At 42.9% G+C, this 1128456-nt stretch overlaps 9 protein-coding genes across 21 annotated transcripts; 4 read left to right on the forward strand and 5 right to left on the reverse strand.

Annotated features, from left to right (window-relative positions):
* Positions 1–6640: 6640 nt before the first annotated feature.
* Positions 6641–55294, forward strand: VPS26C (VPS26 endosomal protein sorting factor C). Of its 6 annotated transcripts, none has more exons than XM_054973258.1 (9): positions 6676–6771; positions 9514–9822; positions 10342–10485; positions 16309–16458; positions 18092–18172; positions 32000–32074; positions 45651–45801; positions 53832–53984; positions 55077–55294. In XM_054973258.1, exons 3-9 carry the CDS (start codon positions 10411–10413, stop codon positions 55157–55159), a joined length of 768 nt encoding a protein of 255 aa, XP_054829233.1. In that variant the 5' UTR covers positions 6676–6771; positions 9514–9822; positions 10342–10410; the 3' UTR covers positions 55160–55294. The 6 variants fall into 6 exon arrangements, with proteins under 6 accessions (XP_054829232.1, XP_054829235.1, XP_054829236.1 ...); XM_054973259.1 differs by having other exon boundaries at positions 6694–6771; positions 9585–9822; XM_054973257.1 differs by lacking the exon at positions 9514–9822 and having other exon boundaries at positions 6641–6771.
* Positions 55295–80556: 25262 nt separating this feature from the next.
* On the reverse strand, positions 80557–290436 carry TTC3 (tetratricopeptide repeat domain 3). Its single transcript, XM_054973156.1, has 46 exons — positions 290345–290436; positions 288731–288819; positions 287327–287372; positions 286586–286721; positions 283348–283435; positions 276301–276354; positions 275102–275225; positions 273108–273193; positions 271119–271213; positions 270309–270371; positions 262112–262166; positions 259574–259736; positions 259430–259478; positions 256335–256440; positions 238638–238689; positions 236825–236882; positions 235505–235580; positions 234622–234759; positions 231845–231925; positions 229606–229718; positions 226662–226788; positions 222802–222921; positions 222539–222640; positions 203731–203823; positions 203308–203369; positions 202113–202249; positions 201709–202026; positions 200767–201036; positions 190079–190125; positions 189053–189106; positions 168173–168249; positions 164880–165032; positions 162203–163094; positions 130231–130296; positions 123515–123664; positions 122235–122374; positions 119573–119641; positions 114666–114762; positions 104324–104424; positions 102406–102493; positions 100652–100756; positions 88395–88831; positions 87208–87313; positions 84641–84874; positions 83469–83555; positions 80557–82182 (listed from the first exon to the last, which is right to left on the reverse strand). The coding sequence occupies exons 2-46, from the start codon at positions 288806–288808 to the stop codon at positions 82075–82077; spliced, it is 5901 nt and encodes a 1966-aa protein (XP_054829131.1). The 5' UTR covers positions 288809–288819; positions 290345–290436; the 3' UTR covers positions 80557–82074.
* A 39-nt stretch (positions 290437–290475) lies between these two features.
* On the forward strand, positions 290476–297832 carry PIGP (phosphatidylinositol glycan anchor biosynthesis class P). 5 transcript variants are annotated; one of them, XM_054973159.1, is made up of 5 exons: positions 290476–290608; positions 292008–292108; positions 294114–294186; positions 294848–294966; positions 296442–297832. In XM_054973159.1, exons 2-5 carry the CDS (start codon positions 292027–292029, stop codon positions 296570–296572), a joined length of 405 nt encoding a protein of 134 aa, XP_054829134.1. In that variant the 5' UTR covers positions 290476–290608; positions 292008–292026; the 3' UTR covers positions 296573–297832. The 5 variants fall into 5 exon arrangements, with proteins under 5 accessions (XP_054829134.1, XP_054829132.1, XP_054829135.1 ...); XM_054973157.1 differs by lacking the exon at positions 290476–290608 and adding an exon at positions 290617–290949; XM_054973160.1 differs by lacking the exon at positions 290476–290608 and adding an exon at positions 290617–290897.
* A 2692-nt stretch (positions 297833–300524) lies between these two features.
* On the forward strand, positions 300525–631880 carry HLCS (holocarboxylase synthetase). Its single transcript, XM_054973805.1, has 11 exons — positions 300525–300830; positions 302940–303092; positions 304353–304515; positions 306126–307084; positions 312786–312968; positions 410736–411007; positions 600756–600823; positions 601898–602058; positions 626677–626791; positions 628953–629166; positions 630003–631880. The coding sequence occupies exons 1-11, from the start codon at positions 300573–300575 to the stop codon at positions 630172–630174; spliced, it is 2718 nt and encodes a 905-aa protein (XP_054829780.1). The 5' UTR covers positions 300525–300572; the 3' UTR covers positions 630175–631880.
* Positions 631881–644045: 12165 nt separating this feature from the next.
* Positions 644046–715750, reverse strand: SIM2 (SIM bHLH transcription factor 2). The gene is made up of 11 exons (XM_054973072.1): positions 715576–715750; positions 695414–695496; positions 691681–691770; positions 685096–685204; positions 676559–676644; positions 672058–672257; positions 661410–661516; positions 658061–658208; positions 653248–653416; positions 651101–651509; positions 644046–649508 (listed from the first exon to the last, which is right to left on the reverse strand). The coding sequence occupies exons 1-11, from the start codon at positions 715748–715750 to the stop codon at positions 648784–648786; spliced, it is 2301 nt and encodes a 766-aa protein (XP_054829047.1). The 3' UTR covers positions 644046–648783.
* A 163412-nt stretch (positions 715751–879162) lies between these two features.
* On the forward strand, positions 879163–879870 carry CLDN14 (claudin 14). The gene has a single exon (XM_054974752.1). It carries the CDS (start codon positions 879163–879165, stop codon positions 879868–879870), a length of 708 nt encoding a protein of 235 aa, XP_054830727.1.
* Positions 879871–915847: 35977 nt separating this feature from the next.
* On the reverse strand, positions 915848–935131 carry CHAF1B (chromatin assembly factor 1 subunit B). Of its 2 annotated transcripts, none has more exons than XM_054973852.1 (14): positions 935057–935131; positions 933899–934025; positions 933296–933428; positions 932774–932888; positions 929434–929537; positions 928542–928638; positions 928116–928200; positions 924102–924195; positions 922596–922665; positions 922416–922507; positions 921407–921563; positions 920132–920551; positions 919552–919640; positions 915848–918090 (listed from the first exon to the last, which is right to left on the reverse strand). In XM_054973852.1, the coding sequence occupies exons 2-14, from the start codon at positions 934022–934024 to the stop codon at positions 917987–917989; spliced, it is 1686 nt and encodes a 561-aa protein (XP_054829827.1). In that variant the 5' UTR covers position 934025; positions 935057–935131; the 3' UTR covers positions 915848–917986. The 2 variants fall into 2 exon arrangements, with proteins under 2 accessions (XP_054829827.1, XP_054829828.1); XM_054973853.1 differs by lacking the exon at positions 935057–935131 and adding an exon at positions 934954–935034.
* Positions 935132–937119: 1988 nt separating this feature from the next.
* On the reverse strand, positions 937120–982277 carry MORC3 (MORC family CW-type zinc finger 3). Its single transcript, XM_054974982.1, has 17 exons — positions 982223–982277; positions 976991–977063; positions 975992–976124; positions 975384–975598; positions 974234–974381; positions 963887–964037; positions 960828–960959; positions 959591–959710; positions 959301–959398; positions 957583–957684; positions 957368–957490; positions 957195–957263; positions 945630–945672; positions 944122–944294; positions 943106–943952; positions 940135–940286; positions 937120–938219 (listed from the first exon to the last, which is right to left on the reverse strand). Exons 1-17 carry the CDS (start codon positions 982262–982264, stop codon positions 938066–938068), a joined length of 2775 nt encoding a protein of 924 aa, XP_054830957.1. The 5' UTR covers positions 982265–982277; the 3' UTR covers positions 937120–938065.
* Positions 982278–997098: 14821 nt separating this feature from the next.
* On the reverse strand, positions 997099–1097234 carry DOP1B (DOP1 leucine zipper like protein B). Of its 3 annotated transcripts, XM_054974603.1 has the most exons (39): positions 1097163–1097234; positions 1096869–1096982; positions 1096534–1096623; positions 1093747–1093917; positions 1082882–1083063; positions 1082581–1082751; positions 1079668–1079857; positions 1078262–1078360; positions 1076359–1076482; positions 1072344–1072453; positions 1071124–1071238; positions 1065198–1065318; positions 1063766–1063885; positions 1061310–1061415; positions 1060877–1061068; positions 1052098–1052770; positions 1051331–1051602; positions 1050638–1050790; positions 1049022–1049122; positions 1048375–1048565; positions 1045543–1047169; positions 1044711–1044822; positions 1044007–1044192; positions 1040950–1041075; positions 1039602–1039736; positions 1036603–1036658; positions 1036269–1036373; positions 1036120–1036186; positions 1034797–1034941; positions 1029514–1029596; positions 1028798–1028907; positions 1027129–1027275; positions 1024406–1024467; positions 1023412–1023540; positions 1021769–1021905; positions 1021224–1021279; positions 1011421–1011579; positions 1001521–1001650; positions 997099–1000508 (listed from the first exon to the last, which is right to left on the reverse strand). In XM_054974603.1, the coding sequence occupies exons 4-39, from the start codon at positions 1093882–1093884 to the stop codon at positions 1000245–1000247; spliced, it is 6894 nt and encodes a 2297-aa protein (XP_054830578.1). In that variant the 5' UTR covers positions 1093885–1093917; positions 1096534–1096623; positions 1096869–1096982; positions 1097163–1097234; the 3' UTR covers positions 997099–1000244. The 3 variants fall into 3 exon arrangements, with proteins under 3 accessions (XP_054830578.1, XP_054830577.1, XP_054830579.1); XM_054974602.1 differs by having other exon boundaries at positions 1096534–1096982; XM_054974604.1 differs by lacking the exons at positions 1082581–1082751; positions 1082882–1083063; positions 1093747–1093917; ... (1 more) ...; positions 1096869–1096982; positions 1097163–1097234 and adding an exon at positions 1081562–1081592.
* Positions 1097235–1128456: the final 31222 nt, after the last annotated feature.

A 1128456-nucleotide genomic window follows, 5' to 3' on the forward strand; every position in this document is an offset into this window, starting at 1 on the left:
GTAATGTAAAGTATGTGACTGACTAGTTATTTAAAGTTCTGTCTTCTGATTGGCTGTTTATAGAGAGAGAAGCAAAGGCATCCATGTCTTTTTTAGCTTTCTTGGTGATAGACAAAAATAGAACTAGACAAGTTAACCCACTCAAATAACTTTCCAGCTCAATTTATTACTTAAATATGTCAGGTAACGTATTAGAAAAAATATCTCACTAATACTTGAAGATTTTAATGAGTAGGTAGGTACCCATGTTGGTTCACAGAATTTTTTTAAAAAAAATGTAATACCTTTTCAATTAGGATTGACTAAAATATCACAAAATAGCATGAAAGCTTTTGATTTCTGGAGCATTCTTTTTTTTTAAGAGAAGAATTTTTCTTTATTTAAGCTTTATTTACATTATCCTGCAAAGGAACTTGAATGGGAGTTGTTAGACATCCAGGACTTAGCTCTCCTCCCATGTGTGTGTGTGAGGTACACCCCCATTTTCACAACCTTCCTCCTGTGCACTCTTGCTCTGCCACCGTGTATACTCTCCTGCCTCACACTCTAAGACTCCATGGCAGAGCCTCCAGCCACTTCTCTACTTACCTGGGTTCATGAGCACTTATTTCACTGATTAGAGAAAAGACATTAGTTACGTTTTTGACTGAATGGAAACCGTTTATAGACTTTTAACATGAAATAGGTAATAATGACTTGATGACCTCTGGATTTATGTATTAAGAATCATGAACAATAGAAAAAAGAGAGCTCTTACGTTTAACAGAGTAAGTGAGACTTTGAAAATGATGTATATTTGTTGCGGAGAAAATCAGAACTCAATTTGTAGTTTAGTTTTAGGGTTTTTTCTTGTTTGTTATTCTGTTTCTGTGTATTGTTAGTGTGTGTGTGGGGGGGGGTTGCCTACAATGGAGGAATGGAGGATAAAAGTTTTGGAGTTTGCATCAGTGGCAAAACTTACTTCACTGAGCACTCTTGCTGGAGGTTATGTAGGATGGAGGTGGAATGATTTGTCACCAAGAAGGGGCTCAGTTTCCATGGAGGCACAAGCGGATTGGTCGCCATGGTAGTTAGCATCCTATGCTCCACAGGGCCACTTGAGTGGGGCCGAGAGTGGGAAGGGAGACAGATTTTCCCTTACAATGTATGCATATGGGTTATGCTACCTTTTTTGAGGCGCAACTTTCCACTGTTGCTGGGTGTGTTCCCATGCCTGAAACAGCTTAGGGAGTGGACTACCTCGTACCTTGGCCCCCCAGCCTGCCAACGGAAGGAGTTATGCCCCAGTTCCACCCATGCTCAGCCACTGTGGCCAAACACCAGCAGGGGCACTGGGTGGAGTGGTGCCAGGATGCTGCACTGTAACAGGAGGGGGTTACAATGGTGTAAGTGCAAGATACACCATTGTACCTCCTAGTCAGCTTCCTGAGTACTTTCACTACCATCCCCTCAAGATTGTGCTCTATCTGATTCTAACCTATATTTCACTATCAGGGCAATCCCAAGAACATTTTCCTGGGAGTAAGCCCCATTGAATAGATCTGAGTAGATTCTGAATATACACGCTCAGGATTGCTCTCCAAATTATCTCAGCTCCATGCTACTGGCTCAAGGTACAGAGAGGTATAGGGTTATCCGAAACCACATTTTAACAGTGCTATCCTAAACAGTGTATTGTCAAAGGCTTTCACGGCCGGAGAACGATGGTTGTTGTGGGTTTTCCGGGCTGTATCGCCGTGGTCTTGGCACTGTAGTTCCTGACGTTTCGCCAGCAGCTGTGGCTGGCATCTTCAGAGGTGTAGCACCAAAAGACAGAGATCTCTCAGTGTCACAGTGTGGAAAAGATGTGGGTCATTTGTATCTACTCAGGAGGGGTGGGGTTGAGCTGAGTCATCCTGTGAGAGTTTCCCAGGGTGTGGAATGCTAATGGCGGGAGGCTTCACTGTATCCTGAGGAGGTTCTTTTGCATATGGATTGGTACTTGATGTGCTAATCTTCTCTGCAGGGCTATTGTCGGGGATAGAATGTTTTGTTAGCCTGGTGTTTTTCAGAACTGGAAACCATGCTCTGTTCATTCTTAAGGTTTCTTCTTTCCTGTTGAAGTTTTGCTTATGCTTGTGAATTTCAATGGCTTCCCTGTGCAGTCTGACAAAGTAGTTGGAAGTGTTGTCCAGTATTTTGGTGTCCTGGAATAAGATACTGTGCCCTGTTTGCGTTAGGCTATGTTCAGCCACTGCTGATTTTTCAGGTTGTCCAAGTCTGCAGTGTCTTTCATGTTCTTTTATTCTTGTCTGGATGCTACGCTTTGTGGTCCCGATGTAAACTTATCCACAGCTGCAGGGTATACGTTATACTCCTGCAGAGGTGAGGGGGTCTCTACTGTCTTTTGCTGATCGTAGCATCTGTTGTATTTTTCGGGTGGGTCTGAATACTGCTTGAAGGTTATGCTTTTTCATAAGCTTTCCCATCTGATCAGTAATTCCTTTGATATATGGCAAAAGCACTTTTCCTGTAGGAGACTGTTTTTCCTTGGTTGTTTGATTCATCCTGGGCTTGATTGCTCTTCGGATTTCATTTCTGGAGTAGCCATTTGCCTGAAGTGCGTGGTTTAGATGGTTAATTTCCTCATTGAGAAAGTGCGGCTCACATATCCGTCTTGCACGATCCACTAATGTTTTCATTATGCCTCTTTTCTGTCGGGGGTGGTGATTGGAGTTTTTGTGTAAGTACCGATCAGTGTGAGTTGGTTTCCTGTAGACCTTGTGACCTAACTGAAAGTTTGCTTTGCGGATGACCAAGGTATCCAGGAATGGGAGTTTTCCGTCGATTTCTTTCTCCATTGTGAATTGTATGTTCAGGTGGATGTTGTTGAGATGATTCAAAAACCCCATCAATTCTTCCTCCCCATGGCTCCAAATGATAAATGTATCATCCACAAACCGGAACCATACACTAGGTTTGTGGGGCGCTCATTCTAAAGCTGTTTTTTCAAAATGTTCCATGTAGAAGTTTGCTATAACTGGGCTGAGTGGGCTCCCCATGGCCACCCCATCCATCTGTTCATAGAATTCGTTGTCCCATTGGAAGCAACTGGTTGTCAGACAATGGTGGAATAAGGCTGTTACATCCTCTGGGAAAATCTGATTAATAAGTGCAATAGTGTCTTTTACTGGAACCTTGGTAAACAGGGATACAACATCAAAACTGACAAGTATGTCTTGTGGATTGAGTTTCAGAGAACTGATTTTGTTGATGAAATCTGCTGAATCTTTGATGTAAGACGACGTTTTCCCGATGTGGTTCTGCAGGAGATCTGCCAGATGTCTAGCTAATTCATATGTCGGTGAACCAATGGCACTCACAATGGGTCGGAGTGGGACTGAATCCTTATGTATTTTGGGGTACTGGCGAAACGTCAGGAACTACACCAGCTGCTGGCGAAACGTCAGGAACTACAATGCCAAGACCACGGCAATACAGCCCGGAAAACCCACAACAACCATTATCCTAAATAGTGTTACACCCTTTTAAGTCCATTGACTTCAATTGACTTAGAACGGTGCAACACTGTCTAGGATTGCATTGTAAAGCAAGATGAGGTTTAATTAATTTAACTGCAGAGAAAATGGCCTCAATGGATCAAATTCAGAAATGCTTTCAGCAAATGGTTGATAACATGGAAGAGTTGAGGAAGGATCTGGGAGGGGCGGGGATGGAAATTTTTGAAAAAATGAACCAAAAGATTGTTAAACTAAGAGATCAGATGACAGAGCAAGTTCAAAAATTGGAAAATTCCACGAAGAAAGCTTCTGCAGAAAAAAACCAAATTAATGAAAACGTTGAGGTCCTAGAGAATAAAATGGACACTCATGACATACACATGGAAAGACATTTGGATAATCTAGCTTTCTTAGAAATTAGAGAAAAAGAATTTTGCTTGGGGTTGCAAGCTGTTCCAGAGGAGGGTGGTGAGACCATCAGCAACAAGATGGTTACAGCTTTGGCTAACCTTTTAGACTGCGACAGGAAAAGATGCAATCAGAAATTGATAAAGTATACATAAGTAATACGAGTTTTGCCAGAGTAAGAACTGTCCCAAGAAATATATTGGTTTATTTTGTAAGAAGACAGGTGAAGAAGTGGGTTTTGCAACAGCATTATAATACAAAATTAAAAATTGGGAATACAGAAATAATTGTCCTGAAAGAAATCGCTATTAGAATCCTTCGTAAGAGAAAGGAATATATTTTTCTGTTTGAAAAACTAAGACAGAAAAAGATTGCATTATGATGGAAGACTCTGGAATGTGTAGTTTTTACATTTAAAAAACAAAGATTTAGACTGAACTCAGTCCATAAAGGCAGAGATTTTCTAGAAAGATATAGAGATCTGGATGAGATGCCAGTGGACAGCTCAAGAGATTTGTCAACAGAACAACAACAGAATTGGGGCAAAGAGGTGGCTGAATTGGAAGATACTAGCATCATTTTTTTCCATCTTTTAATTTTTATTACTTTGTCAAATATGAATTGTATGTTATTTCAAATTATATTAAGACATGGAATGAAGTTGAAAGAGATTTGGTAAAATGGGACAAAATTCAATTATTGCTTTTGGGAAGAACAGCTACAATTTAAATGAATGTTTTACCTAGAATGCTATTTTTATTCCAGGCAATTCAGGTTTTGAAAACTGAGATACCATTTAAATAATGGGAGAAAGATATACCTACATTTATATGACAAGGGGGAAAAAACCAAGGGTTAAATTTAGGGATTTGCAGGACATAAGGGAAAGAGAATTGGGTTAACCAGATTTGAGATTATATTTTGCTGTGAATTGTTTGGCTTGGATAAAGGAATGGAACAGAAGATTACTGGATCCATAAGAACATGATTTAAAATTTGGATGGCATGGGTATCGGTGGCATGATAAAGCTACGGCTAATGCAGACTTTAATAACATTATGTTAGGCATGCTGTTCTGAGAATATGGAACAAATGTAAATTTAGGATTTGCCTCAAAATACCCCTGTAGCTGTCGTTGCAAGAAGCCCATTTTAGACGGGAAATGGTGAGTCCATCTACATCGTTACCCTGCCGAGGCATGTTGGAATTTCTACAAGGTAAAGTTAAAATTAAATGAAGAGAAGATTTTAGTAACAGCAGGAAATATTTGTCAATGATTTTCCTATATGCAAATTCTGGAAAGGATTAAACTAGATAAAAGTGATGATGACTTTGAGCAATCTAAGACTGAATTTGAAACAGCTCTTTGTACAAATGATGGACACATTATTTCTAAAAAGTATAAATTCCTGTTGAAGTTTGAGACAGAAGAGCAAGTGAGAGAATGTATGATTAAATGGGCAAACAAATGGATATGATATATTAATGGAACAATGGGGAAATATGTGGTTAAAAAGGTTGAAATTTACATTGGGCTCAAGTCTGAAGGAGAATTTTTATAAGATGATGTATCGTTGGTATCTGACTCCTGAGAAACTGGCCAGAATATGTAAGGGTTCATCAAATGTATGCTGAAAATGTTCTCAACATGAAAGGTCATTTTATCATATGTGGTGGACATGTAAGAAAGCAAAAACTTTTCGGTCACAGATACAATTATTAATTCATGAGATTTTAAAGATTAAAATATAATTGTAACCAGAATCCTTCTGGTTTCAATTGTATTTGGATCTTTATGTATTTGAGACTGGGTCTTTCCCTAGTCTCTCAACTATAATAGCTATTTCCCCAGTCTCTCAACTATAATAGCTATAGCATCATTAATTGCAAGTATACAAAGCATCTTTAAGTAAAAACTGTAAAGGCTCACTGAGAATATTCTGGGTTTTCAAGATTATAACTAATGTCACTGAATAACATCATTCAGGTGTGTCTTGATTTCTTTACAAGTTATTGGTTGAGGGAATAACTGCTTCACATTTTTTTAGAAAAGTACCTACCAACCTCCATTGATCATGATACTTACGTTAGGGAATAAAGACTGCATACAAGTTGCCAGTTCTAAGTTCACCTGTAGTTTCTATCAGATAACTTTACCTATCTGGAGTTAAACGGCGACAGCTATCCAAGATCAGATGTTCCTGTAAATATAGGGTAACTTCTTCCCCTATTTACATGCTAAAAGTCACCCTAGACGTTTGCTAGGTACCTCATTGGTACAATCGGGGCATTAAGACCTAACTTTTCCTATTTTGCAATGCTACTACTAAAAACACAATGTTTCGAACGTCGTTTTAACGGCATATACATTGTACGTATTATAACATTTCAAATCCCCCTCCGACTGTTCGCAGGGAGCTGTCGCAGGGAGCTGTCGTTCCGCTTGGAGGTAGCGATTCCCAATTCCATTTTTCCTGCGGTTTGTTTTCCTGCACAATTATGAAACTTGCTTCGAAGAGTTCATGGCTTCGCCCGTCGCTTTACTGCCAGCGGCGCCCCCAAAAGAAGTCAGAGAAGTTAAGGGCGGAGTATTAAACTTATCGCTGGAGCCTTAACGTAGAATGTTACTGACCCGGATGCTACCCTTGCCGCACACTTCCTGGGGAGGGGAGGAGCTAAGAAAGGGGAAATGAGGGCTGGACTTCCCTTCGTTCTTTCCTGGCCGGAAAGAACTTGGGAGGAGTCACGTGGAGAAGATGGTCACGCCGCTGCCAGGGCACGTGACACGCGCAGGAGAGGGGTCGGCATGGCTACTACGCTGGATGTCAAAATTAAGCGGGCTAACAAGGTGTATCACTGCGGGGTGAGCCGATGTGGTCGGAGGACATGGCGGTGTGACAGGAGGGGGGCGCAAGGCGGGATGCGAGCGACTGAATGCATGCACGGGGGAGAGGAAGCTGGCACGCCTGTGAATGCTTACTGGAGAGCAAGTCCCCCTGAACTCAGCGCGGCTGGTTTCGGGGCGAGGGCGAGGCTTCGGCTAGTGCCGCAGGGCTCGCGTTTGGAGCTGAAGCTGCTTAGTTCTATGCAGTGCTCGACTTTCCTCGGTGGAACTTGCTGCTAAACTTGCGTGCGTAGGGTTGCGGTCTTGTTACGCATGGCAGTGAATACCCTGGTTTTCACAAACAGAAGTTGAGTTAAGCCCCTTTCCTACCCTTATCATTTCAGACTGTGTGGAGGATGATATGCGCTTCCCTGGGGGAAGAAGTCCATAGAAACTTAGTATGTCAGTGTGCAAGGCCCCTTCTTCACATCTAGTTTTTGAAGGTGGGGTGGGGGTGGTGAAGTAGCGTTTCTTTATATCCCCGTCAACACCTGCATCGTGATATCCAGGCACATTATTTTACCTTATTAGTTACCGTTTGTGATGACTAGCATTGAGGCTGTTATATCCTGTTGTGGGTCACAGGGAAGGGTGCAATAAGCAAAGGGTAACTCTCTTCCAAAGTTGTGGGAAGTTGGCATTATACTGTACATATGAGTGGTAGAGGGATAGTGCTTGAATTAACACAGAAATGTGTGTAGAAATCCAAGGAGAAATTAGAACTTTTCACTTTTTCTGTCGGCTGTTTCTGGTCTCCACTGTATGCCAGTCAGCCTTAACTTGGGGAAAGGTATTTGGTTGAAAAGAGCCATTCAGTAGGCAGTCCTTGCAGTGCAGTTTCATATCTTTTAAAATGTAATCAGAACAAGATTTGGTTGTCTAGCGTTGTGTTTCCTCCAGATGCCACACATGGAGAGGTTCCATTTAGCTGTCTTGGCTGAGGGTACTGGTAGCTCTATCATGTATTAATTAAAAAAAAAAACATCTCTGGCAAGCAGAGAAAAAGGAGACCTTCATAGGTCTCATTGGGTTGTCATATGTGGCTGACAGGCTGTGTTTGGCTTGGTGTACTGCAAACTGGGCAAACTTGATACTCCCTGTAGGTGCATCCCTCTTGTTTTGAGAGACCTGTTGTGGGATTCTGGATCTCTGATTCTCTCCATTGAGCTTTTAACAGCTTCTCGTTCTTCAAAGTTAGCAGAGAGATAAAGAACATAATTCATGCCTTCAGTGGCACAGCCTTGTCTAATACACACCTATTGTGGAGTTTGTGCTTGGGCCTTTTTCTCCCTTCCAGATTTGCAGTCCAATCTGAGCTCATGCTATGCAGGCTAAGCATACACATTACATAGGAAGTGTATGATTTAATCTCCTGAAACTTTTTTTTTTTAAAGCATGCCAGTGAGGGGCATGAACTGGATTAGAATTGCTGCTTTAGGGGAGGGTTGTTTCACCTTTCTCCTCTACTGTGTTTTTGCAATGAAGATTGGGGAGGGAAAACCCAGCTGCTATTTTCTGTGGTGGGGAAAAGGAGAGAGAAGTGTTGGGACAGCTTCTGTTCAGAAGCAGTATGGTAATATTAACTATGGATGTGCAATAAGAGATTGCCAGCTTGATGAAATGCCTGATATTTCTAGTATCCGACTAGAAATATCCAATAAATCAAAAGACACTCCTGATAGTTCCTGATTCCAGTATATCACTCCCAGTAGATACCAAAATTGTATCCTTTTTGTTTCCCTGTTGGAAATTTTACTCCCAATAAATATAGGAAATATCCAGAATTAGGTTAGGAGGAATTTCAAAAATTTTGAGACGGGCATCTTTAGCACTGTAACTCAATTTTGGGAGTATTAATATTTTTGCAGTAATAATTTAAATAGAAATTTTTCCTGACATGACTTTCAGATTTAATGAAAACAATCATGCCTTTCTTGAATTTATGATATGAAATTAAAATTAATAGTTTTTGATGTGCATGCCTCTCATCCAGCACCTTTGCACACATCCAATTCAGCAGCCCCTTCAGGTTTTTCAAAATATTAAAAAGGAAATAAAACCACAGATTTCTTGTGTAGCTGATTACTTGGTTCTCATTACTCACACGTAATGAGACCATATTCTGGTGGGGGAGAGCAAGTATTAGCAACACCGTTTTAGAGTTACTTTTAGATTAATACTCTGGATACAGGGCATCAAAAAAACCTTTGTGGTTTATCCACTCATGAAAGCGCATATAGAAATAAATAGTATTTAATGTGCCACTAGACTTCAGGTTTATTACGTACCATTGTCAAAATGAAATATATATAATTACAGGAGATCCCTTGGTATAGTAAAGTTTTGAGTCCAGTAACATCTTAAAAGACCAAGATTTTTCAGGGTATAAGAAGGTATCTGATCTGAAAATGGGAGCTTGACTCTTGAAAGCTTATACCCTGAAAACTCTTGTCAGTCTTTAAGATGCTATTGGACTTGAACCTTCATCATATACTGCAGACCAACACAGCTACCCACCTGAAAATTACAAATAAATCTTTTTACAATTTGTGATGCTTCTCCATCAAAATTCCAGTCTGCCCATCTACTGTCTTGCTAGCTGCCACAGGCAGCTGTCCTTGGGCATCAGACCAGCAGGGAAGGGGTTTGCACCACCTTGTTCCTTCTCTCCTGGGAGGGACAGCACACTCCAGCTGCATCTTCCTTTGCCTTCCTCCTCAGCCATCATAAGAACCTGCGTTTAAAGGATCCTGTTTCCCATCTCTCTGTGTTTCCTCCCAAACGCAACCCAGCCTCCCTGCAAGGCCTCTCAACCTACCTGATGGCAGGGCTGGGTAGACTCTCCAGACTCCTGGCCCTTCATACTCCATCTCAGCTCAGGGAGTGGAGTTTGCTCTGCCCTCTGTCAGGCTCACCCCTGCTGCACCTGGAGCCTCTCTGGTGACCCCATTGGCAGCCTGGTATCTGCACTTGTCCATCTGGGCTTCTGAAGGCCTCCAGTCAGACTGGCTGCATTGCTGGAGGAAGAAGGTAAGTAGCTGTACAGCTGGGGATTTTGCCCAGGACTTGGTGTGGCAGCCACCACTCCAGTGAAGAAGGCAGCCTGGGGCTTTGTGGAGTTGCCTGTAGCTGAAGTGCTAATGGAGGAGGTGGCAGAGACTGGGGTGTGTGTGCAGAAAAGAGGATGGTGTCACGAAACATAATTATAAAACAAAATATTGATAATACATGGGCTTTCTTTTCATAGGAAGTTAATTGCTACAACACACATCAATGCTAGCAATATTTCATTTATAGTATCTTTCATCTTGGAGAATCCCAGGGCATGTTACAAAATAATATACAGGAAGAACTTTAAAGTAGAGGTGCATTTTCTAATGGATATGTTAGTCCTTTGGCAATGTAAGCAGTGGTATGTAATAGTTGAAAGAATGCCAGACAATAATGGTTTGGGGTAATAGTAACAGTCTTTGGATGCCAGTGAAATCTAAATGACAAAATGATTCCTTTTTCTTACCTTTTTTCGCTCCCCTCATAACCTCCCTTCAGGAAATTCTCAGTGGAGTGGTGGTCATAACAAGTAAAGATTCAGTCCAGCACCAGGGAATTTCTTTAACGATGGAAGGATCTGTAAACCTGCAACTTAGTGCCAAAAGTGTTGGTGTGTTCGAAGCCTTCTACAATTCCGTTAAGGTAAAATTACTGAAGAAAATATTGGTTATAGTTGTCACAATGGGCAGGGGCCCTCCATTGGTACATATGCCAGGACACTCCCTACTTCTTTGTCCTTCCCCTTTCCCACTGGGTAGGTCAAGACCAACTACCACCCAAGTGGATCCACCCTTCTCCCATTCACTAGTGGTTTTGGGATGCTGGTGGGCTCTGTGTGCGCGAGAGGAGTGTGGATGTTTTAGCTCCCATTCCCCTTTTCTCCTGCTTGCTCTCCAACCCAGCTTAGCCAGGGGGTTGTGGCATATATGTAGACAAAATGTCTAAATTGACAAGAAAGGCTCTTTGAACAGTCTGAGTTTTTTATTCACAAAAACACTGCTTTACTGTCTAGAGCACACATGTGTAGGAAAAGGTTTATCACAGTACTAAGGGCTATTGTCAAACTACGAAAGAAAACAACACTTGGCTCTAGTCTAAGTTTTAGAGACACAAATGTTACCCTGTCATCTCCTTCTTTGGATGGAGATAAGCCCACTGGTACTTATGGAATAGAGACAGATGCCCCTGTATTTCTTCTGTTGTTCCTGGTCTGGCTTGAGCAACTGTGACAGGATGCCCAGATCTTTTAACTCTTCCTGCCCAGGTGTGCGGGTTTCCCTTCACCTAATCCTGAGTTTGGGAAACAAAGCCTCTCCTGGGTCACTCAGCACTCTTCCCCAATCAACTTGAAGCGCAAGTCTTCCTACTTTATTGCCCCAGTCCAAATAGCTATCCATCTTGCCCCTTCCTGGCAATTGAGCAAATGGGTATCTCCTTGCAGAAAATGCATCTCTGCTTAGCTGGCAATTAAAGCAGTTTATTGCTCTCTTCTCTGGGAAAGAGTGTTTTTTGCTTGAGATTTGCATGTAATTCAGGGCATCTTACACTTCCATGTCAAACAACAGTAAGCTTTCATTAACCTATTTATATGAAGATCTAAAATATCAGAAAAGAATGTAAAGATCCTTTTGATTTGGTGTTGGTGGATGTAATGTTGAACCATGTAGGTTCAGAGATGTAAAGACCTAGGGGAAAATGGGGAAAAAATGGGGCATTTTTTCTGAGGACTTTTAAAAATTATCCTGACAGAAAAAAATGGGAAATTTGGGGGGGTCACTGAAAAAAACCAACACCTACGAAATATTTTCATTAGTTAAGGAATGTTTTTCACACTCAAAATGTATAGCATGAAAAAGTCTGAGACCTTTTTTCATGTTTCCCAAAGGAAAATGGGGAAATTTCAGGAATGCTAAAGAAACTCCTATGATTCCCCCAACCAACCCTGTCTTTCCGATTGAATGATAAGAAATCTGCATGAATGTTTCTGTCTAAATAATACATTTTAATTTGCTTATTATATTTTTTTCTACCTTCAACTTGTATTTTTTTCTGCTCTGATGGCAAAAATTAAGATTTATGTATTTATGTAATTTATAGTCTGCCTTTCTCACTGAGATTCAAGGCAGATTACATAGTGTGAGATTAGTACAATCAGTACCAAGGACATTTCCTTACAGTGTCAAGGATATTTCCATAAACAATGCCATAGGGTCAATAGATACAAGTTTACAAATACATAGCATTAGGAAGGATCCAATACAGAGTTGAAGAAATGCTGAAATAACATAATCAATTCTAGGATTGGAATTAGACAATACGAAGCACAGGTAGTATAGGAGTACATATTTAAAGGAACAGATAATATGTAAAGCAACATAGTGGTGAAGTATATGCTATGGTAGCATCAGTGCAGCAGTTTGCAACTGATTCTCAAGTGTTATACTTTTGATTTATCTTATAGAGAAGGAAGAAATCTGTGCTTCTAAACTCCATAAATAATAGATATACCAAGTAGTACAATTTTATAGGCAAACTGAGTTATAAATGAAGTACTGTAGATAGATAAAGATGAGAAATAAAATATATGAATAAACAATGTAAATTTGGATAGGAGCTCAGATTAACAGAGGTTATAGAACTATTGTTTAAGTCTCAAATTTTTCAGAATAGTCTATAGAAACATATATTTAATTTGACTAATTTAGTATAGTTAGCATAATTTGTTGTATATAGTATATTATTGCTAGTATTAAAATGTACAGATTATAATATGTTTTATACAATTAGAAGAAAAGGTAAGAAAAGTACAACAGCAAATATTTTAAATATTTTATTTAAAAGTGAGGTATTTTCTGTATCCCTCTATTGTTTAGAAAATAAAAAAGGAAAACATCAATGCTTCTAAATTCCATAAATAATAGGTACTGTTTTATAGGCAAACTGAATTATAAATGAAGTATTTTATGTTGCTAAAATGTCCATTTGCTCTCCCCTGCTCCAAAATTCCATAAATTTTGCATCTCTGCTAGGTTGTATCCTACAGTCTGTGGATATAAGGATCACAGATCTTTCCTGTGTTGCGCTCTCCCCAGCACTTCCTGAGAAAATTTAAAAGCCACACAGCCATTGTCCTCCAGTCAACGGAGCTATGCTGACAAAACAGAAAGAAAGATCAACTTTATTAATTTCCCCTTTTATATTGCGGCCTCTGAACTGCCATGGTAGTTTTCACAGGATTATTGTTTTAATCACCCTAAACAGTTTGTTGTGATCTGTAAACTGGGGCACTTGACTAACTCCAGATCATTAATGAACAAGTTGAAAAGCACTGGTCCCAGTATATATCCTTAAGGGACCCTGCTGTTTGCATCCCTCCAAGGCTTTTATTCTGGGGAAAGAGGTGGAGGAACATTCACCCGGAGCAACTCCCAGGAAGAGATGGTGCACCTCTCAATATATGCAGATGCGTGCAGCGCATGTGTGCTCCCAATACAGCACGATGGCGTCACTTCTGGGAAGTGATGTCATCACACAGGTGCTCTGGGAGCGCTCCTGTGCTCCATGTGGGAGGGGGTCCAATTCGGCCCGGAACAGGCCGCTCCACTGCGGGGGAACACTCCCCCGCACTGCAGTGGCTGAATCTGGGCCATTATGGGCCAAAATTGGGCCAAAGCGGGCCCGAAATGGCCCGAATCAGCCTAGAACAGGCTGTTGCCACACGGGGGAGCACTCCCTCAGAGGGCAGCAGCCCAAACCTGGCAATTTAGGTCCCGGGCAGGGGTCCCTCCCGGCACTGGCCCAATCCTGGCCATTTCGGTCCCAATCCTGGAACAGGCCACTGCCAGGCAAGGGAACCCTCCCCTGCCCAGCATCTAAATGGGCCCAAAATGGCCCAAACGACCAAGGTTGGGGCCAAACAGTATGGATTGGGCCACTGCTGGGCCTCAATGGGCCCAAAATGGCACTGAAATGGTCCAGATCGGGGCCGAAACAGCCTGGATTGGGGCACTGCTAGGTGGGGGAACCCTTGCTGGCCCGGCACCGGCTCAATCCTGGCCATTTCAGCCCCAATCCTGGCCATTTTGGGCTCTAAATGGGCCCAAAGTGGCAGAAATGGCCCAGATACAAGCTTTTTTGGCCCCAATCTGGGCCATTTCGGACCTATTTAGGGCCCACAACAGCCCGGATTGGGGCTGAAACGGCCAGGATCGGCCTGGTGCCGGGTGGGGGAGTCTGGGCACAAAATGGCCAAGATAGGCCATTTGTAAAATACCCACATGACACCAGTCACGTGGGTATTTTAAAGAGCTGCCGGAACATCGTTCCGGAATGTTCTGGCTCAAAAAATGCCCTGTATCCCTACATTACCAGTACTGACCAAATGGTCAGTTCCTACTCTCTGCTGCCTGTTTTTAAGGCAATTTTCTAATCCATTAGAGAACTTGGTGTAGTGGTTAAGACCGCGGGACTCTAATCTGGAGAGCTGGGTTTGATTTCCCACTCCTCCACTTGTAGCCAGCCGGGTGACCTTGGGCTAGCCCCAGTTCTCTGGAGCTCTCTCAGCTCCACCCACCTCACAGGGTGTTTGTTGTGGGGATAATAATGGCATACTTTGTAAACTGCTCTGAGTGGGCATTAAGTTGTCCTGAAGGGCGGTATATAAATCAAATGTTGTTATTATTATTATTATTATTGTCCAGTTACCTGTGACTGTGAAGTTTCTTAGGGGTCTTCGGTGACAGACTTTGTCAAAAGCCTTTTGGAAATCAAAATAAACAATGTCGGCTGGCTCATTCCTGTCACATCTTTATTGACGCTTAAAAGGTTAGTGAGACAAGATTTACTTTTGCAGAAGCCATGTTGTTGTTTTTAGCAGGGCTTGCCTTTCTATATTCTTGACAATTTTATCTTTAATAGTACTTTCCATCAATTTACGCATAACATGTTATGCTAATGAGCCTGTCAATTCCTGGATCTCCCCCCAAATCCATTTTTTAAAAATGGGTGTTACATTGGCCTCTCTTCAGCTCTCTAATACAGAGGCTGATGTTAGGGACATGTTGCCTTTCTTAGAAGATTAGCAGTTTCACATTTGAGCGCTTAAAGAACTCAATGAATACCATCTGGCCCAGGTGATTTTTAAGTTTGCAATTTGTCTATACATTTTAGAACTTCCTTAGTTGCCACCACTATTTGCCCTAGCTCCTGTCCTTCCCTCTTGAAAACATCCATTCAGGAACAGGTATCTGCCTTATATCTTCAGTACTGAAGACAGATGAGAAGAATTTATTTAGCATCTCAGCAATCACCATATCTTCCTTTAGTACTTCCTTAATTCCATTGTCATCTAGTGGTCCAACCTCTTCCCTAACCAGTTTCCTGCTCCTGATCTTTATAAAGAATTCTTATTCTTGAATAGTCATGTGAGGCACTTAACTTTTCAAAAGGAAGAATTTTCAAATAGTTGAACAGCAAAACTGAAATGGAGAAAAAATAGGAATATTGTCGCTAATGTGTATATCTGCAGTGTGTATCCTGTGCTGTTCCAAGCTTTTTGAGTTTGTAGGCACATTTTGTTCACCCAGGCCTTTTATATTATTACTACTTTTTTCTGAGTGTTACAGCAGGTTGTTTACTGTTCTAATACTGTTAGCCACCTCATGAGTAATTGTATCTCTCTTCTCCATATGAATGAACCAAAGAAATATGAATTCAAGCTTCATATTAAACATTTATATATAACTGTATCGCTGCCCTATTTTATTATATTAGCTGTATACAATTCTACGAGCTACATGGAATTGCTATTTTGCTTTTTCCATGGAAATCACCAAACTCAAACATTCATCAGCAGAAACTCAAAGAAACATAGTTGTCCCATTCTCCAGACAAAGAGTAACAATATTCCCATTTTCCCCACATTGTTCATATCATCATAATTTACATTTATTTAATCTTCTCCATATTCAAAGATTTGATATTTCCTATTTTACCAAATTGTGGTTAGGGATGCACTCTTTGACTATAGAGCTGTTGAGACTGAGTTGGATCACCAACACTGGTACTGTGAAGAAAGTGTGAAGGTCAGTAACTCCAAAAGCCCTACCGTGGTGGGTGATGGGCACTTCTGCAGCCCCAGACAAAACTTTGGTGATGGTCTCAAGTCAAAAAACAAATGTATTATTAAATATTAAATGTTTAATATTGCTTAATTTCTATTTTTTTAAAAAAGAATAAATAGTTCTTTTAGGTAATATAGTTGGTAAATGATTAACATTTGGCTTTTACTCCTGCATTCTTGACATGCAAAATAAAACAATTTCCTTAGTTCAATAAATGAGATCACTGCTGTATTCATGAGACACATGCATTTTCAGAATTTCTTGGAAAAGTTGTTGCCTGTATTTGAAATGTGTTAAAAGTATCTTGGAGTTAACCTGAATCTCCATGTTTCATTTTTCGCAGCCTATCCAGCTTATTAACAGTACTGTGGAAATGGTAAAACCTGGAAAGCTGCCTAGTGGTAAAACAGAAATTCCTTTTGAGTTCCCTCTGCAGGTAAAGGGAAACAAAGTTCTCTATGAAACTTACCATGGAGTTTTTGTAAATATCCAGGTAAGTGGAGCTTTCTGTTTAGCAAACCAGCACTGTTTGAAAGGAATGTGTGCAGAAATTCCTTTCAGTATCAATATAGGCTTAAACTATCACAAGTGGACTAGAAAAGAATATTGTAACTTTATCTTTCCTAGTAGTTCTTCATTCTGCTTCTTTTCTAATAACTGCCACCAATAGAGTCAGCACAGGAAAGGAGAATTCCTGGTACAATATGAAGGTTTTTGTGAATGAATATATTGTGTTTCTGTATGTACATTTATCCAGGGTTTTTTTGCTACTTTGAGTGCCATTGAAATAACATATGATGAGCATCTGCCCTGTATTTCCAAACTCTCATCCCTTTGCCAACTGTTTTATTTAATGAGGTAGTTCTTACCTAGATTTTGTTCAGGCTTCCTTCCAAATAAAACATCTGCTGTGTGAACAACAACATGACAAAACACAGTGCCAACTCATAAGTAACCTCCTATAAACTTAACTTCTAATTGAGATGATTTGATGCTTGCTGATGATAAATCCATTCTTGTTGTCCCCAAGCATATGGAAGTAACAGCTATTGGAGTCACTGGAAAATTTTCAAAAGACTTTAAATGGACCTGAGACTTCATTGCAATAGTGTACCAGGTCTCTTCCACTCTCCTTTTATGTCAGGATTTTAAACACATTTTGTCACAGTATACATTATAAAATTAAAGTGCCATCAGTTTACATAGATTTAATAACATTATAAGCAAGAAAGACACTTTGATAGTTATTAAAATGGATATTAGTTTGGGGGCAACAAATTTGGGGCTCAAATTTGTAGCCCATTTAGGACATATTTCCCTTTGAGAGAGATAAATCCAATAAATTACAAAGCTCCAATCCATCTAAAAGTTCAACACTTACAAGTCCCATTAAATTTAATGGGACATGAAGTGATTGAACAGTAACTGGATTGGTCCCATTGTATTTAATCCTTTTTCATACCCATTTCATTAAAGAAGGAAATAAAGGATTTTTAATGTTAATAATTAAATGCACTTTACAGAAACTTTATTCATATCCTTTCTCTTTAAATGCAATCATTTTAAATATTTGATCTTGGGTCTCATTGTGTTATTTTAGGTTTTTTCTTTGTTTCAAGTTGCAGCTGACTTAAGGCATACTCATAGGATGTGTCATTGCCTGCCTTGGCATAGCAACCATAGACTTCCCTCATGGTTTCCCATCCAAGTAATAACTAGGACCAGCTTCACATAGTTTCCAAGATCTAGCAAGTTACGGCTGTCTAGGTCAGGGCTTTTTCAGATTAGAGAGTATCAGTGTTGTTCTCCACAAAATTCTCCCATTGAGATTAATAAAGAGGTAACAGGTTTTGATTAATTCAAAGAGAGCAGGTATTGACTCTCCTGATTAAGGCATGATTGTGCAGCAGACTTGAATAATTAATAGTTTGTGGGTAGGGATGTAATGATGACCTGAAATAAATGAAAGCTTGTTTTTTTAGCAAGTGTGGATTTTAATTGATAGTTGATCCATTGTTTTACATAAACCATGTCTTCAAAGCAAGAACCAAGTTTCTCTGCTGTTCAATCAGTGTTCAGTTTTTCACATTTCATGATGCAAACGTTAACTTTTTTCATTTGCCCAGTATACTCTTCGGTGTGATATGCGGCGCTCTCTTCTGGCAAAGGACTTGACAAAGACCTGTGAATTTATTGTCCATTCCCCAGTAAGTTGGCTTCTAGAGGTTTTGACAGTAGCTATATGTACCTTCATATATATTTAGTAGCAGATGGGCTTCTTGTACTGTGTTTCACTCAAGTAACACCCAGGAGAAACTCTTTATGTGGTTGTCTAATAAAGCTAATCTGTTTTTTTATTTCACTTTTACTGCATGTACTGGCTCACTCTGTAAGGTTAGTCAAGAAAGCCTTTTTGCAGGAATAATTTTGAAGAACTGATTGGTGGGAATCCACATGAGGGCTTCCTCAGCAGCTGTCCCTTCCCTTTGGAACTTGTATGGATTTTATTATTGTATGCCATTTTGAGTATTTATTTTTAAATAGAAAGGTCAGATACAAATATTCTAATTTTAAAAAAAAAAATCCTGAAGGCTGTCTATCTAATGTAGTAATTGGGACAATTTACCTACCTGTTTTTGTGCAAAAGGTCTAAAACTACGGAGTGTGGTGGTTTTATTTTTTCTGAAATAATACACTATAGTGACTCATTCAAACTCTTGTCATTGGAAGCTGAAGGTCTGCCATGAAATTTGCAAAGGTGTGTACTGTTGAATTTAGCAGTGAAGTACCAATTTTAGAAAGCAACGAGGATGTATATAAGACAGACATGACAATCCTACTATATAAAAGGCTAAGCATATTCAAGACAACTCACTTCCTTCCCTGGGGTGCCTCCAGAGGGCTCTGTTATGGATGGAAGCCCAGATGAGGCAGCCAGACCTCCAGAGAGCATGCCACGGCAGGAAGCCCAGACCGAAATCAGATTGCGGATCATAATAATAATAACAACAACAACATTTGATTTATATACCACCCTTCAGGACAACTTAATGCCCACTCAGAGCAGTTTACAAAGTATGCTATTATTATCCCCATAACAATAATCATCCTGTGAGGTGGGTGAAGCTGAGAGAGCTCCAAAGAGCTCTAACTGACTCAAGGTCACCCAGCTGGATTCAAGTGGAGGAGTGGGAATCAAACCCGATTCTCCAGATAAGAGTCCCACACTCTTAACCACTACACCAAACTGGCTCTCAATGCTTGCCCCTGTCTTCACACAGCTGGGATCAGGAGCAGAGCAGGTGGCAATACCCACCCTCTGCCTTGACCCAGCTGGGATCAGGAGCGAAGCAGGTGGCAATGCTTGCCCCGTTTCACTGTGCCAGGATTAGTCACGGAGCAAGAGGAAATGCCCGCCCCCCCTTCAAGCAGCTGGCAATGCCTACCTCCCTTCACCTGGCCGGGATCAAGAGTGGAGCATGAGGCAATAAGCATCCCTCTAAACCCGGCCTGGATCAGGCATAGAGCAGGAGATAATGCCCACCCCCAACTTCACCCAGCAGGGGTCCGGAGTGGAGCAGGTGGCAGTGCCTGCCCCCCACCTTCACCCAGATGGTATCAGGAGCAGAGCAGGGGGCATTGCCCGCCTGCCTCTTACCCAGATGGGATCAGGAGTGGAGCAGGTGGCAATGCCCATCCCCTGCCTTCACCCAGCTGTGCCAAAAAGGAACTGTTTCTTCTTTATGTGAACCATTGTTTACTTAGTTACTCATAAGTGTATGTTTATATTTTATGTATTGATAGTAAGGGTTTTGTATAATGCATAGATATTTATTATATGTATTGGTAATTTATATAACACATTTGCAGGGCTGCGCTTTAAGAAAAAAGAAAAGGTAAAAGAAAAAAATATTTATTAATACAATTTATACAAGTTGTGTTTTTCCTCCAGTGTGGAGGGGGTCTTTCTGTGATAGTACTCGGATCAGGAGTAGAGCAGGTGGCAATGCCTGCCCACTGCCTTCATCCAGCTGGCATCAGGCACAGAGCAGGTGGCAATGCCCGCCCACCCTTTATCCAGCTGGGATCAGGTGCAGAGCAGGGGCAATATCCGCCCTCTGCCATCACACAGCTGGGATCAGGAGCGTAGCAGGTGGAAATGCCCATCCCCTCTTCACCCAGTGTCAATCCTTGGCAGGTAGAATCCCCAAGTTCTCCACAGCAAACATGCAGGTGTATTGGTTGAAGTAACTTTATTAGAGATCCAGCAAGTTCAAGGTGCTCAGACAAGTGCATTGACTTGCGGTTAGCTGGGGTTTTCAGAAATGGCATTGCTGTGCCCTCATATTCATGGGCTATCATGAAGGGGGAGGCCTCCGTGGAGCTATGCACCAAGTTATTATAACAATATTTTGCAAAAACTAGAAAATCAGCCCAGATGTCCTGCTGGTAATCTATGTAGCATCTTAAGAACTGTTCCGGCACTTGATTAACTCTTTCTGTTTTCCCATCGGTCTCAGGATGATGGGTGGAGCTAATGCCTTGTTCAATCCGTGCTACTTGCATTAGCTCCTGCCCGAAGTTGGCAACGAACTGGACTCCCCTATCGGAGATTACCTTATTCGAAATGAGTGCAGTCTGCCCAAGTGTTGCATGAAGAGGGAGGCTAGTCTCTTTGCAGTTGGGATTTTGGAGCATGGAATGAAATGAGCTTGCTTAGAGAACAAATCAACAATCACTAAAATTACAGTTTTTCTCTTCGAAAGGGGGAAGTCAGTAATAAAGTCCATTCAGATCACCACCCATGGGTGGGAGGGGGTTTCTAAGGGCTGTAGAAGACCAGGCCATTTCCCCCGTCTGCTTTTCCCCATCACACACACTTGGCAAGTTGATACATACTGAGAAATGTCCTTTCTCATGTTTGGCCACCAAAAATGTCTCTGTACCAGATGCAATGTTTTCAAATGCCCAAAGTGGCCAGCCAACTTGAAATCATGACACTGTTTCAACACCTCCCTTCTTAAACTGGCTGGAATATACAACTTACCTAGTCGGTACCAGCCTCCCCCCTCTCCCCTCTGTAGTTCTTCTTTGCGTAGGGCATCTCCCTCTTTCTCTGCTTCTTCTTTGACCCTTTCCTCCCAGTTCGTGGAGGGACTATTTTGCTTTAATTGTTTGGCTTGGCTCTGGGTGGTTACTGCCCCCCCCCCAGTTGAGCTGGCGAAAACATTGTGTCTATCACTTCCTCTCTCTGGCTCTCATGTTGGGGCATGCACGAGAAGGCATCTGCCAGGAAGTTAGATTTGCCAGGGAGGTTCTTTAGTATAAAATTAAACTTTGAGAAGAACTCCGCCCAACGTAGGTGTTTGGCGCCAAGTTTGCGTGGGGTGCACAGTGCCTCTAAATTTTTATGATGAGTCCAGACTTCAAATGGCACTTTAGCCATTTAACTGCTAAAGCTTCTTTATCCCATACTGCCCAATGACGTTCAGCTTCACAATTTTTTTTTGACACACAGGCACAGGGGTGCAATTTCCCATCATCATCTGCTTGCCTCCCCCCATTGCCACATCACTTGCGTCCACCTGCACAATAAATTTCCGGTTCTCATCTGGGTGCCGCAGGACCGGCTTGGAGGTGTATAGGGTTTGTAGATGCTCAAAAGCCTCTTGGGATTCCTTAGTCCAACCTAATTTAGCACTGGGCTTCATCCCTTGAGGCCCCTTCCCTTTGGTTTTTAGCAAGTCAGTTAGTGGTAAAGAGATCTAGGCAAAGTTCTTTATGAACGGTCTGTAGAAGTTAGCAAAGCCCAGGAATGAATGTAACTGCCTTCTGGTTTGGGGGGGGGGGTCCCACCCCACTACCGCTTGTATTTTAGCAGGGTCCATTTTTTAATCCATGTCCCAATATTCTGTACCCCCAAAAGTCCAATTCCTCTTTGTGGAATTCACATTTGGACAGTTTCATCGGCAGGTGGTTGTCCCTCAGGGTTTTTAATACTCGCTGCACTTGTTTCATGTGGGAGTCGTAATCTTGGGAATAAATCAATACATCATCCAGGTAAACAACCACGCCCTCGTACAGGTATTTGTGTAATACCTCATTAATTACATTCATAAAAAACCCCGGTGCTCCTTGGTATGACTTTATATTTGAATTGTCCTGAAGGAGTGTTAAAAATGGTTTTCCATTCATGTCCTTCCCTTATTCTTATGCATCTCTTAAATCCAGTTTAGAGAAGATTTTCCCTTGGGACACCACTTCCAGCAAATCCCGGATCAAGGGGAGGGGGTAAGCATTGGACAAGGAGACAGCATTAAGCCCCCTATAATCAATACACAGTCTCAAACCTGCGTCTTTCTTTTTATGAAACAACACAGGTGTAGCATGAGGGGAACTAGCCGGGCGGATGAATCCTCGTGCCGAATTTTTATCAATGAACGTACGCAATTCCTCTCGTTCCCTTGGGCTCATTGAGTATAGTTTCCCTTTCGGAAGCTTTTGCCCCGGGATCAGTTCTATAGCACAGTTCTATAGCAGTGGCCCTATGGGACAGGGGAGTTCATCAGCTTCCTTCTCATCAAATACTTAGTTCAAGTCCTGGTATTCGGGGAATTTGTTCTATCTCTTCCCAAGTTAACAGGACGCTCTCGGGGAGATGGGGTGCACCTGGGCCCCACTCTGACTTCCAGACATGATCTTGGCTTCCCCACTCCGAAAAAATATAGCACTCCCATTTTCCACTTCACCAATGGGTCATCGTCTCATAACCACCATATCCCCAACACCAAAGGGAACTTGGTGGCATCACTCACGAAAAAGTTCTGGCTTCCCAGTGGTTCCCCATCCCTACCGGGACAAGTTTAGTTTCCACATTAGCCGTGGCCCCTTTCATTCGAGACCCATCCATCTGCTCAAACACAATGGGATGGTCTAATTTACATACGTTCAGCCCCAACCCGGTGATTAGGGCCAGAGCAATCAACTCTCAAGTGCATCCAGAGTCAATTAACTCCCTCACTTGGATGTGGGTCCCCCTCTGGGGGTTAACTAAAGTCACTGGCATGTACAGTAAGGCCCCTTTTTGTCTCACCTCTTGAGGTTCTGGTTCCTTCGTGACCTACTGGTGGGGCCTCCCTACAAAAGGTCGTTGGCGTTTCCTGCTGGTGGAGTGGGAGTCTCCTCCTCCTCTAATGGATCTCCGCTCGACCCCTCTGAACCCTCCACTGCCTGGAGCCCAGTTGCCACTTCACTTCTTTTCTTGGGGGCCTTTTTAGGCTGCTTGCCCGTTGGGGCTGTGGCTTTCTTTGTCACTCGGCTCCTCTCCACAGGTTCTCTTCACCCTTCCAGGCATTTGGCAGCAAAATGCCCCACTCCCCTGCACTGTAAGCATAGGCCCTTCATTCAGATGGCCCGCTTCGAAGGGCTCTCTTTTCCTCCTGCTCCGGAGGGGGGTTTCTTGGTTTTCCCCTGGTGCTGCATTTTCAGTAGCTTTACTACTTGCTCCTGGTTCTCCACCTTGCAGGTGAGCTGGATCCATTCCAGCAAGGTTCTGGGATCATCTTGCACCAAGGCCTTGGCCACTAGATCAGGGTTCAGCCCAACCCAGAAAAATTTGATTCTCTCTGTTCAGTCACGCACTTTTGCTGTGTACTGCCTGAACTCTGCAGCATACTCATGCACAGGTTGAGTTCCCTGGTGCATCCTTTTCAATTTGGTTCTTGCCCGCTCCTCTTTGAGCGGGTCCTCAAATTGAGCCCATAGCGCTCGTATGAATGTATCGAGGTTCCGCAATTCTGGGGCTCGGGCCTCGTATAAGTGAGGTGGCCACCAAGCCACCCAGTCTGGACCCCAGGTGGTTTACTCAACTGTGCTCATTCGGAAAAGTATGACCCCACTCTTGGAAGAACTCCAAACCTTGCACAATGAAGAAACCCAACTCTTCTGGGTTTCCCTCGAACTACGTGTCCAATTTGCGCCATGCCGGCTGTGGTGGCATAGTGGGAGGGACCCCTTGTGGGGCGACTGGCAATCCACGCAGTGGTAGAGCTGGGAGATGGGGCCGCGGCTGTGGTGGCTGTAGGGGCGGCCCGGCTGGCACCCCTCCTAGTGGCTGCGGCGGCTGCAGGGGCAGCCCAAGCAGCACCCCACCTTGTGGCTGCAGGGGTGGCCCAACTAGCACCCCTCCTTGCGGGTGGGGGACCAGGCCCCCATAAGAGGTGGATGGATGGGGTTGAAATCCTCACGGCCCCACTGCCATTCCCCGGGGTGGCGGGGCGACTAGTCCTCCTTGGGTTAGAGGAACAATGGATGATAGTCCTGTTGGCCTCACAGGCCCTCTCCATGGAGGAAGGGGTGGAGGGGACATTGTGGCTTGAGTGATCCCCCCAAGGGATCCCCCTAGTCCATCTCCATTGGGCCTAAAACCAGTGGGCACATCCCCCATTGACAAGCGGTGCATCATTTCTTGTAATCCTCTCGTCGCTTGCTCCATCTCCCTCTTTAGATCACCTGTCTCCCCTCATATGGCCCACAGGTGCTCATAGTTAGTCTCTCGGGCTTCCTTCTCCCCCTCCCCCAGCTCCCCCACCTCCCAACGACCTTCATTCATCATTGGGCTCACCCTCTAATGTCAGTGGTTTCACAAGGTCGAGGGTGGGCTCCTCATCTTTCGTTGCTTCTGATCCGAGGAGCTCTTCGAGTTCAGACATACTGTGGCTGAAAGCCATTCCTCGCCATTGCATCTTCTCCTCTCGGGTCAGTTGGCCTGCCGATCTTTGGGGTGCCCACTCCCATGGAGTGGTTACTAACCAGTTCCAATGAGTGGCCCCCTTCTTAGGGATTGCCCCAAGCTCTCGTCCATCATTGCTCTCCAGGTACTATGAAAGAATTGTAAAAGACAATGTGCAATACTGACACACCCCTGAGGAAGTCCGTGGGGACGAAAATCTGTGTGAGAAAGAGCCAGCCCTGGTTTTGGGCGTCTGGATTCAATCACCATCAATCCACTGGTCCAATCCAATGAAAGAAGAAAGAAAAGTTTATATCTCAAGGCTTTTTGCTGAACAGACTTACCTTGTACCTTGGATATATTTCAAGGCTATTTGCTGAACTGACTTACCTTGTACCTTGGAGTCTTTACCTGTGGAGTTTATTACTCAATATGTATTGACTATGAATTGTTGCATATGAGAAATTGAGCACTTGCCACTTTAAATTGTTCTAGTAAATTCTGGATACGCTGTAGACTTGGTGGGGGTGTTTTCCCTCTCGTTTTTGTGCCATTTAGCTGGGTCTTGCCTTTTGTTACGTATGGGGATCAGGAGTGGAGCATGAGGCAATAAGCATCCCTCTTAACCCGGCCTGGATCAGACGTAGAGCAGGAGATAATACCTGCCCCCAACTTTACCCAACAGGGGTCCGGAGTGGAGCAGGTGGCAATGCCCGCCCCCCCTTCACTCGGCTGGAATCAGGTGTGGCACAGGAGGCAATGCCCATCCCTTCTTCACCCCGCCGGGATCATGCATTGAGCAGGCAGCAATGCCCACCTCCCTTCACTCGACCGAGATCAGGCACAGAGCAGGTGGCAATGCCCGCCCACCTTCACTTGGCTGAGATCAGGTGCAGAGGAGGTGGTCATGCCTGCCCCCCCCTTTCATCCTGCCAAGGTCAGTGATGGAGGGTGAGGGAATGCCCGCCCGTCTACCCTCCCCTTTCTAGAGCCCGTTGCATTTTTTCTCACAATGGGCTTTGTTTCTAGTGGGAAAATAAAGACTAAAGAGAAGCTATGCAGACCATGGATAAGAATTTATTTTTTTGTGAAGCTGTCTGATATTTTTTGAAAAACTCTTTTGGCTTCTGCAAACAATACAACACGGAATTATTCAAAAAGGTTTTTTACTCAGTCAGGAGGGCTATATTGTAGGGAAAGGATCTCAGATGATCCGCTAATGAGTTAGGAACAGGGCTGTGCAAGCCCTGGTCGCTTCGGGTTTCCAGCTTCGGGTTTACCCGAACCAGGAAACAGCTTCGGGTAAAGCTGCTTTGGAGATACAGCTTCGTATAGCTTCGGGTTTGGCTCGGAAAGATTCGGGTGTCAATTTCACTTCCGGCTTTCGGGTTCCGTGGGGGGGCAATTTCTTTCCGAGGCAAACCAAACTTGGTGGAGACCTTCTCCTACCTCTTCTATAACAACCCCCCAAGTTTTGGAAAGTTTGGACTTTGGGGGGCCATGTTATGGCCATCCAAAGACGGTACCCCATCCTCCTCCATTCGCCGTTATACCCTATGGGAAAATAGGCGACATTCCTAGGTTGCTAGGGGTGGCATTTTGCAAGCAAAATGCACCCAACTTTCAGGGGCCCTTCTCCCACCTTTCCTCCCACCCCCCACCAAGTCTCAACCTGCTCCCACTTTGGGGGGCCATTTTATGGCCCCTCAAAGAAGGTACCCCTATTCTCGCCTTCTCCATTATTTCCTATGGGGGAAAAATGAAGAGGCTTGTGTGGCTAGGGGTGGCACTTTGCATGCAAAATGCCCCCAACCCTCAGGGGACCTCCTCCCACCTATCCTCCCACCCCCCACCAAGGCTCAACCTGCTCCCACTTTGGGGGGCCATTTTACGGCCCCTCAAAGAAGGTGCCGCTATCCTTGCCTTCTCCATTATATCCTATGAGGAAAAAATGAAGAGGCTTGTGTGGCTAGGGGTGGCATTTTGCATGCAAAATGCCCCCAACCCTCAGGGGACCTCCTCCCACCTGTCCTCCCACCCCCTACCAAGGCTCAACCTGCTCCCACTTTGGGGGGGGCATTTTATGGCCTCCCAAAGAAGCTGCCCTTAGCCCCCCTCCTTTTCTCCATTAGATCCTATGGTGGGGGAATTGAAGAGGCTTGTGTAGCTAGGGGTGGCATTTTGCATGCAACCCTGAGAGGACCTCCTCCCACCTGTCCTCCCACCCCCCACCAAGGCTCAACCTGCTCCCACTTTGGGAGGGCATTTTATGGCCTCCCAAAGAAGCTGTCCTTAGTCCCCCTCCTTTTCTCCATTAGATCCTATGGTGGGGGAATTGAAGAGGCTTGTCAGGCTAGAGGTGCTATTTTGCATGCAAAATGGCCCCAACCCACAGGGGACCACCTCCTACCTGTCCTCCCACCCCCCACCAAGGCTCAACCTGCTCCCACTTTGGGGGGGCATTTTATGGCCTCCCAAAGAAGCTGCCCTCAGCCCCCCTCCTTTTCTCCATTATATCCTATGGGGGGGAGAAGAGGCTTATCAGGCTAGGGGTGGCATTTTGCATGCAAAATGCCCCCAAGCCCTGAGAGGACCTCCTCCTACCTGTCCTCCCACCCCCCACCAAAGCTCAACCTGCTCTGACTTTGGGGGGCCATTGGGGGGGCTAACCCGAAACCCCCAACAGCCCCAAACAGCCCCAAAGACACCCTCCCCAACATTCCCACACTTTCCCCCTACCCCAAGAGCAGGCTGGCCAGCCATCTCCCATTGTTCCCTATGATGGGAACTTTTAAACTCTCTTTCCCAGGGCAATTATGCACATCCCAGGGGTGCTATAATGGAGGGCACACTCCTGAGTGCAAGCTTGCCCCTGTGAAAGCACACCTGAACCACAGACACCCTCCCCAAGATTCCCCCACCACCTACAGAGAGGGCTGGCCAGCCCGTCCCATTGTTCGGTATGAGGGGAACTAACCTAATACCAAAGAATAAAACCACAAACACACACTGAATAAAGTTTAAAATCTTTATTTTTCAACCTTCAAATACAGAAAAAAGGCACAGTAGTGTGACACAGCACACCATTCCCCCACCCCACCCCACCCCAAGGGAACACAACTCACTACACACCAGAAAATCTGAAAAACACAGTTACATGCAAAAAATCTTTATTTCCTGTTGTGATTCAAGTTACACAGCAAGAACACAACACCAAGGGCATTGCAGCCGCCACCCCCCCCACCCCAAAGGAACACAACTCACTACACACCAGAGAATCTGAAAAACACAATTGCATGCAAAAAATCTTTATTTCCTGTTATTCAAGTTACACAGCAAGAACACAACACCAAGGGCATCGCAGCCGCCCCACGCCACCCCAAAGGAACAGAACTCACTACACACCAGAGAATCTGAAAAACCCAGTTACATGCAAAAAATCTTTATTTCCTGTTGTGATTCAAGTTACACAGCAATAACACAACACCGAGGGCATCGCAGCTGCCCCCCCACCCCAAAGGAACACAACTCACTAAACACTAGGAAACACCCCTTCCCCCCAACCCTTTAAAATCTTAGCTTGGGGCAGACACACAGACACTCACTCACTCACTCACACACACACACACACACACACACACACACACCAGGAAACACTCCTCCTCTCCCCCTAACCCTTTAAAATCTTAGTTTGGGGCAGACACACAGACACTCACACACCCACACCAGGAAACACTCCTCCCCCCCCAACCCCCCACACACACCAAATGTAGAAAAAAAATTAATTTTTTTTTAAAAAATTCACTCCCACCCAGTCAAGCCCCTAATCCTCCCCTCCCCACACCCACCAAGACAATCTCCCCCAAGAAAAATTAAAATACTTTAAACAGGTACAAACCTCCTCCCCCAACCAACAACAGTAAAAATGAATCAAGAAAAATGTCTGAAAAAATGTAGAATTTTTTTTTTTAAAATTCACTCCCACCCAGTCAAGGCCTTAATCCTCCCCTCCTCTCCCCACACCCACCAAGACAACCCCCCTGAGAAAACCCTGTGAGTCATTGACTCGCTCACCACTCCTGCAGTCCAGCGATGCTCAGGCGACAGGCAGGAATTCAACGGGGGAAGTCCTCCACAGCAAGACTGCAGAGACGAGATGCTCGACCAGCCACAGCAGCAGCAGGAGTCTCTCAAGTCTCTCAGTCTAGGAAAGAGCAAAATGGAAACTGGTTATTAAATAAGTATATTAACTCTTTAAAAACTACTTCTAAATTCTAACCCCTCGGTCCCAAAGTGTGGAAGCCAGAGTAAAAAACTAGGCCAAAGCCTTGGCACACACCAGGGAAGCCACCCACTGTAGAAATGAAAGGCAGGCACAGTAAAAAAAACTTTAAACAGAGCAGCAGTGGTCCAGCTTTAAGTTAACCCCCCCACCACCACCACCTAGGCCAAAGCCTTGGCACACACCAGGACTTGGTATGAGTCTGCCCGTGGGAAGCCACTGTTAAATTTGAAAAATAAAAATAAAATGCAAACTTAAATCCTTTCCCAAACCCATTGCCCCCCAACTACCCCCTCCCCCAAAGATAAAAGAATCTTGTGAGTCAGTGGGACTCACTTACCAGTGAGATGCAGGGCCAGTCAGCAACACTCCGCAGCAGGGTCCTCCTCTTCCAATTTCTGTCCAGGCAAGCCGCTCTGTCAATGTCAGGGTAAATTGGAAGATTCCTAAAGGGAAGCCTCCAATTTATAGCCCTGCACTGCAGCATTTTAAAAAAGGCACTCTACTTTCAGAGAATCCCCATTGGCTGGGCTGGAAGGAGAATGCTACTGCAGGATTGGCCGCTCCTAACCCCTCCTCCCCCTTGCACTCATTGCAAAGTCTGCAAACAGTGCAAAGAATCTCTCCAAATGTGCAGGGTTGCACTGGTTGCAGACTTTGCTTGCTGCTTGCATTGGCAATGGAGATCAAGCAGCTAGCAAAAAACCCCGCCACTTTTTCAGGGATGGGAGGGGGAAGGAGGAGGTTAGAGTGAGTCGATGTATTGTCGAAGGCTTTCACGGCCGGAGAACGATGGTTGTTGTGGGTTTTCCGGGCTATATTGCCGTGGTCTTGGCATTGTAGTTCCTGACGTTTCGCCAGCAGCTGTGGCTGGCATCTTCGGAGGTGTAGCACCAAAAGACAGAGATCTCTCAGTGTCACAGTGTGGAAAAGATGTTGGCAGGTCATTTATATCTGCTCAGGAGGGGTGGGGTTGAGCTGAGTCATCCTGTAAGAGTTTCCCAGGGTGTGGAATGCTAATGGCGGGAGGCTTCACTGTATCCTGAGGAGGTTCTTTTGCATATGGATTGGTGCTTGATGTGCTAATCTTCTCTGCAGGGCTATTGTCGGGTATAGAGTGTTTTGTTAGCCTGGTGTTTTTCAGAACTGGAAACCATGCTCTGTTCATTCTTAAGGTTTCTTCTTTCCTGTTGAAGTTTTGCTTATACTTGTGAATTTCAATGGCTTCCCTGTGCAGTCTGACAAAGTAGTTGGAAGTATTGTCTAGTATTTTGGTGTCCTGGAATAAGATACTGTGCCCTGTTTGAGTTAGGCTATGTTCGGCCACTGCTGATTTTTCAGGTTGTCCAAGTCTGCAGTGTCTTTCATGTTCTTTTATTCTTGTCTGGATGCTACGCTTTGTGGTCCCGATGTAAACTTGTCCACAGCTGCAGGGTATACGATATACTCCTGCAGAGGTGAGGGGGTCTCTACTGTCTTTTGCTGATCATAGCATCTGTTGTATTTTTCGGGTGTGTCTGAATACTGCTTGAAGGTTATGCTTTTTCATAAGCTTTCCCATCTGATCAGTAATTCCTTTGATATATGGCAAAAACACTTTTCCTGTAGGAGACTGTTTTTCCTTGATTGTTTGATTCATCCTGGGTTTGACTGCTCTTCGGATTTCATGTCTGGAGTAGCCATTTGCCTGAAGTGCATGGTTTAGATGATTAATTTCCTCATTGAGAAAGTGCGGCTCACATATCCGTCTTGCACGATCCGCTAATGATTTCATTATGCCTCTTTTCTGTCGGGGGTGGTGATTGGAGTTTTTGTGTAAGTACCGATCAGTGTGAGTTGGTTTCCTGTAGACCTTGTGACCTAACTGAAAGTTTGCTTTGCGGATGACCAAGGTATCCAGAAATGGGAGTTTTCCCTCGATTTCTTTCTCCATTGTGAATTGTATGTTCAGGTGGATGTTGTTGAGATGATTCAAAAACCCCATCAGAGTGAGTCACTCACTACTCCTCCCCCTTCCCTCTCCAAAGCCGGAGCTGGAAGCCTTGAATAGGCTTCAAAACGTTGCCTTTTTTTTAAGCAGGGGAAGGTTTTTGCTTGCTGCTGCTGATCTCCATTGCCGGCTGCCGGCAATGGAGATCAGCAGCAGCAAACAAAAAGCTTTCTGTGCTTAAAAAAAAAAAGGGCGCTCGGAGGCCAAGCGACACAAATCGCTTCGGGTTGCTTAGCTTCGGTATTTCTGAAGCGGGGCCATCTTGCTGGCCCCACTTCGGGAAATTCCGAAGCTACACGAAGCGGGTAGCTTCGGGCAACTTTACCCGAAGCGAAACCCGAAGCGACCAGCCCTAGTTAGGAACCATAGGCCTCACCACTGTGTTGTAATGGATTCCTACTAATGCTGTGACTTTGTGAACTTGTATCTATTTACCCTATGACATTGTTTATGGAAATGTTCCTGATATTAACTGTACTAATCTCACACTGTGTAATCCACCTTGAGTCTCAGTGAGAAAGGCGGACTATAAATGACATAAAATATTTGTGAGACTATGTGTGCTAAAACTATGGGAGGAATAACTTCCTATATTAATAACTTCCTATACAGTGTAATCCGTCCTGAGTCTGTTGGTGTGGGGAGGGCGGAATGTAAATTGAAGCAAATAAAATAAAAATAAATTAACTGTCTGCTACAATTATTGTTCATTTTCCATATTTTCCTATCACTGTGAAATGTTGCTACTAAAGACTACCCCCACCCCAAAATCTGATGAAAACGTGGTCAAATATTTGTATGTACAATAATGTGTATGTACTACACACATGGTCAAATAATACTGCCATACTGGTGCCAGTCAGGATAGCTAGCTGTTCTCTGTTATCAGGGTCACCATCTGGCAAGAGCTTTTATGAACTTTAACTCATCCAAGTTCTCACTATAAATGACTTCAAATACATATTTTCTGAAAGGTTCTCAGTTCTATAAATAGAATACTGTTTCTGAATATTATGATCACTCTGTTGCAGCCTCAGAAAGGTAAACCAACTTCAAGCCCAGTGGACTTCACTATTACGCCTGAAACTCTACAGAATGTTAAAGAGGTAAGGCCACTGATAGTTCTCTGTATACTTTACACAACACAACATGATGGGATACATGGTTCCTCTGTTTCACCTTCTGTCTTTTTTCCTGAATTTGATTCCTTCCATTGCAATAGGTAAAGTTATATTAGGCGGGTCCATTTGTTGTGTCTGTGAGCATTATCTTGCTATTACTAAGGGAAACAGCACAATTCTGTAAGTTTTGACATTGCAAAAGGTGAATTTCCTTAGGCGCGCTATTCTGTAATGTCCCACATTACTTCAAATTGTTGTCCTCCTTTCCATTCTCACTGTCCTGAGTTGATTTTCTAACATGGGTGGAGAGGTATCATCAGAGAGAGAGAAGGTAACAGGTATTGTTTGGGAATCTTGCAACCTTTCGTTTGGAAGCATCTTCCACAACTATATCCTTATGTTGTAGGAACTGCATAGAGGAACGTTGTGCCTTTTATTTGTTTCAAGGAACAGCAGCTATTAGACCAATCCCTATCTTAATCTTGGATGCATTTGCACGCTTAGCAACTAGCACAGTTCTCACCCAGGAAAGAAGGAAAAATAGACACAGTTAAGCCTGGAAGGGAAAAGTTAAAAGGTGAATGTGGGAATTCAAGGATTCAGCTTTCTTTGATGTCCAACTTTCACATCCATACATAGTAATAGGGAATACCATATTGGATTATCCTGGTCTTGGTCCCCAGAGAGACATCTTTATCTTTAAGGATCTTTCCAAGATGCCTCATGGCTGCTTTTCCAAGTCTCAATCTTCTTCTGATTTCTTGGTTGCAGTCTCCTTGTTGGTTGATGATTGAACCAAGAGATAAAAATTCTTGAACAATTTCAGTTTCCTCATTGTCAACTTTAAAATTGTGTAATTCCTCAGTAGTCATTACTTTTGTCGTCCTGCTTTGGCTCTTGCTCCTTTAACCTTTATCATTAGTCATTTCAAGTCTTCACTGCTTTCTGCCAGTAACGTGGTGTCATCTGAATATCTCAGATTATTAATGTTCCTTCCACCAATTTTCACTCCACCTTCTTCTAAATCTAATCCAGCTTTCCTTCTATGTTCTGCATAGAGGCTGAACAGGTGGATAGATAATATGCATCGTTGTATTGTCGAAGGCTTTCACGGCCAGAGAACGATGGTTGTTGTGGGTTTTCCGGGCTGTATTGCCTTGGTCTTGGCATTGTAGTTCCTGACGTTTCGCCAGCAGCTGTGGCTGGCATCTTCAGAGGTGTAGCACCAAAAGACAGTGATCTCTGTGTCACAGTGTGGAAAAGATGTTGGCAGGTCGGCTTCCGGTTTGGGATCCATGGAGGTCTAACGCAGCTCTAACTGTGGAGCTGCCGTTTAAGTGGCCGGCGGGGCAAAACAAAGCCCGCGGCCAACAATCAAAGAGGAGCCATTTGCCTGAAGTGCGTGGTTTAGATGATTAATTTCCTCATTGAGAAAGCGCGGCTCACATATCCGTCTTGCACGATCCACTAATGTTTTCATTATGCCTCTTTTCTGTCGGGGGTGGTGATTGGAGTTTTTGGTGCTACACCTCTGAAGATGCCAGCCACAGCTGCTGGCGAAACGTCAGGAACTACAATGCCAAGACCACGGCAATACAGCCCGGAAAACCCCCAACAACCATCGTTCTCCGGCCGTGAAAGCCTTCGACAATACAGTCTCTTTAATGTTAAATTTAAGTGGTTAAAAAAATCAAATGTCAAATATGTCAAATATCTGGGTTCAGTTCTTCAGCATGAATTACAAGGTAAAATACAAAATACTTAAGAAAAGTCATAAATCACTGGATCTGGCCGTTCCAATTACAGCCAGAGATGAGTCTGAACAAGTTTCAAAACAAAAATAGCTGCTGTTTCTACTGATACATGGCCACCTTGGGTGACATTTGTGAGTTGCACATACTAATTCTGCCATTACAATGTGTCAGTCTCATGATATCTATTCCAATTTCATACCCATATTTGATCAAATTTTAAATTGGCTACCTGGACAGTGGGACTGTGATTTAGTAGGTCCAAGTATGGGGCTAATGCATAGTTATCTGGATCTCTAGAAAAACATTCCTTCTGTGAATGCTTCATATATACTGTTCTTGTATTAATGGTGCACCAAGCCCACTGGAAGGCCCTGTAGTTAAAAACAGATTCCACATCGTCAGGAAACAGAGGCTGCAAGGAAAAGAAAAAACTCTTGGCTGCAACATAGAGCTCCTTCACGAGACTTCTTTGCTCCTGGGCCTTTCTTCTCAAGGGCTCAGGAAACAGATTCACTGCCTCTTGCTCCAAATACATAGGACAGGTATAAGTTTCAGGTAGAATATCCAGGTAAGGCTGCCACAGAGACTTCTTGTGGATATATTTTTCCGCTATTAGAAATGTACACAGTGCAGTCAAAGGAGAAATCGGAGGTCTCCATCTAGTAAAAAGGGGAAAGAAAACCTCAAAACCTGAAACATGTTCCCACACACTAAATGCATGGAGTTTTAAAATATGTACAGTACTTCAGCCTCTGCTAACTACCAAAACCTGCTTCCCTGGGGGAAAACTTGCTTGAACTGCCATCCTAAGCAGAGTTACACCCTTCTAAACCCACTGAAGTCAATGGGCTTAGACGGGTGCAACTGCTTAGGAGTGCACTGTCAGTCACTGTTCTCTGAACAAAATGGTAACAGCATACTCCAGAGAAAGTAAATGTGTTTGAAAATCCCATTAGAAGTAAGAGTTTTTGAACACTTAATTCTGCATGTTAAAACTCTATGGGAATTAAGGAATCTAAGCTCTCTCAGAAATTATTCTTCTGCTTCTGTTTTTTATTTATCGTTATTATCATTATTATTTATTAACAAAACTTCTGCCCTCACAGGGCCTCCCGGGCAGCTAACAAATTTAAAACATATAAATTAAAATCTTAAAAGCTATTAAAGCCAACATATAAATGCATAATTAAAACAATTTAAAACCAGAATTAAATAAATACAGAAGATAAAAAGGTTAAAACATGGGAGAGGGAGGAGGGATCAGGGAGGGAATCCCAAGCAAAAAAAAAAACCCTTCTACACCTGCTGTTGGAAGATGGCAACTGAGGGAGACAGGCAGATCTTCCTAGGGAAAAGAGCTCCAGAGTTTTGGGGCACTACAGAGAAGCCCCTTTTCTGGGTTGCCACCTACCTAATCTGAGAAGACAGCAGCACCAGAAGCAGGGGCCTCCGAAGATAACGCAATGGTTGGGTAGGTTCATAAGGGAGTTGGCCGGCCTTCAGATTTGCTGGTCCCAAACTATACAGGGCATTAAATGTCAGCACCAGCATCTTGAATTTCTCCCGGAAACAAATGGGAAGCCAGTGTAGATGAGCCAAGACTGGAGTGATATGTTCCTTGTGACCTATTTCAGTCAACATCCTAGCTATAGTATCCTGCACCAATTGAAGTTTCCAAACACTTTTCAAGGACAGTCCTATGTACTGCAGTAATCTAATCTGTGATATGTACTACAGTGGCTAGATCTTTCCTGCCCAGGAAAGGCTGCAGCTGGTTAAACAGATGAAGTTGGTAAAAGGCACACCTGGACACAGCTGCCACCTGCTTATCCAGCAGTAGGCCTGGGTCCAAGAGCATTCCCAAACTACAGACCTGTTCCTCCAAGGGAAGTGCAACCCCATCCAGAATGGGCGACACTTTAAATCCTGGGTTAGACCTTCTGCTCACTACAGCACTTCCATCTAGTCAGGATTAAGCCTACATTCACTCCAAAACCTCCTCCAAGCACCACTACAGCCTCCCTAGGATCAGCTGGAAGTACAAGATAGAGCTGAGTGTCATCTGCATATTCGTGACAACCCAGCCCAATATATGATTTCACATAGATGTTAAAAAGTATGGGAGATAGGATGGAACCTTGCAGAAGCAGAACAAGGTGCTTGAGCAGCAGACCCCCAGCACCACCTTTTAAAACCTACTTTCTAGCAGGGTTGAAACCACTGCAAAATGGTGTCTCCCAATCCCAGCCCAAAAAGGCAGTCCAGAAGGGTACCATGATCAATGCTACCAAACGCTGCTGAGAGGTCCAGGAGAATCAACAGAGTCACACTCCCTCTGTCCATCCACCAAGGTGACCAAGGCTGTCCCATAACCAAGCCTAAAACCAGACTGGAAAGGATCTAAACAATTTGCCTCATCCAGGACTCTTTGAAGTTGTCCAGCCATCACCCTTTCAATCACTTTGATCAAGAATGGAACATTTGAGACTCACATTTGATCATTATTAGTTACCCTGGGCTCGACTTCCGGTTTGGGATCCATGGAGGTCTAACGCAGCTCTAATCGTGGAGCTGACCGGGCTGCCGTTTAAGCGGCCGGCGGGGCAAAATCAAGCCCGCGGCCAACTGTTCTCAGGCGGGGAACAGGCATAGAACGCTCAAGCACCTCAGGGCGTGTTGATCTCGGGCGAGGGGGGGTCCTACGCAACGGATCCTCTCCCGACCCTTGAGGTCCCACCCTACGACAGGTCGGCTATAATCTCTGCGGCAGTCCTGCTGCCAATGCGGTTGGCATAAGACCTACATGCCCAAGCTTCAACAGGGGAAGGAAGAGTGGATGGGAATCTAATATTGAAACAGCGATTACAACCCAAGGAAAGTGAATGAGAAGGTAAAGATCACTATCTCTTGAAATGGGACAGATTACTTAAAGTAAAGAAGAATTAAAGTAGACTTTTAAACTGCAACAGACCAAGTATAAGGAGGGGAGGACCCGGCAAGAATTATATTAGAAAAAGGACTAAGTTAAACGAAGTTATTAAAGAAATTGGACTATTGTTTTGAATACCTGTGGCTATAAGGAGATATCAGGCTGTGAGAAAGTTTCACCATCGCGAGAGCTGCTGTGGGAAGTCGGGAAACAGGAAGTACGTAACAACAATAGAGTTGCTGGAGAGAGGCGGCCCTTGCCAGAGGGCAGGAAGTAGGGAATCGCCATTTTTGAAAGGGGAAGAGCCGCGGCTTCAGCAAAAGAGGAAGTAAGCCATATTGGATTACAAAAATCATAGAGGAACCATAGAGAAAAGACGCCCGACATTTTGGACTCTTTAAAAGTTTTTTTTGGAAAGACCGGGACATTTAAACTAAAAGGACATTAAATTAAACGCCACGGAGCTAAGGAAGAGAGCGGACTTGTGGGAGCGAGCCAAAGCAAGCCCCACGATGTCGAAAAAAGAGTGGCAATCGGCGATAGAGAATTTGGATAAAAAACTTTTAGAAGTGATTAAAGAGCTTAAGGACATGAAACCGGAGTTGGTGAAGGAGGTTAAAGAGGTTAAAGAGACAGTGAAAAATGAGCTGGCAGAATTGAAGAAAGGTATGGAAACAATGCAAAATGACCTGCAGGGAACACAGCAAAGAGTCAAGGTAGTGGAAAGCGCGGTGGAGAACCTAGCAGAAACGCAATGAACAGAGATGAGGGTGATGAGGGGGAGAATGGCGGTTGCGGAAAGTAAACATATGGAGAAGCAGCTGAGGTTTCGCGGCTTGCCGGAAGTGGAAGGAAAGACAGCTCAAGAACAGATCACTGAGGTGTTAGCTGAATACCTGGGGAAGGAGAAGGAGGAAGTTGTGGCTATCCTAGATGTGGTATATCACATCTATAAATTCAAGTGGTGTAAATTCAAGAATCGCGACCCAGAGGAAACTACCAAGAGATGTGATTGTGCAATTCACGACCAGAAATATAAAAGAGAAGATTGTGACTAAACAGTTTCAAGATCCATTGGAGATTGATGGCAAGACGATTATTATCATGAAGGAATTACCCAGATCGGTGTTGTTAGATCGAAAAAAATATAAAGCTCTAATTCAGATTCTGAAGGACATGAAAATAAGGTACAGATGGGAACTACCAGAAGGAGTGTCCTTTGAATTTGGAGGAGCGAAAAAGCGCATTAGATCTGAATCAGAGATGGAGCAGTTTATAAGGGACAATGAAAAGGACTTACCAGCAACAAGATTATGAATATGGAGTGCAAAGTTTTATCTTGGAATGTAAATGGACTTAATTCACCGAATAAGAGAAAAAGTATTTTCCACTGGCTATTAAAACAAAAATGTGATATTGTATGTTTGCAAGAGACTCATATTAGAAAACAGGATGCAAAGTATCTAAAATTGAATAAATTGGGCAGTGATTTTGTAGCGGCCTCTAATAAGAAAAAAGGGGAGTGGTATTGTATATAAAAGAGGCGCTACAGCCAAAGTTAGTGATGAGAGATGCGGAAGCCAGATTTTTAGCAGTGGAATGTATATGGAATTTAAAGAGAGTATTGGTGATTGGAATCTATGCACCTAACGGAGCAAAAGAAAGCTTCTTTGAGGACTTGAGGAAGCAATTAGATGAACTTTCTTATGACCAGATAATTCTTGCAGGAGACTTCAATGGAGTGACAAACTTGGAACTAGATAAAAAGTCAGCAACTGCACAAAAGAAAAGAGGACTATTACCAAAGACGTTTTTCGTATTGACGCGACAGGAAACTTTAGAAGATGTATGGAGAAGACAAAATCCCAAAGGCAGACAATATACGTTTTTCTCCGCGAGACATTCTACGTTATCAAGAATTGATATGATCTGGGCCTCAAAAGACTTAGCGCTTTGGACTAAGGATGTGGAAATAATGCCTGTGGTAGGCTCAGATCATAATCCAATTATGTGGAAGCTGGGGAAAAGGAGAGGATGGAGAATAAATGAGGATTTGCTGCAAGAGGGAGAAAATATGGAGATGTTGAGAAGAGAAACAAAGTTTTTCATACAATATAACATGAACAGAGAAGTACCAACCAATAAGGTATGGGATACCTACAAGGCAGTAATTAGAGGCATATTAATGGACTTAAATGGAAGAGCCAGGAAAAAGAAAGAGGAGAAGAGACAGGAGATCATGGAGAAAATAAAAGCCAAAGAAATACAGTTAAAGAAAAGACCAGGGAAAAAGAAAATTTACCAGGATATTAAAATTCTTCAGGAACAGTTGACAGCAATGAATAACAAAGAATTGGAATGGAACCTTAAGAGAATGAATCAAAAGGCGTTTGAAGCCGCGAATAAACCTGGGAAATATTTGGCATGGCAATTGAAGAAGAGAAAGGAGAAGAAGATAATAAATAAAATCTGTGAGGACAATAAAGTGTACCTGGAGCAGACAGCTATCAGCAGAGCCTTTTATAAATTTTATGCCAAATTGTATAATAAAAAAGAGGTGAACAAAGACTCAATAGCGACATATTTGGGGAAAATGAAGCTCCCAGTAATTTCGGAAGCTTGGAGAGACAAACTGAATAATGAAGTAACGGAGGAAGAAATAAGAAAGGCAATACAGTCAACAAATTTGGGAAAGGCGCCAGGACCGGATGGACTTACAGCCAAATTTTATAAGGTAATGGCTAATGAACTGGCACCATTCCTAAAAGAAGTGATCAATGGTGTTTTAAAGGATCAGCGGATCCCAGATACTTGGAATGAAGCTAATATATCATTGATTCCCAAAGAAGGGCAAGATTTGACCAATGTGAAAAATTACAGACCTATATCGTTACTTAATAATGATTACAAAATTTTTGCGAAAATACTGGCGGAAAGAGTGAAGGGATGGTTTTCTGAAGTTATTGAGGAGGAGCTGGTTTTTTACCAAACAGACAAATCAAAGACAATTTAAGGACAGTTATAAATGCTATTGAATACTATGACAAACGTTGTGACAAGGAGGTCGGTTTCTTCTTTGTGGATGCTGAAAAAGCGTTTGACAATTTGAACTGGGACTTTATGTTTGCCACCATGGAAAAGCTACAAATGGGAGAAAGATTCATAAGAGCAGTAAAGGAAATTTACAGAGACCAGAGTGCAGCAATTGTGGTGAATGACGAGGTGACCAAGAAATTGACTATAGGTAAAGGAACAAGACAAGGTTGCCCGTTGTCTCCACTGTTGTTTATTTTGGTTTTGGAAATACTGATGATACAGATACGAGAAGACAATGCAATCTGTGGAATAAAAATAAAAGACTTTTCCTATAAGGTCAGAGCATTTGCGGATGATATAATGTTAATTGTAGAGGACCCAATTGAGAACATGCCAAAGGTAATAGAGAAAATTAAGGAATTTGGAGATTTGGCGGGATTTTATGTAAACAAAAAGAAGTCAAAGATATTATGTAAAAATATGACTAAACAAAAACAACAACTATTAATGGAAATAACAGACTGCGAAGTAACAAGTAAGGTGAAATATCTGGGAATTGAACTGACTGCAAATAATATAAATTCATTTAAAAACAACTATGAGAAACTGTGGACTCAGATAGAGCAAGACTTGATTAAATGGAACAGACTGAACTTGTCATGGTTGGGAAGAATTGCAGTAATTAAGATGAATGTGTTGCCAAGAGTGATGTTTCTGTTACAGACAATACCAATTATCCGAGACTCTAAGCAGTTTGAAAAATGGCAGAGGAAAATATCAGATTTTGTTTGGGCAGGCAAAAAGCCTCGAGTGAAAATGAAAGTGTTACAAGATGCAAAAGAAAGAGGCGGAATGCAACTGCCCAACCTAAGACTTTATTATGACGCAATTTGTTTAGTGTGGTTGAAAGATTGGATGATGCTGAAAAACCGGAAATTACTGGCCTTAGAAGGATATAAAAAAATATTCGGATGGCATGCATACTTATGGTATGATAAAGTAAAAGCGGATTCTATGTTCTTACATCATTATATTCGGAGAAGCCTATTCACAATATAGAAGAAGTACAGAAATTACCTACAAGATGGAATCCCCTCATGGGTGGTTCCATATGAAGTAATAGATCCGAGAACTGTCGATAATGAACAACAGTGTTTAACATACAAGGAGATAACCCGAATGGAATTTTCTAAACTTAAAATAAAGACGCAAGATGAGTTATCTCCAAGTTACGATTGGTTTCAGTATAGACAGATCAGAGATCTTTATAACTCGGACTGTGTGAAGGGAGGGATAAGAATGGAGAATTCGGAACTAGAACAGGCACTTCTACAAGAGGACAAAAAGGAAATTTCTAAGGTATATAAAGTGCTGCTGAAATGGTATACTGAAGATGAGACAGTTAAAGTGCAAATGGTGAAGTGGGCTATTAATTTTAACAAAGAAATAACAATGGAGGCGTGGGAATACTTGTGGAAAAATATGCTGAAAATTACGACATGTACCAATATTAAAGAGAATGTCCATAAAATGATTTATCATTGGTACTTGACACCAAAGAAAATTGCGCTAGGGAACTTGAATATGTCTAATAAATGCTGGAAATGCAAGAAACATGAAGGATCTTTGTATCACATGTGGTGGACTTGTGAGGTAGCTAGGAAGTACTGGGGGGAAATAATAAAAGAGATAAGTGAGATTTTACAATTTCAAATAAATAAGAACCCAGAACTCCTGCTGCTGAACTTGGGAATGGAGAGCATTCCAGCACAATATAGGACATTGTTATTCTATATGACAGCAACGGCTAGACTTTTGTATGCGCAAAAATGGAAAGTGCAAGAAGTGCCAACTATTGAGGACTGGATTTACAAATTGCTGTACATGGCGGAAATGGACAAAATGACAAGAAAATTGAGAGACCTTGATCCAGGACAGTTTAACACGGACTGGGAGAAGCTGAAACAATATTTGGTGAAAAAATGGGAGGTGGGAGGAGAACTGTGGCATTGTCGAAGGCTTTCACGGCCGGAGAACGATGGTTGTTGGGGGTTTTCCGGGCTGTCTTGCCGTGGTCTTGGCATTGTAGTTCCTGACGTTTCGCCAGCAGCTGTGGCTGGCATCTTCAGAGGTGTAGCACCAAAAGACAGAGATCTCTCAGTGTCACAGTGTGGAAAAGATGTAAGTCATTTGTATCTACTCAGGAGGGGTGGGGTTGAGCTGAGTCATTCTGTAAGAGTTTCCCAGGGTGTGGAATGCTAATGGCTAATGATTAGCACATCAAGCACCAATCCATATGCAAAAGAACCGCCTCAGGATACAGTGAAGCCTCCCGCCATTAGCATTCCACACCCTGGGAAACTCTTACAGAATGACTCAGCTCAACCCCACCCCTCCTGAGTAGATACAAATGACTTACATCTTTTCCACACTGTGACACTGAGAGATCTCTGTCTTTTGGTGCTACACCTCTGAAGATGCCAGCCACAGCTGCTGGCGAAACGTCAGGAACTACAATGCCAAGACCACGGCAAGACAGCCCGGAAAACCCCCAACAACCATAGAACTGTGGCAGTTTGAAAACTACTGAAATGCAATAAAACAAGAGGGGGGTGACTTTACCTGGGAGTTAAATGAGAATTTCTAGGCAACTATCTTAGTGGATTACTATATTGAGTAGTAATTTCATTTTTGACAGATAATTATATAATGGAGAAAATATATAATCAAAATAGAACAAATATAAGTATATAGAAGTTAAGTTAAATTGATTAACTTATGCTGAAGGTATATGGTGTTTATAGTCATATTAAGAATTTGGGTTAAACTGATCAATTATTATTGATAGATAGCTATATAATGGAGAAATTATATAAATAATATAGAGTATAAGTTAAATGGATACCAGTAAAGATGATATGCCAGAAATGTAATAGTTAGTTGATATAGTGAAGCCTAGAAGAGAGTGGAAGTATATATACAAGGGATAAAATAAGTTAGATATGAGTAGGGGGAAAATGGATAAGGGGTTGGAAAACTGTTGGAAGTCAACAAAAAGGGGGGGAAAGGGAGGGGTTAGAACAAAGATAGGTAAAGGAAATTGATTGTATGAAGTATGAAATATAACTATGTCTAATCCAATAAAAAATTTTCAAAAGAAAGAAAAGATGTTGGCAGGTCATTTGTATCTACTCAGGAGGGGTGGGGTTGAGCTGAGTCATCCTGTAAGAGTTTCCCAGGGTGTGGAATGCTTATGGCGGGAGGCTTCACTGTATCCTGAGGAGGTTCTTTTGCATATGGATTGGTACTTGATGTGCTAATCTTCTCTGCAGGGCTATTGTCGGGGATAGAATGTTTTGTTAGCCTGGAGTTTTTCAGAACTGGAAACCATGCTCTGTTCATTCTTAAGGTTTCTTCTTTCCTGTTGAAGTTTTGCTTATGCTTGTGAATTTCAATGGCTTCCCTGTGCAGTCTGACAAAGTAGTTGGAAGTGTTGTCCAGTATTATTCCAGTGTCCTGGAATAAGATACTGTGCCCTGTTTGAGTTAGGCTATGTTCAGCCACTGCTGGATTCTTTTTCCAGGACACCAAAATACTGGACAACACTTCCAACTACTTTGTCAGACTGGGAAATGCCCCTTAGGTTCTGAGGACTTAACGCCTTGTTCCTGATACTTAGAGTGTACCAATATATCCTTCAGATTTCTGGTACGGCTAAATCCTATCTTAGGAAACTCATTACACCCCGGAAGGTCCCTTACTATATGCCAATATTTCTTAATGATTTTATTAATTTTAGTAGAAAAAGGGGTGTAATCAATGGCCCATTGAATTGTCTTATCAGATTCTATATTCTTAGGTGTTAATAGAGTGTCACGAGGGGTGAGAGTAGCTTGCTTATTTGCTGCTGTTATAATCTGTTGTGGATATCCCCTCACCAAAAAGGACTCACTTAACTCTGTACTCACTCTGATAAAATTTTCCTTGTTGGTGGAATTGTGTTTAATCCTTAAAAATTGGCCTGTGGGGATGTTTCTCCTTAAGGGACTGGGGTGAAAGGAAGAAAAATGTAAAAAGAGCCTCTGTCTGTAGGTTTCTTATAAGGACGTATTCCAGTTTCCCATTGTGTTTATATACAGTAACATCTAAGATATCAATGTGCTCAAAGCTGCCTTCCCACGAAAAGTTAATATTTTCGTCTAAACTGTTTAACCGTTCTACCATACTGTACACATGGTCTGAATTACACACAGTTATGAAAATGTAATCTATGTACCGTTTAAAGGTAATAATTTCTTGATAATAAGGATTCTAATTCATGTTCAATATGTATCTTTGTTCTAGGTGGGACATATACAAATTCGCAATGCTTGGGGCAGCTGAGCATCCCATAGCTACTCCCTTTACTTGGAAATAGAACTGATCATTAAACTTTTAAGTAATTCTTTTCCATAATTATATCCAGCAAATCCAAGAGGAAGGGGGTAGATGGATGTTGAACCGTTCTAGTCTGTAACACCTCTTCAATGACCCTTCTTGTTCCCTCATGTGGGATTGATGTATATAAAGCATTAACATCTAGCGACATTAGGTAGGCAGATTTAGAAACTGTGAGACTCTAAATAACATTTATGAAAGACATGGTGTCCCTAATATAAGATGGGGGCGTTTGCACAAAAGGTTGCAAAAAGCTATCCAGGAAAAGGGCTAAGGGTTCCAAAGTGGAACCCGTTCCAGAAATAATGGGTCTCCGGGGTTGGGGGAGGGGGGAATGCCCTTGTGAATTTTTGGAAGTATGTAAAACACAGGTGTTCTAGGATGGGGATTAATTAAAGCTCCATAAGTTTTTTGATCAATCTCATAATTTGCTATAGCCTTATCTAAGACCACCTTAATTACACCTCTAATATGTTCAGTGGGGTCATGGTCTATTGGTTGGTAATTAGTTAAGACCCCATGTTTTCAGCAACATAGTCTCTAGTATTTAGAATGACAATCCCTTCCCCCTTATCAGCAGGTTTTATTATGATGTTCTTATATGATTGTAATTGTTCTAATGCCCTAAATTCCTTTCTGGATAGATTGTGCCAAGAATTGTCCATCTGATATTCTAAATGTACTAGGTCCTCTATTAGTATTCCATCTACTCCTGGTGCTTTGTTTCTCTCAATTGCCTTGAGCACAGCTTTCATTTCACTTTCTAAGATTTCTGGTTCTTCATCAAAATATTCTTCTGTGAAGGTATCTGTCACGCTTCCGTCTCTTCTGTATAGTTCTTCAGTTTCTTATCTCTCTCTTTCCTTTATTTTGTCCTGGTCAGATACTGTATTTCCATCTAAGCCCCTTGATTTGATGGGTTTAAACTGGAGTAACTCTTCTTAAGATTCCACTGATTATCTGATCTTCCTCTCTAATAGCGTAACAGTTCCATTTTGAGATAAGAAGAATTTTGCATATAGAGGAATTTGGTTGACACATCTAACTGCCAAGATTTATCTGACTGTATTAGTAATGGTGGTTCCCATCTTAGGGAAAATGTTTTGCCCCCTTTGTGTGTTATATAGAATAAAACTTTATGCTTAGTAAGTGTGAGTTTCAGTTGAAACAATTTATTTTTCCAATAGTTGGAAGGTTTTAAGTCACTGGAAATATTGTCTGAAGGGTGATTGAGGATGAAATCCTCATTTTGGAAGTCTCAGAACAAGATCCAGAGTCAGAGTTTAGAAGAAAAAGGGGTGATGCAGATCGAGCTGAACAAGTATTGGTAGAAGGATCTACCTTTTTATTTACTACTGATTTTCAGGATATTTTCAACTCACTTTTTATTTCACTTTGCATTTAGAGGGCATTGCTCCCGAAATTTCTTATCAGAGGCCATCTCAACTCAACAAACTGCATCATAACACAGCCACTCACAGGAGAGTTGGTGGTGGTGAACTCAGAAGCTGCAGTTAAGAGTATTGAACTCCAGTTAGTACGAGTGGAAACCTGTGGTAAGTTTTTAACACGCATTCTTTGTTCCAACACAGGTAGTTCTGCATTTTAAAATCTAGAAACCACTAAAATATTAAGTTAGTAAACTAAACTCATTGGTTGTTGTGGATTTTCCGGGCTGTATAGCCGTGGTCTTGGCATTGTAGTTCCTGACGTTTCACCAGCAGCTGTGGCTGGCATCTTCAGAGGTGTAGCACCAAAAGACAGAGATCTCTCAGTGTCACAGTGTGGAAAAGATGTTGGCAGGTCACCCACTCAGGAGGGGTGGGGTTTTGCTGAGTCATCCTGTAAGAGTTTCCCAGGGTGTGGAATGCCAGTGGAGGGAGGCTTCACTGTATCCTGAGGAGGTTCTTTTGCATATGGATTGGTGCTTGATGTGCTAATCTTCTCTGCAGGGCTATTGTCGGGTATAGAGTGTTTTGTTAGCCTGGTGTTTTTCAGGACTGGAAACCATGCTCTATTCATTCTTAAAGTCTTTTCTTTCCTGTTGAAATTGTGCTTATGCTTATGAATCTCAATGGCTTCCCTGTGCAGTCTGACAAAGTAGTTGGAAGCATTCTCAAGTATTTTAGTGTCCTGGAATAGGATACTGTGTCCTGTTTGAGTTAAGCTATGTTCAGCCACTGCTGATTTTTCAGGATGGCCAAGTCTGCAGTGTCTTCTCCTGTGGTTCGGATTGGGGCAGCCAGGACTAATGGGTAGCTCCTCCTCCGTCTCTATCGCAGGGCCGGACCAAACTTGCGATCCTCGGGGGAGGGGCTCCCAAGACTCCTCAGTTTTTCCGGCCCTGCTCAGCAGAGCGGACGCAATCTAGGAAGCTCTTTGGAGCAGCGATCCTCAAGGATTGCAGGCGCGGACTCGCCGGGTCAAAGGAAGGACGCGTTCCTCCGACCCCCCCCCCCCCCCGTCTTGATTTTGACGAGCGGCAAGGACGCCGCGGAGGTGAGTGCAGGACCGACGATCCTACCTTGCTAGGACCCGGTTTCTGCGATAGAGGCAAGAAGAGAGAGAGAGAAAAAGCGGCGGAGAACGCAACAGCAGCGGAGCTGAAAGGAAGCCGACAGGGCTCCGAAACGTCAGAAGCCTTTAAAAGCGCACCAAAAACAGTAAGTACGCTGGAACCCGCGGAGAGGCCTTAGCGCCCGAGGAAGCGGGGGGGGGGGTGATCCTGTCTGGCTACTCAGGGCATAGTGGACAGGAGAGTCCTTGAGACCCGTGATGGAACGGGGGGAGCAGGAAAGCATTTTTTACCTTTTGCAAACTGCATGTCTCTTGTTAGGCCCGCGGAAGAGCGGGGGTGCAGGGAAGCAGCTTTATGTGGCAAACTGCAAGTTATTTGTTAAGCTAGGATTAGAAGGGAAGGTCTTTCCCAAACCTAGACCCTATGAATTTTTACACATGAAGGACCTCTGTTCGAGGACCGGTGTAGGGGTGAGGGGGCCATTTCTCCCATATGGTAATACTTGCTCACGCTTACTCTCACCTTAGGTGGCAAGTTTTTTGGCGGGAATGACATCACAGGCCTTCAGCTCTGAACAGAACCTCGCTGAACCATATCTGGGTGACATGGATTCCCCTGATCAGGCAAGACATCACTCTAACCAAGGGGAAATCCTGGGGAGTGGTGGGCCTGATCTAGCAGGTCCAGAAGCTAAGGCAAATATCTTGGCTTGGATACAAGCAGAAATAAAGAAAGGCATAAGTAGTGCAGTCAAAGAGCTCAAGGGGCAGCCTGAACCTAAGAAAAATCCTAGTACCTCTAAAGGGAAAAGGCAGGCTGGATCCACTGCCCAGAATAAGCCAAAAAAGAGGAGGCTTAGGGAGTGGGTAGAAGAAGACTCCAGTGTGTCTGAGGAGTCACAACCAGGCTCAGATTATTCCCAACAGTCCTCAGGTAGCGAGGAAGGGGAGTTGTCAGAGGAAGAGGAGGTGGACTCACCTCAAATGCAAACTAGACTTTTTCCGCCTGATATGTATTCCAAGCTACTTGCAAAAGTCCTGAGGACCTTGGAAATATCTCACCCCACGGCAAGCAAAGCGGACGCGGAGCCGGCCTATCCACAAGGTCTGGAGAGGGCCTTGCCCAAAATGAGCCCTAAACACACAGGAGTGCCTCTTCCAGCTGTTTTTCACGACGTTCTGAGAACGGAGTGGGACAACCCGGCAAAGCCCAAACTTTATCAATCAGTCTTTCACAAGTTCTACTCCTTGGGACCAGAGGACACCAAAAAGATCAAGCTTCCAGTGGTAGATGACCCTGTTACTAGCCTGGCCACGACTTCAGTCCTCCCCATGGACGCAGAAGGCATGCCAAAGGATCCATCTGATAAGAAAATTGAGCAAGCCTTACGCAGGAACTTCGAAGCATCGGCTGCATCTCTGAGGTCCTCTTCCACAGCCTCACTGTTCACGAGGGCAGCCTATACGTGGGCTTCAGACCTGGCAGCAGCAGGAAGAGAAGTCCCTAAAGAGATTAAGAATGAGGTAAAAAAGATAGCCTTGGCGGCGGCCTTCACAGCAGATGCCACCCTGGACTCGTTCCAAATGTCTTCGAGGGCCATGGGCTTCAACATGGCGGCACAAAGGAATACCTGGCTACGAAACTGGGACGTAGATCCACAGGCCCGCAGCAAGGTGGCGGCGATTCCATACTCGGGCAACAAGCTTTTCGGAGACACCCTGGATAAATACCTGGTGGAAAACGCCGAAAAGAAGAGAGTGCTACCCTCGAAGAAGAGAGAGTCGAAGTATAGGGGGAGACATTCCTTTCGAGACTTCAAAAGGCCAGCTAGGCAGAGTTTGGATAGACCATTCAAAAACAAATGGCAATCCAAACCTAGATCCGATTACAGGTCCTCCTTCTCCTTCAGGAAGTCCACTTCCCAGAACAAACTGCCAAAGAAAAATAACCAGGCATGACTACTACAGGTATATCGGACAGATCGGAGGGCGCCTGCAACAGTTTGCGCCTCAGTGGGAAAAGACGGTGTCGGACAAATGGGTACTGGAAACAGCATCCAAGGGTTATTCCCTGGAATTCGAAAGGGTTCCAAAGAGGCGCTTTATCCAACTTGCTCAAAACAGGTCACGATTGAAACATCTCCAGATTACAGAGGCGATCAAACACCTATTACAGATCAGGGTAATAGAGCCGGTCCCGAAGCATTCCATCAAGCTTGGGGTATACTCAGTCTTCTTCACCGTACCAAAGAAGAACGGGGATGTAAGGGCTATATTGGAACCTCAAATGGCTGAACATGCACATAAGGTCCAGGAAATTCAAGATGGAAACGATGAAGTCAACCACGGAAGCCATTCAACATGGAGACTTTCTGGTGTCCATAGATCTGTCGGAGGCCTACTTGCACATCCCGATAAGACCGACGCACAGGAAGTACCTTCGTTTTGCCTACAATGGGAAGCATTATCAATACAGAGCTCTCCCCTTCGGTCTGAAATCTTCACCGAGGGTCTTCACCAAAGTCCTGGTGACACTGGTGGCTTTCCTCAGAGTCCAAGGGATAGCGCTGTCGCCCTATCTGGACGATATCCTGATAAAGGCCCCCTCCCTGGAGGAAACACAAAGGGCAGTGTCGCAGACGATAGACTGCCTGGAGGACCATGGCTTTATTGTCAACCGAGAGAAAAGCCTACTGTTGCCAACACGAAGAATTGTTCACTTGGGAGTGATAGTGGACACGGAACTGGACAAGATTTTCGTATCAGAAGAGAGACAACAGAAGATCTTCTCACTGGTACAAGAAATCCAGTCGCGGAAGAAGGTGGAAGTCATGCAACTGGCCAAGCTGCAGGGCATGATGGTTTCATGCCAGGACACGCTTCAGTGGGCCACATTTCACACCAGACCTCTACAAAAGTTCCTCCGGCCTTACCAACGGATCATAACCCACAGATGGCACAAGCTGGTGGAGATCCCCAGGACCTTGTGCGAAGAAATGGATTGGTGGCTGGATATGAACAGATTCTCGGAGGGATCTCCGCTCAGAGAACCGACCAGGATGGGCATGACAACAGATGCCAGTCTGTCGGGTTGGGGAGCCCACACGAAAACCAGGATTGCTCAGGGAGACTGGCTCCCAACAGATCGGAAGGCAAGCATAAACCTGTTAGAACTCAAGGCCATCAGGAACGGGCTCCTGGAGTTCGAAGACGTTCTGTGGGACAAGCACGTTATGGTCCACACCGACAACATGATCACAAAGGCATACATAAACAGGCAGGGAGGCACAAGGTCGGGGCCTCTGAGCGAGGAAGCAAAGGGGATATTCCTCTGGGCGGAAAAGAAGATAAAATCAATAAAGGCAAGCCATATTGTGGGTCAGCAGAACGTTCTAGCGGACTGGCTGAGTCGGAACAAAGTGGATCAAGCGGAATGGTCGCTGAATACTCACACCTTTCAGAAGATATGCATGAGGTTCGGCACTCCAGAGATGGACCTCTTTGCCTCCCTCGAGAACAGGCAAGTACCAAACTTATTTTTGAGGTACAGAGAACTGGAAGCGCTGGGGGTAGACGCATTGTCCCAGCCGTGGCCACGTCGTCTTCTGTATGCATTTCCCCCTACGAAGATTATACACAGAGTGATTCAGAGGGTCATAGACCAGAAGGCAAACGTGATTCTAATTGCGCCGTTCTGGCCAGGGAGGCCTTGGTTTCAGGACCTCAAGAGGCTGTCCTGTGTGGACCCATGGATACTTCCGTGCAGGGAGGATCTACTAACACAGGGGAGAATTCAACACCCGAACCCGAGGTCGCTGAAGTTGACGGTCTGGAGGTTGAACGTGGGCAACTCAGGGATCTAGGTTATCCTGAAGGAGTGATCAAGACGATGCTGGCCTCGCGGAAGGGTTCGACCAACAAGATCTACAATAGAACGTGGAAGCTGTTTGTTCGTTGGTGCGGAGAAAAGGGATGGGATCCCATGACGGCACCGGTGGAAAAGGTGCTCTCCTTTCTCCAAGAGGGTCTGGACAAAAGGCTTAGTACTAGCACCTTGAAAAGACAGGTGGCGGCAATCTCAGCGATCAGAGGGTCTCAGTCGGGAGCATCTCTTGCCTCGCATCCTCACATTAAGAGATTCCTGAGAGGAACTATGCTGTTGAATCCACCGCAAGTCCACCGTTTCCCTACCTGGAACCTGAACCTGGTCTTGAAGGCTCTCACTAGGGAACCCTTTGAACCCTTGGCTACTTGCTCCCTTAAATATCTGACTCTTAAGACGGTTTTCCTAGTGGGTCTGACATCAACTAGGAGGGTTTCAGAGTTAGGGGCACTTTCCATAAATGGGGAGCTGTGCATTTTCCATCAGGACAAAGTGGTTTTAAGGACAGACCCGGTATTTATTCCAAAGGTCAATTCAGCTTTCCATAGAGGGGAGGACATTATTCTACCTTCCTTCTGTGCCAATCCCAAACACGATAAGGAAAAAGAATGGCACAAGCTAGACGTGAGGAGGGCCCAAAGTTTTTATATAGACAGGACCAGACAGTTACGAAAGGTAGAGAGCATGTTCGTGTCCTTCAGGAACAATTCTCTAGGTAAGAAGGTGTCTCCGTCCACCCTAAGTAGGTGGATCAGGGAGTGCATAGTTTTGGCCTACAAAGCTAGGGATAGTTCTCCCCCAGTGGAGATCACGGCTCACTCCCTCCGTGGAGCGGCCACCTCAGCAGCTTATAGAGCCTTCCCTTCTCTGGAAAGGATTTGCAAGGCTGCAACGTGGAAATCAGTCCACACTTTCACTAGGCATTACAGGATAGACCAGCTGGCCTCCTCAGAGGCGGCCTTTGGCAGGAGAGTGCTACAGCACGTCCTGGACAAATAAAATACCCGCCCTAGGGTACACTGCTAGGAGTATATCCCATTAGTCCTGGCTGCCCCAATCCGGACCGCAGGAGAACGGAAGATTTTTATTCACTTACCGTGAATCTTCATTCTCTGTGGTCCAGGATTGGGGCAGCCAGAACCCACCCAACGAAAAATAAGAAAGAGTGGGAAGTACAGAAAGGGAGATGGGATGGAATGGCGGTGTGCTACAGAGCATGAACATTATAAGATTGAGGACAGTTTGTTGAAAGGGTCTGAGTCGTTCAGTTATGTACTAAGTTCTGTGACTGTTGTTATCAGTTATATACTTCGAGACAGGTTCGCAATGGACTACGGTCTTACTGGGGACTACGGAGGGCTTGAAAAGAAACTGAGGCGTCTTGGGAGCCCCTCCCCCGAGGATCGCAAGTTTGGTCCGGCCCTGCGATAGAGACGGAGGAGGAGCTACCCATTAGTCCTGGCTGCCCCAATCCTGGACCACAGAGAATGAAGATTCATGGTAAGTGAATAAAAATCTTCCGTTTCATGTTCTTTTATTCTTGTCTGGATGCTACGCTTTGTGGTCCCAATGTAAACTTGTCCACAGCTGCAGGGTATACGGTATACTCCTGCAGAGGTGGGGGGGTCTCTACTGTCTTTTGCTGAACGTAGCATCTGTTGTATTTTTCTGGTGGGTAATGCTGTTTGTAAGCTATGCGTTTTCATAAGCTTTCCCATCTGATCAGTGATTCCTTTGATATATGGCAAAACCCTTTTCCTGCGGGAGACTGTTTTTCCTTAGTTGTTTGATTTATCCTTGGTTTACTCGCTCTTCTGATTTCATTTCTGGAGGAGTCATTTGCTTGAAGTGCGTGGTTTAGTGCGTGAACCACACTTTCTCAACAAGGAAATTAATCATCTAAACCACGCACTTCAAGCAAATGGCTACTCTAGAAATGAAATCAGAAGAGCAAGTAAACCAAGGATAAATCAAACAACTAAGGAAAAACAGTCTCCCACAGGAAAAGGGTTTTTGCTATATATCAAAGGAATCACTGATCAGATGGGAAAGCTTATGAAAACGCATAGCTTACAAACAGCATTACCCACCAGAAAAATACAACAGATGCTACGTTCAGCAAAAGACAGTAGAGACCCCCTCACTTCTGCAGGAGTATACCGTATACCCTGCAGCTGTGGACAAGTTTACATTGGGACCACAAAGGGTAGCATCCAGACAGGAATAAAAGAACATGAAAGACACTGCAGACTTGGACAACCTGAAAAATCAGCAGTGGCTGAACATAGCTTAACTCAAACAGGACACAGTATCCTATTCCAGGACACTAAAATACTTGAGAACACTTCCAACTACTTTGTCAGACTGCACAGGGAAGCCATTGAGATTCATAAGCATAAGCACAATTTCAACAGGAAAGAAGAGACTTTAAGAATGAATAGAGCATGGTTTCCAGTCCTGAAAAACACCAGGCTAACAAAACACTCTATACCCGACAATAGCCCTGCAGAGAAGATTAGCACATCAAGCACCAATCCATATGCAAAAGAACCTCCTCAGAATACAGTGAAGCCTCCCTCCATTAGCATTCCACACCCTGGGAAACTCTTACAGGATGACTCAGCAAAACCCCACCCCTCCTGAGTAGATATAAATGACCTGCCAACATCTTTTCCACACTGTGACACTGAGAGATCTGTCTTTTGGTGCTACACCTCTGAAGATGCCAGCCACAGCTGCTGGCGAAACGTCAGGAACTACAATGCCAAGACCACAGCTATACAGCCCGGAAAATCCACAGCAACCATCGTTCTCCGGCCGTGAAAGCCTTCGACAATATATTAAACGCATTGGATTTACTTTAAATCACTCCAATGAAATTTTAAGGTTTTGATATATCATTTTATTTGCTGGGAGACCCATGGAAGAGTCCAACTACTTCCTCTGTAGCAGTTAATGTGCTAGATCATAATGCTATTTTAGGTACTGCATGTAGTGTGCTAACATATGCAAACAGTATATAATTCATATGAGTGTTGGCTTGTCATGGTTAGATATAATCTTTGGTAGTACATTTATTACTGAATGGCAGTACCTCTGTGTAGGAACTTTCTAACGTGGAGCACCTCAATTTGGAATGCTATTAATATTGTTAAAATGTCTGTTTTAAATGCTGCTTTTAAAAAGGCTGTGCTGAAGGTTATGCTAGAGATGCCACTGAGATTCAGAATATTCAGATAGCTGATGGAGATGTTTGCAGAAACCTTCCGATTCCAATCTACATGGTGTTCCCACGGCTTTTTACCTGTCCTACACTAGAAACTACAAACTTCAAAGTTGGTAAGGGGATGGCTATTTAGAATTAATCGCATTTTTAATTTTGTAACTTAGTTTCAACTTAATGCCTTATTACCTAATAGACATTCAGATCACTCATGATTAGCAATTTATTAGGGATCAGGAAAGAAAGTAAAGTGACTTGCCACCAGGAGATCTTTTTCTCCAATAAAACTAGCATTTTCTAGCAATAAAACTAGCAATAAAACTAAAAATTTTCTTGTAATTTGCTGCTCTAGTGCCAGTATCTCTGTCCCCCATCAGTTCTAATGCTCTTCTACCAAAGAGCCAAGGTATATCCCAGATGGTATACTTTTGGTGAGTAAAATGGAAGAAAGGGTGTTCTGCAACGACTTCGTTTGATTAGTTCTTGCTGAGCAACCCTAAAGGCAAATACCCAAGGAGAGGAAGAAGTATTTCCTCGGCCCCCTTCAAATTGCCTGAGTCTGAGGAGGTAAGAGGAAGATGACATCACTTGAACTCCAGAAAAAAACCCCGAATTCAGGCTTGCATCCTTGCATGGACTGTGGCTATGACATAAGCTGGAATTTTTCTGATCTAATGTTCAGAGCCCAAGGAATGGGATGGATCTTTGCTTTTGTAGTCAGATGCTAATTGGGTAGCCTCTTTAGAATTCTTTCAAACCGTATTACAGGCCATGAATATTTAGGTTGCAGTGCTTAGTTGATTAATAAATTAGAATGCATTTTTTAAAAAATTTGATGCTCCCATGTGGGCAGGAGATCTAAAGTTGTTCAACATATATTTATAATGCAAATTCTTATAAAAATTGCAAATGGTAAGCTGTGCCTTAGAAAGGGCATTCCCTCATGCCTAAGAGAGAGAATAAAGCCCCTTCTTAGATGACAGTTGTTGAGGCACACAAAACAAGTGTTTTTTTCTTTAGAATCATTTTTTCCTCATGTACATCTAATAATTAATTGTATACATTTTTAGTAGATCATTCAACCACAATTTCTTTTTAATTGGGTGATAGTAAGAATGATCATACTTCTTCTAAGACTGCAGATGTCTGGGTCAGATAATATCTTTCTGTGGTTTGATCTAATTCCATGTTTTTCTCCCCCATTCTAGAATTTGAGGTTAATATTGTTGTCCTCTTGCGTGATGATCACCTAATCACAGAGAATTTTCCATTGAAGCTCTGCAGGATGTGAATATCTTCAACAGTTGTTTTAAGGCTATCAGAGGAGAATCCAGTGAATTGGAATTACGAAATGTGATGGCTTCTTCCTTCTTTTCTTCTAGTTCTATGGCAATAAAACAGTGATAATTTTTGCAGTTCTTATCCACCATTATTTTGCATGGTCAATAACGAATACCAAACAGGTGAAACTTTCCTGTAGTGATATTGGCTAGCAAGTGTTTATCAGATTCTGTGTTGAAGAGATGGCTGTCTTTTGATGAAACTCAAGTATCGCTGCTCAATATCTGCTGTAGCTTTCCTTCTTTTTATGTTTTGTCCATTTGTGTGCTGATTCTAATACTAAGATTCTGTAATAATAGGATGGTTCCTTTTTCGCAAGGAGACACTCAAACCCAAATAATTTCCCATCCATGTCTTCATTTTATTACTATGTCAAAGCCAGCAAATTCTTCCTTTGTCTTACAGGATTCTGCAAGCCCTGTTAAAAACAAGATGTCTTTAATCCAAATAAAATTGGATTGATGGGAATTACACTCAACAAAAGAGTTGGCATATATTAGAAAGCAACTGAACTTTTTGCAAAAAGGAGTGCTGATGGAAATGCCTATTCTCTTTAACTGCCAACCTTTTAAAGAAATTTACTTACAGTAGATATAACTCCATAACTTTGGAAGATACATTAACTATTGCAGTAAGCAACAGATAACTTACATACAGTATTGGAAGGTCAGCTGTGAAGATTAAATATGGTTTGCCTGATACTACACTGCCACCTCCTGATTGCCATAAGAATAAACTCATTTGAGACTAAATAACGTAAGATTAGTGCTTATGAGGAGGGACAACACAGGATACTTAGTACATTGTTACACATCTTGAGCCCTTGGGAAGAGTGAACCTGTAAGTCTAATGAATAAATATTGAATTTATCTTGGCTAGTGGAATTACTGTTGACTAATATATGAGGTTTCCCGAACTGTAAAAACTACTTTTCAGCCAAGCTCAGAGTTTGCAGTTGTGATCTTTAGGAGACATTGGAGAAGAAAAGGAAACACTACTTCTAGTGTTCATAAGTTTCCAAAGTCTGGTTTAGAAGAGGCCAGTAGAATATTAACATCAACATGCATCTGCCCCATTTGCTGTTCACTTGTATATTCTTCCCATGGAAAGAGGAAGTGCACACCTGAAGAATTATACATTAAAAGGGAAACAAAAACTTAAGACATTAAACATTCCAAAGTGGCAGGACATAGTAGCAAGAGTGGCTGTGGTGTTGAGCATGGTTTATGTTTGCTCAGCTGATGACAAATTTAAAATTCTGTACCTGCAAATTATCTCTGATAGTGCAAAAGAGGCTACGATAACTTGGAGTGCATGGTAACTTGAAGGGACTAGCTGGTATAAGGACTTCTTTGCTATAGAAATTCAGGCCTTGATCCACTTGGGCATGATGGTTAGTAACCTTCTGGCATGAAGTAGTAGGTTGGAAGCAAACAGATGAGGAATCTGAGCATATACACTCAGTCATGTTGCATAGGTGTATCTTCAGGACCGTTCTGAAATCCATTTTATTCCGTTGCTTTTTGATGTGGTGGCTTGGTGTAGAACAGAAAGTAGAGAACGCTGAGTCCTGGCTCCTGTGAAAGGCAGGTAATTTTGAACATGCAGATTGGATCAGTATCGTTCAGCTAGGAAGTGCATGTTTTATGGCTCTGAAATCCTTCTGGTGGAGATAATTGCTATTTGAGGAGGAGGAGGCAGGGCATGAAAAGTCCTATGATTAAGTGATTGGGCTGCAAATCAGCACTCTGCTGGTTGAAATTCCACTACTGCCATATGCTGAGTAGGTGGCCTTGAGTAAACCACTCCTCTCAGCCCCAACTGTATTGGGGGAATAATAACACTGACCTTGCTCACCTCTCTATGTGGGGCACTAATCTGTCCAGAAGAGCAGTATATAAGCACAGTTATTATAAACCCTAATTCATTCTTGTGAACAGGAAATTTGAAACATTGCTTGTCTATTCTAAAACAGCATGTTGTCACCTTGCGAAAGCCTTCTGTGTAGATTTGTATAGTGCATCAGTACAATCTCTCCTGAACGTCAGTGTGGCATCTACTACCTTACAGGAGTACCTAGAAAAATTCCAAGATTTGCCACTGTACCTTCAAGTGAAGAGAGGGTGGGAAAGGAACCTTGACTCAGAAAGTTGTCGGAGGGTGGAATTATCCATTGTGGATAATGGATAAAGCAGTGTTGCACCTACCTGTAACTTGTTCATTGAGTGTCTTCTGTGCAGGTACACACTGGGACTGCACAAGTGCAGGCCAGCTTTGGAAAGAGATTCTATAGCGTAAAAATTAGAGAGTACTCTGACAGCAACGCACATGCGAAGTATTTCCTGCCGAGCTGCATTGTAAGTCAGAGTGCCCACCTCCTCCTCTCAGTTTTGAGCTGCCGCAGAACATAAAGAGAACATTCTCACTGTGGAGTAGGAGGAAGGGAATGTGTGCCTGCACAGAAGACACTCGACAAGAAACAGTTACAGGTAGGTGCAACACTCTTTTCGTCGTCATTCTGTGCAGTCCCACACTGAGAGTATGAACAACTACTCACCAATGGAGGTGGGTGTGAGAAGAGTTTAATTGAACAGGGACTGCAACACCATGGTTCCCACAGCTACATTTGATCTGGAGTTGGTGTCTATCGAGTAGAGATGTATGGAAGTATTCCCTGATGACCATGTAGCAGCCTGACAGATGTCCTGGAGTGGAGTCCCTCATACGAAGGCAGCTGACAATGATTAGGCTCTGGTGGAGTGTGCTCTCACAGTCGCTGGACAGGGAACTTTAGCCAAATTGTAACACCACTTGATAGCTGTGACTATCCACCTGGAGAGAGACTGCTTGGACAGCAGGGACAGGCAGAGCAAGGCTTGGCCGTCATCTGGGAGCAGGGGCAAGGGTGAAGGGTGGCAGCTGTAATCCCAGCATGCTGAGCCCAACTCAGGAGGCAGGCTCGTTCCAGAGGGAAAGGCCAACTAGAGGGGGAGGGGCAGACCAGAAAGTCCATGATACAGGGAGCAGCAGGGGAAAGGGAGACAGACACACCAGAGATGGAGGATGATTGGGAAAGGGAAAGGGGGGAGGGAACTGGGAAGGGGATAACAGGGTTTCCTCCCCATGAGGCTGGGGATGAGAGGTTGGTTGGCATTGCTAGAGAGAGAGAGCACGTGCAACCTAGGAGGAGGAGGAAGAGGGTGAAGTAACTCCCTCCCCACCACAACTCTCAGGCTGAGGGAGGAAGCTCAACCCCCCTGAGGTGGAAGGCAGCACGGAGGAATGAAGGAGCAGTGAGGTGGGCGCGGTCGAGCCTGACAGTCACGTTCTGTTGGAGGTGGAATTTGGAAATTACTTTGGGTAGAAATTGAATGCTAGGGTGTAGGATCACCTTTTGTGGGAAGAATTGTAAGAATGGAGGGTCTGCTCTGAGAGCACCCAATTCTTCCACCCTTCTAAAGGAAGTGATGGTTATTAAGAATGCTACCTTCCATGATAATAATGCAATTGAACAGTGTGTCAGACTGTGGCTTGCTAAAAGTTGCAACCCAGACTACCCCTTGCAATGAGACAAAAGTCCATCGATTTCAAAAGGCTTTACTGAAGATAAACAACCATTATAAGTCCACATTCCAAGATACAAGGATCTTGGCTGAGCTTGGAAATTGTTACGAATGACAGGCAAAAGCAGTGGTACAGAATAGCAGTTCCCTGCAGGCCCCATCCTCCCCCTCAGTTCTCAAAACAATCGGCCAGAGGGCGAGAAAGTGAAAGCTTCCCAAGGGTGTCCGAAAAGCAGATATATGTAGACATAACGTTCTTCTCCTCTCAGTAAGCTTCCATCGGAAGGCTTGCCACCTGTAAAGAAAACACTTAATATATACCCAGGATTAAAATGGAGTCTCTTTGGCTTAAACACAGTCAGAACCTGACACAGTGGGCCAACGGTTCAAACGGTGGAAACATTGATTAGGCCAAGACCAATGACAGGTCCCATTGCAGAACAAGAGCAATCCTCAGAAGAAAGGTATTCTTTACTCCTTTTAAGAATTCCCTAAAGGCTGTGTGGAAGAAAACTGTCTTACTGTCTATAGGCTTGTGGAAAGCCAAGATAGCTGCTAGAGGCACCTTAATTGAGGCCGATAGGCCCTGTTGCACTAAGTTTAAGAGGTAATTAAACATCCTTGACAGGGCAAGAGAAGGGAGAAAGGCCCAATTTTGTGGTCCACTTTGTGAATTTGTCCCATTTAAACTTATAAGAAGACCTGGTAGAAGGCTTCCAGGTGTTCAAAAGGATCACTTCTCTGGAGAATGAAGAATGCTGGGGGCCAAGTGCCACGCTGTGAGCTTGAGAGTGGTTACATTGTGGTGAAATAGTTGATCTCTCTGTAAGAGGTCTGGTGCTAGTGGTAAATGTAGGAACCGTCCCCTGGTCATGTCCCCAAAAGTGGGGACCAATCCCATCATGGCCAGAATGGGGCAATAAAGATACACTGTGTCTGACCCTGCACAGAACCCTTGAAATTAAGAGAATTGGGGGGGAAGCATAAGACCCTGGTCCTGCAGGATCTGAAATGCATCTCTCAGGGAGTTTGGATCCCACCCTGCTAAGGAGCAGAATGTCCTGGCCTTTGTGTTGGTGGAGTTTGTGAGGAGGTCCACATCCGGAAATGGGGTGAATGTAATTGTCATTGATAGACCACTCGTGGTGTGGTCGGAATATACAACTGAGGGAATCTGCCCTGGTGTTTGTCATGCCGGCTGTGTGTGTTGCTTGAGGATGGACATGTTTTCTATGGCCCACATCCAGGTTTGTGTTGCTTTGGAGCATAGAGTCAGTGATGCTGTTCCTGCCTGTTTGTCCAGGTAGTGTAATGCCATTGTGTTGTCAGTGTGTACCTGAACCCTTCTGTTGCAATAAAGGCCTGCAAAAGAAGCAAGGAAGTAACAGATCACTCTTTATTCAAGCACATTTATATGTAACACCGTGTCTGAAGGGGACCAGGTGCCCTATGTGAAAAATTCTCCACAATGTGCCCCCAGTCCTAATAAAGAAGCATCAGTGGTAATTGCTTTTGATATCAGTATGCCTCTTATTACAGCTTTAAATGCATCCCATATAATATCTTGGGAAACTCCACAGGTAGAATTTATTATAAAATAGTTTTCAATTTCTTCTGAGATTTCCTTACAAAACTGTTCATCTAGTAGGAGCATTTTATTTAGGGTCCAGTTAGGGTCTTAACCTTCAGCATGTTACCCATTAGTGATATGATAAAATTCGGTTCTCAGTGTCTGCTGTCTGGATTTGGGTTAAAGTTTTTGAAGCTGAGATATAGTCTATCCTTGTATACGTATGATGTGTTGGAATAAGACACTATGGCCTAATTTGAATCGAAAGAGTAGAGTGCTTGGAGAAGGGGCTCGATACATTGTATAGTATCTGTTTATCTGTTTCTGTGGAACTGGCCCCTCCCTGCTGTGAGTGAACATTCCTTCCATGTCAGTTAAGATGTCTGTTGCTGTAACTGCCTCTCTCCTGTGTATAAGCCATGAATATGTTTCTCTCAGTTTGTTGTTTATTTTTCTGTAAATAGTTATTAAATGAAGTTAAACATTATCATCTTAGATTTTACTTCTCACTGGATTCTTCTGTTGACTCTGCTATACGGTGGTATATCCGGCACCTGGTGAGTGAAGGGATATTCATGAGGACTGTCTGGGATATTTAAATATATCTCCCCCTCACATGATGAACCAGTGAAAAATAAGTAAATTCTTTTGATCCAAGGTTTAATATTCGCCAAACATCTAGATCATAATGGTCCAGAATTTTGCTTAAGTTAGATTTTCCTTTTGTTGATTTTTTTGTGTAAACTGTGTTTATGAGATTTATCTAGTTCTGGGTTTATTATGTGGTTTAAATCACAACCTATAAACACCTCACCTGTTTGGAATATAGCCAATTCTGCCAGTGTCATTTATAAAATCTAACTGGGTTGTATTTGGGGCATATAATGATGCTAAAGTCACGGGGGTTCCATCCATTTCACCCTTAATAAAGAGAAATCTTCCTTTTGCATCACTTTTTGTTTCAAGGCAGATGGCATGTAGCTAAAGGTTTGAATGGTTTGGACATCAATCGGGTCAAAACTAAGGGTAAGGAGCATTGAGGGACAATAGTCCTAACAAGAGGAAATAAATTGTTTAAACCTTTTACAGTGCAATCCTAAGGAGAGTTACTCCAGTCTAAGCCCATTGACTTCAATGAGCTTAGACTGGAGTAACTCTCCTTAGGGTTGCACTGTTAGAAACAACTTAGCCACACAGTGAGAAAAAAAATGTTTTACGGTCTATCTGGGTAAAAGGCAGAAATAGCTGCTAAGTGAACCTTTATTGAGGAATTAGTCAATCCCTTTTGTTTGAGTTCCCAAAGAAAGTCAAGAATTTTAGGCAAGGTGGAAAGGAGGAAAGGAAAGGGTCTGAACCCTTATTGCTATACCAAGCCATGAATTTGTCCCACTTAAACGCATATGACTGGCAGGTGGACAACTGTCTAGCATTTTGTAGCACGTCACTCCTGTGGAAAAGGTGAATCCTGCCGGATTAGCCAGGCCATCAGTCTGAGTTTGTCTATCCCACGTTGGAGAACCCCCCTCCAGGACAGAAGGTCCAGTACCACCAAGAAGCTGTACATTGGAGTCCTTTCAGAAAGGAGCTCTCCTGTCCAAGTAGACACACAAAGTACATTTAACATCAAGTGTGTGTAAAAGTCTATCATTTGAACAAGTAGGGGAAAAATACAGGTAAGAAAATGTCCTGGTTTAAGTGAAAAGCAGAGACGATCTTTGGCAGAAAAGGGAGGCTCAGAGGACAACCTTATTTGCTAACATCTTAATAAAGGAGGGTCATGTCTCAGGGCTTGCAATTCACTCACCCTCCTAGCTGAGGTTATAGCCACCAGAAAGGCCGTTTTGGCTGTACATTTGAGGCTGTAGTCGCAGGAGGGCATGGAACCATGACTGACATGGCCAAAATGGGGCTATCAAGCTGATTGACATCCTGTCCCTCTGGCATTTGCTGATGACCTTGGCTAGAAGTGGAAACGGGAAATGCGTAGAAAAGGCATCCCAACCACCTTAGTTGAAATGCATCCCCAAGAGACTCTTGGCCTAAGCCACCTCTGGAACAAAAATCGTGAGTTTTGTGATTCTCATCCGAGGCGAAGAGATCTACGTCAGGAAAACCCCACCTTGAGAAGACAGGGTTAAGTACATGTCCTGGAGGGACCATTCGTGATTGTCCCCTTGTAGCCTGCTCAGATGGTCTGCTCCTGAGTTCTCTATACCAGGAATATGAACTGCTTGTAGCCATACCAAGTGATTTACTGCCCATGTCCAGATTTTCACTGCCTTGTTGCACAGAGTCACAGACGCCGTGCCCCCGTTTGTTTATATAAAACATCGTAGTAGTATTGTCGGCAAGGATCTGGACAGTCTTGTTCTTTACGGTATCTGAAAAGGAGCTTAATGCATATAACACAGCCCTCAACTCCAGCAAGTTAATACGTTCTCCACTCTCTAAAGTATCCCACGAAGCATGTGCGTAGGAACCCTCACAATGGGCTCCCCAACCTAAAGGAGAGGCATCTGTAGTGACTGACACCTGTGACTGCCTACAGGCAAAGGCAACCCCTCTAAATAGGTTAGAATCCATCAATCACTAGTCTAAAGAGCGAACAACTCTTCTAGGAACATTAAACCTCATACTCAGAATCCCTTTTATGGGGAGAAAACAGAACTAAACCAGAGTTGTAGTGGGTGCATATACAACCTGGCTAGAGGTACTACTGCAGTGGTAGAGGCCATGCATCCCAAAAGAGTTTGCAGGAACCGAGCAGACTAAAAACGACAACTCTTATGTTTTCTAATGAGAGATTTAATCTTTAGGGCTCTTTCTGAAGGTAAAAAGCCCGCATCCCTGACCCCATCCAGAATAGTTCCTATGAATTGGATGGACCCAGAAGGGGTAAGTTTAAACTTCTTCTGGATGACAAACAACCCTAACCGTAGGCAAAGGGACAGAGTAAATAGAAACCTGTCTAGTGACGTCATCTAATGAACACCCGATGATCAACCAATCATCCATATAGGGAAAAATACAGCACCCCATAACTCTCAAATAGGCCACTACAACAGCCATACATTTGGTAAAAACCCTAGGAGCTGTAGCCAATCTGAAGGGTAAAATCCTGTACTGGAAGATACGGGAGTCGTAGGTAAAATGGAGGGACCCTTTTATGCTCAGGAAATATGGAAATATGAAAGTAGGCATCTTTTAAATCTAACACTGTGTACTAAGAATGTAAGGGTAATAGTGTCAAAACTGCTTGTAGAATAACCATTTAAACTTGCATACCCTGATAAACTTATTTAAATTTCAGTCTAGAATAAGTCTAAGACCTCCATCTTCCTTATCCACCATAAATTATTTGGAGTAGAAACCCAACCATGAAGAGTGGTCAGCAACCTCCTCAATTGCTCCTTTATCTAGAAGCGCAGAGAGCTCTGCTAGCACTCCCGGTTGAGATGGTTCACAAATAAACACAGGGAGCTGTGAGTAAGGTAACTGCAAAAAATCAATTTTATAACCAAACTCAACTATATGTTTAACCCAAACATCAGAGGTAATTGAACACCATTCAGCAACATAGGCACTCAGCCTGACTCCAAACAGTGGATCAGGGCCCTGTAATTGTCAAAATTGTTTATGCGCCTGTGGCTGCTCCTTAGAATGTTGCTGGTGCGTGCCTTGCTTGCCCTTCTGATTTGGTCTCCGTCTGGAAAAAGAGGACTTGGGTCTGGTAAGCATACCCTTTGTATGGTTGATAACAATGTTGACGACCCCTCTGGAAAGATCTATACTGGGATCTAGACAGGGCTTGGTGTTGATGCTGTGGAAGGACGCCAGAGGAGCGAGCAGTGAGTCGGTCTTTTCGCTCCTTGGACAGATATTCATCTGTTTTCTCTGAAAATAGTGTGACCTTGAAAAGTAAGATCCTCTATATAAAAATACAAAATAAAAAGTTTTTTTTTAAAAAGTAAGATCCTCCACCTTGTTCCTGGTATCTGCAGGTAACGCCATTGTTTGTAACCATGCATAGTGACGTAGAACCACAGCCAAAAGCAATGATCTAGCAGAGGTATCTGCCATATTTCTGCAGGCATTGATTTGATGCGGGATAAATGAACTTCCTCCTCCTGGATGACACGCAAAAAGATCTTCTGATCCTCTGGCAATTTTGGAATGAAGGTAGCCACCTTACTTCATAACAAAAGTTGATAAGCAGCCATCATCGCCGAATAGTTGGCGATCTTCACCCCGAATACAGCTGAGGTGTAAAATTTGCATCCCATGGCATCTAATCTTCTGCTCTCTTTATCTGAAGGGACCAAAAGTGAGCCTTGCTTAGGTTTAGATTGCATTTCTTCAGTCACCAATGACGATGGAGAAGGATGCGCTGAGAGGAAGGGGCAGAGGTCATCTTTCATCCTATATAGATACTTGACCTTCCTATTCGTCGCTGGAGTGGACGCTGGCTTGAGGTTTAGACCCTTAAGCAACTTCACAACTCCACAAAGCTGTCTATAACAGGAAAGGCAATGGTAGGGGTAGACCCCGAGTAAATATGTTGTAAAATTTTATCTGTGAACTTTGGCTCTCTGGACGTCACGTCAATCTCCAGGGCTTTGGCCATGTGCTGGAGCAGCTCATTATACGCTCCGAAGTCATCTGTAGGGGATGCTTCATCAGCAGGATCAATCTCCCTCTCAGGTGACTCAGATGGTGGCAACACACTGGATCTAAATTGTTCAGCTCTCTTTGCAAGCTCCCCTTCTGAAGGCTGCGGGGTCCGTCTCGAGCCTGCATACGAATAAGCTCACAGAGAGGAGGACCTGGAGTGCCTTCTATAATGGGGCTCAGACAAGTAAGAACCTTCTCTATAGCGACTGGGTGAGAGTGGTTCATCCACCAGTCGTTCATCCCTAGAGAAGCTTATATAAGAGTAGGGGCTTCGTCTGTGTCTGGAATGACCACTATGTTCTCGAGATGACCTTGATGACAAAGAACCACGCGAAGTAAATCTAGGTCTCCCCGATGGAGGGGGGGGGTTCTCGACCAAGATCACATCATCTTGGGTAGCTCTGGAATGAGGAGTACTACAGAGTGATGAACGGTCCCCTGAACCTCTGTTTTTTTCTTAAGGGCCCAGAACCAGACTCTCCAGAACGTTCTGGCAACGGTTCCGGCAGCACACTTTCGAGAATAGCTTTGTCTTTTTTTTGAAGAATGCTTGCACTTCTTTTTCTCCAGGCCAGAAGCTGTCAATCGTAGAACTGATGTCAGATCCGAAGCCTTCAGATCCGAGGAGGGAGTAGAGCCAGTTGGTGCTGAAGATGCCCGCCTCCGAGTATTCTGTGGATCTGGGGACCTCCAAGGAGACTTGGGAACCACTGTCGACATTGAATGTGTTTGACTCTGAGGAGTAGTTGAGGCGGGTCTCGGATCCGTAGGGGTTGGAGTCGGTTCCGAGGAGCTTCGGATCGCAGCGGTAGTTGACTCTGGAGGTGGTCTGGGTTCCGAATGACTCGGTGAAGGGCAGGAACAGGGCGTCTTCGAGCCTGATGATCCCAGACTGACTTGGGCATTTTTGACCCTGATGATCCCGGGCCAGCTTGGGTCGCGGAACTGGATGGGGCAGATGGTTTTGCCACAGCCAGTGGATCTGTAGCTGCCATTGCCCGTTTCCACAGGGATGCTTGCAGGCTGCCCTTCCGTTCTGCCCTGGCCTTTGAAGTGAAGGCTCGGCACTGTTTGCACATCTGTGTGTTGTGGGGCAATACAGACAACTGGAATGGCCATCCAACTTTGTCATTTTCCTATTACAGGACACAACGTTTGAAAAGGGAAGTATCTGATATTGTTAGCTGAGAATGCTGACGGGAAGAAGAGCTGGAAACCTTTACCATCGGCGGCAAAAGAGGAACTGAGGGTATGCTGGGGGCGCTCTGCCTCTTAGGAGCCATTTTTGGTGGGGAAGACGGCTGCGCCTGCGCACTAAGAGGTGAGAGTACCCCCTAGAGTTCTTGAGCTATGGAAATCTCCAAAATCGGCAGGCTTGAGTGTGCACGGTCCCCATGTGGGACTGCACAAGAAGCCTGTCGATGAACTATCAGTCAGAGAGGCCATAAAAACTAACCATTTTTGAATTTGTTTTGCACTTTGGTGCCTGTATGAAAGATTTTATTTAGAGTGATAAATTTCTCTATCCTTTCCAGGGTAAGGATAGCAAGGGCTAGTGATGAGTCTAGGATTACCTTTACAAATATCACCCTCTGTATAGGTTCTAAACTGCATTATAATACTCAACATTTGCTTGATAACAGTTGTTACATCGGACCAAAATTTGCTTATCAAAGGACATGTCCACCAAGAGTGAATAAAGGACCCCACCTCGCCACATCTTTTCCAACATTTGGGCGATATTTTATTGGCATAGTTAAGCTTCTGAGGAGTGATGTACCAACGTGTCATAAGTTTTTGAGATTGCAGCCTTACAGAACCTAAATTAGTTGTAAAGATTGGGGAGTTCCAGATGCTTGACCACTGTGCCTCATAAAATTTAATACCACAGTATGTTTCCCAAGCCGGTTGGAATGAATAGGGCTTGCTTTTTTGGGCTTTCAACATTATTTTGTAAATCTTTGCTAGAAGACCCTTCTTCCACCTCCACCTGATTTCAGTATTTCTTCAAATTCAGTTATCTCACGCTTTAGGGAGCTTTGTATCTCAGGAGCAGCTACTAGGTGTTGAACCAGCAGGTATTGGAGCCAAGAAATCTCAGCTTGCAACCGTGCTTCAATCAGTTGTTTAGATAAGATTAATCAAGCAACACAGATGGCTGAAAGAGCTGCAAGCCTAGCAGTTGAAAATCAATCTGAAATCAGAGTCCTGCAGGGCAAGAATGAGCAGCTTCAGGAAAAAATAATGGATCTTGATAATAAAATAAGAACTAATAATATAAAGATCAGAGGCTTTGATGAGTATGAAGAACATAATGCTGACCTGGGGACATTCATTGCAGACTGGCTAGGGAAAGAATTAAAGCTTGAAGATGGGATCGTCCCTATAATTAACCAAGCATACAGAATTGGCCCATACAATAAGGCAAGAGCAAAGCAGCAACCAAGGGACATAATAATAAAGCTCCCAGATTACAGATCAAAAGAAAAAATCATGAGAGAAGCCAAAGCAAGGGGTCACTTCTTATACCAGAATAAGAAAATATATGTATTTCAAGATCTCTCCAGTGAGACACTAGCGAAAAGACGAGACCTTAAGCCAATCATTAATAAATTAAATGAAGCTGATATAAGATTCCACTGGGTCTCTTCAGCAAGAATCCTGGTGTACTGGCAGGGAAAAACACACCAAGCCCATAATATTGAGACTGGCTGCTTGCTGCTTAAAGATCTACAGCTGGATAGCCAAGGCATCTCTACAAGCAAGCCCAACTCTTACAGTGCAAGATCATCTTTAAACAACTGGAGCAAAACACCAATGAAGAAAGACAACAAAGGATCACACAGAGAATCAACATGAATTTTTCCAGAGGAGGCAAGGAGTGAGAAATAACTGTGTCATCAGTAGACTCCTCCAGCAAAGAAAAAACAAGAAGCTAATACTAGAAAGACCTATAAAGTTTAATATAGTATACAAGTAAATAGCATCGTCTCTACTCACACTGTGAAAAACATAAATCAAAGATAAATTGGGCCGTGGGGGGGAGGATGATTGTGAATTCCAATTAGCTCTCTATTTTGGAACAAACCCCAGATACTGGGCTCTCACTGTTCAAGTTTCAGCCCAGTGCAAGAAGACCATTTAAACAAGTGTTCTATGAAAACTTTATTCTTTCCCATAAGGAAAGAATTCTGGTGGTTTCCTCCTTAGAGGTGCTAAGGGAGGTTTGTGGTTTTGCATTTTACTTGAATCTTTCCTATTTTGTTTCTTGTTACCTGTTACTTGAACCTTTCCCATTTTGTTCCTTGTTTCACTTCTCTTGTTTCAGCCCTTCATACATCTCCTAGTATTATTTCCCAAGCTATAAACCAAAATTATATACAACTGTAAATAGTAAAAAGTTTGATTGGGTTCATCTGGGGGTGACAGTGTTTTTGTTTGGCAAATTTTTATTATAATAAAAAATAAAAAAATTAAAAATATATTAAAAAATAATTTTTTTAAAAAAATTAAAAATTCATTACATTTTTTAATTTAAAACTAATCGAAAAATTTGATAGGAATATATATAGACAAAAAATTATTAATAAATATAATTGAAATTAAACAGAAGCAGACAAAAAGACAAACAGAAACTACCAACAGGAACGTTGGATATAAATTGGGAAAAGTTTAAACATAAGTAAAAGTATTCATAAGTGGTTATACAGATAAACCAATCGAGATTTAACTGGAAAAATCAAGGTGGTGCTTGTAGATTTGTTAGTAATTTACATTTCTTAGAATCATTAACAAATCTTGTTATTTCATAGGAAATGGAGCTTAAAGTACTTTTTTTAAACTGCAGAGGTCTCAATAATGCAATCAAATGTAAAAGAGTTCAGACAATGCTGACAAAACAACGTCCAGATTTCCTATTGCTGCAAGAAACACATCTATCTTCAAAAGTGGAACAGGTATTTAAATCAAATTGGTGGGATCTCCAATATTTGGCACATGGAAACTCAAAATCTAGGGGGGTGGCGGTTCTCATATCAAAGAGGGTTAGATCTGAAAAAAAAGTAGTAGAAAAAGACAAGGATGGCAGATATTTGTTTCTTAAAGGCACCTTTGATTAAAAAAATTAACAATAGCATCAGTTTATGCTCCAAACAACAATCAAAACTTATTTTTAAAGGAAACCCTGACCAAATTAAAAGCTTTCCAAGAAGGAGATATCATTTTGCAGGGGGGGGCCTGAACTTAATAGTTAATCCCAGCTTAGACCATTCTAAACACAAGCAAAAGAAATCCAAATTGAAAGGGACTAATCCTGAAAGGATGGGACAACTTGATAATATTTTAAAACAATTTGACTTAATTGACGTGTGGAGAAATCATCACCCGAAAGAAAAAGACTTCACTTATTTCTCACACAGATTCGAAACTTATACTAGAATTGATTATATATTGACGACACCAACCTTAGTGCAACGAATCCCAAACTCAAAAATTGGTCCAATAATGTGGTCTGATCATGCGTGGATAGAATGCTTGTTAAAATTTTCTGAACAGACGGCCAGGATGCCAAATTGGAGTCTAAATAAATTTCTTTTATACGATTTAACAGCTCAAAAGAGTATATCAAAACTACTTTAAACAAAATTCAAATGGTGAGGTGTCAGATGAAATAGTGTGGGATGCAATGAACAGTAGTTCGGGGCAAATGTATTGCTATTGCCTCAGCCTACAAGAAAAAAAAAGAGAGGTCAAAATTGGAATTGGAAAAAATAGCCCATTTAGAACAAGCACATAAAAAAACTTGCAGTAAGAAAATTTATAAAAAAAACTCTCAATTGAAAGGAAAAAAATTAGAGACACTGGAAACAACAGGCATCCAGAAAAACGTAATTTTCTTAAAACAAAAATTTTGGCAAAGCAATTCCAGAAGCCTGAAAATGCTTTTCTGGAAGGTGGGAAAAAAGGCTACAAAGCTTATTAACAACATACGTGACGAGACTGGGCAACTTTAGGTTGAATCGAAATCCATTATCAAAGTCTTCCACAACTTCTATAAAAAGTTGTATACATCGGATTCTCCAAATTTGAAAACAATTAATGACTACCTAGGAAAGAGAGGGATATACAAAAAAATATCTGAAGAACACAAACAATTAATAGACCAAAAAATTTCGGTCAAGGAAACTCAGGAAATAATTAAAAACCTAAAAAACAATAAATCCCCAGGCAATGATGGGTTTCCTGCTGAATACTATAAAAAATTCTCCTTTCAGTTAGCCCCTTACCTTACTAACATCTGCAACAAAATTCTAGAGCATGGGAAAATGCCACCTTCCTGGATGGAATCAAATGTGGTGATCCTTTTAAAACCAGGCAAAGATGCCACTAACCCCTCTTCATATAGACATCTAACATTGTTAAATCAAGATATGAAAATTTTCACAGCCATTCTAACGACCAGGCTAAACAAAATTATTTCTAAATACATTGATATAGACCAATCGGGATACATTCCAAATAGACAGCTAATGGATAACATAAGGAAGACCCTGAACATTATCAATTTTGGTAAGCAAAATAAACTAAATTCTCTCATACTGGCACTTGATGTGGAAAAAGCCTTTGATCGCATGGAACTCCCCTACCTCAAAGAGCTAATAAGGAATATGAATTTTGGGGATAAATTCATAAGGGCAATTCATACCCTATATGCTAACCCCTCCACCCAAATTAAAATAAACAGACACAAATCAGAGAAAATCGAATTGCTTAGAGGCACTAGGCAGGGGTGTCTGCTGTCCCCACTTCTTTTCGCACTGGCAATTGAACCGCTTGCTAATCACATCAGGCAATCCCCAAATATAAAGGGTCTTACCATCGGCAGCAAAGAATACAAGCTATCTCTGTTTGCAGATGACATGACACTTTATCTATCTGACCCTATATCATCTATCAATGAACTAGAGAAAATCACAAAGGAATTTGCAAACGCCTCAGGCCTTAAAATTAATGTAAATAAAAGTGAAATTTATCCAATATATCTGAAATCTGACCAGATTAATTTTCTTGAAAGTAATTACAATTATAAATGGGTCAAAAAAGTTGGAAATATCTGGGAATCCAAATACCTGTCAAGCTAAATGAATTGCTGGCCATCAATTACTCTGAAATCAATCAATCCATTAGTTCTCTATTAGGGGAATGGGAGAAATCGGGTCTCTCTCTAATTGAAAGGGTAAACCTCATTAAATCTTTTATTTTCCCAAAATTCCTTTTTTTGTTCAGAGCAATCCCTATTACAATTCCTCAGAAAATCTTTGATCAATGGCAATCCAAGATAAGCAAATTCATATGGAATAACAAAAAGACTAGAATACCCATGGAGACACTAAAAAGGCCCACCAGTAGAGGCGGAATAAATCTACCAGATCTTAAAACTTATTACGAAGCCGCCCACCTTAAAAATCTGGTAGTGATAACTAATAATAGTACAAAACCGGACTGGAAGAACATAGAACAAAGCTACTTGCAAGGAAGATTTATAAATGAGTGCATGTGGAATAAGAACACTGAACGCCCATCTAACATAAGAAATAAAAATTTCCTGCTAAGTGATATAAAAATCTGGGATAACCTTAGAAATAAGCTAACACAGGCATGCTCTTTAGTATCACCTTTTGTGGGGCAACACTGGTTCTTACCTGCTCTCAATATTCACTCATACAAATGGTGGAGGCTTAACAACAAATCAAGGATAATAGATATCCTCGACAAAGGAAAGCTCGCAAATAAGGCAAAGTTAGAAAGTAATACATGAACACATGACCCATGGTTCGAATATATACAGGTTAAGCATCTTATTGAATCTCCAAAAATCAAAGAATCACAGGCTAAGCCCTTAACACAGTTTGAAATGATCCTGAAAGAAACTACGGAGAGTCAGAGGGGTATATTATCTAAAATTTACTCAATTCTGTTAGAAAACAAACAGAAGCACAAAATCCTGTCCTATCAAAAAATGTGGTCCAAGGAATGCAAGTTTGATCCTTCAAACAACAGATGGAAAATGATTTGGATATCACACAATTTTCGAACAAATATTGTAAACATAAAAATGCAAACCCTAAAAATGATTTCCCACTGGTATATGACCCCTGTTAAGCTACACCACATTAATCAGTCTCAGCCGGCTAACTGCTGGAAGCAATGTGGAGAGCCCGGCACATACATGCATTGTTGGTGGGGTTGCAAGTTTGTTAGCTCATTTTGGGATAAAATAATTGAAGAACTCAAAAGTTATAACAGGGCATTCGATCCCAAAGACTCCCGAAATAATATTATTAAACTATTGGGAGGACTCAGGGATCCCACCCAATAGCCTAAACCTTATTTATTCACTTTTGGCACTAGCCAAACTATCAATAGCTTCACAATGGAAACAAAAATCTGCCCCTTCAATAGATACTTGGAAATCTAGAATCTGGGATCATTTTATCATGCAGAAGATCACTGAGCAACTGAAACAGAGGGAAAATCCAAATTATAAATCTTACTGTCTAGAACAGTGGCTTCCACTTTTGAAGTATATGACTAAAGAGGAAAAATGGGCAAATAACAAGGTGAAACTAGATCTCTACTTCTCTGTGGCCTATCTATAAATACAGAACAGTCTCTTTTTAAAACTATCAATTTGGTTTATGTGACCTATTTAACCTTCAACATAATGAAGCTCAGCTACCGAACTTAGGAGATGTGAAAACTTTATTCCCCCTTTTGTTTTTGCTATATAGTGGGACCGAGTTACCAGCAACTGTTGGACCGGTACCAGCCGATTGTCAATTGTAGGCTTATGTTTCAATGTTACCTGTGTATTGAAAAAGTTTATGTTTATTGATTGTATGTATGTTATTGTTCTTTATTTCCTGTTTATTATGAAAAAAGTTATAATTAGAATAAAATATAATTTAAAAAAAAAAGGAGAAAAGGACGGTGCTACTGTAGCCCTATTTTTGTCCCAAATCTCTAGTGCCGGAGCTAAAAGTAAGTTGTTTTTAATTGCCTTGGGACTTTCAAGTGCTGAATTCCAAATAGTTTCCTGCATTGTTTTGGGTAGTGCGTAGTGCTGTTCAATAGCTTTCCAGTCGGCCTTAAAGTCAGACTGCAACATAAGGACCAGGTAAGTAAATTGGGTAGCCTCATAATACAATCTAATATCAGGCATTCCTAGCCCACCCTGTTTGGTGTGATCTCTCAGGGTAACAAAACTAATCATAGGCTTTTTCCCTGCCCAAATAAATTTATTCAGCAGTTTCTGCCATCTTTCTAAGGTGTGTGGTTTAATAAAAATGGTTAGTGCTCGAAAATAAAATATCTTTGGGACTATTACAGTTTTTATTAAGTTGATTTTTTCTAGCCAAGTTAGTTGTAGCCTTTTCCAGCTACCTAACGTTCTAGATAAATATAGTGCTCGTTGAAATTCAAATCCCATATTCCATCTAAGTTTAATGGTATTTTTACACCAAGATAAAACCAATTGGATTTAATCCACTTATATTTGTAGTTTGTTTTAATGAACTGGGTAGTGTCTTGCTGTAAATTCATGGGGTATAGTTCAGATTTTAGGTGATTAATGGCCAAACTGGAGACCAATTTAAAGTCTGTTAAGCATTTTTCCACGGCTGGTAATGAGCTACTAGGGTCTGTTAAATACAACACTAGATCGTCTGCAAAGAGGCTAGTCTTATAGGTTTGTTTTCCAATTGTGATTCCTTTTATGTTGGGGTGTAATCTTAATGATGTTGCTAAGGGTTCTATAACTAAGGCAAATAAAATTAGGGAAAGAGGGCAACCTTGTCTTCTACCTCTTCTAATTTGAAATTCTGATGAATAAGTACTATCAGCTCTTACTATGGCTTTAGGAGAGTCATAAAGTGCTCAGATAGCTTGTAAAAAATATCTGCCAAATCCCATGTGCTCAAGTAAGCCTAGTAAAAAAGGCACCTCCACCCTATCGAACGCTTTCTCCACGTCCAACGATAGTAGAAAAGCTGGCAGCTTTTTTAGGGTGGAATGATTAATTAAATCTGTGGTTTTTCTTAGATTGTCAAAGAGGTTTCTCATGGGCATAAAACCGGCCTGATCCAGATGTATATAATTAGTGATAAAGGAGATTAGTCTTTTTGCTAGTATGGAAGTAAAAAAAATTTGGTCCTGGTTTAAAAGGGAAATTGGCCTATATGATTTGGGGTCAGTAGTGTCCTTGCCTTTTTTAGGTATCACTGTAATTTCTGCCTCCTAGGATGGGGGGATCTTGCCTGACTTCAGCACAAAGTTGCAAGTATCTGTCAATGGGGTTAGAATCAGATCTATATATTTTTTGTAGAATTCTGGAGGGTAACCGTCCCTTCCAAGGGCTTTGTTGTTCTTGAGCGATTTAATTGCCAATTTAACTTCTGACTCTGATATTGGTTGTTCCATGATCAATTTGTGTTAATCTGAAATGCTTCTAACTAGGTTTCTATTGGATATATAATCTATTAGCCTAGCTGGCTCTGGCGAGTCTGAGGTATATAAAGTCTGATAGAAATCTGCAAAAATATTTACTATTTCTTCAGATTTTGAATGCATTTGTCCTGTTTTATCTTTGATAGCCTTTATGGCGCATGTCACAGTTTTCTCTTTAACTTTTTTAATAAGGAGTTTAGTGGATTTAGGTGACCTGACCCAATATTTTTGCTTAACATAAAGTAATTTTCTCTGAATCTGAGCAGTTTCTAAACTTTCTAGGGCTTTCCTTTCTAACATTAGCTGTTTATAAATCAGTTTGCTACAAGATTTCTTATGTTCTTGCTCCAAGCTTTTAATTTTGGCAACTATCTCGTTTGTAGTTTTCTCTCTTTGTTTTTTATGATAGGAGGCTGCTGATATAATTTGCCCCCGAAGAACAGCTTTCATAGCGTCCCACACCAGTTCTTGGGAGATACCGCAAGCTGCATTTAATTCAAAATATTGCTTTATATCTGAGGATATATTTGAATAAATTTGTTTGTTGAATAAAAGTGAAGTATTTAATTTCCAGTTTGTTTTCCTTTGCGTTTTACACCCTAAACTGAAAACACATTCTATCCAAGCGTGATCAGATCATAGTTTCTCACCTATAGCGGTCGAACAAACCAGATTACCTAATTTAGGTGTCAAAAAATATAATCTATTCGTGTATATACATTATGAACAGATGAGTAATAAGTATAGTCCGTTGTGCTTGGGTGTTGGATGCGCCAAATGTCTTGTAAGCCTGCTTTATTTATTATACCTGTTAGTTCAGAGATACCCTTCCTCCTAAACTGATGGCAGAGGTGTTTTCAGGTTTTGTCCAAATCATAATTCATAATAAAGTTGGAAGTCCCCAGCAAGAACTATTTCTCCTACTGCAAAAGAGTTTAAAAGTGTTAGGGTGTTGTCTATAAAGTTTAATTGGTCTTGATTTGGTGCATAAATTACAGCCAATGTTAGCAGCATATGATCTAAACTGCCCTTTAGAAATAAAAACCTGCCTTGTGGATCTATTTTTGATTCCTTTAAAGAGAAATTAGTTTATTTTGAAAATAGTATAGCCACTCCTCTGGATTTTGATGACCCAGGGGATTGAAACTGCTGGTTAAACGAGTGGGTCTTAAACACTGGCAGGTTAGAGGTTTTCAGATGTGTTTCTTGAAGAAATAATATCGAAGGTTTCTGTCTTGTAAGTAAGAAGTCTAGTGATAGATCAATATTATTTTGGTTAGGGTCAAAATATAACAAAATTCATTTAGACCGTCCTGATTTTTGCCCCATCATCTTATAGTGCATAGCAAAAAATGTAGCTAAGTCTGCTATCAGATTCTCCTGTGCTTTTGTTAGTCTAAACAAAGAAAACACCACCTGTATGTTCAATAACCAGTTTTGAACTGATTTCATAAATCAAATCCATTAACACAACACATCCCAACCAAGTCAAAACCTCAAATCCCCAGAACAATTTCCCAATTCCTTCCACCCCCTCTCAAATTCCATTTCCTTCCTCTGTTAATTCCCCCCTCCCTTCCCCTTTCTGTCCTTTACAACAACGACGGTTACTAGTTTGAAAATGAAAAAGAAAAAAGAAAAATTAGCAATGGCTGACTGAAATAACATATGCCACCCTGATTTCCACCTTACAACAAGGTGAAAACAAAAGAGCTTTACAGCTCTAAACCAGGAGGCAAAAAAGGAAATTAGGGGGGAGATTTCCTAGAGTCTGACTCCCGGCTTCCACTCCAACCTCTCTGTGATTATAAAGTTGTCTTATAACAAAGGCACCCTGGGTCTGCTGACTGCATGCGATTAATTCTCCTCCATCTCAGTCTTTCTTGGTATCCTGGATTCTTTCTGTAGATCTTTCAAGGGTGGGTTATGCTCAGCATGTTCAAAGTATTTAATAGTGCATACCCGTCTTCCAAATCTTTAGCAACGATCAGATTTCCATCATGAAGCACTGAGAGCTTGGAAGTCGATCCAATCCATCTGTATTTCAAGTTAGCTTTTGCAAGTGCATTGGTAATTGGCTTTAAGTCTCTGCGCATTTTTAATGTTTCTGATGGCAGATCAGGGAACACTTAAATTTCTTTGTTCTTGTAAATAGCCACATCTGTGGGCCTCTCTTAGAATCTTTTCTTTTGATCGTAGGTCTCTAAAGATTACCAAAATATCTCTTGGCAGGCGTGATTTATTTGCTGCCCTAGATCCCAATCTAAAAGCAGCTTCAATGTTGGGAGCAACCCCTTCTTCAAGTTGGAGTACTTCTGCAAGCCAGGACATTATAAAAATAGGAAGCTCTGTATGTTCTTCCTCATTTTCAGGGAGACCCCTCATCTTCAGATTTCTAGCTTTAATTTTGTCTCCAAGTTTATTTTCACTGATAGTGCTTCTTCTATTTGTTGAGTTAAATCAAACTCTCTCTTCATAAGGAGGATCTCTCTCTTCATAAGGAGGATCCTCAATCCTTGCACAAGTCTCATTTGGCAGTGCTGTTGAGCACAGCCAGGAGTAGCAGTGAAGGGAGATCACTGTAGTGAGACTGCAGGCTGCAGGATCAGCTACATGTTTTGCTGAGATTTGATGTTTGGAAAGGCTTAAGAAGCCTCCAACCAGGAACTTGTATTTTTCTCAGGTAGAAGTTCTAGGTAGAGAGCTGTACCAGCCCACAAGAATAACTGGTATCAGGCCATTATCCAATGATCATTGGCTATTTTAAAGTCTAAGGCAGAAGAGGCATTTTGCAATCTATCCCATCAAATTTATGCCCCCCATCAATGGGGGCCAAATGCTGAGCGCCCCTGTTATCCCCCTGGATAGAGTCCACCACCAATGAATTTGCTCTAGGGTGTTGGAACAGAAAAGAGCATCCCGTTTGCTTTACTTCCTATTGAGTTTCTATTCTGCAGACTGATGGTGAAACCAAGGCAGATCCGAGCCAAGGTCCCATTGTGGGTCAGAACTGTGTAGACCCTGCAGATCCTAAACTTGTTAAACACATTAATCATAATATGGATCTCAATAGGGGAATCTTGGAGATCCATGAAGTGTAGTACTGGATTCAACTAACATGACAGATCTGAATAGCAGACTACTGGTAACAGTTAACAGCAATGAATCAGCTCTGATCTGAAGAGCTCACCTTCAGAAACTGTATGTGTTGACATCACAAAATGCCTTGGAAGGTGTTCTTGGGATGTATTTGGCTTCTTTGATAGGTTTGAGGAGTCTTGAGGATGAAATGGCATTGGAGCCAAGGTAGATGTAGACAATTTTGCCAAAGGCTTGAGCCAAGACAATGCTGGAGGAGGATGTTGGACCCTTGTCAGAACAGTAGCTGGAACCAACGTCCCTGGAATCAGTCTCAAAACCATTGGGACCAAAGGTGACTGGGTTCACCTTTCTGGAGTGGGAAGTGCTGATGCACTCGGATGATTTACTAGAGTGGTGCCAGATAGAGCTTTCTCCCATGAAGCTGCCTTTGTGAGCTTCAATCATGCTTCACTTCATCTATAAATTGTGTACACACAGGACACTTGGAGATGTCATGTTCTTTTCCAAGGCAAAGTAGACATTAGCATGATTTTTGTCCTATGGATGTACACTTTTTCAAGAGCATTTTTAAAGGCTATTTGTTCTGTAATGCAAACCTTTTAAGTTTTTCTCAAAATACAAACCAATTTTGACCTCTTTAGGTCTTCATTCACATGAAATGTCTTCAACACAAGGGAACCTTCAGCAGCAAAGGAAGAACTGAGGAAAGGGCACTCTCCCCCCACTCAGGCAAAATGTGAGGAAAGCTGCATGGGGGAGGGGAAAGGAGCACCATCGAGTGTTTTTGAGCTTAAAAAATCTTCTGTGTTAGGCCTGTGCAAGCACAGTACCCATATGGGAATGCACAGGTACTATGATGATGAACTGAGAGCCCTTGATGTCAAGATGGATGACTATTACGTTAAGAAACTTCCCTATGCTGCTGTACTATACAATACTCTGCCAGACCACCCACAAGCAGCTGTGTTCTCTGTTGTGGATATGAAAGCTATTGTGCCGGCAGAGAGATTCAGCCTTTCAGTCTAATCTAGGACAAACAAAGAATTATTTGGGGTGGGGGAGTTATTTCTGATACTGTTTTTTAGGGACACCTACTATTGTAACTATAACAAAGGGTAAAAAGTGGGAGTGCAATGAAAACTAGAACAAAAGAACACTCAATACAGGTTATAAACAACCACTCTATGAAGGAGACTAGGAGATCCCCACAGCCCCCTTGCATTCTTGTTTTTAGCCAGAAATGTGACCTGCATTAAAAGACTTGAGCCTACTTGTGGCGGCTTTATATTCTCTTATTTTTGTAAGCACATCTAACTTGATTTAACAGATTCACAAGCGGAAGAGTATTGGAAGTTGAAAACCTACCATTATCATCAAGTTATTCAAAATTATGAAATGCAAAGCAAGTGCAAAATGTTGTATATCCTTGCTTGGGAAGATTAAGATCTTGTCTATCCTAGTATTTGGTTTCTAAAAGTAGTTAGTAAAGGGCTTACTGAAATAGCTTTACCAATCAGTTAGGGGAAACTGTGACCTGATTACTCATAATATCACAGCCCTTTCCTGGCAGCCCTTTGTGTGTGATGTCAAGAACCTGCTGCTATCTGAGAGGTTGTGGAACCGCCCCCCCCCCTGCTTCTTTGCCAAAGGGGGCTGTTCCAGGAAGCAGATTTATCTGACATGCCTTGTAAATTGTATGATGTGTGTGTGTGGGGGGGGAGGTTGATGTCGACAGATAAATGGGTTCTTCATAGCCACTACTTCAGAAGTAATTCTTCAGATGCTGTCCCATGAGGAAGGGAAGTAAGGAACATTTCCCCGTAGTATGGCCTCTGGTAAAATGAAACAGGGAAAGAAAAAAACTACTGCAGACTAAGTAGGCTGCAAAAACCCAGCTTTCATGCTAGAAGGCAGAAATATTCTGGGAGGTGGAGTTACTCCTTGCTTCCCAGTACCAGAATATTTTGAGCCCTACCTTCTGAAATCTGCCTTCCTTTCCCCAATGTGTTAGAATGCAAAATTGGTTTCTTTGAATTCTCAATATATCTAATTCTCAACAAGATCACATCTTTGGGTACTTAAATCCAGAGACAGAAAACATGACCAGACAGAGTTAAACCCCACTCTCTTCATAGAAGTAGTTCCAGTAGCTTTAAGAACTAAAGCATCTCAGTCGCCATTGCTAGGCAACTGCAACAGTACTGCCAGACTTCAAGTTTTAGTTTCTGTTAGTAAGAAGTAGTGGGGGGCAGGACCCTTTCCAGTGCTGTTTTTGGCCTTTGAGGGGAGGGCTCATCCAACCAGACCTGCAGCAGTTGTTCTAGAAGCTGCTATCCCATGACTGGCATGATTCACCAAGGCCCTGCTACTTATTGCTATTAAACTGCAGCCACTCCACAAAAGCCAGTGTGTTGTGGTGAATACAGTTTCAGATGAGGATCTGGGACACTGAGGTTCAAATTCCTACTATGCTACAAAAAGTCATGGTGAATGTGAGTCAGTTATGCACATTCAGTGTAATATACCTCACAGGAATGTTGTGAGGATAAAAATGGAGGAAAGGGGAATTATGTAAGCTATTTTAGGTTTTTGTTGTGGAGGGAGTATAAATGAGGTAAATAAATGATAAAGTTGAAGACTGGGGGAGCAGATGGGTGGGTAGGAAAAAAATCAATATTTTCTTGTCTGAAGAATCTGCCTCCTAGTGACTAGATGAAATATGGATCATCAAAGAGTGTCAGAATTAGTCCTGTAGGTACTTATTACCATGACGAGTTGAAAAAAATTACCTACACATAAGAAAAAAAGTTTTGACTATAAAACAAAGAGCTAGTGAAAATTGCAGTTAGCATGCATCCATACATCTGGAAACCATTAAATTCCTTTTTTAAAAACTTTGCCAGATAACCATGTTATTGATATTGCTGTTTACTTGTTCACAGAATACAAATTTGACTCAATACATATTAAAATTGTTACCAATTTTTTGTTAATTAATGACAATTTAATATTCTGAATGAAGAGATGATTAAGCAATAAATGTACAATGCTGAAAACAGCTTGTCTGGACATCAGGCTATTAAAGTTTTCCAGTTATTCAGTCAAACTCTTAAATATGTGATGACACAATGGGAAATATTTTTTAAAAAACCAATGTTGCTGCACTGGACAGGGATCTCTACTACAGCTGCTTAACTGTTAGTTTCAGAGACTAACTTTTCTTGACATCCCAAAATAACTTTTATAAGAGCCGCTATTCAGACAAATGAATTTGGCCAGAAGGCCATGTCCCTTGACTGAGTGGAGGGAACAAGGTTGGGACATAGGAGATGCAAACAGGCCTCCCTGGTGTGCAAAGGGAGGGCAAGTTAGGACCCCTGCTCTATCATTTCCCTCCTACATAAGCACTGCACATGTGCTATATATATGCTAAAGCTGGTTAATTTACCAGTTTTCCTAAAGCACAGTCAAGATAAACATTCACATTTTATTAAAAGATATTGTGTTAAAATGAAGGATTGAAGTTGCTTCTGTAACTTTAAAAAAGGTTATGATCTTAATATAAAAGTAACTGCATAATCACTGGAAATAATCAGAGTAGCTAAATTAAAATGTGAGTCCGTTACCAGTCTTTACTGACAGAAACAGAATTATAACCAAACACATTCATTTATTGCTCATGGTTAGGGAGAACACTTACTGGCAATCTCATGTCATGGGCTGGATCCAAAGGTGCCTTTCATTCAGCAAAACTTGTTTTATTTAATAGCAAGAGTGTGCCACAGAAGAGATATATACAAACATGATGATCTCCTTGTGGTAGCGTGAGGATTGCTACAGAACCAACTTATATCACTGGATAAACTCCAGAAGCTTCCACTTGTGGTTCTTTGGATCCAACAACCAGTATGGAGAAAGAGCAATCTTTGAAAACAAGGCACTAGCACTGGAAAAAGAGCATGTGTTTATGAAGGTGCGGGGGGAGCCATCCACCACTCTTGGCAGCTGGGATCTTCACATTTGTTAGCTAAGATCACCAGTCACTCAGAATTAACAAGAACCAGACTACAGATGTACTGAAGTTCCAGACTAATCTGAACACCTGTCCATGATCTTGAATTCGCATCTTACATTACTCATATTCAGAGATGTTTGAAAATAGATCTAGATTAAAAATTTTATTTTTCAAGAGAATGTCTATTAGTTTGAAAGCAGGTAAATTCCCAGTTTTGCTACAGAACAGCTAAGATACATACTGCATAATGTTACTAGTGGCAAGAGAACTATCTACTAATAGGAAATACCTTAAGATGCAGCAGAAAGATACAAAGTGTGAAATATTAATTTGACTAGCATTCAGGAACAATGGCAGAAACTAATATTACATGTTGGTTACTCCATCTAAAATGAAGCACATTGCACATGTCTCGCTAATTTGTATACTGCAATAAAATTTCAAGTAAATCTGTTTCGTCCACGAAGCTCAGGGTAATCTTCAGGTAACAAAACATGACGACGACATGTTGGACATGTACTGTGCTGCTTAATCCATGGACCAATACACTATTTAAAATAAGAAAACAATTCATTAAAAACAGTAAGATCATTTGTGGGACCAGTAATATTTAACTATTTCTTTTAAATGCTTTTTTTCCAAGTTAAAAGCAGTGTTAACACAACTTTACTGAGAGCCTATGTACAGTGCTACTAGCATAGCTCTGATTCTTCACTGTATACAAAAATGCAGTGATATTTTGGACAATTATTAAATCCACAGCAAGCTTAGAATTCATTCTACTATCAATATGAAAAGACTTATTTTGAAAGACTGATTTGATTAGCAGGGCAATCAACTGATTACATTTTTATTGTTTATCATATGATTAAAATGTTAACATTTCCACAACTTGCAACCCCACCCATTAAAATGTTTCCACTAAGGTAAAAGGTTAGATTTTAATGAAAGTTACTAACTAATTAGCAAAACTGCCTATTGGTCTATATGCCAAGTAGCCCTACTAAATAAAATAAAAACCAAAACAATCCTATTTAACAGCTACCTTGTTAAAACAAGATGTATGGTTTGGGTATGGCAGGAAGTCATTCCCCCTCTGCCTTTACCATAAGCTATTTTATAGATATAGGGGCTGGTTGTGAGAATTCATGGCCAATTTGTGTAGTCAGTGCAATGATGTAAGGGCATGTATATATTTGCATGTGAGCAACTTGTCAACTACTATCCCAGTAACACAGCAGTAATTGCTTTGAGTATGGTAGTTTTGAAAAGGACCATTGCAATCCTAGGAATGTGCTGCATACTTGCTGGAGATATGTCTAGGGGGAGGTCAGTTTATGTGTTACTAATGCCAGAGGATGTATGACGGAGGATGATTTGAGTTACGATGACCAGGGCTGATATTGCCACCTTCAATAGTAAATATTTGCAGCTTTATTGCAACTTGCACATTCCAGGTTTGAGCAAGAACAGTGAAAAACAAGTTTCAGAGTAAACCCTGATTTGGGGATCTAAAATTACTAAATTGCTAAGGCAAGTACGATTTCTGTAGTATAATCAACATTTTTTTCCCTTCCAAACTAGCAGTCAATTCACAGAATAAGTATTTTCCCATTGAAATGGTTGTCACAACCATCTATGGAGAAAGATTTATGTTGGCAAATGAATTAACTGGCCAATTATAGATGCAGTCAGTAGTGACATTCCACTGACCACACCAAGTGGAAAGTAGACTAGGAACTATCAGTTATCACCTGGATCACACATTGTCTACAAAGTCACAAGCAACAGAAATGATACAAATTGCCTTTTCTGGACCTACTGTCTCACTTACCAGCTTGTGAAATTTGTGTCCACAATCTAACACACTGGATTCTTCCATGCTAAGTTCCTCATGGCAAATCACACAGGGATCATTATCCTATTAAAAGCAAATGAATGTATATATATTTCACAGTTTGAGTTATTACAATACTATTGCACAGATGAAAAATAAGCTGCAGATGGATCAATTTTTGAGAAGCATCAGTAGCTCAATGTTAAGCACATTTAATTTGCATGCACAAGGGCCCCTGTTCAATCCATGGTATCCTGTTAAAAGGAGGTAGCTGAGGAACAGGCTCAACCTGAGATCGAGGAGAGCTAGAAGTACTGGGCTTAACAGAACAATGGCCTGACTTCGTATAGAGTGCTCAAAGCATACTTTATTTTTGTGCTTCCATAAAATGGTATATGCACTATTCAAATAACATACTCAGGACTGCCATAGAAGAAAGATCTTTTCCAGAATAAACTTGGAACAGACCACAGGCCAGTCACATCAATATCAACAACTTATAAATGGGTGTCACATTATTAAAATCTTGAGTGCTTCTACTTTTGAGAAGCAAGACATTTAGGGTAATGATAATTTCAGAAATAAGAACTCTAGAATATATGAGGAGCAAAAAATGTGCCACCACTCCTCTCCCCCCATGTCCATAATACTACTGTTCAGTAGATTATGAGTTGGATCTGCTGCTCCCTCCCATGCCAGTGCACTCCCGTTGTTAGAAGAGGCAAGAAGGGTGATTTTGCCTCCCTCAGCCTCCTTACTTCTGACTACTGACTTGCATGGCTAATACTGAATGTGGGTTCTACAACTCTGGTAAATAACTTTCCTGAATTGGAAGAGAGTCTGGGGGAGGGGGAGGAAAAGTGGGGAAGATCCACAATTGTCAGTGCCTTCTGCTAATGGATTGCTAAAGGCAGTTCAATATTTACTAAACTTTTAAATTGTGGAAGTTTCACAAAAACCTTATTGGATCTTCCAAAACGGACCACCACCAACATTTTCATTTGGGTGAGGAGAAACAGAAGCAATTTGCCTTGAAAAACATTGTACTAGAGAAATGAGAGAGAGAACACAAATGTGAACCATCCCAAGTATCATCAATGTATTCATGCGCTTAAACTAATAATAAGTAGTTTTCATTGTAGTTAGCTGCACTGACTCAAAATACCTACAGTGGCATCACTAGTGTTCTTCCACTTGGATTTTGCTATTCCTCCATCAGTTTTCCAAGGTAACTGAGTTGATGAAGGTGGAAGTTTTTTTTTCTTGTTTTCATTATCAGGTCTTGAGACAGACGTGCTAGGCATATTCTGTTTCAATATCTTTTTTATTTTTTGAGCCTGATTTCTAGTTTGTCCAGAATTATAAGAGGGTGGTTTCTCACTTTTCCCTAGAGAGGAGTTAATCTAAAGAGAGAGAAAAGAATCACGTTTTCTTAGTTTATCTTTGTTCACTTCAATACTCGGGCCAGCTAACGAAGATAAAAATCAGAATATTTAAAGCACATATCCATTATCAACAGTTAAAATGTAAAAAAGAGAACACAGAAATACAACTAGCAGAAGAGATCCAAAATGAGCAGCATTAAGTTTGATTCATGGTTGTACCTTGAAGATCCAGCTTTTCATATATCAACCTGCACAAAAATTAATATTTGCATCTGAGACCATGTTGAGTATGCCCATTTTTCTAATTTGAGAGACAGGATCTTCTCTGTGGTGGTACTTTACCCACTGAACCCTCTCCCTACCAATATGACTTGCATCTTTTTAATGATGTCTCCAAGCATCAAGTAATGAATTTTTATTTCTTAAGGTTCATAGACAGTTTATATTTATGTATATTACTATACAAACTTTAAGGTTGAGAGTAGGCATACGAATAATTTAAATATATAAATATTCTGGAAATTAGTATTTATGTACTTTCCCTGGAAGAACATTCTAGAACATATGTGGCTGTCTAGTGTTTTCAGAAAATGAGCAGGGCCAGGTGGGACTTTTGCCAAGTAGGGCTTCTGATTGGACAATGGAGATTGGATTAGCTGTGCAGATTTTTTTTTTAAATATCTAACATAGAAAACTACAAAAACTACAAAAATACAAGGAAAAGAAAAAGGGGGAAAAGGGGAGGGGGGCTGGGAAAAAGGGAAGAGCAACATACAAACAATAAACACTACACTACATCTCTTGTATTCCCTTCATGCTGCAATTTTTCTTAAAAGTTAACTTCCTAACATGCAATCAGATTAGTAGATTTTATACAGTACAAGCCATATTCAGGATCAGATCTTCTTCCCCCCCCCCCCTTGCGTCTCGGTCTCAATTCTCTCTGCGCAGCTGGAGCAGCTGTGCCCGCTCTCTCCTCCCCCCCACCTTCCCCTTCAGACTTTGGACGTTCATCTTGATGGAACTCCTGATGATTGAACAAAAAGTTTGTCAGCTGGGCTTCCGATGTAATCTTATAAATTTGATCCTTATAACTAAACAAAACGCCTTCTGGAAACAACCATTTATATTTCACATCACATTTCCTCAAGAAAGCCGCAAGTCCTTTATACTTGAATCTTCTTTTACGAGCCAAAAATGGAACATCCTTCAAAATTTTAACCTTGTTGCCCAAATAATCCAAGTCTACATTGTACGAATTATATAAGATGGTGTCCCGAGTCTTCCTAGATGAAAAGTCAATAATAATCTCGCGAGGCAGCTGCCGCTTCATTACATGGATTAGCTGTGCAGATTCAAAAACACATTGCTTTGGCAGCAGCTGCCACCCCCACAGTGGAATAATTTTCACAGTGAGACTGAAAGAAAGCTGTGTATAGGGATAGTGTATTAAAAAATATACCTGCATAATATTTGAATAAATTGGTATTTAATTCCTGAATAATCTGGATATATTCAGGAATATCCAGGAATTTCTTTTTAAAGATTGTAGCTGTCGGTCCCTCCCCATCACCCCTTTGCAGGTTATCCAGGCAACAGGAGGAGGAGGGAAGGGAGGCTGCATTTCTTTGTGCATTTCTGTGTCAACATTGCTTACATGTCATATGACACTGCCAGGTCTGACTGGTTGCCTTGGAACTACTGGCTTGCCAAATTGTGTGCTGGGATTCTCTGGTTTGATGTTGGTTCTGTTGAGCTTTGCTCTTTTTGCATTGGAAGGCTTTTGGTCAGTGGTTGCTGTTGTGTATTTGGCTAAGGCTTCTTGTGTCATGGAGAAAACCTTGATTTTTCCCCCTCTATAGGAAACAATGGAGAGTGGCTGGGGGCACCTTGTTCAAGGGCCTGTAGAATTGGACCCTTTGGTCCAATATGCTTAAAACTTGGGGGTGGGGGGTCTTTAGAAGACAGGCAGGACTAGGTTTCCTGTTATTATGGTGTAATTTGCTTGAAAAATGCCCTCCAGCCCCCTGGAAAGATTTCTACGTAGAGAATAACAGTGTCAAATATATTTGGAATTTCAAGTAAGACCCAAATATTGGGAATACCAAATATATGTATGGTATTCCAGATATCCAAATCTGAAAAATACCCCTTTTTAGTGCACAACCCTAGTTGTGTGTATGCAAAAAATAATTTTTAACAATATGGTCATTTTAGAAGGCATCCTGTTAAGCAGAGCTTCTGCCTGAAATGTTGAAGAGCTACTATTAGAGCTATGCGTAACCTTACTCCATGAGGTTATTTTCTTAGCTGTTTTGTAACAGAGGGCCAAACATTTCTAGCAGCAATACCTTCTTCTTGTTTGCATGATCCAGAATAAAGTTAAGGAGCTCATCCATGCTTAGTTTGTTTCCATTGTTGACTTTTACTTCTTTTATGAAGGTCTCAAAATCTGAACTGCAAAAGATGGGGAGGGGGGAGAAGGAAAGCTATAAAAGATGGTAATTTAGCACAATGCTACTCCAAAAGAACATTTACAGAGCAAGTCTATGCATATTCACCCAGAAGTAAGCTCAACAGGACTTATTCCCAGTGGCGTAGTGTGTGTGTGGGGGGGAGCAGGCGCATAATTGGGGGGGGGGCACTGCAGGGTGCCATGCCGAGGACAGCGTGGGAGGCCACCCACAGAATTCTGGCTACCTGCTGCACTGATGGGGCAGCCGGTTCACTGGGCACTGAGCTGACCATCCTGCAGCTGAGGAGCACGCTGAGCAGGTGGTGGTGATGTGGGCTGCTTCTGTGAAGGGTTGCCTGATGGAGGTGGGGAGGTGAGCGGCCCAAAACACAGGAGCACTCCTGCATGCTGTGCAATGACGTTCCAGTTGCCCCAGGCACTCCAAGCCCACATTACGCCACTGCTTATTCCTCAAGCTACTTCAGAAGAATGTATGTAAGCATCATGCAATATATAGTCTAAATCTAGGTAAACAGCTCCACATAGCTTTGTTCAATATCAAAGTCTTTAGAACTCAAAACTGAACAAATATCTGAGCTACAGATCACTGGCATACAATGCCTAAAAACTCAACCCTGAATTGAGACTCTGCTTAATTTTTACGAAAGAGGAGAAAAATAACTGGTAAACACTTTCCCTGTAGATGTTACAAGTGTTTGGGGTGGTGTGTGTGTGTGTGTATCGGGGGGGGGGAGTACTACCAGCAAAATTCTGACCTGTGTACTTCAGTAGTATGCATATACTGAGAGCAGGCCCCTGATGAATGAACCACTGTTGTCAAAAGAACTTGATTCAGATAATGATAAAGTGAACCATTTCTGTTTTTCTACAAACTACAGACATCCAGCAGTCCATGGCTTTCACTTTTTTAAATAGGAAAAAAGGGCACAACCAGAAGAAAACATGCAGGGTACTCTACATCTCTTTAATTACCAAGATATTTCTAGATAAACTCTGAGGAATTCATGGACCACAAAATCCAAAACTATGTTATTACCAATATATTCACACAAGGAGAAATACCTTGTATAGTCTGGAAATATAGCCTTAAGTTGGTCAATAATACTTTCACATGGCTGTGGAAGAAATGGCTTGTCTGAAGTTTGGTTATGGTCCAACCTTGCAGTTGCTGCTGGTTCTTCTGCAGTATTGTGCTGTAATTGGATATCCTGGACATGTCTTCTAGTGTTCCTTGGTGACATGGATTGACACACTTTATCAAAATATGGCCTCTCTTTACCTTCACAGAGTGCTTCACCAGAGTCTGCATGTGCATAAGAGGCCACATGATAATTTTTATGAGATGTTTTACTGCCACTAAGCTTGTTAACTGTGGAATGCAGGAAACTGTTATCTTTAATACTTGAAAATGTATCCAGTAAGTTAGATGGTAGGTGAGGAGCTCCAGCTGAATACATGAGAATAGCTGGATCATTAATAGGAGATGTCTTATGAATTGCCTAGAGAAAAAGAATTGCTCAGTCAGTTAAATATTTATCCACATAGCATTTTCAAGCATTGTAATGTGTCTTTTTAAAAAACACTATTTCATACAGAAGTCTTCATGTTAAACTACATGACAAAAACAGAAAAAACAGACAACTTCATCAGCTTTACCTAGCCAGTTATCTGGTAGCTCCTATGCAATACCATAGGCTTGGATCCTATGCAATGCAAGCAGAGCTGTGCTACATAAATAGCAACTTACTCCATACTCACTGCAGTCATTAATATCCCCAAATTATAAATTACCAAGTTAACGGTGTTTGGGGAAGGGCTGCAGGGAGGAAAATCAGTGAAAATGAAAAACTGGACTTAATGGAAGGCCCCCCCCCCCCTCATGATTGTATCTGGACGAGTACAGGACACAGTTAGCCTGTGCTATGACACAGACTACATTGTAGATGCTGTAGCTGTGGCCAGTCATACACATTTCAAACAGTGACCCAGGAAGACTCCCCAAACTTTCCTCCCCAGTACAGATTTCACTGCTGTTTATTAGGCTCTTGGGAATTTGAATAGAAACAATCAAATGCTTGCTCCCAGAATTCCTTGAGAAAGCCGTTTCCTTGTTCTTTTTAAGGCTTTATGTCCTGAAGAAAGTTCTGGATGCCCTGAGGCTCATTTGAGTGAACTGTGAAGAAAATGGTCCCATGGTTTGGAACATATCCTTGTGTTTCCCACCCTCCATGTCTGCCAACTAAAGTTGGCAATTCCTCCTCCGATAACTAAAGTGGAGAAGGATACCATACCCTCATAGTAAGTCCAATGCTTTGTTCTTCATCAGTAGAGGAAAGTATTCTTGTATGGGATACTGAAAAGCTCCATTATCCAAGGTGGATAGAAAGGAGAGGAATTACTGAGGAACTACCTTTTTGAAGGACTCATCCACCAAATACTGCCGCAGCCAAGGCAAACATGCCTATTTTATAGTGTCTCAAAAAGGTAGTGGCTAATGCTCAAGTGGCTGCCCTACAGATTTTTGCAATGGATGCATTAGTGGATAGGGCTGCAGAAGTAGACATGGGCACAAACCAAAAAAATCCTGAACCACCTGATTCGTGGTTCATTGCTATTCCACGAACCAGGAACCACAAACTTCCATGAACCTTTACTAGTTCACGAATCGGTTCATGGTTCATAGTTCGTGGAATTCAAACACCCCGCGCTGGCTTCTGAAGCTGGTGCGGGGAGTTTGAAACTGAGAGCCCCCTTCTCCTGTTGCCCCAAAGCAGCAGGAGAAGTCGGTCAGTTTAAAAACACCCCATGCATGCTTCATCTGGCCGGGTGAAGACGGTGCGGGGTGAATGAAACTGATAGCCCTGTTCTCCTGCCCCCTGAGCGGGAGAAGAATGAGAGCTGTCAGTTTGATAGACCCCACGCCGGGTTCAGACCATGGGCTGAGGGGGGCGCGGGGTCTGTCAAACTGACAGCTCCCATTCTTCTGCCATTCGGGGGACAGGAGAACAGGGCTATCAGCTTCACTCACCCCACGCTGGGTTCAGACGGTGACAGCCCCTGCACAGGCTTCAGGACAACCCCCGCACTGGCTTCAGGAGAACTGAAGCCCCCGCAAACTGACAGCCCCTGCACCAGCTTCAGGAAAAAGGGGTCTGTCAGTTTGACAGACCCTGAGCCAGCTTCAGCGGGGGCTGACAGCTTCACTCACCCCACACGGACTTCAGCCCATGGGCTGAAGCTGGTGCAGGGTCTGTCAAACTGACAGCCCCCGTTCTCCTGCCACCCACGGCAGCTGGAAAGGGGGAGAGATTGAAGGGAACTTTCTTCCCTTCAAACTCACCCCGCTTCCTCCAGCCAGCTGGAAAGGGGGAGAGTTTGAAAGGTGGCAGGAGAACACGGCTGTCAGCTTCACTCCCCACACTGGCTTTCAGCCCATCGTCTGAATCCAGCGCGGGTTGTATGAAACTGACAGCCCCGTTCTCCTGCCGCCCGAGCGGCAGAAGAATGGGGCTGTCAGTTTCACACATGATCAGCAGCGCCAGCCTGTCTGGCTTTACAAACCACTGACGACTCGCACAAACCAAGTCAAAAAAGTCGTGGAGTTCGTGGAAAACTTGGCCCCACGAACCACGTTTTCACAAACCACGAATCAGCCTGGTTCGTGCGGTGTTTTGCTTCGTATTGTGATTCGTGCCTACCTCTATGCATAAGTAGTGGCCACTCTTGTAGGATGGGCAGTTACTCTGGAGGGTGTCAGAATCAACTGTATATCATAAGCTAGGGGGAGACATGCCTAGTTAGGGAAACAAAGATGCCTTCTTTCCCATGTTATTGGGTAAGAAAGAGACTAAGAGAGCATCCAAAGATCCATCTTTAGAATGGTTTTTGGAAGGCTTATTTTTCAAATATATGTTGAGAGCCCTCTGAATGTGTAACTTGCACCAGTCACATTCCTTAAAATGGCTGGGATGATGGCAGAATAAGGGAAGATGGATCTCTATGACTTTCTTCCAGTCCCACTCATAGCCCAAACACTCAGGATATGGAGAAAGGCAGCAGAAGTCATCTTCATTGTGCCCCACAGGCCAAGGAGACCCTGATTCTCTGACCTAGTAACAATGGTGCAACAATCCCCTTGGATTATTCCAGTGACCCCCCACCATTCCCTCTCTATCCTGGCTGGCTTCGTCTCTCTGCATGGAAATTGAAAGGAGAGTGCTAGAGCAATACAGCTACCCAGAAAACATCATCAGAGTGATCCAGGCATCTAGGACACCCTCTACTCACAGGATCTATAAACCTACATGGAAGACCTTTCACAGGTGATGCTTGCAGAAAGAGAACCTATGCTTCTACAACAGGGGTACCAGAGGTCCTTTACTTCCTCCAATATGACTAGAGCATGGCCTCAGAAATACTGGACTAGAAAAATGTTTATTGCATGTGGCCAAAGGCCATCACAAATGAGCAATTAAACCACAAGTAAAACACGAATAAAGAGCAACAAACAACAAAAATATAATACTAAAAACACATAAACATAGCACCTTCATTTTACACAGGTGAAGGAGCCCGATTTTTCTTAGCTGCCTGGGTGAACTGTGCTACTTTATAAGAAATCCAAATAAGAAAGAAGGAAAGTTGATTACAGTACTTCCCAGTACCAGGTGACAGCCCTCTCATGGGTTCTCGGCCACATTACAGCACAATTTCTCTCAAGGCACAGCCACATAAAATGTTTTCTTACAGCAGCAGCAGCGACCTCCACGAGGTGTTGCAAGTCATACATAAACCTCCTTGCAAACCCTTGAGGTAAAGGTAGCATTCCTTGAAGCCAATACTTCAGCCAGGAGGATTTTGGAACTCACTGCCCTTTCAATACTGTGCTCCTCTGAAGAGGACTGAGTAATCTTACACACCTACACCTCATTCATACTAGGTTTCACAGGTATCAAGAGATCCATCTTCCCTCATTCTGCCCTTCTTGAGGAAGAACTTGTTCTTTATCTATTTTGTCTCTTAGGGTGCTGTCCCCATCCTCCCAGAGAATCACTCCAGAAACTAGGCTGACCACCAAGCATCAACTAGGGGTACCTTCAGGGCTTTCACAGTGGCAGAAAGTAGGGTATACACTGTCTTTGCCATGGGGGTTAAGCCTCTCCCTTCACCTGGGTGGCCCACTTATTTCCAAGGACCTTATTGAAGGAGTCTGGGAAGGGCATGATAGCAGGAGCTGAGCCCTTCTGGTAAAAGAACCTAGTATTTCCCACTGCACGTGTCTTGAGGGGCCTCAGGAGCAGCTTGTCCAGCAAATCTTAATTTGGAGGTGACCTTCCCTAAAAGGTGTGGGAAATCCTCCCATTAGAATGGTCATATTGAGACTGGGCCCAATGAGGTTGTTTCTTCTCCTGACCACTCCCTTTCTTCCTCCTCTGAAGCCATGGCAGCAGAAGCAGTGTTGGAGTGCAATGACTCTGAATGGCCAAAAAGGGCTGAGCCTGGGAAGTGAGGGTGGAGAGGAGTACCAGCTTCATAGATCAGAAGAACTGCAGTGGAGGGCTCTGTTGGTGGTTCTGGGATCTGGGGAGTAACACTGAAGCTAAACTATTGGAACATGCTCTACATGTGCCTGCCCTTCAACTGGCCCACTTACTACCTGGGCCTGGCCACCTGGTACATGTTATATTATTCCTTTTTAAGATCTCTGCACTAGGTTATATGCTACTGGATGTTGCCGACTTGATAAAGTGCTGATATTTCCAGTACCAGATATATTTGATTTTGCAAAAGGCCCCACTGAGGAATCTTGTGATGCAACAGGAAAGAAGGGAGAGGAAGTGCACCCCAGTTGGTCCCTGGTACACCAGCCTCTTAAACTTTAAAGGGACATTCTTTTCTAAGGACAGATTTGGCTTCCATATTCAGAAGTCAGATCTACCACCCATTATTTTCAGCATATTCAAGTTCCTTACTGGCCTTTGCAAACTTCACAGAACAATTTTTATGGCCAATAGGAGGCCAGGTCTTCCACTCATAGAAAATAATGGCCGTTTATAGTTTAAAGGGGTGGTACACAGCAGACCAGCTGGAGACTGGGGCATATGCTTTCTCTTCCTCCCTGCTCCTGAAATCTCTGGGAAGAGGTAATTCTAACATCGTTTTAATTTCCTTCATAAATCACATGATTACCATTTCCACTAAATTGAGAGTATTCTTCTGATATTTACTAAAATGGACATTTTTTGAGACACAAATTTCTGGAACAATAACTATACTCCCAATGTTTAATGAAAATTGCAATCATGCCCTTTCAGATACAGAATTAAAACTATGATTTTTGAATCACATACCCTTACTTCGCAGTGGTTGCCACTGCCAGTTTGTTTCCAAGTTCAATTCAAGGTGCTGGTTATCTTCAAAGTCCTTCATAGCCTAGGACTCACACACCTGCAGGACCACCTCTCCCAGTATCAACCTATGCAAAAAACTGCTGCAGCAATCCAATGGTTCTGGTGCATATTCAGTCCTCATCAGGCTGGGTTTTTTTGGCGGGGTGGGTGTGGGTGAGTCTTTTGGTTAATTTACACAATCACATTCTTTGGGTAAACCTAAGTAGACAGAGGCACTTATCTGTTGATGGCCAGCTTTTCTGCTTTAGCTAGTTTACTATAGTAATCGTTCCTCTCCTATCATTATGCTACTAGCAACCAAGCCCATTGTAAAAACAATGGGCTCTAGAAAATTGCCTCTGGAAGGCCAGGCCACCACACTGGGCCTTCCCACCACTGCGCTGGGCCTTCCCAGGCCTTCAGAGGCTGCCACGGTGGTGGGAAGGCAAGCCGTGTTGCCGACAACTTGCTTTTTATCCCCGCGGAGGGGCCAGCGAGTGCGCCTGTGCAGGGATAAAAAGTGAGTCATCACCAACACGCCTTTTATATAGTAGGATAGCTACACAAATTTTAAGCAGTAGGCTTTAAATGTTTCTGTCATAGTATTTTAGCACACTTTAGCCTTCCACTTCATTAAAAATAGTTCATCTCCATAGCCCTCTCCTTAATTTCTTCAAACAAGTTGTTGTATTGTGGCTTAGGGAGTTGCTCTGAGACAAATTCGAAGAGGATACATCAAAAAACATATTTGCCATAGGGGATAAATTAAGTCTCCATGCTCAGAAGCAGTATGTCAAATACTACTCGATGAAGGGCAATGGGATAAGGGTTAATGCTTTCAAGCACGGCTTATATGGCTTACCAAGAAGTATATGAATGGCCCCTTTGGAAAAAAGCATGCTGGACTAAGCCTGGCTTATATGGCTTACCAAAAAGTATATGAATGGCCACTTTAGAAAAAAGCATGCTGGACTAGTCCAATCCATCAGGACTTTTCTTATCAGATAGCAATTTGGCTTTACTTCGCTAAGGTGTTGTGCGGAGTTAAATTCTTTTGGTGGAGAGTTTATTGTCCTCTAAAGCAACTTCACTGATCTTGAATAAAGTTAAAGATGGAGCCTCTGTAGCAAGTGGAATTAATGCCATGTTGATGTCGACTTCTGTGTTTAGCTGAGTTGGCTGGGTCTGACATACATGTCCAAGACTACTGTCATTAATTCCCTGAGATCTGGAATTCTGATGCTCCAGACTATTAGTAATTTCTTCCTGGTTTTTATTGTTGGATTCTTGAAGGCTTATGGATGTTGTGGGGAGATCTGCCTCCATTGATAGAATCTGCACTTCGGTGTTAATTGAAGGAGCTCTTAACAAAGGGTTTTCAATTGGGGCCATCATCATTGTTGTCGGTGAGACACAGTCTGGGCAAGTCTTAGCCTTCTGGTATGATTTCTTTAAGTTTGAAAGCTTTAACCTTAGCAGATCTAGTCTTTCCAATATTGCTGATTGTTCTGTTTCTGGGGGCACTGGAAAGGAGCTAGCTAGATTTTCTTCAATTGAATTTTCCAGATGTTGATTTTTGGTTCCATCTTGTGCCTCCTGGAGGGCTTTATGGATGTCTGCTTTGACTAGGACTCCTTTTTTACAGGTAGTTGTAATGACCCTTGGAAGAGGATCTTCAATTTTTGCTTGAACTTTGGCTGTTAGCAGCTTGGGGAGCAGGGGAGATACTATGGAGTTCTCAAAGACCCTTAATGGGAAAATCCCTCTGGATTTAAGAAACCCCAGCAAGAGACATTTAATCACTATCTTGAAGATTTCGAACTGGGATCACCTGGACCCTCAGTACAAGCTCCAATGTTTAACTCTTCTGTTAATTCCTCAGCTCCAGCTCAAGTGGGATCATTTAACAATGGGTATGTTTTTGTGGACTCAGTAGGGAGATTAGAGACAATTGAGAAAGCAGATTGACAATTAAAGGTAGTACCTCAAAATGTAAAGAGGTCTGAAAAGAAACCACAAGAAGTAACTTTGCCCACTCAGGCACCCTCCTCGGTTAGGATAGCACCCTTACTACGCACAACTTTGGTTAACATTCGAGGGTTGAATAGTAAGGTTAAAAAATTTAGACTCCTTTCTTTATTGAAAAGAAAAAAATCTGATATAGTCTTTGTGCAAGAGACATACTTGAAAGTACTAAAACCTCGCCTCCTTAACTCCCACTCTTACCATATTCAAAGGACAGCCCCTGGCTCTTCAAAGTCAAGGGGAGTGGCTATTTTATTATCAAAGAATATTCCATTTGTTATTAAGGCTGAGGAGGTGGATCATAGGGGGCGTTATTTATTTTTAAAAGGGCATATAAATGACAAAAAATTAACCTTGGCCACAATTTACGTACCTAATTCAGCCCAAGTTGATTTTTTAGAACTTATATTTGAAAAATTGCAAAGCTTTCAAGAGGGGGAATTGATCTTGGGAGGGGATTTCAATTTAGTTCTAGACCCCAAAATGGACACAACCAGCTCTAGAAAGCACAAGGGCTCATTAATCCGAGCTTCAGTTAAATTTAGGAATCTCCTTGAAAAATACCAGCTTTTTGATTCCTGGCGATATTTGTATCCAGGGGCTAAGGAATATTCTTATTATTCAGCCCGTCATGATGTGCATACTCGGACTGATTATCTCTTAGTATCCCAGGGTCTCTTATCAGGTTTGAAATCAGCCAACTTGGGTCCAAAGTTGCTTACAGACCATTCCTGGATTCACTGTTCTATGTATTGGGGGGAAGAAAGCCTCTTGGATAAGTCATGGTCATTTAATACAATGTTTTTGAATAGACAAGATCTTAGGGATCAGATTGACCATGAATTGAAATTTTACTTCGAATCAAATAAGTCTGCAGATATTTCAGATGCTATTTATTGAGATATGATGAAGGCAACTATTCGTGGGAGGCTGATATCAATGGCATCCCACTTAAAAAAACAAAGAACAAAAACTAGAGAACAAATGATTGCTAACATAACTAGGTTAGAACAGGAACACAAACTAAAGGGGGGGGGGACTTATCAAAAATTGCTAGCTGAACGCAGAATTCTTGGTATTTTTGATTCACAATGGGTTCAAAAACAACTCATTTTTACAAAACAGAAATACTGGACCCGCTCTCCAAAGTCATTAAAGCTACTGGCCTGGAGAGCCAAGAAGGAGGCGAAATACCATCATATTCAGGGCTTGTTAGATTCTAAGTAAGTAAAAAAACATTCTTCCAGGGAGATAGTGAATATCTTTGCAGAGTACTACTCAAAATTATACTAATCTTCGAGGCCCAAGGAACAAGAAATTGAGGATTTTTTTCCCTCTAATACTTTCTTCTCCACCTTATCTGACTTGGATAGAAGCCTTATGGATAATCCCATAACCCCACAGAAAATTTTAGATTCTATTAAAACTCTGAAGGTCAATTCAGCCCCTGGGACTGACGGTTTCAGAGCGGAATTTTATAAAGCATTTTCTGCCTGTTTACTAGTCCCTTTAACCAATGCATATAATGATATCCTTCAGAATGGGGATGTTCCTCCCTCATGGAGAACAATGTCTATTGTTCCTATTGCAAAGGAGGGTAAAGATGCCTCAGATCCAGCATCATACCGTCCAATAGCACTGTTAAATACAGATTATAAAATCTTTACCTCTGTACTGGCCAATCGTCTAAAGAAAATTGTCGAGAAGCCAATTAAACCAGATCAAACGGGTTTTATACCTAATAGAAATCTAACAGATAATGTGAGGAGGAGGATGAATATTTTAAATTTTTGTAACACTCAACAGTTAGAGGCAGTTGTACTGAGTCTCGATATGGCCAAAGTCTTTGATTCTATAGAAAAGTCATATTTTCTTTCCCTTTTTCGTCACATGGGTTTTGGCCCAAGGTTTCTCTGTACTCTGCAAGCTCTTTATTCGTCCACTCAAGCCCACGTCAAGGCAAACAATCTGAAATCTGGTTCATTTAATATAAATAGAGGTACCCGACAGGGCTGTCCGTTTCCCCCCCTCCTTTTTGCTCTTGCTGTGGAGCTGTTGGCAGAAGCCCTAAGGCAAAATCCTCTGATCCATAGTATTAAGGTGGGGGATAAAGAACATAAGGTTTCACTTTATGCTGACGATATTTTAATCTTTACCTCTCTACCAGTTGACTCATTAGAATCAATTTTGCAAACCCTGCACTTGTTCAGTTCGATCTCAGGTTTAACAATTAATCAATCAAAATCAGAGTTGTTCCCCATTAATCTAACCCTTAGTTCAGTAGCTAGGTTACAAACACGATTTACATTCAAATGGGTTACTAATAAGATGAAATATCTAGGAGTTTATATCCCCGTACGCTTGAATGATGTTGTTCGGGTAAATTTCGATGAACTTTTTAAATCTGTGCTGATCCTATTTTCTAAATGGAAAAAACAAAGTTACTCATGGTTTGATAGGATCTCATTGGTTAAATCTCTTATTCTCCCTAAGTTTCTGTTTCTGTTCCGATCCCTCCCAGTTAAAATACATCCAAGGAAAATACAGCTTTGGCAAAGGGCTCTCAATGAGTTTATTTGGGCTGGTCGCAAACCAAGAGTTGGGTTCCGGACATTACGTCAGCCCTCAGGTTTAGGTGGTCTGAATGTCCCAGACCTGTCTTTATATCATGCTGCCTCTTCTTTGGCTCCATTGATTCAAGCTTTAAGACTGAACCCAGCAGAAGCCTGGATCTCTGTAGAAAGTTTCTTTTCTTCACCACTTTCCTTACCAGTAACCATCTGGTCCTCAGTGAAAAACAGGCCAGTTATGACTTCTTCCAACTCCCTATTAGATAACATGCTGAAAACCTGGGATAAATATAGGAAAATCTTAGCTCCAGGTTATCTCTCTCCTAACATCTTTCATTAACCAAGAGTGGTTCCCTCCAGGAAAGGATTTAAGTGAGTTTAGGGAATGGAAAAACTCTGGGATATTGTTGATTACTAACTGGATTGAAAACGGGAAAATTCTGGAAAAATCTATAGTAGAAGAAAGGTTCAGAATTGGGATATCTTGGTTTAGATATCTTCAGCTGAAACACCTGTTCCCCAAGCTGATCAGGTCCAAGGATTTGCTTCGGCCCCTAACTCCTTTTGAGGAAGTTATTTCGAATGGGGAAGATGGTAAACAGGGTAGGATTTCAACCCTTTACAAATTATTATTAAGGGTGTTACATAAAGACCCTCTGCCATACCCCAAAAAATGGTCTGATTCTTTAAAACGGGTTATCTCAGAATCTGATTGGAAACATGTATGGAATTCCCCTTCCAACAAATCTAGTTGTTGGAATATTAAACTCCAATTTTACAAGCTACTGTCCAATTGGTATTTAACACCACATAAATTGAATCAGATGAACAGGTTGTTGAGCCCTCTGTGTTGGAGATCTTGCAAGCAGGAAGGCACGACCCTACATATGTGGTGGGAATGCCACTATGTTCAGGAATTTTGGAGAGTGGTTCACAAAGAGATATTTAACATGATGGGTCTTTCATTGCCATACTCCCCAGAATTTCTTCTATTGGATTTTTGGCCCAACTCTGTGTTAGATAGGAATACCAGAACTCTTGTCTCAATATTAGTTGCCTCTGCTCGTCTGGTCATTGCTGGGAATTGGAAATCCCTCAAAGGCCCATTGCTAAAAAAATGGTATCAGAAAATTTGGGAGCAATATCTGATGGGTAGGATTATGCATAATCCGTTTTTTGGGAACTTGCATATGGCAGTCCCTTTATTTGAATACGATGAGATCTGGAAACTACTTTTAGATGTTTTAAATACCAAAGAAGTAATTCCCCCCACGCAACAAAGTTAAAATGTTCATTTATTGTAATTCTTGGGTTTTTAAAAATTTGCCAAGAGTGGTTTTGATAATGTCTTTTATGGCTTAGTTTTAATCCCTTTCTTGTTTGTACAGTATAGTTTTATCATTTCTTGTATTAAATTTGGATAAATATATTTTTAAAAAAATCAGATAGCAATTTGGCTGAAGAGCTAAAGGCAAAGAAATAGGAAGGTGATTCTCCATCAATCAGGCTGTTCAATATAATAGTAGTATCTTCAGGGATTTGCTACTTGGGGTTGCCTCTCACTGTCAGGCTATGGATGACAGCAGACAGATCTCTGGACCACTGCATCAAGGCACAGGTTCTTGGTCAAAATGGCTCTTATTCAGAAATCAGATCCTTTCCATATACAGGTCCATAGGACTACTTAGAAGCAAGGCAGACATCTAAGCAGCATGAGTAGAAGTTGACAGGAATGACATCATGTGAGAGAACCTTCTCTTTTAACATTCTAATTTACTCCTTTCTCCCCCCCCCAACCGTAAACAATACTTTGGTGCTCTCTTGGTGTGAAAACATTTCGCATATTTGTGATATCATGTTGAGTTACTAGGAAGCAAGACACAGCACTGTCTGGGAATGAGTACAAAGTCATAAACACTGGAAGCTGTTACAGTCCGACAGATAAACACCTGTGAAAGCCTGAGAAAAGAATAGTTATGACACTAGCAAAGTGATATTGAGCTATAGCAAGATACACTGTGTTCAGCAGAACAGAATCAAAATTGGCATGGATGGGGTTCAGACATGACACTCACCACAAGAGAAGCACTCCCAGGTAGTCATAGGGAAGTAACAATGTACTTCTCCTGTTACCTTCCATATGGAATACCCTAGTGTGCACATACATTGGAAGTTCACATAAGTGCTTAAACTGCATTTTTAATTTAATATCATAAATATTCATGTTTAAATTTTAATTGCTCCCTATTCAGAAGTGGCAGTTAAAATTAAGTATTCCTTTAGCCTTCAAACCAAAACAACTAATAAAAAAGGATTGCAATTGTTAGATACTTACTGGTGATAGACTGGAAGGAAGCTCAAGTTCTGCAATTTCTACTTTGGAGATACTGTTTAGCAAAACACCATTTTTTACCATACAAATTCTCTCTTCAAACTGACTCTGCAGGAAGGGGAGGGGGAAAGAGAACATATTTTCAATGATGATTGCCTTACAGCCAATTCAGCTCTAAAGGTAATAGCCAAAACTATTGACATTTCAGGTAAATAGCCTCTGTGGAAGTGTGCAAGGTTAATATAAATTTCCAGTAGTTTCTAACAGAAGTACCAGTTTGACTACTGGCATATATATAACTAAAGGATTAGTGCTGCCTGTATTCTTTAAATATTCAAAAGAACACTTGTAAAACACTATGGATATTATATTTAAATTCTAATACCTCTAGTTCTTTAATTTGTTATTGAAAAAGATTTTCCAAACATAAACAGCTCAGGAAATGCACTTCAAGCTGTGAAGACAGCTAGACAAAATATAAACAAAGCACAAAAATACTACTACTGAAAGTTACAATTGTTTCTGCATTATATGACAAGTTTGTAAACATAATACACGGAACAGTAAGGAATGTATGACTAATAGCACAACAATCTGGAATATCTATTGAATCTAGAAGTTCAGTTAGGCTGTGCCTTCTTTCATCTATACAATTTATAAAATTTATTTATTTACTTCATTTATTCTTCTCCTATGAAGTCTGCTTATTTTAAAATATCTTGGGATTTATGCCTCCCATTACTAGGTGTATCTGGAAGATCAGCTTTTCCATAGCTGCTTTCTTAGATTCCAGTTCCCTGCTGATGTTATCACATTCAGTGTCTTGCCAGTTCTATTCTAGCTGCACTTTTAAGTATTACTACTGAGTTTCTTGCACAAAGATACATCACCCTTTGTAAAGATGTGAGAGTGAGTGTCAGCATGGTGGATGGATTGATACTTGTAACTTGGCTTATTCTGAAAATATTTTAATCCACACTGTGAATTCAGTAACACAATGCCACCACGTATGGTATAAAGGTGATAAGAGCATCGCAGCCTCTCCAACAGTGGCTTGTGCTGCCCTGTTTAAGAGCTTCGTTTTTCCTTCTAAAGATACACAAATTAGATAAAATTTCTCATCCATTTTCAAAGCTCCCTTAAAAGTCAGGAAACCTTGGAATTAAAACAAGCAGCTCTAATCCCATTTTGTTATCATCCCCTTTTCTACAATGAAGACCAGTGCAACAGGATCTAGAGGTATCCTGTGGCAATGCTGATCACACAAGGAGACATCTGCAATTTTCATGGATTTTCCACTCAAGCTGTAGCTGGGACAGTTTTATCGGGGTGTGTAGGGGCTGCATAATACAGGAAGGGGAATGAAGAATCTGTTCTGCCACTGAAACTTCACCTATGGTTCTCTGGATTGTAATAGATACAGTTACAGTGTTCCAAGGATCTTTTCAATAATTGTCACTCATATATCCGGGGCAAAAGCGGTTTCAGCATTGCCAACATATGAATGCCTTGGTTTCAACTACACTAGACTATTCACCCCATAGAACAGCAGCAAGCATGCTATCTGCTCAGGGAGTAATTAATAAATTCTGGTACAATGATCACAAAAAGCTTAGTCTTGTGCATTAGCCTATGTCACTAAACGTATGCCACAGAGACAGAGGGTCTAACAATGATATGAGAAGGAAATTCACTTCTATCAAAAAGAGATATCTACAGAATCTGTATGCTATAAATACTGATACAGTAACACATACCTCTGCTTTTCCAATTTCTTCTTTGATATCAGAAATAAAGGACTCCAAAGAATCAACTTGAAACTTCCAATCAGGCAGTGCTAAGCAACTGAAAAAAAATCCACAATTTTAAAAATGTCATACCATTGTAATAACCTAACATGATTTAATAACTTTTTTTTTAAAAAAAATCTGGATTTACAATGTAATTCCAGAAGTGGATTGTTTGTTCAACAAGGTTAAATACGGTACAGTACACAACTTGAGCAGTCAACAGTTTAAAATACATGGATTACTTCTTCATTGAAAAATAGCTTTACATAAGTCAAATAAGCATTGATGGGTCTTTTGCAGAACCTTTCAACCAATAGTTGTATTTATACCCCATCTTTCCTCATGGCTTAAGGCAATTTACAAATTCAAATTTAAAACATACAAAATGTAATAAAATCTTAAACACCACTCCCAAATGCCTACACAGTCTATATACCATTCACTAGGAAATACCTAGCAAGTCCTCCCAAAAATTTCTAAAGATGGCATGGCAATCAACCCCAAAGTTCAGTCTATCCTATATCCAGGACTCTGAACCAAGCCTTGAGATTCTGCCAACAAGCAAACTCTAGAGACTGGTCAGCCAATCAGAGCCCTTGGAGCTCCACTGGATGGGAGGGGCTGAACCATTGCAATTTTAAAAGGGAGATTTGATGTGTTTCCCATCAGATGGGGAACCGCAGCTCTGGATAAGGGATAAACTGAGTTAGATTTCTTTCTATTTATTTATTTATTGGTTTGTATAGAGCTTCTCTTTGGTTAAAAACTCAAACTGTTTCACATCAATCAATTGTATCAGTTAAAATCAACAAAACAATAAAATCCAATAAAATCCAAACAAAACATACAACAGAAAAACACATAAAACCAAAATACATAAAAGCACACTAATCCCAGAATTAGAATATAAAGCAACAGTTTTATATCAGTTTGACCAGTTATTACAGTATCCAGCAAGTCATCTATGCCTCACAATAAAGACATGTTAAGAGCCAAAAGCATGCCAGAACAGTTCTGCCTTACAAGACCTCCAAAATGTTAACAGGTCCTGCTGGGCACAAGTATCACAAATAATATCTTTAAGGAGCAAAAAAAGTACATGCTACCTTCCAGTTATTAAAAGTGTGTGTACCTCTTTTTTATTAATATTGCTGCAGCTAGTGTTTGAACAGGAGGAAAGTTGAGGCCAGAGTGTGGGGGTAATAGGACAGTATTCAGTCCAGAGAGCTCAGCATTCAGTCCTCAGAGTTCTTAACACAGCACATCAGAGCTAAACCCAAATAAAACCAGTGGCAGCCCGAGCTGTGTAGTCACAATATGCCACAAAGGTGGTGACAGCCAGGCACTAATAATCACAATGGTAACTCTCTCTTCTCCTCTGAAACTTTTTCAAAGGGTGAGAAGCTGAGATATAAAATCATGGGATCTAGTAACTGCCAGGAGGGTTACTTTAAGCAGGGGGAAACAACCTGCACAAAACAACCTGAATACCATAGCTGGTACACAGGGACATATGGAAATAGATGGTCCTTTAGATATATGGGTCAATGGTCATGAAGGGCTTTGAAGATCATAAACTGCTTCCTGAAACTGGCTTCAGAAACAGACAGTGTAGCTCTTTTGTAATAATCCCTGATGATAACTGGGCTGCCAAATTTTTAACTACTCGTAGTTTCTGGGTTATCTTCACGGGCAGCCCAGTATGGGTTTCCAAGCACTTATGGGTTTCCAAGCACAAGGTTATGCACAAGTTTATCTAGTTTAGTCATACATATTTAGGCATACATACTTCCAAGCCCAGTATGAGTTTTCAAGCACTTATGGGTTTCCAAGCACAAGGTTATGCACAAGGTTATCTAGTTTAGTCATACATACTTAGGCATACCTATTCATGACCTTCAGGTATTTAAGAGTTGCTTCTGCATGTGCTGCTTTTCCATGTAACTTGCATAATTCAGTTTCCTTCCAGTGTGTAAGAACTGACACCTAAAATCAAATTGACCAAATTTAAATAAAACCAACTGGACAAAAGAACTAATCACTCTTAATTTGGGGATGAAACACTGATTAGTTACACTGGTTAATGTTTCACTGCCTGTGTTATTGCTGTCCCTTCTTGAAAACTGAGTGGATTTCTAACAAGAAAACTCTCCAATGTTTTTTATGTTTTAAGTGTATATTTTATTTCAGTACGATACCCATCTCATCTGGAACACAATGAACACATTTAGAAGATACTGAGGTTTGAACATTAAATATAATTTAAAGGGATAGATACATAATGAATATAATAAAATCCATATTAGTTATGAATCCTGATAAGAGTATGTAATTTATTGCAGCCAGCTGGTAAAACAGGAAGGAAAACAAGCTGGATTTAATGCTCACCTTATAACCTGAAACTGGCTTTCAAGGTGGCTTTCATCAAATACAAAATACAAAGTTATTTTACACCTCAATTTTTAAAATACTGGTTTGGATATGACTTCTTTCTACTAAGTTAGCTTTTTTGCATTTGATGGAAATTTAGAGGAAAGGAATGACTGTATGTAACCTATTAGAACAAAATAAAACCATTTAACAACAGCATACAACCTTCCACAAAGAACATAAACACATGAGGCCAAAGAAAGCAACATCGTGATCCAAAAACTCAAAGATCCTTTTGACCAGTTTCCAGAACTTTTGCTAGAGATCTTTGGCAGAGTTCTTGGAGGTATACATAAGCATAAATGTTATTTAGTAAAAATTAAAGAGATCCACTGGATTAAAAGTGTAGTCTTTTCCACACTGGTCTTTATCATCAGTTCTGGCCTCATACTGCATAGATTTCTCTCCAGAGTTTTGCATGCATGGTCAAAATACCCCAATTCAGTCTCCAAACTGCTTCCCAGACTTTTCTGCATTTTGCAGGGTGAAAGGCTGCATCAACTATAGAGTCGATTGTTCACCATGTTTTGTGTGGTTTTTCTCCTTGCGCACACAGTCTGGTTTTTTTCCAGTGAAGTCAAACCAGTGCAGAATGTTTTCTTCAGTGCGAGGTCCAGCCCTGGCCCTGTCTTTCACCCTCCCTTTTATCCCCCTGCATCTCGATTGGCTGAACAGCAACCAATCCCTTTCTTTTTCTTTTTTAATAACTTTTTATTTTAACTTTAACATTTAACATAGAAAATAATTCCAGCATTTAATGATTAATCTTAATAAATAGAAGAGAATATGAACAAAAGAACAGTAACAATCCTGTGAAGGGGGGGTGTATGCCTTACAAAGATTACTAGACTACAAAGTCTAAGTACTTTTTTGGCAAAGTTGTTTCTGTAGTTGCATATGTAGTCAAAGTATAGGAACCACTTTTCTATGAAGCTTAACTGGAAGGCTGGTGTAATGATTTCAAGTAAATGTGTGCATGTGTCTTTAAATGCTTGGTGAGCTAGGGGAAGCATGGGGGTGAGAGAGAGGGAAGAGTGAGTGATATGATTGGTTGATGACTGAGAGGGTGGGCGGAGTGAATGCAGTTTGAGACCGAGAGTGCAGAGAGAAAAGTTTCAGTCAGAGGAAAGCAGGCTAGCTGTGTGCTGCCTGAGTATACTGAAGTATTTATGACAGAAATATAACCTGCGTGGAACCTGAACTGAGCATGTTTGTGAAAGGACACTCAGTCAGGGAAAGAGAGGCCAGCTGTGTGCTGCCTGAGCAGGTTTAATATTTCTGTGAATGAGAGTCAGAGAAAGAGAGGCTAGCTGTGTGCTGCCTGAGTATATTAGAAGTATTTGTGAGAGAACTATTGAGTTAGAGAAAGAGGCTAACTGTGTGTGAAGCCTTAGAAAAGATCTGTGTGAATGAGTTTATAGGAAGTAACTTTAAGAACAGAGAACTATGTTTATTAAACCGATACACTTCTTGACTAAATAAAAGTTTATTTTTGTTTTGTTATATCCCAGAGTAGCTGTCAATTCTATATCCCATTCCTATCCTCAGGGCCACATAGAACCACGAAGGAGCCTGACGCTTAGGAACGTTACCAAAGGGAAAACTTAAATAAAATATATTGGAATATAATATTCCTGGTGGCAGCAAACTACCCAGAGGGTGTTAAGGGAAAGATTAAAAGAAATATCTACTCAAAGAAAGTAAAGGTCATAACAGCTGGGTTATTGTTTGTTATTAGTTGCTCTGATATTTTGTCCATAGCCATCACGTCCCAAATTTTAGGCATCCACTGTGTGACTGTTGGTATTTTGTTTGATTGCCACATTTGTGCCAACAACAATTTGGCTGCCATCAATAATAGTGCTATCAGCTCTTTTCTGAGACCTGGTAGTGATGACTGATTCCAAACGTTAAGAAGTATTACTTCAGGTTTGTATGGAATAGAGTCACCTACAACAGGATCACCAGCAGTGTAAAAAGGTACCTGTCTGTCCACGTCCTTTCCAGCATCTTACTTGATTTATAATTGTGTAGATTTAATCAGGGCTTTTTTTTGAGGGGGAACGCTCCGGAACACTGTTCTGGAAGCTCTAGAATCTGCCCATGTGATTCCTTCCTCCTTTGGCCCTGCGGGCTCTGCAGAGGACGCTAAGCTGTTTAGAGTTCATTCTGCTTTCTTGAGTGAGTGAGTGAGTGAGTGAGTGAGTGAGTGAGTGAGTGAGTGAGTGAGTGAGTGAGTGAGTGAGTGAGAAAGAGAGACAGTGCGCAAGCAGACGCTGCTCCAGCCTGGCACTGGCTCTGCAGAGGAGGCTTAGCTGCTTTGAGTTCATTCTGCTTTTTTTCCATTCGTGAGTGAGAGAGAGAGAGAGTGCAAGTAGAGTTGCTGGGGCAGGTTCTGCAGAGGGGGCTTAGCTGCTTTGAGTTCTGCTTTTTTCCCATTCCACCATGAGAGAGAGGGGGGGGGCGGCACAGGCTCTGCAGAGGAGGTTTAGCTGCTTTGAGTTCGTTTTGCCTTTTTTTCATTCGTGAGTGAGAGAGTGCAAGCAGAGCTGCTGGGGTCGGCTCTCCAGAGGAGAATTGTTAGAATTCTCCTCTGTTAAGAGTTTAGATTTGTGAGATGGGTTTTGGATTTTTAGAGGCCCCCTCCTTCTTGCATATTTTAAAATATGATTCCAAAGAAATGAAATGTTTGGGAAAGGGAATGGAAGATTTCACTATTTGTAGAGGATATAGAAAAGAAACAAACCCTTTCTCATAATAGTGTAATTTTCTAAGTTTATTAACATTTGTCTCATTGTAATGCATTGTGCTGGGTTCCAGGAAGCTGCGTCACTTCCGGGAAGTGGCGTCACTTCCGGAAGTGATGTCATCACATATTTCTGAGAATGCATGCGTGCTTCACACGTGCACATGTGATAATAGTTCCACCACCTCTTTTCCGAGAAAAAAGCCCTGGATTTAATGTAAGATACACCATTAGGACAGTTTAGATGCCTGCAGCCTAATGTTTAAGGATTTAGAGGAGTATATGCTGGAGGTCCAGATCAACTTCCATTGATTTTGACTTGTTATTTTGCAGTCTTTTTGCCACTTCTTTTGTTGTGTAACCTCTGACCAATGTTCATTGTTTAGTTGTTTATATGCTATTGAAATTAATTTTCTGGGTCTTACTGATTTTTTTTAATAAGATTTCAAAGAGAGTGAGTTCTTTGTCAATTAGTTTTGTTAAACCCAGTTTAGTCACCATGTGATGGATTTGAGGGGATTGTACCCAAGGTATAGTAAAGCCATGTTACTGTTCTATTTGAGCTATTGAGTTAATTTGTCCGTTCTGAATAATATTACAGAGTCTATTTATTCCTTTTTTTCTCCAGGTTTTGTGTACTTCAAGATTCCTTCTTGGCTCGAACCAACGACGGCCTAGAAATATTGTACCTGGGGACGTACCCAAATATTTAGGGTTAATGTTAAAAATTAAATTAATTTTTTCAGCTCCTTCTTTTGATTTATTCCACACTAATTCCTGTAGAATGCTTGGTGCAGTGTAAGATTGTTCTATTTGTAACCAATCTAATGTTGTATTTGGATCTGTATAGGTCAAGGTATTTCTAACCTGAGCTGTTACATAGAATTGATTTAGATGTGGGAGTCCCAGTACACCTAGATTTGTGGGATGTGTCAAAAAAAGTAAACTTGACTCTTGGTTTTTTGTTGAACCAGATGAATTTGATTAATTTTCCTGCCATTGATTGATATCTTTTTGTTGTACTGTTATTGGTAGATTTTGAAATAAAATTGAGGAAAAACTGTGGATTTGATTAGTTCAATTCTTTCTAGCCATGATAAGATTGGTTTTTTTCCCGATCTTGTAGTGTATTATTTACTTTTGTAATAAGGGGTTTATAATTACAATCAAAGAGGTTTTTCAGGTGAATATAAATGTTTATTCCTAAGTGCCTCTATATTTTGGACACCCACTTGTATTGAAATTTTGCAAGTGACCTTTTTGTGTAGCCGTCTTATTGAAGATGGGGGTTTTCTGTGATGATTTTTGCTTAAGATATAATAATTTTTTTTTGTATTTTAGAAAACTCCAACAGTTACAGGTCGGCACAGTCTGGAAAATGGACCTAAATTTGACACGGTCCGGCCCAGTTCGCGGTTTGTGAACACACAGTTTGTGGGACTCACCTTTTTCACAAACTTTGGTCCATTTGGGCTGGTATGTCAGTCCATAGTCCGTGAGTCCAGACATCCTAGCTCCAATCTATCAATTCCCTAGGCAACGGAGGGGATGTCCACAGACCTTAAAAATCTGATAGGCAGCTCTCCAGAGAGCTCCCATTCTGCTCTAAGTGACCAAGGAGGAAGAATTAATTCCCTAGGCAATGGAGGGGTGGATGTTCTGCAGCCATGAGAACACCAATCTTAGCCCTCAAAACCTAGATAGGCAGTTCTGCCTGCCAACCAGAGAGCTCCCATTCTGCTCTATGCAAGCAAGGAGCAAAAATTAATTCCCTAAGCAACAGCTGGGAAGGTGTCTGTATGGTGAATGAGGGGACTCTTCCCCCACCCTTTCTTGTTTGATTTTGCTTCATTGCAACTTTTTACTGCTGCAAGCCAATGCAGCGACTCCTAGTATCTTCTGGAAGTTTCCTGGGGATGGCCAGTTTGGGTGTCTTTAACTCAGACGTTCGAAATGCAATCTTGGCCAAACTTAGAGGGTGGTTAGAGGAGAGCATGCTGAAGCCTTGCTGCGAGTTTTGCATCTCTGAGTGCGAAGGGGTCAGTCCTAGGGTCCCTGGAAGTGACGGACCATGGACCAATGAACCAGTCCGTGAACGGGCTGGTCCGTGAAAAGTTCGTGGTCCATAAAAATCAATAGACCACGAACCAGCGGTTTTCCCAGTCCATGCCCACCACTACCAACAGTTCTAATTGTTTCCTTCCTTTGTTTAATTTTTGTATGTTTTCTTGCCCTCATACTTCATATGCCTTTTCCCCAAGAGTTCTATTTTGCTTTTAATTCCAAGATAATTTTTTGCCTTATCTTTTTTTTTTGCTTGAAGTAAAATGAAAAGCAATTTGCATTTGATTAACACTTTAAAAGCATCCCAAACTTGGTCTTGGTTCACACCACATCCTGAATTTATATCAAAATATTTTTTTATTTCTGTGGAGATTTCTTCACATATATTTTCATTAAGTAAAAACAATTTGTTTAAAGACCAGCTAGGTCCTTTACCATCTGAGATTCTATTTATTATCTGACAGGAAATCCATGAGTGGTCAGATAGGTTCCTGTTGCCTATCCCTGGAGAAGAAATTTGATTTGGTAATGCTTGAGATGCCAGAAGGAAACCGATTCTTGCATAAACATTATGGGCTGAAGAGTAATAAGTATATTCTCTCACTCGATAAAATGATCTCCAAACATCTTCAAAACCATAATCAATCAGTATTTCTTTTAATTTTGAAGGCTCATCTCTCTTACCCTTGATGAGGGCTCTTATGTGAGTTTTGTCTAAATTTAAATAACAAAAACAGGGTTGCACCTACGTATAACTTGTTCATCAAGTGTTGTTCTGTGCAGGCATACATGGGAACTATAAAACCGTTGTTCTGTGCAGACATACATGATCTATAAAACCATTAGTTCAGTTTTTAAAAACTGAACTAATGGTTTTATAGAAATTGGTTTGCCTTAGACATTGATTGTATCAGCCAGGTTGTAGTCAAGCACATCATATACATATATACGGTTGTGTTTGGGGGTATTTAAACAACCTATATGACTGTGTACTCTACCTGTACAATTTCCTAAAAGGATTTGGGATTTAGTCACCTCTTTTGTTTTCAGGCAGATGTCTCAGGTATACTTCCTTGGATGCAGGATGAGCTATGCAACCATGTGCAGTTATGGTGTCAGCATTTTAAAGACTTTATTGGGTTGTAGAGACTAGGAATGTGCGCTTCGGGTTTCCAATTTGGGTAAAATGCCCGAATCGGACCCAATCCGTAAAGATTCGGGATATCAGAATCAGAGCCAGCATGCTGGTGCCAATTCGGAAATCCTGAATCAAAGCTTTCTGAAGCATTCGTAATACTTCGGAAAGCTTCAGGACTGAGTTTAAAGGGCCCTGATGCTGCTTGCAAGCAGTGGCGGGGCCCTTTAAACATCAACCCACCCCCAGCCCGGGCTCCCACCCCAGCCCCAATTACCTTGCAGTCAGCGTCAGCGGTGGCTCTGGCCCTCCCCGCCACCTTGCAGGGCTGCAGAGAAATGGCAGAGGAAGCCCTTCCTGCCCCTCAAATGGCCGCCATGGTGGCCATTTGAGGGGCAGGAAGGGCCGGAGGAGGTGGCTCTGGCCCTCCCCACTGCCCTGCGGGGCCATGGAGCCGCAGCAGAGTCGGAGCCAGCTCGAGGCCATTGCAGCCGACTTTCTGCTGCTGCCGCACCGCTGCTGCCATGGCCTGCCACGGCGGCTGCACAGCAGCAGCCCTCCGCCCAGCTGATCACCCTCCCTGACAACCAGGTAAGGGGGTGGGGGTGGAGGGGTTGCCTGGGGGGTGGGTGGGAGTTGGGGGAGTTGCTTCCTCTCACTTAGGTATGCTCCGAATATTTACGGAGCATACCAAAGCAAGTAAAAATACCATAATGGTATTTCCGAATTTTTTCCCCACTTCGGGTAAGCCCAAAGCGGAAAACCCAAATCTTTTCAGGCTGCACACCCCTAGTGGAGACCTTGCCCAAATTTTGGAAAGACATTATTACCTGGCTTGACTGTATCTACCTAGTCAGATAGTGCTCGAGTTGCCACAATTATTGCCTCAGCACTATGGGTCTGCGTGGTAGGATGCAGACTTGCCAGCTTTAATATGGGGAAAAATTATATGGATTGACTTTGGCCTATGAGTTTTATTCCCTGTGCAGGAAAAAAACCCTAAATTGTTGAGAAACAGCTATTTTAAGACTCCATGCTGTGTTAAAAACTTGACTAAAGATTCAACTACAGAACTAGCAGCCATATCCTTTGAACAGTTTCAGATAGGGCTGATGGTATGCCAGAATCAATTTGCTCTAGACTTTGTCACAGCTACATAAAGGGGGTGGGGGTGGGGTTGTACGTGCTTTGATTGGATCTGAATAAAAATTACACCACATACATCGTTTCCACTACACACTGACAATGGGAAAAAACAAACTTTTGGTCCTGGCCTGCTTTAAGGGTCTTGTTATCTCAGGCGGAGGCTTGTTGATTTTACTTAAGGAATTTTGGTGATGCATCAGTTGTACAATGCTGTGTAGCAAATTACAGAGATGTTTCTAACTGTCTCTGAAGGTTCCACAGGAGCATGATAATAACTTTTATATTTTGTGAGCTTCAATATGCTCAAAGGGGGGTAACTGTTAAGGGATTTTTTAAAGACCTCTCACCTAATGCCCTATGTGTGAGCACAATTGAAGCTGAACATGCACACATGAGACAAATTTGCCTCAGTAATAGATTCTTTCTCCCTAGCTACTGGAATTAAAACTACAGGTCAGCTCAATCTTGCAGTGAGGAGAGAAAGTTCCTTTTAACTATAAACATTTTCTTTTGTTTTCACTTTTCAACTAAGATTTTAACCTTGACTGTGTTATTTCCCAGAAGAATTTCAAACTCCTGACAGAATTATGACTCCAGCATTGAAATGTTTATATTACATTAAGATCTAATTGTCCCGTCAATCAGATCTGTTGGGTGCCATGAATCCTGGGGAATGTATTATTTGTTCTAACCTTTGATCTTTTACTCTGAAAAACAAATAGCCATAAATGAGCCCATTTGTGGAGAGGGCGGGGTATAAATCGAATTAAATAAATAAATAAATAAATAAATAAAATTATTCTTTAAACAATCAGTGTTAAGGGTATTTAAAGCCCTCCAATGCTACTGGTCTTTACATATGTCTCCTAGAAATGGAGAAGTGTGTCTGGCGTTACTACATGTAAGAAATAAACCAATCTTCCCTCTGTATTCATGGTGTTTGGTGTCTTGAAATATGTGTGTTCCGATTGCAGACTCACACAGGCAGCAAGCAAGGAAAAACTCCCAAGTTGTCGGAGCAGGACAAATCACGGTTCCAAGGTTCAGGCACCAATTGGGCAACACTCACAGCTTCAAGTCCAAAGGGGTATTTCAGAAACAAGTACACATGAACAGGCCAAGGTCAGAGACAAGAGAATCAGTTCCAAACACAGCAGCAAGGTCAGTAGTAAGCAGACATGTTGCTTCCACACGGCTGCTTTTAACCCTCACAGTGCTCAGCTGCTTGTGCTATAGCATGCACCTGCTGGCTGTCTCAGTCTGCTCGTGCAAGCACTCATCATCACTAATGATGCTGGGCCGGTGCTGTGCTGCTAGCCTGGCACTGCGCCTTCTGGCTTGGAGGGCTCTCCTAGCCCTCCTCTGACGGCGCTCCCGAGGCTCTGGTGATGAAGGGGGAGAGCTGGCCTGCACCTGGCTTTCTCTTGCCAGCCCAGGGCTGGGAAGCTGAGAGGGAGAGCTGGCTGGTGTCTGGCTCTCTGCTGCTGGCCCAGGGCTGGGAAGCTGAGGAACTGATGTGCTGGGACCTGGCTGTGGATCTATGTCTGAACCTTCAGAGACTGCCTCCTCCTGCAGTGCCTCTGCCACTGGCTGTGGATCTGGGTCAGGTTCGCCAGCTGCCTCTTCCTCAGAAGAGTCCTCTGTGTCTCTCTGCTCTACTGGGCTGGGTTGGTCCATGACAATATGAGTTAGTGGTAGTAAGGGACTTACAAATTAGAAGCAGAGTACTATTACAAAATCTCCTCTAACAGTTACGTTGGGCTGCCTGGTGTGGAGATTGTAATTGGGAGTGTGCTTGTGGCCATGGAAGTCATGATCCATGTGTTTCTGCAGTGGGAGTCATTTTTTTCCTACAACAGAAACTAATGGCGAGGGGCTGGTCAGCCTGCGTGGGGGTTGCTGGGTTTTTTAGGTAGGGGGCTTCATATTGGTTGTTTGGCTGTTTGGTGTGTAGATTGTAAATGGGAGTATGCCTGTGGCCGTGGAAGCCATGATCCACGTGTTTCTGCTGTGGGAATCAGTTTTTTTCTCACAATAGAAACAAATGGGGTGACTAGGAGCACTTTCTTTGGGAGGCCACAAAATGGCCCCCTTGGCGTCCAATCTTCATGAAACTCGGGGGGTCTCTAGAGGACAGTCAGGAGTATGTCCCCTGAAAATTCTATAGATTTTTTTTTTTGCAAAATGCCACCCCCATACCCCTGAATAGTCCCCATAGTTTTCCTCCATAGGGAATAATGGAAAATTGAGGTGGCTGGGGGCAAACAGGCGGGAAGCAGTGATTCTTGCTGATCGTAAGAAATGCTGCTGCCACAGCTCCCGAAGTTTACCAAATAAATTTAGTAAACTTCATTTTGGTATTGCCGAATCACGTCAGCAACAGTGGATTGAGTTTAGTGATGTCAAATTTTACCTAATTGGGTAAAATTCAGTATTTTTTACTGAACCTCAAACCAAATCACACATCCCTATCCAAAAGGAAGCATACAAGAGGAACTTGTCCATTTGCAGTATTCTGAAGCTCACAGCATATTAGTAAATAAAACCTATATATCAAAGCACCACAGGATTTCCCCCCCCCCTTCTGGAATAGAATTATTTTGACTGTCAAGCTTCTAGACAAGTATTACAAAAGACTGTGAAGGTGATTTTGTAACTTTAACAAATAATGGGCAAGAATAGTGAGAAATGAAGATAAAGTCTTACCTCTGCTGCAACAGCCTGCTTAACAAGCTCCAGGTAGTCATTGCGACTTTTTTTTGTAAGCTCCTCCATTTTTACTTTTTCATTTTCAAATTTATTGCTGTGAAGTAAATTCAATAAGTTGTAGTATATGTTTGGAACACAGCTTAGTTCTTCCAAGAAAGCAATATTTCTTTTAATAATACTATTGCATTGGACCAACACAGCTACCTGCAACCTGTTAGGTTTCTATATACTGCCTCATAATACTACTTCACAAACATTTTTTCAGTCTTGTGAGGCAAAGTCAGGAGTATTATCTCTATGGTACAGATGGAGGCTGAAGCTAAGAGAATGGAAGATTTGTATTCACTTACCGTGAAGCTTCCTTTCTCAGTGGTTGAGGACTGGGGCAGTCTGTACTTTGGGGATATAGCTCCTCCTCTCTGAAGGCAGGGTCAGTCAGCTGCTTTCGATCTCAAAAGGGAGGGACTTGTCCCTGGAACTGCCAGTCCGTTCCCAAGCCCTGATTCACCATCATACCAAGAGGGAAAAATAACCCCTCGTTTTTTTTATAAATAGAAAGGTCCCTCCCTTGAATCCAGTGGGAGGAAGACTATCGTCCTAACTCTTCATCCAATCCTAGAAGCCACCTCTGCAGAAACTTGGGTGGGTAGGACTTCCCCACTCCGGGACCACCAAGAAAGGAAACTTCACAGTAAGTGAATACAAATCTTCCATTCTCCGGTGGTCCCAGGAGTGGGGCAGCCCATATTTTGGGGACATACAAGAGCAGTGTGCCGCAGGGTGGGTAGTCTGGCTTCCAGGCCTAGAGGGTATATTGTGGTACCCTCCTGCTGAAGGTTGTCTCTGGGGAGAATAATTTATCTATCCTATATTTCTTGATGAGAGAATATACTGATTTCCATGTGGCCACCTTATCCATCGTTTCTAACAACTAAAGGATTTATAGGCTGCCTATGTGGCCGCTTCCCTCAGTGAGTGCGCCCTGACATCTAGGGGCATCTCCAGACCTCTGGCTTGATATGCTGGAATTATGTACCCTCTGCTTTACCTACTTAGCCAAGAAAAGGACACTCTCTGCCTCAAGGAGGACCTCCTGAAAACACACAACTAGTGCCTCAGACTTGTGAAAACTGTTTAGTCCTGCCCTAGTAGAATCTCACATCTCTACATATATCAAAGTAGTGAGATTCTTTTTTCCTTCCTGTGCTTTGGATCAGGTTAGAACGAGGGAAGTACTACCTCTTTTGTCCTATGAAAATGAGGAGTTCACTTTCGGAAGAAAGTTGGTTCCGTTCATAACTTGCTCTACCATCTTGAAGGAAAGGGCATGGATCTCTATCTACTGCTAGTGCCTGCCATTCTGACACCTGTCTAGCTGATTTTATTCCCATCTGAAAGATGGCTTTAACGTCAATTCCTTTAGGAACATGAGGCCATAGGCTCAAAGCGTCTTTTGGATAATGCTCTAAATACCAGATTAAGATTTCACATGGGAAAAACCGGCGAATCCTTGGAGGATTTGACAATGAGGTCCCTTTTTAGAATTTATTGCCATGAGGGTAATGTATAAGGGACCATCCCTTCCTAGAACCCTTAATTGTCAAGATGTCGCTACCTGTTGTCTAAGGGTGCTGGTGTTAAGACTTATCTTCAACCTTTCTTGAAAGAAGAATAGTAACTCCCTAATTAGCCCCAAAAGGTGCGTGTGTCTATCCATACACTCTTCTGGGAACTTGGCAGGAATTGTTATAGACTATGTGGAACTCTTCCTGGAGGCTAGCATAGTACCAATTATGCCTTCTGCTTAGTCCAACTCTATTAGTTGTTTGTGTTCAACCTCCACATTGTGAGACTTGTCAGAGCTGTCGTGGGTGTGGTATGGAGGGAACAATACTTAGCCCTCCTTCAGTGGAGGAGCCAGGGATCCATGCTTGAAAGGTTGCTATTAGTATCACTTCTGCACTTTACTGTGTGATCTTCTGAACAACTCTGTGCAATAGCTGTACTATGAATGTGTACAGGTTGTGAGAAGGCAGCTTGCCGCTCACAGAGTCTATTCCTATGGTTTGAGGGTTTCTTCTTTTTGTGCCTTGCCGAAAACTGTTGTAGACCAGTTGAGGAACTTCTCTGGATAGCATCCATTCTGTTTGGTCCATCACTTTCTGGCTTAGCTAGTCCACCGGGGAGTTGTCCTGGTCTGCTATGTGTACTTATTTCAGAGATTCAAGGTAATCTTTCATCTGTATAAACATATGGTGACCTGTGGGAAGACTCTGGGGTTCCACCAGATCCCAGCTGATGGCTCTGAGTTCCAAAGAGTTTACACTGTTGATCATTTCTCCTTCAGCCAGATGCTCTATGCCATTCTTCCTTGGGTGTGGGATCCCAATCCACAAAGACCTGTGTCCATGGTCATCATTGTTCTCCGGTTCCTGAGTGGGACTGAATGTTATCTTGTTTGAGAATCTCTGGCAACTCAATTACCTTGGACCTCTTGTGTTCTAACACCTTGTGGTACAGCAACAGGCATCTCTGGAGTGCATAGGTCTGGAACCTTGCCTCCTGGAGGACATCTTGATAGGATACCATCTCCCCAGCCGCTGGAGCATCACTTCTGCCTTCTGTCTCCCTAAGATCTCTGATGTCATTACCGACTCTTTGTTGTCTTTCCTGTGAAAAACACTGTCTTGAGCCATGTCTATCACTACCCCCAGGTGCAATATTTACTGGGTTGGGAGTAAAACTGGTCTTTTCTTCATTGATCATGTAAATAGGGGGCATTTAACTTCTTTTCCTTTAGTGGTGGAAAGTGTCATCCAGTTACAGTTGCCTCTGCAACACTGGTCTTTTTGGGAGATATCCCATCCAATTGCTAACCAAGGCCAACCCTGCTGAGCTACTGAGATCTGATGAGATCTGGCTTGCCTGGACTAACCAGGTCAGGGGCTGTGATAAGGTCAGAATTATCATTATTTGTCCAGAACTGCTGGGTAATTGAGACTGGTTGACCTAAGGTCAGCTACTGAGCTCAAGTAATTATGGGACTTGAACTCGCAGGGTGCTGATTCATGGTCCAGTCACTTAACCACAACACTACAGCAACTCACTTCAGGCATCCTCACCTGACAGATCCAGACCCTGGACCTATTCCCTTACACTAGTCTGTTGCGAGGCCCAGGAGTAGGCCAAGACCTGGGAGTTGGGCAAGTCTAGGCTGCAGGCTTGTACACTCTGACGTCTGGGAGGTGGCTAAGCCTGCCGACATATCATCACCAGACATTTTTCAGGCATTCTTGCCTGACGGGTCCAGGCCCATTTCTCTTTCATTGGCCTGGTGAGAGGCTCAGGAGGGGGCCGGGTCTGGGAGTTTGGAAAGTCTAGGCCGCAGCTTGCGCTCTTTGAGGCCTAGGAGGTGGCTAGGTCTGCCTTGGCTGACATTCTGCCATCCAAGACCTTGGGCCTTTTCTCTTTCACTGGTCTATTGAGAGGACCAGGAGAGGCCCAAGGCCTGTAAGTCTGGCACCACTAGGCTGCAGCTTTGCCTGGGGGGTGGCTGAGGCCAGCCATTACTGACATTCCCACCAACAGAAATTTTCCCACAAAAAAGAGAAAAGGGAAAGTGCACCTCATAATTCCCAACCAAAAGGAAAGAAAAATAAAGGAGGGCTCCCTTTTACTTGGGGCAAGCTGGCTCCAAGACTTTTGCTTATCTTTTCTCCTCCTTTCTTCCTTTCGCAGCCCTGTTCCCTGCCAGGATTGGAGCAGTTCCTTTGCTGCTGCTGGAGTCTGCTCCTTCCAAGCCTGAGGGAGTTCTGGCTTGCTGCTGGAGTCTGCTCCTTCCAAGCCTGAGGGAGTTCTTGATAATATCGGTTTCTATGACAGGCTACTCCAGATTCAAACACTGCACCCTCTGGTCATCCAAAGTGAGGGGTTCCTCCCAGCCTGAGGTAAGGGAACCTTGGTGGAGTTTTGCGGTTGTGGCCGTAGAATCTAGGAGAACTTAGGGACTGTCAGCTCTACTGTTTGCCATCGTGGTTGTGGCTGTGGAACCTAGGAGAACCTAGGGACCTCTGGCTCTAACACTCATCGTTGCTCCGAGCGAAATGGGGTGGGGTAAGGTGGTAGGGCCTTTCTCTTTCCATGCAACCTCTGCACTGCCTGTGGCCACAGTCTCCTTGAGCACTTGGATTACAGATGCACGCCACCACACCTGGAAGTTTCTTCTTCACTAGATTGCTGTACTTTGCAGAGTGCTGTTGAAGATGTCCTGCTTGGATGGCAGGGCCAGAAAGATGGGCGATTCTAGGGACAAGCCCCTCCCCTCCAGGATCAAAAGCAGCTGACCTTGCCTTCAGAGAGGAGGAGCTATATTCCAAAGGTATGGACTGCTCCACTCCTAGGATTACCAGAGAAAGTAATGCTGGCCAGCCTGTACATGCCACTGAGGCAAAGATCAAGGACTTCCTGTTTTCAGCCCACACTCCAAACTCTCTCTCACTTTATAAACCCTAGTATTATACAAAAACATTTTTGCCACGAAGTAGTGATTTATCTTACCTATCAATCAACAAAATTGTTATTGCTCACCTGCCCAACTAAGTATTCCCTTAATATATCGGGTATATATTCCTAATAACTAAAGTGAAACTGCTGCTGTAAAAAGTCAGAAGAGAGAATGAATATATACATCTATCATTAATAAGCTGTTCTTCCATGTTTTGAAGAACTCAAACATGCAAGATTCACTAGTTTATAGGAGGAAAACCCCTTACAAAACATATCAGGGAAAACCAAATATTCAAATCAGACTGTGCTGGATTCTTTTTCCCTTAGAGAAGCAGTAATTTATGAGAGATGTAATGTTCCAAGAATTGAGTCAATTAATAAAGAAAATATATATTTACCTGATCTCAAGGAATTCATCCAAATACAATTTGTACTGCTTCTCTTTCTCATCAATGTTCCTCATGTACCTGTTTTGTTATATGCACAAGTTATAGTAGAAAACTGGTTGATTTAAAAAAATAGATCTATTCAAATATAAAATTAATCAATTATATCAACTATATCTTTCAGCTATCCCAAAAATGTACTTTTTAAATCACCAAGTCATTTGCATCAAAAGATATATCAAACCTTTCTATCCTCCATCTGCTCATAATATTTACACTTGAAAGATTAATGGTGGAATTTACTCTCTGGCCTTAACTCTCCACCCCCATAATCTGCACCTTCAATAGGATTCCTGGTATGATTTCATTTCACATATCTGAAGAAATGAGCTGTGATTCACAAAAGCTCATATTGAAATATGTTGTTTGTCTTTAAGGGCCATTAGATTTTTGTTTTACTTTGCTACAACAGAATAAAACAGCTGCCCCTTCACTATCATGTCGCTGAAGCCAGAATTACATAAAGGTTTTTGTCAGGTCAAGTTAGGACTTTAAAGGTAATCAGGCTAGAAAATGACTAAAAAGCAAACATTTTCAATGTATACCAGTGTTTAAGAGTCCTCCACATGGGTTATCTGCTGCAAGTTCAATTATTTGGGGAAGCAGTTTCTTTTACTGCTTCTCCACAGCATCATAGAGCGTTCATGCACCTCCAAGGCGCTCTCCAGCTCTTCCCCCCGATCTTTCTCAAATCATCTTTGCTCTGAATTTTTGGAAAAGACTGCAGTAAAGCCTGGACAGCTGCAGTGTGGGGAGATAAATTAAGATTTCTGGCCCACATGGCAACCATTTTCCCTGACCCTTTCCCCACATTAGCCACTTCCTCCCCCTACCACTGGCAGAGGGGGCTTTTTGTTTTTTAAAAAAATTAGCAAAAGAATATTATGGTATCAAAATACCAACATACTGTTCAAATGATCAGTGTAACGGATTCTCTGAATCTTCAGCTTTCACTTTAAAAAAAAGTATCTAGCCCCCTGCAGAGATACAAGGGGAAAGGTGTAACTTCACAATGGAAGGAGCTAAACTTACATTTAAAAAATGATATTCAGATGAACTGATACACTTATTGTTACAATGGTATATTGCTATAACAATATTCTTGTGCTGTTTTTTAAAAAATTGCAGAAACTCTGGGGAGGGGAGTGGCCACTTCTAGGGGATCGGGGAAGAGAAATAGTGGGGAAACCTGCCATATGGAGGCCCCACTGCTGCTCTACTTTATCTGCAGCTGCATCAGCAATGGGGAAACCACAAAATCTTGTCTCCATGTGGAAGACACTTAAGACAACAACAATACACAATGAAAGAGTCTAAGCTCTGCAAGTAATGCCACTGATATTAGCCAGATTAATAATTGTCTGATTGAACTTGTGGCTCAAACTGTACTGCTGTCAAGTGCACAGTGAATGCAGACAGGAACAGTCAGAGGAAACGTGAAACAAGCAGATAGACCAGTTGAATAGGCATTCATTGATCAGCCTTCAAAAAAACAAGAAAAGAGGTAAATAAACTGGGAAAAACTATTATGTGCTGTGCTGATCACGTGCTTTTTTTATTGGTTGTTGTGTTGATCACTTGCTTTTTTATTGGTTCTTATTGAATTTATACATTGTAGTTTATATTATGTTATAAACTGCTTTGAACGTTTTAAAAAGCAGTATAAAAATTTAGTAAATAAAATGAATTATGCAGATACAAGCACTTTAACACAACAAGCACATAGTGGCATAAATAAGCCACTACATTATAAGCCTATCATGTAGTGGCTGTGTTAGATCCGAGTCCAGTAGCACCTTAGAGACCAACAAGATTTTCAAAGTAAAAGTTTCTGAGGTCAAGCTCCCTTCTTCAGATATGCTCCCTATGCTGTGCTTTTGTTTACAAGATGAAAACTAAGGGAATTCACTCCCACAAACTTTAGAATGGGTCCTCATGAATATTAAATCAACAGTGGTTAATAATTCCAAGCAAATCCCTATTACTAAAGTGATTCTAGCTATACTGGAGGCAACCTTTCTCTAGATGCAGTCTGTGAAGTTAAAAGGGAGACAGTGCAATCCTAAGCAAAGTTACTCCAGTCTAAGCCTACTGATTTCAATGAGCTTAAACTGGAGTGACTCTGCTTAGGATTGCACTATCAGGCAAGTTTCAGACTGCATATTGTTTCCCAGGTTTTTGTAACAGATCTGGATGGTACTAGAACATTATAAGCCTATCATGCAGTGACTAGAGTGTCAGACTAGAACTTGAGAAACCTGGGTCTGAATCCTGAGTCTCCCATGAAATCTTGCTGGGTGGCCTTGGGCTAGTCACTCTCCCTCAGATTAAACTACCTCACAGGGTTGTTATATGGATAAAACGGAGCGGCAAATGATATTAACTGTTTTGGGTTCCCACTGGGGAGAAAGGTAGAATGTAAATGAAGAGATTTATAATAAATAAATCTAATGATGATGGATGGTCTCCAATTTTGAAGGTGGTAGAATGAAGCTTGAATAGCAATATACATACAAGTTGAAACTTGCAAAAATTCATATACTTAAATACACTCTGTATCCATCCCTCCTCCCTACCTCATGGTAACAAGCTTTTATTTCCAGAACAGACTTACATTTCATTGGTATCTGTTAGCTTTCTTATTTTACTCCTTCCTATTTTTAATCCTTCTTGATTTTCCTTTTTTCCCTGTTGCCATCTTTTTATCATAATTTCTAAATCTGTATGAAACCAATCCAGTTCTTTCTTGGCGAGCTATAGAATAAAAGTGCATACAATAAGTCAAATAAAGAATTTCTCCCTCCTTCAAGTGCTTAAGTTTCAAGTTACAAAAACACTGGGTTTGTTCTAAAGAACTTCTTACACCTTGAACAAGCATTTCTCCTTGTCCAAGGTATATATTTGTCTGTGATTTCTACTAATTGCCTTCTTCACTTACAGCTCACACACTATATCACAAACCACTCAGAAATGCTTTCCATGGAACACTTAGCTTCAGCTGGAGGGGAGGGGGAAGCCTCATTCCATGAACAGAGTTTCACATGTGGGTCAGTGGTTCCAATCCAGCGCCTAAGAATTTGAACATACATTTCTAAATAGGTTTCAAACAGTAATGATTATATCAGGGCTGGTTTTCCTAGAGGAAAAAGATGTTTTAAGTTTAGGCATTGCAGAAGATACTAAAACATTTATGATCTTCAAACACTCAAATGGCCAGAGAGCCTTTTAAGACTTGTTGAATACATTCAGCAGGGATTTGATGTACTTCTTGTAAACCAACAGCACCTCATATGACAGTGTAGTGTGATTTTGAAGCAATGGCATTTCAAATGCAGTTTTTCCTGTATGGCCTAGGAACTTCTGCTAGGAACAAAGCCACACTCCCATTGGACTGTCTGGATAATGACCACTATGGGGACACGAGCTGACTTATTACACTCGAAAACACTTTCATATAACGGGTATGATCCAGTGCTTCTGTAAACAGAGAAAGTTAATGAAGATATTTTTATCAGCTTCCTCTTGTCCCAGCAGCCACCCTGTGTTGCCAAAAAAGTCATTACTAAGCATCAGAGTACCTCAGAGAACAGCAAGCAATGTGGCATTTTGTGGAGACACCCACAAGGACTCAGCAAGAATTGCACCCTCCTTCACAAAAGAATGAAAGAAAAATAAGATTCCTGCAGAGACACCTTTCTTACAGCAGTTCTCCTGCAATGTATAGTGAACTATTCTAGAGACCTTTAATGGTGTCTTTTCTAGGGGTTCGAGGAAGACTGTTGGAAAACAGGACGCTGACAAAAATAGCTTCCATAAACTCTGTTTATAGAAGCAATGGATCCAAATTGGTATCTTTAGGATTAAGTTTTAAGCCTCAATGTTTAAGAACATTACCTTGTTTGTTTCAACACTTGTTTTTAATTCTTTTTCCGAAACACTTATTTCTTCAGAGCTTCGACATTTTAGCTGTTCATATTTCCCATTTGCTTCTTTAAGTTGTTCTTGTAGTACTTGATGCTCTTTCTCCATACGTAACATATCTCCCTGAAAAGCATACATATGGAATTTTAATGGTACCTATTTAAGTTACAAACCTTTATAAAAGAAAAAACCAAGTGATTTAGAGCTCAAGTATAGACCTAGAAATGCTGTTGTCTACACTGTTTTCTTCCCTCAGAATACCTGATATTGTTTAAAATATGCCAAGCAAACATTAAGCTAACAGAAAGACTATAAAACTTTCCTCCGTGTGTATATAACAGCTACTAAAACCAATACAAAAACTGCATGCAACCAAAGATCTCCAAGCTCCAGAAATAGGTGTTCATACTCAGCCAAACTAAAACAAATAACATATTAAGCAAAAACAAAACCCACAAAACATTAATTGTATTTATTTAAAACATTTATATGCCACCTTTCTACCAAATACAGTCCTAAAGACAACAAACATCAAGACATTAAAAACAGCATTAAAATGTGTGTGTGTGTGTTTAACAATACAATAAAGACATACAGACATACAAAACACAACCAGGGAGGAGAGCCAAATGAAACAGAAAACTCTTCACCTGCTGGCGGCAGAGAGACAAATCCCCTTGAGGAGGGAGTTCCAAAGTTTTGACACCACAACCGAGAAGGCCCTTTCTTGGGTTGCCTCCAGTCTAGCCTCAGATGGCAAAGACACCTGAAGCAGAAACTCCAAAGACGACTGGATGGGTAGGCTCATATGGGAGAAGATATTCTTTAAAGTATGCTGGTGTCAAACTGTATAAAGGCTTTTAAAGATCAATACCAGCAGCTTGAACTGGGCTCAGAAGCAAACTGGGAGCAAGTGCAGATGGAACAAGACTGGAGTGATAATGGTCCCTATGATCCACTCCAGTCAACAATCTGACCACAGTATTCTGTACCAACTGTATCTTCTGAACAGTCTTCAAGGGCAGCCCACCACAGAGCACACTAATTTAGATGATGCCAGGGTATGCACCACAGTAGGAAGAACTTTCTCACCCAGGAAAAGCTGGAGCTGGCTCACTAGCCATTGCTGGTGAAAGGCACTCCTGGCTACTGCTGCCACCTATTTATCCAACAAGAGGCCTGGTCCAGCAGCACCCCCAAACTAGAAGCATACTCCTTTGGGGGAGTGCAACCCCATCCAGATCAAGAAATATCCCATTTCTTGGGTCAAATCTCCCTCCACCCCACCCCATAGCACCTCCATTTTGTCAGGATTAAGTTTCAGCTTGTCCTCATCCATCCCAAAAGTGCCTCCAGGCACATGGTTCATGGAGCTGGCTCTCCGGGATCTGCTGGAAGCACAAGATACAGCTGAGTGCCATCTGCATACTGGTGACAATTCAGCACAAATTTCTGGATGACCTCTCCCAGCAGCTTTACACAGATGTTGAAAAGCATGGTTGACAAAACAGAACATTGTGGAACCCCCAAGGGCCAGTGACCAAAGAGTACAGCAGTAGTGCCCAGCATCACATTGTGAAACCTCCCTTTGAGATAGGACTAAAACTACTGCAAAACAGTGCCTCCCAGTCCCAACCCCGAAATCTGGTCCAGAAGGATACCATGTTTGATGGTATCAAAACTGTTGAGAGATCCAGGAAAATTAATAGGATTGTACTCCCCCTGTCCATCTCCTGGTGCACCAGGGTGACCAAAGCTGTTTCAGTCCTTTGACCAAGGCTGAAACCAGACTGATACATATATAAGTGCTATGTGTAGAAGAGGCTCATAGGAATCACTGTAGCAAGCACCATGTGGTGCTGCCTTTGAAAACTGTTAGGATATATCAGTTGATTCAAAATTTGCAAGGGTATCAGCTAGCTGAGACAGCAGGAGCCAATAAAATTAGAGGAGTAGAAGAGTTGAAAAAACTGGGCTGAAGAGTGAGTGCATGATGGTGCAGTAGTTAGCATGCTTGAGTGATTGTCCTAAACTGACAAAAAGTTTGTAGAAACAGAGTAAGTTGATACTGTATGTTCAAGTTGATGACTGATCATTTGTTTTTGTTCCGTAGTTGATATATCCAGCTCTCTTCAAATCACAGAAAGCATTATTAAAAGAGATTCTCATTTTCTTTTCCCTTCATATCTGAACACTTATAAACTTGGGATAATAACAACAGCAACAACAACAACATTCGATTTATATAAGGCCCTTCAGGACAACTTAATGCCCATGCCCACTCAGAGTGGTTTATAAAGTATGTCATCATTATCCCCACAACAAAACACCCTGTGAGGTGGGTGGGGCTGAGAGAGCTCCAGAGAACTGTGACTAGCCCAAGGTCACCCAGCTGGCTTCAGGTGGAGGGGTGGAGAATCAAACCCAGCTCTCCAGATTAGAGTCCCGCGCTCATAACCACTACACCAAACTGGCTCTCTAGATGGTTCTAAGTAAATACATTACTTATTAAACATTGGTTTGGTTTGATGATAACTCTCCATGTGGAGGTCTAGGCCTTTTTGGCAAGCTACTAGTACCTCCAAAAGCCGATATGAGCTATCCTTTGAAAGATGTCTAAACAGGTAGACAACAGTGTGCTGGTCTCAGAGTAGAATATATATCTGCTCATTCTTAAAGAACTATACTGCCCTTTCCTTCAGATACACTGCCGCCTCGAGGGAAGTGAGAGGCAGAGACAGGTCCTTCTTGAGTTTGGCACTTCATGTTTGGAACTCCAGCTACACAGTGCACACCTGGCATCTAATTCACTGAGCTTCATGCACATTTCCAGTTTTCCCAAACATCTGTAAACTACTGATACAAGTATTTATACTGTTTTGATTATTGTTTTACGCCTTATGGGTTTTAGTGCTGTGATTTTCAGGCTGAGGGCTGGATACTGTAGTTTTTAATGCTGTGTTATAAAATCTAATTTATATTTTAATTTAATTTAATTTATTGGATTTATACGCCGCCCTCCCCACATCAGCGGACTCAGGGCGGATAACAACACAATTTAAAACATATTTAACTATCATTAAAATTATAAAAATACTACATCTTATCATTAAAATTACACACACACACACACACACACATAGAGCAAAGAAACAAGGCAGCACATAATTTGATTTGGACATTCCATACAGCAGTTCTTCCCAGAACAAAAATATAAAAAGATGGACAACAACATTGCATGGAAGAGCATATGGTTTAAACCCCCTGCCGGGGTGGGGGGCACCACCTAGCATCAACCATATGCCTGGTGGAACAACTCCATCTTACAGGCCCGGCGAAATGTTAACAAGTTTTGCCAGGCCCTAGTCTCATGAGACAGAGCATTCGACCAGGCTGAGGCCAGGACTGAGAAGGCCCTGGCCCTGGTCGACGCCAGGCGGGCCTCCCTAGGGCCAGGGACCTTTAATAGATGTTTATTACATGAATGAAGGGTCCTCTGGGGCTCATATGGGGAGAGACGATCCCGCAGATACGTTGGTCCCAGTCCGCGTAGGACTTTATAAGTTAGTACCAAAACCTTGAACCTGATTCGGTACTCCACCAGCAACCAATGCAGCTGACGCAATACCGGTGTAATATGCCCCCATACCGGTGCTCCGATGATGACCCACACCGCTGCATTCTGTACCAGTTGTAACCGCTGCATCAGGTTCATGGGAAGCCCAATGTAGAGTGTGCTACAGTAGTCCAGCCTAGAGGTGACCATTGCTTGGACCACTGTAGTCAAGTTGCGGGACGATAGATAGGGAGCAAGTTGCCTGGTTTGTCGAAGATGGTAAAAAAAAAGACCTGGCAACCGCAGTGATCTGATCCTCCATCTTCAGGGAGGGATCAAAAATCATCCCCAGGCTCCTAACTCTCAGGGCCAGTGTAAGCACTGCCCCATCGAGTGCAGGAAGCCGGGGTCCCGAAACCACCCCTCCACGACTCAAGTACATGATCTCCGTCTTCATAGGGTTCAGCTTCAGCCGACTTTGTCTCAACCATCCAGCCAAAGCCTCAAAAGCACGCTCCAGGACACCCAGTGTCGATCCAGGCTGGCTGTCCAACAACAGATAAAGCTGGGTGTCATCCAGATATTGATGACACCCAAACCCGAAACTCCGCATCAGCTGGGTGAGGGGGCGCATGTAGATATTAAATAATAATTGGGAGAGTATCGATCCCTGCGGCACACCACATACTAGTGGCCTACGGGACAATAACCTCTCCCCAAGTGCCACCCTCTGTCCCCGATCATGGAGAAAGGAGATTAGCCACTGCAACGCTGTCCCCTGTATCCCCACATCGGTGAGGCGGTGGGTCAAAAGATCATAATCGACCGTATCGAATGCTGCTGACAGATCCAATAAAATCAGCAGTGCCGATCCGCCCCGATCAAGATGCCTGCGGAGATCGTCTGTGTGGGCGACCAGCAGTGTCTCGACCCCATATCCTGGGCGGAAACCAGACTTGAAGGGATCTAGGGCCGAGGTCTCCTTCAGGAAACTCTGCAGTTGCTTCTCCGCCACCCGCTCGATCACCTTACCCAGAAATGGGAGGTTCGAAACCAGGCAGTAACTGAGCAGATTGGCGGGGTCTAATGATGGTTTCTTCAAAAGAGGCTGTACCACAGCCTCCTTTAGTGCCCTAGGAAAAACTCCAGAGCTTAAGTACAAGTTTACAATTGCCTCCAAGGAATCCCGTAGTACGTCAACACTGGCTTTTACCAGCCATGATGGACACGGGTCCAGGGGGCATGTGGTTGGCCATACCACCTGCAGGATCCTGTCCACCTCTTCCCCGAAAAGGGGGCTGAAATGATCAAATATACACCCCGAAGATGGCCAAGGGGCCTCTAGTTCATGTACTGTATCACTGTGGCCGGTAAATCGCGGCGGCGAGACAAGCTCTTATCAGCAAAAAAGCTTGCAAAAGCCTCACCGCTTATCTCCGAATTTGAATTTTGGTGGTCTCCGCCTAATTGGGAGACCAATGAACGGACCACATTAAACAATTTAGCCAGGCGTGAGCTAGCTGATGCAATGGAAGCCGCATAGTATTCCTTCTTGACAGCTTTCACCGTCATCTCATAGGATCTCATAAACAACCTATAAGATGTTCTTGCTTCCCCCTCACGAGATCGCTGCCACACGCGCTCAAGTCGTCTTAGTTCCCGTTTCTGTCACTGTGGCTCCTCCGTATACCAAGGAGCTCGGCGATTTCGGCAACGAAGAGGATGATGGGGAGCGATTTCGTCGATGGCCTTGGAGAGCCGGACTTGCCAGTCCTCCACTAGCTCATCTAATGAACCACCGTGGAGCATCGTTCCCGCAGGGCATTCTGGAAACCAATTGGATCCATAAGTCTCTGTGGGCGAGCACAAGTTTGCTCACCGCCCTTGCGGGGGTGGGGGGTGACACACCCAGCTGAGCCTCCAGGACCGTGTGGTCTGACCATGGCACTAGCTCTATTCTAACCAGAACCACATCCAATCCCATCCCGAAGATCAAATCTAGCGTGTGGCCCACTTCATGTGTGGGTGCCAATACAAACTGGGAAAGTCCCAGTGTTGCCATGGCTGACACCAGGTCTGCAGCCTGTACAGAGGTGGCATCATTAGCATGGACGTTGAAATCCCCCAGCACTATCAGCCTGGGGTACTCCAAGGCCCACCCCGCAACCACCTCCAACAGACACGGCAGGGTGTCTGCTGGTGTGCTAGGCGGTCAGTATACCAAACAGACAGCCAAACTTTCCTTGACATTCCACACCAGGCCCACACAATCAATGCCAGAGATCTTCAGGATGGGAAGTGGCCTGAAGGAGAATCCCTCCCAGATGAGGATTGCCACCCCTCCCCCCTCCACGCGACTGATGAAGGACCGAGTATCCGGGGGGGGGGGTCAGCTCACCCAGAGCAACTGTTTTGCCTTCCCTCACCCAAGTCTCGGTCACGCATACCAGGTCCATATTCGCTGCTGTGAAAATATCACACAGCGTTCTGTTCTTGTTTAGGGACCTGGCATTGCACAACATCAGTGACAAAGGGGAGTTTTTCCTAGCTCCAACACTGGCGTACCTCAGGATGGGACGTAGGCTAGAAGGACACCGAGCCTTTCCATATCTTCGCGACCTTCTCCCTTTAAACCGAGTCCCACCGCCATACCTCCCTCGTCCCCAGAAGACTGGTATCCCTGGCCCTATCTCAATTGCCCTCCTCATATCCATCATCACATCACAGCGCACAATATCCCGTAGCAGCAGGAAGCAGCACCAGTTCTACTTCAAACAGATTTCTGTGGTTGGCCAAGCAGTCACCACCCAAACTAGTAACATCCAATAAAAAACCAGGGCCCAAATCGATTCCAATATTCCAATTCACTTTAGTATTCCAATTTAAATTCAATTCCTAAAATATTCCACCCCTCATCTACCCAGTTTCAAATTTCAACCTCTGATTCTGGCATTTACTACCTTACTTCACCATTCCAATATTGCTCTTTTATCTTGTGAGTTCTTAAAAATAAGGCTTTATGGTTGTAAGTCACCTCACAAGTACAATTTTATGGTTGTAAGCCACCTCACTAGATAGACGGAAGTTTTGCCACTTCGATGGATCAACTATGAATATCATAATTTCAGCTTACCTGCTGCATTTCATATGGGTGGAAAGGCAAAGTATTAACTCCTGCATCTGTTAGTTCATGATCTACCTAAAATGCAAAGATCCAGATGAAAAAAATATTCAGTGTAAGTTCATTACATTCCTTCACTCCATGGGCAATGCATTCCACAACTGATCTGAACTTTATTACAGAACAGATTCTGAACTATAACAGTGACATGACAAATGCTAGAAAAAAAGAAGGATAAAGAATGGGCTAAATAGGAACTGTGACAGGAAAAACACAGTCAAACCAAGAACAAAAGTTGCATAGTCTCTAAACTCAAATAGCTAAGTACAGATGATAGCAAGACTGTTTTCTTTAACTGCAGGGTTAAAGGTACAGTACAGTTGTTAAAATCAGGCCTCAGTGTGATCCCAGATATCATTTCAATAGAAAAATAAGATGGTAAGGGAAGATACAATGTTGAGGGAGCAATTTTATTTATGACATCCCTTACACAGTCTTGTGGCTTTACAAACATCTTTAAAATTAACATAATCAGGGCTTTCTTGAGGGGGAACACGCTGGAATAGCGTTCCGGCACCTCTGGCAAGCAGCCACATGACTGGTGACTGTGCCCCCAGCATCCAAAGACCCCTCCGCTGCCTCTGGGTGGAACTTCCGCCCTGGGTGTAGCCCGGGCTCAGTCTGGCTACCTTCTGCATGATTGGGGAGAGCGCCAGTGTCTGCCGCAGCTTAGCTGTTTGGCAGGCTCAGGGCAGCAGCAGTGGGGATTCGCCCAGGCCGCCTGCTTCTCCAGCCTCTTCCCTTGCCTTTCCCTTCCTTCCTCTCTCCTTCTCTTTATCTTTTCTTCTCTCCTTGCTTCCTTCTTTTTTCCCTGCCTCCCTCTTTCCATGTCTCCTTCCTTCATTCCTTTCTTTCTTTCTTGCTCCCCCTCCCCCGCTGCTGCCTCTCAGCTGTTTGGCGGGCTCAGCTTTGCAGCCGCTGATGCTGCAGGGCTACTCTGGGAGCCTGCTTCTCCAGCCTCTTCTCTGCCTTTCCCTTCCTTCCGCTCTCCTTCCCTTTATCATTTCTTCTCTCCTTGCTTCCTTTCTTTCCCTGCCTCCCTTTCCATGTCTCCTTCCTTTTTTGTTTGAATTTTCTTTATTTAAACTTTTAACTATACACCATAACATAACAAACAATAAACATAGAGAATAAGAAAAAACACAATTCTTAACATAACAGACTAACAAGACATATATCTATAAGATTAAGAGGAAAAGAAAAAAGAACAAAACCAACCCCCCCTAAATTGCATTACAAGTTGAGTTCCGATTTTCTCCACAACAAGTATATATCATTTCTAGAGTCACAAAACCCCTCTTTTTTCTATTGTTCATGTTTCTTAACCCATAAATCCAGATGTCATCAAATCCTTGTTATGCATTTCATGCAAAAAGTCTATTAATGGTTTCCATTCAGTCAAGAAGTTAACTAATGTCCTTTCTCTAATTAACGCAGTAAGTTTTGCCATTAACGCAAACTCCAAAATTTTGTCAACCATTCCTCCACTGTAGGCAATGTTGTAGTTTTCCACTTTTGTGCATAAAGTACTCTTGCTGCTGTAATAAAGTATAAAAACAGCGTTCTAAAACTTTTTTCCAACTGACTGTCCATTATTCCCAACAGAAAAGTCTCCAGTTTCAGCTGAAGTTTGATCTTCAAAATCTTCTGAATCGATGATTGTATCTGCAACCAAAAACTCTTTGCTCTCTTACATGTCCAACACATATAAAAAATGTCCCTTCTTATTTAGCACATTTCCAACATACATTTGACACCCCCTTATACATTTTAGCCAATTTTTCAGGTGTCATATATTAACGATACATCATTTTGTAAAAATTTTCTTTAATACTCGAGCTTAATGTAAATTTCAGCCCTCTTGTCCGCATATTTCCCCATTGCTCCATTAATATATCGTGTCCACAATTTTTCGCCCATTTAATCATACATTCTTTTACTTGCTCTTCCTCCGTCTCAAACCTCAACAAAAGTTTATACATTTTAGAAATAACATGTTCATCATTTGTACAAAAGGCTATTTCAAATTCAATTTTAGATTTCTCAAAGTCATAATGACTCTTGAATCTCTCCAAAATTTGCATATATGGAAACCACTGACAGGCATGCCCTTCTGCTGCTAAGTCCTCTCTTAATTTAATTTTAACTTGGTCCTGAGAGAATTCCAATAAATCCTGACAAGTTAACCATTAAGGTGGACTAACCATTTCCCTTCTAAAATGAGCTAAATGCAATGACAGCCAGAGCGGTATTTTCGAACAAAAGTTTGTATGTATTCCATACTCTCCGGATTGCATGCCTTACATAATGATTATTAAACTCTGTGTTGGCTTTAACTTTGTCATACCACAGATACCCATGCCACTCAAATTTTAGATCATGCCCTTCCAGGTCCAGCAATCTTCTATTTTTTAACATTATCCATTCCTTCATCCAAACCAAACAGCTGCAAAATACAATCTCAAATCTGGGAGGCCCAAACCACCTCTTTCTCTTGCATCCTGTGGAACCTTAAATTTAACCCTTGGCTTTTTGCCTTGCCATATAAATCTCGATATATCCTTCTGCCATTGCTTAAATGGTGTCTCTGTTGTCAATACAGGAATTGTATGAAATAGGAATAACATTTTAGGTAAGACATTCATTTTAATTGTAACTATTCTTCCCAACAGCGATAATTGAATTTTATCCCACCTTAGCTTGTCCCTTTTAATGTCTTTATAAGTCTTAATATAATTATTTTGGAATAAAACAGGGTTAACATACCTGTAACTTATGTTCATCGAGTTCTTCTGTGCTGACACACATGGGACTGCGCAGGTGCAGGCCAGCCGCCGGAAGATTCTTATTGCTTTTTTCAGCTCCGAAGGGGCCGTTGTGCGTGCACCTCAGCAACCGTTTCCCGCCCAAACGGTCACGTGCCCTAACAGCGACCAACGGCCCCTTCCCTCAGTTCATCCTTGCTGCCGCTATCCCATACACAAATGTAATTCTCCTTTGCAGTAATTTTCTTTTTTTTTTTAGTAATAAGAATTCACAGCGGGGCAGGAGGGAGGGATGTGTGTCAGCACAGAAGAACATAAGTTACAGGTAAGTTAACCCTGTTTTCATCTTCATTCTTCTGTGCCTCCACACATGGGAGGGTACCAAGTTTCACACAATAAGGAAGGTGGGGTGAAATCCAACTCAATTTTATTATGTACCAAAAATATTAGCACAAGATAAATAACTTGTTCAAAAAACATTAAAGTTGTTCAATAAACCATATACGTATATACATATACAGAGTTTCAGTCTTCATCATTGGAGCAAAGCATTCAATGTATTGTTATGAAAACAAGGAGTGGAGGACAGCCTTGGCCACAGCAACATCTTGCTCTGCATTAACATCCATAGCATAATGCCTCACAAACGTGTCAGCAGATGACCACGTAGCTGCTTTGCAGATGTTACCCAGCAGCACACGCCTGATAAGCACTGATGAAGCCGCCTGAGAGTGTGTGGAGTGAGCACTGATCCCCAGTGGACAATCCACCCTGGCCAGAGCATAAGTCTTAGTAATGGCCAACACTATCCATCAGGACACCGCTTGGGACGATGCCTTGTGACCCTTGTCCTTACTTCCAAAGCAGACAAAAAGACGGGGACTGCTACGGAAGCCCTTTGTCCTAAATAAAAGGCTAAGGCCCTCCTCAAATCTAAAGTGTGAAGGGCCTTTTCTCCTTTAGTAGATGCATTCGGAAAGAACACAGGTAACGTGATCTCCTGCGACAGATGGAAGGTGGACACCACCTTGGGTAGAAACTTAAGGCACGGTCGCAGGACCACCCTATTTTTATGGAAAAGAAGAAATAGGGGGTCAGCCCTGAGTGCCGATAACTCGCTAACTCGTCTAGCAGATGTTACAGCCACCAGAAACACTACCTTGTAGGACATTAAGTCCAAAGGGCATGTAGCTAACGGTTCGAAAGGAGGCAGCATCAACCTAGATAGTACTAGGGAGAGAGACCATTGAGGCACTGGTGGTGACACAGGAGGATAGAGATTAAACATCCCCTTTAGAAACTGACGAGATTTATGGTGTGAGAACACCGTACAACCGTCAACCTGATCGTGAAACACGGAAATTGCCGCAAGGTGTATCTTTAGGGAGGTAACCCTAAGCCCTTGGTCTTTCAAATGACATAAGTAGTCAAAAACGGACCCCAAGGGGCTACTAATAGGCACTACATTTCTTGAAGATGCCCAAGCCCGTCTAGTGGAGAGTTTCCTGCATTTAGCAAGACTTTCTCCACTGGCTCAGAATAAGTTACAGGCGGGGTAGAATCCACCAGGCAGACAGGTGCAACTTCTTGGGCTCGTGGTGGAACATGCTCCCGTTCAGCAGGAGATCCCGCCAGGGAGGTAGACTCACATACGTCCAAGTGGACATCTGCAACAGTTTGGGGAACCACACCTGCCTTAGTCAGAAGGGCGCTACCAGAATGCAATCTGTATTGTCGTTCTCTACTTTGCACAACACCCTTGGTATTAGCGGGAATGGTGGAAACATATAGTTCAACTTGTGGGTCCACGTAAATTGGAAGGCATCCCCAATAGAGCGGGGGTCGCTCCCTGACCTTGAGCAAAACATCTGGGCCTTGGCGTATGCTGACGTAGCAAACACATCTATGCTCGGTTGGCCCCACATTTGGAAGATTGGCCCATTAGTTCCCACTCGTGGTCCAACATGTGTACTCTGCTGAGGGCATCTGCCCGAGCATTGTCTGATTCCGCTACATGTATAGCACAAAGCATCACACCATTCTGGATCGCCCATTCCCAAATGAGCGTGGCCTTCCTGCAGAGAATCATAGATGCTGTGCCCCCTTGCTGGTTTAGGTAATACATGGCAGTCATGTTGTCCATCTGCACCAACACCTAACGGTTCTGCAGAAGCGCTGCAAGGGACACAAGTGCAAAACGAATAGCTCTTAGTTCAAGAACGTTAATATGCAGATTGCTTTCCCGTTCTGACCACACATCTTGTACGCACACAGCACCACAATAGGCACCCCATCCCGTCAGGGACACATCAGTGGTCACTGTAACCTCAGGATGCAGACAGCCAAACAGGGTCCCCTTAAACAAGTTGTCAGCTGACAGCCACCAATCAAGGGAGGATAGAACGACCCTAGGTATGGATAACTTGAGAGATGGAGGGTGCTGTATAGCATTGTACCTCGGCACAAACCAATTTTGAAACGGACGCATACGCAGTCTCGCAAAGGGTACTACTGAGGTAGCAGCTGCCATATGACCCAGTAAGCATTGTATCATGCGCACAGATTGGAAACGATTCCTCTTAAACATGGCAACCAATCCCTTTAGAGATGCTGCTTGTTCCTGTGGAAGTAGTGCTTTACCCTCAACTGAGTCCAATACTGCACCAATGTAAGAGACCTTACGGCTGGGTACCAGTTTTGACTTATCCAAATTTACCAGCAGACCCAAACGTTTGCATGTACTCAGTACTAAGTCCACAGCGTGCAAAAGCCCAGCCTCAGAGTCTACCACGATGAGCCAATCATTGAGGTAAGGAAAGATGGTACAGCCTTTCTCTCGAAGGAAAGACACCACCAGAGCCACACACTTGGTAAATACTTGTGGCGACGTGGCTAGGTCGAAGAGGAGCACTCTATAACGGAACACCCTTCGCTTATAAATGAAGCCCAGAAACTTTCTGTGCTCCTCTAGTATTCCAACATGGAAATAGGTGTCCTTCAAGTCAAGGACAGCAAACAGATCCCCTTTCTTTAGCAAGGAAATTACAGCAGACAGTGTGACCATCTTAAACTTTGTCACTTTTAGAAAAGCATTAGACCCCTTAAATCTAGAATGGGACGTAAACCCCCATCCTTTTTGGGGACCAGGAAGAAACGAGAAAAGAAGCCTTTCTCAGACTCCTCATATGCCACCTCCTCCACAGCACCCTTGGCCAAGAGAGATATGATCTCATCCTCTAGCTCAACCATGGTATTCACAGCCCTTGATGGCGAGATACACATAGGCAGTTCAGTGAACTCCAGCCCATATCCTTTGTTTACAATCGTTAAGACCCATGAGTCAGATGTTATTGACTCCCATTCAAATAGGAAAGGCTTCAGCCTGTCCGAGAAAGTCAGGGCTGTGATTGGTTCATTCTGTCAGAATTGCCTCCCTGCTCCTTGCGGATCTTTTTGCTGAGCAGGAGGCTGAGATGGATGGGGCTTGAAAGGCCTACGCCTCTTGGGTTGCTGCGCAGGAGTGTAATGGCGCTGAGAAGCAGGGTATTGCTGGAAGTAAGGACGTTGCTGGTATCTTCCATGGTACTGATACGGGTTGTATCTCGTAGGGTACCATGGCTTAAACGCAGACCTGTCTGCAGAGGTCACTCCCAACGATCAAGCCGTCTGCCTATCGTCCTCCTTCTTTTTCAACGCCGCATCTGTGGAGCTTGAAAACAGTGAACCTCCCTCAAATGGTAGATTCTCGATCTTTGTTTTCACCTTTTGTGGGAGAGCCGTTGACCGGAGCCAAGAGTGCCTTCTCAGGATCACTGCTGCTGACATACCACAGGCAGCAGTATCAGCTGCATGGCTTCCCGTATTCATCTGCTGTTTTGAAAGGTGAATGGCTTCATTCTGCAGCAGGGACACCACTGCCTTATCTGCAGGCAAGTCAGAGACATAAGATGCCAGCTTCTCCCACAGGTACAACTGATAGCCAGCCATGATGGTTTGGTAGTTGGCTATATGGAGGGCCAGTGCCGAGATAGAATATTGGCGCCTGCCCAAGGCATCGATCTTTCTTCCCTCTTTATCTGGCGGGGCGGAAGAAAAGCCAGACCGTCGGTGCTGGATCTCCTCAGCAATCAAGGATGATGGTGGAGGATGTTTGATAAGGGATTGCCACATGCCTTGCTTGATCTTGTACATCTGCTCAATCCGCTTCGATGTAGCTGGCAGATCCGAAGGCACCTTCCACACCTTCTCCACTATCTCCTCCACGCCCTCCAACATAGGGAAACCCACCGTAGCTGGGTTGTCACCGTAGATGCAACACAGAAGCTTGTCCTTCGTCTTAGGCATGGCCGAAGAGATATCAATCTCCAACGCCTTTGCCATACGGGCCATCTGGTCAGCATAGATACGGAGGTCCTCATACGGGGAACTCGTACTCTGGCCCACATTGTCATCTGGAGAAGGTTCCGACAACGACTCAGAGCGATACTCGTAGTCAACATCAGCTTCCTCCTCATCAGAAGCAGGAGCCGACACCTCATCTGCTGGAAACGGTGGAGGTAGCCACTCACGCTGCCTAGATGTTGATGGCCTCGGATCCGAGGAGTCATACCCTGCAGGGGCCCCCTTCCATTGGCAATGGTATGCAGGCAGAATATAGGAGGCCTGCTGGTGTCGTGATGCCAAGGAACGCTTGGAACCGACGCTTTCCACATCGGGGAAAGGGCGTCGACTCCGAATGGAGGAAGTCGGAGACACGGACGAGTGCTCCCTAGGTGTGCGTCAGATCCAACGAGGGGCAGCTGGGCTCAGTTCCGGTGATGGGGAACGATGTTCACTCGAGACCATGACATATGCACCCGGGTCCGGCACCTCCTCCTCCAGAGCAGAATGGTCCGGAGAGTTCAGATGAGGCGAAGGCGTGCGTGGAGATACTAGCACCACCTCATCAGCTGACTTGCGCCGTGGAGACCGAGAGTGCCGATGTTTGGACTTCTTCGGCTTCTTCGGCGGCAGTTCCGAGCTGGCCCTCGGATCCGAAGCCCTCTTGGTGGAAGACTTCTTGCCAGCGGTCTGTGGTCTCGGAACTGCGGTAGACTTCGGATCTGGCGTCGGAGTCGATAGAGTGGTAGGATCCGATCCCGAAGCCGACTTCTTCGGATCAGATTTCGACGATGCCTTCTGTCTGGGCGAGTTCGGAGACATCGCCACCTGTGAACCTGCTTTTGAGACTGCTATACTCGCCGGTCGAGATGTCGACACCGACTTAGCAGAGGCCAAAGAGCCCGCTTGTGAATGCCGTTCGGCCGAGGAGCTAAGGGCAGCCTTTGGGGAGGACAACGGAGTTTTCCCCGCCACCGAAGCGGGTCTGGGAGTCTCCTCTCCATCCAACACTTTCTGCCACAGCGATGCCTTCAAACGCGCAGACCTCTCCTGTCTGGCCTTATGGGTAAACTTCTGGCAGATTTTACACGCTGGGACATTATGACCCTCCCCAAGGCAAAAAAGGCACAGATCATGCCCATCTGTTTGGGCCATCTTCATCTGGCACTGAGCACAGTGCTTGAATAAGGCCTTAGAGGCCATTTAGGGGTTCAGGCAATACGCGTCGTCAAATAACAGTCCAAGTCAATACACACCGAGTCCAAAATCCGTCCAAATCAGTCAGAAGAAGAGTAAGTCAAGTCTGAAATCCAAGTCAATACCGAAATAATCATTCATACACTAATAAGCACGGACATGCGAAGCAGACGTTCCCTTCTAGCGGTGGCAAGAAGAGAACTGAGGGAAGTGGCCGTTGGTCGCTGTTAGGGCACGTGACCGTTTGGGCAGGAAACGGTCGCTGAGGCGCACGCCCAACGGCCCCTTCGGAGCTGAAAAAAGCGATAAGAATCTTCTGGCAGCTGGCCTGCGCCTGCGCAGTCCCATGTGTGGAGGCACAGAAGAACGAAGATGAACATACAGTTCATATTTGACAAAGTAATACCCAAATATTTTACCTTTTTCTCAACTTTAAGCCCTGTTTTGCTCTAAAGTTTCATTTGATCTTGTATTTTCATATTTTTAGTTAAGACTTTGGTTTTCTGCTTATTAACCTTAAAACCAGCCACTACACCGAATTCTTTCAATTTTGTCATTATAGTTTCAATTCCTTTCAAAGGGTCCTCCAAAATCAACACCAAATCATCTGCAAAGGCTCTCACAGTTTGTAGTTCTCCTGTTTCACCTTAACACCTCGAATCCTCTCATCTTGTCTTATGTCCCTATTCAAAACTTCAAGCATAAGTATAAATAACAAAGGTGACAATGGGCACTCTGCGCACTTGCTTCTCCAGCCCCTTCCCTGCCTTTCCCTTCCTTCCTCTCTCCTTCCCTTTCTCTCTTCTTTTCTCCTTGCTTCCTTCTTTCTTTCCCTGCCTCCCTCTTTCTATGTCTCCTTCCTTCATTCCTTTCTTTCTTGCTCTCCCCTCCCCTGCTGCTGCCTCTCAGGTTTTTGGCAGGCTCAGCTCTGCTGCTGCTGCTGCTGCAGGGCTACTCTGCACACCTGCTTCTCCAGCCCCTTCCATGCCTTTCCCTTCCTTCCTCTCTCCTTCCCTTTCTCTATCTTTTCTTTTCTCCTTGCTTCTTTCTTTCCCTGCCTCCCTCTTTCCATGTCTCCTTCCTTCATTCCTTTCTTTATTTCTTGCTCCCCCCATGCCACTTCTCAGCTGTTTGGCAGCTCAGCTCTGCAGCAACTCCTGCTGCAGGACTACTCCGGGCGCCTGCTTCTCCAGCCTCCTCTTCCTTCCTTCCCTGTCTTTTCTTCTCTCCTTGCTTCCTTCTTTCTCTGCCTCCCTCTTTCCAGTTTCTTCTTCCTTTGTTCCTTTCTTTCTCTCTCTTGCTGCCCTGCTGAGCTCCCTCTCAGCTGTTTAGTGAGTTTCATGGTGGGCTGCTCTGTTTCTCTCCCAGGCCAATGGATACCTTATGCAGAAAGGCAGCAGCAGAGCTCTGCAGCTGATACCCCCTCCCCGAAGAAGGGTGCGTTGCTCAATTTTGCACACTGTCGGGTTTTGTTTGCTTGCAGAGATGGGGCAGGAGGGAATTGGAAGCCGAGAAGCGGGTGGGAAACTACCCCACCCACACCCACACTTTTGCAAAGTTGCCTCTGTTTGCATTTGCGGCACCGCAGCAAGCATGGGAAGCCCAGGAAGCCCCCTTGCTTTGCTTCCCAGCAGGGGCAAGGCGCTTTGTTTGCATGGGTTTGAGCAAGTTGCAAAACTTGCACCACCCTGCAAAGAAACAAAGCTCACCTCCATCCCTCTCCTTTGTTAAAATCTACTGGAATGGCTGGTGGTAACTCGTGCCTCGCTTTCCTTTCTTGCCCAGCTGCCTCTTCCTTGGGCTCAAGAGACTGTTTGTTTCACTCTAGTCCTAAATGTTGTTACTATACCTACTTGATTTGCTTACATGTATTGTGAGTTTATTTATTGACTCTGAGACTGGGCAGCCTGTCTGGTTCTGTATTTGAGTATACTGCTTTGCAAAACTAAAATTACTTTATAAATCACAAGGAGCACTTTGCCACTTTACTATCTATGTATTAATTATGATGAGGAGGAAATCGGATTTTTCAGCTGCAGTTTGGCAAGCCCTAAGCAGTGAGTGCTGGGTGTGGGGAGGGGAGGAATTGTATGTATGCAATAGAGGCATGAAATGCATTTCTGTAATGCAAAGAGAAAGGGTGGTGGTGGAAGGAATTTCCTCCCTAGTTATTGTTTGTAATCCTGCAGCATCCTGGGGAGTGAGTGGGGGCCAGAGAAATTTCACTTGCCAGAGATTCCCCACGGGGATTGCTGAAGGGGGGGGGATATGCAGAGAACATTTCCTTCCTGAAACAGAGTCCCTGCTGATGCTTGTGTGTTTGTTTTTCTTGAGTTGTCTTTCTCTATGGGGGAGGGGGAGTTGAGTGATGCATCTTGGACGACAGTCCTGTGAATAAAGCAGTGGAATTCCCTCCCCAACCACACCATGCATTCCTAAATATAGTTGGCTCAAGCTAGGATTGTCAACTCCGACTTGAGAAATTCCTGGAGATTTGGAGGCGATGCCTGGGGAGAGTAGAGTTTGGGGAGGGGAGAACTCAGTGGAATGTAAATTATAGCACTTAGTCACTTTATCAGATTTACTAGACCATAAAGATGACTTCAGAGAGATCAATTTAAGAGCGTGTAATTTTTTCCTCCTGGTTGTAGCTTGACCACTCAGTTTTTTGTTTCCTGTTCTAATTTACCAGGGGAGCCTCTTTTGTGTTCAGAGGAAAAAATGTTGGCAGGCACTGTTTGTCAGGGCATAGCTGTCCCCTTGCCTTTGCGAGTCCCAAAGCAAGAAGCTACCTTCCTCCAGAGTGTCATCCTTCTCATTCCCTCCTTGGATTTTACAAGTTCCTAAAGACTTTTTTGTTCTCCAAGATCATTTAAGGATCCACTGTTGCTTCCCATGAGCATACCTTTTCTGACTTCCTTTCTTCCTTTTTTCATAGTTTACTGTAATTTTTTGTATGTCCTAGGAATGCTAAGGTATTGTTAGATTTTTAAAATCCCCCACTCTGGGCAGGAGCTACATAATGCCTATTTCTTTCCACCATAGCTGCCTGAACTGCCTGATAATCTAAGGGCTCCTGCGATAACATTCCATGCTGTTTGAACTACACAGAGCCATTTTCTTTCCCTGGAGGATGCAATTTGTCTCTCCTCCTTTGGTTTATTTTCATCCCCAAAGCAGGGTTGCCAAATCAAATTTGGGAAATTCCTGTAGATTTGGGGGTGAAGTCTGGGGAAGGCAGGGTTTGGGGAGAGGAGGGGCCTTAGCAGTCCATCAAAGCAGCCATTTTCTCCAGGGGAACTGATCTCCATAACCTAGAGATCAGTTGTAATTTGGGGAGATAAACAGTGTTTCATACCTGTAACTGTTGTTCATCTAGGTCTTCCGTGCAGGCACACATGGGACTGCGCACGCGCAGGCCTGCCGACTTCGGAGATTTTTACAGCTCAGAACCACTAGGGGGCGCTCCCGCCTCCCAGCGCGCATGCGCAGCCGTCTTCCCGCCGAAAACGGCTCCTAAGAGGCGAGGCGCCCCCGACATACCCTCAGTCCTCTTTCGCCGCCGACTGCAAGGTAAGTACCAAGAGAATTAGTGGGGAAGGAGGGAGGGTATGTGTGCCTGCACGGAAGACCTAGATGAACAACAGTTACAGGTATGAAACACTGTTTTTCATCGACGGTCTTCCTGTGCAGTCCCACATGGGAGATTACATAGCTAAATACCTGGGTGGTAGGTAAGAACATCTCATTACAGGAAGATTGATTGTAGGACCGCCGTGCCCACTATCGCTTCCTTCCTGTCCATCACGTCCAGAGAATAGTGTATAATGAATGTGTCCGCAGAAGCCCAGGTCGCTGCTTTACAGATGTCTTGCAAAGGAACTCCTCTCAGGAGCGCTGCAGAAGTTGCCTGCGACCTAGTGGAGTGAGCATGCACCTCTAACGGACAAGGTAGGTTAGCACATTTGTAACTTAACAAAATAGCTTGTACCACCCATCGAGCCAGAGTTTGAGGATTGGCTCTCAACCCCTTCTTTGGGCCCGCAAAGCAAACAAACAGGTGAGAGTCCTTCCTAAAAGGTTTCACCCTATCCATATAAAACAAAAGAGCCCTCCAAACATCTAGTGCATGAAGGGATCTTTCTGCTTCTGAAGAATAATCCTTGAAAAACACAGGTAAAGAAATTTCTTGCGATAAATGAAATTTGGAAACCACCTTAGGTAAAAATTCTACTTTAGTTCTGAGAACCACCTTATCAGGATGGATGTTCAAGTAGGGGGCTTCACAAGACAGAGCCGCCAATTCACCTACCCTCCTGGCAGATGTGACGGCTACTAAGAACGCTACCTTAAATGAAAGAAAATTCAAGGGACAAGTAGCTAAAGGTTCAAACGGTTTGGATATAAGTTTGGTTAACACCAGGGGAAGAGACCATTGGGGCACCATCACCCATATCGGAGGAAACAAATTATTCAGTCCTTTCAAAAACAACTTAGATGTGTAATGGGAAAAAATTGTCTTCCGATCCACCGGGGGGGGGGGAGCGGAAATGGCAGCCAAATAAACCTTTATAGAGGAGTTTGACAATCCCAACTGTTTTAGTCCCCACAAAAACTCCAGAACCTCAGAAAGAGGGGAGGTCAATGGGTCCAATCCTCTAGCCACACACCAATTAGAAAATCTATTCCATTTTAGGGAATACGACTGCCGAGTGGACAAGCGACGTGCATTCTGAAGTACATGCATCACTCCTTCAGAAAGGGGTCGTCCTGTAGAATCAGCCATGCTGTCAGTCTGAGTGTATGTACTCTGTGATGGAACACCCCCCGAAAGGATAGAAGATCTGGATGTACCGGGAACTGGTGCATCTGACTGAAGTCTCAGAAGAGCATGAAACCATGGTTGCCTTGGCCAGTAGGGGGTCATGAGAATGGCAGATGTTTTGTCCATTTGGATCTTGGAGATCACTCTGGCTAACAGGGGGAACGGGGGAAACATGTAATGGAGACGGCCGGACCATGTTAACTGAAACGCGTCCCCAAGTGATTCGAGGCCGACACCTCCTCTGGAGCAGTATCTGGGAATCTTGCGATTTTCCTCTGTAGCGAAAAGATCTAAGTCTGGAATCCCCCATTCTGAAAAGACAGGAGTTAAATACTTGTCGTGAAGCGACCATTCATGCGTATCACCTCCCAGTCTGCTAAGGTGATCGGCAGTTACATTGTCCACACCTGGTATATGGACAGCCACTATCCAAACAACGTGATGAATGGCCCACTCCCAAATCTTCATAGTCTCCTCACATAGGGCTGGAGACATAGTCCCTCCTTGTTTATTTAAATAAAACATTGTGGTAGTGTTGTCTGTAAGGACCTGAACTGTTTTATTCTGTACTAAGTCAGAAAAGGAAATTAAAGCGTAATAAACTGCCCTCAACTCCAAAAGATTAATGTGCTTTGTGCACTCCGATTTGTCCCACAAACCATGAGCATATGAACCCTCACAGTGTGCACCTAGGTTAGATGCATCCGTAGTAACTGAAACATTCGGCTGACTATAACCAAAGCCGACTCCCCCAAATAAATTGGAGTCTAGTAACCACCAGTATAAGGACAGGATAACTCTATGGGGGATACTGAATCTCTTCTTCTGGGAATCCCTGTCAGGGACGAAGACTCTAGAGAACCAAAGTTGTAAGGGTCTCATCCGGAGTCTCGCTAGAGCGACTACAGCAGTAGTGGCAGCCATGTGACCTAAAAGAACCTGGATAAGTTTAGCAGGTTGGAACCTGCACTTCTTAAATCTTTTAATAAGGGCCTTAATCTTGCATGCCCTGTCTGAGGGCAAAAAACCCATATTTTGGGATCCATCAATAGTAGCCCCAATAAACTGAATCACTTTAGATGGGGTAAGTTTAGATTTCTTCTGGTTTATAAATAGCCCCAGTTTTAAACATGTATCCAAGGTCAGAGACACTTGATTGGTAACGTCCTGCTCTGACTGGCCAACGATCAGCCAGTCATTGAGATAAGGAAAAACGCAGCACCCTTGGGTTCTAAGGAAAGCAATAACTACTGCCACACATTTGGTGAATACCCTAGGAGCTGTGGATAAACCAAAGGGAAGCACCCGGTACTGAAATATCCTAGTACCATAGGTAAAACGCAAAAACTTTCTATGCTCAGGAAAAATAGAGACATGAAAATACGCATCCTTAAGATCTAAGAATCCAAACCAGGAATCAAGAAGTAATAAATTCAAAACTGTCTGCAAGGTAGTCATCTTGAACTTTTGAGTTTTTATGAACTTATTCAACCCTCTGAGATCTAAAATGGGATGCAACCCCCCATCCTTCTTGTCTACTACAAAAAGGTTCGAATAGAAGCCCAAGGGGGAATCAGAGGGGGCCACCTCTTCAATAACCCCTTTGGATAAGAGGGCGGACAATTCAGAAACTACCCCAGCTTGGGGTGTCCGAGAGGAAAAAACAGGGAGCCGGAGACCAGGCCATTGAACAAACTCAACTTTATAACCAACTTTAACTTAACTGTAACACCCAAGCATCCGAGGTAATGGCATGCCATTCAGCAAAAAATAGAGACTGCCTGTCCCCAAAATAGGGTGCAGGGCCCTGTAATTGTCAAAACTGTTTTAAAGAATGTCCCGGTTCTTTGGGTTGTTGTTGGATGTTTCCCTGTCTACTCTTGTTGTTCTGCCTTCTCTTGTGGAAGGTAGTTTGTGAGCTTTGGTAACGTCGTTGAGACTGAAACCCATACCCATAATAAGGGTGAAAGCGCTGTTGGCGATTCCTAGCATAAGGCCGGTATTGCGCTCGAGTAGACTGCTGTTGCTGATGCAGGACACCATAAGAACGGGCCGTCAGTCTGTCCTTCCGTTCCTTGGACAAATATTCGTCCGTCCTGTCGGAAAACAAGTTCTGCCCTTCGAAGGGGAGGTCTTCCACTTTGCCTCTGGTGTCTTGAGGTAGAGCAGTAGTTCTCAACCACGCGAATCTACGGAGTACAAGCGCAGATAGAAGAGCTCTGGCAGATGAATCAGCCATATTCCTGCTAACAGTGATTTGGTGGCGCGACAAGCGCACAGCCGCTTCCTGGATAACCCGAAGAAAGATTCTTTGGTCTTCGGGAAGCTGAGGGACAAATGTTGCCACCTTTGTCCACAACAGTAGCTGGTAAGCGGCCATCATCGCCGCATAATTAGCAATTTTTATACTAAACGCAGACGAGGCGTAAGCCTTTCTTGCCAGAGAGTCAATTTTCCTACTATCCTTATCAGCCAGAACCGAAAGGGATCCTTGCTTCGGCTTCGATTGCATATCTTCCGTGACCAAGGAAGAGGGAGGCGGGTGAAGCGACAGGAATGGACACTGGTCATCCTTGACCCTGTACAAGTTTTCAACTTTCTTATTGGTCGCCGGAGTGGAGGCAGGTTTCAAGTTCAATCCTGTCAGAAGCTCCACGAATCCCTCAATCATAGGGAAGGCAATCGTTGGGGTCGAACCTGAGTACATATGCTTCAGGATTTTATCCTTGGACCGCGGTTCCGAGGAAGACACCTCAATTTCCAACGCTTTCTCCATCCTCTGGAGTAGATCATTGTATGCTCGAAAATCCTCTGTCGGGGAAGCCTCCTCCGAAGGGCCAATGACTGTTTCTGGTGAATCCAAAGGAGAACCATAGGATCTCTCAAGAGGAAGATCAAACTCGGTATCCGAACAAACGGGTCCGTCTGGAGCCCCTGGGAGAAAAACCACGCATTGAAGGTGAACGGGACCGTCTCCCGGAACCATGCTCGGAACCATAGGGTCTTTCCTCGTAATAACGGTGTCTGGTAGAATACGGGCTATACCTATCCGATCGGTGCCGTGATTGACCCCTCTCCCGGGAGGAACGCGAGGACCATGAATCACGGGAAGGGGAACGAGGTACACCCGAAGGAGTCAGAGGTTTCTCTATCATAATCACGTCCGATTCACGAGATCTCTCAGATACAGGGGTCGTCTTCTGGGAGATAGCATCTCCCGAGCCTCGATGACACTTAGTAGGTGGTTCCGATTCCAAAGCATCTCACTGAGGAGTAATGACACTCTCGAGCACTTGCGTGTCCGATTTAGAGGACCGGTGCTTCTTCTTCTTCTTTTTCTTCTCCACACCCGATCCCACCGGATCTGAAGATCTCGGTTCCAAGGACCTTTGTGAGGCGCTACGTCGATCAGACTGCGAAGCGTTCCGAGGGGTTCTAGGTTCCGAGCGATGCACGGAAGCTTCCCTCACAGGTCGATCTCCAGACCGCGAGTCCGATGGTTCCAAGGCAGGCCTCGACCTCGAGGTCGGATCCGAAGAGGTTGTAGCGACCGGATCCGAAGAGCTGCGCGCCAACTTGACCGGGGTCAGTGGTCTCGAGTCGGTATGCGCGGGAGAATGGTGGGAGCTAGGCGATTTTTCCGCAGATCTTGAAGTCGGGGTAGTGGACTTCCCAAGCGCGGGGGATTTGCCCAAGGCAGGTGGGTCTGTTACCGCCATCGCGCGTCTCCACAAGTAGGCCTGAAGTCTACCCGACCGTTCCGCCCTTTGGAGTGAAGGTGCGGCAGTACTTACAGGTCTGCGGGTTGTGGGTTTCGCCCAAGCAGTATAGACACTGGGAATGACCGTCCGATTTAGTCATTTTTCTATCACACATTGTGCAACGCTTAAATAAAGCTTTCTCAGACATCCTGGAAAAAACGAATGACGCCAATCCAAGGAGTAGAGCTAGCCAAGAACCTCTCAAGTCGGCGGCAAAAGAGGAACTGAGGGTACGTCGGGGGCGCCCCGCCTCTTAGGAGCCGTTTTCGGCGGGAAGACAGCTGCGCATGCGCGCTGGGAGGCGGGAGTGCCCCCTAGTGGTTCTGAGCTGTAAAAATCTCCGAAGTCGGCAGGCCTGCGCGTGCGCAGTCCCATGTGGGACTGCACAGGAAGACCATCGATGAACTCCAGTTCCCATCTGGAGGTTGGCAAGCCTAGCGAAAGCCACCCAGTGAGTTTAATTACAGAGCACATATTTAAAGACAGACTTTCTTGCTCAAAGTCCCACAAGCTGCCCAGTATGCTATGTTGGATGAACTCATTGCCACTAGATAGCTTAGTATGAAAACAGGCTAATGTCACACCTAGAAGCAGTGGTAAATTAAAAGCAAAATGCCCATTTCTATGCTTGTTGACTCAAACTATTCAGTGGTAATACTTCACAACTAAGTAATGTATGAGATTACATCCTGAGGAAGCAAGCCTTAGCAGCTCTACTCAGAAGTAAGTCCCATTTTATTCAGTGAGGCTTACTACCATGAAAGCATTTTTTGGATTGCAGCCTAAGAGTGCCTCTAAACACTGGCTTATCAAGTGTGCTCAAAGGCCATTAAGAAAGTCACATGTTTAATAATGTTCTCAAAGTATGTAGCACAGCTGAGGTACTGCAGAATACTGCTGCATCCAACCAAATAATATTTTATCTTTGCAATATTTCAGTCTTTTAATGCAAGTTTTTTCTAAAACTAACAAATAGAGGTGGGCACGGACTGGAAAATGGCCACGGACCACTGGTCCATGTGCTTTCATGGACCATGGACTTTTAAACAGACCAGACCAGTTCGCAAACTGGTTTGCGACCCGGGCCCTGCCCCTTTCCACCACCCCGTGCCACCCCCTTCGTACCCAGGCAACCCAAACTTGCACAGGCTCTTTGGCAGCCTCTCCTGCAGCCACCCTCCAAGTTGGTTTACGATTGCATTTCGCACATCTGACTTCCAGGCCTCCAAAGTGGCCACCTCAAGGACACTTCGTGTTGCCAGGGACCCTCCTCCTGTTATGGGGCCTGCCATGGACTGTGTCAGTTTCCTGCATTGTTGTTTTAAGGCTCCACCAAAGACTCTGTTTAAAGGCAGCATTGCCCATGCCTGTAACCTGTTCTCTCTGCTGCAATGGGCTGTGCCATCTATGCCTGTTTCCTGCCTCCTTGGGCACCTGCCTCACCTGGGCCCCAAGCCATGCTGCCATCAGCACAGTGCCAGCAGGAGGGAATCTCCATCAGCCTGGCCAGGCAACCTCTGGTCAGTTCCCGTGGGGAGCCCCTTGCAGGTCGGTCACTGGGTCTGCCCTCACCACTACTAACAAGCCCAAGCCATGCCGAGGAAGAAGCCATGTTCCCAGGCAGAAAGAACCAACATGGACAGTTTACTCTGAGGTTGCCATTTTGTGAACTGTTACGTCTGGGGCAGCCAGCCTCACCCTGCTATGTGTATCTTGGAAGCCACCCCGGAATGGAAGCTACGTGCCGGCTGTCTAGAACACCTAATGGACGCATCTCAATACAACCACCGCATTCCAGAGCTGATGCCATCAAGACAACTCCAGCTTCCTGACAAGATTCAATCAACCCGCCTGGCACTCCCCTCCCCTCCTTTGTCCCCTCATCCCGAGGTGTCACTATCACACAATTAAGACACTAAAGTTGTCCATTAGGGATAGCTGTAGACCCATTAAGCCTTTGTTCCCCTTTTGAGAACTACATGGACGGCACCCGCCTCAGGGTATGTTTTGGGGTATTTAAACAAACTTCCCCTGCCATGAGGTGCGCATGCCATTCCTATCCTGAACCTCAACCATCACTCTGCGTGTCTAGTGCAGGCATTAGATATTGCCACGCTTCGTGGCCACATCTTTATTCCTTGCCGTGACCAGGTGCGTATCGCCAGTTCCATCGATCTCAAGTGGGTTCTCCTGCTAATGCAAATGGCTCTATTTTTCCTACTCTTTATTTACTAGTTCTTGTATGTACCTTGCTTGTGTGTGTTATTGTAGGCATATGCAACACTATTAGTAAAAACACATTTTATCTTTATTAGACTTGCCTCTTTATTGCATGAGTAATCTGGAAGAGGGACTCTGGTATAGCTGGTTAAGATCTGCAATAATTAAAACCAGACTGCAGCTAATTTCCCCATAAAATAACAGTTTTGGTAACACCAGTACAGAGAATAGGAGCCGCAAAAGCCAAATGGCTGGCATTGCCTCGCAGCACCCAAACATAGTAATCAAAACCTGGCATGGACTTTCCAAAGACTTCTATTTTTTAACACCTTTCATTCAACAACAATGTTCAGTAGAATTTCTTTCCCACATGTTTTAACTCAGTAGACCTTATTTTCTCCACAGATTTTCATTTTAGTAGACTTTTTTTCAAAGGTTTTCATGTAACACTCTTCAATTGTTATCACTTTTCCAAAGACTTAGACAAACAAAAACTTCCACTCCCCAATTCTGACTGACCCTTACTAGCCCTTGGTGGAAGGAGGGAGACTTGTGCTCCTCCTGTCCAGGAGAGGCGGCTCACATGAAACCCACCTACCACATGGGGCTGCATCAGCAACGGATGCCCTCCCCGGGGTCAGGGAGAACAATTCCTCATGATGGGGAGGGAATGACTGGATGTACTTGAATGAAAGCCAACTCCACAACAGGAGACCATGTAGTGATTCAAAGGCCCCTTGCTGGAATGGAAGGCACGGGAGGGATGGAAAGGATGCCTTCCATACCTTGGGAGGAGACTTATGCTACCCTATTCAGAGGGAGCCTCTTTGGGCAGTGGCCAACAAATCCCACCACAGTGACGTGGTGTGCCTGCTTGCTTGGGTTAGGGGCAGGGCTCTGACCTACTTGTCACTGGACCTTGGGAATTGAAGATCTCATTTCCCTCCACTCCAAGTTTAGTTATTTGAGGCCCCCCCTCACCATCTTGCGGAGCAGAAGGCTCCACCACAGTGACCCACTTCAAAGGCTTCTTGTGAGGATAAAATGGAGAAAAGCTTTTGTCGCACCACCACAGAGAAATCTCCCACGGATGGTTTCTCCACTGACAGCAAGGAAAAGCTCAGCTGACAAAAGGGGTGTCCAAGTCCCCTCTTGGGGCTGGCGGAAGGAAAGCCCTTCCCAACTTTGGGGAGGGTGACTCTAAGTCACCTTGCAGGGGGGAGCTTCTTTCCCCCCAGGGAACTCAACTTAGAGGAAAGGTGGTCACAACCAAAACACACCGCAGCCACAGGGTAGCCGTCAGAAAAGAGAGGGACTCGCCTCACCATCGCTGGAGTCAAGTACGCACCGCCCTTTCATCTATTTAAAAAACAATAAATAAATGATAAATTACATTTTAAAGGGGCGGTCCCACATTGCAGAGGTGGGTATCAATGGCAGCCGCCACCTCCTTGCAGGGCCCCCCTTTCTTTGGACAGGGTGGGTTGAGTGGGGAGAGGGCGGCCACCACGTTGTAGAACTGGCTGTCGACTGCGGCCATCCCCTCCCTGCAGGGGGCCCCCTACCCTTGGACTGGGTTGGGGTGAATGGAAAGAGGGCGGCCGCCACATTGTAGAAGTGGGTGTCGGCGGCCTCTCCCTCCCTGCGTCTCCCCGCATCTCCAGAACCACTCTGCTGCTGCTCTCAGTCAGAGATGGCCTACCTGTCACAGGCCATCTCCCCTTTCGAGGGGTGCTACCCGCCGACAAATTCCACCTCACCGATGTGGCAACCATGACTTATGCCCTCCCCGATGGTAGGGGACGAAGGGAACGAGTCCCACAGATATGGGGGTTAATATAGGGGACTCGGGGGTCTCAGCAAGGTACTCTCGCACCATCACCTCTGCTGCAGGTGCAACCCTTTTCTTCCTCATGCCGGCAACCTCCCAGTTCAGCACCGAGGACCATTAGTTGGAGTGGTTCCTGTGGGGTGAGCTCTCCTGGCCTGGGGTGCCAGGCTCAACCTCCACCACTGCCTCCTCCTCCTCCTCTGGCTCATCAGTCACCAGCCCCTCTTCCATGCCCTCTTTCCTCCAGCCGTGTCTTTTAGCCTGTAACATGCGGACCTCGTTGCAGAGCTCCTTCTTCCATTGTTTGAACTCACACTGGTGCATGGTGATGGCGTCCTTTACATGTGGATCACACATGCAGGCCATTCTGTACGTCCACTGTTTGCAGAGAGGATGCAAACAGGTGGCCACACCTGCCTGCAACCTCTTCACCAAGTCCCTGACACTTGGAAGAAGGGGTTCCCCTCGCTTCAGTTCTTTGGCCAGTGCCTAGTCCAGCCCACGAATCAGGGGAATGGCTTGCCCCAGGCTGGACTGGTAGGAACAGAGATCGGTGGTGTCCCAAAATGGCTTGAGGACACGGACCATTTGAGAGAGGACTAGCCAATCCACAGACCTGATGCTGAGCACATATCCAGCATGCATGACAGGCATTGAGGACATGATGTCCTCCAACACGTCTTTGCTCCACCAGATACACTATCATCACATAGGTGGAGTTCCAACGGGTGGCCATGTCGTGGAAGAGCTCATGCTCTGGATCTCCCCCCTCCCCCTGCTTCTTCGGCAACTGGCGGACAGACTTAATGCTGCAGGAAAAATGGGTGCAGAGAAGACAAAAGCCATCCAAGAGGTTGCGCATCTTCAACGTTCCCTGGTCCCAGATGGCCTTGACTGTGCTACCCAATCTGAGAGCATCCCCCAAGACCAGGTGTAGCTTATGCGACAGACAAACAATGCACTCCAGGGATGCCTCATTCAGGGCGGCCAGCATGTTTCTACCAGCGTCAATGACATGTAGCCATGGACAGCATCACCCAGGGGCACCCACTCCCTCAGTGAACCCTTCAGCATGGCGGCAATGTTCTTCCCACTCTGATCCACATCCATCCCCCGTGCCTGGGGCAGAACCACTCTGTAGCCCACCGGCAGGGATGGCTCCTCCTCTGAGGGGCCGAATTTGACCATGGTGTTCCGGAGGTCCTCCAGTTGCCACTAGTGGGCAGTGACGGCGAGGTAGCCGTGATGACGGCTATTCCACAGATCCGCTATGAAGTGCACAGTCCACCCTCCTGCTCCGGCCAGCTGGTTCCTGACCATTTCTGCCACGCAGTTATAGATGGCGGGCAAGACTTGCCGGCCAATGGTCCGCTGCGAGGGCATTGAGAATCATGGGGCAAAATGATGAAACATCCGGCGAAAGTCCACACCCTCCAACACAGATAAAGGGAGTCCATCCAGGGCTATCATCTCAGCCAGTACATGAGTTCTCGTCTCCTGAGCCTTCCCCCTGAATCTTTTGCTTGGCAGGGTCGACCTCGAGGGAACAAGTTCCTGAAGGGTAGCCTGCCTAGAAGTTCCACTCCCACCCACAGCACTCTCAGGCATGAGAGTCTTCTTCCTCGGGGTGGACCTCCATTCCACTCATCCTTCTCCCTGCTCAAAAGCCCTCTTGACCCCACCGCTGGATGGTTCTTCTTGAGACAGCAGGCTCGGGTGATGCCTCTGCAGATGCCTGCAGAGGACACTGGACGACAGGTGATTGGGGTCCACGTCCCTATGCACCATGGCATTGCAGACCTGGTAATGCACTGAACAGGGGTCGTTTGGGAGGGTTTGGAAGTGCTGCCAAAGTGTGGGATTGAAACGGCGACTGGGAATCTGTGGCTCAGGAGGAGGACAGAGTGCAGACAGGGGAAGCCACAGGAGGTTGGGATGGGGAGAAGCTGGATGTTTCTGCTGGACACCCCGATACCCCCTGAAATCCCTCCACAAAGAGTGTTAGCAGCTGATCTTCCACCGGCAACGCTAAGAGCTCTCCTGCCTCCTCCTCGATCCCCAAAAGTGCATCTGTAGAACGAGGCACTGCTTTCAAGGTCTCCTTGTCCCTGGTACCACTGGTACTGGGCACCGATGGGCAACCAGGACAACTTTTGCAATTCTTCCCCCCATGACCACTCTTATTCCTCATTCCAACCCTCTTGGTGCTATGAGAAAAGATCTCTACAATCAAGTAAGGATTTTAAACGAAGTACAGAGCCAGCCCCAAAAGCTTGGTGAAGGGTAGGGCAGAGCCCAGTGGCACCCAGCTGGACCCCAGAAGAGAGGGAAGAATGCAACCCAAAAGGCACTCAAGATTTTTCATGCATCTTTTGTATCGATTGGTTCAGTTCTTTATAACCTTCTGTAACTTTCCTCTCCAATCCTTCAATCGTTGCGTCTACTGAGGTTTGCCACTCTTTTATCTAATTTTTTCGTCATACTTGGACTTGGCTTAGAGCCCCCCCCCACAAGTCCGCTCTTTTTTTTAAATCTGTTTTGCTTTTTTATTGTTTCCCCCTTAATATTACTCACTTTGCTGGTCTCGATAAAAGAAAAAAAAATTCAATTTGGATCCAAAATGTCGGGCGCGATTTCTCTATGGTAACTGGAATCGCTTCTTCCCTCAGCTACAATGGCGTATTTCCTGTTCCTTTAGTCCCAATTTCTCGCGATACTTGCTTTGTTTTGCTTCTGGGTCTTCTTTCTTCTCGCTGTTATTCCTGCTTCCCACTTGTTCTTGTCCTCTCTAGGCATGCGTTGTCTTCTCCTCTCCCAGTCTCATCTCCTCTCGCGATGTTTCAACGCTATTTCCCAGCTCCCTCCTCCTCTCTCACGCCGGTTATCTCGCTTCAAACCGCAAGTATGTATAAACAATCCTTTATATCGCTCTTTTTGTCCTTAAAACTTGACAAATTAGGGATTCTTACTCAAATATTGTTCCTTATTGTTTCCTCTATTTAATTAAGTCTTTTTGTTACTTTAATATCTGGTCTTTTTTCCTGCTTTTTCTGTTCAAAAGTCCGATAACAATCTTTACCTTACGCTGCTTACTTGGGTTGTCTGTGCTGTTTCCTCCGTTTCTAGTTGGTCAAATCCGGTACTGAGGCTTGGTTTCTGACGATCTTATGCCAATTCAATGACTCCAGAGGTACTGCGGAGTTAGTAGTTCGCTCTTCTCCGAGGGGACCTCAAGGTGATGGGGAAAATCCTTGATTCAGAACCCCCCCATCACCGAGATCACACACTCACGGGGCCGCATAGCATTCAGGACCCCCTTCACCCTGAAGGGGGGACGGTAGCAGGCATTCAAGCACCTCGCTTCCCAAAAACAGTATCTTGGATAGCCCAGCTCCCTAGGCTACTTCAGATCGCCATTAATCCGAAACCGGATTAATAAAAGAATTGAAAGAGGTAATTAAAACGGAGGTGGCAGAATTGGCTAAGAATATGGAGGGAATTAGAAATGAACTACAAGCATCAAACAACAAGGTGCAAGAAGTGGAACAGAAGACTAATGATTTAGCTACAGATGTGAAGATGAAAAACCAAGTGATGCAGGAGAGAATAGCGGCAATAGAATGTAAGGCAACGGAAAGACAACTAAGATTTAGGAGCGTTCCAGAATCAATGGCGCAAAATGTACAAGACCAAATGACGGATATTTTAGTAGAATTTCTGAATTACTGCAAATTTGGATCTAGTATATAGGGTCAATTCCGCATATGCACAACAAAAGAACCTACCAAGAGACATTATTGTGCAGTTAATAACGAAAAGAATGAGAGAAGAGATTATCCAAAGACATTTTGTGACTCCCCTATTACTGGAGTGAAGTAGGATCAAGATAATGAAAGAGGTACCTAGAAGAATTCTCCAAGAGAGGAAAAAATTGACCCAGAAGTTGAGAAAGACATCAGATACAGATGGGAAATACCAGAAGGGTTGAGCTTCTACTTTAACGGCTTGAGAGTCATAATTAAATCAAGACAGCAAATGGAGAAGTTTCTCTCTGAGAATGCAAATGACTTTTCTAGATCAGTAGGAAAATAGAATGATGGAATACAAATTAATATCATGGAATGTAAATGGACTAAATTCACCACAGAAGAGAAGAACTATTTTTCATTGGCTAAAAAAACAAAATTGCAATATAATCTGTCTACAAGAAACACATATTAAGGATAAAGATGAGAAAGTCTATGACAAGTGTCCAGATAAAGACGTTGGGGGGTTTTTTGCGGATGCAGAGAAAGCCTTTGACAACTTGAATTGGGATTTTATGTTTGGATCGATGGAAAAGATGGATCTAGGTAAAGAATTTATAGAAGCTGTAAAAACAATCTATAAGAACCAAAGAGCAGCAATCTGTGTTAATGATGACCTGACGGAGAAATTTGAAATAAGGAAAGGAACAAGACAAGGTTGTCCACTGTCGCCGCTGTTATTTGTAATGGTCTTAGAAATACTATTGAGGCAGATAAGAGAAGACGAGAATATAAAAGGGATTAAAGGGGTCTTCATACAAGCTAAGAGCATTTGCAGATGATGTGATTTTTATAGTTGAAGACCCAGTACAAATTCTGCCAAGATTGTTAGCAAAGATCAAAGAGTTTGGAGATTTAGTAGGCTTTTATATAAATAAAAAGAAATCGAAAATAATAACAAAAAATATGACGAAGAAGAAGCAACAAGAACTGATGGAAGTAACAGATTGTGAAGTGGTACAAAAAACAAAGTATCTGGGAATAGAGCTGACAGTAAAAAAATATTGATTTGTTTAAAAACAACTATGAAAAGCTCTGGACAAATTGAAAAAGATATGATAAAATGGAACAAATTGAATTTATCATGGTTAGGTCGGATTGCTACAATCAAAATGAATGTGCTGCCTAGAGTTATGTTTTTGATGCAAACGATACCAATTGTTAAGGACAAAAACCAGTTTGAAAAATGGCAGAGGAAAATATCAGAATTTGTGTGGGCAGGAAAGAAACCTAGAGTAAAAATTAAAGTGCTCTGTGACGCAAGAGAATGAGGTGGTATACAATTACTGGATTTTCGACTGTACCATGAAGCAATATGCTTGGTATGGCTAAAAGAATGGGTGTCCTTATCCAATCATAAGTTGTTAAATTTGGAAGGCTATAACAAACTTTTTGGATGGCATGCATACTTATGGTATGATAATTATAAAATGGACACAATGTTCCAGCACCATTACTTGAGAAGAAATTTACTGTCAACTTGGTTAAAATACAAAACATTTATAGAGCAAGAGAAACCAATGTGGATTGTTCCTGCAGAAGTAATTAACCCGAATTTGGAATATAAAGGAGATGAATGGCTTACTTATAAAGAACTATTAAAAACCGAAAACAATGAGTTGAAACTTAAATCAAATGAAGAATTACCATTTAAATACAGTTGGCTGCAATATCGACAAATTAAAGACTTATTTGAAGCAGATCAAAGGAAGGCAGGTTTCAGAAATAAAAACTCAGAATAAGATGAACTTTTATTGGGGGATAATAATAAAATAATTTCTAAAATGTATAAATTATTGTTAAAATGGTATACTGAAGATGAGACGATTAAGGTTCAAATGGTAAAATGGGCAATAAATTGTAATAATGAGATTATGATGGATGCATGGGAACAGTTGTGGAAAAATACTTTAAAAATTTCAACGTGTACCAGTATTAAAGAGAATGGCTATAAAATGATATACAGATGGTATTTAACACCGAAAAAGTTAGCCATTGCTAATAAGCAGCTATCCAACAAGTGTTGGAAATGTAAAGAGCATGAAGGTTCTCTATTTCATATGTGGTGGACTTGTGATAAGGCTAGAGACTTCTGGTCTAAAATACGTACTGAAATGTCTTTAATACTCCAAAATAATGTAGTTAAGAATCCAGAAATGTTATTGTTATCCTTGCATTTAGAAGACATTGATAGAAGGGACAGAGTAATACTGTACTATATGATAACGGCAGCAAGAACTTTGTATGCACAATATTGGAAGAAGAAATACCGAAAACTGAAGAGTGGATACAAAAAGTGTTATATATGGTGGAAATGGACAAATTAACAAGGAAATTGAGAGAGCAAGATCCGAAAGAATTTTTTGAGGACTGGGGGAAATTGAAGAAATACTTAGAAAAAAGATGGGATGTTAAAGGACAATTATGGTTTTTTTAGTGTTATTAAGTAAGATAAGATATAATGTAAATCTTTACCATTAAGTTTAAAATGACAACTAAGAGATAGCATTTGTAACAAGAAACGGGGGGTTGAAGTGCTGTTGGAAGTCAATAGAGGAAAGGGGGAGGGGAGGGGTGGGGAGCATATACTATATATATAGGGGATAATTAGTAAGTAAGATATAATAACAATATGTATGTTATGTTAACCATCCAATAATTTTTTAAAAAAAAAAAACCAAAAGGCACTCAAGAAAGGCTTAGAAAGAACTCAAGCAAAGAGCCTCAAAAGCATACTGCCGGTCATCAGAGAGTGGGTGTTTCATAGAGCCCAATAGCGGTCCACGGGCACGTCAAAAGCTGGGAAGGAAAGCACCCCTAAAAGCACTCTATATGGTGAAGGAAAGGCTTAGGAAGAACTCAAGCAGAGAGCCCCAAAGGAGTACTGCAGGTTGTCAGAGAGTGGGTGTTTCACAGAGCCCAATAGCAGCCCCCCGGCACCTCAAAAGCCAGGAAGGAAAGCACCCCAAAAGGCACTCTCTGTTTAGGGAAAGAAAGGCTTAGAAAGAACTCAAGCAGAGAGCCCCAAAAGTGTGCTGCCGGTCGTCAGAGAGTGGTTGTTTCACAGAGCCCAATAGCAGCCCCCCTTGCATCTCAAAAGCCAGGAAGGAAAGCACCCCGAAAGGCACTCACTGTTTGCAAAAGAAAGGCCTTGAAAGAACTCAAGCAAACAGCGCCAAAAGCTGCCTTACACCCACTGCGGGTCTGCGAGTGAGTGGGGTCAGAGCACAATAGAACCCACCACCAGGAACCAAGAAGTAAGAGTTTGAAAAAACAACCTGAGCCAGAGAACTGAAGGATTTGAAAGGGGAAAGAAATCAGAGCAACTCAATAGCACGGTAAAAGGATTTTAAAAAAGTGCTCTCACCAAGTAAACAAGATGTGAAAGGCACAAAAATTTAAACAGAAATGGAGGAAAGAATAAGCCCTCTTGCAACCAAAACCCCATGCTAAGGCACAAGCTGCTCTCGCAACGTGCAAAGCAAAAGAAAAACTTCTGCAGCAAGCAGTTGCTAACTCGTGCTTCCACCTGCAATGTGAAGCAGTGCTCCGCGCGCTTTCTCTTATATACAGAAATGCTACAGAATAATAGGCGCTCTCTGTTTGGCTGACAGAACTGCCAATCAAGGTTTCCTGGGCTGAGATTGGTGTGTTTCAAACAGGGAAGGTGGCTCCACACCATTGCCTAGGAAATTGATCAAGCGACAACGGTGGGAATCCTGGCATAACAGGCCAACAGACAGAACACCCCAAAGTTCGTTGCTTTCATGAAAAGAACACACGCCCACGGCCCGCGTGTTCACAAATACCGAACAAGGTAAATCCATGGGGAAATTAGGTCCATTATGAGGTCCGTGCCCACCTCTACTAACAAACCCATAGTGTACTGTGATTAGGCATGAAAGACTGCATACACAAGAGTGTGTATTTCTGTTCAAGCTATCCTTAAGACTATAAAATCCATGATGCAATGTGACTGTGTGAAAGCACATGTATGAAAACATCTAGGGCATTTAATTAAGCAGTTGTCAATATATAGTAAAAGAATGACCACTGCAAAAGAAAGGAGCAGAAATTTGAATAGGCTGCTCTATGTTTCAAGAAAATTCACTGAGGGAGAAAAGTAGATTTCAAAACAAAAATCCTCTTTTTGGTAGAGAGCCTAGCATCTGCATCCTGAGGATACTAATGAGAATCTTGACTTTCATTTTCAAAAGCTTAATATTAGTCATATTGGTGGCTGCAATTATGCTCAGTTACTCATGTATAAACCTTGTTTGGTTTCCTTGGTACTTATGGTACATGTAATTTCATAGAGTTTATCCTCCAGAACTGTAATTTCCTCCAAGAGTTCCTCCAGTTAACTCATATGCTTAAATAAACTGTGACTAGATCTTTCATCCACACATTTCTCTAATCATTTTTAAAGTCCCTAATACCCTCTAGCAGTTGCTACTTCATGTGGCAGTGAACTCCACTCTTTAACATCCAGAAGTTAGCCGTGTTAGTCTGTAGTTGAAAAATAGTAGAAAGTGCAGTAGCACTCTTAAGACTAACCAGCTTTATTGAGGCATAAGTTTTTGAGAACCACATGCATAAGTGTGTGTCATCAACATATTGATGGCACCCAATACCAATGCCTCAGACAATCTAATTCAAGTCTTTTAATCAAATGGACTCTGTTTTTGGAAAAGGCATGCTCAAAACTTGCAAGTTGCTGCTCACAAATTAGATTTCTGGCTCACAACACTGCATCGCTTAGAGGGGACATTGCTGCTAGGTAAGGGGCAGGGAGGTGAGCGGGCCCAAAACGCAGTAGGACTCCCGGGGGTGGCTGTGCCCTGCGCAATGACATCACTTCCCGGAAGTGACATCTCTTCCCGGCAGTGGCATCACACATTCCTGGAAGTGGCATCACTTCCCGGAAGTGATGTTGCTTCCTGGAAGTGGTATTGCGCATTCCCAGGAGCACGCATGTGCAGAGCGCGCATGCACAGATGGTAACACTGAGTTCCATCACCTCTTTTCCCAGAAAAAAAGCCCTGAATATATGGTTGTATTAATGAAACTAACTTAATCACAGTGGTATCAATAATTATACCACAGAGAAGAATTACAGTGCCATCTAAGCCGAGTTATACTCATTCATTTCAATGGACTTAGAAGGGTGTAACTGTACTTAAGATGGCACTGCCAGTCTTTAAGCAGCAAACATATGGCCATATTTGCTTATCTATCGAAAGTTACAGGTCCAGATGTATATGAACTTAGAAAGTTGTTTATTTATACAAAACAGAGCTTTCCTGTATATACAATAGAATGCAATTCTATTTTATACTTTAGGGAATAGTTTACGGTTATTGTAGAAGCTATGCAAAACTCTGGTAAATGAGCTGCATTAAATTCTGCAGTAGTAGGAACCCAATATGGTCATGTAAAATGAAATCCAGGTTCATTTTTTCCCTAACAACCTCATCTTAAAACACCATTGAATTCCTCTGAAGGCGGCTGTGAGTCATTTTACCCAGCTTACGATGTTAGGAAAAACCCATGTTCACTCTTACGTCCAAAGATCATACATATTTTACAGTGTAGTAACATCAGCATGAGGTAACACCCAACTCTACCTCTTTTTCTTCCATTAGATCCTAAGGAGACTGTACATTTTTGTTACGCAGTGCACAGAATTAGTGTCACACTGGATGAACACAAATAAACTGAAGCATAACCCACAGAAGACAGAAACATGCCTGACTGAAACAGACAATGGTATGCAACTGATATTCAGTAGTGCTGTACTCATCCCATCCCCAAAAACTCAGGTTTGCAATGTAAGTTTCCCACTGGACCCAGCATTTCTTCTTGATGTCAAACTGGCAGCTGTGGCCAAGAATGTTTACCAGCTGAGGCTGATATAAGAACTGTGACCATTCCTAGAGAAGTCTTCCACAATGGCCCTTGAGTTGGTGACTTCTATAATAGATTAGGGTTACAATCTATATAGAACTGTTTTTGAAAAGTTCTCAAAAGTTTCAACTGATTCAAAAGTGCAGCTGCCTGATTTTTAACACGGGCAAGTTGGTAGAACATTACATCTCTGCAGTTGCATCTTCACTGGCTGGTACTCATGTCCATGCACAATTTAAAGTGCTATTTTGCCTTTTAAAACCCTAAAAGTTTGGAACCAATATACAAGGACCAGCTCCTGGAGAGGCCCTACTTTGGGTTCCTCTTTCCTCAGAAGTTCAGTGGATAAAAACAGGGGATAAGGCTTTTTTGGTAACTCCTCCAAGACTTCAAAATTCTATCCTCATGAGGTTTGCTTGCTTGTTTTTCCATAAAGACTTTTGCTTATGCAGGATTTTGAGTTTGGTTAAGGAGATTCTGGCCCTCTGATTGTTTTGCATATTAGACTTATTAAGAGAGGTTTTCTCTTATCAGCTTTGTTATAGATTTTTTGCTTTAACTGATCTTTTTGTTATGATCTGTAACAAACTTTACTGAGTTTTATTGTAAGCTGCCACAGAGGTCTATGAGACCAAAAGGTGGGCGTATGTATGTTATAATTAAGGAAGTGTTTGTTTTGACACAAGTCACACAGGATGTTAAGACTGGCAGCAGCCTCCAAGTAAGAGTATATCAGGCATAATATCACAGTTTCATCTTTATGTGACAGTGTACATTGGTTTTTCCTTTACGCTACTATATATCCCCTAAAAGACACACATTTAGATCTTGATACAGTATTGTTTGAGAGGTATACTCACTCTGAAATCTGTGTTAGAATAATAAAAATTTAAACATACATTTTCCTATAGAATCACTAAAAGGTACAGGATTATATTTATTGCTTTATCGCATCTTTAGAGATAATAATTGCTTTGGGATGAACATACATAACATGATCTAAACTAGTTAGCAAAGGCAATAGATAACATCAACATTTTTGCCTCCTATCATCAACTAATACTACCCTTAATATAGAGTAAAAAATCAGGACATGGATACTTTACAGAACATTGAAAGGACAGGATAGCCCAGGTCAGTTAAGCTATTATACCCATTAAGATATAACATAGAAATCACTATTGCTAATTCCTGAAGGAATATAGTAAGCATAAAAATATTGCTTCTCTCACCTGAATAGCAATCATCCTAGAACGGGGGTTGTTTCTTATTACAGATTTATTATCAGTTTCCACTTTGGTAACAGAACGACATCCAGCTTCATTACTATGATGCTCAATCTGATCAAGGTTTTGTTCATGAGGTTGATTTTCTGACTTTAATATGCACTCAAGAATCTGGAACTTCTGTACATCACTCGCTGCAAGATTATCAACGCTGTAGTCACCATCTGATATAGCTTCTGGATCAGTATCAAGGTAAGCATCATAACTTGCAAATATATAATTAGACTGATCTGATACATCTGGTGTAAGTGATATCTGAGTAATGACTGGAAAGTCTGAAGGAACTTCATTCAGAAATACTGGATGGATCTCAGATAAAGTTGAAGGCATTGATAATTCTGATGTAGACAGTGATGCTGCTATTGTGTCAGTTGTCTGATTAGAAAAAGAATATGTAGAGACAAAAGGACTAAAAGAGGAATGGCTGGTAGTCATATATTCTAGATTACTGATGGCTACTGAGTCAGTAGTTACTGGCATAAATGGTTTATTAATATGAGAGATAGGCGTAAACTCCTTAGCGGCTGGGTTTAAACGTGGTTTGCTTTGAGAACTCTGTTCTTGACTAGATAAGCAAGTTGAATAATTTTCTCCATTTCTATTTCTTTGTTCAACTCCAGAAGCATCTACATTTTCATTCAGTATAACTGCATGTTTCATTAAACCAATAAGGTCACCCATCATAATAAAACGAAGAGACTGCAGCAGGAAAGATTTCAGACCACCAGCATCTTCCACAATCTTATGGGTGCTTGCAGGAAAGTATTCATATTCTCCAATTAACAGAGGGCTATCAATTTCCATAGGGCCATGTTCTTCCAAGATTTGAAAAAAATAGCTGTGGAAGTAATTAAAATTCTAATTTCAGGGCAAAGTTGTACATTGCACTTGTTCAATTACTTATACAAATATAGCACAGCATAATAAAATAAGGAATTCAAAAGTACTCCAAAAAAAACTTCAGAAGAAAAACATCTAAAGTTTTCAAAAAGGATTAATTACTATGCAAATTTTGTACTAGACATTACAAGCAGCTGCAAATCAGATTCTTATCAAAAATCTTCTAGTGACAAGTTGTTAGCAACATACTTTGTCCTAGCAATACAATATTTAGAATAAACAAATGTTTTTTAAAAATTTCTGCCAACTGGAACAGTTAAGTGTAGTTAGAGCAGGCATTTAAGATTAGGAGTAGAGGTGTGCACAGATCGGGGGGAAAAACATGGGCTGTCGGGCCATGGTCCATCACATTTCATGGACCATGAACTTTTCACGAACCCACCCCGGTTCATGGACCAGTTTGTTGGTCCATGGTCCGTCACTTTGGGAGTCTGTCAGCTGAAGCCAGCCCCGCGGGGGGAGCACTAATTTCCGTGCCTCTTGCAAGCGAGAGCCACAGAAACAGATGCTTTAAACCCCACACCTTGCTTCAGCTAGCAGGCGGGGAAGTCCCTGCGCATCAGCTGGAGCAAGCCAAGGGGTTTTAAATGTTAAAGCGCCCCTTTCCCCATGGCTTGCAAGCCGCGCAGAAAGGGGTGCTTATCAACCCCCCTCAGTCAGCTGGAGCAAGCCAAGGGGATTTAAATATTAAAGCACCTCTTTCCGTGCGGCTTGCAAGCCATGTGGAACGGGGTGCTTTGCAACCCAGTGTGACTTGCTTCAGCTGGCTGGCCAGGGAGGATGCTCCCCTGCCCATCAACTGAAGCCAGCCCTGTGGAGGAGCGCCCATTTCCATGTCACTTGCAAGCGAGGGGCACAAAAATGGGTGCTTTAAACCCCATGCCTTGCTTCAGCAGGCAGGCAGGGAAGTCCCTGCCTGTCAGATGAAGCGAGACCTGTGGGGAGCGCCCATTTCAGTGCAGCTTGCAAGCGAAGGGCATGGAAACGGGGGCTTTAAAGGCACGAACCAATGGACTGACAGACTAGCCCCAAAGTCATCAGGTCTGTGGAAAATATGTGCCCCATGACTCTCTGGTTTGTGAACGGCGAACTGGGTTGGTCTGTGTTAAATTTTGGTCTGTTTTCCAGTCCGTGCCCACCTCTAATTAGGAGTAAAAAACAGCAAGAATTTCAGATGGAAATATACTAACTAAATAAGAACTACAGACACGCATACAAAAGAAAGATTACTCATGGAAGAGAATGTAGGAAATGGAGCTCTATAATATTCCCAAAGGATCTGTGCTCAACAGCTCACTCCCATAACTTTGCCTTATTTATTAAGGTTTCAAAAGTTAAGAATCAATGAAAAGGAACAGTCAATATCCTATTAAAGCAGTCAATACCTTATTAAATTATAGGCATAAAGGAATCAGAGACTAGCATGCATTTGGGACTAGCATGCTACTTTCCTCAAGTTTTATAGCCAGAAGCTATCAAGCTCCCAAGCGGTTTATGAAACACAGCTTGGGGAGCGGGCAGCAAGTGTGGAAAGAGAAATTCACAATAGTTCCAACAGCAACGCAGATGATGCTCATCCATGTCTCTAGCAGAAGCAATTTGAATGAGTTTTGTAAAAAGCATATAGATTTTTCATTCATTAACTCCTCCCTCCATATCTTTCTTTAGTTTAATGCTTTTCTTTAATAAATAAAACCTATTAAAAGGGAAAATGGCAACATACTCATATAAGTTTTCACACGTTGGGTCTGGATAGTTGTCCAACATTCTGTGATAACTGCTACCGGAAGAAACATTAAACAAAGCTTCAAATTCCTCAACTTGATCATAAAGATAATCTGGAATTCTGAAAGGCTCAGATGGATTCATAAAACTTCTGTTAAAACAAGAAATGAGAAAGACAACCTGGTTATAAATGGAGATAGTTCCAGGTGGGTAGCCATGTTAGTCCAGTAGCACCTTAAAGACCAACTAGATTTCTGTAGGTATCTGACAAAGGGAGCGTTGACTTTCAAAAGCTCATACCTTGGAAATCTAGCTGGTTTTTAAGGTGCTACAGAAGCCAAATCTTGCTCTTCTTATAAACAGAAATATTCAGATTAATATTTAATAAAAAACTCAACTCTGATGATTCAATTTGTTTCAGCCACAAGTCGTAACTAACAATAATAATAAAATACATCAGAAAGCCAGTTTGGTATAGTGGTTAAGAATGTGGGACTCTAATCTGGAGAACTGGGTTTGATTCCCTCATTCCACCACTTGAAGCCAGCTGGGTGACCTTGGGTCACTCCAATACAAAGGTAGGGGTAAACATCAAATTCTCTGCAGAACCGGCATTTAACATAGTTGGAAGTAAAAGGGTTCAGAAGGGCCTTCACTCTTGCTACGTGCTCTGCCCTTCCCTCTGCCATACTTGCAGGCAAGTACAAGAACATTCCCTTTACTGAAAGGCTTTGTTCTTGCCAGACAAGAGAGGTTGAGACTCACGGGCACAGGCGGGCCGAAACAGACAGGAACGCTGGCACTCGCACAACCACGTGTAATTCTTAATGTCTGTTTCGGCTCTCTGGAACACGTTTTTCTTATGTCTGTATTATAAACTGGTACAGAATAAGTTTATTATTCCGCTGTTGCGGGGGAATCTGGACCTCTCCAATAAAGCTAAACTGGTGTTTCTTTTATCTTGTAAAGATGCAAAGATCATGTATCAAGTAGCCAGCTTTTGCATGGTAATACTCATGATAAGAAAATCTTATGATATCTAGATGCAAATCCAATTTTAAACTGTTTTTAAACTTTTAATCTAAAATATGTAATGTTTCAAATATGTGTTTATTTTTGTATGTTTGGTCTAAGGACCGTAATAATAATAAACAAACAGATGGGCAAACAGAAAAATAACTGTACTTAATGCAGTTCTGCTTCTGCAAAATCTTGTGCAACATTTAGTGCATTCTTCCCTGCACAGTGCCATATAACATGAGCATAAATGTAGCTTGGGTGATGTTTTGCAGCTACCAAGTCATAATTAACTACCTTCCTAGTATTTTCAAGTAAATATTCTGATCTGTATTAGTCAACATGTTGTCTGTGATCTATTTAATATGAGAATAATAGGTGTAAGGCAGGGTTTTTTATGTGGTGGCACTGCTTTGTGAAGCTACCTCTACCGCTATGAGCCTGGAACCTTCACTGCTCTGTTTTAAACACCAGAGTAGAAATATTTTGTGGGCTTTTAGTGAATAGCTGTCCAGTTACTGAATTACTTTGTTTTTACCAGCTGCTAAATTATGCTATTTATAGTCTGCTATTTTTATTGCTGCTGAACTAAAACTTTTAAAAATAATTATTGCTTTTATTCTTTTACTATTGATAATGCTGCTAGTTTTATTAGCTTTTAATTTACTGTCACCTGCTACTGATTATTTTTATTCTTGTATGCTGCCTCAGGAAACTGAGGCACTGTAAAAATTATTTAAATAAATAAAGATAACTCATTCCATCCATGATCAGGAAAGAAGTGTTTGTTTTGCCTGTACCAAGACAGAACAATGAAACATTTAATATGGGATGTTGCAATAATGCCTTTCTATGATTCCAGCATTTGTTAACTCTTGATTACGAAATTTCTCTCTCTCAAGGGGAAGTTCACAGATACCCAAATAAATAGAGTAATTATATGTAAACAGTAAGTTAGGTGGCATATACCAATCACAAAAGCATTGCAACAGTACATACCTCCTGAAATCACTGCAAATACCAGATCAGCAAGTACAGTTTGTTAACAGTAGGGGAGACAATTTAAAGGGAAAAACTGGGAGATGTGCCTGCTCATACCCTTTGAATTCATAGACTTTGTAAGTGGGGTAATATTTCCACAATGGCCTCCAGCTTTCTCAAATCTATGATTAAGCTTTATTATGATATAGCACCAAACTATTTTGGAACTGAGGAGGAGTGGCACATTATGATGAATAAAGGACAATGGCTTGGAAGCTATGAAACTTGCATGTAAGGATTGCTCATTACACAGTTCTTTCCGACCCTCCCCCTATAAGCCTCCTGAGACCTCCAAAAGACAAAAGCTAGAGGTTTTGGTCCTCTCATGGACAAAAACTCCTGTTACTGGCTGTGGGGGAGATGGGCAAAATCATATACTTCTGGTTTTGTCAGTAGTTCTTCCACTTAGACAATGCAAGAGCAGTGTCATCTTGGTTTCCCCCTCCTCAATGCAATGTCATGGACTTTCTGCTTTGGAAATTTCAGGGATAACTGGAGAAGGTGAGGCAGGAAAGAACCATGTCTGCATTTGTTCTTCCATGGTGTCCTCAGAATCCAAGTCTCAGTCCTTAATTTATTTCGAGTTTCAAATGGAAACTGTAACACAATCCATTTGGAAAGAGCCACAGACTAAAGAGCACTGCATATCACAAAGAGCTGAATATCAGTTTCAGCTCCTAGTACAACTATGCAGATAGTTTGAAGCACCTCTGGAAAAATTCCAGTTCCAGCAAAATCCCGGCTTCTACACAGAACTTTTTTAAAAATGCCAGTATATTAGTTTAGATTCTAAAACTAAGGATTGACTAGTCTTGCATATCTCTGTGTGTTCTCCAAGATAACAGAAATGTAATCATCTTTCTTTAACTTGGCTGATTCTAGCTACAAGGACTGTTACATAGACCCTTAGATAGCAATAAGGCTATTTTTCTTCTTTGTTGTAGCTACCTCTGTTGCATGGCTTTTTGTTCACACAGGTCCCCCGGAACCTAGTATTTACTTTTTAGAGTACACAGGGAGCCATGAGGGAAGGGAAGGCAAGAAAGATCTGCCTCTGCTAGTGCCCTAAGTTTGCATCCTCCTTCACAGTCCTCCAATATACTGGGAAAACATGCAATTGTGACTGTAAGCAATTAAAATATGAAAATATTTTCAAAGCCACTGTTTGATTAACTGCTTAATATTCTGTGAATCTGACTCTGATTGTACAACTATGAGCATGTTAGAACTTACAATGCATTTTCTTCTGAAAATATATTGTCCTCCTCTCGAGTTGCTGCACCAACTCCTCCAGAGAGAACTGAAATACCCTAATCAACATGGAGAAAGAACAAAAATGAAACCACTCACACTGTATGTAATATTTCAAAACTGAGAAGAGACCACCATTAGAGCACAGCACGTAGCATGGACTGTAAAACAAAGCTCTTTTGAAAGAGGATTTCTAAAATTGTGTATTATTCTACCAATATTCATAATAGAACAAAACAGGATGTAGATATAGTAAATAAAATAACCATTTGCCAATAGTGCTTATTTTAATGTTTTGCATGCAATTAAGTGTGTTTTATTTCTGCTAGTTAATGTGGAGTTCTTAATATTTGTTGTTGCGGGTTTAAATGCAGGCCTCTGAAGAAGGGGGGGTTGGGAAGGTGAATGAAGTCTGTTATGATTGGATGGTGGCAGCTGTGCCCTATGGAGCAGAGTGAACTGTAGCTTTTTAGTCAATGTACTGAGAGTAGAGATGGGCATGAACTGAAATATGAACCAAAGTTCTTGCCAAAACAGGCTGGTTCATGGTTTGCTAACCGGCAGTTCATCAGAGCCCATTTCTGACGAACCGCCACAAATTTTAGGCTGGTTCATTTGGTTCATTTTTTGGTTCATCACTGCAGACAGCCTGGCACTAATCAATCATTTTCCTAGGCAACGGGATGGAATTCCTGCAGACCTTCTGCTGACCCGGAAGTAGCCTTTTGGTGGCCTGGAAGTGGCCTTCTGCTGACCTGGAAATGATTATTTGCTGACCTGGATGTGACGTTTTCATGAACCAAACGAATCGGTTCATGAACTGGGGCAGGTTCATGAAAGTTCGTGGTTCGTGAAATGCAACGAACCACAAACCGCACGGTTCATTTTTTCCCCAGTTTGTTTCCTGTTTCTCTGAGAGAAAGTATGTATTCCGGCCAAATCAGGCAAGTGGTGTGGAGCCTGAGCTGTTTCTGTATTACTGAGAGAAAGTGTTTTTTTCTGGTTAAGTCAGGCAATCTGTGTGTAGCCTGAGCTGTCAGTATGTAGTTCAGAGACAGGTTATTCTATCAAGGTCAGTCAAGCTGTGTGAAAAGGCCTGAGTGAATCTATGTTTGTGCGGAAGAGAGGAGTGATTATTCTGTTAGTGAAGATCTCTGTAGAAAATAAGTTTCTGTGACTGGGAGTGTGAATATATAACTATTTTTGAAACTACCAGGCTTAAAAACTATTCTGAAACCAATACGCTTATCAGTACTCTAAAACCATCATGCTTATTTTCTTATAAATAAATTCTGCTTCTGCTTAAGCAAAAAAGAATTCCTTTTTTACCTCACAACCACTCTCATGTGTTGACTGTTCTGTTGTATTACCTTATATAACTAGTTTTCCTGCAATACCAGTTAAACAGAAGAGATCTAAGGTGAAAACCTTTAATGACAGTGAAAACCTCTTGGGAAGCGGCAATACATAGGTCACACAAAGAGGGCAAAATGCCACAGGTGGTGTTAACAGTGGGATTCAAACCCCAAAGGGAATGTTCTCAAGGTATAAGTCTGGGTAAAGTAGCGAACACCTGAAGCTCCATGTGTGCAGAAATATAAGGAATGTTGGTTGTAAGCAGGGCCCTCCTGAGATGAGGTAAGATAACTGTGACAAACAAAACTGGCTCCAGCTCTGCCTCTCTTGAGAAACAGCCAATGAGAGCAGGCAGAATACTGGGCCAATGACAGTTAAGAGTCCTTTGGAGGGAGTTAGAAGAGGAGACGCTTTTGGAACTGCTGAGAGAAGGCAGCAGAGAGGGATAGCTGGCTGTTGACCTGTTCTATTATACTGAAACATTCCCTGTTTAACTTCAGTATATTTATTAGTTTAGAATCTTTCACTCCTGTTCAATCTTGTAAATAAAGTTAATTTTTGTTCTGAGAGCCAGTTTGGTGTAGTGGTTAAGAGCACGGGACTCTAATCGGGAGAGCTGGGTTTGATTCCCCACTCCTCCACTTGAAGCCAGCTGGGTAACCTTGGGCTAATCATAGCTCTCTGGAGCTCTCTCAGCCCCACCCACCTCACAGGGGTGGGGATAATAATAACATACTTTGTAAACTGCTCTCAGTGGGCATTAAGTTGTCCTGAAGGGTGGTATATAAATCAAATATTATTATTTAACCTTGGCTGGCTCGAAGTCATTGACTGACGGAAAATGGCACACAGAGACCTAAGACATTCTGGTCATGACAAATGGGCCAATATAATTAATCTAAACTAGCGACAATGCCCATTCTGTGGAAAAAATACAATAGGATCTACAAAACTGATTCAGCAGGCCCCCTTCCAGCAGCAAGCGGGTACTTCACAGTGGCCTGTAGGCCAGAGTCATCAGCAATGCGCCTGCGCAAAAATAAAAAGTGGGTCATCGTCAATATGGATTGCCTTTTATATAGTAGGAAAGGATGTTGGCAGCATATACAAGGGAAAGTAAACTCTAAGTTCTCTTTCCCCAGTAGCTCTAAGGAGTATCTGAGTGAGGGGAAGTAAATAGAGGGAGCATGCTGCCTGTCTGGTAGAACCTCTGAGAGAGGAGACCTGTGCGTATATGGGTCAGAGCTCTCTGTCTAATAATAGAGGTTAGACAGGTGGCATATGGTGACTGCCTTTTACTGCCTTTACTGCCTGGGCATCTTCCAAACCTGTGAAGGGAGGATTATGGTGGGCGGCAGTGTGGAAAGGTGGTCTGCCATGTCAAAGGTAGAGGCCTATTTTTAGGTCACTGCTGGTGACAGTAATGTAAGGAGGAGCTGAAATAAAGGTCCAAAGGCAAAGGTTTTTAAAAAGAAAATTGTTACAGATGACTTTTCTACCAATATTCAAGAAGGAAGAAAACAGGATGTGAATATAATAAATAAGATAACCATTTAACACATTGCTTATACCTTTGATGATGGACTATTATTTTTGCACATCAAGATTAAAGAGGATGTATATTATGTTTGTTTTTTAACTATTTATAAGAGGCCTTGATTTCTCTGTCTCAAGCAGGAGGGAATACCTTTTCCAAGATGGGGCCTTATTTAACATACATGCAACATTTAAAACAAAATAGTTTTTCTCTAGAAAAACAGTACTGCACTTTAGACATGGGCACAAAATGAAAAAAGCCTGAAACGAAAGTTTCGTGTTTCATTGCAATCCACGAATCGTGAATCACGAAACTTCACAAAATTGACACGTTTGCCAAAATGATTCGTTAGTTCCGTGATCAGTCAGAACCCGGGACATTTCAATGGCTCCCTTCATACACGGAGATGCCAAACTTACAGGGAGACTTCAGCAGGCTCTCCTCCACCCATCCTCCCAGTTTGCAATACGTTGATCAGGAAGGGAAGAGCTGCCAGAGTGCATAACTGAAACGGGGACCAGCTGTGGTTGGGCCAGGAAGACAGAGTGAGGGTTGGGGTGGGGTGAAGGAAAAAAGGCACCCTCACCCAAAGACCTTCCCACAGCAAGGCCAAGAGCTGGAAATAAGAGGCTTATTTAAAGCAGCAGCAGCCAAAAGCACAATCCAAATTCCACACACACTCCCATTCCAATCCCAGAAAAAACGCTGACATAGATCAGAACAGGAGGTCTGTGGTTGGCTGACAGACCTGCCTAGCAGGGTTTGGAGGGGTGAGATTGGTGTGCTCATGGCTACAGAAGGCCCACCTCCTTGGTTGCCTAGGGAATTGATCCCCAGCTCCTGGCTGTATAGGGCAGAATGGAAGCTCTCCAGATGGCTAGGAAAGCTGCCAATCAAGGGCAAGTGGGCTATGATTGGGGTTTCCAATGGCAACAAAAGGTCATGATAACCACAGCCCCACAAAATGCTGTTTCACAACACTCAAAACGGCCCGTTTCGTGATGAAATTTGCTTTGTATTTCGATTTGTGCCCATGTCTACTGCACTTACCTGTAACTGTTGTTCATTGAGGTCTTCTGTGCAGGCACACATGGGACTGCACATGCGCAGCCCTACCTATCAAGAGTTTTAAAGCTAATTTTTACCACAAGAGAGCACCCTCACCTCCCAAAGCTCCTACACAGCTGTTTTCCCGCCGAAACAGCCCCTTAGGGAAGCATGGCACCCTCTGACCCTCAATCCTCTTTCACTGCTGTACTCTCCAGCTAAGTAGAAGAGCCTAAGCAGGGTAGGAGGGAGGGTATGTGTGTCTGCACAGAAGACCTCAATGAACAACAATTACAAGTAAGTGCAACACCATTTTTCATTGTCGGTCTTTCTATGTAGTCCCACATGGGAGTTTTACACGTTATTTACCTGACTGGTGGAGCTTGCGCTTTACAGGAAGAGACTGGAATACAGCTGTGCCCACTGTTGCTTCTTTCCTGCTAAGTATGTCCAGAGCGTAGCGCTTAATGAAGGTGTCAGCAGAGGACCACAGCGCAGCTCTGTTGATGTCTTAGATTGGCACACCTCTCAGCAATGCTGCAGAAGATGCTTGTGACCTTGTAGAGTGTGCATGAACTTCCAAAGGGCAAGATAAGTTTGTATACTGGTAACTTAACTTTACAGCCTGTACCACCCACCTTGCAGTAGTTTGTGCACTTTTTTCCTTTATTAGGTCCTGAGAAGTAGACAAAGAGGTGAGATGAAGGAGTGGAAGGGCTGCTCATTAAATTTGCTGATGATACCAAATTGGGAGGAGTAGCAAACACCCAAGAAGATAGAATTAAAATTCAACAAGACCTGAATACTCTGGAGAAGTGGGCAGCTGTGAATAGGATGCAATTCAACAAAGACAAGTGCACAGAATTACATCTGGGCCACAAGAATGGGAAGCACAAATACTGGATGGGGGATACACTTCTGGACAGTAGTATTTGTGAAAGGGATCTTGGGGTAAGAGTTGACTGTAAACTGAATATGAGCAGTCAGTGTGATGCGGTGGCAAAAAAGGCTAATTCAATCCTGGGTTGTATCAAAGGGTCCATAGAGTCAAAATCGCAGGAGGTCATAGCCCCTCTCTATACTGCCTTGGTCAGGCCACACCTGGAGTATTGTGTGCAGTTCCCGAGGCCTCACTTCAAAAAGGATGTGGACAAAATCGAGAGGGTGCAGAGATTGGAGAAGAGCGCCTTGGGAATGTTTAGTTTGGAGAAGAGGAGGTTGAAGGGGGACATGATTGCTCTCTTTAAATATTTGAAAGGCTCTCATTTGGAGGAGGGCAAGGAGCTGTTCCAGTTGGCAGCAGAGGGTAGGACCTGAAGCAATGGGCTTAAATTACATGCACAAAGGTACCAGCTGGATATTAGGAAAAACTTTTTCACGGTCAGAGTAGTTCAAAAGTGGAATCAGCTGCCTAGGGAGGTGGTGAGCTCCCCTTCACTGGCAGTTTTCATAAAGAGGCTGGATGAATACTTGTTAGAGATGCTTTAGGCTGATCTTGCACTGGGCAGGGGGTTGGACTAGACGGTCTGTATGGCCCCTTCCAACTCTATGATTCTATGAATCCACTCTAAAATGTTTAGTACAGTCTAAACAGAAAAGAATCGCTTGCCTTACATCCAGAGTATGTAACGCTCTTTCTGTGTCTCTTAATTATCCTTGGAAGAAGGTAAGCAACACTATCTCTTGTCATACACGAAATTTTGATGCCACTTTAGGTAGAAAGTCTAATCAAATCAGCAGCAATAGCAATCTTTATTGGCATTACATCCATATTAATAACAAAAATATTCCACGCAATCAAAACTCAGCCTACAAATACACAACTCGCCTCATCGACACAAAATACAAAAATTTAGCTACAGTTTCTATCACCTTTTGGTTCCAAGTAGCCAATAGGAAGATAATTTTATATTGATCAGATATCTCAATTTGCTCTCTCAGCAATGGATCAATAAGTGTGGGGCGCATATCACAACAATAAGTACAATACAGAAAAAAAATCGTGACCTGTTTGCTGTCTTAATCTTTGTATGTCATTAAAGGTATTTGAATTGAAAATTGAATTGAATACAGAAAAACATGTTCCAGGGTTTCTATGTCTCGCTGAGCACAAGTGCATAACACGTTAGCATATGGCATTTTATGAAATCTCCCATAAAGTATTGCAGAAGGTAACACATTAAACCGAGCTGTCATGTATGCACACACCCATGCCATTGATGTATTCACTGTAGAACTGTATTGATCTCATGCCATGAGCATATAGTTGTACTTTATAATGTAGCCACATAGTCATGCCATTCTTGCCTGCCTGAAAATGAAAGTTTTCACAGAACAAGTAACCATCCTGTTATGTATGCTGTAACTGACCTTGCAGCTGGAACTGTTTCTCAGGGGAGAGAGAAAGACTGATTTCTTTGTAATCTTCTGCCGTTTCTATCCAGACTAAGCTATTGAGTTCTCATGCAACTTCTTAGGTCTTCGCGCCTAAATACCAACTGCTCCAAGGGAGGGAGGAATAGTACTCCAAATATTAATAGTGCCTTTGCCTGTATAATCACTCCTGCCAACTTTCCCATCTATGGATGTACCCATGAACTTACTGGATCTCTAAATAAAGACCTTTCAACCAATACACTGGAGTGCTTGCTGTGAGGGGTTTGGGGGTCTACCTACTATGAACTGCCATCCCTAGAGCTAACATCTTGGCAGGAATCTCCTTTTTCCCTTTGCACTCAATATCTCTGGAGTTTGGCTACCTGCACCATGTCGATAGAGTTGGTCCCAAGGACCATGGAGCCAGAGGACCTGTCTACCCATCCACATCCCACACCTAGGGAGTTGGGAGCGATCCCTAGAGGGGGAGTCACCCATCTAACATAGACCTTAACTACTCCTAGACAATGGGCACCCCGTCCATAGGAGGAAAGGGTGAGGCGGAGAGGAGCCCTATTTGGATGCTCCCCCAATGAGACAAGAAATTTAAGCACTTGCTGGAACCTCTGCTGCCCTCGATTCCAGAAGACGACTTGCGAGTAGGACCCATTAATGGATTATCATTCATAACCCCACAGGAACTTTTGGCGGGGTGGCTGGGGAAAAGCAAAAGCCTGGAAGACAACAACCAGGACTGGACCACCTTGCATGGGTTCGAGACGGCTGACCTAACCAAGAGTGGATCAGAACTGTGGTGGGGAAATGAATTTGAACACTCTGTCATTTCCCCACTAAGGAGAGACAGTTACCTGCCCTGGGGACCTGAACCCCCTCCAGAAATACCCTTAATTGGGGGGAAGACCCCAAGATTGGGCGATGAGAACTTGAGGACTGGAGGAGCATTTGCTGAGGGAGCTTGTTTCTCACTCAAGACTCACCAGAACTGGAGGACATGACAGACCTCCGAGTAATGGGAAAAGACCCTTTGGCCAACATCCAAGAACAACTACAGGTGATGATACGATGTTAGCCTTAATGGGTCTCACATGAGGGTGGATAAGGGCTGCGACAGACACACATAGGGGGTTACCCCATGAGGGTGCGGGAGGCCCTCACCAAAGCAACCTCGAAGAGTGGCTGCTTCCTGAAGTGGTGATAGGATTACAAATTGCTTATGGCCCGGCTCCACCCCAGGAGCTATTGAGGCCACGACCATCTCCGTACCCAGTGATGGCTGGAGCTGTACCAGAAGCTACGGTTCTCGTAACCAGCAGGTTGGGAGCAAGGGAAGGGAGGGTAACAACACCTCCTGCAACAGAACAACTTTTACCGACAACCACAGGATCACAAACTAACCCACCCCAGGGGACGGAGATAAATTGGGTCTCAATGGAGGCAGGATTACAACCAAGTCTGCCACACACAGGGGACCCTACTGTACCACCTCCTCATGAAACACTGGGGGCTCAGGCGCTGTACCAGCCACCACCCCCTTTCTGCCACCAACAATCCACTGGCCTAGTAGGGACTGTGTAACAAACCAGCTACCCCCAGGGCTACCAAGGGATCAAGTGCTACAGCCCATCCCTGGGGTCCCAATCCCAAGGCAAGTGACAGCTCCTGGAACCGGGGCTCTTGCAATGGGGCCACCGCAAGGGTGGTGCGACCTAGACGCCAGATTTGATGGAAACCACGAGGACCCGGGGGTTCATTGTACAGGCCATGGAATTTTTTCAGGACTGGGGACACTTGTTCCCAAACGCACATGGCAGGGTGAGCCACTTAGGGTCCTGATTAGGGACCCCTGCAGCTGAATGATACGTAACCCTCTTTGAGATGGGAGCGCCTGAATTACATAGATTAAATGCATTTGTGTATGCCTTGAGAGCCCAATTTGAAGATCCTCTTGATGAGGAGAGGGCCAGGACAAAATTAAAGACAATAAGATAAGGGCAGAGACCCGTCTGTGAATACACAGCCAAGTTCAGGCGACATGCAGCCAAGGTGCGGGACTACCATGAGGGAATTAAAATTGAATTTTTCCATAATGTAAACAGTCCTTGGAACCCCAGGGAAGAGGGCTGATGGGGTCCAGACAACCTGCATTTGGAACAGAGAGAGCTATACGTTGGAAGCAAGGCTTGAACATTCAGTGTGGAGGCACTGGACACTTTGCATCCCAATGCCCAGGGAGACAAGAACCTGCTGGGAGGGGTCAGCCACTGAAGAGACGGGCGGGCCACCCTAAAACCCCAAGCAGGAAAGCGCCGCCAAAATGCGGATGACCCAAAACCAGCTTGGAAGCTACCGAAATGCCTGTGCAAAGGACAGAGGACCAGCTTGAGCAGCCGTTGGGAAACGAGGAAGACCTACCATAAAAAGGTCCCACCAGCAGGTCCCCCAAAGCGTCACCAAGAAAGGTGAGAGAAAAAGGGGCCCTACTGTTTCTACCAGTAACTTTAGTTAACCCTAAAAAAGGGACTCAAGTGTGAGTGCAGGCACTAATCGACTCTGGTTGCACTCAGGACTTAACAGCCCCAGCCCTAGTCACTGGATTGGGGCTCGATGTAATAGAATTAAACCAACCCATTGTATTTGAGCAAATGGATAGATCTAGCATGAAAGATCCCGCTAACTGTCAAATCGAACCAGTCCCAATGAGCATGGGAAATCACTGGGAATCCAGAACTTTTATAGTTAGCACAGTGGTTAACTATCCTCTGGTGTTAGGGAACCGGTGGCTTTGGGACCATAACCCACACATCAAATGGAAGATAGGAGAGCTATATTTTGATGGGGGGGGGTGGAATTGCATAGGACATGCGTGGACCCAAGAATTAGGTCAAAATGCTCCCTCGTCTCTAGAGACTGTGTTGCTAACCAGTGACGAGGTGGACCAAATCCCCCTCAAATACTGAGACTTGAGACAAGTGTTTGATGAAAAGGAAGCTGATGAACTCCACCCCCCCAAAGCTATGGATTGTGCTACTGAATTAATCCTGGGGGGGGGGGAGTTGTCAAAAGGGAAACTGTACTCCATGAGTGCATCGTAAAGAGAGGAACTGTGAGAATTTATTGACAAAAACTTGGCTCACGGATTCATCCGCCCAGCCAGGCCCCCCCATGCCGCACCAGTATTGTTCCACAAGAAAAAGGATGGGGGGCTAAGACTGTGTACTGATTATCATGGAATAAATGCTGTGTCAATGTCTAATGCATACCCCCTCCCCCTTATCCAACTTATTGAGCGTGGTGGTGCAAGGAAAGGTTTTCACCGAACTGGATTTAAAAGACGCTTACTTTTGAGTAAGAATAAGGGAGGGGGACGAATGGAAAACCACATTCAACACCCCGCTGGGGCAATGTGAATATCTCGTCATGCCTTTCGGATTGCACAGGGCTCAGGGTTTTTTTACAAATTTAATTATTGAAGTGCTACATGCGTACCTGTACAAATGTGTGGTTGTTTACCTTGATGATGTTTTGATTTATTCAAATGATTATGAATCACATGTAGAATTATGAATCACATGTAGGTAAGGAAAGTGCTGGCCACACTAAAGGATCGTAAGTTGCCAGTGAAGTTGTCTAAATGTGAATTTCATGAAGAGGAATTGGATTTCTTGAGATACCGGATATCACAGCATGGATTAAAAATGGACCCAGCCAAAATTCAAGCCATGGTGAGGTGGGATGCCCCCAAAACTAGATGACAATTACAATTGTTCCTGGGTTTTGCCAATTTCTATAGACCCTTCATAAAGAACTTTGCTCAAATCTCCCAACCTTTGACTGACTTACTGAAAACAAAAGGGAAAGGATCTCAAGGAATGAAACCCAGTGCTAAATTAAACTGGACTACCGAGTGCCAGGAGGTGTTTAATCATTAGAAAAAACTGTTCATCTCACAGCCAGTGTTACAACACCCAGACGAAAATCGTAAATTTGTGGTACAAGTAGACGCGTCTGATTTTGCAGCCGGGGGGGGGGGGGAGTTTGCTACTGCAAATTGATAAGGAAGGGAGATTGCATCCCTGCGCCTATGTGTCCAAGAAGTTCTCTGAAACTGAACACAATTGGACTGTGTGCGAGAAGGAAGCTTTTGCGGTAAAATTAGCCCTTACAACTTAGTGGCACTGGTTAGAGGGGCCAAAATGCCATTCGAAGTGTGGACTGATCATAAGAACTTAGAAGCCTTGTGTACCCCTCGCAAATTAGGCGCCAAGCAGTTAAGGTGGGCTGAATTCTTTTCCAAATTTAATTTTACACTAAAACACCTCCCTGGCAAATCAAATTTTCTGGCTGATGTGCTTTCGCGCATGCCTCAACATGACAGCCAAAGGGAGGAGGTGATTGATACACTGTTCTCACCGTCCCAGTTGGGAGGGGCAGTAAGTACACCTAGCCAGGCTGCAAAACCACAAAGCAGCCAACAGCCTAATCTCTCAGAGTGGGGGGGGGGGAGTCAATCTGAAACAAGGGGAGGATGGCAACTGGTACCAAGCATATAAATTATACATCCCAGCCAGCCTGAGAGGGGAAGTATTAAAACAATGTCATAATTACAAACTGGCTGGGCATTTTGGATATCTAAAAACTTTGCACTTAGTACAAAGACAATTTTGGTAGCCAACCATGAGAAAAGATTCTCAATATTTATCTTCCTGCCCAGTGTGTATAATGGGAAAATCCAGAAGGGGAAAAACCACTGGACTATTGCAACCACTAGAAACCCCTTCTAGGCCATGGGATGTTATCTCAATGGACTTTATCACTAATCTGCCCTCCCTCCAAGGGATGTACTGTAATCCTAATGGTGGTAGATTTGTTTTTAACAAGCTCATTTTGTTCCATGTGCAGCTATTCCTACAGCGAAGAAGCTGGCCAGCCTTTTCATGCAGCATATGGCATGTCTTCATTCATTTCCAAGTAAGGTAATTTCCAACAGAGGAATACAATTAGTTGCCAACTTCTGGCGGGAGCTTCTCAAAGTAGCAGGGATTGAACAAGGTCTCAGCTCTTCATATCATCCACAGACCGATGGTCAATCAGAGCAAACTATTTTTGAGATGTTATATCAATTATCAACAAGATAATTGGACAGACTTTCTACCTTTCGCAGAATACGCATACAACAACGCTATACACAGTTCCACAGGTGCTTCCCCTTTTAAAATAGCCCAAGGCTATGAAGGAACAGCAATACCTTTTGTTACACCCCTGGCTCTCAACAACCAGGGGACATGGGGGAATGGTGGACTAACTTAACAGACCTATGGAAAATCATACAAGAGACTCTGAACAAAGCCAAAGACGACTATAAAAAGTTTGCTGACAGGAAACGCTCTGAACAATGGAAATTACAACCAGTGAACTTTGTGTATATCTCCACAAAAAATATTAAAGCAGAACAACCTAGTAAAAAGTTTGGATGGAAATTTTTGGGACCATTCCCCATAAAGAAAGTGATAAATGAAGTAACTGTGGAAGTAGAACTTCCAAAGAACTTACAACTTTATCTTGTATTCCACTTCAGCCTACTGAAAAAAGCCCCCCCTTCTGACAAATGGAATCCAGAACGGGGGGGGGGGCTCGTCCAATCTTAGTAGATGGACAAGTACATCATGAAGTGGAAGATATTTTAGATTCTAATATAAAACATAACAACTGTATTACCTTGTGCGCTGGAAATATTTTACTGAATCATATAAGGAATGGGTGGAAAGTTCACAAATGAGAGCCCCAAGACTCCTTGCCAAATTTCATAGACTTTACCCTGACAAACCTATACCCCTGTAAAGAGAGGGTGAGCCCACTTAAGGGGGGCAGTAATGTCATCTGTGCACATACCCCCATGCCACTGATGTATTCACTGTAGAACTGTATTGATCTCTCTCTGTCCTAATGCATTGATCTCATGCCATGAGCATATAGTTGTACTTTATAATGTAGCCACATAGTCATGCCATTCTTGCCTGCGTGAAAATGAAAGTTTTCACAGAACAAGTAACCAGCCTGTTATCTCTGAAAGTATGCCGCACTGACCTTGCAGCTGAAACCATCAATGTAACTGTTTCTCAGGGGAGAGAGAAAGACTTTGATTGCTTTGTAATCTTCTGCCGTTTCTATCCAGACTAAGCTATTGTGTTCTCATTCAACTTCTTAGGTTTTTGCGCCTAAATGCAAACTAAATGCAAATTTCACGCCTAAATGCAAAGGGAGGGGGGAATAATGTGGTTAAGCCACATGAATGACTCCATCAGCATGTGAAAGATGAAGCTATCCTCATTATTCTTAAAATGTAGATGTAACCAAAATTTGATAGTATTAATCCATGCTTTAGTCTCAAGGAGTCTTTGATTGGTTTCAAGGCAGATGGCCGCATAAGACACACACATGGAAAGGTCCAATATTTTCCATAGGAAGTTGGATTGTACTCTTTCTGCTTTCTTGTTGAAATCCATAATCCATATAGGTACACCATAAAACAGTCCTGCACTTATTTTGTGGTTGAATACTCTAATAGCTGCAGGCACAAATTGATTACCCTTGGTGAAAAAGAAGTGAAAGAGCGCAAGTAAGTTGCAGGTCACAGATTTTATCAATTTCCTTCTATGAGGAACCCATCTAACCCTATAATTGAAATGGTTTCCTAAGTAACGAAAACTTTTGACCTGCCCAATGCTACTACCTCTTACATTCCATTTTAAGGATTTCCATATTTTTGCGAAAACCATGATTTTCGATTTCTCAAAATTCAGGGTCAGTTTGTTTATTTTGTAATAATCATGAAAGCATGGTAATAGTCTTTTCAAACCAATTTGCAAGAGAGAAAGTAAAACTGCATCATCTGCGTATAAAAGTAGTGGAACAAGGATTGCCCTAAGTCTGGAACTATGGCCATCTATATCCTTCCAAAAAGGGAGCCAGATCATTTATAGAGAGGTTGAATAATAGGGGGCTAAAATACAGCCTTGTTTCACCTCAACATTTATTGGAATTTTGGGGGTCAGATCTCCTTCACGAGCATCTAACCTAACAAGTGGTGTTTTGATGTAACTTTTTAATAAAAAATAAGAATCTCTTATCTACACCAGCACTTACAAGTGTCTTCCAAGTAATTCTCTTGAAACAGAATCAAAAGCTCCCTTGAGATCTAGAAAGGCCACGAAAAATTTGGAGCCCCTCACTTTCTTATATTTATTCACAAGATGGCTTAGCACTACACAGTGATCTAGAGTAGATTTCCCATGACAGAATCCAACTTGTTGTTCTGGTCCCAAAATTTACCACTCTGGCATCTAAGCACGAAGTTTATTCACTAAGTATCCTGCATAAAGTTTCCCTGCAATAGACGGGAGGCTAATGGGTCTGTAATTATTTGGGACTTGGAAATTCCCTTTTTTGAATATTGGCACCAATATCGCATTCATCCAAGCATCTGGCATTAACCCTGTCTTGTCTCTTTCAGTAAACAAAGGGGCCAAAAAGGGAGCCCTTCACTCTGAGAATGACTTAAACAATTCAGGTGGAATTGTGTCAGGCCCAGGGCCTTTCCCAGGCTTAAGGTGCTCTGTCACAGCTGCTGGAGCCCAGGGTAGCTGTCTGTAGGCTGCCACCACTCTGGTACAGGTTTCCTAAAGAAGGGCCCAGAGCACCCAACTAACACCTTTTGTTGACTCTTTCCCAGTAGGTTTGATTTATTACATGACCAAATGAGGCAGAATAATAAAGAACTTGATTTAAAAGGTTTATTAATAACTGGTTCTTAAACTTGGTATATTAAAGAGAATAGTAAAGGTTGGTGAACAAACAAAACTAAAATACCCTAACGCGTCTAAGTAGACTGCTCTTAACTGTCCCCTGGTGACTGACTTCCAACTGTCTCACCCCTTCTGGATGAGGGAACACTCCATCTACAGCAGCCTCTCCTCAGCTGTGCTCCCTAGAAGTGAACACCCTCCCCCTGTGATGAGGCCTTTTATCTCTTCTCTCAGGCACCATCTCCCTCCTTTCCTATTGGTGCAATTTCCCCCTCAGAATCCCCTCTTACCCAATCACAGGGGCCAAAGGGAACCTGGGAAATGTAGGCCTTGCAGTAACTTTAGTGCAGGCTTCTCCAGAGCCTCTAGGCCTCACTAGGCCCAGGCTCATAACATGCTCAATGCGGGATTCTACCTCCTCAGCCTGTACCGGAGGCCATTCAGGGCAATCAGACATTTTGAGAGGAGCTTCCTCTGATAGGCTAACTCTACTTTTCTAGAAGATTGAGAGGAAGTAATCATGCCACTTATTTGCAGTAATAGGACTATTTAAGACCACCTTCTTATCCAAAGAGCCTGAGACCAAAGCCAAGAATTTCTGTGTATCATTATTTATTGTGGCCTGAAGAAAAAGATCCCAACATTTTTGTGTAAATGCTCTTCGTTTGTTTCTAAGGGTTTGATTTAATTGATACTTCAGCTCAAAATATATTGATTGCGGTCTTGATAAGTTTGATTCTCTATACTGCTTATATATGGCAAGCACCTGAGCTTTCGTTTTTAAGCATTCATTATCAAACCACCCTGGTGTACCTAACTCCTTATGAGCTTGCTGTTGTGCTGATTGCATCCCAAGGGCATACACAAGCTGAATCATGATTCTATCAAATACATAAACTAACTCTGAAGTGTGAGATGACTTCCTTGACAGCGCCATAGATTCTGCTAGAGTATTTGGATTTAAAAAATCTTATAGCCTTGCAAGCCGTTTTACGCAACCAGTGAATTCTAGGAATCCTCTTTTCCTCATTCTCATAATTGGCCCTATCATTGTCCTGACTCCTGGGGGAGAAAAACTGACCAAGAACCAGCATCAGGGCGAAATGATCTGAATGCTCCCTGATTTTAAAAGAACTCACCTGTCTCAGAAGAGACGGGGATGAAAGTCTAATCTAGTTCTCAGCACCACCTTTTCTGGATGAATTTTCAAGAAAGGTGGTTCAACACTCAGGGCTGCCAACTCACTCTCTCTGAAGATGTTATTGCTAACAACAGTGCTATTTTCATTGACAGCAGTCTCAGTTGGCATGTAGTCATTGGCTCAAGAGGTTTGGTCATGAACTTGGCCAGAACCAACTGTAGCAACCACTGTGGCACAACTCTTCTGGAAGGTGGGAACGTGTTGTTTAACCCTTTCAAAAACATTTTGGAAGTATAATGAGAGAATACTGTTCTATTGTTAATTGGTGTATGGAAAGCCAAGATGGCCTCCAAATACACCTTAATGGATGAGTTTGAGAACTCCTGTTTCTTTAGACCTAACAAAAATTCTAAGATTCAATCCAGGGTACAATTAGTTGCATTCACATTCTGTTCCTCTGCCCATGCAGTGAATTTTCCCCATTTTAGTCCATACGACTGCCTCATGGACAGGCATCTGGCATTCAATAAGACATGTGCTACATCCGAGAGTAATGTTGTAGTGGCGTTATCAACCAAGCCATCAGCTGGAGCTTATCCACTTCGTGGTGGAATGTCCCCTGCTAGGACAGAAGGTCTGTCACTTTAGTTAAGTGAATAGTCTTGTTGTTGGCTAATCTCAACAGACTATGGAACCATGGTTGTCTGGACCAGTATGGGGCTATTATTATTTTTGTTCCCTCCGACTGGAGTTTGCTCACTACTCTGGCGAATAATGGGATTGGTGGGAAAGCGTAGTACAGATGTCCCAACCAATGCAGCTGGAAAGCATCTTCCAGTGAGTCTTGAACAAAATAACTTGGCTCTTCTGTTCTCTCTTGCCGCAAATAAATCTATGTCTGGGAACCCCCACTGTTGAAAAACAGGGTCTATATAAATGTCTCGAATGGTCCATTTGTGTGGGTTCACCCCAAGTCTGCTGAGCCTGTCTGTGATAGTATTGTCTTCTCTGGGTATATGCACTGCACTTATGTTTGTGCCCTGGCCTATGGCTCACATCCACAGTGACATAGCTTCCCTGCACAATGCCTTAGAGTTAGTGCCTCCCTGCTTGTTTAGGTAAAACATAGCAGTTGAACCTGAATGTTTCTTTCCTTCGTTACATCTGTGAATGAAACTAAGGCAAAATAAATTGCTCTTAATTCTAGTAAGTTAACGTGTAAACCCCTTTCATTCTGTTTCCATGTTCCATGGGCATACAGCTTCCCACAGTGTGCACCCATCCTCTGTTTGATGCATATGTGGTAAAGGAGATCTCTGATACTGTGTGCCCAAATTACACTTTTAGGAGATGTGCTTCCACGACCCACCATTGAAGGGATTTCACTATTTTCCTAGAGATATTAAATGTCTTCTCCTGTGGATCTGACTCCCCACGGAACAGTGAGATAAACCACATCTGTAGTTCTCTCATCTTCAACCTTGCAAAGGGGACTACTGCAGTGGTAGAGGCCATGAGCCATAATAGTGTTTGAATTCTCTTTGCTGATTGGAACTGGCAACTCTGGAATGATCCTATCAACCCTTTCATCTTTTGTGCCCTCTTCAGGCAGCAATGCTTTATTGATCGAACTATCTAATACAGCACCTATGAACTGAATCTTCTCGGTCGGTTCCAATTTGGACTTTTTCTGGTTTACAAAGAGTCCCAACCGTAAGTAGGTATGCAAGATTATTTCATCTGTTTACGAACCTCCTCCTGTGACTGGCCAGTAATAAGCCAGTTGTCAAGGTACGGATATATACAACAATTCAATGTTCTTAGATAGGCAATAACCACAGCCATGCGGTAAAAAAACATGGTGCTGTGGATAGGCGAAAGGGAAGGATGCTATACTGAAAAACTTCCCCACCATATATGAATCCGAGGAACTTCCTATGTACTGTATGGATAGAGATATGCAAGTAAGTGTCCTTAAGGTCTAATACTGCAAACCAACAATTATTGTCAGCAACGTCAGCACCAAGTGTAGTACTGTCATATGGAATCTGTGAGAAGTAATGAATTTGTTCAGATTTCGTAGATCCAGAATAGATCTCTGTCCCCCATCTTTTTTATTCACTAGGAGAAACCTTTAATAGATCCCTAGCCTTGTCTCCCCTTCAGATAGGGGTTGCACTGCAACCTTTCACCAAAGATTGGTTCTGGACCTTGGACTAGTCAGAACTGCTTGTTGCTTTGGAGCTGCTCTTTAGGGTGATGCGACTGTGACCCCTGCCTTGGCCTGTGGGGTTGCTTTCTCTTTGTAAAGTCATCTTTGGCTGCCTCGGTAGGGCTGGCTTGAAGGATGTGAATGACCCTGGTAAGGCTGAAAGCGGTAAGACTTCCCTCTATACTGAGACTGCCGTTTAAATTGCCGTGCCTGGGTTTGTTGTGTTGGTGGAAGAATGCCATATGATCATGCTGTCTGACGATCTTTTTTTCTTTGGGGATAGGTAATTGTTGGGTCTTCTCCAAAAAGAGTGTCTTCCCTTCGAAGAGAAAATCCTCCACCCTGGCACGTGTCTTGGTCGGCAGAACCGTCACACGTAGCCAGGCATGCCTCCTCAGCACTATGGCTGACATCAAGGATCTCGCATAGGTATCAACAGCATTCCAACCAGTGTTGATTTGGTGTTTCACAAGTCTCATCGTCTCCTCTTGTATGATTCTGACCAGTGATCTCTGGTCTTCTGGCAGTTTGTCATGAAAGGCCTTACTCAAAAGAAAAATTTGGTATGCACCCATCATTCCACTATATTTTGTAATTTTAATATTCAAAGCAGCTGAGAAATAAAATTTTCTCCTTATGGCATCCAACTTCCCCCCCTCTTTATCAGACAGAGTGAAATGTGGTCCTTGCCTTTGACACATCTGTAGTTCCTCAGTAACTAGTGAGAATGGTGGAGAGTGTGATGACAAGTATGTGCATGAGTCATCCTTTGTTTTATATAAGCTTTCAGCTTTCTTGGTGTTAGCAGTAGCCGATGCATGATTTTCAAAGAAGCTACTCATCATCTCCACCACCCCCTCAATGATTGGGAATGCCACATTCGAGGATGACCTGGCATATATGTGTCTGAGAATCTTATCCTTAGGTTTTGGCTCAGCGGAGGAGATATCTATCTCGAAGGATCTTGCCATTCTCAGGAGTCGTTCTGTGTAGGCACAAAAATTGTATGTCGGTGACGTATCTCCTGTCTCCCCCTCCATATTATCCAGTGATGGGTCTGATGGGGTTGCTGGGGCTGGCCCTTGTTAGGTATGGATCTGGTCCAGTATTCGACTCTGAAAATGGAAAGGCCATTCTGGAATTGGAGAAGGAGTGGTGCTTCCTTAATGGTTCTGGTGACAGTTTTCTGGACCATACATCCATATGGTACACCCTTTCCAGTGTCCACTTCCCTGTCAGCATGCCTTGAGTAGCTTATGTAATGAGTACTGGGCTGGAAGATATCTCCTCTGAGGGATCTCACTCTTTTCCTCTGATGAGCACACTGATGGTGTCCTGGAGTGTGCTGATGATATCCTGGAGTATATTGATGAGGTGAGAGGGGGTTCAATCACTAGGACCTCTTGATCGATCCTATCGCTTCCAGATGCTCTAGGAGTTGCCTCTTTTGAAGACAAATGCTTGGTCTTCTTCTTCCTAGGAAACTCTCCTTCAGATGCACCTTCCTTGCTTGACGGCTCCAATGCGTGAGCCTGGGCAGACAGAGCCTTAGTGGAGTCTTTTGACTTTGACCTCCAGATATGAGGTGTTAGATCTGGTCGCATCGGGGACTCGGTTCCAACTGACTTGATCAAGGTCTAGTCAGGTCCAGTAAGCTCGATGTCTCAAGAGACCTCGGTTCTACTTGGCTTGGTCGAGTTCGAGTTGGATCCGGCACACTCGATGCCTCGAGTGAGATGGAGTGGGTACGACTCCAAGGAGTATTTGAACCCAATGAACTGAGGTGTGGAGTAGAGGATGGCTTCAGATCCAAGAGCTCAGCACTGTCAGGCTACGCTGACTTAGTCGCCTTTAGGGACAGTCCTGCTGTGGCTAAGGCTTTCTCCCATAGAGATGCCTTTAAATGGATAGCCCTCTCTGCTCTGGCTTTGGGTGTAAAGCTCTGGCAGTGCTTACATATCAGGGTATTACGCCCCTCTCCTAGGCTGATCAGACACAAGGAATGCCCACCAGTCTTTGTCATTTTGTGTTGCACTTTGTGCAACGTTTGAAAAGGGCTTTTTTGGACATCTTACTTACGTCTACACAAGATTGTGAAGGAAAAAACCAATGGGGCCTTGACCGAAGAGTCTTAGCTATGAACCTCGCTGACTGGTAGCAAAAGAGGAACTGAGGGTCAGAGGGCACCGCACATCCTTAAGGGGCTGTTTCAGTGGGAAAACAGCTGCGCATGCGCTTTGGGGGGCGAGGGTGCCCTCTGGTGGTGAAAATTACCTTTAAAAATCTCCGATCGGGGGGTCTGCGCCATGCACAATCCCATGTAGGACTACAGAGAAAGACTGACAATGGACAGTTGTTTTATTAATATACAATCTAATGCATGCTTATCTTGCTAAAACACAATTATTTATTTACAAGATTTTTATCCTGTCTTTCTGTCCTCACAGGGTCACCAAGACTGCTAAAAAATTTAAAACTTACAGATTAAAATATCACCTTAAAACGATTAAAACCAACACATAAATGCATCATTAAAATGATTTAAAACCAGAATTTAAAATAAATATAAGGATAAAAGAAACAATTAATGCATGTCAGAAATCAATAAGACTCTTAATAATCAAGTAATAGCCCTATAGTATCAAACAGGAATCATTATTAGATTTCTACCACTTTGCTGCCTGAGTATCCTCAATATGCAATCCAGGGTACAAGATACCTGAACACTAGAAAATAACATAAAGAAACAGTTTTTCCCTTCTCCCCCATTAGTATATGGAAGAGTAAGCCCACTAGCCAAGCCCTATTTCCCAAACAGGGAGTCTCACCACACTGTAAAGGAGGGAGACCTACAACATCCCTCCCTCCAGTTCCTTCAGGTGATTAACCCACCACCAACCTCTTTCCTTCTGAGAAGCAACAGCCCAAGCTTTCCCTCAGCAGTAGTGGCCCTCATAATCACACTGCCAACTCCAAGCAGGACACTTGGGCATCATGGCTGTCCTGTTGACTCTTCAAGTACTTTGGCCTCTTTTATTGGGAATGGATCCCAGAGGGTGGCTGCTGGGTTTGTCTCTTGGCAGTGAAAGATAAAAGAAAAAAAAGTCTTGGGACAGTCTCCAGCCCTTTCCCCCCAGTTGCTCACAGGCTGCATAAAAGCCCTAGTAGGATCAGATGGGGCCCGTGGGATGAATGTTTGACACACTTGATTCAGTTGCCAATACCATTCCTCAATTTTCAAAATAACATGAAGACGGACAGGAAAGAAAAAAAACAAGCAAAGATGCTAAAGAAAAGTATATGTGTATGTTAGTATTTTTGCTGTATTATAGTAATGTAGTTTTTCTTTAAAAAATAAGGTCTTTTATACCCTTGATTCCTTTGGCTTCTTTCGGTTTCTGTTTTTTACTTTGATACCATTATTCTGGAATGAAAAAGAAATTAAATGTTTACCTTCAGTCATGATAACTGACAGTTTCCAGGAATAAATGTTAGCATAATGCCCCTTGGTTTCATGTGTACATTATTTGTATTTTTTTCCCATTAAGAGACATACTGAAGATTTGACTTTTCTCCATTTCTGTTCATTATTACCCCAGCAAATGCCAAGAGGCTCCAAACAGTTTCCAAGGAAGTGATGATGTCACAAACCCTATAATTATATGTGGGGAAGAAACATGCAGAGATGGAGATGATAGTTCTATAACTTATTTAAGAAGTGAAATTGTCATTTTGTCTCTTACGTATACTGTGGAAAGTACCCAAAAGGTTTCTGTTACCAAATCCCCTTCTTGAAATTTTGCTAGTTAAAGTGAAAATTGTTATACCAATTTTCTCAATATTGACATTATAATTTCCATGAATACACCTGAACTACTACACTAGGATAGTCACATCACTTCCAGCAGTGCAGCTGTGGTATATAACACCAGTTACATAAAACCATGTTCTGTACATAAAGAAGAAACCCAAGCCTAAAGCTGGCAGAATACCATACACTCCTGGAGGTAAGAGACAAACTGGTACCTGAGAGAAAAAGAGAGGTGTCTCCAGATCAGCTCCCAAGTAAGCTTCTCTTTAAAGAACTTACTTTCATTACCCTATATAATTGAAAGTGACTAACAGGGAACATTCAGAAGTATCACCCAAAAGCAAAACTACCTTTAGAAATAATTTAAGGAGTCAAGGTGATTGACTGTTCTGTTCTAATTAGGTAGAGAAGATAAACTGTCACTCTTCCGCAGACATTATGCAAACAAATTTCAAATGCAAACTTTTCTACAGAGAAATAACTCTACACATACTGTTCAACAGTTCACTTCTTCCAAATCGGTTAGAAAAAGTCTTGAATTAAAAGTTCTAGTTTCAGAAAAATTAATAGAAATAAACCACTTACTGAAGAAGTTTCAGTTTCCTGCTTCTTTAATACAGTAAAAGGATTATCTATTTTAAAAAAAGAAATTTAATTATTTCTAGAGAAAAATAAGACAGATACACATAAATCACTCCAAATCCTATGAACTTGCATTCAACAGAACATTATGACATATTTATTACATATTTATTACATATATTTTATTTATTAAATTTATATTCCGCCCTTCCCGTAAGCAGGCTCAGGGCAGCTCACAGTATCATATAATATAACAATCCATAAAACAATAATAATATAAAATAAAATATAAAAAAATAAACACAATCCACAAGGACCTTCAAGATATGGCTCTCAACCCACTATTTTGGACACAAACTTGTAGTGGGGCAGGTAGGTAGATCTGATTAAGATGGCGGAAGTGGAACAGAACAGGCAAGGGACCAGCAGGATAGTCCACCAGCTCCTCAACCACAATCATAATCATAGGCCTGGTGGAACATCTGTTTTGCAGGCCTGGTGTAACTGTAATAGGTCCCGCAGGGCCAGATCTCAACCGAGAGAGCATTCTACCATGCTGGTGCCAGAGCTAAAAAGGCTCTGGCCCTGGCTGAGGCCAGACAAACATCCTTGGGGCCAGGGAGTCATCAGCTGAGTGTAACACCCTCCAGGGAACATACAGGGAGAGACGGTCCCACAGATATGCAGTTCCTGTCCACAAAGGACTTTAAAGATCAAAACCAGAACCTTAAACCCTGAGTTTACTGCTATAGTGCAGGAAAAGGAGCTGATCAAAACTGCCAAAGTGGGAAGAACAGAGCACTGAAAACATGAGAAAGATGCACATATGCTGGATCTAGGAAAGATTAAACAAATTTGGGTATCCACTGAAGCGTGAAACTTAAACTGAAGACCAAATTCTGCCAAGGTGACACATACAGGCAAATAAGAACACAGAACTGTAATTGTGAAAGTGAAAATAATAAACTATCTTAATACAACGTGGATTAAGACTGAAAACTCTTTTTCAACTAGGACAAAAAAAGGGGGGTTGCCCTGGAAAGAGTCAGTAGCCAACAACAGAGCAGAGAAAAAAACTATTGCAGTCTCAAGAGGGATACCCTAGTTGTCACACATTTTATAAACGCCCAAGGTGTTGGAATTCTGCCACTAGTGGTCTGTACCCCCAACAAGAGAGAGACTCTCTGCAGGATGGGTAGAAATATGTATGAATAAGACAGCCAAGCACAACAACTGTAAAGACTACAATATACAAAATTAGATGTCCTGGACCCAAAATAGGCTTTTCTATCTGTCCTCCTTAATAAGTAAGGAGCACTCAAAAATAACACCCTTTTTCTGTCTCAGGGGAAATACTGAGCTGAATAGTTCAATTAACGGAAGGACAGGTGATCTGCCCTGAGAGGAGTTGGGGAAGACCTTGGGTCTTTTGAGCCCACAAAGCAAAACAGATGTGAATAAGAATTGTAGGAAACCTGTGAGTGGTGGATGATGGCAGCAGACAACTGAATTTTTACTTTCTCTTGTACAATAAATCATCACTGATGATGGTTAAATGAATTTAAAGGATTCAATAGCAAGACTGTTCCTCCCCATAGAACGTGAAGAATTCTGTCTCTGTGTGAAGTCACAGTAGCAGCCACCATTTTTTTTTAAACACTATATCCTAGCATGGACTAGTCCAGTTCCAGATTAAAGGAAGAGATTGGTTGCATACCCCACAGTTATAGGCTGTGAGAGACAGATATCTGAAGGTGTAAACTGAACTCACAAAAGCTCGTATCACATAAATGTTAGTCCTTAGAGAGTCACTGTGTTTTATCTAATTATACAAAGAGCAATCTGCCATTGGACATGTTCAGCGGTCTCAATTGTAACACTTTGGCCAATACCCTTTATGCCACAGGGTGGGATTAAGCATGTGTCGTGCTCTCTTCAAAAGGGATGGTAAAAGGATCATAATGGTCTGTTGATTAGCAGCAGGAGAGTTTTGATTCCCGCATAGGATAACAACTTACAGCATTCATACTCTACAGTCACTGAACTAGAGATGAAGGACTATTTAATCTGCAAACCATCAACAACAAGAATGACCACTGGAATGAAATATAAATTTGCTAAAGGATTGCAATAAGGGCTGGCAACAGCTAATTTAATGAAGTTTTGTTTTCTTGTCCTGGGGCATCCATTCTGAGTATAAGACTTCCTTTAAAAATATGGATATAGAGTTTATCTAACCCCCATCTTTAAGCCCCAATGGAAACTCAAAGTGCCTATAACATTTTATACCTTTCCATTCAATCCACAAAACAACCCTGCAAAGCAAGCTAGGCTGAGGGAATGAGACAGGTCCAAGGTCAGAGGCAAGCCTTTCAAGTACAATGGCATTTGAATCTGAATTTCCCAGATCCTAGCCCAGTGCTCCAATTACAATACAAAACTGGCTCGTTAGAAATAGTGTCATATAGGAATAACCCAAGGCAGGATGAACACAATTGCAATAAGAACTGTCTCCTAGTAGTGGCAACTGTAATGCTGTGCAGTCTGTTTCATGTTTGTCCCAGGATACTAGAATCTGGAGCAGTTCAAGTCAAGGTTTTACCCATGTCTGTATAAACTGGCTGAAGGACTGCTAGGGAAGGCATATGCTAGGCTCTGTGTTCTTTTCTTTGTTTCTGCTGAATAAAGTTACTCTGTGCTGACTAAAAGAGACCCTCTGCATATTCCTAGATGACTGGAGAATCTTACAGAAATGAGACTGAGAACTGTGGGAAGAGGGAGCACCATTTCCTGGTAGGAAAAAGAGAGTATGGACATACATGGAACAATGTATTGTCGAAGGCATGGAACAGACAGGAAAAAAACTGCCTTAAAAAAGTATTGGGCTTAGAGGTGCAGGTTTATCATCTCTGTTAAATAGGAACAGGTGAGGAACCCCAATCATTACATTGATGGTTCCAGGCTGCTATTTCACTGTGTTAGCTCCATTAACCCTTGCCTCCAGGGACATCATCTTGAAACTGAGGTAAGCATGGGAGGAGGAGGGTTTCCTTGAGGCAGGCACAAGTTCAACAGCCTAGAGAAAAAGCCTCTCAGCTTCAGATCCCAGGCCTCTGTTAAGTTACACCTCCAGGTGTCTCCCCTCAGAGCTGACACAGCCAAGAGAGGGAGGGGCCTTTATTCAGGTAGGCATGCAGGAAAAGCCTCTAGGAAATAGTCTTGGAACAGAGGATTCTGCCAAGCTACATTTACAGGCATCTCCCCTCATCACCTAGGGAGCAGGCCTGTTTCCCAGCATTTTGAAGAGGCCTCTCTTGAACAATACTTGCAACGGGAAAGACAAATTTTCTTCTTTAAATATAGTTTTATTCTTCATTAGAATGACTATTGATGGCTTAAAACTTTTAAAAGCAATAATTCTCCTCAGCCTCAAGGATGAGGTGAGGGAAAAACAGAGATCCTCCCTCTGTGGTAGCAAAAAGAGAACTGATGGAATAGTACTGCTCCTCCTGGTCATGTGATGATTTGGGCAGGATAGCACCAAAGAGGAACCTCTAGATAAAAACATCGCCTTCCAGTGCTTTGAGAGGTCTGCTTTATTCTCCTCCCTCCCAAGTTCTGTTTACTCACTGGTTTCTTTTTAAAAATAATAGTTACACTTATCTGTAACTGTTGTTCACTGAGGTCTTCTGCGCAGGCACACGAGACTGAGCATGAACAGGCCTGCTGAATGGTGAGGTTTTACAGCTTTAAAATCTATTAAGGGGAGCCAGTCTCCCTAGAGCACATGCGCGAGTGATTCCTGCCGAAAACGCCCACCTTCTGTGGAGATGGTGCCCCTACCTTCAGTTTCTCCTGAGCTGCCAGCCTCTCCAGAGATAATGAAGAGAACCTAGCAGGGCTGGAGAGAAGGGATGTGTGCCTGCATAGAAGAATTGATGAACAACAGTTGCAGGTAAGTGCAACTCTGTTTTCAGTGTCAGTCTTCTTATCATGGAGGGAAGGTTTTTTTACAGGAATAACGACTGGAGCACCGCTTGGCCCACTGCTGCCTTTCTATTAGCCACGTCCAGTGCATAATGCCTGATAAATGTATCTGGTGATGCCCACATTGCTGCTCTGCAGATGTCCTGAAAAGGAACACCTTTAAGAAGTGCGGCAGATAACGCCTGCGACCTGATAGAATGGGCATGTATTTCTAGAGGACAAGGTAAGTTAGCATTCTTATAACACATTTTGATGGCTTGAATTAGCCATCTTGCAAAAGTCTGTGATGTGACCTTTTTTCCTTTGTTAAGTCCTGCATAACACATGAACTGGTCATCCCTCCAGAATGTAACCATGCAATCTAGATAAAACTAGAATGCCCTACGAACATCTAGGGAGCGTAACTTTCTCTCTGCCTCTGATATCGGTGAAGGGAAAAACACTGGTAGTATTATCTCCTGTGATGTGTAAAATTTAGCAACTACTTGGGGTAGGAACTCCACACTGGGCCTTAACACTACTTTCTCCTTGAGTATCTTCATGAAAGATGTGTTTGCACAAAGAGCCGCTAACTTGCTTACTCTTCTGGCAGAAGTGACTGCCACTAAAAATGTCACTTTCATTGACAGGAACCTCAAACAGTATGTAGCCAAGGGTTCAAAGGGAGGATACATTAATTTAGCAAGGACTAAATGTAGTTACCATTGCGGTACTATTGTAGACACCATAGGAAACATATTTTGTAACCCTTTAAGGAAGAGTTTAGATGTGTAAAGGGAAAATATAGTTGTCAGTCCCTGGCAGGTAGATCCCTTAGTCCCTCTCCAGTGAATACGCATTTGTTCCAATAGAAAAGGCTTTATTCAGGATTTTACAGTTCAGGTCTGCACTCTATCACAGAGCTTGGTAGAAGTGAGGAATCAAACATATTGGTTATGATATACTTGAAAACTCCCGCACTCCAGTAACGGTTAGGTTTTTGGCACGCAATATTACATGGGTTCTGTGAGAACCTCTTATACTTATGAGTAAACAATCAGTACATTCTCAGCATCTGGCAAAGTAGCAAAACAGGCATCTAGACACTCAAGGTCACGTCTAACTAGGAGATGCATACTTTTGGAGAGATAAGGTGAGAGGCCCCGTCTTGGGGCCTGGAGAGCAATAATTATACACTGGAGAGAACATGGTTAATATGGTTAGAGGATAGAATACAACAGGTTAGCATTAAGGCATTATAACTTCAGTTCAGTATACTGCAGCATCAGTGACACCACGACCAAATAAACATGGCATGGCTATACACAGATATGACAATAGTTTTCTTATCTATCGGAGCATGAAAAGACTACAGCTGCCAAATAAACTTTGACAGACCAAGTGGAAAGACCACTTTGTTTCAACTAACAAAAATTCTATTACGTATGCCAGTGGGCATTCGTAGTGGGTCTAGCGCTCTGTTCCTGGCCCAGTCAGTGAACCTTCCCCACTCATAAGAGTAAGATTTTCTGGTGGTAGATTTTCTGGCATTCAGTAGAACTTCAGCTACCCATTCTGTGAGTTTCCCTTCTGTAGAATTAACCAAGCTGTTAGCCTGAGTCTGTTTATGTCATGGTGCTGGACTCCTCTGTAACTGAGGTGGTCTGGGACCGAAGTGTCGAAAGGTATTCTTGGATAGTTGCACCAGTTGATAGAACCACGGCTGACGTGGCCAGAATGGAGTTACTACTATAATGTTGGTCACGTATGTTTGTATTTTACTGACCATCCTCACTATCAGGGGGACTGGGAGGAAAGGTGTAGAAAAGACTCCCTGATCACCTTATTTGGAATGCATCCCCCATGGATGCTAAATTCAGACCTCCTCTGGAACAAAAGGCAGGGGCTGTCCGATTTTCTTTTGTGGCAAAAAGGTCCACTTCTGGAAATCCCCAATGGTGAAAAATTGGCCTTATGTACTGTTTCCTCAGTGACTGTTCATAGTTGGACAAGCCCAACCTACTTAACCTGTCTGCAATGACACTGTTTGCTTCTGGGATATGTATGGCCTGGAGGGTAAGTACCATGCTCGCCAGCCCATTCCCACACATGTATTGTTTCCATACATAGTGTCCTGGATTTTTTACCACCTTATTTGTTTAGGTAGAACATTGCTGTAGAGTTGTTGGTGAGTATTTGAACATTCTTTCCTGTCACAATATCTACAAATGAGGTAAGTGCATAACATATGGCTCTCAACTCAAGGACATCAATATGCAATTTCCTTTCTCCACTCAGCGACAACCTGTGTGCGAGCCCATCTCCACAGTAGGCCCCCCAACCTGGTGTTGATGAGTCTGTTGTGACTGATACGTCAACTCCTGGTGAGCCGAAACTCACACATGTTAGTAGATGGATATCTTGGGTTCACCAGGTAAATGATCTAATTACCACCCTTGGTATAGTAAATTTCTTCTTTTGAGGGTGTATTGTGGGGTGATAGACTTACAGGAATCATAATTGGAATTTCCTCATGTGAAGTCTAGCTAGGGGGACTACAGCCATGGTGGTTGTCATCAAGCCCAAAAGTGTCTGTATGATTATGGCTGATTGGAACCTCTGTTTAGAGAACCATTCGATCATGTATTTTATCTTCCTTACTCTCTCTCCAGGGAGAAAAGCCTTGTTCAGCAACCCATCAAAGATCATGCCTATGAACTATACCCTCCTGGCTGGATTCAGGTTAGATTTCATGAAATTTATTATAACCCCTAAATTTCAGCATGTTTCTACTATGACTCCTATCTGCTGCTATACTCTCTCCCTAGAGTGTGCTAAGACCAGCCAGTCATCTAGGTATGGCTATATAGAGAATCCCTGTACCTTCAATAGGCTACCACTGTGGCTACACATTTTGTGAAGATCCTAGGAGCTGTAGCTAGCCCAAAGGTAAGGACATGGTATTGCTAGATCTTATTATTAAGAGTAAATATCAGGAACTTCCTGGACGAGGAATTAATATAGACATGAAAGTATGTGTCCTTCAGGTCAATGACTGCAAACCAGGAATTAGGTGGAAGCAATTGAAGGACCATGTTAAAGGTGACCATTCTAAACTTATGGACCCCCACTGATTTATTAAGATTTCTCAAGTCTAACATGGGCCTGAGCCCCCCCCCCATCCTTTTTTTGAACCAGAAAGAATGTCGTGGGCTCTGATTCCTCAGAGGATGAAGACCTCATGAGGGATGACGAGGGACAGAGTGTTCCTAGCTCCTCCAGAGTCAGCCATATGGAGGATCAGCAGGGAATAGAACAGCAGGAACCCTTGCCAGAGCAGGCTGAGGCATCCAGGGCAGAATCAGAGACAGAAGCTGTTCCCTTACCTGCACCAGCAGCTGAGACCAGGGCAACATCCCCACCAAGCTCCCCTGAACCTGAAAGGCAGCGTAGGGTTCGGCAGCGTCTTGTTGTTCAGGAAAGGAGACGGAGTACGAGGCTTCAGGCACTCAAACAGCGGCGTAGCGACCTTGAGTCCTAGCAGGATGCAGCACTAACTTGGAGCTGATTGCTCTTAAGCCAGGACACTCTTTCCCTCATTGCAGAAGCACCTGCGCAAAGACCCACCCGGTTCTGCTGCAACCCAGTTCTGCTCTCGCTGCTCTTCTGGCTCTGACCTTTTGGATTTGACTCCCCAGACTACGCTCCCCACTTTTCCCCTGGTCGGCTTAGTTGAACTCTGAAAGTCTGTGAAGCTTGTGTTGGCTTCCCCGCCTGCATTCCAGCAAAAAGAACCTAGAATAAACCTGTTGTACAGCCCCTTTCTGAGGTAGCACTGTTAGCTCCTGAACTAACTCAGGAAATGATGTTTAGGTTAAGTTATTAGCGAGACTCAGAGTCGGTAAACATTCAAATTCAATTTTATAACCAACTTCTACAATACTGAGAACCCATACATCAGAAGTAATCAATTGCCACTCTATTAGAAATGTAGACAGCCTGTCCCCAAATACTATGGGGGGTTCCAGATCTTGTCAGAATTATTTACTGTGTTGAGCCATGTCCTTATTATTTGAGAGATTGTGGCCCTACCTCTGTTTCTGAGATAGCCTCTGCCTTTGATAATTGCCCTGTTGAGTAGGGGTCTGATGGTTTGAATACTGGTAAGGGTGATATTTATAGAAGCGATTCCTGTGCAGTTGTTAGTGTTGTCTTGGAGGTAGGACTCCATAAGACCTTGTGGGTCCGTCTGTCCTTTTTCTTTTGGGACAGGTATTCATCTGTCTTAAGAGAGAAGAGGGTTTGGAGCTCAAAGCGTAGGTCTTCTACTGTGCTGTGTGTTTCCACAGGTAGTGTAGTCGAGTGTAACCATGTGTCTCTTCTGAGTACAATGGCAGAGGCCATGGCCCTAATGAAGGTATCTGCCACATTCCTTCCTGTACTTATTTACTGTTTTGATAATTTTATAGCCTCTTCTTGGATGACCTTGCCAGGGATCTCTGGTCTTCAGGTAGCCTATCATTAAATGCTGCTATTCTGTTCCACAAGAATATTTGTTAGCCCCCCATGATGGCAACATAGTTCATGATTTTCACATTCAGGGCTGCCAAGGTGTAGATCCTCCCTAGTCCATCTAGCTTCTTGCCCTCTTTATCGGTGGGCACCTGCCTGTGCTTGGACTGCATTTCCTCAGTGCCGAGGGACAATAGAGAAGGGTGGCTAAACAGGAGAAGACAAATATCTTCCTTTGTTTTGTATAGCCCTTCAGTGTTCTTTGATGTTGGTGAGAGTGAAGCTGGTTTCTTGCAAAGTGATGTCATCATATCCACAAAACCCTCAATGATAGGGAAGGCAATGTTTATTGGGTTCCTGGAGTATAGATGCTGGAGGATCTTGTCCTTAGGCTTCAGTTCAGTAGCAGAGACATCAATATCCAATGACTTTGCCATTCAGAGCATTTGCCCCAAGTATAAATGAAAATCATCTGTTGGGGAGATTGACCTGTCTACTGTCAGTGCCTCACCTGGCGACGGGTCTGATGGTACACTCAGGCTCCTATCCTCTTGGTAAGGTTCAGGGTCCAACTGTGGTAACTGGAAGGCCATAAAAGATTTGGGCATATAATATGAATTCTTGTGCTTTTTCGGTTGGCTAGCTTCTTCAAAAACAGAGGAAGTTGACTCTGTTCTGTATGGCTCCGCTAGATCAATACTATAAGCAGATGGGTTGTCTTGGTGAAACCAAGGCGAGTATTTATGAGAGCAACAGGTGTGAGAGTTGTCCTGTTCTTGTTCCTAGTTAAATCAGTCAGATGAAGTCCTGGGCAGCTCGCCCTCTTCCTCCGACAAACATCATGATTGTGATCTTAAATGCATGGCTGAAGTCCTCGAGGTTTCAATGATCTGGACCTCTGGAGGTTCTGTTTCAATGTCCAAGGTGCGTTTAGTCTTTTCCATCTTCCTGTGGGCATGTCGCGATTTTGCTTGTGCCTTCTTAAGCAGTTCACTTGACTCCTTTGCCCGTGCTTCTCTCACTGGATGGCTTCAAAGATGGGTCTATTGTAGTAGCCGGCACTGAGTCCTTATTGAGAAGGTCTCTTGACTTTGAGCAAAGGAGGGTTGGTTTTGTTCACACCAGTTTTGACAGACTAGATGAGGGAAGAATAGGGACAGAGTGTCAGTTCCAAGGGCACTCCGAGAAGCTCTACATTTCTGGAGTCAGGTATTGGATCCAAAGAGGCGCGATTGGATCCAAAGGGCTCACTGGCCTCGACATCAAGATTGCCATTGGAGTCAGATGACTATTTCAGCTCCGAGATGGTATAATCGGATCCGAGGGAGCATGCATCCCCGAAGTTGAAAGCTCTGAGGGGATCAGATCTGAGTGTGCAGCCAACTCCAACAAGGCAGAAGATTTTGTCATCTTAGTAGCTAGGCTGTTAGATGCTGAAAGTGCCCACTTCCATAACATGGCTTTTAATCTGGTAGCCCTCTTAGCCTGTGCCTTTGGAGTAAACTTCTGGCTGGAACGTTATGTCCCTCCTTCAGGCAAACAAGGCACATATCATGCCCATCCGTACGGGTCATTTTTGTAGAGCATTTAGTGCATCTCTTAAATAAAGCCTTATCTGCCATTTTGCAGAAAATTGTTGGAATTCTGTCTGTTGAAGAAGAGAAAATTCCAATCTGAAGAAGCTGTGACACATGCTGTATAAAACCACTCTGTCTGGCAGCAAAAGAGGAACTGAGTATAGGGATGCCAACTCTGCAGAGGACGGGCGTTTTTGGTGAGAAACATTTGCGCCCCTTAGTAGATTTTAAAGTTGTAAAACCTTGCTGTTTGGCAGGCCTGTGCATGCACAGTCCCATGTGGGACTGCAGAAGAAGACCGATAACGAACCCACTATTTCAAAACTTTGAAAGCTGTTCTAGTTTGGGAATAGAATTTGTGACTGATATGTAGGGCAGTTACTATCATTGTGGTCAAGCTGAGAACAGAAGAGGAGGATTGTTTCATAATCAATACAAGGGCTTGCCAAAACAGTGTTGTGCAAATTTAGGCTTTACCTCTACCTGGAACTGCACTGTTACTACTTAAGCATTACACATTGAACCCACAGAGAAAAAATTCTCTTTCCACTCACCTTTCTCCACTCCCACAACCATGTATTCATACATAGTAGCTCAGTTTGAAAATGTTAAAACATTTTTTCATAGTATACATACCCATTTTATCAAAGTATTCATCTAAAAATTGATGAAAAGATGGAAAATGCTCTCTATTCTGTTCTAATAGCCATATAAAACAGCGAAGCTCTATGACTGCTGAGTTACAAAAAAAGCTCAAGACTTCATTGTCATCTTGAGGTGAGCAGCTCAGAATACTATCTAGCTTAATGCCGTAAGTCTCATTCCAGAGAGCCACTACAAGGCCGAGGTCAAGCTGCAGAACAGAATGTGCATAACGAGAGAAAAAAACTTCTGAAGCTTCTAAGCCTGCAAAAAAGAGGAAAAAAGTCAATTCATATAAAAAGTAATCTTCAGACCTCAGACTGAACACTACAAGTGTTTACTTGTTTACAGTTCAAACACAGCTTAGATGTATTCTCATTTGCCTCAGTAACTTCTTTTTGCTAACTCTCTAAGAACATGGTGTTGCAGAAAATAATATTCCTGGCAATTTTCAGATTAAATTTGCAGTACCAAAAGAAAACCTTTATTTGATAATTTACTGTCTTCATCCCCGAATTGTGGAATCAGAACAGGACCCAATGTTCTGTATCAGTAAGATAACAGTTGTAAATATTGCCTCTGATACACAGATATGGATACAGGTACATCAGGACTGATGTGGACTTTATACCATTTATGAATTGCAACCCATAAGTGGTATCCAATTACCACTTGAAGATATAGTAAGTTATTGCCTTATTTGCAGGACAATTCTAAACAGTGTTATACCCATCTAAGCCCAACTTTGCTTATTTAAAAGCAAAGATACTTATTACACATGAGAAGAGACTTGAAGTCTGGCAACAGGAGTAATTTGTTTTTTGGAACATTACTTATTGGTACACAGATTAAGGATTAAAAATGAAAATATTTTCTAAGGTTATCAGACCATGTACAATTTAAATTTCTGCTGAGACATGGAAAACATTGCCTCACCATTTCTGTTGAGGCGAGTCATCCAATCACGCAGTTTGGGATCCACTTCTTCAGACTCACTTAAAACATGAATAAAAATTCTTGTCTTCACTCTATTTTTTTTCTGAATTAAGTAGTTTATGAGCTCTTCCATTACTTCACTCGATGAACCACTACTTGTAGAATACATAGCATAGTCCTCTTTGCTAATTGCCCACCATGAAAGCAGTTCATTAAGAAGTTTGGAAATACCATGTACACCTGTTATTATTTTCTCAGTGTTCCGTACAATAAGTTGTAGGACAGTATCACCAAAAATTAAACATTTCTGAACGCTTCCTAAAAAATAAACAGAATAAAATGAACTTCAGCCTCTACAAAAATTAGGATACCAAAGATGACGAAATATAGACTCATGTACATACCTTTATGAGTATCATATTTTGGCACACAGTTTCCTCTTTGATATTCTTCTGCAATGTCTTTTGTGGAATTCAAGGTAGATTCTTTCAGAAATTTTCTTCTTAGCTTTTTTTCATGTTTTAACTTCAAGTTCCTAGAACTTGTACAAACAAACAACAATAAAGTCCCAGAAGTAAAGTTCTATATAAGCTCTTATCATTCAACATCAATGCACAAATACAGTGGTAACGTGAACAGCTTTGGAACAATTCACATCTCATACCAGCTCCCAGATCATCATGTTCTGTTCCTCTAGCAAAGCCATTTGTATAAACCAGAATATCCAAGTAGATAATAATGTACATGCCAATCTCTGATTAATGTTATTATCATCTATGCAACTGAGATGGCCCTTCCATGAATCTCAAAATTGTATAAATCACATGAGGGTTTTATATGAAGATAATGTGAAAGTGCAAGGTCATTGAAATAGTGCTCCATGCAAACCCAGAGGCTCCTGAAGGACAGGGGACCTGCAGGAACAACACTTCCAGCAGCAGCCTGAGAGCAAGCAAGTTGTGCTCTGCAAGCAGAAATCTTTCTCCCTCTGAAAACATTCTACTGGATCCAGACCAAAGTATACCCTACACAAAACAAGGGAAGTATTATTACATCATTCCTGCGAAGTTGTCTTATACTATGTCTGATCTAGTACAGTAGAGTTTCCTCTGATTGAGAATGACTTTCCAGGGTCTCAGGTAGAGGTCTTTCTGATGCCTACTCCCTCAGATTTTCTACTGGAGATGCTGAGGATTGCAAAGCATGTACACTACCAGTAAAACTATAGCACCTTTCTTCACATTTCTGAAAGTGTCATGGAGCATGCAGCCATTCTATACTAGCAAGCATTTAGTCCATTATATTCAAACAGAATTCCATATAACTAAGCAAAGTTGTACTTATATGGTTGTGAGCCCACTGATTTTGCAATTATTTATGACATTCAAAATTTGTTAGCAGTAACTGTATTTACTTCAATTTCTAAGACAAGCTAGACAACAAAAAGATGGGAGGGAGATGGAATGAGAATTATTTTAATTAACCTTTATTTAGGATACACTGAAAATAAATAGACATCTCTAAATAAAAATCTGATTTAAAAATAAGGGACCAGCCCATGGGCTACCATGAACGGTACTTGACATCTAGGTAACTTACCTTGAACATTTCTGTTTAACAATGGGCCGTGGGGTATTCTTGGTTTTTATTTTATGCTCAAACTTGGGAGAGAGAAAAAAAAAGAGTAACAGATTCAAAAATCCATTCTAACAGTATACTGTTGAAATTGTTTTTAAAAAATCTGTTCTGCCACTTTATCAATGCATATCAATATAACATGGGCTTGTTCCAGCAATGCATCAGTGGATGGGCTGGTGAGTAAAGACTTTTAATTGCCCCCGTCTCCTGCAATCTTTTCCAACCCCAGAAAGTCAATTTCTTGGTTTATGGGACCTGTGTAGATAAACAGCCATACAGATCAGGAAGCTGTTATGAGTTTATCTACTGATCCAGGATTATCAGCACTTGGAAAAGCCTAATGACTAATATTTTTAAGGAAGAACTGATAAAAAATATTCTTACCTCACATTTGATAATACCAGATGAATTGAAGAGAACAATTTTTGAAATGAGGCCTCCACAATCTGGAGTGAAACAGACTTGTTGAAGAAAATCCTGGGAACAGGTTAAGAAAAAAAGAGCATATGGTAGGATTTCATTGCAAACTGAGTTGAATGTACACTGCTTGAACGATCAACATTGATAATACACATTTCATCTCCTTTTACAGATCTTTTCACATTGGCTAGAATCAAAGAACAGAAGGCGCTTTCCAAAGGGAAGAAACCCAAATATTCACTCAAGCTGTAGCCCCATCTCACACTATTATAGAGAATCCTCCACTATGCAGAAGTGGGTTTTCAGAGGTTGCTAGGAATGAGATCAGAAAGGTGGGGAAAGCCTCATTCCATGAACAGAGCTTCACTCATGGTACTCTGGATCCAAGTATTTGTGCTTCAATGTCTTAAATAAAGCTTTCACTTATATACAAACCGGAATCCTATACACAGCAGAATCCCTTTATAAATTAAGGGTGCTATTCTTTTACTTTATGTAGAGAGAGTTTTATGTAGAGATGTAATTACTAGACATGGGCATGAATTGAAACATGAATCAAATTTTGTGACGGATCGGGCCCATTCGTGTATTGTGAAAACGTGTTTCGTTGGGCCCATTTTTCACAAAATGCATTACTTTTTGAGCCGATTCATTCGATTCATGAATGCTTTGTTTTGCTAGACAGGCTGGCACCAATCCATTGATTCTATTATCTTTTTTAGACTTTCTCATATTTCTCCGATCCTTCTTCATCTCTTAGTACATTTATAATTCTTTTTTCTGTTTCTTTTCTCAGTTTATTTGCTAGCCATCTCCCTGGCTTATGTGCATTTTCAAAAAAGTTTTGTTTTGCAAACTTAAATTTTTTTTGCTATATCTTCCATCAAGAGATCATTGATTTGATGTTGCAATAATTTTTTCTTGGATTGTAGGATTTCTCTTTAAATCTTCCTCGTTTCTCTTTAGAGTATTTGTCAATTCTTGGTATTTCCGTAGCTTTTCCTTTTTTTGTTGTACAGTGAATTTAATTGCTAGTCCTCTAAAATAGGCCTTACTTGCGTCCCAGACTGTTGAAATCGCAGTTTCTGGCTGCATATTCTCCTTAAAAAATAGTTCCATCTCTTTTTTTGTTTCTTCCACAAACTTCTTATTTTTCAAATACAATGTATTTAATCTCCATCTAGGTTTTCTTGGGAGATCTGCCATTGTCAAGAGTACTGGGTTGTGATCTGCAAAAGTTCTTGGTAGTATCTCTATCTCCCTCACATCTTTCATCAAGCTTGCAGAGATCCAATACATATCATCATCACCATTTTTATTACAGTACTAAGACCAATATACAAAAATTATGTTACTAAACCACTTATCAATAAAAAGAAAAAACATCAGTTTTTTAAAAACTTTTAAAATATATTTCACGCCGTTTAAAAATTAATGTACATAATCTAGCTACTTGCCATGTGATCATGTGGTTTTTATCGCCTAAGAGCCAGCAGAGCTTTGCTTTATTTGTAATTATATGACTGGGAATCCTATCTAATAGTGGGGTAATAATTTTTAAACGAACCTCTCCATAAAAAGGGCAACTGAAGAACATGTGCTCTGCAGACTCTACCTCTCCCAAAGGGCATAGACATAGACTTTCTGCATAAGGGATTTTCTTGTACCTACCCTCAACAACCGCTGATGGAAAAGCAGAACACCTGGCCAAAGAAAATGCCCTTCTGAAGTTATTTACTTCCACAGAGGCCAGATCATAGAATCATAGAGCTGGAAGGGGCCATACAGACCATCTAGTCCAACCCCCTGCCCAGTGCAGGATCAGCCTAAAGCATCTCTGACAAGTATTCATCCAGCCTCTTCTTGAAAACTGCCAGTGAAGGGGAGCTCACCACCTGCCTAGGCAGCTGATTCCACTTTTGAACTACTCTGACCATGAAAAAGTTTTTCCTAATATCCAGCCGGTACCTTTGTGCATGTAGTTTTAGCCCATTGCTTCGGGTCCTACCCTCTGCTGCCAACTGGAACAGCTCTTTGCCCTCCTCCAAATGAGAGCCTTTCAAATATTTAAAGAGAGCAATCATGTCCCCCCTCAACCTCCTCTTCTCCAAACTAAACATTCCCAAGGCCCTCAGCCTTTCCTCGTAGGGCTCAGTCTCCAGACCCCTGATCATTCTTGTTGCTCTCCTCTGCACCCTCTCGATTTTGTCCACATCCTTTTTGAAGTGAGGCCTCGGGAACTGCACACAATACTCCAGGTGTGGCGTGACCAAGGCAGTATAGAGAGGGGCTATGACCTCCTGCGATTTTGACTCTATGGACCCTCTGATACAACCCAGGATTGAATTAGCCTTTTTTGCCACCGCATCACACTGACTGCTCATATTCAGTTTACAGTCCACTCTTACCCCAAGATCCCTTTCACATATACTACTGCCCAGAAGTGTATCCCCCATCCAGTATTTGTGCTTCCCATTTTTGTGGCCCAGATGTAATACTGTGCACCTGTCTTTGTTGCATTGCATCCTATTCACAGCTGCCCACTTCTCCAGAGTATTCAGGTCTTGTTGAATTTTAATTCTATCTTCTTGGGTGTTTGCTACCGCTCCCAATTTGGTATCATCAGCAAATTTAATGAGCAGCCCTTCCACTCCTTCGTCCAGATCACTGATAAAAATATTGAAAAGTACCGGGCCCAAAACCGAGCCCTGCAGCACCCCACTGGACACCTCCCTCCAATCTGATGAAACGCTGTTGACCACCACTCTTTCAGTGCGGTCCTCCAACCAGTTCCCTATCCACCAAACTGGCCTATAGTCTACTCCACAGTCTTCCAGTTTGCCCATCAGAATGTCATGGGGGACCTTATCAAAAGCTTTACTGAAATCCAGATAAATCACTTCAACAGAGTTCCCCCGATCCAGTAAGCTAGTCACTCGATCAAAGAAGGAAACCAGGTTGGTCTGGCAAGATCTGTTAGGAACAAAACCATGCTGACTTCCCCGGATCACTGAGTGGTCCTTCAGATGCTTACAGATTGATCCCTTTAAAATCTTCCCAGCAACAGAAGTCAGACTGACCAGCCTGTAGTTTCCCGGGTCATCCTTCCTCCCTTTCTTAAAGATTGAGATAACATTCGCTCTTCTCCAATCTTGTGGCACATCCCCAGTCCTCCAGGAGGCCTTGAAGATGATGGACAGGGGTTCTGCAAGTTCTCTGGAAAGTTCTTTCAGCACCCCAGGGGATTTGTATTCGGCCAGTGCAGCCAGATGCCTCTCCACTACCTCTCAGTCAATGTCAACTAGCTGCCCAGGTGTCCTGCCACATTTTCTACTATCTCTAGATTTGCCTGAGTTCTTCAGGGAGAAAACAGAGGCAAAAAAGTCATTAAGCCTGTCTGCTTTTTCTCTGTCCTGCATCAGAGTTTCTCCATCTATTCCCAACAGCGGTCCAATTGCCTCTTTTACCTTGCGTTTGCTTCTCACATATCGGTAGAAGTTTTTCTTATTGTAGCGAGCCCTCCTGGCCAGACCCAGCTCGTACTGAGCTTTGGCCCCTCTGATGGCTGATCTGCAGTACCTAGTAACCCTCATATACTCCTCTTTAGAGGTCTGTCCTTCTCTCCATTTCCTGAACATTTCCTTTTTCTCCCTTAGCTTATTCTGGAGCTCTCTGTGCATTCACATCGGTTTCTTGGAGCCCTTACCATGTTTCCGTCTTGCTGGGATAGTGAGGGCTTGAGCTTGCAAAAGCTCGTGTTTGAGAATGGCCCAACCTTCACTCGCTCCTTTCCCTTCCAGCACACTCCCCCATGGAATGACTCTCATCAAGCCTCTGAGTTCATTGAAGCTGGCCCTACGAAAATCTAACTTACGAGTCTGGCTATGAACTTCCTTGGCTCCCCACAGCAACTGGAATTCAAGAAGGACATGGTCACTTCCCCCTAAGGTCCCCACCACCTTCATCTCATCTACCAATTCTTCCCTGTTGGTTAATATCAAGTCTAGTATGGCCGAACCCCTTGTAACTTCCTCCACCTTTTGAAAAAGGAAGTTATCAGCCAGGCAGGTCAGGAAATTGCATGATTCATGAAGCTTTGCTGAGCCTGTCTCCCAGCACACATCGGGGAAGTTGAAGTCACCCATAATTACAAGGTTCTGATGTCTGGATACTCTGCCAATCTGTTCAAAGAGGGCAGCATCCATTTCTTCTCGCTGGTCAGGTGGTCTGTAGCAGACTCTAACAATAATACCCTTTGTCCTTCCTCCCCTTATTTCTACCCATATACTTTCCACCGGGCTGTCCGCCCCATTCTCCATAACTTCTTGACAATCAAGCCCTCTCCTCACATACAACGCCACTCCACCTCCTTTTCTACACTTCCGGTTTTTCTTGAACAACTCATACCCATCCACTAGCACATTCCAGTCATGGGAATCATCCCAACAAGTCTCAGTAATTCCTACTATATCATAGCCCTCTGTTTGCAATAGAAGCTCAAGCTCTTCTTTCTTATTGCCCATACTTTGGGCATTGGTATTTGGACACTTGTAGCCTTGTACCTTTGTTTGACCTTTCCTACACAGGTGGGTCCCCACTGTGTTCACTTCATCATAGAAGTCACCATGTCGATTATCCCCTGCCCCTTGCGGCATCAGTTTAAAGCTCTCCTGATGAAGTTCTCCAGGTTCGTTCCAAACGTTTTCTTCCCTGCCCTTGAGAGGTGAAGCCCATCATGTGCTAGAAGACCTTCTCTAAGAAAACCTATCCCATGGTCCCAGAACCCAAAGCGCTCCTGCCGGCACCACCATCTCAGCCAGCAATTCACCTCAAGTATGGCCCGCTCCCTGCGTGCTCCTCTTCCTGTGACTGGAAGGATAGAAGAGAATACCACCTGAGCCCCCAATGTCTTCAACTGCCTTCCAAGGGCTTCATAATCCTCTTTAATTCTTGCAACAGCATTTGAAGCCGTGTCGTTCGTTCCCACATGAATCAGCACAAACGGGTACTTATCAGCAGGCTTGATGAGTTTTGGCAGCTGGTCAGTAATATCCTGAATTCTGGCTCCCGGCAAGCAAGACATCTCTCGGAATAGGGGATCTGGCCCAGAGACATGGTGTTCCATACCCCTGAGCAAGGAGTCCCCGACGACTACCACCTTCTGTTTTTTTCTGCTTCCATGTGGCCCCATGTCTTCTGCACTCCCTCTTCCAGATCTTTGCGGTTCTCCTTCCACTGTCACCTCTGTCACCATCTCTAGCACTTCAAAGCGATTCTTGAGCTCAAGTGGACCAGAGCACCTTCTTCGTTGACGCCTTCGGGTTTGTACTGTAGATCTGAGAGGAGGCTCAGAAGGGAGATCGACTCTTTCTCCTCCTCCTCGACTTTCCTCTTCTTGGCTGTTTGCAGCCCCCATGCCATTGTCAATAAAATCCTCTCCCTCCTTGATCTCCTGAAGGGTGGTGATCCTCTCCTCCAGGTTCTGAACCTTTTCTTCCAAAACTCTGACCAGCTTACACTTCTGGCAAGTGAACTCTGTCTTCTCTTCTGGGAGGAAAACAAACATGGCACAGTCCATGCAGGTGACTGCAAAGGGGGCTTCATTAGACATGATTGCCTTCCAAATATACCTAGAGTACTAGCAGAACTAGTATACTAGCAGAGTTTCAGGTCCCCCCGGCAGACCCCAGGCCAATGTTGATTGGTGCGTAGTTAGCGTGACTGCACCAGCTTGAGGAGAACCCAGAAAGAGTCCACACCTTGCTTGTCCGGTAAAGATGTATAATACAATTTATTTACAGGTGGATAAAGAGCAATAAATATACAGTTTATAGTCCAGAGAGACAAAGTGCTTCGCCTACAACTGGACTCAAAAGAAGCCAAACCATAATGTACACAGTAGCAATTTATACATATAGACAACCAATCAGATGCATAAGTGAATTTAGCTGAGTCATTCCCTCACGGTCTCCTGACTTAGGAACTTGACCATCTGACTCTCAGTCACCTGATGTGTTTAACTGTCACACAGATCATTTTGATCTAGAGCCTCTGCACACTGGCTTTTGACATTTAGATTACAACAGCCAAGAGCCCCAGGCCAAGAGCCCTTTAGCTCTCGCTCTTCGGCTCGCACCAAAGGCTCGCGCCTCTGGCGAGGAGGAGCCTTTTGTTTCAAAAGGTGCCTTCCTGCCTAGCGCAGCAGGGTCCCAGGAAACTAGGGGGTGGGGCTTGTAACCAAGAGCAACAGCAACCAGCAGCAAACAACAGCAATTCACTCAGCCCCCAACAGCCTCACACAGAACTTAACCAGAACCACTCTCTAGCAAGCTACACAGAACCCACTCACCCTCAGCTTCTCACAAAGTAGCTAGGAAAGGCAAAAGGCAGAAAGACAACAAACCTTTACCTTCTAGCTTCAGCTCTCCACCATGTGCTCTTGCCTCAGCTCAGGTGTTTCTGCCCAAACGTTGGGCAGATACTTGGCTGGCTCAAGAGTACCTTTATCATTTATCAACACCCCCATTTTAGATGTGCTAGAGATGTCAGATTGGTGCTCTATGTCTTCTATTCTTTGTTTAATTAACCCTTTGGCTCATTTAGCCCCCTGAGTTAGGAACACCAGAGGAGAAAAACCTATTTTTGTAATATACCTATAAACCACCTTAAGCCAGCTGGATTTAAATTCATCATGGAGAATCAGGGGGAGCAAACCTTGAGGATAGAAAAAAGCTTTCAGCCACATATGAATGGACTGGATACCCACCCTAGCTTCAAACCTCAGGTTTCCAGACTCCAGCCGAATCCAGGCGTTAGATACACCCTTGGGAACTTGTAGCACAGCTCTCAAAAATTTGGACTGTGCTCTTCCTTGTGGATTGAAACAAGAGGGGGGAGGACCTAAAAATGTTCCATATAGCATCTGTGCTAAAGATTTGGCCTTATACAGCTTTAACGCTGCTGGAACAAAATAGCCGCCCTGGGTACGAAAATTTTTTAATATGGCATTTGCCGATCTTTCCCCTTGTTCAGCGACATATTGGCTGTGCTTAACCCTTGAGCCATTTGCCTGTACAATCATACCCAAGTATTTAAAGCTATCTACTTGTTCAATCTGATGTCCATTGATAGTCCAATGTCTTTGTTTCGATCTACTCCCAAATGCTATGATTTTGGTCTTCTGATAATTGATATCCAGGAGCTCAGTTTCGCAAAACATAGCCAATTTCCCAAGGGCTCTCCTTAAGCCAACTGGGGTTCTGGATAAGAGCACTGCATCATCAGCATACAGTAACACAGGTACGTGCCGGTTTGCGAGTTTAGGGGGGTGAAGATCTGGAGTATTGAGCCAGCTAACCATGTTACTGATGTAGAAACTAAATAAGACTGGGGATAGCAGGCCACCCTGCCTAACACCTCTTAGAGTTCTAATGGGGTCCGTGAGGTGACCAAGTCTACTACATCTAACTCTTAGGAAGGTATGTTTATGCAAGGCCCACAATAAAAACAGAAGTCTTTTGTCTATAATACATATCTATTCTGGACCATGATTCGTGCCTCTGCGAATAAAATGTATAGTTTCTTGTTGTTGGGTTTCTCGTTCTCCAGGCATCAACTAGGCTATATTCTTCTACCATTTGTAGAAATTTTTTTGGCAATTGTATTGTCGGCTCTTTATTTTATTAGATAATTTCTTATCAATTTCCGTGTCAAATACCGCATTATAATCTCCCACCCAACAATATTCCATATATTCATAATTTTGTATTACCTGTTGCATTGTTCTGAAGAAACCTCCTTGAGCATATAGGTTTATCAACAGTGTTTTTTTCTTTCCTTCTTTTTGGATTTCTGTTAACAAAAATCTACCATCCTCTGAGGCATATATTAACTTTGGGTTATATTCTTCTTTAATATATTACAAGACCTCTCTTTTTCTTCTTCCAGTCCGATGCTGCAAAGGTTTTTCCCAGTTTCTTACATTCCAAAAACTTCTGATCATCCTTTCTAATATATGTCTCTTGGAGGCAGATTATATCTACCTTTAATTTTTTAAGTTGTGTAAACGTTCCCTTTCTTTTTTGTGGTGAATTTAAACCATTAATATTAATAGAGAGGATCTTAAATCTGTTTCTTATCCATTTTGCAGATCTAATTTATTACTATTTACTTACTTTTTCTTCTTCTGTCCTTTTGATTTCAGTGGGGGTGGTTTGGCTCCTTCCTCCAATTCAGTTTCTGATTCTCTTGAGCTTTCTTGTAGGTTCTGTTCTTTTCTTACATCCTTTGTTCTTGTTTTTTTCTTCCTTTCTTTTTTGAGGTTATTTCCCTGTTTGTCTAAAACGTCTTCCGCTTTGGGTATAGAATCAATCTTAAATCTCTGACCCTTATATGTGAAGAGCAACCCCTCCGGTATCAGCCATCTATAAGTAATGGAATTGTAATTCAGGAGTGAAGAGAGAAAGAAAAAGTCTCTTCTTTTTTTGTCTCATTCTCCATGGTACCTCTTTAAGTATCTTCATTTCATTCCCTTTTATTTTCAGAGTTTTAGCTCCCATTAGTCTCAAAACTGTATCCCTTACAATTCTTTTTGTAAATCTCACATGTACCTCCCTTGGTAACTTATTTTTCCTTGTTGCAGCTCTCCATTTCCCTTTTCTAATATTGGGGCTATCGCTTCTGACAATAGGACACTCAGACTTTCTCCCTCTTCTTCAGGAATATTTTGGAATTTTAATACTTGAGCAGCCTTATCCATTTCCATTTTAATTATGGCCTCTTCTATGCTTCTCAGTCTATTTTCCATCTCTTCCACTTTTTGGTTTATTGCTCCTGTTTTCCCATCTACTTTAGTAATAGCTTGTGTTAAATTTGTGATTTCTTGTTTATTTTCTGCCAATTGTTTCTGAAAGTCATCCATGTTTCACTTTAAGTCCTTTATATGCTCTGACATTTGTGTTATACTGTTCTGGATCTGTGCTGGGCTTGTGATATACAAGCTCTGTAAGTTTTGTTGGAGATCTTTTATAGCCTCTTATGACAACATTGTTTCTACAGATTTTGGCTGTCCTGGAGAGGGATTTAATTTTGTAGATTTACTCATTCTAGGCGTTGTTATTGTTGGTTTATAATTGAGTTTAAAACTATTTAGTATCGTTTCTATATCACTCTCTATTAATAACTGTTTATAGCTTTAAATTCCACTCCCTAAAGAGCCAAATTGCTCTATACAGGATTTACTCTATATAGTTTAAACCCGCAGCTTACAATCACAAACACAGAAAATACTATTCTAAATTTCTTCCTATTTACCACTATTTATGTCTTAACACCCACTCAATATTTAGATCTTAACACACACTCTTCTGGAGTCAGATTGCCTCAACCCCCCACCTCTTTTGCTTCTGTTTCTTCACAAGGGAAGGGGGCGTCCTGCCCACTCCTTCCTTCTCTACTCCATCTTCACTTAGTCAGTCTTTAAGACAAATTAACTTGCTCTCTTCAAGAGGTGAGGGGGATGTCCAGCCCACACCTCGCCTCTTTAATCCACCTCATCTGCTCTGTCTTAACAAACACTCTTCTTCTGGAGTCATATTGCAACCCCCCTTCTTTCACTTCTGTTTCTTCAAAAGGGAAGGGGGATGTTCAGCCCACTCCGTCCTTCTCTGCTCCTTCTCTGCTCCGTTTGGTGAGTTCTGTCTTCACTTAGTCAGTCTTAAAGGCATACAAACAATTTTCAAGGTAAGAGGTATTTCTTACTTCCCCCTAGCCGGGTCCTTAACTTGCTTCAAGAGGTGAGGGGGACATCCAGCCCACACCTCTTTAATCCACCTAATCTGCTCTGTCTTTTGCCTTCTGTAAATTTTCCCAGCTCCTGTCTCTTCAAAAAGAAAGGGGGGCCGCCTAATCCACTTTCCTCCTTCTCCACACTGCTTAGCGACCTCTGTCTTCACTCAGTCACTCAATAGCAATTTGCTTCCATTTCCATAGCTATATTTCCCAGGTTGATTCCTTTTCCTCCTGCCAGTATTGAGCTATACATACACGCCGTCTCTTCAGGAGGGGGAGGGGAATCCAACCCGCCCGTCTCTCTCCCTACTCCAAACGTTTATTTTTTCTTGTAATGCAGCCCGCTCTTTTCCCGTAGACTTAGTTTATTTCTCACTGTTTCCTTCTAGCTGTTTGTATAGATATCCTTCTTTCTTTCTTTTTTGCTGTTCACCCCTGCCAGCTTTCACAGCTTGCTGCCATAGAAATGGCGCTCACGGCGGTCCGTGCTTCAGGGCTAACTCCTGAGGTCCCAGCTACCAGCCATCGTCCAGAGTGGTTCCTCTGTCTAGACCCTGCTTCAGAGACCCCTTTCCACGAGGTCCCCCTAGAGTTTGAGTATCCCCAAGCCCCCAGGTCACCGGGTTTAGTTCTCCTTCAGGAGCAAAGCTCCATGAAGGCACCAACCTTTGCTGCAATGGAACTGGAAATCATAAACCGATTTCATAACCATTCTCAATAATGTTAAGAACCCAAACATCAGTGGTTAGAATGGACTAGGCTGCATAATGAGCGCCCAATCTTTCCCTGAAGACAGGCTCAGAGTCCCAGCCTAGTCAGAATTGTTTCAGCACATTCCGCTATTGATCTTTGGCAGGTTTGGGCTGAGGGCCTGACCAAGCCCTGTATCCATGCTTTCTATTGGAGGGACCCAAAAAGGACACAAATCATCCTTAGTTTTGTGGCGTGCTTCCACATTCTTAGCCAAAGGCGGATTAGAGGCAGGCTTCTAAATCCCTCAATTACAAGGAAGGTCACATTGGCCACAGATCCTGAGTACAGGTAGCACAGGATCTTGTCCTTAGGTTTAGGGTCCAGAGACGTTATGTCAATCTCCAGTGCCTTGGTCATTCTCTGAAGCAATTCAGTATAGGACCTGAAATCCTCAGTAGGAGAGTTCTCATCGGGGGATGGATCTGAGGGACCTCCTGCCTCATCCCCAGAATGGTCAGGTTCCAGATCCCAAAGCTGATAGGCCATAGCAGACTCCAGAATAGTGGGGTCTCCTCAGTGGCTCATAGAAAGATCCATAGGAGAACATAGACTGCATGAAATGGCTCTCCAATGTATATTTCCGGGTAGAATCTCGAGGAGCGTCCACTCAAATAGTCCCGTTCTGAGCAAGAATGGTGACTTTGACGTCTGCGCGACTTGTGCCTCAGGATCTCCCCTTCCTCCATCGAGGATGTCACAGAGGACAACCTGGACCTCGGCGAGGGGGTTCTAGGAGGCTGCACTACCTCCAGATCCGATGACTGTTGGTTCCATATCCAGTCTACCCTGCTCGACTCTTTGGTAGAGAAGTACTTGGTCTCGGCCTTCTTTCTTGGTGGTTCTAAGGTGGTCAGATCCAATGTCAAGGTCAAGGCTTGGGCCTGCGCCAGAGTGGGCTCTGACTGTTGCTTATGGCTCTGACCTGAGTTTGGATCCAAACAGGTGATGGTTCCAACTGAGGAAGTTGGAGTGGCAGGGTCAGGGTCGAATCTGACCGCAGAGCTTTTGGCTGGGGTGGCTCCTGCAGCTTTAGGCTTCGGGCTTTCCATGGCCATGGCTTTCTTCCAAAGTGCCACTTTTAAATGAGAGGACCTCTCTGCCCTCGCTTTCGGAGTGAAAGCCCAACAGATCTTGCAAGCCTGATCATTGTGCCCCTTGCCCAAACAAAGCAGGCAGAGTGAGTGCCCATTCGTCTTTGCCATCTTATAGTTGCAATTAGAGCAACATTTGAATAAAGCTTTAACAGCTATGTTTTCTAATAACAATTCTATTCCTTTTTCCTAGGTAAAGGCGAAAGAAACACTCAAAAACAGCTCCAGCTATCGAACCTCTCATGGTGACAGCAAAAGAGGAACTGGGGGAGGAGGGTACTGCATCTCCCGAGTAGAGGCTGTTTCAGCAGGAAAACATCTGTGCCTGTGCCCTGGGCGGCATTGAGCGCCCTTTAGTGGTGAAAAATTAGCTACAAACACTCCGGCTGGTAGGCCTGTGCAAGCACAGTCCCATGTGGGAATGCACAGAAGACTGACAAGGAACTAATTGTTTTGCGAAATGGAACAATTTCGTGAAAGCTTGTGGCTCGTGGAATGCGATGAACCACAAAATTCAGGGCTCATTTTTTCCCCATTTTGTGCCCATCTCTAATAATTACTCTTCCTGGGTAGTGCAAAAATGGTGATGGAAAATATAATACTTATTTCAGTTATTCAGTGGATAACTACTGCATTTCTAGACTATTAAATACTTAACAACTTATATTTATTATAATGAAGAATTTCAACTGGTCTTATTTTTGGTAAGAAGTAATTAGATAAAACATATATCTTTAGAAAAAACAATTTAAAAAGCTGACTTCAAGGTAGATGACATTTAATAACCGCAACCTGGATGCTAAAAAAAATGCCAACAGTCACTATAATGAGAATAAATTGAAGAAGGAACCACAAAGGAAATAATCACTTCTCCTATAAGAGAAAATACAATTGTGCTTGGCTCTCTGCTGCATTTTTTGAGTAACAGATACCTGGGAAATTCAGGCACCAAAAATTTCCTTAATTCTGTTGCCAATGTATTAATTTAATTATTGTTTTAGAGGAAGTCAATACAAACTACAGATGCCACTTCTACTCCTAAACTAAAGGATCTAGCCACATATTTTAGTAGCACAGAAAACCATATAGAATGAAACAAGTAAGATAAAACCAGCGTTTCATACCTGTAACTGTTGTTCATCTAGGTCTTCCGTGCAGTAACACATGGGACTGCGCACGCACAGGCCTGCCGACTTCGGAGATTTTTACAGCTCAGAACCACTAGGGGGCGTCCTTGCATCTTACTGCGCATGTGCAGCCGTCTTTCCCGCCGAAAAACGGCTCCTAAGAGGTGGGGCGCCCCCGACGTACCCTCAGATCTTCTTTCGCCGCCGACTGCAAGGTAAATACCAAGAGAATTAGCGGGGAAGGAGGGAGGGTATGTGTTACTGCACGGAAGACCTAGATGAACAACAGTTACAGGTATGAAACACTGTTTTTCATCAGTGGTCTTCCTGTGCAGTCCCACATGGGAGATTCCAGAGCTAAAATACCTGGGTGGTAGGTAGAGATGCATTATGACAGGAAGATGGACTGCAGGACTGCTGTACCCACGATTGTCTCTTTCCTATCTAGGACGTCCAAGGCATAGTGTCTCACAAATGTATCCGCAGATGCCCAAGTTGCAGCTTTGCAGATGTCTTGCAACCGAACACCTCTCAGAAGGGCTGCCGAAGATGCTTGAGACCTAGTAGAGTGAGCATGTACCTCCAAAGGACAAGGTAAGTTAGCACTCTTATAACAAAATAGCCTGTACCACCCAACAGGCCAAAGTCTGAGAATTGGCTCTCAATCCCTTTTTAGGGCCCGCAAAACAAACAAAAAGATGGGAATCTTTCCGGAAGGGTTTCACCCTATCCAAATAAAAAAGGAGAGCCCTACGGACATCTAAAGTATGGAGGGACCTCTCAGCATCAGATGTATAATCCTTAAAGAATACGGGTAAAGAAATTTCCTGCGCTAAATGAAATTTCGATACTACCTTGGGTAAAAACTCTAGTTTCGTTCTTAGGATTACTTTATCCGGATGAATACCCAAATAAGGCGGGTCGCAGGAGAGAGCTGCCAGCTCACCCACCCGTCTGGCAGATGTGACAGCTACAAGAAAAGCCACTTTAAATGAGAGCAGATTTAAAGGGCAAGTAGCCAACGGCTCAAAGGGTCTAGAAAGGAGCTTCGCCAATACCAGAGGCAGGAACCACTGAGGAACTAACACCCGCACAGGGGGGAATTATTAAGCCCCTTCAAAAATAATTTAGACGTATAATGGGAAAAAACAGTCTTCCAATCAACTGGAGGATGAAAGGCCGAGATCGCAGCCATGTAAACTTTAACAGAGGAATTGGATAGGCCAGATTGTTTAAGTCCCCACAAAAAATCCAGGACCTCAGAAAGGGAGGAGGCCAAGGGATTGACCCCCCTACCATCACACCATTCAGTAAATTTGTTCCATTTCAGGGAATAAGACTGTCGAGTGGATAAACGACGGGCATTTTGGAGGACGTGCATCACCCCCTCAGAGAAACCCCCTCCTGAAGAATCAGCCACACCATCAGTCTGAGTGTATGAACTCTATGATGGAACACTCCCCGAAATGACAGCAGGTCCGGCCGATCTGGAAACTGATATATTCGACTGTGCAGTCTCAGCAGGGCATGAAACCACGGTTGCTGTGGCCAATACGGGGCAACCAGTATGGTCGACGCCTTGTCCATCTGAATCTTGGATATCACCCTGGCTAACAGCGGGAACGGGGGAAACATGTAGAACAGGTGACCTGACCAAGTTAACTGAAACGCGTCCCCAAGAGATTCGAGGCCGACGCCTCCCCTGGAACAATATTGGGGAGTCTTGCAGTTCTCCTCCAAGGCGAAAAGATCTAACTCTGGGGTCCCCCATTCTGAAAAGACAGGACGTAAATACTTGTCGTGAAGAGACCACTCATAGGTGTCACCCCCCAACCTGCTAAGGCGATCAGCTGTGACATTGTCTATACCCGGAATATGAACAGCTATTAGCCAGACAGAGCGGTCAATGGCCCACTCCCAAATCTTTATCGCCTCTGCACATAAGGACCAAGACATCGTGCCCCCTTGCTTATTTAAATAAAACATAGTTGTAGTGTTATCCGTAAGGATTTGTACTGTCGTATTGTATATCAGGTCAGAAAACGAAATTAAGGCATAATAAACTGCACGCAATTCCAGAAGGTTAATGTGTTCCTCACACTCCAGCTCATCCCATAAACCATGAGCATACAGACCCTGACAGCGAGCATCGCAACCTAGGGTAGAAGCATCAGTAGTGACTGAAAGGTCTGGTTGTTTATAACCAAACCCTACGCCCCCAAGAAGGTTAGAATCCTGTAACCACCATTCCAGGGATGAGAGACCCCTGCATGGAACACTAAGTCTTTTTCTCTGGGAGTCCTTATCAGGAAAAAAGGTTCTAGAAAACCACATCTGAAGCGGTCTCATCTTCAGTCTCGCTAGCGGTATCACCGCCATAGCGGCAGACATATAGCCCAGGAGAACTTGAATAAGTCTGGCCGGTTGGAACCTACACCTCTTGAACCTTCTGATAAGAGTCCTAATCTTATCAGCCCTGTCCAGGGGTAAAAAGCCTGCATTCTGAGAACCATCAATAATGGCCCCAATGACTTGGATGACCTTAGTCGGGGCAAGTTTTGACTTCTTTTGATTCACAAATAACCCCAATTTTAGGCAGGTAGCGAAAGTGACTGAAATCTGATTGGTAACATCCTCTTCAGAGTGCCCAACAATCAGCCAGTCATCAAGATAGGGAAACACACAGCAGCCCTGAGTTCTAAGGAAGGCAATCACCACCGCCATACACTTAGTGAAAACTCTGGGGGCCGTGGACAAACCAAAGGGAAGGACACGGTACTGGAAAACCCGAGTACCATAAGTAAAACTTCCTATGCTCAGGGAAAATGGAGATGTGGAAGTATGCATCTTTAAGGTCCAAAACCCGAAACCACGAATTAGAGGGTAGCAGGGCCAAAACCATTTGCAGAGTGGTCATTTTGAATTTTCGAACCTTTATACACTTGTTCAATTTTCGGAGATCCAGGATGGGGTGAAGACCCCCATCCTTTTTGTCCACCACAAAAAGGTTCGAGTAAAAACCAAGGGGGGGAGGGGGAGGGGGGGAGGGGGGAGGGGGGAGGGGGAGGGGTAGGGGGAGGGGGAGGGGGAAGGGGAAGGGGAAGGGGAAGAAGAGGAAGAAGAGGAAGAAGAGGAAGAAGAGGAAGAGGAAGAGGAAGAGGAAGAGGAAGAGGAAGAGGAAGAGGAAGAGGAAGAGGAAGAGGAAGAGGAAGAAGAAGAAGAAGAAGAAGAAGAAGAAGAAGAAGAAGGTACTTCTTCAATAGCCCCTTTCAACAATAAAGCTGATAACTCTGAGACCACCCCCGGTTGGGGCGTCTGAGAAGAAAAAACAGGGAGCGAGAGACTAGGCCACTGAACAATCTCAATTTTATAGCCAACATTAACTACTTTCAACACCCAAACATCTGAGGTGATATTACACCATTCAATAAAGAAAAAAGATAGCCTGTCCCCAAAGTAGGGGTCAGGTCCCTGTGATTGTCAGAATTGTTTCTGTGCATGTCCCGAATCTTTGGTTTGATGCTGATTATTGTTTTGCCTGTTCTTAGTGCCCTGCCTCCTCCTCTGAAAGGTAGGTTGTGGGCTCTGGTACTGACGTTGAGGTTGGAACCCGTACCCATAATAAGGGTGGTATCGTTGTTGTCGGTTCCTATTGTAGGGCTTGTATTGAGGGCGACCAGGCTGGTGCTGATGCATCACGCCATAAGATCGAGCCGTCAGTTTGTCCTTACGCTTCTTCGATAGGTATTCATCTGTTCTATCAGAGAACAGGTTCTGTCCTTCGAAGGGGAGATCTTCCACTTTAGCCCGTGTATCCATAGGCAAGGCAGTGGTCCTCAACCAAGCGAACCTTCTCAACACAAGAGCGGATAAGAGTGCCCTGGCGGAGGTGTCAGCCAAATTTCTGCTCACCGTAATCTGGTGTCTAGACAATCGAATGGCCTCTTCTTGTATAACTCGAAGGAAGACCCTCTGGTCCTCCGGCAGGTGAGGCACAAATGTGGCTACCTTCGTCCACAACAGTAGTTGGTAGGCGGCCATCATAGCAGCATAATTGGATATTTTAATGCCAAATGCAGTAGATGTATAGACCTTCCTGGCCAGGGAGTCGATCTTTCTACTGTCTTTATCCAACGGAACCGATAAAGAGCCTTGCTTGGGTTTCGCCTGCACCAGAGAGGACGGAGGTGGATGAAGAGAGAGAAATGGACATTGTTCATCCTTGACTCTGTAAAGATTCTCAATCTTCTTATTAGTCGCAGGGGTCAAAGCAGGTTTTAGGTTCAGACCAGACAAAAGTTCCACAAAGCCTTCGATCATAGGGAAGGCGATTGTCGGAGTCGACCCAGCATACATATGCTTCAGGATCTTGTCCTTCGAACGTGGTTCCGAGGAAGCCACTTCGATTTCAAGGGCTGTAGCCATCCTTTGGAGCAGTTCGTTGTAAGCGCGGAAATCCTCCATCGGGGATGCCTCCTCTGCGGATCCAATCACTCCATCCGGTGACTCCGATGGCGGAGAATCATAAGCTTTGCCATAGGCTAGGTACTCATCATATTCAGTGTCAGAAAAACCTTGGGTTTGTCTGGATCCCCTTATGGAGCCAGCATGCAGGGACGGCGAGCGCGAGCGCCTCTGAATTCCCCGTTCAGAACCATAGGATCCTTCTCTGTAATAGCGATGCCCCGAGTACGGACCGTATCTATCAGAGCGACGAGATCTCGAACGGCCCCTGTCAGTCCGAGAAGAGCGGGAAGACCAGGAATCACAGGAAGGTGAGTGGGGTCTCCCTGATGGAGTTGGAGGTTTCTCGATCATAATCACGTCAGACTCCCGAGATCTCTCAGACGCCGGAGTTCTCGTAGGTGAAGACGCCCGGCTCCACAATGACCTTTAGAAGTAAGATCGGGTTCGGAAGCACCCTGCTGAACTTGTTGGGGGGTGATAACACTCTCTAACACCTGCTTATCCGATTTAGAAGACATATGCTTCCTCTTCTTCTTCTTTTTCTTTTCCAGATTCGCTTCCACCAGGCCCGATGGAGGCTTCGGATCCGAGGGTGTACCCGAAGTATTTGGACGGTCCGATATCGATCCGCTCTGAGAAGTCCTCGGTTCCGATGGAGCTATGGAGCACTCTCTCCTAGTTTGGTCACCCGCCATGGAACCAGCCGGTTCCGACGCAGGCCTCGACTCTGAAATCGGATCCGACGGAAAGGGAGGAGTCGGGATTGCAGCGCTCCGAACCGACCGTGTTGGGCTCGTGGGCCTCGTAATGGTCGATGCAGGAGACCGTTGGGGATATGGCGACTTCTCCGAAGATTTTGAAGTCGGAGTGGTGGATCTTCCCGCCGTGGGGGATTTGCCCTGTACAGGTTGGTCAGTCACCGCCATCGCGCGTCGCCATAAATACGCCTGAAGCCTCCCCGATCTCTCTGCCCTGGCCTTCGGTGTGAAGATGCGGCAGTACTTACAGGCCTGTGGGTTGTGGTTTTCTCCCAAACAGTACAGGCACTCAGAATGACCATCCAATTTGGTCATTTTACGATCACAAGTAGAACATCTTTTAAATAACGCTTTATCCGACATCTTCAGGAACTCGAAGAATTAAACGCTTTCTGAAGAGCAGAGCCAGCAAGAACCTCTCAAGTCAGCGGCAAAAGAGGAACTGAGGGTACGTCGGGGGCGCCCCGCCTCTTAGGAGCCATTTTTCGGCGGGAAAGATGACCGTGCATGCGCAGTAAGAGGCAAGGACTCCCCCTAGTGGTTCTGAGCTGTAAAAATCTCCTAAGTCGACAGGCCTGCATGTGCGCAGTCCCATGTGGGACTGCACAGGAAGACCACTGATGAACATGTATTCAAAGGGATATTGTAAATATCATACAAATAGTGCACTCCTTAGAATAATTCTTGCATTGTTCATCACTCCAGAATTTGATCCTTTGTCCATTCAATTCAGCACCAAGTTGGGCAGCCTCTCACTACAAATGTAGTATTGGAAGTATAATGTTACCTTGTCATTTTTATCATTGAATCTTGTAGCTTTCAGCTTTTTCCAGCAACTTACATGAAACTCCACTATACACTGTTCACAGCAAGTAACACGTATAAACCCCTGAAATGTGAAGAAAACAGAAATGTACAGTTATTTTCATAAAGATCACAGCATAATTTAATAATATTGAAAACATATGGTTTGCACAGAACTCTTAAAAGAAAGTCAAAATAATTTTTTTAAAAATGCTAAAGAGCTATTCAATATGACATCATATTTACCTTGAAATCTGGATCACTAAAATATATTTTGATTTTACGTGTTTGGCACTGTTGATAGCGACAAATTGCATCTGGATTTGGAGGAAATTTGCAATCTTCAATATACTCCTCCAACATAACCTATAAACCAGCAAAATCAGAGATAAATGTTTATAGTTCCTTCACTACTACATCCAGAGTTGGTTTGAAAAAACTAAACGCCTGCTAAAATGATAATTATCAATAAGGTTCCATTTATATTACATTTAAAACATTTCATTAATACATTTATGAATTTACAACTTCAGATGTTACACTGTAAAACTCTGAATATTATCTATTCTATGGACAGCAGAGGATAGATTATTTTCCATTACAAGACAAGCAGATTCCTGCTTTCCACTTATAACACTTCCAGGCAGAAAACAATCAAGCAGGAAAGTGCCATGGGATTCATTATAGCAACACTGGATGAAACTGGGGGGAAGCGGCTGCTGAGCATCTGTTGTAACATGTGAACCAAAAGAAATGGCCTCACATTGAAGTTATCAGATTTCCATGATTTCACTAAATAACCAACATGACCCTAATCAACAAGGGAATCTGTGTACACAAAACAATATTAATGCAGAGGGACAGCTCAGCACTCTGAGTCCCACCCCTCGACAAACGTGTATTCTTCCTTGTGTTTCTGGTCTTATTCATACAAGTGGCCATGCCCACAATTTGGCGTTTTGTACCAAATATAATGAGACTAGCAACAAAGCGCATGTGGGGGGAAAATACAACGGGCTCTAGAAAGGGCAGGACAGGCGGGCCAAGCATTGCCGCTTCCACCATACCCCAATCTGTTCAGGGGGGAGGGCAGGGAGGCAGGCCTAGCACTGCCCCCTCCCCAGAGCCCTGATTTGGGTGGGGGGGAGGGAAGGGTGGCTGTGCCCCTCTAGTACAGCACACTGTGGCCAAGCAGTTATTTTGGAGGGCCAAACAAACAGAGCATAGAGGCCAAAGCATAGAGGCCCTTATGCTGACTTCTGGCACTGCTATTCGGAGAGAGGTCTAAGCTTCTGAACATGGAGGTTCCCTTTATGCACCATGGCAAGTAGCCACTGATGGACCTCTCCTCCATGAACCAGTTCCATCTTATTTAAAGGCATCTTATGCCACTTACTTAATAATTTCATTTATACCCTACATATCTTCCCAAATGGGATGGAAAGTGGCTCCTCTCCTCCGTTTTATCCTCACCAACAACCCTGAAAAGTAGGTTAGGCTGAAAGTGTGTAGGGTTACCAGGGGCAGAGAAGATGGCATGGTATAGCCCATTTAGGAAACTAAACAGTGTCAGCCCCATTGAGAACGTGAATGGGAGACTACTAGCAAAGGCTGGAGTTACCCTGCAGGAGAAAGTAGTGACCAACCACTTCTGCTTTTCAGTTGCCTTAAAAGCCCCTTGCTGGAGTCATCATAAGTCAGTTGCGACTTGACAGCATATATGTATGTACACAGGCTTCCTTATGCATGGCAGTTAAATGGAACCTCCATGTGCAGGGGCAGAATATCTCTGTACACTAGCTGCTGGGAACAAATGATACTGAGAGCATTGCCTTTGTACCTTGCAAACAGGATGCTGGATATGATGGAGCGCTATCCCAATCATTCTTAGCGACTTGTGTCCCAACCCACTTCTCTGCCTGACAAGCAGAGAGCTGACTGCAGTGGAAGCGAAGGGACCCATTTTTCCTTGACTCTGACAGCTGCACTGGCTATGAATGTTTCAGGAAAACTAAGTTCTTTCTCATTGGAAAGTTATCTGTGCCTTTTAGCTTGCTCATGTGGAAAGATATTTTTCCGTTGCCCATTTCTTTTGCTCTCCCTGCCCCTAGCTGCATACGGCTTTGTACTCATGTAAACACAAAAGGTATGTTGTGGGCACATACAGCAACGCTTCTTCCTGCAATTTCTACTTTGAACCTGAAGAAACAAATTACCTACCACCTGAATAACACTTCAGCTGCCTTTGATCAGAATTTATTTCTTTTGGCTTGCAAACAAAATTGTGTATGGTGTGAAGGCTGGGGAAGGGCTGGCACAACCTGCTTTTGCTCCTTTAAATTTGTGCCTTTCAGGGGTAGCAAAGCCTCACCCATACACATGCAGATGGTGTGGGTGCATCTACTTGGTAAACTTCTGTTGCTGCATCATTGCAATGTTGTGGTTAGAGTATTGAACTATAATTCAGAATACTCAGGTTCAAATCCCTGTTCAGCCATGGAAGTTCAACAGGTTACCTTTCATCATCAAAAAAGAATCATCATCAAGTTACCTTGGGCAGCTGTTCTCTCCTAGACTAACTTACTTTACAGGACTATTGCGAAGTGAAGCTGAGAGCTATGTATGACACCTCGAGTTCCTTGTGACAGACTGGAGGAGGAGGGGAGGATAGATCCATGGGGTTCCAAGTCTTTGAAAAAGGACCGATTTTCAGAATTGCTCTGCTTCGGGGGCCCGTTTGCAAAGTAACTTTTTTCCTTCCCAACACAAAATGTAAAAATCTCCTATCAGTTAACATTGAGTGAGTTTATATTTGGAAGGAGGGCAGGCCCTTCCCCCCACCCCTGGCAGAAGGGAAGCGTGCACACCTGTCCTACAGGGTCAGGCCACAACAGACCAGGCTGGACTGCACCACAATGGACTGGGCCATGCCACAATAGGCAGGGCAGCCCTGCGTTGCAGCACGCCACTGGGCCAGGCTGCAATGGGCCATGCCATAACTGGCCAGGCTGCAACAGGCAGGGCAGTTTTGTGTTGCAGCGTGCTGCCAGACCAGACTGGGCTGGGCCGCAACAGCCGCTAGGCCTTTCCAGGCCTTTGGAGGCCCTGAGGAGGTGGTGGGGAGGCAAACCATTTTGCCCCCGCTCACTTCCTATCCCCACGTACTGTGCATGAACGGCATACTGCACGTGCGCGGAGATAAGAAGTGAGTTGTCGGCAACACAGTTTGCCTTTTATATAGTAGGAAGATCTGTGGGTGGTTGAAGGATTCAGTTGTGATTGCTTTGTCCTGGACAGATAATTGCCTTGGGGGAGCTGGACAGGTTTTATTTATTTTATTTTATCGTATTTGTATTCCGCCCTCCCCACAAGCAGGCTCAGGATGGATAACAGCATTAAGAACATTTAAAACATTCCATATAAAACATTTAAAGGCATCATACAAAAATATAAAAAATAGCAGCACTCTTTTTCCTGATGGCGGCAGGAAAAGGTCCTGAGGTTCTATTGGTCAAGAGAACTTCTGGGAAGGCAGTTTTGTTTTATACATCTCTATCCCATCTTTCAATTCAAAAAGTTTAGCCTTCCCTTACATAACCAGATAAGTCAACTAGAAAGAAAGAAAGAAAGAAAGAAAGAAAGAAAGAAAGAAAGAAAGAAAGAAAGAAAGAAAGAAAGAAAGAAAGAAAGAAAGAAAGAAAGAAAGAAAGAAAGAAAGAAAGAAAGAAAGAAAGAAAGAAAGAAAGAAAGAAAGAAAGAAAGAAAGAAAGAAAGAAAGAAATGTAAGCCTCTGAAAAAGAGAAGGCCTTGTGTGCTTGGACAGCCATGGAAGCAACCTATTTGTTCAATGGAAAAAGCACAAACGGTAGACATGACTCCTGCAAACGAAAGAAACTTCTAAAAGTCTTGACTACTGAAAGTGGACAAGAGTCATCAGCTATCTTAAGACACTCTCACTTCAACATATGAAAGTTTCCTAATTTCAAGCTTTCCTAATTTGCTCCTTGATACAATCTACACAAAGAAGTCATACTTCATCTTTCATAGTCAACATATTAAGTGGCTTGTGGTAATTTTGCAGTTTGCAGGGCAGCATTCTTACTTACTTGTAATCTTTCTGCCCTTGTCTCTTCAATAACTTCAGAAGTTGTGGGCCATGTTAATACACCAGGCACAATCTTATAACCAATCATGAACTTTGATTTCATGAACTGGTCTAGAGCTTCTGAAAATCTACATTAAAATAAAAAGATATACATCATATATGATGCTTTCAATTTATTCAAGTGCACTTAATTAAATTTATTTCAATTTTAGAAATCAAAGCAACTGAATGTCATTCCTTCCTCCAAACTGAAATACACTACCAAACTGAAAAATGTATTGTCGAAGGCTTTCACGGCCGGAGAACGATGGTTGTTGGGGGTTTTCCGGGCTGTATTGCCGTGGTCTTGGCATTGTAGTTCCTGACGTTTCGCCAGCAGCTGTGGCTGGCATCTTCAGAGGTGTAGCACCAAAAGACAGAGATCTCTCAGTGTCCCAGTGTGGAAAAGAAGTAGGTCATTTGTATCTACTCAGGAGGGGTGGGGTTGAGCTGAGTCATTCTGTAAGAGTTTCCCAGGGTGTGGAATGCTAATGGCGGGAGGCTTCACTGAATCCTGAGGAGGTTCTTTTGCATATGGATTGGTGCTTGATGTGCTAATCTTCTCTGCAGGGCTATTGTCGGGTGTGGAGTGTTTTGTTGGCCTGGTGTTTTTCAGAACTGGAGCCCATGCTCTGTTCATTCTTAAGGTTTCTTCTTTCCTGTTGAAGTTTTGCTTATGCTTGTGAATTTCAATGGCTTCCCTGTGCAGTCTGACAAAGTAGTTGGAAGTGTTGTCCAGTATTTTGGTGTCCTGGAATAAGATACTGTGCCCTGTTTGAGTTAGGCTATGTTCAGCCACTGCTGATTTTTCAGGCTGTCCAAGTCTGCAGTGTCTTTCATGTTCTTTTATTCTTGTCTGGATGCTACGCTTTGTGGTCCCGATGTAAACTTGTCCACAGCTGCAGGGTATACGGTATACTCCTGCAGAGGTGAGGGGGTCTCTGCTGTCTTTTGCTGATCGTAGCATCTGTTGTATTTTTCGGGTGGGTCTGAATACTGCTTGAAGGTTATGCTTTTCCATAAGCTTTCCCATCTGATCAGTAATTCCTTTGATATATGGCAAAAACACTTTTCCTGTAGGTGACTGTTTTTCCAGTCACCTACAGGAAAAGTGTTTTTGCCATATATCAAAGGAATTACTGATCAGATGGGAAAGCTTATGGAAAAGCATAACCTTCAAGCAGTATTCAGACCCACCCGAAAAATACAACAGATGCTACGATCAGCAAAAGACAGCAGAGACCCCCTCACCTCTGCAGGAGTATACCGTATACCCTGCAGCTGTGGACAAGTTTACATCGGGACCACAAAGCGTAGCATCCAGACAAGAATAAAAGAACATGAAAGACACTGCAGACTTGGACAGCCTGAAAAATCAGCAGTGGCTGAACATAGCCTAACTCAAACAGGGCACAGTATCTTATTCCAGGACACCAAAATACTGGACAACACTTCCAACTACTTTGTCAGACTGCACAGGGAAGCCATTGAAATTCACAAGCATAAGCAAAACTTCAACAGGAAAGAAGAAACCTTAAGAATGAACAGAGCATGGGCTCCAGTTCTGAAAAACACCAGGCCAACAAAACACTCCACACCCGACAATAGCCCTGCAGAGAAGATTAGCACATCAAGCACCAATCCATATGCAAAAGAACCTCCTCAGGATTCAGTGAAGCCTCCCGCCATTAGCATTCCACACCCTGGGAAACTCTTACAGAATGACTCAGCTCAACCCCACCCCTCCTGGGTAGATACAAATGACCTACTTCTTTTCCACACTGGGACACTGAGAGATCTCTGTCTTTTGGTGCTACACCTCTGAAGATGCCAGCCACAGCTGCTGGCGAAACGTCAGGAACTACAATGCCAAGACCACGGCAATACAGCCCGGAAACCCCCCAACAACCAAACTGAAAAATAACTGGTATGTGGAATATTTAGCTCTAGGTAGGTATATAAATCCTTTTAACTGGGGAAAAAGTATCTAGTTAAGGTTCCATCCTTCCTTTCACAACACAGAACCAACCCAATTCAAGCATACTTTCTCCTCTCTTCATACTGTGCTCTCATTAAAGAGAGCCTCCCAGCTGCTTTTAGTAACTTACTCATTCCAGTTCCTATCAAGGCAGTTTGCCCATCCTGCTCCATCATCTTTTACTTTTCCCTAGAGAAAATCGCCAACTCGATACTTCCCCCAAACTGTTTTCACAAGCCATCAAGATAACACAGTTACACTGATATGCTTACGAAAAAAACAGCTACTAACAAAACAAGTGCGAAGCAAAATACAAGACAGTCTATCATACTAAATAATTTGATGGAACAGTAACTGAGGATCACTCCTTGCTGGGATAGCCAAGCAAAACAAAAAGAAGGAGCCGTTCCAGCCCCCTACCGCTTGTATTGGATGCCAGAGTCCCGAGTCTGCTAACACGTATGACTCATGCTGCCTTTTAAAAATGACAACATAAACTGGCCCTAAGCTGTCAGATACAAATGACCTTTCTTCCCCATTCCCCCAAAGGCTATTAACATCTCTCTCATTATGAACATAATATTCATTATATAATCCCAAATTCAGGACAGATAAAGAAGGGAAGATGTCTCAGGCCATGAAGTGCGCTGTGGAGATATTGAGGGACTACTGCAGCTGCTGAACAAACAAATGAGCTTTCTATCCTTTTCTCTAAGAATTCAAACATATGAATCTAAGATTTTGCCCCGCAAAATCTATTCTGACCTTTCCCCCCCATTTGTAACAATTTCTCTCTAGTGATGTTCAAGTAAATATAAAGCAGCAGGAAAGTCTAATATGTACAAAGTAGTTAGAAAAAAATATTTAAAAATTAGCTTGTTCAATAAATATGCTCACTTTTAAAAAGCAAAAAATACATACAATGTACCTGTTCTGTCTCAAATATACTCTTCCGGTTCCATAGTGTGCCAAGCAATTAAACCTTACTTTTTGATACTCTTCAATTATCTTGTTAAAATGGTCTTCAGCTTTTGCTAGTTCCTTCAAAATAAATTAAACAGTTTAAGTCACTCTAAAAAGAAAAACACACAAATCAAACAGTAAGAGTCAAACCATATATAAATATATGAATATACAAAGTTTATGACTGAATTTAAACTGTGGCCAGAATTCAAAAAGATATACGTGAGAACGCTAAAATTTTTTAAATCTTATGGTTTACTGAATTTATTGCCTTTTAGAAATTATCCATTATTTTTGATTATGGATAATTTAATTAGTCTGCCCCAGCGTAACTGAATTTACATGCTTATTATTAACTGATATTTATTTTATGGAATGTTATGCTGAAAGCATAAATGTGTGATTGGGTGTGTCTGGGTGCTGAGACAAGCTACAACAAGCAGATGAGTCTGTTCCATTGTTTGCAGAGAACACAAATTACAAAAGCAGAATATACTATTTCCAGTTTGCAGGCATCAGAAAGGGACATTGTGTGTATCCCAACCTTAGCTCTTCTACAACAATAATGTGGCTATTATTTTGGCAACCTCTGGCCAAGATACTGGAGACACCCCTTGGCCAGGCCCTACCAGGTCTCCAGAATAAGCCAACTGCAACCTTCTTATCAGAGGGAAAGGAGAAATTTTCACAAAGCTGTCCCAATATGAAGGCCATTCTCCCAAGAAAACTGCAGTACTACCCATCTGGATCTGGCTGGTTCCTACCCCATTCTTAGAAAGGAGGACGGTGCAAAGCACATGAGGCCAGCAATACAGAGGAGTATAAAACTGGGAAAGGGGGGAGCGGAATCTCCTTTACCACTTGTCAGGATTCTCCAACTGGAAATGTATCAGTGACATCTAAAGCAAACCTGTGTATGTATGGAAGTGTTTCTGTGTATGAGTGAAATACAATGCAGTGATTCTGAATTTCCTTGGCGTGAGCTCAATAAACATTACTTCGGTATTCAAGAACTTACTGACTGGCTTTCTCTTTTCCCTCTCCCTCACCTATGGAGAAAAGTCCTGCTGGGTCAGAGTGACTTAGGTGGAGGTCTAGTCACCATTTAAGCTAATTTACATTGAGCCTGGGATCTCTGCGCCCTAACACATGTAGAAGTTGTTTTATTCAGGAGCATTTCAAGCATCCTCCCACACATGGTGGTTATACAAAAATAAGAAAAGTAACATAGTAGTTTCTATACATAATTTAAGAACCACTTTAAAATTGCATGAGTGACAGCTCAGGACAGGCCAAATAGCCACATCATACTTGTGAAGTGGAAACTGCTTCAGGAGGCACAACGCTCACCTGTAGGAGTATCACTCAAGCCAATATCATACCACCTGGGTGCACTAACTGCAATCCTAAGCAAGTCTTTTCAGATACGTGCTAAAGTTTACTTTAATGGGGCTTATCTCCAGCAAAACGTTCTTAGTACTGCCCTGGAAGATTTTACAAAAGCTCTAGTCCCAGTGTGCTGGATATAATTTCCTCTCTACCTACCCCATCAGGAGGTCAAGCAGGGGAGCCTGAGAGTTCTCCTAGGTTTGTTGAAAAAACTCCCAAACCAGCACACGCCCCTTTTAATGCATACTCTGGGGCCATGTTCAGAATTAGATGTAAATCACAGAATTTCAACTGTAACTTTAAAATTGTTACTATACAAAAATATGTAGATTAGCCATGATCATTCAGTTGTATTTTTCAAAGTACATTTTAGAATTGAACAGTTGGTCAACCCATGTATCAGCATGTTTAGATCATGAATCAATCACTTGACTGGAATTTCAAGAAACTGCCACTCAATTAATCTCTTCCACCTTCCTCTCTGCCCCGTTATCTTCTTTATGTCCCCTTATGACAGCATGGTATAGTGATAGTTGTGTTGGTCTAGGCTTGGGGAGAACCAGGTTCAGATCTCCATTTACCATACAGCTTACTAAATGACCCTAAGCTAGCCATATGCTCTCTCAGTCTAAATTATTACTGATGGGTGTTGTGAGAATCAACAGAGTGGAGAGCCAGATACACTTCCCTGAACTTCTTGGAATGATGAGGATAAAAAAGTAAGTTCATCCACAGTTAGACGGTAAACTCCCATGGTTTTTATACTCTGTAAAGCACCATGCTATATAAGCACATATAAAAGTTCTGAGTCTTACCGCAGGCTGCCCTGTTCCAAGAAGAGCAGTGGCATATCCATAGATTATCACAACATAGTCAATAATACCAAGATTCAGGCGCTGCAAAAAGTTGAAAGAAGCATGTTAAATGACTGAAGAAAGTGACATAACTATTGGAGCCTACTACAATCTATAGTCCATTTACATTCACAAGATCATAATCAGTTGTAGGTTTAAACAGAATGAAGTTCACTTTACCAAATAAAAACTTATATTCCACAACAAGAAAATATAAGTCAATATGGCTGCAAAAACTGGTAAATTAAATCAAGCAGGACACATGTACTTAATCTGTTAAAAAACTTACTTCTTGAAGTATTCCTATGCAACTTAAGTATACCGAGGACTAGGGTCAGAGTGGAGATTATGGTGCAGCAATACAAAACTGTTCTTTGGATTTCTCAACATTCTGAACTCATGTAGCTATCTCTCCACCATTCTCCTTGCTACCCTATTGATATGTACACAGCCGCATAGTTATAATTATAATAGGCTTTTTGCAGTAGACAGCCATTACTAGCATAGGAAAGTTAGGGGCACGCAGCATATATAATTTGTTCACTGGATCTTCAGTCCACCCCAAACCCAAAACAACAGTAATGAACACCAAGCTAAACAGATATACACTAAACACAAAAGGGTGAATCCCATACACCACACCAAGAAGTGCTTATGTAACAAAACCCACCCATCTTGCTGCAGCTTTTGCACTCTTCAAAGTCCTGCTCCGGGGGGGAGAGGGGATGAGTGGAAATAATTTAAAATCATATGCAAGCAGAAATGCTGCTTCAAAACAGAAGGAGCTTCAGGATCCAGAGTTAATAAAACAGAACTATTAAAAAAATCATTCCAGATCTCATTACATCTTCACAAAAGTTTTATATCAATTCTGGAAAATGTTTTAGTTTTAACAAATCTCACAGTGGACAGGACAGTGGGCAGTTAATAGAAAACTATCATGAATGTATAGTGGGTAAAAATCTAATCATAACCATTCCTATAATTTACGAAGGTATGTAGGGTCCAAGCTGTTCAAGAATCTCTAAGCCAAGTCGCCCACTTAGAACTGGGGCTAGTAGACAACAGAAAGTGGGGTACAAGGAGGAGCACTGTTGTAACGGTCTCCTAGAAATCTGCCTCTTAAAACAGCAGGCTGCTGTGTTTTGTACCAGCTGAAGCATTTCAAGTTGTATCTCTTTATTCTACAAAATAATTCTTACATAATTCTATACTAAGGGTAGTTTTTCTATATAGCATTCTTTATAACAAATGAAAGAAAACAAAATCATTGACCTTCCTGAAATCTCATACCTCAATAGTTAATTTGAAATTTCATACTCCTATAGTTAATTTAAACTTGTCAGCTGATTCATTTTGACAAGTGTACCAATTTAGACATAAAAGTAGTTAACCAAACTTTTCTAAATCATTCTATGAGAAGGAAGATCTGATTTTTCCAAAAGAAGGCCATACTAGGGATGTGCAGCCAAAAAAGGTTTGTTTCCCCCGCTTTGGGTTACCTGAAGCGGGAAAACAATTCAGAATGACCCGAATTCTGAAGCAGTAAGCCACTTTAGGATTCAGGTGTTTAAACCGCTTTAGTATGCTCCGTAATAATTCGGGGGAGCATCCTCCCCCTCCCATCAGGTGAGGAAAGTGGCAGAGTGTTTGAAAACAACACTTTTCTTGCTGTTTGCAAGCCTCCCTCACTCCCAACAGGTGAAGAAAGCGGCAGAGCATCTGAAAGAAACACTTTTCTTGCCACTTGCAAGCCTCCTCCCCCCCCTATCTGGTGAAGAAAGCGGCACAGAGTTTGAAACTTATAGCAACGCTTTTTTTGCTGCAAGCGACGAGAAAAGTGTTGCTTTCAAACTTCCCACCCTGCTGATTTTTTTTCCCCCAATGGGAGAGGAGGGGAAAGCAAGCAACACTTTTCTTGCTGTTTGCAATGCAAACAGCTAGAAAAGTGCTGTGAGTGCGGCGGCTGTCGCTTTGCCCAAAGCCTCCCGAAACAACACGAATTGCTTTGGAAAGCTTTGTTTGAGATTCTCAAATCAGCTCAGCAATGCTAGGGCCAATTTGGGAATCCCAAATCTGGACCGAATCAGAAACCCGAAGAGCACATCCATAGGCCATACATATTTTAGCAGAGCATGTGTGTGTATCTCATTGTTAAGTGTACTTTTACTATAAAGCATTACAGCAGTTTGGAGTCTACGTTAAGAAGACTATCAACATGTTTGAATATAAATATTACAGCCTTTTGCCAGTTTGAGAGAATTGCTGACAGCCATGGTTACAGACTGCCTCTCAGTTTTTTCCTGTTAAGCATATCAAGGTTCTGAAGACTAAATCTTAGTAATAATTTACTCAAGAATAGAGAAATGCTGCTTCCCTAAAGGCCTTCTAGATGGGTCTGAAGACACACTCTTTCTGGCAGGCCACTGAGTTGGATTACTAAGAAATTGTGTGACTGGAAAAGTGGCACTACATAGAAACTGATTTTTGCTGTATTTTATTAATATTTTCATTGCATTTTATTCGTCTATAAACAGCCTCAGGGGCTACTTAGGACTAAAGACTAAACAAACGTGGCACCGAAAGTCAAATAGACTAAACAAAACTGGTACCAAAAACTGTATGCTGTTTCTTTATCTGTTCATGGTTCTTGCCAGTACCGCTGTGAAAGGTTCAAAGATTAGATTTACTAACAAGGTCTAAATGTTCTCAACATAACATGGCGTCCTTCATGTTACCTGAAGCTCTGATGGATTTAGAACATTCAGTAATTGTTCAAAGGATTGTTCAGCATTGTGAAAACGATGATCTATCAAAGCTGTACATCCATCTTTTATATAAGTCTTCAACTTTTCTACTGACAACACTCCAACCACCTGCAAAAATTAACTTGAATTAAGGCATAAATGTTGTTTTACTTGCATTAGAAAACAGTGTTTCCAGGTTTATCTAAATGGAGGCTCTTCATATGAATATTCTGCATTTTTCCTTTGTAAACATTGCCCAAATATGATTATGAAGCAAACATTTAATATCTAGGAATGGTTCTCTCTCCTAGAAAGATGCGAACCATCTACACCAGGGGTCCCCAATGTGGTGCCCATGGTTGCAATTGTACCCACCAACAACTTTCCTTGTGCCCAGCAAGTGTTTTCAGAAAGTGGGTGGGGCCAGGTGGAGCTTTTGCCCAGCAGGGCTTCTGATTAGCCATTGGAGATTTGATTGGCTGTACAGATTTTTAAAAACATTGCTTTGGCAGTAGCAGCTTCAACAGCACAAGGACTTTCACAGTGCAACTGAAGATAAGCTGAGCAGCCATTTTCTGGTTGGCTCTGACTCTTGCAGCAGCCATTTTGTGACAGCCATTTTGTTGCTACTACACACACCACGCTGTGTCAGAATTCCAAATGTGCCTGCATGCTCAAAAAGACTCAGGATCCCTGATCCACACCTTCATATGCACACACATTCCAGCACAATCTATCTCATTTTATCCATTTTTATTCAATCAGCTTCATCCATAAGCTCTCTACAGAACCCCTTCAGTAAATTCTGAAATTTGAACTGCCACATAGTTTGCATTAAACAATAGTAATCATTTTTATTTGCATAATTTGTTACCTGATGCATAGAACTACATGGAGTATCCTTTTTGTCTACACATTTTTGACAATCAACTTTAGAATTCAGGTGGACACTGTAATTTAAAGAAATAATAAAGTAATTCATCCTGTTTAGAGTCTGAATGCATTTAATACACCAAACAACTGGAAATCTCACTGCTAAAATCCATTTTCTAAATCTGACTTTTTACATTATGAGTTTTCCAAGTTCATTTCCACAGTTGCATACAAACCATTAGTCTCTGAGGATTGTGCAAACTAACTTACTCTGCCAGCAAAATCCTTTCTCCTTTTAAAGCACTTGACTTGTTTTAAAGCACTTGATTTATTTAACATCAGCCAGGACATGTAACATTTTTGTACATGTGCTTTGATCACTATAGGAAGCAGACACCCCCAAACTCCTACTCTGGGCGCTGACCACAGCCACCACAGACCCTAGGCAGTAGGAAGGTGCCTGTTCCATTTATTTGTGAGAGTTTTCAGTCTCTAGGTTTGTTCTGAGGTTGCAACTAGTAACTCCAGACACAGGCTAGAATAAATTGTCTTTTAGTTTACTGAATACAGGTTATAAAAAGAGTGCTGCTAAGCATAAAGCACTCTAGTTCAGGCAAGAGACAAGAAAACAAATAACCTTTCTATTGCTAGCTAACAGCTTTAAAGCTTGCTACCTAAGCATCTCTGATGTAGCTTTTTAACTGATAGGTTTGGTGAAGGAGTTCATTCCCAGGCCATGCAAGTCGAGGCGTATTGATAGCAAGAGGCATCTTGCTATCAATCTTTTCTCTCACATGATGGTAAAGGAATAATGTCTTAGAGAAGGAAACAGTGTGTGGCAGGGAGCCATCCTTTCAGGCCTGCTGACGCTATCTGCCAAGAGCCAACCAGGGCTCACTTGCTTAATTGGCATTGTTAGTTGTGTGAAATAGGAGTGAAGATAGGGACAGCGAGAGCCAGCCTCCCAAGGCTGGCTCTCTTGAGAACCGGCAGAAGCATGCAGGTGTTGGAAATTAACAGGCCAGCACATTTTTTCTTAGCGAGGCCAGAGCGAGGCCTGCAACAATTTACAGCCTAAGCCAAAGTTCAGATGCTTTAATTAAGATCTTAAAGGGTTGAATAGGCCTGTTCATTGCAATCACCTATCCCTGAAATGTTTGTGAATCCCCAAAAGCTTGTTTTGCTATGTTAAATATTAGTTGGTACAATAAAAGGCATCAAAGTAAAAGTACAATACATTAAAAAGTTGCAAATCCAATACAGATTCACAAGCAATACTGCACCAACTGCTTTCACTACATAATAGAAAGAGAAAGCTCACCTTGTCTTGTCGGAATCACTCATTCTGCTCTTTTGCTTTCCTGAATTTTCATTAGTTCCTGTCATCAGAAAAACATAATTGTGAACCTGATTATTTTGTTAAAAATGAATAAATAACCAAGCAGCCACATCACTTCTGTATGCAACACAAGCTGAAACAAAAATGTTTTAGATTCTTAACAGATATAAGTACACTTATGAGAAAATAATTAAGAATGCTAAAAAGAAAAATGCAGACACACTCTTAATTCTAAGAAACATACTATATAATTAAGAGAACACTACAATACATGGGATGCCACTTTCACATGATTTGATTCCCCATCATTATTCAGCCCCAATGCATGACTGAAAACAAGCTAAAATCATGGCCAGAGTACAGAAATTGAATTTTTAAGTGTCTCCCTCCCTACCTTAATCTCCAGTCAGCCTATGAATACCTCATTGGATCACATTAAGAGCCAGGCATCAGGACATCTGACAGAAGCTTATTTTATCTATTTGTCTGCTGTTACACTGACCAGCACCTTAAATACTCTAGGAAGCTTTGTATTCATTTGGTATTATGTCCCTCTGGAGTTAGACGACCCTTTAGAAATCTCTAATTCAGGAATTAGTTCCCACATCTCCAGTAGTGACTAGATGTAGATTTTATTGATCTTTACAGATTATTCAGCACATCTGCAACATTGCATCAGATGTTTACCCCAGAATAATCATGGGCCACAAATATAATTCCAAAAATTCTCTCTATCTCATCAAAATGCTTGACAGTATACAATATTTCAAGCCTTAATGGAAACAGTCCTTGTTTAACTGACTTATTAATACATTACTTTAAATAGCTGATGACATGGGGGAGGGAGGGAAATGCAAAACAAACATGTCTGTTTGCTGTAAAATTCCGAAAACTTCTTAGTGAGCAACATCAATGTCCTCCTAAACTACAGATGTATAAACATGTAAGAATGTACTTGCTGATTCAGAACAAATTCTATAAATAACCCTGCATTGTTTCCAAAAATGCCCAGACATCTTTAGGTGAGAGGTTTTATTTCCTGGGCCTCTATAGGTTAGGCCAGGACTTCATACTGAACTGCCATAGGTTGAATACTAATAAAGTTTATTAAATGGTCACACCTTTAAGATACTATCACTAAAACAGAACTCTGCTTTATGCTAATGTTAGAATATTGAAAGCTTCTCCAACAGTCATGCTAGGCAGAACACCAATTACTCAAAGAAAAGCATTTTTCTCTTATCATGTTTGAAAGTGGCATTCAAAAACAAGTGGATCTGGATGATTAGAGTTAATAGTCACTTGGTCTCTCTCCTTCACTTCAGCCTACAGCCATTCTGCAGTTTAGCAGAGGGAGAATGACTGAGCAGGGCCCTTTTTATCAGTCTGCCTGCTCAAACAGCTATCTAGCCTTTGATCAAGAGAGTACTATATAGAAAAGGGAGGGAGGGAGAGCGAGGTCCACTCCAGTGGTCTGCTTTTCCTCAGTTTGTATTTAGCATTTCTTTAATGGTCACCTTAGGATTTTCTTTTGAAAAAGAAATAAGGGATATAAATATAAAATAAATAAAAAGAATCATAAATTGCAACACCAGGGTAAAAGAGAGAGTGAGAAAGAACGCTCCCCTCCCCACCAATATTTGAGTGTACTCCTGACCAGTATTATAATTTTTATAAAAAATAGCACTATACGCCATCATCCTAAAATTTGTTCATTACTCTCAATACTCAAGTATTATGCTTTGGCATGCCCTCAGTATTAGAATACATAACCTTGTTATCTTTATTAACTTACCTGAATCTGGTAAGTCTCTGTGTTCTTTATTTGGTGCATCAACAGCTACCTGCTAACAGATAAAATGTAAATTAGGTGCCAAGACAAAGCATTATTTTTTACCCAGGTTTTTATTTAAGGGGTTAATCCTTTTACAGTTTGCTTCTAGCCCGAGAACTGTTTTATTAGACTTGTTTTAAGCTGCTAAATCATTTATGCTGGTCCTGTGAACCTAGGCAGATTGTGAGAGGGAGGGCAGGGGCAGGAAGGTTACATCAGTGTTTCGCTCTTGTGACCCCTTCTTACACACCCAGGGTAATGCCGATTGACACTGGGGTCTCCAGGCCAGTGTGGCGAGGGATCCTGGAGGTGTTTTGCCATCTTCTCAGCATGGAGCAGGGGTCACTGGGGATGTGGGCAGTTGTGAATTCCCTGCACTGTGCAGGGGGTTGGACAAAATGACCCTGGATGTCCCTTCCAACTCTATGATTCTTATGGTGTTTTTAATGCTGGGTTTTAAAATTTGGAATAATTTTATGCTGTTTTATGTTTTAACATGTATTACTTTGGAGACAGATCAAGATAGCTAGCCGTGTTAGTTTGTCTGTAGCAGTAGAAAAGAGCAAGAGTCCAGTAGCACATATAAGACTAACAGAATTTGTGGTAGGTTATGAGTTTCCATGAGCCACAGCTCACTTCTTCACTGCTCTTTTCTATATGTATTACTTTGTAAATTGCCCCAAGGAAGAATCCCAATTTAAGAGATTAAATTGCAGCTACGGACAAATGGAATTCCATTCCAAGCACTGGGTTGTATCCTACCACTGTGCGCAGTCTATGATAACATCTGTCAGCATCATTCTTCGACCAGTGCAAGAGACTCCTATGCTAGCAGATGAGCCTCTTATGAAAGGATCCGTGAATTGGTTGTGCAGAGTGAGAAGATAAACCCTGCTATAAACATTTAAGCTTGAGAAGCTATTCAGTGATCGAGCATTGTGTGTCATTGTCAGACAGAGCATGAACAATCCAGGACAAAAATAGTAGATTTAATAAAAATATTAATCTATGGAAAACAAAATATAAAATCAGGCATATGAGAAAACAGACTGCTAAATCAGGAAAAGATCAGGACAGGCTCAGGTGAATGCAATATTCGCACACACCACACCAAAGAAAGGAAGGAAGAGATCACTTTATATTGTTGTTTCAGGTACTGGCTCTTGGGGCAGCATTTAACAGGCTTGCGCAGGAGGCGCGAGCCAAACAGTGAGAGCACAAGGGTCCGTGTCCCTTAGCTTGGGGTATACAACTGGGGCACACACATCAACTCATCCAAGTGGAGGACACTAGAAAAGAGGAAGAGTCCCACCATTGACATGCCTGATTATCAGGACCAACAAGCATGAAACATCACCTGTGGTACAATGCTTACATCAGTATACCATGACTGTAGCCCTAGACTGTTGTGTAAGCCATTATAGCCACTAGCACATTGAATATGTAAATATATAGCTTGGGGGGGAGTATTTTTGAGCTTTCCCTAGCCAGTGGATGGTATGGTGGATGTATTATTCCAGTACAATTTACTACCAGGTAGGAGTTGTTAGATATGGTTGTGGGATCTACAGAATGTGGCCAGTTCCAGACAAATTTGCTCGCTGCTTATCTAACCTCTCTAGCATTGTAAAAATCGACAATGCAATGGCCACTACCTCCCCCTACTGCTACGCTAATATTACGCAATACCAGATCTAGAGGGAACAAAACTGCATGCCTTACTGGGATGTTGAAGGAAGAGGAAGCAGATATAGCTTGCATGGTTGAAGGAAAACGGTGTATTGGGTCTGTCCCAACTAACTCCACCTGGCGATGTGATCCTACACCAACTGTGCTGTGGTGGCCAGGAAGAAGGGATTCCTATTTTCCTTCATGAGTCCTTCAACTTTAACAGACTTCCAGCTATAGCTGGCATTGACTGTATGCTCCTTTAATTGGGAACTAGAGATAGATTATTATGCTTCTGATATTCAAACCCCACTAAACACCCTTTCTGAATTGGCAGAGATGATCTCAGATGTGGAACTGGAGACTGATTGTTCTGAGGAAGGCATTTTTTTCTGGGGAAAGAGGTGAAGGAACTCTCAGCTGGGGCAACTCCTGGGAGGAGGTGGTGTACCTCTCAATACAAGCATGATGGGACTGCATGATGACATCACTTCCAGGAAGTGATGTCATCACACAGGTGTGGCTGCCACAGGTAGCCCTCTGGCTACCTATTATTCTTGACTTCAGAAAAGCAAATTAAGGCAGCTGCAAAAAATGCTTTCCACAAACTCATTCCAGCCTGGAAGATAGCCCCCTACCTTGACACAGACAATCTGGCCACCTGGATCCATGCCATGGTAGCATTGAGACTTGACTACTGTAATGCACTGTACATAGGTCTCCCCTCTAAGTTAACCCAGAGATTCCACCTGGTGCAGAACACTGCAGCTTGGCTATTGTAGGGAGGTAGGAGGAACATGAGTATTACTTCCATTCCACAGTCACTCCATTAGCTTCCTATCAGTTACCAAGCCCAATTCAAGGTTCTGGTTACTAACCTACAAAGCTCCTCACAGCCTTGGTTCATCATATCTCTGGGACTGCCTCTTCCTATGTTCCACTGCAGCAGTTTCACTCATCTGAACAGGGCTTTCTGCAGGTGCCACCTTGCACATGGACAAAATCAACAGCTGCCCATACATGGGCATTCTCCCAACTTTATAGAATGGTCTAACTGAGGAGGTTTGGAAAGCTCCCGCTCTCCTGGCCTTCAGCAAACGATCCAAAATTGAATTATTCAAGGCGCCTTTTTACTCCTATAAGAAGGCTATACTGTAAGGAAGTGGTCTCAATAGATCCATTTGTACTCAGATAGGAGGGGTATACTGTAACATTATGGCTTCAAGAGATCCATTAGTAAAGGGATAGGAAACGCATCAGTAAAGGGATAAGGAGGGAGACTTCCGGTTTGGGATCCATGAAGGTCTAACGCAGCTCTAATTGCTGAGCTGTCCGGGCTGCTGTTTTGACAGCCGGCGGGGCAAAAAGAGCCCGCGGCCAACTGTTCTCAGGCGGAGAACAGGCATAGAACGCTCAAGAACCTCAGGGTGCGTTGATCTCAGGCGAGGGGGGATCCTGCGCAACGGACTCTCTCCCGTCCCTTGAGGTCCCACCCGAAGACAGGTCGGCTGAAATCTCTGCGGCAGTCCTGGAGCCAATGCGGTTGGCATAAAGCCTACATGCCCAAGCTTCAACAGGGACAAGAAGAACTGATGGGAATCCAAGATTGAAACAGCGATTACAACCCGCGAAAAGTGCTTGAGAAGGTAAAGATCACTATCTCTTGAAACGGGACAGATTACTTAAAGCAACGAAGCATTAAAGTAGACTTTTAAACTGCAACAGATTGATTACAAGGAGGGGAGGATCCGGCAAGAACTATATTAGAAAAAGGACTAAGTTAAACGGAGCTATTAAAGAAATTGGACTATTGTTTTACATACCTGTGGTTACAAGGAGATATCAGGCTGTGAGAAAGTTTTACCATCGCGAGAACTGCTGTGGGAAGTCGGGAAACAGGAAGTACGTAATAGTGATAGAGTTGCTGGAGAGAAGCGGCCCTTTCTGGACGACAGGAAGAAGGGAATCGCCATTTTTGAAAGGGGAAGAGCTGCGGCTTCAGCGGAAGAGGAAGTAAGCCATATTGGATTACAAAAACCATAGAGGAACCATAGAGAAAAGACGCCCGACATTTTGGACTCTTTAAATGACTTTTTTGGAAAAAGACCGGGACATTTAAATTAAAAGGACACTAAGCCAAGCGCCACGGAGCTAAGGAAGCGAGCGGACTCGTGGGAGCGAGGTAAAGCAAGCCCCACGATGTCGAAAAAAGAGTGGCAAGCGGCAATAAGGCTATGAATATGGAGTGTAAAGTTTTATCTTGGAATGTAAATGGACTTAATTCACCTAATAAGAGAAAAAACTTTTCCCACTGGCTATTAAAACAAAAATGTGATATTGTGTGTTTACAAGAGACCCATATTAGAAAGCAGGATGTAAAATATATTAAATTGAATAAATTGGGTAATGACATCGTAGTGGCCTCAAAAAAGAAAAAAAGGGGAGTGGCATTATATATAAAAGAGGAGCTACAGCCAAAATTAGTGGTGAGAGATGTGGAAGCCAGATTTTTAGCAGTGGAATGTACATGGAATTTAAAGAGAGTCTTGGTGATTGGAATTTATGCACCTAATGGAGCAAAAGAAAGCTTCTTTGAGGATTTGAGGAAGCAATTAGATGAACTTTCTTATGACCAGATAATTCTTGCAGGAGATTTCAATGGAGTTACTAATTTGGAGCAGGACAAGAAATCAGCAACTGTGCAAAAGAAAAGGGGATTACTACCAAAGACTTTTTTTGCATTAATGCAACAGGAAACTTTAGAAGATGTTTGGAGAAGACAGAATCCTAAAAGCAGACAATACATGTTTTTCTTGGCGAGACATTCAACGTTGTCACGAATTGATATGATCTGGGCCTCAAAGGACTTAGTGCTTTGGACTAAGGAGGTGGAAATAATGCCTATGGTAGGCTCAGATCATAATCCAATTATGTGGAAGTTCGGGAAAAGAACTAAAAGGAGAGGATGGAGAATAAATGAGGACTTGTTACAAGAGGGAGAAAACATGGAGACGCTGAGAAGGAAGACTAAATTCTTTTTCTTCATTGCAATTATAAAATTATCTCCATTATACAATTATTGCCAAAAATGAAATTAATTAGTTTCTATCCTTATAGTTAGTTAATTTCTATCATTATAATTCTTATAATAACACCTATAATACTTAATGCTACATATAGTAGTCTAATAAAATAGTTGCTTAGAAATTCTCACTTATCTCTCCGCCCCCCGGTAAAGTCACCTCCCTCTACTTTTATTGTATTTCAGTAATTTTCAAACTGCCACAGTTCTCCTCCCACCTCCCATTTCTTCACTAAATATTGTTTCAGCTTCTCCCAATCCGTGTTAAACTGTCCTGGATCAAGGTCTCTCAGTTTCCTTGTCATTTTGTCCATTTCCGCCATGTACAGCAATTTATAAATCCAGTCCTCAATAGTTGGCACTTCTTGCACTTTCCACTTTTGCGCGTACAAAAGTCTAGCCGCTGCTGTCATGTAAAATAGCAATGTCCTATATTGTGCTGGAATGTCCTCCATTCCCAAGTTCAGTAGCAGGAGTTCTGGGTTCTTATTAATTTGAAATTGTAAAATCTCACTTATTACTCTTATTATTTCCCCTCAGTACTGCCTAGCTACCTCACAAGTCCACCACATATGATACAAAGATCCCTCATGCTTTTTACATTTCTAGCATTTATTAGACGTGTTCAGATTCCCTAGCGCAATTTTCTTTGGTGTCATATACCAACGATAAATCATTTTGTAGACATTCTCTTTGATATTGGTGCATGTCCTGATCTTCAATGTATTTTTCCACAAGTATTCCCACGCCTCCATTGTTATTTCCTTATTAAAGTTTATAGCCCACTTCACCATTTGCACTTTAACCGTTTCATCTTCAGTATACCATTTCGACAGCACTTTATATACCTTAGAGATTTCCTTTTTGTCCTCTTGTAAAAGTGCCTGTTCTAATTCCGAATTCTCCATTCTTATCCCTCCCTTCGCACAGTCCGAATTATAAAGATCTCTGATCTGTCTATACTGAAACCAATCGTAATTTGGAGACAACTCGTCCTGCGTCTTTATTTTGGGTTTAGAAAATTCCATTCGGGTTATCTCCTTGTATGTTAAACACTGTTGTTCATTATCGACAGTTCTCGGATCTATTACTTCATATGGAACCACCCATGAGGGGATTCCATCTTGTAGGTAATTTCTGTACTTCTTCCAAGTTGTGAATAGGCTTCTCCGAATATAATGATGTAAGAACATAGAGTCCGCTTTTACTTTATCATACCATAAGTATGCATGCCATCCGAATATTTTTTTATATCCTTCTAAGGCCAGTAATTTCCGGTTTTTCAGCGTCATCCAATCTTTCAACCACACTAAACAAATTGCGTCATAATAAAGTCTTAGGTTGGGCAATTGCATTCCGCCTCTTTCTTTTGCATCTTGTAACACTTTCATTTTCACTTGAGGCTTTTTGCCTGCCCAAACAAAATCTGATATTTTCCTCTGCCATTTTTCAAACTGCTTAGAGTCTCGGATAATTGGTATTGTCTGTAACAGAAACATCACTCTTGGCAGCACATTCATCTTAATTACTGCAATTCTTCCCAACCATGACAAGTTCAGCCTATTCCATTTAATCAAGTCTTGCTCTATCTGAGTCCACAATTTCTCATAGTTGTTTTTAAATAAATCTATATTCTTTGCAGTCAGTTCAATTCCCAGATATTTCACCTTACTTGTTAGTTCGCAGTCTGTTATTTCCATTAATAGTTGTTGCTTTTGTTTAGTCATATTTTTACATAATATCTTTGACTTCTTTTTGTTTACATAAAATCCTACCAAATCTCCAAATTCCTTAATCTTCTCTATTACTTTTGGCATATTCTCCATTGGATCTTCCACAATTAGCATTATATCGTCCGCAAATGCTCTGACCTTGTAGGAAAAGTCCTTTATTTTTATTCCACGGATTGCATTGTCTTCTCGTATCTGTATCATCAATATTTCCAAAACCAAAATAAACAACAGTGGAGACAACGGGCAACCTTGTCTTGTTCCTTTACCTATAGTCAATTTCTTGGTCACCTCATCATTCACCACAATTGCTGCACTAAATCCTTCAAGAGCAGTTGATGGCAATGAACAATAAGGAATTGGAATGGAATCTTAAGAGAAGGAATCAAAAGTCGTTTGAAGGGGCAAATAACTCTGGGAAATATTTGGCATGGCAATTAAAGAAGAGAAAGGAGAAGCGGACAATAAATAAAATATGTGATAACAATAAAGTTTGCCTGGAACAGACCGCCATTAGCAGAGCCTTCTATAAATTTTATGCAAAGTTATATAATAAAAAAGAAGTGAACAAAGATTCAATAGCGAGTTACTTGGGTAAAATGAAGCTCCCAGCAATTTCGGAAAGATGGAGGAATAAACTGAACAGTGAAGTAACGGAAGAAGAGTTAAGGAATGCAATACAGTCAACAAATTTGGGAAAGGCGCCAGGCCCAGATGGACTTACAGCTAAATTTTACAAGGTAATGGCCAACGAACTGGTGCCATTTTTAAGGGAAGTGATCAACGGAGTATTGAAGGATCAAAGGACTCCAGATACTTGGAGCGAGGCCAACATATCATTGATCCCTAAAGAGGGACAGGACTTGACCAATGTTAAAAATTACAGACCTATTTCGTTATTAAACAATGACTATAAAATTTTTGCGAAGATACTGGCGGAAAGAGTAAAAGGATGGCTGCCCGAAGTTATTGCGGAGGAACAAGCTGGTTTTCTACCAAATAGACAAATTAAAGACAATTTAAGGACAGTGATAAATGCTATTGAATATTATGACAAACGATGTGATAAGGAGGTTGGTTTCTTCTTCGTAGACGCTGAAAAAGCGTTTGACAATTTGAACTGGGACTTTATGTTTGCCACCATGGAACAGCTACAAATGGGGGAAAGATTTATAAGAGCAGTGAAAGAAATTTATAAAGACCAGAGTGCAGCAATTGTGGTGAATGACGAGGTGACTAAGAAATTGAGTATAGGTAAAGGTACAAGACAAGGTTGCCCGTTGTCCCCACTGTTGTTTTTTTTGGTTTTGGAAATATTGATGATACAGATTCGAGAAGATGATGCAATCTGTGGAATAAAAATAAAAGACTTTTCCTATAAGGTCAGAGCATTTGTGGATGATATAATGTTAATTGTAGAGGACCCAATTGAGAACATGCCAAAGGTAATAGAGAAAATTAAGGAATTTGGAGATTTGGCGGGATTTTATGTAAATAAAAAGAAGTCAAAGATGTTATGTAAAAATATGACTAAACAAAAACAACAGCAATTAATGGAAATAATAGACTGTGAAGTAACAAATAAGGTGAAATATCTGGGAATTGAACTGACTGCAAAGAATATAGATCTGTTTAAGAATAACTATGAGAAATTGTGGACACAGATAGAGTAAGACTTGATTAAATGGAATAGATTGAATTTGTCATGGTTGGGAAGAATTGCAGTAGTTAAAATGAATGTGTTGCCGAGAGTGATGTTTCTGTTACAAACAATACCAATTATCCGGGATTCTAAGCAATTTGAAAAATGGCAGAGGAAAATATCGGATTTTGTCTGGGCAGGCAAGAAGCCTCGAGTGAAAATGAAAGTATTGCAGGATTCAAAAGAGAGGGGTGGAATGCAGCTGTCCAATTTAAGACTCTACCATGATGCAATTTGCCTGGTGTGGTTGAAAGATTGGATGACGCTGAAAAACCACAAACTACTGGCCTTGGAAGGATACAAAAAAATATTCGGATGGCACGCATACTTGTGGTATGATAAAGTAAAAGCAGACTCTATGTTTTTGCACCATTACATTCGGAGAAGCCACAATTTGGAAGAAGTACAGAAATTACCTACAGGACGGAATACCTGCCTGGGTGGTCCCATACGAAGTAATAAATCCGAGAACTGTCGATAATGAACAACAATGTTTAACGTATAAGGAGATAACAAGAATAGAATCTTTTAAATTAAGAATTAAAACGCAGGATGAGTTGTCTCCAAGTTATGATTGGTTTCAATATAGACAGATCAGAGATCTTTATAACTCGGACTGCGTGAAGGGAGGGATAAGAATGGAGAATTCGGAATTAGAGGAGGTAATTTTGCGAGAGGATAAAAAGGAAATCTCCAAGACTTATAAAGTGTTGTTAAAATGGCTGAGAGAAGATGAGATAGTTAAAGTTCAAATGGTGAAGTGGGCAATAAATTTTAACAAAGAGATAACAATGCGGGCGTGGGAGTACTTGTGGGAAAATACGATGAAGATCACGACATGCACCAATATTAAGGAAAATGTTTATAAAAGGATTTACCGTTGGTATTTGACACCAAAGAAAATTGCGCTAGGGAATTCTAATATGTCTAATAAATGCTGGAAATGTAAAAAGCATGAAGGATCGTTGTATCACATGTGGTGGACTTGTGAGGTAGCTAGGCAGTACTGGGGGGAAATAACAGAAGCAATAAGCGAGATTTTACAATTTCAAATTAATAAGAACCCAGAACTCCTACTATTGAACTTGGGAATGGAGGATATTCCAGCACAATACAGGACGTTGTTATTTTATATGACAGCAGCGGCTAGACTTTTGTATGCGCAAAAGTGGAAAGTACAAGAAGTGCCAACTATGGAGGACTGGATTTACAAATTGCTGTACATGGCGGAAATGGACAAAATGACAAGGAAACTGAGAGATCTCGATCCAGGACAGTTTAATATGGATTGGGAGAAGCTGAAGCAATATTTGGTGAAAAAATGGGAGGTGGGAGGAGAACTGTGGCAGTTTGAAAATTACTGAAATACAATAAAAGAAGAGAGAAGTGACTTTACCGGGGGGAGGGAAGTTAAAGAAGTTCTAAGCAATTGTTCTATTAGATTATTATATACGGTATTAAACTATAGAGGTGTTATTTTTAAGAATTATAAGGGGATAAGTTAACTAAGTATGTTTCTGGCTGATAACTGTATAATAGGTAAACTATATAATCAAAATAGAATGAATATAAGAAAGGTGGAAGGAAGTAAATAGCAACATATAGAGTACAAGTTAAATTGATTGACTTATATTGAATGTATACAATGTTTATAGAAGTACTTAGAGTTATGCAGAACAGGGGACAAATTGATTGTCCCATATTGATGAGACTAGAATGAGTAAGACAGAGTATAGAGTACAAAAATCAGATAAAATGTTACATTATTAAAGAATATATGTCAGGAATGTAATACTTAGTTTGATAAGTTAAGTGGGAAAGGGAACAGAGATAGCACTGTGTTATAATAGATAAGCTTAGAAGAGAATGAAAGTATATGCTTAATAGAATAAAGTAAGTCTGAAATGAGTAAGGGAAAAAATGGACAAGGGGTTGGAAAACTGTTGGAAGTCAACAAAAGGGGGGGAAAGGGAGGGGGTTAGAACTGGAATATTTAAAGGGAATTGATTGTAATGAGAATTATATTGATTTCTAATCCAATAAAAATTAAAAAAAAAGTAAAGGGATAAGGAGGGATCATACACTTCACTACTATTGCTATAAAAATGATCCTACTTGGTAGTTTCTATGTTGTTTAATAGGTGCGTCACGGAATTGCTTATGCTCTTTTTCAACTTTTCTTCAGCTCTGTCTTGGATTTCTGCTATTTTTTTAAACCTTTGAAAATTTGCCTCTATATGCCCATCGTATGTTTGCAGTACTGACTGTACTGCAGTCACAGTACTGACTGTACTGTACTGTACTGACTCACTGTACTGTACTGACTCACACTGTGTAATCTGCCTTGAGTCTCAGTGAAAATGGCAAACTATAAATGGCTTAAATAAAAAAATTAGTATTTTTATTAAATTTACTATTTTATTTATCTATGGAAAAGAAAACATAAAATCAGGCATATGAGAAAACAGACTGCTAAATCTTTTACAGTTACAAGTACCATGTCACCGACAAGTAGGCCTTGTTATTCTCAGAAGGCAAAACAAACCTCTTCACAGAATACTTGGTTGCTCAGTTCTAAGCACTGCTCTTTAGCAAGGAAAATTAGCACTATTTATTCCTGTGCAAGGCAGATTTCAAAGGAAAATGCTCCTTGTATTGTGTATACCAACTATGTGTCAATTATAACTGACATGGTTTCTGAGCATGTATCAGCATCATTGTTACATTTCAGCTTGGAAAAAGAGCTCAGGAATACCTAATCACAAACAGCACCATAAATGACCAACGAGAACATCTGATGACTGCCAAATTGCAAAGCTGAATGAATGCAAGATCCACAGAACAAATATAAACAAGTACTGTGAGGCAGAACTCCAGCAACTGTCTCATACAGAGTTTCACAACAGCCAAGGTGAAGGACCACCTCCTACTCAGTCCAGTGTCGCAGTAAAGATATTCCTCACGTGCTCTGCTCTCTGTGTCCCTGCCTTCAGAGGAGAGGTGGGTAATTAACCAGAGACATGGCTTTTTCCACCAATGGTACCTTGCCTACAGAATGCATTTCCCTGTTTTTGAGATTGTTTAATGTTAATTCTGGGTTTATAAATTGTTAATTCATTTAACAACTTTTATGCTTTACATAATGTTTTACTTTGTAAGCCAAGTATAATAACAATGAGGGAAAGGGGTCCCCAATACACACTAAACAAAGGAGGAAATTCCTAAGAGACCACTAATACAATAATGAAGATTGTCTCAGTATAAATAAATGCAATTTATAGGTCAAACCAAGTATAGCAATATTTTGGTCATAATATATATAATAATGTAATATCCTTCTACTACAATTGAGCAATGGTTTGTTCATATCACAACCAGAGCCTTTGGAGAAATCGCATTATTAGTCAGTTGTCACAATGTCCCTTTCAGGTAAGTATCCATCATCTGTTGATTTCAATAATTGTCTCTTTGATATGTTTTTCTGTTTTTAGGCAACCAAATTAAAGCAACCGTACTTTATATTGTAATTCACAAAAAGGCTGAGAAATCAATCTCCTGATTTAGCCCGCTGGGTGTAAGACTTCTAAGTCTAAAAATCCATTCAGCTTCCTGTTTCAATACGGTTTTATGATGGGGAAAACCCGTGGAGACAAAAAGGACAGAGAATTTAAAGTCCCGCTCTGAATGTTGAGCCTCATTGAAATGTGCTGCCAGTGGAGCCTCCAAAACTTTATTCTTTATTTTAGAAATATGTTCCTGTATTCAAATTCTTACAGGGTGTTGAGTGCCGCCTACAAAATGTAAGCCCCATTGGCATGTAATAACATACACTACATGTGCAGTGGGGCATGTTGAAAAGTGTTTGGTGAATAAGGGTCTCCCTGTATTGGGATTGATAATGGAATCTACACCCCTTACTAGAGAGCACACATTGCAATGACCACATGCGTGGTGGCCAATTGGACAAATTTTCTTGGTTTTTTGCTGGAAATCTGAATGTATTAGTCTGTCTTTTAAACTGAAAGTACGTCTATATCCCACTGTGGGAGGAGGCTCACATCCAGGGATGCTCTGTATAATGTGCTAATTCTTTTTAATAATTTTCTGCTGACAGGGATGTATAATCTATGGACCACTTAATATTGTATGGATTTTTTCTCTGTCTTTGAGTAAGTAAGGTCTCTCTATGGAAATTATTGGATCTAATTCTGGCCCTATTTATGACCCTGTTTGAATATCCTCTGGCAACATACACTTCCTCCATTCTAGTAGCTTCCCTGACAAAATCTGCATTCCTAGTGGAATTCCGTTTTATTCTGAGAAATTGACTAAAAGGGATATCACAAAAATTATTAAAAAGAATTGGCACATTATACAGAGTGGCTAGTCTTACGGAGAGGCAGCACAGAAATGTTTGCATAAAGTGTAGTTGCTAAGTGATGACAGTTAGAGCAGTCTTGCTAAGCACAAAGGATGCAGAGCAGCAGAAGGAAATCTGAGACTGAAGAGAAGCTCATGGCTCCACTATCAGGAGCAAGAAAAGGCAATCTTTGTTTTAGTGTGGAGTAAGTAGAAAGAGACTAAATCTACTTTCTCTGAAAATCCCTCCCCATTAATCCCACTGCACCTTTCGATTCCGTTTTCAGCAGCCCCTCACTTATTTTTCGTCTCTTGGTTGATTTACCTGGACTAGCCACTTGGGAGGAACATAATTTGAACTAAAATATAAATTTTAATTGAGCACTTGCTTAAAATAATGCAACTGAATACTAAGATTGTGCAAATGTGAATGGCTTTAGTGGATTGCAACAAGTAAATTGCTCTCTCTTGCTATCTGAATAATTCAGTCTCACTGTCCTGATTATCACTGTTTTGTTTCCCATCTTTCTAATTACCACAGTGGCTTCTTCAGTAGAGATAGTTGCATTTAGAAAGTCTATATCACGTTTTAGGTGTGGCACTTGAACGGAATTAAGATATGCTTATACTGAATCTGGGGAGAAGTTAGTTGCTATTTATAAAATACAAGAGAAAGCTGCAAGTGCTTAGAAAATGGGATTTGATACCATTTTAATTTACATATGGTTTCCCCAGATTGAAAAACTCTTCTCTAGCTCTGTTTGTCCATTACAGCTCTGGCCAAAAACCTATCATTTTCTTCCATATTTAAAATAATGTGTGCATGTGTAGATTAAGGTTTTCTATGCTTTGCTACTTCCAAAAGCACCAGTGTCTTCCTGTCAGTGGTAAGATCTTTCTATTTCTTACTGAAATCTGAGTGTTTAAAGTTATGCTGTCAGATTTTCCACTGGCTGCGTTAAATGGGATATTTTAGTCTGTCTCACAATGTAGAAGGCTTTAGTAAGAAACCAGCCCCATGCTGTAGCTTGAAATGTATCCATTCCCAATTACCTAATAATAAAGCGCAACCATTAACATTGTCTGTGAAGTAATATCCAATTTGTTCAGCTATTTTTTTTTAAAGTATAATTCTGGAGATGTATAGTATTATGCCACCACGAACAATTGTAATTAGAAGGTTGGTCAGATAGTAAACAACATATAGCCATGTCACAGTCAGGCCAAGAAAGTGAGAAAATATCTGCTTTAACCATCTCATATCAGTATATCTAATTCTCAACAAGGTCAAATCTGTGAATACTTAAATCCAGAGACTGGAGCCATGAAGAGACAAGATACGTATTTTTATAAATCTAAAGAATGCCCCAGCTTTGTAGAAAAATCTGAAATTTAAACTATATATACACACACAAACACAAATTTGGGGGTTAGGCCCCCCCTTCCCAGTAACAAAAGCAGCACTTTAAGAAACAAATACCCTCAGTGGCTGTTGCTAGGCAGCTACATCAATACTGCTACCTTTCAAGCCTTGGTTTCAGTCAGTAAAAGGCAAGGGGAGGGGAAAGGATCCTTACCAGGGCTATTTCGGCCTTTGAGGGAAGATTCTCTGGGTTCAAGCACATCAGCAACCAGAGATCAGCTTGACACTATGTGAACTGCATGACTCATCCAAGACTGGCTGCTTGCTATACAGCAGCTACCCCACAAAAGCCTGTACTGTAGTAGTTAGGGACCAGGATGTGGGAGACCGAGGTTTGAATCCCCACTCTGCCATGGAAGCTCATAGGGTGACCTTGAGCCACTTACACATTCTTCGCCTACCTTATCTCACAAGGTTTTTGTAAAGATAAAATGTAGAACGAAATATGTTGCTTTGACCAAATAGGTCAAAGTACTGGATTTAGACTGAAGCCCCAATACCCAAATAACACCACAGAAGTAAAATTAATAAAGTTTATTAAGAAGCGGGCAAAAGATTACAAATATAGGAATGTGCAAGACAAGAAAGAAGATAATAAAACTAAATAAAATAAATGTACAGGCTTTGGTCTCCTAATACAGATGTTTCCTTATTATAATAACACTAATTTGTTCATCACTCTGAGTGAGGCACTAATCTGTCTAGAAGAGTGGTATATAAGTGCAGTTATTATTGTTATTGTTATTAGGCTAGAGTCTAAGACACAAGAAGAATGCCGAAGTCCAAAAGCCAGAGACAAGAGACTCAGACTGACATCTAACCTGGTAGTCAAGTCCAGAGTGCAAAATGGTATATAAGCAGTAAAAAACAGCACAGACTAGAATTAAAACCTTTACTTAATGCCTGGCTGCCCACAGCATGGTCTGATCATGCTTGACCAATCAAGGGGTGTTGCTGGAACATGTGACTATGTTCCTCTGCAGCTGGAACGTGTTCACAATTAGAGCAGCTTACCCTCACCCATGGTTCCTTGAACTAATGAGACGGCACTCCTCTCTTGTCTCCGACTTTGAAGCTCTCTGATCCCATGATCTATACCTGTGTGCCCCAGTTCTCTCTCATACCTTATCTCTCTAGGAATTACAAAGTCATAGTAACTGTAATTTTCCAGAGATGGGCACACTGTAACCTAAGAAAAAAGCCTGATGATAAAAAAGCCTGAACCAAAGATTCAAAAAAGCCTGAACCAAAAATTTGAAAAAATCAAACAAAAAAAAAGGACAGGTTTTTTGACAAGCACTGCACAACTTGGCCAGGCTTTTCCCACGAGGCAGCTGCTAGGGGTATGAAAGGAGAAAAAAACTGAAGGGGGGGAGATAAAAGTAAGTTAGCTGGTGGGTGGGAAGGAGAGAAGGAAGCAGGAGGAAGGGAGAAGCTGTAAGGGCTTTCAGCAAAGGGAAAGAACAGTGGAGGAGGGGGAAATGAGATGCCACCTCCAAGTCCTTATAGGTTCTGCTTCTTACTAACTAAATTGGCTGAAGAGAAAACATAATCTGTGTGAGGTTTTTTGAGAGGAACAACAATATGTTAAGCCTCTTGCAAGATAACAGGTATTTCTCCATATATCTACTGTGTCAAGCCTCTCTATGGTTCACAGAAATGCAACTGTGGAGGAGGTTCTCCTTGATTTAGAAACTGAATGATCTACAGGTTTACCACTGCATTTCAGTCATCAGCAAGAATTCTACAAAAAAATTCTATAACTTCAGCCAGGGAGTTAAAATACAAACCATTGATTCTTCCCTTCTTTCTCTTTGGTATCCTGGATAGAATAATAAAATTGCTTGCTCGTTTCCTTTTCCTTGGGAGAATTATTGTGGCAACCTGAGAACTGTGCATACAACAGACTCACATGATCTCTTGCCCAAGACCGCATGTTCTAGTCTACATGTATAAAGGATTCTCTTCGTGTGTGTGTTCTAAAGTGGGGACAGATTTGGGTAACATTACCCCATGTACGTGCTGTGGGTAAATCTCCCTATTCCAAAAAAAGTTGAGGACTGAGGCTTGTAATGTTAGACAGCCCAGCAAAATTTAGGGACTGACTTATTTGGAAATTTTCCCTCAACATGGGGGAAGAGAAGCAAGATGTTCCTCACCTCCTCCTCATAGGAGAACTGGAAGCAAATTCCTCACCAGCAATTTTGCTTAGGTTAAATGGAAGCAAACAGTCAGCTCTAGTTCCCATTCAACCTAGCAACGGGCAGAGGGAGGGCTGCATATTTGCGGCCCCATTTTTCCTATTCTGGGGTACCCCCTCTTGTGTGCTAAAAGAGGAAAGCTAGGTTTTCTGCATACCCTTCTTTTTGTTTGAGGCTGGGACTCTTGTGAGACTCTTTGGGTTCCCTTCATGATCAGCACAGAGGCTAGCCACTTTACTATTAAATAGAATGATTAGGGAGAATCTATATAAGGCAAGATTCTGATCCTTCAAAAATATGTGTAAATGGCTCTAAATGGTGAACAGAATGATTTTTTAAAAAGTAATTGAAAGAAGTTATTAAGAACCACATAAATAATATTTATGTGCACGTGCACACAATTTTAGTGGTGTCACCCAAAAATCTGCAAAAGGCAAGGAAAGACATAATAGGAACAGTAATTGGGACCAGGTAGAGAAAATAGGGTTGGTATGTGGTACATAATGGCACATGGGATATTGTGTTTGGCAGAAATTAAGCAGCCAGCCTTGTTTATCATTAGAGTTCTGACTGATATGTGATATAAGAATGCCAAGAAACCTAAAGATCATTATTAATATGTTCATAGTTCCTTCTGAAGTACTGACACCTTCAACATCATTGAGAAGAAAACCCAGGCTGCAATCAGAAGTCACGCTAAACGCGTGTACAAACCAGTGTGGTATAGTGGTTAGATCGTTGGACAAGAATCAGAGACCCAGATTCAAATGCCCCCTTGTCATGGAAGCTTGCTAGATGACTTTTGGCCAGTCACACACCCTCAGCCTAACCTACCTCACAGAGTTGTTGTGAAGATAAAACAGAGGGGAGGAGAATGATATTAGCCACTTTGGGTCCCAACTGGAAAAAGGCCAGGTATAAATAAAATATATAAAAATAAATGGTTTGACTGAACTCCAATTTAGAGTGCTGGCCGAACACCAGACAATCCACCAACTCTAGTATGCAAGAGGGCCATAAACCCAAATTCTTAACCAGTGTTACAGCCCAGTTTGTGTATCCATCTTTGTAATAACTCTCATTAGCCATTATGTCTAAATGTAGGACTTAACTTTTAATCCCAGATTGCTTGATATCTTTGCCCCCAAGGTACAGAATCACAGCTTCAGGACACCCCAAAACCTTGCTACTTCTGCAGGTTGTTTCTCAGAGGAGTAAGACAAACCAAGATTTCTGAGCACTCTGGTTAGTTTTGATCATTTGCTGCACTAACCAAGGTTAGTTAAGTAAATTAAAGTTTAAACAAATCATGATTAATTGTCATGCCATATGCTGCAGCATCAGGAAGTTAAGGCAACACCAATATGATGGATTACAGAATGAACAGCAGGCACTTAATAGTACTAATAACCACATTCACGTTCAATGACAATTCTGACAATATTATCTTAAGTAATACCACAAACATGCAAATATTTTTTTAAAATACTTACTTTCATATGTTTCTTCTGACTGAGATGGTTGTGATTATCAAACTGCATTATCTTTTCATTACATTTTTTTGATTGTTGGTTACTGACTGAAGCTGATTCTGATGAACTAAGCAAATTTAAATAACAGCATCAGCTAAAATTTTAAACTCAAGCAGAACATACACTGCTAAAACATTAACCAAAATAATTATTGTTGAAGGCAACTGGAAGGATCTGGAACTTCATTCATGTATTTTCTCTTTGCTAATAAAATGAACAACACCCTAGCACAAGATCTAAAGAGACATTTTCAATAACATTTACATTATGGCTAATTTCTATAAACAAATAAATTCTATACAGTATGAAACACTTCCCCGTTCTATGAGAAGACTAAATATTCTTCTTCAAACATGGCAAGAATGCAACAAGAAAGCATCATCTTGTAACCTCTCATTAAGCTAAAATAGTTGAGTCAGATCAAACTAAGAACTCCAGAGAGAGAAGAGGTTTAGTGCTGTGCTGAGATCATGAGCATGAGTAATTCACCACAACATTTTTTGTCTTTGTTATTGCAGCTTATCAGAATAACCACAACCACTTCCCGTCATGTTTTGAGTGACTGTGTTTTAAAGCAGGGCTTCAAATAGTTTGCTGGAGTAAGAATAGCTTCAAAGCAAATAGGCTATGCTTCACTTTTTCTTCTGGTGTTAATTTTTTTATGGTAAAAAATGCTTGCTAACTGTTTACAGGCAGAATACTATAGTTCCATTCTAACTGTGCAGGTCACAAAATACACTGTCAAAGCCATCCTCAAAACTGTTCTCCCCACACCTTGTGAAGGAAGCAAGGAGTAACCCTATGTACCAGCTTTAGAATGCAAGTTCCTTCTCCACAATGGCAGGGTCTTCTGAAGGCAGCAACACAGAATTGTTCCTTGCTTCCTTCCTAAAGAGGGATACAGCTTTGAGGCAGCTTTCAGTGAACTGTTCCCTCTCTGACACCCCAACAGACAAGCTCGAGAAGCCAGAGGCACTACACTCCTTTGCCCAGCATAACAGGCCACTAATAAAATGCTCTCATGCACTATGATACTGGCTTTGCATTAAACCAGGGCTAGATTGTAGGGAATGGAAAGGATTTTCACCTCTGAGTGGAGAAAATACTCACAGAAGCCCCAGCAGGGCAGTAAAGGCTTTCTTACTTTCAATAAAGCAGCACTTCTCTTTCTTCCTACAAAAAAGGATTGTCCCCCAGCCTACGTGCTGCAGCTTTCTAACACAGGAACAGTATGTGGGTATGCATGTGAGAGAAATCTATGATCAGTGGGGTATACAGTGGAGAACTTTTATTTGTTCCCACTCATGGCTCCCTCCCTTTTGCGGGAGAAAGGGTATCTCCCCAAAGAAGTGTACATAGATAGTTGATATCCTCATGAAATTTTATCTACTTAAGATGTTTAGAGCTTGATGAAATTAGAAGTCCAGAATATGACCATATATGTACCTAGCCTTTTTGAAATACTAGTTAGGAAACAAAGGATAACCAAATCTTATTGATTTTCACGGATGGGTTCCGTGAAAAGGTTTGTTGTGGCCAACATGGCATCACTACAAATTCATAATCAAATTGGGTTTTACTGATAACTGAAATCTTATAATCAGTAAGATTTTAAAATCTCATTTTATAATTAACTAAGATACAGTTAGTTTAGGTGGGTAGCTGTATTGGTCTGCAGTAGATCAGCAGGATTTTAGTCCAGTGGCACCTTAGAGACCAAAAAGATGTTCAGAGTGAAAGCTTTTGAGTCCTTGTTCACTTTTGCAAACAGTTAATAGTTCTAGTTATAAATAACTAGAACTCAGGACTCTGCACATTTGAAGCAAAAGAAAAAATGGGTTATGGGTTGCTGTAGCATAGTGGTTAAGTGATCAGGATGCAAATCAGCACTTTGCTGGTTTGAAACTGACTACTGCCATGAGCTCAGCAGGAGGCCTTGGGTAAGCCACTTCTCTCAGCCCCAGCTACATTGAGGGGATAATAACAACACTGTTTGTCACTCTCAGTGGGGCACTAATCAGTCCAGAAGAACAGTACAGAAGCACACTATTATTATTATGACAAATGACTATTTTGAACATAAAAAGCCTCCCCTGCCAAAAGAAACCTCCACCAACACAATGGAGTCACTGGATACAAACCCACTGTCACAAGCACACTTTGAGCTCACTAACAGATACAAAGTGTACATCAATATCCACAAAATCAAAATACTTAACAAAGTCCAAACATGTGCAATTGTATCTGTTCACATTCATTCCTTGTTTGTTATCCTTTCCTTTGCTGCCCACTACTCCGTCTCCACAATAAACTTCAGCCTATATCTCGAGCTCACAATCTATCTTGTAGCTTACACTGTGAAGTAAATGGATGACACTATAGAAACAGCAGGGTACAGCTTAGAAACAATACTATAAGTGCAATCTTAAGCAGAGTTTTACTTGGAATTCCACTGTAGATCATTCAAGTGACAGATGCCCCCTTCTCAATAATACATGATCGGAACAACAGCCATAACATTCAAAAATTGTTCAGCTGAAAAAGAGAGGCCTTAGAAAGAAGGTGGCAGTCACTTTGCTTTTATTTTTACTTGCCTGTGACACAACAAAGGTGATACTGACAGAGCAGTCACTGGTGTTTCTGTCAAAAACTCCATTATACTAAAGGACTCTCTTTTGTTTTAAATATCTTTTCTTCTGTGCAATCTAAGTGTAAAGAGATCTGTTTTTCTGAGGCATGTTTTACATATTGAAAGTCATTTTCTAGATTAATGCTGAACTTCAAGGTTTAGGGAAATTAGACATACTCAGATGCATACTGAAACATTTTAATAGCAAGTGACATTTCTGTACTACAAACACACCCCTAAGTGCTCTAAGCAGCCTAAGCACACCTGAAACATTCTAACTAACAGCAAGAGATATTTCAATACCTCATCCATTTGGCCTGTAATTTAATTGACAGAAAAACTGCACAAGTACAATATTATTTTAATTGGTAGAATATTCAGAGTTTTATTTACTTTGATTTATAAATCAATTTCAATCTAAACTTACTTTTTCTGAAATGTTGTTTTCTTTATTCTGTGTTTATATTGCCTCACACCTGAAAAATTAAAACACAAACCTCAACTCACTAAATAAACATTTTAACACAAAGCACTTTACTGCATAAAAAGGCATTCCAGGAGGAAAGGTTACCTTGGATTTCTTCTGTTTGCTTTTTTAATTTCTCATGTTGCTGAATAAGATCCTTAATTCCTTCAGGACTACTGCTGCACAGTTCTTGACCTTTCTCATTGGCTTCCAGTGCTTTTCTGTGTTCTCCCAAAAGTGAAAGTGCATCACAGAATCGATAGTGTCCCTACAAGTGATGGACCAAATGCCTGTTAACTATTCCAAGCAAGGAAACCTTACTAACATTTCACAATTTTCCGAACAAATTTGTTTCCCCCATGTTATAGTCTGTGTTTTGGAAACTCTTTTATCCAATGATATGAAGAACACTAGGGGTGTGCACTGGGAAAAATTTGGTAAACTCAAAAAAGGAAAATGATGAGTAATACACCGAATGCCAAAGTGGCAAATCACTTCACCTTCGGGTATTTAAATTGCTTTGGTATGCTCCATAAAGATTTGGGGCATACCGAAGTGAGGGGGGGAAGCTGCCAGTCTCCCAGCCCCCCCACCCCCAGCCCCCCCCAATTACTCCTGCCTCCTCTGCACCCCCAATCCACCCCACTTACTTGGCCGTGGAACTAAGAAGACCGCAGCAGCCAGCTGGGCGGCGGGGAACCCCAGAGCCTGCTCCTCTGTAGCCTGCGCCACCTTCTCTACCTTAGCAGCCAGATGGGTGGCGGGAAAGCTTGGAAGTGGCTCCAGCGGGGCCCGCACCGCCGCCACAGCCAGCTGGGCGGCAGGAAAGCCCAGAGCCAGCTCTTCCACAGCCCGTGCCACCTTCTCCGCTGCCACAGTGACCAGCTGGGTGGCGGGAAAGCCTGGAGCCAGTTCCTTGGCAGCCATGATGGCCATTTGAATGGCAGGAAAGGTCTCCTCCGCCACCACGGCAGCCATTTGAGGGGCGGGAAGGACCAGAGCCAGCTCCTCCGTCACTGCAGCAGCCAGCTGGGTGGCAGGGAAGTGCAGAGCCAGCTCCTACAGGCCCACACCGCCTTCTCCGCTGCCTTAACAGTCAGCTGGGCAGCGGGGAAGCGCGGAACCCGCTCCTGAGGGGCCCGCGCCACTCCTCCGCCACCTTAGCAGCCAGCTGAACGGCGGGGAAGTCTGAAGCCGGCTCTTCCGGGGCCTGTGACACCTCCACGGCCACAAAGGCCAGCAGGGTGGTGAGGAAGGCCCAGAGCAGCTGCTTGGCAGGGATCTCGCTGCCAAACAGCTGATCCACAGGTTTATGCCCTTTTCTGCGCTGCTTCCCAGCAGCACGGAAAAGGGGCATTTAAACCCCCGCCGGCAGGATCAGTTGCTTGGCAGGGATCTCCCTGCCAAACAGCTAATCCGTGGGTTTAAATGCCCCTTTCTGTGCTGTGCAAACGGCACGGAAAGGGGCATTTAAAACTCTTGACCTAAAGCTTTCCAAAGCGATATGAAGCTTCGGGAAGCTTTGATTTGGGGCTTCCGAATCACTGCAAATCGGGTCCGATTCAGGTACTTTACCCGAATCCCAAACCCGAATTGCACATCCCTGCATCTAACACATTTGAATCATTGAGGATCTGGGTAAATAGGAATGAAATTTTCAAGGTCCTTATTCATGACTCTTAAAAAAAGTTTAACTAGCTTGTATATTTGTCTTTTCTTTTTAAACTGTGTGTGTATATTACAGATATACATGAATAGAATGCCAGTTAATACACAGCTACTTAAAACAAGTTTCATTTGGTACGCAATGTGAATATACACAAAAAAAACCCCAACCCACAGTAATGAGATCTACAGACCCATATAATAATTATACAGTCACACAAATGTAACAAAATAAGCCAAACACTTTATATATATATATATCCAAGTTCAGGCTGCTGTTCACTATAGAGAATGCACAAACCAAAAGTCCTCCCCTGACACGGTGTAAACCTCCCAAAAGTAACTTTCAAATGTTGTGGAAGGTATTCCTTTCTTATTGTCTGCAGTGGTCTATGACGAAAACGTTCCTGAGACCAATTCCCCACTGGGAGAAACTGCAGCTGAGACGTCCAACCCTCAGGGAAGACCACAGACCACCATGCGCTCAACAGGGCGCAAGCTGAACTCCTGTTTCGTAATCTCTTTTTCAAGAGCGCAGTGCAATTGGTGGTTGTGCAGTTCTGCAAAGTTACATTCACTCCTCCAATTCCTCCAATTGTGAATATAGCATGTATTAATTCAAATTCTAAGTAGTCATAACAGACCATGCTTTAAAGCACAAATATTGAAAACGACTTCTAAAGAAGAGGTCTTCTTTTCCCTTCTTCCACTTTCACATAGAAGAATTTACCCAGTGTGATCACAACTCTGTTAAAGCTTTGATTTGCAAGATTAGCTCAATAATAAAAGTTTACCAGCTTTATGTTTAGAGAACGCTTAATTTTTTTGTGAAATTTACCGTGCAATCCTAAACAAATTTATTGCCTTCTAAGCACACTGACTTCAATAGACTTAGAACAATGCAACTCTGCATAGAACTGCACTGTTTATGTGTTGACGCCACAGCAAAAGTAAATTTACAAGATAAACATAACTAACCTTTGGCCAGCTGGGCTTCAAAATAATGGACCTTTTCCCATCACCCAGAGCTTTTCTAGAAACAGAAACAGTCATCAATGATTTCAAGAAAAGGTTTCATTCCAATCCAAGCAACAGAGCAAATTCTATCATTAAAAGGGGGAGATTTTAATTTACCATGAATTCCCATTCTTGGGAATAAACAAAGGGTTATTTTCACTTAAAGGACAGGGACAATGCCTCCTTTAGATCGAAGGCAAGAGCAACTTCACTGGGGGTGGGGAGGGGAGGAATATCCTTTGCATTCCAGATGAAGCATGGCAGAGCCAAAACCCCACAACACCATTGAAGAGGAAGAGGGAAAGTAACAGTTCAATAACAAGACAACAGAACTTACTCAGGAAAGTCCTCTGTAGGGCATTGCCTATCTCCCCCACATTTCTATGGGTTGGATCATGGCATTCCACTCAGCTAAGTGCAATGTCTCTTCCATGAGAAAAAGGCTATTAGCTAAAGCAGTGGTAGGATCTGTCCTCAGTACAGCTTAAACCAAAATACTGCCAGACTGGGCAAACTGTCCTTTTGTCTACTGTAGAAAACAGTATAATTTTATGGCAAACTTTCCTTCCCCATTTAAGCTGGTACAGGCCAATCTTCAGAGTTGGGATGCAACAAAGCAGTGGCATCCCTCAGAGTGGGCCAGCGCCTCAAAGTGTTAACACTTCTGAAATATTTATCTTCAAAATCCTTCCTCTGAAGACGGTGGTCTTGTAATATTTTTGAATGTGTACTTAGCCACAAAAGCTAAGTACACATTCATAGTGAATAGATTTCTTCCACAAAAGAACAGTCTCACAAAGAAACTGGGATAACCATTCCCACAACGAACTGAGTGAACAATAATGTCGATAATGAACCCTCCTGCGTAATATTTTATTTATTTATTATTTACGTCATTTATAGTCCGCCTTTCTCACTGAGGCTCAAGGCAGATTACACAGTATGAGGTTAATACAATCAGTATCAAGTAAGTACATTTCAATACAATACCATAAGGTAAACATATACAAGTTTAAAGACATAGCATTAGCAAGGATCCAAGACATAGTAGAGATACTGAAGCAAAACAATCAATTCTAGGACTAACATTAGACAGCATGGAGCGATGGTTGTACATAGGAGTACATATTTAAAGCAGCAGATAATATATGAGGCAAAAATAGTGATGAAGTCTATGGTCCCCAACTTGTTAGTGAAGCACCTGAGACCCTATTCCTACAGTCACAAGTCTGTTCTTAGGTCACTGAAACAATGTAACATCCCCTTCTTGCAGAGATGGCTATTTAAAACAAAGCTCATGCAACTTTCTTCATAAGAATGCAAGTGGATTAGGCATAAGATCAGTAGTACCAAACGCTGCATGCTGTAAAAAAAAACCAGCATTTCTTACCTGTAACTTGTTCATTTAGGTCTTCCATGCAGGCACAGATGGGACTGTGCATGCGCAGGCCTGCCAATTCCGGAGATTTTCTAGCTGAAAAACCACCAGGGGGCGCTATCGCCTCCTAGTGCGCCTGCACAGCCGTCCTTCCCGCCTCTTTAAGTAGTTGGAACGCCCCCACACCCTCAGTCCTCTATCGCTGCCATGCCCTCATATTAGATAAGAGCATCAGCAGGGAAGGAGGGACGGTATGTGCGCCTGCACAGAAGACCTAGATGAATTACAGGTAAGAAACACTGTTTTTCATTGTCGGTCTTCCAGTGCAGTCCCACATGGGAGATTAACAAGCTTAATTACCTGGGTGGTGGAAGCAAGATCTTCATAAGAAAAGAGACTGGAGAACTGCTGTGCCCACTGCTGTTTCTCTTCTATCCAAGATGTCCAGGGCATGATGTTTCACAAAGGTGTCAGCAGATGCCCACGTTGCAGCCTTGCAGATGTCCCGGAGCGGTACTCTCTTCAGCAGCACTGGAGATGAAGCTTGTGACCTAGTGGAATGAGCACGAATCTCCAAAGGGGTATATTCGCTGTTTCATAACACAGTAGAATCGCCTGAACAACCCATCTAGATAAAGTTTGGGAACTGGCTTTCCTCCCCTTCTTGGGGCCCGCAAAGCAAACAAAGAGCTGAGAATCTGCCCTGAAGGACTTCGTCCTATACAAATAAAACAGCAATGCTATCCTGACATCTAACATATGTAGGGTCTTCTCAGAGTCTGTTGAACAGCCCTTAAAAAATACAGGTAAAGTGAGTTCCTGAGCTAAGTGAAATTTTGAAACCACCTTGGGCAGGAACCCAAGCCGAGGCCGAAGGACCACTTCATCAGGGTGAATTTTCAAGAAGGGAGGGTCTGCACAAAGAGCAGCTAATTCTCCCACCCTCCAAGCCGATGTAACAGCCACCAAAAGGGTCACCTTCATAGACAGACAGAGTAAGTGACATGTCGTCAAACGTTCAAAAGGTTTGGACATAAATTTGGCCAAAACTAACAGCAGGGACTATTGAGGGACTATGGAGGTAACAGGTGGGGAAAGGTTATTCCAGCCTTTCAAAAACAGTTTCGAGGCTGGGTGAGAAAAAAACGTTTTACCGTCTACATTAGGATGGAAAGCCAAAATAGCGGCCAAGTAAACCTTCACTGAGGAATTAGAAAGCCCCTCGTTTTTAAGATTCAACAAAAATTCTAGAACGTCCAAAAGAGGGCAGCCTACAGGATCTAAACCCTTCTGTAATGCCCAATCTCTAAATCTGTCCCATTTTAAGCTATAAGAGTGACGGGTAGACCGTCTACGAGAATTTTAAAGGACATACACTACTCCTTCTGAAAAGGATCCCTTGGTAGGATCAGCCATGCCGTCAGTCTGAGTGTGTCTATGTTGTGATGATACACTCCATTCCATGATAACAGGTCTGGATTCTGTGGTAAGTGTAGAAACTGAGTTTGTAGGTGCATTAACCCATGGAACCACAGTTGTCTCAGCCAGAAGGGGGCTATGACTATCGCAGACGTCCCTTCCGCCTGAATTTTGCTGACCACACGATTCAGTAACAGAATGGGGGGAGCATGTAATACAGATGAGTCGATCACTGGAACTGAAAGGTGTCTCCAAGCGAGCCTCGGCCAGACCCACCTCGCGAACAGAACTGACTTAACATCTGATTGTCTTCGGAGGCAAAAAGGTCTATCTCTGGACAACCCTACCTTATAAAAATATGGTCTAGATAAGTCTTTTATAGACCACTCGTGAGTCTCTCCCCCCAATCTGCTTAAATGATCCACCAGCGTATTATGTATGCCTGGCAAATAAATGGCCTGTAGCCAAATGGAATAATCCAGAGTCCATAACCATACTGCCATGGCTTCTCTGCATAGCGTCTCTGATGCAGTGCCTCCCTGTTTGTTCAAACAGAACATAGTAGCAATGTTGTCGGTAAGCACCAAGACATTTTTTCCTTTGACGGTATCTGTAAAGGAAGTCAAGGCATATAGAACAGTCCTCAATTCCAAACGGTTGATGTGGTAAGTCTGTTCCACCACTTCCCACAACCCATGGGCTGACAATTCTGCACAATGCGCTCCGCAGCCTAGACTGGAAGCATCAGTTGTTAGGGTTAAGTCTATCACTCTGTGTCCAAAGGGAATGCCAACCAAGAGATTGGCATTCTCCAACCACCAACCCAGGTCCCGAAGGATCTGCCTGGGGATACTAAACTTCTTACTCTGCGTATCCTCTTCCTTACAAAATTTTGAAAGGAACCAAAGTTGGAGGGGGCACATCCTCAACCTAGCCAGTGGCACCACAGCTGTAGTGAAAGCCATATATCCCAAAAGAGTCTGCAAGCTCTTGGCTGATTGGAACCTGCATCGTCTAAAAAGGGTAACTAGGCCCTTCAGTCGTAAGGCCCTATCTCCCAGCAAAAAACCCTATCCAGGGTGCCATCCAGTACCGCCCCAATAAACTGAATCGATTTAGCGGGCGTCAACTTGGATTTGGTCTGGTTCATGAATAAGCCTAATTCCAAACATGTGGAGAGTGTCGGAGATACCGGATCAGCCACATCCTTCTCCGAATGGCCAGTAATAAGCCAATCATCTAAATAAGGGTAAATACAGCAACCTTTGGTTCGTAAGTGAGCAATCACCACAGCTATGCATTTTGTGAATACCCTAGGCGCTGTGGAAAGACCAAAAGGAAGAACTCAATATTGGAAGATGTGGCCGTTAAAGGCAAATCGCAAGAACTTCCTGTGGTCAGGGAAAATAGAAATATGAAAGTAAGCGTCCTTAAGGTCTATAACCACAAACCGTGATTGGGTGGAAATTAAAGTCATCACTGTTTAAAGTGTAGTTATCCTGAATTGTCTGGACACTAAAAACTTAAATTACTCAAGTCCAAAATAGGACATAACCCCCCATCCTTCTTATCCACCACAAAGAGAGTGGAATAGAAATCCCATCTGGACACGGGGTCCTTGATCTCCTCGATAACCCCCTTAGCCAAATGGGCATCCAACTCTGTTTGAATTCCCAAATTAGACACTGAAGCAGAGAAAGAAGGGAGTCTCAACTCAGGTAAAGCGAGAAACTCAATTTTATAACCATAACGTATGATATTTAACATCCAATTATCAGAGGTAGTACTACACCAACTGGTATAAAAAGAACTTAAATGGTCTCCAAATGTCGGGGCCGAACCCTGTAATAGTCAGAACTGTTTCTGCACATGCTGATCTCTAGGGGGCTATGGCGGCTGCTGGCCCTGTTTATTTCTCTGGCCATGTCTCCGTCTGGAGAAAGAAGGCTGTGAACTCTGATAAGGGCGCTGTGTCTGTTGCACATACCCTTGGAAAGGTTGGAATCTGTGGTAAGGTCCTCTAGGGTAAAAACGGAATGGACGTTCAGCAAATTGTTGCTGTTGTTGATGGAAAACTCCATAAGATTTAGCAGTAAGTCAGTCTTTCCTTTTCTGAGACAGACATTCATCCATTTTCTCCAAAAACAAGGTATTTCCTTTGAATGGAAGATCCTCTATCTTATTTCTAGTCTCAGTGGGAAGAGCTGTCACTCGAAGCCAGACATACTGCAGAAGAACCACAGCCAAAAGCAAGCTCCGAGAAGAGGTATTTGCAATGCTGCGGCTAGCATTGATCTGGTGACGCGACAATCTGGTCGCTTCTTCTTGGATAACTTTCAGGAATGCTCTTTGATCCTCCAGAAGCTTGGGAACAAAGGCAGCCACTTTGGACCATAGGAGTTGTTGGTAGCCCACCATCATAGCTGAATAATTGGCTTTTTAAATATTTAATGCTGACGAAGCATAAATTTTTTGCCCTACGGCATCCAGCTTTTTTCCTTCCTTGTCTAAAGGTGTGGCATGAGATCCTTGTCTTGGTCGTGATCGCATCTCCTCTGTCACTAGGGAAGAAGGTGGCAGGTGTAGAGAGAGGTATGAGAGGTGTTCAACTTTGGTCTTGTAGAGACCATACTTCCTATTGGTCGGGGGAGCCGAAGCTGGCTTGAGATTCAGATTGTCCAGAAGCTCAACAAACCCTTCGATAATAGGCAGGGACACATTAGAAGCAGATCCAGCACAAATATGTTTGAGAATTTTGTCTTTCGTCCTCGGTTCCGACGAGGAAACATTGATTTCTAAGGTCTTGGCCATCTGGATCAACAAATCTATATAGGCCCGAAAATATTCAGTTGGGGAAGCATCCTCTGTGGGTCCGATTGCCTCATCCGGAGACGGATCCGAGAGCAGACCAGGACGATGGCTAGAGTAAGGATCACCTCCCAACTCGCTTTCCGATAGTTGATAGGCCATTTGATTGCTGTCAAATGAATGCCTGCTCATTTGTCGGGAAGGAGAGCGACTTCTCCAGAAGACGTCCGTATAAAAAGAACGTCCCACCTCCATATCATATGGAGAATCGCCCCTAAAACGGCAGGTCCGAGTGTATCTTTCTTCTCGGGACCAGTCATAAGGTTCTACTTGTCTCCGGGGAAGTTCACCTTCCTCAATGGATGATCAAGTCATCCAAGATCTAGTGGAGGGAGACCTGGAACCTCTCAGGGTTGGTGGTGCATCCAATACAATCACCTCCTCCCAGATCCAATCACTCGAAGGTCGGGAAGCACTCCGATCCCTCAACTGGTGCTCTCTGTCTTTATTCTTTTTCGGAGGGGGCTCGGATCCGGCATCAGAGTCGACAGGGGTCGGTTCCGAGCAAGATTTAGCTTCCTTTGATTTACGCTTCTTTCTTTTCTCTTTAGATTCGGATCTCAAAGAAGACTTATGCCCCGACTCTCTAGGTAGTTCAGCTGCCTCGGAGAGGTGCTCAACCCGACTCCACGGGGGTGAAGTCATCGCCATTGCGACTGAAGAGGCTCAGTCAACGCCATCGCGACTGAAGAGGCTCTACTTCATGGAGTCTTGGAGCCAGTAGGCATCAGATCTGAAGAAGGGGTTGGGTCCGAAGAGTCTCAGCCTCCAATGGCCCTCAGCTCTGGACCTGGTTCTGACGGGGCCCGTGAGAAGCAGCCGGAGACAATCGAGAACGTGACATCTTAGACCCACAGGGGTTCGGGTCTGGCCGATCAGGCGTGCCAGCCAAAGCAGGCACCTGTGCCGGAGGCTGAGGATCGGTAGTGGCCATAGCCTTCTTCCAGAGCCAGGCATGTAGTCTATCAGCCCTCTCCGCCCTCGCTTTTGGGGTGAACGCACAGCAATTCTTGCACAACTGGGTGTTATGCATTTCTCCCAGACAAAAAAGGCAAGCTGAATGGCCATCCAATCGCGTCATTTTGCCCTGGCAAGAGACGCACTTTTAAAACATGGCTTTCTCTGACATCTCAGGAAACAAAAGGTGAAACGGCAAGGCAAATACTTATCAGGCACTTAGTTAGCAACCTCCTACACCGGCGGCGAAAGAGAAACTGAGGGTGTGGGGGCGCTCCGCCTACTTAAGGAGCCGTCTTTTGGTGGGAACGACAGCTGCGCAGGCGCGCTAGGAGGCGAGAGTGCCCCCCTGGTGGTGTTTTAGCTAGAAAATCTCCAGAATTGGCAGGCCTGCGCGTGCGCAGTTCCATGTGGGACTGCACTGGAAGACCGACAATGAATAACGAATTTTAGCATAAGGGCCCTAGTGTTCATCTCAAAGACCAGTCGGACAAGGTTACTGAAGATAGTCCTTTAAGTATGAGGGGCCAAAGTGTTTTAAAGCTTTAAGAGTCAAAAACAGCACTTTGCATTCTCAGAAACAAAATGGAAAACAGCGCAAATTACCTAATATGATCAACTTAATATTACAGCATTGTATCTCAATAAGAACTCTAAATTACTTATTTTGGATTAACTATAGTTTCCAAACTGTCTTCAAGGCAGCACCACAAAAAATGTGCTACTGTAATGAAGCTGAACGTTACTGAGGCATGTGTGGGTCACACCCACTAATGGGTGCAGCTGGCAAAGAAGCTTCAGTTGATAAAAGCTGTTCTAGATAATTTCCAACTTGTTTGTTCAGAGACAATGTAGGATCCCAGAAATATCCTCAACACACATACCTGATCTTTTTTTTTTTTAAAGGGGTGGGGGAACCTATCCAGAACCACTCACACTCCACATCCTGGATCAGCCTTTGTCTCTACCAAAGCATTTCTAGCTGGTCTGGAAGAAGTTTCAATTTACTAATAGCCAGTCCTTCCCTGAATCCAAGCATCGGTTTAACACCACTACACTTCTAGGTTTTGATGAAGAGAGAGAGCTGTGTCACTGACAAACTGATGGCATATTACTATAAAACTCCAGAGCATTGTTCTGAGCAGCTTCATGTAGATACCATAGAGCACCTGGGACAAGATCAATGCCTGTAACACCCAATAAAATAATAGCCGCATTGCATTGCAAAAAAGTCCTAGGAAGGAACAAACCCAGCAAAGCACAAAACTTCCCAGGCTCCTCACTGCCAGGTGGCCAAGGATACCGTGGCTGACTGTACTGAAAACCAGAAGGACCTGCAGGGATGCATTCCCCCATCAGTAAAATGGTGTACATCTAATAGCATGACCAATGTAATTTTGTGCCATGGCTGAATCTTGATTGAGTGAAAACAATCTGGATACTCAGGAATGCCTTAAGTTGTTTATGCACAACCTTCTCCAAGACATTCCTCAGGTAACTTCAGAACTAAGAATTCCATGAATTCCAAATACTTACTTATACTGTCCAGTTCGGAGAAAACAGAGGGCCCGGTTGCCATAAAGAAGGTGATTTTCAGGCCTTAGAAATTTAAATGGCATTTTATAAAGTTAAAAAAACTACAAAAAAATTACATTTTATCCACATTTTATAATTTGATATATTTACATTTAATAATTAACTGTATAAGTTAATGTTATGTCCTAATTTGTACACCAGACACATTGCTACTGAAATGGTTTCAGCTGAGAAGGAAATCTTTTTTAAAAGTACAGGAAATACAAGCAACGGTAAGAAAAGGAACCCACCCTTCAGTTTTTTACAATGCAGGAGGTTTGGTTATAAATACCATAAATACATTTGCATAGATTTTGCATAGATACAAACCTAGATCTAGGCAACAGACTATGTTGGGTTATGCAAAATTCATAGAATATTTAGACTACTTAATGCAGCTTAAAAATTGTAATGGGAGAACTCTGGTCTAAAGTTTATGGGGCTAGAACTGTACTATTGAAAGATGCTACTACTTAAACAACTGGCAAGCATTACTAGCTAATAGAAAATAAGTAATTTTAGGAGAAGCCAATTCCTATATACTATTCAAAGAACACTGAGATTTCAAATAGGGCATGAAAACCTGCAGCTCCCTAGAACACTGTATATGCTTTACGTAAGAATTGTATTCCTCCTATTCTTTCTAATATTCTCAAAGTCATTTCCCTCAGTAAGCTACTTTCTTTTTTGAATGGGAGAGTTTGAATATTGATCACATTTACATATTAATTTAATATTACATATATATCAATCTGTGGACGTAGCTCTTACCAAAGTTCTATAGCTTTTGTATAGGAGGTGATAGCATTATCAAAATTCTCTTTAGCAAATTCTTCATTTCCTTTCTTTTTCATATCATTACTTTTCTGTAATGAAATATATGACAAAGTAAAATTAACTCCAATTCTTCAGGTTCTTCTGTTACATCCTGCATTTAAAAGACACATGTAATATGAACTAGGAATGTGAGGGCTCAGAAAATTGTTTTAAAATTCATGACAAAATGAGTGCCTCCCTTTTTCCAAGGACTTTTTTCCACGGAAAACTTGGGAAATGTTAGGAAGCACAGAAAAACCGCTGTGAAATATCTTCTCTTACAACGAGTGAAAGGGTTTTAAGACAAGTTTTTTCTCTACTAAAAATATATAGCATGAAAAAGTTTAAAACTTATTGAACTTTTTCCTTTTTCAATGCGTGAAATGAAAGACAAGGTGTAATGATTTCAAATGTGTGTGTGTATCTTTAAATGCTTCCTGTGGTAAACAGGAAGTGTAAGGTTGAAAGAGAGGGATGAGTGAGTGATATGACTGGTTGATGACTGAGCATGGGGGCGGAGTGAATGCAGTTTTCAGTTACTGAGTGGAGAGAAAAGATTCAGTCAGAGCAAGAGAGGTAAGCTGTATGCAGCCTGAGATCTCTGAATTTCTGAGAGAAATATAACCCGTGTGGAAGCCTGAATTGTGTATGTCTGTGAAAGAACATTCAGTCAGGGTAAGAGAGACAAGCTGTGTGCAGCCTGAGTGTGTCTGTGAATTTCTAAAAGAAATATAACCTGTGTGGAAATCTGAACTGTGTGTGTCTGAGAGAAAACCATTCATTCTATTTAAAGCTGGCAAACTGTGTGTGTGCCTGAGAGAAAGTCTTATGTGTATTTGAGTGAGAAATTGATATCTGAAGCAGGCAAACTGTGTGTGCAGACTGAGAGAAGATCTGAGTGACTGTGTCTATGAAAAGAAACTAAGAACAGATAATACTCTTTGAAACCATCAAGCTTAAGAAATAATATGAAACTGATATGCTTCTTGTAAAAATAAAAGTTTATTTTGTTTGGGTTTGTTTATCCCAGAGTATCTGTTATTCCTATATCCCATTCCTATCCTCAGGGCCACATAGTCCCACAAAGGAGCCTGATGCTTGGGCACGTTATTAAAGGGGAAATTTAAGTTATTTTGGAATATAATTCCTGGCGGCGGCAATCTACCCAGAGGGGGCAAGAAGGAAAGAGTTAAAGGCAAAATCTAACTGAGAGAAAGGGGCTCATAACACAAGGTTTTACTCATATTGTGTAGTATGAAAGTGTTTGAGTAAAACAATGTACAGCACTGCATTATAATTACAATGTTTACTGTAGATGTATAAATGTTCAAGAATATTTTTGCTTAAAATGTAATTAATATTGGCAACAGTTAATATACTGTTATGTATTAAATACATTATTGAAGAGTTCAGAGTTTTTAATGTTATATCCAAGATGTCCTACATTATATTCAATGTTATATGCAAATAATCCTACTCATTGTGACTACGACAGGATTTCTGTCCACATAATGCACTCTATTTTGTTTACTATAGAATTTTCCCCTTTCAGGTGGCTAACTTGTGAGAAACGGCAACATTGCGTGCAACAATAATTTGTTTTTTCCTGTGGCTTCCAAATTCCCAGAAATTTTACATATCTAAGACATATGATAAAATAGCACACTTGCAGTCAATCTTTCAGACTTAAACAAAAAGTTTCAATGTTATTAACACACTAGTTCGTATCTAGACTTCTGTACTGCACTAGTTCTAATCAGTTCAACAGAGAAAGCCATGTAAAGGATTCTGTGTGCATTAGGAACAGAATGATGGTAGCAATAGCTCTCTCAAGTGTTTGAAATGCATTAGCTGACAGAGGGGAAAACAGGAAAAGTGACCTTTTACATTGCAACTAGCCTCTAACATGTTTACAAGTTTAAAATAAAAACGTTTTAATCTTGCCTTTATACAACTTTCACAATGATGAGACTCAAATTCTTCTACTAAGTTGTAATCCTCCAGTACAACTTTACTTATATAATGTCTGTCTGCAAAGAGAAACAAGGCAAAATTAAAACAGTATCCCCAAGCCCTCCCTGATTCTCTTGCTGGCACCCAGGCAACTCCTTTACAAAGTGCACATGGCAAGTCATGTAATCTTCATACAGGCCACCTTCATCAAACAGGGAGAATTCTAAGCTACACTTTAAAAGCAGAGTTTTTTAAAAAAATGTTTATAATGTATGTAGGCGGCCCTCAAGGTCAGGTCTTGGGGACAGGTGATTCTATAGGGCTACAAATGAAAAGGCTCAGATACAAGTTCTAATAAATTCCACCCCCTGACAGTAAGAGACACTGAATCAAAGACAAGAAACTTCCTCACTGGTTAACAACCTCTAGCTAGAAGCAAACTGAACAGGGGTCACTGAGCTCATTCACGAATTCAGAACAATGGATCCCCACTCCCACACCAGGGCTGAATAGAGATGTAGGATTCTTATCTCACTACAGGTGCTAATTTCAGGTTGTAATCAAGCTGCATTGTACTTTTGCACCCTGACTCCCTTCTTTACTACACCCCTCCCACCTCCTGAGTGCCATATAAGGGCTCAGGGATCTCCACTCCCACTTGTATCTGATGAAGGGAGCTTTGAGTCTCAAAAGATTATAGACTGAAAATCTTGTTGGCCAATTCCTGCAGGACTTAGGACTCAAATCCTGCACCAATACAGCTACCCACCTGAAACTGCGTTAGCACTGTTCCTTATTGGTACCACAAAGGTAATTAGAGTTTCTTGAACAGAACTACTGATTCCCAGTGATAAATCAATGCACTAGCACTGTAAGGTGAATTGCAATCTAGGTGATTCTAAGGTGAATCTAGGCAGCTCAAAGATGGAGCATCCAAAGCTATTCCCCTCCTCTGAAGAGGAGAGTCCCTTCCCCCCTCCATGAAAATGAAAAGAGATCCATTTTTACATTAGTAAAATTGGCACAAGGAGGACTTAAAAAGGACTTGTGGACACCCTGGAGGATTCTTGCAAATCCCAGTCTGAGAAACACTGAACAACAGGATTGGATCCAGAGATCCATAAGCACATGCAGTACAGATTTTCACCACATTCTCCTCCTGCAAGCCCTGGAAAAATTATTCCTGGGGTTGCAGAAAGTACACAGGCTAAATCACCCCACGGTGATTAAGTGGTTGCAATGTGAATCAGAATTCTGCTGGTTTGACTCCCACTACTGCCATGATTTCAGCAGGTGGTCTTAGGTAAGCCACTCCTCTCAGCCCCATACATAAGCTTTGAGTATGCACTAATCTGTCCAGAAGAGCAGTATATAAGCACACTGTTATTATGTTATCATCTAAGCAGAATAGGGAGGACAAACTTCCAACACTGCCATCTCTACAGCACTAGATATAGAGATATGGTACTAGCTTATAGACCATAGTTACTGGAATTCAGATCGCACAAGCAGCTAGAATTAATACAAATGGTGGAAACCAAACAAGCTACAATCTCTAGCATGAAATGCCAGTTTATGTCAACCAACAATTCATGGTTTATTGAACTATACACACCTAACCGCCCCCCCACCACTATATTTACAGCCTTCAACTGCAAGAAGTAATAAAACAACTTGATCCATCTCCTACTATTTAGATACTAACTTATCACTACAATTTGACTTTTCTTTTAGGCTAAAATGTAGTAATCTTTCTTACTAGTATATAGAATATGAGCCAACTAGGAAAGTGAGACAGTATCAAAACATATGCACGCAAGAAACAAAATGTTACTTAGCTAAAAGTTACATAAGCTATATACAAATCAATTTAAACTGAGAGCAGAACAATAAAACATTATAGCAACTGGGTATAGAATTAATGTTAGAGAGAGACAGAAATAGTAATTTCCCCACAAACTATCAAACATGTCTTATATACTTACATTCAGCAAAAAAGGCTTCTAGAAAAGGCCAATAATAATTTCCAAGTGTTTCTAGTTTCTGTAAAATCCCAACATCATCCGCATATTTCAACCATTCAAAGGCATCAGTAATGTTAAAGAGTCTCTATGAAAGAAGTCAGTATCACTTTAATTATGTGAAAAATCATTATGTATACATATGAAAACAGAGAAATATTGCCTTGCACACCATTTGTAAAGAATGCCAGTACTTGTATGATGCCTGCACTAATGCATATCAAATTAGTACATAGTTCATAATTTTATTCATTCATACAAGGAAACAGGATGCTTGACAGCTAACATTACACTCTCTATGAAAGTAACTAATTAATCATCACTTTCAAGAGATCATACCAAATCACGAGACAAAGAAGTTAAACATTTTGAAACACTACAACAGTAGTCTCTAAAAAAAGTTTATTTGTAGGAATTGGCACCAATAACAAATACAAATATGTTTAATTTCCAATTTTTGATTGCCACTTGAAAGTATTTGTCTTTGCAGCAATTCTTTATATTGATCAATCATGTTTTTCATATGGATATATCATAATTCCTGAATATTTTGGTATAACCACAGTCAACTAATATTTATTTTTTGCAATGAATTTCTCTGCCCTTCAGTGATAACTTTAGAAATGTATTGACTGTAGAAATCAAAATTATGGGATTTTATATAGAATATTCATACTACTACAATTATGAGGAAGTATAAAAACTCTGTATGTGGAAATCTGGTTCTTTTGGTGGTCTTTTATCTAATTTTGTGAAAATAATGACATACATGAGAACATTCTATTTGACAGAACCATTCAACGGCACAGTGTTTCTTGCCTTAACAAGAACATTACGAAATCGCCAAGCTGCTAGACATGCTGGGCATTTAAATCAATTTTGGTTAAAAAATCAGAAAAAGTATTCTAATTATTTAAATGTGTAACGTGCCATCAAGTTGCAGTCATCTTACAGTGACTCCTGAGGGTTTTAAAGGCTAGTAATTAACATAGTTGGTTTGCCATTGTTTGTCTCTGCACAGTGACCATGGACTTCCTTGGCAGTCTTCCATCTAGGTACTAACCACGGCCAACCCTAAGCTTCTGAGATCTGACGAGACTGCGCTAGCTCAGGCCATACAGGTCAGGACAAGTATTTAAACAAAGAGTTGAAAACAAACTTACACTGTCTATTTCATTCCCAATTTTCAGTATGCCTTTGATGAAATGTGGAACATTCTGAGAAAAGAAAAAAGATATAACACGACAGCTTTCCATACTGTAAGCAGAGTCTGCTAAATCGAATTATATAGTTCAGCTTATTGTTTTACACAACAGCCAACTAGTTGCCTTGGAGGGCCAAACGAACAGGCTTTAGAGTCCAAGACCTTCCCCTGAGGACACTGGTATTCCATATACAGGGATGTTCCTTATCCCTGTATGGGATAAGGAGGTTTCCTTTATAGTGCATGGAACAAGCAGCCAGCAGTGTAAAAATATTTCACTTCCAGATACCAGCATGAAATTTTAAAGCATACTTGGCTACCACTTTGGATTTAAAAATCAATCAGAAGACGCTCTCAGAAATGATTAGGTCAGCTGTGATGATGTTATTAAAATGGCTACCACACTACATTCTTTAACTCTATATATCCCATGAACGAATTGATTTTAATGTGCAAGGTCTTGTTTGAATGTTAACTGAATACTCTTTTTAAAAGGTTAATAACAACTATAATGCAAATATAATACTGTTTATTTTATTTGCATGTTAACTAGGGATGTGCGCTTCAGGAGTCAGATTCGGTTTAAACACCCAAATCGGCCCAATTCAGGTAGATTCAGCATTTCTGAATCAGGGGCAGCATGCCGGCCCCAATTTGGAAATACAGAAGCAGAGCAACCCATAGCGATTCAGGTCGCTTCAGGTCAACCAGGAGCACTTTGCTGCCTGTTTGCACTTGCAAACAGCCGGTAAAGTTTTGCAAAAGCTTCCCGCTCTTTCTTAGCAGAGGGGAGGGGGAGAAGGAGTGACTCACTACAACCTCCTCCTTCCCCCTCCCATCTAGTAAAAATTGGCGGGAAGCTTGAAAGCAGCACTTTTCTTGGTTTTTTGCAAACTTGAAAACAGCAAGAAAAGTGCTGCTTGCAAAGATTCCCTCCAATTTCACAGGATGGGAGGGGGGAGGAGGAATGAGTAGTACAAGAGGGAGGAGGGAGGGAGATCAGAGAAGGGAGGGGGAGTTAGGAGTATCCAATCCCACTGCTGCATCCTCCTTCCAGCCAATGGATTCTCTGGAAGGAGATGCAGCAGGGGATGGCTGGGGCATTTGTTTGGGGGGGCGGGGGAGAGCTGGTCTTGTTTTAAAGTTATTGTTGTTGGAGTTTCATTTTCCAGTTGTTAGGGGGAGGCTGCTGTTACAGTTTTAAAGTTATTGTTCTTGGGGTTTCAGCTTCCAGTTGTTGGGGAGGGCTGCTGTTACTATTTGGGGGTTTCATTTTTCCAGTTGTTGGGGGGACTGCTGTTACTGGTTTAAAGTTATTATTCTTGGGGTTTCATTTTCCAGTTGTTGGGGGGGGCTGCTGTTATTGTTTTAGTTATTGTTGTTGGGGTTTCATTTTCCAGTTGTGGGGGGGAGGCGATGTGTGCTACAGAGGTGTAGGTGGGCTAGAGGGGGAGCTGCTTGCTTGGGGGTTCTGGTTTCCTTTGCTGAGTTTCAGTGGGTGGGCCACTGAGAGTTCTCTAATTTCAGTTTAATTTATGTTTTGCTTCTTTGCTCTGTGTGTGTGTGTGTGTGTGTGCATGCATACATGCATGCTAGGGAGGTGTAGGTGGACTAGACAGGAGGCTGCTTGCTTGGGGGTTCAGGTTTCCTTTGCTGAGCTTCAGTGGGTGGGCCTGAGTTCTCTAATTTCAGTTCAATTTGTGTTTTGCTTCTTTGCCACCGGTTTCTGCTGTGTGTGTGCACGCACAGTAGGGAGTTATATGTAGGTTAGAGGGGGGACTGCTTGCTTGGGGGTTCTGGTTTTCTGTTTTCTTCGCCTGATTTGGGGGGCTTTGTTGGCAAGTTTTACAGTTGGTGTTTGGGCTTTGGAGTTGGTGTTTCTTAGAATAGTTGGTATTGGTGTTTTACAGTTATGGTTTGTTGTTCACTGCTGTTGTTGTTTTATTGGTTGGGGTGGTGGGTTATAGTGGTTGTTTAGTAATAGCAGTGTTTGGATAGCATTACTTTGGGTATTCAAGAACTGTTTAGTTTTAAATAGTGTTTTTATAAGGTAGGCTAGTTGTGGACCTTTGTCATTCTTTTGCCCTCTAAAGGAAATTGTTAGGGAACCTAAGGTAGTTTTATCCATTTAATAGGTTTTTGTAGGAAAAGATTTAGTGAGAGTTAAGTAACGGTCTGTTCAAGTTATATTCATATAAAGAGGCTGTCCATTAGTTCTCCATTAACTAGGGTTTCACTGCCCACCTCTGGCACCCTTGGAGCCAGGCCAGGCACTTTTTTTGCAATAGGCTTCCATTTATATCGGGGTTTAGGGCCAGCTTGATTTCTGAAAAGGAATTCAGCTGTGTAGGTTTAGGTTCACAAAAATAAATAGGGCTGTTTAAAAAGATTTCTGACCATCTCCACGAACAGAGCCACACAAACAAACATCTAGAACAGGCAGATAGGTTTTGAAACTTGTCCGGGGTCTGAGGCACAGCCAGGAGGAAGCAATGGGAGGCAGCCGGGAGGCAGCTGTACTGCCGCCCCAGCCGGCATCCAGGGCCAGAACCTGCCTACACCATGGGAAAGGGGCAAAGGTCCAAAGCCTCAGAGGGCTAGAAGGGGCAGGGAGAGGCCAGGTAGTCCCACCCTCCAGGGGGAGGACAGGGGGCTAAGCAGAGCAGAGGGAGAGGGCAAAGGCAGGGGGAATAGGGACCCAGCAGCAGCCCAAACAGAGCCCTTACCAGCCAAGGAGGAGAAGCAGCCACAACAGCTCAGAGCCACGCCCCAACCTACACCTCAGCTAGCAGACAGTAACCTGGCTCAGGAGAGGCCAAGAGCAAAGCCCCTCCAGGTGAAGCTGCTGGAGGCACGCTGCTGGAAAAGCTGGGCAGCCAGCCAAGGGGCCACAACTGGGCCTGCCTTCAGCAACCAGCTCAGCCAGAGAGGCCTGGCAGCCAGCCAATGAGACACGCTGTTGCTGATCTATGCAGCCAAACCAGCTACTCCAGCTGCAACGGCTTGAGGCAGCCCAGAACAATGCTGGGAGGCCAAGGAGGGGTGTGGCCTGGCAGGTGGAGCCTGCAAGGAGGGTGGGGCGGAGATAGAATGCCCTATAAAGGATGGCTCGGAAGAGCGCTGGGGTGGTGGGTTTGAGTAGGAGTAATGGAGCGGAGCAGAGCGAAAGCAAGGAGGAGAGTGGATGGAGAAGGAGATGGCAGAGATCAAAGGGGGTGAATGGTGCAGGTTGAGCAGACCAACGAGTGGATTGAGAGGGAGTCTGGGTGATGTATACTGTCCCTCCTTCCACAGAGCAGGGTCCTGCAGCATCCCTAGCACCCCTATGACGTCAGGAGCAGACCGCCCAGCGCCCCGCCCAGTGGCGGCTGCTGCATGCCCTGACGAGTTGGTAGCCTGTACGGGGAAGTTCGTTCATCCTCAGATACCGGCCGAAGGGGTGTGTCCCAGTGTCGCAGGCCAGGCTGAATACGGACTGTGGCTAGAGGAGCACCTGGACGAGCCCTGCGGGTCCCTCTCACACCCCTTCTGAGCAGGCTTCCCCCGTGGCCACCGCCGGAATGTCCATGGAGATGGAGATGCTCCAGTGGGCCCTCAGCCTCTCTGGGATCGTGAGTTGTGTGAGACAGGATTCGGCGGAAGCAATGGTCAGGGACTAACTTGTGGAGCCCTGCAAGTTGCTGTCCACCGATCCGCTGAGCTACTGGACCAAGAAGGAGGCAGTCTGGCTGGACCTCTCCCTCAAGGCGCAGCGGCTCCTCTCATGCCCTCCGACGAGCGTGGAATGCAAGCGTGTCTTTTCTTATGCGGGCGACATTGTCAGGTCACATCGCATTCACCTTCTCCCATGGACAGTTGAGCAGTTGGTCTTCCTAAAGGTCAACAGGCAGCTCTTTGATTTCTCAGGAGTGGACTTCCAGAGCGAATAAGGTGAGCCCTCCTTGTGGCCTGCATCGTCTCCGAGTCTAGGACCTGGAGAATAGCACTCTTCCCATAATTAAAATTAATTAGAGCACCAGTAAGAAGAGGGTGGAACTCAGTGCAGAAGGGATACACCCTGCAGTTTGGCCAGCCCCCCAACCATACACACACACACACACACACAGAATGCATCAGCACTGGCCCAGTCCCTGTGGGTACAAATTTGTTCTGACAAATGGGAATCGAGGCCCCAGAAATGTTGCCTGCCACTGGAATGGGAAGACAAGGAGAGAGAGGTTAGGTTAGGTAAACTGTAAACTGTAGAAGGACACATGGAAACCCAGAGAAGCAGCCCCAATCTAAGCTATTTACTGTTGTTAAATTTTTTTAAATTGCTGTTGTTAAATGTTGGTTAATTCTCTAAAATGTTCAAATTTGTTGATGTTAAATGTTGACATTGATAACTGCTGTTAAATGTTGTTGAAGGGATGGGGGAGCAGGGAGGAATGGTGTGGGTGGGCGCCAGCTGATGATGAAGGCTGGATCCTAACATTTCCTCATAAGCAGTGTTCAGTCTCAAGCTGGTGTGTGTGTGTGGGGAGGGGGGGATTCTTTGGAACTGTGGTCCGCGAATGCCACTGTGTTGTGCTTGTGGTTTGGTACTGTCTGGTTCGGCTCTGTGGTGTTTCCCCACTGGCTAAACTCAGAGCCAGGCAGCAGAAAATGACAGTGGTTCTGCTGGACTAAGTTGCAAGAGTGTCCCCCAGTTGAATTTGGTTTGGGTGGAATGGATGATGTGATAAAAATCCAAGAAATTCAGTTTTTAAGAATTGTTTGGTGTTTGATTCTCTGGTGTGATGTTATTTTTTTGGTTCAAACTGGGCTGTATGTTGTGATTTTAATGTGCAACTAATGTTGTTATATGCCCTCAGCCCACTTGTGAGGAGGGAGGACAAGGAATCGAAGAAACACATTTTTAAAGAAATTTCTTTGGTTTGTGATTGTCTGGTGTGATGTTACTGGACTATATGTTGTGATTTGATATGTAATGTAATGTGAAGTACTGCTGTAATGTAATGTTACTAATGTTGTTATGTGGTGAGGGGGGGCAGGAAGACCAAGAAATAAATTTTTAAAGCAATTATTTTTGTTGTTTGTGTGATTTTCTGGTATGATGTTGGAGGTTGTTTTAATCTAGGACTGTAAGTTGTGATTTAATAGTGATGATGTGAATTGTGATGTTTAATGCTGTTGAGAAATAAATTTTTTAAAAATTACGTTTGTTGTGTGTGTGTGATTCTGTGGTGCGATGTTGGGGGTTGTTGTAATCTAGGACGTAAATTGTGATTTTACCGTAATGATGTGGATTTTGATGGTTAATGCCGATATTGAGAAATAAAACATTTTAAAATTATTTTTGGTGTGTGATTCTCTTGTGCTGAGATAGGGAAGAATGGAGAGTGCCTGGCCAGCCAGCTCTGGGGGTGACAGGATTTTGGGGTGCATGTCTTAGCTTCTGCCTTGCTTTCCCAGGGATGAGTTTGCATCAGGGGTGTATGCCTGTGCTGTGTGGCACTCACCTTGTGCATAAGTACCCCTGGGAGCAAAGTCTGAAAAGTTCTCATCATAGGGAGGAAAGGAGAGTGGCTGGCCAGCCAGCTCTGGGGGTGATGGAGGATTTTGGGGTATGTGTCTTTGCTTCTGTTGAGCTGTTGGGGGTGGATTGTGAGTGGGATTGTGGCTGCGGCCACTGGCAGCCACAATCCATGTGTTTCTGCTGTGTGGGGGGTTTTCCCCACAGCAGAAATATGGTTTGGGATGGAAACCACCTTTTGGGGGGGGGGTATAAAATGGCCCCCCAAAGAGCAATCTCTCTAAAACTTGGGGGTAGGTGAGAGGTAGGAACAGGTCCCCTGAAAATTGGGTGTGTTTTGCTTGAAAAATGCTATCCTAAGCCACCTAGACAGCCCCCATTTTTCCACATAGGGAATAATTGAAAGTGGAGGAGGATAGGGGGACCTTCTTTGGGAGGCCATAAAATGGCCCCCCCAAAGTGCAATTTCCCTGAAACTTGGAGGTGGGTGGGAGGAGAGGTAGGATCAGGTCCCCTGAAAATTTGATGCATTTTACTTGCAAAATGCCACCCCAAGCCACCAAGAAAGCCTCCTTGTTTTTCTCCATAGAGAATAATGGAGAGTGGAGGATGAGAGTACCTTTTGGGTACTCTCATATTATGCCCCCCCAACCCAATCGTTCTGAAACTTAGGGGGTCATTAGAGGAGAGTTAGGAGAAGGTTCCCACCAAGTTTGGTGTGATTAGGAAAGAAAATCCCCCCCCCCCAGCTCCTGGAAAACTGGGAGCATGTTCCCCATTGAAAATAACAGCTGAATCTTTCTTAATCATTCCCGAAGTGACCCGAATCATGATTTTCGAAGCTGCTTGCTGCTTCAGGAATCGCTTGATTCCGAATCTTTTTTCTGATTTGGGTAAACCGAATTGGGACAACCAAATCACCCTGGCACTGCACACCCCTAATGTTAACAGACTAGGGTTTTTATTTTTGGTTTTTCCTAAGTATGTTACAAAATACAGTAACATGCAAATTAGCACAGTCACTCATGGTTAATGTTTTGCTTTTTCAAAGCAAAAGTGACATCCAACTATGCCCTAAAATTTTACAATGGTACCCAGAAGTGTAATGTTTTTATGCTTGTACCACACTCTATTGCTTGCCATGGCTACTAGCCAGTGGTAGACCTCTCCTCCATAAATCTGTTCATCGCCCTTGTAAAGCCATCTGTTCTCATGGCCATCATTACATCCACCTGCAGAAAATTCCAGTTTAATTACTCATTGAGTAAAGCATTTACTTTTGTCAGCCTGTTTCTCAAAAACTTCATTGGTTGCCCTTAAGTTCTAATATTATGGAAAGAAGTAGAAATCATGTAATGTCAGGAACCACTGTGCCTGACAAGCAAATAAAACTTCAGCACTATATTTCATAGATACTAACAAAAACCCTGACTGTCATCTTTTTAAAAATTTTACAAGTGCTAAAATTTTAGATAAGAAGTAATAACTTACTGCAAATCTTTTTGCCAGATCAGCAACATCTTCTAAAGTTTCCATTTCACTCAGGCTCTCCAAAGTTAGCTCACAGAACTGAACTCCACTAAATGTAAATACATTTTCATTAATTGCTATTCTCTGCTAACATTTACAAAAAAACAAAGCAAGCCAGTGTTTGAAAATATGGTCAAATGGTACATATAATTCCAGTATCCCCCTTGCATGCAAATACTTAAACCCAAACGTTGAAATACTTGGGAACAAAAGATTTCCCAGCAACCTTTGGGAACCTTCTCAAGGGCTGCAGAAAATTCTGAAAAAATACATTGGAGATTTTTTTTAAAGAAAAGCACAAAACCAAAATAGCTTTTACTGCACATGCATTTAGCTCCTCCTCCTCAATCTTGGCTGCCAGAGCATTAGAGATGAGTTGGCCCAGGAAAGAAAGAGGTGGGGTGTGTGTGTGATTCATACAGGAAGCGACAAGGGGGAAAAGGAAAAGACTTAAACAGTCCCTGTCGCTGCCTAGAAAGGCGGCTGGGAGACCTGCCACCGTAGCAGCAGCAAAGCTGCAGTTGCTTGAGGGGCAGGAGGAGAAGCACTACAGCCACCTTGCCATTACCAAGGTCAATCAAGCCATAGCTCACTCACAATAGCCGCTACTTCTCATCAGCCAGCATCTGGATCCTGTGGAACATGGCAGGGGGGCACTAGGAGACCCACTACAGCATCAGCAGAGCTGCACAGTAATAGGGATGGGGGAGACTGGGGCCAGCCAGCCAGGGCCGTGAGGCCAGAAGCCACCACCACCTTGCCCTCACAATTCTCACACAATCAATGTAATCCCTCTCGGGACTGTTGCTGACACACTTAAGTGACAGGGGCAGCTCCACAGCTTCGCAGCAAAAATTTTGAGGGGGGGATATTGGTCTCTGGCAGTAGCAACAGTAATACTGGGGTGGGGGCAGGAACCTGGCTTGTTCCCTGGTACATGCCCCCCACCCCTGAGTCTCACATTGAAGCAATGTGGCTAGCCGCCCTGCTGCTTCACTGGATCACCGAGTCTCCTGTCTGCCCACAGCACTTCAATGTGAGTATTGTAGGTGGCTGCCAATGGTGGGTGGGTCAGAGAGCCCACTCTGGAAATCCCACCCCTGATCACGCCACACCCAGTCTATTAAAACATCAGACTGTGAACCAAAAATACCTAGTTCAGATGTCGTCTTTTGTATCTGCCACCTGGCTTTGGAGCATACCAGAAACAACAGGCATTCTCAGTTCATTTAAATAATATAATCCTCTCTCTCTCTGTTCTTCAAACTGCTTTATATTACTTTAAGCAGAGTATTAAAATATAAAAAGCTAGGCCACATTTAACGGGCTGCGAAAATTAATCATAAGCGCATAAAATTTTGCAACTGAAAGAGTGATATGTCTCCATACAACCTATTTTTTGGAGCAAAGGAAGAATTAAAAGATTTCTAGCTTCAGAAAAATGACTGCATTCAAAAGTCACATGATATAGCATCCACACTACCTATAAGGTACACTACATATCTCCCTTGCATTTAGGTGTGCCAACATAAAGGCACACCTACACAGAAGAATAGTTAAATATGAGCAATAGTCAGAAAGCTAGCCAGATGGAAAAATACCAACAGAGTAGAGCAAACATGCAAATCATGCTATTATAATCATACTTAAATAAATAAGCTTCCTGTCTGGTGACTGAATGCAGTCCAAGGAAAGGTTAAAGAGCTGAAGTCGTTGCACTACAAGTTTATCCCAATGGGAAACATAAGAGTCCTCTCTGATCAAGCCACGTTATCCCTTTTGGATGTCAGAGAGTAAAATTTTGACTTTAAGGGAAAACGCCTCAGCCAAGTACAAGCTTCAAGAGAAGATTGTCCCAATTCGGTTCAGAGAGCCACCCCCACTACACAGTTCAGAATTTCAGGGGTGGAACGCAGGAATTTAAGGAGAATTGACTCAAAAGACTCTCCTATTTTATCAGATACCAGCTCCGTATAAACTTTGTGCAGTCACCTTGGAATTAAAGAGTTTAATGGCAGTTGGAATATATTGAGCCTCAGATGAATAAAAGAAACAACAAATGATGTTTGTTGCTGCTATGGCCAATATTTTAACATGAGAAGCTTGCACTGACCAACTTAATCTCTGGTCAAACCAGACTCCTAAATTTTTAAAATGTGGGACCTCCATGATGTTATTGCCACATGTATTTGAGGTACACAAGATTTTTTTTTTGCCAAAGACAAAGACTTTGGATTTTTGATAGTTAAATACCAGGCTTTCTTCTAGACAGTAAGAGACAAAAGCCTTTACCAAGAAGACAGACCTGCTATTGTTCTTGATAGAACAGCATCATCAGCAAAAATAAAATAGGAACTTTAACATTAGCATCTGTAATTAGTTTCTTAATTTCTCAAATGAAGAGGGGGAAGGCCCCCAATACAGATCTAATTCCCACAGAACATTTTTAAGTCACTATTTCTTGGAGTTGGATATACTAGCAATTGTTTTCACTCAGATAAATGCGACTGAAGTTATGCCACCTGTCTGGAGATGCCTTCATAATACCAGTTTATAAGAAGGGAGACAGAGCAGACCCGTCCAATTATAGGCTAATTAGCCTTTTATCAATGGCAGGGAAGCGCTGTGCCCTGTCTCTCTATTACCAATTTGTGGACTGGCTGGAAACTAATTTTTAAAAATCCTGGGAAGGAAACAGGCTGGTTTCAGGTGAGGGGCTGGTACAGGTGATCACCTCTTGACATTACAGTTCTTAATCAATAGTCAGGGGATTACCACTACTGCCTTCATGGACCTGAAGGTGGCTTTCAATACTGTACCCCATGCTAGATTGTGGCACAAATATAATAAACCTCAGTAGTCAACTTAAACATTACAGTTGGTGCTACAAGAACTTCACTTGCCAACTTAAGATGCTACCTTGTAACCATGACCTGGTTACAAAAATTATTAATGTTCTTATGATTCTTATATACTTGATGTTTTAAAATATAAATAAAAGCAATTCTTCTATGGATTTGATCCGATTTCTTCTGGAGGCTGAACTGTGAGACTTTAAACATGTTTGCATCATAAACTGCTGTTACACAAATCCACTGCAAGTTTCTTTCAGAGCACGCCCCAAAAGTGAGAAATAGATTTTAAACATCTGTGTACACAGTGCAAAGTAGATTAATGAACACAAGAAATACCTGCTTACCTGACATCTCCATTAAATTTCTCATTGTTATGTCTACATTCAAATAAAAATGGCCAAAAGGTGTATATTTTAATCACATCACAGTATCTGTGCAACTCCAACAGCGGTTTATTACACCAAATTGTCCAAATGTCATCTGAAGAAAAAAATAAGGATATGTGTGGATAATGAACCACAACTAAGTTCTTCAATGTCTATATAGCACTGTAACACTTTCAGAATGGTGTAGTAGTTAAACTGTCAGGCTAGGATCTGGGAGACCCATTCAAATCTCCATTCTGCCAAGGAATCTTGCTGGGTGATCTTGGGCCAATCATACACATTCAGCCTAACCAACCTCAGAGGGTTGTTGTGAGGATAAAATGGAAAAGAGTAGAACAATATAAGCTGCTTTGGGTACCCACTAGGGAGAAAGATGAGAGTATAAATGAAGTAAACAAACAAGCTCTCACTGTCAGAGATTTGGAATAAGCAGTTGTAACATCAGCATCCCAAATAAAAGTGCACGGCGCTGACTCTTTGTTTTGGCCTTGTGTGTTAGTCAGTTCCTATGGAGGTTTAGAAAGGACAAAACAACTGCCCACAGAAACTGCGTGGGTCAGATCATTTGCGTAAGTGCTGGGGCACCAACACCAGATCCAATGTTATCCTGTGACTATACAGCAAAGCACAGAATCTGGCTATAAAGAGAACTACAAAGAAAAATTTCATTTTACTAACTTGCATTGTCAGTTTATATACCTGGTTTATATTTCTTCGATGAACCCTTTTCAAATTTCTCACAAGCCTACAAAACAACAGAGATTTATAGTTATCACTGTGAATACAAGAACAAAATTTCAGATCTTCTCATATTTAGTTAACAATGAATAATCTGATCCAATAGCTGATTATGAACACTCTCAGAATATGAGCTTCCTCAAACTATACCAAATATCCAAAGTGGTGTTTTCTCTTTGAAAAAGATCCACCTAGTTTATCACTGCAGGCTGAGAAGATGGCCTGTGCTCCAAAAAGCTGGTTTATCTTAAAATAAAGTTGAAACTTCTGCTTAACAACTGCAAAAGAAGGACTTGCAGTGCAATCCTAAAGACATTTTCTTAGATGTAAGCCCACTGAAGAGACCTAAATAAGATTCTGAATAAACTTGTATAGGATTATTCTGTTTACTAAAGAGCAAAACCAGAAATTCTCACAAAGTAGCAATAAGATGAATAAACTTTATTTGCTATGCTATGGCAGAGAATAGCCTGGAACATTATGTAAAACCAGGGCTTTTTTTCTGGGAAAAGAGGTGGTGGAACTCAGTGGGTTGCCCTTGGAGAAAATGGTCACGTGGCTGGTGGCACTGCGGAGGGCAATTTAAACTCCCCTCTGTCTGAAGATCAGGGGGTGGGGCCACCAGCCATGTGACCATTTTCAAGAGGTTCCAGAACTCCATTCCCCCACGTTCCCCCTGAAAAAAAGCCCTGTGTAAAACACACTTCGAAGTATATAACACCAACTGAACGGAATACAAAGTTGCACTAATTAACAGAACAAACAGGAAAGGAGAGAAGCTGAACTAATCCTAGTAGAGGTCATTATGAAGAACTGTTGTAGCCAAGTATATTTCCAAAAAGAAACCCTTCTGTCAAGGAGACAGTTGAAGTGAAGTGTCATTTTATCATGACAAAACTGAACATAGGTATATCACAGGAAACAGTCTTCTAATACCTACAATGGTAAAATGTTTTTCTGGTTTAAAAATCTCAGGAGATGAGACGCATTTAGGACAGCATTACCAATAGTGCTACAATGTAAACCTCAGCTGTCTGTACAAATAAAAGATATGTACATTACAAATGGGAAATATAAAATTCATAGTTTTAGGTGGGTAGCCGTGTCGGTTTGCAGTAGAACAATAGGATCTGGGTCCAGTGGTACCTGAGAGACCAACAAGATTTTCAGAGTATGAGCTTTCAAGAGTCAGAGCTTCCTTCTCCATATATGAGATCTGAAGAAAGGCACTCCAGCTCTCGAAAGTTCATACCCTGAAAATCTTGTTGGTCAGTAAGGTGCCACTGGACTCAAATCCTCCTATAAAATCGTTAATAAATTTTATCAGGCAGCATGAAAATCAGACTTTATCCTTCAACCACTTACCAATGCACAGCATGGTTTAATGAAAGTGCCATATAACATGATGTTATTAATTTGTGCTTCAAATGTGTAACTCTCCATGCTGCATGATCCTGAAAAGAAAACAGAGAAATAATTGAGGAAAACTGCAACAGTGGAAGCAACCATACCCCAGCCTGTCAAAATGTTTTACATTTTATGTACCTGACATTCATTCTATATACTGTATTTTATTTGTTATTGGAAACATGAATATTTTTCTCTTGGCTGTTTAGATGTACCAGTTGCACTGAGGACCTACTCCCTTTTTTCATTTGAGATCTCTTGGAGCCATTATACCAGGTTAGAAATCAATACTCACATTTAATGATACTGACACATTATAGTGATTGATAGGACTTAGAATTGCTTAAACAATAGATTGGGGTGGAGTTACATATCTCCACTTTTGTAGAATATTGTAAGAACACATTCCAAGAGGGCTGAGGGTTAAGAACTTGAGCTTGTTTAAGCAAACCTTAAAATATAAATGGATAGCAATATCAGTCAAGAGTTCAAATGATCTTATGTTGCTTCTCAATGAACAGTCTAATGAAAAACTGGATATTTTAATACCAAGTGCACTTGATATTGTATTACATTATGCACACAATGTTCATTCCACTAAATAAATATTGTTACATTATTGGACCTGTTCCTCTAGAGATTTAGCCACCATCAAACAATAGCCAAGTCTGTATGGGTCAATTTTGCCAGTTCAGTTCCTATACTCAGTGTTTTTTTCATGACTGTACCAAATTTGCCACCATAAGTAGTCACTCTGGCTACTATGCAGCTTTTCCTCAGCTTTCCTGGGAGTGCTTTGCAGTAGGCTGTTTCCCAGCGCACACTCTTTATTCTGTTTTTGGCCTTCCACCCTCTTCCCCTCTCTCCCACCCCTCTGCCAGCCCACTCCATTGTGATTGGTTACTCTTGTCTAGCCAGACACACTCCCTCTCCTCCTCTCCATTCTCCCCCACACTGCATCTGCTAGATTTTGCCAACCAGTTATTTAAAACAACAGAACCTGGGGGAAAAACAACCAGAATCAAATTTGTATAATTCAGCCAAGGAAAAGGCCAAAAATAAAATTCTCAGTTTGAAACGACACCCACACTCAAAAAACGTTTTAAAAGTAATTTGGGGACGGGCGAGATCTTCATCTGAGAACTCCCAGTGACCTAGATAACAGGACGGAGAGCCAAAAGCCAGTGCGGCCTCCAGAACCGCCAGAAGAGGGGCAAGCAGCCAGCCTCGCCTCCCTCAGTACGTCTCCTCTGACAAAGACGGTAGACTCGATAACTGGAGCAGCAGGAGGAAGGGATGGCCCATGTAAACCTTCTCCTCCTCTGCCCCAGACGCAGAGGAATTATTTCTCAACGTACATTTCAGAGCAAAACGCGTGACTTTCGGCCGACTGAGATGCCAGGTCTAAAGAGGCGCCCCTCTGGGCCTGCTCTCTACCCTCAGAAGCGGCGCCGTAAAAGCTCTTTCGGCTTCGACAGAAAAAAAACCTTTCGCGCACTCTCAGGAAGGAGAGAGGAGGCCTCCAGCCTCGGAGAAAGCAAGGAAAGAGCCTCCCCGCCCTCTTGCTCTCACCAAGTCAGCGGCCGAGTTCCAGCGTCGCTTCTCCACTTCCGCGCCTTCCCTCGGATTCACCACCCAGTCGCTCTTCCCGGGTACCGCGCTTGATCCGCCACGACTGACAATACGGCGTCCGTCCTGCTCTGCCTCCTGATTGGTCACTCTCTGTACTAACGTCACCGCACCCTGAAAAACCGGATGGCGCCTGCCTCCTGTTCGGTTCTTTTCCACCCTCAGCTCAGCCATAGAGACAGAAGAGAGCTAGAGAGGCACATGCAGGTAAAAGTTGGTGGTGGACAATAGCCACGATTCTCTATGGCCTCGGAATGGCGTTGTGTTAGGCCCCAGCGTCTTTGTATCACGTTAAGTCCTGGTAAACGGGTGTCATTTTCGGCCAGAAGTGCCTACGAGGTCTGCAATGGCAGGGTTTATTTTCTGCTAATTCTGTGATTCAAGCACCACCGGTTGAAGAGAGAGAGAACCGAGAGTGGTTTGGCATCTAAGGCACATGCATAGAAGTTACTCTTGTGGGCTGCCGGATTTTTCGAGCAAGTGCCAAAACCCCACGGTAGTTTTCAAGCCATGATGTAGATTGGGAGCAGGCACTCTGGAAAGGGCAGGTACTCTGGAAAGGGCATGGAACACGTATAGATGATCTTGAGAATATCAGCTGTCTGGGGGAGCGTTTTCACAGGGGAAAACGGGAACGCGCTTTAGTCACTTTTTACGTATGTCATGTAAAAAATGTTAATGCGGCGAAGAACCCAGAAATCTTAGGTAGTGTGGAAGTAATCCTAGAGAAAACCTCAAGGGCATGGTGGGTTTGGTCAGGGCTTTCCTATTGGAAGGTAATGTATTAATAATCATTTTAGCAGAAGGGAGAGGGGGGATTGAGGCCACAGAAAACAACTAGAATTGATTACGTTTTTAAAGGCAAAGGATTGATAAAAGATCTTGGGATCATTACCAGCTTTTTAATCCCCTGCTAGTCCATGTAGTGTGACTGTACACATTATAAATGTTTTGGAGTTGCCTTCCTGATGTCTACCATTTTTTTAGAAATAAATAAGGGTCCTTAGACAGTTAAAGACGAACAGTTTTATTCTAACAAACTTTCATAGATTAGAATCCACTTCCTTGGATTGCAGTGTAGTAGGTTCTTATTAAGAAGACCTTCATATTGGAGATACAAAAAAATAAACAGCAGACCAAGGGACTGTGAAATGTAATCATACAAAATTCAGATTTACTCAAGAGAGTACAGAGACTCTGCAATAATAGGCCACTTCCCCAGTTTTGCCAAAGTACGGAAATGGCCTACTACTGCTATTGTGAAGGATCATTCTACTTCCCTGGGTAAATTTGCATTTCATCTAATTAGATCTCACCCAATACTTCCTGCATTTCACAGCTCCTTGACCCTGCTGTTTATTTGTTGTTTTCATACCTCAAATATAAATGTTTGCCTAAGTGAGACCCACTACATTGCATCTGATGCATCTAGTCCACAAAAACTTAATCTGGAATAAAACCTTCAAAGTAGACTCTTGTTTGTTTTTGCTGCTGTAGACTGATGTGGCTGGCCCTCTAAAATATATGCATTTACCATTTGCATTGCAATTTGTGCAGTTAAGATATGCTAATATTCTGTCTGCTTATTTATCTTGTTTTCCCCAAGATAAAAAGACGATACCAGCATGGTTGAAAACTCACCAGCACCATTGCCTGAAAGAGCAATATATGGCTTTGTTCTTTACTTAGGCTCCCAGTTTATCTTTAGTGAGTATATTAATTATTGAATAACCTAGTAAACCCAATATTCCTTCCAGTGTGGTGTCTGTAGTCCATCACAGTTCTTGATAGCTATGCAAGAGGTTTCTCATTAGTACCTGGTGGTTTCACTTCATTATGTGTTCATTCAATATTACACCATCTCCTACCTAGAATGTGGAACTATTTTTAAACTACTGAAAATTTAAACTCAGTATGGTGGTGAAGATCAGAAACAAAAACAAATCTTAAGGATTAAGGCCTATCAAGGTTTCTCAAGTGACTCTAAGAGGGCTACTGTACCTTTAAGCCATAATCCTAAGAATACTTGGAGTAAATTGATTATCTGAGCAGGTCCTCAGCAGGTTCCACTCTGCAAATTAGCAAGAGCAACAATCATGCATGTGCATTCTCTGTTGCAGCCCCTACTGTATAGAATAGCCTGCTACGTGAGGACAGGAAAGCTCCCACTTTCCTGGAATTCCACAAACGATGCAAAACTGAATTATTCAGGAGGGCATTGTTACACAGCTGGTAGGGCTATACTGTAATGGGATGTTTCAGAAAGATGTTTTAAAGAAGGGAAAGTGACTGGAGTATAGTACATACTATCTGTTGCTGTATGTATTAGCTGCTTATGTAATTGCTAGCTTGTTTAACATGTTGTGTTGTTTCAGATTTGTCTCAGGTTTCTGCTTGCTTTCATGTTTCTGCAATCCTAATTCGATTGTATTGCTTATTGGATGTCCCATCCTGTTGACTGTATTGATTATCATTGTGTAAACCACTTTGAGTTTCAGTGAGAAAAGCAGACTGTCAGTAATATAAATAATTAACAATAAAATCCCTGCTCTGCATATGCTGCAGTATGAGGTAATAGAGTACTAAAGTGGTAGAATGGTTTGTACTATTTCACACTGTGGGTGAGGAATATTTTTTTAAAGTTCCCCTACATTAGCGTGCAAAGCCACAAGCCTGATATGCGATTCTACAGATACCACCCTGCAGTTGGGCTAAATCAACAACTGCCTGCGCTCACACTTTCTCTGTGGTAGCCACCACCTTTTAGAATGTCCTGCCTGAGGAGGTCTGGAAAGCTCCCGCTCTTCTGGCTTTTCACAAACTATGTTGGACTGAATTATTCAGGGGGGCTTTCTACTTAGATTATTGAGCTGTGTCATAAATAATAGCTCAGAAAGATACTTTGGTAAGGGACAGGGATGATAGACTAGGCTATTGCATGCTATCAGCTGGTGTGGATATGGACCTACTGGGTAGTTCAAAGTTGCTGAAAATGTCATGTTAATTACTTAATGCTTTAATTCAGAAAGGTTTCATCTATGTGTTCAGCATTCTGCTAGTTTTCAAATTTGCAGCTACCATACCCTTTTGTATCTATTTTCGTTGATGCCCTAATTTTGATCATATTGTATTTTTGCTCTGTGAATGTCCTAGTTACTGATTTTATTGTATTCACTTGCAGTATGTAATCTGCCTTGGATCTCAGGGAGAAAAGGGACTATAAAACAATAACAATAATAATGCAAGGAGTTCTTACTTGCAAGATTCCCTACCTGCAGTCTAAAATAGTACAGCTTACTATACCACTTGTTCTGCATATGTGGACCAAGCCTCAGTAGAACTTGGTTCTAAATAAATGTGCCTGCACTCAGAATGCATGTATTATATATAAGAGTTGTATATGTAAGCTTCCATCTATGGTCATTTTTTAAATGTTTGATTTGTGTATTGTGTGGTGTATTGATTTTGAAAACACTACAGTATTTTAATATTAGAAGGGGAAATATATCCAACATTCACTGGGGTATTGAAGGAGCATATCACAAACAAACCACCATCAACTCAGTAGAGAAGCAAACTTTTTTGAGGGCCTCACTATTGATTCAGTACCAGTCAGGTTAAATGCACGCTTGGCTTCTTGCAAACAAGAATAATAAATACTATGTTATGAAATTATATTCACTATTCTTCTCCTTTGTTTTTTCTTGTGTAGTTCTGTACCTTGTTTGGGCCTACATACCTGAATCCTGGCTATTCTCATTGGGGTTAACGTACTGGCCTCAAAAGTAGGTTGAAACAATTCTCCCAATTATGTTATCATTGTGGAAGATACTTAATTTATGCAAGGAATCTATATGTTGCATTTTTAACATCACCTTACATAAGAGCCTGGTAGATTAAAGGATCTAGTCCTTCATACTGTTTCCAATAAAGGCCAAGCAGATGTCTCCAGAAACCTGAAAACAGACAACAGTCTACCCTGTTGCACTGAGGTTCCATTTTGCTGTTTTGGTTAATAGACCTATTCCTCTACGAATTTGTTTAACCTTTTTAAAGCCATTTAAGCTAGTAGCTGTTGCTACTTCCTGCAAGAATGACTACTGTAAATTAAGCTTTGCATCATTACAATGACAGAAATACTTTTTTTTACCCATTCAAAACCTCACTGCCAATTCATTTCATTGAGGCCCTGGGGTTCAGCATTGCAAGATAAACATCTGTCTGCTAATTCCATACCTTCCATAGCTTTTTCATGATGTTATAAATGTGTCTCCCTTTTATCCTCTTTTATCTGAACTTAAAGAAACTCCTTATAAGAATGGTGCTCCATCTATCTTATCATTTCTATTGTCCTTTTCTGTACCTTGTTACATTTAGTAATTTAAATTGTTTTTACTGGGTGTTTGCATGTGGGTGACACTACTTAAAATTATTATAATTTTGCAGGTTCTGGGCTGTTGCTTTGCCTGTTTACCTTTTAGTTAGTTTGGGGATAGGCTATGTACTTCTCTTTGGAATTAACATGATCAGTACTGCTCCATTGAACTCCACCCACACCATTACAGGTAATCTGATGATATGATGCTTTACTGTTCTTTGGTCTTCCACTATTAAATAAGTACTTGGTTCTGCATTGTAAATGTTTATGGCAGTTTAATTTGACATCAAGAGATCAGCTACACATAAAAGTGTTGATAAAAGGATTCAGTGTCAATTGTCTGGGGTGTGACCATAAGCTGAAATTGCCGTGATTATAAAAGTTACAACCCCTGTTCCAGGTGCTTTGTTTTCAGACCCTCTACTTCCATCATGTTCAAGCCAAACATTTTTAAAAGTGTCATGGGCGTCACTCATTTTTTAAGACTAGGTTAAATTAAGCAATACTCATACTTGTAAAGTTGTAATCATTGACATTTGTAACCAACTACTTGCATGTAACATGTTGCTATGCACACAGATAAGGAAATGTTTTCCACTGTGTTAATTTGAGCATCTGTATCCTACCAATAGACAGTGGTGTATTATCTTTTCTGTTTTGTGCATCTTTCACCTGGGACTGTGCTGCTTGAAATACAGGTATGGGGTAATGGTCAGAGTGTCAGACTAGGATCTGGGAGACCCAGGTTGAAATCTCCAATCTTCCATGCAGATTTGCTGGGTGACTTTGAGCCAGTCACATACTCTCAGCCTAACCTATCTCACAGATTTGCTGAGAAAAATGGAGAAGAGAAGAAAGATGTAAGCTGCTTTGGGTCTCCATTGTACAGAAGGGTAGGGTATAAATGAAGGAAGTGAATAAATGTATGAAAAACAATATTCCTCCTTTCCACAATGGCTTGCATCAAATTATATCAGTTTAAAACAATTTTCTTCAATAAAACTAAAACAATTAAAACTAAAACTTAAATTCATTTAAACTTAAACTGCAGCACCACAAAACCCAAGCCATGTTCCTACCCTGTTCTAACTGGTGGACTTTACAGAGGAGAAGAAATGCTGATATACCTTTTGCAGGGGATTATTCTAAAGAACAGCCATTGTGAGAGTCCTGCTTCCCAATTTTGATAATTTAATCTTCCAACACAAGGATATTTCAGAGCACGGCTAAAAAAGAAAATCTTAAAAGATGTGTAAGTTCATGTGAAGCTGCCTGCCCACTTAAAAGGGGGAAACAAAACCTTTTTTCATGTAGAAAATTAAGTTTATCAAAAAGATGGCAACCATTGGCCTATTATTTAATAACGAGGGAGCATAGGACATTCAATTGTGCAGCCCTCACCTGCATTCATAAGTGATACAACTGCAAAAGGATCATGTTATCTCATTCTTCTGAATGTCTAATTTGGTGCTTGTTCTCTTAACATTTGTATGGCCAAGTTATTTATACGAAAATCAGCACAGTAGTGGTCAAGATATAATTTGGATTGAAGTCTTTTGGAGATTTGGGGAATGTATGCTGGAAACAGCCTATTTACTTAGTTGTAAAATTATTGCCTTAAATAAACCAAAGGGATGACATATGGTTTTGCATTTTCTATAGACCACTATGCAAGAAATCAGAAACAGAAGAAACCACAAGAAGAAGCTATCCCTGCATTAAGAGATGTTTCCATCAGTGAAGTAAACAAAATGTTTTTCCTGACTGGCAGAGCAGTTTGCAGTCAAAACTGATTAAAGGAAATACCTTTTTAAAAATAAATTGATAAGAAAAAATTCTACAATCCTGATTTCAAAGCACTGATGAAGTGCTAAAATGTTTTGCATTAATAAGAGTAAATGGCAAAATGCAAGCTCTGAAATGGCTGCTTTTGGTGCATCTTATCACCCAAACCAGATACTGTTCATTCTTTGTCCATGCTGGTTTCCCACAATTAAATACTTTGATAAGAATGCAGGCAATGCCCCCATCAGAATCTGTGTGTTCTCCTATGCTATATCATGCTACTTCTTGAGCCAGTTTGGTATAGTAGAGTGCGGGACTCTAATCTGAAGAAATGGGTTTGATTCCCCACTCCTCCACTTGAAGCCAGCTGACCTTGGGTCAGTCACAGCTTCTAGGAGCTCTCTCAGCCCCACCCACCTCACAGGATGATTATTGTTGTGGGGATAATAATAGCATACTTTGTAAACCGCTTTGAGTGGGCATTAAGTTGTCCTGAAGGGTGGTATATAAATCAAATGTTATTATATTCTTGGCCCTGCACTTCCATCAGAATGGGGAAAATGGAGCAGTCCTGTGTAATTGTTCTCTCACTTGAAAATAAGGTGATTTTATTAAATTGTTTTTACCTTGTGAACTTCCTTAAGCAGATCTCCAGAAAGCTTGCATAGAAATTTTCTAAATAAGTTCTGTGGAAATTGAACACATGAACCTGCCTTACAGTGTGTCAGACCATCGGTCTCACATGGTTAGTGTTCTCTACTGTGGCTGGCAGCTGCTCTTCAGAGTTTCCAGAGTAGGTCTTTCATATCATCAACTACCTGATCCTTTTAATCCTCCCTGGATGGCCTCACCCAAGGAGTTAACAGGACTTGCGTATCAGGTACTACACTCTGATCCTTGGCCTACCCAGGCTGTTTACTAACATACTATAATGCTCCATGTATGGTTTACCTGTAAACAAGACCTGTTTAGTTTCACTGTTTCAGATATTTATTTCAGTGTTGAATCTAACAGACAAAATTGTCAACTGTACTTGGTGTTAAATTGTTTATTACAGGTTACCTTCATGTCAATGGAAGAATATATTCCACTACATCTGAATTTATATTACATTAATTTTTTCAGAAGTGTCAGTTTGAGTTCATTATTTCATACCTCTCTCATTTTAATAAGATATTATACCGGTAAAACAACACTGCATTTTAATATGCTTGATTTGTTACAAATCTCAAAATACTGGAAAATAAAACCATTTCAAAAATTGTTAAGTATTGTGAGCAAAGGTATTTCAGTATTTTCTTTTTAAATTGAAAGTATATTGCTGAGGAACAAAAGTGGTTCCTAGCTTTTCAGAGTAGATTTGCTTATTTTTTTTGGATGCCATGCAAGAGAACATTTAGAAGAATGCCTTTAGCAGGTCCAGAAAGTAATACAATACCGAAGCTTCTTTGTGGATTCCCCCCCCCCCCATTCTTTAACATAAAATTGTTGAATTAAAATTCATTAATAAGTTCAAGACTAATTATTCCTCAGGTCTGAACAAAGATCTGGAATATCTCATTCACTATAGGCACTAATATTTTGCATGGGGTTTTGCATGATCCTGCACTGGGCAGGGGGTTGGACTAGATGGTCTGTATGGGCCCTTACAACTCTATGATTCTATGTCCTTTTGTTGCTTCCCATCGTTACATCATATCTGGCAGTAGCCTTTATGTTAATGCCACTTTGCCTCTCTAACAACAGTTGAGGGGGACTCTCAGTCTGAGTAAGCTGATTACTGTTGTTTTAGATCAGGCTTACCTGGGCTATCCAGGTTAAAATACATTTTCTTAAGGTACTGCTAGACTTTTGTAGCTACAAACACTACCAATCTGGATCAAAAAGAGTCCAGTAGCACCTTTAAGACTAACCAATTTTATTTTATTGTAGCATAAGCTTTCGAGAATCAAGTTCTCTTCATCAGATGCCTGATCCAAACTGCTCAAATACAGAAGAGGAGGGGAGGGGAAAGAAGGGGACATATATCACAAGAGGACAGGATGCAATTAGTGTGAAGGCAATCAAAACATTCCTTTGCTTGTAAAAGTAAACATCTCCTTTTGGTGTGGAGTCAGTTTGCCGTGTTACTTTGCCGCAGTGAAGGTATCCAATTCCTATGTAGTATAAGCCCTCGATAACCACAGCTCTCCCTGCCAGCTGCATCTGACAAAGAGAACTGTGGTCCCCGAAAGCCCACACGTACTCAGGCTGAGATAATTGACAAACAAAGCCCACACCAGGCGTCTTTGGGCTCCCCCAGACCACGCCTCTGTAAAGGAAATTGTTACCTGTGATAATGTGATAACCATTCATAGTCTCTATTCAGTCCCAGCTTGACAGAGTCAAATTTGCATATGAATTCCAATTCAGCAGCCTCCCGTTGGATTTTGTTTTTGAAGGGTTTCTGTTGAACCACAGCGACTTTTAAGTCTTTGGTGGAATGTCCTGGTAGATTGAAGTGAATTTGTAAGAGTTCTGTTATGTTCCCCCACATTAATTAACATCTATATGAAGCTGATGGAAGAAATCTAGAATTTTAGAGTGAGATATCATCAGTACGCCCTCACCTGGATAGGCCAAGCAAGCAAACAAAATAAAAGTGTAGCAGTACCTTAAGAAAATGTCCTTTAACCTGGATAGTTTATGGAGTATAGAGATCAAGTGTTCTGTAAAAACGTAAGAATTTCCTAGCTGGATTGCTCCAAAAGCCCAATAGTCGAGCATTGTCTCTGACAATAGTTAGCCAGATAACTCTGGAACCTCATAAACAGCATAGATCCAGAGGAGTTAGCCGTGTTAGTCTGTAGTAGCAAAATCAAAAAGAGTCCAGTAGCACCTTTAAGACTAACCAATTTTATTGTAGCATAAGCTTTCAAGAATCACAGTTCGTCTCTTCAGTTTCTGTACTATGCATCTGAAGAGACGAAGAGAACTGTGATTCTCGAAAGCTTATGCTACAATAAAATTGGTTAGTCTTAAAGGTGCTACTGGACTCTTTTTGATTTTCATAAACAGCATTAACCAGCAACAACAGCTACCCATCTTGATCTATATTCCCAGGGTATGAGCTTTCCAGAGTCAGAAACACAACCAGGAACAGGAATCATAAGGAAGCTAGTAAAGTAAAATGTTACTTGTTGAAACTTCCCTCTTTTTAAAGAAAATCCCCTTTCTCAAGATGGTCTTTCTCAGAGGCAGATGAAGGATGGAGAACTTAGTACACAACCTGCAGATAAAACCTATGTTCCTGAAATAAAACAGTTCCGTAGCGCTTCATAAACTAACAGAATTTATGCTAGCATAAACTTTTATGAGGCAACGCTCAATTCTTTAGAGACGTGAAGGGTACATCTATTAGATCGATGCATTTAGATTAACGGGGAGTGGGTCCAAAAAGGAGCCAGTTTAAAACAAGACCCTGTCAAAAAAGTAATCAATTCCCTTGTAGAAAGTGAGGCATTGTAGAATATGGAAGATGTTAGTACCTATAGTGAGATATCCGAAATCCTTGTTAATTCCTCGGAGGGAGTCTTGCACTTATTAATGAATTCTAATACAGGCATCTTGCGATGGATTCTAACTCCTTCACCAGACGGCATGAAGTGTTGATCCATCACGCCAGATGGGCTAACACGGAATTCTCTAAGGGAACCCCCCAAGTGAAATCACGGAATGAAAGTCCATTCATACTTTGTCGGTCTCTAAAGGGCCAGTATCATCCTCTTTCATCGCGACCGTTCCAACTTAGTACAGGGGGAGGGGAAGAGGAAGAGCTGCCGACCAATCAGCCGTGTGGCTACTCCAGCCAATGAACTCCGCATAAGGAGAAGCGGGGCCAGCCAATCAGGAGCCAGCAACGAGGACGCCGCCACCCCCGCTACGGTTCGTCGACCTGCTCTGGTGACGGGATGGGACCGACGTAGCCGTTAGCGCCCCCTTCTTGCTTGCTGGCGTCGTCCACGCGCCATGCTGATCACGCTTTGCTACTTGTACCTTTGGGCACGTTGGGGGACCTATTCGGCGGGCCTGATCCGCCGCACGGTGCGCAGGCTCCACCGAACTCGCTGTTCCTTCACCTTCTCCTGTTCCGGCTCCGGGTGCCCTCGCCAAACACTGCATCAGCCCCACCGCCTTCCTCCCGGCAGGAAGGAGCCTCCCCCGCCTTCCGAGGACAGAATCTGCCTCAGGGCGGGGAATAAGTTTTTCTTCACTGACGAAACCCAGGTCTGATGGGGGGAGCCATGAGATGGGGAGGCAGAGTCTGAGAGAGAAGAGGGGTGGGGGGTCATGCTTTTAGACGAACGTGGTGTGGGAATAGGTTGTCCGGTCCCCGGTGACTGGGAGTCCCTTCGCGAGTTGCACGAGAAGCAGAAATTAGAAGCCCCCCCTCCCCCCGGCCAGGGGAGAGAATTATAGGGGAAGACGCACCTGTTTAATTTTTCTCTTAATAACCAGAGTCACCTGACGTTATGTGTGAGTGACACCCCCTTCCGTGCCCCTAGTTGTGTAGCTAGGTGACGGGGCCGGTCCTGGTTGTGTTTCTGACCGGAACGATCATACTCTAGGAATATAGATCAAGATGGGTAGCCAGGTTAGTCTGTCTGTAGCAGAAGAAAAGAGTCCAGTAGCACCTATAAGACTAACAAAATTTGCGGTAGGGTATGAGATTTCGTGAGTCACAGCTCACTTTTCAGATACAGCTAGACTGTGAGTCCAGCTGTCCTTATATCTTGGAGAATGGAACGATTTCAGATGCCAAATGACAATAGTCTGCTATTCCTATTGTCACTGGCTATTGTCATTTGGCATCTGACATCACTATTCTCCAAGATATAAGGACTCACATTTTAGCTGTATCTGAATATGTGAGCTGTGATTCACGAAAGCTCATACCCTACCACAAATGTTGTTAGTCTTATAGGTACTACTGGACTCTTGCTCTTTTCTCCTGGAAATATAGTTGGTCTTTAAAGTGCTACTTGACCCGAATCACGGTTATTGCTGAAAAGACAGGGCTGACCCAAAGTGGGAGTATCAGGAACTGCGGTTTCGCTATGATATGTCAAGTGACATGTGCAACTTTTCCAGGCGCAAAAGCCTGCTAGGTTAAACAGCAGACTAGAATGTGTGTGAATTTTCACTCTGTTCATTTTCAAAGCTAGTCTGACTGAAGATGCTATGATCATGAGAAGGAAAATAGCTGGTTTAAATCTGACCTCAAGGAAAGAACTCAGTAGGTGACATCAAGCAAATGCTACATTCTTGCACTTTCTGTTCTCTCTCCTCTATGTAGTATAATAATACTGGCTTACCTTATAAGCTTACTGTGAGGAAAGTGTTTTAAACATTTATATTTCCCTTTCTGTCCAAATACGGTCTCCAAGGTGGTGTGTGTACACACACACACACAGTAAAACATAGACATAAGCACATACATAACCAGGAGGAGACCAATAAGTTTACTGGGTATATGGAATATTTAAATACTTGAGGAAGTTATAATATAAATGCTAAGCATTTTTCACTTCATATGCCTATGGAGCAATCCTGAGCAGGTCTACTCCGAAATAAATTCAATTTTATTCAGTGGGGCTTACTTTCAGGAAAAAGTACTTAGGATTGCACTTAGGATTAAAGACAACTTGAGTTGGATGTAGGTGCTTATTAAAATCTTACACTAATTAACCAAAGAATGCTAACATAGTTTAAACTTAAAAGGCTTGATGAAATATATATGGGAATTGCCCATAAGTCCTGCACATATGACACAATTGGTTACACATCAGCTGCATCATTTTCCTGGCATGTCTATTTATCAAGTGCAGTGAGAAGTGCACTTGATAAATATCAAGTGAGAAGCCCTCAGTGGTGTTCTCCACTGTGATGTTAGTCCCCCCAGATTATAAATCTTGTGGATTATCACCATTTATGCTGAGCCCTCCTGTGATGTACAACTCAAGACTTTCTGGTTGCCATAACAGCTTTTCCAGTATACATTAAGTCTAGCTTCAGATAGGTAGCCATGTTGGTCTGCGGTAGATGAACAAGGTTGAAGTCCAGTGACACCTTTAAGACCAACAAAGATTTTCCAGATATTGAGTCTAGCAGGTTATGAACTTGATTTTTTATTTTGTACAGGATGTGTGAGTCTGTGATTGGAGGCACCATTAATGAATACTTTGTAATGGACAAATCAATAGCTACTGAAATATAGCAATATGAAGTTTGTCATCAGGTTTTTTATATATGTTTGTTTGTGTGTGGTAACCAGATCAAACTTCTTGGGATAAAGGGAAAATTAACTTTTCTCAAAATATGTTCAATTTTTTTCAGTCCCTTGATGATTTAAACAAATGGACATTGCTTATTGTATCGCATCCTGTCTATTCTGATGAAATATTTGAATCTGAACGTATAGCATTTCTGACTGAAAGTATTTCCACTCAAGCAGGGAGTTCACAAGCTATAACTTGCTCAACAGAAAAGGTAAGAAAAGGTAAAAGGCACTTTTGCTAAGAATCATATAAAGTGAACTGGATAAACCTGATTTGATAATAGTGGTCAGAGTATTGTACTTTATTTGGGAAGACTGACCCTGCAAGTCAGTCAAATGTACTGGGTTATCCTGAGGCAATAATTTATCAACAAAACCTATCGCACAAGAATGTCTTGCGAATAAAAAGCTCAGGGAACACGTACACTACTCAGTGGTAGTTTCCCTCCCAGGATCTCAGCTGCTGGTGCTAGGAAAGACTTGTTTCTGCCTGAGACTTAGGAAAGCTTCTATTAAATTTAAGCAGATGGTACTGAACTAATGGATCAATGGATTCAATATAAGGTATATCAACCTTTTAGTCTATAGAAAGAAGATGGGATAAAATATAATGTATAATAAAATAATATATTTTTGTTTTAAAATATTGTTTATATTGCATAAAAAGCAAACAAATGGTATAGCCAGATTATCAGTACAGTCTTATGGAGAATTACTTCAGTCTGTGCCCATTGATCTCAGGGGGCGTATGCTGAGGTAACTGTTTAGGATTACGCTGATAAAATATGAAGTGATCAGGTCACTTATAATGACAAACTCAGGAGGAATAATGTGAAAAAACAGCATAACAAGTTCCTGCTTTCTAAGTTCTCCATTGTGTCCTCATTTACTTTTTTTAAGATTAGATGGCATTTATTATTTCATATTTATTTACTTACAAATTTTTTATCCTGCCTTTTGTCCAGACAGAGCCACTAAGGAGACTAACAATTAAAACCAGCTAAAAACTAGCAGTTAAAACACAGGGCAGGAAGGAGAGGTCATGAAGAATGCCAAACAAAAAAAGTCTTCACCCACTGGTAGAAGATAGTGATGGAAGTGAACAGACAAATATCCCAGATTTGTTTCTACATGATATTTCATTGGAAGAAATGGATATACTTTCTGTTCTGTTGTTAGAGGTAGTGACGGAAGAGGACAGACAAATATCCCAGAGGAGGGGTTAGTGTTTCTATATGATACTTCATTGGAAGAACTGGCTATACTTTTTGTTCTGTTGTTACAGGTATTGTTTCTGTATTGAGGTTTGTAGTTCTGAAGGATACAGTTCTATAGCCATTGCAATTGGTAAACTAGAATTGTAATTTTTCAGTATAGGAATGTCAGTTTCATTTTTTGAAAAAGAGTATTTTGATTATGTAGATTTTTTTTGATTAAATCTCATAAACAATGCAGTATATATTTTTCCTCAGCTCGTGAAGTGGTCAGACTATTGTTCACCTTTGGCTTTTAAACCTGGAGAACCTTACGTATTATTTGCTGAAGCCAGTATAGACAACTTCAGTAGTCTTGGGATAGCATTTATGGAAGATAGATTGCAAATGGATAATGGAATGGTGCCTCATAAAATTGTGTGTAAGTATTATTACAAAGAAATTGTACTATTATACACTTCTACTTTGTTACTTATTATTCTTACAAGCTAAGTCATAAACAGCAACCCTCATCTCATGAAAAGAAAACCTAGAAGTTAATTAACATATAACTTAACAACTGCTGCCAAGATTTTCACATACACCTTGTGTCTGTAATGGCACACAAATACTGCAGTTGTAAGCAGAATTACTCCTTTCTAAGACCATTAAAGTCAGTGTAATGATGTAACTTTAATGCAAATGCTTTTCATGGCAAATAGTTTTTGGCAGCATCCTGTGCAAGAAAGCAGACAATGTCTATCTTACTGGACTACCTGTCAATTGCATTTCCGTTATTATAAGTTTATCAAGTTCATGTGTTTGAGAATTTATGATCCCGCCTCAACCCATTTCTTGCTAAAGAGTATATCTTGTCGACTTCCAACCCAACATATTCATGATTAATTATGTTTACTGAAATGGTAATTATTGGTTTCAACGTGAGTTGCTTGCTAGTGGGCAGACTTGGGTTTGAAGCAAGTTTGATGTCCAGAACATTATGAATTAAAACTACTATGGTGTTAGGTAGGGCTGAAACAATCATTTAAACCATAGGTAGCCAGTTGTATATGATTCATGTTACAAGTAATGGGAATTTGCAGCATGGCTAGAAAAGGCTGGAGATCTTGGGTCAGTCTGTGGCATTAATTCAGGCCTCTATTCCATCCTGTCTCTCCAGTGCTGTAGTTATGCCTGCACCCCAAGATAGTGTGAATAATGTTCACTGGAATACTTTAAAGTTGGCTTTATGCATGCATGACTCTGGGACATACTGAAGCCTAGAACTTCAGTGTAGAGATCTTTGTGTGAGGTCTTGTGTGTAATTAAGAACTCAACATGTTGACCTTCAAAAACAAGTGGGGTGTATGTTCACAGTTATATTGCAGGACAAACGAGAAAATATATCTTTGTTGAAATTATGTAATGCTAATGGGGATTGTGTCCATCATCTAATCAGTACAAAATATTTGGTGCAGTTTATGCATATTTTTCAGTCCAGTGTTGAAAACCACACGTGTAGTCCCACTTGCTGAAGTTGTGCTGGATTGGAGCAGTTCCCTCTCTAAAAGTGTAGCTGCTCATTCCTTCTGAAAATCAAACCACTGAACTGTCTTCTGTTGAATTACCAGATCTAAGGCTCCAGAATTAACACACACAAATCTTGACTTTTGAGACTGGTTATGAGCCATTTAATAGGTTTGCACTGTAGTCTTTCACCTAACTGCCAGACATTTTTTTTATTAATAAACATAGCATGTAATTTTTTTAAAGGATTTATTACATAGAATTTAAGACACATGCATTTTATTAGCAAAGTGGCATAACCTCGAAGCTTGCTTTGCCAAAACATTATTATGAAGTAGTAGAGAATTAATGGGTAACTGTATCCCTTCTAGCATTGTAGAAGATGATACTATATTGCACTGGAAAACAACACAGATTTTAATTGCATAATTTTTATGATTGAGGTACTGGTAAGCTGCATATTAAGGGGAGAGTTTAGCATTACTACTTTTGTAAATTTTGTTTAATAACTTTAAAATGTCTTAGCTGTACACCTACAGAAGTCAGAGTTGAAGGAACTGGAACAGCTGGCACCAGATACAGAAAAGGAGGCAAAGGCTAGCAATGTACAACTTGGTATGCCGACACGAAATTCAGCATTTGAGATAGCTAATAACCCAGAAGAGGAAACTATTGCTTTTCCAAGAAGTGGTGATCAAGAAGTTCAGGGAAAGAAATATAAATTGAAGAAAGCCGATGAGCATCATGAACAACTTGACAATCTGTCTGAAAAGGAAATTGGTAGTGGTGAACACCATCATTTGCATCTTTCCAGCTGCTATGAGTGTTTGGGACTTGAGAGTAGCACTATTGAGTCAGTTAAGTTTGCCTCTGCAGAAAACATCCCAGATCTTCCTGATGATTACAGTGGCAATTTTGAAGATGTTGGTTATCTGGCAGGAGATCTGAAAAGAACAAATCTTACAGGGAAACCGCCTAATATCTTAATTTATGTTGGTTCTGATCTTGGCAAAATCAAATTTGAACAAGTAAAATCAATCATCATGGAATGTGTTGATATTAATGCTTATACTGTCTACCAGCTGTTAGAGGAGCAAGTGTTGAGTGTTCCCTGGATTGACAATGCTTTGCTGTTGGTCATTGCTACATCAGAGCCCATTTCAGATACTGTGTCCAAACAATTTCTGGTTTTCATGTCAAAAGGTGGGAAGGTTCTGGGACTTTCAGCCTCTTTCACTTTTGGTGGTATAGAAGTAATGAACAAAGATGAACTGATGGACACAATACAGGCCTTGGTGTTTTCTAAAGCTAAGGACTACAAGATTAAGCTAAATGTTCTAGCTAGTGGAAAAGTTTTCAAGAGGGAAACTGCAGAAGAGGTCACCTCTGTGAAGCCCCTTGGTTACTTGGACAACACAGATAAAGATATGATGGTTGTTCAGCTGCCATACGGAAACCGTGGGGGAGAAGCCATTCTTTGCCAGGTATGGAATACAAAAAATATGTTTGCTTGTTGACTTTCTGGTGTGTTCCTAAAGAACATTGTTTTCACGAAAACCAGGTGTTTGTATAAATTGTTTATATAAACTGAAGTGGTAAAGCTTCAGATGGCAACAAATACTATCTGTGTCTGAAAACAGCTGTAAAATGTCCAGAAAATTTGGAGTCATGGGAAAGATTTCTCTATTTTTCTCTCTGAAGAAGCAGACATTTGGTGAAAATTTAAATACATGAAATACTTAGTTTCCTATAAAACCTAAAATATGTTTACTTATATATTTATTTTATATTTCAGTTTATATACCGCCCATCCTCAGGGCCTCTGAGCGGTGAACAAGTTAAAATTAAAAAATATATATATATAACAACATAAAACATCATTTGTAATTTAGTTACCATATAAAGCTGTACTATTTAGTCATATTTATGGAGTTTTAGTCTATATGCCTGTGTTTTCCATGAGAAAATTTGCAGGTATACTTGAGAAAAAGTACTGCGGCACGGTATGCTGCCATAACACATCATCAGTATATCTAATTCTCAAAGTGGCCCCGTCAACAGATAATTAAATCCAGAGAATGGAACCGTGAAAAGACAAAATATATCTCTCTTCAAATCTGAGAAAAGTCCCAGGTTTGCAGAAAAATCTAAAATCTAAAGGAAACACAAAAACATTGGGAGAGGGGCGCTTTATAAATCAAAATAATAGAAGCAGCATGTGTAACTTTAAGAAATGAATCGTGAGGGTCATGAATCGTGGTCATCAGGGCTTTTTTTCTTGGAAAAGAGGTGGTGGAACTCAGTGGGTTGCCCTCAGAGAAAATGGTCACATGGCTGGTAGCCCCGCCCCCTGATCTCCAGACAGAGGGGAGTTTAGATTGCCCTCCACACCGGGCAATCTAAACTCCCCTCTGTCTGGAGATCAGGGGGCGGGGCCACCAGCCATGTGACTATTTTCAAGAGGTTCTGGAACTCCGTTCCCCGGCATTCCCCCTGAAAGAAAGCCCTGGTGGTCATTGTCAGGGTAACTAGGCTACCATTTCTAGAATTCAAGCCATAGCTTTTGTCAGTAAAAGGCAGGAGGAGGGGGCAGGCCCCTTTCCAGAGCTGTTTTAGCTGTTGAGGGAAGATTCATTGGGGCCAGGCCTAGCAGTAATCACTAGCAGGTCCAGCTGCTGAAAATCCAGGGTGATGTAGTGGTTGGTTTCAGACTGGGATCTGACTCAAGTTTGATTCCCTACTCTGTTGTGAATTGGGTAAGTGTGACACACCCCAGCTTAGCCTTCATGGATATAGTTCCACGGTGTGCAAACTCACAGCACTTTGCTCCTGTACCTGCTGATCACTGGTGGGAGGTGGCAGTGGTGCATGCACTCTCAGTGGGGCATGGCTGTGTCACTTCCAGAAATGACATCATTGCACTCATCATGGGACCAGTACATTTCATGAAGCTGATTTTGGCCCCAAACAGGCTGGTTCTCAAAGAATCAGCCCTATGCAAAGCACAGGAGCTCTCCCATGGTCTGTGCAATGATGTCACTTCTGGAAGTGATGTTGACATGAAGAGGCTTGGGAGTGCACACATGAAGCCAAAGAGCACTGTTAAATATCCCCCCCCTTTCCAGTTGCCATGGAGACCTGGCAACCCTACTCATGGACTTGTGAGGATAAAATGGACGACAAGAGAATGATGTAAGCTACTTTGGGAAGAAAAGTAGGACACAAATGATGTAAATAAATATAGCTGAAGATGGGGGACAGAGATTTGTCGGTAGGTGGGAAGGAGAGAGGGAAGCAGCAAAAGGTGAAGATATGGGGGCTGCCAGGAGGAGGAAAAGAAGAAGAAGTAGGGGAAGGGGGATACAGTGGAAAGTGAGACGCCCCAGGCAATTACTTGCAGGCTCCCCACAACGCAGCAGGGCCTGGCTGGCACTGTGCAAGTATACTCTGTCCACATCACACCAGGGAAAGGCTGCTATGGGGAGGGAAGGAGGGAAAGCACAAGACAGGAGTAGATAAAGATAGATAGGCTGGTGTGTGGGATGGAGAGAAGGAAGTGGGAAAAGGAGAGAGTGTGTGGGGACTTTCAGGCAAGAGAAGGAAGAAATAGGAAGGGGAAAATTAGCTTTCCCTCACAAGTCCTTCTGGATCCCCACTTGTGTATATTAATTTTTGACATCTGAGACGTAAGAAAAATAAAAGTAGAAAGTAGAAAACAAATTCTGTAGCTAAAAAGGGAAGTGTTTTACTTGGACAGAAACATACAGTCACAATAAATAGGGATGCTTCTATATATTAAACTCTTTAACAATAACATTATAGCATACTAATTATTTATAATTAAGCAAAAATATTATGGAAAATGTTGCATACTGTATATAATTACAGTATACATAGAAATTATCATTATTGGAACATATATTGTCTTACATAAATTTTCACACTGTGCTTTTGAGTAAAACCTTGTCTTTCATTCCACTCGTTCTAAAAGAAGGAAAAATCATACCAATTCTTTCACTGATGCCCCCCAATTTCCCAAAATCTTCTATTACAAAAATGGGAAAGGCCCAAAGATGTTTTCATGCTATACATTTTGAATGACTAAAATGCTTTTTACAATAAGGGTTTTCTGTAAAATAAAAAATATCTCTTGGGTGTTTTTTCTCACATTATTCCTTCAAACTTCCTAATTTTTCTATTGAAAAATTGAAAAAAGTCCTTCCCCTCAATGTTTCTCCCCACCCCCAACCCACCCTGACCTTCATATCTCTATGCCTAAAATATTTGGGGTAAAACATTGATTGGGCATTGTTCTTGTCCCTGGTTTGAATCCAAAATGCCACTTGTGTAAACTGTACTTCATACAGTAAGGGATGGTTGATTTCAGTATGGTTCCCTTCCTTGTCCCCTGATCCAGATGGCACACCATTCTGAAGGGCTAGTTTAGGAGTAGCTTTTTGAGGTGTGCAAGGGGCTACAGCTTGTCTCTGAGCTTTTTGTTCCTTTAATCCAGGGTCATGACTAAATTGAATGGAAGCTTACTGTGTTATTGAATGTCTATTGATTCCTCTGTTGTTATAAAGTCCCACATTGCAGTCTTTTCTGTTAAGCTAAAGGGAATTTTACTTAGCCCAAACATTCAGATTAACAGAGTAATCCTAAGGAACTCTGTGATGGAGGCATAACTTCAGCAGTGCTAGTCTGTTCCTTGAGGACTTTCTGGAGGGAGATATGCCAGTGGGTGAATCTGGCAAGCTCTCGAGTCTCCATGGAAACCCTGGCAACATCCACCAATCACACAACAGCTGCCATTGACATCTCCATGAGTGGCAGCTGCAGGTAAAGCCAATCTCCCACCACAAATGCAGCTGCTGCCTCTCAATGCCATTCTCCCTGTCCACAGAATCAGTAGTCAGGGTAGGAAGCCCCTGTGAGTGCAACACCTTGACAGAGGGCTTAAGAGGCCCCATCCCCACCCCAGAGGGAAAACACACCCAAGTGGTGGACAAGGCACCCACCTTGTTGCTGGTGAGGGCCAGAGTGGCAGCAAAAGTGCCACCCACTTGCAAATGCCCCTGCTCTGGTCCAGATGACCCCTTTCCCAGAAAAGTAAAAACAGAAGGGCAAAAGGATCAAAAAGATTCAAGTGCTAGGAGAGGAGGTTCTTAAGAAACATGCCAGCAGGAACTAGACACCACACTGCAACTCTAATGTCACCATTTGCAACACAGAGCCAGACAGAGACTATCATACAGATCAGCATGGCTCAGTGGAAAGGCACTGGTATAGCATGACGGGTTCCTGGTTCAAACTCCACTTGGGAAGAAGAGAGAGGCAGGCTAAAGTCCCAGGTCTGACCTCCTCCTCTCCCCCGCCCCCACGCAGCCAGCAAAAGGGGGAGCAGGATGGTCTAGTCAATATGGTACCCAAGAGATCCAACATTTTGGCTGATGTGTGGCTCAGCAATTCTCGCTGTGCTGCACCAGTGGCAGTAACACCCTAGCATCCCCCCCCCCCAATGTTAACAGTCTGCATAGCTTATCAGTCAGCAGTGCTGTGGGAGAGTGTGGACCCCAAGAGCAGCTGCACACCTTCTTAGACAACTCTCCAGGTTGCAGTCAGCCCCCTGCAGTATGTGTGAGGGAGAAGAAAGGGAATGGGGAGTTCAGTGTGGGATCAGCTTACAAGGTTCTGCTAGACCACTGCTTTGTTGTGGAGCAGGAAAAAAAACAGAGGTTGAGGGACTCCCAGAAAACCCACTGAAACCACCCCAGCATTGCCATCTCTGAGCCAGGGCCCAGTCTCTGGGATGTTTGAAGGAGCAGTCCTACGGGGAAGTGACAAATATGGGGGAGGAGTTGGGACAGGGAGGGATGTGGAGCTAGTGTCATCCACACAAGCAAACATTCAGAGAGAGAGTTGTGGGACAATCCAGTCTATATTAAACTGCAAATCTTGAAAGGGGTCCCAGAACCTAGTTTGTCAACTTGTGGAGGCAGGCTGAGCCATCGCTGCATACTCACTAGTGAGGTTTTCTCCCAGATTGAACTGCTGCTTGAGGAAGTGTGCTCCAGGAGCTAGGCTGGAAACACAGTTTGAGCAGAGTGACAGGGACTACAATGGCCATGCATCCAGGTGTGGTTGGATTACCACCTTCATGAAGGAAAAAAGATACATTTACTGCAGTGCACAGCTTTAGTGTCAGCCAAACCCCAGTCTGCAGTGTTCCAGGAAAAACCTTAGTGAAACCAGAAGCCCCCACCAAGGCAGATGCTGCTGTATCCCAGTGACATGCATCCAGTGTGGGAATGCTCTGTGTGTGGCAGAGATGGATTTGTTCCTGCTACTGCTGCATTGGGATCTGATCCTGCAAGAGAATGAGTCCCATCATTACTTGGCCACCTTATTAAGGGGGCACAGAGGAGCAACTCCCATCCACCTCGGCTCACGGTTATGCCCTGTCCTCTGTCCAAAGAGGGGAGAATCTACTCAAGGGGGCCTGCAAACAGCCCTGTAATGAGCTGCAAGCAACCCCTATCCCCCATCCCATTTAACGTGGCTCTCTTGAGTACACTTCTCTGGGACCATGCCCCATTGTTAGACATGGGTCATGGTTCCTAGAAGACTAGACTCAGACTGTTCTCTCCCTCCCTCCCAACATGCCGCAGGCCTCTGTTATGGAGCCTACCATTGGGAGGGGAATGAGGGAGGCAGATGTGGATGAGAAAGCTGGGATGGGTGGAAGAATCCCCTACTTTTGCTTTCCTGTCAGTATGTCCTTGCCCTTTTGAGCTGAGCTCACTCCCATGCCAGCAAAGAAATTTACATCTGAGGCCTGCTGGCAGCCACCCATAACAGGCAACAGCTCTCTAGCCTAGTGGGGCATCACCAGGGAGCTGCGCTGGCATAATTTAGGCTTGTGCCAATGTAAGTACCAGATATGTTGGCATAAGGGCTAGTAGGCTCCCTGAGCACTTTCAGCTGCTTATAGGATAATTCTTCCAGAGACTTAAAATGTTACTTGTTCTGTTTCCCTCTGCATTAATTTGTGGTTAAAGATCAGTATAAAACAATGAGGATGTAGCAGAACAATTCATTAAGCAGCTGATATATTTATCCTAAATTTCATACAATTAGTTTTAATCAGCTTTGTTAAAACATTTTTCCCCTTCCAAATCTTCACAGGTGCATTTAGAAGTGGATATCAAAAGTTTGTCTAAAAGATCTAAAGATGAATTCAATTTTCTCAAAATGAGTAATGTCACCAGATATGAAGTTCTTACTGAAATACTGAAACTGCTTGGTTTGAGCTGTGAATTAAGTGAGATTCCCTCATTAACTCCTCTTTACCTGCTCTCGTCTGACACGGTAAGCTTCTGTTTAATTTAAAGATAATATTGAGAAATACCATATCATAATAATTACAATTTGCATGACAAGTCCAGCCCCTTTCCCCTCTTTATTCCTGGGGGTCACCAGAACATAGGAGGCAAGGTATGGGTCATCAGTGGGAGGAAAGAATCAATAGAAATCACTTCTCCCTCTTTCAATAACTTTAAGTGCCGCTAAATCTTCAGAAGTATGTGATCAGATACAGGCCATTAAAAATCATACAAAGAGGGGGCAGAGGAAGAAAGTCTCATGAAAAATGCCATGGGCTCAGAGTGGAAACAGAGCAACAAGATACTAAGGGTATAAAAAAGTATAAAAGTACAGGAGAATGAAATCATTTTAACATGGCAGCTAAAACTGTAAAGAAGCACCTATTCCTGATTACCATTCATGTTAGAAGGTGGGGGTACATAAAGCAGGGCCTCTGATTGATAGTTGCCATTATCAGGCAGGCTATAAAGAAGCACGTGGTCATGAAGTCATGAACGCACATGGAGCTGCCTTATATTGAATCAGACATTGGCCATCATGGTCAATATTGTCTACTTAGGCTGGCAGCAGCTCTTCAGGGTCACAGATTGGGGTCTTTCACATCACCTCCTACCTGATCCTTTTAACTGAAGATACCAGGGATTGATCCTGGGACCTCCTGCAAACAAAGAAGATGCTCTGCTACTGAGCCTTGGCCCCTCCCTTTACCAGAGTGTATCCAGAGTATACATACAAACAGTATTTTAGGTATCTGCTCTTACGTCAGTTTTCCAGGGAAAAATAGGCACACTAGCATACTTCCTTGATCCTGGTTGTAGGGTATTTTATCCAATTAACAATCTAGTTCTAAAGGAATTTCAGTCTATGGCAAGGAAGGAGCTTGTAGCATTAGAGGCGAATGCTTAATTTACAGATGATCTTACAGGAAGTCACTGTGTGAAAAGTGCATATGGAAAGATACAGGAAATAACTTGGGCCAGGGGAGAGCTGTGTCAAGTGCAGCGTTGGATTTCTTTTCTCTAATTCCAAATCTGTATTAATTATTAGACTTCAATGAGTTTATAAATTGCTAGCTATTTATTTGCTATATAATTATTTGTTTATAAATGGGTTATCCTCAGAGCTGGCCTAAGAGTTTTTGGAGCCCTAGGCAAATGACTTTGTGGTGCCCTGTGGGGAAAACACTCCATCTCAGGCCATGTTCACTGGGGCCAGGGTTGCAGCTTTCTGCAGAGACCCTGCTACCGATCCTGAACCTGGCAATGGGAGAAGACCTCACCTAGGTGCCTCAGAACTGTGGCTTGCTTTAGTGCCCAATCTCCTGGACCTGGTGGAAACAAAGTGCTTTGGCACAGTTGTGCCCAGAACTGCTGCTTGCACTGCTATGCCGCCTGGACCTGCCTGCAAATGAGTATTGGTGCAGCTGCACCTGGTGCTGTGGCTTGAAATGTCTCTCAGACCTGGGGATGGGAAAGGTCCTGTCTGATGCCCGGGTGTAGTGCCTAACCCTAACCTACCACAGCTGATCCAGTGACAGCGCTAGAGGGCTTGCTTGCTGTCCTTCCAACACAGAGAGATGAGCTCTGGGCAGTTGCCCATGTACACTTAGTGGATGGATGGGCTCTTATTATACTTAGGTATTGAACTTGCTAAAATAGCATGATCCAAAGAACTATGGAACATGCACTGTCCTAAGGGCCTTTGGTCTTTTGTTTCTTGAAGAGCATCCTCCATGCATGTAGAAAGCCAGTTTTGAAACTGAGGGGTGTTTCAAAACGCTTTGTTATGAAAGAATTATTTATTAAAAGAAAAAAGTCACCAGTCTCACTGGTTATGCAAATGTTGGGCCTTTGCCGGAAGTAGGTTTTGGATTCCCCCTTTGTTTTATTCATTTGCCTTATTTATTTGTATATAAGCTAAGTAGAAGATCCAATATTATACACTCCATTTGGTGCTATGAAACAGTGTAACAGTCATCCTCTTGGCATTCCACTCAGCCATTTTGCAACGGTTCAAATTCCATTCTGCTTCCTATGATTTTCAGAGTTCTGCATGTGCAAGGAGTGATGGTCGAATGGCCAAATTCTTTCCAAACCAGATATAGAGGCTGCAGTGCAAGAAAGTATATCTTGGTTAAATTATTATCAGATTAGACATATTTTAGAAACCCTAGGTATAGTGCGAAATTGGGCGATGCCTTTAACTGCTCTAGGAGCACTATTTAAGCAAAGTGAGAGAGGCCATAAAGGTCTCCTTTCTAAGATCTATAAAGCATTATTATCAACATGTAATAAACCTATTACAACAGCTGAAAGAGCTTGGATTGCAGATTGTGAAGGTAGAATTTCCAAAGAGGAGTTTGAAAAAGCATGGAAGGCCCCAAGTTTTAATTCTAAAATGTTAACAGTTCACCTTAACTCATTTAAGATATTACATAGAAGCTATTTAACTCCAATGAGAATTGCTAAATTTAAAAAAAAAATTGAACTTAAAATGTTGGCAAGGCTGTGCACAGACAGGAGACTTTTTACACTGTTTTTGGCTTTGCCCCACCATTAAAAGGTTCTGGAACAAAGTATTATTGCAAATAGAAACAGATTCCAAGAAATCCAGAAAATATTTTTCTAGAAATAGATTTGTTAAAACAAGTAGATAAAAACAAACTGGTTGCAATAACAACTTTGTTAGCAATTGCTAGGATAGAGATTGCCAATAAATGGGGAAATGAGAAACGGCCCTCACTACAAAAATGGTATGATTCCATCTGGAACCATTTTATATTGGGTAAAGTGGATTGTTCTACAGGCATTCAGAATTTGGAAGCTTATCGGAAAATTTTTCAAGCAATATGGTTTCCTATTGTGCAATTTTTACAGGAAAACGAAATTGTTTCTTTTAACATTCATTGTCAAGTATTATTGAATTTCTAGATGTATGGAACTCTTTGGGAATTGTTATATTTTGGGTTTTGTATGGTTATGTTTTAAGTTAATGTTTAAGTTATGTTTAAGCTAATATGTTTAAGTTAATAAATTTATTAACTTATGTTTAAGTTAATAAATTTAATAATACAAAAAATACAAAAAAGAGGAGTGATGGGACGCACAATCAAATTTTGTCTGTTTTTCCCCCAAGTTTTCCCCCTGCAGACATACTGTCACATTTTCTTGAAACTACCGCTGAGTCGCCGCAGATGAGTCCTGTGTGTGTGTGGAATTCTTAGTACCTAATTGCGTCTCCCCCCTTTTCCTTTACCCAAACGCTGATTGGTTGGCCACCTGCTGGTAACCACTTCCATGCTCCTCAGCTCTCTGAACTCCTTTCCCACCATTTTTTAAAAAGTGAAGTAAGAGTCTTAATGCTGCTGCTTCATTTACTCCTTCCCTCCTGGCTATCCACACACTCATTTTTTTAAAGCCAGGGAAGGGACGCAATGCTGCTTTTTCATTCGCACTCCCCCCCCCCCCGGCTATTCACACACTCATTAATTTTTTTTAAAGCCAGAGAAGGGATGCAATGCTGTTGCTTCATTCACTTCCTCCATCCTCAGCTATTCACACACATCTTTATTTATTTTTCCTCTTTACCCTGAAACAAGCCCTAAGTGGCTGAGCATCCATTCCCCTCCCCCCTTTTTAAATTAAGGGAGAGTTGCACTGCTGTGTTTCCTTTAACCACAATGTCCATCCCTTTCCCTGATGGCAATCCACATTCCCCTCTGATCATGTCTTTGGTTCACTTAAAGGAAAAAGGACAAAAAGTGTATGTCCCCCCCCCCCAAAAAAAACTCTGCCACCAATTGCCTCTCCAGAATACCAAATAAATTTGTCAGCATGGGACAGCCCAATCAGCAAATACAGGGAAAGGGAGACCAGGGGGAATGAGCTCCACACATTGCAGTGTTACGACGCGTGTGCAAAACATTTTTTTTTTAAGTGACATCAGTTCCCACAAAAGGCATCTTCAAGCAGACACATCCCACCAAATTGCCTTAAGGTCATGCACTGAAAAATGCCAGGAGCCCAAGCCGATTCAATGCTGATCAGCATGAATATACAGAGACGCTGGCTTAAAGTGTGTTGTGCAGAAGGGGCCTAAGAAGAGTTGCACTTTTCAAAGTTACTTGAAGTCATCAATTTACTGTGGATTATAATCCACATTTATAATAAATTTACTTTGTGAGGATCCGTATACCTCTGGATGGGTGCAATGTTTTAACTTTTTCAGAAATATAGCATTTTCTTTTAATTTTGCTCAGTCTTTGTGAAGCAGAAGATGTATATACACAGAAAGGTTGTCACAGTCAGGGGTGGGGTTCCTGCTTGGGTGCTGAGCTGAGCGGGAGAGAGAGAGAGAGCAAGAGTCCAAAGCACGCTGAGGTCAAGAGCCAGAAAATCAGTCTGTCAGGGGAGCAAGCAGATGAGGGTCAGAAAGCCGAGCCGAGGTTTGAAAGCCGAGTTGTCAGTTCCACACAGAGACAAGCAAGGAGTGGTCAAGGGCAAAGCCGAGGTCAAGAAACAGGAGATCTATCCAAGCGAGGGCAGGTTACAAGGCAGAGGTGAAGCTTCCAGGAGCCAAGCTGCTGGGCACAAGGAGTGGTGAACGACGTTGCTCCCATGCTGGGTTCTGCCCAGTGTTCCCTTTATAAGCTCAGGATGGCATAAGAGGACGAGGGCCAGGTGTTTCTCATTCAGTTGATTGCCCCACCTCGTCTTCGGCGGTCACCTCCGCCTGTCACTGCGCTTGCAGGCGCGCACTCTTTCGCCATTCCCAAACCGCCTCTCTTGCTCGAGCCCTCCGCCTTGTTGCTGGCTCACAAGGCTTGGCTCTCTGAGGCACCAGTTCCTCCTCCTCTCTGCACGACCCTTCCCCTTCGCTATCTTGCACCAAGGTACCGGGTTGCTGGTTGCTGGATGGCTCTTCAGGAACTGCGGGTGGGTCTCCCGCTGGCTCTTCCAGCCCCTCCTCTGAGGAGGAGGAATTGTCAGCAGGTAGAGAGCCCAGCTGTTGTGGGTCTCCAACACCATCCTCCTTCCCAAGACCCCTCCCCTGAGAGCAACCTGGAGGGCCTGGCTTGTCTGGGTATGCCTGATGGAACCACCGGAGGAGACGTGGAGCATAGAGATTTTCTGCTGGTTCCCAGGACCTGTCGTCTGGTCCATATCCCTTACACTCCACCAGATACTGTAGCTGCCCCGGTGCCAACGTGAATCCATGATCTGGTCCACCTCATATTCTTCCTGGCCATCCACCAGTACCGGTAGTGGCAGTGGTACCGGGTCGCGGAGCGGGTTTGGGGGTGCCGTCAGAGTGAGCAGGGATCAGTGGAAGACCTGGTGGATCCAAAGTGTTGGGGGAAACTCAAGGCAGAATGCCACTGGGTTGACCTGCTCCACTATCCGGTAGGGCCCGATGAACTGATGATCCAGTTTTTGAGAAGGACGTTGGGACCGGATAGGCTTGGTGGAGAGCCATACTGTGTTGCCTACTGTGAGGATCTCCCCCTCCTGACGGTGTCAGTCCACGGCGACCTTATAGGCCTGCTTGGCTTGGTCTAGTTGTTCCCGTAGTACTTGGTGCAAGGCTTGAAGTTCTTGCACAAAGGCATTTGCCGCCGGGACCGTAGACTCTGGAGCTGTCTGAGGAAAATACTGGGGGTGGTGTCCATAATTGGCCAGAAAAGGTGTCTGCCGGGTCGAGGAGTAAACGGAGTTATTATACACGAACTCTGCCAAGGGTAGTAGGTTGGCCCAGTTATCCTGTTGGTAGTTGGTGTAACACCGCAGATACTGTTCCAAGGTGGCATTTGTTCGCTCCGTTTGCCCATAGGTCTGTGGGTGGTGCGAGGAGGACAAGTGGATGCGGGTGCCAAGGAGAGCCTGGAGAGCTTGCCAGAAGTGGAAGGTGAACTGTACTCCTCTATCTGAGATTAGGTGCTGAGGAATCCCGTGTAAGTGGAAGACATGGTGCAGGTACAGGCTGTTGGTGGGACAAAGTATGCCATCTTGGTGAAGAGATCCACTATTACAGTGATGCAGGTATGCCCCCACGACAGGGGAAGGTCGGTGATGAAATCTAAGAAAATCGACTCCCATGGTCTTGTTGAAGTTGGCAGGGGTTGCAACAGGCTGGCTGGTTTCCCCGGTACATCTTTGGTGTGGCGGCACAACCCACAGGACTGAACATACCGGGCTACATCACCCTGCACCCAAGGCCTCCAGAATTCTCGAGAGAGGAGGTTTGGGTTTTGTATCACCCAAAGTGCCCTACGGCCAGAGCGTCATGAACCAGTTGCAGCACCATCCGACGCAGGGACCCGGGGGGTACATAGATCTGGTCCTTTTGGGTTAGAAGGTCTTGTTGGAGCTGGTACCCGGGTGGGCCGGGTTGCGCAAGAGCTGGGAGATGAGCCAGGCCCACCTGCTGGGTTTGCTGGATTCGAAGTCTCAGGGAGGCAGGCTCGTCTGTCGCTGCAAAGACCTTGGGTGGAAGAATTGAGGTGACTACGGGGACCTTCTCATCCTGTCAGGCAAACTCTGGTTTCCGGGACAGGGCATCCGCCTGTTTGTTCTGGTCACCAAGAACAAACAGATGGTGAACTGGTCACCAAGAACAAGCAGATGGTGAACTGGAACCGGGCAAAGAACAAGACCCACCGGATCTGGCGTTGGTTCAGGTTCCAAGCGGTGTCCAAGTACCTAGATGTTGATTTTTAGAGACTCTCAATCTTATGCTATACTCTTAATATACTCCAGTTTGTAAATTGTCATTAATATTTTTACATGCCAATAGTTAACAGTATATATTTTGAGATATGCCATGTGTGCAGGATTACTGTGAGCTATGAATGCCAGCATTCTGTTTAATAAACAGAAGTTGGTAAACAAATGTAATTAATTTGTGCCTTTTAAAAGAAGTACTTAAGTTCAACTTTTATTGTGAATTAGCATGCTAACTATTGAGCAGTTTCATTTTTTCTTCCTTATATTCCCTTTGGGGTTTGCTTGATATATTGAGGATCACCGGGGGGTAGAATAGACATGTTCACTGTCCGTCTTCTGTGCAGCCCCACGTGGGAATGCGCCTGCGCAGGCCTGCTGACCAGATTTTTCTTTTCTAGCCAACATCCACTAGGGGGCGCACGTACGCACCAATGCGCATGTGTGGCTTTTCCCGCCCGAGCGACATTGGGCGACGTCGCCCCCTTCCCCTCAGTTTCTTCTTTGCCGCCGACCGGTGAAGATCTAGCTGTCCACTGTGAGAAGAAACGCCATTTTGAGAGAGAGATCGTTCATTCTTTCTGTCAAGTATGTCTGAGAAGTCGCTGTTTAAGCGCTGTTCGACCTGTTCGACGAAAATGACAAGAACGGATGGTCATTCCGTTTGCCTTGAGTGCTTGGGTGAAGGACACATCGTTGAGAGATGTGAGCATTGTCAACGGTTCACGCCTAAGGCCAGGGCTGAGAGGGCGAACAGGTTGAATGCCTTGCTTTGGAGGAGGGCTATGCGGGCGTTGGGAGACCCTGATACCCCTGGGGGGCCACCGCCAGTTAGTGGGACGGCCAAAACCCCTTCGGTGGTCGGACAATCCATTTGTAGCTCCGCTTCCGCCTCTCGCTCCCGCTCGCCAGATCGGATCCGACCAGCCCCGACTCCGACCTCGGATCCGAAGGACGCTTTGGGCTCCGCTTCGGATCGTAAGCATCAGACCCCGAAGTCGGATCCAACTTGGAAGCGGCAACGCCGCTCCAAGTCCCCAACAAGGTCGGAACCGCCCTCCACACCAGCTCTGAAGGTGCAGAGAACTTCATCGGATCCGAACATCCTGGCCAGATCGGCTCCTGAACCGTCAGATCCGATGCCGGCGGAACCAACATCATCGGTTCCGAAGCATACAGAGCCGACTCGCCTCAGCCTTGTTCCGAAGCCTAGTGCCAGGTTGGAACCGAAGGCTTCGGATCCGTTGCCTACTTTGACACCGCCGGATCCGATGGACCGGAGTCGAAGCGCCGATCAGGGCTTAGCCTCCAAGGGCGAGAAGAAGGCCAAAAAGAAGTCGAAGCACAGACAATCGACTTCCGTCCAAACTAATGAGGTGCTCTGGGAGAAGCCCACGACTCCTTCACCGCACCTGTCATCTGCGTCGTACCATTCCTCTGATGGTGACAATGACCTGCCCGACGCTCCACCTCGTGTGGCCCATAAGCGGTCTTCTGGTGACTACGCTGGTAGAGAGGATCTACCTTATCGATCGCCTAGAAGTGGATATGACAGGGAGGGCTCCCTTTATGCGAGGTCTCACGGATCCTATTCTCCACCCTTTGTCAGAGAATATTGGGGTGACACTTGGAGTGAGTTCTCACACTATGGTTCTCCCGGGCATGCTTCACCCTACCGGCAGCCTGAGCCTTACCGAGGTCCAAGCCCTAGCCCTCCGTCTGACCCGTCACCTGATGCCATCATTAATGGGACTGGTCGTATTTCGCCTTCGGAAGATTACCGGCTCTATACTGAGCAGATGATCCGAATGGCCCGTTCTTTGGACATTGAGATTTCGGCTGTAGACCTGAAACCAAAGGATAAGATCCTGTAGTATGTCCAGTCTGGGAATCCTCCAACCATTGCATTCCCGTTTACTGAAGGTTTGGTGGAAATCATTACCGCAATCTGCGACAAACCGGCTTCCATTTACCCAACATCTCGTAAATTAGAAGCTCTGTATAAGACAAGGGATGACGTCTGTACGTATCTCTTTGCACATCCACCGCCTTCTTCCCTCATCACTGAGGAGATGCAGACCCGTCAACACCAGGGGTCCTATGCTGTACCCATCAACAAAGAGAGCAGAAAGCTCGATTCGTTGGGCAAGAAATTATATTCCTCTGCTGCCCTAACACTCAAGATCTCTAACTACTCGGCCATCATGGGTGCCTATCAGATTTTCCTATGGAATCGCATGGCGGTCTTCATGGAAAAGCTTCCAGCAGACCAAATGGTGTTGGCAAAGGTGGTGCTGGATAAGGCCCCTACGACTATCGTGACAACAGATAAATGCTGGCCGCGACACATTTGACACCTCTGCGAGAGCATTGGCATCATCCATTGTGCTCCGCAGACACTCGTGGCTTCGCACAACTGCACTGCCTGTCGAGACACAAAATAAAATGGAAAATCTGCCTTTTGAGGGTCAGTCTCTGTTTTCATCAAAAACGGATGAATACCTGTCGCAGAAACGTAAAGATCGGCTGATAGCCTGTTCCTACGGTATTCTCCCAACCAGGCCATTCACCGAGAATCGATTCCATTATCATTCCTCGCAGGGCTATTGTGGTCGACAGCAGAGATATCAACCGTATCCACGTTATGGGTCCTACAGGCAGTTCCAGCCACCTGCAAGCTCCTTTCAGCGTCGGAGGCCTAGCTACCGACCACGTCGCGATCAACAAGCCCACGATGCCAAAGAGTCAGCAACTCAACCTAAACAGTTCTGACTAGAATTTGAACAATCTGTCGTGTTCGGTAACAGATTGGCTCAGTTTGCCTCAGCATGGGCAGAGATTACCACTGATAGTTGGGTGCTTAAAATTGTTACAGTTGTTTATAAAATTCAGTTTGATGTTTACCCAGTGTTGTCTCTTCCTGACCACTCAGCACAATCCTCTTCTGATAAGTTACAGGCTGAGGTTGTAGCACTGCTGGAGAAGGGAGCCGTACAGGAAGTGCTCCCTCAGGACCCCCTCTTGGGTTTTTACTCTAGGATGTTCCTTGTAGACAAGAAGGATGGAGGTGTACGACCCATTTTAGACCTGAGAGAATTGAATAAATTCGTTCTCGTAAAGCAGTTCAGAATGCTGACCTTGAATACAGTCCTCCAGTTAATGCCTGAAGACATGTAGTTCTCTGTCCTGGATCTCAGGGACGCATACTTCCACAATGCCATCCACCCTAGTTATAGAAAATACCTTAGGTTCCTTTGTAACAGTAAGGCCTACCATTATCAGGTACTCCCTTTTGAGTTGTCAACAGCCCCCCAGGTTTTTTCTAAATGTATGGCTGTTGTAGTGGCATACTTGAGGGAACAAGGTTGCACCATCTATCCCTATCTTGACGATTGGCTTTTGGCAGCACCCTCTGCTGATGCACTCCTGGCCCAAATTAATAAGGTGATGCTTACCTGCTCCCGGTTAGGACTTTTGGTTAACCTCAAAAAATCTAACCTTACCCTGTCCAAGAGAATACTGTTTATCGGTATGAAACTGGATGGCAATGTAAATAAAGGTTTTCTGCCCAGGGAATGTGCACTAAAGATTGGCAAGATGGTGGATCTCTTCGAGATGTAGGTTCCAGTCGGTAACAGCTATCCAGAGAATTCTAGGCCTTATGGCCTCTTCTACGGCAGTTACCCCTATGGCCCGGCTGCACATGCGGCCTCTCCAGCTGTGGTTCCTATCTGTTCATGTTTTTGAACACGAATCCCAGAACAAGCGGTACTCCATCCCTAGAGGGGTTCTCCGTAGCTTACGATGGTGGCTTAATGAGACTAACCTCCTTGGGGGTATTGTGTTTGGGTCCATCCAAACCAAGATCACAATCTTGACTGATGCCTCCGCGATAGGATGGGGAGCCCAGTGTGGAACCCTTAGGGCACATGGGGTTTGGTCAGAGCAGGAAAGGGAAGATCACATTAACCTGCTAGAATTGAGAGCGGTCCGTTATGCCCTTATCGCATTCGCAGACATGCTGCAGCAGAAATCCGTTCAGGTACTCACGGACAATTGCACCACCATGTTCTACCTGAACAAGCAAGGGGGCACTACCTCCAAGGCCCTCTGCGACGAGGCCGTTCGGATTTGGGAATGGGCCATGGACAGAGGCGTGTTCATTCTTGCGGTCCATATTCCTGGCACCACCAATGTCATCGCGGACAAACTGAGTCGTATGAGATCCGACAGCTACGAATGGACCATAGCAGACGGCTGCCTGAACGCCATCTTTTTGGACTGGGGGTTCCCAGACATAGACCTCTTTGCATCGGAGGACAACAAGAAGGCCCCACGATTTTGCTCCAGGGGAGGTCTAGGTCACCACTCCCTCGGGGACGCGTTCCAGATACGCTGGACAGGGCACCTGTTTTATGCCTTCCCTCCGTTCCCGCTGTTGTCTCGAATCATCAGCAAAATTCAGAAGGATGGGCCTCACATGATTCTAGTGACACCCTTTTGGCCCAGACAAGCTTGGTTCCAACATGTCATGCAGCTTTCACAGGGGTCATTTTATCGGTTCCCTCTGAACCCGGACCTTCTGTCCGACAAAGGGGTTTGGTATCACGACCTACCCAAACTGAGCCTCACTGCTTGGCACATTCTGGGTTGGAAGGGATGTCTGACAGAGTAGCTGAGATTTTGCTGAATGCACGTAGGGACACTACTCGCAGATCATACTCTGCTAAATGGAAGCGTTTTGAAGCCTGGGCTAATAACAGAGGGCTGAATGTTTGGGATTGCCATCTGTCATCTGTTTTTGAGTTCTTTCTGTCTCTCAAGGATGGGGGACTCTCTAATTCCTCTATTAAAGTTTATTTGGCGGCTATTTCAGCCTTCCACCCTAAGATAGATGGGAAAACAGTTTTCTCCCACAGTTTGTCGAAGTCTTTTTTAAAAGGGTTGTATAACATGTTTCCACAGGTCAAGGAAATTGTTCCCCAATGGTCACTGCAAGTAGTATTGGCGTGGCTTATGAAATCGCCCTTCGAACCGCTGGCTACTTGTGAATTAAAATGGTTGTTCTGGAAAGTGGTTTTGTTGATCGCCATTACATCTGCCTGCAGAGTTAGCGAGTTGGCGGCCCTAAGGTGGGATCCTCCCTTTTTGAAGGTCCATCAAAATAAAGTAGTTCTGAGACCTGACCTTCGTTTTAGACCCAAAGTCTCCACTCAGTTTTATACCTCACAAGACATTGTCCTGCCTATCTTTTTTCCTGACCCTTCTGATAACTCTGAATTGGCATTACATTCCTTGGATGTGAGAAGGGCTATTTTATTTTGCCTTCAACATACTTCACAGTTTAGATGTGCCAAACAACTGTTTGTGTGTTATTATGGGCCCGGGAAGGGAAAAGCTGCTACAGCTCAATCAGTTTCTCGCTGGGTTACTCAGACTGTTAGGGCTCGCTACTCGCATGCTAAGTTACCTTGCCCTTTGGAAGTAAAAGCTCATTCTACCAGAGCGCAGGCTGCCTCTGCGGCCTTCCTTAGGGGCGTGCCCTTGCAAGACATCTGCAGGGCTGCAACATGGTCATCTTCTGACACGTTTGCTAAGCATTATGCACTAGATGTGTGGGAAAGGAAAGAGGCTGCTGTTGGTCAAGTAGTACTTCAGTCTCTTTTTCAATGAGAACACATGCCCGCCTCCTGGGTAAGTGGCTTGTGAGTCTCCCATGTAGGGCTGCACAGAAGACGGACAGTGAGAACAGAGTTGCGCTTACCGTAACTACTGTTCATTGACGTCTTCTGTGCAGACACACAACTCTCCCTCCTACTCCGCTGTGTTCTTCCAGATAATGTGAAGACATTCGGCGGCAAAGAAGAAATTGAGGGGAAGGGGGTGATGTCGCCCAATGTCGCTCGGGCGGGAAAAACCACGCATGCGCATTGGTGCGTACGTGCACCCCCTAGTGGACGTTGGCTAGAAAAGAAAAATCCGGTCGGCAGGCCTGCGCAGGCGCAGTCCCATGTGTGTCTGCACAGAAGACGTCAATGAACAGTAGTTACGGTAAGCGCAACTCTGTTTTCCTTGGTCTCCCTGACAAATTGCAACCTGCCTGCAAGGGAAACAGACACACATTTGGCAAGGGATCCAGCCCGGTCCACGACCAAGCCCAGTCTGCAACGTTCTGGGAGGGTGTCCATGGTTGGGAGTGGCAGTGGTGGCAGCAACTCCAGTGTCACAGGTGCAGCCCGCAACCAGATGATGCATGACTTTCTGGTGAGGAAGCACTTTGCATCAGGATGTTCTTATCCTGTGAGGGAGAAAGTCAAGGGGCTGAGCACCCTCCATCAACAGGGAGTTACAATCACCCAGTCAGCCCAACCTGTAGCTGCACTTCCTCCTCTGCCAGGAGGGGCCCCAGCTGAGGGAGTCTGAACAGAGCCCCCAAATGGGTAGCTGGCACCCCCTCCCCAGCAAATGGCTGTGTCAAGAGCAATTTTCTGGGCAACTGCCTCTGTGGAAGGGAGGCGCTGTAGCTGCCCCTCACCAGCGAGCTTCACCTGCAGAGGCTGGTGTTCAGGAGGATTCGGGTGAGGGGGACAGCTGGCACCAATCATTGAGCCAGGGTAGCTGTCAGTGCTCCCTCACTCCTTCCCGAGCCGGGATTCTGGTGTCAGATAACCTACAAGGGGACTTGGGTGGTTTTTGTTAGTCAGACATTCTGGACTTTGCTCTTATTCCCTTGAGTGAGTGCAAAGTACTCCCTGTTTTCCACTAAATCCTCCCAGTGCACTCATGGCCCGCCACCATGAGCACCCACTCTCCTCCCTTGCACTCTAAGTCCCTGCGGTAGGAAGCTGCCGGGCAGAGCCTCTGGCTACCTCCCTACTTACCTGGGTTCATGGGTGGCACAGCCAGAGGTTATGTAGGGTGCCTGAGGAGCTGACTGGGTGCATGAAGGGGGCTTGGCCACCATGGAGCGCATGCAGATTGGTCCCCGCAGTAGTTGCCATCGTGTGCTCTGTCAGGCCACATGGACAGGGCTGGGCACTGGGAGGGGGGGGGAATTTTCCTGTTCAGTGGCCACCTATGAGCTATGCCGCCTTTTTCATAGCATAACTTTCTGCTGCTGCAGGGGGCGTTCCTGGTTCTGGGGCAGCTTTGGAAGCCAACTAACTTGCAGCCTGTCCCCTGCTCCTCTCCCTCCAGCGCTGGCGCAGGCTCTAGTGCCACACTTACGCCTCTGTCCAGCCACCAAGCGTAGCCGCTAGCAGTGGCCTGGCAGCAGTAGTGCACCTCGCCTGGCTGCTGTGGAGGGGGTGTTACACCCATGTAAGTGCAGGTTACGACAGCATAAGTCTTAGTCCTCTCCCTGAGTGCTTTCCACCCACTCATGGCTTGGGCTGCCCAACAACTATTACAGTCCTTAAAATTTTTAAAGAGCTAGTTAACATCCTAACAGTAATTTAGATGTGATAGTGGCACCCTAGTCCACTTTGTATTTGGTTTCAGTTTAATAATATTGTGAGGATCCTCCCTCACTGGCGCCCTCTCCTGATGGCCTGCCATCCTACCAGCTCTCCAGGCAGGTATCCTCCAGCCTCAGATGGGCAGGGAAGGGGGTTGCACCACCTTGTTCCTTCTCCTGCCCTGGGAGTAGCAGCACGCTCCAGCTGTCTCTCCCTCCAAAATCCTCCTCGGCCTTCACAGGAACCTGATTTTAAAGGCCTCCCCTGGCCCCACCTCCCTGGCTCTGGCCCCAATCATCACCCCGCTTCCCTGACTGGCCCTGCTCCCAGCCTATCTGATAGGAGGGCTGGGTAGACTCTGTAGTCTCCTGGCCCCACCCACTCCATCCCCACCTAGGGTGTGGCATTTGGTCTGCTCTCTGCCTGGCTCGCCCCTGCTGCTTCTGAACTTTCCCCAGTGGCTCCCTTGGCATCTTGGGGCCTGCGCCTGCCTGACTTGTGCTGATGGCAACCTCCTGTGAGCCTGGATGAAGTGGAGCCATCTGGGCAACTGCAGGAGACAGGTGAGTCTGCTGAGTGGCTGCAGGCTGTTCCCCAGAGTTGTGCCTGGGCATCGGCTGCAACTGGCCTAAGGGTGGGAGAGGCCTGGAGGCCTGTAGGGGCTCCTGCAACTGAGGTACTGCCAGAGGCTGTGCTGCAGGACCTAAAGGGGGTGCCTGCTGCTGCAGGGCTGGTGGTGAGGGTGGACAAAAGGCGGCGTCGCCGGACAAATATAATAACATAACATTTGATTTATATACCATCCTTCAGGACAACTTAATTCCCACTCAGAGCAGTTTACAAAGCCTGTTATCATCCTCATAACAATCATCCTGTGAAGTGGGTGGGGCTGAGGGAGCTCCAAGAAGCTGTGACTTACCTAAGGTCGCCCAGCTGGCTTCAAGAGGAGAAGTGGGGAATCAAACCTAGTTCTCCAGTTTAGAGTCCTGCTTCTTTTAACCACTACACCAAACTCGTTCTCTCTGTAAATCATTGTTGCAGAACTAAACATCTTTTCACTTGAGGAAGGAGGCCATCCTGGCAACGAATGGTACTCCCCCCCCCCAATCATTTCTTGGGGCAGGAAACGGCTTACTTTCCCCATTTCTGATGGAGGGAGTTCCCACCTTTTCCACAATTTTTTTTTCCTGCATCATACAAGTGCTTGGAATTAGAGAGCTTAGAACTGGTAGCATCTCAGAGCTTCTAGGCAGCCTTTCTTCTGTTTCGTTTTTGTGTGTCCGCTAACTCCTTTCTTTGTGTGTAAACCCTTCCTCAGCTCAAGAGGCTGGCATTGGTGAATACTTATAGATTAGATCCATGACAGAGGACATAGAATAAGAAAAGAATATCAAGTTAGGAAAATAGTCTGAAAACCTGTAGAAGACTGAATTACACAGTTCATAAACAAAAATGAACCTTTAAGAAACATAGGATATCAAGGATATCAAGTATATCCTCATTTTTACAAAGAAGGAACCTTCTTGGCAAGTTCACTGCACCATTCTTACTACAGGAGAGGAGAACATTCTGATATTTGGGATTTTACAAAGCCAATAAGAAGAGGTACTATTTGCCAACTAAGCAAAAGGTAGTCAAGTAGGCTACTTGTTATAAGTCTCACTGGCTGAATCCTGCATCACTTGAGGAAATGGAGTTCATGTTATAATATATGAGGTTCAAGTCACTGATAAGTGTCCTTCACTGAAACATTAGTGTCAAAGGCTGCAATGGTGGCTGCACTTCTGATTGAATCCGACACCAGAGTACACATTTCTTGAGTCACCAGCTCAGAAATATCTTGAAGATCTCTTGCCTTTTGACTTCAGGATAGTAAACCACAAATGTAGTGACCAATTTCATCACCAGTTCCATCACATCCCTGATGTGGATGCATGAAGCTCTGCAGAGGCCTGTTCTTTTTGATTTAGAACAGGATGAAGGAAGGCAGAATTCCTGTGACATATGAAACTGCAAGTTAACTTGACAGATAAGGATAAGGGCAGTTTTTAAGATCACTTTATCCTAATGGAAAGCACATAGGCTCTGCTTGATTCCCGTTCCTGACAACCTCCAGGCAGAGGTAACAGACACTAAGAAGGTGACTATCAGGTAACAACTTAAGTGAGGCCTCATGCAAAAGTTCTAACAATGGTTGCATCAAAACGTGTAGCACCACTTGCAACCTTCAGGACGGCAAGTGATGAATGACAAGAGGATGGTTAAGTGAAATCTCAAATTCGGAAAGATTTAACTAGACAAAGAACCCCCATCCTATAAGAGCTAAAACAAAAGCCATTGCTGTTATTCATTTATATGATGTGCGTCTCAGTCTCTGAGCAACTAAGCGAAGTCAGTTTTACTCCAGACTGGGTCTATGTTGACACGTTCAGAAGTATGGAAGCTTGGACATAATTTGACAAAGTTTGAAAATGAAGGCCAAACTGGATTACCAAAAGACATTCAGTCTAAAACCTTATGTAAAATTTTTGCTTAATTTTTAATAACACCCTGTCATGGTTTGCTAATTTTAATAAACTTTTTACACCCTCAGTACTTTTATTAAAACTTGTTCCGTTGGTTTTGGACCTTAAATTGATCTCCTCCTTGTGTGTGTGTATGTGCCATCAAGTCACAATTGACTTATGGTGACCGCAGCAACAAGTTGTCAAGGCATGTGAAAAGTAGAAGTGGTTTGCTTCCTCTTGCATAGCCTTGGTGGTCGCCCATCCAAGTACTGACCCTACTTAGCCTCTGAGATATGATGAGATTGGGCTGTACCATGCTGTTTTCCCTCCTACAGCTCCTCCTTACTTTACCTTAAAATTATACCTCTCTGGTTCTAATAAACACTCCTTGTAGCATTTTAACAGTTTATCTACTAGGTTTTCTGAATTCCAAGCTCTGTGTGAAAGCAGCCCAAGTAAATGTTGCTACAGTCATCATGCTTTCTTCTATAAGGCTATGATTTCAGCATAGGAATAAAACTATTTGTGAAACATTCCTAATTTGTTGAGTATTGGGCTTCTGTGGAAGGAGGCTTTGCATGTTTCCCAAGGGAGAGAAAGCACTATATCCAGAGATACTTCAGTGACTTCCTTCCCAATTTCTGTGCCTGTTCATCTCTGGTTTTGATGTATTTTTTGGATTTTGGAGTAGAAACATGCATTTCTCTCTTCCCCACCAATAGATGGGATCAAGTAGCTTCAACCAGGGCTAGCACTTTTTTTAAAAAATCCATGATCAACTTATTTGAAAAATAAATTGGCCCATTTGTCAGTCAGGAATTGGTTATAGCAGGCAGCTGTATACCCACTCCACCAACCAGTGCATAGTGTGTATGCATTTCCAGGGTTATTGTTGGTTCGCCCCCCACCCCACCCCAATACATGCTGAATGACTGGCTCTCCAGTCCCATCCAGGTTCAGGTAGCAGTGCGGGGTGGGGGGAATAGGGTCCATGCCAGACCTGGTCATCTCTCACACATTCCCAGGAAATCAGCTCATAAATTACAACTAATTCTTGAATACTCCAAGAGAACCAGCTGCAAGAGCGAACAGAAAGTACCTGGAAGGAGAAGAAAGACAAGATTATTTAAAAGACAGTTCTGTGAACCACCAATAACACTGTGTGTCTCCATGTAGGATAGCCTGCTTTGTATTTTATTTTTTTAATTGCCAAAATTCAAGTCTGAAGAAAGAAAGGAAAGCAGTACAGAAAATACTGGAACAAATTGACTACGTGATGGATGGGGAACTAACCTATGATTTTACAGTAAGCTTGCTGCAAGAGCAGGAAGGGTCCTTCTTGTGGTTGGTCAAGTTGACAATATTTAATTAGGATTCAAGAAAGTATTGGTCTTTTTCATTTCTCCAGATTGCTTTGTTAGAAAGTTAAATTGTTTCTCTTCAGTCTCACTTTCTGAATTCTCAGTCTTGTTTTTGAAACTTAAATATCTATTAAGCCCTATCTATTCTTTTAAATGGAAGATTGTCTGTGATTAAATTTGCACGAATGTCTGAATTTAACCAGTTTCAGTGTCAGCTTCTAGTCGTGATTGGAGCCTCTTAAGAGTTTAAATTTTTTAAAAAGCAGTATGATGTTTCTGGAAAATAAACTTCTGGAAGACTCTGGTCATCCTTTATTGACTGATTTATTTAAAGATATAATGTAAACAAAGTACTGTTTGACATTGTGATTGTTTTTTAAAAATTAAAGTCTGATATCTAAATATAGGTTGGGGGGGGAGGTTAACCACAAGATGGCACTTCTGAGCTGCTTTTGAAAAGGTAACTTAACACACATCCTGCCAAAAATAAATGAAGAACTTGATCAGAGTTGATTTTTTTTTTTAGATTTTAAAATCTCAGACAGTTCAAGAAGTTCAGAAGCAAATTGATCTTAAAATTGTCCTATACAAACCATCACACTGTAACCAACAAATTCTTTATCAATCAGGCTGTTTTGAATAAATGTTCTGAATTTGTATATTTGGCAAGTTTTCTGCAGGATGATTTACAGTGTAAAATTTTAAATTTACGTTCTCTTTCATGTATGTTTGTGGATTGTACAAAAGGATTAAGAATGGCAAAAACTAAGGGGAAATAAAGTGACTTTCAAGAGAAATATGTAGGGATAGGGTTGATGGATGTTTTAATCCGTTTTAAAATTCAGAATTCAGTATTGGATGTATATACTAATTTCTTTTTAAATGCTGTATTTAGTGGCCTTTTTGATGGGTTTCATAGTAATTGGTATTACTAATCTCTTAGTAGAATAGGACACAAATGCTGTGTTATCTGTGGCAGCAATAAAGTTTATGAGGACAAAAAGTAAGGGGCCTAGAGTTAATCTATCCCATAGCAGTATTGTCCAGTAGAAATCAGTAAATTCATAATCAAGTGACTTTGGTTTGTGTCAGTGCGATGACTTCCATATTATTTCTAACAAGCATAGACTCAAAAATTCTGTGAGTTATGGGGGAGGAGGTTGTCTTACGTTTTTGTTATACTTATCCATCTGTTTTTTAGCATTTTAACCTCTTGTCTTCTCTTCCACTCTGTAGCTTACTGACTTATATTGTTCATACTCATTTTTTACTCATTTAAACTGTTTTGTAAATTATTTGAAACATGTTAATTGTAGTTGCCAAAAAAGCTCCATCCTTTTTCTGAACACTTGTGTTGCTTTTATTCATATACTTTCTTTGTTTTTGTAAGCTGATGCTACAGTATGTTTTCAGTTTAACATATGATCCTCTCTTACCTTGAATGTTTTATCTATTACTTCCTAGTACCTTATTTTAAGGTGTAGAATACATACTTATGTATTAAGAATTTATACTTATTCTTTCAGTTTATAATGTTTACATCTGTATGCTTTAAAAATGTTTTCTCTTTCTCTGTATGATTTTTCATTCTTCTCTGTTGATTGTTGCCTGTCATACTCTCTTTACCCCCCTTCACTTTTAAATGGATCTCTGGTTCACTATACAACTGTTATTTCTCTTGAAGTCTACTGTCATTGTGGATGGTTATCTGCAGTTTTTTAAAATTTGTGTACTTGTCAAACCAACTGTCAGTATTGTAATCTTTGTCCAAACTTCTGCTATAATTTTAGTTCTGTGCATGACTTCATTTTTCCCATCTGTATTTTCAGTACTTGCCACTTAATTAATCCTTTTTCATTTGTTCAGAAATGCAGACTTGTGTGCTCCTAGTGTGTTAATGTTGTCTATTTCCCCCTTTAAAAAACCCTGCAACTTTTAATGATGGTATTATCAAACAGCGACTTATCTTGCATTCCATTTAGCTTTTTTCTTTTTTGTTGATGTGTAGTGAGATTTACAGTGAAATCCTAAACAGAGCTACTCCAATCTAAGCCCATTGATTTCAGTGGGCTAGACTGGAATAGCTCTGCATAGGATTTCACTGTTAGTGTAACACAAACTCCCCTCCCCTGCTACAAGTGTTCTCTGCACTGTTACTGCTTGTCCTGTGAATTCTGCAACTATGCATGTACAACCAGTGTTTTTTCCCCTAAACAATGAGGTGCTGGTACTCATGATATTCTCTCCTCTCAGCCCAGATCCTTAAATCCAAGAGGTGCCACTACTCCATAAAGAAGTGCCAGTGTAATGAAATGATCTATACATTCCTCATTAAAGCTCTGAACAATCCAGTTCTGGAGAATCATATCTCAAATTATGATTAATCTCAGAAACTTCAAATAAGATCTAAATACAGTGATTTCTCTTTAGAGAACTTGTTTCTTAGTACAATTTATATTGTGTGAGTTCTTGTTTAACCTTTCCCATCAAGACTCACAGTTTAATCTTTATACTTTATTGAAATAAATTCTAATCTTTTTAATTAAGCAAGATACTAAAATATAAAGGCTTATTAAAGTGAAACTAATAATTGATGAACATACGCATGCAATAAAAAGTAAATCTTTCAACATTTCTCAATTAAGCTAGGAATTATTTAAAATCAAATCATTTCAGTCTACTATGAAATGCATTGGATCTTTAAAACAAACACATATCTCTCACCTAAATCTTCTTAATGAGATTTTCTTGGTCAAAATCCTAACTTCTTATCTGGGTAACATCTTTTATTCTAATTGATATATGCTTATCTATAAAGACACCTCTGAGATCTTTTGTGTGTGACAATAGAAAACTATGATTGGTCTTAGATCCAGTTGATTCTTCAGATTTTCAAGTATGTGACATTTTACCAAAGTCAAGTGTGATGTTATGTTACAGGTGCATGATAAACTATAAATTTTTAAAGGTTGTCCCAAAGTAAAGATGAATAGATTATTCATTGTCCGTTTTCTGTGCAGGCACACACAGGGGACTGCACATGCGCAAGCCTGCCGATTGAAAGTTTTTCTTTTTCTTCTTTTTTTAAAATTGATTTCAATAAGAATACATACATATACACATAGACATCACATCAGGGGATATAAAAAACAACCTCATAAGAAATCAAAGACGATAATAACAACAAACTATATATTATATTCGTTTTCCATCTCTACAGTTCTTTCCTCTTTATGTCTTATTTTCCTTATTCAAAACCTAGTTTTCCTGTAAGGCTACCATGCTTGATTCTAGTAAGTATTCTCTCCTATCTTCATATCCTATACTTAATTTCTTATTCCATATTTTGATTTAACCCATCTATAAAAGGGTGTCCATCTTTTCTGCAGATCACCCCTACTTTGTTCTTTTATCAGATCTGTTAAGACATCAATTTCTGCTGTTTCTAAGATTTTTTCTATCACTTCTCCTTTCGATGGTATCTCTAGCTTCTTCCAATACCTCACATATGTTATTCTTGCCGCCTTAATTACATGAAGCATCAAATGCCAGTTTTCCTTCTCTTACCCCCTCCGACACAATATTCAATAAGAACAATTCAGGTTTGAAAGGTATGGTCATTCCTAGTACTTCTTGAAGTAACCCATGTATCATCTTCCAATATTTCGCCGTCTTTTCACATGACCACCACATGTCATAGAACATACCTAACTTATTTTTACATTTCCAACATTTATTGGATGTATCCACATACATTTTAGCCAGTTTCTCCGGTGTCACATACCACCTATAATACATTTTATACAAACTTTCTTTGAATGGAACTGACTTTATTTTAATATTCATCTTCCATATCTGTGACCATTGTTCTAGATCTGTATCATGCCCCAGATTTTGTGCCCACTTTGTCCTGCAGTCTTTTATTACTTCATCTTCCCTTTTCAATTGCATTAGATATAAATAGAATTTCTTAATTATTTTTTCATTTGTCTCCAATAGCAATTTATCAAAGGGGGGCTGTTCCAAACAGAATCCTTGCAGTTTGTCTTTGGCAAATCTGGATTCGATTTGTGCTCTTAGCCACCAGTCCATCTGTATATCCTGTTCTTTTAATTCCTCTATTGTTTAGCTTTCCATCTTTCCCTAGCAGTTGCTCATATCTATATATTTTCTCCCAATTTAGTAAATTTGGGTGGGTAAATGCTTCCACTGGTGTCATCCATTTTGGAATTCTTTTTTAAATCTGCGGTTTTAATTTCTCCCACACTAACATTAAAGACTTTCTTATTGCGTGGTCTTTGAAGTACTTATGTATCTCAGCTTTCTGATACCAGAGGAATGCATGCCACCCCAGTTTAAGATCATACCCTTCTAACTTTAAAAGCCTTATATTCTGAATTAAGATCCATTCTTTAATCCATACCAGTACACAGGCTTTGTAGTATGTTTCCCAGTCTGGCAAGGCACATCTTACTTTCTTTTTTAATTCCTGTAGTGCTTTAAGTCTTATTCTAGGTCTTTTGCCTTGCCATATAAATTTTGAAGTTATTCTATTTAATTCTTGAAAAAAACACTTTTTTCTTTATAATTGGTATGGTCTGGAATAAAAACATGAACCTTGGCAATATATTCATTTTGATTGTGGCTATATGTTCCAAAGTGATATATGCATATCTTTCCACTTATTTAAGTCCTCCACTACTGCTTTAATTAATTTTTGGTCATTGTCCTACCTCAGTGAACTAGCTCTATTGGTTATATAAATTCCTAGGTATTTCACTCTTTTTTCCCATTAGAATCCAGACTTCTCTGTTAATTCTTTAATTTGTGCTTTTATCATATTTTTGGTGATAATCTTTGTTTTTTGCTGATTGACCTTCATTCCTACCATTTCCCCAAATCTTTTTATTTTCGATATCAAACAGTCAATGTGTTCTATTGGTTCTTCCAAAATACATACTTGGTCGTCAGCAAAAGCTTGTAACTTATATTCTTCGCCTTTTATTACTGTTCCTTTTATCTCTTTATCTTTTCTAATTTCATTATTTAGGACTTCCAGAGACAAAATGAATAGGAGTGGCGATAACGGGCATCCTTGCCTCGTTCCTTTTTCCGAGCGAAGTGATCCGGGGCCGGCGCTGAGTGAAGGGGAGGCGGGCGAGGCATCAAAATTTATACTCGCCCGCCGGACCAGAGAGGGCACCGCAGGCCTGCGGTCCGCTGGCCGGCCCCGCCCCCCACTCCGAATCCAGACGCCCATGATTGAGCGCCTGCGATTCAAACTGATTGGTCAAGGGCTGCGTGGAGGATACCGGGATGGCCCTCGACCATGGTGCCCGCCAGCAAGCCTCCCGTGCGGTCCCGTCGGCGGCAAAACTGGCCCCCCCGGTAAGTCGGGAGCCTCGTCTTCTATTTTAATGGATTTTGTCAAGTCTCCATTCAAACTTATTTTCACCCATTGTTCCATATATATTGCTCGAATCATATTTTAAAAAATTTCTCCACAATTCATCTGTTTTATTTATTCTAACATAAATTGCCAGTTAAAGTTGTCAAATGCCTTCTCTGCATCCAGAAATATCAAGGCCGTTTGTTTTTCTGGGTATGCTTCATAATACTCTAAAATATCTATAACCATTCTAACATTGTTCCTCAACTGCCTTTTTGGTAAAAAACCTGTCTGATCTTGATGTATTACCTGGTTCAGTATCCTTATCAGTCTGGATGCTAAAATAATGGCAAATATTTTATAGTCCACATTCAATAGTGAAATAGGTCTAAAATTTTTCACCTCTTTATGGTCTGTATTTTCTTTGTGGATTAAAGATATAATAGCTTCTTTCCAAGTATCTGGAATCTTGGCTTTCTCAACAACCATTTCTAATAGTTGTTTGAAGGGTATTGACAAACATTCTTCAAAGGTTTTATAATATTCGGCGGGGATTCCATCTGGGCCTGGTGTTTCCCCTCTATTTTGATTCATAATTGCCTCTGTTATTTCCCTTATAGTAATTGGCTCATTTAATGTTATCTTCTGTTCTTCTGTTTTACAGTCAAAGTTGATTTCAGATATTGTCTCTGCTTTTCTAAGGACATTTCCACTTTTTGATACAGTTTTTTAGAAAAGTTTTCTATTATCTTTTTTAGACTCATATTTCTCAGATCCTTCTTCATCTCTTAGTACATTTATAATTCTTTTTTCTGTTTCTTTTCTCTGTTTATATGCTAGCCATCTCCCTGGCTTATTTGCATTTTCAAAAAAGTTTTGTTTTGTAAACTTAATTTTTTTTGCTCTATATTCCATCAAGAGATCATTGATTTGGTGTTGCAATACTTTTATTTTCGTTTTCAGTTCTTGGATTGTAGGATTTCTCTTTAAATCTTCCTCGTTTCTCTTTAGAGTATTTGTCAATTCTTGGTATTTCCATAGCTTTTCCTTTTTTTTGTTGCACAGCAAATTTAATTGCTAGTCCTCTAAAATAGGCCTTACTTGTGCTTCAGACTGTTGAAATTGCAGTTTCTGGCTGCATATTCTGCTTAAAAAATAGTTCCATCTCTTTTTTTGTTTCTTCCACAAACTTCTTATTTTTCAAATACAATGTATTTAATCTCCATCTAGGTTTTCTTGGAAGATCTGCCATTGTCAAGAGTATTGGGTTGTGATCTGCAAAAGTTCTCCATAGTATCTCTACCTCCCTCACATCTTTCATCAAGCTTGCAGAGATCCAATACATATCTATTCTTGACTATGATTCGTGCCTCTGCAAATAAAATGTATAGCTTCTTGTTGGGTTTCTTGTTCTCCAGGCATCAACTAGGCTATATTCTACCATTTGTAGAAAAAAAAATTGGCAATTGTATTGTCGGCTTTTTTATTGTTTTTGATAATTTCTTATCAATTTCCCTGTCAAATACCACATTATAATCTCCCATCCAACAATATTCCGTATATTCATAATTTTTTATTATCTGTTGCATTGTTCTGAAGAAACCTTCTTGATGTTCATTAGGAGCATATAGGTTGATCAACAGTATTTTCTTTCCTTCTTTTTGGATTTCTGTTAATAAAAGCCTACCATCCTCTAAGGCATATATTAATTTTGGATTATATTCTTCTTTAATATATGTTACAAGACCTCTCTTTTTCTTCTTCTGGTCCGATGCTGCAAAGGTTTTCCCCAGTTTCTTACATTCTAAAAACTTCGGATCATCCTTCCTAATATGTGTGTCTTGGAGGCAGATTATATCTACCTTTTAATTTTTTAAATTGTGCAAACTTTCCCTTTCTTTTTTGTGGTGAATTTAAACCATTAATATTAATAGAGATGATCTTAATCTGTTTCTTATCCTTTTTGCAGATCTAATTTATTATTATTTACTTATTTTTTCTTCTGCCTTTTTGATTTCAGTGGGGGTGGTTTGGCTCCTTCCGATTCAGTTTCTGATTCTCTTGAGCTTTCTTGTAGGTTCTGTTCTTCTCTTACATCCTTTATGCTTTTTTCCCCTCTGATCGGAAGTTTTTCTAGCTAAGTCCGTAAGGGGGCGCTCACCTTCCTGTGTGCATGAGCGAGACTTCCTGCTGAAACAGAACTGGGAGACGGCGCCCCTGACCCACCAGTTGAGAAGGTTCTGCTTTTTGATCTATTTGTGCAAATTTTGGTGAGATCTTTCTAACTATAATGGTTGATACTGCCTTATTTAAGAATGTGCTACTTGCGTGACTAAAATGACCAAAACTGATGGTCATTCTATTTGCCTGGAGTATCTGGGGGAGGGACACAATGTTCAGGCCTGTGAGCACTGTAAGAGCTTCACCCCCAAGGCCAGGATGGAGAGAGCCCCTAAGAAGAAGAGAAGGGTGGAATCAGATCTCAGAGAATGTCGTGAGACATTGAAGTCAATGGCCTCGGAGTTGAAGAAATTCGGCTCCGGTGGCTTGGATCCAGCAGTTTCTGAACTCCAAAGAGAGTTCAGAACTCTGAACTCCAAAGAGAGTTCAGAACTGAGTGGCTCTGATCTGAAGTGCTTAGATCCGAAGGGATCGGAGGAGAAGGGGATGAGTTGCCCTGCGGAGCCTTTGAAGCCTTTATGCAAGAAAGCAGAATATAAGACTAGGCACATCGAGCCGGCCTCAGACAATAGACCGTGTACTCTGTTCTTACATTCAGCTTCTCCCTCTTACCATTCTTTTGCTGAGGAGGGTGAACTTCAATAGGGCTTTCTCTCGGATGAACCTTGGCAGTCTGAGTCCGACTTTCACCATCGATACTCCCCCAGATCTGAGTGGCCTCGATTGAGACCATCCCACTACCGGCTAGACCTGGAAGAACCCTACTGAGCCCAGTCTATAGCTTCAGGTTTTGAGTCCTTCAAGAACCACAGGGGCTCCAGATCGCTTTACAGAATTCTGGATTCGGCCATGAATTATCACTTATCCAACAGGAGTAGAGAACAGAGCCCCAGCCCTATGTCAGATCCGTCCCCAGATGGACAGTCATCAGTTCTGGCCAGGTATCATCAGTATCATCAGTTCTGGCCAGGTTTCTCCCAATGAGGACTACTGCATGTATACTGAACAACAATGCTCAGAACAGCACGCTTACAGAGGAAGGGCTAGATACTTACTGTATCCTCAGTATAACTACCACTAGCAACACCTCCAGCAGAGACAGTTCCAGAGAAGGCGGTCCAATAACCATGGCAGACAGAGTCAGCAGCCCCCCTCCAATAAGGAGGCTGCGGGACAGATGCAATTCTGACTAGGGCTGGAGCAGCCTGTCATATTGGGACAGATTGGCAAGGTTTTTCTCTGCCTGGGAGAATATAACCTCTGACAGATGAGTGTTACAAATAGTGGTTTGTTTATCAAGTTGAGTTTAAATGTTACCCTACTCAGACCCTCCCTAATGTTGCATTGTGCCCCTCTACACAGGGTTTAGAGGCAGAAATAGGAGAGCTGTTGGCCAAGGGGGTGATACAGCAGGTCCCCCCGGGGGAACCACTTCTAGGCTTTTACTCCAATATGTTTTTAGTTGAGAAGAAAAATGGGGGTATGAGGCCTATTCTAGACCTTAGACAGCTTAATCAACATGTACAACAGAAAAAATTTAGGATGGTGACACTAAATATGGTGATACAGCTACTCCCACAGGATGCCTGGTTTGCTGTCTTATATTTGAAAGATGCCTACTTTCATATTGCAATATACCCTTCACACAGGCTATTCTTATGGTTTATTTGTAATGGCAGGGTGTACCAGTACCAGGTTCTGCCCTTTGGTCTCTTAGCGGCCCATAGAGTATTTACTAAATGCATGGCAGTCATAGTCGCCCATTTTACGAAGCAGGATTGCTTCCAGTATCCTTACCTGGACAACTGGTTGCTTACTGCCTCGTCTGTGGACACTCTGCGAGATTGTTACATTAGTGGTTGATGCCTGCAATAGATTGGGCCTGATCATCAACTTTAAGAAATCTTCCCTAACCCCTTCTAGGAGGATACATTTTATAGGGGCAGTACTCGATGGTACTATGAATAAGGGTTTCCTTCCCTTAGATAGGGCTAAACTGATAGGCTGCTTGGTAAAACGCTTTCAGCGCTGCAGATTTCAGTCCACCTTGGCCATCCAGACTCTGCTGGGTTTGATGGTGGCCACCACCTTTGTCACCTCTTTGACTAGGCTGCGAACGTGGGTGCTCCATTTATGGTTTCTCTACACAATTTTGAGATAAGATCTGAGCAGAAAGTATTTCATCCCTAGGATGGTGATTGGTTCCCTGTCCTGGTTGGTGGACGAGTTGAACTTACTTTGGGTATAGAGTTTGGGCCCCTCCAGATTGATGTTATCTATTTCCACTGATGCCTCCACATCGGGGTGGGGGGCATGCTGTGGGCACTTGAGTTCGCATGGGAGATGGCTGGCTCACGAGGGCCAGTTACATATTAATGTGCTTGAGTTATGTGCCATTCGTTATGCCCTTATAGCATTCTCAGATACTGTTCAAAACGAGAGGGTTCAGGTTCTAACGAACAACTACACAGCAATATTCTACCTGAACAAACAGGGGGCACCACATCCAGGACTTTGTGTGATGAAGCCAGAAGGATATGGGATTGGGCTGTTGCCAGAGGTGTTTCTTTACAAGCCATTCATGTTTCAGGCACAGTGAATGTGAAGGTGGACTTGCTGAGCAGACTGAGGTTGGAGAACCATGAATGGTCCCTGATTGATGTGTATCTAGAGCTGATGTTCGAACAATGGGGCTTTCCAGAGGTGGATCTCTTTGCAAGAGAGGGAAACCAGAAGGTGCTAGACTTTTGTTCCAGGGGGGAACTGGGACACAATTCTCTGGGAGATGCTTTCCAGATAGTATGGAAGGGGTGTCTCTTCTATGTGTTCCCTCCTTTTCCCTTACTTGCTCGAGTTGTAAGCAAGATCCAGATAGACAGACCACATGTTATACTAATAACACCCTTCTGTCCCAGACAACCATGATTTCAGCATGTGTTGCAGCTGTCCGGAGGTTGATGTCATCGGTTTGGGCCACAACCAGATCTTCTCACTCACGGCGAGGTATGGTTTCACGACCTAGCCAGACTTTACTTTAGTGATACTGCTCATACAGCCTATTCGGCTAGAATTAGAATTAAAAGGAAAAAAAAATAATATGTAATCTGTATAGTATTAAAAAGTTAATAAGTTTTTTTCTTAACTGATTGGGAGAGAAACTTGGCTACTGCTAAAGTAGTACTAAAATCCACCCCAGCTAAAAGAAGCCTTAAATTATCCTCTATACTTCCTGGGTCCTGGATAAAGGGCTTGATCCAGCTGTCTCTTGCCACATTTAGAATCTTGCATTCAAATAGACAATGTTGAAGGACCCACCCAGACTGAGGTTGACAGCATGGCTCATAGAGGGACAGGAACTCTTTCTGCTAGGATAGCGGAGGTTGTGCTTAATGCATGGAGACTGAATACTAGGTCTTATGAGTTTAAATGGGGAAGGTTTGTTCAGTGGGTCTCTCTGTGGAATTTAGACCCATTTGACTGTCAGATATCAGACATTCTGGAATTCTTCTTGTCCCTCAAGGATGAGGGCCTTTCCAATTCCTCTGTTAAAGTTTACCTTGCCGCTATCTCGGCTTTTCACCCCAGGGCAGATGGGAGAACCATTTTTTCTCATAGCATGTTGAAGTCTTTCGTCAGGGGTCTTCAGAATTTGTTTCCCCAGTTGAGGAAATAGTGCCTCAATGGTTGCTCCAGTTGGTCCTGTCACAGTTAATGCACCCTCCCTTTGAGCCACTGGCCACCTGTGAGCTTGCTGACCTATCTCAGAAGGTGAGTTTCTAATAGCCATTACTTCCAGCAGGAGAGTGAGCGAGCTTGCTGCCCTTTGCTCTGATTCCCGTTTTTGTAAGATTCATAGTGGTAAGGTCATGTTAAGACCTGACCTTAAGTTTAGACCGAAAGTCTCAGCTCAGTTTCATTTGGCTCAGAATATTGTCTTACCTGTTTTCTTCCCAAACTCAGTTTCTGCGTCTGAGCGTGCATTGCACTCCTTGGATGTAAGGAGGGCTCTCCTCTTTTACTTACATTGTACCGCTGAATTTAGGAAGGACAAACAACTGTTTGTTTGTTATGCTGGCCCTAAGAAGTGACAAAGAGCTGCTGCTCAGTCAGTTTCCTGTTGGGTCACCTCTGCTATTAGGCAGTGTTACAGTTCTGCTAACATACCTTGCCCCCTTGAGGTTCAAGCTCATTCCACAAGAGCACAGGTGTCTTCATTGCGTTTCTGAAGGGCATCCCGCTGACCGACATGCAGCGCTGCCACATTCACCCAGCATGTTCGTGAAGCACTACACCCTGGATGTGATGGAGAGAAAAGAATTGGCTGTGCAGCTGTGCTGTATTCTCTGTTTCAATGAAGATCACTCCCACTTCCAGGTAAGAAGCTTGTGAGTCTCCCATGTGGGACTGCACAGAAGACACACAATGAAAACAGAGTTGCACTTACCATAACTGCTGTTCATTGACGTCTTCTGTGCAGGCACACATACCCTCCCTCCTACCCCACTGTGTTCTTCATCTCTTACCTGTTGGAACTGGCGGCTCAAGACAACTGGAGGGTCAGGGGCACCACCTCCCAGTGCCATTTCAGCAGGAAGTCTTGCTCATGCGTACTGGAAGGCGAGCACCCCCTAGTGGACTTAGCTAGAAAAACTTCCAATTGGCAGGCCTGGGCGTGCGCAGTCCCATGTGTGTGCCAGCACAGAAGACGTCAATAAACAGCAGTTATGGTAAGTGCAACTCTGTTTTAGTGGTCCATTCTAGCAATTAAAGGTTTGTTAATCTAGTGTTGTCCAACTACCTTTAATTCATTTCAAAAGGTACAGCTTACAACCTGCTAACAAATTACATTGAAGTTCACACAAAGTTCATTAGAATACATGTGTATAACTAGAGAATATTGTGATTTCCTGCTACACCGGTACCCTGTACTGGCACATACCTCCTAAAAAAAAATCCCCTCCGAAATTCTGTTTGGGAGATTTACAAATATACCCTACCCCAATAGATTATGTCCTTGTGGAAGGATGCAGCCCGAATCCGTACTTCATGTTTTATTTTATTGTGACTTTTATGTTCGTGTTCAGGACTCCTTGATGAGCCCTCTGCTGATCAATCGTCAGGGTCAATCTGACAGAGGATTAGTTTCTTTCCTACTATCAGATCATTGTCCCCACACTACATATATGGTTGCATTGCATTTCTCAATTGCCATGTGGATTAGGGAGTATACGGTAAATTCTGTCGACTGATTTTTGCCGTTCTTTTGGTTCCTGCCCTGCTAATTGTAAATTGTTTTATTGTTTTATTGCATGCCAATAAAAGGTTGCTGATCTAATTGAAAAAAAAGTCATATGTACATCCCAGTAATGTTCCTTATTTTGGACATTTTTAATTGCAGAATTTTAATTTGCAGAAACCCATCATGGTTTCCTCCAGGAAATAAAAAATTTATTTTCAGTAACTGGAAGATAGCACAAGTGACTAAATTAAGGGATCTTACTGATAGGAGTTATATTTTGGAAAAAGCAGTTTTAAAAGGAAAAGTAGGACCCGAGATCCCCTGGTTTTTATATTTTCAGCTTTGTCACTTATATAGTGCGCCGTTAGTTAAAGAATCTGTGGAAAAACCATTAACTGATTTTGAATTGTTATTGTCCAAGTTGTCCAAAGAACTGCATGAGGATAAAAGTGAAGGCTCCGAATCAGAAGTTTCATAAACTGATTCTGATTAGGGACTGAGGTGCAGAAACTTTTTTTTGAAATAAATATATTTTGTACATAATTAAAATTCTGTGTGTATACTCATAATACATTACTGAATAGTTCAGTGCTTTAATGTTATACAGTTATAAAATTTAACTATATTTCAAAATATACTATTATTATATGCTATTTATTGTGACTGTGTTACCCTTCTTTCTGTCCAAATAATATATTTAGTTATTTACCCAAAAGTTTTTTATTCTGTTTTACTCCTATTTTTTCTACTTTTAAGATAGCAAAAATTAAGAAACATGCGCTAAGGTAGTACAGGGTGCATCAGCTTGCAGTTTTTTCTCAAGTATTGGGTATATTTGTAATTTTGCTTATAGAAAACTGAGACATTTATAACTTATAAATTCTATAAATATGTCAAATATTGCAATTTTATATGCTGAGTAAGTTATACTTAGACAACAGATAAATTAGGTTGTCCTGTCTGTACCCTTACATCTATGTCATTGTTCTATGTGGTGAACCATTGCTAATACTGTGCCCTGATATCATTGTGCAAATGCTCTAACCATCACTTTAGTTTCTCAAGCATCCTGAGAAAACAGCTGGCTTATCTCTTTCCTTTGAAGCTCACAGAAGTGACCTTGCACTGTCTGAAATGTTACAGTTTACTCTTATGCCTTTTGTCCTGTCTAGGCTGATGTATAAACTCTAGAAGAAATTCCCAGACCCTTTCCCACACAAACCTGTGGTCTAAGTGGGAGGGAGAAAATGATTGGTTATTTAGAGCTGTACTTTCTTCAAGTTTCTATTCCTATCAAGGAAGTATGTACTGCCTAGATGCTTTTTGGCCTCTGAGTAATTCTATGGACATATATATGGAAATGATTGGATTTCTGAATAAAACTGTTTAACTAAGAGCTTGGACTTCTTGTTGCAATGGTACAGAGATCCATCTACCATATCCTGTCACCCATAGCCTGACATTTTAATACGAATTTCAGTATTCCTCTGCACCTGCAATCCTTGGAGAATGGCTACCGGCTTTACGTTGTCAGAGCTTGACCTGGGGCCAACAGTGCCAGAGGATCCTATCAATCAACTGGGAACAGGTGAAACTCCAAAAGGGACTTCCAGAGAGCTGGCACCTGTGACCCACTCAACTTTGGACTACCTTCTGGACTATAATATATCTGCAATGAGGGGACTTAGTGCTGCAAGGACCCTCCTGATGAATCCTGTACTGGGAACGATCCCCAAAGCTGGGTCTACCTACTACCACAGGAATCTACCACCCACACACAAGTGGAGCCATTGTAGATCCCTAACTGCAGAGGAGAGTATGCAATGCCGTGGGATGATGTACTTTCGATGCTCTATTGAGATGGAGGGGTATGTTGGTGAGCCGATGGCGAGGGGAGCTGCCGCTGTAAGCGGCCAAGTGAGGTGGGGTCTGAAGCCCCCATAGATAGCTGAAACCAGCAAGTACCGCTTGTTATGAGACATAGTGGAGGATTTATAAATATCGGGGGACCCTGGATTACCCCCTGGCAACACTGTGGAATATCATGGAGTTCATCTTCGTTCTTCTGTGCCTCCACACATGGGACTGCGCAGGCGCAGGCCAGCCGCCGGAGAATTTTCTAGAGCTTCCATGGCTCCGAAGGGGCCGTTTGTCGCGCGCCTCAGCGACCGTTTTCCCGCCCAAACGGTCACGTGATCCTCCAGCGACCAACGGCCCCTTCCCTCAGTTCTCTCTTCTTGCCGCCGCTTGGAGAGAACGTGTGAGCTTCGCTCTGTGCTTGTGCTTCGTGCTTTTCTGACTGATTAATCTTGGCTTTTGGACTTCGGACCTCGACTATTCTATCAGATCTCCCTCTGGACTTTGACGAAACACTCGGTAATTTGACTCGGACTGTTTTTTGACCCTTCTTTCGCGTGCCCCTGAAGATGGCCTCAACGGCTCTCTTCAAGCATTGCCTCCAATGCCACACCAAGATGGCCCAAACCGATGGCCATGAACTGTGCCTGTTTTGTTTGGGGGACACCCATAACGTGTCGGCCTGCAAGATCTGCCAGGGCTTCACCAACAAGGCCCGGCAGGATCGGAGGGCCCGACTGAATTCATCTCTGTGGCAGTCAGTCATGTCCGAGGGGACCCCGTTACCTAAGGCCGGCCCTAGCCCCTCTGCCGAAAGGCGCTCAAGAGCTGGCTCTGTGGCCTCCGCGAGGTCGGGGTCGAAATCGCGTCCCCCGAGTACCTCGGCGTCGAGAGCGGTCTCCCCAGCGCAGGGACCGGTGCGGCCGCCCCATAGCGCATCTTCCACCAGGTCGGATCCGAGACCGACATCGGAACCGAGGATCCTGGTACCGAGTCCTCTGTCGGAACCGACGACCGGGTCGATCCCTGTTAAGTCTAAGAGATCGAAACTGAGGTCCCCTTCGAAGGCGAGGAGCGCGTCGGTTCCGAGGTCTTCTTCGGAACCGGCAAAGAAGAAGAAGACCAAACATCATCGGTCGCCGCATCCCGCTCCCCAGGAGGAGGTCATTGTGCTTCCTCACACGCCTTCCCCTCATCTGGGTTCCCCCGAACCAGAGGAACTCTCCGTGCCGGTGCCGGATCCGATGGCCTTCGAGACGGTGCCCGCAGAGTTCTCGTCAGGGCCGGAGCCGAGCCCGCGCCGTCGGAGCCGACCATCTCCTGCCCTTCGGTCGCCGAGATTGGAACCGAGCCCGTCTCCTCGTCGGGTCCGTCCATCTCCTGCCCGTCCATCTCCACCTGCTGCCGGTCGTGAGCGACGTCGGTCCGGGGACAGTGTCCGGTCTGTCCGGTCCGCTGCGTCCCGACATCATCAAGCCTCCTTCCTTCCCTCGCCATACCATTGCCAGTGGGAAGGGGCACCTGCTGGTTTCTCTGTGTCTGAACCGAGGCCTTCGACGTCGGAACCGAGGCCTTCGACGTCGAAGCAAGCGTGGTTTCCCCCTCCGACCCAGGGTGAGGAATCCCAGCTCGGTTCCGAGGAGGGCGATGTGGAGAGCCTCGGCGACTACCAATCGGAGTCCTGGTCCGAGCCATCGCCGGCTGACGATCTGGTTCCATCTGCGGGCTCCCCATTCGAGGACCTCCGCATCTACTCCGACCAGATGGCAAGGATGGCTCAGGCCCTCGAGATGGACATCTCTTCGGCAGTCCCCCAGACCAAGGACAAGCTCCTCAAGCGGATCTACGGGGATAATCCGGCGTCTATTGGCTTCCCCATGCTCGAGGGTATTGAGGAGATCGTGGAGAAGGTGTGGAAGGTGCCCTGTGACCAGCCTCCAACATCTAAGAGGATTGAGCAGCTTTACAAGATCAAGCAGGGCACCTGGCCGGCATTGGTGAAGCACCCTCCACCTTCCTCCTTGGTCACGGAGGAATTCAACCCCCGACGGTCGGGTCACTCCTCGGTGCCTGCCGATAAAGAGGGCAAGAAGCTGGATGCCATGGGCAGGCGCCAGTACATTGTCGCTTCGCTGGGTCTGAGGATCGCCAATTACCAGACCATCATGGCTGATTACCAGCTCTACCTCTGGGAGAAGTTGGCATCCTACACTCGAGACCTCCCACCTGAGCAGAAGGCTGTCGTCTCCCTGTTGCAGACAGAGGCTGTCCGGCTGTCTAAACAGCAAATGAATGCTGGGAGCCACGCTGCCGACACTGCTGCTCGGGGAATGGCTTCGGCAGTGGTCCTCAGGCGCCACTCCTGGTTGCGGTCTACGGCCCTGTCCCAGGAGGTGCGTTCCAGGGTGGAGAGCATGCCCTTTGAAGGGGACTCGCTGTTCTCCAAATCGACCGACGAGACCCTGAAAAAGAAAAAAGAGGACAGGCAGACGGCGCGGTCCTTGGGGCTGGCTCCTGCGGACAAGCCCTCCTCCAGGCCACGGTACGCTCCCCGGTCCGGCCCTTACCACTACCAGGGCAGATACCAACAGCAGCGGCCGGGCTACCAACAGTATCCTGCCTACCAGCAGCGGCCTTACCCTCCCACACAACAGCAGAGGAGGCGTCGGCCCTTCAAGCCTCGTCCGGCACAGCAACCGGCCCAGCAGAGAGATCAGCAGGGCGCCGGGAGGCAGTACTGACGGGTCACGCCAGCCGTATCCCCGAACCTTTCGGACAAACTGAGTCCACTCCTCTCTGAGTGGGAGTCAATAACATCTGACTCATGGGTCTTAACAATTGTTGAACTGGGATACGGGCTGGAGTTCGTTGAGCTGCCTAGATGCAGTTCACCCCTGACGGCTGTCAATAACACTATGGCCGAGCTGGATGCGGAGATCGTGTCGCTCTTGGCCAAGGGTGCTGTGGAAGAATTGCCCTATGAGGACTCTGTAAAGGGTTTCTTCTCTAGGTTCTTCCTGGTCCCTAAGAAGGATGGGGGCTTACGTCCCATTTTAGATCTGAGGGACCTTAATGCCTTCCTCAAGGTGACCAAATTCAAAATGGTTACGTTGGCGGCTGTGATCGCCTTGCTGAAACAGGGGGATTGGTTTGCAGTTCTTGACTTAAAGGACGCATATTTTCACGTGGGGATACGGGAGGAGCACAGGAAATACCTGAGCTTCGTTTACCAGCAAAGGGTTTTCCGGTATAAGGTGCTCCCCTTTGGCCTGTCCACTGCCCCACGAGTGTTCACGAAATGTGTGGCCCCTGTGGTTTCCTTCCTGCGGGAAGAAGGCTGTACCATCTTTCCGTACCTCGATGACTGGCTCATCGTGGCTGACTCAGAGTCTAGGCTGGTGCAGAACATTGACTTGGTACTTAGCACTTGCCAACGCCTGGGGCTCCTGGTGAACTTTGAGAAATCCAAACTGGTGCCCAACTGCAAAGTGTCCTACATTGGTGCACTTTTAGACTCTGTGGAGGGTAAGGCTCTGCTCCCTTTGGAGAGGGCTCGGTCCCTAAGGAGTCTAGTGTCCATGTTTAAAAGGAACCGATTCCAGTCTGTGCGCACTATCCAGTGCTTACTAGGGCATATGGCAGCGGCCACCTCTGTGGTGCCTTTTGCTAGGCTGCGTATGCGCCCGCTGCAGAACTGGTTTGTGCGGAGGTACGATGCTCTGCTGCACCCTCCGTCCCTCAAATTCTCTGTCCCAAGGGTCATCCTCTCCTCCTTGGACTGGTGGCTGTCTGATGTCAACTTGTTTAGAGGGACCCCCTTTGGGTATCAGCACCATGACGTCACGGTTACCACTGATGCCTCTCTGTTGGGATGGGGGGCTTACTGTGGTGATGTGTCTGTGCAGGATGTCTGGTCTGAGAGGGAAAAGACCCTCCATATCAATGTGCTTGAACTAAGGGCCATTCGTTTCGCACTTGTATCTCTTACAGCACTGCTGAGAAATCATCAGGTGTTGGTGCAGACGGACAACACGACTGCCATGTACTACGTGAATCAGCAGGGGGGCACAGTGTCCATGGCCCTGTGCCGGGAAGCCACGCTCACTTGGCAGTGGGCTATCAGGAACGGTGTGTCGCTCCGTGCTATACACGTGGCTGGGTCAGACAATGCCCGGGCAGATGCCCTCAGCAGGGTCCCTTTGCTGGACCACGAGTGGGAACTGAACGTAGAGTGCATTGGGCCGATCTTTCAGATGTGGGGTCATCCAGTGATAGACGTGTTCGCCACTGCGGCAACCACCAGGGCCCACACGTTCTGTTCCAGGGCAGGGAGCGACCCCCTCTCTATTGGGGATGCCTTCCAGTTTACGTGGACGCAGGGCTTGCACTACATGTTTCCTCCGTTCCCCTTGATCCCCAGGGTCCTGTGCAAGATAGAGGAAGACAGGACGGACTGCATCCTGGTGGCCCCCTTTTGGCCACGTCAGGTTTGGTTCCCAAAGCTCCTACAGATCTCCCAACAGACATATGTGAGTCTGCCCCCTCGGCAAGACCTTCTTCTGAACGGGAGCCTAGTCCACCACGATCCCAGGAAGCTGCACCTGACGGCTTGGCGGATCGTTCCTCCCCTGTAGGATTTACTGACGAGGTACAAAGGGTCCTCCTGAACGCTCGTCGGCCATCCACTAGGCGCGCTTATGCGGCCAAGTGGCGCAGGTTTGACCTTTGGGCACTTGCCAGAGGAGTGGTGCCCGAAAGCAGTCCCTTGGGGGTTGTGTTCGAGTATTTGTGCCACTTGCGTGGCCTAGGCTTGAAGGTTTCCTCCCTCAAGGTCCACCTGGCAGCGATATCAGCTGCTCACACCCGAATTGAGGGTGCTACGGTGTTTTCTCACCCACAATCCCGCCAGTTCCTTAAAGGCATGTATAATCTTTACCCGCCTGTGTCGGCACCAGTGCCTCAGTGGTCGCTGTCCTTGGTACTCTCACGTCTCATGTTGCCTCCATTTGAACCTATGGCTACCTGCCCCTTGGATATGCTATCCTACAAGGTAGCATTCTTGGTGGCCGTGACGTCGGCCAGAAGGGTCAGTGAGCTGTCTGCGCTGCGGTCTGACCCTCCCTTTCTTGTGTTTCATCCCAACAAGGTGGTCCTGCGTCCCTGCCTCGGGTTCCTGCCCAAGGTGGTGTCCGCCTTCCACCTCTCGCAGGATATCTCACTGCCTGCATTCTTTCCTCAACCTTCCTCTAAGGGGGAAAAGGCCCTTCATTCCCTAGACTTGAAGAGGGCCCTAGCCTATTACCTGGATAGGACGAAGGAATTCCGCTCCTGTCCTCACCTGTTTGTATGTTTTGGGGCCAAGGACAAGGGTAACAGGGCTTCCTCACAGACCCTGTCTAGGTGGATTGTGACGGCCATTAGCAAGGCTTATTCCCTGGCAGGGGTGGCTTGCCCGCTTCATGTTAGAGCCCACTCCACGCGGTCCCAAGCATCCTCTTCGGCACTCCTCAGGGGGGTGCCCCTGGTTAACATTTGTAAAGCAGCCACATGGTCCTCTGCAGACACCTTTGTCAGGCATTACGCCGTTGATGTCAATGCGGAGCAGGATGTATCTGTGGCCAGGGCTGTCTTACACTCCCTTTTTTCCTGAGGGGGTTTTGGGATGACTTTCATGGCGTACCTGCTGGGTACCCTTGAGTGAAAGAGTGTATATATGTATATTGGGGTGTATATATGTAAATATTGAGTATTTATGTGTCCTTACACAGTTTTTTACATAGATGTATATATGCATATCTATTTGTTGTTGTTCTTGTTTGTTCAATAAAATTGTGTTGGACTTCACCCCCGCCTTCCTTATTGTGTGAAGCTTGGTACACTCCCATGTGTGGAGGCACAGAAGAACGAAGATGAAAACAGGGTTAACATACCTGTAACTTATGTTCATCGAGTTCTTCTGTGCTGACACACAACCCTCCCTCCTACCCCGCTGTGAACTCCAATGCACGTTAATGTGATGGCTGTAACGGAAATTGGTGTTTTTAAGGTGTTATGGCTGAAGTGTGTTGGTCAAGCGGCGGCAAGGGAGAACTGAGGGAAGGGGCCGTTGGTCGCTGGAGGATCACGTGACCGTTTGGGCGGGAAAACGGTCGCTGAGGCGCGCAACAAACGGCCCCTTCGGAGCCATGGAAGCTCTAGAAAATTCTCCGGCGGCTGGCCTGCGCCTGCGCAGTCCCATGTGTGTCAGCACAGAAGAACTCGATGAACATAAGTTACAGGTATGTTAACCCTGTTTTACAGTTGAGACAGGAACAGATCCTTTGGATCTCTGTGAGTTGGGAGCCACAGCTGGGCCAAACAACCAGGATTGGGGCCAGATGCCACGGCTACCCATGCTGCGGGGTAAAGCAACACAATCATTGTTGTCAGATTTACAAATACAGGGGGACCGTGGATCAACCTATGGTGATGATCACACATTGGTGGATTATACTGTCAAGGAAGAGATGGACTCCATGGAATCATGAGACTTAAAGGCTGTGGCTGGGCCAGAAATCACTATTGGGGGCCAGACGCCACAAACTGCAAGAGATGGGATGCATCCAACTCAGGAGGAGTTAGCCCCACCTTGAAGATACAACAAGAATAAGAATGAAACCTCCTCAAAGAGCAAGGGAACATAAGTTCACCAGAGGCACCTGTGAGGCCCGTGATGAGAGCATGCGAGGAACCAAGAAAACCCCCTATTCTGCCACAATTGGGAAGATCCCCGAAAATAGGACAATGTCCAACAAACTCTATAGGGATGGTGCCGCCAGGAAGAGGAAGAGTGTTTTTAATGACCCCTGCACAGTTTGGATGACCAAGTAGTTCCTCAGTTTCAGGAGTAGCAATAGGAACAGAAGGAAGAAGTATCATCCCGTCTTCTCCCATAATGACTGCACCAAATATACCCTCCCGGGGAGCAGGGATGGATCAGTATGAGGGAGCACAATTATTGACCGTTCCTCCGAGTGTGGGCGGCGCAGGGGCGACAATTGCCACAATGGGGATGAGAATGCCAACGAACTTACAGATTCAAACTCCCTTACCCGAGTTGACAATTCCTACTTTACCACCCCAGAGGGGGGTGGGGGCCCCACGAGGAATCCAGCCATTGAGGATCCCATCTGCTACAGCAAGCACAGAGGCAGGTGTTGCCGCCATAGGGATGCAGGTGCCCCAAACCGGCCAACCACAGGGAACCCCTGTTATTGTCCCAATGGAGGTTGGAGTACAATTGGGCCACCCACAAATAGGGGTTCCCCATTATAGCCCCCTCAGGGAGCCCCAAGGGTTGAAGCACAAGCCTCACACCCACAGTACGGAGGAATACCGCAGGCCACTCCAAGGGGTTATGGAGCAGATGGAACCCATCTAATACCCTTCATAGTGCAGGGACACATTCAACCACCCCCCTTGGGAGCGGCCCCGATCTACCAGCCGGTGGGGGTACCAGGGAGCAGGAGCTCCCACAGTGGGATTACTGCAAGGACGGTTCAAATTGGAAGCCACATTCAATGGGAACCCCAGGAACTTGGGATTTTTTATAGTACAAGCCATGGAGTTTTCCCAAGATTGGGGACATTTGTTTTTCTCAGAACACAGTCGAGTGAACCACTTAGGATCTTGACTGGAAGGGGTGGTGGCCGAATGGTATGTAACTTTGCATGACATGGGAGCACCTGAGCTGTATGACTTAAATGCTCCCCTGAGCTTTGAAGTTCCCCTCACTGTAGGGAGGATGGCTCCATATTTATCCTCCCTGCAGGTGCCCCAACTTCGTAGAGCTTTTTCTTTGGCCAGGTGCAATGCTATGCCTTCGGCTATTCTACATGGCAGATTTAACAGGATAGACTATTCAGCTAGATGCTGTCTATGTGAACAAAAATGTGTTGAGTCAGTTACTCATGTCCTTTTGCACTGTCATTTGTACGCTGGTATATGTCAAACATACTTAAAAGCTGTCTTAACTAGTTTGATGGATTGTTCTGACTCGCTCAAACTCTATAGACTGTTGAATGATTCCCTTCATGATGTAACCGAGAAGGTGGCTGAGTTTCTCCATTCTGCCTTGAAGTTGCGTCAAAGGATATCACGGAGTTAAGCTCTAAATGTATTTTTGTATTTGTAATACAGCAATCTTTTAACTTTGTTCTTTCCTTTTGTAAGTGGATAACTTGAATTGCTGCTATATGCCAATAAAGGCTAACTTGCCTTGAAATGCTTTTGAATATGCATTAAGAGCCCAATTTGAAGACCCACTAGAGGGAGAAAGGGCTCGCACAAAGTTCAGAACCATAAGACAAGGGTCCAGACCCATAAGAGAATATGCTGCCGAATTCAGGCAATTAGCCACCAAATGTCAGGACTATCATGAAGGAGTTAAAATTGAACTTTTTCTAAACAGATTGAATGTCGACCTGCTAGATCGAGCACTAATGCAAGATGACCCACAAACTGTTAGGATGGATCCAATTGGCATGTGAGGTCGAAAATAGAACCCAAGTAGTGAAACTTGTTAGAATGCTGCAACATGCTGGGGCAAGGAGACCAACTACTGCAGACAGGGGCCATACCTCACTAGGTCCAAGAGCCCCTATCCTGGGAGCCAGGTGAGAACTGAGATGGCGACACAGGCAATGTTTAAAATGTGGGGGTACTGGACATTTTGCAGCACAATGCCCTGTAAAACTGGAGCAGGAAGAGAGGCCAAAGCGTACCCAAACCTGCGGCGGCCCTGAAACCCCCTCGTCATAAAGTGCCTCTGAAACTTGGGAAGCCAGAGACCAGTTTAGATGGCGATGAGAGTACCAGAAATACCGAGGAACCCACACAAAAAGAAGCATAAGAGGATTTCACCCAACCATGAGGAAGCAAAACAGACCTGCTGTGAAAAGGTCCCGACAGCAGGTTCCTAAGGAGCACAACCACCAGAGGTGATAGAAAGAGGGGCCATATTATTTATGCCAGTGATGTTACTAAATCCAAAAAAGGGAACTAATGTGCGACTGCAAGCATTAATAGATTCCGGATGTTCACGGGACTTGATATCGCCAGCCTTGGTTAACGGACTGGGATTGGAACTAATAGAATTCAAAGACCCTATAGTATTTGAGCAAATGGACAGGTCTAACATGCATCCGGCACCCTACAAAACTGAACCTACCCCTACGGGCATGGGAGATCACTAGGAGAATCGAACATATATAGTCAGTGATGTGGCTAAATATCCCTTGGTACTGGGAAGCCGCTGGCTATGGGACCATGACCCATACATCAAATGGTCCACTGGGATGGTGGTCTTTAAGGGAGATCATTGTGCAAAACATGCATGGACTAAAGTATGGGGCAGGGAGGCACCCTCCCCATTAGAGACTCTGCTATTGACTGTGGAGGAGGAGGAAGACATTCCCCCTGAATATCAAGATTTAAAACAAGTGTTTGATGAAAAAGAAGCTGATGAGCTTCCCCCTCATAGAGGCACGGACTGTACTACTGAACTCATTCCAGGGGAAAAGTTGCCTAAGGGGAAATTATACTCTATGAGCCCAACCGAAAGAAAGGAACTGAGAAATTTTATTGAAAAAAACTTAGAGCGAGGATTCATCCGTGCTGCCAGTTCCCCCCATGCTGCGCCTGTATTGTTCCGCAAAAAGAAAGATGGGGGGGCTTAGATTGTGTATTGACTGCCGTGGAATAAATGTGGTGTCCATACTAAACGCATACCCCCTCCCCTTAATTAGAGACTTGCTCAGTGTGGTGGCACAAGACAAAATCTTTTCGAAGCTGGACTTAAAAGATGCTTTTTTCCGAGTGGAAATAATGGAAATGGAAATGAATGGAATGGAAATAAATGGAAAACCGCATTCAACACCCCCTTGAGGCAATTCAAGTACCTCATAATGCCTTTTGGCCTACAGGGGGTGCCAGGTGTGTTCATTAATTTAATCAAAGAAGTAATACATGAATACCTGTACAAAGGTGTAGTAGTTTACCTAGATGACGTGTTGATTTATTCTGCTGATAAAGAATCCCATGTGGAGTTGGTCAGAAAGGTGTTGACCGCATTAAAGAAACACAAACTGCCAGTAAAATTGTCTAAATGTGAATTCCATAAAGACAAACTAGATTTTTCGGTGTACCGAGTCTCTCACCAAGGACTGAAAATGAACCCGGCAAAAATCCAAGCTGTGGTGGGGTGGGAGGTCCCCAAAACAAGAAGACAATTGGAGTTGTTTCTAGGGTTCGCTAACTTTTACCGACCCTTCATAAAAAAACTTTGCTCAAATTGTCCTCCCCTTAACGGACTTGTTAAAAATGAAGGGGAAGGGACTGCAAGGGAAAAAGCCCAGTGCCAGGTTGAACTGGACTAGGTAATGCCAGAAGGCTTTTGAAAACCTAAAAAAGCTATTTCTGAACCGGTTCTACAGCACTCTGATGAGAACCAAAAATTTGTGGTCCAAGTTGATGCTAGTGACACCGTCATGGGGTGGGGTGGAGGTGCTCCTACAACTCATTGATGAGGGGGAATTGCACCCCTGTGCATACATTTCTAAAAAATTCTCTGAAACTGAATGCAATTGGAGCGTATGGGGAAAAGAATCTTTTGCAGTGAAATTGGCACTTACCACCTGGCGGCATTGGCTAGAAGGGGCTAAAGTACCATTTGAAGTATGGACGGATCACAAAACCTTAGAGGCACTACGCACCCCCCGTAGAGTGAATGCTAAACAGTTAAGGTGGGCGGAATTCTTCTCCAAATTCAACTTGACGTTGAAGTACCTCTCTGGCCAATCAAATTCCCTAGCATACGCACTTTCGCATATTCCCCAACACAACTGACAGAAGGAGGAAATAATTGATACAGTTTTCTCACTCACTCAATTGGGAGGAGCAGTGACAACACGCAGCCAAGCTGCAAAAACACAAAGCAGCACGAAACCTGATCTCTCAGAATGGGGAAAAAGAATAAAAGCTGAAACTGAAAGGGAGGGGGGAAAGGTGCCCAAAGCCGAATTGAAACAAGAGGGGGATGGCCACTGGTACAGGAGGGGCAAACTCTACATCCCAACCAGTTTAAGAAAAGAAATCTTACAACAATGTCATGATGCAAAATTAGCAGGTCATTTCGGATATTTGAAAACCCTTCATTTCGTGCAAAGACAATTTTGGTGGCCGAATATGAGAAGAGATATCTCTCAATATGCATCTTCCTGTCCAGCGTGTGTCAAAGTTCTTCTCAAAGTTGCTGGAATTGAAGAAGGTCTAAGCTCTACCCATCATCCTCAGACCAATGGACAATCCGAACGCACAAATCAAGTGTTAGAACAATTTTTAAGATGCTACATTAACTACCAACAAGATAATTGGATTGATTTCCTTTATTTTGCAAAATATGCATGTAACAATTTGATCCACAGCTCTACAGGAGTTTCTTCTTTCAAAATAGCCCAAGGGTATGAGGGGAACGCTCTACTTTTTGCTACAACCTCTGATTCCTAAAAACATGGAGATTTGGGAGAGTGGTATACCAACTTAACATATCAATGGGAGGTGATACAAGAAACTTTAAAGAAAGCTAAAGAGGACTATTAAAAATTTGCTGACAGAAAGTCTGAACAATGGCAACTGCAGCCAGGAGACTTTGTGTACATCTCCACTAAAAACATTAAAGGAGAACAGCCCAGTAAAAAACTGTGGTTAAAATACCTAGGACCTTTTCCTGTAAAAAGGGTGATAAATGATGCAAATTTGGAAGTAGAGCTTCCAAAGAACTTAAGACAAATCCACCCGATGTTTCATTTCAGTAATTTGAAAAAAGCTCCCCTACCGGATGAATGGCATCCAGGAAAGGGAACTCCTCGTCCAACACTAGTGGATGGCCAGATCCACTATGAAGTGGAAGAAATTCTGGACTCTAAAATCAAACACAGTAAGCTTTTTTATTTAGTCAGGTGGAAAGACTTTGAGGAATCTTTCAGAGAATGGGTAGAGCAACCTCATGTAAATGCTCCCAGACTAATTTCAAAATTTCACAAGCGTTACGCTGACAAACCTGGCCCTTGAGGAGAAGGGCAATTTTGGGGGAGGCAGAAATGTCATGTCTGTACCCTTACATCCATGTCATTGTTCTATGTGGTGAACCATTGCTAATACTGTGCCCTGATATCATTGTGCAAATGCTCTAACCGTCACTTTCATTTCTCAAGCATCCTGAGAACACAGCTGGCTTATCTCTTTCCTTTGAAGCTCCCAGGAGTTACCTTGCACTATCTGAAATGTTACTGTACTGTTATGCCTTTTGTCCTGTCTAGGCTGATGTATAAACTCTAGAAGAAATTCTCAGACCCTTTCCCGGTCAAACCTGTGGTCTAAGTGAGGGGGGAAATGATTGGGTATTTAGAGCTGTACTTTCTTCAAGTTTCTATTCCTATCAAGGAAGCGTGTACTGCCTAGATGCTTTTTGGCCTCTGAGTAATTCTATGGACATGTATTTGGAAATGATTGGATTTCTGAATAAAACCATTTAACCAAGAGCTTGGATTTCTTGTTGCAATGGTACAGAGACCTGTCTACCGTATCCTGTCACCCATACCTGACATAGGTACTATAAAAATAAGTACTATAAACAGTTAGATAATAAATTCAATTTATTCCAGTTAACATCCCTAGTAATTGTTTATAAAAAGGGAAGAGAAACGCATACTTTTATTCTACAGTGGAATCCTTTTGTATTTATAACTAGGGATGTGCAATTTGGGTTTGGAATTTGGCAAAAATACCGAATTTTACCTGATTTGGTGAAATTCAGTATTATCAAACATATGTATACATTCGGTAATACTGAATTTAAGTTTACCGAATTTATTTGGTAAAATTCAAGAAGTGGGTGCAGTGCCATTCCTTTGCTAAGCAACAGCAAAGAAACTCTATTTCCTGCCTTTTTTAAGCAGATAGGAGGGGGGAGAAGGGTGGGAGAATGAGGCAGAAGCGGGAATGGTAGGGGGAAGGGAGGGGCAGTGTGAGTGGCTAATCCTTGCAGCAGCTCTCCTTCTCTGGCCAATGGGATTCTCAAGAAGGAGAGTGCCTTTTTTGAACTGCTGCAAGGAGTTAGGTTAGGAGGCAGTCAGCCTCCATTTTGCTCAGGCCTGGAGTTAAGAGAAACACTGCCTGGCTTGCTTGCTGCGTTCTGGCAGTTGCTTCTCCCTCTATGGTCTGGGCTGGGACTCTGGCTGGCCTGCTTTAGACTTTTGTGACTGCCTAGATTTTCCTGCTGCCTGGATTTTCCTGTTTCCTGCTGCTGAGATCTGCATTTGGAGTTCTGCATCTGAAGGACTGGTTTGAGAGTCATTAGACACACTGGGGTTTCTCTCTCTCTGGGGGGAGGGGGTTGGCCTGGTGTCTAGGAAGGACTGGGGTTGGGGGGAGGAAAAGTAATTTCTGAATTGAATTTCCCATAGGAAACAATGGCTGAATTTTACCAGATTTGCTCTGTATTACCAAACCAAACTGTTTTCCAGTTCAATATTACCGAACTGAATCAACCCATTTTTCCCCTGTGCACACACATATTTGTAACATATGTCTACATAATTAGCATTAATTCAGGGTTAAAGTACTTAATGTCCTCTTTAAAATTATCACTTCCGTTTTGGTTTCCAGCTCTGGGCTTGGAAATTCTTAGAGATTTGGAGGGTGGAGCCTAGGGAAGGCAGTTTTGGGGCAGGAGAGGGACCTCAGTTGGTTATAATACCATAGAGTCTACCCTTAGTAGCAGTCATTTTCTCCAGTGAAACTGATCTCTGCTGCCTGGAGATCAGGTGAAATTCTGGGAGACCTCCAGCTACCACCTGAAGGCTGGCAACCCTACTTCCATGTGCTGCTTCTACTTTTGCTGCCTATTTTGTATACATTGACATTCTGAGGAACATTCTTGCTTACTATTCACAGTTTTGGGTTGGTCCTAATAAAAGGTTTTAATGAAAGGTCTATTTAACTTTTGAGCTGCTGTAGCACAGTGGTTAAGTGGCTCGACTGCAAATCAGCATTCTACTGGTTCAAATCCCACTACTGCCATGAGCTCAATAGTTGGTCTTGGGTAAGCCACTCCTCTCAGCCAAAGCTCCCCAGCTGTATTGTGGGGATAATAATAACACTAACATGTTCACCACTGTGGATGGGGGACTAATCTGTCTAGAAAAGTAGTATATAAGCGCCGTTGTTGTTGTTATTTAGTATTTTTCTTTGAACTTTTATGGCTACTGACAATTGTTGTCTATTTATATGTTGAATTGCAAGCCCTTAATTCAATTTTGCCCTGTATTATGGACTACAGTATGCAGTACTGTGTTTCTATAAAGCTCTCTGGACTGTAGATTTGTAGGAAAAAGCATTCATGCAACAGTCTTGAAAACATTTTCTTGGAATTATGCTCTCCTGATTTCAGTTTGATGTTGAGGTAAATGTACTTAGGCTTTCAGTTTTTTAAAAAATGTTCCCCTTCCTGTAACACTCATAATACTTGGAATTATTTGAATGTGTTCAGAGTAGAATCTAGAGACTCAAACAACAACTGAGTTCTGGCAACAATATGATTACCTCTTTTCTACTTAATGCCTGAACCATCTGTACTTACAGTAATTAAAGAAAGTGACCTTTTTTTGGATTCAATTTCAACCTTAGAAAATGTCATAGCAAATATCCTTTTGAATCTCAGAGTTATAGGGGATTGGTGTGAAGCAGGTGGGTGGCTTTAAATACGTAGACCACATTTTATAAAGAATCCTCTGGAGAACCTTTTCAGCTTGGCAGTAGTTTACTTAACTATGACATCAGCAGTAAGGATCTGGCAAAAATGAAATATTTCCATACCTGCAAGGATTTAAGATTCTCTGCTCTACTCAGTGTGGCCACTGGTTAATCTGTTTAAGAAACCAAGAAAGAAAGAAAGAAAGAAAGAAAGAAAGAAAGAAAGAAAGAAAGAAAGAAAGAAAGAAAGAAAGAGAAGAGAAAGAAAGAAAGAAAGAAAGAAAGAAAGAAAGAAAGAAAGAAAGAAAGAAAGAAAGAAGGTAGCGTTAACCTGAATTTTCTGGAATTCTGCCACCATGACTTTTCTTAAATATAAGCTGATAGCAAGAGATTTTTTTTCTTATTTACTAAATATGAAATGTTTTGTCTTTTATTTTAGTGAAGAAATCTGATAGCAAGTTCTTATTGAAAAACTATACTTAAATATTGAGTTCTGCCTATCTTAAAAACACTGTTTAAAAGTTCACATCTCTCTCACACTGCCCCTCCCTTCCCCCTACCATTCCCGCTTCTGCCTCATTCTCCCACCCTTCTCCCCCCTCCTATCTGCTTAAAAAAGGCAGGAAATAGAGTTTCTTTGCTGTTGCTTAGCAAAGGAATGGCACTGCACCCACTTCTTGAATTTTACCAAATAAATTCGGTAAACTTAAATTCAGTATTACCGAATGTATACATATGTTTGATAATACTGAATTTCACCAAATCAGGTAAAATTCGGTATTTTTGCCAAATTCCAAACCCAAATTGCACATCCCTAGTTATAAATACAAAAGGATTCCACTGTAGAATAAAAGTATGCGTTTCTCTTCCCTTTTTATGAACAATTACTAGGGATGTTAACTGGAATAAATTGAATTTATTATCTAACTGTTTATAGTACTTATTTTTATAGTACCTATGTCAGGTATGGGTGACAGGATACGGTAGACAGGTCTCTGTACCATTGCAACAAGAAATCCAAGCTCTTGGTTAAATGGTTTTATTCAGAAATCCAATCATTTCCAAATACATGTCCATAGAATTACTCAGAGGCCAAAAAGCATCTAGGCAGTACACGCTTCCTTGATAGGAATAGAAACTTGAAGAAAGTACAGCTCTAAATACCCAATCATTTCCCCCCTCACTTAGACCACAGGTTTGACCGGGAAAGGGTCTGAGAATTTCTTCTAGAGTTTATACATCAGCCTAGACAGGACAAAAGGCATAACAGTACAGTAACATTTCAGATAGTGCAAGGTAACTCCTGGGAGCTTCAAAGGAAAGAGATAAGCCAGCTGTGTTCTCAGGATGCTTGAGAAATGAAAGTGACGGTTAGAGCATTTGCACAATGATATCAGGGCACAGTATTAGCAATGGTTCACCACATAGAACAATGACATGGATGTAAGGGTACAGACATGACATTTCTGCCTCCCCCAAAATTGCCCTTCTCCTCAAGGGCCAGGTTTGTCAGCGTAACGCTTGTGAAATTTTGAAATTAGTCTGGGAGCATTTACATGAGGTTGCTCTACCCATTCTCTGAAAGATTCCTCAAAGTCTTTCCACCTGACTAAATAAAAAAGCTTACTGTGTTTGATTTTAGAGTCCAGAATTTCTTCCACTTCATAGTGGATCTGGCCATCCACTAGTGTTGGACGAGGAGTTCCCTTTCCTGGATGCCATTCATCCGGTAGGGGAGCTTTTTTCAAATTACTGAAATGAAACATCGGGTGGATTTGTCTTAAGTTCTTTGGAAGCTCTACTTCCAAATTTGCATCATTTATCACCCTTTTTACAGGAAAAGGTCCTAGGTATTTTAACCACAGTTTTTTACTGGGCTGTTCTCCTTTAATGTTTTTAGTGGAGATGTACACAAAGTCTCCTGGCTGCAGTTGCCATTGTTCAGACTTTCTGTCAGCAAATTTTTAATAGTCCTCTTTAGCTTTCTTTAAAGTTTCTTGTATCACCTCCCATTGATATGTTAAGTTGGTATACCACTCTCCCAAATCTCCATGTTTTTAGGAATCAGAGGTTGTAGCAAAAAGTAGAGCGTTCCCCTCATACCCTTGGGCTATTTTGAAAGAAGAAACTCCTGTAGAGCTGTGGATCAAATTGTTACATGCATATTTTGCAAAATAAAGGAAATCAATCCAATTATCTTGTTGGTAGTTAATGTAGCATCTTAAAAATTGTTCTAACACTTGATTTGTGCGTTCGGATTGTCCATTGGTCTGAGGATGATGGGTAGAGCTTAGATCTTCTTCAATTCCAGCAACTTTGAGAAGAACTTTGACACACGTTGGACAGGAAGATGCATATTGAGAGATATCTCTTCTCATATTCGGCCACCAAAATTGTCTTTGCACGAAATGAAGGGTTTTCAAATATCCGAAATGACCTGCTAATTTTGCATCATGACATTGTTGTAAGATTTCTTTTCTTAAACTGGTTGGGATGTAGAGTTTGCCCCTCCTGTACCAGTGGCCATCCCCCTCTTGTTTCAATTCGGCTTTGGGCACCTTTCCCCCTTCCCTTTCAGTTTCAGCTTTTATTCTTTTTCCCCATTCTGAGAGATCAGGTTTCGTGCTGCTTTGTGTTTTTGCAGCTTGGCTGCGTGTTGTCACTGCTCCTCCCAATTGAGTGAGTGAGAAAACTGTATCAATTATTTCCTCCTTCTGTCAGTTGTGTTGGGGAATGTGCGAAAGTGTGTATGCGAGCTGGCTGGCCACTCCCCTGCGCACAGGAGTTTGGGCTGCCTCGAAGTTGTGGGAGGAGGCAGCACAGGATGGCCTGCTGCCGATGCCACCAGCTCGTGCATGCCAGTGACCAGTCACGCCTCCCCCATGCACAAAAATACCAGACATTTATATGTCCAATACTTTAACCCCATTTCCCCCGAACAGTATAAGAAAAAAAACCCAGACTGACTGGAGGAAAACTGAACACTTGGCAGCCCTACTCACAGTCTTGGTTTCGTAATGTTAGCTTGTATCTAGTGACATATGAATGGAAGGCATGTAGAGTTTTCCTATGTTCCCTTCACTGTTGCACTTCTGTCTGACCCTTTGAAAGGTTATTCCTAGGGTATTTGGACCTGCACAAAGGAGCAAGTTGGGGGGGAAGAGGGTGAAAACATCATTTACTGTCCTCCATCAATGGAGTTGTGCTGATCTTGGGGAGGAAGATTAATTTCATCCCCTTCCTCCTCTTCATTGCAGCCTCCCTCCCTGCATGCCTTTTCTGCATGCTATAACACCCAGAATGATCTTTCAGGCAGTTGGAAGGCAGTGCAAGAATGAAGGAGAACAAAGGAAAATCAGTGTTTTCGAGATGCTTAATTGCATAGAAGGCATTATAGATAAGTTTAGGAAGTGGAAAGGGACTTGCAAGTGATGTGGTTTTGCACTATATTTTCTAATATGTAATTGTATAGTTCAGAATTAATGTAGGGTCTTTCTAAATGAGTGTATGCAAGTTTCAGTCATCTAAGCAATAATTGTAAATACAAAGAAAGGTTCCTGCACCAATAAATAACATTGGATGCCTTCAAACAGATGCCGAACAGCCATTTTTCTAAGATATGCTAGCTCTGCTTTAAGCAGCGTGTTGGACTAGATGGCATGTAAGGCTCCTTCTGTAATTTTTAAATTGAAAATGTACTGTATTATTTGTCTGGAGTGAAAAACGAACCTATGGAATATTAAAATACTGATACTACCTAGGAAATGTATTCATCTGGTAGTGAAGAATAGTGGCCTGGTTCAGAGTCCTCTCCTATCTCCTTATATTCAGCAGGGAATTGCAATAGCTTCTTTCTTCCCCACACCCAGCTGTATCTTTTGTGCCTTTGAAATCCTCAGAAATGTTTTGTATAGCCATAATATTTTATTAGAGTATACACAGGCACAACTTGACCCAGGATTTCTTTGTGGGGGAGGGGGACTGTTTGCCTGAACAGAGTTCATGTATGTGGCTTACAGATTAGAAACATATATAATAAAATACATATCTTAAAAACCATTAAAACCAAATAAAAATATAATTAAAACAATTTAAACCTAGTTAAAATACACATACAAAACTATAAAATAATTAAAACATAGAGTGGGAAGATGAGAACATTGAGGGAATGCCAGACCAAAAAGGGATTTCTTTACCTGCTGGTGGAAGACTGGAAATAAAGTTTTATTTATCTTTACAGTTCCACAAGACTCTTCTTTTTTGCTTCAACAGTCTAGTACATCTAAACCTGTTGGAATTATACCAGTGACTGTTGTAGGTAGGTAGCCGTGTTAGTCTGCAGTGTCAGTTCCTGGCAGGTAGATCCCTCAGCCCCTTTCCAGTGAACACACATTGGTTCCAGTAGAAAAGCTTTATTCAGGATTTGACGGTTCAGGTCTGCACTCCATCACGGAGCTTGGTAGAAGTGATAAGGCAAGGCAAGCAGTTCTATATTATACTTGATTTTCCCGCGCTCAAATAACTGTTAAGGTTTTGGCACGCAGTATACATGGGTCCTGTGAGAACCCTTTTTAGTTATGGCTAGACATTCAGTATACAATCATACATTCCCAGCATATGGGCGAAGTAGCAAGAGCTGGCATCTGGATGCTCCAAGGTCAGTGCTAGCTTAGAGGAGCATATTTCTGTAAGATAACAAAAGAGGCCCACTCTGGGTCTCAAAAGTGACACTTGCACTGAGAGAACACATCAGGTTAATAATGAGCATTGTGGTTACAACATACAGACAATCATGGCATGACTGAACACAGACATGACATGCAATAGAGCAATAGGATTTGAGCCCAGTGGCACCTTAGAGACCAACAAGATTTTCAGTGTAGGCTTTCAGGACTCAGAGCTCTATTTTTCTGAAGAAGGATTGAAATCCTGCTATACCAGTGACTGTTTCTAGAGACTCAAGGCTGGATGTTTTTGCAATTTTTAATATTTAAAACTGGGGTCCTCAAGAACCTTCAGTCAGCTTTTGAATTCTGACACAGGGTAGTGGGTGGAACCACAAAATGGCTACCTCAAGAGGTGGAGTGAACCACAAAATGTCAGGGAGTGAGTTTATGCATAATTTACAGTAACTCTTCAACATTTCAGGCTGAAGCTCTGCTTAACAATATATCTTTTAAATTGAACATACTGTTTGAAATATTTCCCTGCTTACACACAGCTTAAGGCACACAATAAAGTTTATTGTGCTATGGTGGCAGCTGCTACCAAAGCAATTTTTAAGAAAAATATGCATAGCCTGTCAACTTTCCAATGGTCCGTTGGAAGTCGTGCTGGGCAAAAGCCTCATCTGTCCTCTCCCACTTTCTAAAAACAGAGGGCACCAGGAAAGATAGTAGTGGGTACCCATGGGGGCTATGGTGTTTAAAATAATAGCTGTTCAGCTGCTTTTCTGCTGTTTACCCAGTTCTTGGGGTTTTAACTTTATTACAGTAGTAATAGGTTAAACATTATTTTATGAGGCTTTGTTGCACTGAGTTCTATTCTAGCTTGCTTGTTCTTTGTAGTTGCTAAAGGGTATCTGTGTTAGTCTATTGTGAGCAACATAAAACAGAAATCAAGAGGCACCTTAAACACCTTACATTTATTTCTTTATGAGGCGCCTTATATTTATTTCTGTATGAGCTTTCATGTGTCTCAGTTTATTTCTTCAGATTTTTGTGAACCATCATGTTTCGTTGCTTCACAGCTATAATCGTTGAAAGGTTTTTGCATTAATTATTTGTGAATTCAGAGAAGCCCTATGTACATATTGATGATGATAACAACTACTAATTGGAGGTTTCTTAGAGTTTCAATTACAACTTCTGCTCTGTGAAACAAACAGCCTCTTAAAATTTAAACAGAGAAGCAGACTGCCTCTTCAGCTTTCATGAAAAATTCAAAAAAACCTTTAGATTGTCACCTTTTAAAAGTAATTTTTGTTTTGATTTTTGGGAGAGCATGTACGTTACAACTGGTGTTACTCATACTGCAGTTTAAGAACCTAAAAGTGTTTTCAAATCTGGTCATTCCAGATCTTATCCTACGAGTAAGAAAGAAACTACTTGAAAACTTGTAGGCAATCGCTTGTTTTCTCTCCCTCTCTCTTCACTGATCATCTTCCTAAAAACATTTTGTTTCATAATCTTCAGTACTTCAGTTATGAAACTTCAGGTTATATGAAGCATCTATATAAGTGCTTTAACATGGTTTTGAGATACTTATATTACATTTTATTGTATACATTTATTCCCAAAATTTCTCATTCCTTATTTTAATAGTAGCATTAATAACTAAATATTACAGTATCACTGTCTTACTTTTAAGAAAAGACTAGATACTGTAACGTAGAAAAGACTATATATGTAGCAGTACAACTTGCAATGCAATTCTATGCACAGTTATTCCTGTCCCCATTGACTACTGATTACTGGAGTTAACTCTGCATAGAATTGTACTCTGAATAATATACTAATAACTTGGGTTATTAGAGAAATTCCGTTGTATAAAGATGCTTTAGTACATCTTTATGGCAGTCCTCTGGGATTATTTATTTATACTGCAATAATAATAATACAAAACATTAGTGGCACTGTTGTGTTTTTAATAATGAGAACTGAAATTGAATGAGTAACTTGCTAGTGATCACATAGTTTCTGGATGATTAAGGAGCCTGTAATCTGAAATAAATTTTTGTTTATGCATTTTGGAAAGGACAAGTATGAATCTTTGAAAGCATTCTTTTGTAATTTATCTTAATTGTATATTTTAAAATCCATTTTTGATCTATAACCACATGCACTCTTTAAAAACTATGGAATATGTTGTACATGAAGGATGAATTTTTGCGTCTTTAGGGAGATGCAGTTTGAACTTCTAAGTTGTGGCTCATGTGGAAATTGTAAAAGCTTCTACCTCATCCTTTCCCCATTATTATTGTACTCCACATGCTCTGTATTCCATTCATTGAGATTTGAGTTGGTATATGTTGCAACTAGCCACACTGAAATGATGTCAGTCGAAGACTAATACTGGCTTGTATTACAATAAAATCTATAACCCAAATAAATTCTCTTAGGCCTACTACTTGTAAAGGCTCAGTTGGTACATATATATTTCAAATAAAGGGAGAAGGAGATCAAATCCTTTAATTACTTCCTTGATCAGTTTAACAGCACTTTTTAAGTATGCTTTATAAAATAATTATAATAAAATCCAGTGTAGTGGTTCTTTATTTTGCCTCATGTATGGACAGTAATTCAATAATACGGCAGCAGACTGGATAATATAATCAGGCCTTCCATAGTCAGGACTTTTTATGTACTTGGGGTTTTCCCAGATATACTGAAAAATATGACTGTAACAGAGCAATCCTAAGGAGAGTTACTCCAGTCTAAGCCCATTGAAATCAATGGGCTTAGAGTAACTCTTCTTAGGATTGCACTGTAAATTAACCAAAAGCAAAACAACACACACCCCTAAAAAAACCCCACTGATGGGGACTGGGTATACTGAACAAGACCCAGAATGTTAAAATCTGCTGAGAATTCTTAAACTGAAAGAAAATTGGAGGGGGAAATTAACCTGATGAAGGCATGAGGTTTTCAAAACTGTTTCCCTTCCCATGATACTTTATGGGCTCTCAGCTTGTGCATTGTGATAAACCGCGTTTATTGACCAAGGGTTTTTTGTTTAAACTTTTGATATGTGATGGGTTCAGCATCCTTGTTTCATATTTTTTATAACTCTTCATTTTAAATTCATATAGCAACAACTGCAAGAAAAAAGAAAAATTCAACAGTAATAGGTTAAATATATTAATATGGTCAAGATATGTTCCAGTTGTTGGTCTCTTACACATTAATGCTTTTTAGAGACATTATGCCATATATCATATTCACTCGGAAGTACATAATAAATGCATATCATATAATAATTTTATGGGCATCATCTACTTCATAATGCCTTCCTCTCCACATATTCTAGAAAAGGCAGCTGGATATTTATAATATTAGTAGACACTTCACTCCTAAGCAGAGTTACTCCAGGCTAAGCCTGTTGAAGTCAGTGGACTCAGACTGGAAAAACTCTGCACTTTCTGATAAGTTATTTACTACTTTAAGTTGCAAAGATTGAGGTTCTACACCTTCTCACACCACTGTCGAAAGGAGGCATCTGAGGTTTTTTCGGTATGTGGCAATCAGAAATTTTGCTGCCAGTATCAATATTGAAATCAGTTCCCTTTTTAGGATAAGAGATTTTTTATGTATTAAAGTCTTCCACTAAGACAATTAAAGGCTCATAAGTGATTTTGTATTGTGTGATTAATTCTCCATCTTTCAAGATCTTGTCCCAAAATAAGCTAACTGTGGGACATGACCACCAGCAGTGCAAAAAACTAGCTGGAATTCCACAGTCTTTCCAGTGTTGCTTCACATTTAACGTTCGCCTTTGGCTTTGCTAGTAGTAATCTTCACATGGTAGCTGTTCATATATGTTTCTTCTCAAAATTACAGGCTTGGTGAATGGGGCTCATTAAAGTGTGCTGAAAAAAAGTTGTCACCTAGAGTTTAGGATCTTAAAGAAACCAGCTTCCTCGTTTGTGAAGTTGTTGTTTTAGCATTGAAAAGAAATTAGTAAGGGAATGATGTGAATGAGTGTACAGATGTAGTTTCCAAGTTCACCATAAAAGAGGAAGGGAAAAGAGACAGGAATTGACCAGCATGAGGAAAAGTACAGGACCTCTGTCTAGGCCAGACGAAACGTGGAAATTTTGGTATGTCTGACAATGCATGGTTTTTAATCGAACCACCTCCCCCAATAAAACAAAAAACCATGCAAGTGGAACTCTAAATTGAATTAATACTTGATATGCTACAAAATGTAAATGTAATAATTGGCTGTGGGTTGTCCAAAAGCTTTTATTTTTGTTTGAATCATTTCCTGTTTAGATGAAAGATGTTGGCAGTTCCTTCCAACTTTACATGTTTGTTTGTGTGTGCATGTGTGTGCATATATTATTGGCTTGTTAATTCCTGAACTGATGCATAGCATGATGAGGTGGAATTTGTTTTTAACTGAAAAGAAACATTATATTTAAGTTCATGATATTTTTAATGAGTTCTATTACACATTTTCCCTCTTTTAAGCAAGTGCCCTTTATCTGATACAGTTCAATCCAAATTCAACTGCAGATTTTAAAGGCATAATTCTAGAAAACGTATTGTTATATTGAAGTGCTCAGCAGAGTTTATAAGCAATTATGTCATTAAAATTGTTGCAGGAAAGAGTTCAGTATACATGTGTTTGTCAATGACTGATAGCTTTCTTATTACTGTGAAATGGTATTATATTTTGCTAAAGTAGCTGTGACAAACTTAATCCTATATGGCAGCAAGTCTTTAGTCTCCTTCAGTCTTTGCGACTGAAAGAGACATCACTGGCAGTTTAGATCAAAACATTCTAAGCTTCTAAAACACTTTAAAGGTTTATTTGAAGAATAAAAGAGTATGTGAACTATTTTTTCTTTTGGCTACTTGGTAAAAATTTATTTATAAAAAGTATGTCAAAAGGAAATTAGCAATTGGTTTTGAATCAAAGTACTGTTCATTCAAATACAGATGAATTTATTTAAATAGGCTGTGGCCATTTTTGACATGAATAGTTTTCTTTTTATATATTGGATTGTTTTCTTATCCGTGGATAGTATTAACTTTTTATAATGTATGTTTTCAGCTTAGGATGATGTTTAGCCTTTGACCTAAGCACTTTCTTATAATAAACAGTTTGTTGATGAGAACAGCTGCTAGGAAGATTGTTTCCAGACTCTTCTCACAGAACCAAGTGAGAAAAAGTAAGCTACAGTGCACCTTACGAAGGCCAGGCATTGCAGAATCATCTCTAGTATGATTCATTTATGTTAACATCTGCATGGTGGTGTATGACATATTATGTGAATCAGTATAAAGCAACATAGTTCTGTACTTTCACAAATCAGCTCCTATTAAAAAAAATCTTCATAACTGCAAAGGATCTTTAGCAGAGTGCACTCTGGTGTGTGACTGGAGAAGAGTTGAGGTTTTATTACCTGCCTTAGAGATGTTCCCCAGTATCTGGACTGAGAAGTTTTTTCCTTTGTTCACTGCCATTCCTCATTAATTTTCAACTTGCCAGTTAACTATAGCAGTGTAATATGTGGCAGAGTAAGGCTAAAAGTATATTGACTGTGAAGAGTTTGCTGTACTTGATAAATGATCATATTTTCAACCATGTGAATCTTTGGAAAATAATCTCTTACAGCTACTATATAATTTTGCTCACTTTTAATTTTTTGCATTTTACTTTTTTGGTTCAAAATAAGCTTGCCCATTAACCTTGTTTAACAGCAGACTTTTTGAAGAGATTTATGTTTATGTATGGAATGTATGTGTAGGTTAGCTATTTCCTTAAGAGGAATATACTCTGACTTGCTTCTTCATTTGTATGTGCTATTAATTTTTATTTGTGCGACTTTTAAATGACTGTTGCTTCTTATTGTGTTGGAAATAAGATAAAACAACTGAAGGGCAACTTTGCCTCCTACATGCATAGTTGCAATGTTTTTTCAAACAAAACGTTGGCCAGAAGTGATTCTTGCTTTTATTTTCATCTTTCATATGAGCTCAGCAACCACCTTTTGAGGGTGCTGGGCTCATATCAAGATGTCACTTTTACCTTTGTCAATATAGAACTACCCCCCTATTGTTGGTTGCAAGTATTGCCAATATTATGTCCTGGTACTGCAATCTCGCCCTCCCTTTGACCAGTACCAGACTTGTTCTGCTACAGTTTTAGAAGATAATTTGTTTCTCTTAGATTAGAAGAATAAATGTCAAAGGACATTTAACATTTTCACATTATAAGTCTGAGTGTAGCAAAACAAGCAACGAAAACAGAACTTAGTTTTTTCATGGCATGCAATTCAGATCCAAAATACAGGGGGTTGGGGGGATGTTGTTTTAACTGAAGGCAATATTAATACATTTCTGCCATCTTCTAAGTTTGAAGACACATGATAACTGAACCAAACTTTTTAACATGTGAAAACAAGCTATACAAAGATCAGGTTTGCTGTATGAAGGTGTGGTATCTATAAAATCAAACCATATTAGAAATGAGTTATTCAAACTAGTCCTTTTCTGCCGTTGTATAGAGTTCAGATGGAAATTAGCAAGTTGTAACAAACATAGGGTCTTCCAGAATTTATTTTAAGCTCAATCAGTATGTCTACTGGGTTTTATATCCAATCCAATCCAAAGAGTTTATTGTCTATAGCCATAGGCCATCACAATTTACCGTACATCGACTAATAAACCGTTAAATCCATTATCACAGTTTGTAAAGGTTAATTAAAATTAATTAAAACAGTACTGGGTTTTATAGATGCTTCTTAATGTGCTGAAAACTTAAGGGTGTTGGCTGCTGCATGGATTCCGTAGCTGTGGTGATGATGGACAGTGTCATAAGTTACAGCTGACTTATGATGAGCATGTAGGGTTTTCAAAGAAAGAGATGTTCAGGATGTTGCTTGCCTCTGTATAGTGACCCTGGTCTTCCTTGGTGGTCTTCCATCCAAGTACTAACCAAGGCCAACCCTGCTTAGCTTCTGAAATTTGATGGCTAAGTAGGATAGCCTACTTACAATGAAATCCTAAGCAGAGTTACTCCAGTCTCAGCCAATTTGATTTCAATGGGCTTAGACTAAAGTGCCTCTGCTTAGGATTTCACTGTAAATTTATTAACCCATTCAGTATACTTGCTGCAGCATTGTATTAACTAAAGTGTCTGTTTGAATCCTGGTTTCAAACCCTGCATTAAGAGGGAACCCTAACTAACTTTTATAGTTAATTTCTGTGCTATCATTAACATTTTGCCACGATTAAAATAAGGGCAGTTTCGCTCTGGAAGGTGGAGGAAGTATACAGTACTCTTGCCCCCTTCTGATTGCTTAAATGTGGTTAAGTAATTGGGAGTATTATGTTCATAAAGGGCCTGTGAAAATTAAATGTTGGGTTCTGCACACCTTACTGTTGCCTAGGGGCTTCCTTAAACACAGACCAAAGAATGTGGGTAAATGTGGCGGAGGTATTATAGGATGATATATCCATTCGCGTGACCTAGATGTTTGCACATACCTGCATTTCTCAAACCGGGATCTAGGGACCCCTAGTAATTGTGGGAAATGGATTTAATGAAAGAGACTTTATGTACCTTTATGTGCCTTCTATTACAGTTATGTGCTTTTACTATTCTCAGGAGCTAACGTAGTATTTGTAACACAACTAGCAAGAAAATGAGACTTGAAACAAAAGACCAAAGCAGAATGTATGTTGCACATGTAAATCACTGTGAGAAGTAAGATCAAAATACTGTGAAGCTTACTACCAGGTAGATTGCGCTTAATAAGCACCAGCTTGTTCCTTGACACCTGTTCCTTATTTGATACAGAAACCCTTTTGTGAAACTGCCTATGCAAAATGTTGCAATGAAAGCTAGCTAGATTAGCAAAACCTTTCAAGGCTGACAGAAAACCACAAAGCAGAGAAGGGGTGCTGAATGTAACTTTAAGCACATTCCTAGGGAAGGGAGAGCGCTTCTCTCCCATGGAACACAGAGAAATATTCTCCGCTTGAAGCCCACAAGGTTGCCAGAAGCAACAACGGGGCGCCTTTACTAAATGTTACATAGACCAAAGGAATGGACATGAATGAGAAGCCCATGAAAGAGATGTGTGGGAAAGGAAGAAAGAGATAGAACCAAGGACAGATAAGATAAAGAAATGGCAATTGGTGATGTTGTAACTATGCTGTTGACCTAAGTTGTTTCTTCCAATGAAAATACCCTTAGACACTTGTATCATAAGAGGTGGTCGCTCACTTGAGCCAATGGAGGCCACCGTATTTTCGGAGCCAATGGAATAACAAATATTATAATTAACCAAAAGGTATTAATTGCTTTGTACCGCAATTGTAGCTTTGATGAGCGTTGGGCACAGGGGGGTCCTTTGACTCTTTGTGTAACCATCGTTCCTCCATCGTTTAATAAACGGTTATAGATTGCTTCATCCGCAGGACTCCGCGTCTGTCTCTGATTATGATTGGCTAAAGGGATATTCGGGACACCAGTTGTGTCCAACATAATCTATAAGGGTACTCCAGGGGTTTGCAAGTTACATGTAAGGACAGGGGGATAAAGTACTCTTGTGACATCTGGCTAATGTGAAAATGGGGTCCTCTTTGTTTTGTAGAAATGGGTCAGGGGCAGAAAGGGGATGGACGTGGCTTCCTCCTTTTTTAAAAGGCAAACGCTCATAAAGATGTCACCAACTTCAGTCACCTAGCTTCCAGATCACTTTAGAGCACTAGCTACAAAATATGTTGATTAGTTGCCAGAATCTAAGAGCTCAGCTCTAGAAGCTCTTATTTGATTGAACAGCACACAGGAATTTAGTACTAATAAAATTTTATTCTATTATAAATGTTCAAGTATGAGATAGACATGGGCACGAACTGAAATACAAAGCAAATTTCATCACGAAACAGGCCCTTTCATGTGTTGCAAAACAGCGTTTTGTGGGGCCGCAGTTATCACAAAATTATCATTGGCTAATGGTGTGCGGTGTCCCTCAAGGGGCAATACTCTCCCCCCTGCTATTTAACGTATATATGCGCCCCCTCACCCAGCTGGTACGGAGTTTCGGACTTGGGTGCCATCAATATGCAGATGACACCCAATTGTATCTGATGATGGATGGACGGCCTGGCTCTGCCCCAGATGTCCTGGAACATGCCTTCGGAGCTGTGACTGGATGGTTGAAGCAGAGTCGGCTGAGACTGAATCCCTTGAAGATGGAGGTCCTGCATGTGGGTCTAGGGTCCATGGGTGCGGGACTCTGGCTCCCTGCTCTCGATGGAGCACCACTTATGCCGGTATCGAGAGTGAGGAGCCTGGGGGTGGTCCTGGATGCTTCCTTGTCTATGGAGGCACAAGTCGCAGCGGTTGTTAGATCTTCTTTCTTCTATCTAAGACAGGCTCGACAACTTGTCACCTACCTATCGACCCATGACCTTACGACAGTGATCCAGGCAACAGTCACCTCCAGATTAGACTACTGCAACTCGCTCTATGCAGGGCTTCCCTTGGGCTTGATCCGGAAACTGCAGCTGGTTCAGAATGTAGCTGCACGGGTGGTTGCCAGAGCACCAATCATAAGCAAAAAACAATGGCTACTCCTGTAACAGAACCGTCACAAACCAGAGATAAACTCATGGAAGACAATAAACAACGTTTCTTCACAGTATCAAAATGGTTTCAAAAGTGTTACAAAGTGCAACGTGCTCTATATGTACAAAATATAACTTACATCTATAGACTGTAATAATTCAACATGGCTTGTCACAAACGGGCCAAGACGGGCACAATGAATAGTCCATAAGTCAATTCTTTTAACGATGGTTTCTACTGAAGTGTGCTTTTGAATTTCTTATAAGCGGTAGAAAGCTCCACGCCACGCCCTATCCGGGGCCGGCTCAAACTCACAGATTTCGTCCCTCTGCTTCTTCAGAGGCGTATCTCCCGCTATAACAAAAGTACAAAATTACCAACCACTCTTTAACATGGAAAGCCTAATTACAATCCATATAATTTTCTAAACATACATTTACTCGTACCTTCAATTTGCATCGGCATTCATAATGCTTAGGACCCGAAACTGGCCCGTTTGTGACATGCCATGTTGAATTATTACAGTCTATAGATATAAGTTATATTTTGTACATATAGAGCACGTTGCACTTTGTAACACTTTTGAAACAACCTTGAAACAATTTTGATACTGTAAAGAAATGTTTATTGTCTTCCGTGAGTTTATCTCTGGTTTGTGACAGAGCACCAATCATGGCTCATATAACACCTATCCTCCATCAGCTGCACTGGTTACCGGTTGAGTACGGGTCCAGTTCAAGGTTTTGGTGTTGACCTATAAAGCCCTATGTAGACTGGGCCCAGCATACCTTCAGGACCGCCTCTCCCCATATGTTCCCCGGAGGTCACTTTGATCAGCCACTAAGCACTTGCTGATGGTCCCTGGCCCCAGGGAAGTCTGCCTGGCCTCTACCAGAGCCAGGGTCTTTTCAGTTCTGGCTCCGACCTGGTGGAACTCTCTGTCTGAGGAAACTAGGGCCCAGCAGGATTTGTTATCTTTCTGCCGGGTCTGCAAGACGGAGATGTTCCACCGGCATTTGGTGGGGCTAGGCTGTCCTCTCACCGGCCATACCACTGAAGACCTTCCACCACTGATGCAGTAAAATGCTGTATTTAATATTTTATACCCGCCAATTTTAATTGTTTTGATACAATGTTTTAATGTTTTTATAATGTTTTTACTGTTTGAAACTGTTGTTAAACCGTCCTGAGCCCGTCTGACGGGGAGGGTGGTCTAGAAATGTGATTAAATAAATAAATAAATCATGAAATTCATGATTTTTTGGCCTGTTTCATTAGCTTCATAAACGATTCATAATTGCAGACAGGCTGGCGCTGATCCATTGATTCCCTAGGTAACAAAGGGCCCAGACCTTTTGTTGCCATAGGAAACCCCAATCATAGCCCATTTACCCTTGATTGGCAGCTATCCTAGCCACCTGGAGAGCTTCCATTCTACCCTATACAGCCAGGAGCTGAGGGTCAATCCCCTAGGCAACCAAGGAGGTGCACCTTCAGTAGCCATGGCCACACCAATCTCACCCCTCCAAACCCTGTTAGGCAGGTCTGTCACCCAACCACAGACCTCCTGTCAGCATTTTGCTGGGATTGTAGTGGGACAGTGTGTGGAAGGATTTGGGATTGTGCTTTTGGCTGCTGCTTCTTTAAAGACACTGAAAGAAGCCTTTTATTTTCAGCTCTTGGCCTTGCTCTGGGAAGGTCTTTGAGTGAGGGTGCCTTTTTTCTGCCACTCCACCCCTCACTCTGTGTTCCTGGCCCAGCTCTACCATGGCCAGTCCTTCGTCCTCCTCTGATCTAGCAATTCCCGGTCCCCATTTCAGTCATGCACTCTGGCAGCACTTCCCTTCCCACTCTTCCCGATCAACATATTGCAAACTGGGAGGGTGGGTGGAGCAGAGCCTGCTGTAGTCTCCCTGCGAGTTTGGCAGCTCCGCGTATGAAGGGGGCTGTTGAAATGCCCCAGGTTCTGACGAATCACGAAACTAATGAATTGTTTCAGCAAACGTGTCAGTTTTGTGAAGTTTCGTGATTCGCGATTTGTGGATTGCGATGAAACACAAAACTCTCATTTTGTGCTTTTTCCGTTACATACCCATGTCTAGTATGAGATTCCAGTTCTTTTAAAGCAATGAAGTACCTCCTCACCTAGTATGCAGGAAGTATGAAAATAATAGAAGTTTCAAGGGGCAGTAAAATGCTTGAAGTACATGGTGAAATGTAATTGCTTGCATAGATAGTAGTTTACTCTTTATGGTCTAGTAATAACAAAAATAACTGTGCTTATATACTGCTCTTCTAGAGAGATTAGTGCTTCACTCAGAACAAGTTAGTGTTATTATTATCCCCACAATACAGCTGGGGAGCTGGGACTGAGAAAAATGGCTTACCTGATGCCACCTACTGAGCTCATGGCAGTAGTGAGATTTGCATAGGATTGAATATAATGACTAGCTTATACCAAGTAGAACCTAATAACTTTACTTCTACTAAGTTTGCCTGCAATGGAGGAAGACCATTTTTATAATAGAAGATTTAGTGGAAGTGTCATTGGCTCCAACCCATAGACATATGATTGTCAAAAGCTGGGTTAATTTTGAAGATCAGTGAAATCAAATTAAAAGAACAAAATTAAATATGCTGTTAGGAAAAACTGGTTAGTTGACTGATCAAAGTCTCAACATGCAACTTAACAACTCAACATGCATTGAGCTTGGACCCAGGGCCTGGCAGCAGCCCTGGAACTGGAGGGAGGAGCTGGAGCCCTAGCCCAGCACTCCCAAATATCTGACCAGATAGGGCACTAACAATAATCAATGTGAGCCCTCAGCCGAGGTACCCACTGAGCTTGGCCCCAGGGCCTGGCAACAGCCCTGGAACCAGAGGAAATAGATCCCTATCCCACCACACACACACAAAATTCAAGCTCCAATGCACTCTCCCTGTCTCCCAAAATGCTAGCTGTCTCCCACTCCACTGCCTGCTGAAACTGAAAGCTAGAGCTTGGAGCATGCTTCCTTTTATAACCAGAGGTCCCATAGAGAAAAGCAGTTGGTCTGTGGTTGGCAATCAGAACTGCCTAACAGGGTTTGCGGGGATGAGATTGGAGTTCCCATTGCTACAGAACACCCTCCCTCCCCCCTGGTGTCTGCTCCCATGTAACCAATTGTAACCAATTTGGAGCTCCACACTTGGAAGGAAGAGCTGCCTATCAGGCTAAGTTGGGCTTTGATTGGGGTTTCCAGGGCAAGAGAAGGAGTGCAGACAGAGTTCAGGCAGTCCCTGCCTCCATTGCCAAGGAAATTGATTGAAGGCATCTGACTGGCTTCACGAACAGCGGACGAATGCAACGATCGAGGCTTGTGACAACCACTTGTTCATTTACAATGGCACCTCACAAACAGCTTGTTCGCAAACAACCGATCAGGCTGTTCGTGGGTTTTTTAAGTTCGTATTGCTGTTCGTACCCACCTCTAACTCAGACCACAACATTTTGTTTTAGAGATTCATGACAAAGTGATGGCTCTAGGGCGAGTTTGGAAAGAAAACTAATGTGGATATATTACAGAGGAAAACAGAGTGTACTGGAGTGAAATATTAATATGGTCAAGCAGGCAAGATAATATAAGCATGTAAATAGCACCAAGTTCTAGAATACCCATAGCAAATGCTTCTGTTCTAAATGCCCGCACATTCATGTGTAGTGTGTATTGTCAAAAGAAAGAGTTGGAGATTATAGATAAGGAGCAGCAGGAAAAGCAGAACTTTATATCACCTATCCCAATTTTGAGTAATTAATTAATTTGGGGAAATTCTCAAGTGTCTGGGTAGTGAAAATCCAAGTGGACCTTGGATCTGCACAAACTGGAAGTCTTGGTATTTGATGAGTGCTGTGCTCCAAGCATAGAACCGAGTTCAGGAAAAGCATGTAGAATCTGCCATGCAAGGCAACTCTGAGAACAGCAAGGGAATCAAAGCTCATGGTCTATGGCAGAGTAGAAAGGCAGTAAGAGATAGGTACAAGCACATTATTAATACAACTTCAGGTGTGGAGGATGAGGAATAATAGGCTATAAATAATTTGATTTTCTCAGGCTTGAGAAGAGGAAGGTCTTACAGCAGAGTTCAGCATTCATTTCCCATCTGGTTGGAGATGAGGTGTAGGGATAAGTTAGTCCCAAAATTTAGGAGTAGAACTCATTTTTCAGCTTTCAGGGTTTTGTGTTTTAATGAGCATATTTTCTAATTATTAGTACTGCAAAACCAAATCCTAATCTCTCCAGTTTCTTATAATTAATTTAAGCAATGCCAAAAGTGTTATAGTGTGTGTGTGTGTGTAGTTATAACCCTGGCTGTTGTCACAACAAAAAGTTGACCTCTAACCTTAGCATAACTTCTGCTCAGTTTTTCATATTTACATTACTGCTTTTTTAAAAAATTTATTTATATCAATGTATTTATTTTTTTCCAGAATACCACACACACTGCCAATGTTTTTGTAGCCCCAATGAAAAAGAATTTACTTTGTTTTCCTCCCCACAAGTTACAGAATTTCTAACAAAATTTATGTGGTGAAGGTTTTTTTTTTAATAATAATTTTATTAACAGATAACAAATAAACAATAACCATTACATAAATAACATATTACTCTTTAAACAATACAAAGTTAACATAGTATCTTCTTCATGTATCAGGAGGAATTCTATTACTGTTCACGTTTGAGCTACTATCTTAATATAGAGCGCAGTATCCATTATTTGTTATAGACTGTAAGACTTTCGATGTGGGTTGTAAATTGTTCTTTTCAATATAGTCCAAGAACGGAAGCCATTTTTCGATAAAACTGTTGTTTTCTGTAAATTGCTCTGCATTTTGTAAGTCATTACTTATTTTTTCAAAAATAAAATGATTCCAAACCTTGGCGAACCAAGTCTCAAGAGCTGGTGGTCTTTCTGATTTCCAAACTGTCGCAATGGTGCTTTTGGCTGCTATAAAGAGTGAGGCAATAAGCTCCTTTCTAATTTTAGGAATAAGTATATTCTCCCACAGGTCCAAAAAGATTAGTTTTGGGCCGAAGGAAAGATCATAGTTAGTGATGTCTTTTATTGCTCCCATGACATCCTTCCAAAATAGTCTGATTATTTTACAGTCTCATCAACAGTGAGCAAAGGTTCCCACCTCACCACATTTTTTCCAGCATTTTGGAGATGCTTTGGCCGTAATTAATGATATTTTTTTGGGTGTCAAGTACCACCTATGGATGATTTTGAACGTTTGCAATTTAGTTACAATGACTTTTGATGTAAATATTCCAGTTGACCATATTTTTTCCCAATTATCCTGCGATTGATCGATTTCACACTCTTTGTACCAACTTGTTTGGCATCTTAATTGTTTTTTATTGGATGTGTTCAACAGGATGTTATATATTTTAGCTATCATCCCTTTCTTTTGATGAGTGGGGGAGTTTAGTATTTGTTCAAATTCTGTTAGTGGTTCCTTCATAATTGATTTTAGATTTATCTGGTTTGCCATATGCGAGATCGGTGAATACCTGAACCAATGAATTTTCTGTTTCAGTTTATTTTCCAATTCAGCTTTTCCTAATATACCTGTCCGTGTTGCAATGTCTACTAATATGGTTGTGTTGGTTTGTTTGAATATTGAGTTAAATGTTGGATCATTACCTGGTTCAAACCACTCTTGGTTAAGGAAGGAAGAGAGTCTGGATAGTTTTGGTACAATTTTGCCTTTGACTTGGTCCCATATCTTTAGAATAAAGGATATAAATAAGCTGTTTTTGATGTTCTGTGGTCTGCTACCCTGTTTGTTCCAAATTATATCCTTAAGGGTACTTTGTTTCAGTGGCGGATGTATAATCAAGGCCCAGTCTCGTGAGGATGGGCTCGAATTTAGTTGTAACAGATTCACTAGTCTTGTAGCTGAGTGGTATAGGTAGAGATCTGGATAGTTAAAGCCGCCATTCGCTGTTTTCCTTCTCAAAGTGGTAAATGCAATTCTTGGGTGCTTGTTGTGCCATAAAAAACTATTAACCATAGCTTGCCATTGAATTATCTGAGTCCTATTTATGGTAAGTGGGATTGCCCTAAAGACAAAGAGAATTTTTGGGAGTACAAATGCTTTTATTAAGTGGAATCTGTCATACCAGGTCAGGCTTAATTTGTTCCAATTGATTATCTCTAGTTTAATTTGATTTATAATTTTCTGATGGTTCAGTTTTATAAGATTATTCAAACTAGGGGTGATGTTAATCCCTAAGTATGTTAAGTAGTTTGGGGACCATTGAAAATGGTATAAGTTACTGATTTGATTAACAGTACTACTGTGGAGATTAATTGACTGGAATTGGAATTTTGTTTGATTAACTATTAAGCCCGATAGTGCTCCGAATTCTATAAGTAAAGAAGAAAGATATGTTAGTGAGTTTAATGGTTTAGTCAAATATATCAGCATGTCATCTGCAAAAAGGCTAATTTTGACATTTAAGGAGTCAATGTTTATTCCCTCTATGAGTTCATGTTCCCTAAGTGCAATTGCGAATGGTTCCAGAGCTAATGCAAATAAAAGCGGGGATAGTGGACAGCCTTGTCTAGTGCCTCTCTTTATGTATACGTTTTCTGAGCATATACCATTAATTTTATTTGCTATGGGTTGGTGATAGATCGCTTTGATTGTATTCAAGAATTTTTCTCCAAATTCCATGTGTGTCAGAGTGTCAAGTAAATACGATGTTTCTACCGAATTGAATGCTTTTTCAACATCTAGTGATAAAAGTATGGCTTCTATGTGATTATGGTTACAGTAGTCTATTAAATTTAATGATTTATAGATATTATTGGTAATGTCCCTTTTTGGTATAAATCCTGCTTGGTCAACATGGATGTAATTGGGTATAAACGAATTTAAGCGGTTTACTATGATGGATGCAAAAATTTTATAATCGTGGTTGAGCAAAGAAATAGGTTGGTAGGAGGCTGCTTTTAGAGGGTCCTTACCCTACTTGTGGATCACTATAATGTCCGCTCTCTGCCATGTGGGTGGGGTTTTTCCTTTTTCTAAAACCAGATTACATAGTTCTGTTAAGTGCGTAGCTAGTATGGGTGTGTACTTTTTATAAAATTCTGCGAGATACCCGTCTGGTCCTGTAGCTTTGTTATTCTTAGCTGCTTGTTTTGCTGCAATTGTTTCTTGTATAGTGATAGGCTTTTCTAAAAGTGCTCGATGTTCTTCCTCTAGTTTTTTGAGATTTTTCAATGATTGTAAAAATTGAGATATTTTAGCTCGGTCTGGATTTTTTGATGAATATAGTTTGTTATAAAAATCATGAAAGATTTTAAGAATTGACTCTGCCTTGTACTGTATTTTATTGTTACCGTCTTGCAGGCGATTAACATTATTTTGTAGTCCTTTTTGTTTTATCTTATTTGACAGAATGCATAAGGTTTTGGGTGTGTTTCTGTCTGAGCGTTAGTAGATTCCTATAGATTGCTTGACTTTCTAATGTTTCTAGAATTTTGTGTTGTGCTAGTAAATATATTTTTTATTCCTTGTTTTTTATGTGTGCTCCCTAATAATTTAATAATGCTAATTAAGTCTTGTTTTTGTTTTACTTTCTCTTTGTTAATTTTAGCTGAGAGAGCTATAATATGCCCTCTCGCCACTGCTTTTATCGTGTCCCATAGTATATGTGCTTCTGTTTCTTTTCTTTTTTTAAGAAAATTTTTATTGGATTAGAAATCACTATAATATCCATTACAATCAATTTCCTTTAAATATTCCAATTCTAACCCCCTCCCTTTCCCCCCCTTTTGTTGACTTCCAACAGTTTTCCAACCCGTTATCCATTTTTCCCCCTACTCATTTCAAACTTATTTTATTCTATTAAGCATATACTTTCACTCTCTTCTAAGCTTATCTATTATAACACAGTGCTATCTCTATTCCCTTTCCCACTTAACTTATCAACTAAGTATTACATTCCTGGCATATATTCTTTAATAATAACAATCATTTGTCTAATTTTTATACTCTATATTCTATCTTATTCATTCTAGTCTCGTCAATATGGGACAAACAATTTGTCCCTTATTCTGCATAACTTTAAGTACTTCTATAAACATTGTATACATTCAATATAAGTCAATCAATTTAACTTGTACTCTATACGTTGCTCTTTACTTCCTTCTATCTTATATTCCTTCTGTTTTAGTTATATAATTTCTCCATTATACAATTATCTGCCAGAAATAAAATTAGTTAGTTTCTATCCTTATAATTCTTATAATAACACCTCTATTACTTAATACTATATATAGTAGTCAAATAAAATAGTTGCTTAGAATTTCTCATTTAACTTTCCTCCCCCCGGTAAAGTCACTTCCCTCTTCTTTTATTGTATTTCAGTAATTTTCAAACTGCCACAGTTCTCCTCCCACCTCCCATTTTTTCACCAAATATTGCTTCAACTTTTCCCAATCCATGTTGAACTGTCCTGGATCAAGGTCTCTCAGTTTCCTTGTCATTTTGTCCATTTCCGCCATGTACAGCAATTTGTAAATCCAATCCTCGATAGTTGGCACTTCTTGTACTTTCCACTTTTGCGCATACAAAAGTCTAGCCGCTACTGTCATGTAAAATAACAATGTCCTGTGTTGTGCTGGAATATCCTCCATTCCCAAGTTCAGTAGCAGGAGTTCTGGGTTCTTATTAACTTGAAATTGTAAAATCTCACTTATCACTCTTATTATTTCCCCCCAGTACTGCCTAGCTACCTCACAGGTCCACCACATGTGGTACAAAGATCCTTCATGCTTTTTACATTTCCAGCATTTATTAGACATGTTCAGATTCCCTAGCGCAATTTTCTTTGGTGTCAAATACCAACGATAAATCATTTTGTAAACGTTCTCTTTAATATTAGTACATGTCGTGATCTTCAACGTATTTTTCCACAAGTATTCCCACGCCTCCATTGTTATTTCTTTGTTAAAGTTTATAGCCCACTTCACCATTTGCACTTTAACTGTCTCATCTTCTGTGTACCATTTTAACAACACCTTATAAGTCTTAGAGATTTCCTTTTTATCCTCTTGTAGAATTACCTCCTCTAATTCCGAATTCTCCATTCTTACCCCTCCTTTCGCACAGTCCGAGTTATAAAGGTCTCTAATCTGTCTATATTGAAACCAGTTGTAGCTTGGAGACAACTCATCTTGCGTCTTTATTCTTAGTTTAGAAAATTCTATTCGTGTTATCTCCTTGTACGTTAAGCACTGTTGTTCAATATTGACAGTTCTTGGGTCTATTACTTTGTAAGGAACCACCCAGGAGGGAATTCCTTCCTGTAGGTAATCTCTATACTTCTTCCAAATTGTGAAGAGGCTTCTCCGAATGTAATGGTGTAAAAACATAGAGTCTGCTTTTACTTTGTCATACCACAGATATGCATGCCATCCAAATATTTTTTTATATCCCTCTAAGGCCAGTAATTTGCGGTTTTTCAGTGTCATCCAGTCTTTCAACCACACCAAACAGATTGCATCGTAGTAAAGTCTTAGATTGGGCAGTTGCATTCCCCCTCTCTCTTTTGCGTCCTGTAATACTTTCATTTTCACTCGAGGCTTCTTGCCTGCCCAAACAAAATCCGATATTTTCCTCTGCCATTTTTCAAACTGCTTAGAGTCCCGAATGATTGGTATTGTTTGTAACAAAAACATCACTCTTGGCAACACATTCATCTTAACTACTGCAATTCTTCCCAACCATGACAAATTCAATCTATTCCATTTAATCAAATCTTGCTCTATCTGAGTCCACAGTTTCTCATAATTATTCTTGAATAGATCTATATTCTTTGCAGTCAGTTCAATTCCCAAATATTTCACCTTACTTGTTACTTCACAGTCTGTTATTTCCGTTAGTAACTGTTGTTTTTGTTTGGTCATATTTTTACATAATATCTTTGACTTCTTTTTGTTTACATAGAATCCTGCCAGATCTCCAAATTCCGTAATTTTCTCTATTACCTTTGGCATGTTCTCAATTGGATCTTCCACAATTAACATTATGTCATCCGCAAATGCTCTGACCTTATAGGAAAAGTCTTTTATTTTTATTCCACGGATTGCATTATCTTCTCGAATCTGTATCATCAATATTTCCAAGACCAAAATAAACAACAGTGGAGACAACGGGCAACCTTGTCTTGTACCTTTACCTATAATCAGTTTCTTAGTCACCTCGTCATTCACCACAATTGCTGCACTCTGGTCTCTGTAGATTTCTTTCACTGCTCTTATGAATCTTTCCCCCATTTGTAGCTGTTCCATAGTGGCAAACATAAAATCCCAGTTCAAATTGTCAAATGCTTTTTCAGCGTCCACAAAGAAGAAACCAACCTCCTTGTCGCAACGCTTATCATAGTATTCGATAGCATTTATAACTGTCCTTAAATTGTCTTTGATTTGTCTGTTTGGTAAAAAACCAGCTTGTTCCTCCTCAATAACTTCGGATAACCATCCCTTTACTCTTTCCGCCAATATCTTCGCAAAAATTTTTATAGTCATTATTGAGTAACGAAATAGGTCTATAATTTTTAACATTAGTCAAATCTTGTCCTTCTGTGAGGATCAATGATATGTTAGCTTCACTCCAAGTATCTGGAATCTTTTGATCCCTCAAAACACCATTGATCACTTCTTTTAGGAATGGCACCAGTTCATTGACCATTACCTTTTAAAATTTGGCTGTAAGTCCATCAGGTCCTGGCGCCTTTCCCAAATTTGTTGACTGTATTGCCTTCCTTATCTCTTCCTCCGTTACTTCACTATTCAGTTTATCTCTCCATCCTTCCTAAATTACTGGGAGCTTCATTTTCCCCAAATATGTCGCTATTGAGTCTTTATTCACTTCTTTTTTGTTGTACAGTTTGGCATAAAATTTGTAAAAGGCTCTACTAATAGCCGTCTGTTCCAGATATACTTTATTATCCTCACATATTTTATTTATTGTCTTCTTCTCCTTTCTCTTCTTCAATTGCCACGCCAGATATTTCCCAGGTTTATTTGCACCTTCAAACGACTTTTGGTTCGTTCTCTTAAGATTCCATTCCAGTTCTTTGTTATTCATTGCCATCAACTGCTCTTGAAGGATTTTAATATCCTGGTATATTTTCTTTTTCCCTGGTCTTTTCTTTAATTGTATTTCTTTGGCTTTTATTTTCTCCATAATCTCCTGTCTCTTCTCCTCTCTTTTTTTCCTAGCTCTTCCATTTAAGTCCATTAGTATGCCTCTAATTACTGCCTTATAGGTATCCCATACCTTATTGGTTGGTACTTCTCTATTCATGTTGTGTTGTATGAAGAACTTAGTTTCCCTTCTCAACATCTCCATATTTTCTCCCTCTTGTAACAAGTCCTCATTTATTCTCCATCCCTTCCTTTTAGTTCTTTTTCCAAACTTCCACATAATTGGATTATGATCTGAGCCTACCATGGGCATTATTTCCACATCCTTAGTCCAGAGCGCTAAGTCTTTTGAGGCCCAGATCATATCAATTCGTGATAACGTAGAATGTCTCGCGGAGAAAAACGGATATTGTCTGCCTTTGGAATTCTGTCTTCTCCATACATCTTCCAAAGTTTCCTGTTGCGTTAATGCAAAAAAAGTCTTTGGTAATAATCCTCTTTTCTTTTGTACAGTTGCTGATTTTTTATCCTGTTCCAAATTTGTGACTCCATTGAAGTCTCCTGCAAGAATTATCTGGTCATAGGAAAGTTCATCTAATTGCTTCCTCAAATCCTCAAAGAAGCTTTCTTTTGCTCTGTTAGGTGCATAAATTCCAATCACCAACACTCTCTTTAAATTCCATGTACATTCCACTGCTAGAAATCTGGCTTCCACATCTCTCATCACTAATTTTGGCTGTAGCTCCTCTTTTATATACAATACCACTCCCCTTTTTTTCTTTTTTGAGGCCGCTACAAAGTCATTGCCCAATTTGTTCAATTTAAGATATTTTACATCCTGCTTTCTAATATGAGTCTCTTGTAAACACACAATATCACATTTTTGTTTTAATAGCCAGCGGAAAATACTTTTTCTCTTATTCGGTGAATTAAGTCCATTTACATTCCAAGATAAAACTTTACACTCCATATTCATAACCTTGTTGTTGGTAAGTCCTTTTCATTGTCCCTCAAAAACTTTTCCATTTCTAGTTCAGATCTGATGCGCTTTTTCACTCCTCCAAATTCAAAGGACATTCCTTCCGGTAATTCCCATCTGTACCTTATTTTCATGTCCTTCAGAATCTGGACTAAAGCTTTGTATTTTTTCCGATCTAGCAACACCAATCTGGGTAGCTCCTTCATAATAATAACCGTCTTGCCATCAACCTCCAATGGGTCTTGAAATTGTTTACTCACAATCATTTCTCTTATATTTCTAGTCGTAAATTGCACAATCACGTCTCTTGGTAATTTCCTCTGGGTCGCAAATCTTAAATTTATTCGATACACCACATCTAGGATAGCCACAGTTTCCTCCTCCTCCTTTCCCAGGTATTCAGCTAACACCTCGGTAATCTGTTTTTGGGCCGTCTTTCCTTCTACCTCCGGCAAGCCGCGAAACCTCAGCTGCTTCTCCATATGCTTGCTCTCCACAACTGCCATTCTTCCCCTCATCACCCTCATCTCTATTCGTTGTGTGTCTGCAAGGTTCTCCACCGCATTTTCCACTACATTGACTCTTTGCTGTGTCGCTTGCAGATCATTTTGTATTGTTTCCATTCCCTTCTTCACTTCTGCCAATTCATTCTTTACTGTCTCTTTAACCTCTTTCACCAGCTCAGGTTTCATGTCCTTGAGTTCTTTAATCGCTTCTGAAAGTTTTTTATCCAAGTTCTCTATAGCCGTTTGCCACTCTTTTTTCGACATCGTGGGGCTTGCTTTACCTCGCTCCCACGAGTCCGCTCGCTTACTTAACTCCGTGGCGCTTGGCTTAGTGTCCTTTTAATTTAAATGTCCTGGTCTTTTTGCAAAAAGATCATTTAAAGAGTCCAAAATGTCGGGCGTCTTTTCTCTATGGTTCCTCTATGGTTTTTGTAATCCAATATGGCTTACTTCCTCTTCCGCTGAAGCCGCAGCTCTTCCCCTTTCAAAGATGGCGATTCCCTTCTTCCTGTCATCCGGCAAGGGCCGCTTCTCTCCAGCAACTCTATCACTGTTACGTACTTCCTGTTTCCCGACTTCCCACAGCAGTTCTCGCGATGGTAAAACTTTCTCACAGCCTGATATCTCCTTGTGAGCACAGGTATGTAAAACAATAGTCCAATTTCTTTAATAACTCCGTTTAGCTTAGTCCTTTTTCTAATATTATTCTTGCTGGATCCTCCCCTCCTTATAATCAATCTGTTGCAGTTTAAAAGTCTACTTTAATGCTTCGTTGCTTTAAGTAATCTGTCCCGTTTCAAGAGATAGGGATCTTTACCTTCTCAAGCACTTTTCACGGGTTGTAATTGCTGTTTCAATCTCATATTCCCATCAGCTCTTCTTGCCCCTGTTGAAGCTTGGGCATGTAGGTCTTATGCCAACCGCATTGGCTCCAGGACTGCCGCAGAGATTTTAGCTGACCTGTCTTCGGGTGGGACCTCAAGGGACGGGAGAGAGTCCGTTGCGCAGGACCCCCCCCTCGCCCGAGATCAACGCGCCCTGAGGTACTTAAGCGTTCTATGCCTGTTCTCCGCCTGAGAACAGTTGGCCGCGAGCTTATTTTGCCCCGCCGGCCGTTAAAACGGTAGCCTGGTCAGCTCAGCACTTAGAGCTGCGTTAGACCTGCATGGATCCCAAACCGGAAGCCGTGCTTCTGTTTCTTTTGTGATGTTATCTTTAATAGCTGTTTCAATTATGTGTCCTATTTCTTTTATTGCATACTGGTTATGCAGTAGGGGTTTTGGTAAGCACCATTGTGTGCTGTGCTGTGCCTTTGCCTCTAGATTGATTGTCATGGTGACCCATGAATGGTCTGAGATTAAGTTATTCCGTATTTCTGTATCCTCTATTTTCCCAGTTATGCTGATTGAGCTTAGCAGGTAATCTATTCTTGTGTATGTATCATGTCTTTGAGAGAAATATGTGTAATCCTTTTCTCCTTCATGGTGATGTCTTCAGGTGTCAATGAGATAGAATCTCTGTAATATTGCTGCCAGTTTTGTTTTTTTGTTCTTCTTTGTCATATGTTTTTGTTAAAGTTAGATTTATCCATTTGATAGTGTACTATGTAATTAAGGTCACCTCCAATTATCAGATGTCCTTCCTGAAATGCGGTTAATTTCTGAAGGGACTCCTATAAAATTCAGCTGGTTTCTGTTGGGGGCATATAGGGCGGCTAAGGTAAATATTTGATCTCTTATTTTACCCTTTACAAAGATATACCTACCTTTTTTATCTTTAAGTGTTGAAATGGTAAATCATTTGAAATCAGGACTGCAATGCCCCTAGGTTTAGAGTTTCTAGTTGTGTGGTACTGAGCTTGAATCCACTTGGCCTTTAAGCTATTTATATTGCTGAAACGTAAATGAGTTTCCTGTAAGAAGATTATCTGAGACTTGGTTTTAGCCAAATTTAATAACACCCTTTTTCGTTTTATTGGGTCACCTAGGCCTCTAACATTAAATGTTGTAACTTTGAATTTGGAACCCATTGTCCAGATTTTGGGGCTTATTTATGTACTGGCTTCTTCAAGGTGTCTGTATACTGTCTATTTAGTTTTAATCCGATGGGAAGTACTATTCAGGTTAATCAATAGTAGATCTAACTCCTCTTTTTAAAATTCTTCTTATTATTTTTTATTTTTATTTATTTATTATTTTTATTATTAATATTTATTTTTGTAAATAAATTTTTAATTTTTTAAGAAAAGTTTTTTATATATATTTATTTATTAGTTTTATATATATATATATTCCTTAAATTTATATAGACTTCTGGTATAAGTAGTGACTTACCAGTTAAGTAGCAACGTATCTTTTCTTTACCGTCTTTAATATGAGAAACAAGTGTGCGTACTCTTTTCCTTCTAGAGTAGGCTATAAGATCGCTAAATTCAAGTCTATCAAGTTACTGTATGTTTTAGCTTATGCAGTTCAAATGGAAAAACAATCAATTTCTATGATATAATTATAATTATATTATGGGCAGCGCAATCCTAACTGGGGTGGGGAAAGTGAATAGGAACCGAACTAAGGCTTGTGATGGCGCATCTGGTCCTTACTTCCGTGTAAATGGCCCTCCGCCAGTGCTGGGATGTGGCACTGCCCTGCCGGCGGGCTGGCACCGGCGCAAGCAACAGGCGGCCGGGCGGAGGTGGAGGAGTGGCGTAGAGCCCCGTGCCAGCACAGGGGGGGCGGGAGGAGGGGGGCCAGAGTTAGTCTGCTCCCTAAGCCCCTCCAGAAGCGGGAACGCCCACAGCAGCGCAAAAGAGCTACACCACGGAAGAAGGCGTAGCCCATAGGCTCCCATGGAATGGCGAAAAACCGGCCCCCTCTCGAAGTGCCCAGCCCCTCCCCCATGGCCTGAAGGAGCATAGGATGAGAACTATCCCGGGAACCAATCAGCGTGCGAGCCCAGCGTAGATGAGCCCCCCTCCCTGCACCCAATCACCCGCGACCACGCCCTACAAAACATCCGGCCAGCGCTGCCCAAACCCCTCAGGTAAGTGAGCACATGTCCGGAGGCTCTGTCCGTGTGCTGCATGGCGTGGCCTCTTTGAACACCGAGTGGAAGAGAGGGTATTCACGGTGGCAGGCACGGAATGCACTTTGGGGACTTAAGTGAACAAAGTGGGGGAACTTCCCGTCAAAGGGAAGAAGTGCAAATATCTGACTAACTCCCCTTTTACCCTGGCAGGAAGAACAACTCAACATCTAACTGGATTCATGCAAACTAGTTGCCTCTAACTAAGCACAAACAAATTAACCCTTCCGTGACAGAAGAGAATGACACTTGGTGAACTTACTGCAGCCACTCCTTTTTCCTTGTAGGTATCCTGACTCTGGAGTTTCCGCCTGGTAATGAGTGATGGAGCACTGATAGGTGAGGAGGAGGTGGGGGGGACGGAGGAGCCCATTCTGCTGATTAGTGCTAACTGCCCCTTCACCTGAACCCACCCGCTCACTAGCCGCTTCGGGTGAGGCCCAGCAGGGGTGGGGGGCGATCGTGGCCACCCCTGCCCGCCCCAGAGGCAGTTGCCCAGTAAACTACTTGTGATCAGGTGTTCATAACCACCAGCTCATTCCCTCCCTTAAAGGTAAAGGCTCTCCAAGGCCAAGTGCATCCTCGCCACACGGTCGTGCATCACCTGGTCGCTTCCGCCCTCGACTATGTACACCCTCTCAGATGGCGGAGTGTGGGGCTTGCCTCACCAGTGGAGTGAGGCAAAGCCCACATGTGTCTTTTTCTCCCACAGGCACGTCCAGGGCATGGCTGCTCCCCCACGCCCTGCCCTCCCCAAACATCCGTGATGGGCGGTTGGCTGCAGCCCAGGAAGCAGTATCGCGCCGTGGCCTGCATCTCAGCCCCGCCCCTGGGAGCGGGAAGGAGGGCTGTGTGGAATGCTCTGGCTCCCTTGCTAGCCTAAAAACAAGTCTGCTTTTTCCAATGCAATAAAACAAGTTGAAAAACAACTACCTTCTGTGTCTGCGTGCCTGACTTTGTCCCGAGCCCCTCCCCCAACACCCCCCTCACATATTTCCACCTGCACATCACTACAAATGTATCTGACAGACCCCGTGCTGCCTCCCCGCCCCCTCCCTCCCCTCACTGTAACGTCAGGCAGAGAGTTGGGGCCAGGCATGTGTGTGGGGAGCTACCGAGGGCATTCAATCCCTGGTAGGTTGAGCAGCTGGCATCTGATAAGCCAGGGAGAGGGTTGCCGGGGGGCCGCTGCCAGGGGGCGGGAGATGGCAGGGGAAACAGTCTGCTCACTCAAACCCTAGCCCCATCAGCGAAGAAGCTAGGGCAGCGGCAGACGGATGCCATATCCCGGGCAGGAGGTCCTGCGTGCCCGGGGAGGGTCGCTCCCATTGCAGCCACAGCTGCAGCAACACAGTCCCTTGAGCAGTCACCTCCCAGAGTGGGTCCGCCCCCTCGGGTGCCTGCGTTTGCCCCACTGGTCATTCCAACACCCTCTGCCCCGCGGCGTCCTGCCTTGCATCCAATCCTGCAGGGCAGTTGCCAGGCTCCCGGGCCAACACGGTGTGGTTGTTGGGAGGGGCGGGGTGTGTCTGAAGCTGTGGGTGGCTCCGCCCTGGCCTGGCGCCATCTCCTGCTTTCAGCATCTGGGGCCACTTGCGTTGCCCTGCCAGGGCGTGGGAGCCACTCCTAGGCCGCTGGCCCCACCAATCCTGCAGGGGAGGCCGCAGGCCCTGCCCACAGGGGCAGCGGAGGAGCACGCCAACTGCGCCAAGTGGCCGAAATGCGGGAGTCCGAGGCCCCCCGGCTGGCAACCACCATGCGCCCCGCCCACCTGGGCTATGCAGGCTGGGCGGCCACCCATGACACCGGGAGGCCTCCCCCCACTGGCAAGTTGCGCGAGCACCCCAGAGCAGGGCAGCATGTCAGGCGGGGCAGGTGCGTTAGGGTGGTTTGGGAGACATGCCAGAGTGGCCCCTTGCCAGTCCTTGTGCACCCTCCATATATCCACCCTTCTTGGAAGGGATGTGCTGTCAGCGCGGTGCTGGTCATGTGCTCATGATGCCAGGCCACGGACAGCAGGATATGGCTGGCAGATATCTGGAGTATTGCAGGAGGACACGGGTGCATGGGCAGATGAGCTTTATTCCCAGACCCGCAGCATGCCATAGGCACAGGCCCAAGGGGTTGGCATGTGACAAGGATGCAGCTGAGCAGCACAACATCCTTGGAAGGGACGAGGGCCCAGGGGCCATAAGAAACCAACCACCACGGCCCCCTTCCCTCCAATCCACAGGTCTGAGTTGGGAGGGCTCTGCTGAACCTATCCATGGCCTATGCAGCTGCCAGACAGAAGATAGGGTATTGTTACATTTCAGACCCTCCAAGGTCATGCCGGCAAGCTGCATAGTTTGGTGGGCCACACAGAAACACAATACCCACAGCGTCCCGGCTGCATGGAGGGCGACAGGTGGCGGGAGCAGTGGGCAGCCAGGCTCGGGGCCCAGCTAATTGCCAAGGCAGCCAGGAATGACCTGGCAGGTGAGGATGTGATGACTGCGCGGCCGGTGTACCTGTAGGAGCTCTTCTTGGACCGTGCGGAGGTGGCCCGCCTCATGCGAGCATAGTTAGACGAGGCGCTGTGCAAGATGGAGCATGACCTCCTGGAAGAAGAGGTGGCTGTGGGCCCCACGCGCAGTAATTCAGGGTCCCTCTTCGTAGGACGGGCCACGGCGCCATCCAGGGGGAGCCTCCTCTGCTGTCACGGAGGGCAGGCCATAAGGGCTTGGAGGCGCCCCAGCCGCTCCCGTCAAGGGGCAGGGTGCATGTGCTCGCAGCACCCGTCGGACTGCCACCAACTGGTGTCCTCCCTCCCTCCTCTGCAGGGACCATCAATGACAGGTGGATGGCTATCATGAACCAGGTTCATAGGGCGTTCCTGCAGGCCCGGGTGGCGGCACCATGTAAGTCTTGACAACAGGAGGGGCATGGGTGTATGGGGCGGGGCAGCCTGCGGCCGCAGTGAGAGCTTCAGAGCCCACAGGAGCCCTGACGGTCCCATCCCCCATCTCTTGACCCCACAGTGGCACCTGCCCGGAGACCCTCGCCAGATGAGAAGGAACTTGGGAGGGGCTTCACCTCCTGGTCTCCCCCCCACTACCCGCCGCCCGCTGAAGACGCGGAGGGCAACCCGGTGGAGGGGCCTGGCAAGAAGCGGCCGAAGCTGGAGCCTGTCCCCGCAGACGCCTGGGCAGGCGCCGATATTCCATCCCAGGCGCAGGCATCTGGCACCCCATCTGGGCCCCTGTCCTGTGACTGGGACAACGTGGCGGGTCCACTTGCCTCCTCCTGCCCCGACGCGCCACCTAGCCCTCCTCCTCCCCTGAGCTCAGGGTTTTGGGTTGGCAAGCTGGTCACTGGGCGCCCGATGCGGTCCTTGAATTGATTGGGAATTGATTGGGAATAAAGTCAAGTTCATTAACTGTTCTACCAGTGCAGCCTGTCCATGGTGGCGGTGGCTGCCAGCCGGGGCAGCTTTCCCATGCTCTCTACATGCAGGGGTCGAGGGAGTGGGCACTTGGTGGGGCATCCCAGGACACCATGGGTGTGTGAAGGGTGAGTGTCTGGCAGGCCGAGCCCCCTGAAGGCCAGGCATGGCCCTCACTGCACAGCATGCCTCAGGTGCTCCTTGACCCTGTCTCGCACAGCTTGGTGATGCTCCTGGGGATCATCAGGGGTGTCAGGGGAAAGGCGGCCGGCGGGAGGTAGCCCGGGGTCCTCGCCTGGGCCCTCCGTGGCTGGCAGGGGGAGCTGCTGGCACACAGCGATATTGTGCAGGATGACACAGGCGGCCACGAGATTGGCGACAGTGAACGGCTGCATGGCGAGCCGGCTGCCCGTGTGAGAGAGGCACCTGAAGCACATTTTCAGTTCCCCAAAGAGCACTCGATGACCATCCTAGTGCGCCGGTGGGCCTGGTTTTAGTTGGCTCTGTCGGCGGGCTCATCTGCAGGGTATGGCGTCAGGAGGTAGGGCAGCAATGGATAGCCGCGGTCTCCTGCAAGGGGAGGCAGTGTTAGGGTCTCCCTTCCCATCCCCGACCCGCATGGCTCCCCCTCCATCTCCTGACCTAGGAGCCAGCCTCTCCCCTCAGGCCATGATGACAAGAGTCTGTTCAGGCTGGAGGTAGTGAAGATCTGTGCATCATGGATGCTTCCCGCGAACTTGGCAACAAGGTCTTTGAAGATCCTCTGGTGGTCACAGGCCGCCTGGACGTTGATTCTGTAGGACCGGTGGCGGTTCCTGTAGACCTGTGGCTCCTCTCTGGAAGCGCACATGGCCATATGCGTGCAGTCAACTGCACCAGTCACATTGTGGAAGCCCGCAAAGGTGGGGAAGCCTGCCCGGATGGGTGCCAACTCTGCCTCCAAGGTGGGAAAGAGGATGTGCTCGCGGATCCGACCAACTAGGACGTCCAGGAAGGCATGCAGGCAGCGGCTGGCGGATGACTGGGAGACCTCCAGGGCCTCGGCCATCACTCCCTGGAAGGAGCCGGTCGCCAGGTAGCGGAGGGACAGCAGGACCCTCTGGAGGACAGGGATGCCCCAGGGAGCCGCAGCTTGCCCCTGCAGGGTGGGCGCGAGCTCCTCGCACAGAGCCTGTATGGCGGCCCTGTCAAGGCGAAAGCAGTCCAGGCAAGCCATGTCACCCAGGAGCTGGGATGGCACCCTGCCATGGAACCGGCGGCAGCGTCTGAGCCGGCGCCACCTGAGGGCCGCTCAGGCATGCACGGCCGGCAGGAGGTGGCTGATCCGGATGGCTGGGAGGCGTAGCGTCAGTGACAGGCACCAGGCGGGGATGACCGGGGTCCTGCCTGGAAGGAGCGCAGGTTTAGTTACGGCACCCTAAACTGCCCCCCCAACCTGGAAGCAGCAGGCCTACCAGTCGCAGTGGCCCGTTGCGGGTGGCGATCGGGAGCGGGTCCTCTGCCTGCTGCATGGGCCGCTCCAGCCACCCTTCGCTGTCCCGGACCCCCTGCGTCCTCCTCCATCTTGCCAAGGGAGTGGGTGGGCACATGACTAGGTGGCTGATTCCCACAACTTATCTCGGGGACCGGACACTCCAGTGGGCACTGCCCCCATGCCTGCTAAGAGCACTAGCAGTGGCAGGAGCCAGCGCCAGGCGAACTGGACGGAGGCTGAGAAGGTGTTGCTTTTTGGGCTCGTGGTGGAGAATGCGGAGGTCGTCCTGAGCACGAACAGGGGCGCCTCGTCCCGGTCTCAACGATGGGCATTCTGGCAGATGGCAGCTGACAGGGTCTCAGCCGTGGGCAACATGCCCCGCACCGCTCACTCCACAATGAAGCGCTAGAATGATTCTTTCGGGCCCGCGCACAAACGAGTGTGCCTCCTCATATCTCAGGGGGTCCTTATGAGCGGGCCATCGACGAGGGGCTCCCAGGTACAGAGATGGTCATGCGAGCGATCATCACGGAGGCAGTGGTGGGCGGCCTGGGCATTGAGGTCCTGCCCGGTTAGTATGCGCAGATTCAGGGAGGTGGGGGGAAGGAACACATAGATCATGGCACGTGTGACAGGGCCTCTCTCATGGGTAGGCACAGCCCCTGAGGGTCCGGACCCAAGCAATGCAGAGGCAGAGCCAGCAGGGTCTGTGCCCCTCCTGGCGTAGAGCGGGTCCCAGGATCAGACGGCCCTTCCACCACCGCAGCAAGCCCCTGCTGCCAGCGACGAGGAGCCTCAACTGGGCCCATCGGGGGGCACGGATCTGGAGCACGGTATGTGTCTGTGGCCCTGCTACCGGTGGGGCCAGTGTCCTGCTTTGCCATAGGCCTCGGCCACACATCCAAGGCCCCTCATGGCGCCAGCCAGTCTCGAGACGGGGAGGCTGCTCTTCCCTCCCTGAGCCCTCTTCCCACCCGCATCTCTCTCCAGCAGGGACCATGCACCTGGAGATAGGCGGGGATGTGATCGTCCAGCTGCGTGAGCTGCCACCCTCCAGGAGTACCTCTGCGGCTGGAGTGGCTCTCCTGCAGTTGCTCTACTTCCCTGTGTCGGTGGATGGTGAGGGTGGCCCTGGGACTCCGCTGGTTCAGGACACCTCGTCGACAGAGGCACTCGAGGAGCCATCCCACGCCGCAGCACCCTCCCCTCCAGCCCCCCCGCCCCCAGGTGCAGTGGGCCGTGTGCAGGATGGACCTGGCTCCGCCTCTGAGGGGGAGGGTCCCATGGAGGGGGTCCTTCCGGTCGCTCGGGTTCGCGGTCCCCGCCCTGCCTAGCAACTTCCCCCAACACTGGCCGCAATGTGGGTGGCTATCGGGAGGGGGTGGCTAGAGGTGCACGCCGCATGGGAGGAGGCGAACAACCGCGGCCAGGAGTTCATGGCCATGCTGTTGGCAGTGGGAGAGGGGCTCCGCACTTCTCAGTCCCATGGTGAGGCCGTGCTCGGGCGGCTCGTCACCATCCTCAACCCGCCGGCCCCTCCTGCCCCAGAGGCCCCGCCCGCCCCAGAGGCGCCTCTCCCTCAGGGCCGGTCCCATGCGAGGGGCTGGGCCCGTGGACACCCGAGGGGGTCCGGCCGCCAGGCCCACCAGTGAGCCCTGTTGCCGGGGCCGGGGTGTTCGGCTGGACAGGCAGAGCCGCGTCCCTGGGTGTTATACAGCTGCTGGAGGCAATGGGCCAGGGTCCTGGGGGGACGAGGGCAGCGATGTGGAGCTTGGCCGCATGACCTGGTCGCCGCAGCCGGGACCGGATGGGTGAGAGTGGCAGCTGCTTCTGACCACGCCCTCAAACAGGCGCCAGACTGTGCAGGGGGAAGCGGGGGGGCGAAGCAGCGCCCAGGCCATCGACGGGCCCCTGGCTGCCTGTCCTTCCGAATGGGCTCTTCCCGGCCGTACCTCCCCATGGCCCCTCATCGCCCTACCCCCTCCTACACGCCTCCCCTTCCTCACATCGGCTGGGGGTGGGTGGGATGGTATAATAATAAAGACTGTTTTCTGTGCAACGGGTGTCTGTGGTCTTTGCTTGGGATGGGGGCGGGCCCGCTGTGTCTGCCTGTTGGTGGCAGCCTCGGGCCAACCCTCCCCTTTGGCGCCACTTGGAGGCTGTTCCCTGCTGTCGGGACCGCCTGCTGCCCTGGATTCCTCGTGGCAGGGCACCTGCCCGTCCCATGCCAACATCTCTGGACGCGGCTGCCACGGACTTGACGCTGCATTGGGCAAACCGGGGAGAGGCTCCTCAGACCACGCCCACCCCTCTCCTTCCCAGCTGCGAGCCCCGCCCAACGCATGGGCCAAGGCGGTCTGCCAGCATGGGCGCGGTTTGCCTGTTGCTCTGAGGCCTGGCCGGGATCGCATGCTGCCCATAGGCTCCGCTTTTCCTGGCCCCTCCCCCTGCTGCTTGTTAGGAACAGCACCCTTTGGCTGCGCCTGGCGGCGCCCGTGCATCAGACCCACCCACAACACTTTCTGGTTCTCCCAATTTGCATCTCTGCGCCGCTGCTGCTGCCGCCGCCGCCACACTTTGCTGGCACAGGATCCAGCCCGGCGCCGGCACCGTTCCGCCTGTGCAGCCACGCCGGCGTTGGGGCCGGCTATAGGATTGCTCAGTTATAGTACTTGAAAATCACTCCTGCTAATGAATCACTAGCAATGCTATTATAAACACCACAATGTCCAACGCAGAGTACACTGTATTTTAAACTTTCCTATGTACCTTATAGGATAAGACTATTAAATGTTTTTAACTTACAGTCCAGACAAAACTTTACTATATAAATTCCTCTTATTTCTTACTCCTAACTTAACTTCAATCTCTTTCCCTCCCCTTCTCTATAATCTTAATCTATAATATGATTTTTTTTCTTTGTTTTATATTTTAGATTTTTTTAATTTATTATTATTTTTTCTTTTTGCTAAATCCCAAATATCTCTTTATCCTCCCCCCTCCCCCTCCTACTCTATAGAATCAATAAAATGAATTAGTTAAATAAAAGAAAAAAAGGATTTTTATATATATAAACAAAAATAAAAAGTTCTTTGCACTTTAACAAGTTATGAATTCAAATTAATCAATTAACTTTATAAATAACCTTCTATAATATCAACCACAACTATCCAACTTTAGCTCTCTTAAACCAGTGAGTTATTTTCCACACTGGTTTTGGGTATCAACCTCTCCCCTTCCCCAAATACTTGAGAGCAATTAAACACCGTGAGCCATGTTGAGAGAGCTTCCCTCCCTTTCCCCAAACCTCAGTATTTCTTAAAGTATTTAAATCCACTACAACTTTATATTTCCATGTTTCTCTTATATTTACAGGGCTGAAATAAAAGTCAGTTATCCCTGACAGGAATCTTGCTCCCTTTCTGGGGTGATAAGAGATCTGAAGATTTCCTTTTCTGATTTTGTTTACTCGTCTCCATAGGTGTTTCCACTCCGATTGCCATCATGAGGTCCATTCCTGTGTCCATGTCTGTTGCTGTGTATTTCTTGCCATGATATATAACCATGATGTTGCTTTGGTCTTGCCATTTATATCTAATATTTGCTCTTTGAAGCGCCTCAGATACGGTTTTAAGTTCTTTTCTCTTTAAAAGCACTTCTCTTGGGAGATCAGGAAAGATATATATTGGTTTAACTTCATAAGGGATTGATCCTTTTACCCTTGCCTCTTCCAGTATCCTTTTCCTTGCCCTTTGATCATGGATCTCAATAATTATGTCTCTTGGGCGCTCTATATTTTTATTTTGCTGATAGTGACCAATCCAGTATGCATTTGTAATGTAAGGGGCAACTTCATCATCTAGCTTAAGTTGCTTGGCTAGCCAACATGTAAGAAAGCTTATAAGATCTTTATTATAAGTATGCTTCTCATCTAGCCCCTGTAGCTTAAGTTGATTTTGATTGGCAGTTATTTCCAGCCTCATTAGCCTTTCTTGTTGTTCCTTAATTATTTTTTGTACTTCGGTAACATCTTGCTGAGCTTTCAGGCTCACGTCTAGTGCTTTCTCAGCTTTGTGGTTCACAGTTTGCAAGTCTTGTTTAATTTCTGAGAGCTGGATAGTCAGAGGGTTTATTAAAATAGCCATTTGTTCTACTATATCTTGCTTTAATTTAGCAAGCTGAGGGTCTAAATAATTCTCTGAGTTACCTCTTCCGCGTCGTTGTTTGCAGCGTCAGTCACCATTTTGGATTTCTCCACGTTCCTTTCCCGCCGGGTCTTTTGCAGCCGCAAAAAAAGCCTGTAAGTTCTTAGACGCTTTAGAGTTGTTTTTCTTTTTCTTTGATGCGTTTGTTAGCATCGTTTTACATCAATTTATTTTCTGTTGTAGTGCTTAAAAGTGAGGTCTGGGGTCAGGGCTGGCAGGAGCGCTCTCAACACACGTCCATTCCCTTCAGAAGCGACACCATGCCCCCCTACATTACTGCTTTTAAAAGCTCAATTTAATTGAATATTGGAGACAATTTAGAAAGCAACTCATTAAGAAATGAATTAATCCATCACCAATGAATGGTGTAAATGTTACATAAACTTGCAGTAACAAGAAATTCATGCATATTTAGTTTTACAACAAAACATTCCGATGCAAAATTATACGTTAGCTTTATACTCTTATGGAGAAATGCTGATAAATGCTATAATAAAATCACTGCTGAAAATAGAAGGTGCTACAGTGAAATTTCTAGGTACTACGGTGACCTGGCACCTGGAATTTGTTGAGTCCTTGCGTCGGGCATACCTGTGACATGGGAGAACTTTTGCATTAGGAAAGGAGGGGAAGCCTTCAGGCATGGAGGAAGCATATTAGCAGTGATATGGGTTTTTCTGAAAATTTTCAATAAGAAAGTATGATGCCTTAAAGAATGATCTGATTTAGCTTGTCTATTTTGATTTATGTTTAGTAAACAATGTTTTTAAAGTAGCCAGTGTTAATTTATATCAGTGTATTATTTTGAACTGATACTTGAACAGAATATAGGTAATGAGAAAAGGTGTGCCCTATATGTAATAGTCAAACATATTCAAAGTTTTATGGGGAAAATAATTTTATTGGAATAATACTTGTAAATATTTATAGACATATAGCATGTGCTTCCTTTACATTGTTCAAATTTTAGGGAAAAAAATCAAGGGCACTAAAAGCTGCTGACATGCTAATTTTAGCAAAACTGTACATGTTATACTATAATTGTGTATGTTATACTATAGATGTGATTGTGCACTCATCAATTTCAACAGCATTTAATTCTCCACTGGGGCACCTCAATTTCACTCTCTTGCATTACTTGTTAGTTCTGTATTAGACTGATTACAGTATCCCTTCAATCATATATGAGAAGACATATAAATAAACTTTGGTTAGTTTTGTTTTTGGTTCGACCACAGAGCCAATCAGGTGAATTCTTTTTCTTGATTTTTTAAAAAAATTGGGTTATGTATTTGTTGTTGTATTACTCCCTTGCATGTACAAATCAGTTAAAATGAAAGTATTCTTTCATATAATTCCTAAGATTAATTACGACTTTGAAAATGCAAGGTTTGCCTAATGTTGTACTGGCAGTGGCATAAATCTGTTGTTTCATAAAATTAATAACAAGGAATCTTTAGAGCTAGAATTTCTTCCAGTGAAAAATTAAGCACTGGAAATTTTTCTACCTCATACACCTGCATATTAGAGGTGGTTTTGAATCAGAAAACAGCACTTGATATAAAGACCAATTGTACATGTCAAGGGGATCATGTGAAGAGAAAACTTTATTAAGGCTGATGTAATCGTTTGTTGTTTGCTTTAAAACCTTAAACCTTTGGCTTTGGGCCTTTACTTCAGCTCATCTTTACACTATCTTAAATGTTTACCTCAGGAGGGCCCTTGTCCCAATTAGCACTCCTTATATTTCCACACTCACAGAGCTTCAGGTGTTCTCTACTTTACCCAGACTTATACCTCGAGAACACTTTCTCTTTTTTGATCATGTAACCTATATATTGTGTTGTTCCCAAAATGTTTTCACTGCTTAACTGGTACTACAGGAAGGCTTTGTTATAGATGGTAGTGTGACAGAACATTCAGCATGTGAGTGTGCATGTAAGGAAAATAAGGAATCTACTTTTCTGGAACAAAAGTAGAATTTATTTGTAATGGTTGCCGTTTGATAACCATACTGGTTTCAGAATATTCTTAAGCTTTGCAGTTTCAAATATAATTATCTTAAAAGTATTTTCACAGATTCAGTCACACAGAGCTTGCCTTAGACAGAATTAGGCACTCAGGCTTTCGCGCTAGAAGTGTGAAACAAAAAAAATGCAGATCTGGGTTTTAGCGGTGTGAGGGATCTGAGATCCCTGAAATCCAGGTCCGATTCTCTTACCCAGGTTAGAGAACCCCAGATTTAACAGGCCATTATTTCCTATGGGGTGAAATGTCCAGGGAGCGGGAGGAGGAGCATTTTTAAAGTTAACTTCCCCCAATTTCTAGGGAACCTACTCCTGACTATCCCCTAAAGACCACCCAAATTTCAGGGGTCCATTCTATGGGCTTCTAAACAAGCACCCCCTCCCCCCGTCACTTTCCATTGTTTCCTATGGAAGAAACATTTCCAAGGTTTTTAAATTCCACAGTGAGACTCCTCCTCCCCACCTTTGGGATTAACTCATTCAATATTACTTGTGTGAATCTCAATTCTCTCCCAGTGAGAATCTCTTTTACTGAAATAAGGGGGGGAGTGAGGCTTGCTGAGCTTAGTTTAAAAGTGACCTGCAGCAGTGGCTTAAAGGGGCTCTTTTGAAGCTCAGGTGGGGAGGAACTGGCAGAATGGGATGGGAATCCACTCTGCTTGCTGCCTCCTCCCTCGCTCTGCTCATCTGTAGTGGTGTGAAGCTTGTCTCCAGCTCCATCCAAACCACTGCTTGTCCTCTCGCTGCTACTACCCCTTTCACTCGCTGCTGCAGTTGCCAGTTGCCTGCGATTCCTTGCTGCAACTGGAGACTCCCTGCTCCAGAGTTTGGTCTTCAGATTCAATCCAAGGGTTCAACCTGGGGAACCAGCAAAGCTAGATTATGCCAAATTGGAATAAATCAAGGTTTTTTTCAGGTTCCTGGAGCCAAATTGTACACCCCATTCCACACAGTTTTTCTGATTTAGCCAGAATCCTTTCTCTGAGACACCCAGAGTCTAACTTAACCAGAATCTCCTGGCTGGTTAACTTTCTTTTAGAAAAACACAGGCACAAACTCTCAGGCACCACACAGCTTGTCTGACTCAGCTAGAAAGAACACTTTCAGCACACTGACTAAAAACTCCAGTTCACTCTGCACCCAAGATTCTGCTATCATCCAATCCGGCTATACTCCATTCACTTATCCAGCCCCTCTCCTTCTTTTCTCAGAGGCCTGCATTTAAACTCTCAGCAAAAATTTTATAAATCCCACATTAGCAAGCAGAAATAAAATCCAAATTAAATACATTTCATTACACCTGAGGTCACTGGACTTCCTATGTTAGGGTGAAGCGTACATGATGCATGACTGGATCAACATCTCTCTGAGTTCCGTTAGCTCTCTGAGTTTCATAGCATAGACCTCTCTAGGCATGTCGTTGTGTTTTTGGCTATAATGCAATCAATCTGGGTGTCTCCACTCTTGCCCCAACTTCTGTAATCTTGATTTTTGAGCTGTGAACGGCTGAAACTTTATGTCAGATCTGAGCTGGATAAAGCACCAAGTAGAAGAGTGTAGAAAAAGAGGCTAACAAAATGCAAGTTTAATGGCAATGGCAAGTGTGATATAGGTGCAAACTAGAAAACAAGTATAGGCTTTAAAGGGTACATATATGTTGAACAAGATTTGAAAGCATAGCTGCTTTCTCTCCTTTTTTAACAGTGCTTTCCCTTTCAAAACTGATATGCACTGAAGCCCCACCCACTGGATGATCACATGACCCTCAGACTTTTCCACCCATCCTTTTTTGTTTTTTTAAATTTTGAGGATGCAGCACTGCATGGGTAATGCAGTGCTGCATAGAAAGAATGCAATACCATAAAAAAAACTTTAAAAAAACCTCTATATATGTGCACACACCTCTGATCCTCTCTGACTTCCCTAAAAGACACTAACAACACCTAGGGCTATTAACGGCAGAGAGCAATGCCAAACAGACCGGGGTCCCTGTAATACACTCAATAAATATTAATGTACAGATTTATACATAATTTTATAAGTGATAATAAAGTGCTAGTGTATAACTATCAGTGATTCTATGACAATGAAGGTACAACTGTAGACACCAGCATAAGTCAATAATTTGTGCACCCGCAACTTTAAAGACTTGTTAGTACGTTCTGAATTCCGTGTACCAGCAGTGGAAGACAAGAACCCCATGGGTCATTTTCGTTGCAGCTGATGTAATATCTGTGACCTGTCTACCATGGGCCCTGAATTTAGAATCATCAGTACTGGCCGAGTCATTAAACATAAACACTCCTCTACATGTAGTACCACGGGGGTAGTCTATATCATTGAGTGTAGCTGCTCATTAATTTACATGAGCAGCACACAAAGAGCAGTCAAGGTTTGAATTCAGGAACAAATCTCCAGAATTAAAAACAAAAATATGGAGGCACCAGTTACTCAACATTTTTTGGAGTACCATGGAGATGCCAGACAGTTCCATTTTTCAGTATTACAAGTGGTTAAGACTGACAGGTCCCAGGATTTTCATAGGGAACTTCTTAGGAGAGAAGCTTTTTGGATTTATGAATTAAATTGCATCACACCTCATGGATTGAATCAGCAGATAGACTATATGGTTGTTGTGGGTTTTCCGGGCTGTATTGCCGTGGTCTTGGCATTGTAGTTCCTGACGTTTCTCCAGCAGCTGTGGCTGGCATCTTCAGAGGTGTAGCACCAAAAGACAGAGATCTCTCAGTGTCACATCTGTGACACTGAGAGATCTGTCTTTTGGTGCTACACCTCTGAAGATGTCAGCCACAGCTGCTGGTGAAACGTCAGGAACTACAATGCCAAGACCACGGCAATACAGCCCGGAAAACCCACAACAACCATCGTTCTCCGGCCGTGAAAGCCTCCGACAATACATAGATAGACTATACTTGTTATTTATAGGGGTTGACAGGATCATTCACTGTAGATTAAGTTTGGAGGCATGTACCTTTAAGTGAGTAGATAATAGTCAGGGGCGGTATGCTGATTCCCTTTATGAAGCCAATACAGGGTTAGTCAATCACCAGCTCATTGACTGAGAGGAGGAACTCGGTTGTGAATATAGCTGGATGGATACTTGTGAGTTATGTCTTATTTTCCTATGGGATATTTATTAATGCAATAAGGCTAGTTGTAACTGGGGTGTTATTTATGCCTTAGGAATGACATTATCCCCTGAAAAATTGGTTACGAAACAGGTATATAGCTAGTATCCTGTCGGGACGTATTGGAACGTATTGGATCATCCCCATGGTCCGGAGTGGGACCAATTGGATCACCCCTTCATTTGTGGGTTGAAGTGGAGTAATTAGAGGTGGCCGTTGAAGTGAAACAGAGCGACACATCCTTCTTACGGAAGAGATACAAGTATAGGAAGAACTTTGGATGTGAATAGGATTGTACTATTTAGGAGGAATATTCCCACTATATAACACCACCACTTTGCCCAACAAGAAAAGACACGCAATAACTATGAAAAGCTCTGTACTCAAATTGAAAGAGACATGATAAAATGGAATAAATTAAATTTGTCGTGGTTAGGTCGAATTGCCACAATTAAAATGAATGTACTGCCCAGACTGATGTTTTTAATGCAAACAATTCCAATTGTGAAACATAAGAAACAATTTGAAAAATGGCAGAGGAAGATATCAGAATTTGTCTGGGCAGGAAAGAAACCAAGAGTCAAGATGAAAGTTCTTTGTGACGCTAAGGAAAGAGGAGGAATGCAGTTACCTGATCTAAGACTTTATCATGAAGCGATATGTTTGGTGTGGCTAAAAGAATGGGTGTCTTTGACCAATCATAAGTTATTAACATTGGAAGGACATAATAAACTGTTTGGATGGCACGCATATATGTGGTACGGGAAGCATAATATGGATGCAATGTTTCGGCACCACTACCTGAGAAGAAATCTACTGTCAACCTGGCTCAAGTACAAGGAATTTATAGAGCTAAAAAAACCACTTTGGATTGTTCCAGCTGAAGTAATCAACCTAAATATGGAATATCAAGGAAAGGAATGGCTTACCCTCAAAGAATTAACAGTATTAGAAAATGATGGGTTGAGACTTAAGCGAAATGAGGAGTTGCCATTTAAATATGGTTGGTTACAATATAGACAAATTAAAGATTTATTTGATTTAGAACATAGAAAGAATGGTTTTAGAATTAAAAATTCAGAACTAGAGGAACTATTATTGGGGGATAATAGTAAAGCAATATCTAAAATGTGTAAGTTGTTATTGAAGTGGTTTACAGAAGAGGAAACAGTCAAGGTGCAAATGGTAAAGTGGGCCATAAATTGTAATAAGGAAACAGCGATGGAAGCATGGGAACAACTATGGAAAAATACCTTAAAAATATCAACTTGTACCAGTATTAAAGAGAACGGTTATAAAATGCTGTATAGATGGTACTTAACACCGAAAAAATTAGCTATAGCTAACAGTTATCGAATAAATGTTGGAAATGTAAGGAGCATGAAGGTTCTCTATTTCATATGTGGTGGACTTGCCGAAAGGCTAGAGACTTCTGGTCTAGAATATGTGCTGAGATGTCTTTGCTATTACAATATAATGTTGCTAAAAATCCAGAAATGTTATTACTATCTTTACATTTAGAAGATGTTAATAGAAATTATAAGATATTGTTGTATTATATGATAGTAGCAGCAAGAATTTTATATGCTCAATATTGGAAAAAAGAAGAAGTACCGAATATTGAAGAATGGACAAGGAAGCTGTTGTAAATGGCCAAAATGGACAATTTAACTAGAAATCTGAAAGAGCTAGATCCAGAAATTTTTTTGGAAGACTGAAAGAGGTTTAAGAAATATTTGGAAAAGAAATGCGATGCTAAAGGAAAATTGTGGTCTTTGGAGGGATTTTAAATTTTACTAAGTAAGACTTTAACGAAGGGAATATATATAAGATCTCTACCATGGGTAACATAATATAATTGTATTATAGTGAAATAATAATCTCTATGAATAAACGGGGGGTTCGAGTGTTGTTGGAAGTCCATAGAGAAAAGGGGGAGGGGAGGGGGAGGGGTTATATATTTAGAAAGGTTTAATTTGGATAAGTTGTATGTATTAACCAACTATTTTATATCACCTCATCCAATACATCTATTTAAAGAAAAGACACGCAATAAAAACTCAGCCTTTGTAAGAAAATATTTATTTCTGTATAAGAGTATTTTACAACTTTGTATGTCATATTTATTGGATTATTTATTCTTGTATTTTTTGGAGTATTTATTGCAAGATTGCCAATGTGCTTGAAATTTACCAGTCAAGTGTTGTGTATACATGACAATTTTTCATTATCTTTTTACTGTATTCTTTACCTCCGGCACAAATTGTTATTGACTTATACCGGTGGCTGCTGTTGCACCTTCATTGTCATATTATCACTGACAGTTATGCACTAGCACTTTATTATCACTTATAAAATTATATATAAATCTGTATATTAATATTTATTGAGTGTATTACAGGGACCCTGGTCTGTTTGAAATTGTTCCCTAAAAGACAGGCTGAGCTGTGGGTGATTCTCTTCTATATTTAAAAAAATGAGCATGAGTAACTCTCGATAGAAATAACATAATACCTTTAACAGCCTTTTAAAAAACTTCCTATTTGCAGAGCCTCTGATCCACTTCCCCTCTGTTTTAAAGGCAGCTGATTCTTTTCTATTATGCTAATTGTTTCCAGTGATTGGCCCTTAGCAGTTGTCAACAAATGAAACGAGTAATTGACTGGCTGTTCATTGAAGTCCTGCAGTTGTGCTGCTTCCCCTTCAGACACAAGAAACTGCCCGTACCAATAGCATCCTGCATTTTTTTTTACAGGCTTAAACTAATGCAGATTTTTGTGTGGAAAGAACGGTCTGTGCATGAATAGAAGATGATGTTTTATGAAAACATGCGGGGGGGGGAATTTGGGTGACTGAAATGTGGGAAATCCTTGGTGAAGAAATACTCAGTGGTGAATATGCAAATAGCAGTTGTAGTGGTCTGGCTTTTCAGTTTCTGTTTGTTTTAACTACAAGTATTGTATTCATCATAACTGCTAGAATTAAATATTTCACATGAGGCTAATTGAGTTGCCTGTTTAAATAGTAAAGAGGCTATCACTCACTGAATATAATGACTGTAATCAGTAGTTAAATGTGCAGTGAAACAATAGACCCTTTAAGCAGTGTTTGGACTAGGATCTGGGAGAACCAGGTATGAATCTCCACTCTGCCATGGAAGCTTGCTGGGTGACCTTGGGCCAGTCACACTGTCTTAGCCTAGCCTACCTCACAGGATTATTGTGAGGATAAATTGAATTATGTAAGCCACCTTGGGTCCCCCACTGGAGAGAAGGATGATGTATAAATAAAGTATAATAACAACATTCAATTTATATACTACCCTTTAGGACAACTTAATGCCACACTCAGAGTGGTTAACAAGTCATTGTTATCATTATTCCCACAACAGACACCCTGGGAGGTAGGTGGGGCTGAGAGAGCTGTGACTGACCCAAGGTCAGTCACCCAGCTGGCTTCAAGTGGAGGGGTGGGGAATCAAACCAGTTCTCCAGATTAAAGTCCTGCTGCTCTTAACCACTACGTCAGATTGGCTCTCAGCATTTATGAGAAACTCTCAAATATTTATGAGAAACTCTCTTTTGTTCTGGGTACCCACTAACTAACTTATGTGTTAATTTTAGGGCTGCTTGTATCCAAAGAGAACGTGTTACATTCGTGTGTATCCTTTATTCACCTGCCGTTTGTCTACTTCAGATCCCTCCCACAACAGCTTTTCTCCCCATAGGTCTCTAGTCACATGTTTGCAAGAGTCATGTTATTTGTAACACACATCTTAATGCAGGTTTCAGTTCTCCTTAAAAGGTCTAGATAGATATTGTTATCATTTGCCTTCATTGTGAAACAGTTATAACTGTAGTTCTAACCATTCTTATAAATACTGACAACAGCGGACCTAAAATATATGCATATTTACAAAGTAACACTTGAAGCAGCCCTTTGTATATCAAATTTGTATTAGAAACCATGATGTCTCAAAGTGAGTATCTTAAAGTTAAATTTCTATTATTTGCTTGCTTTAGAGAAAGCAGAGCTATGTGCATATGTGGTGTAATGTAAGATCTTTGATACTTGATTGTATGTTCACTTGCTCTTTGATGAAACAATCACGAGAGAATTTTTACCTTCTCCATTTCATGTGCTAAATGAAGGCGCTTCCATGTGATGGCAGCTGGTATTTACTATATCAGTGAACCTGTTAGTTCTCTAACTTTCCTCTTGCCTTGTTGAATGTCTACTATAGTCCTATGGGGATACGTTTATAAGAAATATTCACACATGAAACCCACAAGCTAAAATAACAACCTGAAATATGTCAAAAATGAATATGGAAATTGAGTCTGTGAAAGAAGTCTAATAAAGCAAAAGCAGTCTTTAAAATTAAAACAGGGGAGCTGTTGTCTCTGAGCATCGCCATTCAGTGCAGTGAACTGAACAAATATCTGTATCTTTGGATAATTAAACATGATCTTAATTTTAACATATTCAGATGTCTACAGATATTTTAGGTTTTTTCACCATATGTGATGCTGGTTCCTGCAATCGTTGCCAGGGACCTCCTTTTCACAATTTTACTATTTATGCAGTATTCCTGATAAGTTTGCAAGGGAATATAAGGTCAGATGTTTTAACATTAGAAGCAACACCTTTCATTTAAGTGGCCAATAGAGGCTATCACAGAACAGTGCACACAGAGAGGTGTCTGTCTGTAGCCTGTAAATAACATTAAGTTCTGAAATCAAAACATTTAGCTGCTTTTCTGAGTTTGGCCTATTTTTGTTCACAGCTTCAAAAACATCACAAATACATTTGTATGCTACATGCCTGCTAAATTTAATTTAATGAGGAAAATATTTGATGGAAGTGAAATCAAAGAAATGTCATACCATAGGAGACTAAAGGACTATCTCCTTTACAAACAATAAGATGGGCATTTTTAAACGTTAAAATAGCAGGAGATAGAACACAGCTATTGGAAAATAGAGAAATACTGGTTGGTGCTGGGTAATTTCTTTCAGGGTCTGAGCTAAGTTCAGTTTTGAATCTGAAAATAAATTTTGTAAAATGCTTGATGCAGTTAGTGAATTGTATCATTCTCTTTATTGTAATAGACATCTGTGTATCTTAAGTCTCATCAACACCACTAAGGGCAGCATATTTAAGTAATGACCCTTATTAATGATAATATATGTAAAATTTGACCACCTGATTGAAAAAAGCTGCTAGTTCATACACTATTACATTCCTTGTGAGGAATGGCCTTTCTCTACAAGCAAAAAATGTATATAGGATTCTAAGCCCAGCCCCAGCCCCACCCCCCTTCAGAGAACAGTTAGCTAAGTATTAAAGATGAACAGCAGAACCCAGAAACTCCAAGGCCAGAAACTTCCCAAGCAAAAGAGATAACAGCAGACTGCAAGAGATAACCACAGGCTATCCCATTCCAGGCAACAAACAGCTTCTAACTTCAGAGTCACACAGAATCAAACAGGCCTTGCAGAGTATGGCAGGAGACATCCTGACAGCTGATTTGAATTTAAGCATGAGCCATCTCCAAAGCAAGATGGAATTGCTATTTATCTAGGTTTCGACCTGTTGTGATGGTAGCTGTAGTGAGGCATTAATATTAGCTGACATGGCAAGACTTCTCAGAAACCCTTTTTGTCATAGATAAAGCAAAGGAGCTTTTACTGTTAGATGTGCAAGTTGTGAAAAAGTATATAGATAGCTAGTGACATGATTCTTGAACTTTCCCATTAGCTTCAAAATCAAATGAGCTGATGTGAATATCTTAGTAAAGTCTCTGGGAAATCAAATGTTCCATCTTAAAAATACATTAGCAGATACAGAAAATATTAGTTTTTAGCATAGCCATCTAATATCTTTTGTATCCAACAGGAAGTCCACCTTTCTTTTTTGGAATGGCTTCGAAGAAATGTGAATGCAGAAGGATTAATTGACTCCAGCAAAGTGTCCCTTAAGGTTGTATCATCTTGCAAAACTGAGTTACAAATAATACCCTCACTTATTCCTGTTGTCACAGAAGTGGAGGCTTTCTCATCTGAACATTTCAGCCTTGAGATTTATAAACAGAATCTACAGACACAGAATCTTGGGAAAGTGGTCCTGTTTACTGAAGTTACATCAACCACAATGAATCTTCTCGATGGGTGAGAAATAATACTGATTATAATTTTTTTTCTTTTCATCAAGTAAAATGTAGAAAATATTTTCTATATATTTCCCCAGTTTTCTAGGTCATTGCAAATAAGTTTACCATACAGGGACAATGTAACATTGATGTTGATTTGTTAAAAGAGGCTGATTGAATCTTCAAACAAGAACTGTCAGATATAAAGTAACCTTTCTAACTACTAAATTGCAATAATAAATGTTATGAGAAAGTACACAAACTATAGTTTCATTGTATTTGAGGAAAATATTCAGGATGTATAGATATTATAGTGGAAGCCTCAACAGTTAAAGAGCATTCCAAACAACTGTGTTGTTTCTCATATGAAATCTTTTTTTAACCCATGCAAGTTAGCATTGATGTTAAAGTGAAAAGACATTCCTTTTTCTCCTCAGGATGCCATTATTATCTTCTTCTGTGATACCTGAATACTGACTCATTTTCTGACTCATAGATCAGAACCTTGATGGTGATGGTACATCATTTTTTTTAATAAAGCTAAAGAATTTGGGCAGATGGAGTGTTTAATCATTTGGTTTAAGCAAGGAGATTTAAATGAAATCTACAATAGAAGACTTAAATATCTTTTTACTGCAGAGAAATTTGGGTATATAAAACCCCACCTTTGTGTAGTCATAAGTGTTAATTTAGCTTTATTTATTAAAGAGATTTATTAGTGTGAATTCACTATTTATTGCAACTTCCCTTGCTGTATTTATTGCAACATGCATAAAGCTTTTCATTCTATAGAGTGCCTTGTATCTTAGAAAACCTGGCAGCTAAGTATTAATAATATTGTTGAACCAAGGTAATTGAAAATATCTTTTAAAACTTTATAAAAACTCTTTGTACTCATTGAGACTTTTCAAGTTGATCTGTGAAAAAATATTATTTACTTATTTGTGTCAGTCTCTGGCCTTCAGTATATGACAAACTCATGGTAGATCTAACATCACATTTCTCATAGCTGAGACAATAGTTGTTGAAACATGATAATGGCTGTGGAACACAATGACGTATTCTTAACGCTAAATGAACATCGGCTTGGAAGTAGTGTGTAAGCTGTTGTGTCTCTCAAAGAAGAACAGAAATATTTATATAATAATTATACCTCTGATCTATCTTGTCTATGATCTAGCTTTTCTGTGTGGAGAGCAGTGGGTGACCAATAAGAACTGATCAGTCCTGCTTTATTCCATCTTTCTTCCTGCCCATTTATTTATTTATACACAATTCCGTTCTTCCCTGTGGGGACCCAAAGCTGTTTCTATTGTTTGGCCTTTCCTGTTTCATCATTACAGCAACAGTCCTGTGAGGTAGGTTAGGCTGAGAGTATGTGACTGGCCCAAGGTCACCCAGCAAGCTTCCATGGCAGAGTAGGGATTTGAACCTGGGATCTCTCAGGTTGTAGTCAGATATTTCACCACTATACCATACTATTCCTCCTTTCTTTCTGCCTCTTTCTTTCTCCCTTACTGTTGAGTCACATCCTCAATGGTGTACTGCTTGCCTAAGCATATGTGCTGACCCTGGGCTGTGTGTAGAACTATTCCTTGTTCCTAATGCCTGTACAGTGGGATTTGTAGGACTGGTTCAAGAAAGGACTGCTCTTGTAATGTGCCATATTGTACAAGAAATAAAGGAATGGCTAGTCCTTGCTTCCTTTTGCTTGTCAATCTTCTTTTGTTTTACCAGCTTCCTGTTATCCATTGAGCTTCAGTGCTTTCACCTCCATGTCCCGACGGGATGGATTTGGCCAGTCCTAAATATATCTACTCAGTAAATCCTTTTTATTCAAGGGGGCTTACTCCTAGGAAAGTGTGCTTGCAGCCTCAGATAGTGTTACCTTCTGTAAGAAAAAACAACCATTTCAGAAATTTATTTATTTATATTATTTATAATATGCCCCTCTCATTGAGGCTCAAGGCAGATTACACTGTGTAAGTCAATATGATGAACAGCTGAGGCATTCAATAAAAAAATGAATAGGATATGAGTTGTTGACATTTGAAAACAAGCATAATTCCAAGTATGGAAATGAAACATTGCTGAAACAAAACATAATTAACTTGACACGAGATATTAAATGATGTGGAAACTACCAAGTAGGAGCATATTTAAATCAAGAGACAGTACCCAGTAGTATTGTCTACATTTTCTTTGTTTGGGCAAGGCTAGATGTGATGGCTGGCACAGGTTTATACCTATGTCTTCTGATGCCATTTTTAATTGATTTGTAGTTTTTTAACATATAGCCGCCAATCCAGAACAGGCGTGGTAAAGCCAGACGAGAGCAGGAAGAAGACAACAATGGCGGGGCTACGTAGACACACCAGCTGGGTCACCATCTTCTTGTGAAAGGAGGCGAGAGCAGGAAGAAGGAGGCTGTGGCACACAACTGCCTGCAGCAGCCACTATGCTGCCTTCTGGGGCATGGGAGTCAGGTGAGCAGCCAGCGGAGGCTGCAGTGGCCAGGCATAAGGCTGAGAGGCAATCCCTCTCCTCCTCCCGACCTGGCATTCCAGGGTGAAAGCACATCTCTGGGAAAGCTGGCTGCATGGCCTACGCACCACTGTCTTCCTCCTTTCACCTGGCTTTGTCATGCCTCCAGATGAGCTGGCCAGCCAGTGAGCCCACAAGCCTAGGGCTGCCTCACTGTGCATCTGTTCTGGATGAGGACTCATGGCTCTGTGTTAAAAAAAAAACCCTACAAATCAATTAAAAATAGCATCAGCAGACACAGGTATAAACCTGATCTGGCCATCATGTCTAGTTTGGCCCTAAATCAGAGCATCTCTGTGAGCCATTTCTTACAGCACAGCCCTGTTACCTGCATAAAAAAGCACTCCTGAATAATTCAGTTTTGCATAGTTTGTGGAAAACCACGAGAGTGGGAGCTTTCCTGACCTCTTCAGGCAGGCCATTCTATAAGATGGGGGCCACCACAGAGAATGTTTGGGAGAGATCTGTCTGTTTTGTGTCTGCGGGCAAGGTGAGTTTAAGTTATGCTAAAGAGTTCTTGGGCAAGAATGGGTGGAGGAGAGAAAGCAGGAAAGGCAGGAAGGAGCTCAGTGGAGAGCAGGTAGGCTGAGAGAGAAGTTTCCAGATTCATGCTTCAAATTTGGCCATACATCACATGGCTCACCTTGAGTAAAGAGGGGATCACCTGGGGGTTGGGAGGATCCTCTGGGCCATCCCTAGTAAAATATAGAACCAAAGTGATGACAGTCAGTTAAGGTCCTTGCCATTCCATCATGCAGGGTCTAAGTTTAAAGTGTGTGTGTTCGTGCACATTAGTTGATGTGCCAGCTGGGTGACCTTGGGTCAGTCACAGCTCTCTGGAGCTCTCTCAGCCCCATCCACCTCACAGGGTGTTTTGTTGTAGGGATAATAATAACATACTTTGTAAACCGCTCTGAGTGGGCATTAAGTTGTTCTGAAGGGCGGTATATAAATCGAATGATGTTGTTGTTGTTCCATTTTCATCATGTTACTTGTCCATGGAATACTGTCTTGTTCCTTGAAGCTTGGGGATAGAAAGAAGTGATCACATGGGAAATGTTTTCCTTTTTCAGGGGCTACCGGTGTCCTTTGAGGAGGTGGCCATTTTCTCTGAGAAGGGTAACATTCTAATTTTTAATTTCAGTCAAGTGCTAAATATATTTTCAGTTACACTTGCAAGCTTTAATTGATCTAAGGGGTCCCCAGCGTAGTGTCCGAGGGCACAGTTGTACCCGCTGACACCTTTTCTGGTGCCTACCAAGTGTTTTTAGAATGTGAGTGGGGCCAAGTGGGGCTTTTAAAAAGCATGGCTTCTGATTGTCCATTAGAGTATTGATTGGCTGTGCAGATTTTTTTAATAACATTGCTTTGCCAGGCACTGCTTCCACAGGACAAGGATCTTCTCTGTGTTACTGAAGTTTAGCTGTAGCAGCCATTTTGTGCCTGGCTCCATCTGCAGCAGCCATTTTATGGCAGCTATATTGTTGCTGTGGCCACCACACTATTGCCAGAATTCCAAATGTTCCCACAGGCTGAAAAAGGTTGGGGACATAAGTTACGTATTTGAAGATTTAAATAATATACTGGTTAAATGGGAAAATCAGTAGCCTTGAGAAAGAAAACACTTGTTTCAATAAAAATTCTATGATTGCAATATGAACAAATGCAGTTTTATCAATTAGAACCTTATAAATTGCCTTGGCTAAATTTATTGCTTTATAAACGTTTACAACCTCTGGTACTTCGCACACTTTTCCTCCTCTCCATTCAGAGGTTTCTCCTTCTCCTTTTTTGTTTAGATTTCATCTGTGCCTGTTTTTTTTTAAAAATATGCCTGTATTGCCTGTATGTCACTATATTACTGTCAGTATAAGCTCAGTGGTGGGAGCCTGAGAGCTACTTTAGGAGTGAGCCCAAGGATATTCCCAATGGGATTTTTGATTATTTTTCTTTGAACCTCAGATTCCCATACCATATCACACACTACTTAAAAGACCTGTTGGTATTCAAAATAGTTTGCTATGCGGTATGAGGAATTAGTATTTGACAAACAGAAGTATATGTTTTCTTGTTGTGCAGATTTAATTGTATGGTTATTTGGATCCTGACCTGTAGCTATAGTATAATAGCCAAAATGAACGCCTCACTGTAGTTCTAAACACGTTTCCTTTAATTTTATTGGAACATAGCCATGCAAATTTAGGGCCTTTGTGTTGCAGAATTTTTTAGAAGAGAGATTTGAAAGCTTTGAGTAAAAGATGGTGTGAATCAATAAATAAAACTTTGGTATTACAGATGGCATTTATATTCAGACACTACTTACTTAAGTTTTATTTAATAGGTTTCTAGATCTTTTCACAAGTTTGAATACCAGACTTTTGCTCCCAATCCCTCATATCTACATATCCCCCCAAAAATTAAGATATAGGAGAAAATGGGCTGGAACTAATTTAATGGCTGAGTGACCTCACAGTAGAGAAACAGCCGTAGTCTAATAGGGGTCTTTGTCTACATTTCTACCCTAGCTGGTAACTTGCCAGTCAAAAGTCAAGCAAGAGAAACAGGTGGGAACTATTAGAGCTGTCATAAAGTTTGAAAAATTGATTCTGGAGTCTAAATGAATAGATTAAACTTGACAGTGTTGTCCTAAAGATTCTAAGAAAAATTCTATAGTTTAATTTGTAGTCCCTTGATTATTCATTAGCTCTCCAGATGGCCTGTATTGATGTATTACATAGTATTATACAAGCAGTATTATTGTTGGCATATATTTGCATGTACAACTAAAAGCAGAGTGTGAATACCTCTATTAGTACCTTTAAATTAAGGGGTATTAGTAAAATTGTAAAATAAAGGTTTGTTCAAATATTAAATTATTTAGAATAATCAGTAATGCTTTATGACTTTACATCAAACATTAAATCCATTGGGGCTATCATTCTGAAATAATTCCTTCAAAATTGTCATTGTCATTGTAGAAACTGAAAGTTAAAATTGTCACATTTTAAAGTGCATCCATCAGACACATTACCAAGTAAGTAGGTCAGGTTAACCCTGTAAACTTGTGTTTAATATTTTTAATGATGTAGCAGAGTAGGAAAACTAAGAATTTGATGAAAATTCATAATCAGTGACTACTCAAGAACTTTATCAAGTGTTGGGATAGATTTATTTAAATCAAGGCAATTAAATTAATGTTTAAATCATGCTTAGTATCAGTAAGAAAAATAACCCATGTCATTGATTTAATATTTCCTCTTTTATAACTTACACATTTCCAGATCAAGTATGCTAGAACAATTAAAACTTACTTAGTTTCAGCTAAATAGAACCATTTTATTACATAGGAACATGTTCCAAAATATTTGTTCATGCAACCTAGGTATTTATTTGCTGTACAGAATTGTGCAAAACATCTAGAAAAATGCTTAGGCTTGTTTAAAAGACTTGTGCTCACCCAGTAGGATTTTTTCCTCTTAAAACAGGTCCATAGAAGCTTTATAGGGAGATACAAGTACACGGAAGAAAGGGCAAAGTCCATAGCATCCCAGACTCTGAGAGGTGAGTGCTGGTGATGTTGTGGTGGGGACCTGGAGATGTCACATTGAATAGCAATATTAATAGTAGCATTTCCACATGCCACTAAGTATTGAACCACATTGTATCTGTGCACATGTTTACAGTCCATGTGGCTTGAAAGAAATGGGCAGTTTACAAGACTAAAAAGTAAAACATAATATGGAGATTAACTGTGAGCTAAATGTAAAGTGTAGCTGAGTTATCTGTGCCAGATTATTGCCTACCGTCTCCAATTTGTATCTCCAGTTAAGCAAGCATAGATCTGTAGAAGAAGCCATTTAATTGTAATATGATATGACATCAGCAATTGGGGAAAGTTATTTGCTTATAATCATACTACAGTTCCATTCTTGATTTAATTAGTGTACCTGTATCCGTCTCTCAAAGGATATTGCAGACTATAAGGCTGGAAGGTAGGGTTCATAACTCTGCTAGAAATGCTGAGGGGTGTGGGAGGTAACCATTAGTCAGGGCTTTAATTTCTAAAATATATGTTTCCTGAACTTCATTTGCCAGCAAACCATTCACTCAAACCTAGAAATTATCCTCAAATATCACGTATAAATAAACGTGTTTGGTTGTTGTGAAGTGAATGAAAAGTCACTCTACACATGGGCAGTTTTAGCTTTCAGAGATGAGATTATACTCAGACATTAAGATTCTCCCAAATACCTTGTTTTTCAGTATTGAGTTATGTGACATTTTCCTGGAGCTCAGTCCTTTTAAATAAATTTCACTTCACTTGACCCCCTACCCCAGGATTTGTCATTTTCCTACCTTCCCTAGTGCACTGGAGATCCAGCTGGAATAATGTTCAGGGATTGAATGCTGTCTTGGATATATAACCCACCTAAGCCTGTGGCCAATAACAGGTGTGGTTACTTGACAGAGACAAGATGGTTTTTCTTTAGAAGGAAAAGAAATTTTTTGAAATGACTCATCATCTTAGAAACAAAAAGCCATTTTTCTAAGAAAAACATACGTTCACAGGTCTTTTGTTATATTGATAAGTGTTAAGGACATAAAAATTGCAGAAGCAGAATGGATAATCCCTGGCAGGTAGGTCGGCAGGAAGAGGCACATCAAAGATACTGGTGGGCAAGGGGAATGGATTAGAGGAGTGTCCAAGATTACTATTAGCATGCCACAGATGGATAATCCATGTCAGGTAGAGTCAGCAGGATACAGCACATCACACTTGCAGGCAGACATGAGAATGCGAATTCTTAGAAACCCACCAGTGGGGTCCTGCAACCCACCAGTAACTTGTGCCCCACCAGTTGAGAACCACTGACACAGAGGAGTCTGTACCAGTGTACCTAAGTGTTATTTTCTTAATGACCTTTCCCCTCCTCCCCAAAATCCAATTTTGTATGATTGCCTTCTAAAATAATTACAAAACATTGGGTATAAGTAATTGAGGAGAGGAAGAGGAGTAACATTATGAAATTTAGCTGTGTTGTTACGTATCTTGCTTATATTTTTTGCTGTAGCTTAAATTTATTATCCTGTATTCTGTTCAAGATGCTTTATGTACTTTCAGATGTCTTTTTTCTCTTTTAAAAAAAGTTCGTTAAAAATTAATTTTTTAGCAATGTAGAAGCTATGATATTTGAACAATTTACAAATGTTTTAGTAAATTTGTCTCAGATTTTATCCTATTTTACAAAATTTTGTTGCATTATGAATTGAAAAAATAATGAAATAGCATTTTTAAAAGTTATATTTTCAGACCTGAAATATAGGTACAGGAGCTTAATTTGTCTTCTAACTTTACAGTTTACTTCTTTTTTACTTTTATACAAAAGCCAACACCATGTGCAGTCTACAGAAGCAGATGATGAGGAATAACTGATGGCCACCTCCTTAGTGTATAAAAAAAATGGTATGATTTCTGAAGTTGCATGTTGATAAGGAAATTTTTAAGTTAGTAGACAAGCTCAGGTTAGTAAGGATCACTGTTACTGGAATGTTAGCATTTTGTATCACATGAGATGATGTCTGTTTTTTGTAGAAACAAGGATAAAGTATTCTTCCAATTTTTTAAAGGCAATTCAATTGGGGAATTTTAATAGAAGCAGCAAAAATGTTTTTACTTCTAAATTCAAGTTATATCTAGTCCCTAAGAATATTGGTTTACAAGGCAATTCTGACATCCCTTCCCTTTGGACAAAAGGGGGAGCAGGAGTATGTTTGCTGAGGTTTGGCAGTCTACCAACACCTGGAAGTCTTTCTCCTACCCCACATCATACTAATTCACCTCGGCAAGGACAACATGGAGAAAGGTTCAGGAAAGTCCATTGTTCTACATGCCCTAGCAGACATAGAGCACTTGAATGCAGTTGTGCTGGGTGTGATGATTGTATGGTCAGATATGCTCCAGAGGAGAATCTGGAAGAGCACAAGGCCATTAGGGCACCCAGAGAAGGTGTGTGCTAAAGTGAATGGTGGAGTCGCAAGTATGGATGGCATGCATATTGAACACTTAGTTCATTATCCGTCGTCTGTGCAGTCCCACATGGGACTGTGCATGTGCAGACCTGCCGATTGGTGAATTTTTTCAAGCTTAATGTCCGCTAGGGCGCATGCCTCTCCAGTGTGCATGTGCTGCTTTTCTCACCAAACACGGCACTGTGAGGCTGCGTCCCCTTACCTTCAGTTCCTTTTTCGCCGCCAACTGGGAAGGTTCAGGTTTGTCCACTCGCAATCTTGGAAGGAAGAAGACAATTAGTAAGCTGCCATTACGGCAGAAAGAGACTTATTCAAACATTGCACAACTTGTGTGACCAAAATGACAAAAACGTATGGGCACTCCGTTTTTCTGAGTGCCTGATGGAAGTGCACAATGTCCAAACATGCAAACATTTCTGGAAGTTCAGTCCCAAGGCAAGAGACGAAAGAGTGACCAGGCTAAAGGCTTTACTATGGGAAAAGGCCATGAAGTCTACCGATACCCCCAAGATGACTTGCCCAACAACTGCGGGAAGCGGTGAGCACTCCAAGATCCAGAGCCCAACCGACTCCGAAGGTGAGATCCCTGGATCGAATTTGATGCCTATCTACCCACTCCATTACATCAGATCCATTAACTTTGGGACCATCTCAGAGTGGGTATCATCAGACACTTGATACCCAGAGTCTAACGGGTCTCCCTCAGATCCAGAAGCAGCACACGAAGTCACCTTCGAGATTGGAACAAACGCCGATTCCACAGACGAAGACCAAGAAGGGGCGTTAGGATATGACTACCACCATAGGTTTGGATTTGAGGAGAGTTGAGAGATCTAGTCCAGAAGAAGACAGATCCAAGGAAGGTGGATCCGACAGGCTTGGATCACGCAAACCTGGCCTCTTCGGAATTTGCAGAACTTCCGTGCAAGAAACCCAAAAAGAAGACCAAACACAGACAACTGCATATGGAAGAGAAGGAGGTGGTGGTGGTTGACAAACCACGAACACCATCACTCCACTCTAGATCCCACTCTTACTACTCCTCGACTGAGGAGGGTGACCTACAGGAGGGCTTCCTGCCAGATTCTCCATGAAGGGGTGAAGAAGACAGACCACATTATTATGATTATCTGTACTGATCCTGGCCACACTAGAATTCATTTAGGTATGGTTTGGACCAAGGAAGACCATGCCGTGCACACTCTGTGACCTCAGATTTGGAGAGTTGAGAACAGACCAGAAGTTTGCATACTCCCTATGAGACCTCTGGACCCACAATGTCTTACCAGCCCTCAGATCCAGTACATGAACGAAGCCCAAGCCCAGTCTCAGAACCATCCCCTGATGAGGCAGTAATGGGAGCTGGAAGGATTTCCCCAAATGGGGATTATTGCTTATACACTGAGCAGATGTTACGTATGGCATGGTCTCTAGAAATAGAGGTTTCAGCCATAGACCCCAAACTGAAGGACAAAATCCTTCAGCATCTTTATTCGGGTAACCCCACGAATATGGCTTTCACAATTATAGAGGGATTTGTTGAGCTAATCAACACTATTTGTGAGAAATCAGCCTCAGCTCACCCCACTTCTAAGAAATTAGAAGGCCTGTATAAAATGAGAGAAAACATCTGTACTTTTCTCTTCAATCATCCACCCCTGTCTTCTTTGGTGACAAAAGAGATGCAGGCACATCAGAGACAAAGTTCCCACACGGCCCCAGCAGACAAAGAGTGCAAAAAGCTGAAATCATTGGGGAGGAAGCTATACTCTTTGGCCACCCTGAATGTCAAAATAGCTAATTACACAGCTATAATGGAGGCCTATCAAGTATTTTTGTGGAACCGTATGGCAACATTCATAAAGAAGCTTCCAGAAGACCAGAAGTTGTTAGCCAAGGTGATTCTTGAAGAGGCCCAAAAGCTGTCTAAAAAGTAAATTAACACAGGGCATACCTTGGCAGTCACATCAGTCAGAGATTTAGCTTCTTCAGTTGTGTTACAAAGACACACATGGCTGCGAACAATAGCACTCCCTATTGAGACCAGAAACAAGATTGAGGACTTGCCCTTTGAAGGCCAAACCTTGTTCTCAACCAAGACTGATGATTACCTCTCACAAAAGAACAAAGATAAGCAAATGGCTCAGTCTTATGACGTACTCCAACCTAAACAACCATCAAACCAGCGATATCAATAACGCTCCCAGCAGCCTTACAGGGACAAGCAGTTCAGACACCAACCATATCCTCAATATGCGTAGTACAGGCAAGCCCAAATTCACCAGGGGCAGTACCAGTGGAGGCGTTCAAACAACTGCCCACGACAGGACCAGCAAAAACCCCTGAGCGAGTGAATTAGCAGCAGTCCGTTCAGATCCCCCTTTCCTGAAAGTTCACCCAGGAAAGATAGTCCTGAGACCTGACCTTAAATTCAGACCCAAGGTAGCAACCTATTTCACTTATCACAGGTCATTATATTACATGTTTTCTTCCCAGTACCTGCTGATAGCTCTGAAAGAGCATTGCACTCTTTGGCGCAGAGCCATATTATTCTACCTTCATCATACTGCTCAGTTTAGGAAGGATAAGCAGTTGTTTGTGTGTTACATTGGTACTAGTAAAGGGAAAAGAGCTACAGCACAGTCAATAGTGAGGTGGGTTACACTGGCCATTAAAACTTGCTACTCGATGGCTAACTTACTTTGTCCGTTAGAAGTCAAAGCACCTTCGACGAGAGAGCAAGCATCTTCGGCTGCTTTCCTGAGGGGAATTCTGTTGCATGACATTTGCAAAGCAGCAACATGGTCTTCATCGGAGACATTTGTGAAGCACTACACTCTGGATATGATGGAGAGGAGAGAAGCAGCGGTGGGACAGGCTGTACTCCATTCACTCTTCCAATGAAGAACACACCAACCACCTAAGTAAGAAGGTTGTGAGTCTCCCATGTGGGGTTGCACAGAAGACAGACAATGAAAACTGAATAGCACTTACCGTAACTGTTGTTCATTGACATCCCACTGTGTTTCTTCCATACTTACCTGGGAGGATTGGCGGCTCAGGAGAAACTGAGGGTGAGGGGGCGCCACCTCCCGGTGCTGTATTTGGCGGGAAAAGCCACACATTCTCACCAGAGAGGCACACACACCCTAGTGGAATTAAACTTGAAAAAATTCACCAATCAGCAGGCCTGCGCATGCACAGTCCCATGTGTGCCTGCACAGAAGACGTCAATGAACAGCAGTTTTGAAAAATGCAGCTCTATTTTTTCAGCATTGCTTCCCACACCTCTACAGGGGTAATAGAATCAATCTTTCAGATGAGGTCTATGACATATTCCTTGGGGATCTGCAGGTGGGCCTTACAGAAATCATAAAAAGCAGGTGGAATGGCAGGGCTGACCAAGCATCAAGCTGTTTCCCACCCACCCCCTTGTGGTGGTAGCAGTGTGGGAAAATGTTGCTGAGTGGTACATGATATAGCTTCAGTGAATATCCCGAGGCATCAGTTTGGAGGATGAAGCCACGATGCCTTCACGGACCTGGAACAGGGCCGTTTTCAGACAGCTTACCTGCCTCCGGAACGTCGCACCATGTTGCGGGGAAAACGTGAAATATCGCGTTTTCTCACGCGAGTTTTGTGCGACGTCGCGTTTTCCCCGCAACATGGTGCGACGTTCCAGAGGCAGGTAAGCCGTCTGGAAACGGCCCAGGACTCCCTTGGGGGTTGCCATTATCCTTGACTCTTAGATCTCGCAGCTAGGGGGATAGGATATTGCAGACCTCCCTTGAGCATTGAAGAAGGCTTGGCAAGGAGGAGCATGAGCTGTACTCACATGACAGCAGAGCGCTGATAAGAACAAGATCCTGGCAAGAGTAAACAGTCCAATCAGAGTGGGTGTGGACCTGGGGCTTGCACCCAAAAAATTTAACTCAATCCAGATCCGGGTATCAGGGATACCATAAAAATTCAGTATCCCTGAAATCCAGATCAGATTCTTTAATCCAGTTTGATACAATCAGAGAATCATGAATGTATCCAACCATTTTTCCCTATAGGGACAGGCTGGGGAACATTTTTCAGGCAATCTCTACCAAATTTGCAGAGAACCTACTCCTTCCTGTCCACTGAAGCCCCTCCCTGCCCCAAGTTTCAGAAACATTGGACTCAGGGGACCAATTCTATGGTCCCCCAAACAAGGTGCCCCCAGCCACTGTCAATTGTTTCCTATAGGGGAAACATTTCTAAGGTGTTCCAGGCAAAGATAAACCTTAAGCAAAGTTAACACCTGGCCAAAAGCCAGTGCCAATTCAAGTCCCACTTCCATTGCAAGCTGAGATAAGATCTTGTGGGGACTCCTCTCAGAGATCCAAGGAGCTTCTCAATCAGAAGGCAGAGTGCTAGTTTACCTTTCACTTTCTTCCTGTCTTTGCTTTCACTTTGTGTTACTTTTCAATATAGAGATGAGTTCAATTCCATGTATACAACCGTGTATCCAAATTCCCCTGTGATGCATGATTTTTTTCTCCTTTCAGAGAGTGCCGCTATATGCTGGGACAGTTCTTTTGTATAAGGGCCAAACTACATGTTATGGCAGTCAACTCATGGCTGACAATGCCATTTTAGAGGAGAATTTAGCCGTTTAAAAATTGCTGTGAGTGCCCACAGTGCAGTGGCACCAGGTGATCTTGTTTCCCTGCCCATGTCTTTTCAAGTACTGAAACTATTATGGGAGACCAAGGGAGATTACAGTGAGAGCTTCAGATGTCATAACCTACATATACTTATGTAATCTGTTACTAGCAGACAGGACTGAGAACCATTTATTAATATTTTTGACACTCTTGGAAGTCTGAGGATGAGATGCTAAAAGATACTAATTTAGACATTTGTTTCTTTACTTAAACCAGCTAAATCTAAATGAACAAAACATGAAACCATTTTGTATTCCTAAGATTAAAAACCTTCTTTAATAACTGAGTGATAATTCAAAATGGTGAAGTGTTAAAACTAGATAAGTAGTTCTCCACTGTGGCAAAAGTGCTGTGTAAAAGTGTAAAGTGCTGAGGTGTTTATTTTACCAGTGGGAATCGTGGTTATTGCAAGCATTCCTGGTTTATATGTAGTATCTGTTATGCCAGATGTGTCACATACAAATTAGGCATGGCTCATAAAAGGTAACAATCCCAGATTTCTCCAAGACATAATAAAGAGTAATTCTGTTTTATCACTCACAATTTCTCTCTGCCTTACTATGATGGGCACGTTGGTAGTTTTGAGTATTGGGCAGAATTTTTACACATGAATAGTTGTGTTTTCATTTAATTATAGAGTAATGAATGTCTTTGGAACCTAGTACAATTATTAGATAAATAAAATCAAGTAATCTGTGTAGGATGATATAGTGTATATATAAATATGGATTTTTTTCTGATGAGTGTACTCATGTAATAAATGCCATGTTAAGGAAAAAACCTTGCTAATACTGAACATTGGAAAATGAAACCTTGTGTACTCTTGGCTGTTAACATCATAGGAGACTAGAAGCTTTAAGAGAAGCGATGTTTTTGTCAAGGAGGAAATTACACTGGATGGATTATAATAAAATAAGCAACCAGACATAAGATAATATTAGAAACTGGCAGAGGAATAATTTTCCAACAACATACATAGTTCATACCAGGGCTTTTTTCTGGGAAAAGAGGTGGTGGAACTCTCTTAAGTGCGCGCTCCCAGAAACGCATGATGATGTCACTTCCCAGAAGTGACATCACTTCCGAAAGTGCTGCCACTTCTGGAAGTGATGCCACTTTCTGGGGATTTTTGCTGATCCCCTTCTAATTCAGCAGGGGGAAAGTAAGGTGTATGTGCAAATAAATAAATGTCCCAGGAACCCCCACTGACCACATGAGCCTGCAATTCACAAAGTCATACCAATCCCAATCTAAGAAGAAGAGGCACAAGAGAGGTCTTGTTCTTTCCTTAAGAACAGGAACTGATGGTAAGTAAATTTTCTCTGAGGGCAGCAAGATAGCATTTATTTTCTTCCAGGATGTAGCACAGTAGGCAGGCATCCCCAAAGATCACAAGTTCTTATTGTAGAACCTTCAGCAGAAACCATCTGCTAAATGCTACATCTGCAGAGGCAAAGCCCTTCTAGCACGTAGGAAACTCATGGGCTAATGCTCGTGTTTGTTACTCTACAAGTCTTGCAAAGGCAAAAGCCACTGCAGAATGCAGCAGGTACAGCCTCCAACTCTGACACTCATCCAGCCAAAGTAAAAATAAGAAGCTTTCCTAATTACATTAAATGACAACTGGGGCGTGGGGGGGCTTATCTCCCTACAGAGTGCCCTCAGAAATGTATTTCTAGGGCCCTCCTGGAAGATGTGGTTGCATTGTACAAATCAACTGACATGTATTTGCAGTCTCCCATTTTCTGAAGACCATGCCATTTAGGGTTGCCAGCCTCCAGGTGGTGGCTGGAGATCTCCCAGAATTACAACTTCTCTCCAGGCCACAGAGATCACTTCCCCTGGAGAAAATGGCTGCTTTGGAGGGTGGACTCTATGGCATTATACCCCAGTGAAGGACCTCCCCTTCCCAAATTTTGCAAGTCCCTCGAGTCCATGGGACATGTTGTCTGGCAGAATTTAATATTTCTTATAAGGATTTTCTCCCCCTCAATCCCCCTTTACCCAAGTCTATCTACCAGGATGCTTAATGAGCCCAGTCCAGGTTAAAAAATGTTAGTACTAGCTGTATGCCTCAGCACAGAAAGCTAAAGCAATGTATTCAGAGTGAGCTTATGCATTCTGATAAAAGGTAGTACCTCCTTGGTGTGTGTTCTTGCAAATGAGATATAAAATAGTTTCATATTTCCCTGGGATATCCATACTGTCTATCAGACTACAATGGACTGGGATCCATTAAATTTTTAAAACTAATCATCTGCTTGGCTATAATATCTTTAGCCTACATGGCAAAGTATTGTCAGGATTCTATCACTCTGTCAACACTGCTAGTTTGAGATGGTTTCAGACATAGCGACTTTCCAGCTGATAACAGTCTAATTCTATGAAATTCAGTTTCTACCTGCCATCTGCCAGCATAGGTTAAATCAGGACTGGTAGCACGTTCATTTCCTAGAAAGGGGGGGGGGTCCTTTAATATGTATACTTCCACATTATCAGCTAAGCAAATAGGTCTTGTATGAAAAGATGTATTTTTTAAATTGCATACATATTCTTGAATTGCTCAGTTCACACTCTTTTTCTCTGCATTGTGCGGGGCCCAAGTGGTGGCTGCTTGCTGCAGCCACCTCCCAATGCTACTGCTGCCTGCACATGTCCTCCTCCTCCAGCTCCCCCTTCCTCCGGGCTGGGGGTGCCTTGGGGAACGCACAGCAGAGAGCAAGAAGTTAAGGAGGGAAGGGTGGATTCACCGCCTGGCTGGATGAATCTTGGTGGTGTTGGAGCTTCTGGCAAGCTGGGGTACGAGGTCTACTTTTTCGTTTTTTTAAACACAAGTCAGATTCACTCAAGAAGCTCAGCTTAGCAGCGCTACTGAAGCTGAACAGGCGCAGTGGGCTGCTTGGGAGGAAGGAATCATGTGGGCGGGGCTAACACCCACGTGATCTTTTTACAGAGGTCCTGGAACGCTGTACCAGAGCGTTCCGGCTCAAAAAAAGCCCTGGTTCATACAGTTAATTTTGCTAACTAATTCTACTGTTGTAAAGCTGGCAGTCTTGTTGAGCTCAAAGGAAAGATACATGTCTATTGTTAACTAACCTTCACAAAACTGAAATTGTACAGAGTTTCAAAGAATATTTAAAATACTGAATTTCCTAGACTATTGTAGGACTTCATTTAGCAAATAGAAAAATGTGATAATTTAATCAAAGTTCCCATTACTTTTCTGAGAGAATCATGTTTCTAACAGGATGGCAGTCCATTTCTTGGCTGTGTCTCAGGAGAGGAGAGCTGGAGCTAGTCCTGTCCTTCACATCCGCATCCGTGTTTATGAGAATAAAATGAAAGAGGAGTATCTTTATGCTACTCTGAGCTTCTGGAAGGAAGGGCAGGATAGTAATGTAATATGTAATTTGTCAACTAGATTCAGATAATTTAAAAGTATTCTTTTGACTATCGGTACAAAGAAAGCCACAATATGGGCACTATGTTTGACTGAGAGATAGCAGCATGAGTAGATGCAATAATTGGGTTATACCTATGCCTGGCCCGTGAGAAAAAGTGGACCGAACGAGCCTAATCATCACTAGCAGCTTGTCAGGATAGAGGGGTAGTAGGAGCATCATTCATACCCCAGAATTATGTACAGTAACCTGTGAAAAAGAAAGAGAAATTAATTTATTATTCACTTTAGTTTCATTTGCCTTTATACACAACACCTGTGAACTGATATTGGCACGGGTCCTCCAGTTTCTGCAGCATGGGTGTCTTCAGCTTGGATACTGGGCAGACAGCTAGCCCTGCTAGACACTCTTTACACATTGGAACGGCTGTGCTAACCAACACATATATTGTGCAGCAGACTACATGGTACTGGTTCATCATACTGTACTCCTACATTACCAACTTGGTGCTGCATGGAGTGATACAACAGTGAATTACTTTGGTTACTGGAGTTCCATTTTTTATCATATAGCTTGTTTGACTGTATCTTGGTGTCATCATTGTATTTATTATATTTATTCAGACCTGTATTTATTGTTATTTATTGCATCTTTATATTTATTGTATAACATAGGAAGTAATTGTCTATTAATGAATGGCATCATGACTGAGATGATTGAATTACGGTCCTTCCCTTAGGAGAATATTTAGGCACCTTTTATTGTGTATGGTTTACTATTAAAAGAGCACTTGAGCACTTTAATATACATGCACATGCTTAGCACTGTATTCTGTATTGCTATATATTACATATGAGAATAGAGTAACTGTTTATATAATTTCATTTCCCCGGTGAGGTGATTCCTCTTGTACAGGTTCTGTCAGTACAAAGGGGCTTGGCAGGTTTTAATGTTCGTCTTGTAAAATTTAAAATATTTTACTGCAGAAACACAACTATATTTAGTGGTTTTGGGAACACTAAACAGCTTTTCAGAGCTGATTCATAGTGTCTGCTCTTATTCTGCACTAGGAATATGAATATGACAGTGGATAATTGCTTTGATATCCCAAACAAATCGTTCATTGTTTCATTCCTCAAATTCTCAGTATCAGTGTGTTATCACTGGTGATGGATTATAGCTGGCGAATCCTGTAGTAAATATGCACTGAAGGAATATTTTTACTGACAACCATCTGTCATCTAATTTCACATAACTGCCTGGCTATTCTACATGCCTCTTTTACATAGGAGTCTACTTTCTGAGCCTGGAGGGAGTCTGCTTTCTGACTATCATCCTCTACACACAGACTTATTTTTTCTCAGAATATTCTCATGTCTGCTTCTCTGTACTGCTGCTTATTCTAGCAAAAATGACTCGGTATGTCTTCATGAATAACATTTCTGAAGCAGGCTTACTAAGGCCAAATTAATTTAATTCTTGCTTCTTTAGAAATCTATTTGAAGGTGCCCTTGGAACCAAATCTTGCTCTTTGATTGCAGACCAACACAGCTACCTATCTGAAACTGGCGAACATCATTTTCCTGAAAATTCTATCCTCTCTGTGACATTAGATGTAGTGTTCCTAACAGTGGAAATTTATTTATTTATAGTCCACTTTTCTCACTGTGACTCAAGGCAGATTAGACAGTGTGAGTCAGTACAGTCAATTTCAAAGACATTTCAATAAACAATAATAGAATATATACATGCAGATTCTCAAGATTTAAAATCAGCATGTGTGTTTACATGTTACTATGTTAAGATCTGAGTTAGCAATCTTGATGTTTGTCTGCTGATTTACTGGCTGACAGTTCAGATATATTTTGAATCACACAGTGCTGTGCTGTTCTACTAGACAAGTTTATCTTTATTGTACTCAAAAAAGCACAAGCTCAAAAGCATAATATAAACCCAGTGGTTCAATACGTGGGGGCAGTACTCTTATGTGAGCTACAAGGCCCTATGGAGCTGCCATTATTATGCTTGCTTTTTGGAAGGTCCTTGTTATTGCATTTCCTACTTATTACTCTGGGCCTGCTGCTCATTGTTCTGGCCTTGATCTTTATGACATCATAAATCTGTGCCCCCTTCCTGTCAGGTGAGCTGCTGTCCTGCTTGTAAATGAATGGATCCCATGCTCAACAGGTCTGAAGTCTGGAAGCACTGAGAATAACTGATCAAAATCAAGACTTGTCATAGTTATGTAGCTCCTAATTCCAACTTTGCTTCTACCCTGCCTAGGGAAGAAAATATTTTTTAAAAAATATGTTCATTTTAAAAGACATCCAGATAAACAGAGCTTCTGCCTGAAATGCTGAAGAGTTACTATTAGAGTTATGTATGACCTCACTCCCTGACATTTAGTACTTAACTCCACTTTCTGTAACAGCCATTTTGTAGTTGTGCCCATCACCCTGTGTCAGAATCCAAAGGTGCCTATGGGCTCAAAAGGGTTCGGGATCCTTTTTTAAATGACATATCTTGATTGTACAGGGTTAAAGGGGTCCAAATTGCAAGTTGTCTGTGCTTGGGGAAAAGGTCACTTCAATAACTTATCTACGGCCCTATGGGATATGTGACTTTATAGGTTACATTGGCCATGTACTGTTACCTGACTCACTGGGGGTATACTTGAGCACATTTTACATGCACGACCAGATTCTAAGGTTATTGGAGATATTTATTAGTCACTGCAGCAAAGTGGCACTATCAGGAAAAAATGTTGGATCAAGCACAGCAAACAATCAAGAGGCCAGTATATTAGAAAATAATAAAACTTAATTATATTCAAATAGGCTCACATTCATTGTAGTAGAAAATAAATAGAAGCCTAAGCTAACGAATATTTTTCCTAAACAACCAACTAGCTTGTCTAGCACAGGATGAATGCAATGCTTATTTGATAAGGCATGTTTGAACCCACCAGCAGGCCTCTCACAGGAGATATCTTCAAAGACATCTTGCCTGTTGCAGAATCATGAGGAGAACACAAAGAGACAGGAAGAAGAGGACTTGGAGGAAATTTCAACTTAGACAATGATAGGCAGTGAGAAGATAACAAACCGATACAACCTGTTTCTAATGCAAAGACAAAATGTACTGTCCCCACCCCCATTGTCAAGGCATGATACCTTGCTTTTACTCCAACACAGGTCAAGAGATCTTTTGACTTTGCTGGAATGGGAGCAAACTTGGTTAATTCCTCAGGTAGCGTTTTGAAATGGCAGGGTATGAAAGACACAGTATTTGAGTTTTAATTTTTGTTGAACATATAAAATTAACAACAGTAAAATGGAAGGACATTGAAACATCTGTGTAAAGCACTGAATTTGAGAAATTGCTGAGCTGACCTCCAGGTAACTAGATGACCTAGAGAGTCACATGACTATTTGAAAAATAAGCAGCAACAAGCAAATTAGTTGATTCCTAGTGGAAACCATCCCAGTTATGCTACATGTTTCCTAACTCCAACCCAAAGTAAAAACCCAACTAAGGTGTTATTAGTAGCATACATTGTCCCAGGGGACATAGGTCAGAAAGTAAGGGTTGGAGCTTTTTTCTCTGATCGGTACTCATAGCTCTGTTATGGCATATTATCTCACCTGCGGGGGGAGCATTCCTTTTAAAATAGACACATGAAAGCAAAGAGTCTCATTGTTTATTTCAAAGTATTACCGCTCTAACCGCTAAACCACAGGGCTGTATTGAAATAGGTCTTCTCTTCCACAGCATCTTTATTACAGCCTAACAGCCCTCAGATTGAAGAGAAATCAGAAGTTTATTTATTCCAGGTGTCACGTGAAAACTGTGTCCCAGCCAGTAATCACCCAATGTTGTCTTTTAAAACATTTTTTAAAACCAATCTAATCAGAATGGAAATGATCAAATATTCATGTGTCACAAAGATACGAGAAACATTTCCATGTGTCGAAGATATCGGAAACAGATAAGTATACATGTCATCATCCCTTGTTCTATCTTAAATCTGAAAGATAAGCTACAGTTTTAAGAATCTCACCAAATTGCTTTCAGAAAGTAGATACTCTCACACAATCCAAGTCAGAAATTAAGAGGTATTTTGGAATTGGCTATCTAATATAGGCTGGCCGTACCAAAATCCTCCTATTTGTCACGTCCATTGACATGCCATGAGTTCTTCTCTGAGCTTAAAAGACATTTCCCATGGAAAAGATGTAACAAACTTTGTACTTGTTTGGACCAAATCGTTGAGCTACTATTCTGGGCATCTATTCAACTATTGAAATTATCTCTTTCAAGGATGTAACAGTGAGAACTTAGCTGAGCAAGTAACTTCTACATGTTTTGCAAATATAAAACTGAAATAAATTTCAGGCATAGTTCTTTGTTTGTTCAATCAATATCTGTAAAACAACCCTTGGAAGAGATACATTCAAAAAGTAAGGGGAAGCAGAGTGCAGAAGCGGAGCTGAAATCTTCATGTATTGTCTGATCCAACAGTTAAGAAGTTCCAAAGCAGTGGAGTGGAAGATCCAGGAGGAAGGACGGAGTCTCTGTTTCAGCAGTGGAGGAGCAACCTTGGGGATCAGATTGAACCTTCCCTCACTAAGCTTTGTCCTGTAGTGGCCGTTGAACAGTCCAGAATGGAAGGAAACCCAATCTGCTCATGCCAAGATGCCATTTTTACTATTGAAACCAAATTCTGTTGGTGGCATTTCTGTCATTTTGCTAAATGTTCAGAATTTTATCTGTGATTGAGGAATTTGAGGATGATCTGTAATCAGAGAAATTCTGGGAACCATGTTCCCATTGGCAGTGTTTGAATTGTTCGAAGAAGGTAATGGAGAAAGAGAGAAAGATGGGAAGGTGGAGTGTTTCCTGAGGTACCGACTTGATTAATGTTAACAAAGGCCATGGGATGGGTGATGGCCCTGACTTCAATTATGATTAAGTTTCTTGAGAAGTCTGCATTGTAATTGGCTGGAATTTTGATGAATCCTCTGGAAGCCAAAGAATAGAGCTGTTGTTAGGTGAGTGTCTGTGCTTCCAGGGGAACCTGGCTACTCCCTGTGAGTCAGTTTTTTTATTGACTGTAGCCAGCTCTTAATTTCTCAGCTGTACTAGAAAACATGAAATCTGTCCTGTAATCTCAGATATCACAAAACCTGAGAAGTCATGTGGTGTGTGTAGGAGTCCAAAACATGTCTTTTTTAATATATATATTTTATTTTCCAAACAATAAAAGGGATACAAAACAAAAAAGGAACAGGAATACAAATTACACTAAAGGAAGATTACGGTATCCATTACAAAGATTGTCTAGAATACAATAACCATATATCATTTAAATATAATGTGCGGGTTTATTACAGCCTTTCTTGGAAACATTTCCTCTCTCTTACTATACCTCGCTATTAAATCAAATATTAAAAATATAATATTGTATTTTTAAATATTTAATAATATTCATTGTTACACTTCTCTTACCTCCAAATGAATTTTATAAGACATATTTAACCATTCTAATACGGTATATTATACTATAATACAACAAATTATGCTAATTATCAGTCTGATTAATTAATTTATTTTTATTTACATCATTTATAGTCTGCCTTTCTCACTGAAACTCAAGGCGGATTACACAGTATGAGGTTAATACAATCAGTATCTAGTACGTTTCAATATAATACCATAAGGTAAACAGATACAAGTTTAAAAGACATAGCGTTAGCAAGGATCCAAGACAGAGTAGAAAAAGTACTGGAACAAAACATAATCAATTCTAGGACTAACATGAGACAACATGGAGCACTTGTTGTATATAGGAGTACATATTTAAAGAAGCAGATAATATATAAGGCAAAAATAGTGATGAAATCTACGATCCCCAACTCGTTAGTGAAGCATCTGGGACCCCATCCTACAATACAGCTCTCCCATTTGAGTAAAAAGCCTTTTTGAATAGATCGGTTTTGCATAGCTTACGGAAAGCCAGGAGAGCGGGGGCCCTTCTGACTATATTTCTATACACTATTTCAGAAAATTGGAAACTTAAAATAAACAACATTTCTATAACCTCTGTTAGTCAAAGCTCATGTCCAAATTTACATTATTAGTTCATATCTATTTATATAATTCATTAATTTTGCCATTGCCACATATTCTATCGTTTTATCTTTCCAGTTTTCTCTAGTTGAACATTTTTCATCTTTCCATTTACTTGCTAATACTACTCTTGCTGCTGTTAACATATACCTAAGCAGTTCATATATTATTCTATCAATACTATCTGACAATATTCCCAACATCTCTGGTTTCATGGCAAAATCTGTTTTTAAGATCCCCTGAATCTCTGCATGTATCTCTTTCCAAATTTTTTTAGTTTTTTTGCATGTCCACCACATGTGGTAAAAAGTGCCTTCTACTTCTTTGCATGTCCAACACATACCTGTATATTTCTTGTCCATTTCTGCAATATCTTTTGGAGTTATATACCGCCAACAGAACATCTTATAGCATTTTCTCTTAATGTTTAATTTGCAGTAAATACCATTCGTCCATAAATCTTCCCACTTTTGGAATGTTATCTCTTCTCCCAATTCTGACTGCATTTAAACATACATATTTTCATTTGTTCTGTTTTTGTGTCATGTTGAATCAGAAGTTTATAAATTTGCCCTAACATATGGTCTTTCCACTGAATGATTATCTTTTCAAAATCCGTTAGATTTCTTAGTTGGCCTTTGTGATCCTTCATAGCTTCCTGTAATCTGGAAATTGCCTGAAGATATACCAGCCATTGTATCTTCTTACCTTCTTCAATAACCGATTGCCATGTTTTTATTTTTTTTGAGAATTTATCGTATCTTTATAAATTATATAATCATTCATTTCCCTCATATATTTATCACAGAAGGCATCTATTGGTGACATCTAAAACATGTCTTCTGACCTAAGACTGCTTTCAGGATAACAACACGCGTGCAAAAGCTACCAAAAGCTACAACACCCAAATTACTCATATAGTTTATTTACTAAGGCCCATGACCCTGTTCTTGAGGCTGCAGTGTAGCACATGAAGAAACTTAAGCAGGAAAACTTGTAGATGAGGTTACTATGAAGCTATAGAACTGCTTGACATAGCATCCAATTCTAACCTGGAGCAAAATGTCAAAGCAATCTGATGAGGGACTCTGCTAATGATCTATTGTTCATGTTCCCTGCTTTTTTCCCCTAGTGGGGTCCCAAAACTCATTCTCCTTGCCTCCATTTTATCCTCATAATCAAAAATGTATAAGGTAGAGAAAGAGTGATTAGTCCAAGCTTATCCAGCAAGCATCCATGGGAGAGTGCGAATTTGAACCTAATTCCCTCAGATCTTAGTCCAACAATTTGACCACTATGCCATGCTTGCTCTCATATTCATCCCTGTGTTTAAAGAACGGAAGAAAGAAGTAATTATCTAGTTATACAAATTCCACTGTCTACTATGAAGGAAACTGGTCTGGACAAATTTATGACATTGTAGATATCCTTTCCGGCAAGTTACGGGAAAGATGGATAATGAGGTGCTAAGTTTTCAAAGCAAATGACATTGGGACAAGCTGAGCAAAGACAAGTCTTAATTGATGAGAATGTTTTCTGAGGGTTCTGATGTTTGCTTTCAGTTTTAACTGTTTGGTCAAGAAAGCCTTATGTTCCTCATTTATATGTTAGTGAATATAGTTTCAAGGTTACAAACTAGGAAAAGGAATCTGGCCTTTGCTTTTGAACATTCTGACATATTCTTCTCTTTTGATAATCTGATAAACATAATACTTGGATAATGAAAAAAAATTTGCTGCAAATAAATGATACATGTTTGTGATGATTTAGTTACATGGTGCACAGAGTATGAATTTAGACCAAACAGGTTTTTATCAAGATGCATATTCTCTCAGAATTCATGCAAATGCAATCAAGCGTTCTAAAACTCAATCATCTCTCATTCAGCTGGTATAATGACAAACTTGAGTGAGTGCCTTAGATGGGTAGTTAAGAGATTTCAACATATGTTTTGTTTCTCTCAAACATTCTGCAATCTCTGGGCAGGCTGCAGTTCTTGTATAGAAGGAGGAAGCACAAAAGGGGGGGAAACTCTGTTACATAATTTCGAACATGTCATAGGTCCATCTGGCCTCTACCAGAGCCAGGGCCTTTTCAGTTCTGGCTCCAACTTGGTGGAACTCTCTGTCTGAGGAGACTAGGATTTGTTATCTTTCTACCAGGCCTGCAAGACAGAGATGTTCTGCCAGGCATTTTGTGGGGGTAGGCTGTCCTCTTGCCAGCCATACCACTGAAGACCATCCACCACCCATGTAGGAGCTCATAAAGTGTGGCACATACTTATATCCGCCATCTGAGAAATTTTATTGCACATTGTTAATGTTTTTAAATGTTTATTTATAATGTTTTTATTGTTCTAAACTGTATGTCATAAATTGTATGTTGTTACACCGCCCTGAGCCCATCCGATGGGGAGGGCGGTCTCGATATGTAATAAATAAATAGTTGTCTGGTTAACTCCTGGCAAACTCAAGAATTAAAAAATTATCCTTGTGTTGAGGAACTAAAGGGCACAAACATGCTGAGATTCATGTTAGAGGCTTCTGCAAAGCAGATATTAAAATAGATGAAATGGATTCTTTATCTAAAAGAATAGAGTTGTAAAGTATTAGCCTATGCTAGACTGAATTTGTTTCATTTTCAAATCTTTTGGCGTAGTGCATATCTAGGGATGCCAGACCCCTGGTGGGGGCGGGGGATCCCCCACCCCCGCTCCCCATACTCCACCCCCACTTACCTGAGCAGTGTGAGGCGCGCACCTTCCTTGCGCGCTCCCCCACGACACGGTTTTGTGTGCCGCAGCCACCGGGATTGGGCCCACTGTGGAACGCGGGAGCGCTCCTGCACTCTGCAGCACTCAAACCAGGCCTGATCCATGGCAAACCAGGCCTGTTTTCAGCAGCTGCAGAGCGCAGGAGTGCTCCTGCGCTCCACAGCACCCCAAAACAGGCCCATTTTGGTGCAGATCGTGCCCGTTTTGAGGCACTGCGGAGTGCAGGAACGCCTCTACACTCCGCAGCACCCAAAATGGGCCCGTTCTGCCAGGGATCAGGCCCATTTTGAGGCGCTGCGGAGCGCAGGAATGCTTGTGCGCTCCGCAGCGCCTCAAAAACAGGCCCGATCCGTAGCAGAATGGCCCATTTCCGGCACTGTGGAGCGCAGGAGTGCTCAGCAGCACCCAAAAATGGGCCTGCCCAGGGGGCGCATGATGATGTCACTCCTGAAGTAATGTCATCGCACCTGTGGGGGGGGGGCGAGCTCCATGTGCGTTCACCCCCTCTCCCCAAAGGTAAGTGTCAGGACCCTGTCCCCCGCCGGGAGGTTGAGGGGGCATGGCAACCCTATGTATAGTGCGTAGTGCATAGTTTTACTATATGGCTCTGAAAGTGGAATCAGAATCTGTATCTATCAGCCCAAGTACTTGTAAGGGTTTCTGATATATGCTGTGTATGTAACCATGATGTCTTTCGATAAATGCTGTTTGGATCAATATAAAACAGGAATCCTTCTACTAGATCGTGCATGCAAGATGTTTTTTTAATTAACCCAGAAATCCTGAATAAATCTTTTCACACTCAGCTATTGTGATATAAATGGTCAACTCCACCAGAAGTGGAACACTTTACAAGCCATCTGGCGAATATGGAGACTGCTGTACACCATTCTACCCAGAGCACTATTCTTTTCCCCCAGGGGAAAGCAAGGGAGCTGGCTGGGAACACATATCAGCTTCAGCCGCGCTTATGGGCGCTCGTATTAGGTTCTTTCCACATTGGCAGATTGTACTCGAAGGAGCTTTCTGTCCTTGCTTGGAATTCTTTATACCACACTAACCTTTCCTGATGGTTGGGTTAGCTATAGAAGGTAGACATTTGAAATTTCTGAGTGTCAAAGTAACTGCCCATAAAAAACTAATCATAATATAGCCCATTTCTTAAAGATTCCTAATACATACCTAGAACTTCAAATGCCAGGTCTTGGTTTAAATCTGTTGTGAAGATATGTCTCACAGCAAAGAAACAAGATGCTGTACTATTCTGAATTTACCAAGTACCTGAATGTGGGAAGGGAAAATTCTTCTTCTTTCTTGGAATGATACACCCAGCGATATTCCAAAGAGCTATTGCTTGATCTGAAGGTCTACTTTACTGCTCTTTCAGCATTATATCACCACTCTGAAGTCCTTTCTTGAACAGCTACTCCTAATCCACTTGCCATGGACAAGTCTGATGAAGAGTGTTTATATGTAATTATTGTATACTCTGTACTAGTAGAAATATCCTGTAACCATCAGTATTGTTCTGCTGTACGGCACACTAATATAAAAGATACCTTCAGAAGCATTCAGAGATGGCCCCCTCTGCAATTAATTTGTGATACCGAGAGTTAGATCTGTTGACAAGATATCTCTTCCACCCCCCAAAAATGCTGAGCAGCCTAAATTCATTCCATTTTGATGCTTGCCAGACATGTATTTCAGGCAATTGCTTACTGATTGCAGGAGAGAGGCAGCTGAGAAAATGGGAAGGACAGCTTTCTGGTCAGTAAGTTTCAAGCAAATATCGCTAAGGAAAAAATAGTTATCATAATCCAGAAAAAAACATCATGGTCAGCAAAACTCACCAAAGCATGGTATGAAAAATTAAAATGAAGGTCTTTGTATTTATTAGTGTTTTAAAAAGTCATTTAAAATGGTTACAGAGTATAGAGGAGGGAACCCTTCTTTTATTAGGGTGAATGAAGTCTCATTTGAATGGTAACAGGCACTGACAATATCAGCAAGGAACTGAATGACTCTGCATTCCCATTTGCAATATGTCTGAGTTCAAGATGATAAATTGTACATCTAACTATTAATCCTTATATGTGGTTGTGCATATGAATCTAATTATACCTGATGAGTACATCTTCATAATGCATCTGAACAAGATATGTTACTATCTAGATGACTAAATTATAGATTGTATTGTCAAAGGCTTTCACGGCCGGAGAACGATGGTTGTTGTGGGTTTTCCGGGCTGTATTGCCATGGTCTTGGCATTGTAGTTCCTGACGTTTCGCCAGCAGCTGTGGCTGGCATCTTCAGAGGTGTAGCACCAAAAGACAGAGATCTCTCAGTGTCACAGTGTGGAAAAGATGTTGGCAGGTCATTTGTATCTACTCAGGAGGGGTGGGGTTGAGCTGAGTCATCCTGTAAGAGTTTCCCAGGGTGTAGAATGCTAATGGCGGGAGACTTCACTGTATCCTGAGGAGGTTCTTTTGCATATGGATTGGTGCTTGATGTGCTAATCTTCTCTGCAGGGCTATTGTCGAGTATAGGGTGTTTTGTTAGCCTGGTGTTTTTCAGAACTGGAAACCATGCTCTGTTCATTCTTAAGGTTTCTTCTTTCCTGTTGAAGTTTTGCTTATGCTTGTGAATTTCAATGGCTTCCCTGTGCAGTCTGACAAAGTAGTTGGAAGTGTTGTCCAGTATTTTAGTGTCCTGGAATAAGATACTGTGCCCTGTTTTGAGTTAGGCTATGTTCAGCCACTGCTGATTTTTCAGGTTGTCCAAGTCTGCAGTGTCTTTCATGTTCATCTACGGTCTTCCTGTGCAGTCCCACATGGGACTGCGCACGCGCAGGCCTGCCGATACCGGAGATTTTAATAGCTAAACACCACCAGGGGGCGCTCCCGCCTCTCAGCGCGCATGCGCGGCCGCTTTCCCGCCGAAACGGACCTTAAGAGGCGGAGCGCCCCTCACATACCCTCAGTTTCTCTTTCGCCGCCGATCGTTGAGGTTTACAGCTTTCTTCGTTCGCGATGTCTGAGAAGGCCTTGTTTAAGCGTTGCGAGACCTGCAATCGTAAGATGACAAGGTCGGATGGCCATTCCATTTGCTTATATTGCCTTGGGGAAACTCACAACACTCAGGCGTGCAAGCGTTGCCGCGCGTTTACCTCAAAGGCCAGGGCGGAACGGACGGATCGTTTGCATGCCTTTCTCTGGCAGCGTGCGATGTCGGTCGAGGACCCTCCACCGAAGCCTTCGTCTGCTCCGTCTGCATCCTCTCGTCCTCCTGTACCTTCGGGTTCCAGGACTCCTCGTTCTCAACCGTCTCCGAGTCGCTCGGAGTCGAGGTCCGAGAGGATCCCTTCGGGTCGGAGTTTGTCGGAACCGACCGCTTCGGTTCCGAGACATCTAGCAAGTCGACCTCCTTCGATCTCGTCGGCTGTCTTGGCTTCACCTGCTCGTGGCGCCCATAGAAGTTCGACTCCGTCGGTTCCGAGGTCGACTCCTCCAACTCAGACCACCTCTACGGTTCCGATGACTTCGGATCCTTCTGTGAGATCGAAGGCCGTTCCTGAAAAGAAAAAGAAGAAGCATAAGCATTCCAGTAAGCATGATAAGGCAGTGTTGGAAGGCTTACTCACCTCTTCCCCGTCGGTTCCGGTCGACTCCGCTCCCGTCCAAGTGGAGCAGCAGGCAGATGCGAGTGATCGTCCGCAGTCCAAGACTCCTCCGGACCGGGTGGCTCAGGAGGACGACGTCATTCTCCTCGAGAAGCCTCTTACCCCTTCCGGTCGGGCCCGATCGGCCTCGTACGAATCGGACTCTATTCAGTCGGCTCGGAGTCGACGGAGTCGGTCTACCCGTCGCTCTAGCTGTCGGACCCCACCACGGTCCTATCGGAGCCGATCCAGGGAGAGTCGACGTCGAGATGATCCTGTCCCTCGTTACTTTAGTAGGGAGAGTTCATACTACTCTGACCGGCATTATAGAGGTGCTTCGTTGTCTCCCTCATTTCGAGTCGGTTCCGATGTTGGCTATGACCCGTCCCGCCCTCCGTCGGATCGGGTCTCTCCACGACCCCGGGCCCGTTACAGTGTTTCTCCTCTGTCGGAGTCACCTGAAAAGGAGATTGGGCCATCTGATGAGGCCTCGCCCACTGATGATTTTCGGGCCTACAACGAGTTGCTCCAAAGAATGGCTAAAGCCTTGGACCTTGAAGTGACTTCCACTGAATCTAAATTTACTGATAAGATATTGCAACATATCTATTCGGGTTCTACTCCCTCGATTGCCTTTCCCCTTATTGAGGGGTTTGCTGATCTATGGAAGAAGCTGCAGTCTCGACCTGCGTCTGCTACCGCCACTAATCGAAAAGTGGAGAGCTTGTACAGGACCAAGGACGATGCTCATCCGTTCCTGGCCGTTCACCCTCCTCCATCCTCACTTGTCACCGAGGAGATGCAAGCTCGGCCTCGCCAGGGCTCGCTATCGGCTCCAACTGACAAGGATAGTAGAAAGATCGATGCCTTGGGTAGGAAGTTGTATACTTCAGCTACGTTTGGCATCAAAGTGGCGAATTATGCCGCAATGATGGCGGCCTATCAACTGTTTTTATGGAAGAAGGTGGCGTCTTTTCTTCCTAAGCTTCCCGAAGATCAGCGCACTCTGCTTCGGGTCATTCAGGAGGAGGCTGTTCGCCTATCCAGACACCAAATTAATGTTGGGAGAAGTATGGCTGACACTGCGTCTAGATCACTTCTCTCCTCGGTGGTACTGCGCAGGTACGCATGGCTTCGCACGACCGCCCTGCCAGTTGAGACAAGGAACAGGGTTGAGGACCTGCCGTTCGAAGGCACCACTCTGTTCTCAGAGAAAACTGACGAGTTCCTCTCTAAGAAGAGGACTGACCGTCTGACAGCCCGCTCGTATGGGGTTCTACACCAGCCGTCGCAGCAGCCTTCTCGCCCATACTATCGCTCCTTCCAGCGTGGCAGACAACACCGCTATCAGCCCTATCAAGGGTATGCTTACCAGCAGCGCAGGAGCTACCAGAGCCCACAATCTGCCTTTCCCAGACGGAGGCAGGGCCAACGTCCCAAGCCTGGTTCCCAACAGCATCAGGCCAAGGACCAGGACCAATTGCATAAGCAATTCTGACAATCACAGGGACCTGACCCCACATTTGGGGACAGGCTTAATGCTTTTTTGGATGCCTGGTGTTCAATTTGTTCTGATGTTTGGGTTTTGTCTATTATCCAGTTTGGTTATAAAGTTGAATTTCTTGGTTTACCTTACCTACGTCTCCCTGTGTTTTCTTCTGACCCCCCTCGTTCAGAGATCCTGGGAGAGCTCTCAGCCCTATTGCAGAAAGGGGCTATAGAGGAGGTTCCGGTTGCTTCAGCTGGTTTGGGATTCTATTCCAACCTGTTTTTAGTGGAGAAGAAGGATGGTGGGCTTCGGCCTATCCTGGATCTTAGGGGTTTGAATAAATTTATACGAGTTCGTAAATTCAAAATGGTTACTTTACAGATGGTTTTGACCTTGTTGCCCCAACAGTCGTGGTTTGCAGTCCTGGATTTGAAGGATGCGTATTTTCATATTTCAATTTTCCCTGAACACAGGAAGTTTTTACGTTTTGTCTATGGGCAACGTGTCTTTCAATACAATGTTTTACCTTTTGGGTTGGCCACTGCACCTAGGGTGTTCACCAAGTGTGTGGCAGTAGTGGTGGCTCATTTACGCCTCCAGGGCTGCCAGATCTTTCCTTATCTGGATGACTGGCTCTTGGTTGGTGATTCTGCTGACTCTGTGTCCAATCAGGTGTATCTCACCTTAAATTTATGTTTACGCCTGGGTCTTTTTGTTAATCAGAAGAAGTCCAAGTTGACCCCGGTGCGCTCCATCCAATTTATTGGAGTGGTTTTGGATGGTGTTCGGGATGCAGGCTTCTTGCCTTCAGAGCGTGCTGCGAAAATTAAGAGGCTTATTTCGACCCTTCAGAGGTGTCGTTTCCAATCTGTTCGCTTTATCCAGACCCTTTTGGGTTGCATGGCTTCTACTACGGCTGTGGTTCCACTGGCCAGGTTATTTATGCGACCCTTCCAATTGTGGTTCAATTCAGTATTCTCACCGGCCCGTGATTCTCAAAATAGGAGACTTTCCGTCCCTAGAGGGGTGCTGTCCTCCCTGGAGTGGTGGCTGGATGATGCTAATTTATTTAAAGGGATGGAGTTTGGTTTTCACCAAACTCATCTGTCAGTTACTTCCGATGCTTCCCTTTTCGGTTGGGGGGCTCACTGTGCTGGCCTTTATGCCCATGGGTTATGGTCTGAATCTGAACGTGAGGAACATATTAATGTTCTTGAGTTACGGGCAATTTTATATGCATTGATCTCCTTTACAGATGTCGTGCGGAACAAGTCCGTTCAGGTCCTGACAGACAACACGACGGCGATGTTTTACATCAACAAGCAAGGTGGCACGGCGTCTGTGGCTCTCTGCACAGAGGCGATGAGACTCTGGAAGTGGGCCATAGATCATGCTGTCTGGCTGCATGCAGTTCACATCCCGGGGGTGCAGAATTCCATGGCGGACCACCTGAGCAGACTCCACAGGGAAAACTACGAGTGGTCCCTCCAGGACGAGTATCTCGCCCCTGTCTTCTCGGAATGGGGGACTCCAGAGTTGGACCTTTTTGCGACTGTGGAAAATCGCAAGGTCCTAGCTTATTGTTCCAGAGGAGGAGTAGGCCCAGAATCAAGTGGGGACGCGTTTCAGTTAAGTTGGTCAGGTCCCCTGTGTTATGCCTTCCCTCCGTTCCCGCTTCTGGCACGGGTCCTCAGCAAGATCCAGAGGGACAGGGCGTCCGTCATCCTGGTGACCCCGTATTGGCCGAGGCAACCCTGGTTTCACTCCCTTCTGAGTCTACAGACTCAATCGATCCGTCTCCCGGTGGTTCCCGATCTCCTGACCTGCGGGGGGGTTCTTCACCACGACATCAGGAGACTCAAACTCACAGCGTGGTTGATCAGGCCGGGGCTGCCTTCTCCGAGGCTGTGACTAATGTTCTCTTAAATGCTAGACGTTTGTCTACCAGGCAGTCTTATGCCCTTAAGTGGGACAAATTTTCTGTGTGGTGTAGTCGCAGGGGTTTGGATCCTTTTGAGTCCACCCTTTCTGAGATTTTGGACTTTTTGTGGGAGGTAAAACAGGAGGGTTTGGCCAACTCCTCAGTCAAGGTTTATCTGGCAGCCATCTCTGCTTTTCACCCTCCAGTGGATAGAAAATCTGTTTTTTCCCACTATTCTGCCAAATTATTTTTGCGGGGATTGAATAATTTGTTTCCCCCTGTGCGGGCTTTGGTCCCTCAGTGGTCGTTGCCCCTGGTTCTGACTCGTTTGATGTCTAAGCCGTTTGAACCCTTGGCTTCCTGTCCACTTCGTTTTTTGTCCATGAAAGTAGCCTTTTTGGTTGTGGCTACTTCAGCCAGGAGGGTTGGGGAGCTAGCAGCGTTATCTTGCGAGCCCCCTTATTTGAAATTTCACCCTGAGAAGGTCGTTCTTCGTACAAAGGTTGAGTTTTTACCTAAAGTAGTATCCCGTTTTCATTTATCTCAGGAATTGGTTCTGCCGGTTTTCTTTCCGACTCCGGCTTCTGAGGCAGAGGCGGCCCTTCATTCTTTGGATGTTCGCAGGGCCATTTTATTTTATTTAGATAGGGTAAAACCGTTTAGGGTTGACTCTAATTTGTTTATTTGTTTTGCTGGACCGAAGAAGGGTAACCGGGCTTCGGCTCAGACTATCTCTAGATGGGTGGTCCAGGCTATACTGACCTGTTATTCTGCTGCTAACTTACCTTGTCCTTTGGAAGTGCATGCCCACTCCACCAGGTCCCAGGCGTCGTCAGCGGCTCTCTTCAGGGGTGTTCCACTCCAGGACATCTGCAGGGCGGCGACGTGGGCCTCGGCGGATACCTTTGTGAAGCATTATGCGCTGGACATCCTAGATAGAAAGGAGACAGCGGTGGGCACAGCAGTTCTGCACTCCATCTTTGAGTGATGCTTTGGCGTCACCTCCACCCAGGTATTTAGCTTTGGAATCTTCCCATGTGGGACTGCACAGGAAGACCGTAGATGAAAAACAGGTTTTACTTACCATAACTGTTGTTCATCTAGGTCTTCCGTGCAGGCACACATGCCCTCCCTCTTGGTACTTACCTTGCAGGGGGCGGCGAAAGAGGAACTGAGGGTATGTGAGGGGCGCTCCGCCTCTTAAGGTCCGTTTCGGCGGGAAAGCGGCCGCGCATGCGCGCTGAGAGGCGGGAGCGCCCCCTGGTGGTGTTTAGCTATTAAAATCTCCGGTATCGGCAGGCCTGCGCATGCGCAGTCCCATGTGTGCCTGCACGGAAGACCTAGATGAACAACAGTTATGGTAAGTAAAACCTGTTTTTCTTTTATTCTTGTCTGGATGCTACGCTTTGTGGTCCCGATGTAAACTTGTCCACAGCTGCAGGGTATACGGTATACTCCTGCAGAGGTGAGGGGGTCTCTACTGTCTTTTGCTGATCGTAGCATCTGTTGTATTTTTCGGGTGGGTCTGAATACTGCTTGAAGGTTATGCTTTTTCATAAGCTTTCCCATCTGATCAGTAATTCCTTTGATATATGGCAAGAAGAGCAAGCAAACCCAGGATGAATCAAACAACCAAGGAAAAACAGTCTCCTACAGGAAAAGTGTTTTTGCCATTTAAAAACAATTTAAAACATTACATCTGTATAAATATTAAAACACCATTTAAATAGTGACATTTTGTATTGTGTGGCAGCAGCATCAGGAAGACTTATAATATTTTGCATGCATACTGTGGTGGACAGTTTTTCACAGGGGGGGTGTTAAATTTCCTTTTTTCCCCCAGGCCAGCGGAGGCCCAACCTTAGCCATGAGCCTGGCGGAACAACTCAGTCTTGCAGGCCCAGCAGAAAGACAATAAATCTCGCCGGGCCCTGGTCTCAGTAGACAGAGCATTCCATTAGGTAGGAGCCAGGACCAAGAAAGCCCTGGATCTTGTCGTGGCCAGGTGGGCCTCCTTGGGACAAGGGATCACTAATAGCTGTTGGAGAGTCCTCCGGGAATATATGGGGAGAGATGGTCCCGCAGATACGCTGGACTAAGCTAAGTGGCTCAGGCAGAGCTGGCAGTGTCAGAGGGCCTGCTTGATTCAGACCTGAACCATGTAATCAATGTCAACCAGTGTAGCCTCCCCAGACTCAAAAAGCCCTCCTCACACTATCCCTCCCCATCAACCCATTCAGTAGAGAACTCGCCAAACAAACCTTTTCAGTATCTATTTAAATTATTTTTAATCTAGAGGCTCATCTAGATGGCTTGAGGTAGGTTGCAACAATCAAAAACAATTAGTAAAACAATTATAAAGTAGGGCCAATGCATAGTGGCCAAAGAAGGAAATAATACTAAAACTAATGACAGGCAAACCCTCCACAACGTTCTTTGTAAGGGGGAGGAGATTTTATAAGTACTCGCAAAGAAAACTCAAAAAAGTGAGTGTAATAATGATCTTTTCCTATGATTCTTCGTACTGTCTATGGTAGTGCTAGGGTCAACAGCTTGGGAAAGTCTTTGAAATGTATGGGTGGTGCCTGGGAAGGGTGGAGTTTGGTTAAGGGAGGGAACTCAGCAGGGACATTCTGCCATAGAATCCACTTTCTAAAGCTGCCATTTCCTACAAGGGAGCTAATTTCTGTACCTTGGAGATCAATTGTAATTCCAAGAGAACTCCAGATCCCAGCTGGAGGTTGGTAAACCTACTTCTTTCTCCCAACTTCGCTGGTGACAGGTCAAGGATAGCATCATCTACTGTGAGGTATGTATTCCCCTTCATTCTCTCAGAACAGATTGGCAGCCATTAACTAGATACTACTTAGACAAACACTGACACAGCATTTATTTTTGACTGTTTAATTATCTGTGACTGTGTCTACATAATCAAATATTATTTCCCCTGCATTTTTCACCTGCCATGTGTTTCGAAGGGTTTTTTAAAGATGGTAATGGTTATTGCAGTCTGACATATTCCCACAGTCACTAAATTTCCAGATTTCATTTTCTGAAAAGTACATCACTATCCATTTTATATTGGGGAATAGAAGGGGCTAGAGACTTACTTTTTAAAAAAAAGAACAGTGGGACTTTAGCGGTCACGGCAATATGTCATTAGATCGCAATAGAGCAATAGTAATTTCTGATTAAAAAGAATCTCCAAACACCTTCTGGTGACACAGCAAGGAAAATAGCAGCCATGACTGCAGGAAAAGCTAGTTGTGCTGTACTGTGCTTAGGAAGCAAGACAGTGAAGTAGCCTGGCGAACAGCCATGAACCAGTCAACAAGCAGTTGAACCAGTTATTGAAAAATCAGCTTCTTGTTCATGACTGGAGAAAAAAACATGACCAAAAGTGGTTGGTATTTGAACATCCCTAGTTGAGAAGTCTGTTTTCTCAGTTTCCCTCCCAGAGTTGGAAAGGCAGCCAATCTTTTTTTCAAAACGTGTGTGTGCATGTAATGTTACTTGGTTGTTTTGGTTTAAAGGCTAAGTAAAGGATTTTATAGGGTATGATGTACACATGGTGTTCCCTTTTGCTTGAAAGTTAGGAATATGGTACTCACTCGGGTTCCAGAGACAAGTGCATTCAAAACAACATCCATTTATTAACAAGAAAGTACAGGTATGAGAACAGCTGGTTTCAGAAATGGGAGCACATGCAGTCTACAGTTCTAACTAACAAAGAACTAATAAGTGGAGAATCCAACCCATGAGACTAAACCAATACTCTCAAATATCAGAGGGGGGGACACACTGTTCCATTGTAATATATACAATAAATACTCTATGTTTATAGGATATCCTTCAGTCTAATGCCTTATCTATCACCCTATGGTGGTTTTGAAGATAAAATGGTGTAATCCCATATGTAATGCACTGAACTCTTAGAGGAAGGGAAGGATACAAAAGTGTAATAAAAGGTATCTCAAATATGTCAACCCTCAGTCTTGGATCGTAAGCCTTGTTTCCACTTGCACAGTGCCCTTTTCCATTGCAAAGGCAGGCCTCTACTGCATGTTCCTTCGGTGTTGCCATTTACACACACTAGCCTCTTCCAATGAGCTGAAAAGCACCTAGTGCCACAGAAGTGTGTTGAACAGTGGACAACTTCTACAATGGACAAAAAGCTGCACAAGTGGAACTAAGTTATGGGATCCAAGTCTATAAAATTAAGATCCTAGCATTTCTTATGACTACACATCTGTCACGTAAATGCTATTAAAGCCATATGTTAGGAATAGTTTAGTTTATTCAAAATTTATGTTTGCCTTTTGCTTGAGACTGGGTGAAGATACATCAGCAGAGTTCTTGATTTGGTTGTTTAAAGCAAAATCAAGCATTAATATATGTAATCAACTTGCCTATAACTTGCCTCACCACTTTTTGCCACATTTTAGTGAACTTAGTGGTGTGCTGTAGGTATGGAGGAAACAGAGGAAGGAAAATAGGTTATTTGGTGAAGCATAGGGCATGTGATCAGTGTTTGTTGTTGTATAAAATCACAATCAACACTGACAACGTTGCTATTAAATACTATTTCCTGTGCTAAAAGAGAGTCCGCATAAGCTGAAAAGAAACCTGCAGCCATAGATTTGCACATAGACCTTAATTGGCCCAATTGACCTTCTATGCTGTATTTACAATTGCCTTCAAATTGTAAGCAGATGTTTGAAAACCTTCATTAATAGGTCCCTAACATCTGTTTCACCCGCAATATTGCCCACCAAAGCAGTTATAATTACAAGGGCACTCCATGCATCTTTTCTTACTGGCCTCAGATATTTGTGTTTTAAACAAGTTTTTAAAGTTGATTTTTATTGGGTTAAAAATATTGCATATAATATCAGTACAGACAGAGCCATAGTGTCATCTCAATTTTACAACTTTTTAATTTAAAGAACTCTAAAAATATGCTGTACTGTACTAATTTTCCCTTTTGGTGAATGATAGAATTAAGCAAGTAAAGTAAATAGAGCTTCATCTGAGAAAATATTTTTCCCAGTGCTGTAGCTATCAGGCATCTAAAAGAAAACACTGCCTTGGTAATGTACTTTATCTGTTATATTTTTTGTTTGTTACTGTGAATCTTCAATCTGAAGTCTTTTAAGAAAACTGTGATTGTCTTAAATGATTGAATAAGAAAGTGATATTTCTTGCCAGAGTTGTTTAGGGTTTTGCCTATAAATCGTATCTTAAACCTTCCTTTTACAAAAAAAAGTTGTGTACATTCAGAGTATGTAAAGTCTGTATAAGATTGTAGAGTGGAATTATGCCCACACTGTCAGTGTGCACCTGCCCTGATCCTAGGTCTACTTCGCATTCTCCTATTGAACATAGTGTTTAAAGGTGCTTCAGAATCCAATTAACTTAAGCAGTGCTAGGGGAAAGGATTTGCACATTGGACTATATGCAGGTAGCTCCTGTTTGAGTAGTATGTTCAACAATGGGGACATGGGGATTGGGGTAGGTGATTCCATTCTCCCACCATGCATAATTTATATACTGTATACATGGTAGAACTATAAATGGCTTAGAATATATCTTGAATTTTTTTTTATAATGGAGAGAGGGTCTTTGCAGCAGTGCGCATGTAGGTCTACAAGGTGGCAATCTTCTCCTAAAATTGTATTGAGGATCTTCATAGATATTTGTAGGCTGTATAGTAAACTAAAGTTTTTTGTAATCTAAAAATACAACAAATATTCTCTGGATCTCTGCTTTGTAGTGCAACTTTTCGCTAAATTTTTGTTTATGGTATTAGCAGGAAGACAGCTTAGTTTAACCAGCATCTGTGACAGACCGTCTAAAGCAAAATATGTAAGAAAGAGATGTTAAAATTTTGACACATCGTTTGAAAAAATTTTCCCCCAATATATATTGTTTGTAGTTCTGTCAGGCCTAACTGCTGCCTAGTTAGTAGGTGTTATGTGAGGTGGCAAAATCTTAGATGAGTTACTAACAGCAGAGCTAAGGTGGCATGAAATGGGGGAACAGGTGAAGAGAGTGATCTTTTGTTGCTCAGGACCTAGAAGCTTATATCGTGCCAGGGTTGGCAATGTGAGTCCTTTATGTATCTATCTGTCATCTTAGACTGGAATTACAAAGCCTGTTCACAGTGTTATCAATTTGCCAGATTAGAACTGTGGTATCAAGGACACATGCCTTCTTTGTGGCAGTCCTTGAATTGTGAATCCTCTTTCCCAAGAGGTGAGGAAAGACACATCAGTTTGCCCTTTTGGAAGGGATGCAAGGTTCTTCTCTTCCACCTGACTTTTGACAAATGAATGCGGGGATCTTTTAATTTTTTCTGATAGTGCTCATTGTTTTAACTCCGTGCTAAAGTTTTAACTCTGTTCTAATTGCTTTTATCAGGTAGAATATGCTGCTTAAACCATTCATAACAATGGAAAAGTAGTTTATATATTTTTAAATGGGTGGACTGAGAGACCAAAATAACCCTCTTCTCTGCCATCCCCCCCGCCAGTGGAGGGAGATCTAGCCAGGCAAGTTGCTCTCAGTACCCAGTTGGTGCTGAGTTTGTTGGCTGGGCTGGCAAGATAGCTGCCACTGCCTAGCATGGGCCTGGCAGCAGCGGTAAAATTTGTCCTGGCCCAGTGCAATTTGGCCAAGTCCATCATGTCTTGCCCAGAGGGGACAGTCATATGTCTTGCCTGGGCCCTGCATGATTTGCATGATTTGAAGAAAGACAGTACAAGACTCCTGAATAGGGTTTTTATATAAAAATCAGTATGGCAACTGAGTTTTTAAATGTTCTTGGGGAGATGGTGCATGACCTTTCTAGGGGCCATTTCAATACGAACCTCTCACATGAAGCTACCAAAGTGCCCACCACACAGAATCACAGAGTTGGAAGGGGCCATACAGACCTTCTAGTCCAACCCCCTGCCCAATGCAGGATGATCCTAAAGCATCCCTGACAAATATTCATCCAGTCTCTTCTTGAAAACTGCCAGTGAAGGGGAGCTCACCACATCCCTAGGCAGCTGATTCCACCTTTGAACTACTCTGACCATGAAAAAGTTTTTCCTAATATCCAGCCGGTACCTTTGTGCATGTAATTTAAGCCTGTTGCTTCGAGTCCTATCCTCTGCTGCCAACTGGAACAGCTCCTTGCCCTCCTCCAAATGACAGCCTTTCAAATATTTAAAGAGAGCAATCATGTCCCCCCTCAATCTCCTCTTCTCCAAACTAAACATTCCCAAGGCCCTCGGCCTTTCCTCGTAGGGCTGTCTCCAGACCCCTGATCATTCTCGTTGCTCTCTTCTGCACCCTCTCAATTTTGTCCACATCCTTTTTGTAGTGAGGCCTCCACAACTGCACACAGTACTTCAGGTGCAGCCTGACCAAGGCAATATAGAGAGGGTCTATGACCTCCTGCAATTTCGATGCAATGGCCCTTTTGATACAACCCAAGACTGAGTTTGCCTTTTTTACTCCCACATCACACTGACTGCTCATATTTATTTTACAGTCCACTCTTACCCCAATATCTCTTTCACACACACTACTACCCAGAAGTGTATCCCCCATCCTGTATTTGTGCTTCACATTTTTGTAGCCCAGATGTAATACTGTGCACTTACCTATGTTGAATTGCATCCTGTTCACAACCGCACACTTCTCCAGAGTATTCAGGTCTTGTTGAATTTTAACTGTATCTTCTTGGGTGTTTGCCACTCCTCCCAATTTGGTAGCATCAGCAAATTTAATGAGTAGCCCATTTACCCCTTCATCCAGATCATTGATAAAAATATTGAAAAGTACCGGGCCCAAAACCGAGCCCTGTGGCACCCCACTGGAACCCTCCCTCCAATCTGATGAAATGCCATTGACCACCACTCTTTGGGTGTGGTACTCTAACCAGTTCCCCATCCACCAAACTGTCCTCTAGTCCAGTCCGCAGTCTTCCAGTTTACCCATTAGAATGTCATTGGGGACAAAAGAAGAGAGAAGTGACTATACCGGGGGGGAGAGTTGAAAAATATCTAAGCAATTATTTTATTTGACTATTAGGGATAGAAACTGATTAATCTCATTGCTGGCAGATAATGGTATAATGGAGAAACTGTATAATCAAAATGAATGAATACAAGAAAGTAGGGGAAAATATATAGTAATATACAGAATATGGGTCAAATTGATTGACTTATGTTTAAAGTATAAAACAAAGAGTAATATATGGAGTATGGGTTAAATTGATTGACCTATATTGAAGGTATGCAATGTTTATAATGTACTTAAAGTTATGTATAATGAGGAATAAATTGTTTGTTCAATATAGAGGAGATCAGAATGAGTAAGATAGAGTACAGGTTACCAAAATGATTATTGAAGAATATATGCCAGAAATGTATTATCTAGTTGTTAAGTTAAATGGAAAGGGAAATGAGACAGCATTGTGATATAATAGGTAAGCTTAGAAGAGAGTGAAAGTATATGTTTAATAGGTAAAATAAGTTTGAAATGAGTAGGGGAAAATAGATAAGGGGTTGGAAAACTGTTGGAAGTCAACAAAAGGGGGGAAGGGAGGGGGTTAGAATTGGAATTTTTTTAAAGGAAATTGATTGTAATGGACATTAAAATATTTCTAATCCAATAAAAAAACTTAAAAAAAAAAAAGAATGTCATTGGGGACCTTATCAAAAGCTTTACCGAAACCCAGGTAAATCCCGTCGACAGAGTTCCCACGATCCAGTAAGCTCATCACTCGATCAAAGAAGGAAACCAGGTTGGTCTGACAAGATCTGTTAGGGACAAAACCATGTTGACTTCCCCGGATCACTAAGTGGTTCTTCAGATGCTTACAGATAGATCCCTTTAAAATCTGCTCTAATATCTTCCCAGCAACAGAAGTCAGACTGACCAGCCTGTAGTTTCCTGGGTCATCCTTCTTCCCTTTCTTAAAGATTGGGATAACATCTGCTCTTCTCCAATCTTGCGGCACATCCCCAGTCCTCCAGGAGGCCTTGAAGATGATGCACAGAGGCTCTGCAAGTTCTCTAGAAAGTTCTTTGAGCACTCTTGAGTGCACACCATCTGGCCCAGGGAATTTGTATTCATGCAGTGCAGCCAGGTGCCTCTCTACAACCTCTCTGACAATGTCAACCAGCCCCCCAGGTATTCTGTCATGTCAACTACCATCTCTAGATGGGCTCAAGTTCTTCAGGAAGAAAACAAAGGCAAAAAAGTCATTAAGCCTGTCTGCTTTTTCTCTGTCCTTCATCAGTTTCTCCTTCCATTCCCAACAGCAGTCTAATTGCCTCTTTTACCTTGTGTTTGCTTCTCATATATCTGTAGAAGTTTTTCTTATTGTAGAGAGCCCCCCTGGCCAGACCCAGCTCATACTGAGCTTTGGCTTCTCTGATGGCTGATCTACAGTACCTAGTAACCCTCATATATTCCTCTTTAGAGATCTGTCCTTCTTTCCATTTCCCGTACATTTCCTTTTTCTCCCTTAGCTTATTCTGGAGCTCTCTGTTCATCCACACTGGTTTCTTGAAGCCCTTACTAGGTTTCTGTCTTGCTGGAATAGTGAGGGCTTGAGCTTGCAAAAACTCATGTTTAATAAGAGCCCACCCTTCACTCGCTCCTTTCCCTTTCAGCACACTCCCCCACAGAATGACTCTCATCAAGCCTCTGAGTTCATTGAGGTCGGCCCTACGAAAATCTAACCTACGAGTCTGGCTATGAACTTCCTTGGCCTCCCACAGCAACTGGAACTTCCCCCTAAGGTAACTTCCCCCTAAGGTCCCCACCACTTTCACCACATCTACCAATTCTTCCCTGTTGGTTAATATTAAGTCTAGTATGGCTGAGCCCCTTGTAGCTTCCTCTACCATTTGAAAAAGGAAGTTATCAACCAGGCAGGTCAGGAAGTTGTGTGAGTCTTGTCGCTTTGCTGAGCTTGTCTCCCAGCACACATTGGGGGAGTTGAAATAACCCATAATTATAAGGTTCTGATGTCTGGATACTCTACCAATCTGTTCAAGGAGGGCAGCATCCATTTCCTCTCCCTGGTCAGTCAGTCTGTAGCAGACTCCAACAACAATACCCTTTCTCCTTCCTCCCTTTATTTCCACCCATATACTTTCCACCGAGCTGTCAACCGCATTCTCCAGTACTTGCTGACAATCAAGCCCTCTCCTCACATACAATGCCACTCCACCTCCTCTTCTACCCTTCCAGTTTTTCTTGAACAACTTGTACCCATCCACAACCACATTCCAGTCATGGGAATCATCCCACCAAGTCTCAGTAATTCCTTCTATATTGTAGCCCTCTGTTTGCAAGAGAAGCTCTAGTTCGTCCTTATTACCCATACTTTGGGCATTGGTATATAAGCACTTGTAGCCTTGTACCTTTGTGTGATCTGTCCTACTCAGGTGGGCCCCCACTGTTATAACTTCTTCATTGAAATTGCCTTGATTGTCCCCTTCCCCTTGCGGCATCAGTTTAAAGCTCTCCTGATGAGGCTTTCCAGGTTCTTTCCAAACATTTTCTTCCCTGACCTTTAAAGGTCATGTGCTAGAAGGCCTTCTCTAAAGAAACTTATCCCGTGATCTCAGAACCTAAAGCGCTCCTGCCGGCACCACCATCTCAGCCAACGATTCACCTTGAGTATGGTCTGCTCACTTTGCATTCCTGTTCCTTTGACAGGAAGGCCCAAAGAGAATACGACCTGTGCCCCCACTGTCTTCAACTGCCTTCCAAGAGCTTCATAGTCCTCTTTAATTCTTGCAATGGTATTCACGGCCGTGCCATTAGTTCCCATGTTAATGAGCACAAACAGGTACTGATCAGTCGGTCTGATCAGTTTCAGCAGTCGGTCTGTAATAACATGAATTCTGGCCCCCAGCAAACAACACATCTCTTGGAGTAGGGGATCTGGCCTGGACACATGACATTCCATACCCCTGAGCAGAGAGTCCCCAATGACCACCACTTTCCGTTTTCTTCCACTTCCATGTGGCCCCATGCCCTCTTCACTCCTTCCTCCAGGTCTTTGTAGTTCTCCTTCCATTCTAATCTCCGTCACCATCTCAAGCACCTCAAAATGGTTCTTGAGCTCCAGTGGACCAGAACATCGCCTTAGTTCACGTCTTCTGGTTTGTACTGCAGAACTGAGAGGAGGCTCAGAAGGGAGATCAACTCTTCCTTCTTCTCTTTGACTTACTTCTTCATGCTTGTGCAGAGCCCCCAGGCTCTTGTCAATAAAATCCTCCCCTTCCTTGATTTCCTGAAGGGTGGTGATCCTCTTCTCCAGGCTTTGAATCTTCTCCAAAAGCCTGACCAGCTTACACTTCTGACAAGTGAAGTCTGTCTTCTCTTCTGGGGGGAGAACAAACATGGCGCACTTCATGCAGGTGACTGGAAAGGGGCCTTCTGTCGACAGCATCGCCTTCCAAGTATATTCCGAGTATATCGCCTTCCAAGTATATTCTAGCTGCAGTTCCCTTTCCTTCTCAGAGCCCAGATGGCTGTGATGTGCCTCTGGTGAGGAGGAGTCTAATTCAATCAAGGCTCACTCAGTAGAGGGTGGGGCCAGCATTTAGCCCCAGGCAAAACAGACACTCTCCAATTAGTAATATTCCCTCTCTGCAATCAGCTCCAACTCAGGCAAAAAAGACAAACAGAAACACTTACTCTAACTGGCTCCACTTTACAGCTGTCATAGGCTCTGATTCCTCTGAGGATGAATACTTCGTGGAGGACGACAGGGGACAGAGTATTCCAAGCTCCTCTGGAGTCAGGCATGTGGAGGATCAGCAGGGAGTGGAGCAGCAGGAACCCTTGCCGGAACAGGCTGAGGAATCCTTGGCAGAATCAGAGACAGAAGCTATTCCCTTACCTGCGCCAGCAGTTGAGACCAGGGCAACGTCTCCACTCAGCTCCCCTGAACCTGACAAGCAGCATAGGGTGTGACAGCGTCTCGTTATACAGGAAAGGAGACGAAGTGTGAGGCTTCAGGCACTGAAACAGCAGTGTAGTGACCTTAAGCGCTAGCAGGATGCAGCACTGCCTTGGAGGTGATTGCTTTTAAGCCAAGACGCCCTTTCCCTCATTGCAGAAGCACCTGTGCAAAGACCTGCCCGGCTCTACTGCGACCCAGCTCTCTGCTCTACCTGTTCTCCTGGCTATGACTCTTGGACTCAGTGTTCTGGACTACACTTTCTTCCTTGTTCCATGGACGGCTTTGGCATACTTCAGACTCTAGTTAGGTTTGTGTCTGTTTCCTGCCTCTACTCAGCACAGAGTGCTTCTGCCTCATAAATCACTGGCAGCTGACTTCCGTCTCTGTTACCATGGAGATAGGAGACACGGCTTCAGCCTTCGCAGGCCTAGCTGCTGATAACCAGCAGTTGCAAGCTCAGGTTTCTGCTCTCGGGTCAGAAAATCAAGCTTTGAGGCAGCAAGTCCAACAATTATAGGATCGGTCGGCAGCGTTCGATACAGTCTATTACGATCTTCTTACTCACCGCCTCGCTGATGTGGGGATACGAGGGACTGCCTTACAGTAGCTTGTCTCTTTTCTCCATAGTCAGGGACAGAGGGTGGCGCTTGGAAAGAAATTGTCATCCCGCCACCCTTTGGTGTGCGGGGTCCCACAGGGAGCAGTACTCTCCCCGTTATTGTTCAACATCTATATGCAACCCCTTGCCCAGTTGGTGTGAAGTTTCAGACTTGGGTGTCATCAATATGCAGATGACACCCAGTTGTATCTGATGATGGATGTCTGGCCCGGCTCAGCCCCAGATGTCCTGGAACATGCTTTTGCAGCCGTGACTGGTTGGTTGAAGCAGAGTCGGCTGAAGACAGAGGTCCTATATTTGAGCCAGGGGGGTTAGGTTCGGGACTCCAGCTCCTGGCCTTCGATGGGGCACTGTTAGTGCCAGTTCTGAGGGTTAAGAGCCTTGGGGTGATCTTGAATGTCTCCCTGAAAATGAAAGCACAGGTTACAGCGGTTGTCCGGTCCTCTTTTTTCCATCTGTGGCAGACCAGGCAACTTGTCCCTTACCTGTCAACCCATGACTTAACTACAGTGATCCAAGCAACAGTCATCTCTAGGCTAGATTCCTGTAACTCACTCTACGCGGGGCTGCCCTTGAGCCTGACCCGGAGATTACAGCTGGTACAAAATGCAGGGACGTGTGTTATTACGAGAGTGCCAAATAAGGCACGTATAACACCGTCTTACGCGAGGTGCATTGGTTGCCAGTGGAGTGCCGGATCAGATTAAAGGTTCTGGTATCGACCTATAAGGCCCTGTGCGGAGTGGGACCAGCGTATCCACGGGACCGTCTCTCCCCATATATTCCCCAGAGGACACTCAGATCAGGGGACAAACAGCTGTTGGTGGTCCCAGGCCCCAAGGAGGCCCGCCTAGCCTCGACTAGAGCCAGGGCCTTTTTGGTTCTGGCTCCCACCTGGTGGAACTCTCTGTCTGCTGAAATAAGAGCCCAGCAGGACCTACTATCTTTTCGCCAGGCCTGCTAGACAGAGTTGTTCTGCCAGGCATATGGCTGAGGCTGGGCTTCTGCCGGCCTGGAAAAAAGGGGTGTATAAATTTTAACCCTCCCTGTGAAGGCTGTCCACCATCCTGTTTTAAATGTGTTGTTTTTAATGAACATGAATTTTTAATTGTATTTTTAATATGTTGTTATCCTCCCTGAGCCCGCTTGCGGGGAGGGCAAAATACAAATTTGAAATAAATAAATAAAAATAAGTGTCTGATGCACTGTCAGCTATGCAACAGCAGCTAGCGGCAATGGGTTCAAGTCCAGTGACCCCTGCCCCACGGAAATGCCCAGTCGTGTTGCCTGACAAGTTTGGGAGGAAAGTAGCCGACTTCCCTCTGTTCCTTGCCCAGTGCAAGCTCTACATGAAAGTGCGTCAGCAAGATTTTCCTGACGACCAAACAAAAGCCTCCTTTATCTTGAGCTTGTTAAAGGACCATGCACACACCCTTGCTGGTTGCCGACTCTCCTGTGCTAAACAACTATGCAGCCTTCCTGACTCAGTTACAGGCTGCTTTCTCTGATCCTCAAAAGCTGCGATGACTGCAGCAAGGAAGAATGTCAGTGGCTGCCTATACTGCAGACTTGAATACTCTAGTTTTGGATTTGGACTGGAATGATGGTGCCTTATGTGACCAATACATGGAAGGCCTATCAGAAGAAGTGCTAGACGAGTTAGCTCTGGTGGAGCGGCCTGCCACCTTGGAGGCCTTGATTACACTCAGCTTGCAAATCAATGGGTGCCTGGAGGAAAGATGCCAAGCTAGAAGCAGTGGCCAGGGTCGGGTGGTTACACGGCTCGCAGTACCCGCAGTGGAGACCGCAACCCCAGTGATCCATCCACCAGAAGACATGGTGAAGCCTATACAACTTGGGGCTGCAAGTCTACGCCTTACTCCAGCGGAGAAAGACCCGAGACGCCGAGCCAACCTGTGCCTCTATTGTGGGGTGCTGGGACAGTTTTTCAGCACCTGTCCTGAAAAGCTGTGGAAACCGGGAAATGCCAACCCCAGGGGCCTTTGGCCCTGGCTACCTGGGGCAAGCAAGAGGGCTCGACGAACCTGGCTGTGGAGGACCCTGGCACATCCTAGTCCTGGTTCAGCTACAAGCACCAGGGGAGCCTTGGATCCTGACCCACAACCTAGTGGATTCTGGAGCCTCCCACTCTTATATGGACCTCACCTTTGCAAACAGCACCATGTGCCACTACAAGACAAAACCACAGCGGTCCAGGTGGAGGCTATTGACAGTCGGCCCTTGCGCTCTGGACCAGTCACAAAGGAGACCCAACCCTTGACTTTATGTGTCCAACAGCATCAGGAGACACTGAGTCTGGACATTGCCCATATGCCTCGGTTCCCGCTGGTACAGGGAATGGACTGGCTGATTTTACACAATCCTCTGATAGACTGGACAGCGCAAGAGCTTGGTTTTCGGGATCTCTGACCCCACCTAGACCACTGCACCCTGTTAAGAGTGACTGAGCCTGCTGAGCCCTGGTCTCTCCCTGCTCTGTACGCAGATTATCAAGACATACTCTTTTTTTAAAAAAAGGATTTTATTGAATGGGTTAACATACAGCACAATACACAATACATACTCATTTACCCTTATTGTTAGAATATATGCCCCCCTCCCTTCCCCCTCCCCCTTTTCCCTTTTTGACTTCCAACAGCACTAAAACCCCTTAATTTCTTATCGTTATCTCTAAGTACTCTGTAGTCCCTATTATCAAAGGAAAAGCCCATGCTCATTCTCATATCTCATATCACTTAGTAACTATCTGAAGTCCACAGTTGTCCTTTCACATCCCATGTATTTTCCACATAGTCCTTAAGTTTCTTACAGTCTGTTAAGAATTCATTTGGATTCTGCTCTCTCAGTTTCCTTGTCGATTTGTCCATTTCCACCATGTACAACAGCTTTTGGATCCATTCCTCAACTTCTGGTATGTCTTCTTGTTTCCAGTATTGTGCATACAAAATTCTTGCTGCAACAGTCATTTAATATAATAGAGTTCTGTCCCTCATGTTAACTTCTTGCATATTCAGTCCTAGCAACAACATTTCCGGGCTTTTCAACAAATTACATTTCATAATTAACAGCATTTCTCCATAAATCGTAGACCAAAACATTTTGGCCTTTTCACATGTCCACCACATATGATAAAAAGAGCCCTCATGTTTTTTACATTTCCAACATTTATTTGACATTTCACTGTTTGCATTTGCTAATTTTTTCGGTGTTAAATACCTTCTATAAATCATCTTATATCCATTCTCTTTCAGATTGTTACATGTGGATGTCTTCAAAGTATTCCTCCATAAAAATTCCCAACTTTCCATTGTAACTTCTTTATTAAAATTTATTGCCCATTTCGCCATCTGAGTTTTAACAGCCTCATCTTGTGTATACCATGTCAGTAAAATTTTATACATTTTAGAAATCATTTTCACATCTTCTAATTCTGTATTTTTTATTCTAAAACCTACATTTCTTTTATCAGTTTCAAATACATCTTTAATTTGCCTATATTGTAACCAACCATATTCAAATGGTAACTCATCTTTACCTTTTATCTTGAGGGTGTCTTTCTCTCCACTCAATAACTCCTTTAAGTTAACCAATCTTCCCCTCTATAATACATATTTGGGTTCACCACTTCCGCCGGCACAATCCACATAGGTTTTTTTTCACCCAAGAACTTCGTATATTTTTGCCAAATCATAAAGATATTCCTTCTCACAAAATGATGCTGAAACATACCGTCCATTTTATATTTCTCATACCATAAATACGCATGCCAACCAAACAAGTTGTTAAACCCTTCCAAAGCTAGCAATTTAAAATTTGATAATTTGACCCATTCTTTCAGCCAGACCAAACAAATTGCTTCATAATACAGTCTCAAATTTGGTAATTGCAAGCCTCCCCTTTCTTTTGCATCACACAGTACCTTCATCTTAATTCTTGGTTTTCTCCCAGCCCAAATAAAATCTGAGATACTTCTTTGACATTTATCAAAATGCTTCATTTCCTTAACAATTGGAATCGTTTGTAACAGAAACATCATTCTCGGTAGTACATTCATTTTAACAACTGAGATACATCCCAACAGTGACAGATTCAGTTTTTTCCATTTCAAGAGGTCTCTCTCTATCTGTGACCACAATTTTTCATAATTGTTTTTAAATAAGTCTATATTCTTAGCTGATACTTCTATCCCCAGGTATTTCGTTTTCTGAACCACTTCACACTTTGAAACATTCATTAATTGTTCTTGTTTCTTTTTTGTCCTATTTTTGCAGAGCAATTTTGACTTTGATCTATTAATAGTGAATCCTGCCAGATCTCGAAACTCTTTAACTTTATCTAACAATATTGGTAATGTCTGGATTGGATCTTCTACTATAAACATTACATCGTCTGCAAATGCTCTGAACTTATAAGAAAACCCTTTGAGTTTTATACCCTTAATATTGTCATCATCTCTTATTTGCCTCAAAAGTATTTCCAACACCATAACAAACAATAGCAGTGAAAGTGGACATCCTTATCTTGTACCTTTTCTTACTCCAATTTTTCTGTCAAGTCACCATTTACCACTAACAACGCATTTTGTTCAAAATATATAGCTGTCACTGCATTAATAAAATCTTGCCCCATATCGATCTTTTCCATTGTCACAAACATAAAGTCCCAATTTAAATTGTCAAAGGCTTTCTCAGCATCAGCAAAAAACAGGCCTACTTCTTTATCTGGATGCTTGTCATAATATTCAATGGCGTCCAACACTACTCTCAGATTGTCCCTAATTTGTCTATTTGGTAAAAATTCGGCCTGCTCCTCCCCCACAAATTCCATTAAATATCTCTTGAGCCTTTCCGCTATAATTCTTGCAAAAATTTTATAGTCATTGTTCAATAAAGATATCGACCTGTAACTTTTAACACTTAATAAATCTTGTGACTCTTTTGGAATCAGTGAAATATTTGCTTCATTCCAAGTCTTCGGGAAATTTTTCCTCTTAATAATTTCATTCATCAACTTTTGTAGAGGCTGCACCAAGTTTTTTTTCATTACTTTATAAAATTTTGCTGAAATTCCATCCAGACCTGGTGCTTTCCCTATTTTAGTTGATTCTATAGCATCTAAAATTTCTCCTTCTGTTACTGGAACATTCAAAGTCTCTCTCATTGTAATTGAAATCTTTGGTAATTTTGCTCTTTCCAAATATGCTTCTATTTTGTCTAAGTCTGTCGTTTTCTTTTGGAATAATTTAGCATAATATTTATAAAAAGCTCTTTTTATCCCTTGATGGTCCATTATTTCTGTTCCTTCTTCTATTATCTTCCCTATAACTCTTTTTCCCCTTTTCTTTTTCAATTGCCAGGCTAAATATTTCCCTAGCTTGTTGGCCCCTTCAAAGGATTTTTGCTGCAGAGATTTTAATTGCCATTCTAACTCTTGGTTTGCAAAAGCTGATTATCAAGACATATTCGAGGAGAGGAGGGCAGATCAACTTCCCCCGCACTGGCCTTTTGACTGTGGAATTGATTTGCAACCAGGCGCATCCCTGCCTGTTGGTTGGTTATACTCGCACTCTGAGCCAGAGCGCCAGGCTCTCCGGGACTTCTGGGACAAAAACCTGCAACACAGGTACATCCGACCTTCTACCTCTCTTATGTCGGCCCCTGTGTTGTTTGTGAAGAAGTGTGGCGAGCTCTGCCTCTGCGTTGATTACTGCGCCCTCAATAAGATTGCCATGAAGAATTGTTACCCTCTGCCATTGATCCTTGAACTGTTGGAGCAAGTGAATGGGGCATGAATAGTCACTAAGTTGGACCTCAGGGGGACGTATAATCTTATCAGGATCCGTGCTGGGGACGAATGGAATTTGGCACTCGCTATGGTCAGTACGAGTACCTGGTCATGCCTTTTGGACTTTGTAATGCCCCAGCCATGTTCCAGAGGTACATCCATGAGGTACTCCATGACCTGATAGACTGCTTCGTGGTGGTTTATTTGGATGACATCTTGATTTACTCCCGCAATCCTGCCCATCATGTGAGCCATCTCCGGACTGTACTATGTATTCGAGAACACTGGCTATATGACAAGCTTTAGAAGTATGCATTCCATCAGACCACCATTGACTTCTTGGGCCACCGCATCTCCCTTCAAGGCATACAGATGGATCCAGCAAAGGTGGCAGCCATCCTGATGTGGCACCCCCCCCACAGAACTGTAAGGATCTGCAATGATTGCTCAGATTCACTAATTATTATCATCATTCGTGGAGAAATACGCGTCCCTGGAGACTCATTTGACCCAGCTGCTAGAACCAAAGGAATCTTTCTGCTGGACAAAGAGGCCCGGGGGGCATTCCAAGCCTTGAAAGAGTGCATGGCCTCTGATCCTGTGTTGTGACACCTTGACCCTTCCTTGCCATTCATCATAGAAACTGATGCCTCCAATTTTGCAATGGGAGCCATTCTATCCCAGCGACGGGAACCGGTGGACCTGTTTCAGCCGTATGCTTTCTATTCCTGCCAGTTTACTCCAGCAGAACGCAACCATACTATTTGAGAGTGGGCGTTACTGGCCACCAAGGTGGCTTTGGGGGTCTGGCGTCACCATCTCAAAGGAGCGTGACACCCCGTCCAGATTTGGACCGATCATTGGAACCTGGAATACCTGCAAATCGCCCGACAATTGAACCAGCGGCAGATCCGATGGTCCCTATTCTTCTCTCAGTTTAACTTCACCATCACCTACATCCCTAATTCCCAGAATCGGAAAGCATATGCTTTGTCTCAAAAACCCGAGCACTACCACGACCAGGCACCCGCGACCCCACCAACCACCATTTTGCCATCAACTGCTTTTGCTGCTGCCACCAATCTCCCCTCCCTTCGAGTCTGCATCCAACAGCAACAACTCCATGATCCCTGTGCCCAGAAACAGGTGCAAGCGGTGCGAGACAAGGAAATCCCTGCTGAGGCGGAGATTATCATACAAGATGGATTGGTACTGCATCAGGGACACCTTTACCTGCCGGTCCATTGCGTAGGGAGGTCTTCCGCCTGTCCCATGATATAGGCTCAGCGGGGCACTTCAGGAGATATAGGACTTTGCACTTTGTCGCATGGGAATTCTGGTGACCCCGAATCCAAGCTGACATGGCCCGTTATGTTGACACCTGTGATGTCTGCCATAGGGCCAAGAACCAGCCTAGCAAGCTAGCCAGCCTGTTTCAGCCCCTGCCCACTCCACCAGGACCCTGGCACAGAATCACCATGGATTTCATTGTTGAGCTGCCTATGTCAGGACCCTATTCCTCCATCTTAGTAGTGGTGGACTCGTTCACAAAGATGGCACACTTCATTCCTTGCTCTGGAATGCCAACTGCCCAGGAGACGGCTCTACTGTACCTGCAACACATTTTCCGACTCCATGGAACATACCACAGATCGCAGAACTCAGTTTACCTCCTGGTTTTGGCAGGCCCTGGTCTCTCTCCTGGAAACCCGACTGCATTTTTCCTCTGCACATCACCCGCAGACCAATGGGCAGACTGAATGCATTAATGCAGTCCTCAATCAGTACCTTCATTGCTACTGTAACCATCAACAAGACAATTTGGCATCATTACTGCTCCTCACGGAGTTTGCATACAACAATGCCATACACTCCTCGATGTGACAGACACCTTTTCAGGCCAACTATGGTTACCATCTGCATCACTTTCCTGAAATCATGCCTCGATCCCCTATTCCTCCTGCAGGCACTCTGACCCAGGAATTGCAGGCTTAATATGCCATGCTGAGAGAAGACCTTGATCAGGCCAAGGCAACCTACAAGGCCAAAGCCGATCGAACACAACAACCAGGGGAGGACATCCATGTCGGAGACCAGGTATGGTTATCCACTCGCCACCTCTGCAGTACCAGGCCCTCATAAACTGGATGCCCAGCACATTGGACCCTTCACTATGATAGACCAGATCAAGCCTGTAACCTTCCGGTTGGATTTGCCTCGGATGCTTCGGATACACCCTGTGTTTCACCTATCCTTGCTCCTACGGGCTCAACCCTCTATGTCCTGCCACGCTGACACCCCCACCCATCTGAGTCAACAACCACGAGGAATATGAGTTTGCCCAGATTCTCGTCTCCCACTGTCGCCGAGGCCAGCTGCAATACTTGATTGAATGGAAGGGGTACAGACCTGAGGACAACTCTTGGGAACCTGCAGACCAGGTCCATGCATCTGTGTTAGTTTGAGCCTTCCACAATGCGTACCCCCGCAAGCCTGCACCAGTGTTTCTGGGGGGGCGCCCTGAGGAGGGGGATAGTGTCATGGGCTCTGATTCCTCTGAGGATGAAGACTTCATGAAGGATGACAAGGGACAGAGTTTTCCAAGATTTGGCATACTTCAGACTCACTCACTTCCATGGAAGGTCAATGCTCACTCATAAAAAGCTATGGAGAATCTTAAAAAGAAATGGGAGTTCCACAACATCTGATTGTTTTGATGCGCAACCTGTACTCTGGACAAGAGGCTACTGTCAGGACAGAATATGGGGAAACTGAATGGTTTCCAATTGGCAAGGGTCTCAGACAAGGACACATATTATCTCCCTATCTGTTCAATCTCTATGCAGAGTATATCATAAGGAAAGCTGGATTAGATCTAGAAGAAGGTGGAGTGAAAATTGGTGGTAGGAACATTAACAATTTGAGATATGCAGATGATACCACATTACTGACAGAAAATAGTGAAGACTTGAAATGACTACTGTTGAAGGTTAAAGGGGAAAGCACCAAAGCAGGATTACAACTGAACATCAAGAAGACAAAAGTAATGACTACCAAGGAACTACACAATTTTAAAGTTGACAATGAGGAAATTTAAGTTGTTCAAGATTTTATTCCTTGGCTCAATCATCAACCAACAGGGAGACTGCAATGAAGAAATCAGAAGAAGATTGAGTCTCGGAAGAGCAACTGTGAGGGAGCTAGATAAGATCCTTAAAGATAAAGATGTCTCTCTGGGAACCAAGATCAAGATAATCCAAACTGTGGTATTCCCCATTGCCATGTATGGATGTGAAAGTTGGACAGTAAAGAAAGCTGACAGGAAAAAAATTGATTCATTTGAAATGTGGTGCTGGAGGAGAGTTTGCACATACCATGGACAGCCAAAAAGAAAAGTGGAAGGCAGCAGGAAAAGAGGAAAACCTAAAATGAGGTGGCTTGACTCAATAAAAGAAGCCACGTCCTCCAGTTTGCAGGATCTGAGCAGGTCTGTTAGAGAGAGAATGTTTTGGAGGTCTTTCTTTCATAGGGTTGCCATAGGTCAGAAACGACTTGACAGCACATAAGACACACACACACCCTAAGGGGGTAAAATGTGTTTTCCTGAAGGGATACAGCTTCCCTGTGTGGCTGGCAGGCTGCTGCTTGCACCCTGGCCCGCTGCCAGCTTGGCCCCTCTTCCCTGATTGGGCCAGCCTTTCAAGGTCATTTGCATATGTGAGCTGATAGAGGTTCACAACATTCCACACTTCATCCCACTCAGAGATAGTTGGAACACAGAGATCATTTGCATATGTGGCCTGATTCGTCCTCACCTCCAACATTCTGAACAGTATGTAGTTGCTATTGGGAGTCATTGAATGTGTCCTGAGGTAAAATGCACCTTCCAGTCTTCCCCAAAAAGTTCACTAGGGTTGCCAACTCGAACAAACAAAAAGCAAAAAATGTTATATACCCGTAAGTATTATAACTGGATTTAAAGTAATTAAACATCGTAGCGAAGCATAGGTATCAAGCTATTCTTTTATATGGCTGTCAGTTGATTAAAAATAGTTAATATCTCCTTTTTAATTAATCAAAGGCCTCAACGAACATAAAATATTCCCTTGGTTCATACCTCCACCAATTAAGTGGTTTAAATAGACCCCCAAAGACTAATCTACTAATAGACTACTTATACAAACAAGGATAGACTGTTCCAGGTATAGGAAGCAATACTGAAGAAGGCGGAAAAGAAAAGGGGAAAGAAAGAAAGGGATCAGGGGAAAGAAAAAAGGGATGATGGCTGTGTATAGCGAAGACAATGAGGTAGAAGGAGGAGAATACTCCACACAAAAAGCTTTAAAATGGGCTTATTTCCCATCCTGAGGGTCAATGTCATTGCTGGGAGAAAGCAGCCGTGACTGACATGGTTTGTACTTCCCAATATTTTCACTGCAGTGTGGAATCTTTACAATAAGGCAGCAGCAAATGCGTCAGAATGGCGCTTATGAATTCTACTACAGAACACTATGATACAGAGGCTTCTAATTTTCTTCTATGTGGAAAAATGCACAAAAATCAATTGTGATTTTTAGCATATTAGTTTATTCAAAGTTTTAGTTTTTATTTATATAAAAGTAATGACTGTTTATTTCAAAACAAATTTGCCTTTAAAAAGAATATTTCTGTATATGTAACATATAAGAATCTTAACAGTGTTTTAAAAAGCCTGACTATGGATTGAATTTCATGGATCCATATTGGGCTATGTAGAAACAGTAGCAGTCATTATAGCTTGGCAAAATGTTCATGATTGCAGATGACTTACAGGTTTGTCTAAAATTATACATCAGTAAGGAAAAACAGTTCCATCAATGTATAAAAATTTCCAGTCATTTCTCTGGTTTTGACCTCTGTTGATCTTTCTACTATTTGGTTACCTTCATATGTTGTCGTTTTGCTGGGAGGGAAGAAAAAAATGTATGCTACATTCCTGGGGAGATGTTAGAAGCTTTGTTAAAAGAATTGTACCCTAACTATCAGGGACTGCTACAAGTCTCTCTTCTATTATAAACATTTAAAAGAAACTTTATTACTCTGCCATGTTAATTCTCACTGGAATAAATTTGTTTTGGAAAATTTTCAGTGCAGGTTCCCGCCCCCCCCCCCCTTGATTATAACTTTGTAAGAATTCAATACAGTATTTAAATAGCATGTAATAAGCTTCTTAATACATGAGTACACTCTGAAAATAATTAATGAAGGTGTAATTTCTGTAGTCCTATCTTTGTTTACAAAAGCTTACATCCGTAGGAGTATGCTGCATGTCAGTTGACCTCTCTTCAGAGTGGCTGACAGTAACTATTCCAATTCTGAGCTAAAAATCTCAAATACTGAAGTCAGAAAGCCCAAGTTATTGAAATAAAACGTAGTAATTGTAAATAACCTTGCAAATGTTTTCTTGCAATTTCCCACCCTGTTTTCTTATTTTTACCAAGCCCATGTGTTGAGAAACTTTATAATGAGACTACCTGGAACAGAAAAAACACCAGAAGATAAGCTATGACAAAACTACTCCAAAAAATGGTTCAAAATACATGACAAAACTTAACCAATAAATGCATACTGTTAGACTATTTGAATCACATCATATGTAATATAAATTCAGGACTAAAGTACCCAGTGGCTGTCCCAGGTACTTCCTAAACAATGGGATCAGCTAATTTGTGGGTGCGCCATTTCCCCCCCACACACTTTTTAAAAACCTCCCCGTACTGATGAGATGACACAGACTTGGCGATTGGTCCAATTGAATTCCCTCTCAGTTTTCTGGCCACAACCAAAACACCCTCCTACCCCTATGGAAGAGTGAAGGGAGGTTAATGAGGATGGATAAGATGGCAATCAATCAGCAGTGGGCAAAATCACCAGGAGACTAAAATGAGCCATAGGCAGAGCCCCTCCCTCTTCTCAGCACTCGATACTTAACAATCTCCTCATCCATCCTCATCAGAGGTTGAACTCCTTAGGCACAAGCACTGTAAAATGCAGTTAACAAAAGGGAGAATAAAGAGGCCAAGACCAAGAAGACAGAGTCTACTACCCCTCCACACAATACATGGAAAGGGAGGCGCCATCTTCAAACACAGGACTAACTTTCAGCCACTTCCTCAGCTATTATAATGTCTGATATTGAGACGATTGAGTGGTCAGAGGAAGAGTCTGACAACACAGATTTCTCCAGTCTGAATATTTTCAAAGGCTTCTGAGGAAGGTAGTAACTACTCTCAACTATCCACTAGAAACATAGGACAGACCATCTTCCTCTAACTCTCCTATCTGGATGGTCAGGGTTTCAAAAAAACATCCCAAAAGAGCTGTCAGCTGCCCGTTTTCCAAAACATTTGAAGAGGTCATATTCTCTGAATGGTCCACACCAGGTGGTGGATTAAAAAAAAGTTATTCCTTACCAGACAAGGTCATGGATGATCTAAAAGTACTCTGGATTGATGCCCCCATAGTAGTCCCTCATGCAAATGCTCCTAAGGAGGGAGATAATGTACTTAGGACCGTGTGGATAAAAAGAATGAGGCTCTACTAAAGAAGTCTCACAAGGCAGTGCAACTGCAGTTCTCTCTATTTTTACCTGCGTGGTGGTCATTGGGCAGACAAGCTATCACAATCAGAGACAGATCCCTTGTCACTCAGTTGATCTCTTATAATGATAAAAGGGGCAGCCGAGTTGCATCAAATACCTCTCAAGATCACCTTCATTTCTGTGCCAGAGCTCAAGCTGCTACGGAGATATTTTTTTTAAAAAACAAACCTCTGGCTACAACAATGGAAGATGGACACCTTAGCTAAGACCAACCTTTCCACTAAAACAGTTTTCAGGGCTGCAGCCCTTTCAGGGACAGAGCCCTTGATTCAGTCCTTGTGAAAACTAAAGAGGAAAAGAAGGCCATGCCTGCTATATCCTCAGAACTATAAGACTAAGTCCTTTCAGTCATTTCGTTCCTACAGGCAATCAATCACTGGCAGAGAATCTGGGACATCAGAACAGGAAGGCAGTTGTGTTACCACTCCTGTTTCCCTCACAGGCAGTTTCTCAGGGCCAAGTCATGAGATACCGCACTGAAGGAAAAAAGCCTCCAGCATGACTCCAAGATCAGGAGACATCTTACGCCTTCTGTAGATCAATGGAAAAGGATCACCACAGACTGCTGGGTACTATCTATGGTGGAACTGGGGTACAAAATACAATTCATTGCACTTCCCCCACACCATTTCATGACCTGCCTGGTTTCCAGAGGCTGCACAAATAAGCAAGACATTTACAGATGCCATCCAGCTTCTTTTGGGGATTGGGGCCATAGAACAGTACCCCTTCAAAGCGATTCCAGGGGAGTATATATTCAATTCTCTTCATAGTCCCCAGAAATCAGGAGAACGGAGAGCTATTCTGAACTTGAAGGATCTCAATATATGGGTAAAGCAATAAAAAATTGTGTATGGCTTTGCATTCCATCCTGCTATCAATAAGCACAGGAGTTGTCTTAATGTAACTAGATCTCTAGGAGGCCTATCTACATATTCCCATTCATCCAGTTCACAGAAGATACCTCCAGTTCACCTACAGGGGGCACCATTACCAATACAAGGCTATCCACTTTGAAATTTCTTCTTCACCGTGGGTCTTCACAACAGTGTTAGTTACTCTGGTAGCTGACATGAGACGGAAGGGTATCAAAATGTATCCTTGTTTGGATGGTTTTTATATCAAGGCACCAGACAAGGACATATTCAATCACCACACCAGGATGGTGGTTCAATTACTCCAAGTACAGCTCTGACCTGGATAGCCCTGGTGAACCTGATCTTCTTAGATCCCAGAAACTAAGCAGGGTTGGCCCTAGTTATTACTAAAATGAGAGACCTCCAGTGAAGATCAAGGCTGCAGAGGCAGGCAATGCCAAACTACAGTTTCCTAATAAATTCAAAAAAGCCCGTTGCTCCCAGTCCTACTGCATCTGGGGGCCAGAACAGACACTTACTGAATGAGAGTGTATCTGTCATCAGAAAAACAAACAAAGAGCAGGAACCATGATAATAAAATTGCTACGCCGAAGCAAGCAGATGCAATGCAATTAGCTCAACTACTGGGACTGTTCCTAGACACAATAGATCTAGTAGCCTGGGCCAGACTCCACACGAGGAGTTTACTATAGTATCTCCTTCCATTCTAGAAGAACATAAGAGAAAAATAACATACATACATTGACCTTAAATGAACCTTTAGGGTGGTGACCTTAAATGAACCTTTAGGGTGGTGGACATCATCAACCAACCTGACACAGGGTGTTTTTTCTCTGCCAACCTTCTTACATCATAGTAAACATGGATGCCAGCTTAAGGGGCTGGGAAGCTCACTGCCAGGGCAGAGTGGTTCAAGGAAAGAGGACAACATTGGAAAAGCAAGACAATATAAATTGGCTAGAACTCAGGGCAATAAATCCGAACCTGTTAGCCTTTCAAGAACTAACCCCAAAGAAATTTGTGCTGGTTCAGATGAACAATATCATGGCAAAAGCCCATATAAATCGCCAAAAGGGGAACAAGAGTACTTACTTTGTACCAAGAGTCCATTCAAATCCTACAATGGGCAGATAAACACTTTTTAGGCTTAGAGTCCAACATATTCAGGGAACATTAATTACATTAGCAGACTAACTAAGCAGACAGGATATAGACCAAGCAGAGTGCACTTTAAATGACCGCAAAGCTTCAGGACACCTATAATGAACCTTTTTTGCCTCTACCAAGAACGTGAAAGTCCAGAGATTCCTATCCAGGTTCAACGAGGTGGAGGTGGAAGGAACAGATGCACTACACTACATCTGGCCAAAGGGTCTACTCTATGGCTTTTTCCTCTTCCTCCAATTCTCAGCTAGCTACTGGCCAGGATACCCAGGGAAAAGGCAAACATCATATTTATAGCTTCACACTGGTCAAGGAAGCTCTGGTGTTCCAACTTGGTCCACTTTTAATTGTAGAACCAGACACGATCTTCTAAGCCAGGGCCCAGGCCTTCAACCAGACCCATCTTGGAAGAAACTGATGGCATGGAGACTAAAAGGATAGATCTAGAACTATCTGCACTACCCAAAGAGATTGCAGACATTAAGGTTTCAGGACAGATGGCCAACTACAAGGAGAATATACAATTATACATTATAAGTTTTTTGTAAAGTGGACCATTGACCAAGGTGTAAATCTCTTATACCCTTCCAGGAGGGGATATCTTTTCCTTTTTATCTGCAGGAGGAAAAAGGGTTTTAGCCAAAACATCTTAAAGAGACAGTGGCGACCATTGCCGCAGCCCTTAATAACAGGGTTCTGAGAAACATAGCTCATAACAAGCACATAAAGAGATATCTGAGAGGAATGGTACAAATAGCACCCCCTGTTCAACACGGATTCCCGACCTCAAATCTTTACAGGGTTTAAAAGGCCCTTACAAAAGCCCCCTTTGAACCTCTTCCTTCCATTTAATTAAAATTAACTTTCGTGGAAAGTAGCCTTCTAGTCATCAAACATCAGAGCGAAGAGTCTCTGAGTTAGGGGCCCTGTCTATCAGAAATGAGTGATGTACCTTCCATAAAGAGTCAGTAGTATTAAGAACTGATCAGTCTTTTATCCCAAAAGTCAATTCCCCTTACCATATCAACCAGCTATTGGTTCTGCCTTCCTTCTCCAAAACACCTTCACACCCAGGGAAGTGTTATGGCATAAAGTATATGTTAGAAGGACACTGCACAGATATAATAAGGGATTTGCTGCCTTTAGAATCTCTGACTCCTTGTTTATTTCCCATAGAACTCAAAACTTAGGTAAGAAGCTCTAAAAAGCAAACTTAGCCTCTGGGGAAAAAAGATGTTCATCCGCAAGGCAGGTGTTGGGCTATGGGTGACAGGATATGATAGACGGGTCACTGTACCATTGCAACAAGAAGTCCAAGCTCTTGGTTAAATGGTTTTATTCAGAAATCCAATCATTTCCTTATATATGTCCATAGAATTACACAGAAGCAAGAAAGCATCTAAGCAGTACATGCTTCATTGACAGAAATAGAAACTTGAAGAAAGTACATCTCTAAATATCCAATTATTTTCCGCATCCCATCTAGACCTCAGGTTTGCGTGGGAAACGGTCTAGGAATTTCTGCTAGGGTTTATACATCAGCCTAGACAGGACAAAAGGCATAAGATTAAACTGTAACATTCCAGACAGTGCAAGGTCACTCCTGGGAGCTTCAAAGGAAGGAGATAAGACAGCTGTGTTCTCAGGATGCTTGAGAAACGAACGTGATGGTTAGAGCATTTGCCAACTGACATTAAGGTACAGCATTAGCAATACATAGAACAATGACATGGATGTAGGGGTACAGACATGACAGCCCGTAATGTGCAAGATCTAAGGGCCCCATTTGGAGTCACAGCTCACTAAACTAGATCAGCCGTGGCTTCGACAGCATGTTCAACTAGGGCTCTGGTGGAGGAGATTTACATACCTGCAACATGATCGTCTTTTCCACTTTTGTTAGGCACTATAGAATGGAATAACAGATTCTATAGAAGTAGTTTTTGGAAGAAGGGTTCTTCAGCAGGTTCTGGAACAGTAAATAATTTAACTTAATTTATTGTATTTATATTCCGCCCTCCCCACTTTCTCAGGCTCAGGGCGGATAACAGAATACAAATATACACATCATTAAAAACACCTTAAAAACACAATCATCTCATCTACATCTATTACATATAAATAATTTTTAAAAAAATTTAAAGCAGCACATAGCAAAAGTTTAGTGTATCACACAGTGGTGTTACCAGAGCAAATCCATACCATAATAATAAGTGTGGCAGCAGCATCTGTGTTCACATGGGGGAATAGTTTAACCCCCCCCTCCACGGGGGGGGCACCGCCCGGCATCAGCCATATGCCTGGTGGAATAGCTCTGTCTTACAGGCCCGGTGAAATGCAAGCAAATCTTGCCGGGCCCTAGTCTCACAAGGCAGAGCATTCCACCTGGCCGGGGCCAGGACTGAAAAGGCCCTGGCCCTGGTCGACGCCAGGCGGGCCTCTCTAGGGCCAGGGACATTTAGAAGATATTTTCCACTAGATCGACGAGTCCTCTGGGGCTCATGCGGTGAGAGACGGTCCCGCAGATACGTCGGTCCCAGTCCACACTGGGCTTTATAGGTTAACACCCAAACCTTGAACCTGATTCAGTACTCCACTGGCAGCCAATGCAGCTGGCATAGCACCGGCGTAATGTGCTCCCACACTGCTGCTCTAGTAATGACCCACGCCGCTGCATTCTGTACCAGCTGTAACAACTGAATCAGGCCCATGGGAAGCCCAGCGTAGAGCGCGTTACAGTAATCCAGCCTAGAGGTGACCATTGCTTGGACCACTGTAGTCAAGTCGCGGGGAGATAAATAAGGGGAAAGCTGCCTGGCCTGCTGAAGATGATAAAAGGTGGACCTGGCAACTGCCTTGATCTGGTCCTCCATCTTCAGGGAGGAGTCCAGAATCACCCCCAGGCTCCCAACTCTCGGGGCCAATGTAAGTGGTGCCCCATCAAGTGTAGGAAGCCGGGGTCCCGAAGCCATCTCCCCACGACTCACATACAGGATCTCCATCTTTGTGGGATTCAATTTCAGCTGACTTTGTCTCAACCAACCAGCCACAGCCTCAAAAATACGCTCTAGGACATCAGGGGTCGATCCAGGCCGCCCGTCCAACAACAAGATAAAGCTGAGTGTCATCCGCATATTGATGACACCCAAGCCCGAAACTCCGCACCAACCGGGCGAGGGGGCGCATATAGATATTAAATAATAAGGGAGAGAGTATCGCTCCCTGTGGCACACCACATACCAGTGGCCTACGAGATGACACTCTCTCCCCAAGCACCACCCTCTGTCCCCGATCATGGAGAAAGGAGACCAGCAACTGTAGAGCTGTCCCCTGGATCCCCACATCGGCAAGGCAGTGGGTCAAAAGCTCATGATCAACTGTATCCAAACGCTGCTGACAGATCCAATAAAATCAGCAGTTCTGATCCGCCCTGATCCAGATGTCTGCGGAGATCGTCTGTAAGGGCGACCAGCAGTGTTTCGACCCCATGTCCCAGGCGGAAGCCAGACTGGAAGGGATCTAGGGCCGAGGTCTCCTTCAGGAAATTCTGCAGTTGCTTCTCTGCTGCCCGCTCAATCACCTTCCCCAGAAACAGAAGATTGGAAACTGGTCGGTAACTGAGTTGGTCGGCAGGATCTAATGTTGATTTCTTCAGAAGAGGCCGTACCACAGCTTCCTTCAACGCCTTGGGAAAAACCCCAGAGCTCAAGGACAGGTTTACAATCGCCTCCAAGGAATCCTGAAGCCCGTCAACACTGGCTTTCACCAGCCATGACGGGCATGGGTCCAAGGGGCACGTGGTAGGCCGTACCACCTGCAAAATCCTGTCCACCTCTTCCCCGAAAAGAGGGCTGAAATGATCAAATATAGGTCCCGAAGACGGCCAAGGGGCCTCTAGTTCATTTACCGTATCAACTGTGGCTGGTAAGTCACGGCAGAGACGCAAGATCTTATCAGCAAAAAAGCTCGCAAAAGCCTCACAGCTTATCTCCGAATTCAACTTTTGATGGTCTCCATCTAGTTGGGAGACCAGTGAACGGACCACATTAAATAATTTAGCCGGGCGTGAGCTAGCTGATGCGATGGAAGCTGCATAATACTCTTTCTTCACAGCTTTCACCGCCATCTCATAGGACCTCATAAACAGCCTATAGGATGTTGTTGCTTCCTCGTCACGAGATCACCGCCACACGCGCTCAAGTCGTCTTAGCTCCCGTTTCTGTCGCCGCAGCTCCTCTGTATACCAAGGAGCCTGGCGACTCCAGCAGCGAAGAGGACGATGGGGATCGTTTTCATCGATGGCTTCAGAGAGCCCGACTTGCCAGCCCTCCACTAGCTCATCTAATGAACCACCGTGGAGCATCGGTTCCCGCAGAGCATTCTGGAACCCAATTGGGTCCGTAAGTCTCTGTGGGCGAGCATAAATTTGCTCACCGCCCTTGCGGGGGGGGGTGGCACCCCCAGCCGGGCCTTCACAAATAAGTTTAGCTCGCACTAACTAGGCTTTTTTATATAATCAGTTTGGATGCCTTCCCCCACTGAAGGAGAACAAAACATTGGGCTCACCTAAAAGTTTCTTCTCTTCAATGGGACAAAGGCACCCATTTCTTCCGCCACAGAATGTTCGGAAGTAAAAAAACAAAACAAACAAAAGAAGTTTTTATGGTCGAACCAACGTTTGAGATTACCTGATTCAAATAAATTAATAGTCTGAGTAAAATGTCACATTGAGCAAGGCTATTTCATGTCTGGAGGGACTTCTGGTTAGGATCCCAGTAAGGCATACACAAAAATTTGCATAGTCCTGCCTGGAGCAAGAAGAGGTGTGAACTAACCAGTTTGGATGCCTTCACCCCACTGAAGAGAAGAAACTTTCAGGGAAGTCCAATGCTTTGTTCCACATTACCTTTGATATATTATATGAATGGCAAGCTGTTGGATCGAGAGTGATTTGTTCTTTCTGTAACTCTGCATCTATCATTAGAATCTTATCCTATTTCATTTTGTGGATATCAGTTGGTTTCATTAAATATATCTCCACTTTTATTTTGTCCTCCTTCATCCTTTGGTACTTTTTTCCTGGTATTTTGCCTCCTTCTTAATGGAGGATGGGAAACACGCTGCTCCTCTCCAAATTGGGAGGCAGGGACTTTATTTCACATGCTGCCAGGCTGTTTGAGCCTTGCAAAAGCACATGACTGCTGAGACCCAGAAGAATTTGGATATCATGCAGCAAGGCTGGGAATGGAAGGATGCCATTTTATTAACAATGGATTTCACTGTGAAACTTCCCTATACTGATGTAGATTGTGGGCATCTGGCCCCAGCTACTGAATTGATACCAGAGCAATGGGAAAAACAGTTTTGCAGCAGAGCATGGTATGGGGAGGTAAAACCCTAACAATTCCCTATCACCACCCCTTTTGCAGGTTGTCCTCAGGGTGTATCTAACTGATTTAACAATGTTGTATGAGTTTAAATTCTTACAAAAGGCAAAATCCCTCCCACCTGTGGGGGCAGAAAAGATGATTCTCCTGTTCCTCAACTGTCTCCTTCTCCACCTTCCTATAGTCTTCTAGGAAGGGAGGTAGGGATGAATATCCAGAATGGTGGAGGGATTTAGACCCTAGGTCTTGGCTCACAAAGGCAACTTGGAAGACAATTCCACAGCATCATTTTCCCCCCAGGAAAGACAGTCAGGTTCTGCTTCACATGGTTTGGATGTCCAAGAAAGAATTCTTTCATCTGATAAAGAAGAAAAGATTCTAAAAAGGCAAGAGATAATAGTTCCTGAGCAGCCCAAGCACCTCTTTAATAAGGAAGACTGCTAACCAAAGCAATAGTGGCCCTAGATCTCTCTGAACTTTTTGACTCTAGGAAAAAATAATCTAGAGTGAAACAAAAGTTAACCAAAGAGTTCTTCCTGAGGTAAGCAGGTGTGGAGAGGCTGGTACCCTCCTCTGAATTCTTTGAACACCAAATTAAGGGACTTATCCTCTCTCTAATAAGCAGAATCCTACATGGCACTGGATCCCCTTCCAGAAGATGTGATGTTTATTCAATTTCCTCATTTATACCCTGACTTTCTCCCCACTGGGGGCTCAAAGCAGCTTACATTCTCTCCTCCATTTCCTCCTCACAACAACCCTGTGATGTAGGCTAGGCTGAGAATGTATCACTGATCCAAGGTCATCCCGCTAGCTTCCACGGCAGAGTGCTGATTTGAACTTTGGTTACCCAGGTCCTAGTCCAATTCTCTGACCACGATAATACACTGTCTCTCATTGATGTTTACACCTTCTTGAAACTAAGTTCTCTGGTCATTGAAACATTGAGTATTAACATCCAAACATGATGTTGAATGCAGTTCTAAATAAATGTCTACTACAGTTGGCCTTTTGCACCATGTGTGACTTAATTCTAGTTACCTGTTATCACATCAGAAGAGGGGACTTGCCGTTTAAGGGAGAAGGTTCATTCAGGAGCAAGTCCGATGACTCTTTGGAGAGAGTACAAAAGCCATGGCCTAGTCTCTGAGTTTAACTGCCCCAGCCTTCGGGCAACCAAAGCTGCTTTTATAGCCCTACACATCTAGGTCATTTGTGGAAGCCACCTTTCTCTTTTGGGGATTATTCTTCTTAAGCCTTTTCCTTCCTCATATTCATCTTCTTTGTTCCAGATTCAAGTGTCATCTTTGACTCTGTGTGGCTTCTCGTTTTCACTTGTTCCTCATGTTCAAAAATCAAAGTCAGGCTTGGGGATGGAGCCCGGGAAGGGCAGAGTTTGGGAAGGGAACTGAACTGAATTGTGGTGCGATAGAGTCTGCCCTCCAAAGTTGCTGTTTCCTCCAGGGGAACTGATCTCTCTAGTCTGGAGATCAGTTGTATTTCCAGGAGATTGCTAGGCTCCACCTGGAGGTTGGCAACCCCAACTGAGTCTTTTTGCTAGAAAGCTTTTTCCTAGAAAGCTGTTTTGATTTCAGTTTTTAAAAACAGCAACTCTTCTTACCTATAAGATAGCCAAAAGCAGGGGCAAAATGTGATTCTTTTTTAGTGATGTTGTGTTCTTGCTCTTTCCACCCTCTCTCCTTCTGGCTGAGGAGATATGTGCAGGAAAAGGAAAGTAGAAAGGGCAACCAAAGACAATTGCTTTTGAGACACAGAAAAGTCAGCTAAGAACTAAAGTAAAAGTAGGGCGCAAGCCTCATTTTGTGAAGCTCTTAAGGTCATAGGGCAGCAAATTAGAAGAAGAAACACATCTTTGTCCTTGGTAAGCTAGCGCTTTTGTGAAACACTGGTTGTAGATACTAGTGTTTCAAAATTGTCAAATTATGCACAAGATGGGGTGTGCATGCACACCTACTTTTTGTATACCATCCACTTCCTAAAATTGGTGGGAGGAGGACACAGTCTCTTTCATCTTTATATTTCAAACTGGTTCCAAAATGCCTACAAAATTCCAGTGAGTTATTTAGTTTGTAAATTAGTGTCCTGTTTTAAAAATTATTTTGTATACAATATACTGGGTTTTTTTTAAAGTTATCATCTGCTCTGAAATGTGTAGAAATTGTCCTGTATGACATATGGAAATATAACTACTGAACTGTGGTAAGTTGTTATGGAATTTGTGTAAATGGACAATTTAGATTCAGAAGTTCCTATTAGTGTTGCCAACAACCTGGAGGAAAAGTGTCATATCCCTTTAACAAAGGCTTAATGGGATGTTATTTAGCAAAGTAATGTTACTTGCCTGCACGTCATGAAAAGCTTCATCTGCCCATTTCCATACATTAAGCCTCTATTAAAGGGACAGGACATTTTTTCTCCAGGTTTTTGCCAGCTCTAGTTTCTGTACTTGTATAAATGCTGATCTAATGATTTACACTGTAACCATTTCTGTAAATTATGCTTATGCTGTACTACAGTAAACAGGATTGGGTCATTTAATCAAATTTACAGATTAGTTCATTGATCACAACTATTTCATGCTAACGATCAATAGTAATGCACTTTAATTCTTTAATTGTTAATCTTTTTAAAAATATAACATTGATTGGTATAATCCTGCTAATATGAAATGTAATTCTTTTGGTGGTGTGATATACTTTCTGATCTTGTTAAATGCATTTGTAAAAGTAAAAGATCACTGAGTAGGCAAGCAAATTTTCACTTTTTAAAGAACAAACAGTATTCAGAAGCAAAAGAGGTTTATAATAAAATGCAAGCCAAATACTTGAATTCTGTTTTTCTTATGTCTGTGTTATAATATAATAATAGTTGTTAATGAAATTGCTTTTCTGTTTAATTTTTAATGGGCTGGGATCTAAAAGGCCCTGAGCTTATGTTGATTGATCAGCTGCCATCATGCCTTGTGCCAGACCACTTTTGAAACTGAAAGGACTTTCAAACCCACTAGAGTGAGCTGCTGGAGATGAGGCTTTTGTATCCCTATAGCAGTCACAAGTAGAGATGGGCACGAACCGCATTACGAACTTCAAAAACCCACGAAAATGGCGTTCGCACGATCGCAATCCGGCGGCTCGTGATTGTCCACGGCCAACGAACCAGCGTTCGGAAGAGGCCTGGGTTGGTACGTTCGGCCACAGTTCGGGAAGCCAGACAGTCAGGTGCCAGCAATCAATTCCCCTGGCAACGGAGCCGGGGGAATGCCTGAACTCTGTCTGCGCTCCTTCTGTCGCCTTGGAAACCCGAATGGAAGCCCAGCTTCCATTCGGCAGGTCTTCCTTCCAACCACGGAGCTGCAAAGCAGTTACAAGTTGGGAGAAGACACCCATGGGAGGTGGAAGGGGGTGTCCTGTAGCCATGGGCACTCCAATCTCATCCCTACAAACCCTGATAGGCAGCTCTGACGGCCAAACACAGACCTCCTGCATTGCTCAATGGGACCTGTGCTTATAAATAGCCATGGGCTCCCAGGCTGAGTTTCACTTTCAGTGAGCAGTGGAGTGGGACAGAGCTCTTGTTTGCCACTTGCTAGCCTTTGGGGAGAGAGACTAATTCAGGTTGGATTTGGGGGATAGGGATCTATTTCCTCTGGTTCCAGGGCTGCTGCCTGGCTCTGGGGCCAAGCTCAGTGGGCACCTTGGCTGAGGGCTCGCATTAATTATTGATCAGTGCCTGATCTGTTCAGGTCTGTGGGAGTGGTGGGCTAGGGCTCTAGTCCCTTCCTCCCTCTGGTGCCAGGGCTGCTGGAAGGTCCTGGGGCCGAGCTCAGTGGGCACCTGGGCTGAGGGCTAACCAAATGATTCTTATTATCACAATCGTTATCATTTTAATTGTGATTCTTATTATTACTATTATTATTCTTAGTCCCCGTGCCTGTTCCGTTCAGGCATCTTGGTGTGCTGGGCTACGGCTGTAGCCCCAGCCTCAGGTTCCAGTGCTGCTGCCAGGCCCTGGGTCCAAGCTCAGTGGGCACCTCAGCTGAGGGCTCACACAGTATTTAGTGCCTGATCTGTTCAGGTCTGTGGGAGTGGTGGGCTAGGGCTCTTGTCCCTCCCTCCCTCTGGTGCCAGGTCTGCTACTAGGCCCTGGGGCCAAGCTCAGTGGGCACATCGGCTAGGGCTCTAGTCCCTTCCTCCCTCTGGTGCCAGGGCTGCTGGAAGGTCCTGGGGCCGAGCTCAGTGGGCACCTGGGCTGAGGGCTAACCAAATGATTCTTATTATCACAATCGTTATCATTTTAATTGTGATTCTTATTATTACTATTATTATTCTTAGTCCCCGTGCCTGTTCCGTTCAGGCATCTTGGTGTGCTGGGCTACGGCTGTAGCCCCAGCCTCAGGTTCCAGTGCTGCTGCCAGGCCCTGGGTCCAAGCTCAGTGGGCACCTCAGCTGAGGGCTCACACAGTATTTAGTGCCTGATCTGTTCAGGTCTGTGGGAGTGGTAGGCTAGGGCTCTTGTCCCTCCCTCCCTCTGGTGCCAGGTCTGCTACTAGGCCCTGGGGCCAAGCTCAGTGGGCACATCGGCTGAGGGCTCACATTGATTATTATTAATCAGTGCCTGATTGGGTCAGGTCTGTGGGAGTGGTGGGCTAGGGCTCTAGTCCCTCCCTCCCTCTAGTGCTAGGGCTGTTGCCTGGCTCCGGGGCCAAGCTCAGTGGGCACTGTGGCAGAGGGCTCGCAATATTATTCTCCTGTGGTCTGGAGTGGGGCAGTCGTCACTAATGGGTAGCTCCTCCTCCTTCTCTTTCGCAGGGCCGGCAAACTTGCGATCCTTCAGGGGGAGGGGCTCCCAGGCTTCCTCAGTTTTTTCCGGCCCTGCTCAGCAGGCGGATGCAAGTTTGTGCTCTCCGGAGCAGCGATCCTTTGAAGAAGAAGAATTGTGCAGGCGCGGGCTCGCCGGGGCGAAGGAAGGCTTAGTCCTCCAACCCCCCCCTCCCTCCCTCCGCATTCAACCTCCAAAGGCGAGCGCAGAGCCGACGAAACCTAGCCAGCTAGGTCCCGGCTGCTGCTGAGAGACCCAGGGGAAAGCGGCAGGAGTCGGAGCCGCGGCAACGCAGCCGAAAGGAAGCCCAGAGGCTCCAAAGCGGCGGGGACTCTACTGAACGCGCCAAAAGGAATCGTGAGTTTTAAACGGCCCGAGGAGAGGCTTTTGGCGCCTTCGGGGAAATGGGGGGGGGGATTGGATTGGAGGGCTGGTGGATGGACAGGGGCTTAAAAGCAGCCCTAGCTCGTTGCAGAAGGCCGGTGCAAGCCACTAATATACGGCGCAGGCCCCAGATCATTCCCCTTTCTGATTACGGACCTAGTTTGGTGCAAGGAAAATTAACTCTGGCCTCCCTGAGTATTCCAACTATAGGGTACGGAGGGGGGAAGTATTTATGGCCAGACTCTAACTCGCGCCCACGCTTACTTTCGCTTTAGGCTGCAAGAATTTTGGCGGGAATGGCGGCCCAGGCTGGCACGAGTGACAAACAACCAGGGGAGTCAGACATTAATAACATGGACTCCCTGGAGAGCTCAAGTCGGCAACACCCCAACCAAGGGGGCAATGCAGGGGTTGGTGACCCTGACCTTGCAGGTCCAGAGGCAAAAGCAAACATTTTAGCATGGCTTCAAACAGAAATTAAAAGAGGCATTGATAGTGCAGTTAAGGAATTAAAGACAGCCTCTCAGGGAAAATGCAAACAGAAATCCAGCACCTCTAAAGGGAAAAGGAAACTGGAACCTAGTTCCCAAACTGAAACAAAAAAGAGAAAATTAAGTGAACGGCTAGTGGAGGACTCCAGTGAGTCTGATGAGTCCCAGGGTAGTTCTGTACAGTCACCTCACTCATCAGGAAGCGAGGAAGGGGAGTTGTCAGAGGAAGAAGAGACAGACCTAATTCAAACGCAACCTAGGCTTTTTCCTCAGGACATGTACTCCAAGTTACTTGCTAAAGTGCTAAGAACCCTGGAAATCTCTCCACCTGTGGCAGGAAAAGCGGAAACAGAGCCTGTTCACCCGCAAGGCCTGGCGAGGGCACTCCCCAAAATGGGCCCCAAACACTCAGGGGTTCCTTTGCCGGCTATCTTCCATGACACCCTAAGGATGGAATGGGATAACCCTGCAAAACCTAAACTCTACCAATCTGTTTTTCACAAGTTTTACTCACTAAGTCCTGATGATGCAAAAAAGATCAAGCTTCCGGTGGTGGATGACCCAGTCACCAGCCTGGCAACCACATCAGTCCTCCCTATGGACTCGGAAGGCATGCCTAGGGACCCGTCAGACAAGAAGATTGAGCAGGCCCTACGCAGAAACTTCGAAGCCTCGGCAGCGTCGCTGAAATCCTCAGCTACCGGCTCCCTGTTCGCCAGAGCGGCATACACGTGGGCATCGGACCTGGCGGCGGCTGGTAGGGAAGTTCCAAAAGAAATCAAGAATGAAGTTAAAAAGATAGCGTTGGCAGCAGCCTTTGCAGCGGATGCCACCCTGGATTCCTTTCAAATGTCCTCTAGGGCCATGGGCTTCAACGTGGCAGCTCGGAGGAACACGTGGCTGAGGAACTGGGACGTGGACCCCCAGGCACGCAGCAAGGTGGCAGCGATCCCATATTCCGGGGACAAGCTCTTTGGAGAGGCGCTGGACAGGTTCCTGGTGGAGAACTCTGAAAAGAAGAAGGTGCTCCCGTCCAAAAAGAGAGACGCAAAGTACAAAGGAAGGCAGTCCTTTCGTGACATCAAAAGACCGGCCAGACAACAGTCAGACAGGCCATTTAAAAATCGCTGGCAAACCAAGCATAGATCGGACAGCAGACCCTTCACCTTCCGGAAATCATCCTTTCAACCTAAAGGGCAGAAGAAAGCCAGTCAAGCATGACTATCCGCACAGAGAGGCAACAGGACCAGTAGGAGGCCGACTTCAAGCCTTCGCGCCCCGTTGGAGACAAACTGTGTCAGATCAGTGGGTACTGGAAACAGTATCCAGGGGCTATTCCTTGGAATTCGAGAAGACGCCACGCAGGGGAACCATGCTGCTGAACCCGCCTCAGGTTCACCGCTTTCCAACTTGGAACCTCAACGTGGTGTTGAAGGCACTCACTAAAGAACCTTTCGAGCCAATGGCGACCTGTTCCTTAAAGATCTTGACCTTTAAGACAATCTTCCTTGTGGGCCTGACCTCAGCCAGGAGGGTATCGGAGATAGGGGCCCTATCAGTAAATAGGGAGTTATGTATTTTTCACCAGGATAAGGTAGTTTTGAGGACGGACCCGGCTTTCATTCCTAAAGTCAATTCATCCTTCCACAGGGGGGAGGATATTGTTCTGCCCTCATTCTGTGCCAACCCCAAGAATGATAGAGAAAGAGAATGGCACAAATTAGATGTGAAGAGAGCCCTAAGCTTCTATTTAGACAGGACCAAATCGATTCGAGAGGGAGAACATATGTTCATCTCCTTCAAAAGCAGCTCTATGGGCAAGAAGGTTTCACTATCAACACTGAGTAGATGGATAAGGGAATGCATTGTGTTAGCCTATAAATCTAGGAACCTTGCCCCACCCGAAGGGATCAAGGCCCACTCCCTTAGAGGGGCGGCAACATCAGCGGCCTATAGGGCCTTCCCCTCATTAGACAGGATCTGTAAGGCAGCAACATGGAAGTCAGTACACACGTTCACCAAACACTATAGGGTTGATCAGCTGGCTTCAGCAGAGGCGGCGTTTGGTAGAAGGGTGCTACAGCACGTCCTGGACTAACCGAATGCCCCTCCCCTTGGGTAAACTGCTAGCATATATCCCATTAGTGACGACTGCCCCACTCCAGACCACAGGAGAATGGAAGATTTATATTCACTTACCGTGAAGCTTCCTTTCTCGGTGGTCTCGGAGTGGGGCAGTCGGGAACCCACCCATAAAATAAATATTAATATTAATAGAAGGGGAAATGGAATGAAGAATGAGCAAGAGGGAACGAAGGAACGTTAAGGTCAGGGGTCTACGGTTGTAAATAGTTCCACCTTGGTTAGTGGCCGGTTGTTTTGGCCGAGTTGGACTCTTGCTGTTTTCTAGTTATATAAGTTACAGGACAGGCGAGACCTGGATTGAACCTGCTTTGGGGACCGAAGAGGGCTTGGAAAGGAACTGAGGAAGCCTGGGAGCCCCTCCCCCTGAAGGATCGCAAGTTTGCCGGCCCTGCGAAAGAGAAGGAGGAGGAGCTACCCATTAGTGACGACTGCCCCACTCCGAGACCACCGAGAAAGGAAGCTTCACGGTAAGTGAATATAAATCTTCCATTTCCAGTGTCTGATCTGGTGGTCAGGCATCTTGGTGTGCTGGGCTAGGGCTCTAGCCTCAGCCTCTGGTTCCAGGGCTGCTGCCAGGCCCTGGGGCCAAGCTCAGTGGGCACCATGGCGGAGGGCACACAGAGTCATCTCCTTTCCTGTCCTTCTTAATTCTAGTTTGGTGGCACAATGAGTCTTCCTCTTGTGTTGGCCACCAAGGGTGGTTGTGGGGTGAAGTGCGATGGTAGTCCTCCTGGTGCAGTTGTGGAAAGCAGTATTGGTTGTGGCTTGGGGCTGCAGAGAGTCTTCCCGTTCCCCCCAATTCACCAGTGTGGGCTGTGGAGGAGGCCAAAGAGGTCTTTGCGCAGGGGAAAGAGAATCTCTCTCAACATTTTGAGGAGGGGTGTGTGGGCAATGGATCCCTGGAGGAATGGTATGTGTGTTATGAAAGATCCCTCCTGTCCCCATCCCAAACTTGGTGGTGTCCCCTCCTGCAGTCCACCCCTCACCCTGTCATCCGTGTCCAGCCCCACAGCGCAGCCTGTAACCATTCGTCCTCCTTCCCCTGGGACAGTTAGTTGTCGACGTTTCAATGCCTCCATATGGAGGCACTTTCGGGCCCTTCCTGATGACCCCCATGTGGTGCGGTGCTGTGCCTGTGATGTCCTGGTGCGCAGGGGCAAAACCCCAAAGCACCTATCTTCGACAGCCCTGACTCGGCACCTGAGGAGGCACCACCCAAGCCTGTCTCCCTCCTCACCCGGTGAAACATCCGTTGTGGGGAGAGAGAGGGCGACCAGCTCTTATGAGCGGGGGTCAGTGGGAGGGTCACTTTGCCCTGAGGGTGATGCTGGTGGGAGCAGAGCGCTCCGGCAGGCTGCGCTTGCGGAGATTGTCTCCTCGGGGTCTGGGACAGCACTGCTTTGAACCTCGAAGCTAATGATTCAGGATGCGGCTGCTGCTTCACTGTTCCTCAGTAGGACCCTCGGGTGAGGACCCACGGTGGCTGGGGGATCAGGCCCCCGGTCCGAATGACACGTCCTCTCCCTCCCACAGCGGGAATACCAGCACGCTCCTCTTTGGCCTGACAGTTGCAGGGGGATCTTCCCACTTACCCCGACGTGACAGGTCCTCTCCCTCCCATCCTTTCCCACAAGTCAGGAAGGTGGGTGATGCTGATGTCAGCCTCCTTTGGGCACTTGTGCAGCAGCTCAGGAACTGTTGCACATATAGTTAAGCCGCACAGTGCCCGTATCCATCGCAAACGCTGAACACTCTGAGCAGGGGGTAATAGGTCCCTCGACTCATGTCCGTCCCGCAAAGGCAGGAAGGTGGCCGATGTCAGCTGCTACTGCTGCTGTCATGTTTCTGTCTCCCCCTCTCAGGAACCACTTTGACCCGTGCAAGCAATGTCTCCTGTCCTGCCCATCCCCTACTTGCCACAAAGGCAGGACGGCGGACCAGGTCAGCCCCTGCTTCATGAGGGACTATCCTGTTACTGCTCCCTCCTTGGTTACACAGCTCGGTTGCGATCGTGCAGCTGATTGTATTGTATAGGGATACAGTTGGTTGACAACGTGGTGGCACCCCTGTCAACGGGACTGACGGGACCCCTTTCAGCTGGGTGGGAATGTGTCCTGGAACTCCCGTCCTTTCCGTCAAGGCAGGAAAGTGGGTGCTGTCGGCTGCCACCGTATTACTCCTCAGTGGGACCCTCAGGTAAGGACCCGCCATGGCTGCTGGATGATCTTCCCCCTCCCCCTCCTCATGTCAGACAGAACAAGACAGAGAGACAGATACCCACTGTCCTACATCGCTGGGAATACCTGCGCCCTCCTCTTTGGCCTGGTGCGCAGGCACATGGGGGGTTCCGCTGGTGAGTGGCCAGACCCCCTGCCCCCTGAGGGGAGGTGGCTCGCTGCCGCCCCCCCATGCCTGCCAGGCCCGGTGGCCACTGCCAGTACCCACCTTTCTACATCACTTGGAATACCAGTGTGCTCCTTTTTGGCCTGACGGGCGGGCATATGGGGGTGCCACCAGCGAGCAGCCAGACCCCCTGCCCCCTGAGGGGAGGCGGCTCGCTTCCACCTCCCCGTGCCCGCCAGGCCTGAAGGCTGCCGCTAATACACACCTACCTACATCGCTGGGAATGCCAGCGTGCTCCTTTTTGGCCACATGGGGGGTGCCGCTGGCCTCCCCACCTCCCTGTGCCTGCCAGGCCCGGCCGCCGCCACCAACACCCACCTTCTGTACACTGGGCCAACGTCAACTGTTGGCTCTAATTGTATCAAGTGGGAGTTTCCTGGGGTTCTTGGATTGGAGAGTGTGTAACTCCAAGATCCCTTTTGCAATCTTGTCCAAACGGGTTATGGCTGTAGGAGAGCCTGCAAAGGACTCCCTGGGAATATGGGCTCTCTAAGAGCCACTGGGGGCGTTCTGCTTCCCACGAACCGCGAACTGTTTCGGCAACGGAACACGTTCGTTGTGGTTCATGACCTCGGGATTGTCGTTGGTGCCGAACCACAAACTGCTGGTTCGTTAAATTTTTTTGGTTCATGCCCATGTCTAGTCACAAGTATGTGAAAGTGAGTGATCTACATGCATATCCTCACTGGACTGAGGTGTCCATTTCCGAAATATCTTTCTATGGATATCCCCTCATATATCTTTTTGTTACTCATGTGGGTAGACAATGTCCCCATCTGGAAGGGAAGAGGGCTATGGCTCAGCAGTAGAGCATCTACATGCTCAAGGTCCCAGATTCAGTCCTCATCCCCTCCAGTTAGAAGTATCATGTAGCAGGAAACATGAAAGACCTGTCAGGGTCTCTGGAGAGCTATTCTCCTCAGAGTAGATAATAATGTCCTTGAAAGGCCAAAGGTCTGCCTGGTATAAGTCAACTTCATATGTTCATGTTCAACATATCTTCGGGATATCTCTCTCTCCTTGTTGTCCTTTCAGCTTCCCAAGAAGCTGAAAGCAGATAGCCAAGTATTAGAATAAGCAGTCAATTGTAAACCTTCCTGATTTTTACCAAATCTCAGAAAATATTGTCAGAAAAAGGATTCTGACAATATTTGGATTATTTATTTTACGGTACCTCTGTGAAGGAGTATATCAGTGTTCTAGCATAATTTAAAACTTTCTAAAGAATATATTCCCATGAGAAAAAACATTAGTTCCTTAAGGTATTTTTTACAGTTGCCTTTCTGAAGAATTGTAGTTGGGGTCTAGCAGTATAAAAATAAGTAGTTTTGAAAAATATGACCTTGCTTCTCAAAAGGAAAGCATTTATTTGTGTTATTTCTAAATGTTGCCTTCCTGCAGTAACCTATCAGCATATTATATTTTTAAGTATACAAATGCTGAAAATCAACAAGTAGAACAATCAGTGGTCCATCATTTATCAGTATTGCTCTAGTAAGAAAGTCTGTTAATTAGGAATATTTGGGGGGAAATTCGACAGAGTAGAATCCTAAATTCTAACTTTTCAGAGGTTTTGCCTATCTCCAGCCACTGCCATCTATTCTGATCACTCAGAATTCCACTTAAAAACTCTATGAAACTGAAGAACCATGTAATGCCCTCTTTGGACACCTAATTCTGCTATTTTTTTTTCTCTTCAAAAGAGAGCCAGTGTGGTGTAGTAATAAGAGTGCCAGACTAGGATTTGGGAAACCCAGGTTCAAATCCCTGCTCTACCATGGTGCTTGCTGGGTGACCTTGAGCCAGTCATACCCTCTCAGCCTAACCTACCTCATAGGGTTGTTGTGAAGATAAAATGGAGAAGAATAATATAAGCCACTTTGAGTCCCCTTTGAGGAAAAAGGTGGGGTATAAATGAAATAAATAAAACAAATTAATACAAGTCCAGTCCTCTCATGCCCTATATGTTTCTGCAGTACAAGGATTAAACATATCCAGAATTCATACCTAAATGCATTCCTACCTATTCAGTCTATATTAGAACAACTGCCTGGTCTTAACAAACTACTAGGGGAACCACTTCTCTCCTTTCATTTCTGTCCTGTCACTGATGGCCACATCCCAGAAATACCACAGATTTAGCGTTCATTGAAAGAATAAGCAATTGTGCTTCAGCAGAAATGTGGCAATATCTGTGGAAAAAACAGTGGCCTACTTTATTGTACCAGAATAAAATCCACTCAGTTGATAACACTATTAACAGGGGAAGTACATAGTCTCATAGTATAGTACAGATTATAATGAAACTAGAATATTTGCCCTGTTATAAAAAACTGGAATTATAAACAAGTGTTAAAATTATGCTTAGGGTACAATTTTGTCTAAGTGTTAATACATTGAAGGGCTACATAAACAATAAAAATGTCTGATCAGCACATACAGCCCATTTCATGCCTGTAATTACCTGATAAAGCAGTTCGATAACACTTAACTCTGTAGGTTATGATGACCCCATTCTTAGTCACTCCAACTGTAGTAGTATTCTCTAATTGGTTTACTTTGGCAACCTGATAATAATTGATACTCTGCTATGGCAAATTAAGTGCAAACTTTGCTGCCATTCAGGAGGAAAGATGACCCGGACCTTACCAATGATTCTGAGTGTATGATTCTGAATACACTGATGGTTTTTAGGAATGCTATCCATATTTTCTAAACTATAAGGCTTAGTGTTAATTAACAACTTTCCTTTTATCATATATTTTTACTTTGTTCTAGAATTAGAGGAGCAGTCCTGTTGGTCTTAAAGATGTATGGTGAACAATTGTTTGATCAATTGGCATTTTAAATGAATAATGTATTTATCTTGGCAAATATATTTCTCTGCTAATATATTGCTGGAAAGTTAAGTAGGTTTTGAATCACTTGGCATTTTATTTCAGATTTTTGTAGTGCCATAAAGGGTCTCTTTTAAAATCCCAAAAACAATATTTGGGTTAATCTTATGTTGTCATCTGGTTCTAGTTAATTTGTGTGCCTGCTAGAACTCTCTTGCACTGTTGCCACTGTGTTTGTGCAAGAAATCCATCTGTCCATTTCAGTTTGCTTGTGTATGAGTAGCTCAGATATTCTCTGAATTTTCAAATTTCCTAGTCTTTCTTCTTTTATGGTAATTGCATTGTGTCTGGGTTGATCCTCACTATACAATTTTACAAACATATTCACATTTATATGCACAATAGACCACGTATTCAGTATTGTATGATGTCCTGATATGTGTATTAGAAAATTGACCTCGCCTATTCTTTAGTTCAATGGTATTTTTCTATGCAGCTTGCAGAGAGCCATTCACAATTTACATGGACCAAGAAAGAGCCGCATGACTACTCTATGCCCTGCACGCCACTCTACCAAACAAAAACATACAATAACACAAGATATAGATAATGTTAAGTACATAACTATAACCTTTAAAATTACAAGAATAACTCTGAGCAATGTAGGGTTGTCTTTCCCTATCTCTGTTGAACCTTAGCACTGACTATGTTTCTGTACTCAACAGGGCAGATGATAGCAAGAAGGCCATGGTTACTCTGCATATGTCAAGTAAAAAGGAATAAAGCAGCAATAAAGGGGGATTTATTTATTTATTTTATTTACATCATTTATAGTCCGCCTTTCTCACTATGACACAAGGTGGATTACGCAGTATGAGGTTAATACAATCAGTATCAAGCCTGCCAATCAGATTTTTTTTTGTCGCTTTTGGTCACTAGAGGACATCCGCTCTCTCCCAGAGTGCAGGCATGGCTGTTTTCCCACCAAAACAGTCCTCTTCTGGAAGGTGTGGTGCCCTCTCCCCTCAGTTCCTCTTTCACCGCTAGTAGGTTCAGTAGCATTCTTGTCTTCATTATCAGAAAACAAGGCCGTTCTTCTTAGTCTAAAAAAGAAAGGATTTGTGAGTTCAAAAAGGCCAAGAAGGCTCTGTTAAGACGGTGCACACAGTGCAACTTTAAAATGACCAAAAATGATGGACATGCTCTTTGCTTACTCTGTCTTGGTGAGGGGCATAACGTTAATGCCTGTTAATGCAATGATACATGCACCTTTGCAGGCTGGTATTCATGAATGAATCAGCCATCTATCTTTAATGTGATATCTGAAATGTGTCTCTGGAGAAAAGTTACTTATTTAAGACGTTTCTGTGCTGCCTTCCTACCCCAACAGGGTACCCAAGGTGACAAGCATTAATAACATTTATTGGGGATATACCAAACAAAACAAAAAAGTGTTCACTTGCTGGTAGAAGACAACGATAGAGGGAGATAGACAAAATCTCCCTTGCAAGGGTTCCAGAGTATTCACATTGTGACAGAGAAGGCTGTTTCTTGGGTGGTGGGGGCACCCAGAGTTTGGCACCCAGAGTATGGCCTCAGGTGGTGGGGGCACCCAGAGTTTGGCCTCCAGTGATGATAAAAATAGATAGGCAGGTTTATATGGGAAAAGGAGGTCCTTGAAGTATGTTAGTCTCAACTTGTATAGGACTTGAAATGAACTCAGAAGCAAATTGGGAGCCAGTATAGACAGGAGTGAGATGGTCTCTAAGAGCCACCAGTCAACATTCTGGCCACAGCACTCTACCACCTGAAGCTTCTGGAAAGTCTTCAAAGGCAGCACTATGTAGAGAGTATTGCAGTAATGTAATCTAGATATTACCAGGGCATGCACCACTGCGGCAAGCTCTTTCCTTGTGCTGCAGTTGGCTCACCATCTGAACCTAGTGAAAGGAATCCCTGGCCCCCTTGCCACTGATTTACCCAACAGGAGGTATGGTCTAGCAGCACCTGAAAACTATAAACCTGCTCTTTTAGGGGGAAATGAAACCACATCCAGAACAGGAAATATCCCAGTTCCTGGATCAACACCCACCCCACTAGCATCTCTGTTTTGTCAGGATTAAGTTTCAGTTTGTTAGCCCTCATCCACTCCAAAACTGCCTCCAGGTACCTGTTTATGGTTTCCACAGCCTCTTTGGATCTGTTGGAAGTGCGAGATAGAATAAATCTACTGGTGGTCCCTGTACAAGGAGGTCTGTCTCTCCTTGAACAGGGCCCAAGCCTTTTCGGTCCTGTCTGTAGCCTGGTGGAACTCTCTTGTCTATGACAACTTGGGCCCGGAGTGACTTACCAGGTTCTGCCAGGCCTGTAAGATGGGGATGTTCCTCAAAGCATTTGGTGGTTGAGGCAACCGGACCTCCAATTCGGCCTCCTACCAGGGGAGGCATCCCCTCCCTGGTGTTTGTTGTGTTGTCTGCTGATTGTCAACAGGTCCAAAGGACCTCAGGTCCAAAGGATCGTATACAGGATTGCACAATGAGCGTTGCTGAGGGTGGTTTTCTGTATCATATTTGCTTTTTTATGCTATTGTTTTATCTGTTTTTATGTATTTTTAAATGATGTGATCTACTCTGAGCTTGCTTACGGGGAGAGCGGACTATAAATTCAATAAATAAATGGTAAATAAATAACTGAGTGTCATCTGCATATTGGTGACAACTCAGCCCAAATCTCTGCATGTCTCCCTGTGGTTTTACATAGAAGATGAAAGGCATGGGGGACAGGGCAGAACCTTGCAGGACTCCGTAGGCCAGAAGCCAAGGTACAGCAGTCTCCTATCACCACAGTCTGAAACCTACCTTTGAGGTAGGACCAAAACTACTGTAGACCAGTGCCTCCCAATTTGAATCCCCAAAAGCATGTCAGGGAGATACCATGGTACCAAAAGCTGTTGAGAAGTCCAAAAGCATTAAGAGAGTTTTACTCCCCCTTTCCATCTCCTGGCACAGGTCATACACCAGGGCAACAAAGGCTATCTCAGACCCATAGCCAAACCTGAAACCAGATTAGAACATATCCAAATTATACGCTTCATTCAGGAATCTCTGAAGTTGTCCAGCCACGATTTGTTCAATCACCTTGCTCAATAATAGTACATTTAAGACTGCACAGTAGTTAGTGAACTCTCCTGGAACCAGAGTAGGCTTGCCATCCCTCCACCAGAGATGGGGGGAACCCACCCCCATCTGCCGCTCCCTGATCTCACTCATCTGGCTGGCAGGGAGGACACATGGGGGAGAAGTGCATGTGCGCGCTCCCCATCCTGCAAAATTGGCTTCAGTGTGCTTGCGTTTCTTCCCTTGTGCTGGATTTTTGCCTTCAATGTGCCCCGCTGCTCTTCCTACTGGAAAGGCAGGAAATATGAGCTCACTGAAACCAGTTCAGGAGGACAGGAGTGTGTGCATGTGCAAAGCACATACTCTGCTGCCTCTACCAGTCCCATCCACTCCAGTTTTGGCCCCTGGGCCCACTGGCAACCTTAGTCAATAGTGTGTGAACTATGCTTTCTGGATAGCTGTACACTCTGTGAATAATTCCCGTGTTTCAACAGAGACATCTGGGTGTTGTTATTTTGACCCTGGTGCAGACTCTCCTGACAGTTTTCAAGGAGCCAAGCACTTAACTGGAGTTCGACATTCAAGGCTGAAGTCACATTCCTTTCAATCACCTTATCTGGGTTCAGCCTGAACTCTCAATGGAGAATGAGCCATGAGGAGGGGCCTGGGGCAATTTCAGAATCCTATACCTTTACCCTATTGCTTGATTATGATTGGCTCAATAGCTTAGCCTAGTTGCTGGGCATAAGGGAATAAAGGTTGATCCACAGCTAATGGTTTTTATACTTGTGGTTCACCTTGACATGGGAACTGCATGATCCATCTGTGCTTTCCAGTGAGCCAGCCTGACTGCTGTATTCTACAGTTGGGAGACAGGGCTCTGGATGTCTGACTCTGACTATATCAGAGTTTTTATCCTGCTACAGATTCTTTGTGTCAGGTATGTTAAAGATTAGGAGTTTTTAGCTTTGTTTTTCTTTATCCTTTATGCATACATTCTAGTTTGTAATCTGATCATTGCATAATAAAAGCTATTAGACTTTATCTTGTTGTAATTCTTTGGTTCATGGCTTCAATCTAAAGACAGCATTTTGGCCAATTTGTCTTCTGCTACAGTTAAAAAAATTGGCTAGGATTCAGCTTTAGCTGTACCCAGGTAGAGTCTGGTTTAGCCTGACACTTTGTTCCCCAGTCAGTGTGAGGACTTAGCTGTCAGGACTGGTAGCAACTTACTGGTTCAAGGACAGGTAGAACCCTGCTCTGGTTTCCCTGGTCTTGAGGGATCTGGGTTTCAGTCCACAACCCCCTTCACAAAAAGTAGATTTCTTTAGGAGTGGATGCACCACCTTCAAGGAGTGACACCAGGACAAACTGGGATTTGTTTCTTCTCCACAAACTGGGATGGTAAACCACAATTAACTCTTAGAATCCTGGTTTGTGGAGAAAAAACATCCTACTTTGTTCAGGCCCATGTCTTCAGATGGGAACTGGACTGATGGGAATTAGTTGGACTTCCATTTTCAATCTCTCTGTGCTGGGAGAAGGAAAGAAGCACACTAACACAATCCTTAACAGCAACAACAAAAACTTAAAAAAACCTCTATAGGAAATTATAAAGCACATTATATGAAACTATACTCTATTTAGTTATACGACAAACTATATTTTGAACATACCAATTCTTATATACTTAGCATTTTGTCTAAACTTCTTCCATTGTTACATTTTTTAATTACCACCTTTTGAGATGGAAAATTCTGAGTATCTAAATGAGATGTTAGTGTTTTTTGCCAAATTTATATTTTAAAATGGTTATTTTAAAACTATGCACTTTTAATGAACCATCTTATTCTCAATGTTCAGAAACCAATATTGTCTCTTTTGGTGATGTTTAGAATTTTAATGCATTTTAGTTCTCATTTGGCACGGCCTATGTGCTCCTCACAGGAGGGTCTTTAGAAATAGGATTAACTTCTAGAGGAATGCATTAGCCATGCCACAGAAGTACGCAAAGCTCTAACTAGCTTGATAGATTGCCCCATGCTTCAAATCCTCCTAACTCACCCCCTCCCTTTTTTATTGACAGCTTCTCATTGAGCGCCTAGAAGCATTAGTGTATTTAGGAGTTAGATGTTTTGTATGATCCTAGGCTGATCTCATATTCGCTTTCTGAAATTAATTCAACACTACTTTACATGTTAATCCGCAAAGGATTGATTTTGGGAAGGTCAGAGTAGAGCAGTCTCAGAAAATGGAAGAAAAGCTCTACTTAAAACAGCTCATTTCAGTTCCCAGAATTGTATAGATGCCTTTTCATTGTGGCACTTAGCCAGCTGTATGAGGCTTGGTCCTCTTGCAGAATATATCAAACAACAGTGTTTGATGTGAGCTGCAGAAAGTTGAACTAATTAAGTTTAGCTTCATTAACCAATTGCAGTTTCCAAATTGCACAACTATACTTGAAAGCCTGCTGGATAATAGACTGTCCAATCTCCTTTGGACTTTAAGCCTTAATAACTGAATGGTACTTTAATGACAAGATGAATAGTTTTTTTAAAAATTAAACCAACTTGTCCCTTTTTTTTCGTGTACTTTGACATTTTTGTATTTGAAGTGCATAGTTGTTATAAGATAAAGTTGGCATGTACATGAAGAGGTTCACGGTGTGCGGCAAGTTGATGTTGGCTCACTAGAGACAAAAAAATTTCTTTAGTGTATAACTAAACTCTTAACAAAGAATAACAAAACTTGTGGTAAACCTAAGCTCCTAAATTCTTATTCAATGTAAAATGGTTTTTGAAATGTTAAAAGTAAATCACAGCAAATCAGAACTGAAGAAGTTTTCATATGTTCATCTGTGTTAAATATTTATACTTTACTACGAATGTACATCCACAGATTTTGTGGATTTAAAAAAAATATTCCATGCATGGAATCTCCATTGGTCAGTAACTATGTTTGAGCTTGTTTTGATCTAGCAGGAGTCTTCTTATGTTCTATATTCTGTCTACAAGTGTGTAGAATAGATAAATTTAGGTTCTCTTGTTATAGTAAGAATGCCACAAAATTACTTTCCATAATATATAAGCATCATCATTGTCTTCCTCTTGTGAGTTTTAAATCTTTACTTACAAATGCTGAAAAAAGCTAATATGATCAAAGTTATAACTGATGTTTGTAGACTGAGTGACTGGTATCAAAGTTCTTGATTTTGTCAAAGTACACATCAAATTAAAGTCATTAAATGTACTAAATCTTATAAAAACAATCTTCCTTGCCTAGTAATCAAGCACACACATAGCCAGTAGTGGTGTGTACCAAGAACATTTCTGTTTCAGTTTCAGTTCTGAGTAGTTCTGGAATAATTCTATTTCATTACTAGTTTGTTCCAGGTCAGCTGGTGCCGGCTGAGAACTGATCTATTTGGGTTTTTTCATTTTAATGAGTTTCAGGCCGTTGTGCACACGTTGGCCACATGTGTAAATGAATACTGTTCTTTTCAGGGGGAGTACAAGGCTCTGGAGCAGCTTTTTTGCACTTAGCCAAAAACAGCATCAACCATTAGTCCCCCTCCTAGTCTAAACCATTGATTCATTGAGTTTTTCTGCAAACATAGTACCACATACGCACAACAATGTGGACCCATAGAAAGCAAGTGGCAGTGGGTGGAGCAGTGGCAGTGGGGCATTCCCAAGTAAGAGAGTGCTCCAAGTACAGTGCAGCAACATTAAAAACAATCCTGCTTAGTGTTCACTTTTTTATTTTTCTATATGCCAATAACTTACTACTTTTGCATTCTGCTGTTGCCTGTTGGTTTCATTTTTTTTGTTCTTTGTAGTTTTTCCCCCACAATGAAGGGCAAATCAAATCTTTCCTTTTGATGCTTTGCATTCTGCTTCCAAATGGGGCATTCTTGCTACCAATCTTCTCCATCATCCAAGGGCAGGCAGGCAGAATGATTGGGTGAAAAAAAAACCCACCCAAACAGACCTGTTTTTTGCATAAGCTTTCCTTTGCTATGGGGGCATGTAGGATTGTTTTTGAAAGGGGGGTTTAAGTACACGTTTGCCATTGACTCAGAAAAATAGAGAGCCCTGAAAGTCTATGGAAGCAATCCTAAACAGGTCTACTCAGATGCAAGCCCCTCCGAGGGAAATGTCTTTCAAATTGTAGCCTATGATTGAAATCTCCCTTCCAAACGTTTCCAAAGCCCATAGGAGGAGAGGGATCTCTCCTTGCAGGGACCCAATTGGCAAGGAGGGAGAGAATGCCATTTCCCAGGTAAGTACAGGGTGGGGAGTGGGGATATGCACTCATGCACTTTGGTCTCATTTTCCCTTCCTACCAACAGAGTTAATTAATAACATTCTCTCTCACCTTGGGATCTGATTGGTGTTGTTCAGGAAAACAAGTTGCTGCCCTGCAAGGTGAGCCCAGTGCCTGTCTACTGCTGGAAGGTACAAACTGAAATGAAATATACAAACATTTTGGCTTGAGGGATTTGTTACAATTTCGTTTACTGGACTTGGTTCAGCGTTCCTGGGAACTGCTTTAATGAGCTGAATCAGCAAGTTGTGTGTATTTTCAGTTCTTTTTTGTGTTATACAAACCCCTAATAGCCAGACTATCCACCCATCCCAGCACACAAAAACGAATATACACACAGCTCACTCACCTCCTACCTGCTTTGACTCACCCAACACTGTTGTTCTGCCAGACTAAAGGAAGAGATAATTATTAGATTAGAGGAAGACTGAAGTTCACCTCACTGACTCACAGCCAGTCAGTCTATCTGTCCTTCTTCCCTATCCTTTTTTCTGAGGAGGGACTGGGAAAAACTTGAAGGGAAAAAACATCAAGTGAGCAGCAGAACCTCCCAAATAGACCTATAGTGGCTGATGCTGGATAAAAGAGCCAGCATGTTGTACTAGGGTGTCAGACTGGGATCTAAGACAGTCTAGTTAGAATCAGTACTTGGAAAAAAGCTTCAGGCTGTACCGGCAAGCATCTGTGAGACACAGTGATGTAGCCTTCATCATCAGCTGGCCACCTGCATCATCCCCACCTGCCCCCACCACCCCCACCCCTTCAACATGAACATTTTAACAGCATGCAATAACATTAAACAACATTGGAAAACATCAAAAAACAGTAAACAGGTGCAAAATATCCCTAACCTAACCAGTGCCTATCTAACCTATTTCTCACTCCAGTTGCAATCAACATTTCTGGGGCATGTTATTATTTTTCAGAATAAGTTTGGTCCCACACGGTCACAGTTTGGGGTCAATTTTTTAATTCCTGGGGGGGGGGGAGAGAAGCCAAATTGCAGGGTGCATTCCCTTTGCCACTGAGTCCCACCCACCTTCTGCTGGCCGTTGTTACCTACTTCTACAGGTTTGTAAAGGGAAGAGCGCGATTCCCCAGGACTAGACTCGCAGAGGATGCAGGCCACAAGGAGGGCTTACCTCATTCACTCTGGAAGTCCACTCCTGAGAAATCGAAGAGCCGAGAGTTGACCTTCAGGAAGACCAACTGCTCAACACTCCATGGGAGAAGGCGGGTGCGATATGAGCTGACAATGTCGGCCGCATAAGACACGCTCGCTCTCCACGCTCATCAGAGGGCATCAGAGGAGCCGCTGCGCCTTGAGGGAGAGGTCCGGCCAGACCACCTCCTTTTTGGCCCAGTAGTTCAGCGGATTGGTGGACAGCAACTGACAGCGCTCTGCAAGGTAGTCCCTGACCATTGTTTCTACCAAATCCTGTCTCACACGACTCACGATCCCAGAGGGGCCGAGGGGCTGATGGAGCATCTCCATGGACATTCCGGCAGTGGCTGCAGGGGGAGCCTGCTCAGAAGGGGCATGAGAGGAACACACAGGGCTGGGCCCCCACCCATCCCCTCTGATAACAGGCAGCCCCTCTTGGCCTGCCTACACCTCACCCGTGCACAGGGGGAATCTCTGGCTTGGGTGAGATTCCAGTCATGCTCGGCAAAAGTGCCCTTAATGCGCGGGTAGCATATGGTTGCCAACATGTAAGACTCCCTCTGTGAAAGGCTTTAACCTGGCAGCTATGCCCTGCTACAGCCTTCTCACGAGTGTGCACACCGCTGGAACAGTGTCTGCACTTGGTGCATCTGGGTCTACAAAGAAGGTCATTGAACTCTGGCGTGTGTGCACCAGAGGAATGACCAGACCCACGGTCACCGTGTCAAACAAGACCGCCACAGTGAAGTCCTTGAAGGGCTTCAGGACCTCCACTGTCTGGGAGATGGTGAGCCAATCCTCCTTGCTGAACTCACCCTCTTGCCTCCAAGCATCGCTCTCTGAGAGCAACACCTCAAGGGCAGCCTGCTGTTCCACCAAGCGCTCCAGCATGGTACAGGTGGAGTTCCAGTGAGTAACTACGTCAGAGATCAGGTGATGCTCTGGTACGACTGCCCTGGCTTGCTTCTGGCGCAGTTCATGAGTGGACTTCACACTACATGAGAAGTGACTCGAGAGCCTCCAACATTTCTGCAGGAGATAGTGGAGGTCACGAGTTGCAGAGTCATGGGGTTCTGTGGGGAAGCCTATGCCAACCGCAGCTTTCACCACTAGGTGAAGTTTGTGGGCCGCACAGTAAATGTGCTCCTGGCCTAACTGCCACGCCGCTGCCCTCATGTTGCTGCCACCATCCATCACCATGCATCTCATGGTGATGGTGCCCTTGCCTACCCAGTTGTCCTACTCCCTTTTCAAGGTGGCAGCGATGTTCTCCACCGTGTGTGACATGTCAAGAACCTGGGCATGGAGCAAGGCCTTGCAGTAGCTGGCCCGACAGTCTCCCATCCATCCCTGCCTAACACTGAACACCCCGTCCTGAAGGTCCTCAGATTGCCACCAGTGAGTAGTAAGCGACAGGTACGCATGCTGCACACTAGAGCAGGTCCAGATGTCAGAAGTGAAGTGTACAGTTCTCCCTGCAGTGCAGAACAACTGTTCCTTCATGTGGTCCCTGGCAGCCCTGTAAAACTAGCGCACTACGGTCCTGCTTAATGTCGTGCAAGCATGGATCGTGTACCAGGGATAGGCGTCATGGAGCAGCCTCAGGAAGCTGAAGTTGTCAACTACGGAGAACGGCTGACTATCTACAGCAATTATGTTGATGATATGGCTTGTGACGTGCCTGCTCACCTTCTGGATCCCCCCTTTGGGCACACTAGAGATGCTTGGCGTCCCCGACCTACAGGAACCCGTGGGGGGAGAGCACCAGAGAAGCCTGCCTCCTTCTGGCTAGCTGGCATCCATGTGGTGCCACTTGAACTTTCCCCTCTGAAGAAGCAGCGCCTGGTGTTGCCTCTTCAGGTGCTTCCACATGCCAGACATGGAGAGGTGGTTCACATCCCTTCTGCGACTGATCTGTTGCCTATGATGCTTGCACTGGGCAAACCGGGGGCCCTCTGTTCTCTGGAAGTGATTCCAGATATTGGAGGTAGTGGGAGGCCCATGCCACACAGGGAAGGCGCTTATGGGGCCCCCAGGAGACATCTCCTGTGGGGTGATCGAGGCAGACACACCGTGCCTCGGCTGGGCAGTCATAGAGGAATGAGGCTGAAAGGTCAGAGATGTGGGCTCTTCCACCACACTCTCTACCTCTTCCTCCACCACCCTCTCCTCCTGCATAGCCATGAGAGGCCTGCTGCTGGCCTCATAGAAAACAGGGGAGGACCGCCCAGCAGGGGGTTCCTCCTGCAGTTCTTCCAACATCCAATGGGTCCCTGGGGTGAGTGGAACGCATGGAAAAGTCGTGCCCCACGTCCATCCCAGGATACACCTGTCATGTATGTCTGTACCCCTCCATCCATGTCATCGTTCTAGGGGATGCTAATTGTCAATACTGTGGTTTGATTTCCTATGACCAATGTATTATGCATCACTTTCGTTTCTCTTCTTCCCTGCCTGAGAACACAGCTGTGCAATCTGTGTATTTCTTTGAAGCCAGGTATTTCTCTGAAACTCACTGAAATGACCTTGGACTGCCTGAAATGTTACTGTCTATGTTATGCCTCTCTCTGTCTTGTCTAGCTCCAGCAGAGATTCCCAGACTTCTTCCCCCTCAAATTTGTGGGTTAGGGAGGAGGGGATTGTTTGAGTATTTAGACCTGTATGTTCCTCAAGCCTCCATTACTTTCAAGGAAGCTGTACTGCCTAGAAGCTTTCTTGTTTCTAAGTAAGCTGTGTACCTGTATATGGAAATGATCTGATTTCTGAATAAGAAGTCATTTAACCAGGAACCTGTGTCTTGATGCAATGGCCCAGAGATCTGTCTGCTGTATCCTGTCATCCATAGCCTGACAACACCACATGCTGCCCCTCCTCCAGCTGCTGGGTCTCAACAGCTGGAGAAAGGGGAGCCTCAGCAGCTGGCCCCTGCCCAGGGCCAGCTCCTGCCTCAAAGACCTGGGTTGAGGGCAACCCTCCAGCCGCTGCCTCAGGAAAGAGGGCCTTGCGAACCCTCCTGCTGTCACCAGAAGCCAGGCTGGTGAATGGCAGCAGCACAGGGAAGGGCCTCCTCTGCTCAGATGGGATAGCCACAGCACTGCCCCTCCCCCTTCCCTCCACCCCTCTGGTCTTAGTGCTTGCCTTTTTTCCGGGCCCCTCAGCTTTCCTCTCACTCATGCTTCCCCCCCTTGATCCTACACTAACTACCAGCTATTAAGTTGATTTAAAAATAAACCCTAAAGCCTAGCCCCAAGTATGAATGTATCACCTATCTACCTATTTCTAAACTTTTTTTTGGCTCTGTCACTGAAGATGGTCACTTAAATCTTTTTAAAGGGCTCTATTTATGTATGTGAAGCTAAACCTACACCAAAAAGCTGAATTCCTCTTCAAGAATCAAGCTGGCCCTAAACCCCAAGTTAAAGGAAAGCCGTGCTTGGCTGAGGAGCCAATGGGGTGAAGCTACCATCTGTGGGATTATGACTGAATGTCTCTAAGTCAGAATCCCCCCTAAACTTAACGTTGCCATAGTAATCCTGCTCAGTATGAGAGGAAAGCCTATTACAAAAAATGTGCCCTACCTGGCTCTAAGGGTGCCAGAGGTGGGCAGGGAAACCCTAGTTAACGGACTACTATTGGGCAGCCTATTTATATGAGTTTAATTTGAACAGAACCTCACCTAACTCTTACTAATTCTTCTCCTAAAGAGGCCTATTTAATGGGGAAAACTAGTCTTCCTTCCCTAACAATTTATTTTAGAGGGCAAATAATGACAAGAGCCTACCACTAGCCTACCTCACAAGTCCATTATTTAAAACTAATTTCTCTCAGAAACCCAAAGTAAACTAACCAAACCCTGCTATAACTACAAACACCACAACCCCCCAATCAACAAAACAACAACAGCAGCAAACAACAAACTTTAACTATAAAACACCAGCTATTCTAAGAAACACCAACTCCAACACCAACTGTACAATTTGCCAACCACCAAACAACAGTAAAAAACACCAACACCCCCAAGCAAGCCCCCTCTGAATCCCACCTACAACTCCCCAACACACACATGCACTTTACACACACTCACTTAAGCACACAAACACACACACAGCAAAGAAGAAAAACCCAAATTAAAATGAAATTAAAAACTCAGGCCCACCCACTTAAGCACAGCAATTTAAAACAGAACCCCCAATCAAGCCCCCTTTGAATCACACCCACAACTCCCCAACACGCACACACACTTTAAAATAATACCAGTTCCCCCCCACCTCCAACAGCTGAAAAAAAGTTAAACTCCAACAGTAACTTTTAAACCACACAACTCAAAACAGAAACAGTTCCCCACACACACACACCAATAGCTGGAAAAAAATTAAACCTTCAACAGTTAACTTTGAAACTCCACAACTTAAAAACAGGGACAGTCCCCACCCCCCACCCCCAAGCTGGAAAAAAGTTAAACCCCCAACAGTAATTTTTAAACCACACAACTCAAAACAGTAACATCCCCCCTCCCAACAACAGCTGGGGAAAAAATTAAACCTTCAACAGTTAACTTTGAAACTCCACAACTTAAAAACAGGGACAGTCCCCACCCCCCACCCCCAAGCTGGAAAAAAGTTAAACCCCCAACAGTAATTTTTAAACCACACAACTCAAAACAGTAACATCCCCCCTCCCAACAACAGCTGGGGAAAAAATTAAACCTTCAACAGTAAATTTTAAAACTAATTCTCTCACCAGTCCAGAAGTCCAGCGGTGAGTCAGTCGGTCAGGAAGGGAGTCCTCCAGGTGAAGTCGGGTCCAGTCCTCCAAAAGTCCAGCCAAAATAGAGACAGAGAGTCTACCAGCAGCAATGGGAGTCTCTCTCAAAGTCTCTCTAGGCCAGGAACAGAATGGAAGCTGGTCCAAAGGCAAGCCTCTAATTTAAATCCCCTGCTGCATCTCCTTCCAGGGAATCCATTCGCTGGAAGAAGGATGCAACAGTGGGATTGGATGCTCCTAACTCCCCCCTCCCTTCTGTGATCTTCCTCCCTCCTCCCCCTTGTAGTGCTCACCCCTCCTCCCCCTCCCATCCTGTGAAATTGGAGGGAATCTCTGCAAGTAGCTCTTTTCTTGATCTTTTGCAAGTTTGCAATTGAGCAAGAAAAGTGCTGTTTTCAAGCTTCTCACCAATTTTTACGAGATGGGAGGGGCAAGGGGGAGGTTGTAGTGAGTCACTCACTTCTTCTCCCCCTCCCCTCTGCTAAGAAAGCACGAGAAACTTTGCAAAACTTTGCTAGCTGTTTGCAAGTGCAAACAGGCAGCAGATGACTCCCAGGTGACTCAAAGTGACCCGAATCGCTTTAGGTTGCCCTGCTTTGGTATTCCCGAATCGAGACCAGCCTGCTTGCCCCAATTAGGTATTACCGAAACCCAAAGCTCACATCCCTAATTGAAAGTGTGTTTTCCACCAAGCATCTGCTGAGGTAAGAAGAGTGTTGGGGGTGGGGTGAACCCTGAGCCAGAGCAGCAGTTTTGAGCACTGTTCCAGAGCAAATAGATTTGAGTGGGCACCCAGATTTAGACCAGATGCTGTCTCCTTTCCTCCAATCTGATTATTGGTTCTGATAGCAGCTATTAAGAGGATTCCTTCACTTTCACAGCAATCCTACTCAGGTCTATTCAACAGGGCTTACTTCCAGGAAATAAGATTGTTAGTCTGTCTCCATTTTAAGGTATGAGATTAGTTGGTGTTGGAGGGGTGAAGGTGACAGGAGCAGTGGAGACCTAGATTTAATTCAGGCATTACAGGAGATAACAGCAAGTGGTTATGCAAGCGCTCTTGATCCATGTTAAGTGTTAAAAAACTTTCAGAGCTGAAATGCAGAAACTTCAGATGCATACGCATTTTGCATATATCAGACTAACCTCTTTGGACATTAGAGGAGAAACAAAATAAAATTAGATTAGATTATGGACTGGACTCAAAGGGTTGCTGTTAGAGATCAGTTATCTTCACTGTAGGATTTGTCCAGTGGAGTTTTGCAGGTTGCAGTCTTAGCTCCACTCTATCTTATTCAATCTCTATGTAAAGCCCTTAGGAAAAATCACTCATAGTTTTGGAATCAGATGCCATCAGTATGCTGATGACATTTTCTTTGTCCAAATCTTCTGGGGATGCAGTAGGGGTCTTGAGCCATTGCCTGACTGCTGTAGTTAAATGACTAAGGGTGAACTAGCTAAAACCAAACCCTGATAAGATGGAGATAACGCTAGTTGGGAAGCCTGAGGTCTTGAAGAACATTGTGCTTCCCACCTTTGGTTGGATTCAGCTAACTTTGCTGACTCTGCCAAGATCCTAGGGTGTTATACTAGATCCATCATTACTGCAGGAGAAGCAAATTAATGCATATGTAAAAAGCAGCTTCCAATATAGTTAAGCCTGTAAGATGGCCCCCTACTTTGGCTCAGCTGATCTGACTTCCTGTATCCATGCCATAGTAACATTGAGCCTAGACTACTGTAATAATGCACTCCCCTCAAAATAGGGTTCCAGTTCTGGGTTGAGAAATTCGTAGAGATTTTGGAGGTGGAAACTGAGGAAGGCAGGGTTTGGTGAGGAGGACATCAGCAGGGTATAATGCCATAGAGCCCACCCTCCAAAGCATCCATTTTCTCCAGGGGAACTGATCTCTGTGGCCCAGAGATTAGTGGTAATTCCAGGAGATCTCCAGCTACCACCTGAATGTTGATAAGCCTACCCCAAAATCAACTCAGAAACTTCAGTTAGTGCAGAATGCTGCAACTCGCTTATTACTAGGAACTAGGTCGTTTGTGCATAGTTCACCCATTGTCTGAGCACAGCATTGGCTGCCCATTAGTTACCATGTTCAATAAAAAGTTCTTCATGGCCTTGGACCCTCATATTTGCATATCTTATGCCCTGCTACAACAATTTTACTCATCTGAACTGCGCATTCTGCAGGTGCTATCCTACAAATTGGTAAAATTAACAACTGACTGCACACACATATTCTCCAAGGAAGTGGGACAGTTCTGCACTGTCTGGGAATAGCTCCTCCTTTCTGAAGCAGGGTCAGTTGTTTCAGTTGATCCCCAGTTTTTTCCGACCTGGCAGACGTCAGTAGAATCTGCTTCTTGAGAGAAGCAATTTTGGACAAACAAGGAAGAGGAAAATTGATAGCTACGAGACTCAGACCTTTGGAGCTTGCAGGAAAAGGAAGGAATTTTCCTCCAACCCCCCTCCTACAGCAGCAGAAAGTGCCAGTGTGAGCGATGGAGTCGACGGCCCTAGGTTCTCCTAGGCCTCGGGCTCTGTGAGGACTCCCACAGAGTTTTTTCTCACTAACCCTTGGGCAAGAGAACTCTTCGCCCCAACCAGACAAGCAGCGCTGGGGTTACGGTCAAGTCCTCTCCAGCAGGCAAAAGCAATGATGAGACACAGTCAACATACGGGAGCTCAACCCGACTATACGACTGCAGCAGCATGAGGGAAGACGGTAGCGCACTGGTGATTAATCTCCAGTAAGCAGCTCTGTAAAGGGCGCCAAAACCGGAGTGGAACTCCATGTGAGTAGGGAGAAGTCCAGAGGCCAAACTCGCAGCCTTTTCCTTTCCCCCTCCCCCTCTGGGCCCGTTATCAGTAGTAAAGGATGTTAATCCCCCCCTTCTCTCAGATTGGTGTAGTGGTTAAGAGCGTGGGACTCTAATCTGGAGAGCCGGGTTTGATTCCCCACTCTTCCACTTGAAGCCAGCTGGGTGATGTTGGGCTAGTCACAGCTCTCTGGAGCTCTCTCAGCCCCACTCACCTCACAGGATGTTTTGTTGTGGGGATAATAATGACATATTATGTAAACCACTCTGAGTGGACATTAAGTTGTCCTGAAGGGGGGTATATCAATTGAATGTTGTTGTTGTCTTGCAGTCGAGGGAAAATCCTCTTTTGGTAGGAATGGCAGCAAAGGCAGGCCTAGACGCCTCCAAAGTGGCAGAGGGAGCCCTGTGTGAACTAGATCTACGAAGTTTCCCTGCTTCCAACCAGTCACTGCAGTTCTCAGATATTGAAAGCCAGATGACGAATGACCCGAACTTTAATAAACAGGATGCCAAATCAAACTGTCCAGAGCAGGCGACTGAGCCACTGCCCCAGCCCCGGCACTTACCAGATGGGCCAGGGACCCGACAGGTGCTCTCCCCAGGCAAGGAAGGCTCAGAGGCCATGCCACTGCCACAAGCAGGGCCCGCAGACCAGCTGAGAGGTGCAGTGGAGCAGGCCTGCCAAACAGCTGAGTTATGCGGCAGCGCAGCAGCAGTCTCTGCAGCCCCTCACAGGCAGCAGCCCAGCTCCCCACATGCCTGGGCTGAGCCTGAGCAACCCCCACGGGCAGACGTGCTGCCCGGAGAGGTGGGACCCAGAGTCATGGGGTGCCAGGAACTGATTGGCTGTGAGGACGGGACAGGGAAGGAGTCAGTGGCAGGTAGGAAGGAGAGACTGGGGGCATGGGAGCAGGATGAGGAAAAGAAGCACTGGGAAGCAGGCGGGCCCTGGATGCAGATTGGACAGTGGCAGGCAGAAGGGTAGAAGGAAACTGTAAAAAGGGGAGTTCCCTGGGATGCCAGGGAGGAGAAGGCTGGGCAGAACAGCAACGAGAGAGAGCTGGCAAGGCAGTTCACCCAATGGGCAGTAGGGGGGCTTGGTGACTTAACTACCCCCCCTGCCCAATTCTTTTTTTTTTATTAAATTTTTTTTATTGGATGGTTAACATAGCATATAAATGTTATTACATCTTACTTACTAATTATCCCCTATAGATATACTATGCTCCCCACCCCCTCCCCACCCCCTTTCCTCTGTTGACTTCCAACAGCACCGCAACCCATTTCTTGTTACAAATACTATCTCTTAGTTGTTATTTTAAACTTAATGGTAAAGATTTACATTATATCTTATCTTACTTAATACATTATCTTACTTAATACATTATATCTTGTCTTACTTAATAACATTCAAAAGACCGTAATTGTCCTTTAACATCCCATCTTTTTTCTAAATATTTTTTCAATTTCCCCCAGTCCTCAAAAAATTCCTTTGGATCTTGCTCTCTCAATTTCCTTGTTAATTTGTCCATTTCCGCCATATATAGCACTCTTTGTATCCACTCTTCAGTTTTCGGTATTTCTTCTTTCTTCCAGTATTGTGCATACAAAGTTCTTGCCGCCGTTATCATATAGTACAATATTACTCTATCCCTTCTATCAATCTCCTCTAAATGCAAGGATAGCAATAACATTTCTGGATTCTTAACTACATTGTTTTGGAGTATTAAAGACATTTCAGTACATATTTTAGTCCAATAGTCTCTAGCCTTATCACAAGTCCACCACATATGAAATAGAGAGCCCTCATGCTCTTTACATTTCCAGCACTTATTGGATAGCTGCTTATTAGCAATGGCTAACTTTTTCGGTGTTAATTACCGTCTATATATCATTTTATACCCATTCTCTTTGATACTGGTACAAGTTGAAATTTTTAAAGTATTTTTCCACAACTGTTCCCATGCATCCATCATAATCTCATTATTAAAATTTATTGCCCATTTTACCATTTGAACCTTAATCGTCTCATCTTCAGTATACCATTTTAACAATAATTTATACATTTTAGAAATTATTTTATTATTATCCCCCAATAAAAGTTCTTCTAATTCTGAGTTTTTATTTCTGAAACCTGCCTTCCTTTGATCTGCTTCAAATAAGTCTTTAATTTGTCGATATTGCAGCCAACTGTATTTAAATGGTAATTCTTCATTCGATTTAAGTTTCAACTCATTGTTTTCGGTTTTTAATAGTTCTTTATAAGTAAGCCATTCATCTCCTTTATATTCCAAATTCGGGTTAATTACTTCTGCAGGAACAATCCACATTGGTTTCTCTTGCTCTATAAATGTTTTGTATTTTAACCAAGTTGACAGTAAATTTCTTCTCAAGTAATGGTGCTGGAACATTGTGTCCATTTTATAATTATCATACCATAAGTATGCATGCCATCCAAAAAGTTTGTTATAGCCTTCCAAATTTAACAACTTATGATTGGATAAGGACACCCATTCTTTTAGCCATACCAAGCATATTGCTTCATGGTACAGTCGAAAATCCAGTAATTGTATACCACCTCATTCTCTTGCGTCACAGAGCACTTTAATTTTTACTCTAGGTTTCTTTCCTGCCCACACAAATTCTGATATTTTCCTCTGCCATTTTTCAAACTGGTTTTTGTCCTTAACAATTGGTATCGTTTGCATCAAAAACATAACTCTAGGCAGCACATTCATTTTGATTGTAGCAATCCAACCTAACCATGATAAGTTCAATTTGTTCCATTTTATCATATCTTTTTCAACTTGAATCCAGAGCTTTTCATAGTTGTTTTTAAGCAAATCAATATTTTTAACTGTCAGCTGTATTCCCAAATACTTTGTTTTTTGTACCACTTTGCAATCCGTTACTTCCAACAATTCTTGTTGCTGCTGCTTCGTCATATTTTTTGTTATTTTCAACTTCTTTTTATTTATATAAAAGCCTGCTAAATCTCCAAACTCTTTGATCTTTGCTAACAGTCTCGGCAGAATTTGTACTGGGTCTTCAACTATAAACATCACATCATCTGCAAATGCTCTTAGCTTGTATGAAGACCCCTTTAATTTAATCCCTTTTATATTCTAAATGTAAAGATAGTAATAACATTTCTGGATTTTTAGCAACATTATATTGTAATACCAAAGACATTTCAGCACATATTCTAGACCAGAAGTCTCTAGCCTTTTGGCAAGTCCACCACATATGAAATAGAGAACCTTCATGCTCCTTACATTTCCAACATTTATTTGATTACTGTTTGTTAGCTATGGCTAATTTTTTCGGTGTTAAGTACCATCTATACAGCATTTTATAACCGTTCTCTTTAATACTGGTTCAAGTTGATATTTTTAAGGTATTTTTCCATAATTGTTCCCATGCTTCCATCGCTATTTCCTTATTACAATTTATGGCCCACTTTACCATTTGCACCTTGACTGTTTCATCTTCTGTAAACCACTTCAATAACAACTTATACAGTTTAGATATTGCTTTACTATTATCCCCCAATAATAGTTCCTCTGGTTCTGAATTTTTAATTCTATTTTTTTAAATTATATTTTATTCAACGTTTTCAATAATATTTTTAAAACAACAAGAACCAATTAACAACATAGCATATTACATACAACAATCAGAAAAGTACACCTCCTGTTACATGGTTCAATAATATTCAGTTATTTGAGTGGCTGTTGTGTAACAAAAATATATAGGAAAAGCTCTGTTAAACAAAATTTTTCCAGGTTTGGTTACTGATTAGTGATGATCTTATTAATGTGCCAACTGGTATCATAAATATGCTAGGGAATAGTAGAGGGAGGTCATGTTTCCTGCTTGCATTTACCATATTTTCATCTTTTGTTAAGTAATCTAGAATTGGGGACCATTGCTCCAGAAGGTGGGATTTATAGTTTTGGTTTTCCCTTTGAGCAAGTTGATCCGAAAGTTTTTCCATTATAAAATGGTCCCAAATTCGGGCTTGCCAATTAGAGATTGTCTGTGTGAATTTTTTATTCCAATTAGAAGCTATAATTAGTTTTGCAATCGCTAATAATGTGAGCATTAGATTTATTCTGATTTTTGGAATCCTTGGATCTTTCCAGTGGCTCAATAAAATTACTTCGTATGTTCTAGGTATTACATATCCAAAAATAAACTCTATTTCCTTAATTACTTTATCCCAGAATGCTTTTACATATTTGCACTCCCACCAGCAGTGGAGAAAGGTCCCCAGCTCGCCACAGTTCTTCCAACATTTAGAAGAAATAGCATGGTTTACATGATTGACTTTGACTGGCGTCAGATACCAGTGAGAGTATATTTTTACAGTTTGCATTTTGATATTTATAATTCTAGAAGTATAGATGTGAGATTTCCAGATTTCCTTCCAGTTGTCATTGGAAGGATCTATGTTACGTTCTTTTTGCCATATTCTTTGATAGGACAGCAATTTGTTTCCCTGCTTTACATTAATAAGGATATGGTAAATTTTAGAAATTAGCCCATTTTGTTTATCTGTATCATTTCTTAACAATTGTTCAAATTCTGTGGGGGGTTTTTTTAGAGCTTTTTAAATTTATTTTATCTTCTGTGAGATGTTTGATTGGTAAATATTCAAACCATGGAATATGTTTTTGGGTGCCCAGCTCCAGTTTCACTTTTCCCTGCATTAGGCCTTTTGATGTCACATCAATAAGTCTGGATTTGTTATTTTGCCTCTACCACTTAAAAGAGTTAGAACTTAAAGCTGGGCAAAACCAATTTTGCCCAGTGAAGGAAGAAATAATAGATATATCTGGTAAGAATTTGCCTCTAAGTTTGTCCCATATTTTGATATCGCTATTTAAAAAATGATTTTGTGGTATGTTTGTAGTATTCCTAGTGTCTTTATTCCAAATGCTTTCTGGTACAGATATTCCCTCCTTGTTGTTTAGTTCAATATCTTTCCAGTCTATGACTACTGATTTATTCAATAGCAGTAATATGTTTCTAAGGTGAGTGGCCTCATAATATGCTCTAAAGTCTGGTACGTCAAGCCCTCCTCTCTTTGAGGTTCTTTTCATGGTTTCATAAGATATTCTTGGTTTTTTGTTATCCCAAATGAATTTGCTTATTTTAGCTTGCCACTCTTTAAATGTTTGCTCAGGGATTGTTAGTGGCAACGCTCTAAATAAATATAGTAATTTGGGGGAAAGAAATGACCTAATTAAATTTATTCTTTCTATTAATGAAAGTTGTACTTTATTCCAATCAGAAAATAGTGAGGGAAGGGGATTCGGTTTCGTTTTCCCAGCCATGTCGGACGTTCCTCTCCGCAGGTCCGGGGGGAACTGTCTGAGCAGCCTGACTGGGCGGTTGACCCGCGAGGGTTAACCTCCAGGACTCCCAGTGAGGGAGCCTGGATCTGGGGCGCCGCGGGAAGAACCCCTCTGGAAGTAATGCAGAGGGTAAATTGCCCGCTTGCTCCAACGAAGGCCGGCAGACTTGCGCAGCACCGCGTGTGCTGCCGCGCCATGGAGAACGGCAATAAGCAGATTTAAGGTGAAAGCCTGTAAGTAAGTGAATCCCTTCTGATTCTTAAGCGTATGCGAAGGATTGGTGGGAGCTGAAGCTAAGAAGGCGCGGATTTCTTCCCCCTTTACTGAGTTTCGGAACTCAGTTGGCGTCCCCCCCCCCCAAGATGGCGATGAAAAAGCAGAGCCCAGTAAATCGGTGATGGCGACGCTACAGGGGAAGGGGGAAACTTTGGAAGAGTTGGTGAGACAAGCAGTTTTCGATGCTGTGCAGCCCTTTGTAGCGAAACTGAATGAAATGGGGCAAAAGGTTGATTCAGTGGAGAGCGAGGTGAAAGCCATTAAAGAAACAGCGACCGGAGCAGAGCAGTCTGTGCACGAGAACGCCGTACTCATGAAAGCAACAAGTAAGGAAGTGAAGCTTTTGGAGAATCAATTAATAGGATTGCAAGTGGACCGTGCCCAAACGGTACTGCGTCTTCAGAATGTAAAAGAGGAGGAAAATGAAAATTTAAAAGATATGGTGTCTGGACTTTTGGCGACATTCGCAGAGGCAACTAAAGAAGAGTTAAAAAGCGACATCTTGGAGGTCCGGTGGATGTCTTCAAAGTATGTAATGAAGCAGCAGCTGCCTCGCGAGATTATTATTGACTTTTCATCTAGGAAGACCCGGGACACCATCTTATATAATTCGTACAATGTGGACTTGGATTATTTGGGCAACAAGGTTAAAATTTTGAAGGATGTTCCATTTTTGGCTCGTAAAAGAAGATTCAAGTATAAAGGACTTGCGGCTTTCTTGAGGAAATGTGATGTGAAATATAAATGGTTGTTTCCAGAAGGCGTTTTGTTTAGTTATAAGGACCAAACTTATAAGATTACATCGGAAGCCCAGCTGACAGACTTTTTTCAATCATCAGGAGTTCCATCAAGACGAACGTCCAAAGTCTGAAGGGGAAGGTGGGGGGGGGGGAGGAGAGAGCAGGCACAGCTGCTCCAGCTGCGCAGAGAGAATTGAGACCGAGACGCAAGGGGAGGGGGAAGAAGATCTGATCCTGAATATGGCTTGTACTGTATAAGATCTACTAATCTGATTGCATGTTAGAAAGTTAACTTTTAAGAAAAATTGCAGCATGAAGGGAATACAAGAGATGTAGTGTAGTGTTTATTGTTTGTATGTTGCTCTTCCCCCTTTTCCAGCCCCCCTCCCCTTTTTCCCCCTTTTTCTTTCCCTTGTATTTTTGTAGTTTTTTGTAGTTTTCTATGTTAGATATTAAAAAATAAAAATTTTCAAAAAAAAAAATAGTGAGGGAAGGGATTGAGTAATTTCTCTATAATTAGTGGTAAAAAGATCTCCTAGATTGATAGGGATCCTCACTCCCAAATACTGCAAAAATTGTTTTATCCATCTATATTGATAGGTTTGCTTAATGTTTTCTTTTTTTTTAAAGTTTTTTATTGGATTAGAAATATTTTAATGTCCATTACAATCAATTTCCTTTAAAAAATTCCAATTCTAACCCCCTCCCTTTCCCCCCCTTTTGTTGACTTCCAACAGTTTTCCAACCCCTTATCTATTTTCCCCTACTCATTTCAAACTTATTTTACCTATTAAACATATACTTTCACTCTCTTCTAAGCTTACCTATTATATCACAATGCTGTCTCATTTCCCTTTCCATTTAACTTAACAACTAGATAATACATTTCTGGCATATATTCTTCAATAATCATTTTGGTAACCTGTACTCTATCTTACTCATTCTGATCTCCTCTATATTGAACAAACAATTTATTCCTCATTATACATAACTTTAAGTACATTATAAACATTGCATACCTTCAGTATAGGTCAATCAATTTAACCCATACTCCATATATTACTCTTTGTTTTATACTTTAAGCATAAGTCAATCAATTTGACCCATATTCTGTATATTACTATATATTTTCCCCTACTTTCTTGTATTCATTCATTTTGATTATACAGTTTCTCCATTATACCATTATCTGCCAGCAATGAGATTAATCAGTTTCTATCCCTAATAGTCAAATAAAATAATTGCTTAGATATTTTTCAACTCTCCCCCCTGGTATAGTCACTTCTCTCTTCTTTTGTTATATTTCAGTAATTTTCAAACTGCCACAGTTCTCCTCCCACCTCCCATTTTTTCACCAAGTATTGTTTCAGCTTCTCCCAGTCCGTGTTAAACTGTCCTGGATCAAGGTCTCTCAGTCTTCTTGTCATTTTGTCCATCTCCGCCATGTACAGCAATTTATAAATCCAGTCCTCGATGGTTGGCACTTCTTGTACTTTCCACTTCTGCGCGTACAAAAGTCTAGCCGCTGCCGTCATGTAAAATAGCAATGTCCTGTATTGTGCTGGAATATCCTCCATTCCCAAGTTCAGTAGCAGGAGTTCTGGGTTCTTATTAACTTGAAATTGTAAAATCTCACTTATTACTCTTATTATTTCCCCCCAGTACTGCCTAGCTACCTCACAAGTCCACCACATGTGATACAAAGATCCCTCATGTTTTTTACATTTCCAGCACTTGTTAGACATATTTAAGTTCCCTAGCGCAATTTTCTTTGGTGTCAAATACCAACGATAAATCATTTTATAGACATTCTCTTTAATGTTAGTCATGTCGTAATCTTCAACGTATTTTTCCACAAGTATTCCCACGCCTCCATTGTTATTTCTTTATTAAAGTTTATAGCCCACTTCACCATCTGCACTTTAACTGTCTCATCTTCAGTATACCATTTTAACAACACCTTATAGACCTTAGAGATTTCCTTTTTATCTTCTTGTAGAATTACTTCCTCTAGTTCTGAGTTCTCTATTCTTATCCCTCCCTTTGCACAATCCGAGTTGTAAAGGTCTCTAATCTGTCTATATTGAAACCAATCATAATTTGAAGACAACTCTTCTTGCGTTTTTATTCTTAACTTGGAAAGGTCTGTTCGTGTTATTTCCTTATATGTTAAACATCGTTGTTCATTGTCAACAGTTCTCGGGTCTATTACTTCATAAGGAACCACCCAAGAGGGAGTTCCTTCTTGCAGGTAGTTTCTGTACTTCTTCCAAATTGTGAAGAGGCTTCTACGGATATAATGGTGCAAAAACATAGAGTCTGCTTTTACTTTTTCATACCACAAATATGCATGCCATCCAAATATTTTTTTATATCCCTCTAAGGCCAGTAGTTTACGATTTTTCAGAGTCATCCAATCTTTCAGCCACACCAAGCAGATTGCATCATAGTAAAGTCTTAGATTGGGCAGTTGCATTCCACCTCTCTCTTTTGCATCCTGTAATACTTTCATTTTCACCCTAGGCTTCCTGCCTGCCCAAACAAAATCCGATATTTTCCTCTGCCATTTTTCGAATTGTTTAGAGTCCCAGATAATTGGTATTGTCTGTAACAAAAACATCACTCTTGGCAGCACATTCATCTTAACTACTGCAATTCTTCCCAACCATGACAAATTCAATCTATTCCATTTAATCAAATCTTGCTCTATTTGAGTCCACAATTTCTCATAGTTATTCTTGAATAGATCTATATTTTTTGCAGTCAGTTCAATTCCCAAATATTTCACCTTACTTGTTACTTCACAGTCTGTAATTTCCGTTAATAACTGTTGTTTTTGTTTAGTCATATTTTTACATAATATCTTTGATTTCTTTTTGTTTACATAGAAACCTGCCAGATCTCCAAATTCTTTAATTTTTTCTATTACCTTAGGCATGTTTTCAATTGGATCTTCCACAATTAACATTATATCATCTGCAAATGCTCTTACCTTATAGGAAAAGTCTTTTATTTTTATTCCACGGTTTGCTTAATATTTTCAGTTTGGTCTGTAGTTAGGCAAATTGGGTAGATTTCACTCTTATTATAATTAATAGATAGACCTGACGCTTCTTCAAATTTGTGAGCTAGCTCTTCTAATGCTTTCATTGAGTTATTAGGGTCTGACAGATACAGAACCATATCAGCAAATAATGAGATTTTTATTCTTTTTTACCAATTTTATTGCTTTTATGGAAGGACATTCTCTTATATGATTAGCAAAAGGTTCGATAGCTAAGGCAAACAGGAGCGGGGAGAGTTTGATTTTTTCTGATTTTTGTCCGTTTATTTTGATATGCGTGGTGGGAGCTGCATAAATAGTGTGTATTGCTCTTAGAAAGCTACTGCCAAAATTCATATTTTCGAATAGTTTTTGAATATAATTTAATTCTACCCGATCGAAAGCTTTTTCTATATCAAGAGCCAAAATAATTGATGGTAGTTTAGCTTTTCTACTGTGTTGTATTATGTCCAGTGTTCTCCTTATATTATCCGTTAATTGTCTCTTTGGAATGAATCCTGACTGATCTAAATTGATGTAATTTGAGATTATTTTGTTTAACCTAGCTGTTAGAATTGCAGTAAATATTTTGTTATCTTGGTTTAGGAGCGTTATGGGGCAGTATGAAGCTGGATTTGTTGTATCTTTGTTAGGTTTAGGAATAACTACCATGTTTGAGTCCGTCCACATAGGGGGTAGGACTCCTTGATCTAGGATTAGGTTACAAACTTTGGTTAATGTTGGGGCTAGCAGAGTTGAATATTTTTTATAAAATTCTGCTGGGAGTCCATCCTTCCCTGGGGTTTTGTTGGTCTTTAGATTTTTTTATTACTTCGAGTGTCTCTTGAAGAGATATATGTTGCTCCATAAAGATTTTATGTTTCTGAGATAGTTTATTTTTTATGCCGAATCCACTCAGAAAGTCATTTATTTTATTTGGTTGAGGGTTATCTGTTGAGTATAATTTAGAGTAGAATTTAGAAAAGGTTTCAATAATTATTTTAGAACTAGTTTGGAGTTGGCCCTTTTCGTCCCTTATAAGATTAATCATTTTGTTTGCCATCTTTTTGCCTACTTTCCAGGAAAGTAGCTTTAATGTCTTAGTATTTTTCTGCCAATATTTTTGTTTTAAAAATAAAAGATTTTTTTGGATAGTCGTTGTCTCTAATGACTCCAATTTTTTCCTCTCCGTCAAGATTTGTTTGTATATTTTCTTGCTACATGTTTTTTATGAGCCTGTTCTAAGCTAAGTAAATTATTAGAGATTTCTACTTTAACCCTTTCTTTTTTATATAGGCAGTGGCTATTGCTATATATTTGCCTCTTATTACAGCCTTCATTGCATCCCAAATTATCTCCAGAGAGACCCCACACTGCAAATTGTGGTCAAAATAATTTTGGATCTCTTCGCCTATACTTTCATAGGCTTCGGTATCAAATAAAAGAGATTTATTCAAGCTCCAATTAGGTTGTTTGTTATTTTGTTCCAGAGGCATAAATGAACATTCCACCCATGCATGGTCCGTCCACATTTTCAAGCCAATTTTTGAAGAGGGGATCGGTAGCATTAGATTTGGAGAAGCTAGTATGTAGTCTATCCTCGTGTGTACCTCATGTCTGGGTGAAAAAAAAGTGTAATCCCTTTCGTTTGGATGGTGGTTTCTCCAAACATCAACTAAATTAAAGTGCTCTAAAATATATGATAATTGCTCTGTTTGGGGGTTATTAGATTTTTTGACCTTGATTTTTCTCTTTTTATTTGAGTGGTGTAGCTTTGGTTTGGCAATTAAATTCAGGTCTCCTCCCAGCAACAAACCTCCTTCCTGGAATGCTATTAGTTTGGTAAATGTATCCTTCAAGAATACATGTTGGCTATTATTGGGTGCGTAGATTGAAGCTAACATAACATCTGTGGATTCTAGTGTTCCTTTAATAAATATAAATCTGCCCTATTGGTCAACTTCTATTTTTTTACAGTCAAATCTAACATTTTTTGAGATTAGTATGGCCACACCCCTGGACTTGGATGTACCAAACGCTTGATATTGGTATCCCCACCATTTTGACTTAAATACCTGATTTGCTTTTGCGGTTAGATGTGTTTCTTGTAATAGTAATATGTCCGGGCGATGTCTTAATAGCATTGTCAAAACTCTTATGCTTTTAATTACATGGTTAAGACCTCTGCAATTTAATGAGATCACTTTAAGAACCATTTCCAGAGGATAAAAAAGAATTAAGAAAAGTTACAATATGTTGTATTGATGATAGACTTTATACAGCCAAACTATATCTTATTCCCTTACTCTGGTATTTTGACTTGTTTTAATAAAATTATACAAACTTGGAGTGCGGTTTTAAATTTTCACTCGCACCCCAGTTATTCCCTCGTATATATTATCAAAGTAGCTGAACTTGAAAGAGAAAGATAGGAGGTGGTGGAAACAAGAAGAGAGAAGAAAAGGAGTATAGAAAGAAAAGAAAGGTTTATAGACTAGAAAAAGTTAGTAGACGTTATATACAACAACTCCTCTCTAAGGAGGACAACCACCAGAACCTTTCCCTTAAAAAGGGAAATAAAAAACAATATAACTCTTGTATTGTCGAAGGCTTTCACGGCCGGAGAACAATGGTTGTTGTGGGTTTTCCGGGCTGTATTGCCGTGGTCTTGGCATTGTAGTTCCTGACGTTTCGCCAGCAGCTGTGGCTGGCATCTTCAGAGGTGTAGCACCAAAAGACAGAGATCTCTCAGTGTCACAGTGTGGAAAAGATGTTGGCAGGTCATTTATATCTACTCAGGAGGGGTGGGGTTGAGCTGAGTCATCCTGTAAGAGTTTCCCAGGGTGTGGAATGCTAATGGCGGGAGGCTTCACTGTATCCTGAGGAGGTTCTTTTGCATATGGATTGGTGCTTGATGTGCTAATCTTCTCTGCAGGGCTATTGTCGAGTATAGAGTGTTTTGTTAGCCTGGTGTTTTTCAGAACTGGAAACCATGCTCTGTTCATTCTTAAGGTTTCTTCTTTCCTGTTGAAGTTTTGCTTATGCTTGTGAATTTCAATGGCTTCCCTGTGCAGTCTGACAAAGTAGTTGGAAGTGTTGTCCAGTATTTTGGTGTCCTGGAATAAGATACTGTGCCCTGTTTGAGTTAGGCTATGTTCAGCCACTGCTGATCCTGACACGCACAGAAAACTATGCAAGACAGAAGCACAGCCACCCAGACTATATGGACTCCCTAAAATACATAAGGATTCATTCCCACTCCGACCCATTGTGAGTGCCATTGGTTCACCGACATATGAATTAGCTAGACATCTGGCCGATCTGCTGCAGGACCACATCGGGAAAACCTTGTCTTACATCAAAGATTCAGCAGATTTCATCAACAAAATCAGTTCTCTGAAACTCAATCCACAAGACATACTTGTCAGTTTTGATGTTGTATCCCTGTTTACCAAGGTTCCAGTAAAAGACACTATTGCACGTATTAATCAGATTTTCCCAGAGGATGTAACAGCCTTATTCCATCATTGTCTGACAACCAGTTACTTCCAATGGGATAACGAATTCTATGAACAGATGGATGGGGTGGCCATGGGGAGCCCTCTCAGCCCAGTTATAGCAAACTTCTACATGGAACATTTTGAAAAAACAGCTCTAGAATCAGCACCCCACAAACCTAGTGTATGGTTCCGGTTTGTGGATGATACATTTATCATTTGGAGCCATGGGGAGGAAGAATTGATGGGGTTTTTGAATCATCTCAACAACATCCACCGGAACATACAATTCACAATGGAGAAAGAAATCGAGGGAAAACTCCCATTTCTGGATACCTTGGTTATCCGCAACGCAAACTTTCAGTTAGGTCACAAGGTCTACAGGAAACCAACTCACACTGATCGGTACTTACACAAAAACTCCAATCACCACCCCCGACAGAAAAGAGGCATAATGAAAACATTAGTGGATTGCGCAAGACGGATATGTGAACCGCACTTTCTCAATGAGGAAATTAATCATCTAAACCACACACTTCAGGCAAATGGCTACTCCAGAAATGAAATCCGAAGAGCAATCAAACCCAGGATGAATCAAACAACCAAGGAAAAACAGTCTCCTACAGGAAAAGTGTTTTTGCCATATAGCAAAGGAATTACTGATCAGATGGGAAAGCTTATGAAAAAGCATAACCTTCAAGCAGTATTCAGACCCACCCGAAAAATACAACAGGTGCTACGATCAGCAAAAGACAGTAGAGACCCCCTCACCTCTGCAGGAGTATACCGTATACCCTGCAGCTGTGGACAAGTTTACATCGGGACCACAAAGCGTAGCATCCAGACAAGAATAAAAGAACATGAAAGACATTGCAGACTTGGACAACCTGAAAAATCAGCAGTGGCTGAACATAGCCTATCTCAAACAGGGCACAGTATCTTATTCCAGGACACCAAAATACTGGACAACACTTCCAACTACTTTGTCAGACTGCACAGGGAAGCCATTGAAATTCACAAGCATAAGCAAAACTTCAACAGGAAAGAAGAAACCTTAAGAATGAACAGAGCATGGTTTCCAGTTCTGAAAAACACCAGGCTAACAAAACATTCTATACTCGACAATAGCTCTGCAGAGAAGATTAGCACATCAAGCACCAATCCATATGCAAAAGAACCTCCTCAGGATACAGTGAAGCCTCCCGCCATTAGCATTCCACACCCTGGGAAACTCTTACAGGATGACTCAGCTCAACCCCACCCCTCCTGAGTAGATATAAATGACCTGCCAACATCTTTTCCACACTGTGACACTGAGAGATCTCTGTCTTTTGGTGCTACACCTCTGAAGATGTCAGCCACAGCTGCTGGCGAAACGTCAGGAACTACAATGCCAAGACCATGGCAATACAGCCCGGAAAACCCACAACAACCATCGTTCTCCGGCCGTGAAAGCCTTCGACAACATGTCATTTACATTCTCAGAGAGAAACTCCTCCATTTCCTGTCTTGATTTAATTATGACTCTCAAACCATTAAAGTAGAAGCTCAACCCTTCTGGTATTTCCCATCTGTATCTAATGTCTTTCTCTCTCAACTTCTGGGTCAATTCTCTATATTTTTTCCTCTCTTGGAGAATTCTTCTAGGTACCTCTTTCATTATCTTGATCCTACTTCCCTCCAGTGATAGGGGATTCACAAAATGTCTTTGGATAATCTCTTCTCTCATTCTTTTCGTTATTAACTGCGCAATAATGTCTCTTGGTAGGTTCTTTTGTTGTGCATATGCGGAATTGACCCTATATACTAGATCCAAATTTGCAGTGATTTCTTCTGGTTGTTTATTCAAAAATTCTACTAAGATACCCGTCATTTGGTCTTGTACATTTTGTGCCATCGATTCTGGAATGCCCCTAAATCTTAGTTGTCTTTCCATTGCCTTACATTCCATCGCTGCCATCCTCTACTGCATCACTTGATTTTCCATCCTCACATTTGTAGCTAAATCATTAGTCTTCTGTTCCACTTCTTGCACCTTATTGTTTGTTGCTTGTAGTTCATTTCTAATTCCCTCCATATTCTTAGCCAATTCTTCCACCTCCGTTTTAATTACATCTTTCAAATCTTTTACCAATGTTTCATACATCTTTTGTATTGATTGGTTCAGTTCTTTGTAACCTTCTGTAACTTTCTTCTCCAGTCCTTCAATCGCTGCGTCTACTGAGGCTTGCCACTCTTATCTAATTTTTTCGCCATACTTGGACTTGGCTTAGTGCCCACCCACGTGTCCGCTCTCTTTCTTAAATCCGTTTTGCTTTTTTATTGTTTTCCCCTTAATATTACTCACTTTGATGGTATCGGTAAAAGAAGAATTTTTTTTTAATTTGTATCCAAAATGTCGGGCACAATTTCTCTATGGTAACTGGAATCGCTTCTTCCCTCAGCTACAATGGCATATCTCCTGTTCCTTTAGGCCCGATTTCCCGCAATGCTTACTTTATTTTGCTTCCCGGTCTTCTTTCTTCTCGCTGTTCTTCCTGCTTCCAGCTTATTCTTGTTCTCTCTAGGCAGACATTGTCTTCTCCTCTCCCAATCTCATCTCCTCTCGTGATGTTTCAACGCTATTTCCCAGCTCCCTCCTCCTCTCTCACACCGGTTATCTCTCTTCAAACCGCAAGTATGTGTAAACAATCCTTTGTATTGCTCTTTTTGTACTTAAAAGCTTGCCAAATTAGTGATTTCTTACTCAAATATTGTTCCTTATTGTTTCCTCTATTTCATTCAGCCTTTTTATTACTTTATTATCTGGTTTTTTTCCTGCTTTTTCTGTTCAAAAGTCCAATAGCAATCTTTACCTTACGCTGCCTTCTCAGGTTGTCTGTGCTGTTTCCTCCATTTCTAGTTGGTCAATTCAATTCAATTCAATTCTATTCTATTTATTACAGCAAAAGCCAGCAGTGTAAAGCAATACAGTTCCAAATAATAAATGAATACTATCATTACAAAAAGATCAAAGATATAAAAGGGATAAAAGTTAAAATAGAATAACAGTAATGGGAATAAAAAGTTATATTGTGTTTTCCACTAAAAGAAGTTTACATTTTCTAATAGCTAAAGAGCAGAATTTGGCCACAGCATAGGCTACTGAGCTCTGAGAATCTTCTAGAAGAAATTTTTCGCAAGATTTCTGGTCTAAATTCCAAATAGGATTGCAAAGGGTTAAATTTAGACAAGAGAGGTAATATGAGGCGAGACCGTTCTTCACAATACAATTAACAGAATAAGAGTATGTGAGTAACAGATTCCACCATGTTGGACATGCATGGGCATAAGCGCTCATGCATTGGTATCCGCAAGAATTTACCGTGCAATACAGCTGAGGGCATTGCCTCAAACCGGGCTCTAGAAAATGCCCATCTGTAGGACTCATGGGTAATACTGGATAGGTATGGGGCAGCTGAAAAATTGGACCAAGATTTTAAACACCTGAAGTTCTTGGGAAGCAGAGCTTCTTCATTTTGTAATTCAATGTCAAGAAGCCTCTGAGTGATAGCTGTTTTTGCCATGTTCAAGGTTCCATTAGAGAGATCTTCGGGGTTTAGCCAATTTGCTTGATCTTGTTAAAAATTTGTGTAAACCAAGATGGGTAGGGGTCTGCGGCTAGGAAATGAGTTATCATTCCCTTTGGATTATAATGAATTTTCAGCCAGAGGAATATTGCCTGTTCCCAGGCTTTTAATTCAACTCTGGGTAATCCTGCCTCTTGTCTAAGTATTACATTAGATGTACTCTTAGGAGTGCCAAATAAAGATCTAAGAAATTTTGATTGGACTGTTTCAAGGATCGTAAAGTTGGCAGAGTCCAATTTGTGAGCCATACAAAAGTTGGACCAAAGATTTTGCCTGATAAATTTTTAAAGCCATAGGGAGAAAGCCAGCGCCTTTCCTTCTAAATAATTTGAGGATGGCATTTGCACTTCTCTCAGCCGAGGTAGCTGATGAGGATAAATGTGCTGAAAATTTGGCATTATAGGAGAATGTTATGCCAAAATATTGAAAGTTCTTAACTTGACCTATGACATTTCCTTTCCTATTCCAGCTATATTTCCTAAAAGAGCTGCAGAAGCGCACAATTTTCATTTTATGGAAATTAATCGTTAACAATTCAATGTTACATTGGTCATTAAATTTTTCTAAAGCTCGCTTCAAGCCATCTTTGATCTGTGTTTAAAGTACGGCATCATCGGTGTACATTAAAATTGGAACTTTTCTGCCATTAGAGAACACAGGAGCTTGAGTGTCAGTTGTATGAAAACGTTATCAGGGAATTGATGCAGATGTTAAATAAGAACAGAGCCAGTAAACAACCTTGTCTGACCCCTTTTTGGACTGGAATTCTTTTTGAAAGTCTACCATCCTGTGTGAGTCTTATCTGAAGGCTATTATTTTCATGTAGTTTAATTAACAGAAGTAATAGCCTTTTATTAATACCCATGTCAGCCAGTTTAGCCCAAAGCCTTCCCCTAGACACAGAATCAAAGGCTGCCGTGAGGTCCACAAAGGCCCCATACAGCGTCTTCTTCCAGTGTTTCACATATTTATAAATAAAATAATCTAACACCAGGCAATGATCAATAGTGGAGTGACCAGATGTAAAACCGGCCTGTTCAATCTGAAGTAGGTTATTTTGATCTAACCATTCACTCAGTTTTAGACAGAGGTGTTTCGTATATAACTTACAGATCACATTCAAGAGACTGATTGGCCTATAGTTTGACGGATCTGAAGGATTACCCTTTTTAAATATAGGAACAATTATGGCCAGGCCCCAATCCTTAGGAAATTGAGCTGAAGCATCTATGTATGAGAACAGATTTGCTAAAACGGGGCCCAACAGTTTATATGCGATTTCAAAAGTTCAGCAACAATAAAATAACTTCCTGATCGTGTGTGCCGTCCTCCTCCGGTTCCCTGATCACCCCGTAGCCCACACTCTCTAGTTGGTCAAATCTGGTACTGAGGCTTGGTTTCTGACGATCTTATGCCAATTCAATGACTCCAGAGGTACTGCAGAGTTAGTAGCTCGCCCTTCTCCAAGGGGACCTCAAGGTGGTGGGGAGAATCCTTGATTCAGAACCTCCCCCCGGTCACCAAGATCACACACTCTTGGGGCCGTGTAGCATTCAAGACCCCCTTCTCCCTGAAGGGGAGACGGTAGCAGGCGTTTGAGCACCTCGTTTCCCAAAAACAGTATCTCGGATAGCCCAGCTCCCTAGGCTACTTCAGATCGCCATTAATCCCAAACCAGAAGTTCCCCCCCTGCCCAATTCTGAGGCTGAGGGAGCTCCTCCCCTGGACACACCCAGGAAGACGGCAAAGGGTGGGGCACGCAAACCTTGGCTTAAAGCAGAAATGAGGAAGGAATTTAAGGAGTTTGTTAAGGAAATCAAGAAACAGGATGCAGTAACCAAAGGGGGTGACAGACAGACAGACTCTAAGAATAAAAAGCTTGAGAATTTCCTTCTTCCCATTAAACCTAAAAGAAGGAGAGTGGAGGAAAATCAGAACCAGGGAGGTTCTAGCCTCTCGGAGGACCCCCAAGATGACTCTGAGATTGCAGATATCTCTTCTGCTAGTGAAGAAGGGGAATTATCAGACAAGGAGGAGGATACAACCCAAAGAAAGAGCTACTCCAGGGACAAAAGATCTAAGCTAAGAAAAAATCCCAGAGTTCACAACAATAAATCTAATTATTGTAAAGTTTTACAAACCTTTTTAAAGTGCTACAAGTGCAACAGTGCCTAGTTTATCAATGATTATTAATAAATACAATAAATAACAGTAGGTAACAACACATATCCCACTCTTTGCAAAGTCGTTACATGAATATCGAAATGGTGGGAAGAATCTACAACAATAATTTATCAGTTCCTTTAAACCAGTTCATTTACGTTGGTGCACACAGGCACTCAAGCCAGATGGTCAACATCTCATGCCAGGAATGTAGACTTGCTAGATGGAATCAGAGAAGCAACAAGGCTGAAAATGCCACACCTACGGGTTTTGCCAGAATAATTAGTCCAATCTCGTTTTGTGTTGACACTTCTTCACAGGCAAGTTTTTATAGCAAATTCTTCTAACAGTTTCACACCACCATGTCAGTGTTTTGCAGGATGGTCTGAGGTGGGAACAGATCCAGCCTTTCCTCAAGGCTTGGAGAGGGCTCTGCCCAAGCTGGAAGCCACCCAAAAAGGTGTCCCTCTACCAGAAATGTTCCATAGCATATTAACAGCAGAATGGGAGAGCCTGACCAAACCGAAGGCAAATCAATCTGTCTTTAGCAAGCTTTATTCTCTAATGCCAGAAGCAGCAAAAAAGATCAAGCTGCCAACAGTGGACAACCCAGTCACTTGCCTAGCAACTAACTCAGCCCTACCTGTAGATGCAGAGGGGCTTCCCAAGTATCCATCAGACAAGAAGATTGAACAAGCCTTGCACAGAGGCTTTGAGACCTCAGCAGCTTCTCTGAGGGCATTAGCTATGGGTTCCCTATTTGTCAGAGCAGCCTACATGTGGGACTCAGACTTGGCAGCGGCAGGCACCAAGGTGCCAAAAGAGTTTAAAGACCAGGTTAAAAAGATAGCCCTGGCTACAGCTTTTGCAGCTGATGCCACCCTAGATGCCTTCCAGATGTCATCCAGAGCCAGTTTGGTGTAGTGGTTAAGAGCATGGGACTCTATTCTGGAGAACTGGGTTTGATTCCCCACTTCTCCACTTGAAGCCAGCTGGGTGACCTTGGGTCAGTCACAGTTTCTAGGAGCTCTCTCAGCCCCACCCACCTCACAGGGTGTTTGTTGTGGGCATAATAATAACATACTTTTTAAACTGCTCTGAGTGGGCATTAAGTTGTCCTGAAGGGTGGTATATAAATGAAATGTTGTTATTATTGGCTGAGAAACTGGAATATAGACCCATCTACTCGATCCAGGGTAGTAGCCATACCCTTTACAGGAGCCAAACTATTTGGAGAGGCCCTAAATAAGTAGTTGGTGGAGGATAAAGAGAACAAAAAGGTCCTGCCATCAAAAAGGAAAGAATAAAAAAAAACAGGCACAGCCCTCAGTCCTTTCAGGACCCCAAGAGACCCCCCCACACTCAAGCGTATCCAGACAGTTCAAAGGACTCTGGCAATCCAGAAGCTAAATGGAGAACAGATCCTTCTCATTTTGGAAAGGCCTACAAACCAAGGGACAGAAGAAATGAAGTTCAGCATGACTATAACCATCATACAAGGATTGTAGAGATCAGGGGCCACTTACAAGATTACCCAACAATGTGGCATCAGACAATCACAGACAAATGGGTTCTGGACACCATAACTTCAGGATACTCCCTGGAGTTCTACTCTGTACCACCAAGATGCTTCATCCAGCTTCCAAGAAACCCAGTGAAACAAAAACACCTGATGATAAGGAAAGCCATTCAGCACCTATTAGATATAAAGGCTATAGAACTGGTTCCCTCACAGTACACAAAAAGAGGCGTGGATTCAGTGTTTTTCATCGTACCAAAAAAAAAATGGGAATGTCAGAGCCAGCCTGGACCTCAAATGACTGAATATCAAGACTCACAAATTCAGGATGGAAACAATGAAGGCTATTGTAGGGACTATTCAAATAGGGAACAATCTAGTTGCCATAGATCTATCAGAGGCCTACTTGCATGTTTCCATAAAGGAAACACACGGGAAGTATTGCTGCTTCGCATACGACAGAAATCACTACCAGTACAAGGCCCTTCCCTTTGGACAGAATTCATCTCCAAGGGTGTTCACCAAGGTTCTTGTGACACTAAATGCATACTTGAGGCTACAGGGGATATCGATTTTTCGTACCTCGATGACATTTTGTTAAAGGCCAGATCCCTGACAGCTGGTCTGGAGGCAATAAGACTGATGACAGAATGCCTGGAGGCACATGGATTCGTGATCAACAGGGAGAAGAGCAATCTGACGCCAGTGCAGAAAATTATACAGTTAGGAGTCATGATAGATATGGTGACAAAGTCTTCGTATCACAGGAGAGACAAGAGAAGATTCAAATCCATGAGACATGAAAGCGAAGAAAGATGGAAGTAATGCGACTAGCACAACTTCAGGGGATGATGGTGTTGTGCCAGGTTGCGTTACAGTGGTCAAGATTCTATACATGGCCATTACAGAAGTTCCTATTGCCCTTCCAGACAATCATAACGCACAAATGTCAAAAGAAGGTATTAATACCACCATCCCTCAAACCAAACCTGGAGTGGTGGATGGTCCCGACAAGATTCCAGGGGGGCATATCGCCCAGGGAACCAAAGGATCATACAGATCAGAGGCCACTTACAAGATTATGCAACAAAGTGGCGTCAGACACAGACACAAAGAGAATTATAATAACCACAGATGCAAGCCTGACAGGTTGGGGAGCACATACCCAGGAAAGAATAGTTCAAGGAAAGTGGATAGAAAAAGAAAGAACCAAGAGCCTAAGCTTACTAGAGTTAAGGGCTATCAGGAAAGGCCTGCAGGGGTTCCAAAACTTACTGTCACAACACCATGTCAAGGTACAGACGGACAACATGACTGCAAAGTCATATGTAAACAGGCAAGGAGGAACCAGGTTCATGTCCCTAAATCAAGAAGCAACCTTAATCATGAACTTGGCAGAGAAGAACCTAAAATCAATAAAAGCTGTGCATGTTGCAGGACAGGAGAACATAATAGCGGACTAGCTAAGCAGAAGTACCATAGATCAAGCAGAATGGTCTCTCAACAAAGAGGTATTCAAACAAGTGTGCAGAAGATTCGGCACACTGGAGGTGGATCTTTTCGCAAATGCACAGAACTGTCAAGTAGAAAAATTATTCTCAAGAAGAAAAGACGAACAGGCTATCGGGACAGATGCCCTGAATATGGACTGGCCATGAGAACTACTATGTGCCCACCGATACAACGGTTAAAAAAGGTGTTACAGAAAGTGGTGGAGCAACAGGCAGAAGTGATCCTGATAGCCCCTCCTGGCCAAGGAGAGCGTGGTTTCAGGAACTGAGGAGGTTATCAGGCCTGGAACTATGGCAGCTGCCACAGAGGATGGACCTAGTGATGCAAAGAGAAATAAGGCATCCAAACCCAGCAGCACTAAGTCTCACAGCCTGGAGACTGAGTGCCAGCAATTGAAGGAGTTAGGTTACACAGGGGGAGTGATTCACACTATGCTGGCATCCAGAAAATTCTCAACCAACAAGAGCTATGACAACACATGGCAGACATTCTAAGACTGGTGTGGGAGAAAAGGGGCTAACCCCCTAACGACATCAGTGAAAGAGATACTCCTGTTTCTTCAGGATGGGCTAGATAAGGGGCTCCGTACTAGCACATTAAAACAACAGGTAGCAGCAATCTGTACCATAAGAGGAATAAGAAAGGGAGCGTCTCTTACTCAACATCCACACATAAAAAGGTTCCTGAGAGGAACGGCTTTGATAAATCCTCCTCAGATACACAGGTTCCCAACATGGAATCTTACTGTGGTACTATCAGCGCTTACAAAGGAACCATTCAAACCCATGGCATCATGCCCATTAAAGGAGCTGACGCTCAAGACCATCTTTTTGTAGGCATCACCTTGGCAAGAAGGGTATCTGAAATAAGGGCCTTATTGGTGGACAAGGAACTCCGTATACTCCATAACAATAAGGTAGTACTAAAGCCAGATCCCTCATTAATACATAAGATAAATTCCCCATACCATAGGGAAGAAGACATAATTTTGCCATCCTTTTGCACTAACCCAAAACACAGGAGGGAAAAGGAATGGCATCGCTTAGACAAAAGAAGGGCACTGAGCTACTACATAGATAGAACAAAACTAATATGCAAATGAGAGAGCATGTTTGTATCATTTAGGAAGTGCTCTCTGCGACAACAGGTATCTACATACACCATAAGTAAATGGATTAGAGAATGTTTCATCATGGCTTATAAGGCCAGACAATTAGAACCACCAACAGGCATCACAGCACATTCGCTCAGGGGAGCAGCCACTTTAGTAGCATATAGATTTTTTCCATCTCTGGAGTTGATATGCAAAGCAGCAACATGGAAGTCAGTATATTCCTTTACCAAGCACTATAGGATAGACAAGATAGCATCAACAGAAGCTGCCTTTGGAAGGAGGGTGCTACAATACGCTCTGTAAGATTGTTGGAATCAAGACCCACCGTGAGGTACACTGCTTTTATACATCCCAGACACTGCAGGACTGTCCCACTTCCTTGGACCACCGGAGAATGGAAGATTTAAATCATCACTTACCGTGGCGATTCCTTTCTTGGTGGTCCGGTAGTAGGACAGTCCTACCCACCCAAAGAATATTAAAAATACTGAAGGTAGCCAGACCATTTATGTTATGGACAAAGCAAGACAAGTTGGGTGAATTAGAAGGAATACATGCCCCATCCATGCCAATGTGAATGATCCTTCTGTGCTGAACCACTGTATCCTGCTGTAACTCAATGTCATTTTACCAGTGTTATAACTATTTCTCTTACGGGCTACCACAGGTGTTTATCTGATGGACTGTAACAGCTTCCAGTATTTATGACCTTGTACTCTCAGCTTTTGCTATGTCTTGCTTCTTGGGTTCCTTGACACTCTCATCCCCGTTATGGTACTGGGCGCTCCTGCGCATCTCACAATCGGAGGTATGGTCAAAGGCTGTGGGGTCCCTCTTGCTTGGGTTTCCCCCTTGTTGAATCCTCAGTCCCTCCTGGGGTGGTAAAGTGAAGCTTATGGGTACTGTTAGGGGAGGTTGACTCTGTGAGTTCGTTGGCACTCTCATCCCCATTGTGGTAGTTCGCGCCCCTGCACCGGCCGCAGTTGGGGGAACGGACAACGATTGTGCTCTCCCATATGGATCCACTCCTACTCCACAGGACGGTATATTTGGTGCCGTCATTAAATGGAAATGTGGGAGAATACTCCTTCCCTCCATTCCTGTCGCTACTACCGGAACCTGTGTGGTGATAGGAACTATTTGGTCGTCTACGAATTGCTTGGGAGTCATTAAATCCGCTCTTCCCCTTTCCAGCAGTATGGTCCATGCAAAGTCTATAGGTCCTTGTCCCATTTGTGAGACTCTCCCCCTCCGTGGCGGGAAAGGGGATCTGACTCCTCACTAACTCCGGTTATCAACCTCGCCGGTGCCTCTGGCGCACTCTTCAGTTTCCTTGTTCTTTAAGGACATTCCGTTCCTATTCTTGTTGTCTCCTCACGGCATGAGCTAGTTCCTCTCAAGTTGGATGCATCCATCTCTCTCATATGCGGCTTCTGGCCCCCGATAGGATTTTCTGGCCCGGCCGCCCTCTCTAAATCGCTTGATTCCAGGGATCCCGTCTCATTCTCAACAGTGTAATCTACCAAAGCGTATCTGTTATCAGGGGTTAATTCACATTCCCCCTGCCTTTGTACATCCGGCAACACCGATTGTATTGCTTTATCCTGCAGCTCAGGTAGCTGCGGTGTCTGGCCCCAATCCTGGTGTGTTGGCCCGGCCGCAGCCCCCAGCTCACAAGTATCCAAAGGATTTGTTCCTGGATTGATAGCACTCCCATGATATTCCACGGCATTACCAGGGGGTAATCTAGGATCCCCCAGTCCTCCTCGGCTTCCTTTGGTGTGGGCGTTTCAGTAACTTCGGGATTCTCCTCGGCTTCCAAACTGGTCTCCAGCTTCCCACGTTTAGGGCCCAATTTCTGACCCGGTGGTTTGGGGGTGCATTATATTTCTATTTTTGTAATACTATTACTTGAATTGTTAAATATGTCATATTTAATACTTATGTCTTTTTCAGATTTCTGAAGTCCTAGTCCTGTTACATTATTTATTATGTCTACTTATCTAATTGGCTGTACTGAGTTACATTATGTAATACACCTTGAATCTCAGTGAGAAAGGCAGACTATAAACACAAATTAAAAAAATAAACAAACATGAGACTCTCATGAAACACCTCTCAGTTATACTTGATTTAGTATACCGTGCATCTAGCTTACAGTGCAGCCCTAAGCAGAGTTACATCCTTCTAAGTTCATTTAAATTAGTGGCCTTAGAAGGGTGTAACTACATAGGATGGCACTGTTATAGTTTAATTTCAACGAGCTTTGACTGGAGTGACTGCTTAGGATTGCACTGTCAGTCTCCTAACTTCCTGAGTTTAATACACCTTCACTCTTTGTTTTAAATAACTGAATGAATAAATTCATAAAATAGTAGTCATGAACAAACTTGACTTGCTTAGCTGAGTTTATCTGACATTGCACAGTCTTAGGGAACATGAAAAGTAGCATTGTCATAGACAGTCAGAGGATGCTTTCTAGACCTGGAGTTTAGGATTGTCCTAAGATAACTGAATTTCAAAACTGCTATAATAAAGTTCATGGAATATCTAACAAATAATCCATTTAGAATAAGAGCCTGAATAGTAAACTCAGAAAAGAATGCATACAAGTATTAAAGATAGTGGTGTTTTCCACATGCTTATGTAGGCAGGCTTATGTAGTTGCCCAGTTGTTGCTGTGGCTGCTAATATAGTTTCCGTGATGGTTATTTTTTAAAAATAGATGATTGAATAGCATTATAGCAATATACCATTATTCTGAATCAGGTTCCCTGAGTTCTCAGCTTTCATTTTTAAAGAAGGTGTCCTGCCCATTTTACAGATCTAAGACTCCATCAAAAAAATGCAAGTAATGGGGAAGACTGGGGGAGGCAGGACAAAACCCACTGAGCCTGTTCCCTTCACGAAAAATCTTTCGTGAAGCGAGGTCACGGGGAAAAATCCTTCATGAAGCGAGGTCACGGGGGCATTTTTCATATCAAGGCAACATAATTCAAGTCTTTCAGGACCTCTCAGCTGAGACCCTCAACCACCACAGAGCGTTACGACCAACCACATCCAGGTTACTGGAAGAGAATATCAGGTACAGATGGATCTCATTGACCAAGCTGCAAGTAATCCACCAAGGCAAAACATTACGAGTCTGTGATCCAGAATCAGACAGACAGCTACTGAGAGACTTGAACTTGACCATCCCAAAAGCGGCTAACGAAGACATCAGCGCTGGTGGGGAGCCTGTTGCAGAGGCCCTCAAGAAGAAAAGCAAGATTCCAACAAAAGCTTCTTCTTTTTGCCTTAAGTCAACCTCTTTTTGTTTTTACTTATTCACTTAATCAAGAGTGTAAATTTAGTGATGTATGGCTCTGGCATTTCATTGTCACATTCTGGAGCTTTGGTTTATCTCTCTTTCCTTAGTTTAAATCAGTATTCCCGGCTGGGGGAGAGGGGAGACAGCTCTTCTTCACCTCCCAAATGGTTTTTAGGGACCTCCAGACAGAGGGCTGCATTCCCTCTTCTCATTGCCTGGCGGCTATGCTTCTGGAGTTTAACTTCTTACTGAGGTTTTAGAATAGTTTCTGTTACGTTCAGGGTCTTCTTGTTTCTTAGTTATTTTGGAGGGATTTGGGGGGGTGGGATTAAGGTTTGGAATTTGGAGTTAGGGAAGGAGAGGAGGGAAGTGGGGTTAGATTTACTGTTGACATCGTTTATGACTTTTGCCACTCACATTAGGATTTCTATCGCAGTGTTGCACTTTATAGCTTAAGATGCTTTGCTTGAGAATATGTTCATTTTACATTCATGTTTATTGTAGTAGACTGTGCCTTAAATAACTGTCTCTCTTTATTATACTCTACAAGGTCTTTTTTCTACTGCCAGCCACACTGCGACACTATGACCAACCAAGTGCCAGTGGCTCATTCTCCTGTGAAACTTCATCTTAATCAGAGATCGCTACTCTTTCTAAACCATGTCTAAAAATATTCAGGTATTCTTTCAATTGCAGGAGGCTTAACAACAACATTAAACATATCACTTCCTTGCTAGTTAAACAACGTCCCAACATAGTTTTATTGCAGGAAACTCACCTTAAACGCAACCTATCTCAAGTACTTAAATCTAACTGGTTTCAGCATCATTTCCAGGCCCCTGGTTCTTCCAAGGTCAGAGGGGTGGCAGTTTTAATTTCTAAGGATACCTCTTTTCAACTCTCAGCTCTTAAGGCTGACCCTTCAGGCAGATACTTATGGGTGAAGGGCATGGTCAACAGCTTTAAGTTAACAGTTGTGTCGATATATGCTCCCAATAACAATCAGATTTTATTCAAGACACACTAACTAATCTTTCTGTTTTTGCTGAGGGCAGAATTCTGGTGGACAGAGACTTTAATTATATTGCTGATACCACTCTAGAAAGGTCATTTAACAACCAACCTAGGAGAAATTCTAAATATAACACTAACCTACCAAGTGTCAGGTCTGTTGCCCACAGTCCCTCCATCTTTGTGAACTTTGCAATCATCTCCTGTGTGTGTGTGTGTGTGTGTGTGTAGTTTTTCACATAAGCTGTCCAGCTCCTGGGAAAACTGCACTCCTATCTAAGATGGCTCACCACAGCGGCCTTGGGACAGCTCCTTCCTACTCTCCCACTGACTATGCCCAGCTGGTCGGGCACCGAGGGTGGGGGGCTTACAGAGAGGGACTGAAACTTTGTAGCAAACATCCCATACATCATTCCCAACAAGAGCCCTGTGTACAGCCAGACGCTTTTATTTGCTTCTGTGTAACCTTTTGGACATACATATATGCTGTAGTTATGATTTCTCATTAAAAACCTTGACTCGAGAACTTGGATTTCTTGCTGCAAGGGGGGAGTCAGCTCCAACGTATCCTGTTCTCCATAGACTGACACCAAGACTAAATGAGCTTTTTCAGAATTTTCCCCTAACTGATATTTGGTGTCATCTACACCACAACAAAAGGGATTATACTTATTTTTCTTCTCATCACAATATCCATACACGTATCAATTATGTTTTGGTATCTCCAAAACATAGCCACCTATTCGTTTCTTCAAATATTGGACTTAAGGCATGGTCTGACCATGCTTGGATCAACTGTGAAATACAACATGACACAATAACCAGACAGAGCTTTAACTGGAGGCTGAATAAATTTCTTTTATTAGATCAATCTTTCTCCAGAGAAACAGAAAAGAAACTTGAAGAATATTTTTTATTTAATTCCAATGACGAATCCCCTCATAGCATGGTTTGGGGTGCCATGAAAGCTGTCATAAGAGACAAACTAATCTCACTCGCTGCATCCTACAAAAAGAAAAAAGAACAATATAAATTAGAGTTAATAAATAATATTTGAATGTTAGAAGAGAAAAATAAGAAACAATGTTCCACCAAAATCTACAAGAAATTGGTAATAGAAAGGAAAAAAATGGAGGCTCTCAAGGTCCATGCAATACGTAAAAATTTGTTATTATTGAAACAGACATTTTGGCATCAAAATCCCAAGACACTCAGCCTTTTGGCATGGAAGGATTGTAAAAAAATGCATGCTACCTCAATCTGCTCCATCAAGAACCAGAAAGGTGCACCAACTTCAAATGCAAATGAAATCTTAGATGTCTTTGCTGATTTCTATAAAAAATTATACTCCTCCGAGGCCCCAGATATGCTTTCTGTAGCCTCTTTTTTCTATTAAAACCTTATCACAGAACCATAGGAACTAGATGGAGCAACAAATTTCTAGACAAGTTATAAAAGCCATTCAAAAACTGAAACTCAGTAAGGCCCCAGGTAGAGATTATTTTTCAGCCGAATTCTACAAAAAAAATTATTAATACCCTGACCCCCTAACCAATACTTGCAATTCGATTTTGTTCCATGGCATCATACCTCCAACTTGGTACGAGTCTAAAATCATCTTAATTCCTAAAAAAGGCAAGCATCCAATGATCCCTGAATCATTTAGGCCCATTTCTCTACTTAATCAGGATGCAAAGATATTTACAGCCATAATGGCAAACGGACTAAATTCTTTCTTTTAAATTTTATTTTATTACAGCAAACAAACAAAAGTTCACATAAAGAAACAAAAACATAAAAATAAACAAGAACATAGAGGGAGACATACCATTTAAACATTTTACAGATTTTTTTTCTTAGTACTTAATAACTCTTCCACAATACCCATATCTTAACTAAACATATAACTTCAACTTTATTGCGAAGATATCTGCATTTTTCCCGCTTACTTCAGCCTATCATTTGTTGCCAACCTTATAACTCTAATGTTCAAATCCGCATATCATTAGTTCTGACTTCTCTTTTATATACAGAAAGTCCATGAAAGATTTCCAGATCTTCACAAAATTTGCTGTCGTTTTGTCCCTCAGCAGTTCCGTTAATTTTGCCATTTCCGCAATCTCCAACATCTTTATTATCCAATCATCTATTGTTGGCAATTTATTCAATTTCTAGTATTGTGCATAAATTATTCTTGCAGCCGTTGTCATATATCTAATCAAAATTCCAAATTCATTTTCTATTGAAATATCCATTAAACTCAATAGACACATCTCTGGCTTTAGTTGTAGGTTGCTCTTTAATATTTTTTGCATTGTTAGATGCATTTGTTTCCAATACTTTTTAGCAACCGGGCAGGACCACCACATGTGGTAGAAGGAACTCTCATTTTTTTGACACTTCCAACATATATTTGACAACAAACAGACGAAATTCATTTATTACAAATTACATTCACTGTGATCAAATGGGCTTTATGCCCCATACAAATATCTCAGATAATATTGTAAATATTGCAAACTTACAGTGCAATCCTAACCCCCCAGGCTGCACCGTCACTCATGCGCCTGTGTAAATGGAGCGGTGCTGGACGGCACCCTAATGACTTTTGCAGGATAGTCCCGCCAGCGCCCGAGCGTGGCAAGGCAAAATGCAGTGGCCCCTGGGAGGTCCCGCCCACTGTTCCCCTGACAACCCCGCTCACACCAGCCAATGGCCACACCCCTCCCCTCACATCCCGGTGAGAGAACAGCAGCGGTGCAGCCAATGGGGAGACTGCAATCACCGCTGCTGCCACCGCCGCCAATAGGCCCCCATCAGGGGGCAGGCATCCCTGCCAGGGAGGGGGCAGGGGTGACAGTGAGGGTCCAGATCGAACACCCCCCCTCGCACATCCAGCCCCCATTTCTAATGAGGGCCAGGCCAGTAGCCGCAGCTCAGAGCGCCTGCACATGCCCATTTCCACTGCCACCACCAAAAGAAAAAGGTTTCCCCCCCCCCCGCTGAAAAGTAGGGCCAGACAGTAGGGAGCTGATCTCTGTTGCCTGGAGAGCAGTTGTACTTCCGGGAGATCTCCAGCTACCCCCTGGAGACCAGCAACCCTAGTCAGTCCCCAGGTTCCGGAGAAGCAGGTGGGGGGAGGCAGGGCCACCAATGAGTGACAGGAACGCCCATTGGGAACCACGTGAGAGGCTGGGAGGCTGTTTGGAAATGAGGGGAAGGAAAAGCGCGCTTAGACTTGCTGCCACGCAACGGGAACACATTACTGCATCTCTACAAAGCGAGAGCGGGGGCTGGGCCTTGACAGCCATGTCCCAGTACCAGGGAGATCCCCCCCCAGAGTGAACTGAGAGACCATCCCCATGCCAAGCCTATCCCTGCCTCCGCAAACACAACCCCCACCCCCTGGCAGCAGCTTTCCACCTGCACCCCGTCTTCCTGGCTTATCAGACGCCAGCTGCTCAGCCTACCAGAGAATGAAAGTCCTCGGTGCCTCCCCCCTCCTCGCAGACAGTCCTGGGCCACATTTCAAGTCCCACCCCTCTGCCTGACGTTACATTGGGGGGCGGAGGGGGGGGGTGAGGCTGAACAGTGTCTGCTTGATACATTTGTAGGGATGTGCAAGTGGAAATATGTGATGGGGGTGTTGAGGGAGGGGCTAAGGACAAAGTCAGACACGCAAACACAGACGTTAGTTGTTTTTCGACTCGTTTTATTGAACTGGAAAAAGCGCCCTTGTTTCTAGGCTGGAAAGGGAGCCAAGGCATTTCACACAGCCCTCCGTCTTGCTCCCAGGGGCGAGGTTGAGATGCGGGCTGCGGTGAGATATTGCTTCCTGGGCTGGATCCGAATGTCACTCGCAGAGGATTGGGGGGGCGGGGCAGGGAGGCGCAGACATGCTCGGGACGTGCCTGCAAGAGAAAGACACACATGTGGGCTTTGCCTCGGTCCACGGCCGAGGCAAACCCCACACTCCAAAATCTGAGAAGATGCACATAGTAGAGAGTGGCAGCGGTAGCGACCAGCTGATGCCAGACCGTCTGGCGAGGATGCACTCTGCCTTGGGGTGCTTTTACCTTTAAGGGAGGAAACAAGCTGGTAGTTACAAACACCTGGTCAAGAGTAGCTTTCTGGGCAACTGCCTCTGGGGCAGGCAGGGACAGGCACCATTGCCCCCTCCCCTGCTGGGCCGCATCTGAAGATGCTAGTGGTCAGGTGGGTTCAGGTGAAGGGGAAGTTAGCACTAATCAGTGGGACAGGTCCGCCGTCACCTCATCTCCTCCGTACCTTCAGCGTTCCCTTGTTGCTTAACGAGCTGGAACTTCAGAGTCAGGACCCCTTCAAGGAAACAGGAGTGGCTGCTGTTAGTTAGCTAGATATTCCAGACTTTGCCCTTCTTCCCTTCAGTGAGTGCAGTTCTCCCTCTTTTCTTGCAAAGTCCCCAAAGTGCGCCCAGTGCCTGCCACTGTGCGACCCTCTCCCCCACCTCAAAGTGGCCACAGCACACAGCAAATGGGCAGAGATTCCTGCTATGTGCTCACTTACCTGAGGGGTGTGGGCAGCGCTGGCCGGATGTTTTATAGGGCGCCTTTGCGGGTGATTGGGTGCGGGGAGGAGGGCTTGTTCACGCCGGGCTTGCACGCTGATTGGCCCCCGGGATAGTTCTCATCCTATGATCCTTCGGGCCACGGGGGCAGGGCGGGGCGCTTGGAGAGGGGTCCGAGTTTTCGCCGTTCCATGGGTGCCTATGGGCTATGCCTTCTTCTTCCATGGCGTAGCTATTTTGCGCCGCTGTGGGCGTTCCTGCTTCTGGAGGGGCTTAGGGAGCGAACTAACTCCAGCCCCACCCTCCTCCCCGCCCTCTCCTGCACCGACGCGGGGCTCTACACTACTTCTCCACCTGCGCCTGGCCGCCTCTTGCTTGCGCCGGTGGAGGCCCGGTGGTGGCTGGGCGCCTCGTAGCACCACTGACGGAAGACCATTTACGCCGACGTAGAGGTCAGATCCGCTGTCGCAAGGCTTAGTTTGGTTCCTATTCACTTTCCCCGCCCTCCTTAGGATTGCACTGCCAATCAGTCTCTAATTTTATCATTAGAAGCTGAAAAAGCCTTCAATAGGTTGGAAATTCCATTTCTAATTCAATTACTTGATACTATGGGATTTAGCCCCCTTTTTATTCAAACCATACAAACACTATATGCTTTACCCAAGGCTCAAGTCTTGGCAAATGGCCTTCTCTCAGAAGATTTTAGACTAACAAGAGGCACTCGTCAGGGATGCCCATTATCCCTTTTACTTTTTCTATTCCTGTTGAGCGCCTAACTGAACTAATTAAGAGCAACACTGATATACAGGGGGTCTCCATTAGTGATCACAAATACAAACTCATTTTGTTCACTGATGACATGGTGATCTATGTTACCCAATCCCATGAGGTCAATTCCTGCCCTAGAAAAGACTATTGCATCTTTCAGCCATGTCTCAGGATTTAAAATTAACTTTACAAAGTCAGAACTATACTCAATAACCATTTCCGCCCCATTGTTTAAATTTCTAAAGAAAAGACTATCTTATAGGTGGATTAAAACCTCATGGAACTACCTTGGAATCAAAATGCATCTTCTTTTGAAAGATCAGAAAACATGTAACTACAATGACCTCAATAACAAAATTAGATCCCTTCTTAGAAAGAATCATAATCTCAATTTGACTTGGCATGAAAGAATAAATTTAATTAAATCTTTTATTCTTCCCTTATACTTATTCTTCTTCAGAATGCTCCCTATTTTTCTTTCTGACTAGGAAATCCAAATTTGTCTGCCATGTTTGGATTTCCTTGTCAGAAAGAAAAATTTGAGCAAATTTGTCTGGGAATATAAAAGGCCCAAGATTAGTCAGGAAGCCATGAGCAGACCTGTAAAGAAGGGTGGTTTAGCCCTTCCGACATTAAGAAGCTAGTATATCGCCACCCATTTGGTGAACTTAATTATTTCAATACGTCCTAGTGAATGTAGTCAGTGGGCCAACATTGAGAATTCTTACTACAACCCATGACATTTTTCTGATATAGTCTGGAATGGGCCTAGGGAAAGACCCCTCCTTCATACGCAAAGTGCTCTCTGCTTCATCACACTTCAGATCTGGGATAGGGAAAGGACATTGTTAGCTCCTAAAATCTTACCCATGTCATCTTTTCTTGCACAAAGCTGGTTCCAGCCATCCTCTAAACCCCACCACTACAATCTATGGAGAGAAACAGGTAATTATAGATTGTTTGATGTAATCAAGCATGGTCATATCTTAGAAAAATCTAAGCTAGAAGAGGGGTCTAGTAGTAAATTCCCATGGTTCCAATATCTACAAGTTAAACACCTTCAGAAAGCAGAGACATTAGAGAGACATTTAAAAGGAACCTTATCACACACAATGCAAGGGCCTTATCTCCACACTATATCAAATTATCAACAGCAAAAGAGATGACATTCCATTAAAATATCAGTCTTTTTGGGATAAGGTTTGTGGTTACAAACTCTCTGAAGCTCAGTGGGAAAGCATATGGAAAGCTAGAACTTTTAATTCTAAAGCCATCAGTATTCGGCTTCTCTCATTTAAGCTTATGACTAAATGATGTGTGTCTCCTTACCAACTCCACATGGCCAAACAAAGTCACAGCCCTTTGTGCTGGAGGCACTGTGGCTTACCTGGGAGCTATTTCCTTTGCCGGTGGAGTTATCCAGTTATTTTGTCTTACTGGGAGAAAATCCTCTTTCATGTTTACAAAATCACTGGTTATAAGGTTCCTTTGCAACCCAAACTGATTTTATTGGGATTGTGGGAGGATGACGCCATTCCTAATATTAGAAAAGACCTAATCTTTTCTCTCTTGGCTGCTGCTAAATCGAAGATAAACTCTTTGTGGGAAAAAAATTCTTCCCCTGTAATGATGTGGTATAAAAAAAGTTTGGGATGTTTTCATGATGGAAAAAATAGCTGATTTACCTTCATTCACTAGATAATCATTTTAAATCTTTCTTTCTGAACACTTGGTCCCAATTCCTAAACTTCTTGACTGATTCAGATCAATCACAAATCCCTAATGATATGATATGCAATATTTTGGCCATGCTTTAAGGTACTTGTAACTGAAATATTTGTTTGCTTTTTGGCTTTCTTCGCCTTTTATGCGTGGATGTTAATTGTTTCTGTTACTGTTAAACTATCCATTTACAGTGCCTGTACTCATAATTGAATTTCCCTGTTCATTGTTTACTATTGTATTTATGAAAGTTGGAAAATAAAGTTTTCAAACTGTATCTTGTCTGTATTAAAAGAATTACAGTGGCTGCTGGTTTGCTTTTGAGAATGATTCAACATGCTTATTATTCTCTTTGAAGACCTAAATTGCCTGAGACTTCATGGTACTTAAATGACTGAAAATTCCTATCTGAGCCTGCTCATAAACTAAAATATTCCACAGAGGCTCTACGCTGTGCCCCTCACCTTCTAAAGGAGACACTGGAGACAGGATTTCTCTATTATTGCAGCTTGATTGTATACAACTATTCAGATGATTCCAAGTCTGTCATGTTTTTGGCACCAGGATAAAAATCTTTCATTTGACCCAGGGTAAAGATCTGTCATTTGAGTTTCCCCTGCCCCAACTGATGACACTGCTGTCAAAACCACTTTCAATATTTTATTGCTGCCACTGGCCTTTTTATTGTTTTTAATCTGTTGCTTTATTATTTTTACTATTTTTATTGGCAATAAAATAAAACAGCAATTATTTTGCTGTTTTATTTTAGCTTCATTTTATCTATGTTATTTTAGGAGATTAATGCTTTGTTGATGCTTTTTAATTTTTTATTATTTACTTTATTGAATTATTGGAAATGTTGGAAGGTTTTCTGGGACCATTGATTACAAATGTGTTTAAAAATTAATATATATGGCAGTCTCAGTGCTAAGATAAAGAATGCCAAGAAAAAGGGGGACAATGAGAAAAGCAGACTACTACTGGCAGACCACTTTATGGCAAGCCCGTTCATATTGCTCCACTGAAGAGCACTGCTAGATCATACCAAAGACCAGTTGGTATACAATCCTGCTTCCCTCAATGTCAGTGAGATGTTCTGGTAAGTCCATAAATATCACTTGAAGATAATAGTCCTTTCTCCCACTGTTGCCCTAAGCTGTGGCTACCTGCAAGTCTGTTTTCCCCTTTCCATTCTTCGGTGCATACTTTATTACCTACAAGCCTAGAGGTTCCTTGTAGCTATCATGGACAATAGCTGCTGACAGATCATAAATTTATCTAATCCTATTTAAAAGCCAACTAAACTAGGCTTTGTATTATATGTCTGCGTGTAAATGCTCTCTCAACAAATATGTAAATGAATTTTAAGAGTGGGAAGGTTTTATAAAGATGAAAACAGTGTTTTCTTCACTAATGACCAATATTTAAAGCTTAGAACTGCAAGTTCTATCAGTGCAGAATTGTGTCAATCAATGAGATTCCATGTATGAGTTGCACATTGGCTGTGTGATTGGCACTAGACCATGGGATGGCTTAGCTGTGACATATGCATTGGTCATTAGTTGTGCATCAAGCTTGGGAAACCATTTTAGAACTATGATAGTATCACTGATGCAGTTCTGTTGTTGAGATGTACTTGGGATCTAGAGAGGTGATGACTCTGTCCTCCCAGTTCTTGGAGGTACAAACACAAGAGCTATACATGCAGAAGATTGATATTGTACCTCAAGAAGTAGAGTAGATTGTTAAACTTCAGGCTGCATATGGGGGATAATATCTAAAAAACCCTCTCTGAGTTTTTTTTTAAAAAAACTAGCATAGCAAGGAGAGAAGTTCTAGCCCAACTTATTCATTTTCTACATAAGGAAGCATTTAAAAAAAACTGATGACTTACGTGAAGTTTGAAGTGGTTCAATCCATTTTAAAACTTTATTTTAAAACTGCAGTCTTATTCTTGTTTCATTCTGCTGCATATGTAGACCAGATCTGTTTTAGACAAATTAATGGCGTGAGACAGAGTAGAAGAAAAATAAAAATTAACAGAAGGATATAAAATATGTATTAGGACTCTGTGGATTATATCTGTCAGTTATTTGAAATCTTGGGAATATTAAATGGTGATTTTAAAAGGACGAGTTTGTTGTGTGGCTTGTTCATGGTGAATTTAGGTTCATTGCTCACAATCACAGTTGGCATTCAAATAGTTTGTCATTGTGATTTCAAAACAAAAACCTTAGACAATTTCTTCTATCTTATAAAATGTACTTACCTTGTTATTCTCTAGCTACATTTGTAGTTGATATTATAAGCAAAATAGTATTTTAGATTTATTTATAAAACCAAATATTTTTTATAGAAGCACTCGGGGCTGGCTTCTGTTATTTTGGTTCTATTTGTACAGTCTCCAGCTGTATTATCTAACCCCAGAGAAGAAAATTAAGTCAATGTAAAAGTATACTCTGGTTTTTTACAGAGAGGTCACGAATAGCCTTTCTTCCCCTGGTAGTCACCAGTGTTCTTATTACACTTCATTTATGTAGTTGAAGGACTCAGGAGAACCAGCTGGGCTCCCTGTCTGCACTCATCAAGTGTTAATTTCTGAAAGAGGTACTGCTGTCATGAACAAGTGCTGAAGGTACTCTGGTGGTCCTGCCAAACAAGAAGAGCTCTTAATTAGCACCAATGTTCAATCAGGCTGCTTAACCTGCCACAGAACTGAAGAGGTCATGTTCCTTCCTGAGGCATTGCCAACAGAAAATACCCGAAAATGGAACTTAAATGTTTCTTTTACTGTAAGAATAGTTGCTAAAGGCAACGGATCCTACAGTTTTCATAAGATTAATGTGGAACTCCTTTTAAGAAAAATGATCAGAGTGAGGTGTATTTGCGCTTTTTTTTTTAAGAATTCTACTGTGAATATATAATGAGCACATACATATCTTAATTGTTAAGCACATGCAGCGCCTTTTTTGAAGGAAGCAGTATTTGAAAAGATTTGATATCCTTTTTATTCATAATTTTGCCAGAAATACTTTTAAAGTAGTACAGTCACTTACAAGGACGGCATTCATGACTCTGCAAGAGATTCTAACCAACAAGGATTTTGGGATTCTTTTTTGGCATTTCTGTATATTATACAAATCATCTCTTTAGGTTACTGCAATAGCAGCATCAATTGGGAATGCTGTCTCAGACTTTCTTCTTTGTAAGCCAGCTTGAGTCCTCAGTCTAACCTTTGGAGTAGGATCAAGTGATCAGTCTCATTCCCAGTCCACCGAGGGAATGTGAGGAATGGGTCCAGAATCTCAGCAACTGATGAAGTGTGCATTGAAGCTGAGGTTGCTGTCAGAATCATAATGGTGATTGACAGAACAGATTTCTACTTCTCAGACTTTGACTCATGTTTCTTGAGACTGACACATTTGTTTCTTTCATTTATTTAGGAAATTTCTGTTCCAGAGAAATGGCTTTTGTTTCTGTGGCCTGGATGCAGCAGGCTTCACTGATTCTGAGAGTATTAGTTGGTCTGAAGTCAAGGTCAAAATCAGGATTGAAACAGAGGCTATGGAACTGGCCAGTTATCTCATGATCAGTGCACTGGTCAAATGGGCCTCTGCAATTGTATCTGAGATTAGAAAAACTTGGTTCTAGAGTGTAGCTTCAAGATAGGATAGACAATTCCTGTGGGCTTGAGGTTTTGGCCATGGGTACAAGTGACAATTTTGTAACTCTCTCCAATTAAAAAGGGGCACTTGTCAAGCCCATGTATGCCTCCACCACTGTCAGAACATCTTAAAAGTCAAACAACGGTGGACTGGTCAAAGCAGAATTTTTTTCGTAAAACTATCCTATGGGTAGACTGATGTGAAAAAAGGAAAAAGAAGAAAGGTTCAAGAATATTAGAGAGAAGGTTAGAAAGGTAGTGAAAAAAATCTTCAGGCAGATGCACCAACTCTTTTACATTTTCCACATAGTCCACTCATCACCAAGATAATCATATCTTACATAGAGGGCATAAACTTTATCTTCATAACTCCCTTCTGGATGAGACAGCCTTGGAGGCTCTTTGCTCAAGGCTTATAACCTTCTGTTGCAGAATCCTCCTGTTACAGAAATAGGATTCTACATCTAGACTTTACCAAACTGATCCTGGTTACACAGAGCATACTCTCAACAGCTTTGACAGAGGAATTCCTGAATAAGGCTTTCAACCAAGTACTCTTGTGACAGAAAGTGAAAACACTTTAGTCTGTTTGCCTCTGCTCAGTGATTGAACTATTTTTTTCCTGTTTAGTAACCAGTCTGAATATGCTTTCTTCAGGGTGCTCTTTTTTGAGAATTCATCTAGCTGTCATTTTATCTGCAAGACCACATCAAGGAGGTTGCCAACCTATGGTGAAGACAATTGTCAAAGGCCTTATCCTGGCTGTACCCACCTATCTTGCCATCCTGGTTGTGGTTTCTCAAATAATAAAAATGGCTTTTGAGACACTGGCAACCTGCAACAGTCTACTATCTATGAAAATAGTCTTTTTGGTGTCCCTGTGTTCTGCCACCAAATCAAGCAAACTTCTACTCTGAACACTGATCCGTCTTACCTTCATCTGCATAGGGACAAGGTCATACAATGACTGGACTCTCCTTCTTACCAAAGATTGGTTTCCACATCATGCATAATCGGGTTCTCCCTACCTTTTGCCCAATCCATCTTCAGAGGTAGAGAGAACTCTTCACACTTTGCGTGCTGGAAGAGCACTGGTGTGCTGTTTGGGCAGAATATCTTTCAGGAAGCACTTGTCTTCTATGAGTCTCTGTACATGAGATGCCTGGGCGTATGTTCGTCAAGTGCTAGGAGACACAATGTTAGCCAGGAAGTGTAGTTTTAGAGGACAGAACCAGCAAAGATCACTTCAGAGAGGATGGATTCTCTCACAGCCCTCCGCCGCCTTTGGTGTGCCAGACTGTCTCCCTTTTCGGAGCCTTTGTTCTGCCAACCTCACTGCTTATAACTTTGAATTAACTGAGCTTTGACAGGGTAAATGCTCCAGAAGGGGAGACAGTCTGGCATGCCAGAGATGGCAGAGTGCTGTGAGAGAATCCATCCCCTCCAGAGCAATCTCTGCCGGCTCTGTCATTTAAATCTATGCTTCCCATCTAACATTATGTCTCCCAATGCGTGAAGATCATGTGTCAGAAGTCTTGTGTAGAGAGACTAATTGTCTTGTATTCTTGCTGGAACACAATGTGACTTACAGGTGTGGGGTTTTGTTGCTGTTGTAATGTCACATAGCTAGTGGTATACATTTTGTTCTTATACAAAAACCTCTTCTCCTATCAAATGATCAACCATTTCATACCTGTGGATTTTTTTCCTTTGCAATGTATAATGTATTTTTCTGTTGCTTTATTTACTTTTATCATGCTGTCCACTGGCTAACCTTTAGTTTAATGCAACTAAATCTTGCAATATTTTTTGCAAGCAGCAAATTATGGTGGCTTTTGAAACCAGAGCAGTTCTAAATGAATTTATCAAGGAAATAAAATTGCAGAAGGGAAAGAACAGTCAGCCCAGTAAGTTGTTTTTCTAAAGTGAAGAAAGATTAGGTCAGGAATATCTATGCCAGTTTCAAATTTGTGAAAAGGCCATTAAGTTTGACTAATTTTTTAATCTTCTTTTGAACATATAGAATTCATATTCTTGCAAAATTTGAAGGAAGTATAGTAGTATATTATTAATCTTTCACATGCTAACTAAAATTGAATAAATCTGCAATGAACAGAAAGATCTCGTGTGGAAGAGAGCTCACTGATCATATTGGAATTCTCACATTTGCAAAGACTTGCCATATAAAGATTCAGATGCAGTCCTGAGATGTGCAGAACTAGCTGCTCCAATCACAATGATTTCTGTAGAATTTAGACAGATTTAATTTTCTTTTAAAAGTTATATAATACAAATGCTACAAATAATAAATTACCTATGTAAAGTGAGTTATTTAGCATATGTATTATACAATCCTTTCTTGCTGTTTGCAGTCTAATGAGTAAAAACTCCTGTGCCAGTCTGGAGACTAATAAACAATTGCATAGTTGTAAAAGATAGCATGCTGTTAAGACTGTTCTGTTGACACAACCCCTGTGCATTGTAAAAAAGGTACCTTACCTTTTTCAGAATGAAAAATATCTTGGAATGCTTTCTTGTCTTATTGAGAAAGTGAAAGGATGGCATGCTAATCCTTTTGTACATATATGCTTATCATGACAACTGCGTTGTTCTGACAGTTTTGAACAGGTCTAAAAGAGTTTCATGTATCAGTTAAATCAGTATTTCAAAAAAGATTTTTTTTGTAGCTTTCCTTATAAAATACCTCTGTTCTGCTATACTTCTGCTGGCTATTTACATTGTGATGTCATTTATTTTCAATTGTTCTTGTAATACTATGTACATGTTCTTTGGAAAAAGGACATGTGGCCCATCAAATGTATGTGGAAGCATAGTTAACATCTGTGGGATTATCTTGAACTGAGGTATGATGCTTTCTTATTGTATTCTCAGTGTTTTTAGGCATTTCTTGGGTGGATGTGTTGTTTCTTTAATGTATTTAGATGCCGTTCTTTGCATATGTGTTCAAGGACTTGCAAATAAATGTATCAAAACAATAAAATACAAATCACTAAAAAAAGGTCCTTCCGGGCTGGGACCCGCACCGCCTCCCTTTCCCTACGTGCGTCCGCCTGCTCCGCTCGTCCTCCATCGCCGCCAGGATGCTGCTAGCCTGCACTCTCCACCTGGCTGTGTTTGCCTTGGCACTCCGACCCATCCAAGCGCTGCTGCGCCTCGGCTCGCCTCGCTTGCCCGCCACCCCGGCGCCCCCCGCTTCCGCCCGGCCCTTCACCTGCTCCTTCTGGCTGCTGCACGGCAGCAGGCAGGGCTGGAGCAGCCTCCTGTGCAGCCCCGGGCCCTCGCCCTCACTGGCCTGTACCTGCGGAGGGCTCCACACCGAAGGTGACACATCTTTTGCAGAGTTCCTGACAGAAATCAGTAAAAAATAGAAAAGCCTAAAACAATATAGTCTAACTAAAACCCGCAGCAAAATAATTCCTTTAAGGGAACAGGGATTGGATCTGGCACAAGGACCATGTAACAATCACTGACCTTCCTAGCATTTTATCAACCCACCCCCAGCAAATATTTTCAAGCTCCAAAATTTATCCCTAGGGTTGCCAGACCTGCATGGGCCCACTTCATTTGGGAGGCTGCATTGGAGAGGAGAAAGGGGGGAAATCATTCCCTTCTTCTTCCATAAGTTGAGTTTTTTTCATAATAGAGGCAGGAAGGAGTGATTTTGCCCATTTCCCCCCTCCCCGATGGCTTTTCAAACCTCATGATGTCTGAGCTTGAGGAAAGGGCCATGTTTCGATATTAAAACCAGGAGATTAAGATCAGGCTATGTGCGATTAAGAGATTGCTGCAAGAGGAAGTAGCCTGATTCCCTTGAGAACTCTGACTCAGTCAAAAAGACTATTCTGTGCCCCATCAACTTTCAGGCCATGATTAATGACCAAGGATTTCCGGACAATAACTTACTCTCTTAGACCACTCATAGACCTCCCATAGGAGACTTTTCTAGAAACCTAATCAAATGCACAGTCGGGCCCATCTATCCTTCTCCTGACCCACAGGTATTAGTCATAACTAGACATGGGCACGAACCGCATTACAAACCAAAAAAACCCACGAACCGCCCAATAATCCGTTCACGATCCTGCGGTTTGTGAGCATCCATGGCCAACAAACCAGCCTTCGTTAGAGGTGTGGTTCGGTGCGTTCTTCCACGGTTCGTGAAGCCAGACAGTCAGGCACCATCAATCAATTCCCTTGGAAATGGAGCCGGGGGAATGCCTGAACTCTGTCTGCACTCCTTCTGTCGCCCTGGAAACCCGAGTGGAAGCCCAGCTTACCTTGATCGGCAGGTCTTCCTTCCAACCATGGAGCTGCAAAGTGGTTACAGCTTGGGAGAAGACACCTGGGGGAGGGAGCAGGCGGAGGTGTTCTATAGCCATGGGCACTCCAATCTCTTCCCTGCAAACCCTGATAGGCAGCTCTGACAGCCAACCACAGACCTCCTGTGTTGCTCAATGGGACCTCAGCTTATAAAAAGCAGTGGGCTCCCAGGCTGGGTTTCACTTTCAGCGAGCAGTGGAGTGTGACAGAGCTCTTGTTTGCTACTTGCTAGCCTTTGGGGGAAGAGACAGAGAGAGTTTAATTGGAGCTTGGATCCCTATTGCAATCTTGACCAAACTTGGGTAATGGCTGGAAGAGAGCTTGTTAAACACTCCCTGGGAATATGGGCTCTCTAATTCCAATGGAGGCCATTCTGATGCCCATGATCCTCGAACCAGTTGGGCAACAGGAAAAGTTCATTGCAGTTCGCTGGTTCGGGTCCGTTGTCGGCACCGAACCACAAACCACTTGTTTGTTAAATTTTTTCGGTTCGTGCCCATGTGTAGTCATAACTGCTTCCCAGGTAGTTCAGTCATTTCAGCCAGGCCCATCTCCCCCTTCCATTACATTACCTGAACATTACCTATTAACATATCCCACCAAGAAGAATTCTAATGTTCCAGAAATTCCTTCGATCCTCATATTTCCCCTAATGAGGTCACAGGTTCTGATGTTCCTCCAATCAGAGAACAACTCAGATTTCCAATGAGAGGCTGGATCCTAGAATTTTGTCCAACAGCAGAACACACCCAAACTTGTTACCAGTGACATTTGCCCAGACAGTAAATGCCCAGGTAAAAATGGCATAAGGCATATTGGAAATGAGCAAACTTGGTTCAGTCCCATCCCTAGGACTTTTGTCTCCATTGCTGACATGCCAGGACAGAGACACCTTCCACATGTTGTTTTGGATGTTTGCACTACAGGATTACATAACAGTTGGAACTTTTTGCTCTATTGTAATCGGCTGCATTCCTCCCACCCATGCCAAAGCTCCTTTCCCAAGTCCAGCCTCCTTGTGCCGTGTACCAGTCCTCACCCTCTTTGAGACCTACTCAAAAGAAACTTTAACCCTCCTTCCCTCCACCCCTCTGGAGAGTCACTGTATACTTGTAACAAAACACAAGGGAAAGGTTTTGATTTTGAGACTACCTGAGGGAGAACACATCTGGAATAAATGTGATCTTTCACTAGGAATCTTGTGATTTACTTGTTGGATGCTTCTGTGATTTTATATGCCACCCAGTTAGTTGTAGCTTAATATATCCCCCAAATTTAGTATATTATATTTCTTTTTCATTATAAAAACAGAGATTAAACAGCACCAGGAAGCTCACCCAAAAGGCAAGACAGCTGTTGTGGTGTACTGATTATTGTGTCAGATCAGGGCCTGAGAGACCTAGGTTTGAATTCCCACTCTGCCATGGGAGTTTGGTGGGTTATCTAGGGTCAGTCACGCACACACAGCCTAACTTACTTCACAGTGCTGCTGTGAGGGTTAAATAGAGAACAATGTAAGCTGTTTTGGGTCACCACTTGAGATAAAGGCAGGGAATAGATGAAGTAGAATTCAAAATAATAGTTAAATTCAAAATAGTTAGAATTCAAAATAATAGTTAAAACACAAAAACATGTAATTATCAATCCAGTAATTCATGAACTCCTGGGCAAATTAAAAAGTTTTGGCCTAGTACTAAAAAGTTAATAAATTGGGAGCTAATTAGAGGTTTAGAAAGGAAGACACAAACCAGGAGCCCAAAGCAGAAAAAAATCCTGTTATTTCCTAGCCATCCACTTCACCTTTCAAGGACATAGCGTAGTAGCCTTGGATAATGATAAATCTGGAGCAGGCTTCAGTGGGGAGTAGACATTCATTTAGATGCTCCAATGCCAGATTAAAGCCTGCTCAAGGCACAGTTAAAGTTGTGAAAGTCACTATGGATTAGCATTCAGAACAAGAAATATGGGTTAGTAGAGGAGCAAAGACAGGGAAAAGCAGAACTCACCCTCACTTTATTTATTTATTTATTTATTTATTTATTTATTTATTTATTTATTTATTTATTTATTTATTTATTAGATTTTTAGTCCACCCTCCCCACAGACCAGGCTCAGGGCGGAGCGCAACATTTTAATTTACATAAAAACACATAAAAGCAGATAAAACATTACAATAAAATTTAAAACACTACATACAATAAAAACTCAGATTGCGATGGAAGAGTTACTTCATTTCAGACATGGCCCATATATCTATATCTATAGATATATACAGGGTGGTGGACAGATCTTTGCAAGTCAAGTCAAGTATGGCTGGCAGGGGCCCAGCCTAGCCTCCGCCATATGCCTGGCGGAATATCTCCTGTCTTACAGGCCCAGCGGAAGGATAATAAATCCTGCCGGGCCTTGGATACATCAGACAGAGTTCCACCAGGCCGGTGCCAGGACCGAAAAGGCCCCGGCTCTGGTTGAGGCCAGGCGAGCCTCCCTAGGACCGGGGACCACCAAAACTTTTTGTGTGTAGAACCAAGTGTCCTCTGGGGTATATATAGGGAGAGGCAGTCCTGCAGATATGCTGGACCCAGTTGGCATAGGGTTTTATGGGTCAGCACCAAAACCTTGAACCGGACCCGGTACTCAACTGGTAGCCAACTCAGCTGGTGTAATATAGGTGTTATATGTTCCCCTATAGGAACTCTTGCAATCACCCGCGCAGCTGCATTTTGAACCAGCTGTAATTTCCGGATCAAGCCCAAGGGAAGCCCTGCGTAGAGCGAGTTGCAGTAGTCTAATCTAGAGGTAACCATTGCTTGGATCGCTGCTGTTAGGTCGTGGGTCGACAGGTAGGGGACAAGCTGCCAGGCTTGTCTCAGATGGAAAAATGAAAACCGGACAACTGCTGCGATCTGTGCCTCCATAGTCAAGGAGGCATCCAAGATCACCCCCAGGCTCCTCACTCGTGCAAGCAGTGCTCCATCAAGAGCGGGGAGCCGGAATCCTGTACCCATGGACCCCAGACCCACATGCAGGACCTCCGTCTTTGTGGGATTTAGTTTCAACCGACTCTGTTTCAACCACCCAGTCACAGCTTCGAAGGCACGCTCCAAGACATCTGGGGCAGAGTTGGGCCGGCCAGCCATCATCAGATATAATTGGGTGTCATCAGCATATTGATGACACCCAAGTCCGAATGGTTTAAGTGATGGGGCAAGGGATTTTTTTGTCTCCTTGCTGACTGTGCATATGTATGTCCTGTTATGCCAATAAAGGTATTCGATTCAACACCCATGTCCAAAACTCCGCACCAACTGGATAAAGGGGCGCATATAAACATTAAACAGTAGTGGGGAGAGTATCGCCCCCTGAGGGACACCACACACCAATGGGTGGCGGGATGACAATTTACCCCAAGCGCCACCCTCTGTCCCCAACCATGGAGAAAAGAGACGAGCCACTGTAAGGCAGTCCCTCGTATCCCCACATCGGTGAGGCAGTGGGTCAATAGATCATGATTGACCATGTTGAACGCTGCTGACACATCCAACAATATCAGCAGCGCTGATCTGCCACGATCCAGTTGCCTGCGGAGATCATCAGTGAGAGCGACCAGCAACGTCTCCGTTCTGTGACCCGGGCGGAAGCCAGACTGGAAGGGATCTAGGGATGAGGAATCATTCAGGAAACCCTGTAGCTGCTCCACCACGGCCCGCTCAATCACCTTACCCAGAAACGGAAGATTCAAAACTGGGCGGTAGTTGACCGTCAGTGGGGTCCAAAGATGGTTTCTTCAGTACCACAGCTTTCTTCAATGCTCCAGGAAAGACCTCACAGTTCAAGGACATGTTGACAATGGCCTCCAAGACAGTCCGTAGCCCATCCACATTGGCCTTCACCAGCCATGACAGGCACGGGTCCAAGGAGCATGTGGTAGGTCTCACTTGACAGGGTCCTGTCAATCTCATCTCCAGAGAGTGGGTTGAAATGATCTAATATCACCCAGTAGACGGCCAAGGGGCCTCTAGTTCATGTACTGTATCAATTGTGGCTGGCAAGTTGCAGCGGAGAGACAAGATTTTGTCAGCAAAAAGGCTCGCAAAAGCCTCACAGCTAATATTCGAATTTAAAATTTGAGAGTCTCCCCCCGACAGGGAGACCAAAGACCAAACCACATTAATTTTGCTGGGCGTGAGCTAGCTGACCCAATGGAAGCTGCATAGAAATCCTTCGTAGCTTTCACCACCATCTCATAGGCTTTCATAAACGTCCTATAAGAGGTTCTTGCTTCTTCATCGCGAAATCGTCGCCACACTCGCTCAAGCCGTCTTAGTTCCCGCTTCATCTATCGTAGCTCCTCAGTGTACCAGGGAGCCAGTCTGGTGCGGGGGAGAAGAGGGCGACGGGGAGCAATTTTGTCAATGGCTTCGGAGAGACAGACTGGCCAGTCTTCCACTAGCTCATCTAACGAACCGCCAGGGAGTACTGGATCCCACAGAGCATTCTGGAAACCAAAAGGATAAGTTTGCCGCCCTTGCAGGGGGGGGGGGATATCCAGCCGGGCCTTCAAAACCGAGTGGTCTGAGTATGGCACCTGCTCAACTACTTCCAAACCCACATTTATCCCCATCCCAAAGATCAAATCTATTGTGTGTCCTGCTTGGTGTGTGGGAGACTAAACAAACTGGGAGAGTCCCAGTGCAGCCATGGAAGACACTAGGTCTGCAGCCTGAATAGAGGCATCAGCATCATCATGGACATTGAAGTCTCCCAACACCACTAGTCTTGGGTACTCCAAAGCCCACCCCACTACCGCCTCCAGCAGGTGCGACAGGGTATCTCCTGGTGTGCTAGGCGGTCGGTACATGCACAGATAGCCAAACTCCTCGGCACCCCACACTAGGCTCACACAATCAATGCCAGAGATCTTCGGGGCGGGGAGCAACTTGAAGGAAAACGACTCTCAGACAAGAATTGCCACCCCTTCCCCCCCCCGGTCTCCCGTTCAGGACTGATGAAGGACTGAGAACCCAGAGGTGATCAGTTCTTTCAAGGTGACTCTTTCACCCTTCCTTACCCAAGTCTCAGTCATGCTCACCAGATCCATATCATTTGCAGCAAAATAATCATGCAGCATTCTTGTTATATTATTTATGGACCTGGTGTTTCACAACATCAGTGTTGAAGGGGGGTTAAATTTCCTAACTCCACATCCAGTATTTCTCAGGATGAGATGAAGGTTGGAAGGACACCGAGCCCTGCCATATCTCCGTGTCCTTCTCATCCTAGCCTGCGCCCCACCGCCATACCTCCCTTGTCCCCAGAGAACTGGGATCCCCAACCCCATACCGGCCACTCTCTTTGTCCACCACCCTCTGACTCACTCTAATTCCTCCAGCCACTAGAACTTTAAATTGCAGCTCCGGGATTTTCTGGCATACAGTTAATCGTTTGGGCCAGTAAACAATCAATCAAGGTTGAATACATAAATCTCCATAAATAATCTATCCATCCAAAATCCATACTAATCCTAGTGGCCAGTACCAATCAAAAAAGAGAGAGAGAGAGATCAACTGGCTCAATAATACATTAAGCTTTCCCAGTTCTAGACTGCTTCTATTTAGAGCCAATTTTCTGTGTCACTCACATTGCAATTGTGATTGTGTAGGCAGAGGGAACAGTGGCAATGTAGTGTCCACATTAGCATCCCCCCCACACACACACACTTTCCTTGCCTCCCCCTCCGGCTACCATTACCCCCCTCCTCCAGAAAGTTTTTTTTAAAAAGCAGAATTGCTAGATAGCTATAGTGCTACCACAATCTATTGCCATAATTGACTAATTCACAGCTTTCGTTTTTATAAAAAGAGGGAGTTGCATCCTATGCTACCTTATAAAATGTATCTTACTTTTGCCACCTGAAAGGTTGGGAAGAAAAATAAAAGCTGAAAACAAAAAACTCAAATTTGGTCATAAAGAATAGAAAGTATGACATTTAGACAGAAATAGTCTTATGCAGTCCTAGCAGGACTAGCAGCATATTCGAATATTAAACCTTATAACATTGGTAACATTAAACTATTATTTAATGTATTATCATCATACACTCTATAGCATATTATTTGTGGACAGAATTAGTCATATTTGAACAATACATGCTTGCAAAAATGATGTATATATCTAGAGTATATATAGGAATTAGAATCATTAGATGCTGTAGGTTGTCTTACATGTAAGTCTTCATACTAAACATTCTGACTAATTTTATTTTAGGAAGCATGTCTCTTATTCTGATAGAGAATATGTTTTATAGGAATGCTCAGTACTCCCCCAAATTTCCACTTTTTCCAAAAAAGTTATTGAGGGGAAAATTTAAAATGGGCAGAGTTTTAACATTTTTTCTAGTTTTTTCCCCCAGGCCTTCATATCTTTAGTCCTAGACAGGCACTGTATAACTCTATACCACACTGACACTCTTGAGTTGTAATCCAGCATAAGTGCTTGCAAGCGAAAGTTTTTTTCAAACTTTCCAGCACAGTAGTTTGTATAAAAACCCACACAATTTTCTTCCACACACATATTCACAATCATATTTTAAAAACAGTTTATCAGGACAAAGTTCAGTAAAAATAGAACTGTTCAGTTTAAGTATCATTGCCAATGTATGCCCAAATTGTGAAACAAAAGATTCAGCCCCAACAAATTTTTATTAAGCATCCAAAGTTTTATCCTCATTAATCCTGGGAAATAAAAGCTAATTACAGTCAGCCTAAAGATTCATAGAGATAACATATAGGAAAGGTTAAACTGTAGGTGTAAACAAAACAAACCATATTTTCTGTTATAGAGTCTAATAAATGTGCATGGAAAAATTAAATACTACATACCTGTTGAAAGACAACTTTTAAAAGAAACTTCTACAACTGGCACTTATAAATCGTTTGAATATTAGAAGCTCATCTGCAAAAGAAGACCATTCTCAATCTTTTATAGAATTTTTTTGGCTTCATTACCTACTCCTTAGAATATGGTTTTTAACATTGTCTTTCTTGCAGCCAAATAAAAAAGGAGTTTAATGGCACTTTGGAAACAACTTTCTTTTTTCATTGGCTTAATTGGTTGAAATTATGTCAGTCCTTATTTGCCTCACTGCATGCAGTCTGTCAATTGAATTTGTATTTATTTATAATTGCTTCAGTGTAGTTGAAGTGTACACACCAAACACTTAGGGAAAACCATATCAACTAGCTGTAGAGCTTCTGTGGTAATAGAAGCATAATCCGAGATTGTCTGAGAAAGAGGCTGCCATGAGACAAGCTGCATTACAGAGAAGCCTGCGGCAAAATGCATAGCATACAATATTTTCAGAAATGTATAGGCTGAGTAAACATTTAGTACTGGCATATACTAAACAGCTAAATGGACTGTCTCAACAGGGGTTAGTTTGCCCCGGTAGTACTCGCATCTGCCCCCTAGCTCTGGGACAGTTGCGGGGGAAGACTTAAGTACAGGTGGAAACATAAATGTATTTCTTGCTATCAATGGAAGTTTTGCCTTCCCTCAGTCAGAGTCAATTTCAAACGTATGCAATGGTGAATCTCATACATATGGCAGTATTTTATCTCATGTAATGTTTGGGCTTGCCTTTGCAGGACTGCTGCTACTAATAGAAAATGTGTGTCTTGCATGTTGAGCAAGACGGTTAAAAATACCTCTCTTTTTTAATATAGTTAATTACTCTTTTAGTTAATTAGGAGCGCCGTGGCACAGAGTGGTAAGCTGCAGTTCTGCAGCCCAAGCTCTGCTCATGACCGGAGTTCAATCCTGGCAGAAGCTGGGTTCAAGTAGGCAGCTCAAGGTTGACTCAGCCTTCCATCCTTCCGAGGTCAGTAAAATGAGTACCCAGTTTCCTGGGGGTAAAGTGTAAATGACTGGGGAAGGCAATGGCAAACCACTCCATAAAAATTCTGTCAAGAAAATGTCGTGATGCGATGTCCCCCCATGGGTCAGTAATGACTCGATGCTTGCACAGAGGACTATCTTTACCTTAATTAGTCTCTTACTATTTTATTTTGACAAGATTCTATATGTTTTCCTTTTATCATTGTAAGTCACCTTGGATTGTTTTAAAAACAGAGACATAAAATTTAAATGTTCTAAATAATAAATAAATGCCCCCCCACAGTTTCATTTTCTTTTGCAGCACAATCCTGAGCCTTATTGTGCTGCCAGCACCCAAGTACTTACAGCGCCACTCATTCACTTGCTAAGGACTTTTGTTGGAGAGCTATGCTGGTGGCCAAGCCTGGCAAGGCTGCAGCAGGAAGCATAAGTCCTGCCATTCCCCTGACATCCCCAACAGCATCCCCCAGTGGCCATGCTGCCCCCATGACAGGTCCACAAGTGGCAAGCAAAGATGCTGGATGAATACTTGTCAAAGATGCTTTAGGCTGATCCTGTACTGGGCAGAGGGTTGGACTAGATGGTCTGTATGGCCCCTTCCAACTCTATGATTCTATGATTCTATGCAACCAATGCATGGGTCACAATCCCTGCTACCCATTAACACCTCTATCCCCCAGGCCAGATAGCAAGCAGCCAGGGACCACATGCCCCCAAGGTCACAGTGCCTGCAACATGGTGCCTGGCTGGGGGGAAGCCGTATATGGGGAGGAACCCTGGTTCTGGCATGGCGGGCACCACAACTGTTTGGGCAGGGCATCTCTGCAGCAGCTTTTGGAGTCATTTAATTGGCACAGGACCTTCGTACCCAAGCTTCAGAAACGGATTTAAAGTAGAATTGAACAAAAGAAACAGTGAGTACAACCCAAGAAGAATAAAAGAAGTAAAGATTGCTATCTCCCCTAACGGACTAAATAATTAAACAAAGACCAAAGTATATTGAATTAAAGAGACAGATACCTAAAGCGGAGGAAGTAAGAAAGTGATTGAGAGTGGAAATTGTGACTTTTTGAACATAAGAGAGCTAAAAACAGTGAAAAAGATGTTTTGTTTTGCATACCTGTGGTTTGAGAGATAACACGGGGAAGGAGTGTGGGAAGCGGCTGGAAGATCGCGAGAAGTGGAGTACTTGTTAAAAGCAGCGAGCTGCGGCTAGAAGGGCAGGAAAAATATTGATGAGAAAAAAAAGCTGCAAATAACACAGCAGAAGGTACAGGAGGTGGAACTCAGAACGGATGGTATAAAAGCAGAAAAATCAGCATTAAGTGACAGGATGGTGGTGATGGAATGCAAAGCAACGGAAAAACAACTTCGTTTTAGAGCCGTTCCAGAGACAATGGCAGAATCAACCTTGAAGCAAATCACTGAAATAATAGCAGAATTTTTAAATAAGGAAAAAGAAGAGGTGGCGGCCAGTCTGGATATAGCCTACAGAGTGAATTCAAGATATGCAGAGCAAAAGAATCTACCAAGAGATGTTATTGTCCAGCTAACTACAAAGAGAATGAAGGAGGAAATTATTAGAAAGCATTTTGAATCCCCGTTGGTACTTGAGGGGACAAGGGTCAGAATTATGAAGGAGTTACCGAGGAGAGTGTTGCAGGAGAGAAAGAAATACAGAGATTTGACACAGAAACTGAAATCTATGAATATAAGATATAGATGGGAAATACCTGAAGGTTTGAGTTTAGAGTTCCAATCTGTGAGACAAGTGATTAAATCAAAACATGCAATGGAAGTGTTCCTGTTGGAGAATGAAAAGGACTTACCTAAAACAAGTAGACTTTAAATATGGAGTACAAATTAATATCATGGAATGTAAATGGACTTAATTCACCTTCAAAACGCAAGGCAATATTTCATTGGCTTATCAAACAAAGATGTAATTTAATTTGTTTACAAGAAACCCATATAAGAGACCAAGATAATAAGTACTTACAAAATAAGAAATTGGGAAAAGAATTTGTAGTGGCAACAAAGCAAAAGAAAAGAGGAATTGTAATTTATATTAAAGAAGAATTGCAATCAAAGTTGATTGTTGGTGATAGAGATGGTAGATATCTGGCGATGGAATTTGAGTGCAATGGGGAAAAAACATTGATTTTGGGAATATATGCGCCTAATGGAGCAAAAGAACAATTTTTTAATGAAATAATGACTCAGTTGTATCAAATGTGACATATGATGAAGTGATTGTGGCAGGGGATTGTGGACTTACAATTAGACAAAAAAACAAGTATGAGTAAGAATAAGATGGGAAAATTGCCAAAGTCATTTTTTGAGCTTCAAAAACAAGTAAGCTTAGAAGATATTTGGAGAAAGCATAACCCAAAGACTAAGCAATATACTTTTTTTCAGCAAGTCATCAATCACTGTCAAGAATAGATATGATTTGGGCATTTAAAGAAATAGCAGTGTGGACTAAGGAAACGGATATTTTGCCAAAAATTAGCTCAGATCATAACCCTATGTTGTGGAGATTTGGAATGAGAAGGAAAAAACTGAGATGGAGATTAAATGAAGATCTCCTGCTTAGCCAAGTAAATTTGGATGTTCTCAAAAAAGAGACTAAATTCTTTATTCAATGTAATGTGGATCAAGGTGTACCAATTCATAAAGTATGGGATACCTATAAGGCTGTTATTCGAGGAGTACTGATAGATTTAAATACCAGAGATAAGAAGAATGAAGAATTGAAATTGAAGGAAATTCAAGAAAAGATAACGCAAAAAGAGCAACAATTAAAGAAAAGACCAGGTAAAAAGAAATTGCAACATGAGATTAGAATGTTACAGAAACAAATAAAAGTGATGGAAAACAAGGAGGTGGAATGGGAACTGAAAAGACTGAAACAAAAATCTTTTGAAGGAGCCAACAAACCTGGGAAATATCTAGCATTGCAGTTGAAGAAAAAGAGAGAGAAGAAAATAATAAGCAAAATTATAGAAGAAGGAAAAGAGTTATTTGATCAAAATGCAATTGGGAGAGCATTTTATAAATATTATGCGAAAATGTATCAGAAAAAACCTATTGACAAAAGGTTAAAGGAGGAATTTTTTCTTAAAATGAAATTGCCTAAGAAATTGAAAGACAAGTTGAATGCTAAAATTACAGTAACAGAAATTATGGAGGCGATACAAGCAACAAAAGTGGAAACGGCGCCAGGACCAGATGGAATTACGGCTAAATTTTACAAAGTATTGGATGAATTGGTACAATTGATGCAAAAAGTAGTGAATACAATATTAGAAGGACAGGAAATACCGGAAACATGGAATGAAGCTAACATCTCACTGATACCGAAAGAAGCACAGGATTTAACGAATGTTAAAAATTATAGACCGATATCTCTGACTAATAATGACTATAAGATTTTTGCAAAAATATTGGCTGAAAGACTTAAAACATGGTTTGTGGAGTTTATAGCAGAGGAACAAGCAGGCTTTTTGCTGGATAGACAAATAAAAGACAATTTAAGAGTAGTATTGAATGCTATAGAGTACTATGATAAGAATCCAGGGGGAAAAGTCGGTTTTTTCTTTGTGGATGCAGAAAAAGCTTTTGACTATTTAAATTGGGACTTTATGTTTGCTACAATGGAAAAGATGCAAATGGGCAAGATGCTTATTCAAACAGTGAAGGCAATATATAAAGATCAATCTGCAGCTATAATTGTAAACTCTGATATAACAAAAAAGTTGGAAATAAGTAAAGGAACAAGACAAGGATGTCCACTCTCCCCATTGTTGTTTGTGATGGTATTGGAAATTTTACTGAGGCAGATACGTGAAGATGATATGATAAGAGGCTTGAAAATTAAAGGATTTTCATATAAAGTGAGAGCTTTTGCTGATGACATCATGGTGATAGTGGAAGATCCAATCCAAAATATGCCAAGATTGATGGAGAAAATAAAAGAATTTGGGGATCTAGCAGGATTCTATGTAAATAAGAACAAATCAAAAGTATTTTGTAAAAATATGTCTAAGCAAGAACAACAAGATTTAATGGATATAACAAATTGTGAGGTAGTCTATAAAATAAAATATTTAGGTATTGAGTTGACTGCGAAAAATACTGATCTTTTTAAAAACAACTACGACAAATTATGGCAGCAAATAGATATGGACATGTTGAAATGGAATAAAATGAATTTATCATGGTTGGGTCACATTGCTGTAATTAAGATGAATGTACTTCCGAGGATAATGTTTTTAATGCAAACAATACCAATTGTGAAAGATAATAAGCAATTTGAAAAATGGCAAAGGAAGATTATGAACTTTGTATGGGCAGGGAAGAAGCCTAGAGTTAAGATGAAGGTACTATATGATGCCAAGGAGAGAGGTGGACTACAATTACCGAATCTGCAATTGTATCACGAAGCTATATGTTTGGTCTGGTTGAAAGAGTGGATGTTATTGAAAAACCATAAACTATTGATGTTGGAAGGATACAACAAACTTTTTGGATGGCATGTGTATCTGTGGTATGAGAAGATAAAAGCTGATGCTATGTTTTTACATCATTTTGTGAGATGGAGTTTATTTGCGGTTTGGAAAAAATATAAGAGATATTTAGATGAAGAGACTCCAATGTGGATTATACCAGCAGAAGTTGTAAACCCAAAGGTGGAATATGATGGAAAGGAGTGGCATGTTCCCAACTTCCCTTGTCCATGAAGGGAGGTGCTCCTGTTTGCACAGCAGTCGAAGCCATAAGAGACATTCCTCATGCTGCTTTCTCAGGAGCAACGTTCAGTTGCTGTCTGTCTGGGGAACGATGCCTTAGGCTGAGCTTGGACAGCAACTGAAGGATTACTGAGGACTGGAACAGCCATGCTTCTTGGGCCCCCTAATGGGTTTGAACCTGCCCAAAAGAGAAACAGACACATGTGTAGCAAGAATTCTGGCCTTGCACAATCCACAGCCAGGTCTGTCACATCCTGGGAGGGTGTTCATGGTTAGGGGCAGTGGCGGCGGCACCATTGTCACAGGTGCTGTTGTTAATCAGATGATGGATGCCCCTCTGCAAGATAGTGCTTCTGGTCTGCATTTGAATGCTCTGTTTCCATGGCTGCTTGGAGCTCTGATCCTGTGATGGAGACAGCCAAGGGGTTGTGTGCCCACCATTGCAGGGGAGTTTCAGTCACCCTGATCTGCTGCCATGCTCTCTCCTGTGCTTGGCAGGGGGGAGCCCTGCCAGGCAGGTATGAACAGAGCCCTGGAATAGGCTGCTAGGAGCCCTCCCCTCTGAAACAGCTGTGTTGAGCACAGCTCCCTGGGTGACTGCCTCTTTGGCGTGTATGGTCTGCGCCCCTCCACTGGTGAGCCTCAACCACAGAAACCAGCATTGGGGGGAGGCACTAGTGAGGGGAGAGAGTAGGCCACTGTGAACGAGCAAGCCAGGACAGCTGGCTCCTCAGCTCCTTCTTACTTGTTGCTGTACTCCTCCTTGAGCCTGAAGATAGGTAACCTGGAAGGCAACTTTGGTGGTGCTTGTTAGTCAGACATTTGGACTCACGTATGTGAGTGCAAGGTACTCACCAATTTTTGCAAAGTTCCCCCTGCTCACTTTTTCCCCACCACCATGTGCACTTTCTCTCACCTCGCTCTCTAAGTCCCCTTGGCAGAGGGCTCTCAGGCAGAGCCTCCAGCCACATCCCTATTTATCAGAGTTCATACCCCAGCTGGAGGTTATTATGGTGGGCAGTGGACCTATTAGCCACTGGGAAGGGGGCTCGGCCGCCATGGGGGTGTGAGTGGATTGGTTGTCATGGTAGTTGGCATCCTATGCTCCACCAGGCCACTTGGGTGGGACCTGGCACAGAGGGGAGGTGACTTTCCCCCCTACATCATCATTTTTCATGGCAGTTCCTGTGCCCAAAACAGTTTAGGTAGTGGACTAATTTGCGGCCCACCCCATGGCCCACCAGTACAAGGATTTACGCCTCAGTTACCCCTGTGCCCCACTCCTGTGGCCAGATGCTGGTGAGGGACCATTGAGGGGGGTTACAGTGGTGTAAGTGTGAGATATGCCATCATAACTCCTAGTCAGCTTCCAGGGCACTTTCACCTTCAGGATTGTGCTGCTCATCTTGGTGTTTGCATTATACAAATAATAGTAAACTCACTTTTCATCCTGCAAGAACTAATATGTATTTCTAGTGCTACTGGAAATTTGCAAGCCTGATTAAAGCGCTTGAAGGGCAGCAGAAGTGAAATCTTAAGCCAAATACTCCATCTCATGTGTATCTTGGCTTGTTCTCTGTTGGAATGCTTCATGTGCTAGATGTTGATGGATAGATGTCAAAATATACAGTTTTCTTACAGTTCTGGGAAATACAGTGTCTTTGACTGTTCACGCTGCACTTCAACTTTTTACGTGGGAGAGATTTATACATCTTCAGTTTTCTGACTTTTCAGTTACTGGAAACTCTTGTCCACGTATATACCAAAATGGAAAGCTAAATTCTTGTTATGTATGTATTGGGGGGGAAGCTATTGAAAAGAAATTTTGTGTTTTCGTATCATAATTTTACTGAATAATTTGTTCCATTTTGTGTTGGCTAACTAATTGAATTATTGAGGGACAGCTGTTGTTTTTTTAATTTCTTTTCTTCATTCTGTTGAAGTGCTGAATGAAAGTAATCATGCTGGTCACTGAGGTCAGGAAACACTAAACTTTGAATTTTATTGCTTTTCCCCATTTTCAATTGACTTAACCTCATGACTTTATTCAGTAGAGTATCTTTAGGGCATTATGAATACCATGGCCTCCAAAATGTTGGATTTATATTTTTGGCGGCAGCTGCTTCCCTTCAAATGTCATTCTGTAGAAGTGAAGCTAAAATATCTAGAAATGACCAAAACAAAATTATTTTAAAAAAGAAAATGTTCTTACATGTAAACAAGGTTGAATTCCAACATTATAAACTTTATCTTATAAAAAAATAAGATTAATTTGAAAAATTGCAAATGATATATTGGCAATATGATACGAAGCTTTTGACCTAGATCATTAGCTTGAATCCAGCTCACATTTAGTAATGAGAAATTGTTAGCAGGTGACAGTCTTCTTGAGAAAACAATTGATCAGCTGTTCTTATGCCTACCAGACAGATGTTTTCATCATAGAAAGAGCCAATATATGGACACCTATTGCTGCCAGTCTCAGCATGGAAGTTAACGTTAAACCTGTAAAATGCTTGTAATTGTGATGGAAGAGCTGTATGTGGAGGCAGAGCTTGTATATTATGTATCTATATATTACAGGGGTGGGCAATTGTTTTGGCTCGGGGGCCACTTTGTGGGAGCAGCGGTTAGCGGAGGGCCGCACCTTTTAAAATGATTGCATTCATTAGTTAACTTTGCATTTCAGAAAAGGTATAAATTGTATCATAAAAATCAATAAATATAAATTAAATAAAATAGTGGTAGTTTTATTCAATTTATTTATTGTGCTAATTTCATATCATCTATAGCTGCAAGCACATTTAATTTTAGAATCAGTTTAATGAGACAAATGTACCCTATCACACTTTTCTACAAGTTCTTTGAAATCAGGAGTGAGATTGCTTGTTGAGATTCTCATCACAGCCTGCAAGTTAATGTCTGTCAAAGAGCATCTATATTTACTCTTTTTTAAAAAAAATATATTTTATTGTAATTACAACTTTTTTCATAATAAACAGGAAATAAAGAACAATAACATACATACAATCAATAAACATATAAACTTTTTCAATACACAGGTAACATTGAAACATAAGCCTACAATTGACAATTGGCCAAACTGGTCCAACAGTTGCCGGTAACTCGGTCCCACTATATAGCAAAAACAAAAGGGGAAATAAAGTTTTCACATCTCCTAAGTTCGGTAGCTGAATTTCATTATGTTGAAGGTTAAATAGGTCACATAAGCCAAATTCATAGTTTTAAAAGAGACTGTTCTGTATTTATAGATAGGCCATAGAGAAGTAGAGGTCTTGTTTCACCTTGTTATTTGTCCATTTTTCCTCTTTAGTCATATACTCCAAAAGTGGAAGCCACTGTTCTAGGAAGTAAGATTTATAATTTGGATTTTCCCTTTGTTTCAGTTGCTCAGTGATCTTCTGCATGATAAAATGATCCCAGATTCTAGATTTCCAACTATCTATTGAAGGGGCAGATTTTTATTTCCATTGTGAAGCTATTGATAGTTTGGCTAGTGCCAAAAGTGAATAAATAAGGTTTAGGCTATTTGGTGGGATCCCTGGGTTCTCCCAATAGTTTAATAACATTATTTCGGGAGTCTTTGGGATCGAATGCCCTGTTATAACTTTGAGTTCTTCAATTATTTTATTCCAAAATGAGCTAACAAACTTGCAACCCCACCAACCAACCCCACCACATTGCTTCCAGCAGTTAGCCGGCTGAGACTGATTAATGTGGAGTAGCTTAATGGGTCATATACCAGTGGGAAATCATTTTTTGGGTTTGCATTTTTATGTTTACAATATTTGTTCGAAAATTGTGTGATTTCCAAATCATTTTCCATCTGTTGTTTGAAGGATCAAACTTGCATTCCTTGGACCACATTTTTTGATAGGACAGGATTTTGTGCTTCTGTTTGTTTTCTAACAGAATTGAGTAAATTTTAGATAATATACTCCTATGACTCTCCGTAGTTTCTTTCAGGATCATTTCAAACTGTGTTAAGGGCTTAGCCCGTGATTCTTTGATTTTTGGAGATTCAATAAGATGCTTAACCTGCATATATTCGAACCATGGGGCATGTGTTGATGTATTACTTTCTAACTTTGCCTTATTTCAGAGCTTTCCTTTGTCGAGGATATCTATTCTTGATTTGTTGTTAAGCCGCCACCATTTGTATGAGTGAATATTGAGAGCAGGTAAGAACCAGTGTTGCCCCACAAAAGGTGATACTAAAGAGCATGCTTGTGTTAGCTTATTTCTAAGGTTATCCCAGATTTTTATATCACTTAGCAGGAAATTGTTATTTCTTATGTTAGATGGGCGTTCAGTGTTCTTATTCCACATGCACTCATTTATAAATCTTCCTTGCAAGTAGCTTTGTTCTATATCCTTCCAGTCCGGTTTTGTACTATTATTAGTTATCACTACCAGATTTTTAAGGTGGGCGGCTTCGTAATAATTTTTAAGATCTGGTAGATTTATTCCGCCTCTACTGGTGGGCCTTTTTAGTGTCTCCATGGGTATTCTAGCCTTTTTGTTATTCCATATGAATTTGCTTATCTTGGATTGCCATTGATCAAAGATTTTCTGAGGAATTGTAATAGCGATTGCTCTGAACAAAAAAAGGAATTTTGGGAAAATAAAAGATTTAATGAGGTTTACCCTTTCAATTAGAGAGAGCCCTGATTTCTCCCATTCCCCTAATAGAGAACTAATGGATTGATTGATTTCAGAGTAATTGATGGGCAGCAATTCATTTAGCTTGACAGGTATTTGGATTCCCAGATATTTCCAACTTTTTTTGACCCATTTATAATTGTAATTACTTTCAAGAAAATTAATCTGGTCAGATTTCAGATATATTGGATAAATTTCACTTTTATTTACATTAATTTTAAGGCCTAAGGCGTTTGCAAATTCCTTCGTGATTTTCTCTAGTTCATTGATAGATGATATAGGGTCAGATAGATAAAGTGTCATGTCATCTGCAAACAGAGATAGCTTGTATTCTTTGCTGCCGATGGTAAGACCCCTTATATTTGGGGATTGCCTGATGTGATTAGCAAGCAGTTCAATTGGCAGTGTGAAAAGAAGCGGGGACAGCGGACACCCCTGCCTAGTGCCTCTAAGCAATTTGATTTTCTCTGATTTGTGTCTGTTTATTTTAATTTGGGTGGAGGGGTTAGCATATAGGGTATGAATTGCCCATATGAATTTATCCCCAAAATTCATATTCCTTATTAGCTCTTTGAGGTAGGGGAGTTCCATGCGATCAAAGGCTTTTTCCACATCAAGTGCCAGTATGAGAGAATTTAGTTTATTTTGCTTACCAAAATTGATAATGTTCAGGGTCTTCCTTATGTTATCCGTTAGCTGTCTATTTGGAATGTATCCCGATTGGTCTATATCAATGTATTTAGAAATAATTTTGTTTAGCCTGGTCGTTAGAATGGCTGTGAAAATTTTCATATCTTGATTTAACAATGTTATACGTCTATACGAAGAGGGGTTAGTGGCATCTTTGCCTGGTTTTAAAAGGATCACCACATTTGATTCCGTCCAGGAAGGTGGCATTTTCCCATGCTCTAGAATTTTGTTGCAGATGTTAGTAAGGTAAGAGGCTAACTGAAAGGAGAATCTTTTATAGTATTCAGCAGGAAACCCATCATTGCCTGGGGATTTATTGTTTTTTAGGTTTTTAATTATTTCCTGAGTTTCCTTGACCAAAATTTGTTGGTCTATTAATTGTTTGTATTCTTCAGATTTTTTTTGTATATCCCTCTCTTTCCTGGGTAGTCATTAATTGTTTTCAAATTTGGGGAATCCGATGTATACAACTTTTTATAGAAGTTGTGGAAGACTTTGATAATGGATTTCGATTTAACCTGAAGTTGTCCAGTCTCGTCACGTATGTGGTTAATAAGCCTTGTAGCCTTCTTTTTTCCCACCTTCCAGGAAAGCATTTTCAGGCTTCTGGAATTGTTGTGCCAAAATTTTTGTTTTAAGAAAATTAGGTTTTTATGGATGCCTGTTGTTTCCAATGTCTTTTCCTTTCAATTGAGAGTTTTTTAATAAATTTTCTTACTACAAGTTTTTTTTATGTGCTTGTTCTAAATGGGCTATTTTTTCCAATAATTCCAATTTTGACCTCTTTTTTTTCTTGTAGGTTGAGGCAACAGCAACACATTTGCCCCGAACTACTGCTTTCATTGCATCCCACACTATTTCATCTGACACCTCACCATTTGAATTTTGTTTAAAGTAGTTTTGTATTTCCTCTGATATACTCTTTTGAGCTGTTAAATCGGATAAAAGAAATTTATTTAGACTCCAATTTGGCATCCTGGCCGTCTGTTCAGAAAGGCTTAACAAGCATTCTATCCACACATGATCAGACCACATTATTGGACCAATTTTTGAGTTTGGGATTCGTTGCACTAAGGTCGGTGACGTCAATATATAATCAATTCTAGTATAAGTTTCGAATCTGGGTGAGAAATAAGTGAAGTCTTTTTCTTTCGGGTGATGATTTCTCCACACGTCAATTAAGTTAAATTGTTTTAAAATATTATCAAGTTGTTCCATCCTTTCAGGATTAGTCCCTTTCAATTTGGATTTCTTTTGCTTGTGTTTAGAATGGTCTAAACTGGGATTAACTATTAAGTTCAGGTCCCCCCCCCCAAATGATATCTCCTTGGAAAGGTTTTAATTTGGTCAGGGTTTCCTTTAAAAATAAGTTTTGATTGTTGTTTGGAGCATAAACTGATGCTATTGTTAATTTTTTTGAATCAAAGGTGCCTTTAAGAAACAAATATCTACCATCCTTGTCTTTTTCTACTACTATTTTTTCAGATCTAACCCTCTTTGATATGAGAACCGCCACCCCCCTAGATTTTGAGTTTCCATGTGCCAAATATTGGAGATCCCACCAATTTGATTTAAATACCTGTTCCACTTTTGAAGATAGATGTGTTTCTTGCAGCAATAGGAAATCTGGACATTGTTTTGTCAGCATTGTCTGAACTCTTTTACATTTGATTGCATTATTGAGACCTCTGCAGTTTAAAGAAAGTACTTTAAGCTCCATTTCCTATGAAATAACAAAATTTGTTAAAGATTCTAAGAAATGTAAATTACTAACAAATCTACAAGCACCACCTTGATTTTTCCGCAGTTAAATCTTGATTGGTTTATCTATATAACCACTTATGAATACTTGTACTTATGTTTAAACTTTTCCCAATTTATATCCAACATTCCTGTTGGTAGTTTCTGTTTGTCTTTTTGTCTGCTTCTGTTTAATTTCAATTATATTTATTAATAAGTTTTTTTGTCTATATATATATTCCTATCAAATTTTCCAATTAGTTTTAAATTTAAAAAATATTTTGTAATGAATTTTTAAATTTTTTTAATTTTTTATTATAATAAATATTTGCCAAACAAAAACACCAACGTCACCCCCAGATGAACCTAATCAAACTTTTTACTATTTACAGTTGTATATAATTTTGGTTTATAGCTTGGGAAATAATACTAGGAGATGTATGAAGGGCTGAAACAAGAGAAGTAAAACAAGGAACAAAATGGGAAAGGTTCAAGTAACAGGTAACAAGAAACAAAATAGGAAAGATTCAAGTAAAATACAAAACCACAAACCTCCCTTAGCACCTCTAAAGAGGAAACCACCAGAATTCTTTCCTTATGGGAAAGAATAAAATTTTCACAGAACACTTCTTTAAATGGTCTTCTTGCACTGGACTGAAACTTGAAGAGTGAGAGCCCAGTATCTGGGGTTTGTTCCAAAATAGAGAGCTAATTAGAATTCACAATCACCCTCCCCCCCACAGCCCAATTTATCTTTGATTTATGTTTTTCACAGTGTGAGTAGAGGCGATGCTATTTACTTGTATACTATATTAAACTTTATAGGTCTTTCTAGTATTAGCTTCTTGTTTTTTCTTTGCTGGAGGAGTCTACTGATGACATAGTTATTTCTCATTCCTTGCCTCCTCTGGAAAAGTTCATGTTGATTCTCTGTGTGATCCTTTGTTGTCTTTCTTCATTGGTGTTTTGCTCCAGTTGTTTAAAGATGATCTTGCACTGTAAGAGTTGGGCTTGCTTGTAGAGATGCCTTGGCTATCCAGCTGTAGATCTTTAAGCAGCAAGCAGCCAGTCTCAATATTATGGGCTTGGTGTGTTTTTCCCTGCCAGTGCACCAGGATTCTTGCTGAAGAGACCCAGTGGAATCTTATATCAGCTTCATTTAATTTATTAATGATTGGCTTAAGGTCTCGTCTTTTCGCTAGTGTCTCACTGGAGAGATCTTGAAATACATATATTTTCTTATTCTGGTATAAGAAGTGACCCCTTGCTTTGGCTTCTCTCATGATTTTTTCTTTTGATCTGTAATCTGGGAGGTTTATTATTATGTCCCTTGGTTGCTGCTTTGCTCTTGCCCTATTGTATGGGCTAATTCTGTATGCTTGGTTAATTATAGGGACGATCCCATCTTCAAGCTTTAATTCTTTCCCTAGCCATTCTGCAATGAATGTCCCCAGGTCAGCATTATGTTCTTCATACTCATCAAAGCCTCTGATCTTTATATTATTAGATCTTATTTTATTATCAAGATCCATTATTTTTTCCTGAACCTGCTCATTCTTGTCCTGCAGGGCTCTGATTTCAGATTGATTTTCGACTGCTAGGCTTGCAGCTCTTTCAGCCATCTGTGTTGCTTGATTAATCGACTCCTTTAGTTCACTAGTTTGGCTTTTAGTTATGCCCTCCAGTCTAGTCACAATTTTGTTTTCTAAGTTTTCTAATGCAAGTTGGATTTCACTCTCCAAAGCAAGGGATTGATTTTCCTGAGGCTCTAGAGCTGATTTTGCGGCCTCCATTTTGGACAGCGCATGCTTGCTTCCTGACGGGGATTTTTTTGCCTCTGCCTGCTCTAAAAAAGTTTTTAGAGAAGAGCTGCACTGTTCAGCAGGCTTAGCTTTCCCTCCGCCTGTTTTTCCCATGTTTTGGATTTCTTACTGCTGTAAAAACGCTTGTTCTGGGCCGCAGAAGGTTGTTGGGGCTCGGAGTGTGGATTCTAGGCGTCCGCCATCGTCGTGCGACGCCCCCTAGCTCCTATATTTACTCTTGTTGATCTTCATGCAAGAAAAACTTTGCTCACAAATATATATAGACCCAAATATAAAGAACATTTTCCCAGCAAATTTCTTCATACATGGAAATTTTTCAGCAGACAAAGATTTATAAAAGTCAATTAATGTCACAGCATTAAACATTTCTTTCACAGTGTGATCTGACTGCATGTCAATAAGTTCAAGCTGCAGCTCCTCAGGTGCTGTATCAATATCAGCAGTGATGGAATAAGAGAGCAAATTGAATTTAGGCTCAATTTTCTTGAAGTCCTGAAATCTTCTTGTGACCTCGTCCTCCAAACTCTGCAGATGATCCCTAATCTTAGCAGAAACACTTTCAGGCACTTTCTGTTTTCCTAATAAAGGGAAATGACAAAAATTGCCTTCACCATTAAAATGGAGATAGGCAAAACGTTGTCTGCCACTTTGGGTCTCCTCTGGGGAGAAAGTGTTGTATAAACAAAGTAAGCAAAAAAAAGAAATAAATACCTGCCCCATTATTCACCCTTAATGCACACCACAGTAAGGGATCTACCACTTTAACTACATTCCCTTCCCTCTCCCCAGCTAGAAAAAAATACCAATCCCACCCCCTCAAAAAGACAATCTATTTAACATAATCGCTTTTTTAAATAATGAAAAAGACCCCCCTCCCCAATTAAGAAGAGATCCCACGGTTGCAAGGCACTCTCTCGGGATCCTTCCCTGTCGCGATCGCCCCCTCTCCCCCCACTCACCGGATCCCCTCCCCTGGGAAGGGACCCTCCCCCTTGCCCCCTCCCCTTTAAAACAGCCGGGGCAAGCGCCGACCTTCTCCAAGGAGCTCTCCATGGCTGCGGCGGTGGCTCAGGGCTCCCTCCTTCGCTTCCCTGCAGTACTTCCACCTTCGCCGCAGCTGGCTCCACGTTGGCAGCGCTGACGAAGTGCCTGGAAGCGCAGACAAAGGGGAGGGGGGAATGGCACCGTCACCTAGGCGATGGGAGAGGCCGCCCAACCTTCCCAGCTTCCGTACACCGCTCGGCCGCGTGGACGCAGAGGAACAGACCAAAATGAGAACAACGCGCTTGTGTGTAAAGAGATGACGGGGAGCCCAAGGCGCTTCCCGAGGAGAGGCCCGGCCGCAGATGAAAGGGGCAGATCTCGCGTTATTCAAAGGGCAGCCGCGGTTAGTTCCCTGAGGCTCCCCTTCTTTGGCAGGCGACAAAAAACTCTGTAGCGGGCTGCATGCGGGCCGCGGGCCGCAATTTGCCCACCCCTGATATATTATATTATATATTTGTAAACATTAGTAGATTGCTTCTTGTGATGCACCTAAAGTGCAGTCCTAAGCAGTCACACCTTTCTAAAGCCTGTTGATTACAGTGGATTTAGAAGATTTCAGTGGATTTAGAAGTTTTCCCAAATCAGGAAACTGCTTCGGAAGAAAGGGAAGCGGAATAAAGGGAATAAAAGGAATACCCGCTTCAGAAAGATTCCGGTTTGCCTCATTAAGATTTGGCCGTTATTTTCAATGGGTAAGTTGCTCCCGTCTTTCCGGGAGCCTAGGGGGGGCATTTTCTTTCCGAAGCAAACCAAACTTGGTGGGGACCTTCTCCTAACTCTCCTCTAACGATCCCCAAGTTTCAGAGTGATTGAACTTGGGGGGCCATGTTATAGCCCCCCAAAGAAGGTGCCCCATCCTCATCCACTCTCCATCATTCCCTATGGGGAAAAACAAGGGGGCTTTCTAGGTGGCTTGGGGTGGCATTTTGCAAGCAAAATGCACCCAATTTTCAGGAGACGTGCTCCTACCTCTCCTTCCACCCTCCTCCAAGTTTCAGGCAGATTGCACTTGGGGGGGCATTTTATGGTCTCCCAAAGAAGGTGCCCCTATCCTCCTCCACTCCACTAATCTCTGTGGGTAAAAAAGAAGAGGGGGCTTTTCTGGCTTGGGGTAGCATTTTGCAAGCAAAATGCACCCAACTGTCAGGGGAATTCCTACCTGTCCTACCACCATCCCCCAAGTTTTAGGGAGATTGCACTCTACTAATCTCTCTATGGGGAAAAAAGAGGGGGCTTTTCAGGCTTGGGGTGTCATTTTGCAAGCAAAATGCACCCAACTTTAAGGGGACCTGCTCCTACCTGTCCTCCCACCTTCCCCTAAGATTCAGGGAGATTGCACTTTATGTGGTTCGCCCACCACCACACCATTCAATTACTTTTTACTGTGTGGAAGACTTCCATCCACACAGCAGAAACACATGGATTGGTGCTGCCAATGGCCGCAGCCACAGTCCGGCCACACCACACACACCCAAGCAACCCATCAGAAGAAACATGCCCCCCCCAACCTAACCACCCCTGCAGTTACTGGCCAGCCACTCTCCATTGGTTCTTGTTATGGGAAAATCCAGACTCCCACAACAAGAACACATGGAATGTGGAATCTACGGCCACAGGCCTAATCCCCCTTTAAATCTACCCCCCAACATCCGCACAGACCCAAAGACATGCTCCCCAAAGTTCCCTGACACCCCCAGAGCACGCTGGCCAGCCACTCCCCATTGTTCCCTGTGATGGGAACTTTTAAACGATCTTTCCCAGGGCAATTATGCACAGGCCAGGGGTGCCACATTGGAGGGCACATTCCTGAGTGCAAGCTTGTTCCTGGGAAAGCACTCCTGAATTACAGACACCCTCCCCAAATTCCCTCCCCCCTCGAGCAGGTTGGCTAGCCACTCCCCATTGTTCCCTATGATGTGAACTAACCTGCACACCAGAGAACACCACACAAACTCACATTGAATAAAGTTTAAAAAAATTGTTTTCTAACTTTCAAATTACAACTTTAAGGGCACACTATTGTAACACATCACAGCAGTCTCCCACACAATAGTACCACAGCTCACTTCACATCAGAGAATCACAAAAACACAATTGCTGGCAAAAATACTTTATTTCTTTCCCGGCTTTAGGTTACACAGCATGAGGGCACAACACAGGACATCACAGCAGTCCCCCACATAATAATACCAGAGCTTACTTCACATCAGACAATCACAAAAACACAATTGCTAGCAAAAACACTTTATTTCTTTCCCGGCTTTAGGTTACACAGCATGAGGGCACAACACAAGACATCACAGCGGTCTCCCACATAATAGTACCACAGCTCACTTCACATCAGAGAATCTGTCACTTTAGGTTATTATACCATGGGGGGCAAACCTCTGTACCCCCACATCAAGCCCACTGAAGTTCTAGGTTGAAAGGCTTTATTCCAGAAACCAAGCATTGCCCATACTAGAGGGGAAAATACATTAAGACTGTAAATCTCAATAAGTTTGGCATACACCTGTGTCCAAGGCCACAGTGCTGAGACAGTCTCAGAGTGATAAGATAAAAGGTGTCCCAGGCCTTTGAAAGGAAGTTAGAAACTGCAATATGACATCAAGGCACAGCACAGTCATTTGGCAAGTGGCATCGGCAACCAATGCACAGCTATGGCACAGCAACTCAATGGCATGAATGGGGCCCATTCAGGACAGAATAACAAAACCACACACACACAGTTTCTTTCAAAACCACTTTATTTCTTGGCACACCATGAGTGCAAGCATCCATCCCTCCCAAACCAAAATGAAAGGGGGGAAACTTGCAACTTGGTCCAGCGGAACCATTGTCATTTCCTGCAGCTGGGCTTTCAGTTCAGCCAGTGGGGAAACATCACAGAGCAGAACTGTACTCAGCCACAAGCACAACACAATGGCATTTGCGGAGCACAGTTACAGGTCCTGTCCCCCCCGCCAGCTTCAGGCTGTACCGGCAAGCATCTGTGAGACACAGTGATGTAGCCTTCATCATCAGCTGGCCACCTGCATCATCCCCACCTGCCCCCCACCCCTTCAACATGAACATTTTAACAGCATGCAATAACATTAAACATGATTAAACAACATTGGAAAACATCAAAAAACAGTAAACAGCAGGTGCAAAGTATTCCTAACCTAACCAGTCCCTATCTAACCTATTTCTCCCTCCAGTTGCAATCAACATTTCTGGGGCATGTTATTATTTTTCAGAATAAATTTGGTCCCACAGGGTCTGTCACAGTTTTGGGTCAATTTTTGAATTCCTAGTTGCGGGGTGCGGGGGAGAGAAGCCAAATTGCAGGGTGCATTCCCTTTGCCACTGAGTCCCACCCACCTTCTGCTGGCTGTTTTTACCTACTTCTACAGGTTTGTATAGGGAAGAGTGCGATTCCCTAGGACTAGACTCGCAGAGGATGCAGGCCACAAGGAGGGCTCACCTCATTCACTCTGGAAGTCCACTCCTGAAAAATCGAAGAGCCGAGAGTTGACCTTCAGGAAGGTCAACTGCTCAACTCTCCATGGCAGAAGGCAGGAGCGATGTGGGCTGACAATGTTGCCCACATAGGAAAAGATGCGCTTGCTCTCCACGCTCATCTGAGGGCATGAGAGGAGCCGCTGCACCTCGAGGGAGAGGTCCGGCCAGACTGCCTCCTCCTTGGCCCAGTAGCTCAGTGGATCGGTGGACAGCAACTTGCAGGGCTCCGCAAGTTAGTCTCTGACCACTGCCTCCGTCGAATCCGGTCTCACATGACTCACGATCCCAGAGGGGCCAAGGGCCCGCCAGAGCATCTCCATGGACATTCTGGCGGTGGCCACGGGGGAGCCTGCTCAGAGGGGGCACGAGGGACCAGCAGGGCAGGGCCCCTCTCCTGTCCCCCTCTGCTGTCAGGCATCCCCTCTTGGCCTGCCTGCGCCTCACCCGTGCACAGAGGGCGTCTCTGGCTTGGGTGAGGTTCCTGTCCCACTCAGCGAAAGTGCCCTTAATGCGCAGGTCACAAATGGTCGCCAACATGTACGACTCCTTCTGTGTGAGAGGCATTAGCCTGGCAGCTATGTCCTGCTGCAGCCTTCTGACAAGCGCGCGCACCACTGGAACAGTGTCAGCACGAGGTGTGTCTGCGTCCACAAAGGGGGTCAGTGAACTCTGGAGTGTGTGCACCAGAGGAATGACCGGACCCAGGGTCACCGAGTCTGACGAGACCGCCACAGTGAAGTCCTTGAAGGGCTTCAGGACCTCTACTATCTGGGTGACGATGAACCAAGCCTCCCGGCTGAACTCACCCACCTGACTCACAGAGTGGCTCTCTGAGAGCCACGCATGGAGTGCGGCCTGCTGCTTCACCAAGCACTCAAGCATGGTACAGGTGGAGTTCCAGTGAGTGGGAATGTCAGAGATCAGTACGTGCTCCGGCATGCCTGGCCTGGCCTGTTTCTGGTGCAGTTCGTGAGTGGCTGTCACGCTGCACAAGAAGTGACTTGTGAGCCTCTGACATTTCTGGAGGAGATACTGGAAGTCACGAGCCATGGGATCCCGGGGTTCTGCAGAGGAACCCCCCACACGCATCTCTCACCACTATGTAAAACTTGTGGGCTGTCCAGTAAATGCGCTAGTGGCTCACTTGACACGCTGCTGCCCTCATGTTGCTGCCACCATCTGTCACCATGCATCCCACAGTGGTGGGGCCCTGGCCTACCCACTCTTCCAACTGTCTCCTCAGGGTGGCAGCGATGTTCTCGGCCATGTGCGACACGTCAAGAACCTCGGTGTGGAGCAGGGCCTTGCAGTAGCCGGCCCAGCGGTCTCTCACCCTTCCCTGCCTAACTCCAGACACCACCACCCCACCCAGGAGGTCTTCAGGTTCCCACCAGTGTGCAGTAAGCGAGAGGTATTCTTGCTGCACACTTGGGCAGGTCCAGATGTCAGACGTGAAGTTCTCCTGGCAACCTGGGACAGCTGTGCCTTCATGTGATCCCTGGCAGCCCTGTAAAACGAGGGCACCACCAACCTCCTCAACATTGTGTGAGCAGGGACGGTGTACCAGGGAAAGAAATTTTGGAGCAGCCCTGCAAAGCCGAAGTCATTCACTATGGAGAATGGTCTACCGTCTACAGCAACCATATTGACGATGTGGCACATGAGGTGCTGGCTCGCCTTCTGGATTCCGTCTCTGGGCACACTAGGGCCCTGCCTACCAAGCATCTCCGTCAGAGAGCCTTGGCGTCCCTGCCCTACAGGAACCCGTCGGGAGATTGCACCAGGGGAGCCTGCCTCCTTCAGGCTAGCTGTCAGCCATGTGGTGCCACTTGAACTCCCCCCCCAAAGAAGCACCACCTGGTGTTGCCTCTTCAGGTGGTTCCTCATTCCAGACATAGAGAGATAGTTCACATCTCTGCCATGGCTGATGCACTGCCTACAATGCCAGCACTGGGCAAATCAGGGGTCCTCCATTCTCTGGAAGTGATTCCAGATTTCTGAGGTGATGGGGGCCCCACGGCTACCAGGGATGGCACTCACGGGCCCCTCACCAGACACCTGTGAGGTTTGTGAGTCAGACACACCGTGTCCTACTCTCGGCTGTGCAGTTGGGGATGGATGAGGCTGAAGGGGCTGAGAAGTGGGCTCTTCCACCATGGTCTCTTCCTCCTCCTCCAGCTCCATGAGAGGCCTGCTGCTGGCCTCAGAGAAAACAGGGGAGGACCACCCAGCAGGGGGTTCATCCTGCAGTTCCTCCAACACCTTACGGGTTCTTGGGGTTAGTGGGAGCGCAGGGAAAGTCATGTGCCCCACGTCCATCCCAGAAGCCACCACATGCTGCCCCTCCTCCAGCTGCTGGATCTCAACCGCTGGAGGAGGGGAAGCCTCAGCAGCAGGCCCCTGCCCAGTGCCAGCCCCTGCCTCAGACAGTTGGGTTGGGGGTGGCCCTCCAGCAGCTTCCTCAGAAAAGAGAGCCTTGTGAATCCTCTTCCTGTCACGAGAAGCCAGGCTGGTGAATGGCAGCAGCGCAGGGGCGAGCCTCCTCCGCTCAGCTGGGGGGACAGCCATAGCAGTCCCCCTCCCCCTCCCCTCCAGCCCTCTAGACTTACCTCTGGCCTTTCCCCCGGGGCCCCGCTCAGCTCTCCTATCGGCTATTTTTCCCCTACTTGAACCTACACTGACTACTACCAGGTTTTTTTTTAATGAAAACTTAGAATTCGTTTTCAGAAACTATCTACCTATTTCTAAATCTATGCTTCTTGTGGCTCTGTTACTACTGGAGATGGTCAGTCAGATTTCTTTTTAAACAACGCTATTTACTTTTGGGCCCCTAAACCTACCAAACAGCTGAATTCCTCTTCAGGAATCAAGCTGGCCCTAAAACCCAATATAAAAGGAAAGCCTTAGCCTGTTACAAAACTAATGTGCCTGGCCTGGTTCCAAGGGTGCCGGAGATGGGCAGTGAAACCCTAGTTATGTGAGAACTTTGGGCAGCCTATTTATACAATTATATCAATATAGATATAAATATATATAATTCAAAGATAACCTAACTCTAACTAATGCTTTTCCTACTGAATCCTATTTACTGGGGAAAACAAACTACCCTTGGTTCCCTATCAATTAAGTAGAGAGCAAATAACCACTGAAGGCCTACAACTGGCCTAGCTTCTAAAGACACTATTTAAAAGAAAAACTATTCTGGTGTGTGTGTGGTGTGTGTGTGTGGTATGTGGAAACTGTAACTCCCCCCACCCAGACAAGTAAAAACTCACCCCTTTCCCCACCCAAATGGAAAACCCTGTGAATCACAGACTCGCTCACCAGTCCTGCAGTCCAGCGATGGTCAGGCAGGCAGGTAGGCAGGAATCCTCCAAAGGAAGTCCCCTCGTCCTCAGGTGCAGGCCGCAGTCAAACTGGAGACGAGAGCCTCTAAAAGCTGCAGAACAGAAAGGAAGGAGGTTAGTATAGTAATCCATAAACTACCCTCCCCTCGAAACTGGAAAAAATCCAGGCCTTGGCTTTGGTGTGTGAGCCAGTAAGGCCTGAATGCCAAGGCCCACTGTGAAAGGAAAGCCACAGTCAAACAGTTTAAACATAGTCAAGCACCAGCAGTGGCCCAGCTTCAAGTTAAATACATTGCCTTCCCTTCCTCCCCATCTCACCCCTAAATAGAAAATCTCTTCTACCAGTCTTCTGATGTCCAGCACTGAGTCATTTGATCCACAGACAGGCACAGCAGAAGGCAGAAGTCCACTCCAGTCCAGGCAGGTCAGGCCAACGCAGAGACAGTGAGAAAAAGCAGTGTCTCTCTCTCACAAATTCTCTCCAGCAGGAACAGAAGCTGGCCCAAAGTCCAGCCTCCAATTTAAATCCCCTGCTGCATCTCCTTCCAGAGAATCCATTGGCAGGAAGGAGGACACAGCATTGGGATTGGACACTCCTAACTCCCCCCTCCCTTCCCGGATCCCCCTCCCTCCTCCCCCTTGTACTCCTACTCTAGCACTCACCCCTCCCAACCTGAAATTTAGGCGGGAATCTCTGGCTGCTTGCTTTGCATTGCATTGCTATGCATTGCATTGCAATGCAAACAGCCAGCAAAGCAAATATTCCCACCTTTTTTTGCTAGATGGGAGGGGTGAGGAGGAGGTAGTGAGTCACTCACTCCTCCTCCCTCCCTCCCTCCTTCCAAGAACCGGCAGGAAGCTTTAGCTTCCTGCAGAAATTTGCTAGCTGTTTGCAAATGCAAACAGCTAGCAAATGGGCAATTCTTGTATTTCTGAATATTTCCAAAGCTATCCGAATCGCTTCAGAAATACCCGCTTCAGTATTGCTGACCCTGATTTGGAAATACTGATTCTGGCCCTGATTTGGAAATACCAAATCTTTCCAAATCGGGCCCAATTCGGGTTTTTAACCCAAATCGGATACCCGAAGCACACACCCCTAGTCATGATACCCAGAGATAAAGTACTATTTGCCTCATAAGCCACATCAGGATCATATGCCATGCCTGACTGAGCCTTGGCCTTCCATGGAATTGAGCACCTCTCTACTCATCTTCCAGGATTGCTTTGCTCATAGAGACTCTGCTGCTCTGTGCACCTCAGACTGATCTTGCTGGTACTTGGTGCTCAGTGCACCACAGAACAATGTGCATATTTCTTTGCTGCATCTCTAAGTTGCTTCCTCCTTTTAGGATTGGTATATCTTGCACCATGTCTGCTAGGAGGCTTCTTGGGGTGATGGCTGTGAGAGGTGTGAGGTGGAGTTGGACTGAGGGAGGGGTGGTGTGGTGGTAGGGTTGCCAGGTCCAAGTTGGGAAATTCCTGGAGATTTGGGAGGTGGAACCTGGAGAGGGTGTGGTTTCAGGACAGGGAGGAGCCTCAGTGGGGTATGATACCATAGAGTTCACACTTCAGAGCATCCATTTTCTCCGGGGAACTGGCCTTGGTTACCTGGAGATCAGTTGTAATTCTAAGAGATCACCAGCTACCACCTGGAGGCTGGCAACCCTATGTGGTGAGCACTTTGGAAGTTCCATGTGAGAAACTCACTGTCAGGGCTTGCTGCGGCCGCTGCTGGGCAGGGTGCCAGCATGCCTGGCCCTGACATCAAAGGGTTGTCAGGGATACTACAGGACCCTGCTCTGTGGAAGGAGGGGTGGTATACATCACCCAGACTCCCTCGCAGTCCACTTGCTGGCCTGCTCAACTTGATCCAGTCCTCCCCCTTGTTCTCCTCCAACTCCTTCATCCACCTTTCTCCTCACCGCTTATCACACTGCTTTGCTCCAACTCCACTCCATCACTCCTACTCAACCCACCCCACCCTGTGGGTGGACTTTCCTTATATCCTACTCCTCATCCCAGGCTCCACCTGCCAGGCCACACCCCTCTTTTGCCATCCAGCATTGTCCTGGGCTGCCTCAAGCAGTTGCAGCTGGGTTAGCTACTTTGGCTGCTTTGGCCAGCTACAGCTGTCTCTCGTTGGCTGGCTGTCAAGCCTCTCTGGCTAAGCTGATTGCTGAGGGCAGGTCCTGCTGTGTCCCCTTGGCTGGTTGCCCAGCTTTTCCAACAGAGTGCCTCAGGTGGCTCCACCTGGAGTTGCTTTGTTCCTGGCATCCCCTGTGCCAGGTTGTTGTCTTATAGCTGGGCTGCAGGCTGGGACGTGGCTCTGAGCTGCTTTTCCTCCCTGGCTGGTAGGGTTCCTGTTTGGATAGCTGCTGCCTGTCTGTCCCCACTGCCTTTTCCCTCTCCCTCTGCTCTGCCCCCCTCTGGGTTGATCCCACTCTCCCTGCCTGGCCTCCTAGACTCCCACTGGAGGGTGGGACTAGCTGGCCTCCACCTGCCCCTTCTAATCCTCTTGAGGCTTGGGTGCTTCTTTCCTTCCCTCCTGTGTAGGTAGGTTCTGGCCCTGGGAGCCTGCTGGGGCGACTGGGCAGCTGTCTCCCATCTCCTCCTCCCAGCAAATCTGGGGGCTACACCTCAGACCCCGGACACTCACATCGAAATGGCCCCTACAAAGGTTGTGCACCATATCTCCATGAACATTTAAAAACTCAGTTGCCATACTGACTTTTATATAAAATCCCCATTCAGGAGTCTTGTACTATCTTTCTTCAACTATCTGCAGTTTCCTTGCCCTGATTTTTACCTCAGAACACAGAGTTCCACAGCTGACCAGTCGGGGGGGGGGGTCAAGCAGGAAGGTCCCATAGTATGGTTGCCAGGTCCAGGTTGGAAATTCCTGGAAATTTGGGGTTTGGAGCCTGGATAGAGTGAGGTTTGGGGAGGGGAGGGGCCTCAGAATGGTATAATACCATAGAGTCCACTCTCTAAAACAGCAGTTTTCTCCAGGAAAACTGCTCTCTGTCACCTGGAGATCAGTTGTAATTCCGGGAGATCTCCAGCCACCACCTGGAGGCTGGCAACCCTATACCACAGGGAGATTAGCAGCCCTAGTGAACTTTTAGGGGAAAACTGGAAGGTGCATTTTACCTCAGGACACATTCAATGACTCCCTTAGCAACTGTTTAGAATGTTGGGCTGAGCCTCAATCAGGCCGTATATGTAAATGACCTTGAAAGGCCGGGCCAATCAGGGAAGAGTGGCCAAGCTGGCAGTTGGAAGGGGGGGGGGAGCAGGCTGCAGCTTGCCAGCCACACAGGAAAGTTTATAGGAAAACACATTTTACCCCTTTTTACTCCCTTAGGGGGCATATTTCTTAAAATCCCGTCTTAGTGAGTCTCTACATCACAAAAGGAATGTTCCTAAATTTCACGTTTCTAGGTCCAGGGGTTTGGGCTGGGTGTTGATGAGTCACTTGTCTTTCTATATAGAGACTAGCTTGATGCCAGTGCTTCACTACGGTATTTAACTACTTTAAATCCAGTTATATTTATGGGTAAGTAACGTTTTTGGTTTGGGGGGATGGGTTGTGTTGGTTTTGCAGTATAATAGCATAGTACCCAAGCTTCACAAAAGTGTTTGAATGAAGCGAAGTATGTTGATGCCTAAAACCGATTAAGTGAATTTCAAAATGTAACATTTATTGAAGAGATTTTTAAAAGGAAAAGATTGTAGTGCAGTAAATAAAGTGAAAAATACACACAACCTTATTTTTCTACTGAAGGACCTCTTTGTAGACCTCATTGGTGGTTTTCCCCCACTTTGAAGCCCCCACTTTGAGGAGAAGCTTGTGGGCTTGGAAGCCAGGAGGGTTGAGCATGTTGAGGAAATCCACAGGGCGGTGGACCACATCATCCATTTGCACCACTGAGTCCACAGATCTGTATTCCATTTCTGCCCCTTCGAGGGAGTTGTGTTTCATTAATGATGGCAGCCTTGTCTTTCTTGGGGGTCAGAGTGGCACACTTGCACAGCCCATCCATGGACTTCTTCATGATAGTGACGATATGAGGGTATATCGTGGCTGTTAGGTCTGCTAGGGTTTTCACTACTGTGCCCAAGCCTGCAGGGATGGTCACCTTTCCCTTGGACCCAGGACTCTGAGGTACTTGGCCACTGCTGCTCAGTGCACTGCAGGAGTACGATGTGCATATTTCTTTGCCGCATCTCTTAAGTTGCTTCCTCCTTTTAGCATTGGTACATCTTTCACAACATCTACCAGGAGGCTTCTTGGGGGCAGTAAGAGGTGATGGCTGCAAGAGGTGTGAGGTAGAGTTGGACTGAGGGATGGATGGTATGCTGGGCCCTTTGGCAGGTTCATGTGAGAGGTTCGCATTGAAATGACCCCTAGAAAGGTCATGCACCATCTCCTCATGAACATTTAAAAACTCAGCTGCTATACTGACTTTTATATAAAATCCCTTTTCAGGAGTCTTGTACTGTCTTTCTTCAACTGTCTGCAGTTTCCTTGACCTAATTTTTACCTCAGAACACAGTTCCACAGCTGACCCATCAGCCTGCCAGCCACACAGGAAAGCCAGGCCCCACAGAGAAATTGGCAAACCTAGAGGAGAGGTGTATTTTTACCTCGGGACATGTTCAATGACTGGGAGTCATTGAATGTGTCCTGAGTACTGCATGTGTCCTGCTTACTGTTTAGAATGTTGGGATGATGACCAATCAAGGTCACATATGCAAATGACCTCAGGGCAGAGTGGCTGAGTTGGGAGGGGGGAGCACCCTGCCAGCCACACAGGGAAGCTGTATCCCTATGGGAAAACACATTTTACCCCCTTAGGGGGCGAATTTCTTAAAATCTCTTCTTAGTGAGCCTCTACATCACAAAAGGAATGTTCTCCCCAAATTTCACGTTTCTAGGTCCAAGAGTTCAGGCTGGGCATTGATGAGTCAATCAGGACACTTGTCTTTATAGAGAGAGAGAGAGCGAGAGAGAGAGAGAGAGAGAGAGAGAGAGAGAGATTGAAGGAATTCTGGTATGTATCTCTATTCTGTGTATAGTGGACCGACCATTAATCTCATTGGGGAGAGTTGCGTGGTGCCAGTTGTTGGGCTAATTTGATACCACTCAACTCAGAGAGAGAGAGAGAGAGAGAGACTAGCCCAAAGTCACCCAGTGAGCATCACAAGCAGAGTGGAAATGTAAAATTAATCTCTCAGACCCTAATATGACACCAAACTGGCTATCATGGAGTTGCTATTGAGCAGTAGCAAGCCGCTGGGCCTGAGTCATGCAAGTCAGGCAAATGGAAGCAAATCACCTGAAGGTTGCTGCCAGACCTGGTCCTTCTTCAAAGGCAAAAGGAGCCCTGCCCCCTCCTTTTACCGACAGGCTAACAACACTATTGTGGTTGCCTAGCAACAGATACTGAGACCACTTGTTTCTACAGGCACTGTTTCTATAAATTTGGAGGTTTAACTCTACAGTTTCCTTTTTTAAAAAAAAAATTAAGATATTTCTGTTAATCTGGATCTTCTAGATCCTAGGCACTCTAATCATTACACCACACTTGCTTTTGTGGGGTGGCTACTAGGTCTGGGTAAGTTAGGCAAGTTGAGTGGTATCAAATTGTCTTGTGGTTGTTGCTGGGCCTAGCCCAAATGAGTCCTCCCTCAAAGGGCAAAACCTTCCTGGAAAGGGCGTTGCTCCCTCCTCCTTTCTTACTGACAGAAATCAAGGCATTAACTGGACAATACTGTTGTGGTTGCCTAGCAACAGCCAGAGAGGGCATTTGTTTCTTAAAGCTACAGGTGTTGCGTCTAATATTTAGTGTTTTTAACACCCTCCTCATTTTTTTCAGATTTTTTTCTGCAAGCTTAGGGCTTTTCTCAGGCTTAAAGAAAAATCTGTCTTTTCAGGGCTTCAGTTTCTGAATTTAAGTATCCGCAGATTTGACCACATTGAGAATTAGATATATTGACAAGTGGGACCCGCAAGGACATCTCATTCATTCTATTTATTACAGCAAAAGCCAGCAGTATAAAACAATACAGTTCCAGATAATAGATAAATACAATCATTACAAAAAGATCAAGGATATAAAAGGGATAAAAGTTAAAATAAAAAAACAATAATAGAAATAAAAAGTTATGTTACATTTTCCACTAAAAGAAGTTTACGTTTTCTGATAGCTAGAGAACAGAATTTGGCCACAGCATACGTTACTGAGCTCTGAGAATCTTCTAGAAGGAATTTACGCAGGATTTCTGGTCTAAAATCCAGATAGGATTGCAGAGGGTTAAATCTAGACAAGAGAGGTAATATGAGGCGGGACCGCTCTTCACAATAGAATTCACAAAATAAGAGTATGTGGGTAACAGATTCCAGGACATCTCAATTCTCCCTCCCCTATCATGTCCTCTTTTCCTTCCCTGCCCTCATAGTCTCTCCCCCTTTTCCCGCTTCTTTTTCTCTTTCTCACCCATCTTTGTGAGCCCCCTTGTCTTCACCTTTCCCCCTTTCCACCCTGGCAGTCTCTTCACTATGCCCCAGTTGTGTGGTGCCAGCTGAGCCCAGTTGCATGGTGGGGAACTTGCAAGGACTTTCTGTGAGTACTTCACTTTCCCCTGTATCCCTCTCACACTATTTCCCCTTTCCACCCTCCTGGCAGCCTCCATATATTCACCTTTCCCTGTATCCTTCTCTCCTTCAAGCCCACTAAACAAATTACGTTTTATCTCCCTCCCTTCATCTATATTTATTAAGTTATTTCATTTATATACTGCCTTTATCCACAATCGGGACCTAAGGCAGCATACATCATTTGCCTTGCCTCCCTATTCCCCGGTGGTCCTGGAGTGGGACAGGCCGTAACTTTTGGGAAGTAGCTCCTCCTCTTGCGCAGGGTCGGTTGATCTAACAGTCCCATGTAGGAGGGGCTCTTCCCTGTGCACCAGTTTTTTCCGGCCCTGCTCAAGCACGGTCGTGTTGGTTTGCTCAGGAAAACTTCAATCCTGTGAAGAAAGAAGACTTCTCCAGTTTGGTTTTTTTCACTGAGGGGAAAAGGAAGGGCTAGTCTCCCCCCCCCCCCCGCTTAAAAGTGAGCCCTTGTGCCGCGAAGCGGAGGTGCCCCTCGCTGACGCTCCTGCAAAATGCAACTGCAGAAGAGGCAGAAGCATGGGAAGCAAGGAGCGAGCGAGAACCGAGGGCAAACAAGATCACACCAGCCCCAAACACCAGATGGACGATCCAGGGCATGGGCTGAGGTGGCATCCGTGGCAAAGAAGCACTCAGAACCACAGTAAGATGCCCGATTTGGGGGCTGAGTGTGAGAGAGCTAAGAGGGAGAAGAAGGGCAGAACCGGGGTGGTTATTTGCCTCGGAGGCCTCAGGGAGTTTTGGGCCAATCTTGAGATCAACGTAACTAATTGGCTTCTCCTTCCCCCCTCTCTTCCCCCCCTTTTTTCTCATATTTCTCGTTCATAACCCCCCCACACTACCCACCATTTTAGGCGAGAAGGATCTAATGGGGAGGAAATGGCAAGCAAAGCAAGCCTCACTGGGAACAACCCAACAGAGGGCGCTCTAAGCAGCCTTGAATTATCAAATTCTCCTGCTTCAACTCAGTCTTTACCAGCCCCCAGTACAGAGAGCCAAGATAATGAACTGGACTTATCAGGTCATAACTCCAAGGCGAATATCCTGGCTCGGCTGAGGGAAGAGATGAGGAAAGAGCTAAACGAGGTAGTGAGAGAAATCAAGGGGCAAGAAGCAACACCAAAGAAGGACAGCCACAAACATGGCTCTAGTAAGGGTAAAAGGCCATCTAAGGCCTCAGTACCCGCCATGGCTAAGAAACGGAGGAAGGCAGAAAGCTGGGGGGACGAGGAGTCCAGCCTCTCGGAAAGTCACCAGTCTAACTCAGATCTATCTGAAGCTCCTTTAGACAGTGAAGAAGGGGAACTGTCAGAGGAGAAGGAGGCAGACCTGGGTCCCATACAAACCAGGCTTTCCCCCCAGGAAATGTATTCAAGACTTCTTCCTAAGGTGCCAAGGGCTCTTGAATTAGCCCAGGTGCCTCTGGGCTCAGAGGTTCCAGAACAAAAATATCAGCAGGGATTGGAGAAGACACTCCCCAAATTGGGACCCACACAAAAAGGGGTGCCTGCAATTTTCCATGGCATCCTAAAGGCGGAATGGGATAATCCTGCTAAGCCCAAGATGTGCCAACAGGTGTTCCACAAATTATACTCTTGGGTACCTGAAGATGCAAAGAAGATTAAACTCCCAATGGTTGATGATCCAATTACAAGCTTGGCTACTACCTCTATCCTACCAATGGATGCAGGTAGGTGTGCCAAAGGATCCATCCGATAAAAAGATTGAACAGGCTTTATGTAGGAATTTTGAGGCTTCAGCAGCTTCCATGTGGGCTTCGGCGACGGGCTCTCTATTCACTAGGGCTGCATTTACGTGGACATCAAACCTGGCAGCAGCAGGTAGTGAAGTCCCCAAAGAAATTAAGAATAAGGTCAAGAAAATTGCCCTGGCTGCAGCCTTTGCGACTGATGCTACACTAGATGCTTTTCAAATGTCCACCAGAGCCACAGGGTTTAACGTTACTGCTAGACGCAACACGTGGCTAAGGAATTGGGATGCAGACCCACTGGCAAGGAACAAAGTAGCAGCAATCCCTTTCATGGGCACTAATCTCTTCGGAGAAGCACTGGAAAAGTACTTGGTGGAGGACTCCGAGAAGAAAAAAGTCCTGTCATCAAAGAAGAAGGACATTAGGAACAAGGGGAAACATTCCTTTCATGACTCTAGACGTTTTTCAAGGCAAGGTAGCGACAGAACGTATAAAAGCCGCTGGCAACCAAGACCACAGAGTGACACTAGAACCTTCACCTTTCGCAAGACAGGTCAACAAACAAAAGGACCCAAGAAGGGAGGTCAAGCATGACTATCTGGCACATTCAGCAATCATCCAAATAGGGGGCAGGCTACAGGAGTATGCAAGCCCATGGTTGCTCTTGATAACAGACCAAATGGGTGTTGGACACTGTATCCAAGGGCTACTCCTTGGAATTTGAAACAAGACCACCCAATCGTCTCATAAAGATACCAAGGAACCCCCTACCACAAAAACACATCAAAATAAGAGAGGCCATTCTACATCTGTTATACATAAAGGCCATAGAACCAGTACTCTCCCAGTTCAGGAACAAGGGAGTATATTCAGTTTTCTTTGTGGTGCCAAAAAAGAATGGGGATGTCAGAGCCATCCTGGATCTTCAATGGCTGAACCAATACATAAAGTCATGCAAATTCAAGATGGAGACCCTGAAATCCACAGCAGAAACAATCCAGGAAGGGGATTTCTTGGCCTCCATTGATCTATCAGAGGCTTATCTCCATATACCAATCAGGGAGATGCACAGGAAATATCTGAGATTCGCATACGACAAGGAGCATTTCCAATACAAGCCCCTACCATTTGGGTTAAAGTCGTCCCCGAGAGTCTTTACCAAAGTGCTGGTGACATTAATTGTGTTACTGAGGCTGAAAGGAATTGGGCTGTCCCGTATCTGGACGATATCCTGATCAAGGCCCCATCTCAGGATTTGGCCATGAAAGCAGTCCAACAGATGATTCAGTGTCTGGAACTACACAGCTTTGTAGTGAACAGGCAGAAGAGCAGCCTCCTACCATTGCAAAGATTACTTCACTTGGGAGTGAGGATAGATACAAAGAGGGACAGAGTGTTCCTGTCAAATGAAAGGCAACAGAAATTGGTGGATCTGATAGGATCACTGAAGAAACAAAAAATGGTGTAGGTGATGCAATTGGCGAAATTACAAGGCTTGATGGTATTGTGTCAGGACATACTTCAGTGGTTGCGTTTCCACACACGCCCGCTACAGAAGTTTCTAAGGCCTTACCAGAGGATCATAACTCACAAATAGTCCAAAAAAGTACAGATGACAAAGAGCTTGGTAGAAGCTCTAGATTGGTGGATAGAACCAGACAGGTTCAAGGAGGGGGTGCCCCTCAGAGAACCAAATAGAATATTAATAACAACGGACACAAGTCTGAAAGGATGGGGAGCCCACACAAAAGGAAAAATGACACAGGACACATGGGAAGGAAAGGAAAGAGAACACAGCATAAACTTCCTAGAATTGAGAGCAATCAAGTTGGGTCTGTTAGAGTTTCAGGACACCCTGCTAGGTCACCATGTACTAATACAGACAGACAACACAACAGCCGAAGCCTATATAAACAGACAGGGCGGCACCAAGTCAGAGACTTTGAACAGACAGGCGATGGAAATATTTCAATGGGCAGAAAGGTATCTAGGCTCGATAAAAGCAATACACGTGCCAGGGGTGCAGAACACAATAGCAGATTGGTTGAGCAGAACCTCTGTGGATCAGACGGAATGGAAGCTGAACGTTCAGGTCTTTGCTCAAATATGTCAGAGGTTCGGAACACCAGAGGTGGACCTGTTTGCGTCATTGCAAAACAGGCAAGTCCAGAAGTTCTACTCCAGGAGAAGGGAGCAGGAGATGTTGGGCCTAGATGCTCTACACGAGGAGTGGCCAAGATCTCTTCTCTATGCTTTCCCCCCAACAAGAATCATACCCAGAGTAATTCAAAAAATAGTACAACAGAAGGCAGAAGTAATCATGATAGCTCCTTGCTGGCCACGAAGACCGTGGTTCCAGGATCTGATGAGGCTATCAGTTTCGGAACCATGGATGCTGTCATTCAGGACGGACCTCCTGACACAGGGGAAGATGTGCCACCCGGATCCAATGGGGTTCAATTTAGCAGTTTGGATGTTGAACGCAAGCAACTGCAACAGATGGGATAAACAGAGAATGTGATCTTGACTATGCTGGCGTCAAGAAGAAAATCAACTAATAGGAGCTATAATAGGACTTGGCAAACTTTTGATTGCTGGTGCAGGAGTAGAGGACGTAAACCCCTAACAGCATCAGTCAAACAGATATTGTTGTTTCTGCAGGAAGGACTGGAGAAAGGCTTAAGTACTAGCACCTTGAAGAGGCAAGTGGCTGCCATATCTGCAATAAGGGGATCTCAGGGTGGAAAATCCCTTACGACACATCCACATGTTAAAAGATTCTTGAGGGGAACCATGCTGATAAATCCCCCAACAATGCATAGATTCCCGACATGGAACTTGAACATAGTCCTGGCAGCTCTCACGAAAGAACTATTCGAGCCAATGGTGACATGTCCACTGAAGGAACTAACATTAAAGACCATTTTTTTGGTTGGGGTGACATCAGCTATGGGTGAATAAAGAACTATGCACTTTTCATAATGATAAAGTTGTTCTGAGACTGGACCCTACCTTCATGCCTAAGGTGAATTCAGCTTTTCATAGAAGTGAGGAAATAGTTCTTCCCTCCTTCTGCACAAACCCAAAACATGAAAAGGAGAAAGCGTGACACAAACTAGATGTCAGAAGGGCTCTTAGTTATTACATAGAGAGAACCAAACACTTAAGGAAGATAGAAAGTATGTTTATTTCATTCAAAAAAGGGTCATTAGGACATAAAGTGTCTACTTCTTCCCTGAGTAGATGGATTAGGGATTGCATAGTTTTGGCTTACATATCCAAATGTATAGATCCACCTGAGGGCATTACCGCACGTTCTCTCAGAGGGGCAGCGACATCAGCGACGTATAGGTCCTTTCCATTGTTAGAGAAAGTCTGTAAGGCAGTGACATGGAAATCAGTGCACATATTTACTAGACAGTACAAGGTAGATAAAATTGCCTCGGCTGAGGCAGCCTTTGGTAGAAAGGTGTTACAACATGTCCTGTATGGGTAGCAAAGTAGTTTACCCACCCTGCGGTATACTGCTATGGACATATCCCAAAAGTTACGGCCTGTCCCACTCCAGGACCACCGGAGAATGGAAGATTTGTATTCACTTACCGTGAAGCTTCCTTTCTCGGTGGTTCGGGAGTGGGACAGGCCAAGCCCACCCCAAAAAAATTTTTTAAAAGCCGATGTTGCTTATATGTATATAGTTACTTTATTTATAGTTAAGATCTGTTTCATAGAAGCTGAGAAAACACAAAGTGTTGGGCGATGCATGGGGCTTGGACAAGAACTGGCGCGCCAGGGAAGAGCCCCTCCTACATGGGATCGTTAGATCAACCGACCCTGCGCAAGAGGAGGAGCTACTTCCCCAAAGTTACGGCCTGCGGGGCAGGCATCCAGGGTGGCATGCGGAACCTCCCCAGCCGCCAGCCGCCGTCCCAGCCACCTGCCAGCCAATGGGGCTGGCTTGCTGTGTGATAATGTCACACACAGTGACGTCATCGCACAGTCCGGGGGTGCGCACATAGGGACAGCTGCGGGCGCCAGAAACCCTGGTGCTGCCCCTGGCTTCTAGGCATCTTATAGTTCTGATCTCTTGGACCCACTAGGTTCTACCCTTAATCCTGACCAGAAGCATGCAAGCGGGTCACTCCAATGCTTTTTTTCAAAGTCATTTTTGCTTCCCAATTTGCCATTGCTTGATATCATGTTTTGGATGAGAGATATAAAAATGTCTTTTGGGGGGCACAATCTGAGAAGCTAGGAAAATATAGTTTCTGTGTGTTGGATGTGTGTGTATGTATTCGTATGAGAGAAAGAGGGCATGGACGTAACTGTGTTAAGTTGCTAGACCCTGGATGGAGAACTTAATAAGTAATATTGTAAAATATTACTTTCAGGTCCATTTTATTCATTTCAAGCCATCACTCATATGCATTCCATCAAAGTGAGAGAGAGCCATTTCTTTTAATGCTAAACCTATCTTTGAAATCTGCACCAAGATAAAAAGTGTGGTAGTTCTAATCCTTGTATATGACAGCTGCCAGTATTTTAAATTTCCTCACCATTGTTCCTTTTCAGATGAAGAGTAATCAACTAGCGTGTACTGATCTATGGGAAATTTGAAAGAGGTTTGACAAACAGAGTAAGATGAGGCACATTCCAGACAATTAACTGTATTGAGGAATCTCAGTTTAGGTTGTTTTGTTTCACAGCTTACTTAGTATAATACAAAAGTCAAGCCTGCTTATATTATTGGACATTTTTACTTCATTAAAATCCAATATATTCGTGAAGGTGTAAATGCTTTCTGTTCTGAAACATATATTGTAAAGGGAAGCACAGACTTTTCAAAGCAAGTCACATGAAGAGAATAATTTTCAAACAGCTCCAAAGAAAGATGGTAAAGGTTACTTCTGACCTCCAAGTTTTTCAACATCTGGAATATAATGTTGCTTTTGTAATACCTCTGCAATACCATAACACAGCAGGGTGCATTAATGAGAGTTTCAGTCTGAAAACCACAACATCAATGAAATTTATAGATGTCGGGTCATTACATTAGTCAAACATAGTTTCTGTGGTTTTATTTCCAATTTTAAGTAGGTATAATAAAAGCTTTTTACTAGCTATGAGGACTGAACATCTTTGGAGTTGATGAAATTTCAGTTAACTATCCTGATTAATACCATTTTCAGTCTATACTATAAGCATTTTTGAGAAGAGTACCTAATAGGGTGCTATAGTACCATTTTCAAAGTTTTCCCTGGTTTACATATTTTACTCAGATTAGAAAAGCTTAAATTCAACTCTAATACTTGAAAAATTTAAGATAAAAGTTCATTAGATGTTCAACTTAAGCACCATTTAAAATATCATTCATTTCAGTCTTTTGTTTGAACTAGTATGCAATTATAATGGTATACATTGATCCTTGATTTTTTTAAAAACAGAAATTTTGAAGTTAAATAAAGGAATTATGTAAAAACATTTGTTCTTGTCTTGTGTCTTTTAGAATATAAGGGCATTACTATGTTTTATAAGGTCCTTGTTTCCACTGCATGTCCATGCTGCTGCTGTTAACCAGACATGCTCAGGAAGTTCCCATGCTCCAAACTTAATTCCCAGGCACATCTGGGTCAGTTCTGGTTGGACCTGTAGGGAGAGGGGAGTAGCTGTTGGGAAAATGTACAGTGCAGTCCTAAAAAGAATTAACCCTGCGGAGACCATAGACTGTTAAGGATTTAGAAGAGTGTAATCTGTTGATAGAAAGCAAGCCTGGAATATTGACTAAACTGTTTTGGTTGCTTAGCAACAGTCAGTGAGGACATCTAGTTAAAGCTACAGGTGCTCCTTTTATCACTTTGGTGTTTTGAAGGATTGCAGTGTTATGAATTCTGATGGACTTTATGTAAATTTCCCCAGTGGAGCAAATAATGGCTCTCCAAGGCTGTTTCAGGTAGGGAAAGTGTCATGGGGAGAAGGCTTAGGCCCCCTTTCTTCGAGCTCCATGGTTCCCATACTAATCTGGCCTGTGCACACTTGGAATTGAGTTACAGTAATAACAACAGCAACAACATTTGATTTATATATCACCCTTCAGGACAACTTAATGCCCACTCAGAGCAGTTTACAAAGTATGTCATTATTATCCCCACAACAAAACACCCTGTGAGGTGGGTGGGGCTGAGAGAGCTCCAGAGAACTGTGACTAGCCCAAGGTCACCCAGCTGGTTTCAAGTGGAGGAGTGAGGAATCAAACGTGGCTCTCCAGATTAGAGTCCCACGCTTTTAACCACTACACCGAACTGGCTCTCCCACTACACCAAACTGGCTCTCAAACAAGCATAGAACTTCCAAAGTACATATGGTCGACATGACCAAAGCAGACATGTGAGCAGCACAAGGTTTGTGGTGTTAGGCCCTGAATTTTGGGCCTATATGTTGTTGTTATAGGATGTGTGGAACACTAGGTTGGATGTAAAGGTACTTGCCGCCTAGCGGTGATGGGCAGCCGAGCAAGGCAGGGCGCATCGGCGAACAAAACCACAAACACGGTATCTGGGGTTAGAAAGGCCACAACTTTATTTATTACAGTAACAAGGAGCATTGGCCCACATAGGGATCGGATCCCACATTGACTGACCCGCCTGTCAGTCAATCCCTCCAGCCCCCACAGGCCCTGGCTGTGGGGGGGGGAACCGAGGGATGACAGTTGGTGGGGACAATCGGGTGTACACCCCTTATTGTCCCCCTGCCACCAGGGAGCGCGCCACTGAGCTGGGCTCTGCCCCCAGGCTTGCTCCCTGAATTCCTTATGGGAATCCCCTATAAAGGAGGTTCGATGTGGCCTCCAGCCCCATCTCCCCCCAGAGGGATCGGATCCCAATGCCAAACCGCCCCCCAAGGAAGTTGTGACAGCACAGAACAAGCAAGAAGAACAAGCTCAAACACAAAGGGAGGGGAGGGTGGGTCTTCGCTCGCCGTAACGAACTGAGGCCCCACCGCGGCTGCCCGGGGTAAATACCCCTGTGGCGGACCAGAGGGAAGACAGGCTTCCCACAGTCCGCCCCCCCTGCGCCTCGCCCCTGGCCCAACCGCCCCGTGGCTGGAGCTGATTGGCTGGCCGGGGTTTGAATTCAATTGGCCCGGGCACAGGAGGCAGCTGCGCGGAGACCCGCCGTGTCCCTTCCAGCCCCTCTGGCCGCCCAGCAGGCGGCAAACCGGACTCCCTGGTAAGTTGGGGGGCGCAGCTTGCCGCCTAGTGGGGATGGGCGGCCGAGCAAGGCAGGGTACATCAGCGAACAAAACCACAAACATGGTATCTGGGGTTAGAAAGGCCACAACTTTATTTATTACAGTGACAAGGAGCATTGGCCCGCATAGGGATCAGATCCCACATTGACTGACCCGCCTGTCAATCAATCCCTCCAGCCCCCACAGGCCCCGGCTGCAGGGGGAAACCGAGGGATGACAGTTGGTGGGGACAATCGGGTGTACACCCCTTATTGTCCCCCTGCCACCAGGGAGCACGCCGCTGTGGGCAGGGCCCCCGAGCTGGGCTCTGCCCCCAGGCTTGCTCCCTGAATTCCTTATGGGAATCCCCTATAAAGGAGGTTCGATGTGGTCTCCGGCCCCATCTCCCCCCAGAGGGATCGGATCCCAATGCCAAACTGCCACCAGAGCCCCAAAGTGGCTCCTGCCAAAGCTCCTAGCACTGTAACCACCCGTGCAGCCCGTCACGGATGTCCTGCAGCCACAAGTCCAAGCTGGAGAGGTGGAACCCGTCCGGGCGGAACAATGCCTCGATCCTGAAGGAAATGTCCGGGTGCAATATTGCAGTGCCCCCCACTGCACAGATGTGGAACTCCATAGCCCTGGCCAGCTTTTGCCGGATTCTGTCCACCTTCTCGGCGTTCCTCGGTCAGCGCCAGCACTGCTGTTGCAGCAGGTCAGACCAGAACACGTGGGCCCCAGGGAAGAGCTCCTGCAGCCGTGCCAGATCCCGCATCATTGAGCGCTTCAGCTCCGGCCCCTCGCGGAGGCCTAGGTTGTTTTCTCCGAGCTGGATGACGAGTCTGTCCGGCGGCGGCCACTGAGCTGCGTGCTGCTGTAGCAGGGGGACTAGTCCTTCCCAACGCATGCCCCTGACCTCGATCCAGGTGAGCCTGATGTTGCCGTCGAGACCCGGATGTCTTCCCCATCCAGACGCCGCCGCATACTCCCCGGCCCAGTGCACTATGCTGTGCCCGCAGATCCATACGTGCTTGAAGGGACCTGCCAAGGTAACGTGAACAACGACAGAAGTTATAGAGGGTGGCCCCGTGAGGGGCGGACATAAGACTGATAGGCCACGGATCTCCATCGACCTATGGCCTGAATCTCGGTGGCACCCAGGCCCCACTCTGCTGTGGACATAGCCGCCCCGATCCTGAAAGAGTGGGTCCCGAAGTCCGAGGGGGGGAGACCGGCGCCGGCTAGGCAAGCTCACAGCACCGCTGCGAACTGGTATCGTGACACCGGGGAGGAATCAGCGTGTATCAGGAGAGGGCCCTGGGACCTGGGGCGGGCTGCTAGGTATTGCCAAGCATTCCTGACCGGGCACACGGAGGTGATTGAGGTGGGGTGAAGGAGAACGCTCGCCCCCCTGCCCAACTGATCCGTCTTGGACCGGCAGACCCTGAGGAAAGCTGATGTCCCCCTGGTCCAGGGCCCGGCCTGAGGTGTCATCGCGGAAGGCGCAGACAAGCTCCTCCACCCTGAAGGCCCCGAAAAAGGCCAGGGAAAAGGTTGTGCGGAATAAGAGGCTCTCGAAATCAGAGTGGCAGACCCAGGGGGTGAGGGCCGTGATGTAAGGCCGAGCCCAAATCAAGGGAACCCTGCCACATGGAAACCCCGTTGAAGTTCCCTAGAAAGCGCAGCCAAGTTTTGAGATCCTCCCTGATGCCCCTCGTGATGCGGATGTTGTGATGGGGAGAGGGGACCCCCCCAGGTGGCGTAGGCCAGCCTGGCGCAGAAAGCTCTGCCTGGGGAGACCACCCTACAAGCGAAATTTAGGTGGCCGATGATGGACTGCAATTCTTTGAGCGTGCACTTTTTGCGCTGAATAAGGGAAGAGATCATAGAGCTCAGGGAGGCCACTTTCTTGCCCGGTAAGCGGGACAGCCCTGCTACGGAGTCCAGTTCGATACCTAGGGAGGTCAGGCGGGTTGAGGGGCCCTCAGTCTTTTCCCACCCCAGGGGGACCCCTAGGTCCTCTGCCATGGCCTGGAAGCAGCGGAGCCGCTCGGCACAAATCCCCCCCCCAGGGGGCCCGGATATCAAAAAGTCATCCAAATAGTGCATGACGTGGGGGGGCCCCATGCGCTCCTTGGCCGCCCATTCCAAGAAGGTGCTAAAGGTTTCGAATGCTGCACATGCCACGGAGCAGCCCATGGGCATGGCCTTGTCAACGAACCAACACCCTTGAAACTTGATCCCCAGTAAGCAAAAATCAGCCGGATGGATGGGCAGCAGCCTGAAGACTGACTGGATATCGCATTTTGCCATAAGGGCGCCCAGCCCGTAAGACTGGACCAGCCTGACCGCCTCGTCAAATGAGGCGTACTTGATGGAACAAAACTCCTGGGGTATGGCATCATTGACCGAAGCACCTTGTGGGTATGACAGGTGGTGGATGAGCCTATACTCCCCCGGCACCTTCTTAGGGACCATCCCCAACGGGGAGACCCACAAATTGGGTATGGGAGGCGCGGGAAAGGGGCCAGCCACGCACCCGGCCGCTATTTCTTTGGCCAGCTTGGCCTTGACCACGTCAGGTACCTCCCTGGCCAACTTTAAGTTGCCCGAAGAGGTGGCAACCCGTGGCCCCATGAACGGAATGTGGAAGCCAGCCGAGAAGCCCTCTGCCAGATAGCGGGCAGCCTGCTTGTTTGGGTAGCGTAGCAGAAGGGGAAACAGGGCTCTGAGCTTTACCGGGGTGGGCGCCAGACCCTCCAACCCTGGGGCCCCGCTACTTGCCTGCAGCGGCAGGCTGGGCTGCGGGTATGTCAGCTCCTCCCTCCTTGCGGGGGCCACTATGGGAGGACCAGCCTGCCCGAAAGGGCTGGGGGGTCCCATTACCGCGTGTGCATGATGGGCGGGGGTGGGGTCCGAAACAGGCATCGCAGCTGTGATCATACTTACACCTCGACCGCAGACACCTACCCTGGTTATACTCCCAGCATAGCCCCTTGCTCCTGTCCCGCCGGCTGGATCTCCTCCAGCCGTGGGAGGCCTCCCCCCAGCCCCTGATTTGGGGCCCCACTAGCCACAGCCAGAGCTTCTGACTTTTCAGATCCCACCTGGCTCTTGGGTTGTGAAAGGCCCTCTTCCGGAAGGCCTTGTCGTACTCTGTGGCCGCCGCCGCCTCCTCCGCCAGGGCCCTGGCCCTGAGAACATTGCCCTGATGGTTGGTCAGGTGCCACCCCCGCTTGGGGTAGGCCGCCTGGACTACTCCCATGTAAACCGTGTACCCCTCCAACCACTTGCTGAATGAGCGCTCCACCACCTCCCTCCTTGCGGCTTTCTCGTCCCTGCTAGAGGAAGAGGTGCATTTGCCATCCTCCGCCTCTGGCCTGAGGAGGGAGAAGACGTCTACGTAGTAGCCGTCCAGGATGCGATCCCTGACCTTGCGGGACAGGTGAATGCCCGGGGGGTCCTCGTCATCCGTGAAGGATGAAATGACTCGAGGGGGGTCCTGGGACTGGTTTGCAGACTACACTTCTAGCGCTTCCCCTTTTTCCATTTTTGACCCCCCTCCTGCACTTTAAGGCCCACTTGGGTAAGCCCAGGACTTGGGCAGCCACCCCCCAGTAATCCTCCCCCGGGGACTCATCCCTGGGGGATGAGGACGTACCTGAGGATCTCTCGCTGTCTGTATCCCTGCTCCGGTGTGATTGCTGTGCCTTGTGCGTCCTCTTCCTCCTCTTCGCCTTGCGGCGCGGCTCTGGGCTCCTGGAGGTCTCTGAGGTGGAGCTCGTGGAAAGCTGGTCCCTGGCCCCTTTGCTACATTTCGCTTGCCCCCTGCAGCCCCTGCTGGGAGCCTGCCTGGCATCCATGGAAGCCTGGGCCACCCTCCCCCCAGAGGATTCGATGCGCTCCACCTTTGATGTGAGCCTTTCTAGGGCCCTGGTGATCCCCTGCAGGGTGCCCTCTTCCCCTGAGCCTTGCTCCCTGGCCACCTCGAGAGGCCTCCGCGGCCCCTTTGCTGGCTTCTTGGGCTTTAAGGGGCCATTTGCTGCTGGCGAGGCCTTGCCACGTGCCCGGGGCCCTGAGACCTTTGAGCCGGCGGCAGCCGCTGAAGCAGGCTGGGTTCCCGGAGCTCTGTCTCCCCGGCCCCCCCTCTTTTTTGCCCCCGCTGGTGGCGAGGCTGCCGCTGCCAGGCCTTGTCTTTGGGAAGATGGCCCCGGATGGGGTTTAGAAGGGGCCCTCGCAGCCTTCTCCCCCCCCGCCGCCCCCCCGGGAGGCGGCCGGGCACCACGTCGTTGTCTTCTTGCTCGAACCTGGTGCCATCTCCTCCTCTTCTCCCGTGGGCTCCCAGGTTCTCAGCACGCTGCTTCCCTCTTCCCCGGCTCCCGGGTTCTCGGCATGCTGCTTCCTTCCTCCTCGGCTCTTCCTCCGCACGCTGCTACAGCATCCGTGCGGGGCCGCTCCAACGATGACGCTCTCAGGAACCGGCGACCATTTGAATGGCGAGCAAAGCCTCAGATGACCCTGCTGCGATTTCCAGCTCTCCAACCGGCTCTGCAGCGCCGCAGGGACACCCACCAGCTTCGCTCGCCGGAACGAACTGAGGCCCTGCCGCGGCTGCCCAGGGTAAATACCCCTGTGGCAGACCAGAGGGAAGACAGGCTTCCCACAGTCCGCCCCCCCATGCCCCGCCCCCAGCCCAACCGCCCCATGGCCAGAGCTGATTGGCTGGCCGGGGTTTGAATTCAATTGGCCCGGGCGCAGGAGGCAGCCCCGCAGAGACCCGCCGTGTCCCTTCCAGCGCCTCTGGCCACCCCGCAGGCGGCAAACCGGCCTCCCTGGTAAGTCGGGGGAGCGCAGCTTCTGTCAGTGCGAAACTGGTTTATACTGATTCCCCCTTTCGACTATAGACCTCTGCTTCCCCCCAACACTCTTTTTCTGTGGGTCCTCTGGCCCCCAGAGTATCTTTACAAGGGACAGCTTTTCAAGGGAATTTAGTAGGCTGCAAGGGGAGGTGAGAAAGTTCTTTGTATCCAGCCTATTATTATTACTCTCACGTGCTGAACCATCTTGTAGATTGATTTTTGCGCCATAATCAGTATTTCTTGGATGTGCTCAAGACAAAACATCATATGCCTGAAAAGACTGTAGTCTTTGGAGTTTTAATGAATGCTAGTATTATGTAAGTGTATATTTAACCAATGCTGACTCACTGTACTTTCTACTGTCTTTTCATTACTGCCTAATGCAAGTTCTACAAAAGCTTGGGTTCTATTTTGCTAGCTAAGGTTAATTCAGAAAAAGCTTCCACTGCCTTTTCCATTTTCTATATCAACACAGATACAGCTCTACCAGTAGTTCAGTATGTAAAACTGATGTATTGTCGAAGGCTTTCATGGCCGGAGAACGATGGTTTTTGTGGATTTTCCGGGCTGTACAGCCGTGGTCTTGGCATTGTAGTTCCTGACATTTCGCCAGCAGCAGAGATCTCTCTGTCTTTTGGTGCTACACCTCTGAAGATGCCAGTCACAGCTGCTGGCGAAATGTCAGGAACTACAATGCCAAGACCACAGATATACAGCCTGGAAAATCCACAACAACCGGTATGTAAAACTGTTTACAATTACTTCTTTCTGTTACAAAAAGTTCAGATTTATTTTCTGAATCCAAGGGGAAAAGTTATAAAATTCACAGTCACTTTATTATGGACTTAGAACTGTGTAGTAATGCCCCTAGAGTTATCTCAGATAGCATGAATAAATCTATCTGTCTCCAATAGTCTGAGTCTAGGTATTAGCAACTTCTCTACGTTGTATCCCTCCTTACCGAATTTCTTCTTGGCTGTCAGTAGCAAAGGAGCTCAGTCTTGTCATTTAGCATACTCTAGTAACTCCAGCCAAACCACTTAGCAACTCCTTGCATATGTTTCCTTAATCACATCTTTGTTCTAGAGGTCTGTGTTTGGTATCATAACTATTTTCCTCTCCTAATTTTTCTTCCCCACACTTCTAACATACGACTTTCCTGTTATGTGGAACATAGACAGAAATTGGAAGGGTATGCCAGTTACTTCACCTATATTTATAATTCATCTGTGGCACAAATTCCAGATTAAATAGGTTTCCTTTTTTGTAACATAAATGTGGCATTGAAGCTGAAGCAATGTTTACCTCTTACCTCCAGAGTTTCTAGAAGACAATATTAAATTTAAATGGATACAAAGGACCTCTCTTAGAATCCTTCTTCCATTCCCCAACACAAGCAAAGTATATTTTAACAGCAAGGGTTGATGCTAGATGGTCTCAATGAGCAATTCATGGTGGCCAAGAGAAACAATTATCGAGCAGAATTTAATGTATAATGGTAGTAGGACTGGCAAAGAGATCTTCTAGCAATTGCTTATGAAAATGACTCTTACTGATAAACTTGAGAAAACTTCATATTACCACTCCTGTGATTTGTAGTTACTGGTGCCTTTTTAAAAATGTAACTTTTACAGTTATGTAACAACTATGCCACTGTGGGGCAGTATTTAAAAACATTTGGGGTCATTTTGTGTGTTCTCTTTATGCCACCTTTATCTAGACATAACTATTTATAAAATATTGACAATGTGATGCAGTGGCTACCATATCGGATAAGGATCTGGAAGATCCAGGTCCAAATCCCCACTCTGACATGAAACTTGCGGGATGACCATGACTCGGTCCACCTATCTCAGACTAACCTACCTCAGAATGTTGTTGTGAGGATAAAATGAAGGAGAGCTTGGGGTAGATAGATTGATAAATAAGCAACTACAGAAGCAAATTGGGAAGCATCTTCAATAAAGATTAAAGGGCAGTGAGCAGTAATTCCTAGTGAGCAGCAGAGGGTGCACGTGCTTTTCATGTTGCTTCTCTTTGGTGTCTCTGCTTCATTCAGTTGTCTTGAAGCAGTTGAATCTTCTATTCTTCAGAGAAATATACTTTTTATACCAATTATTCCTCTATAGTTTATGCTGCATATATATTTCTATAAAAGGAGGAAGAGAGTTCCATCAAGTCATAGCTGACTTATGGTGACCCCTGGTGGGGTTTTCATGGAAAGAGACTAACAGATGGTTTGACATTGCCTGCCTCTGCAGCCCTGGTCTTCGTTGGAGGTCTCCCATCCAATTAGTAACCAAGACCAACCCAGCTTAGCTTTTGAGATCTCATAAGATCAGGCTTGCCTGGGCTATCCAGGTCAGGGCATATCTCTATAGCCTCTGTATTAAAAATGGTGTTTTCTGAATTCCCACCTTTTTAAGAATTTAAGCTCTGACAAATACATCTAACAAATTTATTTTGTCCATTAAATAAATCCTCTCTTTCTCAAACTTGGAAATGTAATGAAAAAGATTTTAACAATTACTCAGTTATTATCAAGGCAGTTTAAAAAATATTATGTCGGCAAGATTTATTTGTTAACATGGATTCATTTGGTTGTGTTTGAGTGTGCATTAATTTCTACTTACCCCCCAAAGGAAAGCTCTATTCTTTTAAGTGAAATGATTTTAAATTTAAAACACAAGCCTAAAACAAGCCATTGTTCTCTAGGGTTCTCAGAAGGTGTAGATTTATTTACTGTAGTTAAATCATAATTAGTTCTCAAGGGATAGTGTCTCTTTTAAACTGCTTTATGGCAACCGTACTGCTTTTCTAAATAATCAAAAACTGCTGCTATTGCTGTATCTTCTTGTGCAGACCTGAATATGTTGTGAGTAGAAACAAATGTTTGAAAATGCTGATTGCCACTTATGGAAGATATCATGGTTTGATAAGAACAAGTACTTCAGAAAGAATGGTAGGAAATGCAAATATGAATCTCAGATATAAATCAATGAGCTCATGTGTATCATTGTAGGTTTGATATATCATTTGAATGTTTTGCAATCAGTTGAATATACTCTTACCCTTTTTGACCTATTGCTGGAACAATGCTAGTAATGTAGGAAATCTCGCCAGTATTTTTATGAAAGCCACACAGTGTTCTAACCGCCATATTATTTTTTATAATTTGTAGGTTGATGTTCAAGGTGCCCCAGGAAATAGGTCTGATAGCAATTGCAGTTCAGCAAACTCAAGGGAAAGGTAAGAGTGCAATTTCAGTGTTAGTGGAAAGTATTTAGTGAAATGTAGTTGGTACACGTATCTTATACATAACTCTATTCGATAGAATTTTGAGTAACTATGGTAAAAGATTTATAACTCACTAGTTTGAATCCATCCTGCATTGTTAGTCAAGACTTCTCCTGACCATTTTTTATGCAATATATGTGCCTTTAGTTCTACTTCTCACATATCTCAGGAAACCTAGATGTCTTTCTTCTGGAAAGCACTTTTGTTGTAGGGATTTTGCATTAGTCACTACAATACTCATCCAGAAATTCAGATCATTCATGAATAAACTAAATAGCAGCAGTCCCAGTACCAGTCTTTGTGGACTCACACTACTTACTTCCCTCCATTACAAGTACTGTTCATTTATTCCTTCTCTCTGCTTCCTGTTGTTTAACCTATCTTTAAGCCTGCCATCTTATCCCTTGACTGCTAAGTTTGCTCAGGAGTCTTTGGTAAGGTATCTTGTCAAAAGCCTTTTGGACATGCAAGTATATATTGTCAACCAATCACTCTTATTTGTATTGTTGTTAATCTTCTCTAAGAACTTCAGAAGGTCAGTGAGGCAGGACTTCCTTTTGCAGAAACAGTTCCTGAAATTCCCTGTTTAGTGTCAGATAGGAAATACCTGAAACAAAACTAAACAATGAATTTCTGACAGTGTTTTGGATTCAAAATATTGTAGGTCTTATACCTAATGGGTTATATAGTGATAATTTTTCTAGTTACAATCTGTGGTTTAAACAATCAAATTTCTGATAACAGATATTTGTAAAGTTGACATGGTACTATTTCTGAGAACAAAAATTAATGTGAATGTAAAAAAAAATTCTTGGGATCACCTTTAGAAATGTTTCTTCAGTTTTTGTCAAATAACTTGATGAAACAAACAGATCCATGTTGCTAACAGTAGCATTTTCCTCCAGTGCTTGGAGCCTTCTGCTGAGGAAAGTGCCACCATTAGTGGATCAGATCCAAAGGATCTTTCCATATGACAAAATGTAGTTCATGAGTAAACTATCTGAAAACTGGGTCCTTTTATCTAAGGTCGTGGTGGAAATTCTTGGCTGAGTCCTGTGGGAGCTGCATTATCAACTCTACATATCACCATTCCGATGTCTTCTGAAATGGGAAGAAGGATTCCTTTTATTCAGCATCTAGTATCTCTAGCAGTTGTGGAGTCTGTTAGATCAGTACCTGGATACCAGGTATTTTTTTCATGTTTCCATTCTTTTATTTTCCTTTCTTTTCAGCTTAAAAGACTGGCATTTGTAATTGATATGTCAGACTTTTATCTCCTTAGCATCACTCCACGATGTATTCTGCCCTCGGGTTTATATTTATTTTTTCATGTGTAATATTGACACCACCATAGTGAACAAAATGCATTTTTCGAGATTGAAGCTAGCAACCCATTTTGATTTAATGTGCATTGTAACCCAGTTTCTGTAATCAAAATGAATTTGCCTTTTGGTCTAACTCTTTTGTTATTAAAATTATGAGGAAAATTGAGAAGAAAAAATAATAAAACTGACAATTACCTTTTCAGGTTTTTCTTAGAGCAATCTCAATGGCCACTTCATCCTTTCTAACATTTTTTCCATCCATCGTTTAATATTGAAAAGGTTTTTTCCTAAGTTGTGAAGCAACTCCTCTCAGGAGGGAATCGAGTGTCCTGTCATCACTGCTCAAATTACAAACCAATCTTCTTTAACACCTCATTCGTTTCCTTTGAATGTAACCAATTCTGAATATTGGCTAACTGTAAAATATTGGTATTTTAAAGTACACATTAACAACAACGTATGTTTCCTATACTATACAAAATCAATGCTTTGCACATGTTTACATATGAATTTCATTTGTGATGTCCAGTAGCCTTTTCTTTAGGAGTTGTCTTTTATTAACACTTCTCAACTTCAGAATTACATAACTTGACTCTAAAAATGCTACATGGTAGAATTTAAGGTAAATTTTAATTCTTTGTGGTTTGGAACACTAATTCTTTAATGTGGGAATCTCCATAAAGAGAAATAGCATTTTGAAATACCTCCATAATCACTTCTTATTCAGATGTAATCCCATTGACATCAGTCATCAAAATGAATAGTGTTTTAATACTTCAGCTTGTCACACAACTTAATATAACGTGTTTTTAACTGTAAGCTGCCTTTAGCAGGATTCTGAAGTGGCAGCATAGAAATATCCTAAATAAATAAATAATTGGTCACTTGAACAAATTAGTACTAGTAACACAGGTTTCTTATGAAAATAAATTATCTACCTGATAGATGTATTTGTGACAAGCTCACACACAAAAACCACTCATTGTGACTTCTAATGCTGAAGAGTGAGAGCTGGCTTTTTACACAGGAACACACGTGTAGAAGCTGCCTTTACCCAGTCTCTTTATTTATGGCTGATTTAAGAGGTTATTAGAATCATGGGGTTGGAAGGGAACTCCAGGGTCATCTAATCCAACCCTCTGAACAGGGCAGGAAATTCACATCTACCCCCCCCCCCACACACACACACAGTGCTCCATGCCCAGAAGATGGCAAAATGCCACTGGGATCCCTAGCCAAACTGACTTGGGGAAAATTGCTTCCTGACCTCAAAGGATTCTTCTAAATTTCCTTTCTTCTGATCTTCCTGTCACCACCACGATCAATGTGATTGTTAATGCTAATGTTATGAGTTTTGATTCCACATTATCTCACTCTTATACATTACGTTCAGTATTAAGAACAATGATTAACATCCTTAATTGCAATAAAACATTGTTAATACAGGTTTAAATGTTAGTAATATTTTTAACTACCACATTTGCTGTCTACAGGGATGGGCTTAGTGACTGTTAGGACCTGGGCAAAATTCCCAGTCATACCACTGTGAACAATAATATAGGAAGCCTCCAACTTGCAAATGAATTGCATTCCAGAAGCTTGTTTCTAAGTCAGGCTCTTGGAAATCAGAATGCGTTTTCCCATAGGGATGCATGTAATAGAGGCAGTTAGGTTTCCAGGTTAGTCCACAGAAACCGATTTAACCCCAAATATAGCTAAAATATTGTATATTTGCAATGAGAAACAGACCAAAACAATATTCGTGTAATACTATGCCATGATTAAATGAGATAGACAAAATTATTTTAGAATAAGAAATTCTTCTTTACTAGGAATCTGTTTTCAGACAGTGTTCGTCTATGGAAAATATATGTAAGTAAAATTACAGTCCTTTCAAGACCACCTTTAATGTATTGAATTTCATGCCCTTTTTAAAAGGCCTGTGTCAGATGAGAATTTTGTCTTTGCACATGAGTACAGTGACTTGAGAATGTTTGTCTAGAGCAGTGATGGCAAACCTTTTTGAGCCCGAGTGCCCAAACTGCAACACAAAACCAACTTATTTATTTCAAAGTGTCAACACTGCAATTAAACCTGAATACTGAGGTTTTAGTTTAGAAAAAACAACTCATACAGTTGTCCGAACTAATTAACATCTTTTGTCTTAAAAGAAAAACACAATAACAGAGCTTTCAATGATACAGTTATTTATTGGGAAAAAAATCAACTCTAGTAAATGAAAAAAAAATTATAGTAATACATTGTACGCATAGCCTGAAGCCAGATAATTTATATAAACTTTCCAAATAATTATGTGCAGGGGTCATTTCCTAGAAAAAGAACTGCAGGAACTCATTAGCATAACTCATTAGCATATGCAACACCCCTTGACATCACCAGAAGTATGTCAGAAGGCAACATCCACCCCTCAGGCCCCTTTCCCCAAAAATCTCCAGGTATCTCCTTAAAGCAGAATGAACTCAAAGCAGCTTACCCACCTCTGGAGAGCCAGCCCTGCTTGGACGCAAGCATGCACTCACTCACTTTCTCTCACAAGTCACAAATGAAAATAAAGCAGCAGAGCAGAATGAAATCAAAGAAGACCAGCCCCACTCAGCTTGCACTCATTCTCTCTCCCCCACACGAGTCACAAATGAAAAAAAAGTAGCAGAGCAGAATGAATTCAAAGAAGACCAGCCCCACTCGGCTTGCACTCATTCTCTCTCTCCCCCCCCCCCATGAGTCACAAATGAAAATAAAGCAGCAGAGCAGAAAGAATTCAAAGCAGCTTACATTCCTTTGGAGTCCAGCCAGGAGGAAAAGGAATCATGTGGGCGGGGCCAAAACCCACGTGACCTCTTTTCAGATTACCGGAACGCCATTCCAGCGTGTTCCGTCTCCAAATGAGCCCTGGTTTGCATGCCCACAGAGAGGGCTTTGCGTGCCGGCTGTGGCACGTGTGCCATAGGTTCACCATTGCTGGTCTAGAGGTTTGGTGCAAAGAGCACAGGGGTGCTGTGATAGTCAGAATTCAGCGGAGACCAATTGAAAACAGCTGAAGCAAAGGGCCCCAGGAAACAGAATTCAAATAGAAATTAAACATTTTAAAAAGAAATATATTACTTACAAATATTATTTACAAATTTAACAGGAATTAAACATTCTGATTGCAAAAATACAGCTGTGGGTATGAGATGGCGCTTGCTAGAAACTTTCATACATGGCATGTCCTATTTGAAAAGAGTTAAAGATTTTTGAGAGACTCTTTGTAAAATTGATTCAGGATTCACTTAAGGGTTGAAGTCCTAGTATTTTTTGAGGAATAGAGAGGCGGGGAAGTAACATAACCCAGCAATTTACCCTGATGTTCAATATAGAACACAGGAATATGATTTTTAACTGTTAATGGATATGCATACAATTTTTGCCAAGTTCCATGTGTAATGTTGAATATCGATGCAAAGAGTCCTTCCCCAAGGTCCATGTGTCCTTACTGGGAAACCCTCAACAAGTTGGTGCCAATCCAAAATTAGTTGTATGACCACTTAGCTATGATGTGGATTTTATGGATTGGATCACCAGATACAGGAAGCTGTAGGGGAGAATATCCTGAAAAGTGTATAAAAATAGGAGCAGTTCTCCAGAGTCTCTTAATAGAAGGCCTATGGCTGTCTGATCTTTTACAGCTTATTCTGTACCTCCTCTTCTAAATGAGTTTAAGGAATGCTGGTGTAAAATCTCTCAGCTAACTGCTCTAATTAAATGAGAAGTGTTATATTACTTTTGGAAAAAAACAGTGTTTCTTACCTGTAACTGTTGTTCGTCGAGTATCTTCTGTGCAGACACACATTGGGACTGTGCAGGCGCAGGCCGGCCACAAAGAGATTTCTCTAGCTTTTAGAAGTGTTAAAGGGGATGCTCGCCCCTACCGCGCATGCGCAGTAGCGTTCCCGCCAAAATGCCATTGCTAGGATGAGCGTCCCCGCCATTCCCTCAGTTCACCTGAGCCGCCGGAGAGCGAAGCCAGAATAAGTAATTTAAATAACACTCACAGCTGGGCAGGCAGGAGGGAATGTGTGTCTGCACAGAAGATACTCGACGAACAACAGTTACAGGTAAGAAACACTGTTTTTCGTCTTCGTCCTTCTGTGCAGCCCCACATTGGGAGTATAGCGAGCTACTCACCAACGGGGGCGGGTGTGAGTAATTAGTTGAACAAGGAGTGCAATACAGCAGTTCCAACTGCTGATTCTCGCCTTGCATTCACATCCACCGAGTAGTGTTTGATGAAAGTATCGGGAGAAGACCAGGTTGCAGCTTGGCAGACATCCCAAAGAGGAATCCCTCGCAGGAAGGTGGCGGAGGCAGCCTGGGCTCGAGTAGAATGGGCTGTCACCAAAAAGGGACACTGAGTGCCAGTGTGACGATAGCAAAGTTTAATTGCAGAGACAATCCAGCGGGATAGAGACTGGGAAGATACCGCCAATCCCTTGCACGGTCCAGCATAACATACAAACAAGGCAGATGACTTTCTAAAGCCCATTGATCTATGTAAATAATATAATAAAGCCCGCTTGAGATCCAAGATGTGCAATGCTTGTTCCACAGGTGAAGCAGGGTGAGGGGAAAACACTGGCAAGATCATTTTCTGTTGTAAGTGAAATTGTGACACTACCTTGGGTTGGAACTCAATACTAGTGTGCAGGATCACCTTTTGGGGAAAAATTGCAAGAACAGAGGGTCAATGCATAGTGCAGTAAGCTCACCCACACGCCTGGAAGACGTAATGGCTACCAGAAATGCCACCTTTAGCGTCAGAAAAGACAAAGGGCAGGATGCAAGTGACTCAAAAGGTGGGAGCATCAGCTGAGAGAGCACCAAAGGCAAGCTCCATTGGGGAACTGGAGGGTACCTAGGGGGGTAAGTCTTGAACAACCCCTTCAGAAATTGTTTGGATAGGTAGTGAGCGAAGACAGTCTTGCCATCAACTCGCTCGTGGAATGCTGAAATCGCAGCCATGTACACCTTAATACTGCTCACGGAGAGCCCCGAAGTATGAAGGGCTAAGAGGTATTCCAACACCAACGGTAACGGGCAGGAGAAGGGAGAAAGTCCCATGGGGGCTAACCAAGTTGAGAATTGGGACCATTTACTCCAATACGACACCCTGGTAGACAGCTTCCTGGCATTGAGAATGATCCAAGTAACCTCTGCAGACAGAGCTACATCGGTGGGTGGAGCAGCCAAGCCGTCAAGTTCAGGGCCACAAGGTTCTGGTGCCATACATTGTCCCGGCGTAACAGATCTGGAACCAGTAGGAAGTGTATGAGACGACCCCCGGACAGGGAGAGGAGAAGGGGAAACCACTCCTGGCGGGGCCAATAAGGGGCAACCAGAATACAGTGGGTTTTGAAGGCTCGAATTCTGCAGAGCACCTTGTGTAGAAGGGGGGTGGGGGGGAAGGCGTAGAAAAACCCCGGGGACCATGGGATTTGGAACGTATCCCCCAATGAAAGGGGGTTTACCCCCGCCCGGGAGCAAAATTTTTGGGCCTTCCTGTTATGTGCCGTAGCAAAGAGGTCTATCGAGGGGAAGCCCCACTGGAGGAAGACCTGGTTGAGGTATTCTGTCCCCAGGGTCTATTCGTGCTGTTCTAGGAACACCCTGCTCAGTAAATCGGCCATGATGTTTATTGTCCCGGCAATGTGGATAGCCTGCGGATGGATGTTGTTGCATACAGCCCACTCCCACAGAGTCGTGGCTTCAGCACATAGCTTGAGCGATGCCGTTCCCCCTTGCTTCTTCAAATAATAGCAGGCAGTCGTGTTGTCCAAGAGGACCTGCACCCGTCTGTTGCGAAGGACACTTGCAAGAGAAGCAAGGGAGTAACGGATTGCTCTAAGTTCCAAAACATTGATATGCAGAGCAGTCTCTACAGGGGACCAAGTATCCTGAACGGACACTGCACCGCAATGTCCACCCCAACCTAAGTTAGAGGCATCTGGGGAGACCGTCACCTCAGCCAAGAAGGGGCCAAAGGTACAGCCACTGGTCAGGTTATCAGGGGAAGCCCACCATAGAAGGGACCTAATAACCATCCTAGGAATGGAGAATCGCTGTTGTTGACTCATAGTCAGCGGGTTATACTTGCGGACAAACCAGTTTTGCAAGGGTCTCATACGGAGTCTTGCAAAAAAGACAACGGCAGTGGTTGAGGCCATAAGCCCTAACAAGGTTTGGATCATAAGGGCCGATTGATAACAGTGGGATATAAAAAATCGAGCCAGGGAACATAACCTACGCAACCTATCCTGGGGCAGAAACGCCCTGCCGTGTAGGGAGTCAAGGTTTACCCCAATGAAGCAAATCGTCCTGGAAGGGACAAGAACAGATTTTTCCCAATTTACCAGTAGGCCAAGTTGGGACAACATGGATATAACAAGGCCAATGTGGCTACGAAGGGAGTCTACCGTGGGACCCACCAGAAGCCAGTCATCCAAGTAAGGGTAAATAGTGCAACCCTTGGAGCGTAGAAAGGCCACTACGACTGCCATACACTTCGTGAAGACACGAGGGGCAGAGGCCAGACCAAAGGGCGGCACCGTATACTCGAAGACAGTATTCCCACACACGAAATGGAGGTACTTCCTATCATCCTCCGATATAGAGATGTGGAAGTAAGCATCTTTCATGTTGATAATGGCAAACCAAACATCAACCTCTAGGAGCTCAATGACCTTAGCAAGGGTCAGCATACGGAACCTCTGACGTTTAATAAACTTATTGAGATTCCTCAGGTCCAGAATAGGCCTGGAACCCCCATCCTTCTTGTCAACCAGAAAATATCTGGAGTAGAACCCATATGGAGTTGCAAGGAGATCAACTTTGCGAACTGCACCTTTGTTTAACAAATCATGAACATTACGGTTAAGAACAGCTGAACAACAGGGGAGCGAACGAGGGGGTCGAGAAAGCGGGGAAACATTCTCAAAGAACAACTTGTAACCATTAGCAATTATGGAAAGGACCCAAGAGTCATCAGTAATAGACATCCAGGTGGGTAAATAAGGATGGAGTCTGTCCAAGAAGGGACGAGTCGACTGTGAGTCCGAATGTTCTAGTCAGAACAACGATTTCCGTCCCTGGGCAGATGCCTTAGGAGATTGAGGATGAGGCTTCTTCCCTCTTGGTCTAGACGAGTGCTTAAAGGAATGCCGTTGGGAAGCAGGAAAGGAACACTGCCCATATTGTTGCTGGTATGGGTACCTTCCTTGTCGTTGCTGGTAGGTTTGCTGGAAAGGTGCTGAGTAAGGCTGAGACCGTTGGAAACAAGACCTGGAAGTGTAGGCTTGCAGCGGAGCAATGACACCCAAGGACTGGGCCGTCTGATGGTTCTTTTTCATCAGGGATAGCGACTCATCCGTCTTTTCCGAGAACAAAAGACTTCCTTTGAATGGAAAGTTCTCAATTTTGGCACGCTTATCATAGGGGAGTGCCGTAGACCTAAGCCATGCATGCCTGCAAAGCACCACGGAGGATGCCATGGACCGAGTGGAACAGTCAGCAGCGTCCTCCCAGCAGTCATTTGCTGCTTCGCCAGCTTGATGGCCTCCATCTGCAAGGCCTTCAGCAAGGGCCGATGATCAGCAGGCAAGTCAGGGATGTAAGATGACAAACGCTGCCACAGGAAGAGGTCATAGGATCCCATGATGGCTTGAAAATGGGCAATTCAGAAATTCAGGGAAGCCGAGGAATAGACCTTGCGACCCACTGTGTCCAGCCTCCGTCCTTCCTTGTCCGCTGGTGCGGAGAGGGAGCCATGACAGTAGCACGACTGTACCTCCTCTGCCACAAGAGATGACGGTTTAGGGTTGCTAAAGAGGAATGGACAGTCTTCTTGTTTGAGCCTGTAATACTTCTCTATCTTCCAACAAGTGGCTGGCATAGAGGAAGGCAATTGCCACAGAGAGTGGGCGATGTCCAAGAGGTCCTCAACCAGAGGAAAGGCGACAGAAGCAGGAGAACCTGAGTATAATGCCTCCAACACCTTGCTCTTCGGCTTGGTAGTGGACGTTGAGACATCCAGCTCCAAAGCGGCTGCCATGCGACTCATCTGTTCCGCGAACAACCGGTAGTTGTCATTGGGAGAAGCGGATCGTGTATCACCCACTGCCTCCCTGGGTGACAGTTCAGACGCCAGATCCGACACGTCGGAAGGGCAAGCATCCTCTTCCTCCTCCGAAGCAGAGAATTCCGGTGACGGATCCCGAGGATGGAACGGAACCGAGAACACCTTCGGACCCGAAGAGGCAGGCGGAGCCGGCAGATGGGACGGAACCGCAGCGTAAGAAGTGGAAGACTGAGTCGACGTAAGCTGCGAAGGCAGAGGTTGACGTTGGAGAGTGCCAGCCGCAGACTGGAGCCAGGCCACAAAATCCTGCCAGGAGGCCAGGTTCCCAATCCCTGGAACAGATTGACAGGGAGGAAGCGTTGGTGGAAGGGCCATAATGGGTTGTTGTGACCACTGCAGAAGATGAGGCGGAACCGATTGATTGGCCGGAACCGAGAGGAGATGAGGCGGAACCACTTGACCGGTCGGAACCGAAAAGCCTGGGAAGGCGGGATCTGGGGGCAGAGACTGCTTGAAGGCTACAGGTTCCGGCGGGTCCAGCAGTGCATGGAATTCAACATCATCGGTTTGCAGGATTGGAGTGCGAGGGGGCAAGGGCGTGTTGAGAAGCTCCAAGACCTCCTCCTCCGGAATGGTGGGCGGAGGGGACCAACCCCGATGACTCTTAGCAGATGACGCCGATCGTTTTGAGTGCTTTGTTTTAGCCTTAGCCTTCTTTGGCGGGGGCTCCGAAGCAGCCCGAGTAGCAGTAGCCGGTTCCGAAGACAAACGCTTCTTCAAACAGGACCCCAAGTCACTCGACACCGATTGGGACAGAGACTTGGCAGGAACCGAGGGGGGCTTAGATCCGAAGATCTCAAAGCCGTAGGCGAAGTGACAGGAGACTGCGATTTCTCCCCAGACTGCTTCCCCGATTGAGTCTTAGGAGGCAGAAGATTGGCTTCCCACAGGAAAGCTTTAAGGCGGGCATCCCTATCATGTCTAGCCTTGGGAGTAAACCCTTGGCAAATGGAGCATTTGGGAACATTGTGGCCCTCGCCCAAACAGAAGAGGCAAAGATCATGACCATCCGACTGGGTCATCTTCGTGCTACAACGCTGGCACTTTTTAAAAAGAGACGATTGAGACATTTTGAAGAATTACTGTACCAGTTGATGAATGCTAGAAAGGAACCTCTCTCGACGGCGGCAAAAGAAGAACTGAGGAATGGCGGGGACGCTCGTCCTAGCAACCGCATTTTGGCGGGAATGCTACTGCGCATGCGCGGTAGGGGTGAGCGTCCCCTTTAACACTTCTAAAAGCTAGAGAAATCTCTCTGTGGCTGGCCTGCGCCTGCGCAGTCCCAATGTGGGGATGCACAGAAGGATGAAGACGAACTGATTGTTCTGTTGCTATAGTGCTCTTGGAAACTGGTATGATTATTGTAATCTGTTATTGAAAAGAATTAGCATTGAGGTAATGTATCGAAGTAAGATGTGTTAGAATTTTTTTGGAGTTTCTTGGAGAATTTATCCTCTGGGTTTGAAGAATCTGTAATAAGAAACTGAACTGAAGGAATAAACCTTGTTGCCTTAAAATCTTAATTGTGGCACTGCTGGAATAAGTTTGTTAAATAGTATTTCAATTGTGTCTGGTTCCTTTAACATGAGATTTTGCATATTTTAGGCTAAGGATAAAAGATTCGTTGCAAATGTAATTTAACAGACCAGTTAAAGGTTTAGTGGAGAATGCGGGCACTATGAGCGGTAAAACATTTTTCTTGAGTGAAGGCAGGAAAGGTTTAGAAAGTAGAACTCTCATTCAGTACCCTCATCTAACCTGGGATTGCAATCCAGGTCAAATGAGAAGCCATCCAAGTGATGAAGTACACTCTGTAACATCAGAAAAGTCAGGCAGAGAGGAGAAAGGTAAAATTAAAACGTTAGGAACAGTTTGCTTAAATGAACAAGTTTTTAAAAAGTTTTGCTTTTGTATGTTGACTGAATTGGTATGCTTGGGGAGAACTTTCCTAGAAGAGGTGGGTAAATTCTTCAGAATTTTTTGGTACTATGTTCCAAGCCAAATTCAGAAGAACTGACAGCAAGGAACATTATTTTAGAACTTGCTGAAATATTAAGTGAACAATATCAGCAGCTTCAGAAGCTGCAATGGGAAAATTATTTGTTGAAAGGCCTGTAATTCTACACACACACATTTTCCACAGTCTAACAAATGCCTATAACTTTAAGGTAAAAATGAGATTGTTAGGCAACCACAAAAATATTGCTGAGCCTGCCAAGCCTTGATTTCTGTAAAGTTAAGCCATGCAGAGGGATGGAGAGCAGGAATGAAACTGGAGTCCAAAGTACCCCTGGAAAGTTCCTGGTCCCATGCCCTTCCCTTACATATTCCTCGTGGAGGAGGACCTACTAGGGATTCGCTACCCACACAGCCTGTCCCAGTGGCAACAGGGCCTGTCCTGATGGTGCCATTCAATGTGCAACAGGGCCCAGACTAAGGATCTGAGTAGAGTTGCCAGGGGCCCAGTTGTAGGTACAGGGGGCCAGGGGGCAAGGGACAGTAGGGTACTAACCTCCCATGAGCATGCATAATGCGCACACACTCCCATGCTCTCCCTCTGCAGAGGTGCATGCTGAAGACGAGCTGAGTGAAAACCACCCCTTTGGAGGCAGTTTTCACTCAGTTTGTCTTTAGCACATACACCACAACTCCTTCTTTCATTGTGTTGGAAAATAAGCATAATGGAGGAGGGAGAGAGTGACTCTTCCCTCCTCTGTCATGCTCATTTTCCAACAAGAAAGGAGTTGTGGTACATGCATGCTGAAGACGAGCTAAGTGAAAACTGCTTCCAAAGGGGCGATTTTCACTCAGCTCTTGTTTCAGTGAGCAACAGGATTCCTCTACAAAGGGGGAGCATGGGTGCATGTGCACACACTTCTCCCCATTCCCATACCTCCCCTGCGCCAGCCAAGTGAACGGAGCTGGGGGCAGCAGGTAGGAGTGGGAGGATAGCAAGCCTAGACACGAGCCACTGCGCAATGGGACCTGGCCCAGCAGCACCAGACACCATTAAACTCAGCCAGACTTCTCCTGAGGAGAGGCTTTAAGGTGAAGGGAAGGAAGAAAAGCTGAAGACAAGGAAGGAGCAAGAAAAGGTTATGGGGGCTTCCAGGGAAGGGAAAGTGGAAATAGTGAGGGATGCCCCTTGTAAGTCCTTGTGAGACCCTGGGATATATAACAGATTGCTGCTGTTATTTCTTCCTTTTTAATGTTCACTTTTAATAAAACTATATATTACATTTAAAATATTCAATGAGATAAGCTTGTTAAGAGCTCCAAGACTGGTTGACAGGTCAGGGGGAGTCTAGTCAGAATCTACATGTCCCAAAGATCTGTAGCTTTCACCAGTCTTATTAAGTCCTAAGTCTGGGGCAGGAATTATACCTCAGGCCTTACCAGTCAGGGGACTGGTATGACTGTCTCTCTGAAGCCATCGACATAATTGCTCCCCTTGCCCTCTCCGTTCCCATGCTAGACTAGCCCTCCGGTATACAGAGGAGTTACGTCAGATGAAGCGTGAACTGAGATGGCTTGAGCGAGTGTGGCAGTGGAATCAGAACAAAGAGACAAGATCATCTTATAGAGCATTTATGAAAGACAATGAGGTGGCTGTGAAGATGGCAAGGAAGGATTTCTATGCTGCCTCCATAGTGTCTGCAAGCTCATGCCTAGCAAAATTGTTTCAAGTAGTTCGATCCTTGGTCTCCCTTTCTCAGAGAGACTGCCTAATTTAAAATTTGGTTTTTAACTACAAGGCTTTTGGGAGCTTTTTTGCAGATAAAATTTTGTCTCTGCTGCGATCTGCTGGCCACAGTTGATACAGTAAGGGAACTGGAGATCCCTTGGCTGTCTTCCAGTCCTTTTTTAGATCACTTCAGTCCAGTTTTCCAGGAGGAAATTGACAAGAGCCTGTGGTTGGTGAGGCCCACCACAAGCTCTCTGGACCCCTGCCCTTCGTGGCTGGTGAAGGCCAGTGCAAATGGGTTGGGAGCCCAACTGGAGATTATTATTAATTGATCATTGAGCTCCGGGGTTTTTTTCTGGACCATTAAAGGAAGCCATGGTGAAGCCTTTCCTGAAAAAAACCATCTTTGGACCCCACTAATCCATCCAGTTACCAACCAGTCTCGAACTTCTTGGTTCTGGGCAAGGTGACTGAGGTGGAGGAACATCTGCAGGTCCTCCTGACGGATTCTTCTGTCCTGGATCCATTCCAGTCTGGTTTCAGCTGGGCCACAGGACGGAGATAGTGCTGGTCGCCCTCACGGATGAGTATTGCAGGCATCTGGGTTGAGGCGGGTCAGCGCTGCTGGTTCTGTTGGATCTTTCAGCAGCATTTGACAGGGTCGACCATGAACTCTTGTCCTACCGCCTCGCCGATGTGGGGATTCGAGGGACTGCCTTGTAGTGGTTTGTCTCATTTCTCTACCATTGGGGACTGAGGGTGGCACTCGGGGAGAGCTTATCCGCACGCCAACCATTGGTGTGCAGCATCCTGCAAGGGGCGATGCTTTCCCCTTTGTTATTCAATCTTTATATGTGCCCCCTTGCCCAGTTGGTGTGAAGTTTCGGACTGGGTTGTCACCAATACGCGGATGACACCCAGTTGTATCTGTTGATAGGTGGCTGGTCTGATTCTGCCCCAGATGTCCTAGTGAGAGCTTTGAAGGGCATAGCTGGATGGGTAAAAGAGCTGGCTGAAGTTGAACCCGGCAAAGATGGAGGTCCTGTACTTTGGCCAGGGGGCTGCCAGATTTGGGAGTGCGTCTCCCGGCCTTTGATGGGGCACCACTAGTGCCTGTCTCATTGGTCCGGAGTCTCCTTATTGAGGGAGCGCCAAGTCACGGCAGTTGCTCAGTCTGTGTTTTTTCATCTTCAGCAGACCAGGCAGCTTGTGCCCTATCTTTCAGCCCACGACCTAACCACAGTTAGGTCCACGCAACAGTCATCTCCAGAATAGACTACTGTAACTTGCTCTATGCAGGGCTTCCCTTGGGCCTGACCCAGAAATTACAGCGGGTCCACAATGCTGCTGCTTGTGTCCTGATGGGTTTCCCATACAGGGCAAATGAATGAATTTATTTGCCGTCAGAGACCATAACAATGACAATACATCCTTATCAATCAATAAAATAATTAAATCCAGCGTAAAAATGTAAAGGACATAAAAAAATACATTTAGCATTTAAAGTGTATATAGTTCTCTGGGAACCACAGGAATTCTAATATTTAAAACATTGACATTAAAATAGTTAAAATTGTAAAAAAGAGCAGGAGACTATGTATAGCTATTCTTTTTATTATGGAATTTAACCAAATAGAGACAGAATTTGGCTATTTGCCTGGAGATAGTTGGATTTTCATCAATTACGAGTTTCTCCAGGCAGGCCTTATTTGCCTCTGCAATTGGTGTGTCTAAGAGTGGGGAAATAAACTTGTCCCTATAGACTTGATGGAAAGGACAATGAAAGAACATATGAATAAGTGATTCCACTTCACCAATGGAGCAATGGAGCAATGGCAGCGTCTATCCTCATATGGGATCTTTCTATATGGTCATTGAAGGGATAATTTCACATCAAGCCAGGGTGAAAGCTCTTATATAAGATGGGACATCCAAATGAGTGAGATATCTGGCCATACGCATAACATATCTAGATTCCCTAGGGGCCATAAAATGAGAAGATTGAGCTAAATCTCATTGGCGCTCTATGTCTCTCACCCTCTGTTTAACAATACTTTTTGCCTGGTCACTGCCCTGAGTCAGTAGGTCGGCAGGTGAGAGTCCCAAACTTTCTAGGTTGCTCTTAACCATCCGCATCCACCTAGGCTGGTAAGGATCTTGGTTTATTAGAGGGAGAAGGCCTTTTTGATTGTTATATATCTTGAGCCACTGATAAACAGAAGATAATATTCTGGCTTCAATTCTCATTTGGCCTGTTTCTAGCTGTAGGAGGGCATTTGGCACTCCTGGGGGTACCTGTAAGACGGCACGGATAAATTTGGACTGAATCTTCTCGAGAATTCGCAAATTATCAGTGGATATGCCCAAAATAATACCACATAGGAGTTGCGCAAGGGCTTACAGGGCACATATTACTCCAATCTTGTAGCAGCTACACTGGCTCCCCATGGAGTTCTGGATCAGGTTCAAGGTTTTAGTTTTAACCTTTAAAGCCCTAAATGGACTGGGACCAACATACCTGAGGGAGCGCTTCTCCCCGTATGTACCCTGTAGAGCACTAAGATCGGCAAACAAGAACTTACTGGTGGTTCCTGGCTTCAGGGAGGCTTTGCTGGCCTCGACCAGGGCCAGGGCCTTTTCAGTCCTGGCCCCAACCTGGTGGAAGTCTCTGTCAGAGGATGCCTGGGCATGCCATGATCTTATATATTTTTGGCAGGCTTGTAAGACAGAGATGGTCTGTGAGGCGTACAGTTGAGGCCAGTCTTAGGTTGTCTTGGGAGCCTCCCTACTGGTCTCCCACCAGGGGGGCTATGAAATCATCTGCCCCCCTACAAGCACAGTCACTGGAATGTTATTAACTGTGGCCCCACTCTCCCCTCTTTTGTTTACATTATCATTAGGGAAATTGGAGGGGGGCGCCATCTAAGATGTTGATTGCATATGTATTGTTGTCTTTGGATTTTAAATGTATTTAAATGTTTTAAGCGTGTATCAAGTATATTATTGTACCCCACCTTGAGCCCATTCGCAGGGATGGAGGGCTAAAAATTGAATTAATAAATAATAAATAAATACCAGACTATACTTGAAAGATAGCAAGCTGAATCCCAATCAAAAAAATTACAAAGGTAACATTAGGCCAAACTGTCCAAGACACTGTTTCAGACTGAAGCAGTTAAACCAACAACACATCACATAGTTGTGAAATATAATTTGTTTATTAATAAGTAATTAAGATACTAAACTAGAAAGTGCATAAAGGACACATAACACAACAAAGCTAAATAATGGTTGTTGTGGATTTTCCAGGCTGTGTTGCCATTGTCTTGGCATTGTAGTTCCTGACGTTTCGCCAGCAGCTGTGACTAGCATCTTCAGAGGTGTAGCACTGAAAGATAGAGATCTCTCAGTGTCAAACTCTCCACAATTTGACACTGAGAGATCTCTGTCTTTCGGTGCTACATCTCTGAAGATGCCAGTCACAGCTGCTGGCGAAACGTCAGGAACTACAATGCCAAGACAACGGCAATACAGCCTGGAAAATCCCCAACAACCATTGTTCTCCGGCCGTAAAAGCCTTCGACAATATAAAGATAAATAACCTAGCATCTAACATACCTGACAGAATCTTTGGTCAATATAATACAAGGTTCAGCATCAGAATTTCCAGGAATCAAAATATAAGTGTAGTTCCAAATGGCCAAGAGCTGAAGCCATATCCAGACCCCAAACTCAAAACAAAGACGTAACTGAACTGCACCAACCTTTATTGCCCAGCAAGCGGGGAAAGATTAACTAACCAATCAGTACATGGCAGTGATATAACTGAAGCAGTGCCATGTACCACTTTGTCCTGAAGGCCCATCTAGGTGTCCTAGCCCCTCCCTGTGTAGGCAGCAAGCTAATTGCTTGCCCACAGAGACTGATGGATCCTATTGGGTTTCAGAAGGCTCTAATGCCCCCTGGCAACTCACTAGATGCACTGGTGGAGGACTGCATGTCCTCATCGACGAAATCACTCCACGTCTCCTTCTTCGTCCCCATGCCAGGAGCAATGAAGGATGAAACGGGAGCTGAGACTGCTAAAACGAAGGTGGTGACAGGTTCATGGTGAACCCGTCACCTGAGATGTTCCACCAGGCATATTTTTGAGGCCGGTCCAGCAATCAGACTGAGATGTTCTGCCAGGTATATGGCTGAGGTCGGTCCAGCAGTCATCTGGAAAGGCTTCCAGCCAGCCTCTTGCTGGGAGGGGGGAGCATTAGACCATCTGCCCACCTCATATAAGTTACAACTTAAATGGAATGGCCTGTTCCCCTCCTCCTCCCAACCCCTCTGCATGTTACTGGCAGGGGTGGGTTGTAAGGTCACTGTCTGCAGGGGTGTTTTATGGAAATTCTGCATTTTTATTGTGAATTTTAATGTAAATTATGTTTTACTGGTGTAACCAGTCCTGAGCTTGCTCGTGGGGAGAACGAGATAGAAGTCCTATAAATAAATAAATAAATAAATAAATAAAGTGGCAAAGACATCTTATAGGACATTTTTGAAGGCCTAGGAGATGGCTGTGAAAGCCACAAAGAAGGAGTTACCTGTGACTTCCATTGTGTCCACAAGCTCTAGCCTGGCTCAGTTGTTTAGAGTAATTAGATCCTTGACATCCCTCTCAGAGGGAATTCGGAAAGATAACCAATTCAGCAATCAGATGTGAGGCCTTTGGAAGCTATTTCACAGATAAAATCTTGTCACTCCACCGAGACCTGCCAGCCACAGTTGATACAGTACATGAACTGGAGGCCCCATGACCACCTTCAGGTCCAATACTGGACCAGTTTAGTCAACTTTCCCAGGACAAGGTTGACAAGATCCTGCGTGCTGTGAAGCCTACTACTTGCCTCTTAGACCTATGTCCATCACGGCTGGTGAAAACTGGTGGTGATGGAATACGGGCTCCCCTGGTAGATTTTATCTACTTGTCCCTGAGTACCAGGACTTTTCCAGGGGTTTTAAAAGATGCAGTGGTGAAAACCTTCTTGAAGAAACCATCTCTGGACCCTACTGATCCAGCCAACTACCGCCCAGTTTCGAATCTTCCGTTTCTGGGTAAGGTAGCTGAAAGACTGGTCGCTGAACAACTCCAGATATTCTAAACTACTCTTCCATCCTAGTCCTGTTTCAGTTCGGCTTCTACCCAGGCCATGGGATGAATATGGTGCTGGTCACCCTCATGGATGACCTTTGTTGACATCTGGATCGAGGCAGATTGGTGCTGCTGTTGTTCTTAGATCTAACAGCAGCATTTGATACGGTTGATTATGCTATTATGACCCACCACCTTGCTGACATGGGGATACATGGGACAGCCTTGCAGGGGCTAGACTCATTTCTCCACAGTTAGGGACAGAGGGTAGTGCATTGGGAGCAGGTGTCGCTACGCTGCTTTTTTGTATGCAGCATCCCTCAGGGGGCGATCCTCTCCCCTATGCTGTTTATCTTCTATATGCACCTCCTCATCCAGATAGTCCGAAGCTTTGTTCTGGGCTGTCACCAGTACACTGATGACACCCAGCTATAGCTGATGATGGACGGCCAGCCAGATACCACCCCAGATGTATTGGACAATGTGGCTACATGGTTAAAACAGAGTTGACTGAAATTAAATCCAACGAAGATGGAGGTCTGTACCTGAGCTGTGGGGCAATGGGATTGAAGATTCATCTTCCAACCCTTGACAGAGTGCTATTAACACCTGCACCAACAATGAGGAGTTTGGACATGATCCTGGATGCCTCACTCTCAATGGAGGCCTATGTCACAGCGGTTGCTAGATCTGCATTTTTCCATCGTTGGCAGGTCAGGCAGCTTGTCCCCTATCTCTCCCCGTGCAACTTAGCTACAGTGATCCATGCAACAATCACCTCTAGATACAATTATTGTAGCTCACTGTTTTGAGATCGACTTGGAAACTACAACTGGTCCAAAATGTAGTGGTCATGTCCTTACAGGGACATATACATAAGCGCACATATAAATTTGGTGATACATCAGCTCCATTGGCTCCTGGTTGAATTCTGAATCAAGTTCAAGGTTTTGGTTCTAACATTCAAAGCCCTAAGCGGACAAGAACCGATATATCTACAGGACTGCATCTCCCACTAAGCCCCTAAAAGGGCTTTGTGCTCTTCTTATCAACATCTACTGGCTATCCCCAGCCCAAAGGATGTACACTTGCCCTCAACAAGAGCTAAAGCTTTTTCAGCTCCAGTGCTGGTCTGGGTAAACACTCTCCTGGCTGAAATCTGGGCCCTGCAGGATCTAATGCAGTTCCATAGAGCCTGTAAAACAGAGATGTTCTGCCAGGCCTATGACTGACCTATGACTCACCACATTAAAACCATTATGAGCGTTTTCATTGAGGCAGACTTTTGAGATTGGTTTGGTTGCAACATTGTATACAAGAAATATGTGCCTGTTGAAGAAGTGAAGTATTCACGAAATGGGGTGAGATCTTATATGCTGGCGAATCCCATAGGCGTGGCATATGAAGTCTGACTGCACGTCGGACATCTGTTTTCCATCATCCTCTGCATTCTTCATACTGCACTGACTTTTGGACATTATAGCCGCTTCTGATTTGGGGTGGTTTCCTTCCAACCACCCTTACTGGCTCTTATTTATGTGAGTGCCTGCGTGCACCCTGATACTGTTTCTGTCATTGTATTTTTTGGTTTACTTGTGAAGAAGTGCCTGTGTGCACCCTTATATTGGTATTACTCCTTTGTCATTGTATTTTTTGGATTACTTGTGAGGAAGTGCCTGTGTGCACCCTTATATTGGTATTACCCCTTTTGCTGCCTGTGAGCACCTTGGTGTTCATTGGACCTGTATTTATTGGTATGGTTGTAGTTTATGTATATACAATTTGACGTTTAATTAGTATACACCATTTTTGATATTTATTATATTCACATTTTTGATATATTTCTGTTTCAGTGGCTTCATTGTGTGCTCATTGTATGCGTTTTATTTTGAGGCTTCGGTTTTCTTTTTTCCTTCCGCTTGCGTTTGTACCGGGGCTGCCCCTCCTTTGTTTTCCAGGCCTATGACTGAGGCAACAGCAATGCATCTCCAATGGCGTCCCCAGTTCTGCCTTATTTTATAACAAACCAAGAATCCTCCCTCTATCTAATCACTATACAGTCAAATATATAGAAACAGTTTAATCTTATACACTCACTATGTAGTTCAATAAATATGAAATGAAACGAACCATAAATATACAACAATACAATCACTAATATCACATACAAATTATGTCGTACCATCAGTCAATACATACACATTGTACACGACGAACCAAAATAACTCATAATATCGAAGTGTAGTGACCAGACTCCAGTACTATTACATATATTTAGTGATAGCAATCAACACACATTCCAAACAGGGAAACCACTATAAGGAAGACCACATTCCAAAAGTCCATTCCGGGATATCATATTAATATCGTAAATATAACCAGTCACTCCCTCCAACTTGTTCCATAATAGGAAACTCTGCCGTGCAAACGGTGGAGAAGCTCTCGTAGGTGGTGGTTGGAACTCCGCCCAACAAATCTCTAGCCAATCTGTTTCGCAGCGCAAGCTTCCTCAGGGGCGACAATACAATTAGTTGAAAACCTAAAGATTCATAACAAATATCTGGTCCAGTCTTGTGTTGCCGGAAACAAGGTCCTCCTTTGAAAACCAAGCTGATCCAGATAAGCTAATGAGATGAAATGTTGTCCTGCCATGCATGCCTGGGTACCTCAACTCCCCTTCTTAGCAGTTTCAAGGGAGCATTGCACCTGTGACAGATTAGAGATGACTTTTAAAATGAGATCATTCTTTTCTGCTGATGCTTACATTGAAGGCTTTTATCTTTGCCAGACAGGTCAGGCAGGTCATAAACTTTTAACATAACTTAGGCTCAAGCAGGCCTGGTTCTTCACCAAACTGACTATAAATACATGCGGAATAATAATTTAAGCAATAAGTATAAATTCTCAAGTTCAGTAAATCTAACAGAGCAATCCTAAGCAGTGTTACTCCAGTCTAAGCCCATTGAAATCAATGAGCTTAGACTGGAGTAACTTTGCTTAGGATTGCACTGTAAGAGTCATATTTATTTGATTGTTATTTTCAAGAGATAAACAACACCATCATAGAATGCAAAAGGCAAAATTTTATCACAAACTTTTTCATTCCAGAACTTGATGAATAGTATCTACCATTCATTAAATTTATCTGGATTTTGCCAGTTGTTCCTTTGGGGGCTCTGATAATATATCAATTTTGTCATCAATACATTTTGTCATACATACATACATAGGCTTCTTCTTTTTCCATTTAGCAGCTATAGCCATTTTTTGCTGTGGTAGCCAAACTTTCCAGTTCTAAATCTGAGGAAGATGCATATTTTTAAAGGAAACCTAAAAAAATTACTTTTGGATCTAGAGGAATATGACTTCCTAGCATCCGATAATAAATTGAACAACTTTCGCCAGAGTGTTTGGATTTCTAAACAAGTCCAAAAGATATGTCTCAGATCATCATTGAACATGTACATTACTGCTAATTTGTGGGTTTAGTACTATTGGAATAATACCCTTAAGAAATTTCCCTTCATATTTACTATCTATTTTAAGAGGACATCATTCCATATCAATTCACATAGCTGTTAACAAGCAAATCCCATTTTCAGTATAATTTAAGCATGGATTATCCAGTGTTAAGAATAAATGCTAACAATATTACCACTCATTTTAACTCACCACAGATGATAATAGACTCAAATGTAGTCTTCTTCTATAAACCAGGATATATTTGCCAAAGTATATCTAATATGTCCCTAATCTGAAAAAAATGGTAATTTAAACCCCTTCATTCTATAAATTATTTGTTAAAAACTCAGAAATTATTGATTTTCTACCAATTTTTCTAATGCTACCAGGCTGTTATCCTCCAGCTTGAAAAGGTAGAAAAGCACAAGTGTCTTCTATCTGTTCATTGAAGTCAAAGGACTTAACAAAGTCTTTATTTTTTATCATTCTGACAATAGACAATTTACTGTTGGATTATTTATTCCTAAACCCGCATGTTTGAACCAAATCTGATGATTTAACTGCAGACTGTAAAGTAACTATGACTCCAGAGTAAGTGTCACTTTGTCACCTCATGACCACCTCTTTTTATATGGTAGTTAAGTGTCTTCATTGTCACTCTTGGTGGTTTATTTGACCATATAAAATCCTTAATTAATTTTTCTCAAGATGAAAGGATAGTGACATCAACTTTAAGTGGTAAATTTATAAACAGAAATAATATTTTAGGTAATAAATTCATCTTGTTATTAGAAATTCTGCCCCCACAATTAGCCTTTTCAGTTTCCAAGTGTGATCTGTCTTGATTATATTTTATGACAGATCCTAAATCATGATAAATCCAGACGCCAAGATATCTAACTGGGTGGTTTTTCCATTGATTGGAACTAATATTTGCCAAATTATTCTTTACTATCACCACATCCACCTACCCATCCACCTTTTAAAAAATTAACTTCATATTAAATTTATGACCTCTCCAATTGATTCCATTGGTTCAATGAGTGTTAAAGCTTTATCCTCTGCTTATAAACAGATTTTAAACCTCTGTTTCTGAAACATAACGCCATGTATTTTTTCACTACTGTGAATAGCTATTACAAATTGTTCATTAGCAAAACCAAATAATAACAGAGAGAGTGGGACAAACTTGTACCACAAGAGAAAGGGAATACATCTGAAACATTGCCTTTAACAGAGATTCCGGCCAGCGGTTGATCAAATAGTAATAATATGTTTCGTTTAAATGTTCCTCTAAAATTTAAATAGTCCAGAACAAATAAGTAATCATGTTCTACTCTATCAAAAGCCTTTTTGGCATTTAAAAAGATCATCATTACTTCCTCGTCAATATTTTTTGCTTTTTGAATTACGTGGAAAATTAATTTAATATTAGATTTCATCCTCTTTTTTTCAAGAAATCCTTCATCAGAATCTATATATGAAGAAACGATTCTCTGTAACTTTTTTAGTAATTATTGAAGATCATATCTTAAAATAATTTAAGCAAAGAAATTGGTCTACATGAATCTTAGCAAGTATGATTCTTCCCTGGTTTGGGTATGACAATTATTTTAGCTTCTTTCTAAGAAACTCAGGGTTTTTTTAAATGAATTTGTGATCTCATTGACTATTGTGATTAAAAGATGTTTAATCATATCTTTAAATATTTTTTAAAAATTTGCAATAAACCCCTCAGGGCTGGGGCCTTTGTTAGTTTTAAGACTCTGTAGTAAAAGGAGCTTGCAATGTATGACTAATTTTGGGGTTTTAATGTTTTTAAGAAATTCATGAATTTGCAAAGCTAATAGGTTTTCCTGATGTATGTAATTTCTTATAATACCACTTACATTGAACTAAGATGTCTTTTGTAAATAACAATAAATGTATTATTATTTACTAAATTGAAGTAGCCAAATTCTTGTTTCTCTCCTTCCAGAGTAATCTACCTAATCACTTTGATGGTTTGTTGGTAAATTCATAATACTTCTGTCTGATACACGTCTATAAGACTATTTTATTTCTACTGTGCTTTTAAGAGCTCAAGTTCATCCAAAATTTCTTGAATTCTCATAGTCTTATGTCTAGTTTCAGTTACTTGAATCTAATCTATATGTCTCTATTCTTGAGCTACTACTATTGGGACTGTTTCTATGTCATCCTCTATGGATATCCAAGTGGCATACATGGTTTACCTAACCTCCCTCATTTTATCCTTGCAATGACCCTACAAAGTAGACTACTGCATCTGTCTCATAGATTACTTGGCCCTCATTGGCAAACAACAAAGTTTAATTTCCACTTTTCACTTGCAGAATCGTATGTCCATTAGTATTTTCCACACAAGGATTGGGTTGTATGATTTCACTGCTACTGTGCAGGTTTTCATGTTCTCTGATACAACACAGTGGTAACAGGGGTTCTATAAGACAGGATTTCCTACCCCAGCTCCCCGGAAACAACCATCCCCCCCCCTCCATGACATCAGGACTTTCTGTTCTGAGTTTTTTAAAATCAGCAACTGAATATTGCTATAAAGTTATAGCATTATAACAATACTTTTATCGGGTTCTCTGAATTTCCAGTCTCATTTTTGCAAATTGTATCTAGTCCATTTTGTTTGGAGATATTATGAAAAAGGCATATTTCTGCAATAAAAGGCACCAGACACATTTTAAAAAATGAATGCTGGGAATTTAGCGAAACTGATAAGTTGTAATCAAGTTAGAACACTATAACAATATTCCATTGTTGTTGTTTTTTAAAGCTCTCTTATGATGGAGAGTGAAATAGCCACTTTGGGAGATTGGGGCAAGGAAAATAGTGCCAATGGGAGCAGGATTGGAAAGACCTGGACTTCCTTGTCCACATGAGTGGCTCCTTGGCTTTGCTGCTATTTTGTTCAAAACATTGCAGCAGAGAAGGTTTGATAAAGATCACAGGAATGACAGCAAAAACCTGGGAGATGAACAGAATGACCATGATGCTGTGAGCAGTTGGGGACGGGGCGAGACACACTTCCCAGTAGCACCATCCTTGCCATTTCCTTCCTCCAGATTATGCACCAAGAACTTTTTACACTCTGGGTATTCAAATATGTGTTAGTCTTTGAAAAATGCATTTGAAACCATGGAAAAAGCCTCTGGGGCGATAACTTGTAGTAGAAAATTGGAAGGGGGTGCAAAACAGTTAAGGACCTCCTCTTTGCCTGCTCCTTTTTTATAATCAGTTGGTGTATTCACAGCAGTTTTTTCATGCCGAAAAGAAGAAAAATCTCTATCAGGCCCTCATTATATGATTTGCGTGTAACCTATATTTTGGCCTTGAGTTGTGCTGGACCAGAAGCTGGAGTCTAGTGCTCCACACAACTTCCTTCTCTTGACAAATGGCTTCTTATGACAAACGGAACATCGTTCCATGATCTTCTCTACCTTCATTCCCCTATCATCTTATACTCTGCAACCTCCATTTATTTCAAGACATTAGTACCTTCACTATAGGTTTGTATTTTTGGCTCTGTTTTTATATTTTGTTTCATTTATGTATGAGAGTGGAATCGCTTTAACCTTTTCCATATTTGATTCTAGTATTTCTCTATCAATTTTAATATTCCTATACATATTTAGAACATCTTATTTGTGATGTTTAAATCCAAATTGTGAATTGATACATTGTTCATTTTAGTTGTAATTTTTATGTTTTATCAACCACCTTGAGTATAATTGTTTATTAGAAAGATTATGTATAAGTTAACTAAAGAAATACATTTGTATTTCATAGTTTCTAAAACAAACAAAAAACCTTTGAGGGACCATGAAGCTGCAAAATTTTCAGTAATATCTGTTTTAAGTCAGTGGAAATAATGTGAAAACTGAAAACAGTGGGCAAAGGATGAGCCCTGCACTTATGGAGGCTTTTAGAATTCAATAATATGACTACCAACAAGTGCATTTGTTTCCCTAGGATATTGACCTGCGGGTAAAATGGCCAAATGATATTTACTACAGTGACCTTATGAAGCTTGGTGGAGTTTTAATAAATTCCACACTAACAGGAACTACATTCCACATACTTATTGGTAAGAACATAAATTATGTCAAATATTCCTGTGCTTTTTTTTGAGACTCCTTCTGTGTTTATTGTAATTCCAGAGTGGTGGTTATATTTGTCTATTTCAGAAAAATTAAACTAATCCAGTGGTACCTTATATGCTAACAAAATTTATTTCAGCTTTTCTAAGTCAGATATTATTTCATCATATGCATAATGTACACATTCATTTAGCATGTGCATGTATATTCAAAGCTACAAACAGAACAACAGGAATGGGGGAGTTATTACAATGAAAGATCTGTTGTAAATCTTTCGATTGTGCATTTCCAAACCAAGGATTACAACAAATGCAGTTGCTATGAAGAGAGATCAGAAGGCCGAGTTTCTCATGGCATATATATGTAACATTACATTGAAAAGCACTGATAAAACAATATACAATCAAAAGAATAATACATTTTCTCAGAGTGCAGTTCACTCCCTTCATTTGTGTAATTTGTGTTGTGTGGTTTCATTCTGAGTGATCTTCTATGGCACCTGGGTCATATTGAACCTGGGTCTTTAGATTCTAGTACAGCATCTTAACTACTATGCTATGCTGATTGAGTATAAATTCAAATCTAATGAAGGAAAGTACAAGTTAAAATTTAAATCTACTCAAGAAAACAATACAGAGAACAAATACTGGTTTTGCTAAACAAGTGAACACTTGTAAAAATATGGGGAATCCCAAATTTAGAAAAGATTTAACACCTATATTAAGTTAGATATGATCGCTGTTCAGTCCTATGAGGTGGGGTTAGTACTGAACATCTTAATGACTTCTAATTTGCCAGTTCGCTCTGGATTCTCTTTTAGATTATGTTGCTGACTCCCCATCACACTGACTGGTACATTCTCAAGATCATTTACAGGAAGTTTTTAGTTATTGCTGGTAGCTAACTTCCCTTTATATATTTCTTTCAATGTATCTTTTTAAGAGCATTATCACAACAGTGTTAATCTGTGGTATTGCTAAAAGAGGGTTTTTATAGTAACATTGATTAGAATAATCACTTTACCCTTTTTAAATAAGGTATGACTAATCCTCTGTAAGTCAGTGTATAAATATTGCATAGTCATTAATTCTATATCAGTAGGCACTTTAGTGATAAATTATTAGAGTAATAGATTCTGAAGTTTCCTCTGGATGCAGGGGGTTAAGCTTTGAGTACCATTGACGAGTCTGGATCTTCCTCCATCTGCCTAGAGAACAGGAAAACTATATAGCTGGGAAAGGAATGAAGTCATTCAAGATTTGTGTGTACATTTCTCTAAACAACCATCATAAAAGTTCTGAGAGCTTTATTCAAAACATTTTGCCAATCATATTATCCCTTTCTGGGGAGCTGGGCTGAAATGAAGCTTCAAAAAGCATCTTAGGGAAGAGAGCCTAAGAAATCTGAAAACTTGAGTTGATGGTGGAATTGTTTGGGCAGTTCTGTAAATCCATTTACTTTTTGTGAGTTGGAGGAGAAGCTTCAGTTTTTAGAATTTAGCAAAACAGTATTTATTAACCATGCTTCATTCTGTTGAAGTAAAACTCATGTGCCAGAGCTTGGTGTGCTTTCCAGTGGGAGCACAGAACTACTGTGTGCATGAAATACCCATTAATTTCAGCAACAGGAGCAGACCTAAACATACGAAGCAAAGAATATGCATGCAGATTTGGTTCTTCTATTGAAATTATTAGATCAGTCCTTGCAGATGGATAGGGGGAAGCAACATGCCCATAAGAAATCACTGACCTGCCTACAGATAGTGACTTTTCTGCCCAATAACTGCGGATAGTATTCTACTTCTTTAGGAAACTGTGTTGCATAAAAATGTCCTTCTGTTAAATGATGCTTATTCAGAAGGCGAATCTGGATGTTGACTGTCTTGGAACTATTTGAACTGGCTTTTTATTAGAGAAAAAAAGGAGCAAATGCTGTCAAATAAGACGGACTTGTCTTTAGCAAAGTAGATGGATTTGATTATATGAAATTCTGTCATCTTTCATTATGCCTGAATACAAATCTTTCCTGAAGTGTGTATTTTTCACAGTTGTGTAGATGAACAGGTTCATCCTGTGATAAGAAAGAAGAAATTTTTGTAAAGAACTGGAATATTTCCTATTCTGCCTTTGACTAATGTTTCTTCTTAAGGCTGTGGATTTAACGTGAATAACAGCAATCCTACTATTTGCATCAATGATCTCATTATGGAGCACAATAAAACAAAGAATACACAATTAAAACCCTTACGTGTTGACTACCTGATTGCAAGAAGTGTAACAGTGCTAGAAAAGCTGATCAACACTTTTCAAGAGAAAGGTCCTAATGGAGTTCTTCCCCTGTACTATAAATACTGGGTACACAGGTCAGTAAATGTGTCTAAGGTATTCTGAATACCTAAGGTATTCATAAAAATTGAAATCAATGTACCATTGGAGGACACTTAAAGCTATAGTGATTCCACAGACTTTTAAAGAAAGTAAGCAAATTTTCAGTATTTATCAATAGTATTTGTTCATGTATAGGCATGTTTAACATAATCGTATAGGACAACAAGCATTCTTTAAAACCCATCAGAATGCTTGTACTTGACACATTTCTTCAAGCTAAATATCAGCCAATTAAATGAAGTGCTAAAATCAGAGTATATTTTAACTATGAGGTTTTAAAAATTACTATTGCTGTCAAACAAATTGGTCTAAATAAGGTGTATGAAACACGAAAGTCTTAGTGGCATTGGTTATCAGTATAGTCCATTAAATTAATTCCACCATATGTAACCTATGTTGAATGCATATGTATTTCTGAAGAAAGATCCTGTTTCTGGGATTCCCTGTGGCATTTGACTATTATAAATAGAATGCTACACTAGATGGACTGATGGTCTTATATAAGAAGAATTCTCTCTCATACAAAGTAAATTATCTGAGTTTTATAGAAGACATCAAGGGAACTATCTGATCAGATGTGTAAGATTCTTGGCGTAATGGCCTGCCCTTGCTTACATTACATGCATAGATAGTGGTGGGTGATTATTGTTCCTTGGTGAAATGTTTAAAAAGATTGCTTGGCTGTAAATCTAGATAATCATAATAATCAGATATCATGTAAAAATTGGAGGGGAGGGGTAGATTATAGCTACTATAACCAGGGACTTGATAATGCTCACTTTATTGAGTAATTGTTGCTTTTCATTTGCAGTGGTAAGCAAGTCCATCTGAAAAATGATGACGGGCCACTAGCCTGGATTGTTGGAATAGATGATTCTGGATTCCTTCAGGTTCAAGAGGAAGGCAAAGATGTGGTGACTGTGCACCCAGATGGCAATTCTTTTGATATGTTGAGAAACCTTATAATTCCAAAGCAACAGTAGTTTTTGGAGATGGCAAAACAGCAGGTCTTTAAGAAAACTGTTTTATGCTTCCTAGCTAGGGCTTGAGCTTGACTGGAGATAATATAGCAAACTGAAATTAGCTGCAGCTGAAGGATAGAAAGATTGTGTGCTAAGCAAAAATTGAATTTTGCATCATTTATTTGTTTTGAATTTCTAATGGCTTGAGGAAGAGGAGGTTCATTATATATATATTTTTTTCTCACAGCCTGAAAAGAGAGGGGCTTTATGGTAAGCATGAAGACTCTGAATTCTAATTTTTGGAATGGGTCACTTACCTGACATTTGCAACAGGAAATTCTGTGTGACTCTGTTACTGCAGACTTTTCCAATTATAGATTTAAAACTAATATTCCTATTATTTATGTACATATTCAGAAGATAATATATTTTGCAATAGAGTATTTACAGTAGTTGGTAGTTTTGCTTAGCAATGCCTCAGTGAGGTATCATTTTTATTGTGGATAAATCACTATATAGGATGTGTGAAAAAAGCTTATTTACATTTTTCTTTAGTTTTAAAACATGCCTCATGATGGTTAATAGGATTCAGTTCCTCTCCCTGTCAAATAGCTGACTGAAAGGGATTTTTGCTTTTTAAAAAGTCTCTGCACATAGTTTGCTGGAACAGAGCCAAAGCTCCCATGAGGCTGGTGTCTCTGCGTGTTCACATTCTATAGAAAACAATATTATTTTGAGATCTGGCTCTGATTCTCACCTTACTCATCAGCCTTTCACTTACTTGGAAAGTGGTCTCAATTTCACATTATTGTTTTGAAGCTTGGAAATTTCACAAATAGTAGTGCCTATGAAACAGGATTTATCTGTAAATAAATATGAGCTTTTAACCTGTCTTAATAACTAGTAGAATCTGTTTCTCAAGGCTATCTGTTTTTTACTTTATACATTTAAACCTCTTTCATACAGCATGCTACTTCATTTAGGCAGCATTTTTCTCTGCATGTGCATAACTTTGCCTAATTATATACAGGTACACAGTTATATCCTCTGAATGCTACTGATAAGCAAGTGATATATTCATCTTCTTTCTGTGTTTTGCTAAGACTCCTCACACGTGAATGTGACTTTGCTGCTTAAGCCCTCAGAATTCAAGCGTGCAGCCCCGTCAGCTAGGCAGTAGCCTGAAACCAATTCCTGTATATCAAGAGACTGGAAGTAACCTAGCCTCTTATTTGCCATTGGTTTTGTCAGATTCCTGTAATTTTCAGCTAAGAATGTACCCCAGATGCACTTTCTGTCTTATAACTAGAAGTGGTTTTTAGTTTTAAAGTTAATTTCATAAAGAATTACAAAATGTAAATAGTCTGACTCCAGTACAAATCCATGAAGCCTTAGAGAAAGTAAAGACATTGGCCTGTAATCTTGGATGAGCATGATACCCATATTTTGGAGGGTGAATGGTTTGGTTATAAATTACTGGAGATTAAGCTTTCCTTCCATTGAAAGTAAAGAATTTGAGCCTGTGTTGCATACTGTCTGTCCATTGTGGTGTCTGTATTTTTCTTGCATACTGCATTATTTAACCAACAAAATGTTAAACCAAGAGAGCATTCCTCAGTAGATCTAACAAGAATCTAATTCAGGTTTATTAAATGAGGACAGTATTCTTACAGTTGCTCTGATAGTTTCTTTAAATTGATTTATCCTACATTAAGCAGCAACTGAGAATTCATTCATTACAGGGCAGGGGACTTGCTACTCATTTTGGTGGCTGCCCCTTTAAAGGGGCACTACTGCCTGATCAGCTGATCAGCAATATCCTGCAAGGGCCCATATCCAGCTGCCTTGGTGGCAAAGGCAGCTGTGATGGACTGCACTTTTTAAAAGCCTGGAAAGTGTTGTACAAACAGTTGAAGAACTGTTAAGGGTTAATTTCTCACAGACACAGAGAGTGTTGAGTTACAGGCTACGCCAAGGCATTGGATTGGGTATCATGAGCTGAACTGGATGCTGGGGAGAGGAGAGTCTGATTTCAGCTCTAGCTGAGAGCCTAACCACAAGAGATACATTACACAAGGCAGGTCCACACAAGTTTACCTGGGAAGTGTAGTCGGAAACTCCTTCCCCTCTCTGTGAGAAAGGATGGTGGAGTAGCAGCTGCAGTGGCAGCAGTCTCAGCAGCTCCTTCTGCTGCTGCTCACTGCCTGCCAGCTTCAGGCTCCCCTCGCTGGCCGAAGAGCCAGAGGAAGCCAGCAGCAGCCATCGCAAATCATTCTTTCAGGCACAAGCCCACCAGACGTGAGGGCCCCCAAAGACTGTTCGGGGGATGGGCAGGCACTGGTCTCTCCCATGGTGCCCTGCATCTGGCAGGCTGCCTGCCCGCCCATGAGGAGCTGCTCCGGAGACAGCCACTGCATCGGCGAAGTTCCAGCCGCAGTGACAGCAGAGAGATCTGCTGCTGCTGCTGACATGCCCTTCTCCTGCTCCTAAACTCCTGGAGGAAAACCAGAGCGAGGGGAGCCTGAAGCTGGCAGGCAGCGAGCAGTGGCAGAAGGAGCTGCTGAGACTGCCACCACAGCTGCTAGTCCACCATCTGTTCTCACAAAGAGGGGAAGGAATCTCTAACTACACTTCCCAGGTGAACATGCGTGGACTCGCCCCGTGTAATGCATCTCTTGTAGTTTGGCTCTCAGAGGAGTTGAGTACTGACAGTTCATCTTCGTTCTTCTGTGCCTCCACACATGGGGACTGCGCAGGCGCAGGCCAGCCGCCGGAGAATTTTCTAGAGCTTCCATGGCTCCGAAGGGGCCGTTTGTCGCGCGCCTCAGCGACCGTTTTCCCGCCCAAACGGTCACGTGATCCTCCAGCGACCAACGGCCCCTTCCCAGTTCTCTTCTTGCCGCCGCTTGGAGAGAACGTGAGCTTCGTTGCTCTGTGCTTTTGTGCTTCGTGCTTTATTCTGACTGATTGTTTGGCTTTTGACTTCGGACTTCGTGACCTCGACTATTCTTCGGATCTCGTTTGGACTTTGTTGTGGACTCGGTAATTTGACTCGGACTGTTTGTTGACCTTCCTTTTGCGTGCCCCTGAAGATGGCCTCAAAGGCTCTCTTCAAGCATTGCCTCCAATGCCACACTAAAATGGCCAAGACCGATGGCCATGAACTGTGCCTGTTCTGTTTGGGGGAGACCCATAATGTAACGGCCTGTAAGATTTGCCAGGGCTTCACCAGCAAGGCCCGACAGGAGCGCAAGGCCCGTCTTAACTCCTCCCTGTGGCAGAAGGTCATGTCCGGAGGCGCCCCGTTGCCCTCCTCCAAGGCCGGCCCTAGCCCCTCTGCCGAACGGCATTCCGGAGCTGGCTCAGTGGCCTCCGCGAGGTCGGGGTCGAAACCGCGTCCCCCGAGTGCCTCGGCGTCGAGAACGGCCTCTCCAGCGCAGGGACCGGTGCGGCCGCCCCGTAGCGCATCTTCCACCAGGTCGGATCCGAGACCGACATCGGAACCGAGGATCCGTCTACCGAGTCCCCGATCGGAACCGACGACCGGGTCGATTCCGGTAAAATCTAAGAGATCGAGGCCGAGGTCCCCTTCGAAGGCGAGGAGCGCGTCGGTTCCGAGGTCTTCTTCGGAACCGGCGAAGAAGAAGAAGAAGACCAAACATCACCGGTCGCCACATCCCGCTCCCCAGGAAGAGGTCATCGTGCTTCCTCACACGCCTTCCCCTCATCTGGATTCCCCGGAGCCAGAGGACATCTCCGTGCCGGTGCCGGATCCGATGGCCTTCGAGACGGTGCCTGCAGAATTCTCTTCGGGACCGGAGCCGAGCCCGCGCCGTCGGATCCGAACATCGCCTGCTCTTCGGTCGCCGAGGCTGGAACCGAGCCCGTCTCCTCGTCGGAGCCGTCCGTCGCCTGCCCGTCCGTCTCCACCAGCTGCCGGTCGTGAGCGACGTCGATCTGGGGACAGTGTCCGATCGGTCCGGTCCACCGCGTCCCGACATCGACAGGCCTCCTACCTCCCCTCGCCATACCATTGCCAGTGGGAAGGGGCACCTGCAGGTTTCTCCGTGTCGGAACCGAGGCCTTCGACATCGAGGTCGACGTGGGCTCCCCCTCCGCACCAGGTTCCGGAATCCCAGCTCGGTTCCGATGAGGAGGATGTGGAGAGCTTTGGCTACCAGTCGGAGTCCTGGTCCGAACCATCGCCAGCTGAAGAGCTTGTACCATCTGCGGACTCGCCATTCGAGGACCTCCGCATCTACGCCGACCAGATGGCGAGGATGGCCAAGGCTCTCGAGATGGACATCTCCTCGGCGGTTCCCCAGACCAAGGACAAGCTCCTCAAGCGCATTTATGGAGACAACCCGGCATATGTTGGCTTCCCCATGCTCGAGGGTCTTGAGGAAATCGTGGAGAAGGTGTGGCAGGTGCCCTGCGAGCAACCTCCAACATCCAAGAGGATTGAGCAGCTCTATAAGATCAAGCAGGGTACCTGGCCGGCGCTGGTGAAACACCCTCCACCTTCCTCCTTGGTCACAGAGGAGTTCAACCCCAGGCGATCGGGTCACTCCTCGGTACCTGCTGATAAGGAAGGCAAGAAACTGGATGCCATGGGCAGGCGCCAATACATTGTTTCTTCCCTAGGTCTGAGGATTGCCAACTATCAGACCATCATGGCAGGGTACCAGCTGTACCTCTGGGAGAAGTTGGCATCCTATACGCGAGACCTCCCTCCTGAGCAGAAGGCTGTGGTGTCCCTGCTGCAGACAGAGGCTGTGAGGCTGTCTAAGCAGCAGATGAACGCTGGAAGCCACGCTGCTGACACTGCTGCTAGAGGAATGGCTTCGGCGGTGGTCCTCAGGCGCCACTCCTGGTTGCGGTCTACGGCCCTGTCCCAAGAGGTGCGTTCCAGAGTGGAGAGCATGCCATTTGAGGGGGACTCGCTCTTTTCCAAAGCGACCGACGAGACCCTAAAGAAAAAGAAAGAGGACCGGCAGACGGCGCGGTCTTTGGGCCTGGCTCCAGCGGACAAGCCCTCCTCCAGGTCACGGTACGCTCCCCGATCTGGTCCTTACCATTACCAAGGCAGATACCATCAACAGCGGCCAGGCTACCAGCAGTATCCTGCCTACCAACAGCGGCCTTACCCTCCCGCACAACAGCAGAGGAGGCGTCGGCCCTTCAAGCCTCGTCCGGCACAACAACCGGCCCAGCAGAAGGATCAGCAGGGCACCGGGAGGCAGTACTGACGGGTCACGCCAGCCGTATCCCCGAACTTTTCGGACAGACTTAGTCCACTCCTCTCTGAGTGGGAGTCAATAACATCTGACTCATGGGTCTTAACTATTGTTGAACTGGGATACGGGCTGGAGTTCGTTGAGCTGCCTAGATGCAGTTCACCCCTGACAGCTGTCAATAACACTATGGCCGAGCTGGATGCGGAGATCGTGTCGCTCTTGGCCAAAGGTGCTGTGGAAGAATTGCCCTATGAGGACTCTGTAAAGGGATTCTTCTCTAGGTTCTTCCTGGTCCCTAAGAAGGATGGGGGCTTACGTCCCATCTTGGATCTGAGGGGCCTTAATGCCTTCCTCAAGGTGACCAAATTCAAAATGGTAACGTTGGCGGCTGTGATCGCCTTGCTGAAACAGGGGGATTGGTTTGCGGTTCTTGACTTAAAAGACGCATACTTTCACGTGGGCATACGGAAGGAGCACAGGAAGTACCTGAGCTTTGTTTACCGGCAACGGGTTTTCCGGTATAAGGTGCTCCCCTTTGGCCTGTCCACTGCCCCACGAGTGTTCACTAAATGTGTGGCCCCTGTGGTTTCCTTCCTACGGGAAGAAGGCTGTACCATCTTTCCGTACCTCGATGACTGGCTCATCGTGGCTGAATCAGAGTCTAGGCTGGTGCAGGACATTGGCTTGGTACTTAGCACTTGCCAACGCCTGGGGCTCCTGGTGAACTTGGAGAAATCCAAGCTGGTGCCCAGCTGCAAGGTGTCCTACATTGGTGCACTTTTAGACTCTGTGGAGGGTAAGGCCCTGCTCCCCTTGGAGAGGGCTCGGTCCCTAAGGGGTCTAGTGTCCATGTTTAAAAAGAACCGGTTCCAGTCTGTGCGCACTATCCAGTGCTTACTAGGGCATATGGCAGCGGCCACCTCTGTGGTGCCTTTCGCTAGGCTGCGTATGCGCCCTCTACAGAACTGGTTTGTGCGGAGGTATGATGCTCTACTGCACCCTCCGTCCCTCAAATTCTCTATCCCGAGGGTCATCCTCTCCTCCTTGGACTGGTGGCTGTCTGACGACAACTTGTTTAGAGGGACCCCTTTCGGGTATCAACACCATGATATCACGGTTACCACTGATGCCTCTCTGTTGGGATGGGGGGCTTACTGTGGTGATGTGTCGGTGCAAGATGTCTGGTCTGACAGGGAAAGGACCCTCCATATCAATGTGCTTGAACTAAGGGCCATTCGTTTCGCACTTGTGTCTCTTACAGCACTGCTGAGAAATCGTCATGTCTTGGTGCAGACGGACAACACGACTGCCATGTACTACGTGAATCAGCAGGGGGGCACAGTGTCCATGGCCCTGTGCCGGGAAGCCACACTCACTTGGCAGTGGGCTATCAAGAACGGCGTGTCGCTCCGTGCTATACACGTGGCTGGGTCGGACAATGCCCGGGCAGATGCCCTCAGCAGGGTCCCTTTACTGGAACACGAGTGGGAACTGAACGTAGAGTGCGTTGGGCCGATCTTCCAGATGTGGGGTCATCCAGTGATAGACGTGTTCGCCACTGCGGCGACCACCAAGGCCCACACGTTCTGTTCCAGGGCAGGGAGCGACCCCCTCTCTATTGGGGATGCCTTCCAGTTTACGTGGACGCAGGGCTTGCACTACATGTTTCCTCCGTTCCCCTTGATTCCCAGGGTCCTGTGCAAGATAGAGGAGGACGGGACGGACTGCATCCTGGTGGCCCCCTTCTGGCCACGGCAGGTTTGGTTCCCGAAGCTCCTGCAGATGTCCCAACGGACGTATGTGAGTCTGCCCCCTCGGCAAGACCTTCTCCTAAACGGGAGCCTAGTCCACCACGATCCCAGGAAGCTGCACCTAACGGCGTGGCGGATCATTCCTCCCCGGTAGGCTTTACTGACGAGGTGCAGAGGGTCCTCCTGAATGCTCGTCGACCATCCACTAGGCGCGCTTATGCGGCCAAGTGGCGCAGGTTTGAGCTCTGGGCACTTGCCAGAGGGGTGGTGCCTGACAACAGTCCCTTGGGGGTTGTGTTCGAGTATTTGTGCCACTTGCGTGGCCTGGGCTTGAAGGCTTCCTCCCTCAAGGTCCACCTGGCAGCGATATCAGCTGTTCACACCCGAGTTGAGGGTGCTACGGTGTTTTCTCACCCACAATCCCGCCAGTTCCTTAAGGGCATGTACAATCTTTACCCACCTGTGTCAGCGCCAGTGCCTCAGTGGTCGCTGTCCTTGGTGCTCTCACGTCTCATGTTGCCTCCATTTGAACCGATGGCTACATGCCCCTTGGATATGCTATCCTATAAGGTAGCATTCTTGGTGGCCGTCACATCGGCCAGAAGGGTCAGTGAGCTGTCTGCACTGAGGTCTGACCCTCCCTTTCTTGTGTTTCACCCCAACAAGGTGGTCCTGCGTCCCTGCCTTGGGTTCCTGCCTAAGGTGGTGTCCGCCTTCCACCTCTCGCAGGATATCTCACTGCCTGCATTCTTTCCTCAACCCTCCTCTAAGGGGGAAAAGGCCCTCCATACCCTAGACTTGAAGAGGGCCCTAGCCTATTACCTGGATAGGACGAAGGGATTCCGCACCTGTCCTCACCTGTTTGTATGTTTTGGGGCCAAGGACAAGGGTAACAGGGCTTCCTCACAGACCCTGTCTAGGTGGATTGTGACGGCCATTGGCAAGGCCTATTCCCTAGCAGGGGTGGCTTGCCCGCTTCATGTCAGAGCCCACTCCACGCGGTCCCAAGCATCCTCTTCGGCACTCCTCAGGGGGGTGCCCCTGGTTAACATTTGTAAAGCAGCCACATGGTCCTCTGCAGACACCTTTGTCAGGCATTACGCCGTTGATGTCAATGCGGAGCAGGATGTATCTGTGGCCAAGGCTGTCTTACACTCCCTTTTTTCCTGAGGGAGTTTTGGAATGACTTTCTTGGCGTACCTGTTGGGTACCCTTGAGTGAAAGTGTGTATATATGTACCTGGGGGTGTGTATATATGTAAATATTGAATATTTATGTGTCCTTACACAGTATTTTTACATAGATGTATATATGCATATCTATTTATTGTTGATCTTGTTTGCTTAATAAAATTGTGTTGGACTTCACCCCCGCCTTCCTTATTGTGTGAAGCTTGGTACACTCCCATGTGTGGAGGCACAGAAGAACGAAGATGAAAACAGGGTTAACATACCTGTAACTTATGTTCATCGAGTTCTTCTGTGCTGACACACAACCCTCCCTCCTACCCCGCTGTGAACTCCAATGCACAATAATGTGATGGCTGTAACGGATATTGGTGTTTTTAAGGTGTTACGGCTGAGGTGTGTTGGTCAAGCGGCGGCAAGGGAGAACTGAGGGAAGGGGCCGTTGGTCGCTGGAGGATCACGTGACCGTTTGGGCGGGAAAACGGTCGCTGAGGCGCGCGACAAACGGCCCCTTCGGAGCCATGGAAGCTCTAGAAAATTCTCCGGCGGCTGGCCTGCGCCTGCGCAGTCCCCATGTGTGTCAGCACAGAAGAACTCGATGAACATAAGTTACATGTATGTTAACCCTGTTTTTTCGAACATCAGCCCTGACTGTGAGCAGTTTAACACAGACAGGAGAACTGAGGGAAAGTTGGCAAGGAAGTTTGGGGAGTAGGTGCAGACTCCCATTTGGGCAAAAGGAAGGGACTAGATCTTCTAAGGAGAGGAAACTTTCCCTACCCAGTTAAACAGAGAATTAGCTCTGAAGAGTGAAGAGATCACTGGTCAGGTGTGGTTGGAAACTGCCTTTTGGAGACCCCAAGATTCAGTTAAAAACTGAAGGAAAACACTGGTGTTTGACAAGAAGGAGCTTGAGGTACTAGAAAGTAGGTACCAACGTTCTTAAACCCAAAAGCAAAAGAGTATCCTAAAAGAAAGTGTACTAAAGTATTTGGAGAAAACACAGGAACAAAAGCCTATAAACATAAGAATTTAAGTATCTGCAAAGAGCCCTGTGGCACAGAGTGGTAAGCTGCAGTTCCGCAGCCCAAGGTCTCCTCATGACCTGAGTTCGATCTTGGTGGAAGCCAGGTTCTCTTAGCCGGCTCAAGGTTGACTCAGCCTTCCATCCTTCTGAGGTTGGTAAAATGAGTACCCAGTTTCCTGGAGGTAAAGTGTAGATGACTGGGGAAGGCAATGGCAAACCACCCCGTAAAAAGTCTGCCAAGAAAACATAGAGATGCGACATCCCCCCATGGGTCAGTAATGACTCGGTGTTTGCACCTTTACCTTTACCCTATCAGCAAAGAGCAGAAGAACTAAAGTGTGTGCATGTACTGATTTTACTTCAGATTTCTATGTTGAATTACCTCAGAAATCTTCAGCCCCTGATTTCCTCTGACCTTTCCCATCTAGAATAAATAAAATAGTTAGGTACTATTGAATCTTAAAAATGCCTCTGGTACCATTTCTGCTGTTTAAGGACAAAGAAGAGGGAAAGAGGAGGGAACATCATAGCAGTGAACATCATTTTCAGCCTGTCACAAAGGCAGTGGTGCTCGCAAGAATTTGTGGATGCCCTGGGACATACATCATGGACAGGCTGCTTTAAACATTGAATGGGAAGTAAGCCAGAGAGGATGCTGCTGGAGAGAGCCAGGAAGAAGGAATACAGTAGCTGAGAACCTCTTCCCTTCTTTGTGCAAAGAGCTGGGCTAAGGGATAGGTAGCTGATACACAAGAGCCCACACATGTTTTGCACTTCCTTTATATCCCAATGAAATCTGTCTGTCCTGCATGATTTGTGTATGGCCGGGCTGTCCAACTCTGCAATAGAAAAGAGCATCTCTCTCTGTTTTTGTGTGTGTGTGTGTGAGAGAGAAAATCCAAATTCTTGGCCAAAATAGCAGAAATCACCCTTCCAGTTTGTCCTTGTGCATCTGTAACCCCATCCCCACTGAAAAGCATAAACCTTCATTATTGCCCATCTAGGATAATTCCAGAATAATGTGGATGTGGTTTCTAACTTTCCTTCAGCTTAGGATGCAGTCTTTACTTAATGACAGACAGATTTATGTAATGTTGTACAGATGAAAGGGTACAGAAAATGACCAGGAAACTTATTGAAGCAGGAACATACAAATAAGGGCAAGTAGCTGGAGCTTTTTAATTTAAGGAAAAGGCTGTGGTGTCACTCATAGGCTGTGGTGGCACAGCTGAAAAGGTGCCAAGCCAGACTTCCTTATGGCAACAGCGGGTTCAGTCATGGCCTGTTGTGGCAAGCACCAGCCTGGTGCAGTGTCACTGCCTGGCACAGAAAGGAGGGCACGTGAGGCTACTGTTGCAGTTGGCTGACTGGCCTGTCTTTTCTCCCATCCGGTGCAGTGCATGTCTGAGTATGGGTGGACATGGCAAGTGGCAGCTCCAGGTATTGCATCTACCTGCCCAGCAGAGAGAATCCTGATGGAGGCCACAGTGATACTGCCAATTCAGCCAGGCTTACTGCCTTTCTTTCCTCCATCCAGCACAGTACACCTGTGTGCTGGCAGGTGCAGCAACTGGCAGCTCTGGTATCACAGCCACCTGCCTGTTAGAGAGGAGGGCAGCCTGATGGAAACCTCATTGTTATTGGCCTGCCTGGCTGCCTTCTCCCATCCAGCACAAGAAGTACCAGTATACAGGAAAGCGTGGCAAGTGACAGCCCCAGGTACCATGCCCTGCTGCTGCTGCACATGGGCGGCCCAGCCTTGCTTACACAGACTGCATTCCTCCTCCCTTCCCTCAAGGGAGGAAAAGCAGGCCCCAACCAGCTCTGCACCTGCCCTGCTCCACTAGCAGAAGCTCTACACCCAGCCAGTTCTGTGTCTAACTTGTTTATGGCAGTGGCTCTGAACACCTGGCTTGTGGCAGCAGGGTGTAGTGGGAGAATTCTGAGCTTTCTGTACATCTAGGGCACCAAAAACCTTTAGGCCGGCCCTGGATATGAAGGAGCAGGCAAATCTTAGTATGACTGAGGAATCACAGGAATGATGCTCCATATTTGTTAGGGCTAACAACCATTAATAGACCTAACCTTCCTTAACATTTTATATGATTTTCAATCAGATCAACACCCCACCCCCTGCTCTCAGATCCTTAATGAGATAGAATGCAAAGGACAATCCTCCCTTTTCAGCACTCAGCCTTGATACTCCCATGATCTCACTGATCCCTGGGTACTGCAAACAACATGTCCAAGCTTATCTTTCTGGAAACTATGTTATCTGAGTTTCTCTAAATTTCCCAGAATCCTACTTTGAGGCCTACCAGGCAGATATGCCTTAGCATGAGTTTGGCCAAGAAACAGGCTAAGAACAGGCCAGTTTCTTGACACCCTTCTCCATTATGTACTCACAATAAAATTGGTCAGGCAAAGAGTAGCCCAAATAAGTTTCATGACTGGGCAGGGATTTGAACCTAGCTCTATGACACTGTCTTAATCTGTAAAGTTCTAGCATAAAACTTAATTGATTTAATTGGGACAGATGGTGATGATTATTCTTACCACTTTTTTTAAAAAAAAGACTAATATGCATGTAAATAAGAGGCAGAGAAATTGTCACATTTAGGTGAAATGCCTTTAACCTCTGTAAAAGAAACAGATTTTCTTTCCCGAACAATAAGAATACCAAGTGTTGAATAGTGTTTATTCAAGCTCTACCTTGGAATTTCTTGCACTGGAAAATTTCTTCATTTAATTTCCTTTTTATAAATGAAAACTAATGAAGTGTGGACATATTGAAGCATAAGGAGATTAAGTGGATCCAGAGGAGTTAGCCGTGTTAGTCTGTAGTAGCAAAATCAAAAAGAGTCCAGTAGCACCTTTAAGACTAACCAACTTTATTGTAGCATAAGCTTTCGAGAATCACAGTTCTCGATTAAGTGAGAATATCACTTCTGCCTTTTAATAGCCTATTCTCGTACATACAAGGCTACATATTGTTTTGAAGTAAGGGTGAAAGATACATCAGTATCAATTACAAATTGTCATATACCTGCTTTTTTTTTGCTTCTGTTCTGATGCACCAAAGGAAAATTCCTGTTTTATATAGAACAGCTGAATAAGGTCTTTCTGACTAGCAGCTGTTGCAGTCAGTAACGCCTGTGGGCCTTTCTATAGGACACTCAGCTAAAGGTATATGGGGAATACAGTTTGAAATTACATTGTTTTCTGAATTAAGCTTAGCAACTACTCACAACTTTGGTATGAAAGCTTGTAACAGCCCTTGAAAGAGACTAAAACAGCATAGCAAAATGCGTCTGGACAAAGTCTGAAGGAGCCAGCCAGGCATCCTGAAATTCAGAAGTATCCCCCTAAAAATGGGTAATGTTATTAAAGTGTCCAGGTTTCGAAAACACCTCTTCCGCTCTGTGCTTGATGTCGGCTTTCAGACTGTTTGCTTGATGAAGTGGTTTTAAAAATATTTCATTTATACTGCCCACATTTTTTGCGATATGAGTTTTTCTTCTGGACTTAGCTATAAAACTCCTTATTACATATTTCAAAATATCTGTGGAGTTTATTGACAGCAATTCTAGTAAGTTGGTATGTGAATCCGAAAAGAATGAGGATCAGAGCTGTAGCTAGATAAAAGAGATAACTCCTAAAACTGTAAAATTCTCATCAGATACTCAGAATCAGGGCTTTTTTCTGGGAAAAGAGGTGGTGGAACTCAGTGGGTTGCCCGCGGAGAAAATGGTCACATGGCTGGTGGCCCCGCCCCCGATGTCCAGAAAGAGGGGAGTTTAGATTGCCCTCTGCACCACGGCGCGGAGGTCAATCTAAACTCTCCTCTATCTGGAGATCAGGGGGTGGGACCACCAGCCATGTGACTATTTTCAAGAGGTTCCGGAACTCCGTTCCACTGCGTTCCAGCTGAAAAAAAGCCCTACTCAGAATTAAGAATAAGCTTCCAATTAGTAGTTCATTATCCTCTGTAACTTTCTAAAGTATATATCTTACAGAAATGTGTCCCAGTCTGACTAAAAGTCTCATCAAATGTGTACATCTTTATGAAATTGACTATGCTTTCTTTTAAGACCAAATAGAGGATTTTAAAATAAATGTTGGTTTTGCTAAAACCATAAAAATTCATTTATGTAGTTCTGCCTCTTAAGAGCATAGTTGGAGAAGAAATAAGATTATAACTACCAACACAGATGCTGCATGCATGACTAAGAAAAGAGAAAATCCACCACTCTTTTACTGAGGTTATATACTAGAAAGAGAACCCATAAAAACCAGCTGTTTCTCTGTTGAGTAAGATTCACAAGCAATCTAGATAGAACTGAGCCCTGCTATTCCAGCATTTTCAAGGATTAAGTCACTTTGATTCTTAAAACCTTTGCTTGGAAATAAACCCTTTTCATATCAATGTAACTTATTTTCATATACATGATTATAGATTATAAGTCAGGTGGGGGAGAGTGTATATAGAAAATTTAAAGCAGATAATTGAAGCTGTGTGCAATATGTACTCAACAGCAACAGAACAGCATTCAAAAGCTCTGGATCAGTTCCTCAAAATGTGATTGTTTTTCCAAAACTGCTATGCAGAGAGAACAAAACAGCCAAGTCTTTCATTGACAGAATTACACACACACAAGTTCTAATTTTAAAAATACAATAAACATTTAACTTTAATTGTGTGTATTTTATTAATAAGAATTATTGGTACTTGTAAAACCAAGCAAATAATAGAAATCCATTTATTCCTTTGGCTACATTATTTTATTCAACATTTTGTCTTACATAATAAATAAGCAAAAAAACCTTTACATTTTAAGGGAGTAAATATATAATCCTACATATAATAGACTGTATGTGTTTGTGGGTTTTGCTCTTGACACATACTTTTCATCTAATAATTGATTTTTGCATCACATATTTAAAATCAAACTCTAATGTTCTAGATCAGGGAAAAACAAAAATAGTTTCAAGAAATGAGTTGAAAAATTGAATAGTGATTTTAGAAAATAGCATTTATTTAGAATGCCGTATCTTATTAACTAGTGTCATTAATTCTGTAATCTTAAAATGGTTTGCTGATAAATGGTTGTAATTTAACTGATGTGGATATCTGGGGAGCATCTACAAAACTGTACCCAGCAGAGCAGTTTGTTATGCATATAAACCATGTGGTGTCACATGGTCATATTTTTCTGTTAGGCTGAAACCAGTATTATACTATTCAGTATACAGTATTATACTGTTCATTGGCATTCTTCATTCTCTCTTTCTCTTTCTCTCTCTCTCTCTCTCTCTCTCTCACACACACACACACACACACACACAAAGATTTTGTTTCAGGTTGAAAATACTAAGTGTGTAAAGAATCCAACAAAGTTCAATGATAAAGGTTTTATGGTTCATCATCAAGCAGAGTGAATGGTAAAATGAAATTAAAGTTTCAAATTGCTTTTTTCTAGGCTTCAGTTATCATTTTATATAATAAAAACTTATTAAAAATCTTAAATTACTTATGTTAACATAGAATCTGAATACTGATTGTTTCTGTTGTTAATTTTCTGAACTCTCACTTTTGCATGGAATTCTTCGTTCATGTTCCGAGTACAAACATTTTATATGACAATATGCAACTGAGTATTTTCTAAATGTAAATATTTTAGTTTAAATTCAAATAAATTTTCAGAAATAAACATTTTTCTTAAATGATAATTAAAAATACAGGTTAATTAAAACAGCCAGCCTTGGACAACAATCAGGTGCTACCTAAACAACACTGGGGAAACAAGTAAAATATGTGTATCTTCTGGATAAAAATATTTTATAAAAACAAAAAGTTTAAGGAGCTTTTTTGAATACTACAGCTATGAATCAGATTTCTTTTAATGAGGCAGGTGACATCTCAGTCCCAACAAAGTAAATGTGCATGTCTCTGTATACACTTTGTTAAACATATGAATGGCCACACATTGGTATACTGAAAATAAAATATGGTAAAAAAATGAAATGTTATATCTGATAACAATAAAATGTTACTGTAATAGGATTCATATAAAAGGTCCTTTATACCATGTGGTTCAATTGCTGTCTGCATTTATACTTACAGGGATTTGATATTTTTTAGATGTTATAAGGAAAAATTCCCCTCTATCAACTATAAAATGAGGTCTCTGATAATATTGCCTATATTGAAGTAATATAAGGCTGATCCTAACATTTTTTGCCTCAGCAAATAGTTTTGTTAGTATAGCTGTTATTCTGTTGCAATACCTCACACAAATGAAAGCATTGCAAAGAAGAAACAGTAGCACAAATCTTCAGACTGACCTGCAAAAGCTAGCATAGTGCATGTTGAAGAGACTCATGAATCTTACTTGCTACGGTGAGATTTACCAAACTGACAAGTTATTTCTGGGCTGTAGCCTTGTGTTTTAAGCCCTATTTTAAAACAAAATTTAGTTTCAATGACTAGGATTGAAGCAATATAACTTGCATAATATTCTTGTTGATTGAGTAGTAATAATGATAAACTTGCATAACCACTTGAAGTTAACAGAAGTAAACTGAACATGTGCAATTTGTGGCTTATTTTCTTGTACACGAGTGCTCCTCTACTTCCTGCAATACAGTTAGGACATACCACATGAATGACAAGCTGTCAGCTCTATAGCTCTGCTTTGTATAGTAACAGTCCCCCAAAACAGACCAAAGTCAGAAGAAACAGAACAAAGGAAGCCGAAGATGAACTATCAGATATGAAAAGAGCAGAGCTCATGAACAAAGTTCTTCTTGCGGCAGCTAAAAGAGAACTGAGGGATGGGATCACTCCTCCTAGGTAGTCACATGCCCATTTAGGTGGGAAAAAAGGCTTCTACGTGATGGGGAAGAAATTGTCCTTAACGGAGCTCTAAAGAAGTCCCAATGTGGGATTGCACAGAAGAACGATGAAATACCATAAAAGCTTCTCTGGGCGTACTAAAATGAAAGAATGATCGCAAGTTCATCTGGAAGCACTCATTTTGTTCTCAAGTTGAAAGAAGAGTGAACAAGAGAGGGAAAGAACAAGGCAACAAAGAAATGCTTAAGCAAACATTGTTCAAGAAAAAGCAATAACCTAGCATCTGTCTTTAAATCAATAGGAGTGATGCTAAATTGACTGTAAAGGTAAATGATGGGATGACGGTAAGAGAGTGTTGTGCATTTTCTAGCAACAGTCTACCCAGAAACTTGGCTTGCGCTTTCAGGGCTATTGACTTAAACTCAAAGCCCACTTTTAACTCTGATGGGATTACAGTACATATCATCTTAGCACTACTTTAAAATGTGCACTTTAAAAATTATAAGCTTTTCATAGAATGGTACTAAAAGATCAACATTGATTTTAAAACGTATTTTTCCTGATATTTATATGGTAATCCTAAACAGAGTTACACTCTTCTAAACCCATTTAAATCATATAACCTAAGCCTATAGCTGCTTAGGACTGCACTGTTATAAAACTAGAAAAGAGAATGGGTTTTATTGCTGTGTGCGTTTATACTATAACTATTTCAAGAAACGCCTATTATTAATTTCAGTTTATTAAACTTTTGAAACACTGTAATTAATGAAAACATGGTTTTCATGTTGCACAATAGACATTAAATATGGTTTGCTAGAGAAACAATCTAATTTCAGTTTTAGCTAGTGTTGCCAGGTTCCTTTACCCTCCCAATGAGAGAGGGAGACCCAGCAGTCACCTTTTTTGCTTCCTGGTATGGCATGATAATGTCACTTGCGGGAGAGCCAGGAGCGTGCCCAGGAGGGCTGTTCTCCTTTTCCCCTCGCCATCCAGTTGAGTGGAGGTAGGGGGTGGATGGGAGTAGGGGATTTCCCACCCCTACCTGGGGACCTGGCAGCCCTGGTTTTAGCTATACTGAATAGCCCCCTCCCAATAGCCACTTGTCCCACGTCTAGTGGAATTGCGCATTATCTGTGTCCTTTTAAGAAGCTTTTTACTGTAGTTCCAACTTCCAACAAATGTTAAGAAATAGAACTTATCAGTGCAAATTAAAAGATAACATGACTCCAGTGCTCACAATTTTTAATGCTAGTGTGTATTCAAATACATATCATTTTACATATTATGGAGCATTTTGTCATGTTATGTTAAGTAAGAAAATATTAGTATGAGGGTCATCAGCTTTACAAAGATAAGTAGCTGCCACAATCAAGTGACTCCTTGTATGTAAAAGATCCCTAAAGCATCTCCTATATATACATTGGCTTCCCCAGTTACTTCAATGTGCATTTCTTTGTTGAAGAGCTTTTTGTGTGTGTCAGAGCACCTAATGAGATCTGGATCAGAGCAGCAGCTATAAGCTTACAGCACAAAATGTAGGCAAGCACTTGGGTTGTCTTACTTTCTAGATTCAACATTACAGAAACAAAAACAACCCAACAAAATCCAGTGTAGTTTATGCTCTACTGAAAATACAGAACAAGATGTAGGCGCCTATCCATCATTAGTGCTTTTCCTAAATACAATTTATTGTATCTTAGCTAAGTGAGCAATAAAAGCACTACATTTTGCTGGACTAAAAACAAAACCCCACATAAAGAGAAATGTTCACTGAAACTGAAAGAGATTTCAGATTTTATTACTAGGGCCAAATTGATAAAACATGTTAACTATTTTCTTGGCTCTCTCTTCTGAACGTTCTATTATACCTGGAAAGTGTATTTGATAAACAGGAAATCCTTTGAACAGATTCTTAATTGAAAGTCTTTTCAAAAAATTATTCTTGCCCATAGCTTTTTTCACACAATGTGAAAAATCATGAACTCTTTGGTAGATATTTCCAGGCATGCTGGGTGGTTAGATTTTAATTTCTTTAAGGATGCATAGTAGTCACATAGTGGCCAATTCTTGGCTGCCATGTAAAATATATCAAAACCATATTAAAATTAAAGGTTTAATTTCAGGAATTCAGATCCTCAAGACACATTCCCAGGATGTGAATGTATCTGAAGGCAATTTAAGAGACTTTCACAAATAATGGTACTGTCTCCTTTGTCAGGTTGTCTATGACATTCAAATACATTTTGGAATCATATTTTATAAGAAAACAAAGCTTCATATCAGTACATACATATAATTTAAGTTGTACTTTTAAAAAATAAAATGATTGTTACATGGCTTCTTACTGGCAGTGTCAACTGCAGAGATTAATCAGGAACAATGAAGCACTTAAGCTAAGTGTATTTTTTCTGACCTTAAAGGTACAGTTACACATGGCTTGCCAAGAATGCATGCAAGTTTGTGTCTCATTGAACCATGCTCAAAAAATGGAACCATGTATTCTCGTGTTTTTTGGAAACCATTACAGTTTGCATTTATTTTTTAAATGAAAACCTGCTTTTTATCATTGTCACCTTCCATTAGCTATTATTACAGAAGTTCCAATATAATGGGAAAGTGCAGCTTCCCTGTGAACCTCTGGGGATGAGGCTGATGAGGAACTTTGGTTTTTGTAAAATGTATTCACTTCTTCGCGTCCATAATTTTCTGCTACATGTCCTGTGGTAGTACATGAAGAGGCCTGAAATGTGCCATGCTTGGCTAAAACACGATGATAGTTCAGAAGTACAAATGGAACTTGTCCTGTATGCCTCACATCCACTGCATGATCATTTTCAGAGTCATAATCAAGTTTTACCATCATTCTTTCCTCAGTTTCCATCTCACCTAGATTTGCTGCATGATGGGCAATATGCTCAAATTTTGGTTCTTTCATACAAATTCTCCGTGTTTGTTCATATACAGTTGGAACTGGGAGAAGGTGACTTAATTGTCCAATAGCTTGTGTTTGAAAACATTCTGATTTTGACAAAAATGAAGTGGCTAAGGAGTTTGAAAAGGGCTTCTCGCTAATACTAACCTTTTCTTGTAAATCTTTGTTGAATACTAGCTTATTCTCTTCTTTAATGAAATGATGATGGTGTGGGGGGTAGATTCTACTTTCCATTTTGCTGTGTTTTATAATGTTGGAATCATTGATCTCTTCTTTGTATCTACTGTTTGGTGTTAAGGTTGCACAGCCTGCAAAGTTGTCAGATGTACTTTCTTGGCTGTATCTTCTGTTTGGTAATGGCACTTAAGGAGAAAAAAAGAGATGTATTAAGAAAGCAACTTGACATAGAAACTGAAATTAAAGTTGTCATTTGATATGCCTGAATAAGGTGTAAAACTGATTTAGAGTGGTTACATTTGCCCATGAATTTTTTTTTTGACAACCTAAGAAGCTGCTGCCTTCTGTTTCAAATGGTATGGGGAAATGGAGGAGCTTCTCTATCTCAAATTGCAAGATGGAGATCAACAGGTTCTTAGGATGTCTAAACATTAATGGTCAATTGTTCTTTGAGGTAACTGGAGTGGAAGTTCCTGGAATTTTTCAAGCTATCAAAGTTTTAATGTTTGGGTTTATTTTTGTTTTGGAGGGTGATACACCTTTACAAATTAAAACAGATTATTAATTCAGGCTTAAAACATGAAAAGGGGGTTGCATTTGTATTATTATTGTATTTATGCTATTTTGTGGAAACTTCCAAAATGAGCATCCCAAAATAAAAACTAGTATTGTGAACAGGAATGTATTCAGAAAAATGCTTTTTCCTGTTATATCTCCACCTCCATAGAAGGTATGGTTCTAAATACTGCAGTCCAAACATCTGTTCTAATTTGACCCCATGAAATCTAACAAAATTTCTAGCTCACAGCACTGCTAGTAGAAGAGCTATATAATTTTGTACTACTCAACAATTTGCAGAACTATCTCTGTGGGAGTTCCACGAGCAACTCTTGCATTTTAAAAAATGCCATTGAAACAGTGTGAGGAAAGGGCAATGTAATCTTTCCTCCACACTATTTTTCTGATGTAAACATTCCCCCTCCCCTGGTCAGCTGCTATGTTCACCACAGAGAGAAAAATAGGTGATATTGTGGTGGCTTGTCTAGTTAACATTCTGAGATGTTCTATACTGAAAGAAATCTATATGAGTGCACCTTAAGAAAAGTCAAATGGAATCTTGGCATCCGTTTAAATTTCCTTTGCAAAAAAATTTAGGTTATAACTGTAAAAAAATAACATAAATTCGTCTTGAGAGCCAGTTTGGTGTACTGGGTAAGAGCAGAGGGACTCTAATCTGGAGAACTGGGTTTGATTCCCCATTCCTACATTTGAAGCCAGCTGGGTGACCCTGGGTCAGTCACAGCTCTCTGGAGCTCTCTCAGCCCCACCCATCTCCCAGGGTGATTGTTGTACGGATAACAATAACATACTTTGTAAACCATTCTGAGTGGGTGTTGTCCTGAAGGGCACTATATAAATCGAATGTTATTATTATTATTATTAAAAGTTACTGTTGTGTCACATTCAAAGAGAAATATAAATGTAACGTATGGTTATAAAAACTACTGTTTTCTCAGATTTTGCAAGTCAGGTTTATAAACTGTACTTTACAACCTATCAGCCTCTTACATTTTCATGACAGGCATAATTTCAATGCTCAAAAATATGAAATGGTAGTGAAGAAACTAGAAAGGTATAAAAATAAAATTTTATCAAGGGTTTGAACAGTTTTGCCTACAGTATCCCTTTAATAACTGAAAAAGGATTTTAAACAAACATTTTTTCTTGAGTATAGCAGTTTCAGGGTTTCCACCCCCCGCCCCGATGAAATACATACCTTCATAGCCCTGTAAGAGATTATGGCGTACAGTGCTTGCTGGCTGATCAGGAGGACTTTTAGATGGTGATTGACTGTTTGGTACCAGAGAATTGGCATAATGCCACTGGCACTCTCCACTTGTCTGAAGCGTACTTAAGAAAAATCGAGCTACTTCGCAAGGTGTTCCTTGAGACTGCCCAAATTTCGAAGGCAGCATTTGTTTTTTGCTACTGAATACATGAGGGTCTACAGGGAAGTGTCCATAATGGTAAGAGAAAGGTAAGCTGTATGACGGGGTATATAAAAGTTCGCTGTTTTCTGAATGGAAGGTTTGTTCTTGGATGGTGGCAGAATTTGCTGTGGAGTTAGATCTCCAGCTTCCACCCTGGCTACATTCCAGTTTGTCTGTCTGGAAGGAGCCGTATTGCTGAAAAAGCAAATAAAACGAAAGAAAAGTGTTTAATAGCTGACTCTGAAATCTGTCAGTATAACAGACTAACAGAGTACACTGTAGCCAAGTACTACCTTGAACTGTAGGCACACCAGTTCATGTAAACTAAGAGGAGTTGACAATGGTTAATTTCTAAAAAGGGGAAGTGCTGGGGCTCAAACCCTTCTTGAACACCCTTCTGTGTTCTTCTTGAACTCCTGCCATCTGACCTAGTGGTTGCTAAGCTCCTTAACTGTACAGGGCAGACTGTAAGTACTCAGTGGTAAGGAGGGGAGGCACCCTGCATATGCTCAGATATGCTTTTTTATTTTACCTATTTCACTCAGCTCAGAAACTGCAAACAGCTGCTACAGTTTTGAGCCCTAACACAATTATGGCATAGGCAATTGAGAGGCTGGATGAAACATTCTAAACTGCAAGGAAATAACTTTCAATTACTGCTTTCTTTCCTCTGAGCCAGTACTGAATAAACATGCAGCATGAATACAGAAATAATCTTTAAAAGAGCAACTAATATAATTTCCACTGCAGCTTTTGCCAGAATTCAGGTGTTAAAAATCTAATCTAACAAACACTATTTTAACTAGAATTTATTGCTGTTTTAAAGAGAAACAGCCAAATGTTTTTGCATTCAGAGATGGCCCCCTCTGCAATTAATCTGTGATACCGAGATTTAGAAATGCTACTTATCAGGAATTTACAGAGCACCAGCAGGAAATGAAAGAGTTTAAGAATTGTCTGTGTTCTTCAAAGAATGTAGAAGTAACTAGAATTGGTGGGGGTCCTTCTTGTTAAGCAGATACACCTGTTGAAAAGTAAGAATTTTAGACTAACTTACACAAATAGCCAGATTCTTCCTATTTGTACTGCACAGATTATGGCTGTACAACTGAAGATTGGTTAACAAAGTTCTAGAGGGGCAGTAGGAGAGTGCTCCCCCCTTCTTATTTTGCATACAAGTTCAGATAACTCTGTATTTCTTTTATTATTCTTTGGTCCCATTAGTCTTCACCCATGTACCCTCCTACCTCATCCCTGTTTCAACTACTCCATGCCCACAAATCTTTTATATTTTACTAACTTGCTAAACAGATGTCCCTGAGATTTTGTCCTGGCTTGTTTCCTATAACTCTGCTCAAAATTCTCCATAGCCTCGTAGAACTTACTTAATGTAACACTCACTCCAAACACCTGATTAAGTAGCCTTCATTGCTACAGCGGCATCCTACGTGTAACAAGTCTCATCTGCTATGCCATTTTCATCTGCAAATTACATTACAGCATATTACTATGACACACAAAGCATGCTAATACACAGGCTGATAGGATATGTCTAGTATTAGAAGCATTTCCCTGTGTACTGTCTCCTTTTTACCTGTTTCTTTTCTGTGTGCTGGCTTTGCATGCCGATCCTAGGAACCTGTCTCAAGAGTGAATACTGCAATGCAGCAGTTTTGACACATGCTATTGTACCAGTTTAATTCTGTGTACTGGTTGACACTGCAGTGCAACGATTATACAAATCTGATACTGCAGCAGTCTATTCCTAATGCTACATGCTTACAGACCATTGCAGCAATTTGTAGGATCAAAAAATAAGAGAAACATGCTCACTGATTACAAAGAAAATCCCAATGATATCTCCACAATTCTATTTGCCATCACATACATCTTTCTGTTATAAAATGGGATGTTCTTCAGAATAAGGGATTACCTGCCGTGGGTAAGGAGTTGTTCTATGTTTCATCTTCATTTTATTACTTCTAGGTTTTGTTGCTTTTCGTGTTTCTTGTGAGGTAGACACTGAGCTTCTGTATGAAAACTGTGACTTAGAAATGGTGATCTGGTCCAATGATAACTGAAGTTCCTTATATTCTATTTCCCTGCCAAAAAAAAATCATTTTAACGGGGGAACGGTTTTAAAAACAGGTCTAATTTTCTTCTCACTGTGAGTCCTATCAACATAAATATAGCACTGAAATATTCTAGGGTCAAAAATCTTTAGTTTAAGGGTCTCACAAATTTCATTCATGCACCCCAAAATTAATGAAAGCTTAAGTTAAGGCGCCTGCCTTCAACTTTGAAACATAACTTTAGCACTTATAGACCAGGGTGTCAAACTGATTTGTTATGAGAGCTCTAACATAAGCTAACACAGTTGGACCATGCATACTATAAATTATCAGAAAGCAAAATAATTTCTCACTGAGACTCAAGGCAGATCACACAGTATGAGATTAGTACAATCAGTATCAAGTACATTTCTATAAAGTATCAAGGACATTTCCATAAACAATGCCATAGGGTAAATAGATACAAGTTTTAAAAGACATAGCATTAGTATTAATAATTTGATAAGCTGTCCTTTTTCACAACCATAGCACACATTTCTCCTAATATTACCTCATTTTTAGCATGAAGGACATTAGAGTGGCAATCTCCTACAGCCAAATTCTACAAATTCATGCTCTAAAACTTCCAAAATAAGGGGAATGCAAAGGCAAATGCACTTACAGGGAAGAAGGAGGAGATAGAAGGTGCTTATAATTTCCTGCTCCCACTGAGTCTTCCTTGCAAGTGTCCCTACTAAGTGTCATAGCTTTTATTAGAGAGTAAGAGCCGAAACAGACGAGACGAGTCCACTCAATTCAACCTGGGTTGAATTGCCTCAAGGTTTGACGGGAAATGTAGGCATTTCTCCTTCCCGTAGCTCAGAGGAGGAGGGGGGAGGAGGAGGGCTCCTCTCGCCCGGCCGCCATCGTTCCCAAGCGCAAGGGACTCGAGGAGCCTGGAAAGTGGCGGGGGGATGCTCTTAGGCTGGGGCACAGCGGCGGCGGCGCTCTTGCTGCAGCCCCCCCGCCCCCCCAGCCTCTTCCTCTCGTCCTCCTTCCTCTTGGCTTCCTTCTCCAGCGGCGAGAGAGGCGGCGGCGGCAGCGGCGAGCAGCAGCAGCAAGAGCGCCGCCGCCGCCGCGCCCCAGCCTAAGAGCATCCCCCAGCCATTTTCCAGGCTCCTCGAGTCCCTCGCGCTTGGGAACGGCAGCGGCCGGGCGAGAGGAGCCCTCCTCCTCCCCCCTCCTCCTCTGAGCTACGGGAAGGAGAAATGCCTACATTTCCCGTCAAACCTTGAGGCAATTCAACCCAGGTTGAATTGAGGGAACTCTTCTCGTCTGTTTCGGCTCTAAGCCTCAGCAAATCTATTCAGAAATCCAATTTCATTCAATGGGGCTTACTTGCAGGAAAGTGCCCTTAGGACTGTAGCCTTAGTGCTGAACAGCTGTCTTGATTTCTCAGTCACTCACCTACTTTCCAAAGGAAAATGCTGGATGGCACCCCTATTACACAGCATTTTACTCTTCAGCACTTATTTATGTACTTACTCTCCACCTTTTTCTCCAATGGGGACCCAAAGTGACTTACATCTTTCCAGGGCCAGATCTAGGGTTGCCGGCGCCCAGGGCAACCGAAGTCCGGCTCCTCGCTCCTGCTGCTGTGTGATGACATCACTTCCGTGACGTCATCACATGGGGAGAAGCGTCCCCATGTGATGACGTCACTAGCACGGTTCGCCAGCTGCCCTGGCATGCCGCGGAATTGGCGGAGGCAGCGCGGGTGGCTGGGAAGCTGCCCGCACCATTCACCTGTCCTACAGGGCAGGTGAATGGTGCGGGTGGCCTCCCAGCCACCCATGCTGCCATTCACCTGCCCTGCAGGACAGGGGGCGCACAGCAAGCCGGCTGCCCCATCCTGCGGGCAGGCGAATGGCGCAGACAGCCTCCCAGCCACCTGCACTGCCATTCACCTGCCCCGCAGGACAGGGGGCGTGCAGCAAGCCGGCCGCCCCCTGTCCTGCGAGGCATGTGAATGGTACAGACAGCTTCCCAGCCACCCGCGCTGCCTTTCGCCTGTCCTGCAGGACAGGGTGCCTATGGCAAGCCGGCCGCCCCCTCTCCTGCGGGGCATGTGAATGGTGTGGGCGGCTTCCCAGCCACCCGCGCTGCCTTTCGCCTGTCCCACAGGACAGGGTGTGTGCGGCAAGCCGGCCGCCCCCGTCCTGTGGGGCAGTCAAATGGCGTGGGCGGCCTCCCAGTCACCCGCACTGCCATTCACCTGCCCCACAGGACAGGGGGCACGGGGCGTGTGAATGGCGCGGGCGGCTTCCCAGTCACCCGCACTGCCTTTTGCCTGCCCTGCAGGACAGGGTGCATGTGGCAAGCCAGCCACCCCGTCCTGCGGGGCAGGCAAATGGCGCGGGCAGCTTCCCAGCCCCCCGCGCTGCCGCCTGTGCGCTCCTGGCAGCTGTGCCCAGCACCCCCTCTTTGGCGGTGCTGGGGGCAGACTACCACCCCCTGCCCCCTCGTCGATCCGGCCCTGCATCTTTCTCCTCTCCTCCATTTTATCCTCACAAAAACCTTGTGAGGTAAGTTAGGCTGAAAGACTGTGACTGGCCTACAGTCATCCAGTGCGCTTCTGTGGCAGAGCAGGGATTCAAACCTGGGTCTCCCAGATCCTAGTCTGACATTCTAACCATTACACTACACCAGATCTCCTGAATGTGTGAACCCTGATTCAGTATTCTACAAAATATACACCTGGGCATACACTGCTGACCTCCTCTCCTCCCGCAATGCATACAGAATGTGGTGGATGGGAATTATGTCCACTGGACCAGCAAGAACTTTGACACCCTTTAGATTCGATTAGTGGTAAAGATACTACTTCTTACTTCCCTCCATACATATCCCACTCAAAGTCAACCTCACAAGAACTAGGAAGTGAGTGCAGCCTTCCCCTGCAGTGGACTGTTCATCAGCTGCATCAGGTGGTGGTGTCAGCCAATTAGGCACTGCTCAGTTGGCTGCTTTGCCTACCACAGCTAAGCTGGATCCCTACCTCAGTGGAGTGGAAGGTTGGAACCCCTGACAGGGCTGCCTCATAGGCTGCATGACTGCCCTTGGAGGGCCAGATTGGGCCTATGAGCCATATGACTGACACCTTTCTGCAGACTAACAGACTAATTACGGTATAAGCACGCTAGGTCTGTGTCCTCTTCATCTATTTCACAAAGGCTTATGTCACAACAAATGTTAGCATTCAAAGTGTCATCAAAATTGGTCAGTTGTAGGGGAAAAAAACACATATCTACCACTCTGGAATTTGATATCTGTATCTACTTTGTGTTCTTCCCAATAAGAACTGTACAGTGCCTGCCATGGTACATGACTGAATGGAAAGTTCCTTTAGTTATAACTACAAGGTTGATATATAATGTTATGTGCAGGCAATGATTAGATATTCTCTCAACTTGTTATTAGTTTAGTGTTGCGTGACTGGCATTGTTGGCTATTGATACCAGAAGACCATCAGCATGGTTGTAGGTATCTTTGCTGCTCAGTATAACTGTGGGTACATATGATGCAAGCTTGCAACATTGTGGTCTGGTGAACTAGGGCCCACTCCAAAAGGAGCATAGTCAGGCCAAAGTTCGTTAAAGAGCCTAACATCCCAACAATGTCCCCATCCTCATTGTTATGAACCACTCAAGAAGATCAGAAACAGCATTGGAGGAATCTAGCAGTTTCAATATCTTTCCTCTTCTAAATTAAAAGGACCTTCTGAGGCTGTGTTGCCTGAGAACCCTCAAAATCCTGAAAATGTCATTATAATGCACTGCATGGCAGTGTAATAGCTACAAGAACACAAGGCCAGTACCGGGGGTTCATTCCTTGCATTATTTCCAAAATCTTAATTCCATTAGGAAGTAGATCCAAAATACTGCCTACTACAGTGACCCAAATAATAACATTATAATAATAACATTCAATTTATATACCGCCCTTCAGAACAACTTAACGCCCACTAAGAGCGGTTTACAAAGTGTGTTGTTATTATCCTCACAACAATCACTTTGAGAGGTGGGTGGGGCTGAGAGAGCTCTAGAAGAGCTGGGACTGACCCAAGGTCACCCAGCTTGTTTCAAGAGGAGGAGAGTGCGGAATCAAACCCAGTTCGCCTGATTAGCGTCCCACTGCTCTTAACCACTACACCAAACCAAAGCACTTACCAGCCTCCTAAAGTCATAAATTTACCATCTAAAACAGAATTTTAAAATTTTGCTTTCAGAAGTTAGTCACCAGTGCATTTTACAGCCATGTTTTCAAGGACTCCTTAAAAAGAACTAAATTTAACATAAAGTGATTTTTGTTATTTTTCTGATGACAAGAATAAGAGCTTAAGAAAGTTTCTAGGGACCAATTCCATGTTTCATCTCTGGATGCTATTGATTTTCTGACATTGATCTTCAACTGTTGGGCCCATAAATAGGTTGTAGGCTTACAACATTAAGTGAGTTGTACCAAAGTAACATCAATTTTCTCTGAGGGAAAGTGGCAAATTTGACTAGATTCTGGCAAAAAAATGTTAAAACATAGTTCCAATACAAGAAGGAAAAAAGGAAGATTAACTACAAATATGCACAAGACAGTGGGTGAAATGAATGTTGCTTAGGGTGATAGGAAATAGGGACTTACGTTAGAACATAATTGACACTCACTATACAGTGAGGTCGTGATGAACGGCTATTGTGTACAATGGTAGCGTAGCTCTGAATCCAAACCCAACCACCGTTCTTTGACAGCAGTCGGTAGTACTTGGTTGTGACTTGTCCTTTCACCAACACTATAAAACATAACATGACATGTATTTATTTTCATATATGTTTGGAATCTTTTAAAATTGTCTTCACACCCTTCCTCTGCTCTATGGAGCTCAAGAAGTTGCAGGTACAATTTTCAGGCAGTCTTCCATCTGTGATCAGACCCAAACTTTGCTTCAAGTAATGCTACATCATGTCCCTTCAGATTATATTACTTTGATTTATTTTTTTATAACAAGAGAGAAGCAAACAACATTTGACTATAACTGAACTTTTCATACGAGGACATACTTCAATAAACTTAGTTTTTTATTTCAAGAGTCACTCTAACCCTTTTTTTCTTAATGCAGAAGTACATGTTACATGCAGATGTCTGAAATATTGGCACAGCTACTTTTTCTGGGGAAAGCAGCTTTGAGTTTCAAATCTCATACAGGAGAAAATGGCTTGGAGAGTGAGGAATTTGGAACAGACAAACGGTGGAGAGAGAGAGGTGCATGCATACTACAATTTCTCTGAAGCTGCTGTTGTCCTGGCTCTAGCCTTAATAATTTCCCCAAAAAACCCACACCTTTGTGAAAGAGGAAGTGTTACGTTTTGATCAAATCTTGTCATTTTGACTTGCATCTTAGTTACACAGTCAGGAGACAGAACTGAGAAACTTAAGAAAAGTCTTTCTAGAATAAAAGGTGGGGTTTTTAGTTAATTACCAAGGTAACATGTACAGAGCTGGGCTTCTTGGGATCTGCTGTAACCAGCTGAGTAAGCTTGGAAGATTTTTTTCATTTGTGCTACCTTAAAATCGTTTTGTAGCCATTTGTGAACTGATTGTGCTTCTTCATGGTCACACTGCATTCACTTAAATGCGACTAGAACAGAAGTGGTTTAGGCTTCAAAGGACAAAGGCGACTTCTCTGAGTATGCCTTGTGGTGTTCGTGTGGGCACGAACCACAAAAAAAACCGGACCATGCAGTTTGTGGTTCGTGGGGTTTAAATGCCCCTTTCCGGCCGCTTAGCAGCGGCAGGAAAAGGGGCATTTGATCCTTTAAAGGGCCCTTTCCTGCCGCTTGCAAGCAGCAGGTCCCTTTAAACTATCAGCTGGCAGGCAGCAGGGGGGATCCCCCCTCACCCCCTGCCAGCTGATAGTTTAAAGGGACCTGCCTTGCAAGCAGCAGGGCCCTTTAAATGGCCCAAACCCCACAAACCTGAGCCCTAGCCCCCCACCCCAGCTCCCTCCACACCCACCCCGCCCCAGCCCCACACTTACCTTGTCTCGCGGCTCCGGCATTCTCTGTTGCCCTGTGGGCCCACGGCCTCCTCTCAGGAGGGGCGGGAAGGCCGTTTTCAGCCTCCACTGCTGCTGCATAGGCCCACAGAGCAGCGGAGGAAGCTGAAAATGGCCTTCCCGCCCCTCAAATGGCTGTGGGCCTGCAGGAGGGGGAGGACACCATGGCCACGGAGAACACTGGAGCCAAAAGACAAGGTAAGTGTGGGGCTGGGGCTGGGGTTTGTGGGGTTTAGGCCATTTAAAAGGCCCTGCCGCTTGCAAGGCAGGTCCCTTTAAACTATCAACTGGCAGGCAGCGAGGGGCAGGGCCCTGCCGCCTGCCAGCTGATAGTTTAAAGGGACCTGCCGCTTGCAAGCAAGTTTAAATGGCCATTTCCCTGGGGAAATGACCATTTAAACTGCACCCTTCCTTGCCACTGCAGCATTGCCCTTTAATATGAACCAAACGGAACCAGTGGACCCGTTCCATGGAAGTTCATGGAAACGAGCTTCCACGAACCTGGTTCGCGACCAACGAACCGGCCTGGTTCATGGGGTTTTTTGGTTCATATTCTGGTTCATGCCCATCTCTAGTTGGGAGTGCCTTCCCACTCAGTTGTCTTTGGACTGAATTTTTGCTAGAACAACTTTAAGAATGATTTCCTCAGGGTTCTCCTCAGAGATTTATCTATTTCTCCTACATCTTTTCTTCCATAGGTCCTTCATTTCTTTTTGTCTGCCTAAGTTCAGTGGTACTGTCCCCATCTTACTTTTTTCAGCTCCTCACCCCCACCCCCCATGCATGCAGCTATGGTGCAGCAGGCCACTTTGCCTGCTGCACCTTGCTGCACTTGCAAGGGCAAATGCCCTCTGTCCAGGCATTCTGTACTATTTAAAGACATTATCTAAAGTGGACAAAGCAGGCCAAAGGTACTGCACACCTAATCTCAGGGCTCTGCTTTAGGTGTTCATTTCAGCAGGTTTGGGCCAGCCTACTACTTCATTTCACGATCTTCTTTGGTATTGCAAACCTCATCAGTATCACCAGGAATGAATGAAATAGTTGGTGTAGTACTTTTCACTTCCCTGTCTCTACTTTGTACCTTTTTGACTTTAAATGCTACAAAAATATGGAGTATGGTAAGCAATTGTAGGCATAAGAAAAAGCACAACTCATTGCTTGCTATTTGTACTGGGGCAATGCCCAACCAACTGCAATGCAGACAGCTGTAAGGTACCTGCTATAGTGAGATCCCAGAGGCTGCATAGACATCTAACCTACAGCAAATCCAAACCTTAACAGCATTTCTTTCCTACCTTTCTCCATAAAATATGGGGAAGTCATTTTATTATGGCCTCCTCTTATCTTATTTAAAAGTACCAGATTGCTCACTTCAGAATTCAACATCATGTCTCCAGAAACAGTTCATAAATTTTACTTGTCTTACTAATTCTTATGACAATGCTATTTTTATTACTTTTTCTTCTGACATTACAGAAATTTGGCAAGTTGTTCTGCAGTCTTCTGGGCAATCTTCCATTAAATATTACAGCTGCATTAACAAAGTGCATATTTTGATGTTTATCATCTTTTTATTCCACACTTTCATCTAAGTCCACTTATGGTCTAGACTATAGAAGTATATGATGCAACATGTTAGATCTTAGAATTTCTTTACTGTACTACAATGTAATGTGCTTGCAGAACTCTTTTGTTTGGCAGATTCACACATTACAGAATTCCTACATGGAAGACTGCTCTGTGTATGAATGCATATGAAACCCAGAGGTAAATTATAATAAGTGACTACTGCATGGCTGGGGTATTTCCTACATACTCATACACTGGAAAGTTTTGCCAGATTCCAATTACCTAGCAAAGGTATAAGCAATGGAAAAATGAGGTGCGCCATCATGCATTACTACCAAATCATTTTATTTGTTTTCAATTACTTACAGAGATGGTGAGCATATCGTAAATGAAATGCATCACATCCATGCACATGGTGGTAAAGAGTTTTCTCTATCAGATCCTGTGGCTCATATCCAGTTAATTCAGTCACTCTAAAACAGAAAAATATAGCTAATAAGCAAGTATTTTGCTATAGTAAACAAATACTAAATAGTCCCAAATGTCAAATAGAAAGAAGCTGCTTAAATGGGAGCGCTGAAAACCTTTCAGAATTGTTAACTTATTTTTAACCATAGTTACATTGGAATTTTATGTACACAAGTAGGGGACCTGCAAGGACTTGCAGGGGCATCTCATTTCTGCTCCCCCACTATGTCTTCTTTCCCTTCCCTGCCCCCCACAGCCTCTCCACACTTTTCCTGCTTCCTTCTCTCCTTCCCACCCACCATTTTCTGCCCCCTCCCAATTTTCAGCTTTCTTCCCCCACCCCCAGGAGCCTCTCCCCTATGATCCAGTTACATGGTGTAAGCTAAACCAGGCCCAGTTGCATGGTGGGGAACCTGCAAGGACTTCTAGGTGGGGAGGGTACTTTCCCACACTATTTCCTCATTCTCTCCTCCTGGCAGCCTCCATATGTTCATCTTTCCCTATGTCCTTCTCTCCTTCAAATCCACTAAACAACTTACCTTTTATCTGCCCCCCCCATCTTCATCTATATTCAGAAATTTACTTTATTTATTCATTTATTTTTATTTATTTATTTTTGATTTATATTCCACCCTCCCCACACCAGCAGGCTCAGGACGGATTACAAACACATACAAATTAAAATACATAAAACCATTAATATAAGTTAACAACCATAAAAAATCCAGAATTATACAATTTAAAATACAAATAAACATGAACATAGCAGCACAAAAATCCAACCGACCCAGCCTTAATCATCTCCAGAGCATCTTAGCAGTAAAGGAGATTACTAAATGGGGGTATTGGTAGTGGGGAGTGCCTATTCCACCATCAGCCAGCCAGGAGGGCTCCGCTTAGCACCGCCCATATGCCTGGCGGAACAGCTCCGTCTTGCAGGCCCAGTGGAAAAATAAATCCTGCCGGGCTTTGGTCTCATTAGACAGTGCATTCCACCAGGCTGGGGCCAGGACCGAAAAGGCCCTGGCCCTGGTCAATGCCAGGTGGGCCTCCCTGGGGCCAGGAACTTTAGCAGATGTTTCTCACTAAAGCGAAGAGTCCAGAGTCCTCTAGGGTTCATCCGGGGAGAGGCGGTCCTGCAGATACACCGGTCCCAGTCTGCATAGGGCTTTATAGGTTAAAATCAAAATCTTGAACCTGATTCAGTACTCCACTGGTAACCAGTGCAGCTGAAGCAGTGCCGGCATTATATGCTTATGCACTGCCAATCCAGTGATGACACGTGCCACCGCATTCTGCACCAGCTGTAACCACCGGATCAGGTTCAGGGGAAGCCCTGCATAGAGTGAGTTACAGTAGTCTAACATAGAGGTGACTGTTGCCTGGACCACTGTAGTCAAGCCGCGGGACGAAAGATACAGGGCAAGCTGCCTGGCCTGTCGAAGACAGAAAAACGAGGACCTGGTAACTGCAGTGATCTGGGCCTCCATTGTCAAGAAGGCATCCAGGATCACCCCCAGGCTCTTGACTCTCTGAGCCAGCATAAGCACCACCCCATCGAATGCAGGGAGCCGGGGTCCCGAATCCATGTTTCCGCAACTCAAGTACAGGATCTTCATCTTCACAGGGTTTAACTTCAGCTGACTTTGCCTCAACCATCCAGCCACGGCTTCAAAAGCATGCTCCAGGACATCTGGGGCAGATCCAGGCTGGCCGTCCATCAACAGATATAGCTGGGTGTCATCCGCATATTGGTGGCACCCAAGCCCGAAACTCCGCATCAACTGGATGAGGGGGCGCATATAGATATTGAACAATAATGGGGAGAGTATTGCCCCCTGCGGCAAACCACGTATTAGTGGCCGACAGGACGATAACTTATCCCCTAGCGCCACCCTCTGTCCCCAACCATGAAGAAGAGATGAGCCACTGTAGTGCTGTCCCCTGAATTCCCACATCGGTGAGGCAGTGGGTCAAAAGGTCATAATCGACCGTATCGAATGCTGCTGAAAGATCTAATAAAATCAGCAACACCAATCCACCTCAATCCAGGTGTCTGTGAGGGGGACCAGCAATGTCTCCACCCCGTGTCCCAGGCGAAAACCAGACTGGAAGGGATCTAGGGCCAAGGTTTCCTTCAGGAAATTCTGCAGTTGGTTCTCCGCTGCCCGCTCAATCACCTTTCCCAGAAACGGAAGGTTCGAGACTGGGCAGTAACTGAGCGGGTCGGCTGGATCCAGCAATGGTTTCTTTAAAAGAGGCCTCACCACAGCCTCCTTAAGTGCTCTGGGAAAGATTCCAGAGCTCAGAGACAAGTTATAAACTGCCTCTCTCCCCAATGGGGACCCAAAGAAGCCCTGGTCCCCTGAATTCCCACATCGGCGAGGCAGTAGGTCAAAAGGTCATAATCGACCGTATCAAATGCTGCTGAAAGATCTAATAAAATCAGCAGTGCTGATCCACCTCAATCCAGGTGTCTGTGGGGGCGACCAGCAATGTCTCCACCCCATGTCCCAGGCGAAAACCAGATTGGAAGGGATCTAGGGCCGAGGATTCCTTCAGGAAATTCTGCAATTGGTTCTCTGCTGCCCGCTCAATCACCTTTCCCAAAAACGGAAGGTTTGAGACCAGGCAGTAACTGAGCAGGTCAGCTGGATCCAGCAATAATTTCTTTAAAAGAGGCCTCACCACAGCCTCAAGTGCTCTGGGAAAGACTCCAGAGCTCAGGGACAAGTTATAAACTGCTTCTCTCCCCAATGGGGACTCAGAGAAGTCTACATCATTCTCCTCTTCTCCATTTTATCCTCATTGCAACACTGTGAGGTAGGTTAGGCTGAGAATGTGTGATGGATTAAAGCCACCCAGTGAACTTTCACACCAGAGGATCCAGGAGACTTAGGTCTACTCTGAAACTCTAACCGCTACACTACACTTGCTTTAGGTGGGGGATGCTACTGTTGAACAGCAGCAATCAGCCAAGCCCGGGTAAGTCATTCAAGTCATGTGGTATTAAGTCATCTGGTATTTTCTTATTGGCCTGGCCCCAATGAGTCCTCTGTCAAAAGCCATAACAGCCCTGGAAAAAGCCCTGCCCCCTGCCCCTGCCTTTTACTGACAGAAACCGAGCCTGGAATACTAACTAAACTGTTATTGTTCCACAGCAACAGCCACTGAGGGCATCTAGTTAAAGCTACAAGCTTTATCATATAAAATAACATACAAAATCCTTTAAGACAAGACAAGTGCAACAAGAAAATGTTGCACTTATATTTATTGAGCACTATACAGTACCTACTGATTTTCTGTATCAGGATGAATAGCCAGGAGCGGCGCCAGGGTTTCCGGTGCCCGCAGCTGGCCAGCCAGCCAGCCGGCTGCACACGCACGCATGCACATACGCATGCACACACACCAGCCTGCATACACATACGCATGCACACACACCAGCCTGTGTAATGACGTCACGTGACGTCATCAAGGCGCATGCACACGAGCCGGCCCGATTGCTGCAGCGGGCAGCTGGGACGGCGCATGGGTGGCCTCCCAGCTCTCCTGTTCGGTTACCCTGCACCGCCCCAGATGCCTGCCTGCGGCTGCTGCGCCCAACTGGGGGCGTGTGTTGGCGGCGGCGGCAGCATGGGGCGGGAGGGCTGGGAGGCTGCAGCTCCGTGGCGCGTGCTCCCGCCCCCAGCGCCTCCTCTGCCGCCCCCTCCTGCGCCGCACACCCTGAGGCAACTGCCTACCTGGTCTCAATGGGTGCACCAGCCCTGTGAATAGCAGATCTTGCTTTCTATCAGATGCCAGTTTTTGGAAGGTAAATCTTCAGCAGTGTCTCCATTTGTTGACAAGAGTGACAGGTATTATGTATATTACCTCTACTGACTGGTTAATTGGGACTGTTTGCTCACAACCACAACCTTCAGCAAAGTTGCCAAAACTTCTGGAAAAGGATTTAATTACCTAATCACAGATAGCAAAATGCTGGGCCAGAAAAATACTTGAGGCTTCCATGGGCACTACACCAGTGGTTAAGAGTGATGGAACTTTAATCTAGAGAACTGGGTTTGATTCCCTACTCCTTCACTTGAAGCCAGCTGGGTGACCCTCGGTCAGTCAACCTCACCCACCTCACAGGGTGGTTGTTGTGGGAATAATACTACTTTGTAAACCGCTCTGAGTAGGTTTTAAGTTGTCCTGAAGGGCAGTATATAAATCAAATGTTGTTGTTGTTATTATGGCCTGAATTAGCATTGGGTACCCACCAGGCCCACTGCTAGTTAATATTTGAGACACATGGCCCAGGTGTCATGGTGATTTGTTTCTGAGACAAAAACTATGCTTAGTTCTTCATGCACTCATCTGGTTTCTTCAAGTAACTGTGCAATCCTAAGGCAAGGTGTGGAAAGTGCACAGGGAGAGAATTAAGGCTTGTGCGCATGTAAATGGCACTTATGTGGGGGTAACCCCTGTTCACCAGTGGCCACACAAGGCGCACTACTGCATATGGGTTGCCACCAGTGAGCATGCTTGGCGGCAGGGCAGAGGCATAAGTGCAGTGCAAGGTCCCGCGCTGGCGGCGGAGAGGGCAGGCTGGGGGGTGGGCCACGAGTTAGACGGCTTCCTCTCCAGGCCCGGAAATGCCCCCTGCAACAGCAGAAAGTTATGCCATGAAAAAAGGAGGCGCAGCCCACAGGCACCCATTGAATGGGAAAACTCGGGCCATCCTCCTAGCACACGGCCCTCCCCATGTGGCCTGAATAGGGCTTAGGATGGCAACTACCGCAGGGACCAATCCGCATGCACTTCTGGGGTGGGCAAGCCCCCCCTCCTCGTGCCCGATCAGTTGCCCACGCACCCTACATAAACTCCAGCTGTGCCACTCATGAACTCAGTTAAGTAGGTGGCAGCCGGAAGCTATGCCCAGCAGCCTCCTGCTGCAGGGACTTTTTGAGCAAGGCAGGAGAGTATGTACACACGGTGGCGGGTCACAAGTGTACTGGGGGACTTAGCGGAAAATTTGGAGCACTTTGCACTCGTTCAAGGAAAGAAGAGAAAAGTCCAGAATGTCTGACTAACAACAACCACCCAAGTCCCCTTGCAAGTTATCTGACTCTGGAGTCCCAGCTTCAGAAGGAGCAAGGGAGCACTGGCAGGTAAAAAAGAGGTGGGGCGGCTACTCTGAATTGCTGATTTGTACCAGCTGCCCTCCTCTCCTGAACCCTCCCAATGCCAGCCTCTGCAGCTGAGGTCCCTCCCAGCAGAGGAGGAAGTGTGGCCACAGGTCGGGCTGACGGTGTTTGTAACTCCCTGTTGATGGAGGGGCTCAGTCCCTTGACTTTCTCCCTCACAGGATAAGATCATTCTGATGCACAGCGCTTTCTCACCAGAGGGTCATGCATCATCTGGTTGTGGACTGGACCTGTGTTACTGAAGCTGCTGTAGTCATTGAAGTAAAGATTTATTATAATTTTATCCTTTCCTTCTTCAAAGACACAGGTGTTGTCACCCTGCAAGTTTACTCTAACAATAACCCAGGGAGGTGAGAGAGAATGAGAATGAGAGCCAAGCTACAAGTGACACCTGACACAGGTTGGACACTTGTCAGCTTCCCTCAAGTTCTGATGGGAAATGTAGGCATCCTGGTCTTGCAGCTTGGCTTTCCAATTAATTGAAGTTTACAGAGCAGCAGTCTATGGGAGGGAGAATATGTGGTCGAGAGGGGAGTGCAGGTGTCAGGCTCTTCCAGGAGTCCCCCTTCCCCTCCACTGGGTGTGGTGGGGGGATGGTTCTGTAAATTTAAATTAAATGGAGAGCCAAGCTGCAAAACCAGGATGCCTATATTTCCCATCAAAATCTGAGGGAAGCTGACAAGTGTTCAACCTGTGTCAGGCATCACTTGTAACTTGGCTCTGAGAATGAGAATGAATGATTGACCCAAGGACTCCCAAACTAGAGGTCTGTATTTAAATGTATGTTTAGTCTCTGGAAAGTGTTGATAGTGGGGAAATGCTATTAGTTCCATGCTTTGTTTCTCTGAGATGACAATAAGAGAGATGGAAAGAAGAACGCCCTTGTACATTCATGTACCCACCACAAATATGCTCTGATCTGGATGCCAGCATTATTAGGTAAGGCAGAAGAAATGCTAAATGTACCCTCTGGCACATTTCTGAATCAATCTGGCCCAGTTACAGTGATGGATAGTGACAAGAGCCTGGCATATGAGAAGGCCACTCCTTGTGCATGGGACACTTGCCCATCTTGGCTGCTAAAATCATGTAAAGATCACATAAATGAGTCCTTTATGTCTATCATAAATCAGTCACTAGCTCAGGACATCTTTCCTCGGCTACTCAAAGACGAGGTCATTTGCCCACTACTTAAAAAACCATCCCTAGACAAAAATGATGTGGCCAATTATTATCCACTCTCTAATTTGCTCTTCCTGAGCAAAGTGATTGAGGGAACAGTTGGTAACCAATTCCAGGTATTCTTACATAACTCTGGTGCTCTGGACATTTTGCAGTCTGGTTTCAGGCTGGACTATGGAACAGAGAATGCTCTAGTGGCTTTAGCTGATGACCTCCATCTGAATATAGACAAAGGCCATGCTTCTTTGTTGCTCCTTTTGGATCTATCTGCAGCCTTTGATACAGGAGACCATGCCATCTTGTTGAGGTGTTTGGAGGCAGAAGTGGGTATCATGAGTTGTGCCTTGGATGGTTTATGGTTCCTCATGAAGCAGAGGAACCTCATGAAGCAGACTCAGAGTTACTGTTAGTGACCAGCTATCTTCAGTGTGAGAATTATCTTGTGTGGTATTACAAGGTGTACTCTTATCCCCCCATGTTATTCAACCTCTATATAAAGCCTTTAGGAGAAATCATTTGTAGATATGGAACTGGATGTCAACAATATGCAGATAACACTCAGCTCTATATCTCGGACTTGAGTCACTGCCTGATAGCTGTGGTCAAATGGCTGAAATCGAACAAATTGAAACTGAATCCAGGCAAGACAGAAGTGAAGCTGGTTGGGAAGGCAGAGATACTGAAGAACACTGTGCTTCTCACTTTCTATGAGGTTCAGTTGACCCATGCTGATTTAGTTAAGAGCCTAGGAGTTCTACTGGATCCAGTGCTGCTGCTAGAGAAGCAAGTAAATGTAGCTGCAAATATGGCTTTCTCCCAACCCGTGGCCTGGAAAATGGCACCGTACCATGACAAGGCCAATCTGGCCACCTAAACTGAGACTAGACTACTGTAATGTACTCTATAAAGATCCACTTCAAAGTGAACTTGGAAACTAGACAGTGCAGAATGCCACAAATTGATTGTCATCAGGAGCTAAGCAGAGCATGCATATTACTCCCATTCTGCAGTCCACTGGCTACCCATCAGCTACTGGGCTCAATTTAAGGTTTTGGCTATCACTTACAAAGGCCTCCGTGGCCTTGACCCCTCATATCTGCAGGACCGCCTCTTTCCCTATGCTGTGCCACAGCAGCTTCACTCATCTGAACAGGACCTTCTGCAGATACCACCCCGCAAAATCAGTCGCTGCCCATACATGCACATTCTCTGTTGTGGCACCCACCTTGTGGAATGGCCTGCCTGAAGAGGTCAGGAGACCTGCCACTCTCCTGGCCTTCCACAAACTTTGCAAAACTGAATTATCTGGGAGGGCTTTTTCACTCAGATAATAGAGCTGTGCTGTAAGAAATGGCTGAGAGAGATCCTTTGGCAAAGAGACAGGGACTATAGTTTATACTACCAGGTACTGTCTGGTGATGTAGATATGCTCCTATTGGATAGTTTCCATGCTGTTAAATTAATTAAATTTTGTTTCCGCAATGTTTCATTTCTGTATTTGAAATTATGCTTGTTTTCAAATGTCTGCAATCTATAACCTATTGTATTGTTTATTGAATGTAATTACGCTGTGTAGTCCTTCTTGTGCCTCAGTGAGAAAGGCAGACTATAAATAAAAATAAAAGTTTAAAAATAACAGGAATATCACTGCTTTTCTGATGGAAGTCATTCAGGATAAATGCATTTTCCACAAAGCCTGACAGTCATTATCATTTAACTGAGCATGAAACTTATAGCAAAATTTTATCTCACAGTTCACAAAACTTACAGAGCACTGGCATCAACCAGTCTCTTAACTCAATGCACTGTGTGGCCAGGCAGCTACTTGATTAGCAACAAGGACTACTGTCATTCATTTTTAAAGCTACACATAATTTTTAACTTGCATGAAATACATCAAGTGCAAATTCTGTAAAATACTACACTATACTCCCTGTCAATTTTGAGTTACAACCAAGCATCAGCAAATATTATCAGTATTTCATTTTCACATGGACATTGAATATTTTACATGAAATTTGCAGAGGATGATCTTAAAAAGCATTTATGGGGAAACAGGATTTAAGGCTTGTGGCACCTTAAAGACCAACAAGATTTTCAGAGTGTAAGCTCTGACTAAAGCTTTCACGCTGAAAATCTTGTTGGTCTCTAAGGTGCCACTGGACTCAAATCCTGCTGTTCTACTGCAGGCCAACATGGCTACCCACCTAAAACCATCTTTAGGGGGCAAAGTCATGTTAGCCCTCTTATTTCCAATCCCAGGATCTGATGCTCACAAAAGCCTTCATCCACCAGCATTATTCATTGCTCCCCTTATTAAGTTATATTGAAAAGGGAACAGTGCAAGGCCCAGAGAAGACAAAACCAAGCAGGTGCAAGAAACACTCAGCTCAGCCAGAATAGTTAGAGAGGACAAAAAAGGGCCGTTCCTGTAATAGTACCAGTTGAAACGAGGGAAGGGAAAATCCCTACAGGAAACACCAACACTCAACGTGCAAAACCACTCTTATTAATAAATATTTAGTTTTCCAAAGTGCAAATGCCTCTTATTTCTTTAAACAATGTTACAGATTCATTCATGCAAGAAGTTCATCCAATACACAAACTCTACAGAATATGTACAGTTGGCGCAGTATACAAATAGACTTCCAGGTTTAGTAAAAACTCTGTCCAACGAAAGTCCTTTAAACACTTTTTTCTTTTGTTTATTCTTTCCTCTTATGGAGTTCTTTCCAACTCGAATTCCTCCAGTAGGTTGGAAATTGATGTTGTTTCCTCCTAGGGCTAATGTGACACGCTCCTGAAGAAGGTGGCACGAAATCTGTGTTCGTAGCCGGCCCCAGATTGAGCGTGGAGGCCCCCCCTTCTGCTTGGAATATCTGGTTTCACCTACTGGAGGCAAATGCCTCTTATTAAAGAAATAAGAGGCATTGCACTTTGGAAAACTAAATATTTATTAATAAGAGCGGTTTTGCACGTTGAGTGTTGGTGTTTCCTGTAGGGATTTTCCCTTCCCTCGCTTCAACCAGCCAGAATAGTTGTCATAAGTCTCTTGTCAACAAAAGTGAATTTTAATACCAGCAGGGTTTTTTTTATTTACACTTTCACTGTTTTCTGCTGCGCTGGGCTTTCCACTATTTCTGTGAGAATTCATAGTGGCATTATAGTAAAAGCCCACTTTACATTAGTTAAATTATTACTTAAACTGCTGTCTCCACAGCAAAACATGTTAACTATCCAAAAAAGTTGCAGCCCAATCCAGTGTCTATTTCCTGAAAAGTCAGACACTGGAAGTAAGTCTGTGTAAATATTGTTGGAAATTGCAATGTCTGGTGTACTGCAGCAGCAAGAAAGGTAGAAGAGCCTTCTATGCAGGGGGCAGCTAGGATCACTTAGTTAGGACAGTGAGAGCAGCATCTCTCTTGTTTCCTGGGGGTCATTTCCTTGTCTTGTCTCCTATTGGCTAAACAGGGCAATATCCTGCTTCTTCTCTCTCCTGCCTTATTCAGTCTCTCTACAAGATGTAGTCAGATAGCAAGGACTCCATCCCTCTCCCTCTTCACTATCAAGTATGTATTTCCTCAAACTTTCTGCCTCTTTAATCAGCACAGCGTAACTTCTGTTCTGTTTACACTCAGCTAACAAATATGAGTAAGATTGTAATAGGAAGTAAGTGTGACTAGGACTGTAGCTTTAGGAAGAAAAGATGAAAGAAAGGACATCTTGTGATTAAAATATAAAGTGAATTTCAAAATTCTAACATGAATAAATCTTTGCCAAAGGTTTCCTGTTTGAACTTGAGTATTCAGCTTGTCCCTCATTTGCCACCTCTGCAGTAGAGTGTTACAGCAGTTTATACAAAGCCAGCTATTCAAAACAAAAACCCAAAAACCAAACCGAATTCTTCAGGAAGACTGGTTATTTCAGTGATATTTCAGCAGAAAACAAAAAACACATAATCACTGTAGTCATTAAAACCTTACACTATATGTTACAGGTGTAACAGTCAATTGTTTATCTTTTCAATAAAGAAGAAGCAGTAGATACTTCTGTAAAACCTTATGGCTTAGTTTTCAAAAATCCTACTAATCCAAACAAAACATTGCTGCTGTAGTTTGGCAGAGTTAGCATATAGAGGGATGGGACAGAAATGTTTTAAATAAACTTTTACTTACCTGGAATCTAGGAATATTAATTTTAAGTCCAGGCTTGCTCTGAACATAAACATGTTACTATGAAGCTTGATCTCAGTAATTGCACTAGGAGGTAAAGACTGCCCTACAGCAACCAGTCCCACAATTTGGTAGCAGGAATCATACAAAGACATATCCAGCATGTATTGCCTTATCTTCAAATAGCCACTGCAGTGGATCACCTAGTATGGAGTGGGGAAAAGTGTAAATTTATGGAAAGACTTCAAAATTGCACCTTAACCAGAAAAAAACAATTTTCTTTATAACTTTTTGCTTGCATAGTCTGTTAAAGTCTAAATGTCTAAATGTCTAACTAATTTGTAATAAAAGATAGAAACAATTCATTGTATGCCAACAGTAAATTATAATTCATTTTACATTAATTAACATTTGTCTTTTTGATAGATAATTCTTCTTTGTTAACTCATACATATTTTATTATACATGAAGGATACTGTGAAAAAGTGAAACCTTAAGCACTAACAAATTTATTGCAGCATAAGGTTTTGTGACTGAGCCCACTTCTAGAGATGCAGTGAGTTCTCAATCAGCAGGATTTTTATTATACACAAAGTACAGAGAGGAAAATATGTGAACAGCAGGTTAAAAGTCTATTTTGTAACACTGCAAAAATAATAAGAAGGATGATGATTTGCAACAGCTGCAATTAGACATAACACAGTTACCTAGTTATGTTAAGCAGTTACATGTATAGAAAACTACAAAATAGGCCACAAAAAGTTACAGAATTCTATTAGTTGGCATATAACTACATCTGAGCAAGTTTCTTCATCAAGATTTTGTCAATCACATATACATGTGCATGTATGCACTGAAAAAAGTTCTGTGTTTGTGATGGTGAAGTCTCACCATGAATACAGCATGCAAATAGTATGGGAGGTAGGACATGAGGGGAGGGAAGATTGCCTGATCCTATGAACATTTACTCAACAGTAAGTTCCACTGAGTTCAATGGTGCTTCCTCCCACTCACATTACTACTCAAGACTGCAACCTTAACCAGCCTCAAACTCTGGGAAGAAATTACCTCTTCTCCCTTTCATCTCTCTTCCCTCCCCAGTCATTCTGGTCCTCAGTAATAACAGTTGTCTTTGCAAAGGAGAAACTTGCCATTTGATAAGGAAATAAAAGGAAGGAAGCAACAAAGAGGAAGCAACCAGTGGAAGCAACAAAAATAGCTGTAATCACTAAAGACCAGACTGATGCCGAGAGGAGCACCTTGTAACAGCAGCTTCTCCTTGGAAAGAATGTGAGGCAGCAAAAGTAAATCCTTATGGGAAAGTGTGTTATCGCTTCTGATGAGGCTTTTCACTTATCCACCCTGGACTAGCTTCAGATTTAGAGCAAGGGGTTGTCTTGCCCTTTTCTTCTTCCACCTCACCATGATATCACATCTCTGGCTATAACAGAGGAAGAGAAGGAGCTCTCCTTAGCTTGGGAAGTCTATGATTTAAATATCTGGCTACAGGCTAGGCAGCTATCCTGCCTTCCATCTGTCATGGAATATTGTATCTCTTGTTGGAGGGAGCATTCCTTTTGAAATGGACACATGGAAACTAAGAGCCAGACTACACGAGATGCCTGACATGTGTTCTTTATGTGTCAGGTCCCATAAGGTTCCCTGGGTAGTGTATTCTTACACAGAACAGCCACTCAATGCGATTCTCCACTGGGGGAAGAACGATGGGAGGGATTCTCTCTCTGTCTCTTGCAAAAAGCCTTGCCTCAGGTTTTCCTCCAGAAGCTCAGGGGCAGAGGGGAAGGTGGACATAATGGAAGGCAGGAAATCCAGGGTGTCTTTTTGCAAGTGAGACAGGGAGAGAGAGAATCCGCTCCACTGCTCTTCTCCTTGGTGGAGAATCGCATCACGGATTCTCTTTCTCTTCTTGAATGAAGAGAAATCAGAAATTTATTTATTCCACATGCAAACTGAACACCATGTATCTCAACCAAAAATCATTCCATGTTGTCTTTTAAGATTTTTATTTAAAAACAATCTAATCAATCTTGAAACAGTCAAATATACAAAAATCACAAAGATGCAAAAGACAAGTCCTTGTGTCAAAGATACTAGAAGATACACATACATGTCATCATCCCTTATCTATCCTAGATCTAAAAGATAAAGTATAATTTTAAGAATCTTGCCAAAGCACTTTCAGAAAGAGCTACACCCAAGTCTGAGAGATTCAGGGGCATTTTGGATGTGGCTTCCTAATAAAGGCTCAATAATACAGACCATAGCAAAATCCTCCAATTTCTCATTTCCCAATAGTATGCCATGAGTTTCTCTCTAAACTATAAAAGACCTTTCTCATGATAATAAATATAGTATATGTTGTACTTGTTCAGAACAAGATGTAGAGATTATTCTGGACATCCATTGGAACTTATCTGTTTCTCAGAATGGAACAATAAGAACGTATCTAAGAAGACGTTTTGCAAATATAAAAAAAAACAACTATCGGGGCTGCTTCCCTTGTTCAATCAGTATCTGTTTCAGACTGTCTGTGACACACCTGCCTTTCATGAAATATCCAGGTCTCCACAGCTCACCACTCATCAGCAGAGGTGCAATCAGCCACTGGGTCTGCCTATTCAACATCTTTCTCCAGCCACCCTATTAGACAGCAACAGAGAAACCCAACATAGCTATGTCAGATGACTGGCTTCCCTTCCTCTGTAATAATGTCACTGAGGTGATTCAGGACATGGATGGCTATGACACCTCTTTTCTTAGAGATCATGCATCTTCTCAGAAGTGGGAAGTCTCAAACAGGAGATTTGGACCCCAGTCCCTGACACCTGGGCATCATTCAACTGATGAGGATGGTCCTAGGCATTAAACTTTGTAATTTTATTTACAAAGCAGAAACACAAATCTTTTGGCTTCAGCATCAATATGACATGGTTATATTGCTCAGTCGTAATTGGAATTATGCCTCCATTTGCAGCATAGCACAGACTTGGACATTTTTGTACCGCTTTCTGGGGTATGGGATACTAGGGTTCCCTCAACACTTTCTCTGGTGGTATTTTATTTATGTTCTTGGTTAGATGGATTCACCTGTACCTCCTGGAAACAAGAATTCCTATTAGACTTGCTAGGTCTAGGTGATTTGGACATCTGGTAAATGGAAGTAAAAAGTTGTCAAATGCCTATTGTGCGGCAGTGCTGTCCATTGGCACTGAAATAAAAGGTATAGTCTGGTCTGTCATGATTTCACTGGCGATCCCCACTAGAGTGAACAGCCAAAGCCATCCCTAAGGCAGGCACTGCCACTTCACAGAAAAAACCTCTGGAAGCAAATGGCATTATTTCCAAACCAAAATCTACTTCTAGACTTGAGCACATAAATTAATCCTGCAATATGCTAAAGGAAAGGGTTCCTACAATTGCTATAGGATGTGCAAGAGCTCATGGGTTGTCCCAGCTGATTACCTTTTGGCACCTGAAATACTCATTACCTCTTGAAAAAACAAACGGTCAAAACACATGTTCCAGTACCTGGGCCTTACGCCTGACCAACTCTGGTCATGCGGGGAGGCCAATATATGATTTCTGAAATGGACTGATACTCTGAAGTGGTGATTGTCACCCAGGTCCTGCGGATCTTGGTTTAGGCTCCACCAGGTTCTTCTGATTTTTTCAACTTGCTCCCAGAGGGTTAATAACATTCCCATCACTCACCACCAGTTCACTACATGGCCACAGCTTGAGGGGCCTGATCTGGAGGACAGTCCAAACTGATTATTTGTTGAGGTGGCTAATCCACAGCCTGAGTTTCTGATCCCTCAATCTCCTGTTTTTCAGATAACTGAAACTTCTGACCTTTCTTCAAAGACAGCCTCATGTACACGCCATTCAATATAGTGGTTACCAATACAGGGATTACATAAGCAAGGCCCTCATCAACAAGGAGAGGGAGAAGAGGCCAAATTGTAAAATCAAATTCCTAGGCACAGCCGCCCCCACAACCTGAGATGCAACTGGCTCCTAGAATGCTGTTGATGCCAGGCTTCCTTTTGCTTTCCTTATTCCTGGATTCATGCAATGGTAACATCGAGACCAGACTAGTGTAATGCACCCTGCATAGGTCTCCCCTCAAAGTGAACTTGAAGACTCCAGATGGTGCAGAATGTCACATCATCCTCATTGGCTTAATCTAGAACTCTAGGATGTAAAGTTGCTAAGGAGACAGTCCTGGTGGAGGAACAATGGTTCAAATCAAAATGAACACAGTTTAAAGCTATTTTTAAAGTCTATGGTGTAGGAATGCACTGAATTTTCACCTACAAAATTTACAAGATGAAAGAGGGGGAAATAAAAACATCCTTATTTATCTGTTCCACGTGATGTTCACATTTCCTGCTTTCCCTAATCTGAGAATTTTTATCTTAACATAAACCTGTAAATTAAAATCTGTTGCTCTGTGAAGATGTCCAAAATTTCAGCACTTTACCTTGTAACCGCTACATGTCAGTCCTGCATTCCGCTTTGCTAAGACACACTTCATTCGCAGAAAAAAAGATCTTTCTATTTCATACTCTGAAAACAAAATGCAAACATTTTAAGGTGGGGAGGGATTGTTTTTAAAAAGTCGATTTAAATTAATCTTTATTTTTTTGGGATTCTTGTATCTGTGTGTGTTTGTGTGTGTGTGTAGGGCCTTTGTTTGTGTGTAAGCAGCTTCTGGCTGGGGCATTTGTTTGAGGGGGAGGCTGGTATTGTGTTAAATGTTTAAACTTTATAGTTTACAGTTGGGGCTTTTATTTTCCAGTTGTTAAAGGTGTAAAGGGTTAGGGGCTTGACTGGGCGGAGGGGGACTGTTCCTGTTCACTGTGTTTCTAAATTTTGCTGCTGGGTGTTTAACTTTTTTTCACTGTTTTTGGTAAGGGGGGGATTGTTCTTGCTTAGACTGTTTTAAAAGTTTGTTGGTAGGAATTTGAGGTTTTATTTCTGTTTTTGGTGTGTGGGGGGCAATTGTTCCTGTTTATACTGTTGTTAAAGTTTGCTGTGTTGGGAGTTTGAGTATTTTCACTGTTTTTGGTGAGGGAGGGGGAACTATTCCTTGTTTGAATTGGTGTTAAAGTTTATTGTTGGGTGTTTGAGTTGTGTTCCAGCTGTTTTGGGGGGGAGGGAACTGTTCCTGCTTTGATCTGCTTTTAAAGTTTACCTTTGGGGCTTTGACTTCTATTCTAGCTGTTAGTGGGGGGGGAACTGTTCTTGGTTTGAGTAGGTTTAAAAGTTTACTGTTGCGTGCTTGAGTTCTGTTCCAGCTGTTTTGGGAGGGAGGGAACTGGTATTGTTTTTAAGTGTATGCGTGTGTGTGTTTGAGAGTTTTAGTTAAGGTTCAGGTGGGGGCTTGCTTGTGGGTTCTGATTTCATTAGCTTTGTGTTTTAGGGGTTGGGCCTAAGTTTTTAATTTCAATAAATTTTGCTTACAGCTTCTTTGTTCTGTGTGTGTGTGTGTGTGTGTGAGAGAGAGTTCAAAGGTTTAGGGACTTGACTGGGGGGGAGGTACTGTTTTTAAGAGTGTGTGTGTGAGAGAGAGAGCGTTTCAGTTTAGGGTCAGGTGGGAGCTATGGGTTCTGGGTTCTGATTTCATTTGCTACGTTTCAGGGGCTGGGCCTGAGTTTTTCATTTCAATTTAATTTTATCTCTTGCTTCTTTGCTCTGTGTGTGTGTATGTGTGCGAGTGAGTGAGAGAAAGGGTTAAAGGGTTAGGAGCTTGACTGGAGGGGGAAGGTACTGTTTTTAAGTGTGTGTGTGTGAGAGAGAGAGTTTTAGTTTAGAATCAGGTGGGGGCTGTGGGTTCTGGGTTCTGATTTCATTTGCTGCGTTTCAGGAGCTGGGCCTGAGTTTTTAATTTCAATTTAATTTTATCTCTTGCTTCTTTGCTCTGTGTGTGTGTGTGTGTGTGTGTGTGTGTGTGTGTGTGTCTGTCTGTCTGTCTGTCTGTCTGTCTGTCTGTGTCCGTGTGTAGGGGAGTTGGGGTTCAAAGGGGGCTTGCTTGGGGTTTCAGTGGTTTTAACTGTTTTTATTGTGTTGCAAATTTTACATTTTTGTTTGTGTTGGTGTTCCTCACAGTTTGAGTTTTACAGTTAAGGGTTTGTTGGTTGTGCAGTTACAGCAGAGTTTGGTCACAGAAATAAGTTTAGATTTACATAGTGGACTGGAGTTAGGTAAGCAGTGGTAGGCTTCTCTCATTGTAATATTTGCCCTCTGAACTAAATTGATAGGGAATCCAGGTTAGTTCTCCCCCTTAAATAGGATTCAGTAGAAAGAGTTAGGTAGAGTCAGGTTTTGGTCAATTCATACATATATATAAATATAGGCTGCCCATAGTACCCCCTTAAGTAGGGTTTTCCTGCCCATCTCTGGCACCTTTGGAGCCATGCCGGGCACATGAGTTGTGATAGGCTTTCCTTTAGATTGGGCTTTAGGGCTAGCTGGATTACTGAAGAGGAATTCAGCTGTTTGGTAGGTTTAGGTTCCCAAAAATAAATGGAGCTGTTTAAAAAGATACTTCATTGACCATCTCCTTGAGTAATAGAGCCACGAGAGACATATATTTAGATTAGATTGTAAATGTTTGTTTTTTTTAAAAAAACTTTTTAAGAATCTTTTTTAGAAAGGGGAATGGCAGATATGAAAGCTGAGAGGGCCCCTGAGGGAAAGGAAAGTGGTAAGTCTAGGGGGGGAGGGGAGGGGGAGGGGAGTGCTGCGTCTGTCCCCTCATCTGAGCAGAGGAGGCCCTTCCCTGCACTGCTGCCGTTAACCAGCCTGGCTTCTGGTGACAGGAAGAGGGTTCACAAGGCCCTCTTTCCTGAGGCAGCTGCTGGAAGGCCACCCCCAACCCAGGTGTCTGAGGCAGGGGCTGGCACTGGGCAGGGGCCTGCTGCTGAGGCTCCCCTTCTCCAGTGGTTAAGACCCAGCTGCTGGAGGAGGGGCAGCATGTGGCGTCTCCTGGGATGGACGTGGGGCATGTGACTTTTCCGTCCCTCACACTCACCCCAGGGACCCAGCGGATGTTGGAGGAACTGCAAGAGGAACCCCCTGCTGGGCGGTCCTCCCCTGTTTTCTCTGAGGCCAGCAGCAGGCCTCTCACAGTTGTGCAGGAGGAGAGTGTGCTGGAGGAAGAGGAAGAGACTGGGGTGGAAGAGCCCACATCTCCACCCCTTCATCCTCATCCATCCCCAACTGCCCAGCCGAGAGTGGGAAACGGTGTGTCTGGCCCGCGCACCTCACAGGAGGTGTCTGCTGAGGGGCCCGTAAGTGCCTCCCCTGGGCCCCCATCACCTCCAAAATCTGGAATCAATTCCAGAGAATGGAGGACCCCGGTTTGCCCAGCGCTGGCATTGTAGGCAGTGCATCAGCCGTGGCAGGGATGTGATGTGAACCATCTCTCCACGTCTGGAATGAGGAACCACATGAAGAGGCAAGACCAGGCGGTGCTTCTTCGGGGGGAGAGTTCAAGTGGAACCACACGGCTGTCAGCTAGCCAAAAGGAGGTAGGCTCCTCTGGTGCTCTCCCCCCACGGGTTCCTGTACGGCAGGGATGCCAAGCCTCTCTGATGGAGATGTTTGGTAGGCAGGGCCCTAGTGTGCCCAGAGAGGGGATCCAGAAGGCGAGCAGGCACATCACGTGCCATATCGTCAAAATGATTGCCCATGATGGCCAGCCATTTGCCCTAGTGGATCAACTTGGCTTCCAGGAGCTGCTCCAGGATCTCGCTCCCTAGTACACGATCCCTGCTCGCATGATGTTGAGCAGGACCATGGTGTCCTCGTTTCGCAAGGCTACCAGGGACCACATGAAGGCACAGTCATCCTGCGCTGCCAGAACTGTGCACTTCACGTCTGATATCTGGACCTGCTCTAGTGCGCAACATTCATACATCTTGCTTACTGCGCACTGGTGGCAACCCAAGGACCTCCAGGGTGGGGGTTGAGGGTGCCCACAGTTAGACAGGGACAGATGGGAAACCACCGGGCCGGCTACTGCAAGACCTTGCTTCATGCCGAGGTTCTCGACATGTCACACACGGCAGAGAACATCGCTGCCGCCTTGAGGAGACAGTTGGAAGACTGGGTAGGCAAGGGCCCCATCACCGTGGGTTACATGGTGACGGATGGTGGCAGCAACATGAGGGCAGTGGTGTGTCAGGTGAGCCACGAGCGCATTTACTGTGTGGCTCACAAGCTTCACCTAGTGGTGAAAGATGCGCTTGGGGTGGGCTCCTCCCCAGAACCCTGGGACCCCGTGACTTGTGACTTCCAGTATCTCCTGCAGAAATGTCGGAGGCTCACAAGTCACTTCTCACACAGCATGACATCCACTCACGAACTGCGCCAGAAGCAGGCCAGGACAGACGTGCCAGAGCACGTCCTGATCTCTGACATGGCAACTCGCTGGAACTCCACCTGTGCCATGCTCGAGCGCTTGGTGGAGCAGCAGGCCGCACTCCACGCATGGCTCTCAGAGAGCCACTCTGCGAGTCAGGTGGGTGAGTTCAGCTGGGAGGATTGGCTCACCATCACCCAGACAGTGGAGGTCCTGAAACCTTTCCAGGACTTAACTGTGGCTGTCTTGTCAGACACAGCAACCCTGGATCTGGTCATTCCTCTGGTGCACATGCTCCAGAGTTCACTGGCCCCCTTTGTGGAACCAGACACACCACGTGCTGACACTGTTCCAGCAGTGCACACGCTCATGAGAAGGCTACAGCAGGGCATAGCTGCCAAGCTAATGCCTCTCACACAGAAGGAGTCATACATGTTGGTGACCATGTGCAACCCGCACATTAAGGGCACTTTCGCTGAGCAGGATGGGAACCTCACCCAAGCCAAAGACGGCCTCTGTGCGCGGGTGAGGCACAGGCAGACCAAGAGGGGATGCCTGTCATCAGAGGGGATGGGTGGAGGACCCAGCCTTGCGGGTCCCTCTCGCACCCCTTCTGAGCAGGCTCCCCCTATGGCCACCGCCGGAATGTCCATGGAGATGGAGATGCTCCGGCAGGCCCTCAGCCCTTCTCGGATCGTGAGTCGCGTGAGAGAGGATTCGGCAGAGGCAGTGGTCAAGGATTACCTTGTGGAGCCCTGCGAGTTGCTGTCCACCAATCCACTGAGCTACTGGACCAAGAAGGAGACGGTCTGGCTGTACCTCTCCTTCGAGGCACAGCGGCTCCTCTCATGCCCTCCAATGAGTGGGGAGAGCGAGCGTGTCTTTTCCTATGTGGGCGACATTGTCAACCCACATTGCCTTCTCCCATGGAGAGTTGAACAGTTGATCTTCCTGAAGGTCAACTCTCGGCTCTTCGATTTCTCAGGAGTGGACTTCCAGAGTGAATGAGGTGAGCCCTCCTTGTGGCCTGCATCCTCTGCGAGTCTAGTCCTGGGGAATTGCGCTCTTCCCTGCATTAAACTTGTAGCTGTAGTTAAAAACTGGTCAGCAGAAGGAGGGTGGGACTCAGAGGCAAAGGGAATGCACCCTGCAATTTGGCTCCCTCCCCTCAAAAACAAGAATTTAAAAATTGACCCAAAACTGTCACAGACCCTGTGGGCACAAATTGATTCTAATACTTAATAACATGCCCCAGAAGTCTTGATTGTCACTAGAGGGAGGGATAGGTTAGATAGGGACTGGTTAGGTTAGGGAGACTTTGCTGCTGTTTACTGTTGTTTGCTGCTGTTTACTGTTTAATGTTGTTTAATGTTATAGCATGCTGTTAAAATGTTAATGTGGAAGGGGTGGAGGAGGAGTGGGGCAGGTAGAGATGGTGGCAGTGAGGCCAGCTGATGATGAAAGCTACCTCCTACATGACCTCATAGGTGTTTTCCAGGTCAACCTGAAGCTGGCAGGGGGTGAGGGGAGGGAACCTCTGCAACTATGATCTGCAAATGCCATTGTGTTGTGCTTGTGGCTAGGTGCTGTTCTGCTCTGTGGTGTTTCCCCACTGGCTGAACTCAGTGCCCAGCTGTAGGAAATGACAATGGTTCAGCTGGACTAAGTTGCAAGAGTGTCCCCCAGGTCACTTTGGCTTGGGAGGAATGGATGTTTGTCTGTCTTCATGCAGTGCAACTAAAAGCAAAGGAATAAAATGTTTTTTTGCAAGCAACTGTGTGTGTTTTTGAGATTCTCTGGTTTGAAGTGAACTGTGTTACTATTGTGTGGGAGACTAGTGTGATGTGTCACACTAGTGTGCCTTTTAAGCTGTAACTGAAAGTTAAAAAATAAATTTTTCTGAACTTTAGTCAATGTGTGTTATTCTCTGGTGTGAAGGTTAGTTCCCATCATAGGGAACAATGGGGAGTGGCTGGCCAGCCCACTCTGGGGGTGGTGGGGAACTTGGGGGTTCATGTCTTTGGATCTGTGGGTCAATGGGGGGTAGATTTAAAGGGGAATTAGGCCTGTGGCTGTAGATGCCACATTCCATGTGTTCTTGCTGTGGGAGTCTGAATTTTCCCATAACAAGAACCAATGGAGAGTGGCTGGCCAGTAACTGCAGGGGTGGTTAGGTTTTGGGGTGTGTGTGTGGTTCTTCTGATGGGTTGCTGGGGTGTGGTGTAGCCGGACTGTAGCTGTGGCCATTGGCAGCCCCAATCCATGTGTTCCTACTGTGTGAAAGTCTTCCCCACAGTAGAAAGAAATTGAATGGTGTGGTGGTGGGAGAACCACCTTTGGGGGGAGTCCATGACATGGCCCCCCAGTGTGCAATTTCCCTGAAACTTGGGGGAGGGCATGGTAGCGCAGGTAGGAGCAGGTCCTCATAAAATTGGGTGCATTTTGCCATGCAAAATGCCACCTCAAACCAGCCACCTAGAAAAAAAGGCCTCTGTTTTTTCCCCATAGGGAATAAAGGAGAGTGGGGGAGGAAAGGAGCACCTTCTTTGGGGGTCCATAAAATGGTCCCCCAAAGTGCAATCTCCCTAAAACTTGGGGGAGGGTGAGAGGACAGGTAGGAGCAGGTCCCCTGAAAGTTGGGCGCATTTTGCTTACAAAATGCCACCCCAAGCCAGAAAAGCCCCCTTTTTTCAACGCAGGTATTAGCGGAATGGAGGAGGCTAGGGGCACCTTGTTTGGGGGTCCATAAAATGGTCCCCCAAAGTGCAATCTGCCTGAAACTTGGGGGAGGGTGGGAGGACAGGTAGAAGCAGGTCCCCTGAAAGTTGGGTGCATTTTGCTTGCAAGATGCCATTTTGCTTGCAACATGGCCCCTCAAAGTCCAATCCTTCTGAAACTTGGGGGTGTTTAGCGAAGAGTTAGAAGAAGGTCCCTACCAAGTTTGGTTTGCTTCGTAAAGAAAATGCCCCCTCAGACTCCCAGAAAACTGGGAGCAAGTTCCCCATTGAAAATAACAGCCAAATCTTTACGAAACAAACCCGAATGTTTCTGAAGTGGGTATTTGGAAGCGGCTTGCCACTTTGGAATCCCCTTTACTCTGAAGCGGTTTCCCGATTCAAGTATACCCAAATCAGGAAACCTGAATCAGCCTGGCTCTGCACACCCCTAGTCACAGAGCATGTCCCAAGATTGCTAGACTAGCGTGATAAGCTGCCTAGCTAAAGATAATAAAACTCCTTGCAGCTGGCTGCTTTCTATTCCTTTAGGCCCATCACCAGAGGCCACTGTTCCATCCGTGCACACACAGATATTGGGAAGCTTATCCTGCCATCTAGTTTTTAGGTTTAATTATTCACATAGAAATGTACTATGTACTTTAAAGGAAAAAAGTAGATACAATTCTAAGCAGTGTTTCTCAGATATATGTCCTGCTGGTACACTTAATATTTAATATTCACAAAAACCAAAACTACAATTCATTCCCATATGAGCTCCACAGCCACTGAAGGGAGGGGGTGAGTGGGAGGAGGTTGGCACACTGTTCTATAGAATCTTGTTACCCCTCTCCCCCTAAAACATACTCCCATTGGCCATTACTCAGATTGATGTGGATGCTAACATGCTTCTAATTTATCAAATACTCTGCCCTCTCCAACCCAATGTAATGCAATGTGTATGTTGAGAAGGAAAAAGAACAGAGGAGCATTCAAGAGAATGCTGTAACAATTTCTGCATGCATGATGATTGACCATGTATCAAGATTTCTGTGTAGTTTTTTTTCTAATTCATATATCAAATACATTCTAGTTACAAAGAAAGAATTTAACAGACCCATATAAAGCAGCATATTTATTTATATATCCATTTGAACCAAGATGCCAAACTGTCGCATTCCAGACTGATGTCCTCAGATGGACTCTAATTTTAAAAAAATGAATTATTTGTTTCTATCCAATGTGTCGTTTAAGTTATTGCCTTCCTTTCCTTAGAGATTCAATGACAACATGTCTGTAAAAATATAATGTTCATGTACATTTAAATGTTTTGCTCTCTGAGTTTTGTAAGCAGGATTCATGTCACGGAACAAAAAGGAGGCATTGGCTTTTTATGTAATGAATTTGTCACACTGCACATGACTATTAAATAAGATTCTCTAGCCATTTCTATGAAATTATATTTAGCCTTCATGCACCTCAAACCCATCCCTGGGGTAAGAAAATGAAATGAAATCAGTCTTCCTTGAGATCACTATCTCTTTTGAAGAAAGATCACAAAAAACCTCAGGATGTTTTGTTTGCAGGCGGTTAGCAAATGGTCATGAAATCTTTCACATTCCTGTAACTATAACTCCCCTATAGTTCTTTACTGTTTCATACCTGTAGCCTAGAAGTCTAAATTCAGTCATTAGGAATAGAATTTAAAATATATTTAAATAAAGGTGAAGCTTGCATCCACATACAATCCCTTTATAAAGTTTTAAAAACCATTTGAAATAATGTAGTGAGACCTTGGCACAAGCTGGAAAACGCTATTTTAATACAGCCAATACTAAGGGACACTATCCCATTTTGCACTGTAGCATTAGCACACTCAGCTCAGTTCTACATTTACTCAGCTTTTTACTTGCATAAGATCATTTCCTGTAAAACTACCTTGTAAGAGATGAGGATGAAGAGGTTGGTGAGCTGTCAGAACTGCTGTCATTTCATCATGGTCTGATGGATGTATATACTCATAAATACTATTACCAGTAAGTTCCACCTATTGAAAAAACATTTAACACATTACAATATGACTGTTATTTAATACTATTATTCAGAAATCTCTACTTACATATATCTATTCTATATACATAATGCATTTCTAACACTTATGGGACTTACTGGAGCAAAGCTGTCAAACTGTAATCATAACCTGCAGCCCACTTAGTCTGACCACTGACAATGATTCAGTTTCACAATACACAATATGAAGACTGCTCTATACCTATACCAATTACAGCAAACAAATGTTTTCTTATTAAGAATAAGCCCATTGTGAAATTCTGTAGTGATGATCAGTGCTTTTCTACACACAGTTATTACTGAAGGATGAAAACATGACAGAGAAGCCACAGAAATTTTAACCCACAGCTTTTCAGAAAGGAAGATGATTTGAAGCCAGCAGCATATGTGAATGGTCCTTTTAAAAAAAACTTGAAATTGTGCTAATCAACTGCTTGGTGGGGAAAGAAGTGAGTAAAATGGAATAAAGTGAAGCTGCTGGCATCAGTCATAGAGATAATCCACAACAGATTATTTCCCTTTATTCACTTCATTCAAATGTAGTGTCCCAAAATTACTTGATCAAAAGACAGAAGGCAATGGTCCACAATAAAGCACATTTGATGCCAGAAGTATATGTACTTGTACTAACAGAGTCTTTCTACAGTACATTGATTCTATAAATGTCCACAATTACCATTCATTTTGTCTGTGACTAAAAAAGAGTGTAAATTATCACAACTTAGCTTCCAGCAGGAAAATAAAAGCCTTTGGTTCGGCGGACCAAACCAATTCAACTTCACAATTAAATACATATATATTAATTGATTTTGAAACCTTTCACATAAAATACAAATATGAGGATTTATTCTGTATGAATTTTCTTTTAACTCTCTTTTTCTATAATTTGTATAATTTCTTTCTTAGTCTTGAATTCCTGTTTACCTTTGCAAAAACAGCCACATATGATTCTGTTTTCATCCCGAAACTACACATATAACAAATACAATACAAACTTTAAGAGTTCTATTAAAACAAACATCTACATTCTTTTTCCCCCAACTTGTACTTTACAAATGTAAAACTGCCTCAACAAAAATTTCCAGACACATCAGTAATTGGTATAAACATAGAATCAATACTTGAAGCCTGTCCAATTGTTAGCACAGTCCTAAAGACCTTAAAGAAGAGGTAAAAGCCAAGAGGTAAAATAGTTTAATCTATTCTGTGGCTCAATCATAGCGATTTCCTAAGATATGTGAGTTATCCTTTTTAAAAGGTGAAATCTATATTTCACAAAAACCATTTTTCCAGAAAACATTTTTGCTTTATTCATAAATGTTTGTACAAATTTATTTATTTATGTCATTTATGGTCTGCCTTTCTCACTGAGACTCAAGGAAGATTACACAGTGTGAGAGCAGTACAGTCAGTATCAAGGACAATATGAAAAACAATGCCCTAGGGTAAATAAACACAAGTTAAAAAAATATAACATTAGCAAGAATCCAATACAGAGTTGAAGAAATGCTGAAACAGAACAGAAGCAATTCTAGGGCTGACATAGGAGCACATATTTAAAGCAACAGATAGTACATAAGGCTACATAGTGGTGAAGTTTATGGGTGAAGTCTATGGTCCCCAACTCATTAGCAGAACATCTGAGATCCCTCCCTACAATACAAAAGCCTTTTTGAATAATGAATTCTTTCAAGTCTTCTTTTCCTCTCCATCTATTAAAAGCTTTCTACTGACCATACCAGGGCTTGATAAATCCCAGATGCTAGGTTTCCATAGTACCTAGAAATTTCATTGTTGCATCTAGCATTTTCACCAATTATTTTATTGTGGCATCTCAGCAATTCTCAGTAGAAGTAAAAAAATTGGATCCAATCATTTTTCCAATGGAGAAAATCAGAAGAAGGGGTTCTCTTTGACCACCAAAAGAGATATGTTTGGGATTGTAAGACCTCCATGGTCAAAAGTCATGCTCAATGGGAGCTGTAACTAGGAACTGGCAGAGACTCAGCAAAAAAACCTGGCTGGATTCAACCCAAAGTTTATCATTTCTCACCAGAATATTCTGTTGTTTGACATAAAAATAGTTGCAGGTGGGTAGCCATATTGGTCTGCAGTAGAAGAGAAAGAGAGCTTTGACTCTCAAAAACTCATACTCTGGAAATCATGTTGGTCTTTAAGGTGCTACAGGACCCAAATCTTAAAAATAAATGAGCATGAAGTTCTTGTCACCGCTTGCTTGTATGTAAACTTAACTTTGCACTATTCAGTAGTGCAGGATGAATTCATTTCTCAACCACTTGCCTTCTATACTGGTTCCAATATTATATTTGTTATGGAATTTTTTTTAAAGTACGCTGCTTTAATTTTATTTTCCCTAACAGCCGTCATCCTCCATTAATTAAGACACCAAACTGTGATCAATGAAGAAATATTAGCTTTATTTCATAAATAAAGCCCAGATGCTATGCCTTGTTAGGACATAAGCATAATGATCAGCCATAGCAAAGAATCTTATATACTTTCAAAGCTAATTATTTACAGAATAAAAGACAAAATTGTTATACAAACCTAATACAAGTAATTCTTCAGAATCAAATTCTTCAGGCGACATGGCACCAAAACAGGCCTGATTGACAAGGCAGTAGAATCTCTCTGTATTATATACATGCTAAATATCTGCTGCCACACAGGAGTTTGGGGAATGTTCCTGAGAGACTGCTTATCCAACGTTAATTCTTGAGTACAAAAAAACAAGAGAAATATTGTCCTTACTATAGGACTTCCAGACCTGCAGTGTTCAGTGTTTTAAACTGTGTCAGAAGGAATCTGCTTACAAAGAAAAGTTTTTGACTTGTGTGAAAGGGCAGCTCCAATAATGCTCATACATAGGTCTTTAGACTAGGGGTCATAAAAAAAAATCCTTTACAATATTAAATGGAACTTTGGAAAGCAAAATGGAATTGGGGAGAAGTTAGGCTAGTGTTAGAAGTTAGTTTTTTTGGTTTGATGATACCAACCATGGTTACTCCTATATTTATTTATATACCACAACAGTTTTGTCATAGCTTTAATAAAATTAAACTGTCAAGAGTTTAGGCTTTGTGATAGCAATAATTAGAAAATATCGTCATTAAAATATGAATGCCCAAAGGATGAAAAATTAGTCTAGCACCTACAGTCAAAGAAGATTTAACTAGACATTTACAATCTGTTTTGGTTGTATCTTATCATTTCACCTAATGAACAGTAATGTATTCCTCCAATACAAGGAGCCTTCTCTGATTCAAGAGGTTTCTTACACTGAAGGAATGTGCTGCCATTAGCAAAGGAAGGTATGTGTACAATAGTACTTCCACCTTACCATATATTCTTAAATGTGACACAAATTAAATGCCTAATGAAACTGCGTAATGACTCAGCAGCAGGACTACTTAGGATCTTGAGATTCCAGAAGTTAGAAAGGCTCCCTTCTCTGTAACTCTCCTTTAGAATCATCAGAAAGTCCTTTAGAATCCTTTAGAATCAAGGAAAGTCCTTTATCTTAGGCTCTCCTAACAACAGAACTAAAACACACTAAACTGCAATCACCCTGCAACCACCACAGAACGCAGTATCTGGAGAGATTTCCTATGTGAGAGCCAAGCTACAAGTGATGCCTGACACAGGTTGGACACTTGTCAGCTTCCCTCAAGTTTTGATGGGAAATGTAGGCGTCCTGGTTTTACAGCTTGGCTCTCCATCACAGCTGCAAGACCAGGATGCCTACATTTCCCATCAAAACTTGAGGGAAGCTGACAAGTGTCCAACCTGTGTCAGGCGTCACTTGTAGCTTGGCTCTAACTCTAAATAGCCTTGGGATCCAAAGATTCTGGCTAGTGAACAGAACAGAATCATTCAAGAGTGAAGGCACACCACACTTTAGTAAATCAATGATGGGAAACAGAAATAATTCATCAGGTATGACTCCCAAAAATGAAGATTTGGCCGGTTGAAGAAAACCAAAGAATATTTATGAATATGTGCCACAAAGTACAGAGGCTTTCATTCTCTCACAAAATGATTGGGTATTCTTACAATTCTAGTAATCATATGTACTTTGTTTAAACTATTAATGGTATCCAAAACATTACTTACAAGTTTCAGTAATATTCCCAAATAACATTTTCTTTGTGATGGGGGGGGGGGGATTCATGTCTGGTGAGCTAAAAATGAATGGGCATTTTAAAGTAAATATTGTGCAATATGAGATTGACATCCTGATCCTATACATATAAAGAAGTCCCAAACTGAACATTTCAGAGCAGCTTACATTGTCATGCTCTTTTAATAATTCTGTAGTTTAGGTTTCACAGTTCTATGTTTTCAGTCTTTTAAGGGACATGTAAGTACACTTTTGCATTGAGACATATTTGATTAATTTACCTAGAGGATATCAATTTTTGCTGCTTCTTCCCAAGAAGAAGGGTTTAACTTGATACTGGCTAGCCACACCCCTGTGCCTACTGAAATCAAACAACATCATGCACCCCCCCTCCCCAAGATGCAGAAAGAGTGGCTCCAAGGCCATGGCTTAAAGATTCTACACCCACCCACCCCACTTTCTAACATCCAGTTAGAATGAAGAGTTCTGGAAAACCTGAACGCTTGCACAATGTGTTGTGTTATTTTGCTTAACCTTAATAAAATATATGACTTCTGGTTTGGTATGATAACTAGTTAGCAAGGGTCATAAACTTAAATATGTGACTGAACTCACATGCTTTAAGGGGAATGCTTTAAGGGGGAATGCTTTAAGGGGAATGCTCCCCTCTTCTGGAAATCAACATAGGTAGAAAAGATATTGCTCTGTACAAGTGGTGTGTGTCCCTAACTGTGATGGATATTATAATGTATCCTGTGGGTGGTGCTAGTTCAAAGAAATTTTCTTATCCAGAAAGAGTAGAATATATTGAAAAGTTTCAAGGTTATCAACAACTCTGCAGAAACCTACCCATCTGTCTTTCACCTCAAGACACTACAACTAAATTACTACTTTTGTCCTCTTTACATATTATCTGTTGCTTTAAATATGTACTATCTGTGCTTCACATTGTCTAATGTCAGCCCTAGAACTGATTATGTTCTGTTCCAGCATTTATTTAACTCTGTATTGGATCTTGCTAATGCTATATCTTTGTAAACTTTCATTTATTTATCCTATAGCATTGTTTATGAAAATGTTCTTGTTACTGATTATACTAATCACACACTATGTAATCCACCTTGAGTCTCAGTGAGAAAGGCAGACTACAAATGACATACATACATACATAGTAAAAACATACAAAGATACTAAAGAATAACTTTTGACACAATCAACTATTGACTAATTATGAATTATAAGTGCCTTTCATATTTCAAAGGCAATATGGAAACACGATCACAACCTAATTCTATTTATTGTTTATCACTTAGATTCTAACATATATGCACTGGGAAGTAAACTCAATTATTTCCATTCAACTTGCATCTAGGAAATTGTGCTAAGGATCACAACTATAATAACTTTTAAAAGGAATAAATGTAGTAGTGCCTTAAAACCCAAAATGCTAACTTTTGAGCAGAACAGTAGTAAACCCAGTTTTACGAGTTCTACCATAAACATATAAAATGCTTTACTGAAAAGGCCACAAGGCTGGCAAAACTCAGGAAAAATTACCCTAAATTCCATGTGAGCACTCATAAATCTGCTCCCTTTTTATTTTTTCCTAAAACACATTTACTATAAAATTCAGGTTTCCTCTATTTTCTCAGCAACTAACACTCCTGCATACAATCCAAAACACAGAACAGAAATCTCTACTTTTTCCCCAGAAGTGTTTACCATTAGCACTAGGGTTCTGGAGAGCTGCAAATCCTCCTCATCAAAAGGGGTCAGTATTTGCTGTAACTGCATGACAAGCAAACCACCCTGTATTCTGCTTCCAGATATGTCCAGACTTGGCAGGGAATTGGCTGTCTCCTCTGGCACAGAGGAGAGTAGTGTTAGCAGAGCATTGCTGCAGATTATGCTTTTAGTTTCTAAATATAAGTTTGTTTTGTAATATTACCCTTCTAAGGAGTAATTACTGTATTAAGTGGCAAGACAAATGTTAAGTAGTTTTTTTGCAGTGAGAAACAGTTCAAAGTGCTTAAAATAAAAGAACAAAAATACTAAAATCAGCTTCAAAGAGAAAACTTTGAGAGAGGGAGAGGGGGGAGAGAGAGAGAGAGAGAGAGAGAGAGAGAGAGAGAGAGAGAGAAAGAAAGAAAGAAAGAAGAAAGAAAGAAAGAAAGAAAGAAAGAAAGAAAGAAAGAAAGAAAGAAAGAAAGAAAGAAAGAAAGAAAGAAAGAAAGAAAGAAAAAGTTTATACATTGACAATATCACCATGGGCCAGTTCAGCAAATAACAGAGGGACAGAAACTTGTTCCTACCTGGGATAAGCCTAGATGAACAGAAGCCGTTTCTGAGATATACATTATTTTGCCATCAGATGCTACCACAAAAACAAACCCATCTAGAGTCTGTAAAAGAGAAAGGAACAATAAATTTTTACCATTTATAACTTACAGTCAAATTCCTTATGAAAAGTTTTAAATTTCCCCTCACAAGAGATCATATACCTAAAAAAGATATCATCCATATTGTCCCAATGAAAATTATTATACACACTATAAACCTAACTCATTCTCCTTAACAGATGCTAGTTTTACAGCAACAGCACATAAGTTAACATTCTCATCTTGATTCTAGTTATTTTAGTACCAGCACAAATCCTGAATTACGTGGTTCTTAATTGAAAAAAAATAGACATATAAAACTGTTTTATGGATTAATTGGTAAAAATAGTTTATTGCTATTTTCATGTTTTAAATACTTCTCTTTTTTAAAGGGTTTTGTGAATGGAAGATTACCTGATACGATTCTTTGACAGAAAAGTAAATAAATAAAAAGAAAAAAATGTTAAATAATTTTAATGAAGTCATACATTCACGTACATTAGTGAGGAAATTCCTCAAAAGTTAAAGCTACCTTTCATCACTGTTTATATGTGATGTATTGACGTTGTGTCATAATAATTTTGCATATTCTCACCAATAAGATAAAAACACTAATATTTAGCACATTTTAAAATTAGTGTTCCATCCAACTCAACAATGTTTATTTCCAAGAACCAGATTCAGAATGCAAGTCATGAGAGCGGAGAGTAAAAAAATCCCTGCAAAATCTCTGAAGAATGCACAGCCTCCACTGATTTTGGTGGCAGAGCATGTATGCTTGTTTGGCATGGATAAGATCCTAGGATCAAATCTTGCCATCAGCAGTTGAAAGAACATAGTCAACAAAGTTAGAAAAGATTCAAGAGCCACTGCTCTTCAGAGAAGACAATACTGGAATATGTGGAAAGGGATCTGACTCAGTATATGGCAACTTCTTATGTTCCTTTCAGTAGAATCCATCTCTTTCTAACAATGCTTAGTTCTGACTAAGATTGCCATGAACATTGGAGGATGGAAGAAAGGAGAATTACATATGAAAATGAAAATTAGTTTTCCATACCAAAATTAAACAATTACGTTTTAACGTTTATTCATTCATATGCTGGAAGAAGAGGAAAGTAATAAAAGGCTGCAACAAAGGCGCAAGTTCAACATTACCCTAATAAACAATATTCCAAATTATTCTCTGGCCTACTCTACTTTCACAGCATGTAATTGGAACCAGGTTACGCTTTGTTTTCATTTTTTTCTTCAGAACATAAACAAAACTTTGTGGCAGTATTAACATGGGAAAGAAATCACTGCTTTCTTAAATAAAAAGCTGCTTCAAACATTCCTCATAAATTAGTAATTTGTTACCCAGCATTATAGTTAGCCTGCATCAGCACTTCCATTAGAAAAGCTTACATTTAGTGGCTATTCAACAATATATACATTTTTGTTTTGCTCAAAGGTGAAAGCATACATATTTTAATGAATTAGTTTGCTTTTGCTGTGGGGTTTAAAGTATTTATTTATTTACTTCATTTAGAGTTCACCTTCTTGCTGAGACAGAGGCAGAGTCTTCACAATTCAGAGATAAACATCAGACAGTATTACATCATATGATGTAAATTAAAATGAAATGGCTGATAAATTAAGAAGCCACTCTGTAGGTTAAGGATATTTTATCAATTTTATAAATTGTTATAAAACATCTCAATAGCAGGAAAAGGGAAACACAAAAGTTTTAAATAAATCAAATTCATTATGCTTTTTACTGTGTGCAAAATGTTTTTTCCAAACCAGTTCCATCAACTTTATAGAAACAATCTGGGACTAATAATGGGAATACCTTGGGAAAAATTAGTATAAAGTTTTTTCCCTTAAATAACTGCACACTTTTCATAAAACTGACCTATGCAATAATGTTTTGACAAGAGATAAAAATCAATTTAAAAACTTAAATGAATAATTAAACCATTATATTTTACTGCATTTTTAAAGAAAAGTGGGTGAGGTCGAAACCTGGGGAAAGAATATAGGCAAATACTTTTGTGGAGACTAGGGCACATACCTGTCTAGCCTCTTTACTGTGGTGTGACTCACACAATGGGGAACAATAGAATTCCATAGGAGATCAATCAGATTCTGAACAACTATATTTTCAGGTGCTAACGTCAGTGGGAAATCTAATCCAGATGTTCACCTTCCACCACAGAAGACACACTCTCTTTTAAAACACGGCTAACTCCTCTGGATCTTTTAAAACGCTTTCACTACTGAACGATCAAGAGAGAACTGAAGTCTCCCATTTAAAATGCAAGGACTGAAATCTCCATTTAAAATATTTGATGCTGCTACCCATGGGCATCAAGTAATTGAAGAGCCATAGTGTATGAATTTTGACTAACTTCCAGCTACTGGGCTTGCTTGCCTTTTCGCACTGTCGGATTTATGGTCATGCTTCATACATAATATGATCACACTCTTTATTGCTCATCCATTCCTTGGCACCTCAAATTCTGTACTCACAATGGTATATGCAGATTTAAATTTCCAGATCTATCCATAAAAATACAGTGAAAGGGCACTGGGGAAGCAAATATATGTGTTAACCATAGTATAAGGGATCTGGGAGACCAGAGTTTAAATCCACTCTGGCATTGGAACTCTCTGAGTGATTCTGGGCCAGTCACACAATCTCAATCTGACCTACCTCATAGGGTGGAGTTCTGGTGGAGTACCAGATCAGATTCAAGGCTTTGGTATTAACCTATAAAGCCCTATGCGGACTGGGACCAGCATATCTACTGGACCGCCTCTCCCTGTATAAGCCCCAGAGGACACTTCGATCCAGTGACAAACCGCTGTTAATGGTCCCCTGGCCCCAGGGAGGCCCGCCTAACGTCAACCAGGGCCAGGGCCTTTTCGGTCCTGGCTCCAACCTGGTGGAACGCTCTGTCTAGAGACTAGGGCCCGGCTGGATTAGTTATCCTTCCACCGGGCTTGCAAGACACAGATGTTCCGCCAGGCGTATGGTTAATGCTGGTTTGGCCTCCCCAATGGCCGGCTAGAGGAAAACATACCACCCTACCCACCCAGCCTGTTAAATACTTTGGAGATGGTTGGGTGGTGGTTATTGGAGAAGTCTGCTGCTGTGTGTTTTAAATATTTGTGTGGTTTTATTGGTTTTAATGTTATATGTATTTCAAATTACTATACCGATTGTAATCTGCCCTGAGCCTGCTGATGCGGGGAGGGTGGACTATAAATAAAGAGAGAGAGAGAGAGAGAGAGAGAGAGAGAGATTGATTATTGTGAGGAGAAAGTGGAGAGAAGAATTATGTAAACTGCTGCAGGTCTCACTGGGGAGAATGGTGGGGTATAAATGAAGTAAATAAATACATATATACTAAAGAAGTACTGTCTCAACTATCTAATCGTCAAGATTGATTGAAATTGGACTGGACTGTATCTTTTCCTTACACTCTGGGCATGAAACCCTCACTAGTGCCACAGGCCAAATGACCAACCACTCACTCTCCCTCACCTACAAAGGAATCCTGAACAAAGTTATAATCTCCCAAATCCACGGGCTGTTGAGGGGAGAGGGATACAGTCGTATTTTAATACCAACACAACAAACTCGGAAAAAATTAAGCAGTGCCAACCGCAAAAACTGTACCTGAAGCAAATGCGAGCCCAGCTCCTTCGCTACGTTATCCAAGGGGCCTAATCTGCTTGGCTGTCCCCAAGCATCTCCCAAACCTGGAAAGGAACGGAGAGCCCTTGGTTAACTTATATATCCAGTTCTTAATGGGAAATACCAAGTGGCCTTTTGGTGGCTGTTCCTGTGCAGAAAAACAGCCTGGGATTTGCGGGCGGGGAGGAGGGAGATCTGGAGGCTCTCTGTCTGCCCTGTATTGCAATTATCCGGGACCGGGACTCTTTGTCGGAAACGTAGGTGGTCTTTTCCACATGAAAAATCAGTTCCATGACATTTGGGTTTAGATTAAGGAAGGCTGAAGTCCGGCTCTGAAAGAGCCAGCCTGACTGGACCACTTGTTCCGCAGGCAAGTTCAGCTGTCATTTCAGGGTAAATCCCACACAAAGTAACATAAATCTCCTTGTAATTGGGGAAACGCGCCTTCGCAGCTCTGTCTGGAAACTTCTCTAGGGTTCCTCGCCCACAGAACTTGCGACGGCCTCTCCCGAGGCGATGCAAAGGCCGCCAGGCTAACAGGCCGCGTCGCAGAATATTGGCGTCTGAGCCCGACGCTCTTGCCTGCAGTCCGTTATGCTGCTTTGGCAAATTGAACACCCTTCTTTCTTTCATAAATCCTTCATGCTCAATCCTTTCTCTCTACGGTTTTTGGTTGAACTGACTGATTTTTAAAAGCTTGTAGCTCGACATACTGTCCCTCCCCCACTTTTTTCTTCCGACAGAGTTTCGGGGTGTTAAATCCTCCTCCCGCAAATAACTTCATAAATGAATCTCCTCAGGGTCGAAAACGACTTATCCGGTTGGGGGAGACTGGATCTTACACTCTTTCTGGCTCTTCTGTCCCCTGTAACCCCGCCCAAATAAAACAGACCCCCCCCCCCGAAGACATTCCGCAACTCCTACCATGACCCTTGGTCCTTTGATTGCTGTTGTTTTATTCTTCAAATCATTACGGGCAAGTTTAACTTAGAGAAAAAAACATTTGTACAAAAGAATGTCAGGTTTTAAAAAGACGCCGTTTCTTTATCTTCAACATAATTATATAAAAATAGTGGAGTGAGTGGGATTCGTTCCAAAACACTATCGATCACAGCAGATCATAGGCCGCAGAACTCCCTGGGGATTTTGACTTTGTCGTATGAGAAAAACTTGTCTCTGTTCAAATCCAGAGTTGCTAATACAAAAGCCACCAATGCCATGCAAAGGTTTGCACCCAAACAAAGCAATTCCCTTTCCGGAACGGGTATGTATTGTCTTTTGCGCCTCCGCCTCCTTGGAAGCCTCAGCCTGAAGCGCTACTTCTGTTCTGCCACGAGGCGTGCCAGGGCTCAAGCCAGCCCTAACAGCAAACAGCAAACTTTAGATCCCCCCAGCTGGGACCACTCATTCCTAACAGAAAATCTCTCTACACGTGCTCCGGGACACGCAATTACGCCCTTGGGGTTCAAATGGTACGAGGAGTATTCTCACAGACCTTTACATTTCCTGACCTAAATCCTGATACTGGCCAGTGATTCCAGGATTGAGCTCCGCTTTAGATTATGCAATGGGTATATTATTCATATTCTATCATCCTTATTTTGATTCCCCCCCCCCCCGCATTTTTACTAAAGACAATTTCTTCGTCCAAGAGTGACTGGTATGGGACAAAATAGTAAAGAATCCAGTATCACCTTTAAGAGTAACCAACTTTGTTGCAGCATAAGCTTTCGAGCTCTTCGTCAGATGCAGATAACTGTGGTTCTCAAAAGCTTATGCTGCAATAAAGTTGGTTAGTCTTAAAGGTGCTACTGAACTCTTTACTATCTTGTGACTACAGACTAACAAGGCTAACTCCTCTGGTTTGAGACAGATTCATTCTAGGCAATTCCTCCTAACAGATGTTACATTCGAATCCCGGGAAATCTTGTTTACCCGTCCTTAGCACGATTTTTTAATCTAAGGCAGCTCAGCATTCTCACCAATTGTATACCTACTGGTATTCAACACGCACAAAGATTGCCCATCTTACATAGTTTTCACAACTTTGTTGATGCATAAGGAGAAATCTTTTCTAATCTGAACACTTGGGAGAGTGAAGCGATATATTGCAGTAAAGAAGGTTAACATCTTGACGTCCAGTAGTGAAAAGTCATCTGGATTGAGCAGGGCGATTTTATTCACAGTTGGTTTATTTTGACATAAAATGAGAATATTTATTTTTCTCTGTCTTGTGTTTGAAAGTTTAGTCCGGATGATCTCTGTGTCTGGTGTGTGTGTGTTATGTGCCATCAAGTCGTCTCGGACCTATGATGACCCTATGAATGAAAGACCTCCAAAACGTTCTATCTCTAACAGACCTGCTCAGATCCTGCAAACTGGAGGACGTGGCTTCTTTTATTGTCAAGCCATCTTGTTCTAGGTCTTCCTTTTTTCATGCTGCCTTCCACTTTTCCTAGCATTATTGACTTTTCCAGAGAATCTTGTCTTCTCATGATGTGACCAAAGTACGATAGCTTTAGTTTTGTCATTTTAGCTTCTAAGGAGAATTCAGGCCTGATTTGATCTAATACCCACTTATTTGTCTTTTTGGCTGTCCATGGTATCCGCAAAACTCTCCACCAGCACCACATTTCAAATGTGGTATGAGCTGTTTTAGTAGGCAAAAAAAGATAATGCTTCAGGGACCACTGCTTTGAGAAAATCAAAACGTATGCTAAATGCTTCCTTAACCCTAGCAACAAAGAAGGCAGGAATCCTCCTACTGCCATACTGGGAGATAGTGGAGTAAACACAAGTTCACCAGATTTAACCCACATTAACTGTTCCAGACCACCAAGTACTTTCTAGGTTTTTTTCCACAACAGCAATGTAACGCCAGATTATTTTTTCATTTCTTTCCCTGTTTTGCTGTAAAACTGAGTGGTTTTTAATCCACATTAGTGTGTGGTGAACCACTCTGATAACTATTTCAGATTAATTTATGCTGAGTGGGAGAATGTGACCTTGCTCATGGGGCATAACAATGTAGCAGAGCAGTGAAAGAGGAGCCATAAATGCAATCAAAGTGACCATAAAGAAAAAAAATAGCTCAAAATACTAATGTGATAAAAAAAATCACATTAAATAATCTGGAGACCAAGATATGGAAAAAAATAGATCCTTTGCCTTCAGTTCTGGACCCTGTTGCAAAGGAAACCCTGTTATGGTGACACCAATTTATGTAGTTATTTACATGATTTTTATGCGTTTTCTCTAAAATATCCCCAAAACAGTTTGCAACAAAACCAATAAATGCCTCTAAAATAGTCTGTTCAATATTTTAAAAATAGCAGAATGAATGAACATACTTTTCTAATATTACAAATTAGTAACTTTGGCAGAAATATAGTAAAACAGTTTTGTTTAAGCAACCTACCATTAACAAAAAGCCTGGGCCTATAATAACAATAAGTCTAGGCATATTATTATAATAATACCTGGCACCTGGACATCAGAGGAGGGCATTCCACCATCAAAAAAGAAACAGAAAATGGGGACATAGAGATCGTGGCTTTAGGTTACTGGAAGGTAGGTTCACGAGAATGGTAACCAGCAGTTTCAATTGCACCCCAAACTAATCAGCAGCCAATGTAGTTTAAATAAAACTGGAGCTGTATTGACGGTCTTCAAGGGTGGTCCCACATTTGATGAGCCCACATCCAGTCCATTACCGCCTCCAAACCCAGTGTCAAGATATCCACTGACCCACCCAACTCCCTTATTTAAAAATAAATAAATAAACCTATGTGTTATCTGCACTATGATTACACCATGGTACAAATCTCCTTTCAAGAGGTTTTCATGTAGATAATAATCAGCCTGGGCCCACAGGTAAAATGGCAGGGACTCAAGCACCACCAGAACCAATCAGCCAGAAGAGAAACAATCAGAGCCTGGTGCATGTCCCTCCCTCCATATGTCCATCTTGGCTAACTTATCCAAAAGGCCACTATAGTTGAGGTAAACTTCTGAAAAGTGCAGGGAAATCAAGACACCCTCTTTTATTCCAACTAAGTTAATCCTTTAGGATGACCAAGGCAATTTCAGTTTGGAAACCCAAATGGATTAAAATGGGTCTATAATCCCTTCCGTCCAAGAATGTCTGGAATTGCACTGCTACCACAGCTGAAGCAAGTTGTTCAAAAATGGAATGTTAGTCACCAGACAATGATTATTAAGATTTGTCTCCGGGGTTGACTTCTTCAGGAAGGGTTTCATCATGATCTCCTTCTTCAAGGAGGACACCAACCCTACTCCCTCTTTTTAGGAAGCATTCACTGCCTCCTGGACCTGTCTGGACCACCCCCGCAGAAAGATGTCACAAGCCAAAACTGGCAAGGATCTAATGCTGGTGTGGTGGACCGTACATCTCCAAGCAACTTGTCCAGATCCTCAGACCTCACAGACTAAAATTCGTCCAAGCAGCTGTGACTAGAGGGTAGTCTGATAGCATTCTGAGCCTGAACTGGAAAACTCGTGGCATCCAGCTTGTCTACAGATACCTGAATTCCACCTCCCAAGCAAGTCATATCTGTATGACCTGGGACTAACTGATCTTTCCATGTTGCTTGACAGCCACATGACTTCCCAGCTGCATGACCGCTGGGCATTCCTTACTGCAACTCATTACTGTCCATCTCTGCTAGGGAGGGATGCATGAGTGAAATTAGTTCTTTCCTCTTCCTGAAACAGAACCAAGAGCCTTGACCTCAATCAGAGTACACAAAGGGCAAAAGTGCTCCGTGGGTCGGAGTGGCTCTTTCTCTCCGGTGGTCCTGAAAAGCCTTCCTCCCTTGGGCTTTTTCAAAAAGGACCCCCAACCCGGGTTTCTTGGCTTGTACTGGCTGGGAAGAAATGCATTAGTTTCCGCTGCACCTGCTCTGAAAACCAGTGCCCGGGACATTTCGAGCTTAGTTGCTGGCAGGCTGGAAATTTGAGTTGTAAAACAATACATCTGACTGAGAAAGGTTTGTGAATCTGGGCAAAATCTATACAGAAATGTAACCTTTATTGACTTCACCAAAAAGAGCAGGCTGCAATCTTACAGCGAAATCCTAAACAGAGCTACTCCAGTCTAAGCCCAGAGTAACTGTTTAGGATTTCACTCCTAAACACGTTTTATTTATTTATTGATCATATTTATAGTAGTAAAGCCGATTGGAATAACTAATGTTTACTTCTGAGTAAACCTAGGTAGGATTAGGTGCAAGAACATTTACATGAGAAGATATAATTTAGGTCTGGTGTCTAACTAACTGGCTTTTTAAAAATTAACAGCATTAAAGCAGAGTGTTGGAGACAACCCGTGTTTCAGGTTGCTAACTAGAATCCCGAACTTCCTAACTAATATTCTAAGCTGCACACAGAAAGGTGACCAGGCTCCCTTTCCTTAGAACAGATGGGCAGGCCATTGTTCCTTGGACTTCCAGAGAGGGAGGCCGACCCGCCTTCTCTGTGCCTGCGCCTTGCCTGCTAATTAAACAAGCCGATGCGGAGCCATGAGCCGTTGGGCGGGCCCCCACTTTTCCCGGTAATAAAGCGGCAACGGCAATACGAGAGTGAGGGAGGCTCTTCTTTTGGCTTAGTATCTCGGACAATTTATCTTACGAAGTCTAGATATTAAGAGACCCGATCGATGCCTTTAAGTAGGAAATACACAGAGACGGGCAAAACTCCATGGAACCGAATTGGAATCCTTTAATGGACTCGACTAGTCTAGTCAAAGGGAAAGGCCGATCAGGAGAGGGAGTGGGCTGAGAAGTTAAAGACAGTGTCTAACTTAAACGCCTATGGACTCTCAATGAGGCGTTTCGGTCACCGTCGCTGCCCATCTGCTTTTCTGCTGCACCACATCCCTAATTCGTATCAATTCGTCAGTATGTTCAGAGATATCTCTACAGGCACCTTTTGTCTGAATAACTATCGTCTGGGTTTTCAGTAAACGCTGTCACAAAAACCTTTTAACCTTTCTGCTACAGGCATTTTTTTTCTTTATCAAGCACACCCGGCTGCACTTTGATGAGACTATAAATCCGTTGCTGCATTTCCTAAGAAACAAAATGCATATGGATTTGCTCCTGCTCTCCTTGGCTGGTTTCAAAGCCCTTACCAGGCGGTTACACATTCCATTCCCACATATACCATTTTCGTCTTTCCCCGCAGAAATTCTGCCTCCTTTGGGATGGAAAATATGTAGAAACACACACAAAACCATTGTCGGTTTCCTTCCTCAGCATGACATTCAATCAAAGCGTCAGCCGCTTAAATCTTCTGGCTATACTGGCAGCCCTAATTTCATCATAAGAACGATCAATTCAGATTTAGCAAATAAAATGTGTTCAGTCCTAAAGATACACAACTGGTTTTATAGCCTTTTAAAAACGCTAAGATGTCTGCTGACCATCGGAAATACAAAGCGTGACTGTTCTTCGAGCCAATGGCCATAACCACCAGAACCCAGCAGATTGGCTCGTTCTTTCTTTTTTATTATATCGTTTAATATTAGCTGTAGCCGCGCCTGTCCACAAGGACTGTTAAGAGTTGCAAGACTCCATTAAATACAAATGAAACATAAAACTGAAATCCGCAAACCGTTCTCTGATGTAATCCCACCAGTAAAACCAAATGGCTGAGCCGCAGAGTCGGGAGATCCATAACACAAGAAGCCGAAGTGCTTGAAGCCGGTGGTTTTAAGCCGTTTAAGGTGGAAGTGACTGACAATGAGTTACTTTCATATACTATGAAACGAGGCCCCAATTCTGGATTGATCTTCTTGATGGCCAGTTCTAATTAGTTTCCCTTGTGCATGTTTTTCAGTATTTTGAAAATCTGCATTTCTCCAGGACCCCACTTCCCTTCCCTTTTCTCCTGTGTCCATTCACCTGGTCTATGCGAGAGTCCGCGTCTCCCTGGGAGGGACATTCGCCCTAATTGCTTATCAAGCAGCCATGAAACCGCATATAGCGGGATAGAAATAATACAATAATAAATCTAAATCAAGTATTGCAGGAAACCGTTACTGAATACATCGCTGGAGTCAGTCGGCGCTTACTTCGTAGGAACTGCTGCAGAGCAGACTTCGCTGCTCCCTTCCAAGTATTCGGGCTTCTAAATCGTTGGGTGTGAAGATCTTTTTCGCCCGCGAGAAAAAAGAGACACGCACAAGTAGCTTTTTGTGTCGCTAAACTGGACATTATTTGTAGAGGGAGCCCATGAGAACCCTCCAACTGATCGGCTTCCTTGCAGGTAAATATGTATTTAGGCAGAATCTAGAGTGGAGATCTTCTTTTTATAACATCTCATGTGGAATTGGGGAGGGGACAGAGGGAAGGCGCCTGGACAGAATAAGCCACAGAGGTGTCCCCCCACCCCAGATTCAGATTTAGGTGGGTTTCAAAGGATCACTGCCATTATTTTGAAAATGTTGGAGGGTGCCAATTTTATTTATAGATTCACCAACCTGTTACCCAATATACTTGTGGACATCCAACAGACCAAAAGTGAGCATAATGTGCCCATGAGACAGCGAAAAAGTGTGGAGAACCTCAGGACTTTCACATACTTCCCCTAATAGAAGGCCACCAGCCTCTAGAGCTTAGTTCTTGCTGCTAAAGCGGTGCCTGAGAGTTATGCTTCAGACTGCAATTGGGAACTTGCTGACTGAATGCTCCTCCTCAAGGCCAAAGGGGTGTAGGGAGCAGTGAATAGGAAGGGCGATTGGGTTGGACCTCCCTCTAAGAAAAAACTCAGATTTAGACTGGTGTTAAATTGCTGGCATTTGATTTATTTGCTTTATTTATACCACACTTTTCTCCCCATGAGGACGCGAAGCAGCTTACAATATTCACCCCTCCTCTGTTTTCTCCTCTGAGTGCATGTGACTGGCCCAAGGTCACCCAGGGGATTTGATTTCAAACCTGGTTTCCAGATACTCTAACCAATATATACAACTGACTTTATCCCTTCCATAATTTATTTTTATGAACATCCCTATTAGACCAAAATGTGACACACTCTGTTAGTTTACAGCTGCAAATTTAAGCAAAGAAGAGGTGTGATTTGGTGAAATACTCACATGCTGGTTAACTGAAAGAGACTTTGCCATATTAAAGAGTTGAAATGTCCACAGTATTAATAAACACTTACTATCACCTCTCCTGCTGTGTTCTGCTTCATTCATCCCAGCAAGGCCTTCTGATGGTGCCACCCTACAAACAAGCGAAACCAGCAACTGCCCATTTAAATGCATTCTCTGTGGTGGCTCCCACATTATGGACCCGCATTATGGCTCCTAGGAAGTCCCCCACACTTCTATCATTTAGCAAAACCTGAAAAACTGAACTGTTCTTGGCGAGGGAGCTGAGCTGTGGGGCAATAGATCAGCTCAGGAGGTGACTTCTGTTAGCAGAGGAGGTCTTAGCCAATGGGCAATAGGGGCAGCTGCTCCGGGCCCCATGCTGGGCAGGGTCTCAACCACCAAAGGAGGGGGGAAAGAAAGGTAGTCTCTTGTCTCCTCTCATGCCTGTCCTTTTTGGCACTCAGGCAGCAGGCTGCCAGCTTCCACCCACCTCACATGAGGAGAGGGCCATCACTTGCTTGGCCCTGGCAGGGATGGGGCAGCAGTGATTCTGGGCCCTCATACCAGAATCACTATTAGGAATTAAGTTTTCTCACATTAATTGTCTTGTTGCCTTAGACAGTTAAGTTTGCTTGTGTGGTTTTCCACCCCACCCCCTCAGTTCTTCAATCCAAGTCCCAAATGCATTATTATGTTTTATTAGGAGTCTTTGTTGATAGATTCAAATGCTATTATATTTTGTAATTCACTTGCTGATTGACTGAATATTTTTTTTAAAACCATCCTTGTAATCTGCCTTGAGTCCCAGTGAGAAAGGCAGACTAATAAGAAGACAAAGTTATTATGGCTGGGACCTCAAACACTGGAAGTGTCCTGGGCCTCTCTGGGCTTGCTCCTCCATGCCAAACAAAGTACCTGCACAAAGGAGCCTTAGGTTAGCTAGATGTTGGGTTAGGACAGGTCCACATCCCCACAGCCATGAAGCTCACTGGCTGTCATTTCTTTTGGCCTATTAAGCTAACTCATAACACTGTTGTGAGGCAGGAAGTGGGCAGGGGAGAACCATGAAAGTTGCCTGGAACTTCTGGAAAAGAAGGGTGAGATAAAAAGTAGATAGGCTAGAACATTTCTTCCTGACATTTCCATTTCTGTGTGAAGAATGCTTTCCCCCAATAATGTTCTCACCTTCCCCAATTTATTTGTTTTTGTTATTTATAGTCCACCTTTCTTGTTGAGACTCCAGGCAGATTACATAATGTGAGTTGGCACAGCCAATAGAATAAGGCATCTGGTGAGTAATAGGACTAGGATTACAGAAAAGGTGTGTTAGACATGTTAACAATACCAAAAACTGGAAGTACATTACTAGATAACAAGGTTAGTGAGAGCAAGATAGAACATATGGTAAACAGATAATATACACAATATGCAATAGTGCAGACTGCTGTTCCTTTTATTTCATTTCATTTTATTTATTTATTTACGTCTTTTATAGTCCGCCTTTCTCACTGAGACTCAAGGTGGATTACACAGTATGAGGTTAATACAGTCAGTATCAAGTAAGTACATTTCAATACAATACCATAAGGTAAATGAGCCCTGTAGCACAGAGTGGTAAGCTGCAGTACCGCAGCCCAAGCTCTGGTCACAACCTGAGTTCAATCCTGGCGGAAGCTGGGTTAAAATAGCCAGTTCAAGGTTGACTCAGTTAATCTGCCAAGAAAATGTTGTGATGCGACATCCCCCCATGGGTCAGTAATGACTCGGTGCTTGCACACCTTTACCTTTTTTACCATAAGGTAAACATAAGGTAAACCTATACAAGTTTAAAGACATAGCATTAGCAGGATCCAAGACATAGCAGAAAATACTGAAGCAAAACATAATCAATTCTAGGACTAACGTTAGACAACATGGAGCACTGGTTGTACATAGGAGTACATATTTAAAGCATCAGATAATATATAAGGCAAAAATGGTGATGAAGTCTATGATCCCCAACTCATTAGTGAAGCATCTGAGACCCCATCCCTACAATACAGCCCTCCCATTTGAGTAAAAAGCCTTTTTGAATAGTTCGGTTTTGCATCGTTTACAGAAAGCCAGGAGGGTGGGGGCTCTTCTGACTTCCTCAGGCAGGTCATTCCACAGGATAGGGGCCACCACAGAAAAAGCCCATGTATGGCTGCTGCTGACTTCACCTGTATGCAGCCTGGTACCTACAGGAGACCCTGTTCAGATGAGCAAAGCTGCCATGGAGGAACATTGCATTGTATTACCTTTAGAAAAAAATCCCTCCTGAATACTGCCCATAGTTTGCAGAATGCCAGAAGATGCCAATCTGAGCTGGCATAGCACAGATATACTTCATTGCCCCAAACACTAGGCCTAAAAGAGGCATTTGGGGAGTAGGCTTGGACGTTGGTAATGAATCAACTTGGTGCTTGCCTAATTCCTTCTGTCCTGTAAGCATCTCTAACCTAACCATCTACTGTCTCCACTGGTGACATACTGACACTAATCTTTACTATGGCCATTTCCACACACGTTGAATAATGCACTTTCAATGCACTTTCGTAATCCTTTAGAAGTGGATTTTTGGTTCCACATGTGGAAAATCAGTTTCAAATGTTCACTAACGAACATTGAAAGTGCATTATGCAACATGTGTGAAAGCAGCCTACGTGCCTTATACTTAGTAAGGAAGCCACACATAAGGGGGATAAATCCATGATTCCCCAGAAATTCGTCTCTAACAAACTGACTTTTTGAGGATACTAAGGGGCAATTCACCTAAAACCAGTGACAAAAGTCCCAGTGATTCTGAACAGATGAAATGTGAAAGATTACTCAACTGGAGTGCATCATGGTTGACCCAAACTCCACAGTGAAGCAAACTATGGGGGGGGGGGGGATATTGTGGGGTAAGAGACAAAAGAGAGGAGAAAGTTTCAGGAAGTGGGTTGACCCCTACACAAGACTGCTATTAGTCCAGATTAAATTACCTAACCAAAGATTGCCACTGTTTATACTGATAGCCAAGGAGCAGGAATGCAGTCATGAGCCCACTCATAAGCATGCACAGAAAGGGTGAGAAATTCCAGGCCTTTAACCCGTGATTATGAATGCCACAAGGGGGCTAAAGTGCATTAATCCACTCTAAGTAATCTTCAGCATGGGGTCTGCTACTTGCTACTGCATTTACAGTGCCATCTTAAAACGGTCACACCCTTCTAAGCCCAATTGTAAAACAATGGAGCTTTTAGATCATTGTATTAACCCTTCTTGATCGACTAAAAAACTCCCTCTGGTTAATCAGGCAGAAGATTTAGAAAGAAATTAATCATTTTAATGCCAGTATTTTCGAACAACTTACATAAGGCTGGTGCCATCTTAGAAGAGACAAAAAGAATTCCTCCTGTAACATATGCACACTCCGTCTCGAAACAAAGGCTGCAATCCGATGCATAATTACCTGGGAGTAAGCCGCGTGGAATAAAGTGGGACACATGCACAAGCAAATGAGCACTGGAAGTGTACCTTTTATTTACATGCAAAATTGATAAATACTTGTTTTCTCTGTGTGTGTGTCTCAAGTTTTCTTTGTATGGCTGTACAGCATCAAAAGGCTGTTGATCTTTCCAGCGGTGACGCAAACGCATCTCACAGAAAAGAAACCGCTCCGGATCGCTGTTATGCCGCGCTTGTTTCGTTGACCTACTACAAGTAGTATCTGTCAGCTGCAGCGTGCAGAAATACCTTTTCAGTTGGCGTTCCTGTTCCGTTTTTTAATCTTTGGAGGAGGGTTCAATCCTGCAAGGAGGTTCAGTTAAGAGTGTCTTCTAATCGGATCAAACTTTGGACTGTGCCACAGACACTTTCTCAAACATCTTAAGGATCAAAAAGAGTTTCAGGTGTAAGCTTTTCAGAGTCAAAGTTCCCTTCAGACAAATGGTATTCATATATCCTGAAACTCTTGTTGGTCTTTAAGGAGCTGTTCTGCTGCAGACCAAGGCGCCTGAAACCATTGCCAGACATATTCATGCACACGCACGTTTGGCTGCCTTCGAAGGATGCTGTTGTATCCCCGTTCAGTCGCTGCGAAAACTGATGTCAATGGAATTTGCTTCCGAGCAAAAGGGCGTGAGGGCAGCTGCATGTCTGTAACTGCATCCACGCTCATTGGGTGGCGGGCGGGGGGGGGGGGGAGAGGAGGCACCATTCCAATCTGTGGCATGTAGGACCCAACTACATGTTTTAATATGCTTTCTGTTTTACCAAACTGGTCTCAGTGCACCTGAAGGATGGAGTCGACATGGCTTTGATATCAGGGACCCTAAGTCCAGATGTGCAGAAACTAGCGATGATCACTCAGAAAGAACGGGGAACTCTGCACATGTTCAGAGGTGTGCTGTGATTTAGTAACCCCTTGCACCTAAAAATAGTTTTGGGAGCTAACCCTGAGCTCCAATTAAGGTATGTGTCCCGGACATGCTCCCAGAAATATTCAAGTATACCTAAATCCATTCTGGGGGCTGAAATGTTTATTTTTAAATGTTTGGTGCCTGGTTATTTATATATAGATTTCTTACTCTGGCCAGTACCCAGATACAGAAAAAAGATCTAGACTTTCTGAATTGTCCCCCCTCCTCCCTCAACAAACTAAGGCATTCAGGGAATAAATGTGAGTGGTTGGGCTGCATCTTGTAACTATTTTTTTTAAAAGAAGTGCTAACTTCTACAACATTGGAAATGTTAAAAGCCCGATCTGCCAGCCAAGGCGACTGACCCATTTTGTAGATGGAAGCGTAAAAGCAGGCTACGTTTAACAATTTATCTGAAAGGGTGGTAACTCCATTTGGAACCACGCAGTAAAGGCCGCCTGTGAAGATGGGAGCTGAATTCATGCGTTTTAAGGGCTCTGGACATCACCGACCCTTTTCATGCTATCAGCACAGTCCTAAACATTTGTAGGCAAATCGCACTAAGTTCAGTGGAACCTTCTCCTAACGGTTTACTCAGAAGAAAATCAAGTGGGAGATCAGTGGGTCTTTCTGGCTCGTCAGTTGTTTTTGCTGCATTAATCTGATATTTTAAAACGGCAAGCGATCAATAATGAATTATACGCTATGAAATCAACAGTGCCGGTATTATTATTATTACCTATAAATTGCAAGCACAGAAATCGCCCACCACATTGGGCATCGCTATTTGAAAGCCAACACTTAGTCGACAGCTAAACCCTTTTTCCATAGTATAAAAATAGGTAAGCAGCTTTAAGAAAGTCTGTTTGGCGGTGAAGTAGAGTTATATTCTCACGTTAAAGGCCTGCATGAAATCTATTGTGCCCCTCGGTGTGTGAGAGAGAAGGTAACCCAATTTTATCGCCTGCTTGCCAACCTGAGCCCATTTGAGCAAAGTATCGCAGGTGTCTAATGCCCGAGTGCAAGATTACTACTAATAAACTGCAGGCAAAAAAGGGATATAATTTCAAATTGATTTACTATTGCTGTACTTGAGTTCCACTGAAATAAGCTGAAACTAGAGTCGGGGGAAAGTCCTTAAACTCGGCTGAAGGAAGGCTCCTAAACCCATTGATTAGGAAATAAACAGTATAATTTCCAATTATTGCACCATACCATAATTTGCATTTAGGATTATAGATTACTTACAAAACACTATTTAATCAGTTAATATGCTTCACCTGGAATCAATTGAGCTTGGCTTCCCCCCTCTGTCCTGCGGATCCTGTTCCTAAAACCCCTGCAAGTGATCTGTGCTTAAGGACAAACTGCGGCGTGTCTCGCATCCATTTCATACAGGAAGACAGACTTTGCAGTAGATTTGGAAGCTGTAGCAACTATATAGGCTGCAGTCATAGGCTACGTTTTCCTGGGAATAAGACCCACTGAATAAAATAGGACTTACTTCCAGGTAAACCTGCTTAGTATTGTTTGCTCTAAGCCTTGACCGTAGTTGTGGAGCTACATGGCCCTGGAATGGACGCTTAAAATTTGTTTCTAAAGAAGTTTATCACACTTCTTCAGATTCAAGTTGCTTGCTTGCTTGCTTGCTTTCTTGGACAGATGTGTTTTTAAGGTAACTCATTAAGCAGCTGGCCTTCCTATTTGGGTTTAATCATTAAGAAGTGGGTCGTTTTAAAGGTCCATTTTCGACCCTCAATGGAGTCACAATTTAACTGCGGTGTCAACAACCCGCTACAGTTCCAAAACGCTTTCCTTCTCTTTTTAAAATGTGTTCTGTGGTGGAAAAAAAGCCAAAGAGAGGAAGAGGGAGGGGAGAGAAACCCCTGCTCTATATTTTTGTGCCGTAGCAATAAATGACTTGGCAAAAGCATACACACACAAGAGCGGATGATGTTACAGCGCCCTGGATCTGCGGAGGTCGCAGCTTCCTGCCTGGACTTCGAGGGCCAGAACAAACCTATATGTGAGGGCGGGAGGGGGGGAGCGGAATAAGGCAAAAAGAAACGGAACCCCCTTTCTCCCAGATTAGATATTCGCAAACTGAATAAGACGTTGGGGGGGAGGCATCTGGGGACATCTCATTCCGGACTGGAGAGACTCCACTCGGCCAATTTAGACATATCGCCCACATCTGCTAAAAATGCTCTCAATCTGATTCTCAATCTGATCTGTGCAATTGAAGGATCGGGACGCCGAGGTTACGTTCGAAAAAGGGGCCGTGGGCGGGATCGCATTTATTTGGAAGGAATACTCAAGGGGTTCACTGAGATGCACTTTGTTACAGCTCGGTTTATGAGCCCAACTTAACTTCCACCTGTTTCGTCCAGGATCTGAGGTTTCTGTCTCTCTTTCATGTTTTATAATATCCCTAAGTAAAATCGAAAGGTTAGATGCGGCAGATAGTTGAAACTTACTTATTTTTGTTTAAGAGATTCAACAATCGTGCATTATATAGCTGAACAGAAAAGCAACATTCCATTTAGGGTTGCATTTGCGCCACGTACAGAATGGAAAACATGGTGTCTATACTGAAAAAAAACAAATCATCAACTGGAAACCATAGATATGGTTTGTCTGCGCCAAGCGCCGCAGTTATTGCTGCAGGGAACAAATGTTGTCCTTCATGGGAGCATTAAAAAGACCCATCAGTTTTCGGGGTGTTCTGTTCATATACGATGCCTGGCCCCTTCCAGTGTGTTTGGAGGGAGGGGAGGTTAAAAGATTTCTGGAACCCGCAAGTAAAAGTTCTCAGCGTTCTTTCTTAGATTTTACTTAGTTAAATCCGACAGAGGTTTCATTTTTTCTCAGCACGACAGTAAACTAGTACCTACGGCTACAGGCAACCAACCGTTCTCTTTAAAAAGGCAACCCGGATTAAACAGCTCGTAGTTTGCACCGTATTTCTTGGGACAAGGCGGGGGGACTTCAGAGTTCCCGAATACTTTAAACAGCATTGTAGTAACTGAATTAGAAAACCCCCCTCCTAAGGAACCTCGGAAAGGACTGGAAATTAAACAATTAATCCGATTACAATAGTTTATAACTACACTTGTTGGGGAGAGTTAAGCACGTAGTCACAAGCATAATAGTAAAGGCCTCATCTCCTCGGGTTCTTCCTGTGTACATGAGAAGGCTGTATGTATCAGACATAACGTGATATTTAAAACACGGTAATTGAATTTCCGTTGCTATAGAAATGTTGCTCCTAAAGCGATCCTTTAAATAAATATAATCAAGAGCGGTTGAAGGAGAATGCAACTAATGCCTCGATTTCGGGAGCAGAACTCAGCTCAAAAATTACACATAAATATTGTTAGTCTTCTCGTAATTTCCATTTATTTAGGAGTGAAAACCTAAATAACCAACCAAACCGGATTGAAATAGGTTGACGGGAGATCTTTCCAGATAGGAAGAATAATCGCCAGTGAGAATAACAGAAATGTTCAATAACGCGTCTCTATTTTGTAATATGTTTTCACAACTGGTATTAAGAGGTTTATTTTTAAAATGTTTATTTTTAAAAGTGTGCACAGCTCGATCCTCTCCTGAGAAGGAAGTCCCCTTGAGTTCAATGAGGTCAATAGTTTGCAGGAATACTACTTTTACTGCCTAAAGGTTTGCAAGCCCTTATCAGCAACAGCAACACACACACCAAATTATTTTTCTCCTGGTGCTTAATTTGGAGAAGATGATAAACTGACCGAACTACATTTCTCAGGCCCCTGATTCAAACAGGAGCAGCCGCGCTGAAGTTCACCAAATACAGAGTAAAGGCGGACTGCCGAAGTAGAGCCAAGCGCTTAGCGCGATCCGCGTTTCAAAGGAACCCAAAAATCTTTTAACTGCCTACTCTTTCTTTCCTCAGGGGAAGCCAAAGAAATCACAGAGGAGAGGTTGGAGCTCATTTAATCATCTAGAGACTCTTAAGAGGCATTTTAATTTCATTCCTTCCCTTTGCGGAACTGTCTGGTCCCAAAACGGCCACAGCGAGCAGGAATCAAGACGGGCCCCACATCCGCATGTCTTCTGGGTTAAATAATGTACATTTTCCAGGGGCCAGAGCAGGAGCCACGGGTATTGTACAGAGAATGAATTATTTTTGTTGGTCTTTTTAGGCTACGAAGAGTGAAGGTTTTAAAAAGAGAGAGAAGGCAGGAAACCCCTCAGCGAGCTCCTAACAGTATTATAGCTGAAGTACCCAGGAAAGCAATTGGGGTGAGCCGACGATCTGAAGGATCACCCTAGCAAAGAGATTTCTCGTAAGACAGCCTACTCGTCACTTAATGGGGATTTAATGATTCCTTATATTCTATAACCATCTTATATTTATTAATAAGAGCGGTTATAGAGCGATGTAAGGATCAGTTTCAGGCACTGTAACATAACATAAAGGAACATAATTGAATCTAAACTGCCTCTCAGCTGCAGGACTGGCAGTATAGGGCTGAAATATTTTTCTTGAAATAAATGGGGTGAATCACTTCGAAGGAAATATTCCTAGGGCTGCGGTGATCTTTGGAAACTTGGCTGCTCTAGAAATTCTCAGGATAGCTCAAACGAGCCCAGGCGTTTCCGAAGGAAGCATAGGGACCCGGAGGACCCCCCCCCCTCCAGACGATCATGGAGGGGGGAGTCTTTTTACTGCCGTGGTGGTGGACTGTACAACTACAGCAAACTCTTGATAAGAGTCCCCCCCCCCAAGAAGAGGCCACGAAGTCACCCAGTCCAGCCCTCTACAGACCTCCTCCCCCTTTCTCCCAGTTGGCCACAGACAGGAAAGAACGAAGTCCCACTCAAGTCCTATGGATTTCAACAGAACCTACTTCCCAGCAAACATTATCTGATCAAATCCAGCACGTACAGACATGATTGCAGTCAAGTTACCTTATAATCAACCCCCATAGATTTCAATGGTATTTGCTTCTAAATTAACATGGAAGCACTAAGGAGAGGGTGATAAAACCTGACCTGGAACTCAGCCTATCTGAAGGAAGAGAGGTTTTTCCCATAGTCGAGGCTGGTAAAAATAAAGCCAGTGGGAACGGTCTAACACCCCCAGGGGCCATGTGAGTGAGGACCCTCCTACTTTTCTTTCTGGCCTCATCTCTTACAAGCTGTAAACCAGCCATTTGTTTTCCAAATTCGGGAAGTCGGGGGTCATATACAGGGCGGGAAGCAGGTGACTCAGGCGAGTAAGCCAAGCCAGATTTTACAGCCAAGGCAATTTCGCCGCCAGGGTCACCGTCCCTGGAAGGGACCAAGGGAATTCTAGCCTGTCGGCCAGGTGCTGAAAACAGATCGCCTCTAGGGACGTTTGGTCCTTGCAAGCAAGTGGGCTTTAAAAACAAGCCGCCACCCAGAAGCAAGATTTGTTTTAAGCAACTCTATCTCCCTTCTAAGGGGAACGAAAATTATCCCCAAGAGCGCTGCGTGGGCCTCCGGGAGGTGATTCTCCGCAGCCGCCTGCTGCGACGGAACTAGCAATCTCTCCCGCTGTCAGCCCGAATCGACCAGATGCCAGGCCGGCGCGCTGCGCCTCGCGTCGCTCTCCGGGTGAGCTCCCAGCCGAAAGCGCGGCTCCAGGCGCCGCGCGGGCAGACCCACCGCCCGGGGCGTGGAGGAGCTTCCCGGGTACTCGGTCTAACCCGCGGCTGAAACCAGCGCGGGCCAGGAGGGCGAATCGCGGCGCTTCGGCGTTGATTTGAGTTTGAGGCTGTCCAATATGAAAACGATTCTTCTGTCTGCCAAACTGGCGCTCCCCACCTAACCGTTAGCGCCTTTATTTGGCTGCCGGGGCTGCTTACAAATGGAGGGGAGGGTAGGCACTGCCTGCATGGCCCGGGCCGGCCAGATCTCAGCAGATCTGAGAAGCTCAGCAGCGCGGGCCGCGGCAAAGCACCTGGCTCTGTGTCTTTCTGGCCTCGAAACCCCCCTGCAGGGTCGGCTGAGACCCCACAGCACCTTCGCACTGGCACTACACTCGGCAGGTCTCTTCCCAGGTAGTACTCCCGCGCTCAGCAGGCTTATTCCCAGTAAACTCGGTGCCAAAATACCCTTATCGAGAAGGAAGTTGGTCAGAAATGGGTTGGACTTGTTTTTAAATAATAATAAACGCTTAGATGAGTGCCCCTCACTGGCGCATGGGCGTCCACGAAGGGCCTGCCTGGCTTCAGTTAAACACATACAAAGGTAGAAGCAAGTTCCACTGCAGTCAGTGGATCTCTTTCCACGAGAGTCTTTCCACCGCGATCCTCAACAGCGGTTGCTTGGCTGGTTCCAGATACAAGTGTAATTGAGGTCGGGGTCGAAAGACACGAGTCTGCTTTCCAGCCCTCAGTTAGAGCCAAGCTACAAGTGAGGAATTACACTTGCCAGGCAAGTGAACAGACTCAGGTGTATTCCAAGTGGAGCGCAAGTGAACAGGGAGGAATACACGTGAGTCTGTTCACTTGCCTGGCAAGTGTAATTCCTCACTTGTAGCTTGGCTCTTAGTCGATGAGACGGGAAGATCACTACGGGCTCGCTTAGGCCACTCCGTTCAACGTCTAGTAAGAAGCGGTCGGGTGATCTCCTGAGGGTTCAAGGCAGCCTGAAAACTTCAAGGAGCGCAGGACAGTTCCCCCTTTCCTTGTCGTTTCCCTGACATGCGGCCAGTACACTAGAAGGCCCTTCTCCTGCGCTGGCTCCCTCATTCCCACTCATTCCCCCGAACTTCATTTTCTCTAGGAGAGACACACTGCTGCTGAGAGGGCCCACAGTCGCGGTCTCCAGTACAAGATCTCCTCGACAGCCCTTGTCTGAGCCTTGCCTGCCTCCCACAACAGGGAACACCGCCGAGTCACATTTTGTGCGAAGGGCAGTTTTTCTTCTTGTTCTGATAGAGCCTCATTAATTTGTATTCTCCTCTATTCCTCAGGACGCCCTGCCGGCCCCTAATAGAAACAAATGCATAACTATACTTCTCTGCTGCTTTCTCCAGATGGTTACCGTTCTTAAATGTCACTAGATAGTGTGTAACTAGCTAGGCTGTACACTTCTCTTTACTTTCTTAGGATTGCTCTAACATGCTTCGTTCTTCTGAACAAGAATCTGAACAAGCCCGAGCTGGCCCCTCTGCCTCGGCAGGGGCTAACCTTAAGGACTAAATACCTTCGGGTAAATAAATAAAAGTGGGGGGGGGGGAGAGAAAGCTGTAAAGCTCCGAGACAGCCCTGTTAAAATCAAGGGTCTTCCCCCAGGAAATCCGGCCCTGAGATGAGGAGGACTAGGCAGGATCTAGGCCCGAGGGGCGACCTAGAGCCGCTTTAAGTCGGGGGTCTTATTGGGGGAGCGTGGCGTTCAGAGATCGGCCCCCCAAAGCTGCGCAACGAGTCCTGAGTGTTGAGGGCGAGGAGAGGACTGAAGCCGCCCCTGGGGCGGGGCCCTCCTCCCTGCCCGCACACGGGGAGCCGGGGCCTCGAGATGCCCTGGGCGGATCAGGGCCCGTCCCGTCCCAATCCGGCCAGGTAACTCAAGGGCGCCGGGCGGGCGGGACTCACCTTCCGGGAAGACGGCCCTCATCTTCAGGTAGCTGGTGGTGAGGCGGATGATGGAGGCCTTGTCCAGCTGGGAGGTGATGGCCGAGGGCAGTGGCAGCAGCTTGGCCAGCTCGTAGAACTCGCCGTTCTCCTTCTCCCGGCGCGTCTTGGCAGCGTTCTTGGACTTCTCCTTCATGGCGGCTGATGCGGGGCCAGGCGGAGGCCGTCACTGGCATAGTAGGGCCCGGCCGCTCCCGCGAGTGGGGCTCCCGGCGCCGCTCGGGCCGGCCAAGACTCAGCCGCGGCGCTCTCAGCCCCCGGCCCCTCCGGCCCCGATCGCCAAGCGCAGCCTCCGCACCAAGGTCAAGCGCGCCCGGCGACGGCGGCGGCGCTCTCCGATCCCGGAAGCCGAGCTCGAGCCGGGGGCGCCGAGCGCGAATCCCGCGGCCTCCGGGCTCCCAGGACGAGGAGCCGGACAGGCGTCGCGCTCTCCCGCCGCCCCACTTGCGTGCCGAGGGCTTATTTCAGCGCCTGGGGCCGAGCCCGGAGGTCCTTCCGCAGCCACAGAGAGGCCGACTAAAGGGGATCCATCTCCGTCCTCGGGGAATCCCGGTGGTCTAGAGGCAGCGAGCGGCGCTGGCTGGTGGTCAGGATTCCGGACCCAGCGAGCCGGGCGATGGAGCTCCCGCGCCGGGTTCGCCTTCCTAGAGCCTGATCGAGGAGCCGGTGGACGCGGCGCTCAGACCCAAAGCGAAACCTGCCCCCGCCGCGGTTCGGCGCCGGAGCTCTCTCGCCTCCTCTAGTCTGCCGGGCTCGAAAAAGCAGCTCTGAAGTGGCCGCCTGGGTTGGCTCCCGGGCGAGGCAGAAAGCGAGGGGAGGGGGCGCCCCAGTGACGTGTCTGTCCCGGGCGACCGCAGCAGCGCCGTCGAAGCCACACAAATGCACCGACGGCCCAATTAACACGCGAGGGGGGGGTGCATGCGCGCCTCCGCCCGGTCACTCTCCGCCCGAGCCTGCCCAGCTCCCCCCCCGCCTCCTGCGGCAACTGTCCCTGCAGCCGGCCTGTCAGTTTCACCGCCACCCTGCTGGGGCCACGAGCCAGTCGCCTCCCAACCTTCTGACATTCTCTATTTTCAACAGGCTTACTCCGAAGTAAATGTGATTGATTCCATAGCGCAGACTTCCAAGGAAGACCTGCTTGGGGGGATTTCAGCGATTTTAACGGACTGGACCAGGAGGCTGCAGAAAGGGGAGTGCTCTCGAGGGTCAGACCCTGAGCCCCCACAAGCCTCGGCAAATCTTTGGGGACAAATAGCGAAGTCCGGTTCAGGCTGCATTTCTAAGAACACTAGGGAGTGAATCGGCGGGACTTCGAGACCTACTTCGAAGTGGGTTAAAACCTGTTAGGCTCGGTTGAGGTTTTAACTGGTAATAATCTTGATGATTTAGGCTTTTATGTTTTAACTTCCTAAGCCACCTGGAGCAGGTTCTCTGGAGAAGCGCCGTTTATTTAAATATTCCAAATTGGTTTTCGCGAAGGCCTTTTCGTCTGAATTAAGCTGCGGATCAAGCTATCCCCGGTTTTGAAACGAACGTGATACTTCAGTGGTTTCTAGCTAACTACACCAGTTCTGCACTTTCAGATGAATTGTGGGCTGTGCACGTAGTTTGACAAGGAAGCCGAGACAGACTGGATCTGCAGTCTCAAAAGCCGCCTTGAATTCAACGGGACTAACCCGAGTCCTATGTCAACCCTTCATTCTGGAGATCAAGTGTTCCTGCTCTGGGCCCGACCGTATGTATTACTATGAAGTAAGTCCCACCGAGGACTTACTCCCAGGTAGGCCGACACAGGGCTGTGGGCTGACAGTGCCATCCTGCGCAGAGTTGCACCCTCCCACGTTAAAGCAATTAGAACGGGGTAACCTTTTAGCGTTGCACTGTGAGTTAACTAACTTAACCTGATTACCGCCCCCCCCCCGTCCAAAACGGTAAACTCTGAACAGACTTTAGAAAACGAAGCCTATCAGAGGCCGTGCGCCTTGCTTCCGAGTAAACATTCCTGCAGGCTGTCTTGAAACTCCGCTTCACTCGTGAGTTAATGCGAATAAGGCTGGGCGGTGGACTGGCGTCCCAAAGTACCAGATATACCGAACCTCGCGTGACGGCTTGGGCCGCGGGTTACAGCCCGGGAGGCCGAACTCTGCTCCCCACAGCTCTCTCGGGGTCAGTGGCTCCGTGTAGAAAACGACGGGGGCCAGTAATGCCCCCCAAAGGGCGGCAGCTCAAGGCCCACGTCCCTTGCCAAGGACCGAAAGAGGCCCACAACTTGGGCCACGGACTCGGCGGCGGCTGCGAAGGACGTTGTTCCGCGGCCGCAGCGCTCCGTTGGGCTTGCGGCCGCAGAAGACAGCAGAACCCTGGGGCGGGAGGCGAATTTGGACCGAGCCAGGGGTACTTCTTGTTCCCCAGAGAAAGCACCTTCTCGAGGACTCAGGATTCACCGGGAAGCTGAAGGGGAAGTTCCTGGGATCTAAGGGCCTGAAGCGGGAACTAAGGGCGGGGGACAGCCCCGGCTCGTCCCATCAGCCCTAGGAGGCGGAAGGCCAGACCCGGCCAGTTCGTGCCCCCTCCCCGGGAGACCTCGCCTCTCGCCAAAGGGCAGCCCTGGGGCTCAGGTCCCTTGCCCGCCGGCGCCCTGGCCCGAGAGCCCGAAGCCAGCTCCAGAGCGGTCGAGCGGACAGGCAGCCCCGCCTTGTTGCTCGGAGCCCAGAGACGTTGCCCGGGGTTGCAGCCTTCTTTCCAGAGGAAAAGGCTTGCACGGGAGGCGCACTTCTATATGGCCTTCTGGTTTTATCCGATGGACGATCATTTAATGTTGGATAAATATGAAGTATGTTCCGAAGCGCTTTGCTTTTTAAAAAAGTTTCATTATAGTCGCCAGTGGAGAAATCCTATCAGACTGGGTGAAATTGTCGCGGAGTAAAGGCGCTTGCGGAACGAGGCTCTGCATCCCGTCCCTCCAGGTGCTCCCGCTTCTCCCGGGGCGTCCTCGGACACCGCCTCTGCTCTGCGCGGCCCTCGGGAGGAGCCTCCAAGGGGTTCCCGAAGCAGGCAAAGGAACTGGAGGCCACTCCACTCTAGTCCGCGGGCGCGCAGCCCTCTCCGGAACGCAGCGGGAGAAAGGGGCGTAGAGGCAGGCAGCCCTTCTCGGAGAGTCGAGGCCGGATTCCACTCGGCCATCCGAGGTTCGGAGTTCGGAAGCTCCGGCGGACCTGCTCTGAAAAATGCCGCCTTATTACCTTCGGTTGCTTGTCGGGGCTGGGACCTCACCCCCCTCCCCGCCCCCCAGCCTGGGTGTAAGTTGTGGTGCTGGAATTTATTTCTCGGGACACATGGTAGGGCCGCAGGTGTAGGGATCTTGTCAGGGCCCTATGATCCATAAGGCAGACTAGGCTGAAGCCTAGGGGCCCCGCAGGGACTAGTGGCCCATCAATTTTTTTTTGCTGAGGCACACTCCCACATACATTACAATTAATTGATTCTCTTATATAACCTCTATTAATAAGATAAGTAACTGTTTTCTTATTGAAGTGAAACAGATTGTTCCTTATAACATTTATCAATAAATCATATATTTTAAATAAATAATAAAAATTTTATTCACTTCAGAATATTGCAGTAGACACCTCAAGATGTGCTTTCCTGAAGAGTTCTACTCGCTCAATAAAAATACTTTAAAGAATTGTGAGTAGAATTCTACAGGACACCCTCAAGACGGATATAGGGCTATGTACTGCGGTCTGGTGCCTACCATACTAGGGCCAGGCTGTCAGCTGTAGTGGGGTGAAAGACTGAAGTTCCGGAGGGGGCTGTACCTGAAAGCCTAGGGGCCCAGCCATGGGTTAATACAGCCCTGGATCTTACCCAACACCACCACTCTCTTTGCGTTGCAAGTATGTAGGCCTGAAGATTACCACCACCACATATGCCGAGCATATATCCACACTATATTTTCGCAATCTCAGATTTTGTCCTTTGGTGGAACAGAACTCCTGATTAATTATGTGACATTTTCAGATAGGAGGGAGTGGCGTAAGAACAGGCCAGAAGTGCACTTTAATTCAGGCCCTTAAAGTAGATGGACTCTTCCAGAGGATTATGCTCTAAGTTATTTGTTTATTCACATCATTTATTACCTGCCCTTCTTCCTGAGACTCAAGGCGGATTACAAAACATAAAGAGCTGTTCTATCAGACAGCACAAAACATCCAATAAATGCCCTAATAGGACAAGGATTACCGAATAAAAAACAATACAAACGACCATTTGGCATTTGGGGCCAAATCAGCTTCACAGAGGTCCCGGTCTGGAAAATATTTAAAAGAGCAGGGATGTTAATCCCCCTCGCCCCCCCCTTCATGGCGCCACCTGCTTCCACAGAAAGGTGCCCGGATTCCTGCTTTCTCTTTCCTCAACCGACCTCAGCACGCACATACAGAGTCACAGTTCTCCTCCAGGCGGGCTACCAGCTCTACAGTCGGAAGCCCATCCAGAAAGCAGGTTCTATTGGTGGGATGCAGTTGGGGTTAAACCGCCTCCCCCGATTAACCCGCATTAAGCACGCAGCTGGCCCTTAACTGGCAAAAATTCTCCGGCGATCTCCACGCAGGAGGGTTACTTTCAAACACACCGCACTGAAGTTTTCGCTTTATGCAGTGCTCGTATCTGCAATGGGAAGTGAGAACCGCCACCGACAGCCATTCGATTAGAAAGGGGCTCTATGCCCCTTACTGACCCGTCCTGACGGATACTCCAGCGTGCCACAAATCGCAACACGCAAGCGGAAAGGCTCGTGTGAACGGGGCTACTGACAGAGCCATTTCAGGTGGTGCGGCCATTTGTATAACGCGAGGGGAAACAAGCCTCTAAAGCCACAAAGGGCGAGGGGAGCTTCTGGCTGGAAGCTTTTTACGCCCGACCCGCCTGAAGGTCTCTGGAAGGAAATCTGTATTTCTTGGACAATTAGCAAATGCTCCCTAACAGATTCGCCTGTTAGTAACCCTCCTGCCGAAGAGCTCCTTCTTGGTTAAGGTCGCTGCCTGGGAAGAGAAAAATAAACCAAGCGGTGCCGCAGGAAACGATCAGCTCGTTCTAAAACAAACAGCGCCGGGCCGGGCTTCAGGAGGGGTCCCGCTCCGCTCAGCTGAGCCGAGATTCCCCGGGCGAATAAGCCGGCCCGGCCCGCCCCCCGCCAAGCCCCGGGCATTCGACGGCAGCCGTGGTGCTCTGGCGTCGCCCTTCCCCTGCTAGGGTTTTCCAGACGTTTCAGGTGATGGGCTGCAGTCGAAGGGCGAGAGCCGGGCCAAGGGCGCTTAAAGACCTGCTAGTCTCGGATCTTGCTCCTCCAGTGCCAAATCCGTGGTGTACCCCAGCCCCTTGGCGCGATCTGTTTCTCTGAAGGGGCACCGGCCAAATCACAGCTCAACGCCGTTCAGCGCCGGCGCCCCCTTTCTCTTGGTCGACCTGCTCTGGTTTGATTTCGTCGCATTGTGGAACAGGCGAGGTTTAATAAACTCTGTTGTGACCGAGCTGTAAAATGCAGAGATCTTTCAAGTGAAGATTATAATTTTGAGAGAGGAATGGCTGCCCACGATTGTAGTCACCCACAAGCATCTACAGCTGTTGGCGTGAATTTCGAGCACAACTGCTCGAGCACATCCATCGGGGTGGCTTAGAAATACTTCCCTCACGTGGACTGGCGCTCAAACCCAAGCTGTGACCCCCAACTCTTTTCTTGAGTGGTCCGATGCGTTTCAACGACCTTGACTCAGTGCCTCACCCCTCACAGTTCTGTGAAAAGCGATCGAGGAATATTGGGCACGATCTATCTACAAGCAGGCACGCGTTTACTCCACCCCAGCACGTTTCCTCAGAAGTAAGTGTATTCGGTTTTTCAAGCGGCCAGTAAGAGAGTGCTGCCTCTCTCCTCTCCTTTGTCAACCAAACGGTTCTTGCTTTCTGAGCGAAAAGGCAGTCCGCCCTCGCCTTAAACCTCCCCAGGCAGCCCCGATCCACGCGCCAAGCAGCCCCAAAGGCCGCGCTCCTTTGAACGCTGCGGATCAGAGCCGCCCCACAACTCATTTGCTTGCAGCGGTTTACGCTCGACCGCGCCAGCCGCTTGAACCGGGCCTTGTTCCCAAGGAAGAGGGCTGATCTGTTTCACATACGCGGCTGTCTCCGGGAACAAAGCGACTCCCAGCGCCGTTTTCTCGCAGAGCGTATTTCACGTCTCCCTTTCCTGAGAGGGCGAACTAAAGCCCAGACCGGAGGATGAGTTTTCCATTCCTGGTTTATGAGCGCGAAGGTGGAAGCGTCTTTGAATGGCTGGAAGGGAAAAAAAAGAAGAGATGGGCGGGGGGAGGCGGGCGGAGAGAAAACAGCATCCTGCGCATTTTGTATGGAAGAAACTCTTGATTTCCGTGGGTAAACACGTGTGTGGCATCGAAGCGGACTACAATTCCTTCCCGGCCTGGGAAATGGAACAAGTACTGCCAATGCGAGCCCCAGCACCGGGAGAGTAATGTGTCATCTAACAAACAAGTCCACTTGATTATTATTAGAGATAAAGGGGTCAGGGGGAATCCGTAGCCTCTGAGGGCGCTGGACAGGTTGTAGCAAACCCTATTCTTTTTCAAACGGCTAGCACGTTTCAAGCTTTTGAAACAAGTCCATTGTAACTCTACAACAGGCGATTTATCTAAACCTTAACTTCCCCCCTCCACACAAGTAAACGCAGTTGTTTGGGCAGGGTTCAAACTTTCTCCTCACAAGTCATCGAAGTCTCCTGAGTAAATCCACCCACATTAGTGGAAGCTGCTTAGGAAGACGCGATCAGTACTAAGGGCGGGTGTGGAGCATCTCATCAGAAGAAAGTCCCATCGAGGTAGATATGATCAGTTCCCCCCAAACCAGTAATATCGCAGATCACACACTGCAGCGGTGCCCAATTGAACTCCCCCAATATCTGCTGAAAGTACTGGGATTCACCGTTGATCCTTAAAAAATAAAAGCCCTTACACTGTTTTTTCAGAAGTAAGACGTATCGGTTCCCATAGCATCTTTCCCCAGCTAAGTCTGCTTAACATTGCAATCTAGGGCTGCCTTTCTGTGCGCATTTACTTGGAATTAAGCCCCATTTGATACAGGAAAAGCACTTTCTTCTGAATAAACAGGATTGGGCTGCGGGGCTTCAGTGCCCTTCTTAGGAATGACCATTGGAACTTGGCCAGGGTTTCTTCCGAGTAAAGATAATCGGGCTCCTCTGGTGTTTGCGGCCCAGGAGCCAGATAATCGAGCTAGCAGCCCGCAAACTGAACCCTGGCCTCATGAAGTTGGCGAGGCTGTTTCAGAAGCCAGTGCCCAGGCTTCATCTCTAAGCACTATCCTGAGGGCCAGCCGCCAGCTTATTGAAGCCACCAACCCTCCACGGTGCACGTTTGGTTGTAAGCAGCGAATCGGGACCCTGCCGCAGGGGGGGCCAACACTGCGGTCGAGAGGGCGACTTGCGATGTCCCACCCCCAGGGCTTCATGTTGATTCTCCCCCCACCCGGTCCCGGGAAAGCCGATTCCTCCCGCGCCCCAGAGTTCTCTGGAGCTGTCGAGGCGCGCTTGAGCTCCAGATGCTGCGCGCTCTCCTGACCCGGCTAAGCTCAGGTTTGACCTTCACATTAACACGCTAATAGAAGGAAAACCAAGCCAAAGAGTGAGGCCGAGAAACGTGAAGCCTTTCAAAGTCGGAGGAGCGGGAGCCTGTTTACTTTGCGTCGACTTCTCGGTTTCCTTTGCTTGGGAACCCATGTCTCAATGTAACAGAAACAATGTTTGGACAAAGCCTGCACAAACAAGGCTCCCGCTTTACAAGGCTTAAGGAAGCGCCTTTCATGTCCAGGGCCTGCTGAAAACGCTCTTGATAGCTCTGCCCACCCCACCCCTCGCCATACCCAACTTCTTGTTGGTTGCCTTAATGTTTGTTTCCCTTCTTTAATGTGCAGCCCAGAGAGCGACTCTTTTTGACAAGATCTGCGTCAAGACTGATTAATACAATAATAAACCCATAAAGATCAGGCGCTATATCTAAACAGGCTTTTGGAGAGAGAATAGTTTGGTTTATTTATTTACACTTCCTTTGTCCTACTTCAGGGGGATTTACTATAGTAGGTACAAAACATTTACTCTTAAAACAAAAAAAAAATTGGCCACGATCCAGTCAATCACAGGTCTTTTATAGTGTAACCCTTTGCATATTTACCTATGAGTAAGGCTAAGTGACCACAGTCATGTTCTCAGTAAATACTGCTTGGTTCAAATCCCATTAGGAGAGGCTGTGGGTGCGCTCCTATCTAGTCTGAGGCCACTGGAGTAATTCTACACAGAACTCTACTGAAAAACAGCGCTTAACTCTGCTCCTTTTAAATTAATGCGATGCTTGGCTTACTTGGGAGTAAGTCGCTTTGAAGGCTGTGGGCGTTTCTTTCCAGTGATCCTACTTCTGATTGGGCTCCGTAAATCCTGCGTTTTGAATGGATCATTTCCATGGGCAGTCCATCCTTAATCTTGTTAAGTAAAAGCTCCTAGATTTAAATTACCTTCTTCCCCTCAGAATCTGCAAGGCCTTTACATACTTCCTTGCTAATGAATTGCCATAACATCAATTGAACAAGGCTTACTTTTCAAGCACTTTGTGACCATTTCAGAAGAGTCAACTGTAGTCCTTGAGCAGAGCAAATGAGCCTCATTGCTGTCGGTTGAAGATCCGCCGTGATTGTAGTGACAGCAGAGTTTAAGTGCCAACATTCACATTTGGAGTTTGCAATCCTAGAAATGCTTAAGTGGGAATAAGTCCCATTGAACTTAGTGTCAATATGTTTGGTTTGGGGGATGGGTGGGATGACAATTTGTTAAGGAAATATGTCCAACCGAGCCAAGACAATAAAACAGCAGAGCACTCTGAAGAGCTACTGAATCTGTCCAAGGAAATAGGCTTCACGCTTACAGATGGCTTGGACCGCCATCCACACTGTTGCTCAGAAAAATATTGTTTTCAATGAGATTTACTTTCTGGAATGTTTAATGGCAAGTTGTTGCAATTAGCCTTGCCTTATATTGATTTGCTGATTGGCCTGGCCTAGTCGTGTCTTCAGGTCACAGATTGGATTGGAGATGTCTCAAGACTGTGAAGCTCCTCATGCGCTTGTGCCTAAGTAAATCCCACTGTGTTCAAAAAGGGCTCACTTCCAAGTAAGAGCAGCATCCAGACACACTTAACCACATTTTGGCATGCTTAACTCCACAAGGGACCTGGTGACAGGATTGACTCAAAGTTGCCCCATCCCAATCATACTGCATAGGTATGAGGTAGAGAATTCCATTGATTTCAGAAGAATTGGTTTCCAAAGATCCAAAAAGCAGGAGCTGCCAATATTTCTGAAAACATTTCTGACCTTTCCTTAAACATATTTGGTCACCGCCCAGAGCCCCTGGGATGGGCGGTATATAAATTGAATAAATAAATAAATAAATAAATATTTACTTAAATGCAAATCAGTGGCATTTCTTCAAAGCCAGTCCTTTAAAAAGGGAAATCTTTGAAATTGTGAAGCTTGCAATTTTCTTTGTAAAGAAAGTTTAGTTACCTCCAATTAATAATCTGCCCGCAGCCAGTGCCTCGGCACTAAACCAAGAATTCTGTTAGCAGTTCTACACTTTAACTGATTTGTACATTGCAATCTGAAAGGGAAAAGAGAGTCTTGGAGTCTTTGCAAGGGATATCTGAGGGATTTGTTCACACACACATGTAACTGATTTGAAATCCATACTTCATAGGTGTATGGCTGTTCAAATCTGGTCAGAGGAAGAGAAGGGGGAGGTGACCAATGCTGGGTTGTGACCTCAGGGGCTCAGCCACCAAGTGCAACCTCAATAATGTTCAGGAAATTGCCAATCTGTATTTCAGGTAAGCCAGTTGCTCTCTTGGTCTCCTGGGACAGCCATTGCACAGGGGGAAGGGCTATCAAGTTGGAAGTGTACCATTAATTTATCATTCCTTTTCTCTCTTTTTATGGCACTGGGTTTGCAGGCAACTTCACAAAATTATATAATGTTTGCGTCGCTTCATCACAGCTGAAATGTAAAATGTAATTAATTTCAGAGGGTTGAAGTTTGCTATACAGTCATGCTGGAGCACGTTCCCGGAATTAAAAAAATGGTAGAAAGGAGGCCAGGCTGACCATGGGATGAACTAACAGAAAGTAGCTGATATTCAGGTGCAGCAGTTGGGGAAATTCTGTACCATGGTTGCTGCTTCTCAGATCCTACATGTTTCAGTGTAGGGGAAGCAAGAGTCACAGCAAGGGTCAAAAGCCCTTAATGTATAATAATTTAGATTGCTGGGGTGGGTGGATTTGTTGGGGACTGCTTTTTATAGCTCCTTTAAGTAGAAAACAGCAAGTAGCCTGGAATACTAGGGGATACTGTGGGGAAATTGTCTTAATTTTTTTGCCTTTTGTCCCAATAGCAGTAGGAAGCCTGCATGGAGTACATATACCAAGTGCCATATTGGAACATCCCTATAATTGTGCTTCTCTGTCCACATAATATGTCAAATTATGCAGAAACTGGCATTTACCAGGTTTCTTAATGCCATGCAAGAAGATTGGTATACAATTAAATCTTAGCCATCCTAAGGATTTTAGTCTCAAGTTGTTAGCATTTGGCTCCCAAACATCCAAGGGTTGTTCTTCTTGAGAAATATAGTTCTGCTGCAGCCAAATCAAACCAAACCAAACCAAAAAAAAAAAGACAGGCACTTACAGAAGCATCTGTACAGACCACGGATTTTCAAATGTGAGCCTCCTAATATTGAGAAACAATGGTTTGTCTTTCAAGCAAAATTTGGGTAAAACAAGAACAGGACACCCACAACCACTGGGCATGTGGTAACAATGGGAAAAATGTTATAAAATCCTGCAGCATTTGTGGATGGTGTCAAATGATAAATCATATACATGACAGTAGATCTGAGTCAGCTCAGGATATTTTGAGGCAAAATGTGAAATATCCAAATGTTATCTCCCCCACTGCCATAAAAAATAATAGTTCTTTAAAAGATGATAATTTGCCACCCATCTATGGCATCCAAAATTTCCTACTTGAATTGGCCACCTCACTGTGCCCTTGTTGTATGGGTGGCCCTGCGGCTAGTCACAAGCTGAGGACTAGATTTTTCCACTGCTGTCATGTGCTGAAGTGGTCACATGAATAAGGGCTCAGATGCTTGCTCTCTTACTAGGTCAGGGTGAAGGGGGTTACTTAAAGCAGTGGTTCTGAAGCTAAGCAATGGGTCTCTTTTGAGAATGCAAGACACACAAAAGGGAGGATCCCCGTTTGCAGATAGAACCAGAAGCATTTTCTTCCTAGCGGCAGAGACTGACAGTGTAATCCTAAGAAGTTACTCTAATCTAAACTCATTGATTTCAATTGGCTTAGACTGGAGTGCAATTGGCTTAAGATTGCACTGTGAGTATTGCAGCTGGCACAACTGCTATCCTAACAATGGAGATAGTAGAAAGGCAGGAAATTAATTGGAGCGTGTGGCCTGAACAACTTCTCCCCCTTCTTCTGTGGTTTTAGGAAGGTGTCTGAGATGCTGTGATCAGTGATCTCTAAGGCTAGTGTGGAATTAATACTATAGTCTAATTAATGCTGTAATTTGTTCACTTGGCTTCCAAAAAGATGGCTGCTGTTGGGTTTAGGGATTTGAGGTGCTTGGAAGGTAGACTATATTTAATTTATTAAAAAACTATATTTCCTGTTTATGTATTGCCAAGGGACAATGATTCTTTTCCTCTAAGGGATACATAAGCAATGAACACACAAATGGTAAAGGAAAATATAATTTATTAGGTAACTTAAGTACTCTATAGAAGAATCAGTGCAAGAAAATAATATGCTTACATCCCTTCAGCTGTTGGGAACCTCTGGAGAACAACGAATGGATCTTCTGGAACTGGCCAGCTGTGCAGCACTGTTCTGCAGTTTTAGTCTGCACTGAAGTTTCAATCTCAGGACCATTCCTAAGGCTTTATATACTATCTTAAGATTCATTAATTTAACTTGTGCTTGTAATAATACAAAACTGATCTTGATAGGAGTGATACATCTCAGATATTCCCAAGGCCAACTAATTAGCAGTGGTATGTGGCAAGCATCCAATACAGATAACTGTGCTATCTTCCCACTACTACCTATCCCATTCCAGGTACATAAGTTATAAACAACATACTCCCCAGTTCAGTATATTACCTAGAGCAGAGACAAGTAATTGGGTCTGTAAGGCAACACAGGCACAAATGGAGAAATTGGGGCATGCCACCTGACTCCTCGAGATAAGAATGGTCTTTTCTAATTTGCTTGAAGTGGCTTACCACCAGGATAAAAATGGAATTTTGACACATAAGACTGAAAACAAACTCATATCCCATAAAAAGCAACCATGTCCCATTAAGATGTTCAAGTTTAATAAATTTTTTGGGTGCTAAAGCAAGAATGGCTCATTATATATGAAACAATAGGCTCAGAAACAGACAAAAACAGTCAACTCAGAGAGTTCAGATAAAAGCTAGCTGAAACAAGATGGCCTTATGTAGCTGATGGAACATCACCAGAGAAAACATTCTTTGGGTGTTCTTCTATAGACTGGGTACTACCACAGAAAATGCCTTTGATCATACCAAGGAGGGCTCCTTCAAAGGCAGATGCTGAGCTGACTGGAGGTGTCAGACAGGTGTGTTTGGGAGTTAGTTTAGGAAAAGGCCCATATTCAAAATGTTTGAGAAACTCTGGCTTCTCCTAAAGGATTTTCAAACTGACTTTTGGGAGTGTCAATTAAATCAAAATACAAAATCTTGGTTAGGATGTTCAGAGAAGATTCACAAAGCAGGATGGTTCCTTAGTGAAGGTCTTATTGTTTGGAATCCAGTGATCTACTGATTTAACATTGATTCTGGCTTTTGGCTAAAGGGTCTTGAATGCATCATAGTGTGGCTTCATTGTGTAGTTGAAATGGGAATACAGACCAGTCTCCCTATCAAGAGCAGCCCAGTAACATCTTCAAGTAGATTTATGAGTGTGTACATAATGTGTGCATGGACAATTGGGCAATTGGCCCTGCGATTCTTAAAACTATTTAACCAACAGGGATAAGAAATTCAATAGAATCCCTACTTTATACACATAAACTTGTCACACTATAGGTTATCTTTTCTTTCTTCATAAAGAAAGGCCTATAAAAACACTCAATATAATAAGTATAATATGACCATTTATAGAATAGTATTACAATATGGATAAACCCCATTCAATGATACAGAGAAACATTAAAATAGGTAATTGTAATTGCACAATTTGCAAGATTTTTTTTATCCATATTTTTGTATATTTCTGCAAACTTACATATAGAATGCAAGCACATATACTTTTATATTCAGTGTACTGCCTGTTCTCAGTGTCCTTTCTTTACATGGTTTATATTGTCTGTTTCTCTGCTCTGCTTTTCTTCCAGTCTAATCTTTTCTTTTTCTCTAAGTGACTAACTCCTCCCTTTCCGAGTATTTGTGCAATGATACTGCTATAGATACAGGAATACAAAAGCTTTAGTAACGGTGCAGAGGCAATGCAAGTAATTGGATGCGGCAAAAATAACAAATAAGTCTTGCAGGATCACAGTGTATGGCCTTGGAATGATAAACATTCAGTTATGCAGCACCACATAAGATGTGGTGGCATTCTGCAATACTGAAAAAAGTTAAGTCCACGTGCATACTTTCAAGAGATTGTGCAGGATCACTTCCAACTGTCTAGCAATCCTGTATTGTAGTGGAAAGCCCACCCTTTGCATAAGGAGTCACTCTCAGCAACTGAGGAGCAGAGTTTTGACTGAGTAGATGGGAAATCTTCCATGGCTATGCTGCTGTGCCATTTCCAGTAAAAACATGGAGAGAAGACTGAGTGCTCAGTTATAACACGCAGCATTTTCTGTATTTGCTGAAGGCTACTTAAGGCAATGGACCAGAAAATACTTGCCATTTAATAAAAGGGACCTTTAATGAACTAATCAGTTTATTTGCATTTCGCCATGGAGTGTGATAGTGATGTAGTCACAACGGAGCAGTTGTCAACCTTGATGAATTAATTCAAAAGTCTGACTTTAAAAAGCAACACATGTGCAAATAATGTGCACATTCAGTGCCACAGATGTAGTCCAAAAGACATCAATTGATTCTAGTTTTATATTTCAGCATTGAAAGCAAAATAATATTATTTTGCTTGGGTCACCTTGATTGTTTCAGCTAGCCCTGGTGCATGATGAATATTCTGAAAGTATTACAAAAAGAGACATTAATATTAATTATCATGAGCAAACATTAGCCCTGGATGATTCAGGCTGCGAAGCAATGTTTTTTTTCTTAGCAGGAGTAGATAGTTTAAAAGGTGAAAGCCTTCCTTGGGAGAAGGAGAGGTAATATATCAATCCCAGGGAGGAAATTTCCATGCTGAAGAAATGGGAAAAACCTAGCTTGAAAAAGCACACACTAGAGTATTTTTGTTCCATTTGTCTGGAAACCTTTGAACACTATGAAAATCAATGTAAGTATTTTTCTAAATGATGCTTAGTGACTTATGAAAGTTTTTTTTAAAACGCTTAGATTGTATGTAGACTGTGACTAATCTGGTGGGGATGAATAATAGTTCTTTAAGGAATACCAAAGTTTTAATGCAAACTTTTTTCCCTCTCAATTTATGATCATCATGAGGTATTATAGACTGGTTGTCATAGGAACTCTGGAAGTCATTTAAATAATGGTAACCTTCATGACTTCTTTATCCATGATTTAGAAATGATAAATTTAAACTGTTGTTTATACATGATCTGTGGTTGATTTGCCATATTTTCAAGGGCAGTAATAAAGAATTAAATGTGTTTCAGCTTGGGAACACCCTCTCAGATGTTGTCCTAATACTCTGAATAAATGGTTTTAAAGTGTGTGTCCACAGCATTTGGTAATATGTCTTATAGTAATGCATATTGTAATAGGAGTTACATTTTTAAAAAGTGAATTATACAGAATGACAATAATTTAAAATAAAGAATAAATGTGTGGCTGCCAGATATTGTTAAAACAGAAAGAAGATAGAAAAACCCAGTGTTGCAATAACTGTTAGATTGGTGTCACAAATCTCTGCACAGCCATGGGGGGGAGAGGGTTCTGTGTGACACTTTATGTGGATCTACAGCTGTGGTTGTGTGCACATTTAAGCTAGGAAACTCCACTTAAGCCAGTTGTACTCAGGCCTGTTTCTTGTACATGAATGGTCCATGATGCCATAAAGAACTCATTTGTTGCAATGACACATATTAGTATTCTTATTATCTTCGTGTCTCTTAAAGAGGTTTCATGTGTCAGCTTACCAAAATTTGTATTATCCTAGGACTGCATAACTTGTTGTTTATGTATAACAAAAAAATCATTCCAACATATTCTGAAGTGTGTGTTGGAGATCATACAAGGTGATGGAGTTGAGATCCTCAGGCAACCTGCTCGCATCTTGGATTGCTGGAAGAAATGAATGAGCAATACTGGAGTGTGCGGTGTTCCCAGACAACCTCATTGGCACCTTAGTTTGATATCTTTTGATTTTTACCAATCCTTAGAGCAGGAGGGCATCTTTTGTTTTTAATAGTTTATTGTATTTCCTTCAAATGGTTCCAATAAATGTGTACCTATCAGCATCAATCACATGGAAAATACAAATAGCACATTAATGTTACTTGAATACAAAAAATGAGAGCACATAACACCCTTGCGTAGCTGTGTCCCACATACCTTTTTTTTTTAAGGAAAAAGAATAGTATGGAATAATTTGGTAAAAATACAGCTTTCTGAGGGAACAGAAAGCTGCATTTTTACTGAATTGTTCCATACCATTCTTTGACCCACAACGCTCTGACATGTAAACAATGGGTCTTTGGTGTTTACTGCATGGTATTATCTGTCTAAACCCTAGAATTACTGTTTCCTTTGTGTGGCAACTGGCTGCTGGTTCTCAATAATAGCTGTTATTAGTAGCAATGACATATTAATTGAACTTTTCTGTTCCCATGTGTGTGGCACACTCCAAGGTCAAACAGTGCACCAGAGTTTCATGTGTATTCAATTACTGTAGCATTATGAAGGAAAGTAACCTGTCATACATTTGAAAATATTACTTGCTACTCTTTATGGGATAACTGATAACCTGACCAATCAGCTTTTTTGACAAAGTTTGTCTGTTTTTTGGATCCTATAGAAATTAAAGGGATAACAAAATTGTTTGCAAATCTTCCCTAGATATGATATACTCTGTTCTACTTCATATGCTAATAGTAACTGATCACGTGCTAATAGTAACTGAAGATTGCAACACTAAATACATTGTGTGAACGAAACCCTATTTAAATCTGTAAAGGTTCTAAGCAGCGGGTTTATAACTGGAACCTATCAGTCCTAGGGCATTGCAGATATTCTTTAATTCATTGGTAGTTTTTTTGCTCCAAATGTGCACCTGAGACCATTCTTCATTGGCAGTGTACTCTTGTATCTCTTCCATGTTCATTATTATTGAACCTACCTGACCACTGTGGATACACACACTGTGTGTATCGGCTTGACTCCATATGATTTATTTATTATAGACAATGGGCATGAGTAGGGTTTAGGGATGGCGCTGTTCTTTTAGAAGTTCTTCTAGATGTATGGGTTTTTATGTTTGTATTTTATTATGTTATTGGTTTTTAATGTCTGTATTTCATTTTAATATTGTATTATTGATTTTACTGTTTATATTTTATATATATGTTGTAAACCGCTTCAAGCACCATACATGGTAGAGAAGTGGTATATAAATTAAATAAATAATAAAAATATATCTTCAGAGGCCTGTTTCAGGTGCCCCCACATTCTGAGATTAGGTCATTGGCAACCCAGGAGAGGGTGCTCTTGTAGAATCAAAACTCTAGAACTGTCTCCCCAGGGAAATTCTTTTGTCTCCTTCTGTTGGCATCTTTGGCCTGTGGATGAAGATTTTTTGTTTATTGTTTGTCATTCCCTCAGTGATTCCTCATTCATGACCTATGTTTTAATTTTTAAAAAGTTTTAAGTGTTGTTTTTATGCGTTTATATTTTTAGCCCTGCTTTTAATGATGTGTTGCTGTTGTTGTCATTTTAATGGTTTTAAAATATGTTTTATTATGTATGTTTTAATTTGCCAGCTGCCTTGGTAACCCTTATGATGGCAGAAAGGTAGGACATAAATTTTGTTAATTTTTTAAAAAATATTGTGGGCAGAAATCATGAACTTAAATTCTAACATGAAAATGTTCATGCAAGACAGTTTGGAAGTTGTACTTTCTGACTGCTGGCAGCCCTTTAAACCAAGATAATTAAAATGTTGGATTGTATATGGTTACCCAGAGCATTACTCTGAACAATGTCCAAACACCATTTCTCTGAGAGTTTGTCCCTGTTCTTATTTCTATTATTTCACATTTTCCAAAACCAAGTCCTGCTGCAGAACAGTGATTCAGATTTAATTTTGTTCTGTGTTTGCAGTTTTGCTTTCCCCTGCTCACCTTACAATTTGGAAGCATTCCAGTAGCATGCAAAATTGTGGTTTATTCTTATAATAAACAAAAGATGACCTTGTATGCATGATGCAAGCTGGACAGAAAAAGTAGAATCTATCCAGTTACTGTGTGAATTGGTCTTACAGCCACTGTGGTGTAGTGGTTAGAGTGTCAGACTAGGATCTGGGAGACCCTGCTTTGATTTCCCCACTCTGCCATTGGAGCTCACTGGGTGACCTTGGGTCTCAGCTTAACCTACCTCTCAGGGTTGTTCAGAAGATAAAATGGAGGAGAAGAGAATGATGCAAGCCAATTTGGATCCCCATTGGAGACAAAGTGGGCTATGAGTGAAATAAGTTAATAAATAAACTAATACTGCTCAAGCTGATGCTGGATATGTTCCTCTTACTGTCTGATTTGCCCTTAACTGGTGGTAGGTGCTGTGCAGAATTACCACAGAAGGATGCAGCAGCAGTTTGCAATAGTAGTTTCTCTGGCCTGTTTGACAGAGAGGACATGTTGCAAATGGAGCATACTTCCTTCTCCTCCCTTATACAGATTATGATTACCAGTGTGCTATCTTAAATGGAGTGGCACCCTTCTAAGCCCATTGACTTCAGTGGACTTTGAAGGGTGTCAGTAACTCTGCATAGGATTGCACTGTTAGAAAGTAATAGAATAGAACATTTAGGTAGGGAATATGGATAGCCTCTCTATTTTTGTTCTCCCCCCCCCCAGTCTGGGAACAAAGTGGAGAGAATCAGCAATAGTGTACTACCCACTCAAGTGGCATTGAGAACAGTACAGAAAGTGAAGTGCTTTAACTTCAGCTGTAGCATGGGAACAAACTGGTACTATGTGAAGTTATCTGTAAAAGTCAACCTCAGAGCTATTGGGAGCTAATTCTAAGGTTCACATTATTCTGGCAGTTGGATTTAGTGGGGAAATTGATCACTTGAGGACTAAATAGGTATGAAATTGTCCATTGTGCAAGGTGTCTGTTGGAAAAGCAATAACATTACTCTTCCTTCCAGTTTCTTCGAGTCCTTAATCTTTGAGTCCTTAATCTTCCCAGATTTACTGTAGACTGCTAGATATGACTATCAAAAGCTGCCTTCAAACTTAAAGAAAATATTTGGGATAGACTGTAGCATTTTTCACTACGGTTTCTTAGCAATGTGAATGCCTCAGGCTCTAATTAAATCTCTCTTGTAGTATGCAGACTTCCTTTAATGTCACAAAAATATGTACACAGAATTAGATCATGAATATAATTATACTGCATGTTATTTGTTAAAATCTGAGTAAGTGTCTGTGTCTGAACTCTGTGTTCTCTCTGTCTGATCTCCACAGCACTTTAAAAAGAAAGTTCAAAACGTACACCATGACCTCTGGATAGAAATTATATTTAGCATATACATAAGTTTATTCTATATTTGGTATACAAAGACATATTGTTTTAATAGACACTCAAAGTAGTAGGTTGAAAGATCCATTATAGTCTGCCCTGTTAATAAAGAATAAAGATTAATAATATAGAAAACTGACTTAGATTTCAATGGGCTCTTTATGGAAGTGGCCAACCTGAGACTAGGTCTCTAGAAGAAAATGGCTGAACTTAGGTTCAGATTGTAAGTGTTGTAGGATTTGGGCCTAGCACAAGAATGTATTTGCCAGAGTTGATTGGGAACACCTGTGGAACAGTTTCTAAGTTCGCTAGAGATTCGACCTTAAAGAGACTGTTCTCAAGAGGGCTCTGTGCTTAAGTTTTCACACAGCTTGTAATGCCAATTAATAGCTAGCCCTGATTGGTCCCTGTGTTGCTTGGCTGATTTACTGAGGTCTGAAAAGATGGCTTCTCAGTTCACTCACTGAATCAGAAGCTGAGAAATCAGAGAGATGGATGCTGTATGCTATTTCATCATCCTTAACATATCATTGTGCTGAACTGACCAAATGCAAAAGAGAGCTCAGTTTGTGATGGATGGGTGAGATATGCAACAATGGGAACCACTTAGAGATGCTTAGATAACTAACTCTTAAGTTTTAGATAGCCAGATTTTAGTATTTAGCAATAGTAAGGATTTCTTGTTTTATTGCCTGTTGCCTGAGTAAGAGTGCTTCATGCTTTGTGGAGACACTCCTTAATTAATAAATTTATCTTCAACTAAACTGAAGTCTGGAATTCATGCCTTGTGCATAGATACACCCCAGAAATGAACCAGAGGTTGGAAAGTGTGGCTTTTGAGAAAGAGAGAGCTTTCAGTCCCATAAATAACTCAAACTGTGTTCTGTGGTCAGCACTCAGGAGGCATAGTTGTGGGTTTGTGCAGACTCTTTGACAAGATACTTAGGGTCAAACCATACGAGCCAAAATACACTTGAATTACACTGGTAATTCAAGTGTATTTTGAAATTTGAGCGTATTTGAGTGTAATTTGAGTGTATTTTGTCTTGTGTGGTTTGACCCTCTCACTTAAAGGTATTTTGACATCATACTGTTTGTTCCTTTTTAATGCGTCCTTATATAATTAAAGGTGTCATGGAACATACACATGGCAACATATGTCTGTCTAATCAGTGATACAGTCTGACAATTAAAGCACATAGGAAATTTCCAAAAATAGCTCTATAAACATATTGATGTCAGGGTCATCAGTCAGGTGTGGACTTGAATTACTGACATTTCAGGAGTTGCCCCTTGAGTCATTACAGCTTTTTTGGAAAATCTGTGCCAAGCAGATTTTTCCCTTCCCCATTGTGATTGGTTCCTGCTTGCTCCTCTTGCTAGATACCCTCTATTTTTATTTTAAGTTTTCCTATTTTTAAATAAGTGATCTTGATCACTTACATGGATAGTAGAAATGTTTTAAATAAGTACACTTTCAGGACACTTACAGGAACACACCTTCATGAGCAGGTCACAGGTGCTATTCCTTGTCCAGACCGTACTTATTCTCATTATACTTCCTTGATCTTACAAGCCTCTTTTGATTTCACAGCTCTGCCAATGCAACTACATGCACCTCACCTGTTCAGGTTGCTGTCTGGTAACTGACCTTGACAGCCTCATTCTTTGAATTATTGTTTCAGCCTGACCCTGCAGGGAGGATGTAGACCTTCTTCCCTAAGTGGTAGTTGTGCTAATTTCAAGGAGAACAGAGTTGACTAGGTTTCCTTTCCTTCACATGGAGTGGGTTAGCAGTGGTTTGAAAAGAGCATAGTTGTTTAGTACCAACCAATATAATTTGCAATTACATATAAATTACTTGATACCCTGTCCACTTTGCATATTCCTTCCCTCAGCTCAGTATTGTCTGTAGCTGAGGATAAGAATATGCAATCTAGAATGGCCCCTCTTTCTTCCTTCATTGAAAACTTCCCTCTCCCTAAAATTCAAAATGGTACTTTTGTAGTTTAGCACTTGGAGTTTATGGAGTCATTATCAACTGTATATTTGTTAATTGTAAATTTGCTATGGCCAATGGCTAATTGCAATAAACTACTAGCTACCTATTTAAGGGAAGGGGGATATCAATGTTTTAAATATGAATTGGTGGCTCTTATAATCAATGACATTAAGGGCACATTTAGGGCAACAACTTAATTACTCTACTCATCAAATAGATGGCAAATTGTTGAAATAAAGCAAGACATATTTTAAAAAGGCAGCTCAATGCTACCTCGCCCTTTCCATCATTTAACATCTATATATATTGCAAGACAATCAAATTTATTCTCTTCTGTCCTGAGACCTCTTGCCAATATCTAGCATTGTTTGGATGGTGACTGTTTCTCTTGAATGGAATTCAATTATTTATTATTTGAATAGTAGCCGACATTGGAATCAATACATCCTGACAGAAGCCATTAACATTTTAATGAGTTACTTCATAGCTTTATAAAAATAGGTTGGCAAGTCTTGGCATCTGTGATTAAGGACAGAATTTTCATCTATAGCAAACAAATATTTTAAAGACTTAGACTAGGAACCTATCAGCCATCAGTCCAGAAATGCAAAAAATAAGAATTACTAATAAAGAACGCAAGAAAGTCATTGTTCCTCTTCTTATGCCATTTACTATAAAGATCCTCTCTTTCCGCGGAAGACTATCAATTATAGGTTTAATATATATTTCCCTAATATGATCATATATTTTACATTCAAAGAAAACATGTAATAGGGACTCAACACTCCCATCTCCACATGGGCACAAACATTTTTCATAAGGTGTCTTCTTATATTTGCTTTCCAGGACAGCAGAGGGTAAGACATCATATCTTAATAGGGTAAAAGCTCTTCTATAATCAGGATTCTCCAAGCTATTTATACAGGGCATTGCTGCAACCCTATTCATAATACTTCTTTCCAATAAATAGTTCTCAATTCTGGTCAGGTCATGTTGAGTTTCCACATCTAGGATTCTCCATAAAGATCCTATTCACTGGGACAGAAACAAATTGATATATTAGTCAGACATTTCATACATATTTTTCATTGTTTGAGAAACATCCATGATGCTCTTTTTAAGGTCAGTCATAGAGTGCCTATTTTATTGGTTATCCTGGGATATCATAATTGGAAGATACAGGATATCTCAAAATAACATCACCAAACTAAATTCAACCTGAATCAGAGATGAAATCTTCTGAGGAAAAATGTAAAAAAAAATTCATGGCAAGATTCACCTCTCCCCAATCTAAGAACATCTAAGTGGATAAATATACATACAATTACAACCTTAGTCCCTCTTACTTGGGAATAAGTCAAATGAAATCTGAACAAACCTGCTTAGAAGTATGTTTCATGTCATCTTGTAGACCATTTATGGGCGGTTACCGCTGACGGATCCAAAGAGGAATACAACAGTGGTAAAAGGCAATCAGGTAAGAGTGTGTGGCTGAAACAATGCAAAATACCTCTACCACCTTCTCTCTGGGTCAGACATTGCAACAATCGTCACTATCCCATGTTGATGATAACATTCCTCTAAATATGGAGTTATAATAAAGAAAATAACAGCCCACCTTTCACTGGGGGCGGCAGGGTCTTTTTCTTGCATCATTGAATATATCCAAGAAGTGAGCCTCTGCTGAATCTTGCTCCCTGTTTCTGAAATATATTTGCCTTTCATGAGGGAATGTGAAACTGCTCTTGGATGATGGAGACTTGGGGCTTTCCCACATGCTCATTTATAGCGGGTTTTTGGGTATTTGACTTCTGAGGATTGGATCCACATTGGGCTTCTGTAATCCTGCACTTGAAGGAGTTAACCCCCCCCCCAAAAGTTCTGGAAAAAAACCTGGACTAAAAAAGAAAAGAAACACAACATTTCTGTGTGTTGATTGGCTGAAGTATTCTGGAGGGCTCTTTAAAATAATAAGTGGGATTTTGGGCTCTCTGCAGAGTTTTTCTGTTAGCCATTGCAGTATTCCCCCCACCCTGCCAACGTTGCAAGAATTTTTAATGGTTTTTTTAAAAAAAAACAACCACGTTGTAGTGTTGCAATGTTTAAATTTTTTTAAAAATCAGGAAAAAAACTAGACTAAATAATGCAGGAAACACAGAGACTCCTGTATGAACTCCTAAATAGCTTGTGTTGGTGAGAAGTCTATTTACTTTGTACTGCTGAGGTTAGCATGGACTCAGAACATGTAACAAACAATGATGACATTTTATCTTTTTTTAAAGGATGAGGGCTGAGAGTGTTGGGGAAAGAAGGGGGGAAGGGTGTGGTTGAGCATTGCAGTTTAACCAATCAGGATGCAGTGGGATAACAAGGAGAGCAAAAGGCAGGGCCAAGACTTACACAAAAGAAAACATTCTGCACTTCCAAGAAGCCATCTTGTAACTTTGATATTAAAAAAAATCAGGGCATATGTTCAGGGAGAAAAAAATGCAGAAACCCCAGATGGAAAGCAGTTCTGCAGCAGATGCATCCTTTTACCATGCAGAGCTAGAAAGAGTATGGGAAGCAGGGCTTTTTTTCTGGGAAAAGAGGTGGTGGAACTCAGTGGGTTGCCCTTGGAGAAAATGGTCACGTCTGGTGGCCCCGCCCCCTGATCTTCAGATAGAGGGGAGTTTAGATTGCCCTCTGCACTGCTCTGCAGTGCAGAGGGCAATCTAAATTCCCCTCTGTCTGGAGATCAGGGGGTGGGGCCACCAGCCAAGTGACCATTTTCAAGAGGTTCCGGAATTCCGTTCCACTGCATTCCAGCTGAAAAAAAGCCCTGATGGGAAGTAAATTGAAGACTGAACCAAGGTATTTTAACTGTGTGTAGAACTCAGGTGATACATCAAAGCTGTATGGGGCCAGAACCAATGAAAAAAACTTAGTGTGGAAAAGCCCGTAGGTTCAGTTTAAACCAAGAGCTCAAGATCCATATTTGGCTCATGACCTGCATATTGTTCACTACCACTCTGGATATAAAATCTTTGAACCAATAAAGTGAGATTCAGGTGCACATAACTGGATTTAGAATTCATGATTGTCATGAAGATCATGATTTATTTTTACAGAAAAGCTTGTGTTTAAAAAGTCTTAAGTCAGGGACATAGATCCAGAGGAGTTAGCCGTGTTAGTCTGTAGTAGCAAAATCAAAGAGAGTCCAGTAGCACCTTTAAGACTAACCAATTTTATTATTAATAATAAAATTGGTTAGTCTTAAAGGTGCTACTGGACTCTTTTTGATTAAGTCAGGGATTTATTGTAAGGGTTTTTTTTGGCAATAATGTCCGTTCCAAAGTACAATTGTAACCTGTGGGAAATCATTAGGACTCTAGATATTGAATCAAACAGAATCTGAACTGAGTGCAGGGGTTCTAAAATTTACAGTGCAATCCTAAGCATGCATACTCAGAAGTAAGCTTGTAGCAGCAAAATAAAACAAGAGTCTAGTGGTACCTTAGAGACTTTTATTCAAGTACAAGTATTTGTGAATCAGATGTCACTTCAGACATATGAATGGCTACACACATGGAATATTTGTTGAAAGGAGCAGTGATGCACAAAAATGTGTTTTGGAATAGATTTTGTTAGTCTTTAAGGTGCTAGTAAGTGCATGCAGGGCTGCAGCCTTAGAGTGAAATCTTTACACCCTTCTAACCCCATTGACTTCAGTGGGGTTAGAAGGGCATAACCCTGCTTGGGATGACATGATGAGTATCCTAATTCTAAGTATTTGAACTTTACTCTGGAGTTTTTGTAACTTTCCACAAAGTATAGCATTGTATTTCATGATGCAGAGCTCACTGTAGCCTGACAAGCCCAAGATATCATTTCCTAAAACAGTAGTCTTGGGGCCACTTCACATGGCTTTTGTTTTTCTGTACTGAAAGCACTTCTATGTAGGAAACATCATGAGATGACTACTTGTACATGTATTCATTTGAACAGAAAAGCATGCAATCATCACAGGTGGCCAACAACAAAAGGGTTTCATGTTCTTTATTCCGCAGAAATGCTTTCTATATAGCATAAAACACGCACTCTTTATGTAGCTAAGAAGTAATATGTGAAATTGGATGGGCTATAGGCTTTCCATATAAAACATCTTAGGTTCAATCCATGACAAGGTTCAGATGAAAGGGCTTCAATAATACCGCAGTGGTCTGAACTAGTAAGGCAGCTTCCTATCTTCCTGAGTGGCCCTTGGAACTAAGTCAGGAATTTTTGGATGTGGGAAATTGTGCCAGTTATAATCTTGGCCTTCTGCAGCAGGATATAAATACGTTTAAAACCAGAATAAAACCCACATCATCATCACAATAATAAATTACAATAAAATACAGCTCTCAAGACAGCAGCCCACACCACTCACCCCTGACAATGATACACAGGGGGGAAGGGAGGAAGGAGGAACAGTCGTCTTGATCCCACTATAACTCATGTGGGGTGCTGAGAAGGCTATTCAGCACACACACACACCCTCTAACAGGATAGCTGTAGGGAGGCTTGCTAGATGGATACAAGACTGTCCTCAACCATATGCCTCTATCTTACAGGCCTGCTGAAAAGATAAAAGATCTTGGTGGGCCTGACTATCTACAGACAGAGAATTTCACCAGGTTGGAGCCAGGGCCGAAAAGGCCCAGGCTCTGGTTGAGGCCAGTCAAGCCTCCCTGGGGCCAGGGACCACCAGTAGATGTTTATCAACTGATCTAAGCACTCTGGGGTACATGCAGTGAGAAGCAGTCCTGCAGGTATGCTGGTCCCAGTCCGCTAATAGGTCAAAACCAAAACCTTGAATCTGATCCGGAACTCCACAGGATGCCAGTGTAGCTGTTGCAGGATGCGAGTGATATGTACCCTGCACAGGGTATCAGTACGGACACATGTAGCAGCATTCTGGACCTCAAGGGAAGCCCTGCATAGAGCAAGTTACAGTAGTCTAACCTGGAGGTGACCATTGCATGAATTACTGTCATTAGGTCATGGGTCAAAAGGTAGGAGGCAAGCTGCCTCACCTGCTGAAGATGGAAGAAAGCAGATCAGGCAACTGCCGCAACCTGGGCCTCCATTGATGAGATATCCAACATCACCCCTAGGTTCCTGACTACTGGAACGGGTACAAGTTGTGCCCTGTCAAAGGTCAGGAGCCAGATCCTCAAACCCAATGGCCAATGACCTAAGTACAGGACCTCTGTTTCATAGGATTCAACTTCAGTCAACTCTGCCTCACCCAACCAGCCACGGACTCCAAAGCTCTAACTAGGACATCTAGGGCATAGTCAGGCTGGTCATCCATCAACAGATACAACTGAGTGTCATCTGCATACTGGTGACAACCTAGTCCAAAACTTCATACCAGCTGGGTGAAGGGACACATGTAAAGATTAAACAACCAAGGGGAGAGTATTGCCCCTTGCAGGATGCCACACACCAACAGGTGGCATGCTGATAACTTCTCCCCAAGTGCCACCCTCTGTCCTCGACGGTGGAGAAAGTTGATAAGCCACTGTAAGGCAGTCCCTCCAATCCCTACATAGGTGAAGCAGTGGGTCAAAAGTTCATAACTGACCATGTCAAAAGCTGCCGAGAGATCTAACAGCACCAGTAGTGCCAACCTGCCTTGATCCAGGTGTCTACAAAAATCATTTGTGAGGGCGATCAGCACCGTCTCCATCCCATGGCCTGGATGGGAACTGGACTGGAATGGGTTCAGGACAGAGGAATCCTTCAGGAAATCCTGCAGCTGTTCCACCACCAGAGTGCTCAATCACTCTGCCCAGGAACAGGAGGTTTGAAACTGGGCTGTAATTGGATGGGTCAGTGGGATCCAAAGATGTTTCAGAAGTCTCACCATAGGTTCCTTAAGCACCCTTGAGAAAACTCCAGAGCTCAGAGACAAATTGACAATGGCCTCCAGTGGGGCCCTCAGCCTATCTGCGCTGGCCTTTACCAGCCTCAAAGGATCCAGGGAGCATGTGGTGGGCCTCATCATCAGCAGGATCCTGTTAACCTCCTCCTGGGAAAGTGGGCTGAAGTGATCTAAGATTGGACCAGAAGATGGCCAAGGGGTCTCCAGTTCCCTCACTGTGTCAACCGTGGCTGGTAGATCACGACACAGCAACAAGATTTTATCCGCAAAAAAGCTCCCAGAAACCTCACAGCTAATATCTGAATTCCTAATTTGGTGATCTCCCTGAGGCAGGGAGACCAATGACCGAACTACTTGAAATAATTTTGCTGGGCCTGAAGTTCCTATGGAGGCAGCGTAGAAATCCTTCTCAGCCATCTTCATGGCCACCTCAGAGGCATTCATAAACACTCTATAAGATGATCTCATCTCTTCATCCTGACACTACTGCCACACTCACTTAAGCTGTCTCAGCTCCAGCTTCATCTGTTGTAGCTCCTCTGTATACCAGGGGGCTAGTCTGGTATGGGGATGGAAAGGGTGACAGGGAGCAATTTTGTTGATGGCTTCGGAGAGACAGATGATGAGCCAGTCCTCCATCAGCTCATCCAATGAACCACCAGGGGGCATCGGATCCTGGCGCACAGCATTCTGGAGTAGAGTCATCCTGTATAACTATTGTGCTTCCACCTGATCTACGAAGTCATTACTGTAATTTCTAATTTGAACGGACTGAGCATTTGAAGTATCTCGATAAACAGGCTGATAATTACCCACACAGTGGTAGGTACAGCTGGAAGCCAACATTGAGAAGAGAAACATATACATCAGATTAGATTTCTGTTGCAGGTACAAAGCAGCTAGCAACAAAGCAACATGGAATGTTATGCCCACAGTCTCTGTAACAAATAAATATATGAAAGCACCCAATACAACCTAGGAAATAAACTTTATGGAGGAAAAAGGGTTCTGCACTGCCACTCCTTGAATTTCCACTTAGTTGTGGTATCGGTTTCCACCACTGAGAACCTTCAATTTCCTGTTAGTCTTAACTCAGAATGGTTTTTTAAAAGTTGTTTGCCCAGCCCATATGGCATTAGCTTTGTATAGATTAGATAAGGGATAGATATGTGACGTAAGAGATGCTGCAGTGTTTATTTTGTGATTATTTTACGAAATAAAGGAGAGATGTTACAGCAACAACTACATAGATGTGCAGAGAAAGGTACATCTGTATCTATGCTGCTTTGGAAAATATAATTTATTTTTGAACAGTTGGTGATTATGATGCTTTGTATTTCATGATGGGCATGTATTCTGTTGCTGAGTAATAAACCCTTTTACACCTGTAGTCTCAGGTGTAAGACCGTTCTACAGCCTCCACCTGTCTCTGTGTTCACTGTCCCCTGAAGTTAGGCCTGTTTATTTTAATTATATGTATTATAATTATAATCTCATGATATAGATGATTTCTGGCTTACTTTTACAAAATTCCAGCATGCTGCAGGGCACTTGGCCATTTTAGCTGCAGATCTGTTTTTATACAAATATACATTTTCTTGATCATTTCAAGCCATCCAGAAAAGCCACATCCTGTTTGCTTAAACTCAGAATGATATATCTGCAGCTTTCCAAGTTGGAAAGCAACAGATGCTGGCTCAGCATCAAGCAGGATGAACCTAGAGGAAGGTTGGCCTGCCACAGAAAGCCCTTTTATTCTGTTGTACAGCAGTGGTATTTCAGGAGGAGGAACTAGAAATCATACATATACTCCATTTACTTTCTCCATTTACTTACACCAAGAGCCTTAAGCAAAGCATCTGTCTCTGATACTAAAAAAAGGAGAAGAAATTATAATGAAGAACACTTTTTCCTTTTCTAATGGCACAAACTTCTCTGCTCCCCCATGAAAATAATTTCAAGGTCAAAGGATCATTACTATGATTGAAGGAGTGTCGGGGGAAGCTGAACATACTAGTAATTGTCGCACCAGCAGTTTGTACTTGTACTTTTCTGGCATCAGAACAAGGGTCAAAATGCTAAGTTTCACAGTACGAGAGAGACCGTAGCAGCAGTTAAGATGTACTGTAATTTGGGAAAGGATAACGAGTATTGCCTAGATGGCTACATTGTGCTGATGAAGATTAGACAAGTGATGCCTTAAAGAGCAGAGACTGCCAGGCAGTGCTCAGCCTCTGTTGCGGGGAAGGGTCATGTTGACTGTACTAGTTTGTACTGAGCCTGGCAGATGTTCTTCTGCCAGAAATAAGCAGGTGGTTTTGATGGCGTATTAATCTCATTTTGCATTGGTAGCAGCCACAGGACACGCCCCCCACTTCCCAACTATTTAATTCAAAACTAGAACTTTTCATACGGTGTTTTTTACCAGGGTGCTGAGAACATGACCAGACCCCCTTGGCTGGAAAACATGTCATGTCTGACAGTTGTAATCACAAGTGAGCTGAGCCTTGGATCTCCTTGCTTTGTTACCAACCAACTTTAGCAGTGTGTCAAACATCTTTGTGGCTGTGCCATAGCTGCAATTCCTAACTTTTGTTCATTGACCAATTGTGGCATTCTTTGGCATGTGTACCATAGAGACATCAGTCTCCCCCAGAGACACCATAGATTCATGTCGTTAAAATGCACAGATCACTCATACATGTGCAAGGTTTGCTCCCCTTGCACATGTATGAAATGCTGATGATCCAAACAGATCAACAGCTATTAACATTGATAACATTGACTTAGATGAAACCAAAAGGTGAGACTTTTTAAAAAATACAGTGTTTATATATAAAACACTGACTGTTTTTACTTTATTTTAAAAATTGGCTGCAGAGCAACATGCAGTGATTAGTGGTAGGGTGACTGTGACTCTCACTGGGCTGTGTGAGAATGGATATGTCAAATGGTGCCAATTTTATTGTGATGTTTGAATATGCAGAAAGTAACCTGTCAAACAGGCTTGACCGTGGCTGTTTCCACACATCTTACCCTCTGCTGGAACATCGCGGAAGACAGCGTCTTCTCGCATGAAGTCGCGCCAGGAAGTACATAAGTCGCACTGTCATCTGGGATTTTTGCACAAAATTGCGTCTTCCTGGTGCGATTTCTCGCGAGAAGACGCTGTCTTCCGTGATGTTTCAGCAGAAGGTAAGATGTGTAGAAACGGCCCTGCTCACAAACAGCCAAACTGCTTGACAAAAAATTTGGTGACTGTTTGTGATGGGTGAACAAAACATGAGCCAAACCAGTAGGAATTTGAGCATCCCTAATTTTCTTGCACTGAGGGGTGTAGAGACTTAGACCTGAGGTGGCAGCACTGACAATAGAAGTAGTAAACCAGTCTGAGAGACAGAACTAGTTGACCCAATATATTTTCTCACATCCAGATGGGCAGCCCAATCCTAAGGCCTGGTGCTTGTGCCCACTCATTGATGTAAAAGCAGTGCCACTCCACTACTACCTATAGACTTTTGCAGGAGAGCCATGTTGGCACCCAAGCTCAGCAAGGTGAGGGGCGGCCACCGCCAAGAGCACCTGCCCACTATTCCCCTGACAATCCTGCCCACACCAGTCAGTGGCCACACAGCTCTCCTGACAAGCACTCAGGGTGCATGCTGGTGCAGCCAATGGGGAGGCCACAATCCCTGCTGTCCAACAACACCCTCCAATCAGGGAGCAGGCATTCCTGCCCAGATGGGCAGAGGTAACACTGAAGGTGCAGACAGTGCACCCACCCTCTCATCTGTTCAACCCCCATTTCTGATGAGGGCCAGGCTGATGGCTGCAGCTCTGCCTACCTACAAATCCCCCCTGTCACCACAAGAAACAGGTTCCCCCTCCCTGAAAAGTGGGACCACTGCAGCACTTGGGATCAGCCCCCAGGTCCTGGAGAGGCAGGTGAGTGGAAGGCAGGTTCTTCAATGAGTGACAAGAATGCCCTTTGGAAACCACACGAGAGGCTAAGAGCCCCATTGGAGGCTATGGGAGCGACAAACGCCCATGGACTTGCAGTGGTGCCATTTGAGCACATCACTGCATCAGAAATATGCGAGGAGAACATGGGCTGGACCTCAAGAGCCATGCTCCAGCCCTGGGGTGGAGGAGTTACATTGAGGAGGAAAGGGAGCAGGGAAGTTGGATGGGGCCCTAAGGCACCACTGGGCACCTGCTCCTTCTGGCAGCAGAGCCCACCCCATCTACCTCAGACCTGTGAAAGGACATCCCTATGGGGAGTTGGGGAGGGATACTGTCATTGTCAGGCAAACAAGCAAACAAACAGGCAGTTTGTTGTCCTTGTCCTACCCTCACAGGGGCAAGGATGAGATGTGGACTACCGTGGGGAACTTCTCCATGGGCTGGACCTGAATGGAACTTGTGGAGGATCTCCGGGGGCTGTAAAAGCCATGCTCCTTGGCCTCCCTGATGGGCCAAGACATGCCTGAAAGGGAAACAGACACAAATGTGGCAGGGGACTGTGCAAGCCCCAGCCCAGTCTGCCACATTCTGGGAGGGTGTCCATGGGTGGGAGCAGTGGGAGCAGCTCCATTGGCACAGGTGCAACCTGTAGGCAAATAATGCATGTCCCTCCAGCGAGAAATCACTCCTCATCTGCCTCAGGATGGTTTGATCCTGTGAGGGAGACAGTCGAGGGGCTGAGCACCCACCTTCAACAGGGAATTACGAAAATCCAGTCACCCTGACCTGCGGCTGTACTTCTTCCTCTGCCAGGGGGGCACCCAGCTAAAGGGGTCTGAACAAAGTCCCCAAATGGGAAGTTAGAGCCCCTCAAATGGCTGTGTCGAGGGCAACTGTCTTCGTGACTGGCGGGGGCAGCTGCTACCCCCCCTTCACAAGCCAGGACTTAAGTGTCAGATAACCTGCAAGGAAACTTGGGTGGGTTTTTTTTAGTATAACATTCCGGAATAGGTGATTCCTCAAAGTCCCCCAAGTGCACTTGTGCCCCACCACCATGCACCACCCGCCAACTTACCCGGGTTCATAGGCACTTTGCCTGGAAGTTATATAAGGACCTGGTGAGCTGATTGGGCACACAGAGGGGGGCTTGCCCACCATGAGATTGGTCCCTGTGGTAGTCGCCATCCTATGGTCCACCGGGCCTCATGGGTGTGGTGGGCCATGGGGGGTGAGCCAAGTTTTCCCATTCAATGTCTGCCTATTGGCTACACCACCTTTTTGTGGTGTAACTTTCTGTCACTGCAGGGGGCGTGCCCAAGCCCAGAGTGGCTTAGGGAGCCGACTAACTCCTGGCCCTCCTCACAGCATGCCCCTTTTGGTGCCAGCACATGAATTTACACCGCACTTACGCCTCCATCAGGCTGCCTGTCCTGGCTGCCGCCGGGCCATGACGGGGTGTGCCTTGCCCAGCTGCTGGAAGAGGTTGGTTACGCCCATGTAAGTCCAAGCTATAATGATGTAAACCTTAGTCCACTTCCTGAGCACTTGCAACCTGCCCCTTAGGATTGCACAGTTAGTCTGGGGTGACTTTAATGTACAAATCAACCAGCTCTCAACTAAACACAAATTGGCTGCTATAATTTTACCACACATTTAGGTTCAGGTAGATAAAACAATCAGGAGTCCTTGGTATGCGTTCTAAGGTTGCTTCGACATGGAGGTATTGCTCCAATTGGGCATATAAACCGGAGTGGTTTTTTTTTCTTTTTTTATAACAACAACATTTGATTTATATACTGCCCTTCAGGACAACTTAATGCCCACTCAGAGTGGTTTACAAAGTATGTTATTATTATCCCTACAACAAACACCCTGTGAAGTGGGTGGGGCTGAGAGAGCTAGAAGCTGTGACTGACCCAAGGTCACCCAGCTGGCTTCATGGAGGAGTGGGGAATCAAACCTGGTTCTCCAGATTAGATTCCAGCGCTCTTAACCACTACACCAAACTGGGTCTCTTTTGAAGCATTCACATGAGATCATCCCCTAACGGTCAACTTTCCAATCCAGGCTTTCCCCTGCTATGCTCTTATCTTTTGCAAACCTGGTTGGTTATGCTATTTTGGAGGAGATTGCAGTCAAAACATGTTTGCGTGCCCCATGAATGGAAAGGTGCACATCTTTAAAAGGTTCTGCCATTTTCCTTAACTCAGAAATGGTTGTCATTAGAGGGCTTTTCTATACACTCCATTTGAGACATATAGCATGAAATCCATTAGGGGAACAGCCTAGACAGCAAACAGGCCTTCTCTATGTATCATAGCATCAGCATGTTAGATTCTCCTAAAGCAGCCAAGGACCAAGCATAATTTCTCTGTGGCCTGGTACAAAATTGTAACACCCTTCAAATGATCCCATTCCATACATACACCTCATGACTTTTGAAAGAAAATCTTATCACTGAAATGAGATAGAAAATAGCAAGAGTCCAGTAACACCGTTAAGACTAACAAAATTTGTGGTGTATTTGCTCTACCACAAATATAGCCTACCACAAATTATGTTAGTCTTGCTGCCTATTGCTAAGGGTTTGAGGAGTGCAGCGGCGCGGCAAGAACTACCCCAGACACAGAGCATGTGGAGGAAAAAATGGCCAAACTTTATTGACAGTAAAAAATAGCAAACAGGAGCACTGGCAGTCATGAGGATCGGATCCCACAAAAGCATCGGCTGGCCTGCCGCCAGCCGATGACCCCTTCCCCCCTCAGACCCGTGCTGAGGGGGGGACACCAGGAGTGGCATTCAGGGGGGAGATCATCTGGGTGTACACCTCTGCATGATCCCCCCTGCCACCCGGGAGTGAGTCTGCCCTGACAGCCCCCGAGCTGGGCATGCACCTCCGTCCTCACTCCCAAGATCCCATAAGGGGATCCCCTTCCAGGGAACCAGGGCGTGCCCTGATCCCCGAAAAGAGATCCGATCCAAAGACCACCACCACCAGAGCCACCCCAGGGGCTCCCGCCAACGCTCCTACAACCTCAACCATTCCAACAGGCCATCCCTCAGGTCCTGAAGCCAAATGTCCTGCCCCCAGGGTGACAAATGAACCCCATCTGGGTGGAAGAGCGCCTCCAACCGAAAAGAAATGTCTGTGTGCCTGATCGGCAAGCCCCGTGCCTCCGTGATGTAAAGAACCATGGCCCGAGCCACCCTCTGGCGGATTCCGTCGACCTTTTCTGGATGCTGGGCGTAGCGCCACACCCGCCTCTGGAGCAGGTCCGACCAGAGGAAGAAAGTCCCTGGGAACAGTCCCCGCAAGTAGTCCAAGTCTCCGCACATCGCCCGTTGGAGCTCTGGTCCTTCCCGCCTTCCCCGGTCATTTTCGCCCAGTTGAATGATCAGCGTGTCAGGTGGCCCCAGGCGGCGGGCCTGGCGGACCAAGGTGGGTACCAGCGCCTCCCACAGCATGCCGTGGGCTCCAATCCAGCGGATCTCGACGACGTCGTCCAGTCCAAGGTGGGCCCGCCATCCGGACGTCGCCGCGTACTTCCCGGCCCAGTGAACGATGCTGTGGCCGCAAATCCACACTTTCCTTCGATGACCTGGAGACGGGAGGAGCACAAGACAAGGTCAGCAAGTGAGGACCCATGAGGGGCGGATGTAGGAGAGAAAGGCCCTCGACCTCCAGCGGCCGAGGCGCCAGACAACCTGGTCGGGGAGGCCCAGGCCTGCTGCTACCGTGGCGGCCCCAATGCGAAAGGAGTGAGAGGCGAATTCCGCAGGGGGGGGGGAGGCCAGAGGCCTGGAGTCCTGCTCGCAGGATGGAGACGAACTGGTACCGGGTGACCGGGGAACTATCGCCGTGAACCAGGAAGGGGCCGGGGAGGGGGGGGCGGACTGCCAGGTAGGCCCGGACCGCTGCTACGGGGCCTAGGGCTGGCCTCGCAGGGCCCGTAGGCGTACAGTAACCCCCCGGCCCTGCTGATCTGTTTTCGACCTCCGCACGGTGATGGCCACCATGTGCCTGGAAGCGGAAACATCCCTGAGGGCAACCGCCCTACCCGAAGCATCCCAGCGAGAACCAACTACCAGCTCGCTGACACGGAAGGCCCCGAAGAAGGCCATCGTGAAGGCCGCCCGGAAGAGCTGCGCCTCATAGGTGGACCAGCATATGCTGGGGACCACCTTGAGGATTGCCCCCAGGATGGAGAAGGTGATGGGTCTCCGCTGGTCTGGAGGGCAAGGGGAAAGTCGCCCCCACCCCTCTATGGCCCGGCGGGCCTCGAAACAATCGCAGGGGTCTGGGAGCCCTTCTGCCCTGCTAAAGAAGGAGATGCCTGCCAGGGCCACCCGCATGGTCCTGGGCGCGAGACCCTGGCCCCGCATGTGTGCCAGGTACTGCAGCACCGACGTGCGGGACGCCAGCCAGGGGGCCCGCTTGCTGTTGCCTGCGGCGAAGGCCAGGAAGCGTGTCACAGCCATGGTGTAGGATTGCCGGGTTGATGGTGCCACCGAATTCAGGATCCCTTCCATCACGGTGCTTCACCAATTGCCCACAGAGCTGCTGGAAATGGGTCGGGTGTGCGGCTGGCCTCGGGAGCCAAGCTGAAGAACCTCTCCATCTGGAAGCGAGATAGTGCATCTGCGATGCCATTATCCAAACCTGCTACATGGCGAGCGGAAAAGGAAATGTTAAATGCAAGGCAGCATAAGACGAAACGGCGAACGAGACGCATGATCTGCTCAGAGCGAGAGGACTGCTTGTTGATAACCTGCACGGTGGCCTGATTGTCACACCAGAAGAGAACGTGCTTGTCGATAAACTGCTCCCGCCAGATGGATATCGCCACCAGAATGGGAAAGAATTCCAAGAAGGTGAGGTCCCTGAGGATCCCCGAACCGGCCCAGGAGGGGGGCCAACGTTGGGCGCACCACCTCCCCTCGAAATAGACGCCAAACCCCAGGCTGCCGGCTGCGTCCGACTGAACCTGCAGGCCTAAGCCTGGGGATAAGGAAGTCTGCCACAGGGAAACCCCATTGTAATGGGACAAAAATTCGAGCCACACCCTGAGGGCCTCCTTGATTCCCGCCGTTAGGCGGATATGATGGTGGGGCGCAGATGCCCCCCTGCAGGCCCTGGAGAGGCGGGAGCAAAAGGCGCGCCCTGGAGCGACCACCCTGCAGGCAAAATTTAGGTGCCCAATGATGGCCTGCAGCTCCCTGAGGGTGCACTTCTCCCGGGTCAGGGCGCCCGAGATGATGTCCTGTAAGCGACCCAGCTTGTCGAGGGGAAGACGGGAAAGCCCTGTCTCGGAGTCTAGCTCGATGCCGAGGTAAGTGAGCCGGGTGGTGGGGCCCACTGTTTTTTCCTGCGCGAGGGGAACCCCCAGCTCGGCGGCCAGGGACTGGAATGCCTGCAGCCGGGACGCGCAAGTGTCGCCACCAGGGGGCGCCATTATCAGGAAATCATCAAGGTAGTGGCTGATGTGCGGGGACCCCATGCGGCCCTTGGCCGCCCATTCAATAAAAGAACTAAATGCTTCGAAGGCAGCGCATGCCACGGAGCACCCCATAGGCATGGCCCGGTCCACGTACCAATCCCCCTTGAACTTGAACCCCAGTAAGCAGAAATCTGACGGGTGAACCGGCAGTAATCTAAAGGCGGACTCCACGTTGCATTTGGCCATAAGGGCCCTGGGCCCGCAGGACCGCACCAAGCGGACTGCCTGGTCGAAGGAGGCGTACTTCACGGTGCAGAGCTCTTGTGGAATGAAATCGTTAACCGATGACCCCCGGGGGTAAGAGAGATGGTGGATTAGCCCGTATTCCCCCGGGGCCTTCTTGGGGACAATGCCCAGTGGGGAGACCCTTAAATTGGGAATAGGAGGAGAGGGGAAGGGACCCACCACCCGGCCCAAAGCCACCTCCTTGGCTATTTTGGCTGTGACCACATGCGGCAAGTCTCTAGCGGACTGAAGGTTCCCAGAGGAGGTGGGAACCCATGGGCCGGTGAAAGGGATGTGGAAGCCCCTTGTAAACCCTTCCAGCAGGAAGGCCGCAGCAAGCTTATTAGGGTATCGGGCGAGGAGGGGGAGAAGGGCATCGACCCGAACCGGGGTGTGGGCCAGGCCCAGCTCCGTGCTTACAGAGCTACTTCCCGCCGGCAGCGGATGGGGCAGTGCTGGAGCTGGTTCCCCCATCTTTATGCGCCCCGCCGTTGGAGGCCCGGCCCCCTCGAAAGGGCGCCATGGCCTGCGCCCCCCGGGTGCATGACTGGCGGGGATGGGGGGCCCTGCATGTGTCACAGATGTGCTCGTAACGGCACTTGGGGCGCTGGCACCTGCCCTGATTGAATTCCCAGCACAGGCCGCGCGGTTTATCCCGGCGGCCTGACCAGCGCCCCCCTCAGGGGCCCTCGCTCTTACTGCGCATGTGAGGGCCAACCAGGAGCAGCCAAAGCTTCTGGCTGATAAGGTCCCACCGGGCCTTGGGGCTGTGGGAGGCTCTTTTGCGAAAGGCCTCGTCACAGTCTAACGCGGCCATGTCCCCCACCAGCGCCCTGGCTCGCAGCACGTTGGTCAAGTGATTGGATAGGTGCCAGCCCCTTTCTGGATATGCAATCTGAACCACCCCCATGTAGACGGAGAAACCCTCCAGCCAATTGTTGAAGGAGCTGTCTGCCACATCCCTCTTGCCCCCCTTCCTATCCCGCCTGGAGGAGGGGGCGCACCTGCCATCCTCGGCCTCTGGCCTGAGCAGGCTGAAGATGTCAATGTAATACCCATCCAGGATACGTTCATGGACCTTCCGTGTCAGGTGCATCCCCGGGGGGTCCTCATCGTCCCTGGGGTCCTCAATGGGGGGGGAGCCCTCCCCCTGATCCAAATCCCACGCACCCTGGGGGTCCCCTTTACTGGTCTGGGCCCCCATGCGCCTCAGGGCCCACCCCGGGATGCCCGGGACGTGGGCCGCAGCCCCCCAATACTCTTCCCAAGGGGCCCCTTCCTCCGATGAGGAGGACTCACCTGAGGACTCTTCGCTGCTTGTGGCCTCATGCCTTCTGCGCCGCCGCACCTTCTTCCGCAAGGTCCTCCTGAGCTTGGTGACCGGCTGTCTCTCCTCACTGGAGCTGTTGGAGGGTGGGGACCACGTTTCCCGCTGCCTTCTGGGTGCCCTGGCGCCTTTCTTCTGGGCACGGGATTGCCTGGGGACCTCTACAGGCTCCGCAGGAGGCGATGCCCCCCTGGGCCCAGAGTTTCCCAGGCGATCCACCCGGGCTGTCAGCACTTCCAGTGCTCTTGCAATGCTGTGGAGTGAGCTGGGAGAGGGGTCCCGGCTGCTGCCAGGCTGTCCCCGGGTGCCCCTCCCCCCACCGGCTGACGAACCAGCCTGCCTTTTGCCTCCAGCCCCGTTACCACCCATTGGGGCAGGCGGCGGAGGAAGGTGCTTCCCCCCCTTTCTGCGGCCGGGTGCCCTGTCCCCTTTTTGCAGGGGTTTGCCCCTGTCCTGCGCCCCCCCGGGCAGCCCTGCTGGCCTCAGGCCGCCCACCCTTGGGAGGCTGGCCCGGCCTCATGCTGCAGGCACCCGCTGCTGCTGGCCTCCGTGCGGGCCCAGAGGATGAGGAGCCCGAGGCTTTAGGAGGCGCCGGTGAGGCCCGCTTCTGCTGCTTCCTTGGGGCCATGACCCCTTCACTGGCCGGTGTGCGTGAGGGGGGTGCTCTTGCCCTCCCTCCCTCCGGGACGAGCTTCGGCCCGCGGCTTCCTCTATGTCGTGTCGGGATGTGGGCTTGCCAACCCCTGCCCCGAGCACGGCGCTCCCACCCGGCTCGTGCAAGCACGGTCCGGGGAGCCGGTCTTCGCTCCTGCAGCGTCCCTCTGCTGTTTCCCGCTCCCACCCGGCTCAGCCCTGTGTGAGCTGGGGAGCCGTGTTGCGGAGGACGCAAAGGGAGAGGCTCAGCTACACCTCTCCCTTTTTGCGCTCCTTCCGTTCCTCGGCGCCACGTGGTCCTCCGCTCCTTCTTTCCCGGACGCCGATCCCTCTCCTGTCGCCGCCGAGCCCGAATGTGGAGACGAGGGGTCGGCGGCCGGCTTTTATGCCGTTCTGCCGGACCTGAGGGAAGACTACCTCCCCCAGATCCGGCAGGGGCCCCGCCCCCCGGCAGCGGGCCAGGCGGCCCCCTGATTGGTCGCCTGGGTTTAAACCTACTAGCTGCTGGCTGGCCCGTTGCATGCCAGGCCGACCAGCCCAGCAGGCAGCCACGCCGGCCCTCCTCTCCCCCATCGGCCGCAAACTTCTCGCCCGGTAAGTCGGGCATTCGCGCTTATAGGTGCTACTGGACTCTTGCTCAGACTAACACGGTTACCCATCTTGAAATGAGACAAATAGACTAGATCATAGTAATGGGTTTATATCCCATGCTGGCTGCACCTAGACTTCAGTAAAGTGTGCCATGTTTGGGGCCTTTTTGGGCCACCAGTCCTCTTTATAAGAGAAGCCCCAGGGTAAGTAAAGACTGTGGCCTTGTGCAACGGCTGTTCTGAGCCAAAGTGAATAAGCACAGAGTAAAATATTTCAGTTGCAGTTCAAATCATGGAAGGCTGAGAGCTGAATAATATAGGAAAGATAAAAAGCCTGTTTCCTAGGAGGGGTCCACTTGCACTTGGTAGGATGAATCTACATAAAGTGTTGATTTTATATTCACATTAGAGATGCTGGGAATGCAAAAAGTAGTTTGGTGTAGTGGTTAAGAGTGCAAGACTCTAATCTGGAGAGCCAGGTTTGATTCTCTACTCCTCCACTTGAAGCCAGCTGGGTGACCTTGGGCTAGTCACAGTTCTCTGAAGATCTCTCAGCCCCACCCATCTCACAGGGTGTTGTTGTTTTTGTGGAGATAATTATAACGTACTTTGTAAACTGCTCTGAGTGGGTGTTAAGTTGTCCTGAAGGCAGGTATATAAATCAAATGTTGTTGTTATTATTATTATTATTATTGTTATTATTGTTATTATTGTAATGTTTGAAAACACCCTGATACTAAGCATTGTGCCACATTGGCTCCATGCACAGACACCATTCAAGATTGGATCCAGACTAAATTGGCGATTTGCACCTATTCCTTCTTCCCCCTGCAGGCCAGTCCCCCTCACATCATTCCTCAGGGTCCCTTGTCCCTCAAGAGCAGCATTTCGTGGAGTTCAATGGGTTGCAGTGGGAGGGGAGAGGCAGGGAATTTGTATTGCACTGACAGAAAATGAAGCCTGGATCTAACTTTCAGTTTGGGAGAAGGAAGTCGTCATTCAGTAGGCAAGCCATTTATCCCTTTGATATGTGAACATATGTGCATGCACATATACACACATATAAAGGGTCTTATATTAACAATGTTGTTAGGAATACTGGGACATTTTCTCTTTATTTTGTAACTGAATTTTATTTCATTAGGTGCCCTTTAAGTGGACTAGAAGCTCAGGAAACACTCACAACCCATCAGGACACACATAAGGAGACCTGCAGCCATTTATGCCAAGCAGTTTTACCCTACTCACTGTAAATGTACGTGGGATTTCTGCTAGAGCTTAGCACTAAAGAAGCAGGCTGTGCATATTGCAGTTCTTAACAAAGGCTTCTTTTAACAGCCCTATCAATCCATTGTGTGCTGCATTTCACTCACACATTATGAAGTAAGACTGGAGAAAATGTTCATCTTAGTAAGAAACCTCAAGAGACACATAGCAAGGCTTTCTACTCTTTTCATGCTGTTATAAATGAAACTTGAAGAGTCTGCCTCAAACAGCAGACTCTTTCCTGTGATTTTCTTCAAGGTATCTAACTATATTTAGATATAAACAATATGATTATGTGCGGGGTAGGTGCATATGATGAATTAACATAAGTACAGACTACAACATTGGTGCAATCTAGAGAAAATAAGGCACATAAAAGTCTCAGTGAAATTAGTGGAATAAATATTTAACTGTACAGCAAAGATTCTCTAATTTCAATTGGATTTGAACATGCTTAACATTTTCTGGATTATTTATAATCCATCTTTCTCTCTGAGATTCAAGGTGGATTGCATAGTGCAAGTCAATATGCAATAGGGTATTAAATTACAGACAATTTGAAAACAAGAAAAATATGAAACAATACTGAAAGAAAGCATAAACAATTTAAACATAACACATGTTGATACAGAAATTTCCTAAGAGGAGTCAGTAGCATAACTTGCAGTCCCTATCCCTTTACCAAAGCATCTTTCTTATTCCATCACAGTACAGTACAGTACAGTAGAGGATTGTGCCTGCAAAGTATTAAGCAGTCATGGAACTCAAGATTAGAGATGGGCACAAACAGAAAACCCCCCCGAACATGATGTTTGTTGTTCGTTGCCATCCACAAACATGGACTCACGAACAACCATGAACATGGCCCTGTTCACGAACATGTTCGTGGTTGGCTGTTCGTGGGGGCCAGCAGGCTCTCCTCCAGCCATTATCCAAGTCAAGATCCCTACTGCACCACTCCCAGAAACCTGACCTGAGCAGGCACCAGGAAAGAAACCAATAATAAATAATAGCTTTGCCCAGAGCCTGGCAGCAGCCCTGGAACTTGAAGGGTAGATCCTTATCCCACCATACACAAAGAAAATTCAAGCTCCAATGCACTCTATCAAAATGCCAACAGCAACTGTCTCCGTCTCCACTGTCTGAAAGTCAGAGCTGGGAGCCCCCTCCCCCCTGGTCTTTGCTCCCTTGTTGTAACAAATTTGGAGCTCCACACTTGAAAGGAAGACCTGCCTATCAAGCTAAATTGGGCTTAGATTGGGATTTCCAGGGCAACAGTAGGAGTTCAGACAGAGTTCAGACAATCCCTGCCTAAGTGTCCAAGGGAATTGATTGCAGGTACCAGACTGTCTGGCTTGACGAACAGCAGATGAACAGCAATGAACGAGGCTTGCAACAACCACCTGTTCATTCAGAATGGGGCCTCACGAACAGCTTGTTCGAGAACAGCAGATTGGGCTGTTCATGGCTTTTTTTTGTTCATATTGCTGTTTGTGCCCATCTCTACTCAAGATTACCGTAAATGAAATGAATTTAGTTCAAAAGAAACATTAAAGGAGCTGTGGTTCAGTGGCAGAGCATTTGCTTTGTCTGCAGGAGGTCCCAGGCTCAATCCCCAACATTTCTACTTAAAAGATTGGGTAGCAAGTAATGGGAAAGGCCTCTGCCTGAGACCCAGCCACTCAGGAGTGTAGCCCGGTTCACAAGTTATAGTAAATGCAAGTACAATCTGAGAATTCAGGCTTGATTTGATCTAATACCCACTTACATGTCTTTTTGGCTGTACATGGTATTGGGAAAACTCTCCTCCAGCACCACATTTCAAATGAAACAATTTTCTTCCTGTCAGCTTTCTTCACTGTCCAACTTTCATATCCATACATGGTAATGGGGAATACCATAGTTTGGATTATCTTGAACTTGGTTCCCAGAGAGACATCTTTATCTTTAAGGACCTTATCTAGCTCCCTCACAGCTGCTCTTCCAAGTCTCAGTCTTCTGATTTCTTCTGTCAACTTTAAAATTGTGTAATCCCTCAGTATTAGTAGTCATTACTTTTGTCTTCTTGATATTCAGCTGTAATCCTGTTTTGGTGCTTTCTCCTAGTCATTTTAAGTTTTTTCTGCCAGTAACGTGGTGTCATCTGCATATCTCAGATTTTTAATGTTCCTTCCACCAATTTTCACTCCAACTTCTTCTAAATCTAATCCAGCTTTCCTTATGATATGCTCTGCATAGAAGTTGAACAGGTACGGAGATAATATGCATCCTTGTCTGACACCCTTGCCAATTGGAAACCATTCTGTTTTCTGTTTCCTCAGGAAACCATTCTGTTTCCTGACAGTAGCCTCTTGTCCAGAGTACTGGTTGGCCATCAAAACAATCAGAAGTTGTGGCACCCCCATTTCTTTTAAGATTCTCTATAGCTTTTCGTGATCCACATAGTCAAAAGCTTTGTTTTAATTTCTAAAACACAGGGTGATTTTCTTCTGAAACTCCCTGGTATGTTCCATAGCCATCATAAATTTGCAATGTGATCTCTGGTGCCTCTTCCTTTTCAGAATCCATCTTGAACATCTGGCATTTTTTGTCCATATGTGGTAAGATTCTTTGTTGTAGAATTTTGAACATCACTTTGCTTGCATGGGAAATTAATGCAATAGTCTGATAGTCTTTGGCATCCCCCTTTTTTTGGAATTGGAATATAGACTGAGCATTTCCAGTCTGTGGGCCATTGTTTTGTTTTCCATTTTCGTTGACAGATTCTTGTTAAGATTCTGATGGACTCCATTTCTGTAGCTTGAAGTAGCTCTGTTGGTATTCCATCTGCTCCAGGTGCTTTGTTTCTCCCAATTGCTTTGAGTGCAGCTTTTACTTCACTTTCTAGGATTTCTGGTTCTTCATCAAAAGATTCTTCGTTGAAAGTATCTGTCATCCTTCCATCTCTTCTGTATAGTTCTTTGGCATATTGTTTCCATCTTTCCTTTATTTTAGCCTGATTAGATACTGTATTTCCATGTTGACCTTTCAGTATCCCAAGCTGTGGCTAGAATTTCTCTTTGATTTCTCAGATCTTTTGGAACTGATCTCTTGTTCTTCCTTTTTGTTGTTGTCTTCTATTTCTTTGCACTGGTTGTTATAATAGATTTCTTTGTCTTTGCGAGTTACTGTGCAATCCTACGGGAAGGTGTGGAAAGTGTACATGGAGAGAACTAAGGCTTGTGCAGGCATAAATGGCACTTATGTAGACGTAACCCCCTCTCCGCCGGTGCCCACCTGAGGTGCTCTACCACAGCTGGGCCACTGACAGCAGGGACGCTTGGTGGCCAGACAGAAGTGAAAGTGTGGTGCAAGGTCCTGTGCTGTCACTGGAGGGGGCAGGGCAGGAGGTGGGCAACAAGTTAGTTGGCTTCCTAAGCGAACCCAAGCCTGGGAATGCCCCCTACAGTGGTGGCAATTTCCACCACAAAAAGGAGGTGTAGCCAATAGGTGCCCATTGAACAGGAAAACTCGGGCCCCTCTCCCTGCGTCCAGACCTGCCCCACCACCCCAAACAGGGCATAGGATGGCAACTGCGGGGATCAATCTCTGTGCACTTCCAGGGTGGGGGAGCCCCCCTCCCTGCACCCAATTGGCTGCCCACGCACCCTACATAACATCTGGCTGTGCCACTCATGAACTCAGGTAAGTGGGCGGCAGCCAGAGGCTCTGCCTGGCAGCCTCTTGCCGTGGGGACTTTGTGCATGAGGTGGGAGAGTGGGTACTTATGGTGGTGGGTCATGAGTGCACTAAGGGGACTTAGTGGAATATTGGGCGCGCTTTGCACTTGCTCAAGGGAAGAAGAGCAAAGTCCAGAATGTCTGACTAACAACAACCACCCAAGTCCCCTTGCAGTTTATCTTATACTCAAGTCCCAGCTTGGGAAGGGGTGAGGGAGCACTGACAGGTAATAAGGAGGTGGGGCGGCTAACCTGGCTCGCTGATGTGTACCAGCTGCCCCCCTCACCTGAACCTTCCCAATTGCCAGCCTTTGCAGATGAGGCTCACCGGTGGGGGGCTCAGCAGCAGTGCCTGGCTGCCATGAAAACAGTTGTCCAGAAAACTGCTCTTGACACAGCCATTGGGTGCCAGCTACCCATTTGGGGGCTCTGTTCAGACTCCCTCAGCTGAGGCCCCACCTGGCAGAAGAGGAAGTGCAGCTGCAGGTCAGGTTGACAGGGTGTTCATAACTCCCTGTTGATGGAAGGTACTCAGCCCCTTGACTTTCTCCCTCACAGACCATTCCAAGACGGAGCGCTTTCTCACCATGCAACATCTGATTATGGTCTGAACCTGTGATACTGGAGCTGCCACAGCCATTCCCTCCCCAAATGTGGCAGACTGGGCTGGGGCTAGGACTGGGCTGGGTCTCTTGCCACGTGTGTTTCTTTCCCTTGCAGGCAGGTCACAGTTCATCTGGAAGAACAAGGAGCATGGCTGTTCCAGCCCCCAGATATCCTCTGCAAGTGCCATTCAGGTCCAGCCCAGGATGCAATTTCCCAAGGCAGGCCACGTCTCAACCTTGGTCCTGGCACAGGGTGGCACAGGGGATGGGTTTTGCAGCTTTGACTGCTGCATGAACTGCCTTTGCTCCCTTCCCAGCCAAGGGACATTGGCAAGACACATGTCCAGAAAACTTCTTCACCTTTCCAGTTTAATAAAATATGTGTTGAAAAACAACAAACTGCTTGTCTGTTTGCTTGCTTCCCTGACATTGACAGTAGCTTCCCCTCCAACTCCCTGCTGGGATGTCTTTTCATACATCCCCACAAATGTTCCCTGGCTCAGGGCTGAGATGGATGGGATGGGGTCTGCTGCCAGAAGGAGCAGGTTTCAAGTGGCTCCCCACTTGAGCAGCTTCCCTGGCCCCTTCCCCCCTCAATGTAACTTCAGGCAGTGGGGTGGGAATTGAAGTGTGGCCCATGAATGTCTGGCGGGGGGGGCAGCATTGAGGACTTTCATTCTCTGACAGACTGAGCTGCTGGCATCTGATAAGACATGCAGATGATGGCTATATGCAGGGGAAGGGGGAGGTTGCTGCTGGGAGGTGATGGATGGTGATGGAAGTGATGGATGTTGAGCAACATCTTGGGATCTCTGGGGCGCCTCCTCTGGGAGAATGGACCACCCTCCTTTTTGCTCTTTGTGGAGGCAGAGATGCACTTGGGAAATCTGGCATGGGGAGGAGGTGGATGTCGGTCCCCAGAGCAGTTTCTCTGCTCCTGCAAGCTGTCAGTCCACTCTGGAGGGCATCACCTCAGGACCGGAGCATGGCTATCGAGATCCAGCCCATGTTCTCCTTGGATCTTTGTGATGTAGTGATGTGTTCAAATGGCACCACTGCAAGTCTATGGGTGCTTTTCACTCCCATCATCTCCAATGGGCTTTTTGGCCTCTTGCATGGTTTCCAATGGGCATTCCTGTCACTCATTGAAGTACCTGACCCCCACCTTCCTCTTCGGAATCTGGGGCCTGGTCCCAAGTGCTGCAGGCTGTGACCGCGTCCCTCGCTGGGTCCTGCTGCCTTTCTGGTCCCCCTTTTCAAGGAGGGAGAACCTGTTTCTCAAGGTGGCAGTGGGGGGTGGAGATTTGCAGGTGCATGGAACTGCAGCCACCAGCCTGACCCTCATCAGAAATGGGGGCTGGATGGGCGAGAGGGTAGGTGCCCTATCTTCACTCTCAGTGTTACCTTTGCCTCCCTGGCAGGGATGCCTGCTTCCTGATGGGGGGGAGTTGTTGTTGGGTAGTGGGGATCACACCTTCCCCATTGGCTGCACTACTACTTGTCCCTCATCTGCCTGTTAGGGCAGTGGTGTGGCCATTGGCTGGTGTGGGCGGGATTGTCAGGGGAACAGCAGGCAGGTGTTCTTGGTGTCAGCCATGCCAGCGTGGCTCTCCTGCAAAAGTCCATAGGGAGTGGCGGAGCAGCGCCACATTTACATCGATGCACAGGTGAGGGGGCTGACTCAGGGCTTAGGATTGGGCTGCCCGTCACTGAAAAACTTCATTTAGAATTTTGACCCTATTTCTGTTGCCTTTTGCTTCTCGTCTGTCTTTAGCAATTTTAAAAGTTTCTTCAGTCATCCATTTAGGCTTCTCCTTTTTTCAGCTACAGGAATAGTCTTTGCACATTCTTCTTTGATAATATCGCTGGTTTCAGTCTCATAGTTCTGGCTCATGATCAGTCAAACTTAGTATTGCAAATTTGTTCCTTACCTGGTCTTTAAATTCTTCAGGAATATTATTCAGATTGTATTTTGGCACTATGATTGTTTTAGTGTTTCTCTTCAGCTTTATTTTAATTTTTGATATTAGCAACTCATTATATGTATTGCAATCAGCTTTTGGTCTTGTTTTAGCAGAGAGAATAGAGCTTCTCCATCTTCTGCTTCCATTTATGTAATTTGTTTGGTTTCCTGAATCAGTCACATGGTGATTTCCACATATGCAGTCATCTTTTTAGTTGCCTAAAGCATGTATTAGCAATGAACAGGTTGTTGGCTCCATAAAATTCTATGAGCCACACTCCTGCTTCATTTTGTGATCCTAGTCCAAATTTTCCAACTATGTTTGATTCTGCTTTATCTCTTACTTTTGCATTCCAGTCATTTATAATTATCAACATATCTTTTTTAGGTATACGATTAATTTCTTCTTGGACACTTGTGTAAAAGTTTTTGATTTTTCTCCTCATAGTCTGTAGTTGGAGCATGAACTTGAATGATGGTTATGTTGATAGGCTTTCCCTGAAGTCTAATTGATATCATTCGGTCAGACTTTGCATTGTAGTTCTTGACTACTTGTGCTATGTCTCATCTCACTGTTAGAGTAATACCATTTCTTTTGAGTTCATTTCTACAGTAAAACACTGTGTGGTTTTCTGACTTAAAATGTCCTGACAGTCCACATTAGTTCACTCACACCCACGACTGCAATGTTTAAATGTTCCATTTCTTGTTTTACGATTTCTAGCTTACATCGAGTCACACTTCTCACGTTCCATGGACATTCCTTTTGCATCTATTCTTATTGCATCTGTGTGCATAGGCGTCTTGAATAACTTTCTTGGTCATATCCAGCAATTGTTCCCCTGTATATCCATGACAATATGAACAGTGCTAGTATTGGTTATGATAGGACAAGGGTGGGACTCAGTATACAGCATCTTCATCCATGCTGTTTTGAAGGGTTTCATGACAGCTGGCTAGCCATCTGTTTCCAGGCACAAGTAAAAATGCTAGTTCTTACCTTTAACTCTCTAAGTGGCTTGGGGCCAGGGTACCTGAAGGACCATCTCCTCCCATATTATCCATCTCACTAGTTAAGATCTGCCTCTCAAGCCCTGATCTTAGTACCCCTGCCTTCAGAGGTGAGGTGGGTGGTAACTAAAGACAAGGTATTTTCTGTGGTGCACCTTACCTTTGGAATGTCTTCTCCCTTGAGGCTCACCTGCTTTACTTTCTTTTAGGCATTGGTTCAAAACACATCATTTCACCCAGGATTTTAATTAGGAGTTTTATAGTACTTATAGTACTGTTTGCTGTCAGGTCATAGGGATGCCAGTTTTAGTGCTCTTCCTTGTATCTGTTGACAGTTTGAGGAATTGCTTGTAAACCTATTCAGCAACATAAGGCAACTTGCTGAAGGAAAGGAAAAGAAAATGATTATATGTACTGAGTGTTTTAATTTGAGAAATAAAGGGAGATATACATTTTTAAGTTGTTTAACAAGGTCAACCTAATTTCATTGGCTGTAATCTGAAGAGCTACTTTTAAGTGTACCTGAGGCTATAGGCATACCCAGTGGGAGTCTTTACTTTGAACATCCATATTACAAACTGCTTTTAAAAGTATTCTCCTTTCAAAAGTAGCTTGCTAAAGCAGTGTGGTTATTCGAACATAGGTGCAGTGTCTGTTTTCATTGCAAGGCTTGGAGACTATTCAACTGGTCTACAAATAAGGTGTCCTTTGAAGCCCATGAACTGCATAGTTGCTCATTACTTTGGAATTCGGGTTATAAAGTTTTAGCATCCTTGAATTCACATGTATAAAATGCAAAATTTATGCTCAACCTTGAACCATATTAATGCTTCCAGACAAAATGGCATACTCACTGATCGATTACAAAACATACATAAATGCAAAGCATTTCCTGGCATCATGCCTGATTGTAATGCCATAATTCCTTTTAGAAAAAGCCTACCTGGAGTTCAAGCATCATTAGTTTTATCAAATATTGGAATAATCTGGTATCAGAAGATAAGTTGTATTTTGAACACGTAGCATGAGCCGTTGTTTTGCCATATCTCTCTGAAACACCTCCAGAACAACAAGTGGCATACTATTAATTCATATATTCACCATTTTGAGTACACACAGACATTTTCTTAGTAAATACTCTTTCTGGTTTCTGTGAACATTTTGTTTGCCTTTCAAAACAGCTAAACCTCAGGATTTATTCATGCAGCAATTAGTATGCTGATCATGCACAGGATGCTCAAGTCTTTATTGGCTGTATGCGTGGCTGAAAGTTTGTGTTTTATTAAACCCTAGACTCCTGCATTTTGCTGTTTAGTGTGTGTTACAAAACCAGGATCAGCTCTGAATGTAACATAATCCACATGTTGGCCTGCTTGCTTTGCTGAGTTACAGAAATATCTCAGGTAGCAAGTATTTTCTTACAATTCCTGTTATAAAAGAAGCACACAATGTTTGCATTATGTGTTCATTTTCTATTACAATTGGGAAACAAACTGGAATTATACACTGGGCTCTATTCTCACCAGAACACAATACATTATCTTAAACACTAGGCAATTTATGACACATTGTATTTCATCATGCAAGATTTGTACTACACTGCCATAAGATGCTAGCATTTAGTTTCTTCCAACAGATATGGTGAGACAGACTAATAAAATGATGTTTTCCTTAAATCTGAATGAAATTACTTTTGTTGGATTGTCTCTCTCTCACACACTCTCTCTCACACAGAGCAAACCATTGGCACAATCCAGTCAGTGTTTGTTACGTACAGGCGTCAGGGTACAGAGGCACTATACATAACTATGCTGACTTGAATCAGGTAGGAGCCACTGCATGGATGTATCCCAATTAAGTTCATAGGTTCAGTGCATATCCACTCATGTACCACCAGCCCATGGCCCAAGTATCCTCAGACCAAGACATCTAGCAGTCTAGTCTCTCAGGATCAAGCTGCTCAGTGGGTGTAGGAAATCCACACACCACAGTCCCAATGATTAGACTGTTGTCCTTGCCAAGAGGTGTGACTGATAGGTCCCATTGATGACTGAGGGATGGCAGTGTGACCAGAGCATTACATAGAAACCATTAAGAGGATCTCTTCTCTTCTCTTTGATGTAACTTGTGTGAGAACAGTTTCCTTTTCCTAATGTAAGATCTCTGGCAAACATTCGTATTGCATTTGGTTTAAAATTTGGTTATGTTCACCTGCAACCACACAAGATACTTTGCAAGCCAGATCTTGCTCATGAGCTACGTGCTGACCATCTCTGACCTAAAACATCCAGAAGCACAGAAAAGAAATTGTCCCACAAGCATAGAACTTCCTTCCACTGGTTCAGTGCATATCCACTCATGTACCACCAGCCCATGGCCCAAGTATCCTCAGACCAAGACATCTAGCAGTCTAGTCTCTCAGGATCAAGCTGCTCAGTGGGTGTAGGAAATCCACACACCACAGTCCCAATGATTAGACTGTTGTCCTTGCCAAGAGGTGTGACTGATAGGTCCCATTGATGACTGAGGGATGGCAGTGTGACCAGAGCATTACATAGAAACCATTAAGAGGATCTCTTCTCTTCTCTTTGATGTAACTTGTGTGAGAACAGTTTCCTTTTCCTAATGTAAGATCTCTGGCAAACATTCGTATTGCATTTGGTTTAAAATTTGGTTATGTTCACCTGCAACCACACAAGATACTTTGCAAGCCAGATCTTGCTCATGAGCTACGTGCTGACCATCTCTGACCTAAAACATCCAGAAGCACAGAAAAGAAATTGTCCCACAAGCATAGAACTTCCTTCCACTGGAAAATTAATGAAGGCAGCCTGAACATTTTTGAACATCATTAAATTGGTTTTCGCATTTCCCCATTCTTGTGCAAATGTAATACTTACTTTGGCTACAGAGCAAATTCAATTTAAAACTGGCTTTCTTCTGCTTTCTGCTCCACATGAACAACATTCACATTAGAGGGGCCCAGGAGTGCCTAAAACAGCCTATATTGTTTGAACTTTTTAAAAGCACCAGGGTAAAATGGATCTATGAGTAATTTTAATGTGTTTATGTATTTTTATGGTCCTTGGGTATTGCTTTTCTTGCTTATTTTCTTGTGTTTTTATTGCTGGACCAGACCCTGAGGGATGGATGGGGGAAGGGTAAGAAATGGGAAGTGAACAAACAAGAACAAGAACAAAAAATGAATGAAGGAGAGAATAAGAAATCTGGGGCTAAGTTATGTCTGCCACAGTCAGACATAATCTATCCAATTAATCCATCCCATCAATCTATCCAATTGCAAGGCAAAATGTCAGGAAAATCCATACTCAGGCTGTGTTACAGAGTCCTTTTCTTCATTTATATAAATTAAAGTGTTTGTCTGTGGCAAGCATAACTCCTCAGAAAATAAAGCTAGGCAACTGAGAATTGGCCTCTAGTTTCAGGATGATTGTGGAAGTTGCACACAAAAGGAACGGGAACATCCTGGCCCACACAATCCCCAGATTCCCCCTGCTTTTTTCATTGGAAGCAATTGTTGTCTGTGGCAGGAATATGTCATCTGAAACTCAAGCTAGAAGCCTCAAAATTGACCTCTAGCTTCAGGATGATGACAGAAGTTGCTGTTCCCAAAACAAAGATAATTGGACCACTCTGGCCTCAGTTATTTCTAGACCTCAACCGAACTTTGCATTAGAAGTTACAGTTGACTGTGGCAGACACAACTTAGCCCCTGATAAAGCTACAAGCTTCAAAATTGCCCACTGACTTGAGGATGACCATGGATGTTGCAGTGCCACACTTGAATGGAATTGGGACCTCCTGGCCCACGCAAATCCCAGACGCAGCCCCTCTCCTGCTTTAAGCTTTGAAAACAGTGGTTGTCTGCGGTTGGCATACTTTGACTGAAACTAAAGCTAGGAGCCTCAAAATTAGCCCCTGGCCTTCAGATGATAATGAAACTTACAGTTCCCAACATGAAAGGAATCAGAACTTCCTGGTCTACGCAATCCCCACAAACCCCACGCTCCTTCATTTTTGTGTTAGCAGTTATAGTTGTCTGTGACAGGTATAACACATTCAAAATCGTATAATAATAATAACAACAACAACAACAACAATAACATAACATTCAATTTATATACCACCCTTCAGGACTACTTAATGCCCACTCAGAATGGTTTACAAAGTATGCGATTATTATACCCACAACAAACGCCCTGTGAGGTGGTCGGGGTTGAGAGAGATCTGAGAGAGCTGTGATGCACCCAACGTCACCCAGCTGGCTTCAAGTGGAGGAGTGGGGAATCAAACCCGGTTCTTCAGATTAGAATCCCATGCTATTAACCACTACACCAAACTGGCTCTAGGGGTTTCAAACGTAGAGACTTGCTTTAGGATGATGGTGGGATCTTCAGTGCCAAAAATGAAGAGATTTGTTCCATTTGGATTATCTCCCACACAACAGAAACAAAAGTGTTTGCAACAGAAAAAAAGTTTATTCATGAGAAGCCAGGAAGGGCAGTTGGAACAGAAAAGGAGAATGAAAAATATCCCGTGTGAGAAAAAAAGGATGTTTAACAGCTTCCCTGCTCTACAGGCTGTGTGGTACAGCAGTTAGAATGGCAGACTAGGATCAAGGTGATCCAGGTTCAAATCTGTACTCTGCTGGGAAAGGTTGCTTACAGACTTTGGGCCAGACATACCCTTTCAGCCAGACTTACCTCACAGGGTTGTTGTGAGTATAAAATGGAGGTGAGGAGAACAATGTAAACTGCTTAATTTCCCCCTTGGGAGAATGGTGGAATAAAACATTTTCTGTGAATCAAATGTTGGCTAGAGTTTGCACAAAGAGATGATCGCTCTTCCTGTTGCTTCATCTGTTATGGCTGCAGCACTTTTTGCAGGAGGCAGTTCGCTCATTCACTATTCAACATGCCATTAAATATTGTGAGCACAGGGAGCTTTGGGGCTGGTGAGCACCGCCAGCAGGGGCAGAGCCCCTAGTTATCTACTATTCCACACCTCTAGGCTGCTGTAGGAAAGAGAATACTGGACTGGATGAAACTTTCATCTGGCAAGGCAAGTTTTAGGATTGTTATGGGGCTCTAACTCCTGGACCAAAGGTTCTCAGCCTTTGAGCCTGCAGACACCTTTGGAATTCTGACACAATGTGGTGGGTGCAACCACAAAACAGCTGCCAAAAGAGGTGGGACCAACCACAAAATGTAAGGGAGTGGGGTTATGTATAATTCAAATAGTAACTCCCCAATATTTAAGCAATATTTAAAATTAAATCAATACTTTATTTTACCTTTTAAAATGTAAATGTTGTTTACAATTTTTTTTTTGCATCACACAGTTTACCTTCAGTCAGGCAGTGAAGATCCTTGTGTTGTGGTGGCAGCTGCTGACAATGCAATGTTTTCTTGAATCTACAAAAAAAAATCACACCAGGTAATCTTCCATTCACAACCATTCACAACATCCTTAATGAAACAGCCGATCAGATCTCCAGTGGCCAACAAGAAGCCTTGCTGGGCAAAAGTCCCATTTGGCCTCGGCTACTTTCCAACCACACTTGATGAGCACTAGGAAAGGTGTCAGTGGGCACCACATTGGGCTCTCCTATCCTAGACTATTTTGTTCAGGATTTATATCACACACACATGCACACATAGTGCCGATCCTCAAAATATTATTACTAATATCAATCTGTTCTGTAATGGAAAGCTGTTTTGGGATAAGCAGCGCTTATCCATTTTTAAAAAATAAACATTGTGTTTCTTCCACTGAAAAAAGTAGGATAACAAAATTGGTAGGTGCTGCAATGTGACCATCTGTTCAAACATAGTCAGGGAAAACCTGCATTTTAAGTAATAATTACAAGACCCTGGTATTATTAAGCAGTAAGGTACACTTGCTGAAGCAAGCAGAGCCATTGTTAGAGAATTTCCTTTAAACAAATAAAGGGTTTTGCTGCTGTGTGTGTGAATAGCTTGAGTCACATGCATGACGTTATCCCATTAATGTACCTGTTTTTGTAATATTCTTGTACAGGCCGAATCAGCTATGAATTTTCGCATTTTGCTTAGTGAGGCTTTTGTCTAAGAAAAACAATTCTCCACCCTTCCCAGGAAGCTTAGACATTTTAAACTGCTGTCCCCATTTGTCTCTCAACAACCTTTCATTGTATATTTGTCCTGATCTTTGGATGGGAGACTCTTCTGGATTTCAAAGAGATGACTGCTGAGTCAAAAAAAGCAGAGGCCCAGAATTCAGTTTGCTGCTTACATTAAATACATGTGAAAAATCCTTCCATCTTCTTCTTTTGCCTATGATGCAGATGCTCTGTCTATATTTTTTCCCCTTGTGGTTGGATGGAGTTTTCTCCGGATCATTTAGAACCAAATGACATGTGGTGCACCACGCTGCAAGACTGAGGGAATTAGGCACAGTGTTCCTCAGCAGCTGGTTAAATTCCATAACTCTGGAAGATCGGGAAGCAATAGCCCTGTTTAGTTGACCAAATCTAAGCTTTATGACCATATAGAGGGGGCAGGTCAGTGTTGTATCCAGGGTTATATCCTCTAGAGACATTGCCCATCAAAAAAGAACAGATGATACATAATCAGATGGACTGTTTGTCAGTTATAATACAAGGCAGTTTCATATATGGGGCAACGGATGTAATCAGGACCCCTTTCCATGCATTCATTCTCCCTATATTTGGTTGACTGATTGGGACTAACACCTCTGTAGTAACCAGCAACCTTCCCAAAGGTGGGAAGGCCAATTAGGTAACTCCCACTACCTGGCTGCCAAACTCAGCAATCCATATCTTCAATTCAGATGACCTAGTTATCCCTTGGAAGGGAAGTATTTACCAAAAAAAATTGCAATGTTGTTTTATTTTGATCAAAATATTTTAAACGTTTTGTTATTTACTATGAAAAAACTTTGTTCTTTAAAATGATTCTAAGGGCTGCATGAAAATGATCTCAGTTATTTTCCTTGCTCTAAGCCATGCTAATAAGATCAACTCTATTATTTCTTCAAAAGTTTATCTAGGACACAATTAATACATGGTTTAATAAAATTTGGGACCTACTACTGATGGAGAAAATAACTGAAAAATTATATCTTCAAACTAACCCATCAGGTACTTCAAACTTCTATGTTAAATGGGAACCTTTCTTAGAATTTTTATCCAAAAACAAACTTTTATTAACAAAGTTAAAATATCATGATATTGTTGACATGGAAATGTGGGGGTTCTGGTAAGCTTCTTTAGTGAACTCTATTATGACGATTGTGCTTTTATTTTACTGGTAATATTATTATTTTACGTTTTTGTAAAAGACACAAGTCTCTTATAAACATGTTATCTCTGTGTTAAGAGACAGTTGGTATTTTGTATTGTTGGAAAACTATAAATGTTTCATTGTTATATATACTTTAATGATTTCTTTTTTAAAAAAAGTTTATCTAGGACAGATTAAATATATGTGATCAGCCAGAAGCCATCCTGCCATGTTTCATCGTTTCCCACCAATGTCTTTTCTCGTGTCCACCATCTAGCAATGACAGGAGCAGGGTGCAAGCAGGGAGGAGCTATGTTCAGTGGTACAGCATTTGTTTGCATGCAGGAGGTCCCAGGATCAATCCCCAACATCTCCAGTTAAATGGATTAGGTAGTCCATCCCAGCTGCATGAGCTTGAATATGGAGGTAAACATTGAGGAAATTATATGGATAGTCACAAAGTAGTTTTGTTAGACAACCAGTCATGTGAGGAGACATCCCCTTAAAACAGCCATATGGAAACTAAAATTTCTTTAGCTGAATTAAAGCAATGCACCAACCATTAGAAATCACAGTACTGTATGGCAAGTGAAAGTTCCTTCAAACTTTCACTTTTCATAAAACCAAGCTTCCAGACTTGAAGGGAAAATCAGAAGTAAGTTTGTTTATTCCAAGCTTAGAGTACTCCCCATCTTAGAATAATCTTTATTTAAAATAATCTATATGTGAGGAGATAAGTTATTAGTATAACTATGACATTCTCTCCTCCTCTTTCTTCTTTGTCCTTAAATAGCAGAAATGGCTCCAGAGGCATTGTCAAAATTCAAAAATAACTATTTATTGCTGTCCAGCGATGATGGGCGGCGGAAGCGGGCGCAAGTGACGGAAATAAAACACGTACAAGCATCTGGGGTTAACAAAGCCACAACTTTATTGATTACAAGGATAGGAGCATTGGCAGCATAGGGATCGGATCCCTCATCGTCTGGCCCGCCTGCCAGACGATGCCCTCCAGCCCCCACAGGCCGTCCGGTGGAGGGGAACCAAGGGATGGCAGTTGATGGGGCCAATTGGGTGTACACCCCTTATTGGCCCCCCGCCACCTAGGAGTGAGGCTTTCCGGCAGGCTCCCGAGCTGGGCCTGCCCCTTGACCTCACCCCCTGGACCCCTTATGGGGGTCCCCATAAATGGGGTTGGATGTGGCCAAAAGGCCCCATTTCCCCCCGGGGGATCGGATCCCAATGCCAACCCGCCCAAAAGTTGTGACAAGAGAAATAAAACATGAACGTTAAGCGGTGAGCTCTTACAATCTGGAAAGGGGAGGGTGGGTGGGAGTTCGCCCAACGGAGACGCGAATGCCGGGTTGAAAATTAGGGGTTGAAAATTTCTGAGGTAATTCAGCGTAGATATCTCTGAGGTAAAATCACTACATGCACAGATTTTAGTTCTTAAACTCTTCACAGATACTTAAATTCTTATGTTTAGAGGTTTTTGTTCCCATGTTTTCCCAAAATACTCTGGTATACTTTGTTTTAAAATTCTCTGTTTCTTTTAGATTTAAGAATGCTGGTACTCACTTTCTAGTACCCCAAACCTCTTCTCTTCTAACATGAGTGCTTTCCTTCAGTTGTTTTTTAAAAACCTGAATCTGAAGGATCACCACAGGCAGTTTCCAACCACACCTGACCAGAGATTTCTCCACTTTCCAGAGCTAGCTTCCTGACTGGATAGGGAAAGTCTCCTCTCCTCAAAAGATTTATCCCCTTTCTTTGGCCTGAATGGGAGTCTTGCACCTACTTCCAAAACTTCCTTGCCACCTTTCCCCCAGTTGTCCTGTTGATGTTAAACTGCTCTGTTTTAGGACTCCATCTCCACCACTGTTCACACTGGATTCCTCTCAGCTAGGGCTGAAAACAGAACCTCCTCTTTCCAGCTCATGATACCCAATCAGATTCCTTGGAGTAGCCTGTCACTCAACGCACTCTGTATTTGTGAAGGATTAACCCCTAACAATCCTTCAGCTGTTTGTACAGCACTTCCAGGCTTTTAAAAAGTGCAGTCCTTCACAGTGACACATAAAACACTAGCATAGATAAAAGCAATTGACATTAGATGAGCATACATGATATTCTTATTCCACCTAAATTGAATTAAGAATAAATTGAAATCTCTAAGATCATTATTCAGAGCTTTTTACAGAAAAAATAAAGAAAAACAGTTTCATTAAATGCCAAATCGAAGAGATTCACACATCACAGAGTGCATGCATGAAAAGACCATGCCTCTACTGAATTTCCTGATTTCTCATCACCCAATGCATGAATTTCTTCTGAGCATGCATTATGCTACATACAGTTCAACACTGGTAGGTATTTCCATTGTTATTTGTTCTGAGATTTTTTTGGGGAGAAGTAGCTAAAAGTAATTTTAATTCTGTTTACTAGGAACAATAAGAAATACTTTGTAATGCTCACAGCAAGCAAAAAGCAGATTCTATGAACCATTGCCATTTTCAGGCCTCCTATGTTATCTTAATGAAATCAAACCTATGAAAAGCACGTACATTCTATGTATCAAACTTGGTTGATGTTAAAATCTCCAACATTGTGGTTACAGTATCTGCTAGGACAGAGAGGACCTGCGTACAAAACCCCACTCAGCATAAAGCTGATGTTGAGCCAGTTACTCTCTTTTACTTTAGCCTATTTCACAAGGTTGTTGTGAAGATAAAATGGAGGAAAGTCATGAAAGTTCACCTCAGCTCCTTGGAGAAAAGATAAAAATGTATTAGATGGTTAAGGATCTTTAAGAAACGATGAAACAAAATAGCCAAGATAGAGAATTGTTTTTGTTATATATGTGTTATGTGATATTGACTTTCAAGATAGGACACAGAAGTATGTGTAAAGACTGTGGAGAATTAATGGACTCTTTTTCTGGATATTTCTAATAAAGGGGTTGGTATTGTTGGTGGGTGAATTCCTTTGGATTTGGTACAGGAGATGTAACTCTCATCAAGGTTTTACTAAAGCAGAGTTCTGTTTTCATGTGGTGTTTTTTACCCTTTCTCTGTTTTTTCTGAAATCAGATCAAAAGTGATTTCAGAAAGCATGGAGAAATGATGAAGAAAACACAGAAAGTGAACAAATGAAAAACAAAGAGGTAAGGAGACCCAGAGAAAAACCTCTGCAGGCTGGGACCCAAGCAGCAGGAAAACCTCCATGTGGGAAGATTCCATCTTCATTCTTGTATGGAATTATTTTCTGCATCATCAAAGCTGTTGTGTTATGTGTGCCAAGGCCTATCAGTTATAGGAGAGTTTGTGTGTAATCAACAGTTTGCATAATTACAGTCAAAGGAAGTTCAAATATTGAATATTTGCTTTTTATGACTTTGGGCATGAAAACAGTAATTAAGAAGAAACATTGAATATGTTGGCACCAGCAGATTAGTTCATAAAACATACCAGGTTAAATGACTATTTTTGATTCCCTGTTCTTTCTGTCCAGATTCTGTAGCCCAAAATCATTTAAAAGTTTCCAAAAGGAGGAAAGGGTTAAAAACATAAAAATAAGCAAGCAAAGTAAATTGAACATTTTAATGAAACTTTTGAGTAATCTGAGCTTATTTATTTTATTATTTTCCAAATGAAATGTAGTGAACTTCCATTCAGTCTGCTCTCCTGTATGGAAGAGAAGGGGTGGGGGGATGGAAAAACGTAAGGCTCTACAAGATAAATACAAAAAATAGCCAAGGCGATTGCAGTAGCAACATAGGAGGATTAAATGCTGCATTCTCAGACATTTGGTAGTGTCGTGGCTCTCTTAGCAAAAACTTTTAAATTTAAACCCAGAACCTTTTATTCTTAAAGCTAATTTCTTTTGTTTACCATGCCTAGGAAGTCTTGCAGCCAGAATTTTCACAGGATTCCCTGAAAGTTTCTCTTTGGTCTTAAGAAGATTTCACCTACAAGTGGCTCTTCTTTTCTACTAGATCCAAACAAGACTCTCCATTTTCTATGAAGATTAATTTAGATTTTCTATTGCAGAGGCATACACACCAGTCACATGATCCTTGTCTTTTGAAAACTAGGTAAAGTCTGTAAAGAGGCAGCTGCGTTCCAACCTCTTTGAACAGTGTCTCTTATATACGAAGAGAATGGATAATCTGTCCTGCAAACACTAGTGGAGACTTGTAATCAGCAGAGAAGGAGGCTGTGCTGGGAATGAATATATCCATTTACCTCAGGCTGTGTCCTCCAGAGATGGCTTTGCTCAACACCGGTTGTCTTTTAAGCTTGCCTGTATCCAAAATTAAATCACTTTCTTGTTACAAGCTCTTTGTTGATTTTTGTTAACCAGGCTTTCCTTTTTGGCAAAAACGTGTAAGGGTGTAAGATTGGATTTGTACTCTGCAGTATATGGTAGATTGTCATATATGTGGTAGCCTTTTTCCATGCATGGTCACACACATTTGAAATGGTCATTTCCTGCCATTTTCATTTAACACAGAGGGCTTTTTTGGGCATCTTATAAGAGTGCTACATGAATAACCAGTTGACATATGCCACTAAAATGCATAGTGATAGTGGAGAGGTCATGAGACATAAAAACTGCATACTTTTTGTACGGTCAGCTCATACCCTTTAGCACCAGTTAATTACGGGTTTAAAGAAAAGTCTTATAACTGAAACATACCACAATTTATTTATTCACAAAATTTCCAGAAATCTTGGATAAGATTTTTTAAAGCATTTTCTGAAGAGAACATTTCATTCCTGTAAAGCTAATCTACCTTATGAAAGTAGAAACTGTTAAAATTTTGTTTCAGCAACTTATTCAGTTACCACTAAGATTATTTTGCATTATGTCATTTTGTTACTTAGGGGATACATGTGAGAATGTGAATGTCATCTGTTGTTTAGCATATAGAGGATTAAAATTTTAGGACAAATGAAAGTTTTGAGTTTGATTTTTTAGGAATTATTTTAGGAATTACTATCGGCCAAGCTATTGCCATATAAGTCAATAGATAATTTTTCATTAATGTCTAAGTGAACTATGAGAGTGTGTTTCAAAGTAATCTAGAAAAGGCTTTGGATTTCAGGCAAAAACATGTGGACTCGTGCACGTATTCTCTTCTGAAGCAGCCATTTTCTAGCTGCAATTTCTCATGTTGAAAAAAACCTGCAGCTACTCCTATAGCCTTACTTTCAAATCCCAAAGTGAGAAGATCTATCCCTTTTAGTACATGGCTACTTATCCCTGAAAGTTAAAAAGAGGTGAAATTGATTACTACATAAGGTGAGAACTCTAAAGGTAACTGTGGTTACAGTCCATAGACCTCACTGTATCCTAAAGAGGGAATGCATTGAAAGGCTTTGCCTGAAGGGAAAACTTACACTGTGATAATGATGTTGGTCTTGAAGACAGCATATGTCTGCTTGATGCTTTCTGTGTCTGTGATCCTTTCAATATACAGTACAATCCTAAACAACCCAGGTGGCATTTGCAGTCAATGAAATCAATGTGGGGCAAAACATTAACTTTTATTCCACTATGCTGTGGCCCTGACCCATATTACATCTGATTTTCCTAGGGGTCTGCTTTTCACAGCTAAATTATATTGGAGAAACCATTCACAGATCCTCAGTATAATATTAAGCTTGCCCCAAGGCCTGCAAGACTTTCTGTATGTGCACCAACTAAATATTATTAATTAATCCAGTCAACAAAGTGGAATACAGTTCATTTTATTTAATCCTCTCTTTTTTGTTTTGTTTATAATATTAGATCCAAGGGAATATATGATATATTTATCCAAAGTTTCAGGAAATGTCTCCTGACTAAACTAACTAATGAATTTGTATCAAAATCATCTTTCACAGAAAGAGAATTGAAATAAACTTATTCTTAGAACTAAAAGTGGATCTTTTAATGGCCTTGGAAAACTTGACTGTTTGGAACAATGCAACATTCAAATGTGAAATTACATGAATTAGTGGGCTAAAATACTTGTAGTGGTTTAGGGTGGGGTATTCCAAAAGGTTCAGTTTCCAGCTGACTTGAATTAGTACTTTATCCTTTTAAGGAAGGAATCCAATAAAATTTGCTGATGGAGGCCAAGTTCCCATCTGCTCTACCTGGACATTATGGATCTCTTGAGACCTTCTATAAAATGCTATGGAAGTCTCTAATCAAAACAAGCCCCTCCCCAAGTCTGGGCAGTGTTCCAACTATTCACCTAACTGTTGCTGTCCACTGTAGGGAGAGTTCCATTATATAACATGTGCTGAGCATCTCAATAAGAAGATTACACTGTATTCATAATATCTCAGCAAATTATAAATTCTAATCAGTGTTCCATATAATCGGAACTATATGTTAATTAAATCATATGGCCTATATGATTTATATGCTGTGTGGTTTATCAGGCTCTCGCCCTCTTAATATCTACATGAAATCTATGGGAAAGGTCATCTGGAGTTCTGAGGGTGCATTTTCACCAACATAAGTGACATCCAACTCTTTTTCCTTTACAGTTGCATCAGGTAAAGCAGTAGAAATTCTAAACAAGTGTTTTTGGAGTCTGGATGAAAGCTACTAAATTGGATGAAGGGACTGGATGAAAGCTACTAAACTGAAGACGCCAGGCAAGATGGAGGCATTGTAGGTGATTAATTAGCCCATCACTGGGTGATTTCCCACTAGTGTTTTTCTGCAGTTCAGCTTCCAAATGACCTCGATTTTTTTTTTGCGTTTCCACATGTGGGAAGGCGATCCTAGCAGCAGCTTTGAAGTCACTGCATGTTTTGTTTGTTTTTTTTTCCTTCCCGCTTTCCCCCCGACTTATTTGTCCATTTGCTGCAGATTAGGGATTTTAATCGTGCAAAATTCTTTATCCGATTTTCTCCCCACCCTTGCCCTTTTCTCCCGCCCTTTAAATCAACTAAATTTGATTGGTTGATCACGTTTTCCAAGCCACACCCACTACCCTTTCCCTTTCCCTCTTGTTTCTCTCTTTTTAAAAAAAATATAAAAAACTTTGCAATGTTTCTACATGTCTATGCAGAAATATATCCTGTGTCACATGATGACAGCTGCCCAATAACGGGTCTGTTTTTCAATGGGCCAAGTTTGTTACTTGTTGCTCGCTGACAGCTGACAGCTGACAGCTTCTGAGGCAGGGGGATAGTGGGGTCATCTTCCATTCAAATGTCAATAACCAATACTCATTCCATGATATTGGCGGGAAATGCTCTGACCTATCAGATGTGTTTGTTTGATGCAACGTTTATATGTAGCAATGTGTTTTTAGAAAAATTTTGATGTGTTTGTTTGATGCAACGTTTATATGCAGCAACGTTTTTTTGAATTTTTTTTTTACAAAAATTAAGACGCACGTCTGTTGACACTTCCCCTGGAAAAAGCAATGAGAATCGATTTTTATACTGGCAAATTCCGCATGATGGACTTTGAACATGATGAAATGAAATGTCAATGTGAAACAAAAGCCTTAATGTGGAATCGGGGAGCAGTGGATTCGTACGATTCCACTGCAGCACGACTGCTCAGAAAGTCCGAGCAAAGTTGATCATGCAGAATCCCTCGAAGTGGAGTTTCTCCCATTTCTGGATGTGGTGTTTGATGCTGAGCACTTCTGCGTTCCTTCACCCTACCCACCCGCTCAGCAGTGCCTAAGTTCTGCAAAGGGGAGGAAAGAGAAGCTTTGGTTGTTGTGGATTTTCCGGGCTGTATTGCCGTGGTCTTGGCATTGTAGTTCCTGACGTTTCGCCAGCAGCTGTGACTGGCATCTTCAGAGGTGTAGCACTGAAAGACAGGAAAGAGAAGCTTATTTGTGTTGCTCCTTTTAGCTCTCCATGCCTGGAAGACAGAGGAACCCTGTAACTTAATACTCCCTGGCAAGACCACCAGTTACCTCTTCCCAGGTTCCTAGGTTGGTATAAGAAAACTAGATAAGAAAATAATCTCTTTATTAAAATTGACTTCAAATTAATTAAATTATTAAAAATACATCCAGTGCAGGTCTCTATAACTCTGAAGCATAAGAAAGTCTACCTTAGCAAGATGTTACTTGAAGCCTGTGCTGTTTCTTAGCTCTTTGCTTACACAGTTTGAGTGTCTGCCGGGCAGAGTATTCACAAGGCACTGCCAAACATTAATCCTTCGTGCTCTCCTTGATTAATGTTTGCCCTTCTATGCTCTTCTGAAAGAGAAGCTAGCAGGATCCGAAAGAAGGGCCAGACTGTCCAAGCGCTCTTTGCCAGATCTTAGGCCAGTTATAGACCCTGGACCCACTTCAGCCAATTGGGGGGTCAGATGCTGGTAGTTTTCCAGAGCTGTCTTCTGGATACTCTTTATCCCCCCCTCCCAACTCTGAAATCAGGCTGTAACACTCTTGGCTGGAATATCCTTGATCAATTTGAAAGAATGTCTTCCAGCCCAGGTGCATGAAGTTAGCAGGACTGAGTCCTGAGGTGTTTCTATTAACTCTTTCTGCGCTGGAACACCAAGGAATCACAGGGCAGCCTTCATATTTAAAGAACAAGCTTATAGTTTGGGTGCGCCTCTAAATCCAGTTTTATGGCATCTGTTACATATACTACTTTTCACCCATTATTGTTAATGTACTAGCTGCATCTTCTTCTGTGCAGAATTTACGTAAATGATCTTGTTATCCATACTCTGATAACACCAGTTTTGATTATTGTAACATGCTGTATGTGGGGCTGCCTTTGAAGACTGTTCAGCTGAACCATGGTATGGCAGTAAGATTGTTAAAAGATATTTGCCACTGTATTTCCTCAGTACTGAAAGAAAGAACTTCCCAGGTTTCCATTTTATTTCTGAGCACAATTCAGAGTGCTGGTTTATAAGCTCCAAATGTCCTGGGAGCAGGGTCTATTAAGAACCACTTGCTTCCATATGAACCTGATAAAACAATCCATAAATCAGGTTTAAGTATCAGAATAGCAGAACTAGCATTGCTTTCTTTCCATTGTGTTACACTAGACTTGTTTGGGAAGGAGGAAGGCAGGGATGGAGATGACTTTGTGGAATGGCATCCTAGGACAGTGAAGCTGCTCATAGCCATGACCTGCAATTTCTTTCTAGTGACTTTTAAAAAAGGTAAGTGGGCTAGACCAATAAGTTTCTGCTACACATGTCACTTATTATGTTTTGCATTACCCAGTGTAGCATTAAACAGTATTTATGCTACAACAGCTGCACTGAATAGACTGTCACTGAAGTACGGGTTTTACTTTGTATTGCTCATGTTTAAATTGTTGATTTTACTAATCCGAGATCATCCTGTGCCATACTGCTTGTCAGCCAAGTGCGACTACATGCAGTTCCTTGCTTCTGGAGAGATTTTACAATGCTGAACCTACCAGTTAAGATCCTCTTCCTAAGTCCTGCTCTCTTAGCCTCCTGCAGAAGCAAGGAACACGGCAATCAGATATTGGGCTTTTTCAATGGTGGTAGCTCTCCTTTGGAATGCCTTCCTCTTTGAGGCTTGCCTGGTGCATATCTCACTCTCTTTTAGATGCTAGACCAAAACATTTCTTTTTATCTAGGGGTTTCATCTTTTAAAGTTGGTTTTATTGTCTAGTCTGAGGAGAGTCATTTTAGACTACTGAATGTTGTTTTTATACTCTTGGCTTTATTTTATTTTATTTTCACCTCATGAGCCACCTCAAGCAGGTTCTGGAGAGACAGTATACACACACTCCAAATAATAACAGTAATGTAGGAGGAAAATAATTGCCAGTAAATCTCCCACATCCTGCATGTTGTTGTACTGATATAAAGTTGCTCCAAAGGCAGGGATTCTTGTACAGACACTGACTTCTGCTCTGCTCCTTATTGTCTTTCTTGATACCTCATTCCTGGAGACCTTGGATCATCTTTGGAAGAAAATCTATCCTGTGGGAGTCCAGGAACTGTCGGTACTCCTTTTCATTAACCCAGACCTAACAAAATGTACAGGCTAGGAATGAGTCCTGGAGCAACTGCAATAGACAGGCTGCCTAGTAGATGATTCCTTAGTTCTACCTAAAGGACCAGCATCTGGGATGAAAGCTCTATTTACTCAGTGAAAGTGCTAGACCTGCATAGGGTTTGGCTCTTTGCTATACCTATTCAAATTCTACCATATTGTGTTTTTAAGGCTGAGAACTCAACGTGTATGAAAGTTCTGGGAAAGAGAGTACAATCTGCTTGGCTCCATTCCTGTAGACAGATTTTAATGAAATGAATGGACAGGTGAAGAAACAATGCTAGATGGTTTGTGAGAATATAAGGAACACCAAAATTTAGGAATTGGAAGCATATGCCATTTTGTCATTCTGTACAGGATATTTTGAGAAACACCTGGCAAAACTAAATCTTGATCTTGATGCTGCAGAAATAGGGTTAATCCTGCTAAAGTTAAATACTTTTAATTCTCATTGATTTATCTAATTGAAGCCATCTAATCTTAAGCATTTTAATTTGAGCTGGCTAACACTCATTATGTCTACTTGACCCAGATAAGTAATTCTCCCTTCCATCCCCCCATTTTGTAAATTTATAAAATTTACCCCATTGTGTAAATTTATAATTTTGCTGTAATTACATTATGTACATCTGTGTATGGACTACGGATACAGTTACATTTTCAATATTTATATTAAGGAAAAACAAGGATGGAAGGCCAGGTTATCTTATGTTTCTAGGAGGGAGGCTCGAAGTTGATAAGGCACCATTGAGATGAAGGGATTTTTTCTCACCTGGAGGATCTGCTAATTTCTATAATTCTATGCTTCTAAGACACTGAACTAAGGCTTGCGACGATGCAACTGGCTCTTACATGCACGTAAATAGCCTTCCGTCGGCGGCGGCACGAGGCGCTGCACCGCTGGCGGGCTGGCACCGGCGCAAGCAAGAGGCAGTCGGGCAGAGGCGGAGAAGTGGCGTAGATCCCTGCGTCAGTGCAGGAGGGGGCGGGGAGGAGGGCGGGGCCAGAGTTAGTTTGCTCCCTAAGCCCTTCCAGAAGCGAGAACGCCCACAGCGGTGCAAAAGAGCTACACCACAAAAGAAGAAGGCATAGCCCATAGGCGCCCATTGAACGGCAAAAACTCCTCTCTGAGCGCCCCGCCCCGCCCCCGTGGCCCAAAGGAGCATAGGATGGGAACTATCCTGGGGACCAATCAGCGTGCACCCCCGGTGTGGATGAGCCCTCCTCCCCGCACCCAATCACCCACAAAAGCACCCTATAAAACATCCGGCCGTCGTCCACACTCTTCAGGTAAGTGAGCACATGGTGGGAAGCTCTGCCCATTTGCTGTGTGCCATGGCCACTTTGAACAGGAGGTGGGGGAGAGGATGCTTACGGTGGCAGGCACTGAGTGCACTTTGGGGACTTTCTGAGAAAAGTTGGAGAACTGTGCACTCGCTGAAGGGAAGAAGGGCAAAGTCCAGAATGTCTGGCTAACTAACAGCAGCCACTCCTGTTTCCTTGCAGGTGTCCTGACTCTGGAGTTCCAGCTCAGTAAGAAGCGAGGGAGCGCTGACAGGTAAGGAGGAGATGGAGCGATGGCGAACCCGTCCCGCTGATTAGTACTAACCGCCCCATCCCCTGAACCCATCTGACCACTAGCCTCTTCAGGTGAGGCTCGGCAGGGGAGGGGGCGATGGTGGCTACCCCTGCCCACCCCAGAGGCAGTTGCCCGAAAACTACTCTTGACCAGGTGTTTGTAACTACCAGCTCGTTTCCTCCCTTAAAGGTAAAAGCACCCCAAGGCAGAATGCATCCTCGCCAGATGGTCTCGCATCAGCTGATCACTGCCACTGCCGCTGCTGCTCTCTACTATGTGCATCTTCTCAGATGTTGGAGTGTGGGGTTTGCCTCGGCCGTGGACCGGGGCAAAGCCCACATGTGTGTCTTTTTCTTGCAGGCAGGTCCCGAGCATGTCCGCTCCTCCCCACCCACCCCGCCCCCCCAACCCTCTGCAAGTGACATGCGGATCCAGCCCAGGAAGTAATATCTCACCACAGTCCGCATCTCAGCCTTGCCCCTGGGAGCAAGAAGGAGGGCTCTGCGAAACTCCTTGGCTCCCTTTCCAGCCTAGAAACAAGGGCGCTTTTTCCAGTTTAATAAAATGAGTTGAAAACAACAAACTTCTGTGTTTGCATGCCTGACTTTGTCCTTAGCACCTCCCCCATCACACATTTCCACTCCCACATCCCTACAAATGTATCAAGTAGACCCCGTTCAGCCTCCCCGCCCCCTTCCTCCCCCCAATGTAACATCAGGCAGAGGGGTGAGAACTGAACCGTGGCCCATATAAGTCTACAGGGGGGGGCACCGAGGACTTTCATTCTCTGATAGGCTGAGCGGCTGGCATCTGATAAGCCAGGAAGACGGGGTACAGGTGGAAAGCTGTTGCCAGGGGTGGAGGTTGTGTTTGTGGAGGCAGGGATGGGCTTGGTATGAGGAGGGTCTCTCAGTTCACTCTGGGGGGGCATCTCCCCAGTACTGGGGCATGGCTGTCAAGGTCCGGCCCCCGCTCTCGCTTTGTAGAGATGCAGTGATGTGTTCCCGTTGTGCAGCAGCAAGTCTGAGCGCGCGTATCATTCCCCTCATTTCCAAATGGCTTCCTGGCCTCCCACGTGGTTCCCAATGGGCGTTCCTGTCACTCTTTGGCGGCCTCACCTCCCCCCCCACCTGCTTCTCCGGAACCTGGGGACTGATTAGGGTTGCCGGTCTCCAGATGGTAGCTGGAGATCTCCCAGAAGTACAACTGCTCTCTAGGCAACAGAGATCAGCTCCCTACTGTCTGGCCCTACATTTTGGGGGGGGGAAACCTTTTTCTTTTGGTGGTGGCAGTGGAAGTGGGTATGTGCAGGTGCACTGAGCTGCGGCTACCTTCCTGGCTCTCTTCAGAAATGGGGGCTGGACGGGAGAGGGGGGGTGTTTGAACTGGACCTTCACTGTCAGCTCTGCCCCCTCCCTGGCAGGGATGCCTGCCCTCTGACGGGGGCCTATTGGCGGCGGCGGCGGCAGGGATCGCAGCCTCCCCATTGGCTGCGTCGCTGCTGTTCTCTCGCCTGGATGTGAGGGGCGGGGTGTGGCCATTGGATGGTGTGAGCGGGGTTGTCAGGGGAACGGTGGGCGTGACCTCCCAGGGGCTGCTGCATTTCGCCTTGCCACACTCGGGCGCTGGTGGGACTATCCTGCGAAAGTCATTAGGGTGCCGTCCAGCGCCGCCCCATTTACACCGGCGCACGAGCGATGGCGCAGCTTGGGGGGTTAGGATTGCACTGTAAATTATCCTTCACTATCATAAGGAGTCTTTTATATCGCCAGCTAAAGCAAGTCCTCCAGGTTACTTGTTTATTTTACTTGTCTTTTTGTAAGATTTTATACTATGATATTGTTACGTGTATGTTATGTGCTGTCAAGTTGTCTCCAACCTACGGCGACCTTATGAAGGAAAGATCTCCAAAATGTCCTCTCTTTAACAGACTTGCTCAGATCCTGCAAACTGGATGATGTGGCTTCTTTTATTGAATCAAGCCATCTCATTTTAGATCTTCCTCTTTTCCTACTGCCTCCCACGTTTTCTAGCATTATTGACTTTTCGAGGGAATCTTGTCTTCTCGTGATGTGACCAAAGTATGATAGCCTCAGTTTTGTCATTTTAGCTTCTAGAGAGAATTCAGGCTTGATTTGATCTAGTACCCACTTACTTGTCTTTTTGGCTGTCCATGGTATTTGCAAAACTCTCCTCCAGCACCACAATTCAAATGCATCAATTTTGTTCCTGTCAACTTTCTTCACTGTCTAACTATGATGTTATTGATAACAAAACTAAGATTGCTGTTTACTTGAACTAGATTTAGCTTTATAAATTAAATCCCCCTTTTGCCCTTCACGTCATTCAGGATGCCCTATCATCGGAATTATGAATACATGAATTATCATTTAATTAAGCTGAGGATCATCTCATTTAATATGAACAATCTCATTTCTTTAAACTGTAGAGCTTTAAGCAAATAAAAATCATGATAATCACTGTTCCTGAGTGTTCACAGATTACATCACAAAGAATAGTTTATTTATTTAAAACACTTCCATACCACTCTGTCAGGCTGAAGCTAGATGAGAAGCTGGGAAAGCTCTCAAATTGTTTTCCTTTGTAAATTCTAGCTATGCAGGAACCTGATTCAGATCAGAATCATGATGTATGTATGTGTGTGAAACTCTCTGCTTACTTTTTCAAACCTAAAATGGGAGATGTTATTTGTCCTGTTGGGGTAACATGCAGAAAGCATTTAGAAAGCTTGTATATTTCTCTTAAGGGTTGCAAACAGTAGCTCTGCCAGCAAATGGTGCAAGGAAAAGGTTAAACCTCCCTTCCTTTGCTATATGTTCCTGATCTGAAAAGCACTCCCATGGCTGCTGCTTACAAAGGAAAAAAAATCACTTGGGAGCACTGAAGATGGAACTTCCAGCATATCATTTAATCTGACCCTCAGAGTCTTTCTACACAAGACCTCTTACATGGGGATGTTCATCTTTGCCTCCTGGAAGGCTCTGTCAATTTCACCTCCCCTTTGAGGAGACAACGAAATTAATAAACCCTCTGAGGAGCAATCTCTGCCAGCTCTGTATTTTTAAACTACCCTCCTGTAGAGAGGTGAAATTGACAGAGTCTTCAGGGAGGTGACGATGAAATTGACACACTCCCTGAGGATCAGTCATTGCCAGCTCTGTCTTTTAAAACTATGCTTCTTGGCTAATGTTGCATCTCCCTACACTTGAGCATCCATGTGTAAGATGTCTTGTGTAGAGAGAGACTCTCAGTCTAGCTGACTCCCAAGGCGGTTTTCAATCTCCACAATAAAACATATATAATAAATAAGGAATTAAAATAAAGAGCTATAACACATTAAGATCCTAACACAATAACATACTAAAGTAGCATCATAATATAGTTAACGGCCAATACTAGCCATAATTTCTGTTAAAATGATTGTAGACGAGGCAAACTTATCAGTCAGAGTAAGAGAAACGGAAGCTTTCAACAAAAAATAAATTAAAAATGTATTTAACTGTTTCTGAAAAATTAACAGGCTTGGCTCTAGCTGAATAGCTGTGAGAGGAAGCTCTATAAATGAGCCATCTCAACAAGGATCGTCTTGTCTCTAGTGCCTGCCTTCCTTCAGAAGGTGAGGGAATCCAGACAGAGCCTCTGTGGATGATACTAGCTTACAAGTATGTCTCAGAGGGGAGCAGCAAGAAAGATCTTTAAGTACTCAGGTCCAAGCTATTTTGAGCTTTAAAAGAGATAATCTTATGTACAGAAACAAATCAGCAGCAAGAGTAGTTTTTTTAATACTGATGAGTGTGATGTTTTGACAACAGTATTCCTTTAATCTGGGCCAGTGTTTGAGACTGCCCTAGTCCTTGTCAGTCTATGGAGTTCAAGTTACTCTGATTTCATCTCCCACCCCTTGCAGCAAGAAATCCAAGGTCTCTTGAGTCAAAGGTTATTTATTGAAAGATTATATTCAAAGTACAGGTGTCCATAGATATTCCAAAGGCTATAAAACTTCTGGCTGAACACAAAGCTTTGTTGAGAATGGCATGCTGGTTACATGTTGCAGTATATCAAACCCTCCTTTCCATTCCCACCCCCATATGCCTAGCCATTGTAGAGGTTTGGGAATGTGAAAGTAAATCCTCCAAGGTCTGTGGCTAGCAATGTTAGATAAGGCTCTCCTGAGAACCACGGCTGTCTTCTGAAACCTGCAGACAAACAACACTGGAAAGTTACAGCAGTGAAATACATACTGAGGAAAGCAATATGGCAGTACTGACAGTCCTAGTGTTGGAAGGACATGGGAAGGAAATTGTTGTAGCTGCAGCTAGAGAGAGGTAAGAAATGGAGACTGAATAAAACTGTGCCTGTTGGAAACAATGTTGCCTTGTCATTCCTAAATCCTTGTTTTTTTGTTACAGTCCTTAGACCAGAAATAGTCTGGCATTAAGGACACAACATTGGGATATTTTGCTCTAGCGAGCATTCTTACCACCACGTTCTCTACCAGAATGTGTTTCTAAACTGACTTCAGTCCCATGTAAAGCACATAACAATTACATAATCTAATTGAGATTAAAGCACTGGTAGCTGTGGCCACATCTCAAGGAAAGGCTACATCTGGCAAACTGACTAAAGTTGCCTAAAGACTAGACATGAGCACAGACTGGGAAAAAACTATGGACTGTCAGTCTGTGGTCCATCGTGTTTCACTGACCATGGACCACGAACTTTTCATGAACCTGCCCCTGTTTGCAGACTGGTTCGTCAGTCCATGGTCTGTTACTTCCTGGGGCTCTAGGATCTAGGGATGTGCGTTTCGGCTTTCTGAATGCCGAAAGAAAGCCGAAACAAAAGTGGTTCGGCTTCTTTCGGGTTAGCCGAAACGTTTAGGAGAAAGCCGAAACGTTTTGGCTAGCAGAAAGAAAAAAAGCCGAAACGTTTCGGCTTCTTTCGGCTTTCTTTCAGCTTTTCAATGGGAAAATGCCTCCGTCTTCCCGGACGTCTGGGGGAGGCATTTTCCCACCGAATCAGCCCAAAATTGGTGGGGACCTTCCTCTAACCCTTCTCTAAACCCCCCCCCAAGTTTCAGACCGATTGGACTTTGGGGGGCCAAGTTATGGCCCCCCAAAGCAGGTCCCCCTATCCTCCCATAAGAAAGCGAAGGAGCAGCATGTTGTTAGCATGCTGCTGCTCATCTTCTTCATTATTTCCTATGGGGAAAAATGAAGAAGCAGGTTTCCTTTGCCAGGGGTGGCATTTTGCATGCAAAATGCCCCCTAACCCTCTGGGGCCCTTCTCCCACCCTTCTTCCCACCCCCCACCAAGGCTCAGCCTGCTCCCACTTGGGGGGGCATTTCATGGCCTCCCCAAGTAGGTGCTCTGCTCTCATCTCTACCACTGACAGCTGGGGGAGGCTTGTCTTGCCAGGGGTGGCATTTTGCATGCAAAATGCCCCCCAACCCTCTGGGGCCCTTCTCCCACCCTTCCTCCCACCCCCCACCAAGGCTCAGACTGCTCCCACTGGGGGGGCATTTCATTTATTTCTTGAACAGTAGGGGGGTGCACCAAAGGGCATGATAGAAGTGTACTACACAAAATAATACAACCCACTTCACCGTTTTTGACAGCAGTTGTGTTTGTGTGATTCTCTGATGTGAAGTGAGTTGCGTTATTTTTATGTAGTACACTGCTTTCATGCCCTGTTGTGCCTTCCTACTGTGTAACCTAAAGCAGTTAAGGAAATAAAGTGCTTTTGACAGCAATATTTTGGGGTGATTCTCTGATGTTAAGTGAGTTGTGTTATTTTGTGTAAGATACTGCTGCCATGCCCTTTGGTGCGCCCCCCTGCTGTGTATCCTAAAGCTGTTCAAGAAATAAAGTGTTTTTGACAGGAATTGTGCTTTTGTGATTCTCTGATGTTAAGTGAGTTGTGTTATTTTTGTGTAAGATACTGCTGCCATGCCCTTTGGTGTGCCCCCCTGCTGTGTAACCTAAAGCTGTTCAAGAAATAAAGTGTTTTTGACAGGAATCGTGTTTTGTGATTCTCTGATGTTAAGTGAGTTGTGTTAATTTTTCTGTGTGGGGGACTGCTGGTGTAATGTGTCATAATGCTTTACCTACTTGTACTTTGAAAGGGAGAAAATAATTTTTAAAAAACTTTATTTTGTGTTGTTCGTGTTTTATTCTTTGTTGTGCAGTTGGTTCCCATCATAGGGAACAATGGGGCTGGCTGGCCAGCCATCTCTGTAGGTGGTGGGGGAATTTGAGGGAGGGTGTCTGTGGTTCAGGTGCTCTTTCACAGGGACCAGCTGGCACTCAGAAGTGTGCCCACCATTGTGGCACCCCTGGGCTGTGCAGAATTGCCCAGGGAAAGAGAATTTAGAAGTTCCCAGCATAGGGAACAAAGGGAGAGGGCTGGCCTTTGCCAGCCTGTTCCTGGGGTTATGGGTGTGGGGCAGGTGGGGGTGGATTTGGGTCTGTGAGGGGCTAATGTGGGGATTTGGGTCTGTGTGTGGCAGCTGGGGGGGAATTGGGTTTGTGTGGGGCTGTAAGGGGTGGACTTTAGGGGCTGAGAGGACCTACTTGGGGAGGCCATGAAATGGCCCCCCAAGTGGGAGCAGGCTGAGCCTTGGTGGGGGGTGGGAGGAGGGGTGGGAGAAGGGCCCCTGAGGGCTGGGGGGCATTTTGCATGCAAAATGCCACCCCTGGCAAGACAAGCCTCCCCAAGCTGTCAGTGGTAGAGATGAGAGCAGAGCACCTACTTGGGGAGGCCATGAAATGCCCCCCCAAGTGGGAGCAGGCTGAGCCTTGGTGGGGGGTGGGAGGAAGGGTGGGAGAAGGGCCCCAGAGGGTTAGGGGGCATTTTGCATGCAAAATGCCACCCCTGGCAAAGGAAGCCTGCTTCTTCATTTTTTCCCCATAGGAAATAATGAAGAAGATGAGCAGCAGCATGCTAATAACATGCTGCTCCTTCGCTTTCTTATGGGAGGATAGGGGGACCTGCTTTGGGGGGCCATAACATGGCCCCCTAAAGTCCAATCGGTCTGAATCTTGGAGGGTTTTTAGAGAGGGGTTAGAGGAAGGTCTCCACCAATTTTGGGCTGATTCGGTGGGAAAATGCCTCCCCCAGACGTCCGGGAAGACTGAGGCATTTTCCCATTGAAAAGCTGAAAGCCGAAAGCCGAAAGAAAGCCGAAACAAAGCTGAAAGCCGAAAGCCGAAACGGCTGGCCGTTTCGGCTTTCGGCTTATTCGAAAGAGATTCTTCTTTCGGCTTTCGGCTTTCGGCTTTAGCCGAAATTTTTTGGCTTGCACACCCCTACTAGGATCTTCCCCTTCTCAATCAAAGATGCCAAACTTGCAGTGAGTTTGCAAGTTAAGAGGAACCAAACTGAACTGGGATAGGAAAGAAAGGAAAATGAAACTGTTCTTGCTGCTGATAGTGCTTCTTAGTACGGCAAGATGGGAGGACCAGTACACTACAGGGGCTGTGGTAAAAAAGCCTACCGAATAGGCTGAAGCTGTTTTAACACCAGCAGGGAGAGTGACAAAAATAAGATATTGTTGAGAGAATTGACCATTTTGATACATTTTCTGGGTTTTTCTCCATGGGATTCATTCTAAGGCACACCCATGGAAGAAAATATGAATGAGGACAAAAAAGTTCATTCTTACATCTGAGACTTAAATTGGTTTTGTTTTCAATTGGTTCGTAATGTGAAAGTAAAACCTACACTGGCCGCAATATACATTCCATTTCCCCCTGAGTTTTCTGTGTGACTTAAAAAGTGTGCGAGAAATGTTTTCCATATGCACACTTACACCGGGTTTTTTGGGTATTCGATTAGCAAGGATCAGATCTGAACTGAGCCTCTTTAATTCTGCACTTGAGAGAATTGAACTAATATGGTGTCTGGGTTTTTTTCTTCCCAGCACTAGAAAAATACCCCGTTACTACTTCTGACTTTCTAGGGAAAGAGGACACGTCAGTTTTGTCAGATGATGGACTGAGGAAACTTGCAAGTTTTTGTTTTTTTAAAGCACCAATGTTGCAATTTTTTTCTTTAAATAAAAAGGCAAAAATGAATGGACTAAGAAGTACAGGAAACACAGAGACACCTGTACAAAATGTCATTCTATATACCTTGTGTTGGTCAGAAAACTATTTACTTCTTTCTGCTGAGGTTAGCATGTGCACATAACACATAACAATATAAAATTCTACAGGATGCGAAGGAGAGAGGCGGACTTGGTTTACCGGACTTGAAAGTGTATTATGCCTCTGCATGTCTAATGTGGATGAAGGAATGGATGCTTTTGAGAAACGAGAGACTCTTGACGTTGGAAGGATATGACTTGAGATTTGGATGGCATGCGTATTTGTGGTATGACAACGTAAAGGTCAATACAGACTTCAAAAATCATTATATTAGGAGAGCTATTTTGAGAATAAATATAAATTGAGAATAACACAGAAGAGACCACTTTGGATTTCAACACAGGAAGTGTTCTACAGAAGGTAGATGACTTTCAAACAGGGATGGTTGACTTACAAAGATTTAATAGAATTTTCAAAAGAAGATTGCAAATTGAAAATAAGGGAGGAGTTAGTAGCTAAGGGATTTAAATGTCAATGGTTTGCATATGCTCAGCTTTTAGAAAGATTTAAATTAGATAAAAAACTATGGGGCTTTGAGCAGGAACAGACAGAGTTTGAAAAAGAGCTTTGTTCAAATGATGAACATGTTATTTCCAAAATGTATAAGTTGTTACTGAAATTTGAAATAGAAGAAGAATCTGTGAAAGACTATATGGTAAAATGGACAATTTTTGCGGGGGGGGGGGGCAGTATAATATAATGATGGACCAATGGGGAAATATGTGGGTAAAGGGGCTCAAATTTACATTGAGTGTTAGATTTAAAGAACATTTTTATAAAATGAGGTATCGGTGGTATGTCTCCTGATAGATTAGCCAAAATGAGCAAAGGTATGTCAAATAAATGTTGGAAATGTGAGAAACGTTTTATCATCTCTGGTGGACTTGCCGTAAAGCTAAAAAAATCTAGACCCAGATTCATATGGTCATACAAAAAATACTAAAGACTACCGTACAGTTTAAACCAGAAGCCTTTTTGTTGGGATTAATGGACAAACAGTTGGAAAATCAGCATGGGATTTTATTTCTATATATGATTACTGCAGCTAGGCTGTTGTATGCACAGAAATGGAAAAATGCGGAATTACCTTCAATAGAGGACTGGGCTATGAAAATGAGCAGAATTAGTGGAGATGGCGAAATTGACAGCTTTGATCAGAGACAAAAATTGTCTATCTTTCTGGCTAACTGGAAACCCTTTATTGACTTTCTGTGCAAAATGAGGAATAGTGACTTGATGATTTGTGGTTTTGATCATTAAGAAGATATTGGGGGGGGGGAATATAAAACAAATAGAAGAAATGCAGTAGTGGAAAAGAAAATTTTGGAGAGACTATAATTTTGTTTTTTTAAAAAGATAAGCATTGTAGAGAAGAATAGAAATGAAATATGTATCATTGTTCTTTTTCCTTTCCAAGTACCAAGTTCTGTTACTACTTTTTCTTTATTCTTGTTTTCTGCCCTTTCTATGGGCTTTTATTTCTATTAATACAATTAAAATAACTTCAAAAAAATGATATCATATCCCCGCTGAGCTCCTAACCCTTCCCAAACTGCCTCCAAAGTACAGTCCTCAAATCTCCAGAAATTTTCCAAGCTAGAATTTCCAACCATAATTACACTAGAATGGTCTGTAATTGCTCTAGAAAAGAGCAAGAGACCAGTAGCACCTATAAGACTAACAACATTTATTGTTGAGTATGAGTTTTCGTGAGACACAGCTCACTTATTCAGATACAGCTAGAATGGGACATGCTGCTGTGATTTATTAACTGAAATTGTTTTTAATTACTTGGTTACCCTGTTTTATATTTTGATGTGATCCACTCTGAGCCTGTTTCACAGGAAGAGTGGAATACAAGTGCAATAAAATAAAAAAAAATAAAAGTCTGGTCAAGTGGAGCAAGTTGCTCAGGTGAGGTGTGTGATGGTTACTGCCAGGACTGATTAAGTTGCACAAGGTGTATTGTCGAAGGCTTTCACGGCCGGAGAACGATGGTTGTTGGGGGTTTTCCGGGCTGTATTGCCGTGGTCTTGGCATTGTAGTTCCTGACGTTTCGCCAGCAGCTGTGGCTGGCATCTTCAGAGGTGTAGCACCAAAAGACAGAGATCTCTCAGTGTCACAGTGTGGAAAAGATGTAGGTCATTTGTATCTACTCAGGAGGGGTGGGGTTGAGCTGAGTCATTCTGTAAGAGTTTTCCAGGGTGTGGAATGCTAATGGCGGGAGGCTTCACTGAATCCTGAGGAGGTTCTTTTGCATATGGATTGGTGCTTGATGTGCTAATCTTCTCTGCAGGGCTATTGTCGGGTGTGGAGTGTTTTGTTGGCCTGGTGTTTTTCAGAACTGGAGCCCATGCTCTGTTCATTCTTAAGGTTTCTTCTTTCCTGTTGAAGTTTTGCTTATGCTTGTGAATTTCAATGGCTTCCCTGTGCAGTCTGACAAAGTAGTTGGAAGTGTTGTCCAGTATTTTGGTGTCCTGGAATAAGATACTGTGCCCTGTTTGAGTTAGGCTATGTTCAGCCACTGCTGATTTTTCAGGCTGTCCAAGTCTGCAGTGTCTTTCATGTTCTTTTATTCTTGTCTGGATGCTACGCTTTGTGGTCCCGATGTAAACTTGTCCACAGCTGCAGGGTATACGGTATACTCCTGCAGAGGTGAGGGGGTCTCTGCTGTCTTTTGCTGATCGTAGCATCTGTTGTATTTTTCGGGTTGGTCTGAATACTGCTTGAAGGTTATGCTTTTCCATAAGCTTTCCCATCTGATCAGTAATTCCTTTGATATATGGCAAAAACACTTTTCCTGTAGGTGACTGTTTTTCCTTGGATGTTTGATTCATCCTGGGTTTGAAGAAGCGGCCATCCGTCATCTACCGGAAGAGGAAGCTGAGGAAATAAGAGGAGAGACAGCCAGGATTCTACGAAAGGCAAAGCTTCCCACCAGCAATTTAACACGCAAGGAGAGAAATGCCATCAAGACCCTCAATGCAGATCCAGACATCATCATTCTACCAGCTGATAAAGGCAATGCTACAGTGATCATGAAAACGGAGGAATACAAAAAGAAGATTAAGGAACTCCTGGACCCCTCCACCTACAAAAAACTAAAACGAGATCCCACTTGCAAAATCACCAGGCTAACAAATGCGCTGATCAAGAATTCCTCACTACATCCCGACACGCACAGAAAACTATGCAAGACTGAAGCACAGCCACCTAGACTATATGGACTCCCTAAAATACATAAAGATTCAGTCCCACTCCGACCCATTGTGAGTGCCATTGGTTCACCGACATATGAATTAGCTAGACATCTGGCAGATCTCCTGCAGGACCACATCGGGAAAACCTCGTCTTACATCAAAGATTCAGCAGATTTCATCAACAAAATCAGTTCTCTGAAACTCAATCCACAAGACATACTTGTCAGTTTTGATGTTGTATCCCTGTTTACCAAGGTTCCAGTAAAAGACACTATTGCACTGATTAATCAGATTTTCCCAGAGGATATAACAGCCTTATTCCATCATTGTCTGACAACCAGTTACTTCCAATGGGACAACGAATTCTATGAACAGATGGATGGGGTGGCCATGGGGAGCCCACTCAGCCCAGTTATAGCAAACTTCTACATGGAACATTTTGAAAAAACAGCTCTAGAATCAGCACCCCACAAACCCAGTGTATGGTTCCGGTTTGTGGATGATACATTCATCATTTGGAGCCATGGGGAGGAAGAATTGAGGGAGTTTTTGAATCATCTCAACAACATCCACCTGAACATACAATTCACAATGGAGAAAGAAAGTGAGGGAAAACTCTCATTCCTGGATACCTTGGTCATCCGCAAAGCAAACTTTCAGTTAGGTCACAAGGTCTACAGGAAACCAACTCACACTGATCGTTACTTACACAAAAACTCCAATCACCACCCCCGACAGAAAAGAGGCATAATGAAAACATTAGTGGATCGTGCAAGACGGATATGTGAGCCGCGCTTTCTCAATGAGGAAATTAATCATCTAAACCACGCACTTCAGGCAAATGGCTACTCCAGAAATGAAATCCGAAGAGCAATCAAACCCAGGATGAATCAAACATCCAAGGAAAAACAGTCACCTACAGGAAAAGTGTTTTTGCCATATATCAAAGGAATTACTGATCAGATGGGAAAGCTTATGGAAAAGCATAACCTTCAAGCAGTATTCAGACCAACCCGAAAAATACAACAGATGCTACGATCAGCAAAAGACAGCAGAGACCCCCTCACCTCTGCAGGAGTATACCGTATACCCTGCAGCTGTGGACAAGTTTACATCGGGACCACAAAGCGTAGCATCCAGACAAGAATAAAAGAACATGAAAGACACTGCAGACTTGGACAGCCTGAAAAATCAGCAGTGGCTGAACATAGCCTAACTCAAACAGGGCACAGTATCTTATTCCAGGACACCAAAATACTGGACAACACTTCCAACTACTTTGTCAGACTGCACAGGGAAGCCATTGAAATTCACAAGCATAAGCAAAACTTCAACAGGAAAGAAGAAACCTTAAGAATGAACAGAGCATGGGCTCCAGTTCTGAAAAACACCAGGCCAACAAAACACTCCACACCCGACAATAGCCCTGCAGAGAAGATTAGCACATCAAGCACCAATCCATATGCAAAAGAACCTCCTCAGGATTCAGTGAAGCCTCCCGCCATTAGCATTCCACACCCTGGAAAACTCTTACAGAATGACTCAGCTCAACCCCACCCCTCCTGAGTAGATACAAATGACCTACATCTTTTCCACACTGTGACACTGAGAGATCTCTGTCTTTTGGTGCTACACCTCTGAAGATGCCAGCCACAGCTGCTGGCGAAACGTCAGGAACTACAATGCCAAGACCACGGCAATACAGCCCGGAAAACCCCCAACAACCATTGCACAAGGTGGGTGGAGGTTGCTGTTGAATCCATGCAAATCGTATGGCATTATGTTATCCAATAGCCATCTCCAAACATAGTAGCAAGTTACCCTGTGGTTGCTGCTATGCTTCACCCCAATTATTCTTCCCAATGAGTCCTCCCTCCAGAGGTGAGCTAGGAGGCTAAAATAGCCCTGGAAAGGGCCCTCTCCATTTTACTGATAGAAACCAAGGCTTGATGACGGTGAGTATCCTTGGCACATCCCCATTGGTGGGGATATTTGGGGCCTGTCGGCTGGCATGCTTGGCGGCGGCCAGTTGAGAGGGCAGGCTGCCTGGTGGGATCTCCTGGACAAGTCCTTCCCTCAAGCTCTGCGGCAGAGGTACTTGGAGCTTTAAGGGGGAAACCATCCGCCAGGCTGGCTGGATCCCAGCCATGCATGTGAATGGCTCGCATCCGGGGCAGCAGGTCTCGCCCAGACAGGTCAAGGCGGGGTCCAGGGGAGTGACCCCAGGGCTTGACCTGTACCGCTGGTTAGGCCCTTGCCAGGGTTTTTTAGTTGTTGCAGTTCATGTTGTTGCCTAAATAAAAGTGGCCCTTTATTACCCAAGCCTTGTGTCTGCCTCTTATTCCGACTGGGGGGGGGGCAAATGGCTGGTAATGCTATTATTGTTGCCTAGCAGCTCCCCACAACGGCCAGCTATTCATTCATTCTTAAGATACTGGGACGCTTTCTATTATTTTGGGATTTTTTAAGCCCACAAGGTTTTTTTTTTAGTTTTCAGATTTTTTTGCAAACCCAGAGCTTTCCTCAGGTTTGAAGAAAGTTCTGTGTTGTCTGTTCATAGTACCAGTCCCTGGATTTAAGTATCCACAGATGGGGTCATATTAAGAATTGGATATATTGATAGGCAAACAGGAGGAATAATGCAGCAAAAATGAGATCCGATTTAAATTGACTGTATAGACTATTATTGGAAAATATATTCCTTTTTTGGATTATGTAATCTGGTTATTTAAGAAAGATAAATATGACAGATGCTAGAATACTTGAGATGGCATAGATATATAAATGTACATATATTTGAGCCTTGTGACTCAAACATATTTAATATTTCCTGCTGGGTTTCCAGTATCTTAAGCATTAGTGGAAAATATGAGTATTAATTGTCTTTCAGACATGCTGGATCATATAATGAATGACAGAAGTGAATATTTAGCTAAAAAACACAGATTTGCTAAAAATGTCAAATATCATACATTGAACAGAGTGACACCAGGAAAAAATGGTTTTGCATGGGGTTACAAAGATCCATGAAAATATATGATGATTGTATTCCATGAATTATGCTTGTATGCATCTTTAAAAAACCTTTTTTCTGTTGTTTCATTAAATTGACAACAAAACTAAGGAAGTTCTTAAAGATAGGCCTAACTCAGGTTATAACCTTGCTATGATTTAAGAGCTAACTTAAGTTAAATAGTTCAAAATATGTGACTGCACATAAATAATGATCTTTTGAGGTAACATTCTTCAGCATCCATTAATTTGATCATGACTTCTCTGGAACATCTACATTTTCCCAGAAGGGATTCTTTACATTGAAAAACTATGCCTGGGATTATCATGGCAAAAGTACCCCCCGCCCCAAGTCCTCTTCCTTATAGTATATATAGTACATCTCTTTCACTGAAGAGGAATAGAGTTCATTATCCATCCATCTATCCACCCACCCATTTGGAATAGTTTTTCTAATATTTCTCAATTTTTGTCCCAGTTAGAATTATGGTAGTTGATGAAATACAGGATTACAGTTCACAATGAGAACAAGGTATGCTCTGGAATATGTAGTTCCTGCATCTTTAATATTCGTTATTTCCTTTTGTCCTAACCTTCACACTCCCAAGAGCTTAATAGCTCTTAGACAGCTTGGTAGTTCCAATATCCCCCTCCTTCTCGATGGCAGACATATGTCTTCCGATTTTCAGTGCCGAAGAACATAAGACACTCTCATTTATAATCTCTAGGCTGCTGAGGCCAGGCTAAACATGACTTCTCATACTCATTTTGAAAATAAAAAGTTACACAAAGCACTTACGTAGCCTCATCTAGATTTCAAAGTTTTGGCTGCATGAAAGTGAGAATATAAAAACACTTTTGCATGTTATTATATTTGCAAATATTATGGCACACATTTGGAAAATATCAAGTCATGACTATCTAAATCATTCAATAAAACTGACAACATAAAATCACTAATAAATTGTAATGGCAAATACTCGTCCAGAAAGGCTGAAATTCTAGCTACACTCAGAAAATAAAAGTTTGATCACCTAACTGCTTTCTTTCTTTGTGACTTTACTAGCCACTGGAGTGGAAGTGTCCTGTTTCACTGGAACACTACAAAAGAAATTTGGCACTGATCTCAAAGGAGAAGTAATTTGCCGTGCTGTAATTTTGCTTTATGTTTTTGAGGGGGATACTGTATTAATCCTCCAAGTCTCAAGTCACTAAAACACAGTAAAATAAAAGATACTTCTTGATGTAAATACAGCTCCCTTTTAACCTCACAGAACTCATCAAGCTGCAAAAGGATCTTCCCCCAAAATACACTAACCTGGTTGAACGTGGTGTAAGTAAAATAAGAAGCTTCATAATATTTTAAAAATGTTTCAAGAACAATAACTATGACACCATCCACTTTCAACAGACTTCAACAAGACTAAGGGGGAACAATAGGACAATTGTACAGATATACTGCTTGTATTCCATTGCTCTCTAATTTTGTAATCCAGTCTAACTACAATGTTTATTATATGTATCGTACTGATCCTATTGCCTTGTTAAATTTTGTAATCTGGTTAAGTCTCAGTGAGAAAGGCAGACTAAAGTAAATAAATAATGATAGATTATAGACATAGCTGTGTATAACACAATCCAGACACATTACTTCTAAGTTACCGCAATTTCAAAGGAAGCAGTGCTTCAACCTTTCATTTAAAATCAATAGAACTAAAAGCAGAGCTTGCTCATGAACTCTGGATTTCTTGCCTTCCTCTTCCTGCTGTCTCCCCTGCCCCCCGCAAACATCCACTCCTGTTCAGGAATCCTTGGGAATGGACACGACATTACGTGACGGAGGACATGGAAGTATCCTTCTACTCTGCTTTGGAGCCGAACCTGCATGTGGTATGAGTATGTAATTGTTTGTAGATGTTTGTATTTGTCGAGATAACTAGTATGTGTAGTGGTTAGAGCGCTGGACTAGGATCGGGGAGACCCAGTTTTAAATCTGGAAACTTGCCAAGTGACTTTGGGCCAGTCACACAGTCTCAGCCTAACTGACTTCACAGGATTGTTGTGAGGATAAAATTGAAGAGAAGAGAATGATGTAAGCCACTTCGTGTTTTCATTGGAAAAAAAGGTGGAGTATAAATGAATTAAATAAATACATAAAGAATAGAATAAAAACAAAACACACTATATCAGTGACCAAACTGCAATACTAACTCGATGAATCCACCATTTGAGAAAATTTTAATGATCACTCCTAAACGTGTTTACTCTGAAATAAATAACACTGAGTTTACTTCAAAGGAGGAAGGTTCAAGCATATTACTAGGGACTGGAAAACTTACTAGGACTTCTAATTAGACTGTTAATAACATATATTCATAAAAGTCAGTTTGCGGCACACTTTAATGTGACCAAGAAACCATATTCAGGATGGAGCTATGCAGGCAGGATATGCATTGGTTCTTAAGGGCTGGTGTTTAGGCCCACTCCTTTTGGGTCTTATTCAGCTTTTCTGACGCTCTTGTATAACTGCATTTTTCCTGTTTGTGTCTGTGACGAAGGCAAAGCTCTACTCATGCCATGGGCAATGTCTAGGATTGCAGAGAGGACCTAATACATTCAATACCTACTGCATGTTTTCTTGTTTTCTGTATCCATTGTGGTGTAGATTATATCAAACACATGGATTATGACAAACAGGTGTTCTAACAGTCTCCTAGGTATATGGTACATTTGAATAACATATATTTCAAATCTTTTGGGGGTGGGTGGTTTGAAGGAAGGCAAGTGCCTGCCTAATGCATACAGAATTTTTCACATGGAAGATACTTCTGTGAAGGAAATAACAGGAAACTTGTGTGTAGATCGTGTTGTGGGTTTCTCACTTCATGTATACATATTAGAAAGCCTGTGTGTAATATCATCAAACACTACATCCTGAATATGAGTTACTCATACAGAAATGTGTTCCATTTGAAACTGCAATACATCAAGCACCTTTGAGAGCAATCATGGAATCTTTGAGCCAATTTTCAAAGAAACTTGTGAATTTATTTGAAATATTTATTGTCTTGCCTTTCCAATAAAATACCTGTGCTTGTGACAATAGAACCGGGGCTTTTTTTGAGGGGGAATGCTCTGGAATGCTGTTCTGGAAGCTCTAGAATCTGCCAACGTGATTCCTTCCTCCTTCGCCCCTGTGGGCTTTGCAGAGGAGGTTAGCTGCTTTGAGTTCATTCTGCTTTCTTGAGTGAGAGAGAGTAAGAGAGAGAGAGAGAGAGAGCAAATGAGCACAAGCAGATGCTGCTTGGGCCCAGCACAGGTTCTGCAGAGGAGGGTAAGCTGCTTTGAGTTCATTCTGCTTTTTTTATTCGTGAATGAGGGGGAGGGGGAGAGAGAGAGAGAGGGAGAGAGAGCGAGAGAGAGCGCAAGCAGAGCTGCTGGGGCCGGCTCTGCAGAGGAGGCTTAGCTGTTTGGAGTTCATTCTGCTTTTTTTCCATTCCTCTGTGTGTGTGTGTGTGTGTGTGTGTGTGTGTGCGTGCGCGCGCGCGCGCGCGTGTGTGTGTGAGAGAGAGATAGCAGAGTAGCTGGGGCCGGCTCTGCAGAGAAGGCTTAGCTGTTTGGAGTTCATTCTGCTTTTTTCCCATTCCTCTGTGTGTGTGCGTGTACGTGTGTGCGCATGAGAGAGAGAGAGAGAGCGAGAGCGAGCAAGCAAATCTGCTGGGGTCAGCTCTGCAGAGGTGATTTAGCTGCTTTGAGTTCATTCTACTTTCCCCCCATTCCTCTGAGAGAGAGAGAGAGAGAGAGAGAGAGAGAAAGAGAGAGAGAGAGATGGGGCCTGGCATGAGCTCTGCAGAGGAGGTTTAGCTGCTTTGAGTTCATTCTGCTTTCTTTTCATTAGTGAGAAAGAGAGAGAGAGAGAGAGAGATGGGGCCCGGCACGAGCTCTGCAGAAGAGGTTTAGCTGCTTTGAGTTCATTCTGTTTTCTTTTCATTAGTGAGTGAGTGAGTGAGTGAGTGAGAGAGAGAGAGAGAGAGAGAGAGAGAGAGAGAGAGAGAGAGAGTGCAAGCAGAGCAGCTGGGGCCAGCTCTTCAGAGGGGGGTTTAGCTGCTTTGAGTTCATTCTGCTTTTTTTCCCATTCATGAGTGAGAGAAAGCACAAGCAGAGCTGCTGAGGCCAGCTCTCCAGAGGAGGTTAGGCTGCTTTGCGTTCATTCTGCTTTCATTTCATTCAGGAGTTTGTATGTGTGTGCTGCTTTGAGTTCATTCTGCATTCTTTTCATGGGGGTGGGGGTGGCTGTGCATGTCCATGTGCATGTGTGTGTGTGTATATTGCTTTCATTCTTTTGTTGACTGAAGTTTACATTGTTATGGTTCCCATAGCTTTTGAATGCAGATTGCTTCTGTGTTAGTTAAATATATCCATTATGATTATTTGTATTAGTTAAAATATCAGTTATGGTTATTCCAGTTTTATGCTAGGAATGGATAGCTGTGTCCAAGTCATAGAAGGCTTTCATCAATATATTCATCAGGATATATGTGTTCTTCTGTCTTAATAGCTGTTATGCAAACGGTTCTCCCCACCCTCAGCTGATTAACATCACTGAAATTGCAGTGGACATATGGATGTTAAGGAATTTTTTATGAACATTGTTTGTCTGGAACGTTGGAATATTTATGAGCATTTCACAATGTCACAATGGCTTAGCCGTTGGTAAGGAAGAGTTGGCAGGCAACAAAAAAATCCCATTTTAAACTAAGTATAAATCTAATGCAGCTAAAGTTGAGTATCTAATTTTGAATTGTTCCAGTAAAGCAAAATCCTCCCTGAAAATTTGAAAATTCAATATTCATTAGATTAGGAATTTCAGACTTTGGAATTTTGAGAAAGAATTTTGGATTTTTTTTCTACACTGGCAGAGGGAATCTGTTAGAATTTAGATCTGTGAGATGGGTTTTGGATTTTTAGAGGGCCCCTCCTTCTTGCATATTTTAAAATATGATTCCAAGGAAATGAAATGTTTGGGAAAGGTAATGGAAGATTTCACTTTTTGTAGAGGATACAGAAAGGAAAAAAAACCCTTTCTCATAATAGTGTAATTTTCCAAGCTTATTAACATTTATCTTGTTGTAATGCATTGTGTTGGGTTCTGGGAAGCAGCGACACTTCCGGGAGTGATGTCACTTCCGGGAGTGACATCATCATGCATATCTGGGAGCGTGATAATAGATAATAGAGAGTTCCATTACCTCTTTTCCCAGAAAAAAAGCCCTGAACATCACTAAGGATCATTTCGCAAATCATATGGTGGCAAAGCTTGCTGAGAATCCACGACCCGTCCCAGTTTCTTGACTCATAAGATTATCATAGTTAATCATTACATATTCAGGACGTTTACAGGTATGCCTGAAAATGTAAAATCTTTGACAACCATCTTCTTCTTTGCCATCTTTTGGGCATGGAGCAGGGGTCACTGGGGTGTGAAGAGGGGAGACGGTTGTGAATTTCCTGCATTGTGCAGGGGGTTGGACTAGATAACCCTAGAGTTCCCTTCCAACCCTATGATTCTATGAAATGTGTCTTCTACCAAAGCTGTGCTAAATGTCAATGGAAATACTGAGATTTGGAAAGAGGAGGGGGAGGCATATAAAGTTCAAGCTTTCACCTTCTGGAGATTCAAAGCTATCCAATAGAGTCACAGTAGAAAGAAGAGGGAAAATGGAACACATCTAAGGGCTCTGTTTGTGAACAACCTTGGCACTGAACACGGACTTTCCCCCCATAAGATAGGCTTTCAGTGTCTGGTTCCCTATTTATGATAAACATTCCATTCAGAACAGGACAAGGTACAAAATAAATGTATCTCAATAGACAGTAAAACAGAAACTAGAACACACATAAGCCATTTTATTGCAATCTTAATACTGTAATCTTGTGGTCCACCTTGGATGCCTTATTATTAAAGTAAACCAAATTAAACTACCGCTCGTCATTCTTTTTCATTACATGGAAGTATATTTTCTGAGCACATGCTTCAGAATTACCTTCTAGTTTTCTTCCATTTGGCACAGAACATAAAGTTGCTTACAGAGAGCCTCATGACTCGGTGCCAACTCTGAAAAATATAATCAGTTGCAAATGTTTTGGGGTGGATGACTGATGAATGTAGTAACTTTATCACTTCTTCCATTTTTTACCATTAGCAAACTTCAGAAATTCCATAGAAGGCCACATTCTCTTTTTGAGAAAAATATTTGAAAATGATTAAACCAGCTGCTATTTGTCTGTTTCTAGTGATATATATACAGTGGTGACATTAAACCTTTTTTTAAAAAAAGTTATAATCCAGAGCATTTGCAAAATGCCTATTGTTCTCAAAACATACTGTAAAATACCTTGAGTAGTTATCCCATGGATCTGTTCCACTAATGGCAGCCCTTTCTTCCTGCGCAAAGAACCTTCCTCTGACATAACATGCTCTTAGAATCAAAGAATCATAGAGTTGGAAGGGGCCATACAGACCATCTAGTCCAACCCCCTGCCCAGTGCAGGATCAGCCTAAAGCATCTCTGACAAGTATGCATCCAGCCTCTTCTTGAAAACTGCCAGTGAGGGGGGAGCTCACCACCTCCCTGTGCAGCTGATTCCACTTTTGAACTACTCTGACCGTGAAAAAGTTTTTCCTAATGTCCAGCCAGTACCTTTGTGCATGTAATTTAAGCCCATTCTTTCGGGTCCTACCCTCTGCTGCCAACTGGAACAGCTTCTTGCCCTCCTCCAAATGACAGCCTTTCAAATATTTAAAGAGAGCAATCATGTCCCCCCTCAACCTCCTCTTCTCCAAACTAAACATTCCCAAGGCCCTCAGCCTTTCCTCGTAGGGCTCAGTCTCCAGACCCCTGATCATTCTTGTCGCTCTCCTCTGCACCCTCTCGATTTTGTCCACATCCTTTTTGAAGTGAGGCCTCCAGAACTGCACACAATACTCCAGGTGTGGCCTGACCAAGGCAGTAGAGAGAGGGGCTATGACCTCCTGCGATTTCGACGCTATGGCCCCTTTGATACAACCCAAGATTGAATTGGCCTTTTTTGCCACTGCATCACACTGACTGCTCATATTTAGTTTACAGTCCACTCTTACCCCAAGATCTCTTTCACATATATTACTGCCCAGAAGTGTATCCCCCATCCAGTATTTGTGCTTCCCATTTTTGTGGCCCAGATGTGATACTGTGCACTTGTCTTTGTTGAATTGCATCCTATTCACAGCTGCCCATTTCTCCAAAGTATTCAGGTCTTGTTGAATTTTAATTCTATCTTCTTGGGTGTTTGCTACTCCTCCCAATTTGGTATCATCAGCAAATTTAATGAGCAGCCCTTCCACTCCTTCATCCAGTTCATTGATAAAAATATAGAGAAGTACCGGGCACAAACCAAGCCCTGCGGCACCCCACTGGAACACCTCCCTCCAATCTAATGAAACGCCGTTGACCACCACTCTTTGGGTGCGGTCCTCTAACCAGTTCCCTATCCACCGAACTGTCCTATAGTCCAATCCACAGTCTTCCAGTTTGCCCATCAGAATGTCATGGGGGACCTTATCAAAAGCTTTACTGAAATCCAGATAAATCACTTCAACAGAGTTCCCCCAATCCAGTAAACTGGTCACTCGATCAAAGAAAGAAACCAGGTTGGTCTGGCAAGATCTGTTAGGAACAAAACCATGCTGACTTCCCCAGATCACTGAGCAGTCCTTCAGATGCTTACAGATTGATCCCTTTAAAATCTGTTCTAATATCGTCCCAGCAACAGAAGTCTTACTGACTCTTCCACCCGTGTTTCCCCAGATGGGCAATTGCTATTTTCCCTCATGATATCTCTCAGATTTTGTCTGGTTTGAAATGTAACTGACCTAATTTTATGTCAAAGGTTATTTGATGGGAAGGAGAGGGCAGAGCAATGCGACACGCAATGGTGACAGATGCACAGAACTGAAGCTCCCGTGCCCTTTCCTCACCTTAAAAGCATTTTGAAGCATCTGCCAGCTGAACGGCCAAAAAAGATGGGAAAGACTACTGGAACTAAAAGCAAGCAAAATGTGATCGAATCCCCATCGATGAAGGCTTTCTTTCCTCCTGATGAGTTGAATGCAAAGCAGGGGCCAGGGATGCAAAGGCAAGGCAAAATGGTGGCTGAGCAGATAGAAAGCCTTGAACAGCACTCTGCACTGACAAAGAGTGATCTAGCCAAGTATATGGTGACCTTGGAACAAAAAATAACAAACCTTGCTCAACTCATAGATCCATTATCTCAGCAACTAAAAGAAATAAGAGACACTAACTGAGGCTGCTAAGGCTGCAGATACTGCTCTAGAGTTGGCAATCACATAGAAGGAGGATATTAAAAACTTGCAATCCTTAGAAGAAAGTATGCAGAACAGAATATTAGACCTCAAATTAAAATTGAGACAAAATAATTTGAAATTCAGAGGGATTGAAGCAGCAGCAAAAGAAAATACAGATCTTTTGACCTCTATCTACTCATGGCTAGCAATGATCCTAGAATTAGAAGGAGTAGCATCAGTAATAGTAAGATCCTTTCACCAAGGCCCTTCACCATCAACCAAAAGCAAATCAAGATTCCCATGGGACGTTAATGTGCAATTTCTCTATTCAAGAAAAAGAAGATTCTCAATATAGCGTGATGCAAAGGTGGGCTTGAAACGAATCAGAAAAAAATTGATGTTTTTCAAGATTTTCCACCAGAGATTTCGCAAAAGCGCAGAGAACTGAAAGCAATCACCAAAACCCTGACAATGGCAAATATTCGATACAGGTGGAGCCGTACTTCGAAGCTACTGGTTCATCACAAAGGAACTTTACACCAAGCCCATGATGAGGAAACAGGAAGAGATCTTCTGTACCAGCTCAACCTACGATCTCCTGTAAAATGAGGGACTTCACTTTTCTACTGCTGTCTTCTACACCACTATGATTCTTTCTACAATGAACAATACTCCCAACTCACTGAGCAAGAACAGAACCCTCAACCTCATTCCATATAACTTGGTAAAGCACAATGTTACAAAAAACAAACTCTAATGGCATAAGTGCTGCAACAGCAAAGGGAGGGGGGGAGTGTAGGTTTCTTTTTCCTTCTTTTTGTTAGCATTTCTGCAGACAGACATAAGGCTTTAGCCTAAGTCTCACTGAAATATTGTTCAGACCTCTGCAGTAATACCTCAACTAGAGGTATAGTTTGATTTTTTTGTTGGTAAGGGGAGGTAATGGGTATTTTATTTTAATTCGGTTCCAAACACAAATTGCTTGTCATTATGTATTGTCGAAGGCTTTCATGGCAGGAGAACGATGGTTGTTGTGGGTTTTCCGGGCTGTATTGTTGGTAACCGCACCCCTCCTGAGTAGATATAAATGACCTGCCAACATCTTTTCCACACTGTGACACTGAGAGATCTCTGTCTTTTGGTGCTACACCTCTGATGCCAGCCACAGCTGCTGGCGAAACGTCAGGAACTACAATGCCAAGACCACGGCAATACAGCCTGGAAAACCCACAACAACCATACTTGTCATTACATTGCAACATGATCCTTATAGTTTTACACAGGTTTGGAAGCAAGGTACTCTGTAACTTCAGATGACTTCAGTTAAATGCATGACCTGGAATTGTAGGGGTCCAAATATTTCTACTAAATTAAGAAGAATCTCAAACTTACTTTCTAAGGCACAGCCTAACTTTTTATTTTTACAAAAAACACAATACCAACTGCAGTAACGCAGGTAATAAAATCCAGTTGGTTTACCCAACATTTTCAAGCCCTTAGCATTTCAAAAGCCAGGGGAGTTGCAATTTTACTTTCCAAAAACATTCCCTATCAATGCTTAGATACACAAATAGACCCAAAAGGTCATTTTATTTTCATTAAAGGGGAACTAGACAGCACTCCTCTAACACTTGCTTCCATATATGCCCCAAACCTAAATCAACTCTCATTTATAGAAGAAACACTTGCACAGTTAGCTTTATTTCAGAATGGAGAAGTGCTTATAGGCTGTGATCTGAACCATATAGTTAATCCACAAATGGACAAAACATACAAATCACACAAACAAAAACACAAACCCCAAGCAAATTTAAACTTAAACAATCTTTTAGAACATCACAATCTGGGGGATGTATGGTAAGTCTTTAACCCAGGAGTCAAAGGATACACATACTACTCCAATGTCCATGACATTTATACTAGAATAGATTTTATTTTGGCTTCAAAACCACTGATCACGCAAATATATAATTCAGAAATAGGCAATAGCATTATTTCTGACATTCTTGGGTACATGTTATTTGGAAAATAAGAATTTTTGATGGTAAAGACCCGAACTGGAACCTTAATAAGTTATTATTGTTAAATGATACTATATGTTAATAATTATCTTTAGAAATAGATGGTTATTTTGATATCAATCGAAACTGTGGGTAACAACTGATATAGTTTGGGATACTTTTAAGGCTGTTATCAGGGGTAAGCTGATCTCCATAGCTACTACCTACAAGAAATCTAAACAGAACATGATACTAGAGTTGAAACAAAAAATTGACCAGTTGGAAAAACATCATATGAAATATGGAGGGAAAAAACTCTCACAAAATTGATTTCTGAATGTAAAAAATTAGTATGTTTGAATCTTCTAAAATCCAAAAAAACTTAGCTTATGTAAAACAGAAATATCTAGTAAAACCCCCTAAAATTTTATTATGGCACAATCAAAGAGTCTCCAAGAAAAAAATCGTCCAATTTAATTTATTTATTAAAATCTGCTCAAGGAGAGTCATTAACTAAAACCAAGGATATAGTTCAATCATTTGATTATTATCAACAATTATATACCTCTCAAAAGCTCAAATTTTTGGCTATTTAAGCTCCATCAAGTTTAATATTAAAATTACCCCTGAGCATGCAAAATATATGGACCAACCTATAACTTTAGAGGAAGTATTAGGAGCCATACAAAAATTAAAAACCAACAAGACGCAAGGAAGAGATGGTATACAAAAAGTTTAAAAATAATTTCTCCTAAACTAGTAACTTCTTTTAATTACCTAAGACTAGAAGGGAGAATGCCTCCTTTATGGCAGGAAGCAAGGATAATAGTTATCCCAAAAGAAGGAAAAAGATCATATGAAAAATGAATCATATCAACCAATATCCATCTTAAACCATGATTTAAAGAATTTCTCAACTGCTATGACACAGATGATGAACAAAATCATCCCCAACTAAATCCTTAGCAACCAATCGGGATTTATATCTGGCAGATCCCTCTTAGACAACATCAGAAAGTCATTGAACATCGGATTCGGTTTCGCTTTCTCAGCCATGCCGGACGCTCCTCTCGGCAGGTCCGGGAGGAAGCGACCGGGCACCCTGACCGGGCGGCTGATCTGCAAGGATTAGCCCCCAGGACTCCCAGTCAGGGAGGCAGGGTCCGGGACGCTGCGGGAAGAACCCCCCGAAATCAATGTGGGGGGGGAATTGCCCGTTTGTCCCCATGGAGGCCGGCAGACGTGCGCGGCGCCTTGAGTGCCGCTGGGCAACGAGAAATGGCAAATAAAAGAAACAGGCGGAAGCCTGTAAACAAGCGAATCCCTTCTGTTCTACAAGCGTTTGTGAAGGAGAGGTTGATCTGAAGAAGACTCGCTCTTCCCCTTCGGTGAGTTCCAGAATTTGGCTGGCGCCCCCCCCCCCAAATGGCAGCAAAGAAGCAAAGTCCCGCTCTCGGTAAGTCAATTTCGGCTACCTTGCAGAAGGGAGAGTCGCTCGAAGAGTTGGTGCGCAGGGCGGTGGTGGAAGCCATAAAACCCTTTGTTGACAAGCTGAACGAAACTGATCAAAGGGTGGGCTCAATTGAAAGCGAAGTGAAAACCATCAAGGAAGTAGCGGGGGGGGGGCAGAGAAGTCTGCTCTGGAAAGTGCGTCACTTGTGAAGGCTACGAAAAAAGAGCTGAAGTTGGTGGAGAACCAGCTGATCGGGCTACAGGTGGAACGAACGCAGACAATTTTGCGTCTCCAAAATGTGAAAGAGGAGGAAAATGAGGATCTATGGGATTTGGTCTCGGAACTACTGGCGACACCCGCGAGGACAACTAAAGAAGAGGTTAGAACTGTTAGGATCGCTGCCTTAAAAGTCAGAGAAAGCCTGCGTTTGCAAATCGTTTCTCCAGTCGCAAGCCTGCTCTCAATGATCTTTGGGGGCGGGCAGCTGCAACTTTCTTAGCTTTCTCTAGAGTATTCCCCCCCTCCCCGAGCAAGACGATTAGCAAAGTTGCAGCTGCCCGCCCCCAAAGATCATTGAGAGCAGGCTTGTGACTAGAGAAACGATTTGCAAACGCAGGTTTTCTCTGACTTTTAAGGCAGCGATCCTAACAGTTCTAACAGAGAGGGGAGGACTTCACCGACAAGTCAGCTTTCTCTAGCGCATTCCCCACCACCCAGCAAGACGATTTGCAAAAGCTGCTGCCGCTGGCTTTCTCCGTCTCTTCAGGCAACCGTGCTAACAGAGAGGGGAAGGAACAGAAGGAAAAGGGGTGTGGGAGAGGGACTTCAGTACCCAGAAAGACTTGCGAAAATGATCAAGTGCCCTTCGCGTGAAAGATGTCACTTGTAGCGAGGCTCTGAGTCCACGGATCTGTACTCCATTTCTGCCTCTTCGAGGGAGTTAAGTTGTGTTTCATTAATGATGGCAGCCTTGTCAGTCTTGGGGGTTAAAATGGCACGCTTGCACAACCCATCCATGGACTTCTCTGTGATAGTGATGATATCAGGTTATATCGTGGCTGTTAGGTCTGCTAGGGATGGTCACCTTTCCCTTGGACTTGGGACTTGCTGGTACTTGGCCACTGCTGCTCAGTGCACCACAGGAGTACAATGTGCATATTTCTTTGCTGCATCTCTAAGTTGCTTCCTCCTTTTAGCATTGGTATATCTTGCACAATGTCTGCCAGGAGGCTTCTTGGGGGCAGTAAGAGGTGAAGGCTGGAAGTGGTGTGAGGTGGCGTTGGACTGAGGGAGGGGTGGTGTGGTGGGCACTTCAGCAGGTTCATGTGAGAGGTTTGCATTGAAACACACAGGGGATTGTGTCTTGTAGCCCCAGTCTTGCTCTTCACATGATGATTGAGTCTTCTGAAAAGAGCATAGGCGTTTAAGAGCATGTGCATGCAGGCTCCATGCAGAAAACCTGATCGATACATTGAGGTCCAGTGAGTGTAATTCTGTTATTCTTCCTTAGTGGATCTTTATTGTATTTTTTAAAAAAATAATAAAATAACAAAATGAATATGGGAGAAGCCATTAAAACGGAAAAACACAGACATTTATGAGAGCTTACTGTTTGTGTTGTTTAAAGAGAACATAGGGGTTGTGGTTGAACTTTACATATTTCAACACTATATTCATCTTTCTCATTTTACTTTGCTTTAAAACCATGTTGGCCTTATTCTAGATAATTATGCATTATAGAAATGCAAGTGGCATGTTTTAAAATACTGATTCTCCCTTTCAAATTGTCACAGAATACAAATAAATTCTGAACTGAATAAAGAATACAAGGCAGGCTCCTGGCCCTGCAGACAGATTTCTAATGGCAGGGCTTTTTTCAGGGAGAACACCGGGGAACGGAGTTCCAGCACCTCTTGAAAATACTCGGCAATAGTGCTTGAAAATAATATGATTTCAAAGAATCCCGTGTGTTTCTTCCTCATTTCCGCCACCTCTTTTCCCAGAAAAAAAATCCTGTCTAATGGATATATTTTATCTACACGGCAGCACTATATTTTCTAGATTCTGAACAACTGCAGTCCTGCTCCTAGTTTCTTTGGGCTATTGTGCATAGCTGTGTAGCAGTTCTGAGCAGCTTCTGTACATGTGTGAGAGTGAAATATGGTTAATATCTGCATTGCACCAGAACAAGGGGATTTACATGAAGCCCTATCACTCAGCTCTTCATAGAAGATTCCATCATGTTGCAGAAATAGAGCATACAAGGGGACAAGGGAATGCCTGAGATGGTGGCACTACTTTTAGTCATTTTTGCCAGTTCTTGTTGGATAAATTGCTATTACACTATTCCATAAATTAGGAGGCATGCATGGTAATGCTTCCCCCCCCTCATCCAATGGACTTGGTCAGATAAAATATTGTTGAAAAATTAGGCACTTGCCTAATGGGTGGGCTTCCCTTGATAGCTATTGCTAATAAAAGTCTGTTTAATAGTGCAGACATACATGTTATGCCAGGTGTCCCACTAGTACTTTTAATATTATACAGCAACCACAGTGTGTATGTAACACTTGCAACCAGCCACCATCAAGGGATTTGACAGGAGACTGCTAAAGGTGGAGGAGCCCTTACACTTGACCTACTTGGCTTTAATGGACTCATTTACATGGAGCTGATGAGGTTTCATATGGAAGTACATATTCAGGATCATAGAGTAAAAATATCTTAATCTTACATGATTTTTACTCTTTCTCTAAGACATTAGAGAAAGAAAATAACAACAACAACATTCGATTTATATACCACTCTTCAGGACAACTTAATGCCCACTCAGAGTGGTTTACAAAGTATACCATTATTATCCCCACAACAAAACACTCTGTGAGGTGGGTAGGGCTGAGAGAGCTCCAGAGAACTGTGACTAGCCCAAGGTCACCCAGCTGGCTTCAACTGGAGGAGTGGGGAATCAAACCCTGCTCTCCAGATTACAGTCCCGCACTCTTAACCACTACACCGAACTGGCTTTCAGTTTGTATAAATGTATATGTGACATATTAAAAAGTCCTTTAATAACTAGGACCATGGTGAATGTTTTTTGGATTGGTTAAAACAAGTTACAAAATAAAATATATTCTTGAACGCAAGAGTGATGGGTCTTGCCTGCTCCTTCCTGCTCGTTATTTATATTTCATGTTTTGTTCTTACCGAGGTAGCTGTTTTGTGAATGCAATTGATATGCTAAAAAGAGGGTTTCCTTTTCAGTCAGAAGAAGTCATAATATCAAAAGAACATGGTCAATTTGGGCTACATTCATTGTTATGTTCCCTCTTTATTGCTTAATTTTTCAGGTCCTGATTAGGACTTCAGTCTTGGCAAAGAAATGACATAGGCCTCCCCCTCTATCACCTGTTCAATCTTCCATCTGTTGATACTTATTTACACAGAGACCAGATCTGTACATATGGCAGAGTGAAGTGGGAATGAAGTAGTAGAAGCCTAAAACAGCAGAATGGAATATGCAACTTCAAAATGCAGGAGGAGGTACATTTTTTTATTTTGAAAATATTTTTAAAACCCTGTGTGTCTTTTGTCCCATAAACCTTGGCCCACAGTGTGATACTGGGGGAAAGGGAAATATCTGCTTCTGCGAATGGAATATGAATAGTATACAGTCCTTAAGAATCCTGATGAAAACAGTGATGTGCAAAAGCTATATAGTTCTTATATAAATAGCAGTAGATCATGTCTATATTTCTAATATTTCAGTAGTGTTAATATTCTACATGTGTATTAAGAATCAACTCAATGCTGGCCATCTAATTTCATCACAATACTCAATGTTCATGTATCCAGGTTGCGAACCTCCATGTAGAGGCTGAAGTTTTCCCAGTATTATCATTGATCTGATCTCCAGACTACAGAGACCAGTTCCCCTAGAGAAATGGCAGGCTTGGATGGTGGAATCTATGGCCACATCCCAGCTGAGCTCCCTCCCTTCCCCAGACTCTGCCTTTGTAAACTCCACTCCCAGATCTCCAAGAATTTCTCAATTTGGAGTTGCCGACCCTAATTGCTCCTTATATTTCCATAGGTAGAGTTGCCTGGCTGAGTGCCAAAACCCTTGAGAAGAATTTGGAATGGGGTCTAGCACACCAGCATCATGCCAGCACATTTAGTGGATACTCTAGCACTTTGACTAAATTCTGTGGTTTTACCACAGAATTTTTGCAGAATGCTAGAGTGTTCACTATGTCACTTCCAGTTTTTACCAGAAATGATCTGAGTGTACCAGTGCTGAAGTGGATAGGTTCAATTGTTTCAAAATTATGAGTGTGGGTCTTTATACGTATAATATAGAAACATTTTAAAATGGTTTCAAGAATGCTTATACAGGAGCTGAATGCATGTGATAGCCCCATAGTGTGGTGAGGCAGAGTAGGAGTAAGTGTGCTGGCTTCACTCCCTTCCTCTGCATGATCGCCTTGTCATATGCAAAGTGACTGAATGGAGGAAGTGGCCATATGAACTCTCCCTACCTGTGATCAGTGACATTCCAAAGCCAGTGTTGCTGATCATGGAGAGGGAGAGTTTGCATGGCCACTTTTTCTGTATGGTTGCCCCTGCAGACAACCAGGTGACTGTGCGGAGATAGGAGGTGGAGCCAATGTGCTCACTCCCTCACATTCAATGAAGCATGGGGCTGTTGTGTGCACTGTGGTAAAGAGTTGGAAAGAGGGTGGGGATTGTGTCTCATGACCAGCAATGTTATGCACTCAATCAGATTGGTTCCAGTGACTGTATTTCTGACATTTAAGAATGTTCATCATATGATATGCATCACTATGTTGTGAATTTCCTCACACTTGTCAGCCAATTAAGTGCAAGTGGAGAATAACCTCTCACAATGTGTATATCATATGGAACAGGAGGTTGGCAAGAACACTATCACGTCTCTAAAACTGCATTATTGGTAGACGCCCAATCTTCATTTTTCTTGTTCAGTGACAGAGTAGTATTGGAAAAGGAAGGAATTTCCTGAATTCCCTGTTGGAAAAGCTCTTCCAGTCTTTCAAATGAATAATTCAAATGAGCCATAAACTCAGACCCTTTTCACACGATTTTAAAAAGTGCTTCTGAAATGTTTGTATGCTACATTGATTGTACATTCTTCCCCACACAGGTTTTACATTTTCATTACGTTGTGCTTTATTGATAGAAGCAGATAAAAACAACCTTGGTTGGTACTTCATGAACTGGAGCTGTTTTATACAGTTTTAGGAACACTTTCATGTAGACAATATAGGCAAGAAGCCTCCAGCATTTTTGATGGTCTGCTTGCCCTTGTGTTATAAAATATAGTTAAACAATGGGATAGCTTATAGGACCAAATCTTGGCTGCAAAAATGTCAGTAGGAAAATAGTTTTTACATGTTACATAAGCATTAATTGGCTCATATTCTTTAATTTTGGTCAATGAATGGCTCAGTAGAAAGTTACTTAAAAGAGTGATTTCCAATAGAATTATTTTCCCATTGGTGAGTAATAGACAGGAAATGTGAAATGTCATTCTCAGGCTGATGGACCATCTGGTAAAAGCTCCTGTATGAGTAGTGCAGATGAACAACACTGAAGTACTAAAGAAACATCATCTGAAGCCATTTAAGCCCTCTGGAGACCTATCATTCACACATGGTGGGAAGGTAATAATAATGTCCAATTATTCTGCCAACAACCAAACAAGTACCTTTAAAATTATCTCATTTGCAGTGAATCCAAGGCTAAGTGTTTTTTTAAAATATCCATCATTCATTCCAGGTAACAAAATAAAACAAACTAATCAATCTCTGAGGAACTAGCCATAAATCAAGACTCCATGGTGAGAAGTTGGCAATTTTTCATGTATTCCAAAAGTAATATTTTAAAGTTGACATGCAGACAGGGTGGTCTAGGCCAAGAAAGTTATTGCAGTTGTGATGAACAACCAACTTTTCCTCTACATATTTACTCATTTTACTCATCATTCACTTGCAGGAATGCTCATAGTTGTTTCATTTCTGGTTATCAGCACTGATTTTATTTAGTAGCTAATAGATGAAATTCAGTGAGTGGCAGCTAAGTGGTTGTAAGTATCACTAAAAATGTACTGTTTCATTAACTATTACTGGTGCAACTGGGGCTGCCAACCCATTTAGACTCATGGATCCATTCTAACTGTCCGCAATATGAAGTCTCTTGGCTACCTCAAATGGGACCCCTAAGAACTCTGGTAGGCTCCTTGAGTCAGTTCTTGTAGAAATGCAAGATAGGTTTACCCTAATTGGGTGTGGGAGACAGCAGACCAGTCAATTCATAGTTTAGCTTCACTATATTTGAGTTATCCAGTCCAATTGTAGTTAAACAAATTTCAGTTGATATATATTTTGTTCATTTGTCTTTGGAACCATAGCCAGGCCTAAACATATAGTGTCTGGAAGATATTACAAATTTCTAATTGAGACAAACAATGAATACCTGGCAAGCATGTGGATCTTTGCAGTTCTTTCTGAAACACCCACATAGAAGATTTTTACATGTGCCCCAATTAGAAGTTACAGGGGCATCACTTACCCTGATGAATTCCCTTTGGAGGACAGAACACTGGAAAATGATGGCATTTTTGTAAACTTTGCTTAATTTATAAATATACCAACAAAACACAGGTGAAGGCAAAGCTGTACTCCTAAGGAGCACATCAGATCTTTGTAAGAGAGATATCTAGCACCATAAGGTGCATCAGCTGACTCACTGCAGTCTTTTTGCTTCTCTTTCTACCTCTTCCAGAATAAAAATGTACTTTTGTTTCACACAGACACAGACCTGTCCCCTCCCTTCAGTTAGGAGGGGGAAGTAATGTCTTCAAAGCCTGGATGGGAACTTGAGCAGAACTATTTCTTAACAGTGAACCCCAATGAGGGGATATTTAACAGTCAATAAGAAACTTTACCATTCTTTTGTCATAGGCATGAAGAAGATTAAACTCAGGTAACTGCACTAGTTCACAGAACTACTTATTCTTGCCTCTTCTGGTCTTTACTCCCTGTGTTCTTTCTTCACTGTTAAACTAGATTTTAAACTTCTCATGGCAGGAATCTGCCCCCCCTCCTTTTGGTTTATGCTGAAAAGCATCATGGACATTGTTTGTTCTGTGTAAATCAACAATAAAATGGCAGCTATACCACAAGCAGAGGCTGTGATCCTCAATACATTTGGTGTTTTCTTTGGGGCTGTCTCTTGAAGAAGTATATATTGACAGAAGCCATTGCTTGAGTGACAGTGGAACATGCTGAGTAACTGCTCAGTGTTCCCAGCATTTCGACTGCCCCCTTATTGATCTGGATCCAGGCTATTGGGAGTCCTGGGCAATATTTATCTTATTCACTTCCATTTTACAAATGTATACGGTACCCCACCTTTCTGCCCTCATAAGGGACACCAAAGTGGCTAACAAATTAAAAACATACATAATAAAACCACATCTTAAAACTATTAAAATCAGCAAAATACATCATTTAAACAATTAAAACTTGAACTAAAATACACACAAAACCTCCATAAAATGACAATTAAAACGGTGGGCAGGAAGGAGGGACCAAACGAAACAAAAAAGTCTTCACCCTCTGGAGGAAGAAGGCAAGAGAAGGAGGCAGATAAGTTTCCCTGGGAGAGAGTTCCAGAGTTTGATCCCACCAATATATGTTGTTGTGGTGGTTTTGTTTTCTACCTCCTTATGTAGATGGGCCAGGCAGGCAGCGAAGGCTGCTGGTGCTTAGTACTACCATGGCTTCATCCAGCTGTGTAGCACACTACAGCATCATGATCATGACAGGCCCAGTTGCCACATATGCATTGGGGTGTTTGCTACATAAGTAAACATGCCAAACACTGCAATGAAAGACACCCAAACAGAAGGACAGGAGGCAATGAAGATTCCTGTTCTTCATGTGCCTATGCAAACCTCTGTCTGAAGTTGTAGGAGAAAAACTACTTGCAAATGGTTTCATTGTTGATGTCTTGGTCCAGAAATACATAACAAAATACACAATTATTTCACATACATGATATATAGTAGAATTTGCTATATTTACACCACTACATTTTCCCAAACTACAACCATATACTTCTAGAGATACTGTGTCAGCTTTGCACGCATGAATGTTTAGAACCAAAGTGCAAAGAATTTTTTGCAAACCCTTTTGTTGAAATGTAATAGAAGTGCCTGATGAATATATTTATCCTGAAAGAAGAATTATGGGTGACTTCAACTTCCCTGATGTGTGCTGGGAGACAGGTTCAGCAAAGCGTCATGAATCACGCAATTTCCTGACCTGCCTGGCCGATAACTTCCTTTTTCAAAAGGTGGAGGAAGCTACAAGGGGCTCAGCCATACTAGACTTGATATTAACCAACAGGGAAGAATTGGTAGATGAGATGAAGGTGGCAGGGACCTTAGGGGGAAGTGACCATGTCCTCCTTGAATTCCAGTTGCTGTGGGGGGCCAAGGAAGTTCATAGCCAGACTCGTAGGTTAGATTTTTGTAGGGCCAACTTTGATGAACTCAGAGGCTTGATAAGAGTCATTCCGTGGGGGAGTGTGCTGGAAGGGAAAGGAGCGAGTGAAGGGTGGGCCCTTCTCAAACACAAGCTTTTGCAAGCTCAAGCCCTCACTATCCCAGCAAGATGGGAACATGGTAAGGGCTCCAAGAAACCGATGTGGATGTACAGAGAGCTCCAGAATAAGCTAAGGGAGAAAAAGGAAATGTTCAGGAAATGGAGAGAAGGACAGACCTCAAAAGAGGAGTATATGAGGGTTACTAGGTACTGCAGATCAGCCATCAGAGAGGCCAAAGCTCAGTACGAGCTGGGTCTGGCCAGGAGGGCTCGCTACAATAAGAAAAACTTCTACAGATATGTGAGAAGCAAACGCAAGGTAAAAGAGGCAATTGGACCACTGTTGGGAGTAGATGGAGAAACTCTGATGCAGGACAGAGAAAAAGCAGACAGGCTTAATGACTTTTTTACCTCTGTTTTCTCCCTGAAGAACTCAGGCACATCTAGAGATAGTAGAAAATGTGGCAGGACACCTGAGTGGCTAATTAACATTGACAGAGAGGTAGTGGAGAGGCATCTGGCTGCACTGGATGAATACAAATCCCCTGGGCCAAATGGGGTGCACCCAAACGTGCTGAAAGAACTTTCTAGAGAACTTGCAGAACCCCTGTCCATCATCTTCAAGGTCTCCTGGAGGACTGGGGATGTGCCACAAGATTGGAGAAGAGCGAATGTTATCCCAATCTTTAAGAAAGGGAAGAAGGATGACCCGGGAAACTACAGGCTGGTCAGTCTGACTTCTGTTGCTGGGAAGATATTAGAACAGATTTTAAAGGGATCAATCTGTAAGCATCTGAACGACCGCTCAGTGATCCGGGGAAGTCAGCATGGTTTTGTTCCTAACAGATCTTGCCAGACCAACCTGGTTTCCTTCTTTGATCGAGTGACCAGCTTACTGGATCGGGGGAACTCTGTTGAAGTGATTTATCTGGATTTCAGTAAAGCTTTTGATAAGGTCCCCCATGACATTCTGATGGGCAAACTGGAAGACTGTGAAGTGGACTATAGGACAGTTCAGTGGATAGGGAACTGGTTGGAGGACCGCACTCAAAGAGTGGTGGTCAACAGTGTTTCATCAGATTGGAGGGAGGTGTTCCAATGGGGTGCCGCAGGGCTCAGTTTTGGGCCCGGTACTTTTCAATATTTTTATCAATGATCTGGATGAAGGAGTGGAAGGGCTGCTCATTAAATTTGCTGATGATACCAAATTGGGAGGAGTAGCAAACACCCAAGAAGATAGAATTAAAATTCAACAAGACCTGAATACTCTGGAGAAGTGGCCAGCTGTGAATAGGATGCAATTCAACAAAGACAAGTGCACAGTATTACATCTGAACCACAAGAATGGGAAGCACAAATACTGGATGGGGGATACACTTCTGGGCAGTAGTATATGTGAAAGGGATCTTGGGGTAAGAGTGGACTGGAAACTAAATATGAGCAGTCAGTGTGATGCGGTGGCAAAAAAGGCCAATTCAATCTTGGGTTGTATCAAAGGGGCCATAGCGTCGAAATCACAGGAGGTCATAGCCCTTCTCTATACTGCCTTGGTCAGGCCACACCTGGAGTATTGTGTGCAGTTCTGGAGGCCTCACTTCAAAAAGGATGTGGACAAAATCGAGAGGGTGCAGAGGAGAGCGACAAGAATGATCAGGGGTCTGGAGACTGAGCCCTACGAGGAAAGGCTGAGGGCCTTGGGAATGTTTAGTTTGGAGAAGAGGAGGTTGAGGGGGGACATGATTGCTCTCTTTAAATATTTGAAAGGCTGTCATTTGGAGGAGGGCAAGAAGCTGTTCCAGTTGGCAGCAGAGGGTAGGACCCGAAAGAATGAGCTTAAATTACATGCACAAAGGTACTAGCTGGACATTAGGAAAAACTTTTTCACGGTCAGAGTAGTTCAAAAGTGGAATCAGCTGCACAGGGAGGTGGTGAGCTCCCCCCTCACTGGCAGTTTTCAAGAAGAGGCTGTATGAATACTTGTCAGAGATGCTTTAGGCTGATCCTGCACTGGGCAGGGGGTTGGACTAGATGGTCTGTATGGCCCCTTCCCACTCTATGATTCTATGAAGAATATAGTAAAGAAAATATTCCACTTTATAACTTCTCCATCAGTTTTCATATTGCAGCATTCTTAACAGCTCTGATATTTTAAAAATAAAAAAGGGATATTTCTTATCTATCCTTGTGAACTTCTATATTTCAGAATAAGTTTTGAAATTAGACTTGTAGAGACTTGGGGTCAAATCCTTGCTGGACATTAACCAATGATATACACCCTCCAAAACATTTATTGTTTGTCTCATGGTGTTTCTGAGCAATATGTTAGGTTTCATACAAACTGTAAAGAACCTCCTTCTCTGCTTAGGTATATTGCAATTCTTTAAGCAATTTTTCTTTTTCCTTTGTTAATATTATATTTGAAAACTGGTAGTATATTATAAGCTATCTGGGTTTTTTTTGTATTATAGTTGACTTTAACATTGTGTAATTTGTTTTCCTGTTTACACATTGTATGTTGTTTTTAAAGTTAATAAAAAGTTTATTTAAAAAAAAATCCTTGCTGGACCATTCTGTTACCCTCGCAGTGTGTGTGTGTGTCTCCCTGTGAGCTGGAGGATTTAGCATTCAAGGAGATGCAGCGAGAGGGGGTAACCACAGAATCTCCACCTATGTATACTGGGATTGTTCCCTTAGGGAACTCTCAAATAAACAAGCAGATGTTCTATAGGAAAGGTTTCTTTATTAACAGACCAGTAAAAGGCAAATGCACAGGAAAATCACACACAGCATACACACAGAGCTAACTAGGAAAACAGTGAGGAAATGGGAAAGCAGTGTCGGTGAAAGGGTGATATTTACCACTCTCAGAGAGGAGGAGAAGGTCCACAAAGGAGCAGCAAAATGACCAGCATTTCATGGAGAGAAGGAGCCTAAGAGAGTGGGGGTGCATGAGTAGGTACTAAGACACACACACACTGAGCACATGGCTGGACAGCCCAGTTATAGAGCGAAATGTACCCTGAAACAAAACTAGCATCTTGCTTTCAGAAACAATACCTCAATGGCTTGTCTGAAGGTGGAACAATAAATTGGGAAAGGTGTTATGACTATCTGAGCTGGACTATAGGTAAAAAATATTGCTTGATGAGCTGGTTAGTATCTGGCAGGGAGGCTATCTGATAACCCAATTAGGTTAGATAGGTGGAGGGGGGGAGCACAGAAGGGTGTTGATGGAACAAAGCTGGGAGTTTCCTCAGGAAGCCTTGTTATCTTTGGTTCTTTCTGGGATGTGGGGGCCATTCGGTCAGTCAGGGATGTGGGGGCCATTCCAGTCTCCAGGCCAGCTGGCATCCACTCTGCCTGGGACTTCTCATAAAGGGTCTGTCTGCTAACAATGCTGCTTAGTGGGCTTTGGATTAATCACTAATTCTTATCTTAGCCTTCCTCACAAGATTGCTGTAAGAATAAAGAAGATGTGGACCATGTAGTAAAATAAAACAGCTAAGAGCTAAGCTACAAGTGACGCCTGACACAGGTTGGACACTTGTCAGCTTCCCTCAAGTTTTGATGGGAAATGTAGGCATCCTGGTCATGCAGCTGTAATGAAGAGTCAAGCTGTAAAACCAGGACGCCTACATTTCCCATCAAAACTTGAGGGAAGCTGACAAGTGTCCAACCTGCGTCAGGCGTCACTTGTAGCTTGGCTCTGAGTCAAAGAAAATTAGCTGAACGAAGTTTTGATACTAAAGGAGGATCAGATTTTAATACTATCTGTCATGGTTGTACATTTGATTAAGAAACAGATTTTGCACTAGACATCCAGGCTAGGTGCATACTGGCTCTGGTAAAGCAAATGTTCAGTGTTTGTGAGCTTCATTTCTATTGGCTGTAATTTTTTTTAATTATGCAGTTCAGAAAATATGGCTATACTTGGCTGCTTTAAATAGACAGATTAAGAGAACAGGTCTACTCAGAATCCTACTCAGGTCTATTCAATGGAGTTTATTAGAGTGTAAATGGCTTAATCGGTGCTTAGAGATGGGAATTATTATTACAGCATGGCTGCTTGTAATATTTGTCAGAAACTAAGATGGTTCCACAGAAAGACCTTTGGGTATATTCCTGTATTCTGCTTCCTACCAAAGGACTGAACATGAGTTTTCCACATATATGCTTCCAAAATGGTGTAAGCAGGCTTTAGGTCCAGGCTTGAAAACTGAGAGTGGCCATTACTTTCTCTGACAAAGGTTCCATTTGCATTGTTTTGTACAAGGGCACATAAAATACCACTTTGGAGAAACACAACTTGTTGGCTGATAGTACTAATAGAAACTGAATATGTAGCACAGTATCATGGTCACAAGCAGCATAAAAGCTTCTGTTTGCTTAAATAGATTGTTTTTTTAAATAAATGGAACAATTTCTGTCTGCCTCTTGCAGAAAAAGTAAACAAAGATTTACAGTCAAATCCACAACTCAGTTCAGCGGTAGTATGTGGATTTTAGCCACTTTGTTGCTGTGGAAGTCAACCAAATCATTTTAAATCCAAGTACTTTAGCATAGCTGAGTTGTAAAACTGGCTGAGAGTAAGTTTTAAAACACACGAGGAGAGACTGGATATGCTATTCCTTTGAGAACAGTGCCACACCATTTCCCACCTCTTCCAGTCTTCGCTATTGGTGGTCTTCTGAATATTCTACAGATGTTTCTCCTGTTCTCCTTGTTCTCTTGCATGCTTTTCTTCCAAGTGGTTATTAAGAGCAGCTGTTTCCATGTGTGTACCTCTTTCCCCACTGCCCTCTAGTGATACACATGGCATTGTGTTATAGTCTGAATCCTGAGGGGGGAAAGATCACACACTCACAATGTTAACTTATATTTTCAAGCCATTTTATTGTACATATTAAGGATGTGTGAACCAATTCAGCAACACGTTCAGGATGTGTGAATCAATTTCAGTTCTGCTCTAATTTCTCACCAAGAACAGAACATTCATTGAATCATTGAGTAAGTTGGTTCTGTTCAGTCGTTTGTCTGAAGCTTTGGTTTTCCTACAATCAGAAGCAGTAAGTTCTAAAATGAAAAAGAAATATATATTTTCAGACAACAGCTATACCAAAACCTCAGGATATTATTATAAAATTCCTTATCTGTCTTTATACCAAAAACTCAGGATATTATTTAATATAAAATTTCTTACCTGTCTTTATAAATTGTGTCAAGCACAGGTATCCCAGAACATTTCATGGCATGTGTTTCTCTTGATTCTACGGCAAGCTAACATCCAGAAAAATGGAACAATTGATCCTCATTTTGGGGAAACAATCCATCAGACTCATTTAACCCTTCATTAATGACATAATAATAACATTGGATTTATATACTGCCCTTCAGGACAACTTAATGCCCACTCAGAGTGGTTTACAAAGAATGCCACTATTATCCCCACTGGAAAGCAACAAGACCAGGGAACCACAATGATATACAAAATTGTTGTTAATCAATCAAAGTGCAAAACGTGCAAAAGTGCCAATGTGAATAAATACAACGATGATTACAATACAATCATATAATACAAAAATACAGAGTCCATCAATGTATATCACACGCAATTCAAATTAGATATTCAAAGTCCGTAGAACTCATTCAACATCTTTAAAGTGCAACATGCCAACAATAATAAGCAGCCAGTAGGTAGGAAGTAGTGCAAGATGTTATTCCTTTAACAGTCCAATAAATTAATATAATGCATCACAAATCGCCGACGGGAATATGCAGGCAAATTTTTCATTAACCCGTTTCGTGAGTGGAACCTCACTTCATCCTGGGCATATAACAATTCGGACTGGACACACTGTAAGCATAGAAATACATTGTAATAGACAATTACTCATACAACATTCCATATTAAACAGTCCTAAAAATCATACTCACAGGTGCAAAGCTTGTTCAAAAACACACTCTCCTATGGCTCATGAAGGGATGGTATGGATGGACTAATACCCAATGAAAAAGGACGCTGTATATATTGCGAATAAGACCGAATCGGTCTTATTCGCAATATATACAGCGTCCTTTTTCATTGGGACTCTGTATTTTTGTATTATATGATTGTATTGTAATCATCGTTGTATTTATTCACATTGGCACTTTTGCACGTTTTGCACTTTGATTGATTAACAACAATTTTGTATATCATTGTGGTTCCCTGGTCTTGTTGCTTTCCTCCAATTCCACATCAGGGTTGCCCGTTGTTTCCCTCCACTATTATCCCCACAGCAAAACACCCTGTGAGGTGGGTGGGGCTGAGAGAGCTCCAGAGAACTGTGACTAGCCCAAGGTCACCCAGATGGCTTCAACTGGAGGAGTGAGGAATCAAACCCGGCTCTCCAGATTAGATTCCTGAGCTCTTAACCACTACACCAAACTGGCTCTCTACACCAAACATTGGCATCTTGCCTCCTATTGTGCTGCATTACTTCATCAGGAAAATAAAAGCTAATAGTCAAATTCAGAACCAATTTGGAGTATGTTGAAATTACTCTGAGGGCCTGTGTGCACATTTTTCTAAATATCTTCTCTTATGTTTTGGTGGATCACTATTGATCATGACTGCATCTTCCATAACTCTAGCAATTCGTTAGGGACAAACTAGATAAAATGTAGGGTGTAGAGCTTTTAAATGTAAATATCAGACATACATAGACCTAGGTCCACATGGGGTGTTATTAAGCTTCCATCCTGCGTGCTTCTACCCTTGCCCTAGAAGCAGACCTGATGTTACAGGGGACATTTGAGGGCAACACCCTCTCCCCAAGAAAAATGTCATGGCCCACCCCTGAATTTCCAACTTTTATTTAAAAAAACCCTAAGTACCTAGACCTTTTGGTTGTGGAGGTAGGGGAAGCATGCAAGTTGTTTTTATTTTTGTCTAGAAGAAATGAGGGAGGGGTAGCTGGGTGGTCGTGGCTGGAGCTGGGTCAGTTAATCCATCGCTGACCCAATTCATTCTGTTCTGTCCTACTTTCCATGGGTCATTTGTTCCTTTTAGTTTGCTTCTATTTCTGTCCTGTTTAACATCCACAGAGAGAAGTGAGAATATTGTGCAGAAGGAAGGTGAGATGTATACCATTTTATGGTTTCCTTCTCTATTCGTAATGAGAAATTTGCTTCAGGAGTAGGTGGGACCATAGGAGGGGACAGGAACAGAAAAATACATGTCCAGTTTCATTCAGCTTTGTATCTAATTGTAATCATTATTTTCAAACCATCTTGCTGTAACTCGTCAGTGCAAAGGAATGCTTGACTCTTAGCATGTGCAGAATGTCTTTTACTCACCAATAAATAACCACTCTCAAGAATCTGTCTCCCCACCCATTCAGGCTAAAAGACTGAAGAGGTTTATACTCCTGTACCTTTCACAACAGAAGAAGTACTTTACTACAGAAAGCCAAAAGGCTGAAGGGGCATAATATCAAGGCAGTGTTAAGCACCACCACCTCAAATCAAGGTATTTGGAGAGGTTTAAATAAACATGAACCAAGAATAATCTCTTTGCTGGGTGCTGACTCTTTTCTCTTACTACACAGTAACTACGCACATCTAATTTACCTTGAGTGAAGTGGATCATTTTTAGGTTAGAGGGAGGGATTTACAGGCAGATTTTCCCTTTCAGAAATCAAGTATCTAATTAATTGCTATCTCCCCCTACTCACTGCCTGTTTTCTCAATGCAGTTTAGAATCCTAATATACAGTCTTATGCCCTGAAACATCTCAAGAGAAGAGTGTAGGTATGCTAACTAAATCAACAAAGGACTCCTAGTATGATCATAAGCCACTTCCCCCTGTATACCTGATGGTATGTCATGTTGCAGATGTATGACTTCTTCCGAGAATTCTCTGCATGCTTGTTTGTAATAACTAGAGAGTAGCACGAACAGAAAAACAAACAAACATGATGTTCATTGTTCGTTGCCATCCATAAACAGGGACTCACGAACAACCACGAACATGGCCCTGTTCACAAACATGTTCATGGTTGGCTGTTCGTGGGGGCCAGCAGACTCTCCTCCAGCCATCAACCAAGTCAAGATCCCTACTGCACCACTCCCAGAAACCTGACCTGAGCAGGCACCAGGAAAGGTACCAATAATAAATAATAGCTTGGCTTCAGAGCCTGGCAGCAGCCCTGGAACTTGAAAGGGTAGATCTCTACTGCACCACTCCCAGAAACCTTACCTGAGCAGGCAGCAGGAACAGTACCAATAATAAATAATAGCTTGGCCCAGAGCCTGGCAGCAGCCCTGGAACTTGAAGGGGTAGATCCCTATCCCACCACACACAAAGAAAATTCAAGCTCCAATGCACTCTCTCTATCAAAATACCAACAGCAACGGTCTCTCCACTGTCTGCAAAGTCAAAGCTGGGAGCCTCCTTCCCCCCTGGTATTTGCTCCCTTGTTGTAACAAATTTTGAGCTCCACACTTGATAGGAAGACCTGCCTATCAAGCTAAATTGGGTTTAGATTGGGGTTTCCAGGGCAACAGCAGGAGTTCAGACAGAGTTCAGACAATCCCTGCCTAAGTTGCCAATGGAATTGATTGCAGGTGCCAGACTGTCTGGCTTGACGAACAGCAACGAACAGCAATGAACGAGGCTTGCAACGACCACCTGTTCGTTTAGAATGGGGCCTCACAAACAGCTTGTTCGCGAACAGCAGATTGGGCTGTTCGTGGCTTTTTTTTGTTCATATTGCTGTTCATACCCATCTCTAGTAATAACTGGGGCACATAGAAATAGGAGATGGTGCCAGATTGTCAACAGCTTGCTAACAGCTAAACTGTTAGCTAACAGCTAACAGCACAAATTTAATTCTAATGCTATTTTATATTTTTAGTATGGTCAATAACCCATATTTTCAAAGCCTCGTGTATATGTCTACACAGAGATGCCATGTGGTACATACCTAGTGATGAGTGGAAATACTACTATCAATATAACTATTTAGTATGAAATCACTGGGATCCACATCCCATAACATCACTGGAACTCACCCATGACATCATCATGCCCCATCCAATGAGTCTCATGGTTTAGGATGATGGGTGGGGAACTCTAGATTCCCCCCATACTTCTGCACCATAAAATTTCTGGTTATAGGCATGGCTAGAATGAGGAAAATTGGGCATTTGCATTTTAGCCATTTTTGTGGGCTAACAATAGCTTTCCTGTACTAACGCAACCAGGTTTTGATGGGTGCCAAACCCCAACTTCCTCCTCAATGCAGCTCTGATTCAAATTAAGTCCTGGCATGGTTCTGTTAGCATTTTAACCACTGAGAGGATCTGGTTACAGCTTTCCCAGGTATCTTGTCTATTTTGACCATAACAAGCAGGGCTGTAAAGCCTTGCAGCAATTTAACATAGTGGTTCCCTCTTGTACAGCAGCCACATGTAAAATATAATAAATTCAAGAAAATGTAGGAGGTTTGGCTTCGCTCACAGCTTTTATCCCAATGTTATCTCCTCTCCCCAAAGCTGAGATATTTGGAATCTCATTCTGATGCAAATATTCATACTGCTAACAACTTTGTGGAAAGATTTTCCAAGAGACAGTGGATAGTGTAAAATATTTAAACCATCCTGTTTAAATGAGAGATATCACATTTTCATCCTTTCCTCTTTTTGTCAGAATCTAGAGTTAGGGGGAAAGCTATCCATTTGCTGACAAAACACCAGCTCTTACCAAAGGTCAGACTTGGTGTGACAGTTGTGCTTGGAGGTGAGATTTAGCAATTTTTAGCATATTAAGGGGCAGTTTTGTAGAGGCGACCCGGTGATGGGTTCTACAATGACAGATGGGACTGTCCATTGGTAACTGTCAGGGAGACTGGAAGAACCACTGGATGTGATTGGAGCAACGAATGCCCATCAACTTGCAGTAGCTCCATGTCACTGGGGTCATCTTCCTGGGACTGGAGCATGCCCCATCTTCTCCTTACACCTTCTTGATGCAGCTCCAGTCCCAGGAAGATGACCCCAGATTGGAATGATGGCCTGTAGGACCAGAGAACATGCTCCAGGGGCCGATTCCCTGGAGCCTCCATTGTCACAGGCACTGCCAGCAACCAGATGATGCATGCCCCTCCAGTAAGAAACTACCCCTCATTCGCATCCAGATGGTCTGCTCCCATGGTTGCTTGCAGCTCTGATACTGTGAGGGAGACAGTCAAGAGGCTGTGTGCCTGCCATAGACAGGGAGTTACTAGAATGAGCACCCAGTCACCCCAACCCATTGCTACACTCCCTCCCCTACCTGTGGGGGAGCCCAGCCGAGGGTGTTCACTTGGAACCCTAGCATGGGCCACTGGAATCTGCCCACCCTGTAATAGGCCACTGGAATCTGCCCACCCTTGGCCATTTGCCTCCTTGTCAGGCATGGACCATGCAGGCTCATGGGCAGGGGCTGCGCCCCTTCCCTGGCAGGCCTCGTCTGTGGAGGCGGGGCACCTGTGAGGGGAATGGAGAGGCTGGTGTGACTGAGCAAACCAGAGCAGCTGGCTCCCCAGCTCCTCTTTACAGTGCACCCTCGGCACTCCCTGAGCTGAGACTCAGGATAAACTGCATGGGAACTTGCATCAAAGTGGTTAGTCAGACATTTAGGAGCCAGCTCTCCTTCCCTGAGTGAGTGCTCAGTATTCCCCAAATTTCGCTAAGCCCCCCCCCAGTGCACTCTTGCCCTGCCACCTTGTGAGCCCACTCCTTGCTCATGCTCTAAGTCCCCATGGCAGGATGCTGGGTAGGGCCTCTGGCAGTGCCTCTGCTTATCTGGAGCCATGACTGCCCTGGGAAGAGGTTATGTAGGGTATGCGGGGAGCAGCACCCACCCTGCTTGCTGGCTGCTGGGGAGGGGGCTTGGCCACCACAAGGGTGCAAGTGGATTAGTCCCTGCAGTAGTCAGGATTCTGTGCTCCACTAAGCTGCTTGGGCAGGGCTGGGCATTGGAGGGTTGAGCGAGTTTTTCCCATACAATGGGCAACCTATGGGCTCTGCTGCTGTTTTTCATGGCACAACTTTCTGCCACTGGGGGGGGGGTGTTCCCAGGCCCAGAGTGGCTTAGCGAGCCGAATACCCACAGCCCACCACCTGGATCACACTACCCCGGGTTCCGGTGCAGGGATCTTGTGCCTGTACCTGTCCACCATGGCCAGACACCAGCAAGGGGGTGCAGCAGAATGGCACTGTGCCTGGGCACCCATGAAGGGGAGTTATGCCAGTGTAAGTCTGGGTTACACCAAAGGGAGCATTAGTCCACTCCCTGAGCACTTTTCACCGCCCCCCCACCTCGGACTGAACTGTTCAAATATTTTTTACCTGCCTTTCCTCCAAGGAGCTCAAGGTTCAGTGCTCCTCCATTTTATTTCCCTATGAGAAAGGCTAAGCTGAGAGAGGATGACTGGCTGAAGGTCACCGAGCAAGCCTCATGATGGAGAGGAGATTTGAACCTGGGTCTCCCGCATCCTAACCCAACACACTAATCAGTACATCACACTGGCTCTATTGATTTCTGCTAGACAGAAGGTTAATGTGTTTGTGACAGGCTTTATCGTGCTAAGTATAAACCCATTATTTTTTAAAATCCCAGCCTAATACTCATTAATGCCTATGTCTTCCAGGTAATTCATCTCTGTTTTTGCAAATATTGGCAGGATCAAGGTGCCTTTTTAAAGTTCTTTAGTAAGCAATTACCCTGAGGCTAAGGTGTTATTAGCAAACTACTTTAATCCTCAAGTAGGAAAGAATGAGCAAGATGTTGTATTAACAGCTGGTATATTATTCAGGTGAAGATGAAAGCACCTTACAAAGGTCTCCAGGGAAACTTACATAGCAGGAATTTCCCATTACAAATTGATTTCCAAATATGCTCATAAATTATTAAATGAAAATTTTCTTGGAGAGTCTGAAAGAACTCCCATATTTTGACAGCTAGGGGGCCATGGGGTTATAGACTGTAAGACTTTAGGATTATTTCAAGACCTAAAAGTGATCACTTGCCATTGTGATTAAGTTGTGATTTGTAATCTCAGGTATATTATTGATATGCATAATAATATGCTGCCTTATTTACATGATGTAAACAGTCAATAGATATCAGCTCCTCTTTATTCAGGTATGCTTTTAGCATTAACATCACCTTTCATAATGGGCAAAGAATCACTTCACATTTATTGTGTTAGAAAATGTGATACATAAACTCAGATCTCTACTGTTTACATACTAGCCAATTCCTTTAAATTCCTCAGCTCTGTTGGTCAGCCAGTTTGAGAAGGAGAGCAAACGGGCCAAAACTCTATGAAATAAATTAAGTAGGTATTTAAAACTGCGGCCTTGAAACGGATGCTAACTTTTTTTCCTACTGAACAATTACAACTACAGAACAAAAAAAATGTGGCTACTTATTCTTTGTTTATTAACTAATTCTCCAAAGATCACCTGAAGAGGCTTAAATTGTTGTTGATATTATTAGAATAAAATCCATATAATAATAAAAATCAATAAAATCAATAGAACTAAATTAGATTAAGAATAATTCAGCAAAAAGCAGTCAATGAAATGCAGCATGCAGGGTTAGATCCAAAAGTGATGTTCTACTGGCATAATGTCATTTATGCATTGAAGTGTCTTTATTGGCTGATTCCGCACATGTTGGATAATGCACTTTCAATGCACTTTAGCTATCGTTTGGAAGTGGACTTTTTGTTTCACACTTGAAAAAATCAGTTCCAAATGATCTCTAAAGAGGATTGGAAGTACATTATCCAATGTGTGCGGAATCAGCCATTGTCAACCCACCAGAAGCATTGTCAAACAACTATAATGCTCCCCATCTACAGAAAAACAAATAGTTGCTGAAATATTAGGATGATAGTGTGGTGGATGCAGTCATCCTCCAAGGAGCCTCCTTTCACTCTCAGGAGTCCTTTTCCAATTAAAGCGACTCGTCCTTCAGTGGGAGAGCCACTTAAGTTGTAGGGAAACTCCTCAGGCTGGAAGAACCTTGGTTTAAGAACTTGAATAGCCTCAGCAAACAGAAAAAGGTGGTATTCACCTAGATGGAAAAATTGCCAAACTCAGTGTAAGACTACTTTATATGTTAGAATGGTTTCTGCTATAGTCCTAGGTCCCTTTCCTTTAGGAGGAAGAATATTGTCATTGTTCAGTGGTACAACACATTTTGCCCAGAGAAGATCCTGGGTTCAGTTCCTGTTACCTCTAGTTAAAAGATCTGAAGTAGCTTGCATTGGGAAGGGCCCTTGTGTGCTGACAGTCTCTCTGCACTTTACAAAGTACCTAGGGATGCTCAAGTGAACCTCATTTCATGTGTCCCTCCTCCAACTTCCCATGCACTCACTGGCACAGTCACACTTCAGTTTGCTCCCTGTGAGTACATTCACAGGTTCGATATCCATTCCTCCTCAACTGCTAAAAGTATCCCAGTTTCCCCCACCTTCCACATCCATTCATTGAAATGCAGATCTTGACAGTTTCTCACCCTTTAATTGGCAAGTCAAAGGAGCCTACAGCAAATTGGCAAGTCAAAGGTGCCTCACAGCGAAAACAGAGCTGGAAATACAGACACACAAAGGGAGCTCCTGTGAAAGCAGCATGCACGTGCACTAAGCACAGCCTGCGAGTGAATTGAGGACCACACATAAAATCCTGCACTTGAGCATCCCCAGGTAATTCACAATGTGTACAGAGACTGTGCACATATGGAAAGTCACTGCCATAGAGATGGACCAGTGGTTTGACCGTGCATTCATATGACATTGTAAAGTTATATGTTTAATATTTGCTTCAGAGGAGTTAGCCGTGTTAGTCTGCAGCAGCAAAATAGAAGAGTCCAGTAGTACCTTTAAGACTAACCAACTTTACTATAGCATAAGCTTTTGAGAATCACAGTTCTCTTCATCAGATGCATAATATTTGCTTGACATACTTGCTGAAAACATTGGTGAAAGAACATGCTGGCTTTTGCACAGACAAGCATAGTGTTGGACATTGGTCTATCTATCATTGCCTTTTGTATAAATATTTGAAAACAGTATTTGTATAAGAATTAATAGATCTGTTGTTGACTTCTGACCTTATACCTCAAGATAACATACAGTAGAAACTTGCTTTACTAAATGTGGACCAATGTTTATTTTATTAATTGGAGTGCCTGGTTAGAGAGATTTCCAAGGATGACCAGGGTTGCTATGCAGAGGCAGGCAGGGCAAACCACTGTTTTAGTCTCTTGCCTTGAAGACTCCAGCAAGCATTTCCATACACTGCTGTACCTTGGAGGTAGGGAGCACAATGAATCATATAAGCATTCAATACAGAAGAAAACAGGAAAAGATTAGAACACATTTTTACAAGGTCACAGTGGCATCTAGTGGACAACTGTAGAATTGCTTTGTATTAAACAAAACGTTGGATATGAATTTTTGAAAATGATGTCTAGAAATATTCTCTTTAACACGTGACAATCCCCAGTTATCAAGGTCAAAATATGAGATGGAACAATATTTTAGATACTGACTACAACAGCAAATAGTAACCATGCATTCTTTAAGGTAAAATATAAGTACATTGCATAAATAAAAGAGAGAGGAATCATAACAAGAAACTATAGACCTTAGACGATCAAGTTTTGTTTGCCTACATCACAGCAACAGAACCCATTGACAGCAAGCATGATTTGATACAGACTTTTCAAAAAAAGCAGACTTATTTAAGCAGATTCCCCCAAATTATTTCAAAGTTGCGGACACGCCCGTTGCACCCTGAATGGAGCAGTGAATAATAAGGATGAGAAGAAGGCATGCTAGTGTGATCTATACTATACTTCTCAATTCTGTATCAGTCTTATCTAAGTAGGATTTGTAACTGCTATGAGAAAGATCCCTGACCTGGGTAGCCCAGGCTAACCAACTGCCCAGCATGAGGAAGATTGTCTTTGCTTCTTCTCATGTGTTTGTACAGGTGAATGATACACATAGTTCAGATAGAGACTTTAGAAAAGTTTTACAGTCCTTGAAAATCCATTAATATTCTTCGGCTTGCTTTCTTGCTCCCTGAAAACATCATAATATCATGGGTTCAGTTCCTGTTATCTCTAGTTAAAAGATCTGAAGTAGCTTGATTTGGGAAGGGCCCACCTGACTTTGTAAACAAATGTTATTAAACAGCACTGCTGCAATGGACAATAGTATCTCATACAGAGGAAAGACAGATTGTTGTGGGAGAGGAAAGACAGATTGTTGCCTTGAGACCCAGAATCAAACTACAAAGTAAGTCACTCAGCAAGTTGTTATACATTTTTCATGCCCTTCATTTTAAAGTCAAAATGTTGACTCAAGCACTGAGTTTATGCAGATCTGTTTCTTGGATTCTCTGGCAGGTCAAAGCAAAATATGGCAAGAAGGTGTTGTGCAAGTTCCTACAAAGCTGGCAAAGGAGGACTTGAAAATTTACATTTAGCATGTAGAGGTGGGAATGGAACTAGAAGCTGGATATACATCAGTTCAGAACTCTGAAGATGAGCCTTTAGGAGATGCCGATTCTAATATCGTCCTACTGAGGGCACAGTGGGAAACCCCACTGTAATGTGATAGTTCCTTTTCAGTTCCTGGTATCTCTAAATAAAGGTGCCAGGTGCAAGGAAAGAACTTGACCCCAACACCCTAGGATGAAGAAATGAGACCTGGTGAATGAATTAAAAGGTGTATTGATTACTGATCTGCAGAAAGAAATCTTGTCAGTTCTGCTATTTGGGGGCACTATCATTTAAGCTTTGGTTGCTTTTAAATTCAACACATCTAAAGCACTCTTAGTACTATGTAGCAGAAGCAGACAGAATGCAAAGACATTTTAAAAATAAATAAAATGCCAGATAGGAAACATCTAGCTCAGAAAGGTACTAGACTTCTACAGGCTTCAAATTTCTGTGAAGCTTCCCTTTAAAACTCCAAATAATATGGACCAAGAACTCAATCATCAACACTATCAAATGTTTGGGACATTTCTGCAATTACATTTTGAAAGAAACAGTGTTTTGAAGTGCATGAAAAATAACGTGGCAAGAATAACATTTCTTCTGAAAGACACGCAGTGATGAAAATGGATTACATGTTTTTTCTGGAACTCCCACAATGTTTTATTAGAAACTCTAACAGCCAAACTAGACATGGGATGTTTCTTTTTTACCTCTGCAGTTTCAAAAAGTGTAAATAAGTTGTTAAGTTGGGGGAAGGATTCATTCAGGGTCACGGTGTGGGGCAGGTTAATATAACCAGTTTGGTGTAGTGGTTAAGAGCACGGGACTCTAATCTGGAGAGCCGGGTTTGATTCCCCACTCCTCCACAAAGCCAGCTGGGTGACCTTGGGCGAGTCACAGTTCTCTTGAGCTCTCTTAGCCCCACCCACCTCACAGGGTGATTGTTGTGGGGTAATAATAATAACACTTTGTAAACCGCTCTGAGTGGGCATTAAGTTGTCCTGAAGGGCGGTATATAAATCGAATGTTATTATTATTATTATTATTAACCCTTTCTCCTACAACATTTTCTTGACTTCAGCACCCCTCCTAGAGCTGCCATTTGTAGTTTTTCTCATGTGGAAAACTACAGACAGCATACTGGGATATTTCTTTGCCCCCCTAGTTGGAATGAGAGTCAGACACAAAGGTTTGGGTAAAATGGGCCGCTTTATTAAATGAAACAGCAAAACAACAATTACGGCAAGGGGCCTAACTAGCGGTACAGGTCAGGCCCTGGGGTCATTCACTGGGACCCCGCCCTGACCTGTCTGGGTGAGCACCCGCTGCCCCGGGTGCGATCCATCCGTCAAATGGCTGCGACCCGGCTTGGCCAGGCGGAGTGGTTCACCCCTGAAAAGCTCCCCCAACCGGCCAAACGGCAGCGGAGGGAGACCGGCTTATCCAGGGGTTCCCCACCCAGGGCGTCTGACCTCGCAGCTGGGCCGAACGGCAGCCTGCTGCTCCTGAAAGGCCCCAGTTCCCCACCAATGGGGAGGTGCCAAGGGTGCTCACCGGCCCGCCACAAATATATCCCTAGCTAAATCCTACCACTGCAGAGGCCAAGTCTCTGCTTAGGCCTCAGCGCCCCATAAATGGCTTAAAGCCAACCTGAGCCCCTGCCGTAGGTCGTCCAGAAAAATGCTGTTGCCTCTGTAAGAGAGGTGCACACCATCCCCTCTGTAGAAGGCAACAGACTTGGCCCGAATCTGCGGATGGGGCAAATAAATCCCCAAACCACCCGTCATTATTTTAAACAGGGCTCTGTTGGCCATTTGCCTAGCCCTTTCAATCGCTTGGCGGTCCAATGCCTCCCGCCACACCCGGCGCGGAAGCATGGCTGACCAAAATATCAGGATGCCGGGCCATCTCTTCCTGATCTCCAGGAAGTCGTCCCGCGCCTGCCAAGAGAGGGCTACCCCTTTCATTAGCCCCAGATCATTGCCCCCTAAGTGAACTACCAGAATATGAGGAGGAGGGGCGGACCTCCCCTCAAACAAGAGTGGCAGCAGCCCCGCCCAGCGTAGGCCTCTTCTGCCCTGCCACTCGATGGTAGCCCACCGGCTGAGTCCGAGCTGGGACCCGATCCAGGACCTTCTCGCTTGGTGCGCCGCCCAGAAGATCATACTGTGGCCACAGATGAGGATCCGTACCCTCTCCTGAGGAACCACAGTACCTGTAAAAAAGCAAATCAACATGATTTACCGTGTCCAAGTGGCCTGATATATGACGCATATGCTCCTGAACGCCAACGGCCTACCCTCTGGATGTCAGGCCCCGAGAAACCCATGGCAGTGGCCGTGGATGCTGCCCCAATGCGGAAAGAGTGGGTCCCAAATTTGACCCCATCCAGACCTAACTTATGAAGAGCCCTACCCGTGACTGCCCAAAATTGGTACCTAGTCAACGGGGCGCCATCACTGTGGCAGAAAAGAACCCCAGAGTGGTCACCCCGAACCTCCAAATAGCACCGCAAGGCTGCTATGGGACACAACTCGGCGATGGAACACCGGCCAAGGGCCAGGTCCACACCTTTTTGCTGCTGGTCCGTCTTGGACCTTCTGATCCTAAGGATCAGCTGGTCATTCACAAATTTAACATCCGCTGCCATGAGGGCACGGCCAGAGCTGTCCTTAAGGGACTGCTGGACCAGCTCACTTACTCGAAGAGCGCCAAAAAACACAAGTAAGGAGGCAGCGTGAAACGGCCGCTCCTCAAAAGGAGAGCTGCAGACCTGCGGCCATACAGCCTGCAATCCTTGAAGGATGCCAGGCGATATGGGTTGTCTATCATCCCTGGGAATGGCAGACTCCCTTGACCACCCTTCCAGCATCTTCCGAATGCGGAAGTCGCCCGTGGTATCCGGAAACCCTCGGGCCTTTGCAGCAAAAGCTAGGGCCGCGATCTGGCTGCGAATATATTTAACACTGTGCCCCTTACCTCTTTGAGTCACGCAAAATTGCGCCAAATGCTTGGCTGGAAGGGGCCAGACCCGGCAGAGGCCTGCAACCTGCCTAAAGGCATCAAAGTTCCTTACCGCCCTGTTGTACGCCCTCCCGGTACTAGGGGCAATGGCTAACTGGATGGCCCTGGAGGCTTCCACTTGCCAATCATCCACAGCTCCTGCGGCACCAGAGCTGGCATCAAATTGGCCTCGGGGGCAAGCTGTCGAAACCGGTCCATCTGCAGACGAGACAAGGTGTCTGCCACCTCATTGTTGACACCAGGTATATGCCTGGCTGAAAACAATACATTAAGGTGCAAGCACCTTAAGGTAAAGGCGCGGACCAAGGTCATGACCCGGCGCGATTTAGATGAAAGGGAATTCACCACTTGAACCACTGCCATATTATCGCACCAGAAGTGCACAGAGTGGTTGGCAAGCTCCTCCCCCCAAATATAAACCGCCACCAAGATAGGGAAGAACTCCAGATAGGTTAGATCCCTACACCGCCCATCAGCAACCCAATCCTTGGGCCAAGTGGCGGCACACCAGTGCTGCCTAAAATAAATCCCCAGACCTATGGACCTGAAGCATCCGAAGACACCTGAAGCTCCCCTTCTAAAAGGAGCTCGTGTCTCCAAAAGGACACCCCATTAAATCCCTGCAATAATTGAAGCCAGACCCATAGGTCCTCACACATGCCCTCAGACAGGTGCATCTTGTGGTGAGGGAGCCGGAGGGTCCCCATAGTGTCACAGAGATGCCGTAAAAAGGCTCTACCGGGGGCCACTGCCTTACAGGCAAAGTTAAGGTGGCCCACTAATTGCTGAAGCTCAAGTAAGGAAACTTTGCGTTTCCCCACCATGGTGCGCAAACGCGCCTTCAGATCTAAGAGCTTCTCAACTGGAAGCCTAGAAGTCTGTTGCACTGTATCTAACTCGATGCCCCAAAAGGTCAGGACAGTTGATGGGCCCTCTGTCTTCTCATGTGCCAGTGGAACGCCTAGCTCCTCAGTTAGGCTGACAAAGTCAGCCAAAAGCCGCGCACACTGACCCGTTCCCCGGGGCCCAACCAGGATAAAGTCATCCAAATAGTGGGCGGAGTCACGGCAACGCTGCCTATGACGCAATGCCCACTCCAGAAAGGTGCTAAAGCGCTCAAATACTGCGCAGGAAATAGAGCACCCCATGGGAAGGGCCCTGTCCATATAGTATTGACCCTCAAAGGCAAACCCGAGGAGCTCAAAGTCCTCTGGATGCACGGGGAGAAGACAGAATGCAGACTTGATGTCGCATTTCGCCATCTCAGCTCCCTGACCACAACGCCTGACCACCTTAACGGCTTGGTCAAATGATGTGTAACACACTGAGCACAAGTGCTCAGGTATCGCGTCGTTGACAGACCCGCCCCTGGGGTAAGACAAATGATGAATTAGCCGGAATTCACCAGGAGCCTTTTTTGGGACTACCACAAGGGGGGATACCCTCAATTTGGGCACAGGAGGGGTGGGAAAGGGGCCCAAAACCCAACCCTCAGCGCACCCTTTTGCTATTTTGGCCCTAACAACGTTCTCCATGCCCACCACAGAACGCAAGTTGGCAGACATGAAGGAGGACCGCGGTCCTTGAAACGGAATCCAAAAACCTATAGAAAAACCATCTAACAGAAACTGGGCATCAGCCTGCCTGGGGTAATCTGCCAACATGGCATTAAGTACCCTCAGCTTTATGGGGCTGGGGCCCTTTTCCAAAACCCTGTTGCCCACCGGGGCCACCACCCTTTTTTCCAAAGGGCCTCTGTTTCTTACATGCACTAATGCCATGCAGCCCTGGCAGATGGGACATTCGTGGCCATAACGGCAGTTCTTCCTGTTACAGACCCCCCGCGAGGTAAACTCAAAACAGAGCAGCCAGGGCTGAACCGACTGCCCCGCAAACGTGCGGGGGCCTGAATTAGCAGCAACTGGGCCAGCCGGTCCTGCACCGGATCACTGAATGATATGGCCACTATCGGACCTCTCCCCTGAACCAAATTTAGTTGGGGTCATGAGCTGGATCCACAGGTGGTAGTGCACCTGGTCCCAAGGTAGCGAAGGGTTAAGGGCCGCCCGCATTCTGAACTCTTCGTCGTATTGCAGCCACGCTGCACCGCCGAAGTCAGTATGCGCTCTGTATATGATGTCCATATACTGAATGAGCGGGGCCGCCCTCCATGGCTGAACCCTTGCAATCACACCTGCATAGATAAAGAAACCTGGGAGCCAATTGGCCCAGGTCCTGTCGATCTTGAGGCGCTTAAGGCGCTCCTTATCCCTGTCCTCAAGGTCTTCTTTATCCTTCTTCTCCAGATCCCTGAAGAGAAGGGTAAAGACGTCCACGTATTCCCCATGCAGTATCCTCTCCCGCGTTGCCGGGGTGAGATGATCACCCAGTGGCATAGCCGTGTCGCCCACCGGCAAGGCACGGTAGGGCACTGATCCGTAGTTAGGCCACGGGCCTCCAAAGCAACTGCCCCAGGAGGAGCCCGGCCCTACACCCCCCGAGGGCTGGGTGGCGGCTGCAGGCCAGCCTGAAAACCCAGGCCTCTGATAGGGAACGGGGGGCTGGGTCCACTGGGCCCAATCAGAAGTAACACCACCCCCAAACGTACCTGCAGGAGCCCCGCCTTGCGGGAACTCAGTGTGATGTGTTGTCGGAGATGCCTGGCTCCAAGGCCAATTAATGGCCTGCTGAGGCCAAGAGCACTTACCCTCCGCTTCCGGAGGCTGCACCACCAGAGCCAACTGCCCGGCCTCTTCTGGCCAGTTCGCCTCGATCTCAGTCACTGCTGCCTCGACCACTCCTTCCTCCATGGCATGGCTACCAGCGCTACCAGCAGAAGTCGATAGAAACGCCACGCCACCTGCAGAAGTTCCCTCCAAGGCAGACAAACGAGACAGAATATCAGCCAAGGAAGCAGATCGAGCAGCAGCCCGCACAGGCCTTTTACCTGTATTCCCAGGACCCCCAGTGGGCGGGGCCCTGGCTTGCTCCAGGGCTGCAATCCGCACCATAATATTCCGCTGTATTGAGCCATCCTCATCCTTGTCTGAAGACAAGGCAACCGCCGCTCTCTTGGATGGGCGCGGAGCAGTGCGCGGAGCAGGCTGCTTGCCCTTAGGAATGCCAGTACCCTTCTTTGCGCCCATACTGCTACCGGAGTTAGTACAAACTCACAGTGCAAAATTACCACACTGAACAGGCTGCTTCCCCCAGTTAGCCCCGGAACTGGTCTAAAGTATAGGGCCTAATTTGAGAATCACCCCACAAAATGGCCAGCGTCCTAATACCCTTCAAAATGTCTGCCGTCAAAGTGACCTGCCATCGCGTAATGGCTGCTATAACCACCAAGGCAGCCAAAACCGCTGGCCAGCCGTCACCAATCACGCTCCCGCCTTATAAAAATACCCCCCGTTGGGGGGGGAGGGGGAAATGAAAACGCATGCTGGCGGTGTTTTTTTTTTTAATCATTCAATTATTTTATTGTGAAAATACGCGGCCACCATGGCCTTCAGGGCTAAAGTGGTGGCCGAACCCCCCAGTGGCCCCTTTAGGCTGCAAACCCCGCCGTCGGGGAAAGAGCAGCGCGCCCCGGCCTGAGCGCAAAAGCTATGCGCTCCCTTGCCTCACTCCCCCCGGTGTCCCAGAGCAGCCACGCCACCCGGGCGAACGATGGAAGCCGGCGCGGTTGCCTCGCCCTTGGGAGGGAGAAATGGCACGCAAACGGGCGGGTGCCGGCGCGACCACCTCGCCCTCGGGCAGGAGAAATGGTGCGCAAACGGGCGGGCGCCGGCGTGGCCGCCTCGCCCTTGGGCGGGAAGAGCGGCGCGCAAACGGGCGGGCGCCAGCACGGCCGCCTCGCCCTCGGGCAGGAAAAGCGGTGCGCAAACAGGCAAAAGCAAAAAAGGGGGGCTGGGCGGAGTGCACACTCAGCCGAAGAAACGGCCGCGAGGCCCGCCTACCAAGGAGCGGCAATAAGGCTGCTCAGGGGGACTAAGGAGCTGGGCCCCTCAACAAACCAAGCCTGTCTCCCATACAGGCTGAAGCTGGTGTCCCTGGGGCCTCGTGCCAGCGGAGCGAAGAAACGTCTTCCTCCAGCCGAGCACGAGGCGAGACTGATCTGTAGGAGAACGGAGCGGCAGCCTACTGCCTAGAAGCTCCACCCACCTCAGTAAAGCCCAATAAGCAGGGCTGGTCTTCTCTGCCTCCCTCCAGCCAGGGAGGCAAATGGCTGCCACCAGCCTAAGGGGCTAAAGCCCCCGGCTGGGATGGCAGTATTCTCTCCCTCCACTTGTGTGTGTGTGGGTGTGTATGTGTATAAGACAGAGATCAGAAAAATGGGCTAGAGAAACTAGCTGTTAACTAGCTGTTCTTTTTTGTTCCACACTCCTGATTGGAATCACCTCCCAACCCTAGTGATATATACACAAGAGAGCCATTCATGAATATCATGACTATTTTGACTTGAAGATTAACCACATTTATTTATTTACAAAATGCATTTATTTACGAAAGTTATACCGTGTCTTTCTGCCCTCATAAGGGCCACCGAGGCAGCTAACAAATTAAAAACATACAATAAAATCACATCTTAAAAACTTATAAAACCAATGAAACAAATTTAAAAACGATTAAAACCAGAGCTAAAATATTCATTTAAAAACAAAAATAAAACATTGGGCTGATAGGAGGGATCCCTGAGGGAACACCAAATCAAACAGAAGGAGATAGGCAAGTCTCCCTGGAGAGCAAGTTACAGAGTTTAGGTGTCACAACTGAGAATACCGTCTCCTGGATTGCCACCCGTCTAATTTCAGAGGTGGGGGTCTTAGCAGTCAGACCCCTCTTCACTCTGAGAGGACAATTTATGGTTGGAATATCATAAAATCCTTCCTCATATGCCGTAAGTCCAAGGTACTGCCTGGCCCAAGGCAGAGTATATGCCAACTGGGCAGGAGCCTGGAAAACTTCCAGAACATGAGTCAGAGATGGTTGATTGACTGATTGCCCCCCTCCCCCCATGCCCTGGAGAGATGCAGAGATAATGAGGCTTCTTGAAAAAACCCCTATCTAATCTCATCAACACCCCGTTATACTTCCCCTTCACCCACCTATCCTAATCAAAGCTATTCAGCAAACCTGAAAGCTTTTCCTATCTTGTACTTACCAGGTCATCAAACAATATTTTCACCTATAGTCTACCTCTGAAAGGAACCATCAAAACTCACCCAGCTCCTTTGTCCACCTCCAGAGACAGCTATTAAGCCATTGTTTGGGGGGCAAAGACATCAGTTTTGCCTTTTAATTGGGCTCCTCAGTCTTGTGCTGTGTGTGTGTTTGGGTTCCATACACCCACCCTCAGGTTCACTTGAGCCTCCTCATCTCTTCATGAAATGCTGGTTGTTCTCACTGCTGCCTCTGTGGACCTCCCCCTTCTTCAGGACTGGTAATTATCACCCTATTCCAAATTACACTCTCCCATTTTCCTCTCTGTTTTCTTAGCTAGACTCATATACGTGCTGTGTGTGTTTTGTGCTTGTTTGATTGCCTTTTTATTTATCTTTAAATTCAGAAACCTTTCCAGTTGAACATCTGCCTTTTTATTTGAGAGTTCTCTAACGATTAATTCCTGTAAACATGGGTGGAGATTCCTAGTTACTTCCTCTTGCTTGTCTTCTTTAATGTTCTTTAATGTTCTTCTTTAATCCAGGAAACTCTTAATTCACCTCATTGGACTGGTGTACAGCAAGCAACAATGGATAAAGCAAGAGATCTCTGAACTAGACCCTTCCATGAAAAACAATCCCTCTACACAAACCAGGAACTGGCAGATGTTTACCAAAACCAGAAAAAATATCTATTACACACTACTTACGGAATTACAGAACAAGAAGGAGAAGAAATTCTCAAAACTCCTGCATGCAACAGGGAACAAGACCAATTTGGATCCACCTAGCAACATTATCAACCTCTCCAGCCACAAACTGAGCCCAGCAGAGGAATCTGTCCTCACATGTGGACTATCTTTTTGCCCAGCCAGACCCACACAAATCATACAACTTTGTGGAGACCTGGAGGCCTATTTTAGATGCCTAAGACTGAAAGAATTCTTCAACCACTCTGCTGAACAAAACGATGAACAAAGCACTGAACAGACACCATCACAGCAGCAATCACCCTCCCAACCCAGCAATGCACAATCATCGTTACAACGCTCCAGAAAAAAGAATTCCACATGGATACCCCCTGAGGGCTGCAACTCCTCATTGGACTTTTACATTGAATGCTTCCATCGACGTACCCAGGCTGAGATAATTGACAAACAACAACACCTAAAGCAGAACCTCAGCCGTGCAGAAAGAGATGCCATAAACAGCCTCCAAAATAATTCTGGCATCATAATCAAGGAAGCTGACAAAGGTGGAGCAGTTGTCATCATGGACAAACATAACTACATACAAGAAGCAAAAAGACAACTCTCCAACACAGCATTCTATAAAATACTACCTTCTGACCCTACGGAGCAATACAAAAGAGAACTCAATAAAATATTAAAGACACTCCCCATGGACATACAAGAATGCATCCACACGGACACACCCCAGGAACCACGACCAGGAAGATTCTACCTACTGCCCCAAATCCACAAACCAGGTAACCTGGGACGCCCCATTGTTTAAGGAATAGGCACTATCACAGTAGGAGTCTCAGGATACATGGACTCTATCCTCAGGCCCTATGCCACCAGCACACCCAGGTATTTACGGGACACCACTGACTTCCTCAGGAAAGTACAGTCCATTGACAACCTACCAGATGACACCATCCTAGCAACCATGGATGTGGAGGCTTTATACACCAATATCCCACATGCAGATGGACTGCTAGCCATCAGGAATATTATCCCGGACAAAACCACAGCACACCTCACCACTGAACTTTGCCACTTCGTACTCACTCACAATTACTTCAAATTTGGTGACAACTTATATCTACAGATTAATGGCACAGCCATGGGCACACGCATGGCACCACAATATGCTAACATATTCATAGCGGACTTGGAGCAACGCTTCCTCAGCTCCCATCCACTGGAACCACTACTATACTTAAGATTCCTGGATGACATCTTCATCATTTGGACCCATGGGAAGGAAGCTCTTGAGAGATTTCATCAGGACTTCAATAACTTTCACCCTACTATCAACCTAAGCCTGGACCACTCTACACAACAGGTACACTTCCTGGACACCACTGTACAACTACATAATGGACGAATAAATACCACCTTATACCGGAAACCAACAGACCGATACTCATATCTACATGCCTCCAGCTACCACCCTAAACATACCACTCGGTCTATTGTCTACAGCCAAGCCTTACGTTACAACCGTATCTGCTCCAATGCTCTCGACCGAGACTCACACTTAAGAGATTTACAACAAGCATTTTTGAGACTACAGTACCCACCAAATGAAGTGAAGAAACAAATCAACAGGGCCAGACTAGTACCCAGAAACAGTCTGCTCCAGGACAAACCTAAAGGAACTAACAACAGAACACCACTGGTTGTCACCTATAGCTCCCAGCTCAAACCCATCCAACGTATCATCAGTGATCTACAGCCCATCCTGGAAAACGATGCCTCTCTCTCTCACAAGCCCTGGGTGGAAGACCTCTCCTTGCCTGCAGACAGCCCCTCAACCTGAAACGACTTCTCACTCACAACCATGAATCGGCCAGCAGAGTCACCAGCACAGGTACCAGGCCCTGCAACAGACCCAGATGCCAGCTCTGCCTTCATATCTACCCAGGAAATACAATTACAGGACCCAATGGCATCAACTACACTGTCTCTGGCTCTTACAGCTGCTCATCCTCCAATCTGATATATGCCCTCATATGCCAACAATGTCCATCTGCTCTGTACATTGGACAAACCAGCCAACCTCTGTGCAAAAGAATAAATGGACACAAATCTGATATTAAAAATGGCAACATCCAGAAACCAGTGGGAGAACACTTCAATCTACCAGGACATTCCATCAAGGACTTAAAGGTCACTGTAGTTCAACAGAAACCTTTCAAAAACAAAATCCAACGGGAAGCTGCTGAATTGGAATTCATATGTAAATTTGACTCAGTCAGGCTGGGATTGAATAGAGACTATGAATGGTTATCTCATTATCAGAAGTAACTGACTTCCTTAACAGAAGCAAACTGATCTCCATATCAGAAGCTACTGTTTGCATCTACTCCTCCCTCCCCTCTCCACCTATGTATCTGACCAGTTTCTTCTTGCCCTCCATGCATCTGATGAAGAGAACTGTGATTCTCGAAAGCTTATGCTACAATAAAGTTGGTTAGTCTTAAAGGTGCTACTGGACTCTTTTTGATTTTGCTACTACAGACTAACACGGCCACTCCTTTGCTTCTTTAATGTTAATTCTCCCAACTAATTAAGGAGACCTCCTATTTGGTTAACAGTGGCACTTGAAGCAGGGCCTTGGAAATGGCTGCAGTGGTCAGGTAGGTTCAGAACAGACTAGGCGGTCCTTCAAGTATGTTGGTCCCAAACCATATAGGGCTATATGGTTTGGGACCAACATACTTGAAGGACTGCCTACTCAGTATGCAGTATGAAGAAACAATGATACCTGATATCATTGTTTCTTCATACCTGTTTTGTTATTGTCCACTTCCACTGTTGAATATATTGATTCTCATCTTCTGGTAGTTTTCAGAAATGTGCATTTTCTTGGACAGATAAATGCATTAGGTGGTTTGCCAGATTATTAATTTCTATGCATCTTAACATTTGTAGTGTAGTCTTTTTCCTGGGACATTTTAAATTTCCAGTCTACTCCTGTTACTAGGGCTGAAGCATTCTACTTGAAATTTATTTTAACATATATATTTTCCTAAACATGCTTTGTGCATACAAAGCCATACAAAACCACAGGGTATGTATGATATGAAGGCTTTCTAATAGGCTATCATGGTAGCAGTACATGGTAATGAACAGAAGGAATAATGTTTCTTTTATTCACAGACATGTTCTTTTGTCTTGACTTATGTGTGAGGATGTGTTCCATGAGTTAAAATCTTCTCAAACTCCTTCCTCCTGGGGCATTTCCCCCTAGAAGTTAGTTTCTATTTTTGGTACATCTAGGCAATATGAGATTTCTCTCCCCCTCTCTCTCTAACTTTACTTTGCATCCTTCATTTATTTTTGTGGAAAGTGAGTAATATAATAACAGTACCAGGAGCTACAGATTACTTTCATGGCATGTATGGAAATAAGCATTTCATCGATAATGATGGCGGGATTATTTTTCACTTTATTTTGTTTTGTCTTCCTTCCCAACTCCAGCTCCCACCACTTTCTAGTTTTATTCACTGCCCGTAAAAAGTTTTCCCCCTTCTGAACAATTTGATATAAGACAAAACAATATGCAGTGTAATAAAAAGTAGTACTCACTAAGAGGCATGTTATACAGATATGCATGGTCAGGTTTCAGGGTTATTACATTCATAGATGTAGATTTATTCTGCAAGTCTGAACCTGCAATTTACTTTTGTTGTGAACATTGTAATATATTGTGTGATTTCCAAAACAAATTTACTTCAACTGAAGAGTTTGCTTTTGTATTTATTTTTACATTTATGAAAGCAATTTTCATTAATTTGCTGTTTATTGCTGTTTATTGATGACTAAGAAATAGTCCTTGCATTATCTTATCCACATGGAGATAGAGTTTCCATGAGGAATCAGCCTAGGTACAATCCAGGATTGACTCTGAATGTGTCTTCTTCCAACTGCATGGGAAGTTTCCTTCCCATCACCTGATATTTCTGAGGTGTTTGTAGCTGGGTACACAAACTCTCCATGTGATGAGAAGGTGTCACCTGATAAACTATGCTGCATTTTGCAGCCATTATAATCACCATACATTCTTTTATATGAACAGAGCAAGAGTCCAGTAGCACCTATAAGATTAGCAAAATTTGTGGTAGGGTCTGAGCTTTCGTGAGCCATAGCTCATTTTTTCACATAGCTGAAGTAGTATCTGAAGATGTGAGCCATGGCTCACAAAAACTCATACCCTACCACAAGTTTTGTTAGTCTTACAAGTGCTACTGGACTCTTACTCTTTTCTACTGCTACAGACAGACAGACACAGCTACCCATCTTGGTCTTATATGAATGTATTTGCCATCAAGTTACAACTGACTTACAACTACAGCAAGGGTTTTTCAAGGCAAGTGAGAAGCAGAGGTGATTTGCCATTGCCTTCCTCTGCAGAGTCTTCCTTGGTGATCACCCATCCAAGTACGGAATCTGCTTAGTCTTTGAGATCCGACAAGATTGGGCTATACCATACTATTTCACATTCCTGCAGTCTCTCATAGAATAACATTATTTGTCTTTATCTTCAGTTTTACAACTATCACCCCAGATAAAAGCACGAAGACTACAACTATATTCATCTGTGCTGTTTGTAACTAATGCCAGAGTAAGTAATATATCAAATCAAATGTTTAAAACCCATAATCTCCTTTTTACTGGAAAGCTTGGCCAAGTTGTGTAAAGACCATTTACATGACCCCTTCTGTGCTTAATCATTAGGAAAAGTGAGTAGATTTTTGTCTGATACTTTGTGAATGTGTCAGCCTAATCATGCTGTAGCATAGTGGTTAAGTGTTGGGACTGCTCTCAGCACTCTGCTGGTTTGAATCCTACTACTGTCATGAGCTCAGCAGGTGGCCTTGGGTAAGACACACCTCTCAGTCCCAGATCCCCAGCTGTCCTGTGTAATAATAACACTGATTTTTTTCACGATATCTGAATAACCTCAAATTACAAACATGAAAAAAATAGCACTAAAATACAGGGATAACTCACCATGGCCTATACTGCTGTTGAAGCCTACTGAGGCCTCACACAACCAAACTGGTATTTCTAAATTGGTTTGAGTTGGGCATAACACTAAGAGGCCTACATTTCAACTAGATCAAATCATGGGCTGCTATCTGGTTTCTGCAGGCAACAGCTCTCATGCAATTCCCCTGAAATGATGAACAGCAGCCATTAATTATCTGTGTATGACAGAGACTTCCAACCCAGTGTTTCATTAAACTACCTCATGGTGTGTGTGTGGGTGGGGGTGTGTGTCACTTTCATGGGAGAGTTTGTAGGCAGAATATGAGTGTGTAACTATTCCTCTGCTTCATCTGCATACCAGGCCATTTTTCCCTAGCTGTGCTCCAGAAGTGAGTAAGTGAGGGTGGAGAGCATAGGCACCTGAGAATCATTAGGCATGGATGGGGTTTACAGCACCCTTCCCTTCCACCAACTGACCTTTAACTGTAACTGAACATTGCACTCCTTTTATCTCACACTTTGCAGGCTTTAGAACATACACTAGTCCTTAGTTATCACGGAATGAGCTAATTCACACAATACCTTTAACATGGTATTGGCATGCCAAAGCCTATACAGGCTGACATCTTTGAAGTGGTGTTACGCTCTGTGAATAATCCAACATTACTCTAGTATATATCAAGATAATGTATTATGTAGGGAGCTACAAGTACACCAAATTGTGAACACTTTGTAGGCAAAATTTTGTGTAAACTTGGGAGCTCTTGCACTGCAAGTGATCACTAGAATAGAGGAAAGTGTGTGCTGAGGCATTGTCAGACATAAGCCAATATCTCAGGAAAAGAAAGCCAAATCCCAGCTATTTTAAAAAGACATGTCTGTGATTACAATGGTCACACCAAGGTCTTTAAAAGGATGAGAATGTAACATCAGACACAAGTCTTTTCCAGAGGAAAAGAACTTGCTAGCACATGTTGGCAAATTGGCAAGTGTCCAGAAACAGTCTTAGAATCTTTGTTTGCTTTTTCAAAAGAGGCTAAGTGTACTTTTGCAAAGATCCTGAGAAGGGTAACGAATAGATCACTGGGTCATCTACAAATAACATGGGAAATACCATTTAGGATATATTCCTACTATGAGCACCTTCTGCCAGATGCACACAAAATAAATTACCAGTATGTGAGGGTTCATCACATGATCTGTTGTTTTAAGTCAGTATGTGCTGTTATCCTTAGGACTGAACTGAACGCTTTGGTTCTCTTGCATGGAAAGCAGATTATTTTCTGCTAAAACCTGATAGTTAGTATTCACTGTTTATTAGATTGATAGCCTAACAAAATATTTTTCCCGTTAAATTAATGAAATATTGTAACAAACATCTTTGTTAAATTTTAAACAAAATTTTTGAACTTGATAAAGCCTGTTTTCAGATGAACACTTGAAAACTTGTTAAATTTGTAGGCTGGATCTTTGGGTTATATTTATGAATCAAATCCTTTTAAATTTTAGCTTTATTTGAAACACTGATTTTATTTAAACTGATAAAGTTATATATATCTTACTGCAGCTGAAATGAAAGTATAAGCCAATGTGCTTTTTATGATTAAAAATGCTGGCTGAATAATTGGTTTATCTGCTCTAACTTGAATTCCATGATTTTGTCTGATCCATTACAGAACAGATTAGTCATAAAAGCCTGGGTAAATTTCAGTGGCTGGAGACTGATTAAGTGAACATGTTCTTTGCTGAGGTGGACCCTACCACCTCTATGCTCAGTTACATGTTACAGTCTGCCAAAGAGTTTGTCCATTTGGGTCCAGTGGTGAATGAGTCACTGAAGAGGAATCTCATTCCAGCCCCTCCTGAAGAAACCTTCCTTGACCCTAATGATTTTAACAATGATTGGCTTTCCTGGGCAAGGTGCTTGAATATGTAATCACTGTACAGCTTCAGGCTTCCTTGGAGGAAATAGATGAGCAAGGTGTAATTCAATCTGACATTAGAACCAGTATTGAAATTAAAGCTGCCCTTGTCATCCTGCCCACCCCGTTGGTAGTTTTTGACACTACTTATCATAGTATCCTTCTGGACCAGATGAATGAGATTGGATACCAGGGGCCTCGTACGCCAGTGGTTCTGATCCTTCCTGCATGAGAAATACAGAAAATGCTGCTGGTGGATACACACTTGCACTATGGGTCCTACAGGGCTCCTTTTGTTCCCAATATTACTTAATCTATATGAAACCATTAGTAGAGGTTGTCTTGTCCTTCTCAGCTGAGTTAGTTGAGACACTTTATCCAGACAAGATAAAGGCACTTTAGTATAGTGGTTAAGAGTGACAGAACTCTAATCTGGAGAACCGGGTTTAATTCCCCACTCCTCCACTTGAAGCCAGCTGGGTGACCTTGGATCAGTCACAGCCCTCACAGGGTGATTGTTGTGGGGATAATAACATACTTTGTAAACCATTCTGAGTGGGTGTTAAGTTGTCCTGAAGGGTGGCATATAAATCAAATGTTAACAACAACAACAACAACAAAGTTGTTTTAAATACCTAGGGGTTTGGATTGATAAAAGATTAACTTGGTCAGTGCAAAAAAAACCCCACCTTGGTCAGTGCAAGCTGCTTATCTTAAAAGGCTGGCTACAGCAGCAACAAGTATCATCTATCACTTCTTTTAGTCATCTGGGGCTCAATATATTCTAGTTGCAATTAGACGCTACAATGCCAAGGTGGCTGCACAAAGCTTCCACACCTTCTTGGAAAATATCTTCTGAAACTAACAAAAAATTGTTTTAAAACATTACAGTAAATTACTAAATTAAACAATCTGGCAAGTTTGGCAAGATTTTTTTAATCAACTTTTGCCAGACTCTTTGATTAAAAAAAAAAATCTAAAAGGTACATGGATGTGGTGTGCGGAGTGAAGGGGGCATAATTTCAGAACTTTGCATTCCCAGGAAAAACGTTATTTATACCTGCCTTCATTCACCTATGTCTTCCTTGTTAAATTTTAGTTGTTAGGTATTAATTTTCTGTGCTGGTTTGCCTCATCATTTTATGTTCATTTTATTACTGTTAAACATATTTTATATATATATTACTGTTCTTATGCTGCTCAACTGAACCATTTTAAATTTCACTTTTAAACAATTTAAATTGTATGCTTATTAAACATTACTATTTTCATATTGCTAATCTGCATCATTTCAGTTTTAATGGATGATGGTTTTATTTTTTAATGTGTTCCTGGTGCTGGAAATATTTTTTATTAACTTAGACAGATTGTGAGTGGTATATATCTCAGAGAATCTTATGAAGCAGTATATTAAATAAACAAACACACCATGCATCCAAAATATCAGTTTAAGTCTCTATCAGAAAGTGGGAATAAAGCATAAAATAATATTATTATACTTTCAAATCATGCTTCCAGGTACATATTAAGTGAATGGAAATTAGTTAAATATGAAAGCATCATTCAAGTGTTAAGGCTCCAATGTGGTGCCCATGGGTCCATAAATACTTTCTCAGCATTAACCAAATGTTTTTAGGAATTGGGAGGTGGAGCTTTTTGAGTTTCTGATGTTTATGGTATAAGGCTAACAGTGGCTTTATGTAAAGTAGCTGCACAAATAGCAGAGGAACTGCTTTCTGGACAAAAATAACAGAACAGCATTATTAAAATGCTTAATTCATCTAACTAGAACTGCTATGGTAATAATCAGATCTTTCTAAACTGAATATTTTTATAATACAGGTGGGCATGGATAACAATATCATTATATTAGCAACTTTTCGAAATCATTTATGTTCCTATCAAAATCTGGCCAGAATCTCTCTCTCACTGTACATATCACATGTGCAATGAGTTCTCACCAGCCCTTTGGCACCAATTGTCATTGCAAGAAACAGTGCAAGATGAAAAAGGCTGGGCTCATGAGAGAAAGTGAAGAAGCATTTTTTTTCCTTTTCTTTTTGCATGTATGAGTGTATTAGATGCCTGCAAAATGAAGACTAATATTGCCAGATGAGAGTTTCTTAGCTATACTATATACTTATTTTATGTGTATGCAGGAAAATGTTTTAAACAATACATTAATTTTAAAAGGCATCCCATTGAACAGAGCTTTTGTCTGAAATGCTGAAGACTTACTGTTAGAGTTATGCATAATCTCTCTCCCTGACATTTTCTGGTTGGCGTCACCTCCTGTGGTAGCCTTTTTGTGATTGTATGTATCACCCTCTGTCAAAAATCCAAATGTGCCTTCAGGCTCAAAAAAGTTGGGGATCCTTGTTTTAAATTATATATAAGTGTCTCAGTTTTGGGATGAACTATGATTTGCTCTACTAATAAATATTTGATTTGATTTGATCATATGATTTTTGTTACTTTTTTCAAAAAGTATTTACCCTTTGTTCATCAATGTATGAGGCACTCATTTACCAAACAATACCTATTTATAGTGCTCAAACTGGTGATTTTCTGTAGATGAATATTCCACTTTTGACAGCTTCCCTCTTAAAGGAAAATAACTTTGATTTTGTGGAAATGGGTTTTCTTTCATTTTGTGAATAAAGAAAATTACCAGAGAACAAAAAAGTTTGCATGGAGATTCTGATACGCAATTTACAGAAAATGTGAAGCTTTTATTGTACCTTGAATCCCAGGACTGAACAGCTGTTGAGATCTTCACAGAATGTGATAGATTCAAGGATGAATAAAACAGAAATAATAGGGGATTAGATCATCTAGGTCCCAAAAAACTGTTAAATGAGTCTTGATAACTCCTAGGAAACATTTGATTCTTTTGAATGTTCCACATTCCCTTTAAACAATTTCATTCCCTTATTTCTCTTAATCACTGATAAGGCTTTTGCTGTATGAAACCTGTTGGCATGCAGATAGGTTGAGTTTCTCATGTGGCTGAAAGTGAAAAAATGATACAGTCATTGTAACTCCTTGGAGCCAGTTAGTCTAGAGCTTTCAGTATTAGCAGATCATCATGCCAGAGTATCTCCAGCAGGCTAATTCCTGTGGCAACACAGGCTTTAGTCCTGTTTCATAAAATGGGATATGTGTGATATGGGGCTTTCCCTACTAATTTAATGAGCAGCAGTAAGGTTCTGAGAAGATCCATTTACTGTGTAAAAACTATAATGCCATATTGTAATACCAGAAGACAACCAGTTTAATCCACAAAGCACTCCTGCTGGGCATCCTCTATTTGTTTTCAATGGAGTTGCAACACAAGCTGCATTTATAGAGGCTGCACAGCAGCAGTGGCTGGTGGAGTGCACCCAACATAGGACTGAAGTCCATTCTATACACCTGTGAGCCAATGGTAGGATTAGAAGTTAATTCTGTCATGCAGCCAAATGGTCTCCTAATATCACTTTGTTGTTGATTACAGACCACACACTTCACTTTTCACCAAAAGATTTGAGATGCTTACCCCATTTAATTTTAATTCAGAAAGGAAAAGTAACTTAACGTTTTTTTGCCACTTTGGCAAAAAGTAGTAAAATAATCTTCCTTTCAGCTGACCTTCATGTTCCATCCTATATGGGCATCAAATTGCTTCTTTTAGAAATTGCCAGTGCCAGGGGATTCTACACAGTCAGCCAACAGCAACTGGAAGGTGGAAAATTTTCCATAGCTCCCGGGCAGTTTGCTTTGATTGCTTTTGCACTTGGAAACAAATAATAAGCTAGTTGAGCCACTGCCTCCAGCTGCTTTACATTGAGAAGTTTTGGAGAAGGAAGCTAGGAAGAGGACAACAAGGATAATCACTTCCTCCTCATCCTCCACAAAGGGTAGGAAGTGACTTTGAATCTTGGATTTCCTTTTAGAAATTAAGACTTCTTTGGACAGGACCCTGCATGAGTGTAAACTCTCTGTAGAAATGCATTCTGACTATTGGCATTTCCTTACCACAAGCCTCATCACATCACTGGAACAAGAAAGAAATGAAAACAGAGATACAGAACACCAGGTCTGTTGCTATTGGCTCAGACTGCTGGGCATGGTATATCAGTAAGTTCCTGAAAAGTCCCTCCTTTGCAGCTATTTACAGAAGCATCAATGGTAGTCAAGCGGACTGCACTTAAATGAATGAAAAATAAACATATGAAACCATATTTTTCCCATTCTGTGGAACACAGTAAAAGTGTCTCCTGTTCCTTTCAGCACCTAAACTAGATACATTCATCAGTTCATGAAATGGCATTGGTGTATGGTTTAAGGAGACATGCATTCAAAGGAAATGGACCTATGTTACCCAATACTTTCCAAATTAAATAAATACCCCTGTCACTGTATATATTTTTGAAGGCTGAGGTGGAAGGAGTATGAATAATTTTTCTCATGTACTATACTAAGCCCTTTGGAAGACCCCTGCTTTCACAAGAGCCAGTTCTTTTTATAGCACCAAACACTTCCTTTTATTTAACACAAAATCCTTTAGAATGTTATTGGCTTCCCATGGCAACCACCTCCATTTGGGTCTATGCAGGTGATTTAATAGAGTTAACAAAGTTGCTTAGAGGGAAGGATTGTGTATCATTTAACTTTAACAAATGATTACAGGATATGCAGGTTTAGCGCTTGATGGGTTTCTTCAGCTGTAGTTGTGCAGAAGGGATGGGAAAAATTTTGAACACTAAGGGCTGCTTTGTCAGAGTAGTTTGTTCTGTTGTGCATGTATCTATTAGCATAATTGGAAAGTGTGAACATTAACATATTAGGAATTGTGTTAAGATCCCTCTCATCAGTGAAGTCTTTCAGTCCTTTGCAATGATTAAGAGTTTACCTTCTCAATATATTTTAATGTTACTTACTAGAACTAATTAAATAAATGATTCCTGAACTGAAGTGGGCTCATTTATATTTTAATTTCTTCTACAGTAATGAAGGCTAGAAAATTACTTTTTGAAAAATGAAGGCAAAGGATTTTAGAACTTTTAACAAATGTTTCCAGGGACAAAGAAAACCACCTCATACATGAATCTTATCTAGCTGTACAGAGAAAGTAGGCAATATGCTCTAAGGAAAGAATATTAACTATCAAAAGTCCGGTAACAAAGACAGTAACAAAAGTATTTGTGGGTTACAAAAGCTTATTCCACAATAATTAGTTAGTCTTTAATGTGCTTTAGTATCCTTTGTCAATTAGATTTATGAAGTTTCACACATCAGTGACATCCACCAGAATTTCCTTCTTACTTGCAAAAGGATAGATGCGTTAGCTCAGGTAACACTTCTATAAAAGAATGAAATCTACCCAAGGACATGTAAAAATATTCCTCCATCTAGCTGCAGTCCTAATTTGATCTAGAGTGGCTTGCTGAAGTTAACATTTAACAAGGGGCCAACAGCAATTCCTCTTCACAAGCATGTTCTGTATTTTTCCCTGACAGGTCACAGCCTCCTCCACCTCCCCCCCCCCCCCCGTTCCTATTTTCTTGTCAGGTTGCCTTTGCTGTCAGCGAGATTTCTGCTCTTATTCTGGCCCAAGAGATTAAAACATTGACTATGATTAGGTTCAATTAGACACCTGTTTAAATCCCACATATACTAGCAGAAGAATAAATCCTGTTGGCTTTCAGGCTCAAATGTCTGTGAAGACCTCCCCCCGGGGGGGGGGGCAAATTTACCTATCCTAGGACCCAATCCAGGAAAACAATTAATATATAATTCTGCCTTTCAAACATATGAGTATTTCAAGTGATGTCATTGTGAAAGTAAAAGACATAGTTTTAAGTGCTTTCCTGGATCAGGGCCATAACACATAACAGATAGATTATGAAACTTTAAAGTAACTCATGAGCACAAAAAACCAGAACACCATTACTCTTGACATTAACCATATATTTGTATGGGGGGGGGGTCTACCATTCACTATTATTTCTGTCAGACAAAGCAAACTTCAGTATTAAAGAGAAAGCATTAGCAAGTACAAAAACTAATTATATCAACAAGCTCTCATAAAAGTTAGGAAATTTAGAAAGGTAAGGTTTCTCCTTCAGTGTCAGTTCATGAGGGCTGAGGGGACCCAAACTCACCAACTGCGCTATTGTACTCTGGAGCAGACTTATCCTCTTGTGTTAAGGCTGGAAACTCTGTGCAGTGGAGCACCCAAGACGTAGATGGTGCTGTACCTTACTGCCAGAGCATAGAGAGCTTTTTTCTTAGCAGCAGCTTCTATGCAAATAATAATAATATTTGGAAGTACACCACTGTATTCAATAGGACCTTTCTTCAGCATGTAAGTAGGATTGCAGCTTTAGTCTCTTAACTACATTTATTTTCATTTGTAGATAGTTGCACCTTAGTGCAGTTAGCAGTAATTGTATGGGGAAATCATGGATATCTTTATCACACCCTTCTTACAATTAACTCAGGATGGCATACAAGATTCTCAACTCCTCATCTTCACAACAACCCTACAAGGTAGGTTAGGCTAAGAGAAAGTAATTACCTCAAGGTAACCTTATGAACTTATGACTGAAAGCCAAATAAGACGTGATGTGTTTTTAAGGGCTGGGTCCTGCAGCTATGGAGAATGTCATACAAAAAATTGACAAGATTCTGCAGTAGCTGGGAGGGCTCCTGCCTTCTCTCTGTGCCATTGTCCTGAGTTGAAATGGCCTGCAGTTCCCTGCCATATTGAGCCCCTACCAATTTTTAAAATGATACTCCTTGCAGTTGCTGTGTGATTGTAGAGAAAGTTAGTCAGGTTTAGGAAATCTGGGCTGAACTTAAAAATAGCCATGTCCTGTTTGTCCCTGAGTGTGGATTTAAACCAAAGTGGTTCACTTCTAGGCAGAGACTCTAACCACTGCTCCATATTGACGTATTGTATCAGCTATTAGCTTCAAAAAGGAAGGCATAATACCAAAGTAATAATAATAATAACATTCAATTTATATACCGCCCTTCAGGATGACTTAACACCCACACAGAGTGGTTTACAAAGTATGCTACTATTATCCCCACAACAAAACACCCTGTGAGGTAGGTGAGGCTGAGAGAGCTCCAGAGAACTGTGACTAGCCCAAGGTCACCCAGCTGGCTTCAAGTGGAGGAGTAGGGAATCAAACCCAGTTCTCCAGATTAGAGTCCCGCACTCTTAACCACTACACCAAACTGGCTCCCCTGTTTCTTCCCACTATCCGTCATATCTTGCCAACCAATGGCAGCTGATAAAGCAGACCTCTAGGGGAAACAGCTGGCAATTGCTGTCTTCACTGGAAACCCTGACTCTACTTCAGTCCAATCCTTTTTCACACCCCCGCCACAGTGCTAGTTATCCTTGGTCAACGTATCTTCTTCTCCAAGATGTTTTTATGACTGATAAAGAGAGAAAAATAATACCAGAACAAACGACCTTTAGTATAACCAATAGAATTTTACAAATTCTTTATCATGTCAGAGGTGGTTATACAGTGGTTCTAAGCTACATATTGTTTTAAAAATTAATTTTATATTATGAATATATTAAAAGGGAGAGTAGAAAATAACAGTTAACATCATTCTCTATAGATCTATAGATCCATTGTACTGAATGTATATGTATTGGTACTTCGTATAATTCTTTATATTTTTATACCATTGACCATGTTTGCAAACACATGCCATCCATTGGTTATTTTCCTATTCTAAATCAACTTATTCAGTAAATGTCTTCATACACTTTTCCCTTCTAGATGCATATGTGCAGTTGCTGTGCTCCTGCATTTTAATTTCTACTATCAAACTTTCCAAAGCCACCTTTCAAGGGACAGTTTTATTACTCTTCCCCCCCCACCCCCAGCTCTTGCTCTCAAGATTTAGACTGCTGTTAACATATGGTATACTACCTCTCTATTTTTCCTTTTCACACCTCTTCTGTTGTCATTTCAGAGAACTGCTTGTCCCATATGTGACTACATAATTCTGGGTGTTTCCTCTAATTTCCTTCCAGTACTCTAACATAATTTTATAGTTTTATGTGAGTAGGAAATCAAATTGTTTGGTTTGTCATCTCCAGCATCTATTGCTAGCATCTACTGCTTGGTTTGGATTCAAAGTACCATGAGCAATATTTAACGCAGATCTCCATGACTCTTCAGTTTACTTGTATATGCAGGAAAATATTCTACATCATCAAATAATTGTTGTGTCCAATGTCTGTAGCTACCTTCTTAGAATTCATTTGTAGACATAGTTGCAAAAACAAGAAAATTCAAAAGTTTATTCAGTAGAATTATTCAGAATTATTCAGTAGAATTCAGTAGAATTTATTCAGTAGAATTAGTCTGGAGCCCATCTGTGGGGAGGGCGGGGTATAAATCGAATAAAATAAATAAATAAATAAATAATAAATAATCTAAACGTTGCCAGTTATCTCTTTAACTAGTCTTAGCTGCAATTCTGCCAACCCCCCCTTTATTAGATTGTTTTTGAAATCATACTTTCATAAAAACAATCAGAATAAGAAGGGGTACTTGAAAAGAATTGAATTAGGGCATCAGTTTCACATCCAGTTTAAAATTTGCCTTCTTTGGTGTGCAGTGGCAAAGGATTTACAGGCTTGCTCTGAATATTGGTGAAGAATTGAATTTAGAACCACAAAAATTACATCACCAGTACCTGTTTTTTATGTAGCTGATGTATTTGTTAAGTGATTGTTTATTCAATATTTTAAAATTTACTTTTAGTTATCATGGTGAAGAAACTTCTAGTTTTTTTCCCCTACCAAGCCAACCACAGTTCTGTTAGAAAGAGACAAATAGTTCTCCACTTGAATTAAGAATAGAGAACTGGTTCATGAAATGTTTAAAATACAGATTGATACTTCTGGGTCAGATGTCTTTCTCACTTTAGCATACTGTGATTTCATTTACCATGAAAAACTTAAATAGGCAGTGTTTAGATAAGGCAGATGTAAGGAATGGTGTTGTCCGGGTATTGCAAAAATGCCACTCCATATAAATGAGCTGTATTGCTCAGTGGGATTTTGCCTGGCTGGCTTTTTACAAAACTAGATTGACTCATCACAGCTGGGTCTAAAATATCAAGAATTAAATAACTATTTTATGAGAGTTCTAACAGTGTGAATTTTTAAGTGGTTAAATAATGACAGTACCTTAGAAGCATTATGGGAAAGATGAATGCATCTCTGATGGGAGGTATAATACATTTTATCTGTATGGCGGCCAAATGTAATAAAGAGGTGATTCAAGTGTAACTTCTTCCTTCATGGGAGGAAGCAGAGATCGTAAAGCAACAGAAAGCATATGGATGATAATCCCATTGGCAGTATTGCATGAATTAAGGGTAGCAATGAAAATGATACGCAGATTGTCAGCTATGGGTTATGTTAGCCTTGAGGAGGATGGGAAGTAGCAGGGATTTTCTGCAATCGGGATAGGAATGATATAGTACAAGGGGTTTTTACCCAAACAATATTCAAGCAATCTTGAACATTTACCCCAAATGGACACTTAAAAGAGCTTCTGCAATTTCATGACATGTCCATTCAAAGTAGTTTATGTGACCATATAATTAAATCATACATTTGCATCGCAACTGAATTCTAAGAGTAAATTTAGCCTGCATACCTATCATATTTTTATCCCACCCTTCCTTTATGGAATTCAGAGCAGCATTTATGGGTCTCCTCTCTCCTCACAACAGACCCATGAGGTAGCTTAGACTTAGAAAGAGTGACTGGCCCAAGCTCATTTTAGTACTTGAAAAGGCACGTGGGGTGGGGGGAGGATGAACAGGATTGCCTGGTCTAGCTGCACCATTTGCCTGGTTGCCTGGTCTAGCTGCAGGCCTGATTGCCTGGTCTAGCTGCAGGCATTTTTAAATGGCCAAATTCTTTTCTAAAATGGCTTTGGCAGTCATAGGTTGGACCCATGGCCACCATAATGTCTACTTTGGCTCCGAGACAGAGAGTTTAATTGCTGAGTGGGGATTTGAACCCTGATCTCTACAATCCCAGTGTGACATACTTACCACTATATCACACTTGCTGTTTGTGAAATTGCAGGGAGCTTCATCTTTTCCAAATACCTCATTATAGAATCTTTATTTACTTCCTTTTTTTGGTACAGCTTTGCATAAAATTTTTAAAAAGCTCTACTAATGGCTACCTGCTCCAAATATGTCTTATTCTTGTCACAAATTTTATTTATGATTCTCTTCTCTTTTCTTTTCTTCAATTGCCACGCCAAATATTTCCCAGGCTTATTTGCACCCTCAAACGACTTCTGGTTCATTCTCCTAAGATTCCATTCCAATTCTTTGTTATTCATTGCCGTCAATTGTTCTTGTAGGATTTTAATATCCTGAGATATCTTCTTTTTTCCTGGTCTCTTCTTAAGTTGTGTCTCTTTGGCTTTTATTTTCTCCATAATCTCTAACCTCTTCTCCTCTTTTTTCTTTCTAGCTCTTGCATTTAAATCCATTAGTATGCCTCTAGTCACTGCTTTATAAGTGTCCCATACCTTATTAGTCGAAACTTCCTTATTCATATTATGTGGTATAAAGAATCTGGTCTCTCTTCGCAACAATTCAATGTTTTCTTCTTCTTGCAAAAGATCTTCATTTATTCTCCATCCTTTTCTTTTATTTCTTTTCCCAAATCTCCACATGATTGGGTTGTGATCTGAGCCTACCATAGGCATTATTTCCACATCTTTAGTCCATAATGCTAAGTCTTTGGAGGCCCAGATCATGTCAATTCGTGATAAAGTGAAATGTCTTGCAGAGTAAAATGTATATTGTCTAGTCTTAGGATTCTATCTCCTCCACACGTCTTCTAGAGTCTCTTGTTCCTTTATTGCAAAAAAAGACTTTGGTAGTAATCCTCTTTTCTTTTGTGCAGTTCCAGATTTCTTATCTTCATCCAAGTTAGTAACTCCATTGAAGTCTCCAGCTAAAATTATCTGATCGTAAGATAGTTCATCCAATTGTTTTCCCAAGTCCTCAAAAAAAATTTCTTTTGCTCCATTAGGTGCATATATTCCAATCACCAACAATTTCTTTAAATTCCACATAATTTCCACTGCTAAATATCTAGCTTCCACATCACTCACTACTAATTTTGGCTGCAATTCTTCTTTTATATACAACACCACACCTTTTTTCTTTTTTTTTGAAGCAGCCACAAATTCACTTCCCAATTTTGCAAACTTTAAGTATTTTATATCTTGCTTTTTAATATGAGTTTCTTGCAAACATACAATATCACATTTTTGTTTCAATAGCCAGTGGAAGATATTTTTTTCTCTTATTAGGCGAGTTAAGTCCATTTACATGCCAAAATATTATTTTGCACTCCATAATCATAATCTTGTTGTTGGTAAGTCCTTTTCATTGTCCCTGATGAACTTTTCCATCTCCAATTCAGATCTGATGCGCTTTTTAATTGAATAGGGAAGTGACGGAAGAGGAAATAAAAGAGGCAATTCAGTTAACAAAATTAGGAAAGGCACCAGGCCCGGATGGACTAACAGCTAAATTTTATAAAGTAATGGCTAATGAACTGGTGCCATTCCTGAAAGAAGTGATTAATGGAGTTATGCGAGATCAGAGGATCCCTGATACTTGGGGAGAAGCTAATATATCATTGATTCCTAAAGAGGGACAGGATTTGACCAATGTTAAAAATTATAGACCAATTTCGTTGCTGAACAATGATTACAAAATCTTTGCGAAGATTTTGGCTGAGAGGATAAAAGGATGGATGTCTGAATTTATTGCGGAGGAGCAAGCTGAATTTTTGCCAAATAGACAAATCAAAGATAACTTAAGGACAGTTATAAACGCTATTGAATACTACGACAAGCGCTGTGATAGAGAAGTTGGTTTCTTCTTCGTGGACGCTGAAAAAGCATTTGACAACTTGAACTGGGACTTTATGTTTGCCACTATGGAAAAGCTGCAAATGAGAGAAAAATTCATACGAGCAGTGAAAGAAATTTATAGGGACCAGAGTGCAGCAATTGTGGTGAATGATGATGTGACTAAAAAATTGACAATAGGTAAAGGTACAAGACAGGGTTGTCCTCTGTCACCATTGTTGTTCATTTTGGTTTTGGAAATACTGATGATTCAAATACGGGAAGACGATGCAATCCGAGGAATAAAAATAAAAGAGTTTTCCTACAAGGTCAGAGCGTTTGCGGATGATATAATGTTAATTGTGGATGATCCAATTGAGAATATGCCGAAGGTGATGGAGAAAATAAAGGAATTTGGAGACTTGGCTGGATTTTTTGTAAATAAGAGGAAGTCAAAGATACTATGTAAGAATATGTCCAAACAGAAACAACAAGAACTAATGGAAATAACGGACTGTGAAGTAACAAATAAGGTAAAATATTTGGGTATTGAACTGACTGTGAAAAATATAGATCTATCCAAGAATAATTATGAGAAATTGTGGATACAAATAGAGCGAGACCTGATAAAATGGAATAGGTTAAATTTGTCATGGTTGGGAAGAATTGCAGCAGTAAAGATGAATGTATTGCCAAGAGTGATGTTCTTGTTACAAACAATTCCAATTATCCAAGACTCCAAACAATTTGAAAAATGGCAAAGGAAAATATCGGACTTTGTGTGGGCAGGCAAGAAACCCCGTGTGAAAATGAAAGTATTACAGGACGCCAAAGAGAGAGGGGGAATGCAGCTGCCCAATTTAAGACTATATCATGAAGCAATATGTTTGGCATGGATAAAAGAATGGATGATGCTGAAGAATCGCAAATTACTGGCTTTGGAGGGATATAAAAGAATATTTGGATGGCATGCATATTTGTGGTATGATAAAGTAAAAGCAGACTCTATGTTTTTACACCACTGTATTCGGAGAAGCCTCTTCACAATTTGGAAGAAGTATAAAAATTACCTACAAGACAGAATTCCTTCCTGGGTGGTTCCGTATGAAGTAATAGATCCGAGAACTGTCGATAATGAGCAGCAGTGTTTAACTTACAAGGAGATAACATGAGTAGAATTTTCAAAATTGAGAATAAAAACAGAGGAGGAGTTGTCTCCATGTTATGGATGGTTTCAATATAGACAGATCAGAGATCTTTATAATTCGGATTGTTTGAAAGGAGGAATAAGAATGGAGAACTCAGAATTAGAAGATGTAATTTTTCAAGAAGGTAAAAAGGAAATTTCAAGGATTTATAAAGTACTTTTAAAATGGTTTACAGAGGATGAGACAGTAAAAGTCCAGATGGTGAAGTGGGCTATAAATTTTCACAAAGAAATAACAATGGAGGCGTGGGAATACCTGTGAAAAACGACTTTGAAGATTACGGCATGTACAAGTATTAAAGAGAATGTCTACAAAATGATTTATCGTTGGTACTTGACACCAAAGAAAATTGCGCTAGGAAATATTAATATGTCGAATAAATGCTGGAAATGTAAAAAACATGAAGGATCATTATACCACATGTGGTGGACTTGTGAGGTAGCGAAGCAATACTGGGGAGATATAATTGAAGTAATTAATGAGGTTTTGCAAACCCAAATAAATAAGAACCCAGAATTGCTGCTACTGAAATTGGGAATGGAAGATGTTCCAATGCAGTACAGAACATTGTTATTTTACATGATTACAGCAGCAAGACATTTATATGCGCAGAATTGGAAAGTACAAGAAATACCAACTACAGAAGATTGGATCTACAAATTGCTGTACATGGCTGAGATGGACAAAATGACAAGAAAACATAAAGATCTTGATCCAGGACAATTTAATGCAGATTGGGAGAAATTGAAACTATATCTAGAAAAAAAATGGGACGTGAAAGGGGAACTGTGGCAGTTCGAGAATTACTGAAATGTAATAGAAGAAGAGAGAAGTGACTTTACCGGGAAAGGGGGAATTTAATTATTAAAATCTAAGCTACCATTGGGGTTATGATAAAATTAAAAATTATAGAGTATGAAATAATAGATGTTTTACTATGGATATATAAGATTAAGCTAGTTAGATATTATTTACAATATATAGCTTAAGTAAAGAGTATATAATGGATATTTGAGTATAACAGTTACCTTATAGACCAGGGGTGGCCACACTTGCTTAATGCAAGAGCCACACAGAATAAACCTGAGATGTTTGAGAGCCACAAGACATGATGCATTGAAGAGACTTCAGAGGAAGAGGCGGGTTTGGGGGAGTGCCCTGAAATGACATCACAGGAAGGGGTGGGGTTTTGGCACAGTATGCTGGGAGTGACATCATCAGAAGGGGTGGAGCTTGGGAAGGACCACCACCTAACCTTTGACCTGGAAGTGACATCACAAAAAGTGATGTCATCCTTGCAAGGCACCACCTCTAAAGTATTCTGGCTAAAGACTCCAGGTATTTTTTTAGTTGGAATTGGCAACCCTAATGTTTTATTGAAAATAGGAAATACATGGAAAGAAAGAAGGAAGGAAAAAAGGAAAGGGAGGGAGGGAAAGACACGGAAAGATGGAAAGGAAGAAAAAGACAGACATGGAAAGAAGGAAGGAAAAGACAAAAAAGAGAAGATATGGAAAGAAGGAAGGATAAAAAAGGAAAGAAAGAAGGCATGGAAAGAAGGAAGGAAAGGCATAGAAAGATATGGAAAGAAGTAAAGAGGAAGGAAGAAGGGAAGGGAAAGAAGGAAAGAAATACACGAAAGGAAGGAAGGAAGACATGGAAAGATATGGAAAGATATTAAAAGAAGAGAAAGGAAGGGAAAGATTTTGAAAGGTATGAAAAGATATGGAAAAGAGGAAGGAAGGAACGAAGACATGGAAGGAAGGAAAGAAAGAAAGGAAGGAAGATATGGAAAGGGAAGGAAGGAAGATATGGAAAGGTATGGAAATATATGGAAGGAAGGAAGGAAAGAAGAGAAAGGAAGAAAGAGGAAGAAAAGAAAAAGAAAGATGGAAAGAAGAAAGAAATGTTAAGAAGGAAAGAGAAAGGAAGGAAGGAGGGAAGGAGGGAAGAAAGAAAAATCAAGGAAGGAAGGATCACAAAAATAGAGCCACACAATCGTAAAGCAAGCACATGTCCTCTGAAGCAAACACATTCCCTGCTCATCCATCTCAGCTGTCCTGCACACACTTATGGGTGTGCCAGTCCTCCCTGCAACTAACGAGGCTTCCACCCATGCAAAAGCCCCCCCCCCCCCGCACAGGCTGTGCTTCATGCCATGAGCGGCTCTTGGCAGCTGCCTTTTTGGGAGTAAGCCAGAAAGCAGGAAGTCCTGGGCCACCTCTGCCTTGGCGCTTCCTCATCGTGTCTTCACTCCTCTCTTTCCCCTTCCCCCCAACTGCCTTTCCCGGGTGCTCTGCAAGCGCGGGGCCGGCAAAACTCATTGCCTGCAGAGGAGTGCCCGGCAAGGCGAGGAGGGATGGGCTGTCCTCAGCCCTGGCCCGCCCCTTCGTTGCTCCAGCGTTGGGAAAGGGGAAGCACGCTGGGTGCATAGATCGGGTGAGCAGCTGGTCGGCTCTGCCCCTTAAAAGAGCCTGGGGGTGGAGTGAACTTGCAAGCCTCTGGGAGCCACCAAATAAGACTTGAAGAGCCGCATGCGGCTCGCGAGCCGCCATTTGGCCACCCCTGTTATAGACTTAAAGTATGCTTAGAATAAGAAATAGTAAAAGATGGGTGTGTAATAGAATATTAGAGTCTAAGCTAATATCAGAATCAGGATGATTGTGGAAAGTAAAGAGTTAAAGTAAATGGAAAGTAAACGGATACAATGTTATATTTTTAATATCTTGATTGCTAATATATATTATTATGCTAGCATTATCTTATGTAGAATATATGGTTTAAATGAGGTATTTAAAGGGAAACTTCTATTACAGAGATATTCTTAGTAGAGATTTAACAAGCTTAGAGAAAAGAGTATTAAGTGTGTTTAATAGAATATATGAGATACTAAGTAATTAAGTAATAAGATAGACTAAGGGTTGGAAAACTGTTGGAAGTCAACTAAAAAGGGGGGAGGAAAGGGAGGGGGTTAGAAATAGACTTATAAGGGGGTAATGTATGTGTTGAATGATATTATAATCTAATCCAATAAAAAATTTTATAAAAAAATAAAACCACTTGCTGTATGTGTGTAAGTATGTGAATTTCTGCTGGGACTGTATAAAAGTCTGCTGTTCCTAACACACAGAGATGAATGAAGGAGCACTGGAAGTCTGTGAGGAAATTGTAATGATTTTAGGATACTGTGTTCTGAGAAGAAGACAAAAAATGGAAGTCTTGTCTTCTAAGATTAAATTGAAGAAGTTTTGGAAATGCATTTCTTGTACCACAGAAGCAGCTTCCGTGGTTTAGTAATTTAGTTTATGAAACAAACAAACAGACAAAACACCTCCCTGATAGGGACACACACACACTCACACTCACACTCGGGCTGTTTCCACACTGCCAAATATACTGCAAATTTTGCAGAATGAATCGCTTACCTGAGATCTGCCTTGTCGCGCCTCATCACGTCTCATCGCACTCCCAGGAGTTCACACTGCTCATCAGAAATAGCATGACTGTGGGCGGTACGTGTTCATGTCATTTTTGGTGTCAGAGCCGTACCGCCCTCTTTCTCTGCCTTTTTAAAAAACTCAACAAGATTAGTGCCATATCGCAAATTCGAATATAGGAACGTTCTGAGCCTCGTCAATCATCCCAGCCCGTTCAAGCCCCTTCACAGCCTTCCGGCTCATTGGGGGAAGGGAGGGGCATGGAAGACCAAAGCAAAGCATCATGGTGGGAGGTTTGGCCAGCACCAGAATGCCTGCACAGCCCCTTCCTCTCGCTCGCTCGCTGCTTTGGAGCCTTTTCAAAGGGCCACAAAGAAAGCATTGGGAGGTGGCGGAAGTGTTGTGAGAGGCAGGAGAGGGGAGAGCTGGAAAGGGCAGAGTTAAGTGGACTCTTTCAAGGCTTCAACCATTATTTTCACTACTGGCTCCTCTTCCTTATCTGAGACAACGCAATCACACAAATCACTTCCCTTAAAAAAAAAATTGGTCAGCTGTTGGTTCAAAGCAACATCGCAATAGCACAATTTTCATTTTTCATTTAAAAAACGGGGGGGGGGGGGATGTCACTGGGAGCCTTGCAAAGGCTTGGGGGGGGAATCTTTTCCAAGGGTTCCGGACAAGAAAAAGGGGGATGGGCTAAGTGGGAAGTCTCTGAAGAAGCATTTCAAATAGTTGCTAATTATCTCCTGTTGTTCCCACAGACAGCTAAAAAAGCGTAACGAAGCGGAATAAATGGAACTCCATGATTGCAGTATACTACAGGTATTCACGGGGTTTAGTGGAAGAATAGAGAAAGAACGCGCAAGTTTTGTGCTACAATAAGGCCATGTGGAAACGGGCAAAGTCAGAGTCAGATTTAGCTCCAAGTGGCGGGGAAATGGCCATTTAAGCTACAGGTCGGGCTTGGCCGGCTGGGCAGCCAAGACCCGCTGCTTAAATGATCAGCTGCTTGTCGGGGAGATACCCGACAAGCAGCTCATTGGCAGGTTTAAATGCCCCTTTCCATGCCACTTTGCAGACCAGTTCGGAAGTTTGTGGAAATGAGCTTCCATGAACCTCTGGTTCAGGAACCACAAACCGGGCTGGTTCGTGGTTTTTTTTTGGCCAGCCAAGACCCACCCACAGTTTAAATGGCCATTTAAAGAGTGGGTGAGGCTTGGCTGGCTGGCTGGGAACTCCCGGCTGGCTAGCCAAGCCCCACCTGCAGTTTAAACGGCCATTTCCCCACTGCTCGGAGCTACGGGGATCTCCCTGACAAGCAGCTGATCCACAGCATTTAAACTCCATGAACTACGAACCATGAACCAGTTCAAACTTGCACCAGTTCGTGGAAGTTCATGGTTTGTGAAAATGCATAGACCACATGGTTCATTTTTTTCACGGTTCATGCCCATCTCTATTCCCAAGCATTCTGGGGCCCAATATGTGTTGGAAGTGTGGCACAGATGGAGGAGGGGCTTTAGCTTCCCATGCTGAAATGGCCATGGAGCCCCCACTATGTCTCACTGTGGGGCTTTACATGTATTTATTGCAGCATGTGGAGGCCCCTCCCACTCATTTCAGCTTGGAAAAATGGTACACATTCACCTTCAAAATGTACATGTGGGGAGCAATGGGAGACATGTGTTTGGCCAAGAGACACGTATCTCTTGCAGTAAGACAAATAGCCTGCCCTGTGGCCCTCTTCTATCTCCAAAAGTGTGCTAGGTGGAAACTAGGGACCGACAAAGGTGCTCCTGCCACTGCATGCACGTGTGAGCCCAGTCCTCATCCCTTTTGAAGGTGAGAGCAGTCACATGATAAATGCACATTGTGTTGTGTTTTCCCCCAACTCCCCCCCACCTCATGTTTAGTGCACATGTATTCAGGCCCCTGTTTGGCCCTGAATCCCAGCTACTTTGAAAAGACCACATTGAAATGGGCTTGTTTCCAGTTGTGAAATGAAAACCTGTGACATTTCTGTGAAAATAAAGATTCTGCCTGCTGTTCTGAATAGCTAAGCCTTCTGTATCTCCTAGTTGTGTAAAACACTACTCAAAATATTTCTAGTCCATAAAATAATACACACTGTAGTCTATAAAATAATACATTCTTACCTACACAAGTGGGACATTAGTAATCATTTCCAGAACCCAGCTCAACACATCAGCTTTAATGTGCAGAAAACTTTAAAATTCTAATAACTATCATTTCTAAAGTGTAGATAAACTAATTAAGAAATGAGCTAATTACTTCTCTAAAAGTAAAGGATTATGGTGAGATGCAACATGTGAAGAACAGTCTGTTAAAGTTTGTAAAAACTGGGTCCTGTTTAGACATGGGCATGAACGGGAAAAAAACTGGAACATGCTGTTCATAGTTTATTGCCACCGACGAACATGAACAGATGAACAGTAATGAACATGTCCCATTAAAGAACATGTTTGGTGGGGCCAGAATGGCCCCCGTTGGACTTAGAGAGCCCATATTCACAGGGAGTGTTCAGCAGGCTCCCCTCCAGCCATCACCCAAGTTTGGTCAAGATTGCAATACGGCTCTTGGACTTATACATTCCCAAATCCGATGCCCCCAGGAAACTCCCATCCAATACAATTGGAGCCATCAGTTGATTTTGGCCCCATTTAGAAGTGGAGAACTTGAAGGCAGGCTTCAAGACTTCCTCTTTGCCCAGCGGGAAGAGCTCTTCAGCCTCCTCCACAGCCCCCACAGGTGATTTTTGGGGAGCGGGATTCTCTGCTGCCCCAGAGCCTGGCCCAGTACTGCTTCCCGTGGGGCAACTGGGACAATCTTTGCACTTCCCCCCATGACTACCCTTGGCCCCTGGGCAAAGTGTCATTGTGCCAGCAAACAAGAATTAAGGAGGAAAGAAAAGGAGAGAACACTGTGAGCCCTCAGGCAAGGTGCCCATTGAGCTTGGCCCCATGGCCTGGCAGCAGCCCTGGAACCACAGGGAGGTGTTAGAGCCCAGCACTCCCAGAAACCTGACCAGATCAGGCACTGATAATAATCAGTGTGAGCTCTCAGCTGAGGTGCCCACTGAGCTTGGCCCTAGGGCCTGGCAGCAGCCCTGGAACCAGAGGGGATAGATCCCTATCCCACCCACTACACATAGAAAAAATCCCAGCTCCAATGCACTCTCCCTGTCTCTCTCCCAAAAGGCTAGCAATAGCTCTGTCCCACTCCACTGCCTGCTGAAACTGAAAGCCAGAACTGGGAGCACAGTGCCCTTTTATAACCAGAGGTCTCATAGAGAAAAGCAGGAGGTCTGAGGTTGGCAGTCAGAACTGCCTAACAGGGTTTGCAGGGATGAGATTGGGGTGCCCATGGCTACAGAACACCACCCTTCCCCCTCCCTCCCCCCTGGTCTCTGCTCCCATGTAACCAATCGTAACCAATTTGGAGCTTCATACTTGGAAGGAAGACCTGCCCATCAAGCTAAGTTGGGCTCAGATTGGGTTTTCCAGGGTGACAGAAAGAGTGCAGACAGAGTTCAGGCAGTCCCTGCCTCCGTTGCCAAGGGAATTGATTGAAGGTGCCTGACTGTCTGGCTTCATGAACAGCGGACGAACACAACGAACCAGGGTTGCGATGACGACTTGTTCATTTATAATGGGGTCTCACAAATGGCTTGTTCGCGAACAGATGAACAGGCTGTTCGTGGGGTTTTTGCGTTTGTAATGCTGTTCATGCCCATGTCTAGTCCTGTTGGGTTTTTAGAGATTATGAAGAAACCCAAGTCTCAATTTATACCTGGATGTCAGGAAATACTTAATTTCCGTATGCATTCTAATTCAGCACTTTCAACTTTTGTGTGTGTGTGGAATAGTGACTTTCAGGCCTTGACCTGGATAGACCTGGCTAGTCCAATGCCATCAGATCTCAGAAGCTAAGCTTGATTAATAATTGGATGGGAAACTTACAAAGAAGACCAGGGCTGTAGAGGCAGGCAATGGCAAACCACCTCTGTTAGTCTCTTGCTTTGAAAACCCCAGCAGGTGTCACCGTAAGTCAGCTACGACTTGACAAAGAACTTTCCACCACCAGTGACTTTCAGATTTGCAAAAGTACATCCAGAAAGCTTAAAATGTTTGTCTATGGGTTTCTGATAGTTGTGTTTCTTATATCAGATTTGTGTTAATTTAGTCCCTTGTGTAGAGAGCAACATATTCTTCCAATGTAAAAAGTGGAAGGGCACTGTTGGCACAAGACTGCATATATTAAATTGGATGATGTGCAAGTGGATGAGCTGAGATGGTGTAGCTGATGTTATTAGGTCCCATAATAGTATTACACGTGTATGTTGGGACAAAGTTGACAAAGGTGACAATCAGTGGTGTTCTCTTGTTGCCTACTTTGGGTTTGTCTTGTAGTAAGTCAGCTCTGAGTAGCGTTCTGGCCCTTTTGATCTGAGCTTTTAATATACTGGAGAGTATTGTGATCCTAAAAATGATTTTTGTTAATCAAATCTAACACTCCATTCATGGTTGACAAGAACCTAACAATATGTCCAGAGGCATTTTTCTTGCCAAAAATCTTAAAACATTAAACCATTTTGTAAAATATCCAGCCTGAGAAAGAGTTCTAGGGAACACAGAAAACTCATACGTTCTTATGTGACATTTGGTTGGTCCTAATAAAAGTTATTATGTGGACTATGCTCTGGATTTTTGGCCCAAGGTCACCCTGTGAGTTTCATGATCAGTGGGAATTTGAACCCTGGCCTCACCTGGCTGGTGCTCTGATCACTACACTATTCTTGCTCTTTTTGCTGTTGCTGAGAATTTGCTGTCTGATTTCCATCAATAGATGGAGTTATAGTGATAGTCCCAAAAGGAGGAGAGCCAGTGTCTCTGAAAAAAGATTGCTAATGTTTTTAATGGCTGAGGTTGTTTCCTCACCTGGAACTAATCATTATGATTTGTCTCCTGGTAACTCTCTTGTCCAAGGATTCATAATTGTGTTATGCCTCCAGCTGAATGGAGGGAACAGGTGCATGAGCGTGTGTGAAAAAACAGCAGCTTTCAGTGTGGAACAGGCAGACAAAGAGAATTGTGTGTTGATTGAAAATGAAGCATCTGGAGGTGTAGAGCTTTTTTCTTTGAGGACATGATATAGTATAGCGGAATAGCTGCCATGCCAGAGTGCTTCTTTGCCTCCACCTTCTTATGATCTACTTCTATATTTGTAAATAAAATCAACATTACAAAGACACTATCAGTGCAATCCTAAGCAGAGTTACTACAGTCTAAATCCATTGACTTCAATGGATTTAGACTGGAATAACTCTGTTTAGAATTTCACGGTATGTCTCCCCTTTATTGCATGAACAAACGAGTCCTTTACTGACACACATACACAGCCAACCTGTTGAAGCAGTGAATAGGAATTGTTTTACATTATTATAACTGGCATTGATAACATTTACAACTATAGTATGAAATGCATGTACTTATGTATCATTCACATATTCTTTATTAGGAAAAAGTTGATAAATAGTATAATTTTAAAAATCTGGTATCTTTTTAAAAAATATTATTTTATCTGTTATCTTTAACAAGCAAAGATAGTGAATTATCAATTCCAAACCATCCTATGTTATGCTATGATTTTATTTCCACATATCCAATTGAGTCTGTAATGTTTTTTGGTGATTTAGGGAATTATTGCATGGGAGAGTTATTTATTTATTTACTGTATTTATAGTTTGCCTTTCTCACTGAGATCTACATTGTGTAATCCACTTTAAGTAAATAACATTCCTTACATAAGCACAGTGTGTTGATACAATAAATATGAGGAGACGTCTAAAGAGCAATGTACCAGGACAAGGATTACCCAAATTTGAGTAGGCAGCATAGCATATTAGACATGATACAGAATGTGGATATTAAGAAGAAAAATGCTAATGCATCATTAGAAAACAATGAAGCAACAACAGGATATTATGTACACCAAACTGATAATACATCCTATACACAGTAGTATAGTTCACAGTCCCCTTTCCTTTTATAAAGTGCCTTCCTGAATGATTCTGTTAGAGCATAGCCCTATTACCTTTATAGAAAACTCCCCTGAACAACTCTGTTTTATTTGCAGAATTACAGGCATGCGGGAGCCCTTCTAACCTCCTCAGGCAGGCCATTCAACAAGGTGAGGACCTTAACAGAGAAAGCCCGTGTACAGGAGGTTGTTGATCTTGCCTGCTGGCAAAGTAGCACCTGCAGATGAGCAGCGATGTCATGGTGGAAGATAGGAGGAAAGGCAGTCCTGCTAAGGACCATGTATGACACACTCATGGCCCCATAATTGTGCAAATTCACTCCTATTCTTATACAGGAGTTCATTTTTCAGTAACATGCAATTAGAAAGAAACAAACAAATTGTCTCTACTCCCTGGCTGGAAATAAATGTTCAGATGACAATGCTTTTACAAGGCACGGATGTTCTTTGGGATACATGTGTTAATGTACTGTTATTTTGTCACTATTAAGCAGAGGGTAAAAAGCTGTCGGTCAGTAGTTAAAGGCAATCTTAACACCAATAGCAGCTGGCAGAGTCTATAAGGAAGGGACTGTGGAAAACGTGACGTCAAACAAGTGAGGCCAATTAACACCAGTTTCCCAAATTAGGACCTCCATAGCTAGAATTCAAAAATAACTCCTTAATGATTTCTAAAAATAGACGCTGCCAAGCTGTTGAGTATCATGACCTCCATTAAACATGGAGCTGGCTTCCTGTGACTAATAGAGTAAATCGCATTTAGCTTTTATATTCTATTCTCTTTGGGATTAGCAACAAAGCTTAAAGTCTGACCTTGAAAGGCCTTTTCATAGAGAACCACGATGAGTTCTCAAATTTTACACCACACACAGTGTATACAGGTATGATTTGATGTTTGATTAATTAACAAAGGTAATAACCAGGAGTGTACTAGATTGATGTACACAAATCATTGTCAAGAAAAGAAACTGGAGCACCAAGGAACCGCAACTGAAAGACAAGAAGGATGACCTGGCAGTTAGGATATTTGACTAGAATGCAGAGACCCCTCCAAGTCATCTATAAGTTTCCTATGTACATTTGGGTAAGTCAGATAATTTCTCAAGGGTTTCTTTCCCCCCAAACCAAATGAAGTTAATAATAGTTGTATTAAATGAAAAATTCTCTTACATATGTAAATATGTGCATTTATTTATTTTTGAGCCCATACTATTGAAAATGTCTACAAACATGGGGCTTACATCTCACACTGATGAAAATGGGATAGACACAATGGGATCCCAATACAAAATCTGAACATAAAACAGACATAACTGTAAAGGCCAGAATCTAGCTGCACTTAAATCTATACTCATTGATTTCAACAGAAATTATGGAAGGGTTAGTGTGAACCAGGTTATGGCCATCATGAGCAGATACAGATGTGTGTAACTGTGTCTCTTAGAAGATTGAAGATATTAAAACCAAAACTCAGGTGCTAGAACTAGAATGTTCATGTGCTATTCTAAAATTATTTAGAAATGCCTAAATCAACATAACACATATACATATATTGTTATTTGATTATTACATATGGTATGCTATACAGAACACCAAATTATTATTCATGCAACAAGTTCAGGTAATATTCAGTGTTTTGTATTTTATAAATTTCCATTTTGTCCATTATGACTTTAACATGTAATTGTTTTCTATAGCACAACAGACAAGTAATATCATGTGACATAATTGTATTTGATACAGTATACTAAGTCAATGAGCCAGTCTAAAAGATTATTGGTCTTTTGGCCCTAGGCAACCTAGATTCAAATCCCACCTGAATTTTGAAGTGATTGGTTTGAGGTAAGATAACCCAAGAGATTTGGGTTTTTGAATTAAAATATATTTTTCTTTTCTAATATAGCATACAAGTCATCATATTTTCATGTCACACAATCACTTAAACTTAAGCTAGATCAAGAAAATTTTCTTTTAGCTGTAAAGTACTATTAATTCAAAACATCAAGTCAATCTCCATTTCTGTATAGCTGGAGTGTAAACATCCTAGTATTAAATCAGTATTAAATTATTTTAAATTACCCCCTCAACATTTTGTTCTAATGTCTGTATTTTTAAATTATATAATTGTTGAAGGTTGTCAACTTCTTTCACTTTATCTGAAAATTCCTTAATATCTTCCTCACGGTCCCCAATATTTTTTCCCAATAACAAAATGCTTCTTCCAGCCTATCCATTTTTTCTGTTAATTTGTTACGTTGTTTAATTTCTTCTATCCTTTTCCCAGTTGTATTCAGATTGCCTGAAAAAACAAGCCAGGCCTGTCATTATTCTACTAGCTTGGTTGCTTCTAAGACTGTAAACTACAATGGCACTGCTCTGCAAGGTTAGCTGTTAGTGTGAAATTGCAGTGTGTGTTAATTTTTAACTCAATAGGACCCATTTAGAAATATTGACTGTTTTTATCATGTCCTATAGTACTATAACTCTTTACTGATGTTGGCCAATTTTCCTATGCTTCAGATCACTTCTTCCCCGATTAGTCATTTTGTCCTACTTTATTATGCTTTTGTTTGTCTTCATCTCATGGGAGACTAGAATCTCTGACCTCCCTCACTGAGTAACACCCCAATACATTCCAGTCCTTCATACAGAGAATCACACCACGCCTCTCTTGGCCTCCAACTTGTCCCTCCCCTTCTATAACTTTCCTGATAAATATGAGGGAAAATTATTTTTTCATCATTGTGTCTGAGGAAATAAGCTCTGACTCATGAAAGGTTATTAAGGTTATTAGTCCTTAAGGTGCCACTGGACTTAATTATTTACATTATTTATTGTCCACATTTCTCACTGATACTCAAGGTGGATTACATATTATAAGTCAATATGGTCTATAGCTGGGGCATTCAATAAACAATGCAATACGATTTAAGATAGCAGAAAATTTGAAAACAATTAGAGCTAAATCAATGTTGAAAGAAAACATAAGCAAGCAGAAATCTGACTCAGAACTAAAACAAAAACAATACAAACCATAAGCAAACAGAATTCTGATATAATACTAAACAGTATTCCTGGCTTCCATGCTTTCTATAGATGCCCACCCATGTCATGGCCATTGCCAGATCTGTCTTTATCCATCTCCAACAGGTCCTGCAATTGGCAATCTATCTCTCGCCCCAGGACCTGGCATCGGTAATCCATGCAATGGTGGCCTCCAAGTTGGATTACTGTAACTCACTTTATGTCCTCAGTCCTGCACTCAGAAACTACCACTGATCTAGAATGCAGCAGCATGCGTCCTTACTGGGACACCAATTCAGGCACATATCCACCCTGTGCTGTGCCAGCTGCACTGGCTCCCAGTTTAATTCCGGATCTAGTTCAAGGTTTTGGTTTTAGTGTTCAAAGCCTTTCATGGACTGGGACATTCATACTTGTGGGACTGCCTCTCCCACTATGTCCCCTGCAGGGCCTTGTGTCTGCGGATAAGCAGCTTTTAGTGGTCCAGGGCCCATGGGACATTCGTCTGGCCTTGACCAGGGCCAGGGCCTTTTCGTCTCTGGCCCCAGCCTGGTGGAACACACTCCTGATCAAGATTCAAGCCCTGTGGAACCTACTACAGTTCCACAGGGCTTGTAAAACAGAGATGTTCTGCCAGGCCTTTGGTTGAATGCCAGCGAATTGTCCCCTGCCTGTCCCCCCCACATATTCCATCGCTGGCTGCCCCAGGCTCACATCACAGCTGTACCCATGCTTTTAGATAATGTAATGTAGCTTGTACTGTTTTCTAATTATGGTACCACTCTAGTATTTTGTATTGTATTGTACTGAGCTTTTAAATATTCTTTTTAGATAACTGTTGATGATTTTAATGTAAATTGTTCCTTGTTGTTAGCTGCCCTGAGTCCATTCATGGGGAGGGCAGGGTATAAATATAATAAATATAATAAATATAATAAATAAATAAATAAATAAATAAATAAACTGTATTGAAATAAAGCATAAAAAATTTAAACGTGATATATTAAACAATGTAGACATTAGGACCATATTTACAGCAACAGACTAACTCTATCCCTTTACCAAAGCAACTTTCTGAACCATTTTGTACAACCCTTCTACCTGTGTGAAAAAGCCCTCCTGAATAATTCAGTTTTGCAGTTTGCAGAAAGCCAGGAGAATGGGAGACATCAAGCAGGCCATTCTATAAGGTGAGGACAGAGAATGCATGGGCAGTTGTTGATTTTGTCCTTTTGCAGGGTGGCACCTGCAGAAGTTTCTGTTCAGATGAACAAATCTCTTGTGGCAGAGCACGGCAAGAGAGGTGGTACTGTGATTATGAGGGACCAAAGACATGAAGAGCTTTGTATGTGATAGCCAACCCCTTGAATTAAGCCTGGTAACTGATGGGAAGCCAATGGAATGACTGCAGAATGGGAGTAAAATACATGCTCCACATAGCTCCTGATAGTAACTAAGCTGCAGCATTCTGCACCAACTGGAGATCTATGATGGGAGATCTATGAAGAATACATTACAGAAATCTAGTCTTGACATTACTGTGGTGTGGATTTAGGTGGTCAGATCAATCATGTCAAGGTAGGGGGCCATCTTCTGGGCTAGAGTTGGAAGAAAGCCCTTTTTTTGCAGCTGCATTAACTTGCTTCTCTAACAGCAGTATAACTCTTGCTTCTCTATCATCCAGTATAACTCCAGGCTCTTTGCTGAGTTGGCAAGGGTCAATTTAACCCAATTAAAAGTGGGGAGTACAATGTCCTTTAAGATCTTGCTTCTGTTTTATTTGTATCAGTTTTAACTTTGTAAGACCCTTCTTGTTTGTAAGGGAGGAATTATCAGGTTTGGTTATAATAAGGAACTATCCACAACCCTGTAGGTGCTGCAGCCACTGTTTCATGCAAGCACAAGCAGCCAAACACAGATAGTGATGCCTTCCAGTAGCAATACCTAGTGTATATGGCAGGGTAAGGAGAGAACCTAAACTGGTGATTAGATGGACCATGTCCAGATACATAAAGAATTTTCAAAGATACAGCCAGTTTTAAAACATTGTTTAACAAAGCTGTTAGAATTTTGCATGAATTTATTTGAACTTAACTGGTGTGGTTTGAAAACATTTAACATATTAGTTGTTGTGGATTTTCCGGGCTGTATCACTGTGGTCTTGGCACTGTAGTTCCTGATGTTTCGCCAGCAGCTGTGACTGGAATCTTCAGAGGTGTAGCACTGAAAGACAGAGATCTCTCAGTGTCACAGTGTGGAGAAGATGTTAGCAGGTAATTTATATCTACTCAGGAAGGTGGGTTTGGGCTGCATCATCATGTAAGAATTTCCCAGGGTGTGGAATACTAATGGAATGCTAATGCTTCGCTGTATCCTGAGGAGGTTCTTTTGCATATGGATTGGTGCTTGATATGCTAATTTTATCTGCAGGACTATTGTAAGATGTAGAGTATTTTGTTAGCCCGGTGTTTTCCAGGACTGGAAACCAAGCTCTATTCATTCTTAAAGTCTCTTCTTTCCTGCTGAATTTGTGCTTATGCTTATGAATTTCAATGGCTTCCTGTGCAATCTGACAAAGTAGTTGGAAGTGTTGTCCAGTATTTTAGTGTCCTGGAATAAGATACTGTGTCCTGTTTGAGTTAGGCTATGTTCAGCCACTGCTAATTTTTCAGGTTGGCCAAGTCTGCAGTGTCTTTCATGTTCTTTTATTCTTGTCTGGATGCTACGCTGTGTGGTCCCGATGTAAACTTGTCCACAGCTGCAGGGTATGCGGTATACTCCTGCAGAGGTGAGGGGGTCTCTACTGTCTTTTGCTGATCGTAGCATCTGTTGTATTTTTCTGGTGGGTCTGAATACTGTTTGTAGGTTGTGCTCTTTTTTTTTGACAATGCCAAGACCATGGCGATACAGCCCGGAAAATCCACAACAACCATCGTTCTCCAGCCATGAAAGCCTTTGACAATTTAACATATTACTGAAACATCAGAAAATGCTGTTGAGTAGAAGGTCCCCAGCTGAGTTCCTGGCATCTCTAGTTTAAGATCTCAGGCAGTGCTGTGAAATACCCTTCTGGAGAACTGCAGACATCACACTACACAATTCTAGGGATACTGTGACTGCAGCAAACATATTCAATGGGTGGGCATACCATGTTACACAGCAGTGATCACTCATGAGCCAAGTGATCTGCTGAACAGCTTTGTATCTGAGCCTGGAGTTTCATTTTCTTGCCTTGTGAGGGCTTTTGCATCTGTGCGGTAGGTGGAATTGATTCTACCCAGGATCACTTACGGTTGTGTGGGGGGGACTACATCTCCCACAAAGCTGTGAGATAATGTGCATGCATGAAACAACTTCAGTAACACAGACTTCTTGAACACCAAATAATACTTTTTTAAAAAATACAGTGGAGTGGATCTGTTGGAGGAAGAGCCACAAGTTGAAAGAAGTCTCCTTAGGCAGGAAGAAAGTTGCTTCGGGATTGTTTGGATCTACTCCAGTGTTTATTTATAATCACTGGCTGACTGATATTTGCATGCTCTTAAATGATTGGGTGCTAACCAGTATGCAACAACAGGGAGCAAAGAAATTCTTACCAGACCTTGAGAGAATGCACATGTGTGAAACACTGCTGATTGCATGGTGCTGTCTTGATATGTGAAAATAACTTGTTAGCAAAAAAGTTGAACTGATGGATGAAAAATTGGCTCCCTGATCATGACTGGCATACAGAACATGAGTCAAACCAGCAGGTATTCAAACATCCACAAACAGTATTGAGCTAGATGGACTATTGTTTTGACAGCATAAGGCAGTTTTGTATGCATGTGGAGAGCAAGGGCTCCACTCAGCAGAACAAGACAATGAATTAAGTGAAGTTATGATAAGCAGGAATGTGCTGAGACTCTTCAATAAATGTTGAATAGACTTCTTTGCATGCATAAATATTTCCAGCTTGGAGCAGAATTGTTTCTAGTTTCCATTGGATTTTATTTAGTGTTTGACTCAACTGCTACTTTAAGAAGACTTAACTTTAAAGGTTCTTAACTGTACACACAAGCACACATTCACACAGAGCTATTGCAAGCACTTGGCAAAGTAACCATTAGTACAGACCACAGCAGCTAAGATTTACACAGGTGGAAGGGCCTCTATTTCATTCATGGGGTTTCAGCTTGAATTTATTATAGGATGTTTTCTATAACTGTGAAGGGTCCACCCCTCAGAAGCTGCAAGATACACATCTGGTTTCACATGCTGTCATCTAGATTAAAGCCATAACCCGAGTCTCCACAGGGCCTAATGAAAATCATTTCCCCTTCAAGTTCCTTTATTAAAACACCACCTCAAGAAATACTGGAAAGTGGGAAAGGCAACTTTAATCTACTACTTGTTCTCCTTTTCTAGAGTTTTTTTTAAAAAATCTCTCTGGTTGTTTTTCAGTTTGAACAAACACAGCATCATTGTTTTTATAATCCCACTATGACCTTTTGGAAATGTTTTCATCATGCAAAGTAGCTTTCAGGCACCTACTTCATAAATCTTTTCTGTTTTATGAGTTAATGCTCGTGAATAGTCTAATCTTTTTGTTTTTGTTTAAAGGAAATAAATATTTTATAAAGCCAGCTGAGAATACAAAAAAGTGATTTTGAAATTTTTTTTAGTATCCTAATTTATTTACATTGTCCTTCATTTTCAAATAGAGAAAACTAGTGTAACTAACAAGGAGCAATTGCTTTCCCACCGTTTTCAAAGGGTGCATTAAAGAGGGTTAAATATGCTAATAATCACTAACTGCTTCTGGAATGCACCTCACTGGTCACTGGAGTAATACACTCAGATAATGTTTAACTTCTTGTTCCGCAATTACCTCTTTATTAGGCATTCAGAAGGTGTCAAAGCAAACCTGCCATATATCTCCCAGGAGAAGCTGTGTTTCCAGAAGCCACTGCAAAGATACTGTATTAAAGAGAATAACCAAGACAAACATTAACATGGCTGGCATGGCTGTTCAGTTACTGGGCTTCCTTCTAAGTCTTCTTGGTCTGGCTGGAACAATAACTGCTACTATTTTGCCTCACTGGTGGAAAACAGCACACGTGGGAACCAACATCATCACAGCTGTGGCATACATGAAGGGCCTCTGGATGGAATGTGTTTGGCACAGCACTGGGATCTACCAGTGCCAGCTCCATCGTTCTCCACTTGCTTTGCCTCGTGACCTCCAAGCAGCCCGTGCCCTGATGGTGATTTCTTGTGTTCTTTCAGTCTTGGCATGCCTGGTTTCAGCTATTGGCATGAAGTGCACCCAATGTGCCAAAGGGTCCTCTGTCAAAAATGTAATCGCCATCATGGGTGGAATCCTTTTCATACTGGCTGGGCTCATTTGCCTGATCCCTATTTCTTGGTCAACCAGTGATGTGGTAACAGATTTCTACAACCCAATGCTGCCCAATGGGATGAAGTATGAGATTGGGCAAGCCCTCTACATTGGCTTTGCTTCTGCTTCATTGGATATAATTGGTGGAGCAATCCTGTGTGCTTCATGCCAACGTACTAGGAGCAACATAGTCCACTACCCACACTCAAGAAATACAAGGGCTGCTCCATCCTATCGGCCACCAACAGTCTTCAAGGCAAACCATACTTCATCACTAACATCTGCCTCCCACAGTGGTTACAGGTTAAATGACTATGTGTGAATCGCTAGATTTTGCTTGTATGTTGATGCTGTATTTATGTATGTACATGCGATAAATAGCAAAGAAGGTTTTTAAAGGCTGTATTCAAACAATGTTTACCACATTTTTACTTTTAGTGCAAAGAATCTGTGCTATTATGAAAAAGTTGCTTTTAAACTAAAAATTAAAAAAGAATGCATAGTATTCCAGAGAATGCAATCTTCTGCATATGTGGAATTAACTTGGGGGGATAAACGTGAACTTATGCTGTACATCCTTTGTTTACATTTTTAAACATTTAAACATATCCATACACATAAAATAATAACCATAAATTCACACTCTTAATCTTATCCTATAATGAGCATTACTACCATACTAACTCATCAGCTACATTTTCCCTGATTAGTTATGAATAAACACAAATGAATTCCCTCCCTCTTTTCTAAACCACTTTTTTTTTTTGCAGAAAGAAATGTATCTGCCTTGTGTGCAACCATGTGCCCTATGATTTTATTCCAAAAGTTGAGGTTTCTGGGGTACATGCTAGTGGACATAAAGGCTTTAGTGCAAAGGAATCAGTGCTCAGATATGATGAGACGCTAACATGACACGGTAACTGTCTTTTTGCCCTGTCATGGCACAGAAGTGCAGTGTACTTCACTGTTTGTGTTTCATCATTCTCAAACAAGGGGCTATAAACGTCTGCATATATAGCAGCCCTGCAAATGCCATGCTTATAATGGTTGTGAAAATTACATGGTATTTTTTTTAAAATTATTTTTGTTGGTTGCAATACATAACAACATACAAGTACGAAACATTAAAAGAAAAGAACATACCAATCAATGTTTGGTAACCACAGCTTCAAAAGAGTTTCCAGGTAAGTTCAATACAACTTATATAAAGATTCGAGTCTTAAATCAACAAGGAGAAATATATCATTGTGTTAATACTCTTAACAACTCATAAAAAGATTTGCCTATCCTTATTCCATCTGTGGGGTTTAATTTCTCAATAGATTCCAATTTGGGGAGCCAAGTTTCAATAAAAACAGAATTGTAATTTGGATATTCGATAGCCTTTAGGTGATCTGAAATCTTTTCCATTACCAAGCTATTCCAAACTTTCAAATACCAAGTCATGATCTGCGGAGCTCTTTTTTCCCTCCAGCAAGCCACTATAGTTGTTTTAGCTGCCAATAAGAGTATGGCTAACAATTTTTTTTGTGGTGTTGGTAAACCCCTATCTTGCCACATGTTTAGAAGGATTGCCTCTGGTAGTAGAGGAACTAGGAAGCCTGTCATCTCTGCAATAATTCTGATTACCTCAATCCAGAAATTCTGAATCACTTTGCACCCCCACCAACACTGATAGAAGGTACCCTGTTCCCCATACCCTTTCCAACATAACAAGGGGAAATTGGGATCGATATGATTCATTTTTGAAGGTGTATCATACCACCTTGTTATAATTTTTAGAGTTTGTAACTTCATATTGGTAATTTTGGATTTTAGGGGAGGAGAATTCCAAATCTTTTTCCATTGGCTCTCACTAAATATTTTTTTGACAATCATTATGCCATGATTTTTGATATAGTAACAAACGTGAACTAGTATTTTAACTTAGAATATTATAAATTTTGGATATTATTCTTTTTGATTCGCTAGCATCATGGCCCATTAATATCTCAAATTTAGTGTTAGGTTTTGTTATAGAAGTTTTAATATCATGCCTCACCTGCAGATATTCGAACCAAGGTATATTAACTCCTGCTTTTGCCTCGAGTGAAGTTTTGTCCATGCATATATTGTTCCTTAGTAAATCCTTAAACTTAGTCATGTTACCTAATTTCCAATTTTGGTAACAGTCGACCGTCTTTGCAGGTAGGAATCATTGTTGATTTAGAAAAGTAGTAAATTTTGACATATATGGCACTAAGAATTATGTAGTATTTTTGATAGAAAGTAATATTTTCTTTAACACTGTGGTTATCTTCCTAGAAAGAGGGTACTAAGTGAAACAGCTCTATGGATAACACTAGTTCTAATGTGATTCTGCTCCACAATCTCAGTATTTCTTATGTATGATTGGTGCATGAGGCAGAAAATGGGACCTCTGTTACACTACTGTGCAGAAGCCTCCTGGGAAACCTTTCTGGGTTGACTTCCATGTCAAGGCTGCTGCCAAGGAGAGCTTCATTCTCTGTCAGACCTACAGTGTGCCACTCGTCAGCTCTTGCACATCTTCTGTAAATCTACCATGTTGAGGGAATGGCTGGCCCACCCACAGTGGGACTACATCACTTCTGGCTCATCTGAATTTACTTCCAGTTGGGTTAATCATGATACAGACCCTCACATTTTATTAAAAGATTATACTCAGGGCAAAGTGTACTGTAATGAAACAGTTTTATCAAAGGTATTACTAACTTCTCCTCCTGCTAAAACATTCTAGAAGTAGCACTTCATTCTTACATTCTCAGCCCACAGTAAACTGGATCAGTGCAGAACCTGTCAAGAAATTTAGAAGTATTGGAAATGCTTATAAAGCAGTAGAGATTATGTTTCATTGTATAATAAGCCTAGTTCCCTTAGTTCCTTTTTAATAAGATCCCCTGTTCGACACTTGCCCTGACATAGATAACCCAGGCAAGTCTGATCTTGTCAGATCTAAGAAATTAAGCTGGGTCAGCCATGGTTAGTAATTGGATGGAAGACCTCCAAAGACGACCAAGGCTGTTATGCAGAAACAGGCAATGGCAAACCACCTCTGTCAGTCTCTTGCCTTGAGAACTATGGCAGGGGTTGCCATTAGTCAACTATGACTTGACTGTACTTTCCACTACCACCATTCTACACTTATTTAAAAACTTGCATCAGATAAAAATGAGTACCATACTCTGGGGGAAAGTGATGCATTTGAGCAAGAGTCCAGGGTATGAGCTTTCATGAACCACAGCTCACTTCTTCAGATACAGCTAGAATGTGAGTCCATAGCAGGCATGATTCAGTGCAGAACTGAATCAAGACATTGACTTCCTGTCTCATCACCAATGCTAATTTCTCCACATCCACTAACCCTTTACATATCGCACCCTATTCAGTCATGCCTGCCATTGTCATTCACTGGCTATTATCATTCGGCTTCTATAATCATTCCACTCTCCAAAATATAAGGGCAGATAGACTCACATTCTAGCTATATCTAAAGAAGTGAGCTGTGGCTCACAAAAGCTCATACCCTTCCACAATTTTTGTTAGTTTTATAGGTGCACTGGACTCTTCCTTTTTTCTAAATATAAGATACAACATTGATCTGGAGGTGGCCCATACAACATAAGACACCCTTTCATAATTTTGGTTTGGTGCTGTAGCTAGCACTGAAAACTGGAGAAGCTCCTACACAGACAGAAATCCACAACATTATTTCTGTGGAAACTTTGTTCATTGCAGAGATTTGGCTTGCAGTATTCCCACCTTAAAATTTGACTTACTTCAGACAAATAAAGGTCAAGATAAAAGCGTAAGCCCCACAGAAGAATAAAGAACAATAGGAACATAGAAAATAACTTCAAATGATTGATGTTTCCAAAAATTATCTGTACACGGCAAATTATTTCTTTGCATCCTTTTGTAATATGTTAATACTTTCCCCAATATTTTATGGAGGGAGGTTCTGTTTTCTTCTAGTATACCACAACAACCATTTTAGCAACTGTAAGCAAAGTTGAAACTAACCCACTATCAAAAAAACCCTACAAATCCTTCAAAATAGCTTAATAAAGTTATCTTAAGATCCAGTGGTATAGCACTAGAGAATTCAATAGTAGTAGTAGTAGTAGTAGTGGTAGTGGTAGTAGTAGTAATAACAATAATAACAATAACAACAACAATAATAAAAGTACTCTTGAGCTGAAGGATTTACTTGGTAATAACACTCCATTATTGCCTTATTTTTCAACGTCCATTTCTTTCTCTGAGGTTGTTCTTCCAGTAGCCTTTTGGTGGCCTGCTCTGGTTGCCTAGCAAAGGTCACTGAGTCCTGTAGCCCATTTACCACCTGATGTCCTGGAGCTCCAATGTCTGATGTAATTTTTGTTGTCTTGAACGATAACCAATCCTATATGGATTTCTTTTTAGAACTTTTCACTGAATTTTTAATTTTTTAAAATAAATTTTATTTTAAAGAGAGACAGAAATAACAGTTGAAAGTGCATAGAACCTTATATGAAGTATATTAGACTTCTTCACAGACAGTATGTACAGGGCCGGATCGAGGGGGGGCAGGGGAAGCATGTGGGCGGCAGCACAGGCAGCCTTGCAGCCCCCCGCGCTGCCTTTCGGCTGCCCCACAAGACAGGCAAAAGGCAGTGCAGGGGGCTGCGAGGCTGCCTGCACCATTCACCTGTCCTGTGGGGAGGCAAATGGCGCGGGTGGCTTCCCAGCCCCACACGCTGCCTCCGCCGGCACACCATGCAGATGGCACGCCCCTCCCTGCATGATGACATCACAGAAGTGACATCACCATGCAGCGCTGGGAGCATGTGCACACTGTGCACGCACGTGCAAGGGGTCAGACTAGGGTTGCATTGGGCGCCGGCAATCCTAGATCCGGCCCTGATTATGTATAATATATAATAATAAATATAGACTACATGAAAGATATAGTCAAAATATATAAAATAATTTTATTCCTCTCCCTCACTTCCATTATAAAGAAAAGAAAAGAAAAGAAATGAGAAAAGAAATAAGCTATAATGTTTGATAACCTATTTTTAGGGGAATTCAGCATAGGTAAAACTTTAAATATTTTGCATTCTACATTATATTCTATCACACAATATTTAGTATATTAATAGTGCAATCCTATGCAGAGTTACTCTGGTCAAAGCCCATTGAAATCAGTGAGCTTAGACTGGATCAACTCTGCATAGGGTTGCACTGTTAGTTATTAGTTTAGCTATTTAGCTTAACTGTTAGTCTATTTTAGTGTCAGTTGTCCATTCTAAATTTGATAGGTTAACCTATTATATGTATACTGAATTAATTCAATCTTAGAAAGCACAGAGATAACAGAGATAATAGGAACATAATAAGAAAAATAATATTTATTTTAAAAGTTTGACAATTTCTATAACCTAGATATATAAATCACATTAATTATAAATAAGAGAATATATATGAGCATCAAAAAATTTCCCCCTCCTTATGACAGTATGAAGGGAAAACATTGAAGTGTAGTGTTTAGTGTTTGTAGTTCATCCCCCCCCTTTTTTCTTTTTCTTTTTTTTCTTTTTCCACCCCCCTTTGTCCCTTCCCTCTCCCCTTTCCTTGTGATAGTGTTGTGTAGTGCTGTGTAGTGTTTTGTAGTTATGAAAAATAAAAAAAAAATTATAAAAAAAAAAATTCCCCCTCCATCATCAGTGAGTGACATCTAAATAAGATATTGCAAGGTATCGCTGAGGTTTGTTCGAAGTAAGACTCCAAACATTTTGCTTTCAAGATTTTACTCAGCCTGATAAAATTTAGTATCTTAAATTGTTGATTTAATTATTTTGTTTACCTATTAATATATTTTAATATTAGTTGTATATATCAAATCTTATGAATTATCTACTATATAGTTAAGTAGTTCTTCCAACATAGAAAAAGGAAAAAAAATTAAACAAACAATCCACAAATGTAAGAAAGACGTTGAGAATTCCATAACATAATCATTCAGAACAACAATAATTATAAGAGGATATGTAAACTCAGAGTATACATATGTGGAACTTTAAACATTTTGTGATCTATTTTAATATTAATTATATATTCTAAATTTGTTAGATTAGCCAACTATATGTACAATAATCATGGTCCACTCATGCAAAAGAACGAAGGAATAATAAAGGAATAATAAAGCATATAAGAAAAATGGTATATAGAAAAGATAGTTGATAATTTCTGTAGGCTGATTATGTAAAAAGAAAAAGAAGAAATTAAAAGAGAGAATTCTCTCTCTTTGGTCTGAATTTTAGCATCCTGTTCCTGTTTTAGACAGGGCTTCATCATGAAAGAATGAAATCCATAGCATAGTTAATAGAATTGGCCATAATTGTGGGTAACAGAGCATATACCATGGTGGCTAAACTTGCTTAATGTAAATGCCATATAGAATAAACATCAGATGTTTGAGAGCTGCAAGACATGATGCATTGAAGTGACTTCAGATGAAGAGGTGGGTTTGGGGGAGTGTCCTGCAAGTGACATCACAGTAAGGGATGGGGTTTTGGTGCAATATGCTGGAAGTGACATCATTGGAAGAGCTGGAGCTTGGGAAGACCCATCACCTGACCTTTGACTGAGAAGTGACATCACAAAAGTGATGTCACATCCTTGCTAGGCTTCACTCTCAACATCCCCAGGTATTTTCTGAGTCAGACATGGCAACCCCAACATTTTTATTGAAAATACAAAAGACCTGGAAAGAAAGAAAAAAAGCAAGGGAAGGGAGGGAAATAAACTAAACTAAACTAAAATGTATGGCCACAGCAATACTCAGAGGCCTCTGGGAGCCATACAATATGTCTAGAAGAGCCACGTGTGGTTCCTGAGCCACAGTTTGGCCACCCTTGGCATATACACTCAAAGTACATCTTTGCTTTAATAATCCTTAGAATCTTAATAAAGAGGGCCTCCTGGATCAAAGTCACCTTGAACCTTCACATAGTCTTCACAGAAGCCCAAATTGTTGCTTCTAAGTTCCATTTCCAAGATTCATTTTCCTCCAACTGCTCTTGATATAGGGTCTACTTGTAATGCTTGTGATGATTCAGTTTCCCTTTGTGGCTTCCTAGATTTCTTCAGCTGTTTCTTAAGTTCTTTAAGTTCATGAATAATTTATAATAAAAAATATAATTAAAAAACGTTTTTGAATAATTTGATTGTTTCCTTGAGTTTCCTGATTTGTTTTTTGCAGTCCAAAAGATGATTCAAATCTGGACTCCTGATACTTGGAAAATCTATTCATGATCTGGTCACTATGTTGAAAATATGATGATTCCTTATCTTCCGGGCCTGGTTCTTGGGTTTCCTGGTCCACTTGGCACATCTGGGTTAAATATTTTCATAGTCTTGCTTTAATTCTATGAAAAAACTTCCAATTTTGCTTGAGAAAGAAGAATTTATTTTTTGAGATATTATATCTGTAAAGCCTCTGTAACCAGTTCAGATTGGGTTTTTTTCAGGCCAGTAGGTGGTAATAGTGTAGCATATTTTTTTTCCCAATCAGCATGTAACACTCAAGTCCAGACTATGCAATTGGAAAACAGTCAGTGTTCAGCCATGTTTTTTCCATCTCAAAAAAAATTTATAAAGCATCTAACTTTAAATCCTTTAGGTCCTGCCTTTTAGGTAGTTTATAACCCAAAACTGACCCAATGATCAAATCTATTTGGAATCAGTTGTTTAATTTCTTCTTAAGAAAAGAGTAAAATAAAACAACCATGAAAAATAAAAGCAAAGATAATGTCCCAAACTGGCTGAATTCCTAGATGCAATTAAGAAAGTTCCAGAAGGTAAAGACCGATATCTCTTCTATGATGCTAGATTTGGACTGGAAAAATAAAGTAAAAGTGGAAATCAGGCTTTGAAATTGAGTAAAGAGCTAATTAAGTTCACTCCGGAAAGGAAATAACGTGAAAATAAGACTTTTTAAAGCTATTAGAGGAGAAAAGAGACTATTGTTTATATACTTGCGGTTTTGAGAGATAACGAACTGTGGGAACAGAGGAAGCATCGCGAGATGGTAGCTGTGAGATGGGAGAAGGAACAGGAAGTGCATCAGAAACCATCGAGCTAAGGCGACAGAGGGACTGCTGAGAGGAGAAGGAAGTAGAAAATCACCATTTTGGAAGAGGGAAAGGGCATGACTTCAATGTAAAAGGAAGTGCTCCATTTTGAAGAAGGGAAAGGGCAAGACTTCAACCTTAAAACCATAGAGAAAAGACGCCTGACATTTTGGATGATATAAAGCACGTAACAGGAAAAAAAATCGAATTTTAACTGATTAAAATAGCAGAAATAAAATATTTAAATCACGGATTTGAGGAAGAGAGCAGACTCGTGGGAGCGGAGTAAATCAAGCCCCACGATGTCGAAAAAAGACTGGCAATCAGCATTTGATAACTTGGATAAAAAGATGGTGGAAGGTAATAAAGAGTTAACAGAAACTATGCAAGTGATATTGAAAGATCTTAAGGAAACAATTAAATTGGAGGTGGCTGAACTGGCGAAGAATATGGAAGATGTTAAGAAGGAATTACAAACGACGCAGCAAAATGTTAAAGAAGTTGAAGAAAAAACAGAAAAATTGGATACCTCTCTCAAAGTGGAAACTTCAGTGCTAAGCGACAGAATGGCTGTGATGGAGTGTAAATACATGGACAGACAACTTCGTTTTAGAGGCGTCCTGGAGGAGGAAGGAAAAACCACCCAAGAACAGATTTTGGAGATTTTGACAGGATTCTTGAATAAAACACTGGAGGAGATTGCAAGCAACATGGATGTGGCGTACAGAATTAACTCAAGATATGCAGCTCAAAAAAATCTACCCAGAGATATGATTGTGCAGTTTATTACAAAGAGAATGAAAGAAGAAATTCTTAGCAGGCATTTCCAAAATCCACTGGTAATGGATGGGAAAAAAGTGAGAATAATGAAAGAGCTACCCAAGAGAGTTTTGATGGAAAGAAAAAAATACAGAGAGCTTACCCAGGTTCTGAAGGAGTTAAATATACGATACAGATGGGAGATACCAGAAGGTGTGAGCTTTGAATTTAAATCAACCAAAAGAACCATCAGATCATGACATGAGATGCAGATGTTCTTTTTTGACAATGAAAAAGACTTACCTAAGAGACCCAGAACATAATCATGGAGTGCAAAGTAATTTCATGGAATGTAAACGGACTAAATTCACCTTCCAAACGTAAAACTATTTTTCATTGGCTATCTAAACAACAATGTAGTGTAACTTGTTTACAAGAGACCCATGTTAAAAAACAAGATCTAAAGTATTTAAAATATAGTAAATTGGGTAGAGAATTTGTGACTGCAACTAAAGAAACAAAAAGAGGAGTTGTTTTGTATGTTAAAGAAGAGTTACAACCTAATTTGATATTTAATGATTTGGAAGGCAGATATGTGGCAGTGGAATTTATTTGGAACTTTCAAAAAATATTGATAGTGGGAATCTATGCACCAAATGGGGCCAAGGACAATTTTTTAAAGAATTGATGAATCAACTAGATCAAGTGACATATGCTCAAATAATTTTGGCGGGCAATTTTAATGGAGTAGCAAATTTGCAAGCAGACAAAAAAACAAAGAGAATACAAAAGAAAAGGGGACTATTGCCAAAATCGTGTTTTGAAATACAAAATCAGGAGAATTTAGAAGATGTTTGGAGAAGAAGCAACCCTAAGACCAAGCAATATACTTTCTATTCTGCAAGACACTCATCGCTATCGGGAATAGATATGATCTGGGCCTCAAAAGACTTAACAATATGGACTAAGGAGGTTGAAATAATGCCTAAAGTGAGCTCAGATCATAACCCAATTATGTGGAGATTTGGAAAATGCGTGAAAAAGTACAGGTGGAGAATGAATGAAGACTTATTAATGCATCAGAGCAACTTAGACGTGTTACAGAAAGAAACCAGATTTTTTATACAATATAACTTAGACAAATCGGTACCAACACCTAAGGTATGGGATACTTATAAAGCTGTCATGAGAGGCATTCTAATGGACTTAAATGCAAGAGACAAGAAAAGAAAGGAGGAAAAACGGAAAGAAATTCAAGAAAAAATAAAAGTCAAAGAGATGCAATTAAAGAAAAGACAGGAAAAAAGAAATTACATCAGGAGATACGGATGTTACAAGAGCAAATAAGAGCTATGGAGAACAAAGAATTGGAGTGGGAACTGAAAAAATTAAAACAAAAGACATTTGAAGGGTCCAATAAACCGGGGAAATATTTAGCTTGGCAATTAAAAAAAAGGAGTGAAAAGAGAATGATAACCAAGATTGTGGAGAACGACAAAAAGTTAACGGATCAACCAGCTATAAGCAGAGCGTTTTATAAATTTTATGCTAAATTATATCAGAGTAAAAGGGTGGATGTGAATGCTATTGATCGATGTATTGTCGAAGGCTTTCACGGCCGGAGAACGATGGTTGTTGTGGGTTTTCCGGGCTGTATTGCCGTGGTCTTGGCCACGGCAATACAGCCCGGAAAACCCACAACAACCATAGCTATTGATCGATATTTGGACAAAATTAATTTACCAATGATATCTGAGAAGTGGAAGGAAAAATTAAATGCTGAAATAACAGAAACAGAAATTATGGATGCAATACAATCGACCAAATTGGGGAAGGCACCAGGACCTGATGGAATAATGGCTAAATTTTATAAATTAATGGCAAAAGAAGTGGTGCCTTTCCTGAAAAAAGTGATGAATGGGATTTTAAAGGGACAAAAGATTCCTGAAACCTGGAATGAGGCTAACATATCATTGATTCCAAAAGAAGAGCAGGATTTATGCAATGTCAAAAACTATTGACCTATATCATTGTTAAATAATGACTATAAGATATTTGCGAAAATATTGGCAGAGAGGCTCAAAGAATGGCTGGTTGAATTCATTGCAGAAGAACAAGCAGGATTTTTACCAAACAGACAGATTAAAGACAATTTAAGGACGGTAATAAATGCAATAGAGTACTATGATAGACATTGTGAAAAAGAAGTCGGTTTCTTTTTTGTGGATGCAGAGAAGGCTTTTGACAATTTAAATTGGAATTTTATGTTCGCCACAATGGAGAAGTTACAGATGGGAAAAGAGTTCATTCAAGCAGTAAGAACTATATATAAAGACCGATGTGCAGCAATTGTAGTAAATGATGAATTAACTAAGAAATTGGAAATACGGAAGGGCACAAGGCAGGGTTGCCTGTTGTCTCCACTGTTGTTTGTCCTGATATTAGAAATTTTATTGATGCAGATACGAGAGGATGATGCCATAAGAGGTATGAAGATTAAGGGATTTACATTTAAAGTCAGAGCCTTTGCAGATGATGTAATGGTTATTGTAGAAGATCCAATTCAAAATATGCCAAGATTGTTGGATAAGATAAAAGAATTTGGAGATTTGGCTGGATTTTATGTTAATAAAAGAAAATCTTTTTTTTTTTTATAAATTTTTTATTTTTCATAGCTACAAAACACTACACAAAACTATCACAAGGAAAGGGGAGAGGAAAGGGACAAAGGGGGGGTGGAAAAAGAAAAGGGGAGGAATGAACTACAAACACTAAACACTACACTTCAATGTTTCCCTTCATACTGTCATAATACAAAAATAGCTCCATAAAATAATGATGGAGTGGTTAATCATACAGAGAATAAACATTTCAAATTCTGGTTAAACTTTCCTCCCCCTTCTAGGTCCCGGACGCAATTCTCTCTGTGCAACTGCTGTTGCGATGCTCTCCTCCTCCCCCCCCCCTCCGGCTCCTCCTTTTCTTCGTTCTTGGTGCAGCAGAGTTCTGGGTTTTTATTCTCAAAATCCTTTAGTTGATCTTCTGATAATATCTTATAGGCCTGATCTTTATATCTGAACCATATTCCTTCCGGGAATAACCATTTGTACTTTATTCCATGGTCCCTCAGAAGTGCTGCAAACTTTTTATATTTAAAACGCCGTTTCCGGACTAGAAATGGAACGTCCTTCAAAATCTTGACTTTCAAACCCATAAAGTCCAAATCCGCATTGTATGAGTTATATAGGATGGTGTCCCGAATCTTTTTAGATGAAAAGTCAATAATGATCTCCCGAGGCAACTGTCGCTTTGTTGCATATTTTGAAGAAGCCCGACGGACCTCCAAAATGGCGCTTTTAACCTCTTCTTTAGTCGTCCTCGCGGGTGTCGCCAGTAATTCCGAGACCAAATCCCCCAGATCCTCATTTTCCTCCTCTTTCACGTTTTGGAGACGCAAAATTGTCTGCGTTCGTTCCACCTGTAGCCCGATCAGCTGGTTCTCCACCAACTTCAGCTCCTTTTTTGTAGCCTTCACAAGTGACGCACTTTCCAGAGCAGACTTTTCTGCCCCCCCCGCTGCTGCCTTAATGGTTTTCACCTCGCTTTCAATTAAGCCCACCCTTTGATCAGTTTCGTTCAGCTTGTCAACAAAGGGTTTTATAGCTTCCACCACCGCCCTGCGTACCAACTCTTCGAGCGACTCCCCCTTCTGCAAGGTAGCCGAGATTGACTTACTGAGAGCGGGACTTTGCCTCTTTGCTGCCATTTTGGGGGGGGGGGGGGCGCCAACAAAATTCTGGAACTCAACGAAGGGGAAGAGCGAGTCTTCTTCAGATCAACCTCTCCTTCACAAACGCTTGTAGAACAGAAGGGATTCGCTTGTTTACAGGCTTCCGCCTGTTTCTTTTACTTGCCGTTTCTCGTTGCCCGGCGGCACTCGAGGCGCCGCGCACATCTGCCGGCCTCCATAGGGACAAACGGGCAATTCCCCCCCCCGCATTGATTTCGGGGAGTTCTTCCCGCCGCGTCCCGGACCCTGGCTCCCTCCCTGGGAGTCCTGGGGGCTAATCCTTGTGGGTCAGCCGCCCGGTCAGGGTGCCCGGTCGTTTCCTCCCGGACCAGCCGAGAGGAGCGTCCGGCATGGCTGAGAAAACGAAACCGAATCAATAATAAAAGAAAATCTAAGCTATTGTGCAAGAATATGGTGAAACAAAGACAAGAAGAGTTAATGGAAATTACCAATTGCAAGGTAACACATAAAGTAAAATATTTAGGAATAGAACTTACTGCTAAAAATATTGACTTATTCAAGAACAATTATGAAAAGCTATGGCAACAAATAGACAGAGACTTAATCAAATGGAATAAGTTGAATTTGTCATGGCTGGGAAGAATAGCAGCAATTAAAATGAATGTACTACCACGGATTATGTTTTTATTGCAAACAATACCAATAATAAGAGACAATAAACAATTTGATAAGTGGCAAAGGAAAATATCGGACTTTGTATGGGCAGGGAAGAAGCCTCGAGTGAAGATGAAAGTGTTATGTGATGCCAAAGAAAGAGGGGGACTACAATTACCAAATATAAGACTATACCATGAAGCAATATGTTTGGTGTGGCTCAGGGAATGGATGTCGTTAGAGAATCCTAAACTTTTAACACTTGAAGGATACAAGAAACTCTTTGGTTGGTATGCGTACTTATGGTATGATAAAATTAAAGTGGACTCTATGTTCCTGCATCATTACATTAGACGAAGCCTCTACACGGTCTGGCAAAAATATAAAAAATATTTGGATGAGGGTATCCCGACGTGGGTGGTGCCACTGGAAGTTATTGACCCGAGAACAATTTACAACAGAGAGGAATGTTTGTCATATACAGAGGTGTTGAAAATAGAGCAAAATATGATTAAACTTAAAACAGGAGATGAATTATCCTCTCACTATGGATGGTTCCAATACAGACAGATTAAAGACTTATATGACAAGGATCGTTTAAAATCGGGATTTAAATGGAAAAACTCTGAACTGGAAGAAAGTATACTACAAGAAGGCAAGAAAAAGATTTCTAAAGTCTATAAGATTTTGTTAAAATGGTATACAGAAGACGAAACTGTTAAAGTCCAGATGGTGAAGTGGACCATAAATTGTAATAGAGACATAACAATGGAGGCATGGGAATACTTGTGGAAAAATACATTGAAGATATCTACTTATACCAATATTAAAGAAAATGTTTATAAGATGATATATAGATGGTACCTAACGCTGAAGAAAATAGCATATGGGAACAACAAAATGTCAGACAAGTGTTGGAAATGTAAAAACCATGAAGGTTCATTATATCGTATGTGGTGGACCTGTGAGGTAGCCTAGCAGTTCTGGGGAGATATTATAGAAGTTATGACTGAAATTTTACAAATCCCAATAAATAAGAACCCAGAACTGTTGTTGCTAAATCTGAAATTAGAAGAGATTCCCAGGCAACAAAGAACTTTATTATTCTATATGACAACAGCGGCAAGAATTTTATATGCTCAGAAGTGGAAGACGCAAGAAGTACCATCTATTGAAAATTGAATACAAAAATTGCTGTACATGGCAGAAATGGACAAAATGACGAGAAAGTTGAGAGAACAGAATCCAGAAGAATTTCTTAATGACTGGGGTAAACTAAAACAGTATTTGGAAAAGAAATGGGACGTAAAGGGACAATTATGGTTGTTAGATAACTATTAATTTTGCAGAAAGGAGGAGATACTGATCTTTACAAGAGAGGAGAGGAGATAAGTTAGAAACATAATGTAACTGATAGTTTGATGTTAGGTTTTGTTTAATCTAATATATATTATCTATTTTAGTAGTGTGTTAAGACAGTTAAGAATAGAAAAGGGGATATAAGTAGTAGATTCAGACAGCGGGTTGGAAAACTGTTGGAAGTCTTAGATTAAGCGGGGAGGGGAAAGGGTGGGAGAACATGGAAGCGAGGGTTTTAATTGAAAATCTGTAATATTAATTTTTACTCACCCAATAAAAATTTCTCTAAAAAAAAAAGAAAGTTCCAGAATTATCTGTAATTGCCAAGATGAAACCATCATGCCAAGATAAAACAATGTCCTGATTAACAAGATTAACTACTTCTTACTTGGTTGAATCAGTACTGGGTTTACACGTCTTTTCTCTTGCATCTGGAGATTAGAAATAAGGCACGAAAAATAAAGCACAGTTGACAATTTCCTTCCTCTTGAAATAGGAGAGAAAAAAGAGAGGAGGTCCTAGCACAGTTAGACAGTTAAGTTATATTTACAGAAGTCCCAGGCTGGCTTATCTGGCTTTCAGCAGCCTCCGTTCTGTTTTGTGGATGGTCTGCATCTTCGGGAGCCAGAGAGTATCTAACTCTCTCATTAAAGAGAGCCATACAGTTCCCTGATTAATCCAATATCACATGCTGGGTGCCTCTCAGTGAGAGACAGGTTTCAGACTGATTTCTCCAGTCCTCCCTGGCTATGATAGCCCTTAAAGCAAAAACTAGCATGAAAGCTCATAAAAATGAGTCACTCAGTCAGCCGCCATGTTGGGGGAGTCGATTTTTCACTATATTGAATGGGTTTGGGGCACCTTTAGTTTGGCTCCTCAGCAACAGCTAGCCTGGCTTGGGTGACCCTGCCAGTAGCCATGCTACCACTAGCATTGACTTTTGCCTCACTGAGGCATGCAGTGCCCACCATTATGAAAAGGTAATGCCCCTTCATGGGGTATATATGAATATACAAATAATATTTTTGGTAAAATTGACAAAGAGTAACAAACAGAAAAAGCTAACACAAAAAATATTTTAAAAAGAGACAGGGTTTATATGAGCTGCACAAGAACAAGCATTAAGAATGATCTATATGAAAGCAAAAATTGAAAAGACCATGAATGACAGCAACTGTAGATTATGTAATGAGGCAAGTGAAATGGTTGACCATCTCATCAGCATGTGCAGTAACATACCAAAAACTGACTATTGAAAGGGCCATAATAACATAGCTGTAATGCTGCATTGCAGTAGTAAAAGGAGACACTGGCAGATGATTTTTCACAGATAACGGCAGTGTCACTTCAACTAACCCTGGTTAGTACTGCGCAGAAGAAGGCAATGGTAAACCACTTCTGCTAATCTCTTACCTTGAAAACCCTATGATGAGACAGTCCAAAATGAAAAAGGATATAGTGCTGGAAGACAGGACTCTTAGGCACTCAATTGGCTATTGGAGAAGAACCGAGGACAAGTACAAATAGCGCTATTCTTAATGATGGTACTAGATTAAAGCCAAAAGGACATCCAGCTGCAGATGTGAATAGATGCAAAAGGAATGTCTAAAGCTGTATGACATACATAATAGGAACATGGAATGTGAGAAGTATGAAACCAAGTAAGCTAGAAAATTTAAAACAAGAAATGGAACATGTAAACATTGCAGTGTTGGGTGTGAGTGAACTAATATGGACCGACTCAGGACATTTTCAGTCAGAAAACCACTATTTTACTGCAGAAATGACCGACTCAAAAGGTGTTGCTCTAATAGTAAGGTGAGACATAGCACAAGAGACCAAGAGCTACAATGCAAAGTCTGACTGAATAATATCAATCAGACTTCAGGAAAGGCCTGTTACCATAACCATAATTAAAGTTTATGCTCCAATATAGATGATGAAGAGGAAGAAATCGAAAGCTTCCAAGAAGAAATTGATCGTACACCTAAACAAGATATGCTGTTAATAGTTGGAAAATTTGGACAAGGATCATGAAATGAAGCAGGAGAGTCAGTCATAGAATTTTATGAAACCAACAATTTGTATATTGCTAACACATGCTTAAATCTGATTCTGGTGATTCCGGATTTTTCCTCCACTTTGAGTTTATCTGAATCTTTTGGGGGTGCACACCCCTACTCAGTCTACATTCCAATTCCAAAAAAGAGAGATGCCAAAGAGTGCAGCAACTATCAGACTATCGTGTTAATTTCCCATGCAAGCAAAGTGATGCTCAAAATTCTACAACAAAGACTCTTACCATATATAGAATGGGAAATGTCAGATGTTCTAGCTGGATTTAGAAAAGGAAGAGGCACTAGAGATCACATTGCAAATTTACGATGGCTAACGGAACATACTAAGGGAATTTCAGAAGAAAATCAGCTGTGTTTTAGTGATTACAACAAAGCTTTTGACTGTGTTGATTATGAAAAGCTATGGAGAGTCTTAAAAGAAATGGGGGTGCCACAACATCTGATTGTTTTGATGTGGAAACTGTACTCTGGACAAGAGGCTACTGTCAGGACAGAATATGGAGAAATAGAATGGTTTCCAATTGGCAAGGATGTAAGACAAGGATGCATATTATTTCCCTACCTGTTTAACCTCTATGCAGAGTATATCATAAGAAAAGCTGGATTAGATCTAGAAGAAGGTGGAGTGAAAATTGGTGGAAGGAACATTAACCATTTGAGATATGCAGATGATACATGTTACTGGCTGAAAAGAGAGAATGACTACTAATGAAGGCTAAAGGAGAAAGCACCAAAGCAGGATTACAGTTGAACATCAAGAAGACAAAAGTAATGACCACTGAGGAACTACACAATTTTAAAGTTGACAATAAGGAAACTGAAATTGCTCAAGATTTTCTATTCCTTGGCTTAATCATCAACCAAAAGGGAGACTGCAATGAAGAAATCAGACGAAGATTGAGACTAGGAAGAGCAGCTGTGAGAGAGCTAGAAAAGATCCTTAAAGATAAAAATGTCTCTCTGGGAACCAAGAAAATCCAAATTATGGTACTCCCCATTACTATGTATGGATATGAAAGTTGGATGGTGAAGAAAGCTGACAGGAAGAAAATATATTCAATTGAGAGGAAAATTTTGCGGATACCATGGACAGCCAAAAAGACAAATACTAGATCAAATCAAGTCTGAGTAGATCAAATCAAGCCTAAAATCTCCTTAGAAGGTAAAATGACAAAACTGAGGCTATTGTTCTTTGGTCACATCATGAGAAGACAAGATTCTCTGGAAAAGTCAATAATGCTAGGAAAAGTGGAAGGCAGTAGGAAAAGAGGAAGACCTAAAACAAGATGGCTTGACTCAATAAAAGAAGCCACATCCTCTAGTTTGCAGGATCTGAGCAAGTCTGTTAATGATAGGACATTTTGGAGGTCTTTCATTCTTAGGGTCGTCATAGGTCAGAGGTGACTTGATGGCACATAACACAGAGAATGTTGCATTGGAATTTATGCTAAAAACACCAGTTAATGTCTGTGAAATACTCATGAGAACATAAGCCTGAAAAAGTTGTTGAAAATGAGAAAGTGAAGATCTTGTGCAATTTCAAAATCCAAATAGATAAGAAGCTAGAACATAATGCCCCAGATATTACTGTGCTTGAAAGTAAGAAATTCAAACTTATTAATGTGGCAATCTCAGGTGACAGTCGAACTGAGGAAAAAGAGACTGAAAAGATAACAAAATATTAAGATCTAAGATTTGAAGTACAGAATCTCTAGGAGAAACATTAAACAATTATGGCCTTGATACCCCCCAGACAAGGAGGATACATTATATTAGTTCACTCACAAAGGCTCATGGACCCTTTTAAATTCCAAAGTGCCCTAGGGGATCTTAGGATTCCAAACACATGATCCAATGATGGTGCTGAAGGAAGATGGAATGTAAAACTCTTTGAAGGCCTGAGTGACCTAAAGAGGGCTAGAAGATGTCTAGAAAGATGCTGGCAGAAAACTCAAGCTGAAACTGATAGAGCATGCTACAGGGCCCATTGGAAGGCCTGTGATGTGGTGGTGAGGGCAGCAAAGAAAAGCTCTTTCTATGCAACCAGCCAGCTCATGACCATCCCAGTTATTCAAGGTATCTCGTCATCTCCTAACTCCTAAATCTGAATCTCAATCTTTACAGCCTCAAGAACAGCTCATTAGCTGCGAGGCTTTTGCAAAGTTTGTTGCTGAGAAAATAACACAAATACACTCAGATCTGGATGTCAGCTGTAATACAGGTACGGTTGAAGAAACATCATTACGCTGTCTGGTTCACATATGAACCAGTTCAAACCAGTTACAACAATGGATATTGACAGGATTCTGGCATCTGTGAAAGTCACTCACAACCTGTATTCTGGACCCTTGTCCATCTTGGCTGCTAAAATCATGTAAAGGCCATATTAACGAACCCTTGAGGTCTATGGTAAATCACTCAGGGTACATTCTCCCAACTTCTCAAACAGGCAGTTACCTGCCTGCTACTTAAGAAACCATTCTCAGACAAAAATGATGTGGCCAATTATCTGCCCTTTCTGGGTGGTAGCTGATCAACTCCAGGTCTTCTTGGATGAATCTGGTGCTTTGGACCTATTTCAGTCTTGATTCAGGCCGGGCTATGGGATGGAGACTGCTCTGGTGGCCCTAGTTGATGATCTCTGCCGGAACATAGACAAAGGCTATGATTCTTTGTTGCTTCTCCTAAGACTTATCTACTACCTGTGATACAGTAGACCATGCCACCTTGTTGAGGTGCCTGGAGGTAGAAGTGAGTATCAAGGGATGTGCCTTAAACTGGTAAAATCATTTCTCTTGGAATGGACTCAAAAGGGACCAATTATTTGCAGAATGGGAATTATCATGTGGAGTTCCATGGGCTGCAGTCTTATCCCCTATGTTGTTCAACCTCCATGTAAAGCCTTTTAGAGAACTCATGCATAGCTATGGAATTGGATGCCATCAGTATGCAGATGATACCCAGCTCTGTATCTTACTGTCAAAATCATCATGGGATGCAGTAGAGATCTTAGGTCACTGTTTGATGGCTGTGGTCAAATGGCTGAAAGCAAGCAAATTGAAACTGAAACGAGACAAGATGGAAATGACATTGGTTGGGAAGGCAGAGATCTTGAAGGACACAGTGCTTCTCACTTTTGATGGAGTTCATGTGACTCTTTCAGACTCAAGTCAAGAGCCTAGGGGTTATATGGATCCAGCACTACTGCTAGAAAAGCAAATTAAGGCAGCTGCAAAAAATACTTTCCTCAAACTCAGCCTAGTTTGGAAGATAGCCTCCTTCCTCAACATGGCCCATCTGGCCACCTGGATACATGCCATGGTGACATAGAGATTTGACTACTGCAATGCACTGTACATTGGTCTCCCCTCTAAGTTAACTCAGAGACTTGATTTCCAGACTTGATAAATAGGAAAAGTTTGGATAATAGACATTGCAATTCCAGGGGGTGCCAGTCGAAGAAAAAGAACAAGAAAAAATGATTAAATATAGAGACCTGGCAATAGAAACCACCCGACTATTGGTGAAGAATACAACAGTAGTCTCCATTGTAATCGGGGCACTGGACTATTTCAAAAAATTTTGCAACTTATATGGAAAAACTGCAGCTTTCTGACATAGCACCTACAGAACTGCAAAAGACAGTGTTATTTGGAACGGCATACATACTACACCAATAAGTGGCTAATACTTAGGTTTCTGGTGGAAACTTGTATTAGCTCAACAAGGCCAATCAATGATAACATGTGATCTTTATTTATTATTGATTGTGTTGCATGTAATTTGAACAACAAGAACATCTGATTTATATACCGCCCTTCAGGATGACTTACCACCCACGCAGAGTGGTTTACAAAGTATGCTATTAGTATCCCCACAATAAAACACCCTGTGAGGTGGGTGGGGCTGAGAGAGCTCCTAGAAGCTGTGACTGACCCAAGATCACCCAGCTGGCTTCAAGTGGAGGGGTGGAGAATCAAACCCGGTTCTCCAGATTAGAGTCCCGTGCTCTTAACCACTACACCAAACTGGCTCAAGACTACTGGTGCTCTGGATAGCAAGACTGTGTCATCTGCAAAACGTTGAGCTACTATATGTCGAACTGCCAGGGAGAGGGGGGATGAGCGTCAACTAAGCGAAGGTTGTTAATCAAAGCGTTGATGCAAATAGCAAAGAGGGTAGGGGCCAAAACGCAGCCTTACTTGACTCCTTTTGTTGTTACAATATAATTCATCATAAGACCTTGTTTATTGCATCTTACTCTAACAGCATTATTGGTATATAATGCCTGAATAAGAAATATAAGTCTCCTATCAATTGTAGTAGCAGTTAGCTTCATCCAGAGAATATCCCTGGATATGGAGTCAAAGGCAGATTTTAAGTCTATAAGGGCTGCGTATAAAGATATTGTATTGTTGGTCGTGTATTTATCTACCAAATGAGACAATATCAAGTTGTGTCCAATGGTGGATCGCCCTTCCCTGAAACCAACCTGCTCATCTATTAATAGGTTTCCCTGCACCAGCTTTGTAATTTCTCCAAGAGATGACTTGCATATAATTTACCCAGGATACTCAGGAGGCTGATTGGTCTGTAATTGGCTGGTTCCTCTCTTTGCTTCGCTTTAAAAATAGGAATTATAATAGCCAGGGCTCATTTTGAGGGAGAATGCACCAGAACTCCGTTCCAGAAGCTCTTGAATCTGCTCACGTGATTCCTTCCTTCTTCGGCCCTGCAGGCTCTGCACAGAACGCTTAGCTGCTTTGAGTTCATTCTGCTTTTCTCCCAGTCCTCTGTGAGAGAGAGAGTGAGAGAGTGAGCTGGGGCCTGGCAGGGCTCTGCAGAGGAGGGTAAGCTGCTTTGAGTTCATTCTGCTTTTTTCATGAGAGAGAGAGAGAGAGAGAGAGAGAGAGAGAGAGAGAGAGAGAGAGAGAGAGAGAGAGAGAGAGAGAGTGTAAGCAGAGCTGCCTTTGCAGAGAAGGCTTTAGCTGCTTTGAGTGAGTTCATTCTGCTTCAGGGGTTTCTGTGTATGTGTGTGCTGCTTTGAGTTCATTCTGTTTTATTTTCATTGGGGGAATGGGTGGGTGGGGCTGTGTGCGTATGTGTGCTGCTTTGAGTTCATTCTGCTTTCTTTTCATGGGGTGGGTGAGGCTGTGTGTGTGTGTTGCTTTCATTCTTTTGTTGACTGAAGTTGACATTGTTATGGTTCCCACAGCTTTTGAAAGCAGATTGGTTCTGTGTTAGTTAAATATATCAGTTATGGTTATTTGTATTAGTGAATCGTTAATTGTAGAGTTGTTGATTTTACAATAAATCCATTTAACATCTTGACTATTTTCTTTGTGCTTTTGAAGCAATTTTTCTCCAGGTAGTCTTGCCAGCTCTGAGTTGGGAAATACTTGGAGATTTTTGGGGTGGAGCTTGAGGGATAGGTGTTGCTCTCTGACACACTTCCGGTGATGTCAGGGGGTGTGGCATATGAAAATCAGTAATGCCAATGACACACTTCCTGTGATGTCAAGGGGCATGGCATATGCTAATGAGTTATGCTAATGAGTGCCTGTTGCTCTTTTTCGACAAAATGACTCCTGATAATAGCTTTTTTCCAAATCTTGGGAATAGCTTCAGTTGAATTGATATAAATAAATAATGAGGCCAAGAGAGGAGCCCACCAGTCCACATTATCTTGTAGTAGCTCTGGGGGTATAAAGTCCGGACTAGGGGCTTTACCTTTCTTAAACTTATTAATCAAAATCTCAACCTCTTTGGCTGTCACTGGAGGCCAAGATGACAAACCTCTTATGGCTTCTTAGTTCAGAGGGAGTGATGGAGAATTGGTATCTGAGTACAATTTTTGGAAAAATGCCTCCCAGATCTCAAGGGAAAGAAAAGAATCAATAAGAGAAAACTCCTTATGGGAGTGGTTCATAATCAGTTTCCAAAACTGGATCGAGATCTTCTCATTCATTGACTGTATTATCCTAGTCCATAGTGCTTTCATTACTTCACTTTTTTGTTGCCACCAGTTTTTTATATACTTTCTTTAGATGTAAGAGGTGCTGTTGTGTGTGCAGAATGTCAAGGCCCATAGAATTCCTGTAAACTTCGTAGGAAGCATTGAGGTCACTTTTTGTCTTGGAAGACCTCGGTCACTTTTTGCCTCGGAAGACCTCGGAGATGCTTGGAAGAGTTCTTATGTATCCGTCTTGGGCAGAAGAATCTTGTATCAATAATGGTTTCAAAAGCTGAAGAAGGTAGTCTAAAGGTGCCAACAAATTCTGATCATGGGAGTTATCCATAATTGTAGCTCTCCACTGCCTAGTCTCCTCATCCTCCAGAATCTCCTTCACTTTTTGTGCCAGGTGGTTGGACCACTTGGCACAGCAGCCCATTTGGGATGTCACTAGCAGGTGTGAACCATGTTTGGGGATAAGGTGGAGTTCAGGGACTGGGGAATTTCTTATCGTGGCATGACTTCTGATGTCATTGCACCATGAAATGGAGCAATGACAGGAAATCATGCCTTGAAGATGCCGTCGTTCCGTGAGTTTTTCGCAATTTTGTGCAACAGTAGTCATGTGGAAACAGCCATAGTCAGCAAATGCAGGAACTGAAGATTTACCAGTATTGGCAACTATCATTTTTTTATTCGATTCAGGCTTGGATTAAGTAATTTTAAAAGCATCAAAAATAGGCAGGCTAAGAACTTCTTAAGGAACATGATCACCAGGCAAACTTACCTTAGCTGAACTGGCTGAATTATACATGAGGAAAGCACATGATTGGATCGCTCACTGCTATGTTTTCTGAAAATTCATCTTAACCACCACTGAGCAGCTTTGTATCTGCACAGTAGCTGCTTGTTCTACAGGCCAGGTCATACCTTGGTAATAAATAACCAAAACTGCTCTCTCTCCAGGCAGATTTATCTGTCTCCTTCTACTGTTGTCTTCCACTAGCAGGTGAAGATTTTTTTGTTTTGTTTCCCAATCTCTCACTAACTCTTAGCCCTCCCCCATTTTTATGTTTATGTTTTGTTTTAAATATTTATATATATTTGTATTTTAAATGCTGTTTTTAATGTTTGAAATGTTTTAATGTTAGCCACCTTGGGGATCCTGACGAGTTGAAAGAAGGCTTAGAAATTTTTAAAATAAATATAAACAAACAACGTATGACTAAATCTTCTCAGTTACCCAAACCCAGGCATGTAATCCCTGGGGTCATGATCTAGTCATTAAAACGACCTACTCGTCAAGTAAGTTAGTGCTTGCGATTTGGCCCCAATATGTGCAGTTGGATGATTTCTGCAAATGACTGACATCGGATATGTTGCATTGCCTGACTGTTTGTGGATGTGCAGTGAGCACATGTAAAGTGATTGCAAGAACTGATTGCAGTATTAGTCAGGTTCAGGGCTTTTTTTCTAGGAAAAGAGGTGGTGGAACTCTCTATTATCACATGGGCGTGCGCGCACATCCAGAAATGTGTGATGACATCAGTTCCAGAAGTGACATCGCTCCCAGAAGACATCCGCTTCCTGGAACCCAGCACAATGCATTACAACAAGATAAATGTTAGTAAGCTTGGGAAATTACATTATTATAAGAAAGGGTTTGTTTCCTTTCTGTATCCTCTACAAAAAGTGAAATCTTCCATTCCCTTTCCCAAACATTTCATTTCTTTGGAATCATATTTTAAAATATGCAAGGAGGAGGGCGTCTCTAAAAATCCAAAACTCATCTCACAAATCTAAATTCTAACAGATGCCCTCTGCCAGCGTAGGAAAAAAAATTCCAAAATTCTTTCTCAAAATTCCACAGAGTCTGAAATTCCTAATCTAATGAATATTGAATTTTTAAATTTTCAGGGAGGGTTTTGCTTTACTGGAGCAATTCAAAATTAGATACTCAACTTTAGCTGCATTAGATTTATACTTAGTTTAAAATGGCTTTTTTTGTTGCCTGCCAATTCTACCTTACTCTAGTCAACATCTTAGCTACAGCATTCTACACCAATTGATGCTTCTGAACACTTCTCAAGGGCAGTCCTATGTAGAACATATGGCAGTAATCTAATCTAGATGTAACCAGGGCATGTACCATCATGGCTAGATCTTTTCTGCCAAGGAAATATGCAGCTGATTAACCAGATAAAGGTGGTAAAAGGCACTCCTGGCTATACCTACCTCCTAATTATCCAGCAGTAGGCCTGAGTTCAAGAATACCCACAGTCTATGGATCTGTTCCCCCAAGGGGAGTGCAACCTCACCCAGAATAGGTGACACCTTAAATCTTGGGTCAGACTTTCTGCTCACCAGTAGCACTTTTGTCTTGTTGAAATTAAGCTTCAGTTTATTAGCCCACATCTACTCTAAAATTGCTTCCAAACACGAATTCAGGGTTTCTACAGCTGGAAGTGCAAGATAGAGCTGAGTATCATCAGCATATTGGTGGCAATCCAGCCCAAATCTCCCAGATGACTTCACACAGTGGTTTCATATACATACTATAAATAGCATAGGGGATAAGATGGAACACTAGGGGGCTCCACAGACCAAAGCCCAAGGGGCTGAGCTGCAGTCCCATAGTATCACCTGTTGAAACCTACCCACCAGACAGGACCATATCCACGTCCCAATCCCAGACTGAATAGGTGGTCCAGAAGGATACTATGAATGATGGTATTGAAAACTACTGAGAGGTCCAGAAGAATCAACTCAATCTCCCAATCTCCTGGAGTAGGTAATCTACCAGGGCAACCAAGGCTCTAGGGGGGTCTGGCCACTCGCCATCGGCACCCCTCATGTGCCCACCCACCCACCAGGCCTCAGAGTACTGCAGTGCACTTTCCTGTGCAGACTGGGACATGGGTAATGAGTGCAGCCGCCGGGCCTGGTGGGCTCTAGGGGGTGGAGGGTCTGGCTGCTCACCGGAGGCACCCCCATGTGCACGTCTGCCTGCCAGGCCTCAGAGTACTGCACTGTATTTTCCTGTGCAGATAGGGATGTGGGTGATGAGTGCGGCCGCTGGGTCTGGTAGGCTCAGGGAGGTGGCGGTGGGCTGCCTCTCCTCTAGGGGGAGGGGGTCTGGCTGACGGCTGACATCACTCACCTTCCTGCTTTCACAGGAAAGACGGGAGGGAGAGGAGATGGAGGAGTCGAAGTGTTCCAAAGAGAGAGAGGTCAAAAGAGGGAAGGGGAACTGGGAAGATTTCAACAGTTGCAAGGCCTCATCCGAGGATCCCACTGAGGTACTCAGTGGAAGCAGCTAACATCACCTACCTTCCTGCTTTTGCAGGAAGGATGGGATGGGCAGGACAGGAGAGGTCATCGGAAGGGGTCGGAGCAGTTCCAGAGAGGGCGAGGTTCAAAGACGGACGGTGCACTTGTCAGAGAGAGAAGGACAGAGGGTTACCACTTCCTGGCCACCTTGTGGAACGGGACCAGGAAACGCCCAAACATTTGTAAGGCTTCATCTTTGAAACCCACTGATCTTGTCAGCGGCAGAAGCAGCCATCACCCACCCTCGTGGGTCATTGTGAAGGGTCATTCTGGTTCCATCCACAGAGGGCGAGGATGAAAGAGGGACCATTCAGGAACTTGTCAGGGAGAGGATGCAATGGGCAGGACAAGTTGTGAAGAAGGGTCGTATTGGTGTCATCCAGAGAGGGAGAGGTTGAAAGAGGGAGCATCCAGGAACTTGTCTGGGAGAGGACAACAGGCTACCAGCCGTGGAAGCAGCCCCAAGAACCGAGGAGGGCTGGAGCCTGCTGCACAGTAGCAGCACAGAACCACAGTAGACTTGGGGAGGCTCAGAGCCCAGGTAGGTCCAGGTCCAAGGAGGGATACCCAAGGAGGTTCAGGTTGACCTTGATGAAGGTCAACATGTCCACCAGGTCCAGGTGCAGGTGTGTGCAGCAGGGACAGAGGAGGTCTCCCAGGTGGGAGAACACCCACTCACTCTGCATGATGGTGGAAGGGCAGGACAGGATGTTGGTTGCCACGATGGACAGGTCCGGCCATACGGCAGATTTACTCGCCCAATACTCCAAGGGGTTGGAATGGGGGGGCTTGGTGGGCTCCACAAGGTACTCTCACACCATAGCCCCCACCGAGTCCTCCACTGTGAGAGATGCGCCCACTGTGCTGCGGCCAACCACACAACCCACCTACGAGGCCCAGAGATCAAGTGGGGCCGTTTGGGAGGGTCTCTCCTGGTGTGGCTCTCTTCCCAACATCCCCTCCACCTTCTCCTCCTCCACCGGCTGCCCCTTGCCCCTGCCCGGTTCCCTCAGGCCTGCCTTCTATTTCTGTAAACGGAGCAATGTTGTGCGGAACTGCTTTTTCCAGTGCTGCATCTGAGCCGCCTGCATGGCAATGCTACCCTTGATCCGGAGGTCACAGAGGGAGGCCATTTAGTACGGCACCTTGTGGCGCAGAGGATGCAAGCACTCGGACACGCATGCCTGGATCCTCCACACAAAGTCCCAGACCCAGGGGAGCAGCTCTTTTTCATGTTCAAGCTCCTTGGACAGGAACTGGTCAAGCCCGTGGATCAGGGGGATGACGTGACCCAGGCTGGCCTCACAGGAGCACAAAAGCTTGGTGGCTTCCTTAAAGGGTTTCAGCAGCTGGGACATCTGGGCAAGGACTCTCCATTCCATGGAGCTGAGGCTCAGCTCCTCTCCCCTCCTCAGAACATCTGTGGATGACAAGATGTCCCACAACGAGCTCCTCTGCTCCACCAGATGACATATTGTTAGGATATGCATGTGTCATTCACTTCTGCCATGAAGGGGTTAATCTGTTTTCTGTCTTAGCTAGGCATAATTAATTAGCATGAGGCCAGTTAAGTGTTGAGTAACTGTTCCCCCCAGGGCAAAGGGGAGTTGCATGCCTAATGAACTAATCTAGGATCGATTATTGGATATTGATTATTGGCAATTAACATTCTTTCCTTTGTTCAGGACACCATTGCACACTAGTCAGTTACACAGTTATCTCCAGTATGTAAGGAAGTAGAAGCTAGTTAGCTCTTCTTTATTTTATCACCAATGTAACCTTTATTATTTTATCCTTTATGTAGTAAACATTATTTTAGAAGCTGAACATATATCTCTGTGATTCTTTATATGCTGTGCAAATCTCTACTCTGCTAAATATTATCATAATCAAGAATTATTAATCATTAATTCCAGGAGGTGGGCAGGTTCTGAAAGAGTTGGTGCTCGGGGGTCCCCCCCCCGCCTCAGGATCAGCTCATGGGAAGAGTTGATGTGCTGCAGGAGAAGTGGGAAGCGATGCAGCGGTAGCTGTCCGGCAGATAGTGCATCCACAATGTTCCCTCATCCTAGATGTCCCTTGGCTTGCTCCCCAGCCTGAGCATGTCCCTCACCACCAGGTGCAGCTTGTGTACCATGCACACCAGGTCAGGGAGGGATGCCTCTTTCAGGGCTGCCACCATGAAGCCATGGACAAACCCTCCCCCCAGCTTCCACTCCCTCAGTGCCGCCTTTACGGTGGTGGTGATGTTCTTCCCAGTATGGACCTCATCCATCCCCCAGGCCTGGAGAAGAACTACCCTGTAGCTCATTGTCAAGCATGGCACCTTTTTCCGGGTGCCAGTTCTTGGCCTGGGGTGGCGGAGGTCCTCTGGTTGCCACCAGTGGGTGGTGATGGCAAGGTAGCCGTGATGGCAACTGCTCCAGAGGTCTGCCGTGAAGTGAACTGTATGGCCTTTGGTGGCTGACAGCTCCCTGAGCACCATGTCTCTCACAGACTGGCAGGGGGTAGGCAGGACTCGATGCCCAACGGTGCTCCATGATGGCATGGAGAACCATGGGGCAAAGTGCTGAAGCAGGCTTTGGAAGCCCACACCCTCCATGATGGATAGGGGGAATCCTTGCAGGGGAATCGTCTCTGCCATGATGCAAATGCCCGCTTCCTGAGCCCTTGACTTCACCCCTTTCAACAGCAGTATCCCCGACCCCGATGGAACAACCTCCCCAAGGGCGGCCTGCCTGACCATTCTGCTTCCACCAGCAGTACCCACGGGGCAAGGCTTCTTGCTTGGGGTGGATTCCGGTGACCCTCCCACTGATCCCAGCTCAGAGGAGCTGGTAGCCCTCTGTCTCCTCCCGACGGATGTTTTGCTGGCCAAGGATGGAGACCACAGGCTCGGGTGGTGTGTCTTCAGGTGCCTAGTGAGGACCATCGATTACAGGTGCTTCAGGTCATTGCCCCTACGTACCAGGCCATCACAGACACAGCACCACACCACACGTCATTGTGCAAGCAAACAAGAATTAAGGAGGAAAGAAAAGGAGAGAACACTGTGAGCCCTCAGCCGAGGTGCCCACTGAGGTTGGTCCCAGGGCCTGGTATCAGCCCTGGAACCAGAGGGAGGGGGTAAAGGCCTCACCACACACTCCCAGATTCCTGACCAGATCAGGCACTAATAATCAGCATGAGCCCTCATCTGAGGTGCCCACTGAGCTTGGTCCCAGGGCCTGGCAGCAGCCCTGGAACCAGAGGGAGGGGGTAGAGGCCTCACCATGCACTCCCAGATTCCTGACCAGATCAGGCACTAATAATCAGCATGAGCCCTCAACCAAGGTGCCCACTGAGCTTGGCGCCAAGGCCTGGCAGCAGCCCTGGAACCAGAGGGAGGGGCTAGAGCCCTAGCCCAGCACTCCCAGATACCTGACCAGATCAGGCACTAAGAATCAGGGTGAGCCCTCAGCCGAGGTGCCCACTGAACTTAGCCCCAGAGCCAGCCAACAGCCCTGGAACCAGAGGGAGGGGGTAGAGCCCTAGCCCAGCACTTCCAAAAACCTGACCAGAACAGGCACTGATGATGATGATGATGATAATCAGGGTGAGCCAAGGTGTCCACTGAGCTTAGCCCCAGAGCCAGGCAGCAGCCCTGGAACCAGAGGGAGGGGGTAGAGCCCTAGCCCAGCACTCCCAGAAACCTGACCAGATCAGGCACTAATTATCAGGGTAAGCCCTCAGCCGACGTGCCCACTGAGCTTGGCCCCAGGGCCTGGCAGCAGCCTTGGAACCAGAGGGAGGGGCCAGAGCCCTAGCCCAGCACTCCCAGATACCTGACCAGATCAGGCACTAATTATCAGGGTGAGCCCTCAGCCAAGGTGCCCACTGAGCTTAGCCCCAGAGCCAGCCAACAGCCCTGGAACCAGAGGGAGGGGGTAGAGTCCTAGCCCAGCACTCCCAGAAACCTGACCAGATCAGGCACTGATAGTAATAATAAACAGTGTGAGCCCTCAGCTGAGGTGCCCACTGAGCTTGGCCCCAGGGCCTGGCAGCAGCCCTGGAACCAGTGGGGATAGATCCCTATCCCACCCACCACACACAGAAAAAATCCCAGCTCTAATGCACTCTCCCTGTCTCTCTCCCAAAAGGCTATCAACAATTCTGTCCCACTCCACTGCTGAAAATGAAAGCCAGAACTTGGAGCGCAGTGCTCTTTTATAACCAGAGGTCTCATAGAGAAAAACAAGAGGTCTGTGGTTGGCAGTCAGAACAGCCTAACAGGGTTTGCAAGGATGAGATTGGAGTGCCCATGGCTGCAGAACACTACCCCTCCCACCTGGTCTCTGCTCCCATGTAACCAATTTGGAGCTCCACACTTGGAAGGAAGACCTGCCCATCAAGCTAAATTGGGCTTAGATTGGGATTTCCAGGGCAACAGAAGGAGTGCAGACAGAGTTCAGGCAGTCCCTGCCTCCGTTGCCAAGGGAATTGATTGAAGGTGCCTGACTGTCTGGCTTCACGAACAGCAGATGAACGCAATGAACCAGGCTTGCGATGACCACTTGTTCTTTTACAATGGGGCCTCACAAATGGCTTGTTCACGAACAGACAAACGGGCTGTTCATGGGGTTTTTGCGTTCGTAATGCTGTTCATGCCCTTGTCTAATCACCACTCTCCAGAGCTACCTCCCTGTTTGACTGTGTAGGGAAAATCTCCTCTCCTTAGACGATCTACCCCTTTCTTTTGCCTGTTTTGGAGTCTGCACCTACTTCTCAAACCTTTTTGCCAACTTTCCCAGTTCTCCTGCTAGTATTGAAATTGCTTTCTGTGAGGACTCCCCTCTCAACTCTTCACACCTCATTTTTCTCTGCTAGGACTGACAACAGACCCTCCTCTTTTCAGCCCATACTATGCAATCAGATCTTTTGAAGTAGCCTGTCACTCAAAGATCTCTGATTCTTTGAGGGATTAACCCAGTCCTGCAGCTGTGTGTGTACAGCACATCCAGGCTTTTTAAAATGTGCAATCCATCACAACCACAATAAAACCTTTTAAACCCGTATCAGGTAAAGTAAGAACCACCCCCCCCCCCAAATAAAACTAAGGGATCTAAACGAGCTAAAAAGAATCATGTTCATAACAGATCAATGCTTGTGATATAATAAAATATTGATCCGTTAAGTATACCTGAAAACAAAATGATATATATGAGCTGAACAATGACTTTTAGGTTTAACTAGAAAACATTATTGTTTGTTTGCAAATTGAGTACGGGAAAAAATTCCTAGTTAGCCCTTCTTTTTGGCTGTAGTGTCTGATTTATTAACTTGATTTATTAACTTATCTATTAATTTTATTATAGTGTCTGATTTATTAACTGGCTATAGTGTCTGATGTATTAAATTACTAAATTAATAATAATTAAATAACTTAATTTATTAACTTGTTTCTGGGTTACAAATAATTAAGCTTCCACAAAGTTCTAATGTTGGCATTGAAAATCAAAGAGAAGGCTGTTTTTTAAATCCAGCTTTAACTCTCTGCATTGCTCTGTGCAGGGCTTTTTTTCAGGGGGAACGCAGAGGAACGGAGTTCCGGAACCTCTTGAAAATGGTCACATGGCTGGTGGCCCCGCCCCCTGATCTCCAAACAGAGGGGAGTTGAGATTGCCCTCCGTGCCGCTGAGCAATCTCAACTCCCCTCTGTCTGGAGATCAGGGGGCGGGGCCACCAGCCATGTGACCATTTTCTCTGAGGGCAACCCACTGAGTTCCACCACCTCTTTTCCCAGAAAAAAAGCCCTGGCTCTGTGTGCTCCAAAACGGTATCAAGTCACATCCATACTCACCCTGTAGCTCAGTCACTCCCACAAGAAGATTTAGCCATTTATTAGAAGACAAAACTGAAGAAAAGATGTATGGATAAATACAAGAATACAAGGAAGACTATAGTCAACTTCTAGAGGGATGACAAATTGAACCAAAAAGATAATAAATCAGACACTATAGCCAAAATTAATGTATTAACAGACATTTCATTACTTGGATTTTCAAACTATGTTTTAAATCATCCATCAACCCAATAAGAAGGAATGTCACTCCTATAATTCTCACAGGTATAATTCAAGCCCCTTTGTCATCATCTTCTAACATTTGATACTGGTCAACTTAAATATAAAGAGAAGAGCCCTGAACAATTCAGCCTCTTTCTTTAGCTGTTTAGGTAAAAAATGCTCCATCATCATTCCATCAGTTATATTTAAAACAGTGTAAAATACAGATAGTGAGCTAAAGTAGCTGGTGGTTCTTTTGAATCATCTAAATTTATTCTCCTTATTTAACATTCACCAGTAGTTAATCACAGGATCTCAAAGTATGTAGCCAATCACCCTTTCCCTATTTCAACACTGCAGGCATAGTTGGTCTGAGTGGAATGCTAACTACCTGCTGTGTTTGGCTAGTCTCTTACTCTAAAAATAAATAACTGTATGAAAAGTCATTAACAGAATATTTGGGCTTGCTGTAGAAAGAAAATTAAAAAGTATCAAAGTCATGTCAGAATTTTAACAGCCTTCTTTACAGCAGAGGAACAGGCATCTACAGCTGTTCAATATTGCCCAGTGTACTTTCTTCAACTGTAATTGCAGCTCCACATTTCCTCCTTCAAGTATTTCTTGCCAAGCCAAGCCAAGCCAAGTAAATTTTGGACAAGACTAGGCTGTTAAAAATATATATGTGCTCTTATTGAAGCAAGTTGCATGTTTCATATTAAATGCGCTCACTGAGAAAATAATTCTGCAAAAAAGTTTGTCAAGATGATAATTATTTTGGCAAAAACGAATGCCACCTTGCCTGGTTGCCATAAAAAATGGACTCCATTTACCAGCCTTTAATGGAGCGCCTTACATGAAATGGTCTGTGTTGCATGAATGTTGCTGGGTCCTATTTTTAATATTTATGGTTCAACTGTCTGGCAAATTACCTGGTTTCCTCAAGGGGCCTGATTTGCACAGAGCACATTTCAGTCTTTAAAAGAACAATGGCTGCATTTTTCTGGGTCTACTTCCTAGGAGGGCCGAAAGATCACCCAGTCTAATTGAAGTGAGAGACAATGCCTCATATAGAATATTTCCTATTTATTTTAGACATTTACACACTGCTTTTCCAACATACAAATATCCACAAAGTAGTTTACATGGAATTCTAAAAAAAATAAAATGAACTTTTAAATGTATAATATAAAAACGAATCAGCACTTCTACAATTCTGAGACCTGAGCCCATTTGTTAAGCTTCCACAGACTGTCATTTTGGTGTGTTCCTCTCCTGGGCTCAGACTTATTTACATTTGAGCCTTCTTTGACTGTAGCTAGAAGAGGGGATGGGGAGCAGCAAGAATGAACTGAACATCTAGGATATATTCTCCACACTAAGTCCCCCGTTTAATTTTATTAACTTTAGTGTCCTGGAAATGAACCCAATGATTGTGGACTGGCTAGCCTTTAATCAGAGACTGAAGGCCAGACACATTTGTACAGCAAATCACAAATTTAATACAAACACCTACATAGTGCAAGGTCTTGAACACGGGCAACTGTACAGGGAACACTCAGCCTATTATATTGGACATGTCAAGTTTTACATACTTATTTTTTAGCTCAGTCATCTTTAGATTTCTATAGACTGCAAATGATAATGATAATAATATAATTCATTATGAATAATAATAAAAATAACAATTGGACAGTTGCAATCATCTGCACTACTTGGAACATGCTACCTACTATTGATGATACCTCACTGAATCTTAGATTCTTGGTTAAAGCTTGACCTAAAGAACCAAAAAAAAAATTCCAGTCCAAACATCTGGTGGACTGTGATAACACAACAACAATCTAGGCTCAAGCGCAACAGAACTTTTCACACATAAAGAACAAACCTCCCTGTGCATTTTAGAGATGTTTTATCTATGTTTTTGCTGTCATGGATGTCATTCTCTGTCCGGGAGCAGTGACATTGCCTGCTTGGGACTCTGCTCCCTGTTGCCTAGCGACCCGCTAGAGCCATGGGCCGTTTCCACATATGTTGGATAATGCACTTTCAATGCACATTCACAATCCTTTGGAAGTGGATTTTTTTCTTTCACACACAAAAACCCAGTTCCAAATGTTCACTAAAGAGCATTGAAAGTGCATTATCCAATGTGTGTGGAAGCAGCCATGCAGTACTCACCTGATGTGGTAGAAGAAGTTGGGGATGGGGAGCGAAAGACAAGTAGGTAGCCAGAACCAACCTCCTGCAGCAGCTTTCTGAGCAGGGAAGATGCGCCACCTGGGCTTGGAGCAGTCACATGGCCCAAGCATGAGGAAGTCATGCTGCCCAGGCATGCAGAAGTCACCAGGATGGGGCCAGCCCTAGGAAGGGGTGGGGCTTACCTTATATGGGGCTACACTCTCTGGCCCTGGGATTGGCTAGTGTCTGGGGGGCAGGGGAGGTAGAGCCAGGGATTTGAAATGTGGTATAAAAGGCAGCTCTATATTGAGACCAGTTGTAGACCATACGGCTTGGAAACTAAATGCATGTTGGAAGTAACCTTTTAGAAGCTGAGGAAGTGATTTCAGGTGGGTAGCTGTGTTGGTCTGTAGTAGAAGGAAGTGACAGATACTTCCACACAGTCATAAACAGACTAGGTTATTAACAGCAAGGGATCCGAAAGTACTTGTGCACGGCTACAATTGTGAAAAAATTCAGGTTGAAATTCAATAATTGGCTAAAGAATAAAATGCAATGAATCTGACTTTATGAATGGTGTTAAATTAAAAAAAAACACTACAAGGCAGGAGAAAGCAATAGTGAATTCTCCCCACTCCAACTGTCAAGAGAATAAAATTGTTTTCACAGCACTGTTGTTTGAAGCGACACTGTGCAGTAAATTTCCAGCATGTTAGCTAACTTCTTGATTTACTCATATTGCAATTTAGAACAAATCAATTAGTAACAAAAGTCTATTTCTACATGACTCTCAAACAGTATTCCTGTGAAACAGTGACACTCAGTGGCCAAGAAAAGCAGGTAACTGTTTCATAGCAATTCCCCAAAACAAAAGCTACGTGATACCTTTAACCTGAGATCAGCTAACACAGCTCAGATCAGCTTAGTGTTTTTGTAAATTATTTCCCAGTTTTTGAATTGTGTGGTATCTTGGGATTTTTCTTGCTTGCCATAAACTACTTTTAGGATTATGTGAAGTACAAATCTAATTTTGAAAAACAAACTGGTTTCATTATTACTAGAGCAACCATCATCACCCTATCAGACTAATCTTATATTGCCCTCATGTGGCAATCACACCTTTGAGTCACCCACACCCAGAATAGAGGCAACTACACACAGAGGTAATTATGGGAGTTGCGTTAAACAGACCAACATTTCTATTAGCGTGACAGTGTATTAAAGATGACAGAATGGAGTTTATGAAAATGGTCATTTTTATTATTTGAAAAAGGGAAATCATTTATCCCACTAACAAAATACTGTTGTGTATGATTGTATTACATTATAGTTGTAAGTATACGTAATTTTTTTACATCCTTTCTATATGACTCCTTTGCATTTGATCTGACTGAGGAGAAACAGGCTAAAAATGCCACTCAGCAATAAAACTCACTAGGTAACTCTGGGCTTCTGTCTCTCAAGTCATACCTATTTTATAGTTTTTGTGAGGATAAAACTGGGGGAGGAGCAGATCCTCCCAACTCCAGGGGAGGGGAGAAGAAAATGGGAGTAAAACAAAACACATTGAACTTTAGTTAAGTCTAGCATTGTTACAGTACAATCCTAAGAGTTACTCCAGTCTAAGCTCATTGATTTCAATGTGCTTACGCTGGAGTAACTCTGTTTAGGATTATACTCTTAGTCATCTCTACATACCCCTACGATTCTCTTTATGCACTTAATGAAGCAGACTCATCTATGAAAGCTCACTGTACCTTACTACAATATACTCAGAGATGAAAGTCAGTCTATGAAATAACTGCTATATAAAAACTACTTAAGAGTGGCTCATCACTATTTTTACCACAAAATTTTCTTCATACTTCTAGAAAGCATTCCTGTCAGCAGATTGCCGTGGCAAAGGAAAATCTGTGTGTGACCCACTATTTATTAATTTGTTCCTATTAAGCAGGTCTCTGTTCTTATGGGTTGTTATTATCCTGGTGGGTATGCAACTGTCAGTATGAAAAGACAGACTCCAAAACTGTTACAGATATGAACTGAGAGGTTTATTGGAAGACGCTACTTCATAGTACACTACAAAAGCATAATGCAAACTGAATCAGATACATGAATACATATGTAAAAACATGGATACAAAACTATCAGAAAGATGCATGTGGCTACAGAAAATATGGGACATATAAACATATGAACAGGCAGCGCATAAGTATTAGCAAATAAACCAGTTTCCAGTACAGAACACACTAGGCAGTAATGAACCATAAACCACAAGGCATTGGAAATACACTTGAAACAAAAAGTTGCAAACATGAAAGTAAGCTTAAGGCATGTTTTAGCAGATCTAAATCTAAATGATAAACCTTTAATTGTTACCCTACTGCCCTTCAGTTTCCTAGCAAGCAAGCTGATGCAGTTTCATAGTTGTCTATCCAAGGAAGATTGAAGAGACAGGACTCTCACAGGCTTGTGGGCCTCTCAACCCTCGGAACTCCTGAAACTTACGAGGAGGTAAGGATAGGGCGTTTGGAGACCTCAAGACATCCTTAACGCAGGCTGGCAGAAAACAGAAAAGGCTGCTTCTGGCCTAAAAAGAAAAGCTGCTACCAAACCCACCCTCCTTCTGGACTTTTATACTGTTTTCCTTGAGCAGAGGTGGTGCTGCGGTGGCACCCCACTCCTCAGAGGTGGAGACATAGGTGTGGCTTAATTTCCCCCTCATTCATTGTTTACTTTGGCATCTAGGGGACCAGAAAACCCCATACACATAACATCTTCCATTATCCCAAAACAATATACCAGTCAGAGCTCTTATCAGTCATGAGACTGGTCTTCTTGTTTGTCAGAGTTGCAGGTAATTTTTCATGCTTGGTCAGTAACCAGCAATGCATTCTAGAGATTTCCAATGAGAGGTTTCAGACTAGGGTTCAAGGAAGAGCACTCCTGTACAGCATGATTTGTGTGTGCAGTTGGGATGAGGGCGTCTCCAATATGTGTGGAACCGAGTCTTGTACAATCTGGTTCTCACGGCATCTCAGCAGCTGCTTATTTTAGCTCAGCTGGCAAAGTTAATATCCCAGTCAACACACCAATTTCTGGGCTTGTTCAGTTGAATCCACAGATTCTACCAAAGCCACTCGAACAATCACGCAAAGTAAGATAAAAAATACAGCAATTTGTGATCCGTTTCCATTTCTTTTTCTTTCATCTGAACTTGTTTCATTTTGAATTAAGACTACTTAATACTGCAAAAACCTAGCACTGTGTTCAAAATGAGTTAGTGAAATTAAAGAATGGACAGAAATCTGAATATGAAGTTATCTTTTATTCTATGTACTACATCTATAGTAATCATATATTGTAATAAGTTAAAAAAACCCTCACAAATGAAGACCTTGCACTTATTTAATATTATTGCAATTGTTCTTTAAAAAACCAGAAACATATAGTGACATTATGCAACAATTTTTCATGTTTGCATCACACAGAAATCTTATGACGGACTGTTTTGTACTTTGGCTACATTTAATATAAAGATATTAAACTATATTTTTTTCTTTCCAATCTACCTTCTCTAACTCATAAAAAAATTCTTCAACACTGGCATTTTTTCACTTGCTAGCAGATTAATGCCTTTGATGGTTTGAGATTTGCACATAACTGAGACATGCTGACTAGATAGGCACTTCCCATATAAGTGACTTGGAAAGCCGATGGAATGACTTAAAGTTTGAGCCTAAGCACCATTACATCCTTCAAAATCCTTTGAAGTCAATGAACTTAGGACATAACTCTGCTTCTGATTGCATTGGAAGTTTAGCAAAACAGTTTCATTGTGCAAGTTTCCTTGTGAAGCTAAATTATGAAGAAAATACAAGCTATCCTTTGAACAGCAACTTTTTCTTTACTAGATATACAAATTTTCATAAAAAAATTATTACTTAAAGTTAATGAAATCAGACATTTGAAATCACGTGTTATTTGCATTCCCTAGACACCCCCCCCCCCCCAACTCTCAATGGCCTGTCAAACCCAACAGTTTGCTTAGAATGCTTGGACAGCATTGTTGCAAGTTTGATTCTTTGCAGTGACTCATTTCTCACATGACTTTGTTGTTGCCAAGTCTATTACTTAGACAACTATGACTTGTAAAGCATAAGCCATCCATATAGTATGCTAAGGTGGTGGTTTTAAACTACTTTTTATCTTCAAGTAATCCAGAACTGGCAGTTTCATCTGTTTTAAGACGCTTAGATGCTGGGGGATTTTGCAGAGGGTCCTCAGGTGGTGATGGTCTCTCTGAAATATTGAACAAAAATCAAAATCAGTACTGTTTCAGCTTATACTGGGATAACAATGCTGAATACTCAGTTCTTCCATCAAATTTATGACATTAATTGATGGGAAACATTCATTGTGCCAGTGCACACAGGGTGCCATTGCAAAATGCAATAGACCAGGGAGGGGGTAAGGAATCAAAATGTGAGCCATTAGCAGGCTTAGATGAAATGCTAAACATTCACTGCTCACTTAGCAATAAGCCTGAACGAAAACTCCAGAAGGCTCTTTGCTATCCTGCACCAACCCAGAGGTTAGCACTAAACAATAGCTTACTGGAACATTTTAGCCATCAAGCTCTGCATTTACTCTGAAAATCTGTTTGTTCATGGCTTGCAGTGCAAGTAGAAGACATTGTTTGCTGGATCAGTTGCAATGACTACCGCAAACTGCCCTCCCCTCCTGTAGCCTTCCTGCTTTGGACAGCCCAAGAGGAACTGGCCTGTGTTCTCTTTAAACCCCAGGTGAGAGGAAAACTCTTTGCCCCCAGCCCCTCAGAGCCAAGCTACAAGTATCAGCTTCCATGGGTTTTAAACCTGTGTTTGCTAAAACCATTTTAACTGATAGGTAGTTTTTTTTAAAATACAGAGCTGCAAGGCCTCCTCCAGGGCAGCCCTAGTTGCTCGGGCTTGCTTTCCTCCTGCTCTCCACCTTTCACAGAAAACTGATCTGTAAGCATAAATCTTACCTAACACAAATAATTGTGAATATTTGAGTTAAAAGAATAAGAATACTAAGCAAAATAAATGAAAGGGGTAATGTTAACTAAGCCTGTACTTACACAGACAATTTACCCTGCCCTCTTGGAAAGCGGATGCAAAGAGGCAAAAGGTATTTGGACAATACTTCCCCTTCTAGGAGACAAGAGCAAAACCATGCTGACACTTCCACCTTGGGAGTGTGTTGTCAGCAACAATCATACTATCTCTGCTAATGTTCCCTGCTAATCTCTGCTAATGTTCCCTGCCAAAATCCAGTACCAAGAGTTTGGGACTGCTGATTTTTAGGGCCCCAGGACTAGGAGAGTAAAAACAAAGCTTCTTGACGTTTGACAGCAAGACCAAAAGGTGACACTTGAGTTCAAATGTTCTTTCTGTTTTCCCCAAACATTTGTCACATTTAGATCCTCCCTGTCTGAGGATCTAAATTGCCCCCCAACTTGTAAACAAGCCTGTGTTATGCCAATGCATATTTTCTTCTCTCCTGACAATGACAAAATACAGTTTGCTGGAAGCCAAGAAATTGCTAGTTAGTTCAATTAGTAAAAGGAGGGAGGAGGAAGGGAATGACTGAGCCAGTGATGGTATTCCAGGATTGTTCTTATGGTGTCAATACATTTAAATCATGCTACTGGGTCAAAACCAATTAAAAACAGCCTTCTTTTATAATTATTGATACGCTATCAACATTAAGTTATTTTACCATGTTGAACAGTTTCTGAGGAAGAAGGTGCGGAGACTGTATTTACTGAGTGTGGAGTATCTGTCTTTAGAGGAATCAAAGCAACCCTCCTGAGAAAGAAAGAAAAAGAAATGAAGAACATCTTTGAAGCCACAGCCTCTCCAAAAATCCATGCAGTTTCTTGCACCTCCACTTTCCTCAGCTTGTTTCCTCCCACCCTTCATTTCTTTGGCACCCTCTTGGGGCCCCTTCAAGAAGAGAGGCAATCTAGTAAGCTTCCTAGCACTTATGTTTGTCAAAAAGCTGCTTAATTCCTATAAGCAGGGCAGCCTCTTTGAAGAACTCACAGAATGGTCTAGCCAGGCTCTCAATTTCCTCACGGGAATATTTATATTAATATTTATTTTGTAACATTTATTTGTTAAAAAATTATGTCATCCTTTCCCCAGTATGTTCAAAGCAGTTAACAATTTACACAAAACTCAAGGAAGCAGTAAGACAGAAAACATGAAAACCATATTTAAGAACTCACAGAAACTAATTTGCCTCACTTCAGAAATACCACCTTTTCAAAAGATGACTGATTGCTTTACAAGTTTACCTTGGTGCCCTACTCCACGCTTGAAGAGTATTTAGTGTAATCCTCCTGGGTTGGTTTACTTTAGAGCTGTGGCCAGAAGGCTGCATAGGTTTCTTCTCTTCTGAAAAAGATACTGGAATATTTCTAACACTAACAGGGGTTGAAGGCAAGTCTTTAATATTGACTGGAGTCTTGGGTTGCACAGGAGGGCTGCTTGGATCCACAGTTCTATTAGGAGGAGTGCCATCTACCGGTTTAGGAACTGGGGAAATAACACTGGGCGAGTGACCCTTTTTTATTTTCTTCTCTGCTGTGTTGGGAGTCCTTGTGATTAAAACTGGTTTCTCTTTCAGCGGTATTCCAAGTTCATTTTCTTCAAAAGTCACAAAAGAACAATATCCATCCGTAGAAGAAATAGCAAGAAACGATCCATCACTAGACCTGGAAACATTCATGGAAACAGAAGAAGTTTAGACAGCCATAATTATTCTCCAGTAATAAAAATATACATATAGAGAACATACTTAAAAATCTCATTGCTTCTAACTAATCCATACAGTACCGACATATAAGAGGCTTTTAATTTTGCTTTTAATACTCTGTGTGCTCTATACAAATACTTTTAGCTGATTTTTTGAAAGTGCAGGAAACTATCAAACTCATGTGCAAAGAGATGCAGCATCATGCTAGAAACTACTGATCTCAACCATCCAGTCATGTATGCACAGAGAGAAATCTTGGAACTTTAGAGAATGAAGATGTTACTGCAGCTGAGATTCAGATAGCAAGTGAAATTGCTAAAAATAAAAGAAGACAGGAGCTCCTCAAGTCCAAAAGCAATCCAGAATTTGGATTCAAGACGGACATTTCCCATTATTGACGTTAGACAGGTGATAGTGGTGCTGAACCCATTGACAGTTTTCAGAACGTTGCTGAAAATCATTCGCAAGATGAGGCCAAATGAAATACGTGCACTGAAACCCATAACTGAACTGCAAAAAGGAGCTCTGACTCTCTAAAGCTTTCACTTTGAAAATTTTGTTGGTCTCTAAGATGCCACTGGACCCAAACCCTAATGTCAAGCAAGTCTTCAGTTTTACAGAGTACATGAAATACTGCCATTGATATTAAATTAGCACTCTGACAGACTCTTAAACTGCAGCTGTATTTCTGGTCTAGGAATATCTACAAGATTTTTGATGGTGCTGAGAATGTAAACTTCAGAGAGATGGAAGTCTGTTTACTACATAATTCTATCAGAATACAGCCCAACTTGTTGCAACAAGAAGTACTTACCAAGAAATGTCGCTCAGAGTATGGTAATGTATATTGGATACGTAACCAAAAGGAAAGGACTGCTGCGTGTCATAGAAAAGTACAGAGTCTTCTGAAGCAACAGCAAAAACTAACCGATAGGACAGATTTATTAGCCCAGTTCTCTGAGAGGTATCCTCTAAAATACAAAGAGTTTTAAAATTACAAGAATTTTCTATTCAGATGCTCATGCTTTTCAAACAACATTACTGTATAACTTTAGAATCTGTAATTTAGAAGATGTCACATCCTTTTTTTAATTGTCTCATACAAATAGAAGCCTTTTCATTGGCACAAGGAAGCCACATTACTTCCATGTCAATGATGTTTTTTCACATGTACTCCTCTTCAGGAGTAGTATAAACTGTTCTAGCACATTATTGTAATCAGAAATATTCCCCAATCCCATGCTTTAGCACTGAAAACAGATGTAGCTAAAGAACAAGTCGTTCCTTTTAATGTGCAAGAGGGATAAGGCTGGGAAAAGTTCTGCCCTACTATCTGTTTATAAACAGTTCTGGAAATTCTCAATTTTCATGTAAAATACTTATGCAAATTCGGGGATCCTCTCAACCCCATTCTAAACATTCAAATTATTCTTATGCATCTATGGGCTTCTTCATCTCTACTTTGATCCTGAGCATCTGTGATATTTTTTGAACAGGACCAACACCATGGGTTGCTACAGACCAAAAAAAAATGCTTAAGATTGTAAAAAGACTCGGAACTCTGCCCCCATCATTTAACCAATAACAATTCTTTTGCATCACATGCTAAAAATTATTTCTCTCACATACTAAAAAATATACTGAAGGAAATGTAAAAGAATTAGAGGCCTTGCAGAATTAGTAAACTGCATTTATGAGGAAATACCGCATTAAGCAACTCAAAAGAGCTATTTAAAATAGGACATAAAATAGTATGTTTGATGGTATAGTTAGATTTACCTTTTATCTGCAATACAATACTCATTCCAAAGTGTTTACAATACCTTTGCTAAGTGTAGATCTTAGTTCAAAGTAGACTGGACAACAACGAACTGCTAGCGTTGCCTTCCCAGGACAAGGCAAATGTGCAACAGGCCTAATAAGAAATTATAGCTTTTTAAGAAATGACATTTATGACATAAATTTTAATACGTGGGCAAATGTTCATTCAAATAAATTCCTACCTTTTTAAATTTTTTCTAGAAAATATGTAAGTGGTGTTTGTTACATTTTCTCCTGATTCCACACAGCCAGCTGAGAAAGTTGAAGAAATGCCAAAATGTTACTTTTGCACTTAACTTTTCTAAAAAGATCCCCTGACAAAGCCTGTCAGTCATGTTGATCAAGTCAATACAGGTTGTTCAAGACAATGATTAACAGTGCAACTTTAAACAGAGTTACACCCTTCTAAGCTCATTGACTTCAGTGGACTTTGAAGAGTGTAACTGCTTAGGATTACACTGTAAGTAATGTATTGACTCTGCAAGAGGCTGACTGTATCACGGGTGCAAATACGTTTTTCTTTAAGAGGTTTAATGAAAAAAAAAACGGTTCTCTGAATTTGGTATCTTGTACCACTTCCTGCAAGAAGTTTTGGCTCACATATAATGGGGCAGCCTTTATGCTTCAAATACTGAATCTTGAGTATCTTTAAATGGAAAGAAAAGAACCAAGTTGGGAAGGGGAAACTATGTACGTCTTCCCAATACAATTCATTCCAGACAGTATGTCCAGTAAACAGGGACTTGAATGGTTAGCAGAAATGAAATTACAATTAGATGTGGCTTAAATGAGAGGCAATGAAAACTTCCATTACTGTTTTCTTATATTTATACAGCAACACAAATGTATATTATTACTGGCATATGTGTATTATTACTGGAGGTGGGGAGGGTAGAGAAGATAGAAATTTGCGTGGCAATAAATCCTAACTAGAGAAATTCCACAGAACAAAAAACCCCCGAACCACGTGATTCATAGCATTCCATGGAACATCGAACCACGAACTTCCAACCTTTTCCCAGTTCGTGGTTCCGTGAAATTTCAATCACCCTGCTGCCTGGCAGCAGAAGAAAGAAGCTGTCATTTCACAGACCCCGCGCTGGAAATGACAGCTTCTTTCTCCTGCTGTTGGGGCTGTCAGTTTTACAGACCCTGCACTGTTCCAGCACGGGGTCTGTGAAACTGACAAACTGACAGCCCACACAGCAGGAGAAAGAGGCTGTCAGTTTCACAGACCCCCTGCCGGTTCCAGCGCAGGGTCTGTGAAATGACAGCCCGTTTCTCCTGCTGTTCGGGTGTCCGTTTCACAGACCCTAGTTTCAGCCCATTAGCTGAACCCCGCACAGGGTCTGTGAAACTGACAGCCCCTTTCCCCTGCACAGGGGCTGTCAGTTTCACAGACCCCGCACTGGGTTCAGCCGATGGGCTGAAACGGGTGTGAGGTCTGTGAAACTCCGAACCTGGCCACAGAACAGCTGGAAAAATTAGTTTGTTCCATAAACACGCATTCTCATGGAACGCGTGTTTCACTGCAAACGAACCAGCCATTCCGTACGGAATTTTGTTCCCTGGTTCATTTTGTGCCCATCTCTAATCCTAACATATAAATGACCTGCGGTTTGCAAAAAGAACAAAATACTTTCTTCCACTGCAAATCACTATGGAGTCATTAAAGTGTCTGCACACACCAGGAGCAAGAAGCAGAGAGCCATCAGGAGTAAAAGTAAGTCTCCGAAAGAACGACTTCATGCTGTCATCATGAAATATTCGATAGCTTTTCACCTGAAAAATTTCACAATAAAAAATCCAGTTATTTTTAATTACTAAACAAGCAGTTAACTGGATATATCCATTTGTGGTCCTCTTTATTCAGAAAGCTAGGCAGCATCCTCTACAGCAGGGGTCCCGTTTTTATTCAGCCTGCGGACACTGCTGGAATTTTGAGAACAGGCAGTGGAGACCAGTTCACCACAAAATGGCTGCCACTGAGGAGTGGGCCAGTCATAAAATACTGAGTTTCCAAGCCAAGTATCCTCCTATGCTGGAGGCAGCTGTTTCCAAATTGTTGCTCTTATAGGTGGAAAAATGATACCTACTGGGTTCAGCGGAGCACCTCCTGCTGGAAAGCCTCAACTGTCGCTTTGCTTTAGGGATGAAGCAAACAGGTGCCGGGAAACTCATCATGATCACCATATTTGGGATCACAACTCTATGTCTACAAGTAGCTCCTGTTCCTCTTTAGATATGACCCTCCAGTATCAGAAACTGTCACACTGAACTATTTCCCACCTTTTAACAATAATACTGCTAAAAATATCTCCATGTGCCTTGGAACTATGACAGTGACTACCACCATACTTTACTTACATGGTCAGTGCAGAAGTTGAGTCTTATACTCTGGGTTGGGTTCTGTTGATTTTGTTTGCATTTAGAGTTGCCAATATGGCTGAAGAAAAAATGTTTCGTCTCTTTAATAAAGGCTTAATGTGGAAAAATGGGACACTGATTTTTTTAAATTAAATTTATTCAGTAAAAAGAAAGTTAGATTCTGTCAAGGAAACAGCCTACTCTTAGTTTGTTTCTTGGCCAAATTCATGCCAGGGCAAATGTGCCTGGTTAGGCCTTAAAGGATAATTCTGGGAAGCTTAAGATAAATGCAGTGGAAAACAGTTCCTAGAGAGATAAGCCTGGACATGTTTTGCAGAACCCAGGTGCCAGTAAGATCACGGGCGTACCAAAGCCAAGGGCTTGCATTCCATCTCACTGCATTCCAAGACCAAGGCCTGCATTCCACCTCATTAAAAATCAGAGCTCAGACGGGTGCTAACTGCTCTGATGGGTGACATGACAGCTGCAGAGGGTCATGTTCATGTGTTCATGAACATGTTCACGTTCATGCAAATCCCTGACTGGTTCAATGTTGCAGGCTGATATGGAATAAAAATGGAGTTTCTAACTTCACTCTTTGGGACTAGACTGGAAAGCTGGCCCCAAGTGTTCTGTTCAGACTCCGAGGCTTGACTTTACAAGGTAACATCTGCATTATCAGGCAGAGGATCTTGCAAAGTAATTTAGGTTTTAGTTAAGTAGTCTTCATTGTTTCACTCTCCTACTTTTGCACACTTTTCTATGTAAGTAACTTTTTGCACAATTCTTAATAAATATCAATCTTTATCCTTCTGTGATGTTACTGGGTTTTGGGCTTCAATCTGAATCCAGCACCTTGACCTATTTGGCTCAGCTATCAGTTAACTGTTTTAGTGGAACTCAGCAAACAGCAGGGCTACTTTGCAGGGCTGACTTCAGTATGGCTGGAGACTTTATTTCCTTAGTCTCTGAACTTAGGGTTAGTTAGATAGTTAGTTAATTGGTGGCAATGGTCTACCCTGAAGGGTAAAGTTCTCTTGTCCACAGAGCGTGTTTGTTCAGGAAAACCCGCCCGAGGACCTAGGAGCAGTGACAGAGAGCTTTACAAATTCATCTACAACTCTAGATGCTGACATTTTTAATGACATGTAAGTAAGTAACACCAGCTGGTAAATAACTTCCCACTAAGCATCTATTAAAGGGACAGGGGTTTTTTTCTCCAAGCAACTAGCAATCCTATTTGCATTCTGTTGGCATTAAGGGTCACTTCACTCATTAAAAATTTACAGTATGAGTTTAACCCAGCTTCAAAAATGGTTTGCCACATTGTGTTAATTTTGTCCCCAGTTATTTTTCATGCCATAATAATCTCAACATTGATTATGTCCTTGTAGGAAAGAGACAGTGTGAGGCCACCTTAAGTGATACAGCTGTACCACAGGCCTTTGTACTTATATGCACAGTGCTTGTCCTGCACCTTCCTTTAAAGGCAACAGCTATAAAGATTAAGAAAGGACAGAGGATTCTTGTTCCCCACAGTTGGGGAACAGTACTCTGAAAGGTTGTAGCTCGTATTTGAAACAATCCTCAATTGTTCAATAGCAATTTCCAATGATAAAAGCATGTGTACACAGATGGGTAGCCTATTAGTCTGTAGCAGCAAACCAACACAGGAGTTCAGTGGTACCTTACAGACAATTAATTCCAGCATAAGCTTTTAAGAGTCAGAGATCAGTTCCTTAGATGCAGAGAAGTGTCTGGTTTTTTAATTTTATAAATGATCAAATCCAACAAAATGCCATTACATAAACTTCAAGATACAACATGACCATTGGTGAAAGAAAACACACACTGTGCCTTCTACTCCACATCCTATTATAATAACAATCTCAGCATTACTCCTTCAAATGTATTTATTTATGTCATTTATAGTCTGCCTTTCTCACTGAGACTCAAGACGAATTACATAAAATGAGATTAGCACAGTTAATATCAAGGACATTTCAATAAACAATGCCATAGTTGCCAATTTATGAGATTGATAATCTTTCCTCTTTACTTTTAAATATATCAATTCCTCTTTTATAATAATCATAACAATGTTCCACAATTAAACAGATGTACAGAACACTCCAGCTCCCTCTGCCAATACTGATTTTAAAAAGATGTTTTGCCATTACTTAACCGTTATCCTGGTGGTGGATGGGAGTGCCCTCATAGCTGACTTATGGCGAGTCCCGGAGGGGTTTTCCTGGCAAGAGACTAACAGAGATGGTTTGCCATTGCTTGCCTCTGCAACCCTGGTCTTTGTTGGAGGTCTTCCATTCAATTACTAACCAAGGCTGACCCTGCTAACTTCTGAGATCTGACGAGATCAGGCTCACCTGAGCTATCCAGGACAGGGAACAGTTATCCTACCAATAATGTTTTCCTATTTATTTTAAAATAATCAAAGTTTTAAATAGATTGCTGATAACAAACTTTTCATATTTGTTCTTATAGAAATCAAAATATATTTTATCCCCCCAAAGCTGGTTCAAAGCCATTTAAGACTCCATATAGGTGGAAATACTGAAATTAACATATCACAACTCTTTTTTCTGACAGTTTAAAAAATTTAAGATACTTTCCTTCTTTCATAATATAGCAAAATTGAGTATATATCTTTTATTGCCATTTTCTCAAAAGACAGTATCTGGGGGCTTACAAATTTTCTTACTCTGCTCCAAATTTTAATTACTTCTTCAATCAAAGGGCTGGGATAAAAAAGACAATCCTTTCTAATCATATCACCTTTCAAAGAGTACCAAGGTGTATATATTGTTCTATATTAAACCAAGATTGGTATATATCTGCATAAATACATTTTGAGATAACTTTTAGTACTGCAGAATAATAAAAGATTTTAAAATTAGGGTATGTTAAACATCCTGTACTCTTATCTCATTAGAAAACCCTAGAAATCACCCTGGGATTATTACTTTTCCAAATGAATTTAGAAAGCATCTCTTTGCCAAGATGCTAACAGCTGGACAGGAACTAAACAAGGTATATTCTCAGACAGAAGGAGAAGCAGAGATATAACCTTTGTCTTTATGGTATTAATTTTACCTATCTATGACAACTGCAAAGATGATCTTGCAAGATCCTTTTTAATCTGAGGCCATAATGTTAAATAATTTTCGTAAAATAAATCTTCCATTCTATTAGGTAGCCACTCTATTGGGAATGTGAATTTGTAATCAGGGAGATTTCCAATGATTTCCCTGGCCAGGATTTAATACGAGACAGCAGCATTTTGAAGAAGAAAAAAAAAGCCTTGTAAGATTACTGACTTCTCCTTCAGCTCCTCCTCCAGACGGCATTTTGGTAACATTAAATGCCACGCGCTTGGTCTGTGTATTGTATACTCTCAACACCCTAAAAATAATAACAGAAAAATTAATTATAAAAAAGTACTTCCTCTCATCTTGTGCACTGTGTGTACAGTCATCTGAGCACCTGCCTTCTAAAGCTTATGTTTCCTATTTAAATGGTATAAGATAGCAAATTAGCACTGACTGGAGTGCAATCATTCATAGCAGTTTTGTCTGTGCATATGCAGGAGTCCTCAAAGGAAACTGGTACTTTAATACAATCAGCTAATTTCATTTTTGAAGGGTCACTAAATATTACACATTGTAAACTTTCAGAAAACAGTGGTACCATAAGGAAAGATACAATTAAGGGTTTATTTTACCTTCCAAGCAATAGTAACTCACCTATCACAACTAAGAGTTGCAATGTACTGTCCTACAGGATCCCATGTTACTCCTTGAACGTAACTTTTGTGTTCATTAAAAATTGAAACTTTTTGCCCTAGTAGTAGCATAAAGAATTAATTGTTTAGTCATTTGGAAAAGCAATCAAAGATATTATTTCTACAGCAACTAACATATTCAGTGTTTCACATTATATCTATCATCTGCTTTTGCACATCTCAGTGACTGGTTATACTTCTTCCCATTTTACAAAAACATACTCATGGCTGAATCATAGGAGAGAATTCTATGCAATAGTGGTGGAAACAGGTTTTTCTCACCTCTTCCAATCCACAAGCTATCATCTGTGAACCATGAAAAGGTGATGGGGGGGGCAGGGGGGGCGGAATCTGCATGAACAGAAAGCCACATGTCATGGCTATTGTGCTGAGGAAGGAGAATCAAGTGAAATTGCTCCTCTCTTCATTTTCTTTCAGTGAGGTTTTTGAGGCTCCTCCAACAAAAGAGGCAGAGAGGGTCAATACTGCTCCTTTTCTCCAGTTCAGTGCAGCCAGCTGTATTGTGTGGCTTTACATTCACATATGTACTCCAGCCCTGAGCATTGCCTTTGAAGACTCCCAGGAGCTGCTGGGCAAAGCTGGACATTAATTAGTGAATGTATGCCTGCCACAGTGTGGCCATTTCAAATCAGGACAATGGCACCGGAGGTGGGTCGGGGAGTCTTAAACTGTTCTTACGGTTCCAGTTAGAATTGGGAACCTGCATGCCCGCTAATTAAATATAACATAAAAACATCCAGTTCTGTGGAGTACCAATGCCTCACCTGGTCTGGCCCTTCAAAAAGTGGAAAAAAAGGAGGCTTTTACATAAAAAACATGACTTTAACAGCTACCTTTACTGACATCCCACATTATAGCTGTGTTGTCAACTGATGCAGATGCCATATAATTTCCATCAGGGGTCCAGCAAATGTCATATACATCCTCTAAGTGACCTCTGGAATCAAATATAATAAAGAAGATCTGATAAAGAGGAAGACGGTTATGAATAAAGCGCAACAATATCGTTAAAACATTACTGTCAGACCCAGTCTGTTTCTTGGTTCAGTTCAGGCTCTGGTTGTGACAGAAGCCAGCAGAGTCATCATAACTCTGCAGTTTCAAAGCTGGGACTGAATTATGCAGGTGCAATGATGTCATCGCCTCAAGGTCTTGCACCTACATTGCATCATTCTAGCAAAGGACCTTGGGTGAAAATATGTGCACTGTCCTTGATCAGGGATCAGGCCAGTTGCTATAGTTGTGTATAAAACAAGGGTCTTCATGCTAGCTGGAGAAAAGAAAGTAGCTAGCCACTGAAAAACATTTCCGACAACAACTCAAGCAATATTAACTTTTTGCAATACGCTCTTAGCCCAGCAGAGGACTATCCTCCTTCTCCACTAAATCTACTAAGACAATACAATTCTGTGGTGACTTGGGAGGCCTTTTTTCACCATCTGCATCTGAAAGAGTACTTTCATCAAGCCTCAGAACACAACTTGGATGGAGCATGTTCACAATACCACAATTCACAATCTATTGCTGACCAACTGCCATCTCTTCAACCCTCCAATGGGCAACGTATCGATCACCCACCCAACACTAAAAGAAGAAAGACCCTACATGGATCCCCCTGATGGTCACAATGCCATATTAGATGTCTACATAAAATGCTTTCACCGCCAGGCCCAAACTAACGAGATCAAGGAATATCATCTCTCACAACACAACCTCACCGCTTTGAAAGAATTGCAATAAACAGCCTCAGACTTCATGATTAAGAAGATGACAAAGAAGAAACAGTTGTCATCATAGGCAAATCTGACTACATTCAGGAGGCTGAAAGACAACTCTCTAATACTACTTTGCACAAACAACTAACCTCAGACCCCACTCAGGGACACCAAAGAAAACTAAACATGACTTTGAAGGAATTAGCCAATACATACAAAAACAAATCTATATGGTCACACTACAGGAACCTCGACCTCTTTACTTTCTGTCTTCTGTTCAAAATACACAGGCCTAGCAATCCAGGATGGCCTATTGTCTTAGGCACAGGGACCATAACTGTTGGGGTGTATGGATACAATTATGTGTGAGTCACCACAGACTTCCTGAGAGAAGTACAATCAGTTGACAATCTTCCAGGGCAACACTATTTTGGCCACCAAGAATGTTAAGTTTGTATACTTCAACATCTCCCACAAAGATGGACTACAAGCCATTAAGAACACCATCTCTGACAACTTCACAGCTGACCTCAATATCAAGCTCTGCCAGTTTATCCTCGTTCACAACTATTTCAGACTTGGCAAAGATTTATTCCTTCAAATCAACGGCATAGCCGTGGGCACTCACACAGCACCACAACATGCCAATATTTTGATGGTTGACTTGGAACAGTGCTTTCTCAGCTACCACCAGCTAACATCCCTCCTGTGCTTGATATTTATAGATGACATTTTTACCATCTAGACACATGGGAAAGAAGCACCGGAGGAATTTCACTAGGCCTTCAGCAACTCCCACCCCACCATCAACTTGACCATGAATAAATCTACTCAGAAAGTACATTTTCTAGATATGTACTTGATGGAAGCTTAAGAACCACCTTATTAGACGAAGCTTACTGATCAGCAAACATATCTATACATCTCCAGTCATCATCCTGAACACACCAAACAATCCATCTTCTATAGCTAAGTTCTATGTTAAAGCCGCATCTGTTCCACTCCCTCTGACAGAAATTTTCACCTGCAGGATCTACAACAGACATTTTTGGAACTGCAATAACCACCTGATGTAATAAGGAAACAAATAAACAAAGCCAGAATGATACCAAGGAATAACTTGCTACAAGACAGGTCCAAATCAAACAGCAACAAAATGCCACTGGTGGTCACACACAGCTCTCAGTTCAAAACAATTCTGCGCATCATTAACAACTTGCAACTTATGCTGGACAATACTCAAATCTTTTCTTGTCCACAAACAACCCCCTGATCTTAAACAACTTCTCACTTACAACTATGTACTGCAACAAACTAAGATGCTAACTCTGTCCTCATATTCACTCTGACTATACAATCATTGTACCCAACAACACCAATTATATCATTTCAAGTGCATTCATTTGTTCATCTTCTAATGTCGTATATGCTATCAAGTGTCAGCAATGCCCTCCCACTCTCTACATTGGAGAAACAGGTCAGTCCCTACACAGAAGAATAAATGGACATAAATCTGTCAACAGAAATCACAGTACTCAAAAACCAATAGGAGAACATTTTAATCTTCCAGGACATTTCACTGCTAACCTAAAAAACAAAGAAATGTCAAGGGCAGATTACAAGGTAAAGCTGCTGAATTCGTGTTCATTCACAAGTTCAGAACAATGGAACCCCAGGGCCAAGTAGAAACACAGAATTTTTATCTCACTACAGATGCTAATTTCTACTTTAACCAATCTGCACTATACCTTTACATTCTGACACCTTTCTTTGCTTCACCCAGCCACCTCCTGACTGCGATCTCCACTCCTCTGTGTATCTGAAGAAGGAAGCTTCGACTCTCACAAGTGTATACCCTGAAAATCTTGTTCTCTTAGATGTCGCAGGACTCAAATCCCGCATTCCCTAAACATGCATGCTTCTGTAGGAAGCCCTGTACCATCTTCTATATTAAGCCAATAATTTCCCCAGATTCCCATGAGCTGGCTTCTGCTGTCATTGACATTCCGCAGCAGCATAAGGATAGTGTGTATGTGCCATACACACCCAGACAGTTTATGGGATGTGGGGATAGTTTCACCCTTACTACTTTTCTTTTTTTGCAAGGAAAAAGCATAAACAACAATCAAAACCCTCTCCTGAACTTCCACGTTTTCCTTTAGGACACAAGATGTCTGTCTATGAAATACAGAGAGAGTAATTAATATTTATTAGTTGGCAACTTTTGTCAACCGATATCCTGCTTCTACTCTAGCAGGACATGATACAGGAAGAGACAAAGAATAAAAGCACAGCACAAATAGCACTGTGATGCTAAAACACCCAAGAATATGCCAGGGAGATCAAAGCAAAATAATCTGGAAGAAATGAGAGGAGTCCCCACTGCCCCCAATACTGGATTTTTATTGCTTTTGGCCCAAGTAGGAATGAACATTGATGAAAAGTTATTAAGGTTTACCGTAAAGTTTTAATTACTGTCCAGTTCTCTTTGTTCAGCTGGTTATCGTCATCATCTTGAAATACAATTGGCTCAAGCTCTTTATCATTCAACTTCCACAACAATATTACAGCATCTATGAAATTAAATTTCATTCATCTTTGCAAATGAAACATTTTATTCACTATTTTGTCATGATGGTACATTACACAAAACAACCAACAATCCCCATTTTTTTATGTTTTGTATTTTAAATCTTAAAAACAGTTGTAAATAGAGTGCGAACATCTGCTCAGATTTTTGTGATTTTCCAGACAAGTTATTTGGTCTGTGATTTTCCAATCAGTTTTGCTGTGGAGTGGTTCCACTGCAATGGGAACAAGCAAAATATTTTGGAATTGCAAAAAGAATTATCTCTGCCTTTCAGCAGCTAAGTTACCAAAACAAGACCATTATTTTCTTGTCTTATAAGACAGATAAACATATACAAGGTAAAACAGCCACAAATCATTTCAGTGGTTCAGTGCTGGTTTCATAACTCACCATCTCCACCAGAAGCCAGAATCTCACCATTGGGAGCGAAACGTACAACATTCACAGCTTTGGTATGGCGAGCTAGATTGGACAAGAATTCCACAATTGCCTTCCCATCTGGTCCTTTTTCTACTTTCCATATCTAGTTTAAAAAGACCACAGTCATAGAAAATAGGCAGATGTTTCCAAAAATGTTGCAAACTTCTATGCAGATGACTTCAGTGATTTTTAGCAAGGCTTACATACCATAACAATGTGTGTGGCTGTCTTCATAATTTGCATATAGCTATTAATGTCAGTCTAACCATTTTACAATTCAATCATTTCTTCAATAGAAATCCAATAACTACAGTACTTACTACATTGTGTACAATATTTGATCAGATCACTGTACAGAGACTGTAATATCTGCCTTTTAAACACAAGATGCTAATGAACTTCATAATAGATTTCATAATAACCAACATATTTGACCATATTCAAGAATAACCTCTCTGGCTTACTTTATACAAACTTTTGAAGCATTTTGTTTTCTGAAATTAGCTCATCTCTTGTTACAAATGTTTGAGCAACTTTTAGCCATATTACTATAGAGTAATATTGGTAACTCACACGAACAGTAGTGTCCACTCCAGCAGAAGCCAGTCTATTGATCTTCCCATCAGTACCATGCTGGAAGTCCAAGCTGTACACTGGCTCTTTATTGTGCCATGCAATTTCACAAGTGATTACTTTCATCCTTTCAAATGCAAATACAGAAGTTTGGGACATTTTGCCTTTTATTATGATGAAACTCAAAGGATGCATCATGCCCAGTAATCATAAAGTCATTGTCACAAGCAATAGAAGACAAATCAGGAACTATATGATATATCATAGAAACCCAGATATAGTAGCTGTGAAGAGCATTAAATTATAACACTATGCAACAACATTCATTTTTAACAATAATGCAGTTGAGAACAGAAGGATCAGGGAATACATATTAGGTAAGTAACAATATTTTAAGACAACAAAAGTGGCAACTAGCAAAGCTGGAAGATTCTTGATAGTGCAGTAAACAAGTAAGATGATATTGGAAGAAAACTGAACCAGGAATTACAGTATTAAGTAACAACACCCTCCCTCCAATACACAAAGCACTTCATCTACATTGTATCACAACTGCTCTACACGACAGTGGGTGTTATCTCATTAAAAACAGAGGTGGGTGGGCTGAGAGGCAGTGGGTAGCCTACAGTGTTGCCCCCCCAAATTCAAGGTTGAGATTTGTAACTGGGGAATTCCAAAGCCTGACTCGTGTTCTCAACCACTATGCTACACACCCAACAGCTCTTGAACCATAACCCACTTCCAGCCACACCACCCTGCAGTGCAGACCGTCCTCCGTGAACACCTCTTCTGTACACACTCCTTTGCTATCAGGAGGATCAACACTGCCGAAAAATTACTCACGAGAAGGAAGACCGGCGATTTGTGTGTAATAACATGTCCATAACAATCCTCCCTCCGTTTCCTACATAACCTGGTGAGAATGAAAAGATCCCTCCTTTTCCTTCTCTCCAGTCGCCAGGCTGGTTTTAAGAAGGGGTCTCGCCCTCTTAGCAGCTTTCACAGAAACCTCTCCCTAGCCCGTCTCAGTCCCGCCAAGAAGACTCCTCTCCTACCCACGTCGGGCATGATATACGACATTCCTTAATTCCCGTAAGCGCTTCTTTCCTTGCTAGAGGAGACTCTGTACGCAGTTTGTCTGTCTTTCCCCTTCCATACCTGCAAGAAGGCCCGAGGGGAACCCAGGTAAGCTTGCACCGAGCTCAAAACCAACTCCCAGTTCCCGCGCTCGCGCCTGCGTACCAGGAAGCGGAAGGAGAAACCCATCCGCCGGGTAGTTAGACGCACCGCGTATTCCCGGCTTTGCTTTCGGTCAACCTTCTTTGCTTATGGGCAGGCTTTTTCTTGCTCGCCTGTTTCAGAGTTTCTCGAGTGGAAAACCTAATTCTCCAGCGACACTGATTTGTCTACTAAAAAGAGTTTTTATTTGTCCCTGCAACTCCGAAGAAAAAACAGGCTGCAGTTTTCATTACAACCAAAAGCCACGTAATTATCTGTATATTAAGGAGAAGCAAAATGACGCGAAACTCTGGGCAATCTTTATAGCTCCCCAGAACTTCCAACAGGCTAGATGTCACGAAATAACATTTTTGAGGGGAAGAAAAAAAGCAGTTTCCCCGTCATTTCCTTAAATTCCCTTTGGTGTAAACGCTGTGCTGGCTTGTTTTGGATTGTTGTCTTGCATTCTGGGTAAAGCTAAACGGAAGGTCATCAAATTGGAAAGAAAGTCAAGCAAGTGTTCACACGCAGCTGTTGAGTAATCATAATAGTTGTCACAACCAGTTCATGAAGACCCCGTAACAATGGGGGTTTGAAGGCAGGAGACTGGCAGAGGCGGTCTACCATTGCCTTCCTTTGCATCATCATTATTTGCATAATAATTTTAAAAACCCATCTTTGTTGGTGGTCTCCCATCCATACAAACACTGTGGACAATGCTGTTTAGCTTCCAAGTTGTGGCTAAATTAGCTTAGTCTGGGTTATTGACTGCTGTAAGTAATTTTTAAGTATTACAGGGCAAAAAAAGTTAATCTTGTTGGTAGGCTGACCCATGCTTAAGACTCGGGTCAGTAATTTTGGTATCTCAGTTGGCACTCATGGAAAACATCCTAAAACTACCTTGACACAGCCGATCCGGCCAACTGCACCCAGATATGGTAACATTGAGACTTGACTACTGTGATGCACTCTATATAGGTCTCCCCTCAAAGTCACCTGATTCTCAGAGAGAATGGGACTGCTTAGCTATTATCAGGTGTTTGGCAGATCATGCATATTCCCTTTCTGCAGTCACCGCCCTTGGCTAACTATCAGTTACTAGGCTCAATTCATGATATTGGCTATCACATACAAGGTCCTTTTGTGGCCTTGACCCCTCATATTACAGGACTGCCTCTCTCCCTATGCTGTGCCAGAGCACCTTTGCTCATCTGAACAGGGCCTTCTTCAGGCGCCACCCTGCAAATGGGCAAAATCCACAGCTGCCCATATACACACATTCGATATAGTAACCCCCCCCCCCTTTATGGAATGGCCTGCTTGAAGAGGTCAAAAAAGTTTCCACTTTCTTGACTTTCCATAAACTGCAGAACTGTATTGTATACTGCTTTAATGTTTTACATAGTATTTGTGATATTAGTGTTTTACTGTCCATTATTATTTTATTATTATTTATATTTATTGCTTTGTCATCTGCTCTGAGCCTGTTTACAGAGAGAGTGGATTATAAATCAAATAAAATAAAATTTGAATTATTCAGGAGGGCTTTCTTTCATAGGGCTGTGCTGTAAAGAAATGGTTCAAAGAGATGCTTTGATAAAAGAGATACTGTAAACTATTACTGTGCACTGTTACTGTTGTCTCATGTCAAGTGGCTTATATTTGTTACAACATTGTTTCAGCTCTGCATCAGATTTATGTGTTTTCAAATTTCTGCAAACTATATTGTATTGTTTATTGAATAACCCAGCTGTTGATCATATTGAAACACTGTGTAATCCGCTTTGAGTCTCAGTGGGTAAATGAATAAATAGGCAAGTGATATTAATTTAGTATCAGGGGCCCTAAGTTCTAGAAGTAAAACTGCAATACAGTTCTAAGCAGATCCTTTTGAAGTTAATGGAAGACAAGTTTTTGAGAAACAAATGAAATGGCAGGGAGCTGGCAGACAGTTCTCTGGGTTGAGAACTAAGAGGACATTGTTAAACAAAACACACGGAAAATTAAGCAGATGTTTTTTATTATTACGTTTTGTATTTCTCTAGCTACAGTTTTTCCTTGTCACTCAAATCAGAATGTGTTTTCCCGCATTTAGTACAAAATATACATTTCTCATTCATGTAAATAAAAACTTTCCCCCATGTATTCATGTTTTTTCCAAAGTGTAAATGTACAGTATAAATTTAAGTTATATTCTCCTTACAGCCAATATTTATTTTACCCAGATATTACAGTACATTCATGTATTGAACTATAAGGTGAGTAATGAAAACCATTTTAAATACAAAATTAGAAAAAGTATGGAAAACTCCTTCAAACCATATGAACACATATTGATAAACATCTTTTAATTAAACATAAACAGATAATGAAACCACTGTTTCGCAACACTCTGGTCAGTATAACACATTATCTAATCTTAAAGATATCTTGGGCCACTAATTTGAGAAAAACAGTAATTGCCAATATCAGTGATCCTTTTAAAAGGAAAAATAAGAGGCATATGACAGCATCTGTGGTCACGTTTTATTCATTATAAAAATTAAACACATTTTTGATCTTTTTATTAAATAGTCTAATGAAACAATTATTTCGTAATACTCTATCAGTACACAATACATTATCAGTATCAAGAATCAGAAATACCTGCAAGCCACTGTAAAAATACTAGTCAAGTTGGAGAAAAATGTCTTGCCAATATTGCCAGGCTCCTTTTCAAACAAAACTGAAAAAGGTAAACAACTTTTGAATGCATTATAAAAATTAAAAGCATCTTTTCAAAACGGTTTAATTTTCAGAGTAGTAATACTCAGAGTAGTATACTCATCTGTCATGATAAATGAAACATTCACATTATGCTTCAAACAAAATTATTCAGTTTTTATAGGTTGGGAATTTTATACAGTAAAACTGAAGACTGAGTGAAGTAGGTTATGAATGAAGGATAAATTAAGTACTGCTGATTTCATGCATTTGCTCTACAACTTGTCCTAGGATTTCATCAACCACATCAACGTTGTAATTCATTTGCTGTAAATCAAGTTCAGGCATTATGGTCGCCAGTAGTTGTCCAACATTAACTCGAAGGGATCGCAGTTTCAGGCTAAAGGAAGTAATGTTGAAGACATTAATTAAAATCTATGTACAGTCCAGATAACTGATCAAGTTATTTTAAAATAATATATATTGAAAATTTACAAATATTAGATTTGCATAGTTGTGTCTATTTGAGAGATTCTGGGGTCTAAAAGGCACAACTTTGCTATGATTCAGAACATTAACAATGTGAGACACTGAAAATTTCAGTGTGAATTAAAACGCAAATATTTGTGACTAAGAACATCAGAACAGCCCTGATTGATTGATTACATTTATAGCCCGCCCTCCCCGCAAGCGGGCTCAGGGTGGGTTACAGCAACAGATAAATTACAGAGTTAAATAGATAAAACAGTAAAACAATAAAATCAAATCTTATATAGCAGCATACATTTCAATATCCCAGATGGGGTGCCATTCCCCTTTAGATTCCCCTGGTAGATTAGAGCAAGGCTCCATCTATCACAGCACCCCTGTTCCAACTCTGGTCAGACATATTACCAGAAAGCCTACATGCCTTCTTCCAGTGTATGTTCCCTAACATTACACTATCAAGGATGATTTAAGATGGTTAATCGCTAATTTAGTCTTTTACATAATTTGCATTCTTAACCCTGCACATCATAAATTAAAAGTACATGCTACTCAATAAATGATTTATTTTAAAGTTGTTTTTGAACATTTAATTCCATCCTTTATTCTAAAGTTGTTTAATATTTTATCACATTTATTCATGAATTTATTTATATACTTCTAGTAGGTTTTTCAATACAATCTATTTCTAATGTTTGGAGTTTATCCAAGTGGAACTTATCTAAAATCTATATTGGATTAGAGCCTGGTCTTATGTGACAGCCCAAATAGCTCAGCTTAGCCTGGGTTTGTCAGAACTTGGGAGCTAAATAGGGCCAGACGTGGTTGATACTTGGATGGGAGATGACCAAGGAAGTCTAGGTTGCTATGCAGAGAGAGGCAATGCCTGGAATGCCCCATGGGTGGGTTGCCTTGAGTCAGTTGCAACTTGACAACATGTTGCTCATCTTCTGGTATTATGCATGCAGTTCTGAAATGTGTTCCAATTGTTCTAAAGTAAGCAAGCATAGGATTACAGCATCTTGTAATCCATTCTCAATAAGATCTTCCTAGTTCTGTTAGTGTTTCAATACCAAGCTAACACCACCATTGTATGCATTTCATTGCTTTTCATGTGTTTCTTTTGAGCAGTCAGGTAGAGCTGTACCATGCAGCCTTCAAAGTGCAACCTGGGTCATATCGTCTGCAAATCTCTCCATTTGAGAACATATCTCCTCATTTAATTTATGAACTTAACACAGTGATCTCAGGGGAAAAAAAATCTCCTGGGTGCTCTATCCTTACATTTTCCACTTTGATTCGAATTTATTCCTGTTTGCCTCTGTTAAACAACCTGTTACCATTCAATAAAAAGGTATAGTACTTTAGATGAAGCCGTTAGTTTCCCAAGCGGACATTAGAATAATGACACAGCATAGGACATTCTGCTGTTGTCATAAACAAATCATAAATCAATTATTTTAAAACAGTGCTCTGGAGAATAAGTAATGCCAGACAAGCTTCAGTTAAAGTAATCTTGCAATTACCTATTTTCTCCTGTAGTGCTCAGCCACAGGGGAATGCTGAGTGGTTTAGGCCAGATTGTCTGCTCTCAAGGGTCAATGGGTCCCTATATGAATGGAATGTGTGCCAGAGAATGTATCACAGAACCTCTTTAATATACTACCAAGCACTGTATACAAGTCACTGCAAAAGGTTTCCTGAAGGCAGCAAACTTTAAAGCCTTTAGGTGAAAAGTAACGAGAAGAAAGAGGAATATCTGACAGATGTTAATGTTGATGGTCCAACATGTTTTTCCATACAGATTTATAATAGTAAAGAGGGACTACCTTTCACCATCAGAGTAATTTACAGGATCTTCAAGATTATTAGCCACGGAATCATTTGCATGTGGTACTGAAGCTTTTAGTTGCGCAATTTCTGTTTTAAGCTCTTCACACTGAAAGCCTAGCTGAGTTTTTTCCATTTCTAGTAATTCAATCTAAAAGAGGTAAAACAAGGTTTTACATTTTTTGAAAAAACACAAAACTGGAATACCAATTATACCAACCCAATAGATTTATCCATGCTGAACAAAAAAGTGCAGACCAATCTTCTAACTAAGCCATATTACATTATACGTCTTGTATACATAGCGTTGATTCTACAAACTTCCCTCCCCACTAATACAAGCTTGACTGAAGATTGTTAAGATGCAACAAAACTTCTCACAGCAGTTTTCCCTCTCATAAGTTCTGTGCTACAGTATTTGCTTTATTATGAGGTAAACTTTGTGTCTTGTTCAGTTTTCAGATTTTTATAGAACTCAGGGTGCTTGGACTAAATATGTAACAAGTTCAATTTTAAAGCTAGTGTGGAAGTACTTTATTTTTGGAATATACTTAGTTTGAAGATGAGTTGTCAATCATATTTCATTTTTCTAAGAGTTGTGCAAGTACAATAACACTAGTTATTTGTCAGCCAGTCCCCATCATCTTAATAGACACGTTGTCAACTGGTTTAAGAACTCAAGTATTGGCACAAACACAACTGGGACTGCACTTCTGAACCATTTACAGCACAATCCCATGCAGAGTTGTTTCAGTCTAAACCCACCAAAATCAACGAGTTTAGACTACACTGTTAGAAACTTAAAATTCAAGGCATCACAGAACTGCTTGAGCTCTGGCATGAAGTCCTTCCCTACTGCTACCGATTGGGCACAAAAGTACACAGGCCTGTGAGCTGTTGGTATGAAGGGATGTAGATCATCTCTGAAAGGTAACTTTTAATTTGCCTATGTTGCCTCACGGTTGTCTGAACTAGACATGGGCATGAACAGCATTACGAACAGAAAAAACCCACGAACAGCCTAATCTGCTGTTCTTGAACAAGCTGTTCATGAGGCCCCATCCTAAACGAACAGGTGGTTGTTAAAAGTCTTGTTCTTTAGGCAAGCCAGACAGTCTGGCACCTGCTGCAATCAATCCCCTTGGCAACCGGAGACAGGGAGGGACTGAACTCTGTCTGAACTCCTTCTGGCTTTCCTTCTGGCTTTAACCCTTCAAAGTACTTCCAGCAGAGAGTCCCGTTTTTGCCACTGTGAAGAGAAAATGACAGCCAATGGGGAGACCCGTGGATCATGCCTTTCCCGGGGTGCAATCTCTCTGAAACTTGGGAGGGTCTTCAAAGGACAGTGAGGACTATGTCCCCTGCAAATTTGGTGGGTATTGGACATTGGGAAGGTCAGTTTGTGGGGTGTTTAAAGGGCCCTGCCCCTTGCACGTGGCAGGAAGGGCCCTTTAAACTATCAGCTGGCAGACAACGGGGGAATCCTCCCCTGCTGCCTGCCAGCTGATAGTTTAAAGGGATCTTTAAAGGGCCAGGTAAGTGGGTTTGAGGGGTGGGGGGCTAAGTGGGGGGGGTTGGGGGTTCTGGCCCCCACAAACAACGAACATGTCTGGGAACAGTTCATGTTCATTGTTCGTGGATGGCACCGAACGATGAACAGGGTGTTTGGGATTTCCCCCCCGTTCGTGCCCATGTCTAGTCTGAACTACCTTCTGGTGGCTGACATCCAAAGAAATACTGAACTAATGACATCTGTGTATACACTGTTGGTGAGAATATGTGAATTTAGAACAAACTAATTGGGGAAAAAAGTTGCAAATTCTAAACAAGCCCCCACCTATACCAAACCAAAGTTACTTTATTACATAATAAAACATTTCCTGAAGAAAGTATTGGGTACTGCACATGCAAAAGAAATGGAGAGTAAGATGTGGTTACTAAATTCTTCTGTCAAACTGCCTCAAGATAAAGTTGAAGTGCTCAAAGTGCAATATACAATGCTTATGTCAATTACAAATACATAGTATACAAACATAATTAGTATTAGTTACAATTCCAACAAATGGTTGACAATGTATCTCCAGGGTATACAATTAGACGGTTTGAAACATCTGTGTGTGTTTCAACCGATGCAAAGTAAGTCACAGGTAAGTATAATGTCCATCTAATAAATACTGTACTGGTCTTTCTTTCTTATTCAGGCAAGTATAATGTCTATCCAATGAATAATATACTAATCTTGCTTTCTTTTTCAGGTATGAAGACACTGCCGTGAACCTTCCCATGCCAGTGTCAAACAATCATGAAAGTAGACAAGTGTTGAACAGTAAACTGAACAGCTGGCTATGGGGTTGCTAGCTTTGAAAACTGCCGGTTTTGGAGATTTTCATCATTGGCCACTTATGCTGTTCTCTTTCATTCATTTAAAAATTCATCAATCACATTAATCTGCAGCCTCCATGCTTCGCTTAGCAAAGAGGGCAGAATGCAACTCAACGTCTGCAAAAATGTGTATCTGAGTTCCCTACAATTTAAGCTTAAACTCAAATCTTGGTATGTTATGATATATGATAATAATCCCAAACTCACATACACTACTGTTAAGCATTCACTTACTCAAACTTTCAAATGTAGCAATTTACATAGAAACCCACAGAAGGTATCATCCATTGATAGGTCAATACGCTTGTATTTAGATTCTGATTTTAATTAAAATTCCAAGAAACTGTTTGTATGCCAAGATCCTGAACATATGTAAATATATGTAATATATATTTACATATGTTCAGAATCTCAAATCCTAAGCAATAAAAGCAGCTCTTAACTATCTCATAACAAAGGCCAATTGGTATTCATGGAACTTACTCATGAATACAAGTTTGTTGCAATAGCTGTAAAATTGGTTAGGCACAGACAGATAATTTACCTACAAATTGCCACCTTTTCTTTGTACTATTTTATCAAACTTACCTCATTTTTATACTGGTCTCTTTCAATACTGCATTTATCCAGTTGTCGGAAAACATCATCAAGCTGCACAGCCATTTCATCTACTTCACTTTTATTCTCATTGTTACATTTACATTCAGATTTTAAATTCTGGAGAGTATCACATTGTTCTTTCAGCTTCCTCATCTCTTGTAATGCTTGTTCATAGAGAACCAGTACCTCTTCTGGACTTCTTTCTTTAATTTTTACTAGCTCTTCATCTGGTAGCATAGTATCTGTTTCTGTTGATTGATGGCACATTTCCTTTTTCACACTTTTATCATTCAATTCCATTATTTTCTGCTCCCGCATTTTTAACTGCTTGAACAATGTATCACACTGCTGCTGGTATTTTTCTTTTTCTCCATTTGCTAACTGCAGCTGAATTTTTAGTTCATTTATCTTGAAGTCAATATCCACAGAAGCAGTCTCCAGAACACTAGCAGATTCTAACAGAGTTATTTCTGATTCTGATCTCGATTGCTCATCATTTGTATTGTCCATTTCTTCCTTCTTAACCACAAGTTGCTCCTTTTCAGTTTGTGTTGCTGCATTTCCTTTTGAACAGTTAGCTTCTGAAGTAGCATCTTTGTTCTTGGAGCTTTCTTCCCGAAGATCAGTATGATCCATAATATGATCCACAACACCACCCTCAACCTTTACTATTGTGATATCACAATCTGTTCCTGAAGGCTTAGGTGTACTGTTCTCTTCCAAGATGATGACATCATCATCAGGATCATCATTTTTATGCTCAAATGTGTGGCTGTTCAGCCGAGTGATCTTATAAGGTAGCTGTGCCACAGGGTCAGAAAGCTTTCGCTTAAAACTATGAAAACAAAAAGGGACAGAAATAACATTTTTCTTCAAAAGGTAAAAATTCCAAAAATTTAATTTTAGAAGAAAAAAATATAAGGAGACAGTGTAAATGAAATATACCTAAAGGATATTTTAAAAGGAACTGCAAATGGAAATGTTCTTGTGATTTAATGACTAACCTGTTTTCAGGTTCAGAACGAGGTGAAGATACTGACATATTATTTGATGTGCTAAGAGATCTTGTAAGAGAAGCATTTGGAGCCTCTGCATGCAATCTTGGAACATTTTCACTTGTTGCTGGTGGCGTACTGGACAAAGCAGAAGCCGTTTGTATATACATTTCATTATATATCTGTAGAAAAAGTGTAATTGTTTTGCAATTAAAGAAGAAACCAAACATGCATTTTCATCATTAAGACTTCTCTGGGAAAAAATATAACTTTTTTTTTTGTGGATCCTCGCACAATGGGAATAGCAGCAGACTTGAAGAAAAGCCTCTGTTGACTGGATGTGCACTTAACTGAACTATATGCATGTTCTTTCTCCACTTACTCTATGCTCATTCTTTCCCCATTTATTCTAGCTCTGTTCCCCTCAATGTGTTAAATTTTAGAGTGAAAGCCCCTCGGCAAGGCCTGTCTTTATTTTAATGCTGTAACATACCATATGTGTTCATGGATCTCTGTGGTATATGTTCCTTCCATTTTATTTATAAAAAACACAAACTTCAAGTGGACACGGTCACCTAAACATAACTTTAAAAGTAAGGAATAGTACTTTTTTTAAACAGAGAAATAGGACAAAAGGATTCCACACAGCACAATTAACCCCAAACTGAAAAACTTGTATTATCTTGAGACTTACCATATCAGTAAATCACAAAAAGTACACATCTTTTAATAAACATGATATTTATACCCATTCATCTATAATATGTTAATTTTGACATTAGTGTGATATAGTGGTGAGCTTACATTCTTCCCATAAAAGGGAACACTCATTCAGGCTACATTGATTATGTACAAATGTGTTTCTAAATTTAATTCCTGAACTCTGTTAGTCAAATAGATATAGAAGGACTATTTTAGGATATGAAGTAAATGGCAGTCAGAGATCATTAATTCCAATGCTTCTTTCCAGAAATTATGTCAAAAATATGTAAAGTCTGTTTTAGGCCTCTGACAACATCAACATACCTTAGACTTTACACCTCCCCCCATTTAGATGTATTAGACATTAATGAAACTGCATTTCATAAAGGTTTCCCTCATATTTAGGGGGGGGGAACCCTTTGTCCAAATCCATTTCAGTTCTAACTCTAGGGTTCGTATCCTGTTTCTTTTGAAAATCACAAGCTTTCTCTTTCAAATTTAAATGCATACAAGTTACCTATCAAACTTTTTATCTTTTGTATTTCTTTAACAACATCATTACAATACATCTGATTTGAAAATACTGAAGCAATGCTGTTGTTTTTCCACAGATCATTATATAATAATTCACTAAAACACCGTAAATCATATTTTCTCAAGTGAGCAATATCAATGTCTGAAAACTGTTGCCACATGATAAAATATGATGGTTAATGCAGACAGACTTGGAGATAACAATGGCTTGATCTCATACTAAACTATTAAAGAAGATATCAGTGATGGAGTAATATTTTAAGATGAAATCAATCACTTACCTGCTGGCTCATCTCCAGTCTTTTCTTTAACTTCTCTCTATCTCTGTATTGAGAGAGAGGGAAGGATTAAAGTGTGTATTAAGTTACTTGCCAAAATCAGTTTGATATATTATGTACTTTAATTAATTAATTTTGTTTTTGATACACAGTTTCTTAGCCCCTAAACATGTACTGTAATAATAGTAAGAACAGCAGCTTGGACAATGATTGCTTTGTTGCTTTGATTTGTAATTTATCTTCTGTCTTACTTAAATCTCTCTCTTGAATATAAAATTCTCCATCCAGGAAATTCAGTCAGAATCCACCACAATAACAGTCTAATTTTGCTGTTCTGTTTGTCCTATCCTAATAGAAACCAAGTGTGAAGATAGACTTTGAGATGAAATGTGGTTAGCAGGCCATTTGTTTTTTAAAAAAAATTGTTAAGTAAGCATCCATTCTGAAACTGTAATCTCATGCCTTTACCTGCTATGCATTGCTACAACTTGAGAACTTCTTATTCGCATACAGGAAAGTCCCTCCATTAAGGCTATTGGGGGGGGGGGCTTCCCCATGCCATGAAAAATGAATGAAATCCTGACCTCAACTCATAGTTGACTTATGGTGACCTCTACTGGAGTTTTCATGGCAACAGACAGAGGTGGTTTGCCAGGAAGGGAAAAATGCAATTTAAGGAAATTTATGTTAACAGTCACTGCGCTAACCAACTAATTTGTTTTTCCCACTGCTATCACTGGTCAATTTAAGGAAATTTATGTTAACAGTCACTGCACTAACCAACTAATTTGTTTTTCCCACTGCTATCACTGGTCAAAAATTTATCAGTTGTGGCTTGTGAATTCCAGATTTGGATAGGCTGCTCTGGGGATGCATGGGCTATGTCCACTGGACAGTTCAGCACCCCAGCAATAGAGAACCAAAGAATGAGGCTCGGTGTCCTTCTAACCTGCGTCCCATCCCGAGGCATGTTGGGTGCAGAGCTAGGAAATATAGCCTCCCTTCGACACTGATGTTGTGTACTGCCAGGTCCATAATTAATAAGACCACAACATTGCACGATTATTTCGTGGCAAATGATGTGGACCTGGTATGCGTGACCGAGACCTGGGTGAGGGAGGATGAGACGGTTGCTCTGAACAAACTGGCCCCACTTGGTTTTTCGGTCCTTCATCAGTCCCGAACGGGAGGCCGGGGGGGAGGGGTGGCGATTCTTGTCCGAGTCTTTCTTCTTCAGGCTGCTCCCCGCCACGGAGATCCCCGGCACTGATTGTGTAGGTCTGGTGTGGGGTACTGAGGAGAGTTTAGCCATCTGTGTGGTGTACCGGCTGCCTAGCGCACCAGCAGATGCTTTTCCTCGTCTGCTAGAGGTGGCGGATGGATGGGCCTTGGAGCACTCAAAACACACCGCTGCCTCTAGTCGGGCTGTGGACCTAGTGTCCTCCATGGCCACACTTGGACTCTCCCAGATTGTTTCGGCCCCTACACATCAAGCAGGCCACATACTGGATTTGATCTTTGGGATGGGGATGGTAGTAGTACTGGAAACAACTGAGTTGGTGCCATGGTCAGACCACATGGTCCTGAAGGCTTGGCTGGATATCCCCCCCCCCCTGCAAGGGCAGCGAGCTTATTTACGCTTGCCCGCGGAGACTTATGTATCCAACTGGTTTCCAGAATGCTCTGCGGGATCCGATGCTCCCTGGCGGTTCATTGGATGAGCTAGTGGAAGACTGGCAAGTCTGTCTTTCCGAAGCCATCGATAAACTCGCCCCATCGTCCGCCCCCGTACCAAACTAGCTCCCTGGTATACAGAGGAGCTACGATGGAAGAAGCAGGAGCTGAGACGGCCAGAGCGAGTATGGTGGCAATCTCACGATGAAGAGGCAAGAACATCCTATAGGACGTTTTAGGCCTACCACATGCTCCTTGGACCCGTGTCCTTCATGGCTGGTGAAGGCCAGCGTGGATGGGCTACGGGACACCCTGGAGGCCATTGTCAACATGTCTCTGAGCTCTAGGATCTTTCCAGAAGCGTTGAAGGAAGCTGTGGTTAGGCCTCTCCTGAAAAAAACATCTTTGGACCCTACTGACCCGGTCAGTTACCGCCCAGTTTCGAACCTCCTGTTCCTGCGTAAGGTGATTGAGCAGGCGGTGGTAGAGCAGCTGCAGGTCTTCCTGAATTATTCCTCATCCCTAGATCCTTTCCAGTCTGGCTTCCATCCGGGACATGGGACAGAGACATTACTGGTTGCCCTGATGGACGATCTCCGTAGGCAGCTGGATCAAGGCGAGTTGGCGCTGCTGATATTGTTAAATCTATCAGCAGCACTCGACACGGTCGATCATGACCTGTTGATCCACCGCCTTGCCGATGTGGGGATTTGAGGGATGGCCTTGCAGTGGTTTGTCCCTTTTCTCCACGGTTGGGGACAGAGGGTGGCACTAGGGGAGAAGTTGTCATCCTGCCACCTGTTGGTGTGTGGTGTCCCTCAAGGGGCAATACTCTCCCCCTTGCTATTTAATGTACATATGTGCACCCTTGCCCAGCTGGTACGGAGTTTCGGACTTGGGTGCCATCAATATGCAGATGACACCCAACTGTATCTGATGATGGACGGCTGGCCCGACTCTGCTTCAGATGTCCTGGAACGTGCCTTCGAAGCTGTGACTGGATGGTTGAAGCAGTCAGATGAGACTGAATCCCTTGAAGATGGAGGTCCTGCATGTGGGTCTAGGGTCCATGGGTGCAGGACTCTGGCTCCCCGCTCTTGATGGAATGCCACTTACACCGGTGTCGAGAGTGAGGAGCCTGGGGTGCTTCCCTGTCTATGGAGGCACAGGTTGCAGCAGTTGCTCGATCCTCATTTTTCTACCTAAGACAGGCTCGACAACTTGTCCCTTACTTATTGACCCATGCAACGGTCACCTCCAGATTAGACTACTGTAACTCGCTCTATGCAGGGCTTCCTTTGGGCTTGATCCAGAAACTGCAGCTGGTTCAGAATGCAGCTGCACAAGTGGTTGCCAGAGCTCCAATCATGGCACATATTACACCCATCCTCTATCAGCTGCACTGGTTACCAGTTGAGTACCTGGTCCGGTTCAAGGCTCTGGTGTTGACCTACAAAGCCCTATGCGGACTGGGCCCAGCATACCTTCGGGACCGCCTCTCCCCATATGTTCCCTGGAGGTTGCTTCGATCAGCTAATAAGCAGTTGCTGATGGTCCCTGGCCCCAGGGAGGTCCGTTTGGCCTATACCAGAGCCAGGGCATTTTCGGTCCTGGCTCCGACCTGGTGGAACTATGTCTGAGGAAACTAGGGCCCAGTGGGATTTGTTATCTTTCTGCTGGGCCTGCAAGATGGAGATGTTCCACCAGGCATTTGGTGGGGGCTAGGCTGTCCTCTCGCCGGCCATACCACTGATGACCATCCACCACTCATGCAGGAGCTCATAAGTGTGGTGCAGGGCATGATGTAAGAGCCAAGCCCTCCACCTAAAATGCTGTATTTTAATATTTATATCCGCCAATTGAGAAATTTTATTGTGTATGGAATAGTGTTTTAATGTTTATTTATAATGTTTTTATTGTTTTTAAACTGCATGTTACAAATGGTATGCTGTTACACCACCCTGAGCCTGTCTGATGGGTGGTCTAGAAATGCAATAAATAAATGTACAAAAAGATTTTATCAAGAAATTTAAAGAGTTTTGTGAGAAAACAGAGTTTTGCTTACTGTAACTGCTGTTCATTGATGTCTTCTGTGCAGACACACATGGGGACTGCGCACATGCAGGCCTGCCAACCGGATTATTTTTTCCTAGAAAAAGTCCACCAGGGGGCGCTTGTCCGCCGAGTGCGCATGCGCGGAATTTCCCGCTCAAACGACATCCGACGACAGCGCCCCCTCACCCTCAGTTTCTCCAATGCCGCCGTCCAAATACCAACTCTGGAAGGACACAGCAGGGTAGGAGGGAGGGTTGTGTGTCTGCACAGAAGACGTCAATGAACAGCAGTTACGGTAAGCGAAACTCTGTTTTCATTGTCCGTCTTCTGTGCAGCCCCACGTGGGAGACTAACAAGCTGCTTACCTTAGGAGGTGGGTGTGTCTCTAAAGGAAGAGAGATTGGAGAACCGCTTATCCCACCGAGGCATCCTTCCTCTCCATGACGTCCATTATATAGTGTTTAGCGAACGTCTCCGAGGAGGACCACGTAGCAGCTCTACAGATGTCACACAGTGGAATCCCCTTCAAAAATGCAGCCGAAGTAGATTGGGCCCTAGTAGAATGTGCCTTAATCTCCAGGGGGCAAGGTAAGTTAGCATGAGAATAACAAGCTTTAATAGCCATCGTCACCCATCGAGATATAGATTGAGAGGTGGCAGCCTTACCCTGTCTAGGGCCAAAATAACAGACAAACAATTGCTTGTCCTTTCTAAAAGGAGCCGTACGGTGTAAGTAAAATAATATCGCCCTTCGTGCATCAAGAGAACGCAGGGCTCTTTCCGAATTATCAGAAGGGGATGGAAAGAACACAGGGAGAACAATATCCTGAGAGCTATGAAATTGAGTAGCCACCTTAGGCCTGAACCGAATATCAGGTCTTAACACTACCTTATTTTGATGAACCTTAAGGAACGGGCGGTCAAATCTCAAGGCTGCCAATTCACTAACCCTTCGTGTTGAGGTGATAGCCACCAGAAAAGCGACTTTGAGAGACAACCATTTTAACTCACATGTCGCTAGAGGTTCAAAGGGAGCCTTCATGAGCTCAGTCAACACCAATGTGAGTGACCACTGCGGCACAATGTCCTTAACCTGAGGAAAAACATTATGCAACCCTCTCAAAAAAGATTTAGACAAGCTGTGAGAAAAAACAGTCCTCCCGTCTATTTTGGGATGAAAAGCTGAAATGGCAGCCAAATATACCTTAACAGACGAATTAGACAATCTGTCATCTTTCAAGGATAATAAAAACTCAAAAATAGATGCTAACTGACAATCCCAGACATCCAATCCCCTGGTAGTAGTCCAAGCCTCAAAACGCTTCCATTTAGCAGCGTACGACCTTCTGGTAGTGTCCCACCTAGCATTAAGCAAAATCTCAGTTACTCTGTCTAATGTTCCCTCCTGCCTAGAATATGCCAAGCTGTGAGGTTCAGTCTGGGTAAGACATGATACCACGTTCCCCTGTCTGATAGTAGATCCGGACGCAGTTCGAATCAATAAGACAACCCCCGAGACAGCAGCATGACATGCTGGAACCAAGGTTGTCGAGGCCAGAACGGGGTCACTAGAATCACATGAGACCCCTCCCGTTGAATCTTGCTGATAATTCTGGATATCAACGGGAACGGAGGGAACACATAGAACAGATGACCCCTCCAAGCAATTTGAAAGGCGTTGCCAAGAGAGTGAAGACCTATTCCTCCCCTCGAACAGAATTGTGGAGCCTTTTTGTTGCTCTCTGTCGCGAACAAGTCTATGTCCGGATATCCCCACCTTACAAACACTCTCTTCAAGTAGGTGTCTGTTAAAGTCCACTTGTAGTTGTCATGTACCATGCGGCTCAATTTGTCTGCAAAAATGTTTGCGGTTCCAGGAATATGCACTGCTTGAATATGGATGTGTCTGGTCAAAGCCCATTCCCAGATACGAACCGCCTCTTCGCAAAGGTCTTTCGAGGTGGTGCCTCCCTGCCTGTTCAGGTAAAACATCGCAGTACTGTTGTCTGTGAGGACCTAGACTGATTTTTGTCGCAACGTATCTGCGAAAGCGATAAGGGCATAACAAACGGCTTTTAATTCTAACAGGTTAATATGACATTCCCGTTCCTGATCGGTCCAAGTGCCATGAGCCTCAAGGACTCCACATTGTGCACCCCATCCCACCGTAGAGGCATCAGTAGAGATGGAAATATCAGATTGTACTGGACCAAAAGCTACACCCTGAAGGAATTAGACTCTTTAAGCCACCACTCTAGGGAGCGGAGAATGCGTCTAGGGATTGAATATTTCTGTTTCTGAGAAGCAATCTCAAAATCATGGACAGATAGAAACCACAATTGAAGAGGTCTCATATGTAAGTGGGCAAAAGGGTTGACTGCCGTAGAGGAGGCCATGAGCCCCAACAACCGCTGGATAGACGCAGCAGGTTGGAATCTGCACCTCCTAAAAAGATTAACCATTCTACAAATTTTCTTTGCCCGATCACTAGGTAAGAATCCCTTATTAGCAATACCATCCAGCACCATGCCTATAAAGAGAAGTCTTCTTGAAGAAAGAAGAGCCGATTTGCCAAAATTAATTAGAAGTCCCAGGCGGGAACAGGTAAGTATAACTTTTCTAATTTGTTCCTGAAGGGCCTCAGCTGATGATGCTGCCAGAAGCCAATCATCTAAATAAGGATAGATTGTGCATCCCTGCTTCCTAAGAAAGGCCACTACAGAGGATATACATTTCGTAAAGACCATAGGGGCAGTAGACAACCCAAAGGGTAACACTTGATATTGAAAAATCTTATCTTTGCAAAGAAATCTAAGGAATTTCCTATAATTGGGATGTATAGATATATGGAAATAAGCGTCCTTTAGGTCCAGGACAGCGAACCACATATCATCTGGCATCAACTGCAGTACAGTGATGAGTGTGAGCATTCTAAACTTTTTAACTCTAACAAATTTATTCAGCCTCCTCAAGTCCAAAATAGGACGTACACCTCCATCTTTCTTATCCACCAGGAACATCCTGGAGTAAAACCCCAATCAAGAAGCCTGTGGGGGAAGTGGTTGAATCGCCCCCTTCTGTTGTAATGCCAAAATCTCTGCTTGCAAATTGTCAGAGGGGGTTTGTTGTGAAAAATCAGGCAGAGACAATTCAGGATAATTTTCAAACTGAACTTTATAACCATTTCAAACGATGCTCAAAACCCAACTATCCTGTGTAATCTTGGCCCAGGCCGAAACAAACTTAGCTAGTCTGTCCCCAAACACAACAGACTGTTCGCCACATAGTCAGAACTGCTTGTTTTGACTGGAGGATTCCTTAGCAGCTGAGGTCTGCTTATTGCAACGGGGTCGATTATTAGACCTCCTACGCTGATAAGGAGCTGGAGCAGGTTGATAAGGCTTGTAGGGCCCATAGTGAGGATACGGGTGGAACCTCTGATATCTACTGCGATAGCCCTGATAGTTACGATAGTGGAAACGTTGATCAGGTGGTTGTCTGGATGGTAGAATACCATAAAATCTAGCAGTAAGGCGATCCTTTACGCTTCTGTGAAAGGTATTCATCCGTCTTACGTGAAAATAAAGTCTGCCCTTCAAATGGTAAGTTCTCCACCTTATTACGTGTTTCCACAGGCAAAGCGGTAGTGCAGAGCCAAGAGTGTCTGCGCAACACGATAGCTGAAGCTAGTGAACGGGCCGCAGTGTCCACAGAATCACATCCTGTGTTGACAAACGCAGAGCCTCGTCCATGATGACCTTAGCCAAAGGTCTCTGCTCATCAGGAAGCTTTTCAAGGAAAACTGCGATACGATTCCACAAGAAAATTTGGTAAGCTGAATAATTTGCGATTTTCAGATTCAATGCTGCCGAAGAATATATTTTCTTCCCTAAAGCATCAAGTTTCCTGCTCTCTTTGTCTGCAGGGACGGCATGAGTGCTCTGGTGTTGACGGGCCTGCATCTCCTCAGTGACCAGAGAAGACGGAGGAGGGTGAGAAAAAAGGTAAGGGCAATCATTGTCTCTAGTCTTATAGAGAGCCTCAAGCTTGCGAGAGGTCGGGTAAATGGAGGCTGGTTTTTCACAAGTCAAGGTGATGACTTCCACCGGGCCCTCAGTCATAGGAAATGCAATAGTAGCAGGATTTCCAGACTGAACATATTGAAGAATCTTATCTTTGGGTTTAGGGTTAACCGTAGAAACCTCAATCTCCAGGCAGCGAGCCATGCGGAGCATCTGCTCGGCATAGAGTCTATAATCTTCAGAAGGAGACACACGTCCAGTTCCAATAATAACATCCTCCGGTGATGGATCCGATGGAGGACTAGGACTCGGATCTCGAATCGGATCCGAAGGATGATGAGTGAAGCCTCGCTCAGGAGACCCATAACATGAGTAGTCACTTCGGCCACCCCCCCAATCCTCTCTGCCAGAGAACGGGGAGTACGAGCGGTGGGATCTCGAGTAATCCGATCCCCTATCAATATAGTCTCGACCGCCAAAATGCAGGGACAAATCTCCACGAACAGAGTAGTCTCTATGGGTGTCAAGTAACTCGCCCTCTTCTCCAGATGATGGGCAAGAAGGAGACCTTACGCGTGGAGAGGGAGTCTTAGGTCTGTCCCAAACAATCTGTTCGGTCTGCACCGAGGCTGAGTGACTGTTTGGTCTTTTTTTAGCCTTCTTTACCGCGGGAGCATCGACCACAGATCCACTCTCACGTTTACGACTTTTCCGATCCACCTTATCAGGGATGGTTGGTTCCGATACCTTTGGTTCCGAGCTGGGATCGACCTGAGGATGCTCAGCAAGATGGTCAGTTTTCTTAGCCTTCGAGGTCGACATGTTCGGATCCGACGCTCTCGGATCCGATAGAGGTTTTGGTTCCGCTTTGCCCGCTTCCGATCGTATGGTCAGGATTGGATCCGATGACACTCCTTTGGCCTTTGGAACCGAGGTGTTTGTCGGTTCCGAACGCGAAGGTGATTTGTTCTGGTGTTTACGGACCTGAGCCGGATCCGAATCCACAGGGCGGTTCGAGGTATCCGGAATGGTCTTCGAATCGGAGGCGATAGCACGGATCCGATCTGGGGAGTGGGATTTAGAGGTTGAGGCAGCACTGCGGACCGACCTGCCACTAAGTGACGGTGGCTTTGGGGAGGTAGAAGGGACACCTGTAGCTTTCATGGCTCGTTTCCATAGCAGAGCCTGAAGCCTGTTCTGTCTCTCAGCCCTAGCTTTGGGCATGAAGCGCTGGCAATGTTCGCGCTCCTCCACCTTGTGAGCCTCCCCCAAACACTCTAAACAGACCGAGTGGCCATCGGTCTTGGTCATCTTAGTAGAGCAAGTCACACAGAGCTTAAAAAGGGCCTTGTCCGAGATACTGAAAGATCTCACCACTGGAAAAGGGTCTCGATGACGCACTTCTTCTCTCTCTGCAGCGGACTAACAGGACTGAACCGGTCGGCGGCAAAAGAGAAACTGAGGGTGAGGGGGCGCCGTCGCCGGATGTCGTTTGAGCGGGAAATACCGTGCATGCGCACTCGGTGGATGAGCGCCCCCTGGTGGACTTTTTCTAGGAAAAAATAATCCGGTTGGCAGGCCTGCACGTGCGCAGTCCCCATGTTGGGCTGCACAGAAGATGGACAATGAACACTAAGAATTACTGCACTACAAGAGTGTCTGGTGTCTCTATTCAATAACATTTGTAGAGTTCAAACTGTCTTTTAAACTAAATTTAAAGTGCTCTCATTGCTTGTATGTTGTGTGTTCAATTCGTGTCTGTTGAGTATTCAACACCTTGGATTGGGTGTGCATTTGGGCACACAATTACTAAAAAATTCCCTGATGGTTAGCATTAATAAGATGATCAGCTTTACTTGAAAATGCACTGGGTAATGTATAGTGGACAGTTATGATTGAGCTCTTATTTTTAACATGGACTCTTATTTTTAACTTGAAATAAGGAATTCTCTACATATTTAAGATGTATTCTACAAACATGGCTTCTCGGATTCGGTTTCGTTTTCCCGGCCATGTCGGACGCTCCTCTCCACAGGTCCGGGAGGAAACGTCCGAGCAGCCTGACCGGGCGGTTGACCTGCGAGGGTTAACCCCCAGGACTCCCAGTGAGGGGGCCAGGGTCCGGAGCGCGGCGGGAAGAACCCCCTGAAAGCAATGCAGGGGGTAAATTGCCCATTTGCTCCAACGGAGGCCGGCAGACTTGCGCAGCACATCGCGTGCTGCCGGGCCATGGAGAACGGCAATAAGCAGATTTAAGGTGAAAACCTGTAAGTAAGCGAATCCCTTCTGATTTCTAAGCGTATGCGAAGGATTGGTGGGAGTTGAAGCTAAGAAGGCTCGGATTTCTTCCCCTTCACGGAATTTTGGAACTTAGCTAGCGCCCCCCCCCTAAGATGGTGACGAAAAAGCAGAGCCCTGCGATGAGTAAATCGGTGATGGCAATGTTACAAGGGAAGGGGGAAACCCTGGAAGAGATGGTCAGATGAGCGGTCTTTGAAGCTATGCAGCCCTTTGTAGCGAAGTTAAATGAAAGGTTGATTCAGTGGAAAGCGAAGTGAAAACCATTAAAGAAACAGCGTCTGGAGCAGAGCAGTCTGCACGCGAAAACGTAGTACTCATGAAAGCAACAAGTAAAGAAGTAAAGCTCTTGGAGAATCAAATAATAGGATTACAAGTGGACTGTGCCCAAATGGTACTGCATCTTCAGAATGTAAAAGAGGAGCAAAGTGAAAATTTAAAAGATTTGGTGTCGGAACTTTTGGCGTCATTCGCAAAGGCAACTAAAGAAGAGTTAAAAAGCGATATTCTGGAAGTCCGTCAGACATCTTCAAAATATGCAATGAAGCGTCAGCTGCCTCGCGAGATTATTATTGACTTTTCATCTAAGAAGACTCGGGACACCATCTTATATAATTCGTATAATGTGGACTTGGACTATCTGGGCAATAAGGTTAAGATATTGAAGGATGTTCCATTTTTGGCTCGTAAAAGAAGATTTAAATATAAAAGACTTGCGGCTTTCCTGAGGAAATGTGAAGTAAAATATAAATGGCTGTTTCTGGAAGGCATCTGGTTCAGATACAAGGATCAAACCTACAAGATAACATTGGAAGTACAGCTGAGGGACTTTTTGTTTAACCATCAGGAGTTTCAGCAAGAAGAAAGTTCAAAGTCTGAAGGGAAGAGTGGGGGGGAGGGAACGAGTGCAGCTATTGTAGCTGCGCAGAGAGAATTGAGACCGAGACGCGGGGGGGGGGGGGAGAAGACCTGATCCTGAATGTAGTCTGTATTTTATAAGATCTACCAATCTGATAGCATATTAGAAAGTTAACTTTAAAGAAAAATTGCAGTATGAAGGGAATACAAGACATGTAGATGTAGTATGTGTTTTCTGTTTATATGTTGCTCTTCCCTTTTCCCCAGTCCCCTTTTTTCCTTTATATTTTTGTAGTTTTTTGTAGTTTTCTATGTTAGAAATTAAAATAAAAATATTAAAAAAAAATACAAACATGGCTTCTCCTTTCTCATGTATGTCTTATGCAGACCATATTTTTCAAATATCTTCAAGTCAGTGAAAGTAACAGTCCGCTCAGAATGGGATATTGGGAAAATTCAAGCAACGGATAGTCAAAGCAACCAAATTCAGTTTTTTGTTATTAAATCAAGACATGCTTTGATCTACTGAACTTGATGCAAAACATGCTAATATTACTATTCTAAAACTCTACAAATTAAATATACTTTATATGATCTTGTCTTCTAGTGATTAAGAGTATACGATTGTAATAGCATTTGAAATTTTTGTTTATATACTCACTTTTTCTTAAATGTTTTTTCGTATGGTATTAAATCATCATCTTCAGGTTCTTCAGGCACATTGCAATTTCTGATTAACAAAGAGAAAGGTAAGAAAAAGTCTTGATTTTAATCCAATGTGCAGAAGTACAGTTTAAGACATATGAGCAGCTGGATTTCCATTTCTTTTTTTACCTGAACTGAGGATCGGGGTTATACGAACAAAACCACTTCTCTGGCAAGCAATCTATTCCATCTGGGAGCTTTCTCCATTTTAGACATGAATCACATTGAACCCAGGTCTGATCAGGCCGTTTCCTGTAATAAGAATCATGATATCAGAACAAGTGAAGTGCATTTAGAATGATTTAAAGAGAAACACAAGTTTATGATATATATTTAAAACTTACTGGATATCTTCAACTAGCACTTCCAGAGGGTAATCTTTTTTCTTTGCTTGCATCTCATTCCAGTAATCATTAAGCTTCTCACCAAGTGCATGAATTGTAAGCCTAACAAAGACAAAGCTCTTCCTCATAAACATACATTTTTTATTTTAATACGAAACAAGCATTAACTGTCATAGAAAGAAGTGCTACTGCAAATCAAGAAATCTCCTATCTGAGGCAGATATACTAGCAATGTACTATGCTTAATGTAGAATTAATTCATTTTAAAACAAATATATTTCTAGTTTTGCTTTTAAAATAATTCAAAACAGGTACTATGTAATATATTTATATAGTAAGATTACAGATTTCTTACAAGCCTCTACCCTTGTGGTACAAATGAAGGTAATCACGTCATAAAAGTAGTTTAATTTTTTAAAAAGTATTCCAAAATTGTTCTTTTAAAAATTTGTTTAGCTTTATTAACAAACATGAACAAAAAAGAACTTCCACAGAAAGTCAGCAACGAGTCCTTTAGACAGGTAATGTGATCCAGGGAGATCCTAGTGATAATGAGGCACTGGAACCAAACCAAGCAAAAGCCTAAACCCAAAACAGAGGGAGGCTTGACAAATGGGATACTTATTAAAATTATTTTTTTAAAAAAATACTAGTGAAGTAACTGAATCATCCACTTGTAAGCACATTTAAAGTAGGAGAAAGTCTCCTACCTATGGTGTTTTCTAGAATTAGCTAACACATTGTCTTGCTCTGAAATCAATGAGATATTTATACAACATACCCACAAACTGGGTGAAAATTTAGTTAAAACAGAGATGCAGCTGTGTGTTCCACATCAATTCAGTTGTGTCCTCAGTAAAGGTCTGGGTCTAATACAAACATTTAAAAATCTTCATGCAGTGTAGTGATGATGCATGGCCCTGATCAATAAGCAGTTTTTCTGGAAAGACACTGAAATGGTTGTGGGGGATGCCAGCCCACCCATATTCAAAAATTGCCTGCTTTTAAGAGGCCATCAATATTTCTCTCTTGCCTCTGCACTGCCAACTGAAGAGGGCAACATCGTAGCAGATCTGAGTGAGGTACATTAGTTGCTAACCATTACTGTATGGAATGTGCTTCCCCTCATGTTTAATTACAAAAACTGTTTATCTTTCAGGTAAGAGCCCTGTGGCGCAGAGTGGTAAGCTGCAGTACTGCAGCCCAAGTTCTGTTCACGACCTAAGTTTGATCCTGGCAGAAGCCAAGTTCAAGTAGCCGGCTCAAGGTTGACTCACTCAGCCTTCCATCTTTCCGAGGTTGGTAAAATGAGTTTCCTGGGGGTAAAGAGTAGATGACTGGGGAGGGCAATAGCAAACCACCCCGTAAAAAAGTCTGCCAAGAAAATGTCGTGATGTGACATTCCCCATGGGTCAGTAATGACTCGGTGCTTGCAAAGGGGACTACCTTTACCTTTAGGTAGCTATGTTAGTCCACAGCATGGGAATAAAATTTTAGTGGCACCTTAAAGACCAACAAATTTTCCAGGTATAAGCTTTTGTGAGTCAAAGCTCTGAGATAAAAGCAACTGAAGATAATAGGGTGGTGCTGTCTGTATAAACTTAAATCCCCCCCCCCCCCGGAAAACCAGGCTTCCAACTGGAAACTTTTATTCAAACATTACTTAAAATATGCCCTGGGAGGCTTTGTTATATATTGATTTAAAAAGCAACATTTACCTGTATTCATGCGTATAATCAAAATCCTGTTTATTATGGGTTGGCTTTAGGAAGTTGCATTCTATAATCCCAACTACACCTACACCCATATTATTTGCCTGCAACAAAAATGGAAAAGGGAGTGCAAATTAGAAAATAGTCACTGGAATAGAAGTGTTTATACAATCTACTGATCAGGGATTTTATACCTAAAATACTCAAGCATCACAGCATATAGTCTATCCGCTAATTTAGCAAAGTTTTAACAAAAAACCATTAAGTCATAGCTTAGTATACAAAATTATTCTCACCTTTTGCTGATAACCAACTCTTTCATAAGCTTTAATTAGTCTGTTTCTATGGTACATCATCATTCCATAATGATCTTTATTTCTGCAATTGAATCCAAAGGTAATTCTCACTGTTTTGGGCTGTTTGAGGATGTTAGGGAAAATACTCAAACTCCTTTTCACATGCAACATTCATTCTCAATTGAACTTTCTAAACATTTTCATTTCTAGGTGTGCCTCAGATTTATTGTTTTTTTAAAAAACCACCAACTTATTGTACCTGTAAAATGGATTACAATCTTCTGAATAATTTTTTTTTAATTACACTAGATAGCACCAAGAACTTTCAATAGTAATGGGGGAATGAGTACAGTACATATTTTCATGGCGTTTTCTACTAAACATATGGGAGATAATAAGGTTCTTTCATAATTGTGGGGAAATATCTTGAATCATATTTGATTTTTGGAATTTAAGCTTGCCAATGTCTAATACTATATTACATTAGCTCTGGATTATTAGGAAGACCCAGGCCTATGTATCTGAGTGGACAGTCAAAGAAGCTTCCAAGCTCAACAGCAGATTAAGTAAAATGAAAAATAAAAGCATGAGAATATGCTTGTAAAACATCACTACAACCCTAAAGACAGTGACTTGAACTCAAGTCCCATCAGTATTATTTAGATTGGCAGCCATAAACCAAATAACCTTTGTTCAATTTCCAAAGACTGGTAAAGCTTTTTACTTCCTCAGATTCTAACCAGTGACCATAACCAGTTTTCAAAGAATGTATAGCCCAGTGCTCATTGCATATTAGTTACTATATGTTCAGTATGTAAGAAGTCTGAAGGACTTCAGACTCTGCATTCCAGAGTTATGTTACCTATAGGTTTAATTTTAGCCAAAGCAATAATCCTTGTGTTTTGTATAGGAGAAGCTCTGAGTCAAATTTAAGGAATCAATAGGATGGCCACTGCTAAAAATCGAAGAGTAATACTGTACAGCATTAGTGGTGAAAGAAAGCTATGAATACACAATACAGCTTTACACCTCATTTTTTATGCATCTAAAACAGCAGAAGCCTTACAGAAGTGGTACATCAGAACAAAGGATGTCAAGACTGGTTGCCAGGAAGGGTGCTTTAGATCTCGCACTGGTGATAAATATGAGCCAGCAGCTAAGGAGTCAAGACAAAAATTTCACTGTATTTAGTCACATCTCCTTATTCAGCTTCACAGTAGTAAGTAGCAAAGGATACAGCCAAAAATTTTGGCCTATAAACATCTCGCTCTATATAGGCAAGGCTCTTGGACACCAGCTGCGTTTGCACTTTTTGTCCTCTTATAATGATCTGCATTCTTGGCTTCAAATACAAAATACTGCAATAAGCCTGAAAAACAAATGAAAGTCTCTGGTTATTTTATTTTTCACAGCTTGCAAGCTAAATCTAAACAAGAAGTCTAAGCAGTTTCCAGTAAGTCATCGGGCACCAGACATGACACTGCCCCAGGGTTGGACCTGGGGATGCAACTGCCATTTATTGCCTAACAGGGAAGATTTTAAAAAGCTGTTAAGGCGTGATTAGGATCTTATTGGGCCCCTGCAGCTTTTTAAAATCTCCCATTTTACACTAAAATGACATCATTGCTGGGTCTAACCACAGGACACTATTATATCTGGTTATGCCCATTCATAATTACAAAGGTTGCATAATATGAGGTTAGAGTTTTGCGCTTTGAAATTTAAGTCAAATTAATATTAAATAACAACAGCAACAACAACTAATAACTATGCTTGTATGCTGCTCTTCTAGATGGATTAGTGCCCCATTCTGAGGGGTGAACAAAGTCAGTATTATTATCCCCACAATACAGCTGGGGGCTTGGGGATGAGAGAAGTTGCATACCCAAGGCCACCTGCTAAGCTCATGGCAATAATGGAATTTGAACCAGCAGAGTGCTGATTCACAACCCAACCACTATGCTACAGTAGTTCCTCATGATAGAAAATCGTAAGTTGCCCTGCAATTTATATAAGTGTCCTTCTTATTATCTGATGAAGAGAGCTGTGGTTCCCGAAAGCTTATGCTACAATAAAGTTGGTTAGTCTTAAAGGTGCTACTGGACTCTTTACTATTCAAAAAGTTAAGTAGAGGATTCTGAACGTATGATACCAAGCATCCATGAGAAAATATGAGAAATGTCCATAATAAAATATACCTAAGGAACACTAAGAAATTAAACACATTTTTGTTGTTGTTCAGAAAGTACACAATTATCATTTAAGGAGTATTTTTCAGGTATTTGTTAAAACAATTTTTTCAAAACGACTTTCCAGAACAATAGTACTCCCTTCCCAACTTGCTATAGAGAATTCAATAATTTTTAAAGTGTATAATTGTAGATTTCAACTCTTTAGAGCCTGTGACCACCTTACGCACTGGCACTCACCATAAACCTCCATTCAGAGATTTGGGGCTTCACAGGCAGTTAAGGGCAGTCACAGCCCTTTTACCTCTAATTTTCAGGCAGAAAGCCCTGATACAAATATAAAATTTGATTTATATACCACCCTTCAGGACAACTTAATGCCCACTCAGAGCAGTTTACAAAGTGTTATTATTACTTCACAACAATCACCCTGTGAGGTGGGTGGGGCTGAGAGAGCTCCAGAGAACTGTGACTCGCCCAAGGTCACCCAGCTGGCTTCGTGGAGGAGTGGGGAATCAAACCTGGCTCTCCAGATTAGAGTCCCATGCTCTTAACCACTACATCAAACTGGCTCTCCATATCATGTCCCCTCTCTCCTCTTCCCAGAAGCTCCACCAGACAGGCAGCTGGTTCCCTGTGTTTACCTCCCCTCACCTAGCTACAGCCCAGGGCTGTTCCCTAATATATGCTGCCATGATTTATTTAAACTTGGCCCATTTATCATGACCAGAGTGTTTGAGTTGTGTGTGTGTTTTATTTCCCTTCAGCCAACAACTTCAAGCCAGCCAGGTTTAAAACAGAAACAAGAATAACTTATTTATAACATAGAAAATAAGAGTGAATGATTTCAAAACTCACTAGATATATTGTAGTTAAACAGGAAAAAAATCACTCTCTCTCTCTGCTGCCTTTCCTTAGCAGCCTCAAAGCTTTCTCCTCTCAGTAACTGCCTTCCAACAGACTCCAACTGTCATTGACTCAGCATTCTGCCAGCTCTCATTGGCTGTTTCTGAGGAGAGGCGGAGCTGGAACCAATCTTGTCTGTCACAGGAGCAGTATTTTTTTGTTCTATCGCATCCTTGCTGAGAGAGAACAGGATGCCAACTAGCTACACCAGAGTCAAGCCAGCATTTCAGGCTTAAGGTTGGACTATAAACATGCTGCTGAATTTGAATAGTTAAATGGGAAAATGGCGATTCCTATTTAATTACTTAAATGAACATATAAGGGACCCAATTTTATTGCCCTGCACGCTTTATAAGGTAGCCTCTGGCAAGTTATTATTGCTTAGCTTAGCCATGAGAAGACAAGTAAAAGTGGCAGGATACTTTTGTTCTATGTAGTACAGAAAGGATAATAATCAAACTATGATTGGACTAATTTTTTTTAGCTCAGGTGTTTATTCTCATGTTCATCATTCAATGCCCATTACTCAAAATCATCAACAGTATAAGGGAAGCTATTAATGTATACCATGAAATAGTAAGTCCAGCAAGAGTATCCATTATTTTCACAATGCAATTCAAATGATTTAAAAATATTACAGCTTAAGATGATGAAATTGAACAGAAAAATCAGATAAATATTTCTTTAGAATTTTCTTTATTTAAGCTATAAACTATAAACAATAACATAATAACTATAAACAATAAACATAGAGGATAAGAAAAAACACAACATTCTAAACAGAAGATAACACTAACAATATATAAACAAGTTATATATATATATGTATATATATATATATATATATATATACAAAGACCCTAAAATTACACTACAGGTTGAGTTCCGATTGTCTCTGCAACAAATATGTATCATTGCTAGAGTCTCACTTATTCTAAGTTAATCATAAGAGCCCTCTTTTTATTGTTCATATTTATTAATCCATAAATCCAGATGTCATCAAATCCTTGTTATCTATTTCATGTAAAAAGTCTATAAACAGTTTCCATTCAGTCAAGACGTTAACTAATGTCCTTTCTCTAATCAATGAAGTAAGTTTTGCTATTGACGCAAACTCCAAAACTTTTGTCCACCATTCCTCCACTGTAGGCAAAATCAGATAAATATTTCTGAGAATTAGATGACAGGTCAACATACATACCCGTAATGAATAGTCACTTTCCGGAACAATCTGGTCTTGTCTCTCTTGCTTTTTATACCCTCTTTTTCCTGTTACTTCATCTAAATCTGCAGGAATTCTAATATCATATTTATCTGTATCAAAATCAAATTCCATTTGATCATTTTTTTCTCTGTGGAAGAAAATTGAACTGAATTTAAATAAGAATTATTGGCACATAAATGCAGCATTGATGGTCCTCTGTCTGTATCTTTGGGTTCTTGGGTAAGTTGATAACCAACATGTAAAGTATTATGAAAACTTTTCTCTACAAATATATAAACCTTCCATTTTGAAAGTTCAGTGGTTGCTTTCTGAATTCACTAGACAGAACTGCTGCTTTGCTGGACACAGAGAATGCCATATTACTGCAGAGGTACTCAATGAACAAGATATCATGTATTAGACTCATAGAGCAATCCTATGCCCTCCTGATGATACCAATAGGTTTAGACTGGAGTAACTGTGTACAGGATTGCAATTTTTTAAGTTTATTACTTAGGGAAGTATGAATATGATCAACAGCATGATCCTAAGCAGAATTATACCCTTCTAAACCTGCCAAAGTCAATAAAGAGGACTTGCTATATTGAATGGATATATGGAGATTGACCAAAGGGGTGACATTCCTTTTTTTGGGTGGGGAGTAGAGATGGGCATGAACCAGAAAAAAACAAACCATACGGTTCGTGGTTCATCACGTTTCACAAACCATGAACTTCCATGAACCTGTCCTGGTTCACGAATCAGTTGGCTTTGGTCCATGAAAATGTCACTTCCAGGTCAGCAGAAGGTCACTTCCAGGTCAGCAGAAGGTGTGCAGGAAGTCCATCCCCTGTTGCCTAGGAAACTGATTGATTGGTGCCAGGCTGTCTGCAGTGATGAACTGAAAAATGAACCAAAAGAACCAGCCTAAAGTTCATGGCGGCTTGTCAGAAATGGGATCTGATGAACCACTGGTTCACAAACCATGAACCAGACTGGTTCGTCATGAATTTTGGTTCATATTTCGGTTCATGCCCATCTCTAGTGGGGAGGGGAGTATTATTATTTTTGGAAGCTTTCAAATTCTCATATGCGGTAAGAAGCTTGGCTGTTCAAAATTTTATGGATGGTGATCATTTACTTGTCTCTCTTTCTATGATACTACCTATCAAAGGTTGCCTCCCAGTTAGTGAACAAGAGCAACTGCTGCAACAGAGCAAAGAAATTTGTCATTCTTATTGGTCTCAGCAAACAGAAGAAAATGCCAGCTTTATGTTGTATCCGACAGAAGTTGGTTTTATCAAGGATACATTTTCAAGATCTTATTCAGCTAAATCTTTTGTCAAGATATTATCTGACCTTTCTACATTATTTGAGCCTTTTCACTACTTCCATATAGGCCTATGAGTATATCCAAGTCAATGAACAGAAATAAATGGTTCGATTCTGAATGCAAAACCATGAAAAGAAGTATTCAGCAACTGGACCGGGAGTTTAAAAAACCTAATACCCTAAATACCTTAGGAGAATTACTTGAGTTATAAACAGATACAAACAAACTGATTCAGGAGGGGAAAAGGGAAGAAAAGTATCAGGTATGGCATCTTCGGATTAAGACATTTAACAAAAATGATTCATCAAGCTTCTGGAAAACTGTTGCTATTGCTATGAATTTGTGATCAAATTTACCTTTGTGTATTTCTGCTGCTCAGTGGACAATACATTTTAAGGACTATTTTGTTTCTCCTGTAATACTACGGCAGAATATATAATGCCTGAGGATCTCCCTAATTGGACTCCAGTAAGGGTGAATGATGTATGTATTAAAATCTGGCAAATGCGTAAGGCCTCTGGACCAGATCTCTTCAAGGTAAATCTTGTTTGGTGGGGTACTATATTAACACCAATCTTCTCCCAGATTAACCATATGGGTGAAATTCCCCCCATCTGGAAGCATTCTGTAATTGTTTTAATCACTCAATTAGCCTTTCATCAGTTGGGAAGTTATACTCTTCCCTCTTACATCAAAGAATACTGGAATGGATTGAGACCACAAGGCAGTTTTGTGTAGTGGTTAAGAGTGGCGGGACTCTGATATGGAATAACAGGTTTGATTCCCCACTCCTCCACTTGAAGCCAGCTGGGTGACCTTGGCTCAGTCACAGCTCCTCCAGAGCTCTCTCAGCCCCACCCATCTCACAGAGTGATTGTTGTGGGGATAATAACAGCATACTTTGTAAACTGCTCTGAATGGGTGTTAAATTGTTCTCAAGGACAGTATATAAATTGAATTCTATTATTATTAAGATCTTAGGTTGGGAACAAACTGGCTTTAAGAGAGGATTTTCCACTACTGGTCACTGCTTAATTTTTGCTCTTTTAGCAGAAAAGTATACAGCCTCACTAGAGGGAAAACTTTATGCAGCTTTTATGGACCTCAAGGGCACATCTGACTCAGTAGGATGAAGCTAGGGGTGAAACCGAAGGGCTCAACAATAAATAAAAGACGACTCTGGTTAATCAAGATGTTATACACTAATACCACTGTCAGGACCACCGCACTGCAGAAGGGCAACTTTCAGAAAGCTTTAGCTGTGACGGGCATTAGGCGAGGTTGTCTGCTTGCCTCACTTCTTTTCAATCTATATCTAAATGATCTGATGTTACACCTTTCATCTCCAGAGTTTCATATCCTAGACTGGCATGAAAGGAAATGCGTTGCTCTGTGTTGATGATTCAGTCCTTATATCCTGAACTAAGATAGGCCTGAAGAGGCTATTGAGATATTTCTCAAATTATTGCCTAGATGGAGGCTTGCAAATATATTACAACAAATCTAAAATCTTGTTTTTCTTCAAAAATAGCAACTTAGGTCTCTCCAAATGGACTGAAGCAAATTTTGTATTGAACAAGTTAAGAGGTTTTGATATTTGGGAACTGTTTTCTCCTCAAACTAGTTTTGGCTCTCCCAGCATAAGTTCACATTGAATAAGATTAAGCCTATGGTTGGAGCAATATCTCATTTCTTTTTTATGGGGGCGGGGAGATGATAGAATTATAGAGTTGGAAGGGACCTCCAGGGTCATCTAGTCCGACCCCTGCTCAGAAGATGGCAAAAAAACCTCCAGGATCCAAACTAGCCTGGAGAAAATTGCTTCCTGATCACAAAGTGGCAACCGGCATTACCCTGTGCATGTAAGAAAGGGCCCCAAGAACTAAGCACTGATGTAACCCTTCCTGCCCTCTCCACTCATGATATGCCTAGGTTCACAGAATCAGCGTTGCTGATATATTCCAGGTTTTTAATTCAAAATAATTCCACAGCTACTCTATAGTTATTTGGATCTCGGTGATTACAGAATCTTTTGATCATCCTCTTTGCCAGTTTATACTTAGGATGAGAGACATTCCTTAATGTGTCTGAAATGTATCTCTTAGGGCTGAATTAGGACAAAAGTCATTGGAAGATAAGAGCATGGCTCAATGCTTTTAAGTTAAGAATAAAGATCGTTTTCGCCACAGAAACGGAAGATTTGCTGTTTTTTTCTTAAACAAGATATTTACTATTCTGCTTGGATGAAGATTGTGGATGCAGGTTATGACAGTTGGGGCTTACAACTGAAGATATTACTGTTCTGGGTAAGACAGAGGCCCTACCTATTGTTAACTGTCATCTTATTGACCCTGATTATAACAGTACAGCAATACAGGCTCATAGAGTTTGTTCAACCCAATTTTTTGCTATCTTTCTTCCTCGGTCCTTATCATCCTACATGAGATATTTAACACCTTTTCATTATGTTCAGGCATTTGCCCTAACTTGATTGAGCGCTAACCCCTCAAAAGTACTGAATGGTATATTTCATCATATTCCATGTTCAGATCACCTTTATTCTTGAGGTCAAAGTAAAACTGACACTCTCAGATGGACTTAGACTGAAGTAACTCTGCTTAGGATTTCACTGTCTCAAAATATTGGAATGTCCTCTTTTTGTGTTTTTAGGAATCATTTGATTTTACCTCTCTTAACTTGTGTTCCAGTTAATTTTTAGGAGGAGACTCTTCCCTATCTGATGCTAGATAGTGATTCAAATATATCCTTGTTGGTTGATAAGTTTCTGTCGAGCATATTTTCCTTTAGAAATTAATTTATTATTCTATTAGTCATTGCTCAAGATATTTGATAACGGGAACTCTAAAAAGTTCAATGGAAGAAAGGCCACCACTATTCAACTATATATTTATAACCAGGCAAAGGAGGCAAACAAAATATTTGCACATAGTTAGCAAAAGCTACCTTAACACATTATACTTTTGTATTCTGCAAGTATGATTCACTGGCTAAATGTGATTTCTTGCCCCAAACAAGTTAAGACTATCAAGCTAACAGAATATTCTCTGTTCTCATAAATTCTACCACTGTAAATGGTTGTTTTCTGTTGCTCCTGAGGGCTGTGTCATGGCCCTAACTGTCACAACAGAGAATCTCCCGTGTGGTATTATGTCTTCACAATTGTTTTAATAAAGGATATATTAATTGAGTACTGTTTCACAAATTTGTTTATACAGAGTAAGGGATGTAATAAACAATTTGTATATTGTTTTGTTTCTCTTGACACAACCATATACTACACCATATATTGCAACCTCCCTAGACCTCAATTATACAGGCATCTTATGCGTTCTAAAAACAATTCATTAAAGTGTCCCGTGCTCAAAGTGCTATCATGGATGTTATTAAAGTGCAATTGCTTTTGGCATCTTATGACACTATTTCTCATATAGAACTCGATTTGCCTTGCATACAGGTACAATACAGGTACAGTATAAGGGTAATTCCAGACACTGTGAATGTCACAGATCAAAAGGACCTATAATCATAGGTTCACGTAGTTGGTTCTGTGACTGCATTCTCTAACGGACGGTCCAGATCCTTGTAAGGTCCGTTTCCAAGCTTCTTTCTCAAAGAGCACAGATGTCAAAGATTCATCATAGTTAACCTTCCATATCCTTCTTTGATTTGTCAATTACTTCCAATTACTTGGAAGTAATTGACAAATCAAAGAGGGATATGGAAGGTTAACTATGATGAATCTTTGACATCTGTGCTCTTTGAGAAAGAAGCTTGGAAACGGACCTTACAAGGATCTGGACCGTCCGTTAGGGAATGCAGTCACAGAACCAACTACATGAACCTATGATTATAGGTCCTTTTGATCTGTGACATTCACAGTGTCTGGAATTACCCTTATACTGTACCTGTATTGTACCTGTATGCAAGGCAAATCGAGTTCTATATGAGAAATAGTGTCATAAGATGCCAAAAGCAATTGCACTTTAATAACATCCATGATAGCACTTTGAGCACGGGACACTTTAATGAATTGTTTTTAGAACGCATAAGATGCCTGTATAATTGAGGTCTAGGGAGGTTGCAATATATGGTGTAGTATATGGTTGTGTCAAGAGAAACAAAACAATATACAAATTGTTTATTACATCCCTTACTCTGTATAAACAAATTTGTGAAACAGTACTCAATTAATATATCCTTTATTAAAACAATTGTGAAGACATAATACCACACGGGAGATTCTCTGTTGTGACAATTACATTACCGTGTTGCTCTATTTTGTTGTACACTGTAAATGGCCCTAACTGTGGCGTGATACCTTGCCACCCACGTCTTGCCATCACGTCTTTTCAGAGGACGAGGAGCTCAAGGAGCCAGCAAAGTCAGCCTCTGCATCAGAGGAGCTAGCAGCAGATTCAGCCGTGGCGCCAGCTGAGCTGCCAACAGAGCAGCAAGTAATGCAGCCAGGATCTTCTATAGAAGCCATCGGGGGGGGGGGTTGAGGGCTCACGCAAAGTGCAGGAGACCCCATCATCAAGGAGGACTTAGCCTCCCGAGCCAGCTTCAAGATGGAGGAACCAGGAAAGGGTGGTGGTTTGGGAAAGATGCCAGTGCGCACAATTGCAAGCCCAGCACAGAGCGAGACTGAGCTCCTAGAGTGAGGCGCTGCAATCAGGCATGGAGGAAACACCTGCACCTTAGCCTTACCCAGAGCAGAGGATAAAAGGGATAACCTAGCTCACCACTCCCTGTGACCTGAGCCTTGTGCCTGGAAGCCCTCGATTCCTCCTTGTACCTTGTTCTTCCTTGGACTGAACTCCTGACTTACGACCTGGGCTTGACTCCTGATTTTGCACCTGTCTGCTGATTATTGGACTACTTTGCCTGTGCTTGAATTCGGACCGCTGGACTCATTCTTGGACTGCTTTATTCATGTGTTGCCTCAGACTGCCTGACCATTCATAAGCCGCATCCTGCCAGCTTGTACTGGCGCCTAGGCCCTAAGCACAACAGGTTGGGCCAGAACCAATGGATTAAAATTAAACCAGAAGAGTTTTTGATTAAACATTAGGAAGAACTTCCTGATGGCTAGAGCAGTGGAACAAGCTTCCTTGGGAGGTGGTGGACTCCTCTTCTTTGGAAGCTTTTAAGCAGAGGCTAGAAAGCCAGCTGTCAGCAATGGCGACTGATTCTGTGACTCAGTATGAACTTAGGCAGATTGTAAGAGAGAGGACATGAAGGGTTGAGCCACTGGTTGGCTCTTACAATCCTTTCTTATGTGCCCAGGGTAAAATCATTTGCCACTTTGGCTAAAAGGAACTTTCTTCCTGGCCAGATTGGTCAGGGATCCTGGAAGTTTTTTGCCTTCCACTAGGCAGTGAGCAGGGGTACTGGGGGAGTGTGTGTATTTGTGTGTGAGCCGTGAATTTCCTGCACTGCAGAGGATTGTACTTGTTGACCCTTGTGTACCTTCCAGCTCTATAATTCTACTGCTGACACAAGACAGAATTAACCAGTTTTGATGGTATTTGAAAAACGTTAAAGTATTAGGGTTTTTTTAGAACTTCGTCACACCTTCCCTTCCAGATACTTTAATCATAAACAGATTTAATATTTATGCTAATAAAACCATTTTATAGTTTATCAAATTATACTGTTAAAACTGTAACAATTTAACAATGTTAGGTAAGGTTTCTATAATTGAGAATGATTCACTGCACAGTTCTTATTTTTGTCTTTTATACTGAAACATCATGGTCAAGACTATTGTTATAAGGAGTAAAAGACAGTAGGGATTGACCTTTGTCACTGATGACTGCTTGTGTTGCAACTGTCTGCAGTTTTAGCTGGTGGCAAAGAAAAGCTGTGCTATGCTGCTAGGTAAGTTCCCATTTGCCAACAGGCCAAGGGAAAAGAAGCTCTTATGCCTGCCTTGACAACAAATCATAACAGAACAAAGGTAAGCTGCCACCTACGGAGTGGCATCGCTAGATTCATGGCATATTTTAACTGCTATCAAATAAATATGCAGTAATTGACCATTAAGCCAGCCCTGTTCAGAATTAAGCATCTCTACTGCTCCTAGGCCAGCTGGTTGCAAAGTTATTCCACCGCCACTAAAATCCCATAGCCTTTTCTAATATGATATTCTTATATGCCGCTACCATTTTTTCTTTCTTGCTCTACTCTTCTGACCTATAAGTCTTGAGTAGAACTGAGAATATGAGGAAGAAAGTAAGAATACAGGCCAGAGAAAGTCCACAAACTACAAAAGTGGTGATTTCTTGTAAGTTTCTCAAATTCCCATGGCCTGAACTAAAAATTTAGCTAAAATGAGTAAATTTTACACTCTTGAGTCTGTTAGTAATTTAGGGACTAAAATATCTGATGTAAAGTTTGTCCAGTATAATGTCAGGGGTTTGATTCATTTCTGTCTTGCCTTGTTCTACCATGGACATTCAAATAAATCATGGGTTACAGTTTCGGTAACACGCAGATCACAGCCACAATATCTGTTTGAAAAAGGTATATGCCACTGCCATTGGCAATATCCTACCACTGCTGTAGTAATCATCTGAATACAGAAACAGAGCTGATGAGGCTAAATAAATCATTTCTATGGAGAAAATACAACATAGTTTCTCATTCTAGCAGCTGGGAAACCCATCCAATGAAGTGGAAATTTCTTATTCTTGTGTCCTTCTATTCAAGTGATTATTTCAGCAGCATGAGACCTTGTCATGGTGAAGTGACTCCTATTAGTTTTAAGCAGGGATAAAGTCAAAAAGCTACCTGGATCAGTTTGGCATATTCAGCTATACCAATACAGAACTCGAGGGGGATAAAAGCTGGTTCTTAATCTGTGCCACCTTTTGTTGGATTAAAGTGTATTTCCCACATATATCTCCATAGTTTGGTTAAGCTAACATGCAATCTATTATTTATTTATTTATTGTTTGCCTTTCTCACGGAGACTCAAGGCAGATTATACAATGTGAGATCAGTACAGTCAATATCAAGAACATTTCCATAAACAATGCCATAGGGTAAATAGATACAAGTTCACAAAAACGTAGCATTAGCAGGAATCCAATCCAGCATAGTTGTGAAGTCTATGGTTCCTAACACATTAGCAGATCGAGATCCCCTCCCTACAATATAGCTCTCCTTATCCGAGTAAAAAGCCTTTTTGAATAATTCAGCTTTGCATCATTTGCAGAAAGCCAAGAGAGTGGGGGGTCTCTTGTCCTCCTCAGGCAGGCCATTCCACAGGATAGGGGCCACCACAGAGAAAGCCTGTGTACAGGGTGCTGCTGATTTTGACAATGTTCAGGGTGGCACCTACAGAAGACCCTGTTTGGAAGAGCAAAGCTACTGTGGAGGAGCATAGGGAGGGTAGCGGTCCCGTAGGTATGCTGGACCAAGGCCATGAAGAGCTTTGTTAGTGATAGCCAATACCTTGAACTGAGCATGGTAACTATTGGGTAGCCAATAGAGTGACTGCAGGATGGGAGCGATATTCATGCTCCTGTTCATTCCTGATAACAGTCAAGCCACAGCATTTTGCACCACTTGGAAACTTCTAGTTAATTTAGATAGGAGATCTATGTATAATGCATTACAATAGTCAAGTCTTGATGTTACCATAGCATGGATCCAGGTGGCCAGGTCAGCTATGTTGAGGTAAGAAGCCATTTTCCAGGCTAGGGAGAGGTTGTTCTTATGTTCTTAAAGCATTTTTTGCCTCTGCCTTAACTTGTTTTTCTAGTAGTAGTGCTGGATCCAGTATAATCCCTAGGCTCTTAACCAAGTCTGCAAGGGTCTAATGAACTCCATCAAAAGTGGGGAGTACGATGTCCTTCTGGATCTGTGCCTTCCTAACAAGCATCACTTCCGTCTTGACTGGATTCAATTTCAGTTTGTTCGTTTTCAGTCATTTCACCACAGCTGTCAGGCAGTGATCCAAGATTTTTACTGAATCTTGTGGGGACCTGGATAGCAAGATATAGAGTTGGGTGTCATCTGCATATTGATGACATCCAACTCCATAGCTGCGAGTGAGTTCTCCTTAAGGCTTTACATAGAGGTTTAATAACATGGGAGATAAGATTGTGCCCTGCAGAACTGCGCAAGATAGCTCCCATTGTGTAGATAGCTGATCTCTGACAGCAATCCTTCGAGTATGTTCTATGAGAAACGATTTAAACCAGTCCAAGGTACATCCTTTGATGCCCACTTCTGTCTCTAGACGCCTCAACAGGATGGCATGGTCTATTGTGTCCAAAGCTGTGGATAGATCCAGGAGGAGCAATAAGGAGGCATGGCCTTTGTTTATGTTCAGATGGAGATAATCTACTAACGCTAATAGGGCTATCTCTGTCCCGTGCCCTGCTCTGAATCCAGACTGGAAAACATCCAGAGTGCTAAAGTTATCCATTTATGTGTCCATCTATATTCTGTTTTCCTTTAATAATTTGTTTTTCTTAAATATGGTTGAATTTTCTCTGAACTTACTATTTAAAGTACATGGCTTACAGTATAATGCATATAATCACAGAGTTCTGAAAATTTAAAGGTGCCAATAAGTTTTCAGAAGAGGTGACATAATTCTTTTTCATTGCAGACTCTCACTTTGCCCCCCCCCCCGTGCTCTTCTTGAATGTCCACAGATATGTTTTATTTTAATATAACATATTTTAAAAGATTTGAGGGAATTTCTTTTTCAGGAAGCAGATTCAGACCTGGACCTCGCCTCACCCACCCCCTACCATTCACTTCTGACATACTGGAGCCATTATGAGATTATTTTTACTTGCTTTCCTGTAGTAACATTCACTTATGAACATAACATGTGGTGATGTTTCACTTCAATATTTTTCACCTCAGGCTTTTATATTCTTTGCTGTGGACCCATTGGTAGCTGTACCAAATCCACACGTAGTAAATCTGTATTATTAAGCATCAGAATGAAACAATTAAATTTCTCTTACCTTCGAAGGTTCCAAATGATTATTCTTGTCCCTTTTTTCCCTATGATGGCATCCAGCTCTGCAAGTAGCTCCTTCTCAGTAGAAAACAAGGAATGTTCCAGGATAGCCTTCAAGCTGGGGGCTGACTCCTCTGGATTCATTACTTGCCGTAAATTATGTTAAGAATACATTTCATTTTTTCCGTTTGGGTGCAGCCTTTCACTAGAACCCTTTATGAGCAAGGGTGAAAACCAATGATCACTTATGTCATTTAATTTTTTTTCCCTCTTGCAACTCTAATTAAATTGACATCTTGTCATCTTTAGGCTGTGGTCATGTGGCAAGACTACCATTACCATGCTTCTGAAACCATTTGGAAAATGCAGGAGTAGATAAATGCGTGGCTCACCTCAAGACCAGCTTCTATAGAACGGCTCCACTCTTTTAGAGGTAGGTGACACCACAGGGGAATACCTGAAGTGGGAACCTTATGATTCTACCAAAAGGCTACAGTAAATAGGAAGAAATCTACAGGTCTGGTGATTCCTAATCTGCTCTGTAAATAAATATCTTTGATAGAAAACCATAACCCAAATGCAGGTTACCCATCAAGTGACAGTTAAGAAAACTGAATGAACAGCTGTGTATATATGAATGCATGCATTTTTCTTGGGGGTGGGGTAGAAGGTGGGAAATGATTAACTAAAGGAGGGGAACATATGTCTAAGGCCCAAACACTTGACAGACCTTTCTACAACAATTAACTCATGAAACAGGGAGCATACATCAGCATTGTATAGTTGTTGGAGTGTTGGACTAGAATCTGGTTTGAATCCCCAGTCTAGCATGAAAGCTCACAGGCTAGCCTTGGGCCAGTCACTCTCACTCATTCTCAGAGGGCTGTTAAGGACACAATGAAACAGAGAAAAAATGGTAAGCTGTTATGGGTTTCTATCAATCAGAAACAAAAATATATAAACCTTTCTGAAGTATACTACCTCTGGGTCTAGTCAGTTCTTGAATGGCCAACAGACCTCTTGGGAACACTATGCATATTGTTTAGGACTCTGCGGGGAAGAGATACACACACCCATAAAAAAGTTGTTAACTAACATTCAACTTTGAAGTATTGAACCTGCATTTTGCTTGAAAAAAATAACTAAAAGGATATTTTTCTTGTTGAATGATATTATGGGAACAATCACATGCTCTGCTTTTGTGACTTCCAAGAAAGTCTGTGACAAGAGGCCCACACTCAAGGTATCTTCATTTTTGGTGAACACAATTGCATCTTTCCCCAGACGCATTGATCCTGATTTAAAACCATTTCCATACAATCCAACTGGGACATGACCATTCATCGTAACTTTGTCACTAAAGCCAAAGCTGAAATACATGGGGTTTGAGAAGATTAAATAAAAGAGGAAAAATGGTTGCTTTAATAGAAACAATATAATGTTTGATATTAGAGTTAATTTAAACATCCATTCAAGCAACAAAATCTATAGCTAAGTTTAATATGCTGGTTGCCCAACAGGCCCACATTCCAAGATCTCACTCATATAATCCATCCACTGTTTTTCCACATGAAGGCATCCTGTTCACACAACAAGTTCTCTGGTTTAATCTAGTTTAGTTTTTCTGCAGAATATTTTTAGATCATAAAAAACTGCTGATAATTTGTCTTATATTTGTTCTCAATTTTGACTACAAATGTTAGACTTCCTTTCCTAAATGCAGAAAAAACTAAGACTGATAAACACTAAAAACCCCTCTTACCTCAACATCTTATGTAGCTTGTCTGCATTCATACCATTTCCATTGTCCATGAATGTCAAACATGTGATATCATTTATAATTGTTTTGTCAATCCACATCTGTTTAGCATTCACATCTGGATCATAAGCATTATCTGAAAATAATGAGTAATATAAACATAATTATTTGAACTACTTTGAATCCCTATGACCTTAACTCATCATCTCTCTAGTTATACTTAATTCCCAACTGATATATATATTTTGATGATAGCGGCCTTCTTCTAGTATCTATGTTCCTTTTTTTAATAAACTTTTCCAAAAACAGAATGAAGGTAGGAAGAGGTGGCAGTAGCGTGCAATGGCCCCCTGCTACGATACAACAAAGAGGAAGGCAGGTGAGCAGCAGGGAAGTGGGGGAAGGAGCTGCCAGAGTAGCCAGCAGAGGTCTAGCCAAGCCTGTGTGGCTCTGTCTTCCTAACAACAACAACAACAACAACAACAACAACAACAACATTTGATTTATATACCACCCTTCAGGACAACTTAACATCCACTCAGAGCGGTTTACAAAGTGTGTTATTATTATCCTCACAACAATAACCCTGTGAGTTGGGTGTGGCTGAGATCCTAGAAGCTGTGACTGACCCAAGGTCACCCAGCTAGCTTTAAGCGGAGGAGTGAGGAATCCTAGTAAAATTGCATCACTGAACAAAGGTCTCAAACTCTGCCCAGTGTCTGGTTTAGCTTGACCCAAAGTGGAAAGACATTGGCAAAAATCACCCTCCTCCACCACCAAAAGTGTTGCCCCCCTCATCCAACCCAACAGCTTTAATTTAATATTTTCAGTCAAACTAGGAGCGTTCTCATGAACCTGATACAGCCTTAAATCACAATGGAGAGTCTTAATGGGAAAAACAACAGGATTCCACCCAATTTCCTACAAGAGCTGCAGCTATGCACGATTCACACTCTAAACAAGAGTGTTTTGTACTCCATAAGCAAAATGTTGTCCACATACCTATAAGTTCAGCCACAGCACTGAAAGGCCACGTGTGACTTGTAGAGTTTGTATGCAGAAACTTTGGACACAACTGAAATAAAAGACAGTTTTCATATTAAATCAAAACAATTTTACTTTCAGCTCCAAGCACAATAAAAATTTCTGTGCTGACATTCAGAGATCACAAAGTTCAGTTCAAAGTTGGTAATCACAGGCATATTTTTAATACCTGGACCTGCAAGTTTCAATTAAAATATTCTTTAAAATGGAAAGACTTGTCATAATTGTCTTATGCACCATGTGGCTTTGACTGATTAGTTTACAGATATACAACACAAAATTAGGGAATGCAAAATTTTAAGGGAGATGGTAAGGCAAAGAGAAAATTTCTGCTCCTTCTACTGTTATCTTGATCCCTCCATCCCTGCTGCTCCTTCAAATTATTTGGGAAGCTCAGGTAGAGGAAATGCTGTACTTCTTTCCATGCTTCATAGAGCCATTAAGTCAATCCCACCCAATCTTTCATAAGGGAGGGGGATGGCCTTCCTGATAAAGGAGAAAAATGGGTGGGGGAATGCACTTCCTCAATAAAATTTCCCCTCCCTGTAAAGAAGCAGTCCTCCACCACAGTTTGAACAATCCTCTTTAATGTAATTGGGCTGCAAAGCCGAGATCAGACCACTTGCCTCTCTTTAGTAAAGGGCTGATGCCTGTTCCCTGCTGTCAACATTCACTGGCTGTGCTCATCCAATGATAGGAGGGATTGTAGGAGAGAAAAAAGAAAAAAAACTAGTATTGCCCTGCATACTGGGGAAATAATCCTCATAATGTGGAGAGACCTACTATCATTCTGCTTTTCATGCTTTGCGACTTTACATCTGCTAAGTGTTGGAACTGTTTCCTTCTAGATGCCAACTTTGTCCCTTCATACGCTTGGGAATACTGTTACAGGTCCCAAGAATATTAGCTATACCATCCAGGTCTCAACCATTGCATACCATCCAATTTCATGTATACCATTATATGCCAATAATACCTTTCTACTGTCTACATTGGATAAACATGTCAGTCTCTATTTGAGAGAATCAATGAAAACAAATTGGACAACAGAAATCGCAACATTCAGAAACCAATGGGGGAGCATTTTGATTTTCCTGTACCACTACTACAGATCTGAGAATCACTGTATTTCCAAAAAATTATTTTAGAATAGAACAGAATACTTAAAAGGCTCATAGTGTTTTACATTGCCTTGGATGTCTTTGAGTGATCAGGCAATTTATTTATTGGCAGTATGTATCCATTGTAAAATATTTACAGGAATTTTACGGCACATTGAAGAAACATTTTTATTCTAGCATGAGCTTTCCTAGAGTCCACTTCATTAGAATCTTAGGAAATGTGATCAATTTTTTAAAAAAGAATTCTAACTTGACAGTTTTGTGCTGGAGTCTCTCCTGGGAGTTCTTTTGTTGGAGAATGTTGCTAACTAAGTCATCATTTTCTAACAAAGTGCTCAAAGGAGACTGCAGTGTGTAATTGCTAAATCAGAATTCATCAAGAAAATTTACTGCATTTCATAGTACATGAACAAAGACCTGGGATTCCACATCCATTACAGATATTAATAAAATTAGAATAAATTATCAACTATTAGTATGGTAACGGTACACTTTTTGATTACACCTGAATTTAGCTCAATACCCACTACTTCCTACATTTTTTACCATGATCCATACCTTAAGGAGTTAGTCTTTAAGTTGTATTTGCTGCAACTGACAAACACAGCTACCCCTCTAAAAAACATAACCGGACTTACTCCAGGACTGGCTATGCAACTGAAATTATATTGTTACTGGTACATAGGAGAGCCTGAGTTTCCAGAGCTAGCAACAGTGAGTTTCTCTCTTGACAGCTTCAGACTCTCCCAAGCAAGAACTTGCAATGTGTGTGTTCAGTGGGAAGTGTGGTATTGTACTGTCTATACACTCATTACTTACGAATTGGGAAGGATGAATAATTGAGGCTTTGCAGTTTATGCGCACAGTGAAAAACCTATGTATATGGTTATCATACACAATGATCCAAAATGGGGGAAATGTGATAAATCTTACATGAAAGTGAGTTCAATTTAGGAATTTAGTATCTGAAACAATCTTGATTAAGGGCTAAGTCGTTACGGCTGTTGCTCATACACATACTATGGTTTTTTTCAGCAGGATTGTGTCAGTGTCGCCTGTGCTCCCTACTAGAGAATCTATAAAGCCACAACATTTTGTATAATGATGGTAACAAGCTTAACACACACCTGCTTTGCAACAGGCAACTGTTCTTGCCTGCAGTTGAAGCAGAGACAAAGAAAAGCTGTTGCCTGAAAGAACATGAAAGAAGCAACCAGAACAGCAGTTTTCTTTCCAGTGAGGCTTTTCAAAGAAAGAGTGGTTAAGATTTGCCTTCCTCTCAATGGGATTGTATGCAATGGAATGGCCAAAATTGCTTCTTCATTCACAAAGAATGAACACCATTTGTACTGGCCAAATGGTGGCCATTACAACCCAGCTGGAACAGACCAGTGGTCCATTTTAATGGTAAACTCTGGAAGGCCCTCATGTGGGGTACAGAATCCAAAGCCTCAACCTGTTTGTCCTCCCCCCCCCATCCCAACAGCTAGCATTCAAAGATAGCATATCTCTGACTATTCAGGTAGTCTTTATAGCTTACAGTGTTTTCTTGTTATATGTGATACAGCTCTAAGGCTTGGGTCATACCAGGCAGGAAACTAAGAAATTACAGCTGAGCTTATATCAGAGAGTCACTGATGAATTAAGATATGACAGCTAACAAAAAGAGTACCACCATGATAATATGGGTCAGCTATCAGAACCACCTAATGGTTGCCATTCCATTCCCCAACCACCTACAGGTGAAAAAGAAGTGGATGAAATAGCATCTGTACTAACACAATTTGCTGACACACAGTTTCAGAGTGCAAGGTATCTTCAAAGTGGCCTTCTAGCAATATTAGCCATTGATCAAAGGTATACAACCTACCATGCATTACTGAAAATTTGGTAGCTGCACTATAGGCTCCTGAGGCACTTGTACAGAGGTCACTAGTAGGGAGTGTGAACTGACCCTTTGTTTAAATGTAATACTTTAGTTCCTTTTAATGTTAAAATAATGAGATAATCACCTGAAGTTTAACCATTAAAATCCAACACCAAGCAGATGTAAAATACATATGTTCTATATATCCCTCATTAACATGAGTATTCTGAAAATGGGTGAGGGGCATATTACACCTTTGGGAAAGTACCAGCAACACTTCTCCCACCCCAACAGCTGCTGCATGCATCTGTCTTCAAGTTGCACTCATGATCTTTCATCACAGCTCATACAATAGAGATGTTCCCGGCATTCCCTTTTAGGTAGGCAGCTACAGAAATACAGAAGTTGTATCCTACCCCTTGGGATTAATTTGATAGAAATCTCAACGCTAAGAAGAAGAGAAATTATAACAGTAGCTATATTGTATTAAACACTGGGTTTTTACAAAGCAGGTTTGTCCTATTTTTATGGTCTGTTCAAGTATATGTACTTTTTTCTAGCAGCAATCTAGCAGACTTTGGGAGCTCTCATTTGCTCCCAAAGTCTCACAGTTCTCATATGGAGAAAATAACAAACCATCTCTCAGCATGTGGACAGTACCCTTCCAAGGAATCTGTGCATCCAGTTTGTTGGATTAAGAGCAAGTGTTGCCCAGACATGACTCCCTCTCATTTGAAACACCATGTGCTGCTGCTTCCCATGGACTGTAAAACAAAGGGCCAGAGGGCATAGCAATTTTAATTCCAGACCTGGGACTTTCAAATGCACTGATAGTAGTAGAGAAAATTCTTGAAGGAACAGCAGGATTTGAGTTGAGTAGCACCTTAGAGACCAACAAGACTTTCAGGGTGTATGCTTTTGAAAGTCAGAACTCCCTTCTTCAGGGGTGTGAAAGTCTTGGAGTCAAATCCTGATGTTCTACTGCAGACCTACATGGCTACCAACCTAAAACTATCCTTGGAGGAAGGGCAGGATAAAATGAAAGGAAAAGGAAAGAAAATAAATGGAGGTATAAACTGATTTCCATTGAACTGACACTCCGGCTTTCTTCAATAAGTTGGTGCAACTTTGTACATTTAAAATATCCTGTGCTTAGGGGAAGAGGCCATAGCTCAGTAGAAGAGCACATGATTTATTTATTTAATCAAATTTATATCCCGCCCCTCCCCCAAAACAGGCTCACGGTGGCTCACATCAATAAGAAACACAAAGTTGAGACACAGTAAAATTAAAAATTACAAAAATCTACAGTACATCCATCAAGTACTAAAACTACAATAAAAAAATTTGAACACATTATGTCCCCAACCAAATTCCTAGCATCGAAACTCAGGTAACACGGCTGGGAAAGACCGCTGCAGAACCATTGCTATACCTCACACTACCAGGCCAAATGAACCAATGCACTTTGGAAGATATGGCTTTTATGTTCAAAACTGACACAGCTTCTCAATATATCAACACAACACAAGGCCTGCCTCTTTTGACTCCTCCTCCTGTGCTAGAAAGAGAAAGCTAAAAACCGAGCATGTTTCATTACTCACTCAACTTTCTTCCCTAAAATTCTCACCCTTGCTGCCCTGAAGCCACCACATACAACTAGAAAAAGCCCTCTTTAGTTTATAATAAAATTTGAGCACATTGCTAAATTACTGGTCGCACAAACACCGTGTCTCTCAGGACAGCAGGCCAATCAGAAAAGGCAGGAATTTGTAGCTCTACTGGGAACCTGGTTTTGCAGGCAATAGGAAGACTTTTTAATGGTCTGGGCTCGGCAAATGAACAACCTATTACTAAAGAAACATCCGAAGTCTTCATCTCCCTACTACAGAAGGGGAAATGCACGAGAAATTAATCTCTTGGGAGAAGCCCGTAAGTGGATGGGTGGGGAACCGGAACATTCAATTTCACCGCCAACGACCATCTCTAACAGAGAGCCATGGAAAAGAGAGAGGGAATGGAAACTTAGAAGGCGAAAGAGAAACCAACTCCACCCCCAGATTGGCTCGGAAGGAAAAAGCAAGCAGTGCTCAGTCTTGTCGTCGTTGTCGCCTTCTCCTTACAAATAAACGACTTAATTTCTCACTGAGCACAGATTCCAGTCACAAACATCGCCCACCCGCCTTCCCCTTCTCCTCTCACCGCACTGAGAAGGATGCCACTCTGTGCCTGCACCGCCGCCATTTTAACTCGAATACAAAAGCCGCAGCAAGGGAAGGGAAAAAAACTTCCTCTTTCCCAACCCTCTCTTTTCCGATTTAAGGTACTTCCGGGGGTGGAGACTGGATCAATGGAAATAGACTTTTCCTTCTCGTTTTTGTCTCTGAAGGTTAGTCCTGTTGGGAGAATATTATGCTCTTCTTATCTTTTCTACACTTGCGTTGTACACAGAAACAACTACTAGACCAGTTGTATACCATGGCCTTTTACTTCCACTATTTACATTTTTTCTCTGCACCCACGTGGGTTAATATGTATATAAACATTTGTTGGTTGAAAACGACACCATGCGTAAGCGTTAATACGTGAGACTGTAAAATTGCTAGTCTGTAAAATGCTTTAGGACACATTAATTTTTTTTAACTGTGTTAATCTGCTGCCGCCAAAACAAAATTATTACTCTTAAAGATCTTAAAGGCTAACAAAAGTATTTGCCCGTACACGTGGATTCTCTGTGATCTCTCTTTGGAATGGCCTGCTAGAGGAAGTCAGAAAGGCCCCTGCACTTTTGGCTTTCTGCAAACTATGTAAAACAGAACTGTTCAGGAGAGCCTTTTTATAAAGGAGCAAAATCAAAAAGAGTCCAGTAGCACCTTTAAGACTAACCAATTTTATTGTAGCATAAGCTTTCGAGAATCTGACGAAGAGAACTGTGATTCTCGAAAGCTTATGCTACAATAAAATTGGTTAGTCTTAAAGGTGCTACTGGACTCTGTTTGATTTTGCCACTACAGACTAACACGGTTAACTCATAGGACTACATTATAACAACATGATTCAGGAAAACGTCTCAATAGAGAGAACAGGACAGTGGACTTTACTAACATGAATTAACTTGCTATATGTTTTTGTCTTGCTAATACTGCCTTATGCTTCTACTTATCTAATACCATTTCTTGCATTGTTTAATCCAGGCCTTAACAAATTTTCTTTAGTTTCATTTATTTATTTATTTAATTAATTTATACCACACCTCTATACCCAATCAGGACAAAAAGCTTCTTAAAATCATTTTCCTCTTCTGTAGTTTATTAATTTAATGTAATTTAATTTATTGAATTTCTAACCCACTCTCCCCACAAGCAGGCTCAGGGTGGGCAACAACATTGTTAAAATACAATAACAACAAACACAATGTAAAATTAATAATACAGTACTAAGTACAGAATACAATTTAAAACCTACTTTGGGTTATCCACCCCAAAGTAGCTTACATCATTCTTCTATTTTATCCTCACAACAACCCTGTGAGGTAGGTTAGGTTGAGTGTGTGTGACTGGCCTAGTTACCCAGCAAGCTTCTATGGCAGATTGGGAAACTGAACCTGACACTAGCTACTATACCATACCAGCGCTCTTTCCCTCATTTCTTTTCCCAGGCAACCTCTCCCTGGAAAAAGTCTGGCCAATTCACAAAAGTCATGGTAGCAAGTTGCTTAGGTAAGTTTTGTACTGGCTGAGTTGAGCAAGTTGTGCTGAGGCTGTTGCTGGGCCCATGCAAGTTGTGTGGTGTTATGCAGTTTGGTATCCACTACCACACCTATGTGTTGCACAAATTGCGTAGCAGCAAGTTGTCCAGTTGTTGCTGCTGGCCCTGACCTCATTGAGTTCTCCCTCCAGTGCAGGAAGGAGGGGAGTAGGGGTGGGCTGGGAAGCCAAAGTAGCCCTGGAAAGAGTCTCCCCCCTTCCCCTGCTTATCTTCTTTCCTTTTTTCCTTCTTTCTTTCACTATTACCTCTTTCCCTCATCCTGGCAACTCCCATATCATGAGTTTCTCTGCCTCCTTCTTTCCTTCCCATGCTTCTTTTATCTGCCCCCTATCTTCAGCTACATTTACTATTTATTTACTTCATTTATTCCTGCCTTTCTCCACACTGGGCATCCAAAGCAGCTTTCATCATTCTCCTTTCCTCCATTTTATCATCACAACCCTGAGAGTATATGACTGGCCCAAGGTCACCCAGTGAGCACTATGGCAAAATAGGGATTTGAAACTGGGTCTCACAGAGTCTGTCTATATGAGACGCCTCGGTGCATGTTCATCAAGTGTAGGGAAGTGCAATTTTAGCTGGGAAGCATCCTTTTAAAAGACAGAATCGGCAGAGATCCCTCCTCAGAGGGTTTATTAATTTCATCTTAGTCTCCAGAAGGCTCTGTCAATTTCACCTCTCCCATCTAAAACTATGAGGGGTTGCAACCAGAGGGCAGCGAGGAATGGAAAGGGGCTGGAGCTGCCTTCCAGAGCTGGGCTTGGACCTGGAGAGCTTCTGCCATTTCACAGCCCCTTCACACAGCTCCAGTGTATAGCAAAGCCCAGCTACCATTGCATCTCCCGACACATCTTCTTCACATGTCTGATGTCTCGTGTAGAGAGACTCTCACTCTAAAACTCTAACCACACCACTACACTGACCACATGGGGTGGCTGCTGTTGAACAGTAACAAGTAACTGGGCCTGGGTAAGTTATGCAAGTCACATTGAAACTGTCTGGTTGCTGCCAGGCATGGCCCTGATGAGTTCTCCCTCAAAGGCCTAAACAGCCTTGGAAAGGGCTCTGCCCCTTCCCTCTACCTTTTATTGACAGAAACCAAGGATAGAACAGGCAGGTTAGCATATAAACAAGAGATTATAAGAAATTCACACACACATATTTTTTATGTTATACAGCAAACCATATTCTAATGTGAAATGTTGTTTGTACTTCTACTGAGGATCATTGAGAGAGAGTACAGTAAAATCATTGCTGAAAACACTGGACACAATGAAATTTCTAGGCGGCATGATTACCTGCTCTGCCTTGGATAGACCTTGCAAGCCTGATCGCTTCAGATCTTGGAAGCTAAGCAAGGTCAGCCTTGGTTAGTAATTGGATAGGAGACCTACAAAGAAGCCCAGGGTTGCAGAGGCAGGCAGTGGTAAACTACTTGTTAGTCTCTTGCCTTGAAAACCCCAGCAGGGGTCTCCATAAGCCAGCTATGACTTGTTGGCAGTTTCCACCACCATAGTGATCTGGGGTCTGGAATTTATCAAGCCCTGTTTTAACATATTAAGTTTATTACTTAGGCCTTTTTTCAAATTTCTGCAGTCCAGTTACATTCTTTAGTAGAATCTGGAACTCTCTCCAGAGAGAGTTGCTTGTCCCCTTCTGTTGCAATTTATGCATGAGCATTTTATTATGTGTGTACTTTAACTAGATTTTAATTGTTGGGTTTTAATGGTTTTTAAGATGTTTTTATTATGCACGTTTTAAATCTGTTAGCTGCCTTGGAGGCCCTAATGAGGGCAGAAAGGCAGGGTCTGAATTTTATTAAGAAAGACAGACTATAAATAATAAATGATCAAAGAAATAAATATCGTGGCAAACAAAAAAAGATACAAAGAGGAAAAGAATGAGGGAGGAGAGAGGTGATTACTAAGAGAGGTGTAAGACCCATCCATATTATATTGCAGACTGAGCATGATCCAGTCAAAATTTATTTATAATTTTATATCCCTCCTCAGTTTCAAGTGGTTTGCAAAATAATTTTAAAATACAATATCAACACAAACTTAATTAGAAACAGGGCTCATTTCGAGGGGGAACACACAGGAATGCAGTTCCGGCAGTTCTGCAAAGAGGTCACATGTCAGGTGGCCCACCTGACTCGGCCATTTTGGGCCTGTTTCGGCCTGGATTGGGGCCGAAACGGCCTGGATCAGGCCTCTGACAGGTGGTAGATCACTTTCCCACTCATCAGCGGCCTGATCCTGACCATTTTGGGCCCCTTTTCAGCCATTTTCAGCCCCATTTTTGCCATTTTGGGCCCAATTTTGGCCCTGAATGGCCAGGATTGGGTCCAAAACAGCCAGAATAGGTGATGTCAGGGGTGTGGCATATGCAAATCAGTTATATGAATGACACACTTCCGGTGATGGCAAGAGGTGTGGCATATGATAATGAGTTATGCTAGTAAGTTCCTCCAGCTCTTTTTCTATGAAATGACCCGATTAGAAACAACAGCTAAAGAGCACCACACCAAAAAAATCAATACTGATTTCCTCAGATCAATACATCAGTTACCACTTCACCATCACTCTCCCAAATCTCTCTGAAAGGGTGTGCCCTGAAGCATGTAGGCAACTGCAGCAGTCACTTGTTTTCTCCTATAGAATGGTGTTAATGTGTTCATCATATAACAGCCCAACAAGTGAGTCTGTTGCCTGGACCCAAGCTTATATTGATGGTAAGGTGCTAGTTCTTAATGTCTTGGTGGAATTTCTGGAGGCCTTTTTTCCATGGGTTCAGATGATGTTATTGATTGTATTTCATGTAGAGGGAGTCCCCCCACCACTTACAATTTCCAGGATTTCTTATGGAATTGGAATCATAGAGTTGAAGGGACCTCCAGGGTCATCTAGTTCAACCCCCTGCACAATGCAGGAAATTCACAACTATCTCCCCACCACACACCCCAGTGACTCCTGTTCCATGCCCAGAAGATGGCAAAAAACCTCCAGGATCCCTAGCCAAGGTGGCCTAGATAAAATTGCTTTCTGAACTCAAAGTTTGGTGTAGTGGTAGAGTGTGGGATTCTAACCTGGAGAACCGGGTTTGATTCCTCTCCTCCACTTGTAGCCAGCTGGGTGACCTTGGGTCAGTAACAGCTTCTAGGAGCTTTCTCAGTCCCACCCACCTCACAGTGTGATTATTGTTGTGGGGATAATGTAACATAGTTTGTAAACCGCTCTGAGTGGGTGTTAAGTAATCCTGAAGGGCAGTATATAAATTGAATGTTATTATATTATTATTATTAAAGCAGCAATCGTCATTAGCCTGGGTGTATAAGAAGGGGCCATGAAAACTAACCACTGATGTAACCCATCCTGCCCTCCCTCTCATGATCTGCCTAGGTTCACAGAAGCAGCATTGCTGTCAGATGGCCATCTAGCCTCTACTTAAAAACCTCAAAAGAAGGAGAGACTATCACCTCCCAAGGAAGCCTATTCCACTGAGGGATTGCTCTGTCAGGAAGTTCTTCCTAATGTTTAGCCGAAAACTCTTTTGATTTAATTTCAGCCTGTTGGTTTTGGACTGACCTTCTGGGGCAATGGAAAACAACTAGCTATTGTCATCTATATGACAGCTCTTCAAGTACTTGAAGATGGTTATCATATCACCTCTCAGTCATCTCCTCTCTAGGCTAAACATACCAAGCTCCTTTTCCTCATAGGACTTGGTGCTGATACTTGCTTAATTCCACATTTTACATCTTAAGCATGCAAACAAGTCTGACCATCACAGAAATATCTGGAAGTATCCTTTCTGCACCATGACATTTAGACCACTAATCAAAAATGTCCACTGTGCCTTCAGCCAGTAGTAGAACCTGTTGAGATTAGCAATTCCTTTACTTAGACAAAACCATGTGTGGGTAAAGCTTTTATTCCCCCCCCCATAGACTTTTTGGGCAGCAGTTTAAATCTGTAGTCTTTGATGTACCTATCAAATCTCACAACTTTTCTCAGACTACATCTCCCTCTGAACATCCTCCACCTATGTCCCATCCCATTTCCAGGCCTGGTAAGAAAATCTTCTCTTATAGGACAAGTGGCAAAATCCAAAACCATAGGACAGGATCCTTCCCTAAATGTTGCTTTTTGTTGTCTCATCACTACCCTGGTCTTGTAAGTTGTTCAGGACTCCCATCAATCCATGGCAAAGCCATGGATTATTTGCAGCCTAGATGCTTGGACCTCTGCCCCTCCCTTGTTATTTAACCTGGTTAAGAGATCTAATGCACTCTAAAACTTGCTTGTGACTTTTTGACTATTCCTAATGTATTTTGCTACTGCTCCTCAAAAATATTGATATAGCAATTCTAGAAGCCACAATGAAAAATATTCCACCAGCAATGTAGAATATGATTAGGGACTTAAATTCAGAGAACATTTGCTTTCATTGGCCAGGGTAGGGGGGGAAAGTATACCCTGTTCCCTCTGTTATAACTACAATTCTGCAAATATATAATCCTCCTTTGTAGAGGAGCATACAAATACCATAGGGTCCACGCTGTTGATCCAGTCCTGTCAAACTCTGAAGAGTCTTAGGTATGGCATGCTCAAGACTCAGCCATGGAGAACAAAATGGATCCAGCTGAGTAGAAAGAACTTGACAGTGGGGTTCAAAAGTCTTATGAAAGTGATTGCGGACTGTATGCCTCAGAACCTACCTGATAATGAGATGAAGCAGTCACTCCTTTGGCGTGTAGTTACAGTCACCATCATAAGAGATGAGGAGTGCGGCCAAATGCACATACCACTTTTTAAGAGGAATGTGTATGTCATGCCTTAGGTGGGGTGAGCCTCCTTACGTTGCCACCACTCTGGGATTTAGGGACCCTTGGGAAGGCCCAGAGTACCCTTCCAACCCTTCTGACCTCCGTAGCTTGGCCAATAAACAGGCATGAGGACCCATCAGAGTAACAACAAACAAAAGGATTTATTTATAAGGAGGTCAGTTAATATCAAACACAAACAAGCAAGGTGCATTAGCAACAATAGATGGGTGAAAGCAAAATAAACAAAAGGCCCTAGCGCGAATGAATTCACCGTCCCTCTGTCTGCCAGGCCTGTCTTCTCACCCTACCTGGATGAGGGCCTCTCCCCCTAGCGGAAACCTCCTCTGGCCTGCTCCCTGGGAGAAAAAGGGCAGGCTTCCCCCCCTCCCATACTTATATAACACTAGCTCCCTGTGTTTTGATTGGCTAAAAAGGGCGCCAAAATGGCCCAGGGGCTCCTGGGAATTGTAGGCAGGCCTACTCCCACTGCTAACAGGCTTCTGAGGCCTTGATAGGCTTTACTGGCACAGCCAGATCATGACACCCCCCCCCACCAGACCAAATCATGGGGTCCAGCCATCCGGATCCCCATTGATGCGGTCTGCAACCAGGGATCTGGGCTGTGCTCTGCCAGCTCTGGGATGACAAGCAATAACTTCCTGAGAATGATACAGCTTCAAGGAGTTAGCAAGATAAACCTGGGGAGGAAGGTATGTGTCTGGTGACTGGACTACATATTTCACCTCCTCCATGTGGTCCTTGATCTGGCAAGGCCCCTCCCAGGAAGAGTCCATCTTATTGCTCTTTATAGGCTTCAGCACCATAACTAAGTCACCAGCTTTGTAAACCCGCTCCCTGGCCTATTTATCATACCAGGTTTTCTGTTTACATTGGGTTTCTTGCAGCTGATTATGGGCTAGTGTTAAAGCTTCCTTTAGGTAGTTCTGAAGCTTGTCCACAAAGTCCAAAACACTAGTCTCTGGGGACGGTAGGGAACCCTCCCAGTGGTGTTTCACCAATTCCAAAGGTCCACGGACTTCCCTTCCATAGACCAGTTCAAATGGGGAGAATCCCAAGCTGGTGTGTGGAACTGCCTGGTAGGCAAAAAGGAGCTGAAGCAAAGCCAAGTCCCAGTTGTTGGACTGGGTGGTTACAAACTTCTTAATCATCTCCTGGAGGGTCGCATTGAACCTTTCCACCAACCCATTTGATTGGTGATGATAGGGGAGAGTCACTAAGTGCTGAACCCTGTGGCTGTGCCACAGCCTCTCCATCACCCCCGAAAGAAAATTGGTCCCAGTATCTGTGAGAGCCTCTAGGGGCCAACCCACCTTTGCAACTATATATCTGCTGAAGCTTGGCAAATAGCGTTGGCATCGATACGGCTAAGAGCCACAGTTTCTGGCCTGCGAGTTGCAAAGTCTACAATATTCAGTATATATTGTTTCCCCCTCAGGGTTTTATTCGGCAAGGGCCCCACCACATCAACAGCAACTCTCTCAAAAGGGGTGCCAATCACAGGTAGAAACTGAAGTGGGGCTTTACTCTTATCCAGGGTCCTCCCCGCAGTCACAGGATTGGACAAACCTGGCAATGTCCTTGCCCATCCCCTCCCAATAAAACTGCGGTCCCAGCTGGTCTTTGGTTCTTTTTACTCCCGAATGGCTGCTGGGGCGATCATGGGCAAGGCTCAGGAGTTGGAGGTGATGTTGGACCGGTACCACCAGCCTCTCTGGTCACCTGGTTGAAGGGTCTCATGGTACAGCAGGCCTCTGTCCATCATGAACCGGGATCAGGTGACTGCACTGAGGGGAAGATCCTTCCTTGCCTGTTCATGGGCATCCTCAAGACTTGTGTCTTCCTCTTGCTCCTGGAAAGCAGCTGAGGTCACTGGAGGAGACTCTACCTCTTTAGGTGTTGTCACAACGTCTGGAGGAGTCACTGGTGCAGATTCAGCTGGTTGCAGCTTCTTAGTCTGGCTGTGGGTTAACACCCCTACGTAGTCTCTGGCACATCTGCCAAGTTCCTCTGGAATGTCTGCAAAGGCTTTCAGAAACTGCGTGTACACATCTCCTTCTTGGTCAGCCTCAAGTTCTGCAGACTGTAGCTCGTGTTCTTTTGGTTCCTGGAGCACATGCTCTGCTAAGTCTTCTCCCATAAACATGGTCACTGGGGTATAATCGTGCACAGCAACTATCCAAAGTCCATTCCAACCTTCATAGGTAATCGGTACCTGGGCAACTGGCAGCATAATACCTTCTGCTTCGTGCAGGCACCTTATCCTCCTTCTCCTGGGAGGAGGTACTTGGGATTGATAAGAGCGATGCACGGTAGTCAGGAGAGAAGCAGTATCTTGTCAAGCAGCAACTTCACAGCCATCCACCATGATCTTCTTTCGGTGGTGCTGGGGAATATACTCTGAATCAAATGCAGGCAAAGTAGTCTGAGGCCTCTCTGGGATCATGTGGTGCAAGTCAGTCCTGGCCTTGGGGCACTTATTCTGAAAGTGGCCCAACTGGTTGCACGTAAAGCACCATGGCACCTTCTTCTCCACTGTGGGCGACTTCCCACCAGCACTTGGGAAATCAGGTTGCTGTTGCTAGGATGGCTGTCCTTTTTCTTCTGGCTGCTTTCTGGACCGGGGTGCGGATTTAGGAGACTCCCTCTTATGCCAGTCCCAATGAATGCTGTACCTCTGCCCTCCATAGGCTTCTACCAGTCGCTCCGCCCACTGGCTTGCTTCTTGAAGGGTAGAAGGACTCTTGCCCACAAGTGGGTACTGAATGTGCTCAGGAAGAAGATTCAGGAACCAGTCAATGCACATCAGGGCCTTGACATCAGCCAGGGTCTTGGCTTCTGCAACTTCCACCCACAACACCCACAAGTCATAGGATTTTCCCAGTCTGTGTATTAACTGTGGGTAGGACTCTTTACCTTCAAGCCTGAATTCTCTGAAGTGCTTTCGGGCCCCTTCCTTGGTGAATCCCACTCTCTCACTCTTTGTTTGAACAGCTTGTAATCTGTTCTCTCTTCGCCTTCCATCTGGCCGGACACGGAATCCAGGACTCTACTCAAGTGCAGTCTCAGCTTTTCCATGTACTGCTCTGGGGGGACCTTGTAGTCAATGCAGACTTGTTCAAAATTCTGCAGGAAGGCCTTGATGTCCTCTCCTTCCTTATACAAGGGGTACTTCTGACGGTCCTCTTTCACCATGGCATCTGGAGGAGGCAGACCCTATTCGAGCTTAGCCACCTCAAGCTCATGCCTCATTCTCTTTTTCATTCTCAAGCTTCATTTTCTCTAGCTCAAGGTCTGCTTGCTCAAGTTGCAGCTGAAGACGCAAGACCTCTTCACTCAAGGGCTCCATTGTTCTGGCTGTCTCTTCCTTCTCAGACATGGGCCCAGCAGCCCATTTGGATCTTGCTTCTAGGAACAGACGCACCTCTCCTCCTTTTGTCTTCCTAGTTTGGAGGAGCATGCACTACCTATTCTAGCTTCACTATCTGGTTGACCCGACAGCTAAAAAATAAACAAAACCCCTTTTCATCACACCTTTACTTGGTCTTCCAAGCACCTTCAGCAAATGTGGCTTCCTTAAGCCAAAAGCAAAAAAAAGGGGGGGGGGGGCGGTTGCCAAAGCCAAATGTCACTCTGCCTTACCAGGGTCCAAAATTAGTCCATCCCACCGCTACAGCCACCATGTCATGCCTCAAGTGGGGTGAGCCACCTTACGCTGCCACCACTCTGGGATTTAGGGACCCTTGGGAAGGCCCAGAGTACCCTTCCAACCCTTCTGACCTCTGTAGCTTGGCCAATAAACAGGCGTGAGGACCCATCAGAATAACAACAAACAAAAGGATTTATTTATAAGGAGGTCAGTTAATATCAAACAAACAAACAAGCAAGGTGCATTAGCAACAATAGATGGGTGAAAGCAAAATAAACAAAAGGCCCTAGCGCGACTGAACTCACTGTCCCTCTGTCTGCCAGGCCTGTCTTCTCACCCTACCTGGATGAGGACCTCTCTCCCTAGTGGAAACCTCCTTTGGCCTGCTCCCTGGGAGAAAGAACACAGGCTTCCCCCCCCCCCCAGACTTATATAGCACTAGCCCCCCGTGTTCTGATTGGCCAAAAAGGGCACCAGGGGCTCCTGGGAATCGTAGGCAGGCCTACTCCCACTGCTAACAGGCTTCTGAGGCCTTACTAGGTCTTCCTGGCACAGCCAGATCATGACAGTGTATAATAAGGTAGATCTTACACAGTTATCTGTAATATTGTCTCTTGTAAAAGAAACAGGCCAGAACTGGGAAAAGAGAAGTATGGAAAAGTTCAGCTGTAGACAGTGGAGTGCTACTGTGTTCTCTCAGGGCACTTCACAACATTGTATACCACCTGTAACTTATCTACATCTACTGAAAAGATTTTAAACTTTATTCTAGTCTCCCAACAGGGAGTTCAAGGGGGCATTGATGGTTTCCCCTTGTCTCTCTTTATCCTTCCAACAACAACAGCAACTTTTGATTTATATACCGCCCTTCAGGATGACTTAACACCAACTCAGAGCAGTTTACAAAGTATGCCATTATTATCCCCACAACAACAAACACCCTGTGAAGTGGGTGGGGCTGAGAGCACTCCTCGAAGCTGTGACTGACCCAAGGTCACCCAGCTGGTTCAAGTGGAGGAGTGGGGAATCAATCCTGATTAGGGGTGTGCAGTTCGGGTTTCGGAAACCTGAAAAAAACCCGAATCACCCCGATTCGGGTTGATTCGGGGAAACCCAAATCGATTTGGGAAACCCGAATCGCCATATCCAGAATCGATTCGGGATGATTCGGGGTGATTCTCGGCGCCATTTTGCTAGGCGCTTGCTTTGGCCCCCCCCCCTTAGAAGAGGGGGGGAGGGTCCCTCACTCACTCCTTCTGTCACCCCCCACCCCTCTTGCAAAGGAGGGAAGGGAATCCTTAGCTTTGCCTTGCAAATGCAAGGTGCACTGCACTTTGCATTTGCAAAGCAATGCCAGCATTCTGAGATTCCCACCCAAATTAACAGGTAGGGGAGGGGGAGCAGGAGGAAGGTGACTGTTGGAGTGGGGGGGTAAGGCAAGGGAGGGGGGACTTAGGAGTCACCAATCCCATTGCTGCATCCTTCTGCCAGCCAATAGATTCAAATCTTTGGCTGAGGCTGCAGCAGGGGAAGGGGATTTAAATTTGGGGCAAGACAGAGTGGTCTGAACAGTTCTGTTGCTGCGTGCTAACTGAGAGAGAGGAGAGAGGCTGCGCCTGGAGGACATCTGCCTGGAGGATCAACTGTGCTTGTCTGGACATCCTGAGAGGAGACCTGGTAGGCCTTTTTAAATTTTTTTATAAATTTTTGGATGCTGGCTGGGAAATGTGCTGCTGTGGCATGCCTATGCAAAATGATTCTTCAGTTTAGTCTGTCTTGGCATGGCCTGGGGGGACATTTTCAGGTTGGGCAGAAGAGGAGAATGTTTGGGGGGGGGGGTTTCAGCATTGGTTGCTGTGCTTTCTTTGTTTCCTTTGTTATGCTTGAGTGTGGGGTGGTCTTGATCTACTGTTTCCAAGGCCTAAGAAATGAGTGTGCCAGCTCTGGGCCTACACAGGCTAGAAGCTCTACTGGGTGGCTTTGGTGCCTGTTTGCTTCACAAAACTGTGTTGGTCTGTCTTGCTTTGCTGTTTCTGGTCCCCTTTATCCAATTCCAATGCTTCCCACCCGGCTCTCAAACAAGTGTGCCAGCCTCTGGCCTACACACAGGCCTGCTGCTCTGGCTTTGGTGCCTGTTTGCTGGCTGGCCTGGCACTCACAAGCATGCTTCACAAAACTGGATTGGTGTGTCTTGCTTTGCTGTTTCTGGTCCCCTTCATCCAATTCCAATGCTTCCCACCCGGCTCTCAAACAAGTGTGCCAGCCTCTGGCCTACACACAGGCCTGCTGCTCTGGCTTTGGTGCCGCCTGTTTGCTGGCTGGCCTGGCACTCACAAGCATGCTTCACAAACAGGTTCCTGACCATTCGTGGACCTCTTCTGGTCTGTGCCTTGGCAGTGCCAGCTCCAGCATAGCCCAAGGAAATGACATTGGTTCTGCTGGGACTTGTTGCAGTGGTTTCCCCCCAATTAAGTTTGGTTATGGAGGGGTGGTTGACAGATGGGCTCACGTGCCTAGAAATAAAGAAATTGTGAAAGAGAAGAAGTCTTTTTGTGTTGTGTTTTGTTGTTATGGAGGAGGTGTCGAGGGGATGAGCAAATTAGTATTTTATTTCATGATAGTTGTGTTATTTTCCGACTAAGAGTCTAAGACAATGCTGTCCTGCCTGTGGGTGTGCCCTGCTGCCGTGTTGCCTACATCTGTCCAAGACAGAAAGTGTTTTTGACCCATTTCCCCCCCCCCGTGCAACCCACATCTTGTAATGCTGGTTTCAAGTTTTACTGATTGTCTAATATTAATTGAGTTGGTTGTGTGTTATGTTTGTGTGGTGTGACTCGCTGCAAGCATGCTGTTTTCATGCCCTTTTGTGCCCTGCTGCTGTGTAAATTTAAGCAGTTCATGAAATGAAGTGTTTTTGAAAGCTCTTGTTATGGTTTTGTTGAATCTCTGATTTGAAGTTGGTTGTGTTAATTTTGTCTAGGGGACTTCTGTTTTCATGCCCTGTTGTGCACTCCTACTGTATAACCCAATTCAGTTCAAAAATTTTAGAGTTTGTTAAAAAAAAATTTTTTTTTAAGATTCTCTGACGTGTAGTGAATTGTGTAGTCCTTTTGTGTGGGGGACAATTAGTGTGATCTGTTGTTGTGATTTGTTGCCCTATTGTACTTTGAAAGTGATAAAATAAAGTTTTTTCAAACTTGAATCATCGTGTGTGTGTTCCCTTCTTTGATGTGAGGTTGGTTCCCAGCATTGGGAACAATGGGGCAGGCTGGCTAGCCTTCTCTGTAGGTGGGGGGGTGTCAGGGGGTGGTTGTCTGTGTGTCAGGTCAGGTGCTCTTTCCCAGGGACAAGTTGGCACTCAGGAGTGTTCCCATTGTGGCACCCCCTGGGCTGTGCGGATTTGCCCTGGGAAAGAGAGTTTAGAAGTTCCCAAAGGGGGAGGGCTGGCCAGCCTGTTCCTGGGGTTATGGTGGGTGTGGGGCTGCTGGGGGAAGATTTGGGTCTGTGAGGGGCTAATGTTGGGATTTGGGTCTGTGTGTGGCAGCTGGGGGGGAATTGGGTTTCTATGGGGCAGTAGGGGGTGGACTTTGGGGGCTGAGAGCACCTACTTGGAGAGGCCATGAAATGCCCCCCCAGTGGGAGCAGGCTGAGCCTTGGTGGGGGGTGGGAGGAAAGGTGGGAGAAGGGCCCCTGAGGGTAGGGGGGCATTTTGCATGCAAAATGCCACCCCTGGCAAAGGAAGCCTGCCTGAAGATCAGCAGCAGCAACCTAAAGCTATGCCCCTTTTTTAGGCGAGGATAGGGGGACCTGGTATGGGGGGCATAACATGGCCCCCCAAAGTCCAATCGGTCTGAAACTTGGGGGGTTGTTAGAGGGGAGTTAGAGGACGGCCCCCACCAATTTTGGGATGATTCGGTGGGAAAATGCCTCCCCCAGGCTTCAGAGAAGCCTGGGGAGGCTTTTTCCCATTGAAAAGCTTTCCCAAATCAACCCGAATCGCCCCCGAATCACCATTCCCAAATCGGATTGGCGATTCGGGTTTCAGCTATACCCGAATCGGCTTTTCGATTCGGGTATGCCAGATTCGGGAAACCCAAACCTGGGTGCCTTTGCACACCCCTAATCCTGATTCTCCAGATTAGAGTCCCGTGCTCTTAACCACTATACCAAACTGGCTCTAATATATAGCAAGCATTTTTCATGGACATGATGGTAGACCAGAAGTTCACATGTTCCACTTCCAAAGATACACATCCTGATGGTTGTGGATTTTCCGGGCTGTATAGCCATGTTCTTGGCATTGTAGTTCCTGACGTTTCGCCAGCAGCTGTAACTGGCATCTTCAGAGGTGTAGCACCAAAAGACAGAGATCTCTGTGTCACAGTCCTGTTCACAAGTTAGTCTGCCATTTATACAGGTGGCCAAAAATAAACAATGACACATGCAGCTTAGGAATCAAAACTATAGCATGCTACAGAATCCAAAACTGTGTCTGCTCATTAATTGAATTAAGGCTATGTCACAAACCCTCATCTAACTCAGGTTTGGGCTGACCTTCCTCTACCCTGACGTAAAACTTCTCTCTAAGCCTATGAAGCTGAATACTGGGCTGGGAAGCATTTAGTAGCGTGGTTGAGATTTAGCTTCAACTTTTCTTTTGTCCCACCTTTCAGGAACATATAAGTGGTATGGTTACCAAGCCAAGTCCAAGTAGGGGAAAGATCAGGGGTTTGTGCTTCCCTTAAACAGAAACTGGCACACAAGGCTTGTGGAGATTCAAAATGAAACAGAAGGTTTATTTACAAGGAGGTAAAATAAGAAGGCATGGAGGCAGGTGTTTAAAACTGAAATAATTTAGAGGGTTTTGAACAGAACACTTCACTGGTGCTGTAAGGCACAAAACACTTGGTATGGTTCTTAAGTTGCTGGCTTGTATGAGAGATGTTGGTGTTATCAGACCTAAAAGTTGTTACCAAAGCTCTTTTTGAGGTTGGCACTCCTTCAAGTTAGGTGCTCCTATTCTCTCTCTCTCTCTCTCTCTCTCTCTCACACACACACACCTTCCCCTCTTCTGCAGACTTTAGGGTACTCCACTGGGTCAAACCCTTTTAAGATATTGGGCAAGCGTTATAGTTATGCCCCAGCTATAACCCTGTTCCTGTGGCCAAAAGGGAGACTCTTTTCTACCCACTTCCTTGGCCCACTATAATTCCCAGATCTCTTGTGTCTACACAGAAGTTAGTGTTGTCTTTCCCCCTTTAGTCCAAGGACTACAAGTGCGTCATGAACGTAAGGATTTTTCCTTAAAGGGTACACCTTCTCCTTCCTTTCTCACACAGATGACTCTCCGGCAGACCCTCTCTGGTCAGAAGCCAGACTCCAACTCCCTTCACTCATCAGTTTACTCGAACTGTCAACTCCTCAACATACAATCACCAACTGCCATTTCAGGCTAGCCACAAAGGTGGGGAGGGAACCTGTCAATCATCCTCCTCTCTTTACTGCCCTCAGCATTTGAAGCTGAGTCCGTCACAGGCAACTTGTTTTCTGTATCACCCCAAGGCGGCTTTTGGGTTCCTGTCTATGAAAAAAGGCATAATATGAGAAAAGGCAGAATGTTATTATATATGAATCTGTAGTATATAATTTAGAATGGCCTTCTGCAAACATTAGGCAACATTATTTCTGGGTAAAGATATTATTTGGAATAAAATTAAGTGTTAAATGGTTAACTGGTTTTTAGAGTAGTCTGTGGTACTCAGGAGGGCGTTAGGAAAGATCAAGACTAAAGGAAATTGAGAGAGAAAAGGAGAAGCCAGCCTAGTGCCCCATATAATCTTGAATACAGTGCAATCCTAAGAAGAGTTATATCCTTTCAAATCCAGTGAAGTCAATGGTCTTAGAAGGTTGCAACTCAGGACTACACTGCAAGGCATTTAACATGAACACTGAGGATTCTGGAGAGGGTGTTCTAAGGTGAAATATCTGGGCAGTAGTAGCTCCATTTCAGCTATGTTGAGAGAGAAAGGAGATTCACAGAGAACTCTGCCACAAGACTAGAATTGCAAATAAAAACTATTCCATTTCCCTGAGTGTCAGCAACATTTGGTTACTTTTAAACTACAACAAGCTACGTAATATTCAGTATAAAGCAACAGTATGAATACATGCTTTGAAATGGATTCTACTTTTTTGCACCTGTGATTAAACTAATTAATGAAATAGTTTACATTCAGAACTGAATTTCTCATTTATAGAACAATCTACCCAATATAGTAGCTTAATTACTTCAGTTTATAACATTCTTAAGTAAATTAATTTTAGGGTTTAAATCACAGTAAAGCATGTGCTTTATCTAGTATCAAAATGAATATGAAAATTGCATTGGTAATTTCTAGGTAGGCACATACAACACAGTAATCTACTATATTAAATCTTGAAATCTCTCTTGCCCCAAATCTACCTTTTATCAAGTATTTGTGGTACTTAAATATTTAAATACAAGTTTGTATACAAAAGAGAACACAATCCAGTCAAAGTTAAGCATCTGAAGTCCCATTAATTTGAATTGAAAAATTGAGGTACATGCTTAATTCTCCTGATGAAATCAATGGGACACAAAAGTGTTTAATTTTGGCTAAAGCCCAAAATAAAAGTGCTAGATTTATGTATGACAAGAAGTTGTTGCTGAAAACAAAATGACATGCTCAAGATACAGTATTCTTCACAGTTAGTTAGTTACAAAAACAGAAAACATAGAACACAGAGAACAGACGAATATTGTTTCCCAGTTTCAATACATAGATTTCTTAATTGTGATCAGTTTCTTTTTATTTGTAGATATTGACATGATTCATCTAACCAAAAAACCACATGTCCTTTAATAGTTAAAATATTAACTGTACTGGAGCAAAGTCATTAGTATGAGACCAGAAGCCAGAGCCTCTCCCTCAAATTAAGTTACAGTAGAAAAAGGTCTACACAGAAGTGTATCTACACAGGCAATTTACAATGCTGCTTTGAGCCATTTGCTTAGAAAATTAAGTATTTCTAATGCATCATATTACTTTATATATGCACACTTCAAGACCCTTATAGTCTTTATGCACACTCTCTCTCCTAACATTCTTATAGACCCACCATGATGAAGTACTTTCTTTCAGTAGTTGTAAAAAGCAGAATGACTTTCAAACTAGTCTAATACTACAAGCAAAAGCTTTTTGTCCCTAGTTTTAGAAACCCAGTCCTTCTGTAGATCCTATGTATACAAGTTTACAGCCCAATACTTAAAAAGTTTTAATCAAAATCAAATCCCATTATGAGTTAGTGAGGTTCACTTTTTGGTAATTATGCTTAAGCTTGCAATCTTAAACTGATGAAGTTATGTTGGAAGGGTTACAGATACTAGAAGTGTGTGTGTGTGTGTATATATATATATATATATATATATATATGAATATATATGAATGAATGAATGAGACTGGTATATATATAAACAGCAACATGCTATTTTGTTTTTAACATTTTATATCAGAAAAATTACATCCTAGCCATTTTTACAGACTTGGTTAATGCACATTTAGAAGAGTCCCTCCACCCTACATATAACATAATGTTTCTTTTCTTTTTTGCCTGAAAAGGCATCTATAAATCTGCAGGCCCCTTAAAACAGCCCTGAGCAGATAAATATTACCTTTAATAGGAGCAAATCACACATACTTCACTTTAAAAAACTTCATCTTAGAAATGTGCAAATTGTGATGCTAATTTGCATTTTATAAAACCTGAGGGCAGAATGTCATTGTTCATCAAAAACAAGAGAGATGTGATCCACATCAGTATGAAAAAGAAAACCTGAAATGAAATCTGTAAACCTGAAATTGCTTCATTCCAGTATATGTCTTTTTAATAAAGCTGAACCTGGGTTATAGCTAGTCTCTTCAATAATCATCCGATCTTTCTTAAGTAGATTGAGTTTCCATATTTTCTATAAAATCACATTCAACACAGTCTTCTAGAAACTTCAAGGTTCTTGTGCTACTGCCAATGGAACAGTCTGTTTTGACAGATACTGAGCTGTGTGTATCAAGGGACTTTTTGCTTTCGGTTTTAAAAGCACAACTCAGTATCCTGAAGAACGGCATTAACTGTGTGATGCTGGATATAGAATGAAGATCCAGAAGTGGAAATTCGTATTCTGTTGCTATCTCATTGGTATTTAGTTCCTGTAAAAACATACAAAAATCAAAGCCGTTGAGACATATTTGCAGATATTACAATGTAACATGCAATGTAAATTGATGTATGTACCGAGTACAATTTTTCATTATAACCTACTAGATGTATGTATAGCAGCCTACAGGATTGGTACACAAAACAGGTTTTTAAACAAAACTAACGCACCATTTTGGATGTGGCTCCTAGCCAAGCCTAGGAACTTAAACTGCTGTTTTATGCTAGTCAGATGTAATTTTCCCTCTTTGCTATTTACAGTATTACTGTAGAGATTCCATGTGTAACATGGCAGCCATCTCTGGCACTTACTGGATAATGCTCAAACACCACAACACACAATTCCTTCCTTTCTAACACTGCTATACCAAGCAATGGTGAAAAATAATGCTCAAACACCACAACACACAATTCCTTCCTTTCTAACACTGCTATACCAAGCAATGGTGAAAACGTTATCTCTGTTTCCCAGCAAGTATATTCTCTTGTATTTGTACTGAAGTCACACTAGGGATGCTGGAAGCACTGCTCCCAATGTAAAGCTTCCGCTAATGCTAACTTTTTAAGGCTCTACAAATCCATCTTCAGATCCCTGATTACTGATCTGTACCAGCATTCCAATAAAATGTTATTCTTGCAAGACAAAAGTAACAATCCATTCCTTCCTTCCTTTACATACAGTTCACACTGCTGTATATACTGGAAAGTATTCTAATTTTTGCTATATAGGCCCACCCCTGTGGCTATTTCTGCATTGTGCCAGGTACAGAGGAGTGCTGTGGGACATTTCCCTGAATGGGATCTAGCAATTCTACTCTTCCCAAGGGGTGAATGAATAGAGAAGTAGGGCACAGAAGCCTGCCACTGAAGGCAACAGCTGGACTTTCCATGTCCCTGTACAGTGTTCTGAGACAAAATCTGAAAATTTAACAATTTAATCAACAGTCTCCAAAGTAAACAATGAAGTTGTATTTTAATAATATGGAAATCATTAAGTTTAGTTACCCCATACTTCAGCTTGAGCAAATCCATGATTCTAACAATATGCGGTTTGCATTCCTGATGATTTTCCATCAGATCTGAAGTCGTGTTGTAAGTCTGTGTGTCCACCTCTGGAACAAACGCCCACCTGTACCTAAATGCATAAGTATTCTGATATAAGAATCAAGCCTGGACGTTCTCCTGGTTTTAGAAAAGGAAATGTTTATCTGGTAAATTTCTGTACTTCTCATGGATAGAAGTTCATTCAGCAGTGGGCTAGGTTATTCCTCCTTGGATTGGAAAACAGAGCAAATCACATTTGCCTGGGAGCAGGAAACTTTGCCTAACTCCAAGACACCGAAGAAACCATGAACAGAACAGTATAATACATTATTATTAGAACATGGTGAAATAACACTTTAATATAGATCATTTTTTAAAAAATTAAAAAGGCCTCTCTTGCAATAACAGGAAGAAGAACGATCTACACTATAGGGCAAGAATGGAAGATTTATATTCACTTACCATGAAGCTTCCTTTCTTGGTGGTCTGGGAGTGGGGCAGTCGTAACACTCAGGTAGCTCCTCCTCTTGCGCAGGGTCAGACAGACTTGCAATCCTTGGGGGAGGGGCTCCCAGGCTCTTTCAGTTCCTTTCCAAGCCCCGGAGATCTCCAGATCTTCCATGTCCTGTTCCCCCAACTAACTTACTGACAGAAAAATCAGCAAACATACAAAGTTCATAACCTGAACCATGATTTGTTCCTTATATGTATCTCCTTCTTCTACTTCTTTTTTACTGGGTGGGTTTTGGACTACCCCATTCCCAGACCACCGAGAAAGGAAGATTCAAGGTAAGTGAATATAAACCTTCCATTTTCCTGTGGTCCTGGAGTGGGGCAGTCGTGACACTTGGGATATATGTTTAGCAGCGCACCCTCGGGCGGGTATCTCAATTTTATGCATCCAGGATGTGCTGTAGCACCCTCCTTCCAAAAGCTGCCTCTGCTGAAGCCATCTGATCTATCCTATAGTGTTTTGTAAATGTGTGTACAGACTTCCATGTTGCAGCCCTACATATTTTCTCTAATGAAGGGAAAGACCTATATGCCGCCAAAGTGGCTGCCCCCATCAGTGAGTGGGCTGTAATTCCCACTGGTGGTAACATATTCCTGGCTTTGTATGCTAGACTAATACACTCCCTAATCCATCTACTTATCGTAGAGGATGTCACTTTCTCCCCCAGTCTGAATGAAATGAACATACTCTCTACTTTGCAAACATACTTGGTTCTCTCTATATAATAGTTCAGTGCCCTTCTTACATCCAACCTGTGCCACTCCTTCTCCTTCTCATGTTTTGGGTTAGTACAGGAGGAGGGCAGGATTATGACCTCCCCTCTATGGAAGGTCGAGTTAATTTTTGGAATAAAGGAGGGGTCCGTTCTTAGCACTACCTCATCATGATGAAAAATGCACAAATCTTTATTTACTGATAGTGCCCCAATCTCTGACACCCTCCTTGCTGATTTCAAGCCCACCAGAAAAACTGTCTTGCGGGTCAGCTCTTTAAGGGGACAGGTTGCCATAGGCTCAAACGGTTCCCTAGTTAGTGACTTAAGTACTAGATTCAGATTCCAGGTCAGGAATCTATGAACTTGTGGAGGATTAAGTAACATAGTCCCTCTCAGAAATCTTGTAATATGCGGATGTTAGGTGAGAGACATCCCTCTCTTTGACCCCTTGATTGCCAATATCGCCACTATTTTTATTCTCAGAGTGCTAGTGCTGAGTCCTTTGTCTAAGCCATCTTGTAAAAACAGGAGAATCTGTTTAATCGAACTGTTAAGCGATTCTTCCCTTTCCCTTCACACCATTCAGAAAATACCTGCCAAATCTTATCATAACTTTTGTTTGTTGACCCCTTCTTTGATGCTAACATCGTAGCGATTACTCTCTCTGGGTATCCCAGATCCCTTAGCTGGTTGTGCTCAACCTCCAAGCCATTAATCATAGGGACCTTGGGTTTGGATGTTGTATCTCCCCTTGAACTAGTAAGTCCTCTCGGTATGGGAGTGTCCATGGATCCGTTATCGACAGCCTTGTGAGGTCTTGGAACCATGGCCTCCGTGGCCAGAATGGGGCGATCATTATTACCTCCGCCTTCTGATCTATTATCTTCTGTATTACCCTGTGTATTATCTTTATTAGAGGGAAGGCGTACAGAAGGTTTTTTGGCCACTCTTCCGTCAGTGCATCTGTTCCCTCTGCTTCTGGTTCTCTCTGTCTCGAGAAGAATCTCGGAACTTGCTTGTTTTCTGTGGAAGCAAATAGACCTCTCTCTGGATCGCCAAACTTCTGACATATCTGTGAGAATATGTTTGTTCAGCCTCTATTCAGACTGGTCCACCTTGTGTCTGCTCAGCCAGTCTGCCAGAGTGTTCTGCCATCCTGCAACATGGACTGCCCTTATTGACCTCAAATTCATCTCTGCCCAGAGAAAAATCTCTTCCGCTTCCTTGTATCTTGGACTTGCTGCCTCCTTGCCTGTTTACATAGGCCTTCGCTGTCATGTTGTTCGGCTGTATCAAGATGTGTTTCTCCTTCAGATACTCCATTTCCCAGAGACCGTTTTTTATTGCTCTCAACTCCAATAGGTTTATGCTGCATCCCATCTCCTTGGAATGCCACTCTCCCTGGGCTATCCTGCCTTTTATGTGCGTACCCCATCCAGTCAGACTCGCATCTGTTGTCATCAGAACTCTGTTTGGTTCTCTGAGTGGTGATCCCTTAGAGAATCTGCTCTCCTCCATCCACCAGTCCATGACAACGATAGTGGAGTCTCTACTAGTTTGAACTGTCTCTGTGTTATGATCCTTTGGTAAGGATGTAGAAACTTCTGCAGAGGCCGAGTGTGGAATCGGAACCACTGTAGCGTGTCCTGACATGATACCATTGTACCCTGTAATTTGGCCAGTTGCATCACTTCTACTATCCTCTCGTTTTGAATGGATTTTATTAATGTTGTGATCTGTTGTCTCTCTGGAGTCATGAAGGTTTTGTAAACAACTGTATCCACTATTACCCCCAAGTGAGTTATACTTTGTGATGGGGTAAGAGTACCCGCCTTTCACGCTGATTCCAGTGATGGGGCTTTTATCAGGATATCATCCAAATAAGGTGACAGGGCTATTCCTTGAACTCTGAGGAAGGCTATGAGAGTAACTAACACTTTCGTGAACACTCTCGGTGATGACTTCAGGCCAAACGGTAGGGCTCTGTACTGAAAATGTTCCCCGTTGTAAGCAAAACGCAGATACTTCCTATGCGTAGGTCTTATGGGGATGTGTAGGTAGGCCTCTGACAGATCTATGGAGGCTAAAAAGTCCCCTTGCTGTATGGCCCCTGTAGTGGACTTCATAGCCTCCATCTTGAACCTTCTGGATCTTATGTGGAGGTTCAGCCATTTCAAGTCCAGGATGGCCCTGATGTCCCCGTTTCTCTTTGGTACGATGAAAAATATTGAGTACACTCCTTGTTTCCAGTGTTGTATTGGTACCAATTCTAACACCTTTATCTTTAGTACGTGTTGTATGGTCTCTTTTATCTTTAGATGTTTCTGCTGAGACGGGTTCTTGAACACCTGAATAAAGCATCTGTTTGGTCTTGTCTCGAATTCCAAGGAATAGCCCCTGGATACTGTTTCCAGTACCCATTTGTCCGAAACCGTCTGTGTCCATTGGGTTGAGAATTTCTGAAGACATCCTCCAATCTGTTTGGGTGCCCAGTGACCTTGATAGTCACGCTTAACTGCCTTTCTTTTGGCCCTTTGTTTGCGAGGTTGGTTTTCTGAAGGTGAAGGACTTGCTGTCAGCTCTTGGTTTACTTTGCCAGCGACTTTTGAAAGGCCTGTCGGAGCTCTGCCTTGCTGGTCTCCTGAAGTTTCAAAAGGAATGTTTGGACTTATACTTCGAATCCTTCTTTGATGGTAGCAATTTTTTCTTTTCTGTATCTTCTACCAGGTACCTATCCAGGGCATCTCTGAGCAATTTGGTGCCAGCGAAGGGTATGGATGCCACTTTATTACGCGCAGGAGGGTCCACATCCCAGTTTCTTAACCACATGTTCCGCCAAGCCGTCATGTTAAATCCCATAGCCCTGGATGACATCTGAAAGGAGTCCAGAGTGGTATCCGCTGCAAAGGCTGCTGCTAGAGCTATTTTTTAAATTTTGTTCTTGATTTCCTTTGGGACTTCCTTACCTGCAGCTGCTAAGTCAGAAGTCCAAGTATAAGCTGCTCTGGCAAACAGTGACCCAGTGGCTGAGGATCTCAGGGATGCCGCCGATGCTTCAAAGTTCCTACGCAGGGCTTGTTCAATCTTTTTATCAGAAGGATCCTTTGGCATGCCCTCTGCGTCCATGGGAAGGACCACCGTTGTCGCCAAGGTTGTAGCTGGGTCGTCCACCATGAGGAGTTTGATCTTTTTTGCAGCATCAGGTGTCAAGGAATAGTACTTGTTGAACACCGATTAGTACAACTTTGGTTTGGTTGGCTTGTTCCACTCCATTTTGAGGATGTTATGAAAAATAGCTGGAAGAGGCCCCCCCACTTGTTTGGATTCCATTTTTGGAAGTGCCCTTTCCAAACCTTGGGGATAGGACAGCTCTGCTTCCTCTTTGCCCATGGTAGTCTGTGATATCTCCAGGGTTCTCAAAACTTTTGCAAGCAGTTTGGAGTGAAATTCTGGTGGGAAAAGCCTAGTTTGCATTTGGTCCATGTCCTCCTCTTCTTCCTCCAATAGTTCCCCTTCCTCAGTCTCAGAGGTTTGGTGGGATGTTTCAGAGCCCCACTGGGACTGATCTGAATTGCTGGAGTCCCCTTCTGCCCCCTTCTCTTTTCAGGTTTGGTTGGGGCAACGATTTTTGCTGGTCTTTTACCTTTTCAAGTGCCTTGTTGTTGCTTTTCTTTCCTTAGTGGTGCCAACTGCTCCCTAAGATCTCTCACTGCACTGTCAAGCCCCTTTTTAACCTCCTTCTGCAGCCAGGCTAAAATCTTTGCTTTCGCTTGTGGTCCTGATAGATCAGGATCATTGCTACCCTGGTTTCCTTCCTGAGCAGAGTGAGTGGATCTTGGTGAGCTTGGGGACTCCATGCCAGTGAGAGGTGGCTCAGTTTCCTTCATCTGTTAGGCCAGCCTTGGACGCCTTTCCCGCCAAAACCTTTGTGCCTAAAAGCGAAAGTGAGCAGGGGCGAGTATTACTTACCACCGAGGCACGTTATATATTTAATTACCCCATTATTCCCCACCATTAGGAGCCATGAACTAGGGTGACTGGTCTACCCCAGGTTGTTTGTAGAGTACACCACATTGGGAGAACTAGGCAGTGAAAAGGCCAATTTAAAACCCAGAAGCCCCCCCCGCCTCGCTGAGAGCCGTAAGCCACTTCTCAGGCAGGCCCCACTACTTACAATCCTGGCACGCTTATGAGGCCTCTGCCGCTTTGGAGCTCCGTGGCTTTCCCAATTTCGCGGCTGCCGCTGCGTCTCTGAGCAAGTCTTCCCGGTCTCTGCAGTAGCTGGGTCCTAGTGCCCTAGAATAGTCGGGTCTGCAGCTCGCCCCCACGGCTCTTGCCGCTGTTTATTCTGGAGCGGGAAGGTTGGGGGGAGAAGGAACACGTCCTTCCTTTTCCCCAGCGAGCCTGCGCCTCCGTTGATGTTCTGATGCCTTTTTTTAAAATAGCTGCTTCACAGAATGAAGAGGTTCATGTCTCCTGCTGAGCAGGGCCGGAAAAAACTGAAAGAGCCTGGAAGCCCCTCCCCATAGGATCACAAGTCTGTCTGACCCTGTGCAAGAGGAGGAGGAGCTACTTGAGTGTCACGACTGCCCCACTCCAGGACCACAGGAGAATTGGAGATCCTCACAAATCAGTGTTCATGTGTATCTGAGTAACTCTCCAGGATGCACTGAATGAATTCACAAGAAGAACAGAAATTCACCATATAAGAAACTAGAAATCCTTATGGCTTGAGGACCCTCTGCATTAACTTTCTCCTAAATACAACCCCCACAGAAGAGACAGTACGCATTAAGAATATGTGAACTGATGTAACTCTCTGATAGTTCTTTTCTGGCAAGTAAGTAAAGTTGCCAGTCCTTTGGCAGAATGCACTATCCTCTGGCATGGAAAGGTCAGAAAATTTACAGACTAAAGCTGTAGCCTCCCTTAGTCATTGACACAATATGGAAGGAGAGACTTTTCTCCACAAAGATGACTCGTGAAAGGAGAAACAGGTTGACATATTTTATGGTAAGGACTGTGTGATCCATACAGAATTTGAGAGCCCTACACACATCCAGAGTGTGGTTGAACTCCTTCTCCTTTAAAGCAGGGTGAGGATAGAATGACAGAAGAATGAATTTCTGGGTCCTGTGAAAATTAGTGTTAATTTTTGGAACAAAAACAAAAAGAATCTTCCAACACAACTTCATTGTGTTGGAAGATACAAAACTCGTTATCAATTTAAAAGGCCTCCCTTTAATCTGATGACATGGCTACCTGGAACAAGACCTTAAGAAAAAATGCCTTCACGAACAATCACCCTGGAGCTTGATAGGTGGGTATCTCAAAGTTCACAGGTCTACATTTGAACTCCATGAAGTCACATGCTGGACTGGAGGAGGAGAAATTTTCTGAATAGCTGATGACCACCCATAGACTTTTACTCTTTTTGGTATGTTACAAAGGCCCAGGATCACTCCAGAAAATCTGATAATCATCTCAGAAAAGCCTTCCAAGAGTTAATATTATGCTCTAATTGATGAAAACTTAAAAGAGGCCAAGAGAGTGGAGATGATTAATGCTTGCTTTTCAGTTTCTAGGGCATCATATGATGAAAAATGGATGAAAAATTGGGCTTTGGGAAAGAACTGGGAACTTTGAGACACACCAAGGATCGGTGACAGAGAACTCTACCAGATCAGAGAAACATGGACACCTGGGCCTCATCGGTGCAATCAGGATAACATTGGCTTCTAGCATCCTGATTCTTGTGATGGTTGTTTGCAAGAGTGAAAGGGAAGTCATATAGTAAACCCTTGGGCCAAATGGCTTGAAAGCACCATTAGAATTGCTTTTGTAGCTCAGTGGTCCTCAGCTTTTCCTGATCCAAGACCTGCAGGGCAATGAAGGGAGTTGTGACAGGACTCATAGTTATAACTGTGTCACAATGTCAGGACAATAAGCAGCAAAGCAAGACACTTGATTATCATCTGATGGAGAATGGGAAGTAACAGTTTAAGGGGGGATCCCTGCACCATCCAATGAGATTTGGAGTCAAAGACAGAGCTGTTTTGCTTGCTTGAACTGGGGACACCTGAGAGGATTTGTGTACTGTTTATTCTTCCACCTATCAAGACAGAATAGAGGCTGAAGAAATATGCTGTCTACAAAAGTGACCATGGGGTGGAAGGAGGGAGACTGTGAGTCACCTTGCTCCATGTGTGGACCCTTCTCCCTCAGTGAGAAGCTGCACTTTCAGGTCCTTCTCTCTTACAGGGTCATGGGATACACTAGTCTGCTTAATAGGCAGTGAACTATGCCCCTTTTGGCAGTCTTTAAGGAGGCGGTAAGTATTAGCAAATTTAAAATCTAGAGTTGCCTTAATCCACTTACTGTCCAAATGGACAGAGGAGGGTGATTTTGGGATCTGACTCTCTGCTTGTCATACAGCCAGACTGTAAGGGAGAACCAGGAGGAAGGGCAACTCATTGAAATGGATGTCTCTTGTCTTGCTCCACTGATGGATGGACTCCATCTCCTGAAATGTGTCTTTTATTGGGCATAACTGCTTAATTAAAATCCCAAACCAAAGCACAATAAATGTAATACTTATTAGATTTTGCGTTCACCAGAACTCTTCATCAGGCTGAACATCACAAAATAAAATAAAAAAAAACAGGACATGGTTTAATGCTGGCAGGCAATATAAAGTGGTGCTGCTTGTGTGAGGTTTCTGTCAACACCATAAATAGTCTCTCTCCATTGAAATGACAAAGGCCAGCAATTTTCTTTGTAACTGCTTAAGTTTGGCAGTCTCCCTTTTACTATCCCTGGGACACAGGAAATGAAGGGACAATAAAAACACTGCCACAGCTTTGTGTGAAGGGGAATAAAGAACACTTCACAAAAAAGCCCTGCAGCCACCTCCTATTGAGGGAAATTACCTTTCCATTTTCCTTCTGTTATGAAAATAGATTTAAGAAACTTCACTGAAGCTCTACATCCATTACCAAGACAGAAAGACTATGTGGAAAGGTCCCTGCTCCAAGGCCAATCAGCTTTGCTCTGCCATCTGATCCCAGGATTTAAATCCATTGCTCAAGTTTGATTAAATACATAGAAATACAGAAGGACACAATCCTGTCCAGTTTTATATTGGTGTAAAGTATAAGCAAAACTATTTATTCCCCTCAGATACTAATTTGTGATGCACAGCAAAATCTGCATGTATATATTTTCAGCACATTCATCTAGACATGCTAGTTTCCTTTATCACTGTGTTGTAGTTGGCAGCCTATGACAATAGTCTTATATAAAAACATGGCCAAAGCATGGCACCTTTGCTGTGGCCTAAACTTTTATTTATTTTGTTTTTTAAAAAAATGTAACCTGCCTTTCTGTCCTCACAGGGCCACCAAGGCAGGTAACAAATTTAAAACATACAAATTAAAATATCTTTTTTTAAAAGTGTTTGCCACCTTGGGGACCCTGTTTTGGGCATAAAGGCAGCATACAAATGTTTTAAATAAACCAATTACAGCCATTAAAACCAACACATAAACACATTTTTAAAACAATTTAAAACCAGAATTTAAAATAAATACTAAGATAAAAACAGCTAACTATTGTGGCCAGGCACTCTGGGCCACAACTGTTATCTGCTTATCCAACAGTAGATCTTGGTCTAAGAGCACCCCTAAACTATGGATCTGTTCCTTCAAGGGGAGAGCAACTGCATCCAGAACAGGTGACATTGTAAATCCTGGATCAGACCTTTCATTCACCAGTAGTACTTCCATTTTGTTGGGATTAACCTTCAGTTTATTAACTTTTTTAAGTCACAGCCGAGTTTGCCAGATGCACAAAGCACGAAGTTGGCTGAAAGAGACCCATATATATTCAAAATAGCAACAAACAGCAGAAAGGGCTGGGTGGGAAGACATTACTAAATGAGACCAGGAGAAGCCCTTCTCAGGACATAGGTGTGTTACATTACATAGTAATGCACAGAGCTAACAAAATCCAGTTCAAGTGGGTGGGGATCTTTCTCAATTGTTGCTGTAGGATGAATCCAAATAGTAAATAGAAGCCTATAAAAAAGGACAATCACCTTTTGTAATAAGGTGATTATCCCCAGGCCCTGTAGAGTCCATATCTGATGGTATCAAATCTGCATATAAATTACAACACAGCAGTTTCTTTGAATTTCTTCTGCAAAAGTACTATCATCTTTAAGTCCAGGGAGACTGATGCTTCCCTACTGTTCCCATACCACTCACATGACATTACAGGATCCAATATTGTGTACATGGACTCTGGCTTTTGAAAGCTAATGCAACAATATTCTGTCTAAAACTGTGTTTATGCCATTTTGCGGAATACTTTACTATATGTCCTTAATGCACAAGTGCTAACTGATCATCTCTTAATTTCTAATATAGCTATTTGACTTATCTTTTGCTAGAGCCAAACTTAACTGAAATCACACATTCACTAAAGATAAATCTTCACTTCTTGCAGTAACAGTATTACATGAGTGCCTTCATTTCCTGAAACTATAACGCAGAGGCTATGATTGTTTTGTGCTTTTCTGGCCAAAAATTCTATACCATTTGACTGTAATTCAAATATAAATTAGCACACTTACATTTGAAATAACTGCATCTTGTCAGGTGGAAAAGAAAGTGCTGTGTCCAGGAATTTACATGCTGATAAATACAAGGTCAATTCATTCTGCTGTATGTCACTCAGTAGGGGACCATTGCCATCTGATGACGCTTTCTGTTTACTTAGTCTGCTATTGCTCCTGTGAAATTTATAAATGACCAAAGCAGATATTTAAAAACAAGTAAAAAACAGGTTTTACTTACCATAACTGTTGTTCATCTAGGTCTTCCGTGCAGGCACACATGGGACTGCGCACGCGCAGGCCTGCCGATACCGGAGATTTTAATAGCTAAACACCACCAGGGGGCGCTCCCGCCTCTCAGCGCGCATGCGCGGCCGCTTTCCCGCCGAAACGGACCTTAAGAGGCGGAGCGCCCCTCACATACCCTCAGTTCCTCTTTCGCCGCCCCCTGCAAGGTAAGTACCAAGAGAGTTAGCGGGGAAGGAGGGAGGGCATGTGTGCCTGCACGGAAGACCTAGATGAACAACAGTTATGGTAAGTAAAACCTGTTTTTCATCTACGGTCTTCCTGTGCAGTCCCACATGGGAAGATTCCAAAGCTAAATACCTGGGTGGAGGTGACGCCAAAGCATCACTCAAAGATGGAGTGCAGAACTGCTGTGCCCACCGCTGTCTCCTTTCTATCTAGGATGTCCAGCGCATAATGCTTCACAAAGGTATCCGCCGAGGCCCACGTCGCCGCCCTGCAGATGTCCTGGAGTGGAACACCCCTGAAGAGAGCCGCTGATGACGCCTGGGACCTGGTGGAGTGGGCATGCACTTCCAAAGGACAAGGTAAGTTAGCAGCAGAATAACAGGTCAGTATAGCCTGGACCACCCATCTAGAGATAGTCCGAGCCGAAGCCCGGTTACCCTTCTTCGGTCCAGCAAAACAAATAAACAAATTAGAGTCAACCCTAAACGGTTTTACCCTATCTAAATAAAATAAAATGGCCCTGCGAACATCCAAAGAATGAAGGGCCGCCTCTGCCTCAGAAGCCGGAGTCGGAAAGAAAACCGGCAGAACCAATTCCTGAGATAAATGAAAACGGGATACTACTTTAGGTAAAAACTCAACCTTTGTACGAAGAACGACCTTCTCAGGGTGAAATTTCAAATAAGGGGGCTCGCAAGATAACGCTGCTAGCTCCCCAACCCTCCTGGCTGAAGTAGCCGCAACCAAAAAGGCCACTTTCATGGACAAAAAACGAAGTGGACAGGAAGCCAAGGGTTCAAACGGCTTAGACATCACACGAGTCAGAACCAGGGGCAACGACCACTGAGGGACCAAAGCCCGCACAGGGGGAAACAAATTATTCAATCCCTTCAAAAATAATTTGGCAGAATAGTGGGAAAAAACAGATTTTCTATCCACTGGAGGGTGAAAAGCAGAGATGGCTGCCAGATAAACCTTGACTGAGGAGTTGGCCAAACCCTCCTGTTTTACCTCCCACAAAAAGTCCAAAATCTCAGAAAGGGTGGACTCAAAAGGATCCAAACCCCTGCGACTACACCACACAGAAAATTTGTCCCACTTAAGGGCATAAGACTGCCTGGTAGACAACCGTCTAGCATTTAAGAGAACATTAGTCACAGCCTCGGAGAAGGCAGCCCCGGCCTGATCAACCACGCTGTGAGTTTGAGTCTCCTGATGTCGTGGTGAAGAACACCCCCGCAGGTCAGGAGATCGGGAACCACCGGGAGACGGATCGATTGAGTCTGTAGACTCAGAAGGGAGTGAAACCAGGGTTGCCTCGGCCAATACGGGGTCACCAGGATGACGGACGCTCTGTCCCTCTGGATCTTGCTGAGGACCCGTGCCAGAAGCGGGAACGGAGGGAAGGCATAACACAGGGGACCTGACCAACTTAACTGAAACGTGTCCCCACTTGATTCTGGGCCTACTCCTCCTCTGGAACAATAAGCTAGGACCTTGCGATTTTCCACAGTCGCAAAAAGGTCCAACTCTGGAGTCCCCCATTCCGAGAAGATAGGGGCGAGATACTTGTCCTGGAGGGACCACTCGTAGTTTTCCCTGTGGAGTCTGCTCAGGTGGTCCGCCATGGAATTCTGCACCCCCGGGATGTGAACTGCATGCAGCCAGACAGCATGATCTATGGCCCACTTCCAGAGTCTCATCGCCTCTGTGCAGAGAGCCACAGACGCCGTGCCACCTTGCTTGTTGATGTAAAACATCGCCGTCGTGTTGTCTGTCAGGACCTGAACGGACTTGTTCCGCACGACATCTGTAAAGGAGATCAATGCATATAAAATTGCCCGTAACTCAAGAACATTAATATGTTCCTCACGTTCAGATTCAGACAATAACCCATGGGCATAAAGGCCAGCACAGTGAGCCCCCCAACCGAAAAGGGAAGCATCGGAAGTAACTGACAGATGAGTTTGGTGAAAACCAAACTCCATCCCTTTAAATAAATTAGCATCATCCAGCCACCACTCCAGGGAGGACAGCACCCCCCTAGGGACGGAAAGTCTCCTATTTTGAGAATCACGGGCCGGTGAGAATACTGAATTGAACCACAATTGGAAGGGTCGCATAAATAACCTGGCCAGCGGAACCACAGCTGTAGTAGAAGCCATGCAACCCAAAAGGGTCTGGATAAAGCGAACAGATTGGAAACGACACCTCTGAAGGGTCGAAATAAGCCTCTTAATTTTCGCAGCACGCTCTGAAGGCAAGAAGCCTGCATCCCGAACACCATCCAAAACCACTCCAATAAATTGGATGGAGCGCACCGGGGTCAACTTGGACTTCTTCTGATTAACAAAAAGACCCAGGCGTAAACATAAATTTAAGGTGAGATACACCTGATTGGACACAGAGTCAGCAGAATCACCAACCAAGAGCCAGTCATCCAGATAAGGAAAGATCTGGCAGCCCTGGAGGCGTAAATGAGCCACCACTACTGCCACACACTTGGTGAACACCCTAGGTGCAGTGGCCAACCCAAAGGGTAAAACATTGTATTGAAAGACACGTTGCCCATAGACAAAACGTAAAAACTTCCTGTGTTCAGGGAAAATTGAAATATGAAAATACGCATCCTTCAGATCCAGGACTGCAAACCACGACTGTTGGGGCAACAAGGTCAAAACCATCTGTAAAGTAACCATTTTGAATTTACGAACTCGTATAAATTTATTCAAACCCCTAAGATCCAGGATAGGCCGAAGCCCACCATCCTTCTTCTCCACTAAAAACAGGTTGGAATAGAATCCCAAACCAGCTGAAGCAACCGGAACCTCCTCTATAGCCCCTTTCTGCAATAGGGCTGAGAGCTCTCCCAGGATCTCTGAACGAGGGGGGTCAGAAGAAAACACAGGGAGACGTAGGTAAGGTAAACCAAGAAATTCAACTTTATAACCAAACTGGATAATAGACAAAACCCAAACATCGGAACAAATTGAACACCAGGCATCCAAAAAAGCATTAAGCCTGTCCCCAAATGTGGGGTCAGGTCCCTGTGATTGTCAGAATTGCTTATGCAATTGGTCCTGGTCCTTGGCCTGATGCTGTTGGGAACCAGGCTTGGGACGTTGGCCCTGCCTCCGTCTGGGAAAGGCAGATTGTGGGCTCTGGTAGCTCCTGCGCTGCTGGTAAGCATACCCTTGATAGGGCTGATAGCGGTGTTGTCTGCCACGCTGGAAGGAGCGATAGTATGGGCGAGAAGGCTGCTGCGACGGCTGGTGTAGAACCCCATACGAGCGGGCTGTCAGACGGTCAGTCCTCTTCTTAGAGAGGAACTCGTCAGTTTTCTCTGAAAACAGAGTGGTGCCCTCGAACGGCAGGTCCTCAACCCTGTTCCTTGTCTCAACTGGCAGGGCGGTCGTGCGAAGCCATGCGTACCTGCGCAGTACCACCGAGGAGAGAAGTGATCTAGACGCAGTGTCAGCCATACTTCTCCCAACATTAATTTGGTGTCTGGATAGGCGAACAGCCTCCTCCTGAATGACCCGAAGCAGAGTGCGCTGATCTTCGGGAAGCTTAGGAAGAAAAGACGCCACCTTCTTCCATAAAAACAGTTGATAGGCCGCCATCATTGCGGCATAATTCGCCACTTTGATGCCAAACGTAGCCGAAGTATACAACTTCCTACCCAAGGCATCGATCTTTCTACTATCCTTGTCAGTTGGAGCCGATAGCGAGCCCTGGCGAGGCCGAGCTTGCATCTCCTCGGTGACAAGTGAGGATGGAGGAGGGTGAACGGCCAGGAACGGATGAGCATCGTCCTTGGTTCTGTACAAGCTCTCCACTTTTCGATTAGTGGCGGTAGCAGACGCAGGTCGAGACTGCAGCTTCTTCCATAGATCAGCAAACCCCTCAATAAGGGGAAAAGCAATCGAGGGAGTAGAACCCGAATAGATATGTTGCAATATCTTATCAGTAAATTTAGATTCAGTGGAAGTCACTTCAAGGTCCAAGGCTTTCGCCATTCTTTGGAGCAACTCGTTGTAGGCCCGAAAATCATCAGTGGGCGAGGCCTCATCAGATGGCCCAATCTCCTTTTCAGGTGACTCCGACAGAGGAGAAACACTGTAACGGGCCCGGGGTCGTGGAGAGACCCGATCCGACGGGAGGCGGGACGGGTCATAGCCAACATCGGAACCGACTCGAAATGAGGGAGACAACGAAGCACCTCTATAATGCCGGTCAGAGTAGTATGAACTCTCCCTACTAAAGTAACGAGGGACAGGATCATCTCGACGTCGACTCTCCCTGGATCGGCTCCGATAGGACCGTGGTGGGGTCCGACACCGACTCCGTCGACTCCGAGCCGACTGAATAGAGTCCGATTCGTACGAGGCCGATCGGGCCCGACCGGAAGGGGTAAGAGGCTTCTCGAGGAGAATGACATCGTCCTCCTGAGCCACCCGGTCCGGAGGAGTCTTGGACTGCGGACGATCACTCGCCTCTGCCTGCTGCTCCACTTGGACGGGAGCGGAGTCGACCGGAACCGACGGGGAAGAGGTGAGTAAGCCTTCCAACACTGCCTTATCATGCTTACTGGAATGCTTATACTTCTTCTTTTTCTTTTCAGAAACGGCCTTCGATCTCACAGAAGGATCCGAAGTCATCGGAACCGTAGAGGTGGTCTGAGTTGGAGGAGTCGACCTCGGAACCGACGGAGTCGAACTTCTATGGGCGCCACGAGCAGGTGAAGCCAAGACAGCCGACGAGATCGAAGGAGGTCGACTTGCTAGATGTCTCGGAACCGAAGCGGTCGGTTCCGACAAACTCCGACCCGAAGGGATCCTCTCGGACCTCGACTCCGAGCGACTCGGAGACGGTTGAGAACGAGGAGTCTTGGAACCCGAAGGTACAGGAGGACGAGAGGACGCAGACGGAGCAGACGAAGGCTTCGGTGGAGGGTCCTCGACCGACATCGCACGCTGCCAGAGAAAGGCATGCAAACGATCCGTCCGTTCCGCCCTGGCCTTTGAGGTAAACGCGCGGCAATGCTTGCACGCCTGAGTGTTATGAGTTTCCCCAAGGCAATATAAGCAAATGGAATGGCCATCCGACCTTGTCATCTTACGATTGCAGGTCTCGCAACACTTAAACAAGGCCTTCTCAGACATCGCGAACGAAGAAAGCTGTAAACCTCAACGATCGGCGGCGAAAGAGAAACTGAGGGTATGTGAGGGGCGCTCCGCCTCTTAAGGTCCGTTTCGGCGGGAAAGCGGCCGCGCATGCGCGCTGAGAGGCGGGAGCGCCCCCTGGTGGTGTTTAGCTATTAAAATCTCCGGTATCGGCAGGCCTGCGCGTGCGCAGTCCCATGTGGGACTGCACAGGAAGACCGTAGATGAACCATAGTTATCTATGCTTTAACTAAATTTAAAAATGAGTTTTTTTAAGCTGCACATTGTGTGCAAATGTATGTTTTTTTTAAAAAAAACAGCTTATAGGTGAACATATGAAAGGTAGATCAAGATGGGTAGCTGTGTTAGTCTGTCTGTAGCAGTGGAAAAGAGCAATAGTCCAGTAGCACCTATAAGACTAACAAAATTAGTGGTACCAATATGGAAGGTAAAAGGAGCTGGGGGATGAGGGAAGAGTGATTTTGAAGAAAAAAACCTGGCTGGTGAAGATGTTGCAAAGAAACCACTCCTGTTTAAAATCTCAGACACCTAGGTTAAAAAAAAGGCTGTAACGTACATTTGTGTAAAATGCACAGTTTGCCCCTTAGAGCTATTACAAATGCTGGAGCTATTAGAAATGTCTCATTTTCCCCATCAACCTACCTTTTTTCTGCTCCCCCATCTTCAGCTAGATTTATTATCCATTTATTGATTTCATTTATATCCTGCCTTTCTTCACAAAGGGGCCTCAAAGCAGTGTATGATCCTCAAAGCAGTGTACATCATTCTCTTCTATTTTACTTCAAAGGTCAAAACAGCCCTTGAAAGGACCCTTCCCCTTCCCATATGTTTTCTTGACAAAATCCAAGTCTGGAATGCTGGCAACACTGCTGTTGTTGCCTAACAACAACTGATGAGGAGTTAGCCGTGTTAGTCTGTGGTAGCAAAATCAAAAAGAGTCCAGTAGCACCTTTAAGACTAACCAATTTTATTGTAGCATAAGCTTCCGAGAATCAAGTTCTCTTTGTCAGATGCATGATACAGAGACTGGTCAAATACAGAAGAGGAGGGAGGAGAAGAGGAGGAGAGAGAAGAGGCAATTGGGGGGGGGGAGGAGGGAGCAACCAAAACATTCCTTTGCTAGTATATGTAAACATCTCCTTTTAGTGTGTATATCAGTTGGCTTCAAAGGAGTTTGCCCTGTTAGTTTGTAGCAGCCAAACAGCTAGACCATCCAATTCCAATGCAGTATGAGCCTTCAATAACCACAGCTCTCCCTGCCAGATGCATCTGACAAAGAGATCTGTGGTCCCCGAAAGCCCACACCAGGTGCTACTGAGCTCCCCCAGACCCCACCTCTGTAAAGGAAATCTGTTACCTGTGATAATGTGATAACCATTCATAGTCCTTATTCAGTCCCAGCTTGACAGAGTCAAATTTGCATATGAATTCCAGTTCAGCAGCCTCCCGTTGGATTTTGTTTTTGAAAGGTTTCTGTTGAACTACAGTGACCTTTAAGTCTTTGATGGAATGTCCTGGTAAATTGAAGTGTTCTCCCACTGGTTTCTGGACGTTTCCATTTCTAATGTCAGATTTGTGTCCATTTATTCTTTTGCGTAGAGGTTGGCTAGTTTGTCCAATGTACAGAGCAGAAGGACATTGTTAGCACATGAGGGCATATATCAGATTGGAGGATGAGCAGCTGTAAGAGCCAGAGACAGTGTAGTTGATGCCATTGGGTCCTGTAATTGTATTCCCTGGGTAGATATAGGGGCAGAGCTGGCATCTGGGTCTGTTGCAGGGCCTGGTACCTGTGCTGGTGACTCTGCTAGCCGATTCATGGTTGTGAGTGAGAAGTCGTTTAAGGTTGGGGGGCTGTCTGTAGGCAAGGAAAGGTCTTCCACCCAGGGCTTCTGAGTGGGAGGTATCATTTTCCAGGATGGGCTGTAGTTCACTGATGATACGTCGGATGGGTTTGAGCTGGGAGCTATAGGTGACAACCAGTGGTGTTCTGTTGTTAGTTCCTTTAGGTTTGTCCTGGAGGTCGCTGTAGTTCAACAGAAACCTTTCAAAAACAAAATCCAACGGGAGGCTGCTGAACTGGAATTCATATGCAAATTTGACTCTGTCAAGCTGGGACTGAATAAGGACTATGAATGGTTATCACATTATCACAGGTAACAGATTTCCTTTACAGAGGTGGGGTCTGGGGGAGCTCAGTGGCACCTGGCGTGGGCTTTCGGGGACCACAGATCTCTTTGTCAGATGCATCTGGCAGGGAGAGCTGTGGTTATCGAAGGCTCATACTGCATTGGAATTGGATGGTCTAGCTGTTTGGCTGCTACAAACTAACAGGGCAAACTCCTTTGAAGCCAACTGATACACACACTAAAAGGAGATGTTTACATATACTAGCAAAGGAATGTTTTGGTTGCTCCCTCCCCCTCCCCCCCTAATTGCCTCTTCTCTCTCCTCCCCTTCTCCTCCCTCCTCTTCTGTATTTGACCAGTCTCTGTATCATGCATCTGAGGAAGAGAACTTGATTCTCGAAAGCTGTTGTGGGTTTTCCGGGCTGTATTGCCGTGGTCTTGGCATTGTAGTTCCTGACGTTTCGCCAGCAGCTGTGGCTGGCATCTTCAGAGGTGTAGCACCAAAAGACAGAGATCTCTGTCTTTTGGTGCTACACCTCTGAAGATGCCAGCCACAGCTGCTGGCGAAACGTCAGGAACTACAATGCCAAGACCACGGCAATACAGCCCGGAAAACCCACAACAGCCATCGTTCTCCGGCCGTGAAAGCCTTCGACAATACATTGATTCTCGAAAGCTTATGCTACAATAAAATTGGTTAGTCTTAAAGGTGCTACTGGACTCTTTTTGATTTAACAACTGATGAGGGCACTGATTTCTTAAAGCTACACATGCTGCTTCTCTTTGGGTAAGTGTGTGTAACTCCCCAATGTATTAACTTTCTTGTTGAAAGATTTGCCTTATTTAAGTATCCAAAGATATTGCCACACTGAGAGTTAGATATTCTGATTATCAGAAAAATACATAATCAACAGATTACCATTCAAGAATAAAAAAGAGCTATAGCAAAATCAGACCTTGAGAGAGAGTGCACATTTTAACCCAAAGCTTAAATATTGCAGGGCAGGGAGAGGGCCATCTCCTTCTAGATGTCCCAGGGTACCAACTACGATCCTCAGGCAGCCATTTGTTGGCTGTCCCTTCAGTTAAGGTGGCCTGGCTGGCATCGACCAAAGGCCAGGCCTTTTCCATCATGGCCCTTGCTCTGTGGAGTGGGCTCCCTGAGGGGCTGGGGGAGCCCCCTTCCTTGGAGCTATTCAGGAAGAACTGCAAGTCTTGTTTGTTTGCTGTAGCTTTTGAGGGGGTGAGAAGAGCAGGCATTGTTTAAGAGGGGGGAAGGCAGATGTTAGTTTTAATTTGGACATTTTAAAGTTATGTGGTCAGCAACTTTAAGCTTTGTGGATAGGAGGGGTATAAATGCGTTACCAACCAACCAACCAACCAACACGGCTCTCAGCTGCACCTTAAGCAACTACCAAAAGGGGCAACCCACTACCTCTGAAAAAATTCCCACTCTTACGAATTGTGTTTTACTGTTCCTAATGGAAAGAAGCTTCTTCTCATTCAGACATGCAACACACAAAGCCCCAGTTACTAACTTTCCAGAGATGGAGGTGTTGGTGGGGAGACATTATTTGTATCAACAGAACCCAATGCAGCTCTGACATCCAGGATGCACAAAAACAGATCTTCGTAAATTAACAAGAAAAAAATTGTGATTGACCTAATAAAGACTGAATATGCTGAGAACAGCTTTAGGCTGAGAACAGCTAAAAAGGGGGCACAGTGAAGGGGGAGAAAAGGAGAACCCGCTTGGAACTTTCCTTGCTTTTGAGCTGAATAAATTAATATGTTCAGCTGCCAACGATCAGCGTGAATCATCCCACTGCGTTTTCTATATTCTGCTCTATTTCCTTCCACTATCTATGCAATGTTAGATTAAAGTCTTGATCAGCACTATACTTAAAACCAGGTAAGGCTGCTGTTAGCTGCGGCCAAAATCATATCAAAGTGTTCTATTAAGATTGTTTCTCTTAATCTCTAGCTGTTGTCTCTGTATCTGAGTTTATTACATTCACAAAATAGTCCATACTTTGCAGGTTCTTCCTCTTCTGTTAAATCCTCCTCCAGCTGTATAAATGTTTGAATCTAAATGATAGAAATGAGGGAGGGACAAAACAGAATATAAGTTCATGTACTTCAATAATGAAAATACTTTTTATGACATTATTAACATAAATATGCATATGCTTTGCATATTAGAAGGAAAAAGTTATACAAGGCTCAAATGCCAGCAGCATCAGTGTTAACAATTTGTTATGCAGACCATAGCAATTCAAAGATTTTTTTTTCTAGTCTTACATTGGCAAGTTTTTAACAACAACATTTGATTTATATATTGCCCTTCAGAGGACAACTTAATGCCCACTCAGAGCGGTTTACAAAGTGTGTTATTATTATCCCCACAGCAATCACCCAGTGAGGTGGGTGGGGCTAAGAGAGCTCTGAGAGAGGTGTGACTGACCCAAAGTCACCCAGCTGCCTTCAAGCACAGGAGTGGGGAATCATAGCCAGTTCTCCAGATTAGAGTCCTGCTGCTCTTAACTGCTACACCAAACTAAGTAAATTATTACTTACCAGTTCTGTCACCATAATTGGCCATAATGAGGTTAGATGCTGAGGTGAAATTCTCAACAACAAGACTCTGAAAAACAGGAACATCTGGGCAGCTACTATGGAAGTCTGTCCAACACGCAAGTTGTCAGTCAGTCGCTCTGGAATAAATTTACAAGAATAAACGTGTTTATTAAAGTGCAACAAGTCAAAAGCTATTAAAATTAGTTACATTACCTTGCACAAGTCAATTGTGTTTATTACTGAAATTACTACACCTCTTATAAGGCTAAGGTGAAATAATTCCACGTTGCCATTTTTGGTAACGTTTTTAACTTTTGATATTTTGTTTCTATTTTTGCTATTTTATTTGTCTTTCATCTAAATATTTTGCTAGAAGATGTAGGGAGGTAGATATTTCGGCTCAGATCCTTTACTCTCCTTCTGCTTGTACAACATGGTCTTCTATTATAGTGCATGTTCCTTCAGCGTTAGATGCTTTCAGCTCTTCAGGGAAGGACTGAGTTCCCAAATAGTAGGAAAATAGAGGATTCAAACCATTATTTCCTTGAGACGGCGAGAGATAGCGATTTGGATTCATATGCTGCCATATAATTAAACAAAATGGTGTAACTGAAGACTCTGGGTTCCAGCAAACTGGAACCAATGAAACATTCAACAAAGCTGACTTTTTAAGGACAACAGCTTTTTCCAGGGTTGTGGGCATCTATTAACACTGGGAAAATTTACAATTAAATTAAATGCAAAATTGCAATTAATGATATGCAACTGTATAACACTAAGTTTTCTTGATGGGTGGCTCCCTACATGGAATATGATTTTTCTAATGGGACAGTCACTTATTTGTCTAAGCAGCAAAAAATACTCAGGAGGCCAGTCAGACCACATGTTGACAACTACCTCAGAGAGCAAAGCGCAGTATCTGTTTGCAACTTTTACAGTGCAATCCTATGGAGAGTTACTCCAGTCTAAGGCCACTGACTTCAATGGGCTTAGACCGGTGCAACTCTGCATAGGATTGCACTGTTAGTCTCTCCTTCAAGAAACCTGCTTTTAGAAACAATGCACCTTGCTGCCTGCCTAGAACCTCTGCTTGGCTAGACTGTTGTAGATGTTTCTAGGTAGATTACACAAGAACTATAATGGATCACATCAAAAGTCCATTTGATTATCCTGTTTTTCACAGTAGACAGGTGCACCTGGGAAGTTCAGAAACAAATGAAGGTAGCAGCTTCCCACTGCAATTACCCACCCAGCAATTAGTATCGCCATATCTTGTAGCAGTAAGTTTGATTAGCTTATGTGTTACATGAAATATTCCGTTTTTGTCTGTCCTGAATCAACCACCCATCTACTTTATTGGGTGATCTTGAATTCTGGTATTATTAGAGAAGTGTTACTATTTTTTTTTCTACACATCAGACATTTTATAAAATGTCTCCTCTCAGTTGCCTTTTTCTAAGCTAAAGATCCAAAATGCTCCATTATAATTTTGTTCTTTTTCCTGCACTGTCTCTAGCTCATGGATTTCCTTTCTGACGTGGGGTGACCAGAATTGTACACAGTTTTCTAAGGAATGCCACGCAACAGATGTATACATTTTTCATAGTGAATTTTTGAATACGTTTCATAGAGTTAACACTCACCTTGTATCAAAGGCAGGTAAAGGTGATATTGATCAATTTCTCCACTGAAAACAGCAAATGCTTGACGTTTCAACAACATTGCCTTTTGCTCAAAACTTGGGAAAAGTTTCAAAGAACTGCTCTGCATATCTATGACCAAGATCACATTTGGCATTAAGTTGCAACCTTTTATTAAATAAATGTTAGATATCTAATAGATTAAGTGTTAGGGAATTTTTAGGCCCCATTTAATAAAATCTTATTCTGAGCATACATTCAAGCTACCAGCACACAAAAATCTGTAAATAAGTAATAAAGCCCTGCTCTAAGTGTCACACTCCTTCTGAGATATCCTGCTTGTTACAGATGTCTCCAGTGAATGAGACAAGTCACTGAGAAATATAGAAACATTTTGTTGTTTTGGTTATTCTAATTAAATAAGTAAGACTTCAACCCTGAATGAATTCCTTCCCAAGGAATATATCAGATACATGGCTCCAATTTCTCAAATGTTGGTATAATTCATTTGTCATTGAAGCTTGTCAGATGTCATGTTCTCTGGGAAAATACGTCATTCTGTGTCAGTCTGACAAGGTATATGTATAATTTTTAGAGGGTTTCATCCTAACCTTTGATCTTTTATTCTGTAAACAAATAGCTTTTATTCTGTAAACAATCAGTACTGAAGAGTATATAAGGCCCACCAATGCTTACTGGTCTTTACACGTTTTCCCATAATGAAGAATGTGTCTGGGGTTGTTCCATGTAAGAAATAAACCCATTTTTTCCATGTAATCACTGAGTTTGGTGTCTTGAAACATATATGGGTTAGTGGTAGTAGGGGACTTACAAATTAGAAACAGAGTACTATTACAAAAACCTCCCCTAACAACAAGCAACAATACAAATATTCTACATCAGTAAGTGTGAATAATTATAGCAGTTTACCATGTTCTTCTTATTGATCTAGTTTTGTATTAAAATAAAGACAAATAAATTATTGGTGAATACTTACTCATCAAGTCTTTAAACATAGTTTTTTCATGTGTAAGAAAGTGATCAATAATGGATCGCCAACTGCAGAGTAAGGCAAATCAAGTAAAAATTAGTGTAATCAAGTTTAAACTCTCCATCAACTTTCCCTTAATGACTGCTTGACGCAAGATACAATTTCCATAATCTAAGTCACTTCAACACTATGGGTAAGTTGCACAAATCTAATGTATAGTGACTAGGGCTGTGCACAGGTAGGTAGATTCGGGTAAACCCGAAGCGGGAAACCGATTTGGAATACCCCCAAATTGGGGTTCAGTAATCGCTTCGGTATGCTCCGTGAAGATTCGGAGCATACTGAAGTGAGGGGGGGAACCCCCCCACCCCCCGGGAGACCCCTCCACCCCCACCCAACCCTGGGGAGATCCCTCCAACCCCCACCCACGTACCTGGGTTATCAGCTGAGCAGCAGCGGCAGCACAAGGCTGCGTGGCCTGGAGCCAGCTGGCTCCTCTGCTGCTGCTGTGCAGCTGACCGAGCCTGCGGAGTGGTGGGGAAGGCCGGAGCCGCCTCCTCCAGCCCTTCCTGCCCCATAAATGGCTGCGATGTGCCAGCGCCGCAGCGGCCATTTGAGGGGCAGGAAGGGCTGGAGGTGGCGGCTCCGGCCTTCCCCACCACCCTGCAGGCTCGGGCGGTTGCGTGGTGGCAGCAGAGGAGCTAGTCTGGAGCCACCGCAAGGTAGGTGGCGTGGGAGGTGGGGGGTTAATGTTTAAAGGGCCCCACCGCTGCTTGCAAGTAGCGGCGGGGCCCTTTAAACAAGCCCCGAAGCTTTCCGAATGCTTCGGAGAGCTTTGCTTCAGGGAACACCAAAGCATTCCAAATCGGGTTTCAATTATCACGACACAAGCTTCAAAACCCAAAGCGCACAGCCCTAATAGTGACTAACACATGCATGACTAAACAGACGTGCGTTTGTCACTTGGAAAACCGCACATGCAATTTTCATATTTTCCTATACCAAACAAGCTACTTCTCTTTAGACTATTTCAACTCGTATGAAGCAGTCATGAAAGAGAACCAATTAACATTTCATACCAAACCTTATTTTTTTAAACAGAAGGAGAGGGAAGGTGAGTAAAATCTGCTTTAATGAGCTCCATCCATTTGTCAAGTTTGAATATAACCAAAATCGAAACCAAGTTTGAATACAACCAAAATCTCAGAAAGAACAGATGCAAAATATTCTTTTCCAGAACCACAAATCTGCTTTTTGCTTTGACAGCTTTTTGCTGTGACAGCTGAATAGACCCCAAATTAAGTGATCCAATAAAAAACCTTGAGGGTTTCATTGATCACGACACAAGCTTCAAAGAAGGAAAATCTATTCTTCATTATATAAAGAACAGCAAAATAATTATAAATTTAAGAAAATATAATTGTTCAATTTCATCTTATGTACTCATTTTACTTTTCCATTTGTTAGAGCCGAGCTCAGGTAGCCCTGTTCAGGCCCCATATTTCACCACAAAGTATCCTCTTCCTGTGTGTGTCTGCCTCAAGCTGTCTCTACATCAAACTGTTGTGAGAGACGTTCTTGGATTAGAATGCAGGCAAGAAGGGGGGCCTTATCAGAGATCCAAGGTTGAGTGCCTTCAAGAAGAGTTATGTTATTGAAACTCTGAAACAACCAAGTTCAAGCGGACAGAGAACTGTCTGGGATCCCAGAGATATGGGAAAGAACAAGGGATCTTTGATGATGTAACATTAAACAAGTGAGAGGTACATTCCTCCCAGCTGACCTGGAAATGAAGGCAGGTCTGCACCCAAAGTGATGCAAGATTCCCTCTACTGAAGATGCATGGAAAAGGAGCATAAGAGGGGATGCAATCTGGGTCATTCCTCACTTTCAAGACCCCCGCCTCCAGCATTTCAGGACACTTCATTTCTTCTGTGGCAATTGGCTAGCCTAGGTACTTCCACTTTCTACTTAGTCTCATGTTATCTGATCTCCTAATAGACTTAGAACAGCTCAACAGCCTGTGTATATGAGTGATGATTACAGTGTGTCTCTACAGACAGAGACCTTGTTGCCTCTTTGGAGGGAGAAATGATTATTCTTACTTAGAAAAGGCAAGCTGGCTCATCCAAATTAATTGGACAGCCGATTTGTTATTTAACACATTCAGTGCATTTGGGAATAAAGTATACATTGCAATTAATTTTTTTGCTGGGGGGTGGGGAGGGCATGGAGCACTATAAGGCAATTGTCCTCATTAAGGTTGAAGAATATGCAGAGTATGGAATTGGAGAAGACTGAAAAAGTTTTATTAATATATCTTTTCCTACTTCTCCAGGTCAGTTTTACTCCATTTTTGGTGAAAGAGTATAAAATAATTGGGACTCATTTCTCCTATTGATGCCAAACTTACTGAAGATCCCCAAACTGCACAGGGTCAGGCCACTGCATCCCAGAACTCCCAGCCTCAGCCTCCCCAGCAGCTGGGATTACAGGTGTGCCCCACCATGCCTAGCTTGTGGACCATTTCTGAAAAAAAAAACTTACTCTGTTTTAATACAGTGCTAAAAATCCATTCCTTAATGAAACAAAATGTTTTATTGAATACAACTATATGGGTATAAACAGAGAGATCTTAAATGCACGATACCTTATAGCTTCATTAAAACTCACTAGATTTTGCTAGAGAGCTTAAGAAAAAAAGACATGCACACAATTATATTTCTTACTGAATGCAGGAAGTGTCCATCTGGAAAAAAGCTGGATCCATATATAGTTCTAGAACATCTTTCTTCCATGCTCGCTTGGTATAGGCATAGCCACTTAGAGAACTAAGCAACTGCGTACCAGCACGGAAGCTAGGAAGATTGTAGGCACTGTCAACAAAAATATATTTATTTGTTATTTACAGTCCGCCTTTCTCACTGAGACTCAAGGTGGATTACACAGTGTGAATTAGTACAGGCAATTTCAAGGACATTTCAATAAATAATGTAATAGGATCTATTAATGCAAATTTGCAAAGTGTTAAAACCAGCAGAAATCTAATACAGAGTTGAAGAAATGCTGAAACATAGCATAAGCAATTCTAAGACTGATACATTAAACAATATCAAACAACACTGAACTACCTGGCAGGATCATACCCAAAGCAACAGATAGAACACAATAGCACATAGTAGCAAAGTCTATGGTCCTTATCCCTCTACTTTAAAAAAGTTATTTAACTTGTTGCAAATTTAACAACAACAAACATATAATTCAACTATTGTGACTATTTCAATATACAACAAATTGTTTTGTGTACATTTACAATTGACATATTCGGTTAGATTTTTAAAAAGTGAATCTCAATGGTGCACATTTTAAATTACCAGTGTTAGGAAAATAACAGGTTTTCATACGTAAGTTAACATTGTAGTATTACTTGAATGAAGTAGTTTTCTTCTATCTCTTTTTGTCAAAAATTGCAGGACCAGAAACCATTGCTCCAAAAACCTGTGATTCTGTTTGAGCTACATGGTTTGATAGTTTTTCCAGTTCTTATCCTCCTACTGATGCACCCTTCTGAGACCACTTCCTTACAGTATAGTCCTCCTATCTGAGTAAAAAAGCCCTGGTGGATAATTAAGTTTTGCATTGCCTGCAGAAAGTCAGGAGAGTGGGGGCTTTCCTGACCTCTTAAGGTATGCTGTTCCATAAGGTGAGAGGAACACTACAGAGAACATGAGCACAGGCAGCTGTTGCAAGGAGGCACATGCAGAAGGACCTGTTCAGACATGCATCTCTCCAAAATGTATGTTTTACATGCTCTAGAAAATTCCAGGCTGTGCAGCAACATCCCACTGAACTTGTTAATTAGACTTTTTTTGAACATCTATAGGTTAGTTGTAAAGAAAATTAATGAACTCAGCAAGGTAGATTTAAAATAGGATCATTTTACGGAGAAATGATAGCCTGTAATTCTTTTTGCGGGGGGGGGGAGCCCCTAATTTGGAAAAATCAAACGTAAGACAACATGTTTATACTGATGTTATAATGATTTTATTAGTTTGTTATTTTTATTGTTTATAGTGTTAAATGAAAACTAAAAGTCACAAAAATTAATGCATTATTTTTCTGACTATAAAGCTGGAGTCAGTTAATTACCTAGAACACTAGCTCTAGCATAATGGATTCATCATTTCCAAGAAATATTTAGTATTTCTAGCCTTTCAAAATAAGCTACTGCCTTGACTCTCTGTTAATGCAAAATGCATGCCATCTTGGCAGAGTGCAACACACACTTAAGTTCACCTGACCTAATAAGCACATAACCCTACAGAAGTGGCTTAGAAGGTGTTCACAGATATGTCTGAGTGTATATGTTAAAGTGATTTATAAAAACAATCCATTTACCTGTGATTGCGTAAGTAAGGAAAAACATAATAAAGCAATCGTGAAATTAACGGCACTGCCTTCTCTTTCTCATCACTACGATAAACCATATCCAGGAGAGAAGCAAGAACCTATAGAAACAATGTCCCATAGTGATGAATGGTACTCACACATTACAGGTGTTAGAATAACTAGTGAATAGTTTCTGTACTTTCCTTGATTAGATTTGAATTCTACACAGTCACATTTCAACCTGTACTTCCTGTATTTCATGGCCCCTTAATCATGCTATTATTTGTTTTATACATAAAAGTTCTGCCTGTGAGAAGCTACTATACTGCACCTGAAGAAGTGGACTCTAGTCCATGAAAACTTAAAATTGTGTTATTCTTTACACTATAAATCATATTAAAAAGGAACAATTATTTTAAAATAAAATTGGTACTGATTTTTTTAAAATAACCAAAAAGCAAAAGTATACAAAATCTGAGACAGCACCCAGAAGTGAGAAAAAACATTTAAATTGTAGGGGCAACATGAAACACATGTTTCTTTTCAACATACTAAGTCATTAAAAATGCTACATCCCCTTTCTGTTTTAGTTTCATTAGATAAACTATTCTAGCTAAAATTCACACACAGGTGCAAATGCAGCATCTGCATGGCTGGCTACAGAAGAAGGCAAAAGCCCTGCAAGCTCCTGGAGATCCACTCCCCCCCCCCAAAACAGGACTCACCTCTGCAAGGAGAGAGAGAGCTTGAACACTGTACATGGATGGAGCAGAAGCAGAAACCATTGAGGAAGGGACTGCTGAAGCGTCTGTAGAAGAAATAACATTTTAGAGTTTCTATTCAGTTGGAGACCATGTTGAATTTTCACTAAATTAGTGGGCTTTAAAAAAAAAAAAAGCTTAAATCCAGATGCTGTAGGGAGTGGTGCTCTGCAGACAGACAACAAGAAATGTACAAGTAATGCATTTGAGAAAATAAAAACATCTAGCCTAAGTGTCTTGACCATACATTGCACACCCTCACATGTAAAGCCACTAGGGCCTTCCTTTTTTAAAAAGCCAAGCTATTTTGGGAAGAGGGAGTTTAGAACTGAGAAGGAGGGGTGACCCACTCTTTCCCCACCAAAAGAAGGAGAAACATGCATTTGAAATCCAGTGATAGAAAAAGGCTGTATGGAAGCATTTTAGAGCAGGAAACAGAGTTAGGCCTAGTAGACAATATGAACACCACAGTTACTCAGAGTTTGGCTTAGGGACTGAAGAGGGAAAGGCATCATCTAATCTGTACTGTTTGTATGATTCTCTCAAAAAACTAGGGCACTCCCAGAACCTGATGGGCCCATCTGTGGCCCACTAACAATCATAGTCCAAATAGATGACATCACACACATTCACTTTCCACCTCCATCTAAAGACCAGGATTAGCTCCTCTGGCACATTTCCACAACAAAGAGCATAATGAGTGAGCCCAGCATATATACTTATTGAGGAAAAAAAGCATTTCAAAGAGAGAAACCAAGATTTGCCTAGTTTACGGCAATCAAACTATCATGGATCTAGCAAGGAACACAGGGCTATTGTTGGCTTCTTTTGAAACAAAGATGAAAGGCACTTCCGCAGGCCTAGTATCAGAAGCAGGGCCAGCCCAAGCATTTTCGGCAGTGCTCCCTCCTCCTGCACTGAGGTACAGTGTGAAGTTGCAGCCTGCAACCCTGACCATTTCAAGATGTCTGCTCACTCTCCTTGTAGCAATGAAGCTGAGCAGCATCTGCCCTCCGTGATCCCCTCACTGCAGAAGAGCAGCACAGCAGCACCAACCCTTCTCACCTCCTGCACTGTGGTGGCAAGGCAGTGCCTGCCTTCTGCAGCCCTCACACCACTGCAGGGCAGAAACCGGCTACCCAACCGCCTCATCCTCTAGGCAAGGTGGTGAGAGAAAGAGGGCTGGGGCCATGGTTCTGATTCAGATCAGGGCTGCATAGGGAGAGGAGAAAGCATTTAATCCTACACCTATATGGCTTTGACAACTGACTGCCTTTTCTGCACTGCTTTTAACCCAAATTTCTTTCCAGAGCTAATATTGTAACAGATATGTGCATCTGTTTCAACAGGCAAAACTGTGTAGGGATAAATTAAATATGCTCTCTCAATCAGGACCATGAGAGGTTACAATTTAGCTTTAAAAAAAATGTTTCCTGTTGAAGTTCTGCAACATTAGATGCATTCTGTGTCACCATAGTGTATGTTCCGCAGAAATCTCTCTCTTTCAACAGAAACCACAGGCATGGACATTGACTCAGGCCTGGACCTTCTGACCTGAGAGAATAACAGGAATGCAGGATGCAAACTCCAATAAATTCTGGTCAATTTGGTACCAAAGGTGCGGAGAAAAACACGCTTGTGTTTTACATTTCAAAGATTCTAAGTACAGAGTGATAAAACAGGACCTACAGCAGGAAAGGTCAAAAGACATCAACACAGACTCCTCTGAAAACTCCCTGATTCCTTTATACCTTTTGGCTCATATACAATTACCAAGGTTTGCAAGATAAAATAATTAAAGTCATTTATATCTCACTTGCAAATGCACTTAGACAACACAATTATCTGCTCGGAAGAGCAATTTCCTCATCTCCTGAGTACCATCACCTAATCCTGAGCATTAATCATTCACTAAACCCACTCCTGAGCATTAATCATCCATTAAGCCAAGATATAATACCTGCCTCACGGGGTTTTCCTCATAAATATTTGGGTACTCCTTCTCTCGTAAGTCAGCCCGGTTAGCCAATTATAGCCTGGATCCTGACTCCTATAACCATAGGGCCTCAGAACTTCACTTGCACCAATTAACAGTAACGCCCTGAATCCACCAATGGACATCTAAATTCTACACCCTAGGTCTAATAGGGTCAACTATAAAAATTTACCAATGGCTAGGTTTCACCACTGAAATCCAGGTAAATTCAAGTGCATATGAATGGCATAGCATGCCACTCATTTGGAGCCATGGTGAGGAAGAATTGATGGAGTTTTTAAACCACCTCAATAATATCCACCTGAACATACAATTCACCATGGAAAAAGAAATCGAGGGTAAACTCCCATTTCTAGATACCTTGGTCATCTGCAAAGCAAACTTTCAATTAGGTCACAAGGTCTACAGGAAACCAACTCACACGGATCGGTACTTACACAAAAACTCCAATCACCACTCACGAAAGAAAAGAGGCATAGTAAAAACATTAGACGACCATGCAAGATGGATATGTGAACCGCACTTTCTCAACAAGGAAATTAATCATCTAATCCACACACTTCAAGCAAATGGCTACTCCAGAAATGAAATCAGAAGAGCAATTAAACCAAGGATAAATCAAACCACTAAGGAAAAACAGTCCCCCACAGGAAAAGTGTTTTTGCCATATATCAAAGGAATCACTGATCAGATGGGAAAACTTATGAAAAAGCACAACCTATAAACAGTATTCAGACCCACCAGAAAAATACAACAGATGCTATGATCAGCAAAAGACAGTAGAGACCCCCTCACCTCTACAGAAGTATACCGCATACCCTGCAGCTGTGGACAAGTTTACATTAGGACCACACAGCGTAGCATCCAGACAAGAATAAAAGAACATGAAAGACAGTGCAGACTTGGCCAACCTGAAAAATCAGCAGTGGCTGAACATAGCCTAACTCAAACAGGACACAGTAGCTGAATCCACACGGCTCAAGTTTGTCACTATTTTCTCACCATTTATGCACTTCTCAGAGGGCTGTTCACATACTCTTACCTCAATCCCACCATTCTATTGCATCTGTTGCGCTGCGCCTCAGACGAGGTTGTCACGCTTTCAAACGCTTCTCTTGCGCAGTTCTCACTATGGATGTGAACAAACAGAAGCGGTTCCCAAAGAGACCGCCCCCCCTTTTAACCACCCCCACTTCCTTGTTTCTTGCCTTTCCGGAACACCGTCCCTCTTTGCCAAGCAATTTGTATGGTCCCAACTCTGTCCAAGGCATGCCCACACCCCCATCCTGTTCATTTTTTTTATAAGGAGGCATTCCTAGCACTATTGCGCAATCCTGTTCATGAAGATCACCCACAAGCAGTTTGGGAAGTGGTGCTGTAAAAAATCTGTGGAGGCATCAAGGGGGGAGTTGACTTTTTTTTTACAGTAAATAATGTTTCACTGCTGAAGGAGAGCCTAGGTAATTTATTATAAGTGGACTGTGCCTCCAAAGGTTGACTCTTTCCGTTTTTTTTTTTTTTTTAAATTTAAAATTATCGGTATAGAGAAAAATCGCTATCCTATAATTATAGTTGTGCGGTAACATTAACCAATCACAGGCATCAATGGGGGTGTGGCCCCACCATTTGAGCAGAAAATCGATATAGCGAAAATCTAGCATTAAAGTTTTTTTAGAAAAACTACGTGATATCGTCATCGGTGACGGTAGATCTAAACCCAGGGATTTTCCCAGGGATATGAATGGAGTATAGCGCGACGCTGGCACAGTAAAAGAGGGGATGTGAACACATACCCGGAACATTGCAGGATAGAATCCAGCGCAATTATTGCGTATGAAAAGCGGAAGTTAGGGAAGTGTGGATTCGGCCAGTATCTTATTCCAGGACACTAAAATACTGGACAACACATCCAACTACTTTGTCAGATTGCACAGGGAAGCCATTGAAATTCATAAGCATAAACACAATTTCAACAAGAAAGAAGAGAGTTTAAGAATGAATAAAGCATGGTTTCCAGTCCTGAAAAACACCAGACTAACAAAATACTCTATATCTTACAATAGCCCTGCAGATAAGATTAGCATATCAACCACCAATCCATATGTAAAAGAACCTCCTCAGGATACAGTGAAGCTTCCCCCATCAGCATTCCACACCCTGGGAAACTCTTACAGAATGACTCAGCCCAAACCCACCTTCCTGAGGTGATATAAATTACCTGCTAACATCTTCTCCATACACTGACACTGAGAGATCTCTGTCTTTCGGTGCTACACCTCTGAAGATGCCAGTCACAACTGCTGGCGAAGCGTCAGGAACTACAATGCCAAGACCACGGCCATACAGCCCGGAAAATCTACAACTAATGCCACTCAAACTTTGAAAACAGCTTCATCCAGTCATCTTCCACTGCTGCAACAGGACAACATCAGAGCAAGTAACACAACTACACTCTAGGATTGAGTGTATTTTCTTGCTTTATTGGTTTATTGATATTAATGCTCATCGCTTTGGTTTTCCTTCCGATCTCTTAGTTTCTAATTTGTGTCTTCTTAGGGTAATAAAATTACTTGCTGGTTGATTTGTTTTTTCCCTTCCATCTTTTCTTGTAATTTTTACATCATTTAATATGAAATATTAATACTTAGGCTCTGCTTCAGTTCTGTTTTCAGATTTCTGGTTGATTCCAGAACTCTACACTACAAATACCATTATATCATTTCTGGATGTCCCATCCTGTTGATTGTACTGACTTACTCTGTGTTAATTTGCTTTGAATCCTAGTGAGAAAGGCAGACTATAAATAACAAATAAAAAATCAGAAGATTTACTTACTGTGTGAATTTGGGGAGCTGTCTAGATAACGGACTGGAGTCAGTTTGGTTTAGTGGTTAAGAGTGCTGGGACTCTAATCTGGAGAGCCGGGTTTGATTCCCCACTCCTCCACTTGAACCAGCTGGGTGACCTTGGGTCAGTCACAGCTTCTAGGAGCTCTCTCAGCCCACCCACCTCACAGGGTGTTTATTGTGGGGATAACATACTTTGTAAACTGCTCTGAGGGGGTGTTAAGTTATCCTAAAGGGTGGTATATAAATCAAATGTTGTTGTTGGATGATTCCAGTCTTGCCTTCACGCTCTGTGCTCTAACTGTACATGTGTAAGGGGATGCTCTGACATGACAGGCTTGGTACAAGTACTGATCTGATTACTAGCTGCATTTGATCACTAGTTGGTCCAAATGATTCTCTTACCACACAATTCATCTTCAACATTAGATTCATCTAAAGAGATCTGGGGCTGAGCTTTCACTTCAAGGTTCCTGCTCAGCCAGCTAGTTTGCTCCAAGGATGAACCAGCAATGTTCCCCACAGCTTCCAAGATTTTATGGGTCACCTCCTGACCAAACAGATTAAGAAAAAAACATTCAGAAGTGGACAACACATAGGTTGTCTTACTTTACAGAAATGGGAGTATCTGCTTTATTGTAATAATGGAGGCAAGCTGCAAAAACAACGAACATAACTTTATTCAAACTATGTGCCAGAGAGGATAGACATTCTTCTGTTATCTGTGATAGTGGCTTAGAATTTGTCTACAGGACAAAACCCGATAATCTGTGGTGGGTCATGAGCATGGGAAAGATGAGATGCAGAGAGAAAACAGAGCCTGCAAGGTTTGCATGTGATGACAACAGACCTATCAGAATTCTGGAAATTCCTTTAAAAAAGAAGCAAGTCATCCTATAGGCTTCTGTGGCTATGAGACCTGCAAGTTTAATGGAAGATTCCTTTGGAAACTGAAGTCAACCAATTATATGATCATAACAGATGATTTCTAAGGTCATTGCTTGACTTTCCTGGAACTATTTCATTATTTTAACAGTGAAGCTAAGAACTCTGATCACCTGTGATGGGTGGACAAATGCCAGAACTGCCCTATTTGTTCTACTGCTGCTTCAGTGAGAACAGCCACTGCTTCAACCAACTGCAGCTAGGCCAACCCACAAACTCTATACTCGATACTCGAGAGAGAATACTCTAGAGTCAATACTCTAGAGAGAATTTCTAAATAAATGAAAATGTTACACTGTTCTGAGTGCCTTGAGGGAAAGTGGGATAAAAATGTAGTAAGTAGGTATCTATCAGGCACTGGCTCCCATGTTATTCAGTTATGCTTATTGCATGACAGTAAGAACATTTTGCTCCTTCAGTTCAAAAATTTGGCTGCCACATGCTTTCCAGTAGGGCAGAGAAAAGGGAAATACATTTTTGATACTTGGACATTCCATAAGAAATCACTCTGTAACTGAGTAACTTCTGCACATATGTAAACTGATAGAATTGATGAGACTGAACCTTCTCTTGTTAAATTTGCTTGGCTCTTGGATGCTAAAAAGTAAGTAATCAGTCATTTTGGTCAGGTATCACAGTATTTTCTTCCAACTGGTTAACAAACTTTAAGGAAGAGAAGCTTGTTACAACTGCTCTGGTACAAGAAATATCAGTTGTCCTATCCCCTTTTCCTTATATAATGATTACTCAGGAGGAAGCGTCTGAGTATATGCTATAGAGTACCTGCAAATCTTTCTGATCCTTCTTATTTTCCTGGGTTGGAGTTCTAGTTACAAAATCATTCAGGGTGCTGTGGAAGAATAAACTCAAATTAGCACACTGAACTCTTATAGTTATCAGTGGATATTCCACAGCAATTGTTATAACCATACCTGAGAAGCAAGAAGTATCCAGGTGGAGCCAGATTTAACTGTACTGATTCTTTCAGCACTCCTAATAATGACTGGAAGTTCTCCTGCAAAGATGAAGCTGGAAGTCTGCAACAAACCTGAAAGTCAGCATTTCTCACAAAAGCCACACATACAGGAAGGAAAATGCAGGACAACATTTAATTGACTGTCACTGAGTAATAGAGATTAAAGAAGAGACAATGAGTGACTATTGTGATGTGGTTCATAACAATAAGTTGCATTGTGGAGTATTCAAACTACTGCTTTTTTGATAATCTGATAATCAGACACACAAACTACAAGAAAACCTATTTACCTTTGTATGAAAGCATAGCAGAATTGGAGCACAGGGATATCTACTAGAGAAGACTTCTGCAAAAGAATAAAAGTCTCAATGTAATTCTTATACCTAATTATAAAAATATGCATATTCAATAAGCAGTCTCTAAATCCTGACTACAAAAAGAGTCAAGTCCTATTGAACTCTTGGTGCATTTGTGAGAAACGAGGAGTCCTGAACTTGTGGCTTCTGGACTGTATTTTTTTTTAACCCTCCTTGAATTTATGCTTTATTGTAATGATAGCTTGCACCCATGTATAACTGTATTTGCTTTTTATTATTAGTTAATCTTTGTTTTATGGAATGCTTGGCTGAAGGTATGAATGGGTGGGTGAGTGTGCCTGAAAGAAAGTGTGCCCACTTTGAAGGCCGTGAAAAGACAAGCTATAACAAGCAGATGAGCCTGCTCCATTGTTCGCAGCAAATACAAGTTACCAAGCAAAAGGTAACTTTCTCTATCTGTCTCCCCCGCCACCCTGCTACATTTGTATCTTGGCTATAGTATGGGAAACCTCCAGTCAAGATACTGAAGCTGCCCCTGGTCTAGGCCTTGCCAAGTCTCCAGACTCAGCTGGCTGAAACCTGCTGGTCAGAAAAGGAGATGTTTTCACCAGACCATCTCAAACAGAAGGCCCTTCTCTCAAGACCTACCCCTATCTGGACCTGGCCAATTCCTACCTCATTCCTAGAAAGGAGAAAGGCATAAATCTCACAGGGCCTATAAAACTGAACAAAGGGCAAGAGGGGGAGCAGAATCTCCATTATCTCCTGTCAGGATTCTCCAATTTGGATTGTACCAGCTGTATCTATAGCCAACCTTTGTAAGTACTGAGGCAAGTCTGTGTATGAATGCAATACAATAAGGTACTTTTTACTTTCCTTGGCATAAGCTTACTAAACATAACTTCTGTATTCAAGAACTTACTGCCTGGATTTCTCTCTGTCTCCCTCCCTCATCTCTGGAGAGAAGTCCTGCTGTGTCAGAGTGGATTTGGGTGAAGGTCTGATCATCCTTTCAGCTCATTTACAGTGGGCCTAGGCTCTTTTTGGCCTTACACTTTAATACTGAGCTGGTTTAGGATTAGTATGTTACAAGTGGAGACCTGCAAGGAACTTGAGGACCCAGGGGGTGATATTGGTGACAGTGGAGGGGGGGAGCCACGGGGACCATGAGGTGGCACTGGAGATGGTAAGGGGAGCAGGGAGCTGTCCTGGGTCTGGAGGCAGCATCAGTGATGGGGAGCATGGAGCTGCCATGGGGGCAGCATCAGTGATGGAGGGGCAGGGAGCCAGGCTGGCAGGCACTGTCAATGATGGGGAGAATGGAGCTGCCATGGAAGTAGCATCAATGATGGGGAGCAGGGAGCCTCCCTGGACTCAGAGGGGGCAATGTTGGAGATGGTGGGGGGGGGGAGTAGGGAGCTGCCCCAGACTTGAGAGGTGGTGGTGGTGGAAATGGCACTGGGCCCAGTGCAGCAACAGTGTGGGGGCTGGACCCAGGGGGTGGGGGTTGTGTCGGGGCTGGTAGCGGTACTGGGCCTGGGGGTGGCCCAATGACAATGAGAGCTGTGGTAGGAGTGGTGGTGGGGACACTGGCAATGGGGGGGGGGGGCTGGGAACCACACCAGGCCTAGCACTACTGCCCAGAGTCTTGGCCATTAGAAATGGACCAGAAAATTTAGTGAGGGTGGCTGGCAGCACTGCTGAAGGCAGTCAGGTGGTTGAGAAGGCTCCTTTCCAACCGCCCACTGCCTCAACCACCTTCCTTAAACTTTCCTGTTTGTTTCTAGCCACTGAGACTGAGGTGACAGCACTGGTGGCATGGGATGAGAAGGAGCCTCCTTCATACCCAAGGTTCCAGCATCATTACCTATTTCTCAGTGGTTGGTGATGGGAAAGTCTGCAGAGGGTGGCTGAGGCAATGGCGCTGTAGGTGGGCAGGTCAGCAAGGAACCTCAACTGCTCTCCCTAAACTTTCCTGTCAGTTTTGATCACCAGGACTGTGATGGAGGTGTGGGGAGGGGTGACAAACCTCCACTGCCGCTTCCCACAACAGAGATCTAACTGAGATCTTTTATGGGTTTTTATACTCTCCTTTCTGGTTAAGATTTCAGATTTTTTTGCAAACCTGGGAGAGGGGTGCTGAAGCTTCCACAACTGTATGGCTCTAATCCACAGATTTAAATGCCTGCAGATGGGGCCATAGGTGATTATTAGCATATATGATGTTTAATGAGAACTGTTTTCAATAAACTTCTTTTCCAAAGGTTACTTACAAAAATCAGAAACAAATGATGTTTGATCTGTTGAATTTAGGAAAATATGAATTAACCTCCCTATCACCATATTTTAACTACACCCCCTTGTATGCTACTTTGTACAACTGTCAAGCACTTGTACAAATACATAAAACTGTGAATATCTTAAAATGTGTTCATATGATTTTTTAATCCATTGATGAGTGCCCAATACACTGTTTCTGGGTCTGTCTCCAGGCGCTATCAAGTAGACATGAACTGGAAGCTCCTGATTGAAACTTAGATTCTCAGTTATGTGATGACCTAATTCAGACCATAACTTCAGCGTACAAATAAAAGGGGCTTACCCACCCCCCCTACTTTTGTGACCCAAAATGGGCCCAGGGAACCACTATTTCTCCAACTGGGAAAAACACGTGTATCAATGGGCTACATGCACATTTCCCCAAGAGAGTAAAGAGTGGCTTCCCAGGCTGTTTCAGCTTGAGATAACTGTGCTCACAAAAGGCTTAAGCCCTCACCCCAGATTCAATCTGAATGAATCCCTAGATGCCTGATAATTTAAATTTCAACTGAGAACTCAGTGCAAGTCTGCTTGACAGATCTTGACCTACATAAATATTGTTTTGTCTTCCTGAAGATAGGAGGAAACTGATCAGCAATTGCAACTCTTTAATTCAGATTAATTAATTTAATAATAAAAGAATGAACTATTACCTCTTCACCTTTAATCTGGGATGGCTTCTTGACAACTTCTTTCACAAGCTGCAATATAGTGTCAGTCTTCAGAGTACTGAGTGCACAAACTAGATCAACTAGTATTAGCTGAGGTGATCTGGCTACAGAAAGGATCTGCAACAACAGGTATTACAAAACATTAAAAGAACTCCTCATACACAGAGCTATAATGTGCATTTTCAGGAATAATCACGCTATGCTGCAGGCACATTATGGGAAGAAACCGAAAATATGTATCTGGCCTGGGAAGAATGTAGCAAAAAAATTGTAGAACATTTGAGGAAACAAGTCTGTTACAAAAATCTTCAAATGAGCAAACTGACAAGAGTTAACAGGACTAAAGTTAGCATTCAGAGACATAACTCTCTTCTAAATAGAGGTCAGAGTATCAAAGCCTCCTTATTCTGAAATAACTTCAGTTGAAAATTAGGCCTACAAGTTTTGATCAGTTCAATTAACTTAATATTTCAGCCAAAGCATCAGTTGAAGATGTCCATTTTGAACAAGGAATGGTAATTTCTAATTTAATAAACAAAAGCTGCATTTTCTTCAATATTTCAAAAATTACAGATTTTAGTAATATACAAGTGTAGTTGAATATAATTATTTATATAGCAAATGATTTTAACAGGGACTGGGACTCACCCCTCCACCGGCCAGACCTTCTTGACACTTCATACAAGACCCCACAGTCTTGTAAGAATTAAGAAGGGGAGGAGTTCCCCCTTCCCTTGCTAGGTCTCTCCTACACAGCCTGTAGAGAGAAGCTGAAGGTCTTCCTCAACACACCCGCCCGGGCCGTTCTGAAGGCAGCCTGTCAAGCCACTGATGCCCACTGTCTACTTTTGTCCTCTTGCTCCTTTTCCTTCATAAGAGCTGTTCTGGTCATTTCTACAGCCTGTTTCCCTCTGAACTGCTCAGGGATGCTGCCAAACAGCTGTTAAGGGGGGGGTGTCCCTTAAGGTGTCCATGACCTCTACCCACCCTGCAGTAGCTCCTGGGAAAGTTTTCCGTGTCTGTTCCCAGTTTCCATACAAATTAAATATATTAGCATTAACAAGTTTCCCCAAGCATTACCAGCACCACGGCTTGGTTCAGTGAACAGCCTTCTGCCTGCTGCTTCTTCTTTATCCATTTGTGCACCTGTCATGCTTAAACTTGCACAGGTGAAAATTCCAGCCTTCCTAGAATCTGCTAAGTAGCACAGAGCATAGTCCTCCAAAACAATTACCTTGTTCAGCTCCCATCCATACACAGTACTAAATATTAACCTTTGTAGTTAATTATAATGTCATGATCATCATACTTTATTAAAGCTTTCTTTTACCTTTGTTTTGCTCTGATGCTTATGAGACTTTTTGCTGCTCCACACAGCTGCTACAGCAGCAATCAGTTGCACACCCAGCTGTCCAGTCAGGGGATTTAAAAACTCCAGGATTTTACTTTTTAAAGTCTGTTAAAAACAAAACATGTCTAATATCTCTGTAGAATGATTTCAGATTAGTTTCAACAGTTTAGAAGTGATTGTTTTCAAAACCATTATACATTCTAACAACATGTAATAAAGTAGAACATACTATTTTAATCTTACTCTTTTGTTCCCACATTAATAAAGCCTTGCATGTATTTTTCTGTGACCCTGATCCAGATGGGTACACAAGACTATCTACATGCACAGTGGGATTTTTGACCTTTGTTTTCAAGCATCAGTTTCCTCACACTGCAATGAAGACCACTTCTAAACCCACGTGATAATATTGTTCTAGCTGATGTTTAGAAGGGAATGTGAAGAATTGTGCTACATATGGATACAAAATATACTTCTGTAATAAAGTTAATTAATGAAATCAGGACATACATACTTGTGAGGGAAGAGGACCACAAGAGCTGCATGTAGACCCTGCGCCATCACTAGCCCAGCTGCATTTAAAAGCAGCTGTGATTGGGTAGGTGCAGGATAGGGCTGCAGTGGGTAGGGCAGCTTCCTCTTCCCCAGGTCAGAATCTCATAAAAAGGTAGACCTAGGTGGGAGAGAAGCAGGACAGCCTGCAAAGAAAGAAGGCTGCCAAGGGCAGGGCAGGGCAAGGGAAGACTTTCTTGCAGGCTCAGGGGAAGAGCAGAGACAGCCTCAGGGAAGGGACTGGAGACAGAGGACAAGGCAGCAAAGAGCAATGCCAAGCAGAGCTTCTCCCTAGGTGAGGTGGGGCCAGCAAGCAGGTTCCAGACCTAAGGAACGGGCCACAGACTCTAATTAAAGGGAGACTAACCTTTAGTTGTGTGTGAAAGGGCTCAGGTAGCTGGTGATGAAGAAGGGTAAAGGGGGTGAACTGAGTGTGACTGGTGCCCCTCCCCCCTGAAGTGCCACTTAACTCAAGTGTGATAACAAATCTGCAGGTGATGTACCATTTCCATTGATCTACAGAAAAAATAGTGAAGATACATCATCTTCATCTGCTACAAAATTGGATTGTTTTTTATTAATCACTTATTTATTAGTTTGATTTTTAGCCCTCCCTTCCTGCGAACGGGCTCAGGGCTGGGTACAATAAAATGCTCAATAAACATTTAAAATATATATAAATATAAATAGCTTTAAAATCTAGAGAACATAAATATATAAAACAGCATATAAGATAGAGGACCCCTCCAATTTCCCCAATCATAGCATAAAACAAACCAAAGGGAGTGGGTGGGGCGATCGTTTAATAATAGCCTGGACATTGGTTCATATTATTTTACTAATGCATGAAGAATAACTATATTACCACTATTTGTAATGAAATGATCTTTCATCAGATAGCCTCATCAAAAAGAGAACAGAAGTAAAGGAAAAATGTAGTGCAAGGATATTAGGGCTTTTCCAAATGCTTAACAAACTGATACAAAGTAATGTTAGAAATAGATGTTTTAGTTCAGGGTCTATCTGACTAATTTGAGAGATACTGAGGAAGGTTGCACTCCTTTGTCTTGGAGTACAAGACAAACTTCCCAGCTTCTGAATTCCTCTCTTTCCAAAGAAGAATTTCCCCCTACCTGTTGACAGGGAACAGGAGAGGAGAGGAAAGCTGTACTGCATGTCCCCATCACTGCTGTGATAGACTGCACTTTTTTAAAAGCTTAGAAATGCTGTGCAAACAGCTAAAGGACTGTGAAGATTTAATTCTTCATAGAAACAGAGAGCCCTGAGTGATAGGCTACTCCAAGGAATCAGATTAGGTAGCATGATATGAACAGAGAGAGACTTCTGACCTGGATTCTGGGGAGAAGGGAGTCTGATTTCAGACATAGTTGAGAGGAGTCCAGTACTGACAGTTTGAAGATTCTGCCCTGACTGAAAGCAGTTTAACACAGACAGGAGAACTGGGGGAAAGTTGGCAAAGAACTTTGGCCCCATTTGGGCCAAAGAAAGGAGACAGATCTTCTCATGAGAGGAAAATTTCCCTACTAAGTCAAATAGGGAGTTAGCTCTGAAGAGTGATGAGATCCCTGGTCTGGTGTGGTTAGAATCTGCCTTTGGACACCTTAAGAGTCAGTTAAAAACTGAAGATGAGTACTGGTGTTTCAAGAGAAGGGGTTTGGGTGATAGAAAAAGATACCAGACTTGTTAAAACTAAGAGTAGGAGAATACTAGAGTGTTTGGAAAAACATTGGAACAAAAGCCTCCCAGCATCAAGATTTAAGTAACTGTGAACAGTTTAAGAAACTCTCATTAGTCTGAAACATAAGAACTAAAGTCTGTGCATGAACTGATTTTATCTCAGAGTTATCTATATTGAGCTACCTCAGAAATTTTCAGCCCTGATTCACCTGACCATTCCCCTCTATGTTAAAGAAAATATTTTGTAATTTTTGAATTTAAAAATGCCTCATGTCATTTAAGTTGTTTAAGTAAAAAAGCCGGGGGGGGGGGGGAGATGGGTCATAACTACCTTTCTTTATTTCTCTACTTCCTCATTGAACTTACTGGGAGGTGAGTGAGTGGAGAAATAAAGGAAGATGTCAGGGGGAGCTCACCCATCTCAGGCTAGAACCTGAATTTGCCCCTTCCAGGTCACTGTGATTGGTATCCCAGACATTCACTCCAAAATATGGCCCTAATGTAACAAGAAAACACTCTGTTGAGTCCAGTGACAGAATTATAATCGACAAGCAACTTGTGTGCAAATATGAGAGATTTTTCTAAGGACAGGAAAGGAAATATTTGTACTTGAGGTAGTATCAAAACACAGTTAAAGTTATATTCATCCAAATCCCAAACCATCCTATTTTGGTCCTGATATATAAAAAAGGGATTCTTTTCAGAACTTTTGAGATTGTTTTTCTAATGGTACCCTCCAGACAAAGATTACTGAGCAACACTCAAGCTTAATTGAAATTATCATACTTTTGTTGACTTAAAGTACACTGAAGAAGAGCCTTTTATTCCAAGAAAGTCAGATGGTCTTTTCTGAGTCTCTTCCTTTTTTATGACTCCCCAAAGTAGGGACATAGTGTTGATAATACAAGGAAGCTCTTCTAGAATGGCATTCTTGGCATTCCTTAGGTTTGTAGGGTCAGCATTCAGTGGTGACTAGGAAGACAAAACAATTATTATAGATTGCAGAATGCAGGCAGCAATTGCCACATTCAAACTCAAAGATCCTGCTAAGGCTTTCTGAAAAACTTTGTTAACAAATGACTAATAAAAATCTTTCTAAGGCATGACATACCATAAGGAAGAAATGGAGTTACAAAGGTATAAGACATTGCAAGAAAAAAAGGAAGATAATACATACAATAAACATTGCAGTATGGTTTTTCACTCTTGCAAACGGCCCTGGTTTATCATAGGCACACTATCCCTTCAAGTAGTTCAAAGTGGTAAAATAAAAATAGCAGGACAGTTTCATGATGTGCCTATAGCCAAGTAACAAACTTCCAACTTCTGCTGTCAGATTCTGCTATCATAAGAATCCTACGACACCAATCCAGTAAAAGCCTTATATACATGTAATTATTACTTTTGATTGAATATTCTTTGCTAATTTGCAGGGTGAACTGCCAAAATATCTACTATGCACTCTGTCGTAAATAAAAAATTATGGTTACCTTTTTGGTTTGGTTTGGATGATCCAATAGACAAAAGTGGCCAATAGTAGTTAGACCTTCCAAAAGAGTTAGAGGATAATCTGGTGAAATGTTCTCTCTTCTACAACTTATGCTTTAGAAAAGAATATTAAAAATTCAATTAATTATTTCAATCTTGAAAACAATTTAGTGGGTGGTTCATATCTCAGTTGTGTTTCACGAAACTATTTTTTGCCATCTTTTCTTGTCATTTTCTCTGTTCTCATCAAGTTACTGGCTACAACCAATCCCTGTTTTAAATGGCAGTGATAAGTACCCTGGGTGGCATGAGTGGGTAACGGAGAGTGCTTTCTCAGTTTGCTACTTATCTGCTTGCCAGAAGGCAACTGCTGGATTATTACAGATACAATGACATGGAAATTACATGAACAGATTGTTTTATTTTTTGAAACTTAATTATAGCTGTATATTCTGATTTCGCATCCTTTTGTCCACAAGTCTAATATGTAGCAGATATACCACAGCTGTCATACTGGTTTCCTACAAATAGTAGTCATTTTAAAATACTCTAAGCAATAAAATTAGTTTTCTGTTAAAAAAATTTAAACAAACAGTATGACCAGTATGGGCCAATCACACACACCTAGCCTAACCTACCTCATAGGGTTGTTGTTAGACTAAAATGGAGGAGAGGGGAATGACATAAGCTGCTATGGGTTCCCACTGGGGAGAAAGGCAGCATATAAATGAAATAAAACAAAAATAAAACAAAAATAAAATGGCATGCTAAACAACAACTAATCAGCAAAACATGAAATACAGAAATAAGTCTTACAAATAGTCTTCTCCATACCTTGCAGATACCTTTGCTGACAACTTCAGGGTTTCATGTTCATACTGTTTGACAAGTTCATCCAGGTTCTTGCATATCTGTACAATAAATGGTGCCACTGTCCACCCTAAAGATTTCCCAAAGTATGGCAAGGAATGCGCAACTAAGCTAACCCAAGCAGGATGCATCCCATACCCATAATCTGGTTGCAAACCTCGAACTACGGCAGACACAAACAATCCTTGAGATGTTATGGGGTGTGGGTGCATATACTGCATAGCACTAATTGCTTCCTGAAAGTTAAGGGCCCTCTGCCATTCTTTAGATAAGGCAGGCTGGTTCTCTACTTCCTCCTGAGTCTGTCCAAGATGATGCTCCAGGACTATTAATACTTGGAGAAGTTTCAGGAGCTCAATCTGCAAAGGATGCTCACTCCAGATCTGATCATGTCCAAAACTGATGAGACTCTCCTCAAGAAGGAAGTCTTCATTTAAGGCATTCATTTCATCAGCCATCATGCATTCATACCGCTTCTGACTTACATACATGGAAGCTGACAGGGAAAGGAGGACAAACTCTTGAATTTTGCATCTCCCCAATAGGATGCGTATAAATTCCATGTTCTTGCCCTCTGCTGATCTGGCCATTGCAACCAGTTGTGTCATCATCCTGATCAAGACTTCAACGCTTTTGACTTGGACATCCCTATTGCCAAGCACATCTTTGTGTGTCACCTTCAAGTAACAAGGATAATAAGAGCGCAGAAAACTCAGACAGAGATAAGTCAGCAGTTCTATTAATAATGAATGGGGACACATAGTTGGAGATTGAGTTTGAAGCTTCCCATAGAAACTCTGTCCCACAAGAGATTCCTGGTGACGGGCTAGAAGATTGTAGATGAGATTCAAATGAGCTGTGGAGCTAGTATCCATGCTAGTGGTGGCTACAGCCTCAATAAATTCTCTAGGGTTTGTTTTTAGCACTGCTTCAAGTACAGAAAAAGCATATAATACCCTCTTGGAATCATACGGCTGCAAGTACAAGAGAATATGCTTGAACAGAGCTGCAATTGTCTCCCTTTTTTCCTTCTGCTGTTTTAACAGCCTAGATGTGGTAAATGCTTGAAGTTCCAAATCTACCTCATCATCGCTTGAGAGAGACTCTGATGCTTGAGTTCTCTCAGAATCTGCTCGTACAAGATTTAGCACAGTACTGGATTTGGAACCATCAGGAGGGTAAACGGTAAAAGGACCAAAGTTTTTCATGCCTTCTTTGCCCTCAGTTGAAGCACTACAATTCTCCTCATTGCTTATATCTTGCTGATCCAGGGAGGGAGAAAAGGATGATGTATTATCACTGTCAATAGGACCTGTGCTGGTATCAGCAGACTCTGTATGTTCACTATTCTCCTCTTCAGCCATCTCCTGTGGCGAATCTGCATGCTGAGAAAGATCATTTACAGACATTTCATATTTGTGTGGACATTTGTCTGGGTCTTTTTCAACTTCAGCCCAAATAGCTTCCCTGTCAACAGCTGTAAACTGTCTCATCAGTAAATTTTCTTCAGAACCACTTTCATGAAGATCAGATGCTCCCACTGACTCATAGAAATAGGGCTTTTTCTTACTAAACCAGCGATGCATGTCTTCTGAAAAGGCATAACAAGTTTTTGGTTTTTTAAAAAAAACTATCGAATGTTAATTAATTAATTTTATTTATTTAAAGGTATTAACACATTTTTATCCCACCTTTGTTCACAAGTGCCCCAAGATAACTAACAAGGTTAAGACACAATATCATAGGCCATCATATATCTAACAGCCAAGTGGATACTTATATCAGTTGATTTTGCTCACTTGGCTACAAACCAGATGGTTCAGAAAAGTCGGGGCACTGCCCACAGGTTTGCAAAAAATCTGAAAACTAAGAAAAAAGTTAGAGGGGATTTTATAAAAGAAAAAAAGAAAAATTCAGTGTGCAAGTGTACAGAACAGCTCTCACTTGATGTGTGAGGAGGAGGGGGGGACTAACTTCAGAAGCAGGCCCACGAAGAAGATGCTATGACACCCCAAGGCCCCTGCTGCTGCCGCAGTGAACATCCTGATGACTTGCGGGATACACAGGGCTGTGGGGTGCTCTCAACGGCCCAACCACAGGAAAAAGTATTCAGATCCCAAGTGACATGCAGCTACCACCACAGAATGGGGCCTGTACTGGTCACTGGAATTTTTCAAAGCTGGGAGCAGGCCTCACTTCCCTCCACCCTCACTGATGCCAGGCGTGCCATGACATGGCTTCCTGGCTTGCTGCTACAAGGAAAGAAAAAGGTGGTGAAGTAAATGTGACTGGTGGGAAAGAGGGGCAAGTAACAGAGGAGGTCTAAGGGGTGGAGAGGGAATGACAGACTGAGAAGGGGGAGGGAAAAGAGGCAGGGGAGCCACCACCTCAATAAAGCTAGGGAGTAGGATGCAGGAAATGCAGGGCAGGGAAGCTGGCAGTGACTGGGGGGTGGGGCGGGGAGAGATACAACTACTTGCAGTCCACCCACAATTCTTATGTCCGCCCTTCGTTCAAACTAAACTCATTAGTTTGAAGAGAGAGAATTTCTGCCTAAGATCTTACCCCACTATTTGTGTCACCTACCTTCCCTCTTTCAACAGAATCTTCTGCTTTTTAAGCAGGGGGCTGATGTAAATAAAGTATCTTGCTGCTGCCCTCCTATTACAAGGCTATATTGGCATATTAAATAAATTAAAATACTGACCTAAAAGGTATTATATCTGAACAGCTAATGCTTTTGAATACTTCTTTGAAATGAAGTAGAATGATTTTATTAAAGGGATACAATCTTACCTGCAGAACGTTTCTGTTTGATACAGTGAATGGAGGTGCGCTGTGTCTTGGGATGAAGCAGCAGCAGTAAAACTGGTTCAAGAATGCGCGCAACATCATTAAGCGAGAGCGCTCGTACCAACCAACCCTGCGCTGCAGCACCAATTGCCCCATCTGAACAATTAAGACTGTCTAATACAACAAACAGGGACCTGCATGTAGAAACCACAGTAATATTAATACAAGGCATCGAGGCTAGAATTATTTGATCATTTTGAGTAGAGGGTAGGGTTAGGGTTCAAGGAACAACAAATTTGGACAACTTGAATATTAGTAGAATGTCCCACCTCTTGAATTTCTCAATAGAAGATTGGCAGTATGGAATGATGTTTCCAAGATGGTGTTGTGTATACAACCATACTGGAGGAACACATGCACATTGTGTGTATGTCTACTTCTGTATACCTTTGCTCATGGAGGTGGTCTCTCATATCAGAAGTTAAGATGGTTCTGGATAAGCCTGTGTTGATCAACTCAAAACAAACTACACACCTATTTTCAGATTAGGTATTTTTTGGTGAATGTGAAACTAACCATTTTCAGCTCAATTAGCAAAAGTAGATGTAAATGTACAGTTTAATCAAGGTACAAATTAAACATAGCAATACCTATCAAATGATCGATTGTGGGAAGTGACTCTGCTGCTCTGGATCTCTCTAGTCAAATGCCACATGATAGAAAATCGAAATAGTGCCTCCAGCCTTGTTCCCTTAAGCAGGAAAGAAACCCAAAGCAATTAGAACAACAATATATGTGTGTTACTTGTATGTATTTAGCTATTCACTCAGGAATCTGAATTATCAATGCAACCAACATAATTTAAAGGTAGTATGGAATCTCTCTCAATGCAAAATAGAATTTTACAAGGAGTTGCGGTGAGTGGGGGGATCTCATTCTCCCCTCCCCTATTATTTCACTTTCCTGAAAGCCCCATAGCCTCTTCACTTTTCCTGCTTCTTTCTCTCTTTTCCACTCATCAGCCAGCTTACCTTTATCTGTCCTCCTGTTCTTCAACTTTCCCTCCTTCCACTATCTGCCCTCTCTCCATGGGAAAACTATTGCCCAGTTGTGCAGTGCTAGCTACTAAGCCATTCCCAGTTGAGCAGTGGGAAACCCAAAAGGACTTGCAGGGGCACCTAATTTTCCCTTGTTTCTCTCCTTCTCACATTATTTTCTTTATTTAATTGAGTGAAACATTATTTATATTTGTATGAATACAAAACTGTTTGTATGAGAGATAATGATGAATACAAGCCTTGTTGGAGTTTCTCTATTTGTGGACTGTACATAAATTACCACCACCTGTAAGCAGGTTTCTTCATTATAAAATTGCAGTCCACTCACATTTCAAAATTCAGAAGGCAGTAAATTAAAATCAGTGGTTTTATAAACAGAATGAGGTATCTAAAATAAAATAAAATTATGAGCCAATACAAAATTATTGCCAAGCTAGAGTCAGTCTGCAAGGAGTAGAAAAAAGATTTTTGCTTCTTCCTACTGAAGAGTGGGAAAGGTCTCTTGTCTGGAGGGGAAAGGAAGCAGGGCTTCCTAGATGGAGCTGAAGCAGAATGCAACCGCTAGATAGAAAAGGACAGGAGAGTGGGAAGAAATTATGCCTCCCCTAGCAACTGGCTATAAAGAGACTTATTGTGTCATGCCAAATTCAGCTTTGTATTATCTATGCTGACCAGTAGCAACTTTCCAAATAGAAATGTTTCACAGCTTCATTACCCAAAGTATGTTTTTTGTATCAAACTGAAAATAGAATGTGGGGTTCTTTATGTGCACAGGTTTGGGCTTCTGAGTTGTGGTTGAGCATCCTTACAGAAACACGCATTTTACAGAGAAATAAGATAGCACATGTTCTTTACCATATCTAACTGCTGCTCAGTTTTAAAGACAATACCAGTGATGCAAGATGGGAATCAGAGGATATATCAAAACAGATTAGAGGTTTAAAAACAGTCTTATTTTGCGAATTATGATTTCTGAGAAACAAGCAATTTAAGTTTTGATCTTATAATGTTAAATAGTATTAAACAGAATTTAATAGTTGGCGTCTCTGTTTATTTGTTAAGTAGACCCTCAAATTGGGGTAAGGAGTGAGAGATCCTAAGTTGGCCTTAAAAACAGAGACAGCAGGAAGTCATTCTGGAGCCCCAAAGACGGAACACTGCATTGAATTTTATAATGTTTAATAAGACATTGATCAACAAAGCCTTACTTTATCATGATCCAGTAATGCATGGCAGATAATGTCTTCACAAATATTAGCAGATGGTGCGAGACAATGCAGGCAGAAGAAAAGTTCTACGCAAGTATTGTGATGTTCTCTTGTCTCTTTGTTTAGTTGATTCCAAAGCACTTGGGCAACTCTCTGGAAAAAAGTCAGGAAAACAAATGAACTATTTCTAGCAGATTAACACACAACAACTCTCTGAAAGTTCTACATTTCATGTTTTCCTGTATTATATATGATCACACAACATAATGTTTATTCATGCAAGCAAACAACCAAGGCAACACCAGAGTCAAACATTAGATAAGACAAAAAGCAATGCTACTTTCATTTTTAAATGTAGTATTTCATATTTACATGATACTGAAATCTTGAAATTAGATGGCAGATTTCATACAGAACCACCTACTTAGCTTTAGCAAGATTGCTGGGTGATATGCTTTGAGTCTATGCTTTGCCCTCCAGCTGGATATTATCCCATACTACAGAGATTGCAGTCCTAGGCACACTTGTTTGTGAGTAGACACAGCTGAGCTCAGTGAAATGCCTGAGCCAACATGCACTAGATAGGGCTACAGATCATCTACAGAAAAGTAACAACAATGGTGGTATACAGGACAAAAAGAAATCCCATACTGTGACTTGCAGTGATTTTTAAATGGAAAGGAAGTGCAACACCTGATAGAAGTCAGTTTTTTCTGATATCAGCTTCAGAACTCCAGGAGCAACAGGAGGAACTGTGACCATCTGCAGCCTTCCAAAGAAAGGGTTGTTCCCGGGAATTTTATAACGCTTTATTCTGTCTTCAACCACCAGTGCTAGTGACTGAGAATGGTTGATTATATCTAATAGCACAGAGATGGACACATTTTGAATACAGCAGTCATTTACACAGCAGCATATTGTCATTAGGGATTTGAGCCACAGGGGGAAACTGGATTCACAGCCTCCTGGGGAAAAATGGACAAATAATTCACTTATAACTTCTGTAGGATTTTGCATTTACAAACATTTTGCAATGATCATTACATAAGCCAGTAAGAGATGACTACATGTTAAATGTTACTATTTAATACATATATTTGACGCTGGTGGTGAGCAAGAACATTGAGATGTATACTATTAACCAATTTGCCATTCCTCATATGGAAGAAAGGCAGAAAGGCAGTGCAAATTTGAGATCACACCTAATCTGAACATTTCCCACTTCTATTAGGCCTATACATTCAAACATACTAGCCATTCCAAGGGCAACCATCCCTGCATGCTGACCAATCTTAGGCAGAATCTGTATGTCTTTCATCTGCCCAATATATCTCATTAATGCATTTATTAATTTAAGCCTAATATATTACATTTGTACACTATTTTCATGGAATACAGTTGCTGACACAGCAGATTTGTAATATATTCTGTGCGATACATTAACCAAAAGTTTCTCTTACCAGGCACTTGAAAAAGAGAGAAATAGAGCTGTTCAGTTTCTTCCTCAGAAAGATAAACAGGAAATGTAGTACAATCCAGTAAAAGGTAGCATGCAGCAGCAAAGGCCTCTCTGCAGTCCTCTCTTGTATCTCCCAAGTCAACCATGACTTTATCAATGTCCCACTCTTCTTCTTCTTTTCTCCTTTGACTATCATGGTCATCTAAATGAGACTGAGATGCTTTCTGTTTAAAAGGTGATCCTCGAACTGTGAATAAGTCTGATAACATCTGCTTAAACTGAGGCACAGTGATTTGCTTTGAGTCCCATGAGCTCCTTTTCTTGCTGGCATTTTTAGTTATTTGATAATGGTTTTCTTTTTTCTCCTGTCCATTTGTGTGCTCTGTTGAAACACTGCCATTACTAGAATCCTGCAAATTAACCCCAAATATGTATTTACTTGCAAACTTTGCAACTAATTCCTGGATACAGTACAAGGTCTTCTGCATGCTTCCACCCTTTTTCCAGACATCATCTCTCTCAGGAGTTACCCTAGGCATACTCAAATGCTGTGAAAGCTCTGGAGAAGAAGCGCTAAGACCGATGCCACTGTCTTCAGACTTGAGTGGAGGAAAAGGAGCATCCTCTTCATTTTGGAGGACTTGGGCTTCTGAAGTCTCCTCCTTTACAGGGCTCTGAAATTAGGGAAGCCAGTATGTTTAACTCTAAACATTGATTTATTTACTTTCGTTCAAATTAAGTGAAAATGGTCTAAAACAATCCTTGGTGTTTACAGTTTATAGAGTGGAACTGAAACTAATGTGTATTCATAACTGAAGCTAACAAAAAATAATGGCATTCTAAATATGTCTAAAACTACTCTTCTATGACTCAAGGGAAAAGAAAAACAGGTTTTACTTACCATAACTGTTGTTCATCTAGGTCTTCCGTGCAGGCACACATGGGACTGCGCACGCGCAAGCCTGCCGATACCGGAGATTTTTATAGCTCAAAGCCACTAGGGGGCGCTCCCGCCTCCAAGCGCGCATGCGCGGCCGCTTTCCTGCCGAAACGGCTCCTAAGAGGCGGAGCGCCCCTCACATACCCTCAGTTCCTCTTTCGCCGCCCCCTGCAAGGTAAGTACCAAGAGAGTTAGCAGGGAAGGAGGGAGGGCATGTGTGCCTGCACGGAAGACCTAGATGAACAACAGTTATGGTAAGTAAAACCTGTTTTTCATCTACGGTCTTCCTGTGCAGTCCCACATGGGAAGATTTCAAAGCTAAACACCTGGGTGGAGGTGACGCCAAAGCATCACTCAAAGATGGAGTGCAGAACTGCCGTGCCCACCGCTGTCTCCTTTCTATCTACGATGTCCAGTGCATAGTGCTTCACAAAAGTATCTGCTGAGGCCCACATCGCCGCTCTACAGATGTCGTGGAGTGGAACACCCCTGAGGAGAGCCGCTGACGACGCCTGGGACCTGGTGGAATGGGCATGCACTTCCAAAGGACAAGGTAAGTTAGCAACAGTATAACACGTCAGTATAGTCTGGACCACCCATCTAGAAATAGTCTGAGACGAGGCCCGTCTACCCTTATGCTGTCCCGCAAAGCAGACGAATAAATTAGAATCAAGCCGAAACGGCTTCACCCTATCTAAATAAAACAGAACGGCCCTGCGAACATCCAGAGAATGAAGGGCCTTCTATGCCTCAGAAGTCGGAGCTGGGAAAAAAACTGGGAGAACCAGCTCCTGAGACAAATGAAAACGGGACACCACTTTAGGTAAAAACTCGATCTTCGTACAAAGAACAACCTTCTCAGGATGAAACTTCAAATAAGGGGGCTCGCAAGATAACGCTGCCAACTCCCCAACCCTCCTGGCCGAAGTAGCCGCAATCAGAAAGGCCACTTTCATTGACAAAAAGCGGAACGGACAGGAAGCCAAGGGTTCAAACGGTTTGGACATCAAATGAGTCAGAACCAAGGGCAACGACCACTGTGGTACCAGGGCCCGAATAGGGGGAAACAAATTATTCAACCCTCGCAAAAACAATTTAGCAGAATAGTGGGAAAAAACAGATTTCCTGTCAACCGGAGGGTGAAAAGGCAGAGATGGCTGCCAGATAAACCTTAACTGAAGAATTGGCTAACCCCTTCTGTTTCACCTCCCACAAAAATTCCAAAATATCAGAAAGGGTGGACTGAAAAGAGTCCAACTCTCTGTGCCTACACCACACAGAAAACTTATCCCATTTAAGGGCATAGGACTGCCTAGTAGACAAATGTCTAGCATTCAGCAGAACATTAGTCACAGCCTCGGAGAAGGCACCCCCGGTCTGATCAACCAAGCTGTCAGTTTGAGTCTCCTGATGTCGTGGTGAAGAACCCCCCCCACAGGTCAGGAGGTCGGGAACCACCAGGAGACAGATTGACTGAGTCTGAAGACTCAGGAGAGAATGGAACCAGGGTTGTCTCGGCCAATATGAGGTCACCAAAATGACTGACGCCCTGTCCCTCTGGATCTTGCTGAGGACCCGTGCCAGAAGCGGGAACGGAGGAAAGGCATAACACAGGGGACCCGACCAGTTTAGTTGAAACGCGTCCCCACTTGATTCTGGTCCTACTCCTCCTCTGGAACAATAAGCTAGGGACTTGCGATTCTCCACTGTCGCAAAAAGGTCCAGCTCCGGAGTCCCCCATTCCGAGAAGATAGGGGCGAGATACTTGACCTGGAGGGACCACTCGTGGTTCTCTCTGTGGAGTCTGCTTAGGTGGTCCGCCATGGAATTCTCTACCCCCGGGATGTGAACTGCGTGCAGCCACACAGCGTGATCTATGGCCCACTTCCAGAGCCTCATCACCTCTGTACAGAGAGCTACAGACGCCGTGCCACCTTGTTTGTTGATATAAAACATCGCCGTCGTGTTGTCTGTCAGGACCTGGACGGACTTGTTCCGCACTACATCTGAAAAGGAGATCAGCGCATATAAAATTGCCCTCAATTCAAGAATATTAATATGTTCCTTACGCTCAGACTCAGACCATAACCCATGGGCATAAGACCCTGCACAATGAGCCCCCCAACCAAATAGGGAAGCATCAGAAGTGACAGACAGATGAGTTTGTCGAAAACCAAACTCCACCCCCTAAAACAGATTAGTATCGTCCAACCACCATTCCAGAGAGGACACCCCCCCCCTCGGAACAGACAACCTCTTGTTCTGAGAATCCCGGCCCAGAGAAAACACCGAATTGAACCACAATTGGAGAGGCCGCATGAACAACCTGGTCAGTGGAACCACCGCTGTTGTAGAGGCCATGCAACCCAGTAGCGTCTGGATAAATCTAACAGATTGAAAACGACACCTCTTAAGGGTCGAAATAAGTCTCCTGATTTTAGACACACGATCCACAGGCAAGAAGCCTGCGTTCCTAATACCATCCAAGACTACACCTATAAACTGGATGGAGCGTACCGGGGTCAGCTTAGATTTCTTCTGATTAACAAAAAGTCTCAAACACAGACATAAGTTCAGAGTGAGAGACACCTGGTCAGACACAGCTTTTGCAGAGTCACCAACCAAGAGCCAATCATCCAGATAAGGAAAAATTTGACAGCCCTGGAGGCGTAAATGAGCCACCACCACCACTGCCATGCATTTAGTAAATACTCTAGGTGCAGTGGCCAGCCCAAAGGGCAAAACATTGTACTGAAAAACACGTTGGCCATAGACAAAACGTAAAAACTTTCTATGCTCAGGGAAAATAGAAATATGAAAGTACGCGTCCTTCAAATCCAGGACCGCAAACCAAGATTGCGGGGGCAACAAGGTCAAAACCATTTGTAAAGTAACCATCTTAAATTTACGGACCCGTATAAACCTGTTCAAGCCCCTGAGATCCAGGATAGGTCGTAGCCCACCATCTTTCTTTTCCACCAGAAACAGGCTGGAATAGAATCCCAAACCAGCTGAGTCAACTGGAATCTCCTCTATAGCCCCCTTAAGCAAGAGAGCTGAGAGCTCCCCCAAGATCTCCGATCGAGGGGGTCAGAAGAAAACACAGGGAGACGTAAATAAGGTAAACCAATAAATTCAACTTTATAACCAAACTGGATAATAGACAGAACCCAAACATCTGAACAAATTGAACACCATGCATTCAAGAAAGCACTAAGCTTGTCCCCAAACGTGGGGTCAGGTCCCTGTGATTGTCAGAATTGCTTATTCAAATGGTCTTGGTCCTTGGCCTGATGCTGCTGGTAGCCAGGCTTGGGACGTTGGCCCTGCCTCCGTCTAGGAAAGGCAGATTGTGGGCTCTGATAGCTCCTGCGAGGCTGGTAAGCATACCCCTGATAGGGCTGGTAGCGGTGTTGTCTGCCACGCTGGAAGGAGCGATAGTATGGGCGAGAAGGCTGCTGCGGGTTTTGGTGCAGAACCCCATATGAGCGGGCTGTCAGGCGGTCAGTCCTCTTCTTTGAGAGGAATTCGTCAGTTTTTTCCGAGAACAGGGTGGTACCCTCGAAAGGTAAGTCCTCCACCCGGTTCCTTGTCTCCACAGGAAGGGCAGTCGTGCGAAGCCAGGTGTATCTGTGCAACACAACAGATGAAAGAAGTGACCTGGCAGAAGTGTCAGCCATACTCCTACCAGCATTAATCTGGTGTCGGGATAATTGGACAGCCTCCTCCTGTATAACCCGAAGCAGAGTAAGCTGTTCCTCGGGAATTTTAGGAAGAAAAGACGCCACCTTCTTCCATAAGAAGAGTTGGTAGGCCACCATCATCGCTGCATAATTCGCCACCTTGATGCCAAACGTAGCCGAAGTGTACAGCTTCCTGCCCATGGCGTCGAGCCTTCTACTATCTTTATCAGCCGGAGCTGACATAGAGCCCTGCCGAGGTCGAGCTTGCATCTCCTCAGTTGCAAGTGAAGACGGAGGAGGATGAACCGCAAGGAACGGATGAGCATCGTCTTTGGTTCTATAAAGGCTCTCCACTTTTCGATTGGTGGCTGTAGCAGACGCAGGTCGAGATTGCAGTTTCTTCCACAGGTCAGCAAAACCCTCTATAAGAGGAAAGGCAATCGAGGGCGTTGATCCCGAATAAATATGTTGTAGTATTTTATCGGTGAATTTAGACTCAGTGAAAGTCACTTCGAGGTCCAAGGCTTTAGCCATTCTCTGGAGCAGCTCATTATAGGCCCGAAAATCATCGGTGGGCGAAGCCTCATCAGATGGCCCAATCTCTCTTTCTGGTGACTCCGACAAAGGAGAATCGCTGTATCGGGCACGGATCCGAGGAGATACCACCTCCGAGGGGTGACGGGACGGATCATATCCAGCGTCGGAACCGACTCGAAACGAGGGGGACAACGAGGCACCTCTATAAAGTCGGTCAGAATAGTACGAGCTTTCTCTGCTAAAATAGCGAGGAGCCGGCTCATCTCGACGCCGACTCTCCCTGGATCGGCTCCGGTAGGACCGAGGCGAGCTCCGACGGTCAGATCGATGTGTAGACCGACTCCGTAGACTCCTAACCGAACGAACCAAGCCCGATTCGTAGGAAGCCGATCGAGGCTGACCCAATGGCGTAGAAAGTTTCTCGAGTAGAATGACATCATCCTCCTGAGTCCCCTGGACTGGGGGAGTCTTAGAGAACGGACGGCTAGCCGAGTCCGTACGCTGTTCCTCTTGGGCAGTAGTGGAGTCGATCGGAACCGACGGGGGAGCAGTAATTAGGCTCTCTAAAACTGCCTTATCGTGCTTGCTGGAGTGCTTATGCTTCTTCTTTTTCTTTTCAGGAACTGTACCCATCTTCGACTTCACAGCTGGATCCGAAGTCATTGGATCCAAAGGGGCTGGAGGAGCCGGAAAGGTCGACCTCGGAACCGAAGGAGTCGAACTTCTACGGGCTCCCTGGACAGGCGAAGCCTGGGCAGTCGAAGAGGTCGACTTTTCGAAGGTCTTGGAACTGAAGCGGTCGGTTCCGACGAACTCCGAACCTGGGAGACCCTCCCGGATCTCGACTCGGAATGGCTCGGAGACGGTTGGGAACGAGGAGTCTTGGAACCCGACGCCTCCGGAGGAGGTCGAGATGGTGCAGACGGAGCAGAAGAAGACTTCGGCGGAGGATCTTTGACAGACATCGCGCGTTGCCCGAGGGAGGCATGTAAGCGATCTGCCCGCTCCGCCCTGGCCTTGGAGGTAAACGCGCGGCAGTGCTTGCACGCTTGAGTGTTGTGCGTTTCCCCAAGGCAGTATAAGCAAACAGAGTGACCATCCGACCTTGTCATCTTGCGATTGCAGGTCTCACACCGCTTGAACAAGGCCGTCTCCGACATCGCGAACGAAGAGAGCTGTAAACCGCAACGACTGGTGGCGAAAGAGAAACTGAGGGTATGTGAGGGGCGCTCCGCATCTTAGGAGCCATTTCGGCGGGAAAGCGGCCGCGCATGCGCGCTTGGAGGCGGGAGCGCACCCTAGTGGCTTTGAGCTATAAAAATCTCCGGTATCGGCAGGCCTGCGCATGCGCAGTCCCATGTGGGACTGCACAGGAAGACCGTAGATGAATATTTGGTTCTAATACTACATAGACATGGAAAATTAAAGACTCAGAACTATCAGTGATCAGGACTAGGGAGACCCAGGTTCAAATCCCCATTCAGCCATGAAGCTCACTGGATGGCCTGGGGCTCTTTTTTCCTTTCACTCTTTGAGCCTATCCCATGGGGCTCTTATGTATAACAAAATGAAAATGGAGGAGAATCCTGTTTGGAGATTCCTGGAAGAATGGTAGGATAAAAAACACCTCACAGAGTGTTTGTTGTGGGGATAATAATAACATACTTTGTAAATCGCTCTGAGTGGGTGTTAATTGGTTCTGAAGGGAGGTATATAAATTGAATGTTATTATTATATAAGAAATGGGGAAGGGATTTCTATACACGTTTATACCAACACATCACAGTAGCAATAGAAAGAGCTTAAGAATATATTTGAATTAGTATTACAATAGAATCTATTAACGACTCTGAGAGTTCAACAGCAAACAAACAAACTCTGCTGTATTTCCTCTAGTTTCTAACTCTGATATCAGTTCCTTTCATGCATGAGACCTCTTACACAGATATATAGATAATTGAAAATAAAAGCATCATCTTTCTTATCTGAAAGGTTATCTTTATATCACCACAATCCTAGGCACATTTATTGAAAGTGAGTTGCATTCATTTTAATACAATTTGCCTAAATGTCGGAATTAAGCATGCTGAATATAACAGCTCCCATCACAAGTACTGGAACACTATATATATCAGAGTTACACTGGACACACCCCTGCTGCTCATAATGTGTGAGCTGTAGTAACTACTTTGTATCTGAAATGAAGTAGACTGTATTTGAGATGTAGTAACTAGGACTGTGCACTTCAGGTTTCCAATTCGGATCAAATACTCAAATCGGACACGATTTGTAAAGATACGGGAAATCCCGAATCAAAGTTTCCACGAAGCATTCAGATTGCTTCAGGAAGTTTTGGAGCCACTTTAAAGGGCCCTTTCCCTGCCTCTTGCAAGCGGCAGGTCCCTTTAAACTATCAGCTGGCAGGCGGGTGGATTTTTCTGCTTGACAGCTGAAGTTTAAAGGGTCCCTTTCCTGCCGCTTGCAAGTGGCAGGGCCCTTTAAATGTCCCTCCTAACCCCCGCCCCACACCCCACTTACCTGCCCTGCAGCTGCGGAGGTGGTAGGGTGGTGGTAGCAGCGGCGGCTCCGGCCTTCCCCGCTGCCGTGTGGGGCTGTGCACTGCCAGATCCAGCCTTCTCGGCCACCCTGCGGGCGTCTGTGGTCCCAGACGAAGTGGCATGGTGGTGGCGGCTCCAGCCCTCCTCACAGCCCTGTGGGGGCTGTGTGGCAGCAGAGGAGGCAGAAGAGGACCTTCCTGCCCCTCAAATGGCCGTGGCGGCAGCCATTTGAGGGACAGGAATGGCTGGAGGAGGTGGCTCCGGCCTTCTCCACCTCCCTGCAAGCTGCTGCGGGCCTGGAGGCAGCAGTTCTGGCCCACCTGGCCAGGTAAGTGGGTTTGAGGGGATGGGGGGGCTAAATGGGGGTGTGAGGGGGTGCTGGGAGAAAGCCTAGCCCCCCTGAATCACTTTGGAATGCTCCAAATCTTTATGGAGTATTTTGAAGCGATTCAAATACCTGAATCCGAAGCAGCTTGCCGCTTCGGGTTTTGAGTATTTCTGGATTATTTCTGTCGAAGCAGGAAACCCGAATATTTTCAGGGTGCACACCCCTAGTAGTAACTAGACTGTATTTTATGCCTTTAAGAGCCACTGTGGCATAGTGCTTAAGTGACTGGGCTGTGAATCAGCACTCTGTTGGTTTGAATCCCACTACTGCCATGAGCTCAGCACGTGGCCCTGAGTAAGCTGCTCCTCTTAGCCCCAGCCCCCCTGCTGTATTGTGGGGATAACACTGACTTTATTCACTGCTCTAAGTGGGGCACTAATCTGTCTAGAAGAGTGCAAGTTATTAGTTATAAGTGCAGTTATTAGTTATTATTTTAGACTAAGTGATATAAAAACTACATAAGACATAAGAGATCATAATGAACACTCACAGCACCATCCATAAGTTATGATACACATACTTGTTAGAACAAGTATACTTGTTAGAACAAGTATGAAAAAGTAGTGTGAAATATCCACCTACGGTGCAAAAATGATATCTTTGTAATCAGAATTTTGATCAACCCTATTTGCAAAGTATATTAAATGGACATGAGCACATGTATTAATACTTACTGTGTCTGAACTTCCTGTCCCAGTACTTAGGTATGCAGGAGGCATCTGCACTTTGCTAAGCACCTTGAAGCACGTTCTTAAGGCATGAGAGAGCTCTGGCAAACTTAGACTGTCCATGTTTTCAAGGAGAGACTGCACCGTGTAGCTGAGCATCTGTGGCAGATACATAGTTTGCACTTCTGAATAAAGTTCCTAGAAAAACAAAGTATTTCAATTAAGTAAATATTTAAATATATTCTAAATATATGTTTTCCAGAATCTATAGACCTTTCATTTCTTCAAGGATGAGAAAAGTTCAGAGCAAGAAAACTTAGAAGTACAGGACAATGCTGTGCATAAGGTGGCAGACTTACATAAAAATACTTGTAAAATCAGAAATAGCTCTAAATGCAGTTGTTACAATACTGATTATATATACAATATTTTGATTTACCAATGGTATTACATCTAGGAGAAACACTAGAAGTTTGCAGAGCTCTGAAACTGTTGCAGAAGTACTTCTGTTCTTGGCCAGAATGTGTGTTGGTACAGATTTATTTCTGCAATTCAAAAGAGAAAGCATGCAAGACAATTTAACATTGGACTGTAATCCTTTCAGCAGAAATGGGAGTGAAGAAACAGTTTAAACTATATATAAAGACCACCTTAAGCAACCAGCCAAAGAACTATCATGGATTACAAGAACACCCAAATGTGTATTTTTAAGACAAGTCTAATTTTGGCTATCAGAACTGGAAATGTTCTTTTTGAGGTACTTCATTTAATAAATATTAAATATGAAATTTAATATGTTCCAGGATACAATGAAGAGAGGGCAAATGTTAAGCAATATCTTCATTCTGGTGGGAAAACAGGGGATGTTTGCTACCTTGTTCAAAAAATTCAGCATTCTCCCCTCCCATAACAATCATTTGTAAGATTTAGTACTGTAGACAAAGCCATGGGCCTTCCAAGTAAGCACTTTTTTCAGTTTTCAGTAAAACCCTTCACCCTTGTGGCTGTAAATAACAAGTTGCATATTCCCTGAAGAGATCGTACATTTCAGACTGTATCATGGAATGGGTGGTCTGGATTTCTAAGATTTTAGAGGAATATAACATGGACTGAATATGACTGTATATGTATTCACCTTTCTACTTGCCATGAAAATTTCATATCCTTAAGAACCTGGATATTTAAAAGTGAATTATGTACTGTAGACAAGCAAAAGCATTTCAATGTATGATCACTCTTTCATTTCAGGGGAAAGTAGGCTAAAGTCAAGAGCTGGAGAGTATAGCCCCTAAAGCATCCCATGATCAGGAAACATGTTTTGTGGTCACCTCCATGAATTCTCAGGCCATACACTGTTTGAGATGGTGGGACAGACTCCATCATTTATTATTAAAGTTGAAAAAGATTATGCTGCAAGCTATCAAGACACTAAATTCATTGAGAAAGTAGTAAAGTTCCTTTGGGGGCATGAACATTCCGTCGATAATTCAGTTCTTTGGCTTTCCAGGAGCTCACTGAAGTGCTTAAATTGATTGAATTTTCCTATTTTTCCTTCTATTAATTTTATTTACTCCTATATAAAAGGTGAGCCATACTGGCGATGACTCACCTTTTATCCCCTTGCAGGCACACTCGCATGCCCCTCTGTAGGGATAAAAGGTGAGTCCTTGGCAACACAGCTTGCCAAGGAAATCCAAGCAGGCCACTGCTGGGGGTAGGAAAGATGGGGGATGGTGCCTTCCGGCGCACTCCCTAGTGGCACGGTGCACTCCTGCACACTGCACTCCAGGGCCCTTTCCACCCTCCCCAGTGCTCCGGGCCCACAGCCACCTGATCTGTCCTGAATTGGGGATCTGCCCCCCCCCAATGCTCCTGGCCCACAGCCGCCCGATCAGGCCCAGATTGGGGCCAGACTGGGTGGCTGTGGAGCGCTTCACTGTCCTTTCCGCCCCCCTGCACTTCTGGGCCGCAGCTGCCTGATGCAGCCTGGTTCTGGGCTAAAATGGGTTGCTGCGGAGCACAGGAGCATTCCACCACCCTTTCTGCACCCCCTCCACATTTCTGGCCTGCTGCCGCCCAATCTGGCCCCCCAATGCAAGAGTACTCCAGCACCCTTTCTGCCCCCCCCTACGGGCTCAGGGCCAGCAGCCGCCCAATCCGACCTGAACTGGGGCTGGATCGGGTAGCTATGGAATACAGGAGTGCTCGAGCACGCTTTCTGCCCCCTCCAGAGCTCCTGGGCCTGCAGCTGCCTGAATCAGGGCCAAATCGGGTGGCTGTGGAGCACAGGTGCGCTCCAAGGCCTGTTGCACCCCCCCCCGAAGCACTCTCGGGCTCTGCAGCAGCCTAATTTGGCCCGAATTGGGCCCATTCAGCCCGCTGTGGAGCAGTTTTCTAAAGCCCGTTGTATCCCCCCCCCCAAGCGGGCTTTGTTGCTAGTAAGTACAATAAAGCTCTCACTGTCTATTCCCTTAGGCACTGCCCAATTTTGTGTTCCTTTCCAACACAGACAAAACAGTCCATGACAATAAAATCTTGAAAGTGCATTTTTGAACAGAGTTTGCATGTGTACTGACCATGTCTGGTAACAAGGACATGAGAAGTCAGCTTCTCTTGGCCTCCATACCACCATTAAGGCTATCTCAGAATTAACTTATGATCAAATCAACAAGGCAAATCAACCAAAGTGAAAAACTTAAAAAGGATCATGCAAATTGTTGGCCAAAAGTCTCAAAGCTATCACTGAATGATCATTTATATTTCACAAAAAAATCTTCCATAGTTTTTAAAATATGCATAGCAATTTAATTTTTCTCTCTTAGTGGAACAGGCTTCATCAATCTCTCTTACTTCATCTCCATCTCTACCAAGCAGCAGTATAAAATGCATAGCTACCTGAAGCAGTCTTCAAAACATCTGGTCATATAATCCCAGAGAAAATCAGTGCTTAAGGATGTGATCAACAGATTGACTGTTTTAACAATCTCAGATGCATGCTTGTTTTCTTTGATTGCACTAGGACAGGAACAGAGTGAACAAAATGATAAGTAGCCAAGCAGTAAACGTATTTTTCAAGTATTTTCAAAATTTTGTACTCTTAGGCACAGCATGCTAAGAATAATAGTAATATTCATATTTCAAAGAGCTTAAGCACAACTTCAAAGAGCAAAAGCTCTTAAATCTTTCACCTTTGAATAATTTGAGAATTAATCAGTTCTAAGTAGTGAGAATTACGAAGCTAAGAATGGGGGGGGGGTTGAGAGGGGAAGAGTAGAGAATGAGATTCAGAACCTACTCAGCCATTATAAACCAAGCCAAACCCTCTCCACAGGTCACCTCAGGACTATCCGTCCCTGACACATGCTTTCACATTCAGACTTACAAGGTGAGTGTAGAAGGGAGGCCTCACTCTGGGGGGCCCATTAGACTTTTGGTGCTGTCATAGAAACATCCCAGGTGCAAGAGACCATGGGAGTTATGGTTCCATGCATTCTGAAATCCTATTAGGGCCACAAGAATTACATGACATATTGATGCCTGGATAAGGTACAGAATTGTTACAAGGATAAAATGGAGGAAAGATCTGTATTTTTCATGGATCCTTTTCACTGGGTCACTTCTGAAGTGCTAAAGGTGTAATGGAGCTCCCGTGACAGAACTGGGTTGAATTTACAGTAAGTCAAATTACACGTCTTCACTCATTTAGTGGCAAAAGACTGTGGAAGTTATGGTGTCATGAATTTTAAAATCAACTGAAGCCCAAGGGACCTCACCCATTTCTTCTAAGGTCTAAATTTGCTTGATTTCAGTGGTTTCCTTTCAAAGAAACATGAGAATGCAGTTCCAAAAGCAGAGAACCTCTACTTAAAGGTCACCTGAAAAACTCATGGGGGAAAAAAGGCTCAAATAGAAGACAGATCCATGAAAAGAGCTCCCAGCATTTCTCATTATCTAAAAACCAGGTCTGGTTCAGATGAGGACTATATCATAAGGGGAAGAGAGAGGTTAAGCATTTCCATACATGTTCACTCCAGTGGTACAAACAGCAGTTTTCTGGAGTCAATTCAGATCTGGAAATGTTCGTAGGGTGAGAGGAGGCAAAAAAGCCCCAAAGCTTCCCCTGCATTACAGTCCTGACCTGGTTTGTAAACAAAAGAGACACCAGGAACTACATTCACACAAGTTCCACCATTAACTCTGTTGGAGCTCCACGCTGAATTCTTTATTTACTTAGCAAGATTAACTATTTTAAGTACTGCTTTATTTACTTAGTAGGATTAATGAACTTGAGTGGTCAGTCAGTTTAACAAAAAAGACTGCAAGGTACCTTGAAAGAACATTGCCATTCTGACTGTAGCTAAGCTTAAGATCAGAACCCAGTGTATCTTTGCAATAGGAATAAAATGCTCTGATAACTTCAAGAAACACATCACCAACAACTGGTGGTCCTGCAACAAAAAGAATAATTGAGGTTTATCATTGGGTTATAATTAAACTGTGGTCCTGAACATAGAAGAGAATATAAGCACAATTTCATCTTGGCAGTTCAAATTATTATCAAATGATCAAGCATTATTCTAATTTCAATAGCAAGTTTAAGAATTGGGAAATACAAACCAGAATTTGCATGCTCAAACGTTGTGGTTTGTAGTCAGTATCTTGTTATTGTACTCAGAGTGAACTGTTATAGTACTTGCTACTTCATAGATTTGATGACCTCAACTAAGACATAAGCTGAAGTAGACCTTTACCTACAAAAACATATGGCTATCAATTCCTCAGCCTTTAAATAGTCAAAGGATTATTTGCTGTTTCAACCCCCTCCCCCAGACTAACACAGCTACTTTTCTAGCCTTTTGTTTCAACTTCATATTGTTTATTCAAAATAATTTTAGAAAGTTCTGCTGCTTTAGAGAATACAGTATATTTTTTTCACTGTAGCTATTTAAATGGCTCATGTCATTCAAATATGAACCGCCTTCATGGCACACACCAAATATGATATAACTGATTCAGGAGCAAATTAAAAGTGGCATAAGATGGATAAATCCCTTTGTCTATTTTGAGAATTTTTAATAAAAAAAATAATTTGAGAAATTTTAACGGAGAAAAAAAAGTAGCAAGTAGCAAGAGCCAAAAGGCTATGTGAAGGACAAATAAATTAGTTTGTCAAAGTAGTTTCTACACCTTTGTGTAATCTGCCAAAATAAGATAATGTATAAAACTTTGAATGGGATTCATTGATAATCTTGAAAGTGAGAGGAATACAGATTTGTGGGAGTTATACTTCCTTCTCAACATGCTGAGAATCTTTTAAATAGCTGCCTGTATTCCAATTTCAAGTAAGTTTTCATCAGTATCTTAACTGTATTAGAAGAATCTTTTAAATAGCTGCCTGTATTCCAATTTCAAGTAAGTTTTCATCAGTATCTTAACTGTATTAGAAGCATCAATATGCTGGCTGAAGTTATCTGCTGCTGGCTGAAGTTGTATGTTGGCAAACAAAACAATGGTAATATTTTTCTAACACAAAATATAGCAGGCTTTTAAAGGCAAATTAGCAGCTTCCCTATGTTTCTGTGATGCACTTCCATTACTGAGATCTGAAAAAAGCAAGGGTATAAATCACCTTGAACCACAAAGGACTGCAAATGCTAGATAAATTAGTCTGTGCCATCTAAATGTGTGGAAACCCACAAGAAATATACAAGCAGTCAGTTCTAGCAGGCAATCAGAATATAGTCCAGAAAAGTAAACACAGTATTTCTGTACCTCAACATTAAGATACCTATGATCCATCAAGAAGAGGTAGACAAGGAAACAATCCTGGTTAGCAATGGTATCTGGATATCTTGGAGGCATTTTTAAGTTATTTGACCTGATCAAGAAGACTTACCTGGACTGAGCAACAGAAAATGTAGAAAAGTCCAGCTATTTGAAAAGCAAGAGAAAATGCCTTTCCTTATCCTTTTATCCTATTAATCCTAAACAGGATTTAGATACACTGGCAGACATACAGATCTACTGTTATCAAAGTGCAAGGTAACCTCTAGGGAGAGACAACCCATGGTGTCGTAGGTTAATGTGTTAAAGCAAAGTCAAGCCAATGAAGTAAACCCTTTAAAGCCTTTTTTGGCCTAAAACCCACAAATCTAAAGGCTTGTATCTTCCCATATGACCCCACGCCAGCTGTGGTCTTCAGGATGCCACCTGCTAGCTGATCCCCTGTATGACATGATTTTTCCACTGCAGCTCCCACCCTATGGACCATGCTTCCTGAGAAGATGGGGGACAAAAATATTTAGGAGGCATTGCAAGGCATTTTTTATTTGTCAAGACTTTTAACAGGGTATAGGCTGCAGGCATTTTTTAGGGTGAGGTGTCAAAGATGGTTGTTTCCACAAGCTGGCCTGAACTGAAAGGCAAGAGCAAAACACTCAGAATTGGGGAGTGAATCCTCAGTTCCCAGGGTGACAGTCACCATCACCAGACTCTCTCTTAGGGTATAGATTGCTGGGGGAAGGGGGCTGGGGGGCGGGCAGGTAAAGTGTATATTTTAAATTTGAGTTTGTAGTCCACTTTGAACCACAGGAAAAGTAGTGAGATAAATAGTTTACTAATAAACAAGTAACCGAGGTGCCATCCATTCTTTTGTCACTTTTGCTCTATTGAGTGATGGGAGCCAGTTAAAAATCCCCCATTTCCTTAGACTTTTCACTTTCCTGCCTTTCTTAGTGTTGCTTCTCTTTTTTAAAATTTTACTAAAATAGAATACAGAATCAGAACCAGTATACAATGCAAATAACACATCCAGTTCACAAATTGTAAACAAATGAAAGATGAGAATGAACAGTTACAGTTGTTCAATTCTTAGCCATTCATTTCAAACAGATTAAGGATTTTTTAACATGCAGCTCATTAGAAAAATGATTTTAGGTAGGACATTCGTTTTGACTGCATCTATAGGAACCATGAAATAGACTTAAGGCTTTCCAATATAACAAATCAGTTTTAATTTTAGTTACGGTTGAGCTCATCTTGATCTTAAGCATATGATTTACATTGCTGGATATTTAAATACCTAAATACTTCATTGTTTTCGGGTTTATCTTTAACCTATGCAATAAAGAGTGAACACTAACTGGATGTATTTGCATGTTATACAGAAAAACTTGTTATAGTTCTGTTATAGTTCAATTTAAAACCAGTAAATCACCATATACCCATGTAATATTTGCCATCTCCTTTCACGAGTTGTCAGAGATAAATACCACTAGATCATCAGCAAATAAATTCATCTTCCATTCATACATTCCTATTGGTATGCTTTTAATTTTAGTATTATTCCTTAGGTAGATAGCTAGGGTGTTTCCTGTTTTTTCTACCACTGTGTTTTCTTTCATTACAAAGAGAACTACCAGGTATCTTTCTTGTCTTAGTCAGCTAGAGAGGCTTCGTAGCTTATTTGTTCCTAGCCGGTAAATCTCTGTTTCTCTCTTTCATACCTGCAAAAATCTTTTAAGACTTATAACTATATTAATCTGACGTTCATTAAACACAAATGGACAAAATATAGCTTGCACAGTTGTTGGATTCTGCATTTCAGGTGTAAGTGAGACTTCTGAAATTCACCACACTATAACAGATTATACTTCAGCATTTATTTATTTAGAATATTTCTACGTCACCTCTTCAGAGTCCTGCTTGAGGTAGCTTAGAATTAAAAGTCACAATATTTAAAAAAACATTAAAAAACAAGCCATTGGACATTAGGAGCATAAAAACCTATCCATAGAACAGAAGCAGACTACTAAAAAGATGGAAAGATAAAACCTTGAATTAAAAGCCTTGGTAAAAACATGCTTTAGTCTGGTGCCTAAAGGAAAGGAAAGTAGGTGTCAAGTGAGCCTCAAGGGGGACGATGTTCCAAAAGCAATGTGCCACAACAGAAAATGCCCTGTCTCTACTCACCACCTGAAGGCAGAGGCACAGAGAGCAGGGTGTGAAAGGCAGATCTTAACAATCAGGCTGGATAGTATGGATTGTAAACTGTGCAGGACCTTAAATGTAAGAACTAGCCCTTCGAATTAGGCCCAGAAACAAATGGGCAACCAGTGCAGATATTTCAACACTGGGCTGATATGATTTCTGTAACCAACCCTGGCCACCTGCATTCTGCACTTATGTAAGTTTCCGAACCATTTTCAAAGGCAGCCCCATGTAGAGTGCATTATAGTAATCTAATCTAACTCGGATGTGATCAGAGTATGGAACACTGTAGCTATATTACACTTTTTTGAGGAACAGCTATAGCTGGCAAACCAGCTGGAGTTGATAAAAGGTACCATGTAGCATGGAGCATATCTGTCGGCCAGGATCAAGTAGTACTCCCCAAACTATGTACCCCCCCAAGTACAACCTCCTCCAGGGCAGGCAAGCTCTGCAGTTCCTGAGCAGCCTTTTCATTGACCAACAGCACCTCAGTCTCCTCTGGATTGAGCTTCAGTTTATTGACTCTCATCCTTCTTATTACCTTCTCCAGGCGCCTATTCAGGACTACCATAGACTCACTTGACTCAGTTGTTAAGGAGAAATATAACTGGATGTCATCTGCATATTGGTGGCACCTCACCCTAAATCCCTGGATGTCCTCTCTCAGTATTTCCATGTAGATATTAAATAGCATGGAAGTTAAGATTGAACGCTGCAGGACCGTGTACCGTAAATGCCATGGGGTTGAGCAGCAGTCCTCCAGCACCACCTTCTGGAACTGGTTGGTTAAGTAAGAGCAGAATCACTGATGCGTGCTGGCCCCTGCTCCCAGCCCAACCAGCCTCTCTGGAAGGAAACCACAGTACATGGTATTGAAAGCTGCCGAGAGGTCCAGAGGAACCTCTCCCATAATTCTCCCAGGAAAGTCATCAGTCAGGGTGACCAAGGCCTTTTCCATCCCAAGGCCATCCATGAATTCTGCTTGAAATGGATCTAGATAATTCATCTCCTCCAAGACTGCCTGAAGCAGGGGGGTTGGACTAGAGGTCCCTTCCAACCCTGTGATTTTATGATTCTAAGCTGCATAGCCACTTAAGCACCTTTCCCAAGAATGGAATATTATCCACTAGGCAGCATTTGTAATCTCCTGGACCCAGCTCAGCATGATACTGTTAGCCATGAGAAGCACAGGTCAAGACTGGATATGGCGGCCTACACCCTTTGAAGCACCTTGTCTACTTCATCAAGCCTCACCAACTGAAAGTTAGCCAGACAACTAAGACCAGACTCTGCTTCAGTGATATCCTGGGACTGAGCCAGTATAACAAATGGTATCTAAGCAATAGCAGGTAAGAACAATTTTATCTGCAAAATGCACTCCAATGGAATCATAGCGGTTTTGTGTTTTCTGTGTCAACATTCTCTGGGGCCCCTTCACAATCTGGAAAAGTTCTGCTGGACAGCACTGTGCAGGTGCAATGGTGGCAGAAAAGTGAACTTGTTTTACTATTATCATTTACATGGAACAGGCATGATAATGTGCTCTCTCACCTGTGTTCGGTTGCATTTATTTTGAGTTTTTCTCCATCTGTGCACTAATCATCTGCCCAACCACTTCATCACCTGAAGCTCCTCAGTAAACCAAGGGACATTCTGGACTCTGTGGAAGTAGACAGGGCACTGAGGACAATCGTGTCCACAGCCTAGGTCATGTCTGTATTCCAAAGGTCAACCAGGGCTGCAATAGGAGTACCAACTTTTCTGACCAGAAAATCTCCAGAAGACATCAGGTATCCCTCTGGATTCATGAACTTCCTGGAACAGAACATCCTAATTGCCCTTCCACCCTGGTGAAAGTTCCAAGTGTCTGTGAGTGTAATCCTCATCCATGAAAAGAGTAGAGTGAAAAATTTCCCCTTTACCAAACCATGTACTATACCACAGAGACAACCAAACCAAGGGTATGCAGAATGTTCCAGAACAGCCCCATGGTTGTCATGGCACCCAAGAAGTACTGAGCTGATACTGTTAGGGAGCATGAACATTGAAGCATCCAAGAAGAACAAACCTCAGGATCCTCAGCAACAAGTCTGAGATTGCTTCTGCCAGCTCAGTCAATCCCTATTTTCTCTTGAGTCCCCAACATCAGGCACATACACTCAGATTTGGGGCTCTGCCTATCAAAGTATCTGGGTGAAAGACCTGAAAAACCATGGCCAGCTTCCTCCTCTATTTTTACTCTTTAGAAGCTTATTTCTTACCTATTTCAGGTTTGTCAAGTAGGCTTACGAGAATGCGAAAAGGTTTCAAATATGCATGGTGCTGTTCCTCCAAGTCACAGCCTGTAAATTCCTGATGTAATATTTCAATCAATCCCTGTTAAAACAATATTAAAATATCAAAATCATAAGCAAAAACACCATTTGCAGGCAGTTCCTTGGGTAATCTGAATACTAATTATACAGTACTACCTTGATTGAAAGTGGTATCAAATCTTATGGCGACCCCTACTGGGGTTTTCAAGGCAAGAGACTAATGAAGGTGGTTTGCCATTGCCTGCCTCTGCATATCAACTCTGGTCTTCCCACAATGGGAATACTTCTTGAAGAGGGCCTTTGACATCATGGAATCGAAGGCTCTAACATACACCTATAGTGATGGAACTGAGGAGCAGAGAGAAGACATGTCCTTCTTCAGTGGCAAAAGAAGAACTGAGGGAGGGAGCCACTTACCCTGCCTTTTATAGCTGCACCTGGGGGAAAAGTGAGCAAAAAGGCTAAGCGAGCATCTCACAGCTCTAAGAGCTTTGAAACGTCCACGGCTAGCCTGCGAATGTGCAGTTCCCATGTAGGATTGCACAGAAGATATGGTGATGAACTATGTTTCAAGTTCATAGCTATCTGACAAACTGATCTGAGGGACAAAAAAAAGTCCAGGAAAAACCACTTGGGAGAGACATTGATGGATAGAAACCAAGCAGGTTTTTATAATAAATAAAGAAATGATGGCATCTGGACAGTGTAAAAGGAAAGATCTTGATCCACAAGGGGTGATAGAGCATTGACTATCATTCACCTTGGCTGAAAACTTTTAGGGGACTGTTTGTCCCAATGAGAGGAAGTGCTTAGCTGACCAGTGGTGTGAAGAGGGCAATCTCTTCCACGGTACAAAAGAGAAGTTAGGGATTCTTTCGTTCTCTTCCTTTTCAAGTTTTCTTCTGAGTAGGTCTACTGCATTGTTGTAAAACCACCCAGCATGGGGGTGAGCGTCAGCACTTCCCACTTCCTCTAGTTTGGTCCCATCCCCTCTTCACCAAGAATGCTTTCACTTGGGCATCTGGTGATAGTTCCCAGCATCACATGTAGTTTGCCCTTGTAACAGCAGAATAGGCAAAAGCTAGAATATTGTGTTAATACAGAACCAGATACACAACGCATCATCATACTGGTCATATCTTGCAAGGAATATTACGTATACCTACGTCAACTAGAAGGTCTTTGGAATATTTTTCAAAAAAAAATAAGGCATGGTCTTCTAAGGACATTGAAACAGATGAATCCAGAACAAAAGGACCTCCTTTGATATCAGAGCCTAAGAATAGATCATAGAAATATAGTTTGCATGTTATAATGAACTCATTAACTTGTTAGCATGTTATAATGAAGTGATTTCAGATTAATGGAACAATTACAGCAAAGACAAATAACTTCCTTCCTCTCCACACCCTGGCAGCCTTCCTTCTCATCATGACTGCATCAGTCAAGTTCAGTACAGAAAGAATCACAGACCCTTACTCAGACTTGCATTAGGACCCACCTAAAAGCTACCTCCGAATATCTTTGATCACCTCTAGTAGTAAATATACATGCCTAAACTCATACTGGAAGGATGGCACTTATAATGTGACCTGCTATTATAAAGACGCAATGCATGCTAGTCACCTTTAAGTTATACAGATTATTTTATATTATGAGTTTGTCTTATATCATATATAGTGAGTATACTGCAGAAGATGATGAAAAAAGCCCAAGCCTGTCTTGTGCTCCTAATTAGTACAACGTCATTTAATGTCAAAGATTTATAATATTCTTTGCAATTTAAACAAAGTAAATAATAGTTCTCAAGGAAAGTGGGGTGCCTTACATGATTATACATTTCTGGACAATGTTTGGAAATTCATATTAAAATACGGATTATCATTTTCAAGTTGTTTACAGTATAGGGAGAACCTTTACAAAGTGCTACATCAGTGGTATATGACCCTGAAAAGACTGGCTAGGATTTATAAATTATGTCCTAACAAATGTTGGTTTTATAAGGCACCTAACACAGATCTTCTGCATATGTGGTGGAACTGTTCACATGCAAATGTTTACTGGCAGGAAATAGTAAAGAGTGGGAGGTGGACTTTCAGGTAACCCCAGAGACTTATAAATTATGTTAAACCTATACCAAAGGATTTAAGAAACTTGTTCCTTCATTTGATTACAGTTTCAAGGATTGTGTTTCTGAAATACTGGAAATGGAAGTCTCAACTTAGTATAAGTGAACCAATTTCTAAAACTAGAGACATGGGCAAAACAATCCTAAGTAGGAGGCAGAAAGCGCTCAGGGAGAAGATTTGGTAAATATGTGAGAATTATTTTTAACTGTATTAATGTCTGTGTATGAACTACTGTTTTGACAAGGGTTTAAGAAATATTGCTAATAAGTTGTTGTAATTAAAAGGATACGTATTTGTTTATGTTGAAATAAAAAAATAAAAAAATTGAAAAGCACATGCATGTTTTTTGCTTTTGATTTATAAAATGCTTTATAGGAAACTAAACTCAATCTCCTTATTACCATTTCAGCTGGATGAAATGAACATACGAATATGTTCAACAGAGATTCCAAACTCCAGATAACTTGGATGATAGAATACTAAGGTTACGATATGAAGCATGCTCATGCATAAGCATGTTGATTGAAATGGAATGGGTTTTCTCAAGCAACTAATTTAAGACTTAAGTGGAATTCCAACAGCCAGTTTAACCATGGTTAAATAAAAATGTGATCTACAGCCATGTCCATGTACTTGGGAAAAACAACACTATTAAACTCAACACTATTAAAGTCAAACTTTTCTAATATTAAAGTGTCAAAAGCTCAAAACATCCTCTACAGAAATTACAATATTCATATACAGTCAAATACTTATGATTCATACATATTAGTTGTGCAAGATGCTCAGAGACAAAACACTCCCCCTGCATGCATCAAAAATCAGGGAGGTAACTCGGGGACAGAGTCCAAGTTAATTAATCATTCTTATCAGTTCTGAAAGCAGTGAATTCTTCTTTCTTTTCCAGTTGACTCAGCAGGTAGATGGAGATTCACAAGCCCAATGCCCGAACTGAGGCCGGCTATCAAGAATGCAGATTTCGTCCCCCGGACTTCCTTAGGGGCATTCCGATGACACACCGTGTCCACTATAATTTATTCATAAGACCTGGAGGGTGACACTGATACCTACATCGCTAGATCTCCATCTACCTGCCAAGTAGAATTTGACTGTATATGAATATTGTAATTTCTGTAGAGGATGTTTTGAGCACTTTTGAGCATTCGACACTTTAATATTAGAAAAATTTGACTTTAATAGTGTTGAGTTTAATAGTGTTGTTTTTCCTGGGTGGGTTTTCCCATTCCTGTGCGTTCTCATTGTACTGGGATTGCCTTGACTGTTCATATGTCCATGTACTTGGCACATTCCTCTCCCATTCGTGCATACAGCACAATGAAATGGTGTTTTAGGACTAAGTCTTGCTTCATGTGACAGGCACATGGCTTAACCAGAGTCAGGAATCCTGGTCTATGGAGAAAAAATCTACCAGTATTTAATCCAGGCATAGGATCCCAGTAAGTCAAAAGAAAACTTAACTCTGGTAAAGTCACATGCCTGCATTTGTATGAATGGATACATACATTCCATGGAAGGTGAGACAAGAGGAAGAAGCCAGGTGCATGTATAACTTTGGCACATTTCTCAATTTGTGCACATTTCTGTTTAACTGTAGTTAAACTATATGTCTGAATGAAGGCTAAAAGAAACCAAACTTGTGATTTATGAATCATCTTAAACAGAATTGAGATACAGTTTTAAAGTGACTTACATACAAGTTACAATTTTTCTGTGAAACAGATTATGTTTCACATACTAAAAAGCAGTACATCATAGGTGCCCCTTCATGTGAAAATCTATCTGGTTTACATTTAGTAAAAGATACTTCTGTGCAAACTGTGAAAACACTGTGTATGGAATGAGTAATTTTTTTTTTCTTATATAGAAAAATAGAAAAGCTACGAACTTTGGTACCAAAGTCAAGTGCCAACTGGATCATTCAATGTTTTCAGTTTAATTGGCTGTAGAATTTACCTCAAGTCAATCAAATTAATCAAAGTAAATGCATAGTTAGTTTTTTCTGACACAGGGTGGTGAGTACAACTACAAAATGACTGCCACAGGAGGAGCAGCCAACCACAAAACAGCCACCACAAAAGGCAGAGCCAATCACAAAATGCCAGAGAGTGAGATCATGCATAAATATAACAGTAATTGTTTAAACATTTCAAGCAGAAGCTCTATTTAACAGGATGCCTTTAAAAGTGAACACATTGCTTAAAATGTAGAGGAGTTAGCCGTGTTAGTCTGTAGTAGCAAAATCAAAAAGAGTCCAGTAGCACCTTTAAGACTACAATAAAGTTGGTTAGTCTTAAAGGTGCTACTGGACTCTTTTTGATACTGTTTAAAATATTTCCTTACATACACACAGCATACTTTCAGTTATGCAGTTAAGATCACCGTGCTGTGGTGGCAGCAGCTGACAAAGCATCTTTTTAAAAATATGCACAATCAGATCTCCAATGACCAAACAGAAGCCCTGCTGAGCAAAAGCCCCACCTAACCCTGCCAACTTGAAGGGTAGCATGAAAGGTGTTGGCAGGTGTGGCACCCATGGACGCCACGTTGGGGACTCCCATTTTAAATGAATAGATTTTATACTCTCTGCACTCTTTGTTCTGCTCCACAATTATTTCAACAATATTTCTATGTAACCTGAATTCTCAATTAATTCATGTATACATTAAAGGGATGTTAATGTGGACCTCCTTTCCACTGAAATAATAGGGAAGCCCTTTAGGGCATTGCTACCCAAATTTAAGGCAACTCAATTAGCAATTCTTGTACTATTCACCACTGTTTGAGGACCTAATTTTACTATCCAGATATATGACAAGCATTTTGTAAAGAAGATATATTATTCTGTAATGCACTGTCCATTAAGGCAGCATCCCTCAGGTTTTATTTCATAACTTAACAGAAGTTAATAAATATTAATATTCAGTAATGCAAAGTAAAGAAATCTAAAAGTTTAAAAATACGGTTATATTACAAAGAGACATATTCACGTGCACTCAACTGTAACATAAAGACAGTGTAATTTGTATAGTACCTAGCAACCATGCATATAACCTTCTGTTTAAGGACATGTCTCTTCTTAAGAGGGTCTGGGCAGCTGCTGAGAGAAGATGGACTACATCAGACCTAGACAGAGGTACAGCACTTTCACTGGGATCCTAAACAAAGAACAGAAACAAGTTAGCTCTACATGCACTCTTTACAACCAAAAAGGAAACACAGAAACAAATAAAATCTTAAAACTATGGGGAAAATATTAGCAGTGTTAAAGCAAATGAGGCAGACTGCAATATTTTGAAAATTAACAAAACCATAAATGAAGGTATTCTTTCTACTCAAGATATAACAGGGACAATGCACTCCATCCAAGGCTTCTTTACTTTTAACACAAACTTCATTTCTGGCTTTCATGAAAAGAAAAGTTTACCACCATTTTCATCTTTCCCTGTCTGAAACTGTGCCATGTCATCTTTTTATTTATTTCCGGACTCACTCCTTAGTAAATTTAGTCGCATTAAAGTACAGCCGTATGATGTTTTGGGGGCTACGTGTGGCAGTAAGCTACCACTTTATTACTGCCACTACATGTGGCAGTAAGCTACCACTTTATTCCTCTCTTTTCAAGGTATTTATCCAGAACACAATATAGTTACCCATGCAGGTATTCAGATTTATATTTTTTCCCCTTTAGGTGATCCTAGATGTCATCTGCATGCATAGGAAATGTATGAAGACTAGTAGTGCAAAACAGAGGGGTAACCAAATGCAGAAAATGCAACACTATTGTAATTAAAGCAAAGGAAGGAAGTGCCCAGTTTGATTGGATGTTAAATAGCAATTTCATGATTTCCTAGTCTTGAATCCAGCAGCAATTTCTGCTGATGGAAGGGATATCCATCAGTGCACAGGGCTTTCACCTCGCTCATCCCATTGCTGCCTCAAATGCTGCTCCTGGGGAACAGGGGCTCCTAACGAACAGCATGAAAGGCAAAATGGGATCCTGCAATAAAAGAAAAAAAATCCCCAGCAAAAATAGGTAGGTGTGGCATGTTTAGGATTCTCAGTGATGTTCTGTAAATAAGTTTATTCACAAGTTCTAAAAATCACACCTGCCTGCAGTTCTGTAGTAACAACAGCACCATAAAACATAGCTGTGCCACCAAGCTTTTTGCTTCCTCCCAATGTGTATTTCCCACTGATAAACACATTTTATGCTACCTGTTACTAGATTCAGGATGCCAATGCTATTTAAGCTGATAGCTTAAATATTCTATTAGATAAAACTATAAGTACAGTTAAGCAACTATTTTATCTCTTTATTGTGTTTTTCATGTCTTTATAAGATGCCTTGAGAACTAAGCTGGTTGAGAAAGTAAAGCATATGCTTAAAACAAACAAATATCACATTTATGATGCTACACTGTTAGAGGGAGTTGTTCCTGGCATTTAGGTGCCAGTAAAGCAGGGCTCATTTCGAAGGGGAATGTACAGGAACCCAGTTCCAGCAGTTCCCCAAAGAGGTAACATGTCTAGTTGCCCTGCCCACCTGACTCTCGGTCATTTTGAGCCCGTTTCATCCCGTATTAGGGCCGAAACGGCCTGGATTGGGCCTCTGACAGGTGGTGGATTACTCTCCCACTCAACAGCAGCCTGATCCTGACCATTTTGGGCCCCTTTTCAGCCATTTTCAGCCCCTTTTTACTATTTTGGGCCCAATTTTGGCCCTGAATGGCCAGGATTGGGTCCAAAACAGCCAGGATAGGTGATATCAGGGGGTGTGGCATATGCAAATCAGTTATGCTAATGACACATTTCCAGTGATGTCAATGGGTGTGGCATATGCTAATGAGTCATGCTAATGAGTTCCTCCAGCCCTTTTTCTACAAAATGACCCCTGCAGTAAAGTAAATCTTAGATTGGACCTCAGCTATGCTTACCAAAGATGTGTAAAGAGGGAAGAAGAAAAGAACCACCTCCAAAGTATTTCTTTGTACAAGAACATTTGAATCCAGCATGGATACACAAATGGCTTTGACCTGTAATGAACAGTAAAAAATAATACATTTGGTTCCGAACTAAACTGAAGTTCAAGGCAGTAGCTATAGCCCCTGTGCTGAAGAAGTACGGCCTATGAACTGTTTGCAAGATGGAGTAGAAGAGTCAGTTTCTCTAATAGAATCCTATAGCAGAAACTTAAAACAATCTGGTGAACCTTCTCCACATGATGAGTGACTATTTGCCTTACATAGCAGCTTGTATAAGAAATTTGTGCAAATCAGTCTACTTTCCAAGAGCCCAGAACTACAAGCTCTTTCATTAAGCTATCCTCTGCAACACCATCCTCTGTTTAACACCATCAAAGAGAAGGTCTTCCACACCCCTAAACCAAGAAGTAAGGGTTGTGTTACATACACAGCTCTTCGAAATACAGCCATTCCAGTGAAAGTTGTTTTAGAATGTTGATCTTCAATGAGGGACAGGAAGTTTTACAAAGTGAACATAAAGGTTTGCACTTTCCTTCAGTTCCTTTTAGACTGCCTGATCCTGTTGCTGCAACATTTCCAACTCCTGGGAAGAACAGTTTCAATAGGCCCTGAATGACTATTTCACCAGGATGAGTACTTTTGAGAAAGGACACATCCTGAGATATGGGCCCTGAGAAGAATGTTGGTCAGGAGTTCTTGAAATGCTTCGAAGTGGCCCAAAGCACTGTTGAAAGCAGCACATTGGAAGGGCTCTCGCCCCCCAGGCTATGGCTAGTTTGCAGGACCTTCAGTCAATATGTTTGTTTGTGTAAAGTGCTGTCACCTCAAAACAACCCCATAGGGTTTTAAAAGCAAGAGGTAAACAGAGGTGGTTTGCTATTGCCTGTCTCTGTAAAGTGATCCTGGATCTCCGATCCAAGTAATAACCAGGGCTGACCCTACTTAGCTTCTGAAAGTTGATGAGACTGGGCTAGCCTGGGACATCCAGTATAAAGATTGACAAATCCCTCCCCCAATAGTTTCTTTGAAGGGCAAAAGAAAAAATAGCCTTTCCTTCTCCCCTGAAGAAGCTGCAAGAGGAAGTGAGAAATTAGAACTGGATTTGGAGTGCTCCTTTTAGCACTTCAAATCCATCTTCTCAATTGATACTGCAGATATGAAGGGAAGCTGAAGCAAGAGGGGATAGAGGAAGGTTTTTCTCAGAGCACACACTCTCCTAGTACTTGTAAGTTTATAACTGTTGACCAGCAGGAAAAGGATAAAAATAATTATTTGTTAATCTGCATTATATCTGTTAATTTGCAATATATCCACTATTTATTTATATATCCCATACATTATGATTTAGTGTAACTTACCATTAGTTTAACATCTGTCCCCAGCATATAATTCTGACACTTTCCAGACAATTCTCGGTTGATATGATTAACAACAAAGAGGGATGCAGGCAACCTTATAGAAGGGCTGACCAGGACACTTCCCCACAGTGCTGAATAGAACACCTCTTTACCAATTAGGAGAGACAACTTCAGAAGTAAAGCATCTGTTCTGTTAATTAAGAAAGAAAATAAAAGTTTCTATAAGTACTTAATAAGTAAATATTCTACCTGATAAACCAAATACTTGCATATATTTTTTACATCTTATATAGTGCCAAAAAAAAAAGCAATGGTGTAGTTGGAAGAAATTTATTTTATTCAGTTATACTGCTTCTATGCATTTTTCATATGCTTCTTCAGGAAGATCTACAACAATGTAAATAAAAACAAGAGAAAATATAAGTTACCATTTAAAAGCAAAATTAAAAGACTTGATAAAAAAACCAGTAAACACAGAACACGTGAAAATTGCATACTGCATAGGGGCAGTGTAACTAAATAAAGTAATTATTCTTCAGACTGCACTGTTGTTCTTCAGGGGTTCTTTTTGCCCTCTTCTCTTGTATTTTGCTTTCACATGGAGACAATTCTCCGTGTATCTCTTGCTACTGCAGCAAATGCAGAGGCATTCACAACTGCAACAGGGCACGCACATAGCAGTTTAACAGTCTACTTTCTTCATCTCAGCTTCCCATGGTCACCATTCCCCTTTCCCCATGCCACTGAGGACATAAAACAAAGAAATTGTTAATTTTATAGAAATCAAGCATTTATTGCCATGACCTTCTAGTTCCTCTTAAATCACAGCTTCCATTGTTTTTCAAGGGTCTCTAGCCATTCTGTTGCAGAGATACAAGGGGAAGGTACATCTTCATAAGAAAAAAGGCTAGAGACTTACTTTTAAAGGGAAGTTGAAATTTTAGAGAAACTAGTAGACTGTGGCAATAGGTTGGTATCTTGCTTTATCTAGCTAGCAATTTCATATCATTTCTTGAAAAGCCAAAAATAGCCCTCCAGTGGCTACAAGGGGCTGAGGGAAGGGAAATGGTGCCAGTGACCATGGGACTATGGATAATGTACAAATGTAAATTCCTGTCTGGATAACCTAAAAATGCATTTAAGACAGCATTCTTTTGAAAAAGATCAAAGAAAAGCAGGTTTGGGAAAAAGCATACCAAAGATGGGAAAAGAATTATTAGAACATAATCAGACCACGATGTTGTATACATTATAAAAACATAAGCTGGAGTTCAAGGTAATGGTTATTACGTACAAAGCCCTTCATGGCCTTGGTACAGCATACCTACGGGACCACCTCTCTCCCTATGTCCCTCCACAGCAGCTTTGCTCATCCGAACAGGGTCTCTTGCAAAATTGAATTATTCAAAAAGGCCTTTTTTCTCACCTAAGAGGGTGGTATTGTAGGAAAGGGATCCCAGATGTTTCACCAATGAGTTAGAAACCACAGATTTCACCATTATGTTGCCTTATATATTATCTGTTGCTTTAAATATGTACTCCTATATTCTACCTGTGCTTTATGTTGTTCAATGTAAGTCCTAGAATTGATTATGTTCTGTTTCAGCAATTCCTCAACCCCATACTGGATCCTTGCTAATACTGTATCTTTGCAAACTTATATTCTTTTACCCTATGACATTGTTTATGGAAATATTTTTGAAACTGTATTCATTTACCCTATGACATTGTTTATGGAAATGTTCTTGACACTGCATGGAAATGCCTGCCCTTGTCCTTGCCACTAATTGTACTAATCTCACACTATGTAATCCGCCTTGAGTCTCAATGAGAAAGGAGGAATATAAATAAATAAATAATCTTTTTTCCTTCTTGAAATATGATTTTCTCCTACCAAATGTTTAGAATTTTGAGAGGGAAGAACTCCGCCTTTCTGAGAAATGTAACGTCTTCTTGGAGATTCCTGTTTAGCAGCCAGTCACTTCTTCTGAATTTTGGTAAAACTTAGGAATTCTAGACAGTTTCAGGAAAACTTTGAACATTCCAATTCTTTAGATTACTGCATAATATATTATGAATCTTAGAAAACTCAAAAACTAGAAAGGAAGACCAAATTGTGGGTAAAACCCAAACATTAGTGCCACAGTGATATCATGTGATTTAAACAATGTATGGAATTAAGATGTTTTGTCTTCCAAACAGGAAGGGATTTATTGGTGGAAAGGAGAGGCTTCTTGACTCACCAACTGACAAGCTGATTTAAGGGAAGTGACTAAGAGTGTGAGCCATATATCCCCAATTCAAGTGTCATACCAGTTAGGAGCTTTACAGTGCAATCCTAAACAGAGTCACTCCAGTCTAAGGCCATTGACTTCAATGGGCTTAGACCCGTGTAACTCTTCTTAGGATTACATTGTTAGACTCACCACTGCCTCAGTTTCAGCTTCTTGTTTGCATTATGAGTGACAGAGCAAAATACATGGAGCTATGAGAAACCATGAGAGCACATCCTTAATGTCAAATATTACTTCTACATGCTTTGCAAGCAGAATATTACAAAAAAACAAATAACAGGATTGAGGAACAAGTATCTACCCAGGACCCTGGAGACCTACTGGCCATTTGTGCAGCTGGGAAATGACTTGGTTGTTTAAGAGGCTCTTATCCTTTCCTGCTTGCAGGTGGAAGCACAGGTTTGCTCACGTTTGTGATTCTGCAGTCAAATGATATTTCTGTGGCCACTGCTGGACACTGAAAGAAGATCCTAACTCTAAAACTACATTCTCCTGCCCTTCTTGTTTTTATTTCAGTAATTTACACTGTTCTACCATACAAAAGTATTCACATTGCACAGATAAACAGAAACGTGTTAACATGTAATGTTATGTTTTTCTGAAAGTATGTGATACTTACCTATCATAGATTTCTGATCCTTCTTCCAGTCCAGGCAGAAGGCCAATTATGAAGGCCTGAAGACTTGGCAGGAGAGACTTCTGCAAGGGAAGAAAATATTTCTCATACAGACCAAGAAGAACAGGCCTCACTGACATTGCTGCATTTGCCAGCAGAGGAAACAAGCCAGAGCTGGACAGAGGAGAAAAAAAAGAGAAATATATATAAATATATATTAAGGAAAAAAAGGTATGACCAAACATATAAAATTGTATCAAGTTCAATTTTTTTTGTCTCTTCTCTTTAAATAGAAAACCCCTACCTGTATAGGAATAAGTCCTTTGCAAGCCATTTGGTCCCAATAATTTTAAATATGATCTCATATGTCTCTAGTGCCTTTAAATGCACTCCACTAGGTAAAGCTGGATGCAAACACTGAGATAGCCTCTTGCTGATAATCAAGCGTCTTGGTAAAAGAGAGTATTTCAAATTACTTTGAAGAGCCTGTAAAAAAACCCAACAGCATTGAAGTAAGAGTTTATTGTAATCATATGCTCAAGTAGAATGTCCCTAACAGTATTCTGGAGAACTGATATAAAGTCGCCCTGATCTGGACGTCCCAGGCTACCTGATCCGTCATATCTCAAAAGTTAAGCGGGGTCAGTCCTGATTAGCAGTTGGATGGGAGACCACCAAGGCAGTCCTGGGTCACTACACAGTGGCACACAATGCAAAACCACCTATGTTTGTCTCCTGCCTTGAAAAAACCTTATGGGATTGCTACCTGATGGTAAGTTATACACACATATGATATAAAGTTACTCATTTCAGGACTATATTCACAACTCCTTACTCAACTATTTTACACCCATTTTCCAAAAACAATTACAGCATCAGCAACTTTAAACAGCTGAACTCCTACTGAGAACAACTGATTTGCTGAAAGGCTAGCAGTTTGCAATCACCACACTGCTTGCTCAAGAATAAATGAAACTCAGGTGTCACCATGACTCTCAGAAAATGACTGCGATGCTTTATCAGAAGCTGTATGCTTGTGCAATACTCCACACCAACTGGATATATTGGAGCATGCTGTGGTTGTGCAGTCTTTGTCCATAAGCAATACATAGCCATAGAGCTGTTCATTACAAATGACAAATTTAGCAATATTTTCAGTTACTTTTATTTTACAAATTTAGACAAGAGATCATGGCTTTAGTTAAATATGTACCTATGCATTATTCTTTTGCTTTATGGCTGACAAAATAAGCTACTGCAGGCTGCAGTACTTTAAGGCTTTGGTTGGTTACTTCTGCAAGCTGAATTGGTAATTTATACACTTCTATTTCCCCTCAGCTTGATGGAAGTTTAGCTTTTACAGAAAACATTATTCTTACTAAAATTCCTAGGGAAATAAAATAATATAAGGCAGACTGGCATATTATGCCAAGGGTTGACAATGATTAACAACCATTTACAAAGAGAAGTGCAAACATAACACTCAAATGGATCACTGTGACACACCTACAACAATCTCTTTCATTGTATGACCTAGCCTTAAGGCTGAATTCAGAAGTTCTCTAATCATAGTTTAAGTCCAATTCACTATGCTTCCTGCACTTAACCATCAGGATGAACTGGAACTAGAGAAAGCTGGGAAGTATTCAATCCCGCTCTACTCACCAGAGAATGTTGAAGAATGCATGCAGACATGGCAATAACATAGTTTAATTGCAGCTTGTTTAATGTATGAATGCAGCTTACATCTCTTAATTTTCACGTATCTGTATCAATTCACATAGGTGAATAGTTATGTATTTGTTGAAAGCTTCACATCAATAAGACACAGCGCCTCTGTTTTATCAGAAAGAGAATCTCTCTCTCTCTCTCTCTGTATGTGTTAGAAACTCAACATGGAGCTCCTTAAGCATTTTGAAGTAACTATAACTTTTCAGCTTTACTATATTCTATAGCATTTGATATAACTACTCATGCCCTCCCTTCTAAGCCTGTTATATAAACGTATACCACAATTAATTTGTTAGTCTAATACAACACAAGACTCTTGCCATTTTTGTAGAAATTAAATTTATGTTAAAACCCTGAAAAAGAACTCTAATGTACATCTTTGAAAACAAAGAAAGAGCAGCAAACAGATCCTGCATTGAAGAGGACCTGGGGAAACATTCTGCCAAGGGTAAAGTGGGCTTTGGACACCCAATCCACAAAGGTCCTTCCTGCATTCATAACACTGAATGTCAAAGTGGCTGGCAACAAATTGTACTAAACGTAGAACATTTCAATAGGAGCAAACATTTTAAGGAACAATGATACAATAACATATTCTCAGCAGCACAGCTTTCTTTTCCCAGAGACCAATGTTCTAGTACAGAAAGAGAAGTTATGACCATACATTGTTCAACTCTTCAATTAGCACAACAAGCTATCCTGAACAAATTCTCCTACAATGTCAACACTGTGAATTGCACAAGCACCACTATTCTGTGAACATTTTGGTTTACATGATCAAATTTAATTAAGACCAATTACAATAATTAACTCTAATAGCACATTTAAGACCTTGAAAATTGGCATGGGATCTCTTATCTATGGAGAATAATTCATAAGACAAGAAACAAGCCTAGTCAAAATATATGAAACAAAGCATACAACTTGTTCCACAAGCAAACAGAGAAGAAAAGTAAAAGCACACATCTAAATATGGAAGTTCCAAGTGGTTGCTGTTTTGTTTGGCACAGATATAACAAGTGAATGGTTTCAAACTATAATTGCACATAATTTCCAAGTAGCCCATCAAATTTATCTATGGAAAATATGGATGTTCTGAACAAACAAAGTACATTCCATGGATTAAAGTTTAAGGCTGCTTAGTTTTCTAAAGCTTTCCCCTTGTGTCTTCTGCATTGATGCCTATTAAATTCACTTCCAACTGTGGGGGCAGATATCATACAGTGCACGAGGCTACTAGTCTCCCTTTTTTAAAAAAAATAAAAGCATTAGCAGAAGGTCGTGTCTGTGAAATGGGCAGAGACATAACAGGAATGTGGACGCTACCCTTTCTTCTGTGGAGGGGTGTGTGTGTAAACTAAGTAGAAAAACACCCAAGCTGCAGTTCTTGTTTCCACTATTCTACCATTTAACTTGCAACATCTGCAGTAGCCTTGTCATTAAAAAGTCACACACATCAGGAGTTTGTGTCATGTACACACACCACACAGAATGGCCAAGATATCTGTTCTGCATGTTTGCACTGTAACAGAACAAGGACCCACAAGGTTTTGCAAGGGGAACTTCACCCCCCTTCATTATTTGCTATTTTCCTTCCATGAAGGCATCCATACCTTCAGCCCTCTCCCCTTTTCTGCTTCATCCTGTCCTTCCCATGCACCAGCCAACTGATCTTGATTTGCCCCCATCTTCAGCTTTCCTTCCTTCACTCTCTGAGCCAGCCTCTCTCTGGGAAACCCCTGCACAGTTCTGGAAGCAAAGCAGGGCGGAATGCAGTTGCAAAGCTGGAACCTGCAGGGACTTGTGGGGGCCGGGCAGGTTTACTTTTGCTAGTATACCCCTCCTGACACTCTTTGCTCTTTTCCTCCTCCTGGAAATGCCCATATCCTTGCCTTTCCTTGCTTCCTTTTCGCCTTTTATCTGCTCCCCATCTTCAGTTACATTTATTATTGATTTACTTCATTTATACCCCACCTTTCTCCAAAAAGGTTACACAAAACAGCTTAGATTATCCTCCTCTCCTCCACTGTATCCTCACAACAACCCTGTGAAGTAGGGTGACAATATGTGATTGGTCACCAAGTGAACTTCCATGGCAGAGGGGTGACTTGAACCTGGGACTCTCAGATCCTCACAGGCTTGAGCAGAAACAAGCAATTTGAGCAGTAACTGTCACTCAGTGGTTGCTGCCAGCCCTGCCCTGATGAGTGCTCCCTTAAAAGCTAAAACAATCCTGGAAAGGACCCTATACCCACCCTTGCCTTTTTCTGACAAAAATCAAGGCTTGAAGACTTGCAATACAGTTGTGGTTACCTAGCAGAGGCCACTGAGGGTATTCATTTCTTAAAGCCACAAGATCTGCTTCTGTCATTGGAGGGTTAACCCTAATTTTTTTTTAAATTAAGTTTTCAGATTTTTCTGGGACGTTTTTAGGGTTTGTAGTAAGATTAGTCTTATCTCCAAATTTAAGTATCTACTGATCTAGCCATGCTGAGAATTGGATACACTGATGATGCCAATGACACTACAGGCAGTGGGTTGCATTTGAGAATCAGCATGAAAGTAGCAATAGAACTGTACACCAACTATGGTCCTCAGGCAGCCATTTGTCAGTTATCCCATCACTTAGGCTGGCCCATTTGACATCGACCTGAATCTGAGCTTCTTCCATTGTGGCCCCTGATCTGTGGAATGAAGAGATGAAGGAAGGCCCCTCCTTGGAGATCCTTCAGGAAAGGCTGCAAGTCTTGCTTGCTTGCTGGGGCATTTAAGGGAATTTGAATGTCAGGCAGGGAAAGGGAGGGAGGAAGAAACTTGGGGTTTGTTATATTATTTTGGTTTTAACTGAAATTATTGTAAGCCACCTTGAATCACATGGGAAGGCAAAATATAAGGCTTTTAATAAAAAAAAAATGAACAGAAAACTTGCAGAACAGTAACTACCTTATATATGCTTCACTGTTATCGCACACAGCAAAAGTGTAACAAGAAGAGCCCATAATATATTACAAGGTATTCCTGTAATGAAGTCAGCTACTTGCAAACAAGTAGTTTCGCCCCAAAACAATTAAGTATAGGCATTAGTTACACTGAAGCAGGGATTTCTTCATTATCTCTCCCTCCTTCGTCACACTTGTTAAAAAGTCTTGAAGCCCAACATTTATCCTCTGAAGAAACTCCCAGTTGTATACAGGACTGCAGTTTAAAGGCTTGATTTACAGCTAATACATAGTATATGAAACTCTCCAAGGAACTGCAGGGCAAAGGAATTTACCTCCTCCCTGCTCTTTCCTGCTTCCTACTCACCCAGGAGCTTCTTCTCATACTCCCCCATCTCCTCCAGCTCACCCCTCCCAATCTCCTATGAACTGTGTTAAACAATATAGCATTATTCATAGTTCACAATACCCAAACATGGTTCAAGCACTAGAATCACAGCTTAGATCAGCTAAGATCAACTAAGTATTAAAGAGTCCAGAATCACCTTTAAGACTAACCAACTTTACTGTAGCGTAAGCTTTCGAGAACCACAGCTCTCTTCATCAGTTGCATCTGACAAAGAGAACTGTGGTTCTTGAAAGCTTATGCTACAATAAAGTTGGTTAGTCTTAAAGGTGCTACTGGACTCTACTATTTTGCTACTAAAGACTAACACGGCTAACTCCTCTGGATCTAAGATCAACTGAGACGATTTCAAGCAGTCACACAGATTGTCTTCACTCTGACAGATAAAGGCAGAACTCTCTGATGATAATGCAACCATTTGTCATATGCCCTGCTCTTTTCTTCGACCAATATATCTGACTCATGGGTATTGCGTCAGCTGCAAGTGCTTCACAACATTTTCAAAGGAGATATCTCTTCAGCCATAACCACACAAAATTGCATGCTCAGTTTACCCTAGCAGTTCTCCAAGTTTAGCAATACAGGGAGCTCCATGTTGATCTGGGTGGATTTGATTTAAATAAAATCAATTTAAATGATGACTTAAATGACAGTTTAAGAGTGCAATCCTAAAGACACTTTCCTGGGAGTAAGCCCCATTGAATAGACTTGAGTAGGATTCTGAGTAGACCTGGTTAGGATTGCTCTCTAAATCACTAGTCAGTAAGGCTAGATTTAAATTGTGGTTTTCTACATAAAGACTTATTCTTTTCTACATAAAGACTCCTCGCACTTAGCTTCTTGTTCAGATCTATTCTACTCCCAACAATCTTCTATTCATTGAATTTTTTGAAACTTAACACTTAAGAGGTAAGGGGTTGGTTCTGTGTACAAATACTTGCAAAGGAACAATGGGATTAAGGTCTTTTTCTCAACGGTGTATGTTTATTTTATAACCTTTTTGCTGTGGGGAAGAGTGATCTTTGCAGACACAAATTCACAGTACTGAGAACTGTAAAATTAACCATCTGTGATAATATCTTCTAAATAGAAAAATTGCCCAATCATCTCATCTTACAGAAACATCTGGAAGAGCATGACATTGTGGATGGATTAATGGAATTTGTTTACCAAAAAATTTAATCATTGCATAAATATACAGCCTCATGCTACATAATTAAAAACGAATCCTTATTTCATGATGACAGCCTTTGAAATAGAAATACTAATAGAAAACTAATCTTTAGATAGATTTTTCCTCAAAAACATTTTATTTAAAAAATCTGATTAAAAAAACTGATTTAAATTTCAAAAATCTGATTTTTAATTTTTTTTTTAAAAAAAATCGATTTTTATGCCCCGATTTTGATCACAGACCCCTTTCAAAGCATGCAACAAGCCACACATGCCCCATAGAGGCATCTGGCTTCTACTGTTCTCAAAACAGCAAGGACCACACTAATAGCACTTAATCTTGCTTTTAAAGTAAAATGTCTATTCATGGCCTACAAGGTCAGGTCTTAGGTGGCAAATGATTCTATAGGGCCAAAGCTGAAAGAAACCCTGACCCACGTTCTAATCACTCACACCTTTGACTGGAAGACAACTGCATTAGACATAAAGCAACCTTCATATTCTCTAGTAACTTCTACCCAGAACAACTGAATGGGGTAGAAAGGCCTAAAAAACTTTCAGAGCAAAAAAAAAGGCTACCATCACACAAAACCCGAACTTCTAATATTCGGCTGAAAAGTGCCAGTGGCTATTATTGTTCATGTACAAAGAGTGGCGATTTCTGAAAAAGCACGTTTTTCACAAGTCACAGGAAAAACTCAGTACTTTCTGCAGTGAGTATTTTTTACCAACTCTATATAAAATAAAAGAGTATATTAAAGGTTGTATAAATAATCCTGAGAGTGATTATTGGCAACTCAACAGTATCTGTTGAACTGCTAATGAATGGATTTGCATACACAATCAAAATGCTGTTCAAAACAACACTCAGATGATTCTGTGTTCCCACAGTGAGCCTGAAGCCAGATTAAATGCAATCTGCTGATACTAAGTAGGTGTGGGTCTCTCTCTCTCTGGTACTGACCAAGCTACTTGGGATCAGTATCACCATGCGCACCACCTTGATTTTCCTGGAAGAAAAGCAGGATCTAAATATAACAAGGTAAGTTATGTGTAACAGAATGAACTTTGGAATTATCTACACATGGTGTGATACAACACATGTTCCTGTATCAGTGGCATGAGTTGTTATTTTATATCTATAGACAGATACTCTGCTATAATAAATTTGAGTATGGGTTGGTTATTGATTATGTTTTGTTATTATTTAGGTAACAAAATTACATGTGAGAAACTCTCACTTCACATTTCAGGTAGAGCTTCTTTTCAGTTTAACATGAAACACCAATTTAGGAATTAATATTGTGGAGTTACACAAAATTAAACAATTATTTGAATATAAGAGCCCTTTACTAGTATTAGAGATTTTCCTTGGCTTAATCCAACCATAGAATATAAAGAATTAAATGTTTTCAATCAGCTGACTGAATTTACTCTAGCACTGTTATCTATACCAGTTTGGTGTAGTGGTTAAGAACGTGGGACTCTAATTTGGAGAACCGGGGTTGATTCCCCACTCCTCCACTTGAAGCTAGCTGGGTGACCTTGGGCTAGTCACAGTTCTCTGGAGCTCTCTCAGCCTCACCTACCTCACAGGGTGTTTTGTTGTGGGGATAATAGTAACATACTTTGTAAACCACTCTGAGTGGGTGTTAAATCATCCTGAAGGGTGGTATATGAATCGAATGTTATTATTATTATTATACTTATCTAAAACACCTTCAGTTTATATCTATGGCATGGAAGCATCAGGTCTTAAGACAGAGCCCCACAACCATACATACAGTCCTATCTATTCCAAGGAAACTCCATTCACACAGCCTCAGGGGATATTTGGCACACCCACAACCACAGATGTAACAGAGTTCTATCTCTACCAATATAAACTACAAACTTCTATTCACAAGCCATAAGATGCCTTTTACATTTCTTATGTTATCTAGACTTGGATTACACCAACATTGCTACTGATATATGCTTCCAGTTTTTGGTAGATTTGCATTATTTGATGCAATTTTAATTTTTAATTATTTTGTACTGATTATATGCTAGAACCAGCTTCAGATATAATTTTAAATGATTTAAGTAAAAATGAATCAATAAAGCTTTTTTTCTCTCTATTAAGGTATGCATAGCTTTAAAAATGGTCACAAAGTTGGTATACTAACAGTGCAATTCTAAGCAGAGTTCTCCAGACTAAGCCTATCGAAATGAATGGTCTCAGACTGGAGTAACTCTTCTTAGGATTGCACTGTAAAGGTCAAACTATTTTCTCACTCATTTCTACACCATCACAACGTCCTAGTCTGGAATATCATCATTCCATCTATTCCATTCATGGCTGAATGGCTCTCAATAGGGTAAGAGATATGTAAAATTTCTAGAGTTTTTGAATGGGAATATAAAGCACTTCTGTCCTTTTTTTGGTATGTGTGGCATATTTATGAAATTTAAAGTATAAAGTATAACTATCTGCATTTTCTGTAAGAAAAATTTAAAGTATACTTATTACTTGAGAGAGAGTTGTAAACTGCTATGCTACTATAGTACAAGCATCTTTCACTTTTGCCATCTGAGAGAGAGGGGAAAAAAATAGAAGTTGAAGTTAGAAAATAAATTCTTCAGTGAACAAAAGTATTACTTGGGCAGAATCTCTCTTGTATAGTCACAACAGGCAAAACTACCAGTACATTTGATGATTTAAGTTGAACTTTGTTACAATAAAAACTAGCGTTAAGAGGCATGTTCTTCTAAAGGACGAGATTTTTGTTGATGGGAGGGAGAATTTATTAAGGTTTTATCTCACCCCACAAGTGATTCCTTGTGGAGCCCCAACAAAATATTCCCTGAGCCAAAGAAAATACGCTCTCAGATAAATTATTCTATGGTTTCCAAATGCTAGGCTTTTGAAAGGTTCATGTGAAGCTCTTGGTAAAAACCATCTGAAGGTACTGTGGCAATTCTGGGCTGTTTTGTGCCATCTCCTACCAACATTAATGAAAAGAGGGTATACAGACCAGTGTGTATCTTGGAACGTGTCACTTTTTAGTTAAAGTACAAGTAAAAACCCAGTAAAAGCAGCAAAGAAGCAGAGCCCTTATCTATATTCAGATGGAGATCAGTAACATAGGCTACCAGTGCTGTTTCCATCCCACAGACCATCTTGAAGCCAGACTGAAAGGGGTTTGGGAGTAGATAAATTACCTAGGATGAACTGGAGTCATTCTGTCTATTACTGCTCTCTCTATCATTTGCCCAGGAAGGGTAAATTAGAGACCAGTTGATAATTGCCCACATCATTCTTTGGTAGTGGTGGTTTTTATAGTAACAGACAAATGACTGCCTGTTTTAGAGATTAAAGTCAAGTGCTCTGAATCAGTGATGGATTTATAATGGACACTGGGGACTCAAAGATGTGACCATTTCAGTAACATGACAGTTGAGAATCCAGTGCACAAGTGGTGATCTTCACAGATCTCAGGATCCTGTGAACATCCATTACAGCAACCAGATCAAAATGATCCATAAATGGACCAGATGATATACTGCAAGTTTCTAAAATAGAAAAGAGTCCAGTAGCACCTTTAAGACTAACCAACTTACTGTAGCATAAGCTTTTGAGAATCACAGTTCTCTTCTTCAGATGCATCTGAAGAAGAGAACTGTGATTCTCAAAAGCTTATGCTACAGTAAAGTTGGTTAGTCTTAAAGGTGCCTCTTTTCTGTTTTGCTACTACAGACTAACACGGCTAACTCCTCTGCAAGTTACTAGTGGCTCAGCTATATTACAGCTAGTATCCAAATCAAAATGTGTCCGAGAGATTTTTTTTTACACCAGCTGAAGTCTCCGAGTTGATTTTGTGGGCAGACCTATATGCAGTGAATTACAGTAGTCTAGTCTCAATGTTACCGTGTCAATGTAGGGGGCCATCTTTCAGGCTAGCCTAAGTTGGAAGAAAGCCTTTTTTGCTGCTGCACTTACTTGCTTCTCTAGCAGTAGTGCTGGATCCAATACAACCCCTAGGCTTTTCCCTGAATCAGCTAGGATCAACAAAACTCCATCAAAGGCTGGAAGCGTATTTATGGCATCCAATTTCATAGTTACGACTGAGTTCCCCTAAAGCCTTTACACAGAGGTAATATGGGGGATAAGACTGTACCTCATAGAACCCCACAAGGTAATTCCCACACTGAGGATAGTCTCCAATAGCAACCCTTTGAGTCCATCCTACGAAGAATGATTTAAAACTAATCTAAGTCACATGCCCCGATACCTACTTCTGCCTCCAAACACCTCAGCAGGATGGCACGGTCTATCGTATCAAAGGCTGCGGATAGATCCAGGAGGAGCAACAATGAAGCATGGCCTTTGTCTACATTCAGGTGGAGGTCATCAACTAGAGCTGTCTCCATTGTTGTCCTGGAAGGCCTGGAGTGGGTCAGCTACTGTTCTCAACCACTTTGCACAGAAAGGGCAGATTAGAGACTGGACAATAATTGGCTACATCAATTTTGTCTAAGGATGGTTTTTTAAAGTAGGGGACAGATGACCGCCTCTTTGAGAGGTTGAGGGAAGGTGCCTTGAGTTAGTGACTGATTTATGAGAGACATCAAGGGTTCCTTTATGGTTTGTGTAACTTTATTAAAATAAGGGGGTGAGTGAATGTTTTGAGGAACATAGTTTTATGAAATTTTGATTAAAATTTGCTTTGAAACAGGTCAAACATACAAGAAGGTAAAGTTGAAAGTATAATTTCAAGCAACATGAGAAATTTCCATTGCCATTTGCATGCTGTATTTTCCAGTACCACTTCTCCAATTTGAGCTACATTTACAAAATTAATGTAACAATACAGGGCAGATGAATAGCTGGTGTACTTCCTGTAGAGATTTTGTTAAAAAAAATATGAGTTACTTTACCTTGTTGAGTTTTCCAAGAGACGATATAAGATCTGCCCATTCACTTGAAGATTCAAAGTTCCTCAAAGCTTTGTCAACTGCTGAGGAATAATTTCGGTACCTATAATCACCAAGCAGCTCCTGCTCTTCAGGATCCATTTTAGATTTTCATAGCCAAAGCTGTCTGGTAAGCTAAAACAAACAGTGATACAAATCACAATAGTATTGACATAATGAACTCATTCTTTGTCAGCTATGAAGTAAATATTCCTAATGAGAGATGGTAAACCTAAAATCAACATTAAGAAATAAGTTAACACTTCATGTATCACACTGAAAGAAGTTAACTTCACACAGAAGCCACAATGACAGCTTTGAAGCCATAGCTCAGTTCAAACAATGTTTCAATTTGAAAGAATCATCCAACGTTCCACAGGAAAACTTGGAGGTATCAGGGTCATCTGTCAATTATTTTACTGAAAATTTGGAGGTATCAGGGTCATCTGTCAATTATTTTACTGAAAATGATAAAAGTATTAGGTAGGTAAAGGTAGTCTCCTGTGCAAGCACCGAGTCATTACTGACCCATGGGGGGATGTCGCATCACAACGTTTTCTTGGCTGACTTTTTATGGGGTGGTTTGCCATTGCCTTCCCCAGTCTTCTACAGATAAAAGTATTAAATACAGCTAATACTCCTGTTTACATCATCTAGAGTGCCCTACTTTCCAGTATAAACTTGAGTTTTCCAGTTAAGTAATCACTAAAATCTGAAAATTATATAAATTGTATATAGACACATATGCTACGTATTATATATCGTCTAAAACTAACCAGTAGCAAATGATCAATATCCACATAAAAATCAGGTAAGCCTGTCATTAGCACCTAAGGGCTGAAACATTCACTATTAAATGGCAAAAAGGCTTTTGCTTTCATTTATTAAACTGGATGAAAACCCTTAGAGAATTACCTTTAATGTGAACACAACATGCAAAATTATTAGCTAGTGACCTCATCACTTCAGTAACACACTTTAGCAACACCCTCCCATTTCACTGTTTTAATTTCATAATATTTAGTGAAATAAATGTAGTGAGCATGACTTTACAGTACAACCCTATTCAAATTTACTCAGAAATAAGTTTGCATGCAATAAAATTAACAGTGTCATCCTAAGAATTACATTCTTCTAAGCTCACTGACTTCAATGAACTTAGAAGGTTGTAACTCTGTTTAAGACTCCTCTGTTAGACCCAAGTAAATGTGTTTAGGTAGCCTCAGCCGCCTAATTGTCACCAAGCTGAAGTGATCTGGATTCATAGCCACATGGAAGCAAAAGCTGAACATTTTCCTCAGGTTTTAGTGATTAGGTTAATTATTAACTCTTAATGAAAGCACAACCAAGTGTAAATAGGAGGAGTTGCTTTTCTATGTTGGCACTTAAACAAGTTGTTTAGTGGAAGTTTTAAAGTGAGCCTAACTGACACCTTCACAATTTTAGATATCAACCAACATGGGGATTTTGTCAAACACCTTAATACTATGCATGGTGGCTGAAACTTAGTACTGCATACCTTGTCTGAATTGTTGGTCTTGGTTTCAAGGTAGGTCTATTGTTTACTGAGGCTAAACATTGATTTTTATCAGTTTGGAATTTGCTATCTAATCACTTCAGTGTATATTATTGTTAAGACCAGGAAAAAGTCAGCTATCAGTTTAGACTCACTGGCTCAAATTACTGCATAAATTAGTTTTTCAAATGGCCTGAAGAACATATAAGACACACTAGATATTTTGAACAATGAAGCTGTCATTAGCATATAATTAAATGACTTGAGGTCAAATGGTGCACAGACTGTAGTACTCAAAGACTACAGTCAGGAGGACCTTACAAAAAACTTAAGACGAATTATGTATGTCCAACAGGGCCCCTGACTAGCATTTCTTAAACAGCAGCCACTACAGAAAAAGCTCTTAAAATTCAAAGTGTTTTAAAAAGCAGTTTGCATTATAGCTTGGAGTTTTGTTTTTCCAACAGCAAGTTTCCAACTGCAGCACGTTCAAGCCCTTGGCCATTCTTAAAGTAGCTCTTTGGATACCGGTCTTACTGCGAAACAGTCCATTTTGATATTTTCATTATATATTTCAAGATATTTTTGCACTTTGTATTTCTCGTATAGTAGTAGATTATGGCAAAGAGTTAGGTGAAAACACCAGATGAGCTTCAGACCTAAACAGATATTTGAACTTGTGAATCTCCAAAATTCACGCCAAACACTTCCATCATACTGATGTAACAATTCCCACTTTACCCTACAAATGTATAGAAGGGATGGAATCTAACACACAGCTCACTAGATGCATGGTGTTTTGGGGGTTTGGTAGCTAACTGTGGTAGCTCAGAAAGTAAACGAGAAGCACAAGGGAACAAACATTAAAGGGAAAAAACGCAAGCATCATAAAACAAAATGCACTTTAAAAACTATACCCAACATTTGTTTATAAAATACAACTTCTGATTGATAATCAGAGAGGACTTTGCAGTGGTAGGCGATTGATGTTTATCCAGATATAGTTGTAATACATTCCACTACCCTATCATCTCCATTACAGGAGACTCTGCAGTGATGCAAGGGGATCGTTTCCACATAGGAGAATGAAAACCGTTCACCTTTAAGGTACCATAAGGACCCTGTTCGGTTTTGCTGCAACATAGCTACTATCTCCCCGCCCCCGCCTTACTGCAGTCCTCAAAAGTGATGCATTGCCCTGCAGAAGACAAACCAGTTCTAGAGAGTCTGTTTACCTTGGGGCGGGGGTTAAAGCAGCACTTCCCTCGGTTCACCTAAACAGGGCTCCCTCCACTTCAGCTGAGCTGTACGGGCGTGCCTGGTGCCTGTGTGAATAATGGAGAAAGGACGCTGCGCGGATTATGCAGGAAGTCTCCCCACCTCCTCCTTCTCCTCGCTTTTGACAGGCGCTGCCCCTTCACGGCAAACAAACACTACCCAACAGCTGTGAGACAAGAGTGTCAACATAACAGCGGCTCCAACTCCCAGCTACAGCCGCCACCGAGGAAAGCTGTAGAATCTCACAGAATCCACAGCCAGGGAGTGTGTGCGTGGAGGGAGGGGACAGTACCTTTACCGCCTATGCCCTTGTCCCCACAGGTGCAATTCAAGATAACGGACATCGCATGCATCATAAATAGAAGGGAGGCAGAGAGACGACTTTGCTTCTCCGGCTTGAATGCATCTGAAGAGGAGGAGAGGGAAGGAACTTAAGCCCACGAGTCGGTGATAAAAGAGGAAGGGGCTCCCTTTCGCAAACCCAGCACAATACCCCCCCCCCGGTCCCGGAGGAAAGAAGCAGGAGACGCTGCTTCGTGGAGCATGGTCCCTGAAAAACGCATTTGCCTCTCCCTTCCCTACTCACCAGCGGAAAAAGAAAGTGCGGGGAGAAACGAGCTACTTAACGCCGATGGCGCTACCGCAGTTCCCCTTGCCGGTGCTGCGACGTGTACCGAGGAGAGGAGGGGCGGGGCGGGGCTGAGGCAGAAGCCCGGGACTAGGAGGGAGGGGCAAGCCAGGGAGAGGAGAATGGAACGCCCCGTCACCATGGCGACCGGGCCTGAGGAAGAGTGGCTGTTCTTCCTTTCGCAGCTCAGGCCGCTGGGCAAGTACCACTGCGGAGGGCGTCCGCTGGAGAAGAAGAGAATATGGCCAAGACCTACGGGTCATTTTCAAAGCGGTAGGAGTTCCTTCTATCCATGGTCTTCCAGTCCTAACGCTTTTATGATCGCTACCCTGCCCGGAGACGAACTCGAAGACAACTGCTAACCCACCCGTATTAAAGATGGCACGTTCCAGGCACTTGGGTGTATGGGCATGTCTCTACTTCCATCTGCTGGCTGAAACAGAATCTGCCGAGAAGTGAGAGAAATTGTTCTGCAGCAGTTGTCGCTAGAGACAAACCGCTGCACTCAGATAGAAATGACATTGTGAATGACGAACTGAGGATTTTAATCTGAAGCAGTACGTACCTTGTTCAGTCCCTGGCCCAACTGTGAATACTGATCGGTCTTGAACTTTGGAAATAATTATTAAAATTTATTATATGTTTTAGGCATATAACAAAGTAACAAAAGCAGACAGAAGAGATGCTGCTGCCTAGAAGAACATACAAACCAAACACTGACTGTGGGGAAGGACACATTAGCGCCTCTAAGGTTGTCCAGAATATATTTACATCGTTTTTCAGTAAGCATCTTCCATCATGTATCTGAAGTTAAGGGGCAGTTTGGAGCATTTGATTCCCAGCTTCCTTTCTCAGAAATTTAACTAGAATATTGTGGTGCAATACTAATAATGGTTGTTGTGGGTTTTCCGGGCTGTATTGCCGTGGTCTTGGCATTGTAGTTCCTGACGTTTCGCCAGCAGCTGTGGCTGGCACACTGAGAGATCTCTGTCTTTTGGCGCTACACCTCTGAAGATGCCAGCCACAGCTGCTGGCAAAACGTCAGGAACTACAATGCCAAGACCATGGCAATACAGCCCGGAAAACCCACAACAACTATCATTCTCCGGCCGTGAAAGCCTTCGACAATACAATACTAATAATGTTTATTCAGAATTCATCTTGCTGATTTTTTTAGACTTGCTTTCTAGCAGGAGTATTTATAACTGGAACCTTATTTCTACTGTATGGTCTAGTTTTTTAGGGGGTATCTTGTAGGCCACATAAAGCAGCCAAAGCTCTGCCATGGGCACACTGAAATTCTTCCCTCTCCATCTTGTACTGCCGGTAGTGAGTGGCACCTCTAGCTCATGTTTCCATGTGCTAGGAAAAGCTTTCTGTATGACAGTCTCATGGGAAGGCAGTTTTCTGTCTGGCTTAATTCATATTTTACTGCAGCTCCCAATTCCCTGTAGTTTAGTTCTACCCCACTCCAGTAATGTCTGTGTGTCAGAACCAGGGCTTTGTACGTGTGTGACAGTACTCACTGGAGTTGAGTACTGATACTTTTTGGGGGGCTCTCCCAAGTCCTGAGTGGAAACTGCTAGACATCAGGGCAATTGTGTATATAGTGGCACTTCATTTTTTTAAAGCTCTGGTTGGAACCATGTGGGTGATGCTTGTGACTTGAGTTGCCAAGCTCTAGGTGGGGCTGCAGTTCTCCCTGAATTACAGTGGATCTACAGACTACTTTCCCTGGAGAAAATGTCAACTTCAGAGGGCTGACTCTGTGGCATCCAGTCCCTACTGAATTCCGCTATAATAAAAAGTCCAGTTGCACCTTTAAGACTAACCAACTTTATTGAGGCATAAGCTTTTGAGAACCACAGCTCTCTTCATCATGCATCTGACAAAGAGAGCGGTGGTTCTTGAAAGCTTATGCCTCAATAAAGTTGGTTAGTCTTAAAGGTGCTACTGGACTTTTTACTATTTTGCAACTACAGACTAACACCGTTAATTCCTGTAGATCTGCTGAATTCCACAAACTCTACCCAACCCAGTCTCCGTCTTCAAATCTCCAGGAATTTGCCTCATCCTGGAGTTGGCCACCTTACTAGTGACATGGTTCCTTCCAGGGTGGATTTGATTTAAATCAAACTGATTTAAATCACGATTTAAATCACTAGTCATTAAGGCTTGATTTAAATCATAGTTTTCTACATAAAGACTAATTCTTGCTGGTATAACTTTAATATACAAGTAGATGCCTGCCTTACCAATAGGTAAAGGAACTTCATTAAAGTATTCCCAAACTGGGTCTCCTTTATGGCCTGCTGCCATTATAGGTTTTTTCCTCCACGGAAAGAATGTGATAAACCTCAGGTCATACACACAAAAGATCCAAAGACTTGTGCAGTATTGTGCTCAAAAAGTTTCACTTTCATTTTGTACTGCTTGCCCCTCCCTCCTCACACTTAGTTTCTTCTTGTGCAGATCTATTCCACTCCAAACAATCAGAAAAATATTGTTTCTATTCACTGAACTTCTTGAAACTTAGCACCGAAGGGGTTGATTCTGTCTTCATAGGTTTGTAAAACAATAGGATTAAGGTCTTTTTCTCAACTCTGTTCATGTTATAATATTTTTGCTGTGAAGAAGAGGCATGTGATCTCTGCTGTGCTGATACAAATTCAGTTTTGAGAACTGCAAAACCAAGCATCTGTGATAATATCTTGTAGGCAGAGAAACTGCCCTATAATCTTACAAAAACCTCTGGAAGAGCATGACATTGTGAATGGATTAATGGAATTTATTTACCAAAAAATATTCTACATAATTAAAAACTAATCTTTATTTCACCTTTGGATGGTACTATATTTTCCTCAAAAAGCATTTTATTTAAAAAAATCCAATTTAAATTTAAAAAATCCAATTTAAATAAAAAAAATCCGATTTAAATTTAAAAAATGGGATTTTTAATTTTTTTTTTTTTAAAAACCATTGATTTTTATCCACCCTGTTTCCTTCCCATATGATCACTGCCTCTCTAGGACCCAGACAGTGTTTCTATTGGAAGGAAAGTAACTAATCATTGATCTTGGAATGCTAGGTACTATATATATATTTCAGATATCATTCCTCCCCAATGATAAAAAGAGTGCTTTTAGCTTTAAGAAACAAATGCCCTCAGTGGCTAGGCAACCACAATATTCAAGCCTTGGTTTCTGTTGGTAAAAGGCAAGGGCCTTTCCAGGGCTGCTTTGGCCTTTGAGGCAGGACTCATTGGGGCCAGGCCTGGCAGCAACCACTGGAGCATTTGATAGCATGTGACTTGCATTACTCAACCAGGATTGGCTGCTTGCTATTGTTCAACAGTAGCCACTCCATAAAAGCCAGTGCGGTGGTTAGAGTTTCAGACTAGGATCTGGGAGACCATAGTTTGAATCCCCACTCTGCTGTAGAAGGTCATTGGGTGACTTTGGGTTAATCACACTCTCAATGTAACTATCCTCATGGGGTTGTTGTGAGGATAAAATGGAGATTAGGAGAATGATGAAAGCAGTTTTGTGTCCCCATTCTTGAAAAAAGTGGGATATAAATGAAGTAAACAAATACAGCTGAAGATGGGGTGGCAGATAAAAGTTAGGTTGGTTGATGGGTAGGAAGGAGGGAAGAAAGCAGAGAAGGGTGAAGATACGGGGTTGTCGGGGGAGGGAAAGAGGAAATAGTATGGCGAGGCTTCTTGCAAGTTCTTGTTGGGTTTCCCACTGCACAAACTCAGCCTGCACTGCATAACTTAGCTAGAGTTTTTCTGGGGGCAGGCTGCCAGGGAAAGAGAAAACTGAAGACAGGGATCCAGATAGCGGTAGGTTGGCCTTGTCAGTGGGATGGTCAGAAGGAAGCACGAACACCCGAGAGGTCATAGGGGCTTTCAGGGAAGGAAAAGAGTAAATAGTGGGGAGGAGAAATGAGATTCCTCTGTAAGTCCTTTCAGTCCCTTGCTTGTACAGTTCTAATGGGCATAGTTACTGTTAGCTGGTACTACCCACACACTAGCAAATCATCCCAGACATGCTGGTTTCTGATAACCCAAGACACTAGTAAATTGTCCCAGATGTATACTGGCTGGGTAAACTTGCCTTGTTCAATTATTCTATGTTTCTGTATCACACTGTTCCTTCAGGTAGTTCACAGCAGGATGAACTTAACCATGGGCAGAGCTAAAATATATCAAGTCTAGGCTACTAACTCCAAATTGAGGGTGGAAGCTGTATGCATATGGAAGATAGTAATTAACACAGGAGGAACCAGCTATCGCCCACCCCCTCTACAGCCTGCATCTGGCAAAATGACCCACTGCCCCATTTTCCATCCCGCCCAGACCCGCATGGTGTGCTGCCCTGCGCCTGCTTCAGCCATCCCCAGCACCCTCACTCGCCCTGCTCCTGCTTCGGCCGGCCCCAGCACCCTCCCAGAAGGATGTTCTCCCAGCCCGAGCTGGGAGAGAGGCCATGCAGAGCCGCTGCACCTTTCAAGGTGCGAGGCTTTGGCATGGCCCCAGAGGATGCTTCAGTTGGGAGAGAAACAACTATTGGTGGTCCCTGGCCCCAAGGAGGCCCACCAGGCCTCAACCAGAGCCAGAGCCTTATTGGTCCTGGCTCCAGCCTGGTGGAACTCTATCTATTGAGACCAGGGCCCAGCAGGATTTGTTATCGTTCCACTGGTCTTGTAAGATGGAGATGTTCCGCCAGGCATATGGTTGAGGCTGGGCTTGGCCTCCTCCAGCTGATAAGGGGGGAGAAAATGGAAGAGCTGAACCCTCCCTATTAGGATTTTCTACCATCCTGCTTCTAATTAGCATTTATAAACTGCTGCCATCTCATTATATATTGTTGTATGTTATATTATGTAAATGTTTTAAAATGTTTTTTACTGTTTTGTATTATATATAAATTATATGATGGATTTTAACTTGTTGTAATCCTCCCTGAGCCCGCTCATGGGAAGGGCGGAATAAAAATCTAAAGTAAATAAAAATCTAAGATCTAAAGTAAATAGATGGTGTCAGGCGCCCTTCTGCTGCTGGGGCCGGCAATGGCAGTCAGACGAGAAGCCTCACTACATTTCCTGTCAAAACTTGCAGGAAACTTACATGTGCCGTTTTCATGTCTGGCGTCTTGTCTAGTTTGACTGTTAGTAGACCATACGCTGAACATGAGTCAATGTGATGTGGTACTAAAAAGGCAAATGCAATTTTGGGCTGTATCAACAGAAGTATAGAGTCCAGATCACATGAAATAATGGTATTGCTCTACTGTTAGGGGTCTGGAGGCCAAGTCCTATGAGGAAAGGTTGAAGGTGCTTGGTATGTTTAGCCTGGAGAGGAGATGACTGAAAGGTGATATGATAACAGTCTTCAAGTACTTGAAGGGCTGTCATATGGAGGATGGTGCAGAGTTGTTTTCCGTTGCCCCAGAAAGTTGGACCAGAACCAACGGGTTGAAATTAAATCAAAAGAGTTTTTGGCTAAACATTAGGAAGAACTTCCTGACAGTTAGAGTGGTTCCTCAGTGGAACAGGCTTCCTCAGGATGTGGTGGGCTCTCCTTTGGAGGTTTTTAAGTAGAGGCTAGATGGCCATCTGAAAGCAATGCTGATTCTGTGAATCTAGGCAGATCATGAGAGGGAGGACAGGAAGGGTTACATCAGTGCTTAGTTCTCGTGGCCCCTTCTTACATACCCAGGGTAATGCTGATCGCCACTTCGAGGTCAGGTAGCAGTTTTCCTCAGGCCAGTTTGGCTAGGGATCTTGGAGGTGTTTTGCCATCTTCTGGCCATGGAACAGGGGTCACTGGATGTGTGTGTGTGGAGGCGATGTAGTTGTGAATTTCCTACACTGCATGGGGCTGGACTAGATGACCCTGGAGGTACCTTTGAACCCTATGATTCTATGAAAGTTCATCCTTGACCCCAGCAATGGTCTTCGTGGCAGCAAAACACAGGCCTGACTCAAACCTATGCCTCCTAAACTCAAGACCAGTTTCTGAATCACCTAGCCAAGCTGGCAGACACAATGGAAAATGATATAAGGTATTAGGTATTCCAGTGCAGCCCTAGCACCCCTTCCACCCTGAGCCTTCCCCCAGAAACCTGCATGGCTAGTCAAACACCAGTTGTGCTAAGCGGGGGGGGGATATGAGACCCAGAGACCTACCCCTCCCAGTAACTCCTCAGCCGATTCCTTGTGTGAGTTACACACAAGAGCCAACAGAATGCATGAGTGAGGAGCAAGGATCATCTGACCAACAGTAATCACACAGGGACACCACTTTAGAATACTCCAGACTTAATTGAATGCCAGCAGAGTACTTGTGATGGAGTCAGATGAATGAGGTTGCCAAATCCTTCTATCCAATATAGTTTCTGTGTCTCTGTATGAATTGTACGGAGAAGGCATAGGGAGAGAGGGTGAGCTTCCCCTATGACAGTGTGTCTGTGAGTGCAACAGCAGTGCTGGATGGATGGATGAGCAAGGAGGCTGGTATGGGAGCCGCAGGATGGCAGCTCCATGGTGGAGTGGCGGCTGGCTGCAGCAGCCTGACCGTATCATACCAGGTATGCTGTTTCCCTAGGTCTCCTTGCACCAATACCAAATACGGACATAGGGAGCAATACTATGCAGGTCTACTCAGAAGTAAGTCCATCTTATCCAATAGGTCTTACTCCCGGGGAAGTATTCTTGAAATTGCAACCACAGTGAATTATGGTTGATGTCCCTGATGAATGGCATGTTGGCCATAACAGGTAGAGTTCTTCCTGTGGGGATCTCCACTTGCTGGGTGGCCCTCTTGAGGTACATCAAAGGGATACCATGGCAAGGGACAGCGTAGTATGCCAGCATCCCTGCCAGCCCTCCCCCCCCCACCTTGGACACCACAGACAACATTCTTAGGAGTGCATCCCATTGCATGCTCTGGGGCATACTGCTGGATAGAACTGACTTGGGTTGCCCCATAAGTGCACACTGCTAACCTCAGTTTTGAGATTCTGCATTGTTTGGGTGGTACCTAGGAGGAGTGTCAGAAGGAAGGGGGAGGTGGTAGCAGATCCTCACCCCTGCTCACCTGTCGGGTGCAGTTCTCTCCCTCCTTAGGGTTGCCCCTTTGATGCATCTCTCCAGAACTTGTAAGGATTTGAGGACTTCCGGTTGGGGGTAATGGCGAGACCGTCGTGATCCGGAGCTCCGGACCATCCGAAGTGCTGTTTTTGGCTGGTGGGGTGCATCGATCACCCACAGCCCCCTGATTTCAGTCAGAAATCAGGCCGGAACGCTTGAAGCCCCGAGAGTGAAGGGTCTCGGCGGATGGGAGGCTCTGAATTAAGGGCTTTCCTCCCAAGCCTTGAGATCCTCCTCGGAGAAGGGCGGCTAAAATCTCTGCAGCAGCTTCTGGAGTCATTAAATTGGCATAGGCTTGTTGTACCCCAAGCCTCAGGAACAGAATTTGACAGAATTGGACGTTTGAAGCAGTGAGTACAACCCAAGAAGTTTGTGTTAAGTAAAGATTACTATCTCCCCCAATGGACTGTTTTGCTGAACAAAGACCGATTTTATAAAAAAATGAAGAACTGAGATACTAAGCGGAAAAAGCATATTAAAGAACTGAGTTGTTTAATTTGAAGTTTGAGAGTGAGAAAGAGCTAAAAAGAGCAAAGAAAGAATATTGTTTTGCATACCTGCGGTTGGGGAGATAGCGATGCGGAGGGAGGATCGTGGAAATCGGAAGAAGCGATGCGAGGCAGGAAGTGGTTACAGCAGAGTATAATAGACGGAGAGGCGACAGAGCGGCGAGGGAGAGGTCAGGAAGAGCCGGAAGAGCCGGAAGGAAAACAACATTGGAAGATGGAGTGAAGCGCCCACCATTGAAAGTAAGGGAAGAGGAATAGGAAGTAAAGTGCCCACCATTGAAAGTAAGGGAAGATCATTGTGTTGGCATCGTTACCATAGAGAAAGATCGCTCGACATTTTATACCATAGAAAAACATCGCCCGACATCTTAAGGGTAAGGGAAGCCTTAACCGCCATTTTAACTGAGGGCAGACGGCTGAAATTTTGACATAAAAGAATTGAGACTTGATTTAAAAGGAAGACGGAGTTAAGAAAGAGAGCAGATTCGTGGGGGCCCAAAGCAAGCCCGATGGCTTCAAATCGATGGGCTCAGACTCACCTGGGCCCGGGTTGCTGCCGGTGCTCAGGAGGGCGAAGTGCAGCGGCCGCCATGCTGCGGGGCTCGCCGGGCTGCCCAGGGCGAGCCCCAGCCAATCGGTTCAAACCTCGGCCACCTAAACATGGCGGCCGGGGTTGGCCGGGGTGGCGGGGCTGGGGAATGGACTGCAGGCTCGCAGTCTTCCCTCAGGTCCGGCCTCTTCCTATTTAGCCCCGTGGCCAGCTCCGCTGCCCTCCAGTCGCCAGCAGAGGTCAATCAGGAAGGATCGTGGAGAGCCGGTCGCGGCGAGGGACGGAGCAGTGGAAGTCCGAGCGGGCACGGGAGGAGGCAGGAGGTCGGAGCTGAGCCTCCCGCCTCGACCCAGCTGGAAGACCCTCGTCGTCCCGGCTTCAGCAGAAGACCCGCAGCGGAGAATGCCCGAAGAACACGAGGGCACGAGGTCTGGCTGAGCCTCGTGCCTCGTGGCAGCAAGCGGCGCGGCGTCAACGCTCAACGGACGGGAGAGAAGACGCTGCACGGCCTCTCGCCGCTTCTAGTCGCCTCCGGTTGGAGCAGCGGGGAAGATCAGGGAAACCATCTCACTCCCCATTCCGGGCTTTGGCGCCCACCCCCTTAGATTTTTCGGGGCAGCACATGGCCCCTGCAAAGCAACCTAAAGCTGGGGGGAGGGGCCCGCGGCCTGCCCGGGCCACTGGCAGTCGGGCGCAGAAGGCACCGCCCTCCTCGGGCAGGGGCTTGCGCAGCTCCGCTTCGGGGCGGGGGTGCGGGGCCGCTGCCTCCACGGGCAGGGCCCAGAACCCCTCCTCCGCAGGCCGGACTCCCAGGGGGAATCCCCACCTTTCCTCACAGGAGGAAAGGGGGACCATGCCTGCTTCCTCGGGCAGGGGAAAGGCCAGCCACGGCTTGAAGGTGGGGGCCCCTCTGGGGGGCCAACCAAGACTCGGGGTCCTTCGGCGGCCACACAGGCAAGGGATGGGACCCCCGGGGGGCGGGGACCAGCCAGGGGATCTAAGGGTCAGGCTTCTGTTGACCAGGGGCCCGCACCCAAATCCCTCAGCAGTATCAGCTGGGCCCTGGAGCTGCTCATGGCCCAGGTCGAGCAGCTGGGGAACTCCGGGACCAGGGCAGGCCAGCCAGCCCCGTGGCCTGTCGAGGTCCCCCAACACGGTGGAGGAAAACCAGGAAGGAAGCGCCCTGCTTCAAGATGGGAGACGATGCGGTCTTCCTCGACCAGCTCAGCTGACTCAAGCATCAGGGAGCGGAGGAGACAAGCGAAAAAGGGACGGATGCATGCTGTGGGACGCCCTCGTTCCCATGCTGACGCGCCAGGCCCAGCTCCAGGACCCGCCGGACGCCATTGTGATCCAGCTCGGCGAGAATGACATCGGCAAGCGGGAGTGCTCGGAGCTGAAACTATCACTGTGCGCTGACCTGGACCATCTGTTAAGGCTCTTCCCGTGCATGGCCTTCCTCTGGTCGGACCTTCTGCAGAGGCGTGTTTGGCGGGGGGCGCGCTGCCCCAGGAAGGTGGATGGCATCAGGCAGAGGCTTGCCCGAGCCATGGAGCAATTCATCACGGAGCAAGGGGGCTTCTTCGTCAGTCACCCGGACATTTCACATCGCTTGGAGCCCTTTTTTCGGCCCGACGGGGTCCATCTCTCCAGTTGGGGTCATGATATCTGGCTGCAAGACATCAGGGATGGCCTGTTATCTTGGCTTCAGTGCAGGAGTGTTGGTGGGGAGCCCACAAGGGGCTCCTGTGGCGGTGTGCATCGGGGCAGATCTCGTTCGGGGGGCCAGGGCCTGCGCGCCCAGGCCCTCTAAGGGGATTCCTATAAGAGATCTTGGGGGTGAGCTATGGAAGGGCCTGCCCAGCTCGGCGGCGGCCAGGAAAGCTCACTCCCAGGTGGCAGGGGAGGCCACTCAGGGGTGCACACCCAGGTGACTCCCCCCATATGCCACTCCTTGGGGCCAGCCGATGCTCTCTGGGATCTGCCCCTCATGCTGCGCCAATGCTCCTATTGTTATGTTAATAAAGTTGTGGCCTGTTTTACCCCAGCTCTGGTTCTGGTCTTGGTCATTCCGCGCTCCTCCCTCCCCACTCTCAGCATCGGCAGCAAAAAAGAAAATGACTGGCAAGCTGCTATGGAGAATTTGGACAAAAAAATAATGGAGGGAAATAAAGAGATTCGGGAGATGGTACAGCAACTGCAGCAAAATTTGATGATGGAAGTTAAAGAAGTGATTAAGACGGAAATAACGGAGGTTAAAAAAGAGATGGAGGCAATAAAAACAGATTTACAGAATACCCAACAAAAAGTGCAAGAAACACGGATTCGGTTTCGTTTTTCCGGCCATGTCGGATGCTCCTCTCCGCAGGTCCAGGAGGAAATGTCCGAGCAGCCTGACCGGGCGGTTGACCTGCGAGGGTTAAGCCCCAGGACTCCCAGTGAGGGAGTCAGGGTCCGGGGCGCCGTGGGAAGAACCCCCTGAAAGCAATGCAGGGGGTAAATTGCCCGTTTGCTCCAACGGAGGCCGGCAGACTTGCGCAGCACATCGTGTGCAGCCGGGCCACGGAGAACGGCAAAGAGCAGAACTAGGCGAAAGCCTGTAAGTAAGCGAATCCCTTCTGTTACTACAAGCGTACGTGAAGGATTGGTGGGATCTGAAGCTAAGAAGGCGCGGGTTTCTCCCCCCTCACTGAGTTTCAGAACTTGGTCGGCGGTCTCCCCCCCTAAAATGGCGACGAAAAAGCAGAGTCCTGCTTTGGGCAAGTCAATTTTGGCTGCCCTGCAGGGAAAAGGAGAGTCTCTTGAGGATCTGGTGAAGCGGTCGGTGATTGAAGCCATAAAGCCCTTTGTTGACAAGCTAAATGAAACAGATCAAAGGGTTGGCTTAATTGAGAGCGAAGTGAAAACCATTAAGGAAACAGTGGGGGGGCAGAGAAGTCTGCTCAGGAAAATGCGTCACTCATGAGGGCAACAAACAAAGAACTAAAGCTGGTGGAGAACCAGCTGATCGGGCTACAAGTGGAACGAGCACAAACAATTTTGCGTCTCCAGAATATGAAAGAGGAGGAAAATGAGAATTTAAAGGATCTGATCTCGGAACTTTTGGCGACACCCGCGAGGGCAACTAAAGAAGAGTTAAAAAGCGCCATTTTGGAAGTCCGTCGGGCTTCTTCAAAATATGCAACGAAGTGTCAGCTGCCTCGCGAGATCATCATTGACTTCTCATCTAAGAGGATTCGGGACACTATCCTATATAATTCATACAATGCGGATCTGGACTTTCTGGGTAATAAGGTTAAGATATTGAAGGACGTTCCATTCTTAGCTCGGAAAAGAAGGTTTAAATACAAAGGGTTTGCAGCTCTTCTGAGGAAACGTGGAATAAAGTTCAAATGGTTATTTCCGGAAGGTATCTGGTTTAGTTACAAAGACCAAGCTTACAAGATAATATCAGAAGATCAGCTAAGGGACTTTGAGGGTCAGCACCAAGAGTTCCAGCAAGATGCTAAACAAGAGGAAAAGGATTCCAAGTTTGAAGGGGGAGGGGAGGAGGGAACGAGCATGGCGACTGCAGCTGTTCAGAGAGAATTGCGTCCGAGGCCCAGGGGCGGGAGGAAGACCTAATCTTGATTATAATTTGTATTTTGCAAGGTCTACCAATCTAACAGTATTTTACAAAGTTTTGATTTTAAACAATGGCAGTATGAAGGGAAAGCATTATTTGCAGATGTAGTGTTTGTGTTGTTATGTGCTGTTTTTTTTTCTCTCCTTCCCTCTGCCCCCCTTTCCTTTTGTATTGTTAGTAATTAAAATAAAAAAAATTAAAAAAAATAAAAAAGTGCAAGAAACACAACAGATGGTGCAGGATGGAGAAAAAAACCCAGAGGCTATAAAGACAGAGACTATGGGCATGGGTGAAAGAACTGTGATGATGGAATGTAAAGCAATGGACAGGCAAATTCGTATGAGGGGTGTTCTGGAGAAAATGGGCAGATCTGCTCTGAAACAAGTAGCTGAAATATTGGCAAAATTTTTAGAACAAACAGAGGAGGAAATGATGATGCACTTGGATATTGTGTACAGAGTCAACTCAAAGTATGCAGAACAAAAGAATTTACCAAGAGATATTATTGTCCAATTGACCACAAGCAGAATGAAGGAGGAAAATATTAGAAGGCATTTTGAGACTCCACTGGAAATAGCTGGGACAAGGGTTTGAATTATGAAAGAAGTACCAAAAAAGTGCTCCAAGATTGGAAAAAATATAGAGATTTGATACAAAAGCTGAAGGCAGCTGAAATTAGATATAGATGGGAGTTGCTGGAAGGAGTGACTTTTGAATTCCAATCAGGGAGACAAGTGATTAAGTCAAAATATGCAATGGATGTCTTTCTGATGGAGAATGGAAAAGACTTTCCTAGTTCAAGTAGATTATAATTATGGAGTACAAATTAATTTCATGGAATGTTAACGGACTCAATTCACCCTCTAAACGAAAAGCTGTGTTACATTGGCTATCTAAACAAAGAAGTAATATGATTTGTTTCCAAGAGACTCATATTAGAGATCAAGATGTTAAATATCTATTTAATAAGAAGTTAGGAAAACAATTTGTTTCGGCAACAAAACAAAAGAAGAGGGGAATTGTTATATATATTAAGGAAGAATTGCAGCCCAAATTAATGGTTTCTGATAAAAATGGAAGATACCTGGCTGTGGAATTTTTATGTAATGCCAAAAAAACGTTGATACTTGGAGTATATGCACCGAATGGTTCTAAAGATTTATTTTTTTAATGACTTAAGAGAGCAAATGGAACAATGGACTTATGATCATATTATTGTAGCTGGAGATATGAATGGAGTTGTGGATTTACAGTTGGATAAAAGCTCATCATCAAGTAAAGTAAGGGCAGGGAAATTACCGAAGTCATTTTTTGAAATTCAGGAACAAGAAAATTTAGAGGATATTTGGAGAAAATACAACCCTAAATCGAAGCATTATACTTTCTTCTCAACTAGCCATCAATCCTTTTCTAGAATAAACATGATCTGGGCATCTAAAGAATTGGCAGTATTTACTAAAGAGATTGATATTTTACCGAAAATTAGCTCAGATCATAATCCTGTGATGTGGAGATTTGGAATGAGAAATAAGAAACGGAGATGGAGAATTAATGAGGATCTTTTGGGAGACCCAGAATGTGTGGAGGTGCTTAAAAAAGAAACAAAGTTTTTTATTCAATGTAATGTTGATAAAGGAGTATCAACACATAAGGTCTGGGATACATATAAAGCAGTAATTAGAGGTGTGTTGATGGATTTAAATGGTAGAGACAAAAAGAAAAAAGAAATGAAGTTAAAAGAGATTCAGGAAAAAATTATTCAAGTGGAACAGCAATTAAAAAAGAGGCCAGGTAAAAAGAAATTGTTGTATGAAATAAAGTTATTGCAAGAACAAATTAGGGTTATGGAAAATAAAGAAGTGGAGTGGGAATTGAAGAAAATGAAGCAAAAATCATTTGAAGGAGCCAATAAACCAGGGAGATATTTGGCGTGGCAATTGAAGAAAAAGAGAGAGAAAAGAATAATAAGTAAAATTATGGAAGAGGGGAAGGAATTATATGATCAAGGACTGATTGAGAGAGCATTCTATAAATATTATGCAAGACTATATCAGAAAAAAATAGTGGACTATGAAAAGATAAGAGACTATTTTGACATGATTGATTTACCTAAGGTGCCGGAGAAGCTGAAAGGGAAGCTTGGTGCTGAAATAACAACAATGGAAGTGGTGAAAGCAATACAAGCTACTACAGTTGGTAAAGCTCCGGGACCAGATGGAATTACAGCAAAATTTTATAAAGTGATGGTAGAGGATTTAAAACAATGCAAAAAGTGATGAATGAGATATTGGAGGGGGCAGAGATGCCAGATACATGGAATGAGGCGAATATTACATTGATACCGAAGGAGATATTAGATTTAAGTAATGTTAAGAATTATAGACCAATATCTCTAACTAATAATGACTATAAAATATTTGCTAAGATATTAGCAGAAAGACTTAAGGTGTGGTTAGTGGAATTTATAGAAGAAGATCAAGCTGGTTTCTTACCGGGAAGACAAATAAAAAATAACCTACGAGTATTGCTGAATGCCATTGAGTACTATGATAAAAACCCAGGGAAGCAGGTTGGGGTTTTTTTTGTGGATGCGGAGAAAGCTTTTGACAATTTGAACTGGGAGTTTATGTTTGCAACAATGGAGAAGATGCATTTGGGAGAGAAATTTATACAAGCAATAAAAGCAATATATAAAAATCAATCTGCAAATATAATTGTTAATTCGGATGTAACAAAAAAGTTGGAAATAAGAAAAGGAACAAGACTAGGGTGTCTACTTTCCCCACTTCTGTTTGTAATGGTATTGGAGATTTTACTTAGGCAAATAAGAGAAGACAATTCAATAAGAGGACTGAGGACAAAAGGATTTGCATATAAAGTCAGAGCTTTTGCCAACGATATAATGGTGATAGTGGAGGATCCAGTAGAGTGCATGCCTAAATTGATGAAGAAAATGAAAGACTTTGGAGATTTAGCTGGATTTGTTATAAATAAGGTGAAGTCCAAAATATTGTGTAAAAATATGACTAAACAACAGCAAAAGGAGTTGGTGGACAAGGTAGAATGTGAAGTAGTGAACAAAGTTAAATATTTAGGAGTGGAAGTGACAGCGAAAAATATCGATTTATATAAGAATAATTATGACAAGTTATGGCAACAAATAGATAAAGACATGATTAAATGGAACAAAATGAATCTGTCATGGTTAGGCCGTATTGCAGTAATTAAGATGAATGTTCTTCCAAGAATTATGTTTCTACTACAGACAATACCTATTGTTAAAGATAGTAAACAATTTGAAAAATGGCAGAGAACGATATTAAACTTTGTTTGGGCTGGAAAGAAACCCAGAGTTAAAATGAAGGTACTGTATGATGCAAAAGAAAGAGGAGGTTACAATTACCAAACTTTAAATTATATCATGAAGCGGTATGTTTGGACTGGATAAAGGAATGGTTGACATTGAAGCATTTGAAGCTGTTAGCATTGGAAGGATATAATAAACTATTTGGATGGCATGCATATCTATGGTATGACAAATTAAAAGCAGACTCTATGTTTTTACATCATTATGTAAGAAGAAGCTTGTTTGCTGTATGGACCAAATACAAGAAATATATGGAAGAGACTATACCAATGTGGATTATTCCTGCTGAAGTAGTAAATCCAAGAACAGAATATGCAGGGGAAGAGTGGCTGACATACAAAGAAATTCTTGAGATAAAACAGAATAATTATTTGCTTAAAGACAATGACGAATTGCCATTCCAATATGGATGGTTTCAATATATGCAGATAAAAGATTTGTATGAGAAGGACAAAAGGAAAAATGGTTTTAGGCTACAAAATTCTGAGATTGAGAACTGCTTGCTTCAGGGGGGGGGGGGAGAAAATGATTTCTAAAATATACAAGATATTATTGAAATGGTTCACAGAGGAGGAGGTTGTTAAAGTTCGGATGGTTAAATGGGCAATAAACTGTAATAGGGAAATTTCAATGGAAGCTTGGGAAAAGGTATGGAAAATACAGTTAAAATTTCAGCATGTACCACGGTGCGAGAAAATGTTTATAAAATGATGTATAGATGGTATTTAACACCGAAGAAGTTGGCCAATGGTAATAGTCAGATGTCTGATAAATGTTGGAAATGTAAACAACATGAAGGTTCATTTTATCATATGTGGTGTATTCATATGGGAAGTAATAAGGTTGAACAATAAGGTTGTATAGGTAATAGGGAGTATACATAATATTTTAGTGATGTAATAGAAGCAATAGATTTATAATATAGATAATAGGTATTTAAGGATTAGTATAATATATATATATATATATATAGTTAGTATATGTACCTATTATATACTTATATATTTTTATACTTTTAATTTAGATAAGTATTATATTAATATAGTTAATACAGCTAAATAGACTAGATTAGTATGTATTATATAGAGATATATTATATATATTATTATAGATGTTAAGAATTTATAGTATATATTCTTTAGGTTAAGTTGGGTATGGAAAACTGTTGGGAGTCATTAGATAAGGGAGGGGGGAAAGGATGGGGAAAATGCAATGGGGTGGAAAATGATAATGATTATCATGTTTATGTTTGTTAACCCATCCAATAATTTTTTTTAAAAAAAAACAAAAAACAGAACTTGTAAGGATTTGCTCTTCCCCTCTGGTGTTAGTGCTAAGTACTCCCTCTGTGCTGTGAAGAGTCCTCTCTATGCATTCCCTGCCATCAAGCATGAGAGAGAGAGAGAGAGAACGAGACCCATGCTGTGAATCCTGTCATCTGAGCGATAGGGTATCCTGCCTGGGGTTTACGTAGTGCTGGAGGGCCTATGATTGTGTGTGGGAGAGAGGGGGTATGACTGGCTGTGCCTGTCATTGGCATTCTAAGCTACACTGGGGCTTGTGGGTGTGACTGTGGCTTTTTGTGCTAGTGCTTTAACTTACATGTTGCATGGGCACCCATGGGCTATGTCACAATTTTTGCTGACATAACTTCATACTGGTTGTGAGGGGCGTTCCCAGGCTGGAAAGGCTTAGGGAGGAGACTAACTCCTGCCACACCCCCAGATCTGTACCTTTCTGCTCCACTGTAGTGGATACACTAGTGGTATATCTCTGGTGGTCATGGCAGGGTCCCACTGACTGTCAGCCACAGTGCTGCTGTACTTCTGGGATATACCGTTGTAACTTCAGGATATGCCAGGCTGGCATAACTCCATATGTTGGTGTAATGACTAGTAGGCTCCCTATGTACTTTCAGGCCTTTCAGTCTGGTTTGCATTGTTAATTATTTCAATGTCTTCTGTATATGCAAATTTCTGTGTTTATTTTCTTACAGGTACAAGTGAATACAGAGTTCAAAAGGAGGAAAAAATATCTTCCCTTTTTCATGGGTGGGAGAATGTAACAAAAAGTGGTCAGAGTAAAATATCCAACATTTTAAAAAGTGTTTAAATAAAATAATAAAGGAAATCCATCCAACTGTTAGGATCATGTATGGCTTCACTGTGGTATTTCTCACACAGGGACAGGCTTGTGTAGTTTCCCTGCTGCTGATACGGTGCAGCCACAACAAGGCCCACATTGCTGGTTTCTCTGCCCCAGCCCCTGGCAGTCTCGTGCCATCACCAGAGCTTTTTCATTTTTTTAATAAATCAGCAATTGCATATTGTTCTAACATACAACAATTTGTATACCAAATTGAATTCCAGCTTTCAGTTTTTTAAAAAAAAATTTATTTATTTACTTGATTTATAGTTTGCCTTTCTCACTGAGACTTAAAGTAGATTACAAAATTTAGAAATGAAATAGGAACAGTATATAATAAACATTGTAATAAGATTGGAATACAATGTTAGAAAACAATGCAATAAAGAAGCATAAGATATAAGAAATGTAAAAACTAGATTATAGAACTGCACTAAAAACAAGAAATACAGTCAGTAAACAGTGCCCATAAGCTACCGCTCTTGTCCCTTCGTAAAAGTGCCCTCTTGAATAATTCCATTTTATGTTTTTTTTTCTATCTCTGCCAAGATATGTACGAAGGAAGGTGTCAGGCAAATTGAACCCAGGCCTGGTGACCAGACCTTTGCCCAAATCCACTCTGACTCTGCAGGACTTTTTCTCATAGGTGAGGGAGGGAGATAGAGTTCAAAAGGAGGAAAAAATAAGAACGCTGCTACTGGCGTTGCTCTCCAGGTACTATGAAAGAATTGTAAAAGACACTGTGCAATACTGACACGCCCCTGAGGAAGTCCGTGGGGACGAAAATCTGCGTGAGAAAGAGCCGGCCCCGGTTTTGGGCGTCTGGATTCAATTACCACCAACCCGCTGGTCACATTGCAAACTGAAAGCAGAAAGAAAGAAAAGTTTATATTTCAAGGCTATTTGCTGAACTGACTTACCTTGTACCTTGGAGTCATTACCTGTGGAGCTAATTACACAATATGTATTGACTATGAATTGTCGTTTGCACGTGAGAAATTGAGCACTTGCCACTTTAAATTGTGCTAGTAAATTTTGGATACGCTTTTGACTTGGTGGGGTTTTTCCCCTCTCTTGTTTCTGTCCATACATACCTAGGCTGACTTTAGATATGGCTAATACAATTCCAATTGGATAATGCTGACTCGAGATAAAGGAGTTTCTGCTTCCCCCCATTCTCTTTGCTAGGTTTATGTTCCTTTATGACTTAGTCCCGCGTGGTTTGCACCCTCTTTCTTTCTAGGAATGAGGCAGGAATCAACCAGATCTAGACGGGTGGTGCCATGGCTTTTTTGGGAGAATGGCCTGGTGAAAACTTCTCCTGTCCCTCTGATCAGAAGGTTGTGATGAGCTGATTCTCTAGATCTGGTGCAGCCTGATCCAAAGGCATCTTCAGTATCTTGGTTAGAGTTTGCCAGCATTAAACTCAAGATATCATTCAAGAAGGGCTGAACTGGGGGAGGCAGTTACATACACAATGTCCCTTGTGTTCCCTGCTGCCCGCAGGGAAAAAAAAGTTATCTTCTGCTTTTATAGCTTGTGTTTGCTGCAAACAATGGAACAGACTCATTCGCTTGTTGTAACTTGCCTTTGCCTTCAAGTGGACAGAATGACGCCCAGTCAAGCTCACCCACATGTTTATGCTCCCAACCTAGCATTCCATAAAACAAAGATCATTTAATAATAAGAAACACACACACTTATTTCCACTTGGTTCAGGCAACCATTGCATTTTGGTTAAAAGGAAGCATAAATTCAAGCATGAATAGATTTTAAAAATAAAAGCATAAATTCAGTAACTTAATAAAATAAAAATTCCTAGTTTCTCAGAAATATACCATAATGCTGTGGAGAAGCGGGACCTCTTCCATCACCACCCCACTCTGCTTCCCAACCCCAGGGGAAAAAATCTTTCAGGATCAGTCATACAATTTATTTTCAGAGATATCTGTTAGATATGTTCAGCTGTGTTACTATATTTTGTTACACCTGGAAGCTGGTTTCAAAGTAGATTCCCACACTCTTCTAAATAACTATAGCTAGCATTTTAAATCTATGGATAAATAACAACAACAACAGTCAATTTATATACTGCCCTTCAAGACAGCTTAATGTCCACTCAAAGCAGTTTACAAACTATGTTGTTATTATCTCCACAACAATTCCCCCTGTGAGGTGGGTGGGGCTGAGAGAGCTCAGGTCACCCAGCTGGCTACAAGTGGAGGAGTAGGGAATCAAACCTGGTTCTCCAGATTAGAATCCTGTCATTCTTAACCACTACACTAAACTGGCTGTAACATGGTCTTCTGGCAGATCACAACCAGTTTGATTCGAGGCAGAGTGGGGGTTTTGATCTCCATTTTAATCTGATCCTCTTTCACCACTATGCCTCTCACATAGAGAAGTTCACCAAGGATGAACAGTTTTTTCACTGACAAGCTGGCCATGATGTCCATCAGCACCTGGGGGCATAAGTGCTAAGTGGAATGGAGTCCCTGCTCCCTTGTCTGGAGATTTGTGGCCTTTGGGACTATTCATGTCACTTCTGACCCACTCAGGGCAACAGGTATCTAAGAGAACACTATCAGCATTTTTTCATTTCATTCAGCAGCCTTGCATAAACTCTGGAAAAGACTGCCACTCCAATTTTTGACATTCTGTAAGCAATCTTTGGCCAGCTCTCCTGTTCATGCATTCTCTTCTTAGTATCTGCCACATTTTCCCCATGAGTTTTACAAGCTCATCTTCCATGATCATATCATTGTGAAACTTCTCCTCTAAGTACTGGCTACATCCAGCAAATGCTCAGACACTCAGGAGACTGGACACAATCACAACCCTGCCAAAAAAAACCGACAACAGATGTTATAGGGTCAACAATGCTATATGGAGAACCGAAATAAGGTCATATGGCAAAGGTAGATGTTAATTGAAGCCAACAGCAAACTTCAAGTGATGTATCTCATCTAAATACACTAGTGGCCAAAATTGTGGAAACCTTTTGGAAAAAGTGTATTTTTGAGGTTTGATGGCTCATAACACCACTTTTTTTTTAAGTAATACCATAAAATCAATGGAAAGATAATTTAATCAAGAATGTAATGCAATAACTTTTATGAAGGATTTTTTTTTAGAACAGTGGCTATAAAGAAGAAAATTGAAACACAGAAAAAATGAGTTATACAACAATTCTCACCATGTCAGTTAATATTTAGTTGGGTAACCTTTTGCTTTAATTACGGCCTTACAATGCCTTCCCATGGAGTGAACCAAGTTTTTTTAATTCTGCAGCTGTTATGTTATGTTATGTGAAACCACAATTGAGTTATTGCTTCTATTAATTGCGGTTTATTGCTGGGTTGCTTCTCACTAACCAGTTTCTTTAGTCGGTTCCATAGATTTTCAATGGGGTTAAGGTCTGGGCTATTCCCAGGCCATTCCAACAGTGGAATATGATTATCTTGAAACCACTTTTTGCACACAGCAGCAACATGACATGGAGCTGAATCTTGTTGAAATATAAATGCTTCATTATCTTGGAAAAGATCACGAGTGGAAGGCTTCAGTTTGGGCTCAAGTATTTCATGTATTTTTGGGCATTTATATTGCCATTTATCACGCAAATTCTGCCCACACCTTTTGATGTCATGCAACCCCATATCATAACACTAACTGGGTGTTTCACGGTAGGTGTAATGCAATCAGGATGCAAATCTCCAATTCTTCTTGTCACGTATTTTATGCCATCACTACCAAATGGAGATTTTGGTCTCATCACTCCAAATAACACTGTCCCATTATTCTGCTGTCCAGTTAACATGGGTTTTAGCCCAGTTTAATGTTTTCAACCTTTGTTTGAGAGACAACAATGATTTTTTTTGTGTGGAATTCGATCATTAAGACCAAATTCCTCCAGTCTGTGCCGAACAGTCCTTGCACTCAACTTCACATTGAATTGTGCCATTTCATTCTGTATACACCCCAATGATTTTCTTCTGTCACCTAGGCTCAGTCTCTTGTGTGCACCTTTTCCTGCCTTTACCAATCTGGTTTTGTAGTGACTGAGTTGCCATATACCTCTTCAAAAATTTAGAAATGCCACCTTTGGTTAAGTTTCCACCAATTTTTCTTCTAATTTCTTCATAACTGTGACCTTGTTCACGTAATAGTACTCTTTTATATCACTTTCTGGGTGACCAGTCAACTCTTTGTGCCATTTCTTTAATTGTATTACGTTGAATGGCTACATTCAAATGAAGGAAAGCTACTTCATATCAACCTAAGCAAGTTGTGCTTCCTTTTCCTGGTTATTTGGCTATAACATTTGATAGAATACAGATAATTGAACAAACTTTGTTGCATTACATTCTTGATTAAATTATCTTTCCATTGATATATAATTTTATGGTATTACTCCAAAAAAAAGTGGTGTTATGAGCCATCAAACCTCAAAAATGCACTTTTTCCAAAAGGTTTCCTCAATTTTGGCCACTAGTGTATATAAAGATAAGTGTCCTGACTGACTCATCAATGCCCAGCCCAAACCCCTGGATCTGGAAATGTGAAATTTGGGGAGAACGTTTCTTTTGTGATGTAGAGGCTCACTAAGAAGAGATTTTAAGAAATTCGCTCCCTAAGGGGGTAAAAAAGGGGTAATATGGGTTTTCTCATAGGGATACAGCTTCCCTGTGTGGTTGGCTGGGTGCTCCCCACCCCCGCCAACTGCCAACCCAGCCTCCCTGAGGTCATTTGCATATGTGGCCTTGATTGGTCATCATCCCAACATTCTAAACAGTATGAAGGACACCATGCAGTGCCTCAGGACACAATCAATGATTCCCAGTCATTGAATGTGTCCTGAGGTAAAAATACACCTTCCAGTCTTCCCCTCTAGGGTTGCCAATCTCCTTGTGGGGCCTGGTTTTCCTGTGTGGCTGGCAGGCTGATGGGTCAGCTGTGGCACTCTGTGTTCTGAGGTAAAAATCAGGCAAAGGAAACTGCAGACAGTTGAAGAAAACAGTACAAGACTCCTGAATAGAGATTTTATATAAAAATCAGTATGGCAGCTGAGTTTTTAAACGTTCATAGGGAGATGGTACACAACCTTTCTAGGGGGCATTTCAATGTGAACCTCTCACATGAACCTGTGAAAGTGCCCAACACACCACCCCTCCCTCAGTCCAACTCCACCTCACACCTCTCACAGCCATCACCTCTTACTGCGGCCAACAAGCTGTCAGTCTATGGAAGACAGGATACGTTGAAGCTGACTCTAACCTCTTGCAGCAAGAAATCCAGGCTCTTGAGTAAATGGGTTTTATTGAGATATTCGGGCTTCACCATACATATGTCCATAGGATACACAGAAGCAAAAGAAAGGCATCTGGCTGTACACAGGCTCCTCGTTAGGAATGACGCATTGAGTACATGATACATTCTATCTATCCCTTTCCATGCCCCCCACCCTCATAGTCCATCCAGCAGAACCTAATCAGTAGCAGGATGGAAGGAGCTGTCCCAAGGCCGCTGCAGCGAGCCATCCGAGAAAAGGGCTCCTCTGTACTGGAATCTGGAAAGCAACAAGGGAACAGGTGTACGAGGCTATTGCAACATATATCAAAGCTAGGTAACAATATGGAGGGACTGTGGGCAACGGACCTGACATTTCTGCTCCCCCAAAGGCCCCTCACCCCCCGGGTCCCGGCTTGTCTGGGTACCGTTTGTGGAAGTTGGTTACAAGTCGGGGGGCATTGATGTGGGAGTGTTCGACCCACTCCCGGAATGCTTCGTCGAAGTCCCGCCATCTGATTAAGTAGTAAAGTTTTTTGTTCCTCACTTTGGAGTCAAGGATATCCTCCACCTCATAGTGGACTTGTCCATCTATTAGGGTAGGATGGGGAACCCCTCTTTCCGGGTGCCATTCGTCCGGAGCGGGGACTTTTTTCAGGAGGCTGAAGTGGAATGTTGAGTGGATTTGGCATAGGTTCTTTGGGAGCTCTAGTTCCACAGTAACTTCATTGATCACTCTCTTGACCGGGAAGGGGCCAAACTATTTGAGTCCTAGTTTTTTGCATGGTTGTTCGCTTTTGAAGTTTTTTGTAGAGACGTACACCCTATCTCCGGGTAGTAGTTTCCATTGTTCAGTGCGAATTTTTTGTAATCCTCTTTGGCTTTCTTTAAAGTTTCCTGTATTATTTCCCACTGGGATGTTAATATGGACCACCACTCCCCCAGATCTCCAGCTTTGTAGGATTCAGGGTTGGTTGCAAAGGATAGGGCCGTTCCTTCATATCCTTGTACTATTTTGAAAGGTGAGGCTCCATTTGAGCTATGGACTGCATTGTTGTATGCGTATTTGGCGAAATGGAGAAAGTCTGTCCAATTATCTTGTTGATAATTGATGTAACAACATAAGAATTGCTCCAGCAGTTGGTTAGCACATTCGGTTTGTCTGTCGGTTTGAGGATGGTGGGCGCAGCTTAATCCCTGTTCAATGCCAGCAGCTTGGAGGAGCTCCTGCCAGAAGCTCCCGTCATGATTTCCATCAGGTGCGCCACTTGCGCCAATTCTCCCGTCATGGTGGCAGCCTGGGCCTCCAATGCTGCATATCGCACCTCCTTGCCCTGGGCGGGCTGTCGCTCACCCTTGCCGGAGCCCATGGCTTGGAGGGCTTCGCGACTGAGTTCTTCTTCCCAGGCGTGCTGCCTGTGCCATGCGCGCTCCCATTCCTCCTGGGAGGCCTCTGGAAGGAAACCTGTTGTTGCCCCCGAGTCCTGAGGCACTGTTGGGACGCAGCCGGGCCTGCCCCTCCTTACTCACCCACAGCGGAGGAAGAGGATGGCGCAGAACAGACTCGGGGCAGCAAGCCCCGCGACGGCCAGCCGAGGAGAGGGGCAAAGGCCCCCGCCATGTCTCCGCTGCAGATGCCCACCGCCCTCGCCGGAGAGAAGGGGCGGGTGCCAGTGGGGAGGGCGGAGGTGCCCCAGAAGAGGCGCTTCAACCTGGCAGCGGGGCGCGTGGCGGGCACAGTGGATGCTCAGCGCCGTGGCGTGAGCAGCACCAGTGGGCAGGGCCAGCCAGCCCCTCGCTTCACCCAGGAGGAGGAGCGCTGGGTGGAACAAGGCAGGAGTGTGAGCCGCGAGCCGCACCCAAGGGAGGAGAGAGATGCTCGTCAGCGGAGGGGGCGGGGGAAGGACAAGGGGAGGAACTGGGAAGGGGGAATAAAAGGGCAGAATGCCGAGAGCGGTGGGTGCGGGTGTGCGTGCATGGGTGGATGGGAAAGGGAGGGGAGAACCGGGATCTTTGGAAGGAAGAGGGAAAGTGATAAGGGCAAGTTAGGGAAGGAGTGAATATGAGCCCAGGGTGAAGGAAGAGGGAGAGTGATAAGAGAAAGATAGGGAAGGAACTAATACAAGCTCAGGGGAGAGGGAGAGGGAGAGTGACGAGGGGAGAGAAGAACAGGCTACATGGGCGGTGGGAGGTTCAGGGAGGCAGGGAGGGGCCGCGTGGGTGGGACTGAGGGGGAGAGGCGGGGCATTGGTGGTAGACAGGTAGATAGCGAGAGAGGGAAGCAGGTGCAGCAGACCCCCCCCTCTTTAGGACAGTAGGGTAGGGCCGGATGGGCACAAAAGGGGGGTGCCACTTAACCCCCTTGCGCGCCATAAGGAGGCAGCCCTAGGCCCAGGCCCCCATGGCATCAGCCGGCCGGAGGGGACCACGCTGGTGACAGTGCCCCCTGCAGGCCCTGGCTGCCCCAGAGGAGATTCCCACAGGCATACAGATGGGCATCCCGGAGGCATCTTGGGCATCGCTTGAGCCAGAGGCGAGAGATGCCTAGGACCCCTTGCTTGCATAATCCGCGATCCCGGGTATTTGTACATCCGGCAACACTGATTGTGCTGCATCCAGGGGGATTGGTGGGAGGTGCACTAATCCCAGATCTGATGGCGCAGACTCCGCGCCGGCCCCCCCCGTCACTTCCCTGCAGGGCCGTGGGGTATAATCCAGGGTCCCCGATTTCGACGAGCTCATGGGGCCCTAGGGTTCGTTGGATGCCGTGAGCGCCATCCACCCATCCCTTCGTCAGGCCGGTTAACGCCAGCAAGTCGTAGCGCATCACTTGGACCTGTTCCATGAGGTCATCCAAACGATCCCCCCTGCTGTTCTTCTCTCTCAGTAGGTTCTGTCGCACCCTGCTCCGGGTATACACGTTCCCACCTTTGGAGCTCCTGCGGGGGCACTTGGCTTGGGCCAAACAGGGGGTTTAAAGGGGCCTCCAGGCCTCCAGGCCGCCAGCGGCCGAGCTCTCACGCGGCACTGACATCTCCACATAGTGCCCCGTGGCCTCATCCCACCATAACTCTTGTGCACTGCTGGCCACCATCGGGCCCTCCGCTTGCACAGAGAGCTGAAAAGTCTCCCAGGTGTAATCTGCCCTGACCTCTTGTCCCGGCTGAGTCTCCGGGATGGACAACAGTTGGGGGTCCAGGACGCTGCTGTGCCCCGTGCCCATGGAGTAGCGTGCAAACAAAGTTCTGCAGCACCTCTCCTTCTCTTCCCTCGGCCGAAGGGCCCATTGTCTCGGGGTGGGCAAGGTGGACCATGCCAGGTGGGTGGTCCCACCCTGGGGAATCACTCCCAGGCCTGTAGAAGTCCGCCCAGTTGCAGACCCTGGTTCCAGGGGTGGGACCAGTTGAATGGAAAGGTCCTCCGCATCTATCCTTCCCAGGTCGAGCGGCTCAGTCAACGAATAGCCGGTAGCCATCTCTCCGGGGTACAGGTTCGGAGGTAAGGGGATTCCTAACAATATGTCAGTCTATGGAAGACAGGATACGTTGAAGCTGACTCTAACCCCTTGCAGCAAGAAATGCAGGCTCTTGAGTAAATGGGTTTTATTGAGATATTCAGTCTTCACCATACATATGTCCATACAGAAGCAAAAGAAAGGCGTCTGGCTGTGCACAGGCTCCTCGTTAGGTATGACACATTGAGTACATGATACATTATATCTATCCCTCTACATGTCCCCCCTCCCTCATAGTCCATCTGGCAGAATCTAATCGGTAGCAGGATGGAAGGAGCTGTCCCAAGGCTGCTGCGGCGAGCCATCCGAGATAAGGGCTCCTCCGTACTGGAATCTGGAAAGCAACAGGGGAACAGGTGCACGAGGCTATTGCAACATATATCAAAGCTAGGTAACAATATGGAGGGACTGTGGGCAATGGACCTGACACAAGCCTTCTGGCAGATGTCATGCAAGATACACTAACACTAAAAAGAGTAAGCAACTTAGAGATGCAGCAAGGAAATATGCACATCCTGCTCCTGCGGTGCACCAAACAGCAGCGGCCAAGTACGAGCATGATCACCCCAAAGTGCATAGAGCAGCAGAGTCTCTCTATGAGCAAAGCAATCCTGGAAGACAAGTAGAGAGGCACTCACTTCCATGGAAGGTCAAGGCTCACTCAGGCATGGCAGATGATCCCTCACTACTTTCAAGCTACCTCTTAACCTCATCCATGCAGAAACACCCCTATTCAGCATCTCAAAACAAAGCAACATGGCCCAAGTGCTGTGGGACTGTAAGCTCATTGTTTGGGATGAGAGCACCATGGCACTTAAGGGGTGTTTTGAGGCACTGAGCATAACCCTCAAAGATGTGAGGGGGGGAGCGATGGGGGGATTCACAGTGCTGCTGGCTGGAAACTTCTGGCAGACTCTGCCAGTAGTCCCAAGGGGGACTCAAGCTGAGGCGGGGCAATCAAGCTAAGGGGAAACACCTGGCCCTCGTCCTGAGCATATAAGGAGAACACTGGGCAGAGTTCAGCGTGGGAGCAACATCGTTCATCACTCCTTGTGTCCAGCAGCTCGGCTCCTGGAAGCTTCACCTCTGCCTAGTACCCTGCCCTCACTTGGATAGGTCTCCTGTTTCCTGACCTCGTCTTTGTCTTCCGACCACTCCTTGCTCATCTCTGCGTTTGACTGATGACTCGGCTCTCAACCTCGGCTTGGCTTTCGGACTCTCGTTTGTTCCTTCCACTGACAGAATGATTTCCTGGCTCTCAGACCCGGTGTGTCTTGGACTCTCTCTCTCTCTCCCCCTCGCAGCCTAGCGCCAGAGCAGGTGCTCCTAGTCCTGCCCATGACAGGACAGAGCATATCCCGAGCCCAAAGGAAAGGTGACCATTCCTGTAGGCCTGGGCACAGTAGTGACGATCGTAGCAGACCTAACAGCCACGATATACCCTGATATCGCCACTATCATGGAGAATTCCATGGACGGGCTGTGCAAGCGTGCCATTCTGACCCCCAAGATCTACAAGACTGCTATCATTAATGGAACATAACTCACTCAAAATGGAGTACAGATCTGTGGACTCAGTGGTACAAATGGATGATGCGGTCCACTATCCTGTGCAGTTCCTCAGTATGCTCAACCCTCATGGCTTCCCAGCCCACAAGCTTCTCCTCAAAGAGGGGTCTCCGGTGATGCTGCTCCAGAACCTCAGCCAACACAAACTCTGCAATGACACCAGACTACGAGTGAAAGCCTCCACAGGAACATCATCAAGGCCGCATTGTTCACCAGCAGTGCTGGGTGAGGGAGTCAGTGTTCATACCACGTATACCACTCATACCATCAGATAACCCCTTCAGATTCAAGAGACTGCAGTTCCCCTTCAAGGCCTGCTTTGCTATGATGATGAACAAGTCCTGGGCAGACTGAAGGTGGCAAGAATAGGCTTGAGGGAGGACTGCTTCTCACATGGGCAGTTCTACATGGCCTGCTCCAGAGTAAGCTTACCCAGCAGCCTGGTGATCCTAGCACCTGAATGGAAAACCACCAATGAGGTCTACAAAGAGGTCCTTCAGTAGAGAAAAAAAAAGTTGTACGTATTTTTCACTTTATTTATTGCACTACAATCTTTTCCTTCTAAAATCTCTTCAATAAATGTTACAATTCGAAATTCACTTCATCAGTTTTCGGCAACAACACACTTCACTTTATTCAAACACCTTTGTGAAGCTCGGGTACTATGCTATTATACTACAAAACCAACTCCAAAAAAACCCCCACAAACCAAAAAATGTTACATACCCATAAGTATTATAACAGGATTTAAAGTAGTTAAATACTGTAGTGAAGCACAGGCATCAAGCTAGTATATATATAAAGGCAAGTGTCCTGACTGACTCATCAATGCCCAGCCCAAACTCCTGGACCTAGAAACATGAAATTTGGGGAGAATGTTCCTTTTGTGATGTAGAGGCTCACTAAGAAGGGATTTTAAGAAATCCGCCCCCTAAGGGGGTAAAAAAGGGTAAAATGTGTTTTCCCATAGGGATACAGCTTCCCTGTGTGGCTGACAGGCTTCTCCTCCCCATCCCTGCCAACTCAGCCACTCTTCCCTGAGGTCATTTGCATATGCAGCCCAATTGGTCATCACCCTGACATTCTAAAGAGTATGCAGTTGCTGTGGGGCATCACTGAATGTGTCCTGAGGTAAAAATACATCTCCCAGTCTTCCCCTCTAGGGTTGCCAATCTCCCTGTGGGGCCTGGCTTTCCTGTGTGGCTGGCAGGCTGATGGGTCAGCTGGGTTCTGGGGTAAAAATCAGGTAAAGGAAACTGCAGACAGTTGAAAAAAGACAGTACAAGACTCCTGAAAAAGGATTTTATTATATAAAAGTCAGTATGGCAACTGAGTTTTTAAATGTTCATGGGGTGATGGCGCAGGACCTTTCTAGGGGACATTTCAATGCAAACCTCTTACATGAACCTGCCCACCACACACCCCCTCCCTCAGTCCAACTCCACCTCACACCTCTTGCAGCCATCACCTCTTACTGCCCCCAAGAAGCCTCCTGGCAGACCTTGTGCAGGATATACTGATGCTAAAAGGAGGAAGCAACTTAGAGATGTGGCAATGAATGATGCACGTCATACTCCTGCGGTGCACTGAGCAGCAGTGGGCAAGTACCAGCAAGTCCCAAGTCCAAGGAAAAGGTGACCATCCCTGCAGGCCTGGGCACAGTAGTGACGACCGTAGCAGACCTAACAGCCACGATATACCCTGATATCGCCACTATCATGGAGAATTCCATGGATGGGCTGTGCAAGCATGCTATTCTGATCCCCAAGAATGACAAGGCTGCCATCATTAATGAAACACAACTTAACTCCCTCGAATGGGTAGAACTGGAGTACAGATCTGTGGACTCGGTGCAAATGAATGATGTGGTCCACTACCCCGTGGGGTTCCTCAACACTCAACTCTCCTGGCTTCCCAGCCCACACAAGCTTCTCAAAGTGGGGGCTCCACTGATGCTGCTCCAGAACCTCAACTCACCCAAACTCTGCAATGGCACCAGACTGCGAGTGAAAGCCCTCTACAGGAACGTCATCGAGGCCACATTGTTCACTGGCAGTGCTCAGGCGGGGGGCGGGGGGAGTCAGTGTTCATACCACGCATACCACTTATTCCGATGCGAGGAGGGAATCCCAACCCTTTGTCATCAAGTGTCAACGCACACGCACTGGTTACAAACTTAAATGGTTTTATTTAACTTCTTCATACACGTAAGGAATCTGTACTCACAATTCTTCTAAATAACAAAAGGAGAGAGTGCATCTTTCATGCATAAAGGCACTTGATGGAGCTTTGTAGACCCAGTGAATGTGGTGAAAAAAGAGAGATGACTTGCTCCTCTCCCTGCTGAGGTGTGAATGAACAAAAGAGGAAATGGCCTTAACAAGTTTTGGCAGGCTTTGAATGCCCCAGGAACTGAAGCTATGGGATAAGGCGCTACAACTCCCAAGATGCACTTCTCTTAAAACTATAGGCATACATTCTAGTCTGGTACATATTGATTAATATAGTCAACTTGCTGCTGGAACAGTACACCACTCATACCATCAGATAACCCCTTCGTATTCAAGAGACTGCAGTTCCCTCTCAAGGCCTGGTTTGCTATGACGATCAACAAGTCCCAGGGGCAGACACTGAAGGTGGCCAGAATTGACTTGAGGGAGGATTGCTTCTCACATGGGCAGTTCTACGTGGCCTGCTGCAGAGTGAGCTCACCCAGCAGCCTGGTGATCCTAGCACTTGAGGGGAAAACCACCAATGTGGTCTACAAAGAGATCCTTCAGTAGAAAAAAACCCGGTTGTACGCATTTTTCACTTTATTTCTTGCACTATCTTTTCCTTTTAAAAATCTCTTCAATAAATTACATTTCGAAATTCACTTCTTCAGTTTTTGGTATCAATACACTTTGCCTTATTCAAACACTTTTGTGAAGCTTGGGAACTATGCTATTATATTACAAAACCAACTCAACCCCCCCCCCCGAACCAAAAAATGTTACATACTCATAAATATTATAACGATTTAAAGTAGTTAAATACCGTAGCGAAACATAGGCATCAAGCTAGTACATATAATAAAATTTAAGAAATCATAAATCTAGAATGCATATTTTGCTATAGAACTATGAAGGTTTGGATACTGTTGTTATGATTTTTATAGACATCACAGGAAAGAGGAAATAGAAAGGTCCACTTTCTCAATCAGTACATCTCTCATCCAGTTCAAAAGGCCCTAACAACAATATGGCCCTAATAACAGCATTACTATCATAAAACATCCAGGCAATTTATGTATTGACTTTGTGAAATAGATACACTCCATCAAAAATGTTATACAGTGCTCAAAATTTCAGGAGCTTCTTGAAATGACTGAAAATTCTAGTTACTTTGGAGACTGCCTAGTTTTATAGTACTGCAATATGCAGACAATAATCCTAATTTATTGTGCTGTACTTTGGTAAATTGGATTACACAGTATCAATCAAATCACAACCTGAGGAGCAGTGTTTATTCAGATGTTTCCAAATTACAC

This window comes from Eublepharis macularius, chromosome 3, assembly GCF_028583425.1.
Source record: "Eublepharis macularius isolate TG4126 chromosome 3, MPM_Emac_v1.0, whole genome shotgun sequence".
Lineage (NCBI taxonomy): Eukaryota > Metazoa > Chordata > Lepidosauria > Squamata > Eublepharidae > Eublepharis > Eublepharis macularius.

Bases quoted from the DNA above. Each gene is read 5' to 3' on its own strand.
- VPS26C (XM_054973257.1), top strand. From the start codon at position 6,715: ATGGCTACTACGCTGGATGTCAAAATTAAGCGGGCTAACAAGGTGTAT. The intron at 10,486-16,308 runs GTAAAATTACTG...CATTTTTCGCAG, and splicing joins CCTTCTACAATTCCGTTAAG to CCTATCCAGCTTATTAACAG. The intron at 53,985-55,076 runs GTAAGGGGATGG...CCCCCATTCTAG, and splicing joins AACTACAAACTTCAAAGTTG to AATTTGAGGTTAATATTGTT.
- TTC3 (XM_054973156.1), bottom strand. From the start codon at position 288,808: ATGGAGAGTTACACATTTGAAGCACAAATTAATAACATCATGTTATAT. The intron at 203,824-222,538 runs GTAACATTATAC...ACCTGTTCCCAG, and splicing joins TCAATGATAAAAATGACAAG to GATTTTCTTCAACAAGTCTG. The intron at 190,126-200,766 runs GTATGTATACTA...TTTTTAAAATAG, and splicing joins TGAATACTTTGATAAAATGG to ATAATCCTTTTACTGTATTA.
- PIGP (XM_054973159.1), top strand. From the start codon at position 292,027: ATGGTTGAAAACTCACCAGCACCATTGCCTGAAAGAGCAATATATGGC. The intron at 294,187-294,847 runs GTAGGTTGAAAC...ATAATTTTGCAG, and splicing joins TTAACGTACTGGCCTCAAAA to GTTCTGGGCTGTTGCTTTGC. The intron at 294,967-296,441 runs GTAATCTGATGA...CATTTTCTATAG, and splicing joins CTCCACCCACACCATTACAG to ACCACTATGCAAGAAATCAG.
- HLCS (XM_054973805.1), top strand. From the start codon at position 300,573: ATGCTGATCACGCTTTGCTACTTGTACCTTTGGGCACGTTGGGGGACC. The intron at 300,831-302,939 runs GTCTGATGGGGG...AATTTTTTTCAG, and splicing joins TCTTCACTGACGAAACCCAG to TCCCTTGATGATTTAAACAA. The intron at 411,008-600,755 runs GTGAGAAATAAT...TATAATTTGTAG, and splicing joins ACAATGAATCTTCTCGATGG to GTTGATGTTCAAGGTGCCCC.
- SIM2 (XM_054973072.1), bottom strand. From the start codon at position 715,750: ATGAAGGAGAAGTCCAAGAACGCTGCCAAGACGCGCCGGGAGAAGGAG. The intron at 691,771-695,413 runs GTACAGTTTTTG...TCTCTTTTACAG, and splicing joins TGGGCTCGCATTTGCTTCAG to ACTCTAGATGGGTTTGTTTT. The intron at 661,517-672,057 runs GTAAGTAAAAGT...TTTCTGTTTTAG, and splicing joins TTAATATTCCTAGATTCCAG to AGTGACTGAATTAACTGGAT.
- CLDN14 (XM_054974752.1), top strand. From the start codon at position 879,163: ATGGCTGGCATGGCTGTTCAGTTACTGGGCTTCCTTCTAAGTCTTCTT.
- CHAF1B (XM_054973852.1), bottom strand. From the start codon at position 934,024: ATGAAAGTAATCACTTGTGAAATTGCATGGCACAATAAAGAGCCAGTG. The intron at 922,508-922,595 runs GTAGGAATTTAT...ATTTCTTATTAG, and splicing joins TCTAGAAAAAATTTAAAAAG to GCCTGTTGCACATTTGCCTT. The intron at 920,552-921,406 runs GTAAGTACTTCT...GAATGTTTCCAG, and splicing joins ACTCTGAGCGACATTTCTTG to GTCTAGTGATGGATCGTTTC.
- MORC3 (XM_054974982.1), bottom strand. From the start codon at position 982,264: ATGGCGGCGGTGCAGGCACAGAGTGGCATCCTTCTCAGTGCG. The intron at 977,064-982,222 runs GTGAGAGGAGAA...CTTTTATTTCAG, and splicing joins GTGGCATCCTTCTCAGTGCG to TTGTGTCCAAAGTTTCTGCA. The intron at 959,711-960,827 runs GTATCCTTTGCT...ATCCTCAAACAG, and splicing joins ATAGGCCAAAATTTTTGGCT to CCCAAAACAGTGAGAATTAC.
- DOP1B (XM_054974603.1), bottom strand. From the start codon at position 1,093,884: ATGGATCCTGAAGAGCAGGAGCTGCTTGGTGATTATAGGTACCGAAAT. The intron at 1,036,374-1,036,602 runs GTAAATAGGTTT...GGTTTGTTGCAG, and splicing joins TGCTATGCTTTCATACAAAG to ACTTCCAGCTTCATCTTTGC. The intron at 1,000,509-1,001,520 runs GTAACTAAACTT...ATGTTTTTACAG, and splicing joins TGCTCAAGCTGAAGTATGGG to GAACTAAATACCAATGAGAT.